This window comes from Ochotona curzoniae, unplaced genomic scaffold (genome assembly GCF_017591425.1).
Source record: "Ochotona curzoniae isolate NIBS_2020 unplaced genomic scaffold, NIBS_Ocur_1.0 contig_883, whole genome shotgun sequence".
NCBI classification, from domain to species: domain Eukaryota; kingdom Metazoa; phylum Chordata; class Mammalia; order Lagomorpha; family Ochotonidae; genus Ochotona; species Ochotona curzoniae.
Window position 1 is genome coordinate 34,353,660 of NW_024466599.1, and position 1,153,433 is coordinate 35,507,092.

Consider the following 1,153,433-nt stretch of genomic DNA (forward strand, 5'->3'; position numbering starts at 1 on the left):
CATGTCAGAGGGCCTGGGTTTAGTGCTGGTTCCTAGCTCTGCTTCTGACTCCAATTTTGTGCTGAAGCCAACCCTGGGAGGCACCAGCATTGGTTGCTGGTGGGATACCTGGGCCCAGTTTCTCTGCCTCTTTAAATAAATGAGAAAAAGGTTCAGCACGATAGCCTAATGGTCCTTGCCTTGCACATGCCTGGATCCCATATGGGTACAGGTTCATGTCCTGGCTGCTCCACTTCTCATCTAGCTCCCTGTTTGTGCCTGGGAAAGCAGTAGAGGATGGCCCAAAGCCTTGGGACCCTGCCCCTGTGTGGAATACTGGGAAGAAGCTCCTGGCTTTGGATAGATTCAACTCTGGCTGTTGGAGCCACTTGGGGGAATGAATCAGTGAATAGAAGATCTTTTTCTCTGTATATCTGCCTTCTAAATAAATAAAAACATAGTAAATGAATTAAAAATACTTCTAAAAAGATCGGAGTGGGTGTTTGGCATAGCAATGAACTTGACATGTGGGACAGAACAGAGTGCCTGGTTTGGGTTCTGGCTCCAATCTTGACTAACACTTTGCATTAACATGAACCCCAGGGAGGCAGCAGGTGATGGCTCAAGTATGTGGGTCCACACCACCCACATGGAAGGCCTAGATTAAGTTCCTGATGCTTGGCTTTGGCTGGACCTAGCCCTGACTGTTGTAGAATTTTGGGACATGCACCAGAGGATGGAAGATCCTTCTCTGTCTTGGTCTTCTTGTCTCTTTTTTTCACTTCCTCTCAAACAAAATAAATTAAAAAATAAGTTTAAAGAAAAATTTACTGGGGCAATGTGGTGGTGTTGTAAGCTAAGCTTCCACCTGTAGCACTGGCATCCCATATAGGTATGGATTTGAGTCCTGGCTGCTTCATTACCAAGCCAACTTTCTTGTTATTGCCTGGGACAGCACAGTAGGATGACCCAAAGTCCTGGGACCCTGTACCCATGTACAGGAGGGAGCTCCTGGCTCCCAGCTTCGGATTGGATCAGCTCCAGCCATTGTGGTCATCTGGGGAGTAAACCAGCAGATGAAAGATCTTTATCTCTCCTTCTCTCTGTAACTCTGGCAATAAAAATAAATATATCGTTTAATAATAATTCACTATGAAAATTTTTAAAGGTTGCTAAAATGTGAAAGTTTACTGAAATGCTGCATACCTGTTACCCAGATTCAACAACTACCAACATTTTCTTAAACTCGCTTCCTCTTTTCCTCTTCTGCGTGTTGCTTTTGTTGTTGCTGAAGTATTTTGAAAGAAATTCTAGAACTACGACTTCTCTTAGATTTTGTTACAGAGACAAAATGGCCTTATCACATTTCACAAAATTACCAATTCCTTCATATTCTGTAAAACTAGGTCATACTCAAATCTCCCCGATGATCTTTTTAGATCTTTTAATAGATGGTTTGTGGGCATTAGGACCCACATATTGCTTCTGGTAATTGTGTGTCTTAATTTAGCCATCCCTCTTTTTTGTTCCTTGTGACAATTACATGTGGAAGACTGTGGATCGGCTGTTTGTGAATGCCCTGATTGCTGCGTTTGTCTTCCAACTATGTGTCATTTGACTTGTGTATCTTTCCCCTGTATCTCTGTGAACCAGCACCTAGCTCTGAAGGCTCCAAATACAGCTGCTCTTGTCTGGCTAAACCACTCATCCACACTGCAGCCCCTCAAGACACACACTGTGTGCAGTTATTCCCTACCCATCAGCTCTTCTTAGCTTAATTTTGTTGTCCCATCCTGGAAGTTCTGTTTTTCTCTGCCTTGGCAGGTCTCCTCTTTCTTGCTATCTTCTGCTGTTCTGTCTGTTTGTTTACCCATTTCATCCACAGGAGTTTCTCTGTTGTGGCTAATCACTCTTCTCTTGGGAACCTCCATGATGTTTTGTTTCTGCCAACCTTCACCCATAGTACTCTGCCTCTCTTAGATGACTAGGGTTCCATTCCAGGGAGAAGCTCCTTTGCTTCCTGGGGAGACCACAGTCACTAAGGTCCTGGAATCCTTTTGTTCCCTTCTGGAGTCTTCATTTGGATGCCAAAGTCTCAGATTGAGACTTCTGGTCTGGCTCTCACTGGTGTTGGTGTTACACGGTACCAGCGAGATCTTGTCAGACATGTCTGTCATTAAGGAGTCTTTATTAATCAAGCTTGGTGATAACAGGGCCCATTAGAAATAGTACATCACAAATCCATATAGCAATCCAGTTAATCGAAACCCCAAGAGGAACAGTGGTCATTACCCTGAAGACCATCCATTAAGCTGAAGACCTATGTCCCAGCTTCCCCAACAATATAAGCTGTCCTAAGAGAGATGCAATGAATAACCTGGACACACAAAGCTGCAGACATTCACCTTTCCCTGACTTCTCTGCCCACATTCCACTACTGCTAGGCCTCACCTCTCCTGCAACTTCTGATAGTACACAAATTAGAAATACAAAGCATTCTTAGCATTGCTATCGTCACTGTCCTGCCCAAGCAGTGAACAGAGGGTGAGAAATACAGACACAATGGGGTTATGTGTTCTTGGAGTCTATCCGTTGGAAGCCAGAGAGCAAGCAGATACTGGGAGGGCCAAGAGTTGAAAATGCCAGAGTGAAGGAGGCACCGACCAAGAGAGTGAGCCCCTTGCTTATCTTGAGCCTTTATAGGGGTTATGAAGGGAGTGGTTACACAATGCAATGCTGCCCCTTCTCCAGTTCCAGGTCATGATAGGTGAGCATCACAGGTGGGCAGGAGGGAGCACCTAGGTGGTGGTGGCGGGGTGACTTCCGAGCTTGTGACCCTGAACTAGCTGCCAATCTCACCACAGTTGGCATTAGACACCTGAGTGACTGATGAGTTCCTGGCATTACCATTCCGACTCCAGCTCAGAAGCTCTGCTTCTTTGTATTTGCTTTTTCTTTCTTCCTTTAAGCTTCTTCCTGTTGCCAGGGGGCACCACAAAAATGCCATGTTTCATGCAGGCTCAGTTATGTTGTAGTAGGAAGGTGCTTCCCAACCACGCAGGTGGCCGTGTTCCTGGAAGTGGGATCCCCCAGACCTGCAATATGGAAGCAACCTGAGCTCTCCTGTGTGGGTTAAAAGTTTAATGAATTAAGGTGCACCAGGACAAGGGAATCCACAAAATACATTAAACCAAGAAGGGCTGAACCCCCACTCCCTGTTAAAGGCCTAGAGAAGCAGTGGACGATGACCAAAGTGCTTGGATCCCTGCATTCATATGGGAGATTCAGCAGAAGCTTCTAGCTCCTGGCTTCATCTTGGCCATTGAGGCCATTTGGGGGAGTGAACCAGTGTATGGAAGATATTCTCTCTCTCCCTCCTTTTTCTCTCCCTCTCTCTCTCTTTCTCCCTATAACTACATTTTTCAAATAACTAATTTTTTTAAAGGAAGATTTCCCACTCTCTGTCTTTCAAATAAATAAAAAATAAAATTTCAAATTTCAAAGTGAGCCTGCAGAGCAGGGTGGTGGCAGGTGCAGGGAAGCTGCTGGCTCCAGGTCGAGTGCTGTGAGGGCAGGTAAAAAGGATGCTCCTGGGATTCCTTGAAGAGTGGAAGGGGCTGAGGCCCCATCCCCTTCCCTTTACGCAAACACAGGGGAAAAAAAGAAAAAAGAGGAACTGAAACATTTGTCCCACCCACCTTCCTTTATACCACAACTCTTCCCATCCTAATCAGAGACCCATATGGGCATACATCTTTCTCAATTATGTAATTAATATAAAAAACAAAATCAAAATTTTAAAACATAAACAAAAAGGAAAATTCCCATCCTGGCAGGAAACGGAGCAGCTAAGAGACACATATGTGTCAAACCACAGAGAGGCCAACCAGGAGACTGCACAGTCACTGAATACTTGAACATAGTCAGAGAGAGTGCATTCAGCATCAGCCCCTTGCCAGGGATGGCATGACGTGCTCGTGTAAGGGGAAAGGGAGGGGAGGGGACTTCTTGCTGTCAGACTACATCAACATGGGTGATGGTCATTTGCTGATGCCCTAGAGACCCCAGTATGGGGAAGAGAGTTCAGAGCTTGTTACTTGAGCAGCTCTGATATTCTGAAACATTGTTGGCTTCATTGCACCCAGGATGAAAAATTATTTTCAAGGACTATTCGCTGATCAACTGCACTTTCATGCAATCACAGACCCAAACACTGGCTGCAAAGCTTGGTCAGGAAAGTTGTCCAACTTGTTCTGCTTTCCATCCCCTGATGAGGCACTCTACATTCCCTGCTGGCTAGATGAGCAGGTCTTCCGTGTGCATCTGGGCATGCTGTCCACTGCACAGGCCTTGGCAACTGAGGAGGCCCAGTTCTGACACATGCGCGCCAAGGTTAGACCATGTGATTTTCCCTTGAGTCTAGTGATCTAGTTGGGGAGTCCCCCAATAAACATTGTCAGGGGTGTCCTTAGACTTGACACTGGTGTGCATCAGCCAGTGCAGGATCAGGTTCAGTTCGTCACCCACACCAGCCAATGCCCATACTAGTGGATGCAGATGCCTGGTCAGTTCCACACCTAGCCCCTTCTTTCATGTGAAGCTTCAGGTGCTGTGGCCTAACCTAACCTAGTCTGCCACAGACCTGGTCTTTATGCACACCAGCAGGTGCCATGGCCTAGTCATGGGGACCCCCAGTAACCCCTACCTGTCCTGCCCCTGGCCTGTATTTTTGCATGTGTTGGCATGTTCTACGGCCTAGTCCTACTGGTCCCACACTCTAGGATGGGAATTTTCTTAGACTATTGGATAATTTCCCAAGTCAAATACGCAATAAACTATAGAAGGAAACATGAAAACCAGGAACTAATGACACTAATGAATAAGAAATTGGGTCCTTGCCAGCCCTGTGGGAGACCTGGGCTAAGCTCTTAGCTCTGGATTTCTGGCTGGTTTCAACCATCGTGTGCATTTGGAAACTGAGTCAGCAGATACACACTTTCTGCCTCTCAAATAAATATGTGATATAAAATTTAAATAGATTTGTGTTCCTATCTTTTCCTTGAAATTAGCTGGCAGACACTGTCGTCCCCAGAGGGCATTGCATGGCAGCAAGGCCAATTCCCTTGGAAATATGGACTCACAAGTCAAAATAAGGAGACATTCATCAGTGAGACTAACAGCTGGCATGTGACACAACATGTTCAACTGCTGTTAGTGACACCATCATCCCATATCCAGCCCTGCTTCCTTCCTGCCTTCTCCTTCCTTCCTTCACTCTCTCTTTCTATTTATTGGGAATGTATTGTTATACAACCAGTTAGGCTGCTGCCTGCACTTTCATATTCCATATGGATTTTTGTCCTGTGCTCCATTTCCAATCCAACTTTCTGCTAGTGCACCTGGGAATGCAGCAAAAAATGATCCAGGTGCTTGGGCTACTATACCAATATGGGAGAGCTGGAAGAACTGCCTGGATTTGGCTTGGCTCAGCTCTGGCCATTGGGGGAGTAAAGCAGCAGATGTAAGAACTCTCTCTCTCTCTAACTAAGCCTTTCAAATTAATACAAATAAATATTTTAAAGATATTTATTTCCTTAGAAGATTCATTTGTATTTATTTGATAGACAGAGCTATGGAGAGTTGGAAAAATGGGGGACATAGAGCACATCCATTTGCTGCTTCATTCCTCAAATGGCCACAACAGCCAGGACTGGGCCAGGCCAAAGTCATGATCCCAGAACTCCACACAGGATCCTACATGGTAGCAAGAGCTCAAGAGCATGATCCGTTTTCCTCTGCTTTCCCATTAAACTGAAGCAGGAGTAGAGCAGCCAAGACTTAAACCAGAGCTCATATGGAATTCAGGTGTTGCAAGTGGTGGTTTAACTTACTACAACACCACAATGCCAGCCAGAAGTGTTTCCTTTAATTTTGTGAGCCATCACAGCCACCGATTAAACCTGAGAAGGAGGTTTGGGAACCTCTAATTTGTTTATTTAAAACATTTTTTTCATGGTTGATCAGGGTGGGAAGGATTGAGGGTTAGGGATAAATGGGTGAAATTATTCTTTTCAAATTTGCTATTTCTTCTTATTTCTGGGGGCAGGGGCTAGATAAAGGTGGAAGCCATATCCAGCTTCCCAAATGTCCCAGTACCCAGGGATGGGGAACCGCCACCCAATATCCACCCAGGGTCTCGGTGTGTTCATGTTCCAAGAGTTCTGGCCAAGTAGTTTCAATAGTTCTGAAATGCTGCTGATTTTGTCGATCCAAGGATGATACAACCTTCCCAATGTCCATGGGCTGACATGGTCAACTTCATTAGTGAATTGCTTGATATGGAGAAAACAACTCCATCCATTTGGTGTCATAAAATGTTTTGAGTAGAGAAAAGCAGTTGGTTTTTTGTTTTAAATACCTATCAAAATCCTGGATGTCCTTTTGGCAGAAATTGACAAGCCTATTCTGATACTGAAATGGAAATGCAAAGGATCCAAAATAGCCAAAACAATCTCAGAAAATAATAAAACTGGAGGACTCATAGTTTCTGACTTAAAAATTTATTGCAATAGGGCCAGTGTTGAGGTGCCACAGATGAATTCATTGCCTACAATGCCAGCATCTCCTATGGGCATTAGTTCATGTCCTAGTTGCTCCACTTCCCATCCAGTTCTCTGCTTGTAGACTGGGAAAACAGCAGAGGACGGCCCAAACGCTTGGGTCCCTGTACTCACATGGGAGACACGGAAGTATCTCCTGGCTCCTAGCTTTGGCATGGCCCAGTTCCAGATGTTTTGGCTGTTTGGAAGGTGAACCAGCAGATAGAAGAGCGCACTCTCTCTCTCCATGTCTCTCTCTCATAACTCTACATTTTAAATAAATACAATAAATCTTTCCAAAATAAAAGCATTATTACAAAGCTGTAATAGTTGAGACCATGTGGTACTAGTCTAAGGACAGACATGTAGGCAAGGTAGACAAATAGATCAAATCAGTAGAACTGGGAGTTCAGAAATGAATTCTCACACACAAGGTCAATTTACTGTTGGGAAAAGTGCAGGGAAATTCACTGTGAAAAGAGAAGTCTAATTCAGGGCTGGCAATGCTGCACAGAAACTATATCCCTTCTACAATCCTGGGGAGAATGTAAACTGTGCAGCCCCTTTGGAAAACAGTTTGGCAGTTTCTTAAAAAATCAAAAATAAGCATCACCATTTGACTCAGCAATTACATTCCTAGTGGCTGCCCAAGAGAAATAAAAACATATGTCCACACAAAGACGTGTACATGAATATTCATAGCAACGTTGTTCACAGCAATCCCAGAAAGAAATCCATGGAGATGACCATCAGCAGGTTAATGGATAAATCAAGTATAGTATATACTCATGCTGGAGCACTGCTCCGCGGGAAGAAGGAGTGATTACTAACACCTGCTGTGACAGGTGACCCTCAGATGCATGTGCTAAGTGGAAACCCGTAGATACAGAGGACTGTCTGCTGTAGAATCCCATTGACATGCAGTCTTTATGGAGGGAAAGGAGATTGGTGGGTGCCTGGGCTGGATCCTGGCTGAACGTCCACTGTAAACCAACGTAAAGGGATGCTGTGAGATGATGGGGATGGAGCATTCTAAATTTGGACTTTGATAATTCCACTACCTTTTTGCTAAGAGTAATTGAAATGTACACTCACAAACAGGTGAATTTTGTAATATAATAAACCTGTCAAAACAAACAAAGGATCATGGTCTCAGGGCCCATGGGAGATATTTTACTATTCCACTTGTGTGAAGCCTTGTTGTATGTTTCTATCCTAAACATGTTCTTGATCATTTTTTTTAGTGTTTTCTAACTGTCCATGTTTTAGCCAAGGATTTCATGCAGACTCTGCCATCACTGACTTTGTTGCAAGAGCCAGCTCCAATACCTGGATTCACCTCCACGCCTGGGGCGGCTGACTCACGCTCACTCCCCAAGAAACACAGCTCCTAACTCTCAAATGTAAAGAGATATAATCTAAGACTGCAAAAAGGCCGAGGTCAGTGTGAGTCAAGGAGGGATTTCTGAGAAAGGGTGATAGTTCAGGACTCTCCAGGTGAATGGGACTTCAAGGTGACTGCAAAGGTCCTGGTAAGAGGGAAGCCCCAGGCTGGGGAAAGGGCTCATGAACCAAGGAATGCGTGTATTAGGATGTCCCAGCACTCAGTGATCCAGCCCCACATTCCAGGTCCCCTCCTGAGGGGCTAGTGCTGTGATAATGTGGGTTAAGCCATCACCTACAGTCTCTTATGATAGTCTCCATTTCACAGTTACTGTATGTCCCCTTAAATGAAAAGCCACAAAATAAAATCAACAACAGGCAGAAAAAAGGAACTAACAGCACCATGAAGTTAAATAACATGCTACTGAATGACTAATGTGTTGCTGAAAAAATGAAAAGAAAATCAGAAACCTTCTTGAAGAAAAGGATACTACTGTATGATCTATGAGTCACTGAAGAATTTAATCAGAAGAAAGTGTTTTGATGAGATGAAACTAACAACAAAAAAATTGTTGAAAAAGGTTCCAGACATTTAGCTGGAGGCTAAGACCCCCTTGTCCTACAGTGGGTGCCAGGGTTCGATTTCTGGCCCTGGCTCCTAATTCTGCTGTCCTGCCAAGGGAGAACCTGGGAGGCAACAATGAAAGGTGGTTGTGGCACTGGCAGTGGCTGTTGACCTTATCTTATTTTCATTGGAAAGGCAGATTTTATAGAGAGGAGAGACAGAGAGAAAGGTCTTTCATCTGCTTGTTCACTCCCCAAATGGCTGTAACTGAGGCAGAGCTGAGATGATCTAAAACCAGGAGCTCTCTCCCACTCTCCTACATGGGTTCCCAAGGCTTTGGGTCATTCTCCACTGCTTTTCCAGACCACATGCAGGGAGCTGGATGGGAAGTGGAGTAGCAAGGACAAGAACTGGCACTCATATGTGATCCAGGCCCTTGAAGAGGGAGGATCGACCAACTGAGCTGTTCCATCTTGTCCTGGAAGTAAGGAATTTAAGGAAAAGTTTATGCAGTATGTTCCAAGAGAGGCATGGGCCAGTTGAGAGAAAAGTAACTCCCTTTCTTCCTGGCTTGGGCTTCTATCCCTCCAAGAGTAAGAGGCATTGATTGTTGATTTGACTGAAATGCCCATTAGTGGCTTTTTAAAAAAATTATTTATTTACATTGGAAAGCCAGTTATATAGAGAAGAAGATTGTTTGTGTGCTGATTACTCCCCAAGTGACCTCAACGGCTGGTGCTGTGCTGGTCCAAAGCCAGGAGCCAGGAACTTCCTCCAGGTCTCCCACACGGGTGCAGGGTCCCAAGGCTCTGGGCCATCCTTGACTGCTTTCTCAGGCCACAAGTAGGGAGCTGGATGGGAAGTAGGGCGACTGGAATATGAAGCAACACCCATGGGGGATCCTAGCACATGCAAGGAGAGGACTTTACTGCACCATGCCCTATTCTCTTTCTTTAATGAGGTTTTTGTTTATGGTTATAGTTTATGTGAATATTTTTTATAATCTAGAAATTGACTTTGTATTTTATTGTTACCACACCTTTTTTTTTTGGATGGAAAACAGAGTTGTCTTTTTCCTACATATTTAAAATGTTGTTTTAATCGTGGATTAAATTCTTATGCACATGTAAAACTATTTTCAACTTTTTATTCTGTGTCTGTTGATCCTACTCCATTTCTGGTTCCACCAAACATTGTTTCAATTACTACAACTTTAGAAAGCATGTCCTGCCATACCAGGCACTCAACAAGTATTTGTTACTCTCCAAATTTATTCCTGAATTGTACCCAGGAACCAATTTATAAAGTTATTTTAAAAACCTTTTGAGATTTTAATTTTTTTCTTTTATTTTCAAATGTCTCAAGCAATTATATTTTAGGCAAGTCTTTTATTGGCATTGATTATGTTTGCATTTAGCTTTTAACCACACTTTTCTTTTAATTGGTCTCACATGCATTCACTTATTATTATACAGATAGACTTAGTCTTGTCATCTTATTCAATTCCATTGTTTTGGTCATCTTTTTTTTCAATTAATATTTTCGCTGATTGCTATCATTTGCCTTCTCTCTGTTTTCTAGTTCTCCCTATAAGCACTGATTTTTAAAATAGATGAGATTATTTTAAAAATATTCTTTGCTTTTTCACTTTTAAATGAACATGGTTAACCCATTACTCCTAGGTTGCTCCTCTAAGAAATTAAGGAAGCAGACCAGGCCTGGTGCAATGGTCTAGTGGCTAAGTCCTCATCTTGCAATCGCTGGGGTCACATATGGGCACGGCTTTGTGTCCCAGCTGTTCCACTTCCCATACAGCTCCCTGCTTTTGGCCTGAGAAAGCAGTGGAGGACGGCACAACACCTTAGGACCTTGCACCAGTGTGGGTGACCAAGAAGAGGCTTCCGATTTGGATAAGCTCAGCTCCAACTGTTGCGGCCACTTAGGGAGATCTTTCTCTCCATCTCTCCTTCTCTCTCTAAATCTGCCTTTCCAACAAACAAACAGATAAATAAGATCTTTAAAGAAAGCAGACCAAAAATATGGAAGATACAAGCAATGCAGCTAATACATTTGATGTATTAAATATAATTTTATGCTATTCTAAGCACAATAGCAGTACTTGTGGTCACTTTCCTGCTGTCCACAATGACCCTGGGAATAGGAGGACTCTAAAATGGCCGAGGGACCTCCATCTGGGTCTGTCCCAGGCATGGCAGCAAGCAAATTACTTAAGCTCCCCAGCAGTAGGCAGCTACGTAAATTGCACTGTACTTAGGCAAGTGTTACTCTGATGGGACAAAAGTAGCTAATAGCTGGTGGGCAATCTAGTACCAAATTTGTGTTAACTATGCCAGTATGCTAGCATAGTTGCCTATTCTATTTTTTTTTTCTAAGATATGAGGTGGAGGAGACACAGATGCCGGCATGCCAGCAAAAAGGATCTGGAGAGCCTTGCGCTAATATGCAAGGGCCCTGGGTAGGTAGGTAGGGCCCCAGGCTGACACGGAACACTGCCAGAGGAAGGATTTGGGGATCTACATACTCATGGCCAAGGGGTGGGGGCAGTGTCTAGCTGTTCAAGGACGCTGGTCTGGAGTTGTGTGGGAGGGAGGACTGCTGAGGGAGAACATGACAGGAAAGGAGTGACTTCTACCAACCAGGCCACTGCACTACACGTAGACAAGGGGCTGAGACTGGGTGGTTTAGAGGAGGAAAACCAGAGGACCTTTTGGACCAGACCAATACACCTGCCCACATGGGAGATCTGAGCTGGGCTTGTGTGTGGGTATCAACCATCGCCTGCCTACCAGTGCACATGAAAGCCGTGGCTGGGGGACCTGCCTGGAAGGGCTCAACCACAGTTCCCACCAGTGAGTGTTGTGGCAGCGGGGTGGGCCAAACTGTGCTGGACTGTGGCACTAACCAGCAAGTGAAAGAACTGGGTCTGGGAACAGATTCTGTAGGGATCCTGGGCTTATCCCTGTGGGACTGACATAGCAGCTAAAGAGCTGGGGGAGGTAACAAACTGAGTTAGGCTTGACCATGGAACTCACCAACACTCATGGGTATTGGAGCTGGAAACAGGCCAGGCTGGTCCAGGACATAGCACCCACACGAGCACACAAGAATTGGGTGTGGATGGGCCAGCCCACAACCTCCACCAGTACACAAAGGCCAAGACTGGGAGGCAGTGGGTGCCAAGTAAAGGCCTAGCACCTGCTGGCATGCATGAGATCTGGGTCTGGGAGTAAGCCTGGTGTGGAAATTTGGGGAATTCCCCTGGTGGGCAGTCATTCCTGCTGGTGAGCATGTGTGGTCAGGCCAGGCTGGGCCACTTCATTTGTTGGCAGGTGGTATGTGGGTTGGCCTAGGGATGGCAGTGGGGGCAGGGAAGAGGCAGACCAGCCAGGGCCAGGCCAAACCATGATACACTGACATGTGCGGGAGCGGGAGCCAGGATGGGGTGAGGGCCATGCCAGGTTAGGCTAGACCATCAAACCTACCAATCTACAGGAAAGGTAGGAATGGGACAAGTTGTCCAGAGCTAGGCTACAACACCCATCAGTGAAGAGTTGGGACTGAGGGAGGACCAGGCCAGGCCAAGCTCAGCATCTGATGGCAAAGGCCAACCTGTGTGGTGGGTTGTATGGCTTGAGTTCAGAGGAATCCACCAGCATGTTCAAGATCTGTGTCTGGGAATAAGCCTGTTCAGAGAGCTCTGGGATGGCCCTGCTGGGCTGTGGTTTCCACTGGTGAGCGTGAGAGCCAGAATGGGGGCAGCACACTGTGCTGGACATGTCTACAGTATCCCTCAGCATGGGTATGGACTAGGTCTGAGCTGTGCCAGACTGGGCTAGGCTCCAGTATACACTGGTGCTCACAAGGGCCAGAGTGGGTGTAGAATGGGATGAGCTAGGTCTCTGCAACCGCTGAATGTAGCAATAGCTGGGTCTGAGGGTGTACCAGGGAGGGCTGGACTGTAGCATCCAATAGTAAAAGTCAGAATGGGTGAGGGCTGGTCTGACAAAGCTGCCTTTTCTGTCTGGACAGGAGGTGGGATAAGTAAAGCTAGGCAAAGAACCTACCACTGGGTTTGTGTCAGTTCTGTGAGTGGGAGGTGATCTGATAGAGGAGCTTGGGGAATTCCTTCCTTAGGATGCAGTCCCTGCAGCCGAGTGTAAGAAACAAGATTAGGAGTAGCCTAGGCTAAGCCAAGTTACAGCACCTGATGATATATGCGTGGATCAGGTCTGGGTGTGGGCCAGGCTGGGGCAGTCCATAGCACCCACTGGCAGATATGAGAACCTGGACAGGGTGTAGGACAGGCCAGGTGGCACCACAACACCAGCCAGTTTACTTTAGGGGCGGTCCTGAGGCAATCCAGGCTGGGCTGGGCTAGACTGTGGAACTACCTAGAAAGTACAAGATCCAGGGCTAGGAGTGAGCCTAGGAGGGTTTGTGGATACCCTTCTGATATGCTGCAGCTTCCACCAGTGAGCATGAGAACCAGGGCTGGAGTGGGCCTGGCTGGACAAGGGGTGATACCTACCTGCATGAATGTGGGCTGGATAGTGGGGTCAGTTGGGCTGAACTAGATTCCAACACCCATTGATGTGTATAAGAGCTGAATGAGATTGGGACTGATTGGACCAGTCTGCTGCACATACTGGCATGCACAGGAACCAGGGTTGTGGATGGACTTGGTGCGTGAGTTGCTCTACAGTTCCCGCTGGTGTGCATGAGGGCTTAGTGTTTCGTGGGTAGGGTTAGACTGGGCCACAGCATCCATTGGTTTGCATATGAGGTTGGGCTGGGGACAGAACTGACCAGGTGATTACAACCTTCAATGTGTGTGTAGCATGATGTGAGTGATAGACTGAGCTAGATCCCACACAGGCTTGGCACACACAGGACTCAGTTTGGGGTCACCCCTGGTAAGGTTTCTTTGGGAGGGGGGCCCTAAACGGAATCACTGGACTCAGAACTCCAATCATGGTGAAAAGCACAGGATATGTGGTCTGACCAGGGAGTGCATGTGTCAGAACTGGGTCTTCACAATTGCTGAGACCCGTGCAGTGGACAGCATGCCAGATGTTCATGGAGGATGTGACAACCAGTTCATTGAGGCCTGCAGAGAACATAATTAGAAAAATGATCAGCATCTCAGAACTATCAAAGCCACTTAAGCAGTCCCCTTGGAACATGCTCCACATCAGGGACTCTGAGATGATACTGGGTGGCTGTCCTTCATTCCCAGACATATTTAGGCTGCTGGGTTGGACCTCTCCCCTCCCCCCACCAACTTTCTCCAGATGCAGGTAGAAAAATTATTCCGCATTCCTCAACCTTCCCCACCCTAGTCAGTGGTCCACATGGGCATGCATCATTCTCTACCATGTAAGCATCATCAAAAACAAAATGCAGAATTTATCATTAAAAAAAAAAAAACCATACTTAAACTGCCTCCCAAGGGCCTAACGTTGTCTGGGCACTGAAATCAGGTTCTGGAGCTAGGGCCTGACCCCAGACACTCTCGTGTGAGTCATGGGCACCTTTACTGCTAGCCCAAGTACCTGCCCCCACATTCCTTTGAAGTGACAGAGGATTATTGATGCTGGCTATAAAAGGACCTGTAATAAATGTCCCAAAATTATCTCACCAGAATGTACTAAAATTAGATATTATTAAAAGGAAATCTGCAAATCTCAGATCTTCTGCAATCCTCCTGAGTCAGCTGTGCTATCTCACTATCCCTCCCTGCTGGGCTGCCAGGCAGCCCTGGGATCCCAGCATGAACAGCATGGCAGGGTCTCCAGCTTCTGGTCTCAAATTCTGCTCCCAGACCAACTCTCCTCCTCCCACACCCATCCCCGTGCCCTGCAGAAACAAAGGTGTCCTCTGATTTACCCAGTCTGGCCACCAAAGCTTTTCACAGTAACTTCATTGATAGCATCTATGAACCCGTCTATAAGAAGTTAGCCAGCTAAAACCACGAATCATTCCCTCCCTCAGGTATGCCTTAAGGGTTCTCCTTTTCTTGAGCAAACACACACCTGCTATGCATCAGGCACCATGGTGGAAGCCGAGGATCAAGGGATAGACCAAGCAGCTGTGGGTCCTGCTGTAAAGGAGTTTATGGTCTCCCAGTGAGAGAGACACAAATCCGACCAGCCATGCTAGCAGGTGTTGCACTGCCCCTGTGGACAGCTGTGAGAGTCTCCTTAGGAGATTCTACTTGTAAAGAAATGAAGCTATTTGGACCCAGCGTGGTAGCCTAATGGCTGGGGTCCTCGCCTTACATGAGCCAGGATCCCATGTAGGTGCCAGTTCATGTCCCAGCTGCTCCACTTCCCACCCAGCTCCCTGCTTGTGGCCTGGGAGGACACTAGTGGACAGCTCAAGGACTTGGGACTCTCCACTCGCATGGGAGACCTGGAAGAATCCCCTGGCTCCTGGCTTTGGAACAGTGCAGCTCTGGCAGTTGTGGCTACTTGGGGAGTGAAACAGCAGATGGAAAATCTTCCTCTCTGTCTCTCCTTCTCTCTGTGGATCTGACTTTCCAGTGAAAATAAATGGTTCTTAAAATAGAAAAAGAAAGGGCCCAGTGCAGTGACCTAGTGGCTCAAGTCCTCGCCTTGAATGTACCGGGATCCCAAATGAGCGCCAGTTCTAATCCCAGCAGCTCCACTTCCCATCCAGCTCCCTGCTTGTGGCCTGGGAAAACAATCGAGGATGGCCCAAAGCCTTGGGATTCTGCACCTGTATGGGAGACCTGGAGGAAGTTCCTGGCTCCTGGCTTCTGGTTCCGGATCGGCATAGCACTAGCTATTGCGGTCACTTGGAGAGTGAATCATCGGATGGAAGATCTTCCTCTGTCTCTCCTCTTCTGTATATCTGACTTTGCTATAAAAAATAAATAATAAATCAAAAAAAAAAAGAAAAAGAAACAAAGCTACTCGGTGCTACTTGTTAAAAGAGTAGGCGTAAGGATGTGATGGGAATAGATAATAGATATAAGGGCCACTGCAGTGGGGGAGAGAGGTTGTGTTCCACACTGAATGCAGTGTAGAAGGGCAGGGTGGGGGTGAGATGGCAGCTGCCGATGGATGGAACCTAGGTGGAAATACTGAGGTAAGGAGGCACTCCGGTCAAACCAACCTCACAGGATTCCTGATGAAGACAGGCCAAGCTGATGCGACATCACCTGGGTGTTGGTGGAGCACAAGAAACCAAACATATCTAAGATGATCAGCTGCATAGGTTGCGAGTATCCTCATTAAACTGACTAAGCAAGATTCTTACTGAACCTAGATTTACAAGGACTCACACAGGGCCTAGGTGAAGGTTCAAGAATCTCACTGAAGTTGGGTCAACAAAGAATCCTTGTCAGCACTCAAAGAGGCCAAGGAGGAGGGGGAGGTGGATGCATGCTGGGAAGACATCAACAGGCGGGTTGACAGTAGCAAAGAGGAAGGATGGGGGAAGAACAGGTACAAAGGCCCTGTGGCAGGAAGGAGCCAAGTAAACATGGGAAACAGAAGAAGCCAGAGCGGCAAGTCCTCTGGAGGCAGAGACAGGGCGGCAGATGGGCCTGTCGCTCTGGCCAGGTTGGGCTGGCTGTCCTAATTCCAACAGCAGTGACAAAGAAGACTTTCCGGTTTTTAAATTTGTTTTTGTTAAATACAACTCATATTTAGAATACTCTATAAAGCTAATGTATCACTTAATGAATGACTGTAAAGAAACCTCACGGCAAGATGGAGAGCATGACTGAGTGCGATGTCGATTGTGGGTTGGATGTTAGAAGACAAATATAATTCAATGGAAAGACTGGTGGAATCTTCAAAGTTTGTAGTCTAGCTGATGGTATTGTACCAAATGTTTTTTTACTTTGGCAGTTGGAAAGGTATCATGTTCCAGTAAAATGTTGACATGAAAGAAAGCTGAATGAGGGGCACGTGGGACGTCTACACTGTCTTTGCAGTTTTCTGTGAATCTAAAATTGTTTTCCAAATTTTCAGCTGACAAATACCAAAAGCAACTTCAAATCCAGTAAGTTATGTTTTGAAAAACAAAACAAACTGGCTGTTTTGCATACTTGTGTAATATTCTTCCCTATTTGGTGGCGGTGGTGCCGGGTTGGGGGTAGCCGATGATGTCTTTACACAACATTTTGTGAAGGCAGAATGATAAGTAATTTAGTCTTTCTGTAACAAAGCAAGTAGGGGGCATTGATGTAGCATAGCAGGTTGAGCTGATGGTTTCAAGTCCCTGGCTGCTCTGCTGACAATCCAGCTCCCCACTTACGTACATGGGAGAACAGCACATGACCCAAGTCCTTGGATCCCTAGCACTCATGTGGAGAACACAAAAGGAGCACATGTCTCCTGATTCATCCTGGTCTAGATCCAGTCATTATGGCCATCTGGGACGTGAACCAACTGGTAGAGGATCTCTCTGTCTCTCCCTCCTCTCTCTGTAACTCTGCTTTCCAAATAAATACATAAACATGTAAGACTAAATAGTAGTGTATGGATTGTACCTGGGAGAAGTGTTGGCAGGAATGTGCACTGCTGAGAGAGCTCCCCAAGGATGCACATGTGTCCCAAGTTCCCTCTTTCTCCGATGGTTTCTTGGTCCTTCCTTGTAGATCATGACCTTGGCAGTTTTGAAGGGTCCTGAGGCATCCTGAGGGCTGGCCCTCAACTTGCATTGTCTGTTGTTTTTTTGATTGGAAAACAGCCATGGGTTTCTGGGGAGGCATGGGGCTGGGACACCCTTCAATTGCATCTTAAGAGCGCCCATGCTGTCAGTATAATTTGTCATCACTCGTACCAATCTGGATCTCTGACTAAAGGTGGTGGCAACCAAGTTTGTAGTGAAAATGGCAGTCTTCATCCAGTGTTGACACACATCCTCTTCCCTCCAGCCTGCAGGTGCTCAAGCCCCTCATATAAAGTGACATATTTATGCATAAACCTATACATTTTTCTGTATACTTTGAATTATCTCTAGGTCACCCACAAGACCTAATATAATGTACTAACTGTGAGAACATTTGTTGTACTGCACTGTTCAGGGGCTAATGACAAACAGGGCTGAATACTCCAAACAGACATAGTTTGGACCCGGAACGGTGGCCTAGTGGCTAAAGTCCTCGCCTTGAATGCACCGGGATCCCATATGGGCACCAGTTCTAATCCCAGCAGCTCCACTTCCCATCCAGCTCCCTGCTTGTGGCATGGGAGGCCCAAAGCATTGGAACCCTGCACCCACGTGGGAGACCCGGAAGAGCTCCTGGCTCCTGGCTCTGTATTGGCACAGCACCGGCTGTTGTGGTCACTTGGAGAGTGAATCATTGAACAGAAGATCTTCCTCTCTGTCTCTCCTCCTCTCTGTATATCTGACTCTGCAAGAAAAATAGATAAATCTAACAAAAAAAGAACAGACATAGTTTAAAATGTTTTGAAAATTTGTTTTTGTGGGCCTGCATGGTGGCATGCCAGGTTAATTCTTCGTTGTGATGCTGGCACCCCACATGAGCACCAGTTTGTGTCTCCATTGCTCTGCTTCTGAGCCTGCTCCCTGTTTGTGGCCTGAGAGAGCAGTGGAGGATGGTTCAAGTCCTTGGGCCTCTGTACCCATATGGGAGACCCAGATGAAACGCCTGGTTCTTGGCTTCTGCTCAGCTCAGCTCTGGCTGTTACGGCCATTTTTGTAGTGAACTAGCAGATGGATAACCTCTCTCTCTGTCCTGTTCTCTCACATGGGTCGCAGGGGCCCACATACTTGGGCTGTCACTTGCTGCCTTCCCAAGTGCATTATCAGGAAACTGAATAGAAACCAGACTTGAACTTGGATAAGGGATGCTGCTTCGCAAGCAGGGGCTCAACTCTCTATGCCACAACACCAGCTGCCATGCTTCAGCCCTTGAAAAGGAGCCTTGGGGTCCAGTCCACATAAAGTGGGCATGTAGTTGGAGGCAGCACCTACACATGTTATTTACAATTCCATGTAGAAGATTCTTCTCTTCTCCATCATTTACCTTATCTGTCCATTCACTCTTGTATTGCTATCACAATAGACTCATGGATATTTATTTTATTTTATGGATTATCATATAACACAATTGTGGTTGATTCTCAGTGTCAAAATGGTCCAGCTCTGACCACTGGGAACCCTTCTTGGTTGACTCCTGGGTTATGCCATGTTGACCCACCTTCCCTATCTGCCCAAATTTGCTTTTCCCCCAAGGACTTGCTTACTTTCTGGCAATATAAATGTAATCATCTAGACGCAGCTCATGTTTTCCTTGCCATTTCTCTAAGGAGTCTGGTTGTTTTTATCAAGTGGCAGTTGAAAACCGTGATCTGGGTACTGGCTGTGCTCATTCCTACTGGTATAGTCAGTGGTGCCAGGACAGAAACTGTAGATCTATTTTGGCCTCTTACCTGCCTGCTTTGCCCCTGATTCCCTGTACTCTACCTTAACCTACTCAGCCCTGCCCTACCTCAATTATTGGCTACCCCACTCTCTTAAGAGTCTGGCTGTTACCACTACAGTTCAGCCTTAGTCCAAACCTTCCTGAGCCACACCGCCATCTTGAGGGATCAGTTGCTGCCCAAGTTCTCCTGATGATAGTAGCTCAACCTTCACCCAGGCCCTCCCAACTATGTTATGTTCTGTGAGCCAACAGTTGTGGAAGGAGGCCCTCTCTCTCCATAGCTCTCAGGGTTGACTATGAATGAACCTGTCCTGACTGGGACTCTGTGTGTCTGTCTCTTCTCTGCAGTGCTTTCTTCTGACTTCAGCCATGACTCATTTTTAAGTTCTTTTCCTAGCTCTTTTTGTTCTGAGGCGATTTATTTGTTGCAAAGATTGAATTGTTTGTCCTGTATTTTCCCATTGTCTGGATTTTGCCTCTGGCATCTCCATGTCATTAATTTAGCATTCTTCCCTGTCCCATGTACTAAGTGCAACTTTGTAGCTGGGTCTAGAAGCCGGTGCAAATTCGGTGGGGTTTTCTGGTAGGATACTAGGACATCATAGGTTGTGCTGTATTCTTTCAGGAGGCACATAGTTCCTGCTTTTCCCCCTTTTTGAGTGACATCACCAGCCATTGGTGATCACATTCACCACATGGGTGGGTGAGGGGTGCTCAAGATGGTGGTCTTTTAATGTAATCAACCCTTCCTCATTCATTGGCTGTAACAATTCCTTAAAAGAAACTTTTCCTTGCCCAGAGTTCTTTCTCTGTATACAATAGTTTTAAAAACAAAGTGATAATTCCTTCAACATCTTTCAATTAGCACAAATTTAATTTTTAAATGTCTATGAAATAATGGATTTAAATGTATGTAATAGATGTCAACCTGCTAATTTATTATCCTAATTGAAGCTTAATTTATTGTACCTCTGGTAACTAGAAACATTTTGAGTTAGCCTAGTGCTCTTGATACAATTGCAGTGCCTTTGGTGGCTTTTTTCCAATATGGCGCCTGGGAAGGTGGTAAGAGGCAGTGTGTTCTGTAGCCTCTAGGTGGCAGTGCTTCCATCCAGGATCATCCTTTGCTTCTTCATTTTCTTTGTCTTCTCACAAAGATTTATTTTGATTTGAAAGAGTTAGAGGGCCCAGCGCAGTGGCCTAGGGGCTAAAGTCTTCGCCTTGAATGAGCCAGGAACCCATATGGGTGCCAGTTCTAATCCCAGCAGCTCCACTTCCCATCCAGCTCCCTGCTTGTGGCCTGGGAAGGCAGTTCAGGACAGCCCAAAGCCTTGGGATTCTGCACCTGTGTGGGAGACCTGGAGGAGATTCCTGGCTCCTGGCTCCTTGGGGAGTGAATCATCATAGGGAAGATCCTCCTCTCTGTGTATCTGCCTTTCCAGTAAAAATAAATAAACCTTAAAAAAAAAGAGAGAGAGAGAGAAAGATAAAGAGAGAGAGAAATAAAGAAAGAAAATGAATCTTCCATCTGCTGATTTACTCCCAAAAGTGGTTGTAAGGGCCAGAACTGGATGGATCCCAAGCTGGGAACCAGGAACTTCCTCCAGACCCTCCATGTAAATGCAGGGTCATTCTTCACTGCTTTACCAGGCCATAAGCAAGGAGCTGAATTGGAAGTGGAGTATCTGGAACTCAAGCCAATGTTCATATGGAATGCCAGCAGTGCAAGCAGAGGTTTAGCCTGAAAACGCCACAGCACCAACCCCTATTTTATTTTCTTTATTTTTTTTAATTCTGAATTTGTCTCTAACAGATTCACTATAATTCATGGATAAGATATCCTTGAAGTGGAAAATACTGTACCTTCTTGGTTTCTGGTTAGGGCCCTGAGGGATTCACCAAGGCAGGAAATAAAGCAGAAATGGAGGTGTGGAAGATGAGTTCATTTTTTTTTTTTAATTTGTTTATTTGGTTGAAAGGTGAGAGAGAGATGGAGAGACAGAGAGAGCTCTGATCTGCTGGTTCTCTCCCCAAATGCCCACAGCAGCTAGGGCTGAGTCACCCCTGGAGGCAGGAATCAAACTTCCATCCAGGTCTCCCACGGGGGAGGCAAGAATCCAAGTACTCAGGGCAAATCTTCCAAGCGGGGGACAGGAACCCAAGTACTGGAACCATCATCTGCTGCCTTTCAGGGCGCGTGGTAGCAGGAAGTCAGATTGGAAGCGGAGGCAGAACTCGGTGCTAGGCACTCTGGGACGGACTGTGAGTGTCCCAAGGAGTGGTTTAACACCGTACCTTGGTGTGCCCGCTGAATTCAGGCTTCCACTCACAGAGCCCTGATCCTCGGTGTGACTGTTCTTGGGGACAGGTCCTTTAGGGAGGTGACTGGGGTCCGTGAGGTCATTTGGGTGGGGCCCAATCCACTGTAACCAGTGTCTTCATAACCAGAGATTAGGACACAGAAAAACACAATCCTAGGAACAACCGTGTGAAAGACGCAGTGGGAAGATGACTTCCTGTGAGACAAACAGAGGAGGAAACCAAGCCTGCCAGTACCCTGGCATGGAACTTCTAGTCTCCAGAATTGTAAGAAAATATTTTACTATCTTTTAAAAAAAATTTTACTTTCATTTATTTGAAAGTCAGAGAGAAAGAGAGAGCGCATGCACTACCTTCCATCAGCTGGGTTCACTCCCCAAAAGCTCACCATAGCCAGGGTTGGGCCAGGCCAAAGCAGAAGCCCAAAATCTCTATGCAGATCTCCCACATGGATGACCTGGGCCCAAGCATTCACACCGCTGTCACTGCCTCCTGGGATGCATTTACAGTAGGCTGGGGCAGAAGTGAAGTATCCAGAACTTAAACCAATATTTCTACCATGGATGTAGGTCTCCCAAGCCACCGCATAACCTAGTATGCTGTAATACCCACTTGCTTTCTGTGACCTTCCATTAGGATGGTCCAAATCAACTAATGCAACCTTGTTGAGTTAGGGTGTGTGTAGAGGATGTTTCATGAAGCTGAAGCTGAGAGATGTGAACGGAGGGACATACACAGGGTGGATAAATCTAGATATCTCCAGGGAGAGTCCCACAAGTGCAATGGCAAGGTGGCTGAGAAATAAACCAGTGCTGAAATTATGGAAGAAATCCGTGAAGTTCTGATGCTTGGCTGGGGGTGACAGCATGAAAACACGAAGTGCCAGATGCCAAGAACAGGTTTGAGAGAGTTTGGAGAGGATGAACTGCCAAATGCCACAGCGAGGGGTTCATGAGTGATGCCTGGAGGAGGGCCTTGGGAGCCCACAATTTTAAGCAGAGAAATTGTGGCAGCAAGTCTGGTGTGGGCATGGGGAAGTGAGAGATATAGCCTAAACATCTGGCCACAGGCAGAGAGCTGGATGAAAAGCAGGGCCACTGGGACATGAACCCGTGTGTGCATGGGATCCTAGTGTGTGCAAGGTGAGTACTTTAGCTGCTAGGCTACTGCGCCATGCCCAACTTTATTCTTTTTTGAGTTCAATTTGGTTCTTCTGAGTCTCTTGTATATTTCCATGTGTTTTTCAGGAGCAGCTTGTGAATCTTGGCAAAAATTGTGATTTTGTAGTGATTTTGATAAGAAACCTGTTGGATCTTCAGCTCAGTTTTGGCAATACTGTCCTCTGAACAATAAGCCTCCTCATCTATGAACATGGGATGTCCTTCATTTATTTCATTCATTTCTTTCAGCAGTGTTTTGTGTTTCCTGTTATACAAATCTCACGTTTTTTACATAAAATATGCTTTAAAATTTTTCTTTTGTAATTTGAAAGACGTATACAGAGATGGACAGAGAAAGTTCTTCATTTCACACCCAAAGCAGCTGAAACTGGGCCAGAACAAAGCCAGGAATATGGAATCCAAGTTTCTGAGTCATCGTCTGCTACCTTGCAGGGTAGGTGCAGCAGCCCAAGAGCTTGGACAATCTTCAGCTGCTTTCCCAGGACATTAACAGGGAGCTGGATTGGAAGTAGAGCAACTGGGACGGACTCAAACTGGTACCCATATGGGATGCTCACATCATACCTGGCAGCTTAACCTGCTATCCTATGACACCAGCACCCAACTTTTCTATTCTTAATATAGAAAGGGCTAATATGAATTAATAAGAATACTTGTCTTCTAAGAAAAAAATAGATATAGTAAATAAACAATTTAGAAAATATAGAATCTATTAAAGGAAGAAATACTAAGAACTGTTGGGAGAAATGATCAACCTTGCTGGCAATCAAGTAAATGAAAATGAAACAAGGGGACATAACCTTTTGCTCTCAGCTAAGATAAGATAATAGTCACTGTCGCTTAGGGTCACTGAGATAGCCATCAATCATGCTGCGAAATAATTTCCTATTGTTAGATGCTCTTCCCAGATACAGAAAACTGAGATGAAGCAGGGCTCTATAACCTGTTTGGGCTTACACAGCTTCCACCTCGTGGCAGCAGGATTGGACGGACCTGGGCTGGGATGCTCTGCTATCGAGAGGGCCCTTGGAAATAGTTGTTGGAGGTGAAGGCCCAAGGGGGAATGCAGCTTGACGAGTTAGACAGCTATGTCTGAAATGCCTGCTTGGGGGGAGAAAATCAGCTTGGATGGCATTGCAGAGGGGCAGCTGAGTGGGGATTTCACCAAAGCCAACTGTGCAGCCAAGAACTGTCCCTGACTTAGGGACCCAGGAGGGCAGTGGGTAGGAAGGGAGTGCTGATACATTTAGGGTCCTCATTTGGACTTCAGGAACTGCACTTTCTGGAGAGGGTGAGGCGACTCTAGGGGTATGTGTGTGTGTGTGTGTGTTTAAAATTATTTTATCTTTACATGAGTTACACAGGGAGAAGAGACAGAGATCCTCCATCTGCTGACTCACTCCCAAATGGTCACAACAGTCAGAGCTGGGCTGATCTGAAGTTAGGAGCTATTTCTGGATCTCCCACATGAGTGCAGGAGCCCAAAGCATTGAGCAACTCTCTCTACTTACCCAGGGAAATAGCAGCTACCTGATTGAAACTGGAGCTGTTGGGACTTCAACCAGTACCCACAAGAAATGCCAGCATTGCAGGTGGAGGCTTGCTATACCACAGTGCGGCCCCAGGCCTTCTTTCTATTGTTTCTGTCTGTAGGAAAGGGCCCAGAGAATCTTTTTAAAACATTAAAAAAATTCATTTTATTTTTGATGATGTGCACATAGTTAGCAAGGGTAACACACCCGACCCGACCTGTACCCTGTCCTGGTTCTCATATCTGCCAGTGGGTGCTATGGACTGGCCCAGCCTGGCCCACACCCAGACCTGACCTACATGTATGCTATTGGGTAATGTAATCTGGCTTGGAATGGGTTGCTCCAATCTTTGGTTCTTGCACTCGGCTGCAGGGACTGCATCCTGAGGAAGGAATTCCCCAAGCTCCTCTATCAGATCACCTCCCACTCACAGAACTGACACAAACCCAATGAGTTCTTTGCCTAGTCTGACTTGTCCCACCTCCTGTCCTGGCAGGAACAAGGGCCTTGCCAGACCAGCCCTCACCCATTCTGACTTTTACTATTGGATGCTACAGTCCAGCCCTCCCTGGTACACCCTCAGACCCAGCTATTGCTACATTCAGCGGGTACAGAGACCTAGCTCATCCCATTCTACACCCACTCTGGCCCTTGTGAGCACCAGTGTATACTGGAGCCTAGCCCAGTCTGGCACAGCTCAGACCTAGTCCATACCCATGCTGAGGGATACTGTAGACATGTCCAGCACAGTGTGCTGCCCCCATTCTGGCTCTCACGCTCACCAGTGGAAACCACAGCCCAGCAGGGCCATCCCAGAGCTCTCTGAACAGGCTCATTCCTAGACACAGATCTTGTACATGCTGGTGGGTTCCTCTGAACTCAACCCGCATAACCCACCACACAGGTTGGCCTTTGCCATCAGATGCTGAGCTTGGCCTGGCCTGGTCCTCCCTCAGTTCCAACTCTTCACTGATGGGTGTTGTAGCCTAGCTCTGGACAACTTGCCCCATTCCTACCTTTCCTGTAGATTGGTAGGTTTGATGGTCTAGCCTAACCTGGCATGGCCCTCACCCCATCCTGGCTCCTGCTCCCGCACATGTCAGTGTATCATGGTTTGGCCTGGCCCTGGCTGGTCTGCCTCCTCCCTGCCCCCGTTGCCATTCCTAGGCTAACCCACACACCACCTGCCAACAAATGAAGTGGCCCAGCCTGGCCTGACCACACATGCTCAGGAATGACTGCCCACCAGGGGAATTCCCCAAATTTTCACACCAGGCTTACTCCTAGACCCAGATCTCATGCATGCCAGCAGGTGCTAGGCCCTTACTTGGCACCCACTGCCTCCCAGTCCTGGCCTTTGTGTGCTGGTGTGGAGGTTATGGGCTGGCCCACCCACACCCAATTCTTGTGTGCTCGTGTGGGTGCTATGTCCTGGACCAGCCTGGCCTGTTTCCAGCCCCAATACCCATGAGTGTTGGTGAGTTCTATGGTCAAGCCTAACTCAGTTTGTTACCTCCCCCAGCTCTTTAGCTGCTATGTCAGTCCCACAGGGATAAGCCCAGGATCCCTACAGAATCTGTTCCCAGACCCAGTTCTTTCACTTGCTGGTTAGTGCCACAGTCCAGCACAGTTTGGCCCACCCCGCTGCCACAACACTCACTGGTGAGAACTGTGGTTGAGCCCTTCCAGGCAGGTCCCCCAGCCATGGCTTTCATGTGCACTGGTAGGCAGGCGATGGTTGATACCCACACACAAGCCCAGCTCAGATCTCCCATGGGGCAGGTGTATTGGTCTGGTCCAAAAGGTCCTCTGGTTTCCCTCCTCTAAACCACCCAGTCTCAGCCCCCTTGTGTACGTGTAGTGCAGTGGCCTGTTGGTAGAAGTCCCCCAGAAGTCACTCCTTTCCTGTCATGTTCTCCCTCAGCAGTCCTCCCTCCCATACAACTCCAGACCAGCGTCCACATGCCTGTCAGTGCTCAGATCTGCTAACTGGTCTTTTTATAGGGTGCCATGCCAGCCAGAGGCCCTGCTTGCCTACCCAGGGCCCATGCACACTAGCACAAGGGTTCCCAGACCCTGTTTGCTGGCATGCCAGTATATGCCCCACCCCTACATACCTTTAAAAAATAGAATAGGCAACTATGCTAGCATACTGGCATAATTAACACAAATTTTGTTTTAGCCAGTCCTAGAATGCCCACCAGCTATTAGCTGCTTTTGTCCCAGCATTGTGACCCTTGCCTAGTTGTAGTGCAACTTGTGCAGGTGCCTATGATGTTTTTCGACTGTCTGTGCTGCTCTCCACTGCAGATGGCTGGCAGCACCGCCCTTTCCTTTGAAGGCCCAGTGCCTGGTGTCAGGAGAGGTTAGTCTGGCTTCACTGCCCTCTGACAGCAACAACCCTGTGCCCACAGGAAGCTGTAGCTTGCCAAACTGCAGAGGCCCAGGGCAAGAGGAAGGAGAGCATGAGATGGAAGAGCCCATCTGAGGGCCTGGTCACCCCTTCCTGGAGCTTTGCAGCTCCAAGAGGGCAGGGTGGGGGTGGAGCAGTCTGCAGAGCTGGCAAACAGGAAACAGAACCACTAAAGGAGTGGCTCCTGCAGGCTGAGTTTGTAAGAAGTAGCTTTATTTGCAAATGGCTTGGCAAAGCTACTCCTTTTTTTCTCCCCAAGATTTATTTTTATTGGAAAGAGGGGTTTGCAGAGAAAAGAACAGATAGAAAGGCCTTCCATCTGGTGATTCACTCTCTAAATGGCCACAACAGCTAGAACTGAGCCAAGCTGAAGCCAGGAGCCAGGGGCTTCTTTTGGGTATCCCACATGGCTTTGGGCCATCCTCCACTGCTTCCCCAGCCCATAAACAAGGAACTGGATAGGAAGTGGAACAACTGGGATATGAACCAGCACCCATATGAATTGCCCACACTATAAGGCAGAGGATTAGCCAGTTGAGCTATTGCACCAGCCCCAAAATTTTGTGTATTTGAAAGGCAAAGTAATAGAGAAGGAAAGAAGGAGACAGACACATGAAGAGATAGAACAAGGGGGGGGAAGAGAGGGAAAGAGAGAGGTCTTCCATTTGCTGCTAGTTCACTCGTCAAATTGTTGCAGTGGCTGGGGCTGGGTCAGGCTGAAGCCAGGAGCCAGGAGCTTGTTTCATGTCTCCTACATGGGTGCAGGGCTCCAAGCACTTGGGCCATCCTTCACCATTTCCCAGGTGTATTAGCAGGGAGCTGAACCAGAAATAGAGCAGCTGAGACTGGAACTGACACCCACATGGGATGCCAGTACTGCTGGTAGCAGTTTTACCTGTTATGCCACTGCACCATCCCCTCTTACCCTTTTTTATGTCTCAGTTTCCTCATCTGTAAAATGGCCATAAAAGCACTTTCTGATTTATCAGCATTAAAAGGATATAGTGCTTGGTTGACCCACAAGTGCGTGTTGGAGCAGAAAAGTCATTCAGAGTTGAGCTCAAGTCCATTCTCTGCAACTTCCAAGTTGGAGACTTGAGGAGAAAAATTGCCTAAGCTTTGTCTGAGTTTCCTCATCAATGAAACTGAAGGCAGCAACAGCACCGTGTGTCTTCAGGAGTACACGTAAAAAAAAAAAATACATACGCAGTAAATGGTAGGACCAGGTCTTCAAATGCCCTAGGTTTTACTTTTACACTCAAAATCATGATGCATATAAAACAATAACAGAGACTGGGAAGAAATTCAGAAAATTTATAATAGTGTTTATTTCTTTTTTATTTATTAATTTGAAGATCTGAGTTACAGAGAGAAAGAGAAGGAGAGGAGAGGGAGAGAGAACCTTGCATCTCTTGGTTCACTCCCTAAATGGCTGCAAGGGCCAGAACTGGCTGGCCTGACGCCAGGAGCAGGGAGCTTCTTCCAGGTCTCCCACGTAGGAGTAGGGTCCCAAGGCAATGAGCTGTCCTCTTCCGCTTTCCCAGGCCACAGGCACAGAGCTGGACAGGAAGTGGAGCAACCAGGATGCGAACCAGAGTCTGTATGGGATGCTGGTGTGGCACTGGCTGCTTTACGTGCTATGCCACATTGGTGGCCCAGCAGTGGTTATTTCTGAAAGGTGGGATTTTGATTGTTTTTATGTTTTTCTAAATTACTCCATGATGGGGGAACTGTTGCATAATAAGCTACTTTGGCAGCCTGTGTGATGGTCTTCATGAAAATCTGTGTTTCAGTGTCATCCCAGCAACTATTTTGGTGTAGGAATCAACGTCCCCATGTCTCAGACGAGGTAATGAGGCTGTGAAGTTGGAGAGCCCTCTGGCCACTAAGTGGCTGGCAGGCAGATCTGGCTATCTCCAAAGCTGGGTGCTATCCACAGGGATGCTGGATGCTTGGGACTTTTGGTCCAAGAGCGGGTGTGCCTCACTCACTGGCCTAGTGGAGACTGTGGCTGGCTGGAAAGTCAAGGGCATGCAGCAGGATACCTACAGCCATGGGATACCTGCAGCCATGGTGCAAGGGCACCAACCCACTATCTATGGACCATGGCCAGTCCTGGTGGGACCGACTCAAATACATAAGCGAGTTACACAGCTGTATTGGTCTGGAACAGACTGCTTCAAGCAGTGCCTGGATACAGGCTGCTCCTGGGGGTGTCACCGCCCATGGACTCTTTTGAAGATGTGGGCATTACATTTGATTGAAAAATTATTGTAAAAGAATGAGCCGCGATCCCATATGGACACTGGTTCACATCCTGGCTACTCCATTTCTATTCCTGCTTGTGGCCTGGGAGGGCAGTCAGGGTCGGTCCAAAGCCTTGGGACCCTGCACAAATGTGGGAGACTCGGAAGAAGCTCCTGGCCCCTGGATTCAGATTGGCTCAGCTCTGGCCATTGTGGCCATTTAGGGAGTGAACTAGTGGATGGAAGATCTTTCTGTCTCTTTCTCTCTGCAATTCTGACTTTCCAATAATGATTTTTAAAAATCTTAAAAAAAAAAAAAAGGCCGGGCCCTGAAAATGAGTAAACATTATAAAATACCCAGGGTGCATCTGTGGGGATGGGGCACATGGTGGATGTCCTCAGGGCAACCCTGGGCTTTCAAATGCCACATCTGCCAATAAGGGTTCTTGGGCAGATTTCACCTGAATTGCTCTTCATCCTTCTGGAAAACAAGAGTCAGAACCACACTCAGGCCACTGGGGTTGCTCTGAGGATAAAATGAGGTCATGCCTAGGAGGCACAGGGCATCATCATCAGTATTAACACACAAGGTGTGTGATGGGATACCACCCGGGGCCCGGCATACAGTAGGCGCTTCAGAAAGGGTGGAGGGCATGGTTGGAAACGCCCCATCTGAGCCTGGAATTCTCCCTAACCCCTGACGCACGGGCTGCAGGCTCCGAGTGGACACTTAAATATTGATGTGGTCACTCATTTATTCATCACCCAGCTCTCCGGCCTCGCCCTTGCCGTCCCTGCAGCCGGGTTGCCTCCTGCGCCGGGGTGAGGCAGTGGGCAGTGTCGAGGGCAGCTCAGCAGCAGCTTCCAGGTCGTCCATGCGGGGGCCATCACGTGGTGGGGCGGCGGGGGCAGCGGGGCAGGACCCGCCGCCAGGATTGCACTTGGGCATTCGCTGGAGTGGGGGTTGCCGGGGCCGGAGCATCTAAGCAGGAGCACCCTTGGGGATTGGCCCGCGGGGGCCGAGCGGGGATTTCGGCAGCGGCCGAGGGCGTGGCGCTTCCCCGACGCCCAGCGAGGCGGGGTCGCGCGGGAGTCCCGCCCAACCCTCTGCAGAGGCCGCGCGCGCGCTCCCCGCGGGTGTGCGCGGGGGTGCGCGGGGTGCGCGGGCCGGGGCGGAGCGGCACCGGCGGCCCCCGCGCCTCTGCCGCACCGCCGCGCGGGTCGGAGCCGCGGGGCGGGGCCGGGACCCGGCGCTGACGTTGCGGCGCGGCCGGCGGCCCGGGAGGCGGGGAAGCGGCGGTGGCCCCTCGGCCCAGCCCAGCCCGCAGCTGCGGCGGCCGGCTGTGCGGGTGGCGGCGTGCTGAACCGGCTCTTGACCGCCTTCTGCCGCTGCCGAGTTTGTCGCCCGCGTCCCCTGCTCGCCAGTCCCCGCCATGGCCCTGGAACGGGACGCCGAGCCGGCGACGGGGCCCTCCCGCTGGCTGCCGACGCACGTCCAGGTGACGGTGCTGCGGGCCCGGGGACTGCGGGGCAAGAGCTCGGGCGCGGGCAGCACCAGCGACGCGTACACGGTGATCCAGGTGGGCCGCGAGAAGTACAGCACGTCAGTGGTGGAGAAGACACCCGGCTGCCCTGAGTGGCGCGAGGAGTGCTCCTTCGAGCTGCCGCCCGGCGCCCTGGATGGCCTGCTGCGGGCGCAAGAGGCAGATGCGGGGCCGGCGCCCTGGGCCGCGGGTTCGGCCGCCGCTTGCGAGCTGGTGCTCACCACCATGCACCGCTCGCTCATCGGTGTGGACAAGTTCCTGGGCCAGGCCACCGTGGCGCTGGACGAGGTCTTCGCCGCCGGCCGCGCCCAGCACACTCAGTGAGTGGAGGGGGGGCGGTGGAAGGGGTGTGCTCAGAGATGGTTAAAGGCCTAACAGGGAGGGGTAGTGAAGAGGGCACAGGACCTCGGACCGCAGCTGGAGCTGGTGAGCCCCTTGCCTCACGTTCAAGGGCATAAACTGACAGACAAGTTGCTTATTCCCACTTTGGGGTCCCTTACTGGCTCACTCGCCCTAACAGGTGCTGGGTGCCCCCCTCCCCGGCGCTAAGGCGGGGCCAAGCGGGAGGCATATTAGGAGTGGGGATCAGCAGCAGGATGGGGTTGTGGAAACCTCAAGAGGGGTGATCTGGGGCCTGGGGGGCTGACTTCCTTTCTTGGAAGGGCCAGCTCCCCTCTGGATGCCCAGCAGGCAGGCTGGGAAAGGACAGAGAGAGACTGAGCCATGTGACCCCAGCACTAAAGGTTGCCCAGGGCATCTGCATCTGGCCTGTTCTTGCTGCTTAGGGATATCCTGTGCCCTATCTGTATCCCTGGTCTGCATACTGGAGGTCTCCTGAGTAAGGGATGGATACACTTTGAGTTAGCCCTCAAGGACTTGCCTGATCTGCCCCAGGTGCAGGCAGCTGCCCTGTGGTTAATGCACAACAGGCGATGGTCTCCCAGTCACTTCCACCTGGAAGGGCTGGCCGATGTGTTTAATCATTTATTTTGGCAGCAATTTCACCTTCTTTGGGTTAAGATCAAGGCTTCAAACCTGGAGCCCCAGTTCCTGTTTTGGGCTGGGGGAGGGTATCTGGAAGCCAGTCCCAGGGTGGTGGAACCCTCCAGTGGTTTAACTTGGGGCCCCAGAGGAGTGCAGAGTGGGGGGCCTAGGTGGGGAGGGGTGCAGGAAAAGTTGGCCTCAGTGGGATAGCACCCCCGGAGTCAATCTAGGAGAGCTCCCTGGAGGTGGCGGGCGAGCTGGGAGCCAGGCACAGAACCAAGTGAAAGCAGGATTTGGGTGGAAAAGAATCTGACCTTGAACATTTTTAACCACACGGGTAGGGAAGGGCCTTCCTGGCTGGGTCAGGGCTGTGGCCTTCTCCTCTGCTTCCCTTACCACTGGCCCTTTGGTTGCTGGGTGTAGATCATGTGGTATAGCTTGGCCCTTGTTTTGTTTTTTTTTCCTCCTCCTCCTGCTCACTGTCCTCTCCCTCCTTCCTGGCTCCTGGAGCGCAAGGGGATGGGTGTGGGGTGATTGCTAGCCCTTGGCTTTTGCAGGAGAGGTGCTCCCTGCATCTCCCAGCCTGACCCTCACCCACCCCTCAGGGATCTGGTGTGCATGGGAGTGGTGGTGGTGGTGATGGTGCTGGGAGCAGATCCAAGTCTCCAGGCCCTCAAGGAGTTGCTGCTTGGATTGCCCCCTCCCCCGCCAGTTCCTGCCCTTGCCTTCCTCTTGGCCTTGGGCTCTTCCCTGGCTGCCCAGCCGGCCAAGCCTGCATGTCCAGGTGGGCCTGTTCGGGGCCAAGGACAGCTTGTCCTGGAGAAAATGACTCGCCACCTCTCTGTCTGAGTGGCAGCTGTCTGCTCTGTTATAGGAGTCATCTCTTCCTGCAGGATCTGTCTGTGTGCCCCTGGCCGCCCCTTGCCTCTGGTGCATTGAGCTGGACTGTTGACAGAGCTTGGACAGGGCAGGAGTCGGGCATGCAGTGTAGGGGCAGGAAGAGTCTGTGAAATTGGTTCCCTGGACCGAGCAGCATGCCCGATGGAAGGGTGAGGGTGCTTCCTCCTCTTATGTCCCTTCCTCCAACTCCTGGCCACTCATGGTGCTGGTTCCTGGAGCTGCTGGCCTGAGCGAGCCTGTGCATTGCCCAGCAGCAAGAGGACAGGGCAGAGAAAAGCCCTCTGCTTTGCAGAATGGTTGCAAGCACAGTCTGCTCTTTAACCCGATGAGCCAGGGAGGGTGGATGGTAGCCTATGTTGCTCCAACAACCTGATGGGGGGCAGTGGGTTCATGGTACTGAGGAGCGGCAGTAGAGTTGCACTTAACCAATCCCAGTTTTGAGTCTGCCATTTGGTCCTTGGTTTTCCATCTGTGAAATGGGGATAAGTTACGCCTTTTTGGTGCTAATGTGAGGATGAAGAAAGAATTGAAGTGAAGCTCCCAGTGTAGTGCTTGGGCCTAGTAGGTGGTCAGTGAGTGGCAGTGGTGGGGGAGGGAATTTTTGTTCACCATGTCTGCCAGCGCCTCTGACCTTTGCCCTGGAAGAACTTGTGTTTTGATGGTCCAGACTCTAGAGCCTGAGAGAGCCTCAGGCCCTGTGGGTGGCAGGGTGCACACTGTGTGTGAACATCCTGGTGTCTGTAGCTGACCCTTTGAGGCCCTTTGCCATTCCCTTTGCTGCTGGCAGCTTGAGAGCTAGGACTGGCTGGCGAGGCCGCCCTACCTGGGGTGGGTCACGGGGCAGCCATCCTGCCCGGCAGCCTTGGCCGGAGCTGCCCCTGCCCAGTGGGAAGGCAGGACAGTACCACGTGTGATTTTTTTTTTTTTTTTTGATAATGTTTACATAGTTGACCAGGGTGGGAAAGGTCAAGGACTAGGGAAAGTGGGTGAGACCATTGTTTCCACATTTTTCCTTTCTTCCTCCTGTATTTGGAGGAAGGGGGAAATTAGAGGAGAAGCCACACCCAGTCTTTCAACCTCCCCTGTACCCAGGGATGGGGAATGGCCACTGATGTCATCCCAGGGTCCCCCAATATGGAGCATGTCCTGAGGGTTCTACTCAAGTGGTTTTGATAATTCTGAAATGCTGTTGATCTCACTGGAGGCTGGCGTTTTGCTCTTGGTCCTGTGATGCACCAGTTGGCAGATTCCTTAGCCCGTTTCCTCATTTCCAACCAGGTTAGGGTGATGCACATAGTGTTTTCTGGAGAAGACGGGATACTGTCTGATTCTGAGGTGTGAATGCTTTCATAGCATCCCTGTTGGGATCACTCCAGGGTCAAGCTCTGTGTGGGATGACTGAAGTTCGAGGCACCCAAGTCGCCCCCAAAGACCCTTTGTCAGTAGGGAGGTGAAAGATTTGGCTGCAAGCTTTCAAGTCACTTGAAAGTAGATTCCCCAAATTAACCTTCAGCTATTGCACAGATGGTGACCTTATGGGGCCTCAGGGTTCCCCAGGGCTGGAAGTCCTGGGAACTGCCTCCTTGCCCCTTCCACTCTGGTGTTGGCAGCAGCACCCTTGCTAGTGCTCCCTGCAAGCTAGAGACCTGGCTCCCTGGCTCCCCCAGTCAGTCATGGTTCACTTGGTCCTTGTGCCGTTGGCCTTGTGCCGTTATTGTGGGTTACATCCTAGGTGGGGGAATGTACAATCAGAATGGATGGGAGAGTGCTGAGGAAGAAGCTGCAGGGTTTGGAGTTGGGAGTTTGGACCCTGCCCTTAGGCTGTCTTAGTTGGAGACACCTGGTCTTTGCCCTCTGGGAGCAGCCCTCTGTGGTGCTAGGTTGCTCTGCACCCACTCTCCCATCTTAATTTGAAGTGGCCCAGTCCCTGGTGTCAGGCCTGGAGTGTGGAGAGCAGAACCTCCTGGCCTTTGGCTGTGGGTTTGATTGAGGTTGGGACCAGCTTCTCTCTTTCCATCATAAAGATTGTTGGGATGAGGGAGGGAACTCTGGCAGGCTCTGCGCTGGCTGTGTCATTGGTTTTGGCCGAAGCAGAGCACTCAGGGAGGCCTGCATCCGTGGAGGATGTGGGCCTGAGCCTTGTGCCTGGCTGGTCACTGCAGGGCGGGGTGGGGTGGTGGATGGGATGAGGCTGCATCAGGGTGGATGCATCTTATTCATTGGCCTGAGGTTGAGATGGCCCGTGGTGGCTGCCCTCCATCCCTGGGTCTTCAGACATGACACCACAGTCCTCCCACCATTATACCCCCACCCCCCGCCAGGTGTGTGAGCTTGCTCGTGGTGCTGGCTGGCAGGACGTGGCTGCAGTCAACAGGCAGTCCTTAAGATGTGAAGACTCTTGGCAGTTTTTTTTTGTTTGTTTTTTGTTTTTTTTTTTTTTAGGGTTGCTTGAGCTGCAGCGTCTGCGGAGTAGGCCAGGGTAGGAAGTGCGCCTCCTCAGGCGGCTCCTCCTTGCTGGCACAGCAGCTTCTCCTCCCTTCCTTCCCGTCTGCCCCACGCCTGGGCACTGGAGGTTACTGGGGACCTGTGGTCAGCCCCCTCTCAGTCCTGCCCATCCCCACCCTGGGAACAGTTGGGGGCCAAAGCCCAGTTCAGCAGAGCTGACATCCTGGGTGCCCTTGAGGGCTGCCCTTCCCTCAAGAGCACGTGGTCCTGCTGGTGTGGTGACACCATCGTCACTGCCTCATCCAGATGTTTCCCATGCCCCCAGGACATATGATTTAGCTGTGATGGAAGTCCTTGTTCTGTGGAAATCACCTCTCTCAGCCCTGCCTCCCCCTGCAAGTGGTGTAGCCAAGAGGCAGCCTTGCCCTTCCTCTCAGCCACGTCCATGTGCGTGGGTCCTCTGCACCTGGACAGGCTTGACCAGGGCTGAGCGCTTTAGCTTATTTCCTCCCCCAGGAAGGACAGAGGCCAGGCAGGGGAGGAGGCCCCAGCCCCTGTAAGAAGGAGCTCCCCAGGCAGAGCTCCAGGGCAGCACGTCAGAGAGGCTGCAAGGTGGGTGGTGCTGTTTGGTCCTTCTTGACCTGCTGCTCCCTTGGGGGATGGGAGGGGTAGCACAGCCCTGAGTCAGTGAATCGCCCATCAGAACTAGAAGATGGCTGGGATGCCTGGAAACGGAAGCTCTGGCTGGACCTGGACTCTCAGTTGGTGGAAAAGGGTGGTTCTGGGTGGTTTCTGTGAAACTCCAGCAGCCTGCGGAGCCACATGCACTGTGAGGTTTCTGTTGCCAGCTGCTGAGACAAGGGCAGCTGAGCAAGGGACAGGAGTGGGCCATTTGCACATGGCACATACACACTGGGAGAAGTCAGTTGTGGGGAAGGATTGCAGGAGGGGAGGGCATGCACCCACGCTCACACACACGCTGGGAGACGTGCTAGTGCCAAGTGCTGTGTCTTGGGGCCAAGATAGCCCAGTAATGGGCACAGCAGACATAGCCAATAGAATGAGCTGTTACTCAAGTTGGGAACAGACATCTCTTCCTACCTGCCCAGTTGGCCACTGTCTTGCCAGCCCACCGCCGGATGTTTGTGCCTGGAGCACCCCATGCTTTGTTTTGGTGGATTGTTTCTTTAGCCATGTCACGTACTGAGTCCCCCTTTTAGAGGCCAGCACTGTCCTGAGTTCCCATCAGCTCACTGGTGCCTGTTACTGTGTTCCGTAGCTGAGGAAACATTAGCACTGAGAGGTGAAGTGACTATTCCAAAGGCACACAGCACATGGCAGTCAGGACATGAACCCAGGCAATCTGGCTTGAGAGCCTGTTCTCTCCACCCTTTCCCCCCCACCACCCCAAACATTCCATGTGTTATTACTGAGCCATCCAAGAGTCACACCCTCCTCCCCCATTATGTGTGTCCGAATGATGGTGACATCTTACCTTTGGCATGGTTGGGGTGTTAATGACCTTGACACAGCGTAACTGTGTGGGCCATCTCAGGCACAGGTCCTCATCGACCTAACTGTGTTCCTTTCCCATATCTCCTCTCAGAGCTATGGCTGACTGTATTCCCACTTTTCATCCAAATCAGTTAGGGGATGGGATGACTGGGTGTTTAACTTTGGCCAGGAGCCTCTCAGTCCTTGAAAGTGTCATGAGAAGACATGGCTAGGAGGCATATGAGGTGCACCCACCACAGTAGTGGAGAAAAAGCAGAAGCCAGATCCTGTGCTTTTGACTGCCATCCTGCCCTGTCCTTCAGGGCACAGATCTGGGTGCTTGGGTGTGGGCCCCTGGAAGCGAAGCCTGCTTTTCCTGGGTAGCGCTCAACACATTGGGAGTGAGCACAGCGGCTCCAGCCTTGTAGTGTCTGTCCCTGGGACTGGGGGTATTGCCTGGCCCTTGGGGAGGGAGATTGTTAGAGCCGGCAGGTGCCCCTCAGGAGTGTAGTGAGGCCTGGGAGGCCTTGTCTTGGCCTGGGTACACCGCAGCCCAGGACCTGGGAACCTCTGCTGCGTAAGACTTCCTGCCCTGTCCCAAGATATCGCATGCCTGTCTTGCCATGCTCAGAACATTCCAGGCCACCCAGTTCCTCTTTCCACTGCCGGACAGCCATCTGCTGCCTTTTCCTCTTCTGTTCAACATCCAGAAAGCCACTGTGGCCACTGGACCTAGGACAGTGCTAGGCAGGAAACTGGGAGAAAAGCAGACCTTCCCTGCAAAAGGGCAGACACACACAGGCAGGCCTTCACCCTATGAGGTAGCCCATGGGACGCCAGAGGAGGAGGCAAAGAGGTGGCGTTATCTTGCCAGGGTTGACGTGATCAGGGTGGGCTTGCTTGGGAAGACAGGGCCTGCTGGGGGTTGGGCAAATTGGAGGCAAGTGTGGTGGGCCTGGGCCAAGAAATGGGTCTCCTCCATGCCCATCGGCAAGACAGCCAGGCTTTCTGCCTTGTTCCTGAGTAGCTCACTTGGGTCAGAGTTGTGTGAGTACAGTGGGGTGCCCACCTGTTCCAACCGTGAGTGGCCCACTGCCCCTTAATACCCTTGATCTTAGCCAAAAGGCCGAGAAGCGATACTACCTCTTGACAGGCCATGAGTAGCAAGCACCAGCTTTCATGCTACCTCCCTGTCATGTGATTATAAGCAAACAGCTAATATGCTTTCTTCTCCCTTGTTTACTTGTTTTATTTGAAAGGGAGAGAGAAGCAGATGGACAGAGACCTTTCTAAGTACTGGTTCATTCTCCAAATGCCTGCAATAGCCAGGCCCAAGTCAGGAGCCCAGAACTCATTCCTGGTCTCATGTGGGTGGCAGAGACGCTGCTATATGATCTGTCACGTGCTCCCTCCCGGGATGTGCACAGCAGGAAGCTAATGCTAGGGTCAGGGACAGAGCCTGGGTTTGAATGGAACTGGGACTTGAGCTGAGGCCCTGCTGGTTTCCCAGGTTGCCACTCAGCCCCCGGGCCCAGCGCCTGCCTCCTCCTTGTGTCTGCTCAGACACGACGTTCACAGCACACATTCCGTTCCTCCCCATGTGGGGTTGTTTATTGCTGCTCCCCACCTGCTAGCCACTTCTTAGTCTGTTCTCTGTGAGCTCCGGCCTGTGGGGTTAGAAGCATGCTGGGAAGCAGAATTTCTCATTCCCTTGGCATTGTGGATCCCCTGGGAGATGCCAAAGTCTTGTTGGTCCTCTCCTTCCTGCCGGGCAGGGTTCCCTGGGCCTGATGACAGTCTGTAAGAGGCCTTTGATAGACAGTGAGCCCCAGGTCGTCCGTGTGGCTTGGCCTACTTTGCCGAGTGCTGTCCTAGTGTTGCTTCATTTCCTGCCTTCCCATGGGCGGCGGGGTGACCTTCATTTTTACACACGTTCAGGCAGGGGTCTCAGGAGGTAGAGTGACCCACTCAGGTTCCTGGGGCTCATGGGCAACAGCAGGCCCAGGTCTCTTTGCTCTGCATGGTGCTGCCTGCCCTGCAAGCTTTGCTACTTTGCCTGGGCCCCAGGCATTTCCACAGCTGTTGTCATGCCAGGCAAGTGTGAGGGTCCCCAGGCAGGCTGACAGTGACAGATCTTTGCAGCCTGCAGGAGCAGCCCGAGGATCAGACAAAAGTGCTTGTGCCTGGGGTGGGGTGGGGGGGCTGGGTCTGGCTGGTGTCTGAGGGGAGCCGTGCCCATTGAGGCAGGGGCACCTTGTGAGTGACAGCCTGTGGCAGGCCTGGTGCTGTGCCAGTGGAGGTGATAAGAGCCACCTTCTGTCTGGCCTGCTAAGAAGCCGTGTCCCGCCCGCAATTGGGTCTGGCGTGCCTCGCACTGTAGATAGCACATCAAAGGCCCACTTGGCTTGTGGGTGTCGCCAGACAGAAGGGTTGGCCTGAGGCCCACACACCTCCTCTGCTGGCATGCAAGACACTGCCTGGGCGGGCCATTTGGAGTGGAGCGAGGCGGCCTTCCGGAGGGAGGAGGCTGCTGGAGTGTGGGAGTGGGGGGGGGGAGGATTTCCCCATTGTCTGCTCAAACCCTGAAGGCAGCCATCCCACGGGATCCACAGGGATTGGGTGCAGAACACTGGATAACCATTCTGCAGGTGCTCCAATCCCTTACAAGGAGTGGTGAAGTGTTTGTACTTAACCCACGCCCATTCTCCCATATACTGTACATTGTCTCTAGCTTACTTGTAAAGCCGTATGCCATGTTGGCCCTGTGGTTATACATTGCTCAGGGAATCATGGCAAGGAAAAAACTGCACATGATCCCAGCAGGCACGCTTCTCTGAGGGTTCTGCAGAGGGCCGACAGTCTGGCCTCTGTAAGTTGGCCCTTCTCCCTGTCCTCGACTGGCTGATTTGAGCCTTTTTACCGAGTGCAGTGACTCTGAGCCGGGACCAAAACCAGGCCTCCTGTCTCCCAGGCTGCTGGGAGTTTCCCACAATGCCCTTATGATAGGTTTCTTTTGTTCAGCTTATTTCCAAGATTAAAACCCTGCTGATTCCTTCTCATTGATCCACCAGGTGTCAGAAGGTGACAGTTTCCACTGCCAACAGCTGTGAGAGCCCAGGGTGGCATGGCCTTGGCATTTCTCCTCATTGTCCTGGTTTGCCTCCTCCCTCCTTACATTCCCCTCCCCCTCTTTCCTTCCTTCCTTCTCTTCCTTCATTGAAACCACAGAGCCAGTTTATGATGAGGAATGACTATCAGGGCATGAAGAGTTGCTTGGGTCAGCCTAGCCAGAATCTGTCCTGAGTCATGCTGGCTTCCTGCTGGGTCTGCTTACCGTGCCACTTGCCCTTTCCTAGCTGCCCATCTCTCTACAGCATAGGGTCTGCCATGCCTGGTTGTTAAGTCGAGTTCTGCAGTGCACTTTAGGACCTAGAATGAAGTCCTGAGTCCTTGGTGTGATGTTGGAGGCCATCTGTCTGCCCCGAGGGATCTTCCTGCTGCTGGCCTTTGCATCTGCCGACGCTGTGCCTTGCAGCTGATGTGTCTTCCTGCCCCCTCCTTACCCATTTCTCAAGGTTCTCTAAATGTACTGTCCTTGTAGTGCAGAAGGTTAAGCAGCTGCCTGGGACATCTGCGTCCCATGTTGGAGCTCTTGATTTGAGTCTTAATTACTCTGTGCTTCTCATACAGCTTTTTGCTAACACGTGGGAGGCAGCAGAATATGAGACAGTTTCTGGGACCCCTGTCACCCACATGGGAGACATGGATAGCATTACTGGCTCCTGGCTTCGGCTTGGTCCAGCCCTGGCTCTTTTTCAGGCATTTGGGGAGTGAACCAGTGTAATAAAAGGTAGAGTGACAGTGAGAATGAATCATGCATTTGCTGGTTCACTTCCCTAAATGCCTGGGGCAGTTGGTGTTGGGCTGGGCTGAAGCCTGGAGTCTGAAGCTCCAACTAGGTCTCCTATTGGATGGCAGAGACTCAAGTATTTGAGCTATCATCTCCTGCCTCCCAGGGTGCACATTAAGAAGAAGTTGGTCAGGCCCAGTGCAGTAACATAGTGGCTGAAGTCCTTGCCTTGCATGCACTGGGATCCTTTATGGGCACTGGTTCGTGTCCTGGCTGCTCCACTTTCCATCCAGCTCCCTGCTTCTGGCCTGGGAAAGCAGTCGAGGACGGCCCAAAGCCTTGGGATCCTACACCCTTGTGGGAGACCCGGAAGAGGCTTGTGGCTTCTGGCTTCAGATTAGCTCAACTCTTGTCGTTGTAGCTGCTTGGGGAGTAAACCAGCAGATGGAAGATCTTTCTGTCTCTTCTCTGTAAATATTGCCTCTCCAATAAATTTTTTTTTTTAATTGTTGGAAAAAGAAGTTGATCGGGGACTGAGGCATGCAGATATGGGAGACAATTGAAGCTTATTAACCCCTTGCACCACAATGCCTGCCCCAGCAAGTCCCTTTTTTAAAACAAACCAAAAAATCCCCAAAACCTATACAGCAATATGGCATAATAGATCCAGATTGCCTACAATCCTGGCATCCTTTATGGGTGCCACTTCAAGTTCAAGCTGCTCGACTTCCTGCTGCAAGTTGCTTAGGGCCCCTGTCCCATATAGGCGAATTGATGTTTCTGGTTTCAACATGACCCAGCCCTGGCTCATGTCATTTGAGAAATAAACCAGTGGATGGAAGAGTCTCTCTCTGTAAACTTGCTTTCCAAATAAATAAAATAAATCTTTAAAAAAAGTCTCCCTGTGTAACCCCCACAATCATCTCATCATTCCCCTTCAACCTCCTGTGCATGCGTTTGTATGTTTTTGTAGCATGATCATCTTCCTTCCTTTATCTGGCTGCCTCATTTCTCCACCCAGAAATAGGGACACTCTTCGAGGATACCCCCGGTATCTTGGCAAACACTGAGGAACACGTGAGCAGGGGTCTGAATGAGGCCTCCGCTAATTGGGTACGATCTTGCTGGCTCATTCCCTGTGTCCCCCAGAGTGGGTATGTGCAGTCGTGGTGGGTCAGGGAGGCGGGATGGGCTGCAGGGTCCCAGGGTCTGGCCCCCATGTTAGGATGTTGAGCCAAGCATGAGGCTAAGGGCCTAAAGCATGATCAGGAACAGAGGTGGGGGAGTGTTGGGGCGAGGGGGTGTTCATTCTAGGACCAGGGCACAAAGCCTGACCTCTGCAGAGGTGTGATGTAAACCCACAGTCAGTTCCAAACAGACCCAGGCGAGCATGAGTGAGTCCCCCTGGACCACATGTAGCCACAGTGGTCCTGGATCCTTAGTTCCCAGTCTGGTGATGACCTTCAAAAGAACCCTCTGTGCCTCCATAGTAGCATTTGCAATGAGAATCAGTGAAGGTTGCAGCCTTTGATGAGCACAAAATTTGGACGTACAAAAGTAGAGCTTCACTTGAAGTGGCTGCCATCAGCCCAGAGTGGAACTCTGGGGCGAGCCATGTCAGCAGCAGGTGCCTTGTGGTTTCCCCAGCATTTGTTCTGAGTCACCTATCTTGTCCCCTGTGGAGTCCTGCTGGCTCTTGTTTGTACAGAGGGTGAAGCCAAGTGCGGAGATGGAGGCTAGGGTGGGAGAACTGGATCCGTATTTCTTGTCCTTCATGCTGGCACCTTCCCTTATCTTCTCTTCCCTTCTGGAAGATTCCTCCAGCCAATAAATTGCATCTTGACTTTTCATGCTTCAGGATGTACAGACCTGGGGAGCGAGGCTCAGGTGAAGAGTTGCCAAGGGAGCAGGAGACTGGCATGGGGGCCTGATCCAGACAAGCCCCCAGCACTGCCTACTCTCCTGCTCACAGGGGCACAAGACTGTCTTGTGCTTTTCTGGAGTTACCTTGGTCAGCAGGCAGGATGCCGAGGGTCAGCCTGGGCACTGTGGTATGACACTGGGGACTCAGAGCCTCCGGCCAATGTCTCACTGCTCTTGGTGCCCTGCACAGCCCTGGGTACCCTCCTGGAGCCCCTCCCCACTCCAACGCCCTCCCTTGCCCCTCCCCAACAGGTTCCTTTGGTACCTGGGTAAGCTTAGAGTGCCCATCCTGGATGAGAGAATCGCAGTTAGAAGGTAAAGTTCTGGGTCTCAGGCAGAGGGAACAGCAGGTGCAATGGCCTTGAGGGAACCAGCCTCCTGAGGGGGCCAGAGATGCAGAGTCCTAGGGCCTGAGACCCAGAAAAGTCAGGAGACAGAGAGAGAGAGAGACTGTGAGGAACAGGAATAGCAGTGCCCACACTCTGGGCTGCAGGCTGAGCGTGGTTAGAAGACTGGATTGCTTGCAGTCATTTGAAGACAGAGCTAACAGAGCTTTGATCTCAGGTGAAAGGGGGCAGAGAACGAGACCAAGCTGGTCTCTGGGTCTGGAGTGAATGGTGGGTAGGAGTCCCAGCCAGGGGCAGGGTTCCTGGGCTCTGAATCTTGGACTAAGGAGACTTGGGGGTGAGTAAGGTGTGTATGGGCTTGCACCTGCTTCCAGCTTCCAACACCTGCAGGGGGTCTGTTGGACCTTGGCTCCCGGTCGGCTTTCCCTAGGGGCCAGGCTTCCTTGATGATATTGTGACAGCTGTTAGTCCACACATGTTCCCAGGAAGCTGGTGGCAGGGACTGATGGTGAGGGGCTGGGAGCTCCATGAGCTGAACAACTGGGACCCTCATCTCAGCAGTAGACACTTCATGACCCTTCCTTGCTGCTTCCATTCCACTTTTGTCCTCTACTCCTGGAGTAGGGGTGGGAGGAAGAGGAGGCTGGGGCTGAGTCCCAAGTCCATGCCAGACCTGCCGAGAGCCTTGGGAAAGGTATTGCAGTGGCCTGTAACCATTTTCTCCATGTCTCAGCTGCCCAGGAATTCAGCTCTGAGTTTGAGCTGCTGAGGATTGCCCAAAACCTTGGTACCCTGCACCTATGTAGAAAACCTGAAGGAAGCTTCTGGCTTTGGATCAGCTCAGCCCCAGCTGTTGCAGCCATTAGGGGAGGCAACCATGGATGCCTTTCTCTCTGTAAATCTGCCTTTTGAATAAAAATATAGGCCATCTTCTGCTTGCTTTCCTAAACCTCAAGCAGGGAGCTGGATGGGAAGTGGAGCAGCTGGGACATGAACTAGCACCCCTATGAGATGCTGGTGCTTGCAGGTGAAGGATTAGCCACATGATCCTCTGCCCTAGCCCCCCAAATAACTAAATCTTTTAAAAAATATTTATTGGAAAGGACAAGCGAGTGAGCAAGAGTGGGCTTCTATCTACTGGTTCTCTTCTCTGATGCCTGTTGTTGTAGTCAGGACTGGGCCAGGCCAAAGTCAGGGACCTAGAACTCAGTCCGGGTCTCCACAACTTGAGCTGACACTTGCTGCCTTCCAGGATGTACATGAGCAGGTAGCTGGATTTGGAAGCGGAGCTGGGACCAGAACTTAGACTCTCCAACATGATAGGGGAATGTGTTTTTCCAAGCAGCATGTTAGATGCTGCACTAAACCCCTTTGAACTTGCATATTCAAAAGTTCCTGTGGCTCTTTAACCCCTGGCAGTTTGAGAAATGCAGTTGTGTATGTCTCCCAAAGCAGGGTCCGTCGTGTGTTCAGTTGCAAAGACCGTTCTGTCCCACCCAGGCTGCAGGAGTGCCAGGGCATCCTCATCCCTTTGAACCCTTGTGTCCTGAGCACGTGGCGCCTGGGGCTTGGAGAGCTCAGGAGGCGGGTGGCAGGCAGGTGGGGCAGTCTGCCACCTGTAGGAAGGACATGCAGGTAGATGAGGAAGCTGCTGGGTACAGGGCACTGTAGCAAGCAGACTCTGCACCCTCCCTCCTGCTTGGGGGCTTCGCTTCTAGCACTCTAGATTTGTAGACTGTGTTCTTCTCTCCCTTGCATTTCAGACAGGACAAGCACACACTGTGTGGGCAGCGACAGCATCCCACCACTACTTACCTAGAGATAAGCCTGGTTAGGGCTGGCCATGCATGTGGAATGTGACTAGTGGGGCCCTTGGCCTTTGACCTCTTGGTCCCGCGAGGGCTGCCTGGATTGGTGGATTCTGGTATCTCAGTTGGGCCGTGGCTGGCCTGGGGCTGGAGTTGATCATTTTTTTCCTGTGTCCTATGGCTGGGGCCTTGTCCAGGCTTAGGGAGAGTGTTGAAAAAGTGGTGAGTTATAGGGTCAGGCCCAGGGTGGGTGAGTGGCCTAAGAATATTGGTGCTGACTGGCTGGCCTGTCTTCTGAGCCTCTCCTGGGGTCCCCGATGACCCTCTCTCCCTCTCTCATTCAGCACTCCTACCCAGACTCACTGGAGCCACTCAGAGCCTTCAAATCTGGCCCTGAGCTCTCCCTGTGTGTGCCAGCGTGCATCCCAAGCATACCTTTCTAGGGCGTTGTCTTCCAGATCTGAGAGGAAGACTACAGCCTGGGGTCCCTCCACTCAGGACTCCAAGTAAGTCCCAGGAAGGAGCTGGCTCTTAGCCCAACGACCATGTAAGAGCTGAGTCACAATGACTATCCCAAAGGGGTGTACAGTTGGGAGGCAGGAAACCTTTTAGCATACCTCTTCAACATACAAAGACAAACTGGTCCCAAACGCCCACAATGGCTCAGTTCTGGGTATTTGGGTTGTCATAAGGACTGTCCACTGAGAACCCCTGTGTGTCCCCCTCGAAGATGGCAGCCTTGGCCTGTTGTGTCACAACACTGGCTTCTTTGGCTGGGACACTGAAGTCCCTCCCCCATCTTCTCACAGCTTGGGAGTTTGCGTCTTTTGGCTGCTGTGTGATATCTCATTGCCTGGAAGCACCAACCACAGTTTGCCAAGCCATTTCCCCGGCAGGACCACATCTCAGATGCTGTAACGAGCAGAGCTGAAGTTGCCATCCTGTACACACGGACACTCCTCCCCAACATGTAGGGGTCCCTGCCACCAGGGTGTCTTGTGTAATGTAATCCCACGGGATTTGCTGGGATGAAAACCTGGCCCTGAGTCTCCTCTCCTCCACTAGCTACTGGTTCTTAGATGAATTTACTTTGCTTTTGTGCCTCAGCCTCCTCATCTGTAAAGTGGGCACAGGGTCTCACGGGTTGTGACACAGTAGCCACTCAGTGGACGTGAGCACTCGTGCATTGCCTTTCCTGGGCCTCTTGCTTTCAGCCTCCTTTTGTCACCCCTGTCCCTTCAGCTCGCAGGAGACTTGAGTCAGTGTGCGTAAGTGCACTAGCATTCCTGGCCCTGGGCCTCTGTGTTCTTTTACAGGGCTCCCTGGTGGTGCAGGGCAGAGCTTTGCCTGGGACCAGTCCAGGGAAGTAGATGTAAATAGAGGACAATGTGGGAGGGTCTGCTGGTGCCATGGGCCTAGGGATGTGGGGTCCCTCTGAGATGCAGCTCATCCCTTTGGGCTTCAGAAACACAGGAGTAAGGAGGAAGTGAGGCAGGGAGGGGGTGTCTGAGCGCGGGGGTGGGTGAGGAGCATGGCAGGGTGGTCCAGGAGGAGCTTCTGCCTCTCAGGATGTGGTTTCTTTTATCACGGGCAAGTCCAAAGCCACCTTAGCTGTGCCATTAATGGGGACATGCTGGCCAGTGTGTCGGAGTAGGAGCTGCTGGGGAGAGGCTCTTGGTGGTCACGGGTGGGAACCCAGGATCGGGGTGTCTGTGCTGGGAGCCCAGCCCACTTCCCTGTGTCCTTGCAGGTGGTACAAGCTGCACTCCAAGCCCGGCAAGACGGAGAAGGAACGAGGAGAGATCCAAGTCAGCATCCAGTTCACGCGCAACAACTTGAGCGCCAGCATGTTTGACCTGTCCATGAAGGACAAGCCGCGGTCCCCCTTCAGCAAGATCAAGGACAAGATGAAGGGCAAGAAGAAGTTCGACCTGGAGTCGGCCTCCGCCATCCTCCCCAGCAGCGCCCTGGAGGACCCTGAGCTGGGCAGCCTGAGCAAGATGGGCAAAGCCAAGGGCTTCTTCCTTCGCCACAAGCTGCGCAAGTCATCACTGACCCAGTCCAACACCTCCCTGGGCTCCGACAGTACCCTGTCCTCGGCCAGCGGCAGCCTGGCCTACCAGGGCCCTGGGGCTGAGCTCCTCACGCGCTCCCCCAGCCGCAGCAGCTGGCTGTCCACGGAAGGCGGTGAGTGGGCGTGGGTCCCTTCTGCCACGGGCGGTGGGGTGGGCACAGGGTGGGAGGGGAGGGGGTGTGCTGACTCCATGTGTACATTTCCCTTTGCAGGCAGGGATTCCGCCCCGTCTCCCAAGCTGCTCACCCACAAGAGGACCTACAGCGACGAGGCCAGCCAGATGCGCGCTGCCCCTCCCCGTGCCCTCCTCGACCTCCAGTGCTATTCCGACGCTGCCTCTCGCTCTTCCCTCTGCGTCAACGGGAGCCACATTTACAACGAGGAGCCCCAGGGCCCCCTGCCGCGACACCGCAGCTCCATCTCGGGCCCTCTGCCACTCTCCAGCTCCCTGCACAGCGTCTCTCATCGGTCCTCGGAGGAAGGCTCTCGCCCCGCAGATGACTCTGGGGGCCGAGGTGGTCATAGTGCGAGCAGCTCGGAGGCAGCCGGAGCGGAGGAGCGGAGCGCTCAGTCCAAAGTGCAGGCTGCGGCCAGTCGCTCCGGAGAGGAGGAGGGGGCCCGGCCACCTGAGGGCAAGCCCGTGCAAGTGGCCACGCCCATTGTGGCCTCCTCAGAGGCAGCAGTGGAGAAGGAAGGAGTCCGGAAGGATGAGCGCAAGCCCCGACTGGGCCTCTTCCACCACCACCCCCCTGGGCTGAGTCGGAGCGAGCTGGGGCGCCGCAGCTCAGTGGGGGAGAAGGCAGGCCCTGCGCTGGGTACTTCCCCCCACCCTTCGTCCAGCTCGGAGGAAAAGACCAAGAGCAGCTGGTTTGGGCTGAGAGAGGCCAAGGAATCAACCCAGAAACCCAGGTAGGTCCTAGGCAGGGCCAGCTTCGCTTCTGGGGAGAGGCTGCCCGGTGCTGGCTTTGCATGGGAGCCCCGGGGTCCCTGTCTGTCAAAGCCCAGGCTGACTGTGTAGACCCAGGTGAATCACGATGGCAGAGCTCCTGGAGAGCCCAGCTCCTCAGCCTAGGGGACTTGGCCTTTGAGTTGCATGCCCACCCCTGAGAGAGGGGTGACCAGGACAAAAGGCGGGGAGAGGCTTCCTGGCGCCCCCTGGCTTCAAAGTGAGAGATCCCTGGCATGTAGAAAGGACCAGACTTCCCTCTGCCCTGGCTCTGCAGCTGGCCTCGCCCCCTCTCTGAGCTCCTTCCTCTGACAGCTGCCCCCTCGCCTGGCTCTCCCTTCTTAAGTTGCTTCCCACCCTGGCAGGAGCCTGAGAAAACTCTCAGAGTGCATAAGCCAGGCTTTGTCCTTGGAGACATTTGGGGGCTCTGACCCTCTTGAGTGTCTCTTGCTTGGGAGTGCAGCACTGGTGACCCCTGCTCTGCCAGTGACCCTGCTGAGCCCTTACCCTCACCCCTGGACCGCCGCCTAGCTCTGAGCCAGAGGAGGGGCTCCAGGTGAGGGTTGCAAGCACATGTCCCTGCCTGTCCCCAGGCTGGACAGGTCGGCAGCGTGTGTGGCAACCCCAGCCAGCTGTTTTTGTTCCCTTACCGGAGCCACACCCAGCACTCCCATGGGTTCAGAGGCAGTCAGTGGGGTGGGAAGGAGCCAAGGCCGGGGGAGGCCTCTGGATCCTGCAGCCCCAGATTTTCTCTTTCCCTGGGAAATTCAGGGTGCTGAGAGGTGGGAAGAGAAGCACAGGCTTTCTGGGTCTGCGCCCTAGCCCAAGCCTTGGGATGCTGGGTGTGGGGTTGGAGGAGGCTCAGGAAGGTACCACCTGCCCCCATCTGCTTGATACGACAGCTTTGGTTCTTTCTGCCCAGCGTTGTGCCCTGGAGCCCAGGGGAGCTGCTGGCCATCTGCAGCTGAGAGCAGGATTGGCAGGAAGGGATGATGGACCCCTCTTTGTCAGAAGTCTAGACTGAGCCTGGTGCCACTGCAGCACCCAGAGGGATTTGCAGGTGATGGGAGACCCAGGAGAAGCTGGGGGTTTGGCACTCGGTGCCTTGGGCCTTCCTGGTACGGGGATGGGGGGTGGGGTGGGGTGTGTGAACACATGGGTGAGGTTGTTTGCATGTGAGCACTCAGGCTGGCCTAGGCACCTGCCAGCCACCCTGTAAGGCTGGCGTGCTGGTTGTTCCTGGGATGCTGACAGCCCCGACTTCATTCCCCACTCTCCTCATGGCCTTTACAAGTCTGGACCACGTGGCTCACTGAAGGACGTAGGGAGCCAGGGTTTCTCTCCTGCCCACACTTGGATTCTGAGCGTTGTGCTCAGTCTCAAGAGGCTGATGGGCACTTGGGACATGCTCATCCTCCCCTTGGGGCCCACTCACAGGTGGCAGCTGCAGGGGCAGGCTCCAGGGTCAAAGTACACCCAGGTAGGGCAGAGAAGGGCTGTTCTTTGGGTCAGGTGGCCTGGGGAGTGAGCTAGCTGAACAGGCTCTATATGCCTTGAGGCCAGGGAAGCTGGTTTGCACAGGGAGATAGCTTGCCCAGCGGGGAGCTGGAGCATGGACTCTGAAGGGTGGACCCAGAGTGTCTTGTCCAGAGGCCCTGAGGATTGGGTGCTTTTGCCCTGCAGGTCCCCTCTGCCATTGCTGATCTCTGGGTATTCCTCACTGGCAAGGGCAGCAGCGCCCTCTAGTGCCCCCTTGTGGCACTGATGCCTGACAGAGGAAGCCCAAGCTGGTACCCAGAGACTTCCAAAGGTAGTTAGAAGAGAGAGCAGCAGGACCCCAGGACACAGGCCCTCCCAGAGATGACCCTTCCATCCCTCCTCCCCTGGGTCCACTTGCGTATGTCCCGTGAAGGAAGGAGGGAAGCTGTGGAGGACTTGGCCACACTCGCTAGCCCTGCTGCTGCTGGCCGTTCACATTGAGCTGTGGTATGGGCCACCTGCTGCAAGAGTGGTGCCTGTCTCTGCTCAGCCCTGTGCTGCTCGGCACCAACCAGAGCACTGTGGTGAAAGGCCTGGTTTTCTGATGGAAAAAAACACAGTGACTTTAGCCTCAAGCACTCCCTGAACACCAAGTTCCTCCATCCTGCATGGCATGGGCATAAGGGAGTCCCAGGAAGCCTGGAATGTGCTGTGGCAGCTGAGAAACTCAGTGGTGTGAGTGAGTAACCATCACGTGTGCCTGGTGACTTAGCACCAGTGTGGCTGCACCTGCTGTGCTGCTGCTGTGTTAGGTGTTGTGGTCTGAGAGGCAGATTCTGTGACCACCCTCCTGGTAGCTGATGAGGCCCCCTGGGTCACTTCACTGTGCCCCGGTGATGTGAGGGGATGTGTTCAGGCATAGCTCTGGAGGAGGCCAAGTGACTGGGGACCTCAGTAGGCAGGGGGAGAAGAGCTGAGGGCACAGAGCAGGGCTGGGCCTGCCTCACAAGCTCCCTCTGGCTGTTTGTGGGACTGCCTGTTTGGGGGCTTTTGCGGACCCAGGTGCACCCCTATCCGCCAGGACTGAGGGTTGGGGAAGCAGGGCACGCCTGGCCAGGATGTGCCTGCTGCTGAAACCTGGCCTCTAGCTGCGGGTGGCTCCCCGGTGTAGGACTGACGTGTCCGAGCACATGGTGGATGCGTTAAGGGGCAGGTTGAGCCAGTCATCTGAGGTGTCCCCACAGACCCTGAAGTTGGACATGGGATAGCTTCCCCCAACATTTAGTCCTGAAAGAGAAAATCAGCAGGACCAGTGGCCCTACTGCTGGGGCCCCAGAGAATGGCCAGGCCTGCCTGACAGACTCTAAGATGCAGGAGTGCCCCCACCTCTGTTCCCTGTGCAGATGTGGCTGTTTGCAGAGGCAGCCATGTCTAGGAGCAGCTAGAGTGGTCTCAGGTCTGGGCCCAGTGGGACAGCAGGGAGAGGACATGTGCTTGGTGTACGGCAAATAGAGGAGGCATGCGTGGGAGATTGTGGGCACCACCTGCTCTAGGAAACCTCCTGGGCTTTAGGGGCGCCTAGAGTCCCACTTTCTAGGGAGAGCCCTTAGCTGTGTCCCTACCAGTGGGAGCCTGTATACCTCTGGGGAGTGTGTGTGTGTGGGCAAGGGACCAGACTGCTGCTGAACCGGGACTGGGGCTTCCTGTCTGCACCCCTGGAACTCCTCTCCCTGCAGTTCTCACCACCAGCAGCCAGCTAGCTTGAGCCTGCGGGGAACCGTGGGATGAGCTTACTGCTTTTCTGTGTCAATGGGACTTCTTGCCCTCAGACCATTGTGGCCACTGGTCACCGATGGAGTTCCTGGCAGCTCAGAGTGCCCAGCCCTGTTCCTGGTGCGGGCAGGGGGCAGGGGCCTGACTCCCATGGTGGTAGTGCCTTGGCCCCGGGGCCCGCTGGGGATGTAGCTGGTGCTGGGGCCGTCGTGGGAAGAACAAGATTTCTCACCTTCCTCCTTTTCCTATGGTGAGATAAGACTGGAGCCCCTCCCTTGGATGGGGATTTGTTATAGGGATGCACAGGGCCACAAGAATGTCTGGAAACTGCATTTTTAGCCCATAGCCATGGGTTTGGGATCTGGGAGTGTCCTACGCGTGAGGCTCATTGTCTGTATCCCTGGCACCGTGGCTGTTAGAGTCAGCTCTGTCCGTCCCCTCGTTCCCTGCAGAAGGTGCTGCTCTAGGAGAGGAATTTGTAGCCTTTCCCCAGGGTATCCATGGGCAGGCAAGGGTCTGGGACACTGCTGGGGCGGGGCCGGGTGAGGACAAGTGGGAGTTGGCAGAGAGAGGCCCATGAGGCCTAGAAGTCCTAGGGATGCTAGGAAATCTATGTGTAGGACCCCCGGGTGACAGTCACAGCAGCCATGTCCCCCCACCTTCATCTTCTGAGACCAGTCCTCATGGGCGCCGTCTGCCAGGTGCAGGGGCTGGTTCTGTCACCCCTGTCACTGTTCAGTGGTCAGGCCTGGGCAGAGCAGGAAGAAGGCTGGCTTCAGGCTGGGACTGGCCTGTGGGAAGGGACCGGAGCTCACTCTGCCCTGCGTCCTCCTCCTCCTCCTCCTCGGGTGACACCTGATGGTATCACCACCGGCTTGCTCTGCCCCCTTGCCTGAGCGGTCGGTGGCAGGAACGGGGGTGTGGTGCTCAGCAGGGTGTTCGGGTCTTGGCATTAACCAGGAGGCTCACGGTTTTGTCTCCCTCCACAGCCTGGACGTGTCTCCTCAGGTAGAACCTGACCCAGCCGCTCCTCCTCACCACCTCCCCTGCTCCCCCTGGGCCGCCGCCCCCCCCACTCCTGCTCCCACCGCTGCGCCCCTGCTAAGCACTAACCTTTTTGTAGCCGCCTCCCCCGCTGCTGTCACTGCCGCCACCGCTGCCACCAGTGCCGCCGCCCCCGAAGCCACCCCGTCTGGATTCTCGGGGGTCACCAACCCGTTCCTCACCTCCCTGCAAAGCAACCCCTTCTTCGAGGAGCTCGTAGCACTAAATTCTCCTTCACCTGCTCCCTCTCTCCCCAGGGCCTCGAGGGCCGACCCCGCCCCCCTGGCCTTCCCTGGGAAAGCCCTGCCTGAGTGGGACGACACCTTCAACTTCTTTGCCGTGGGCAGGCTGCCTCCAGAGGCCAGGAGCGAGGTCCAGGTCCCTGCAGGAGTGGGGCTGGAGGTGGCTGGGCCACAAGATCTGGGCCCCAGAGCTGTGACAGTGAAGGCAGCAGAGCCCCTGGGAGGCCCTGGGGGAGGAGGAGGAAGAGGTGGGAGCAACATGTGGCCGGGGCCCAGTGTCCCTTTGGACTTGGGACTGGACCAGCAGAGTGCGAGTGAGGCCACGTTGGGACTGCACGGGCCTGCCGGGGCCAGCCCACCTGCCATATCAGCTCAACTGCGTGCAAGATCTTCAGCCTCAGATGTGGACAGTGAGCCGCCAGCCCCAGATGGGGAAGCAGGACAGAGTTCAGCAGGCAGTGGGACGTCTTTGTTCAGCTCCCCGGAAGTGATCAGTGTGTGGGAGAGGCTCCCTGGCCCTGAGGACAATGCCCCTGAGGCCCAGGATGAGGAGACCTCCCGGGGCGAAAGCCAGCTTTTCCATGAGCTCGATACAGTGGACGATTCCTGGCCTTGGGACGTGGTCACCGTGTCTCCTGCTGCTGAGATGGCCTCGCCAGTCCAGGGAGAGTCTGATGTGCAGCCGCTTCCCCAGGTACAGCCAGAACTGCCGGAAACTCGGGTCCCCAGGGGGAGTGAGGGGCCAGCCTGCCTGGAACCGGATCCACAAGCTGTACCCAAGCAGGTATCGGATAAGGGACTGCAGCCTGGCTCGCCACCTCCCAAGCCACCTCGCCTCTTCACACCTTCCCATTCTCTGGCCCAAGAGGAGGAGCAGGAGCAAGAGAAGGCCTTGGATGGACCGAGGCCCACGGGGGCAGGGACAGGGGGAGAAGATACCTCCTCCAGTGTGCTGGCTGCGGGGCGCCAGGACAGCCTGGAGGAGGGGGAGAAGCTGAAGTCCGAGGAGGCTGGGAGCAGTTCATCAGGAGTCCGGCTGGGAGAGCCAGGTCTGGAGGATGTAGCAGTGGAGGATGCCAGCGCCGCCCCTGCATCTGGGCCCTGCCCGCCTGTGTCCACCAGCTGCTCTGAGGACCCTGCCCCCGCGTCCCAGCACTCAGCAAGCTTGAGTCAGCAGATCTGGGGGGCTCCAGAGACTCAGAGCCAGGGACCAGTAGAAGAGGTGGGGCCCCTGTCAGTGACCCCCCAGCAGCCTGATCCGTGGGCTGAGGATGACACCCTGGAGCCCTTCTTGTCTCAGGAGAGCCGAGATCCACCCAGCCTCCCATCCACATCCCCACCAGGGTCCAGGGAATCTTCCATCCGTTCTGGCCCAGAAGAGCTGCCCACGCCCCCAGAGCCTGCCTTCCCACCCCCTCTCCCACCCTGGGCCAGCCACCGCCACGGGGGGCCTGACCCTCTGTGCTCTCCTGTGCCCGGAGTGTGGTCCCTCACCTCCTCTTCCCCGCCCCTCCGAGAGTCAGCCTCTCACCCTGGGGGCGCCCCTGCCCTGCTTGGGGAGGACCACGCTGCAGCCACCCCAGCCTCCCCGCTTGTGCTTCTGCCCTTGGAGACACGACCAGCTGAGGAGCCACAGCCCAGCACCAGGTGAGTGGCCACTCCCAGAGGTACTTTGCAAGAGGAAGAGGGTGGATGGCGGGGCCAAGCAGCTAGATGAGAGCCCTGCCCCAGTGTGCGTGTGTGTGTGTGTGTGTGTGTGTGTGTGTGTGTGTGTGTGTGTGTGTGTGTGTGTGTGTGTGTGTGTGGCGGGGGGATGGGTAGTTAGGACAGAGGAGACTCAAGACCCCAGCCATGCCACCAGCTCTGATGCTGTGACATCAGAGATGACTTCAGGGACTGACAGCATTCCTCCATGAGCCAAGGACTGGGGAGCCATGCTTGTGGGGTGCTGGGGAGAGCAGGAAAGTGAATAAGCCAGCACAGGCTGGTGGGGGTAGGGGGCACAGGAGCTGAGTCATGGGCCCTTCTGGAGCTCATGCACTCAGCCCTGGGGAAATCCATTCTCCCATCGACCAAGAGAGAGACCACAGCAATTTCCTGTCCAGACTGGAGATGGGGTGAGGGGGAAGCAGGAAGCCAGAGGAGGGGCCAGGCCTCAGGTATGCTGGGGACACTTGCAGAGGAAAGAGGTGAATTGAAACTCTTGATACCTTTGTGTCCCCCTGAGCACGGCCTTTGCAGCCATCCACTGCAGCTGAGCCCACCACAGCTTTGGCCTGTTGGAGAGAACTGAGCCCAAGATTTCAGAGGGTGGAGGTGGTTGGGAGGCAGGGGGTGATGGCTGCTGGTTGTGACTTTGCCTGAGTGAAGGGGGCAGAGCAGGGCTGGAGTTTGAGGAGCAGGCCAGGCACCAGCACTGGCCTCCATGCTCAGGCATTTGCTGCTGTGTATTTTGCTTCATCCTAGTTTACTGGACCAGCTCTGTATGTCAGAGAGGGCATGCAAAGTTCATGCCCAGGAGCTGCAATCCAGCAGGGGACACAGGTGCACCCAGGAGGACCCTGGCTGGCCAGGGCTACCGTGTGGCCTGTGGGTAGGAGGGAATTGCACTGTTCTGCCTTCCTCCCCAGCACCATGTGTGAAGACCACTCCCTGAGATGAGAGGAAGTACAGGCAAGCTGGTAGCCACTGTCTGCAGTGTCCTCGCTGCTCCTGCTGTCCCCAGCACTGCCACCTTGGGAAAGCATCTCCTCTGGGTTCTTTCCAGAGGAGATAGGCTCCAACCCCATGCCTGACATGGGCTCAGCTTTGTGAGGTGGATGGGCCACATACAGCTGTCGCCATTTCTCACGTGAAAAACTGATTTCTGTGAGAGCTGTGGCCCCCAGAGTCCCTCTGCTGGAGCCCATGTTGCAGCCCTTCATGTAGGTGCCCTGGGGTTGCGCTAGCCAACCTTGCCATCCCTGCTCAGCCCTTGGTGTGGCTTAGAGCTGCTGCCCAGCTCTGGCCCAGTGCACACTCCCAGCATTCTGCAGCAGAGTACCCAGATGGGTTCTGCCCTGAGCCTAGGTGCTCTGTCATGCTCATGGAACCCTTGACCCTACTGAAGAACCATAGCTGCTTTCCCTGGGTGAGTTTTCCTGGGGCCTGGGACTAAGCCATTCCATTTGTGATTTTTGGGCAGTCTACATCTCAGTGCAGTGAACCTGACTTTGTAAGCAGGTCCCCCAGGGGCAGGTTGGTTGGTTTGTGAACATAATGCTCAGGGGCTTTGCAACCGGAGGATCCTAGAGGAGGGTCCTGAATCAGTCTGGGGTGATTAAGATTTTACAGAGCTTGGAAACATGTAGGAATCAGCAGGCTGATGGAAGGCAGGGGCAGTGTGCCTATGGAGGAATAACTTTTGTATAAGAGCCTGTGACTAGCCGAGCGTTGGTGGTGAGGAAAGGGGCAAGGACCAGATTGTGTTAGAGACTGTGTTTGTTTTCTTACCATGGCAGGAGCCGTGGAAGGCCTTGGTAGCAGGGCCAGTGTCCTGCAGCAGGAGCGAGGGTGGGTTACCTGTAGAAAAGTAACTGATGGAGAGACTGGGGCTGGGAGGATGGTCTGCTGACATGGCTGATTGGTTGGAGAGAGACAGGCAGGTGGTAGGATTAGATGGACGCAGTCTGAAGTCCAGGAGCTCTGCCCCAGCCGTGACCTGAGCACCACATGCTCAGAGCAGAGGGTGGGGTAGAGGGGAGCGTGGTACCAGCAAGGTCCAGCCTGCAGAGGCAGGGGATCCACAGGTGGCAGGAGCAAAAGGGGAGGCAGGGACCTGCGGGCATAGTATCAGCAAAGCCTGGGGAGGGGCTGTCAGGTCAGAAAACCAGGTGGAGGTCTTAGGAGGGAAAGAGGGAGAAGGAGAGTGGCCTGAAGGACAAGGGTGGTCCAGGTGTGGGCTCCATGGAGCCTATGGAGGAGAGAACCAATGGTGTTGGCACCTCCAGCACGGGGTGGGTTCATGGGGCCAGTGTCCCATGAAATGGATTGAAGGAGCCAGCAGGAAGTAAGGAGTTAGGCCATGGCTTTTGTGTCCTGGAGTAGAAGGCCAGTGACACAAGGTGCCTGTTTGGAGCATCTGCAAAGCTGGGGAGGGTTCTGCCTATCTCAGTAGGGCTGGGGAGCAGCCAGGAGTGAGAGGTGGTTGAGAGATGGTGAAGTCTCCTCACCATCTTGGGATGCCAGGAGACTTGGCTGCATCCTTCAAGAAAGGGTTAAGGGAACTGGTCCAGGTGCAGAGTGTGCTGTCCTTGCAGAGAGGCCAGGTCCTTGAGCAGGGCAAGGATGCAACAGCACTAGGCACTGCTGCCTGGAGACCTTGACCATCCAACAGGCTGCAGGCTGCAACCAGGAAGGTGGCCCCTACTTTGTTCCAGGCTCTTCTCTCCCCATCACCTGTCCTGTGTCTGTCTTCACAGCCCTCACCCCGTGAAGCCCCTCAGTGCGGCCCCCGTGGAGGGCAGCCCCGACAGGAAGCAGTCCCGCTCCAGCTTGAGCACTGCCCTGAGCAGCGGCCTGGAGAGACTCAAGACAGTCACGTCGGGCAGCATTCAGCCGGTGGCTCCTGCACCCCAGCCTAGCCAGAGCACGGACACTAAGAGGCTGAAGGTGAATGGGCACCTGACTGGGGGGTGATGGAGCAGGGTGCTGGGGAGGGTGCACAACAGTCCCAAAGTCAGCTGGGATAGGAGGTGGCTAGGAAGGCAGAGGCAGCTGCTCCAAGGGCTCTGGGAAGAGGTCCAGGGGTGAGCCTAGAATGGGTGGGCAGGCAGGCCCAGAGCTGCCTGGCTCACTCTTTATCCTTGAACTCAGGACTCAGCCATGCCAGACCAGTCGGCCAAGTATTACCACCTGACACATGATGAACTCATCTGCCTGCTCCTGCAGCGGGAGCGGGAGCTGAGCCAGCGGAATGAGCATGTGCAGGAGCTGGAGAGCTACATCGACCGGCTGCTAGTGCGCATCATGGAGACCTCGCCCACCCTGCTGCAGATCCCTCCTGGCACCCCCAAGTAGCTCTCCAAGCCCCTGCCCCCTTGGGAGGCTGGGCTGAGTGCCTAGCAGCCCTCCTGCTGAACACTTCCCTGGGGAGACCATAGTCTGGTCACTCCTTGCTCCCCTCTCCCTCCTGCCTCTATTAGGGCAGCCGGAAGGAACACATCAGGTTCTAGGTGCGCCTTGCGTGTCTGGGAACCCTGGGTCTTCCCTACCTGCACTTTTTCATCTCCTTTAGCTTCAGGGGCTTCAGTGAACTGGAATAAGGAAGTTGGCCCTCAAGACAGAGCTAGGGGTACACTGTGGTTTGGTGTGTGGGGTGGCTTGTGCCCAGATTCTTATCCCTGCCCCCAATGCCCCTGCTCCCTTATAGATGGTCAGCCTTTTTTTTTTCCCACCGCCAAACCCTCATCCTGCAGCCCCTCCAGGGGTTACTAGTGTTCCTGGGATGGGGACAGGGACCAAGCTGCCCGTCTGTAGGTTATGCATAAGCAGGGCACCTACTCTTCAGTCTCATGCCCATTGCCCTGGGAACCAGAAGCTGCTGTGGTCCAGCCTGGTTTCTGCTGTGTCCTGAGTCTCTGTCCATCTCAGCTGCTGACAGAGTGGTCACCCCGTGTGTTGGGGGGAAGATGGGTGACATGGGTTCTCCAAGATGCTTCGTATCCCCACATGTGACCTTTTTGCTGGGAATGTGTGGCAGGTGGGGCCAGGTGGGCGGGGGCTCCTCTTGGCTCCCCTCCCACATGTGGGCCCTTCTAGGTCGGGCCTCTGGGGTGCTTAGGTTTTGGGGATCAAACCTCCATGTCTCTTCTGGCTCCCTGTCCAGATGCCAACACCCTGCTGCTCAAGGGTTTGAACTTCCAGAAACCAATTAAAATGTGCCTTTTGTGGGTGGGGTCTAACACCTCTGGACGTAGACCTCCCCCGCTCCTGGATGTCCCCCCCTCCTGTCTGAGCACATGGAGACAGCTCTGCCAGGGCCTGGGGGGAATGTGTGTGGAAGGTGGAGCAGCCCTGTCCTTCCCCACTGCTACAGTGAATCTGTTGAGGGTCTGGCCAAGTTCCCTCCATCTTTTCTGCCATTACCTCCTCCCTCCAGGTGGAGGATCTGAGGATAGATTGTACTGGATGGCAGGGAGCCTGGGGCTGCTCCACTGTCTGACTCAGCCTGGCCTCAGTTCTGAAAGTGGGAGGTTCCACTGTGCCATCCCTGACTGTCCCGTCTGCCCCCATGGACTTGCCTGGCCTGGATCACAGCATCCTCTGAAAGGAAGGGTCTGCCCTTTGGCCCCCAGCCCCTCATTTTCTTGTAGAGAACACAGCAGGCCTCCTCCCATCCTGGCTTCTGCAAGGAACCTTTGGTGTCTGGGGACAGCCTGTGTTAATAAAAGCTGGAGGGGACAGGAGTGCTACGGGATCGTACCTCTGGCCTGGGGTGGAGCAGCCAGCTCCTGTGGGGCCATCTCTTGATCAGAGTACCTTTGGGGTCTCTTGGGAGGACATGTGTTCCTGTGGATCCACTTGCCAGGGTGGAGCAGAGGAATCCCCACACATCTCCTGCACACACAGGGAAAGCTCCAATAGAGTTAAACACCTTGAAGTCCCCTTATGAGCACCGAGAGACCATAGGTGCCAGGTGCCTGGGACTTGAGTCACGTGTTAGTAGGGAGTGAGGATGTGGGGGCCAGAGAAGTAACTTCTCTGAGTGAGGAGGCCAGTCCCCCCACCAGGTGTCCCCCTAGTCCCATCCCAGCTCCAGTCTCCCACTCACCCTTAATTCCAGGTCTCGCCTGGGGTCCAGGGCAGGCATGCACCCCATGGTTCTTGCTCAATCACTTTTGCTCCTGGCTACAAATTGGAGGAGAGCTGCTGGGGGTCTGGGCAGGGAGTAGCAGTTCAAGCTCTGCTTTGCTGTTTGTCTTCCTAGTTCTAACTCCTGTTTATAAAGAGCTTGTTCTTCCATGTTTTGAGCACTTTATGAAGAATAAAATGTTCACCTACTGCAGGTGTCTCTGTCGTGTTCCTGTGTTGGAGCGAGTGTGTGGAGGGGAAAGCCTCACAGCCAGTCTCTGCCTTGCCATCAGGGGGCAGCACAGTGTGGGCCCGGGGTCTGGACTGTCTCTTCTCACTCCCAGGATAGGCCTGGGTGAGCATTATGGGTTCATCCATGGGTACCATGGGGGAACATGGAGGGCCATAGAACTGACTCCTGTTCTCAGGCTGGTAGAGGGAGATAAGACACAAATCCAAAATACGAACTGTCCAGGATCAGCTGGAATCCCTGCATCTTCTGGGAGATTGGAGTTTCTCCAGGTTATTCGTGAAAGAGAAGCCCAGGCAGTGTCCAGTTAGACCAAAGTGGGCTTCCCCATAGCGGAGACCAAATAGTCCTGCCACCCTCATGGTGACAGAGGCATCCCCGTTTCGTACAGTGGGCAGGTAATCCAGCTAGGAGTCTTGAACTGACCCATTCTGCAGGAGTGTGCTGTCTGTGCAGCAGCTTGCTCCACCGCAGGATCCCCTTGTATTGAAAGTTCTTCTTGGGGGCTGCCACGTGGTGCAACAAGCTAATCCTCTGCCTGCAGCACTAGCATCTCATACGGGTGTCGGTTCTAGTCCTGCCTGTTCCACTTCCCTCTCAGCTTCCTGCTTGTGGCCTGGGAGGGCAGTAGAGGACAGCCCAAAGCCTTGGGACCCTGCACCTGCATGGGAGACCTGGAAGAGACTCCTGGGTTCTGGCTTCATATTGGCTTAGATGTAACTCTTGTGGCCATTTGGAGGGTGAACCAGGACATGGAAGATTCTGTCTTTCCTCTCTGTAAAATCTGCCTCTCAGATTAAAATAAATAAATAAATAAATAAATAAACATTCTGCTTGCTGGTACTTGATCAGCACTGCTCCCCGCAGGCTTTAGGTGGGAGTGGTCTTCTGGAGTTTACCAAAGGAGGTGTAGGCAGAGGCTGCTGGGGCTTTTAAGGCTTCCTGGTTACCTCCAGCCCATAGGTTACTTGAATGCCTGCTGTGAGTCGCCTGTGCCTGGCTCTGAAGACTCCACAGGAATCAGAAAGCCACAGCCGGGAGGCAGGCAGGTGGCACAGCGTCTGGGACACCGCATCCTGGGTCACAGTGTCTGAATTCCAGCCTGCTCCTCCTGGGAGGCGGCAGGTGATGGCGTCAGCAGTTGAGTCCCTGGAGCTGGGCTCCCGACTTAACCTAGCTTAGCCTTGGCTGTAGGAGGCATGCGGGGCAAGGACCCTGCTAGCGCTCTGCCTTTCAAATCAAAACAGGCAACTCAGTTTTAACGTTTTAAGTAACAGCCCCTACTCTACAGACCGTGTAGAGGAAAGGCAGGTACCGAAAAGCAGAAATAGTTACACATGCCAAACCGTGGCATAACTGGGGAAAGTCAGGTGTCTGATGGACAGGAAAACGCAAATATTCAGGTTAGGGTCAGAGAGAAGCAGTGCGAGAAGATCAAAGTTACTCTTCTGGGCGCAGAATGTCCTTGGGATCGCGGGTGGGTGTTAGGGACAGGAGGAGGAGCGGCGGGCGAGCGAGAAGTGCGTGGAACTCCCCGCAGTGCTACCGGTTGTAAAAGGCCTTCCTAGATGAACCCCACTCGGCCTGCAGTCCTTGCCTGTGTGGTCTCCGGTGGCCTGGGCTGCTCCGACTGCAGGGTACAGAGCAGCAGCGAAGCGGCGCCCCGCAGGCCGTCCGTGCGCGTGAGCCCTTCGCGGCCGGCAGATATGGAGCCCCAGCTGTGCACCGCAGCACCCCTATGTCGCCCTTGCAGTCCGGGGTTACCGTGCAGCGTGACGCGAGAGACTACACTCCCCACAACCCTCTGCGCCTCCGGCTCGCTGCGGTTGCCTGTGGCCAATCGGGAGAGGCCGCCGTGGCGGGGGCCGAAGAGGGACATTTTAAAAGGGCCGGGGATTGCGGGTGTCAGTGGCCATGGCGGATACAGCGACTACAGCATCGGCGGCGGCGGCCAGTGCCGCTAACACCTCGACCGATGCGCCTCCCTTCCAGCTGGGCAAACCCCGCTTCCAGCAGGTGAGGATCGGGCTTGCGGGCTGCAGGTCAGCGGTGGCACCGGGAGGGCGCGCAAACTCCCCTTCAAAGTCCCCTTCCGTCCGAGGGTCTCCCACTCGCGGCCACCAGAGCTTGCAGCTGGTGCCTCGGGGACCTCGGCCACGGCTGTCCCTTCCCATTGGTCAGGGGGGCGGGTGAGGACTCTCCACGCTGCCTCTCTATTGGCCTTTGGCGCCGTCGCTCCCCGGTTACCCGCGCCCTCCAGCCTTCCCCGCCCGAGATGCTCTGTGATTGGCCGCCGCCGACCGCGGCCCCGGAGCCCCTGGCACCCAGGTTCCAACAGCTCCCTCGGGGTCTGTCCTGGGCTGGGCAGAGGCCTCCTGCGGGCGCCAAATTCGAGCGCCGACCCGGGGAGGCAAAGTTTGCGTGTCCGGGATGCTTCCTAACTTTTTTTCCCCCGCCCCGGGTGGTGAGACTGACGCTGCCTCCCAGCTGCTGGCCGCCCGGGTTCGCGCTGAGCGCGCGCGCGTCCGGCGGCTGCGCTCCTGGTCCGCGACCCCAAGCCCGGTCCGCGCGCGGTGAGGTTTCGCTGTCGCCGCGGGCTGGCGGGCGGGTGTCCCACCGGATGGAGCCGGGGTGCGGGAAACGCTGTGTCATCCTCAAGGCTGCTGCCTGTGCAAGGAGCCACCGCGCACCTGGACCCAGCGCTGCCGCGCGGGGCAGACCGGCTGAGCTCTTCGGGGGGCGCGATGACTGTGTGAGCCCTTTACTCCAGGACTCGCGTCGGGTGACAGGGGCTGTTCAGCGTTGCAGACCCTGGCCCCGTGGCCTCCGACGGGGCTCTGCTGTGTACCGGGCGGAGAGATTGGGCGCTGAGACACGTCTTGCAGGAGGTGGGGTGGCGGCTGAGGGGATCAGAAAGTTTTGGGGCAGGAAGAGGAGTATTCAAAGGCCAGCGGGTGGCCACTTCTCATGGGTGGCGGAGGTGGTAGCACAGGCAGCGGCGGCAGCTGGCGGGGCGGTGCGGACTGACTCCTAGGTTTTGCTGATATAATTATGGGGAGCTGTGCTCCTGTGCCTTCAGGGAAAATGTCCCCATAGCTTCTAATCAAGACTTGAGAGCCTTTTAAAGACAGGCAGTGTCAGCCTGTGGGTGACTGAGGGAAAGCAAGGCCAGACTGCAAGGTAAGGGTGGGGGGAACCTCTGCCAGGGCTAGATTGGCCCTGCCGCGTCCTTCTGTGCGACCAGGCCTACAACCGCTGGGGACCAGGGACTGCCTTCTTTTTACTAATGGATCCCCCTGGTGATCCCGTCTACTGTGATCTCTGCCCCCTTTGTGGGATCCTCACAGCTCACCCTCTTTCCTGCAGTCGGTTCCTGGATGTACTCCAAGCCCCGTGCAAAAAAAGGGCTGACCTTGCTCTGCTCCTTCTTACCCTGAGACATGAGCAGAGATTCCTGGGGTGGACTTTTGTCCTCTGGCACCTGTTAGCGTGGCACTTTGGACGTTCTGTTGCCTGTGTGGAGTACCTATGAGAGCCCTTCGCTGCAGTGTGTGCTGGGGCAGTGGATGGATGCTTGGAGTGACTGCTCTGGAAGGTAGGGAATGCAGGCGCTGTCTGGAGCTCCCTTCCTCCAAACTAGTGACCTGCTGGAATCACAGGTGATTCATCCCTGTTCAGAATGTCTCCTCCTCCCTCCAAGCCTGTTTCTCTTACTCAGTTGCCAGCTCTGCCAGCAACCAGGTTTGCCACCCAGTGTTAGAGTGGGGAAGCTGGGACTCACCTCAGAACGCCCCTTTCTCTCCCTCAGCAGACCAGCTCACCTGGGTCACAGGTTTCAGGTCACGGTTTATCACCCACATTTTAACCCAGTCAGTTTCCTGGGCCACGGTAGAGGTCTCCCTGCTTTCATTGTGTCTGCCTTCCAATCCCTCCCCCTTCTGCACAGCAGAGTCCCAGCAATGCATGTCTGATCAGGTGATCTCTCCTTTTGCTACACGCTTAGCACCCTCCTTCTGAGACTAAGAAACCCTTCCCCTTTAAGAGAAGGTAGAGTTACAGAGAGAAGAACAACAGAGAAAGGGAAGGAGAGAGAGATTTTTCACCTACCATCTACTCAACAGTGACCAGTCAGGAACTTCATCCATGTGGCTGCAGGAGCCCTAGCACTTGGGCCATGTGCTGCTGCTTTCCCAGGGGCATTAGCAGGCAGTTATGCAGGAAGTGGAGCAGCTGGGACTTGAGCCAGTACTCATTTGTGATGTGGATGCCCCAAGGGTCTGTAAGATCCACCCCTCTGACCCTCCTGCCTCCCACCATACTGGCTGCTTTTCAACCTTTCAGCCTACTCTTCCTTCCCCACACTGGGTTGTCTGCTGGAACAGTGCCCCTTCCCCAGCTCAGCTCCTGCCCCATTCCTCCTAGCCCCTAGCATGTCTACATAGCACCATCCCATGTCTTGACTACACTCCCTTACTGCAGAGCCCCCAGGTCAATGCAAACATTGATTTGGGGTAGCTATTACACTATTCTCTGTCTTCCCTATTTGACATTAAAATATATATTTGAAGAGTAGAGAGATAGAGACAGCTCCCATCTCCTGGGTCATTCCCCACGTGTCTGCAGTGACTCCTGTGTGGGGCTGAAGCTGAGATCTGGGAACTTGATCCAGGTCTCCAAGGTGGATGGAAGGAACCCAATGACTTAAGCCCTTACCTGTTGCCTCCTGGGTGTGCATAAGCAGACACTGGACTGAGGATTTGGAGCCAGTTATTGAACTTGGCATTCTTTAAAAAGTTTTCTTTTTCTTTTTGAAAAGCAGGGAGACTTACATCTTCCATTGACTGGTTTATTTTCCACATACCAGTAGCAGCCTAGGCTGGACCAGGCCAAAGGCAGGAGCTTAGAACTCAGTGCAGATATCCTGTGTGTGTAGCAGAGACCCAACTACTTGAGCTGTCACCTGCCATCTCCCAGGCTGTACATTTGCAGAAAGCTAGAGTGGACAGCGAAGCCAGGACCTGAATGCAGGCACTCCAATATGGGATGTGGGTGACCCAGTTGTTGCATGCCAGTGGCTTTATTAAGTTTCTTTTTATCTGTCTCTACAAAGATCTGATGGTCTTGTAAAAGAAAAGGAAAAGGAAGGATCACAGAAACCCAGTAACATATTAACAAAGTCTTATTGTTTATACTAATGGTTTCTAGCATTTAGGTTGCAGGTGGTTGACTCAATCAACAACAAAGGCTTCCTTGACACCCTGACCAAAATGCAGGTCTTCCTCACTTTATCATCACCTTTCTCAGGCAATGGGCCATTCTGAGCTTGGGAGTTCCCATGCATCCCATAAAGTTGTTGAAGGTAACCCTGGAATAAAAGAGTATCTAACTTTGAGAAGACAGGGAGAAGCCTCATACCGGATCCCCACCTGCCACTGCTTAATTCCTAAGCCTAAGCATGTTGAACTGCAAAGAATTCCCAAAACCCAGAGTCTTTTTTTTTTTTTAAGTTTCACATATTTATTATTTAGTGTAATAAGCTCCAATAAATCAACCTGATCGCATGCTTTTGGAGAAGTATTTCCTGGTTAAGTGGAAAATTGTGTGAATGGCTTCTAGAAGACCTTCATTCTAAGCAGCTTTATAGTGACACATGTCATTTAGAAGTCTGGACCTTCAGTTTACCATAACATACTTGCATTGGGACCCAGTTTGTTCCAGGGTTCTAGGTTATTCTTTCTGTCCCAACTGACATCTGGATTGAACAAAGTCAGATGCATGACATACAGTGCAGTTCCAGTCCCTCCTGCTCCAATAAATATGGAGAGGGGAACCAAGCTGGGTTGCTGCTTGGCCTGGCCGAGCACTTGGCGGAGCGTATTTGCAGCAGGAGCCTCTGGTCAAAGCTGGAAGGCCCAGACTACCAACACCCAGTGTCTTAAACACTGGGGCAAATGCCCATTCCCTCACTGGCATCTTAACTTCGAGGCAATATGTCTACCCTTGTCTCCTTCTTCTAGGGGTGCAGACCCCATGAATTCAAAGATTGTGCTTGGCTGGACCCCTGCTGACAGCACAGTGCCTGGCACCCAACATGTGCTTAGTAAGATTTGCTGACTAAACGAATGTGCTGCAGACTTCTCAGTGGCTCTTTGTGGGCTTCAGCTAAATCATCATACAAGGTTGTAGCTGGGCAGCTGGTCTGCCTTTTCTCTGAATTGTTCCTTAGGGATTGTGTAGGATTTCAGTGAGGTGGGGGCATGTTTGGTGGAATAAGAATCTTCAGTCATGCGGCGCTTGGTTGCCCTGGGCTCTAAGGAAGTGAGTCTAAAGAACACACAATCTGTTCCATGTGTACTGGGTTGGTGAGCTACCTCTGGGTTCAACCTGCATCTCTTGCCCCTGCCTTCCATGCTAAGCACACAGTAGGAACCCCGAGGGTGCTCCTGGCGTCCTGTGCTGGCTGGACAAAAGCTTGCCTCAGGGTGCTTCAGAGTGCAAGGGGTGTTCCTGGAGCCCACACTAGGGCTGTCACTGTCACTCTCCAGGTGGCCCCACTGCTTCCTGTGGAACTTGGATTCAAGGCCTTTCTCTGGAGTAACCCCCCAGGAGCTCCTCCCACCTCCTTTCCTCTGTCAAGGTCTTCTTAGGCAGGAGGATGGGGAAGAAGGAGCACTGAGCAACATCAGGTGCTGGTGAAAGGGTGGTGACTTTGGCCTGTGGCCGTGTTTCTTTCCATGGTCATGTTTCTTTCCATAAGATGATGATGATAGGGGTTGAAGTTATACAGTGAGCTAAACTTGCGGCGTGTGGTGCCAGCATCCCATATGGGCACTGGTTCAAGTCCCAGCTGCTCTATCTCCAGTCTAGCTTCTTGCTGATGTATCTGGGAAAGCAGTAGAAGTTGGCTCCTGCCCTTCATATTAGAGACTCAGATGGAATTCTAGGCTCCTGCTTTGTACTTGACCTAGTCCTGGGTGTCGCAGCCATTTGGAAAATGAACCAGCAGATGGACGATCTCTCTGTCTCTTTCTCTGCCTTTGAAATAAATAAAATAAATATATTTTTTAAAAAGTAGGTGATGGTGATATTGAGAATGGTGGCCACCTTTGTGCATAGTGACTTATTTGATTTTCACAGCCCTGTGTGGCAGGTACAGTGGTCTCCTGTCTGTAGGTTAGGAGACTGCATCTCACAACAAGTTGAGCCACTTGTTAGGCTGCCTGGTTCCAGAGTTCACCTTTATTTGTTTATTGTCAGTCTTTTTGTTCTTGGTGGTTTTCCAAGGTACAAAAGCTGACACTCATTGATATGTTTCCTTGCACTCTTGCACTCAGCTTCAACAGGTGCTAGCCAAAGACTGACTTTGTTTCATCTCTACATCTCCCCAATGAATTCTTTGTAATCAAAACCCAAGTAACTTGTCATTTTGCGAACTAAAAAGAAGATATCTTTAAAAATAAGGACTCACTTCATTAGTTTTTTAAAAACTGATTTATTTCAGCGATCTGTTGGCTTACTCCTTAAATGCCTATAATAAACAGCATGGATGGGCCAGGGGGAAGTCAAGAGGCAATACCTCGGTCTGGAGCTTTTCTGTGGTGATAGGGGCCCAAGTATGTGAGACTTCACCTGTTGCTTTTCCTTGTTGCACATTCGCAGGAAGTTAGAATCAGAGCCGCACTTGATCCCAAGCACTCCAGTCTGCGAAGCAGGTGTTTGGGATTTTTTAGATTTACAAAAATCAAAAGGAAAGCAAAGGCTTCATACTCAGCCCTCAACCAATATCCCCAGGATACATTTGGCTACTAAGAAGCAACTAGTTGAAACTAAGAAGCAACATTGTTGTGTTACAATACTATACTCCTGACTTAATCTGAGTTCAACTTTTTTTTTTTACACTAACGTTACTTTCTGTTACAAAATCCTACCCAGGTTCCCTCATGACATTTAGTTGTCATGTCTTAGTCAGCACTGGCCTCTGATAGATTCTACTTTCCTTGTTTCTGATGACCTTCATGTTTTTGAGAAACCTGCTAGAACGTCTCTCCATCTGGATTTGCCTGATGTTTTGAGAGTACCCTTTTAGGAGAAGAATATCATAGAAATGATATTTCTTCCTCATGTCATATTACAGGATTTTTGGGGACTAACTTTTAACAAGCACAGCATTCTTAATATGCCTGATTATTTTTTTCTTTTTTAAAAATTTTATTTATTTTTATTGCAAAGTCAGATATACAGAGAGGAAGATCTTCCATCCAATGATTCACTCCCCAAGTGACCACAGCAGCCGGTGCTGAGCCGATCCAAAGCCAGGAGCCAGGAACTTCTTCCAGGTCTCCCACACGGGTGCAGGGTCCCAAAACTTTGAGCTGTCTTCGACTGCTTTCCCAGGCCACAAGCAGGGAGCTGGATGGGAAGTGGAGCTGCTGGCATTCGGCACCTGTATAGGATCCCGGCGCGTTCAAGGTGAGGACTTTAGCCGTTAGGCCACTACGCTGGACCCAATATACCTGATTATTTCTTAATATCAAACAACCAGTCGCTATTCACATTTCCTTGATTGTTTATTATTATTATTTTTAAAGACCTGTTTCTTAGAGTGAAGGAGAGATAAATATGGATTACATCCTAAATGGATACAACAACTAACTCTGAGCCAGTCTAAAGTCAGGAGCTTTACTGGGGTCTCCCATGGGAGTGCAGGAGCCCAAGACCTTACTTGGACTGTTCTCCATTGCTTTCCGAGGCTTTATCATATCAGGGAGCTGGATCAGAAGCAGAGCAGCCAAGACTTGAACTGGTACTCATATGGGATCATTGTCACAAGTGAGAATTTAACATGTTGTGCCATACTGTCCATTAGTTTTTATTGTTGGTTTATTTGCATCAGAATCCTAAGCCTCACATACTACATTTGGTTCTTATGTGAATCTTTTATCTTCTAGTCTCTTTCCCTAACCTCCCACAACCCCCAGTGTTTGTTGAAGAAATAGTCATTCATCCTGGAGACTGCCCCATTCTTCCTCAGTTCTGGTTGTGCATCTCCGTGGTGTTCTTAGCCAGTTTCTCTGTCCCCCATTTGCCTGTGCACTCAGAGTTCGTACTTTGAACCACTCTCCTATACACCTCACTAAGCAGGCTGGTGGCAGTGGGGTGGGGGGCCTCTGAGACCTGCCCTATTCCCTTTCCTCCTCTTCCACTGCTTCCTCTCCTGGGCTTGCTGTTTTCTTCCTTCTAGGCTGGACAGAAAACAAGCCCTTTAGCCTCTTTCCACTGGTCTTCCAGTGGACCCAGAGCTAGGTGCTGTTTTTATTACTTTCCTTGACCTCTTTCGAGATTTCACTTTTCTCATCAGAGGAACAGGATAAGAGTGTGCTGGCGTCCCAGCAGGACTGAAGTCTTTAGGAACAGGATAAGAGAAGGCTATCCTTGAGTCCTGGCTGAGGGGTCTGCATGGGTACAGGGGGCACCTCTCACACAGTTTGCCAGAAGCGGTGCTCCCATCCCACAGTTATTTGCAGGGTGTTGTGTGTTTCGTCCTATCCTTCCCACTGCATGCACCCGAGCGTGGCTGTATTTTAAAGCTGTTCCTGGAGCTGGCAGGCAAGTGCAGAGGGATTGCATCTCCTGGAGCCCACCCCAGAATGAGAAAGGCAGAATCCCTGAATGTATGGCCTGCCCGTGTGTGTGCCCTGGTGGGTCTGTGTGTTGTGTGACTGGGCACTACTGGGCACCACTTGGCTGCCCGAGGCTTTCTGCCTTGGGGATTTCATTCTTGCTGTGGAGGAGCAGTGGTTGAGAGGCCTAGGCTGAGGGCTGCTTCAAGCAAGGCCTGTGCTCTTCCCTGGGCCCTGTGCATGGGGAAGCAAAGCACCCAGAGCAAGAATAGCTGACTCATCATTCTTGTGAAGGAGAAAGGAAGGAGTCATTTGGCTAACTCATTCTTTATCCACTGACTGTGGTTGCAGAGAGATGGGGGCTGGATGTTGGGGCTGGGAAAAGGTGTGCATTTTTAACTGCTGAGGAAATTAAAAAAGGGAACTCACTGAGAAAGTACCTGCCTTGTGGTACAGGGAGTGCAGAGCTGGGGCAGCAGCTGCAGGAAGCCTAGTATCTCATCAGCACTGCCTGCAGCTGCGCAGTATGTCCCAAAACCTCCCTCTGGATGGCTCCATGACCCATTGCTGAGCTTAGCACTGCCAGAGACTTGGTAGTATAAGGAGGAATGAAGTGTTTTCCTCTGGACTGGCAGTTACTGCTTGGCCAGAAATCCCACGTACCTGCTTAGCTTCAAGTCAAGTGTCTCTGGCCCTGACAAAGCACATGGGTCTTAACTTTATGCATTCTTTTTTTCTTTTTTAAGATTTGTTTATTGGAAAGGCAGATTTATATAGAGAAGGAGAAACAGAAAGAACTTCTGTCCACTGCTGCACTCCCCAAGTGGCTGCAATGGACAGAGCTGAGCTGATCTGAAGTCAAGACCCAGGAGGCAGGAATTTATTCCAGGTCTCCCATGCAGGTAGAGGGTCCCAAGGATTTGGACCATTCTCCACTGCTTTCCCAGGGCATGAGCAGGGAGCTGTATGGGAAGTGGATCATCTAGGATTAGAACTAGTACCCATATGGGATCCGGTACATACAAAGTGAGGATTTAGCTATTAAGCCATTGTACCATGCCCTGAACTTTATGCATTCCAAGGAGGCCAGACCCAGAATTCTGTTGTCTGCCCACAGCTTGGCTCTGTTTGGGGGCCACTGGAACCCTGCTTCATGTAGATTTTACTGCCCTCCCACCCCCTGTTCCCCAAATTCCATCCCATGTGGTATCATGAAGTTCTCTGCTGTGTGGCCTTCCTTGCAAAGAGGAATCTGAGTTTGTGCCAATTGAATGAGGCCCCTGTCATCATCCATTGCATTTCTAGCTCAGAGCCCTCTTATGAACCACAGGCCTCTATTTCCAAGTATTAAAATCTGTCAGGGCCAGCACATAGTGACCCAGGCATAGACAGCTAAGCTTATGGCATGGGAGGGCAGAGGAAGATGGCTCAGATCTTTGGGCCCATACACTCACACGAGAGACCTGGAAGAAGCTCCTGGTTTTGGATTGGCTCAGCTCTAACCATTGCAGCCATTTAGGGAGTGAACCAGCAGATGGATGATCTCTGTCCTCTCTCCCTCTCTCTGTGTTTCTGCCTTTCAAACAAAAATAAATCTTTTTTTTTTTTTTTTAATTCTCCATGTCCATGACCTATACAGACAGTTGTCCTTTCCTCTGAGTGAGTCTGCTGCTGGCTTTTCTTTCTTTCTCTTTTTAAAAAATTTATTATAATATTTATTTACTTTTTTTCAAAGTCAGATATACAGAGAGGAGGAGAGACAGAGGGAGAGATATTTCATCCACTGATTAACTTCCCAAGTGGCTGCAATGACCAGAGTTAAGCTGATCTCCGAAGCCAGGAGCCAGGAGCTTCTTCTGGGTCTCTTACATGGGTGCAGGGCCTTAGGGCTTTGGACCGTCTTCTGCTACTTTCCCAGGCCACAAGCGGGGAGCTGGATGAGAAATGGGGCCACCAGGATACAAGCCAGTGCCTATATGGGATCCCAGTGCATGCAAGGTGGTGACTTTAGCCACTAGACTGCTGCGCCAGGTGCTAAATTTTATTTTTTACATTTGATGATGTTTACATAGTTGACTAGAGTAGGAAGGGTCGAGGACTAGGGGAAAGTGGGTGAGATCATTGTTTCCAAATCTTCCCTCTCTTTCTCCTTTATCTGAGGGAAGGGGAGAAATTAGTACAGAAGCCATACCCAGCCTCTCCACTGCCCTAGTACCTGGGAATGGGGACTGGCCACCTTGTACCATCCCAGGGTCCCCAGTGTGGAGCATGCTCCAAGGGTTCCACTCAAGTAGTTAGTTTCCGTCTGCTGACACAGTCTACCCCAGTCTCCATTCACCCAGAGATTTGCTATCAATGCTTGGCTGGGGCAGTTGAACAGTTTGTTTTGCTCTCTTTCATCTACTGTGGTCCAAAATATCCTCTGCAAGCCCCAATGGACTGCCGTATCTGGGCATGCTTTCCACTGCTCCATCTTGGCCACTAAGGCAGTCCAGTTCTGACACGTGTACTTGTGGTCAGATCACAGATCCTATGAGTCTCCCCATGGTTGGAGTTCTGAGTCCAGCTAATCAGTTGAGGAGATCCCCACAGAGATCTCATGTGAGGCAATCCTAGACCTGACTCTTGTGTGTGATTGCCAGTGTGGGGTCTGGTTTAGTCTGTCACCCATGTCAACCTACACACACTATGGTAGCTGAAATTGCAGGGTCAGTTCTATCTCCAAGCCATTACTTATGTAAACCAAGATGGATGCTGTGGCCCAGCCCAACACTGCCCAGCGCACATTTGGCCCTCATGTTTACAGAAACTGCAGCCTGGTTGGAGCAACCCCCCATTAACCCCTACCAGGTTCACTCCCAGCCCTGGTTCCTGCACTTGCCGGTATATGCAGCAGATGGGTTCAATCTTTCCTGCATCCCATTCAGCTCAATGGGTGTTGAAACCTAGTTCAACCCAATCGACTTCACTATCTAGCCCACACTCATGTGGTGGGTGTCACCGCCTGTCTAACCAGGCCGGCCCTCAGTCATGGTTCTTATGCTCACCAGTGGGAGTTGCAGCCCTTCAGAGAACTGCCCACAGTTTCCCTAACAGGAACACTCCTAGCTCTGGATCTTACACTCGTTGGGTGGTACCTCAGTCTTTCCTGACAGAACTTGCCCTTAGTCCCAGCATTTGCCAGCTGATGCTGCAATAAAGCCCTACCAACCTGCATTTACTGTGGCTCATGCCTACCCCAGTGGATATGGTCGCTTAGCCCAGCCTGGCTCTCCACCTAACCCAGATCACATGCAAGCCAACAAGTGTTGTAGCCCTCTGACTTGGTCTGCCCCTTATTCTAGTACCCACACTCACCAGTGGGAGCAGTGACCCAGCAGAATAGCCCCAAGTACCTACCTTACTGGCCTCGTACTACCCTCCCTGCAACCCTGGGTCTCACATGTGCTGGTGGGTGCCTCACCTTGACATTTGCCAGTGGATGCTATAGCCTGCTTGGCCCAGCCTGCCCCTGATTCCAGCTCATGCTGGTCAGTGCTACAGTCTAGCTCAGCCCATCCAGCCCTTAGTCCCTGTCCTAATGTGGACTGGCTGGTGTTGCACCTGACTCAACTTATCCTGCACCCTGTCCTGGTTCTTAAATCTGTCAGTGGGTGTTATGAGCTAGCCCAGCTTGCCTGTCCATTTACCTGACCCACATGTATGCTGGCAGGAAATATCACCTGGCGTGATCTTGCGCTCACCTGAAGGGACTGTGTCATGACAAAGGAGTTCCCCAAGTTCCTCTATCAGGCTTCCTCCCAGTGGTAGATCTCACACACACCAGTGGGTCCTTGGCCCAGACTAACTTAGTACATCTCCTGTCCTGGCAGGAACAGTGGCCTTGCCAACTGGCCAATATCCATTCTGATTATTACTGTTGGATGTTATGGCCCAGCCACACCTGGTTCACACCCAGATACAACTCTCACATGGTTTAACAAGTGCTAAGACCTAGCCCAGCCCTTTGTCTTTTCCAAGCACCAGTGGGTGCTAGAGTCTACTCAGTTGGGTACACCCTAGACACAGTCCACACCCAAGCCAAGGGATACTACAGTCATGTTCTGCCCAGAATGCCATCCCCTTTCTGGCTCTTGGACTCACAGATGGGAACCACAGCCCAGCTGGGGTATCCCCTTAGCTCCCCAACCAGGCCTATTTCTAGCCACAGATTATGCATGTGCCAGTGATTGCTCTGACCCAGCTTGGCATAGTCCCTCACCTGTCTTGGCCTTTGCCTTTGGATGCTGCAGCCTGACCTCTCCTAGCTTGTACCCAGTCCCAACTCTCAATTGTAGGTGCTGCGCCCTAGCCCTGCCCAGACTACTCCCATCCCTGGTTCATGCAAACCAGTAGGTGTGATAGCCTAGCTCGGCATAACCTGCACTCCATTCTGGCTGCTGTATGTGTTAGTGGGCTAAAGTTGACCTGACCATGCCCAGTCCACCCCTCTTCAGAACTAACCCACACACTTGCCAATGAGTGGAACTACCTTGCCTTGCCTGACCAACACCTAGGCCTGAATCACATGCTCATCAGCAGGAGCTATGGTCCACCAGGAGAGTTCTCCCACCAGGCCTACTTCCAGATCCAAATCTCACATGTGCCAGCAGGTACAAGGCCTTTATGTGGCATTCTCTTCCACCTCCATCCTGGCCTTTGTATGAGCTGGTGGATGTTGCAGCCCAGCTTACCCCATACCCTATTCTTTGTACTTAAGGGTTCTGCAGCCTGGACCTGCCTATCCTGTTCCCAACCCCAGGAAGCATGATTGCCGGAGGGTTCTATGGTCATGCCTAGCTCAGCCTGTCAGTACCTCCAGTTCTTAAACAAACTAGCAAAAATTGCAGTTCCACAGGGGTGGCCCCACATACCCCCTGCAGAATTTTCCCCCATATCTGGTTTTCTCATATGTTAATTAGTGTCATGGCCCTGCCTAACATTACCCATCACCTGTTCCAACTCTGGTGCTATAGCTCTGCCATGCAGGCCCCTAGCCCTAGCTGTATTATACAGAGGTAAGTGGTGTGATCCACACTAACTAGCCCATTTGAGATCTCCCATGTGGGCTAGTGTATTTGTCCGATCCATAAAAGCCCTGCAGTTTCCCCCCTCCAAACCACTCAGTGTCAGTTCCCTCGCTTACCTGCAAGTACAGTGGCCTTGTTGATGAGAGTGCCTTAGAGGTCACTCCTCACCTACAACATACTCCTCAGCGGTCCCAAGGTTTTGTTTACGCCATCCTCCACTGTCTACTCAGGCCACATGCAGTGAGCTGGATGGGAAGTGGGGCAGCAGGAACATGAACTGGCATGCATATGGGTTCCCAACATTTGGAGGTGGAGGATTAGCCAGTTGAGCCATCGTGCCAGGCTCCTACTTGTCTTTCTTGATAAGCCCCATATGGACTCCGGTTTGTGTCTCAGCTGATGTACTCCTCATCCAGCTCCCTGCTTATGGCCTGGGAAAGCAGAGGAGGATGGCCCAAAGCCTTGGGACCCTGCACCCATCCACTCTGCTCCACAATGTTGACCCATGGCTTTTAGTTTCTGTCATCAAATCTGTTATTTAAAATGCCAGCTTTTCTAATTTAAATAGATGTTTAAATAATATAGTGTTATTTCTACATGTTATACATAATATTTTTTCATTTTAAAAGCAATTTAAAAGCTACAGAAATAAAAATAACCTGTAATCCTATTATACAGTGACAATCTGTATTAACATTTTAATGTGTTTTCATTTAGCTTTTTGAAATGTATTTTAACTGTCTGCTTTGAAGCATGTTGAGTCTTAGAGAAAAATTACAAGAATAAGAACCCCCTTATATCTTTTGCCTAGAACTGCTGTTTTTAAAGATTTATTTATTTGAAAATAAAAGTTATAGAGAGAATGAGAGAGCAAGAGAGAAATTTTCCATTTGGTGATTCATTCTCTAGATTGTCTCCATAGCTAGTGCTGGGCCAGACCAAAACCAGGAGCTTCATTTGGGTCGCTCACGTGGGTGGCAGGGGCCAAGCACTTTGGCTATCCTTTGCTGCCTTCCCAGGCCAATAACAAGGAGCTTGATGAGAAGTGGAGGGGCCACTTCACCAACTGGCTGCTATATAGAATGCCAGCATTGCAGGCGGTGGCTTTACGTGCTACTCGACAACTCTGGTCTCAATCCACCAGTTTTCAACCTTTGTCACATTTCCTTATTCTCCTCGTTTACAGGTAACTATAAAACCTGAAAAACATGCATTATGCAATCTTTAATCTATGTGAGGAGCCTTGTTCCATCTAGGCACAGCTCAACATGCCAGCTTCCCCTGGACCCACCCTGCCCTAGTTGTGCAGGCAGCTTCTTCCTTGAGGAACCAGGATCTGGTGTCACTCTATTTTTTGGCCCTTCATGTAGGGTCCAGCCAGCTCTGTGTATCTCCTTTGTTGGTTAACTGCTTTTCTCCATGTATGGATATTGTCTGAAAACTTTATTTTAAGTGACTGCAGCATACTCGTTCTATGACTGTGCTTAACCACCTCTCTACGTCAGTAATGCAGCCATGTCCATCCTTGGCACCTGTCTCTAGCTACAGCTCTGAGCATCTCTGGTTCTTTCCTTCAGCTACATTCTTAGAGGCAAACTCTGGCCAGGACAACAGTGGGTGGCTCCTGGATGGACATGGTCTTAACTGAGGGAAATGGTTCTGGTCATTTGAGTTATAAGAGGTCAGAGAAACACCTGTTTTGAGTAAGCGGTTGCTGAAGCTTCATGTGGGCTGTGGAAGACGGTACCCATTCAGGGAGAGGTGGATGAGTCATATGTCATACGTCATGGCCACTCCAAGCAGGGCCATGACAGGAAGCAGAGATGGAGATGCGATGATACCTGGTGTGTGTGTAGGTGGGGGCTTTGAGGCGACCTGGGGTGGGATCTTGATTGGGAAGGGGAAGGTACAATGGATCATTGCCATGTCTGGTATCCCAGTGAGCAGGGGAGGGACTGTGGGGAAGGAAAGTACAGGGGCTGCTGGGAAAGATATGGGGTCCCAGGGATGGATTTGGGTCCAAACCTGGTGTGTCGTGAGGCACCAGCTCCCAGCATTTGCAACTGCCCCCTGCATCCTGAACTTGGCACCCCTTTGCTGCCTCTGAGCTCCGCTTGGCTGGCTCTGTCCCCAGGGCAGAAGGCCCAGCAGCAGCTGTTGCTGGGTTTCCTTTTATTGTGCTCCCGTGTTCCTGGCCTGCTTAGCACAGAGCCCTCCTTTCCCAGGGCCCCTGCTCCGGGGCAAGGCAGGGGGTAGTTGACCCCTCATCTTGCACCTCATAGTGACTCAGGTTGGGGGGCTGTGTATGTGGGCTGGAGGGTCTAAACTGGGTGCTATTACTGCTGTGGGACTTGAGCCCTGCCTGTGGGGAGCTTCCCCTGACCCCCATATGGCAGTGCTGGATGTTGGAGATGGACCCCGGGATGCTGGGAAGCACCCTCTCTCATTTAAACAAGGCAGAAAGGCTGGGAGGGGTTGGGACCCAGGCCTTAATAAGTGTGGTGATGTTGGGAGCTTCTGAATGATTCATGTTTGGGGATTTGGGAGGGCACCTGGGTGGGAAGTTGAGATAGTCCTTGACTCTTCTAAGCCCCTAAACCTGGGAGAGCTGGAGCTTGTCAACATTCATCCCGCACAAGGGGAGACCTGGACTGTGGGGTCCCCACTCCCAAGGGCAAGCTGTGAGGATCCTGGTGACCAGAGGCTGGGTCAGAAGCTGACTTCCTCTCTTTTCTCCTCTTCTGCCCTCTCCTGCAGACATCCTTCTACGGCCGCTTCAGGCACTTCCTGGATATCATTGACCCGCGCACACTCTTTGTCACCGAGGTGAGTTGTTGAGATGTCGCCCCTGGCCTCTGGACCTGGTTGCTTCTGAGTGTGGGGGTCACTGGAGGGCCTGTGGCAGTGACTAGGATAGGGAAGATGGAAGGGAGGCAATATATGTCGATCTGTCTATCCATGGTACATATGCTGTGCTGTAAGTGCGATTTCCCCATTGTTTCGCTCCTGGCCTCAGGAGGCTTGACGCTTGTAAGTGCCACCACCCACCCTGTGACCTTGGGCACGGAAGTACCCTTCCTTTACAGTTTTACCAGAGAATGGAAAGCCTAGCTGATCTCTGAAGAGGAAGAGGCTCTCACGGCTGATTAGCAGAGGCAGGTAGGCAGGTGATGTGGGTAGGGCTGCTTTGTCATCTTGCTGCTTGCTGGCTGAGGCTTCAGTCATGCACCCAGAGCTTGGCTGCTTCTTTGTTCCAGTTGAAAACAATTCCTGCCAGGCCCACCCGGCTGCCCACCTCCCAGCTTTCCATACGCCTGGCATGCCTGAGCCATTCTGCCAAGCCTCACAGCACAGTAGTGCAAGCGGAGGGTGGCAAGCAAGGAGCCCCTCCTGTCCTCCTATGTCTTCATGCAGGGGCAGAGCACTTCTTTGCAGTGGGAGAGCACCCTCCACATAGCCAGGCCGCAGGGACCTGACTGGGCAGGGAGCCTTTGCTCCAGAGCCTGGAGCACACTCCTCAGCCTTCACAGGAGTTTTGTGAGGCCGAGGGCAGCCAGCCTGGAGCACTAGGGCCAGAGAAGCTCACTTGGCTGCCTTCAGTGCTGGGTTCTTCCCCTTGTCTTTAGCAGCTTGGGGATTTACGTCTCCCCCACCCTGTAACCCTTTGCCAAGATCAAGGCTCTCTGGGACTCATTCTTTTGCTGCAAGGGCTCCTTTGATGGCTGTGTCAAATGGGATGGAATCTGGCCAGGTTGTTATAGGAACTCAGGAGAATCCCTGGAGTGGGAGAAATAATGAGGACATGGGGCCTTTCACCACTCAGTGCTGGGAAGTAGAGCATCCATTGTCCGGGCTGCAGAGGCCCAGGCAGCGGCAGGAAGCAGCATAGGGCGAGGTAGCCCGCTGCAGCACCAGGCAGCCCTGGGGGATTGCAGAGCAAGGTCCAGCTAGGCAGGTTCAGACGCTATGTTTCCCACTTCCACTTTGTGTGACCTCGAGCAAATCAGCAGACAATCAGCATGACCCAATTTTGTTGAAAAACTAATGTGTTAAGGTGAGAAAGAATCATCCTCTCATTCACAGAGTTGTCTTGGTGGCATGTTTATAATGAATATATAAACATATATAGAGAGTTTGAGAAAGAGAGAGTAAGTAAGTATGAGGTCTCGTTTAATTGGTTCGCTCCCCTAAATGTCTGCCATGGTCAGGACTGGGCGGGGCCAGAGCCAGGAACTCAATCCAGGTGTCCCATGTGGTTGGCAGGAATCCGCTGACTTGAGCCATCACTTGCTGCCTCCCTGAGTTTGCATTGGCAGGGAGCTGGACTCAGGAACTGGAGCTGGGAATTAAACCTTGGTATTCTAGTGGGGGTGGAGTGGGCATTTTATGCTAAGCTAAATGCCTGCTCCTTCTTCAGCTTTGAAGATTTTTGAACTGCTGGGGAATGTTCCCTGGTGTTCTGATGCCATCCTCGCTCGTATGTTGCCCTGCAGGAGGATATGTAATCTTCTGGTCTGTTGCGTGTGTATTCCGTACTCAGTGGCCTCTCCTTGATTGTCAGGTGCAGTCCTGTAAGGGCACGACATGCAGGAGCCTTACATCTGTACCCCTCACTGTCTCTTCCTTCCTCTGCAGAGGCGTCTCAGGGAGGCCGTGCAGCTGCTGGAGGACTACAAGCACGGGACCCTGCGCCCGGGGGTCACCAATGAGCAGGTAACTGTTGGCAGTGGGGCTAAAGTGTGGGGAGGAGAGAGAAGTAGGTGAATTCACATGCCCTTCCTGCAAGCAGAGTCACTGCTTATCCTTTCAGCATCTACATCTACCACTGGCTCTTAGAAGAGGATGCTCAGGTGTCCCTCGTGGGCGGGACACCCCTTGAGGGGCTGTGGTTAGTTGGAGTGGCTTGCACTGGTTTGCAGAGAGGAATGTGTGCATCATGGCTCAGTTCCACATTCAGTGACATCACAGTGGCAGCTTGAAACCAGCCGTGATGGTCCCCATTTACGCCACAGAAATTGGCAAAGACCATAAACCAGGGCTTTTTTCTCCCAGAAGCTAGTCATCAAACATTCACCAGCATATCCCTGCCCCCCAGCATTCAGGTTGAGAGTATGAAGGAAAAGGAAGGCTAGGTTAGGGTACTATCATTTTATATTTTTATGTAACAAAGGGACTTGAATTAGTCACCTGAATTGCTCATGGGTGTGTTTGGTTTAGGGAAAGGTAGCAGGATACAGTATTGTAACCAATTGTGGAATCTGTTGGTTAATGTGCTGCAGTTTTTCTTTTGTTCCTAAACTTCAATTAAAAACTTTTTTTTTTTAAATGGAGGCTATTCTGTGGCTCAAGAAGCCAATCCTCTGCCTGTTAGTGCTAATATCTCATATAGGTGCTAGATCGTGTCCTGGGCTGTTCCACTTCCCATCCAGCTCCCTGCGTATGGTCTGATAAAGCAGTGGAGGATGGCTCAGGTCCTTGGGACCTTGAACCCACATGGGAGACCTGGAAGAAGCTCCTGGCTTTGGATTGGCCCAGCCTCGGCTGTTGCAGCCATGTGGAGAGTGAACCAACAGATGGAAGATCTCTTTCAGTCTCTGTCTCTCCTTCTTTAGGTCTGCCTTTCAAATGAAAATAAATCTTTTTGAAAAAATTTGAACACTTGATTTTATGTTTTTCTAAAATAATATGTTTGTATGGTTAAAAAGTCAGATAGTACTAAAATACAAGTTGGGAAAACTAGAGTGCTGCCCGCTCTCCTGTTCCCAGCAGCAGCTACTCTTAGCTGCTCTTCAGCACTGCATTTATAATACACAGGCTTATCTACACTGCAATTTCCCACTTTATGCTTGGTAAAAATAGATTTTATTGTCATTTTTTTTCTTTGGAAGAAAGGAAAGGAGAGAGAGGGGGAGGGTAAAAGAAGGTGAGAGGGAGGTAAGGAGAGAGAGGGAGAGAGGGAGGTGAGAGAGTGAGTAAGGAAGGAGAAAGAGAGAGAATTACATGTGTTGGTTTGCTTTTCTAGTGTGTTCAATGGAAGCTGGATTGGAAATAGGGTAGCTGGGACTCAAACCAAGGGCTCCCATATGTGATGCAGGAGTTCCCAAGTGGCAAAAACTGCTGTACCAAAAGCCCACCCCTCTCAATAAGTTTTCTTTGGCGTTGTCTGCTATGGTGGTTGAGGATTCAGGTCTTTTATTATCTACCCCTATAAACCCTTTCCCATCTGCATTTTCTCCAAAAATAGTTTTTGGAGGAAACATGGAGAGAAGAGAGAGAATGAATCTTCCATCTACTGGTTCACTCCCCAAATGGCCACAGTGGTCAGGGCTGGGTCAAGCTGAAGCCAAGAACCAGGATACAAATTTATTTCTGAGATTCCATTGTACTATCACCTCCAAAACTCACTGTTTTGCACTCTTAGTGACTTCTTTCAATTTGAAGATCCCCGTCTTTCAGTTCTGGCAAGCTTTTTTACTACTGTTTATTTCTACTGATAATTTCTTCTCACTCCTCTTTGTCTAGTATTGGCCTTCTGAGGCTGATATACTCCAGTTTTGTGATCTTTTCTATCCCATCCCTGCAGGCCACAGGTGGCTCTAGGGCCAGGCGCTGCAGGGTGGCGGTGTGGAGAAGCAGGAGGAGGTTCTTGCCTCACAGACAAACTGGGCAATGGCCTTGAGAACACTGGACACTGTAGGAGAACAGTGGAAAGGGGCAACAGCCTGGTCATGGGGTGTCTGGAAGAGATGTTTCCCCAGAGATTTGAGGGGTGAGAATGGGCTGGTGATAAGTGGCGGGCTGGGAAGCAGTGCTGGGCCCAGCAGCACCTGCACGGAGGATAGCGGCCTTCTCTTGCCTCCTGAGCTGCCTGCTTCTGCCTGCTCCTGGCAGCCCAGGACTGGGAGGTGTGACTGATACCCTGTCCCCACCCCTCAAGGCCACCCTGTCCCCACCTAAGCCCTCTCTGATCCTGCCTGTGCCTGCTCCCAGCCCCACTTCCTGCTGTCCCTCTCTCGCTGAGATTGGCCTCTGGGGTTCTTTGCCAACTCCCAGAGTTTGGGCAATGAGGCCACAGTTCTACTCTCTTTTCCTTTTCAGCAGCTTCTAGCACTTGTCCTGTTTCCTGGGCCGCCTTTGTTTTCCATTCTGAAAGCCCCCACTGCCTGCAGGGAGGAGGGAAATAGGGGGTACCCACCAAATAGACAATAAACACAAAGCTGGCGTCAGCTGGGTGTCCCAGTTCTGGCTGGCATGGGTGAGGCCTGTGGTGTCCATCTGGTGGCCGGGCAGCACAGCAAGCTAGGAATGAGCCGGCTGCCACAGCCCTCTGAATGTAGATCTGCCCTCTCCCTCACCCAGCTTCCCGGCTGCCAGTGCCTCCCCTGCATGCGTCCTCCCCGGCCTCCATCAGCAGATCTGCACAGCCACGGCTTCCACGCCACAGACCTGGGAAGAGAGGACAGTGATGGCACAGCAGCTCAGGTTCAGGGAAGCCTCAACAACCTGGAATTGCAGCTAGTTCCACTTGTCGGCCCCAGTTGGCCCTACTCTGGGGCTGGATCTATGCCAGCTGATGACGCCCAGGCTAGCTCTTAGTCCCAGTCTGGAAGGGGCTTCGCCCTCAGCTAGGCTGTGCTCATGCTGATGTCCTCCTGTGGGCATGTGGGTCAGCTGCCCACTGCCAGGTCCCTGTGCCCTTGGGCCTGGCCTGCCTTGGGGGTAGTATTGAGTATCCCATGCCTTGTCTTTATGCAACACATCAGCACCCTATGCTCCATCACAGCCCCTGGCCCTGGGTGTGCACAAGTGTGTTTGTTGTTTGTTCACTCCTGGTGACTTTGGTGGGCACCTTACTTCTCCTCCAGAGCCCATTGCCCATTTATCTGAGGATAAAATAAGTGCCGACTATCCTTTGGTCTTGGTAGGTAGAAATACAATGCACTAGGACCTGGCATAAAGGCCGCAGCTGTCAGTTAAGCACAGAGCTGTAGCTGCACAGACGTGTGCTCATAGACGCAGCCCATGTTTCTGGATATTGACTGTGATTTGTGCATTTGCATATGCTGAGGAGTAGGTGGAAATAGGTGGAGTTAAATATTAAAGAACTCCCCCTTACCCTGCCTCACCATGGTGAGCCACCATTCATTGTAGGCTTTTCAAGTACTGGGCACCCATCAAATGCAGCTGGTTCTCCACCGCTGTGGGCTCTGCCTGTGTGGATTAAACCCACCCTGGACTGCAAATGCCCAAAGATATGAGTGTGTCTGTGCTGAGCAGGCGGACTTGTCCCTGTCATGATCCCCTGAGCAATCCAGCACAACAGCTACTGACACAGGAGTTACCTTGTGTTGTGTGTTGTGAGGGATGTAGAGGTGACTTCACACAGGTTACAGGCAAATACTGCCCCTTGTTATTATCAGGGATGTGAGCATCAAAGGAGCTTGCTGTCCATGGCAGGGGTCTTGGAACCAGTCCCATGCAGGCACAGCAGTACCAGTGCTTTGTGAGTATTGTTTATTTGGTGGGCACCCATAGCAACCCATTTCCTAAGCAAAGACACTGAGATTCATAAAGATTATTTTGCTTGCCCAAGATCCTGTAGCCAGAATGTGCTGGCAAGAGGTTCTGACACTAGGCCTGTTCTATATTCCTGCTGGATGAATGGTCCCTGGGACTCATGCAAAAGCCAAGTGGAATGGAGAGACCAATGCAAAGAGGGAGGGAGTTTGGGAGAGAAGGATGGGACCTGTCCAGGGGAAAAGACAGTGAAGATGTGAGAGACCCTGTAGGTCTCATCTTCTGGCAGTGAGGACACAGGATCTGCTGTGCTTGGGCTATGCTCAAGATCATGGAGCGAGTGCCAGGGGTATAAAGGCCCTTGCACCCCTAGTTTTATTGGGTGGGTAGAAGTCGGTTTGTCAGAAGCGGGCTGAAGGAAAGGTGTGGCTGAGGCTTAGTCTCATCCAGCTCTCTGCCTCTGGCTCCAGTGGTCCTTGCGGCAGCCCCGGCTTGACTGTTCCCCTGGCACAGAGCAGCAGGTGGTCAGTATGAGCATTTGTATGATGTGCTCAGTGCTGGGCTAAGCACTGTGCATGCAGCTCAGTACTGGACCACTATGATGGGCTCCAGGATGCATTCTCCCTGGTTCCTACACAGCAGTCAGAGAAATCCATGGAAACACGGCCTACACTGCCTCTCGGCCTAGGGTTTCTTGGCCCTAACGCTGTTGGCTTTGTGCTGGGCTGCCCTGTGCACTGTAGGATGGCTCATAGCACCCCTGGCTCTGTCAGGTACATGTCAGTAGTTCCCTTACCAGCCACGATCAACAACACCTTCATAGGTTGCCTTATATCCCCCAGGTTCAAAGTTACCCTCCAAGAATGGCTGCTCCGGTAGAAACCGTGTTATCCTCTTTCCCCACTGAGAATGGAGGTCACTATTTGTGATACATCCTGCGAAGCCCTCACTCCTCTCTGACCTTGTCTCCTCCTTGGCTCCCCTTATTCCATTCATTGCAGTCACAGTGACTTCCTTGCTGTCCTGATGTGCTAGACAGAGCTCCTTGCTCCCCCAGGGCCTTTGCACAGACTGTTTTAGCTGCCAGAACAATCTCCTATCTTCACAGTTTTCTCCCTCCCTCCTTTGAGCATTTCCTCCAGGGTCACCTCTGGGAGAGCCACCCTGACCACCTTCCTGCTGTAACCTCCGCCACTACCTGCACCCACTTTTGTCCACTGACCTTGCGCTACTTTCCCTGAAGCACTATATTCCTAGCATATCAGAACATTCATTCTGTATTAATATTAGCACTTTTTAAACATTCTTATTTTAAAGATTTATTTACTTAGTTTTTATTTGAAAAGTAGATTTTCCAGCAAAAGAAAGACAGGTCTTCCATCCACTGCTTCACTCCTGCAGTGGCTGTGTCAGAGCTGAGCTAATCTAAAAATGGGAGCTAGGAGCTTCTTCCAGGTTTCCCACATGGGTACAGGGTCCCAAGGACTTGGGCCAGTCTCAGCTACTTTGCCAGACCATGAGCAGGGAGCTGGATTGGAATGGAACAGCCAGGACATAAACTGACACTCATGTGAGATATCTGTACCATAGGTAGGGGATTAGCCTGCTGAACTACTGAGCTGGCCTCAGATGTTAGTATTCTTTTTTGACAAAAATTCATATAATGTATTTACTTGAAAGAACAATGAGGAGTTGGAGAGCAGAGGGAGAGAGGGAAAGGGGGAGGGGAGAGAGAGCGATCTATCCACTGGTCTACTCTACAAATGGCTGCAACAGCCAGTGCTGTGCCAGGTCGAAGCCAGGAACTGGGAGCTCCATCCAGGTCCCCCAGGCAGGTGGCAGGGGCCCAAGCACCTGGGCCATCACCCATGCCTTAGCAAGAAGGTGGATTGGAAGTGGAGTAGGCAGAACTTCAGCCAGCACTGTGAAGTAGGTGTCTCAAACAGAGGCTTAGCTTGTTGTGCCACAGTGCCCATCCCTATTCATTACTCCTGTGGCTTCTCATCCATCCTTCCTCACCAGCCTGGCACCATAAAGGCAGAGGACTTCATCTGTGTTTTTCCACTGATATCATTCTCAGAGCAGTGCCCAACACGCAGTGGATGCTTATTTAGTATTTGTTAAATGAATGATTGGTTTTCATAAGGCTCTTGTGAGGGAGCATTCATATCCTTGTATTACACACAAGAGACAAGTCCAGTAACCTCAGATCATGGGGCTAGAGAGAGCTGGAGCCCTGGGCTTCAACCCTGAGTGTGTCCTTGGGCTGAGAGCAGCTGTCAGGGAGGTGCTGACAGCTGCTCTGGTGACAGCAGGAGGGCTTCCTTCTTCTGCTGGGGACCTGCAGGAACTGGGGGAAAACATTGCCTCACATTCCCGATTTGCATAGGTGCTTGGTACCTGTGAGTAACCATGGCAACAAAAAATAATGGTGGTGTGATGCAATTGGCCCAGCTGATACATTAGGAAGTTTCTTTTGTTTGTTTTGTGGAGGCATCCTTTGCCTTACAGAAGGCTCCCCTTCAGACTGTTTAATTACCTTCTGGAGGTTGTTTTAAATAGGCTCTGTCTTTGCTGCCTTTGGAGGTTTGGCAAAGCAGCTTGGAAGGAGAGGCAGAGGGAGAGGAGAGGGAGCCAGACTAGGAGTGGAGTCTTGCAGTGGCTCCACCCCTTGGTTGCTGGGGGCAGGGCCTGGGCAGCGGCTCTGCCCCCTGGTTGCTAAGGTGTGCCCCACTGCCAGGAACACAGGGCTCATGGGTCTGTCTGGCCCTTTCCTTCAAACACACTGGGAGTCCTCCCCAAGCCTGCAACTCCCTACACCCTACTAGCCCGGCCTTGTTTTCTAACAGGTTCAGATATGAGGATGCTTCAAACAGTTCATGGGGAAGAGGAATTAAAAGTATGAGTTTACTTTGGTGCAAAAATTATTTTGAAATACATGCATAGTTTTATTTTTTTGTCTTTTTAAGCATTTATTCATTTATTTGAAAGGCAGAGTTGCAGAGAGAAAGAAGGAGAGACAGAAAGACAAAGGTCTTCCATCTGCTTGTTCATCCCCCCAAATGGCTACAGTGGCTGGAGCTGAGGTGGTCCAAAGCCAGGAGGCAGGAGCTTCTTCAGGTCCCATGTGGCTGCAGGGGTCCAAGCAGCTGGGCCATCTTCAGCTACTTTTCAAGACACATTAGCAGGGAGTTGGATTGGAAGTAAAGCAGCTGGGATTCAAACTAGTACTCGTATGGGATGCTAGCAGGCGGTAGCTTTACCCAGTATGTCACAGCTGTGGCCCTACATAGCTTTTTCATAGTACACATTTTATACATCTGATGAAAACAAGTTTCCACGTGAAAATAAGCTCATGTTTTGATTACATTTTCCTACACACTGTTCAAAATTCTGTCTTAGGTTCAAGTGGTAGCTCTGACCATTTCCAAAATCAGTGAACTTTTTCTCTCACCACCTCTCAACCAGCCTACTTCTCCAGCTGTCTGCTCTGTGCTCATTCACTAGGTGCAGCATCCAAGCCAAGTCCAGAGGCTCACATTCACACTGCTTTGTTGCTGTTAGGGTCTTTCTTTCTTTCTTTCTTTCTTTCTTTCTTTCTTTCTTTCTTTCTTTCTTTCTTTCTTTCTTTCTTTCTTTCTTTCTTTCTTTCTTTCTTTCTTTCTTTCTTCCTTCCTTCCTTCCTTCCTTCCTTCCTTCCTTCCTTTCTTTCTTTCTGTCTTTCTTTCTTCCTTCCTTCCTTCCTTCCTTTCTTTCTTAAGATTTTATTTGAAAGGATAGTGACAGCAGTGCTGGGAGGGAGGGAGGGTAGGAATGAAAAGGGAGGGAGGGTAGGAATGAGAAGGGAGAGAGAGAGAGAGAGAGAGAGAGAGAGAGATCTTCCATCCAGATGGCTACAACAGCCAGGGCTGGGTCAGACCAAAGGCAGGAGCTCAGAGCTTCATTCAGGCCTATTATGCAGGTGTCAGGAACCCAAGTGTGTGGGTCTTCATCTATTCCCTCCCAGATGCATTAGTAGGAAGCCGAATCAGGAGCAATGAAGGGCTGGGACTCGAACCCAGGCACTCTGATATTGGATGAGGATATTCCAATCAGCAGCTTAACATGCTATGCTACAGCACTCAGCCCAATGGCTGAACATTTTCATGTTCACCCAAGGGCTTAGACAGAGCTATGCCAAGGCCAGATGAGATTCCTTCCCCAAGTAGGCATTGTAGCTCCATGTAGGGATGCTCCAGGGGCAAATTCCAGTCCCAGTGAGTCAGTCTGTCCTTGTCCTGGGCCACACATCACTGATCGCTGGGTAGGGGTGGGGCTTGCAGAAACTTGGTTCCGCTTCCTGCCCCTTCTGCCTGATTTTCAAAATGAGTGTAAAATATAAGGACACTGGCACAGAAAGAGCATGCCTGTGTGTGCCTGAGCCAAGACAGAATGTCACCACAGCCTGAAGAAGGAGCAAGCCACAGGCCAGTTCAGGTCACAGCCAGGTGTCTGGGTTGAAAATGGAGACGATTTTCACACCTCACCCCCAAAGCTCCTGTGGCTGGGACATTGTGGGGTGCTGCAAGAAGAGCCTCAAGTCCCATCTCAGAGCCCAGCCCCTCCTCCCTCCCCCATACCAGGGAAGGCAGTTTCTACAGCCTCAGATGGATTATATTCTTGAGAGTGCCATCACAGAAAGATGACAGAAAGATCTCTTTCCCATGTAACAGCCCAGGCTCCACGTGGGCAGAGGACCCCATCCTACAGGCCTCTTCTGGGTCCCAGACTACCCATCACCTTCCCTTCCATCTATCTTTGTGGCCTAGGCTGGGAAGGGAATGAGAATGGAAGGCAAGGAGAGGAATTGCTGGCCTGGAAAAGGCTCACCTCCCTTCCCCTGGGAAGCGTCAAGTGGCAGGGCAACTGCCTGCCAGCTCCTGGTCAGTGAGCGACCAGGGATCCTGCTGAACAATTACTGCTCTGAGCCCTCTGTGTCGCTGGAGGGCAGAGGGGTTAGTCAAGTCTATCTCTGTTTTCTAATGGCTGCCCTTTTACTTTTTAAACAATTAAATTTTTAACAGACTTATTTATTTATTTTTCTTTGAAAGGCAGATTTATACAGAGTGAGAGAACACTCTTCTATCTGCTGGTTCACTGATCCTTCCCCACTTTCAAATGGCTGCAAAGGCTAGACTGAGCTGATCCAAAGCCAGGAGCCAGGAGCCAGGAACTTCTTCCTGGTCTCCCATGTGTGTGCAGGACTTGAGCCATCCTCTGTTGCTCTTCCAGGCTATTACCAGGGAGCTGGATGGGAAATAGAGCAGTCACGCCATGAATCAGTGCTCTTATAGGATGCTGGTGCTGCAGGTGGGGGATTAGCTTGCTATACCACAACACAAGCTCCGAAACAAGTAAAGATAGGATGGAGCTTCAGGACAGTTGTACAAAGTGGAATGAAACAACCATGAGCATTTTTTTAAACCTTGACTGGAAAGTTTTCCTAGTGATCATTTCTGCTTCAATCCCATTGCTTATTATGGGCCTGTTAAGAGTTTCTGTTGCCTTGGTTAAATCTTGGTGGGTTATATGTATCTAGAGATTTGTCTGTTTCCCTGAGGTTTCTTAATTTGTTAGTAGATCGTTGCTGGTAGTAGTTTCTTGTGATCCTTTGAATTGCAGTGGTGTTGACTATATTGCTCCAGGAACACTCAGGCCCGCTCGTCTGTGCCCAAGGTCGGGAATTCCAAAGGTCTCAGAAGGCAAGAGAATAAAGAAGAGTGTCTGACATGTGGCAGGTGCACCCTCATGGATCTGTGTCAGGATCCTGAGTCCAGCTGCATCTCAGAGACCTTGGGCACAGTTGCAAGCTTTGACTTCATCTGTTTGATGGAAGCAGATTTCTGTGTGTGAGAATCAGAGCCAGTGGAAGGGAAAGCAGGTACGTGTCACAGGAGGCCATTTGCCTTGGACACTAGCCTTTCTGGGCCACATGTGGCATCTGAGTGATATCACTTGAAGGATGAGGGGTAGGCTCACTGACTCTGGGCTTCTGGCCTTCCTGAGGGCCTTCTCGCTGCCATCCCTGCTGTCCCTGTCCCTTGGCTGAGGAGCCAGCACCTGCCGGATCTCACCGAGGCTCTGGGTATGGATGGAGGCAGCAGCCCTGGAGTCTGAGGAGCACCTGCAGCCAGAGCTGCCGGTGCAGTATGGTTCGTCTGGGTTTTGGAGGCGAGGAAGGACAAGGGGTTAGAAGTGCACCTGCTGCCAGGGGACTCTAGGATGATGGTGGCCACTCTTGTGCTTCAGGTCTGATGGTCATCTCGTATGTACTCCTACATGATTAGCTCCTCAAGGCTCCTGCTTTGCACGGAGGACCTGGCCTGGGGGTCATGGGTCTTATAGCCTGTCTCCATCCTGCCAGCAGGCCCCCAGGGGTCCTGGTCAGGTAGGCTAGTCTCTCTGAGGTGAGACGTCTGAAAAGGGATCTTCCCATCTCATAAGCACACTGGAGGAATAGGACAACAGAGAGGAAGCTACTTTGCAAGATGATTAAATCCTTAAAAAATGCTGCTCATTTGAGTTGCTTGCTTTAGGCAACCATATTGAGCATGGTCTGTGAGTCAACTATTTTATGTAGGCATACCTCACTGAGCCCTCTGTCTCGGTCAGGTGAAGCCAAGTGCTGAACCAAGCCACCCCCAGATGGCAGGGACCTGCTTAGCACTGGGAGATCTATTTCTGACTCAGATCTGAACTCAGCACAGCCTGGGTGGGGGGTGGCCATGTGCCAAGGACAGGGATGAAGCTCCATTGCCTCATGGCTTGGCTGTCTTCTAAAAGGGATCCTCTACAGCGAATGACAAGTGTCATTTCAGCCCACCAGAGTCCCCTGAGTGCAAGGAGGTAAGAATAAGGCTTTGCTATGTGCCCAGAGGGGAAACCAACCCACTAGGGGGGGACAGGCACCCGTTCCTGCCTTGCTGTTTGGAAACAACCCATTCTCCTGATGAGGAAACTGAGGCCCAGACACCAAGTGATTTGCCCAGGGTTGTGCATCCAGTAAGTGGCTCAGCCAGGATTGGTGCACACGGTCTGCCCTGCTTTCCATTGCTCTTGTTCCTCATTCATATCTGCAATAAAGTTGTCTTTAGTTGCTGGAAGGTCTCATTGCCTCCAAATTCTGCCTTCCTCCTCTGTGTGTGTGTGATGTCTCAGCAGCGGCCTTTCTCACACTTCAGAGACAGAGCTAGCTTTGTCATTTGTGGGGCTCCAGGCAAAGTGATAACATAAGACTTTGGTTCAAACGCACAGGAAAGCATCTCTCTCTGATTCAATTGTTTGCTAATTAGCATCTGCCTCCTTCAGCCACAGGGATCACCCACCAAGCAAGGGCAGATCCCCCACAGGGACCCGAGACCCTGCCCCACATCTTGTTATGTAGCACCTACGCTTCCTAGCCTGATGCTTCCCTGGACCCAGCTCTCTGCTGGGAGCAAGTGACCAGTGCTGTGGCAGGAGTCAGGGGATGGAGACTGTAAGCCCATAGCATGTGCTCCATCCCCCTTCCACTTTATTTACAACACACAGATTCTCAGTGAAGTTACTGAGAAAGATAAGACAGCAGCCACACAGTATTAGCCTCCTTCTATCCCTGCCCAGTGGCTTGTCTGCCACAGCCTGAAGCTGGACAAGGACAGACTCCCTAGAGATATTATTCAGTACTCAAACGATGGCCTTGTGTCCTTGTGCCTGTGACCCCACATCTGGGCTGCCTCACTCTGGCTTCTCTTGCAGAATAAGCCTGCGTCTCCTGGGTAGGGGCTTCAGATGCACCTGCTGCATGCTCAGGAACGTTTTCAACCTTTCCCTGATCTCTGGTCCCGTCCACTAGGGCTGCATGGTGCCTGGGGCGTCTCCCTGGCTCCAGCTGAGCTGTCTGCTCCTCAGGGTGCCCAGTCTGCAGGCAGGTGGGGGTGCACTCACCCTCTGTAGCACTGTGGATCATTTCTTGGGGGCTCCCATCTGAAAAAAAGCCATATCTCCTGCTTGTTGGGGTGTTCCTTTCCTCACCAGGGGCTTCTAACTGCTTTTTTTTTCTTGTAAACATTTTGTTATTTACTTGAAAGGCAAAAATTGTAGAAAGAGGGAGAAACAGACACACAGACATGCATAGATGTTGATTGTCCATCTGCTGGCTCACTCCCCCAAGTGGCTGTAATGGTTGAGTCAGTCCAGAATGAAGCCAGGAGCCTAGAACTCCATTCAGGTCTCCCATGCGGGGGACAGACACACAGTTGCTTGGGCCATCTTGCACTGTTTTCCTAGGCACATTAGCAGGCAGCTGGATCAGAAGTGGAACAGTCAGGACTGGAATTGGTACTCATGTGAGATGCTGGTGTTGTAAGTGGTGACTTAACCTAATGTGACACATTTTTGGCCCTGGCTTGTTGCCTTGTCTTGGCGGGGGGTGGGGTGGGGCAAGATTTATTTTTTACCTAAAAGGCAGAGTTACAGAGAAAGAAGAGAAAGATTTTTCATCCCTGATTCACTCCCCAAATGCACAAAATGGCTGGAGCTGAGCTCCAAGGCCAAGAGCTAGGAGCTTCTTCTGTGTCTCTCATGTAGGTGCAGAGGCTCAAGGACTTGGGCCATCTTCCACTGCCTTCCCAGGCCATTGCCAGGGAGCTGGATTGGAAGTGGAGCTACCGGGACTTGAACCGACACTCATATTGGATGCTGATGCTGCGAGTGGAATGCTGGTCCCTGGTTGCTCTTTTTGTTGTTCTTTTGTTAAAGCTTTGGGTGGGAAGGGAGCTAAATCCTTGAATTTGGTTCACTATGCCTAACCAGAAGTTAGGTGTGTCTCGGGTGGATGGCAGTGGGGGGGACTTCTGTTTTGAAAGATGATGTTCCTTCACTAAGCATTTATTGAGACAGGTGCTCGAAGATGGTGATGAAGGGTAAGATGGTACTCTGGAAGGCTGGAATGTGACTGCAGAGGAGAGGGGACCTGTACACGGAGGGCTGTGACTTAAGGAGTCAGGCGTCTACTATGGATCTGGGGCTGCACCTGGGGCAGAATCTGAAGTTGGTGGCACAATCCAAGAAATGCTTTCTAACAGAGAGAGAAAGCTTTTCATTTTTTTTTTTAAATCTCATTGCTGTTATTTTCTCACTTAGTTTTGTGTTCAAGGTGATTCTGTATTTGGTTTTTCTTTTGACAGTCTTCTCTGTTGCTCAGTTATTATTTAAAAAGAAAAAAAAAAGGTTTCTAATCTCCCCGGATCTAGAATAGCAGACAATCAAGTATGTTTGAAATGCATCTAAAATAGAAGTTAATTAGGCTGTGAGTCAAGGTTTGAAGGACTCAGCTGTGAGTAAAATGCATAAACTTTAATGAATCAATTCTGTGACTTCTATTTTTACTGCCCAGTAGCCTCCCTAGCTCCTGAAGTTTAATTTCTATTCCTGATAACCAACATTGATTGTCATACAAATGAAACATCTATTCTGTTACAACTCTTGAAACCTCAGCTGCTGGCCACGTCTCACTTATAACCACATGTCCTTCGTTCTTCATGAAAAAAAAAAATACACTGACCTTTGGTTTGTCCGGATGTATTTTTTTTTTTAATTTCACATTTTTCTTGGTTTAAAAAGGCTGGTTTTTATTCCATTTTATTATATCTAAAATGTTGGTGGGGGGGTCTTAGCATTAGTTTATTTTTTTCTTTCTGTGAAAGAAAGAGGAAGAGACATACAAGATGAGCTTCTACCTACTGGCTCACTGCTCAGATGCTCACACCAGCCAGAGCAGGGCCAGATGCTGGGCACTCAGTCCAGGTGTGTTGCGTGGGTGGCAGGCACCCAGTGACTTGAGCCATCACTGCATCTCCCAGGACCTGCAGTGGGAGGAAGCTAGAGTCAGGATCTGGAGTTGGAAGGCGAGCCCAGAACTCGGGTGTGGGAGGCAAGCATCTTACCTGTTAGGCTGAATGCCAGCTCCATGGTGTTTCTCACATGGCATGCGACCGCACATTTCAGCAGCAGTGATGTCTTTGAGCCAATGAAGACAGTTCTGTTGTCACTTAGAACAGCTGGACATGTGTCTGGTTTCTCCGACCCTGTCCCCTGTGTCATATTGGGAAGTAACTTTTTTTTCCCCGATCACCTTCTCCCAATAATAGGCATGATGACATCAATAGTAGCAGGCATGTGTAAAGTATCTACTATGTGCTTGTTCCTTCTCCAAGAACTTTTCCAGTACCTCTTCACTGATTCCATGACTGTCACCCCCATTTCATGGATGGGAAGGCTAATAGGCAGCAGTAGAATCCGAAAGGTCATTCTAGATTGCCACTGGTGATTCTGGGAAGTTGAAGTATCATCGTTCTACTCAGGGGTTCTTGACTAGGGCTTAGAATCAGGTAGAGCTTTTGCAAAATGCAGAATTGTCTAAGGAATCCTAGAGTGCAGTCAGAGTCATGGATCCTGGTTTAAGTTGTTTTTGTGAGATCCTCTGCCCATGAAAGTCTGAGGTCTCTGATGCCACCCCTGGGATGGTGGCCCAGCTGGGGTGATCAGGACGGCTGAGCTTCTTGTGAAGTGGGGTCCCTTGGCTGGGAAATAAGCCTGTGAGATCTGCACCCTGTTTGTGCATTTAACTATTCTTTGTTTCTTTCCCTTTCTCTTCCTTCCAGCTCTGGAGTGCACAGAAAATCAAGCAGGTAAAATAAAGTTAGGCATTCACTTTCTTCCCTGCTCTGAGCTCTCTTTGACCCTGCCCTGCTCTGGCCCTGAGATCCAGCTGAAGCCCTCCTTCCCATGGCTATTGTGTGCCCAGCCTCTTCCCTTCTGTTTGCCCCTGGCCGCCTCTCCTCTTCTCCCTGCCCGAGCACCAATAGGTGTGAGGATGGGGGAGCCTGGTGCTCCATGCAGGCTGCCTTTCCCTGGGTGCAGAGCTCTGGAAGGACCAGGGCTGCATTTCTGAGAGCCTAATGTGTGCCAGGACCTGGGAGAGGGGCGCTGCATCCTAGACACAGGCATCTGGTCTCGCCTGCATTCGGCTATGAGGGTTGCTCAGGAAGAGGAGCAGATGTTTATGGCCTTGTTCTGGACTTCTGTTGCCTTGCAAGAGGATTCACTGGCCAGAAGGCAGTACCCAGCCTGTTCCCTCAGGAGGCTGTCCTTCCCCACCCCACCTCCCTAATGCCTCTGCTTATCCCCCTCCTGCTCCCTCGTCTGGACCCTGGGCTCCTGGCAGGCTATTCTGCACCCGGACACCAATGAGAAGATCTTCATGCCCTTTAGAATGTCAGGTAAGCCCTGAGTTCTGCCCTGCCTGGGATGCTTACCATGCTCGTGGCTCCAGGGGCATCCCAATGTGCACTTGGAGGAGGGGGAGGAGCCTGTCACACACACACCCCTGCGTGTTCACCTTGGCTCAGCTCTATAAGACTTTGGCGAGGTCTCCAGACCCCCATGAAACGTTCCCACCTTTTCCTTTTTCTTTAAATATTTTACACTGATTTCAAAGAGTTACAGAAAGAGAGAGAGAGAGAGAATTATCTTCCACTTGATGATTAACTCTCCAATGGCCTACGGCACCCAAGTTTGGGCCAGGCTGAAGCTGGGAGCCAGGAACTCTGTATCTCCCACATGGGTAGCAGGAACTCAAGTACTAGGGCCGTCATCAGCTGCCTCCCAGAGACTGTGTTCACAGAGAGCAGGTTTGTACCACTCTACTGAGATGTCTCACCTGGGTGCTGGAGACTGAGAAGGCTCAGCCACATGTGCACATGTGCCCTGCAGGCAGGGAGGGATTTCACTTTCAGAAATAGCCAGAAAGCAGTGGAGGCGAAAACCCGTGCCAGAAAGATAAGCCGAGAACAAGGGGATGTTGCAGGGTCCTTGGGAAAGGTCCCATCTTGCATCATGAGTGTGGGCAGCAGCATGGTGAATCCATGGAAGAAATCACCAGGGGCCGCTGGGGGCGCCCTTGGCGTTGGCATCCTTGCCAGGAGGAATGGAGCTATGGGTCGTAGGGGGTAGTGGGTTCTGCCTAATGAAAGGGGGACAAGAAGGCTGGGGACACACAGGGCTGAGTGACCTGAGGGACTGCACCCCTTCACCAGGGCCACTGTGGAGACCAAGCCCGGAAGGCACTGGGATGTCTTGTCAGAGCTGACTTTCTTATCTCTCTGTTCACAGGTTACATTCCTTTTGGGACACCAATTGTAAGTGCTACCTTCAAAGAACTTCCATTTCCTGAAAACCAAAATGGAATATATAATTTTATATCATCATTCGTTGATACTTGACTGTGATTGATTTAGGATAAATTCCTAGAGAGGAGCTGTTGGATGAAATGATATAGATTTCTAGAGATTTGTGTTCGGGTTGAGTCACTGTCTGTATTGTCAGTATCCCATATGGACATTGCTTTATGTGATGTCTGCTCTGCTTCTGGTCCAGCTCTGCTCTAATATGCTTGGGAAAGTAGTGGAGATGGCAGATGGCAGATCTCTTTCTCTTTCTGTGTTCCTCTGCCTTTCAAATGAAAACAAACAAACAAACTTTTTTTTAAAAAAGAGACGATATAGATTTCTTTTTGGAGGCAATGAGACAGACACAAAACCAAAAAGAGACCATTCTCATCTGCCGATTCACTCCTCCAAGGTCCACAATAGCTGATATTGGGTCAGGCAGGAAATCGGGAGCCATATACTCCATCCATGCCTCCCCTGGGTGTGGCCAAGACCTGACTCCTTGCGTCATCATAGCTGTGTCCCCAGGGGCTGTGCTGACAGACAGCTGGAGTCACAACTGGAGACACACATCAACCCTGGACACTGCCCTGCAGGACATAGGGAGGTCTGGACTGACATTTCAACTGCCAGACCAAGTGCCCAGCACTCTCCTGGCCAATGGCGTGCCGGCCTGCAGGCCATGGGAAGTTCCCTCCTACATTCAGTATTCTGCAGTTTAGAACCTGTTTCAAAATAATTTTGGGTGAAAAGATAACCCCAGAGGACTGATACTCTCTGAAGTCATTGGTTCCTATTTAAAAATGTGCAGAGCCATAATAGTCTAGTTTACTGGTATGTGTTTTATACATCCAGGAGAATATGCATGGGTGTGATAAGCCGCAGGAGCCTGAATCTGTTGGTCACTGGGGAGGCACAGGAAGCAGTGGAGTAGGGAGAGAAAGGCGCATCTCGTCTGTTTTCTTGTGTTTCATTTCCACAAAATGTTCACCAACGTTTGTTAGACTGGCAATGTTTGACAGCATGTGAGCATACACTTACTGTTGTTCTCTGTGCTTGAAGCATTTCGTTATTTTATACATTTGATCCTTATTTTAAAAGTCATTTCTTTCCTCCAAGATTATGTGTTTTTTCAGCCAAAATGTAATGTACAACTTTCTGGGGTATGATGTGATAACTTGATTTGTATAAATGATTCTATCGAGAGAATTGGCATTTTTTAGCTCCTGGGATGTTTGTCATACCTTCACGTTGGGAAGCTTCTAGCTCCCTTGGTCTCATTCTTTATAGGATATAACAAGGTGCTGTGACCTTGGTTATCTTCATGTGCTGGCGGGTTCTAGAACTAATGCCTCCTTCTAACGTTAGACGTAATTCCTTCACACACACACACACACACACACACACACACACACACACACACACACACAGGTATGCACACCCCCATCTTTAGGAAGTTTCTCTGAAGCCACAAGGTTGTTCTAAACTATGCTGAGCAAAGAATTATAACTCACCCACTGCAGCTGTGTGTGTGCTTTTTCTGCATTTCTAGTTGTATGTATCTCAGAGCAATGGTGTTGGGGGTGCTCACAACAGTTTTATTGTCTTGATGTTATTCTCTCTCTCTCACACACACATCTTCCTTTTATTGATTAGTTTTGCCTTGAATTCTGCTGATCATGTTAGTATTTCTGTTCCTGTTTTGCGTAATGTTTGCCTTGTACATCATTGCCTATCTGTTTTTCTGTCAGTTGGTACATTTTTGTTATTCTAGCTTATATGTCAATTCTAGACAAAATGTAGTAGCTTTATTTTACTTTTTAGCACCATCTAAGAGATGCTGTCTTTAATTTCATTTATTTATTTTAAGAATTTATTTACTTTTGTCAGAAAGGTAAATTTACAGAGAGGAGAAACAGAAAAATTTTCCATTCGCTAGTTCACTCCCAAAATGGCTGCAATGGCTGGAGCTGAGCCAATCCGAAGCCAGGAGTTTCTTTCAGGTTTCCCTTGTTGGTGCAGGGTCCCAAGGACTTGGTCCATCCTCCATTGCTTTCCTAGGTCATAAGCAGGGAGCTGAATAGGAAGTGAAGCAGCTAGGACACAAAGTGTCACCCAGATGGGATGTCGGTGCTTGAAGGTGGAACATTAGCCATTTGAGCCATGGCACTGGCTCCTTGTCTTTAATTTAAATGAAACTCACTTGTATTTACTGTGCCTCTGACTAGTCTGACCACAGCCCCACCATCAGGTGGGATTGCAATAGAGGCACTTTTCATCAATTCTTTTTGTTTCTTATGTTGTGTGAATTTAGATGGGGGTGTCTAAATTCTCATAGTTACCATTCATCTGTAATAATTCACAGTAACAAATGTAACATTACATACCAGTGATCAGATCACAGGTCCCTGTGCTGTAATGCTATGGGTTAAGTTACTGCCTGTAATACAGCATCCCATATAGGTATTAGTTCCAGCTTTAGTTGCTTCACTTCTGACCTGCTCCTTGCTAACACTGGCTGGGAAAGCACCAGAAGATGGCCGTGGTGCTTGGATTTCTGCCATGAACTTGTGAGGCCAGGGTTTGAGTTGCTGGTTCCTGATTTCAGTCTATGCCAGCCCTGGCCATTGCAGCCATTTGGAGAGTGAGCCAATGGAAGGAAGATATTCTCTTTGTCTTTCATCTACTCTGTTTTTTTCTCTTACTCTGTGTGTGTGTGTCTAACTCTGCCTTTCAAATAAATAAAAATATACATTTTATTAAAGAATTGTCACACATGTGCATTTGCCCACCCTGCCCACATAGGAAGATGCATGGAATATTTTGTTGTACTGACAGCACCATTTACCTCTGTCTGTTTGCCTGGTGTGGGAAATATCATCATCATCATCATCTGGAATCTTGTCAGATTTATATAACTTTTCTTGATACCCATATTAAGCATCATGGTTACTTAAGCTGTGTGTGTGCGTGTGTGTGTGCATGTGTGTGTGTGTGTGTGTGTGTAGAATTTCTTTGACTAATATCCAGGCTGCCCATCTGTGGGCAACACGTTTTGTGAATCCTTGCATATTTCTGGAGATGCTCTGCCCGCCCCTCTTCGTCTGTGAACAATGCGTGGCCTCCTCCTCTCTTCCTTCCTAGGTAAACATCCTCTCTTCCCCTAGAATCATATGGGGCTTTTTTTCCTCTTTATTTTTGGAGTTCAGTAATATTCCTAGGATTAAAAGACGTTTCTCTCTGTGTATTTTATAAAATGATACAAGTAATATATGAATGTATTCTTGGGGATTCAAAAATACCATCACGAATTTTTTTTATAAAGAATATTTTAGAAGCTGAGCAAGTATTGGATGCAGGTTCTGTCCGCTCTGGATTCAGCATCAGCGGAAGTGTGGGTCCTTCTGATGCACCCAGATCTATGCTCAGAAGGGACCTCTGATAGAAATGTGGTGTGAGCCTCCTGGCTTTTTTTTTAATTAGATATTTACATGCATATATATCTTATAAATTGAAATTAAACATAGAACAGGAAACTTATTTAGCACAATTAGCTGCTACGCTTAGCAGTTTGCCTGCGTGAGGGCGGGCTTTGCTCATGGCTCACCAGCTTGCTTGTTCTGCTGAACGCTGCTTTCTCGCTGCGTGGGGTTCAGGTGGATTCTGGTTATTTGCTATTAGAAGAAAAGCTCTGTGGAGAGCCTTGTCCAATTCTTGCTGCACAAGTATGATGGCTACTCAAGGGCACATTCCAGATGGTGGAATTCTGCATGCGTTTCTGAGTGTGAGCAGTGCAGCCGAGGTTCCCCACGCCTTCCTAATGGTGATGCGGCCTTCAGGAGTGAGGGTGTAACTTCTTAGGAGGCCTGGAAACTGTTTTCCCTGCACGCAAGTGATGGTGCTGCTTTCCATCTACTGTGGGCTGCTTTTACTTTCTCTTCTGTGACTCACCTGTCAGGCCCTTTGTGCCTTTTTCTGTGGGCTACAACTTTCCAACTGAGCAAAGGGGCTCTTTAGGTATTTGAAAAAGTAGCCCTGTGGATTATATTCACTGCAGCTGTTTATCCTCCAGCAGTTATCTTCCTTTTCCTTATGGTCTCTCTCTCTCTTCTCTCTCTCTCCTGTGCTCTCTTCTGCTGGTTTACCCCATAATGCCTAGAACAATTGAGCCTGGGTCAGGCCAAAGCTGGAGGTTGGGAATGCCAGGGGCATATTAGAATGAAACTAGAGTTGGAAACAGAACTATCTGGTGGCCCAGGCACTCTCATTTGGTTGCAGTCGTCCCAACTGATGGCTGGACCGCTAGTCCACCTGCCCCAATGGGCTTAAACCCAATCATCCCTCATTCCCTGTGTTGTGAATCCAGTGCCCTTCTCCCACCCATCTCCTTCCTCAAGTGCCTGGGTTTATGAAAGTCGAGAAATGGGCCCTTAGATGTGTTTATCAGCCTTCTAGCTTATTCATTTCTGCTTTTCTTTTTGTGATACCATTTTTCTCCCCTTTGTCTGTGGTTGGTTGCTTGCTTTTTGCTTTGACAGTTTAGCTTATTTGTTCTCATTTTTTAGGAAAAGATTTATTTATTTTTATTGGAAAGGAAGATTTACAGAGAGAAGGAGAGACAGAGGGAAACATTTTCTGTCCACTGGTTCACTACCTAAATGACCACAATGGCCAGAACTGAGCCAATCTGAAGCCAGAAGCCAAGAGTTTCTTCCGTGTCTCCCACACAGGTGCAGGGTCCCAAGGCCCACAAGCTGGGAACTGGATGGGAAATGAAGCAGCTAAAACATAAACCGATGCCCATCTGGGATGCTTGTGCTTGCAGGTGGAGGATGAGCCATCACATAGGCTCCTATTTGTTCTTATTTTTTCCTTGTTATTAACATGTTTAGGGCTGTGACTTTGCCCCTGAATTTAATATATGCTTAAAGCTTAATGTTTTAGTGATCCTATGCTGCTATTTTCTAAATGAGTTTGGCATTATAGTTTTGCTTCATTGTTACTCAAGTAGTCAAAAGAACACTTTTTTTTTTGCAAATGTGTTCTTTTGTTATCTTATTTTCAGAGTAAACTCTGCGAGTCTGTCATTTGAGACTTACTATGGTTTTGTGTCAGTTGTGATTAGCATAATCTGTATGTCATCTAAAACCCAAAATAACAGCTTCTTTCATGTTAAAGATTTTGGAGGTAAGCTGAGCTCTACAGTGTCACGGGAACTCAAACGTCCATTTTTTTTTTTTTAAAGATTTATTTTTATTATTTTTTCATTGGAAAGGCGGATATACAGAGAGGAGAGACAGAGAGGAAGATCTTCCGTCTGATGATTCACTCCCCAAGTGAGCGCAACGGGCCAATACTATGCCGATCCGAAGCCAGGAGCCTCCTCCGGGTCTCCCACGCGGGTGCAGGGTCCCAAAGCTTCGGGCCGTCCTCGACTGCTTTCCCAGGCCACAGGCAGGGAGCTGGAAGGGAAGCGGGGCTGCCGGGATTAGAACCGGTGCCCATATGGGATCCCAGGCGTGCTAGGCGAGGACCTCAACCACTTGCGCCACCGCGCCGGGCCCAAACGTCCATTTTTATACACTACCATTCTCAGTGCTAACCTTTGTTGGAAAAATCACCTTAGAGCCCAGAGTGATTGCTAGAGTTCCAGCCATTGCATTCACACTGCAAAGAGCGTAAGGAAGACAGGAGTACAGGGGGCACGTTCTCCAGCTGAGTGGGGTCTCCCCAAGGTGGCTTTTTGGAAGTTTCAGACAGAAATTCTTTTTTACATTTTATGTAGCTTGATATATATGATTGTTCCCCATTATATAGAGATTTTATTAGTAAGAAGGGATGAATGGCTAATAAGTTGGCTTTAAAAAAAAGAGTCCGTTGTAATAATTTTAATAGAGATTTTTATTTACTGAGAGAAAAGAGAAAGACAGATCCACCCATTGGCCCAACCCCCAAATGGCTGCAACAACTGGGGCTGGGCTGGGCCAAAACTGAGGCCTGGACTGTATCCCAGCTTCCCACATAAGTGGCAGGGGCCCAAATACTTGGGCCATCTTCTGCTGCTTTCCCAGATGCACTAGCAGAGAGCTGGATCAGAAGCAGAACAGCCAGGCCTTGAACCAGTGATGTGATACCAGATCTTGCTATTGCAGATGGCAGTTTAACCCGTTGCACTATAGCGCTGGCCCAATTTTTATAAATATCCTATCAACACTCAGGAAAGAAAGACATTTTGAAGCATCATATCTTTGCCAGACCATGTTTGAACCGGCAAACATCCAACATGGGACTCACTTCTGAGAAGCTGGTGGGCTCTAAGTTAGCGCCTTCACCTGGAGTGACCTGGCTAGGCTAATAGAAGCTGAGTTTGTCGTTCAAAGGCTGGCACTCACTCCGGCTCTCCTCCTGCTTTCTGCTCTCTTCTCATCCTCTCCAAGATAAGTCCATCATTGCAGGGTCGCTGGGGTCCCCTGGGCCTCCTGGGAATGTGGGTACCATCCTTTCCCATGCCAGCATTTGTTCGTTGCTGAAGCAGGAGCTGTGCTGGTCCCATTGGAACTGGTGCTGTTGTGGCCAGGGGCAGCTGTGCTTCTGTGAGTGTATGTGGGGTGAGAACGGCCACCGTGGTAGCTGAGATCCTGCAGGAGTGCGAGCAGGCCTCCAAGGCAGCCAGAACCTGCTGCAGCTTCTTAGCCAGGAGGAGCCACACTCCCAGGTTCAAAATAGCCAGGCCAGTGGTGGGTCCCAGAAGAACCTGGAGCCCTGGAGTACTGTGTCCTTCCACCCTGGCGCTTGGCTGTGGGCACCACTCACCGTGACCACTCATCAGCCCTGCTGCCTCTTCCTGTCACCTCCCAGCCACTGCCTTCCCTGGTGTGGCGGGAGCTTGGTGGCTGTCTCAGCATTTACCCAAAGCCTGGTACCCCTAGCCACCTCCGCCACTCTAAGGCCCTGCTGTTGCCTGGTTGCACTGAGCCTCTTGGTAAATGCCAGGTCTGAAGGGGAAGGCCGATTCCAGTCCACACCTTAGGGAGGTCCCTGGCCTGCTGCAGTGGGTAAGAAATTTCTGCATGCAAAAACCACTGAAAATGCTTACTGAAATAGAAACGGGGGTGCCAGCAAATGTGCTAGGAAGAGAGGCCCTGAGAGATGAATGGAAGGGGCAATGAGGCTGGCAGATGCCTCAGCTCAGAAGCTTCTGGAAGCAGCCCCCAAGCTGCCTCGGACCAGTGTGCCTATCCTGGTTCCTCTACTCCCCCAGCAGAGAGGACCTCTGCCCCCAGCCACTCAGCCCACAGGGCTCAGGCGGAATGAGCTAGTTTCCTCCCAGAGGCTGCTGCCAGTTTAGTCAGCAGATTTCACAGATCCACTGGCACCCATGGAGTGGCTTATTTTAAACTTAACATTTCAAGATGGGAACTTTTCTCCCTTTGGTGTGTGGCAGAGCGGTCCCAATTTATACACACGCATGGCGGTGAAGCCAGGGTGCTGAGGCTGCTCTGGGGGCCGCCTCAGCTCTTGTTTCCCACTACCCACCCCAGCGCAGTCTCTGCTTAGTACCAGGCATCCGCCAAGACATGTGGCCCTGGTCCTTCCAGGCATGGGGGTGACTTGGGAGACTCTAGCCATATCTGGCTTTCCCCCTCTCCATTTGTCCACCTGCTGCTTGGGCCTGCACCCCTGGTCACTGTTGTGCCTCAATGCCAGGAGCTGGCTTCCTTCCCTGGTTCTGTGTGTCTCCAGGGCTGCTGTACTCCTGTCAGGTCTGGAACTCTCCACATGCAGGCACTAAGTGCCCATGACCAACAGGGGCAGGATGGGGACATAAGAAGGGACCGGAAGCATCTGCTTGATGAGTCTGGTGGCTTTGGGTTAAGTACAAATCCGAGTCCATCCAGGATATTCTGTCTCATGTTAACATCCCAGGTGCTCTGTGGACTTAGAAACCCTGAGTGTTACAAGGGGCAGTGTGGGTCCCTCCATCTCCGAGGTGTACAGGGGAGAGGTGGCCTAGACCAAGGCCCATGGCGCAGACTCTGCTGGTCACCCTCTGCTCAATCCCAATCCTGATTTCCTGCCTGTCCTGGCCTGCTGGATCTGGCCAGCAGGGACCACCACGCTTGGACCAAGGGTATTTTGTTGACCCTACTGGCACCCTTTAAGTAGCCACGCCTCTCTGACACTGCTCAGTTAGCCTCATCAGGCATAAGGTGGAGACAAAGAAGGAAAAAGCATCAGTTAGTGGGGACCCATGGCAGGCCCACTGGTGAGGAGGAGCATGTTGGTGTTGAGGCAGGCGGAGGGTGTGGGGGACAAGGTCAAGGGTGGCTGTCATGGGGACTTACCTTGTGATAACACCTACTGTGGGGATGAACCATGCACGGGTCGGAGAAGCTCCCTGGAGGAGGTGGCAGCTTGGCTGAACCCTGAAGGGTGAGGAAGCAGGTGCTAGCCAAGTAGAGAGAGGGTGGAGGGAGAGAGGGACAGCGGTTTCTGCCATTATCACAACAAGCAAGAGTTTGCTGCATTCTAGCCCAAGTTTCACCACCTGGTAATAATGCATTCCCTCTAGCTTCTCTAGATTTTCTACACTTAGCCTTTAATCCATTGCTTTTGTCAGTTTTGTCTGAGACGTGGCCTAGGACAGGTGGCACACAAAATTGTGGAGGTGCCCAGGGCTTCTCCGCTGGCCCTCACCTTGAGCTGTGCCCCACCCTTCCTGGCCAAGCACTACAGAGGTCTTTCTGTGGCCAAGAATTGTTTCAAGTTCCTTCTGCTGAGTGAGCGCTGTTCTCCCCTCTTGGTGCTGAAGACACCCGCTGCAGCTTCAGGAACTCTGTCCTGGATCTGTAAGGCTTGTGATCCAAGATGATGCTTGCTTGGTTGGTCGGTGAGGAATGCAGGCTCTGTGGCTGGGAGCATAGAGCACAGCCAAGACTGGGGAAGAGCTGGGCAACAGGAGCATACGGACAGTGCTCCTGGCATGGAGCAGCACTGGTTCTACACCAGACACTGCACCCAGATGTTTTCTGTCCTCTCTTGGCTGTCCCAAGATTATCCCCGTGTGACTGATGAAGATGTGGAGGCACAAAGAGCTCGGGAACTCACCTGATGTTCCCATCGCTTATTAATGCAGGCTGCAGCATTTGACAATCAGCATAAATTGTAGTCCCCAGAGTCCAGTGAAACACTGGAGAGGAAGGGGACAGCCAAAGAATGGAGAGAGATGGGGCAGGACCACACCAAGGCCTCTCACCATGCTGCAGGCTATAAATGGGAGCAAAGATCGGCTGAGCCACTTGGCCAAGGTCCTGCAACAGGCGAGAGGGAGGCTGGGCTAGAAATCCTCTCTGCTGGCTCCTGCTTCGCTCTTTTTCCCCTCTGCTGGGTAGCAGTGCTTTCTGGGCACTCTGCAGCCGTCTGCGCGGCCACGCCTGCTGCATCTCCCTCTTGGAAGAGATGCAGCCCACTGGCGTGGAAGCCGAGTGGACTGGCTCACTTACTCTCTTTCTCTCTCCCATCTCTTTCTTCCTTTCCCTGCCGTGTTCTGGAAAGGGCAGCGGGAGGGAATGTGGGCAGGTTGCACCAGAGATTTACATCTGAGAGCTGAAGGGAACATTTATTTTTAATTTCGACTTAAAAAGAAAAAAAGGAAGTTATAAAATATCTGCTCCTGCTCCTGGGACTGCGCAGATGGTGCTGCGCTTTGCCTAATAGGGAAGGGGGCTGGCATCACGTGCTGTGTCCCTGCCTCCCTGCGAGGACCTGGGGGGCAGTGTCCCTGCCTGCCCCACCCAGCCCTAAAACTCTCCAAGGCCCTGGGTGGCCAGTGCTGCCTGGCGTTCTCCTACTCGCCTCTCCAGCCTGCTTCTGCTGGTTTTCCAAACCTCCCTGGTCAGGCCAGTTCCTCAGCTGTCCTTGTTCCTGTGTACACATACACATGTGCACACACATGCATGCACACACAAGCACACACCTCTGCTCCCTCCAACTTCTCCCTTTGCACATAACCAGAGCCCACTGACCTGGTCCCTCCCTGAGCTCATACATACCCAGTGCCTCACATTCAGCATCTTATTTTTGTCATTGTGTTTATGGGTTCAGAACCCCATCCTCCTCTCCCCAAGTGGGTGGTGGGCAACATAGGGGGACACAGCTGGAGCTCCCTACACAGGCAGGAGTGGGACTGGATCCCTTCTTCCTTTGTGCCCCAGGAAGAAGCACAAAGGCCAGATCACTGGAGTTCTCTAAGTCTCCCCGTTTGCAAGACACAGGAGATAGTCTCTGGTTTCGCTTGGTCCCTGGAGTTGCTGTGAGGATTATGGTGAGTGACAAGTCTTTAAGAAAGTGCAATGTGTATTTCAGCGTCCAGGGGTTCTGGCATTGACAACTGGCTGGGTGGACAGGCAGGAGGAGGGGACTGTTCTGTAGGTCACAGAGGGAGAGAGAGAGAGAAAGTGGGCCTGGGTCCTCATTTAGCTTAGAACTCAGAGATGTTCCAGAAACGAGCTGATACCGCTTTTAAAATTGTGTGCTGCAGAACTGAACCCATGAAGATAGAAGGGACCTGGATGAGGAAGAGCAGGGAGGAAGAAAGGAAGGACTGAGGTTCAGGTACAGGATGCAGACAGAGGGGGTCTGTGTGTTGGCAGGTGTGGCTGTAGCCGTCGACTGCTGGCCATGTTTCTTCACAGCCAGGGTCCAGAGAAGCACACTGAAAACAAGAAGTGTGCCCTGGTGTGTTTGTCGTGGAAACCTTGGTAGTGTGAGCTGTGTGGTGGAGAACGGCCATCCCCTGGGTACAGTGAGCCCTGTGGGGCTGTCTGACTGCTCCCTGGCTGTCCGGGAACCTTGCCAGGGAGGAGAAGTGTGGTGGGAGGAGACGAGGTGGTCTGTAGCACGCCCTGTGATAGAAGCCCTGGATTCAGGGGGATGGGGTTCTGAGTTCCAAACAGGAAGACAGCCTGAGCTGTTAAGGTTTGGGGAGATAATGCAATGGGAATGCGTGCTTCCCCTGCTCTGTCTCCCCACCTCCTTTATTAGGCTCAGCTTCCTTGTTCTACCTGGCTCTTGACTGGGGGGCCCTGAGGCACCCCCATGCCATGTATACTATTTGGAGCCAGGGTAGGACCTCCAGAGGTCTTATCTTTATGTTGTGAGAAAGTGAAAGCCTGGATGGGGGGCCTCTTCTACCAGAGACCCCTCTGGGACGGAGCTGAGGTTGGAGGTCTCCTGATGCTTATTCAGTCCCCTGAACTGCCACCACAAAATAAAAAAACCCCATCGAGACTTCAATCTGGTAGAAAAACCTCCTAAGGCAATTCCTCATTGGAGCTGCAACAGCCCTTTTCCATTATATAATTTTATTCAAACTGATATGGGCCAATAAATATAAGTGTGTATGTGTGTGTTCGGTGTTTTAAAACATTTTAATGTTTAAAACATGATTTACTAATGCTGCTGAGGATGTCTCGGATTTGATTTACTGCATAGTATTGAATGTTTATACTTGTTCCTTACAGAAACTCTTGCCAAAGAGCCATTTTATGTACAGGAATAATAAATAAGTCAATATGTGGATGATTGTGCACATTTTCCCCATATGCAATGATTCTTAGGAAACTTGACTTTGCACACAAATGCTCAGAAGGTATATGGAAGACACACACATGGAGTGTTTAATGTCCCAGGCTGGGCCAGTGAGGAGTCCAAAAGTCACTCTTTATCTGATGCAAGACAAAGGAGTGTGTCTAGGCCGTGGGTGATATTTGGACTCAATCGTGGATTCATACTTAGCTACATGAAGTAACCGTGCTTAGCCATGTGTGTTATGTGTTTACTGTTCCCTCATCCATTCACTCACTCATTTAACAGATGTCTATTAGACCTTTGTATTTCCGTCTATGGCTTCTACTCAGTGTAGGTTTTTCTTTCTTGGAGAGTCTGACATAGCAGATACAGTTTCTCCCAAGTTCTGTTTAGAAACCTTTTGGCGTTTCTTAAAATGCTCATGGGGAGGATGTGCAGGGTATGAGGTGCTGGGTCACCCAAAGAGGGACCCGTGTCCTCCTGTCTGTGTGTTTTCATTGTCCCCTTCTCTATGGAAATACTGGAACCTGATCCCCTCTCCCCTGTGACAGAGCTAACAGTCACACTGTACTGCAGATTCATGGGTGCCTAAAAGGGGGTGTGTGTGTGTGTGTGGCTTCAGAGAGCAGGGATTTCTGTCACTGCAGGAGTGGGTTGTGCCATAAGATTTTCATCTCCCAGCCCCATGGCACCCTGTGCTTCAGGTCGTGTGCGCACAGCAAAGCGCATTGCTTTGTGCTGATCCAGCTCCTCCTGCTTGTGGTTGGGCAGTTTTACCTTGCAGAAGTGTAGACTGCCCCTTCAGCCTGCCTTCCCTCTGTCTCCCTCACAGGTGGTCGGTCTTCTCCTGCCCAACCAGACGCTGGCATCCACGGTCTTCTGGCAGGTGAGAGCTCCAGCAAACAGAGGGCTCTTGAAGGAAGCGCCCTAGTGCGTGCTGGTTCAGAACTCTGCCCTGGGGGCTCCTACCCTGCCCTGGCCCAGGAAACCCTGCAGATTAAGCCAGGACTTTGGCCTCACTGAACACGGGTCCCCAGCAACCCAACATGTCTCAGGCTGTTTTGTGTCACTGTAACCTCTGAACAGAGGAATGGGGGTTTGGGGTGGGCGAGTAGCTTGATGGGCACTGTGTCATGGCCTGCCAGTCTGCTCTGCCCTCATGCTTTGTCCAGGGACCCTCATGCTGATGTCAGCAACACATAAATCTGTAGGCTGAGTTGTGCATACCAGAACTGGGGACAATCCCATTCCTAGGGACAACGTGGATCATGGCTCCCAAGAATAGTACAGTGTCTCTCTGTGCAGAGAGAAGGAGCAGGGAGGAAGGTTGGTCTGTCCCAGGAAAAGAGGTCAAGATCTTCCTGAGCAAAACTCCTAAGTGTGTTTGTGTTTTTGCTGGAGGTGGTGCAGGACACTGAGCTAGGGACTGGGTGGGATGGGTTCCTACAAGGTGCAGGGCTGCCTGTTGCTGCAGGAACTTCAAATCACCTGCTCCTGTACGACAGGTAATGCAAGGCTGACGTGGCAGAGGCAGCAGAGCCACCGGGGCAGGGTGGATGGCAGGGATGGGCATGACCACATCCATTCCAGACTTGTGACTGCAGGTGCTAAAGCCAGCATGGTCCCCAGGAAAAGGAGACAGTCACCTGTGGGAGAGATGGAGCTGTCTGTGAGGCTGGACACTATATCGTGGCCTTCCTGATACCATGTCAGGTCCTCCCATGTCGGGGCCGGGGACCTGGTTTTCAGGATGGGGGAGGTGACCACCCTGACTGCTCTCCCCTTGCCTTGTAGTGGCTAAACCAGAGCCATAACGCCTGTGTCAACTACGCCAACCGCAATGCTACCAAGGTGAGTGGGACCACCTGTCGCCCAGGGGCTGGGTCATCCTCCCTGGGCCTGGACCCACATTGCCTGCTCTAGTTCCCTTGTATAAATGGCTAGCCCTCCAACAGGGGGCAGTAGACACAGCCCATCCTTGGCTGTGGCCAGCAGAGTGTGGGAGCAGGGACCCCTCTTGGGAGGAGCAGCTTCCAGGAAGTGACTAAGGTACTTAAAAGAGGAGTGTGGTGGGTGCAGGTCAGCGGATGAATTCTGCTGGTTTCAGAGTTCTTCCATGCAGGTCTTGAACTGGAAGGATGTCACATACCTGGGACCTAAATTCCCCCAGAGTCTCCACCCAGGGTGCCTAGATGCTGTCTTGGTATCCCCAGCTCCCAGACTGCTGGCCAGCAAGCTAAGACTGCTCCTGAGAGGACCTATTCCCTGGGACACCGCTCCCCCCACCCCCCACTCCCCGCCACTGAACTTCTGGGACGACTCAGGGTGAAGGCCTGTTCTGCTTTCTGTTGCTCAGAAAGGGCTGTCACACCCCTCTGGTCGGTACTGTCCCACCTCCCTGCAAAGGCAGAGGGAGGGGAAGGACTAAGGTTCCTTGTGGAGGCTGTTAGTTTGGGGTAAGGGAGGTCTCAGCGTTTTCTTGGGAAAGATGAGGGGGATCAGGAACTGACCTGGGCAGAGATTGCCACTCATGCTCCCTCCCTCTGTTTGGCTGATTCCAGGGACCTTAAGCCAGGCATCTCCCATGTTAAGATTGTAGCAAAGGACACGCTCCTTAGCTTTCTCTTGATCTTCTGGGTTGGAACTTGGCGGTGGTGGTGGATTTTTCCATACAAGCACTGGGTAGCCATGATCTGGTGACTCAGGAGCCCAGAGGCTAAGGCCCAGGAGTGCCCAGCAGCTCATCACCTCAGCAGTGCCCCAGGTGTCCCCAGCTACCCGATGATGTTTGGCCACCTTCAGCCATTTGAGACATCAGCACTGCTTGCCACAGCCACAGACACTCACATCCAGCTGGCAGTGTCTACCAGGGAGCTCTCTGGCATGGGGCAGAAGTGGAGTGGGCCCTTGGCATCTCCCTGGATACTGCCACCTAATGTTTCTGGGACAGGTGATGGACTCAGGGAGGTCTGGACCCCTTGGGCTTCCTGAGAGTCCCTCTCCTTAGTCCGCCCTCCAAGGCTGTCGGGCATGAGTGCTTCTTGCTGGCTGGGGCTGTTGACAAGTGTGGGACATCAGGGCTTAGAGCACCCAGTGGACCTGGAATTCCGCTTCTATCTTGCAGCCTTCTCCTGCCTCCAAGTTCATCCAGGGCTACCTGGGAGCTGTCATCAGTGCCGTCTCCATTGCTGTGAGTAACCCCCCTCCCGACCCCTCACTCTCCCAGCATCCCAGGTGAACCCCAGTGTGAAGGCCAGGCTGGACAAGGCTAGGTGCAGAGGTGGGGCACAGAGGCTTTCCAGGAAGCTGCTGTAGGAGGGACTCTGATAGCAAGAGCACACCTCACAGAAAGGTGCTAGGAGAGTGGCTTTCAAGGAGAGGGGAGCCTGCAAGTACAGAGCAGCACAATGTCCTTGGAGGGCCCATGTTCATCCCACAACTTATGCCAGTGACGCCAAGTCCTGAAGGCTTGGACATGGGTAGGCTCTGAAAGCTACAGGAAACAGAAACATCAGTCTCCCAGGACTTGGAGGAGAACAGCCATTCGCTAGAGGTTTGCAGACCGAAGGAATAATGGGTGGTTGGTCCTTGCTTGCCAGACAGGGCCAAAGTCAGTGGCACAGGTGAGGGCATGGGCCCTGACTGGAGCAGAAGGTCACGCTTTCCCAGAACCACATCCACATTTTTCCTCCCTGTGAGCCCACCCCCGTGCTGACATCTGGAACTCTCTAGGTCCCCTCTGGGTGGCCTCCATACCCAGTTCCAGGAGGGTGAAAGCTGTCTTTGTTACTCTGTCATCTCACTCTTTGTGCAATTAGCACATGGGATTGGTAAGAAAAAACATGATTAGATGTTGCGAATCAAAAACCATAACTACACAGTGAGAGAAATCTCAAATAACCATCTTTTGGTATAATCCACTTGCAGCGTGTTTGCAGTATAATTAAATAAACAGAATCATTGTCCCAGTGATGCGGTATTCCATGATTCATACTCTGTGGTTCACTTTCGCCGTTAAAAGCTTGAGGTTGTCCTGAAATGGCCTCATTTGTGTCACTCCCACGTGGACTGTTCCTGCCGAATCACTGTGAAGTGGGGCATCCCATCCTATGTTCATGATCCCGTTCCTTCCCTAATTCTCTTTGACTCGACACAAAGGACCCAAGCATTGCGGGTCTGTTTGGATGTGTGCCAAAAGGCGGCCATGCACGCCCTGGTTGTCCTACAGCCCAGCAGGAGACTTTTTTTTTTTTGCAAGTCAGAAAAATCAGGGACTTGCTGGGCTGAGGCTAGGAGCTCCTCCAACAGGGGGAAAGGATTAGTTACCCTGCTTCTTGCCCCATAAGATAAGAACAGCCCATGAAGGTCCAGCTTATCAGCTTGAAAATGCCCCTTTCTCCCTGAAGAAGCAGGTAGGGGTGGGAAGGGCAGTCACACAGGTGAGACAGGAGCTGAGTGACCTGGTGGGGACCACTGTCCCGGGGAAGGAGGCCGTTGTTCCAGCGGACTTCTTTCCCCTGCAAGGCTGTGTGAGGGGGAGTCCTGGGACAGCACCCAGCTTCTCTGAAGGACGCTCTTTTGTGTGCCCCATGAAGGACCACTTGCCATTCTGCTACCCAGGACTCAAGCTTGCCCAGATTCAGGCGGTAGAGCCCTGAAGCCCAGGCCCAGGGCCAGGCCCGGCCCAGGTTTGGAACTTTGGGGGCCCTCCAGGGATCCCAGAGCTGGGATCTCATCTGGCAGGGACTAGGGGGCCACCACCCTGGGCCATGTCCATACAGGTGCCACTCTGTCCTCCTCCCTGCCCAGCTCCAGGGCCACCTGCAGGAGGCCCTCCTTTATCACTGCAGCCCATGCACCACTCTCCCTGAACATCCTGAAAACTTTGGTGCACCCCACACTCTCCAAGGTGGCCCCCCCACACCATCCTCACATTGCCCTGCAGTTTGCATATTATCCCGAGCTGGTTGACAAGCCAGCCAGACAGGCATAGGCACCATGCCTTGCCCCCTGCAGAGGGCAGTACGAGGCACTGCCCTGTCCATACTGATTACTTAGGCTGCTGATTGATCACCGGCGCCGTGGCCCCTCTCCGCTCCCATTCGTCCAGTCCATCCATCCGTGCGTCTGAGCCGTGGCTGCAGCGTTCTCCTGCCTGGCGTCTTCACGCAGTGAGGGACTGACTCCGGCAGATGGAGTGGAGTTTCTGACTTGGAAAATCGGCAGCTTGCTTGCTTTTCTTTTGTGTGTGTGTAAATCCCAAAACCTCCGGAGAAGAAACCTTTATTTTCTTTTCCTGCCCTTGTTCTCCGGAACCCCAGGCCCCCACGGCCTCATTAACTGATCTCCACTTCAATTAGTGACAAATCCCCTCCCAGGGTGAGCCTGTTAGGGGGAGATGACCTGCAAACAAGTGTCACGGCCCCAGTGGTTGGCCCTGCTCTGGCATTAATTAAAACGAGTCCCTACAAGCAGGCAGCGCAGAATAGGGGGAGGAGAGAGCTGACAGGCCGAGAGCATGTCCCTGGGACAATAGCTGGAGTAGAGGCTGGCTCCCTCTGTGGAGCCTGGAGAGCTCTCTCCCCACCTCCGCGGGGCCCCAGACTCTGGCCAGCTGCCACTGCCCCTCATCCCCCACCAGGAGTGAGGCATGTGCAGGTGAAGACTGTGGCAGGTGTGGGACCCCTGGGGTGGGCTCACAACCACCCTCTGAACCTTCTAAATAGACTTGGCAGACTCTGGCTGCTTGCTTGAGAGTCCAAAAGAAATTCCGCCTGAAGTTATTTTTGAAATCTAACAGTTTGCTGTCTTTTAACAAAGGAAGCCTCTCTCCATCCTTGCCATGCTTGGTCCATCTTGGAGTTTGTGTCGAGTGCTCCTGTGGTCAGGCCTGGCTGGGCTCCGGCTGCACAGGGCATGAGATCCTGACCCTTTTAGGGGGCGTGGTGTGTGGCAGACATGTAGCAGGTGCCAGAGACTGGCATGGCCTTCACTGGGCTGAAAGGGGAAACTGAGCCCGGACTGTGGCCCTGTCCAAGTCACGTGAAGGGAGGGTGCCGTGGGACTCATGCAAGGCCATCTCCTACAAGGACAGGCCCACCCAGGAGACCCCATGCAGATAGGTGGGTGTCCAGAGAGGGCACAGCATGCAGAAAGAAAGAGAAATTGCAGAAACTGACAGCCAGAGTGTGGCTGCCGTGGGGGTCATGTGAGGGTGGGAGGTATTACTGACAAGAGCAGCCAGGAGCCTGCATGGCACTGGTGCTGCGGGCAGAAGTGAACAGGAAGAGTCTTGGATGCTTGGCAGCCCCAGCGCACAGGCCACTGGCATGGGCACAAGTGTGAGAGTAGACTTTGAGCTGGAGAGGGAGGCTGTGGACCGCAGTCCTGCATGGCCAACTGGGGGCTAGGATGCTTCCTGCCCATCCCTCCCCTGTTGCCCTGGAGCTTACCCCCAAAGTGCTGGGCCCTGGGAGGTCCTTCCTCTGTAGGATGCAGTGGCTATCCGTTACCCTTCACTACCAGGCAGCGCTGCACAAATGGGGGTCCTGTGGGCCCCCTAGGATGAGCCCAGGCCTCCTTGATGGTCAAGGAGTAAATAATGACACTGAGTGAAACTTAGTGCCTGCAGCAGGACCGTGGAGTGGAGTTGTTCACTCCCACCTTGCAGAGGAGGAAACTGAGACAAGGGGGAAGATGGTGGCAGAGCTCACTCAGGCTAAGCCACACACGCTTGTGCTAACACACAGATCCTGTTTTTCTCCCAGTCCTCTGCTGTGGCAGATGAGGAGGTGGGAAAAGCCGAAGTGGCCTTCTGAGCTTTCTGTGTGTAGACTGTGATCATACCCCTGCCAGACAAAGCGCTATAGGCTGCAAAGAATCATTTTTAAAGTTTAGTTATGAAAGGAAAAAAGGAGAGAGAGAAAGACATCTTCCACCAACCGACTCACTCCCAAATGCCCTCAATAGCCAGGGGTGGGCCAAACCAGAACCAGGAACCAGGAACCAACCTGGAAAGCTGTGCGAGTGGAGGGGACCTAACCACTTGAGCCAACATCTGCTGCCTCCTGGGGTTACATTAGCAGGAATCTAGATCTGTACTCCAATATAGGATGCAGGTAGCCTGCCTTGGAAGGAATTTTTGAGGAGGCTCTTCTAACCACCTTTACAGGTGGCTCCTGCCTTTCCAGCTGTAGTAGATTCAGTAGCATATGCCTGTCCCTCATCTGCCATGTCCACTCCCTCCCATAGGACAAGCTGGCTCGGGGGGGGGGCAGCACCCAGACCCTGTGCTCCTCTCGGGGCTCACAGGAGGCAGCAGGGAGAGCGCCCCTGTGAATCCAGGACCAGAACATTGTTACACAGCTCTCACTTCAAGTGGCTTGGAGTTTGGGGTGCCCATTACATGAGGCTCATAGCAGATGGTGGCACTGGTTGTGGTGAGTCATACAGCAATGCAGCTTTGCATCTGTTCTGGGGAGGACAGGTGGCTGTCCCCTCCTATGGGGAAGGGACTGATGGAATCAGCTTCCCTATGGGTGGCCCACTGGTCCCTGAGGGCATTGGGTCAAGGGGTCAGAGTTGATCACTGCTGCTGGCAGACAAGCCAGGAGCCAGAAGGGTGCGGCTGGAGCAGCTGACTAGCATTTCAGCTGGTACGCAGCTCTGCTCCCAAGCTCATTGCCTAGTGGCAGCCTGGCTAGGGTGGACAGCTGACCTCCACCAGAGCCAGTTCCGCTACAAAGTGTGCCCTCTGCTGGACATTTTGGGTACTTTAAAGATTCTTTGCCCTATCCCAGCCCTTGCCACCAAGCCACACAAACCCTATTTGGATAACCTTATTTGTTACCATGCAAGACTGGATCTTCATGATGACCCTGCCCTATCCCCAGCATGCCCCTTTCCTCACTGTTCTATAGGGAAACCTGGACACGTCCCCTTTGGCTGGTCCCAGTAGGATCCAGAGCTGGCTGCAGACCGTGCTGTGAGCACCTGTTCTTCACCCTCAGCGATACCACTCCCCTTCTAGGGAAGCCAAGCACCCTTTTTCTCAGAAGATTTTGTGGCCCCTGACCCCTGCCTGGCTCTAGCTGAGTGGCCGAATTGAGGCAGGTGCATGGTTAGACACAGGTAGGCTACAGACAGGCTGGGAACCACAAGTGTTGCTATGGTGGGCAGCAGGGGTTGCATGAAGCAGTTCTCCCCTGGGCTCATTGTCTCCTTCCTGCCTCAGAAATAGCTCTCTTGGCTTATTCTAACAACATTTTTAGAAGCTTTTTTTTTTTTTTTTTGAAAAGCAGAATTACAGAGAGAGGGAAAGCAATCTTCCATCTGCTGATTCACTCCCCAAATGGCCATAAAGCCAGAACTGGGCTGATCCAAAGCTTCTTCTTGGTCTCCCATGCGGTTGTGAAGGCCCAAACACTTCTGTCCTCCACTGCTTTCCCAGGTGCATTAGCATGGAGCTGGATTAGCAGTGGAGCAGGCAGGACTTGAACTGGGACCCTATGGGATGCCAGTACTATAGGCAGTGGCTTCAGCTACTGTGCCATGGCACTGACCCCACTAGAAACATTTATGAAGCACCCACTTGTTTCACCAGGAATTCAGTGAGGGGAAAGAGCCACAAGTCCTGTGCCTGGTGCTCAGAGTTGGTTGGGATAGGTCAAAGTCTTCCTGCTAAGTTTTTGAATCAGAGGCAGGTCTTCCTTTGACTCAACAGTTTGGGGGAGGCTGAAAAAAAGAGACTTAGTGACTATGACAGGCACACAAAGAAGTTCCAGTGTCTTTGAGAGACTGTCAGAGGAGAGCACTGAATGATAGTGTTGGGGGTAGCTGGCATTTGAGCAGGCCATGGAGCTGTGGGACATTAGGGCTCCAGCAGGGTTGGGGTGGGTGGCACCTTGTCAAGCTGCAGGGGTGGTCATGCAGGGTTGAGTGGTTCCTTAAGGGTCCTGAGAAGCTGATCATCCAGTCTGAGGCCGTACTGGTAGTTGCTGTCTAACCTGAGAGCACCTTGGCTGTTGTCACCAGATCGAGGGGCAAGAATGGAGGCAAGGAACCCCGTGAAGTGCAGGTCACCTTCTGGGAAGAACGGACACATGCTGAATGGTGAGAGTCAGGAATGAACAGTGTGGCTGACCCCTCCAGACACAGAACAGGGAGCTCCAACCCAGGAGGTGGCCAGGAGGGGCTCCTGTCTGAGAAGACTCCAGGGTGTGTGACTTGAGCAGGAGAGCTGAGACTGGGCCAGAGGATGGGGTGGGGGTGATGCAGAGTGACAGAGATGAGGCTTCAGGAGCCCAGAGGCTGTCAGTGCCAGCTACATGGCTCACGACTCTACAGGTCCACCCGGCCATGGTGCTTGGTGCCATGTAGCTTCCTCCCTACCTGTGGAAGCTGCTGGCTACCAGTCTACCCTCCCCTCCCACTGGCCTCCTGACAGCCGCCTGTAACCAGTTCACCAGTCAGGTGGCCAGAGCTTGGGCGGAAGTGGCATGGGTTGTTCATTCTTTAGTCTCTCTCAGGCCAACGCTGAACATCCTCAGGTCCTGTATCCCCCAAGACCCCCAACTGCCAGCTACCCCAGTGCCATTCAGGCAACAACAGTCCCCTGTTTGTCTCCCCATCACCACCAAAGTGGAGGCCTTGTTTGGTTAATTTCTGTTTTGTGGTTTGTTCGGGAGGCTGTTCCAGCAGACCCGAGGGGATGATCCATGGCAATTGTTCTGCGTCTCATTATCTTCCCCCAGCCCGATCATTAGCTCTGATTTTCTGATCGCTAGCTGCTGTTTGTGATGGGTTGTGTGCCATTAATGCCAGCTGGTTCCCTTAAACAGGACCTACCATGCCAGGGAAAGCGAGCTGGCATTCCAAGCCCCCAGTCACTCGGCTTTTAATTTTAATGGGCTCCACCAAATGTTCCAGGCCAAAGGGTCTCCAAGGAATAAGAACAGACGGGCCTGCAGCCCACCCTGGGCTCCTTCCAGGCTAGGTCCTGGGTGCTGGGGCAGTTGGGCCAGGGTTGCAGGCTGGAGAGGACCAGGAGGAGTGGCTCTGTGCTTCCCCTATGTTTATAAATCCCAGCCTGTCCATGCTGATAAGCCCCTGTGGAGCCCAGAAAGAGGAGAGCAGAAGAGACCTGGGACGAGTGCATTGGTTTCTCTCCTCTTCCTCTCCTCCTCCTTCAAAGAAGTGTCTACTTGAAAGGCAGAGTTGCAGAGAGACAGACAGACATACAGAGGCAGTGAGAGAAGTCTCCTACTCTCTGGTTCAATCCTTAGATGACCACAAAAGTTAGGGCTGGATGAGGCCAAACTCGAAATTCAGGTACTCCGTCCTGATCTCTCATGTGGGTGGCAGGGACCTGCTTACCTGGGTTATTTTCTCCCACTTTTCCACATTATTGGAGAACTGGATTGGTGATGGAGCAGCTGGGACTCACAGTGATGCTTATATGAAATGCCAGCCTTGCCAGGTGGTGGCTTTGCATGCTGGACCACATTGAACCCTATTCTCCCTCTTCTTCCTTCTTCCCTGGGGTTGGGGGAGGGTGAGACAAGGAGGGTCATTTACTCCAGACAGGATCACCAGTCCAAACCCAGGGGAATAATGGCTGGCCAGGGAGGGGCTGGCTCCAGGGCAGGTGGGGCAGGGCTGAGGGCAGTGAGTGGCCATGCTTCCTGCTGCCTCCAGCCCTGTCCACACACCCTTCTCCCCGAGGCTGCTGTGGGAAGAGCCTAAGCCCCACTGCCTGCTCGGTCCTGTCCATCTGCTCCATCCTCTCCACCTCCTCCAGCACTTCTTGCCTCTTCCCAAATGAGTGTGCTGGGTTTTGAACTTATAAGTTACCAGGGCAGGGATGGCTCAAGGGCTTGAGCCTCTCAGCGGCAGCTTTGCAACTAGCAGGTTGGAACCTGGCTCTTAACTGGGGAAAGGGGTAACAGGCTAGCCAAAAGCCTGGTAGAGGGACTTCCACTAAGAAGTTCCACTTGCCAGTGTGCTGAGCACCCTCCCTCCTCCTCCTCTTCAACTTGCACACCTGTTCTCTGGCCTCCTTGTCTGCCCTTCTCTTGGGGACAGAGCCACTTCTGAGTCCCTCGCTGCTGACAGCTCGGTGACTTGGGCTTGATGAATGCATCCACATGGCAGGGGCAGCTGGGCCCTGTGTCGCTGGCACCTCCAGAGCCTGCGCTGCTGTACCAAGGCCAGGTGTCTGAGTTGTGGCACATCTCCCACCCCCAGCCTATCCTTGAGTCAGAGGGGAGTGTGTTGACTGGTTGGAGACAGAGTGGCAGCAAGGCACTCAGGAGGCAGGCTGGGTTGGTCAGGCAATCCCCTGGATACCATGGGAACCTGGTAGGCTGGTACTGGCTCATCTTCCTGCAGCCTGAACCCTTCATCCTGTGCTGTACTCCACCTTGACCACTGTCAGTCCCCAGGTTCCCTAGAGGTCATCCTGAGGCAACGACTGCAACCCAGCTCAAGGCCAGAGTTAGTCCTGGGGGTGCAGAGGGACCTGTGGGCTGAGCTGTCAGGGCGGAAGGCATCACATGCCAGGTATGCATCAGGCTGGGAGTCCTGCCATGGCCCTGCTGTCCCCTCTGCTCGGGAAAGTGCTGGCCCCTGTCTGGGGAAGCCGGGGCCTCTGCTCCGTTCCTGACTTGGATGGTGCCTACATTTTGTCTTTTCTGTATCCAGGCCAATGTTCATGCTCTTTCCTACCCCAGATAGTTCTCCCCCTCTGCCGGGCCTAACCTCCTTACCAGCCTTTTGTGATCTCTCCGTACACTTCCTTGATTGTTGGTTCCCATGTTCAGTCCTCATTCACCACTCTAGAATATCTACTGTGTGCCTCTTATTGCAGCTTTGAATGCCAAAGATGAATGAGGCATCATAACCCCTTCCCAGTGCCATCAGCCTCCTGAGCTCAGAGGGGACTGTGGGCTGTGGCGGAGGCATTGGCCATGGGGGAGGGGAGTGGCACTGCCTGGGAGGGCTGACGTCATTGTTACTCGACTCATCGGATTGAATCCTCCTGTGTGTCATAGCAGTGCCCAGTGCTGGATATGCATTCCAACAGCAGCCCTGGGGCAGTGCAGCTCTCACTATCCTTTTGCACCGACAAGGAGACCAAAGCAGAGAGAGCTTGATATGGCAGGGCTAAGACGCTGCCACGGAACTCAGAGGACAGGGCTGTGGTGTGCAGGAGAGCAGTGTCCCATGCCCAGGCACCAGCAATGAAGGCCCCATGGCCAGAGGCTCAGAGAAAACACTGGCATTGAGTGAGTGGGGTGCTGCGAGAACAGGATGGGGTAGGGCGCAGGTTCCAAACGGTGAGGCTACTGTGTGAAGGAGGTAGCACCTCCTTCTGCAGGTCTGGGAGGGTTGGCCTAGGGCTGGGTCCAAGCAAAGAGAGCCTGGTGGCCTGGGTCAGGGAAGGAGCTGGGGTCTGGGAGAAGGCAGGGTGGGAGGCCAGGGCATCCACTATCCCTCAGCCTACTCTGAGCAGCTTGACTTTCCCTTACCTCAAAGGTACAGGGGTCCCTTGTGGGGTTTAGTGGTTGAGGGGGACTGAGGGCTTCCTAACTCACTTTGTTTGCAGACTGTGCCCCCCCCAACAGCAACAGCCCTGCACCTCCTCTGCTGTGTGCATGCACATTTATTTATGCTCTTCCTCCATCCCACAGGCTGGTGAACAGGGAAGCTGGGCACTGGTGTCCTGTCTTTAAAAACAGTTTTGTTTTGAGAAGCACACAGAGAAGAGAGGGAGAGAGGGAGGAAGAGAGGAAGAGAGAGAAAGCAAGGGCACTCCTATTTGCTGGTTCACTCCCCAAAATCTGGTGATGATTCAGGCTGGGCAAGGACCCAGGTTTAAAGCTGGGGGCGAGAAACTCAATCCAGTCACTTGAGCCCTTGAATGCCCCCTCTCAGGGTCCAAGCTGGCAGGAAGCTGCAGTCAGGAGCCAGAGGCACACAGAACGTTGAGGAGATATCATACATCATCGGATGCTGAGGACCTGGCAACCAGGGGTACAGAGCCCCCTCGCACTCTGCTCTTGCTCGCTCAGGCCACTGTAACACCATGTACTTTTTCTGTTGTTCTTCCTCTCCAAGGTGGGCCTTAATGTCCTGGTTCAGAAAGCCAACAAGTTCACCCCAGCTACCCGCCTTCTGGTCCAGAGATTCGTGCCATTCCCTGCTGTAGGTAAGACCTGCATGGTGTGCAGATACGCGTGTCATGCATAGGCAGGGGGGAAGTACTGGGAGGGGCTAGCAGAAAGCCAGATGCCCTTCTACAACCCTCCAGTGGGCTACAGCTGGAGGAACTGGAGTAAAACATGCACGTGTGAAAGAAAAGATGACGGCCATTCTGCTTTCAGTGCAGGAAGTCGTAACCTGGGATCAATAGACAGAATGTGAACTTGAGTGGGAAAGCCACTGACTCTAACCTCTAACAGAATTCTAACATTTCCTTGCATGGGGAATGTAGGCAGCCAAGCATGGCAGGAAGCAGTCCCTGTGCCTCTGTCCCCGGTAGAAACCACACATGTTACCAGCTCATGCTACTGTTGTTAAGAAGATCTTAAGATGTCGTCTGTGCTCATTGCTCATTCAAAATTATTTTTACAGAGATATATGTATATATATTTGTAAGGCAGTGTAAGAGGAGGGAGAGAGAGAGTTCTATCCACGTCCAAAATCACTACGATAGACAGGACTGGGCCAAGTCGAAGCCAGGAGCCTGCAATTCCATCTGAGTCTCCCATGTGGGTACAGGAGCCCTCATAATTGAACCATCTTTTGCTGCTTTCTCAGTTTGTCAACAAGGAGTGGACTGGAAATGGAGCACTATGAGTTGAATGGGCTCTCGCATATGGGGTGCCAGCGAAATGGGTAGCAGCTTAGTTCACTGCTCCACAATGTTGGTCTCATCAAACTTGAATACTTTGGTAGACCTTGTTATCTCATTCACCAGGAAGTACATAAATGTAAAAAGCACATCTATTACCAAATCATTAACATTTTCTGATGACCCAGTTGACTACGATCTCGTAATCCTCTGCACTTTGGTTCTATGCCCTCAGAATCATTGCTACTGGGGGTGCACAGGTTCCAAGCCTCAGAGTCCGGCAGCCCTTTCCTCATTCTCAGGTGGTTGTGGGGTGCATATTCTGTGTGTACAGGCATTCCTCTGGCTTTCAGCCAAGTCTCAGTTGGACTGGATCTATGAGCCAACAACAGGTGCTCTGGTCCCAGATCCTGGTGATGCCACAAAGACAGGCCTGGTTCTTTTAGAAACCTGTGCCTCCCTGTGCAGTTCTCTCAAAACTGAAATACATAACATTGAGAGCAACATGAGGCAGTTCGGTCTGTTGTCACAGGAGAAGTACAGGGGCACCTTAAAAACTAGTAGCAAATGGAATGAAAAGATAAGCTTCCTTTGATGCAAACCAAAAACAGGCATTCAGGCACATCCAGGATCTTCAAAATGATCATGGAAAATGAATATTAGAAAATGAAACTTTTTGCATCAAGATAAGCTCATCTTCAGTTCCATCTTCCCAGTAATCTTTGAAATCCCCTCAGAAAGGAGGTACTGGAACCATCACGATGGAGTCCCCAGCTAGTTCCACAGGACAAAGACGGGACTGGCCCCGCATGGGCCTTAGGTCCTGTCACCTCCCAGTGTCAGGCTCCCAGTCTGAAGTTGGGAGATAGACCCAGGCCCAGGTGCTGGTCCTGTCCTTTACCTACGGGCCTGGGCCGGTACCCAAGCTTGGGCGTAGGCCTCAGGTGACCCCGAGGTCCCAGAGGAGCTCACGAGGCTGTGGACCAGGTGGCATGGAGGGAAAGTGCTCCAAGCCACGGACTGCTCCTGGGAGGAGGGGGAGGTCGTTCCTGTACAGCCCCACCTTCTCTGTGCCCCAGAGGCTAATGAACTCCAGAACCTACCCCCGCCTGAGACTCTGCCAACCCAGATAATTGCTATAGCAACTCCACACTTTTAATGAACTCTCAGCTATTTCTGTCGCGGGCCATTAATGGAATAACTCTTTAGATGTGACTTTGTTAAGGGGCCTAATTGAGCAAACGTGGCTGCCCAACTGGTGTCGGGCTGGGGGTCAGAAGCAGCCTGGGCAGGGGGCAGCCTCCAGCTGCACTGGACTGGATCCGAGGCTCAGGGTAGATGTAATCTGTCTCAGGCCAAGCTGAAGATAAGAACTTTGCCAGGGGCCCATTCCAGCCCTTCCCAGCTGCCATCTTGCTGTGTGACCTTGGGGTGTATGTAACCTCTCTGAGACCCCTTTAGGAGAAGTCTTAGACCCTCTGGCCTCTGGGCACCAGATGCACTACCCTCCCGTCTTCTCACTAGGAAGGCACTTTCAGGCTGCCCACACAGGTCCAGCCATTGGCAGGTGTCAGAGGACCCTGGGTATCCCCAACCAGCTGCACAGGTTGCACACAGCATGCTTTGCAGCCCTAGCAACCATAGCTCACCAGGATTCTGGGAGAAGTAGGCCCTTGCTGCTCACCTCCTTAGGCCCAGCTGTCCGAGTCTTGGCTGTGTGCTGGCCTGCTTGCCACCCTTGACCTCTATCTTTCCTCTCCCCCGTGCAGGCTTCCAGACTTCCAGGCTTCCATGCCTCTGGTTTCCCCGGCCCATCCCAATCCCAGTTGCCCAATGGTCGGTTGTTGACTGACCTGGTTACTACTGTGTGAGATGAGTGGGTGTTCCCTCTCTTTCAGGGACTCAATGACCCTCTGGTCTCCTCAGACCTCAGGCTGTCCAGCCCCTGCCCTTGACCACTCTGCACCATACCCCCAACACCCTGGCCAGGACCCAGGATGTCTGAAGCACATGACATGCTGATGGAGCCTAGGTCCTACGCCGTACTCCTGCCTTTTGATACAGGCTGGACCGGGGCCTGGCCAGCATTGACAGCTGCTGAGATACTGGCTCAGGATGTGCTTTCCCTTGTAGAAGGCACTTTGCTTTGCAGGTCTCTGGCAGCGTGGAGAGGCAGGACCGCTGGAGTATAGTGACACGGGAAGTACTTGGATGGAGTGGAAGTGGAGGAATGAAGCTGTCATGCTGGGAGGGGTGTGTGTGTGTGAGTATGGCAGGGTTCCTAAGCAGGCTGCTGTCCCCTGTGATGCCCACCTTCACAGGCAACTGTCACTTAAGCTCTGGGAGAACAGGAGGCTCCTGGGAATCTGTGGCTTCCCACCCTTGGTGCTCCTGCCCAGCCTGAGGCCTGGGAGAGCAGAATGCCTGGTTCCTGCACCTCTCCCATATCTCCTCCTCCAGGAATGGAACCTTTCCTCCCCAACGGGGCCTCCTGGCCAACCGCCTTGGGTCTCCCCTGGGTTTGCAGAGTCCCACACTCCCAGGGGCGGCACAGCTCTGCGAATGACCCCAGCAGGCCTCCCTTCTCTGCCTTGCTCTGTGCTGGGAGGACCAATAGGCAGGGCTGCCATTTCCCATTTTACAGGAGAATAAACAAATTCAGTCTTGCTGAAAGTGGCATGGAGCTGACCAGAATAGGCCAGGACTTTTTTCAGGCCCACCTGGGTGACCCCTAGCCTCCCTGGAGCTGGGAAATAGAGGGGCACGAGTCCAATCGCTGTCTCCAGATGTTCCCTGGGTTTTCAGGTGGGGGCATGCGTTCATGTGCTCAGGTGTATGTGTACCTGATGTGTGCACTCCTGAGCGTGCCTAAGCCTTGGCATGCCGGCCGCAGCTTGCCGCACCCCAGTCTGGAGCAGCAACCACGTGGGAAATCTCCGTTTCTATTTCTAACCGACGATGTCAGCAAAGACACTGAGCCCGGGCGCATGTGTGCTGGCATCAGAATCGATTGGGGACTGGTAATTAATTTGTTTAGACCTTAATTAATTCTCCAGTTCTTTCTTATTTGTGGACTGTCACGCTTAATTGTGTTCAGGAGCTCGGGCTCGGAGCAGGCCCTCCATTAACTGCCATGTGGCTGCGGGGCGGAAGTTAATGGTGTGGGAAGCTGGGCAAACAGCGTAATTAAAGGTCAGGAGAGGAGGCCCTGGAGGACGGCCCCCTCCATCCAGGCCCAGCACCCCCACCACAAGCAGACACCCTCGATGTGTTGGCCCAGTGACACCATGGTTTCCCCCTGGCTGAAGCCCCCACCCCACCATTCCTAATAGATGTGTCTCTGGCTAGTGCCCCTTGGAGACACACACCTGGCCCTCCTCTGGCTGGTGACATGCCCATCGTTCCTCTCCCAAGACTTCCCTGGAAGGCTGTGTGTGGGGCCCATCTCCTAGAATGGAGTCGGCTGTGGGAGGAGGGTGACCAGATTCTAAGATTCTCCAGCATTCCGGACATTTAGTCTGGATTGTTTTCACTTGTCAGGAGCCTTCTTGAGTGATCTGTTCCTGGCAGCTGACTTTGCAATTCAGAAATGCCCAGTCCTGAGTTGATGACACTTCTATATGGGTTGTGAAACACGCCCAAACTCTCTAGCTATTTAAAAGAAACTGCACTAGTCCACACTGCCTCTCTGGAGGAAAGTGCTAGGCTACCCACTCGTGCTTGATGATCATCTCTTTAATGGAAAGGGGTTGGGTTCTGCAACTCCCGTGTGAAATGTTATACGTAAAGGTTGGACAGGGACACTGTAAATACACAGCCCTCCCTGGCAGAGCAGTAGAGCCTGCCCAAGGTGGCTGTGCCGAAGCAGAGCACGAAGCTAAGGGCTAAGGCTGGAAGTGGGCTTCCACTTTGTTGCTGACACTTTGTTGTGATTTAAGCTGCTTAACAAGTGCTCATGCTACCTGCAAAATAGAGGGAGGAAAGAAGAAGAGAGAGGGAAGGAGGAGAAAGAACAGAGAGGGAAGGAAGAAAAAGCAGAGCGAGGATGGGAGGACAACAGTGTCTTTGCCCTTGAAGAGGAGGAAGTGGAATTGAGGAACATTTGTCCAACATCAATCTGGGTCCAGATTGGGAACTCAGTTCTTTTGGTAGCTTCTATAGAGGGCTTTTCTTGTTGAATGAAAATGGCCCTTTCTTTTCCTCATAGGACATAATTGTGGTAATGAGTTAAGCAACCTTATTTCTCTGCCCCAGAACCAGTCTAGTGTAGCCTTGGCAGTTTAGCTGCATGCCTGCAGTGGTATTGGTCTCTGCCCTGTGTGTGTCTATGTGCAGTGGAGCCAGGCCTACACAGGTGTGAGGTCACATGAGGCGGTCACATGTGTATGCTGCTCTGTAAATTGCCTTATTAACTTCCCTGTGAATTTTAGGCAACTTTCTGTGGCAGTTGTAAAATTCTAACTTACCCTTTTTAGCAGCCACAGTAGCTTATGCCACGAATTTCTTTTTTGGTTATGAAACAATTCAAGCACATAAAACATGGAGGAAATAGAGAGAAAAAAATCTTAGATACTTTCAAAGTTCTTTATGCCTTCCACCTTCTTGCTTCTGGTTTTCTTTCCTCTGGGAAGACCACTGACCTGGGGATCCATAAATCTGCGCGTAGGTTTTGTGTTTTATCATCGATGCCTGCACCATCAGCAGTCCACTTTACTTTTACCTGCCTTCAAAGTCTGCCGTCACTATCATGCCATACCTATCCTTCGGAAGCCTTATTACGGTCTTGAGCTGTATCCACAGGAATGCCCAGTCACACATTGTCTCAGGGATTGTGTATGTCCACAATTGATTAATGGGAGATACTTAGGTTGTTTCTGTTGTCTCCATTTTATATACAAAGTGCAGCACTCTGCCCTGATACCCATGCCCACATGCACACAAGGAAGTTTCTCTTGGGCAGGCCTACTCACTGGGGAGCTTAGGGCAAAACATAGATTAGGGCCCAGTCTATTTGGTCTTGGTTGTGCAGCCAATGGGGAGAATCACCAGCCTAGAGACAGGGCCCAGAGTGGGGTGGCCAGGTTAGAGGGAGGATACCTTAAAAAAAAAATTTAAGTAAATTTAAAAATTAAAAAACATACATATATATATTACTTTTTTAATTGAAAGGCAGAGTTAAAGAAAGAGTGAGGAGTGACAGAGAAGTTTTCCATCTGCTGGTTTACTCCCCAGTTGGCCTCAAAGCCTGTGACTGATGCAGAATGGAGTCTGGAGCCTGGAACTCCATCCATGTCACATATTTGGGTGGCAGGAGCCCAGGCACTTGGGCCATTTTCTACTGCCTTTCCAGGTGCATTAGCAAAGAGCTGTGTTAGAAGTTCATCAGAAGGGACTCCAACTGATGCTCGTATGGTATACTGACATCACACGTGGTGGTCTAATGTGCTGTGCCACACACCAACCCCTTCCTTGATTTTGAAAATTGTATCTTTTTTCTCAATACTTTAAAAAGCTTTTTCAAATTGAAAAAAATTTGATGGATTGGAGGGGCTAAAATGGGCAGAAACCCTTGGGTCAAACTGGCTCAATAATAAACATTTATGACTTTACTGAGAGCAAGTCTTGGCAGAGGGAGGCATCCAGCACTTTGTCATTATAACAAAATGGCCAAGGCAGGCTCTTTTTATGGAGAAAAGAGGTTTGCTTAGTTCAGTTTCGGAGGTTCAGAGATGTAGGGCTGGAATCATCTCAGCTCTAGTGAAGGACTCAGAGCCATTGTTAATGAGAGCTACTGTGGGAAGAAGCAGGCCCCTTCTCCACACAGGAAGCCAAAGGGAACTTCAGAACTGGTGCTTCCCCAATCCCATGGCAACTGCCTGAATCTCTGGTCCCGGTGACCCAAGTGCCTTCTGAGAGGCCCCTCCTTTTAAAGGTTCCACATCCTCTCCCAGTAGCACCATTCTGAGAACCAGCTTCCAGCATATGGGATGACAGTTCATATTACCTGCTTCCCTCTCCCTGCTCTGCCAGGGGTGCTGCTTCTTTCACAGTTGTGAGATGGAATATGCGATTGTGAACATCGGAGTCACAGGATGAAGGCTGACTTTGTGTTACCCCTTCTCAGTTGGGAGGAGACACATGGAGCATCCTAGACCAATCACTGGTGAGAAGAGAGCCAGTGCTATTGGTTTGGACTAATCTTTTGGGGGTGCAGTACCTGTTGGGAGTCGATCACCATGACCATGCGTACCAGTGACCCTGTGTCTATCATCTGTCTTCCCAGTTTCCCATTTCTCATAATAATGCTTTATCAGTAAGTCCTGAATGTCGTATTTTTCAGATGGCTCACTTATAAGATGTGTTCATGTAATAGGCTTGTTGAGAGGATCAAAGTGTAATTACTGGGTCTTGGCAGGAGTAAACAAGCATTCAATATAGGTCATTCTCTTCAGTAGCACAGGGTCGGTGTCCAAAGCCTCCCTCATCCTCCCCGTTCCCTTAAAAAAAAAAAAAAAAAGACTTATTTGAAGTCAGAGAGAGAGAGCGAGTGCATGAGCATGAATGTTCTTCCTCTGCTGGACTTCCCCACCTTTTCTAATTCCATCTTGGAACTCTGCTTTTTGTAATCTTTGCTTTTAATCTTGATCCTTTTAACCCTTTTAAGACTGACAGTGTCATGCCAAAGCATGTTCAAGAATATTGGGACTTTTCTGTATTTCCTATGTGGTTTCACTTGTGGTTCCATTTTTTTCTTTACTTGAAGGAAAAAAAAATCCCGAAGTTAATCAGCTTCTTTAGGAAGTGTGTAACATACGAGTATAGATACCTAAGTATGGGACGTGCGCCAACCCCTGCTGGCTTTAACATTTTTTTTTTTACATCTTCAAGAAGTTTGGCATTTCTTTGAACTTTTTAGGTAAGTAAAACATAATTGCATTCTCCTGGTGAGAGCGCAAATAACCTAGAGGGATTGAGTGTGGGGAAAAGAAGGCGACAGTCTTTCTACTTTCCCCTGTCCAAGGAACCCAGGGCAGGAGGCACGAGCTGCCACACCTGACCTCTGCATTGAGGCACAGGTACATGCGTGTCTGTTAGCTGCAGGCCTTCCCCGTGGTAAACCAGCACGGACACAGTCAGTAGTTTTTTCTCACTTAGCAGTTTGTTTTGGAGATCCTCCTGTGTGAGCTGCCTAATGGTGGACATTTAGGTTGTTTCTAATTATTTGCTCTTACAAACAGCGCTATAATTACCATCCTTGTAAATGTCTCTTTGTGCATATGGGCAAGCATTTCTTTAGGGGAGCTATCTATGGTTTGGCAATTTCTACTGCCTTTAATTGCATTGCCTGGTATCTGGCAGACGATCTTCTGCATGTACAATAACTTTTCATGTCCATACACCATTATAGTGTAAGTTTGAAAAAGATGTTTTAGGCAACAATTAGGAATCTAAGTTTAAGTTCAAAGTCTGTGTGGATTGGTGTGGTCAGCTAAGGTGACTCTTGAGCAAGAAGCTATCTGCATGCAAGGGTAAGTCAGATGTGATTGGCAGCTGAGTTGGGCAGCAGGCAAGCCTCCCCACCCGCCTCAGCCACCCCCATGTCCGTGGAGAGCACGCCATGAGTTCTTACTACATGCAAATATAGGGAAAATATGTCTTAAAACTGAGGAGCTGTGGGGTATGATTCTCCCTGTAGCAGTAGTCTGTACCCCGTCTCCGTGTCGGCCTGCTCTTTCCCTCGGGAGTTGCTGCCATTGCCTTCCCACCAGTTCATCCCCTCCCATTGCTGGGTTTGTGCAGCTGGCCAAGGACCCAGTGTTGATCCGTGTGTTCAGACACTCGCTCCCCTGTGGTCTCCTTTCCGAGATCTTGCTTGCACGTCTGTCCTCTCCGCGGCTCCTTCTTCTTGCCCACGCAGTCCCTCTCACGCGGGCTGCTTCATTAGCTGTTCACAATCTGCATGATTTTGCATCGCAATGGGTTGGATGTGAGAACATCTGCAGCAGTCAAGAACACATTTTTCTCAGGACTTGACACTAAGCTTGCAATCAGCATGTAGTGCTCTCTCGCCCTCTCCCTCTCCTTATCCCTCTCCCTCTTTGCCTCTTTCTCTCTCTCACTCGGTGACATCTCCCAGCATTGCTCCAGCATCACTTATGCCTGAGTCTTGAATAGCGTCAATCTGAGTTGAAAATGTGCCAGCTTTCTTAACAATATCACCAACAGACTGTTTAATTAACCTGATGATACTGTCACTAATAGATCTTGGGGTGGGCATTGTGGCACAGCAGGTTAAGCTCCTGATTGGGATGCCAGCATCCATGTCAGAGTGCCTGGATTCAAGCCTTGGCTACCTTGCTTCCAATCCAGCTCCCTGTTAATTCATTCTGGGAGGCAGAGGATGGTGGTTTGAGTGCTTGGGTCCCTGCCTCCCCTGCAGAAGACCAGGATGGAGTTCCTAGCTCCTGCCTTCAGCTTAGCTCAGCCCTGGCTATTGCTACCACATGGAGAAGGAACCAGCAAAGAGACCAGTCTGTCTTCGGGCTCTGCCTTTCAGAGATGAAAAGAAACAAAATGTAAAATGGATAGTACCAGTCATTGTCGGTGTGTTAGGAAGCAGAGCCACAGCCACGGTGGTACAAGGCTTCCCTTACCATCTGTTTAGGCTGTGTCGTTAACCTTGGGAGCTGGATTTGCCAGGAGTGGGAGAGGAGGAGTGGCTAGGAAAGGCTTGAAGGGCATATAGCAGAATCAAAGGTTCTGGATGAGACCACAACCAGGAAACCACTGTAACCACTGGCATTCTCACTGCTCTGAGGCAGACATGCCCACTAGCCCGTGTGTACAACAGATATTCAAGAGTGAAGACGACCCGGCAGTGAACAGAGGAGCACGTGTGGCCTGAAGTAGCCCGCTCCCTGGGAGGACCTGGGTTGCTGGCATTCAGATGGGACTCTAGGCTTTTCTGTCTTTTTTCCACCCAGGAAGCTTAGATGAGACAGGATCATCATCACTCCCAAAAGCTGTTGGATGATAGAGGCTGGGTCTTCACTCACTTTCATGCTCCATCCACCTTTTTTCTCGAGTGGTTTTGTGTTTGACCCTGCGTCTGGGCCTGCATCAGCTAGCCATGTTTCATAGTGAGAAATTCCTGGTCCGCCTCTGACTCTACACTCCTAATTATCTCCTCCACAGACACACACATTGCTGCTGCCCCTGACTCTGCCAGGGTCCAGCACAGGGCCTAACTTACGTGTGAGCTCAGCCAGCACCCAGGGAGTGGTGGAGATCTAAACGCTGTCCCGCCGATCCCAGCCAGGGATGCCAAGCTGAAGGAGCTGGATGGCAGCTGTTCCCCCAGCTCCTTTAGTTGCCTAGTCAAGTTGGCCTTAAGGGGATGTGAAAGCCGTGGCTGTGCTCCTGTAACATTGCCCTTGCTGGCACAGGGACTGAGCTGGTGTAATGGAAGGGCTTCTCAGAAGGCAGAGAAACCCGCTGTCCCCTCCATCCCTTGGGTCTTCTGGAAACTGAGGTCCTGCCACCACCCCAACCTGGTGGGTGGGTGGGGGTGCGTGTGCAGAGCACTCCTACTGCCACTAGAGGGCAGTTTGCTAACAGAGGCTTGTGCTGGCTTCGCAAGGCTGTTCTGGGGGCTCACCTTTGGGAGTGAACAAGAAAGGACAGTCAGCTATGGAATCTAACCCAGATGGCTCTCAACCCAGCCTCTTGACCCCTCCTTTAGGACATTCCCTGGCTACTCCAGATTTCCTTACCCTCAACCCTCAGTGTCTAGCTGTGATCGAGATAAGAATCTCTCCTAGTCAGTCCTGTTGACGTTTGGGGCCACAGAACCCTTGGTTGGAGGGTCTGCCTGATCTGAAGTAGTCTGTTGTGAGCATTGTACAGTGTTAGGCAGCTTCCCCGGGGCCACCCCCAGTTGCCAGTGCACCCCACCCCCACCCCAGATCATGATCTTCACAACAGATTTCAGACGTGGCCAAGTGTCTGTCAAGAAGGCACTGTTTATGTCGGGTGTGTGCACCTGCTGTGACGAGAGGGACGAGAGGCTGAGGCCCAGCCACAGAGTCTGCTGCCTCGGTCCTCACCATAGAGTCGTGTGCAGTGGGAGAGGCTCGGAGATGGCACGTTTGCTCTGAACACATTTAGAAGCGCATTTGGTCTCCCAAACTATGCACAGCCTCTCGGTCTCCCCCTCCCTGCGTGTCCCTCCTGCATCCCACATGACTGAAACAGAAGGTGGAAGCTCAGAGCCCTCTGGGTCCCAGGCCCCCCTCACCTGCAGAGCCCCATCTCCAGCTGCACGGACCCTGGACCACTGGGCTCCCAGTCATTGGCTCAGGCCCTGGCAGCATCTGTGCTGCCTCCCACTGCGCCTGCCCACCAGGCCCCACCGCCCTCCAGCTCCCCAAACCCTGGTGCCTCCCCCAACTGGAGGGAGGGGGAAGCAGCAGGTGTTGATGCTAATCAGTGTTCACAGCCCAGAACTGCAGTCGCTCCCAGGCTCACACACTCCCCAAAATTAAACACTCATTATACAAAATTAATTGACATTAATTAGCAAAAATTAAAACTTTAAACACAGCAAGGCGCTTTGGGGGGAGAATGAAGCAGCCGGGCTCTGCATTTGTCACCCCCACTCCCCACCCACCCACTACCCCCGTGTCCCCCCAATTTTATTCTGAAACAGGAGTGGAGGAGTTCAGGTGAGGTCAGCACCCACACCCCACCATGCATCCCAGGTGAGGGGAAGCTGCCAGCTCATGGGTGAACCCTGGACTCTGCACCCAGTGCTTAACTAAGGAGTCAGGAGTCCTCCTTTCAGCTTAGGTCCTCAAGGTCTCAGCTGAGACATGGCACAAGGCTTCTGACACAGGGGCAAGGCTGACCTTGACTTGTCTGCCTCCTCCACATCTCTTAGCTGCTGGTTGCTCAGAGGTTTCAGTTCCTTTGCCTTTCCACCCTGTCCTGCTTGACTGTGTGACCTCAGATCCATCCCTCCCCCTCTCTAAGCCTCAGTTTTCCATCCATATGATGAGGGGGCTGTGCTTGGTGAGCACAGAGGTTCCTGTCTGCTCTGGAACCTGCTGTCAGGGAAGTGTATCTCTGGCAAGTTGATTCATTGTGAGACACAAGGGACCAAGTGTGAGTGCTGACATCCTCAGAGGCCAGAGAGGCTGGAGGTGCTGACAGTGAAACTTCCAGCCCCAGGGACTGTCTTCAGGCCAGGGAGGCTTGCACTAGCAATGTTACACCCCAGAAGGGAAGGAAGCCACTGTCGGGCTGCTCCCTCGTTCTCCACCCCAGCTCACCAGGTGCCCCCAGACCTCTCCCCAGGCCAACGGGCAGGTGGACCACAAAGCTGCACCTTCCCCACCTTGCCTGCTGCATCTGCTCTTTGTCCAGAACCTGGAGACCCCTCTGACTCCTGCCCCCTGCACCCCTCTCTCTCCAGCCAGTGCCAACATCTGCAACGTGGTCCTGATGCGCTATGGCGAGCTGGAGGAAGGCATTGATGTCCTGGATGCTGACGGCAACCTCGTGGGCTCCTCCAAGATCGCAGCCAGACATGTGGGTTGCCTGGGGGCTTGGAATGGGGCCGGGGGCAGGGAGGGAGGGAGGGAGGGAGGCCATGGTGGAGACCAGCAGCAGGGAGGGGCATGACTTCCTCTCAGCACATTTGCTCCTCCTCCATGGTTGCAGCCTTGCTTCTCCCCACCCTCTCCCCCTATTCCTACTGTAAAACTCTTCCATCTCTTATCCCAAGCTCCCAGGACCAGGCTGTTCCTGGGGTCACCTCACCCAGAGCAGGTGCTAATTGGTGAGGGTAGAGGTGACTTTCCCCAGAGCCTCCTTCTCTGTTCCCGGGTCCCAGGGCCCCACTGTGCTGGGCCTTTTTGGGTAAGGAGAAGGCATGGAGGTGTGAGTAGTTTGTGGTCTGTGTTGCCAGGTGCCTGTGCAAGTGCTGCTCGGTGGGGGTGGGAGGGTGAGGCATTAAAGTTTTCAGAGCCCGCAGCATTGGTGTACAGCAGAAAGCCTCACTCTCACCCCTGGCTTCACTGGCCTGGTCCACTCTGGCCCTTGAAATTGCAAAGCAGAACATCCAGTCCATTTGTACATGTGCTGGTGCTCTCCCAGCCACCTTGCTGATGGCACAAGCGGCTCATCCTGCCACCCTGAGTGCTGGGACTGGTGGGGGGGCAGCCCCCAGGAGACTGAGCATCCGCCTGTGTGACAGCCATTCAGGAAGAAGCCCCTCTCAAGTCCCAACCTTCTCTCCCCACCAGTCTCAGGATGGGCTTGGGAGGGCAAGAGGTTGGATGCCACCCTGTTCCTGTTTTGGAGGCTCAACGTCCCCATAGCATACCCACACCCATTCAGGAGACTGAGTGAGATCTTCCAGGCCTCCCTGATGCTAAGCATAGCACCTGGGAACCTGTAAGGGTATAACTCCCACAGTGGCCAGCGCAGAACTCCCTGTGACCCTTGGGGGGAGCCCATGGAGAAGGCCTCAGGCACACAGCATGGAAATGCTGTGGGTCCCTTGCAGAGGTGACTCCAGAGCTTTTGCTTTGAACCCTTGTCCAAAGGAAAGTTGACACCCCAGGGTCACAGTCCCTAAGGCTTGCAGCCGTAGCTAGCTGTGCTGGCTGTCCTTATGCTGTCTTAGGTTAACCGTATGCTTCAGGGATGCTGGCCCCTGTACCCAGGCCTACACCCACCCCAACATGCAGCAGAGCCTAGAATCTGTTCTTCTCGGATGTGTTTGGTGACAAGATGGAGCTGGCAGTTTCCTGTCATTCTGAAAAATCTTGCCTAGCCAGATGCACTCAGTACCCGGCTAGGGATCAATGCCAGGAGGATGATAGCCACCACTGGACCCTTCTCACCACAGCCTCTGCTTGCTTCCTCCTCCCCTAGGCCCTGCTAGAGACGGCGCTGACACGGGTGGTCCTGCCCATGCCCATCCTGGTGCTCCCCCCAATCGTCATGTCCATGCTGGAGAAGTGAGTGGGGGCAGCCGGGACAGAGGGGAGGCCAGCTAGGGGTAAAGCACAAGGAATTGTGGGCAGCCTAGCCCAGGTTGTTGCAGGGGCTGGGAAGTGTCCTGCTCTGTTGTCAGCTTCTACCAGACACTGCTACCCTGCCCTGCACTGCCCTGAGGAGCTGGTCATTCTGGGTGCATGTGTGTATGTGTGTGGGGGTGTGCCTGTGTGTGTGTGTGTATACACACATTCTTAGTGAATAGTGCAGGACCATTTTTGAAGACAGTCTGATGACTCTGGAGAGAAGACTCGGTTTGGAGCTGGTGCCTACCACAAGGTGAGCCACCTCCTCACGGAGCCACACTTTCTCCCCTGTAAAATCAAAATTGTCGGGCCCGGCGCGGTGGCGCAAGTGGTTAAAGGTCCTCGCCTTGCACGCCCGGGATCCCATATGGGCGCCGGTTCTAATCCCGGCAGCCCCGCTTCCCTTCCAGCTCCCTGCTTGTGGCCTGGGAAAGCAGTCGAGGACGGCCCAAGGCTTTGGGAACCTGCACCCGCGTGGGAGACCCGGAAGAGGCTCCTGGCTTAGGATCGGCGTAGTATCGACCCGTTGCGCTCACTTGGGGAGTGAATCATCGGATGGAAGATCTTCCTCTCTGTCTCTCCTCTCTGTATATCCGTCTTTCCAATAACAAAATAATAAAAATAAATCTTTAAAAAAAAAAAAAAAATCAAAATTGTCATAACTCCTCTGCCTCCCCCAGAAATGTCTCTTTCATATTTTTTACTTGAAAGGCAGAGACACCGAGAACTCCCATCTATTGATTCACTCCTCAAATGCCCACAATGGCTGGGTCTGGGCAAGGGCCAGGGCTAGGATATGGGAACTCAACCCAGGTCTCCCGAGTGGATGACAGGAATCCAATTGCTGAGGTCATCGTCACTGCTTCTTGCCAGGGTCTGTATTGGCAGGAAGCTAGAGTTAGGAGCTAGAACGGGATACTGAACCTGGGGACTATGGTGTGGGACTTGAGTTTGCCACCTACTGGGTTAAACTCCCAATCCCTCAAAGGTGTTTCTAAGAACCCAGATTTGTCCTGGCTTTAAAAAATTCTATTGTGATGCATCAAGTTAAGCCACCACTTGCAGTGCTGGCATCCTGTATAAGTGCTGGTTCTAGTATCTTCTGTTGTGCTTCCAATCTAGCTCCCTGCTATTGCACTTGGGAAGGTAGTGGGAGATAACCCAAGGATTTAGGCCCCTGCCATCTGTAGGAAGAGACCAGATGGAATCCCTTGCTTCTGGGTTTGCCCTGGACCAGCCCCAGCCATTGCAGCTTTTGGGGGAATGAAACTATACATGGAGAATCCCTCCATCTCTGTCACTTTGCTTTCAAGTAAATAAATACACCAAATCCTGAGCAATAATGAAGGAGATATAAATAGCACCAAGAATAAAGTGATTTTATTCTTTACTGGTATGAGGTTGAGTAGGGAGAGGGGCAGCAGGACAGACCCTTGTATGGGTCCAACAGTCACTGAGATTTAGAGTAGACCTAAGAGAATGGCACAGGTTGTGGAAGGACCGCTGGGTGCGGGTATCCTGGAGGTGCCAACAACCTGGGCTCCCCCTGCCACTCTGCCTCTGAGGGCTACAGGTCTGATTGGCATGTGGTTGGGTTTTGCCAATCCTGAAACTGGGAAAGGCCTAGCTGTTGGCAGCCTGTGTTTTTATGGGCGAGTTGGGTAAGTGCCCTGCCTGGGTCAGCTACAGAGGGAGACTAGGACCGGTATGCACCAGGGCCAAGGTGACCTTGACAGGAGGTGGCACATGGGCCCTGAAGCCATAGCCAGTCTGCAGGGAGGAGCACTGGATGGCTCTGAGAGCAGAGTGGTGTTCTGTAGGAGCGGGGCCTCTGTTGGGCCAGGTGGACACCTATTGCTTGGACACCAAAGCAAAGCATGTTCATGGCAGTCAGGGCCGAAGGGTGGTGGGTACCCATTCAGGCGGTAGCTCCTCGGGTTCTTAAGAAGAGGGGGTCCGAGGCAAGAACATGGCACTTTGAGAATTGGGATTTCAGGATAAAAAACAAACCTGCAGCAGAATTGCCAGGCTTCAGGGGAGCTGTCACCTTTGTACCCCTGAGTCTTGGAAGTCACGGTCCCCTTGTGAACCACACACCTGTAAGCAACACAAGGCTGGAGCCTCCATCCTCCAGACCGCAGGATCCAGAGCCCTGGCTCTGGGACACAGCTCCCTGTATGCTCATGATACGCTGAGACTCAGCCCTCCTGTGACAAGTTCTGCGAAGCAGCTGCACTCGTCACAGAAGGGTATCAGGGGCGACAGAAGCCCAGGACTCGGTGGGAGCCTGGCCCTCCCGGCTCAGGATGTGAACCCATGGATGAGAGATTTCCAGCCACAGGCAAGGAGCCTCATCTGTCCGGTCCACTGGCCCTGCACTCCACCCTAGGCCTGCTGGGATCACTGGGCTAATGTGCAGCTGGTCATCTCATGAGGAAGGGCAGGACCAGTGTTTAACTTCCTCTGCCTCTGGATGTTGCCTTTCTGGTATGTTCTGCCCTTTACCCCTGTAAACTATGAGCAGGAGGAGCCGGGAAAGCTGGGTCAGCCCACCCATGCCATCCAGGAGCTGTTCCATAGGAACCATGAGTTGTGGCCCCTTCTCACTCAGCTCTGAGTTGCTTTAGCAGAAGATACAATGATGGCTGGCATCTTGTTGATTTGATGGCTTAATCTTGGCTTTGTGTGTCACAAGGGGTTCAGGTTATTCTAATTCTGAATCTCCATTGCCTAGGATCTGCCTCCTGTCTGGGTGTCTGAGATCAAGTCCCATGTAGTCCAGATTAACCTCTGGGGCTCCTGGCAGCCATGTGTATGCTTGATTCCTGCCTGGAACTTTTGAGACATTGGAAAGAAGAAAAGAGTCCAGCCCAAGTTGTACCAGGAATATCCGGATGAATGAGGGTCTCAAAGTTGCTCACTGCACGATGAGGTGGTGGGACAGGCAAAGCTGCCTGGCAAAGTGAGCAGAGATTACTGGTAGGAAAATAAAATCTGGGTTCCTGCTTCCTCACTTCTGCCCATCTGCTGTAGTCAGGGAGCTTCCCCAAGCCTCCGTTTCCCTCCTAGAATATGTGGACACTATCCTTTCCTCAACGGGCTCACTGGACCTTTGCCATCGACAGCTCCTAAAGCACTTGGCAGAGACCATAACAAGTGGCCTTTGGACATCTGGGGTGATGGTTCAGGGCCTGTGCTGAGAAGGCTGATGGGGGAGGTGCTTCCCCATCCCCATCCCCCCAGGGAGTACCAGGTGGGTCTGAGAGTCCAGATAGCCTGGCAAAAAAAAAAAAAAAGACAAAAGAACACTTACAAAGCAGCCTCCTTGCAAATTAATGGAGTGCAAACTCACTGTGCTGCTGGTGCTGAAGGAATGCACAGCAGTGGAAGGGGGGAGGGGACCAGCTGTTGTGTGGCAGTCCAGGGGCTGGGACCAGGCTGGCTCCACCTCTGATCTCAGTTCCTCCTTTCCAGGCCCCTGGGTTTCCTGATGGGAGGAGAAAGCAGGGGCTCATCCTGGAATGAAAACTAGGAAGCCAGGACTCACGGCCCAGACCTAGGCTGCCTTCTTGGACAGGTCCACAGGCAGGTGCAGGGAGCAACCTCTGTGGCCCCTGCTGCTTGCCCTGCCTTCCTGCAGCAAGAGCTTAGCAGCCAGGCCAAGGAGGAAGCTGGCTTCAGAACCAGAGCTGGGATCAGCCTCCTCTATCCCTGCTCACCAGCTCAGAGGCAGAGGTCTGTGCTGGACCAAAGAGGCTGTGGCTTGCTCACTCAGCCCTGTATCCCTGGCCTTGCAGTGTGAGAGGGCTGCGGAGGCACCAAATGGCGTCTAACCTGGGTCAGGGTACAGACCACATCCTGGTTGTAGGTCCCCGAGTCCGCTCCCACAGCCTCCATCTCTCTCTGGGATCCGGGTCTTTCCTCTCTCTCAGGCATTTGCACATCTCTCCATCTGCATATTTTAACTCCCCCAGCTGCCTTTCCAATCCCTTCCTGCCATTTCCCTCTCTTCCTCCCCTCCCCCAGCCTGCTGTGTTCACTCTCCTGCCTGCTTTCTCTGGGCTGGGACTCAAGTCTTCCTGCTTAGCCATAGCCTCGGGTCTCCCTCAGCTAAGACTGAGCTGGGGTTTCCTGGCCTGTCTTCCCAGTGCAGACTTCAGCCAATCACACTAGAAATAGGCACCAAGGCACCACCCTTTATTGAAGGGGAACTGTTGGTGTGCCTAGCAGAAAGCTTTGAGGATCGAGCCCAGGTATGCCCCCTCTTCTACCTAAAAAGAGCTTTATTCTTCTCCAGTCACCCATAAGTGACCCCTAGGGCGGTGCCTCCAGGGACACCATGCCCCCTCCTGCCACTGCTGATGGCCCCAAGTTCTGCTTGTCGTGCAGCAGAACTTGACCTGCAGTTGTAAGCCTCCTGGTTGGCTTTAGGCTTACACCAGTCCCTCCAGGCGCCTAAGGATACCTTGAGTTGAGCCCAGTGAGGGTGTAGGGCATGTGAGGCCTAGCCTGGAAGAGCATGAGTGTGAGCCTGAACCAGGTACCTCTGTCTCTTACTCTTGTCATGTAGCTTCATCCAAGCTTCACTCATCAGTTGGACAGGCTGCGTGGTCTGCACAGCAGGAAACCACAGCAATCACACAATCACCAGGCATCAATTGCATTACTGTGAGACCATGAGCATGCAGAGACCATGTCTGATGCCGGCTGAGCCCAGGGTGGGGGGTGGAGGGCTCTTGGAAGTGTGGGTTCTTACCCAGCTGTACAGGCTACCCTGGGACACACTTGGGTTTGAGAACTGCTGCTGCCTGGTTAGGGCCAAGTACTCTTGGGATTCTTGCCTTAAGAGGTGAGGATGGTCACACTGCCTTCGTGTCGCCTACCTGTGGCCATGGGGTGGCCCTGCTCTCCTGAGGGAGGGGCAAGAAACTGACCTGAACCCTTTTGGCACCAGGAGATGGTCACATGGAAGCAGTTACGGAGGCCAGGATGGTACCAGGCAGACAGTGAAGGCTACTGGCTACCTAGGTCCTGGACTTCACCTTGAGAGAGAATCCAGGAGTCAGAGGACAGGAATAGTGAGCAGCAAGTGTTTTCTTGAGAAAATGAGGATGCATACTCCACAGCTAAGTGGGGGCCATGTTCTGTGTTATATGAGCAGGTCAATGGAAGGAGGGCAGGGGGCTGCTTCTACTAGGGCAAAACAGTCTTGGCTTTCCTAGCGGGTAGGTTGCGATTTCTGGAATTTACTACCTCTTTTTGCTCCTTACATGGTCTGGTGTTCCCTATTTAGGAAACTGACACATGTGTTAGTTAGTATGCTAAAGCATCACAGTGAGTATATGATGTTATAGAGTCCATCTAGCTTAGCATTGGCCCCCAGTATCAGCCTGGTCCAGGAAGGGAGCCTGTTTACGTTTAAAGCACGGCGAGCCACAGCCGAATCCTACAGACTGTGAGATAATACACACTCCCCTCAGGGGGCTTCATTTCCCTCTCTGTCTCCAATTTGAGTGTCCATAAAATGCCCCCTTGCACGTAGTCCAGTTGTCCATCCCGCTGGCACTCCCGGGGATCCCCAAGTGGATGCTTGTGATCTGAGCTTCAAGAGGCAGCTGCTAAGTTGTGCAGAGTGGACAGCTGTGGTGAACATGGTGAAGGTATTTGAGGTTGCTGGTGTGACTCCCACTCTCTATCTGTGGAGCTTGTTTTGTCCTGGAGCTTAGAAGACCCTTGGATCCTAGAGGGAGATTTTCCATATTCCCCCTGGCCCCAGAATGGTTCCTCATGGGTGCCAGCTAGAGTGGGCTGGAGGCAGAGCTGGCAAAGGGGCCTGCAGAAAGGGAGCCAGAAGCAGCTTGAGGCAGTGGCTTTTCCAAGGAGTCAGGAGTTCGTGTCTACCTGCCCTATACACTTGGCCTTGGATAAAATCCCTCCCCAGCTCTGTGGCTTTTGGGTGGAATTGCTAAGGAGGCCAGTGGAGTGTCTTCTGCCCCAAGAGGAGATCGCCTCCTGAGGTTGTATGTATGTGCACATGTATGTGAGTGTGTGTGCACCTGTGCTTGTATTGCTTAGATATGCTTGCACCAGCATGTGTTTGCATGTGTGTGCACATACAAGTAAGTGTGTGTTTTCATGTTCTTATGTGTGTGCACATGTTTTGTCTCCTCCCTGAACTTGGCATTTGTTTGTTGGTTTCCCGTGTGCTGCTTCTGACTCTCTCACTGCCTTGTGTGTCCCCAGGAGCAGGAGCCAACATCTTCTGACATCCTCCTCATGGGGTCTTACTGACACTGGCTAAACACACGCGACCAGCCGTGTGCTTCAAGGCAGGGCCTAGGGCTAGGGGTGTGGATGGTGACAAACCTCAAAGACAGAATTCTGTTACATCTACATAGCTAATGCCCAGTCCTGCACCCTGGGACCCCACCGGGGACCCAGCCCTAGTGTGGGGGCTCACAGCAGCCCACCCAATCTTCAGACCTCATGGCACTCCTCCTCTCTCTCCTCTATAGGACAGCTCTCCTGCAGGCGCGCCCCCGGCTGCTCCTCCCAGTGCAAAGCCTCGTGTGCCTGGCAGCCTTCGGCCTGGCCCTGCCACTGGCCATCAGCCTCTTCCCACAGATGTCAGAGGTCAGTGGGGGTGTGTGGAAGAGGGGGTGGTAAGCCCAGGACAATTTGGTCACTGGTCAGCAAGTACCTGAGCTCCATGCTAGGCACTAAGTTAGAACTGCGAACGAGCCTGGCCTAGGTGGTGACTGCTGAGAGTTGAAGGTCAAGCAGTAAGCACAGGATGGCCTAGGGAATGGCACACAGAGTGTGAGGATGGTCGAGACAGGGGAAGTTCAGTTGCACCTAGGAGAGGGGACAGCAAATCCCACCAAGCCTGCAAGGAGGTGGCTGTGCCCTGGGGCCTGGTGAGAAGGGATTAAGGGAGAGCTGGGGGAAAGTTCTGGAGTGAGACAGCATTTAGCCTGTCCAGCATGGCCTGCTAAGGTGGGCTGGGGCCGAGTGGTGTTGGGAGGCTGGAAGTATGTCAAAGCCAAAAAGGTTGATGTCATTCCGATTGTGGTGTTTCCTGCAGTTGCAACTTGAGGCAGGGGGGTGGAGGGGTTGGAGCTCTGAAGAGCCTTTCCAGCAGGAGGCTGTGGCATGCATCCAGCTGGAGCCAGTGGGCTTGGTCCAGGCTGTTTGGCAGGGGGCATGAGAAAGAATGGGGTCCTTGAAGGGAATGTGAGAAGGCTGCTTCCTCAGGGTTTGAGGAGGGACTGTATGTGGGAAGAGGGGGAGGGAGCTGGCAGGATGCGCCCCTGGATTCCTGACTTTCCCCCAACCAGGCAGATGTGGAGACCATGTCACATGATAGAGAGGAGCAGGGCAGGCTGCAGGGAGGACCTGAATTGCTATGTGGGTGGGGACGAGGAGCCTAGGAATGAGCATGTGGGTGTGCCCCCGGGAAGCCGCTCTGTTCTGGAGTGCCTGAGGGGCCTGGGCTGCACGGCCAAGGGTAGGTGGCTGCCCACAGGTCAGCACCCCAAGAGGTGGTCACTGTCCATGAAGGCTGATCCTGTGTCCTTGGGTGCCAGGGCCCAGGTGAGGCTCAGTAGGGAAATAAAAGAAGCCAGCCCACGTGTGGAACCATGAGATGCCTCACGGGGTTGTTTCTATGTGTTACCTGGGAAGGACTGCAGCTGTGTGACTGTGAAGGTGGCGGCTGGGCAGATGGGAAGGAGTGCTGGAGGGATAGGGTCGGGACAGCACAGGTCCTGATGCATGACCTCGGTTGGGGCCAAGCCCCTCCGACTCCAGTGTGCTGTAGGAGAGTTGGGGGCAGGTACAGTCAGGCTGGGCAAGTTGAGGGCATTGTTCTGGGTGTTTCTGTGTACTATGACAGAGAATGAAGAGATTTGAGGCATTCAGAGGGGACCATGTGGAAAACAGTTGATGAGTGTTGGGGGAATAGGAGGCAGCAGAGAAGCCTGGTGGGTGGTGCCAGGAGAGGTGTTAGGGTGGGATGGGGCTAGGATGGCGGTGGGGCGGGGGATGAACTGTAGGGCACCCACTATCCTCACCCTTCCTAACCCCATTTTTCCAGACAAGGTGGGCAGGGCATCTGGTAAGGAAGTGCTGGACCTGGCCTCTAATTGGGGCTGGGAGTGAAGATGGGCAAGACTCATACAGGGGCAAACAGTGGGTGGTGTGTGGAGTAAGCAAACTGCTGCCCAGAGTGAGCCCGAGAGGGCACTGATGCAATTGCAATGTCAGGAGCAGCCCTGCTGCAGGTGGGGCCCCTGGAGAAAGAAATCAGTGAAGGTGGTGCTGGGCCAGGACTCTGAGGACTGGAGAGCCGCAGACTTGGAGGAGGAGGTGGGGACACAGCTTTCAGGGTTCAAGGTCCTTGGAGGATGAACACTGGATTCGCTTCCCTCCCCAGGTCCCAGAGCCTGAGGAGGAGATGGTGGAGGGGCTGGGGTGCTGTCTTACGGACACCATGCAGGAGGATTCCTGGGGTGTTATCTGTGTCAGTGTCTACTTCATCGGCCCAACTCAGGGCTAGGACAGGGATGCTGTCGCAGCCTCAGCCTGGGCTGAGAGCCCCAGGCCAGTCTAGCAATTCTGCAGATGTAAAGGATAGCATTCCCCAGCAGACCCTGGATCTCCATCCTCAAGGGGCTGAGCCAGTACTCCTTGAAGCTGCCATCTGTCTCTGTGATGTCAGCCTGGATTCAGGCTCTAGAAAAGGGTCCTAGTCACCTGTGTGCTGTAGGTACCTTGTGCCCTGAGCCTCCTGTTCTCACAGCTTCACCTGCCAGCACAGGGCTGCCCACAACAGAGAAAACCGAAAGCAGAGTCAGAGACCAGCCCAGGCCAGACTCCTAGGGCCACCCAGTTTACCACCCTGTGGAAGTAGAGGCCCAGGACAGCCATGGGACCAGCCCCACATGGGACTGATGTGAGAGGAAGGCCCGGAGGTCCACACTCCTCTTGCAGAGCTGTAAGGGAATGCCGCCTCCAATGGTTATCTGGGGCTGGATTCCTGTCCACTCCCAAGCACTTACCTAAGTCCTGGTCCTATTCTGTTGCTGTAACAAAATGCCCAAGGCTGGACACTGTATCAAGAAAAGAGGTGCATTTGACTCATGGTCCAATCAGATGATGCTGGCATCCTGGATGGGGATTCCTGGCTCCATTCTGGCATGGCCAAAAAGCAGAAATTCAGACTGACCACAGTGGAAGAATGAGGTTTGTGTGTGAGGCCTCTCTAGCACAGCCAGCTCTGTCCGGTTCCACTTTTCCCTGCCAACAGCATTGGTCCCATCTAAGGGCAGAGTTCCCAGAACAACTGCCTTGCACCAGGCCACACCTCTCAAAGGCTCCTCCATCTCAACCCTGTCCACACTGGGGACCAAACCTCCAGCATGTGACTCTCTGAGAACACAGCAACTGTTCTGGCAGGGGCTAAGGGGTGTAGCAGAGAAAGGAGAGACCCGGAGCCACACTGCAGTGGGGGAGGCGCCAGGTGCACTGTGTGGCAGGTGGTGGGGGGCGGGGAGGGCAGTGATGGAGAGGTGGCTGCCACCCATCCACATCAGCCTCCAGCTCTGGTGCAGGGAGGTGACCCAGAGTGAGCTGCCCTGACCTCACAGAGGCTCCGCAGCAACTTCCAGGCCTCTGCCTCTCCACGTCTACCTCAAACAGACACACAGGTTAATTCTGCATCCCCAGCCAAAGTCCCTCTTCTTGCAACTCAAACCTGTTTAGATTGGGAGACGTGTGATCACTGCATAAATCTTTGCCCTCTGGGAAAGGAGGAGGGGGTGTAGTTTTGAGAACTGCTTCCTCAGCTGTGTCTACCCCTGCAGGATGAGGGCTGACCTGGGTGTTACGGGGTATTCTGAAGCCCATCCACAACCCAGGGTACTGAGGCTATCCACCAATTGGCTCGGGGAAGGGGAAACATCATTCCCCCCATGAATCCTCCCAATTAGTTCTCCCTAACGAGGTGATGCTTATGCCGTACAGGGAGCTATCTTCTGTCCCCACTGCCGGTGGGATTTGCTACAATAAGTCTGGGCTTGCTTGGGCTGACCCAGCCTTGCCAAAAGCCACCAAGGCTGTCAACACAAGTAATCGCTGGAACGCTAATTAATTAATTAGTGGAGATGGAGTTTAGGAACTGGTTTGAGAACAGTTGAGCTGGAGTGTTTGGTGTGGGGCTTCCAACTCACCAACCCCAGAGGTTGAGGGAAGAGCTTCAGGGCTCCCTACAAACCCCATGAGAGTTTGCAAGACAGTATTCTGCCTGTTAAGATGGTGGCAAGGGCCACATTGCCAAGGATCCCAGTGATGGGCTGGGAATTCTGCCTGCTTTGCTGAGGTAAGTCCTTCTGATGCCCTTTGGTGTCACTGGGTGCCGAGGGGAGTTTAGTACAGATGTGTGCCTCCATGGCTCTAGGGAGATTCTGATTACTGATGCTTTGGTGAGGGGAGGGACCTGAAGCACAGGCAGAGGTTTTACCCCCGTTGGGAGGAAGAGTTGCCATCCAGGGGTGGGGAGCGGGCTTAGACAGTGTCTGGCTTCATGCAAGCCAAGGACCAGGACATTTTGAGGAGGAAGGGGCTCCCTGCACAGGGAATGACTGCAGAGGGACCTGGGGGAGGTGAGACTTGGTGGCTGCCTCCAAGGCATGGAAGGCTAGGAGGTCACTCACTGGTATCCTGGAGAGGGCAGTGGTCATGAACGAAGGCCCCTAGCCCAGGAGCTGGGGAGGCATGGCCTCCTGAGCAGGGAGGGACCAGGTGACTGTGGCAGGGAAATAGGGCCAATATGACGATCCTACAAGGCAGGGTTCCTTGCTGATAAATGAGGATGCTGGGGAACATCAAGGTCAGGCACCTAGCCCAAGGTCCAGCATTATCCTGATAGAGTGAGCTTTGTACCCAGACAGAAGGATGCCGTAGAACTCCCCATCCCACCCTTTCATCACCCTCAGTCTGTGCCCCCAGGCCCCTCAATCAGAGGATTCCAGTACCCACCGTCACAGGGACCTCTGCAGAAAGTGTCTGTTTTCTGACCCAGAGTGGAGGGATCTGATGGGGTCAACAAGTGAGGCTGGAGACTGAACTTGGGACAGGGTCTGGCCTCTGTTCTGGACCCCACTACCATTGTTCATGCAGAGTGTTGGGATCTACCCCGATCCAGAAGTTAAATCGGTGGGAGGACCCCATGGTCAAAGCCTGCTCAGCCTGGCTGTCCCCAGGCACGGAAAGGCCATTAGCACCCAGAGGCTGGTGTGCTGTCCCCTTCTGGGATCTGGGATGACTGGGTGACAGCTCTGGGTGGGGCAGATGGAAACTCCCTAACAGGTGTCACATAAAAGTGGGCGGTGGGATGCAAGTCAAGGAGAAGGCTGTGCAAGCGCCGGCCGGGGGCCACGTTAGGTCCCGTAGGCTGTGAAGGCCTCCCTGTGCTTACAGGGGGCCTCGTTTCTGGGAGCCTCTGGCTTCCACGCGAATGTGGTCACCTCTGTCATAAATGCACAGACATGTACATGTTGGTACCTTGCGTGCCCCAGGGCAAGATCCAGAGTCCCCTGTCAAAGCCAACAGGCATGGCTGCCACAGGAGGCCAGACCGGGTTAAATATACCCCAACCCCACCAATGGAGCAAGAAACAGCGCGCCTCTCCCTGCCCTACCTCGTCCCTGTCCTTGTCTTTCTTCTGGGTCTCCCGCACAGGTGCAGGGTTCCAAGGCTTTGGGCCATCCTTGACTGCTTTCCCAGACCACAAACAGGGAGTTGGATGGGAAGTGGGGCCGCCGGGACACGAACCAGCGCCCATATGGGATCTTGGGGCATGCAAGGAGAGGACTTTAGCCATTAGGCTACTGCATTGGGCCCCTGTTCCTGTCTTTCTTTGTGCCTCTCTTTCCCTGGATTCCTCATGGGCTGCCCCCCTAACCAGTTCCCTGTCTCTCCCTTACCATTCCCCCGCAGGAGCCCCAGGGCTGGGGGCCGGGGCTGCACACACAAGCCGGAGCCATTGTTCAGCAATCTGTTTTTGTCTTCGTCTCTTTGGCAGGCGGCAGGAGAGGAGCAAAAGGTTAATGAGGCACTGTGAACGGGCGGCGGCGGCGGGCGGGCGAGCCAGCGTGGTGACAGGGAACTAATTAGGAGCAGTTTAACAGGAGGAAAAAGTGAAATCTCCTCTTCACCAACTGTCAATAATTAGCTGATTTGGTGAGGCTGAAATGTGTCCACAGAAGAAGGTGGGGCTTGGCTGGGGACGTGGGAGGGAGGCGTGGGGCGTGGGGGCAGCAGGGACTTGGCCCTGCCCCTGGGTGGTGTCAGGGCTGGGGGACTGTCCTGTGTCCCCTAGGCCTGCTGTCGGCCCCTCTGGCTGGCCTTGCTCAGCTTCCGCTCTCTATAGGACCTCGGGGCTTCACCTCAAAGCCCTCGTCTTCCTCCTGGCCCGGAATTGGAATCAGGTCTCCACCTGGCTCTGCCCAGTAGGATTCTGGAAGTGCAGACACACGCTGGTGCCCTGGTCCTGCAATCAAGGCAGAGGCAACCCTTGGGCTTGGGCCAGGCTTGGCTAGGGAATGGTGTCTTCGCCTGCCCCTGGGGACCCTCCCGACCTCCCGGCAGCCAGCTCTGGCCATGTGTCCTGGGTGAGGTTGGAGGCTCCCTTGTCGCAGCTGCCAAGCCAGGTTCCCCTTCCTGTCCCTGGGCTTGTTTCCTGATCGGCCTATTTGCCCCTCGTCTTTGACCTTGCCCTCATCCTCCAAGTCACCCCCCCAGGAGGGGGGCACATCTTGCTCCAACCAGCCCCTCCCTCAGCTCTGGAGAGCTCCTGGTATCAGGCCCCATGTTCCAGGCATGCATCAGCTTCATCCAGCACTGGCTCTGGAGTGGGGCTCCTAGAGGCCCTCTCAGCCATGGAAGAGCTGGTTGAGAGTCAAGTGCAGCCGCCGCCTGCTCCCTCCTTACCCTCCTTTGTGGTGCTCAGAGTTAATCAAGAGGCACATTCTCCCTGGATGACAAAGAAATGGTGGTGGGGGGAGGGAATCTCCAGAAGCTCCCAGAACCTATGCTGTATCCTTTTACCCTAAGGAAAGAGGTGCTTGGCTAGACAGCAAATGTGTCCCCCACCCCAGCCATCTCCCGTTCTATTAGAGATTGTTGAAACTCCTAGCTGAAAGTGTGGAAGAATGCGAGTAAGCTCAGACTCAGGCCATATCCAAGTTGTTCTAGAAATGACTCCTTCTCCAGGCAGTCTCCTCCCTGCCTTGACTGGACAATAATCCTTTCTCCATCATTCCATCCATGACTTATTATTGTTATTATTATTATTATTATTATACAGGCAGATTTACAAAGAGGAGAGACAGAAAGATTTTCAGTCTGCTGATCCACTCCCTAAATATTTAGCTGCAACAGCCAGAGAGCTGAGCCAATCTGAAGCCAGGAGTTAGGAGCTTTTTCTAGGCCTCCCACATGAGCACAAGGTCCCAAGGCTTCGGACTATCCTCCTCTGCTTTCCCAGGCCATAAGCAGGGAGCTGGATGGGAAGTGGAACAGCTGGGTCATGAACCAGTGCCCATGTGGGATCCTGGCAGTTGTAGGTAGAGGATTAGCCAGTTGAGCCATTCTGCTGGACTCTACACACAACATCCTTTAGCTACCAGGGCATGGCTCATTACCTGAACTGTGTAGGTTCCCGCTTTTCTCATTTTGCCAGGGCTGCTGTGAGGTCAGAGACAATGTCCAGGGCGACCTTGTGTCCCTTCTGAGTCCATAGCAGCAGTCACTGTCGCCAGAGCAGAGCCTTCCTCCCCTCCCATCTCAGATCCATCTCCCACTTTGTTCAGAGATGTTTGTTTGGGGTTTTTCTCATTTACCGGTTTCATCAGTCCCTACTGAACTCCAAAGCGGGCTATTTTTGCCATCAGAAATCTGCCGCCTCCCCGCCCGCTGCTTTCTTGGAGTTCGCCCATAGGACCCCCCAGGAGGGACAGATAGGAATGGCAAAGCCACTCAGAGCCCAGGAACGCCAACGCCACCTGTCATGTTGCCTGTTCCCCACACCCCCACCCCAAGTCCGCGCGTGCACATGAGCCCACACACGCACAAGCATACAGGCCTCAGCAGGGCCACCTCCAGCCTGTCCCTTCCCCAGGTCCCCCTCCTGGGACCTTCCAGAACACCTCACTGAGATTGGGACAGGGAGAGGGGCTTGCTTGTGCAGGTGTCTGTGGGGAGTGTTGAAAGCATCAATGAGTGCTAAATATGGAGAACTTGCATGATTCAGCTAAGTAAGCTGAATGAACAGGACATAGGCGAGCAGGGCAGGCCTGGACTCAGAGAGGCCCCTGGGGTCAGCCAGCCTTACACAGCACCACGGGGGCTTTCTAGGCCCCCACGGGATTTTCCTGTCCACTTCCTGATTCTATCCCCATCCCAGTCCCAAAGGGAGAAAAATCTTCCCACTGCCCCTATGGGGAAACTGAGCCCTGGAAACCGAGAGCTCAGAGGACAGAGAACAGTTCTGAGGTTGGTCCACCAGAGGGCACTCAGGCACAGTGCAGAGCTCCAGGAAGTGTGGGGGGGTGTCTCAGCATTTGCTGGGTACCCCCAGCACAGGGGAGGGGCACAGTGTGAGATAGGCTCCTGTACTTGACATCCTTTGGGTTCATTTTGTCCTGCTGGTATTGAGGAACAACTGTGTACAAAGTTCAGGGGTACCAAACCACCATGACAGAATAGGGAGGGGGCCCCCATGAAGCCCATGGCTGGAGGTGTGATAAGGGGAGCCAGGAGTAGCAGCAGTGCATTGGTTTGCAATCACAGAAGGCCTCCTGGAAGGGGCAGCCTTAGAGGAGTGGCCTGGATTGGGACCTCAAAGCCCATGCATACAATGTTTATGAGACAGAGACCAGCTGGTATGTGAGAATGCCCAAAGAAAGTTCAGCAAGGCTTTCAGTGTATAGGTCAGGAGTCTGACCTTCACCAAGAAGGCAGGGAGGCCCATGGCCAGCCCTAGAGGGCCGACACAGGCTCAGGCTTCCACTGGTCCTCAGAACACTCCTGGCCTCCAGGGACACGCAGGAAGCCCTTCCCCAAAGTGGAGGCGTGGAGTGTGTCTGAGCCTGTCCAGCCCTGGCGAGGCATCAGAGGGGCATGCAGGTTCCAAGGCTGGCAGAGTCCTCAGGCACCCAGGGTCAGCCAGGTGCTTTGGACCTGGTGTCCATGTTGCCACTGCCTGCAGGCCTTTCCAAGTCGCACTCCCCCCGCCCGCTCCCTGCCCCAGCAAGAAGATGGCTTTGAGCTGTGTCACAGGGTCACACCAAACACCCCCACCCCCAGCCCCACACCTTTGTAAAGAAGGTAGAAAAGCCAAGGAAGAAAGGCTGGGAGGAGGAAGTTCTTTGTAGTGGGTAAAAGCCCCCGTGAGAGGGGCACAGGCCAGGGGATCCAGTTTCCTGTTTATGTCTCTGCACCTTAGCTCCAGGTTCAAATATGTAAACTATCCGCTGGCCGCCACTGCAGGTGTGTGCGTGCTCACAGGGCTGTAGAGGCCCAAGGTAGCCCCCTTGGCCCCCCAATGCATTCCTGACTCTTGCCCCCCACCTGTCAGGAGCTGGGAGACAGAGAGAAATAGCTCAAGGTTAACCCTTCCCCCTCCACCATGAAAGAAAGGTGTTGGGCTGAGCTGGGGGTCTGGGGTGCTCAAGGGATGCAGGGGACATCTCCTGGGAAGGACAGCAGGGTCCCAGCTGGAAGTGTGGGGTGAGGGGTGCCTTCCACTGGAGCTCCAGGAGCCGGGGTGTGCCAGGATTCTCTGCTGGTTGTGTGTCTCAGGGCAGGTGTGTTCCCAGCACCCTCCAGTTCTGGGATTTGTTGTTCCTTCATGATCCCCACACAGCCACCCTCCAACTCCGACTCCTGCCTGAGCGGCTCTCGGGCTGGAGAGGAACTTGCCAAAGCTACTGCCTAAGATTCAACTCCTAACACCTCCCCACCTCACCCCCAAGAGGTGATGTTCAGTGAAGATGCTTGCTCATTGGGGTGGTGGACAGGAAATGGCAGGAATGGTCAGGCACACAGCCCAGGGGTCCCTGCTCCTGTCTTCTACTGCTGAGAACACTGGTGAGGAGCCCCCGGTTCCATGCCAACATGGTGGGGAGGTCATTGGCTCAACACCCCACCATGGCGGCAGGCTCAAGAATGTCTTTATCAGTGGCCAGTTGACTTGGGCCAAAATGGGGGGAGTGAGCCCATGTCAGCATTGGTGGCAGTGAGGAATCCAGGCTGAAATCCAGTTGCCAGGACCTAAGCCCCTGAGCCCTCAAGTGGCAGCACTCCCTGGTATCCATGAGGGCTTCGTGTCAGAGGTGACGCTGACTGTGCTTCTTGGACTGGTCTCCCGAGGCTGCTGTTGTGGGCTTGTTCCCTTCACCCACCCCTCAAATGTGCCTGTTCCCCAGGCCTTGGCACCCTCCCCTCCATCTGCTCTCCTGGGCAAGCTCCCCCACTCTGGAGCTGGGGCTGTGTGCACACATCTCGGGCTCTTTCTCTCACCCAGAGCTCCAGAACCCTGGGCCCATCTGCCTCTCCACCAGAAGACCCCATGGGCACCCAGGTTCAACTTGTGGGCTGCCCCATGCCCACCCCCACCCCTGAGAATGGCAGCAGCAGCCTCCTGCTGCTGAGCTAGAATTAGGAGTCACCCAACGCACAGTCATCGTCCACACCTCCCTCTCACCCCCTGCCAGGGATTGGTCATCCTCTCCTATGGATCTCACCCGCAGAAAGAATCAATGGTGTACCCTCCCACCTGTCCCCACTGGCAGCATCTCTGACTGTGACAGCTGTGCCCCGCCAGCCTTCTCTATCCCTTCTCTTACCACCCCCTAGTCCATCCTCCACACCCACCGTTGCCACCAAGACCTTTCCGAAACAGCCTAGGGTGATGGCACACCCCAGCTCATTGGCCCTTCAATGGCTCCCAAGGACCCTGGAGAAACTACTGACTCCTCTCCTTGGCCCACAATACCCTGCCTGCCCCAACCTTGCATCCGTTGCCTTCCCTTTCACCCTGCAAGCCCGGCCTGTCCTCTTTGAGCAGGATGCTCCATTGTTTTCCTGGAGCACCTCCTCTGAGCAGTCCTCCTTCCTTGTTCCTTTGCTGATAAACCGTAGCCCCCAGCGCCTCCCCAGTTTCCATGGCACCTTGCTGGAATCTGTCTGCCTATAACTGTGTAACTCCTCCCCTAGCTGTTGAGTGTGTTTCAAGGGCACAGGCTGGTCTTTGACCACCTCTGTGTGCTGGCCCGGGTCTACAGAGTTGGCAGCCAGACACATCTGTAGGCGAGAGGGCAGATGGGATGAAGTGAGAGAGATCTAGCCGAGTATGGCACCACTGTCCCCAAGCCCCTGCTCCTGAGCACCTCCACTGCCTCCCCCAGGCGCCTTCCTGCTGCCAGCTTCTCCCCCTCCCCCCAGGCTGCCTCTCCTACCTGCTGCCCTCACTTGGTGGTGGGAAGCCCAGGGGGCCTGGAGGGGCCAGTGCTCCCTGGGGAGCAGGCCCAGCGGGCCGTGGCCCTGGGCCGTGTCCTCCACCACCGTGCAGAGCAGCAGCTCCGATTTCCATGCGGGTCTTAGTGCTTCAGTGAAAGCCGGCATGGGAAGTTGCTAATAATGGCACTAAAATAAAATATGCTACATCTGTTATGGGTAGCAGAACAAAATTAGCTGCTCACACCTCTGACATCCAAGATGTCTTAACTTAAAATACTCCTTGGCTTACTTTACATCATTTACTGATTATATTTAAAAGAAATACAATTTTGCAATTACTGTTCTTTCCAGTGTGATATCTATGCATCATTTTCCTTTTATGTTTATATATTTCTCCTTCATTAGTGCAGTCTGAAGGGTGATTAGGATTCTTCAAACATTTTACAGAGGTTAAACGTTGATTAAGATTTAATTATTACTGTAAATAGCTTGGAATGACATATGGTGCAAAAGCCTGACATATGTGCATTTGAATAAATGAAGTGCTATTTCCCAGGATGCCTCAGTAGCTGTTTAACAGCTTTCCCGAAGGGTTATGTTACACCTCATGGTAAGATTGCTGGGATGTTATATTTTGTTGGTTTTTGCAGCTGAAAGCTAAGAACAGTTTTCCAGTTTTTTAAAAACATTGAATATTTTAAATACCTAAATTGTTTTGCACAAATTTTTGCTAATTTGTCTAACTAGGTTAAACATTTTCAAAAGCATTTAGATTTTTAAGCGTGGGCGCTGTGCATTGTGTCAGGGGGAGCATGGGGACTCGGGGAGCTGGCGGGATACAGGGGACTCTGGGTGCAGGGGACTTGGGGGCTGGGAGGGCTAGAGAGTGAGGAGGTGGTTTGAGGGGAAGGGGTGGGGAAGAGACCCGGGCCCCAGGCCTACTCCTGTCTGTTTAGCTATCTCAAGACACCAGAACCAGACACTATGTGGGGAGAGTTCCCTTTTTCCAAGAACCCCACCAAGCCCACCAGCTCCAGTCCCCAGCAAGCAGCATGCTGTCTAAACTCCGACACTCACAGCCCCATCTTGACTGAGCTCTGCAAAGGCCAGGCCTGTCTGTGCCACCTTCTGCCCGCTTCCCAAGAGTGGCTATGTCTTGGCATATGGCAGGTGCCCAAGACCAAGTTCAACTGAGCTAAATAACAAAGGTTTCAAGGACTCTGTATGTCAGGCCTTCTCTCTGATGGATCCCTCCAACTGGCCCCTTTGGGTGGGTGCTCAGGCATCCCTGAGGGCTTACTCCCCACATCCGAAAGCCATCACTCGAGCCACTGGGACATCTCCAGGGCTCAGGCTAGGGACCCTGGCCTTATGCCTGACACCTTTTTTCTTCCCATCCAATTATTCAGCACTTAGGGAGTGCCTGCTGTGGACCAGCACTGTACCAGGTTCTGGGGATGCAGGGAGCATGCTCTGTGTATTTGCTGCCTCCAAAGGCTGTGATCTAATATTCCAATATAGAGAGATGAAGGACAAAGGAACTGTGGCCTAAACCTGCAGTGGCCAGCTGGGGCAACGCCTAGCCTCCAAGCAGACATGAAAGCTGAGCCGAAGACAGCCGCATAGGGTGCAAATGGAGGGTGACTCTAGCAAAGGAGACATCTCAGGAAGACTTCAGAGGGTCCAAAGGAGCAGCCAAGTGAACCCAAGGACACTAGTCAGGGGTGTCCCCTGCTTGCAGCAGAAGGAAAGAGTGACAAGTGATAGTCAGGGACTAGGGGTTCCAAGCTGGACTTGGTCTCTGTTGGCAGTGGGAAGCCCTGAACCGGGTAATGGAGGGGTGTGGACAGGCTCATGGGTGAGGGGCCCAGCACTGGCTATGGTAGGGGACAGATTGACTATCGGGATGAGAACCTATGGGGTGGGGGAGGGTGGGCAGCAGGAGGCAGGGAGGCCCCAGGGTCTCAGGCCAGAGAAGTACCTTTAGGGTCATTCCTGGAAGGCCTGGGGAGATGAGGGATTTGGTTCCATTTTCAGATGGTTGAGTACAAGGATTGGATAAGCAGTTACAGTTAATCCTAGCAGGTCATCAGCAGTGATCGGAGGCTTAAGGGAGAAAGGTGGTTGGACTTGCTTCAGGTTAAGGAATCACCCATGGGGATCTGGTCACACTGGGCCCCAGGGAATCTCAGAGGCATCCAGGGGATGCTGTGGGGTGGGGGTGGCCAAGACCGTAGACAGTTCCTTGGTGGCGTGTATGGTGAGAGCAGAAGCCAGATTTGCTGCAGTGGGAGGTGAGGAGGCCGATGGTTCTGTAAAGGAACATGGGCCTGGGGAGGAAAGAGCGTGACAGGCGTAGAGGAACATTGAGGCTTTCTCACACGTGTAGGGCTGTGCTGTGAAGGAGAGAAGCCATGCCCACATGGGCTCCTGCAGGGGGCACAGGGGACCAGGGCCAGGTGGGTATCTGCCTCTAGAGGGGAGGGTAACTGGTGCTGCGCAGATGCAGGTCTGTTGTAGGTTGGAGGAGTGGAAGCCAGGGTTGAAGGGGGAACTCCTCTGATGCCTTCATCCTGGCTGAGGATGAGTGGGGAACTGAGGGAAACCTGGAAATTTGTCAGGTGACTTAAACAGCATGAGGGAGCTGGCTGCGGGGAGGGGCCGAAGTGAGGGGTAGATAATTTGGTGTCCAAGGAGGGTCAGATTCAGGTGTGGAGATGCTCTCACTGTCCATCGTGGAAGAACCCTTGGGCTGGGTGTGGCTGAAGTGACAGTTACAGGAGGCTGGGTTGGAGGGGGAGGTCTGAAATCTGGGGCCTCCAATCTGAGAGGTCCTGAGGCAAACAGGAGCAAGAGTGGATGGGATGCTGGAAGCGTAGGGTACTGCAGAATCCAAGGTGACGTGGATGCAAGGAGTCTGGACGGTGTGCAAGCCCAGGGAGTGACCCAGGGTGAGGGTGTCTACAGGGCAGGGGATAAGGTGCTAGGAAAAGTGGGGTTTCTGGAGGCCAGCATGTGGGATGGTCAGTCACAGGAACACACTGTCCTGAACAAGAAGGTGTGCATGAGCCCTAAGATGGGAAGTCTAAGGGGGCAGGGGGCAAGGTGGAGTTGTGGGCCCTAGAGCAGTCCCAGCTGCTGTTCCCTGCCTCCACTTGACCTCTTGCCACTTCCCACCACTTCTGTCTGTTCTCTCTCCTCAGATTGAGACATCCCAACTAGAGCCCGAGATTGCCCGTGCCACGAGCAGCCAGACGGTGGTGTACAACAAGGGGCTGTGAGGGCTGCCTGCTGGCCTGGGAACCCAGTGCTGTCTAGGCTGGGGAGGTGGGCACCACAACTACAGGGAGGGCCCTGGGCTCCTGGGGGTGCAACCCATGTGCAGCGGTAAGAAGACTAATCCATTCACATACTAACTTAGGGGAAGGGAATTCTGTATAGAGAATCAAGCGCATTTCTGGGCCTTATGTGGGGTTGTGAAAACTCCACTCAACACAATTATCTGTGAAGTTGAGAAATGATTGTATGCCATAGGGTAGGATTAGGATCCTTTTACACCTTGGTTTCTCTTTTTATTTTTCTTTTGTATCAGACTCAAGTCTGAGCCTCAGTTGCAGCTGACCGGAAGTGGCAGGTGGTGGGACCTAGTAGCTGGATTGGTCTGCTGGAGTGGTCTGGTGGATGAGGATATGACAATGACTGGGCCAGGTAGCTCTCTGTGGGGGAGCGGGCAGAGAAATGAGGTGGTCTGCACCCCACACAGGAGGGACTAACCATAGCTAAGGTCCTCAGGAAGTGTTCCAGGGAACCAAGGAGCATTGGAGGCTTCTGGAAGATTCCATGGGCAGTTGACACTGCACATGGCCAGCCCCCACACCTGCCACTACTGCACAACAAGTTCCTTTGGGTGAAGTCTGATGACAGTGGGACTGGCTGGGTTCACCCTCCTTAGAGAGCTCTGAAATACCCCTGAGAGGGCCCCAGCTCTGGGCAGGGTGCTCCCAGGAAGGAATGGTGTTTGGGATGACCTGAGGACCTGCACTAGCTTCTGTAGGAAAATCCTTCTAGGCACCTGGCTGATGGAGTCTGGGCCTTGGGGCTGAGACTACCTGCCACATTCCACCCCTGCCTGAGAAAGAGGGTCTCAGGCTAGACAGTGCAAAGCTGGACCCCTGGGAACCCAAGAGACATCACCCACCCCATCTAGCAGACTGTATGGCCTCGGACGAGTCTGCTCCTCCTTGGATCTTCCACCCTGTCTGGAACCAGTGACCTGGATCAGGGGGTTCCTTACAGCTCCTGCAGCTGGACCTCGCCTTGCCCTGTCCCGCCCGAATGCTAGCCATCCCAGCATGCCTTCAGGATGGACATTGGACTGGGAAAAGGAAAGGCCCCTAAACCTTGTATGACCCCCACATCCCATGAGAACTTGACTTTCACTAAACACTATCGTCTGGAAGCAAAGGTGGCTGGGCCACACCTGCATGCTGCCTGTGACCCCTGCAGGTCCGGAGGCCTCTGCTACAGGCCAGGAAGGAGGGAAGCAGGGGCCGCAGGGTTAGGGTGGGGGGTGGTAAGCAGGGCGAGCCTCATCTAAAAGGCACAATGAAGGGGAGGCATCGGCTTCAGTGTACTCCCTGCCTGACTTCAGCTGGATCATGTAGCCTTCGGAGTACAGGCCCTGGGCCTCTCCACCCTATGATTTCTCTGTGAGGAGGACATGAGCTGGAGGTGAGCCTGTGCTGGGTGGGAGGGCATGGCCATGGCACCTGTCAGCACCTCAAGGCCGGAGGGAGTTGTAAAATGGGTTGGCGGTGGTATTGGCTTTGTGTACCTGCTGGAGCCCTGGAACCTTTGTCTCTCAGCCAGCCCCTGTGCCCGCTAGTGGGCCCTGCAGTGTGTTAGCGTACAAGGCCCCTTCTCAGTGAAAAGGGGAGAGAGCATTGACTGGCATGGAGGACAAAGCAGCAGGGTTGGGGGCTATAGCATAGGTGGGCCAGCTCATTTTGAGCCAGTCTTGCCGTACCATGGTGTGCCCATGACTGCAGGACTATGTAGCCCTCCAGATGGGTCTGAGTCCCCCATGGCAAAGCTTGCTTCAGGCTCACCCTGCCCTCACCTGTCATAGGATCTTGTTCTTGTGCACTTTATCTTGGGACCAAAACTTTCCACCCTATACTACCCTGCCTCACCGAGAGGCCTGGCAGAGATGGGGCCTGTCTAGCTCTCCTTCTTTGCTGGCTGCTCCGGCCCCAGGCCCACCCCTGCCTCGCCCATGTGGTCACAGCATCTCATAATCCATTTGCTTTGGTTCTAGTCACTTTTCCTCAGGTTCCCAAATGCAATTCCAGTTGAGCTAAGGGGGCAGCTCTATGGGACAGTCAGGGGATGCAATGGCAAGCAGTCATGATAGCTCTGAGGTGGTGGTGACACAGGGACTGTTGGCTTTGGAAGATCTCATGAAGGGGAATTTTTTGCCAACCTCCATGCCAGCTCTTTGCAGGCTAGAGGAGAGAGGTCTAGGGGCAGGTTGGCTCATGGGAAGAGAGCAGGGCCTGGACCCACAATCTGGGGATACTGGTCTGGCTGGGCCGGAGTCCAGCACATTCCTACAGCTTGTTCTCCCTCCAGCTTTGGAGTCCCTGCCTGAGCATCCTCTGGGACACTGGAAACATTCCCTTAGCCTCCAGATGCCTTTCCCCAACTCCTATAAGGCCATCAGAGGTGCAGGACCAGAAAACCATGGTGTCCAGGTGGTCACCAGCCTCTTTCCACTTCCCGAGTTGCTGATTGGGAGACAGCTTCCTGAGCTCTTCTGGCCTGGGAGCAGGGAGAGGACCCGGAGAAGGGCCAATGGACAGAGCCACAGTGGTCCTGCAACCTGGATCTGATGGGTAGAAGTGAGGCCCCAGTGCACAGGCCTCAGCCACAGACGGGGACTTGCGACTTTTTAACCTTCTCAGAAAATCTCTCCATCAATGTGATCTATGTACTACTAATGAACTGTGGACAATAAATGATGGATTGAAAGCACCAAGTGTGGCTTTGTCTCTTGGGAGTGGGAGGCTACAGAGGGCTGTCTGAGGGCTTGGTGGGAAAAGCAGGTATAGGTTGGGTCTGGCCAGAGGAAGGGGGAGCAAGGCAGATGAGACCTAGTGAGGGGCAGGAAGCTGGACAGAGGGAGGTCCACTATCCTGAGTAGCCATGAGTGCTCATAGGAAACCTTTTGTGAATCAGGAATTGTGGCAGGTTCCATTGTGGTTTATTTCCTCTGGGCCTAAACAGTAGGAGGGACTATTGCTGACTGCCTGCCCAGGCTTTGGTGTGCAGGGAGAATTTGCATGAGGTAAAAAGGTGTTGTCTGCAGCATGGGTGGTATCAGCCCTGGGAATGCTGCTGCATCCCAGATCTTTTTTCATGGCCCCTACAGTCCCTGGACCTAACCAACTCTTGATTGTCCTGGCTGCTTCTCTTTTCACTAGGCCCTGGAGTTCTGGAGGGAAGGAGGTAGGTGTGGTCTTTTTCTCTGGCCCCTCTGAGCATCTCCCATCCCTGTGGAAGCCCATCTAGCAGAGAATAGCCACCATGGTTGGGTTGGGCTCAGCCAGGCCCTTTGTACACCTGTTCACTGATGTTTGCTGAGCGACTGCCCCATGCCAGGTACTTTGCTAGCTGAGCCCCAGTGTCCTTCCCTGCAGAATGTCAACCACAGCGTCCTCACTGGCCTGCTGCAGGGATGGGGACGGTACCCAGGTCCTTTCTCTCTCCTCCCAGGTGTGCATGTGTGGAGGGGGGGAGGTGTGTGGAGGACTGCCCTGGGAGGGTGGGAGCAGGGGGTGGGGTGGGGGAGGGGTCTGCTCTCATCTTAGGGCTTCTGGTCTCTGGGGAATGTCTTTGCTTGAGAGCCCCACAACCCACAGCCCCCATCCGGGCGGAAATCCTTGATTCTCAGGACAGACACAAATCCCTCCTGGGAGCTGTTTGTTGTTTTTAGCCGGTTTGGGGGCTCAGCTCCTACCCAGCCCAGAGATCATTAACGCTTTAGGAATGTGGCCTCCCCTGCCCCCTAGCCCCACCACCTGTCCCTTGCGGCCTCCCTTCTCTTCATCAGGGACAGTGCCAGGAAGCTCTTGGGGGACAGCAGCACTGAGTGACTCTTCCCCAGGCCCCAGGGTCTGGCCCCATCCATTGCTTGGGAGCTGCTGCAGTTCCAGCCATCTCACCCACCCTCAGCTACTAATGAGCACCCCCACCAGCAGACAGGAACATCACAGCCATTTCCCTCCAGGCCTACTCTTTCCTGAAGGACCAGTTATCTCTCCAGGCAGAGACTAAAAGGTGTTCGTGCTCCATCCCGCTCAACAAGGCACCTGCTGGCAGCCTTGTCTAAAGCCAAAGCCTGCCTCCCCCCAACTCTACTCACTGACAAGGATACCCAACCACAGTAAAAACTAGGGACTTGGAGTGGGCACATGGTCTAGCAGTTAACTTGCTGCTTCAGGGCACCCATATCCCATGTCAGAGTACTTAGTTTGAGTCCTAATTACACCATTCTGAACCAGCCTCCTACTATTAGCCTCCCATGGAAGTGGCTCATGATGGCCCAAGTACTTAAAGGCCCTATCACCCGTGGGGAGCCTTGGGATGAGTTCCATGCTCCTGGTTTTGACCTGGTCCAACCCTAGCTGTTGCAGACATTTGAGGAGTGAACCAACAGATGGGAGATATCTCTCCCCTTTTCTAATTAATTAATTAATTAAAGAAAATGTTTGAAGACTGAGGTTTCACTGCAGTTTCAAGGGCCTTAAGGAGGGTGATAAGTGGGAAAGAAGAGTATGGAAGGGGAAAGGAAGAGGTGGGCAGAATGACACCAGGAAAGTCCTGGGAGGAAGTGAGGGGCCACTTGGCCTTGCTGCTTCTCCTCCTGTGTAGGTAAGGCAGGGGATGAAGCAGTGAGACCCTGGGTAAGCGGAGAGCAGGTCAGTGACAGCGGCCAGCAGAACCCTGGCGAGTGAGTGGGCCAACTGATTCAGGCTGCGGACAGCTGGCGCCCCCTGTGGCTGGAAGTAGAATTCATCTGACTACAGAGTGGACCCAGGTGAGAGAGTTGTAGACCACAGTCATGGTGGAAAAGATGGGGAGAGGGGGAAAAGGGAAAGGGGAGGAAGTTCAGGACTATGCAGCTCTCTGTGATCCAGTGTGGAGAGTGTGACAGAGCAGCCTCCGCGATGACCCCAGGACCCCAGCTGGAGCACGGATCTGCTGGAAGGTGATTCATTCGCTTTACAAGTAAGGTAGTGGCAAGGTATGGGCAGTTGTTAGGGTGGGCTTGCTTGCAGGCAAGCAGACACTGGATTATGTCCACCTGCGTGCCATCCATTTGCAGTTGGGGACAGTGGGTAACCAGACCTGGAGCAGGCGCATGCTGGACCCCACCTCTGAAGTCTGGGCAGACACGAGGCAGCTAAGGAAGCTCAGCTGGCCCCAGCAGAGGTTGCCATGGGCTGGGCTGTGTTTTCCCAAAGCTGAAGTTGCAACCCCCAGGGTGTGAGTGTGACTGCATTTGGAGCCAGGTCCTTTAAATAGCTGATTATAGGATGGCGTTGCAGTGCAATGGGTGAACTCACTACGCCAGCATCTCATATCATAGCACTGAATCAGTCCTGGGTGCTCCACTTCCAATCCAGATCCCTGCTAATGCTCTTGGGCTTCTGTGGAAAACCTGGATGGAGTTACGGGGGGGGGTGAGGGGAAGGGTGTGAACCTGTGAGCTCTGGGACAGGTGAAACTCTAGTCCTGGGGATCCTGCTGGGCCAGGAGAGAAAGGCAAGTGGGGAGGATGGGTTGGGCACAGTTGCTCCCTGTGTCCCCTGCACCATGTGCTTGCTCTTGGCCCAGAGGCTGCTGTCTGGCTTCTACCACTGGGTGCGCCAGCAGGAAGCTGGAGGCGTGGACAAGTGTGAGTCAAGGATTTAGCTGAAAAATGGCGGTGGGAAGAGGTTTGGATGTGGGGAGGGTGTTTTTCTGAGATCTCTCCTATGGGGCGTGAGGCTGGACATGAAGGGCACCAACCCACATGTCTGCCTGATGCATGCATGGACTCAACTCCTAGAGGAGAAGGTAGCAGGTTGAAGCAGGCTTGTGTTGCTGCCAGCAGGTGCAGAGGACCTCATGCTGATGGAATGAGCTGGAGTGGGGCATGGGCGGGGGAGCGGTGCTGGGAGAGAACATTTGCAGCCCAGTAAGAAAGAACATGAGAATCTGCTGTGGAGGAAAGGGCCACTTCTGCCCTGGCAAGCCCTGAGGGCGGGCAGTGTGAGGATGAGAGGATGGAGCATGGGGTGGGCTACCCACACAGACCTCAAGATCTTGGAGGTACAGGAAGAACACAGCTTGTAGAAATAGTCTTGACAACTGAAGGGCCCGCGTGAGCCTCCAGCCACACACTGCATGTGTTCACCACACTTGGGCACCCTCACAGCCACCCCCTGCGGTCACGCACCCACCCACAGCCCTCCCAGGCACTCCCCACACCCTCACACACGCCCCAGACGGCAGATGGGGAGCTCGGGTAATTGGTTAGACCTGTTCCCCATGTCTGGCTCTGCCTTGGCAGCTTCGGCTGACAGGAAAGCTGGCGGGCCTGTACCGTGCAGCCTGCTGGCCTCCCCGCCCCTCTCCTCCCCCTGCATGGCTGCCCCAGGGCAGAGGTTCCTCCAGAAGAGACCTGTGGGGCCCTGTGGACTCCTGCCTGGGCAGAGCCCAGTTCACCTGCCATTCATACCTTCTGGGATGCAATCACAGCACCTGTGAGGAGAAGGTGGCACCAAGAAGCAGATATGGTAATAGTACCTGCCATGCCACTGCCACTGCCATGAGAACCAAAAGCCCAGAAAGTTCTATGGATGAGAGGGTATGTGAAGATGGGGCCCTGAAGGGAAGGCTGGTGATATGGCTGTGGGAAATCAGGGCTCCCTGTGCTGCCTGCACTACAGCTGCCAGGAATTGGTGAATCTTGCAGGTACTCACAATGGCACAGTCCCTGTGAGTCTGCAGGGCAGGCCACAGCCCAGCTATGGGGCACATCAGCTGAGCATGGCTCATGGCAGCTGGGGCTGGACAGTCTGGGGCCTGGACGCCACTCCCGCTGAGGCCATCTCACAAGTAGGCAGTGTCCACCCTGCTGGCCCTGAGCAGGACACTGCTCTGCAGGTGGGAGGAGCCGCGGGGGAAGGAAGGGAGCTGCAGTCCTTGTCGTCTTCTCCCCTTCTCGGCTACATCTGCGTCTCTTCGAGAGAGACTTTGGTTTGTTCCCTGGAGAGGACCCAAAAACTCCCAAATTAGCAAACCTGGCAAGCCCGCCGCTCAGAAAATAGTTCATCCTGATTCCATGTTTTTCAGGCTCACAGAAGCCTTTATTAATGAAGTCACAACACCAATATTTACCGTCTGCGGGGAGAGGCACAACATGGGGGATGGATGGGACTGACGCAGGGACTCCCCAGCCTACCCCTAGCAGGCCTGGGCCAGGAAGATTGGCAGGTTCCCTTGGGTCCCTTACAGCAATTTCCTCCGGATGGCAGAGTTGGCCCCCTCTCTCACCAAAGAGGCAGCACCTTGAGAGGGCCCGCTCATGCTTCCTATCAAAGAATGTCTCTTCTCAGCCGAGCCACTTGTGCGTGCTTGCTCCCCAGAGTGCAAGTCCCCAGGAGGTTTTAACCTAGATTCATCCTGGTTAGGACTTTAAGATGTGCTGGTTGAATTCCTAGGTGAAGGCTGGTGGGATGGGAGCGGGGAGAGAAACACAGCCCTTTGGTTTGTAGCACTGACTGGACAAGCGTGGGGCAGGTACAGAGTGGGGAGAGATGCTGATGTTTCCCATGGGACCTGGGACTGTGTACTTAGCAGGAGGATCCTGCATGTGCTTGGATCCCTGATAGCACACTGGGCCTCTGACACCTTTCCAATGAGTGCAGCATCGATGTAGCACCTACCGTGTGCCCACCCGAGATTCTAGCTGGGAAGGACAGCACAAGCAAAGGCTCCATGCAGGGAAAGCCTGGAGACACTCAGGAACAGGGAAGGGATAAAAGGAGAGACCATGAGTGTGGGGAAGAAAGAAATGGGTAGACCAGATGAGGAGGAGATGCCCCAGTCCCACTCCGGTGTGAGAAGAGCTGTAGCCTAGAGTACCCTTTTAAGCGATTTTCACCCTTGACCTTCCCAGAAGCCTCATTTTGCTGCCAATCCCTCCAAAGGGGGCTCCAGGCTGGGCCAGGGCTGGGAGAGCTAAAGTTGCTGCACTGGTGTGGCTGGGAAACTTGTCTAGACAGGAATGGATGGGCTTGGAGAGGAGAGAAATCTTGGAAGACAGCGTGCATGGCTGATGCTGTTGGCCCAGGTGAATAAACCTGGGGCAGAATGGTGGAGAGTGCAGCTGCAGGTGTTTTAGAGGGCCTCCGGTGAAAACTCAGCAGGTCTGCAGTTCAGCAGAGGTCGAGCAGAGACATAGATTAGGGAGGAGAAGCGCTGGATGTGGATGTGACCCCCCCCCCCCCAGAGCAGGGACATATGGGGCAAGGAACGAGCACACGTTGGACAAGGGTGAGGCATGGAAGAACTCGAGGGAGCTGAGAGAGGCTGGAGGAGACGTCAGAGGTACTGACATGAGGGACAGAGGAGGGCATCCAAGAGGGCTTGGCCATCAGGCCAGGGAGCAGGGAACCCGGATGGGAGGCAGTTTGGTCACACAGAAGTGACCAGAGGCTGGTGACTGCATGATTAACTGTGGCATCAGCAAAGATTGGAGCAGAGGGCTTGAGTAGGGGGGCACATGGAAGGGAGGTGCAGACTGATCAGGACGCCACAAGGGAACACAGGTTTGGCTTTTCCAGTAGGAAGGAATCCTTGATATGACGAGCAGGCAAAACAAATGGACAAACCCAAGGGAGGTGAGCAGATGGCTGGGTGAGTCCTGGCGTGCCACTCTTTCCTGGGCTGGGGGAATCCCATCTCTGAAGCTGTAACCTGTCTAGGGTTTCTCTGAACACAAGTGAGCATCCTGGGCGGCAACCCCAAAACTCTCTTCCTCTGAATTCTTCTCAATTGCAGAGGCCACAGAATCTCTAAGTGTGGTTCTGTATGTTTCCTGAAGCTCTCTCCCTTTCTCTCTGAACCACTGGCCTGATTCCCACCCCTCAGGCAGTCTGCAAAGACCTGATCTGGTGGCTTTCTCTAGGTCTGCTGTCTGGCTTTCTCTAGGTCTGCTGTCTGCTTTCTGTCTGGGGAGCTGGAGCTAGAAACCAGGGTCTATCCACAATGTAGAGAGGACACAACAAGTTAATCTTGAATTCCAGTCCCACCCAGCACCTCCCCCAGGCTCTAAGCCCTGAACCTGCTTGCTCCACCAGCAGACCCGCCCCCCCCAGCCCAGGGTGGGAGGTCCAGAATGGGAAACCATCACTGTGGAGTCACAGGCTCGAGGGTTGGAGTGAATGCCTGTGGCAACAAGAGAGAGATTTTATTATTCCCATAGGGAAGGGAGGTACAGGAGAACCACTAGGAACTACAATGGGCCTGGAAAATAAATTAAACAGAAGCGCATAGAAACAAAAACGAGGTGAGTGGAATGGAGAGCCGCTGGGAGGCTGTGGTGAGGGCGGCCCGCCCAGGGAGACGGCGGGCAGGCTCTCCACACCCAGAGGGCCAAAGGCTCCCAGGCTTCAGCCAGCCCGCTTCTTGTCCCACTGTCAGTGGTGGCCCCAGGTTCCAAGCCTTGTGGGGCCGAGACGCGAGGCCTCCCTGCAGCCTGGCCAGGGAGTGGCCAGCTTGGGCCCCAGGGGCTTGGCCAGCAGCAAGCAGCACCCTGCCTTCATGGGTTCATGGTGGCCCCCTAGTCATTAGAGGTGACATCGATGTCCTCCCCGTTGGCCTGCTTCGTGGCGATGCGCCACCGGTTGATGTGATGGGAGCCCTTCTTCTTCTGCTCCGACTCGGGCCCTTCCTCCTCCAGCTTCTGCCGTTTGTACTTTGTCCTCCGGTTCTGGAACCACACCTTCACCTGGGCCGGGGAGGGAGGGGCACAGGTGAGAACATCAGGGGGCCTCCCACCAGGGCTCTCAGCACTGCAGCCAGGAGTCAGTAATGGGAAACAGGCTACACAGGGCCAGGCCTCTCATGACTAGCCTACCAGAGGCAGAATCAGTGGGGTTTACAGAGACAGAGAGGAAGGTGGCTGCTGGGTCGCATTTAGTGGAGAGAAGGGGTCTTGGAGCGGCCAAGCAAGGCAGGAGGCAAGGAGCACAGGCTCAGAATCCAGCAGCTTTGGCTTCCACTTGTTTCTAGGGGAGATGGAATGATGGCTTGCTCACAGCTGAAGGCAAGAATGGGTAGTGCGACAAGATATGAGAAGCTGTTGCATGGGCTCAGGCAGCACAAGAGGACCCACAAGGCAGAGAGGACTTGGCCTCGTGGCCAGGGGTGTGATACCCACACAAGGAGCAGCACCTGTAGGGGGCAAATGTGCTCTCTGTCCGCCCTTTATCAGGGACCCTCACTTGGCACCCGCATGTGTGTAGTTCCCCATATGATGAGGAACTGGGCAGAGGAAATCTTGATCCTTTGGGCACCAGCTCCATCTGGAACCCACCAGTAAACTGGGCCTCGCCCTCCTCCAACACACAGGCCTGGAAGGAGGGATAACTGCCACCTACCCCTGCAGCCCAACCAGGTCTGGGAGCAGGTCCCACAAAAAGCAGCTACGAGGAATGCCAGGACACAGAACACAATGGATACCCACCCTCCTGCCTCAGGTAGTGAGAGCCCTGGCAAGGGGAGAGGTTGGGCTAAGAGACAGAGCAAGCCTCCTCTATGATGTGGGGTGCACGGAGGGGAGGAGAGGGAAAAAGCTTTAGGATGCTAAACCTAGCTCCTGCAGGAAGCCTCCCTCATTCCCATCCCGCCTCATCCCACCCTTGCCCTTCCTCTTTCAGGGCACAACCTTCACCACCCTCTTGAGCATGAGCTTGGAGGGTCACCCCAGTTCCCCACATGGCCTCAGGCTTCTTTATGACCCTTGCAGAGCAGGGCAAGGCAGGAAGAAGCCTGGGCACCAACTGTAGCCAAGTCTCACCCATTCTGGGCATTAAGACTCTTATCGTTAGGAACAACAATCTGAGGATACTTGCTCTGAGGGATGTGGCAGGGGCAGGGGGAGAGGATGTGCAGTTTCTGGAAATGCCTGCTCACTCTGTTCAAAGCTGCCACCAGCTGCAGCCGTGTCCTGTGGGCGGCAGGGTCTGTGTGTGCAGTGGGGCAGGCAAGCACCTTGGATTGGCTGCAGCAGTGATGGCTGAGGGGAGATCTGCGAACCCTGGCTAGGACTGAGGGCAGTTCTCAGAAAGACCCTTCAGGCCAATCCCTACTCCCTGAAACTGTAGGACAAGTCCAGCGGAGGTTTTAAAACTGCCATGGCAGCCTTAGCAGGTGCGGCATCCAGGCCCTGGGACTCATGCCTAGGATGTGCCACCTCCTTCCTGTCTCTGTTCCATGGAACCCACACACATGCCAGGCTCTCTCCCTCACAACTGCCTGGCCAGGGTTCCCAGTGGGCCATCTGGCCTACCCTTGACTTGAGAACACCATGGAGAGGATGGGGTAGCCAGTGCTGAGTGCTCAGACATCAGCCTGCAGGGGACAGGAAGTTTGACCCAGGAAGCGGGTGCTCAGCCTGGATGGATGGGGTGAAGACCTTTCCCCCTCGTAGAGGACTGGATTCAAACCTCTAGCCTGTATGTCTCACCTGAGAGTGGCAGATCTATTGATACAAGGCTCCTGGACTCTACACACACCTATGCTTGGACACAGGATGGTGGTTTTCAGCACAACCACTTGGTAGCCAGACTGGTCCCTGCCCCGCAATACCAAGTCTGCTTGACTATGCCAGTCAGTGGGTGGGTGAGCTCACCCTGCCTCCTGTGCGTGGCTTAGGGCTCACTTGTGGGACTGACATCCTAAGATGCCAAAGTGGGCAGGCAGAGGGTACTCACCAGGTAGTGAGTGGACAGCGCCAGGGTCAGAGAGAGCCCCTTTGCACCCCTTTCTCCCTCCCATACAGCCTTTCAGGTCTCCCTTCAGGAAGGAGACTATAGCCCCTTGGGATGCTACACTGGCACAAAGGGCCAGGGAAGGAAGACATCCATGCTGGATCTTCAGATCAGTGCAGCTTTTTGGCAGCCCCAAGTGAAAGGTGATTTTCAATGTTTTCTTCTTGAGCAATACTTGAGTCAGGGCCAGCACTGCAATGCATTAGATTAAGGCACTGATATCCCTTATTGGAGTACTGGTTTGAGTCCTGGCTGTTCCACTTCCAATCCAGCTTCCTGCTAATGCACCTGGGAAAGTAGTGGAAGATGGTCCAAGTATTTGGGACCCTGCCACACGTGTGGGAGACTCAGATAGAGCTCTGGACTCCTGGCTTTGACCTGGCCATTATGTGGCAGCCATTTGGGGAGTGAATCAGCTGATAGAAAGCAACTGTCTTTGTTTCTTTGTCACTCTGCCTTTCAAATAAATACTAAAGAAAAAAATTGAAAGGAACCTAGAACCCCCTTGCAAGGCAGCCTGGCTATCTTCTGGGGAATAGCCATGGGCGAAGTGTCCAGATGCTGTTTACAAGGACTGTAATAACAAGGCGGGGGATGGGGGGATGCTTATGACTTAATAATATTAGTGGAGAAGTCAGCACACACAGTGGTGGCACAGTGTGATCACAACTGCAGAACAAAACCTATGCATGGGGAAAAAAGACTAGAAGGAAATATACCTAAAGTAGAGATGACTTATTTCTACTTATCTAAATTTTCCTGAATGCTGATAATAATGACTTTACATTTTGGATAAAGTAACTAGTGTTTGCATGTCATAGGAGATGAGAGTGACAACCATGACCTCCCTAGCTCAGCTGGGTAAGTCTGGGGTCATCCCAGAGCCACCTTCTGGAAGTTAGAGGTCTTAGAAGCAGCTCACACGGTGTGGCCTGCAGTGGCACAGCGGCAGCCTGAGGAGGCTGTGCTCCTGACTGGCAGTCTCCAACAGCCCACTCATCTCTCTCAGCCCCCAAAGTACACTGGGAATCTTGGCTGGAGAATCCCTTTTCCCAACTCCAACTCCTCTGGGTTTAGGGAAAGGATCCTTGTGGTCTCCCAAGACCCCACCTCTCTGAGCATCTGTGTTTCAGAGATCACCTATATCCTTCCAAGACTCTCCCCTTGGGCCTGTGTTTACCCTGTCTTCACGGAACACTCCCACAGTCTCCAGATCCTGCTTGGCTGTCCCCTGGGGGACCTGCCTTGTGGCCATCTGGGCTTCCTGAATACTTTATCTCAGGTACAATGGCCCCAAGTGTACCCTCATTTATTGGCTCATATCTGTGTCTCCTCAACAGACTACAAGAATCTGGAGAACCAAAGCGGCCTGTGCTCGCTGGCTTTGGATTCCCGATGCCAGCCCAGAGGACCTGTTCTCTGCAGGATTATTCTGCTGGGCAGAGGTGAAGCGATCTAGCCCTGGGCAACAGATGCCTCCACTAGATCTAGAAAATAGGAGAAAACCAACAGAACAGGGGCCCAACAGAAAAGGGACTGGAAAGTGTGAAGTGCTAGAAAGATGGGGTCTTTGTTTTGACTTAGTTTATTGGGCATTTTTTTCAAAGAGGGTCAGTTCTTCATTCTGCATGTGGTAGACTGGCTTAACCACTTGTCTGGGGAGTGGGCAGAGAGCCCTGCTGTTGGGGTTAAGCAAGGATGGGCTTGATTCAGGATGAAGGTTTCATGGGACAGATGTGTGGTACAGCGCTGAATCTGCAGCTTGGGCAGCCTGTGTCCCAGATCAGAGTACCTGGTTGGAGTACCACTCCACTTCTAATTTCAGCTATTGCGAATGCTCACCCTGGGAGGCAGCAGGTGATAGCTCAAGCAGTTGGGTCCCTGCCACCCACGCAGGAGATGTGGATTGAATTCCTGGTTCTTAGCTTTGGCCTGGATCAACCCTGTATATGGCCAGCATTTGAGGAGTGGCCCAGGAGGGGGAAAAATCTATCTTTGCTTTTCAAATAAGTTAAAAAAAATAAATAAAACTTGTTTTAAAAAGCTGCAATTTTCGTGAATGAATGAGTGTATCAACTTACTAGAGTGCAGATCAATGTGTGCAACTAAAGAATGGAAGTATGTGTGCGTGTGTTACTACAGGAATGCACAGACAAATGAACTAACAAGCAAACTAAAGCCCCAGTCAATGTTTCAGAGCTAATCAGATTTTATTTTTTAAATAATCTGGTGTTTCAGAAAGGAGATCCAGATCCCCCTAGCCCCCTACTCCCGCCACCTTAGCTCAGCCCCAGCATCCTTCCAGAGGAGTCTGACCCATTCTCGGGGAATTCACTTATCCCTATCAAGGTCTGCTTACTCTGACAGAGAAGTTTCTCCTCACATCTTCCTGTTAGCTCTTGCTTCAAAGACACAGAGAAAGTCCTCAGAATAGATAGCAGCTTGGAGAGATGCATCCAGTCACCCTCCAGCCCATTCTTCTCCATCATCTGACATGTTATTCCCCACTGTCAAGGTCAAGCCCAATGTCATGCTGAGCTCAGCCATCACCCCACCTAACCAGAGGTCACCTCTGCCTCCCTGACACAATCACAGCCCTAACCTAAGCTTGCCTGTCTGCTCTCCTCTCTGCCAGTTCTAAGCATCACCCTTATTCTGAAGGAGACATCACAGAATTCAGCACTCCTTTCTCCCCTATCTCCTCTTCTCCCCACCACAAGAGACTCCCAGGACATGGGAGATACAAAGGTTTTGGAGAAGAACCAAAACTTGAGAATACAGTGAGCCAACAGCAAAGGTCTCTTGACTTTTCCCTAAGATTTGAGTCCCTCAGGTTGCTCCTGGTCACCCCCAAAGGGTAGAGCAGTACAGAGCAAGGACGGAACCTCAGAAGCTTCCTTTCCATTGTCACTAGTGACCAGCCCCTGCCTACTGCCTCCCAAGACCTCCCTCCCTGAGGCCAGGCTCCAGACAGCTCTGTTTTAGTTTTCCCTTGATGAATCCTCGCCATTCTGACCTCCAACCTAGAATCCTCTGCATGGCCACAAGCCTTCAAGGCCTATTCCTGCAGGTCTGCCCTGTCCCTCAAGGGCTCTCCATCGCTCCTTTCACATGTGTCCCACAAGTGTGCAGGGTCGGCATTTAGCCTCCACCACAGAGGAAGCTTCAAGGTTGATGGCCACATTTTTGCACCATTTTCCCTCACGGCTCAGTTGAACTCACAAAGTCAAGAAAGACCTGCTGTCCCTCAAGAGCAGGAGAGGCAGCTGGAAACACTGACCAATTAAATGCTTTCTCTCACTCACCCTGAAATTAATGTGCCTGCATCACACACATACATGCATACAAACCAAGGGCACTCCAGGGCATGGGACTGCCTGTGGGAATCTATGATACCTCCTGACCCTTGGCCATCAATCAATCACACAAAACCTGTATGTGCCCCACAGGATGGGCACAGGTGTTACACAGGTAAAAACACATACACTTACTGCATTGGAGGCTCTGACCCAGGCCTGAGTCTCCCCAACCAGCCTTTAGTGGGTGTTTTCCTCATCAGACTCCAGGGCTGTACCACAGCCCCATTACCTGGTGAGTAACAACCAATCAGAACCAGAAGTGAGGATAGGATGCCCAAAGTTCAACCCTCCTCCTCCTGGATGATCCACTGCCCACTAAATGTAAGCCAGACACTATTAAAAGTGCCAAGGTGGCCCACCACCCAGCATCCTTGTAGATTAACAACTCAGCCACACACAGAGCTTCTTAACCTTCCCAGTTTTATCTACAGACTGGTGCCTGCAGGATTTTAATCAAGAGCCAGCTGTGGGAGTACAAGAAAAAATAGAATGAGGACAGGGTGGTGGGGGGGAATGTGATGAGAGAAAGCAAGGGAAATGGCAGAGGAAGTCAGCGTTCAACATGTGTGTTGAGCCAAGAGGCACATGGTAATTCATTCACCACAGATTTATTGAGCATCTACTCCTGCTGAGCACTGAGCAGTGCCTGCAAGAACATACCAGCTTGGCCTCTGCTTCTTCAGCTATGGTGTTCAGTGTCTGTCCAGCAGAACCACTCAGAGAACTGTTTCAGAAACTTTTTCCTGGGCCCCTTCCTACCTATCCCATGAGAATCTCTCATGGATGCCTGTGAATCCGTATTTTAAGATCATCTTGCTAGATGAACACGACTGGCGTTTAGACCTTGCAGCCGATTTGCACGATGCCAGTCGAGTTCACTGCATATTGAGGATGGGTGGGGCGCACATCGCGAGCTCTGAGAACATGGAGGAGGGATTATACAGAAACACAGGGGAGTAGAATATAGATGAGCCACAGAAAGTCAGGGTTGGAAAAAAAAAAACCCTGCAATTCATTTTGTTCAGTTTCACAGATACAATAACAAGACCTGGAGCTAGTGAGAGGACAGAGGACCACAAGCAGAGGATACGAGAACATTCCACAGCAGGTGCAAAACAGCCTTACAGAGCTGCAAGTTCCAGATACATGGTGGACATGCAAACAATTAAAAAACAATAGCGGATAAAGGGATGATCAACAGATGGGTAGATGGGAGTTACTGCTAGGAAGAACAGCATGTAGCAAATAGGAAATATAAATTAACTAGTGTGGGGGAGTGGTTTAATAAAAGCAGACAGGAGTAGAGCGCTAGATCTAAAACAGCTACCTGTGAAGGACAGATTAGAGAGCTCTGAGCAGCAAATAGATCCAGATGGGAGAGATGCATAGTAGGTACCTGGTACAGGGAACGGACACTTGACAATCAGCCCATATGGTAAACGCCAAGAGGAAGCTAGAGGTCATTAGTTAATTCTATCATGTAGGTCCAAATAACAAGTTAAGAGGGCTACAGGAACAGCTGACAGCGGGGACTGGATGTGGCAGAAGGAGCACTGCACCAAGACAAAGAAGCTTCTTACATGCTAATTTTACCTATTCCCTGAGATAAAGGGAAGAGGGCCTGGGGACAGGAATGGATATTTAAGTTGATGTAAGGTGCCTTTAATCCTTCAACGACCGAATTCCTGGATGAGGAGGCAACCAGACTGGGAGAGGCTGAGTAACTCAGTCACCCAGGGTGGCACAGGCAGCGGGGCAGGGGAGCAATCCCGGGGAAAGTACCCCGGCTTGCCACCACAAGGGGCACCCTCAGACTCATCCCTCTAATGTTTGGGGAAATGCAGCTCATTTCCAGACAGGCAAGATTAGTCCCAGGTTTTGACAGCTGGGAAAGCTGGACTCAGGATAGTATTTAAATTTATGTTTGAAACACCTTATCCAAAAAGGAACAACAACAACAAAAAAAAAACCCGATCATCTCATTTCCTAACTGGCATTGTGAGGGGCTAATATTGACAAGCAGTTCAATTCAGTTTGGAAGAAAGTTAATTAAAAATGCTCTCCCTGAGATAAAAAAAATAAAAGTTTAAAAACAATGACATTGTTTCAACAAGATCTCATCTGTGGGTGGTGGGATTACAAATTGCTTTGTTTTCTTTCACTCCTGTAATTAAAATTTAATAAATATTACTTCTTAAACGAAGTTAATTATAAACACCACTCTAAGTTGACACCTTGCTTTAAACAATGATTTTTTAAAAACACTGTTGGCTGGGAAGGAGATGAGGGTGTTATCTTATTAACTTAATTTTAACACGCTTTTCTTTCAACGTTTTTAAAATTAACTCTTGTGTTCTGCATGCCGGTCCCCAGGCTGGCCATGAAAACAATCCCAAATGACAGGCGTCCTGCCGCCCAGCTGGGAGCCATGAGCTGGTTGCTACTTGGGGCATCAAACACCCACTGACAGAGAATGCCCAAAGGTCACCCCAGATCTGAGGTGGGAATCTCTGACCTCCAGGGACTGGGGTCTGGGCTCTCCCGTGAAGACTCTCTCTGTCCTAGCAGCTAAGAAGGGGGCCTAGTTGCTGTTGGGAAGGTGGTGGCAGGGGTCAGGCAAAAAGAGGAAAGGACTACACAAGGTGAGATGCCAGCGGGGTGGGAGCTGGCCAAGGCCGGCAAAGCCCACCCTGACTGCCCAAGCTGCCTCCGCCTCGGGCGCAGTGGCTGGACCTGCCACTGCAGCTCCGGCTGGACCAAGAGTCCAGGTGGTGCTGGCAGTCAGCGCTCTGATCTGTGAACCACAGTCCGGACCAACAGGCAAACCAAAAACTGCCTTGCTTTCATCTAATTATTTCAAAATATTTTGAAATATTTTCCCTTCAGTGATCAATGACAAAAATTCTGCACAGTGACTGTCATTCCCCCCGGTTCAAATCACTCCGACATCCTTCCCGATTTTCATGGCGACTGGGAGCAGTGCCCGGAGATCCAGAGCTCCCCCTCCCCAACACACACACTGCCCTGCCAAACCCTGGTGCCCTTGCACTAGGATTCTCAGCACCCTAGCAGCCCGCCTGCACGCAAGGGTCAGGGCACCCTGGACCAGCAGGGGTGAACCTCCCTAGCCCAGTACCTCTGCTTCGGATGCGGACAGCTTGGGACACCCGGGCTTTCTGCCCACCAACGGCACGCTGTAGCAGTCGGGCGGACTGGGACGGCAGCTTGGGGAAGGCCGTGTGAATGCTCCAAGGGTGGGGGAAGGGCGGCAAGCATCCCAGGTTGAGACTGACTGCTACCCCTGGTAATTTACAGCTTCTGGGCCGGGGGTGATGATAGTGGCTTGGGGGGGTTGGGAGCCCGACCCAGGTGTGCTGTGTGTTTACTCTGCCTCCGTTAGAGACCTCCCCATTGCAGTGAAGGGGCTCTAAGTATAAGCTTTGGCCAGCAACGGGAAGGAGCGGCTTAGGCTGGGTGCCCCTGCCGGGCAGGGCTAAGAAGTAAGAGTTTACCTGCGTTTCGGAGAGGCTGAGGCTGCCGGCTAGCTGCTTCCGCTCGGCGCCTACCACGTAGTGATTCTTCTCGAAGGCACGCTCCAGCCGCAGCAGCTGCGAGGGCGAGAAGGCCGTGCGGATCCGCTTGGGTTTGCGCGCGAAGGGGCCGTGTAGCAGCAGCCCGTCCTGGGGCACGTCGCTTGCTGCGGCCGCGTACAGACAGAGAGAAGCGACGCGTGAGCCGCTGGGGCGCTGGCCCGGCCGGCCCGCCTTCGGCCCCCGCAAGTGAGCGCTCCGCCACCTGCTTCAACCCCTGACAAGCCCTCCCCACCCTGACTGGTCCCCTTTCGCTGGGGCCTTCTGGCACTCCCCACGGCAGGCCACGGGAATTGCGGACTCTGCAGGGCAGGCACTCTTTCCGACGCAGAGGATCAGAAGAGGCCAATACGCGCTGGCAGGTGGCTTTTGGTTTTCTTGTGGACCCATTCCCAGCAGCGCTGCCTCCACCCCCAGCCTCAACCATTTGGTTTCAGCCCCAAGCATCTCCCCTCTGAACCCGGGGTTGAGAAAGGGCTGAGTGGCACGAAGGTGATAGAGGAAGGGGTGATGAGGAGGCTGTAAAGCGAGCTCAGCCCAAACACAGACCCCGGAGCTCGGATGGTCTCCAGGAGGTCTCCTGGCACACCCACTTCAACGTAACCTGCCTAAATGCTCAAGCTCCTGGCCCCTTGGCAATCCCTGCTCACCACCCAGGCTCCCTACGGTGAACCTGAGGTCAACTGAACAGGCAGCTCTGGGAGCCCTCACTTCTCTCCATCACCCACCACCCTAGGCTTTAGGCGATCTGGAGACCCACTCAGGGATAACCAGCAGTTCCCGATGACTTGCTGCTGCCTGGTGAGGCTTGCTACCTCCCTGAATGCGAGTGCATGAACATCTAGATGCCATCATTCTCCCTGATGAGTCAGAGGCACTGGTTTCTGCAGGGCACATGTGCTGCGATTTTAGTGTCACTGTCCCTTGACCAATGTTGCCTATCATGAGAACCCAACTCCCAGGCCGAGGTGGAGGGACTAACACCAGAGTGTTTGGGGTTGGGGTTAGGGGTCAGGAAAGACAGTCCCCACAACCTGGTCATTCTCCAGCTTGGTGGCTTGGGCTCAGAGTCAAACAGGCCCAGAGAGCATCACCCATTCTGTCTCATGAGGTGGCACCTAATGGTCTAGCCCATAACACAGAGCCCTAGTAGGGTGTTTCTACTGGTGATACTGATCCAATTCAGTCATTCCGTGATGGCCACTGATTTGATTCAGTCTGACTTGTTGGTTGGCTCTGAAGACAAGTATCTGGGTAATTTAGACGTGTTTTCCTATTGCTGCAGACTTTGAGGTAAGTAAAGCAGAGGTACCAGATTGAAGACTGAGATGCCGCTGTGAAAACTCTCCAGGTTAACTGTTGCTGTCCCTCTCCTGGAGGGAGTTGCCTAACCTTGGCCTTCTCCAAGCTCCCCAGACCTGAGATGCCCAAGCAGGCCAACTGCTTTACTGGGAATCTCTGCGGAACATGTCTGTCCATGCTGAAGAGGTGAGAGCTACCCCACTGTAGCCACCTCATCCATTCCAAGTGGCTGGGCCTGTGCTGCTGCAAGGGGGATGGGACCAACTCACAGAGAGGTGGAGGGGGGACAGCACTGGGCCTTGCAAGGTAGAAGCAGGCCCAGACCTGAGCCAGGAAAGAGAAGTTAACCTTAGGGTGGTGGAGAGGACAGGGGGCGAGAGAAGGTGTTCTGGGAGAGAGGTTAAGAGGTAGGAAATGCCAAAGGAAGAGGAGGAGGGGGAGGAATGTCCCTGGCGTGGGGAATGCTATGCTAACAGCCTAGGGAGAGGTGCAGGAGGAGAGTCGGAAGCCATGCTCCTGGTGGGTGTTGCAGTGAACTGCTTCATAAGGTGCCTTCCTCTGCACCCAGGTCAAGTCCCATCAGTGGTCTCTGTACAAATCAGAGGGTGAGAGAACGCCCAGTCCCAGCATTCCCTGGGCTCAGCCTCCACTGCTCCTGTGGTCTGAATCCAGGCTATGGGGGCAGAAGGCCCCCAGATGTGATGAGTAACGTGCAGAGGCATGCAGGGCACTGCGTGTCTCTTGTCTCTCGGGTGGCCACCAAGTGACTCTGGGGGGCTCTGTCAGTAACCAGTGTGGTAGAGCTGGGTGCTCTGTGTTTAAAAATCCAGGCTGGCAAGTTGAGGAGAAAGTCAGGCTGCTTGGGACCTACCCCCACTGAGGCTGGCCCCAGGTTACTCTAACTAATGTCCTGTTAGAGCAGGTAGCATGTGTCCCACACATGCTACAGGGTCCCTCCTAGTCCAAGCTCAAAGAAGTAGCAGAAGGATGAAAAACTATTCAAGATGCTGCGACAGTGACAGAATATTTGATTCCAAAAAGAGGCAGCACTTTCCTCTGTAGGAAAACGGGGCCGTTTCCTTCCAAACCGACCAGCCTGAATCAGTGCTCGGTGAGGACAAGGATTGTGCCTCAGGGGCCTGGGGTACAGCCTGTTTGAATGCACTATTGGTAGGCTGTGAGAAGGAGCTGTGGGCCATGGACTAGCTCAGATGAACAAGCAAAAAGGAACTGACATAGCCTTCCCTGAAACTGGGGACTGACCCCTCACTCCAGTTTTCTTGCTGGATCTCTTTGGGGTAACTTCGACACAACAGCTGGTAATCAGCGATGAATGGATGGAAGCTTCCAGGAACCAGCCGGCTGGAGGTGGGAGTCTGGGTTCGAAAGTGCTTAGGGCTTGAGCTGCGGAGGCTTCCCCAAGGCCAGGAGCTCAGAGCTGTAGGGCCCTGGGGCTAGGACAGGGAAAGTCTGGCTAGGCAGTAGAGATAACCATTCCCTGGAACAAAAGCCCTCTTTGAAGTACCCGATGGTTTTTCTCACAAGTATCTCAGAGAGCTGGTTTCCCACGGACCCCACTGAGGCTGCTCCCCTGCCCCGAAGGTTTCCGATCTCCAGGAAATAGCACCAAAATGCAGGTCTCCCAAGCAACCTGGGGTCCTGGCCATTCCGCGCTCCATTTTTCCTCCTCTAGAGCCTGGCGCCGCAAAGAAGCCGCTTCCCCGAGCGCGCTGGATTGCGCGCCGCGCACTGAGCTGACTTGTTCCGTTTCGTTCCTGTAGGGTTTCGTTTCTTGCATTAAAACCGGGCTAAAATGAGCATCGCAGAGACCCGGTTCTCTAGAAAACGCGGCGCCGGAGGGTCCGGGACCGCTCTGCTACCAGCAGTGAGGCTGAGAACCGGGACTAAAGTCGTGCAGCCGCTGCCCGGGCGCCAGAGTGTCTGCGGCATCTGAGTGCCGAAAACGTCCTGTAGTTTCCAACGGTTTTCTGGGTGCGAAAATGCCGCCACACGTGGCTCAGAGTCCAGACGCAGCTCTTGGTTCTCGAGAAGAAATCCAACCATTTGTGCAGCTCAAAATACGTACTCGCGGGAACTAATGGCTCTGGGAGCAGCAGCAGTTTGTGGGAGGGTTCTAGTGGAGAGTTGACGCAGCCTCGTCTAGCTCGGGATGCTCTGAGCCCAAGCGGGACCCCTCACCAGGCGCCCCCAGCCCTTGTGCCCTTGAGCCTTAGCAGGCGAGGCTGGAGGCATCCAGGCAGGAAGGGTTCTGTTCGATTCCAAGGCCGAAGGCGCCTCCCGGGAGGCTAGTGCGCTGCTGGATGGAAGCCTCGGGGCCCAGAATCTGCCCTGCTTGGCTCTCTGGGCCTCTGGTGCCCCACTCATCGCCTACCCGCAGGCCCTCGCAGACTGCAAAGTGGGAAATGCACCACTGAGCTCCAATTTGTCAGACCCCAGGCTGAGACAGGGGCTCCTGACTGGACAGGGTCATCAGCACAATTTTGAACCAACTCTAATTTTATCAGCAAACAGCGATTGTGAGAGACAGGAACTCTTGCTCAAAGCGGTTGACACATGTTAGGGTTTGTGCTTGTTTTCAGTTTGGGTTTGGGCAAATCTTCGAATTTTCTAAAGGAGAAAAATTCTTGTCACCTTTGGTTTCATAGGCTCAGCTCCTAGCCAGGTGGGACTGGGAAAAATCTGACAAATCAGGAGACACTGGATTTCTGTGAGACAGGCAACTGTATAGCCAGAACTCCAGAGGCAATTTTTCTTTTTACTACCCAAATAATTGCACCCTGCATCTAATTTACTTAGGCTGTGCCGACCTGGCTTGCTCAGATCAGCTGTAGGAGCTGAAGCTCAATCTCCCCTTTTTCTCATTTGTTTCACTAAAAGCAGGATTAGCCCGTTCTGAGCCATGAACACTCTCAGGCTCCAGTCCACACTGACAAAATAAAACTGGGAACTAAAGCAATTACTGCAAGATCAAGGCCAGTCTTCAGAAAGAAAGAAAGAAAAACAAACTTCAACAAAATCAGGAAAGAAAACGAACTCCAACAAATCCGACTGTCTTTTCTTTGGGAAACTCAGATAATTGGGGTGTTGTGTGGGTTAGGCCAGTGGGGGATCTTAATTAGTAAGCCGATGGCCGGTACAGACTGAGGGCACCAAGACTGGCTAGGACCTTAAAAGCCCTCGGCCCCCGCCCCCTGCCCCCTGCCCCCTGCCCGAGAGGACTCTGGTCGGAACCCCTCCTCCCCGCTGCCCCCCGCAGCCCAGTGGGCTCCCGAAGGCTGCGCAGAAAGCCGCCCCGCTCGCTGCAAACCTTCCGCACCCTGGGTTTCGGAGGCACGTGGGATCCGGAGGAGTCGGGCCAACATCCTGGGCAGAGCACGCCACACGGAACATTAACTCTCCAGCTTGCCCTCCCCGCTGTCCCTGCAGCCTCACCGAGCCGGAGCACGCGGGTGGACTTTCCCCTGCTCTGACGCGCTAAGCGAGGTCCGATGCCTGCGAGTTGGTGGCGGACGTGCGAGCGAAGCATGGTCCCGGTTCAAGCCAGAACGGAGGCAAAGCAGCGGGCGCTGCGCTCTCGGGGCCGGGACAGTCTCACTCCGGAGAGGGGAAGGGAAAGCAGGCCGCGGGGGAAGGGGGCCGGAGGGACTCCGAGGACGCGCCTAGACTTGGCGTCCACACTGGCTTCTTTCGTGGGGGAAACCTAGGCGTCCCCACCTGGCGCTCCGCCCCAGGCCAACGAGGCAGAAGCGCGCGCAGGCTGATCGGCTGGGGCGTTTCTCTCGGTTTTGGGAATCGATTTTGGCGGAGCCGCTACCTTCTCCGCAACAACTTGAGAACAGCCTCGCGTGCCCCCGAACCTCCCTCCCTCGTCCCCGCGGCAAGGGAGCCGGCCAGCCACCACGGCGGGCACAGCGTGCGCACTCACCCTGGAAGCGGTGGCCGAAGAAGCGGTTCCGCAGGACCCAGGGATAGAAGTGGAGAGGGTCCCGGTGCTGGGCGCCGAAGAAGGAGTGTGGGGGCTGCAGCGGGGAGGCACCCAGCTGGTGAGCAGGGTGCACGGTCAGCGCGGGGTGGTTCATGGCCTCGGGAAACACGAGCTCCGGTCCTCCGTAGAGCGAGCGGCCGGCACCCGCGGCAGCTGCGGCAGGGAAGCCGCTCACGAAGGCCGCCTCGGCCGCACCGGGGTGAGGGTAGTTGAGCGCCGTGGGCCGAAGCGGTTCCTCCGAGGAGGCAGCCGCCAGGGGATGGGAACCCGTGCCCCCGCCGCCGGTGCCGCCGTCCTTGGCCACCAAGGACTCTATAGTAAAGCCTCGTTTGGCCGCGGGCTGGAACATGGTCGCGGGCTCCGGAGCCGTGCGAGGCGGCCGGGCTCCAGGGAGCGCTCCGCGTCCTGGCGCTGCCGCCGTGCGGGGTGTGCACCCAGCCAGGCACATGCACACACACCCGCACCAGTCACCTCCCCCGCCCGCCCGTCCGCCCGCGCTCGGCCCCCGCCTGCGAATCGGGCGCGGAGCGGCCAGGGGTGTGCTGGCGAGCGAGCGAGAGAGCGAGCGCCGAGTGGGGCCACCGCGCACAGCCCGGAGCGTCGGCCCCTGAGGCCGTGCGGGCAGCTCCCGGCGGCGATCCCGGAACGGGCTCGCTCCGAAGCCTCGAGCCGCGTCTAAGACCGGAGGGTTCGGCGCTGCTCTCTGCCTTCCAAAACGCGCCAGGACCGACCCCCGCCCTCGGTCCTTCCGGTACTGCCCAGCCCGGCCTCGGCCGCCGCGCCGCGATGCGCGAGTTAGCCGGCACCTGCCCCACACTCGCCCATTGGCCGCCGCTCACCTGCCCCAAGGTGGGGGGCGGGGCTGGGCGGGGCGAGGGACCACGGGTGGGGATGGAGCCGGCAGTCGGAGGCAAAAGCCGGACTGGAGCCTCGGCGGGGCAATCCAGCCGCCGCCGCTTCCCCCGACACACACACACACGCACCCTCACGCGCGCACACACACACACCACACACACACACACACACACACACACACACACACACACACACACACCACACACACACACACACACACACCCTCCAAACCCCTCGCTAGGTTTCTGGAGACCCCTCAGTGGCGAAAGGGCCCGGGTTTGCGGGTGACACTCCAACCTCCCCCCACGCCCGGGGTGTAACTGACTTGAGCCTCATCCCGGTCAGACGAGAATTTGGCTGTGAGCGTCCGGTGGGTGTGTGAGGTCCAACAAAAAGCTCCTCCCGAGACTCCGCTCCCTGCGCCCTGAGCTCCGGCCCCTCCCGCTCACGAGCCGCGCTGTCCCGAGTCCCACACGCCACGAAGCTGTGACCCTGCTCCCGAGGTTTCTTGCTCTCCTGCATGTCTTGGTGACAGCTCCAGAAGGGAGGGCGCTCGCCTCCTCCGAGCGCGCAGGCGGGGAGCAGCGTCCTGGCGGTCGCCCGCAGCCCTCCTTCCACGACGTGGCGGCGCGCTTGGTCCTGGATGCTGGCCTCAGCGCTTGAGCTTTCTGCCTCCTCGCCTCCTCTGGCCGAGGCACTCCAGCGATCGTTTGGTCGGACCGGCCTGGGGACCTTGTGCTTTAATTTGAAGCTGGCAAAGCAGCCTGAGCCGGTGCTCCAGGGGTCCCGAAACCGCGACAGCCGTCTGGCCTCTCCGACCTTTGCCGTCTCCACCCTTGGCCAAGTGCGCCACGACCGGTCTCCGTGCGGTGCACTGATTCCCGGAGGAGGAAACGGGAGGCAGACGGCAAGAACAGCAACGCTGCAAACTTTTCCACCTGGACCTTCCACGCTACAGGAAAACACTTGGCCACTAGGCCTAGTGCTGGCCGGTGGTGGGCAAGTTGGGCCTCGGACTTTGGCCAGGGCAGTTTGGAGAGGGGGACTTAGTGAGTTCCGCTGTTGCTGCCGAGGTCAACAGGAGGGGCCTAAGCACTGCCCCACTGCCCGGGCACGAGGTCCGGGCTGGGCCTCCCGATGCTCCAGTGCCAGGAGGTCCGAGCGCCGCGCAACTCTGCGGGGACTCCAGGCCAGGTCTTGGCAGCGGCCAGCCCGTTCGCCAAGAGACTTGGTCCGGGCGAGCGCTCCGGGCGCCCTCGCAGCCACAAAGCGGGTTAAAGTCTATTTTCCACTCGACTGCTCCGAAAAGCCTCCCCGCGCCGACGCCGCTGTTCCAGCCCCCTTGGGCGAGCTGGAAGGGGGTGGCTAGTGGAAGGAACGACCTGCGGTCCACACCTTACAGCCCTTCGCGTTCGGGACAATCCCAGGCTGGGCATCACCGAGGCGCCGCCTGCAATGCCTTCGAAAGGAATTTTTACCCATTTTGTGGGGAGTGACCGCGCCTTTCCAGATCATTCCGGCTGCTTTCGTCTCTCCCTCCTCTTGATTTTGTCTTAGGCTCTCTATGTCCCCTCATCCTGCCCCACTTTGCCTCCCTGCTCCCCCCTTCATTCCCTTATTTATTCCCCCTCCTCTTTGCCCACCTCTCAGACAATCCCCCTCCCACTCCGCACCACTATACGAGCCAGTCGCAAAACGGAGAGCCTGGGAGGTGAAGCGATTTTGTGTACAAGATCCCCGATGACACTGAAGTTCCAGGTGGATAAGCAGGGAACGGGCCTGTGCTCCAGCCCTGCTCTGGGGACTGCGACCAGGATGCAGAGGCCCTCAGCAATTGAACTGGTCCCAGGTCCTGGTGCCCTAGCCCAGAGACAATCCCATTTGGCCGGTAGCAGTCCTTGCCTCCTCCCAGTACCGAGGTAGCTGCGCTGGGCCGCTAACCAACTGAACTGGACAAGCAGATGAGCTAGGCATCCACCGGCCATTCTTAGATTTTGGTCTGCCCTGGCTACGTCCAGTTTCCTACATATGGCTCTACGTGCGTGTGACCGTATCCAAATCGATTGAGTTTTGTGACAACACCCTCTCTGTGTGCTTTCCAAACACGTGCACACCCATATGTCTCATTTGCCCCATTTTACAGATGCGGAAACAGAGGATCCGTCAGATTCTCAGGTCACGTCTGAAGTGAGCAGGGATAACTCAGGGGTCCTGCGTTCACGCACCCATCCACTCCCGTTCCACCCTCTCAACACAGCTCATGGGATCCTGGGGTTCTCTGAGTGCCAGGAGGTAGGTTTACGACCTCTCCCCAGACCATTTTTAAATATGTTGAAATATTTATGTGTCATTGGCTAGGGCCAGGAGCAGGGGGCTGCACCAGGACCCCTACTGGCTCTCTGATTTGGGATGCTGGCATCACAGACAGCAGCCTTCCCTGCCTCCACGCAAGGCGGGCTGTTCCACAGCTCCTTTCTCGTGATTACCTCATTTCCTTCTTTCTCTGATAACTAACCCTTGTCTGATCTCCTCTGTCCCTGCTCCCCAGAGGGTCTCCAGTGCCTGCTCCCTGCACAAGGTTGAGAGTTGCCCCCCAAGGAGGTCGTGAAATTCTGCTGGTGTTCTGGGCTCCACCTGTTTCCTTCTCTTTCTTCTCTATTTCTCCCAGGCTGTCGCACCTTTCCCTCTAGCACACCTCCCTTATCCTCCTCCCCACTGCTGATCTTAACCAAAACCCTCCTGTCTTCAACTGGCTCAGCTGTCCAAGCTGGCCAAAACCCTGCTGCCCCTTCCCCCACCTTCTTCCCCTGCACCCCACTCCTCCCATCACTGAACGCCTCTGAGCTCTGCCAAGGACTGGAGGTTAAATCAGGTCTTTTCCCCTCTGGAGTACCCACCTGTCTGCAGCCTGCTGACCCGGATGCCACACCTGTCCAGCACCGCTCTACCCCCTGCCCCACCTGCGCAGTCCGATGCTTGCTTCAATTTCTGTGCAGGTGCAGGATGCTCACAGCCTGCATCACCCGTCCACATCCACTCTTCTTCCTCTCCTTTCTTCCCTGGAATGACCTGGGCTCAAATCCTGACTCATCCATTTACTGCTGGTGAGACCTGGGGCTGGTGAGAGGATCTTGTTTTAGCTTGCACATCTGTCTGTGAGGAATAAACAAGATACTGTATATTGAATACACCCCATCTTTGGAGTTCTACAATTTCATCTTCCTTTCCTCTTTGCCCTACTTTCACTCTCATAACTCCCTGCCCCACAAGAAATTTTTCATCCTTATGTTTCCCTCCATTTGTTAATGTTTTTCCTGCCATCAAATTTCTTGAGTAACTTGTGATCTCTCTCTAACTCGCTTCCCTCAACAAAATAAACCTTAGAAGCAGACTTGTAGCCTGTCACGTTAGGAAAAGGGTTTACAAAGGTTCCAAAACTTTGCTTATGGTGTACAGTAGGAGTTGCCTGGGCTATGATGCTCACATAAGCACAGCAGTCTGCTTGAGTTATAGGGAGATTGAACAAGTGCTAATTCCCACATGATGAGCTTCAAGCAGTGTGCAGCACATCAGAAGCCGTTGACGAATGTTAATTGTGATCATTATCTTGTAAAGCTACATGGCCCAGTATAGAAGCCACTAGCCACCTGGGACACTTAAAGGTAGGCGGCACACATGGAGATATTCTGTGGATGTAAATACACACCACACTTAGTGTAAAGTGGGCTTGATGGTTTTTTAAAGTATTTATTTATTTGAAAATCTGAATTATGTAAAGAGGAAAGAGAGAGAGTGTGTGTTCGTTCTTCATCTACTGGTTCACTCCTCAGATGGTTGTAACAGTTGGGGCTAGACCAGGTCAAACCAGGAGCCAGGAGCTTCATTTGGGTTTCCCACTCGGGTTGCAGGGACCCAAGTTCGTGGGCTATTCTCCTCTGCCTTCCCAGGCCATTAGCAGAGAGCTGGACCAAAAGTGGAGCAACTGGGACTTGAATAGGTGCCCATAAGGAAAGCTGACATTGTAGTCGGCAGCTTTACATGCTATGCCACATTACCAGCCCCAGACTATTGTTTTGATTAAAGTTAGTAAAATATAGTATTTTCTATGTTGACTGCCTATTGCGATTAATGTAATTAAGATTCATTTGAACCTATTTCTTTTTCTCTCTTTTTACAAAAGATTTATTTATTTTTATTGCAAAGTCAGATTTACAGAGAGAGACAGAAAGATCTTCCATCCACTGGTTCATTCCCCAAGTGGTTGCAACGGCCAGAGCTGAGCTGATCCAAGTCAGAAGCCAGGAGCTTCTATCCGTGTGCAGGGTCCCAAGGTTTTGGTTGTCTTCTACTGTTTTTCCAAGGCTACAAGCAGAGAACTGGATGAGAAATGAAACAGCCAGGATGTAAACCAAAGCCCATATAAGATCCTGGTAAGACAAGGACTTTAGCCACTAGGTTACCACACGAGGCCCTCTTTTTCTCTTAAAAAATATTTTTATTTGAAAGGCAGAGAGAAGATAGGCTTCCACTCATTGATTCACTGCCCAAATGCCCACAACAGCCCTGTTCAAAACTGGGAGCTAGGAACTTAATCTAGATGTCCTCCATGGCATGGGTGACAGGGACCCAGCCACTTGAACTGCCATACTGCCTTCCAGTGTCTCATTTTCAGGAAGCTAGATCAGGAGCCGGGTATGGTACTCCTGTGTGGGACAAGGGCATTTTAACTGGTGTCTTGACTGCTAGGTTAAATGTTTGTCTTATTTTTCATTTTTTTCCCTGTAGCTAGTAGAACATTCAAGCTTACATATGTGTCTCTCATTGTATTTCTAATAGAGTTATTAGAGTTAATAAAGACTGCAAAGGGGGCGGAGTGAAAGGCAGGGACACTGTGATTATCACATCCGACTACTCAGAAAGAACCATCACAAAATTCTCAAAGTGTATCCTTCCAGATCTTTTTTTATGTACATCTCTTTTCTTTAAAAAAAAAAAAAGGATTATCCTGTACATAGTTTTGCAATCAGCTCATTTACAATCAAATCATAAATATTTTTGCCTCTCATTAAATATTCTCTAGAGTATATATGTGGTTCATATGTTGTTTATATGTTTCATATGTTCATATGGTTGAACATTTTGACAGTCTCATAGCTGTACCTTACTGTGAGTATTTCCTTTCCATGTATATTTCTAGTACTGTAACTTTTAAAGTGAAATTTCAGGATACGTGATATTTTAGTTTTTTTTAGTACTCACAGCATTAGTTTGACCTCTGGAATGGTGTCTGTTATTAACTCCTCCTTCCAACCACTCCACCCCAAGTCACAGAGTTTCCCTGCATCCTCAGGATTCTTTATTTCCACATCTGCATCTTTTTGGGGCACCAATACCCGTGGGTTCTTCAGTGTTTGAGAACCTTCAAGTCCCTTTCTTTTAGGAAACTTCATTTTCTTTTTTTTTTTTTTTTCATTTTTTATTATATTTTTGACAATTTTTTACATAGTTAATTAGGGTAAAAAGATTCAAGGACTATAGGAAAGTGGGTAAGACTATTATTTCCATATTGTTTCCTTCATGTTTAAAGGGGAATATCAAGGGAGAAGGCCCACCCAGTTTCCCACCCACCCCATGTCCCGGATGTAGGGCATGCTCCAAGGTTCTTGCTCAAGTGATTTTGATGGTTCACCAGTTATGAATCGCTGCCAATCTTGCCACTCCAAGCACGATGAGGTCTTTGAAGGAAACTCTTCATTTTCTAAACAAAGTATTTGCCTGAGGGTTTCTGCTAAAGGCTTCCTTGTACTGGGCCTTCTCATTTCCTTCTCTCTCATAATCTCCCAGAGTTCTTTCACCAATTCTTGTAGCAGAATCTTGGTAGATTTATAAAGTCAGTGCTGTTTCCCCCCAGAACCTTTTAAACATAAAGAGGTGCCTTCCTGGGGTTTTGCAGCCTCTGTCGACATTATACTCCGAATCTGAGCTGCACATCCCTCAAGGCCGTGTCTCCCGGTCTCCCTCTTCTGCAAATGCTGGTGCTGGATAGCTCCTTTCTCACGTACAGCCCTTGCTCTTCCAGTGTTTGCATCCATTTCTGACCTGGCATGCCCTCTGATCTTGGCCTACCTCAGGCTCCGGTTCCCTTGTATCCAGTGAATCCCCTGTGATAACAAGTTGTGATTGCTCTTGTCTATAATCCGCCTGACACATGACCATCAGATTTTCCCACACCACAATTCTACTTTGGTTTTGTCACACAACTATGAGACTTGATGTGGTTTCTTTGCCTTCTTTGTAACTCAGTTTTCCATCTGCAAATGGTGGTAATCTACTTATTAGTTGTTGAGAGAATTAGATTGAGATGAGTCCAGTATAGCTCTTAGCACCTAGTAAATACTCAACAAACAGCACCGACCAGTGTCATTGTTTCTAGTTGAGTTCCAGTGCCTTAGCTTTGGCATTTGACAGCCTGCCCGAGTCCCTCCCTTTCTAGCCTTCCATCCTCTGCTCCCTTGCGAGTAACCTGTGTTGCAGCAAGACCACTACCAGCAGGGCATTTATCCAGGGACTCCTTGCTTGCTCTATATGTCTTAAGCATTTCCCTTCCAAGCCTTGTTCAGAAACATTACACCAGAACATGTGTCAGTCTAACTTCTGAGAGGAGGAAAATTGTCAAACGTGCAATTTAGAATTGCACCATCTAGAATGCCAATTTCATGAGAACCCCATCTTTTGTTTACTGCTATATTTCTAACACTAAACACAGTTGACTGGCATATAATATAAGCTTATTAAAGATTTTTTTTCCTGACTGAACATGTTAATTTGAGAAACATAAGTCAAGGTTATGCTTCTTTTGAGAGTGTGAAGATGCCAGTTCTCACCACTGAAAAGTATAAAGAAGAGACATTCTTGCCCTGTGCAGCTTGCCGTGGAGGAAGAGGGAATTCTTGCCTAACGCTGGACTTGCCATTTGAGGACTCATTTTGGAGGAAGATTCCTTCCTGCAGTTTCTGACTGTTGGGAAAGAAAACTCAGACCTTTAAACAAATTGGAGCCTACCCAGGAACAGGCTAAAATGGTAGGAAGGGGTATGTATTCCCCTTCCAGTGAGCCTCTATATTATAATGTGTGCCACCTTGGAGCAAAGAGCATTTAGTAAAAGCCTTGTAAATCTGAAGATAAACCACTTTAAGGGATGCCCTATTTTTGCAAAGATGCACAAAAGACTTTTTTTTTCTTAAATGGAGCAATTGGAGATCCTGGGCTGAAGTGTTCTGCGTTTAACAATATGACAGGATGTTATCTTTGCAGATTAACTTAATTTAGGGAAGTGCCTGTGTTCAGCATATGTGGGTCTAGGCTGCTGTGTCCCTGGAAATCAGGACTGCTTTGTGGGAGTGTGCTTGCATTTTAGAGTTTCAGTCTTGCAGAAATTCCCAGACTTCCGGAAGTCAGATGTTCACGTAGGTGGATTGGCCCTGGAGGGCTCCAGCGAATGCTAACTCTCTTGCACCTTGTGAGGTGAGAGAAAGGTCTGGAAGGGAGGACTTCAAGAGCATGTAAGGTTTGGGCTGGAGCCAGGAGTTAGTCTCCCCTCCCCAAAACTGGAGGGGCTTGCACCTGTGAAAGAAAATTAGTGGGCTCTTGCTATTACATGGATGGAACTATCACCCGGCATACATCTGGGTCACATAACACAAAAGTGCTCTTTGGTACAAGTCAGTGTCAAGACACTGTTCCTGTCTGCCTGGGTGTTCTGCTCTGCTCTCCAGCTGCCCATTCACACCAGATTTTTGTGTAGACCTTGATCAAAAAACCTTTGCATTACTCAGCACACACTGCCAGCCCTAATCAATTTGTATTTTAAATAATTTTAAAATTATTTCTACTTATTCATTTTTATTTTACCTGAAAGACGGGATAGAGTGAATGAGTGAGTGAGTGAGTGAGATCTTCTACCCACTGATTTACTCTCTCAATGCTTCCAACACTGAGCTGGGCTGGCCCAGGCTGAAGCCAGGAGCCCAGAAGTCATTTAGGGTCTCCTTTGTGGGTAGCAAGGTCCAAAGCATTCAACTCATCACCTGTTTCCCTGAAGGAATCAGAAGCAGAGCTGGGACTCAAACCCAGGCACACCACTGTATAATGTGAGCGTCTCAAGCTCAAGGAAAGCCCAGTGAATTCCAATGTAAATAAATCTACACATAAACAGTGTGATGACAGAACGCTTAAGGAAAAGACATCCTGATAGGAGTCGGAAGAATGGGTAATTGGGAGGTGATGACACATGAGCTGACAATCGATTTTCTCAGTGGATGCTGGGACAGAGTGGGATACATCTTTGAAGCAGAGAGTAAAGGATTCACAACCTCTGGCATTGTATTTCTAGTAAGAATTGCGGCTCAGGTGAGAGTGAGATGAAGACGTTTTCACAGAAATAAAAAATAAAGTTGCTACCAACAAACTCTCGCTAAAAGGGTTTCTGGCAGAAGGAAAATCACTGTAGACCTCTGAGATGAAAGTTTAGGAGCATTAGTAGAAGAACATATTGGTCTTGTATAAGGTGTAGAATGAAAAACCTAGAACTGAATATTGAATAACGGTTGCATATAGGTTGAAGTGAGTGACAATCAAAGTTAAAGCACACACATTTTTTTTTTTTCTGGAGGAAAGTAAATAAAGATGCTGATTAACTATGTTTTACCCCTTCAGTGAAATGTACCCATAAAATGGACAAGGAAGCCATCAAAAGAACAATAATGGGGTATTCCTTGCAAATTATTAAAACGAAAAAAACAGAATTGGCAAAACTAAGGTGAAAGGAAATAACAACTGTTTCTTTTTTCCCAAGAAAGGCAAGTTTACAGAGAGGAGAGACAGAAAGATCTTCCATCTGCAGCTTCACTCCCCAAACGGCAACAATGGCCAGAGCTAAGCTGATCTGAAGCCAGGAGTCAGGAGCTTCTTCCAGGTGCAGAGGGGCACAAGCATTTAGACCATACATCCCCTGGTGCTTCCCCAGCCACAAGCAGGGAGCTGGATGGAAATGGACTAGCCGGGACACAAACCAGTGCTCACATGGAATCCTGGTGCTTGGATGTAGAATATTAGGCAGTTGAACCAATGCGCTGGCCCCAACAATTGTTTCTTAATAAAAACTATAGGCAGTGGGAAAAGCGCAAATGCGTGGCTTCTGAGTGATAGCAGGAATGTGACACTAGGCTGAGAGCCCTGCTTTGGGACATTAATCTGGTTAGAAAATAACTGAGAAAACATGGAAAGCATCTTAACAAGAAGTGTTAGAAAATCTGTCATTGGCATTCTCTTCTTGGAGATGGAACATAATCACTGAGCGATTCTAAGTAAATACTTAAATCATAGAATCTAAAAAGTGATGTCAAAACAAAAGTTTGAGTTTATATTTTTCACAAAAATTTCCAAGAGTTTATCATCAAATGATGATGCCAAGAGTAGCAGTGAGGAGTCATCAAGCGTTTCATCATCAGGAGTAAATTAGGCTTGACATGAGGGTGTGTACAGAGAGTAACACATTTCAAAACAAGATTCTGCACATGGTATTATATTTGAAAGGAAGCAGTGGGCTTTATTGGTCCCAAATTATCTTCAAAGTGCAAAAGTTCAAGGCCAGTGAGAAAAAAATTTAAATCTTAGTAATTACATTCTTCATGGATGGGAGAGGACTATTATAACCAATATGTGATCCTGCTTTTCATTCTAGTTGTTCTCCTAAAGTAATTGGGAAATGAAACTGCAAGCATGATTTGGAAAAATTCCTGGAAAATTTCAGAACTCTAGAGAAGCTATGAAATGCACTTGTAATTGGTGTAGTTTTGGAGTGTGTATGCATTTTCTAATTATCTAAACAACTGATGAAAGCAGAATGTATCTGCAGGGGACAATATTTTATTTCTAGGGAAGCTGTGTTGATCACGGGTTTGGGAATCTAGACAAGTGAACAAAGGCCAGCGCTTTGGGTTGGAAATCAAAGGGAAATGTGGAGAACTCACAGGTGCTTTCAGTTGGTCTCTATGCATCTTGCAAACGTGCTGCGAAACTCAGGCAACTGGCTCCTCTTTCAGTCAAGTTACTTACCTGAAATAAATAAATAAATCTGAATGAAAACTAAATAAATTAGAACCTACCATGCAATGCACTTAGGACAGTGCTTGGCACATGGCAAACATTTAACATTTTTATTGATATCATAAAGATGAGCATTATTGCTTTGGGTTGCTCCTGAGATACACAAAGGTGTGTAACACGAAGCCATATAGCCTGGCTGTCAATCCCTGCAAGGTCTGAGACTGTCTAAGCCTGGCTTCACTAAGCAGGGGCTTAAGGGTGTGGGGATAAGGACAGGATGGGGGGTGGGTCTCACACCTGATGTCCCCTGGAAGCTGATTTAATCAAATGCATGGTTCCATCTACACTGGAGCTGCTGACACCACGGGAAGATTTCACGGTGCTGCTATAAAGTTTATGGAGGATGAGCCAGGAGCTTTATACACACATTGTCATGCACATTTCAGGGATTGAATGGTGTTGGGGTTTGTCGGTATATGAAAGAACTCTGGAGTGCTCTCAGTACTGTCAATTCTTTGTATGACACTATTCATGCATCTCTGAAAAGCTGGCAAATTTTCAAAACGTTTGTAAGCAGAGTGAAGGCGTAACGCACAGGACGCTCTGGGGTTGTTGGAAACATGTTGGATTAGTGGTTGTCACTGAGGGGCTCTGCGGTACACTCCGACAGGGGAAGCTGTATCCACTGATCCTCCAAGTGCACAGGTGGCTGGTGCAGGAGGTGACCGGGTGTCTGAAATTATATTCACCTTGTGTTTTATACATTTTCACGCACTTTCAACAATGAGCTAAGCATTGCAGACATTTTTTTGTTTGTTTCCTAAACAGCTTCTCCTTTGAAATGATAGACATTTTTCTTTTTGCCATCAAAGATTGAATACTATTTCCTAGTATGCCATCTGAGAGAAGCAATATATATATATAATATATATATATACACACATACACATATATGTGTGTGTATATATAGATGTATAAAGCCATTTGGGACATAAGAGAGAAATTATGCCAATAACTAATCTCCAACGGCTTCAAAGTGAAAAAAATTTCTTTTCTGAAGAAAAACATCATGTACAGTTACTTAGGTGGTACATTTGCCTCTACTTTATTAGGAAAACAATTTAGAATACATGTTTATTTCTAGTGCATAGTGGAGCTTCTGAGCTTGGTTTTCCCAAAAACCAGGATCAACACAATGAAAAGAATTTCAGAAGCGTTTTTTCTTGGGACAGTGTGCTAAATGAAGAAAGAACTAGATGCATGCAAAACCTTTGAGTTCGTCTGCTCAGCTGGTACCTCTTCACATCCCCTAATGATCCTGTTGAATACATGACCTTCCTTCTAACCATAGCTGATGGCATTGGAGTGGTCCACTGCAGTTCACTGGTGAACCTGATTTGGGGCTCGGCTCAACCCATGAGGTTCTTTTTCAGGCATTTGAACCAAGTGACCCAGAGGAAAGAGACGTTTGCTAATGGGTAGAGGACCAGAGAGCAAATGTGACCAACCAGGGAGGTGGGACAATGCCCAGAGCCCCTGAGAGCTGGATCTCACTGTGAGCCTGGGGACAGGAGGCCCTGCAGAGAGGCCATCCTGACTTCAGTTCTCAGTCATCCATCACCAAAGTCCTGTGCACCAGGACCAGGGAGCTGCTCTTCTCACCGTCTGTCTGGCAGCTCCTAGGACTCTAAGCGCAGGTCTTCTGCCTTGTTCTACCACAAGGTTGATGTTCTCCCCACATGCCAGCAAGTAGATTGGGATAAGAGGAAAATGAGGCAATGTGGCCTGTGGGCCTGAGCTGAGGTTGGAAGAGGCTGCTGGAGGAGGAGTTACGGAGCGCACGGGCTGAGTCTGCCACCAGCATGGCAACCACCAGTGGCCGCAGGAGAATGCGAGAAGGAACCTGGTGCTGAGTGTGCAGTCTCAACACCCCTGGAGAGTAGCTCTGAGCAGGAGCCTCCGTGGAGTTTCCCCAGGCCCCTGTGCTTCAGGCATCTCTAGCATCTGGTCCCTAACAGACCAGGAACCACTCAGCTGGCTGGCCTCCCAGCGCCCACACCATAGCCATTGCCTACTCAGTGCTCCTGCTCACCAGCTGATCTGCCTTCTCCTTGCCAATGCCAACCCAGCTCAATTTTCAAGACCTTTACAAGTCTCTGCTTCCAGGCAGCACCCTTGCTGGAGTCTTCAGGCCACCAAGCACAGCTGCATCTGTGTCTCTCAGGAAAGGACTCCTCAAGACCGGGATGCACAAAGAACAGGACAGCCACTGTCCTTTGTTCCCATGCCTACAGTTCTGGCCCATCTTACCTCCTCTCTTCCTCACTCCACAGAAGGGGGTCTTTTTTCCCACATTGTGTCTGGGTTTCCAGTGCCTCTTCTGTGCCCATTCTCTCAGCCCTGTCCAGTCCTAGGGACAACCCTGTGTCTGCCCCTGCCTGCAGCATCAGTCCAGGCCCTCAACCCCAGCAACTTGGTACCCAGCATCCTTTAATGAGTGCATCCATGTTCAGGTTTGGTGAGCCCAGGAGTTCCGGAGACTGGGCAGCCGCCTCTTAACAAGCTAGCTGGTAGCTCATCTGGAGAACTCTCTCTCTCTTTCTCTCTCTCTCTCTCTGTCTCGAACTCTCTAGGGTTTGATAGCAGATCTTGTCCCCCACCTCTGTACCGCTGCCTCAGCCCTGCCCTCCCCACCCTGCTGCCACTTGAAGCTCCCTCTGCTATATCACATGCAGGCCCTGGACACAGCATCCTCCATCCTGGCTTGGGGTTGCCAGGAGCTGCTAAGCCCAGCTTTGTTTTGCTGCAGTTAGAGCCTCAGCTCTCCTTGAGCTCCACGGACTCTTCCTTTGGGAAATCTTCTCTGACAGTTCTAACTCACTTGGATCCTCTCCAATTGTCACCAGGGAAGCCTAGAGTTCATAAGTGATTCCATAAAAAGTGTTTACTTTTTGCATCTCCAAAAGTCCTTCCTAAATACACTGCACAGAGTGATGATGGGACATGCTCCTCCAGCATTCATTCGACACATACCAAGAACCTAGTATGCGCTGAGCGTTAGACCTCGTGCTGAGGTAAGAGAGGGTGGTCTTTCTCACAGAGTTTAGCTTCTCAAATGTTGGCTGAAATGCAACAGCAAGTGGACATGGGAAGGACAGAATGAATGGTGTTAAGTGGGTGACAGGGGTTGTTTTCAGGGTCCGTGGCAGGTGCACAATATCAGAGTTACTTGTCACTTCTCCACCCACCCAGACCCTCCTCAGAGGCAAGTCTGACTCACTTGAAACAGTTGTCTCCCACCCTTCCCTCCAACGTTTATCAGACCAACCAAGAATGGACACATGATCCACCGGGGCCCATCCATGGTAAGGAGCAGTTAAGGGGATTCAGAGAGAGAGGCCTTGGCTTGTCAGAGTCTCACTCTGAGCAAATGTGAACTGAGATATGCAAGGAAGGTGCAGCCGAATGTGGGCCTAGGCCTTCTGTATGCTCATGGAAAGTTCAGGAACCAAGCTGAAGTGCAAGCAAGTGAATGTGCCTGGGGAGCAGAAGAGGGGGCAAGGAAGCTGGCTAGTGGAGACATGACTGTGAGCTTCTCTGGCCTGCCCTGGTAGTGGGCTTGGTCTCCAGTCCCTACTCCCCATGCATCCAGACAGAAAACTACTTGAGCAGAACACAAGAAATTCCATAAGCTGAATGAGAAGCATGATGGGCCCAGGAAGGAGCTGAGGGTGTGAGGCCTGAGAAAGATGAAGGCAACCAAGAGAGCGCGTGGGGAAGTTCCTGGAGAAGAGTGGTCTGCAGAAGGACCTCCGTGCTGCACAGCCAGGACACAGATCGCACAGTTGTAACAGCTGCCTTTCCTCCCTCTTTCCCTTCTTCTCTCTCTCTCTCACATTCCACTAATTTATTACCAAAGTAATGCACAATCACTATGCAAAAGATACAGAAAGAAAAAAAGGTTAAATATAACCCTCTGAAAAATCCCACCACCCAGATACCATTATTTAAAAATGGTACTTCTATTAATAATAGCTAACATTCATTGAGGGTTTTCTTTTTAAGTTCTGAAGACACTGATCTCCAGTAGTGTAAACTCTTGACCCGATGGGATGGGCATCATAAGGTGTCATTTTTTCAAAATGTATTTTGGCAAGATGTAAAGTAATATGTAGTCATATGTTTATGCTATATGTTGGCAACGTAATACATTCATGCTAGAGAAAGTAGAATATACAAATGATTATAGAGGGCAAGATGAACTTCCTTTGTGATGTTACCATGAGCACCAAGGGGTTACGCTGTCTCTTGAGATGATGCCTGGGTGTAAGTCCCTGGCTCTGTTCCCAATTCCAGCTTCCTGTTAATGTGCACCTTGCAAAGCAGCAGGTGGTGGCTCAAGTTCTTGGGGTCGCTGCTGCCTGTGTGGGAGACCCAGGTTGAATTCTCGGTTTTTGACTTCAACCTGGCCCAGCCCTGGTTGTTGTGGACACAGAGGGGAGTGAATCAGTGCCTGGAAAATCTCTGTGCTTCTCTTTCTCTGCCTTTCAAATCTAACAACAACAACAACAACAAGAGCAGTTTGCATTTTGGCCTCCATCCTCCATGTCCGGGAGGATCTTAGGGTTAGCAACCTGGGCTGCAACTCCTCAGAGCATGGTACAAGAGAATTATGTGAGCATGAGGGCGTTAGGGGCACACTGAAGAAAGGTTGCAAACGGTGTTGCCTCCGCCTTGACTGGGGAAGAAAAGGGGCAGGGGCCTCTTTTCCTCGGCCTGGGCCTCAGTTTCCTCACCTGGTCAACAAGTTACCCCCGTTCCAGCCAGCAGCTCTGTCTCTGGGTTATTTGTGGCATCGGGGGCGGGTCCTGGCGCAGTTCCCCACCCCCCACCCCTGGCACAAGAAATAAGAAGCCGGCATCATGAAAGGACCAGGGTCAGGGAACACCGAGGGCCTGCCCACTCCCACACGAGGGTGTGAGCTCTGTTTTCCTACAAGGCTGGGCCAGCCAAGCCGATTAGGGGCCCCAGCAGCTGCAGGCCGAGGGGGGCCGCTGGCAACCAGGGGATTCAACTGCCTCTTTCCCACCCTCTCCCCCCACAGCCCACTCTAAAAAATTCCAAACTTCCAATCAAACCCTCTTCTCTTTTCTCCTTTCATTCACCTGCCCATCTTCCTCTCCTCTTCTCTCCTTTTCTATCCAAACTCATAATTAATCGCTCAAGGCAAAAGTAATGAATGTTAATTGGCCATCTGTAGGAAGACTAATTAAAATCTACCACGCTGGGGTTTCAAACATACCTATAGCAACGGAGTGAATCGGGAATGAGGCGAGGAGGGACTGAGGTAACAGCTGAAAGCCTGCAAAACACCATTGGGCTTAGGTGTGAGGGAACGACGCCAGAGAGGGGCTGAGACGCTGCTGCAAAGGGAGCGAGGAGAGAGAGAGGGAGGAAGGAGGGAGAGAGAGAGGGACGTGTGTGATCTGCTGCTGCCACTGCAGGGCCTGGCATTTTGTTGCTGTTCTGTTCCGTGTTTAACAGACACACCTCACACATTTCCCACTCACTGGACATGTCTTAAAGGTGATTGGAGTTCGGCAACTCACAGTTGTAGGCCTGAACATACCCACTTTTCCAGGAATGCTGCCCTGTGTCAGAAGCACACTGACACACGTGTACACATGTGGACACACATACAGGTTAAATCTCAAGCCCTCTTTTGCAAGGCAGTGTCCTGTCCCATGTGCACACATGCGCGATGCGCTATAATCCCAGTATGACCCCCAAACATGGCCTGGGATTATACACACTCACACATACCTGTACACTGTTGTATGGACTGGGAATTTGAATACACGAACCCAGTGTTACTGAAACACAAATGCTGACATGTCTTCACAGTCATTTTCAAAGTTACTTGCACATTCACACAGCAGACTGGTGGGTATGGGCTTAGCAGTTGCACACTCGCACTTGCACACACATACATATGCTGCTGTCTGGCAAGTTTTATGTCAGATCATGTACACACAGGTACACACACAATTACACTCCTCCAGGCACAAGCAAAGCTAAGTGTTGAAGCCCCCACGTGGTAATATTTTTATGAAGATTATTTTATTTTTATTTGAAAGCCAGAGAGAGAAAGATCTTCAATCTACTGGTTCACTTCCCAAATGGCTGCAACTGCTGGAGTTGAGCCAATCCAAAGCTAGGAGCCAGGAGCTTTTTCTGGGTCTTACATGAGGATGCAGGGGACCAAGGACTTAAGCCATCTTCCACTGCTTTCTCAGAACATAAGCAGGGAACTGGAAAGGAAGTGGAACAGCCGGGACAAGAACCATCACTCATGTGGGATGTTGGTGCTGCAGGCAGAGGCTTAGCCTACTATAGCATGGCACAATTCCCCACCTCCCCATATGATAATATTAAGGTGACAAAGTTACACACACACACACACACACAGCTGGGGCCGAACCTGGTTCCTGTGGTTCACACACATCTATGTGTACACACACAACATGGATGGTGTCTGGTCTGTGGCACCAGGAGCCTCCAAAGCCAGCTTGTCTCCACTTTGGGGCTAAAGGGTTGGGAAATGGGAGCACCTGGGGTGCAGGGGGGCTCTGCCAAGGCCAGGTAGGGACTGAGGATGCTGGCCTGTGTTGTGGATGAAGGCACCTGTGCCCATATCTTGACAGGACCTGGGGGTTGGGGACGCTCACGCTGGACAGGTATGGGAGATGCATGACACGGGGGCTCCATCCCTTTGGCCAGGGCCTTTCTCCTGCCTTCCTTGGGGTGAACAGCTACCTGGTGTCTCCAGGGTCTCCTCCTCACTGCTATAAAGCCCCTCGGTGCCCAGTGTGGGTCACAGCAGGAGGAAAAGCAAATCCCAAAAGAGAAGGACCAGGCTGACATTTGGGAAGTCAGCAGTGGGATGAAACCAGAGAGGGTCAGCAGAGAGCCACCCTCCCTGGTCTGTTTCATCTGAGGACCCTTCTAAGAAGAGTGAAGCACTGTCATTTGTCCCAGGCTTTGTGCCAGCCCCCTTAACCCCTGCAGCTCCTGGCCTTGTGTGGACCTGACTCGGGGCCCAGTGCTCATGCTCAGGCCTGTCAAGGGAAGCATCTTGCAGAATGAGCAAGTCGGAGGAGGCCAATGTCCCCAGGCCCCCAGAGGGCTCTGGAATCTGTTGTATCCCTGGAAGTTGCAGTTAGACACAGGGAGGACATTCCAGCAACACTAAGTAGGAAGAAAAGAATCCCAGCATCACAGGAGTAACGAACCCACATTAGGATTGGCGTTTGCCATGCTCGCTTCGGCAGCACACATACTAAAGTTGGAACGATACAGAGAAGATTAGCATGGCCCATGCGCAAGGATGACATGCAAAGTCGTGAAGGATTGGCATTTGCCACCCTGCATCTTGGATGCTGGTGGCACAGATATCTGCCCTCCCCCCTGACCAGACAGGAGAACCAGCTACTCCAGAGAGATACAACTGCGTAGGACCCCCTGGATCGAAGTAACCAAGTCAGGTCATGGCAGTCAAGGCTAGTGGGCCAGCTCAGGAACCTGGGTGACCCTGGTCTGCACAGATGCTGGCCTCGACTTCGAAGAGAGCCTTGGAGTCCTTGGGGATCTCTCTGTGCTGACCACAGCCTCAGAACTTGCTGGAGGAAGAGGCTCACATGCAGGCTCCCCAACTCCCACACACGCACCACCCTGTGGCAGCTTCCACATTTGGAGCTGACAGATGTGCAAGGTAACAGCTCGGCATTGCCTGTGCAGCTGAGGCCGGCATCGCGAATGGGATGATTTCCAACAAGGCTCTGGGCGGCTGCGTGAGCACACGCCGTGTGTGTGTGTGTGTGTGTGTGTGTGTGTGTGTGTGTGTGTGTGTGTGTGTGTGTGTGTGTGTGTGTGTGTGTGCGTGAGAGAGAGGGAGAGAGAAAGGGGTATGTGTGTGAGCGTGTGAGGCTGTGTGGCTTCTCTCACCCTCTCTCCTTCCCTCTAAATCCATCTTACTAGATTTCTGGCTCTTTCTGTTTACCTTCCTTCCTTCCCCCGTCTCTCCTTGTCTCCATCTTCTTCTCTCATGACCCTGCCCCACCTGTCTTTGACCCCTGCCATGTTTGTTTAAGTTTACTGGATACTCAGGAGAGCAGTGGCACTTGCCTCCTTCAGATCCTCTGCTTTGCTCTTGGGGTCTTTCCTGTTTGCCTTCCACTCCCCAAAGACTGAGAACTGTCAGAGAAGGCCCCCTTTCTGGATGAAAATGATGCATGGGGCTGGTGCAGTGGCGTAGCATATAAAGCCAGTCTGCCACATCGGCATCCCATTTGGACATCAGTTTGTGACTTAGATGCTCCATTTCTGATCCGGCTGCTTGCTGATGGCCTGGGAAAAGCATCACAAGATGGCCCAGGTAGTTGGACCACTGCACCCATGTGGGGGACCTGGAAGAAGCTCCTGGTTCCTGGGCTTTGGCTGCCAGGACGTTTCAGCCATGTGGGGAATGAACCAGCAAATGAAAGCTCTCTCTCTGTCTTTCCTGCTCTCTCTGTAACTCTGCTTTCTGAATAAAAAGTAAATAAATAAATAAACCTCTAAAGAAAAAGGAAAAAGAGAAAACAGGTGGAGCCTTGGTCACCTTCTCCCCCCAGTGGGCTGGCTTAGTGGAGCATTCATTTGTGGGTAAATTGGCATTTTCAAAACAGGAAGCCTCTTCTGCCTCCCCAGGTTTTCTGTGTGTGGAATATTGTGGCCCTGGGCTGACCCCAGATGCAGGCTTACAGTGACCTTGGCCCTGGCCACATAGCAATCCTTTATTCCGACTCCAGCGTGATCCCAATCCCTGTTCATGAACTTGCTCTTCCTGGAGGGGCTGCTTCCTTTGGTTTCCGCCAGTCATGGCCAGGAACTCTAGGCTCACAATTCACTTCCCGATGCCCTGTTCCACGTGCGGACACTCCTAGATCCACTGCATTGGAAGTGAAGAAGGAGCAATGGAAGTGATGTCTTTAAACTCTCCAGGTGATGACAGGGCTGGGCAGGGCCAGGTACAGAGGCCTGTCTCCTGGAACTTTTCAAATATTCCCCCAGAGCCATCCCATTCACTGGTTCATCCAACCCTTTGCAGCTGGGCCTGCTGGCAGGCTGTGAAATACACACAGCCCTAGATCCTTGGAATCAAGCTGTGGCTTGGGAAGGGTAGTTAGCCACCATTGCTGGTCTCAGGAGCGCTGAGCTGAGACCCAGGAGCAAGAGGCAGCCTTGCTGGCAAGCAGCAGTGGTTCCCCTGGGACTGGGCAGCTGGCACCAGGACGGCTCTCTCCATCCTGCCCCCAGTGGGCCTGCAGTGACCTCAGCTAACATTCTGGCAGGGGTTTCTAGAGCACTTTTCTCGGCTCTGGAGGACTGATGAGGCTTCAGCCCTGGGGCAAGTAGAGGAGCTTGTAGCTCACCCAGTTACCATGTGGCAGCCCTGGGGGTGACAGGACACATGCATGCAGGCCAGGCATACTTGCTCTGTGTGTGTGCGTGTCAGGTCGGGCCTATGAGACCATGCTCTGTGGGAAGGACCTCCCTCTGTGACTCTCCAGTAGGTGCTGGAGAGGAGCGTGGCCTGGGGCCTGGGAGGAGGCTGCTGTCACCTCCAGGTTTGGTCAACAATGGACTCAGCTGGAGGATGTGTGAGTGTCTGTGGGACAGCCAAGGGAAGGACTGGGACTGGAGGAGCTCCTGGGCAGCCCAGTCCCAGCTGCTCATGCTCATGGACAGACAGGGCTGGTGTAGCTCCCCTGGGGGTGGGCCTCAAAGTGCCCCCTCACTCCCTTGCTCTTTACAGGCCAGCTGCTGGCCCCCAGCTCTTAGAGCTGTCAAACACAGACCCAGAAAATGCCGTGCTGTTTCACACCCAAGACAAAGGGAAGCCCTGTTTGCCTTTTGGCTTATTTGTGGCTCTGTTTGTCTGGCAGCTGGACTCTGGGCATGTGTGTGTATTCATGCATGCCCAAGTGTGTTCACATGTGTGGTGGCCAAGGCCATGGGCATCACCCTCCATGTTCCCAGTGTGCCCCACCTGGGGGTACCCCTGCCCGGCTGATATCAGAGTGACTTTGGCAGGCTGAGTCAAGGACTGGCGCAGGGCCTGGGAAATCCTTGTGGAGTCTGGTGGGAAGGGTTGCCATTTTGGACCCCCACCCAGTCCCCCAAGAGTGCCTGAGTCCAGAATCTTGGACTGCAGGGGAGACAAGCCTAACAGGGCACTTCCAAGGTTCTTTAATCCTGGTGCAGAAGACAGGTGTCACGCGTGGGAGGGCCTCGCCCCCTTGTGGCCACAGGTGGTACTCCTCTCTAAAGCCTGACCACCACTGGTTTGGAGGAGAGAGCCACTGGTGGGATTGTCTGCGAGGCGACGGGCTAGCACCGGGAGCCAGGAGCCCTGGCTAGTCCACGAACCTTGATCACATCTAGAACAGCTTAGAGGAAGGTTTTCAGGAAAAAAAGCTTAAGTTCATTTGCGCTGAGCAAACAGAAGCGTTGTGTGTGTGTGTGTGCGCCTGCGTGCATAGGGGAGCTCTGCCCAAGACCCTCTGTCACAGATACCCAAGTGCGACCCAGGGTTCCTAACTCCAAAGCTTGACACTGCTGAATGTAAACCCAAGTGCCACCCAGATGGCCTGAAACACCCACAATGCAGAGGGAAATTCCTGCTCCAGTCCAGCAAATGGCCAGTATCTGGGCTGCCAGGAGAAGAGCAGGCTGGCAGACGGGGTCCCAGGAAGCTTGGAGGCTGGCCACTGAGAGCCAGTAAATGCTGTTAGCGCCTGGGGCGAGGGTGGGGGGCACATCCCACACCCGCATGGGGCTGGGCATGAGCAAAACTCAGGTCGCTCAAAGCTAACGGTGACCCTTCGAGAGAAGGGCTTTATCATTCTCGGTTTTAGAGAAGGAAGCAGGCTCAGAGCAGCAGCTGGTCAGCGCCTCTGGCTCTGGGCAGGGCGAGTCCCTGCTCGCTCTGCAGCCTGGGCAACCTCCGGGTTCTCAGAGGCACGGCCTCAGTGCGCCCTCTGCTGCTCACTGAGGGTAACAGGCAGGAGACCTGCTCCCTCCTGCGGCACAAGGGCCAGGGCTGGTTGCACATGATGCAGCTCCAGCATTCCAGGCAGACAGACTGACCCAAGCATCAGTAGTGGCTGCACTCCATCTCTCAGGGCCTTCTTTCTGCACCTTGCCCACATCCCCCAAGCGCCCTCAACAGGAGCTGGAATCTTCCCAGGCACTGCTGCCTAAGTGTAGAACTGGCAATGCAAGGAGAGCTATGGAAAGGTCCCAGGCTCCAAAGGTGAGAAGGATGAGCACCCTTCAAATAGGTCAAGGCGAAGAAAGGGCAGCAACTAGTGGGAGCACAGTGGGTACATAAGGGTGAGGGAACGGGCATCTGGGTCAGCCCGTCTCCGGTGTTGCTGCCTAGCCTTGTGCTGAGCGTGTGAGAGAGGCAGACAGCCTGGGGAGAACTGCCTGGGAAGGAAGGGTTGGAGTTCACTGCCTAAGGGTACACGGAGGCCCTGAGCCACGGGGGCCAGTTCCGGTCCTATGTCAGAGGAGTAAGCAGGCGGCAGGGAGGGTGATCTGTATTTTATTTCCATCTGCCTTTGTTGGGGATACAGGCGCTCAACCTGGGCAAGGGCTGGTCTATTCCGGAGGGAGGAGGCACCAGAACAAGCACGTGATGTTCAACAGGAGGTCCTGGTCCTACTGCCCTGAGCAGGGGGCACCCACAAGAGCTGGCACCTGCGCCATCTGTGCTCTGACTTGGACCTCCATGTGACTTCAGATCACTCCCCAGGAACTGACCACGGGCAGTTGCCCCAACCTCCTTGGTGTAGTATCTCAGCTTCTTTCCCTAAAAGTCTGTTCCTGGGGACAGGGGACACCAACATGTGTGACTACTCTCTGAAGGCTCCTGCAGGGACTTCCTGTGCAGACTCCTGACAGCTGGTGACGCCAGCCACGTCAGGGCTCCATTAGACTGCTGTCTCTGGGTGCAGGACAGGAGGCACGAGAGCTTCTCTGGGAAGGCAGGGGTGCAGGGCAGTGTGGCAGGATGGGGGGAGCCATGAGGCCTGTGGGTGTGCCCACTCCCCAGGGAGGCTCAGGACATGGATTCATTTGTCGTAGAAATCCACGTGGGCTCCAGACTTGAACGTGTCCTTCTGCAGCAGGCTCAGCAGCCTCTGGGCTGACTCCTTGCAGTCCACGAGCTCCCCTCTGGCCTTCAGCTCCTGCAGCCTCTTGCGTAAGTCTGGGTCCACGGAAGTTTCCCGGGCCAACTGCTGCATGTCTGTGTCCAGGGGACCTATGGGGAGGAAACACAGATGGAGGTGGGGGCATAGCTGATGCATGGTTCCCAGAGTGGGTGTGTACGCTTGTCCGGGGCGAGGCTGGGGGCCTAAGTGGTATGTGTGGTCACGGTCACAAAGGTCTCCATTCTGTTGCTGCCGACTTCCAGGTTCAAATTCCAAATTCCAGTGAGCATGTCCCTCCAGATCACAGAAATGAGAACCGAGCTCCCTATCTCCTGCCCTGTTTCCAGCGATGAAGTTCTCAAAACCTGTGCCATGCCCCTACCCACCCCCACTGCTAACCAGACACCAGGGAGGACCCTCCGGCTTGGAAGACCAGACCCTTTGACCAACTGTTGCACCTCCTTCAGCAGCCTGGCCACCTACTCGGGGTTCCCCTTAGCTCCTAGCCTCTAGGCAAATGGAAAGGCTTGACACTCCCTGAACAGCTTACCTACCATGACCTGCATTTATGGGGAGTGCCTTCCACCTGCTAGCCTCCAAGTAGCCCTCAAGGGATACTCCCACCCAAGGGGAATCCCTCCTTCCCAAGCTCAGACATGCACTGTGGAATCTTTGTCTACGAATGACATCCTCCCAGAATTTGGAGTGAGTGGTCCCTGGGGGCAGAAAATCATAGAACCTCATGGAAGGAGAACCACCTTCAACCCCTGCGCAGCCTGAAAACAGGGCTCTTGCCTCCTTTCCAACAGCCCATCCTGTGCTGAGACACCTGTTAAAGCATTCCTCTCCAGGCCAAGACCAGACATTTTGGCGCCTTTGAGCACTAGGGCTCCGCAACCACAATCTCATCTCCTCCATCCTGCTCCAAGACAGCCTCCCAAGCTGTCACCTAGCCTCTGGGGCATTCCAGAATCTGTTCTGCTCCCTGGCTGTGGCTGACATTTAGTCACTGTTCTCTGAGTCCTGGCTGAGCTCACGAGGGCGGGGGGGTGGGGGGTGGGGGACAAGTGCATGCTGTGTGTGTGTGCGTATTGTGAGGCACCGAGGCCTAGAGAACATGAGGCAGTGGACCCAGGGCTGAACAAGAGCTTGGAAACCTGGTGGGATGTGGGGTCTGTTGCATCTGGACTTCAGGCTGGCCACTGCACCTGGATGTCTCTGGGATTGTGCCCCCATCTCCGAGAGGTACAGAGCACTGGAGCTCCAAGCCACTCAGGCACCCTAGGGCACTTCTCACTGCAGCAGCCTTGAGCCTACAACAGAAGCCTCACTGCTAGGGGAGGGGCCCCGCGGGGTCACAGTATGGTGGTCAGCAGTCAGGCAATCAGAGAAGGTGTCACAGGACCTCCTTGCCTGCCCCCTTTTAAAAGATTGATTTTTTATTGGAAAGGCAGATATACAGGGAGAACAGATATAGAGAAAGAGCCTCCATCCACTGCTACACTCCCCGAGTGGCTGCAATGACTGGAGCTATACCGATCCAAAGTTAGAAGCCAGGAACCTCGTCTGGGTCTCCCATGCAGGTGCAGGATCCCAAGGCTTTGGACCATCCTCCTCTGCTTTCCCAGGCCACAAGCATGGAGTTGAACGAAGTGGAGCAGCTGGGACACAAACTGGGGCCCGTATGGGATCCCAGTGCATTCAAGGTGAGGATTCAGTCACTAGGCCATTGCACCCCCACTCCCACCCCTGTCCTTTGACTGTCAGTGGGGCAGGGCCCAGCATCCCCCTAGGGTTCCAACACAGTTCAGTCAGGGAGATCTGCATTCAGCAAGGCCTGGCTTCTTTACCAGCGTCCATCGAGTGAGTCTGTCTTCTAAGGTGACAACATATTCAGGGCAGACTGAGCTCCTGGGGCAGCTGTGAGGGTCAGGAATGGTGGAACTTGCCACCTACCTGGGGCGTAGCTCAGCACCCGGACACTGGGCTCCTCGGCAGCCAGCACCTGGAACATCATGTCCCGGGCAGCCTTCCCGGCACAGTACAGGGCCCAGCCCTTGAAGGGCTGCAGGGCACACAGAGATGAGACGTTCACTACTGTCCTGCTGAGGTTGGGACTGGCAGGAAACGCCTTCAGGATGCAGGTGGTCAGGCACAGCGTGGAGGTCAAGTTCAGGGCCCAGTAGCTGTTCACTTCAGCTGGATCATTCAGGTTCACGAAGCTTTTGGACACATCCCCAAGAGTGCCTGAAAAAGCACAATTTGGGAATAACCCAGGGCAGGTGGTGACTTCTGATGCTTTAAATTTCTCCAGATACTCTCCTACAGGAAAAATATGCCCAGAGCTTCTGAAGGCACTTTTCTCGATGCCCCTGTCCTAAACCAGGAGAACCCACCCATCCCATCCCAAGCTGTAGGCTGTGGAGGTTCCCCACGCGCTTTGGGGAGGCCGTGTGGATTCACCCCGCTTGGAGAACCGCACACGCCGACGCAGGCCTCCGCCAGAGGGCGTGTGCAGACAGGCCGGAAGATTCTACGGGTGACTTGAAAAAACCGCTGATTAAACCGTCCGGGGCAGGGGTCGCCCCGACGGCACGGGCCTTCCTTCCGCAGCTCTAGGACGGCGTCTGCCCGGACTCCCTGGGCGCCGCCCCCCGCGGCCCCGAGACCGCCCCAACACGTCCCCGCGTGTTTTACCCGCGTTGTTGATAAGCAGCAGCCGCCGCAGCCCCTCGGGCCTGGGGAGCTCGCGGACGGCGGCGAGCAGCTGCTGCAGGCCGGCCTCGGCGCCCAGGTCGGCGGGCACTCGCACCACGCGCAGCCCGGGCTGCCCGGCGCCCAGTTCAGCCTCCAGCTGCCGCAGCGCCTCGTCGCTGCGGGCGTTTAAGACCAGCAGGGAGCCCGGCGCCAGGAGCGGGGCCAAGAGCGGGGCCAGCGCGCGGCCGAAGCCGCGGGAGGCCCCGGTCAGCACGCACACGGCGCGCCCCAGGCCGCTCGGCCGCCCGTCCTCCATGCCGCCGACCGGGCGCCCCACGAGCTGCCGGAGCGGGCGGCCGCGGTGGGAGGAGCGGCGGGGGTCAGGGGGCGGCGCCGCGGGTCAGCGCGGGAGGCCGGGCCGCCGCGGGAAGGCCGGCCGGGGCGGCGGACTGGCTCCTCGCGCACGCGCAGGCCCCGCCGGAACACGTGCCCCGAGTTGCTCCCCGGCTAGGGGCGCCCTGAGGGGCGGGCGGGAGGCCCGAGGAGGGCAGGCGGCCCCGCACGCCCAGGCCCTGGCGTCGGCGTGCTGTGTGCCTCAGACGGCGGGGCGCTTCGTGCCTCAGTGCCTACAGGTGGCTACAGAGCACGAGTGGCTCAAAGTCCGTTCCTAACGTGTCTCGGGCCTGGAAGGATAAAAGGGATCCGTGAGGGGAGAACTCGCTTCCTCTGGACCCGACGGCCTCCCGGGCAGAGGGTCCTGGAGCAGGGCGAGCCTGCTGGTTCGCTTACGGAGGGAGGGAGCCTGGCAGACCCTGTTCCTGCCACCCCGCTTTCCCCTGCCCGCTGGTCTTGCAGGGAACATTCCAGAGGGAAAGCGCGGCAGGTGGAATTCCTTTGGCAATTGCCACTGGGGGCTCCCAAGAACATCGTCCATAACCCTGGCTTTAGGAAGCTGTAACAGCTGCCCAGGTGGTCTTCCCATGCAAGTCTGGGAGTCCCTGCCGTATCCTGAGAAGGTAAGAAATAGGTCAAGGCGGCCTGAAAAGCCTAGATTGGGTAAAGGACGGTAGTAGAGTGATCCATGGAACTTGAACCAGGTCTCTCCGTTGGCTGCTGGTGTTGTCTCCCGGTTTTAACGGTAAACTATTTAAGTAAAACAAGGCCTTGTGTTTTTAGAAGTAGAGACGTATTTAGAAGTAAAGGGGCATCTTTGCAGCTTATTCTCATAAGTTTTAGGGACGAAATTGAATGGCTAGAGCAAGAGTTGTAAATTGTTAACACTTAGGAAATATGCATGAGAGATACACAGGGGTTTGATGTACTGCTTTTCAAGGATTCCTTTTTTTTTTTTTTTTAAAAAAAAGGTTTAATTATTTTTATTGCAAAGTCAGACTTACAGAAGGAAGGAGAGACAGAAAGATCTTCCATCCGCTGGTTCACTCCTTAAGTGGCCACAGCAATCGGAGCTGAGCCGATTGGAACCCAGGAGCTTCTTCAGGGTCTCCCATGCAGGTGCAGGGTCTCAAGGCTTTGGGCCATTCTCTACTGCTTTACCAGACCACAAGCAGGAAACCAAAAAGGAAGTGGGGCAGTGGGACACTAACTGTTGCCCATATGGGCATCCCAGTGCATGCAAGGGGAGGACTTTATCCAGTAGGCTACGGCGCCAGTCCCTTCAAGGTTTCTTAAACTGTAAAATGAAGGTGCACTTTGATCCGGCAGTTAAGACTGTACCTGGCCTCCTGGCTCCTCCTTCCACCTCCAGCAGTCTGCTGGCTGCACACCTTGGGAGGTTCATTGAGCTTCCGCCCTTTCCAAGGGGGATCTGGACCGAGTTCTTGGCTCTGGGCTTCCCCTCGGCCCAGGTGAAACTATTGAAGGCGTTTGGGCAGTGAGTAGGTAGGTAAATGGGAGCACTCTCACTCTTGCCTTCAGTCCTCCTTCCATCCCCACCCCTCAAACAAATATGTAAGTAGTTTTTATAAGAGTTTTTTTAAAATGAATCATATTTATGAGTCAATGATAAAAAGACAATGTAGTTCAAAAGTGGGCAAAGTAAATAGGCATTTCTACCAAGAAAATACACACATGATTAATAAACAATAAAAAGATGCTTTGCATCAGTAGGCACCAGGGGAGTGGCAATCAAAACCACTATGAAGGGGCAGGCTTTGACATGGTGATTAAGACTTCACTTGGAGATGCCACCTACACGGGTGCAGCGTCCCAAGGCTTTGGGCCATCCTCTGCTGCTTTCTCAGCCACAAGCAGGGAGCTGGATGGGAAGTGGAGTAGCTAGGACAGGAACCTGTGCCCATATGGGATCCCAGCATTTGCAGGGCTGGGATTAATCAGTTGAGCTATCATGCCTGGCCCAGTCAATAGCATTTGTATACGAATGCTGTGGCTGAGAAAGAATTTGTGAGATAAGTACTAATCATAATAGCTACCCCCAAATTCACGTACTATTGTGGGGTGTAAGCGAGATCACGCCAGATAAGTCTAAGATTTATTTATTATTATTTTTTTTTAAAGATTTATTTTTATTATTTTTTTCATTGGAAAGGCGGATATACAGAGAGGAGAGACAGAGAGGAAGATCTTCCGTCCGATGATTCACTCCCCAAGTGAGCGCAACGGGCCGATACTATGCCGATCCGAAGCCAGGAGCCTCTTCCGGGTCTCCCACGCGGGTGCAGGTTACCAAAGCTTTGGGCCGTCCTCGACTGCTTTCCCAGGCCACAGGCAGGGAGCTGGAAGGGAAGCGGGGCTGCCGGGATTAGAACCGGCGCCCATATGGGATCCCGGGCGTGCTAGGCGAGGACCTTAACCACTTGCGCCACCGCGCCGGGCCCAAGTCTAAGATTTATTAAGGAGTCTATTAACCAAGCTTAACAGGGCCCACTATAAATAGCAAATCCCAAGTCCGTATAGCAATCCAGTCAATTGAAACCCCAAGAGGAACAAATGGTCGTCACACTGAAGTCCATCCGTTAAGCTAAAGACCTATGTCCCAGCTTCCCCAACAATATGTAAGTTACCCTAAGAGATAAATAGTAAACAACCTGGACACACTTACAAAACTGTAGACATTCACCTTTCATTGTCTTCTCTGCCCACATTCCATTGCTGCTAGGCCTCACCTCTCCTGGAACTCTGAAAGCACACACATTAGAAATACAAAGCATCTTAGCATTAATATCTTCACCGTCCCACCTAAGCAGAGGACAGAGGGTGAGGAATACAGACACACAGGGGATATAGCCATGCTCAGGGGATACTGTCCCCAGTGTCCTGGCCAACAGTCAGAGTGCCAGAGCCACAGAAGCACAGGACCAAGAGAGGGAGCCCCTCCCTTTCGTGGGCCTTTAGAGGAGCTTGCGAGGGGAGTGGTTGCACAATACAGTGCTGCCCCCTCTCAGGTTCCAGGTGATGATAAGTGAGCATCACAGGTGGGCAGGAGGGAACACCTAGGTGATGATGGGGGGAGTGGTTTCCAAGCTTGTAACCCTGAACTAGCTGCCTCCCCTCCACAATACTTGGGATAAATGTAGCTAAGGATGTGAAAGATCTCTACAGTGAAAATGAGAAAACATTAAGGAAATAAATAGAAAATGCAAAAATGAACAAACTCTTCCATGTTCATGGTTTGGAAACATTTATATAAAAACTTTTATACTACTCAAAGCAGATAGATAGGCCAGATAGTATAGTAACTAAGTTTTTGATCAGCCATCATCACGTGTTTCCCATTATTTCACTGAATATGTCTTCTAAGTCACTACGCTTTTCCTTCAGCAGTGTGCCTAAGACATGCATGTTTGGCCATGTGATAGTGTCCTATAGGTACTAAACCCTTTTTTTGTTTCAAGTTTTCCTTTATGTATTTTCTTTTGGTCTGACACAATTCAGAAGAGTTGTCCCTGGCTCCATTTCTCCTTCTGCCTCCTGAGTCTGTTGCTGTATTGATTATTTGAAACATTGAATTCTTTATCTCTAGCTTCCTGAAGAATTTTTCAACCATGTCATATGCGAGTTCCCTTCATTATTTTGAATTTCCTTTTCAGGCATTTTGTCCACCTCCCCATTACCACAGTCAACTACTGAAGTATTCCTTTTGGGGAGTCATTTTGTCTTCATGTTTCTTGTGTTTCTACATTTGTTTTTTATGTATATAGGGAAACACTTGTCGGTATTTCCTCTGAAGGTAATGTGCCTCTATGGCTTAGTGGAATGCCTGAAGTTTACAGTGACTATTCTTTCAGTGTGTGCTGGCTGGGACCAGAGGACTCTGGCCAACATTTGTGGGTGGGGTAAGAATCCAGAGTGACACCCAAGTTGAGTGTGGTGAGCCTCCTCTGTCCTCATTAAGGGGAGAGGATCGTTGTTTTGCTGGCATGTTCAGCTTCAGCCATTCTCTGAGCCAATGTGAGCCAGTTGCCCAAGATGAGCTCATGGTGCCTGTGTGCTGCATCCGCTTAGGTGTGGGAACCTCCCACAGTGTCTGTGCACTCCATAGTATGAGTGCTGACTCCTCCATGAGGCCCCTCTCAAGCATTCAGGAAGTTCTGAGCTGCTGGAATTGGACTGGCTGGTTACCCAAAGACCCAGCCACACTCCACGCCCTTCTCAGCTTTCTAGCCTACATGGAAGTCACACAGTCATGGATTCCTATAGTCATAGGATGCAAAGGTGCTCTCCCTGGATTGTGAGCCTTATCCCCTGGTAAGCTGACATCTCTTTTCTGCCTGTTGGCCATGGATGTTTCTGGGGTCACCTCCCAGCTGCTGTGTTGTGAACACCTTTGCTAGTTTTCATAGTCTCTCTTCTGTACACTCTGCTGAAAGATTTTCTCTAACTTTGTTCTGGGAATATGGTCCATCTCCTACTCTTGTTGTATCTTCCCATGGTCCAGGACAGCGTGTCTGAGGGTCAGGGATGAGGGTGGACCAGGCTGGATAAGGCAGCAGCACCATCAGCACACATGTGGACTCAATCTTAGGGGTGGTGCGGTGTGGGCTGAGCTAAGCTGCAACACCCATAAGTGTAGGATAACCTGATTCGGATGTGGTACAGATCAGACTAGTCTGCTGTACATATTGGCACATGCAGGAATTGGGGCTGGGGGCGGGCCTGGTGGAAGTTATCGGGGATCGCCCTATCTTGGCTGCAGTTCCCACTGGTGTGCTTAAGGACCAGGTCTGTGGCAGGTTGGGTTGGGCTGGGTTACAGCACCTGTCAGTGTGCACCGTAAAGGGTTTGGGGAAGAAGCTGACCAAGCAACCAGTGTGTGTGCAGTCTGATGCAGGTGAGATTAAACTGGACCCTGTCCTCGCTGGAACATGCGAGAATCAGGTCTGGGGTGAAGTTTCTTTGGGGATCTCCAGACTAGACCACTGAACTGGAAACTCCAGCCACAGGGAGGATCATAGTTTGACCTTGAATTACTTGCGTGTGTTGGGATGAGGCCTCCTTGATTGTTGATGCCCGTGTAGTGGATAACAACCCAGATGTATATGGGGGACAAGATGGTCAGCTCATCTGGACCTGCAGAGGCTGGCAAGTGCCATGTCAGAAGATGGAGAAGAGAATGGGTTGGACAACTTTGCTAGCTGGCTTTGGCAACAAGTATCTGGGTGGGTGGCTATACAGGGGTGGACTCTGTCACCAGTGGACCTTGGAAGGATTTTCTCAACCTTGGAGCAATGAAACCAACAATGTCTCAAAACTATCAAAACTACTCAGACAGGTGGGTCTCAGGACGGGGCGTCTCATGCCTGGATCCCGGACAGCCGCCATGTGCTGAGCTGTCCTCGGGCCTGCTGGTTCCGGGGGCCGCTTCCTTCGGGGTGAGTAGACCGAGGGGGAGGCCTCCGGGGCTGGGCAGGCCCGACACCCACCCGCCGCCCTCATGGGGCGGTGAATGGGATTTGGGAGGGGGGCGACCTTGGGCCTGGGTTATTTAAACCTCCAGCTGCCTCCTGGCAGCTGGTGGGTCTCAGGACGGGGCGTCTCATGCCTGGATCCCGGACAGCCGCCATGTGCTGAGCTGTCCTCGGGCCTCCTGGCAGCTGGTGGGTCTCAGGACGGGGCGTCTCATGCCTGGATCCCGGACAGCCGCCATGTGCTGAGCTGTCCTCGGGCCTGCTGGTTCCGGGGGCCGCTTCCTTTCGGGGTGAGTAGACCGAGGGGGAGGCCTCCGGGGCTGGGCAGGCCCGACACCCACCCGCCGCCCTCATGGGGCGGTGAATGGGATTTGGGAGGGGGGCGACCTTGGGCCTGGGTTATTTAAACCTCCAGCTGCCTCCTGGCAGCTGGTGGGTCTCAGGACGGGGCGTCTCGTGCCTGGATCCCGGACAGCCGCCATGTGCTGAGCTGTCCTCGGGCCTGCTGGTTCCGGGGGCCGCTTCCTTTCGGGGTGAGTAGACCGAGGGGGAGGCCTCCGGGGCTGGGCAGGCCCGACACCCACCCGCCGCCCTCATGGGGCGGTGAATGGGATTTGGGAGGGGGGCGACCTTGGGCCTGGGTTATTTAAACCTCCAGCTGCCTCCTGGCAGCTGGTGGGTCTCAGGACGGGGCGTCTCATGCCTGGATCCCGGACAGCCGCCATGTGCTGAGCTGTCCTCGGGCCTGCTGGTTCCGGGGGCCGCTTCCTTCGGGGTGAGTAGACCGAGGGGGAGGCCTCCGGGGCTGGGCAGGCCCGACACCCACCCGCCGCCCTCATGGGGCGGTGAATGGGATTTGGGAGGGGGGCGACCTTGGGCCTGGGTTATTTAAACCTCCAGCTGCCTCCTGGCAGCTGGTGGGTCTCAGGACGGGGCGTCTCATGCCTGGATCCCGGACAGCCGCCATGTGCTGAGCTGTCCTCGGGCGGCCAGTGCGCCATTTGGTGCCAGGCTCTGCCTGCTGGCCGCCCGGCCGGGGAGCTCTGGGGATTTGGTTCTTTGAGTTGCTGCTTAATTCCCTCCAGTTTGAACCCATTGTGCTTCTTGGACCTGAAACAGGCAGTAACTCTTCCTTAGCAAAACTTGTAATCACTAATAATTCTGAGTACCAAATACCAGTCATGCAGAAGCTAGGGCTTGGGGCCTGTCCTGCAAAAGTAGCTCCAACAGTTGGCCAATGTGTCAACTGGTAATGGAACAGAGTAGTTTAGGCACGACTGAACAAACCTTAGCCCACAAGTAAAACTAGAAACCAGGAGGGAGCAGAGGTCTTGCCGAGCTAGGTTCTTGTACCTGCTGGTCTGTGGGAGCCAGGGACGCTAAGCCACAGTGTCTAAGGCAGAGGTCGGGACAGGTGAGGAGCTGTGCCAAGCTGAGTCAGAGCATCCATTGGCAGGCAAGTGATCTATGGCTGGGAACAGACCCGGTTGGGGAGCAAAGGGGACAACCCTAGCTGGGCTGAGGTTCCCACCAAGAGGCACATGGCCTGGAAGGGGAGCTGCGTTCTGATCTGGAAACAGTTGTAGTCTCCCTTGGCACAAGTGTGGACTGGGATTGGATGCACCGAACCGGGCCGGACCCCGACTCCCCCTGGTGTTCTGGAGGACCAGGGCAGATGTGGGATGGACCAGGCAGGGTCTCAAACCCCTACTGAGCCATGTGTGAGCCATATGTAGGTATAGACAAACCATGGCTGGGCTGGAACATCCAACAGCAAGAACCAGATTGGGTGGAAGGCCAGACAGGAAAAGCCACAGTTCCTGTTATTACAGGAGGTGGACTGAGTAGGGTTGGCTCATGGACCCACTGGTAAGCGTGAAACCTGGCATTGGGAGAGGTTCTGATGGAGGAGCCTGGGCAACTCCTCTGGCAGGACACAGACCCGGCAGGTAAACGCAAGAAACATGATAGGAAACAGCCCAGAAAAGGCCATGGAAAGCTACCCACTGGCATACAATTGGCTGATGTGGGGGCAAGACCAGGCTGAATCTGTCCACATTATCCACTGGCAAATCCAGGCACCAGTGTGGGCCGACCTAGGGTTGGTCGCAACAAAGACTAGTGCACATTATGGAATGCCGAGGTGAGGTTGCCTGTACCGGAAGCGACCGCAGCGCCCTACCAGCCTGAGAACAAGAAAGGAAGTGGGCAGAGCCGGCAGGGGAATAAGGGAGGGTTCCTTTGCAGGACAGCTACTTCCGCAGGAGAGCATGGGCTGGGATGGGGGCAGACCAGACTGGGCAGAGCTACCACACCTGTGCGCCTCATGCGGACCAGATCAGGGAAAAGCCGGACTCGGCGGATTATTCCTACTGGTGCAAGCAAAATTAAAGTGGGCAAGGGTTGTTTGGGCTTAGACGCAGCATCAACTGGAATCTGGGAGTGGGAGAGGCCTGGGAGGGAAATAGTGGGCTCATCCCTCTTGGGTTACCACTTTCACAGGACATAAAACTAAGATAACTAAGATAGCGGCTGTGGTGGAATGGGGTGTGGGACAGACTGGACTACTGCTACACTTACTGGCAAACCAGGGTAGGGAGTGGGTCTGGTGGGGGTTATTGTGGGTCGCTCCAACCTAGGCTGCAGCTCCCACTGGTTTATGTGAGGGCCAAGTATGTGCTGGGCAGAACCAGGCTGGACTGCAACACCCATTGGTTCCAGTGGAAGTCGGGAGTGAAAACAGAACCAACCCAGCAACTGCAACCACCAGCTGATTGGAGCGATGGACGGTGCCAGGCCCTGTACTTGTTAGCACATACAAGAAGTTTCTTTGGAGATCTTCCTAATCTAAATGCTGGACTCAGAACCCTAACGAAGAAAAGAGAGAAGACAGAACAGGTCAAGCAACCATCTCAGCTATGATGGACTATGTCAATCAGTTGATTTTTCAAAGATCTCATAGTGCTTGGAGTGGCAAGATTGACAGCGATTCATGACTGTTGCAATATCAAAACCACTTGAGCAAGAACCTCAGAGCATGCCCTACATCCGGGACCTGGGGAGGGTGGGAAATTGGGTGGGCCTTCTCCCTTAAATAACCCCCTTTAAACATGAAGGTAACAATATGGAAAACATACTAGTATTATCCACTTTCATGTAGCCCTTGAACCTTCTTACCCTAATTAACTATGTAAAAAATGTCAAAATAAAATCTTATAATAAAAAAAAAAAAAAAATTAAAAAAAAAAAAAAAAAAAAAAAAAACTACTCAGACAATACCCTTGCAACATTCTTCTCCACATTGGGGTTTCTAAGATGACATCAAGTGGTATCCCCCATCCGTGGGTATGATATAGTTTGCCAGCTGGGAGCACCTCGTTTTCTCCGCCACTGGATATAGTAGAAAAGGGAAGAAAAGGAAAATTGGCAGCATTTCTCCCACCCACCTTCCCCCATGCTTCAACCTACCCCACCCTAATCACTGGTCCTCATGGGTGTGCATCCTTGTCAACTATTTAAACAACATCAAAAATAAAAATAAAAAAAAAACAAAATTAGAAAACAGACAAATCAGTGTGTCTTCCTTATTCAGCTATCTTGGATACTTAAATTATGTACTTTTTTAAAATAAAGATTTTAATTTATTTTTATTGGAAAGGTAGATATACAGAGAGGAAGAGAGGCAGAAAGGAAGATCTCCTGTCTGATGATTTACTGCCCAAGTGGCCGCAACGACTGGTGCTGAGCCAATCTGAAGCCAGGAGCCAGGAGCTCTTCCGGGTCTCCCATTTGAGTGCAGGGTCCCAAGGCTTTGGGCTGTCCTCGACTGGTTTTCCAGGCCACAAGCAGGGAGCTGGATGGGAAGCAGGGTCGCCGGGATTAGAACCGGGGATCATATGGGATCCTGGCGCATGCAAGGCAAGGACTTTAGCCACTGCGCTATCGTGCCAGGTCCAAATTTTGTACATTTAAGTGGATGAATTGTATAGTGTCTGAATTATTTTTCAATATGTGTATAATTTCAATAATGGTAAAAATAAAGTTTGTCTTTAAAAATATTCATGCAGAATAGAAGTGAAGCATGATAGTGTCAGTTACTTTTGAAATTCATTAAAGAATTTAGTGGATAGAGGCTTGGGTGTATGTGATAAAGCAAATATAATGTTAATTATGCAGTTCAGGTGGTAAGTGTGCAGGCATTGGAATCTTCTTAACTTCTATCTGCTTTGACTGTTCTTACAATAAAAATGTTGGAGAAGATTGAATTAGAAAGTTCATGAAAAACTGAGAATCCATTCCCTTCCCCAAGTAAATATTTTGTAGTTCCATCTGCTGGAAAGATCTAAAAGCAATAGCACTTTAATCACAAAGAGCACTCTAGGCTCTTGGCTCCTGGTCTGCAAAGGCCAGTGTTCACTAAAAGGAACCAGGTTGCCTGGAGAAATAAATGTATTCACAAATGGATTAATTTGAATCAGGAGCCAAATAAAATTCACATTTTTAATTCAGTAGTTAAGACCTGGAAAGAAGTATACAAAATTATCCTGGTGATCCTGGAATATCTTGTTTTATGTAAGAAAACAAGACACACACACACACACACGGAAAAATAATATTAGTGGTCACTAGGACAAGCATGAAACCATCCTTGCTCAAAGACGCGATACTTTGAAACACTTTTTCTTGAAGGAGCGAGGGTTTGGTACTTTCACCCAACATCCGGCTTCAACAGTTACCAACATTTTGCCTTTTTTCGTTCATCTACCCCCTCAACAAATCAAATACGGAGCAAATTGTGTATTAAAAGGAGACGTTGCAGTGGATTTGAGCAGGCTGAGTATATAAAAGCCATCGCATGCATAATAAAGGTCATAAAAAACAAAGTTCACTGGTCTCTGTTAGAGGTAACTTGGATAGAATTTTTCATTAACAAGCATATTGAAAAATTAAAGGTAAAGAATTAAGCTTGTCCATTTTTTTTGTTGCTGGTTTAAATATAATCAGTTTGTTCATATGACAAGGAATATTTTATAAATTTAGCTTATAACTGTAGATGGCAGAAGGACAATATCTTGTAACTCCTAATAACTGATTCAAGCAAAAAACTGTCCATGAAAGAAATCATTACATGAGAAGTTTGGGAGATTTACAGCAGAAGGATGGAACTGCTACAATCTGAACTCACTGGCTAGTTGTAATATCTTAAAAAGTGAGAAACAAGTTTTCTGTGTTTTTAAAATACTGTGTTTTGTCCTCACGTGAGCTCACAGCAGCATCTGAAGGCACGGGGAGGGAACTGAAGAAGTTAAGGAAGGAGCAGAAAGTGGAAGGGGAGGCTTTCTGCTCACATGTGATCAGCATGTTTTGAATTAAGGACATGAAAACAAGGTGGGGACAGACTGCTTTATATTATATATACCGACTGAATTAAAAATGTGAATTTTATCTGGTTCCTGATTCAAATGAATCCATTTGTGAGGCAGTTGGGGAAATTTCAATATGATCTGGGTATTAAATGATGTCAGTAGTTTCTGTATTCTTTTGGTATGATAATGGCATATGGGCCTGCAAGAAAATGAACATTTTTAGATTTAAAGTGAAATGAATCTAGGATTTCCTTTAAAACAGTTCAGTAATACACACACACACACACAGAGGTAGGGAGGGGGAAGAGGTGAAGGGAAAGAGGGGAGGAAACCTTGGAGGGAAGAGGAAAATAGGAACAGATAAAGCAAGGAGAGATAAAACTTGATAAATATTCAATTATTGAGTCTGGCTTATGGATATATTGAGGGCCATATGTTATTACCCCTCTCTTGAGTCTGTTAAAAATTATATAACTTAAAATCATTTTAAAGTCCTGGAAACTGATAAAAAATAAATATTGAATCATTATATTTAAATAGCTACTGCCAAGAAAAAAAAAACCTTAAAAAGTTTGCAACAGTTCTGTGCTCCACCTGATCGTTTATAAGCGTGTCTTTTTCACCATATTAATTTTCTTTGTTTTCATTGTAGTAAAGTTGAATATTTTAATGTCTTATTCTGTGAGCTGTTTGTTCATTTTCTGCCCACTTTTCCATCAGGTTTCCCATTTGAGCACTGGTTTGAGTCCCGGCTGCTCCACTTGCCCTTCAGCTCCCTGTTCCATGTGCCTGGGAGGTGGACAAGTGGAAGATGGACCAAGTACTTGGAGCTCTGCCATCTGCATGGTGACTGAGATGAAGCTTCTGGCTTCCCCCTGGTCCAACCCCCGTCATTGTAGCCATTTCAGGAATGAACCAGTAGATGAAAGATTTGCTCTCTGTGTAACTCTGCCTTTCAAATGCATAAATAAATCTTCAAAAAAATTTTTCCAAGTAGTACAAACAGGGTAAAATACCTGATGGCATAGCCTTTATAATGGAATACCATGCATTTATGTAAAATGACTGAAAATTCTCTCTGTTGATATGAGAGAATCTCCTTAAGGAGTGAATGAAGGTGAAGAACAGTGTGCTTTACTGTGTTATCTTTTTGTGACAAGAAGGAGAAATATATGTTTAGACTTTCTTACATTCACATTATTAAATACTGCAAAGATTCCCAGTAAGTTCCAAAGCTAGTTAAGTACTGGGGAATGCTAAGTGAATATATTCTGAGTAAACTTTTTGTATTATTTTGATTTTTCAATATATTTCCTATTCAAAAATGATTAGCTTCTTAAATGGAAAATATGAGCATATATATAAATTACAGCCCATTAATTTTAATCTTTACAGACTTGACATTGTAGCATTCATAACATTAAGCCAGACACACTTTAGGAACTACACCTAATGCTTAGTTTAACATTTCATTTACTTTTTAATCTTTCAAGGGAGAGTCATATTTGGGAATGCTTCCTGTCTCGTTACTTGAGAAGGTAATATTAACATTGCCATCCCAATGTGTGAGGAGACAACTCTAAAATCATGGAGAGGGCCCAGTGTGATGACTCAGTGACTAAATCCTTGCCTTGCATGCAAAGGGATCTCATATGGGCGCTGGTTCATGTCTGGGCTGCTCCACTTCCCTTTCATCAACCTGCTTGTTGCCTGGGAAAGCACAGGAGGACAGCCCAAAGCCTTGGGACCTTGCACCAGTGTGGAGGACTCAGAGGAAGCTCCTGGCTCCTTGCTTGCTTCAGCTGTTGGCAGCCATTTGGGGAGTGAACCAGTGCATGAAGGTCTTTCTGTCTCTTTCTCTGTAAATCTGCCTTTCCAATAAAAACAAATCAATCTTAAAAAAAGAAAAAAAAGTCACGGAAAATATCACTGTGGCCGGAACAATTTTGACTTTGCGTCTCTAACAAAGCATCTAAACCATGAAGCCAACATTGCTGCTGAGAGAAGTGAGGTGTCCCAAATCCCTTTTGTTCTTACTAAGCGAATTCCAAAGTAACAGACTTTATAAAAATGTCTCAGGAAGATAGTTCTCTTAAGTTTTGCATCCATGCAAAAATTTAAACACAAGATTGACAAAAATATTGCTCGAGATGGCCAACTATTTTTAGTGGTGGAAGATGAAAGATTTTTGACATTTGATGTGGCTAAAATTCATTCTATAAAATATGTTACTAAAATCAGTCTCTAGAGTTGAAGTCTGGTGTGTTAATGCTATCTTAGCGGTACTACTTCTGTACACTCCATCAGACTCCTGGACATGCAGGAACAGCCAGAAGCCCTTCTTAAAAATAAGATAGCACCATGGATTAGTAGCAATTAACTGAAATAGGGTAAACCTTCCCCATATTCTTCTTCAGCCAAAACAAGCTATAAGATCATCAAGATTGTCTTGGAACTGCCTGATAGAGATGTGAATTCAGGATTTAGGGGCAGACACTGAGCACAGCACACCTCATATCAGAGCTGCTGGGACTGAACCAGGCTCTGCTTCCAATCCAGTTTCCTACTAATGAACACCTGGAAGGCAACAGGTGATGGCTCAGGTAGTTGGTCTACTGCCACTCATTTGGGAGACCCAGATAGGGTTCCTGGTTCTGGCTCCAGCCTGGCCTAGTCCCACCTGTTGTCAGGACTTGGGGAATAAAACCAGTATATGGAAGACCTGCCTTTTGCCTTTCAAATAAAAATGTTTAAAAATTGCTAAGAGTTAAAATCATACTCTTTTGTTATGTTCTGTTTCGAGATTCAAGGTTTTTTGTTGTTAAAAACAAGTTAATATATCTGTTTATTCATTTGAAAGGCAGAGCAGTAGCAAGAGAGATTGAGATTCTGCTCACTGGTTCACTTTCTAAGTGCCTCCAGCAAGTGAGGCTGGGCCGAGCCCACACCCTGAGCCAGGAACTTCTTCCGGGTCTCCTGGGTCTCCGGTGTGGGTGGCAGGGACCCGGTGACTTGAGCCGCCACCTGCTGCTCGTTAGCTGGAAGCTGGATTGGAAACAGGTGCTGGACTTGATCGCAGGCCCTCGATATGGTGTGTGGGCATCCCAGGTGGCACCACAGCACCTTCCCTCAGATTCGATGTGTAAAAAGATTTTTTTTTAAAGTGATTGTGTGCAGTAGCAAGTGCATGGAGAAATACAAATAAAATTACATGTAGGGTCAGTTGTCTTAAATCTGATTTTGAAAACACTCAGAACATTTGATTTCACCATTACACAAGGCTTCAGTTTGTAAAATTGCCACAGCGAAATGTGCTGTCCCCATCAGCTTGAACCCTTCATCTGGCGGTTCAGAAGAGGATGTCTCTGCTTTGATCTGGGGCTACTAAGGAGAAAAACAATAAAGCAGCACCAGCAGCACCAGCAGGGGCTGGAAGGCAGAGCAGACCAAGCAATGTTTGCTCTTTGCTGAACTCAGTTGAAAATGGATGTTTGCTGTCACAAATCTCAGTATAATGAACACAGGAGCAAAGTAACAATGAATTACCTTGTTCCAGTAACATCAAATTGTTAAAATATGACTATTAATACTGTACTAAAAATTAGAATCAATATTTTGGTAAAATTTGGGAACAATCTTGTGGCATACCAGGTTCAACCAGAGACTGGCATCCCATACTGGGGTGTGGGTTTGAATTCTTGCTTGTTCTGCTACTGAGGCAGCTCTTTGTGGGCCTGGAAAGGCATCAGATAATGGCCCACGTGTGTGGGCACCTGCCATTCACGTGCTAAACCAGAAGATGGAAGATCTATCTACCCTTTCTTCTGTGTAACTTTACCTTTCAAATAAAAATAAGCATCTTTTTTTTTTTTTTTAAAAAAGGTGTATTTCCTCAAAAATCAGAATGGTAGAGAGAGACAAAAGACAGGGGAGAGGAGGAGGAAGAGGAGAACGGGAGGGAGATGAGGAGAGAGACCCATCTTTTTCATCCCCCAAATGGCTGCAACGGCCAGTTGTTGATGAAGTCTAACCTGCCCAGCTCTCCCACAGGGCCAGAGCTGAAGCCAGGAGTCAGGAGCTTCTTCTGGGTCTCCAACAAGGGTCCAGGGGCCCAAGGACTTGGGCTAGTTCTTGCTGCTTTTCCGGGTGCAATAGCAGGGAGCTGGATCAGAAGTTGAATAGCCATGACTTGAACTGATATTTGTATGGATGTCAGCTCCACAGGTGGAGGCTTAACCTTGTACACCACTGTGCTAGACCTGTGCATAAATAAATCTTAAAAAATATTTGTGTAAAATTCAGTTCTGTCTATCCCAGGAGTTCTGTGATGATGACATGTGTTTTTGGCCCTGAGTTTAGGCTAATACTGGTTTCACACTTTGATCACTAGATGTTTGGTTTCTTTGTGTTCCTTTTTTTCTGAGATTTTCTAACCACAGGTCAGTTAACATTTGGGACTGGAATTCAAATTCACACTTCCGTGGGGTTGGGAAACTCCAGGCTGAGGAAGTCAATTACAGTGGCAACAGACTGTGAGTGTCCTTGGTTACCCACAGCCACAAATGGAGATTGTCTATGGGATAAAAAGTCTCCAGTCAGGCTTCTCGGAATATAGATGACTGTATGTGACATGTTTAAAGAAACAAAAGATGAAATGGAAAAAATTACCAGACTGGGAATTGAGCCAAGCTTTCTAAATGTGAAAGTCTATAGCCAGGGTGGGTGTGTTTGGCCTAGCGTCTAGGGTGTCACGGGCACACTCGTATTCTGAGTGAGGCTGTCCCCGTTCGAATCCCAGCTCTGCTCACAGTTTGAGATTCTTGCTGATGTGTAACTGGGGGGCAGTAATGAATGGTTCCAGGACTTGGGCTCCTGCCACTCTTAAGGGAGACCTGAGTAGAATTCCCAGCTTGCCCCAGCTTTTTTTTTTTTTTTAAGATTTATTTATTTTTATTACAAAGTCAGATAGAGAGGAGAGACAGAAAGGAAGATCTTCCGTCCGATGATTCACTCCCCATGTGAGAACAGCTGGTGCTGTGCCGATCCAGAGCCAGGAGCCAGGAGCCAGGAGCCAGGAGCCAGGAGCCAGGAACTTCCTCCAGGTCTCCCACACAGGTGCAGGAACCCAAGGCTTTGGGCCGTCCTCAACTGCTTTTCCAGGCCACAGGCAGGGAGCTGGATGGGAAGCGGGGCTGTTGGGATCAGAACCAGCACCCATTTGGGATCCTGGCGCGTTCAAGGTGAGAACTTTAGCTGCTAGGCCATGGCGCCAGGCCCAGTTTACCGATATCTTATTGAGGATGTTTGCATCTGTATTCATAAGCAGTATTGATTTGTAGGGTTTTTGGTTTTTTTTTTTTGGTAATGTCTGTATTTAGCTTAAGTAGCAGGGTAATTAATGGTTAGGGAAAAAGGCAGCTGAGACTGATAAAACAGATACACGGCTGTATATGTATACATATGTAGTATATAAATGATATGGATTTGTAAATACACACAGAATTGCATATCTACAAATAAATACTTGCTTTTTCATTTCTCCAACAAACGTCGTGTATAGAAAGTTCTATGTAATTCTCCAGATTCTCTTAACACAGTGTAACAGAATCAAGGAAAAAAAGTCAATAGATTGTCAGCAAAATCCCTTGGAATTCTAATCACTTTTCCAATAAGCAGATCAAGGAAAGAAAATTCTACTTGGAAAATGATGAGTCAGAGCATCATTGTATGCAAAACTGTTCTCAGGGAAATCTATGTGGCTAAATGTTTTTTATTAGAAAAAAAAGCCAAAATAAAATGAATTAAGTATTTTACCTTATAGTTTAGATTTTGTATTTGTGAAAGCAGAATTAAGCTCCCATAAATAAAGAGATGAAATAAATGGCTGAACTCCAAGAGCTAGTAGAAAAAGCCGAAAGATCAGTCCCTGGAGAGCCATAACCGTACTGACTCCAAGGAAATGGGTTATCCAAGCTTTTTGGGGGCTTATCATTTTGCTTAACATTCATTTGTCAGGGAGAGAGCACCGAATTTGCCTTGGACAGGTTTCATGTTTATTTTTTATTATTTTTTAAAGATTCATTTTTATTTTTATTGGAAAGGCAGATATACAGAGAGGAGAGACAGAGAGGAAGATCTTCCATCCGATGACTCACTCCCCAGGCGGCCGCAATGGCTGGAGCTGAGCCAATCCAAAGCCAGGAGCCTCTTCTGGGTCTCCCACACAGGTGCAGGGTCCCAAAGCCTTGGACCATCCTCTACTGCTTTCCCGGGCCACAGACAGGGAGCTGGAAGGGAAGCGGGGCTGCCGGGATTAGAACCGGTGCCCATATGGGATCCTGGGCATGCAAGGTGAGGACCTTAACCACCGCGCCACCGCACCAGGCCCCATGTTTATTTTTTTATTTTTAAATTTTTTTTTAAGATTTATTTATTTATTGGAAAAGTCAGATATACAGAGAGGAGGAGAGACAGAGAGGAAGATCTTCCGTCCGATGATTCACTCCCCAAGTGAGCACAATGGCCAATACTATGCTGATCTAAAGCCAGGATCCAGGAACTTCTTCCAGGTCTCCCACACGGGTGCAGGGTCCCAAGGCTTTGGGCCGTCCTCGACTGCTTTCCCAGGCCACAAGCAGGGAGCTGGATGGGAAGTGGAGCTGCCGGGATTAGAACCGGCGACCATATGGGATCCCAGGTTGTTCAAGCAAGGACTTTAGCCGCTAGGCCACGCTGCCGGGCCCCATGTTTATTTTTTAAAAGAGAAATGTTTGGTGGTCCTTTTGTGGACAGTCTCACACAGCATTAGCCAGTGTGGCAGTGCTAGTTCCCAAGAAAAATTTGGAGAGGTGTTAGAAGAAGCTGCAATGTTTTGAGGAGGCAAAACAACAGTTGTCTTTAGAAGAGTGAGTCTTCTACATTACTTATTTATAGCATGGAAAACTTAATGAGAGCTCAGTATTAACTGAATGATTAAAAAATACACAGCGGATTTAAGAGTCTGCAATGCACTCACAAGATTAGGTTTCGAATTAAAATTTAAAGCCGAAAATCCCATTATGGAAAACTAGGATAAATCTACATAGAATATATGAATCAAATTGAGCTTAAAATTAAACGAATTAAAATTGAGCTTTATTTCTGGGTCCAGCTCTATGACGTAATGGATAAGGCTTGCAAGTGTGATTCTGGAATCCCATATAGGCATTGGTTGTTGTCCCGGCTACTCCACCTCCTATCCAGCTTCCTGCCAATGGCCTGGTAAAGCAGCAGAGGATGGAATGTGGTTGTCACTTGGGCACCTGCCAACCACGTAGCGGAAGGAAGCTCCTGGATCCTCCTTCAGCCTCACCTACTGCTGGCCGTTACTGCCCTCTGGGGAGTGACACAGTGGGTGGAAGACTTCTCTGTCTCTCGCTGTGTCTTTTGCAACTCTGGCTTTGACAATAAAGCAATTTTTAAAAATAGCATTTTATTTCTGTATATTCCTAAAACCTGAAATAAATGCACCAAAGATGTGAAAAGTATAACAGTAGCTCATTTCTGTTTCTTTGCCCCTCTGGCCCCTGCGCTCTGTGTTGTCCTGAATTGATTTCCCCCGGGCTAGGCCACCGCACCCTCCAGCAGCCACATGGATGCGGATCTTCTCAGGTCCCAGAGCATCACAGGAAGCCAGGCAAATGTTTCCTTTTTGCCCCATGGGATCCCAGAGGTGGCTGGGAGAGGGGAACTAGTCTCGAGGTCTGGTCCTGAAGCGCATGTGCCCTAGAGCAGGGAGAGGCGGGAACCCAGCCCCTAAACTCGGGACTCTGAAGCCTGGGGGAGATGACAGGCTTGGGAGGGAAAGATAATGTTCATCTCAGTGTGCACCAACACAGACAGGTGATGACCGTGAAGCATGAAGGTGACTCTCCATTCTACCAGTGACCCATGAGTGAGACGGCCCCCTGGAAGAAGCTGCGAAGGGGAAAACCTCTATTGGGAAAATTCTGGAAGAAGATAGTTCTTAAGTTTATCTCGAAGTGACCAGTTGTGTGTGTGTGTGTATGTGTGTGTGACATTTTTTTAAAAAAATGGACATTAGGAGTAACAAGTACTCAAAATAGAGAAGTGTAATAACAGAGAGCTTTTGAACATTGCAGGCAGCAGAGGTCGACCCAGGTTTAGGCCCCTGTACCCAGGTGGGACTTGGAATAAGCTCCTGGTTCTTGGCTTTGTACCAGTCCAGCTCTGTCTGTGGAGGCCATTTTGTGTAGGTGAGCCAGCAGGTGGAAGATTATTCTTTCTCTCTTTCTGTAACCCTGCCTTTCAAATAAAAATAGGTAAATCTTTTAAAAAATTCATAAGAACTGGTTGCCTGTAAGAAACTATGATAGGTTCCCTAAAGCAGAAATCATGTAGATCCCACGCCTTAGCTGCCTTGTAACCAATGGCTCTGTCCAAACAAAACAAGAGAACCGCGTCACTTGAAACATTTAAAACAGGGACAATTTTCCATTGGCTTTAGCATCATATAGAGATCCAGATCACCATATCAGAGTCTTTAGAGGAAGGGTAAATATAGAAACGCGTCATGTAAGTGTTTTCAGACATAAATTCAGACATAAAAGTTTCTGTTAGCTGATACAAATAGAGAGAAGTGAGTGGTCCATTCAGAAGTCTATATAGGGCCGTTTCCTGTCGCGAGGTGCGTGAAGCCGTGCGGTGGGCTTCTTTCTGAGAGCAGAAGCTTTGGAAGTTCGGCGGCCGGGGAGCAGCACCCCATGGGTCTGAGGCCGTCACCATGCCACAAAATGAATATATTGAATTACACCGGAAACGGTATGGGTGTCGTTTGGATTACCATGAGAAAAAGAGGAAAAAGCAAAGCTGGGAGGCTCATGAACGCTCCAAGAAGGCCAAAAAGATGATTGGGCTACAGGCTAAGCTCTGCCACAAGCAGCGCCACGCTGAGAAAATACAGATGAAAAAGACTATCAAGATGCATGAAAAGAGAAACACCAAACAGAAGAATGATGAAAAGACTCCCCAGGGAGCAGTACCGGCCTGTCTGCTGGACAGAGAGGGACAGTCGCAAGCTAAAGTCCTTTCCAATATGATCAAACAGAAACACAAAGAGAAAGCGGGGAAATGGGAAGTCCCTCTGCCTGAAGTTCGTGCCCAGGGAGAAACAGAAGTACTAAAAGTTATTCGAACAGGAAAAAGAAAAAAGAAGGCATGGACGAGGATGGTCACCAAAGTCTGCTTTGTTGGAGATGGCTTTACAAGAAAACCACCCAAATATGAGAGATTCATTAGACCAATGGGCTTACGTTTCAAGAAGGCCCACGTAACACATCCAGAACTGAAAGCCACCTTCTGTCTGCCAATACTTGGTGTAAAAAAGGATCCTTCGTCCCCATTATATACAACTTTGGGTGTAATAACCAAAGGCACTGTCATTGAAGTGAATGTGAGTGAGTTGGGCCTTGTGACACAAGGAGGCAAGGTTATATGGGGGAAATATGCCCAGGTCACCAACAATCCTGAAAATGATGGATGTATCAATGCAGTCTTACTTGTTTGACAGCAATCTCATATAAGTAACTTCTAATCATTATAGAAGACTGCAGATTAAATGGGGACACTGTCATTCCTGTGATGCTTCTGCAAACTACCAAACAGCCCTACTCTACAGCCATCAAGAGAGCTATTTATTAATCTGTTAAAAAAAAAACATTAAAAAGATCCACTTCTAAAAAAAAAAAGAAGTCTATATAGATGTGGAAATAGGAAAATAACATTTATTTTTAAGGTTTGTTTATTTATTTATTATTGATAAGTCAAATTTACAGACAGAAGGAGAGACAGATCTTCTACCCACTGATTCACTCTCCAAGTGGCTGCAACGGCTGGAGCTGAGTTGATTCAAAGCCAGGAGTCAGGAGCTTCTTCCAGGTCTCCCACACGGGTGCAGGATCCCAAGGCCTTGAGCTGTCCTTGACTACTTTCCCAAGCCACAAGCAGGGAGGAAGGGAAGTGGAGCGGCTGGGATTTGAACTGGTGTATGCAAGGATCCCGGCACATGCAAGGCGAGGACTTTAGCCTTTAGACTACTGCGCCGGATCCCAATAACAATTATTAAAAAAGAATCTGGTAGACAAATTGCACCAAGAGGAAACACACTCCCCACTTCTCACAGTGTTTCCACCAGCCCTGGAGCAGCTGTTGGCAGAAAGCCTTCCCTAAGTTCTACACACACTTCCTCCTTGTAAGCACTCACTCCTGCTGGAGGCAAAGGCACATCCTGATATCCTGATGATTGCTCAGCTGCACAGCTCAGGAGAGCCAAGGACCATCCTTGGGGGTGGGGGGCAGCAGGACAAGATGATGGCTGGAAAGCCTGCCCACTCCTCTGTGCGCATGTGTGCCTGCAGGTGTGGGCACTGTGTTCTTCCAAGTCCTGGAATGACACCAAATTGTTGAATCCGATAACTTCCAAATCTCCAGTGTCAACACAGAAGCACATTCGTCATGTGTCCCATAACCAGTGACAGACATGCATTATAAGCCAAGGATTTTGATGGATTCCAATGGTGTCCCTGAAATGTGAGAGAAAAAGCCTCCTAGAATGGAGCTAACTTGATTCCCTTGTCCTGTGTATCAATCACCTGCTATTAACTGAGCGCCATAAGGTGGATTACAGTGCCAAATAGACCTCATCTCATTTAACCCCTCACACTAGACTGGTGCTGTTATTGTTGCTGTTGAATAGATGGGGCCCACAGAGGGGTTAGGGTGACTTGCTGAGTCAGAAGTATAAATGAGGTTTGCATGGCTCCAGAGACACTTAGGATTATGCTATAGTCAGCATTAAAAAAAAAGTATTTTCCTTCCATTCTTGTTAAATGCATGCAAAATGCGTTTTTGGCCCTATAGTTGTGACCTGCTGACTTTGCAATTTGGGATGTAGTGGTGCATTACAGTTACCACCAGGTGGCAGCAGAACCTGCGGCTTTTTCACAACTTGGGGTCCAGCCTCCTCTTGGCCAGTAGGGGGAACCTCAGTGTCTTCAGGGTCCTCTGGTCTCTAATCTGGCTTGCATCAGCTCTTCCCCGCTCTGCTGGCCTGCCTCACGCAAATGAGCATCCTGACCGTGGCTTGGCGGTCCACACCACTGCAGCTAACACAGGGGGAGTTTTCTCTACTGGACTTGTGGTGGATAGAAGTTGTATAAATCAGCTTCTCTACCTACAGAGCATTGTTGACACTTACTCATTTTGTTTCACAAAGCATTTTGAGTTTCCTTGAGTTGCTTCTTTGTCATTTGCCGTGCAATTTTGACCTTATTCCTTTTAAAGACTTATTTATTTATTTGAAAGTTGGAAAGAGAGAGAGAAACAAAAGCAGAGAAACAGAGAGATCTTTCAACCACTGGTTCACTCCAGGCGGCTGCTGTGTCTGGGATTGGGCCAAGTTGGAGCCAGGAACTTCATCCAGGTTTCCCACATGGATAGCAGCAGCCTGAACGCTTGAGCTTAAGACCTCTCATTAAGACTTCTAGTCTTAAGCAAAATATAGTAAAAATCCGTTCTGGATACTTATAACTAACTGTGAATGTTGGGAGACCAATACCAGGCCTGAGAACACTAAAGTTCCTAAAGTGCTGTTAATGTCACTGAGTAGGTCCAGCTCTATCCACAGTCGTCATCCGTTCCCCTGGGGTCTGGCTTGAGTTTGCTGTGTTTGGTGATCTGCCTCTTGGCATGGAGGCAGTCTTCACCTCGGTCTTAGGCCTGCAGTCCCGGCCAGGAGAGTGTGGGTGTTTATCTGAGAGTCCCAGTAGCAGCTGCTTGTTTTTAAAATAAAGCTTATTAATTTTTTTTTGTATTTTTATCATTATTACCATTTTATGATACAGTTCCATATGCCCTGTGATTTCCTCCTCAAGTCCCCTTCCCCTCACACTGAGTTCCCTTATATTATTACTTTAGTTCTTCATACACAGTCACATGCCCATCATTGCAGGCACAGACAATGACAGAGAATCCAGCATCCTGTTGTCAATAGTGAACAGTTTCATGGAGAGTCCATCTTTGTCTGGAAGTAGAGATATATACTGCATTGTATCCTCACATCTGGATACAATAGTCTCCAATGCACAGTTACTATACATCCCCTTAAATGAAAAGCCACAGTACAAAATCAACAACAGAAAGAAAAATAGAAATTTAGAATGCAATGAAGTTAAATAACATGCTACTGGATATGATAGTCTCTGTTACGCGGTTACTGTACATCCTCCTAAATGAAAAGACACAAAATAGAATCAATAACAGGAAGAAATTAACAACACCATGAAGCTAAACAACATGCTACTGAATGACTAATGTGTTGCTAAAGAAATGAAAATCAAGAACCTTCCTGAAGAAAATGGTGCTACTAAATCTTTAAAAAAATGATGCTACTATATGATCTATGAATCATTGAAGAATTTAATGAGAAAGTGTTTTGAAGAGATGAAGCTAAATAAAAAAAAATCAAAATCTATCAGATATAGTTTCAGCTGATCTTTGTTGATGAAATGTGTCTCCTGTAGGCAACAAATGTTTTTTAATCCATTCTACTAATCTATGATGTTTGATTGATGAGTTTAAGCCATTTACAATATGAATGGGTGGTAATTTGATCCTGTCATTTTAGCAATGGGTTGTTAATTGATTTAGTCTTCTGTTATTTTACTGGGATATTCTTCATATTTGGATTTGGTTTTGGTTTTGGTGGGTGCTATTCCTCTTCTCTGTCAAGAGAACATCTTTAAGTATCTTTGTAGAGCACACAATACAATTACAATGATCTAGAGTAGGATAAATATGTTAGGGGAATAAAGTTGTGGTTTAGGTGGAAGGTGATGATGGCACGAGTGGGTGCAGTGGAGAGAGGACCTGTTAAGACCTGGAGTTAGGGTTGGAAGAAGATGCCCTGATACAGGGATGAGGCAGTTTTGGCCTGGCTACACCCACAGTCATCTTCCATGATGCTGCACCTTCCTCTGTGCCTTCAAGGCTTTGTGACATGCAGAGATGCGTGGAAGTCAAGAGATGCCTGCTTCCATGTTGTTCCGTCCATCCTTGGAGGTGAAGTTTTCTCTGCATTTGTTGTGGGGGGACAGTTCAGAGGTGGTGCCTCAGTATGGAGGTAAACGTGCAGGAGGTGAGATAAAGGGTGATAGCTCAGTCTGTGGGTGACTGTGGCTTAGGAAACCATGGCTTCTGCTAGCTATGCTGTTCCTGAGGACCCTGGGGGAAATGCTAGCCAGCAGCTGCTCTGCAGACCTCCTTCCCTGGGTCCTGGCCCTGGAGCAGGTGCACCAAAATGCCATGGTGATGGCACCCTCCCTGCATTCCCTGAGGACCAGTGTATCACACATGGGAGGAGGTGTGAGAGCTAAAGCCCTGGGCTTTTCTACAGGATGGCCAGATTGTTCTGGTGACAGACACTGCTGAGTTGTGGTGTTTCTAGCTTTAGCTGTCTACCAAAAGCCAGTCAAATCCAGCCACTGGGAAGGGGTGGAGGGCCCTCAGTCCAATGGGGAGGAAATGCTAGAGGTCACTGAGGAAGGAGCCAGGTGCAGGGAGAGGCTAGCCACTGACCTCTGGGCAGCAAAGCCAAAAGAAAGTGATCAAGGGCAACAGCATTGGGCCATGTGAATGGACAAATGTACCAGCCTGAAGTAATGTCCAGTGGCCAAAGCTGGAGCCAGTGGAGCACCAATGTAAACAGCAGAGTACTGGGTTGTTATCCTGGGTAAAGGACAGACAGATGTGTGTCCACAGTGAGAGTATCACCTGTTTGAATAAATAAGTAAATAGCTGAGGAATCTATCATTTCCCAGGCACTTCCTTTAACATGTGTAGATAGTCCCTCTTTCATGAGATAGGGCTGCCACTTTGGGTCAGGTTCTTGCTCTGAGCCTCAACAGACCACACAAAAGATCAAAATGAAGCCATTTGTGTCGAAGTTCCCCTAAGCAGCAACCAGGTTGTTATCTGACCTCCCGAGAAATAGAGAGAGAGAGAGAGAGAGAGAGAGAGAGAGAGAGAGAGAGAAAGAGAAATAACAGGCAGCTTTTCCCAAGCAGCCCAGTTGCAGTTGGCAAAATAATGAAGTTCTCTCTGCTTTAATCCTTATTTTAAAGTAAACTGCAGTCACCTTATGTCAACCACTTATTTCTCTGTTCTATTGCCAAGTCCCCATTTTTCAAGGAAGTGACCATGAAGTAGCCAGTCCATTCTGTTCTTGATTTTGGCTCTTCTTGGCCCTTGTCTGTCTATGAAATCAATCTCTTCAGCTCATTGGAATACTCATTCTCCTTAATGGAATTAAATGTTGCTCAAATCTGGATTTGCAAGTAAATCCATTTAAAGATCTAAACATTTGTTGTATTTTTGTCTTTTGGCTGTTGTGAAGGAAAGAGTTTAGAAAGGGAGAAAAAGCAAAACAAAACAGTAGTGTGACAGTGGAGAAATGTGACCAAAGTCCCGTCATTTATGTGCCTGCTGTGAGGTCATGAGAAGACACCACACACCTCTGTGGCATTCTTTCCAAAGACAGAGCCCCAAGGCAGTCCTGAGAGGAGTATAAGCCAAACCCAAATTGAGGGACAGTCAACAAAATATCTGACCAGGACTGTCCCACACCAGCAGTGTTGTGAAAAACAAGGAAAGCTCAAAAACTGTCAGTCTAGGCAAGATTAAAAGGCATGATGACAAAATGCAATGTAGTCTTCTGGATTGGCTCCTGGACCAAAATAGAAAAGTAACAGAAAAACCCAAATTCCAAAGGAAACCCAGAGTTCATTGGTTTCTTGATAAAGCACCATGTAATATAACATACTGTTAGAAGAAATTAAAACTAGGTAAGAGGCATAGAGGGAACCTACTATCTTTTAAATTGTTCTCCAAATATAAAATTACGCTGAATAAAATCTGTATTCAGCCCTGCTATAGGTAACTGCCTAGGTTGCGTTGTACCTAGACAAGTGTTACACTGCTAGGAAAAAAGCAGCTAATAACTGGTGGGATTCCTGGGTCTAGTTAATGCCAAATTCGTGTTAACAATACCAATGTGCCATTGTAGTTGCCTACTGTATTTTAAAAAAAATATGTGGGACAGATGCAACCATGTTGGCAGACAGGGTCTGGTGACCCTTGCACCGGTGTTCATGGCCCTGGGTAGGCAGGCAGGGTCCCAGGCTGGAACAGCATACTGCTGTCAGACAGTCTTGGGGATCTGTGTGCTCACGAGCATGGGGGCTATGGATTGCTTAGGGAGGTGGGTCTGGAAATGTGTGGGAGGGAGGACTGCTAAGGGAGAATGTGACAGGTGAGGAGTGACTTTGGGGGGATTTCCACCAATCAGGCTACTGCACATTGAGACAAACGAGGGGGCTGAGACTGGGTGGTTTAGAGGAGAGAAACTGGAGGACCTTTTGGGAACAAACCAATACACTGGCCATGTGGGAGACCTGAGCTGGGCCGGTTGGTATCAACCACATCTACCAGCACACATGAAAGTCATGGCTGGGGAGCCTGCCTGGCAGTGCTCGATCACAGTACCCACCAATGTGTGTTAGAACAGGGTGGGGATGATGTTAGGTTAGGCTATGACACTAACCAGCACATGAGAGAACTGGGTCTGAGAGCAGATTCTGTGGGGGCTTATCGACTCACTCCTGTGGGACTGCCATACCAGCTGGTTTGATTAAAGGTTGAGGGAGATGATAGGCTGAGCTAGGCATGATTATGGAACTCACCAACACTGATGGCTGCTGAACAGGCCAGGCTGGTCCAGGCTGCAACACTCACAGGCATACTTAAGAATTGTATATGCGAGGCCTAGTGTGGTGGCCTAGTGGCTAAAGTCCTTGCCTTGAATACTCTGGGATCCCATATGGGTGCTGGTTCTAATCCTGGCTGCTCCACTTCCCATCCAGCTCCCTGCTTGTGGCCTGGGAAAGCAGTCAAGGACTGCCCAGAGCCTTGGGACCCTGCACCCACGTGGGCGACCTGGAAGAAGTTCCTGGCTCCTGGCTTCGGATTGGTGCAGGACCGGCCGTTGTGGTCACTTGGGGAGTGAATCATGAGATGGAAGATCTTCCTCTCTGTCTCTCCTCCTCTCTGTAGATAAAAATAAAATAAATCTTAAAAAAAAAAATGAAGAGTTATATATACAGTGGACTGGGCTGAAAAGGCACACATAAAGGCTGAGACTGGGGGACAGGTGGTACCAGGTAAGGTTCTAACACCCATTGGCACGTGTGAGATCTGGGTCTGGGAGTGGCCTGGTAGAGGAGCTTGGGGAACTCCTCTGGTGGGCCATTGCTCCCACTATGTGTTGGTCAGGCTGGGCAGAGCTGCTTCAATTGTCAGCAGGTGTGAGTTGGCTCTGAGGGAGAAGACTGGGCAGGGCCATGCCAAACCATAGCACACTGGTATGCATAGGAACCAGCATGGGGTACAGGCCAGGCTAGGCTAGGCTAGGCTACCACCTACTGTTTGCGTGAAAGCCAGGGATGGGGACAGGATGGTAGGACTAGACTGCAACACCCACCAGGGAGAGTTGGGACTAGGGGCAGGCCAGGCCAGGCTGCAGCATCTGATGGCAAAGACCAAGTTGGATGATGAGTAATGCCAGGCTGGGTTGGAGCAACCACCGGCATGTACAAGATCTGTGGCTGGGAATGGGCCTGGGTGGAAAGCTAAAAGAATACCCCTGCTGGGCTGTACTTCCCAATGGTTAGCATGAGAACTGGAATAGGGGTAGTGGACTGGACTGGACATGGCTGCCATTTCCCTCAGCATGGATCTAGGGTGTGCCAGACTTGGCTAGGCTCCAGCACCTGCTGGTGCTCACAAGAGCCACTGTGGGTGTAGGATAGGCTGGGCTAGGGTCTGGGGTGGGAGTCATGGCTGGGCTATAGCACCCAACAGTAAGAGCCAGAATGGGTGTGGGCTGGTTGGGCAAGGCTGCTGTTCCTATCAGGATAAGAGGTAGGACAAGTCAAGCTGGGCCAAGAACCCACTGGTGTGCATGAGATCTGCAACTGAGAGATGAGCTGATAGAGGAGCTTGGGGAACTTGTCAGGATGAAATCCTGGCAGGTGAGTACAAAAACCAAGGCTGGGAATGGCCCAGACCAAGCCAGGTTGCAGTACCCGATGACATGTGTAAGGGTCAGGTTTGGGGATGGACAAGGAGGGGCCAGTTCATGGCACCCATTGGCAAATCAAGGAATCAGGAAAGAGTGCAGTACAGGCCATGTTGGGCCACAACACCAGCCAGTTTACATTAGGGATGGGACTGGGTGCTGGCTGGGCTGGGCTAGGCTGCAACATCTACCAGCATGAGCTGAAACTGGGGGCAGATTGGGATGAGTTAAGCTATAGCATCCACTGGTGAATGTGAAGGTGAGGCGAGCCATGCCAGTCTGGGCTGTAGCTCCCACCAACACATGTAAGACCTGGGATGAGGTTGGAGGGAGAGTCCATCAGGAGGGCTGTGGAGGACTCCATATGGAGTATCCTTATGCTGGACCACTGCTGCTGCTGCTGAGTGTGAGAACTAGGAGTTGGGAGGGACCAGGATGGGCAGGGCTATAAAGCCTATTGTGTTGCATGTGAGAACTGAGTTAGCAGGAGAGCCAGGCTGGGCTAAGTGACCATATACACTAGTGCAAACATGAGTCAGAGTAAGTGCAGGGCTTTGCTGTGGCATTGACTAGCAGGTGCTGGGACTGGGGCAAGTCCTGTCAGGCTAGACTGCAGTACCTGCTGGCATCTCATCTGGGTGTCATTTGAGTCCCAGCTGCTCCAGTTAAGACCCATCTCTGCTTATGGCCTGGGAAAGTGGTGGAGGAATGTTCAGGTCCTTGGGTCACTGCACCCATGTAGGAGACCCAGAGAAGGCTCTTAACTTTGAATGAGCTTAGCTCTGGCCATTGTGGCCATTTAAGGAGTGAACCAGTGGATGGAAGATCTCTCATTATCTATTTCTCCTTCTCTGTAACTCTGCCTTTCAAATAAGAATAAGTCGATCTTTGAAAATACAGATCTGGAAAGTTATTGAGGAAGTAGAGAACTTCCTCATTTGTTACTTATGCACATTACTCCATTGTGTGAATTTACTAGAATTCAACTGAGTCCTCTACTGTTAGGCATTTTCCCTATTACCAAAACAAACAAACAAACAAACAAACAAAAAAGATGTGAACGGTACCTGTTTGTACATGTGTGAGAATATCTGGAGAATAAATTCCTAGATGAACCAGTTTTTCCAACATCAGTGTAGGAAATGCCCCCTTCCCTACATTCTCCCAATACCATTAGAAACTTGAAAATTACTTTTAACAACCTGTCAGGTGAAGAATGATTTTTGGGTCTAAGTTTTGATTTGAATTTTCCTTACTCTATATGGAACCAAGCATCTTTTTACATCTTCCTAAGGTGTTTCTTTATATGCCTTTTCCTTTTATGTCTTAGCAGTGTTTTTTTTTTTTTTTTGAGAAAAAAAGTGTTAATATAATAAAGACCTTCATGGCTTCCAGTCATAAAATTCCTAGCACCTCAGCAAATTTTGAATGTAGAGGATGGACGGTAATGCACTTGTTGTCTTGGTTTCTATACAGTGATTCTCAGCTGCTGCAATTAGGGCACACAGGGCAGCTCTGGTAGTTTGCCCTGGGAGCCTGCCATCTCCTCCTGCCCGAGACTCTGTGCCCTGGTGTCCACAGAAATCTGTTCAGTGCCTGGGCCCTTAAACTGGAGCAGGATGCTGAGTGTAGCTCTTCCTGTTTCCTGGAAATGACAGCTAAGGCCCAAAGCACAGGACAAAAACAAATGAAAAACAAATAAACAAATATGCTGAGTATCCCCATGTTTCTTAGGAAAGTAGCCAAGATGTTAACTCAGACCCTTCTTCCATGAACTATGAAGCTGACCTACCATTGGCAGTAATCCACACCTGCTGTGAGCAGGGGAGGGAGAGCCGGAGTGGTTGGTCTTAGGCTCCTGGCTCCTTGCCCCACAAGCCAAGAGAAACTGGGACTCCCAGAGGAAAATCCACAGACATAGGGCGGGTGTGGATGGTGTATGAGCAGAGCAGTGTTTTGTTTCCTGAACATGTCCACTTAGTAGTGTACTTCTTGATCTTACCTTTGCCTATCTAAGCAGGGAGGGAGGGAACTGGCAAGGGTGGAGGTTTGAGGGTGAGGTGAGATAAGGAGGAACAGCAAAGCAGCCTTGATTATACTCAACTGCCTGACTTTCCTGAGGGTTAAGTAAGCATTGTGGAAGTCAGATGGGCTCTGCTTCCTGAAAGATCCTACAGGCATGAGCCAAAAGGGCCTCTAGCCTGAGCCTTGTGTGTTAGAGGAGAAGGTCTTGGCCTCCTCCTAGGCTGGTCTTTCTTGGGCTCTGAGATGTCTGTGGGATCAAGGGGATGTACTCGCTTAGAACCTGTGCCTGATGTTCCAGACCCTGGGACAGGAACCCAGGACTGCACTATTTCCAGGCCAAGTGGTTCTGCACCCACTTTCGGTACCTGGATAGGTTTCTTAATCTGTTTCAGGGGATAGGCCGTGCTGCTGCCAATATAGTCTCTATTTTAATCTGCTTAGGTGATTGTGATGTATTTGGAGATTAAGAATAACACATCAGCGTTTTTAAAAATGCTTTGGGCCCTAATATTCTGCCTGAACTAAACCCAAGTGGTTTTAGCAAGAAAGAAGAGGAAAGTCTGATGTCAGGGTTATTTGCTCCAGGACCAGAAGCCAAGCAGTTCCTGTAGTCTCTGTTCCCAGAACTTGACTCTTACCTGAAGATAACTTTGAAAGATAGTGGTAGGGTTAGAGAAAGACATTTCAGGCTGGAGGAATAGTAGAAGAGGTGACAGGGGGATATATTTTGGGTTTGAGAAGTCTCTAAATATTGCAATAATGAGTCTCAATCCTTAGATTTCTTCTTCCATTTTTGTGCACTCCCTCTGGAATCCTATTCAGTTTCATAGAAGACCATTGGTTCTCATTTTAAAATAAGATGTTAAACTGTGAGCAGAACATTACTAACAGCCAGCCAGCACAGAAGTAGCTAGCTAGCCTAACAGGTTACTAACTGCAAAGTATGTGCACCTGGAAAAGTCCCAAGGAAAACAAGGTATTAATGTAACAAAACTAAAACAGATGGAGACACATATGGGGTATTGGGGAAGATTGTAACCTTGTAGTTACTCAGCCAATAAGGCTCCAGAGGAGGGACCTATATGCTAGGAAATAAATAGCTTGCCATAAACCATCCTGGGTGAGTTGGCCCACCAGACAACTGATATCATAAGACAGTTAATCAAGTCTTGACTTTGCTTTACTCCCTGAGTCTCAGTCCCTCCTTTACATGAACATATGAAATTGTTTATCAGCATACCATTTATACTTTATGACTCCCAAATCTGCATCTCTAACCCTAACCTCACATGAACTCAGGTAGACTCATGTTCAACTCCCTATTTTACTGTACAGTTAGAATGGAAGACAAACAAGTCACAACAAATATGTATAAGTTCAGAATCCTGATTTATTGCCCCCTCTGCACTTTGATCTTTCTCAAGGCTTCTGTGTCTCAGAAAATGGATGTCCCTATTCTGTCAGTTGCTTAGGCCAAAATCCTTGGAATCACTCTTCTTTCTTTCGTAAGTCTAACTCATCAGCAAAACTTGCAGGCTCTAGTTTCAAAATGTATCTGCAAACTAAGAAGGAGACGATATAGTGAAAGCAGAGGTCATAGTGATGGGATTGCTGTGTTAGAACATTGGAGGACTTTGCGAACCAAGGAATGCAGTCAGCCCATGGAGCCTGGAAGAACAGAGGAGATAGATTCTCCTCTAGAGTCTCCAACAGGTTTGCTGCCCTGTGGGCATTTTGATTAATCCCATAGGACTCAGTTCAGACTTCTCACCTGCAGAGATAATACACCTGTGTTACTTTGAGCCATTCTGTTTGTAGCAATCAGCAATAGGAAGCTAATGCATGATATTGGCATGTAAGATTTTTTGTTTGTTTTAAGTATTTATTTATTTATTTGTTTGTTTATATTGGAAAGGCAGATTTACAGAGTGAAGGAGAGGCAGAGAGAAAGATCATCCATCCTCTGGTTCATTCTCCAAGTGGCCACAACAGCCAGAGCCGAGCTGAACTAAAACCAGGAGCCAGGAGCTTCCTCTGGTCTCCCACAGGGTGCAGGATTCCAAGGCTTTGGGCCAGCCTCAGCTGCTTTTATAGGCCACAAGCAGAGATTTTGAAGTGGAGCAGCTGGGACACAAACCAGCGCCCATATGGGATCCCTGCGCTTAGCAAGGCAAGGACTTAGCCACTAAGCCATTGCACCAGGCCTGGCATGTAAGTGTAATGTAGGAAAAGAACTGTATCATATCTTCAAACTCTAAACCTCCAAAGAATTGCATCTATATTCTCTTTGTTACAATAGATGATCATGTCTGCACTTACAAAGCTAATGTTAACTGTCAGGTCATCAAAAATCAGAGAAATCTCTTTATATAGTTTGTCAGAGTCACTATAGTAAGAGAAAGCATCATCTAATTTTACTTGCATCTTAGTTTGAGCAAATTAGGACAGGATATTTATAGGCTTTTAGGTCCTGGGCTGAGTGATTTGAAAGTGGGTCTTGCAAGGTGGAAAATCAGTTAGGATTGGGTAGTTTCTAAGAATTTAAGACTGATGGTCACTCCAAGGGGATGGTCTTGAAGTGAGGGGTACACCTCCTCCCAGGAGCAGGTATTTCCTGGGACCTTCAGTTATTTCCATTTGATCTCTTTGCTGCTTGACCCGAGAATAGGAAATGATACCCAGTCCCAGTATTAGATGCAACAACAGAGGATTGTGTTAGTATCTACTGTCACCCCAAGTTTCCGCTAGTGGTCCATTTTCCTTCTCTCTCTCTCCCTGAGGACATAGAATGGAAGGCAGAGCATTTCTGTCTGCTACCTTTCCTATCCCACCCTACTCTACTTCACTCCTGAATGTGGCCCATGTATATCTGCAATCCCTTCACGCTTTAAATAAAAAATATAAAATAGATAATTTGCATTGTAAAGATACAGAAAAAGGATTCCATCTCTTTTTAAAGGTCAGTAATATTGCATTTTATGTAGCAGAATATGCCATTTTTCTTTCTTTTGATTGGCACATGAGTGATTTCCATCTTTTATTTTTGTCTATTATGAATAATACTGCTATGGATAAGGATGTACAAGTATTTGTATCAGTATGGCTTTCTGATTCTTTTGAGTATAGACGCTGAAGTCAAGTCTCTGAGTCACATGGAAGGTCAATATTTAATTTAAGAACTCACTATAGCAGTTTTCGTAGAGGCACTATCTTTTTACATCTCCACCAAAAATATGGAAACATTCCAAATTCTTCAATGTCATGACTTACTGCTCTTTGTTTCTCTTGTTTGTTTTATAACAGAAATCATAATTGGTGTGAGTAGCCTATCACTCCATTTAAATGATAGCCAGTATTTGTCCAACATTTGTTATATGCCAAACATTGTCTCATAGCAATGTTACATGAAGGATATTATTATTGTCTTGTTTTTTTCAGATAGGGAACTTGAAGCTTTAGGAATGTAAGCAACTTGCCCAAGGTCATACAACGTCACTGTAGTACGAAAAATATTTCTTGGGTAGAACAGCAAAAATACACTTAGTGGGAAAAGAAGGTTTTTTTTTTTTTTGGTAAGATTGATTTATTTTTATTGGAAAGGCACATATACAGAGAGAGGAGGAGAGACAGAGAGGAAGATCCTCTGTCTGATGGTTCACTCCCCAAGTGGCTGCAGCAGCTGGAGCTGAGCCAATCTGAAGCTAGGAGCCAGGAACTTCTTCCAGGTCTCCCACGTGGGTGCAGGGTCCCAAGGCTCTGGGCAGTCCTTGACTGCTTTCCCAGGCCACCTGCAGGGAGCTGGATGGGAAGTGGAGCTGCCAGGATTGGGTGCCCATATGGGATCCTAGCACGTCTGAGGCAAGGACTTTAACATCTATGCTATCATGCCAGGCCCAAAGGAAGGTTTTAGGAAAATGAATTGGTTGACTGTTACAGAAAGCCTGACAAAGATGTTACACCTTGAGATTTGGTAGTGGCAGACAAAGAATGCAGGGTATAAGCCACTGAGTAAATAGAATAATTGACAAGGTTTTACAATGTTAATATGTATGTTTTAGTGTTCCTCTAGCATGTATGAAAAATTAGATGATCCAGGATGATCACTTAGGTTGTAAGAGAGGGTTTAGAGACAGACTTGCAGAGATCCTGTACTTGGAAAGTGAGGAAAAATTAACGCTAAACACTCCTAATGATCACATGCATGTGGTACTTGGCTATCCTTCAACTTAGTACATCCTTGCGGTCTGTCTTTGTATTTGGAGTACTATGGGATAATGTATCGAGCTTTTAATTTTATCCTTCATTCTGCTGCTTTCCTTCTCTCATTCCTAGGAGGCAGTTGGGGTTTGGATTTACATCCTTGGCAGAACCACTTGGTTGATGAGCCAGGAAATATAGGAAGTAGGAGGAAGTCTAAATTCATTGGTGGGCTGATGAGGCATAGGGAACACACTGGCATCTGATGGGCTGAGGTGGAAGTAGAAAGGGAGAGCAAAGGAGAAGGTTTCTAAGGAAGTGAACTCCTCCTAGGACACCCTGGAGGGATAATGAGATGACTGGGAGGAATGGCTACCCAGTGCACCGTGGATACCAAGACTCTGACTCCACATTGCTTTCTAAAGGGAGCAGTGATCTGGGTCAGGGCCGGGACAGAGACACCCCAGCTAAAGGACACCCCCTATAAATAGCTGGCCTTAGGAAAACCTCCCTACATCTTTCCTCCATTGACAATGAATTTCCCACCAACAGAACCAAATGAGCATTGGAGGTAGATATGATTTGGTTGAGTGACATTAAAATAATGTCTCATTTCTTGCATACCCAATTTGTTCTTTTAAAATCACCTGATACTTAATTTTATATGTTAATATACAATTAATACAAAAACAGATTCAATGTAATTCATAGCTACAATTCTAAGAATATAATGGTATCTACTTCCTCGCTCCCTTTCTCAGTGAGATGTTATATATCTGTTTTATGTGTGCTATATCAGCTTCCTGAGGTATATTCTATTACCTCTTTGTTGTAGACATAACTTATTATCACTCATTTGACCAACAAATACTAACTAAGCACACACTATTGGTGGGTACCGATATAAGAACTAATAGACGTTCAACCACAGATTGTACCTCCGTTGGGTTTATAGTCTGATGAGGAAAAGGCAGCCACCAAATACTATATAATTACAAATTATGGTGAGTGATGTGAAGGAAAAGAGTGAGATCCTCATCTTGGTGTCAGAGTATGTGTAACTCCAGAGCTGCCCCAAAGCCAGCACTGTCCTGGTGAAAGAACTTGTCCTAATGTAACTCATGCCTCTGTTCCTCTCCGGGAGCAGCATCTCTGCCTTGGTCTTGGGTCCGTGCTGCTTTCTGAAAGGGCTAAAGCTTCCACATCTCTTCACAGTTGAGTTTTTTTTTTTTAAGATTTATTTATTTATTAGAAAGTCAGATATACAGAGAGGAAGATCTTCCGTGCGATGATTCACTCCCCAAGTGAGCGCAACGGCCGATGCTATGCCGACCCAAAGCCAGGATCTAGAAACTTCTTCCGGGTATCCCACATGGGTGCAGGGTCCCAAGGCTTTGGGCTGTCCTCGACTGCTTTCCCAGGCCACAAGCAGGGAGCTGGATGGGATTAGAACCTGGGCCCATATGGGATCCCGGAGTATTCAAGGCGAGGACTTAAGCCACTAGGCCACGCCGCCGGGCCCCACAGTTGAGTTTTAATACTTCAACTGCCACATTCATATTCTCAGTCAGGTCTGTTATTGTCTTGGGAGATGACTAACCTAAGACTACCCAAGATGTGTCAACATAAATATAAATTTCAAAAGCCTGAAGTGGTTATAATTTTGGTATGTCCAAATGACTAGAAGGTGACAGATTGGACATGGAAAGAGTGGTGCACAGTGAAGCTGGAGGTACACGGGGGAAGGCACATGGGCTCGTAGAGTTGGGTTTTGTTCTAAGTGTGGTGGGACTCATGTAAGCATTTCAAATGGAGGAATTTCTGTTTATTTTTTGTTTTAAAATATATTCCTCTCATGACTGTCTATTTGGTTGGGTAGTGGGAGAGATTCTCTCTATAGAGACACCTGGTTTATGGTTTTCAGAGACTAGCAAGTTAACCCAAAAGTTAAAGGTTACAGCCTTTTTGTTTCCAGTTACTTTAATGTGGGGCAATCATGTGAAGGTCAGATCTTGGAAAAGTTGACAAGTTGTCCTAATTTCTTTCTGTTCAGCTTTTCCCTTTTCTAGTCTGACAGAAATCACTGGAGAGCATTTTTTTTTTTTTTTGGTAATCCCCTGTGTTTCCTAATTTAGAGTGGTGTGTCAGAGATTCCAGGCAGTTTATAAGTCAAGCAAAGGGCTAAGTGAAGCTTGTAAGTTTAGGGAGCACAAAAATTAGGGTGAGGGGAAGGGAGCATAGTCGTCCACACAAGGAAAGAGATCTTCAGGCAAAGGAACTCCCACAGTCACGATTTCAGAAATTGTTTCAGGCAGGGACATATGGATGAGGTCTGTGTTCTTTACTAAAACCATGGAAACGGGGGTGATGTCAGTGTGATTGTGGCCTCCCAGGCCCAGCAGAGCAGGAGGCTGACATCACTGCCCTGGGGATCCAGCGAGCTCTGACTCCAGGGAGGCCTCTGCACAGCCCCTAGTGGTGCTGGAGCAACAAACACAGCCAGGAGGGCCCTGGGGGCTGGGCTGCTTTCACCACTGTTCAGTTATGGTTCCTTCTGTTTTTCCTTCTACCAGTAAGGAACCCAACTACAGTGCTGTGGAGAGATAAAGGAAGGGATGTTGATGCTCTGTACTCAGAAAATGCTAGGCCTTTCTGGGGAGACACATTTCTACCTCTTAGGGAGTCACCTATCAGACAGTGGTACATAGGTTGAGAGATAGGCTTGGAAACTAGTAACAGTGATGAAAGAAAATGCATTAACTTAGAGGTTAGGTGCAGTTACTAACTTCAGTCTGCTTCTGGACTAGTAGCCACCTGACCTTGAGCAAGTTATTGAACCACGCAGCGCATCAAAAAACATGGAGACAATAATTCTTATTTCATGGTGGGATGATTGCGAAGATGAAATGAGAGATCACATTATGTTTCTAGTACCCAGCAGATGCTTAATGAGTGACTGCTGTTACTATCACCACTTCCTATCACACAGCGTGACAGGGACAATGCACAGTGATTTATTGCATTTGGTAAGAAAGGAACACCTCTCCCCAGACAAAAGTTACACACTTGAAGAATGAATTAATTCACCAGGAAAGCAAGGTGCAGGCAACAGACAGCAGAATATTAAACTTTCCGTTTGTTCATATAGAACAAATAGAATGGTGAAACAAAACCCAAGAAGAACACTTTGTTAAATCCATCCTATTTCAGCTTAAGCTGCATGAACTAGGGTTCCCCCTCCCAACCTTTTAATAAAATGCTGGGGCTACAGGAGCAAATAACACTCACAACACTTATTTTATAAGTGCACTTATATTAACATTACTATTATTATTAAATGCTGTTTATTTTTAATTCATTTTAACCCTAGGAGGCAGGTATTATTAATACTCTAACATGATAGATGAGGAAACTGAGCATAAAGGTTATTAACTTGCCCAGTTATACATCTAGAAAGCAGAGAGTCAGGGTTTTAATTTATATTTCCTGATACCAAAGTCTGTGCTCCTAACTCTGCTATGAGAGACAGAAGAGATTAAGAGAGTGGTAAAATTGTATAATAACTCCTGGGACAGAGGCATACACAAGAGGCTGGGAGCCCAAGTGGGAGAATGAGATCACACAGTACGGACTCCCTAGAGGAGCAGTTAACTTTGCAGTTAAGTGGTAAGAACGAGTGTACCATTACAGGTGGATGAAAGGGACAACATTAGCAAAATAATATGAAGAATGGAGGCAAGTGGGCTGGTTGTAGTAGATCTGTGTGGTAGGCAAGAAGCTGAACTAGGTAAAACAGGAAATGGAGGAGATACAGAAGACTAAACAGAGGAGTAAAATTAGCAGGACTTGACTGTCTATAGACTTAGGGCATGAGGAAAAAGAAGGATCTAGAATGATTTCTAAGTTTCCTGTTGGCATCCATATGTCATTAATGAGAGGAGTGTGAGAAGAGAGGGTAAAATCAACTACTTTTTATTACATGGAATTTGAAACACCAGGAACAGGTTTAAAAGCAGCTATAGAGTCAACAAAATAGTTGCGGATTTCATTACCTCACTTTCAATGTTGGATAGAAAAATAGAACATGCTAGTGGAAAACTTAAGGGCACATGGAGAACACCATGGCAGACTATATCAATACGTTTAAAATGATGGAAATAACGCAACGTACATTTTCTGAATCATAGTGGAATTAAGTTGGAAATTAGTTATGGGAGATTTGGGAATTCACAAATATGTGGAAATAAAAATTAATAACCAGTGCATTGAAAACAAAATCATAAGGGAAGTTAGAAAATATTTTTAGGTGAATGAGAATGAAAACACAACATACTAAAATATAAGGAATGCAGCTAAAATAGAACCAAGAGGGAAATTTATATACATGCCTATATTAAAAGCAAGAAATTTCTCAAATCCATGACTTAAACTTCCACCTGGAGAACTGGAAAAAATAGGAGCTAACTGAATTAAAAATAAGCAGTAAATTAGGGCCCGGCGCGGTGGCGCAAGTGGTTAAAGGTCCTCGCCTTGCACGCCCAGGATCCCATATGGGCGCCGGTTCTAATCCCGGCAGCCCCGCTTCCCTTCCAGCTCCCTGCCTGTGGCCTGGGAAAGCAGTCGAGGACGGCCCAAAGCTTTGGGAACCTGCACCCGTGTGGGAGACCCGGAAGAGGCTCCTGGCTTCGGATCGGCATAGTATCGGTCCGGCATAGTATCGGTCCGTTGCGCTCACTTGGGGAGTGAATCATCGGATGGAAGATCTTCCTCTCTGTCTCTCCTCTCTGTATATCCGCCTTTCCAATGAAAAAATAATAAAAATAAATCTTTAAAAAAAAAATAAGCAGTAAATTGGAGACAGTTATGCTCAGTGAAATGAGCCAGTCCCAAAAGAACAAATATATTTTTACTAAATATTAAGGTAACCTCCATAGAAATTGCAAAACAAAAACTAAGGTAAACAGACATGCACTTGTAATCTCATAAATGAATGATGGTAATGGAGACCAGACTACCAGGAATCAAGAAAATCGATAGAATGCATCTCTACTGTTGAATAAAGCAGACCTCCAATGAAATTTCTAAATATATTTAGAGAACAGAATGTGAAAGCTTCTGCCATTGCCTATGCCAACAGTGTTATGGCCCGCTTAAAGAGCAGAATGTTGGAGTCAAGACCAATATTACCTTTTGTAATAAATGATCGTGGACTATATTGCCATTTATTTAAGTGTTTGTAATTTCTTTCAACAGTATTTTTTCTGTTTTTCAGTGCCAATTCTTGTACTTACTTATTGAATTTTTAAGTATTTGTTTGACTAGGGTGGTTCTGCTTCAGGCTTCAGCTTGTGGGTTGGCTGCGTAGGTCTGCCCAACATGTCTTTTGTTCTGCCTGAGTCAGGAGGCTATACTAGGCATATTTTTCTCAGGGTGACTCCAGAGAAGTAAGAGAGGAAATCCAACTATGTAAATATAATTCAGCCTTCTGCTTCCTACTTCTCTGTCCTGTCGGCCAAAGCAAGTCACACGGCTGAACCCCAAGAAAGGGTCAGGGAGGCAGACTGCATCAAAAGTATAAGACACTGAAAAGCCACATGGAGGAATAAACTAGAAATATTAATGCAATAAACTACATCTAGGCTTTTCAACTAGGCCTATGCCCTAAAATGTTGCAAAGAAGTTGGTTAAAAGTACGAGAGGAGGCACGCTCCCTTTTTCTTCTGATTCTTTGACTCCAGTTGGAACTGGGGTCAACACTGTCAAATACAGAGTAGAGATCACGTAGGACAAAAGCTGGAGAAATGCCTTGAATTTGACATTTGAAACGTTTAGAATAACATTTGACAGGTTATTTCTCTGTAGTGATTTGAATTAGGATGTTAAGGATTAAACAGAAAGTGAAGAGAAGGAATGTAAAATGTGTTTGCAAGCAGTGAGGAGAATGGAGGAACTTGTATAGCTCATGCATAGCACAGAGGAGAGGGGCAGTTTTAGTTGGAAAGATTCAAGCATGTGTTTAACAACCAAAGTAAAACATAGAAAGGAAGGCTGAAGCTAGGAAGGGAAAGAGATAATTGCAAGAACTAGCACAGGGATATTTGAAACAGTTTCTCCCCGAGGAGAAGTTGGTTTTGGAAAAATGGTTGGGAACCCCATTCTTCTTACACCGTAGATGAGCACGAGTTGAATGCAAAGATGGTGAAGGAGAAGGAAGGTGAGGACTTAGTGGGTGTGACTGTCGGTGGAGCGGAAGGCAGATGTGTTCATTTGAAGAATGAAAGGATGAGGAGCACAGCCACGCGCCACTTTCACTTGAGAGGAAAGGATGGCGAATGGGTGCTGTGAACAAGTACAGAAGTTGGAACACCAAGTGGGCCCGAGGGGCCAAATAATATCGAGAAACACAAATATGTTGTGGTGCTGTTTGTTACTGTTACAATCTTCCCCCCATGGTAATAGCAGTGTGAAAGATTGATGGTATGAGAAGGTGAAAGATCAAGATGTTTAGGGGAGCTAGAGATTTAGAGGTTTTGTCCAACTGATGGCTCATGGAAATATACGTTGAACATTTATTACTCCAAGCATTGTGCTAAGTTCCTGATATCAAGTCTAATTATTAAAACTGTCTAAGGTGTGCCCGGCGCAATAGCCTAGTGGGTAAGTTCTTGCTTTGCATGTGCCGGGATCTCATTGGGGCACTGGTTTGTGTCCCAGCTGCTTCACTTCCCATCTAGCTCCCTGCTTGTGGCCTGGGAGAACAGTCAAAGATGGCCCAAAGCCTTGAGACCCTGCACCTGGGTGGAAGACCTGGAGGAAGCTCCTGGCTCGTGGCTTTGGATCGGCTCAGCTCCGACCATTGAGGACACTTGGGGAGTGAAGCAGCAGATAGAGGATCTTTCTCCTCCTCTCTGTATATCTGACTTTTCAATAAAAGCAAATGCATCTTTAAAAAAAAGAGAAATGAAATAAGAGAAGAGATGACAGAAAAAAGCAGGGAAAGTATTAATATCAGGCTTTCTTCATTTGAGCTCTGCTCGGATAGCTTTGTTGATAAGATGTGGGGCCCCTGGTTCTGGGGGTGGGGGAATCTCAAGAAAACAGCTGACAGCAGAAAGAGGTTAGTTTAACCATGACCGTACATATCTGGTCAGCACACACCAGTCTGCTTCCTCTGATGGCTGGAAATCTAAGGGAGATGCTACAAAGGGTCCCTGAAGGGGCCCTCTGTTAGGCATTGCAAGAGATCTCTAGAAATATAAAAGGCTCCAAACTCCCTCTGCTCCTCCTACATCTGCCTGGCATTATTTCAGCATGAGTAATGAAATAAAATGAGAACAGCAAGAGAATCTGTGGAAACATACAGGTTTAACAACTTGCTTCCTCCAGACCAGGACTTGCAATGTATTCTCCTTACTATAGGTTTGTTTTTAATAGTAGTTCACTACTACTATTTTAACCTTATCTTTAATAGAACATTTTAAGTAAAATCATTAATTTGAGAGAGAGAGAAAGAGTGAGGAATATTTCATTTGTAGGTTCACTCCCAAAATATAACCAACAGCTGGGTTTGGGCCAGACTTGTTACAGAGTGCAGCCAGTGATTGCTCCTTCACCTCTCCCTGTATACTCTTCCCCCGAAGTCCTAATTCGGCCCGGATGTTGGGTGCAGATGAATCCAATTAGTCTCTAGCTACAAGCCCAGTTTCTGTTTCTGCCCATCCCAATGAGCACCAATTAACTCCTTAACTCACAACACTTAGGTATTCGCTCCTGCCCACCTGTGACTCACTTAGCAACTGAGAAGGGATGGTATTGCATTGTTGTGTAACCACTCCCCTCACAAGCCCCTTTAAAAGGCCCATGAAGCAGGGGCTCACTCTCTTTCTGGTCAGGTGTTTCTGTTACTCTGGCACCTCTACTCTTGGCTGACTCAGGACAGGTAAGCCCCTTAGCGTGGTCCCTGTGTACTGCTTAGATGGGACAATGGATATAATAATGTTGTTTCTGGTCTGGAACTATCAGGAGTTCCAGCAGAGGTGAGGCCTAGCAGTAGTGGAATGTGGGCAGAGAAGCCAGGGAAAGTTGAATGTCTGCAGCTTTGTAAGTGTGTCCAGGTTATTTGTTGCATGTCTCTTAGGATAACATATTGCTGGGGAAGGTGGGACATAGATCTTTAGCTTAATCGATGGACTTAAGGATAATGACGATTTGTTCCCCTTTGGATTTTGATTGGTTGGATTGCCGTATGGACTTGTGATCTGCTCTTTCTAGTATGTTCTATTACCAAGTGTGGTTAATAAAGACTCCTTAATTAAAACCTTAGACATGTCTGGTGTGATTTCGCTTGCACCCCGTAACAGACTCAAGCCAGAAGCTGGGAATTCAGTTCTAGTTTCTCACCTGAGTTCAAGGATGCATGTTCTTAAGGCATTACCTGCAGCCCCCAGTGCTCTACATTAGCAGGAAGCAGAGCTGGGGCTCAAACTCAGATACTTCAATATGAATGTAGACATCCCAAGCAATGTCTTAACTCATGTGCTGTTTGCTTCAATAATTACTATTTTTATAGAAAAAGCCATACAAAGAGGCAAGTAATTTCCAAAGTGTGAATGATGTGTAATTACAAACTACGTTCCTTCTACTTCAGGCTGTTTTTGAGTATTCTCCCAGACAGAATTCTATCTGTGTAATATTTTTCTGTACACATAATACACATACAGAGCATTCTTTTACAAAAGGAAATAGGAATGTAGTCTGCCTTGTTTCATGCCTTGCTTTTTTTCCATTCAGCACTACAATTTGTAGTTTCTAAAATTTGGATATAGTCTTTTGTCTTTGCTTTTTTTCCTTTTTACAGATTTATTTTATTGGAAAGGCAGATTTAGAGAGAGAAGAAAAGAAAATGAGACAGGTCTTGCATCTGCTGGTTCATTCCCCAAGTGACTGCAATGGCCAGAGTTGAGCCTATTTGAAGCTAGGAACTAGGAACCTCTTCCAGGTCTCCCACGTGGGTGCAGGGTCCCAAGGCTTTGGGCCATCCTCGACTGCTTTCCCAGGCCACAAGCAGGGAGTTGGATGGGAAGTGGAGTAGCTGGGACTGAACCAGTGCCCATATGGAATCCCAATATGTGCAAGGTGAGGATTTAAGCTACCACATTGGTCCCCTGATATGATTTTTTTTCTTTAAAAAAACACAAAGCTTTATTTGTTTGAAATAGCCACACAGAGAAAAGACAGAGGGAGAGATATTTCTTCCATCTACCGGTTTACTTCAAATGGCTGCAATGACCAGGGTTGGAAGCCAAAAGGTCTCCCATGTGGGTGGTAGGGATCCAAGTACCTGGCACATTTCCCAGATGAATTAGCAGGGATCTGAATTGTAGTGGAGCAGCTGGGACTTGAATGGGCACTCATATGGGATGCAGATATTGCAGGTGGTGGTGCAACATGTGGATTTACAATGGCCTCAGTATATCTGTCTTCCTTTGGTGCAACATTACTGGTTGCTCTGGCTCCAAATCTTGGAGTAATACCTAGCCTTCTTCCTCTTAAATAGTAAATTCTTCCAAATTCTCCTTTGTCCTTTTTTTTTTAAATCATTCTCATCACCAATTCCTGGTTTAGGCCTTTTCATCTCTTACAGTGTTTTTCTATTAGAAAAGTTCTCCATTGATGCATTTCTTGCACACATGCTATTGATCAAATTTCTGTTCTGATTATGTCAGAAGCCTTCAGCAGTTTCCCATTCACTGCATTACACAAAAACTCAAGCACCAATGAATAAGTCTGATTTTAAAATTGTAATCTAAGGAATTCATGAAAGGCAGATACTTGGATAAGAATCCCTAGGTTTAGGACCTCTAAGCCGATACTTGCTTATGGGAGGGAAAGTGGGAGAGGGAAGGAGGATGAGAGGGAAAGAGGTCTCCTGTGTACGTGGCAGGAATACCTTCATTCGGGCCTTCGCTGCTGCCTCTCAGGGCCTGCTTTAGAGGGAAGCTGGATTCAGGAGCTGGAGCTGCGCCTCAAACCCAGGTACCCTGATATGGGATGCAAGTGGAGTCTTACGTGCAATGCCAAACATCTGTCATATTAGTCTGTATTTAAAGAAGTTTCAGCTGATGCAGTTGGTTGTAGGATCTGTGGGAATATTAGTATAAACTATAACTTTCTTAGTCTAATCCTTGAGGCTCCTCAGGATCTCTTTCCATCCCTGTCTCTTAATACTGCGTCTTTATAAGTCTGTGCAAATGGCACTCTTGTTGCCACACCTTCCAGTTAGTTACACCTGGCCTCAGTTTTCCAAACCATCTTGCGTCCACGTTCTGCTCTTGTGTTAAAGGTTTGGATTCTCCAGCTCTTGATCCCGAGATCATGGGAGGAGTGACCAGCAGGCATATTGTTTGTCTTTTCCTGCTATTCATGCTTGCTGCGCCTCTGTCACAAAGATGTTCTATAAGAATTTGTGGGGTTAGCGACCTCCTCTGACTTCATTGTCATTGTATGTGCAATGTCATTGACTGTTGCTGGCGTGTGTTGGGCTTTCAACACATATTTGTAGATTTCACTGGGTAAATGAACAAAACCCAGCCTAGTATTGTCCTGAGAACTACAAGTCCCAGTGGACACCGCGCGGAACGTCGGCGGCGCGGTGAGGTAAGGGGGCGTGGTCAGTCCGAGGGAGGGGTCGTCCTGCGGGTAGCTGGAGGCTGGGGCGGCCGGGAGCCTGGGGTGAGGGAGTGAGGGAGCGAAAGGTGAGCTAAGCCGAAGGAGGGGACGCGCTGCGGGGCGCCCCCAGTCTATGGAGCGGGGTAAGATGGCGGAGGCGGAGAGCCTGGAGACAGCGGCAGAGCACGAGCGGATCCTGCGGGAGATCGAGAGCACCGACACGGCCTGCATCGGGCCCACGCTCAGGTACCCCCGGTACCGGCGCCACCGACGGGCGGGCGCGGGCGGGACGGGGTGGCAGGTTCCTTTGGGTCCGGTGCCGGCCGCCCGCAGGGCCGGCGCTGCCCCTCCCCTTGGAGGGACCCGCTAGTGACCTGTATGCTGGTGAGGCGTGTTGTATGCTGGAAGGATCCCTTCCCCATCGATCGTCCACGACTCGGGAGGCGCCTCCCGTCTGCCTCACGGCCGGGCAGCCTTCACGCTCCCCCCGAGGCTAGCCCAGAGCCCCCGGCAGATGGTGGCTCCTAGCAGCTCTTCCCCCTGGGAACATCACCCGGCTCCCTCAGACCTCGTCCCGCCCCTGACACAAGTCAGCTCTACAGATCAGTTTTTACTGCACAGCGTGTTGCTCGGAATTAAACTGCTGTCCCGCAATCACAGCCGCGTCTCAGAAACGCTATCTGAAAAAATCCTAGGCCACCTAAGGAAGTTTCCCTGGACCCCCACACCCCTTTCCCGAGGGCTGATGCTCCTTTAACCCCTGTGGAAGGCCGGCCCCTCTTTCAGATGCATCCTCGCAGAGGGAATACCTTACCACATCCTGGTCCCCCAGTTACGGCATGTACATCCCCTCGCTTCTAGTTTTAGCTGGAGATGTCAAAATGAACCCCGGACCACCTCACTTACTTACATTTAGGTAGCATTTGTTATGCACCGTGTGATACATGGTATGACGTGATTTACACATAACTTATTTAAGCCACAAAACCATCTTATTGGGCAGGTACTGTTATTACTTTCATTATATAAAGGAGGCAAGGAGAGGTTATGGGACTTGTACAAGGTCATAAAGTGTGGGGTGTGGGGGCTCGGGATTCCTGCGCAGGCAGTCTGAGTCCAGGCTCAGCCCCCACCGCTGCGCTTCCTGGTGGTGATCACTTATCAAGTTTTGAACCACTTTCCCTTGCTCCTTAGTTTACCAGTGCCCTAGAGTTAACTCATCCTCCTCTGTTCCTGTGGCGCATTCTGACCTCCGTGCAGCCAATGGACAGGAGAATTCTTGCCTTCCTGGTAGAGTCTTGAGTCACTGCCCCTCCCCTGGAGAGTTATTACTCACTGCCTGCTGTTTCATGGGAAAAGCCACCTCCTGGGAGACCGAGGTAGGGCCGGCTGGAGACTTGACTCTTCATCCCCGCCTGCACATCCTCTTCATTGTGCACTGTTCGCGCTGTTCTCCAGGGCCATCCCTGGACATAACTGTCCTCAGCACGTTGCTCTGTATCCTTCTGGAGTGACTTTTAGCCCCCATTTTGGACCAGTTCTTCCACACAGTTGCCACACAGATTCTCTCCACCCCTACTCTCATTGTGTCAGCATTTGGACCACCATGCTTCTCTCCTGTCCTATTAGCTCTGAAGGATCAGTGATTCTCATTACAAGTAATACTTCTATGAATATTCAGAGATACTTATTCATAAGTATATTATTAATAGTTATCCATTTTTCCCCCTGTAAGATGTTAGTGGAGTTGTTGAAACTGCATCCTTGCCATTTATTTGGTGGGCAGAATGGTACGGACTGTGGTATGTTGGGAGATCTGCAGAAGGAGGGAAAGAGGTGGGGGTTCACTCCTCAAATGTCTGTGACAGGAGCCAGAAACTTCTTCCAGGTCTCCCACGGTTGTGGCAGGGGCCCAAGCACTGGGGCCATATCCCACTGCTTTTCCAGGTGTTTTAGCAGGGAGCTGGGCTGAAGTGGAGCAGCCAGGGCAGTGACTTAATGTGCTACACTACCATGGTGGCTCCTTAATATTATATTAAGCAAAATATTGGGGTGGGCATTTGGTGTGGTGGTTACAACATGCTTGTGGTGCATGGCTCCTAAATTGCAGCACCTGAGTTAGGGTCCTGACTCTGCTCGATTATAGCTTCATACTGATATGCACCCTGGGAGGTAGCAGCTGATGTACACAAGTAGTTGGGTTTCCAGCACCCATAGAGGAGACCTGATTGAGTTTCAGCCTCCTGGCTTCAGACTGTTGTGGCCATTTGGGAAGTGAATGAACCAGTGGGTGAAGATCTCTGCCTGTCTGTCTTGCTTTGTGTTTCAAATAAAGTAAATCTTAAAAGAATAAAAGACTTGGCTGCTAGCTGTAGACATAGTTGATGTCTTGTTGAAGTTCTCACTGGAGCAGTTTAGATTACTAGAGTTTTTAGGAAGAGTTATTTATCCTAGCACCATCAATGTTGGTTTGGGTCGCTTATGGTTTTCACTTGCTGCTCTTGATTTATACAATAAATTATTTAGTGTTACTAATTTAATTTATTACTATTATGTTAACTCTCAACTGAGAAGCAAATACTAATAAGCTGAATTTTGGATTGTAATCTCCAGTTTCTTGACTTTTGGAGTATATGCATTATGGATCAAATGTAAGTTACCCATTTTCCCTAGTACTTGGTTTGTTATCCCTGAGATCTTTTTCACTGGAAAATGTGGAGTTAGATGGATTAAGGTTAATTTGCTCTAAGGGAATTTTGAATAAAAAAGCTTTAGAGCCATTGCAATATCCTAACAGTTGCTTTTCTTTATTCTCTATATTATTGTTAGGACCTTTTTGTTTTTGCTGTGTCTTGTCTTTGGCAGGTAGCTCTAAATCTTGCAGTCATACCCGAGGCTCAAGCATTTGAATGATTTTGAATCTAGTATGAGTAGCACCTGCTGCCTTTGTCTTCAAGTCAGCTTGTCCCTTCGCAAGTTCATGGGCGATGATCTCGCCTAGTTTCCTTACCTTGTTCAGAGGCCACGGCTTGCACAGACTTGATGTTTCTGATCCCAGCGTTAGCCTGAGTGCACCTCCATCATCATCATCTGTTGTTCCATGATAATCACTAAACAGGTTTGATTTAGTCCATAGACTGTCTCAATCTTAAATCTCAAACTCTTTTACCCTTCTTCATGCTGTATCTTTCCTATTATTAACATCTTTTTGAGGTAGCATTTTTATAGCATCAGATTCTTAGCTGTTCCTGAGATAGGTTTTCTAATTGAAGAATAAAAGATCTTGGATTAACAGTAAATTGATAGCAGATATAACATTAATATACCTGTACCTGAAGTTCCTGTTTTTGAAAAAAAGACTGAACTATGTGTCTTCTCATTGCTGTGATTTACACATTGTTGCTTGTATTCTCTCTTCCTGTGGTACCTGATTACTCTTTCAGTCTTGTCTCTTTTTGTTTGAGGAGGCACAATGGTTGACATTTTAATTATCATGTTCCTTATTTTAGTCTTGAACTGTACTTACACTATTGGTAGATTCACATGTGTAATAAGGGTGTGATGTTTTTATTGTATTTGTGAAAGGCTAGGCCATCTTTGCATATAGAATTTGTTGCTTTGCATGTTCTTTTGGGGAAAAAGCCATCTTCATCTTTTTTTTTTTTTTTAAAAAAAGATTTATTTTCATTTGAAAGGCAGACCTATAGAGAAAGAGACAGAGAGATCTTCATCCATCAATTGGTTCATTCCCCAAATGGCTACGATGGCTGAAGCTGAGCTGATCTGTAGCTGACCTAAGTCTGGACCCAGGAACTTCTTCCAGGTCTCCCTTGTGGGTGCGGGGTCCAAAGACTTTGAGCCATTCTCTACTGCTTTCCCAGACCATAGCAGGCAGCTGGATTACAAATGGAGCAACTGGGATGCAAACTGCAACCTATATGGGTTGCTGGTGCTACAGGTGGAGGATTAGCCTACTGCACTGTGGAATGGGCCCTTTATCTTTTATTTAAAAATATTTAAAAATTTTTCTTTTTAATATTGTTTACATAGCTGAGAGGGATGCATGTCCATTTGGACGTTAGTTATGGAGTGGTGGGAAATATGTTTCAGTCTTTTTTTTTTTTCCCTCCTGTGTCTGCAGAGGAGAGGGAGGGGACCACTCCTTGCTGTCAAATTACATCAACACTTGGGCATGGGGAATGGTCACTTGATGACACCATAGAGACCCCGTTGTAGGGAAGATGATTCCAAGGGTGTTACTTGAGTTGTTTTGATAGTTCTGAGAAGTAGTTGGTTTTGTTGCTTCAGGGTTGAGAAAATCTTTCCAAGGTCTATTGGTTGGGAAAGTCTTCCTTAGTGTATCCACAGACCCAGCAACATGCTACGAAGCTTGGCCAGGAGAATTGTTCAACCTGTCCTGTTTTCCATCTTCTGAGGCAGTTGACATCTCTTGTCCTAAATGAGCTGTCTGTCATGTCCCACATGTGCATCTGGAGATGCTATCTACTGTACAGGCATCAGCAACTGAGGAGGTCCAGTTCCAATACAGGCACTCCAAGATCGGACCACACATCCTGAGTTTTGCCCTGTGGCCGGAGTCTGAGTCCAGCAGTCTAGTTCGAGGCACCTGCAAGAAACCTCATCTGGGGTGATCTCAGACTTGGCTCTTGCGTATGTCAGCCAGTGCAAAGCAGCCAGTGGAGGTCAGTTCTGTCCCAGTCAGATGGGGAACCAGCCAGACGTGAACCGATGGGTGCTGTGGTCTAGTCTTGCCAGCCTGCCACAAACCCAGTCCCACCACAGGCCCAGTCCCTACACATACCAGTGGGTGCCTTGGCCTAGTTAGGGTGATACTCATCAACCCCCACTATGCCTAACCTCAGCCCTGTTTTTTTGCTAGGTCATAGCACCCACAGATATGCATGACAGCCAGATGGGATATGGGCTGGACCTTAGCAGACCCCATACCTGGCCTCACATACACTGACAGGTGCTGCCATCTTGTCCAGACTGGCCAGCTACAGTCCTAGTTTTTGTGCTCATCAGCAAGATACAGACTAGCAGGGGAGTGCCCAGTTTCCCTTCCAGGCATATTCCCAGCACTGCATCATGCACCTGCCAGTACATACTTCAGTCATGCCTGATATGACTCATACCTAGAATTGGCACTTGCCAGTTAGTGCTGTGACTTAGCCTAGTTGGCCTGTACCCATTCTTGCTCTTGTGTGTGCCAGTAGGTATGGCAGTCTTGCCCAGTCTGGCCCACCTCCAGTGCCAGCTCTTTTGCTTACCAGTAGAAGCAATAGTTCAGCTAGGGAGTGCTCAGAATTCCCCGACCAGGCTTGCTTCCACCCCAAGACTTTGTGTGTGCCAGTAGCTTGTATATCTCAGTCTGAAATCACCCTCCCCAGTCTTGGCATTCACCAGCATATGCTATAGCCTGGCTCAGCCCTGCCTGCCCCCAATCCCAGCTCTCACCAGTAGATACAACAGCCTAGTCCAGCCTAATCCAGCCCCCATTCTCCCCCATTCTGAACTGGCAGGTGTTGTCATCTTACACATCATAGCTTGCACCCTGTCCTAGCTTTCAACTGGTGCCAGTGTGTGCTGTGGACTGACTCTGCCTGGCCTGTCCCCAAACCTGGCTTACAAAATGCCAATGGGTGCTGTAGCTCAGCCTGGTCTAGCCTGCTCCCAGTCTTGGCTCTTATGCTCACCAGCAGGAACTATGTCTAGCAGGGCAGTTCCCTAAGTTCTCACAGGCTTGTCCCTAGCAATAGATCTCTCATGTACCAGTGGGTGCTGCTACACAGACTGACAAAGCTGGTCCCCAGTCCTGACACTCACTGGTGGGTACCATGGTCTAGCCTAACTGGCTCTCACCCATTCTGGCTCTCACTGATGGGTGCTATAGCCTAGTCAAGTCTAGTCTACCCCCAGACCCGGCTCTCATGTGACCCAGGAGGTTCTGTGGCTCATCCTGGCCTGCCCACATCTGTTCTGGCATTTGCGATTGTCCAGTTTGGTCCACCCCCAGGCTCAGCCCACATGCATGCTGATGGGTACTACAACCTTGCCCAGTCTGATTCACCCATGGCCCTAGTATCATATTCTCTAGTGGGAGCTGCAGCCCAGCAGGGCAGTCTTCAGAGTTGCCCTAGTAAGCCTGTTCCCAGCCCAAGGACTTGTGTGTGATGGCAGAACTGGCTTGGTTCACCCACAGTCTCAGCTCTTGCTAGCCAGGCATGGCCTGTATCCTCTCCTAGCTTTAATGTATGCCAGTGGATGCTGAGGCCTGGCTTAGCCGGGCCTGTCCTGAGACCTGGCCCATACGAATGGTGATGAATGCTGCAGATTTGCCTGGCCTGGCCTGCCTCCAACCCTGGCTCCTGTGCTTCCCATGGGAGCTATGCTCTAGAAGTGAAGTTTTCCAAGTTTTCCTACCAGACTTGCCCTATTCCTGGATTTCATGTGTGCCATTGGGGGCTGTGGCCCTGCTTGGCATGATCTGCCCTTGGTTCTGGCCCTTGTGCCAACAGGTGCTGCAGTCTGGCCCTACCCAGACTCCTCCTAATCCCAGCTTCCATGAATGTCAGACAGGATCCTGTCAGGTGAGTTCTGTGGTCCTACCTGGCTTGGCCCATCAGTGCTCCCAGCTCCCCATGTAAACTGGAGGGTGCTGCAGTGCTACAGAGGTGAACCCACAATTCCCCTATTGTTCCCAGATCGTGTGTTCTGGTGGGTGCTGTGGCCCAGCCTGATGTGGCCCACCCCCTGCTCGAATGCTCATGGATGGGTACTGTGGTCCAGCCCAGTTAGGCATGCCCTCCAGGCCCAGCCCCTGCAAAGACCAGCAGGAGGCAGGTGATCATGTTTAGTCCAGCCCACTTGGGTGGATGCATTGGCCTGATTCAGAGATGGTCTCTAGTTCTCCCCTCTAAACCACTTCATGTCAGCTACTTTGCCTTCCTGTGAGTGCAGTGGACTGGTCTGTGGAAGACCCCAGAAGTCATTCCTTCCCTGTCAAATGTGTCCTAGCAACTCTCATATGATCTCAGACCTCTTCTCTGGGCAATATGCATGCAGACTCCCTCTCCTCTCCTGAGGATGTGTGTTGTGTATCCCACCTGGAGTTCCCTGCCTTCCTCACTTATGTTAAAGGAGAGAGAGAGAGCTAGAACAAGTAACCATACTGGTATACTGGTGATAGTTAATATAAATTTGGCATTAATCAGGCACAGAATGCCTACCACAACTGGCTGTTCTACTCCCAGTAGTATAACAGTCGCCTAGATACAAGGTAACCTAGGCAGTTGCCTATAGCCAGCCTTCTACATCTTTTAAAAAGTTATTTTATTAGTCACAGGTTTAATTTTGGACTCAAGATGCAAGATATTCGGATCTATCTTGTTTTTAAAACAGCCTTGATTTCTGATTTGTGATAGAAACACTACACTGTTGATTGCAAATCACTCATATACAATAGTTCCATGTTTTTAGTGTGTTTATTTCTTACTAAGTAAACTCAGATGTCTGACTTTGCTTTTGGGTAATAGCAGTTAATAAACATTAAAATATATTGCTGCTTGGACCTGGTGTGATAACCTAGTAGCTAAAGTCCTCACCATGCACTGGGATCCCATATGGGCACCGGTTCTAATCCTGGCAGCCCTGCTTCCCATCCAGCTCCCTGGTTGTGGCCTGGGAAAGCAGTCGAGGACTGCCCAGAGCCTTGAGACCCTGCACCCATGTGGGAGACCTGGAAGAGGCTCCTGGCTCCTAGCTTCAGATTAGCTCAGCTCTGGCTATTGCAATCACTTGGAGTGAATCAGTGGACGGAAGATCTTTCTTCCTGTCTCTCCTTCTCTCTGTATATCTGACTTTCCTATAAAAATAAATGTTGATTAGCTATTGGTTGCTGGTAATTTTTTTCTGTATTCCTACTTGTTTCCTGTCTGAGGTATTAAAATCTTTGTATGTAATGGAAGATTTTTCTATTTCTTCTTTCTGATCAGTTGGCTTTTGCTTCACGTTTTTAGCAGTCCTGTTATTTGGTACATACAATTTAAAATTTTATTTCTTGGTAGATTGATCACTTCATTCTATAATAAAGTTCCGCTTGCATTGAATTCTACTTTATTTAATGATAAGGTATATTAATTTTCCTTTGTTTAATGTTTGTATGTAGAATCATTATCCCTTTGTTTTAAGCTATGTCATTATATTTGAAGTGAATTTGTCAATAGACTATAGTTGTGTTTTAAAATCTACTTAGTCAATCTGTCTTTAATTAGTGTATTTAGACCATTTATATTTAATATAAATCTTGACATCCTAATGCTTAAGCCTGATGTTTTATTTTGATTTTTGCTTATTCTCTCCTGTTTTTGGTTTGCTTTCTTTTTCATGCTCTCCCTTGGGTTACTTAAACTTTTTTTTATAGAATTCCATTTTTGTTTATTTACAGTATTTTTGAGGATACATTTTGAATAGTTTTTTTTAAAGATTTATTTCTTTTCCTTTGAAGGCAGATTTACAGAGAGAAGGAAAGACGGGGAGAAAGATCTTCCATCCTCTGGTTCACTCTCCAAGTGACTGCAATGGTCAGAGCTGAGCTGATATGAAGCCAGGAACCAGGAGCTTCTTCTGGATCTTCCACACGGTTGCAGGGTTCCAGGCTTTGGGCCATCCTCTATTGCTTTGCCAGGCCAGAAGCAGGGAGCTGGAAGAGAGATGGAGTAGCTGGGATATGAACCGTTGCCCATATGGGATTCTGGTGCATGCAAGGCAGGGACTTTAGCTGCGAGGCTACTGTGCCAGGCCCCCTTTTGAATAGATTTAAAAAGCAGTTTCTGTATATGTTTTGTGGCTTATATGAATTAGTCTACTAGTGGATCTTTTGCCCAGTTGGAGTGAAACCCTTATCTCTTTTTCTGTCTTTGTACAATTGCTTTTTTATAATCATCTTAATTGTTTTCTATAGCAACATTTAGAATCAAATCAGACAGTTTTTTGCTGTAAGCATTCTTCTTGGTTTGGAAAACTCAGGACAAGTAATGGCTATTGTTTTTATCCTTTTTTTTTTGGTTTGTTTTTGTTATCTTCCTGATGTTTCAAGATCCTTCCTTTAAAAAAAAATCACTTCCTTCCTGTTTGTAGAGCTTCTTATAGCCATTCTTTTTAAAGTAGCCTTGCTGCAATGAGCTTCTTGTTACAGTAGAACAGCTTAATTTTCGCTCATTTGAGAATGTCTTCATTTCCTCTTCACTCATGAAGTATATTTTGGCCGGGTAGGATTCTGGCTTGCTAGTGCTTTATTTGAGCACTTGAAACATGCTGTGCCATTTCCCTCTGGCCTCCATGGTTTCTGATGGGATATTTTCTGTCAGTCAGGTTATGTTTTCCTTGATTGAAAATGTCTCCGTTTTTCCTGGTTGCTTTAGAATTTTTTGTTATTAGTTTCAGGAGTTTAATTATGATGCATTTTGGCATGAATTTCTTTGAATTTGTTCTGGTTAAGGTTTGCTCAGGTTGTTTGCATCTGTAAGGGGAATGATTTTAGCCTTTATTTGTATACTTTCTTGCCTTGCTCCTCCTCACCAGAGCCTCTGGGTCTCTTGGTACAGTCACTCCCTAAGCACTGATCAGTTTTCTCAGGTCACTGTCTTTCTCCTCTCACCTCTGCCTCATTGAGCCCATCCCTGAGAATAATGATTTTTTTTTTTTTCAATTTGAAAGGCAGAATTAGAAGGAGGAAGGAGATTTGAGGGGAAGTTGTGGAGGGGGTATGCTACCTCTTCCTTCTGCTGCTTTTGAGGGAGATAGGAAAACAGAGATGGATCTTTCATCTACAGTTTCACTTCCCTAATGTCTGCTAACAGAGTGAAACCATGTTGAAGCCAGAGCCCAGAGCTTCATCTGGATCTCCCACAATAGTGCAGGGATTCTAGCATTTGAATCATGCTGCTTTTTCCAGTCACATTAGCAGAGAGCTGGATTGAAAGTAGAGCAGCTGAGTCTTAAGCTGGCAGCCATACCAGATGCTGATGTTGCAGTCAGATGCTTAATACACTATGCTACGATACCAGTCCCTTAGGCATCTTAACTTTTGTGCCAAACACGTGCCCTATAATTTTATTTTTTAAATGGGAATCACTGTGCATTTGATGGTTATCTATTTTGTTCTATTTAATAATGTATAAATAGCTCAAGTGTTTTTATGATCCAAATATTTTAGCCTTCCTTACAATAAAGACATTTATTTGGAAGGCAGAGTTGGACAAAGAGAGGGAGTGAGAGAGTGAGATAAGAAGAGCAAACTTTTTTCTCCTGGTTCAATCGTTTAAGTGCCTCCAGCAACCAGAGTTGGACCAGGCTGAAACCGGAAGGCGGATAGTTCAGAACTCCATTTGAATCTTCAGCATGGGTGGCAGGTACCCCAGTTATTTGGGCTGTCATCTGCTGCTTCCCAGCATGAAGTTGTTAGCAGGCTGCCAGATTAGCAGTGAAACATGTGATGGCTGAAGTACTTGGGCCCTTGCAGCTCACGTGAGAAACCTGGATGGAATTCTGGGCTCCTGAATTCAGCCTCACCCAGTTTGGCTGTTGTGGCCTTTAGGTGAGTGAGCCAGTGGGTGAAAGATCTCTGTCTCTCCCTGCCTCCCTTCACCTTGTTCAATAAAAAAGCAAATAACTGAAATGATTATATAACATTATGTGTTGTCAGTATTTAAAATATAGAAAGTGGCCTCCATTTAGATTCCTGCAGTTCCCATATAGCTGGGAACACTAAGTCTTCAAGATTTAGACTCTAAGTTGTCAAATTTGTGCTTTGGACTATATAATCCAGAATTTGCCTTTGTTTTCAGCCTTATTAAAATAAGTCAGAAGTTTATTTTACAGGTTAATTCTCCAAAAGAAAAAAAAAATCTTAGTTGTCATTTTTTTTTTTTTTTTCATTTTTATTTCTCACGTCATCATATAAAGTTGGTCAGGAATTTTGTTTTTGCTCCTGGGCAGTCTTGACATGCCAGGAACTGGGAGAATGAATCATCCCATGTTACTTGAAATTGATTTTAAGTTACAACAGGTAAAATTAATGGTACAGATAAGTTTCTCAACTTTTTGAGAGAGTTCTAGAAGATTTTCATTTCTTGGCTACAAAGTTGTTTGAAAGACTTTGAGATTCCTTCATTTCCTTGTTTTCCTCAACTTGCTAGGATAAGATCAGTCTTCATGGATTAGACCAGATTGTGAACTGGACTGGACTAGTTTTTCTTTGTTTTTACTTAAAAATGTCTGGCCTAGAAGTGAAGAGTGGCTGCAAAATGCAGAATGCTGTATATCCGAGTAGAAATGTGAGTATTCTCTGAAAATTATTTCTGGTGATACTGTTTTTTGTACTACTAGATTAATGTGACTAAATGAACATTTTTTTTTCTTTTTTAAATTTTATTGTTGTTTACATTGTATTATGTGGTGCAGTTTTATAGGCGCTGATGAGAGAGAGAGATGTGGAGACACTCTTCCATCTGCTGATTCATTCCCTAAATGACTGCAACAGCCAGTTCTGGATCAGATGGAATCTAGAAGCTGGAATTCCATCCTGATCTCTCAAATGGTGACGGGGACACAAGTATGTGGGCCATCTTCTGCCTTCCTGGGAGCATTAGCAGGAAGCTGGATTGAAAGTGGAGGAGCTGGGATTCTAACCAGTGCTTTGATATGGGCTGCTGGTATTGCAGTTGGTACTATAGTGCTGGCCCCAAGAGTCAGACACCTTGAAGATTTCTAATTCATTGTGGCTGCTTTGTAGCATTGGGCAGGTTGTGGTCATTTGTAGCTTAGTGTAGATCTACATATTCGTTGGGACAGCTATCCAGCAGATAGTGTCTCAAAGAGGAGAGAGGTTCTTGTGGGAAATGAGACCCTTAAATATTTAAGAATTTCTTGCAAAAGTACAAATGAGAACTCTTTCAGAAGAGTCATTTGTAGACGCAATAATTTTAGGAGCATTGTTGGTATATTTATCCTCCCTTTCCTGGCTCTGTTTTTCTTCACATAGTTTCCGTATTTTAATTCTGACAGTTTTTTTCCCTTCTTGCCCTGGAGAAGTGAGCTCTTAAGTGAATTTATCATGAAAGTGTTTTGGACTTCTAGTTTGGTATATTGAATTCATTCACAATTGAGCAACTCTGAAGCCTTAGTGTGGATGTCCTTGCTATGCAGCAATGACAATGCTTAGATGCTGTTAATAGCCCCATTGTATGTCGAATGAAACTCACATTTTGCCAGGGTTGAGGATTACTTGTGATTCTATCAGTGTGTGTCAGCTGGCTTCATTTGTTATTCCTCAGAGTTTCCAGAAGGTTGTCCTGGCTAGTACCAGGCTTTTGCTATTATTCCCTGTCTGGAGATTGCTGTTGCTATAGTTGGGTTTGGAAATTTTATTTTTCTTTTTGCATCAAGATTAGTCACAGTGCAGGTGGGGTTGCTGTTTCATTTCTTATATTTTGAAGATTCTTGTTGCCTTGGTCCCCTAAAGTTGTTCAGTATACAGAATCTCCCTGCTGGGAGATTGCTTACATTTACTGGGATTTCATTTCTGTCGTTCTGACCATACCAGAAGCAGTTTGAAATTGACCTATTGGGTGACCAAGTTTTGAATTCATTTTTTTTTTTAAGATTTATTTATTTTTATTGGAAAGTCAAATATACAGAGAGGAGAAAAGACAGAGAGCAAGATCTTCTGTCTGATGTTTCACTCCCCAAGTGACTGCAATGGCTGGTGCTGCTCCAATCCAAAGCCAGGAGCCTGGAACTTCCTCCAGGTCTTCCCCGTGGGTGCAGAGTCCCAAGGCTTTGGGCCGTCCTTGACTGCCTGCCCAGGTCACAAGCAGGGAACTGGATGGGAAGTGGAGAAGCTGGGATTAGAACCAGCACCCATATGGGATCCTGGTGTGTTCAAGGTGAGGACTTTAGCTGTTATGCTGCTGCTCTGGGTCCTGCATTCTTTTTATTTTTTTTTTTAAAAGATTTATTTTTATTATTTTTTTATTGGAAAGGCGGATATACAGAGAGGAGAGACAGAGAGGAAGATCTTCCTTCCAATGATTCACTCCCCAAGTGAGCGTAACGGGCTGCTACTATGCCAATCCGAAGCCAGGAGCCTCTTCCGGGTCTCCCACGCGGGTGCAGGGTCCCAAAGCTTTGGGCCGTCCTTGACTGCCTTCCCAGGCCACAGGCAGGGAGCTGGAAGGGAAGCGGGGCTGCCGGGATTAGAACTGGCGCCCACATGGGATCCTGGGCGTGCAAGGCAAGGACCTTTAACCACTAGCGCCACCGCGCCGGGCCCCTGCATTCTTTTTAAAAAGCATATTTTGAGGCAGATATTATGGTGCAGTGAGTTGAGCTGGTGCTTAAATTGGAGTGCTGGTTCCAGTACTGGCTGCTCTTTCTTTTTGGCTTCCTGGGAAGTGGGTGGTGGCTCAAGTATTTGGACCCCTGCCACCCATTTGGGAGATCTGGACGGGATTCTGGGCTCTTGGCTTTGGCCTGGCACAGTCCTATCAGCTTGGGGTTTATTTGGGGAAGTGAACCAGCAGATGGAAGATATCTATTTCTGATTTTTTCTTTGTCGTTCTTTTAAATAGATGAAAAAAAAATAAAAAAATTCAAAGTATTCTCAAATTTGAGTGTATTGGAGTCACTTGCGAGGCTTGTTAGGGCAGACTGCTGGGCTCCACCCTGTTTCTGAACAAGTTGGTCTGGTCTGGGACCTGAGATGCATTTCTAGCTACTCTGATGGGATGCTGATGGGACTGGTTTGGGTAGGACACTTCAAGAGCCACTGCTGTCAGATAAAATTACATCAAAATGCCCTAAATATGTTTATATTCAGCATGAAGAAAAGATAGCTTAGGTTTGAGAAAACTATTAAAATCTTAGAATTTTCTTTTTTTCTGATATTGACCATAGTATATGGTATATATATAATAAAAATCCAATCATACAGAAAACCTTAAAGGTACAAGTAAGAATTAATAGGGTCCCCTTATTAATACAGTAACCATTTTGGTAATGTAATTTCAGCTATTTTCCTATACATTTAGGTATTGTATTTTTAGATTAAAGTAGCCTAAAACATCTTCTCAGTTGACAGCTGCGTTACTTATCTTTCACATGTTTTGTTGAAAGTTTCCCAGAAGGGTCTTTATTGTAGAGTACAGACAGCCAAGCCTAGTGCTTTAGGAATCACCTAATGACATACTGAGTGTAGGTAAACTGTTTTTTTCACAGATGAAGCAGATCATACATAATGTATCTTTCTGTGACTTATTTCACCTAACACTGAAAGTATTCTGAAACTTTAGGATGTAAAAGAAAATTGTTAGTGGGATTATGCTCTTGCAGTTGACACAGCTTGGAATGACCATGTACCATGTTGAAGTATTGGGATTTGATTTCTGGTTCTGCCCCTGATCTGCTTGCTACTCACAGGCATCCTAGGAAGCAGCAGGTGTTTGCTGACACAGTTGGGTCCCCTTATGTGGCAAATCTGAACTGAGTTCTTGACACCTGGCTTCAGCTGGGCACAGAATCAGTTGTTGCAGATGTTTGTGACGGGGGGCAGGAAATCTGTCTCTCTGCTTGTCAAATATAATAAAACGATGCAGCTCTTTTTTTTTTTTTTTTAAAAGAGAAACCCTTCAAGATAAGTTAAATCACTTTTTTTTTCAAATACATAAGTTATATATATGATTGCTCTTGTATAAATTTTTTGAACTTTTAAAAAATTATTTTAGATGTTTACATAGTTGATCAGGTTGGGAAGGATCTAGGATTAGAGAGAAGTGGGTGTGACCATTGTTTCCGAACTTTCTATTTTTATATTTTGGGGAAAGGGAGGAGATAAGGAGATGGGCCATAACTAGCCTCCCCCGCCCCACCCCAGTATCTGAGAATGGGGAAAGGTCATCCAGTATCAACCCAGGGTCACAATGTGGTGCATGTTTTGAAGGGTCTGCCCATGTGGATGCGATGGTTTTGAAATGCTGTAAATCTCACTGATCTGTGGTTGAGAAATCCCTTCCATTGTCCATTGGCTGACAGAGTCAACCTTAGAGTCTCCAGATATTTGCCCAGGTATTTGCTGTCATTGTTTGGCTGGGGTAGTTGTCCATGTGTTCTGTTCTCCATTCTATGCTATGGTACCAGATGTCTTCTGCAGGCCCTAATGAGCTACCATGTCCTCTATGTGCACCATGGTCTGTCATGCACCAATCCATCTTTTACACTGAGGAGGATCAGGGCCAGGCGATCTGGGCCAAGCTAGACCTCCACCCCTGAGAGTCACGCACATGGTGCCCCCCACCCTGCAGGTGGGCCGAAGAACCTGGGTCAGGTGACCCAAACCCGACCAGGCCCTCTACCCCTGGGGTTCTCAGACCCAGCACCCACTGTGCAGGTGGGCCCACAACTCCGTGCCATGCGAACAGGGACCTGCCAGACCCACCATCCCTGGGGCTCATGGACCTGACACCTACCATGCAAATGGACCCAGGGACCTGGGCCAGGAGACCAAGGCCCCTGTGGACTCCACACCTGTGGGGCTCACACATCAGTTCCCACCGCACAGCTGGGCCTTAGGACCTGTGCCATGCGACCCAGGCCCTTCTGGACCCCCAACCCTTCGAGCTGATGGACCTGGCACCCACCTCCCAGGCAGACCAAGGAATTGGTCCAGATAGATGGGATTATAACAAAAAGAAAGATGTTGCACAGCAAAGGAACTTTCTAGTTTATTTAAATTTTACCATTTATTTATTTATTTTAAAGGGAGAGAGAGAGTTCTTCCATCTGCTGGTTCAGTTTCCAGATCACCACAACAGATACAACTGGACCAAGCAGAAGTGAGGATCTCGTAATCTCAATCTCTCATTTTGAGTAGAAGGGATCTTGAGTAGAAGGGTTCTCCCAGAGACAGTCCCATTTTCCACAGAGAACAAGGTGCTTCCTGTTATGAGGCATGTATTTGAACTGAGCTTGTATACTATTCACAGCCAAGATTTTCATTGATTGCTCTGTGGTCCAATAATGCACTTTTTCTTTTCTTGTGTGTGTGTGTGTGTGTGTTTTTTTTTTTTTTAGCAATTTCTGAAAAAATTAAAGTCAGTTGTAGTCAGCACAGTGGAGGATGAGCTTGTAGGTCTTATTTGTTCTTTTAGGTAGAAAGAGAAATTGTATTATCTAGTACTTTTGATGGAATACACATTCTCTTGATTTCGGATACAATTTTATTAGGAATTGTGGCTTATGAAGCGTATCATGAAAATCACCTTCTGTCGTCGACTTTATTATCCCTAAGTTTTAGTGTATTGAAGAACTGAAGCCACATTCTAGGTGTTGGATTACTTGGGTTCAGTTTCTGGCTGTGCCACTTATTTGTTGTGTGATCATGGGTGCATTACTTTACCTTGTTGTGCCTCGTTTTTCTTATCTGCACAATGGAATAACAAGAGCATTCATCTTACGAGGCTGTTGTAAGAAATGATGTCTGTCCTTGTGGCTAGTGCTTTTCTTAAATGTTATGATTAGTTTTTACTTGCAATTTGTACATAATATAAAGAAATCTAGAAGTTCAAGTCATAAGCCAAGTAGCTGGGACTTGAACCAGACACTCTGACTTTACCTATGCAGCCCTGTTCCCACCCATACCTAAATTATTGTAAAATGGCAATGACTTGCTGGAGTTTTTGGAGCTTAGAAGACTGCCTGGGCATAATAAATGATAAATAAATGACAAAATGAAAGGACTCTGTTTTATTATTTGCAGGTACTTGAAAATACATACATTTTATTTTTATAAGTCATTTTCATGTTCTTTTTTGGTTATATGATAATTTTTAAGGTTTGCTTATTGTTTCCTTGAGATGTTGAATATTTTTCTATGTGAGACATGTTATTTTGGGATTATGCTCTACTCCACAAAATAAAGAAAAAATATAGTATGTTATCCTTAACTATAGTCAGCTTGCCATGCAGTGGAACCCCAGAAAGAAGTATTTCTCCTAAACAAACAAAATAAGGTGTTTTGGTTTCTCTGTTCTTTTAAAAACCTCATAAAAGTAGTTTTCTGCACATATTTGGCTATATAATAAATTTACTATTAAATACATATAAATGAATAAATAGTTCTAATACCTAAAATATATCAACTTTAATTTAGAACAAAAGAACCAAACTTCAAGCAATATTGGACTTAAGGCCAATTGACCACATGTAGTAATACCTGGGAAGAAATTCATCATTGCTATTATCTCATTGCTCTTAAATTTCCCAAGTCATCTGGTTACACAAGCTTTTATGTTACTCAGCTAGAGTAATTTCTATGTTGCCTTGGCCTTTGTTGCCCATCTTGTGTGGCTCAGTATTTAAAACCTTAAAAATATGTGTAATATGAAATACTTTAATTATTTGCTAAAGTACTGGGATGTTTCAGCATAAGACCAGATCCTTGAAATGGAAAAATGAGGGGCTGGTGCTGTGGTGGGTCAGGCTGAGCCTCCACCGCCAGCATTGGCACCCATGTGGGTACTAGTTCATGTCCCAGCTGCCCCACTTTCAATCCAGCTCCCTGTTGGTGACCTGGGAAAGCAGTGGAGGATGGCCTAAGTCCTTGGACCCCTGCACCCACATGAGACTAGAAGAAGTTCTAACCTCCTGGCTTTGGATCAACTCAGGTCAGGTGATTGAGGCCATTTGCAGAGTAAACCAGTGGATAGAAGACACTTTCTATGTTTCTTCTTGTCTCTGTAAATCTGCAATTTAAATAAGATATAAATATTAAAAAAGAAGAAAATGACAAAATGAAAATAGCCTGTATATATATGTATATATGTTATTCTTTTAGAGTTTTAAATATTACCAATTTATATAGATTTTAACAGTTTGGGTCTCCAAGTAGTATTTTGATTAGTTATTAAATATCTGGCATGTTGCCATTTTAGGTCCATATATTACAGATCAAGTTTAACTTTTTGAAACATGTTTTTTATTTGAATTTTGGCGAGGGAAATTAAGTTTGTAATAAACAAAACTTAAAAATTTGATTATTTTCTTTGCTATGTGGTATTATACAAAATTAGTTATTTTATGTGTTCTTAGGTTTTATTCAATATAAATTTTAAGATGAAAAATGAATGCTTTTGGAAAGCTTAGAATCAGACAGGAAACGCCCAACGTGGACCCAAACAGGCCTCACTAGGTGGGACACAAAGATTAGTAACGCCTCACTGGGGTACTGGGGATTTCTTTGCACACCCATCCTAAATAAAAAAAAAATGTATTGTACCTAAACTGATAACTGTATGGAATCAGGTTGAATACAAACAAAAATTGAAATGTCTATGAAGAAGTCACAGGATGTAGTTAAGAAACCGTATCTTCCTATCAACATACTATTAATCAATGTCACGTCAATTGATGCCATGAGGTTGTAAATGGCTGTTGAGGTCATGTCGGGGCCTTTAATCATTTGGGATGATGCTCAGCTGGATTTACCTTCAGACCAGAGATGGTCTCACTAAGAAATTGTTGAACCCACTAGTATAATAAGACACTGGACTTTATGCTTGGTAAATATTTCCAATGAAAGAACCACAACTGAATTTGAACTGTGGTAATACAACAAGGTGGAGAAATCCACCATGGGGAGAGGGTTTGGGGAGGGGTGGGGGGAATCCCAGTGCCTATAACACTGTGTCACATAATGCAATACAATTAATAAAATTAAAAAAAAAAAAGAAAAATGAATGCTTTTACTTTTCATCTAAGAAGAGTATAAATTACTTTTATTCTTCATTGATTTATTTGTCAACATTGCTTACATATGTGTGGTGTCAATTACTCTGTTAGTGCTAATGAATGTAAAGACAAAATTAAGGGAATATTTGACAATACACTCAAATTTTTAAACTGAAAAGTCATGTTCAAGTAATTTTTCTATAACATCAAGTATTTTTTTTCAAGGAACACAACTGTTCATCGCATAAGTAGAGATATAGGAAGTGAAATTAGTTGTATCATGCTTTTTAACATGGTTGGTTTTTTTTCTGTCGTGTGTAGGGATAAAACAAAAGTCTCTGTTAGCTGATAATTACTGAAACGTAATTGGCACATGGTGGGAGATTGAGCTAACCTAGAACTTGAGTCAAAGGAAATATTGTTTTGGGCAGTAGTTTGACTAAGTTTAATATTTCTAGAAAATATAATTTAAGTTGTGGTAAATGTCAATATAATTTTACATTGGAGAAGTTTGTATTTTAGCTAGATGCTCTAAGTTGAATCTGATACCTCTTCTTTGGCTGTTGTCATAGTATATTAGTTTGGCTATATTTTGTGTGGCTTTGAGTTTAAAATTTTCCTATATGGCAATGATTTCTTCAGGAAGTCTTCAAATTTTTTTTCTTTTGAAACCTTTTCCATCCTATTATAACATAGACAACTTTGGATCATTTTGTCTTTTATCTGCCTTTAAATTAAAAGTGTTTTCATGGTGTCCTTTCTCACATTAAACTTAAAAGAAAATGGGTAATTCCTTGTCTGTTAGAGTAACTTCCTTTTTCTGGGCAGATGAGAAAACAAGGGACATTTTGGTTAGGGACCAGGAAGAGGTGTAGCAAGGAACCGAGAGATACTTTTTAAACAGCTTTTGTCTGATCCCTTGAGAAAGCCCTTTTGCTGAGGATGAGGTCCACTCTCACAGCGTGCTTGGTGACTGGGGGATGAATGAAAGGTGGTGGGGCAGTCGGTGGTGCCTGCAAATACTTTTGATCTAAAGTCTCCTTCCTCCACAGAAGTTTCTCTCCTGAGCTTGGTTTATTCAGTGCCTTCTCCCTCTGGAGAAGAACTTTAACCTGCAGTGTACTTGTACTGTATTAACTCTGCCCCTTCATGAAGTTTACTTTGTAATATAACTTTACTCCCTCTTGATAAATCATCTCTTTTTATGGGTGCTCTCCTGTGGTCCAAGTGATGTTGCCTGTGGTTGCAGATGGAGCTGGTTGTTTCCTCTGGCAGTGGAGAGCAGTAGGAATGTCTGAGAGCTCTTGCCCCACATCTTGATTGTAAAGAGGGGATTTAAAGGTGTGTTTGGGAGTGTAGAGGGCCTGTGTGTATTGGCAGTGTGCCAAGATTCTTTGGCGAGCAAGGACTCTGAGCAACTGCTTGGGGTACATGGAAGCAGAAGGAAAAAAATTCATTTGTTAGCATTTTAAAAAAAGATTTACTTTTTTTTATTGGAAAGACAGATATACAGAGAGGAGAGAGGGGAAGATCTTCTATGCGCTGATTAACTCCCCAAGCAGCCACAATGGCTGGAGCTATGCTGATCCAAAGCCATGAGTCAGGAGCTTCTTCCTGGTCTCCCACATGAGTGCAGGGTCTTGAGGCTTTGGGCTGTCCTCAACTGCTTTCCCAGGCCACCAGACCGGAGCTGGATGAGAAGTGGGGCCGCTGGGACACGAACCAGTGCCCATATGGGATCCCATCACATGCAAAGCGAGGACTTTAGCCACTAGGCTGTCGCGATGGGCCCAGCATTTTTTTTTAACTTAATGTAGACATTATGTAGACATTATCTACTATGTGCTCAGCATATAAAGCTGGATAAAACATGGGTCTTGTTCTTATAGACTGCATTATATAAACATCAAATTACAGTGTATAAGTCTATGTATTTATAAAGGAAAACAGATGAAATAGTGACTAGGTTTTTTTAAGAGTTATTTATTTGAAAGAGTTAACAGAGGGAGAGACAGAAGAGAGAGCACCCATTTGCTGGTTCACTCCCCAAATGGCCATAGTGGCAGGACTAGGCCAGACCACAGGGAGGAAGTGGGGTCTTCTGGGTCACCAAGAACCTGGGCCATGTACCCCTGCTTTCCCAGGCACATTGACTGGAAGCTGGGGAATAGAATGAGTCAACAGGAGCTACACTGAATCTCATGCCAGAAGTGAGGCATTCACTGGTAAAACACTGACTTGTTACTAAGGGATGATAGATTAATACTGCCATGCTGCACAGTGCACTCATAAGACCCAGTCAGGACTGGAACCTGGGCCCATGTGGGATGCTGGTGTCACAGGTGTCGATTTGCCCTGCTACACTGCAGTGCTGGCCTGTAACTAATTCTTGGAACTTGAGGTGTTTTTGATGCTGAATGACCTATTGAAATCCAGTTGTTTTTAGATAAGTAAGGAAGTGTATTAGTTTTTTTTTTTTTAAAGAATATTTTGAGAGGCAGAGCTACAGAGAAAGAGGGTAGAGAGAGGGAGGGAGAAAAAAATATATATATTTCTAGTCCAGTGCTTCTGAGACCTGGCTGAGCCTCAGAAATATCTGTAAATGATAAAAAAAAAAAATTATATGCCCAAGGCTAACAGGTACCCATATGGGATGCTGGCACTGCACTGATGCCAGCTCCCCAATATTTTTAACAAATATATGGATCTGAGTTGAAATATAGAGAACAAGGAAAGGATTACTGTTATTCAGGATAATGGTTACCAGTAGGAGGAACTGTGTAGTAACTGCGGAGGGATGCTTAGAGGTAAAAGTAAAGATGATTACCAAGCAACTTGCGGGAAACTATCTAACCTCCTAGCCTCAATTTTTTAAGTGTAAGCTGGAATAATATAACTGCGTTAATATAATTTGTAAGAAGTGAGATAAGCTATGTAAAGCACTTAGCTTAATGTTTGGCCTAAAAATGAACAATAGTTTACTATAATTCACTATGAATTGAAGCAGATGCTATGGGCTTTCTGAAGGGAGTATAAAGTTAAATATGAAAAATTAAAGGGAGAGTAAATTGAAACATTAAAACTGGAAATAGTGATTTGAAGTTAATGCTACTTTATCATATGCCTGCTAGCATATTGTTTCATTTAATATTCAAAATAACTCTGACACAAGATTCAGTTATAATCTATAGAGTTAAACCATATTGGTTGGGGCCTGGCAGCATGGCCTAGCGGCTAAAGTCCTCACCTTGAACGCGCCCCAGGATCCCATATGGGTGCCGGTTCTAATCCCAGCAGCTCCACTTCCCATCCAGCTCCCTGCTTGTGGCCTGGGAAAGCAGTGGAGGACGGCCCAAAGCTTTGGGACCCTGTACCCGTGTGGGATACCCAGAAGAAGTTTCTAGATCCTGGCTTTGGGTCGGCATAGCATCGGCTGTTGCGCTCACTTGGGGAGTGAATCATCGGACGGAAGATCTTCCTCTCTCTCTCCTCTCTGTATATCTAAGTTTCCAATAAATAAATAAATATTTTTTATTTTTTAAAAACCCATATTGGTTGGCCTGGATGTCAATATTACCATTTTATTTCAGGAATTTCCAGGGTTCCACAGCTAGTTGGTTGAATTGGGATCTGAAACAAGATTCTTTCACTGTGCTATTATTAATGATTAAATTTGACTTAAAATTAGGAAGTAATTTGTTTTCAGTCCATGCAGATTCTCTGAGGTATATAAGTGAGACATATCCTTAGAAATTTCTACTGGAGAGCATTAGATTAGATTCTAGGAAGGTGCTCTATCTCCTGTGGCAGAATCTTGTTAAACTAACCCAGCTTTATGCCTCCAGGACTGATTTTAACTTAGAATCAGACTAAGATGTTGGAAAATTGTGTAGAATTTAAATTCACTGAATTCATTATTATAGGAAAAAATGTATAATATTGACTACTGAACTATATCTGATGTTTACCTTGCTTATTTTCTATTCTGTATTTATTCATTATTGTGAAGTCAGGCAGGTATGACAGTTTGAAACTAGATTTACAGTGTACTTGAACAATGCAAAAGATGACCATCAAAGATGGCTTGCTTACTAGGGAAGCGGGCTTTCTTTGGGTATTGGTTCATTCACAGCTCTTCTCATATCATTATTAGCTGTTAAGACATATGTAGGTAGCGCTTGGTTTTAAATTTATTTTTAAGTAAGTCAGTTTTTCAGGCAGTGTTATTCGTGTTATTTTAAACTTTAGCATGCAGATTAAGTTAGGTGATTTGTAAAAACTAGCAGGAGAGATTGCAGTGATATTGAAAGTCATATTCTAAGATGGTGCTAATATTAATCTCCAATCTAATTTTCAAGGCTCTTTGTTTTCTACTGAACAATTTTGTGTTAAAAGGGACTACTTTTTGTCTTATTTTTCTTAGAAAGGATGTAAGAACTTTTGTTTACTATTTTTAGCTTTGAAATTTAAAGCCTGGCATGAGGTACTTTTAAAAAGTCTCCATTCTTATATTATCTTGAATTAAAAAAAAAAAAAACTTTCCAAAGGAGAGCATAATTGGAACAGTCCTCTTGCAGTTGAAGTGCTTATGAGATACAAAATGCAGAGTTCTTTGCTGCTTTTACTTTAGGTAAAGCAAGCTGATAAACTCTGTTTTGCTGTTTAGCTTACTGTTTCTGCCTTACTATTTTATTGATTTTACTCAATGTTTTCTTCTTGGGTGTTAAAAGATCTGGGATGATGAATAGAGGTTGTCTCTGTCCCCTTGGAGTGGAGGTCTCTGTGCCTGGGCATGCCCTCAGCAGAGCTGTCCTTTCCTCTGGAAGTGTTGGTGTATGACTGTGTTCTGTCTCTTCATTGTCTGCCCCAACTTTTTATTAAGGAAAAACTGAAAAAGCAGCCATCTAGATGAAATAATTTATTAACATTTTGCTACATTTATTTTGTCAGTACACATTATCTCCTCTGCTTGTATGACAATTTGGGGAGATTATCAAATTTAGAGTTATCTGTAATTTATCTGATTTTCACATTTTTAAAAAAAAGTTTTAAAAGAGCTACAAAAAGAGTAAGAGAAGGGAAAAATGGATAGAAATATTGAGAAGGACAGTGAAATGATGTTTTTAACATTTTCTAATTGGATAAATTGTTTCAGTATTACATGATTTGCAATCTGAATGGGACTTATCAATACTACTTTTTAGAACAGTAGTTGATGGGGGGCTGGCATCGTAGTACAACAGATTAAGCTATTGCTGGCATCCCATATTGGAGCACTGGCATGTGTCCCAGCTGCTCCACTTCTGATGCAGTTCCTTACTCATACAACTGGCAAAACACCGGAAGAGGGCCCAAGTGAGAGACTCAGATGGAGTCCCAGGCCCCTGGCTTTTGCCTGGTCCAACTCAGCATGGCATCTGTTTGGGGAGTGAACCAGCTTATGGAATATATCTTTGTGGTTTCTCCTTTGTGTTACTGTGTATTTCAAATAAACAAATCTTAAGGAAGAAAAAACTAGTTGACAAAGGCATTAGGTCCTAAGGAATTTTAGAGGCCTTTGTACTACTAATCAGCATAAAACTTGTTATGTTCTGTGCATTTGCTGATAGTAATAAACAGGAGGAAATTACAGGGTGAACCAGCGTAAATACATCTGATTTTCACCACATCAGCGTTCCTAGAAGAGAGAGTGCCAAATGTGGCACCACACACATGCCGGCACAATCTATGAGAGAACCTGCATCAGGACATCAAGGAAGAGGTTATGACTCATCCTTATATCCTGCAGAAAAAGCTGAGATGAAGATCTAAGTTGTGATTTGTTCAGTGTTCTGCCACAGACAGCATTAGGGAGTTAGGGAGAAAGTCTTTTAAAAAACTGAACCCTACCTTTCAGTGTACAAAAGAATGAGTCTGATGCTAAATCATATTGAAAACAAAATAAACTAAAAAAAAAAAGCCTATTACACTATATTGGGGTGGGGTGGGAGTGGGCAGGAACACTAAGTCTTTCAGAGTGGGAGGAGAGGCAGCTGGGAGGAGTTTGAGGCCTCGACTGCAGGCAGTCCAGCGCGCTGCTCTGTTTTCACTTGGGTGGTTACAGGGAGGTCTGATTTTCTTCTTTCTTTTGCTTGGAAGTGTTCTGTCTGTCCCTGTGACCGTCTGGCTTTGCTCAAAGCTTTCCTGTCCTCCCTTCTTTGGCTGTTTTTTGAGTCTTCATCTGTTCTTCCCAGGGTCTCTTTCCTTCATCTCTTTGACTTCTCTTTTGCTTTGAGTTTCCAGCTCAGCAGTTTCGTGGTTTGTTTCTATACTTCTTGTTTGGACATGGACAGCTCAGTATCTTCCTCCTATAAATTTATAGGTTTTTCTTTCTTCTTTCACTTTTTTTTTCTCTTGCAGTGTAGTCCACATATTGTTTGTCTGTTTGAATTACATGCACGGCTGTCTTCTTTTGTATTTATGCAAGTTGTAAGTTTGTCCATAACTTCGGAGGCATTTTGTGCTCTGTTAGCTGATCTTGATTTTTGTCAGGTTGCGCCAATATGGATAACTGCTGAAATCTTTTTTATCTCTTCATCTTATCTTTCACTTCAGGTTCCATCTGAAGAACTTTAAATCAGCTTAGATCGAAGTTACAGGACCCAGGACGGGTCGATATTTCAACCTGATTTTTGCATGTTGGCACCAAATCTATTGCTTTCTACCTGGAAATATTTACTACCCGGCCATTGATAGAAATAGCTTTCTCTAGGCAGTTGGCTGCTGCTTGCTGTCAGGGCCTGGTAAAGCAGTACATCCTGCTGACCGCAGTGGGTGAATATTGTCAGCAAGGACCACATCTTGTGGAAACTGCTGACCTTTTGTCATACTGACCATTTATTCTCTGTTTATAGGAGTTAAAGGGTTGCCTTTGCTTGGAGAGGAAGAAAGGAGTGGTTTTTTTTTTTTTCCCTCTCAGTTTGGAGGCTCGTTTGCCAAGAATGTTCAGGCCCCTGGTGAGGCTGAGGAAGATGTCATTGGTTGAATGTGTGTGAGGGGTCATCTCGTGACCAGCATGCCTGGAGAGGGTGGCTGGGCACAGCTTGCTTTGTAAGCAGCCTTCTTGGGAGTAATACTTTGCGACATAAGGGCTTTCTCCTGGGCCCACCTTTTCAGACCTACTATGCACTGCTGCTACCTGAATAAAGTCTTCTGGTAGTGTGGGAGCCAAGGCCCACCTTGCTGTATACAGATCATTTTAAGAAGAAGATATGGCAATAAAAACAGTTTTTGATCTTTTTTCTGATTGCAAAAATAATACATGTTTGAGTCTGGTTGCAAGTAACAGAAACTCAGTGTGGATAAACTTTAAACAATTTATTAGCTAATGCCAAGCATCTGGAAGCAAAGGGTGAAGCTGGTGTTAGGTCAGATTGAATGAAGAAGTGATGTTGACCAGAAGTTTCTTCTCTTTCCCAGCTTTTCCTTTTTTCCTTCCACTTCTTGTGTGGTATCTTCCTGTGTTGTCTTGATCCTGTCCTGTAATAGACAGGTTTTATGCAGCAGGGAATGTAACATAAGCAATCCAGACTTTATCATTATTATGTCTTTGAGATCAAAGAAGAAAAGCATGTGTTTATTTTTTGTCAACTTTAGTTATTAAAATCCTGGGGAAAGGATCTCATTTCTCACCTGTTACATATGGTCCAATTCCTGTGTCCTCAGGGATGTGAAATATTATAATGGTTCACACCTGGTTCGTTGATTAGTTTTATTAATGGTGGTGGGTGGTCAGATGTTACCCGAGAGGTTTGACTTTAAGGGTTGTTCTGATCAAAGTTTACCAATGGAAAGCTCATTGATGAACATAAGGAAGTACTTAGGAACTATTTTGTAAAAGAAACCTCAACTTGAACAGAACTCTGTTCCTGAATTCATTATAGTCATTTGTATTTTGTTGTTTATTTATTAGTCATTTATATTTTGATGTATTTCCTGGGAAATGTTTTTTTCTTCTCAACATCTTTTTCTTTAAAGGTTTATTTATTTAATTGCTTCTGGCTTTTGGCTAGGACCAGGTATAAAGATTTGTTTATTTGAAAGGGAGAGTTACAGAGAGGGAGAGATTAAGATACAGAGACAGTGAGAGTGCAAGATTATCCATCTGTCAGTTGACTCCCCAAATAACCAGTGATCAAGACTGGATGGGTCAAAGGCAGGAGCCTGTAACTCCATCTGGTCTTCAGTATGATTAGCAGGGGCCCATGCATTTGGGTCATTTCCTAGTGCTTTCGCAGGTGTTTGCAGGGAGCTAGTTGTTAAGTAAGGCAGTTGGGACTCAAATCAGTGCTCAAAGAAGATGCTGGCATTAGGAGCAGCTGCTTAAGTTGCTGTACCAGAGGCTGGCCCCTAGCATATCTGTATTTCGAACACATACATGAATATATACCATTTTCCAGAATTATAGCATATAACTTATTATTTATATAATGTGTTTTAATATACACATTTATATAACATATACTATGTGCACATGTTATAATTTATAGAGTCACAGATGGAGAAAAAGATGAAGATGGAATTTTTGCTATACTGACACCTAATTCACTGCTCTATACATTCACTTTCTACTTGAACGAATAATTTATCTGTGACTCACTTTTTTGTATGTGAGGTGAAGATAGTAATACCATCCTGTATCTTGAAGATGTTTTTGAGATTAAGCAAGATTAAACATAATGAGTGTTTGGGGCAATCCTTCACACCTATGCTTATTAGCATAGAATAATAAGCCTTTTTTTTTTTTTACAGATTATTTTTATTGAACAGGCAGATTTTACAGAGAGAGAAGGAAAGATAGAGAAAAGGTCTTGTATCTGCTGGTTCACTCCCAGATGACTGCAGTAGCCAGAGCTGAGCTGATCCAAAGCTGGGAGCCTGGAGCTTCTCCTGGATCCTGGACCTCTATGTGGATGCAGGGGCCCAAGGACCTGGGCTATCTTTCCCAGATGACAAGCAGAGAGCTGGATTGGAATTGAAGCAACCCCAAGAGGAACCATGTGGGACGCTAGCGTCACAGGATAGGATCAGTTTGCTGTGCCACCACTCAGCCTCTATTATAAAGCTTTTATTTTGTTACGATTTATGTTTTATGTGTACTGTACTTGTTTAGTTGACAGTGTGACACTTAGGTACACATGCTTTATTAATTTGTTTCTTTGCTATATTATACTTTTGAACTTTAACCCTTTTTAGAGAACTAAAATTTGTTTTAAAAATTTTTGGGTTGTTCATTGGTAGTAACTTTTTTCTGAGACATGGTGAAAAATCTTATGAGTATGATCACCTTAACCACAGGTGTGTGTGATTTGTTAAGGAATGCAACATGGCTAACAGCAAACGCTAGTCCTGATTTATAGTTGTTGGCCTGCATGAGTGAATGAGATTAGTATATCCCTTTCCTGGATTAAAAGGATGACTGGCATGGATATGCATGGATATGCTATTTTTTATAGGCTCTGTAAATCGTTAGCTTTTTTTTCTTTCTTTGAAACTAGTGTTAAGCATGTTAATTTATGTATGTTAAGGTACTACAGCATTGATTCTGTTGCTGTTGTAGGCAGTACATTATTCCAGAACAAATAACAGTTTGTTATTTATGTGAGAATCAGAGAAAGTGAGGGATATGGAGGACGAGGGAGGGGTATTTTTGTTCTGCTGGTTCATTCATATTCTTCAACACTGAGGATGGGCTGGGCTGGGCTGAAGCCAGAAGCTAGGAACTCCACCGAGGTCTCCTGTGTAGGTGGCAGGGACCTAAGCACCTGAGCTGCTGCCTGCTGGTTCCTGGGGTGTGCATTGGCAGGAAGCTGGATCGGAAGCAGAGGTAGTTTCAGTCCCAGGCACTCTGACGGGGAACATGTGTATCCCAAGAGGCCCAACCAACTGCACTGCAGTGTCCGCTCCACATCTGCTTAATCTTGTGGTCCCTATTTGCGTGGAATATCTATTGAGTTTTGATCTGTCTGCATCCTTGGGTTTAAAGGAATCTTTTACAGATGGCATGTAGTTGAATATATTGTGATCTTTTAAAAACATTTCTTTCAATCCCTGCCTTTTTATGAGAGACTAGTTAATTTTCATTTGTTATATAATTATTGATAAGTTTTTTTCATATTTTTATATATATATAAACATGTAAATCTTGATCCAATAGGATCAAGGGATAGTTATTTTCTAGTCTACCATTCTGAATCCTTCCTTTCTTATACTGAGTATTTAAACCTTAGTTTTTTAGTGGTTGTCATGGGGTTATGATTGAAGTCTTAGTATATGATTAGCATCTGAAGTGGAGGCAGGTTTGTGGGACGCTTGGCCTGTGGAGTTATGAGCATGTCAGAATTGAATTGCATTGAGAGACACCGGTAGGTGTCAGGGACCTGATGGAAAAGACAGCACAGATTTGGTTTCAGAAGGAGGAAGAACCTATCATTGGTTATTACGAATAAAGCTGCTATGAACATTTATGTTCAGGTTTTAATGTCATTTTAAAAAAAAGATTTATTTATTTTTATCAGAAGAGTGGATTTAGACAGAAGGAGAGACAGAGAAAGATCTTTCATCTGTTGATTCACACCCCAACTATACTCTCCTAGTAGTGTGGTTTGTTCACTTACTTATAGTGAGCGTGATTTTTTGATACTATATAATAAAATATATCAATACTTGAAGAATCTGTATTATCCAGTAATTTAGTTTTTTTTTAAATGACCAAACACAGATGTTACAAAATCATTTAAGATCATTTTTGTGGTGTAAGACAAACTAACAACTTTCAGTCTGAGTACAAAAAAGGGAATTGGTGTGGTTTTCTATTTTAGACTGTAACACCTTTAGGTAGACCCCACCTGGGGCAGGCACAGTGGCTGTGTCAGTGTTGGGGAGTGCCTGGTTCAAGTCGCAGCTCTGCTGCTTCTGATCCAGTTTCCTGCTAATGTGCAAGGCAGCAGATGGTGGCTCAGGGACTTGGGTTCCAGCCACTGCGCTGGGGCATCAGCATTGAGCTCTGAGATCCTGGCTTTGGCTGGCCTTGTGGAAGAAGATGTCTCTCCATTCATCTCTCTGCATTTCAAGGAAAATGAAAATAAATACAAAGACTGTACCACCTGTCAAGTTTTGAGATTGTATCAAAGAAAACATATAATGTTATCTGTGAAGGCTTTGAAAAAGCTTTCTGCCTTTCCAAGCGCTCGTGTGTGAGAGTAGGTTTTGTTTATGGTCTTTAACCAAACCAGATTGTCCTTGATTGAGCACAGAAGCAGGTACAGAATTCAGCTGTCTTCTGTGAAATCAGGCATTAAAGAGACTTGCACAAATGTGAAACAAGCTCTTCTACGTTCTGCATGTTACAGAATGTGTAGTTACTTTTTATGAACTATGTCATTTAAACTATGATGGGTTTATTGCCAGCTTTAGATAATAATTTCAAATTTCTCAGTCTTGATTTCGTTTCCCCCCCAGCTTTATAGATAGTTGGCAAACAAAACTTAAGTATTTTTAGTATACATAGTAGGATGTTTTTATGAGTGCATGCATTATGAAATGATTACTGCAATCAAGCTCTTGAACATATCTGTCAATTCACATGCTATTATTATATTATTATATTTATTTATTGTTTTGTGGAGTAAACTGATAAGGTCCTCTTGTGGAACCTGGTTCTTGACCTGGTGCTGGAGTGCCTGGATTTGAGGCCTGACTGTTCTGAATCCGATTGCTGCTAATGCAGATTTTAGGAAGTGGCAGTCATGATCCAAGCAGCTGGGTCCCTGTCACCTACACTGGAGACCTCAGTAGAGCTCCTGGCTCCTGGCTTTGACCTGCCCAGATCTGACTGTAGCAGGCATTTGGGAAGCGAACCAGCAGATAGATGTCTGTCTCTATGTCTATAAATAGATAAAGTCCACTGCCTTAGGGAAACTAGACAATGTAATATTGTTGACATTTGCAGCTGCCAGTTTCTTTAGGATGCTTATTTTGAAATCTTGGCCATGCAATTCATAGTTACGTTTTTCAGTGGTAGGTTAGTGGTGCCTCATTTTTTTTTCCTTTTGTTTTTCTGTTGGTGATCCCCATGGCTTTGCCTCGTTACCTGTTTGAGGAGTTGGCACTTATTCCAGTCTCTGCAGCTCACCTTCTGCAGTGAAGCAGCGGCTGTTCAGCCTGCCTAGAGTTTCTAAGTAGACTGGCAGTGGGTATGTGACTAGGCATGCTGGTGAGCTGGCCTGGTTATGGCCAGTAGTTGGATGTGCCTGGTGCCTTGGTCTGTAGGATCAATCTTGGTGTGAGTCTGTGGTGTGGGCCTCCGTTTGTGGGAGTTCAACTTGTGCCATGATCCGCTGTGTTGGATATGGAACTTGGGTCCATAAATGATGACCTGTGGGCTTTGTGCCTGAGCCCATGGTGGCTGTGAGTGGCCTGGAGCCTGAGCCTGAGCCCGAGCCTGTGGGTGTGGCCCTGTGGCCTTGCCTTGACTTTTGCTCTGGGTGCCTGGAGCTGTCTGGTGTAGGGTTAACCTTGACATGGGTGTGGGCTGGGAGACTGAGTCTGCTAGCCTGAACTCTGGTTCTTTGGAGCCTGACCTGGAGTCTGAATCTGGAGGTAAAGGCCTGGAGCTGTGGGTGCCAGGCTTATCTTGATGTGGGGCTGGATCTGCAGCCAGAGCTCAAGGAGTTGGCCTGGCACAGAGAGTTGGCAGGGTGGGCCTGGTGCTGCCGACCTAGCAGGGTCAGGCACTCATTTCACTCTCCTTTCCCTGTGCAAAGGGGGAAGAGGATTCCAGTAAGGTGACCCTGGCCTCAGTAACCCCTGTAGTGCATCTTTTCATATGCTTGTGCTCCTCCAGGGGCTATATTCTGTCATCTGGATTTCTTAGGTATTTGTGAACTGGTGTTTCTGTGACAGGAATTTTTCCACCCTCTTGCTGCTGCCATTCCTGTTTTAATTTCAAAGATATAACATATGGTATATAATCGATATAAGCAAAAGGTTCCATGGATCCTCAGCAGTTTTAAATAGTGTAAAAGTGGCCCTATGTCCAGGATGTTTGAAAACTGGTACTTGGGAAGTGAGCAGGCATGGTAACAAATTGTAACTCATGATCTTGGATTCCTTGTAAGAAAATATAAATGCACTTAAGAACATTATTGTGCACTTGACAGCATGGCGGTATGGATTGAGGTTAGGACTACAACTGTGATTAGGACTATAATTGTGCCAATAACACTTTTTTCAATTAAGGTTATCATAATTTTATGAGACAAGATTTACACATTACAATTTTTAGGATTTAAAATTTGCTTAAGAAAGTTTAAAAAATGAACATTTGCATATACATGGAGTAATATGACAAGCATAAATTGCCAAATTCTGCCTAAGGATTGTGCAGGTCTCTGCAATGTGAAATTCAAAATAAAACTTCAAAAATATAAAGTAATATAATAAGTGTCTTAGAAGCAAATTTTGTATATTAGTTGGTTGGTGTTTTATTGTACTGTGAATGACTGAAAAGTTTTTTTCACTTCGAACAGTAAAGATTGGAGTTTGTTTATTTTGAGGATGCTTTTCAAAGTCTACTTTTTATGCTTTGCTGCCCCCTAGTGTCTTTTATGCTCAACAGCAATTAATTCTGCAAGTAAACCATAGTCTGGGGATTAAAAGCATTGTAATGATTAAAAAATTGTTCATATTTTACAGAAATTTTTGTGTCTTGGTTTATGAATTCTTTTTAAATATATTTCAATTTTGAATTATGTTGTACAATTTCGTATAGGCTGGGATTTCCCCCCAATCTCCTACCCCCCGACAGATTTTCCCCATTTTACTACAATGGTGTAGTCCTTCATAAAGCATCATAATCCTGTAAGTCTCTTATTTAAGTGTACCCCGACATTGTTGGTGCAGACAATGTCAGACAGTCCAGCATCCCATTCTACTCATGTCCAACAGTTTCATTGGGAATCTATCTTTCGTCTGGAAGCAGGGTTGCATGTTCCATTATACCCCCATGTCTGTATATGATAGACCCCAGTACTCCATCACTATAGATTTCCATAACTGAGAAGCCATGAAATAAGGTCAACAACTGGTATGAGTTAGTACAGCTACAACAACAACAACAAATTACAGCACCATGAAAAAAAACATGTCACTGAGTAACCAACACATGAGTGACAAAAAGGAAACACAAAAGTCTCTTGGAAAAATGATAATTTACAGAAAGTTTTTTAAATAAAAAATACAAAGTAAAATATTTCGAGATTTATTTGAATCTATATCATGTTCTCTTTTAAACATTTTTGCTGTTTCTTTGTATCTTCAATTACTAATTTTTCTTGAGTCTGCATTTAAAAATTATTTTGCATTCTTTTTAAATTTTATGATACAGTTCCATAGAAACTCCCATTTTCTTTTAAAAGGTAGCATTTGTTAGTTTTTCACCCAAGAGCAACAAGAAAACTTGTGGGTTCCTTCTTGTCACCAAAGGTTAGATCATAGTACTGTCTTAGTGTTTTATTTATAGTCAGACATGGTTGACTTTCTCATAATGTCTCATTTGCAGTGCTCAGATTTGTTACAAAATCTACATGAACTCATTTGTCAAGAAAATCTGATATGGATTGTCATAAGATATTGATGCCTTTATATTAACATTAACGTACCTACATTTTACTTCAGTAATTCTAGTGTACATAATTTGATTACGGAACATTTTTTTTTTTACTATTTTATTGTAAATTGTTATTATTGTTTTCCATGATAGTGTTTTGCAGGTTTAGGTATTTTCCCTCTTTTTTTTTCTTCCTCTCCTCCCTCCTTCCCTCCCATAGTTTCCCCCGATATTGTCACAGTGGTATAGTCCTATAGTAACAGGTACAAGTTTAACAAGCGTATCACACATTGTAGATATAAGCGAAGGTGGAGACTCTAGCACCGTACTGTCAAGGTACATTTAACTGTTTTATTGGGAATTCTGGGAGTGCCTTTTACTGGTGATATTACATAATGAATGGTAAATGTGCACTACATTTGGTTGTAAATGCCCACGGAGTTTTGTATTATGTAATATTTTCCCCTAAAGATTTTAATTTAGGAATTTTGGACATTTGCTTGATTTCTTAGTTTTGACTCCTAGTTATTGGTTATGGATCAGTCAAGAAGCTTATTCTGCTTTCTGTGTTCTCGCCGATTTCTGTTGTATGCTAATTAATGCACTGTTTACAAAAAGATACATTCATTTTTTTTTAAAGGCAGAGAGAAGGAAAGAATGGGAGGAAAAGGAGGGAGGGAGGGAGGGAGGGAGGGAGGGAGGGAGGAAGGGAGATGGTGAGTTCCATTCTGTCAGCTAGTTCATTCTCTAAATGACCAAGACAGGTCGGCCAGGTCGAGTCTAGAAGCCAGGAACTCCCTCCTAGTTTCCCGCGTGGATTCTAGAACCCAACCACTGTTCTTGTGCTGGATCAGGGTGCAGTAGCCAGGACGTGGACAGGTGCTCTGATATGGTATGCTGATGCTGCAGGAGGTGGCTTAACTCACCTGTGCTTTACATGCTACTTCTATGTACCATATTTTATCACTGTTAAACTTAAAAAACGTATGAAAAGAGGAAAGCTGAGAGCTCCTACTCTCAGGTTCATTGCCTGGATGTGCAGTGGCTGAGGCTGGGCTAGGGTTGAGGCCAAGCGCTGAGGACTCAGCCCAGCTGTGGGGAGAGGGACTCAGGTACCTGAGTATCATTTGCTGCTTTCTCGGCTCTGTATTGCTGGGAGGCTGGAATCAGGAGCTGGAGCTGGAAATTGAACCCAGGTTCTCCAACTTGGGACGGAGACAATTTTTTAAATCCTTGCCCCCACAATTTTATCATTCTAAGTCTGATCTTGTTTTTGTCTCAGAGTTGTGGTTAAATATATCTGGTCTCCACTGCCATCGTGTTTTGCTGGGTTGCTCTGCCGCCTTGTTTGGTTCACTTCCTTCTGTAGTAGTTGCCTTAAGAAAATTATGCGTAAACAGCGATTTTTGAGTTTTTGTGTGTGGAGAATGGGGGCTCTGTAGATTTTCTGCTCAAAGAAAACCTTGGTTGAAATTAGCAATCTTGGTTCATATTTTCTTCCCTTGTATATCTTGCCTTTTGATGCTCATTGTTGTGGAGAAGTCTGATGCCTGCAGATTGTTTTTATAAGTGCTTATTCTTTTCTTGGCTGTCAGTGATTCATATTTTAATTATTCATTAGAAGTTACTCTGAGGCTTTCAGCAAAGCCTGTGCTTGAGTAGAGCCTAATGCAGACTGATGCTTTGGCCTGCTAGGACCACCTACTGGTGGTGTTTTCTTCTGTCTCTCCTGGCTCTTGAGCTGTTGCTACCAGACATTTTAACCTTACATGTAGCTTAGTTCCCACAAGGTATTATCCTTATCATTCATGCATGGTTAGTGTGTTGTTTGATATCTCATGTCCTGCTGTATTGCTGAGCTTTGTTCTGATATCATTCTCTTTTTGTATGAGGAGTTCCCTTTAGCATGTCAGTTAGTAGAGGTCTATTGCTGCCTGATATCTAATTTGTTTTATTTGTGTGAAAAATATTTGTTTCGCCTTAATTGTTTAAAAATTATGGTAAACAAAAAGTTATGGTAAACATATAACACATGATTTACCATTTCAGCCATTTGTAACTGTTCAGCTCGGTGTCTTTTCTGTATTTACATTCCTGTGGAACTGTCACCAGCATCCATCTACAGAACTTTTCTGATGTTCCCAAACTGAGTCTCTCACCCACTAAGCAATAACTGCTGTTTCCTTGTCCCACAGCTGCTAGCATGCGGTCACTGTTGTAACTTAGGTCTCTGATAGGAAATTCTTGTCAGGGGAGTCATGGAATTTGTCCTTTTCTGAGTGACTTATCTCCCCTAGCATATGTCTTCAGCTTTCTTCTTTGCCACAGTATGTTGTTAGAACTTCCTTTGTTTCTGTTTTATTTTCATTTTTTCATTTTTTGAAGTTGTATGAAGGGAACAGATTCCATGTCTTAGATACTGTTTTAAGAGCAGAATAAATCTTCCCACCTTACCTTCCCTCTCTCCCTCAATCCCAGTCTCCTCCTCCTTTCCTTATTTTAAGAATTTTACAATGACGTGCTTTCAATTCACTTTACGCTTACAAGCTTAACCCTACACTAAAGAATTCAACAAAAAGGAAATGCAAGAAAACCCATTGTTCCCTTTTTTGTTTATATTTCTTTTTTAGGTGTTTGTGAGAACACATGTTGGTTTTCTCCTGCATTGCCTCTCTGGCTTAGTGCAGCACACATTCCTTCCGCAGCTTTCCAGGGGCTGTGCCTGCTGGCACCGGGGAGCTTCAGCCAGTGCTCAAGAGTGGGGCAAGAGTCCAGAGTGACGCCCAGTTTGGGCCTGGCAGATGCCCTCTGTGGCCAGCAAGGGGAAGGTATGATTACGTTGGCTGTTGTGATTGCATCCTCAGTGCCTCTCTAAGGAGGAACCACTGGTATGTTGAGTCCACATTGCCTATGCCTCTTACCCACATAGGGAGCAAGGATTGGTGAGCTCTTCAGTGGGGGTGTGGAGTTCTCTCAGGTGGCACACCGGGCACTCGGGGTATGCTGAGCTGCTGTAGCCGGACCCAGTGATGGCCCTAAGACCCAGTCACACCGCATGCCCTATTGCTCAGTGTCAGAATTCCCTCAGTTACAGGGAGCAGGGGATCCACCCACACCGTGCCTCCCCCACACATGCCTGATGGGAGGTGGCTCTTGTTCCACCTTGTGTAGACCAGGCGCCTTGATAGAGTGAGGGCAGGGCGGTACTTCATGGCCTGAAGTGGATGCCTCCACTCCTCCCTGCCCACCACGCCTGCAGGCCAGACTCGGTCTGTGGGGACAGTGATTCACGCCACTAATATACCCTCCCCATCCCCTCACTGCCCCAGTGTGTGTGGGCCTCAGTGGTCTCTGCTGACTTTATTAAGATGGTGTGTCTTCCTCTGCTGGTCACAGGTGCCTCTGTTGAGGGGAGGGTAGGAATGCAATGTGCTCTTCCTTCATGGGATTTGCTGAGTGCCCCGCTGTCACCTAGTGCTTCGGCTGGACTGGAAGTCTGTGGGGACCAGAAGAGTCTGCCTGGGCAGTACCGCCAGAGGCACAGGCTGCCACAGGTTCCTCCTGCGTGATGCCCCTCAGCCCAGAGCTCCCTTTCTTAAGGCTCAATAGTATTCTCCTGCGTGTCTGTTACCATATTGTGTTTTTTCGTTTGTCTTTTGACAGATATTTTGCTGCTTTCTCTTTTTAGCTCTTGTTATGAAGTGCTATGAACATGGTTGTATAAACATCTCAAGCCTCAGCTTTTAATTCTTCTGGCTGTAGACTTGGAATTGTTGGCTTGTGTAATAATTTATTTTTAATTCTTTGAGGAGTTATCATACTGTTTTCACTAGCAGCTATACCATATTTTGAATTATTTGCCTTGACTTTTAAAGGGTGTGGACATTTTTGATTAGTGCTTTAATGCTAACTGAAAATTCATATTTTTCGGTACCTTAAAATATCATTCAGTTGTCTTTTGAAATATTTTGTTTTAAAAGTCATTCTCTTTGTTTTATTGTTGTATCTTTTTCTGAAAGGAGTGTGATTTATTTTTCCTGAAGCAGATAAGATTTTTTACCTCCCCCTTTTTTTTTGGCATTCAGTTTTTTTCTTCTTCTTTTTTTTTTTTTAAAGATTTATTTATTTATTAGAGAGTCAGATATACAGAGAGGAGGAGAGACAGAGAGGAAGATCTTCCCTCCGATGATTCACTCCCCAAGTGAGCGCAATGGCTGATGCTATGCTTTTCCAGGCCACAAGCAGGGAGCTGGGTGGGAAGTGGAGCCGCCGGGATTAGAACCTGGGGCCATATGGGATCCCGGGGTGTTCAAGGTGAGGACTTTAGCCACTAGGCCACACCGCCGGGCCCTGACATTCAGTTTTAAAAAGAGCAGCGTATTTGTTTCATTTTATGTTTGAAAGGCAGAGTGAGGGAGAGGCAAACACTGGGAGATTGATTATTCACACACTGGCCCACCACTCAATATCTGGGCTGAGTTGAATGCAGAGCCTGAAACTTGAGGCTGGTGCCCAGGCAGGTTACAGGAGCCCGAGACCTTGAGCTGTCACCTGCTGCCTCGCGGGGTGCGTGAGTGCGAGGGTGGCCTGGTGGGAGCAGAGGAGCCAGGGCTTGAACCTATGGTCTCATACGAGATGTGGGTTTCCCAGGTGACAGTTTAATCTACTGATAGCACCAAGTCTTTGTTTTCAGCAATTTTATTATGATATACATACTTCTATTTTTCTTTACCTCTGTCTTACTTCAAATTTTAGAACTTGAGACTGTGGAGTAATAGATTCCATTTGTTTTTGAAATATTTGGTTATTATATCTTTAACTAAAACTTTTGCCCCTCTGTGCAAAGATTAAATCCTTCTTAGGAGAGTCTCAGTTGAAAATACTTTTGTAACACCAGCAGGAGATTATTTGATCTTTTTACTTCATTCTCATGGAAGGATATAGTGGGTTTCCCAGAGGCTAGGTGTCATCCGAAGGCACTGTTTGTACAGCGGGAAATGTAGTTTATGCCCATGTATTCTTGCATTTTGAATTTCTCAGGCAAAAAAGTTTGGAAACTGTTTTGTTAGACCTTATGATTATGTCCTGTGTGTTTCTGTGTCTCATGTTCTTCTGTATTTTCTATTCTTTTCCCCTTCTCTTTATGATTCAGTTTGCCTGATTTTTTTCTCGTATTTTCTGTTGACTTAAACTCACCAATTATTTCCTGCTAATAAACCACCTAATGGAGTTCTTTAGGGTAAGACAATTTAAAAATCTTTTTCAATTCTGTATTTTCTCATTTTAAAAAAATTCAGAATTTTGTTTTTGGTGTTTACATAGATGATTAGGGTGGGAAGGGTTGAAGATTAGGGGGAAGAGGGTGGAGCCATTGTTTCTACATTTTCTTTTTCCTCTTCCTGTATCTGGCAGATGGGAGGAGATAAGGGTTGAAGCCACACCCAGCCTCCCAGCCACCTCAGTACCCTGGGTTGGGGAACAGTCACTCAGTGTCATCCTCGGATCTCCCGTGTGGAGCATGTTCTGAGGGTTCCACTCAGGTGGTTTCAGTAGTTCTGAAATGCTGTCGATCTCACCAATTCAAGGATGAGAAAATCCTTCCAAGGACCGTTGGCTGACATAGTTCACCTTAGAGTCTGCATTTGCCCAGAAAGTTCTATCAACACTTGGACGGGGTAGTTGACCAATTGTTCTGCTCTCCTTCCTCTGCCATAGTACCAGGGGTCTTCTGTGGACTCCAATGGACTGCAGTGTTCTCCTTGTGCAGTGGATGGCATCTCCTAGTGAGCCTGGGGTGATGCTTAGGGCCACTTCCCTCGGTGCATCTCGAAGGCATTACTCTTTTGTGCTCTGTTCTACAGGACTTCTTCTGTTATTTTTGCTTGTCAGTTTTTTATTTTCCACTCTTGCTTCATGTTGCTCAAGGATTCAGCCAATGTGTTGAGGAAGAAAACATTAGAAGTATTATGCTTTCTTTCCATATGTTCTCTTCAATAGCCTAGCTCATTAAGTCTCCAAGTTACTTGAGTTCCACAGACTGTCAAAAGTTGATTTTGCTACCTCTTAGTCATGGTCTTTTGCTTGATCCCTTTATTGGGAACTTTATCCTCCTGTGTGTGGCTTTGCTAGATAACTTGATATGGGAAACAAAGTGATTAAAGAATATTGACTAGTGATTTTTTGTTGTCCTCTTATCTGGCATGTGTGTTTATTTTATTGAAAAGTGAGATACACAGAGAGGAGGAGAGACAGAGGAAGATCTTCCATCCATTGATTCACTCCCCAAGTGGCCTCAATGGTCAGAGCTGAGTCGATCCGAAGCTAGGAGCCAGGAGCCTCCTCCAGGTCTCCCATGTGGGTGCAGGGTCTCAAGGCTTTGGGCCATCCTTGATTGCTTTCCCAGGCTACAAATAGGGAGCTAGATGAGAAGTGGGGCTGCTGGGATTAGAACCAGCACCCATATGGGATCCTGGTGTGTGGAAGATGAGGATTTTAGCCACTAGGCTATTTAGCCGGGTCCCTGGTATTTTTGTTGTTGTTGTTTGTTAACATTTATTTATTTTTATTTGAAGGCAGATTTACAGAGAAGGAGAGATGGAGAGAAACATTCCATCCACTGGTTTACTCCCCAAATGGCTGCAATGGCTAGAGCTTAGTCTCTCTTTGTGTGTGTGTGTGTGTGTGTGTGTGTGTGTGTGTGTGTGTGTATAATATTGGATAAAAGTAAGGGGTACTTACATTTACAATATTGCAAATATTGTTTACTTTTTTTTCCCTTAAAGATTTATTTATTTGAATGGCAGAGCTAAACAGAAAGAGCCAAAAAGATCTCTTCGATTTGCTGGTTTGCTTCCCAAATGGCCATAATGGCTGGGATTTGGTCAGGCTGAAGATGGGCGCCTAGAACTTGGTCTCGTGTGTGGGTAGCAGGGACCCAAGCATTTGGACCATTTCCCTCTGCTTTCCCAGGTACATTAGCAGCGAGCTGGACTGGAAGCAGAGCAGCTGAGACTCAAACTGGTACCCTAATTTGGGTTGTAGGTGGGATGTTGTAGGTGGTGACTTAACCAGCTGAGCCACAGTGTCAGTTCATGTTTACTGTTTTTAAAATACAAAGTTTATGTAATCCTTGAATGGTTATAGAACAGATTATGTATATTTTCAACCCTGTCAAAGTAAAATTCGTTTCTTAGGTAGAGAAGAAAAAAGTAATAAATAGAATTGTGTGTTGCTTATAATATAAGAAAAGAAATCATAAATATATTAAATTTCAAAAGTCATCTTTTGTAAACACAGTGATATATTGAGAAGAGAGGTAGCAAAACAATATGGTATGATGAAGTAAGTCCTTTCAAAAATATTTATTTTTATTTGAAAGGCAGATTTACAGAGAGAGAAGGAGAAACACAGAAATACTCTATTTGCTGGTTTAATCCCCAAACGTCCAAAAGGGCTGGAGCTGAGCTGGTCAGAAGCCCGGAGCAAAAGATAGCCCAAGTTCTTGGCCTCTGAACCGACATGGGAGATCCTGAAGGCACTGGGCCATCTTCAGCTGCTTCCCTGGAAGAGGAACAGCCGGGACTCAAACTGGTGCCCATATGGTACACTGACACTGCAGGCTGGCACAGACTCCAGTCATGAAGCAAGTCTTAATTGTTTGTAGCAGAAGGTAGGAGTTCTTAAGTTGATGAAAATAAAATGGTATTATGGTATTATCTCAAGATAGAAATTTAGAAGTTCAATCTGGTTTTCTGGAAGATTATAATGCAAATTCAAAAAATGCAAAAGATCCTCAAGTAGAATAAACTGAGGCAGAAACTCTGCACCTAGGCGCTATACAAAGAATGACAGCCCTAGTTCCAAATATGAAAACGGGAAATGAAAATATATTTAGTCAACTGGCAAGAAAAAAAGAAAAGCAAAAGTAATTTGCATTATTATGATTAACTACACAACTGTGTCAAAATCTATCTTGTTTGTTATTTACTCCATCTCGTCTTTGTTTTTTAGTTCTGTTTATTAATTGAATTAGAATAACTATTTTGGGAGCTGGCATGATGGTGTAGCAAGTTAGGACTCTGCATGTGGCACTGATATCTCCTATGGGCATTTGTTGAAGTCCTTGCTGCTCTACTTCTAGTCTAACTCCTGGCAGTGGCTTGGGAGAGCCACAAAGGATGGCCCAAGTACTTGGGACCTTACAACCATGTAGGAGATCCCGAAGAAACTTCTGGCTCCTGGTTTTGGACCAGCTCAGCTCTGGCTATTGTGACCACTTGGGAGGTAAAACCAGAGGATGGAAGATCTTTTTTTCCTCTCTCTCTCTGTATATGTATGTATATATATGTGTGTTTTTCTCTCTGTATAACTCTGCTTTTCCATTTTTAAAAAGAATGATGGACTATTTGTAAGGATTCCGTGCTACTCCAGTATTGGCTTATTAGGAATGTTTTGTTCTGGTGTGGAGGCCCTTGTACTAGGATTGACACTGTGCATCTTAAGTTATCACAGTTTACCCTCAGATGATATCATACTTTTCATATGTACCATAAGAACCTTACGACAGTGTACTTTGCTTTCCTCATTAATTTTATTACTAATATTTTACTTCTTTGTATGTTAGGCAACCCATACTTCATTATTATTATTTTTGCTTTAAATAGTTATTTAAAAACTTAAAAATAGTGAAAGTGTTTTATGTTTATCACTTTTTATGTGCTTTATTTGTGCAAATGCTAATTTTGAAAATTAAAAAATTTTACTTGATTTTTTTATAATTTAGATCTGTTGACAACAGATTCTCTTAGGATTTTGTTTAAGAAAATAAAATTAAAAAAATTTGTTTAAAAATGATCTGTGTTTTTCTTTAGGTTTTAGATTATGTATTTGCTGGGTATAGAATTCTAGGTTTACAGTTTTTCCTTCAGTATTAAATTAATGGCATTTTTCTTTTGTCTTGTGAAATCTTTTGAGAAATCTGTAGTTATTCTTTGTTTTTTTTGTGTTTTGCTCCTGTCCCCTGCTAATTTTTGATTTTACTTTATTTAAAAAAAGATTATCTATTGGAAAGAGAGAGACAGAGAAACTTCCATCCAGTTACTGATTGACTCTCCAAATAACAGAAGCAACAAGGACACGTTGAGCCAGGTTGAATGTAGGAGCCAGAAACTTAATCCAGGACTCCCCTGTTTGCGGCCCTCATCTCCTGCATCCCCTGTGTTTGTGCAGGGACTGGATTAGAAGTGGAGTAACTTGAGCCAGCACTTGGGTGTGAGATGTGGGCATCCTAAGTGAATGGCTTACTCTGCTATACCACACCACTGACCTACTAATGCTTTTAAGGTTTTGTTTTTTTAGGACCATTTTTCAACAACTCCAAGTAGACTTTTATGCCTACTCCATTTCCAAGCTTAACATTGTTTTATTTTGCATTGCTTCATTACCTAGGTGCACATATCTAAGCATTTGGTCATTTCCATACAGGTATATAATTACTTTTAAACTCGTTTCCTTGAGTATTTTCTTACTGACCATAGTATGATATCCTCCAAATGGAAACATGTTTATCTTTTTCATTTTAGTAAATTCTTAGTGGAAAGTTATTGAATGAGCCAATATGGTGAGAAATGACCCAAGCCACATAAAGTAGCCAATATGGTTAAATTTCTGAGAAAACATTTTCTGTGTAGTTTGCTGAGACCATTTATTTTTAAAAAACTTTTTTATTATTCAACTGTCAAATTTCTTCTGCCTTTAAAAAATTTATTTCTTCTAATTTGGTACATTTTAACATTTAAAAAAGTTGATTCTACTTTCCCTCATTAAATAGATTATCAAGTTACCTCACACTGGAGAATGAGGATGTGATAGTGGTAGTTCTGAACTTTGGGAGAGGAACACTTTGGAAAAGTAATTTGCTGTTAAATATCTTTGTTTCTTCAATAGTGATTAGCATAATATCAGATCTATATTTTGTTGAATATAGAATTGCTTTGAGTGGGATATACTACCCTTCAAAGAGCCTTTGTGACTCAAACCGGATTTGCCTACTGATAATAGATGAGTTATGAAAATATGTACTAGAAAGTACTTAGCAGATTTTAATTATAGATCATTTTTAAAAGACATGTAATTTACTGTCTACCTTTCTACAATTATTTATGGTAGCTTTTTAATTACTAACTGCTCTTTTTTTATTTTGCTTTTTTATTGCAAAATCAGACATCTATAGAGAGAGAGGAGAGACAGAGAGGAAGATCTTCCGTTTGATAGTTCACTCCCCGAGTACCTACAACCGCCAGAGATCTGCCAGTCTGAAGCCAGGAGCCAGGAACTTCCTTTAGGTCTCCCACTCGGGTGCAGGGTCCTAAGGCTTTGGGCTGTCCTTAACTGCTTTCCTAGGTCACAGGCAGGGAGCTGGATGGGAAGCGGGGCTGCTGGGATTAGAACTGGCACGTTCAAGGCAAGAACTTTAGACACTAGGCCACTGCACTGGGCCCCTAACTGTAATTTTAGTGATCCCTTTTTTTGAAAAGCGTTAGAATAAAGCTTTAGTATAAAATGTTGACATTATTAAAATTATCTTTTCTTAACCTATATTCCTATATTTTAAGGCTTGAGTTTCATTACCACTCAACTGTTACATTTTATTTTGATTGGTTTAGGATCATTTTTGTTTTTCAAATAAATCTATATAGATACAGGCTGTCAGATTTTTTTTTTCCCCCTAGCCTCTAGAGTACTAAGGTGAAAATCAGGTTGGTGTCATCTGAATAGTTAAACATATACTTGAATTTTTGGTTCAGATAAAAAGTGAAATAATTGGTGCCAGCATTGTGTTGCAATGCCAGCTTGTAATGCCAGCATTCCGTAAGAGTACTGTTTTGTGTCTTGACTAGTTTGCTTCCAATCAGTTTTCCTGTTAATGTGCTTGGGTATATAGCAGATGATAGACAAAGTACTTGTACCTCTGCCACCCACACGTAAAAGAATCAGATGCAGTTCCTGCATTCTGGCTTCGGTTTGGCTTGACCCAGCCTGGGTGGTGATAGCCGTTTGGGGAGTGAAACAGAATATGGAAGATCTCTTTTTCTTTTTTCCTGGCTGTCTCTTTTACTGTACCTTTCCAATAAATACATACATTTTTGAAGAAGTAAAATTTTTAAGTGAATTGATTACAAAAGGACTCCTTGTTGAGACAATTAATGACGGAAGTGAGATCTTCATCCATGGCGGTGACTGTCACTGAGCTCATTTACCCTGGAATCTAGAAAGGCTGTGCATAATGAGGCTGACTGGCAAAATGATGCCAGGGCAATCTGTTAGGAGTCTGATCTGGACGCTAACATTTGAAAATGATTTCTTGGTGGAGCATCTGTGACCTTGGGATTATGAATTGTCTTCAGATTTCTTTTCAAGGGAAGGAGAGGGAGGGTAAACAAAATATTTTGTTTATAATTTGCTGTAAAGATGATTTATTACAGTTTAATATTAAACAGCTATGTAGGCCTAAAATTTATCTCACTTAGTTCTAACTGGTGTTTCTCTCTGACACATGGTGTGAATCAACTGTCCTTCCAACTTAAAAGAGCAGAGAGTTCACTGACGCAACTCCTTTGTTCTGGGGAATTGTTTCCACTGTGCCTTCAAAAGAGAGGGACATTAAAAGCTTTGACTCATGGCAAGTTCTCTGCAAGTTGGATGCGGTTGGGAGTCTGAGTATTGGCTTGAAGAAGTGAGATTGGTGACTTCTTCTATTTCCTGGACTTAAAAAAAAAAGATGGAACAGTAACTGTTCAACTGTCTGTCAATTTGACTTTACATGATTAACAGTCTCTCCTCCCCACTAAAAATCAAAATCAGAAAATCCAAGTTTTATATGTTCATGCTTTCCTGAATTCTCCTGTCTTAGATCCTAAAAAAAAACTTAGGTTTTGCCCTTGCACATAGTGACTTTGATTTGTGAAAATCTTCCTTTACCTGATTAGCAAAGGAAAGCTTGAAAATGGGAGGTTGGATGATGAAATGATCCTAAAAGGTCTCAAGAGACTGGAAAAGTGGACTATGCTTGTAGTGGACAGTGAATTGAGAATACAAAATATCAACTGAATGGGTGTAACAATATATTTGAATATTGTATGTGACTAAGCTTAATATACAGCATGATATGACTGCCAAAGTTTCATAAATAGTATCTTTAGACTGTTTTAACAGAAGCCAAGTAAAAGGGTTAAAGGAGATGGGCCTTATTTTCCTTGTTTGACTGTTTGATGTAAGAATTGCCAATATTTACGGAATGCTTTCCATGCACCAGGCACTGTTCTGAATGCTTCACTTACATTATCCCATTTAAGTCACACAGCTATATGAAACAGTTGCTATTATTAACTACATTTTTGCTGATGTGGGAAATGAAGTATAGAGAAGTATAGTAATTTGCCCAAGGTCACTTGATTAATAAGCAACAGAGCTGTGACTTGAATACAGGAAGCTTCAGCTTTGACCACTGTGCTGCACTGCCTGTGTTATTGTCTCTTTTAATTGGAGGCTATTGAAACATGTCCAGAGGATCAAAACTTGAACTCAAAGTGTGTTTATATATGGAAAAGTTGCATAGGTTGAGGATGTTTAATCTGGAGAATAACATAGTGGCATCAAGGATTTGTTCTCCGTGGTCTTTTGAGGACAAAAATCAGATAAATTATGAGAATTATAGAAAGGCCAGTTGTAGTTTTATTTAAAAACTTTGTATGGCTGTGGAAATGGGATTGACTGCCTAGTCGTGAACTTCCCTTTAGAGATGCTTCAGCAGAATTTGAGCTGGTAGTTGGTAGAGGTAACTGAGAAACTGGTCATGTTTGTGAACCTGTATTGGGTCATTGCTGAAGGTGCTTTTCTCCATCATGTGCATTTCTGTGTTAAAGAGAGCTCGTTAAAATGGGCTAGTCCTCAACCAGTGCTTCAAGGGAAAAAGGATACCATATTAATTTGTAATGCAGCCGTGGTATCTTTGGTGTGAAGAGATGGAGTTAAGACTGATTTTTGCCTAAAATAGGTTTTGTAATAAATAGCATTATAATGTTGACAGGGAGTTCTTTTTATGTCATGTTAATGAAGTAGGAAGCAAAATGAAAGTGGCCTTACATAGTAATAGATCAGAAGTTCCACCATTATGACTGTGGGGGTTTCTCTCTCCCTCTTCCCGTTTGAGGATTGAGGAAAGATTGTTTTCTTTAAGATTTTTTTTGAATTATTTTTTGATTATTTATTTGAAAGGTAAAGCAATAGAGGGAGAGGGTGAGACAGAAAATAATCTTCCCACCTACTGGTTCATTTCCTAGAAGGCTGAAACAGGTGGGCCTGGAGCAGGCTGCAGCCAGGAACTCGGAAGTCCCTCTTGATGCCTCTCAGAGTGGCAGGGCCCCATGCACTTGGGCCATTATGTACTGCATATTAACACATTAGCAGGGAGCTGTATTGGAAGCAGCCATGACTTCAACTGGCAATCTGGTGTGGGGTGCCAATATTGAAAACAGTGGTTTAACTCAGTGTACCACAATGCAGGCCCCAAGGAAAGAATGTTAATCGTGAACTTCATACTTAGATTGGAGGAGATGTAGGAAATTGTTGCATTAGATTTCAAATCAAGATTTACATGTATGTTTTAATGGCATTTTGAGATTGTGATCATTACCAGTAAGAGGTAGGACTATGAAAAAATTACTGAAATTTTTAAGTTCTGATCTGTGGCAATTGCTGTTTAGGCTTGTGGGGGATAGACCATAAGAGGAAATTCTCAGTTTTGTAAATATTGTTAGTAAAAATTAGACCTGAAGAATATATTGTTGTTTGTTTTTTAATTCAATCAGTTATGAAGCATTTATTATAAGCCAGGTACTATTTTAGACTTCTAAATGCCTTTTTTTCAACTAGAAAAACAGTATGGTTGTTTAAGTAAAATATATAGAAAAGTAAAAAGAAAGAAATCAAAATTGTACCATTCAAACATTAGGTTTGCATTATTTTGACTTTTTAGTGTTTATTTATGTGTAAGGTGGGGAGTGGGAGAAAACAGAGATTGAGAGAAAGAAAGAAGAAATATTTTCCATTTGCTGGTCTGCTAGTAGGACATATTTAGCTTCATTTTGAATATGTATATCATTTTCTATTGTTTTTACACAGTGCCTTGTCTCTTGTTCATTTCCATTTTCGTTTTCTTCCTCCTCATTCTTTTTCTTTCTGGTAACCTGGGAGAGGTAAGTGTTTTTCTGTACTAGTCATGCCACAAGAATTATTTCATGCATGAAAGTGATGGTAATCACATATGCTCCACTAGGCTTATTTTTGAAGAGTGAGATGAGTTGGTGTATGTAACATGTTTAACAGAGGGCTTGGCACGTTTCAAGGCACTTGGTTTCATGATGACCAACAGTTGAGCTGGTTTTATCCTTTGGTGATCTGAAGATTGCCTAGGCTAACTTGCTGGGTGGTTCAGAGACTGGTCCTATCACTGCTTGTGCTCATGCTCTTGAACTGTCATTGCAAACTCAAATGTACAGTTCAGCATTTTTTGTCTGTTTGTGTTTTGTTTTTCTTTCTTTCTTTTTTTTTAAATCACAATCAGGTGTAAATTGTCTCAGCTTTCCCACATAATGTATGGTAGGATTTCCCTACATGTTTCTATGATAACCATTTCATAGGACTTTTATCCGAGTCAAAATAAAATAATGAAAGATTGCTAAATAATCGGGCATTTAACATTGTCTTTTGCTCATCTCTTTGTGACTATACATTACAATGTTTGGAATGGGCTAATGTTTATCATGATACAGAATTCTTGGGTGCTTTTATGTTCTACTAACTATAGATCTTTAAGACACTTTACCCTTCCCTCCTCCTGGAGACAAAAAAGACATTGCCAACGATTTTTCTTTCTTTTTTGAGAGTTAACTTGGTAATTTGGAGCATATAACCGTGATGTTTGGGACTTCTCTGTTTCCATTGTTGTAGTCTGATTGTCCATGGTTTAATAGTAAGCAGTTAAGAAGGAAAGCAAAAAATGGCTCCAGGCTGTGTGGTACCATTAAAAAAAAAAAATTCCACCTGGAAGCAATTTTTCCCCTGAGAGCCCTTAGGGACTGCTGTCACCCTCCCCCTGCTGTTGGCATCAAGGGCCAGAAACACCAGCTCCCTTCAGAGTCAGGTCTTGCTGCAGTTTAATCATCTTCCTTGTTCCAGCTTCCAGAGAAAGTTAGAGGAGAGCTCAAGAAATAAATTATTCCCAGATACTAATCTCCACCTCCTCCGGTGGACTTCCTTGAACCTTCCAAATTCCTTCTTTTCTTCTTCTGATTCCTTCTTTTCCTATTTAGCATTTTAGCTGAAGTACCAATTATTTGCACTAAAGGAACTTGAATTTACTTTTTAGTAGGAATGTTTATTATTAACCCTAACACTTGTCTTTGGGGGAGGTTGAAATGTTGAAACATTTTGGAGCACTGCTTTAGGCTTTCTGTCACTTTATAATGCTTGCTCTGTGGAATACAGGCATTGTTCCAGGTGTACAGTCTCAAGGAGCGCATGGTTCTGCAGGAGTAATAGGCAATGTAAATAAGTTTACTGTATGGCGTGTTCAGTGGAATGCCCTTTCAAAGGTATGAGCAAATAAACATTCTGAAGTGAAAGTGTATCCGTTCTGCCTTCGACTAAGGAATGCCATGTGCTGCGGTGCCAGTTCATTTTAGGCTCTTACCCTAATGTAACTTCAAGGTAATGTTAGGCATTTGAGGGCTTGAAGGAATAAACAGGATGATAGTCTTGCTTGTGAAGTTTACCTCAACCTGAACATAATTTCATAGGTTCAAGTCCAATTCACAATTCTGCAATGACACAGGAGGGGCCAGGTGGTAAATGATGAAATTGCAGCTACCAATTGTTGATTTTTATAGTTTTTCAAGAGATAACTTTTCCCTTGAAAATTTGGTAATGTTTTTGTTTATTTCTTTAGGCATATGCTACATGTAGTACATGATACTTTTCAAGCATTTTTTTTTTTTTTATTGTTCCTTACATTGTATTATGTAGTACAGTTTTATAGGCGCTGGGGATTCTCCCCACCCCTCCCATACCCCTCCCCCCATGGTGGATTCCTCCACCTTGTTGCATAAAACCAAGTTCAAGTCAGTTGTGATTCATTGTTGCAACACAATGCTAGCATAAAGTTCAGGTTTATTTGTCCAGATAAGTTCAGTGGGCTCTTGGGGTGATTCTATGGTTGAAGATAGGTTAAAGAGTAAGGATCCGGTCAGTTAAAAGCCCCAAAGGCCTCAGTTCATATAACAAATTATGGAATTAATTGATAGTAATGGTAGACAATATGTTAAAAATAATGCAAGTATATTCTTCGAAACATTGGGTTTGAGACAGTATCAATGACCGGTTCAAAATAACTCAACAACAAACAAAAAAATTACAGGTTAAATTCAGGCAAACATGTGTATCTAATTTTTTGGGATTCACTCATTTCATTAGCATTCTAGTTTCAGTTGTGCCATTTAGCCACAAAGAACTGGCATTTTGTTTTTTTTTAATAGTGAGTAGTTTCCATTGGAGTAGATGAACAAGCTTTCTTATCAATCTTCTGCTGGTGGGCATTACGGATGCTTCCATGTTTTTGGAATGATGATGGTGCTGGCAATGAACATGGGATGCATGGTGGTTTGTCGTAAAAAGGTGTTTGGTTATTTCTAGGAGTGCTATTGCTGGGTCATATGGTAATGAGATTTTGTTTGTATTGAGTGTTTCCAGATGATTTCATAAAGGCTGTACCACTTGCAGCTCCACCAGCTGTGGAGTTAGGGTTCCCTTTCCGCCAAAAAAAAAAACCTCGCAGCAAGCGTCGTTGGTGTTCTTGTTCGGGAAACAATCAAACAAAGTAAAAAAAGCAACCACAGAGTGGGAGAAGATCTTTGCACACGATATAGGCGATAGGGGGCTAATTTCCAGGATATACTTTCAAGCATTTTTAAAGTCTGATTCTGCTGTTTGTGTTTCTCTTGATGATAAGCATTGTTTTCTATGTGTTGTATGATTCTTTTTGATATGTTTCAGTTTCAGGTGGGTTGAAGTGTGTTCCTGTGAGAATATTTACCTTTGCTGTGGTCAGTAATGGGGGCACTAACAACCTGACAGGGATTACTTTTGAAAGAAATTATTTATTTATTTGAAAGGGAGAAAGAGAGACAGAGAGACACAAAGAGAGTTTTTCATCTTAGAGAGGGAGATAAAGAGAAAGACAAGCTTTCTTCTATTGATTCATTCCTTTATGCCTGTAATAGCCAGAACTAGGTCAGATTGAAGCCAGATTCTAGATCAGAATTCTAGATCAGTCTAGATCTGCCACTTAGTGGCAGAAACCCAAGTATGAGTCATTACCTGCTGCCAGCTAGGGTGCTTACTTCCTGGAAGGTGGATTCAAAGCAGAGACAGGATTTGAACCTCCATCCTGTGCTGGCTTAACTGCGTTGCATTGTGGCACCCACTCCTTCAGGTAAATTCTCTGAGATTGTGCAGCTCTCATGGGTGATGTGAATACTGTAAATATGAGCCCCCCTTCTGTGAGAAGGCCAGTGTGTGATTTTGAGCCATTATGGAGTTCTTTCTGTCCCCTTACTCTTCTACCCAGAGTCAGTACTAGACAAACCAGGTTTCCTTGAAATCCCCCTATATGGGGAGTTTTAAAACCTTTCATTCCCTGAGGTCAAAACCCTTGGATATATTGGATTTGTTTATTAGGGGCCCTGTGATTTGGCTCCCCAGTTTCTGTGCACCATAGACTGTATCTCTTGTTCTTTGAGTGTGAAATAGCAGCATGAGATTGTGGATGATTAGCAAAAATCTTAATTTCTCTCCTGTATTTTCCTTTCTGTTTAGCCATGCACTAAACTTAATACTGCATTTTGAGGAGTTTTGATAGCAGAAAGGCTTTTCAGAGTCTTGTCCAGTCTTTCATTTTGCTTATATTTTATTTTGTCTACTTGTTCCTATTACTTTTTTAGAATTTGAATGTAGTATTCTGAATGATTCATTTTCCTTCTGCATCTCTATTGTTTATAGACTTGAAGAGTTTTGGATTGTGGTTACATTTGGCCATGATTTATGGACCAAGAATTGATGTTGCTAGGCCCAATTCTTTCTCAGAAAATTGGAATAATGTGGATGTGCATGTGTGTGTGAGATATATGTGCCCTACAAATATACATGTATTACAAATGCTGTATAATAACATCATATCTCTATGCATGAGCACATCTATCTTTACATACATATATGTACATACATATGTATATAAAGCATATACATCAACAGTAATGTCAGATTTATTAGAATTTGATTCAGTGGTAGGGAAACTTGGCTGTTCTAGTTTGTTAAACCCATGTTAAATCTGCATATCTAAGTAATCTATGACTATTTATCTTAGTGTTTCACCATACCAGAGTTATTGTTGGTTTTTCTCTTTTAGTAGCTTTGTGATCTCTGTCATAGGAATCATTATAACATGTATATTTAAATAACATGAGAGAGAGAAAGAGAGATTGACCCTCTATCCACTGGTTCACCCCCCCAAATACTTGGAGTGGCCTTGGGCCAGGTTATACTGGGTACTGAAGCCTGGAGCTTGGACTCAATCCAAGTCTCCTGTTTGGGTGGCAGGAACTCCAATCAGTGAACCATCACTGAGGCTGGCTGCCAGGATTCATTTTAGTCTGGAGTCGGGCAGAGCTGGATATTAAATCCAGGGATTTCAACAAGATGCATATGTTTGAACCTCTCGGCCAAATGTTTGCTCTCATTTACAATAGTTGTAAGTGGAGAAGACTGTAATGTTTCATTAATTAATATGCATCCTCAATACTTATTTCTAGAGAAATTATTTACTTAAATACTTAATATCTTTTGTATAGATTCTTGAAGGGAATACCCTAGATTCAGAATCATTGTGGTGAAGCTAGGTATGAAGTATATTGGTAGTTTTCTTAGCTCCGGCACTAGATGTTTAAATGTTGAAGCCTGATACACTGAATTACATACAGTGAAAATGAGTGTGTGTTATAACCTGCCAGACCAACCATGTTACTACTGGCTTTTTGACAGTTCCCCAGGTCAGTCATTGACTGTCATCAGGCTTTAGAAGTATTCTTTTGTTTCTTATTTTTTAATTGGCAGCAACATTCATGATTCAGATTTTAACTTCCAGATATGACTACCACTGAAAGATGCAGTGGGATAAATCTTTTTATTCTTAACACAAATTGATTCAAAGAACATAATGAAGCCACCAACATATCTGGCCATGCCTTTGTATCTTCTGCTGATGGATATGAATTGTTCTGACAGCGTGACACTCATGGTAGTAGTTATGGCAGCCTCTGCGGCTGTAATGTAGGGCTGCCTTGCTTTCATTAGTTTGTTTTCCAATAGTCTGTTGTTGATTTGACTGATGTTTTGTGACAAATTCCTCTTCTCTACTTTCCTGTGGTGTCAAACCAAAACCAGGTTTTAAGTGGGACCTTTGGCGAGGTATTGGTTTAAACTGCAGTACCCTGTTTCTTCTGCCTGAATGCAACCACCTGTGGGGTTCCCCTTCTGCCTTGAGGGAGACCTTCAACACAGCACTATTTTGGTTAAACGGACCATCTTGAGGAAGCCAGTTGGCTTTCTTGGTATTTACAAGTGTAGAAAAAGGATTTGATCTCCTGTGTCAGTAATATTTGGGTTTGATGTTCGGCTTAGAATTTATTAACTGGCATATGGTTCCCCTGTTGATGTTAACGACATCTTTATGCACAATCTACCTCATATTTATGCACCCAGAGGTTCCAAATTACAATAATAAAGTCTGAATTAAGTTGATAAACAAATCTGCAGTAAGGAGAAGCGATGTTAAACTCTTTTTGACCTGCTGCAGTTTCTCTTTCAACATCATGTTTAAATTTATTTTCCCACTTTATTTTTAACTTTTGGAATAAACAAAAACACGAATGATGCCTGTTTGGAACTTAATGAGAAGAAAATGTCTGAGGACTAAAGCCACGACATAAATTAAAAGAAAAAAACCTGCCATATATATAAAAAGAAAAGACTGGAATAAGGTTCGGGCATTTTTTTTTTCTTGGATTAGTGGAAAACAAGAAACAAAATACCCTATCCTTTGTGTGTTGAAGTTTTCACTGGTTCTGAAAGCATCTCCACAGATAAAGCGTTCTATGATGTGATTCATTTTTGCATCTGCCTTTGTCATGATGGCAAATTCGCATCAGTTGTGTTCCTACCTTCCCATTCTTTCTCCTTCAGCATGGAGGACTTCCTCCCCGCCAGGCTCTGTGCTAGGAAGTGGAGATAAAATGGACAAGACAGTCTCTGCCCATTAGATCAGTGGAGGGGCAAGCAATGAGGCTTTTAGTACATGTTCTGATGGTGATCACCATACTGGAGGGAGGCACAACTGAGTTCCTGTGATCTGGGGAGGCTTCCCAGAAGTAAGGTACAAGGTCAGTTTGGAAGCCTGCATGGGAGTTACTCTTCATTAGGCTAGAAGAAAGGAGACTACAGGACTCCTTAGCTGTCACTGTTATTTGCTTTGCCTGCCTCTTTGGAAGACTAAACAGTGCTGAAGCTTCTGGGAAAGTTTTCTTGGTTAGTAGCAGAAACACAGTGGCTTAAACAATAGAAAATGATGTGGTCTAAAGTTAGGGCTGTTTCAGGGTTTCTGTGCCATCATGGATGCAGGTGTTTTGCAGCTCTTGTATTTGCCATTCTGATTATTGGTAGCGTCTTCTCTCATCTCATAGTGGTCACTGTATCCTTGAGCATCATGCTGACGAAAGAATAAAAAGAAATGTCTTTCCTGCATTCTTCAGGCAAGTCGATCTTTACTTAGGTCCTCACTGCCAGATTTTCCTTTACTTCTTATTGATGAGAATCGTGTCATGTACCTTACATTTGCTGGCACTGACGGAGTGGCATGATCATCACTGGTTTTATGTATTAGGTAGTACCTGCTCCTGAGATGGGATATGAAGATGAACTACTAGAACAAATTGTGACTCTGCCAACAGGAAGAAGGGAATATCTTTTATGTAGGTATAATTAGTAATTGACTGACTCATTTTCTCTGCCTCTCCTCTAGCTTTGTGTCAGGCTTCATATTGCACTAACCTTCTCTACTTGTATTTTTGGAAATCAAGTCCAGTTGTATCAGTAACAAGAAATGCAGTTTTGATGAAGTCATTTAATTTTTTCTGGCCTCCTTTCCTCAAGTGTAAAATGGGAACTTTGTGTTCTGAATCTAACTTCTTTCAACTGGTGTGTATTTTTCTTTGCCTTACCATAAGACATACTGATATACTAGAATTTACTGAATTTGGAAAGTTACTTTATCCTCTTAGGGTCTAGGCTTCTCATTAAGAAAGTAGAAATAATGTCTGATTTTTTTGCATAGAACTTAAGGTAAATAAAATAATTTCTCATAATATTATTTGCACCTCCTGTTTCGACAAGCAGATTCAAAGCTGATATAGGTTGTAAGCAAGTGATATATTCTTTTAATGGGTTTAGTGAGGGAAGTGGTGAGCATTTGCTGAATGCAATTTCTCCAGTGCTCTTCTGTAAGTTTCTTACACCTGATATGCAATATTCTCTCAATGTGCACATGAAATCGTGGTGGGAAAGGAATATGAAACAGTTGTGATATTTGGAAGAATGTCTCAGATATTGGTATTAGAATAAATTTTTTTCCTCAAAGATTTATGTTTATTATTTTTGAAACCAGTTAAAATGTAGGCTATGAAGTTATTATTCAAGCATTTTCTTATTTGTCTTTCTTGACATTATCGCTAATTAAGTCAGTGATGCAGTTTATTATATGAATATATACTGGGGCATGTCAAAAGCATATGATTTTGACATGATATGATCTAAAGATAGTATATTGTAACAGAAATTGAAATGTAAATATTAGAATATTCTAAATATGATTTCATAATTTGCTGTAAGTTTTAGACATCAGATGTTTTACAAATGTAGTTTGAGATTTTTAAACATCTGCATCTTCTTGGCTATACTGAGTTAGAAATGGGCCATCAGTAGATGGCAGTCTTTCTCCATTTTCCACTTTCTCCCATTTGTTCAGAAGAGGGAAAAAACTGCTTTGTTCAAATTCAATGCTAGCTACTAATATTGACTTAGATCTAGTGGATTTCTAATCCTTAAAAATTTTAAGACTTGTTTCTGTTTTGCCTTTAATAACTGATAGATCATAACTGGTATACTAGAAATGAGGATTCAGGATGCACTGTTAGGTGGTGTTCAGTTCAACCTTAGGTTTTCCCATGGCAGGCATCTTAAACAGAACTTTATATCTGAAAACTATGTATCCCTTTGCCTTAAAAGTACATGTGTGTGCCCCTCCCTATATTTATAAAATCCATATAGAGCCTGGGGATCATGGATTTCTTAAAGCAGACCTATGGTATGTGAATCCATTTTCCTTGTTTTAAATAAGTGTGTTTTACGTATTATCTTGATTTTAATTTCTAGGGACATACTGTAAGCTTTTTGTGTACTTCAACATTTTATAAGAGAATAATGGGATTGCAAAGGTGGTGGGGTTGTTGCAGTACAGCAAGTAAAGTTGTGGGCGTGGTATCCCACATGGGCTTCAATCCTGCTTCCGTCACTTCCATCTAGCTGCCTCCTAAGGTGCCTGGGAAAGCAGTGGAAAAAGGACCAAGTCCTTGGGCCCCTGCACTCATGTGGGAGACCTGGAAGGAGCTTCTGGCTGCTACCTTCGGCCTGCCTCAGCTCTGGCTGTTGCAGCCATTTGACAAGTGAATCAGCACATGGAAGAGCTCTCTGTTTCTTCTGCTCTCTGTAAATATGTCAAATAAAAAATATATAAGCTGGGGAATAACAGTAAGGGGGTAGAAAATTCATAAACTTCCTATCTACGTGAAAATGTGATCTTTACATTCTTGACTAAATTTAGAACTGGAGGTGAATTGTGTAAGTTTAAAGCTCAGCTCTTTAGAACATTTTGATTGATTTCTTCCAGGTTTTCACATAAAAAGGTGTGGATCAATAACTGAATTGGTTAGTGACGCATAGCTAGTTCATGTTTGATGCTAGGACCAAAACTATACAGGCAACTAAAATTCGTGGTTTTTCACTTTTAGTTTTAAACAAAGTTTGTTACTTACTTGAAAGGCAAAATGAAGGAAGAGAGGGAGAGTCAAAGAGAAAGAGTTCTGTCCATTGATTTACTTCCTAAATGGCTATGATGGTCAGGGCTGGGCCAGGCCAAAGCCAGGAGTCAGGAGTTCCATCCAGATCTCCACGGGTGGAGGGGTCCAAGTACTTGGACCATCTTTCTCTGCTTTCCCAGGCACATTAGCAGAACTGGAATGGAAGTAGAGCAGCTGGCACTTGAACTGATATCTGATGTGAGATGTTTCAGGCAGAGGCTTAACTTGCTGCACCATAATGTTGGCCCTTTTTTTTTCTCCTCCTCCTTTTCTTCCTCCTATTTTGTTTTTTTTGAGAGGTAGGGAGACACAGGTGGAGAGAGACATGATATACTCTCACCCACTGGTTGCTCCCCAAATGGCCATAATGGCTGAACTGGTTCTGCAGCTGAAGCTGGGATTTCCAAATTCAGCGCAGTTCTCCCACCCAGCTGCTTGAGTCATCACTGCTGCCTCCCAGGGTTTGTATTAGTAGGAATCTGGAAGAGAAATTGGAACCAAGCACTCTGACATGAAATGAAAGATGGAACATCATACGTTTCCCTAATCTACACTTTAATCAGGAGGCCAAATGCCATCCTAATTTCTTTTTTTTCTTTTACATTTTTAAAAATTGTTTTTTTGATACAATTTAGTTGGTGCTGGGCTCTCCTTTCCCCCTCCCAAAAGTTTCCTCCCTCCCCTTCGTTCTCCCCTCCAGTCATCCTAATTTATTTTTAAGTGGAACTTCAGGTGGTTTAGAGGAGGCATGACTAAAATAAGTTCTAAATTTTTTGCCTTTAAGATTTTCTTATTTTCTAGATTATCTTTTGTGGTAGTACTGTGGATCTTTGGAGGAAAAATATGAAGTCTTATCTAATGAAATGAAATGTACTTGCAAGCACGTGTTGGCTGAGTCAAGATGTCCAAAGTTTTGAACCAAGAGTTTGTTGAATATTTGATAATATGGCTGTGCTACTTAGGTTGGAAAAGTTTTCAGTGATTAATTCCATTCTGGAAGTGGCAAGGAATATGATTATCTTGGAAACCTTCCCCCCCCACCCCAGTCTCAATGTCAGTGGTATGTGCTGCTTTTTGTATTCTAAATAGATTTCTCAGACAAATGCTTATTCTGCAGCTGTCCCACCTATCAAAGCAGAGCTTGTTTACAATTGGTTTGACATATCTCTTAGCTCATTTCCCTTAGCATAATGGTCTCCAGTTTGACCCATTCAGCTATACACAACTGTATTTCATTTTTTAAAATAGGTGAGTACTATTCCATGGAGTAGATGAACCACAGTTTCTTTATCCAGTCCTCTGTTGATAGGCATTTAGGTCGCTTCCATGTTTTTGTGGTTATTGATTGTGTTTCAATGAACATAGGGACACATACTGCTTTCTTACGTAAAAAGTCTTTTGGATATGGTCCCGGAAGTGGTATTATTGCTGAGTCATATGGTAGGTAGACTTTCAGTTGCTTAAGTATTCTCAATACTGACTTCCATAGTGGTTGCACCAGCTTGCAATCCCACCAGCAGTAGTGTAGGGTTCCTTTTCCCCCTGCAAACTTGACAGCATTTGTTATTGGTAGTTCTCTGTTTGTGGGCCATTCTTAATGGAGTCAAATGGAACCTCAGTGTTGTCTTTCTTTGGATTTCCCTATTGCATACACTATGGCTGTTGAGCCTGTTTTATGTCTGTGAGGACGTTATTCTTGAATTTCTTGAGTTTTTCTGAATGCTTTTCGTTGTCTCTGAAAAGTTTCATGATGTTTTTTGTATTCCCTGTCTGGGAGCTCCTCAGTATCTTTACTCTGTAGCTCTAGGATTGAAATGACTTTTTGTTCATTTTTGAGGGAAGCACTGGCCCCCTCATCTGAGATCTTCCCTATTTTTCCATTTTCCCCCCCCCCCCATGATCTCTATGGGCTTTCTTATGGCTGTCAAATTGCACGCCGCCTATCTCTGATGGTTTGCTGGCTTTTCCCGATACACCTGTCTGTATTCTGTAAGGCTGGTGATTCACAAGGAAGCTCACTATGTCCCTGGTTGGGGGTAGGGGAGAGGTTTCTCTGACCTGCTGCTCTCAGGCAGATACGTGTCCAGCTAGTTGGCAACTAAATCTTGGAGTTTCACACAATCTCTGACTGCAGGACTGTTATTCAGGATGAGTACGATCCTGCTGCTGTTCTGTGTGCAAGCGCCTTCAATGTTTGACACCTTTGCGGCCTCCACTGGCTAGATGGGCACCCAGTGCAAGTGTGTCCAGCTGCTGTTGTACAGTGCACAACCAGCAGGCACACTTTCCAGCTCTGGTGACAACGTGCCTTCCCTTGTCCTTGATGGGCAAGTTGGTGGCTGGAGTATGTTCCCCTGTTCACTCCCAGTATTTGCACTCCTGCCCCTGGGCTCCCCTGTGGCCTCTGCTCTGTTCTTCTGGCATCTGTACCCATGCCGCTCAGCGATCGAGTGAAGAACTGCTCCCGATGGACTCCACATCTCTATTTCAGGTGATTCTGGTGTCCTTTGTGGGGCTCAGGCTTCAGAGCCTTCGGGAGTGAGTGGGTTCAGACCTTGCCCTGCGTGCCTCCAACTCGTACAAATTACTCCCTGGTTACCCTTTCCCCATTGATGTCCCCTCCTCCAGCAGGGGCTGCCTGGGACCATGCCTATAGTTTTCTCCTCAGGGTGGACTTCTTTCACTGATTTTCTGTCCTAAGGGTCCTTCTGCCTCCCTCTGTCTCCTATGGGCAGGCAACGACTCCCACTGGGATTCTCCCTGTGTCAATTCATGACTCACCAGCCTTTGACCAAGGCCCCTGTTTGTCCTGAATGGTGTCCGCCTTAACCTGCTTAGGCTGCAGATTACAGACTTGAGGGTTTTACAGTGGCTTTCCCTTGCCTTGTGGGACCTGTCTTGGTTCCGCTGTCTCCAGGGAGTTTTGGACACTTTTCACACGATTCTCTTGTTCTTGCTCTCTGCTCCATTGAATCTTGTCCCTATCCCTCTGCAGACTCAGCTACACCAGTTTTCTGTGGTCGGCCATCTTTTCCCTCTCCAAGAGTCAAGATTTTAATTTTTTTTGTTGTTAAATGAAGTCTTAAGAGGTGTAAGCTGGAGCATAACATCTGCATTATTGCTATAAAAACATTATTTTAGTTGCTGTGTTAAGTGTATTGGGGTAGAGGATGAAGGAAATGGGAAATGCAGAAAGGAGACTTGGGAGGCTGTTGCAGTGTCATGATGGTAAGATTTGGACTAGGGTTTTAGTGAAAAAGATGGAGTGTGGTTAATTTTAAAGCAGGTTTTGGAGGGTTGAAATTTCAGTAATTATTTGAACAGAAGAGATAGATTAGAATTTCTGAATTTTTGGCTGGGGTAACTGAATAGTCCCATAAACTATGATGGGATTGATGGGTGTTTGGGAAATTTGGACAAGAACAGCTTTGGGAATATATATAAGTTGCTAATAAATGATTTTTTCCTTTGTTGAATTTTAGATGGCTTTTTAAGAATCCAGTTGGTGTTGTTGAATAGACATTTGAATCTGGTGTTCCCAGAAGTTCATAGATTGTGGGCAATATTTAAAGCCATGAATTTAGATGATATCACTTGGTAACCAAGCACAGATAAGGAAGTTCAAAGAATATTAAAAAAATGTAATAGAGGAGCAGCTGGGGAAGGAGATTGAGAAGACATGCTAGTGCAAGGTTAGAAACTAAGTTAGTGTGGAATTGTTGAAATTCTCAGTAAAAGAGAGTTTAAAGAAGGCGAGGATATCAAGCCATAGAAAGTGTAGTTGTTAGGTGGAGTAAGATGAATACTTACTCTGCTAATCAAAGGAATTGAAGTGGTCAGAAAGCTGAAAGGAGTTTTTGCTAGGAAGGGGAGCATAGAAATGATGTGGTTGCTGGACACTGAAGCACAGTTCAAGACAGGTTTTGAGGACTCATGTTTGCACATGCATAGAAAGATCTGATGGAGAGAAAAATACATCATGCAAAGGAGAGTTAAGTGAATTGCACAGTAGTGATGCTGTGAGACACGAAAGATTGCCAGGGGGTCTTGGAAACAGTGTCATTCTTTCTCAGTGGATGTTTTGCTGATTGCCTCTTCTTGTCCCATAGTGTTCTAGAGTGGCAGTGTAACACAACTTGGAGCACATCTTCAGAATAGAAGCAACAGATATCAGATTGGGTAATCTGGATGATTTTAGAAAGGGGAGTGGAGATAGCTCTGTGTCTGCTTCAGCTTGAAATGAGGTTGTAGTAAACATTTTGAAGGAGAAGGTAAACTTCCACATTTAGGTATTTTGGAGAACACAAAGTGATGATGATGATGAATATTATTATTTAGTTGGGATCCCTGATTCAAGAATCCAAAATGGTCCCAAATCAGAATCTCTTTGAGTGCTGATATGGTTCTGCAGGTGGAAAATTCCACATCTGACCTTTTATGACATAGATCATAGTCAGATGGAGAAGCACTAAAAATATTAAATAAACTGCTGTCAGGTTACATGTATGAATGTGTATATGTGAGGTTTAAGTGATTTTCATGTTTAGTTCACATTCTCAAGATGCTCATTTTGTATATACATACATTCTATAATCCTGAAAAGCATGAAATCCCAAACATTTCATGTAAGGGATATTCAACTGGTAGTTGAAATGGTACTGAGTACCTGAAGCCTTTATTGTGGCACAGCAGGTCAAATCCCCACTTGTGATACTGGTATCCCATATGGGATTGCTGGAACTCTACTTCCAATTCAGCACCTTGCTAATGTGCCTGGGAAGTAGTGGTTGATGGTACTTGGGCCCCTTCACCCATGTTGGAATCTCAGATGGAGTTCTTGGCTCCTAGCTTTGGTCTGCCCCAGCCCTGACTGTTGTGGGTGTTTGGGGTAGTGAACTAGATGAAGGAAAATCTTTCTCTGTTGCTCTTCCCTTCAAATAAATGAACAAATAAATCTTAAAAGGAACATATGTAGTATGTGTGTATATATGTGTGTATTGATATGTATATACTATATATATTGAAATCTAGATAGGGAGACAGAGAGAATAAAATTGGATTACTTTGTGGTTCACATACCGGATATATTTGCCAAAAATATTTGCTTCTGTGTTTGTAAATCTTCTTATTGTTTTTAGAAGGAAATGTGGTGTGATCTTCTTGCCTTTTTTTTTTTTTTAAGGTCTGTCTATGATGGTGAGGAACATGGACGATTCATGGAGAAGCTCGAGACTCGCATCCGCAACCATGACCGAGAAATTGAGAAGATGTGCAACTTTCATTACCAGGGCTTTGTGGACTCTATAACTGAACTCCTCAAAGTGAGAGGAGAAGCCCAGAAACTCAAAGTAAGAGACACATTTCCCTTGTTCCATACTGGGGTTTTGATTAGCAGGACAGAAATAGGGATCGCATTGCTGGTTGTGTATTGTAGTAAAGATTTTTGTGTAGTAAGAAGGAAATTTATATTGAAACCTAGATAATTGAGATTATAGGATTTTAGCTAAAAAGCAAAATCACCCACCTCAGTTAGATTTCAAGTAAGATATTTAGATGTGGATCAGATTCAGTGATTAGGAATTATCTTTTTGGACTCTTCATGTAATTTGCTTCCTTGCTGGATAAAATATGGCATTATAAGATGGTAGAATTCCAGGACATTGTTGTAGGGCTCTTTGCAGTGTAGGCACGTAGGAAAAGAAATAAACCAAACCAAACCAATGCAGTTAAGGGTCGTAGGGAGTCTTCTACTAATGCAGAAAGTTGCTGACGGATACATTCAGCTTAGATGGATGCTTGTCAGTCACATTGATCTGGTCCCTGGCAAAGATTCATTGAATCTTTGACGAGTTATTTTGCTTATTAATCTTAAATTGAGTTACTTCACTAAACTCACCTATTTCTAATAATTTATATGTAGATTTTTTTGAGTTTTATGTGTAAATATTTCTTAAATGATCTGTAAGTAATAGCCATTTTACTCTCTTCCTGTTTTTGTGCTTTGGATTTTTTATTTGTTTTGTTTTCCTGGGGCATAGGGCTAACTTGATAGTATAAAACTCATGGAATAGTGAAGATGTGGTTCTATTGAGGGTTGTAGTGGATTATAAGATGTTAAGTTATATTTTAAAACTACGTTAGTTTAAAAACTCAGTTGATTGTAAAAATGACCTAACTGGACATGAAATGACAAAACTGTCTTATTTTAACTAATATAATTATTTAATTATTTTTATTTAATTTAAATATATTTTATCTGTTATTAATTTTTGTGTTTTGCTACAGCACTACTATCATATTTGATTGTGCTGTGGGATGCTGACCTAGTTCTCATTGGGGGATGTGTTATGTAACATATAATGTTCACTTCATTATCTTCATAAAATCTCAAATTTTGAAGTCCGAAGCACACTGTGTCCCAGGATTTCAAGGACTTAAGGCCTGTACAGTTGTGCACGAGCATCTCTAGGAATCAGTATTACCAGCATGGTGACATCTTCTGTGCCTTATTTACCTCCTCCACTATAAATATGACAATTTGATCTGCTGTTCAAGTTATTTCATGTTTAGCTTTTAAGAGTTAAAGTAGGGTCCCCTCCTCATTCAACATTTCAGTCTTAATATCGGAAGAAGTTAATAATTTAAAGCAAACCATAGAATTGCAAAAGATCTAGGTGAACATATGATTTTAGGAGAGGGGATTATATTTGTATATAGATTTCTAAGCTAGAAAGGAAAAAATGGATAGCTGTGATACATTAAAATGAAAAAAAATTTCTACAAATCAAAAATCAAAAGCAAATGCTAAATTAAGGATAAGTATTAGGTAAGCAATAAAGAGGAAATTGAGTTTCTTACCTTTCTGGTTGTTTATAAAGGTTTTATAGAAACGGTTGGATTTCTTTTTGTGTTTGAAAACAGCAATACATGTAGTTATGATAGCGCAGGTACAACATACAGCACTTTTTAAAAAAGATTTATTTTTATCTGAAAATGAGATATATAGAGAAGAGAGACAAAGAGAAAGATCTTCTGTCCACTGATTCACTCCCCAATTGACCACAGTGGGTAGAGCTGTGCCGAACTGAAGCCAGGAACCTGGAGCCTCTTTTGGGTCTCCCAAGTGGGTGTAGGGTTCCAAGGCTTTGGGCTGTCCTCCGCTGCTTGCCCAGGCCACAAGCAGGGAGCTGGATAGCAAGTGGAACAGCCAGGACATGAACTGGCACCCATATGGGATCCCAGTGCGTGCGAGGCAAGGACTTGAGCCACTAGGCTACCGTGCTGGGCTCAACATATAGGACTTTTAAAAAGTGTATTTTCTGGAAACCTAATTTCTTGGGATGACCTCTAATAAAAACTTACATTAACTAAGTCTAGAATGTATTTTGTATGGTATCACTGTTTTGAGCATTGCTTTGCATGTCATATTGTGTATGAGTCTGTGTGTGTGTTCCTGTTACTAACATTCCATAAAGTTTCTTCATATTCCAAGCAACACCATAAGAAATACTGGGATAAGGGATATATTGAAAGTATGAGGTGGTCAGATGCAGTGGAAGGCTAGAAAGTGTCAATGTTTTGGAAGTTAATATTGCTCATTTTTTGATATCTGAGAGGAGGAAATTATTCTGTGTACTCATTTTTCATCAATGGAAGCATCAAAAATGGGTATGAGAAAAAGCTATGTTCTTGTTCATGTTAGTGACGAACTATGGATCATTTTAAAGCTTATTCACATATTTTTTGCTCCCTGTTGGAAAGACTAGGTTAGAAATTGGGAATATGGAGTGTTAAGAACTGTTAAGAAGTAATGCTCTAAGAAGAATTAACATACAACATTTGCTAAATTAGGAGAAACAGGGAAACTTTTTGAGTTAAGAAGTTAAACTTGCACCCAGCTTCTGCAGGAATCATTTATGAAGTAAGAACTTCCTGATGAATTTGTTCTTTCTAGACACTGTGAAGAAGATAAGACTCCCTGTGCATTATTTTCCCTCCACTGATTTTTTGGTGGTTCACTCCCCAAGTGACTTCAATGGCTGGAGCTGAGCTCCAGGAGTTAGGAGCTCTTCCAGTTCTCCACACAGGTGCAGAGTCCCAAGGCTTTGGGCTGTTCTCGACTGCTTTCCTAGGCCACAGGCAGGGAGCTGGATGGGAATCAGGGCTGCTGGGATTAGAACCAGCAACAATATGGGATCCCGGCATGTGCAAGGCAAGGACCTTAACCACTATGCTATCGTGCTGGGCCCAACTGCTTTTTCTCTTCAAAGGAAACATGTAATATTTAGTTGTTTTAGTGTTATTAGCTTGGCATATCACAAATCAACTATGCCTTTTAGAAGTGTTTCTTTTCCATTTTCGAAAGGTTACTCATTCTAGCATTCGTGAAGTTGATAGGACTTAAGTTCCATTGGGCCAGTATGTGGTGGGATGCTGAAAACAGCTAATCCTACTATCTTCACGTTCCATTTTGATATTATTCAACTGTTGTCTAAATATATGATTTTTAAAATGAATTTAAATTTTCTTTCCTCTACAGAATCAAGTGACGGATACTAATAGAAAACTTCAACATGAGGGAAAGGAAGTAAGGCCAATTTACGTTTTGAAAATTCCTTTTGTTTCTTTTGATGTCTGTGTTCTTTATTTAGTGGCTTGTAAGATTAAGCAGTATGTCGAAAGAATTTGGAGATTATGGTTGCTCCTTCTCATGTTTATTTGAAGTGCCTGACTAAAACCACTGGATGTGTGATGGGAGAGGATGCAGCGCTCCTTAGCTGTGCTTTACGATCGCCGTGCAGCTGCCATTGCCAGTGCTGTTCTCTCTAGCTGGAATGCCCCTTCCCCAATGTTCTCCTGCTTCAAATCTTCGCTTCGATGATCTTTTTTGGAGGAGCTTTCATAATCGTCTTATTTAGTCACCATCTCATCCTCATCGCCTGCATTAGCTTTTTTTTTTTTTTTTCTTATTAGCAGTTTTTAAAAAAAAATTTTTTTTTTGACAATCTTGACGTAATTAGGGTAAAAAGGTTCAAGCACTACAGGAAGATGGGTAAGACAGTTAGTTCCGTATTGTTTCCTTAACATATCTGATGTAAAAGGGGATTTTAAGGGAGAAGCCCCACCCAATCTCCGACCCACCCCAGGTCTGCAATGTGGGGCATGCTCTGAGGGTCTTGCTTAAGTGGTTTTGATAGTTCAACAGTTCTGAATTGCTGCCACTCTCACCACTCCAAGCACGCTGAGGTTGTTGAAGAATCCACTGATTGACATAGTCCATCATAGAGTCTCCGTTTGCCCAGTTTTTCACTGCCAACATATAGCTGAGGTTGTTGGTTGAACTGTTCTGTCCTCTTTTCATGGTTAGGGTTCTGAGTCTGGAAGCTCGATTGGGGGATCCCCAAAGAAACTTTGTCTGAGGTGTTCCCAGACCAGATTCTTGTATGTACTAGCAAGCATAGGGCCCGGCACAGTCCGCTGCCCCAATCAGCTGGTGAGTTGCAATTACTGGGTTGGTTCTGTTTCTATCCCTGTCTTCCACTGGAACCAGTGGGTGCCTCAGTCCAGACTGGTTCTGCCCAGCACATACAAAGCCCTCACACAAACCAATGTGGGCTGCAGCTTAGTCGGAGCGACCCACGATAACCCCCACCAGGCTCGCCCCCTGCCCTGGTTTGCCAGTATGTGTGGCAGACTAGTCCAGTCTGTCCCACATCCCCTTCTGCTTTCATACATGTCAGTGGATGTTGAAACCTTGTTCCATCTAATTAGCTCAACTCTACAGCCTTCACGGATGTTGTTGGCTGTCTCTCAAGCCACCCCAGCCCCTGTCCTGGTTTTCATGCCCTCCGTGGGGGGTGGTAACCCAAGAAGGTGGAGCCTACTATTTCCCTCCCAGGCCATTCCGACTCCTGGATTATGCACTCTCCAGGTGATTCTGTGGTTTAACTTGACAGAACTAGCCCCCAGTGCCAGCTTCTGCCAGCTGATGCTGTAGCTAAGCCCAAATAATCCTCACTCACTCTAATTGTAGATTGCACCAGTAGGAATAATCAGCCCAGCCTGGTTTTTCCCTGATCTGGTCCACATGAGGCATACAGGTGTTGTAGGCCTGCCTAGTCTGATCTGTCCCCATCCCAGCTCACGCTCTGCAGTGGGAGTAGTTGTCCAGCAAGGGAACCACCCCTTATTCCGCTGCTGGTTCTGCCCGTTCCCTTCCTGATTCTCACGTGTGCTAGTTGGGTGCTGCGGTCACATCTGGCACAGGCAACCTCACCTTGGCATTCCACATCACCTGCATTGTTACTGTTTCTCGTTTCCTCCACTGAACCTATCACGCCCTGATATTTTATATTTGTACTTATATATATATATGTTTTCCAGTTTGCTTTCATTAGAAATGAAGCTCCATGAGATCGTAAATTTTGGTTTTATTTATTTATTTTCTTCACCTACCTAAACAATGACCGGTATGGGATGGTTGCTCAATGAATATTTGCTTTAAAAATAAACTAGTGATTCCTTTATTGACTCACCCTTTAAGCCTTCTCAGTTTGCTACGTTATTTTACATTCACTCATCACTTGAACTCTGGCTAACTGTTTGAAAAGTCAAGGACAGATATTACTGCTCATTCATGGATGAGGAAACCAGAACAGATGATTTGTTGAAGTTTCCATAGTCACTGACGAGACTGACACTAAAACCAGTTTCCTAAATCATAGACTGTACCTTTTCTCTGTATCATGCCCCTTAAATAGTCTTTTAAGATCACCCTCTGACTTCTCAGTGACTTGATCAGGATCCTTCTCCTTTTTGACATATCTAAGCAGATGACATTATTTGATATGTGTACAGAATGAATCCTTCAAGTGGATATGTAGATAAGTGATTTTTAAAAAATGTTTCACACATTATAAAATCTACAGAGAATATAGTTCTAGTTATTTTGTGAAATAACTTATCCTGAACTGTTAAGTCACACTTCAAAGTGTGTGGTTTATTTGTTGAAATTGAATCTTAATTGATGATGATTTTCAAGACTCAGATGAAGTTGAAGAAGGACTGTTTTCCTCTAGTTTAGCACAAATGAAAGAAATGCAGGATCTGAGGATTGATGAGATCATAAAGCAAAGAGTCTGAGTAGAGTTTGGAGAAAATATGTAAAAAATTTTATTTTCTCCTGGATAGCCTCTGTATTTTAGGATTCCATCTTACCTAGCCATTTCGAGCACAGTATGTTTCTTGGGGAGAAAGTAGGAAACGGTAGGAATGTTTTACTGGTTGGAAAAGGCAGTTCCTTAGTCCACTTGGCAGGTCTTACTATGAAACTGTCTGGGATTTTCTGATGAATTGAACACAGTGTGGAAAAATGTGACTGAAAGCTTTTTATTTACAGCTGTTGGCATAATTCAGTTTCTTTTCCCTCCTGCCAAGCTGGTAATAGCAATGGAAGAGCTGAAGCAGTGTCGGCTACAACAGAGAAATATTTCTGCCACTGTTGATAAATTAATGCTGTGTCTTCCAGGTAAGAAACTAGAAATGGAGTAGGATTTTTGATACAGTTCATTTAGCTTTAATCAATTCTTTCACTTTCTCTAAATAATATTTGTGTGCTATTTTTTCTCTTTCAAGTCCTAGAGATGTACAGTAAACTGAGGGACCAGATGAAAACCAAAAGGTAAGATATTTTTATGCCATAAACTTTTATTATCTGAACATTTCTATTGTTAGAATGCTTTTGAAGTCCACATTTAGTTTAACTTTTTGCTGTACATCTGTTGATTCATCATAGATTTATTTACATATACTATTGGTCATATATTGTGTTTTATGAATGATAATACAGTTTGTTAGCAGATCTTGACCAAAGCAAACACAACATATTTCTTTTATGGATATCTACTAGTGGAGAGCTTATTTTCTTTATATATATTCATTCTAGACATTGTAATTCATTGTCTGGATAATCCACATTTCCCCTTCCAGTTCCAGTATTGATCTAAGTGTTGTTCACTGGTGTTTCTAGCTCAGTCTTTTTCAGACTCGTTGTTTATGGGTGGGTCATGTGACTGTTTCTGGTTCATAAAATGTGAACATTAATGATATTGTTCGTTTGGGGCTTATCATTTAATGTCAGATTAAATTACCTCAAAGTTCTTATTTTCTCTTGAATGTGAGAAAAATAACTTTCAAGATATTGAGTCGCTAAGTGACTTCATTGAGCAGAGCTTCTCTTGATATTAATTTTATGATTAGTATAAACTGAGTAGGCTTTAAATCTTTGAGTTACTGAGATGTGGGGAGTGTCCTTGACAGGTAACTATCCTGATATTTTTGGGGCCTTTGGCATGTTTTCAGTTGTTTGGTAAAGCGCATAATAGTTAAGTTCAATCTTTGTTTATTTGAACTCACATGAAAAACTTTTGCAGCGTGGTGCACTTCAAGAGTGGCCATGGCATGGATCACATGAGAATTTGATAATGTAGTTTCTGATTGGGACTGGTATCTTTCCTCATTCTCTATTTTCTACCATTCCCCCCAGTGAAGAAGCAACCAATGGAATGGTAGAAAATTTTTGCACACTACACAAGTGATAGGGGACTAATATCCAGGATTTACAAAGAGCTTCAGAAACCCAGGGACAGAAAAAAAAACAAAACCCAAAAAAACAAACCCCAACCCTGTAACAAAATGGGCAACAGAAATGAACAGACATTTTTCAAAAGAACGGATTCAAATGGCTAACAGACAAATGAAAAGGTGCTCAGGCTCCCTAGCCATAAGAGATCCAAATGAAAACCACGTTGAGGTACCACCTAACTCCAGTGAGCCTGGCCTACATTCAGAACTCAACTAACACCTGCTGGCATGGATGTGGGAAGAAAGGCACCCTCCTTCACTGCTGGTGGGAGTGTAGGCTAGTACAACCACTGTGGGAATCAGTATGGAGAGTGCTTGGAAAATTACAAATAAACCTGCCATAGGACCCAGCTGTCCCACTCCTAGGAATATACCCAATAGAAGTGAAATCTGCATATGAGAAGGGGATCTGTTTTCCTTTACATTAATGGAAATTTATCATGTCCTTTGGATGGTGTTTCTTGTTATGTTCTGCAATGCATTCTTCCAATGCCTGGCTTATCTGTTTTGTACCATTTGTATTTTTGGTTGTATAATTATTTTATTTTTGATGTAACCAATTTGCTTTTGGATTTAGAAAATTTAGTATAACTAATTGCATTTCTTTCATGAACTAGTTGAAATCAAGCTGCTAGCCTGATGTGCCATCATCTCCAAATACTTTAGAGGCATTATTCTGTGCAACCATAAAGTAAGAGTGCGAACTAGCTTGAAACATGACTAGCATCTAATCCTTATTCCCACTTCACATTTTGCCTGTCGTCTCCAATATGTTCTGCATAGCAAGAGTCCACTTCAAATCATAGGCTTCTTTTGGTTGTTCTGTTTGTTTAGTCGTAGTTCAAACTGGAACTTTTATTATGTTCTTGACTTTCATGATGTTGTTGCTTTTGAACATTTTAGGACTTACTTTGTAATGCTGTTTGCCTTTTAAAGAAGATATCATGTGATAGTGTTATTTACTTTTTAATTTAACTGGTTAATTTTATTTATGAGAATAAGTGACAAGACTAGAAAGCTTCAGACCATTGGCTTGTGCCAACAGCCAGTACAGGGCTGACCCGGGACTGCAGTCAGGAGCTGAGAACACAAATTGGATTGCTCACATGGATGGAAGGAATCTGATTCCTTGAGTTGTGGCTACTATCTCCCATGGTCTGCATTAGCAGGAAATGGGAATTAGACCCAGGGATGGGTTCAAATCTAGGCACTAAAATATAAGTGTCTTAATGGGCCAAATTCCTGCCTCAATCCCTTTTTAATTGGACTGTTTAGATCTTTTATACTTAGAGCATTTATGAATATAATGTTCAAATATATTATCTTCTAATTTGTCTTCCATTTCCCTTGCCTCCCATATGAGATCCCTGTGCATACAAGGCGAGTATTTACCCACTAGGCTGTTGTACTGGGCCTCCTGCCTTCTTGCACTCACATGATGTATTAGACTTATATTTTATCTTCAGTAATGGATTGTTATCTTTACTTTTTTAGTGGTTGCTTCAAGATTTTTGAAGATTTAAAATGTTTATCTTTAACATATAGATCTTTATATAAAATCACACCAAATTACATACATGGCAAGATTCTAATGGCAATGTATTTGCACTGAATGTAAATGCTGATTCTTATTTGATAATTATACATTGTATCTATGTGTGAAATTATAACACTGTGTAAATATGTACAATTATCATGTGCCATCTACAAATTAAGCAGAGTCGAAATACTTCCATTTTACTTTCCCTTCCTTTGTGTTCTTATTGTCATTGATCTTAGTTTTAAATATAGTATGGTGCCCAAAGTACATTTATACTTTGCTGTGCATCATTTTTACATTTTATCTTTTCATCTACACACGTTTTACCACTGTTGGTACATTTTATTCTTTTATGTAGATCCAAGTTTTCATCTGGCATAAACTTTTCCCTTCTGCTGGAACAATATCCATCAGCATTTCTTGCCAGTCTATTGACCATGAATACTCTCAGAAATCAAAGATTTCTGAAAAAGTCTATATTTACCTTCATTAAAAAAATTGAGTTACTATGCCTATGCCATAACATTTAGGAATTATTGCTGATGCAGTCTTACTACTGATTTTTAGCCTTTTGTGATTCAGTCTTGCTATTTGTTAGTTTTGGTTTTTGGAAAAGGTGAGGTGGTGAAACTTCATAATGTTGTTTTTTTCCTTTTCTCTGATGTGCAACGATCCTGAGCATTTCGTCATGTGTCTGTTGACCATATGGATTTAATGCTTATTTTAAAAGATAATTTTATTAATTTATGTAAAGTGAATAAATTTGATGTATTCCGTGATACAAATTTAGAAGCCTAGTGACCCCTCTCATGCTCCTTCACCTCCTTATTTACCCCCACTACTTTTTCCTAATTTTATAAAAAAAGATTTTCCATTTTACTTCACAATCTTAACACATAACAAGTATAAGGAAAAGTCCTATTATTCCTCAAACATGCAAACGAAGGTTGGAAGCAATTGTTAGATCTCAGGATGTTAATTTCTCTCATAACGATCTTTTTTTGTACGCCATATATTATCACTTATCAGGGAAAACATGGTATTTGTCTTTTTGGGATTGACATTTTTCACTAATCATAATGGTTTTCAGTTGCATTCATTTTGTTGCAGGGATAAGATTTCATTCTTTTTTATGGTCGGATGGTATGCCATTGTGTATACGTATACCATCATCAGTTGATGGGCATCTGGGTTTGTTCTATATCTTAGCTTGTCTGAATTCAGCTGCTGTAAACATGGTAGAGATAACTCTCATATACTGATTTAATTTCATTTTGGTAAATTCCTGGGAGTGGGATGGCTGGATCTGTTTTCAGATATCTGAGGAATATTATACTGTTTTCCATAATGGTTGCACTGGTTCACATTTCCATCAGCAGATTAGGGTACATTTCCACCCACACCCTTGCCAGCATTTAATGTTCTGATTTCTGTATGGTAGCTATTAGTTGCTATTGCTGGGTCAGTTATCTCCAGCCCTGTCTTCTACGCAAACTAATGAGTGTTGCAGTGCAGCCTGATCCTGCTCTCTGCACACTGGGCCCCCACCCACACCAGTGGGAGTTGTAGGCTAATTGGATTGTCCCGCAGTAACTCACACCAGGCCAGCCTCCTGCCCTGGTTCATGTGTTTGCCACTATGTACAGCAGATTGGTCCAATCTGTCCTACATCCCATTTAGCTCTCATACGTGTCAATGGGCATTGAAGCCTAGTTCAGCTCAACCAACCCCACTATCCAGACCACACATGTGCTGGCAAGTGCCACTCTATCTAGCCATGCCTGTCCCAGTCCTGGTTCTCATTCTCACCGATCGGAGTGGCAACCCAAGAGGGAGGTGCCCACTGTTCTCTACTGGGTCCACTCTCACTCCAGGATCTTGCACTCTTCAGATGATTCTGCAGTTTAGCTCGACAGTTTTCCCCCTGTGTCAGCATTTGATAGCTGGTGGTGTGGCAAAGCCCAACCAACCCTCATCCCCTCTGGCTTATGCATGTACTAGTAGGTACAGTCTTCCCAGCCTGCCTTGTCAGCTTACCTGCAGGTCACCAGGTTTTGTAGCTCTGTCCTGCCTGGTCTACCCCCAATCCCAGCTCTCCTGCTCACCAGTGGGAGGGGTGGCCCAATTGGGGGTCTCCCTGCAGCCCCCTTTAAGTTTTGCCCACTCTTTCTGGTCTCACATGTGCTGGTTGGGTGCTGTAGCCCAGTCCGGTATGGCCCACCTCACCTCAGCATTTGCCAGTGTGTACTGTAGCCTGGCTAGGCCTAGCCTGCCCCTGATTTCAGCTCACGCTGGTGGGGACTATAGCCTAGTCAGCCTAGCCAACCCCCAGTCCCGGCTCTAGTGTGAACTGGCTAGTATTGTGGCCCGACCTGGCATGACCCCACACCATTCTGGCGCTTGAATTTGCTAGTGGGTGACATGAACTGGCCCAGCCTGGTTTGCCCCAGACTTGACCCAAAGGTAATCCCATGCGTACTGTAACCTGACCTGATCTGAGCTGCTCCTTTGTTCATTTGTTCATTTGTCAAGGTTTGGTTATAGCTGCATAAATAGGTTTCTGGGATTTCTGTTCTGTTCCGTCGGCATACATGCCTAGTATGTATCCAGTAGTGTATTTTGAAAACTATCCAGTAGTATACTTTGAAATCTGTTCTTATATCTTTGGTTTTGCTTTTGTTATTCAAGATTGCTTTAGCATTTCTTGTAAAATTCTGATTCCATATAAATTTTAGCATTTTATTTTTCTTCTCCATTTGAGAAAGAATATCCTTGGTTTTTGTTTGAAATTACATTGAATGTATAAGTTGTATTGGGCAGTTTGAACATTTTGATGATATTGATTTGTCTGATCTATGAACATGGAAGATTCTTGGATTTTTCTGTTTTTCCTTCCTTAGTGTTTTTTTTTTTTTTTGATTTTTTGGGTAGAGATCTTTCACATCCTTGTTAAATTTATTCCAAAGCATTATTTTGTAGGTATTGTGAATGGAACTGAGCTTACAAGTTGTTTCTCAACCATAGCATTTGTTTGTGTGTATGTGTATATGAAAGCTATTGATTTTTGTGTGCTGATTTTATCCTGAAACTTTACCAAACTCTTATGAGCTCTAGTAGCCTCTTAGTGGAGTCTTTTGATTCTTCTCCATATAGGATCATATCATCTTTTTTTTTTTCCTATTTGTATCCCTCTGATTTATTTCTTTTGCCTGATGGTTCTGTTTAAACTTTCCAGAATGATTTTAAATAACAGTGGTGATTGTGGGCATCATTGTCTGGTTCCAAATCTTAGGGGAAATGTTTGCAGCATTTCCCCTTTTAGTATGCTGGTGGTAGGTTTCTTGTATGTTGCCTTGATTGTGTTGAGAGATATGTTTTTTTTTTCTATATCCAATTTGCATATGTTTTAAAAAAACATTTATTTGTTTGAATTGGAAAGGCAGATTATAGGACTCCCACATGGGTGAAGGGTCCCAAGGCTTTGGACATCCTTCATTGCTTTCCCAGGCCACAAGCAAGGAGCTGGATGGGAGGTGGAGTAGCTGGGACACAAACAGATGCCCATATGGGATTTTTGGTGCTTGCAGGCAGAGGTATACCCCGATTTTTTCCTTTGGAAAATGTCATTAAAGGATGTTGTATGATGTTTTCTGTATGCCTATTGAGGTAATTATTTTGTTTTTTTACTTCAATTTGTTAATGTCATGTACCACATTTATTGATTTCTGTATGTTGGACCACCACTGCATAGCAGGGATAAACCTCACTTAGTCTGGGTCAATGACTTTTTTTAAATGTTGGATTTTTGCATATATGCTCATCGGGGATATTGCTCTGTAGTTTTCTTCATTGTATCATTTTCTCATTTTGGAATTAAGTTGATGCTAGCTTCGTAGGAGGATTGGAAGGATTTCTGAGCAGTTTGAGAGGGATTGGGATTCTTTAAGAGTTTGGTAGAATTCAGCAGTGAACCATCAGGCCCTGGGCTTTTCTTTTTTGGGAGGATCTTTATTACTAATTGAGTCTGTGTCATGATTATTGGTCTGTTTAGGTTTTCTATGTCTTTATGACTCAGTTTTGGTAGAGTTTTTATGTCTACAACTCTGTTTCTTCTAGATTTATGAAATTGTTACCATGTAGCTGTTTTAGTAATTCCTGATGAGTCTTTTTTATTTCTGTGGTATCCATTGTAACATCTCTTTTTCATCTTTGATTTTATTAATTTGGCTTTTCTTCCTTTTCATATTTCTTTCTTGTTCTGTTTCTTATATTTGTATAAATATTTATATTTGTGGAAGTTCTTGTTGGTTTTTCTTCTGAATTCTTTTATCTCTGAGATATGACTCTGTGGCTTTGTGAAATTTCCTCTCCTTCAGTACATATCCAGAGACATAAGTTGGGCAGGATCCGGGAGCTCAGACCAGTGCTTGAGGATGGGACACGAGTCCAGAATGATGTCCATGTTTGTGGTGTGGTAAATTTCCTTTTTCAGCATGGGAAAGGGTAAGATTGCATTTGCTGGTGTGATCACAGCATTGGCCTCTGTTTGTCAAGCTGAACCAGCCACTCAGGATGAGCCCAGAGTGCCTTGCTGTGTCACCCGGGCATACACAGGCACCGCACAAAGCGCCTGTGCACTGTCGTGTGAGTGCAGAAGTCTGACCTTCTGACACTGATTGCCACACCCTATTGCATGCCTGAGTCCCAGAAGTCCCACTGCCGCAGAGAAGAGGACATCCATCCTCAGCCCCATGAGCCTCCTTCTCTACAGAAAGAGCCTTGGCTTTCCCAGAGCCAGCTCCATACCCAAAAGGGGATATTTGATGGTCTGCCTTGGCAAGTTGAGCCCAGGTACCTTAGTAGCGTGATGTGGGAAAGTGCTTCTTGGGCTGACATTTGCGCCCTGCTTCTGACCAACCTCGGGTCAAACTCAAAATCACTGGACCACAGATTATCCCTCTACTAAAAGCCCCTAGTTACACGTGCCTTCCAGCAGCTTCTACTTGCCTTATTTAGGTGGCTGTTGGTACCTCACTCCAAGAAGATGGTGTCCCAACTGGCCACTGATTATGGGAGTTGCTGGATGGTATTCTGTTTGCTGCTGCGTGATTCAACTGTTCCCAATGCTCCTTTGTGGAATTGGTGCTGAAAACTGCTCTCCAGCTCTCCTCCGGGAGTGTAGTTCCTACTCTTGCTTCTGTTACCTTCCTGGGGTTTTAATCGGTGCGTCTTTTTCCTATTCTGCCATCTTTGATTTGCATAGTTGCTCTTACCAGTGAGTTTTCTATTTTGTGTTTTTTTTTTTCTGACTCACAGCATTTCTTTTAGAAAGTTTCAAAGGCTCCTTTTATCATTTCTTGTAGGAGAGAGATGGTGGTGGTAAGTTTTTTCAACGTCTGTGTGATAATGTCTATCTGTCCTTCACATAGAGAGGGTATCTTTGCTGTGCGTATCTGTCTTTGATTGGCCCTTTTGTTCCTCCAGTGCTATGAGGATCGCATCCTGCTCATACTGGCCTATAGGATTTCTGTTGAAGCCAGCTGAAGTGAACTGTAACACTCTGATGTGTTACTTCCTTTCTTTGGCTGCTTTGAGAATCCTTGCCTTTGTGTTTAACTGTTGAGAACTTAGTTATATAAAGTGTCTTGAAGTAGACTTTTTTGAATGGAACCTGGTGTACCTCAATGTTTATATCCTCTGGGGTTGGGGGTGTTCCCGTTATTATCTTTTTGAATAATCTTTCTTACCTTTGGTCCTTCTCAAGTCCCTCTTTTTTTTAAAGATTTAATTTTATTTTCATTGGATAGTCAGATATACAGAATGGAGGAGAGAAAAATCTTTCATCTGGTGATTTACTCCCCAAGCAGCTACAACGGCTGGAGCTGCACTGACCAAAGCCAGCAGCCTGGGGCCTCTTTTGGGTCTCCTAAGTGGGTGCAGGGTCCCAAGGCTTTGTGCCATCCTTGACTGCTTTCCCAGGCTACAAGCAGGGAGCTGGAAGGGAAACGGTACTGTCAGGATTAGAACCTGCACCTATATGGGATCCCGATGTGTGCAAGGCGAATACTTCAGCCACTAGGCTACTGCACTGGGCTCTCAAGTTCCTCTTGAATGCCAATAATTAAGGTATTTGTTCTTTTAATGCTGTACCAAAGCTCCTGTAAACTTTATCCGTTTCTCTTTGGTTTTTGTTTTCTGACTGCATTTAAAAAAAGAAAAAGGTCTGTTTTTATTGGAAAAGTAGATTTACAGAGAGAAGGAAGGAGAGGCAGAGAGAAAGATCTATCTATTGCTTCACTTTCCAATGGCTGAGCCAATCTGAAGCCAGGTGCCAGGAGTTTCTTTCGGATCTTCGACCCAGGTGTGGAATCCCAAGGACTTGGGCCATCCTCTGCTGCTTTCCCAGGCCACAAGCAAGGAGTTGGGTGGGGAGTGGAGCAGCCGGGATGTGAACTGGCGCCTGTGTGGGATGCTGCATTTGGAGGGGGAGGGACAGCCAGCTGTTACACTGGCCTCTGTCCTGAGCTCACTGATTCTCTCTCTATTTTGTCATCGTGGTTCTTTTTTAAAATAGCATTTTATTAGTAAAATGTTGAGCTTATTTAAAAGGTGAGGAGGAAACATGTGGGGCATGTTCAGAGGTGGGGCGGATTGAGAGGGAAAAGGTGGGGGTGGGGAGATGTTTTAGCCTTTCATTCTGCATCTGTGGGAAGAGACTGACCTGTGTTTGGGGAGTGGGAGTGAGTTCCTGACACTGCCTCTGATCTCCAGTGAGTTGAAATACCCTGGGGAGGTCGTTGATTGATAAGCAGTGATATTTTCAAAGAGCGGAAGTGTGGCTTCCTAAGGTAGCTACTTATTTGTCCCATTTTATTTTGCCCTCAGAGAGTTTTGACTCTTAAAGGGTTTCTGAAGGGTGCAGATTCATGGGTGTGGGGCTTGCTTATCCTGGGTTTGGGACTCTGTATCTGATCTAATGACTCTCCCCTTAATTGGCTGAACTTCCACTCAGTGCCAGCGGCTGTGTACCCCACATCGTGATCATTATTCTAAGATGCTATTGGCTTATTTGAACGGTTCAGCAGTGTAGGTGGTCTAATGGGGTGTGTGCCGAGGCGAGACCATACACCCATAGCTTTTAGTTCCTGAAATCAGAGATCCTGACTCGTCTGAGGCCAGCATGAGAGGAAAGGATGTGCTGCTTGAAGATGCCAGAAGCCACTGGTGGGCCTCCCTTTCAGCGGTGCTGTGTGCTGGAAGCCCTGGTGTGCTGGCTGGGTAGGCCCCTGGCCTGGTGCGTGCCCACCTCTGGTTCTTGCACATACAGTGTAGTGGTCTGGGCTGGGTGGCCTGTGACACTGGCTCAGTAGGCTCCTTTGCTGGGCTCACCTCCAGCACCAGCTCTTTGTGCACTGGTGGGTTAGGTGACCCACAGCACTGGTTTCTAGCTCCCCCGACCCATGCTGTTCCTGGCCCAGCTCTTGCACACACTGGCGGGTACAGTGGACTTGCCTGGGGAGGCCTGTGGTACAGCTTTGCTCACATCAAAAACCCTCAGTGGTTCCCACCCCAGCTGATGGAGCCTCCTTGCAGCTGGGTTGCAGTGGTCCACTTACTCCACCTGTGAGTTGAACATTAAAGAATAGGGAACTGTGCTGGCACATATAGTTTGAACCAGGCCCAGAATCCCTGCCAGCTATTGGCTGCTTTTCTCCCAGTACTGTAACACTTGTCTAGGTACCAGGCAACTTAGGCAGTTGCCTATAGCTGGAGTTGTATTTTAAGTTTTCTTTAGTGTTCTTGTCAGCTCAGCACTTTCTGTTTGACTTTTTGAAAAAAAGTGTCACTGTTAACATTTCAGTACTGTATCAGAAAAACTTTTTGAGTTTTCTCAAAGCTCCTGTTTCCTTAAATCAGTGATTTCAGCTGTTTCATGAATACATGCATATGAGATTTTAAAAAATATTCAGTTATTTTCAGAGTTATATATATAGAGAGAGAGAAAGAGAAAAAGAAGGAGAGAAGAGAGAGATATCATCCATCCACTGGCTAACTCCTCAAATGGCCATGATGATCATAGCTGTGCTGGTTTGAAGCTGTAAGCCAGAAGCTTCCCAAGGGTCTCTCGTATGAGTGCAGGGGTCCAAGGCCTTGTACCGTTGACCATTCTCTGATGGCTTCCAAGCCTTTAACAGGGAACTGAATTGGAAGTGAAGCAACGAGGACTAGAATTATTGCCCATATGGGATTCTGCCACCACAGGAGGATGTTTAGCTCACTCTGCCACCACGCTGGCCCCTTTGAGTTGTTTTGTGATCAGTCGCGTATGGTCATTTGTTTTTTCTGTTAGGTGAAGCTGTTTCTCTGAGATTTCATGCCTGTTGGCATGTGATGTCTGCACGATCAAGATATATTTCACTGCCAGTTGTATAAGTTCATGTGCACGTGACCTTCCAGGATTCCAAACAGACCACTTAATTTCTTTGTGGACACCTCTGCTCTTTAAGTTCCCCCAGTCAACCTGGCTGGAAATCCAATGCTAGAGCATTGTCACTGTGTGCCCACTAGAGGGCACCCAGAGCCCATAGTTGTCTCAAATCTGCACTTTGTGTGTTCAGAACCAACTAAGCTAAGAGTACCCAAAAGCTGTGTCTCTGCTGACTTTTGGCCAGGTCCCAGGTGAGCCCAGCTCTCCTGTGCAGTTACCAGGCTGTGATCGGGCACAGAGGGGTTCTGCCTGGCTTTGAGCATCACTGTGGAAATATTAGCCCCAGGCTTCTATGCAGTGAGTTGGAATATACTTCCCTTTTCTTATCCCAGGTGAATAGTTATATGATATCTGGGATTGGGGGCAGGGTTGAGGTTGGTAATCCTGTGGCTGCCTTTGCCACAATGCTACATCATGCCTGGAGCCCAGCCCATAGGTGTGGAGATCTACGTAGGATCAAGGTCTGCATTGCTGTGGGCTGTTTGCTGCTGTGACGTACTCCTGACCTGAAATACCTGCTACTAGCATCACATGAGATGGACTACAAGTCTATTCTACTGGGACTCAAGTCTTTACCTGGCGCTGGGACAAGTCTGGATGCGCTGTCTTCAAGCATTGGCCTTGGGATAAGGGCTTTTCGGTTCTGTCTCATGTGGGATTTCACCTTGCTGGCCCTGAAACTGATTTCCTCGCCAAGTCCTGTGCGTGCTCCCTGTTGGGTGGTGTCTTCCTCTCTGCTGTGCTGCCCAGAGGTGGAGGAGGGAGATGGAAGCGCTCCCTTGGCTGCCTGGCTAAGCGGTGGCTTGGAGGCTTGGGTCATGGCTCTCTGCCTGATCCTGGGTACCTGGCATCTTTCTTCTTCCCCCGAGGAGGAGGGGTTTCTCCTCAGGTGTATTGCTTTGAGCTGGGGGAGGAGTGATAAGGTGCCTCTCTCTGTTTTCTGCAGAGCATGTTTTCTTGCTGTTACGTGAAACGGGCTCTGGGGTCTCTCACCTGGTTTCGTTAGCTCTTGTGAACATGGCTTAGTCTGTAAATGTCCGAGTGTGGGTTTCTGTGGGGGAAATGACCACTGGAGGTCTGACCTGGCCATCTGCTTGCAGTACCCTCAGTAGTTATTTTTGGGTGGATAGTAAGTTATGTTGCTGAGAGTCTAGATGCTGGGAGGACTTTTTCTTTTTTCTTAGTGAGTTGCTGGGCTTTTCTTAAGCTCTGTTGGCCCCCTCTTCATTTCTGGGTCAGTGTGTCTTCCCTTAGGTAAGGTCTGTACCTGCAGTAGTTTACGTTGCGTAGTTCAGTGGTCACATCGCCTTTCCAGAGGTCAGATATTTCTCTGCCTTTGTGAGGCTCTTTGGCGTGTTTACGGCCTGTGTGTGTCAGCCACTCTCTCTTCCTTTGTTTTGCCCGTCCACGAGCACTCTCACTTCCCCCGTGACTAGTCCGGTACTCAGCAGACACTGGAGAAGCTGATGCACAGTCCTCCCTAAGTTCTGCATTGCTGCCTTTTTAACTGAACTTGGTTAGAGAACGTGAAGCTGCCCGAGCTTTCCTGAATGACCGTCTCTTCCTCCCCAAGTCAGGAAGGCTGCTGGGCTCTGAGTTTTCTGATTGTGTCCATAATGTGGAAATTGCCTTTGGGTGGGGAACCCAGAAGGTTATTAGTCTTGCCTTGTGGGTTTTTTTTTTTTTTGGTCCCCCAGTGATATTTAGTATTTGAAAATAGTGATTTTTCTACTGTAGCCAATATTCTCCTTGTTTTCTAAGTGAAATGACTTGTCTGTTGCTTGTTATGCCTTCATGGCTAGCAGCCATAAATACTGATCGCACTCCTGGATTGTTGCTCTCCTTGGAAGCTGTCTGGCTATCATTTTAATGCTAGCACAGCTTTTTAAGAAAGATTTATTTATTTTTATTGGAAAATCAGACATACAGAGAGAAGGAGAGACAGAGAGGAAGATCTTTTATCCACTGATTCGCTGCCCAAGTGGCCACAACAGCTTGGTACTGTGCCTATATAAAGCCAGGAGCCCAGAGCTATTCCGGGTCTCCCACTTGGGTGCAGGGTCCCAAGGCTTTGGACCTTTCTTGACTGCTTTCCCAGGCCACAAGCAGGGAGCTGGATGGCAAAAAAGACCTCCAAGACATGAACCGATGCTCATATATAGGATCGCAGCACGTGCAAGATGAGGACTTTGGCTACTAGGCTATTGTGTCGGGCACACTAGCACAGGTTTTGTCAGTGATGTTTTACCTGTGGTTTAAAAAGAAAGTAACATTTTTCTGTGTTGAAAGCATTTGTTTCACATTATATTATACTGTGGAATTTTTTAGGTTCTTATAGGTGGGTATGATGTAGTTAGAAGACTCACTTGCCAGAATTCCAAAGACCATCGTTGTGTAAGAGTTCCATGGCCAAGAAGCCCGGGCATTGTCTATGCGTGGAACATCCCTCTTCCCCCGACAACATCCTGCTGTGCCTGTTACTCCCACCTCGGCTGTCCATTTAGTAGGATTGCTTACACTTTCTTGCTGCATTCTGTCTCCTTTTTTCTCCCTCTGCTTTTATTTCTGTTACTTTATTTCTGCTCACGCCTCTGTTAGTAACGAGGCCTATGTGAGGGTGAAGGCAGTGTGCAAGGCAGTGTACGCACACGGGAAGGCAGCTCAGTCATCTGCCTCTTCAGAATGTTCGGAGATTATCACAAGGCAACATTTCAGATTTACATGGCCAGGGAAAATGTAATTTTTTTTTCTTTGGGTGCCTGCTTGCACAGGTAATTTGGCTGTCATTCTTTAACTTGTCATGGATATTGAAATGTAGGAGAACTCTGAATGCTTTTATTAATATGTTGTTGTAGTTGAAATATGAATATGCCAGAGAAAGGACAGTGAAGAAATAAGGTGACATTTTTTTTTCTGTTGCCAGGAATCTCTGGGTTTTGTGCTAATTAGCCTTGAAAAATGTGGAGCTATTTGACAAACCAGATGTTTTCAGCATGAGCTGTGTGTCTCATCAGTGAGTGGGCCTTGTGTCTGCAGGCAGCGTTGTTGGATTTTTCTCATTCTATAAACAATGTTCCAAAATATAACTAAACCCCAAAGTATGTTTATCTTTTTGGCTTAATTTCTGGCTTTTCTATCCATTCTAAAGTTTCTCTCTAGAGGAATTGTTTTATTACACATAGCTCTTCCTACCTAATTGTACTATAAACACCATTCTGTTTATACTAAGCCAAGTGAATTGTTCTGTTTTTGAGTCTGTAACATTTTAATAAAAGCAACTATTTCAGATTTAATTATATTTCTATATATATATTTCTGAATTTAGGGGGAGTAAATCTTTTTCTCATTTGTTTGGACTAAAATTTTGATCTTTGGAGCACATGAGAGAGACGACGAAAAGAAGTGAAAGCAGTGTCTCTTCACTGTCTGCTGTTCTGAGTGCAAGAAGAGCGTAGGTGTCTGCTAGGATGCTTGTTCTGTAAGACCCAAGTACAGTTGTATGCCTTGTTATTCTATAGAGATGAACTGAGCTTTCTAAGGAATATATCATCAGAAGTATAGAAGAAATTAAAAGTGTAAAAAAGAAAATGTTCATTTAGAGTATTGCTGTTCAAAGAAAAAACCCCTGATTTGCTAACCTTGGTTTTGTATACTTTTTGCCGGTCATTTTTCTCTGCAGGTTGGTGTGTGTTTACTCAGTGATGTACTTCATATGGGCATACGTATTCATAATTTGCACATGTCTACATGTTGTAGTTTTTGAAGGATGTTATGATCATGCTTGTACAATGTATTTGTTTTTAACTCTGGTACCAATCCTTGGAGATGCTGTCATCGCCGTTTGGAGAAGGAGTGGATTAAACAAGCTCCCATTCCCTGTCTCCGTAATCCATGTAGCATTTTGTCCTTTGCTAGAGTGTGTGTCAGGCTCGGCTAGTAGGAGCACACACTGCGCCTGCTTAACCTGAAGGGTGAAGAATGATAAATCTGCCCTTTGAAAGGATTTGCACTCAATGCTCTTGTAAACATTTTGCTATTTCATTGGTCTTTTACTTTCTGGATAAATTGTAATATCTGTAACCATTTCCTTGTTGATAGATTTGTCAGTTTTAAAAAATTTGCTCAAATAAAAACTCGCCTCTGCAAAAGAGGCTTATAAATTTCTTGTAAAACTGATTTTCTTTGGAAATGCAGTTTTTAGGGGATGATTGTTTTTGCTGAAATTTTTCACCGCAGATTTGTATCATTAATTATATTTTTTGGCCAATATTTTGTGAATTCTTATTTTTAAAACTTTAATAGTAGTACACATCATCTTTTAAGAAATATTTGGCTGTCGGAGTGACAAAATTATGTCTATCTTTTTATGTAAAACTATTCATATTCATGGAGTTCCATGTAATTTTGCAGTTCGTATGTACATGTGGTAAGCTATCCAATGATAATAAATTGATCTGTCTCCTCAAACATTGAACATTTATTTATGATAAAAGCATCTGAATTCTTTCAGTTTTTTTTTTTTTTAATGTAAGGAAAATTACAATGTATTAACGTTATTTTCCCTTGCAGCCTTTTTAGGCGTTTCCTTGAGGCCATATGGCGTGTGGTAGCTTCTGGTCAGCCAGAGGTGTATGAGTGCGCTTTGCCCTTTAGGGGTCCCCTTGTAGGAAGTTAGGGATGTGCAGAGAGTTTGTTAAGCTCTTCTCTGTTGTCTTCTTTCTGTGATCTTACTGTGAAATTTATCTTTTTTTTTTTTTTTTTTGATGATACAGTTCCCCTTCCACCTGCCTAGTCACCCTTCCTCCCCACTGTTTTCTGTTTTGTTTTATTTTGTTTTTCTGATCAGTTGTAGGTAGTGACCAAGGGCAGAGCATTAAGGGGTGATTGATGGGAGTAGCCTCGTTCAATAATGTTACAGAGCCTCACAGTTGAGCTGTTGTCTTTCCCCCTCCTCCCCCTTTGGTCAATTTCCAGAGCCCTGAAATGGCTGTTTTAGGCAGATTGAGTCTTGGCAAGTATTCTTTTTTGGGTAGAAGATATGTCAGGCTCTTTTATTTGCCATTGTAGAAATCTAGCCTTGAGGGCCTGGTATGATAACCTAGTGACTAAATCCTCACCTTGCATCTGCCGGGATCCCATATGGGGCAAGTTCTTGTCCCAGCTGCTCCACTCCCCACCCAGATCCCTGCCTGTAGCCTGGGAAGGCAACAAAGGGTGGCCCAAAGCCTTGGGATCCTGCATCCATGTGTGAGACTCACAGGAAGCTCCTGGCTCCTGACTTTGGATTAGCTCAACTCTGGCTATTGCAGCTGCTTGGAGAGTGAGCCAGTGGATGGAAGATCTTTTACTTTCTCCTTCTGTGTAAAATGTGCCTTTGCAATAAAAATAAAGCTTAAAAAAAAAGAAATCTAACCATGGACTAGTTTTTTAATATGACAAGAACTTCTTTAATTTTATTTTCTTTGCAATTAATTTCACTGATATTCAAAGTTTTATGTATTCTTTGGATAAAATTCATTTTTATTTTAATTTTAATAGATTATAGTTTTTCTTAGAGCTTATATTACTTTTTAATTATTTGGTTTTTTTAATTAAAATTTTTCATTAATTCTTGGTTTGTCCTAAGGCATAGTAGAACTAATTTTGACTAGACATTTTTGCTTGAGATATTAATATTACCTCCAAAAGTCTTGAGGTGAACTTGAGGTGAATATGTGATCAATCCGTTTTGTAGGCATTATCCTGCACTTAAAACCCTGGAGCATCTGGAACATACCTATCTGCCTCAAGTAAGCCACTATCGATTCTGCAAAGTGATGGTGGACAATATCCCCAAGCTGCGAGAAGAAATCAAGGATGTTTCCATGTCTGATCTCAAAGATTTTCTGGAGAGCATCCGTAAACATTCAGACAAGATTGGAGAGACAGCCATGAAGCAGGTAGGTCCCCAGGCTGTGACAGACCTGCACATGCTTTTGCAGGTTCTCAGTTACACAGGTTCTCAGAACACATGGTATTCTCTTTGCTAAGTGTCTTCATTTTTTTTGTTTGTTTTTGACATTTTATGGAAGTCCTTCAAGTTTACGGATACATGCTTAAAAAATTTTATTGCATTAACAGTAATAAACTGTTGACTAGTATATTGCTTTGCTCTGTGGATGTTTAGTTAAGTAGTGATGAAGTTTGATTTTAAGATTTTGTGTGTGTGTGTGTGTCCCTATGCTATTACATGATTTTGAAGGCCACAGAAATTTTGGTCTTCCACATCTATTAAATGACTTAAGATGTGTTGCGTATGTCTTTGATTGTTCATAATGTAGGCAAGATGGTTTATTACTTATAGATATTTCTGATATTAGCATGTGTCAGTCCAAAATGGTAGTAGTAGGTACTGTGAATTATGATCACCTAGAGTGATCATATAGTTTACAAAGCAGTAATGCTTTCTATTTTGGAATTTTAAAAGTTTATTTTAATTTTATTGGAAAGAGAATCAAAGGAACAAAAAATATAGTCATCTTCCATCTGCTGTTTCACCTCCCAAATGCCTGTGCTAACCATGACTGAGTTATTCTGGAGCCAGCAGTCAGGAGAGGCCCACGTTGCAGAGGCCCACGTACTTGGGCCATTACCTGCTGCTTCTTAGAGTGAGCGTTAGCAGGAAACAATCAGAAGTGGAGAAACTGTGATAAAAGCCATTGAGCACCTGTCGGGAACACTGGTGACTTAACTGCTCTCTGTTTGCTCCTCCTGAAATCTAAGTTACATTGATTTTTTTAAAATTCTCAATATACTTGGTAATGTAACCTGCAATAGTGAATAGAAAATTCAGTTGTTCATCATAAGCAAAAGCGTTGTAGGGTAGATCATTATAACCAGTGATAGCTCTTATCATTCTGTGGAAAGTGAGGAAGTAGATTATATTTTGAATAATATTTTAGGGACTCAATTAACCTTTTTAATTTTAGTTCAGATATCCCTTTGATCTTGTAAGGAGATTCATCAGTTATTCCTTTCCAAGGGAGTATCACCTCTGCCTTGGAAATTTTGTCAGTGTTATAATTTACAAAGCACAGAGTTTAAAACTAATTGATCTGAAAGATTCTTATTGTGTCATTTTAAAATATGGTAAGGAAACAAAATGAGCTATTAAAACATATATTTGAAATGGTGAATATATATGCTTGCAATGAAGGAATCTCAACTGAACTTGAACTGTGGTTATGCAGCAAGGTGGAGGAATCCACCATGGGGGAGGGTTGTGGGAGAGGTGAGGGGAATCCCAGTGCCTATAAAACTGTATCACAGAATACAATGTTATTAACAATAAAAAAAGAAATAAAATGCATTATATAATACTTAAAAAAAAGAAATGGTGAATAGAGATTGTGAGTATACACATGAAGGGATTTTGCAAGACAAATCTTTATTATGGCTGATTAATTTCAACAAAACTTTAAGAATACCAACGAGTGTAATATAAAATTCTATGGACGCTACCTTTTAAAGGTGCCTTTTTCTAAATCTCAGGTAGTGGAAAGTCCTTCTGACTGGTAGTAAGTGAACTTTCTTTGCTAAGATATTGATTCTCTGGAAGGAGAGCCAGGGACTCAATCCAGATCTCCCAAGGAATGACTAACACAGGATGCAGCTTTCTCAAGAAGTCTTAACCACTGGACCAAATACTTGCTCCAGACGTGGGAATCCTAGCTGCTAGACTAAATATCTGCCTCTAAAAACATTTCTAACTTGCTTCTTCAAAATCATATTGAGAAAACTGACAGTTTTATTTATTATCGATATTTGGTTAGGACTCTTAGAAATTATGTAAATTCATGCTGCTGCTTCTTGGTGAGGAGCCTTTTGTTTCCCTTCTTAAATATACTATGAATCCCCAGTTGCTGCTTTCATCCATACATGACCTGCATCCATGGTGGTGTGCATTCCAGGAGCCAAAGCAAATCAGCAGAAGGGCTCTACTTGGTAGTCTTTCTTTCAGTATGTCTTGGAAGCTGTAGAAAGAAAAATGGGCAAGTGGAAAGACCAGAATAGAGAAGGTGAAAGATTTAGCATAATCTTAGGAGGATCTTTAAAATTGTCCAATTTCCTGTATATTTTAAGTGAAAAAATATTTTTATTTTTTTTTAAAAACTCATGTTCTCATTGAATTTTTGTTGTCTGCAACATAATATTGGATTGAAAGAACTTAATGGACTTACATTCAGGCTTTGCCATAATAAACAGAACCCTGTTTAAAGCAGGTAAAAATCCTCCATTTGATCGTCGTGCTGTTTGATACGTCAGTCGTCCGGTGTGGTTCCAAAATGCTATATATTTCATTTTGTAGTTACCAATCACTGTAGATTGAAGAACATTCTAAAAAAGTGTATTTGAAGGCTTTTTGTGACTTTTTTGTTTGTTTTGACTTTTGCTAATTGCTTTTTTTTAAAAAATTTCATTTTAAACAGATTTCTGCCATTTATTTGTTGTGGAAATGGTTTGTGCAGGAGGGAACTTCTTTATTTCTAATATTCCTTATTTTGCTGTGGGCTTTTTGGGACTACAAACCAGTTGCTATGTGTTTTCTGTGTGATTCCCTTTAACAAAGGGCGAAACTTATTTGCTTTTAAATTTAGAGCTTGCGTTTGGCAAGCAATATGGATTAAATAACTGCTTTAAGGAAAGGAACTGGCTGTATGCAAGAGCAGTGTCACTCTTCTTTAGTAACCGATTTTAAATCAATTGATATTCAAATAAACATATTTATCATCATGATTCTTTTAAAGCTGAACTTTCTTTGGTCTTGGCTAGAGCAAAATATACTTACATTGATTTGGTAGAACATCGTTGACTCAGATCCGACCTGGTACTTCCAATTGAGTTCACACAGGGGCGTAGTGGCTTCTCTGTCAAAGAGAATTGCTGTTGAAACCTCTCCTGTGGTGGATACTATGCAAAGCATCCACAGAATGTGGCCTTTGGAGTCTAAGCAGTTGGTCTGGTATTCCTGGAAATCCTTTTGTCTTTTCCTCTGGATTTTGGTACATAAATGTACTCTTTTGATCCTTGGTCATTGGTATATACGGATGGGGTAGGGTGAAATGGGAGAGCATGAAGGCTTTTAATAGAGTATTGATGTAGTCAAGAATCAGAATAGCTGATAGTCAATAATAAAATTTTAGGAAAGAATCCAAAAAAAAAAGTAGGGATTTAGTATTAGTTTATTTTTAGGTAATATGTGGGTTAGTTAACAAAATAGACTTTGGAGTGTGTATTAAATTTCTGCTTAGCCATGTGCTGTGTAACAGTGAGTAAATTTCCAGACATAATAACATTGTCAATGCATCAACTCTGAAAATTTTTCAGTTTTTATAAAGGCTTACATACTTTTATTCAACAGGCAGATTTTTTTCTTTTCTTTTTTTAAGAGAGAAAGAAGGAGAGAGAGAAAAGGCCTTTAATCCACTGGGTTACTCCTCAAGTGGCTGCAATGGCTGGAGCTGAGCTGATCCAAAGCTAGGAGCCAGGAGTTTCTTCTGGGTCTCCCGTGTGATTCCTCAGTTCCAAGGACTTAGCTTGTCCTTCATTGCTTTCTCAGGCCACAAGCAGAGGGCTGGATCGTAAGTTTCCTTACTAGGCCCATTCCTAGCCCTGATCTCAAGCATGCTGTTATGTGCTACAACCCTGCTTGCCATGGTTTGCCCTCTGTCCAGGCCTTTGCATGTGCCGGTGGATGCTGCAGCCTGGCCACACCTGGCTTCCAGCTAGCCACAGCTCTCACAAATGTCAGGTGAGCACCATGGTCTAGCCTGGCTCCACCTTTCATCACTCTTAACTTTATGTGCAAACCGACAGGTGCGGCAGCCCCATAGAGGTGACCTCACATGTCCCCTATGGAATTTGCCCCCAGATCTGGTTCTCTCGTGCATTTTGGTGGATACTGTGGCCCAGCCTGGTGTGGCCTATCCCCTCCTTCAACACTTGTGAGTAGGCATTGCAGCCCAGCCCAGCCCAGCCATGCATGTCCCCTATCCCCAGTTTTGCATTTACCAATGGGTACTGGGTGATACTGTTTAGCCAGCCTAAGCCTCCCATGTGGGGCAGGTACCTTATTCTGACCCAGACATATCCTCATGTTTCCTGTATCTAAACCACCTAGCTCCTTCACCCACCTGTGTGTGCAGTGGCTCAGTCCATGAAAGACCCTAGCAATCAGTCTTCCAAAATCCAATATACCCTTAACTACTCCCATTCCAACACAGTCTCAGACTCTTCTCCCTGGGCAGTTTGCAGACCCTCCTTCCCCACCTGGGGGCCTGGTGGCATGTCCTGGCATGGCGTTCTTGCCTTCCCTACATACCTTTAAAAATATTAGAATAGGCAACTGAGTGGGCACACTGGTATGTTAGCACAAAATTGGCAAATTCAGAGATGCAAAGTAGGGTGATGTTTTCTGGGGGATGGTGAGTGTAGTTTACTGTTTGGTAGTTACAGAATTTTACCTAGAGATGAAACAGTTATAGAGATGTATGATGGTAATAATAGTTGTACAACAATGTGAATGTGCTTAATGCCACAGAAACATACACTTAATGACGCAAGTGATAAATCTAATGTCTTGCATTTTGCAACAGTAATAAAAGTACAAAGACAAGCAGCAACACATAACATTTTGTAGGGAGATAGGTAAACATCAAAAGAATGACTGGCTCTGGTGAATAGGTTTTGAGGTGAAAGGTGATGGAAGAAATTATTTCTCATAGTAAAACATGATAAAACATGTTGGAGTATAGGTAACTGCACTATGCATAGCTTTGCATCTATAATTTAGATAAAACATTTCAAACAGCTTTATTTGGAATATTTTGTTGATGGATTGTCCATGAAGCAGGAAAAATTCAACCCTCATGGTGCAAAGGAAAATTTCCCTTTACTTAAGGGATTATTTATACTTGTCTGTAGTATTATTTTCTTTTCTGCTTTATGTGGTTGTAATTGAATGATGGTTTTTCAAATTCCCTTTTGTAGCAAGATGGGGTTGCGATAATGTATAAGTTATAAATTAAATTAAGGTTCAGTTAATTCTCTTTTACATTGTTGGAGAAAATAAATATTGATATAAGAAGAAACAAAGTAAATGTTATTCTTTGTAATAAAGAAATGCTGAAAAAATCTTGAAGGTGATGATAAAAGTTGAAAATTTGTGGTAATCAGAATGATCTCTTTTCTTGGCCTTGGATTCTTATAAATTAAATATTACTCATGTTCAGAAGAGGGTATATGTCTTTTAGCACTGCCTTTTGGTTGTAAAATAAATACCATGCTGCTGTATCCATGCTACTGCTGGGGGCCCACACGCTCATTTTCTCTTTGGGTGCATGTTCTGGTGAATGAATGCGTGGCCCTGGTGCCACTGCTGGAGGCAAAAAGCAAATTAGAACACTGAAGGATGATAGTGCTGGTGGTTGGTCTTCATGTGATTGACTTGACCTCACCACCTTGTGGGATAGCCAGGGTTCTCTTTATTGTTTCATTGGGAAACTCAATTTTTTTTTTTAAACTTATGATAAAGGAACATCACCTACATGATGTTTTCCTTGAGTGATTTGTATAATAACTGAACTTTATTCTATTATAAAACTTTGGATTTTTTATTGCTTCAAGTATCATGAATATGGAAGTGAATTTCAGCTCCTTGACTCACTTCTGATTTTGACCTGAGAACATCAGGCTTTGACTTTAGGTTTAAATTGTACAATCACTTCCTTGGCCTTTTGGCTAAGATCAAGTGTAGATTGAAGTTATAACATTGAAATGAATCTTGCTAACATAAGAAGAATGCTATCTACTTTATCTACTTGTTTTTAACATGTAGTTTAATCTCATACAAGAATATAAATTGATTATTCAAAGTAATGTCTTAAGTATAACATGTAAATATATACCTAAGTGCTGCTGCATAGCAGTATGTAAGGGAACAAGAACAAGTTATTATCAAATAAAATCTACATTTGTAAGGTAAAATGTTTGCTTTTCTAAAAGACATATAGAAACAAGATGTATTTTACAATTATTGGAATATATTATTAAGGCTTATGTTCAGAAGGGGGCAACCTGCTAATTACAAGTCTGAAAAAGTATTGTGTAATATTTTTAAAGTTACAGCCTTACACTACTTGAATATGGATGACATTTTCTCAAGTCAGACATAATAGCTGCATGATTGAAATACAGGATAAATAATTATTTAAAAAAACTTTCTCCGTTACTCTGCTGCTTTATGTGGTTAATTTAGTTAGTGGTTAATTTAGTTAATCAATGTCTGTGAGTGTGTGTGTGTGTGTGTGTGTGTGTGTGTGTGTGTGTGAGAGAGAGAGAGAGAGAGAGAGAATGAGAGAGAGAGATCTTCCATTCCCTGGTTCACTCCCTAAACACCGGTTGGGGATGTACATATTAGTAGGAAGTTGGAATTGGAAGTAGAATTGGGACTAAAATTCAGAACCAAATTTGGATATGGGATGTAATGATCTCAAATGGCATCCTAACTCCTGTGCCAAATATTTATTCCACAAAATTTTAAACCATTTGATTTTACCTCTCTTGTTTTTGTCTCATTTTTTTCCCTCTTCCTCCTTTTGTCTTAGTTCTGGAGTTCAATATATGAGAATTCAGCTTCTTTGTGAGTGGGCTTAAACACTGATTACCCCACCTAGAATCCTTGACTTAAAATTTTTTTTTTAATTTCAAAGGCATAATTGCAGAAAGTCTCTCACTGCCTGTCACCCTTCTCCCCTGCCTCCATACAAACACATATTGAGAGAGAGTGAGCGAGCAGTGCAATATCTTCTACCCACTGATTCACTCCACAAATGGCCATAGTGACTAGGACTGGGCCAAGAACTGTACTGAATAGTATTGGTGAGAGCGGACATTTTTGTCTGGTTCTGGATCTTAATGGAAATGTTTTTGGCTTTTCCGTATGCAATATGATACTGACCGTGGGTTTGTCATTTAGTGCATTGAGTTTGAGTGTTCCTTCTGTACCCAATTTGCTAAGATTTTTTTAACAAGGAAGAATGTTATAGTTTATCAAATGTTTTCTCTGCATTTATTGAGATCATTATATGGTGTTTATTCTTCAGTTTGCTAACGTGATGCATCACATTTATTGGTTTGCACACGTTGAGCAGTCCCTGCATTCCTGAGAGAAATTCCACCTGATCCAAGTGGATAACCTTTTTTATGTGTTGTTGGATGTAATCAGCTTGTATTTGGAGATTTTTTGCATCTGTGTCCATTGAGGATATCGTTCTATAATTCTTTCTTCCTGATTGTGTTTTGTTTTTTTTGTTTTGGCATTAAGGTAATGGTGGTCTCATAGAAGGGGTTCAGGAGAATTTGCTTTTAATGATTTTGAAAACTTTTTTTTTTTTCTTTAAGTGTTTGGTAAAATTCAGCAGTGAAGCCGTTGAGTTTTTTAAATTACTGATTCAATCTTTCTTGATTATTGGTGTGCTCAGGTTTTCTGTGTCTTCATGCCTCAAGTTTGGTAAACTGTGTATGTCCAGAAATTTATCCATTTCTTGTAGATTTTCCAATTTGTTGGCATGTGGCTGTTTCTAATAATTCCTGATGTTTCATTGTATCTCTGACAACAGTTAGGATGCCTCCTTTTTCTTCTCTGGTTGTCATAATTTGGGCCTTGTCTCCCTTTTTTGGTTAATTTGGCCAATGGATTATTGATTTTGTTTAATGTTTTTAAACAGTTCTTCATTAATTTTTGTTTCGATTTTGTTTAATCGTATCTACTTAGTATTTTGGGTTTGATCTGTTCTTTTCTAGGCTCATGAAATGCATTGTTAGAACATTTATTTCATGCTTTTCCAGTTTCTTGAAGTAGCCACTAATTGATATAAACTCTTCTTAACAGTGCTTTTTCTGTATCCAACAAGTCTTGATATGTTGTGTTGTAATATTCATTTATTCTTGGACTTTGTGCTGATTTATTCTCTTTGATCCACTGTTCATTCAGGATCATGTTGTCCAATCTCCATTTGATTGGATATTTTCTGGAGTTTCTTGTCTTATTAATTTCCAGCTCCATTCCATTGTGGTTAGAAAAGATGTATGATTTCAATTTTTATAAACATTTATTGAGAATTGCTTTATGGTCTAGCATGTGTTCTATTCTAGAGGAAGTTCCATGCACTGATGAAAAGAATATGTATTCTGTTTCTGTAAAATGAAATGTTCAATTAGATCCATTTGGTTAATAGTGTTGATTAGCTCTGTTTCTTTCTTTTTTTTTTTTAAAAAAAAGAATTTATTTATTTTTATTGGAAAGGCAGATATACAGAGAGGAGAGACAGAGAGGAAGATTTCCATCCGATGGTTCACTCCCCAAGTGAGCGCAATGACTGGAGCTGAGCCAATCAGAAGCCAGAAGCCAGAAGCTCTTCTGGGTTTCTCACGCAGGTGCAGAGTCCCAAGTCCTTGGGCCGTCCTTGAACTGTTTTCCCAGGCCACCTGCAGGGAGCTGGATGGGAAGTAGGGCTGCTGGGAATAGACAAGGCGCCCATATGGGATCCCAGCACATTCAAGGTGAGGACTTCAGCTGCTAGGCCACGGCACCAGGCCCTCTTTTTCCATTCTAAAGAAACTTCTAAGACATATATATTTGATTATTTGATGTTGTCCCATAGATTATAAACACTGTTTAAATATGTGTTTAATGGTTTTTCTTCTCCTCTTCTTGCTTCACTGTTTGAGATGTTTCCAAAAATTTGTCTTCTAGTTTGAATATCTTTCTTCTGTCTCATGGAGTCTATTTATTAGGGCTTTCCGCTGTATTTTTATTTGATATAATGAAGCCTTTATTTTTTTGTTCTCCACCCACCTTCATTTTTTTAGATTGCTATTTGATTATTATTTCATGCTTGCGTCTCCCTGCAGAATTTTTTTCAACTGTGTGATGTGCAAATTTATTCAATTTATGTAAATGCTTCTCTACATTCTTGAGTAATCTTACAGTCATTCTTTTTATATATTTTTTATTTTATTAGATGATGTTTACATGGTTGATCAGGGTGGGAAGTGTAGAGGATCGGGGGTAGTGGGTGAGACCCTTGTTTACACATTTTCTTCCTATATATGGGGAAGAGGGGAATACAAGAGGAATAACCATCCTGTGCTTCCCAACTGCCTCATAACCCTGGGGATTGGGAAGCTGCCACCCATTGTCATCCCAAGTTCCCCATTGTGGAGCATTTTCTGAGGGTTCTGTTCAAGTGTTTTTGGTAGTTCTAAGATGCTGCTGATATTGCCGCTTCATGGATGAGGAAATCCTTCCGAGGTTGATTAACTGTCATAGTCCACCTCTGAGTCTCCATTGGCCCAGAAATTTGCTGTCAAGTTTCACTGGTGTAGTTGATCAATTTGTTCTGCCCTCCATCCTCAGCAAATCAGTGGGTGCTACTGCTTAGCCCATCCCTGCCCAACAACACTTAGCCCTCATGTACCACAGGGGAAGCTGTAAACCCAGTCAGAGTGATCCTTAATAACTCCCACTGGACTGGTCATCTAGCTCTGGTTCCTTAGCCTGCCAGGATGTGGAGTGGGCTGGTCCAGTCTACCCCACATTCCATTGGGATCTCATGTACATCACTGGGCATTGAAGCCTAACTCAACCAACTGACTCCACTCTCCAGCACACACTCTTGCTAGTGGGTGCCACTGCCTGTCCATTCCTGGATACCTGCCCCCATTCCTGGTTCTCATGCTCACCAGCGGGAGTTGCAACCCATCAGAGCTGCCCACAACCCCTTCACTGGACCCACTCCCTGCCCTGGATCTTGCACTCTCCAAGTGGTTTTGTGGTCTACCTTGACAGGACTTGCCTCCAATTCCTACACTTGCTAGATGATCCTACAGCAAAGCGCAACCCACCTGCCTTTATTCTAGCTCATTCCTGTACCAGTGGATACAGTGGACACAATCAGCTGCCTGGCTCTTCCCCTAACCCAGTTCATATGTTGGACAATAGGTGTTGTAGCCCTGCCTATCCTGGTCTGCCCCCGGTTCCACTTCTCATGCTCACTAGCATGAGTGGTGGTCCAGCTTTGGAGTCCCCACTGCTCTCCTACCAGGCTCGCCCTGCCTCCATCCCAGTCCCACATGTGTTGGTGGGTGCTGTGGCCCAGTCTAGTGTAGCTCACGTCACCTCAGCATTTGCTGGTGGGTGCTATAGTCTGGCATAGTCCTTTCTGCTCCAATTCCAGCAAATGCTGGTTGGAGCTGCCACCCAACCTGGCACAGTCAACCCCCAGTCCAATCCTAATTTGAACGGGCTGGTGATAAAGCCAGACTCAGCCTGTCCTGCATCCCATCCTGGTTCTCAGATCTGCCGATGGGTGTTATGAACTGGCCCAGCCTGGCCTGCCTGTGTACCTGAGCCACATATGCCAGCAGGTCTGAAACCTGGTCAGCTCTGGGATGTTCTTTGTTTTGACTTTTGCACTCACCTGCAAGGACTGTGCCCTGACACAGGAGTTCCCCAAGCTCCTCTGTTGGATCTCTTCTCAGTGGCAGATCTCGCACACACTGGTGGGTCCTTGGTCCAGGCTGACTTAGTCCACCTCCTGTCCTGGCAGGAACAGTAGCCTTACACTACTGACACATACCCAATCTGGTTCTTACTGTTAGATGTTACCGCCCAGCCACATCTAGTTCATGCATGTCCTGTTGTAGCTCTCATGCGGACCAGTGGGAGCGGGAATCTAGCCCAACATGTCCTTTACCCACTCTGGCTCTCACGAGCACCAGTGGATGCTAGAGTCTATCCAGTCTGGCACTCCCCAGAACCTGTCCACTCCCATGCCAAGGGACACTGCAGCCATGTCTAGCCCAGACCATCATCATTCTGGCTCTCATGTTCACTAATGAGAACCACAACCTAGCGGGGATGTACCCTAAGCTCCCCAACTAGGCCTGTTCCCAGGCCTAGATCTCGAGCATGCCAGTGGTGGCTCTGACCCAACTCTGCATAGCCTTTCCCCTGTCTGGACCTTTGCCATCAGATGCTACAACCTGGTCCTGACCCGCCTCCAGTCCCAAGTTTCGCTGGTGAGTGCTACATCCTGGCCATAACTCAGTCTGCTCCCATCCATGACTCATGCAAACCAGCAGGTGTGTAGCTTAGCCCAGCAGGCCCTGCTTTCCAGCCTGGCTCCTGCACTTGCCAGTGAGCTAAGGTTGGCCTGTCCCTGCCTTTTCCACCGCCTTCCAAAACCACCCCACATGTGTGTGCACAGTTGGAGCTACCATGCCTGGTCTGACCAGCACCTAGGCCTGTGTCGCATGCTCATGAGCAGGAGCAGTTGCCCTAGTTCCTCCACCAGACTCACTCCCAGGCCTATAGCCCACCCATGCCAGTGTGTGCTAGGCCTTACTGGTCATAGGCTACCCCCTCCGTCCTGCATATGTATGAGCGGTAAATATTGTGACCCAGCCCACTCTACACCATATTCTTGGGTGTGTCTATGGGTGCTGCAGCTTGGACCACCCCACCTGTGCCATGAGTGTTGTTGGTTCCACGGTCATGCCTAGCTCAACCTGTCACCACCTCCAGCTCCAAGCAAACTGGCTGAAATTATAGATCAAAGGGGTGGGCCCGCACATCCCCTTTAGAATCTGCCTTAAGACTTTTTTCTCTTACCTACTTAGTGCCATGGCCTAGCCTAGCATTACCTGTCCCCTGTTTTGACTCTCATTGGTGAGTACTGTGATCTAGCCCTGCCAGGTAGGCCCCCAGCCCTAGCAATAGTGTGTCCCAGTGAGTGGTATTCAGCATTGGTAATTACTAATTACCCCAGCTCTGCTCTTCCTCTAGGGCCGCTATGTTGGTCTGAACTTTAAAGGTCCAAGGGATCCCTCCTCAAGGTCCCACCACTGGATAGCCCAGACACCAAAGGTGCTGGATGAAGCCCAGCTTAGGCCTCCCTCCAGGCTCAAGCCCACCCTTGGGGTAACTGATTGACCTGGCTTCGAACACATGGTGAGCCTATGGACTTAGGTCTCTCTCCAAACCCAAGCCATTCCCAGGGGGCAATCTGACCCACCTGGCTCCAGCCCATGGCTGGCTGAGAGGCCTGGGACACTTGGCCTGAGCCTTGCCACCTGGGAGCTCAGACCAGGGCTAAACGGCTCTGTCTGGCTCCGAGCAGCAAGTAGGCTGATTGGCTTAGCACAGTTATTCTTTTGAATTGTTTTTGAGACATTTTACCAGTCTCATCCTTACTGTGATTTATCAGGCAATTGAAGTCTTTACTTTGGATAACTTAGGTATTGATAGTCTAATCATATGTTAGTTCACTTCTGCATTGTTTGAGAGTTAGAATTATATTTTTCCATGAGTATTTTAAAACAAGATGATTTGAAGAGTATGAGGTTTTGGAGCAGATTTCTTTGATGAAACCCTTCCTCACCTCCTTTTTTTTTTCTTACTATTTTCAGGCTTTAGTGTTAAGAAATATGGTGTTGTATTTTTCTTTCTTTAAAAGGTGTGTTTACAGCAGAGACTTTAATAATAGTGAGAAACCAAAGCCAAACATTTCATAGTAGAACAATAAATTGAAACTTTGCAAATTAGTAAGAATCAAATGGGTCTTTCCAGCTTTGCCTTTTGAGCCAAAGTAGCCTCTAAGTTTGAGGTGTTATTTAAGTTTAGTTTTCATCAGAAATTTAAACTTTTAAAAAGTCATATCTGTTGATCCATTATAAATTCTTCACCTATTTCTTAGAGAAACACGACACATGCTTTTTAAAACATTTTCAGTAACTTTTATTCTATCTTTTCCTTATCTGCTGTATGTTTCTTTTCTTACCCAACTTAAATTTGTTTCTCAGTGGATTCTGATCAACTTACTTGTTCATTGATGAGATACATATTGAGAGTTTAAGAAGTGTAAAGTACCGTGGCAAACATTATTGTATTCAATGCCAAAGACCTTGTCGCAAATGAGGCTTATCCTCCAGTGAGAAATGAAAAATACGTACAAATAATAAAAATCCATGGGAGAAAATAAATGCCATGCAAAAAGAAGAGAAAATATTAGAAGTGTGTAGAGAAATGAGAAAGCCCTTCAGTTATATGAGATACTCTAAGTTTAATGATAAGGTGGAGTTTGAATTAAGTTTGAATATAGGTGTTCAAGTTACAAATGTTTCATAACATTCTATCCCAAATCTTAGCAGCTGAAAGCAGCAAACATTTTATTGTATTCATAAATTCTGTGGATCAGGAGTTTGGTCTGATGCAGAGAAAGTGGCTTGTCTTTGGGACCTGTGCAGGGATGCTTTTGAGGCTGCTAATGGCTTGGGAAGTGGGCCAGAATCACGAGTCATCAGGCTGGCACCTTCTTGGGATGACGTGAAGGCAAGTTCTGACTCTAGTGCTTACATGTGGCCTTTCCTCACATGTGGATGTTTCCATGTTGTTGAACAGCCTTTGCTTCCTAGGCACAATGTGCAAACTGCTACACGTTATTTGACCTTGCCACAGAATTCAACGTTTTATTGGTTAAGGTGGGTAGAAGCCTGCAATAGTTAAGAGGACATAGATAACCATCTCTGAAAGGAGGGGGAGTGTCAAATAATTTTAAAACTGTCTTGCTATGTTTTCGTATATCCAGTGGATGAAAGATTCTCTCTCACTTGTTCTCTTTTTTAATTCTGCCTTTCAAATAAAAATAAAATAAAAAACCCCAAATCATAAATATGTGATGTATTTTCTGGATAACTGAGAAGTTTTATCCTTCTTGCTTATTGGAGTTTGGCTTTTCCTTTTCTCTAATCATTGCCTGTGAACTGTAAGAGAAATAAAGGCTGGGGGATGCACATTCAGTGGGAGTGGGATTACCAGACACGAGAACCAGTTATTGGTAGGCCGTTAGCGAATAGAGGTGTAATTTTTCTTATTGCTTTATTTAATATTTGAACAAAGAAGAAACCTGAAATATTACATTTTTGCATTTAAACAGTAATAGGTAGTCACTTAAAATTTCCCATTGTATAAATCTGCTGTATTATGCTTTAAATACTTTTTTAGACTAGGTGATTGGAATGGATTCTTTGTTTCTTCATTAGGCATTGAACGGATCAATGACTGAACCCAGATGGCTAGGAATCCGAATTAGAGCATTAAAATTAAATTTCTCATTCATAGATATTTTTTGAGACAGTGGTGAATGTGGCAATGTCATGACAGATTTTATATTGTAAGTTTTAAACTTTCAACTGAGTAGGCCTTGTTTGTTCTGAAAGCTTGCCAAGAATATTGTTCTGTTGATAAGTTCAGGCTACTTCACCTTGCTGACACACTTCTTAAAGTGTATATCTATAGAAAATTTAGAATAGTTTTCATTTATTACATGTGTGTTTGTGTTTGCTTCAGTTCAGAAGTCACCCAACCATTAAGGTCTCTGAGTGTGGTTAGCTACTAAAATAGAACAGCAATAAGGGGTATTTATATTACTTTTTTGAATATTTGGCAATTTTTCAAAGTTGAGAGAAAATTGTTTTGAAAAGCAGAATGTTCTGTCATGAGAGTTAATTACCCTCCATACTAGTGCAATATTAATGAGATTGGGAGAGAAGTAGGGAATTTGAAAGTCCTTGTTTTAAAGGCACTGTTATAGTGCTATGGCTAAATGAGTTCTGTGCTGTGGCATATGTGTTGAAGAAAGTGGATTTTGAGTCCCAGGACACCCACTGGCAGAATACCAGGTGATTAAGGGGATTTGATGCAGGTGTTTGGAAGAGGGGGCTCTATGGCCAGGATAAACTCCAGAAAGTGGAAGTATAAGTGATCAGCATTACCTGGCAGCTTCTTCAGGACATGACTGAACTACTTTCATCTTTTTTCCCCACAGAACCTAGAGCATTGATTTCTACACTCTAGGAATTGAGGGAATTTTTGTTGCACGTACATAGTCACCTTGTGCCTTTTTTTTTTCTTTAAGCATGTGTGTATCTGAAGAGAGAATCTCTGTGGATATTGTAAGAATTTTATTATTTTCATGTTTCCCCCCTTTGATTAATTAATTTATCTTTAAAAATTTGAAAGGAATTTTCTCTTGATATAAACTTATCTGTTTCTTTCAGTAAACTGTGCTTGATATGGGTATTCTCAATGTAATAAAATATGCATGATATGGAACTTACTATCTTAATCATTTTAAAATGCACAACACTGACATTAATGTGCATTTACATTATTATACCATTACCAGTATCCATCCCAAGAACATTTTCATTTTCTCAAACTAAAAATATGCAACCATTGGGAATTTTTTTTTAGATTTTAAGATATTTGTATTTTTTCCATATCACCAGTCACAGTTTATGTCATGATGAGAGGCTAAATCATATATCTTCTCAAGAAAATAACAATATTGAGTGAGCATAGGTTATTGTGGAGAACTTTAGTCTTTGGGAATACAGTTTAGGGTTCTTAGTTTCATAGTCCTACAAGGCTTCTTTGAAATAACTTATGGTGAGTTGAAAGTTCATAATTTGTGCCCCATTACTAATCGATCAAATGGGATATTTTATGCACATGTTAAAGAGCTTATTCCGATCTCTCCACAGAGGGAGGAAAGAGATAAAGAACAAAACTCGAATTCACACAATGGTTTTTAAAAAAAGTTTTTTGTGTACTTGAAAGACGGAATAACCAGGAAGGTGAGAGAGCAAGAGACAGAGAGAATCTTTGGTCCTTTGTTTTATTGTTTTTACTTCCTGAATATCTGTATCAATAAGTTTCCTAAAACTCCATCTGGGTTTCCCATATTGTGGCAGGGGCCCAAACACTTAGTCTTCATCTTCTACCTAATAGACATGTGAGCTGAAAGTTAAGTTGAAGTGTGAATACCCAAGGCTTCAGCCAGCATTCTCATAGAGGATGTGGGGGTTCCAAGTGGCAACAATCTGCTTTGCCACAATACTTGCCCCAGCTTTTAATCTAATAAGAAATCTATTATGTCTAATTTTATAGATAGATTTTTTTTGCTCTTCAATTTCCTTGAGAAATTTATTTGGCATAAAAAACTAGGAGTAGTCGTTTCTCTCTCAAATTCTTTCCAGTCTGGTGGTTAATACGGGTGATTGTGTGTGCACACAAACACATTACTATAGTTATAGCATCTAACAAGATATATAAAAGGATATATTTTTAGCGTAGATTTTGTGTAAAGTCTGGTTAAAGGCATTAAAGATTAAAAGCTGGCTTGAACTGTGGTGGTCTTAGTCTATTTTTGAGGGCTATATTGCCTTTGAATATGGTAATTTTACCCTGGTGCCAGATTATTTGTGGATAAAGAATGTCTCTTTTTTCATTACTGTAACATATTTGTCCTAAGTTAAAGTCTGTTATTAATTTGTACCTTTTCCTTACTTCTCAATAAACTATATAAGAAAATAAGCAAATGCCAAAAAATAGTACAGCTTGCTTCTTACCATAATGACTTCACTCCTTCCTAGTCTGCTAAACATATGGATATTGCAGCTGCCCTGATGAAGAAGGCTGTGGCCTAACTGGGTGTTTGTGCTGTTTGATGTTCTTGGTAGGTATTCAGAATTTGATCTCTTAACTGTGGAGAAGGAAGCTTTCTATAGCAGTAGTTCATAAACATTTTAGAGACATAAGCCTTTAAAGAATCTAGTGAAACTCTTGAGCCTCTTCTTTGTAGGAAAATTATCATTAATTTTTTTATAACTTTGCAGGGGATTCAAATCCTTTCTAATATATATCCAATTTATAAACCTTGTGTATGTATATCAGCATTGTTAAGGTCCAGAATCAAGCTCAATATTGTGTTCTGGATTTCTTTTTCTCCAGTGTCTTCATGATTCTTGAAAAACGCATAGCAGAATAAGTTGATAAGGTTTTAACCACATCAGCATTTAATTTCATACTTAATGAAAAATGATGTTATCTTCATTAACACATTGATAAATAAGCTTAAAATACAGATCCTCTTTTCTGGATCTATATCCAGTAGCTGCATTTTGGTAAGAGATAGAGAGTAAGTGACATGTATTGCATTTTGCAGAGGATGGTGGAATTATTGCATAATTGTGTGTTTGGTCTTGTGGGTCAAGAGAGGGACAGAATCCAAGCCACTGGGTCTCTTCATATCTAACTTCCAGAAGATCTTGTCAGTTACATTCTGTTAGTCAAAACAAGTCACTGGGCCAGTCCAGAATTAAGAGGATGGAAAAATGGTCTCTACCTTTTGATAGTAGAAACAGCAGTATCACATTGCAAAAGTCACAGGAAGACCTGACTCATCCCCTAGTGGATTCTTCTAATGGTGTTATCACATCAGGAGGAGGGTAAGTATTAACCCTGTTGTTCTTATTTGCATGTGCCAGTATTATTAGTGTTATTTTCCAACTTTATGGATATTAAGATCATTTGTCCATTTTGTATAAATCTAATTAAAATGTGTACAAAAATTTAATTCACATTGGTTGACATAATCTTATTGTGTGGAGCACATACAACCAATAGTACATCACAAGTAATGAAAATTAACTAATGAGAATATTACCATCAATGATTCTGCATTGTCTTTCCTTAGTGTAGTGTATTTTGAATTCTGTATATATGATAAATGATGAGGTGGAGATATGCCCTCCTTTGGAGACTGTTGATCCAACTAATTTAGGATAGTTAAATACCATGAATCTGTGTGTACTGCCAGGACCACTCGCATCCTCTCTTGACAGATAGGATTCGGCTTGACTCTCTTTGCCTCTTCGCATTGTGATGAATCATGCAGGAAAATCCTTTTCAATGTAGTGATCTAGACCAGCCTTCACACAGATCATAAATGCATGAGATAGAATGTGTTTATTATTCTGGTTATAAGTGATGAATTTTATATGTTGCAGAGATAGAGTTTTCATCTATTCTAGAGTGTTCTAAGTTTACTACTTGGAAAGCCTTACTGAACTTTGTTGTTCTCATAGCTGCTACTGTTGTAGTTATGTTTTTCTGTATCCTGGTGACTAAAGAGAATGCTTCTTCCATGCAGCCAGCAGGATTAACAGATGGCCAAATTGAACCCCAAAGCCTCTTGCCTTCTTTCGTGTTTTAACCCCTTAACCTCTCCCCTGGTTGGCAGTGTGCTGGTGTTGACAGTTCCCTTAGTTCAGCCAAAGGTGAAAGATAATTGCTTGTGGAGTAGCTCTGGGATGGTATGTGTTTTTCTAGCAAGCATCTCCACCCCCGCCCCCAGGCAAAGCTTTGGATCTGGTGCATATTTCAAAGCATGTGTTAAACTTTATGTGATACTGATTAAAATGGAGGGCTCCAGGGTGAATTGGCAGAGCCCCACCACTGCATCTGCCAAATGACATACAGAGAAATGTCTTGCTACAAACGGAAGGGCTGAAATCTGTCTATCTAGCAATATGCAAGCCCACAAAAGGGAAGTTGACTCTGGCCATGTGTGTTTGCACAGCCTGGGAGCATCTAGGATTTGTTAGCAATTCCTTTGTTTCAGTGACACTTTCCTTTTCATTTTTATTTTCCATTAAGCAATAACAACAACAACAAAATGTAAGTGTGAATAATACTTTGCATCATCATGCTCTACAGGTCTCCATTCCCAATGAATACTTGTTTAAAAAGCATAAGTTGGATGAAGATGTGGGGGATAAATTTTGGGTCTTTAAGATGAGATCTATGAAGTTTATTCTTAATGGAAGCAAACTCTTTTTTTATAAAACAGATGTTTATTTCTAGAAGTTTTAGAATTGCGCTTTCTTTAGCATTTGGTTTTAGAAAGAAATGTATACTTATACATTTATAATGTAGTATAGATCAATACTTTCTAAAAACAACATTAGTATCTTCGGTCACATTTCCTTGGAAATATTGCTCACTTTTATAACTGGCTTAGGAAAAAGAAACCATCAAGTCTAAAAGTGATGCAGGTAGTTTTTAGGTAAGCAGGGAGAATAAGGAATGTAGGATTGTGAGGAATGAATGCTATCAAAAGCAAAACACAAACAAACCAAAGTTGAAGAAATTGGTGGAAAGAGATGTAAGCTGGATGTGGAATTTGTGGGTGAATGGAGAGAGAAGATGTAAGATTAGTGTTTACAGAATGGAGAGTGAATTCTAAACAGTCATGTGAAGCAGCCACAATTTTTATTGACTTAGGCATTTAAATAACCCCACAACTCTGATGCATTTCATCACGTTCTTGATGCTAGGATCTCTTTTTTCCAGAGATGTAGGAATTGCTTGATCCTGTGCATTGTTCTTTTATTTTGCAGAAAGGCTCACAAAATGTCTTTATGGAACTTACTGCAGACTTTGTTACCATCTAGGCTAAACCAGAGGTGAGGAGGCATAACTTGACTAACTTTACAGGCAAAGCAAAGTACAAAGTATAAATAGTTCCTAGATTGGGAAGGCAAATGCATCTCGTTGTTTAAAATTTGCAAGCTTTGTACATAGGGATATATTCCAGTTTTCCAGGTGAGACTATCTGAGTCTGTTGTGCTTTTGTTCTCAGTGATGTATCATGGTTTTTTGGCTAACTCAGATTGCTGCTGCTCCTTGCCACTTTGTTTTCCCTTACTGCTTGTCCACTTTATTCTCCTCTTCTTTTTTTGGTCTTTTGAAATGGGGATAGGGAATATCAGGGAACTGAGAGACAAAATGCTTGCTATTATTAAGTTTCATGCAATTCTTTTTATTTTCCTCTGGTATTAAAGCTTAATGCCCCTGTCATTAAGATACTTACATCTAAAGCATATTTTGGACTTAAGCTTTTTAAAAGGATACTTTAGAATTGGGAGAGTTGATAATCTGTTTTTCTTTCTGGAGTCCTGGTTGGGTTAAATAGTATTTGCCTCAAGGATGTTAGTATTGACTTCATGTAAAAGAAGTTTGAAATCTAAGATTCCACTTAGTTTCCTCTCCTGGGCTTTAAGAATATTTTGCACAGACAGAAAAATGCAGTTGGAATGTAGTCAGCCACTACATCCTACTGAATGCCATTTCTTAAGGATCACCTTAGAGTTTCAAATAAGTCAGTTACTAAGTGGAAACTTCTTTGGATGTGAAGATGTCTTAATTCATATAGAATACTATGAAAATGAAAGAGGAAGATTGTATACCTCTCTGTAGAGAAAGTTTTGAAGTTCTAAGAGAGAAGCAGGAATAACGGGAAAGGAATTTGGAACTTGTCAGTAATCTTATATAACACATCTTGTGTGAAAAATTGTCCTTGTTTAGAAATCTTTGAGTTTGAATGTAGTCCATTTTATAAAAATGTTTTATTTGTATAAATGAACAAGCTTCATGTGTTTTACAACATATTCATGAGCACAGTAATACTTCCCACCTTGCCCTCCCTCCTGCCTACATTCTTCACCTATTGTCTTTCACTTCTTTGCTTTAAAAAATTTTTTACAGTGGTGTACTATCAGTTCATTTAACAATAACAGGCTTGCCACTTTCTTAGGTAAAGAAGTCACCAAATAGCAAGTGGGGGAAAAAAAACCCCACTGTTTCTCAAGAGTATAGACAAATACTGTAAGCCATAATCAGATCTCAAAATATGAATTTCTCTCACAGATTGCATTTCTGTGGTCTATTAGTTACCACAGATCAGGCAAAACATGTTTTTCTTTTTTTGTGCTGTGTTCCCCTCCCCCCACTAAGCAGTGATTTCCAGATGCATTCATGTTGATGTAAGACAGGATTTCCTTTTTAAAGGACGAGTAGTATTTCATAGTACATAGTACATATATACCACATTTTCTGTATCTAATCCTCAGTTGATGAACATTTGTCTGGATTTTTTAATATTTTAGCTATTGCAAATTGAGCTGCAACAAACATGGGCATATAATAACTCTTTAGTACACTGATTTCATTTCTTTTGGGCAAATTTACAGGAGTGGGGGCTCAGGAGTGTTAGATCTATTTTCAGGTATCTGAGGAATCTCCAAATTGTCTTCCATAATAGCTGCACTAGTTTATATTAACACCAATAATGAATTAGAGTAACTTCCCCCACCCCATTGTCTTCAGCATTTATTGTTTTTTTTTTTTTTATTTTTGGGATGATAGTGATTCTAACTGGGATAAGGAGTTTCTCATTGAGGTTTTGTTTGCATTTTCCTGAAGGATATCAATCCTGATCATTTTTTCATTTGTCAACCATTTAAATTTTATTCTTTGAAAAATGCCTATTTATATTCTTTGAGCTTTTTTTTCTGTAATTATTCTATTTTGATGATCTTTACAGGGTTGATTAGGGCACAAAAGGTCAAGTGCTACAGGAAAGTGGCTAAGACCATTGTTTCCACATTGTTGTTATTTTTTCTGTTTCTGGGGTAAAGGGAGAGATAAAGGGAGAAGACCCACCCAGCCTCCCACCCACCCCAGATCCCCAATGTGGGACATGCACTAAGGGTCCTGGTGAAATGGTTTTGATAGTTCAACGGTTCTAAATTGCTGCTGATCTTGCCATTCCAAGCATGATGAAATCTCTCCAGAATCCACTGGCTGACATAGTCCACCTAATAGTCTCTGTTTGCCCAGATTTTCACTGCCAACACGTGACTGGGTAGTTGATCAGTTTGTCCTGTCCTCGATCCTATTGTGGTACCAGGTGTCCTCTGCAGGTCCCTTTGGTCTGCCATATCCTCCATATGTACTTGGATATGCTGTTCACTGCTCCCTCTGAGCCTTTGAAGAGGCTCAGCTTTGACACATGGAACCTGCACTTCACTTCATGGTTGGACTTCTGAGATCAGCAGTTCAGTTTGAGGAATCCCCAAAGAACTATTGTCTGAGGTGATCCCAGACCTGATTCTTGTATGTGCTTGCCAATACAGGGTCCAGCACAGTCTTTTGTCCCAATCAGCTTTTGTACGTGCTGGTGGTTGTAATTGCTGAGTCAGTTTTGTTTCCAGATCTATCTTCCACATGAACCAATGGGTGTTGCAGTCTAGCCTGATTCTGCCCAGCACACACTCGGCCCTCTCACAAACTGGTGGGAGCTGCAGCCTAGTCAGGGCAACCTGCAATAACCTCCACCAGGCCCACCCCCTGCCCTGGTTCCTGTGCTTGCCAGTATGTACACAGACTGGTCCAGTTTGTTTCACACATCTCATTCAGCTCTCATACTTGTCAATGGGCATTGAAGCCTAGTTCAACCGAACCAGCTCCCCCATATCCAGCCAACATGCATGCTGGCAGGTGCAGTTCTGTCTAGCCACTGCTACCCTAGTCCTTGTGTGCATGCTCTTCAGTGGGAGTGGCACCCCAAGAGGGAAGTGCCCACTGTTTCCCTCCTGGACTCACTCCCACATCATGCACTCTCCAGGTGGTTCTGCAGTTTAACTTGACAGGATTAACCTCCAGTGCCGGCATCTGCCAGCTGATGCTGCATCTTTGCCCATTTTAAAAATTGGATTGGTTGTTTTATTGTTATTATGTTTTTTGAACTCTTTGCATATATATTGAATATTAATCATCTATCAGTTTGTAGTTTGCAAATATATTCTCCAGTTATGTTGGTTGACTCTTCACTTTGTTGATGATTTCCTTTGGAGTGCGAAAGCTACTTAGCCTGTCCCTTTGTTTAGGTTTGCTTTTATTCCTTTTGTTTTTGATGTCTTTTCCAAGAAGTCTTTGCTTATAAATGTGTCTTGCAGAGTTTTCCCAATATTTTCTTCTGGTAATTTGATGATATCAGGTCCTAAATTTAGATCCTTCATTCATTTTGAGATGAGTTTTTTCCAGGTATAGGGTAGGGATGTTGTTTCGTAGTTTTGCAGTTGTATGTCTAATTTTCCTAGCACCATTTCTTGAAGAGATTGTCATTTTTTCCTGAATTGATTTCAGTTTGGTTGTAAAAGATTGCTGCAGATATATAGGTTAGTTTCCAGGATTTTTTTAAAAAAGGGTTTATTGGTTTTATTTAAAAGACAAATTTATGAGAGAGAGGGAGGGAGCTTCCATTTGTTGGTTCACTCCTTACATGGCCACAACAATGGCAAGGGCTGAGCCAATCCAGAGCTGCAACCTCTCTGGGTCCGTGTAGGTGTAGGGGCCCAAGGTCTCAAACCATCCACTGCTGCTTTCCCAGGCCATAAGCAGGGGACTGGATTGGAAGTGGAGCAGCTGGGAAATGAAACTGCCCATATGGGTTGCCAGTGCTCCAGGCAGAGGCTTAGCCTGATGTGTGGTACCAGCCCCTGGGATTTCTGTTCTGTTCCATTGATATGTATGTCTAATTTTTGTTCCAGTATTAGGCAGTTTTGATTATAACTGCCCTGAAGTCTGATATTGTGATGCCTTCAGCTTAGTTTTTTTTTTTTTAAGATTATTTATTTTTATTGCAAAGTCAGATATATAGAGGAAAGGCAGAGAGAAAGATTTTCTGTCTGATGATTCACTCCCCAAGTGAGCTCAACGGCCAGGAGCCAGGAGCTCTTCCAGGTCTCCCACATAGGTGTAGGGTCCCAAGGTTTTGGGCTGTCCTCGACTGCTTTCCCAGGCCACAAGCAGGGAGCTGGATGGGAAGTGGATTAGAACTGGTGACCATATGGGATCCTGGTGTGTTCAAGGCGAGGACTCTAGCTGCTAGGCCACCTCGCCAGGCCCCAGCTTTGTTTATGTTGTTAAAAATTGCGTTAGCTATTTAGGGTCTTTTATGTTCCCATTTCAGTTTTTTAAAAAGATTGTTTTATTTTTATTGGAAAGTCAGTTTTATGGAGAGATAGAGATACAGAAAAACCTTCCATCCTCTGATTTACTCCCTGTGTGGCTGCAAGGGCCAGAACTGAGCTGATCCAAGGCCAGGAGTCAGGAGCCTCTTCTGGGTCTCCCACATGGAAACAGGGTCGCAAGGCTGGGCTGTCCTCTTCTGTTTTCCCAGGCCACAGGCAGGGAGCTGGATGGCAAGTGGGGCAGCTGGGATAAAACTGATGCCCAAATGGGATCCTAGCATGTGCAAAGCAAGGACTTTAGCTACTAGGCTACTGCACCAGGCCCTGCATTCCAGTTTTAGCATCAAAATTTTTCTGGGTCTAAGAACAATGCTGTAGGTATTTGGATGGTATTATGTAGGTAATGACATTGAATCTGTTAAGTACCTTCAGTAATACGGATGTTTTTGTATTCTACCAATCTACATTTATGGGAGATTTTTCAATTTTTGGGTTTGTGTTTCTTTTCTTTTTTCTTTTCTTTTCTTTTCTTTTCTTTTCTTTTCTTTTCTTTTCTTTTCTTTTCTTCTCTTCTCTTCTCTTCTCTTCTCTTCTCTTCTCTTCTCTTCTCTTCTCTTCTCTTCTCTTCTCTTTTCTTTTCTTTTCTTTTCTTTTCTTTTCTTCCTTCCTTTCTTTTTCATGTTTTCTACTTTTCATCTTAGAGATACTTGCCATTCTTGCCTAAATTTATTCCAAGGTTTTTTTTGGCCTAGTTATTGTGAATGGGACTTATCTTTCAAGTCTTTTCCCAACAATAGAATTTTGTGTACACAAAGGCTGTTTTTTTTTTTTTATTTTTTTTTTAAAGATTTATTTTTATTATTTTTTCATTGGAAAGGCGGATATACAGAGAGGAGAGACAGAGAGGAAGATCTTCCGTCCGATGATTCACTCCCCAAGTGAGCGCAACGGGCCGATACTATGCCGATCCGAAGCCAGGAGCCTCTTCCGGGTCTCCCACGCGGGTGCAGGTTCCCAGAGCTTTGGGCCGTCCTCGACTGCTTTCCCAGGCCACAGGCAGGGAGCTGGAAGGGAAGCGGGGCTGCCGGGATTAGAACCGGCGCCCATATGGGATCCCGGGGGTGCAAGGCGAGGACCTTTAACCACTTGCGCCACCGCGCCGGGCCCCACAAAGGCTGTTGACTTTTATGTTTTTAAGAGATATTAAGTTTAATTAGTTATCTTGATGATTTATACTCCACCTATTCTTTCAATCAACAAATCATATTTTAATATAATATTAAATATATCAGCATATATTTAATATTTTAATAAAGATAGAATTATAAATTATAAGAAATAGAAATATAATTCATATATTATAAGGTATAAGATATATTATAAGATATAAGATTAAATATATTAGTATATATTAAAATACGTGAGTATTTGGTACATCAGATGGTGGTATTTGCTGTGGAGAAAATAAAATAATGGAGGGGAAAGGTTATATGATTATTTAGAGTTCAGTAAGGTAATCAGTCTTTTAGTGTTTTTAGCAGACAGTTAAAACTTAAAATGTTGGCTTTTTTTTTGCTTTGTTTTCCCTAAATATTTGAAACTCCTGATTTTGCTGGAATTTTAGTTTCTTTTTTTTGTTGTTGTTGCTTTGCCTCTTGATAGACCAGATTTTGACTACAAATAACTATTTACAAGCAAGTGTACATTAATGTTGAAATGAATGTCTCTGTTATAATAACCTGGGGACAAATATTAGGAGGGGAATATATGGAGGGAGAAGTGGGAAGAGAAGGGATGATCCTCTATGCTTATAAATCTGTATGATATGGTTAAGAAAATTGCATTTGCTTTGGTGTTCTTCACAGTATCTTTGTCTAGTATGAAACTAAATGCGGCAGCAGGTTATCTTTTGTGAAAGGAGAAGTACTTAGAACTTCACAATTGAAGAAGTTTGTGTGTAAAAAAATTTATGTATTAAGCCAAAGTGAGATTTGGTGTTTTTCCTGTCTTTCTTTTAATGGGCTTCCTTTTTTTAAAAAATGATTTGTAAAAAGGAGATTTATTTATTGTTTATTTGAAAGAGTAACAGATACAGAGGGATAGACAGGAATCTTCCTCTGCTGGTATGCCCCTCAATTGCCCTCAGCGGCTGGAGCTCGGCCTGGCTGAAGCCTGGAGCCATGAGTCTCATCCAACTGTCCCATGTGGGTGCAGGGGCCCAAGTGGGCCATGCTCCATTAATTTCCCAGACACATTAGCAGGGAGCTGGATCAAAAATGGAATGCCTGGAATTCAAACTAGTGCCTGTATGGGACATTGTAGGTGGATACTTTACCAGCTGGTAAAGTAATGTTGGCCCCATGCAGTGAGCTTCTGGATGTTACTCCATTATTAGGGGTAGACAAATTTATGTTCCCTTTAATTTTGGGCTTGGAAAGTTTCAGACTAGGCCTTTGGTAGACACTTGGACCTTTGAATTGTTTCTCTTTACGGGGGGAGGGTGGTTTGAGGTAGATTTGGTGGATTCCGGTAAATAGTTGCAGTATTTTTCCTTATGCGTATGTGCATTATCTTGATTTAGGTTTGATGACCTCTCTAGGTGAACTATACAGCATTCACAGTGTAATCAGTGTGCTTCACTTCCCAAGTTGCATGAGTCAGGTCTCTGTTTTCTTTGTATTTTGTGCTGGAATTTGAAGTCTATAGGACAGTGAATGGGCATGGGAAATGGATATAAGAAAGGTAAAAATTATGACCGGCTACAACCCATTTGCATGAGGTAGAACCTAGGAATATGGGTTGGAGCCATATACATTTCTGACTGTGATCTTGATGATGTGGGTTTCCTACAGAAGAAGCTGGTACCTTTCATCATGGAGCTAAAATGCATTTAACACAGGAGAAGCAGAAGGAAAATCCATGAGAAGTTAGGGTAGTTGCAAGGGGAAGTTATGTTACTTCAAGTATGGCTGCTGCCCCTTGACAAACTAAAAAATGAATGTTGCTTCATTTTGCTTTTTGAATCATACACAAGAATGTTTCTCTCTTTTTAAAGATTTATTTGTTTTTATTGGAAAGTCAGATTTACAGAGAAGAGACATAAAGATTATCCATCCACTGGTTCACTTCCCAAGTTGTTGTAATGGCCAGAGCTGAGCTGATCCAAAGCCAGGAGCCAGAAGATTTTTCTGGGTCTCCCACATAGGTGCAGTGTCCCAAGGCTTTGTGCTATCCTTTACTGCTTCCCAAGGCCACAAGCAGGGAGCTGGATGGGAAATGGGGCAGGTGGGACAGGAACTGGCACCCATATGGGATCCCAGTACATGCAAGGCAAAGATTTAGCCACTGGGATACTATGCTGGGCCCAACAAGAATGTCTCTTATGGGGCAGTGGAACATGACTAAAAGTCTTTGGAACGCTATGCCCGTGTGGGAGATCTGGAAGAAATTCCTGGCTCCCAGTTTTGGATCGGCTGAGCTATGACTGTTGTGGCCATTTTGGGAGTAAAACAGCTGATGAATGACCTTTCTCTCTCCGTTTCTGTTTGTTTTTGAAAACCGCCTTTCAAATAAAAATGAGTGAGTCTTAAAAAATTGAAATTTCATTGGAAGACAGTTATTCTCACTTGTTTTCATGTTCCCCTCTTTTGTGTTACCAAGACTGAGTTGAATACTGTAGTAATAACTGTCCCACAGAGCTGAAGGCATTTACTCTCTGGTCATTTATGAGCAAGTTTGCTGATCTTGTACTGCAGGAACTAAGAAATTGTTAAATCCTGGAGGATGGTACCTAGAAACACTTCTCAGAAATTTCTAGATTATTGTATTTATCCCAAAGATATCTTGCTAATTTGTTTTCTTGTGATAGGCATTTCTGTGAAAATTTTGTCCTTTATGTATGTCTTTTCTGGGTTATTGACTAGAAATAGAACAAAAGTCTAAATTTTTATATAAAATATTGATCAGCTATTCAACTGTATATACATCATTGGTTTTCTTATAAACTTTACTGCCTCTGTTGATATTTTTTTCCTTGAAATTTTGATTTCTCAGCTTATGGTTACATTTGTTAACATATGTTAATACATTTGGATATATTAGTTTACTAGTACTACCATAATAAAGTTTACTAAAACTAGGCAGGTAAAACAACTGCAGTAACAAAAAATAATACAGTAGTTTACTCCTTCTTCTGGGCAAAAAGGTAGTCTGTCCATGGCTGCCTGACTTTTGCCAGAAATCCTTGGTATTCCTTAGGTTCTGACAGCATAACTGTAATCTCTGCCTTGTTAGTTCACATGCTATTCTTTCTTTGCATTTGTGTGCATTTCTTCTCTCACTCTCTCTGTCTTTAAATTTTATTTTCAACATTGTAAATATAGTTGAAACATAATTTTGTAATAGAATCATAGTTGAGTTTGATGCATGCCCAGGTGAGTCACCAGTCAGGGTGTGGAGAGTCCAGGTGTAGAGGAAGCTGAGTGGGACAAACGATTCAGTCTTTTTTTTTTTCCTCCTGTGTCTGCCGGCAGGAAAGGGAAAAAGGGCTGCTTCTTGCTACCAAACTACATCAGCACCCAGGGAAAAAATCATTTGCTAATGCCTTGGAGACTTCGATGCAGGGAAGAGTGTTCCAAGGCTGTTACTTGAGTGATTTTGACAGTTCTGAGATGCCATCAGCTTCATGGCACCAGGACTGAGAAATCTTTCCAAGGTCTGTTGGCTGACCAAGTCCACCTTAGTGTATGCACAGGCCCAGGAGCATGTTACAAAGCTTGGCCCAGTAGAGTGATCCAACCTGTTCTACTTTGCATTTTTGATGAGGCACTTGATGTCATCTACTGGCATGGATGAGCTGGCTGCCATGTCTACCTTATACATCTGGGCATGCTGTCCATTGCACAGGGATCAGTAATTGAGGAGGCCCAGTCCCAGTAAATGCATTCTAAGATCAGATCACATGTGATTTTCCCTGTGGCATGGCCTTGAGTCTAGTGGTTTAGTTGGGAAGTCTCCCAAGAAACCTCACTTGGGATTACCTCAGCATAACTCTTGTGTGAGCCAGCCAGTGCAGGGTCAGTTTTGATCTATCATTTATACCAGCCAGTGTACATACCATTTGGTACAGCTGACTGGTCAGTTTCACTCCAGCCCCATTTCTCACATGAACTGATGGATGTTGCAGCCTAGCTCAGTCCAGCCTGCCACAGGCCCATTTTTCATGCATACCAGCAAATGCCAAGGCCTAGTTGGTTGGACCCATAATAATCCTCTGCAAGCCCATCCCCAGACCAGCTTTTGGGTGTGCTGGCATAGCCACAACCCTGTCTGTCCGCATCCCATCCAGCTCTGGCACAAAATTATGGTTGCTGCAGCTCAACTTAGCTTGACCTCCCTCAGACCTAGCCCACACGTATTCTGACAGGTTCTCCTACCTTGCACAGTCTAGTCTGCCACCAGCCCTTGCTTTTGTGCTTATCAGAGGGAGCTTCAGCCCAGCAGAGGAGTGCCCACAGTTTCTCTACCAGGCCAGCTTCTAGCCCCAGATTTTGGACTTGTCTGGGGGCACTATAGTCCAGCCTGACATGACTTGTACCTAATCCTGGCACTTGCCAGCAGGTATGGCAGCCTAACTTAACCTGCTTTGCCCTGAGACCAGCATACCCCACATCTCAGCTCTAATGCGTACAGTGGAAACAGTTGCACGTCAAGGGAGTTCTGAAGTTCCCCTACCAGGTTCACTCCCAGTTCTTGGTCTTGCACATGGCAGTGAATGTTGTAGTCCAGTCAGAAATATCCTGCTCCTGTCTTGGCATTTGCTGGCAGATTTCACTGCCTGGTTCAGCCTGACTACCTGTATTCCCAGTTTTTGCTCACAAGAGCAATAGCCTAGCCCAGTCTGGCTTCCACCAGCCCTGTGAACTAGTGGGTGTTGTGGTCCAACGCAACCTGGCCTGAGCCTCATCCTGACTCTCAGTCCATTTCTTATAATGATACCAGTCATGTTGAATTAATGCCAAGCCTGATGACTTCATCTTAGCTCGATTATATCCACAAAGACCCTAATCCTAATAAACTCACTTTCACAGATATTGGAAATTAGGGTTTTGACATATCATTTTTGAGGAACATAGTTTATACTATTGTACTAGAATTTAAGTTGACAGAATACCATATATGCCTTTCTTTAGGCTTTTTAAAAGCTGTGTTATATGTTTGTACCACACAAAAAATATGGAAGCAATGTCTAAACACCCCCAAAATCTTAAGCATACATGTCTACTTCGTGAAAAGTGAGCTAAACAGGTATAGCAGGCTCAATAGTCAGGTGTTCAGACTGATACTATATACAGAGAGTTTTCAAATTGTTTAGAAAGACTAATCCACGAGTTAAAAGTACTAGTTTTAGTTTTCTACAGTGGTGCTAAACTGCAGTTGATAATTAAAGAGTAGTTAGTGACATTTTAATATGGTCATAAATTCATGGAGTTGTCTCAGGTGTCAAGATATTCAATGAATAAAACCTTTTGAAAAGCTTTTTAGGAGAGATAAAGTAACATGTTTACTCTTTTTTTAAAAGAAAATATTGAATTTTTTAAAGTAAATATTTTATAAAAATTTAATTCCATTGTATTTGAAAGGCATAGAGATAGACTTGGAGAGGAAGAGAAAAAGAGAAGGAAAGAGAAGAAAGAAAAGAGAGGCAGAGATTTTCTATTTTCTGGTTCACTCATTCCCTGTCACCACCACCCCCATCCCCCTGCCCTTTCCTTAGAGGCAAGAAAAGAAAGTTTTCTGAGAAAAAAAAAAAAACCCTGTCTGGGCAGCCAGCTACAGAAAGTTGCCAATAAACTGATTTCAACCGAAGGTTTAATTCCTGATCTTTAATAAGCTGTCTCTGTCCTTCAGTAGTGACAAATTCTACTTATATAACAGGTTATCTTGGCTGAGTCAGAGCTGGAATGAAAAGTTAAGCCATACCCCAGGGGATTTTCTATGGATACTTTAGGTGGGTAGTGGCCTTAAAATCACTAAAGCATGCACCTAGCCATGTCTCCTTGTCTGAAGCATTATAGACCATGTAGGATCAAATTTTATTGATAATTGTGCACTCTTAAGCTGGAGTAAAAACAATCAGATTGCAAACAGAGACAGTAGATTTCTAAGGAAGAACAGGTGGAATCCTAGACAGTGAGGCAGACCTTGCCATCAGGCCTGGATATCAGAAAGCAGCATTGATCTGGCTCTTCTGACAATCTTCTCACTTTACAGTCAAATAGTTGTAGAGCTAAAGTAGGGGGCTGAGAAATGTGATTAGGAATTCCAGTTCTGCTGCTGTAGTGTATCCATGTTAAAACAAAGTGGCTATCAAAAAGGAAGACTTGTGTATGGAAGACAGAGACTCGTATAGAAATGAGGAAGTGGGCTGTGATGGAGAATGAGTGAAGACTGAGGTTTAGTCATCTTTAAAAGAAGCTTTATGGACATAAAACTGTTGGAGTAACTTTCTGGAATGCTCTCAGGTTGATGGGCCAAGGGAACCTTCAGGTTGCACATGTTTTTCAGAGACTTATTGATGTGGGTATAATTTTTAGTTCTGATTACCAAATTGTGAAATTATGTAAATACACATTTCTGACCAGTTACCCTGGGCTAAAATTCTTAGAATTAGGAATTGGCACAATTAATGTGACTGTGAAAATTAATAAACAGCACCTTTTGAAGGTTTAGAAATGGGTACCATGCATTTAACTAAGCTTTTTCTTACTGATAATATAAATATAGTTAATCTTTATCTGTAGTGTAGAATGATGAGGCTGATCCCATTAAATAAATGATGGACAGCCACGGCTACATCATTTTGCAGAAGTGCTTGACAATATTGGGCTTCTCTATCCTTTACTATTTGTTTCTAGCTTTCCTAAAGAAAGGCAGGAAAAGGATTCAAGAGTGTACCTGTTACACTGAATAACAAATTCATCATGTTGGATGTAGCAATGTCTACATGTTGGATGTAATGCCTGTTCATATCTCTTTAGCTGTTAACCTGAGTACATGCAGAGTACATCTCTAGGTGGCCAGCACTGGCATCCCTGCCTACAGCTTGCTCTAGAAGCCAGAAAGGAAGAATTCATGCCACTTCTTCCCTTGTGCCTCCTGCTTCAGAAACTCTCAGTCAATATCTCATGGAATGTAGTGTGTAAATACTTTAGCTCCCTACTCAGGTAGGAGGATGGTATAGAATACCTTTGAAACAGGTATTCTGTGTTGTTTTTGAGTTTCCCGTGGAATTTTTATTTGACCTAAGTTGGCTAAAAACATACCTATTTTGGATTCCTTCTCCCCATTTCTCTTTTTTATGTTCCTACTAGTTTTTGCAAGGATTCCTTTCCCAAATAAATTCCTTTGGTCCAAATCCTTGTTTTAGGTCCTGCTTCTGGGGCAACCTACAATAACATAGCATTTAATAACAGTGAAAAGTTGAGACCCTATTTCTACATGTACTCAGGAATAGGAGGAAACTTATATTTCTAATGGATCCAAGACAAAGCTTACTACATATCCATTTAGCTTCTACTGTCAAAGAAGTACAGTGGTTTTCTGTTTTAGCTTCCCTGAAGAATACCTACCTAGTCCTTGCTTGTGTTGAGGGAGGAACAGCTGCTTGGCTATTAAGTTAAAAAAATGGACTCAGGATCTAGCTTGTTCTTAAGTAGACTTTTACCATACTCTTTCACGTTCCATTTTATGTCTTTCTTCCTGAGGTCCTGTGTGCTTCCAATGTAATATAAGTCAGACTCCCTCTTGACATTTCTTCTCTACTTGCTTTGTCTGGCTACCAGCTGAACCAGCTTCCAAAATTTTGTATCTCTTGTTTCTTCTCTTGTACTTTTATTTGGTGGGATTTTGCTTTTAGGAAAAGGTTGTATAATTTTGTTTTAGTGGACTTTTTGAGGAATTGTGCCAAGTATAAATTGCTGTTCTCCAAAGAAAATTGAATAAAATAAGGTTGAGCACCTTGCTATATTGAATAAAGCCTTAGGTGGCATTAACTTACCCCAATGCTTAATAATTTATGTTTCTGAACATCTGAGGAAAAACATGTCAAATGTTTATTTCCTTCCAGATTATCAATATGATATTACCAAGTAAGAAAAAAAACACACTGAAGTGGAAGTTAGAGAAAAAATTAAACATTTTACAACTTTGGTGTATATGGAATGCACATGCTCTGTGTTGGATGTTGCGTCACATGGCATCGTTTGGAGTATAAGTGTCATTCGTATGTTATATACAACCACCTTTTTGTATTTAGGAGGAATGAGGCTATGAAAACAATGCTTCCTATTTATTTGAGAAGTTGAAGGATTTAAACATAAGTAATTTAGAAAGTTTGGTTAATTTTACTGATGGAGTGAATACAGAATTCAGAATCTTGCTTACGTATACGCAATGATCTAAAAAAAAAATACTAATCTTTTCTCTCTGAAATAAATTTTATCAGATACTCTCTGGAACAAAACTTTTTAAATTCCTCAGTTCCTCGTTTGTAGATTGTAAGTGTACATTCTATTTACTCATACTTTTCCTCTAAGAGTATCTCTCTCTCCTTCCACCCTAAATTATTCACTATATTTATTATGTCTTAAAACTTACTAGCATGGTGAATTTTGTATGTAGCAAGTTTATTAAGTTACAAAATTCTGTGAGTGGTTTTTCTTTCATTCCTCACACTCAAAAGACTGAGCCTTCCTTAGGAAATCCATTTTCCCCAACTCCAGAATTCATCTATGATGGAACTTAAAAGAAAAATTCTTGGCTGAGCCTAAATGCCTGAGAACCAGCTAAGTGGTTTTCTCTGTCTGGAGAAAATTGGGAAAAGGGAATTATTAAGCCCAGAAAATGTAGTTGTTGATGGAAACGCTGACAGACGGATCCTGCTTGGTGCCACTGTCGTGAGAAGTCAGTCAGTATTAGCTGTATTGTTAAGAGCTGCTGCTTATGTACAAGTTGTGTCTTGTAGGCCTTGTCACATATAAATAAACCCATTCAAAAATGTTAAGTGATTTCCATAAAAAACATTTATTCTGTTATTCTGTTCTCATTTGTAAGCCAAATGCTTGTTGTTTATGGCTTCCTGTACCCAACAGTTCCTGATTGTCTCAAAAAGCAAAACATGTCCTGCGTGGATTAAGCTGCTGAAATGCCTTTCAGGCATTGTTTATGAGTCTGCACTCTTTATTTTCAGAGAGAAAGCGAATACTTTAATGTCTTCCATATTCCATAAATCTGTCCCATACTGCAATTCAAAGCTGTATGTGTTTTTGTTAGAAGGTACTTCTGGTTGTACTTAGACTAGAAAAGCTGCCTAAGAATGTTACTGAGTATTTGGGTGGTGGTGGCCAGCTCCCCTAAAGGAGACTTAGTACTGGTTGAAAGTGCTGTTGGTTTTTTGGCTTAAGAAAATAGTTATCAAAGGCACTTTTACAGTCAGTAGTACTGTAGCCATTCTTTGATTGCTTTGCACCAGTGAGTTTCCTGTTTGGCTCATCCTTTGGGACCAGTCTTCCTTCTGCTAATGTACCATTTCTGACCACTGCTAAGTAGCACAGAGTGCCTGTCTGGTGGTCTGAGGAGGGAAGTCATCTTTACTTACCACTTTTTGCTTTGTAGACCGAGTGAAAAGTAATTTGTATTGGAGATCAAATTTACTATTTTCTTTTTAACATTTTATTTTGAAAACTTCTGGACACTCAGGGAAGTTGGAAGAATTGTAGTTGTTATCCGTATTGATCTACCTTCTAGTATCTAATGATGCTTCTTATATTTCTAGTCATCTCTTGCCCATCAACCCTTCAGACCATTTTCTTTATATAATTTTTATTTATTTGAGAGATAGAGAGCTTCCAACCATTGGCTCATTCCATAAATCCCTGAAATGACCTGAACTAGGCTGGATTGAGCAGTAAGCTGCTACGTCAGTCCAGTTCTCTCTGAAGGGTGATGGGAGTCCAATTCTTGAGCCATCACTGCTGCATCCTAAGGTTTCTATAAACGGAAAGCTGTAGTCATAAACTTGAGCCATTCAACCCAGGTATTATGATGTGAGATGTGCGCATCTTAACTGCTAGGCTAAAGGCCTGCCCTGCCATCATTGCCATTTCATGCATTTCAACATAAGTTGAGAAAATGGTACACTTATCTCTCAATACTAGCATGTTTAACATTAGTTAAACACCACTATCTATTTATTTTCTTTTGATGTAAACTTTAGATACTACAAAATGTACTGATTTGAACTAACTTTTTAACAAATGTGTATACTAAACACTTAGTAAGACTGAGAACATTACCATCTCTCAGGAGAGTTTGCTCATGTCCTTGTCCACCCAGTTCTCTCCCATTACTCATTTCCATTCTTATGTAGTATTTACATGTCTGAATTTAACTGTTTGTTTATTCATTTTTCTATTGATTGACAATGTCTAAAGATATGTCTAGAAAATAAAGCTACTATGGACAACCTTATACGTGCCTGTTTATGAACATCATTTGATTTGTCTTGAGTAAATGAGCTGAGCAGTGAAATCTAATGTCCGAATTTTATGAGATAATGCCAGATCTTTTTAGAAAATACATCTACGTTTTTGCCTCTTCAATTAATTATGAAAGGTTTCAGTTTCTCTGCCTCCTTGTTATCAGTCTTCTATATATTTTTTTGGTGAGTATGAGATGCTGTTTCATTGTGGTCAGCATTTACTTTGTTTTCATGTGGGAAATGAAGAATAAGAGATAGAAGGAATCTCCAAATTGCAGTGGTTAAGATAGTGAATTTTCTGCCCTGTTATGGAACATAGGTAAAACAATGGGTAGGAAAATAAAATGCAACAAAGAAAAGAAAGCAAAAGAGGAAGAGTGACAAAGCTAGTAAATCAATAGCAATTGCTCAGAGGGATAGTGACACTGAGTCATTGCGGGTATTTGGAAAGAAGAATTACTGACTTGAAAGCAGTAATTATGAAAGCATCTGTATTAATTAATGAGAGAGAGGGGGACTGAATTCCTTTTCCCTTCCTGCCTATTCTGATTATTTATTCCCCAAATGTCCATAGTGGCTGAGTGAACTGGGAATTCAACTGGCAGTGACCAATTGCTTGAACCATCACCACTGCCTCCCAGACTGCTCTTTAGCAGGAAGCTGGAATCAGGAGCCAGAGCCAGGAATTGAACCCGGATACTGATGTAATATACAAGCATCTGGACTGGTCTCCTAGCCTCCAGGCTAAATTCTTACCCCAGTATTTATTATGAAAATTTTTTGTATACTGTATGAAGGTATAAGTAAATAAGAGTATAATTAAAGTGTATATACTAGTATGTAAGTATAAGTAAATGAATGATTTTCATTAATCCATAGATGAAAGCCTGAATTGGCTCACCAAAATGTAAAACAGTAGGAAGTGCGATTTTGTGTGATTCATATATTTCTGTTAACATTTTAATGAAAGTGATAATTTTTTAATTTAAAGGCTAATGAAAATCATTCCTTTATTTATATATGCATATTAGTCTATACATAGTTGCAAAAATGGCCTTGAACCACACACACAAATTATAGCCTTTTCATTTATATTTTGGATATGTTTAATTTCTATAGTATAAACCTACAAAAACTATTTTAAAATTTTATTATGTATATGTCATAAATTACATTCTCTTCTATATAATTTAGGACATTGGATTATTTCTGACTTTTAAGGCATGCATATTTGTAAAATATGCTATGTGTAAATCTCTGGGTGGGCATAGTTGAGGGAAGGTGGAAAACCCAACATGAAAATGATGTAGTTCTGCCTTCTAGGAACTTATGTATTCAGTGAAACTAAATCAGATGCCAAAGTCCATCTTTTTCTTAGTAGTCTGTTCAGGGATTGTGCGGTGATTTTTGCAGAAATTCTTAAGTCAGACTTAGTATGTCTCTATTGCTGATTAGTCCTTTGTCAGTACATCTGGGTAATAAGATTACCAAATTTTGATGCCACTTAGTATTGAAAGAAGTATCATTAATAAGTTACTATTATTAAATCATAGACCATGCCTTTTGTTTTCTGTTTTTTTAAGATTTATTTTTTATTATTATTTTTTTTTCATTGGAAAGGCAGATATACAGAGAGGAGAGACAGAGAGGAAGATATTCCATCCGATGATTCACTCCCCAAGTGAGCGCAACGGGCCAATACTATGCCGATCCAAAGCCAGGAGCCTCTTCCGGGTCTCCCACGCGGGTGCAGGTTCCCAAAGCCTTGGGCTGTCCTCGACTGCTTTCCCAGGGCACAGGCAGGGAGCTGGAAGGGAAGCGGGGCTGCTGGGATTAGAACCGGCGCACATATGGGATCCCGGGCGTGCAAGGCGAGGACCTTTAACCACTTGCGCCACCGCGCCGGGCCCGCCTTTTGTTTTCAAAAGTCAATCCACAAAACATTAGAATTGTGTGAGAACTATATAGGGTTTTGTTGAAAGAAAGAGTACATGTAGAAAATGGAATCTTGCAGTAGGACATGGAGGCCTACTATATAAAACAGTATCATGGAATAATTTTATAAACTTCCCGCTGTGTATGTGCAATCAAGATAGATTTCTGTCTAGAATTTTCTTTTCCATCATGTTTGTGAAGTCAGACAGACCCAAATCACTTCTGATGCTAACTCAGTAACTTATCTCCAGATTACTCAAATTGTTTATAATTAATTGCAGAAGAAACAATTATGTTTTTCTCTCATATTTTTTGCTGTTACTTAGGGTCACCCTGATGCTAATACAAACCTGTAATCTCCTTTTATAATTCATCTAAAATGTACTAAGCTTTTAAGCTTCATAAGTTGTTTTTTTTTTTTTTTAATGGAAGGGGTAATAGTTAAGAAAGTTAAAAAGAGGAAAAGGGGAATATAATATATAAAAAATGACAAGATATGTCCAAGAATTTGTGTGGTTTTTACTTATGGCTGTCTCAGTTTTTTTTTTTTTCTGGTTTAAATTGTGTTCCGTACATCCTTTGGTTTTGTTTTTTGAACAAGATAAGTAATAAATCAGTCTATCTAAATGTGAAAAAGGAATCTTAAGGAAAATGAGCAGATGGTTGGAGCCATTGTGTTTCTTTTAGCTGGGAATGATAGTCTTTTTAGATGTTATTTCTTCTGTGTTGTAAAGGCTCAAGGTCCCTTTTCTAGCACCCTTTTTAATTTGACCATGTGTTTTATCCAACTCATGGTGGCATAGAGAACACTGATTTTGGTTCTGAGATTTAACCAGCCATCGTTTCTAGCAAGAGCAAGAGCCTTCTTATAATTTTATTTTTGCAAGATACTCAGGCTAGAAGAAATAACTTTGAGCTGAAATTGGATCTTCCTCTATTTCATGATCAGTGGAAATAAGGGATTTCGAAGGATTGTAATTTTATGAATGGGTGTATGCTTCTGGCACCAGAAATATTTTTAGTAACTGTTTGGTTGTTGCTAGTGTCCTTAAGGACACTAGAAGAATTTAGGAAATCCATTCAGTGAATTCTCTTTTTTACTAACTACATTGCTGTTTACTTTCTCTGACCTTTTGAGACATGGAGCTAGTTTTTATTTTATTATTGAAGTGTATGTGACCAACATTTTATACCATTGCATAAAAGGATAGAGTTGACTTAAGTGTTAACTCTCCAGAATTAACAAATGCTTTCATATTTTTATTCAATAGATTATCCTGTGAGCCCCAAACTGCTGGAATTTCAGGGGTATATCAGAATATGGATAAGAGCTAGTGTTTATTATTGTGTTGTTTCAAGAGATTCAGTTACTCCTAATTGAAACCTGTATTATGATGAAGGTTTGTATTTGGTATTCGTAAAGTTTAAGGACATATAAGACTGACTTTTAAGAGTCAGAACCTCATAAAGCTGACAGCCTAATCAGTATCTGTGGTATGGCTACCTTGCCAGATGTGTGCTCATAGAGACATCTACAAAAGACTGAGAAAAGTTTTGAGGATGAAGATGGATTGGTTGGATTAATATGGGTAAAATTCTGTACAAAGTAAAGGGAATATGCTGTTTTGGGAAAATGGAACTTTGTGTTCAAGAATTCTAAGTAGTTCATTGAGACCTGAGTGAAGGATATGTTTGAGGAAGTATATTGAAAGATAAAAACAGAGTAATGGGGCAAATGGATAGTGATGAACTTCATATTCTGCACTAATGGGAGTGGGGTTTGAGCCCAAAAGAATACGCTGGGTATATTAGGGAAGGCATTGACTGGTTAGAGTTGTGTGTGTACAATATTGTGTGTATGAAGATCAAAGGTTCCCCTGAGAAAGATCAGAGAGTAGATTGAAGAAAGTTGTCCCCTCCACTTCCCCTCCCCCACGCTGAGGGTCAACCCTCCTCGAGCTAAAGATGAGGAAATATGACGTTTTTCATCATTTGCTTACCTCTCTCTCTCTCTCTCTCTATTTATTTATTTATTTGTTTGTTTTTGAATTGGCATGATCTAAGACAGGAAATGGTGAGATGTAATGGGGAAAGAATAATGCTTATATTTGGAAATGATAAAAATAAACATGAAGATTGAACTGTTTCTTATTTATCAGACACTGTTCTAAACATTATACATGAATTATTTGATAACTATTTTATTCAATACAGTTTGAGCCAGTACCATAATTTTTTCTATTTTACAAATGAGGCAGCAGGAGAAGACAGATTAGAAAACATATTCCCTTGATTATATAGCTACTGAATCTTAAGATTTGAACTCACACTACCGTGTTTCAGAGCCCTACCCAGGAATTTTTTTTTTTTGAAAGGCGCGTCTTACAGTGACAGAAGGAGAGATAGGCAGAGGAAGTCTTTCATTCTCTGGTTCACTCCCCAACTGGGCACAACAACCAGAGCTGAACTGATCCAAAGCCAGGAGCCTGGAGTTTTTCTCTATCTTCCACATGAGTACAAGGACTCAAGGACCTGGGCTGTCCTCTGCTGCTTTCCCAGGCCATGAGCCGTGAGCTAGATGCAGCCAGGACATGAATCAGTGCCCATATGGGATGCCAGTTCCACAGGCAGAGGATTGTCAGCCCCTGAGCCTAATTACTTTATTTGAAGAATATGTATTTATACTTAAAAGGCAGATTTTACAAAAAGGAGAGACAAAGAGAAAGATCATCCATCTGCTGGTTCACTCCCTAAATGGCTGCAAAAGCTGGAGCTGAACCAATCCAAAGCCAGTAGCCAAGAGCCTCTGCTGGGTCTTCCATATGAGTTCAGGGTTCCAAGGCTTTGGACTGTCTTCTACTGCTTTCCCAGGCCACAAGCAGGGAGCTGGATGGGAAGTGGAGCATCTGAGACATGAACTGGTGTCCATATGGGATCCCGCTATCATGCCAAGCCAAGCCTGTATAATTTTTTTTAAAGATTTATTTTTATAATTTTTTTTAATTGGAAAGGCGGATGTACAGAGAGGAGAGACACAGAGGAAGATATTCCATCCGATGGATGATTCACTCCCCAAGTGAGCGCAACGGCCGATGCTATGCCGATCCGAAGCCAGGAGCCTCTTCCGGGTCTCCCACGCGGGTGCAGGGTCTCAAGGCTTTGGGTCGTCCTGGACTGCTTTCCCAGGGCACAGGCAGGGAGCTGGAAGGGAAGCGGGGCTGCCGGGATAGAACCGGCGCCCATATGGGATCCCGGGCGTGCAAGGCGAGGACCTTTAACCACTTGCGCCACCGCGCCGGGTCCAAGCCTGTATAATTTAAAAAAAAAAATCTTATTTTGAAAAACTATGAGACTTAATGGAATAATTGTACAAATAAATCAACTAGATATATATTTTTCTAGATTCCCTATGTGTCAGCATTTTAATACGTTTACTCTCTGTATATATATATCTTTTTTCAAGAGGTTTTATAAATAGTTGTATACAAATTTTTCTAGAAAGAAGTCATTATATCTTACATAATCACTTTGTCAAAATTAGGAAATTAATGATCATATATTTCTTTATCTAATCTCTAAACCTTATTCAAATATTATTAGAAAAGAAAAAAATTGCTTGGTGTGGGGCTTATTCCAGGATCTCTTGCTCAGGACCTGTGTTCAGAGTCTCATGTGGACAGCCTTTCCACTGGCAAGTACTCCCAGAGTTGCCTGCCATCTGGACCTTAGCATTGAATGTATTGTTTCTCTTTTGAAATAATCAGTTGCCATTTCTGTCAGCTTCAATGACTTCATAATTTTATAGTTTCTTTTTATTCTTGTCGTCTTTAGAATATTTCTTTCCAATTATCAATGCTTCACTTTTTCTGTCATCTCTTCTCAATTCATTTGACAACTTTGATGCCATCAGTAAAGTCCCATGGAACTACCAATTTTAGAAACAGAAATGTTGCCTTTCTGCCAATTTTTCTTCTCTCATTCTCATGGAAAAAGCACTTCTCAAAAACATTATCTTGACAGACTACAGCTACGAAACCCATATTTCTTTTGTTTACCTTAAAAGGTATCTTTTAGAATTGGAGTTCTGATCCTAGGATCTGTAAACTGCAAGTCCATCATCCCTCTGGAATTATACACAGTGTTGGATGGATTTGCATGGATTTTGGGAGAGTCTGTAACGTCCATGTGGAGTCCAAAGTTGTTGATGACCCAGAGCAGTTTTAAGACTTTTTTTTCCCCTTATTTTGTGTTGCCTTTAAAGGATGGAGATGACATATTGAGGTTTTTTTTTTTTTTGGTAGGTCTCATGAAATCTTAATGTGCAACAGAGTAGTAGTTACTCTCAAATTTTAGCAAAATGCAGTTCCTGACAATCTACATTGTACACCAGTTATGTGTGCATGCACACATGTTAGTGATCTGTTCCTCATTTAAACAGACTGCTGTTTTGGGTATTTTAGCTATCAATCTGCGCTAGTTCTTTAATAAGCAGCTCTATCTCCTCTCCTTCTTTTGTGACCTCTTGTAGGGAATGAATGCCAGGCCAGTAACATTGTTTCACTACTGGACAGTGAAATGAGATTATACCCTGGTGGCAACAATATTTATAGGCACTGAAACAGAGATTGGTAATTGTTACAAATGTTCAGCAAGCCACATTTCATGACCAGCTTCGCAAAAAAAAAAAAAAAAAAAAAGGAAAAAGAAAAAAGAAAGTGTGAACAGCTGTTGGTGTATGGCATTTGCATTTCTGAAGTTTCAAGTGAAGATAAAACATTAGCAGCTGTGATAGATTGATTCCTCTCTTTGACCTAGTGCCTCAGGGTGTGCTATATATTAATGTCGTCAGGCTGTCAGGGTTCTGATGAGAGCTGTGTGGAGAGGGAGAATCTAAGAGATGAAAACAATCTTATCATTTTTTAATGTTTGCTCTTAGTTTTTTCTCTTTAAAATCTGGGTCGTCATTCTGAAAAATAGCAATCTGCATGGTAACTGAAAGAACTTTCGTTTTAGGAATTCCAGTGGTTGATTATTCTTAGACCTTATATGACCAAGAACATTAAAATAGTCAGCTTTTTGGTGGATTGCCTGTTTTATTTTTCTCTGATTTGTATATCTTTGAGAGTTTAATTCTGATTTTGAATGTGTTTGTTGTATTTTCTCCTCTGGCTTCACTTAAGCATGGTTTGGGTACTCTTATAAAATCCAAATGCTTGAGGGCAGAATTGATGAATGAATTAATTGAAGAAATTATTTAACTCTGTGTCTGTTAATAATTAAGAAAGTGTATTAAAAAAAAACTCCCCTAGAGGTTATGAAGCTAAGTGTGAATGGATTTAGAATTGTTTGACTTTCAGGATCTCTGAAACTCAAGTATTTTGGAGAGGATTCAGGTGATAAGTGTTAGTAGTCCAGAACTGAAGGTAGTGACTGAAGCTGTTCTGGGAAGTGCTGGGAAAGGACATGAAGATACTGGAATAGCTCTTTCTTCATAGTTTGGTAGCAAATATCTTTACTGCCATTTATTCATTCACTGTACCTTCGTCTGTAGAACTATAGGAAGATCTTAGGCTTATGTAATACCAACTAAGAAGCAAATTTTAGGACAGTTTAGCTTCTGAAACATTGAACTCTTTCAAAAGCTAACAAACTTTTTGATCCACTAATGTTAATGAGAAAGAAAAATTAATTTTTGAATGAAATATTTTTATCTTAGAAGATCCTTTAAGACACAGTGTTGTGTGGTTTTAGCATTTCAACACCAATACTTAGTAGAACATGCCATACTAGTGGTAAGTCAGTTGAATTTCTCCTGTTTCTGGCTCATTTGTGTCCATGGCATTACAGTGATATGTCAGAAGGTGGGCTGACCCAAAACTTATTTTTGGGTGTTTTTTCACCCTTATTTGAGAACTAAAATAGTTATGTAGTCAGTGATGGTATTTTCTGCAGTTATCTAGGAAGCTGGATGAGCCTGTGATCTGAATTTTATCACAAAAATACAATTGAAATCTGATTGAGTAGGTTTTTTTTTTCCCCCTTCTTTAGTTAGGGCTATTGCCTCTGAATAAGAAACGATATTTGGTCATTCCCTCTCCACTTTCAGCCACTAGACCCGTTAATCTTATTGAAGACTTCAGATTTTATATGCAGTCTGTGCAGGTAGCCAGATGCCATATGCTGTTAATTTCTTATTCCATGAAGGCCAGATCATACAGCTGGAAATGATTGAAAAGAAAAGCATGTTCTTTTGTTTAACAAGACAAAGCCTATTGTGTACTCTGCTTCTGATGCTTAAAAGATGTATTTTTTCTTGTGAGTGCATAGTATGTAGGGCTAAAAGTTTTGAACTCTTCACTTCAGAAATGACTTTTCCAGACAAAAGAGCAAAACAATGTTTGTTTAAATTGTTCTCTGGAACATGACTGATAGTGTTTACAACATTTCTATGACATTTTGATCCAGTAGGGAGTACTTGGAGAGGTATTTAAAGTGCTTTTCACTAAGTCAGATGCTTTGTAGCGTTTGAACCTTTTTAAAATATCATTTGAAAAGTTGAACTTCTGAGTTGAAAGACAGAAAATGGCCAGGGCTTTCTCTAAAGACTACGAATGACTTATCATAAGCAAAGATGATTTTTTTTCTCCGCAAGTTGAAAGCTTGCTAGATGTTTAACTAGGATAAGATGCACACAGGTTGATTCAGGTTTTTGTTCATGCCATGTCTCTTCAGATGCACTATTTTCCAGATCCAGCATCAATGGCAACTTTTGAAAAACAAAAGCCATTGAGAGTGTATCGTTTATGTGTGTTCTGTCTCTTGTTTGTGTTATTTGTGTTTGTAAAAAGAAATTCTACAGATGAAGCTATAACTTCATTCAGGTGCAGGGGATATGTTTACAGAACGTGGAAGAAACCATCAGGTAAGTATATTGAACTGGCAATTGAGTAGACTTAGAAATATTTGTACTTTGTGTATTGTTTTTTTCTGATCCTAATGTTTGACATACAAATCCAAGGCACTTGGCTGCTTGAAACTGCCTCAGGAAATTCTATGAGCCACAAAGAATCCATGAGAAAACTATAAAATCAAGTAATTGACCCAGTTCACAAAAAAGTCTTAAAAACACGTCTAAGCTTTTAATGGTAGATCTTCCAGAGTATTCTGTCAGATGACATCAGACTAATAAAATGTTTTGTCTTTTAGCTACAAAAGGTCTTGTTCACCTTTTTATGTTTTAAAATTCTGTTAAGTTATTTGAGAGACAGAATGAGTGAGACAGATTGATATAGGCAGTCATATAGTCAGAGCAAATAAGCTTCCATCTGCTTATTCATTTTTCAGATGCCTGGGAGTTGGGAAGTTAGTCAGGTCTCCCCCATGAGCATCAGTAACCTGACCATTCAAGTCATCACCTGCTGCCTCCCAGGGTGCACATATCTATAAATACAGATATGCACATATATATTTATTTGATTTTTTGATTAACATATAATACTTGCATAGTTTTATGGGATGCACACACGCAGGAGCATAAACTGACAAACCAAACAACCTGCCTATATACTCCCTTGTCTTTTATACATGTTTGGAGCCTGCTATCTCTTATCTTCTCTTCATAAAATACGTAAAACGTTATTGTAAGTTATAATCCATACCCTGTGCTGAACAGTAGAATGCTATAACCTGTTACTTTTGTTTGTACTTTGATATTCACTTTCTGGCCTCTCTGTATTACCCTTCCTAGATCTTAGTATGTTATTTTAAGTGGGGATTGAATTAATATTTTTTTGTATATATAAACTTTAATATATGAGAAAAATAGATATGCTTTTCTGTATTTGCCTTTTTCATTTAATATTTAGTTTTCTGAGGAACTTATATACTGTTTTCCTTAGAGACTGTATTTCCCACCAGCACATGCTTTACATGCTTGCCAGTCAGTAGGTTTTTTTTCTTTAATCATACAATTGTTTCTACCAGGGCAAAAGCCTTATATAGTGATACTTCTAAATTGTCAAAAATATTAAATATTAACAACAACAACAGAAGCAGCAGCAACAACAAAACAAAAGAAAACCCTTGCTGCATCAGTCAAACATTATTTCAACATTTGCTTTAGACACTGTATTGTTAATGCTGGAGATACAGTTTTAAAATCATCTCTAATTAGAATACCTGCTACAATGTAAATGTTATATAAACAGTTGTTTTATTGCACAGGGCATAATGACAAGAAAAAAAAGTCTACTTGTTCATTAAAGATAGAACCATCATAGACCCAACTATATTATTTGGTCTGCAGTTGAGGAACTCATATTGTAGAACCTGAGGTTGTAGAGGGTTGAGTGAGTGTACATCCTTACAGTTTTGATAACATTTGATTTCTTCCCAATGTCAGCACTGATGCACAATTGGTATAGTATTTTTTTTTTTTTTTGTGATGCAGACATCCCATATCAGCTTGTAGCCCTGATTTAAATTCTGGCGATGATTTACTTCCAATCTAGTTTTCTGCTAATGTACTTGAGAATGCAGCAGATGATGGCCTAAGCCCTGGGGTCTGTGACATCCATGTGAGGGACCAGGATTCTATTCCTGGCTACTGATTTCAGCATGCTCAGTCTTGGCTGTTGCAGCCATTTAAGTGATAAGCCAGTAGAAGGAAGGTCTTGTTCTTTTCCCCTCCTTCCCTTCCTCTTTCCCTTCTTTCAATTTGTACATTCCTCTCTGATGCGCTGCCTTAAATAAATAAATAAATAATTAAAATTAATACAAGCAAAAAAGGGAACTGAACTAAAATTATCTGAGTTAAAACACACACACACACACACACACACACACACACACACACACACGCACACATACACACTTGGATTTTACTGGTGTATATAATTGAAAGTTCCAGACTAGATCTACTTTCAAGTACAGGTGGATCCAGAAGACTAATAACATCCACATTTATTGCTGATATATTTATTTTTAAGGAGACTTTTTGTTACAGGTTAGCAAAGATGGCCTCCAATTGTTCTAGGCTTACATAATATTAGTTCAACATTAAGCATAGACTTCAAATAATTTCAACAAAAGCTCAATAAATGATTCAGCTTGACTCATTTAAACTCTTGCTACTACTTTGACCTTCTAGTTCTCTTTTTAAAGAGTTGTTAGAAGAAACCTATCATGGATTATGTTTTAACATAATTCTATGGGTGTAGGTAGCTTCTAGCTCACATAGGGTTTTGGGTTTGGCATGTGTGACACATGCTAAAGTCTTCAATTTTCTCAGATTCTCTTAAGACATAAAATGAAGGTGGAAATAAATAAAAGCAGGTTATGTTCCAAGCTTTTGCATGTTGATAAAAATCAGTGAAATTAAACCTGAAAGCAAATGTAAAAATAAGCATTTTAAATGATAAAACATGGTCAGAAAGTACTAAGCCAAACTGTAAAAGATGCTGTGTCCTCCAATATCATTGGAGTAGCCACAAGAAATCTGAATAGTTAAAAGAGTTGAAATGAGGTGTGGAGGAGTTTGAAGGCATAATAAGCCTGCAGTGTTGGCATCCTGTCTGAGAGCCAATCTGATGCTCAGTTGCTGCACTTCCATTGCAGCTCCCTGCTTAATGCCTTGGAAAACAGCAGGGAATGACCGAAGTCCTTGTTTCCCTGCACTCTTGTGGAAGATCTATTTATCTTTCATTCTTTTTAAAATATTTATGTATTATTGGTTTGAAAGGTAGATTTACATAGAGGAGAGACAGCGAGATCTCTTCCCAAATGGTCAGAGCTGAACTAATCCGAAGTCAGGAACCAGGAGCTTCTGTTAGATCTCCCATGCAGGGCCCAGCGCGGTGGCGCAGTGGTTAAGGTCCTCGCCTTGCACTCCCGGGATCCCATATGGGCGCCAGTTCTAATCACGGCGGCCCCGCTTCCCATCCAGCTCCCTGCCTGTGGCCTGGGAAAGCAGTCGAGGACGGCCCAAAGCTTTGGGACCCTGCACCTGCGTGGGGATCGGCATAGCATGGGCCATTGCGCTCACTTGGGGAGTGAATCATCGGACGGAAGATCTTCCTCTCTGTCTCTCCTCTCTGTATATCTGCCTTTCCAATAAAAATAATAAATAAATCTTAAAAAAAAATAGATCATAGATCTCTCATGCAAGTACAAGGTTTCAAGGCTTTGGGCCATTCTCCACTGCCTTCCTAGGTCAGAAACAGGGAGCTGGATGGGATATGGAGTATGCATGGCATGAATCAGTGTCCACGTGGGATACTGGCACTTAGAGATGAAGGATTGGCCAGTTGAGCCATCATGCTGGCCTGTCTTTCTTCCTCCCTCCTCACTCTCCCTCTCTCTCTTTCTTTCACTTAATTAATTCATTTTATGATACAGGTCTGTAATCTCTAGGTTTTTCCCTCCCTCCTGTCCCAAGTCTCCTCCCCCTCCATTAATTTCCTCTACATTATTCAGTATATTGAAGTGTATCATAGCATTGTAGGTATGGACAACGGCAGAGTCCAGCATCCTATTGTCAAGAAACAGTTTCATTGGGAGTCCATCTTTGGTTTGGAATTAGAGATGCACACTGCATGGTTAGGATCATCAAAAAAGCCATTCCCCAAAGGACAAATAATCATTTTCTGATACAGGGCAAGCTTCATGCAAAATTTAAGTTCAATAGTTGTATAGGTAACCGTGCATGTACATATAGTCCTCTAGAAGAGCTGCTTAATGGAGATTCTTTCTTGCCTTACTGTGTTGGCTAGGTACCTCAGTTCTCTGAGATTTGTCTCTTTCATCCTAGGGCTGTTTTAGGTATGGACTTTCCTGTTTACCCTCTCAGGGCAACCCCAGAGAGGACACAGAGAAGGAATAAACTGAGAACATCTTCTTAAAATCAGAGATCCGTCTGAATCAGGACAAAGTTTTTCTTTCTGTAGAATTTTAACCCTTGTGGGCTCCTGTTAGTGGTCAGTGCCAGAATTGCATGGAGGTTGCTTCTGGGTAGTTGTGCGATGGAGAAAAGAATGAGAAAAATGATAGTAAATTGCCATTCTTTTTCTCTCTAAACAGTGGAAGCCTCTTTCCTACTCCATGAGTCATAACTAGAAGGATGATATTGGACCTTGATTATCTACTCACAGGCAGGTCTCTGGTGGATTGATTTCAGTGTGAGTGATACTATAGGGGAGAAAAAGAGATTAATCTATTGCCAAGTATTGTGGTGCTTCAAATTCTAGTTTTTTCCCCTTCAACCAGCTTGTTATTATTTACTTCTTTAGAGACTTCAAGGTCTGTTCCATGCCTTCTGCTGAAAGTTTGTAATTACTCAACAGGGGTGACAAGCTTGAGTATATTTTCTTTCTTCATTTTATGTGAAATTGGGCTCCATCAATGAAAACTTGTTGGGAAAGAACTAAAGCACCGTCTCTTATGTGTATGCTCAGTAATCAGAATGAATGAACTGGTAATATCATTAAGGTTTTTATTGAAAGCCTTTTATGATAGATCAACTATAAGCAAATGCATTGGTGGAGACTAAGTTTTTGTTCTGAAGCATTGAGTCAGCATAGCATTTGTACTCTGCTCCTCAGTGTGGTTCCAAGGATGACACACATTGCTCTTTATCTGCACCCTTAGAAAAATCAAATCTGTGGTGTTTATAACAATTAAATCTAAAAGGACTAATATTTGTAAAAATGAGAATAAATATTATCTTCTAAATACTAGACTGCAAATGCCACTGGGAATAAATGCAGTAGATAATATTGTTGGCCATACTTAAGAGAATTATTTACACCAGGCTTCATTGTATTTTACTCTATGATCATTATGTTATTTTGAAAATTAGGGTCATGCTACCTATCTGTAGACTGCATGTTAATACCTTTACTTACTGTAGACTACAGCTTAATGCCCTTTACCCTTACTCTGAAGTAGAAGCTTAATAACAAGAGAGGGTAGAATGGATTAGTAAGAGTCTATCATACTGGTTTATACTGTGATTCCTTATTTTGGATTTTGTCCAGACCCTTCTACATAGGATAGACTTTTTCTGTTTTCAGATTGCCTGACCTTTTGGTAAGCTAAAGCTTTTAAGAGTTTAACATTACAAATACCTCAGGTTCGTTGGCATATGCAGAACAAATGTGAATCAAACACAAAAATAATTCTTTCAAGAATTGTATTTATTGATGTGGTAGTGAAATACTACACTGTTTACAATAGAGAGCTAAGTGGGGTTTTGAGTATGCTGAGAAGTTGACAGCTTGTGTGTCCTGAACAGAATTCTGTCTTTTGTAGGGTAAAAGAAGAAAAGATGTGTTCTTGAAATGATTATTTATAAATTATTTGCAATCTTGTTCTGCTTCCAGCTCAGGGGCCATTTGCCAGCACTGTGGTCACTGCAATAGAGAAATTTTGAAAGGGCAAAACCTTCATAAAACCTTATGGATTTCTGTTGGCTGTTGAAATCTATATAAAGAACCCTTTTGTAGCCTTTAGGGGAAACAAAAGGCAGCTGTGAACACATTCAATTGTTTTTGATGAAATATTTAAAAATTGGAGTAAAAAGTATAGTAATTCAGTGCAAAGTTAAATATGGTTGGGTATCAAGAGTTTTGCTTGTTATTATACCATAGATAAGTGATTCATAATTACTTGATTGAATGGTAGAGATCACTTAGAAAAAGATTTGCTTCATATAACCCTTATGATTTTTGTGCAAGAGGGTGATATCACATTTGTCTTATGTTAAAAGATGTCATTGTTTTCTTGTTGAGCATTCTCTGTTTTATTAATTTATTATGGTACTGCCTTATTCCAAAATAATTGAAGGATCTTTATGAGAAAAAAATAGATCTACATATATTAGGGTTAGAGGAATAATATTATTGTAATAAAATTATGGTAGCTTGGAGATTAACTAAAGGGAAGAGGAAATAAAGACCAAAAGCTTACACTGAAATGGCAATGTCTCAAATAGTTGTATAGGAAAGGAAAATAGAGACTCTATTTACTTCACTACCACAGTTTCAGGAATTATGGAAGAACTGAATAATAGGGAAAGGCACTTGGAAGAAGGAAACGTTGAGCTGGAATGGAGTCATAGCCCTTCCTTGGATCCATTATAATATTTGAAAAAAGCAGGAGATGTCAGCCATAAAAGTAAGAATTACAAATTATTTTGATAAAAACATTCGGTACACATGGCATGAAAAAATTACTTTTCAGTCTTTCTAGATTATTGAACTTATATGACTTCTATATTGTTAAGCTGATTTTGTGGTTTCATTAAAATTAGATTTTGGGTCTGGAGTTGTGTGGTGTTGTGGATTAAGCCAATGTTTACAGTTTGAGTTATGAATCAGTACTCCATACTTGGGGTCCAGCACCCTATTAATGGGCTTGGTTAGGCATAAGAAAAGGGCTTAAGTACTTACTCTACTTCCTTGCTACTTAATTGTGAGAACAGGATAGAATTCCAGGCTCAGGGCTTCCTTCAGGCCCAGAACTGGCTTTGGGGGGGGGGGGCGCAAATTATGAAGTCAACTGGTAGACAGAAAATCTCTCTCTCTCTCTTTCCCTTCTTCTGTCACTATCATTTAACTAAGTAACTAAATATTTTTAAAGGAAAATTGTCCTGCTTTTACTGTGTGTGTGTATGTGTATTTATCTCTATTTTTCACCTGTTGTCTGCTCTTCTCTTCTACTCCTGGTAATCCAGAATAGATTTATCTCTCAAAGGTCAAGGGCATATCTTCATTAGTGCTCTGAAGATGCTTTACTATTCAGCGTAATTCTTTGGGAGAAGTTACAACTGAAGAATATGACTATATATTGTTCTGGTCTTAGACTTTATTTTACATTTTAAGCTTCTTAATAATTTTTATTGATAGAAAATAAAATTCATGTATTTAATAAATACAATTTTAAGATAACACACTTGCCTTTCTTCTTCCCTGCCTTATAGAACCCTCATTTTTTTCTTTATTTTTTGAATATTAACTTATTTTTATTGGAAAGTCAGATTTATAGACAGAAGGAGAGACAAAGATCTTTTGTCTGCCACTTCACTCCACAAGTAGCTGCAATGACCAGAGATAAGCCAATCTGAAGCCAGGAGCCAGGAGCCTCCAATGGGTCTCCTAGGAGCAGGGTTCCAAGGCCTTGGGCCATCCTTGATTGCCTTCCCAGCACACAGGCAGACAGCTGGAAGGGAAGTGGAGCAGCCAGGTCACGAACCATATGGAATCCTGGTGCATGCAAGGCAAGGACTTTAGCTACTAGGCCAATACACTAGGCACTTTTCTTTAGTTTTTGCAAAAAAAAACTTTTTTTTTTTTTTGCATTTCATATATAACTGCTCTGTGTAATAATAATTCCTGCCATACCTTCCCTCTCTTTCTCCCTTCTGTTCCCCTTTCTTCTATTCTTGTTTAAATTTTTACAAGTGCATATGTTTAGTTTTCCTTATAATAACAAGCTTAACCTTCCACCAAATAAAGAATTCAACAAGTGATAAGTAGAAAAGTCGCTTTTCCTCCTGAGTAGTATACTCTTGTATAGACAAGAAGTATAAGCAATAAACAAATCCCAACATGTCAGTTTTGCTTATATACAGTGCTTTTTTGTATTCTGTGTATTAACTACCACAAATGAGGGAAAATATGATATTTACACTTTTGGAACCTGGTTTGTTTTTACTTAGCATAATGATCTCCAGTTTGTTTTTCATCATCTATTGCTTTATTTTCAAAGGGACTTTAAAAAATTTGCAAGAAATGACATTAGATATTTAATGTAATATGTGGATTGACATAGCTTCTTTAACTAGTTTTGTAGCATGAGGTAAAGTTTGTATCATTAGCTTTTTTTATTTTCTTTTTAGTTTTGCCCTTTCACTGGACTTTTAGGAAAAATGATAGGAAGGATTTTTTTTTTCCTTTAGGAATTGTTCATCTCTGTTATTGACTTGAAAAAGTGAATTATTTAGGTAGTTGGTGATGTTCTTGCTATTATTGAGAAATTTTTTTCCTGCCCTGGATAACTGTAAATATATCACATCGAAGCAGTTGAGACATTCATCACTGGGCTGACGTATTTAGATTTTATATAAAGTCAGCAAACTTGAAAGAAAGCCAGATGCAAGCATGGCAAGGTTTAAAGGAAAACGGTGTGTATAGGCTAAGTTTCAGTAATAAAATGAGATGCAGACCAATGTTTTTTTTTTTTTTTAAAGTTTTCATTGTGACAAAATAGGGTTTGTTCCAAAGTTTTGTGATAATGCAATGTGTTCTCAGTCATTATTACTTCTCAACAAATAATAGAATTTAATTCAAAGTAATGAAAGAACAGAAATAATAAAGAATAGAATTGTTGTTTTACTTTGAATATTCATCTGTCTATCTATCTATCTCTCTATCTCTCTATGTATCTATCTGATGGAGAGGGACGCAATTACACAGATCTTCTTTTCCTGGACTCACTTCCCAGAGGCTTTCAACAGCCAGGACTGGGTCAGATTGAAGCAAGGAACTCAGAACTCCATCCTAATCCTCTACATGGATGGGCAGGGACATAGTTAATCAAGCTATCATCTGTTGCTTCCCAGGTATATGTCAGGTGGAAGCTGGAGTTGGCAGATGCTTGACATGAGATGGATCTTCAGGAGTCTAAATGCCTGTTCCAAGGTATTTTAGGAAATTCTTTAGGTGAGGTCTCATAGTAATTGGCAAAGTATACAATTATTTACAAATGACAAATAGAAGTAATATCAATACATTTCAGAACTCAATATGCTATGCATGAAAAAAAATGTTTATAAGTCTGATAATATGCTCTGAGTGACAGTGTAGAGAAATACTTTCTCATGTACTTCTGGTATGAGTGTCGAAGGATGAAATAAAATTTGGAAATGCACCTCCATGCTCTAATGTTTTTGACTAGAATTTCAAGTTTGAGGGATCATGTTAGTTAAGATCATCAAGGATGTGTAGTTATAAGGTCATATAATGCATTACATGAGGAAGCATGGGAAACCTTACTAAATTGATCATTTGAGGAATGGTTAAATGAATGATTTTATATGACACAGAGAAATATCCTGTCATTCACCTGTGATGTGTGGAACAGTGGTTTTCCAGCAGTTGTGAGTCAGAATCATCTGTGCTTCCGTCTTTAGAAATTCTTGGTCTTGGGTTAAGAATCTGCATGTCTAATAAGTTCACAGGGGTGTTGATGCTGTTCATCTAAATGCCACAATTTGAGAGCTGCTAGTATATGGAAATATTTTGGGAAAGAATGCAGATTGCGAAATGACTTTTTAAAAATAGAGAAATGAAGTAAATAGCAAACAGTTTGTCAAAAACAGTTGAAAGATATGCCTCACCATATTCTTCCATCTGCTTGCTATTGCTTTGTCATTGCTTGACTTTAGTCTGTTAAAATCTCATTGTTAGGTTTCTGGAACAGATTCTTAATTTGGCTTCTTTTCCTTCTAGTATTACTGTCTTCTAATTAAGTTGCTATATAGCAGCCGGGACAATATTTATAAAATTCCAATTTGAGATATAGAAAAAATTGCTTAAAATCCCATCTCTCCCAGGATGAAACCCAGACTCATACCTTGTTTGTGTTTAATGATTCTTGACATGCCTTCTCTTTTCCATACTTTCTGATCTCCGTTTTATTTTAGCTTGTGTTAGTTGGATCACCATTCGTATCTGAACACTTTGCTTTACACAGTATGTAAGGCTTATCCTTCTCTTTACCCCTTTTCCCAGCCAGTTCCTGATGACTTCAATGTAAGCATTTCTTTTGAAGATGTCATTTTCTAAAGTATTCCTCCCCCCAATTACTTCCCAATTTCTGTTTAAGCATCCTTTCTGTGTACTTGCATGACCTTCTGTACATCATAAGCTATTCCAATTTTTATCTTAATTGTCTCTTGTTTCTAATATCCATTGAACATTAAACCCTCAGATTGTAAGATCAGAGCCTGGTGAAGAGTGGGAGCTAAAGAAATAGTTGTAGCTGAATGAGTGAACAGAGAGTGAAAAGAATGAGGCACGAAGATGTAATGTAGAGAGACAGTGTTGTGTGACCTTAGGTATAACTCATGTAGGTTATAATTCTTGTAGCGTTCTTTGATTAGACTGGCTTGACCTTCACTTCTTTGTTCTACTGATTTAAACTTGGAACAAATTCAAAAGAGACTTATGCTGATGATTAAAGAAAAAGAAAGCAGAATCGATATAAAAAGAATTGAGAGAATTATGAGAACTTGAAAGTTAGCAGTGTGATCCATAGTTTGTCATTAAATAAATGCATGCACAATTAATTTTTAAAGATAACTGTTCAGTTGCTCTATCATTTTTGTTAGTAAATTGGAGTCAGTTTGTCTTCTGTAGAATTTGTATTGAATGCATGTGGGATGACTTGCAGTAATCCTTGAATTGTTTACTAAATGGGTATTAAGAGGTACTGGTTTTTGTTTTGGAACAAAGGAAATAGAGAAACATAAGAAACATGAAGAAAAAGATAAGATAATTTCCATTGTTTATTTTGTCAGAAACTAAAATACAGATAATTAAAATCCCTTTGGTACTCTGAGGATTTAACACTTTTTTTTTCCCCTCTAAAAGAACTGCTCAGGATTGAATATTCTTAATGGTGTATAGTTTCTGACTAAATTCTAGGTGGCTTTACAGGTTTCCTTCCAAGATGTAAGTAATGTTTTTCTTAATCTGTGGAGAAATTACTAATGTCAAAATCTGAGATGTTAATAATCAATATATGGAGAACTATTTTTGGAGTAACTTGAGCCTAGCAATGTTGACTTGAATGAGTGATGTGTATCCTATATAATCAGCAAAATGTAAGGTTTAGCTTTCTTTGCAGCTGCAAGAGACATATTTAATTAATACTGAAGCAATTATCTTGACAAGAAAATCAAACTCAATTAGATCTCAATTAGAACACTAACATTTTCTCAAATATTGTATGGTTGCCAGATGGTTACACTTTAAAAAAATTCTGACCTCCTTCTTTAAAAGTTGACTTTTCTGCTACTGTTCTTATTATTTATAATTACTCAGTTTGGGGATGGAAAAATTTTAGTACAACATATTACATACTATATATATATATGCATATAATTTTATGTATTTAATACTCCTACCTGGCTATGTGTGCTGAATCATTTATAAAATCATTAAATTTCCAACTAGATATTGTGAAATATTTAGGAAGACACATTTAGTAGATATTTAATTCATAGCTTGGCAAGGGTAGGCCAGATTACTGCTATATCTCTGCATAGTTTTGTCATCTTTGTATTTTCTTGTAAAGTGGAATGGATACATAGATCTTTTTAGGCTTACTAGCTGTGAACATCCCAATCACAGAATTATTTAATGCTCACAAAATCAATTACTTCAGCATCTTCCGCTACCCAGTTAATTATACTTAAAGCAATTGTGTTTTCAGCGCTTTACCTTCCAAATGCTTTTTCAAAGGTCAGCTACATTAATATCAGTTTAGTTCTGATCAGCTCACCTCAGCCTGTACTCTAATTGCCTGTGTTTTATTTGGTTGTCCCATCACTGATAAGTGAGGAGAATAGCTTAGTGGAGGCAGTAGTATATCTTGGATTGAGACTGCAGGCTTTGTGGTTGGATTGCCTTCATGTTTAGTCCTGGCTCTTCCATTTCCTAACAGTAAATCTCTGAGTGCTGAATTTAACTCACATAATCCACAGTTTAAGGTAAGAATATAAACTCAAAGGGTAGTTGAAGAACTACAGATTAATAGCTAGTACATAATATCATTCCTGGCTCATAGGACCACTCAGTTGAAAATGGCTGTTGATTTTATTACTCTTCATATACTTAGTCATTGGTTGACTCTTCCACTTTTTTTTCTTTCTAAATTTATTTCATTATTTATTTAGGAGTTTAAGCCATGCTCTAGGTTTTTATGAGATGGTGAACACTGACACATTATTTCTCTCACAGAAGTGTAACCACACATTCCCAGGCAACATAAATAGATGGTTGAACTAATATTAATATACATTGCTGCTTTATCAATTTTGTAATAAAATAAGTTACTTCAAACATTACTTACACTTTTCAGTGAATACTGACAACTTAATATTTAGGTAACATTAATTCTGAAACTGATGGATTCATTACTTTATTGCCTAGTGTACAAAAAACATTCTTAGGACAGATGAAAACATCTCCTAAATTACTTCCCACCTTTATTTTTGTCATTATCTACCCTTTCTCCAAATGTTTCACATCAGTTGTTGGCAATTTTTGGTGTATAGTTCTAGAGGAAAAAATGGAGCTAGTAAATATTTTTTAAAAAGATTTATTTTTTTATTTTGTGGCAAAGTCAGATATACAGAAAGGAGGAGAGACAGAAAGGAAGGTCTTCTGTCTGATGATTCACTCCCCAAGTTATTGCAACAGCCAGAGCTGAGCTAATCTGAAGCCAGAAGCCAGGAGCTTCTTGTGCATCTCCCACATGGGTACAGGGTATCAAGTCCTTGGTCAGTCCTCAACTGCTTTCCCAGACTACAAGCAGGGAGCTGAATGGGAAGTGGAGCTGCTGGGAATAGATCCTGTGCCCATATGGGATCCCAGTGCGTTCAAGGCGAGGACGTTAGCCACTAGACCACTGTGCCGGGCCTAGTTGGAAGTTTTTGAGGAATTATGCACTTCATTTACTTTGTAGGAATTGTGTCTGTAGAGTTGTTTGTAGTTTTCCATACTTATTCTGTTCATATCTTCAGTCTGTGGTAATGCCTTTTTATTCCTGGCAAAGCCAGGCATCAGTAATTCCATATGTGTCACTTGTGTGAATGGCAGGAATCCAAGTAACTGTTATCAATTGCTTTCCCAGTTAGCAGGAAGCTGGACCCAAAGCAGAGCAGCTGGGACCTGAACAGCTACTGCGAATATGGGGTGGTGATAGCACTGATGATCTCCTAGTTCACTGTGCAACAACTCCTGCCCATACCCCCTCTTAGTTTTACATTGAGTCTCCTAGGTTGCTCAGTGTACTGACCATCAAACTCTTCTGTCTTTGGACTTTCACATAGGCTTTGTCTTCATTTGTGTTTTCCTCCTAGATATCTCCTATTTGTTCTTTAGATTTTAGCTTTAAATTTCATATTTCAAATATTTTTTTTATTTTCCCTTGGTTATCTATTCTCCTTTACTTCATGCAACTGTTAACGTTTCCTTCATGGTACACATCACAGTGTGTTAATTTAAAATGATTAGTCGTATTATTTATTGAGGTTTGTTTTTTATTTTCACTAAGCCTTAACTTCTTTAGTGGCACATTCCTATTTTGTTTCCCAGGTTAAACTGTCCTAGAACAAAATTTCACCATGTAATGTTGTAGTTGACGCCTCAGTAGTTTGATTAGGGAGATGTCAACTTTCATTTGCGTCATCTCTGATACCATTCTAGGTGTTTTTCCTATAATTATGTTCCTGTGTTTGCTAATTTAGCATTCATTTAAACATCTAAGGTAATTGTTGTTATTCTTTTTTACAGGTTAGGATGTTGAAGCTCAAAGAGCTGAAGTAATTTGTTTAAGGGTTGATTGTTGAAAGGTCCAGTGTCAGAAAATGATCTGAATCCAAACTCATTTTTGTTTTTCATGACAGCAAAATTTCTTAGGCGTCAGAATTTTTAGAGTTAGGGAATTGAGAATGTTGTGACAACAACCGTAACCAAAACAAAAGCACACACTATATGGTTTGGCTAGTTCCTTTTCCAGTTTCCTGGAGTAATCTTAAGGATGTGAGGGTGGACACAGCGGTGTATTCTTGTTTAGAATCACTGATCCTTACCTGCTGACTAACAGAACACTTCTTGTTTATGGGCTTAATACGTAGAGAGATAAAGTTTTTGATTTGTCATGATCCATTAAATAAGGCAGAATCAAATAATATAAATTAAAAAAAGGAAAACTAACAAAATATCAATAGATATAGTTACGAGAGTACAGTTCATTTCAGCTGGGAAAATTAATTTTTCTCCACATCCTGGCACCTTTCACATAGATCCAGGTACAGAGTAAGAGAGTGGTTTCTGGGATTTTTTTTTTCCCCCTGGGAAACAGTTACTGCGGTCTCCTACTAGGTATAATATTGGAGAAAGTTAAGATTGTAATGGCTACTATTCTTAAATTGTTAGCTTATTTTTCTGTACTCTTCTTGTATTCATGACTATGCTTTTAAAAACATACATATAGTTTTGCTTTGTATTTTACTCATTTACTCATAAGAACTTCTCATGTTATGTATTCCATGTAAGCAGCACTTTTAATGAATGGACTTTTATTAATTTATAGTCATTATTCTATACATTTGTCAATTCTTTGTATGAAATGATTGAAATTTAGATTACTTTTAGGGTTTTAAAAACATTAAAACAGGGGGCTGACACGATGGCCCATTTGGCTAATCCTCCACCTGCAAGCACCAGCATCCCATATGGGCTTTGGTTTGTGTCCTGGCTGCTCCACTCCCTGTTCAGCTACCTGAGTATGGCCTGGGGAAGCAGCAGAGGTTAACTAAAGTCTTGGGCTCCTGCACCCACATGGGAGATCTGGGAGAAACATCTGGCTCCTGACTTTTCACCGGCTAAACTCTGACCGTTGTAGCCATGTGGGGAGTGAACCAGTGGATGGAATCTCTTTCTCTTTCTTTCTCTCCTTTATTCTTTAAATAAATGTTTAAAAATATTACAACACAATCTTGTGACTATCACTGCTTCCATAAATAAGACTTTTTCTATAGCTTAGATTTTGAGATACTAAATTGTCAGGTTAAAGAATATAAGTAGGGCCTGGCCTCATTGGTTTAAGCCACTATTTACAATGCCACATCCCATATCTGAACATGAGGTTGAGTTGTGGCTATTCTGCTTCCATTCAAGCTTCCTACTGAAATTTCCAAATGCTTGAGTCTCTGCCAACCATATTGGAGAGCTGGATGGAATTTCTGGCTCCTGATGTGTCCTGGGCTAGCCCAGATTGTAGTCATTTGGAGGGATGAATCAACAGTTATAAGATTACTGTCAATCTTTTCCTTTATCTAACTCTGCCTTTCAAATAAATAAAAAATGTAAAAAAAGAAATATAAACATACTTAAGGTTCTCCCTACATATTTGAAAATTGTTTTCAAGTTGATTTTTCACATTTGCTTTTCTAATTGGTACCTTAAGAGAATTTCCATTGCTTGAATTCTGTCCAGCATTATAATGATGATGGTGATATTTTAAATTGGAAACCTCATAGGAATTGCTCTTATTTTGCAATTCTGTAATCCTTATAAGACTACACTTGTTTTTAGGAAGTTTATTTAATTTTCTTTATTTAAAAGCCAGAGTGAAAGTGAGAAAACAAGAAAGAGAGGATGAAAGCTTTATCTGATGCTTCACTCTCCAGTTATCCACAACAGCTGGGCTGGGTCAGACCAAAACTGGAAACCTGAAACTATGTCCAGATATGACATGTTAGTGGAAGGGGGCAGAGATATAAGTGCTTGAGCCATCACCTGCTGCCTGGCAGGGTATGCACTAGCAGAAAATTCATCAGATGCAGAGTAATTGGGACTTGAACCTGGCACTACAATTTGGAATGTGGGCATTCTAAGTGGTGAATGAAAACACTGTGCCAAATACCTGCCTCCAGATGAAACATTTTAATGTGTATTTAATATATTTCTTTTATGAACTGTGTTTACTTTTCTCGTTAATGTTTTTTTTTACTTTAATGAATTTACTAATACATCAATACATTGTTACCTAGTTTCTCTCTGAAAAAAAATCAATTGCATTCACTTCTATAAAGCAGGAATTTTTTTTTATCATGGTGATTTGTTTGTTCTTATGTTTGTGATTGAATTTTTGTCCATGATGGCATCAGTGAGTACTAGGCAATCTTTGTACTCACATATGAATTCATGGTTCTTAGCATGCACATGTGCTGATTGTACATTTTCTTTTACTGATCTTTTGACAGTTAAACATTATGATTGAATGGGCTGTAAAATGTAGCAGTAAGAGTCTCGTATAAGAATGACTTGAGATGCACATTCAGCAGAATGTGGCCAGAGCAGTTGTTTCCAATGGCAGCTGAAAATGGTTTGGGTGCTGAACTTCTCTCTGGATGTGGAGTTTTCAGTGCATTGAGTGAGAATATTTCTCCTTGTTTTGTGTGTGGAGCTCAACATGCTTGATTTCATTATACTGGGGTTATTGGGCATAGGAAGAGAAGTGACAAACGTGGTTTGCCTTAATGTAGTAACTAAAGCTGATGGTATGTGAAGTGAATGGCCCAAATGAAGTAGTTTTGGCACTGGAAAACCTGTGCTGCTCATTTGGGACGATGCCATTCACGAAGGTATTGAGTTCCCTAGGTGTCCCATGCACATTAAGCAGTGATTCATTTAAATGTTATATTGTTTTACCTACATACAAGGATAAATATATACACGCATATAAATAACATCTGCAAACACACGTACTTCTATTCTTTAGAACTGTTAATGAGCATGAGTGTGTCATATTGTTTGCTCATATATATTATTGCTTGTATTATCATGTATTATCCTTTTAAAGTATAATTTGACTTTTATGAGATATTCTAATTAGTTGGTAATGCAAAGTCATGATGAATGTGCTATAATGTAACTTACTATGTTACGACTTTACTTGAGGGTTGTTTAGTTCAGTTATGTGATTGGACATGGTGCCAGTGTTTCTCCTTCAGGGTTGACTGCTGTAGTCTTCTACTATTATTATTTGTATTGCTTCTTTCTCCTGACATTTCATTTTGCATTATATTTTTTTTTTCCCTCTGGGGAAAAATACAGTTAACATGATCTAGGATGTTATTTCTCCTACTGTAATTATTTGATTAGTTGGCTTTGGAATTCTTTTCTGTTTTATTTAACTTGAGTAGAAATCATGTATTTCTTAACTTCTGACAATTGTGTTGCTTTAAAAATGGAAAAAGTTGTTTATTTTGTATTACTAAAGAGTATACTGAAGTTTAATAACTTCAGAATTAGATTCCATAGGTTATAGTAAAAAGCCTGGTGGCTGAAGTTATGGTTACTGAAAAGAGTGGGTTAAATTAGGATATGTCTTGCATATTCTTTTAACTATAGGAATTATATAGGCATATAAATGAGTATAGTGATAACTGTGTAGATCTAAAGTAAAGGGGCTATTGTTCAGCTCAAGTTGATTTTAGCTGTGTGACATTATTGGCATACTATTGTCAAACTTTATTTTTTGTTTTGTTCTAGCAATAATGGAAAATTGGATTTTTATGTGTATGTTACTTTACACTTAGAGGAGAAATAGCGAGTGCGTGGATGATAGTCTGGGGAGTAGAGCGTGATTACGGGTTAGACTTTCAGTCACTTAGGTAAATAGACGTGGGAAATTATGGAATTGGTCCCTAAAGCCTGTAAGATGATCACAGGTGGTAACAAGATCTCTTGCTCTCATGCTGAATATTTCCTTCTGGATTTGGAGCCTCCTTAAGATGTGGTCTGATGTAAAGCTATCTGTGGCTAATGGTGATTTCCAATACCTGCAATCTGATGAGTACTGAAGACAGGAAGAACCTATCATACAGGGCAGTGAACACTATATTTGAGGAAGCTTGGAGTTTTTCTGAATCTCAGAAGAGGAATTTAGAGAACTAATCCTCTACTTCAGATGGCTTCTATATTCAGAGGATATACTAACTAAAAATACCAAGTATATCTACAAGAACTCATAGATCACAAAGGTAACACACACACAAAGAATGTTGCATCTTTGTGTTTCTTATGGGAATTTTCTAGCATTGCCATTTGTAAATATGAGGACTTTATGGATCAAGGACACATGTCATCTCTCCGGAAGGAGAGGTCGCATGCACAAGATAATGCTTTCAGAGCACCCAAACTGTGCAAGGCAATTAAGATAAGCAGAAACAGTTAACACTTTTCATTAACATCCCATATAACGACTTTTAAAGTAACTTTAGAGATTCTTTCCCTTTTTATTTGAAAAATAGAGTATGTTTTTCTTGAAACTGACTCTATCCAAAAAGCTTTTCAATCTCAGGATAATTTTTAAGGATGGGAACATTGGTTCCAAAAGAGTCTGTAACAAAATAATTTGCTGAAATGACCAAAATTCTGCTTTCTTAGTGGTAAGTTACTGTACGGCTATACACTGATCTGTGGTGTGGCTCCACTGGAGGGAGCACTGCTAAGTTGAGGAATGTTTTCAATATGTACATTTGCAGGACCTTAGGCTCAATTAGAGGAAGGAATTTGCTCTGCAGTTTACTTGACTTTCAGTAACGTGAGAAGCAGAGATGGATAGATGAACAAATTCTCTATGCAGAACATCAATCAAATCAGCTAAAGAAAAACAGTGAGACAGTGATTTTCTACTTTGTTTTTTTTTACTAAATGCTGGTACATGGGTTCTGCCCTTATTCGTCAACACAAAATAGGATACTCATCTGGTATTGTTCTCTTCTGTGACTTGTCAGCCATTGTCTGCAATCGAAACATTCAATCTGTTCCATCCAGTAGAAGTTCAGATTGCTTCTGAATACTAAAATCCATCTAATACGGCATAGACCAGAATTATTTTACTTAAGGTCATTCCAAATCAGGCATCGAATTTTAGCTCATAGCAAAATATTTATTATATAGAAAATGGTTCATAAGCCTGTTTAAGCATAATATAAAAACAGTTTTTTTCCCACTTAAAATAGATTATATAGTACAGGGGAAGGAAATATTTTTCCTTCCCATATTTGGCAGTATTTTGTAGTATTTGTAAAATATGTCAATTGGACATGAAAAATAAGCAAAGGGTATGGAAAGAGTGTACTTTATCTTTGTTATCATAGTCTATTTGGGAGGATAAACCTATTATTCATAGACCAAATTAACGTAGTAATATATAAATAGGAAATAAAGTACTGAATAAAGATCAGAATGGACAGATCACTGTTAATAAATTGGCTCAGAAAAGGGAATTCACAGTGTCTTGTGGTTTGAAGACTCCAAAATCATCTTTTTTTTTTTTTTTAATAATCCACTTGAGGATTGACTAGTTTACAAAGATATCTTTAAAGTTTAGAATTCTTGGACAAGGCTAACCTCATAAAATATTCTTTAATTTAGATTTGGAAACAATCATGTGACCTTTGTGTTATCTGTAGATGAATTTTAAATACTGTTAGGTGTCTGTGGTATTGTTATCCAGTTAGTTTATTCTGTTCTTGGAACATTCAGTCAGATGAATGATAAATGAGCCACTCATTTTTATTGTTGTGTGGGATTTAAGAATTTAGGATGGTTTTATGAGTGTTCCATTGCTATTCTTTTATATGAAAAGTGTATTTTGATATATTAAAATTATTTTTTTCAGATTTATTGAAGTTTTCTGGAAGATTAAGAAAACCATAGTTTCAAATTATTTGGTTAATGCAGTTAACCTGATATGGAAAAGGAAAGGCTATATGAAATATTGAATGAAGATGAATTTAGGAGGGATTTGGAAGAATAGAAGCTTAGAAGTGTAGTCTGAATGTGTAAGGTTAGTATGTTTGGAGTCATGGAAAAGTTCTTGTTTTGTGGAAACGTGGTAATTCAGTTGAAAACCATTGTTTTATATAAATGATGACAAGATTTGAATTGAATATAGACATCTTCCTAAAGATAGGTTTGTAAGCCATGGGCTGTGGTAGTCTTGTAGCAATAGTCAAAGGATAGGAATATTCACAAATACTTGCACAGTTCAGTAGGCTAAGAGCCTTAAGTGACTGCATAACATTTGGGATCTTAAGCAAGAATATGGGAAGTTAGAGACAACTGGTGTAGTCTGGAGCCTTTATTGGCCTGTGTTAGTAAATTTGGGAGAAAATTGTTCGCTTTCTGGATTGTTACATGGGAGCGCTTCTCCTGAGCTGCTGACTGAGGACAGTGGGGGAAACAAGAAACTGGCATTTCCTTGCTGCCCTGATGCCCTGGAGAAGGAGTCAGTCTCTTATCACTGTTTGATGACTTTTTTTTCCCTTGGTGAAAGGTAACTGAAAGTTGCAAACCTATTAGAGGATTTGCTTTAAGGGTTCTGGATCTGTCTTTGTAAGGCAAATATGGAAAGACTATTTGAGTGCTGTGTGGCATTCTAAAAATGAACAAATGTTAAATAGTATTGAAGTGTTTTTTTTTTAAATATTTCTTTTTGTATAAAGGGAAAATTCTGTCCTTGAATCTAGGATAATGTATGGAAAGACAGACCATTAGGCTGTTGACCCTGGTTAGGAGCTAGAAAAGTGTGGTGGTTAATATTGAATACATTTTGTTGCCAGATAATCTGTTTCAAATTCCCACTCTGTCACTGACAATTTATGTAACCTTGTAACACAAGACACATAACCTAATGATATCTATTTCTCCTTTTATAGGATTGATAGGAAAATTAAATAAAGTAGCATTATAAAGTGTTTTGAGTGATGCATGGTAACTGGTAGGTATTGTAGACGTACTTTTAACATCAAATATATTACAATTGTGTGATTTATATAAAGAGTTCTTAATATCTTCATTCTTTATATTAGTTTTATTTCTGAAAACTGTAAACAGTAAATTGATTCAAATGTTCTTTTAGAACTTTATTTGTGATTATTGGGTACAAAAGTGTAAGTGGAGACTCCTATTATGAGTACTGATACACACTCTGAGGGCAAGGTTGACTGACTCCTTTGTGTCTGGTTGGAATGGGCTAGGAGAATTGCTCATTCATTAAGGAGATTGTAGGAAAATTATTGTAAGATTAGGAATAGCAGTACAAGTTGAGCATTCCTAACCGCCCCCCACATTTGAGATCAAAAGTGCTAAAAAATCTGAAACATTTTGAACACTGACATAGTGCTACACAATTTATGGTATATAAAAATATAATTCAGGGCCCGGCGCGGTGGCGCAAGTGGTTAAGGTCCTCGCCTTGCACGCTCGGGATCCCATATGGGCGCAGGTTCTATCCCGGCAGTCCCGCTTCCCTCCCAGCTCCCTGCCTGTGGCCCGGGAGAGCCGTCGAGGATGGCCCAAAGCTTTGGGACCCTGCACCCGTGTGGGAGACCTGGAAGAGTCTCGTGGCTTCGGACTGGCATAGCATCGGCCGTTGCGCTCACTTAGGGAGTGAATCATGGGATTCCTCTCTGTCTCTCTTCTCTGTATATCCGCCTTTCCAATAAAAAAATAATAAAAATAAATCTTTAAAAAATATAATTCGACTTCATGTTACACCTGGGTTCCATTCCTACGATATCTCATTGTGTATCTGCAAATACTTCATAATTCAGAACAATCTAAAATTAGAAGTACTTTTGATCTGAAGCATTGTAAATACTCAACCTATACTTTCCTTCAAGATATGTTGTTTTGGCAGATGTAGAAAGGTAAAGGCAGTAAGAATAATAAGTTTTGAGTATTTGAAGTTGGAGGTATGTTGTGTGAGTTTAGCTAACAGATGAATAATTTAGAAGTTCAACCCAAGTTGTTGGTCAGCTGGGCGGTTCACAGGGAACTGAAAAGATTTGAGTAGGTACACTTAGATAAGCCGATTGATTTAGCAGGGGAGATGAATATCATAAAGGACATGTTCAAATTTAAAAGGACATTGGGACTTCTCTTTAAGGGGTATAGACTGCTTAACTGAAGGATTTTGTTACATATTTTTTGTTGTTCAAATTTGGGATCTAAATGTAATAGTGGTGATGGAAAACACACTACACTGTGTCATTGTGGTTCTTTCTGCTCTCTGCCATTTGGCATTTGGCCTTGTCTCTGAATAAATGGTGAGCAAATAATTAAGGACTGTCTGCTTAAACAGGTGCCAATCTTAATTTTTCTAACTTGTCTCAGCCTGGCCCTCTTAAAAGATTTTTAAGCTTATGGTATAGATAGATGAATCTCTAGATTGCAGGTAGAGTAGTTGATGACATGGACTTGGATAAGAATATCAGGTAGATACTAGACCACCTACCGTTGTCTAAACCTACAGTGATACAATTAAGTAGCAAAATGTTGGACTGTTGCTGAAGGATTATATTACTACAATAATATAGGGTAAAACATTGGGGGTAGGGGAGAAGAGGACAGTGGAGAGAGGAATCTCTGTGCCTATGCAACTGTGTTATGAAAAGCAATAATTAAAAAAGCAGAAAGAACACATCCTATAAAATGAGAAGAGAGTGATGAATGGGATAAATTTCAATTTTTCAAATTTAAAAAGACAAAAATACATACACATGTAAAAATTGGACATAAGTATACATCTTAATGGATTTCCTCAAATTGAACACACCCCCATATGACCAACAGCCAGATCAAAATCAAGCATACTTTTGGTTTCATAGTAACTCCTGTTTTACTCTTTTTATTTATTAACCTGACAAAAACTCTTTTGACTCTTCACTGAATGACTTATTATTATTTTAAGGGAAAGAATTGAAAAGGAATGATGACCATTCTTTAAATTCTTGGTTTAAAATATTTCAGTACAATAAATTTCTGCTAACAAATTTCTAAATTAAGACTTGGTTTTTGCAATTGTTTTAGCTGAGTAAAAATCCTTCACAAATATACAAGGATTTCAAGGGAAAGCGTGCATGCTTGGTTGTGATTATAAAATAATGACTTTTTCTATGTATCGCTTGTGTAATTTTTTTTTTTTGATCCGTCTGATTCACTTTCACACCTGGGGCATGGTAGACTCTGAATAAATGTTTGTTAATGATGATTGTTCTTGTTCCTTCAGTAAAATCTTGATTCTTAGTTTGATCCTCTTTTTTCCCCTGCTTTCCTCATTGTGAATTTCTCTGTCTCCCATACTCTTTTGCTTCCACTTCCTCTAACTTTTTGCTTCCCTATTTGGTAAGCGCTGTTTATGAATTCACTTTTTTTTCTGTTACATAGCCAGTTGTACTCTTGATTGTTCATATAGATTAGTATTTATTTTAAAGAGAAGGTATCCTGTTGTAGAACATTTGGGAAAATATAACATACTTTAACTACTCAGTGATGGCTTCTCATGACATTATTTTTTTTCCTAACAATTTTTAAATAACTTGGAAATTATACACTCGTGTGTGTGTGTGTGTGTGTGTGTGTGTGTTTGTATTTTTTTAATCTTTAAATATGTTAGAGAGCTAGCTCCGAATCACCATTTCACACCCCAAATGCTGGGACTGGATCAGTGCATGTATTGAGGTCTCAATCCAAGTTTCCCAAGTGGATGGTAGGAAGATAGTTACTTGAGTCATTGTTGCTGTCCTGGATCTGGATTAATTCCAGTCTAGGCATTTTAGTATCCAGTGCAGCATCCTAACTAGTACCTTCACTACTGTGCCTAATGCCCTTTCCCTTGTTTGCAAGCACTTTAAGTGATTTGTTGTCATATGGCCAAGTGTTTTTATACATATCAATTCACTTATTGTTTACAGAAAAAATTACATCATATAGCTATTTATGTTATCACCTACATTTAAAAATATTTGGTTACTTATTTGGAGGGGTTGGGGAAAGGGGAGAGAAAGGAAGTTGGAGTGGAAAGTGGAGCCAGTACTGAAACCCAGGCACTCTGATGTGGGTTGTGGGTATTTCTGTCTCAGATGATGGTTTAATCACTGTGACAAAGGCCAGCTCCTAAAATGCTTTTTGTAGTATTTCACTGGAAGCATGATACATTGCAAGTGGTGATGCATGTCTTGGTATTGCTTTGATGCATGATTGTGGGCTTTGAGTTTTGATTTCCTTACCTGAAAAAGCTGTCAATTAATTCTGATAGCTTTCATAGGCTGATGTAAAAACTTTGATTGGGATTTGCTAGTCTACAATACTTTTTGTAAATGCTTACCTTTTGTCTGTGCATTCTCCCAAACTTATATAACTGCATTTTTAAAAAAGATTTATTTATTTATTTTTATTGGAAAGGCAGATTTATAAAGAGGAGAGACAAAGAGAAAGGTTTTTTTTTTTTTTTTTTCATCTGCCAGTTCACTCCCCAAATGGCCCTTATGGCTAGAGGTGAGCTGATCTGAAGCCAGGAGCCAGGAGTTTCTTCTGGGCCTTGCACATGGGTGTAGGGTCCCAAGGCTTTGGGCCATTCTCTGCCACTTTGGCAGGACGTAAACAGGGAGCTGGATGGGAAGTGGAGCAGCCAGGACACTAACTGATACCTTTATGGCATCCTGGTGCTTACAAGGTGGCAGAAGAGCCAATGAAGCTGTCACATTGGACCCTGTCAATGAATTTTTTAAAGGCCTTTTTAAAATTATTTAAAAGGTGCTTCCTGGTAATTTTTAAATTTTCTAAGCAGGGTTAATTGTTCTCATTGCGTTTTTATTTGTTTTCTGTCAATTTTTCTTCTCTGTCATCGTGTTAGGATTTATCATTCCATGTAATCTAAAACATGCCCAATAAGTTTCATCAAATTTTGTTTTCTAACTCTAAACTTGGTTAAAGGATTTTAGAAGAAGCTGTCTTCAGAAAGCTCATGCAAAATGTGTTTTTTTTGTAAATACTGGGCATGGGTTTCAAACTTTTTTGCAGTATAATTAATTATATTTCAACTCACTTTTTACCCCGAGCTTTCAAAATTGTTTATATTTTGTAATAAAGCATTATGTGAATGTGGTCCATCCAAATACTAGCTAATATTATTACCTGCCAGTCTCTCAGTATCTTATTATGCTAACCTCATCTCCTTTGGGTGATGATATGAAGTGACACAGTGCTAATGTAATGAAATGAAGTCAGGTGAATCTGAAGCACTTGTGCTATGGCTTTAACTTTTGCAGTTTGAGCAGCAACAGCAAAACTCACAGGAACTTCTTTTCATTTCTAATAATTTCATGGGTTGATGATTCATGCATACTATATCTTAGCAACCTCATCATGTAGTTTTCTACTTAATAAATTGAGGACTTTTACTTTTTCATTTTAAGGAAGTACTGTACAGCTTCTCTGACATATTCACATTACAGAATCATTATTGTTATATTTTGAGGTCACAATTAGGGAAAAGCATATGTACTTGAACACAGTTACCATCCCCAAAATGAATTAATTGAGGTGGCTACTAAGTGGCAAATGGATGGATCTCATGGGTAGCCTGGATACAAGGAAGAATTAATGTTCCAGGAAACCAGACAGTATGGTGTAAAACTTCACCATACTACTTAGAACAATAGGCAGTTAAAAATTAAGAAGTCACTATTTTACATACCATGTTTGTGAACTACACTTGGCTATAAATAAGTACATCAAGGTGCATGCCTGGGGCTTAAGGTCAAGATCAAGCAGACCCAGACTTTGATAAAGTCAGAAAATAACTAAGAGCCATTTGTGGCTTTGTGGGCAGCAGTTGAATATACACATAGGCATCTAATGAATCCATAGACAGGCAACCATAGATATGTCCATACACATATGCAGGTGACCCTGTCTAGCCATGCCCCTAGTTGTTTGTGTTAATTTACAGACACAGATTGCCCAAAGTTGAACTGTTACATAACTGAATTGTGGACAGCTATCAAAGCAGGTTGACTTGTTGGTTATCATGACATCACTTATGCATAGAAGGACACTAGACATGTGAACTTGGTATCTTTCCAAAATTCATCACCTCAACACAAGGATAGTGAAACTGTAGGTAAGGGAAAAACTGGATTCTCGTCTTTTGGAAGATAATTTTAAAAATTACTTAAAGAATAGAAAGAAGATTAGAGAGACAGAGAAACAGAGGGAGATCTCCGATTTGCTGGTTCACTTCCAAGATAACCACAATAGCTAGAAGGCAGGATCCAGTCACTCAAAGTGGGTCTCCCACAAGGGTAGGAGCAAATAAAGTACTAGAGCCGTTACCTGCTGCCTCCTAGAGTGTGCACTACAGAAAGCTGAAAGCAGGAGCACAGGCAGGACTGCACCTCTGGTACTCCAACATGCTTTGTGAATATCTCAAGTGGTATCAAACAGATTGAAAAGACTGTCTCAGATTCTGGTTCTGCCCCACACCTGCTAGTTTTGTTGTTTTTGCCTAACTGATTGTACTCTAAGAAAGTAGAAGTTGGAGTTTGGTCGATGTTTTCTTGAAACACCTGTATCTCTTATCATAATGCTTGGGCTTGAGTCCCTGCTTTCCATGCAGCCTCTTGCTTCCAGAGGTTCTGCACACCCTAGGAAGCAGTTGTGTTGACTCAAGCATATGGGTCTCTGCCACTCATGGAGGAAATCCTGACTGAATTCTAGGCTGCTCATTTGGCCTTGGCCCAGCTATCCTGGTGCAGGTATTTGGGGAGGGAGCCAACAGGTGGGAGGGTTGTTGCTGTCTGTTGCTCTGTGTTTGGAGGGTGCAGAGGGAACAACAACAGCAGCAACAACAAAGACTCAAACTTAATGTGAAAGTACGTTTGTTTCCTTTCTGGAATCATTTGGTTAAAATAGCTTATGAACATTTAATAGTAGGATTATGATCTTGAAGATAAGGTTATATCATATTACTTTTTCCGCGCTAAATTCCTGCCAAGCAAATCTCACTCAATAATGTTTTGCTATATGAACACTAATGGTTCAGCCAGAAAATATATTGAGACGTTAAGCTCTGATTTTGTTATCGTTCCAGCTTCTTGAATTATTTGTTATTAGACTTTATCTCATGCTCAGTGATAGAATGATTGCTTTCGTATCCATTATGGATAACTGAAATTGACATTTGTTATAGCTTGAAAAATACCAAATAATATTAAGTGACTTAAAAATAAACTTTTTTAAAAGAGATTTACCTACAAAATTTTTAAATATAGATATCAGTTTTGTAACATGTGCACTGTGTGCTTACAAGTGAAAAGTGTATGAAATAGTGAGGTTTAAATCAATACAAGTGTTATTGATTTATTTTCCCTCTTATAAAGCAGGGAAGTAGGCAGCTCGGCATTATCGAAAGAGTTGTTTGATACTGATTGGGTCCCAGGTTTCTTTTATCTTTCTGTTTAGAAATACAAACCAAAACACAGCTTTTAGTCCCATGGCTTATCTTAGGAATTTAAGATGACAATTCTTATATCATTACACCAAGAAAATAAAGTTCAAGAGGCAAAGGGGTATTTATGTTTAAGCAAAACTAAATCTTTCCTTCTTAAAGAACATTCCTAGAAACCTCACTTAATGAATTTTGTATGTATCTCCAAATGTAGTTTTTTTTTTTTTTAAATAAAACTAGGCACATTGTCACTGTAATGAGGTTGACCTTCCATAAGTGTGTAAAGGGAGAGAACTGACATTGGTAGGTGCAGAAAGCATCTGCCTGTTTTAGGATGCTGCTTTTGTAAGAATCTCACCAACATGAAATTTTTGCCTCCAAGGCACAGTGGTACTCATTATACTTGATGCTTCATGATCAGAACTTTTTAAAGCCAGTATGTGAAAAATTTACAGCTGGTTGAATTTACTTTCCTCATTCTGCATGTTACTGCCAGTATATGTGTAGTTGCTGTGTGTGTGTGTGTGTGTGTGTGTGTGTGTGTGTGTGTGTGTGTATGCATGCACTTTTTACAAGATTCGGACTGTGCAATTTTTTGATCCTAAGTTTCATACTTTAAATTTCATTATATATTCAACTTTTATGTTATTAAAATTCCATTCCTGTGCTCTTGGTGGCTTTACATAGTGTCCCATGATGTAGATGTACTGTGGTTTGCTTACCACTACACCTAATGTGAAGTAGCTAGTTTGAGCATTTTTTGTTCATGCAATTACAATTTTGGGGAAGCTATTTTAAGTTTACTGAAAACTTGGAAAGATAATAGTTTTGTATACTCCTCATTCCAATTCCCCCTGTTATTAACATCTTCCATTTGTCAATATTAAGAAATCAGTATAGGAATATTATTATTAACTAAACCCCCGAGTTTATTGATATTTCTCTACTTTTCCCATTAATGTCCTCTTTCTCTTCCATGTCCAGTCCAGGGTATTATACTGTTTAGTCATCGTATTTCTTCAGTCTCTTTTTACTGGGGCAGTGGACTTCAGTTTGGGTTTGTGTGATGATCTTCTTGAGTAGGTTGCTATGTTACTTTTTGGAAAGGATACTTCAAAAATGAAATGCTGTCATTACCACATCCTTTCAGGAAGCTCATGTAATCCATATGACATCACCAGAGATAGGAATCTTTGCCACTTGGATTAATAGTATCCATCTTTATTAAATGGAGTTTTCAGTTCTCTTACAGTTGCCATAAATCTCTGCATGGTTGCATTTAAATCTTTAATCTCTTTTAAAAAATTTTATCATGTTTTATGTATTAATTTCTTCCTCTCTGATTTTAAAAACTTTATTTATTTGAGACACACACACATACATACACGGAGAGTGGAAACAGAGAGAGAGAGAGAGAGAGAGAGAGCAAGCTCACATGGTAATAAGGATTTGAACCAGGTACCCCCAAATGGGATGCTGGTATCCATCCCAAGTGGCAGCTTAGCTACTGGGCCAAATGTCCACCCCATCTTCATTTTTAATGTATATTTTTCCTAGATACAAACTTATAGATTCATTTATGCTTTCTTCAGCACTTTAAACATGATACTGTACTGTCTGTGCCTGCTATTTCTAATTTGGTCATGTCCTAATTGCTTTCCCCTGAGTCTGATACATTTGTTTTTTTCTAACATTTTATCTTGTAGAGCTTATGCAAAATTGACTGGGAGAGGCATTTCTTCACACATGTGTGTTTGTTTTGGTCCTTTTGCTGTTGCTGCTGTTGTTGTTAAGGATTTATTTATTCGAAAGAACTTCCATCTACTGGTTTAATTCTAAGAGACAATTGGGAAGCTTGGCTGAAGTCAGAATTCTGGACCACCATCTTGGTCTCCTCTGTGGGTGTCAGGGGTCCTGGAATGTGGGTTATCCTTTGCTGTTTTCCCAGGAAGCAAGAGCAGCTGAAACTTGAACTGGCAATCCCGTTTAGGATGCCAGCATTGCAAGCATCAGTTCAACCAACCTCATTTTTGTCCTTCTTAAGGTTTATAGAGCTTTGTGGAAATTTGACTTGAAATCCTTCATCAGTTTTGGAAACTTCTTGACCAATATCTTAAGTTATTTTCTCCTGGCTTTTCTTTTGTCTGTTTTCCTTCTGGGGACCCAAATGTGCTTCCCTGGTGTTGTTAAATATCGACTGGTTGGTCTCTGATCTCTTTCTTTGAACTTCTGTGGTTTGTTTAAATTCATTATTGCTTCTTTCTTGTTTGTTCAGTCTGCTTTTAGTTATAAAATTTTCATTTCATATGCTATATTTTTCAATACTAGACTTTCTGTTTGTTTCAAGTTTTCAATTTTCTGCTGACACTGTCTACTAAAGGAGTCCCAAGCAAAAGCAGATTCTCAGCTTCCAATACCTGCTTTGCTTCCCAGCACCACTACCCATAGGTTCATCACTGAGCAACATGTGAGAAAATAAGGATGGTGTTGGGAGACACAGGGAGAGCCAGAGCTTCTAAGTACTTAGATTATAAAGCCCCATGGGAAGAGCAATCTAAGTATTTGACACAGAGAAAGGGTGAACTCAGCAACTCATCATAAGAACAAACAGCAGTGGCAGCAGACCCACAAGTGACATAGATGTTCAAATTAGGGAAAATTAAAAAACATAAGTCTCATGGCATCTCTGTGTATAAACAATAAAGAAATTATAAAGAATCTGGCTTAGTAATGTTTGTATATTTGGAGAGAAGTAAGGTTGTTTTTAACAGGAAGGAAAATAATAGAATATAGGAAGACTAAAAAAGAATAAAATTCTGTTTGCAACAAAATGGTCCCAACTGAAGATCATTATGCTCAGTGAAATAAGCCAATCTCAAAAGGACAACTGTCATATGTTATATAGTCTCATAGATGAACTGTATTATGAAAAGTAGCATACCGGGAAATGGCAATATGTTGCAGTAGGCATCTCTACTCCCAAATAGAAGAACTGCCAGCAAAACAGTTAAGTATTCCTTGATGATATAATACTGGATTTTCTACCTTGGTGTACAAGTACAACACTTTGATGATTTAAATAACAGAATGTTAAACTGTTACTAAAGGACTAAACTACTGTAATTATATCAGGGAAAATGGGGCGGAAAACGAGGTGGATGAGTGGGAATTTGTATACCTACAAAACTGTGTCTTGGGAAATTAAAAAATGATTTTAAAAAAGAAATGCAGTGAGCTTTTCAATTTACTAACTTTTTTTTAAAATTTAATTTTATTTTTTTATTAATTACATTGCATTATGTGACACAGTTTTATAGGCACTGGGAGTCCCCCCCAGCCCTTCCCAAACCTTTCCCCCATGGTGGATTCCTCCATTTTGTTGCATTACCACAGTTCAAGTTCAGTTGAGATTCTTTCATTGCAAGCATATACCAAGCATAGATTCCAGCATCTTGTTGTTCAGATAAGTTCAAAGGCTTCTTGGGGAGACCATCTCTGGTCTGAAGATAGAGCTGGCAAAGTATCATCCCAATCAATTAAAAGCCTCAACATAACATCAACAACAATTTATAATGTTATAGAATTAATTGACATAGTATTGAGTAACCAATATGTTAAAAAATGCAAATTCTCAACCACACCCTGTGAGTTCTTCATTGACATTTCAATTTTAGTTTATATACAACTGGGTTCTATACACCTTAAAATGGCTCTGGATTACTATTCAGCTGCCTCGTGTCTATTTTCTAAATTATTCTAAAAAAGGTGATTTCTCACTGCTTGCAATAAAGGCCATTCTGGAACTTACCTATCTTTAGTGCTTGGGTCACTTGCTTGGTGTTTATTCTCTGCTTTTTAAATTTACCTCTCTTTAATATTTTCTTTGCAACAGTATAGGGTACCTTATAACTTTTTACAATATTTTCAATTTCCTTAAAGCTTTGGGTTTTTGTGTACTAAATATTAATTCTCCATTCTGAGATCCATAAAGTTTAAAAATTTGAAGAAAGTTGTTAGAATCTTACATGCTGTTTTTATTCACTTATTAGCACTGTAGATTCAGGTGTAAATATTGTTGCTTGGTTCATTTGAGCTTGTTACTTTTGATTACCGTATTTTATATTGGCCTAATTTACATAAGACATCCTATTGCAAATAACATTCCATTTATTTCTGATAATTGCTTTTGTTCACAATGAATTAATATTCTTTTTTTTCAATTTAACATCACTTTCTTACTTCCTTTTAAAACTGCATAATCCAGATTATTGTGAAAACTTTAGTCCTAAACTTCTGACCACACACCAGAAATCTTACTAAAGTCCTTTCTAGTGTCTGTGAAGCTTGGACTAATTATGCGTATGACTTGTCAGTTACTAAGTCAGGTGTTTGGTAATGATGGACCTGTAGCTGTATTTTCTTAGATTGTTACATTGAATTAAATATTTGATTTATCCGATGTAGACCTCCTGTTTTTTATTTTTTAATTCATATTCCTCTTTTTCAAACATGGACATTTAATTGACCCTTTTTTTTATAGGATCTAAGAAAATTTGTTTGTATATGCAGTTTTCTGAATTTGGATGAATTGTCATGTTACTCACTGTATTGTTACATTTGAAAGCAAATTGAAAAGGAGGACAGGTTGTTTCTGAGTATGGCTCAGGGAATGTCTGACTCTCCCCTGGACCCCTGGGATCTACACAGTCACCTATAGACTGTGAGTAAGTAATACAGAGTATTTATAAAAAATTGTATTTCTTGAGATAGTGAGATTTTCTAAAATATATAATTTTTAAAAACTGGTGTATAAATGATTCTGGGTTTAATAAGCTAAGAAACAAAGCCTGTTCTAACAGTATTGGGAAATAACCTGATACAGGAGTTAGATTTAATTCAAATCTCACCCTATTTGGAAAATGGATTTTTAATATTTAACCTGTTTTCCCCAGTCTTCATCTCTCCTGTTACTGTGACCTTCACGTATTCCTCTAGTGAATCTTAACAAGTGCTGATCTGAAAAAGACGATATGTTTAAAGGTTGTGTTTAATACATAGAAAATTTCAGCAAAGTGGATTTCTTGTTTCATTGTGTTGTAGGTGTATTAATCGTAAGAGCGATATTGTGAAGTTGGACACTTGTCATATGTGACATATTAGAACTTGATGCCATCCTGTTCAAGAGTGGGAGTGTGCTATAGTTACGTTTCTGAAAAGGGATAATCCACTAACCTTTATGTTAGGATTGTCACTTGTACTCGGATTCTTTTGGAATGGAAATGAGTAGAAATGTGTATTACTATAGAATAGTTGTATTTCCACAAAATTTTCTAAGACTAATTTTAAAATTTCTATTGGAAAGTCAGATACATAGAGAGGAGGAAAGACAGAGGAAGACCTTCTGTTTGTTGACTCACTCCCCAAGTGGCCACACGGCTGGAACTGTGCTGATCTGAAGCCAGGAGCCTGGAGCCTGTTCCAGGTCTCCCAGGCAGGTGCAGGGTCCGAAGGCTTTGAGCTGTCCTCGACTGCTTTCCCAGGCCACAAGCAGGGAGCTGTAATGGAAAGTGAGCTGCAGGGATTAGACACGGCAGTCATATGGGACCCTGACATGTGCAAGGCGAGTACTTTAGCCACTAGGCTACTGCACCTAGTCCAAATTTTATCTATGTTAAAAGTGAGGTAGTTAGTATTGACCTATGTAGAAAATAAGTTGAATTAAGCATCCTAATAGTTTGAGAAATCTTGTTTCTTCAGTTTCATTCCACGAATGGCCTGTAGGGGGCACTACACGTATGATAAATATAGCTTTGTGTTTTCAACTTCTATATGAAGTCATTAGTCATTTAAGGTGAAATAGGTGCTGATTTATTTCCATGTTTTGTGATAATTAGCAAATATAATAATTCTTATCCTCAATGATATTTGTTTTTGTAAAAATAGATGCAAAAATAAAATTGATTCAATTATAATGACTTCTTTCCCCCTTTAGAGTTATTTATCGGATTTCTTTCTCTGCTTTTCTGTGTAAATCAGTATTTTCAATGAAAATAAATAAATCTGTAAAGAGTACTTAAAACATTTATTTATTTTAAAGATGGGGATGGGGGAGAGCTTTTCCATTTATTGTCTTACTGCCTAAATGCCTGCAACTATCTTCATCTCTTCTGAGGACTAAAGGAAGAAAATAGGCTTACAAGGGATTTTGAGAAGATATAAATAACCCTTTCTGTAAATTATTTCTCTGAAATAAATTAGATAATGATGAGCCTTTCAAATGTGGAGGCATCGTTTCCCACTGAATAAGCAAGCAAAAAAGAGTAAAGGTTTGTGTTGTGGACATTTTGTGAACTTAAAATGCCAAGAAAATGCTTTAATTCCTTTTGTTTTGGAAACAAGGCAATATAATAATAGTAGTAGCATAAAATGCTATTCCTGTGCATTAAGAGAGCAGTTCCATAACCAAGATAAGACTCGGAAGAGACTAACAGGTAGGGCTGGCGGGCGTGAAGCATTCCTCTCTATAATTTGAATATCCTTAATTGAAACTTCTTTAATTTGTGCTATGCTTTCAGATTTATAGTATCTTTAATGCAAAGAGTTGCTTATATTCTTATAATTCATAGAAGTGAATAACCAAATCATTGCTATTTGCTTAACGTGTCTAATTGTCAGTAATAGCCAAAGTGAGTGACTAAATGTTTGTGAAGAAATAATTTGTGTAAAAGCCAGTCTTTATAGGAAATTTTATTAAGTAGGAATTTTCCTCCATTCCTAGGAATGTTTTAATGGATTCTCTCACTCTTTGATATAATTTAGGCCATACCCATAATGTCTGGATATGATCAGTAAGTCAAATAAAATTATTATGCAATGGAGAATATAATTGTAATCATTAAAAGTACAGTCACTTTCATCAGTTTTCCTTCAACTATTGGCTCTTCCTCTTTGATATTTGCAACCTGTGATCACTTAAAACACGTCGTTAACGGAAGCTTCTTCTTCCCTAATAACCAACGTATCTCCTTTATAAATCTGTGTGAAGTTTACATAACGTAGCTCACATTATGCAGTTAGTCTCTTGCCTACTGCACAGAGTACTCACAAACGTTATTAATACTATTTTAGGATTTCTTTTTGCAATATTTGTTTATACTACAAAAAGATTTTAGGATTTCTCTTATTTTAAGGGTAGCAGCGAAAATTTCAAAGTGTTTTTCTAGAATCTGAAAGTTGAGTTTATTCACAGCTTTTTTTTTTTTTTAAATGGATTTAAGACTATGAATAACACTGTCTCAGGAGGAAATCTCCAGGCATCTATGAAATTTATTTCAATAACACTGACATTGGGTTTTGCATTATACTTCTTCCTAAGGTGGTTGGAGCCACTAAATCATTGGGGGAATCTTGAAGATGCATGTGACAGAAACTTCCATCAGCATCAGGGAGCAATAAATCTTCAGATACTTTTTTTTTTTTTTGGCACAGTTAGTAATTGTTCAGAAGTGATGTTCATGGAACATATAAATGAAAAAACATTCTAGCAGATCAAGACTCCAGTCTAAGGGAAAAAAGGTACCAGAAGGGGAAAATGTGGTGGGTGGGAGGAGTCCTTGAAAAGCTGTTAACTTGGGCAAGGGAAATACCAGTATCTCTGTGGTCTTTCAGGAACAAAAAACATCTTTTGCAGAGAGCCTGGTGTTTGAGCCAAGATATAAAGTGACCTTCGTGGCTAGCTGGCTCAGCCTCCAATTTTCCTGGGGAGATTCAGTCCACATTGCTTCAATACCTGACAGTGGGCAGTAGAGTGTTTAGCAGTGGGAAGTAAGGAAATGATGGTTGAAGCAAGGAATGATTGTTATTTCTCACCAGCAGATAAGTACACACCACTTGTTGAAATGATTCAGCAGTTTAAGGTTGAGAGCTGTGAGACTGAGTTACACATGGGGAGCACAGGACCCAGGAGGGTCAGCTCTGTTGGAATACTTCAGGGACTGCTCTGTGCCTTCCTGCTTTGTTTGAATCACAAGCTGATGTGCAGTTAATAGTAGACTTTGTCTTTTTCTCCTCACTCCTAAACCTACCCCTGCCCCCCAAATGTTCCTTTAGTGTTTGTAATAGAGTATTCCAGATATCGGCAGGTAAAACTTTTGAGGGGGTGGAGGAGAAGAAACAAGGTGTTTCATCTACCCATCAGTGTTTAAGGTACTGCCATCTTTTAAAACTGACATTATTTCATTCCACCCTCACTCCCTGGAAAAAAACAGGCCTCTTGTCTGGATCTTTTCGTTTTAATGATTTCCATGAAAAGGCTTTTACCCAGGCTCTGACATGACTGTCAGAACACACATTTAAATGCGAGACTGCTTAAAAGGCTATTGATACTCCCTGGTGGAAAAGAAAGTGCTTTAAAAAAAATTCCATCTGTCCATACACAAGTTAACCCTGTTCCTCCCTTCCCCCCTTTCTCCTCCTCCTCCTTTTATTCATTCTCTCTCTCTCTCTCTCAGGTTTAAAATAGACCCTTGATCCAGCCAACAGAATTTGTCATTTTTATATATGGAGGGCTCTAAGTTTATCAACTGGGGAGGAAGAATGCTTAATTTTGATCTAAGGATACTGTTCAGTCTCAACAATCTGCTGCCTTTGAATCCAAGCTTCCTTTCTCTCGGAACATCTTGGCTATGTAGCAGACGTTAATAATCTGTGGGGTAAATGGATGCTTTATGCAACAAGAATTGTGTGTAGTATTTATAATCAAAAGCACATTCTGGCATGAATTTATGAAGTGTTACTGGGAATTAAAGTTCTTGTCAGATTTCTGCACTCTATAAGCAGACTGTTAGAGCAAATGGGTTCTGAAGTAACAGTCAAGTACTTGATAAGATTTTAATTAATTGATAGGCATGTGAGTATGAAGCTGTCAACATGGTCTGTTCTGTCGGTGAGAGAATCTTACATCTAGTCACCATTAACTTCTGTAAAAATGTTGTTGTCTCTTTCACATGAAATTGGGTAGTTTTATTAAACAAATGAGGTGTTAGTTGTGAAATCCACAAGATAAAATGTTACTGCTTCTGAGTACTATACCCGAGTATTTTCTTTAAATATCTATATATATATATATATAGATATTTAAATTGAAAAGTCAGATTTACAGAGAGAAGGAGAGACAGAGAGGAAGATCTTCCATTTGCTGGCTCACTTCCCAAGTGACCACAACAGCTGGAACTGAGCCAAGCTGAGCCGAAGCCTGGAGCTTCATCTGGGTCTCCCACAGGGGTGCAGGGTCCCAAGGCATTGGGCTGTCCTCAACTACTTCCTCAGGGCACAGCAGGGATCTGGAATGGAATGGAGGAGCCGGAATAGGAACTGGTGCCCTTTTGGGACTATGGCAGTGTCGAGGACTTTAGCCATTAGGCTACTGTGGTGGGCCCTATACTGAGTATTTTTAAAAGTTCACAGAGAATTCATGAAAAAAGACTGCATGAATTTCATTTCAAAATGTTTCTGCACTACAATAAACTTATCTTTAATTTCATTTTCTGTGATTTTTAAAATGTTCCCTTGTATTAATTCCTGCAAAAAGTGATAGAATCATCTCAATTGTATCTACTGTAATCAGGCTTCCTGAACTCACCAAGACTTACACTCATTCTTTCAGTTCTGATTAGTTTCTCTCATGCAGTTCTCATTTTTCTCATGTTACTTAAGTCTCCCAAATTTACCTTTACTCTACATTTCAGCCAATTGATCATTTACCTAGAAAAAGGAGATCATTAAGGAAAGGTTTGTAAGCAATCTAGGTCATTTAGATGAACTTTCTCAAGTTTCTTTTTTTGTATGTAATTTGCTAAGGGTCATCACCCTCTCTTTCCTATTCCAGTGGTAGCAGTCAGGCCTCCTCTTAATGGGGCTAATAGCTTAAGTTGATTGGGCTCATTCCAGAATTTTCTACAACCTTGATTCACTAGAAATCATTGGTCTCTATGTTTTGTTCTTTGGCTCTTTTCTTTCCATTGATTTATTCTTGTAAATAATAATAAGAAAATGAAATAATAACAAATGGAAGTTACTGTTTGAGATTATACTTCTTTCTTAAATGAAATAGCTTTATAGTCTTTCTGTTGCATTGCCAGTCATACCATTGATGTTTTCTAATTCATTTCAGTATTTACCTAGATCCTCTATTCAGCACAAAGTGAATAGTTGTGGTTTCTGCTTTTTGACTTTATGTATGCTGTAGTCTGCTGAATATTAGGTCAACTTACAATATCAAATGATCGACATTGGTTTGGTCTGTATGTCTGTGGTCCGTTTACATCTCCTTGTCTCTTCATTCATTGGTTGAAATCCCAACCTTCAATGTGATATACTTGGAGTGGTTGGCTTTTGGGAGGTCTGTTTTGTGTTATTTTAAGATATCTGAGAGGAGTTGCTTTGGGAACGAAAAGGCTCATTTCAGTTTACAGGACTGGTGGCCCCATTGTCCAGCATCTGATGGAAGCAGGCCTAACCAGGTATGAGGTATAATCACATGGTGAATCAAGAAGGAAAGAGCACTTAGACTGATCTAGAATTCAGATGCCTGCTGAGGTCATGCCCCCAATGACCCAAAGACCTCCCTGTGGCTCCACCTCTCAGATCCCATCATCAGATCAAATTTCTACTTTTAGTGAATTAACTATCAATGTTAAGTCATCAAAGTTTAAATGTCTGCATGAGTGTTGTATTCATGCCAGCAGGCAACCAGGGGATGGGGTAGAGCCATCATGAATAGCATACTTACAAAAGAGGCCCAACCACCATGTGAGGACACAGAGAGGGGCTACCTTTGATGAATCAGAAAGCAGCTCACTGGCCAGGGACTCTGACACCCCAAATCTTTGACCTTGTGTTTTATAGACAGAAGTTTAGCAGTTTGTTTTCCAAAACTGAAGAAATAATTGTTGCTTATGAGCTACCTTACTGTAGTATCTTTTTATAACAGCTCAAACATCCTAAGACAAATGCTTTAATGGAGAAAAGCCTTCAGTGCTTTGAGTTTACCCTGGCATTCACAGCGTACCCTCCGCCTGGCAGCTCTCTTATCTCTTATTGATGGATATTTGATGATGTCCCAGAAAGGAGAAAGAAGTTAATTATCTTATACTATATCCATCTTCTCTTTTTTATTCTTTCCATTTGGGGGAGGGAGAAATGGATGCATTTTATTAAGATTTAACTGCTTCTTTTAGTTAAAATGGAGTCTTAAAATATATAACACCACTTAAAAATAAAATAAAGCTTTCAGTAATTTGTGTAGTTTCATGTTATCAATGTGTGATAAACTATATCTAGTTTAACTTTAAAATAATTGATGCGTCTTAGTGTTTTTTATAGCTACCCTCAGTCACGAATGCTTTGAGTCTGATTAACTTCATTTCTTGCTTTAAACGTAATTTTTTTCAGGAGGGGGTTCATTAAATGCATTTTTTTCCCAACAGGGATTTACCCTCCCCTCACTCCCCAAAAAATGATTTGTTTGGTTGACTTTATTTTTTAAACATTTAAAAACCTTCTTGACTCAAGAAAGACAATTTCCTTCTTTCTCTCCTAGTCTCAATTTACTTTGTTGTTAATATCTTGCATTAGTAGAGCATGTTTGTCAGAACTGATGAACTGGGGCTGGCCTTGTGGTTCAGTAGGTTAAGCTGCCACCTGCAATGCCAGCATTTCATATTGGAGTGCTGATGAGAGTTCAGTTGCTGTACAGCTCACTTTTCCAGCTCCCTGTTACTGCTCTCGAGAGGACAGTGGAGAATAAGCCGAGTATCTGGTACTCCTGCCACAAATATTGGAGACCTAGATGCAATTTGGGGCTCTTTGCTTCAGCCTAGACCTGCCCTGCCATTATGGTTTTTTTAGGGAGTTAACCCAGAAAAGAAAGATATTACTCTCCCCCATCTCTAGGCACTATGCCTTTCAAAAATAAGCAAAAATAATTTAAAAAAACTTGGTGAACCAATATAGATATATGACTGCCAAAATTCATAGCTTGTCTTATTGTTATACTTTCTATTATGGAGTCCTTTGAATTTGAGTCACAGCATAATGCCATGTATGCATTATTGCTTGAGCCTATATAGCTGTTTCACTACACCAAAAATCCTGTATGATTCATCTATTCATGCCTGTTTTACTCTGCACTCTCTTCTCTAAGCCCCTGGCAACCAATGATCTTTTGTCTATGTAATTTGCTTTTTCTAGGTTGTCATGTAATTAGAATCATACAGTCCTTTGAAAATGTTTATAAGGTTTTTCTTTGCCTTTCATGGCATATTTCTTTTCTGTTTCTGAGTAATTGATTGTATGGATGTAGCACATTTTGTTTATCTATTCATGTATTGAGTGGCATCTTAGTTGCCTTTAAATGTCAGCAAATGTGAATTCAACTGCTACGAACATTTGTGTGGACATAAATCTTCAGCTAACTTGGGCAAGTAATTACGAGTGTGAACTACTGGATCATATAATAATACCATATTTATTTATTTTTTTAGAAAGCTGTCAAACTGTCTTCTAAAGTGGCTATACTGTTTTATATTTTCACCAGCAATGAATGAGCTTTTCTATTGCTCCACATCCTTGTTAATGTTTTGCTAATGTCATTTATTTTTGGACTATAGCCATAATGAGTCCGTAATGATATCTCTTGTTTTAATTAATATTTCCCTAATGCTGGATGATACTAAGCATCTTTTTCTTACTTGCTTTCTGCATATCTTCTTTGGTGAAATGTTTAGTGAAGTCTTTTGTCAGTTTTTCAATAGGGCTGTTTTTGTTCTCACTATATTATGCAAGAGTCTTTGGGTATCTTTCCATTCTCTCACCAGTATCTTTTGTAGAGAGAATGTTAATTTATTTCTGTATTAAATTCTTTTCTTTCTTTGGAAGTCACAGTTGCGGGGGGTGGGAGGAAGAGAGAGAGACTGATATTGATATTGATTGAGATTTTCCATCAGTGGGATCACTCCCAAGTTGGATGGAAGCTGGGTTGGGCCAGGCTGAAGCCAGGAAGCAGGAGGTTCTTTCAGGTCTTCCGTGCGGATGACAGGAGCCCAAACACTTGGACCATCTGCTGCTTTTTCTAGGCCATTAGGAGGGAGCTGAATTGTAAATTGATCATCCTTCTGAGGCCCTTCTTCTTTAGTATTATATTGACTTGACTGTGTCTTTTGCCTTTCTATAAAACTTTACAATTAGTTTGTCATTATCCTCAAAAATTCTCATTTGGATTGTACTGAATATACAAATCAAGTTGGGGAAAACTGGTATCTTAAGAACATTTAATCTTTTGGCCAGGAGACGTTAATTAACCCCACATTTATTTAGATATTCTTTGATTTCTTACACCAGAATTTTGTAATTTTCTTCCTATAAGTTTTGAACATATTGTTTAGATTTATATCAAATTGTTTTGGTGCTAATGTATATGGCTTACTCCTCAAATGGCTGTGGCAGTCTATGCTGGGCCGGTTGTAAGCCAGGAGCCAAGAGTCAGGGACTCCACATGGTTCTTTCAGTTGAATGGTAGGGAGATGGATCAGAAGTGGAACAGCCAGAATTCTAACTGGTACCCATATGGCATTGTGGTTGCAGAATGCTTAACCCATTGAGCCACAATGTTGGCCTTAAAAAAATTTTTTTTTAAAGCAGTCTCTCTCTTTTAAAGATTTATTTATTCTTACTGGAAAGGCAGATTTACAGAAAGAAGGAAATATAGAGAGAAAGATCATTCTTTTGCCTGCTGGCTTACTCTCCAAATGGCTGCAATGGCCAAAGCTGAGCTAATTTGAAGCCAGAACCCAGGAGATTCTTCCAGGTTTCCCACATGAGTTCAGGGACCCAAGACTTTGAGCCATCTGCTATTGCTTTCCCAGGCAAGAGGCAGGGAGCTGGATGGGAAGTGGAGCTGTTGGAATATGAACTAGTTTCCATATGGGAGGGCTCCTGGCACTTGGAGCTGGAGGATTAGCCAATTGAGCCATCGTGCTGGGCCCAAAAGCGGCCTTCTCTTTCTCTTTGTGTGTGTATGTGTGTATGGTGATTTCAATTGAATATTTTATATGATTCTGTTTTCTCTCTGTTTTCATCATATAATTGGCCTTTAATTTTTTTATTTGTTATTCTAGTTCTAGTGTTAACCATCTACATTTATGATTAATATCTAAATTCATGTTCAAATATCACTCTCATGATTCTTGTGTAGGGCAGATGCTTTATGACAGAATTTTTCCAGTTCCTCCTCTGGTTTTCCTATAGCATTATTGTCATTCATTTCCCTTTTTCATAAACTATAATAATCTAATACACCACTATTATTTTTAAAAACAACAAAAAAGTGAGGGTAAAATTTATCTAACATAAAATTAACTGTTTTGAAGTGAAACGATGTTGTGGCTTTCTGTACATTCAGTTTTGTGCAACTCTTGCTTCTAGCTGCTTGTGCAACATTTCCATCATCCCCTAAAGGAATCCTGAACCCATTAAGCGGATGATTTCCATTCCCGTCTCTCCCCACCAGACAGGGTGCCATTTATCTCCTCCATCACTCTAACTTGGCGTTGCTTCTGGCTCCTAATATGCTTTCAGTTCGACAGTGCTATTAGTTGTTTCCCTCAGCTTTTTCCATTAGCTCTAATCACTCCTTTAAAAAAATTCTTTAAAAATTTTTACTTTTGATTAGCCTGTTGTATCTCTTTTTAAGGTCTTTTTTTTTTCCTCTGTAGTTCTCATATTTTCTGAATTTCCTTGGTATTATACATAACACTGTTATTAGTTTTAACTTTATTTCTAAAAATTTTAATGCAGTTTTTCAAAAGTCCTATTACTAGCTCATCTTTTAATTATGTGTATTTACCATTTGTTCTACCTTTTTTTAATGCTGCATTTCATCCTCTTCTCTCTTACTTTTGTTTCTGGACCTACATTTTCTAAGCAATACTGTATATAGATTTTCTTTGGCTTTTTTAAAAAAATTTAATTGAATGCCACTTAAATTGCCCTTTTGAAATTGAACTACAGAGCTGGAAAGTTTTGGTTGCAAATCTGTGTTTACATTCATTTATTATTTTAACCAGCTGGTATTGACTCTTCTAAAATGACAGATGTTGTACACACATGTGTCAGTAACTAAGTAAAGTTTTGTCCTCATGGAGCATACATTGTCATGATTAATAAATTTCTTTTCATTGTTGAGAGAAGGACAGCAAACAGAGCATGAGTTAATGTGTGTTAAAGCACTCTCTCTGTATATATCTCTCTATCTATAAAGATATCTTCTTTTGGAGTTAAATCTTATTTAATAGGTGCCTAGGCACTGCTATTTCTGGGTCTTCAGGCATTTTTGTTTGACTTAGATGAATCATTTGAAGTGCAGTGCTCACTTTCCATTGTGTTTGGGCAATTTGTTTATTTATCTCTGGTCGGCCGACCCTGGTCTTGAGCTGGATCCTAGATTACCTCTTATTTTGTACTCTGCCTTGGTTCTTTTCCCATCCTTCTGTTCTGATTAGGAAATTGGAACATAATGAAAATATATTATTTTGACCTGTAATTCTTGCTATTTTTTGTACTTAACATGATCCTTATTTTTTGTCAACTCAAGTGGAAAACAGATTTGTGCTTTACATCTCTTCTGGAAAATGAATTCTGCTTTCACATACAGAAGTTGGATTGATTTGATTTTTAAGAAAGAGCCTGACTGTCATGTGGAATTGTGAATTTTCCCTCTGTCCTCTTTCCTGGAAGATTACATGTAGTCATATTTTTTAAATACTCACATGTAGCAACTGTCAAATTTTGATTTATCAGACACATTTCTCACCCTAAACCCAAATTTGTAATTGCTTGCTGGGCATCTAAAGTTGGTCACCATACCTTAATCAGTCTTCTCTTATTTATTAGGCATTGCATCCTTTCTAATACCTAACACTGTTGAACTGCTTTACAGATTTAGAGAAGAATCTTGCATTTACTGGTTCACTGGCCAAAGGACTTGGTGGCCAGAGCTGGGGAAGGCTGAAGACAAGGACCAGGAGATTCTTCTGGTGTCTTATATGGGTACTAGGTTCGTGAACCTGGACCCATCTTCTGCCTTTTGCTGGGCACATTAGCAGGGAGCTAGATCAGAGATGGAGCAGCCAGCACTGGAGCCTCTGCCCATAGGGAATGCTGGAATCACAGGAGGTAGCTTAACCTACTCTGCCACAATGCTAGCACTTTCCATTTCTTATAGATTTTATTTTCCTAATTTATTTCATTCACTAAGATTCTATTATACTGTCAAAGTGATAATAGCAGCATTTTTGTCTCTTTCCAAATATCATAGTGAGATCTTTTAGCCTTTTTCCATTAAGTAAAAAGTTTAAAAGTTTTATAGTGAAGATCGAATACCCTTTTCAGTACATGAAAATGATCATATGATTTCTCCGCCTTCGTCCTGGCCCTCTTCCCCTCCCCTTCCTTTGCAATATAGTGTATTATATAGATTTGAGTTTTGAACATTCTGTTACCATTATATTCCTGGTATAAGTCTGTGTAGGTTATAATGCATTTTAAAAAAGATTTATTTATTTTACTGGGAAGTCAGCATTTGGGAGAGAAAGAGACAGAGAGAGGGAAAGAAAGAGAGAGAGAGAGAGAGAGAGAGCGCGCCTTTATGTACTGGTTCACTTCTGGCACAGTGGATAGAGTTTGGCTGATCTGAGGCATGGAGCCTCCTCTGGGTCACCCTTGTGGGTGCAGGCCTTGGACCATCTTCTGTTGCTTTTCCAGGCTTCATGCAGGAAACTGGTTCAGAAGTGGAGCAGCCAGGACTTGAACTGACACCCATAAGGGATGTTGGTGCACCAGGTTATTCTGTTGTCCCACTGTGCCAGCCTCAGGTCCTGATGCATTTTACTTTTAACATATTTCTGGATTTGATCTGTTAATATTTTATTGAGAATTTCTGCATCTGTAAGCATGCAATTAACTATTTTTTGTCATATCTGTGAAAGAATTTTGTATCAAGGCCATGTATCAAGGCTTATTTTATATAAAGCAGTCATTAATATTCATGTATAAATTGTAGATTCATGATTTGTTTCTGTTTAGTAAATACTTAAAACTGGACTTGTTGGGTCATATGCTAAGCTATGTGCTTAACTTTTTAAATTGTTTTAAGTATCCCATTTTATAATATTATCAGTGATGTGTAAGAGTTCCATTTGTCTTCTTGGCATTGTCATATTGTCATTCTTTTCTGTTGCTGTGTTTTGTTTCCTTTTTGAAAGGATTTGAGATGATTTTAGGATTATGTAAGAGTTATAAAAACAGACTAGATGTTTCTGATATCTTTCTCTTTCTCTTATGTTAAGTTGTTTTTAATAACCACTGAATATTAATGTTTATTTAAATTGAGGAACTTACCTGGATGCAGTTCAGTTAATCAATGTATAGAATTTATGTGACACTCACCAGTTTTGTTGCTAATCTTTTTCAAATTTTTAAATTTTGTTTTTCATACTGTTTACGCAGTTGAGAGGGTTGCATGTCCATGTGGGCCTCTGATTAGGGTGGCACAGTTCCGGTATGGTGAAAGGAGGGTGTGACAAATGTTTCAGCTATTCTTTTTTCTCCTGTGTCTGCAGGTGAGGAAGGGATGGGGCTGCTCCTTGCTGTTAAGCTACATCAGTACCTGGGAATGGGGGATGGTGGTTTGATGATGCCTTAGAGACTCCATTGTGAGCAGGAGTGTTTCCAGCGTTTTACTTGAGTGGTCTTGATAGTTCTGAGAAGCTATTGGTTTTGGTGCTCCAGGATTGAGAAAGTCTTACTAAGGTCTCTTGGTTGACAAAGTTTACATGAGTGCTTTCACAGTCCTAGAAACATGTTGCAGTTTGGCCAGGAGAGTGGTCCATCCTGTTTGGCTTTCCATGCTCTGATGAGGCAGTTGATATCCTGTTCCGGCCTACATTAGCTGGCCATCATGTTCCCCATGCTGCCCAAGGCATAGGCATTAGTAACTGAAGAGGCCCAGTCCTGATACATACAATCCAGTGTTGGACCACATATTTAATTTCTCTGTGGTCAGAGTCTGAGCCCAGTGGTCTAGTTGGGGAGATGTCTTAACAAATCTTGCCTGGGCTGACTTTAGACTTGACTGTTGCATGCGCCAGCTAGTGCAGGGTCAGGTTCAGTCTGTCACCTGTACCACTCAGTGCAACATGCTGGTAGATGCAGCTGCATGGTCAGTTTCCCCTGCCCCATCTCACATGAACTGATGGGTGCTACAGCCCAGCGAGTCCACCACAGTTCCAGTCTTCATGTATACCAGTCAGTGCTGTGGCCTAGTTGGAGTGACCCCCAATATCCCACCAGGTTAGCCCCAGCCCTGGTTCTTGTACTCACCAGAAATAGATGCAGTCTCACAGAGGAGTGCCCACAGTTCCCCTGCTAGGCATGCTCTCAGCCCTGCATCTTGTATCTGTTAGGGGATACTGTGATTGAGCCTGATGTGGTTGGCTTGGCTGGGTTCTCACCCATTCTGACTCTTGCTCACACCAGTGAATAAAACAGCCTAGCTCAGTCTGGCCCACTTTCAGACGGGTCCTCCCTGAGTACCAGCTCTCACGCTCACAAGTGGAAGTAGTAGTCCAGCAAGGGAGTCTCTGAAGTTCCTTTATCAGGCTCACTCCCTGCCCAGAGCCCTGCATCTGCCAGCAGATGCTGTGGCCCAGTCAGAGATGGCTGCCCCGATTTCAGCATATGCCAGCAGGTGCTACAGTGTGGCTTAGCATGGTCAGCCCCCAACCCCCCACTCTTGCCTGTGGGTACAGCAGTCTAGTCCAGGTGGGCCCACCTGCAACCCTCATGTGAACCAGCAGGTATTGTGGCCCAACCCAGCCTGGTACAACCTGATCTTGCTCTCATTCATGCCAGTGTGAGTTGTCGACGCTTCACAGCCTGTCCCCAGATCCAGCAAACACATGTACCAAAGGGTGCTATAGCAGAGTCTGATCTAGCCTGCTCCTAGCTCCTTTCACACTCAAGCAGAAGCTTTGTCTAGCAAGGATTTCCGCAAGTTCCCGTACCAGGCCGTTGGGTACTATAGTCCAAACTGACGTGGCCAGCCCCCAGTTCTGGCATTTACCAGTGGATACTGTGCCCTAGCATAATTGATCTGCACCCTTTCTGGCTCTCACCAATGGCTGCTGCAGCTTAACTCAGCCTGATCTATCCCCAGACCTTGCTGTCTTGTGACCTGGCTGATGTCGTGGTCTAACATGGCCTGTCCCACACTAATTCTAGCTCTTGTGTTTGTCAATGGGTGCTGGGACCCAGCCCAGTTTGGCTCACCCCCAGACCCTGCCTACTTACGTGCCAATGAGTGCTGTAGCCTTGCCCAGCATGGCCCACCCACAGACCTGTCTCTTGCACTAACCAGTGGGAGTTGCAGCCCAGAGTTCCCCCACTTGGGCTGCTCCTAGCTCCAGTTAATGAATGTGCTGGCAGGTGCTTTGACAAGCCTGGCATGGCCCACCTGTAGTCTCAGCTCTTGCTGGCAAATGTTACAGACTAGCCCAACCAGGTGCTATCCACACTCTATCCTATCTCTTTTGCATGCCAGTGGGTGCTGAGGCTTGTCCCAGCCCAGCTTGTCCCCAGACCCAGTGCACACAAATGCTGAATGCTGCAGCCTCATCTGGCCTGGCCTGCCCCCAGCTCTGTCTCTTGTGTTCTCCATTGGGAGCTGTGGCATAGTAGGGGAGTTTCCCAAGTTCCCCTACCATGTTTGCTCCTAGCCCTAGATCTCACATGAGTGGAGATAGTGGCACTGTTTGGCATGGTATGCCCTCAGTCCCAGCCTTTGCCTATACAGGCAGGTGCTATAGCCTGGCCCCATCTCACCTCCTCCCAGCCCCTGTTTCGCCAAGTGTCAGGTGGGTTCTGTCAGGTGAGTTCTGTCGTCCTGCCTGGCTTGGACCTGCCCTGCAGCTCTCCACATAAATCTGTGGGTGCTGCAGTCCCGCAGGGATGAGTTCACATTTCCCCTGCAGAATCTGCCTGCAAATCCAGTTCTCTTGCATTCTGGTAGATGCTACAATCTAGGCTAACATGGCCCACCACTGCTCTAACACTCATTGGTGGGACTGCAGCCTAACCCAACCAGGCATGCCCCCCAGCTCCAACTTTTGCTGCCCCAGTGGGCAGCAGAGGATGCTATTTAGCCCAGCCCAGGTCTCCTATTGGGCAGGTTCCTTGGCCTGGCCCAAACATGTCCTCCAGTTTCCCCAGTCTAAATCACTCCATCTCAGCTCCCTTGCCTATTTGTGAGTGCAGTGGCCTGGTCTGTGGAAGAACCCAGAAGTCATTTCTTCCCCGTCAAACATGCCCTCAGATGCTCCCACTGCACTGTATCCTCAAACTTCCTTCTCTGGGGAATTTGCAACAGCTCACCCTAATCCCAAATCCTGGCCTGGGTGTAGGGATGGAGTTCCCTGCCTTCCTCACTTATCTTTTCAAAACAAGAAGGAAGAGAAAGAAAGAAAAAGAATAAGCAACTATGCTGGCATACTGGTATAGTTACCACAAATTTGGCCTTAACCAGGCCTACCATTTACTGGCTGCTCTTCACTCCACAGTGTAACACTTGCCTAGGTACAATGCAACCTAGCCAGTTGCTACAGTTGGGGTGCCTCTAATTCTCTCTTTCTCTTTTTAGGATCTAAGTGTCGCATGTTGTTTTTAGTTATTGTCATATCTCCTTCAAATTCTTTGACATATGACACTTCTCTTTACTTTCCTTCATGACCTTGAATACCAATATTTTGTAGAATACTCTTGTTTGTGTTTGAGGTTTTGCTCATAATCAGAGACTATGCACTGTTAAGAATGGGTACCACAGAAATGGTCTATCCTTGATGTGTCCTATTAATAAATATTACAAACCTTGATCACCAGGTTAACATGGTATCTGACAATGCTCTGGGAACAGTTACTGTTTTTCTCTTCCTACCTAATTACTGAGTGACAATTGCTCATGTATTTGGTTGGTTTGTTTCTGTATTCTTTTTTGTCCCATTTTTCAGGAGTATGTAGCATTTAATCTTAGTAGTTTTAAAATAAATTCTGATATCAAGTCATAAAACATCTCCCGTGTCATTTTGCTGTAACAGTATTTTGGCCATTCTGTATTATTTACATTTTAATGAATTTAAAAAACAGCATACCGATTTCTGCAAAAAAAAAAAAAAACAAAACCTGCACTTGGACTTTTATTGAGAATTTATTGCATCTATAGGTCAAATTTGTGAAATCAAAACCTTAGGAGTAAGAAACTTTCTCATATATTGTAATTATATATTTCCTCATGTTTTAGTCATTGATTTCTTTCAACAGTTCTTGGCAGTTAGCATTTCTCGTAGTTCTTTTCTCCAATTTTGTATGGTTTTTCTGGACAAATAATTATGTTGTCTGCAAAGAAAGTCTCTGCACCTCCCAGTCTGTAGATGACTTTTGGTTTTTGCTTTTAAAGATGGTTATCTATTTATTTGAAAGTCTGAGCAGGCGGTTAGGGGAAGGGGAGAGAGAGAGAGAGAGAAAAAAAAAATCTGGTTCACTGTTTATTCCTTAAATGCCCTTAGCAACCAGAATTGCCAGGGTGAAACCAGCATCTAGGAACTCAGTCCAAGTTACATGGGTGGTATGGGTCCATCCACTGGAGTCTGCACCTTCTGTTTCCCATGTGTGCATTAGTTGGAAACCAAAATAAGAATATAGCCCACATTGAAGCCCAGATATTGCAATATGTAATATATACATTCCAAAGGGGCGTATTGATCACTATATCAGATGCTTGTTCTGCTTTTGCATTTTCATTCTGTTTGTAACATCCAATATAGTAATGAATAGGACTGATATGAAAAGTTGTCTTTGCTTTTTCCCTATACCAAACACACACATTTAGGTGCCTGCCTTCCTTTTCCTTTCCTTTCCTTTCCTTTCCTTTCCTTTCCTTTCCTTTCCTTTCCTTTCCTTTCCTTTCCTTTCCTTTCCTTTCCTTTCCTTTCCTTCCCCTTCCCCGTCCCCGTCCCCGTCCCCTTCCCCTTCCCCTTCCCCTTCCCCTTTCCCTTTCCCTTTTCCTTTCCCCTTCCCTTCCTTCCCCTTCCCCTTCCCCTATTCCTTAAAGGTGTTGTGAGCTATTTAAAGAAGAAGCCCTGGGCGCAGTGGTTAAGGTCCTCACCTTGCACTCCCGGGATCCCATATGGCCGCCGGTTCTAATCCCAGCAGCTCCACTTCCCATCCAGCTCTCTGCCTGTGGCCTGGGAAAGCAGTCGAGGACAGCCCAAGGCTTTGGGACCCTGCACCCGCGTGGGAGACCTGGAAGAGGTTCCTGGCTTCGGACTGGCATAGCATCGGCCATTGCGCTCACTTGGGGAGTGAATCATCAGACAGAAGATCTTCCTCTCTGTCTCTCCTCTCTGTATATCCGCCTTTCCATATAAAAAATAAAATAAGTCTTAAAAAAAAAAAGAAGCAGCAGCAGCCCTGGGCCTGGCAGCGTGGCCTAGCAGCTAAAGTCCTCACCTTGAACACGCCGGGATCCCATATGGGTGCCGGTTCTAATCCCAGCAGCTCCACTTCCCATCCAGCTCCCTACTTATGGCCTGGGAAAGCAGTCAAGGACAGCCCAAAGCTTTGGGACCCTGTACCTGTGTGGGATACCTGGAGGAAGTTCCTGGTTCCTGGCTTTGGATCAGTGCAGCACCGGCTGTTCTGGCCACTTGGGGAGTGAATTATCAGACAGAAGATCTTCCTCTCTGTCTCTTCTCCTCTCTGTATATCTGACTTTCCAATAAATAAATAATACATCTTAAAAAAAAAGAAGCCCTTTATTAGTTTGAGGAAATTCCCTTTGTAGTTTGCTTTATGTTTTAAATGTTACAAAAATTTTGAGAAATGTGGAGAGAGACCAAGACAGATAAGCACTTAGAGAAAGCTCTCATCTGCTGGTTAAGTCCACAGATGCCTTCAGTGGTTTTGAATTTTATCAGTTGCTTTCTCAATGTGTATTGAGGTGATTCAGTTTTCATATTTAGCCTATTAATATAATGAGTTAAATTATTATTGTAGTCTGTTTTCTCTTGCTATAACAGAACACTTGAGGCTGGATGGTTTATAAATAAGTCACTGTAGTTCATGGTTCTGGATATCTGGCTTCTGTAGTTAACACAGAACAAGTCTCTTGGGTGTATACATTTGTGTGCACTTTTATTCAAACCAAGGGCCCTTGTGATCACTCATCAGGGTTGTTAATTTGCCCAATTATGTGCCAAACTCAGGAAAATACTTACTGGTAAAAGAGTTTATCAATACAGGCCGGGAGCAGTTCAGTGTAAGATTCTCGTAGGGCAAGACAGTATCGCGAATTTAGCATCTTGTTATGTTCACCAAACTCTGTTTAGATTGTTATCTAAACATAGGTATGATTTATTAAGTCTTTGGCTATTGATTGGCCTCAATTTGTGGGGTAGTGCCTACAATTAAAAAAAAGTATTTATTATTTTATAGTCCAGTTCCATAGACTCTGAGATTTCTTTTCTTCCTTCCCCAACCAGCCCCCAAACTGATTTCCTCTGTATCATAATGTCCGAATGTGAAGATACAATGCAGTGTGTATCTTTGCTTCCAAATCAAAGATGGACTCCCAGTGCTGACAATTTGAAGATTTATTTATTTTCATTGGAAAGTCAGATATACACAGAGGAGGAGATACAGAGAGGAAGATTTTCCATCCTATAATTCACTCCCCAAGTGGCCAGAACAGCCGGTGCTGCACTGATCCAAAGCCAGGGACCAGGAACTTCCTCCAGGTATCCCACACAGGTACAGGGTCCCAAAGCTTTGGGCTGTCCTTGACTGCTTTCCCAGGCCATAAGTAGGGAGCTGGATGGGAAGTGGAGCTGCTAGGTACAGCGCCAGGCCCAAGTGCTGACAATTTGGTTCTCTGTTCCCATGGTTGATTCTTTGGGTAAGCAGTCCCCAACTTCCAATAGTCACCTTAATAGCACAATCCTACTGAGATTGAAAGGGGCTTGTTAACTCCTATCAATCACTCAAATTGTAAGGATTTTAAGGCATTTCGTGCTGGGAACTGGAATAAAGGCCAAAATTGTAACAAGATATTTTTATTACCTCAGTCAGTCAGGAAAGTTACAGTGTCTAGAACTGTACCAGGCAATAGAGATGAAGACCAAATGTGTATTATTATAGAATGATAGCACAGCACTGATATTGGAGTGCCCCTTTGGTGGGTTTCTTCTTGACATCCCAAACATAGAAACCTGTTATGCTTCTTCATTTTTTTTCCGGAAAGTTTCTCTGCTTAACAATGGACCTGATTATATTTTGACATTCCTTGCTTTTTTAGAAATATGTGGCCACAGTTGTGCAAAGGGAACCCAGAGTCGGGAGCCACATGTGGCCCAACCTAAGCATGTGTAGGGCAGGGAATATGCCACATGTGGCTCCCATCAGGAACTGGGTTGCTGGGCATTTCTGCATCCCAGGTTTCTCTTATTGGATCTATTAACCTTTTATCTACACTCAGTCATGGAAGGAGTTTGAAGCCTGTTTCTTCTGCTTTCTTGAGAAAAATTGCAATAAAACCTTTCTTTTGTCAAAGGATCAGCTTCACAGAGTTTTCCTGGGCAGTAGACAGGGCCCTTACTAGGACTTTGATTTCAAAATAGTTTGTTGAAACCATTGCAGTCTAGTATAATGGTATCTTTGCTGAGAGAGGTGTGGTGTTTGCTTTTATTTGGCACCACTGAATAGTATTATTCTAAGAAGCTGGGGCCATTAGTACTTTTTAAGCTGTCCTTAATCCAGTTTCATGATCAACATGAGTTCCTTCAGGGACCAGTGTAATCCTTATGTACTGTTTGTAATAGAATGCAGCTGTCCAGGGTTCCAATTCAAAATGATGGGTATACCTAGAACATTCACTCCCTGATGGAACTTGACTTTTGTTTCTGTTTTATAACCATTTAGCATTGACAAAAGCGTGATCCATTCCATCTTCACCACTCTGATATTGGCAAATTTCCTCAAAGGAGAAATGGCTACAAATTGCCGTGTCACTTCTCTTTCTTAGATGTTTGATAAAAGTTCTAATTTATTAACTGTGTGACCCCTTTAACAGAGTTAGTTTTATGTTTCATTCATTTTGTTTTGTCTAAATCATCTAGTTCCATTTTTCCAGAAGTGTTTGTTATAATTGTCTATAATGTCTGCTTTTATAAGATTTTGATTATTTTGTATATGCAAATTATATCTTGCCTTTCAAAAATTTAACGAGGACAGTTCTTCATGAAGCTAAATGACTTGATTTTTAAAACTGAACAATGTTTCCTCATATTTAATTGTTTAATTTCCTATTTTTCCCCCAATCCAACTCCCTATTAGTAGGCATTTAGATTCCTTTTCACTTGCTACATTATGACATTTCTACTTTTAAAATTATTTACAGACCCTCTGCTTTACACATTATGATTGTAAACTTGATTATTCTTATTGAACTAGATACCTACTATGGTAACAAAATTGAATCTTATTAGGAGGATGGATAGGAACCTTTAATATCTTAACACCTGGCTTTTAAGTTAATACTGGAAACAGAAGCTTGTATAAATGTCTAGTTTTACACATAGCAATAAGAGATATGCTATGATCTCCATATGATCTCAAATGGGTGCCTGGCCTTGAGACATTTTTGATGTCATTTTTTATTATTTGTGTTCTTTTTTTCTTACTTAAAAAACCTGGGGTTTTTTTGGTAATATTTTGAGTATATGTCTTCATTTTGGAAGATCTTATAAATAAACTTGTGAGACTTGATTCATTACCAGAACTCACAAAACATGCAGCAATTAGAAGCGCAAAGAGAATATTAGCTGTTATAAACTCTGCTTAATAGTCAGCCATTACAAAAGAGCAGCATAGTTTGCTTTTTTGTTTAAAGCATTTCCAGCATCTTTGATATAAAGATAAGGTATATAAAAATCACATTTGTAAATAGTCCATATTGAAAATTCTGATGGCTTGGTTTTTGATTAAAATTTGTTCACTTATTTTTAAAAATTAAAGAATGTTGATTTTTACTGGAAAGGTAGACGTATAGAGAGGAGAGACAGAAAGATCTCCCAACCACTGGCTCAATCCCCGAATAGCCACAATGGCTAAAGCTGAGTTGATTTGAAACCAGGACCCAGATGAATAAAATGGGGAAGTGCATTTATGACAGCTCCTTTCCAAGGGTTGCTTCACCTTTAGATTTTGCCTCATGAGTGCTATCCAGTAGAAGTGTCAGGAAAACCTCATGCCCAGGGACTATAGAGATGTACTCCCTTTTTTTCCCTCTGGTTGAAGACATTTATTTCTATTCTTATTTGAGAATGTGTTGAGATATCCTCCTGTGAAATAGCATGTTTCTTAAAATCTTAACCTATGTCCTTATTAATGCACTGTGGATTACATACTTTTATGTCATGTGTAATCACTAAAATACAAATAACCAATATCCTTTTTTTGCTAACAAAACCCACATCAATTAAGATAACTATATTCAAGAATCATACTAATAGTTAATTTTTATCAACAAAATATACAATGCATTACTTCCTCTAAGTACAAGTAATTATTCTATAAAATATGACAGGTAATACATTGATATATTGGCATTTCCTTTGTTGGTGTCAAATATGCACAAGAAATCATTATACAGAAATAGAGTGCGATGTTAGGTAAGATAACCTCTGAATGTTCATACAGATGCCAAATGAGTAGGAGAGAACACACAACAAAAGTAGCTGTGCGTCAGCTATACAGTGATAATTCTTAGGATATTATATATATATATATATATTTCAGTCTGACTGTGAGATTCATTTCAGTATTTTTTAAAATTTCGTTTTATGTCACGGTTTCATAGGCTCTGGGATTCTCCAACCCCTCCCTATTCCCTCCTCGCATGGTAGATTCCTTCACATTGTTGCAATATTACAGTTCATATCCATTCATGAATTCTTCATTGCGAGCATGTACTATGCATAGAGTCCAGCCTCTTACTGTCCAGATAAATTCAACAGTTTCCTTGGGAGACCATCCCTGGTTTGAAAGTAGAGCTGGCAGAATATCATCGCATCCAATGAAAGGCCACAACATAACATCAGCAACAATTTACAACACTGTGGATTTAACTGGCATGGTATTGAGTGACCAGTATGTTAGAAAATGCAAGTTCTTAACCATATCCTGTGAATACTTCATTGACATTTCAATTTTAGTTTATATATAACTGGCTGCTATACACCTTAAAATGGTTATAGGGTACTATTCAGCTGTCTCGTGTCAGCTTGGACTTACATATACCTTACTACGTAGGACATGAAAATTAGTTACTCCTCACTAAGGTACTGAAGATTTCTCTGCACACCCCTCCTAAAACTGTTCTATGCCTCAATTGTTAACATATGCCTTGTTAGAGTTATAAGCCTGTTTGGACTATCCTAAAATTTGCCAAGTTCAGTAAAAATCATGCTTCAATACTATAAACTGCTAAATATAAAAATGAAAATAGACACGAGATGTACTCCTTTGAGCTGTGTTAGGTTACATCAAGTGATACCTCTAAGCCCATTTGGAACTGGTTGCTGATGTAGCTGAAGTAAGAGGTGAGGCTAACAGGATTTGCATGAAGGACTAGTGGTTTCTTGGACAGACATCTAATGCTGGACATGCAAACAAATGCAAAATATGAATCATGATATGTAGCAATGCTAGAGGCCTTTATTGGCTATGTATCTACACATTGCTGAGGGTTCAGATGCTTCTTAGGAGATAGCAATGAAACAAGATTCCCATATCCTTTTCAGAGGCAGGAAAGGGGCAATTTATAGTTTTGAATGGTTTCCTTTTTGATTTAATTATAAGACATCACATATGTTATCCCATGTGATCATTATATCAGCACTGAAGTACATTTTATTAATCTTATTATGAATGTGTTTTATAGAAAAATAAACCTGCCAAAGATTCTAGAATAGGTTGCAGAATTTATATTTAAATACCATACTACTCTAGCAAACATTTTCCCTGCTATGGAACTATATTATTTAAACCCCCGTACAATAATTACGTTAGACCCTCAAACTGAAAGCTTTAACTTTTCAGCTAGTTTCATTAAAGGTCATTTGTATATATTCCCCTGTTCCACTAGAGGTCACTATTGGGCTGATCACTAGTAGTAGCAGTAGTACTGGAGTACTACAAAGGCAGCCAGAGAGACAGAGTGATCATCCATTCCCAAATGCCAACAACAACTAGAGACAATCTGATCGAGTCTAGAACTCAATGCTGGACTCTCACTAGTGTGGCCGGGATTCAAGTATTGGAGCCATCATGCACTGCCTCTCAAGGTGTACATTAACAGGAAGCTGGGTTTGGAAGTGGGGTTGGGGTTTAAACCAGGCACTCCAGCAGGCATAGGGATACATCCCAAAGCAGCATTTTCAACACTGTGCCAAACACCTGCCCCACATTCTCGTTGTTTTAACTCTGTCTTAACTGCTACATAAGCTAGAAGTTGCATTCCACCATGTATTGTAGATACACTTTGTGAGTTAATGTTAATAGTGACTCCTTAAGTCAACTGCCCAGATTGTGTGAAATTTTGTCTTTATTCTCTACCGCCTTTTAGTAGATGGGAGAGTGCACAATCCATATCTTTTAGAGGTCGCTTTAAAATTCATTCATTCTGTTTGTTGCCTGTACGTAGTAAACATTTATCAGATGTTTCTGGTTTATATCATTATGTCTGGACTTGGGAAATCATAATTGTAAAGCATGACTTTTTTTTTTAATACTGAGAGAAGAGTTGTATTTTGAGGTGCTTTGATGTCATTTTCACCTCAATATCCAGTAGATTTACTTGATTCATCTGTGTCTTAGAGTCCACTTATTATTTTCTCTCACTAAGAAAGACACCACAGACTAGTCATCAAGATCAAAATTCTTTCTGGAGTTTTTTCTTTCTGCATTCAGCCCGGTGATTTCTCTGCTTTTGCTTCTTGTACACCTGCTACCACCTTAATTCAGCTTCTGATAGTTGTTCTTTGGACTGCTCTAGATCTCTGTTGGTTTGCCTGCTTCTAGTCATTACTGTCTCCTAAGTGGCCACTGCTCTGCCCCCAGAGGATTGTTCTGTTATAAAGTTGATCCTGTTATTCTAACTTACTTAAAAACATTTTTTTTCCACCATTGCTTGCTAACTACCTTTGAGACTGCTTTATATGGCATTTTTATCTCTTGTCAATCTTTTATAACCTTTGCTCTGATTACACAAAATTACTATTACTCTCTGGATGGATATTGTTTTTTCACATGTGGTCCTTTCTCATGTATTTTTGAATAATTGCCCATTCAATTTGTGCTTTGAAAAACACACTTATTTTTTTAGGAGCAGTGTCTGGAACCTGTTCCTGTGTGAAGCCTTTCCTAAAATCTGTCCAAGTGGATCTGATTTTCTCTTTTGTCCATTCATTGTTGCCTGTTCATTATTTCTACTCTTATACTAATTACATTGAATTCCAACTTCTGATTCACTAAACTTCTCCCTATAATAAAGCGAAGTTTAGGAATTCTCTGTCTTCTTTCTGTGTATTCAGTATGCATAATGCTTGGCACAAAGTAGACACTCAATTAAACACACTCAGGAATAGGGTAGAAACATTACATGTAGGAGTTAGAACAGTAAGAAAGTCTTTTAAACAAAGAAGAATTTCAGTTAAATTTTGAGCAAAGTGTCAGATTTAGGCAAGGAAAGGCCATGGGAGAGAGAAATGACCCAATAAACGAACACAACTAGAAAAATAGTATATTAGGAGAAAGAGTCTCATTGCTGTGAAATATATGTACTGGGTAAATACATTGGAAAAGTGAATTCTACTTCAAGTGTGATGAAATGCAAGTGAGATTTTAAAATTTGGATTTACATTTCTGGGCCTGGCGGTGTGGCGTAGCATCTGAAGTCCTCGCCTTGAACATGCTTGGAATCCCATATGGTCACCGGTTCTAATCCCGGCAGCCCCGCTTCCCATCCAGCTCCCTGCCTGTGGCCTGGGAAAGCAGTCAAGGACAGTCCAAAGCTTTGGGACCCTGCACCCGCATGGGAGACCTGGAAGAGGTTCCTGGTTCCTGGCTCCGGATCGGCACATCACTGGCCATTGCGGCTGCTTGGAGAGTGAACTGTAGGATGGAGGATCTTCCTCTCTGTCTCTCCTCCTCTCTGTGTATCTGACATTGTAATAAAAATGAATAAATCTTAAAAAATTGATTTACGCTTCTTTAGTTTTCTTTCCATTCTCCTTCTTGTCTAATTGGCGTGATAAATGATCTAATTTAGGAAGCCTGGCTACAGTCACTGCTAGGAACTGTGATGGGCAGAATGGGAGTTCCATTGTAGATGTGTTAGAAATGAGTTGAAATGTGATAGGACTAACAGGAGACTGGAGATGGGCTGCTGGACCTTGGGAGAGTGGGGAGAGCAGCAGGAGCCAAGAGGGGGCTAAGTTTCAGTGTTTTCACAAATTAGAGAATATATGTGGGGGAATCTTAATGAATAAGTAGTTAGTTGTATAAAAAATGTTACAAAAGGAGTGAACAAATGAGAGGAAAAATATAGAGTTGTTTGTATAATGTAGCTGCTACATGTGTGCTTTAGTATAATTCTCTTAGTCTGGTTCATTCAGCATTTATTGGTGGCTCCTTCTTAGGTGTGTTTTTATAAAACTGTCTTTGAAACAACAGGCTAAGTGATCCCTATGGAGTTGCTGATGATGCTGGAAAAGTCAATAAAGGGACTTCTACTTCTTCCCCCTTCAGGAACTTTAGTGTCACATTTTCATTACATATATATATATATATATGCTTTTATCTTTCTATATATTATATACAAATATTTTTATCTTTATATTTCATCTTTACCACTTCCCACCACATAATTTGAATGCACAGTAATTTCAGTTTGTATCTGTAGTAGAAATATCTTAGCGTTTATTTTATCATTCTGTCTGTAGTTTGGTGTTTTCAACTTTGGCCAATTCCTGCTTAGTAGGTTTACCGTGAGTGTGTCTTTAGAGTCTGGTGAAAACATGATGCTTTGGAACACAACTTAGCCATTTTGATTTCTAGCATAGGATTCTGTTTTGGTTTTTGGATTTGACACAAGCTACTTTGTATTCTTGTGTAAGCTGGAAGAAAAACCAGATGCCAGCTTAAAAAAAAAAAGATCAAATCATAGAAAATCTAAAACCACTTCTGTAAGATTCCCTTTAGACTTAGGTCATTTCTTTTTTTTTTTTTAAAGATTTATTTTTATTATTTTTTCATTTCAAGCTTAAATAATCGTTCTTAATATGGCTCCTATTGGTTGCTTTGGTAATCATCTTGTTGATTGGGAAAGAAAAATAATTAACTTGGGATTCATCAAAATAAGACTTGCAAATGGTTTTGGTTTTACTTGACTGATCGAAGACAGTATTAAGGGAATGAGTGATCAACTTTCCAATTGAAGACTTGTTTGGATAAAAATGAAAACTTTAAGTTGGTCTCCCTTACTTTGTGCTTTCTCAGAGTCCTTGATAGCTTTGTGTTATTTGCATTTGAAGGGGGGGCATAACCTAGTATTTTTGAGAGGAATAGAAAAGAGATTTTGTTTGACATGGAGCCTTAAATGCTTGAAAGATATGTGTGCCTTATATAAAAATGTAAATTAAATGTTTTGGGTGCCTTCTGTATCTCCCTTTGTTATTGAAGCCATGTTTTTCTGTAAGTAAAGTCAAAATATCAGTGGGTAATATGCAGAGAAACAAGTTTGTCCATTGATTCAAATCTCTGGAATGTAGATTCTCTTCATTTTCTTGGCAGAAACTAGCTAACACAGCTCAAGTTTTTCCTCTGTCCTATTATAATTGTCTAGATCAGTGCTTGAACTAACTTCTCATGTTTAATATCAATCTTGAATTTCTTAATCTTATTCAGAAGCTTTGAAAACTCTTGCTTTTTCCTCCTAAACAAATTTCTTATTTCTGAGGAGAAAAATATCATATTTTGAGAGGCTACAAGCTCAGACTTTGTTGGCAAGATGTTAAGTAGGCAGCCAATGGAAGCTGGTATCACAGGTGGTGAAAGGATTCACTAGAGCAGCTGGAGTGAGTGAGCAGAATTAGATTTATTGAACAAACTGCAAGAAAGCAGCATGCAGACAGAGCAGAAGCTGGCAGCTGCAACAAGGACTATAATCTGAGGAGTGGTTTTGTCATGGCTATCTCTTTATGGTCACAGTGAGCTTTCTTGTGGTCCAGTGAACTCTCGCAATTAGGAAATTTGCCTTACAAGGCAGACCTGGGGTATTTGTACCCTTGCACCTTTTCCAGTTAAGTGCCCCAGGATAACCTTCTACACTGAGAATTTCATTTAAATGAAAAAAGGAATGATCCTTTGGGAAATGTGTCTGGAATATGCTGGATTAAAACAAGTGGGGCCAGTTTCTTTAAAAACAAGACTACTTGCAACTTTCATTCTGTGAATGTGCATTGCATGTCTGCAGGAATGCTGCATGGCAGTCAGGGTTTCTCCCTGACAGGATCTCAGAATTTTTATGTGGGAAATCCTTTTTCTCATGCTTTGTGGCATTGATCCAGAATTTAGAGGGTCATACTTTGGGTTTCTGATTTCTCATTCACCAACCTTTTAACCTCAAACAGATCCTTTTCTTCTAGCCTTGGTTTCCTGAGTATTGCTCAGTTTGCTTGGAGTTCTAAAGTTGTGTAGTTTAATGCTTATATTGTTTAGTCTGAATATGCATACATTGCCTTGTTTTGTGTTTACTGAAACCACATCATCATATCATTCTATTTTATTTGAACAAGGGAATTATACTTATCTTTCTACAAAAGTTCAGAAGAAAAACCATTTTTGAAAAAAGATTTATCTATTTCAAAGGGTGAGCATCAGAGAGAAAAGAAGAGAGATCAGCTGATTAACTTTTCAAATGACTGCAATGCCAGGTCTCAGCCAGGACAAAGCCACGAGCCAGGATCTCCAGTCTTGTCTCCCACATGGGTGGCAGGGATCCAAGTACTTGGGCAACTTTCAACTGATTTCCCAAGTGCATTAGCAGGGAGTTGGATTGGAAGAGGAGCAGCCAGGAGCAATTGGTAGTAGAACTAGGACTCCAAAATGGGATGCTGACATCCCAATCTGCAGCTTGGACACTCTAAACGGTAGCTTAAACTGCAGCACCATGGTGCCAGCCCTAGAAACCCTTTTGCAAAACCCTTTTTCACAGAGTATGAACACTGTTAGTCCAAATCACACTCTGAAAATAGTTCATCTTCCTGACTACATTTTACTGATGTGTTATTTCCAATGAAATAAAATGAAGTATGGACTCCCATTCCTTTCTCCCTTAACCACTGTGGTTTGAGTCCTTTGTACTGCCTGCCTACTTAAGCAAAAATTGTGTATTTCATTTTGTGATGATTTAGTGGCTATAACTGAAAAGTACTATGATGATACTATCTTTTCTTCTGTAATAACTTGCAGAAGGAGCTAAATAGGTTACCTCCAGGTTTGAAATAATATATTTAACTGTTTCTAGGGTTAAAATTTATATTTATGTATATATTTAGTGATTTTATCATAGTGTTTTAATATAGCAATTTGTTTAACAGTTTAAATTTGTTGAAAGCTTACTTAATTTTTTTTCCTATGTCCCTTTCTCTCATTTTCTTATCCTAGGCCCAACAACAAAGAAACCTGGATAACGTTATCTTGCAACAACCCAGAATAGGTAGCAAGAGAAAATCTAAGAAAGAAGCATATACAATCTTTGATACAGAGATAGAAAGCACCAGCCCCAAGTCTGAACAGGATTCAGGAATTCTGGATGTTGAAGATGAAGAAGATGATGAAGAGGTAACTGATGTTTGATATGGGAAGCCTTGTCTGTTTTGAGCTTTATGCTGATATGCTTGAGATGTGCTGAATGAATTATCTGTGTAATATAGTTTGTTTGATTTCCTGGATATTAAGTATCATTTCAAATACAAATGGGCTCTACTTTAAGGAAACTAAAGATGCACCAAGATCATTCAAATTCTGGTTCTTCAGGAGAATTTTTATTTTTGTTTGTTTGAGAGGTAGGAATGCACATTTCCACACTGGCTGAGATTGGGTTGGGCTGAAACAGGAAGCCAGGAACTCAATCCAATCTCATATGAATGGTAAAAATCCATTTTTTAACACATCACAGCAGCCTTCTAGAGTCTACATTATCAGAAAGCTGAAGTCCGGAGCCAGAGTTGGCTCTCTAGCTGAGCTATTCTAGAATTGAATGTGGGCATCCTAACCTGCATCTAGACTGCGAGGCTAAAACCTGTCCAAAATTGAGAGTTTTTAAAATGTATTTTCAGGCCCAGTGGCATGGCCTAGCATCAAAAGTCCTCGCCTTGAACATGCTGGGATCCCATATGGTCGCTGATTCTAATCCCGGCAGTTCCACTTTCTATCCAGCTCCCTGCTTGTGGCCTGGGAAAGCAGTCAAGGACGGCCCAAAGCTTTGGGACCCTGTACCCGCATGTGGGAGACCTGGAAGAGGTTCTGGCTCCTGGCTTCAGATTGGCCTAGCATCGGCCGTTGCGGCTGCTTGGAGAGTGAACTGTAGGATGGAGGATCTTCTCTGTCTCTCCTCCTCTCTGTATATCTGTCTTTCCAATAAATAAACAAATCTTTTTAAAAATTTTATACGACCTCGATATACCTTAGGAAAGTATATAGTTTATCTGACCTAAAGACATGAAGTGAAAAATATTTTTGAAATATGTAAGGAGTGAAGAAGCAGTTTTCATCACCTTTAGTAGAGGTTTAGATTGAAAAGCATTAAAATATCGCAGGAAGGGGACTGTCTAGCTCCTGAGGATGTAAGTGTATCAGTGATTATACAATATCTGGAAATTTTGTGACATATGTATTCCCCCCTAGATTGCGTGTTTATATCAGGCAGTGATAAGATAAAGTAGCTTAACTAGTATATTTTAAAAAATGCTTCTTCCATAGAAGGTCTCCCCAAGAGGCCACTGAACTTATCTGGACAATAGGACACGGAACTTTATGCTAGGCATGTGTTTGCAAGCAATGAATCTCAACTGAACTTGATCTATGGTTATGCAACAAGGTGGAGGAATCCACCATGGGGGGAGGGGTGTGGGAGGGGTGGGGGGAATCCCCAGCGCCTATGGAGCTGTACTACATAATACAATGTAAGCAACAATAATAAAAAAAAAAATAAATAAATAAAAAATGCTTCTTTGTTGTTGGAAGCATATTAAATGTAGTTTTGAAAATAAAGTTGTGTGATATCTGATATTTTCCATTAAAATGTTCCTTTCCTGAATAGTTGGTGTTTACCTACACTGAATTAGTTATTTTTTTCATTTGTTTCTTTTTTTGAGTGTAGTTTATAGAAACATGAGATTTGACATCATACAGATGCTATTAAAATCCTGGCTCTGCCATTTTGTTCAAAAATATTAATAGTCATGTCATTTGTTTAAAATGGCCCCTGACATGCATGCAGAATCATTTACTCCTGTGTTCAGTACTGTTGTAGTTAGTGTTCTGTTTTACTCAGTAACCTGTACTTGTCCCCTTGTTTTGATTTCCTTTCTTCAGTTAAACCTGAGTTTACTGGATCTCCTCTGTTGTTGTCCTTGTAGCTTGACTACCGTTGTTGTTCTTCTCTGCCCCCCAAAACTGTGCCCCCAAACTGGTCACTAACTTACTTTGCAATCTTAGGTAAATTGTTTAATGTGTTGAACCTAGTATCTTTTTTTTCTGTTTTACTTTTTTTTTTGCTAATAGTTTGATTGTCCACTTAAAAAATGAATGCAATGAAAGCAAACGTAAAGATATTAGCTTATTACATATATTCCAAAGAAATGCTGTCTTCTTATTAATTGAATATACTGAAAAAAATCACCAATATTTTTTAAGGATATGTCTTGGCAGACAAATGAATCTTCAGTACAATATATTATATTCCCTGTACTATCCTAAGTCTTTGCACAGAATGCTCTTATCGTGAAGATGATTATCATGTCAGTATAAGATAGTTTCTAAACTACTTTCCTGCAAAGATAATTTAAAATCCATTCCCATCTCCAAGAAGCTAAAAATTGTCACTAGAAAAACAGAGCTTTGATTTTCAGTTGGACAAATGTGACTACTGTATCATTAACCAGGGATCTTATCTTATTAATGATCTCATTAAAATGGGTAAATGAAAATACGTTTTATTATTTTGGTACCCAGTATAACTGAAGAGGCATTATAATTATACCATAAGTAGCTTATTTTCTCTTAGCATTGTTATCTAGAACCTAATATCTTCAGCTGGTAAGACAGTAGATTATGCTCTGTAGGATTGCAAACATGCCCGCTCTGCAAAAGATGATCAAGAATGCTAATTTTTTTGTTGTTTTTTTGATTTTTTCCTTGCTGACTTCTATTATGTATCTCTACTGTCATTGTGCATCTCCTAATGATCATTTTTTTAATCAAAAAGCAGATCAAGTTAGTACAGTTTAAACTTAGACTGAACAGCAAACAAATTGATTATATGTCTCAGTATTAGCATCTAAGTTTAGTTAAATATCTGAGAAACTGTTAACATGTAGAAAGTGTATTATATCCTGTAAAATGGTTTATCATTGTTAAGGGGACACATTTCTGCAATCTAAGTGAATGATTATGCTTATCATTTTGAGCTAAAGTATGTACTTTACTAGGATGTATTTATTATACAAAAGGGGCACAGTAACAGTTAACAGTACTTGAGAATCTCTTCCTAATTTATACTGTCCTTGGATAATGAGAATTCTTAATAATCATTAGAGCCAAGAAAAGTCTTTCAAGTGCTGTCTGATGCACCATTTTGGAACAAAAGATCCAACCGGTGGCCTGGTCACTGTTGGTGATAGCAGGGGCAGAGAGGATTTGATCCCCCGGAATATTCTCTAGCATTCTCCCTTCCTGCCTGGAATGATTGGTATGTTAGGACATGGATCCACCCTAGAGACTGTCAGCTGTTATTCTCATCACAAACAACTGGTTACAGTGGTAACACAGGAAAACTTCAATCTGAGGAAAGACTGATTTATTTATAATTTGAGTAGCCATCAAGAAAATGAAAATTATCAAACACTGTCACTTATGGAAACAGAAACTATATTTATTTTTTTCCTCTGAATGATACATACCCTGAACATTGTGTGTAGGATGATAAGATCAAGGGATAAATGCATAAGCAGTTCTTATATTTCATTGAGAATCTTCTAGAGAAAAAAAAGACTTTGTAGAGTGTATATTTGATGATGTGATCAAGGAATGAAGTGTGTATGCAGGTCTTATATAGCATCGAGAACTGAATGAGTAGGAACCATGTTTATCACTAGCTCACTGAAAACCTTAATCTTTTAAAGTTTTGTGCCGTGCTTGTTTGCTTTGTCCTGTGAGATTCAGAGAAGATAATAAAAAATGAGAGTTGTAAAGTATATTGGGGTTTCCTAATAGATAAAATATTGTAAGAATGTATTTGGAAGTTAGTATTTTTAACTATCTTCCCATATCCCATAACTAAAATCCCATATCCCAGATCAAACAATTCATACTAGAGTTATGCTGATTGGACTCTTACAACAAGAATTCATCACTTCCCTGTCATGTAATGGCATCCTATCTTAAAAAATGCTACCTTATGTTTATTTACTTCTCAGTTTGAATCTTCTTCAAGTGCACATTCTTAATCTCAAACCTCATGTAGAGAATTATTTATTTAGATGTCTCCAAACTGGTTTCTTGGCATAGTTCTTGCATGGTGTGAATAAATTCTTCAGATAAGGTCTTTCGTGACCCACTGTGACGTTCTGACCTTCATTCTTGTCATTCTTCAACAGACCTCTTTGAGAACAAAATAGTTTTTGGAATACTATGACTTTGAATCTGTGAGTATGCTAGCTCTGGCATACAATACCGTAGGATAGTGATTATTCATCTGTTTGTGGTAATATATAAAAGTTTGATGAAAATTATATGGAGTCTTTCCAGTAAGATGTACATACATTTCAAGGTATTCATGAAATCTTTGTCACCCCATGACCCAGCCAGAGAACCCATATATAGAGCAGTTCTTCATGAATTTTAATATACATAGGTATTAGGTGGGAAAAGTATTAAAATGCAGATTTCCATTCTACAGGCAGATGAATCTGAGAGGCTGCATTTTAAACAAAATCCTAGATGAAGATGACACCACAGGAGTTGCAAGATTTTAGAAGATCTTGGGGGATCTTTTTTTTGTGCAAAAATAAATAATCCCATGAATGATTGGGACGCCTATTGATTTGCCATTGGAATGATTTAATTTTTTTCTGGAAATAAGTGTAATATTTGAAGAGAAGGATATAGTTTACTTTCTAAAATCTCTTGCTTATAAGAATTACTAGTTTTTCAGTTAAATACTTTAGTTTAAGCATTCTCTTCTTCTGAGAACTTGTCCTATGCAAGAATATGTAATGCAATCTTTGAGTTGAATGATATTGTTAAACTATTTATTATGCCATACTTCATTAGAATATTGAAATGGGTACATAGGGGATCACAGCCTTTGCACATTGTACACAGATAGTTAATGCATTATTAAACTAAAATGACATTTCTTTTAGAAATGGGAAAAACTTAATAGTTTAGGTAAGTGACAATTATGTTCCAGTAGTCAGTTGTTATCCTGAATAAAAAACCAACTTACACAGTTGAAGCAGCTCATGGAATGAGAGCGCCACCTCTCCTCCAGAGTCACTCTCCTAGTGATTGTTGAGAAGTGTTGCAAAGAAAGTATTCTGTAGTAAAACTGTCTCCATATTTCTATGTTTGGCTAAGTTAGTGAAGGAGTCACGTTAAACTAAGGTCTTTTTTCTCCCCTAAATTATATGTTAATACTGAATTATATATAGCTATAGATATTTAGTCATTTTTGGGTGACAGCTTAGTTCAGGTGATTTTCAGTATGATTTAGGAAGTTTGGTTTGAATTTTCTATCACCCTCTACGATGTGCAAGTGTTTGTATCTGGAGAGGGCTTAATGCTTTTGAAGTAGTGAAATTTTAGGTTGAGAATGCATTTATATCATAGATTGATAGAAATGTAATTTTTGAGATATTTAAGATAAAGGTAAAATAAAAAAGATAAAGAGTCTCTCAAGATCATACATGACTTGTGAGAGTGGAACAATGACATCTAATGAGGGTAGGATGATCATGAGAATTAAAAAATGATTTATCGCATATCATGTGCTTGTTTGAGTACTTGATACAGTCCATGTTATCACTCTATGATAGTTACTAGCATGACATTACGATTATGTGCTTTTGTGTTTGCATAAAGGGGAAATACATGCTGGTGTAGGTTTTGGTAATGTATATTTATGTGGATTAACTGTTGATATCAAGCAATACTAAGAAACAGTTTGAGAAAATAGGTCTTTTTTTTCGCTGATAGGCTTCTTTACACTTCTGCATTCTTAGAATACTTTACTGGTGACATACCTGTGACAAACATTACAAACTGGACGTTTGTAATTTTCTTAATATTAGTATCCTTCATAGCACTGATCAAATATATGCTGACTAAATGATTCATGTTAGGTTTAGCTCTCCAGATTTTAGTGCCTCTTTTGAAATGTGGTCCTAACAGGAGGAAATTGGTAATTTACATACAAATACCATGCAATAAGAAGCCTTGGAGGGTGTCTTGATGTCTGTGTCTGTGATGTAGTACTGATTTTGAGGTGACAAGAGATATTTAGTTGCTGTCATAAGAACATAATATATAATGAATGACTTCACCAGCAGAGCTTTATGTTCTCATAATTCTGAAGAAGAGGTTCAGCAGGGGTTGTTTCTCCTGAGCCCCTCTCATGGACTTGCAGGTGACTGTCTAGTGGCTGTGTCCTCACTTGATCTTTTGTCTTTGTGTACATTTCCTTAATGTCTTTCTTCTGTTTCTTATAAGGACCACCCTGATTCTTTAAGATTAGTGCCCTACCTTTATGACCTCATGTAACGTTAAGTACAGTTGCAATGGGGATTAGGACTTCAATATATGAATTCTGGGAGATGCAATTTATTCTGTATCACAGGGTGAATGGAAAGTACACAAATAAGACTTTTGTTAACAAGGTACAAATTCTGCTGCCTTTGTGCTATTGTGACAAATCATGTAATTTTTCTAAGCATCCATTTTCTCATCACGAAAGAATGACAAGAATTATTACTAGATTATTTGTAGTATAATTATTACAAGATTTGCCTCAGATTTCAAAATGTTTATTGCTAGACTTTCTATGTTGACAGAAAGGTAGCAGATATTGATTATTTGTTAGGAAGCTAAAGTAAAATGAATGTCATTAGAATTTTATCTTCCAGAAACTAGAGGTTGAAGATTGGCAGCCCTTGAGCCAGAAACAGCTTTTGAACTTCTTGGCCCACATGAAAAAATGGTTGTCAACTTTCTACTTTATATGTACAATTCATATACAATGTTGTATATTGTATTATCCTAATGTTGTATATACTATTGTTCTAATATTGTCATTTGTAGCAAACGTTTTCTTTTTTTCTTCCTCTAGACACATCTGGACAATTATATATTGTATTGAATTTTGAGATTTGTTTAGTCTTATTAATACTTCTCTGTTTAGGCACTTCTTGTTATGTCACCATATGACTAAATTAGATTAAAGTTAGTCATTTTACCAGCAATATTACAAAGGCAACATTACACTATTTTTTATTACATTTTACCAGGAAGTATGTAATTAGTTAAGACTGTGTCTGTTAGATTCTTTTAATGTAGGAAGGTAAGGTCCTCACTTTATAGTTAAGTGATTTGTAGAGTGATACTTTCAGATCATGCCACTGTCATATTCTCTTACAATTTGTTACCTAGTGATTGCAGAAGTCCTCGATTGCCTTCTGAATCATGTGCTCTATCGTGCCTAGACAGTAGTGATTTTCTAAAGTGAGTAAGAAAAAACCACATCTGAAAATCATTCCATATCAGTTAATAGAAATCTTTTAATTGTATTCCAATTTGGATCATGATTTAATCACTTATTGTCTTGGCAGTAGTTTTATATTCAACAGTTTGTTGCCTGAGCATAAAAATAGGTTTTTACCTGCACAGCTATTAGAATAGCTAAAAAAGTTAAGTTTTGAAGATGTAGACAAGGATGGAAGAGAGTTGGAACTCTTATTTATTGATGTGAAAATGTGACATGATATAGTGTCTTTGGAAAGCAGTTTGACAGTTTGTTACAAGGTTGACCATAAAGTTGTCATATGACCTAGAAATCCCAATCTCAGGTATTCCAAAAGTATGTTCACTCAAAAACCTGAGCCTGTTCACATATTGCCATTGCTAAAACAACCAAAATGTGTTTCAATGAATGATGTTACCATCACATGATTAGAATTCATGATTAGAATGACACACTGACATGGAAAATGAGCTACAAATAGAGCAAACCACATGGACCAATCACAATCTCAACAGCATTATACTGCATAAAAGAGGCCAGATTCATAAGCTACTTATTTTTGGGGTCTATTTATAGGAGGCTCCTGGGAAAACAAATCTGTAGGGATGGAGAATAGATCAGTACCTGCCAGATGAACAGTCTGACTAAGAAGAAGCCTAAGGGAATCTTCTTTGTGGTAGTAAAATGTTTCTTTTTATTTTGATTTTGGTGTTATTTTGTACATACTTGTCAGAATATAAAAAATTGGTCCATAGAAATAGTGAATTCTATTGCACATAGAACAAATAAATTTTCAAAAAATAATCAAAAAACCTGAAGAAATTTAAGAGTTTTTCTTTTCTCGTATAATTGGAGCTAGATTTTCAAGGAGCAGGACTCTTGAAAGAAGGGATAAATTCATGTATATTTTTGTGGGATAACATCAAATTCTCCATTGAGGGATCACTGTCTAATATATCTCTCCCTAACCTCCAGGCTGTATGGGATGCTTATTTCCTTGCAGCTTTCTGTAAATGAAGTTTTTGATGTTTTTGAATTTTTACCAGATGAACAGTGATATCTCTGTAAATTTAATTTGCATCCTTTTTATTATAGATAAAGTGGAATCTCTTATGAGTTTTAGTACCACTGCATATCCATTTTTCCAGTAAGCTATCCACTCATGACTTTTGCTGATCTTTTCCAGTAATTTTATTTTCTTCTTCAGATGTTACAAGTTCTTTAAGTAGCAGAGGTGCAAGTTCTTTATATTATGGTGGCACTTTTCTTCTGTCTACTTTAAATCACCTGAAGATGATCCTCTTCCCCAACCTTTTGTTTTTCATGCTTTATTTAGTGCTAGATTGACTTTGCTGCCTAAGACTTTACAGTGCGTTAGCATCTGGCAAATCTATTGGTAGATAACGACCAGCTTAGGGCTGGCATTATGACATGGCTGGCGAGACCACTACCTGTGATGCTGCATCCAATATGAGCACTATTTTGGAGCTACTTGCTCTTCTGATCCCAGTTCCCTACTAATCTGCCTGGAAAGACAGTGGATAACCTGGAATCTTGGGCTCATACCACTCACGTGGGAGACCCAAATGGCTTCCACTTGGTCTTGTCCTTTGGCTGTTGCAATCATTTGGGGAGTGAATTAGTGGAAGCAAGATCTCTCTCTTCACTTTCTCTGTTATCCTATTGCCTGCCCCAATGCCTTTATTTTCCCAAATAAATAAATAAAACTTGTAATAAAAAGAATGCAATAATGTCTAGTTGAGATTTTGTTTCAATGGTGGAGCATCTGGAGCTCAAACTTGTGATTAGATGTGATGCTAGTTCTATAGGCCATGGCTTAACCCAATTCCCAACAAACCAGCCCAAACTGAAAATTCTTAAGGAACTGTGGACTACCCTTTGATTTTGGCCCTAGGTTATTTTTTTCCTTTTTTCCCCCATTGTCTCATAATTTTCTTCTGCTCACTGCAATTACTTAAAATATATGGTGATCCGTTGAGGAATTTGTTAAAGAGAACTCTAATAATTTGTGAGATTGTCTAGCAAAATTTGGTCCTTTTAGGATAGGTCTCTATATAGGATATTCTTAAGAAAATCAATTTTGCTAATTCTATTCACTTAGGTCCTCTAGTTTGTTGGTGTGTCTGTGGTGTTTAGTCTAGTTCCATGAAAGCTTATGTACAAATGGATTTTGTTCTTCTTTTTTTTTTTTTCTGAATTTTTGGAAGCAAAGTAGTTTGGAAAAGCACAGTGGTGAAAAATGTATGCCAGGTATTTCCTGGATTCCAGCCATAATATGGGCTGTCACAATTGACCCTCTAAATGCAATGATATTGCCTGCCCCTTCAGCTAATCATTTGTTGTTTGCTGTTTTCAGAAAAATGCCTGGTACATTTTAATGACTTTGAGATCCAACTAATGTTCAGAAATGGGCACTAAGTCCTTGCATTCATTTAATAATACTGAGAAATTGTTTTGGGTAAAGTGGTAGTCAGAAGTATTTTCAAGGTGGAGAAATGGCTCAAGTACTTAGTGTAAAACATACCTAAATTCCTCACAAACCTCTATCATCATCTTCATTTTGGATGATCCATCTGTTTGAAAGGCTAAGTAAGAGGAAAACAAATAGTGAGTGGAAAATTGTGAGTGTGTGTGTGTGTGTGTGAGAGAGAGAGAGAGAGAGAGAGAGAAAGGAAGAGAAAGGGAGTTTGTGTGTATGGACAGGTCTTGTCGGGTAGGTATGTGAGCAGCAGGGCTAGAGTGAGTTAATGCATTTCTTCTCATGTGCTATATTTATCAGCAGCATGGATAAATCTATCATAGTAACCTCCCTGCTTGGTGGAGAGAGGTAAACATCTCCTCTATTGTATTCGTTTCCCTTTTTCTAAGGATATGCTTTTTCAGCAGTAAAGCAGTTAGAATTATCAGGTCCTAACCTGCATACATTATTTTCTTCCCCCTGCCTTCTTTCACTTGTAGGTCTTTTAAAGCTAATTAGTATCATCAATTGCCACCTTGGATTTCTTTTTTGGTGAAAGGAATTAGAAAAATGTTAAAATTTGAGTGACATCATTTATTTTGACATCAAAAATTTTTCTTCGATTTGTGAAAACATTTTTCTTATACTTTATGAAAGAAATTAACCATTTCTCTTCCACTTTCAGAGACACCATTTGAATTGTATGGAAATGTATTAAGGAAAAGATAGCATGAAAGGTTCATTCTAGCTTTTTAAAAATATCATAATCAGAAATATTCATTTTTCTTTTCCTGATTGTCTAATACTCCCAAATCTACTTTGAGTCATTAATATTTTCCAATAAATATGATTTTAGAGACTCATAAAACTACTTTTGGTGTGCATTTACTCATTTCTGTTTATAAATTTGTCCTTACGTTGTAATTTCCCTTCAGAGTCCTTTTTCAGTCTTCCATATTTTAACTTCTTATATGAGCTGACATTTTTATATTGTCTGTAAATGCCATTCAACAATACTCCACAGACAAACGTTAGGAAGTATTACTTTGATTAATGTTGTTGATATTTGTCATCTAGATTCCCAGTCATTATATTATGATAAACAGATTAATCATATGTGTTGATGTTCAGTGGATACCTGATCTCTTATGGGTACGTGCGTGCAATTACAGAGCAGAATAGTTAGCTTGGTGAAATTCATCTCTTCAAGTTGGAGCACGCCACTCCATTATTCTGCTACTAGTTTACTATTATCCACTACTGAAAAGTGTTTTCAAGTTATCGATCATTTAGGTAAATATCCTGAGGAACTGTTTTCTTACTTAATAAATCTAAAATCTTACTTAATATGTATCCTCCACAAAAGCAGCAAAGTCTGAGCTGGCAAAAGACTTTAATGCTATCTATTCCGAGACTATACGGGGAATTATGCAGCTGCTGTCCTTGGTGATGAAATTATTTCATGTGAATTCTTAAGGAAAACAATTAGTTTAAAAGGCCAAATAATCTTCTATGTACTGTTTGGTGGCTGTTGTTGGTATCTTCACAGATCTATTTGAACTTCTAGAAAAAATACTGACTCCAGTATCTTAATGTCTTGAGTTCCTGACTGCCAGGCAGAGGAAATGTTTAACTATTTTAATCATGTTTCTGTATCTCAGTAAGAAAGCCCTTATGAGAGGAAATGACAAGGTCCTACCACAAAGTTATCTCTTATCAGTTATAGTCTCAGTCGATAATGATTTGTCAAATTGGACATGTGTAAAATGCAAGGGCTGTGTTATTTACTTTGGAAAGGAAAAATTAGATGAAGCTGATAAAGAAGGAGTCATGGCTTTTGTTAGGAGACAGAAACCATTAGGGACAGTCATTGTTAGCTTAGGAAAGTGTCCTTGGACCCCTCCCTTTGCCCCAGCTGAAACCTAAACCTGTTTGAATCATTCTTTGCAACTTGAGGGGACGGAGGGGTAAAGGAGGGAAGAAGTATGAAGACAGATTTGACAGAGAGTAAGTATTTTAAATGGAGAGCAAAATGTGGACCTTAAACAAACCTATTTCTGTGAGTCGGGAAAAGCTGCCCTTTGTTCTGGGTCCCTTTCCCGCTCCCATTTATTTAGATTTTTTTGAAAGCTCATTTCTTGTCCTTCCCAACGTGTAGCATTCCTTCACGTACAGTGTATGTTGCTCTTCTGTTTTTTGCCTTTCCGCCAATGTGATTCTTTTTCATTAGTGCGGCAGAGAAAACACAGCCTGCTCAGAGCAGCATGAGTCAGTGCATACTTTACATACCTCTATCCTCACAGCACTCCTCTGGGCTTGTCTCAGTGTCCATTCCTAGTGTTCCTCACAGAGGGGAGCGTGGAGGAAAAATGACTGCTCAGTTTGTTGTGTTGGGGGTGAAGGTAAAGACCAGGAGCTGAAGGCCAGTCTTGCTCTTTAATCATTTGCCTAGATTTCAGTAGAGCAGGCAGTCAAGGGCTTAGGGAGACTTAACAGGATGATGTTTCCAGAGGCTAAGAAGCAGTCCAGCTTACAGGCCAGGACCCCGTAAACCTCTGGAAGCTGATAGAGGGATGCCACAGCAGCCTCACAGAGAATAGGTTGGGTCATAAATATTTGTTGAAGATGGCAGAAAAAAAGACCTTTGCCACCTCAGAAACTTTATCTGCTTTTTTAGTTTGCTCGGTCTTAAACTGATTAGTAACCACATATCTTTCTGTAAGTGCCCCTGTTAGCTTAGTCTCTAACGATTTCCAGGAAAATTAACATTTTATAAGGAAGGACTTGACATGTGAAAGGGCCATGGCTCTGTCTGACCATGGCTACAGTTTTTCTTTGAGTGAAATTATAGCTCTGAGGAAAAACAAAGCCAATCATCTGGTGAAGAACAGTATAAATACTTATGATTTAATATTGTATTCCAAATTGAGTAAGAAAATTTTTGGATATTTTTATAATTATAGATTTGTAAGAATGAATTTACAATATAAATTCTGAATTAAAAATTTCATTTCCTATACAGATCAAACTTAAAATTGTTTTAAATTCAGGGCAGTTTTGTTTGTTGGTTAATATTTTCATAAATACAATTTTTTAAACATTTTTTTGTTCTGCTTTTGGAATTGTGTTCTGCTTAGTAGTATAGTCTGGTTTTGTGGCAAGATGAAAGAAATTTCTGTTTTTTTGGCAAGACAAAATAGGTTCTGGTTTTCTGGCAAGATAAATTTTCTGCATATCGTCGCTTTTGCAATCACAGAGGGAGGCTGCAAAGATGCTTTAATGATGTGGTCATTTCAGACAAGAAAGCTTAGTGATCACTTTTTTATTAAAATGAAGATGAGTGTCTAAAGTTACAGTTTTTATGATTTTTAAACTTACTCCTTCTTTTCACCTCATGGTGCCCATCTGTCTGTAAAATATTTTCATCAGTAATTTGCAATGCTTGTGCTTGTCGACTTTTTTATTTTTGGAAGTAAAATTATTCTTGGGTCATGGTGTAGGATCTTGAGTGCTTTATCACCAATCATGAGATTAACATAAAGGTTTGTTTTGTATGCTTACAGAGTGTACTGCACAGCGATGTACTTAGGTATATAGAGACTTATTAATCTTTGCCCTTTTGAGTGTGAAGCATATGAACAGAAGAGTCAAACATGTGAACCAACACTTTTTGTCTTTATACAAATTTAAAATACTAGAAATCTATTTGAGAGTCAGAGATAGATAGCATTTTCATTTTTGAGATTCACTCTTCCCAAGCCATTCAAGGCTGGGTTTGTGCTGGATCCAGAGCTGGGTGTTGGGAATACAAACTAGATCTCCCTCCAGGAGAATTTTAACCTAATTATTTGAGGGTCTGCATTATCCAAAAGGTAGAGTCCAGAGCTGGTGCAGGAAGAAATTCTGTCTTACCTGGGAACCAGGTGTTAGCCTCTAGGCTAACCATATGCTCTAGCTGTCTCCTTTTTTCCTTGTCTATGTCAACTGATATCCTTCTGTTTTTAAGTCGAGAAAATCTAGACCATAGTGAATTGTGGCTTACTCATTATCAAATCAGATGGCAAATCAGTTGAAACACTAGTCTAGACTCCAATCCTTACTTTAGGGATTTTTTCTTTTACTTTCTCCTTTGACATCTAGATTTCATTAACTATATTATCCACTTTATAATCTGCTGATTACTTCTAGGTTTGGCTTTTCCTTTTGTGATCTTTTTTTTTTTTAATAGTCTTTCTTTCCTTCCTTCTTTTCCTTCAGTTTGTTGATTGCATGCTGTCTTATTCCCTAATTCTTTAACCTTTCAGATGTTGGTTGGCAAAATGTTTCATTCCTTGAATGACAAGTTTTGGTATTGAAATTTTTTTTTATGTATGAGACTTAAATTTCAATGTAAGTTACCAAGTATTTTAGAAGAAAAGCTTCAAAGTCACATTCCCACACATTGTTTTCCCTTTAGAGGTATAAGAAGCAAGGTATTTCTCTGAAGGCGAATGCAAGGGCATATCACCTGCTTCCACTCTTGTGGCGTTTGTCCCAGCCTTGGTGTGTATGCTCACAATGTATTACTTCTAGAGTAAAACAATAAAGTATTTACTATTTAGAAGCTATAGCTTTTTTTTTTTTAATATTTGAGTAGTATTGAATGAATTTAGTTGCTCTGAAATGTCTTTTTCTGAAGTCTGTTCTGTTGATTTTACATTTGCAGGTACCTGGGGCCCAAGATTTGGTGGATTTCTCTCCTGTTTATCGATGTCTACATATATATACTGTCCTGGTGAGTCTTCCTGTTTCCAGTAAACATGGATATTGAATTCAAAATTCCACTTTCTCATTTTAATAGCTTTTAAAATTTATTATTAAGAAAGATGAGAGGCAATTATAAAAGATAATTAGTTCTTGTGATTTTTTTTTGTCTTTTGTTTGCTGTATAACATGGTTATGTATCTGTCAGTCATCAGCGAATTATAAATATTCACAATTATTCAGATTTCTCTTTTAAATTCAAAAAAGTATTGTTTAAATAAAAAATCTTAGCTTTACATATTAAAATAATATTTGTGGAAGCTATTTACTGTATTATTCCTGATAATGATTCCTTTTGTCATAGAACACACATGGAAAAAGGAAGTATCTATGAGTGTTAACCTATGTCTGCACATCTTTGCTCATTTTATTTCTTTACATATTTAACATAGTTGTACTTTGTTGTTCCTCTAGACACTTTAGAACATGGTCTGTGGATGTTACGATCAGGAAAATTTTGTGGTAATCTCCATTAGTTTTAGAAAAAAAATTCCTTTTTTCTCTTTCATCCTCCTACTTTGTATTCAGATTCTCTTCCTCCTTTTCTCTTTTTCCTTTCTTCTCTCCTCTCTCTCCAATAGATGTGCCTTTTTATACAAAGGTGAGTGCAAATGTCAATTGATGCATAAAATAGGTAGACAATTCTATTCCAATCTCAAATATTGGAAATGTAATAAATCATTTACACCTCAGGTTATGACATTCTGTTATCATTTCACCAAGGCTCTAGTCCATTTTACTTCAGTATCTTTTTTCCATTTATTGCTACGCATGAACTCACTTTTCCCACAGCTCCATGGATGCTAGTTTTAATATGTTTAATATGTGGTTCTGGATATGTCTGCCTGTGGAAGGAATGTGGTGACTTGGTATTCTGTGGTGTCTCTGGCTATACTTCTTAGACTTTTATTTAGCCTTGTCCTGTTAGTGTCTGTATTTTGGTATCATTTTTCTTCCCCCACTACTGCATCATAATTGGTGGTTTTTATTTGCTCGTTTTAATAATCATTTTAGTCATCAACACTTAAATATCTCTAGCATTCCCCTGTAACAGGTGGTATTCACTAATGGCTGTATGTATAATTTTTGATAACCAGGAGTAGAATTATTGGATCATAAGATATAGTTCTGAAGCACAGAATTCTTGGGTAGATTAATTTATAATTCTAGCTAGTGATTTTGAATGGCATTTCTTTATTTTAGTTTGTGTTGCTTTACTGGTTACAATTCTGTCTCTCTTCATAGACTTACTAATCATTCAGAGTTTACTTACATAAAATGCCTGTTTTTAATCTTTGCCAAATATTTGTATTAGGTTTCTTTTGTTTTCTTTATCTTCTAAACTGGAAATAGATGTTTTAGAATTTGCATAAATTATATATATTGACAGTGTATGATCCCACTATCTTTTTCCCCTCAAAATTTCACCAGATTTTAAATTGTATGATTTTTTTCATGAAATAAAAATCCTTGTTATATAATCAAGTCTACCACTTTTAGCATTTTTAGAGCCATGTTTTAAAAATATTGCTCTCAATCTCAAGGCCATTATGATGTGCATTTTTCTCTTCATTTGTTTGAGACACACTGTTGTATGTTGTATGAGGCACAGATATAGCTGTAGTTTTTCCTTGTGATGTGTTCAACTTTACCAATTTTTTTTCTTAAAATTTATTTATTTTGATTGCAAGGTCAGAAATAGGAGGAGAGACAGAGAGGAAGATCTTCCATCAAATGATTCACTCCCCAAGTGAGCGCAGTTGCTGGAGCTGATCCACAGCCAGGAGCCAGGAGCTTCTTTCTAGGTCTCCCACATGGGTGCAGGGTCCTAAGGCTTTGGGCTGTCTTCAGCTGCCCTCTCAGGCCACAAGCAAAGACCTGGCTGGGAAGTGGGGCTGCTGGGATTAGAACCGGCACCCATTTCGGATCCTGATGCATTTAAGGTGAGGGCTTTCCCTGCTAGGCCACTGTGCCAGGCCCCAGCTTTACCAATTTCATCAGCTATGTCATAATCTTATATCAGCCATTAATTCTATTATTACCTTTGTCATTGACTGCATTTTAGTTTGTATGATGACTTTTTCATAGCTCTGTTTTATTTTATATTTGCTTTTTAAATGTTTCTAAATATATATGATAAAAGTAGTTTCTTTTTATTTCTCTTCTCTTAAATTGCCTTAATTGTTCATAGACCATTTCCATACCATAAACTTTTGAATCAGCTTAAGTTTAGAAATAAAAAATTTTATTGAATTACAGACAAGTTTTGGGAACAATAGCTCCTTAATAAAGTTGAGTCATCCTAGTCATGAAAAAATAATATCATTTTTCCCTTGAAAAGTTTATTTTTTTGGTTTTATTTTTTGTTTATTTGTTTTTAGGTATATTTGTTTATTTTCATTTTGTTTGAAAGGCAGAGATACTGAGACTGTAAGAATTTTTCTTCAAATGCCTTCAACAGTTGGTCAAGTTGAAGCCAGAAGCTCAGAATTTAATGGAAGTTTCACATGTTGGTGCTAGGGGCACAACTAGTTGAGCTGTCACCTGCTGTCTCCAGAGGTGCGGTTCCAGAACTCAGATCCGTGCACTCTGGTGGTGATGCTGTGTCCTAAGCAACATCTTAGCCATTGTGCCAAATGCTTGCCCTGGATAAGGTCTTTGAAATGATCTAGTGGAACCAGTTAAGACCCAATGTTAGCGATCTTAAGCATTCTTTGTTACCATCATAGTGACAGTTTTTGTGACAATTTCTATTTTCAAGTTAGTTATTGCTGATATTAAGAGAAATTGTTGTACGTGTAAGTTGGTTTTAAATCCTCTTAGTTATAGCAGTGTTTTTTGATTTAGGATAGGCTATATAGTCAGCCATATTGTATGCTACGTTGTCTTTTTTCTTTTTATCCATATATCACAGTGTTCTTTTACTATCTTACTGTATCAACCACGCTCAGTTTTATTTTGTAGTAGTAGATTTTCAAGTCTAATTTTGAAAAGGATTTATAGGAAGTGTTTTAGTTGCCTGATGTTTATGTTTATAGTAGGTTTTGCCAAGTTTTAAATCTGACTGTTGCTAGATTTTTGATACTTAAAACGTGAAAATGATTGTTGAGTTTTATTGGTTGTACACATATATTAATATAATCCTGTGAATTTATCCTTTAATTAAAACATGGCAAATTTAATTGCTATATTTTCTGACATTAAATCATTCTTCAGATTCATTTAATGAATATGTATTACTACAATTGTAGCATTCTGTGAAATTTAAGACCTTTTAATTGTTGCTTTATATATTTTTTGATACTTCCTTATGTGGTCAGAATTAACACAAGCCTGTGTCTTTTTGTGTGTTGCTCTTATAAGACTTTAAAGTTAAATGTTGCTTTAGCCTCATTCTAAAGAATTGAGCATCTATCCCTTTTTTCTCTTTTATGAAGTGACTTATGTAAGATAGAACTTATATGTCCCTTTGAAAATTGAGTGTTTATGAAAATTTTTCTGTCTTCTTTCTTTACTCCTTATCCTTCTGTGCTTTATAATTTTGTTTAGTCTCTTCAGTAGTAAGTATGGATGTAGAATCTCACAATTATTTATCAGTTCGACGCTTAGAGAAAAACTCATATTTATTCACATTGCCTCAAGGTAAACTTTATAATCAAAATAGAAAAATCAAATAAAAATCTATGGAAGTAAAGAATTTTTTGTTTGTTTCAAGTTATATTGTCTACGCCAGCAATACTTTGTGTATTGTGGCTACTCAGCAAATAAATAAATGAATAACTAGAGAAATAAATAAAAGCTAAGAAAGTCGTATTTCTGCTTGAACATATGTTGATTCAATTCTTATTTTTCAGTTACTTTATCAATGAACAGTTCTTTGATTTCACTTCTCTTTGAATTACTTTTGAAGAAGAAAGGATACGTACATAAGTCAAAAACCTATGCTTTAAGATGATAACACTGTGCCACAAGGGGATTTATATTCTTTAAATGATTATGATGGTGATATATTATATCACTGTATTTATTTTAGTTTTTATAAGCTGTATTTAGATTTTATTATGTGAAAATATCACAAATTAACTTGACATGGGAACTCTAGTAAGCCAGCCATAAGTGTGTTGAAGTAATTTAATTGCATATTTACAAACTGTAAGCCAGCCATAGATAAAATGGTACAATAATTACCTGCTGAGAGTAGTTACACTTATTGAATAAAGAATGCCTGAGTGTCTGACACATCATTGCCATTTAATAAATGACCATTGTCCAACATATATCTAATGTTGATGGACAGACACAGTATTGATGTTTTAAAAAGTGTATGGAGTAAAGTATAAATGTATGTAGGGATTCTCTTCTGTCATCGACATGCTAATTTTACATTTGAAAATCATACATTCTGAAGGTAGAAAGACTTCATGGTCCTGGCAAATTGTGTGGAATATAGAATACATTGGTAATTAGAGATCATAAGGCTCTAGAAAAACAAGAGGACCTTACATTTCTCATTTAAAAATAAATTCTACATAGTGTTGTTCCATGATGATGAAATAGTTGATCTTCATAAATCTTCATAAACAGTTGTTTGTTGAGCATGGTTTATATGGAAGAAACAGGTTTCTTTTTCATTCACAGTGTTTCCTACTTTTGAAATGGTACAGCTCATTCTGTTCTATGAAATATATGCTTATGTTTAAGAATTTTGAATAATTGCTCACATATCTACTTTGCTACTGTAAGTGTCAGAGCATGTATATCTTATAGTGGTGACTCTTCAGAGTTTTTGAGGGCTGGAAGAATTATAATTTGTCACTTTTGTGTTTCCTTATTTTCAGGACACTAATTTGAAACAGATGACTTCATGCATATATTTATAATTAAAGTTTTATTTTTAATATCAAAATGATGTAGTTATTTAATATACTTAATAATAATGTTAGGACTTAAGGGCAGAGGTTTGGGGAAAGGGATAATGAGGATCAAGGAGAAAATAAGTCATACGTTCTCTCTCATTCCAATGCTTTCCCCTTTTTCACTCTCACTTGTCATCAACCCAATATATTCTTCATGTTACAACCTTGAATCTCAATCTTACTTGACCTTTAACTTGTTTTCCGTTCCGTTTGTCTTGTTTTACACTATGTGCTTCTGCATAGTGTGTGCACTTTGCTGCTGCTTGTATTCCTCGGTTCCCAGGACTCTGCATCTGTCCTATTTGTAATATTTGGGTTTTTGCCTTTATAAATGATAGCCTCTACACTTCTTTTGGAAGTGCTAATGGCTTCCAAATCTGTTTCTTCATTCCAAGCTTTTCCTGGAGGCTTAAATTTTAGTGTATGTGGTTATCTGTATGCCCTAAACTTTAGATATTCCATAGATGATATCAACTGTTTTGCTGTACATGTTAAAATGAATCCATTGTCTTTTGCTTTCTCCCTATTTAATTTTCTTCTTCTGATTTTTTAGTCATTTTGGGTAATTATCATCTCTATAATCACCATCCAAAAACTGAAATTTTTTACAGCCCAATATGGAGATCTCAAAACTTTGCCTTTTAAATTCCGTTTTACTCCATGTTATTCTCCCTTCTTCTACAATTATTTACCCACATTCACATTTTCATCAGAATTACTAGGAATAGTCTGTCTGATGTTTCTACTTTAATATGTTAAACCTTTAATTCAGCCCTTTCTGTATTTATGATAGTCTGAAATATATGTGCATGTTTTTACTTGAATTCTTCGATTGGTTATCTATAGAAAAAAATGCAGAGGTATGGAAGACTGCATATTATGTAAAAATATGGAGTAATTTGCATGTTCTACCAGCTGTATTTTTTGCTACTTGCCACCTTATTTTAATACAGTGAAATCATCTGGGTCTTGGAATGTGCCATGCCATTTTATGCTTCTCATTCTTTCTTCGTGTTAGCCCTTCTGCCTGATATTCCTACATATATTATTATATATGTCTTCCATACACTTTCCTGTTATTCCAGGTTGAGCTCAGAGAACTCTTCCTCTTTTACACTTTTATAGAATCCAATGTATATCATTAATACTTACTATATTACATCATCATATTCCAGATGTATTCTTTTTCCTCAATAGATTGTAAGCTCTTTTAGGGCAGGTATCACATTTATCTATTTTTTTAATATAATCCCTAGCACTTAGTATTAGTAGTATTTAATACCCAATAAATGTTTGTTTTTGATTTTGAAAGATAACTAGCCTCCTTTTGACCTGCAAATGAATCCAGTATTCTAGTCTCAGGCAGTGTTGTACAATATCAGGGCTGGTACTTACACAAGGGAAAACAATTCTATTGATGTCCAACGGAAGGATCATAACATAAGTAACAAAAAGTTCTAATATTTTGTCATTTACAATAGTGTTTATCTGAACTTTTGGCCTGGAGGATAACAAGGCACACTTTGAATAAACATGGCAATATTTATTATTTTTAGTGAAACCGACCTTCCATTCACCCCCTTTTTATGACTGTGCTGCTTATAAATTCCCAAAGGATTATTTGAAAAATCCTACTTATATCTGCCAGCCTTATCAGTAGGGCAGGAGTTCACGTATTGTAACAGGAGGTCAGATTTCGGTCATGGTCTTATAGATGGGGCCAAGCACCTGTAAATTCTTCCTTTGGTGACTAAAGTGAAGTACAATATCAAACAGGCAGTGAGACTTTTCTAGGAAGTGCTGAACTTTGGCAGGAAGGGCAAACTTTGGCAGGGGGAGGGGAGGAAAGAAAGTGAACAAGGGTCAGATAGTGGTTAATTGACTCTTTGTTTCTTGATATAATAATGCAGTGGAAGTGTGTGGGACAACTGTAGGTATATTTTATAGAATGGTTTGAAATAATCCTTAGTGGTTTGAATCTTCACATATAGTTTAGAGATGAGTAAGTTAAAGATAAGAAATGAAGTAGGTAGTGTAGCCATTAAAGAAGGAATAAGAAATAAGGAAAAGCATAAAATGAAACATCTATTATTAAGTAAATGTGAATAATAATATCTGAATTCTTTTATATACTGTAATGGTTGGTGAAAAGGCAGATGGACTATCTAATAAAGACAAACTAGTTTGCCTTGTAGATTCTTAAAAATGTTATTAATGCAGTATCATCTGCCATCTATATGGACAGAAATTTGTATGTACTTTAAGCTTCTTCATACACTGAGACAATTTTCTGAATCTTCTCAAAGTTCATTGCTTACCCATTCTTCTATCACTGCTAGGGTCTGTGTGTTCTCCAAAGCGAGCAGCCTTGGCGTCAGTTTTAGAGACTACAAGAGCTAACCAGTAAATATAATTACAACTGTAGTTTGTGGATCTCCTTTTTGACTGTGTCTTCTTGGTATCTTTGTCTCCGGTGATTTGCAGTATTTGTTCATTAATAATTTCAATTTCAAGATCAGTATAATGCTGATGTAAGTGCACACCTGTGAGGTGCTTTTGCACATTTGTGTAACACTATAATAAAAATTTAAAGATTTCCAACATCTTTGATTTAGGGGTAATGATGCTAACAATATGAGGATACTTTAGAAAATTCTTGGAAAAGTTGTCTTAAAAGATGTTTATTTTGGTGTAAATATTTTTGAAACCCACGCATAATTTTTCATAAATGTATTTCCATGAACTTTTTGAAGACTTCTTCTCTCTGCATTTGTAGTAAACTCTAAGTCCTCAATGTTCCATAAAATGTAATAAGCTCAATTGTATCCAACGCTGTGAGGCAGCCCAGGATCTAATGGGATGTTGTCATCATTATTAAGACCTTAGCTAGTGAAGTATTTCTCTTATGTTTTCTTGTGCAAGGGACCTATGAGAATTTGATGAAAGCTTTGACCACTTTCCTCAGAAAACAAATGCATTCATGTACTTGAATGTGATATTTTGCATAGAATTTTAGAGGCTTCCCCAGTTTCCTGAACTTGTCCTGAGTCCCATGAAGAATCATTCTTTTAAACACAAGTATAGGTTAAGTCAGGTTTCAGGTAGCTGATAACTGCAAACCTATGCCCCAGAATAGCTTATGCCAGTTTCATTTGGGTACCTTCTTTTGTAAATCTCCCCAGAACTCTGTACCACCTTGTCTTTCTCTTGGATTTGAAAGTCTTGCCAAAATCTAAATTTAAAAGCATATTTCGAAGTGACCCTATTTCAGAGTCATAAATCTAATCTGTGAATAGCCATTATGCATGGCAAGCTGTGACCTGTTTTTTTCTTTCCCTAAGATTATGTCTCCCCTCCCACCCCACCCCCTTTAGGAATAAGTTAGTTTTAGCAGCTAAATAGATAGGTAATAGATAGATATGTCTCTGGAATTTTTCTAGTTAGAATGATCCAGAACAAAGATTTAGAAACAATTATGAAAAATGTTTGTTAGTAATAGACCCCCTTAACAAAAGTAGTTGTTTTTGTTTTCTGAATATTGAATACTTGCTTGCTATTGCCAATATTTCTTTTTAAGGACATGGCTGTCTTTGGGAGAAGTGAATCAGCAGTGGAGCTGTTGTTTACTAACAGTCTGGTAACAGTCCTTCATGGCTGCTGAGGGGCAGAGGATGGAATAGAGTAGGGTGGGCAGTAATCTTCCTGGAACATGTTTCTTCCACTCTTAATCTGAGGATTTCTGCTGGTATGTCTGTACTGAGAGAAGCTACAGAAACCACAGTTGTGTAGCTGTAGATAATAGTAAAGAAAGGGTTTGGAGAATGGGAGCAGGAACAGATTCGTATTCTAAGTGGTGGGTTTTCTGAAGTGTTAAGGTAGCATCTTAATGAAATTAAAGAGCTTTAATGGCATTTGGTTATTGTATTAATGCACTTGGGAAATAGACAACAAACAGTCTCAGATATTGTTAAACCTTTCAATTAAAGAGAAAAGAAGAATTACTTGTAGCATGTTCACGGTTAGGTCTTATGATCCTATTGAACAGTGTAATTTGAATAGCTGTTGTTTATATTTGTAATAATATCATCTTGGGTTTCATCTAACATTACAATATCATAGTGATTTACAAATGTAACTGTATTAATTGGTAGCTTAATTACATATTAGGTAGCAGAATGTGTTTCCCTGGCTGCTCTGAATCATGCTACGAAATAGCTGCTTTCTTGTCATCGGAATGAAGACTGTTTAGGATTTATGACTGCATTTTACTCAGAAGGATCATTAGTACTATCCAATAACCAGATAATTCTTGCTTTACTAGCAAGAATTTATTTATTTATTTATTTATGGGCCCTGGTTTGTAGTAGCTGTAATCTAACTTCTTATAATTGTCATAATGCTCTTTTAACCTGGTGACCTTATTACCCCTGGGCATACGTACGTATTGTTTGGCCTTGCATAAAACATAAATTTATTTATTTATGACACAGGTATAAAGTAAATATGGAGAATTTTTGTTTATGTTTGTTATGATAGTTTGTTTTCAAGAAAGTAATTTTTTTAAAACAAAAAGTAATGTAGCAGTTATGTTGTGTATTGATCTTTAGATGTAGATTGGCAAATGGAAAAAAAAAAACCTACCCAACGATCATCCGTATCAGTTATTTGCTACTGCTTCTCACTAACCATTGATCTAGGCATGCATTTTAATAAACAGAGCTGTGACTAGCTTTTAAGTTTGTTTAGAATTCATATGCTTCCCATAGACTCCTGTGTTTTATGAGAGCTGTCCTGACAGTTGAAACTATTGATAATTGCAGAAAGAATGAATTGTTTAAACTCTGAATTTTCCACTGGTAGCTAAATGAATATTTAAATACTGATTTCAGAATAAACATAAGTGAGATCATTTACTATGCCTGTGCTAGAAATCAAGGCAAAGGGTCTATGCCTGTATGCACAATCTAGGTGCTTTCCTCTTGTAAGTAAATTGTTATTTGATATTTCTTGTTTGTTGTGAGTTGAGGGAAAAAGCACTTATTTTGTCTGTGAAGAGCAATTAGAAACCTTGCCTGTAGAATTCCAACATTGCAGGAGAGTTTAATGATCCACGTAGTCTTCAACTTGCTCCTGGAGCTTTATTTCTAGGGCACATTGTCTCATCACTTGAAAAGTAAATATATAAACGATGGGATTGCTTGTTTCAATTGTCTTTAATGTCTGTATTCTGTGTTGTCCTCTTGGGCTTTTCAAGTTCTCTTTAGTGTATTAAGTTTATGTTGAGGAGCTTTACAAATAAAGTAAACCACAACCAAAGCTTGTTCATTTTTATTTAAGCCACCATGTCCTAATGCACTAAGGGATATGAAGATGATCAGTACACTTTGCTCTGAAAAAGTTCATAATTTATTGAGTCTAAAGAAAAGCTGTTTTATAAGAGACCTGAATAGGACTTTTTTGTTTTTAAATATCTGTCATTCTTTTATAAGTTTTCTTTGGGAAGCAGGAAAAGAGCATTGAAATTTAATGGAAAATTTTTTTTCCTGCCAATAATAATTTGAAGTAAGTAGGTCCCATTTTCAAGTCTTTAGCATTGGTTTTAGAGAAGAATTGAGATGTTTATGTACTTGAAATTTGTTAAGAACTTCAGGTGACTTTAATATTTCTCACATTGGTCTTGATGATTTTTAGAATTTGTGTTTTAAGTAGAATTTATTTTCCCTGTGAAGACATTCATTTCATTTCTTAGACGATCTGAGATGAGTGCTAATTGTATCTTTGGGCAGCCAACTAAAGATGAGTACCATTGAGAAAGTTAGGAGCTTTCTGGTTTGTTTCCATGGTGAACCTGAGTACTGGTGGGCAATAAAAGCATCTTAAGCATTTTCTTTAGAGATTCTTTTTCAGTGTAGAAAGTTTTGCCCTGAAATATTTGGTAGCTTCTAGTTGATTTCTGATACTTAACAGGTTGTCTCATCGCTCTCTTGCCATATCTCACTGCCTTTTAGTTTCACTGACTCACTGGTGCCTGGTCGGGTTAGATAGGCAGAAACACTGCATAGATCATAGAAAAACGCTGAGGGTGAGATACTTTGTGCGCTGCATTGATAAGGACACAGGAAAAGCCATTTATAGTGATAACTTTCCTGCAGTATGGGCTAATGGGCCCTGGTTTGTAGTAGCTGTAATCTAACTTCTTATAATTGTCATAATGCTCTTTTAACCTGGTGACCTTATTACCCCTGGACATACGTATGTATCGTTTGGCCTTGCATAAAACAAGAGGAGGAAAAGAATGCAGTCTTTTTTTTTTTTTTTTAAGTTTTTTAGACATGTTTGCATGCATTTTTCAAAATGTTTGTTTTGGGGTGATTAAACTTCCTAAGTATGCTTATTTTTTTAAGCACTAATATCTCACTCACGTAAGCAATTTTAGATATCATGATAATATGATTTTTTTTACAGCTCTGACAAATAAACAAGAAATGATCTTCCAAATAGTACCCAGCAGTCATTGTTCGTAGTTTTGATTTTATAAAGTTTGTGCATAACATATTTTGGTTGGTTTCTCATTATTCTCAGAATTCAGTAAATTTCTGAATGTGGTCATGTCGCCCTCCATATTTTGTCCTTGGCACAGCCTCTCAGCTCTTTCCTGCTCCCTGTCTGGGCTGTGCCTGCACCCCTTTGAACTCTCATGATGATGATGCCGGTGCATGGGCAGCTCTCCTTCCTCAAGCATCTTTCTCATCTGCTTATTTTTTCCCAGTGCTCTTCTATTACACTGCATTTCTCCCATTTGGAAGATCTTGGGATTATAGTTTCCTGTCATTCACATAGATCCAGCAGATCTCTGGTACTTTTTATTTTTTCTATTTATACAACCTAGTTTGCAATAGCCAAGCTTGTTTAGATTTAAATTTTCTTTCTTGTGCTTGCCTTAAATGATTTATATCCTGGATACGTAGCTTAATACATTGTCCTATTAGTTTTTGAGTATCATGTTAATAACTGTAGTCAGAGTCTGGTGACTTAAACAACAAGAGGTCATATAGGGGTTAAAAGGAATTTCCTATTTTCTCAAGGGAGTTAGGCCATTCAGACAGTTACGTAAGCTACATATGCCAAAATGTTCTCACTAGAAATGGGTGGCAGGCATAGCTGGAGGTCATTTATGATGTTTGGTAGTGACTTTTGCAACAACATTTTAACTTATAATCAGAACCCACTGTAATGACCTAAACAAATATAGAGGTTTGTTTTTTTTTTTTTTAAATATGACAGTATTTCTGGATGTAAGTAGCTTAGTGTTGGTATGGTGCCTTTATACTGTCATCCAAGACTGGATTCTTCTAGACTTCTGCCTTTTGCACATAGCTTTTGTTTTTAGTTCTGTAAGATGAACACAAGATACGTATTTCAGACAAAAAGGTTTGGGGTGCCAAAATACAAAAAGCTATGCCTAGGTGAACATATATCTGTTGATTGAGGAAGAAGTAGCAAACATGCAAAATTATTTTATAATTTTGAAAACAGCTAAAATAAAAAAACTGAATTACATATAAGCTTACCATCACAGTATTTTGTTTTAAAAGATTAAGAACAAATCAGTAAACCAAATCCTGACCTCAAGATTCTCATTTGAAAAGGGAATATTGTAGTTTTCATTCTCACTTTTTATCTATGATTATAAAATTTATACACACACACAGCTTGAAGAAGCATTTCTACCAAATACACTTACTCATACCCCCAGTCGATGTTTTTTTATTTAAAAAAAAATCTAGAGATTAAAAATTTTGAATTGTTATGGGAGCAGAAATTTTGCTTATCCCTCCCTTTTTAAAGATTAATTTTTATTTACTTGAAAGGAAGAGTTATAGACAGGGTGAAATGGAGAGAGGGTCTTACATCCATTACTTTACTCCCCTGATGATTGCAATGTCTGTGGCTGGATCAGGCCAAAGCCAGGAGTCAGGAGCTTCTTCCAGATCTCCTATATGGGTACTGGGTCCACCTCTGCTGCTTTTCCCAGTCACATTAGCTGTAGATTGGATTGGATGTGCTGTATAATGGTATTTAATCAGTTTCCATATGGGATGCAGGCAATGTCCATAGCAGCTTACTGCACTATACCACTATGGCACCCTGTACATCCTTTTGTTTAGCCATCTGTTTTTACAAAAGAGAACCAGAATTCTTAGACTACTCACCTAAAGTCTGAGAGTGGATCAGAACCAAAAACTGGTTATAAATTTTCTTTGTTTTCTCCTCCAGCAGTTGTCTATAATCATCAAAGCATCAGGATTTATTACACCATATATGACCTATTCTGAGCATTTCATAAGTGCTAATTAATTTAGTCAGTATTTTATATTGCAGCTTAATATAGTTCATAATAGATAAGTAGATAAATAAATATAAATAGATAAATAAATAAACTTAGCCTTGGCTTTTCTTCTTCTAATCAGGAATTGGGCCTGATTTCTTTTGACAACGATTGGGGTTAGGGCTTGGGGGTGGCAAAGCCTCCTACCTAATTTTAGTTCATTTCTAGAAAGTCTTTTCTCTTTCAGAGTTGCTTTTGGTGCATAGGTTAGCCATTCAGTACTCTCATTTTTTTACATGGCAGCTTTGTCCACAGTTTTGCCCTGGTTGTCTGTGAGGAGGCCTGGTGACTGTAGATATTGTAGGGAAAAGGATAGGGCTTGCTTTCCTAAACAGCAAGAGCTGTTTCTTTCCTTTTATGAAAAACAAGCTTATCTGTTTGCCAAGTTTATTTTTTTTCCCCTTTTAACTCCAAGTCATGTCACTGAGAGTGAATGGCTCAAAGCAGGTTGGTTGTAGGCATATGTGGCCTAAAAGGTCTGCTTGTGAGTTTTTAAAAATAATTACTCAAGTTTCTTTTTTTTCCCCCCAAAGGCATTGAGGCCGTTTTCCTTAATTGTAATTGCATTTGATCTATTGTCTTTCTAGATTTTCTGTGCTGTTCAGAATTATAATTTCTTTCATGAAATAATAAAGTAGATGGGTTTAAAAAAAGTAGAGGTTTATATAAGCTTACTATTTTCAATACTTACTGTTAATGAAAGAGATATATGAATGAGTACATGTACATATAACTAGAGGAGAGTATTGCCAGGCAGTTCTCCATAGTTGATCTTCAAGTCTGTATGTCTTGCCTGTAGAAGCTTAACTGTGTTCCAGACCTGCAGCTTCGGATGGTGGGGATGATGTCTTTCGATTGGGATTTTGGATTTCCTGTGGATAGGTTTCCTCACCTACAGTGCAAGTCAGTATGTACAAGAATCACCTGTACACGTGCCCATTGTCATCTGGAAATTTGGGACTCTGGGAAGTGGTATGGTGAAATGCAGACACTCTGTTGTCATTGATGGGATTGATAGGTATTTTTTGCTTGTGATCTAAGAGCATTGTCCTTTTTGCTAGTATTCATAAAGCTAGTATGCTAATTTGTTCGTTTGCAATGGGTAAACTGTCAGCCCTTCATGATTCTTTATTTTATAATTTTGTCCAATAAGGATTTATTGGACAAGGGTCATTAAATAAATAGCAGTTCCACAAAGAGTATCTTTTAGAACAGTTGCATGTTTTAGAATATTAGAATATTTTACAATATATGAATAAAATGTTTGTTTTTTTTAAAATATAAGATTTAGTTTTCTCATTTGAAAAGGAGGCAAGCGGATGAAGGAAGGGGAGAGAGAATAAAAAAGAGAGATCGATCTTTCTGTTAATTCACTTCCAAATAGCCTCAACTGCTGGAGCTGGAACGGGTCAGAGCCAGGAACCCGCAACTGCATCTGGTCTCCTATGTGAGTGGCAGGGACTCAAATACTTGAACCATTCTCCACTGCCTTCTTCATTTTCAAGGAGCTGGATTGGAAGTGGAGTTACCAGAACATTGACCAATTCTTTAAAATGGGATTCTAGCACTGTAATTAGTGGCTTAACTCACTGTGCTATAATGCTCGCCCTTATTAGTGTAGCCTTAAAGTGCCTTTCCAAGATTTCTTATTAATAAAAAAAGAAAAATAGTGATTGGTAGGTGATGTTGGTAATGCAGGAAGCTGGCATATGTTAAGGCAGAGGATATTTGAGAAATCTTGATAGCCTCCTATAAAAATTTTTATGAATCTAAAATTGTTCTTTAAAAAAAACTAAGGTGTTATGATAACATGGACACCATCTTCAGGTGGTGCTCAAAATTAAGGTGATCAAAATTACAATTGAGGCTGTGATGACCTTTTGTCCTCTAAGTGAGATGTCTTGATTTCTACACAGCAGTATTTAGGTAGTACTCTTCCCATCTGGAGTGCATCACCTGAATGTAATTAATGGGGAACCATTACTGCAAATAGAGAACATTCTAGTAAAAAAGAAAGAAGCATTTCTTTTAGGAATATTGGTCATAAAAGATTAAAATAAATATGGAAACAGTTTTTCAGATTAAAGGAAACTAACAAGAATTGACAGCTAAAGGTAATTGCATTGTCTTTCTCTGAATTCATAATTAAGGCTTTCCTATAGAGGTCCTGATAGTAAATATTTTAGGCTTTTCAGGCTCATCGAGTCTCTGTATCTACCACTCAGCTTTACCACTAAATGTCAAAAGCACCGAAGAACAACATGAATGTGATTATATTCTAATAAAACTTTATCAACAAAATGGATAATTTTATAGCTTTGACTGATTGGTGAGGCTTTGCCAGTTCCTGTTCTCGATTAAAGCCTCCACTTTAGGATGCTGTGAGGGACATTTTTGGGGTGACTGACAATATTATTACGGGTAATAGTTGGTACAAATTTTAAATTTTCTAAATTGGCTGTCTTGTGGTTATATGACACTACTCTTATTCTCAGAAAATGCATAGTAGTACTTTCAGGACTAAGATCTGACATATATCTCACACTTTTAGGCATTAAACAAAATAATATACACAGCCAACCCTGTGTATCTGAGTTCTGCATCCATAAATTCAACTGTGTCTGCTCAGTGGACTGAATAATACTAGAAATGAAATTTGTCTGCATTGATTATATTCAGACTTTATTGTCATTTTTATTCTTTGTAGAATGCACCAAAAGAGCTGGTTTCCTTACATTTATATTGTATTACTTATTAGTAGTAATCAAGAGATGACTTTAAGTATATAGGAAAACAATATATAAGCTACATACATATACTACATGAATTTATGTAAGGAACCCGAATGTCCTTGGGTTTCAATATATAAAAAGGGTTCTGGAATCTATTATGTTTGAATACTTGAGGACAACTTTATACAGAAAATTATTTTGTAGCGGAGCAAATTATAAGGAGTGAAATATTAATAACAGTTGGGTGAAAAGTACCTAAATATAAATATATCAATGATATGTTTCTAAACAAGAAGTTAATATGTGTCTCTATAGATACAAATTTTTATGTATGCCTATAGCCCACAAAAAGGAAAGAATATAATTTGTAGTTTCCTCTCTCTCTCCTTATAAATACCTCTAAAAAGTGAGAAATCTACCCAAGAATGAGTTGAAAGTGAAAGTCTGTGATTGGAAGCCAGCAGACATCATCCTTGGCCCAATCTGAATGCACTTAGTTCCTGAGAAGCTGTAGTCCAGGGACCAGAGGTTTTAGTGCAGTCTAAAAACGATGTTGGGAGCCACATTTTCCAGACTATGAAACACAAGCCACCTTGTTTAGTCAGCACAGTTTAGGTCAAATGTGGTTATGAAAAACAGATGAATTCTGGTGATCAAGTTGTACTTTGACAAATATCCCATTGTTTCAACATGCAGTAATTTCTGAAAAATGTGAAGCAGCCTGGACTGCAGAGATCGAGTTCTCTCTTCCTAACCCCCTTGCCTGCTCACAAAGGTCCTGGCATCGTGGGGAGTAGAAATAACAGGGCAGAAGAAGTATGCTAGATGCTCCCCTCCCCCTTACTTTTTTTTCCTTTTTCTTTGCTCTCCTAGCCAATCCAGCAGTGCTGGGCAGGCTGTTTTGTCAGCTGGAGGTCTAGCACGACTCCGGGTTTGAGGGCAGCATTTTGCTTTAGTTTTGTGGATAGTCATGTGTTCTGGTGATTTAGATTTTTTTTTTTTTTTTGAGCTTATCCCATTGATAGAAAAATGATACTTGAGGTTAGTGAGGCATTGATATATTTCACTGGCTCCTCTGGCCATGACCTAGAGTCATTATTTCATTTGACGCCTATTCCCCCTGCAGAGGTTCAAATGTGGAGTTTTGTTCTTATAACTTAAGAATTACAGCAATCAATAGCCAGCAACAGGTATTTATTACAGAGAATTCCACATGCAAATTCTCTTTGATGCCTTGTAATTTAAAAAAAATATTTATTTATTTTTATTGTCAAGGCAGATATATAGAGAGAAGGAGATAACAGAGAGAAAGATCTTTCATCTGCTGGTTCACTCCCCAAATAGCTGCAATCGCTGGAGCTGAGTAATATTAAACTGGGAGCCAGCAGCCTCTTCCGGGTCTCCCATGTGGACAGGGTCCCAAGGCTTTGGGCCATCCTGGACTGGTTTCCCTGACTACAACCAGGGAGCTGGATGGGAAGTGGAGCACCCGGGACATGAAATGGCACCCACATGGGATCCCAGTGCATGTAAGGCAAGGTTTTAGCCACTAGGCTACAGCACCAGGTCCCAGCTTATACTGTTTTTGTTGCTTCAGAATTTTGTTTTACCTAATTCACTTTGTTTATTCATCTATTCAGTAAGTATTTATTGCATTCTTACATGTGCAGAGCACATGTTACATCCTTTTGCCCCTGGATAGGAAATCTGTTCTGGGTGATTTGAGCTCATAATGTCCAATACAGTAGCCACTAGCCACATGCCATTTTTGAGCACCTGAAATTGATCAGAGTAAATTGAGATGTGCTAGAAGAGACAACAGAGTTCAAAGGCTATGCACCAAAACACAATAAGATATTTCAGTATTTTTTCATATTTATTGCATATTGATTAATAACATGTGTTTTTAGCTCTTTTTCTTCCCAAGATGATTAGAACATTTAAACTTGTATTGTGGTTCATGTTTGTGGTTATCATTGTATTTGTTTAACACAGGTGCTCACAGATCTGTATTAGTGCATATAATTACCTGAGCAATCTCTCCCCTTTTTTCTTTGAGTTATTTTATTTATTAGAAAGGCAGAAAGAGAGAGGGAGAGAGAGATTTTCCTGAAGATGGCTCACTTTCCAAATGGCCACGATGGCCAGGGCTGGTTGAGGGTGAAGCCGTTAGGCTCAGTTGGGTCTCTTACATGGGTGCAGGGCCCCAAGTACTTGGACAGTAAATTTTAATCTTTGATTAATATATAACTTTAAAAAAAGACTTATTTATTTACTTTTTTAGTGGAAAGTCAGGTTCACATAGTGGATACACAGAGAAAAAGATCTTCTGTCCTCTTGTTCACTCCCTAGCACAGTGGCAGGAGCTGAGCTGGTCTGAAGCCAGGAGCCAGGAGCTTCTCCCAGGTCTCTCACGTTAGTGCAGGGTCCCAAGGCTTTGGGTCATCCTCAGTTGCTTTCCTAGGCCACAAGCATGGAGCTGGATAGGAAGTGGAGCAGTTAGGATATAAACTGGCACTCATATGGGATTCTGGCACATGCAAGACAAGGACTTTAGTGTTTAGGCTACTGTATTGGGTTCAATATATAACTCTGATACACTCTTTTGGCCATAGTAGGTTTTCTAACACATGTCTGCTGCATTTGTTCAAATCAGATATGTATCTCCATATTTGCAAATTCTTCCGAGTTTGGAGCCTTCCAGCTATTCTTCCTTAGTGTTTCATTAATATGTAGAATACATTTTTGTGAATTAACATAGTCGCACTATACTTTGGAATCCTAAAACCTATTATTTTTTAATTAAAAAAAATTTATCATGCTAAAGTTCCTTAGACTTAGGGATTTCCCCTTTAACCGTCCTCTCCCATTGCCCCTCCCTGACCTCCCCCTCCACCACTGGTTCCCCCTAGATTATAACAATGACATAGTTCTTCAGCAACAGTCACATGTCCATCATTCTTCTGTTTATGTATATCACAACATGGAGGGTATAGACAGTAGTAATTGACAGTACAACCTAGTACTTCTTGCTGACTGTGTTTTGGCATCCTTTATCCAACCTCCATCTGTTTCTCTTTTCTTGCTTCCTAGAGTGTAGCAATCACTGGCCAATCCCTACATCTTAATTTTTATCAGGGTTTTTAAGCAAACTTTGTTTTACCAACTATATAGTGAAAATATATCATTTTACTCAGTGGGTCACAGAGTCAATGAATGGCAAGAATCCAAGCTTGATCCAAGCTTGATCTTCTGACTTGTATGTGAAACTTCCTCTTACTATATTGTATCATTGGTGCTTCAGTTATGGGGGCAGATGCTCTATAGTTAATAAAAAGGTTTTTTTTTTTATCTGAAGGCATTAGTAAAACTATGATACTTTGTGTTGTCTTACATCAATTATGTCTGAGATTCACAGAGAAAGGCATGTTTATAATATTTGTAATTAAAATACCACTTTTGGTAGTTTCTAGAAAAACCACACAGTATGTGCTAGTTTTTAATACTGGGAAGAGTTGGAAATCAGATGCGTGAACGTGGCGAAAGTAGGCACGTAATGTACATTGGTTTTGGCTTAGATAAATGACTGGGTAGAGAGATGATGATTGCAGTGTGTTTAATAGTTTGCTCTAAAATTTGGGAGTGTTGCCTTATGAGGAACTCTAATAATGTGTTAGTGTCGTCATACAAGTCTCTTGAGCCTGTCAGGGTTCTGCAACTGCCATGTAAAATTTCAGCCTTGCTGGGTTAGTTCTCTAAAGATCATCCTAAGGGTTTATTTTTAACTAGAAATTACCCTATGCTGTCTGCTCTTCATTCTAGACCTGGGTTGGGAAAATCAGGAGGGTGGGGCAGGTGCTAATGCTGCTGTTTTAAAAGGATCTTTGCCAGCCCTAAGTCAGACAGAGCCAAACTCATTCTGGACTAGTCTTGGAGTAGATCATCCTTCCTAGAGTTGCCAAATAGCCCTTCTTAATGCCAGGTTATTCTGCAGTTTGTTCCAGGATCAGGCTAAATTTGGGCCCTCCCATTCAGAAAAGAGCAAAAATTTCCCCTTTCCAGCACAGCTTTACTACTCTCCTAAGGGAAAATATGGGATACTTGTTTAGCTCTTTCAAAAAGAGCTTTTGTTGAAAGTTTTCACTATGCAGTGTGTTTTCTGATGCGTGAAGTTATCATTTTCAGTGATCCTAGAATTTCATGCTTGGTATTTATTTATAGGGGAAATCATCACAATAGTGAGTGATAGGGTCAGCAGAGTATTTGATCATCTTAGTTACACCAGAACACTGAGTAGCAGCCCTGTCCACTCTAGCTCTGTTAACTATAAGCATAGTGTAGAAAGCATCTTTAATCCTACTTTTCTGCTTCTAAGAAAGCATTTTTTCTGTTCTTGTCTTATGTATCTTGGCAACTAGCAGTTTCTATACCAATCATTTCATTATTGTCTGCTCGTGGCTCTTTGTAACTTGAGATTGGTCAGTAGATATCGTAATGCCTTTGATATAGATGCTTTTGTTAGCTTCTTGTTTACTTAAGAAAAAGGAACTTTAAGATAAAATAGAAAAACGTGAAGATACCAGATTATTTATAATATATTTCTTTATAACTTGTCTTTATAACTTGTCTTTCTCCTTTAATACACCATATCATAAATACCTGTTCATGTCACTAGACTCACCATTTAGTGCTTTTGTGTCCACATATTAAGTATTGATTACTTAATATTATAACGTTGGAATTCATGATAATGACAGTGGATACTATTTTACTAAACACTAGGTACCATACTATGTGACTGGCATGCACTGTCTTATTTAAACTTCATAACAACAAGCATATATGAATAATTGCATTTTGCAGATGAGGTTATTGAGGTACTACAGATCCTAGTAGAATCTGAACCCAAGTTCTTTTTTTTAATTGATTTTTATTGGAAAGGCAGATATACAGAGAGAAGAAACAGAAAGGAAGATCTTCCATCCGATGTTTCACTCTCCAAGCAGCCACAACGGCTGGAGCTGAGCCGATCCGAAGCTAGGAGCCTTTTCTGGATCTCCCACATGGGTGCAGGGTCCCAAAGCTTTGGGCCATCCTCAACTGCTTTCCCAAGCTACAAGCAGGGAGCTGGATGGGAAGCAGGGCAGCTGGGATTAGAACCGGCACCCATATGGGATCCTGGTGCACTCAAGACAAGCACTCTAACCACTACGCTATTGCGCCGGGCCCCCAAGTTTTTTCAGTTGTTCAGATTTCACATATTTCTTCCTAACTTATGTTTTTTAAAAATTTTTCTCTGAATTTTAATTAATATTTAACAGATTAGATATAATTCAAAAAACCCAGTGACATTCCACTCCAGCCTCATTTTCCATCTTCCTATCCTGTTGTTCCGCCTGCTATCTTTTTTTTTAAATCTGCTTAGTTAACATACTCTAGGCTTACACTACAGTAAAAATTAGCACTTCACGGGCCCGGCGCGGTGGTGCAAGTGGTTAAGGTCCTCGCCTTGCACACCCAGGATCCCATGTGGGCGCCGGTTCTAATCCCGGCAGCCCCGCTTCCCTTCCAGCTCCCTGCCTGTGGCCTGGGAGAACAGTCGAGGATGGCCCAAAGCTTTGGGACCCTGCACCCGCGTGGGAGACCCGGAAGAGGCTCCTGGCTTCGGATCGACATAGCATCGGCCGTTGCGCTCACTTGGGGAGTGAATCATCGGATGGAAGATCTTCCTCTCTGTCTCTCCTTTCTGTATATCCGCCTTTCCAATAAAAATAAATCTTTTTAAAAAAAATTAGCACTTCACTGAATGAGAAATTTAACAAGTAGAAAATAGAGACCCTAGTTCATTGGGAATACAGACTCCTCACAAAAGTAATAACTACTTACAGAAAAGAATGTGAGTGAATAACTACTTACAGAAAAGAATGTGAGTGCTTTTTATTATTATTATTATTATTTTTTTTACCAAATTCTAAGAATAATGGTTTAATTGTATGTTATCCATCAGAAAGTCACTTCAAATTGATGATATAAGCAGTTTGGAAGTAAAGGATGGGCAAAAATATATCTGCATTGATCATGGAAAAGGAGAATTGTCTACATTTGTTTCAAATGAAGTAGATATTAAAACAGAGAAGATGATTGGTGGTAACTGGCATATTATAAAATGAGGGGATCAACTCATCAAAAAGATATTGAATGCGAAATGAATATACCCTAAATGATAGCTGCAAAAATTGACTAAACTGGAAGAAGAATTTACAAATTCACTATTAATTTGAAGACCTAAGAACTTCTAACAGTTGATTGAACATCTAGGGAGGGAATCGGCAAGAATATAAAATAACTCAACAGCTTCAAGCAACAAATGGTAAATTGACATTTATACAGGACTGTATTCAGCAGCCAGATTTGTGCATATTATTCCAAGTATCCACAAAATGTTTACTAAGTTATAAAATAGACCTTAAGAAGTTTGGAATCCCAACATACCTCAGCAATCCAGGAATCCACAGCAGAAATAGCAGTGGATAATCTAGAAATACTTTGAAACTGAGTAACACATCTCTATATACTTGTGTAACAGCACACCATAGTATCACATCTTCAGTCTTTCACCCCCAACCCACTTCACTCTCCTTTTAGGAAACTGACTACCTATTAGCCCAACTGGTAACACTTTGAAGCAATAAAATTTAAGAAATCTTAGCAAGATGCATAAGTGGCCAACTCCTTACATGTTCCAACCTCCAGATTCCTCCTCATTTATAAATGTGTAAAGCCTTGCCTCTTCTTCCATTTTATTAAAAAGATGTATTGATTTAAAAGATAGTTACAGAGAGAAGAAAAGGGAAGGGGACAAAGAGAGAGATGAAGAGGGAGGAGGGATTGAAACGTCCACTGCCTGGTTCACTCTTCAAACAGCCACAATGGCCAAGATTGGGCCAGGTCAGTCCTGAAGCCAGGAACTTCCTGTGTGGGTGGCTGGGGTTCCACTTCTTTCCCAGGCATGAGAAGCAGAACATCCAGGACGCTTGTGTTCAGATGAGGCACAAGTTTCTCAGTGGCTTGACTTGCTACACCACAATACTGACTTCCTGCATTAACTGTTGGTATAAATAAGCTTCGTTGAGCTGCCTGGATCATCTGCTGTTCAAGTCTAGATCTTCACGTGAATTGCTCCTAAAATCTTTTATAGTCCTATGGAATCTTTTGTTTCATATTTTGTTCTCAGGATTTCTTCTTGGTTTCAGGATGGGAGCCTTTATGCCACACTCAAAGACATGTGTGTTGAAAAGGAAGTTTCAAAGAAAGCAAAATTATAATTTACATTGAATAAAAGTTTTAAAAATGGGGGACACAGTGTTAATTGTAAAGTTTTTACATTAAGAAAAAGTTTCAAAATAAGCTTTACCTCAAAAACCTTGAAAAAGAAAGCCAAATAACCCCAAACCAAACAGAATGAAAGAAAAAAATTGCAAGAGCTGAAGTCAATATAACTGAAGATATAAAAATACAGAGAAACTCAAAGATTTTCTATCTTTTAAAGACATAAAATAGTTAAGTCTCTACCTGAGTAATAACAACAAAGTAAATAAATTACCTATACTAGGAATAAAATGGAGGTGTCACTATAGACTTCATAGATACCAAATTGTAAAAAACCTCTGGAGAGAAATTTGACAACTTCTATGTTGTTAATCAGCTTATTAACAATCACAGTTGGTCCAGTGAATTTCAATAATTTAAATAAACCTTTGACTATGAAAGAAACTGAATTGACAAGTTATAAGCTCCTCCATAAAAGTTCTAGACTTAGATGATTTTATTAGTGAATTCTACTTAACATTTATAGAAAAATTAGTAACACACCTATATAAGTGTGTTAGAGAAAATAGGAGTGGAGGAAGCACTTTCTGATTAAAAGGCTTATAGTAGCCTTATAGAAAAACTAGCATAAACAAGAAAACTATAGATGAACACTCTCATGAATTTTTGTACAACATTTCTTTCAAAATATTATGTGGGCTTGAGCAGTTTATAAATGACATATATGACCAAAACCCAAAAGTTATGTCAGTAAATCTACAACTTATTAGAATCACAGCAAAATTATTTGATAAATGTTAAACTCATTTATGATTTCTTAAGCAATACATTCTCACAATGGTAAAGGGCAAATGTGAAACACCTAATACTAGGGTTTTACTAAAGGCGACAGATCATGTTTCCTTCCTAAGACCAGGAACAAAACAGCAGTATCTGTTCTCATTGCTCATATTCAATGTAATGCTGAAAAGTTGCACACTGTGCAGTAAGACAAGGAGAGCATAAATGTTTCAAAATAAGACATAAAACTGGGGCCAGTATTTTGATAAAGAGGTCCAAACTATAATCTGCGATGCCAGCGTCTCATGTAGGCACTTGTTCAAGTCTCATTTGCTCCACTTCTTATCCAACTAACTGCTGAAGCACCTGGCAAAGCAAAATAATGAGGGGCCCTGTATCCATGTGGGAGAGTTAGACGGTGCTGGCTCTTGACTTTGGTCTGACCCAGTCCAAGCCATTGCAACCATTTGAGAAGTGAACCAGCAGATGAAATTTTCTCTCTCATACTCTACCTTTCAAAAAAAAAAATCCAACTCAAAAACAAAACAAAACCAAAAATCCCAAGCAAATCTTTTTAAAAGGCATAGTTGTCCCCATTTGGAAACAATAAGATTGTCTTTGTTGAAAATCCCAAAGAATTCAGGTCAGATCACTAAGTATGAATAAATAAGTACAGCAGAGTGTGGTAGGTTACCAAAAACAAGAAAAAAGAAAAAATTGCATTCCTCTCTTCTAGCAGTGAACTTGTAGATACCAAAAGTAAAAATATACTACTTATGGTTCTTTAGTGAAAAGATTGAGGCCAGCATCATGGCTCAACAGGCTAATCCTTCATCTGCAAGTATTGGCATCCCAGATGGGTGCCGATTCACATCCTGGCTGCCCTGCTTCTGATGCGGCTCTTCTGCTGATGGCCTAAGAAAGCAGTGGTCGCTGACCATGTCCTGGGACCCTGCACCAGTGTGGGAGACCTGAAAGAAACTCCTGGTTGCTGCTTTCAGATTGGCTCTCTTCCATTTGGCAGGTGAACCAGAAGATGGAAGATCTTTCCTTCTCTATCTTCAGTCTCTATAAATCTACCTTTCAAATAAAACTACAAATAATTGAGGTGGACATTTGTCCTTGTTGTTAAGGTGCTGGTTAAGATGTTTTCATATCCTATTGGTAGTGTTTGTATTTCATACTTAGCCAGGCTTCTGACTCTAGCTTCCTACCTATGTACACTCTGGGAGACAGTGGGGATAGCTCAGGTATTATATTCTGACCGTCCACAGGAGAAACATCGCATGAATTTTCAGTTGATGACATTTGGAGAGGAAAACCTCTTTGTCCCATCTGTCTCTTTCAAACAAAATGTAAAAAGAAATTCTTAAGTGTAAATATTAAAACAATCCACAGAATTCATATGATTAAAACTATAAAACACTGATGGGTAAAAATCACCTAATGGGTACATAAAAGTCAAGATATTTCATGTTCATGGTCAATATTGTAAATGATATAAATGTTCTTTAACAGGTGAATAGTCACATTGTGCTACATCATGTCATGTACTAACATTCAGCTGTGTAAAAGAAATAACTTTTTAAGTAAGATTAATATATTTATTTATCTGAAAATCAGAGATTCAGAGAGAGGAATGTACAGAAACGAAAGAGCTTCCATCATTGGTTGGGGTTGGGTAACACGCAAGCCAGGAGCAGGAGGTTTATCTGGGTATCTTACATGAGTGGTTAGGGCCCAGGTTTCTTGTGCCATCATCCTCTTCTGTTCCCAGGCTGTTAGCTGTTCTACCCCAAATTTGTCTCCCTGCTATCACAGGAACCAGCATCCATATAGGAAGCTAGTGCCACAGGCAGAGACTTACCTGCTATGCCACAAGGAAATCCCTGGAAAGAACCTTTGATTTGTGCTACAACCTATGTGTACAACTCCGTAAATCTTTAGTTGTCATATCAAAATTTAAGTAAAAACAACAAAATTTCATTTAACTTGTAATTTTCCACTGTATTGACATTTTGCCTATTTTTATGAACATCTGAGGTTCCATATGACAATTTTACCTATTCTTGAATTCAAAGTTTGTCTTTTTTTTAAAAAAAATAGTTTTATTAATGGGTGAAAAGGGATAAATGTGTTTATATAAAACTTCTGCAATTTTTCCTTAGGTGCACATGCAGGGCTGTTTTTGAGGATGCTGAAAATGTAATTTTGGAATTCATGGAGCAACCATGTGTCTTTAATAAAACAGCCATTACATACATTTATATGTCATAAAAATAATGTATATAGCTCTTTAGGTTTATAAAACTCTTTGAGTCTTAGATTTTGTTCTTTTCCTAGCATTCACTCTCTTATTATGTATGTATAGTCACTTTGAGTTTTTCCACCTAGTTTTTTTTGTGTGTGTGTGGGGGGGTGTCTGTACCTTTTGTGTAAGTCATGGCTTTCCTTTTGTATAAGCCAGTCTCATTGTTATTAATATGGTGTACTTCTGGTTTTTTTTTTTTTATGTTAGAAAGCGGGAGATATGAGAAAGAGAGTAACAGATAGACACTGCTAATTATCTCCCAAAACTTTTTTTTTTTTTTTGGTCAGGGAACCAATTACTTAAACTATCACCACTGCCTTTCAGGTCTGTGTTGGCAAGAAACTGAAATCAGATTCCAGAAATTCAGTCTAGGGATCCTGTATGGGACAAGGACATCTTCACCAGCATCACCACCAAACCAAATGCCCGCTCAGATGGTGTTATTTTTATTTGCATTTTAAGCTCATATTTTCCTGTTAGTTTCGTATAAGTTGTATGGAGTCCTTATTCAGTTTGACAATATAAACAAATTGATTTATCTGGGAGTTTTTTTAGCTTCCAAATTGTAAAGCACCCTAGCAATTTAGAAGATTGACAGGTGTGAGTTAGGTTAGAAGGGGCTTTGCTTGAAATTTGGCATATGTGAAATTGGACGTTTGGCTATCAGCTTTGGAATAGTACTTAGTTCATAATTCTTTGGAGAAAAAAAATAATTCCATTTTCTTAGCTGTGATTGAAGGAATTACTTTCTTCGCTTGTCATTTACAGGTGATCTTTTAAAAAAATTTTTGCTTCCTATTATCTGGCTTTTTTTCTCACTCACATGCCCTTAGTGGCCCCTAGCATACTGGATAAAATGATTGGGTTGGGAAGGAGATATGTTGCGAATAATAATACTTTAAAAAAATATCATGCATTTCAGAATTAGCTGCTTTTTAGTTATTTTATATTAAAAACTAAGGCGTATTTCAATTTGATTCAATTATACAGATTTTAAATTGATTCAATTATACAGTTTGAATAATTAGCACATTACAGCACAATTATATGCAGATTATTCAAGTTAGGTCTCCCTACTTCTTAAAAATGAAATTCACATCTTTCCAGATCATTTATCTTAATCAAAGAGGAAGTCTGTGTTTTTGTTTTAACCAGGCAGGTTAAGTTGTAATTTTAGGTAGTTTGGTTCACTACGGATGATTAAGACACTGTTCCCTTTGAGGTTTACCCTTTTGCTTCTAAAGTACAACTGTTTATCATCTTGGGTCAAAGGTTATAAAAAGTAGTCATCAATTAAAGCTTTATTGGTTGTAATTGGTAATGCTATGAAAGGAGCCAGCCAAACTGAATCTGATAAAAGACTCTTTGTTAAAATATTTAATAAATTAACACTCTTTCTTGGAAGGGGGGATTACAAAGACCAAGATTGTTAATCACAATGTTTACTTTCTTCAGAAGCACAGACTCAACTGTTTCATAATCCTTAGACATCAGATTTTTCTCTTTCTGTTTTTCTCCTCCACCTACAATCCGTTTTTGGAGGAGATGCTTCTGCATGGCTCCTGCTTGCCCGTAGCAGGATAAATGCTGAGACAAAGGTTGCAATGGCCATGTTAAAAAAAAAAAAAGACCCTGTTAGAACATCAGACTGCTCATGCTTTTTTCAAAAACAATCTGAAACTTAGGTTGATTTTGTAGTTTGAGAGAATCGGTACATTTGGAAGCAATAGTATTTTAAAGATAAAATAGCTATAATAGCCGTTATCTTTTTCCTATTCGTAATTTCCTTTCTGAGGTGTTTTGACAATATTGTAGCTCTTGATTTTATGCATTTTTCGTAGCCCTACTACAGGTAAGTGGAGCTGTGACAAACACCTCTATGATTCTTGAATGACCTTGACATAGGAACTCTTTGAATGGGTTTTTACATCTGGGAATCGAATGTTTCAAGATTTTAGCAATAGGGGGCATCTTGGGTTTGTTCTTTACACATGTTTCTGTAGTCTGATCTTTAGGGCAGTTCTAATGAAAGAAAATCCTGCTCTAGGCCTGCTGTGCAAATTAGCCATATGGTGAAGTGTAATATCCCGCTGAACATCATTACGAGGCCCTATGAAAAGTGCTCCCCTTTTCACATGGAAGCAAATTAAAATGGTTCTTTCAGGTTTTCTTTATTTAAAAAAAAATACAACTTTGAATAAACCTGTCTTCACTTGGACGCTGTGACAATTAAAAGGGAGTTCCAGCTGCAGTCAGGGTGGTGAAATTACAGGCTTTTCCCAAGACCAAATGGAAATATTGCTTCCTGTAGGCAAAGCCGGAAGAACAATGGTGTGAGCTTCCCTTCCATTCCCTTCCATTCCCTTCCATTCCGCACCCTTGTTCTTTGCATAGCTGCCCTTAGCTGTTTCTCAATTCACGGGTTAATTTTCTGTTATTGTGACGGATGAGAACTCTGCCCACTCTCCAATAGGCCTCACCCCAGTTCTGCCAGGAATAATCCATTAGATGAAAAACTGTTTAACCAAAGAATGGTGAATGGTGCAGTAAATACTTAATAAAGAAGATATAACATCTGTCCCTTTTTGCCTGCCATGCAGAGACATATTGCCCATTTGGGGAAGTCTTGTCCCAGTGTAAATTTTTTCTCTCTGCAAAACTAGACATGTGGATGCCACTAATGTTTAGGAGTAGGGGATATGTTAAGTCATCTTACCAGTACCATTACTTATGGTACTCAACACAATGCAAATACTATGTAAATGGTTGTTAATCCTGTGTTGTCTGGGAATAGTGATAAACAAAACAAAAACAAGAAAACCAAAAAACCTAAATGTCTAGACATGTTTGGTGCAGATGCTTTATTCCTCATTTGGGGCTGGGTGCGTCTGTGAATGTGGAGCCCCAGGCTGCAGAGTCAACTGTACATGTTGTATGCATAGAATTGTCTCTTCCAGGTCTAGAATAACATGATCTTGAATTGTTTGATTGATAGTGCACATTTTTAAACTATTGCAGCTAAAATTTGACCTTGAAACTTGTTAGTAAATTTTACCACATTTACAGACAAAACAGGCTTTAATCACATGCTCATAGAGAGTGGTAATGTTGTGTGTGTTTCTGTGTTTGTGTCCAGATATATGTATATATGCCTATATTTATTCTATGTGGACATGTGGAGAAGAAAAGTAGGCTGTCATTTATGTGTTTACTTTTATTTTTGAACATTTATTCAAAAGGCAATATTATTGCAGTGTTTATGATGTTGGTTTGTAGGATATGTTTGAAAAAAGGGAATTGGAACTGTGTTATGGAATAAAAGTTAATGATACTGAATTACAGTGTTAGAGAACAAGATCTGTGTATGCAGAGCTCAATGGAAAGATTATATACAGTGTGACTTTATCTTTACAATAGGAATAGGAAAATGTCTATAAAGGAGAATATGAAAAAATAAGTAGTAGTTATTTCCAAGTAGTAGGTTATAAATAATTTTTATTTTTCCTTTGTCCAATTTATGTTGTGTAATTTTTCTATATGTAGTAGTTTAAAATTCTGTTGATAATTTAAAGATAGAAAAATAATATAGAAAGCACAACCAGAAATAATTTCCTGAAATCATCCCTACATTTATAGCAGCTCAATTCATAAAAGCTAAAATACAGAATCAATCTAGAAATCCATCAAGTAAAGACTTAGTAAGAAAAATGTGGTGTATGTACTTTACCGAATACTACTAAGTCATTACGTCTAAATTAGACTACATTTGCAATAGTGCTCTTAAATTTGTATAGGGAAATCTGTAAAACGTGCTTTATATAATAAGCAATTTAAACTGTACTAGAAAGATATAATGCTGAAAATGGTATGGTATTTGTATAAAAATACAAACATATTCCAGTTTTACAGAACAGAAAGCTCCAAAAATGAGGTACACAAATCTGCAGACAATAGATCTTTGACAAAGATGATAAAATACTCACTGGAGAAGTCAGTGTTGAGACTTTCACACATCTAAAGTATTTGAAAGATTAAGAAGGAAAGCCTTTGAGGCCATAGAAAATTTTAGCAATTTGTAAATATATTCATGAGGAATTTTGTCTACATAGTAACATCTGTATGCATTTCTAATTCAGTTAAAGAAAAACTACATAACAGCTAAGTAATCACCGTACATATTCCAGTTTTTTCTATGCCAAATAAAACAGATTTATGTACTGAGCTCTGTTAACTTCTTGTTCAATTCACCTCATTTCAATTTATTTACTAAACACAACTATTTCAAAATTTTAGTATTGTCCCCGTATTTTAATAAACTTCAGGAAAGACACAAATGGTGAAATACTATAAAAACCATTGCTATTAATGATGTAAACACTAGATTTCATCCAAAAGAAAAAAACCTTAAGACTATTCTGGAAATATTATTTTCTTGTCTTTCCCCTTAAATTTATTGATATAAAGTGAACAAGTTTCACAATACAGATTAGGGAGTCTAGTGATTCCTCCCATCCTGTCTTTCCTCATGTCGCACCCCACTCACCCTCCTTCTTCCCAATTCTTTCCCCCACCTGGTTTTCACGATGGCATATTTCAATTCATTTGACAATCACAGGCTTACCACTCCATGAGTTAAAGATATCAGCACATAGCAACTAGAAAATTAAAAACAGAAAAGACAAAAACCCAAAAGGCTACTATTCCCTAAGAGTATAGACAAAAGCTGTAAACAGTAATCAAATGTCAGTTTTGCTCATATTGTTCACATTTTTTTGTACTCTGTATTAGCGGTCACAGATCGGAGAAAAGAAATGACATTTTTCTTTTCGTTTAGTGTCTTTTGAAATTAGGTAGTGCAGAGTCTCCACGTTTTGTTTCACTTAAAACTTTTCATACTCTTTAGGATTTTTGTGCTTCCATATCCTGATTTACTTTGAGCACTCATGAGAATTGTGTGTGTGCGTATCTTAGTCCTGTCATGGAGAACATCTTGCAGATTCATAGTGTAATGCTTTTTTTTTTTCTCTTTCAACATCTTTGTCACTTGTTGGAATGTTATTTTCCTTTCTCTTTACCTGATTTAACCTCTGATTACAATTTTTGTCTGGGAAGCCTTCTCTGATAAGTCACCTGTCTTCTTCCTCTTCCTCCTCTCTTTCTTGTCTGATACTTCACCTTTCTGGTCTTCATCTTCCTTCTGTTTTTCTTTTTCTTTCTTTTTCATCTTCCTTCTCTTTTCTTTTCATTTTTTTGGGGGAGGGATTTTCATCTCTCTCTCTCTCTCTCTCTCTCTCTCTCTCACACACACACACACACACACACACTCACCACTCCAATTCATGGGATTTTGTACTTCATTGTAACTTATTTGTTTGTTAGTTTTTCATCATACACTATAAATTCAGTAAGGACTGGCTGATCCTGGTGTCTCACATGATGAGTGCTCAATACAGTAAGACACCAGTTTTTCTGTCATGTTGTACATTTTAATTTACATAAAACTTTTCAGCAGTGAATTACTGATAGCATAAAATGGAGGGGGGGGAACCAACCTTTTCCTTGCCTAGTGATAGTTTTTTTTTTATTTGCTTATATCTTAAAAGTTTTCAATTTTTCTTTGTTTCTATTGATTTAATGTTTGGGACTAAGAGCGTTTGAAGCTGAAGTGAAACCTCTAGTGACCAGTTGTGAATTGACATACTTTTCACCATTTACTTAACTGTGTTGGTCAAATATCTATTTCTAAAGTTCCACAGCTAAGCATTTAAACCAGCAGAATTGGCAGAGGAAATAGAAAAATCAGATGAATTTATTTAACAGTTATAAAGGAAAATCCAACTCAGTTGTGTAAATGAGGAAGCCATAACTGGTCAATAAATTGGTCATTTGTTTTTGTTCTATTGATGGAATGTTTGAGAGGCAAAATTGTATTCAGTTTAGAATTAAGCTTATGTTTTTGGTTCTCAGAGAGAGTTCCATCTTATGTATTTCCTCCCATTTACAAAAAAATAATAATAAAATTAGTTTATTGTGGTCTAATTAGAAAGAAAGCTTTCCCTAAATTCTCAGGTAGGTGTATCTTGGCTTCAAAACACACTGAATATGTCATGTTACACTAAAATAATAAACGTCCTTTAGGACTGCTAACCTCAAAATGAAAAGCCCTTCAGTGTGTACAGAATGTAATTGGTGTTTAACAATACTACTGTGCTGTGAAATGGTGACAAGTGAGCAATAACAAACCAATTTGTAATTTCTGCTTCTCATTTCTTAAATGCAATTATTTGCTTCATCATTAACTTGTGAACTAAGAAAACCTTGAAACAGCTGTGCTGGTATTTTATTTTCTTTAATAGGCAGAAATCTTAGATGATGTGTGTGTAGTTTTATTCATTTAATTTTTATAATGCCTTGGTTTTTAGGCTACAACTTTGCCTAACAGGCTGTGGCTTATTGATCGTATCCAACTTGCTGCCTGTTTCTGTTTAGGCTGTGAACTGAAAAGGATTTTATATTTTTAAAATTCAAACCAGAAAAATTCTATGACAGTTGGAAATTTTATGAAACTGTGATTTCAGTTTCTTCAGGCAAGGTTTTATTGGACCCAGGACAGTCATTTGTTATCTATGGCTACCGTTGCACTGTGACAACACAGTTGAATGGTTTCCCACCAAGCGTAAACTCTTCACTGTTCTTGGGCCAGATCCATGGCGAAGTAGGCTAAGCCTGCACCTATGGTACCTACATCCTGTGTGGGTACCTTTTTGTCCAGCTTGTGTTCTAGGAATGCAGGAGAAGATGGCTCAAATCCTCAGGCCCATGCTCCCACAAGGGAGATCTGGAACAGGTTCTTAGTACCTGACTTCAGAAAGGCCCAATTCTGGCTGTTGCTATTTGAGGAGTGAACTAGTGGATAAATGTGTGAGTGTGAACATGCATGCACATAAATGTGTGTGTCTGTTTCTCTCTCTCTCATTCAAAAGTATTATTTTAAGATTTATTTTTATTACAAAGTCAGATATACAGAGAAGAGGAGAGATAGAGAGAAAGATCTTCCATCCGATGAGTCACTTCCCAAGCAGCCACAACTGCCAGTGCTGTGCTGATCCGGAGCCAGGAGCCAGGAACTTCCTCCAGGTTTCCCACGCAGGTGCAGGATCCCAAAGCATTGGTCCATCCTTGACTGCTTTCCCAGGCCACAAGCAGGGAGCTGGATGGGAAGTGGAGCTGCCAGGATTAGAACTGGTGCCCATATGGGATCCCAGCGCGTTCAAGCCGAGGACTTTAGCTGCTAGGCCACACTGCTGGGCCCCAAAAATAAATCTTTAAAAAGCCTTTATTGCTCTGTCCTTCATAGAAAATGCTTGCTGACCTTTGAGTTACACTAGTGTGGACTTAGAAATTTAACAGAGAAATTGCTTTGAATATAACTGTTCTCACTTTCAATAAATCAGAGAAAAGTCAAGTAATTATTGCATGGAATCAGTATAACAGAGAGTGACAGAGAGATACAGACAAATCTTGGCCATCTTTTGGCTCACTTCAAAATGTTACAATGGTGGTTTCACCTGTGGATGAATCCAGGAACTAGAAACTCAATTTTGGTCAGCCACATGGGTGGCAGGTGCACAGTCACTTCCGCCATTATTGCTACATCCAGGGTCTGCATTAGCAGAGAGCTAGTCACCAAGGGAACTAGTGATCAAACCTATGCACTTATGTATGGGCTGTGAACATCCTAACTGCTGTATTAACTGCTAAGTGAAATTCCTACGCTTTCCTTACTTTTTTGCATTTGTACAAAGGTATGTCTTAATCAGTTATGATTCTAACAGCTTTATAACTCTTCTAAATTCCTATAGTAGCAATATGAGCTTCACAGCTTCTACAAATGAGAAAACGACAGCACACTGTAAGGTGAAAGTTAAATGATCAGTTAGTGGAAGGGCAGTTGCGCAGCTGTTCATGGGAAGTATATAGTTAATAAGGGACAGAGTGATGGCTTGAATATACTCAATTGCTTCCCAAGTCAGTAATCTGTATCTCTGTCATATACTGACGTTCTGTGCCTGCTTCTAAAAGCCTTGATTAGGATTAAGAGGGTGCTGCATGAGACGTCTACCTCCCATCCCAATTAAAGTCATGGTTACTTCTCCCCATTCCCCTACCCCCCATCCAGATTTCTGATAATGTACTTGGGAAAGAGCAAATTGTGGCTGAGTTGTTGAATTGCTGCCACCCATGTGAGAAGCTGTGGGTTGAATTCTTGGCTCCTGGCTTCAGCTTAGTGTACCCTTGGCTTTTGCAATTATCTGGGAAATGAACCAGCACATGAAAGATCTCTGTCTTTCCCAGTCTCTGTCACTCTTCCATTAAAATAAATAAATAAATAATTTTTTTAAAAAAGAGGAGGGGCTAGTGCTGAGGCATATCAGATTAAGCCTCGACTTGCAGCACTGACATTCCAAATGGGATTTATGTTCCAGTTGCTCCACTTCAGATCCAGCTCCATGCTAAGGACGTGCAAAAAGCAGCAGAAGATCCTGCTGATGGCCTGGGAAAAGCAGCAGAAGATAGTCCTATTTCTCGGGTCATTGCACCCATGTGGGAGACTCAGAAGAATCTCCTGGTCCCTGGCTTTGGCTGGGCCCAGGCTGGGCCTTTGCAATCTTTTGGAAAGTGAACCAGCAGATGGAATATATCTGTTGTCTCTTATCTCTGTCTCCACTTCTCTCACAGTAACTCTTCCTTTCGTATAAAAATAATTAAATCTTTAAAGGTGAGGATTTAAAATACACTGGGCATAGTGTTTTTATAACTGATTTTCTTATTGGTTATTTAGAGCTTCTATACTAAAGTACCACAATCTCAGTTTTAGAGGCCAGAAGTTAAAAACAAAGAAAGCGAAAGTTAGGATCCATGTGAGGCTCTGGTTACTCTGCCTTGCCTCTTCAGCTTATGCTGCTGATCAGAATCCTTGGTGTCACCTGGCTTGTGGGCTCATCCTTTCAACCTCTGACCCCATTATTGGGATATGGTTCTTGTGTGTGTCTTTTATCCTCTCCTTCCAAGGATACCAATCATATTGTAGTAAGGTCTCATCCTACTCACTTGTGTGACTGTGTCTTAATTTAACCTGCCGTTTCTGCAATGGCCCTATTTCCAAAGGAGGCCCTGTTCTGAGCCTCTTCAGAGGGTGTGAATTCTGAAGGGACACTGCTCAATCCAATGCAGAGCTGAGGGGCTAGATACTGATTTCTAGAGTACTCCCTCCTCTTTTTACTTACAGAAACCCTTACATGAAAAGTAGAACCTGTATGGCGTGCATTTTCAGATCTATCTTTCTCCTCCTCCTGCTTGTACTTCTTTGGTTTAATCCTGTGCTACTTTGTGTTCTATCTGATTTCCTATTGTGAGTTTTCCAATTACTAGTCTTACTTTTTGCCATTTCCCCACTTCCTATTGTGCCTCTAGCTCATATCTTTGGAGCCTGCTTTTATTTTTTTCTGAACATTTTCTTCTTGAACATTCTATGATTTTAAAGAGATATGTCTCTTTAATTATAACATGAAACAAAATGGGTTTGTCTTCATTTCTGTGAATTTGTGATGGTTGACTCAGAAGCCAGCTCACTGTGTACTAGTGACTGAGTTCTGGAACTGTTCTTATAAGGATCTTTTGTATCCAACCATAAGAAATTTGTAAGTAATGTTCAATATTGGCTTTTTTTTTTAATTTACCATGATTTTAAGATGTTTGACAATGCTTCACATTCCAAACCTGGATTATTCTCTCTCCCCTGAAATTGCAAGAATTATTGGTCCAATTGAATCAACTCATTTCTTCTTGTGTTTTTTGTAGGGTGCACGGGAAACATTTGAAAACTACTACCGAAAGCAGAGGCGAAAACAAGCTCGTCTGGTACTCCAGCCTCCATCTAACATGGTGGGATTTTCGCCTTCACTGTTGCTGTGTTTCGACTTCTCTTTTCTGATATTTATTGATGTGTGTGTGTGTTTGTGCGTTGACTATTATTCTAAGTCCAGATTTCATGCATGTGACTTGCAGTAAGGACAGCGATTACCATGTATGGATTGTCGTATGTCAGATGTACTGAGTACTAGATATGTACTGTTCCATCCTTGTTCTACATGATAAGTACTATTTTCATACTTAGCACTTAGTCTAGAGAACTGAACCTTAAGAGATTCAACCTTGATATTAACTTTGTTTTGATGTAGCAAAACTGAAACTTTTTTCTTTGTTTTTCTTTTCCAGCATGAAACTTTAGATGGCTACCGAAAGTATTTTAATCAAATTGTAGGGTATGTATATATGTGTGTGTCTGTGTGTATTTAAATTGAAATACTTTAAATTCATAGATTTTTGTTATTTGGAAAAGTAGATCATATTTTTCTTGAAAAGTTCTGTTTTTCTTCCTTCTTAAATCCTCAAGACAAAGGTTCCTTTTTTATTTTCTGTTGGAAAAGGAAAGTCTTGACACTTCCGGTGTTATATAGTGGAATAAAAGTGGATAAAGGAAGAAAAACACTAAGTTATAATCTTATTATACTTGATGTTTGACTTTTCCATTCTTGGTAAGGTAGAACCAAATCATCAGAAAGGTTGACAAACATTTTCTAAAAGGGCCAAGCAGTCAAGTATTTGAGACATCATAGAATATACAGACTTTTTTCCAACTCTTTAGATTTGTTGTTCTGGTACAAAAACAGCTATAACATTACATAAATGAGTACACAAAGTTGTATCCTAATGAAACAGTCTTATAAAAAGGCAGAACCCAGTTTGTCCTCTGGGCTGCATAGTTTGTTGCTCTCATCTAGCTCATATGCAGTGGCATGGAATTGCAGCTTCCAAACATCCCAAATATAGCCAACTTGTGTAGTTGTACAATAATGATTGAAATAAGGAGAAATAATAGATTATTATGTTTTTCCCTTTCTGTTGTTTGCCAGATTTAGGCTATTTTCATGTAATTAATAGTTTTATTAAAACAGTCATAACACTCCTTAATTAAAAATTATTTTAATTAAAATGAACATTTAGGCAAAAAGGCTGAAAGTGCATGTTAAATGTATAGTAATAAAAAGCCACAACAAGGATAGTAAAGTTAGTCTGCATTAGTTTAACCTTATAAAATGCTTTTGCAACATTTTACTTTGAGTCCACATAAGGGAGATTATTTTGTTGATTTGTATGTTGGTTACATGTAATATTTCAGCTTTTGTTATCACTTTAAAATCGATTTACTTTGTGAAAAAGTAATTTCACTAATTTTCATTGCCTATTTTTTTAAAGATTGACTCATTTTTGAGAGGCAGGTTTACAGAGAGAAGGAGATACATACATATATATATGTGTGTGCCTGTGTGTGTGTGTATATATATATATATACATACATATACACTTGCACATCTATCTATCTATCTATCTATCTATCTATCTATCTATATATATATATAGAGAGAGAGAGAGAGAGAGAGAGAAAGACAGAGACAGATAGACAGAAAGAGAATCCCCCATTAGCTGATTCACTTCCCAGTTGGTGGCAATGGCCAGAGCTGAGCTAATCCAAAACCAATAGCCAGGAGCTTCTTCCATATGGACTCGGCGACCAAAGGAGTTAAGCCATCTTTTGTTGCTTTTCCAGGCCGTGGGGAGGGATCTGGATCAGAAGTGGAACACTCAGGACTTTAACTAGTGCCCATGAGGGATGCTAGCACTGCAGTTAGAGGATTATGTACTAAGTCACTGTGCTGGCCCCTCTTCCATTTTAAATTATCTATTCAGTGTAGAATTGGTTAAGAAGACATGAACACAGATATAACTCATAGTTAAATAAGTATGAATTCATTTATGATACTGAAAAAATTTTTAAGGAAAAATAATGTTAACTTTTTGAATTTGATGGCAATTCTTAATGTCTGTCCAACCCTAGAGATAGTAATTACACTGTAATTTTTGACAGCTGTACTTTCTTTTCTTCTCAATCTTAGTTTTTTTGTGGTTGAAGATCATATTTTACATACAACCCAAGGCTTAGTAAATAGAGCCTACATTGATGAATTGTGGGAAATGGCACTTTCAAAAACCATCGCAGCACTTCGTACACACTCGGTATGTATGAAACCCAGGGGAAGTTCACAAGAAAAGCTCACTCTCTATATACTGTACTAGATCTTACTGATATACAATCAACATAAATATGATCTTTGAAATGTCTCATGTGTAGATGTATGTGTGTATATATGTTTGAATGTGTACATAAATATGTGATTATCATTATCTTATATCTACATGTTTATCTATCTATAGATCTACATCCTTCAATGGTATGGGAGTAAAGCCCTGACTTTTCTGATATTTCCAACACTGATCTCTTATTTGGGGAATGCTTATTGCAATAAGAAAATAGCAGCTAGCATCTGTTACTGCACTGTGTCAGCCATTCTTCTATGTACTTCATAAGCTGTCTCCTTTAATCTCTATAATCCCATTCATATGAATATTTTTGTTTCCTTATTTTACACTGTATGGAGCAGAACCGAACCATAGAGAGCTTAAATTAATAGTCTAATGACACAGAGTTTGAGGTGGAACCAAGATTCAGGTCCAGATAGTCCTTTTTCTTTCCCACTGCTTTATGTTGCCTTATGTAATACCTTTTGATGTACTTTTGAGTTCGCAATTTTACTTTTTGGAAAAAAAGTTCCAAATATTAAGTCACACAATTCAGTAGCGTTTGCTGTCAGAGGGTTGTATTTTAATTGGAGGCGATACTCAAACAAATAAGAATGTTAGACAATGGCAATATAATTCAAACAGCTAAAATAAAGTGATAGGTTAGGACGATAGATATTTGCTTTTCTGATTTGTTTGAAAGAACTGACCTGTTTAGGTCTGAATATCAAAGTCGTCATTTTTGCAAAGACAACTAAATGAGCATTTTAGGCACAAGAAATAATGTTTTGAGGACTTCTATGTCTAAAGTGATTTACAAATAATAATGAAGGATTGATAATTTTTGACCATCTTTTAAAATTTACTAGATAGCCCTATTGTCTATCTAGTTGTGCTCACTAGAGACTTCAAGTTTTCCATGACTAGTCACCTGTTTCAGATAGTAAATACTGTCTGCAAAATCTATAACTGAAGGTAGCCTAGCTTAAAAGGGCTGGATTTGAGAGAAGTCTAGAATAGAAAGACCATAACTCACAGAAAGCTTTGTAAGGTACGAGGTGAGAATGGAGAAGTGTGCAGATGCCATATTGTTTAGAGCCTGTTAGACTCTTTTAGCAGTGGGCTGTATGTGTTCATGTGTGTACATATGAGTATTTGTTGTGGCTGTGGAGTAAATTAGAGTGGAATGCTCAGATTTACATTTTGAGATTTTTTTTAAAGCTCTACTTATTTATTTGAAAGGCAGTTACACACACAGAGAGAAGGATCTTCCATCTGCTGATTCACTGCTTAAATAGCCATAATTACCATGGCTGTACTAGGCTGAACACAGCAGCCATGAGCCAGGAGGTTACTTTGAGTTTCTCACATTGTTGCAGGGGCCCAAGCACTTTGGCCACCCTCTGCTGCTTTATCAGCTTTTTGTGGCCATTAACAGAGAACAGCCAGGACTCAAACTGGCATTCATATAGGATGTTGGAGTCTCAAAGTGGCAACTTAACTTGCTACAAGGCAATTTTGCTCAGAGAAAATTTTTCTTGCTGTAATGTAGATAGTGGCTGGTGAGTAAAAATGGATTCATGAGTAGTTAATAGAATGATCTGGCCTGTCTAATAAGAGTTGATAACTTGAATCATTTGCTGGTAATAGTAATAGCAGTAGTAGGTATGGAAAGTTGTTGATGAGGTCATGATTTTTAGGAACTTAGACTAACTGAACTTTGTTAGGGATTAGATATAAGAGTTGAGAGAGGAAAAAGTATTAAGAGAAAGCCTAGGTTTATGAGTTTATTCCTTGCATGATAGTGGTTTTGGTATTTAAAGTGAGGAGATTGTTTTCTTTGAAAATGATTACTTTGAGATGCCTCTGTGCCATTTAAATAGCAAAGCCTAGAGATTGATTAATATATAGGTTTGAAGCAAAGAGAATATGTGAATGTTGATTGTGTTATATGTATTTATCTGCTTTTTGTTGCTTTGAGAATAGGAGAGAGAGAGAGAGAATGCTACCACCATGTGCTGGCTTGCTTTCCAAATGCCTGTAATGAATGACTAGACCAGGACCAAAGACAGGAGCTCAAATCCAGTTTAGTACTTGCATATCAGTGGAAGGAATCCAGCCACTGGAACTGTCAGCCCTGCCTCCCAGGGCCTACCTTTGCAGGAAACTGTTGTCAAGAGCTGGAGGCAAGAAGTGTTTATCTATATTCATCTTCTTCTGAATTTCTTACCATTGTGTATATTTGAGTGCACTTCACCTTATACTTCTCCATTTTATTTTGTTGATACAAAAAATTGGGAGAAATTTGAAAATATGTTTTTAAAAATTCCTGCCTCTTCTGAAATCAAAACAAATCACTTGTCTAATTTTTTAAAATTTATGTTATTGGAGAGGGATACAGAGCCAGAGAGTTCTTCATTCACTGCTTCACCCGGCAAATGTCCTCCATGGCCTGACTCCCTGAAGCCAAGAGGCAGACACTCCGAGCAGGTCTCCCTTGGTGGGTGTGACAAAAGACCCGACTAGCTGAGCCATTGCTTGTTAGCTCTGTCTTGAGTGCACAGTAGCAGAAAGCTGGAATCAGAAGAAGAGATAGGGCATGAACCCAGGCCACTGAACTATTTTATGGCCAAGATTTTATGCTTTTATATATTTATAGCCACCTGAAATTTACTTTCTTGTGTGGTATGATTAATGATTTTATGATTTTGAAGAATATATCCATTGTCCATTTTTTGAATATCTTACTTCTCTCCCTTGAATGTATGTTTTGATATATAAATGCAAGGAAAATGCTTACCCTAAGAGAAAATTTTGGTTATTAATCTCTGGCATGTTTATTCTTAGGTTTTCTTAGGTGTAAATTAAATGGCTGTTTTTCCAGCACTTCCTAATACTGATGGTATGTTTTAATTTAACATCTAATAAGTTAGTTTTTATTTTAATATATACTTGCATGATATTTCACTACAGAAATATTTTAAGTATGCTACTTTCAGACCTTAAAATTATTCTTTATTGTATTTTATTTTATTATATGATTGAACAATTTTCACAGATTTAGGAGCATAGTGATACTTCCTAGCCCCTCTTTCCCCGACATCTGCCTGAGTTCCCATCCACCTACCTTGACCTTCATTTCTAAAAATTTTTTACAATAGAGTACTTCATTTCACTTTGAAATTACAGTCTTAATACTCTGTTAGGTAAAGAATTCAACAACTAGCAAGTAGAATAAAATGTTATTTCTGAAGAGTGCAAAGACTGTAAACAATAATCAAATCTCAACATGTCAATCTCCAATTGTTTTTCATCTATTAAAACCAGTGGATATTTTTTATAAATATTTTTCACTTAATCATACTTAGGAATAATTTTAAGAAGTGAAATTAGTGAGTTAAATGATTTTTGTATTTCTTGTGTTTTGCATATTGCTAATTTCATTATGAAACTATTGAACTATTTTAGCACTCAGAATAGCATTTGTTTGAAGGTCTGTTTTCCTATTTTATTCCACAAAAGGTTATATTTAAAAATGAACAAAAGTCATAAATTTGTATGTTTGAAACTGTGGCTGGTACTGAGTTAAGTTGACTGTGCCCCATATCAGAGTACAGGGTTTCGTATCTGCATTTGGTTCGCAGTAGCAGCTTTCTGCTGCTGAGGAAGTGATGGCTCACATACTTGTTGCCTGCCATCCACATGGGAGAACTTAATTGTATTCTTGGCTTTCATGTTTGACCCCTGGCCATCATGGGCATTTGAAAAATGAACCAATGGGTAGGAACTTTCTCTGGACACTGCTCAAAAATTTTTTTGACAGAGGAAAAAAAATTAAATTTTGAAAAAATTTGTCTTATTTTGCTAAGCTTTTCTTTGAATAATGTTGGTATTGAAAATTTCTCCACATGGTTTTAGTTACATACCTTTATGTACATTCCTCTTTTCATTGTTTTTATTTTATATTTTAATAAATTAAATTTTCTTATTAATAAAACTTAGCTATTAGGATTTAATCTGAATTTTAACCTCTAGTCTGATATAAGTGCTTTTATTTTCTGGATTTTCTTAATTTTGCTTTTTTCCCCTTTAGTTTTATAGAAATTCAAAATTTTCTGTATAATTATGTTGGTTGATTTTATATTTATGACTTCAGTATTCAAAAAAATCAGTAAGTTTTTGTTATATTTGATTTTATTATTTCTTGTTTTTCTTCCCTAAAAAAAATCACAAGTATGAATATTGCCTTTTAGCAAGAGACATGAAATTGGACTCTAACTTCACCTATTTTGAAAATAGCACATCGCTTTCTACATTATTGTGATTCTGTTTCTTAGCTTGGGCTGCTGTAGCAAGAACTGTAGACTGGGTGACACAAAACAACTGAAATGTGTGTTTTCCCAGTTTCAGAGCTTGAATAGCAGAGCTTAGGTAGCCATCCTGGGTGGATTCTTTGAGAGCTCTCTTTGTGAATTGCAGACAGCTGGGTGTTGCTCAGCTGTTGATTCCCCTTCCTGGTAATGTGCCTGGAAAGCAGCAGATGATGAGTACAAGCCACTCATGTCAGAGACCTGGATGGAGTTCTTAGCTCCAGTCCTAGCGAATACGGCCATCTGATCAGTGAACAGACAGATGATTCTCCTTGTTGCTTCTGTTCTTGCTCTCGCTCACTCTAACTTTCAAATAAATAAACTTATTGTTCAAAATATTGCAAGTGTGCCATTATGGTTGTTAATAATATAAATAACAGAAGCAGAAGGATATGCTGAATACATGTGTTTTCACGTAACTTAAATTCTGATCAGATAAAAATGGGAGAAATCAAACTGAAACTGGAAGCTATGTAAATTGTCTTCTATTGGCCATAAAATTATAACAAGATTTATTTGGACTTGAAAAAGAAATTAATCAGAGAAGCAAAAATAAATTAAATATGGTATAGATAGAGGAAGATTTTACAGGAGACATTTTCCAAAAAGCACCTACGAAGTTCTGAATTTACAGTAAAAAAAAAAAATACAGCGAGCAAGGATCAAGCTTGAAGGATATCATTGCTTCAATGTCTACTTTCAAAAATCCTGGACTAACTAGATTTCTACTATTGCTACTTAAACAGCATGATTAATCTGTTCCAACGGTGCTCACAGAGCATGTAGTCAGATTTTTTGGGGAACATACTGAAAACTATAGGAGAGGAAATTCATGCTAATTATGCTAATCAACCCCTTCCTTCATTCTAAAATATGAACAACCACTAGTCATAAAACATTTGAAGAGAATCAATTATATAAAAAGAAGATAATAAGAAGCTATTTAAGCAGCTATTCTTTAGCAAATATGAGTAATTTGGTGCCTAGCAGGAGAATTTACAAAATAATGATTAGTTCTTTTTTTTTTTTTTTTTCTTTTTAACCCATTTTTTTTTTTATTGTTGCTTACATTGTATTATGTAGTACAGTTTTATAGGCGCTGGGGATTCCCTCCACCCCTCCCATACCCCTCCCCCCATGGTGGATTCCTCCACCTTGTTGCATAACCATAGTTCAAGTTCAGTTGAGATTCATTGCTTGCAAACACATGCCTAGCATGAAGTTCAGCGTCTTATTGTCCAGATAAGTTCAGTGGCCTCTTGGGGAGACCTTCTATGGTCTGAAGATAGGTCTAACAGAGTAAAGATCCGGTCAGTTAAAAGCCCCAACAAGGCCTCAATATCAATATACAACATTATGGAATTAATTGACATAGTATTGGGTAAACAATATGTTAAAAATAATGCAAGTTCCATTCTTCGAAACCTCTGGGTTGAGACAGTATCAATGACAGGTTCAAAAAATAACAAACAACCATACAAAAATTACAGGTTAAATCAAGGCAAACATGTGGTATCTAATCTTTTGGGATTCACTCATTTCCCTTAGCATTATAGTTTCCAGTTGTGCCCATTTAGCCACAAAGAACTGCATTTTGTTTTTTTTTAATAGCTGAGTAGTATTCCATGGAGTAGATGAACCAAAGCTTTCTTATCCAATCTTCTGCTGATGGGCATTTCGGTTGCTTCCATGTTTTTGCAATTACTGATTGTGCTGCAATGAACATAGGGATGCATGTTGGTTTGTCGTAAAACAGGTGTTTTGGATATTTTCCTAGGAGTGCTATTGCTGGGTCATATGGTATGCAGATTTTGAGTTGTTTGAGTGTTCTCCAGACTGATTTCCATAGAGGCTGTACCAATTTGCAGCTCCACCAGCAGTGGAGTAGGGTTCCCTTTTCCCCGCATCCTCGCCAGCAAGCGTCGTTGGTGTTCTTGTTTATGTGGGCCAATCTTGCTGGTGTTAGGTGGTACCTCATCGATGTTTTAATTTGGATTTCCCTTATTGCTAGGGAGCTGGAACATTTTTTCATATGTTTGTTTGCCATTTGGACTTGTTCCTTTGTGAAATGTTTGCCCATTTCCCGTGCCCATTGCCTGAGTGGCTTGTTCGTTTTGGTTTTTTGGTTGTTTTGATTAGTTCTAAATGTAGAAGTATAGGAGGCTATATTAGTAATGTTGAATTAGTTTGTGTGTGTGTCTGTGTGTCTGTGTGTATGTGTGTATTTAACACATAATTGACTATCAGTATGAGAAGAAGCATAGAGCAAAAAATTCAGGCTCTGTTAATTAACTTGTCACAATGTGAACACCTGTACCATGAATCTTTTAGGAGATATTATCATATGTGTAAACTATGTGAAAAAATAAATAAAACACATGAAGTAACTGCGTATGTTTAAAGGTGTTAATAATTCCTACAAAAGGTGCGCAAACTGTTCCTAAAGTTTTTTTTTAAATGATGACTCCAGATTATTTCTTGTAAACATTGAGTGGAAGAGATATGACTAGTTAACAGTTATTAGCTGATTGAAAGGTTCTGATCCAAGTAGAAAGAGTGCATAAAAAGTGAATCATTATATAGAGAAAACTTAGGATAGCTTGGATAAAAAAAAAAAACAGCGATTTTTTTGGTCACATCGGTCTTGATTTTACAAGTTGGTTTTGTCTCTCTCCATCTCTGTTTTTCCACTCCCTCCTCCTATCTAATAACTAATTAAATAAATGATTGAATGGGTGAATAACTGTTTTATATTATGGTTATTAGGAGCTATCAATAAAGCAAAACTAATCAAAGTAAGATTTGTGAATTAAGAGTGATATTTATCCAAAACATTAAAATCAAAGAAGAAAAGAAGTGACATTATTCTACAAGAGAAATAGAATTGTATTTTAAATACTAAAATTAGGGAAGCAAGGTCAATATTTTGTGTTAATGGTAGTTTTTACCTGCTGGAAAAATAGTTGCCCTTTTACAAGGGAGAGTTGTATATAAGATAAAAACTGTTGATAATAAAAATAAATAATTGGACTGCATCGTTGTTTCTTAGTTATTCCTTTCTGGAATTGAGAGATCAAGTAATGAAATAATAATTGAGGGAATTTGACCTCAATATGAATTAAGTGTTAAAATAGTCATATACATATTTTATCATGTCTACAAAAGCTCTTTTTTTCTCAATTATTTTTAATTTGCTTGTATTAGTTTATACTTTTTTAAAAGATTTGTTTATTTTTATTGAAAGGCAGATATACAGAGAGGAGGAGAGACAGAGAGGAAGATCTTCCATCCGATGGTTCACTCCCCAAGCGGCCGCAATGGCTGGAGCTGAGCTAATCCAAAGCCCAGAGCCAGGTGCTCTTCTGGGTCTCCCACACAGGTACAAGGTCCCAAGGCTTTGGGCCGTCCTCAACTGCTGTCCCAGATCACAAGCAGGGAGCTGGATGGGAAGCGGGCCTGCCAGGGTTAGAACCGGCGGCCATATGGGATCCTGGTACATGCAAGGAGAGGACTTTAACCACTACGCTATTGTGCCAGGCCCAGTTTATACTTTTTATTTTCTTTTTCTGCATATTTTTCTTTTACATTTTGTATTGTTCAGTGCTGTCTTACATTTGTTGTTTTTCTTACCTAAGACTTTGTTATTGATCGTATTTTTAACTTAGGGTTTTATCTTAGTTAATAAAATATTTCATATCTTTTCCATGCATTGATTTCAGGCTTTAATTTTATCAATTTTATTTTCTTATTTGTAATTTGACTTTCCTAGTTTTGTAAGTCCAATGATTCTTTATTTTCAATATTGTGTGTTTTTTTTACACACATAAGGTATATATATGTTTTAAAAGGTGTTAACCATATTCCATAGGTTTCTGATAAGTATTGCTGTTAACAAAATTACTGCAAAAGTTTTTTTATTTTTTTTCTTTAACTTAAATGTTATTTGGAAGTGTGTTTTTGGATTTCCAGATATTAAAAATGTACATCATGGTTCCTGAAGTTTTTCTCTGTGGTTCTTTTGTGGCTGAATCTGATGTTACCTTATCCCAATCAAGAGTTTTACTTTTTCTAGAATAGCCTCCACTGGTGAAGTATTAAGCAATTAAATAAATGAAACTTGGGTTATATCTTTTAAAATTGTTTTCCCTCTTTCTTGTGTTTCCTGTAGTCTTACTGCTCTGACCCAAACCTTGTGTTAGACTTGAAGAACCTCATCGTGCTTTTTGCCGATACACTTCAGGTATGGAAGTCTTAGGACCAAGTACTTTTTTCTCATCTACAGAATCTTGGATAAGTGCCTTTCAGCTTCTGGTTGTGTTCATTGTTTTACTAGAGTCATATTCTTTTCTTACCATCTTTTTTTTTTTTTATTACATAGAGTTTACTCTGACCCTTTTTGTTTTCATAAGTAATTCTCAACCCTTTTTTTCTCTCACATCAGATTGACTAATTGAACCACTCAGACCTGACGTTTCTCAAAACGTTCTTAATTTAGATATGCTGCTGGGCGATGTTGTAGTTTGCTTATCTACAAGCATAAGTAATGATGATTGAGGTGAACCACTTGTTATATGCAGCGAATGAGCCTTAGAAATGGATTGGATTTTTTCTGTCACTGCTTCTCTCCCTACTCTGATGGTTGCTCTAGGTAGTTAGAATTACAAGGTGGAGTTGTAGGGAGAACTTACCTCACAGTCTCCATAGTGTATGCTTAGATTGTAATTTATTTCTTTTCTTAGAATCTTGCTTAGGTAAGTTGATATGTATCTTTTAATTCTTTTTAAATTACTTTTCGCCCAATGAATTTGAGAGACCAAGACAGAGGTAGCTCAAGCTTATTTATTCAGTCCTGAAAGTCTCACATGGGGTAGTATGTAAGGACTGATGCTAAGAGCCAGAAAAACAAGTATTTGAGCCATCATTTCTTGCCTCCCAACATGCAAATTATCAGGAAGCTGAAATCAGAAATGGAGCTGGGAACATAGGCATCCAGTATGGGGTGTGGTTGTCCTAGTCGGTGTCTTGCCCATCCCTGTCAAGAGATGAACACTAGGTGTTAGTTGGCAATGAAAGATTCTGTAATAATGTTTTCATTTAAATTTTGGCCCAAAGAGCAAAATTTCTCATGTTGTTAAAAAAAAAGTCATCTTAGAAAATAAAGCTGTTTTCTTATCTTGTTTCAGGTGTATGGTTTTCCTGTAAATCAGCTTTTTGATATGCTGCTAGAAATCCGAGATCAGTATAGTGAAACCTTGCTGAAGAAGTGGGCTGGCATTTTCAGGTGAGGAATTCGTTATAGTCTCTTGCGTCTATGTATAGCATGTGTCTGTATACATTTAGTTACAGGCAAGATTTTCCAATGTGATAAACACCAAAAGTATGTAGCTGTTATTTTTCTGACTTCCCTGAGTTTTAATCTAGAGTTCGAGTGAATTGTAATCCTGTTTAAAATGATATTCTCAAGCTGTCTTATCTCACTGTGTTACTGTCTACAGTATTGAGAAATGCCTAAACCTTTTTGGCACTTTTGTTTTCTTGGATGCATTAATAAATTCCTTTGTTCAAACCTTATCCTCTTGTGTCTTCTTCTGTTTTCGTTTGTGGTGTGTGTGACTTTGTTTTTTCCTTGGAATCATGAAGTGATACATTTGAGTCTTTATGAATTATTTGTGTTCTGGGACACTTTTGTTGAGGACTAGTCATCTTCCTTAAAACAGCATGCATATAATAGTAAATTTCTGTTTTACCTTTCCCACTCAGAAATACCTCTGTGGATGATTTTCTTGGCATATACTTTATGTCAGTTGATTTGAGTTCCTTTTCTTTAGTTCCTTAGTTCTTTAGTTCTTTAGTTCTTTAGTTCTTTAGTTCCTTTTCTTTAGTTCTTAGTTCTTAGTTCCTTAGTTCTTTAGTTCCTTTTCTTTGAGTTCTAATTCTTTACTTACTGTAAGTGATCTTCCTGACTATTGAAAGTTAATTTTTACCAATAAGCATACTTATTTTCAAATTCTTAACTTTAAGCTTTCAAAGCTTTTATTGTTGCTTTAGTCTTTCTTAATATAGTTTTTAAAGAAGATTTACTCATTTTTATGAAAGGCAGAGTTACAAAGACATAGGGAGAAGCTGAGAGAATGAGAAAGAGAGCTCTTCCATCTCTGGTTCACTCTTCAGATGGCCACAACAGCCAGGGGATGGGCCAGGCTGGAACCGGGAGGCAGGAGGCAGAAGCTTCATTTGGGTTTCCCATGTGGGTGCAAATGTCCAAGAGGCCACCCTCCACTGCTTTCCTACATGCATTAGCCAGAGACTTGGTGGGAATTGGAGAGGCTTGAACTTGAACAGGCACTCATATGGGATGCCAGTGCTGTGGGGTCTTGTGGAGAGGCTTAACCTACTAAGCCATAGCACTACATCCTGTTATTTTAATCTTAATAGTTTATTAATTTATTCCTGATCATTTTTTACAGCAGCTCTTCTGAGTGTTAAAACATTTACTTATTTCTAAAACCTAGATTTAAGTAATATTATAAGTTATATTTAGCAGAGGTTTAAGTGTACAGGACTTTGAAAATTATACTGTACACCTTATCTAAGATAACTGATCTGATACCCTCAGTGGGTGTCTGTTTTGACTTTGGTACTGTGATTTTTGCTACTAGAGAACCATCAGTCCAGTAAAGCACGGAGAACATATTGATAAAAAAAAATTACTAATAAGGGAACAGTTGGTGAAATAATTAAACATAGTTTATGATTATTGTAGAAGTTACCATGCCAATCTGCCAATTTAAAAAATTGGAAAATTATGGTGACAGCATGTTGGCGCAACAGTTAATGTGCAAGCTGTGACATTGACATCTCTGTGGGTACCAGTTCATGTTCTGTCTGTTCCAGTTACAATCCAGCTCCATGCTACTGCACCTGAGAAAGCAGTGAAAGATCCCCCAAGTTCTTGGGCCACTGCCAGTATGTGGGAGAACATGATGAAACTCCTGTCTCTTGGCTTCAGTGTGGCTCAGGCCTTCCCATTTACCCTGAAGTTTGTAAATATCAAATGCCAATAATCATGTTTGTAATTGTGTTCCATCTACTTCAGAGTATAGTTTTCTCTGCCTTGATTGAAGTATAAGCTTACCCAAAATGAGATGGCATGTTGCAGAGGAAGGTAATAAACAACCAGTGGAGTTCATTAAATTATTTGTGACTAACTCACCATTCTTCCTTCTTGTCTTCCCGCTTCCCCCATCTATCCTCTACTTTCCTCCTTTCTTTTTTCCATTCTCCCCCATTATTGTTTCTCTAGAAACATTCTGGATTCTGACAACTATAGTCCCATACCAGTAACAAGTGAAGAGATGTACAAGAAGGTGGTAGGACAGTTCCCATTCCAAGACACAGAGCTGGAAAAGGTAAGGAATGATTAAGAGAAGTCTCTATCTCTTCCATTGGAGCAGTTTCACTGAGATTATCACCTTCAAGTTAATGGGTTGAATTCTAACCAACTCTTTTTGCAGGCTTAGAAAAGACATATTTTCTGATCTTGGAATCTGTAGATGGATTTGGGGTCCTATCATGTCTAAAGTGTTTGGAGGACTACTGGGGGCATTACAATTTATATCATAATTCAAAATACTTGCTTTTTTTTTGGAATCATTGACATTTCCTTCCAAAAACATACAGTGAAATTTGCCCTTTATACCATATAAATCTGTTGGTTTGGCAGTTCATTAAATTGTGCATTCTCTACCCCATTATGACAGAGAGCAGTTATGCCTTCCAAACAGTTCCCTTATGCTGCCCCTTTACAATCAACTTTTCCTAAACATGGTCCCCTGCAATTCACCACCCTTGTCCCTACTTACCTACTGGGATTTTCTTCCATAGAGTCAGGTAGATGGAGTCATGTAATCTGTAAACTTTTGAGACTGATTTTTTTTTTACTAAGCAAAGTATTTTTAGTGTTTGTCCATGTTGTTACATGTGTTAACACTTCATTCTTGTCGCTGGGTGTGTATTGTGTTTTTTTTTATCCTTTCACATGTTAAAGAACATTTGGAGTATTATTTAAAATTTTGCGTTATTCTTTAGGAAAACTCTTGGGGGAAATTTTCATGAATTTTAGATTGTTAAGCTGAGTTTACAGTGGGGAAGAAAAGTTCTTTTATCTTTAAAATATATACATATTTTTAATGTATGTTCATTTGTGACTTACCTTTATTAATTCTTGTGTTTACAGCAGCCATTTCCAAAAAAGTTTCCTTTCTCTGAATTTGTGCCAAAAGTTTACAACCAAATTAAAGAATTTATTTATGCTTGCCTGAAGTTTTCAGAAGATCTTCACCTAAGGTATAAAATGAAACAGTGCAAATGAAATTGATGTTAAGATTGTGACTTTTTCTGTATGAATATCCTGAAAAGGTTTTTTCTTTTAACAAAAAATCATGAAACAGTTCCATAGGCTCAGGGATATCCTCTTCCCCCCTCCCCTTTCCTCTTCCCACGCTGCCCGTTTTCCCCTATATTATTACGACAGTGTAGTCCTTCAATAGCTGGAAAGTTTTTTTTTAACCTTAAGCTCTGATTTTCAATATCTTAAATTAATATTAGCGTCTCACTGCATAGGGACTCAGTTGTGATGATAGGGAAAGATGATATCATTTACATAATTAAAAAACATATTATCTACTTTAATCTATTTTCTTTACCAATTTACAGCTTAACCCTTGTTATTAATGAGAATTCACTAGAAAATTGTAGTATAATATGCTAATTTTACCATTCTACTTGATGAAACTTGTAAAAGAGGCATAATTGATAAAATCCTTTGGAAACATTGTTATTGCTGGTTGTATTTGTATTGGTATGTGCAAAACTACAGGTATCTTTCCTTTGTTCAATTAGTGGGCTTATATATCCTCTATACTGATTAATCTGTTATTTGTCAGCTGCTCCTTGGTAATAAAAACATTAAAAACATGAAGATGCTGAAACTTTGGTTCCTGCCTCCCAGGAGTATCCAGTGTATTTGAGGAGTATACAGTTAGTAATGAGTGCTGAGGCAATACAGGGACAACATAGTAGCCAAGTATAGCATAATTAGGAATGTTAGGAAGATTCTCCTGTTTATACCATATTCCTTGTACCCAACTCAATACCTTTATTAATAAGTTATCAGCAGTGAAAAGTGTAGTATGCTTGGCTACTTTAAAAATAAGTATAATTGGAAAATAATTTGAGTCACTTGTTTTATGCCTATTCTTACTAAGAAAAAGATGAGATTAGTTATATTCTATACATTTATTATTTTATTGTGAAATTGAGGTTGATTTCACAGGAACAGTCATTAGGAAGTAAAATGGTTCTTTAGAAGTTTTAAACCAGAATTCTGTTTTTCATCCTAGAATTTGGATCCCTTCGCTTGTGGCTCTCACATTCATATCCTATTGACAAGATTATCTCATACTAGAGAATATTCTATAAGATATTCTTAAGTATGTTGTTGTAGGTAGATTATTTTTTAATTTTGTTTTTTAATGTTTTGGTATGATTCCATAGAGTCTGAGATTTCCCTATCGCCTCCCCAAGTTCAGACCCCTAACGGTCTTTCCCCATATCATTACAATAATACGGTCCTTCATAAGTAATCAGAAGTCCATCAGTCCATCATTTAATTGTGCCCTGACATTGCTGGTACAGACAATGTCAGTCCACCATCCCATTGTCTAGATATGTCCAACAGCTTCACTGGAAGTCCATCTTTGATTTGGGAGTAGAGATGCATACTACATTGTATCTTCACATCTGAATATGATACTCTCTATTATGCCATCACTATAAATGCAAAGCCACAAAATAAAGTCAACAACAGGTATGAAGTTAAAAAATTTACAGTACCATGAAGTGTAGGTATCTTGTTACAAAATTATCTGGTGTCCCAAAATAAATTTACCTAAGACGTGGAGTGACAAGGGTCACTATGTCAGTTACAGTTATCTTATAATGGACATTAATACATGTTTTCCCACAGGTACCAAAGCAAATTTGTATCTTAAACACAAGCCAACAAAACAAGAAAATTGCTGGGTTGAGATTTTCATGTAGCTCTAAGGCTAATTATTCTCTTGCATAAATTTTTCATTTTTTTCCCTTTGAAATATTTTCTATTTTGCTTTGGCCCAAAGCTGCAGAAAATATAACTGCATAAATACTGAGCACTTAGTCTTTCTGTTTGTCTTATACAGTTTTGTTTTATTTAAAAAACAAAATTTGGGGAGTAAATTAATAATCTAATATTAATTCTTGACAAAAATAAATATATACAGATTTTTAATATCATAAAAATTAAATATTTCTGAATTATTTGGAAATTATAGAATAATATAAGGAAGAAAAATTTGTTTCTAAACTATCACATCTCAATACCATCTATACATGAAAAGTTTTTATTTTTGTTTTTCCTTTTAGTCTTCCTTCTTTGTTAATACATGCAGTTTCTAAGCACCCTGAAACATTTTTTAGCAGATGTTGTGGTGCAACAAGTTCAGCCACTACTTGTGAAACTTGCATCCTGAACTAGAGTGCTGATTTGAGTTGTGGCTACTCTGCTTGCAGTTTAACTTCTTGTTTGTGCATCTAAGATGGCAGGGGATTGTGGCACCCCTGCCACCCAAATAGGAGACATAGAGTTTTGGGCTCTTAGCTTTGGCCTGCCCCAAACATGGCTATTTGAGACATTTCGGGAATGATTGGCACACAAGAAATGTCTGGCCTGTTGGCTGTATATAGCCCATGAAATTGTTTAATCTTTCCCTGTCACAGCAATTGCAGATGAGACTCAAAATTTAATGAATATAGCAGGCTAATTTTTAAATTGTAAGTTTTTAATTGTTCAGAAATGATGTTATAAATATCCAAATAGTCCTTTTCTCAGTGGAAACAAAGGTCTCTCATCCATGATACAGGGAATACCTAAGAGTGAAGCTGGCCAGGATAAAAGAGAATGCCCTTTGAGTGCTTACTAGAAATAACTTAGGAAGAACTGAGTAACAAAAGGGAGAGAGCTAACACGACGTGTTGTCCACAAATGTGGAGAATCACACCCTTTTTTGTATAGGGAGTTAAAAAATTGTGGATATTCGAGAAACATTGTGAAAAACTCTGGAACTCAGGCTCTAGTCAACCTTTAGAGAGGTTTGAAATGTGTGATGTATTGAAGGTAACCACAGAAATAACAAGACCCAACAGCTCAACTCCCATACTAATGACCCAACAGGAAGAAAGACAGACTCATTCCCAAGCACAAACACTATTTACAGCCACCCCTGCTGTTTTATGTAAGATAGCCAACTTTCAAAAATGTCAAAAATGTAAGATGTACTAAAAAGCCGGTTAAAATAGCTTTGTCAGGGAGCAATGAAATGAACAGAAATGTACTCGGATGCCTACATGATCAGAAGTATTAGGGACACAAAAGTTTATGTGCATCTACTTAGAGGGATGTTTAGCAAGGAGATGGAAATTATAGGAAATTGCCCAATGGAAAAGTTTGAAATGAGAAACAGAATTCTTTTGAAGAATTCATCAGTAGACTTGACATTGCCATGAAAATAATTATCTATTTGGAAGACAGGTCAATAGAAGTTGCACAAATTAAAAAGCAGAAATGAAAAGTGAAATAATTAGAATAAAGTGCCCAATCTCTGGAGCACTTTGAAACTGATGGAAGAAGACTGTAGAAACAAGAAAGAAAATGTAAAGAGGCAATGATTGAGGATACTTCAAAAATATGGAAAGCCATCGCACCAGAAATTAAAGCTTTTGAGAATCTCAGACTACATAAACTTTAACATCAGCAGCAACAACAGCAACAAAAAATACTGAAGGGCATTATGTTCAAACTAGAAAAATGAAAGGTTAAGAGAAGGTTTTCCTGGCATTCAGAAAAGCAGGCAAACATTACATGCAGGTTCACACTAGGAACTATAGCTGACTTCTTGTCTGAAACTACTGTGCAAGCCAAAGACAATGCAGAAACTTTGGTGAAGTACTCAGAGAAAAAAATAATATCAAGCCACAATTCCACAGGCAGAAAAAAATACTGTTTTTAAATAAAGCCAAATTAATTTTTTTTTTGCCTGGGGCAAAGTTGGAAGAATTTGTAAAAGTACCTAGAATAGTTTCTGTTAACACCACATTATCTGCTGCTATTCCTATTATTTTTGTACAAGCACCAGTGAAACCTTGTTTGCTTTACAAAAATATTTCTACATGATATGACTGACTTTTGACACTTTTTTCCAGTTCAACGGAAATTGATGACATGATTCGTAAATCTACAAACCTGTTGCTCACCAGAACTCTGAGCAACTCTCTGCAGAATGTGATTAAAAGGAAGAATATTGGCCTTACTGAGGTAAAGATGCTATTAATGCACATGACCAAACCAATAGTCCTAAACTCTGAGCCTTATGTTTGAAATAAGAGTAATTATTGAACAATAATTTTCTATATGATCTAGAAATATTCTTCCTCATAACCTCCTACTGTGGAAAGCAAAAAATGAAATTTCTTTTTCTTTTCTTTTGCTGTTTTTGAGAAATCCATTATTTCTTAAGTCACATTTTTTTCCATTGTTTTCATTAATTTCTTTTTTTAAAAACATGCTGATGTGTCTTGTGTTACAAGTTTTAGAGAAAAAAGATTTTGGGAGGCTTGGAAAAAATAGTCAGCATCAGGTTTCTACGCATATGAGTGGTAACAGACACAACATAGTAATATTAAGTCTTTGTGTTCATCATTTGTTGATATCAAAAAGATTGGCATTCTGTCTTTGCTTAGTATCAGGTTCAGCTTTTGTTTTTTGAGATACCTCGTATTTGATTTGTAATTTTTTTTTAATCAACATGTGCTCTATTTGGCAAAAGCACTTTAGACCTAGGATTAAGGAAATTTAGGTGAAAAGCGAAAGTTGGGTCAGTGTTGTGGTGCTGCTGATTAATTCCATGTGAGTGCCATTTCTAGTCCCAGCTGCTTCATCTCCAGTTCATCTCTCAGAGAGAGCAACTGAAGATATAACCCTTCTATATGGGCCCCTGGCTTAGGCTTGGCTTAGCCTAGAACTTAGCCATTTAGGGCTAGTGAACTGGATGGTGTCTCTCTCTGCCTCTTCTATAACTCCACCTTTCAAATAAATAAATCTTTTTTGTTTTTTTAAAGAAAAGGCAGTGGTCACATTTCTAAGGGAGCTTTCTAAGGGTGTCTTGGCGGTTTGAAGATTTTGCCCGTTGATGTGTAGTCCTAAAATTTGAAAAGATATGAAATTGCCTCTCTCCTGATAATTGATGATTACATGGTATCCTCAACGTGTCATTCACTAGTATAGTGCCATAGGGCGTTTTTCACAAGCAGAAGGAAACATTGTTGACCTTCTGTTTTATCTATGAGTATAGTGTAGTTTGAAAAATTATTTCTTTTAGGGGAAAAATTGAGATGTTCAAATATACACTGTCACAAATTATGGGGAAATTCAGCAAATGTTTAAATGGTACTGAGCAATCAATAGGCAGCTGGAAGCCGGGTGGGCATGTACTTTGATTTTGGAGTGATTTTCAGGGGGTTTTTTTGCAGTAAGATTAAAATCATTGTATTATTAATTGGAATGTGGGAAGTAGTTGAATTTACTGAATAAACTTTTCCTAATTGAATTTTATCTTGGGCATAGTTTAAAATAGTCTTCTTACTTGTCCAAATTTTCTTTCTTTTATCTTATCTGGAAATGTTAGTTATTGCCTTTTCTTTCTGAACAAAAAAAAACCCTCATTTTTTATGTTTTTGCAATTTGGAAGCTATGAAAAGGAAAGGTGTCAATACTTATGAAATTCTTATGCTGCTGTTTGTACTGTTCTCTTCTGAATCTCAATTATGTCAGGAAGTTTATTTTGTGAACAGTGTCTTCATTGTTACTCTAAATATAACTTTTTTAATGCCATACTATTTAGCGGTATCTCAAAAGCCATTTTAAAACAAGTGAGGTAGTTGGAACACTGTCTAATATAAAAAGCATTGACTCTTGTGAAAGTTGTGGCTGTGCCATTGGTTTTGCACTAGCATGTAAGAGAAATAGCTAGCTTCCAGCTTGGGCTTTTCTGATACCTGTTATTCTTTACAAGAATTCTTTACAGATCAGAAAAAGGTAGGAAAAAACGGTAGGAGCTAATGAATTTGAATTGTAACCTATGGTACTATTTCATTAAATGCTATCTTATTCCCGTGAATAATCATTGTATAATTAGGAGCAACTTTATTTTTATACTCAATATCATTGCATATGAATGAAATAATACATGCATTTATTTATTTTAACTCTTTTAATAGTGCTCATAGGCATAGATATATCTACATAATTGTTTTTGTTACCAACTATAATATTTGAACATCTGTGCTACTCAGCCTGTATTGGCCCAGACCAAAGCCAGGAACTGAGAGCTCAGTCTAGGTTTACAACCTGAGTTGACAGGGAAAGATTCTGCCACTTAAGCCCTTAATGTGAGACGTTAACAAGACAGCTGCCTCCTAGGGTACACATTAGCAGGAAACTTGAATTTACAGCAAAGTCTGGCTAAAGAATTAGGCACTTTAAGCATCCTAAACCATGTCTGGAAGATTATGCCGAACACCTGCCCTTGAAATAGTTTTTTAATGAAAGAGAAGTTAAGCAATTGTAAGAAGATATTAAGATAATTTACTAATTTTTAAAATATTTATTATTTTTACTGGAAAGACAGATATATGTAGAGAGAAGGAGATACAGAGAGAAAAGATCTTCTATCTGCTGGTTCACTCCTCAAGTGGCTGCAATGGCCAGAGCTGAGCCAATCTGAAGCCAAGAGCCAGGAGCTTCTTGGTCTCTCATGTGGGTGCAGGGTTCCAAGGCTTTGGACTATCTTCTACTGCTTTCCCAGGCCACAAGCAGATGTCTGCATGGGAAGTGGTGTAGCCGAGAACTGAACCGGCACCCACATAGGATCCCAACACATGCAGGGCAAGGATTTAGCTGCTAGGCCATCGCAGTGGGTCCTATTTCTTAATTGTGCATTGTTTATTGAGGGCTTATTCTCTGCTATACTCCAAACTAAACCTTTAAGTTAATAAACAATAACACCATAGTCCTTAATTATATGCTACTAAGAGAAAACAGATAGTGATAAAATAAATAAGCAAATCATATAGCATTATAAAAGGTGGTGAATGCTCTGTGAAGAATAAAATTCCAGAAACGGGAAGCCACTGCAGAACTATAATAGGTATCATGATCTGACTTATGTTTCCAAATGATCACATTGACTTAAGTCTTATATTTTAATTTTGGTATTTAATTTTAATTTTAACTTATTTTTAATGGACCCACTGTAGTTTGTATATACAAGTCTAAGAAGATAATGTTCTCTTTATCTCTCCATCTTTTTTTTCTGATTTTTTTTTTGAGCTAATGTTTTAAATTTGCAATATAGTAAAAAGGCTTAACACTGCAGAATAAGAAGTTTGATAAGTCAAAAAGACCTCAGCTTTTGTGGGACTAAGAATGACTATAAATAATCATTGAATGGAAAAATTACCATTTCACCTACATACAGTAAATTTTAGAGCATTGAAACTATAGTAGCATACAAAATTGTATTTGCAGCAGTTTGATATACATAAGCATTTCTTTCTGTTTTATTTTTTGTTTGTTTGATTTTTAAAATTTTAACTCCCAGACATAATGAATAACATAGAATACTTAGCTTTTGGTTCCACCTTATTTCACTCAGCATGACAACAGTTTTGAAAATAATCGATTGAGTATGGAAGATCACTTATGGGAATAGCAATGATTGAGTGAAATTTGTTGGAAGCCTAAAAATTAGGGAGGAACAATGATAAGATTTTAAGTGGAGTGCCAGCATGCTTCCCAATATTGGGATGCAAAGGAAGAAAGAGAGTGAAGACATGAAGATAACTTCCATTTTTTCCCTCTCTACTTGCTATTTCTTGGTATCTTTACCTATTGGAGTATTTGGCTTGTGATTCTGAAATGAAAGGAAAATATGCAATTGTATTAATTATGGGGGGGAAGGGAGGGGCAGATGGGGAAGGAGGAAGGTGAGTGTGGTGAGAGGAGCCCTTGTGCTTCTAGATTTGTGTTGTGAAACACATGAAATCTGCATACTTTATAAAACTATTAAAATTGATTTTAAATATAAGCAAAATTTTTTTTGGTTTTGAGCAAATAGGCTCAATGTGCCATGGCTTATGATGGAAAAAAACTTCAGGAAATGCTAAATTTGGTATAAGGAATATTGTAAATTCATTTTTATACATATTAAATCTGTTGATACTAGAATGTTTTACTCAAAATGGTATTGTTTTTATGTAAAAACCTATGAACATGCTGTTGATTACTTAAACAACAATCTAATGCAATGCAAACATTATGTAAGCAGTTGTCATAGGGAACAGTGACAAGAAGAAGGCATACAAATGCAATAGAGACATGGTTTTCTCCCCAATATTCTTCCGAGATCAGACAAGAACGGGCGCATTCAGGGTGGTATGGCCGTAGACCTTCCCACATATTCTTGAACTGCAGTTGATTGATATGAGGATGTGGAACCCAGGCATGTGATCCAACTGTATATGATGAAGGAGGAGACTGGCTATGATAAATACTCCTCATAGATAAGATGAATAATTACCATAGGACTCTGTAGGGTGAAATTTGTTGGTGATTTTTTGATTAGAGCGTCTTTGACACAAAAGTGATGGGTAATGTCTGATAGAGCAGGTTTAACAGGGGATAGTTCTAAATAGATGATTTTCAAATAATTTGGGCACGAGGGCTGTACCTGTGACTTAACCCTAAAGTGTTGAGTGTGGGAGGAGGGATGCAGCAGTGAAGCAGCACAGTAAACACTGCCTCAGGCAGGTGATGAGAGCTCACACCCTTAGTGATGAGTTACATTGATAACACACACCTTTGGCACTATGTGATGAAAGAGCACTTCAGCTTTGTGGTTTCCCTTCAAAGCTGATAATCCCTGGCTACCCATGAGAAAATAATTAAACAAATCCAAATTGAAAGACATTCGATAACATATCTTGGACAGTTTGGTTCAATGATCGGTGTCACCCTATGGAAGGAAAGCCTAGGACACAGTCACAGTTCAGAGAGGGATACCAAGTGATGATGGGATTGTGAAACCAGTAAAGAATATTAAGGAAAATAATCACATCTTAGTACAGTGTTACGTTCAGGTAGCAGAAACATGCCAGGGTTGATTCCTTTGTTGTGACAAATGTACCATATTAATGTGTTAGCAAGACAGGCACCTGGGTGAGGGGTATATTTTGCATAAATGATAAAGCTATCCTAAGTTAAGAGAAGTCACACTATGTTCCTAAAGCTATACATATGCAGTGTGTGAAATTTGTACACCATATATGAATTTAAAATTTTAAAGCTTATTTTAATTAAAAAATGTTTTGTAATAGAAGCAGATTGGAGCCAGCAAAAATAATATGATTACAAAGGAAAAAGGTGTGATAGCTGGCAAGGAAGTACATTAAGTAAAAAAAGTTTTTATTTCATTTTTAAATTGCTATGATGAGGGTGGTATGGGAGAACTTGAATAAGTTAATGAGGTAGCAAAAAGAAGGAATCCTTGAATAGAAGACATTAAGATCTAATTCCCTATTTAAGAGATTAGTTTTAGGCAGTATAAAGTGCACCTGTGATTACAGGTGATGGTCAGTAAGGCGGATGCAGATGGCAGAGGCTGGGTATATGTTACAGTATCAGTCTCCATTCTTGATTTCCCCAGTAAAAGCAAGGTCTTCAACTAGAAGTGATGGTGAGAAGTAAGTATGGGGAAATGGAAAGAGGGTGTTGGGAGGGGAATCAAAAGTGTGACACAATTCTGTAGGGGTGATAGAAAACAATCGATTCATACCAACTAATGTGAATATTTGGAGGCACTTAGTGCATGCTTTTATGTGAACATGAGTTAAAGCAACAGTGGTATTTCTGCTTTTTGCTTGTTGAACTCTAGTGGAGGATTAAGCCTATGATTGTAAAGCAAAATTCAAATATGTTAAAATCACAAAAATGTAAAAGAAAGAGGAATGAGACAGGGCAAAAACATTGTAGTCTTTCAATTATATCTATGAAATACATAAAATATATCCTTTTTATATTAATATAAAGACTTCTTATCCTAGAATACACATTTAATGGGAAGATACAATAAAGTACTCAATACAAATAACAGTTCTAAGGAATTTGATATATGTTATACTTTCTACTTCATTGTTTATATTTAATTCCTTTTAGAATTTGTTATCTCTTTTCTCTGGAATTTTAAGGTTAGGATATGGGCCTGGCTTTGCTTTGCCCCAACCCTAGCTATTGCAGGCTGTGGCCAGCTGATGGATGATCTCTTTCTATCTCTCTCTCTCTCCCCCTCCCTTCCTCTCTCTTTCTGTCAACTCCATCTCCCTGCCTTGCAAATTATGAGAAAAAACATAAATAAGAAAAGGAAATCAATTTTTGGAGAAATGTATTAATAATATTAATTAATAGAATATATTAATAGAAATGTTTGGAAAGCAGATTTATAAAAATTAATGTACAAATAATAAATTAGGACAGTTATAGGCATCCTTAAGTCATTACTTAAGTAGTGCTTTTTTAAAAAAAGATTTTATTTATTTTTATTGGAAAGGCAGATATACAGAAAGGAGGAGAGACAGAGAAGATCCTCCTTTCCTCGACTCACTCCCAAGTGGCTGCAGTGACTGGAGCTGAGCTGATCCGAAGCTAGGAGCCAGGAGCGTCCTCCAAGTCTCCCATGTGGGCACAGGGCCCCATGACTTTGGGCTGTACTTGACTGCTTTCCCAGGCCGCAAGCAGGGAGCTGAATGGGACATGGGGCAGCTGGGGTATGAACCAGCACCTATAATGGGGTCTCGCCACATGCAACGTTGAGGACCTCACCCACTAGGTTACCATGCCAGGCCCCCTAAAAAGTGTTTTCTGAAAGAAACTTTTGTTGCCACCCTATTTCAAAATAGCTAAGACTAATCATTACCATGTAATTTCTTTTTTAAAAAGTATTTATTTGTTTGAAAGTTATAGTTACACACAGAGAGAAGGATGTTCCATCCTCTGCTTCCCCAGATGGTCATAATGGGCAGCACTGGCTGAAGTCAAAGACAGAAGCCTCTTCCAGGTTTCCCACATGGATAGCAGGGGCCTAAGAGCATGGGCCATCTTCTGTTGCTTTTCCCAGATAATTAGCAATGAGCTGAATGTCACATATGCAGGTGGTGTCTTCTTCCAGTCAGTCATAGTTCCAGCCCTAACCATGTAATTAGTTATCCTTGATGTTTATTTCCCAGTGCTTGTTATGTTTCCTAATTCTTGCTTGTTTTTTTTTTTTTATTTATTTGAAGGAGAAAGAAAAAAGTGAAAAACAGAGATTTACCATTTACTGTGTTATTTTCCAAAAACCCACAACAGATGTGGCTGGACTAGTCTGAAGCAAGGAGCCTGAATTTAATATGGCTCTTCCTTCTTGGGTGGCATTGGCATAAGTACTTAAACCAACACCTTCTGTCTTCCAGGTGCACATTATCAAGGGCCTAGAAGCAGAAGCAGAGCTAGGACTTGAACCCAGGCACTCTGATATGAGATGTTTGTGTCCCAAGTGGTATCTTAACCCATGGTGCTTCTAAATACCACGTGTCATATACCTAAGTGATTGCCATGATCCTTATGACATTAACAACTTTGGTTTTGGTGTAGTTACATGTAGCAGTATCCTGTTCCCTTGAAACAGGTTTTTTTTTTTTTTTAACTTATTAAAAGAAGAGAGAAGAAACAAAGAAGGTGCTTCAGATCTTAAAGTAGAGTCACAACAGCTGATAATTCTTCTTAGTGATATCATATTGGTAGTATATGCTTTTATAACTATAGTTTCAGAAGACCTGTGGAAATGACCAATACTTTGTTTTCATCCTTTATTTTTAGTGTGATTTATATTGATGATCACGTGGCTCTCTCTAGCCTCTTATCTCCCAAATAACCCCTGTTGTTACCAGGCATAATGTTGCTCACATTATGTTAAAAGATTTTATATCTATGTCCTGATAAATATACACTTTGTATTAGATGTAGGAATTTGGCAACCATAGTTTTATGTGTTTTAGCATTTTTACATGTGAATTGGTATAAAGTGAGTTGTTGACGTCTTCTTTTAACTGGCTTTGATGAAATGCAGTGAAAGCCTGTTGAAGTCTTAGATTTAGCTCATTTTCTCATAAGAATGAATGCTGCTGCTTAGCATTGTTTTCTTGCTCATCTAAATTGGGAGGTATTGGTGGTGTGAAGAGGAGCACAACTTCTCAGTTTCTTGCTTTGGGTTAGTCCTCTTGCTTTTGGAAACTTCCTGCTTTTGGAAAGAAGCCTGAAGCAGTTTTAATAAAGTAGATTTTCTAATAGCAATCCTAATATAAGTTGATAGTTATACTCTCAAAGTAATTCCAAGTTTGGAAGGAAAACTTCTGCTTGGAATTTAGAACATACGTTTGAACTATTCCAGAGGAGGAGGGCATTTCCTTTTCTGAAGTTTTTCAAGAATAGACTCTGTCCTCATGATTCAGGTTCCACTGGTGAAGGGATGCAATGAGTCCCACAATGTCATCTCTGCGTTCCTCATTACGTTCTACCTGATGTTGTGGGTGGAAGACAGAAAAATATAATATTAATGACTTTAAAATGAACTGACATCATTTAGTAGTGCGAGGTGGCAATTGGCTTTAAGAGATTTTCTTATCTTGGAAGCTTCTCACTAAGTTTTCTTACATTGGAGATGGCCAGTATGTATTCCATCATTGTGGTTGTTGTTCTTGCTCCATGTGATTGAAATGTTGTTCAAGCTGGCTTCGATTGCTACAGTGCTACAATTTATAAGAGACTGAGAAGTATGGGTTAAAAATATTGTCAGAAGAGCTCAAACTCTGATGGAAGTCGATAACTGAAATTGCTTCATTTATCCCTAACTTCAAAATTACCCCCACCGCATCTGGCTTTGCATTCGCAAATGCCCTTGTAAGGATTTTAGTGGCTGTCATTCAAGAGTAGAGATCATTTAGAGAACTCATTATCAGACAATATTCCCTCTGAAAATGACATGGTATCTACTGTAATCCTAGAGTGTTTTAATCGTCTGTTCTATGCACAGCAATGAAACATTTCAACAGTGACTGACAGCCAATTGATGCAATTCATGGTGATCTTTTGTGTTGACAGATCTTTAAAAAGTCATGGGAAATTACTACTGTACCCAATGAAGCCTCTTCTCCCCCCCACTTTTAACTACCAATATCCTGCAAAACAGGACAATTTTCTCTTTGACTGCCACTGTTTTTTATTTCAATAACATGACATGATTCCTCCTTATTATTAGGATTTCTTTTGATAGACAGAATGTGTTTCCTATCAGTAGTGTTCATTTTAAAATAGAAATTCTTCAGTTTTCCAAATTAACTCTCATACTTCTCTAATTTCCACATTCAGACAGTCTTGCCAGTAGCCACCTTTGTACTCAGGAAAAAGAGTGATTTAATATGATTTTAGTTTTCCTCTATAGAAGAAACATGATTTAAAAAAAATAGCAGAAGGTGGTTTAAGGAATTACTTATTTTGGGTGTTTGTTCCTAGAATCGTTTGAAAAGAAAAGACTGTGCTATGTTGTTTTTTAAGGGAGAAAGTCTTGTGCCCAGAACTAAGTCTTCAGATTCAAACTGGAGTGATTAGACAAAGGGCTGCTGAGCTCTCTGACCTTGGCTGATGCGTCATGGGCAGTACTATGACTGAATTCTACTTCTAGTGTGTCTCAGCTTTTCATTGAAGAAGATTTGTTGGAACTGTGTTTCTAGGTTTTTGTTCTTTGACTTTTTGTTTCAAATGTGACTTTTCCCTAACATCTTCAGACTGGTATTTACTGGAGAAAAAGGTTTTTTATTAGTGAAACCTGTCATCAAAGCTTGTCATTATGAGTTGATACGTTTTTTGAGACTGAATTGTGTTTTATAGCCCTGTTTTGTCTGTTATAGAGGAAGTAAGAATGTACCTTCTGCTTATAGTCTTACTCATATTTTTATTATTATGTGGCATGATATAATGATTCTTACTAAGGTGTAAGTATAACCTTTAGACAAATTTGAAATATCAGTTAATTTAAAGCAATGGACTTTTAAATCATTTTTAAAGATTTATTTATTTATTTATTTATTTAATTATTTAAAAGGCAGATATATAGAGAGAGGAGAGACAGAGAAAAATCTTTCATCTGCTGGTTTGCTCCCCAAGTGGCCACAACAGTCAAAGCTAAGCCAAACAAAAGCCAGGAGGCAGCAGCTTCTTTGGGTCTCCCACGTGGGTGCAGGGTGCCAAGGCTTCGGCCCATCCTCTACTGCTTTCCCAGGCCACAAGCAGGGAGCTGGATGAGAAGTGGAGCAGCTGGGACCCTAACTAGCAGCCATATGGGATTCCAGATTTTTCAAGCCAACTGGACCCAATGAATATTTAACACTGGACCCAATGGATATTTAATCTTAGCAGTATGATTGATTATCTTCTTTGAGAAAATATAAATAGTATTAACAAAATGTTTAATCCTTGCAATCACTCTGTGAGAAATGTTTGTTTCAAAAAATTTTTTTTTAATTTTTCTCATATGTCATTAGAAAGTGACAGGTTTTCCATCTACTGGTTCATTCCACAAATGGTTCCACAGTTCAATATATAGAGGTGAGCCACTTGAAAGCCTTCAACCAGAACCTGCTTTTGGGTCCCCTACATTGGATGCAGGAATCCCAGGACTTGGGCCATCCTCCATTGCTTTTCCAAACCATATGCAGTGAATTGGATCAGAAGTAGAGCATCTGGAACATGAACCAGTGCCCACTTGTGATGCTGGAGCCATGGAAGTTTTATGCTTCCATGCTGGCCCCATATTGACATTTTTTTCATATAAGGAAACACACCTACATGAGTGAAGAAACTTTTTTAAAGCAGTGATTTGTAAGTCATCAATCCTCTGCTTTTTCTGACTTTTACAGCTGTTTTTTTCTCCCATATGCTTATGTCCTTTGTTAATATACTTCTGTCTATTCTAACATCTCTCTGCTGATGATGGCTAACTTTGAAACTGTTTGTGGTTGTTTCAGTTATTTTTGTTCTTTTAGTGAGAATGGCTTATTGACAAGTATTATGCTAAATAGTAATAATATTTGTTCTTAGGCTTTGTTTAACAGAAGAAAAACGTATCTAAAATAAATTGGCAACTGTTTCTACAATAGGGGACTATAAAAAATGTCTGAAGAGGTCATGGAAGACTTCTTGAAGGGAGTCGAGTGAAAGTTCCTGTCTTAACCTAGCTTGTGGAATGTGTAGGTGGTGTTTTCCATCAGGCGTTCATTTCCTTCATAGAGCTGATTCATACTGAGCCTTTCATCATGGTGTGACTTGTCAAATGATGTTAATATCTGCTTGTTTTCTAGCTTGTCCAGATTATTATCAACACAACACACTTGGAGAAATCCTGTAAGTATTTGGAAGAATTCATCACCAATATCACTAATGTCCTTCCAGAGACAGTCCACACCACCAAACTCTATGGCACCACAACGTTCAAGGTGAGATACTGCATAGCACGGAGGCACTGCTTCTGGTGTGAGGTTTGGGTCATTCTACCTAATTTGGCTTTGTTTCTTCTGGATAATTCATAGCATCCTTTTGAGAATCAAAAATTTGAAGGGTTTTTGCTTCTGTATTTCTTTTAGAAAACAAATGCCAGTAGTAGTTCTGAGGATATTAGACTGAAAAGATAAAAATTCTGTGTGTTTCTTTATATGTTACATATGTACACATATATGTGTATGTGTATATCATGAATAATTATTTTTAGGTTGATTTTTCACCACAGGCAGGCAGCGCTTTCCATTATATTTTAGGTAGTCATAGTTATTACAGGAATAAGAATTAAAATTTTTTACTTAGCTATAGTCTCTTGTGTTCTCTAACCAATTTTTAAACTTCCTTATTAGTGAGGAATTTCTGTATCTTGCTACTGTAGTTAGTGATTGTATAGCCATTTTTTAAGGTCAACACTAGTTTTGATCTCATATTGAATTAATTGGGGAAATTACAAGATAGTTGAGCAAAAGAAGGATTAGTGGTAGATAGTTTTTGGAGGCTAAATGCCCTACTTAGATGTTTTAATACATTCCTATATATTGTTATGTTAGCTTACAATAAGAACATGGCAGGAAAAAAGAGGAGGACATCATCTCAATCATTAAAAAGATTAATTGACATATCTAACTTTTGTACACTGAATTTTGTTGTTGTGATTTGTTTTGGTTTTGAAAAACAATCTGTATTTTGAAATCTAGAAATTTATGTTAATACTATATATGGTTACAGTATTAAATCTGTGATTTAAACCCTGCAGTGTCTACTTGTTCTTCTCTTTTATCCTGTTTTTGTGTTTATTAATGCATCTTATTGAGACTGGGCTAAAAAAAACAAATGTGATTATCCTAATGCATAAGGTGTAAAGATAGTAAATATGACATTTGTTGTAAGGAAAAAATACAAAGCTGTCAGAAAAAATTGATTTTTTACCCATGTGATTAGGATCATTGCTGGACAGAGTCATGTTTTCATTGGTTGATCCTGGAGTATTTGTTTCAAGTTATCAATAAAATTACTTAAAATTTGCTATAAATCATATTATGTTTATCATTATTTCAAAAAATTTTTAAATAAAGTCTAAATATACTCATGTCTTGGTATCTGATGGCATCTGTGGTCCCAGGACCTCATGTGGTTACTAAAACCTGAAGATGCTCAAGTTGCTCATGCGAAATCATACAACATTTGTTTATAACTTGTATGTATTTCCCATGTACTTCAGACCATCTCCATATTATACAGTCCATCCAATACAAAGTTCGAAGTATGTGAATAGTTGTTGAATCATGTTATTTAGGTAATAATGAAAAGAAAATTAGCAATTGAGTGAATCCACAGATACAAAACCTATGAATATTATAGGCTAATAGTTTATTAAGATTGATGCTTTTTTAATGAAGGAAAATTATTTTGTTTTAAAGACTTGTTAAAAATTTTAATTGAAAGCGGTACAGGGCAAAAAGGAGAGACAGAGGGATGTCTTCTACATGCTAATTCATTTCCTAGATGATTGTATTGGCTGGAGCTGGGCCAAAAAGCTGGAAGGAGCTTCTTCTGGCTCTCTTACATGGGCACAGGAGCCCATACACCTGACCATGTTATGTTGCTTTCCTAAACATATTAGCAGGGAACTGGATCAGAAGCAGAGCAGCCAAGACTTGAACAAGCGGCAGTATGCCATACCAGCATCATAGACAGAGGTCGAGCCTCTGTCTATGATGTTGGTATGGTATGGTATTATGCTGCAGTGCAAGTACAGAATAATTATTTATTACAGAGGTGCAGAAAGCATGCAAATGTGACAACTGCTTCAAGGAATCCACAATGACCTCAGGTAGTTGTGGAAAATAGAATTACTGTTCAATATTGTATTATTAGGAAGAATAGGTGAGAACACAATCAGATGTATTTCTATTTGCTATTCCATGAAAGCCTCTCTCCAAGAAAAAGAAAATCAAGAAAGACTTTAGTTTAGTTTTAGGTAAAGAATAAGATTAGGTAATTAAAACATGAATTTTATTAATAACTTATTTATCATATGAGGAAAATGTAGAATATAGTGATACTCATTCTTTCAATCTGTCTCAATTATTTTATTTTGACAGCTTTTCCAATTTCGTTTGGAAATTCTCCCAGAGGATGAATGTGTATTTTGTCATTGATGCACATGACAAATGTCAAGGGAGTGTGAAGCCATAGGGACTAAGCAGCAAATTTTGTGCTTAGTGAGGCTATATTCTGCAGATCACCAAGGTCATATTGACAGTCCTTATTGGCAACACTGATTACCTAAAACACACTGAAAGTTTATTTTTACCAGTTCTGTTTCAGAGTAGTTAACTCTGGTCTCAGTATAAACATGGCAATTACAACAGCTATATGTTGTATATTTTCCTAAGCTACTGTTTCCAGAAAATTTTGTCTTACAGATGGAAACTGTTATGTTACAATTGTGGCAGTATGAATCAGAAGGCATTCCTTTCAGAGTTCTCTGTTGTTTCTACCATATGTGATATAAGCAAGCTGGGTTTCTTAGCTTTCCTTGTGTAAGATTTTCCTCATGGGCCTGGAGTGATGGCTCAGTGGCTAAATGCTCACCTAGCAAGCAACAGGAGCCTATATGGGTACCAGTGCATGTCCCAACTGCTCCATTTCCCATCCAGCTCCCTGCTTGTGGCCTGGGAAAGCAGTGATGAATGGCCTAAGGCCTTGGGACCCTGCACCCTTCTGGGAAACCTGGAGCTAGCTCCTTGCTCCTGGCTTCAGCTCTGGCCATTGCAACCATTTGGGGATTGAATCGGCAGATGAAAGATTTTTCTGGCTCTTCTGTCTATGAATCTGCCTTGTCAATGAACTGTAAATAATTAAAAAAAAAAAGATTTTCCTCACTCCCCTTCAAAAGACAATAAAGTTTTTTGTTAATTTATTCCAAGTATTACTATGTGACAATCTTACAGATTTGGGGGGACATTGAAAAAATATTCTTTGTACCTGGATTTAGAGGTCCTGGAACCACAGGATCAATAGGGAATACAGATACTATTAAATCAATTAGAACTTTACATAAAGTACTAATGCACTGAGTCTATTCAATCCTTTGTGAATCCAACCAGTAGTTATAAAGCATCTACTATATACCAAGCAATGTTACAGGAGTGAATAGAGTTTATGTGCTTGTGAATTGATAGATGTTAAGCAAACAAAATGAATGTAGGAGTGCTGTTTATTGTGGTAACTAGGAATCCTGTGTTCCATATGGAAGTATCTGAGTTCAATACCTGTCACAGCTTTCTAAGGCCCTTGGAGGAAGTAGTGATGATGTAGTTAGTTTGGTTCCTGCATCCCTCATGGGACAGATCTGAATTGAATTCCAGGCTCCTGACTGACCTGGCCTAGTCCTGACTGTTGCAAGCATTGGAGGAGTCAACTGGCTGACAGAAGCTTGTTCTGTCTCTACCCCTTGTTTTCCTTTGTTTCCTCTGCCTCCCACCTTTTCTGTTGCTAATTAGTACACAAAAATTTAAAATTAAGATGTTGAAGAGAAAACTTTAAAATTTGAATATGTTATCAGATAGTGGTGGAACTAGTTCATGGGTTATCCTGAATTTGTCTAACAATTAGATTTGAAGTTCTGATTGTATTGGAGTAATACATTACTAGTTTGTGCTAAGAATATGTTTCTAAGAATGTTAGTCCCCTGACATTTCTTAAAGTCTTTAATATGTTAGTATATACCGTGAATGCATTCTACAGATTGGCTCAAACATACACTGTGTAGGAACTCTTTGCTATTGCTTTAGCATTATCTAGAATGGTTGCTATTTAGAATGTGTTTATGGGAGCATCTCCGTGAGGTAAATTTGATAATATAGTGGTATTGTGGATCAGCAGCTTAAGCCATGGCCTACTCACTGAGCTGGTTGGAGTCCTAATTGCTGTTCTTCAGACCCGGGTCCTTACTGATGTGCTTTGGAAAGCAGTTGAAAATGGCTCAAGTACGAGAGTCCCTGCCCATCTATGTAGAATAGAATAGAATTTCAGGTTGCCATTTGGAAAGTGAACAAGCTGATGAAATCTCTCTGTCTCTCACTTTGCTCTTCAAAAATAAAATCAGATAAATCTTTAAAAATGAAATTTGACTATGAAGGAGTTAGAGGTGTATGATTGTAACTAGGAAGAACACATAACATTTAGTGGAAATTTTGGAGTTTTTATAAGCAGCATGAAGAAACTTGTGCCTTAATATTCCCAATTATGTTACTTAATAGAGATATATGTGATATGGCTTGAAGTCATATACATTGTCACCCTTTACCAGCAAATGTGACTGATTTTCCTGTTCTGTATTATTTAACAGGATGCTAGACATGCAGCTGAAGAAGAGATTTATACCAACTTAAACCAGAAAATTGACCAGTTCTTACAATTGGCAGACTACGACTGGATGACGGGAGATTTAGGCAACAAAGCTAGTGATTACCTGGTAGACCTCATTGCCTTTCTGCGTAGCACCTTTGCTGTATTTACACACCTTCCTGTAAGTGACACTTGTTCTTACATTTCCTTTCTTGTGAAAAAAAAAACTTTTAAAATCTAGTTTACTGGAAGAGGTGAGTTTATGCTGTAACTAAGTAGAAAACTTGTCAAAGTATCAAATTTATACCGCAATTTTCAGCCCTTAGTGATACTTAGTCTTCTTCTTGTTGTTTTCATTGATACGGATATTGTTTATTCTGATAATGATTGCTACTATCTCCTCACTTATTTTCCTCCTAACTTCAAGGCAAATAGTATCAAGATGTAGTAAGAAATTTTGGTGGAAAGGAAACTTAGAAGTTAGAAATTCAAGTTTGCATGTTTTGTTTTATTAGTTTAATATTTTTCATAAATTAATTGTGATGACAACATTTTACTGAATTTGAGTCTTATCTGTTTTTGAATTCTTAATTTCCATTTTACAGTTTTGCAGGCATAGGGCTTCCTCCTTCTCCCTCTCTTCACCCAGTACCTTCTCTCCCCCAAATTGTCTCCTGTGTTTTGTAATAAAATAGCCTATCAAGTGTAGTCTTGATTTCAACTTTCTGCTCCTTACATGGGTCATGACACTGTTGGTATAGGCAGTGGTAGAAAGTTTAACATTCTGTTGTCTAGGTTGAGAACCTACTTTTATTCAAGCCGATTTTGTCTTTTAGTTGTGTTTTTTGCTTCCAAATTGTGGTTAGGGAGGCTTCGGCTTCAGTCTCTGCAGATAGTGTTGTCCTGGCCATTTCCCTTAGCCGTTTGGGTGTTGTTCTTCTCTATCTTGTCCTGCCCAGTCTGTGGAGCTGTGAAGGTCAGCAAGCTTGCAGTTTTACTGCAGATGCCTCTGCTGAGGCAGCTCCCAATCTTAGCTTGCTGTCTGGTCTGCTCAAGTTTCCCGGATTACTAGGGCTGCTCGTGTGTGCCACCAGGTCCTTCCTGCTGCAGATGTGCTGTTCACCCTACTGTCTTATTTTGTTCTAGTCATTCCCTGTGTTGGCGACTCAGCTTCTAAGTTTTAGTTCTAGCTGATGTGAATGTGCCTGGACTTTTGTTGTGGTTTACTCTGGGATTCAAGCAGCTGATCCCAATCCAGTTTCTGACCCCCAGGGATCCAGTGTCTTCCTTTGGATTGGTTCTGGTATCTATCCAGGGGTTTAGGATGTGAACCCTCTGGGTGTGACATGAATTTTGCTTTTTTTTCCCTGAGTCCCTCCCTTGGCTGGTTCACTCTCCAGAGGTTCACTCCCCAATGGCTCACTTCCCAATGATGTGGCTACCCCAATCTGGGTGGCTTTTGAGTGGGAGGCTGTGGATGTTCACTCAGCTTTGCCTCCCTTCACTAGTGTTTTGTCCTATGGCTTTTTGCCTTATATGCTCTCTAAGGAGGCTCCAGCTGGGAGTCTGCCTGTTCCTGTTCTATTTGTGGTAGATCCAGATTTACTAGGCTTTTGTCTGTGAGTTGGCATATCTTTCTGTAACTCTCCTGCACTCACCTTCCTCTTAGGCTACTGTTTGCGGTCTTGGTCATTTTCAGCAGATGTTCTTTGTCTGCATAGCTCCTGCTTCCCTCTCATGGCCTCCGTGGTTTCCGGGGAGCTTTGCTTACACCATATGGTGATTTTTTCCTTCTGTAGTTTTGTATTCCACCTGATTATATCTCTCAGCTCTCTGCACTCTCTTCCTATGCTGATTGGCCACCTTGTCCTGAACCTAAACTTCCTTTGTGACGATACAATATGGCTGTCTGTGAACAAGGAAGTGAGCCCTCACCAGAGGCTGGATATGGCAGCTGCTTGGCTTTGAACTGCCCAGCCTCCAAAATTCTTTCCATGTTGTGTCCCTGCACACTGCTGCACAATAAATGGGAATGTAGGGTTCAATCCGGGACTCCCTATTTTATCTTTATTTTTAGCATGGATTAGTCATAATCATTAGTCACTGCTTACTAACACTTTAACTATACTATAGTTTACCTTCATAATGACGAATGTGTATCTGATTTTCCCCAGTTTTTGTTCAAATGATCCTATGTCTTAGAATTTTTTGATTGATGTCATACATTGTGAGTACAATGTATAAAGATTCAAGGTAATACTGACTTCTATCAACAACGATTTTTATTCTTTCCTTTCTGAACTTTGTAGGATCCACAGGTAGTTTGTGGATAGATGCTGATTGCCATAATCTCATCATCGACTGATTTGGGTCAAGTTTGGATTAAAGTTGTAGTGTATATGTCTGTTTTGTTCCTGTTGCTAGGATATGGTTCTACAGGGGTTTTATTAATAGCATATTGTTATCTTTTCAGCACCAGACTATTGATATGTTGTCTGCTTTTCAGAGAAGTCTCATATATTCTGCCTTCTGTCTTGTTCAGTTTTAGAAATTGGCAAATGCTTGGAGAAGTCTAAGAAGTTAAAAAAATTAGCAATTATCAACAGTTGGAAAATGTAAATGTAAATTTACTGCTCTCTCTGAAGAAATTTCAGCTCCTTCTAGACTTGCTTATATATGTCCAAGTTACATATTTTTAAGTTTAACTATGTTTATTTGAAAGACAGAGTTACAGAGAGAAGGAAAAAGAGAGAAAAGGGGAGAGACACAGAATTTTCTACCTCTTACTTTACCCCCCAAGTGGCTACAGCAGTCAAAGCTGGGCTTGCCCAAGGCCAGGAGCCAGGAGCTCCATTCAGGTTTCCTATGTGGGTTCATGAAAGTGCAATAAGCATCCTCTGTTCCTTTCCAAAGCATGTTAGCAAGGAGCTGAATCAGAAGTAGAGCAGCTGGGACTCAAACTGGTACCCATAAAGGATGCTGGTACTACAGATGGCAGCTTTACCAGCTTTACCAAAGCAATGGCCCCTAAAATCATGCATTGCACTTAATTATAAGTATAATGATGTTAGGAGACAGAGCCTTGCAAGGTGATACATTTTGAATATGGAACTCTAATAAATGAAATTAGTGATAACAAAAAGAAAGATAAAAGCTCCAGATAGCTGTCTTCTTCCTTCCATCTTTTGAGAATATAGTAAAAAAAAAAAAAAGCCTTTTTGTGAGCCAGGATATGCATCTTCAAATGATGCTCAATCTTCTTGATCCTTGATATTAGACTTTCCAGCTGCCACAAGTGTGAGAAATAAATTTCTGTTTTTAATAAGCTATGTAATCTGCTATTTTAGAAGTTATTAGCATATATAAAATCAGAAATAATTATGTTCAACATCGTATTGTGTTTTGTATGTTGAGTGTTGGTGTAAATTAAAAAGCTATAAGATTTGTTAGCTCTAAATTCCTGTGTGTTTATATAATGTGATATGTTTCATGCACATACATGCATGTGTGTGTGTATATATCTATATATATGAAAACATTGTTTAGTATTTCTTACTTGGAAAAACAGATTGCAAATTATTATGCTCAATTTGTATCTCTTTGTATCTCTCTCTCTTTCAAATAAATACAAATTGAAAGAAAAGAAGAACTTCCCAAAGCTGTACATTTCAAAGAATTCATTGAATTCACCAGTTACTTTATCTCCTAGAAGTAAATAAGCATAATTTTTTAAAAAGATGTACCTTTTTTCTTTTTTTTGCATAGTCAGAATTACAGAGAGAAGGAGGGACAGAGAGAAAGATCTCCATCCACTGATTCACTCCCCAAGTGGCCACAGAATCTGGAGCTGAGCCAGTCTGGAACTAGGAGCCAATAGCTTCTTCCAGGCCTCTCATATGAATACAGGGTCCCAAGGCTTTAGACCATTCTCTACTGCTTTCCTAGGCCATAATCTGAAAGCTGAATGGAAGTGGAACAGCCGGGACACATACTGGTGCCCATGTGGGATCCCAGGCATACAAAGCAAGGATTTAGCCACTGGACCATGGCACCAAGTTCATATGTATTTCTCCTAAAACTTCCCTTTCAGAATGCTTGATAATTTCTTCATGGAACCCTGTTAGTGGCAAAACAGAACTGTGTTCAAGATTTTGTCTTGTGCATTATTAGAGAAAATTGGAAGGGGAAGTTAAAAGAATCCAAAGGATTTATCTTTTACTTAAAATGAATTTTTTCTTTTCATATTTGAAATTCCTTGGCTGTGGTGACTCTGAGAAAAATTGAGTGATAGGAAATACGTTTGTGGAGAGAACTGAAAGAAATGGGCAAAGAATGTCTTTGTTTCTATTTCGATTGTGAAATTCTTAGTTCCGTTAAGTTATCAGGGGTATTTTGTCATCACATCACAATAGCAGCATACGCTGTGAGTATGTGAGAAACTGAGGGAATGTAGTAATAGTATGAACAAGGGTTTGATATAGGAAGGTGTCTTAAATTACACTAAAGACTAGCCAATGAATAGTAATGTGGTGAAATTACTGAATTTTTGGACATCAAGGCAACCTGCATGTTTTCATGGGACACCCAGATATGATTATAATAATGAAGTTTTCTGCCCTTAGAATTCTGAAATGTTGTGTGTCCTAGGAGTTAATAGATGAGGAAAGTACATAGGCATCTTTTTCAGGTCCAGTTGAATAATTTACAATTACATGCCCAGTTACCCATTTTGCATGCTCAGCATAAGAGCAGATTTTTGAGAATTTATCCATGTTATCTTGAAAAATATCTTTCAGAAAGGCTTGAGAGAGAGGAAATGCTGTCTCAAGTAACAGACCTAGAGGAGGGAATCCTGAATTTGTTTTCTCTGTCTGCTGTTCATGTTAATTTATATGGCCTTGGGTAAGATCTCTGGTAACCCATTCTCGTTTCTGGGTTGTGTTTGGAAATTCTCTTGGTTTCTGTTTCTAGAAGTACAATGTTATATTGTTGGTCTCACTTCCTGGACAATTGTAGGCCGTTTCTAAAGGAGTTTCCTTGTTTGCTTTTTTAAAAATTAATTAATTTACTTGAAAGGCAGAATGACAATTTGAGGGGAAGAGACAAAGGAAGAGAACTACCATCCTCTGGTTCACTTCCCAAAAAGTCCACAACAACCAGGGCTAGGGCTGCCCAAAAGCTGGAGCCAAAAACTTCATCAGGGTCTTCCACATGGATGGATGTTGGTGCCCCAACATACAAGTTTCTGCAGCCCTTCCCATAGAAAAACTCTTGAACCTGAAGTTTCTCTTATCTCCAGTTGATTCTGTGATCTACTGCAGTCTCTGGACCTAGCAAATGAAACTGTCAGTGCCTTCCATAAGGACAGAACCTTCTCTGTGACTTTCAAAACCTTGCATTATGGAAACTTTCATCACACTTTAGTAAAGTCTTACCAGTCCTTTAACCTTCATCCTAAATACTGCATCCTTTGTGACACTGTATCTGTTTTCTGCTAAATATTTATTTTCCTTTATGCTGTTTCTTTCTTTTATTTTCCCTAACCTGATTCTCTGTTGGCGAGTATGCATCATTCAGTTGTGGGTTTTTTTTTTCCAGGAAAAGGGAGGTGAGTAGTTAGCAAATGTCTGCTGTGTTCCAGATATTTTTACATGTGCTATAAGTCATCTGAAAGAGTGAACACTTGATGTAACCTAATCAGATTAGTAGTGCTACTGTATTTTGCTCAGCACAATATGAAAAAGGAGGATATGTACTTTTAAAGGGATGTACCTTTTGAAAGTGATAGGATTAAGCATTTAAACAGACTTTTTTGTCTTGAAGCTCTTCCATTGTGCCATACTACCTCCTGAATTGTCAACCATGTACCTTGTTTTCTGTTCAGTGTAGCATGCTGCATGGAATGGAACACAGTAAATTTTGGTGGAGTTTACTTGCTTTGATAATAAATACCGTACTGCCTAGGATCATGTGTGTAATTAAGAATAGTATGTAGAGTGATGGTGTTGTGGAATTGTGGATTAAGCTGCGTGTGTGATACTGACATCCCGCATGGATATAGGTTCAAGACCTGCCTGCTTTACATATCATTAGGTTCCTGATAATGTGCATGGGGGAAGCAATGTAAGATGGCCCAAATGCAAGGCTCCTGCACCAAAATGAGAGAAGCAAAATTCTTGATTTTGGACTGCCCTTTGCTGCCTTCCCTGGCCATATTCCAGGCACTACTGTACATTCTCTCCGTGTCTCCCTTTTTCTGCCTATACACATACATATACCAGTAATTGTTCCCTACCTTTTCCTACCTCAAAGTCCTTACCTTTATTTATGAGGGTAATCGTTGTATTTTTTTGTACACTTTTAGCTTTGTACGAATTTATTTTTATCTTCATTTATTTATTTTTGTTATTATCATTTTATCATACAGTTCCATAGGTCCAGGGATTTCCCTTGTCCCCTCCCCAATTTTCTCCCTGCCTCAGATTCTCCTATATCATTACTATAATGTAGTTCTTCATACACAGTCATATGTCCATCAGTGCAGACATGGACAATGGCAGAGAGTCCAGCATCCTATTTTCAAGATATAGTAAACAGTTTCATTGGGAATCTATCTGTCTGGAAGTAGAGATGCATACTGCATTGTATCCTCACATATGGATATGATAGTCTCCATTACACAGTTACTATACATCTCCTTAAATGAAAAGCCACAATACAAAATCAACAACAGGAAGAAAAATAGAAATTTACAATGCCATGACCTTAAATAACATGCTGTCAGAGATTATAGTCCACATTACACCATTATTATACATCCCCATAAATGAAAAGCCACAATACAAAATCAACAACAGGAAGAAAAAAAAAGACATTAACACCATGGAGATAAATAACATGCTACTGAATGACTAATGTGTCACTGAAGAAATGAAAATCAAGAATTTTCTTGAAGAAAATGATGCTACTCTATGATCTATGAATCATTGAAGAATTTAATAAGAAAATGTTCTGAAAGGGAGAATCAAGATAGTGGAATAGGATAAGGACATGTTTAAACAGACAGAGAACTATTAGACAATGTGAGCACATTCCAGGAAATAAGAGGACAGAACAGCAGCAGAGGGGTCCTTGTAAACCAACAGACACAGGAAAGCAATGAAAACAATGGTCTGGTGCTGCAGCAACCATTACCTCAGCAGCATTCAGACAGTGGCGATCCAAATCATACCAGCAGCTGGAACTCCACCATCAAACAGGTGGGAAGGGACTTTCACCAGAAGCTCAGGAGGTGAACCCAGACAAAGAACTGCCCATCCTGGTGGTCTGTTTGAATGGACCATAAGCAGAGACAGAGCGGCATGCAGGAACAGCATGGATTTCACAACGCAATCAGCCCCCTAGATCCATACCAGGCGCCATTTCACTTAAGGAGGCAAGGGCAGTGGACACTACAGTGCATGTGAATGACAGCAGGACTAAAATGACTTCTGTTTCCAAGTCCTTCTGTTTTCTTCTCTATTACTATGGAGATGTCCTTTTACAGTGTTGTGTAATTTCTGTTTCTTACATCTCTGCATTCTTTAATTTTGTGTATTCAAGATGTTTCCCGCATGTTTTTTGTTTTAAACGGTATAGTTAAATTGAAATATGCTAATTGGAAGTTTGAAGAGCAGAAGGGCAAGCTTATGAAGATAAGTCAGTAATGTTTATATAAAGTTATATGCCCACAGACCTGCAAGAATTTTATTTCAGGGAATGGATATTCAAGATTATTCTGAAAGACCCCCCCCCCAAAAAAGAACCTTTTTATGGGTTAAGATATAACAGTAATGCTGTGTAAACATTTAATGTTATCTATAATGTTTGTAATAGATATCAAACTTTATGTAACACAGTATTTTTGTTTTATTTATTTATTTTTTGATCTTTACATTGTTGATTAGGGCAGAAAGGGTCAAGGGCTAGAGGAAAGTAAGACCATTGTTTCCAATTCTTTTTTCCTTCCTGTATCTGGAAGAAAGGGATAGATAAGGAGAGAAGCCACACCCAGCCTCCCAACCATCACAGGGTCCCTGATGTGGGTCATACTCCAAGGGCACTGCCCAAGTGGTTTTGATAGTTCAACAGTTCTGAATTGCTGCCAATCTTGCCACTTCAAGCACGATAAAATCTCTCCAAACTCAACTGGCTGACATAGTCCACACTAGAGTCTCCTTTTGCCTAGATTTTCACTGCCAGCACTTGACTGGGATAGTTGATCAATTTGTTCTGTCCTCAGTTCTCTGTTGTGGTGCCAGGTATCTTGTACATGTTCTGATGTATTGCCATATCCTCCATGTGCAACTGGCTGTGCTGTCTACTGTTTTGTTTAAGCCGCTGAGGAGACCCAGCTCTGACACAAGCACTCCACAGTTGTACCGTGGACCCTGCAATTCTCTCCATGGTTGGATTTCTGAATCCAATGGTTAAGTTGGGGAATAACCAAAGATACCTCATTTGAGGTGATCCCAGACCTGATTGTATGTGCCTGCCAGTACAGAATGTGGACTACATTGGTGATTGCAATTGCTCAATCAGTTCTGTCTCCAAACCAGTATTTTACACAAACCAATGGATGTTGCAGCCCAGCCTGGTCTCACCCAGCACGCACTTGGCCATGTAAACCAGTGGGAGCTACGGCCTAGTTGGCGCAACCTACAGTAACCCCCACAAGGCCCACCCCATGCCCTGGTTCCCATGCTTGCCAATAAGTACAGCAGACTGGTCCAGTCTGCCCCACATCCCATTCAGTGTTATGCTACACTGTAAACTGTAAAGAAAATATGAAGTGTCAGTTTCTAAGGGGATGTTTAATTATGATCTTTCTTTAGGGTTTCCCTTTCTTTTAGCAGTGGTCCATGGGGATCTTTCCTGTGTCTTTTGTTTATCACTTTATGTTCCTGATGGAACTTGACTCCCCAGTGTAGGCTGGGGAGTGGATCTAACGAGCATGAGCACTGTAGCTTTGATGGTAGTGCCTAATACTCTAGTTTCAGTGTGGATGAGGATAGCTAAGGACCCTGATCAGTTGCAAATTATCTAAAACAAAACTACAAACCATAATATCTTTATGAATTTGTTTTAACTTTGACTGTGTCTTGCCATGACTTAATGTGTAACGCCTCTGTCTAATTCCTTTTACTTTTATTTCCAGTAGTGTGAAAATCATTTAACATACCTGTAATTTGTCTGCCCCTTTTACAGTATCTGACCCCTATCCTTCAGGTCCCTCTGGTAAAATCACCAGACTGTTTCTGATACTGTGGAGCCTGAGAAGATATTTGGCTAAGTGCCTTTTCTTCAAAAGCCTGGGAGGCATTGATCTTATCCACATACCAGAGTTTTTCCTCTTTCTTTCAGCTCTCTTTTCAGGCCATTTTATCCTCTCTGCATTAACAGGCTGTGGGAATATTACTGGAACCCACCACAATGTTCTGGAGTACTGATTTTAAGTTCTTTTTTGTTTTTTCTTCCAAAGCATAGAATATTAAACACTATATATAGAGAAAACCCTATAGCTTTCATATCCCAGTATTTTTTCTAACTCTTAGCATTAATTCACTAATTTTTAGTTAAAATGAAAATTAAATACTCAATGACTCCTCATCTCCTATTCTTGAAATAGGAAAGTTACATGTCAGCAAAGGTGGTAGGTCTGCCTGTTATGAATAGATCGAACAAGTAAAAGGTAAAGAGTTAATTGAAGGGAGTGTGATGCAGTGAAATGATGGTAGCATTGTAATGCAGAAGTGATTATTTTAATGGGACTCTCCAAAGACAAACCATACCTAGGATAGAGTAACAGACTGCAATCTTGGGTCTCCCAACCTTGAGATTCCTGGGTTTCTACCTCTATATGGGAACTACATTTGAGAATTAGCTTCACTACTTAATATGGTACTCATTAGAATTCCCCCAGTACAGTAATTATTAAGGTGTATTAGAAATTTTAGTGATAGTAAGGATGTTTTTAATCAAAGCCTGAATTTGAGGAATTTTTGTCTTGTGTTTTTTGAATAAAAAAATTATTCATTAGAACATGTGGATCCAACACAGCTTTCCAAGTTTATCTGGAGAATCACTTGCAAAACTGTAGCATAATTTTATCCCTTAGTAAAAAGCAACAGCAAAGGCAATAAGGAAAAAAATGAAGTGAAGACAATAAACTCAAATGGTCAAGAATTTAAACCAATTTTTAGTTTCCTCTTGTATAAACACTTTCAAAATTGTTATGAATTGGATGTGTGTCTCTTTTCAGTTTAACTATTATTAAAGCAAGGGATTTGCAGTCATTTGTGTTCACCTTACTTCACAGTCTAGCACTGTGAAATCTCTTCTGACATATTTTAACTGATAGCAAGGAGCTGGATTAAAAGTACAGTAGCCGGGAGTCAAGCTGGTGCCCATATAGGATGCCAGTGTTGCAGTCCGAAGATGAACCTGTTATACTATTTTGCTGGCTCCAATACCATTTACTTCACTTTATCTCATCATGTAGTCATCTCATATTATGGAATAAAGATTGAGCACAGTACAGTAGGATATTTGGAAAGACAGAAAGAGAACCCACTTACAAAATCTTTGTCAATATTTATCATTCTTACTGCTTTTAATCTTTTTGTGCATAATTTATAAATCAAACTTTATCACAAGTATATACAGGTAGGGGGAAATATGTGTACGCTTAGAGTTTTGTACCATCCATGGTTTTCATATCCCTGGGGGTCATGAAAAAATACATCATGTCAATAAAAGCACACTGCTATATATTGCTTGTCTCTGTATACACCATTACCAATACCAGCTTGAATTCATTTGATAAACAGTTGTCTAATTACATTACTTGAATATTATTTACTTCACTGAATTGAACATGAGTAGTGTTCCTCTATAGGTGGAGATGGACAAATATTTTTAAAAAAAAAGATTTTTAAATTTTTATTAGAAAGTTAGGCATACAGAGAGGAGGAGAGACAGAAAAGAAGATCTTCCGTCCATTGCTTCACTCCTCAAGTGGCCACAACAGCTGGAGCTGTGCTGATTCGAATCCAGGAACTAGGAGCCTCCTCCAGGTCTCCCATATGGGTGCAGGTTCCCAAGGTTTTGGGCCATCTTTGACTAGCATATTGGAAATTGAAGATACATTGTAGTTTGCATCTCTACTTTCAAATGAAAGGAAGACTGCCTCTATTTCATATAAAAATAGATGTGATGAGCCTTGCATGGCAACCTAGCAGCTAAAGTCCTCGCCTTGCATGCACTGGGATCCCATATGGGCTTTTGTTTGTATTCCGGCAGCCCTGCTTCCCATCCAGCTCCCTGCTTGTAACCTAGAAAAGCAATTGAGGACGGGCCAAGGCTTTGGGACCCTGGATGCACGTGGGAGACCTAGAAGAGGCTCCTTGCTCCTAGCTTTGGATTGGTGCAATTCCAGATGTTGCAGCTGCTTGAGAAGTGAATCAGTGGATGGATGATCTTTCCTCTTACTCCTCCTCTCTGTATATCTGACTTTCAAGTAAAAATTAAATAAATCTTTAAACAAAAAAAGCAAATAGATGTGATGTTTAGCTGTCATTAAAATGAATTCATTGACATTGTCTCAAGAATAGCTATACCACTGTTTATAGCAACACTGTTCACAATAGCCAAATAGTAAATCAACCGAAGTGTCCATCTCAAGATAAAGAAGAAAATGTGATACATGCATATATATATATATATATTTATACACATGTAGTGATATATTATAAATAATATATATGCAATAGGATATTACATATCTTACATGCCATGCATTTTTATAATTTTAAATGTTATTTGAATTACATAATTTTATGTGTTATTTAGACTACATAATTATATATGTGTATGAAGATATGTGCATGCATATAAAATGAAACGTTATTTATCTATAAAAATGAAATTCTACTACTGCTTCAAAGTGGATTCAACTGAGAAAAACCATGTTAAGTGGAATAACTTAGACACAGAAGACAGGTACCACATAGTCTCCCTTATATATAGGAGCTGAAATGAAAAAGTGAATAAAAATTGCCTGTGGGTATCAGTAATGTTGTTAATATGTTTTTTTCAAGTTTAAGGAAGAAAAGATGGTTTTTGACACGCGTAATTTCTGTGTTAGTGTAGTTGAGTTCAAATCCCTATTCAGCTCTATTCCTGAATCCAGCATCCTGGTAATGATTGCTGAAATAGTTTTGTGTTTGCCACCCACATTGGAGACTTGGATTGAGGTCTTTGTCCTGGTTTCTATTACGATAATCTAGGGAGTGAGCCAGGAGATGGAAGATCTTGATCCGTCTTTCTCTGCCTTTCAATCAAATAAAATTTAAAAACAAATAGTGGAGAGAAGTTGAATAGGATTAGAGAGGAAACCTAACTAATCTGTATTGCAGTTGGATTCAGATTTTCAAAGAAGAACTGACCTGATTGCTGACTAGGGAGAGAAAGCAAATAGAGAACCCAAGAATTCCAGTACTTAAAGATTAAAAATATGAGTGATTTATTAGTTTCAAGGTGTTAAAATATATCATGGAAAAATTATTTGAAAACACAGAATCCTATTACATTTCAATATCCCATCAAAAAAACCACATGAAGGCTATAAAACAGCGCACTTCAATTTAAAACCTCAGAATCAGATCAAGTGTGTACCCAGTAAATCACTCCATTTAAAGGAAACAGCCCATGAAGATAAAAACCTGAGTGTAACTCTCCCACACAAAATGGAGAGACAACATCACACCTCTAAAAAATTTGTGGGTGTGGCTGTGGGCATAATAAGGTAACTGCAATTAAGTAAATAAAAGCCCTACTAAACTTTTCAGTGTTGTACAACCGAGAGACTTATAAGGTTTAAGTAAAAGAATCTGATTGTTCATGACTTGGGTACCTTGGAGTTTTTATAAATGGGAAGCTGTGGTAGAAATCTGATGTGCCACAAAAAGTGCTGAATGTGTGTGTGTGTGTGTGTGTGTGTGTGTGTGTGTGTGTGTGTGTGTGTGTGTGTGTTGATGGGGGAAGACATCTTCATCACCCCTTGTTTTATAGATCTAAGACAATGATCTGGGTAGTAGATCCAGCAATACATCAATTAGCTGAGAGCAAGGATTCAAATAAGGAATATTCTTCACTGTCATCAAGTAGAAGCTTGCATAGCTTTTGCTGATCAGAACTTGAGAATTCAAATGGTTTGGTGAATGTTGTGTGGTTCCCATTGGTCTGTTTTCCAATTTGGACATTTATTCCAATGGACATTTATTTGGACATTTGTAACAATGTAGTTGTAAGTCACAAAGAGTCAAGATTGTTAGTCACTGCAGCACAGACTTTTAATCTGTCTGATAAGTCAGTATTGCTAAAAAAAAAAATTTGTGCTCATGTCTAGAATCCTGAAGAAGGTAAATCTCCAGAAGTTTCTTAGACATCACCAACTTTTCCAGGTGTTTTTTAATTATAGTTAAATTTTTGTTGTTGTTGTTCTCACCTAAAGAACTTTTTATTTCATCTTCTCCTTTTCTTGTGTGTTAGGCATACTGGTTTTTTGTTTGTTTGTTTTATTTGTTTGTTTGAGATCTTTAGGCTTAGTACCTTTTCCTTTGTAAAAAATCTGTAAGCTTTCAGGACTTCAGAGTTAAGTTTGGGAGACTGAGGTCCTTCATCCATTTAGAGCTGATTTTTGTATAAGGTGGAGATCTTGCTTCTTACTTCTGCAGTCTGGTATCCACTTGTCCTAGCAGTGTTTGTTGAGAAGACCAAACTTATTTTCAGTTCTCTTGTCAAAAATTAGTTGATTTTATACGTTGGGCTCCCTTCTGAGGTTTCTGTTTTGTTCCATTGATCTCTGTTTCTGTACCAGTAACAGACTAATTTGATTATCGCTACCCTATAATATGACTCGAGATTTGGAATTGTGATTCTTCCAGCTTTATTTTTGTTCTTTTGGATAGGTTGGCTATTCATGATCTCTTGTGTTTGCAGATGTATTTTTGTATCATCTTTTATATTTCTGAGAATAATGTTGTTGGGCTTTTGATTGAAATTTCATTGAATCTGTATTTTACTTTTAGTAATATGAACATTTTGATTGTGTTGATTCTACTGATCTAGGAACATGGTAAATGTCTCCATCTTCTAATGTCTTATTTTTTTCAATGTTTTATAATTTTCATAACAGGTCTTTCACATCTTTTGTTAATTCTAAGGCATAAGGTTCCTGTATACTTATATTTACCTTCTCAGTCATGGAGTTATTTGTGTATATGAGGGCCATAAATTTATATTAATTAATTTTGTACACTGCTACTCTGCCAAATTCTCTTATGAGTACCAGTAGTCTCTTGATTGAGTCTTTTTGTTCTCCCATGTAGTGAATCATGCCATCTGCAAACAGGGATAATTTTAATTCTTCATTTCTGAGTCAAATTCCTTTAATTTCTTTTTATTTCCTAATAGCTCTAACAAGGACTTCCAGTACTATGTTGAACAACAGTGGTGAATGTGGACATCTTTGTCATGTTCCAGACCTTAGTGGAAAACCTTTTAGCTTTTCACTATTCAGTATGATGCTGGCATTGACTTTCATATATTACTTTGATTGTAAAATGTTTCTTCTATGCCTGTCTTACTTAAGGTTTTTAGCATGAAGTAGTTTTGGATTTTATCAAATGCTTTCTCTGCATCTATTTAGATAATATATGTTGTTTATTCTTTAATTTGTGGATGAAATATATCACGTTTATTGATTTACATATGTTAAACCACCCATGCATGCTGGGGATGAATCCCACTAGGTCCAGGTGAATGGTCTGTCTTATGTACTGTTGGATTCTGTTAGCTAGTATTTTGTTGAAGATTTTCACTTCTGTGTTCATCAGGTATATTGGTCTATAGTTCTCTTTCTCTGTTGTGTCTATCTAGCTTTGGTGTTGAGGTAGTGTTGGCTTCATAGAAAGGGTTTGGAAAGCATGTCTCCCTTTCTATTGTTTTGAATAGTTTGTAATGGATGGGGCATATTTTCTTTTTTGTCTGTGATTCTATTTTTATCTTCTCCCTCCTTTTTTTAATTAACTGTCCATTTTCTCAAAGAATGAGCTCTTTGATTCATTGATCTCATGTGTTGTTATTTTGGTGTCTATTTGGTTTATTTCCTCCCTTATTTTTATTTATTTATTTTTTGAGCTAATCTTGGAATTATTTTGCTATTGTTTTTCTAGCACCTCCGGGTGTATGGTTTGCCCATTTACTGGTGCTTTTATCATTTCCTTACAGAAGCATTAATTGAAACGAACTTTCCTCTTAACACTGCCTTAATTGTGTTCCCAAAGCTTTGATATGTGGTTCTTATGCCTTCATTTATTTCTAATAGTTTTTATAGTTGTTTCTTTTACTTATGTATCTTCTGGGGTGTTATGGCCTGTTGGTCTCTGGTTTCACTGCATGATGATCTGATAAAATGCATGGTATGATTTTGACTTTTTAAAACTTGTTGAATCTTGTTTTGTGGCGTGTAATGGGATTGGTACTAATGAAAAAAAGTGTATTTTGCATCTATAGGATAAACGATTCTATAAATGTCAATTAAGTTTATTTGTTCTACTGTCTGTGTTAGCTCTGTTGTTTTTTGCTGTTTCTGTCTTGTTGATCTGTCTGAGTTTAGTGACGTGTGAGGGGCCCCCACTCTTGCTGTATTGGATTCTATTTTAAATCTATTAATATTTGTTGCATGAAGCTACATGCCCTGGCATTGAGTGTGTATATATTTATTATGGTGGGTGTTTTTTTTTTTTTTTTTTGCTGACTAGATCTCTTGATCATTACATGGTATCCTTCTTAGCCTCTTTTAATGCTTTTTATGTTGAAGTATATATCATTTGATGTATACGAATGATTGTACCATCTTATTTTTCCTTTCCATAGTCTATAATATCCTTTTCTATTCTTTCAGTTTTAGTTTCTACATATCTCTGTTAGTGACATGTCTTCTGTAGGCAACAGGTAGATGAGTTCTGTTTTTTTTTTCATGTAATACGCTAATGTGTCAGTTGGTTGATGATTTTAAATCACATACATTCAGGGTTAAAATTGACAGGTGGTGATTTGGTCCTGTCATTTTAGCAATGAATTTCTTATTTTTTGATTTAGATTTCTTTTGTTGTTTTATCAGAACATTCTTCATGTTTGCTTTTGGATTTGATAAGTGCTATTCTTCTTCTCTTCCTGTAACACATTTTAAATTAACATTTGTAGGGAAGATCTTGTATAGGCAAAGTTTTTCTACCTTTGTTGGCTTGTTTATTTTGCTTTCAAATATAAGGAAAACTTGGCTGGATATGTTATGCTGGGCTATAAGTTTTTTTCTTTTAGAATTTCAGCATGTTGTTTCTTTTCTTATGGCCTGTAGTGGTCAGCTGTGAGTCTGATTGGTATTCCTCTATAAGTTAATTGACTTTTCTCATGTGCATATTTAAGTATATTTTCTTTGTGTTCAACCAAAGAGAGCTTGATTATAATGTGTTGTGATGAGGATTACTTTTGGTTGACTCTGAGTTTTGTGCCCCTCTTATATTTTTTTTCCCAATTCTTTCTCTTCGATAGAGAAGTTCTCAATTTTTACTTCTCTGAACAAATCTTTAACTCAGCTTCTCTTTCTGCACCTCAGTAACTCCCCAACTCTTAGTTTTGGCCTTCTAATGGAGTCCCTTAATTTTTGGATGGTTTGTTAGCTTTACTCAGTTCCACTTCTTGGCTGTTTCAGCTTTATTGCAGGAGATATCTTCTAATTCTGAGATTCTTTTTTCTGCCTCATTCTATTGTTGAGGTTTTCCCCCTGAATTTTTAATTTGATATATTGTATTCTTCATTTCCAGTCATTCAGTTCAATTTTGTTTCACTGTTGCTATTTCCTGTGTAACCTGTTCCTTGAGCTCCTGAATGTGTCTCTTGTTGTTTTTAGAGAGATTTATAACAAATTTTTGAAATTCTTTCTCTGGAAGTTCCTCAATGTCTTCCTTAGTAACTTTGAGGTTTACCTACTCTTTTGCTCTTTTGCAGGGGAGGCATCAGTAACGTCAGTCATTGTACTTTGGCCTCTTCTGTTGCTTTTGGCAATTGCAACTCTGATTAGCAATTTTTTTCTCCTTGGGGCTGATTTTTAAACTGTGTCTCCACAAGTCTGCATGTGGAATTTGCAGTGCTTGCGTCTCAGTTTGCTGTCACTTGTGCCACTCCAACCAGTGAATTTTAATCTTGGATTCTCATGCTGTACCTCTGTGGCCTCAGCTCATGGTCACCTCTCTGTCCCTGTGATCCTGTGCTGTGTGCGCACTGTTGTCTGCTCAGGTTTCTCCCACTATCGTTTCCAGCAGTACCAAGGAATAGGGAGACAGCAGCTGTGACTTTAACCTAGATCCCGTGGCTATCAGTTTTGCTCATTGCACATCTTTTGTTTGTTTTTGTTTTGTTTTTCTTTCCTCTTCTTGCTGGAACTTGCTGGCAGTTAGATCTGGGTGCAGCCTGGACCTATTTGGATGGTGTCTGTGGGATGGCAATTGGTATCATATCCCTCTGGCTTAGTCCATGTGCAACGCACTTTTATTCCCCCAGAGCCTTTGCCACAGAAGTCAGAATAGCGTCCAATGTAACATTGGTGGAGCTTTGGGTTGTAAAATCCACCCTGTTCTCACATTCATCTGCCACTTTGATTCTCCTGGCGATTGGATTATAAATGAGCTGTAGTTCTGTGACTGAGTTCACCTCCAGAGTTCCCGGTGATCTCCCCTTCCCACCTGGTCATGGGTGGAGCTCTGCCCTATTCACTATAGCACCGCTCCACTGTTTCTGCTGCTTTCCCATGTCTACAGGTCTCTAGGTGTCCCTCTATCATCAGTCTGTCCACTTATTTCCCACATTTGTGCCCTCTCTGCTTCTCCTTGGCTAATCCTTCTCTATCGATTTCAACCAATCCTCACTATTCCGCCATTCTGCATTCCAACTGTGATTATATTTGTTAAAAGAAAAATGTATACGAACATAGCATATTTGTCTCATTTAGTATAAGAATGTGTACTCAATTAGTCATAGAAAAGTAGTAATTATCAACTTATTTATCCATAATGAGTGTAAATTATGAGATTACATAAGGAGACAAATAAGTTGTATTGTTGCCTAGTAACTGTCTAGCGGTTTTATTTGCTAACTGGAGAGTTTTCAGTTGTAAGTGTGAACAGAGCTGGGCACATTTCATGAGCAGGTAAATTATGTAGAATTGCAGATTGTTTTCTTGTGAAATATCTTAACTCGGTCAAGCTGTTAAATTTTTGGTACTCAAGAATGTGGCGCTAAAAATTACTAAATCAAGTAAAAGTCATTAATTACTATAGCTTAGCTGGTTGACAATGATGCATCTGTTCTTTGAAAGTCTTTCTCTGAATATGTTAATATATCAGCACAGAGAGTCTTGTGCATGTTATGTGAAAATGGTAGATCTCTCGTCACATTAGTTAACTGGAACCAAGCACTCAGACTTAAAGCTAATTCTTTTTCAGTTACAGATAAGTATTCATAAAACTATTTTCTTGGAATCTAGTATCTGGACAATTAGATAAACTGTTCATATAGTTGGGAAGATGCCATTGGTTATTTTTCAGAGGTTTCTGGAAAACACTATGTATTGATTTATTTTTTTAAAATCATGCTCAGCAATTCCGCTGTTATTATGGGATGTTTAAAAAAAATAATTTGTGGAATACTCAGTACAAAGCTGTATAGTTCTAATGTTGAGGAAAGAACACTGGTACATCTCAAAAGCTGGCTGAATTGTAAACTAGAAATGACAGAAGTCTTGGGCTCCTTTTAGCTTATTTATTTATTTTTTAATTTTATTTTTTAATAATGATTCCATGGTTGATCAGGGTGAGAAGGATTAAGGTTTAGGGAAAATTGGGTGAACTCACTGCTTCCAAATTTGCTATTTCTTCCTGTTGTTCCTGGGGGAAGAGAAGAGACAAAGGAAGAAAGCACTCAAGACTTTCCACATGTTCCAGTACCCAGGGATGAGGAAGCGCCACTTCATATCAACCCAGAGACTCAATGTGCACATATTCCAAGGGTTCTGTACAAGTGGTTTGAATAGTTCTGAAGTGCTGCCGATTTCATTGATAAAAGGATGATGTCACCCTCCCAATGTCCACTGGCTTCATTCATTGAAATTTTTTGCTCTCATTGTTTGTTTGAGATAGTTGTTCAGATTGTTCTGTTCTTGTTCTGCTACAACAGCAAGTTTGCTGCCATATTTTCCTTTTATAATAGGGCTGATGTCCACTGCTCCACATTTTTCATTAAGTAGGATATGTTCTTGCAGGTGAGTCTAAATACCCAGGCCAGGCGTCCCAAGTGTCGCTGGAGCCCCCTTCCTTCGAGTTCACAAACTCATCACCCACTTACTAGGCAGGCTCCAAGACCTGGGCCAGGCAACCCAAGCCCTGATGGATTCCCCACACCTGGGGCTCACAAACCCGACATACACCTAGCAGATGGGCCCCAGGCCAGGCAACTGAGCCACACCAAATCCCCCACCCTGGGGCTTATGAACCCTACACCCACCTAGGAGGTGGGCCCCAGGATCTGGGCCAGGTGATCCAAACCCCACCTGTTACCCCATCCCCAAGGCTCAGGAATCCAGCACCCATCACACAGATGGGCTCCAGGACCTGAGCCAAGTTACCCCAGCCCTGTCAGATCCCCCATCCCTGCAACTCATTTACCTGGTCCCTGCTGGACACAGACTGGCATAACTTGCCTCACCTCAGAGTTTGCAATCTTATTGCATAGCCTGGCCTAGTCTAGTTGACCCTCTGTTCCTGCTCCTGCTGGTGGGTGCTGCAGCTTATTCCAGCCCAACCCAATTGCTGTCCCAGTCCTAATGTGAACTGGCTGGTGTTGTGGCCTGATCTGGCTCCTGCTCCTTGTCCTGGTTCTCAGATCTGCCAGTGAATGTTATGTGCTGGTCCAGACTGGTCTGTGCCCAGACCTGACCCATATGTATGCTGGTGGGTACTATAACCTGGCATGGTCTGGGTTGCTCCTTACCTTGCTTCTTGTGCTCACCTGCAGGGACTGCATCCCAGTGAAGGAGTTTCCCAAGCTCCTCATTCAAGTCTCCTCCCAGTGGCAGTTCTCACACATACCAGTGGGTCATTGGCCCAGGTTGACTTTGTCCACCTCCTGTCCTGACAAGAACAGTGGCCTTGCTCAACCGACCACTCCCATTCTGATTCTTGTTGGGTGTTGCAGCCCATCACAACCTGGTCCACACCTAGACACAGGTTTCACATAGATCAGCGGGAGTCAAGACCTAGTCTGGCCTGTTCTACACTTGAACTGGCTCTCACGAGTACCAGTAGGGGCTGGAGTCAAGCCCAATCTGTCACTCCACAGTCCCAGTGTGCATCCGTGCCAGTGCAGTCTGTAGCCATATGCAGCCACGCCTGCTGCCCTCAATCCTACTCCCGTTCTCACCAGTGGGAAGCCCAACCCAGCTGGGGAGTCCCCTTAGCTCTCCATCAAGTCCTGACTCCATCCACAGTTCTTGGGTGAGCCAGCAGAGATTGCAGTTCCACAGGGTGAGCCCACATTGCCCTCACGTATTCTGCTGTCAGACCCACTTCTCTCACTCTTGTTCTCCCCTCCAAACCAATTTGGTGCCACTTACTTACATACCCTGGTCATGGACTTATCTATGGAAGTCCCTCAACTGTAATTCCTAACATGTGCACAAAAACCACAGCTCATCTCTCACTACCACCTCTGCAATCCCATCTTCCCCTTGTAAAATAATACCCTCTATCCATAAGGGTGTGTCACTAGGCAGCCTGGGGGGTTTTGCCCAGCACCTTTGGTGTCCGAGCCCTTCCAGGGGGACCACACAGCTCAGTTACAGGCACCTGTGCAGGTTAAAAATACCTAACCTCCAGGATGGAGTAGTCCTGGTGGCGCGCTGAGCTTCCCTACCCTGAGGAAGCCAGTGTGCTCAGCTGTACATACCCGTGCTGGGTTCAAAAAGCCTCCAGGCAGGGCGACTTGAAGGCTGCTGTTGAGTGCCCCTCCCCAAGGGCAGCCAGCTTATTTATTCAAAAGAATAATGTATTCATTCAGATATGATTTTATACTTAAGGATCTGTCACTTGTATATGCTCATCACTTTTTTCCCATGTGTTAGAACCAGAAATCAATATAGTACATAGATGATTGAAATCAATTTGTGTCTACAAAAATGAGGGACATTTTAACTGACCACAAGTTTGGGTTAAGTCATTAAAATCCTAAGTCTGACAAACAGCTAAATTGATTTTCAGTTTGCTGTAGAAGAATGTTGCCTAACAGTTTTCAGAGTGTGATCTCTGGAACAACAGAGTCAATATCACCAGAGAACTCGATCAAAATGCAAAATCTTAGTCATCAAACCCGACCACTGAATCAGCAGTTTGGACTTTGGCCCAGCAATCTGTGTTTTTATAAGTCTTCCAGGTAAATCTGTTGTATGTTAAAGTTTAAGAACTGATGATGTTTAAAAACAAAGAAAAGTTTTGTTCTACTTCATACTGGTTAGAACATGTGTGGATCAGTTATTTTGCTTTTATTTTATACTTTTCTGTTTTTTTTTAAGTGCTGACAAACTAGATGACTTTTGAAAAAAAATAGTACAGAAGTGTCTAGCAGCTAAATTGATTTTTTTTTCTGAGCAGAAAACATGACAATTCAGAGGATGTAAGACATATCACAGTTGCCTTCAACATCTAAATGTTATCCTCCCTCTACAAAGTAGAGCTAAGTGATAGGATTTCTGAATAAAGTGCTCTACTGTTTCTGTGACTTACTGAACTTCACCTCTCTACAGGCATTTATGTTCTGTTCTAAACATCGCTTATTGGCAGTGTAGCGCTCATCCATGTAGTGGGTTGAATCAATTGGTCATCCTTTAAACTTTTTCTAACACTCAGAGTGCATAAATATGACTTGCAATGAGCAAGCATAATCTCAGCAAGCTTCTGGTTTTTGTAGGGTAGTATTTTTGGAGGGTTGTATGAATCTGTCTTATGTGAACATGTTTTCATTTGTTCTCTGTTCATTTGTAGCTAGAGTTAGAAATCCAAGTTAAATTTTATTATCTGCTTGTTAATGTTTTGGTTTGATTGTGTTCTACTCTCTTGTTACTGTTTAGTCTTACAAGAATGCTGAAAATTCATGGAAAAATGGAAACTTTTTGATGCAAAAAGGTTTTAAAATAAATTTTTCATAATATATATTTTTTGTTTATGTGTTTTTTAAGTTGGAACATCAGATTTACACAGAGAAGGAGACACAGAAGGGAGGATCTTCTGTCCACTGGTTCATTCCCCAAGTGGCTGCAATGAAGGGAGTTGAGCATACCAAAAGCCAGGAGCTTCTTCTGAGTCTCCCATGTGGGTGCAGGATCCCAAGGCTTTGGACCGGCCTCTACTGCTTTCCCAGACCACAAACAGGGGACTGAATGGGAAGTAGAACAGTGGGGACATGAACCAACACCCATATGGGATCCCAGTACATGCAAGGTGAAGACTTTGGCTACTAGGTTGGGCCCCGGTCTCTATAATATATATTTTCATGAGCTTTTTCCTATCACCTGCTTGTTGTTACTTTTGAACAGTGTATCTTTTCCTTCTTGTTATTTTTAAGATTTTTTTTATCTTTTTCATCCTCTCACTAACCTCAAGGAGAATTCATCAAAGCTCTCTTTAGTACAATATATTGTTTAGACTATATGTTAATTTTTAGAATTCAGTGACAGTGTGTTACTGAATTTCCTGTTTTACATCTCTTTGCTTTGTTTACATGTTCTTTTGCCCTTTGTATTTTCTTTAAACAGATAGATGTATTTATTATTACATTTAGTTTTCTTATTGTCATCCTAATATTAATCTATGTATTCCATTTTATTTTAATTTTCATTTTATGTGTGATAATGTATGCATGTATTTAGTTATTTAAGAAACATACAAGGCTTTTTAAAAGAAGCTTTAATTTTCTAAAAGCCAATTTGTGAGATTTCTGGTTCCAAAATTAGTCCTAGCAACATTTTTTGTCATTTTTTTTTTAATGGTAGTTATTGTAATGAGTGTATGCAAACATTTTCTTATGTCTTTAGCTTTCATTGCTCTAATACCCGATAATATTGAACTCTTTTCAGGTGCATATTGACTTTTAATATGTACACATATATATGTGTGTATACATACATGATATATGTATGCATGTGTGTATGTCTCTATGTATATAATGATGCATATGCATATCATTATCCTTTATTTGAAATTGATTTTTCTTATTGTTGAGGTTTTAGAGTTATGTATATTTTGTAGATACAAGTAATTGTTCAGCTATATGAACTGTGTGTCTTTTTTAAAAAAGAATCATCTTTGTTTTTATTTTATTTAAAAGAGAGAAAGGGAGAGAGATTGACCTTCATGTGCTAGTTCAATCCCCAAATGTATGCAACATCTTGTCTGGACCAGGCCAAAGCCAGGAATTAGCCTTCGGGTCTCATATTGGCTGCAGGGAACCAAATATTGTTTTGCTTTCCAAGGCATGCATTACGAGGAATCTGGAATCTGAAGCAGAGCTAGCATTGTTAACCTAACATGCCTGTTCTTGCTCTTTCTTCTATTCAGTTTCTTGCCTTTTCATTTTCTTAGCATCTTTTGAATATCATAATTGTTATTCTAATGAGCTCAATACAAACATCAATCTTTGATTTTCATTAATGTCTGGAATATTTTTGTCCTATTTAAGAAATATGTATCTACTCCAAGACAGAGACTTTAAAATTTTTCTGCAAAAAAATTTACTATGCTCTTTTATATTTACATCTATTATCTATTTATATATTTCCTTTTGTATGATATACCCAAAGATTTGAATATCATGCTTAGCTATTTGCATTTTTTTAAACAAGGATTTAGGGGAATACTCTAGGATTTGTTTTACATTACCCTACTTACTGTTAAGACATACACCCTAACTATGTGCAAACTTTAATACATACCGTCTTAATTTATATCATCTTTTTTGAAGATTTATTTATTTTTATTGAAAAGGCAGATATGCAGAGAGGAGGAGAAACAGAGGAAGATCTTCCACGTGATGATTCACTGCCCAAGTGATTGCAACGGCTGGAGCTGGGCCAATCCGAAGCTGGGAGCCAGGAGCTCTTCCGGGTCTCTCACGTGGGTGCAGGGTCCCAAGGCCTTGGGCCTTTCTTCACTGCTTTCCCAGGTCACAAGCAGGGAGCTGGATGGGAAGCAGGGCCACCGGGATTAGAATTGGCACCCATATGGGATCCTGGCCATGCAAGGCGAGGACTTTAGCCTACTATGCTATCGCACTGGGCCCATATCATTATTTTTTCAGATCCCATTTACTATTATAATTTTTCCTACTTTATCTTTTAAAGTCTGTATTATGTCAAAGCCACTTATTATTGTGCCCCATTGTTTTTGTTCTTTTAGAACATTGCATAAAAGGTTAGAAAAATTTACAAGTTTTTTTTATTTTCCATATTCTGAATTCTGGATACAGTTTTCTGAATGCAGCTTTGCCTTCTACTTAAAAATTCTCATTTTGTCAGCTTTTGTTTGAGCATTTTTTGCTTTTCATCTCTTAGAATCTTTACTGTTGAGAGTATTTGAAAAAACTATACTGAGGAACTGTTAGCCACTTGTATTTATTTTAATAGCCACTTGGTTTCATTACCTTTTAATGAGTTCATTGATAGGAAGTCCCTTTATTAACAAGGCAGTCTTTCAGATTTCCCCTGCTCTAATTGTTAACATATTTTGGTGCTTTTACACAGATAGACTGTGATGAAAAGTTTCCTTTTTACAGCTCTTTTAAGGCCACAGAGAAGGACCAAATAAAGGACTTGGAGAATGTATAGCATTCTTCTTGTGATACAAGTGATCTGAGAGTATTTCTCAAATCGAATGATAGATGCATATCTCATGTTCTAGTTCCTACAAATTGAATAACACAGGGTAATTTTCCACATGTGTACAAGTTGATTATGTGTTTCTCATGTTAGAATGTTTTGTTGAAGTTTCTTTTAACCATTTTCCATTTAATTCTGCCTGGTAAATACATATATATAAGTTCAGTTTAGAGATCCCCTAAGCTATCGACAGTACTTTTCATAATAGTTGCTGTTCATTGAACTCTTACTATGTGGCACACACTGCACTGGGCTCTTAGTATATCTTTTATTGTGCATGATCTTGGTGACTTTTGTGTCATTGTCTGCATTTTACTGATGAGAAAGCTGAATTTAATCAGGATTAAAGAACTGTCAAGCAAGTGAAAGGGCTGAAGTTAGTATGGACCAAAATTTTCGGTGTTTCTCTGTGTACCACTTCCTCTGCAGTTCTATCTTATTTTTGCTACTACATCCCTTAAAATGGACAAGATGGTTCATGTACTGTTCTCCCTTAGTGAGATTAATTAAAGAGCTAGTTACTGTTTGTGAAGAAGATCTTAAATGATTTCCCTAAGAGAAACCTAAGGTTTTAAATATTCTGAACTGAAGTATTATTGGCAGAAAATAATGAACCAAAGCACCTACAGGATACATTAGCTCAAAAGAGCCAAAAAGAAACTCAAGCTAATGAGGTGTTTGGGAGGAGAAATGCTCTTATTTAGGGTATTGACCTGTTAGGAGCTGAGTAATATGTTGTATGTGGAAGTTAAAAGGGACTGGCTGGCAGACAGTCAGGCGTCTGTACCATTGTGTTTTGTAAACTTTCTCCTATGGCTGTGGTGTGTTTTTTCCAAGCTCACTTAATTTTTTATGAGGTTTGTAAAGGTCTTGAATAAACAATTGATATTATACAGGTTTTCCTGGAAGCTTTGGTTAATATTTTAATACGCTCTGCTTTGTCACATTATTAAATATCTTATTGGAAAGTTTGAAAGAGGTTTCCTTTTTTATTTTCCCCTTTTGTCCTTTTCATTTTCATTTTTCTTCTTTTTTTTCCCCCTTCTAGTTCTATTAGTTAAAAATCAAAACTGAATCTCATTTTGTGTTGATCCCCTTCCTTTTTATTTTACCGTTCTGTTCCTATAGATTACCTCTAGATTGGGGAATTTGGCATCTGGGAGGCCTCCACTTAAAATGTACTTCAAGTGAAATTACAGTTTAGAGGGTGTGTCTTGAAGCTCAGCCAGTGATTGTAAATGTATGTAGTGAGAGAGGACTGGAGAAAGGGCAGGGGGAATTGGATAGGGTCAGAAAACAGGAACTAATAGAGCTTTGGAGATTACCTATTCCTGACCTTTTGCTCATTAATATTTGAATCTGATTCTTTGGCATCTTGGTTGTAGTCTGGTGAAATGTCAAGCCTGGCAAAGCCTGAATCCTTCAAAGACATTTCTGTGTTAATGAGATGACTTGATGAAGTTGACCTGAATGTAACCTGAACAGGGGTTGAGTAAAGCAGAAAGGAAGAATTTTTATTTTTACTTAGGAGGGCATTTTATTGCATACAGGTTTGTATGCTAGTAATTGCTATTATTTGTAGAATATTTTGTATCAAGTCTATCTGGAATTTTAAGGTTTCTTTTTGAAGTTTCTGTGATGTAAGATGTAGTGGGGATCAATTGGCCTATCTCATTGCTTTTTTGAAGCTTTCCAATTGTGTTGGCCTTGTAACCTTTTCTTCTAAATTCATGGAGGACTTAGAGTTTATTCTGCTCAATTTAGCACTTAATTGCATGTTCTTCTTGATTTCCTTCAGAACAGGAAGTAAACATTTAACTTTTTTTGCCCATGTAAAATTATTTGGTTGAAAACCAGAGAAGTCTTTAAGTCTCTATAAAAATTGAGCACAAACGGTAAAATTTTATGTATTCATAAAATACATTCTAAGCAAATATACTCAATATCTTTTTAATAGTTTCCCATATTCAGGATTATCATTATAAAAATATAATAATCATGAGACACTTCCTGAGTATTTAATATAAGCCATGGTATTGTAGTAAATCCTCCATAGGATTTGTTTATTTAACTTTTGCTATAGTCCTGCTTATCAGATGATGTAACTAGAACCAAGGTTAAAGTCAGTGTTCTACAGCATCATATTTAAAGAGTATGTTGATTTTCATTAATCTATACATCTGCAATTTCTTTATTTTTCCTTTGTATATGTTTTTCTTTGCTTTTTCTCTGGCACTATTATTGGCCCATGTCAGTCAGAGCATGTTTGTTATGTTACTGCTTTGAAATTGGGTATGCACTGATTAATGACTGACTCTATCTTTTCTTGTAAATATAAATTCAAAGCACATATATGTAACATTTTTATAAAGCAGAGCATTTGCTAAGGTAGTATTGGAAGTCAAAACTAGGACATACAAGATTATTGACCAGGAAGAAATTATTTAATGGCTTTTACAGTTTTTTTATGGTTTAAATGTATTATTAAAGCAAACACCGATCAACTGGCTAGTCAAAGTAGTGATATAACTGGAACTAAAGTAGCTCTAGATAAACGGTCACTTTACATTCTACGTAAATGTGCATACCAGTTAACCCTGAATTACAAATTCATCCAAAAGTAACTTAACTGTTGCATAACAAAATACAGTGCACTTTAAAGAAATTCAACAGCTTACAAATGTTAGTCAGTAACTTGTTATTCACAATATCCATGTTCAATAAGAATTACTTGATTTCCAAATTGAAAATTGTGATCCATATAAGGATTAAATCAGTTCCTAGAAACATTCAAATATGATTAAAGTGAAGTTCATTGAGAAAATGCGCAGCGTACACACACACACACTCTCCAAGGCACCAAAAATGGAAAAGAAAAAGCAATATAAGAAATTAATAAAACAAACAAGAAAAGATGAAATAGCTAAATATATACTAAGTGACTAAGTAGGCCTGCAGTTAATGAAATTAAACAATGTGATCTGACCATATGAAAATAACTGTCCTAGCCACTGGACCACCAGGGAAATACTATGAAAATAACTGTCACTTAGGAATTTTCTATGTAGCAAACAGTGGAAGCAAACCAGGACATTTTAGACGATCAAAAGCTGAGGGGGCCCATAGTGGCTGAAGTCCTCGCCTTGAACATGCCAGAATCCCATATGGTTGCCGGTTCTAATCCCAGCAGCTCCACTTCCCATCCAGCTCCCTGCTTGTGGCCTGGGAAGGCAGTTGAGGATGGCCCAGGCCTTTGGGACCCTGTACCTGTGTGGTGAATCATTGGATGGAAGATCTTCCTCTCTGTCTCTCCTCCTCTTTGCATATCTGACTTTGTAATAAAATAAATAAATCTTTAAAAAAAAAGCTGAGGGAATTTATTGCCATAATATTTTAATTCTTAATAACAAGAAATGCTAAAACAAATCTTTTAGGCAAAATTCATGTGAAGTGAAGCTTGGATTTATGTAAAAGAACGAGGCATTCTCCAGCTTAAGTACTCCAGTATCACAGGCAGCTGCTTTACCTGCTGCATCACAACGCCACTCCCTGCATCTCGGGATTTTAAGCTTTTATACCTGTATAACCACAGCCTTACCTAGTTGGACCTCCCTTACCCTTTGGATAACCTAATAATCTGCTACTATTCACTGAAACTGGTTTTGCCTAATTATTACAGAACATGCTGATATAGCACATCTTTTGAATAATGATTTAGTGGAAAGACAAATTTGAAATAATGTCAAAATTCTGGGTAATAATGAGTTTGTCTAAATTTCATAGCTCATTCAGTTTTTGAAATCTCTAAAAAAAATAACACAACTTTGTGTGATTATGAGAATTAAATGATGTGATGTAAGATGTCAGGTGTCTCAGTGTAGTATATATTGACTATAATAAGGAATAGGAGAAGAGAGTTCCTTTCTTATTCATTGTTATCAAATCTATTTTGATATTGGACGTCTGCTTTAGTCTTGCCTGTTCCTTCACTCCATTTCCACTCTCATTGTTGAAAAGCCATTCAGAGTCTCATATTTCACCTTTTATCTGCGTTTTCTCAGATTTTGCATTAAAGTTAGCTTGACTACTGTGTTGAACCTTAGTACTTCCCGGCACCTGCCTTAGGCCACAGGTGGGTTTAATTGAAAGGAAGATATTTAATGTGAACATCTCTTACAATGGGACTCTTGTTATTAGGACTTTTATGTGTCCATTGCCTCTTTTCCACTTGGTCTCTAAATTGTTTCCTGATTTATTTCTGTTTGTTGTATTGAATTATCTAGAATGTGGACCATCAGAAAACAGACAGATGTTTTTATATACATGTCAGATGTTCTTATTTGCATGAACAAAACACTTTCAGTGAATAGTGTTGTGGTAATCAATTGCTTGTAACACTGCTTATAAATTCCATATCAGAGTGCTGTTTCCAGTCCCAGATGCTCTTGTCCAATGCAGCTTCCTAGTAATTTGCTCAGCAAGGCAGCAGATGATGGACCAGTTGTTTAAAGTGGATACCTACCACACATGTCTGGCTTAGTTCTGGCCCGCTTTTGTAGACATTTGAAGACTACATCAATGGATGGAGATATTCTCTCTTTCTGTGTTGTTCTGTCTTTTAAAAAATAAATAAGTAGATAAATAGTCTGTCTTAGTAACATTTTCAGTATTTATACCAAAATTGATCATTACTTGTTCTTTTCTTTATGCTATAAAGCTTTGATTTTAATGAAATATAGATTTTGAAAATATTCAATTGTACAAACTATTCAGACAAAAAGCATATTTCTTAATTGAATTAGCACAAAATTCTTTATTAGTTCTCAGTGTTAGTATATAAAGCTTTGATTTTAATGAAATATAGATTTTGAAAATATTCAGTTGTACAAACTATTCAGACAAAAAGCATATCTCTTAATTGAATTAGCACAAAATTCTTTATTAGTTCTCAGTGTTAGTAATAGCATAACAAAGTGATACTGTTCGAAACACCAAATATAATCGGAATCTAACTTATATTCATCATCAGATGTTTGAGAGAATGGTTTCTGTGTATGATCCTCATATGTATTGAGAAACACTACATTGATACCCCTCATCCTAGATGGTTCTAAAAATTACTTAAAAGATATAAATTTAGGAATTGACTATTTTGTTTCCTTCTTTGTTTAAAGTCAGCTGCTGTTGAGGAAGGTCTTCAACTAATGAAACCTATGAATAAGAATGTACAGGAGGCACACTGGAGTCAGATTCTGACACGGTCATGAGCTACTACTGGTTCTGTTTAATTTAGTGTATGTATAATCTTTAAAATATATGTAAGGGGCCCCACGCTGTAGTCTAGTAGCTAAAGTCCTCATATTGCATGTGCTGGGATCCCATATGGGTGCTGGTTCTACTCCTGGCAGCCCTGCTTCCCATTCAGCAACTTGCTTGTGGCCTGGGAAAGCAGTAGAGGATGGCCCAAAGCCTTGGAATGCTACACACATGTGAGAGACCAGGAAGAAGCTCTTTGCTCCTGGCTTCAGATTCTCCGGCTGTTGAGGCTACTTGGGGAGTGAATCATAGGACGGGAGATCTTCCTCTCTGCCTCTCCTCTCTATATATCTGCCGTTCCAGTAAAAATAAATTTTAAAAGAACTTTTAAAAGATTAAAAAATAAAAATCACAAATATAGAAAGAAGAAGCTTAAATATGTAAAAACAGAAAAAGACCAGATGAATTGTAATATATTCCCCAAAAGAGTACTGTGGAACATCTGAAGGATTAAATGTCTATATCCATTACAATGAAAGATGCTCATATTCCCAGTCCCTTTTTAAAGTTTTTTTTTAATTTTACTTTTTAAATTCATGTACCCTGAGTAGATTTCTTATTTTTCATGATATAGATTTAGAAGCAGAGAGGTCCCTTCTTCTCCTCCCACTACATATTATTATTATTATTATTATTATTATTAATCATCCCCTTATCCTCTTATTATTTATCCCCAAGTTGTTACATTAGCATAGTCATTTATTTCATTGTTACATACTTAACCTTTTACATAAATGTGTTGTAACATGTCAAGTATAGGAAAAGGAAGAAAATGAAGTTATGTAATATAAAAGTATAATCAAAAATGAAACTGGGAATTCTATTGTTACTCTGAATTACAGACCCCATGTTGTATACATCTCCATTATTTTCCAATATGTTAATCTCCCTCATGGAGTTTAATACTTTTTGTGTCTGTGTGTTGGTCATCATGTATCAGAGCAATTATGATGTTTTTATTTTTGTGACTGGCTTTTTCCTACTATGCATTATGACTTTCAGCTGATTTTGCTTTGTTGCAAATGGTAAGATTACATTCTTTTTCAGGGCTCATTTGTATGTCATGTAGTAAACATATCATGTATTCTTTCTCTTATTTATTTTTGTTAAAGATTTTATTTTTTTTTTTTGTATTGGGAAGCCATATCTTTGATCTGCTGATTCACTCCACAAATTGCCATAACGGCCAAAGCTGAACCAATTCCAATCTGAAGCCAGGAGCTTCTTTCAATCTCCCACACAGTTATCGGATGCCAAGGCTTTGGGCCATCCTTGATTCCTTTCCCATGTCACAAGCAGGGAGTTGGATGAAAAGTAGAACAGCTGAGACACAAACTGGTGCCCACATGGAATCCTGGCACTTGCAAGCTGAGGACTTAGCCATTGAGTAATTGAGTCCGATGTACCACATTTTCTTTATCCATTCACCTTGTTGATTGGCATCTGGGCTTGTTCCATGTCATAGCTTTTGTTGATTGTACTGATACAAACATGATGTTGCAGGTAACTCTATCACACACACATTACATTTCATTTGGATACATTCCCAGGAGTAGGATGGCTGGGTCATAAAATAAATCTATATTGATCTGTCTGAAAAGAATTTTTAAATTGATTTCCAAGGTCTCTGCACTAATTTACATTCCCACAACCAGTAGATTAGGGTATCTTCTTCCCTACATTCTCACCTGCAGTGATTGTTTGTCGATTAATGTCTGTTGGCCATTCTTTCTGAGGTTAGTTAGAACCTCATCATGGTTTTTATTTGCATTTTCCTGATAGCCAGAGAACCTTAGCATATTTTTTATGTGTCTCTTGGCCCTTTCAATTTTCATCTTTTAAAAAATAATTGTTTCTGTCCTTTATCCATTTGTTAACTGGATTGTTTGGTGTTGTTGCATTTCTAGAATTCTTTGTAAATTCTGGGTTTTGTCCTGTATCTGTTGTGTAGTTGGGGAATATTTTCTTCCTTTCTTTTGGCTGCCTCTTCACTTTCCTGGCCATTTCTCTTGCAGTACATAAGCTTCTTAGCTTAATATAATCACATTTGTTTATTTTTTCCTTAATATTTATCTGTGCTTTTGGGGTCTTTTCTAAGAATATTTGCCTATGCCCATGTCTTGTAGAGTGCTATGCTATTTTCCTCTGGTAATTTTTGGTGTCAGGTCATAGGTTTAGGTTCTTGATCCATTTAGAGTTGAAATTTGTATAAGGTATGAGGTAAGAGTCTTATTTCTTACTTATTCAAACATATATCTGGTTTTCTGATCACCATTTGTTGAAAAGACTGTTCTTTCTCCTTGAGTTGGTTTCAGTTCACTTGTCAAAAATTAATTGGCTAGAAATGTGTGGTTTTCTTTCTGAATTTTTCTATTCTGTTCCATTTTGCATTTTGGGTTTCACTTGCTTTTTTTTTTTTTTTTTTTGTAAATCCTTCATATGCATCGATAGCTCATTTGTTGATGTCTTTGTGATTCCTCAATATAAGCATGAATTACAATGAACTTCCCTCTTAGCACTGCTTTTGCTGTATTCCCTAAGTTTTGATATGTCGCATTGAAATCTTAATTTGTTGCAGGAATTTTTACAATTTTCCTTTTAATTTCCTTTCAGACCACTGTACAATGAAAGATACTCACATTCGTAACATTGAACACCTAATGCAGGTTACTGAAGAACATTCCATTTGACATTATAGAAAGTTTCAAAATGTGTAGAATAATGTCTAATGTTATTTCTGGTTGTGTCCATGTCGTAATAATAGTTGTAAAATATAAAGGGATACCCTCATACCCTTAATGTCCATCTCTGAGAAAAGAGGAACATGATGAAGCGTGTCACATGGGGCCCTAAAGCTGTTTACAAGGTTGAGAGGATAGCTAGATGTTCACTCCATTTGTCTTTCCATAGGACTGAGATATTCCACCCTGCAAAACGGATGTATTCACTGGCTGACTTGAGTACATAGGCTTAAAAAATATGTATTTCTAATGGTGTCAGAATAGATGATAAGCAATATAGAAATAAAAGTAATATATATCTAGATAAAAGTGTAACACGTAACTTAGACTGGGGCTAAAATTTAATTTTGTAACTTTAGAGGATTTTAAATACTTCTAAGGAAATAGTAAAATAAAATATTAATTTAAAACTGATGTTTTGAAAATTAGCTGAGGGTTTATATTAATCTCAGCATCTTTAAATAAAAGTAAATGAATTCTTTTACTTATATTTTTAAGTTGCCTTCTTAAGTCATTCTTTTCATTTTATGCATGTCAAACACAAAGCAGCAAACACTGCTTTCTAAATAAAATGGATTATTGTTTACAGTTACTTTTTAAGAATTAAGTTTACATTAAAAACCTTTGTAAACATTTTTCTCTGTGGAATGTTTTTCTCATTTTTTTCATTCATTTTATTTAAGGTTGTTAATATTGTGCTCTTCTCTAAGTAGCTGCGTTTTGTGAATGTTAGCTTAGAGTGTGACTGCTATGACCAAGGTGAAACAGCTGATATTGGAGATGATTTTCATGAGGCGCTCAAATTCCAAGATTATTTAAATGGGAGGATGTCAAGACAAGACAGAGGAGTCTGGAGAAATTCTTTACTATTAAAAAATTTATTGATATAAAGAGGAAATATTTTATGTATTCTATATGTACAATTTTAAGCACATGATACCTGCCTTCCTTCCTTTCTCTCTTTAATTTTCTTAATTTTTATAATAATGTATTTTCAATTTACTTTATAATCACTGACTTAATCCTCAAACTGATAAAGAATTCCACAGGTAAAATGCAGAAAAATCATCTTTCCCCAGGAGTACAGACAAGGGATTTAATTAATAAGTGGACATCAAAATGTCAGTTTCAGTCCTACACATTACTGCTTTTTTAACTCTATATGTTGCCTACCATAAACCAGGGAAAGAATATGATATTTGTCTTTTTAGGCCTTGTTACTTGTGCTGAGCATATTTGATTGAAAAATACTCCCAAGTGGTTTTTATTTTGTTGGAATTTCATTTTAATCCACTAATGTTGTGGTATTTACTCTTTATTTCAGGGCAAGGTGGCTCAGACAGCATGTATGTCAGCTTGCAAGCATTTAGCCACATCCTTGATGCAGCTTTTGCTGGAAGCCGAAGTCAGGCAGCTCACCTTGGGAGCATTACAGCAGTTCAACTTGGATGTCAGAGAATGCGAACGTAAGGCAGTGAATGCATTTCTTGTTTTTTGTTTGGTTGTTTTTTTTTTTTCTTTTTGGTCTTACCTCTATACTGAACTACTTTGAAAAAAGAAATAGTTTAAGGTCTTAAGGTTCTTATTCTGATGGAGACAAAGGACACCTAGATGACAGAGATAACTTACATGACATTTAAAAATAGAGGCTGTCAGTAAGCTAATTTGAGGACCTAATAGTGCTTACACCCGAATTTAGAACAGAGAGACCTCTGGCCACAAAGAAGTTTGCAATCAGAGAGGATGTAAGGCAGACATGCATTTAATGGACATCAAAGTAAAGCTGATTAATCCAAAGATGTCAAGAAAATGCAGTTGTCATCCGCTTCTTTTTAAAAATCTTTTTTAAGACAAGCTATATATTATCTGCAAACTCTCCTTGGTTTAAGAACAAGTGGTGTGTGCAATTCTCAGTGTTGTTTTCTATCATGGGAAACAGAAATATCTAGTTGAAGTGCTTTACACAGATAAACTTTATTTTTCTCAGAGGCAGTTAGTTCCTGCATTGCCTTGGTTACCCGGTGATGTCATTATGGGCTCACCGCCTTTTGTTTCTTTTCTTCGGCTGCATGTGCACTTTTCCTCCTCATAAATTGTAGTCGTATAAGATTCACATTTAAGACGAGAAAGAGGGCTGCCTTGCTTATTCCATTCATTAAGAAAATTAAAACTTTTCCAGTGATCCCTAGCTTGCTTCCTTATCTGTCTCATTGATCACATGCCAGATAGTCACTTCTATTCTAAGAAAGGCTGTGAGATTTAGTATCCTGTAAACTGAAAGAAACAAACAAAATTACTGTCCTAGCTGCTTCATTATAAATGATCAGTTTAAGTCTAAACACAAATTAAGCTGTTTATGAAGAAATGCTGTGCTGCTCGCCATGCTCTCAGTGACAACTAAAATGAGCAAAAACTGATAAAAGTCCTGGAATATTTTTAAATTCCAGTAAAATTAAAATAGAAATTTCATAATTCTTGCAACAGTGTTTCCCCATTTTTATAATTCATTAGTTATATGTTTTCCCCATAATACTTGTACAAATTTGTATGTAGCACCATATAATATTTCAACACATGTATGCTGCATAAATTGACTAGACAATTTGTGTTTCAGTTCTGATTCTGTATATGTGTGAAGCCTACCAATGCTTCTCTTAGGGTTCTCCTTGCAGGATACACTATATTGTGAACCATTGTCACCCCCCAGTGTGCTGTCAACCTCTCTCAACCTTTCCCATCCTCTTATAACCACTGTTTTAAGTTCTGGACTGCTTTGTAAAATTCCAGCATATGAAGAGAGAGTATATAATGTTTGTTTTTTCTGTGTATGTTTTATTTCAATTAGCATAATGATTCCCAGTTCCATAAATATTTCAACAAATGGCAGGATGATGTTCATTTTTCTAACTAAATAATACCTTATTGTGTATATATAGCACATTTTCTTTATTCACCCACTGATGGACACCATAGCTTGATTCCTTATCTTCCTTACTGTGATAGCGCTGCAGTAAATAAGGAAATGCAGGTATATTTTTCATTTGTTAATTTCATTTAGGTATATAACCAGAAATGGGATAGCTAGGTCATAGAGTAGACCTGTTTTCAGTTTCTTAAGGAATCTCCATACTGCTTTCTTTAATGACTGTTGTAATTTGCTTTCATACTGACAGTGGGTCAGGGTTCTCTATTGTCCACATCCTCAGAAACATTTATTATGTTTTGTCTTTTTTTAAAAGATTAATCATTTTTATTGCAAAGTCAGATATATAGAGAGAGGAGGAGAGACAGAAAGGAGGATCTTCCATCCGATGATTCACTCCCCAAGTGATCCCAAAGGCCAGAGCTGAGCTGATCAGGAGCCGGGAGCTCTTCCGGGTCTCCCACATGGGTGCAGGATCCCAAGGCTTTGGGCCATCTTTGACTGCTTTCCCAGACCACAAACAGGGTACTGAATGAGAAGTAGAACAGTGGGGATGGAAAGCAGGGCCTGCCAGGATTAGAACCAGAAACCATATGGGATTCTGGCATGTGCAAGGCGAGGATTTTAACCACTATGCTATCGGGCTGGGTCCAGAAGGTATCTGTTTAATCACTTTTCCTTTCTTTTTTTCTTAGTAAGAAATTTTAGAAGGCTTATCTTCTGTGTATAAAAATGTGCTTTCAGATCCAGTCTGATAGCCTAGTGCCTGAAGTCCTTGCCTTGCATGTGCCAGGATCCCATATAGGAGCTGGTTCATTTCCCCGTGGCCCCGCTTCCCATCCAGCTCCCTGCTTGTGGCCTGGGAAAGCAGTTGAGAATGGCCCAAAGCCTTGGGACCCTGCACCCACATGGGAGGCTTGGAAGAGGCTCCTAGCTCCTGGCTCTGGGTTGGCTCAGCTCTGGCCATGGTGACCACTTGGCGGGTGAGCCAGTGAATAGAAGATCTTTCTTCCTGTCTCTCCTCTTCTCTGAATATATGACTTCGCAAAAAAAAAAAAAACTATTAAAAGAAGAGTAGTTGTGTTTTCTATTTGTTCTTGCCATTTGTTGCATTAACTGTATTTTTTATTTGACTTTTTTATTTTGAATATGTATATTTGATCCTTTTTTGAAGAGCTGTATCTCTTTTCTGAATTTTCATTCATGTAATGCATTGTGTTCCTCATTTTATTAGGTTATCTGTATTAATATGTAAGTCAGTAAACATCCATACTCATCGATTGCCTCATTGCTCAGATGGTCATTATAGCTCTTGCAGTTCTTGTCAAAGAAAGGAGTCTGGAGCTTCAACCAGGTCTCCCTAATGAATGGCAGGGGCTGAAGCACCCGGGCCACCTGCTACTGGCTTTCCAGGCATATTAACGTGGAGTTAAATCAGAAGCAGAGTAGTCAGTACTCAAACCCTGATAAGGGATGCCAGCACTGTAGCCAGTTGCTTAATTCACTGTACTACAATGCTAGTCCCAACTCCTTCCTTTTAAAAAGGGGGGGGGGGAATGGATCTGAGATAGGCAAGCAATAAAGATCATTGATTAAGTAATCAGCCTGTTGAATGATTGGTAATGACTATTACTGCGTTTTTGACAAAGAACTAAGAGAAATAGGGAATGGGAAATAAAACTGGAATACAGGCACCTTGAGGAGGAGTGTTTTTTGGAAGTGTATGAAAAGTAGAATAAAGGTCGGAATTATGGCCTGATTCCAAAATTCATTTAGTTAGATGGAAGAATAGTTTCTGCCTGGGAGGTTTATGGGGAAATCAGCCTACGTAGTGGTCAGCCAGCTCTCAGTTGAGACAAAGAGATGGAGAGATCACTTAGTAAAAAAGTGGCAGCATAATACTATATTAATTATATGCTAAGCATAATAATATGTTGATCATATAAAAGGGATTCCAGAAAGCTAATATGTTCAGTAAAAATAACATTCAGCTTTTATACTGGCCTTTCAGATTTAAGATCAATTTGAAGCTAACATTTGAAGATGACTTTACCACTAACAACAATATCAGCTTTGGAAAAAACAATTTCTCTATATTGTAGAAACACCAAAGTTCATTGACTTAGAAGTTAATTTTTCTTTTCTGATTAGCAATAATTTGTCTGTCAAGAAACTTTCCATGGGCATTTATTTTATTTTAGAAGAAAGAGCTCTATTCTATGTCTTTTCCTATACCACCCCCCTCATTTTTTTTCTTTAGATGCTCAATGATCTATAAAAGAAATCTTTAAGAAATGATACATGAAATTCAAGTAACTGTACAGAGGCGTATAAAAGCAGCCCCCAATGACAAGATAATTAACACTTACATTGTTCTATCCAGTGGTGTATGTATGTGTGTATGTGTGTGTCTCCGTGTGTGAGATATTTGCCTTCTTTTTTTTCCTGTGAGTCCTCGGAAGAATTATATAAGTCATGAAGGAAGTAACATTCTGGACAAGATAGTCAATGTATCTTATATGCTTGACTCCATGACCTGGACTCTCATTTTCTTAGATACAAAATGTATACAATTACCCACACTACCACCCACCTGGGTATTCAGCATGTGTAGTGCAGTCATTAATGACATGGGGAAAAATTAGTGGGGAGGTGGAAACCTGGGGAGGGGGCAAGGGAAATCCTGGAGCCTATGGAACTATGTCATGGAATGTTAGAGAACTTGACATAGTAAATTCAAATAATTGCTTACCTTAGTTTGGCTCATGGGTAAATTATTCAACCCTTAACAGCCCAATGATTAAATAATAATATTATCTTAAAGAGTTAAGGTCAGGAATAACTGAAAGAATTCATATAAGGGTTTATTCATGCACTATTGAAGCATTCAAAATGCAGATATTGGTAGCTACTCCTATACCATTAATAGCAGTAGTAGCAGCTGTCAGCACATATCCAGCAATTCTCAGGTTTTTGCAAACCGCCTGGACCTGTTCTGCAATTTGTAAACCTGAAGATTTGCAAAGTCCTTTAGTTTGGTATAAAAATTAACTTTCACTTCTTGATAGTTGTCTGTGAAACTTTCACGGTTATCCTGAAAGGTATAATTGAGAACTGATGATTTTCTAATTTCAGCCTGATGCTTTTGTAAGACATCAGTCAGTTAACTTATGTTTTATAGAGATGGTGACTACAGCTTAGGGTGCCATTATCTGACAAGAGTGTTGTTGTTAGGTAATTCTTTTTGACAGGCTACCAAACCCATGTACCTTTGGTGGGAGTAATTTAAGAAAATTTCCCCCTTGCTTTAAAAACTGACACTGACTCGTGCTTTGTGTGGACTTCGTCTTAACGTTCCCATAGGCTTGTTTTGCAGCTGTTTGGCTACTAGAATGTTTTGTCAGAAAAACTGAGTTTTAAACACTAGCAAATTTTGATTTTACTATTTACTTCCTTGATCAAACTCAGACTGCTGTATCTTTCCTGTACTGGGATGTTCAATCTGCGTTTGACTTGCAATTTTTTAAGCTTTCTTTTTGTGTATTCAAAGAAAAGCAGTCTCAGAACTCTATGCCCTTACTTGGTACAATGCTAGGTGCTAGAACTAAAAATTGAAAATTGTAGACATTTAAGTAGAATAATACTTTATTACATTTATTTTCAGAGAAAATTGAGTGATCAATGAGCCTCAAAATGTTGTTGCAGCACACTCTGTTAGATCTGATCAGAAACTTCAGCATGTATCTTTGTGAATGTTTCTCAATATGTTCTTGTTTTTTGTCACAGTTTTATGATTTATAATGTTTCATATTTTCCATTTTTCCTTTTCAGTGTCTTAGGTTATTCAAAATATTGGTATTTTAAAAATACAACAAACAAGCCTATGTAGGACACATTTAGTTAAGGGAAGGCAGCAGTAATTGTAAATTTAACATAATCCCTTATTTCCTAGGACAAATGAATCTTTTGAACAGAATATATTGGTTCCTTGAGCAGGAAAGGAATGGAGTCAGTTTTGCCAAATTCTCTGTGGTTCTATGAATGTTGGTTAATCTGGACTTTGCTGCATTATTGGAAAATGACACTCTGATAACTCTCGTGTATAAATCTGGAAATTCCGCGTAAATTAAGGATTTGGGGATAAATTAATGATCTCCCTCAGCTTCTGTGATATAAAATAATAGCAGGACATCATTTGTCACTTAGCCTCCCTCTTTAACCACAAAGCCACATATTTTCTGCATTCCTGGAGAGCGAGTTTTAACTCCAAGTCAATATCCATAGTCCCCATCTTTTGGAATATATTCCATAAATGAGATAACTGTGATTCAGCTGTTTTTTCTCTAAGATATGAGACATGTCAGTGAATATTAATCAGGTAAAACTTAACAAGCTTCCTTGCTATTTTGCTGCTGGGCTTCTGAACCGAAGAATATAAAGAGATCACTCAGAACTCTAGATACCAGGATCAAATACCACCACCTGGAAGAACTATGCCTACTTCCTTTTATTTTCTTCACTATTTGAGCCCAACTACCGTTGCCCTTTTATTGTCATATGGGTAATTATCCGTGTGGTTAATTGTACTAATTAATTCTAAAGAATATGATCCTCATCAACAGAGATGCAGAGAAATTTAACTATATAAAATTTCCATATCAGGCAGTGGTTCCTAAGACAAAATGGTGGTTCTATGTAACATGGAATTTTAATTGACACAAAAAGCAGATTGTAAGGAATGTGACTTAATCAGTTGCCAAGTCCTCCAGTTGGCATTAACATGAAGGTCATTACAAATGCATTGTCAATATCAATATATTATGATCATATCCTTATAGGACCCCTCTATGTGTGTGATTCAACCTTCTTCAGAGGCAGAGAACACCCTCCATGTGAGCTTCTCTCAGGATTTTAGCCATTCCTCCAGTGAGAGGAATAGGAGAAAATGTGAAAAACAAAAAGTGTATGTGTCAGATCCAATACTGTCTTTCCCATTTTGAAGCTTTCGGCACTTATATTATACAAATAGAGTTCTAACCTTTAAAAAAAAAAAACTAAGCCAAGATTGAACCTAAATCTTCATGCGCTAAGCAAGTAAGCTTTGAAAGCAATAACCAGCTAATTCTTTCAATCCAGTCTCTCTCCAGTGAGGTACTCTGTAACAAGACGGTTGTTAGTCATGATTATGTTTAGCTGTTTTTATGGAATAGTACCATGGAAAATAAATATTAAAAAATAATAATAAGGAAGTAATACAGAGTACATACCCACATTTTTTCCTATTTTTTAATCCAAAATTCTTATGTTTCCTTCCAGATACAATTTCCTCCCTCTCCACTCTTGTTTTACTTTTCACCTTTGAGCATATATTGTGTTTAGTTCCTAGACACAGGAAAAGATGAATAAGTGACAGAACATTGCAAAGCAGCACTCTGCAGTGGGTGCAAGGCTGATACAGTGGAAAACATTCTGGGAGCATTTGAAAGTTCAGAGTTCCGCTGTTTGTCTCAGAATCCATGCCTTTGTCAAGAAAATATGATGAGGCCATGAACACAGCTACAAAAAAAATCAATTACTGCTCTTTATTTTTAGCTATCCAGCTGTCCAGCTTTAGCAGAGGAGATTCCTACAATTAGATCTTCATTGCAGTTTTGGATTTTCTGAGATTCCTGGTTTAAACATGCTAGGAGAAACTAGAATTTTTCATTTTTACTTTAAATTGCTCAGTGTTGTTAAAAGGGACCATATAGCTCAGGCAGTGTTATAGAAAGAGGGAGAGACAGAGACAAAGTATTCCAGCCAGTTCACTCCCCAAATGGCCACATCAGCTAGAGCTAAGTCAATATGAAGCCAGGAGCCTCTTTCAGGGCTTCCACATGGGTACAGGTTCCCAAGGTCTTGGTCCAACTTCTACTGCTTTCCCAGGCCACAAGCAAGGAGCTGGATGGGAAGCGAGGCAATTGGGACACCAAAAACTGCCTATTAGGATGCCAGGCTTGGAGGTGAAGGATTGGTCAGCTGAGCCATTGTGCTGCTCCTCATCAATCTCTTTTTTTTAAACATTTATTTTTATTTGAAAGACAGATACATAGAAGAAACCGAGAGAGCTCTTGTATCCATTGGTTCACTCCCTAAATGGCTGCGACAGCTAGAGTGGGCCTTTTTCTAGGTCTCCCATAAATAGGAGCAGGGACACAAGGACTTGGTCCATCCTTAGCTGTTTTCCTATGGCAATGAGCATGGAGCTGAATCAAAATGGAGCAGCCAGAACACAAACCGGTGCCCCTATGGGATGCTGGTGCCACAGGAATAAGCTTCGTCTACTGTGCCATGGCACCAGCTCCTCTTAGTCTCTTCTAATTGATAAATGGAAGTAAAACCTAGTCCTCCAGAGTTTCATACACTTAAGCATATTATAATTAGAAACAGTTCCATAAGCCATTGGGTCTGCATTCTGGGAAGTAGAGAAAAAAATCTTTTTTTTTTTTTTAATTGTTAGTCACATTGTATTATGTGATACAGTTTTATTAGGCACTGGGATTCCCCCTACTCCTCCCACAACCCTACCCCGATGGAGAAAAAAATCTTTTTTTTTTTAAAGCTTTATTTTTTTGAAATTTTTTTTAAAGATTTATTTTATTTTTATTGGAAAGGCAGATATACAGAGAGGAGAGACATAGAGGAAGGATCCGATGCTATGCCGAACTGAAGCCAGGAGCCTCTTCCGGGTCTCCCACGCGGGTGCAGGGTCCCAAAGCTTTGGGCCATCCTTGACTGCTTTCCCGGGCAACAGGCAGGGAGCTAGAAGGGAAGCGGGGCTTCTGGGATTAGAACCAGTGCCCAAATGGGATCCCGGGTGTGCAAGGCGAGGACCTTAACCACTGCGCCACCGCGCCGGGCCTGAGAAAAAATCTTGATGTGCTCATTTTGCTATCATCACCTGCTGATCGATTCAAAATATTCTCCGTTTTATTTGGTATTTTTTTTCTCTAATAGTCATCTGTCGTAAATAAAATATGTTTATTAGGAAGCTTCTTGGTCTTATGATATTGCTTTAAGAAAATACCTGATATGGGATAACTTAGATGCAACAGAAATTTATTTCTCACCATTCTGGATGCTGGAAATTTCTAAGTCAAGATGCTGAAAAATTCTTTGTCATCTATTGAGGACCTGGACTGTGTTTTCCAGGTGGCAACTAGAATATTGTGTCCTTTCATGGCCAGTGGTCAAATGAGGCCTTGCTGCTTGCCTTCAATCCTCCTTTAAGATTATTCATCCTGTTTAGAAGCACAGAGCCCTTATGACCTAATTACCTCCCTCAAAGTCCTTCTTAATACCACCACATTAAAAATCAAGACTCCATAGGAATAGCAAGGAGAGATACAGACATTTTAGCCATAGTACCAAAGAGTAAAAATGTATTTAAATAAACTCAAATATAAAGGGAAGTTTATTTTAAGTACATGATTTCAAAGAGTCCACGAAAAAGGTAAATAGTGTCTTAGTGGCCATCAGAATTATGTATACCTTGTTTACTCTTGTCCTCTTAGTGCCTAGCGAAGTATTTGTCTAGTTATTAAAATGACACATTAACAGCTTCTTAGTTTCTTTAGTCAGCTCTGAGAATGTGAATAGAGGTAGACATTAGTTCAGGCTCAATGTTATGCAACATGGTTAATGAGATGAACTTTGGGATATGGTTGGATTACTATTCCCTTAGAAGGTTGTGTGCATGGATGGGTATGGAAAGCCTGCATCCGATGTGGGAGTACCTGACATATTGCTGCTTTCCATCCAGTTTCCTGTATTTTGAAAGTTGGGAGGCAGTAGGTAGTGGCTTATTGGTTGGGGTTTTAGACTGCTGGCTCCAGTCTGACTCAGCTCTGGCTGTTGTGATCATTGGGAAGTGAACTGGTAGATACGTGATCTCTTTCTGCATCACTTTGTGTGTTGTTGCCATTCAAATTAAATGAAAATAAATAAAATTTTAAAGAAAGGTACAACAGAAGAATCAGTGTTTAACGATTTTAATACTTGTCTTATGCCAGCAACTTCTTTCGACTTGAAGCTATTAGTAACCACCATCTGTGTAGGCCAGCTATATGTTATGTAATTTTTAAATCTTAGGTGATGAGAATAGATTGTCCTTTGAGACCTGAATCTTCAGTTTAATAATTTGTACATGTTTAAGTTCTCCTCCAAATCTCATATCTAAAATGAATATACAATTGCACCTATCTCATAGTTTGTTGAAATATTTGAGTAGTCACTATTATAAATACTGATTAGCCACATAATTACTGTCATCCTCATTGGAAAGAGTACCAGATTGGAAACCTTCAGTTTGCCACAAAGTAATTATGTGGTCTTAGATATTCATTAAACATTCTTGGGCCTTAAGTTCTTTATTTGTGTAATAAGAGAAACTTATAAAAGAGGATTCCCCAATGTTGATTTAGTTCTAAGATATTGCAGTCTTTCATAAAAGTTTAGAAACTGCAAGAGTGTTGTTTTTAAATAGTTGGTAACAGAGTTAAATAGGATAATCATGTGGAATGCTTTATAGATCCTAGTATATAAGTATTTGTAAACTCTGAAAAAAATTGAAGATATTTATTATGGTTTCCATCCGTGATATGCTGTTAAGGGCTCTTATAAATTCAATGACCATTGAAATAAAGTCACTTTTTCTCCTGAAAGAACTTAGATGTAGTTCCACAAGGCAGGATTATCTAAGTTAGCTTTGTGCTATTACCTTTTGTATAATTTTGGTTTAAGAAGTTCTAACTGGTCAATAGCTGTGGATTCAGGCAGTATTACCATTGAAGGATGGTAGCTAAGCAGTTCCACACATCAGAGGAGGTTAAATAATCTGAAGACTTTTTTTATGTGTGAAACCTGGTTGTCTGGGCCTGAATTCTGATAGATATGAATTTTCTTTTTTAAAAATATTTTTATTTATTTTTTTGAAAGATAGTTATGTAGAGGAAGGAGAGACTAAGAGAGGGATATTCTCTCTGCTGGTTCATTCTTCAAATGGCCTGATTGACTAGTGCTGGGCCAGTCCAAAGAAGAGCCAGGGGCTTATTTTAGTCTCCCACATGGTGCAAAAGCCCAGTGATCTAGTCCGTCCTCAGCTGCTTCCCCAGAATACTGACAGTGGGATAGAAGTGGAGCGGATGCCCACATGGGATGCTGGCAGCCCAGGCTGTGGCTTAACCTGATATGCTTTAGCAGCAGCCCCCAGTATGGATTTCTAAAAGAAAAACTGGCTGCCTGTGATATTAAATGAATCTGGGAAATCTTCCAACATCATAGCAAGCAGCACCATTTCCTGCTAAGGGATTCTCATTGAAAAATGTTGAAATTTTTTACCTTTCTAATTGGAGTATATTTTTTTGTGCTTTATCCAAAGGATTCTTTTCAAGACTTGTAGGTTTCAAAGAGACAAGCTGGAGGAAGCTTTAACCAACTAAAAAATTTATGTCTGTTATAACTAGATTATAGGAAAAGAACAAGTGCCTCCTTTACTAAAAGATGTTCTGTGGTTAGGCCACTGAAAGACATTTGAGTGTTCTAGTGTCCTTAATTTCAGATTTGTTAGCAGCTATTCTCAGCCTCATCCTTTTAAATCACACTTTCAAAACAACCTTTACCTTTTTGCCCTGTCGATCTGAGAAACATTAAGGTCAGCAGTTTGATGATGGATGTCATATTCATATGCAGAAAAAGAAATTTTATTCATAGAATTTAAGGTGTTCTTCACAAGTAAAAATCAAAGGATAGTTGTTACTGACTTAATACGAGGAAGACAATTACTTCTTCCATTAAAAAAATTAGTTTTGGCTTTTGACTGACCACTTAATGAAATCAGAAAAATATTTTATAATGTTTTTCGCAATAATGCTTTCATCCTCATATGTGTATATACGTATTAAGTTAGCAATTATAGAAATATACATACATATACAATAATGAGCGATTCATTCATGATTGTGTTCTTTATAGTCTGTAGGACTTGACATAACAGATATCTTATGTGAGAGATCAAATTTAAAGCTCAAGTGTGGGGATTTATAAGCTAAAAATAGAGATGATAGTGTGGTATCATTTTCTTTTTTTTTTTTTTTTTTTTTTTTAATTGTTCCTTACATTGTATTATGTAGTACAGTTTTATAGGCGCTGGGGATCCCCCCCACCCCTCCCATACCCCTCCCCCCATGGTGGATTCCTCCACCTTGTTGCATAACCATAGTTCAAGTTCAGTTGAGATTCATTGCTTGCAAACACATGCCTAGCATAAAGTTCAGCGTCTTATTGTCCAGATAAGTTCAGTGGCCTCTTGGGGAGACCTTCTATGGTCTGAAGATAGGTCTAACAGAGTAAAGATCCGGTCAGTTAAAAGCCCCAACAAGGCCTCAGTATCAATATACAACATTATGGAATTAATTGACATAGTAATGGGTAGACAATATGTTAAAAATAATGCAAGTTCCATTCTTCGAAACATCTGGGTTGAGACAGTATCAATGACAGGTTCAAAAAATAACCAACAATCAAACAAAAAATTACAGGTTAAATCAAGGCAAACATGTGGTATCTAATCTTTTGGGATTCACTCATTTCCCTTAGCATTATAGTTTCCAGTTGTGCCCATTTAGCCACAAAGAACTGCATTTTGTTTTTTTTAATAGCTGAGTAGTATTCCATGGAGTAGATGAACCAAAGCTTTCTTATCCAATCTTCTGCTGATGGGCATTTCGGTTGCTTCCATGTTTTTGCAATTACTGATTGTGCTGCAATGAACATAGGGATGCATGTTGGTTTGTCGTAAAACAGGTGTTTTGGATATATTCCTAGGAGTGCTATTGCTGGGTCATATGGTATGCAGATTTTGAGTTGTTTGAGTGTTCTCCAGACTGATTTCCATAAAGGCTGTACCAATTTGCAGCTCCACCAGCAGTGGAGTAGGGTTCCCTTTTCCCCGCATCCTCGCCAGCAAGCGTCGTTGGTGTTCTTGTTTATGTGGGCCAATCTTACTGGTGTTAGGTGGTACCTCATCGATGTTTTAATTTGGATTTCCCTTATTGCTAGGGAGCTGGAACATTTTTTCATATGTTTGTTTGCCATTTGGACTTGTTCCTTTGTGAAATGTTTGCCCATTTCCCGTGCCCATTTCTTGAGTGGTTTGTTTGTTTTGGTTTTTTGGTTGTTTTGAAGTTCTTTGTATATCCTGGAAATTAGCCCCCTATCGCCTATATCGTGTGCAAAGATCTTCTCCCACTCTGTGGGTTGCTTTTTTACTTTGTTGATTGTTTCCCTTGCTGTACAGAAGCTTCTTAGTTTGATGAGGTCCCATTTGTTTATTCTGTTCTCAACTGCTATTGCTTTTGGTGTCCTTCTTAGAAAGTCGGAACCTACTCCTAGGTCTTGCAGGGTATTTCCTACATTTTCCTGCAAGAGTTTGAAGGTTTCTGGATGTAGGTTTAGGTCTTTTATCCATGTAGATTGGATCTTAGTGTATGGTGATAGATGTGGGTCTATCTTTTTGTTTCTACAGGCTATCAGCCAGTTGTCCCAACAACATTTACTAAAGAGTCCTTCCCACTTGCTTGAGTTGTCATTGGTCTTTTTGTCAAAGATTAATTGGCTGTATTTGTGTGGGTTCCCTTTTGGTGCTTCTATTCTATTCCATTGATCTTCCTTTCTGTCTTTGTGCCAGTACCAGGCTGTTTTGATAACCACTGCTCTATAGTATGTCCAGAGGTCCGGGATTGTGATTCCCCCTGCTAACTTCTTATTTTTCAGGATGGTTCTAGCTATTCGTGGTTTTTTGTGTTTCCAGATGAACTCTTGAATCATTGTATCCAGTTCCGTGAAGAATGTTTTGGGCAATTTGATTGGAATTGCGTTGAAAATGTATATTGCTTGTGGTAGTATAGACATTTTAATGATATTGATTTTGCCTATCCAGGAGCACGGGATGTTATTCCATCTTTTGAGGTTTTGTTCAATTTCCTTTTTAAATAGTTTGTAGTTTTCTTCGAATAGGTCTCCTACGCTTTTGGTTAAATTTATTCCCAAATACTTCATACTTCTCTCTGCTATTTTGAATGGTATCCTGTTGGTTAGATCTTCTTCCATCTTGGTGTTATTTGCGTACACTATGGCTGTTGATTTTCGTTCATTAATTTTGTACCCCGCCACTCTGCCAAACTCTCGTATAAGTTCTAGCAGTTTCTGTATTGAGTCTCCTGGTTTTTCTATGTACAGGATTATGTCATCTGCATATAGTGAAAGCTTGACTTCTTCGTTTCCTATACGTATGCCTTTGATTTCTTTTTCTTGTCTTATGGCCTCTGCAAGTACCTCTAGGACTATGTTGAATAGCAGTGGTGATAGCGGGCACCCTTGTCTTGTTCCAGATCGCAGTGGGAAGGGTTCTAGCTTTTCTCCATTCAGTATGATACTGGCATTGGGTTTTTCATAAATTGCTTTGATTATGTTGTGGATTTTCCCATCTATGCCTACTTTGGCTAGAGTTTTTAGCATGAAGAGGTGTTGGATTTTGTCGAAAGCTTTTTCTGCATCTATTGAAACTATTATGTGGTTCTTGTTTTGCAGTTTTTGGATGTGGTTTATAACATTTATGGATTTCCGAATGTTGAACCATCCCTGCATTCCAGGGATGAATCCTACTTGATCCGGATGAATGATCTGTCTGATGATTTTTTGAATTCTATTGGCTAGGATTTTGTTGAGAATTTTAGCATCAATGTTCATCAGAGAAATAGGTCTGTAGTTTTCCTTCTCTGATGGTTCTCTGTCCGGTTTTGGGATTAAGGTGATGTTAGCTTCATAGAATGAGTTTGGGAGGGTTGCTTCCTCCTCTATTGTTTTGAAGAGCTTGTAGAGGATTGGGGTTAGTTCTGTTCGGAATGTTTTGTAGAATTCTGTAGTGAAGCCGTCTGGGCCTGGGCTTTTTTTCGTTGGGAGATCTTTGATGACTGTTTCAATCTCTACCTCGGTTATGGGTTTATTTAATTCTGCAGTTGCCTCCGGACTGAGTTTTGGTAAGTGGTGGGAGTCCAAGAACTTTTCTATTTCTTGGTGGTCCTCAAATTTGTGGGAGTACAGTTCTTTGTAGTAATTTCTAATTATTTTCTTAATGATTGCAGTGTCTGTTGTTATGTTGCCTTTTTCATCTTTAATGCTATTGATTCTCACTTTCTCTTGTTTTTTTTTGGTCAATCGGGCCAGTGGAGTGTCTATTTTGTTTATTTTCTCAAAAAACCAACTTTTTGATTTGTTGATTTTATGTATAGTTTTTTTGATTTCTATTTGGTTTATCTCCTCCCTTGTTTTGATGATTTCTTGTTTCCTATTGTGTGTGGGACTCTTCTGCTGCTGTTTTTCCAGATCCTGGAGGTGTGAGGTTAGTTCCTGTATTTGGCGTCTTTCTTGGGCCTTGACATGGGCTCCGATTGCGATGAATCTACCTCGTAGCACTGCTTTGGCGGTGTCCCACAAGTTTTGGAATGTTGTATCAGAGTTTTCATTGGTTTCCATAAATTTTTTGATCTCATCTTTAATTTCTTCTCTGACCCATTGTTCGTTTAATAGCATATTGTTCAATTTCCAAGAGTGCCTATACTTCCTGGGGAGTTTTGAGTTGTTGATTTCCAGTTTCATCCCATGGTGGTCTGAGAGGGTACATGGTATGATACTAATGTTTTGGAAGTTGTTTAGATTCGCTTTATGTCCTATCATGTGGTCGATTCTGGAGAAGGTGCCATGCACCGCTGAGAAGAAGGTATAGTCTGTGGCCTTAGGATAAAAAGTTCTATATATGTCTACTAAGTCCAGTTGTTCTATTGTTTGTGTGAGCTCTGTTGTTTCTTTGTTGAGTTTTTGTTTCGTAGACCGGTCCATTGTTGTTAGAGGTGTGTTGAGATCGCCTACAAGAATTGTGCGGGTGTCTATGTCTTCCCTTAAGTCTGTAAGTAATTGCTTTACGTAAGTAGGTGCATTAAGATTCGGTGCATAAACATTAATGATGGTGATTGCTTCTTGATGGATCATTCCTTTCACCAGTATAAAATGGCCTTCCCTGTCTCTTTTGATGTTAGTTAGAATGAAATCTATCTCGTCTGAAATTAGGATAGCTACCCCAGCTTTTTTTTCTCGTCTATTGGCGTGAAATATCTTTTTCCATCCCTTCACTTTCAGTTTCTTTGCATCCTTTCTGGTTAGATGCGTTTCTTGTAGGCAACAGATGGTTGGGTCTTGTTTGATGATCCATTCTATTAATCTCTGTCTTTTGATTGGTGAATTTAGACCATTTGTGTTGAGAGTTAAAATTGAGAGGTTGCAATTTTGCCCTGCCATGTGATTGTGTTGTGTGTGTGTTGTTGCCTATGTAATTGTCTTGTTGGTGCGGCCTTTAGTTTGGAGACCTTCTTATTTGCCAACTTTGTTTGTGATTTGCCTCCTTTTTGTCCGGGACTAGCGCATTTCTAAGGAGACTTTGCAGAGCTGGTTTTGTGTAGACATATTCTTCTAGTTTTTCTTTGCTATTGAAGTATCTGATTTCGTTCTCATATACAAATGAGATCTTTGCTGGGTAGATTATTTTTGGTTGACAGTTGTTTTGTTTCAGGACTTGGAAGATCTTTGTCCATTCTCTCCTTGCTTGTAGGGTCTCTTCGGAGAAGTCAGCAGTGATTCTGATGGGTTTTCCCCTGTATGTGATCTTTTCTCTACTTCGTACTTGTCTCAGGATTCCTTCTTTGTCTTCATTGGAGTAGAACTTGAGCACCGTGTGTCTGGGTGAAGATCTCTTTGGATCATGTCTGTTGGGAGTTCTCTGTCCATCCTGTATGCGGGGTGGGTTCGTGTTCCAAGTGTTTTGGAAGTTTTCCTGTATAATTTCATCGAGCACTGCTTGCATCCCAGATTCTCTTTCTACTCCCTCGGGGAGGCCGATGATCCGAATATTCAATTTTCTAAGGTAATCCTTCATCTCTTGCATCATTTTATTAGTTTTGCTGAGGTTTGTCTCCAGCTGTTTAATTCGCTGGGCACTTTCATTTTGTGTGTCTTCTGTTTCAGAGATCCTTTCCTCTGCCGCATTTATTCTGTTGATGAGGCTTTCAATCTTATTATCTTGGGCATCCAGTTTGGTTTTGATTTGTTGTATTTCGGTGATTATGCGGTTCTGGAGGTCTTCCAGCTTTATGTCCACGTCTCTGAGAGATTTTAGCATTATTTTCATCAATTCCTTTGTTGGTAACACTTCCATGTCTTCATCTCGTATCGTCGATATTGATAATGGCTTTTGGCCCTTGTTTGGTGGGGTGCTGGCTCTTTCATCTGGAGCACAACTCTTTCTGGTGGTTTTTCCCATTGCGTTGGTGTATTCTGGTGAGGCAAATGGGCCCGTGTGTTGAGGGGCTGTCAGGTGCTTTCCTGTAGAGATTGGAGCCTGTAGGCGTGGTGTTGCCGGGCGTGGTAATTTTCAAGGCACCGTTGGTGCGTTCTCAGGGCCCGGGGCTGTAGAGCACCACCTTGGGGGCCCAGTGGATTCCAGGCACACTCTGGGCACCTCTTCTACAGGTGTGACACCCCAGGGCGTGGCGGGATGGAGGCGCTCTCTGGGTGTGCTCCCTTCACGGGAATCCGCAGGGCGTAGAAGGTTTTATGTGCTTTCTCCCTGCGTTCTCCGTGTCAGGGACTGCAGGGTTTTTCAGAGCCCACCTGGTGCGTCTCCCACACACGGGACTGTGGGTGAGGCACTTTCCAGGCGTGGCTCTTATGCAGTGAATCCACCACTCGTGGTGTGTGGGTGTTCAGAGCCCCTGCTCCCGTGTGGCTCCCCCACACAGGCCCTTAGCGGAGGAGTGGCCCAGGCGCCCTGTTATAATGACTTCACGGCGGCAGGTTCGCACCGTGTCAGTTTGGTGCAGGAGTTCTCCTGTCACCTGACACCTGCGCTACGGAGGTGCTGCTGCTGTAGGCGGGGCGCCCAGCCCGCTCGGTGCGGCGTTCAGAGTCCTGGTGGTTTCAAGCACTCACCAGGCAGGATGTGGGGGACTCCAGACCCTCGCCAGCTACCTCTGCGCACCGAGCCGCACTGGTCCCCTCAGCGCAAGAACATCCGATGCGCCTTCCCGGGGCCCCCTCAGCCACCAACACAACACCACTGTACGTAGTTCCACACAGACCCAACAGTTTCGGCCGTCTGCTCCGCGTTCTGAGGCTGTAGCCTCAGCAGGGGGCAAGAAATGCGGAGGCTGCCACGTCAACCCCCAGCTCACCAAACGTCCGGCCGCTGCAGTCTGCCTCCACCGCTGCCGAAGGCCTCCCGCCGGTGACGATCCCCCTGATCTCCCCGCCTCCGAGCTGGCCGCGTCTCCTGTCAGGCCGTTTTCAAGAGTGACTCAGCAGGTCTGGAGTGGGATGTCGGTTTCTCTGCCTTTGCCCTGCTCCGTTCTCGTTGTTCTTCCGAGTTGTGTGGATCTTTTTGGCTCCACACTGTCCCAGGGAGCTTCACGGACCTCTCCCTGCGGTTCCCTGCTGTTCCTCTTTGCTGCTTCTGTAGCGTTCTATCCCTCTCTCACTAGCTGCTCCCTCACAGTCTTCCTCCTACGTCGGCCATCTTCCTCCTCTCGTGGTATCATTTTCTTAAGCACATAACTCTTAATCAACCGCTGCAATTTGGAAACTTAAAAATTGTTTGGCTTTATCTTCCTTCCACTTCCCAGCTCCTCACCTGTTTTTCTAAGCTCTGATTTTAGCTAAGATATAAAATGGTGTGGGAAGAGCACAAATTATAAATGCCTTACCTCCATAAAAAATAGATCATCATTCCAAAATCAGGCTGCATAGCAAAGCAAATGAATAGACAGCATAGCTACACATTTTCTTTGTGTTAAATAAAATCTTGAAACTTGAAAAATCATTTAAAACACTTTTAAAAACCCACTTTGTTTGTTGCCTTCTATTCCTACAAATATCATTATGCCAGATGTTATGCTTTCATGATAGGTCCTTCCCAGCAATGGAGAGCCCAAATAGGCCTGTTTGATGCTAAAACAGTAATGTCACTTCCTTGGCAATGGATGACAGTTCCAATACCCTGTGCTAGGCCTTGTATCAGACATGGGTCAGTGAGTAGTGCCCACTCAACAACTGTTTTGGTTTTTGGGGCTGAAGGTCCTTAAATTCCAAGAGATAAGGTGCTCATTGTTTCTCTGAGCCTAGTTGCCAGACATGCAGACATTTGATAGTAGATGCTGCCAACTTGAGCCATTCTGCCAGGCAGCCTGTTCCTCCTCACCATGGCCTGAGATGGCATCTTTGTCAAGAAAATGGAGATGGATCATTCCTCTATAACATTATCATACATCACTGTCAGACTGTGCTACTAGCTTCCACAGACTGTCCAACATAAAGTATCTTTCTGGTAGCAAATATTGCTTTGGATGGTTCCTGGGAAGTATTACTGATGAGGTAATACAAAGAATCTATTACATAAAGGATCATTCCAGTTAAGTTTCTTTGCCTCCAGCAAACTCACAACTCTTAAAGTTCTCTGTGAATTCTAGATGTGATCTTTGGCTCATCTCTGAGGTGACTAGTCCCTATTTCAATTGTTCAGATTTTTCTTGCTGATTATACCTTTTCTAGTACCACAAAGATTAGAAAATGCCATTTCAAATATGAATATGTAAAATATTTTGCTAATGTCACATCCCTTCACCATATTCCATCCTTGGTAAAGCATGTCTTGTTACTGTTAGAGGAGTACATCATAATAACTTTTTAAAAATCTATTATTTTTTAGTTGGAAAGGCAGACATACGGAGAGGAGAAGAGACAGAGAGGAAGATCTGTTCACTCCCCAAGCAGCCACAAGAGCTGGAGCTGAGCCAATCCGAAGCCAGGAGCCAGGAGCTTCTTCAGGGTCTCCCACATAGTTCCAGGGTCCCAAGGTTTTGGGCTGTCTTTGACTCCTTTCCCAGGCCACCAGTAGGGAGCTAGAAATGAAGCAGAACTGCCAGGGTTAGAACCAGTACCCATGTGGGACCCCAACACATGCGAGGGGAGAACTTTAGTCCCTAGGCTACCATCCTGGGCCCACATCATAACTTTTTAATCTCTGAAGTTTTTTTTTTTTTTTTACTGGTTTTCTTATAGGAAGCTTAAAAAATACATTACTTTAAAAAGATCTTGAATATAGTTTATTTGATTGAAAATATTCATAAGCATTTTTAAGAATAAATAAGGCATTAGAAGTAGCAGTTCATCTTAATTTGAACCAGAGGGCCTTATTCTTAGCCCCAGAACAGTATATGTCCATCCATCATTTTCTGCTCTGTCAATCAACTCCAAACACCATTTCAAATAAATATGATTCTGTTTCTTTACCACAGATGTCTCCTTCCATCAAATCAGTTGTGCTTTCCATTTTTTACTCACACAAGCCAAAGCCTTAATATTTGCAATAACCCTGATTTCCCCAAAAGTTTCTTATGTATTCACTTCTCTTGTTTGTGTCTAAATGTTTATGCTGATACATTTTACATATTTCATTTTTTGACACTAAATTATTGTTGTTAAGGCTATTGCCAGTAAACTCTTCATTTCTATTTGGCCATAATTTAAGAGCATAAACCAGGAAATCAGAAAATCAGAAAATCCCTGGAAACAAATAAAGATTACAGCACAAACTACCAAAACTTGTGGGATACAGCAAAAGCAATGTTAAGAATATCATCTAAAGGGGCTCGGCATGGTGGTCTAGTGGCTAAAGTCCTTGCCTTGAAAGCACTGGGATCCCATATGGGTGCCAGTTCTAATCCCAGCAGCCTCGTTTCCCATCCATCTCCCTGCTTGTGGCCTGGGAAAACAGTTGAGGACGGCCCAAAACCTTGGGACCCTGTACCCACGTGGTAGACCTGGAAGAGGTTCCTGGCTCCTGGCTTCAGATTGGCACAAGACTGGCCATTGCAGTCACTTGGGGAGAGAATCATTTGACAGAAAATCTTCCTCTCTCTGTCTCTCCTCCTTTCTGTGTATCTGACTTTACTATAAAAATAAAAATAAATCTGTAAAAAAAAAAAAGAATATCAAAAAAGAATATCATCTATAGCAATCAGGGCCAACTCGAACAAATTTGAAAGGCATCAAATAAATGATCAAACAATGCAACATGGTACCTAGAAAAACAAGAACAAGCCAAACCCAAAATTAGAAGAAAATGACAGCAAAAATTAGAGAATATATAATCAAAATTGAAACAAACCATGTAAAGATCAATGAAATGAAGAGCTAGTTTTTTGAAAGAATAAACAAAATTGATAAAATACTGGGTCAACCAATAAAAAGGGGGGGGAAGAATATCTAAACCAATAAGATCATAAATGAAATAGAAAGTGTTACAATTGATACATAGAAATAACTAGAATGATTAGGAGTTGCTACAAATGGCTCTATGGCAGGAAATTGGAAAATCTAGAACTGGGTAGATTTCTGGACAATTATAATTTACTAAAATTGAGGAAAGACAACATAGAAAACCTAAATAAATCTCAAGGAAAAAGATTTGTTATGTTGCAAAGCCCCTCCCAACAAGGAAAAATCCAGGACCAAGCGAATTCTACCAACTTGTTATGTAAAAACAAATACCAATACTATTTAAAACTACTCAAAACAATTGAAAGAAAATGATTCTTCCTGAATTTCTTCTATTATGTGGACAGCATCACCTTAATTTCAAAACTAGAAAAAGATAAGACAAAGAGAACTGTAAACCACCAAAACTGACTAGAAATCCCAGACATTAAACCACGAATGTACAACCAGCTAAATCTTTGACAAATGAATTAAAAACACTGTCTGGAGAAAGGACAGTATCTTGAACAAATGATGCTGTGAAAATTGGATCTGTGCAATTAGAATTATGAAACAAGACCCCTGCCTTACACACAATATAAAAAAAAATCAGCTCAGAATGGATTTAGGATCTAAACCTAAGACATGAAACCATAAAAGTGTCAGAGGAAAATAAGGGAGGAACACTGTATGACATTGGCATAAGCCAAGGCATCTTGAATAAGATGGAGTAGCACAGGCAAAAAAAAAAAATTGAACAAATGTTATTTACATAGAGTTAACAAACTTCTGCACAGCAATCACTCAGTAAAGTGAAGAAGCAACTGACAGAATGGGAGAAGATAGTTGCAAATTATTTGATAAAGAATTAATATGTAAAATGTATAAGGAGTTCAGGAAAAGCAATTACAGCAAAATAAATATTCTAGTGAAGAAATGAGCAAAAAACAGGCACAGACATTTTTCAAAGGAAATAATAAAAATGATCAACAGAAAGACACATGAAAAAATGCTCAAGATCACTAGCTATCAGGGAAATGCAAATAAAATTAATTTTGAGTTTTCATATCACCATAGTTTTAGTTTTGCCAATCATGCAAATATACAAAAAATAACGTGCTGGCTAAGAAGTGGAGAAAAATACACTAATGCACTCGTGGTAGAAAAGTCAACTGCTATAATGGAAGACATTATGCAGATTGCTCAAAAATCTGAAAATTGATCCACCATATGGCCTAACTATCCCACTCATATTAGTGAAATAAATGCAATGAACTTATTTTCAACATTAATTTCTTTTTTTTTTACAATTTTTAAAATCTTTTATTTTAATAATCTTTACATAGTTAATTAGGACACAAAGGGCCAAGGGCTACAGGAAAGTGGGTAAGACCATTATTTCCACATTAATATTATTTTTTTTCTGTATCCGGATTAAGGGAAGAGATAAGTGGAAAAACCCCACCCAGTCTCCCACCCACCCCAGGTCCCCGATGTGGGGCATGCTCCTAGGGTTCTGCTTATGCAGTTTTAATAGTACAACAGGTCTGAATTGCTGACAATCTCGCTGTTCTAAGTGCGATGAACTTTCTTCAGAATCCACTGACTGACATAGTTTCTTCATGTTTGGAGTTCTGAGATCAGCAGTTCAGTTGAGGGTTCCCCAAAGAAACTTTGTCTGAGGTGATCCCAGACCTGATTCTTGTGTGTGCTTGCCAGTACAGGGCCCAGCACTGTCCGTCGCCCCAACTGGCATATGCATATACTGGTGGTTGCGATTGCTGAATCGGTTCTGTTACCAGCCTTGTCTTCCATGCGAACCAGTGGGTGTTGCAGTCCAGCCCGATCCTGCCAACTTTATACTCCACCCTGACGCAACCCGATGGGAGCTGTAGCCTAGTCAGGGCGACTCTCCATAACCCCCACCAGGCCTGCCCCCTACCCTGGTTCCCGTGCTTGCCAGTATGTACCACAGACTTGTTCTACATGGACAGGTTTTCATGCTCTCCAGTGGGAGTGGTAACCCAAGAGGGAGGTGCGCACTATTTTCCTACTAGGCCACTCCCACTCCTGGACTATGTACTCTCCAGGTGGTTCTGCAGTTTAACTTGACAGAATTATCCCCAGTGCCAGCCTCTGCCAGCTGATCCTGCGACAAAACTGAACCAACCCTCACCCACTCTAATTTATGCTTACACTAGTAGTAACAGTCTACCAAGCCTGGCTTTTCCCTGATCTAGCTCACAAGAGGCCCACAGTTGTTATAGCCCTGCCTGGTCTGATCTGTCCCCACGCCAGCTCACGCTCTCCAGTGGGAATGGCTGTTCAGCAGGGGAGTCCTCCACATCCCCCCACCCACTGGCTTTGTCTGCTCTCTCACTGGTTCTCACGTGTGCTGGTTGGGTGCTGTGGTCCAGTCTGGCATGGTCCACCTCACTTTGACATTTGCCAGTGGGTGTAGTAGCCTGGCCTGGCCTGGCTCACCCCCAATTCCAGCTGATGCTGGTGAGGGTTACAGCCTAGCCCAGCCTAATAGGCACCCAGTCCCAGTTGTAATGTGCATTGGTATGTGTTATGACCAAACTTGGCCCGACCCACACACTGTTCTGGTGCTTGGGTTTGCCAGTGGGTAATGTGAACTGATTCAACCTGGTCTGTCCCTGACCTATGCCAAATGTATACTGTTGCTCCCTATCATGGTTCTTGAGCTTACCTGCAGGGACTGTGTCCTGACAAGGGAGTTTCCCAAGATCCTCCATCAGAATCTCTCCCTATGACAATTCTCGCACATACTGGTGGGTCCATGGGCTTGTGCTACTTAGTGCACCTCCTGTCCTGGCAGTATCAGTGGCCTTTCCTGACTGGCCTTCAACCCATTCTGGTTCTTACTGTTGGACATTACAGCTCAGCCAAGGCTCGTCCATACCCAGACACTGCTCACACAGTAGGGACAGAGACCTACTGTAGTCCGTCCTATATCTACCCTGCTTCTCCAGAGCACCAGATGGTGCCAGAGTCTATCCTGGCTAGGTGTGAACAGTCCCAGTTCAAACTTGTGTCAAAGGATACTGCAGCCATCTCCAGACCAGAATGCAGCCCCCACTCCTGCCCCCACACGCACCAGTGGGAACCCCAACCGGCCTTAGATTACATGCGTGCCAGGGGTTTCTCTGACCCTATTGACTTAGGCCTCACCTGTCTCATCCTTTGCCTATGATGCTTAGGCCTAGTATCCCTGGCTCATGCAGACAAGTTGGTGTAAGAGCCTAGCTCTGCATGACCTGTGCTCCATCCTGATCTCTGCACCCTTTGCTGCAGTCTTGCCTCTCCCATGAATAATTGCTTTGACTGCAGCCAATCAGATGATGCCAGGTGTGGAATTTCCCACTAATGGCCTCCTATTAGCACTCAAGTTTTGGATTTGGGGACATTTCAGATATTCATGTTTTTGAGTTAGTGATACTTAAACCAATGTAAAGATGACCCAGCTGTTTTAGGGTGCAGGAAAATGTCTAAGAACTGACCAAAGTTTTGCTATAGTCAGAAGGAAGAAGAAATAGACTTGAGGAAGAGTATTTTTCATAGAGTCAGATAGTAAAAACTGGATTGAATAGAATCGAAAAATGAATGGAGGATGAAAATGATGAATCAGTGTCAACCACTCTCTCAGCTTGAAAGAGATGAAAAGAGGGCTTTACTTTACTGCTTCTTAAAATTTCAACAGTTATTTTTCTTGTGTTGCCATTGTTAAGCCTAATGACTCTTGTCTATTTAGTTGTAAAGAATGCCAAACATTTTATCTAATATAACCAAGAGGAAAAATGTTTTTATTTTCTTAATAAGCGTCAGTAACATTTATCTAATAATCCTTCATTTCTTTCTGTCTTTTTTCTGTCCTTTCTTTCTGAATGATGTGGCTTTCTGGAGAACTTCAGGTCTCTTCAACATTTTACCAGCTTCCAGCAGTTGGACTGCTTTAGGCCTGCCCTTCCCTTCTGACTCACTGGAGTCTCTTTGTCAGCGTTCTGCCTGTCAGTGGATGGAAACAAGGTGTAGCATAATCCCCTACTCAGGCAATTAACCAGAGAAAAGGGTGAGGTTCTCTTCTCTACAAAAAAAGCATTTTTGAGGGTTTTTTCAACTTGGGACCATTTTAAGGACTAGAGTGCTTTTAATACTTGAAATACTCATTTATCTCCTATACTCCTGGCACTTAAGATATTCTTTTAAAAACAACCATCTGTCATGGAAAAAAGGTTGCTTATGTACTTTAAGAATAAGTTCATTTCCTTTTTCCTCAAACCTAAGTTCACTTTAAATGCCAAACGTACTCTCTTGTAGCTAGTACTTAGAGTTCAAATTCCTACTGCCTCTAGAGCTCCTGTTGTATCCAAAGTCAGTTCCTTGACTACCCCTTAGTTAATCCAGTTGAACATTTCTGATTCCATTGGCAGAGATTCTCTGTCTTTCATTTTGTTGTTGTTTTAGGAAGAAAAGAGAAAGAGCGATAGCAAGCTCCTAAATGGAACTTAGCAAGTTTATGTCTTAGCAAGTTTATGTTCTCTGATAAGGTAGATCCTAAGTCTAGTTTAGTACCTTTACATTTTTATTCTGTGACGAATAACCATGTAGGGAAAATGCGTATTTTTTATTATATCTAGATGCAATGTTTATATTATTTGTGCTAGGACATGAATAGCTATAATCCAGATATTAAAATGGACTCAATATCAGATTATATTGTATTTAATCTGGATTGGACTTTGTGTTCTGACTACAATTTCTGACACCAACTAGGGGTCCCACAATTCAATCTGATTTGAGCATTGACTGCCCAGAGTTTGCACAGATGTCACAAACTGAGGGATCAGTCTCAGACAGCAGCACTTCCAACACCAGCATGCCCTCTTCTACGTAGCTGCCCACCACCTGCAATTCCCTATAGCTCAATAATGTGCTACAACAACTTATAAAGCTTATTGGAAGCTTTGTAACTTAGAAAGAGGCAAATAAATGGAAGGTGTGGGGTCAGGGCTGGTTTGAAGAGGACACAGGACTCCTGTGTGTCTTCCTCACTGAATCTGGGTCTATTTTCCTCCCAGCATATCACCTAGAGCTGTGTTGTCCATTTTGTAGCTACCAACCACAAATGGTTTTAATGCATGCGAAATGTGGCTAGTCAAAAATGACAATATGCTGTAAATATTGAATACATAAAAATTCTGAAAAATGTATGAACTATTTCATTGATTTAAAAAAAACTGATTTGATATTGAGGTTGTATCTTACATACATTAGATTAGAAAAGATATATTTTTTATTTTAAAATGAATTTTCACTTAATACTTCTAAAAATTCTAAAATTACTCAAACAGTTTGCATTTTTAGAAAATTGATTTGTACTGCTTTATCAAATGTCCTACTGAATTTCTTTTCATTGTAGAATTTCACGTGGCTATTGCTTTGGGTAAGTATTCATATAGCAGCATAATCAGTGTTAAGCAAACACATGGATAAAATTAAGTCCTTAAAAGCACAGTAAAAATATATCAAGGATATAAGATTACACTTTGGACCGCTTAGTCTTTCTCTTTTCTTGGGCAGCTCACCTCTTTCATGGTATATCTTCAACTTTCCTAGAGATTGTACAAAGAAGCACAGTTCATTCCTAATTGAGAGAGGCTTCTTTTCACAGTACTCTAAAAAGACTTATGGTGAAACTGTTGTTATGGAAAATATCAAAGCCTCTGGAGCTACAGAGAAAAAATGATTTTATGCATATAGCTGCTTTTATAAATTATTTTCTATATAAATGGGAAAATATCTAGTAAGTGTATAAGTAACATGTGAGGTGAAGATTTGTTTTTAGACATTCTAGGATGAAAAGTACCTTGCAGACTTTCAGGGGTTAGACTGTAGTTGACCCTTTTGGGCCTTATTGTTAGGTGTTCAAGTCCTCAGCTACTACAAATGTTTCTTTCATCTTTAAAGTTCAAGTACTATCACGTGTTTGGTATCCTTCACCATCATTTGTGGAATATTAAGAGAAAATCAAATACTATAGCATTTTTTTTGCCATTATTGTCTTTGCTTTTCTTAATCTTTTTTTCCCTCTATGGGGAGTCATACTGTACAAACTCACTTTGGTAACTGAGTTGTTTTTTAGTCTTTTAGAGTAAAAGACTGTGAGAGAATTGAACTTCAGAAACAATTTTAAAAACCATTTGGACTACTGCTTGGCATTTGCTGTTAGACTGTTTTAGTTTCAATTACATTTCCTACAAAGGACTCTGAAAGTAAGTTGTAGTGGTTTTTTTTTTTTCACTTTATTGTCATCTTTACTTTTCAAAAATTTGTAGATCTTTAAAAATTTTTAAGTTAGCATCAACATTGATTGGCAAGTTCAGTGATTTCCAGTAGACTCTGTGCCATATGACACACATAGCCTTCTCCATTATAAATATTTTACACCAGAGTGGCACAGTGGTCATAACTAATGAACCTACAACAACATATCCTTATCATTTAAAATCCATACTTCACAAAACTTCACTCTTGCTGTTGAACCTTCTATAGGTTTGAACAAATGTATATATCGTTATACCTTAACAGAAGGTAGTTTCATTGGCTTGAAAATCCTCCTTGTCTACCTGATCCTCCCAGTGTTCCCTGTATTTTTTGTGGCTTGCTGGTGTGGCTAATTTTGCACTAAATAGCATTCCATTATGTGCATTACCAGTTTATTTATGCATTTTCCTAATGAAGGAATATTGACTGTTGCCAAAATTTGGCAATTATGAATACCACTGCTCTATCTGCCTCTTGGCTTTCATGTGACATACATTTTCCATCTACTTCTCCAAATACCACACAAGGCCATTGTTGGGTCATATGATAAAGGTAAATATAGATAGGGGAAAAACACCATAAGATTATCTTTCCAACTAGAAAACAGTTTTTCTGGCACAATTTGCCTACGATGAAATTTGAAAATCTTGAGTCTTGACAATTAAAAAATAATTCTAGTTAAATATTTGAACCTTAGGGTGTGATTGTATTTTCTCTCTCTCTTTTTAAATATTTACTTGTTTTTATTGGAAAGGCAGGTGAGATTTACAGAGATAAGGAGAAGCAGACAGAAAGATCTTCTATCCACTGGCTGACTCACCAAATGACCGTAACAGCTAGAGCTGGCCTAATCTGAAGCCAGGAGCCAGGAGTCTCTTCTAGATTTCTTATATGGGGTGCATGGTCCCAAGGCTTTGGGTCATCCTCTACTTCTTTTCCAGATCACATGCAGGGAACTGGATAGAAAGTGGAACAACAGGAACAGGAACAGGGATTCTGCACTTGCAGAGTGAGCCATTGAGCCATTGTGCTGTGCACTGATTAATTTTCATCTTTTTAATTTCATAGAACAGCAATAATCACTCTACCCCAGGCCCTATCCCTGTGACAGGTAGCTCTAAACTTATTCCCAGAACAGCTTGCACATGACTTATGGGAACCAGCATGAGAAAAATTCTGTTTCTGGTCACTGAGATTCAGATAAATAGATGGGTGTCTGTTGTTGGAAACCCCACCCCTTTTCTGTGAAATAATTTCTAGGAGGTCTAAGGGATTGGAACATACTTTTTCTTGCTTTCATTTTTTGCCTTTATAATCCAAATATTTACTACTAGAGTATTTTTTTAATTGCACAACTGGAAATATAAGAAAGATATGATTGGGGCTGGCATTATGACACTGTTAAGTAAGCTGCAGCCTGTGATATTGGCATCTCATATTAGAATGCTGACTTCAGCCCTAGCTACAGCACTTCTAATTAAGCTTCCTGCTTAAAGGCTTGTATGCCACAATCAAGTGGGTTTTATTTCTAGAATGCAAGGAAATTTCAACATGTGAAAATGTAATCATGTAATATCTCTGTTCATTGATGTTGTGATCCTATATATAAAAAGCTAAAATTCCACACACCGTGTTAAAATTAATAAATTCAACAAAGTAGCCAAATATAAAAAACTATCTACAAAAATTACTTGCATTTCTATTCATAGAGTGAACAATATAAAAAAGAAATTGTAATAGTAATGCCATTTATAGTAGCTTTGCGAAGAATAAAATATTTGAGAGTTTACCATGGGGATGATTGTACCTTGAAAATTATCAAGCACTATTGAAAGAAAATGCATGAATGAAGACATATCTTGTTTGTGAATTGGAATACAGAATATTTTTTTGAGAAATAGGAAGAAACAGATAAAATGAGAGAGCTTCATCTGTTAGCTCACTGCACCTGGCCAAAGCTGACAGCCAGAAACTTAATCCATTTCTCACACAGGGGTGGCAGAAGCCCAGTGATTTTAGCCGTCACCTTATTTCTCAATGTCTGCCTTAACAGGAAACCGAGGCTAAGAGCCAGAAGTAAATATTCTACCCTGGCAGTCTGATTGCTACAGATGTTTTAACTGACATCTTAACTACTAAGTCAGGTAATCATCCCAAAGTTAGTATTTTCAAGAGGTGGATGCAGGCATTAGAAGTCTGCTTACCATATCAGAGTGCCAGTTGGAGTCACAGCTACTCCAGCATATTGCTAAAATGCATGGGAAGCAGCTGAATAAGGTCCAAATGAGTCCTAACCATCTTGCCTGGGAGATCTGGTTGGGATTCCTGGCTCCTGGTTTCAATGTGTCCAGTCCATGGCTATTTGGGTGTGAAGATCTATTATTTGGATGGAAGATCTGTCTCTGTCACTTTACCTTTCAAATACACAAATAATAAATATGTTGAAATACTTTAAAGATGTAGCACTACTCAAAATAATCTACACGTTGTATTCAATCACCGTGAAATTTTCATGGATTTTTTTTTTCATAGAAATAGAGAAGTCCTTTCTAAATTCAAATGGAATCTTAGGGGTCACTAATTAGGCCTTCAAAAAATCTTGAAAAAGAATAACAAAGCAGGATGATTTACTTGTCCTGCTTTTAGAAGGTGCTATAAGCTTACAGTAATCTAAGCAGTTTAATATTGGAATACAGACAGACATAAACAACAATGGAATAGAATAGAGACCAGAAATAAACTTCTGTGTATTTTGACAAGTGGTTTTTTTATAAGACTACCAAGACCATTCAATAGAGAAAAGATAGTTGTTTTCAATAAATGGTACTGGAGGAATAGGATATTCTCATATAACATAATGAAATTTGGACTCTCAACCCATCTCATAAACAGAATTAACACAAAATAGATCAATCATGTAAATTAAAGACTTAAAACTCATAGACAAAAACTAAGGTCAGAAGCTTCAGAGTATTAGATTTTTCAATGATTCCTTACTTATAAAACCAAAGGTACAGGAAAGAAGAAAAACTAGACTAAATAATCTTGAAATTTTAAAAACTGGAGGCTTGAAAAGGCAATCAGTAGTGTGCAGGAGAAATTCATGGAATGGGAGAAAATGTTGGCAAATCACATACTTGAATAAAAAAATAATATCCAGAATATATATTGAACTAAAGATCAATACTAGATAAATGAGCAATGCTATCCAATAACAGCCTTGAGTTGTTTTTCCAAAAAAAAAAAAAATGGTTTAGAACTGTCCTGTAAACACATGAAAATATGCTCAACATTACTATTTTTTAGGTAAATACTAATTAAAAGTAGAAGCTAGCCAAGATGGCAAAATTGGGTTTTGTGGCTCTGGTTTGCTCACAGAAACCTCAGTTTAAACAACTATATATAAGTGTAAATACCTTCAAAGCAGCTAAGGAATTAGGTAAAAGGTTAAACAGTACCTTGAGTATCACAGGGAAGAAAATATTGAAGAGAGTAAAGAGGACGGTTCCTCATTGCCATGTTACCCTCTCCCCAGCCTGGACAATACCTTGTGTAGATGCCTTCCTTTGGGGAGGGAAAAGGAAATGTGCACCCCATGTGTCTGCAGAGTCCAATGCCAGTTTGTTCCCCAGAGTCCCAGCCTCCACCTTGCCTCAAATGTTACCCTGCCAGAAGTAATATTGCGTTGACTAGAAATGGCAAGAATTAGCAACATTGTCTTGTTGATTGATTTTAGAGGAAAAAAGTAATAGTTAACTAAATCATTATTTGTTTCTTCATTGAATATGTTAGCTAGTAGTTGATCAAATGTGGCAATCATTGTTTTAAAGTACCTTCATTCTATAAATAATTTGTGTAGAGTTTGTAACCGCTAAACTGTGTGGAACTTTTCAAATTGCCTTTATTCCTCTATGGAGATAGCATATCCTTTTTGTTGACCATTCTAATCATTCCACTAATGTAGTATATCTTCTTCTTTTGATTTGTGCATCTTGAATTTTGCTTGCATATCAGAAATAACTTTGACTTTATCAAAGTATGTTGTTTTTGTGTGCTATTGAAGTTGATTTTCTCACATTTTGTTGAAGATTTTCGCATCTGTGTATCAGTTATTAGCTTGTAATTTTCTTATAACATCTGGCTTTAGAAGAATTTTATATTGAGGTTTGGCACTAACATAGCAGGTTGACCTGCAGCCTCGTCAACAGCATCCTAAATGAACCATGTTATGGATGCAATGCTTCCACTTCCAATCCAGCTCCCTGCTAATTTCCTGGGGAAAGCAACAGGGCATGGCCCACATGCCTTGGCCCCTGTGATCATGGGGAAATCCTGAATGAAATTCCTGGCTTCTGGTTTCAGTCTGCCCCAGCCCTGGCTATTGTACTTCTGTGAAAGTCAATTGGTGGAGGAAAATTTCTGTCTCTGTCTTTATCGAACTCTAACTTCCAAATAAATAAATCTTTAAAAAAAGAATTTTATACAAGGTCATATTATACATTTGGACATGTTCCCTTGTGTCCAGTTTTTTAGAAGAACTGGAGAAGAAATTCATGAAGTTCTTTAAATGTTTGATTGTACTCATCAGTAAAGCCACAAGGCCAGAGCTTTTCTTTGTTGAGAAGTTTTTGAAGATTCTGTCTTCTTACTTATTACTATCTTGCTGATTTTTTCTGTTTCTTTATTTTCAACTTGGTAGTTTTCATGTTCCTTGCAATTTATCCATCCTTTCTAAAAAAAAAATTGATCTAAAATTGTTCATATTAGTATCTTATGATAGTATCTTATGATATTTCCTTGATATTTTTTGTTTCCTTGTCATAATTTCATTTGAGTCTAGCTGTTTGTTAATTTTATCAAGCTTTCTGTTTAATAAGCATATTTTATTTAAATAAATCCTCCAGTGGGAATGAAGAATTCATTGCTTTTACTTAGAAGGATGTCTAAATAATTATCTGGCAGACAAATTTATATGTGTAGCTTACCATGTTCCCTTATTGTAACAATAGAATTTCTACATCACAGTTCCCAGATGGACTTTAAAGTCCCAAAATTCTGTCTCTTTCAGGTTGTTTCTCAATTCCACCCAGGCTTTATTAATAGCTCAGTGCATTCATCATCTCCATTTTGTAAATTTTCTTTGGAACATTCATTAACCCTTCACTGAGATCTGTTTCTGTATAATATGAGGCCTTTTCTTTCTTTTGCGTTCTTTTTCAATGAGAGTCAATAGTTCCATTTTGTGTTTTCTGCTTTTTTTCTACGTAAGATATGGATTTCATCCATCTTGATTTCATTTGAACTGACTTCTACAGAGATAGACTTCAACAGATTGTTCACAATCATAAAGTAACTCTTACTATTTGGATTCTTCACCAAAGGATCAAAGGAGCTCTCTGTGAAATGCACTTGCACATTATTTTTGGGAACTTGGTGAACTCCCATTAAAGTAGTGTAGATTTTCACAAACTTATCTGACTGATCCTATTCGTAATTACTGATTTTCAGTGTATATCCTGTTGTAATGGGAGCAACCACGAGAGCTGGCTTTTCATTGTCAGGTTCTGCTTTTTTCTGTGATTCATGTTATGTCTTATTTTTATTTCTGCCTCAATCTTTGATTTTTCTGCTGTAAGGGTATCATGTGCTGTTTTCCAAGTAGCCTTTTCCATCAGTACCTTTATCTCTTTTAGATCATTGTGTAGCTGTAATCTGGGAGTAGCACCTCTTCCTCCCCAACTGGGTAATGGTACTTATTATGCTTTAACCCAGTTTTCCATGACTGTGCAGTCACAGCTTGAAACAGCCACCATATCTCAGCCCCAGAAACAGCTAATTTCAATACTTTTTAAAACACTGTTTTCATGGCTAATAAAGAACTTATGAGTTCTATTCGTGATAACTACACAAAAATCTAAATACTTTGGGATAAATTTAAGCAAAGCTGTGAAAAATCTCTGCAAAGGAAAGGACTAAACATGAAAGAAAGTAATAGAATGCAGACATAACAAAATGGGATAATCTTTATATTCAAGGACCAGAAGAATTAATATCACTCAAATGCCCATACTACCCAAAGCAACTTATATATTCAAGTGCAACTCCAACCAAAATACTAGATGGTTCTTCTGAAATCTTGGGAAAATGGCCCTAAAATTTATATGGAATTGCTAGAAACACCCAATTGCTAAACCAATCCTAATAATAAAAATGAAACTGAAGCATAACGATGCTAAATATCAAGATATATTACCAAGTAATTGCCATCAAAACAGTATGGTATTGCCAGAAGAATAGAAATTTGGACCAATGGAACAGCTTAGAAATGCCAAAAATTAATCCACACATTTATAACCAATTAATTTTTTTTTACAAACAAGCTAAAATCATATCCTGGAAAAAGAATAGTCTCTTTAAAAATGGTATGAGAATTGGATCTCCACCTGAAAAAAGTATGTAATAAAAACCATTTTTGAAAAAATCAGCTCACAACAGATCAGGGATCTAAATCTGAGACCTGAAACCATTAAATTACCTCAGAAAAACATAAAGGAAATACTTTAAGATGCTGGCAATCCCGTTAGGGCTGCTGACAAACATGAGAGGTGGCCTGGGGTCAGGCCAGGCCAGGCTTCAGCCTGCGTGGGTGCTGTGTTCAAGGATCCTAATCTGGATGACAACCGGGTAGGGGTTCTGAAAGTTGCCTTGACCAGGCAAAGGTACCTTCCAGTGAGTGGGAGAGTCAGGTGTTGGGGAAGGCTGGGCCAGGCTACTGCACTCTTCAGTGATCACAGGGACTCAGCTGTAGTCACTGAAGGGAAAGCTTCCGGCTAGCAAGAAGGATCCATTAGATGATCAGAATCAGAACAACTCTGCCACAAGCTTTGTGTCACAGGCCAGAGTCACACCTCCCACACTCTTACCCATCTACCACTCAGATAACACCCCCAGTATGTTCTTCCTCTCACTGAGGCCCCTGAGGCAGCATCAAGAAACCACCTCCATCCCCTGGTACTAATGTAGTCTAACAACAAGAAGCAACACACCCTCTTTCCCCCACCCCCACACCCCAGACATGTTACTCTCACCTCCCTTTATTCTCCCCACCTGTCTCCATCACAACTGGAGGCCCATGTTGGTCTGCAAAACCCTTACTTTGTAATAAACATTAAAAAATTTTAAAACATTGGTTAGGTTTATGAGCTGGCATTTTTTCAGTGTGAAATATAAATGGCTGAAAGACAGATGCAAAGGTATCAGGATAACTAGTCATCAAGGAAACAGAAAAACACAGTGAGGTTTCATCCCTCCATGTTGGAATGGCTGTCATGCAAAAATCAAAAAAAGAAAGAATTCTGACCAGGATGTAGGCAAAAAGGCAACCTGGTACAGTGCTGGTGGTAATATAAAACAGTAGAGCCATTATGGAAGACAGTCTGCAGATTCCTCAGAAATCATGCTAGATCTGCTGTATGGCCAAGCCATTCTTTGCTGAGGTTTATCCAAAAGCGTATGGAATCAGCGTATGCCCCCAAATTATCGCAGTTCAACGCATTAACTAACATGTGGAATCAGATCAGATGCCCATCAACTACTGACTGGATAAAGAAATTGTGGTATACATACATGATGGAATACTAGTCAGTTATGAAAAGAGAATGGAATCCTTTCTTTACAACAAAAATGGATGCATTTAGAGACAGTTATGCTTAGTGGAATAAGCTAGTCTCAGACAAATATCATCGTTTCCCTGATTTCTGGAAACTAACAGGCACAGTATAAAAAAATGAAATGTGGCCCAACACGTTAACCTAGTGGCTAAAGTCCTGGCTTTGCATGTGCTGGGATCCCATATGAGTGCCAGTTTGTATCCCATCTGCTCCATTTCCCTTTCAGCTCTCTGTTTATGGCCTGGAAAGGTGGTAGAGGACAGTGGTAGTGGGGTCCTGCACCCATGTGGGAGACCCAGAGGAAACTCCTGGCTCCTGAGTTTAGCTTGGCTTAATTTTATCTGTTGTTGCCATTTGGAGAGTGAGCCAGTGCTTGGAAGATCTTTCTGTCTCTCCTTCTTTCTGCCTTTCCATTAAAAATAAATACATCTTTAAAAAATGTAATGTATATGAGTGCAATTGACATTTCAAAATGAGGCTTTTTGCTTTTAACATTGTCTATACTCTTGAGAAACTTTTGTTTTTGTGACTACTATTTATTCTCCATTTAGTGGAAGATTAAGCTTGTGATTATAGAGTGATTTAAGAGTTTGTCATTGTAAAACTTGAAGGAAAATTAGAAAAGGAGGAGGAACAAGATTGGAAACAGGGAAGGAGGACAAGTGGGGATAGTAGGAAGTATCTTTATGCTGTTATACCTGTATACATGGGACTTATAAAATTTGTCCCCTTATATAAACAGAAAAAATAAAAATGTTTTGTTGACATTTTCTATTGCTTTTCTAGTCTCCAGTTCACTTATGTGTGCTTGCTTCTCATATTTAGTCACTTTTTTCTCCCTGAGCCTCTAAGGGAACAAAGCCTTTTGTTTGTTTGTTTTAGTTCCTTTATCGTAATGCAGCTGTTTATTAGTATAAACATCATGATGAATTTTCTTTTTCTGTATTCCATAAGTTTTGGTATGCTTTTTCCCCAAGATACTTTTTATTCATTTTCTGATTTCTTCTTTAAAAATGCTAATATAAAGAGAACAGATATTGTGCCTTCCATAGGTACAACTCCCTCCCCCCCATCAGTTTTTACAAAGACATATCATTTTAATCCATGCATATATTGTTTAATTTTTATGTGTTTGTGAGCCTTTAGATATTATTATTAAATTTCTAATTTTATTTACAATTATAATCAGCAAATATACTTAATTGCCATCATCTTATTCTGTTAAGACTTGTAGTATGCCCTAATATGTGATCTGCAAAGCATTCTCCATGTGCTCATGAAAATGTATAGTTAGTACTGTATATATCTAGTACACTTATTCTAAAGTATTGATATTATTGCCTTACCATTTTTCCGTACAGATTATCTGTTGTTGAAAATATGGGACCAAGTCCCTGGGTTTTTTTGGTTTTTTTTTTGTTGTTGTTGTTGTATTCATGTCCTTGTCTGCTTTCAGCTATGTTAATATTTGTTTTTGTATTTAATGTCTGGTATTGGGTACATACATATACTTGTCATGTCATTTAGGTGAATTGACCTTTATTGTCTCTTGTGGCAGATTTTTGCTGAAAAGCCGTTTTGTCAGATGTATCTAAAGCCATCCTTGCTATGGCTTTTTCTATCCACATTCAACCTATGAATTTGTATGCTCTTAACATTAAAATGAATCTCTCTGGGCAACATATTGTTGAATCTTTTTTTCCTAATGCATTCAGAACTCTTTGTAATTGATTGGAGAATTCCATCTTTTTATACTTAATAATGTAAGCACTTGCTTTTACTGTTTTTGAGTGTTTATTGACTACTTTGCAGTTTCTTTATTCCTTCCAGTTTTGTTTTCCTTCTTGGTAATTTGTTGAATTTGTTTATATTATTTGATTCCTCTATCTTTGTCTTTTGTGCATCTGTCAATTTTTTTGTTTCTTGAGGTTATCCTGACACAAAAGATATTTTGAAATTGTAATACTCTATTTCAATATGATAACAACTTATCTTCAACATCATACAAATACTCTATGCTTTTATTCACCTTCCCTGCTTTTCCCATTGATGTAACAGTTTGCATCTTTTTATGCATCATGGATGTATTAACGGATAATTCAGATTTCTGAGTAATCTCCAGATTGTCTTCTATAATGGTTATACTAGTATAGATTCCCACCAACAATGCATTAATGTACCTATTTCTCCATATTCTTACCAGCATTTGTTGTTTGTTATTTTTTGGTTTTTGGATGAGAGTGGTTGTAATTTGAGTGAGGTAGAATTTCACTCTAGTCTAAATCTCCCATCTTCTGGTTTACTTTCGCAGTGACCTCAGTGACTGGAGCTGAGTTAGATTGAAGCCAGGATCTGGGAACTTTTATCTAATTCTCCCACAAGGGTACAGAGCCCAAGCACTTGAGCCATACTCTGTTGCTTTCCAGACATATCAGCAGAGATCTGGATCAGCAATGGAGCAATTGGGACTTGAACCAGTGTCCATAAGGGATGCTAATATTACAATTGTAGGCCTAACCCACTATACCATAATGTTGGCGTCTGCCCATTTTTTAACTGGAGTTTTTGTTTTATTATTGAATTTCTTGATCTCCTTGTAAATCATGGATTTTAATCCTTTATCAGTTATATAGTTTACCAATATATTTTGCAAAATAGTCGCAGCTGGAGACCATTATGCTTAGTGAAACAAGCCAGACCCGGTTAAATAAGCCAGAGAAACCCCATATGTTTCTCTGATTTGTGGTAACTAATACATAAAATACAAAAAACAAAATGTATATCAGTGAAAATGACATGTAGTGATTTGATTATTCTTTGTGACCCTTGTCTGTATTCCTGTGGAATAGTGGTTTTTAGCTTTTTGCTTGTAGAGCTTTTTGTTTAGAAGAGCATGGAGCCCAAGATTATTAAGTAAATTCAAAGTATGTTATCACCAAACACTAAAATCAAAAATAAGATGAAAAAAAAAAAAAAGAAAGGAAGGAGAGAAGAAGAGAGTAAGGTGTCATTGTGTTCTTGGAATTGTAGCTATTAATTTCATGAGATGTATTCTCCATATATTAATCAATACAAATGTAATTTTAAAATGAATAACCACATAATGTCTTACACCACAGAATCTCATCCTGATAATTAAAGATTGTTATTTTTTTTAGGCTTATAAGCACATTTTTGTAAATCAATTGAATCTCCAAGGAGCTCTTCTTACCACTGCTTCTTCCTCTTTTTTTCTGTTTCCTTGACTTTATTCTCCTTGGTTCTTCCTTAGGTTCTGGCCGACCTTTCTCTGACCAGCAGGGCCTGGAATGGATTCCCTGTGGGGTCCATCAACTTCTCTCTGTAATTAGCTTAGTGGAGCTACTCTGAAGTGATGCAAGAAGGCTTCAGTTTCCCCAGAGCCACACTTCGTAGTCTAGTGCACCCCTTTCTCTTGCTCCAGGGAGCTAGATACCAGGAAACCATTATGTTAATAAAGCAACAACAACCCTTATTTTTTTCAATCTCACAAAAAACACATGTGACCTGACATGATCTTAAGATATAAACAAGTACCCAGTATGCTTTTGGCTCTAAAGTACTGAATTTTCTTATGTATCTAGTATTTTGACCAAAACCAAATGCCTAATCCATTCACCAAGAGCCAGTGATGCTATCTTGTCCATTGTCTGGACTGGAAGTTCACTGGGAACAATAATACACTGATGTTATCTGGGGACCTCTTGGGTCTAGTTTGTCTTTTCACTTTCCTCTGATTGGAACACATTTTGTTTTTGTCCCACAATTTTTGTTTTATCTATTTGCCAGACATTGTATAGTTTTGCTTTCCTGAAATATACTTTTCCTTTTTGCTTGTCTTCCTTTTAAAAATACTTTTCACATTCAGGTGACAATTTGCAAAGATTCAATGCATGCTATTTTTTTTTCAGAACTTGGATCTTGAAATGTCCTATGTTAACATCCAGATTATAGCCTAATGCAACCATTTTGACTCTGCAAAGCCCATTCAGACTCTAAAACTATCATTTTATTCTAATTTGGTATTCTGTGTTCTTTGGTGTCTTTTTCCCCCTGGACCAAGCATGATCATGTTAGATAATTAAAATTGAAAGAATTTGTTTTTCTTCTTCTAAGTAACAGAGGTTCTTAATTTTTAAGATTAGCTTTCAGGAAATCCAGTAAGCATTTTGGAATTAGTGCAATTAACTACCTCTCTCCCCCCCTTTTTAACCTTATAATTTTAATGAATTGTAATGTGAAGACTATTAGAAACATAAATTTATAAGATTTTTGAACAATTACCATGGTATTATCACATCATATAGAATTATACATGTATGAGAGTACGAGGTGCTGTTGGATCTGTAATAAGCAAAGTTTTTATGTGACACTTGTTTTTCCTCTTGCGTCTTTGCTGAAAACAGACTTTCTTTCCTATATTGTTGCACAACTCCTCTAAACTTTTTAAAGTGAAAATGTACCCTTCGTAAACTTTCATGTATTGGCAATTCCCTCATTGAAAAAGTTTGCTCATTTACAAATTGGATTTTGGAGTCAGGCACTAATACCAGCTTCGATTCTGTGAGTGTCTAACAGGGATCAGACAAGGGTGAAAGTGAGGGTCAAACACTTGGGAGGAAGTTGTTACTGGTCACAAGACATACTGACCTGAACATCTTTCCCAAGAGGATGTGTGTTCCATCTTCTGACAGCAGAAGGAGAGTCCCTCCCCATACGAAGTTTTTCTCATGTCTGTCAGTCAACATCTGGAAATTGGGGGTACAGACTAATCTCAGCTGCATAGAAAGCTAAGTCTTGAACAAATTATATCATTAGAGAAAGTGCTAGTACATAAACACCACTACATAATGTGTTTGTGGGTGTATGTATTCTCAAATGTGTGTGTTCTGTTTCCTTTTCTCAGATTACAAAATTATGCATATTGATTGTAAAAGTTAATAAAATTTAAAAAGAAGAAAAGACCTTTTCTTAACCTCCTTTTCTGTTGTAGCCTTGGTTAGCATTAGGAGTGAGTGCTTAGTATCATTTTTTCTATGCATATTATAGTTTGTTGTTAAAATAAGACCATCTACAAATTCTAATTTTTCTTTTTAAAATACTGATATTTTTACACTATTAACATTTTGCATGTTTTAAAAAATTGATTCTAAGGAAATCACGTTCTATGAGTATATCAAGTCGCAAAATTACTGGAGGTCTGTTTTCTGTATGCAATAAATTTTTAAAGAATAATGCAAATGAAAATTTTTGCACTGTGGCAAACACAGCAATAATTAGTCACATCAACTTTCTTTTAATGAAGCGAATATTTGTGTATAAATGAAGTTTGCAATGCCAATGCACTCATTCAGCACTGAGTGGCAGCTAAATTTCTCCACAGTTTTTTTCCTAAATATAGAGCGGTATTAACCTTTCTTGGGCCACCAGTTCTCTGAGAATAAAATTAAAACTTTGGACCTTTGCAGAGAAATGCATATTCACATGAAAAGCCTAATTATAATGATAATCAATTATGATACACCAGGCATTCTGCCAATTTGGTTTATTTCACAGTGGCTCTGTTATTACCCTCCTTTTTAAGATAAAGGTATCGAAGCTTAAAGAGATTAAGTGATTTGTGCAAGTCCATCTAGCTAGTAAGTGGAAAGCCGGGTTTTGACTTGTGATTTTTTATTACCCCGCAGCCCAGCGCCTAATCATATGCTTGTGATTTTAAGGAACTCCTAAATTTTTCTACAGCGTACTTACTGGTACTCAGATGAAAGGCCCCTTACATGTTGCAGTTCAGAAGTTTTCCTGGCTGTGAGGAGTGTATGTGGTTCACCAAGCTTTCTATTTGTATAACTTATTTAATTAAAACACAGTGTGTGTGTTGATCATTGCCTGTTTTAAATACTTGTTAGTTTTGAATTGTGACCTTTTTCCCCTAAGGAATTTACTATCTCTACATGGGAAGACAAGAATTATGCACCTAAAATATCAGGATAACAAATATAAATATTCAGTTAAATATAAAGTAATTAGGCATTTTCACAAACTGTATATGAAAATTAACCTTTTCACTTTGTCATGTCATAGGGACGGTCTCTGATTCCTTGATTTGTAAATAGGAAACTCCAATCTTAAAAAGCTACCATATCCTTCGGGAACCTGGAAGATTCAGTATGTCATAAAAATGAAGCCTGTAAAGAGACTTTGAGAACTAAAAATGCATCACATCCAGATTCCTGAGTGGTTTCATCAGCTGCATCTATTAGCCCCAGGGAGCGTGCTCAGCACGGAAAGTCCAGAATGTGTAGCCAGCTCGTAGGCATTTACAGAGCAAGTCTGTCAAGTTGCACATATATAGGACAGTAGAGTATCTCAATCCTTGATGTATTTTGACTCAAGTGAAGTTCTTATTGACAAAACTTTAGATGAGGTAGCCCAGATTTGAGTCATGCAGCATCAAGACTGATAATCAATTTTGGGAGAAACCATCAAGCCTGGAAGAGCTTATTTCAGCTAGTTATTCAATAATAGAGGCTGTCAAAAACAGTGCTTGTGGCCCAAAGAATTCTTTTTAGCAGGATTTTAGTGTGGGAAAATTGTTACATTTGATTTCAACAGTTACTGTATATGAGGCCATCAAAGATAATAGTTGTTAGTGTGAATGGTGGATTCTGCCAAGCTTCTTGTTAACATATCCTTTATCTCATAATTGTACAATTTTTTAATTTACTCTTAAGACTTTTATTACATACATTAATTATGATAGAATTTTTAAATGGCTTTTGGATTGTCTTCTCAAAGCGAATAGAAAATTTTATAGTGCTAATCATGCTATAGTTTGTCTTAGTACATTCATGAGTCATTTTTAGTTGAAATATGTAGAATAATAGTATTTTGTATGTAGCTATAAAGCCACTTGTGTTGTATTTTAATTAACGAATTGTTGCAAATTTCATTTAACATAATGTTGTAATATCTACAACATAAATTGTTAATATTGTTTTTTAACATAAGATTAAATTTTATGGAAACTCATATGTTAAAGTAATTCCAGAAAATAATTTAAATTTTTTTTATCATTGTTCATAATGATCATTTGGCTTCACCTAGTTTGGAAATAATTTTTTGGAAACATAGAAGCATCTTGATGGATTTTATTTAATTTCAAAATAAGATATCAACTCTCTACAGCTTCTTAGATTGTGAAGAAAAATACTATTGAAGGAAAGATAACTGCCTTTCATATTTGAACAGACACCTGAGTTGTTTTTGAGATAAGTAGTTGATTGTTATTAAACGTTCATTACATTGGCTTCGTAACAGTCTCTTAAACAAAAATTAAAGCATAATAACTGTTCAGGTTTTGAATTTGCCATGTATGTGTGTGCCTATGTGTTTATGTGCATGTGTGTTGGGAAGGGGGCTTAAGATCTTTTGATTTCGCAGTATGCAGAGCTCGGGAACAATAAAACTTGACATTCTTAACTGTTACTAGGATTTGTCCCTATAGCCTTGTGTTCCCACCTTCTGCTTAACAACACGGAAGCCAGAGTCATAAACTGTGCTTGTACCCAAGGTGCGATTGTAAATTGCAAATAATATTCATGTGGGCTCTTTGACCTACGACTAAACTGGGACAGAAGGGAGAGAAGGAAGAATTTTTGAGAGTAGCATGAAAACAAGTCAAGGGCAAAGAATACACAGGAAGGACAAATATGAACAAATGTCGCCCCAGTTTTAGAGTTAGATTTTTTTTCAGATGGGCCTTTTCATATTTGTACAGACGCCTTCACTTAAAAGCCGCACAACTGATTGGGCAGCCTCTGCTGCTGGGTGTGTGTTGGGCGGCATCGGGGGGATCCAGGCAATAATGCACTCATGAGATAATACAAATAATCAGTGAGGGAATAATTAATGATGTGGCAGGGAATATTTTTTGATAAATGCTCAGGGAATGAGGTGACAAGCGTGAAATTAGAAAATTCCTTCAGCAATCTAAAATATAAATAGCTTTTGGAACTGAAAAGAGTTTCACAGCTGAAGATTTTATTGTGTTGAGAGGAAAAACTTTTTTCTTTCCCCCATTCCCTCCTCCTTTGCAAGTTGTTTGTCTGTTCACAAAACAAATACTCTAAAGCCCAGCGCAGCTCATGGGAATAAATTTCAGGTCGAATTAGTACAGTTTCCTTGCTGTCAGGATGCTGGAATTAATGGTGTTTTGATGACACGAATTTTGAAGGGCAAACAAAGAAGCTGAAGGGAGAGAGACATGACTCCTTAGAAGCTTGGTCCTCCTCTCCCCCAGCCTCTCTTGTCTTCCCTGTCATCCGTCTGCCAATCTCCCTGTCCATGGTTAGTTAAAGGCGCTTTTTATCCTCTTTTCTTTCCCACAGAGTTTGCCAGATCCGGCCCGGTGCCTGGGTTCCAGGAGGACACGCTGCAGTTGGCCTTCATCGACTTGAGACAAGTAAGTCTTTGTGTTTTTGTTTTTTGTTTTTCTTTTAAGATGTGTGACTGAAGACCATCAGGTCTTAAGGAAAAGGGGAGGGGGGCAGGATTGGCATTGGCGATTCACACTGGAGACCTAAGGGTTTTTCCCTGTGTTTGAGGCCACCTCTTTTATTTAGCTATCTGGGATCCTTAGCTATGGTGGAGTTAAAGGTTTTGTGGGTAGCAGGGAAGGCAGGGGGTGGGAGGAGGGACCAAGAGAGAAGAGGGACTCAAGTGACCCTCAAGTGATGTGACCCATTGTGTTGTGGTTGGCTTCTGCAGACACAGCAAAAAGATAACTCAGCAAACCAATGCTAAGCAGGTGCACTGATGCAGAGACTGACTGCTTGGAGAACTTTTGTTTGCAGATAATATGGCCAGCAGCATTTGAGAAAACAAACAAACAAAAAAAAAGATTTTATGTTCCAGATTGTTGGTTTGGTTTGTTGGTTTTCCTCTGCTGCCTTAAGTCTTCCGATCCCTTCCTTTGCAGAATGTGGTCAGCCTTTAGCAACTAGTGGTTGTTTTTGAAGATGGCTGGCAAAGACCCTGACCCGTCATGCTAAACTGATGTGCTGCCTATTCAAGTAATGTGATCTAACCTGGTATTTTGGCATACCTGAGCATTGGGAAGCCTATTAGTTAGAAAGAGCCATTCTGTAGGACTGTTTTTTTGTAGATTGAAATCAGTAGATTGGTAGAGCTTGGTGGTTTGGATATAGTGAAGTTGGATGGGCGGGGGCCCAAAAAAGGAGAGAGTTAACTGGGCTCTGTCATCTCTTCACTCTGAAGATGGATGGGGTTGGATAGAAAGTGTGAATGAAGTAAGAATCAATGACTGATGCTGCTCTCCTATTAAAACAATCTTTTTTTTTTTGTCTGTTTTAAAAAGGGGCTGGCTTTGTTTCTCCTGCCATAATGATGCAGTGCCTCTTGTTTTCAGAGCTGACATAGTTTGCATTCTGAAAACTTGTAGATACCCAGGGTATTTCTTAAAGCTATAGGACCCCTTGTATCGGTAGTTCCCCTACCCCTGTGACTTGATTCATGCTGCAACAGCTTTTAATCCATAATGGATGGCTTGCGCTACCCCTGAATCCTTGTAGATGGGCGGTGCAATCTGTCATCTGATGACAATTCTGGAAAGCCCTGTTAAACAGAAAACAGAAAATTGTGTGTCTCCAGACCTACCAAAGCTTGAGGATTCAGGCTGTGTCCCAGAAACGTGTGTCAACTTAATATTTGGGGCCCGAGGTGGGTGTTCTCTTTACATAAAGGCTTTCCCAGCATGGTCACAAATAGAACCGAGTATGCCTTCCCACACTTGCGACTTTCCACCTGTGAGTTTGAAAACTCAACTAACATGTGCAAGTTTTAACCCTGTGACACATGATGAGATTGAAAGATTGGGGTTTTGCTTTAGAATTTTCTGAGGTTGTATCTATTGGGTAGGATCTACCCCACCCCCACTATTGCTTCTCAGAAATTCCCAAGCCAATTGGTAGTTCTTGGAAAGTAAAAGTATAATTTCACTGGAGAAATACTTCAAAGGGAAAAATTTTCCATTCTTGCTACTCATGAAAAAAAAGTATAGTCATTCTCTCTAGTTTGTGGTTTTGGTCCCTATGGAAAGCAACTAGCATTCACAGAAAATGTTAACTAAGAGAGTAAGTTAAAAAGCAGAGCCAAAAGAAGGTGGGTCTGAGCTGGGGTGAATGCTGCAGTATTCATGAACTCTCCATTAGCGCTTAAGTGCCTGTTTATTATTATTACTATTATATTTCTGTTTCCAAAATTTCTTATGTTTTAGTTGTAGAAACCCAAACTCCAAGATTTTGCTAATAAAGACAGAGAATAATTTCTGTTGATTCTATCACCTACTTTCTACCAACCTCCGTCTGCCTTTAAGAAGCCTAAAGGGATAATTTATCTAACTGAGATCATTTTTTTAAAACTTCCTACAGTTGTTGGCTGTAGCTCATTATTAGCAAGCCTCATGTAGATTGAATCATGGTGAGAAAAATGACCATTCTATCTTCTGTATTGAAAATATTTGTCTCCTTGAAGTTCTTAGTCATTTCCAGAACTTAGTTAAAGTGGGCATCTTTTAGAAAGATTTCTGAACTTTAAAGATGTTGACTATAAATAGGAGTGTGTTTCCATAGGAGAAATCCTAACATCAAATGAGGCATGATTAAGTGTCCTTTTTAAGTGCATGTACTCTTGAGAATTCTGAAATAGAATTTTGTGAACCTGGAGATATGAGGCTGATCTTAAAAACCCATAGTAAGGTCTTGTGCTTGGTACTTAAATGCCTGTGTAGCACCCACCTTAGATTTGAATACTGTTCTGCAGGAAAGCTCACTGCCCCGAAACAGCAAATTCTACACTAGGATAGTAATAATTACCAGAAAAAAAAATGTTTCTCAGGTTGAATTAAAATCTATCTCATTCAACAATGATCTCTTAACTCATTCTGCTGGTATTAATACATCCCAAAGTGGGAGGAGTGTCTTTCTATTCCTGAGTTATTGAACTTCCTTCTTGCTATAATCAAGTCTCCTCCACGTGATTCGTTCTTATCTAGTCTTTATATGGACCAGAATTGAAGACTTTACTCTCATTGGCCTACATTTTTCCATCAACGTAGATTCCATTAGCAACATGGATTCTACCACCCTTCAGTGGTCTGTCTAAACCTTTTAGATCCTAATTAAGTTATCTAGCTTCCCAGCTGATATAATCATTATAGCATATATACATCAAGGAGAAAAATATTAAGCAAAAATGACAGAAGTTAAGGGAAGAGGTTAAAGTTAAAGCAAACTGTAGGGTATACACACACGTATAAAGATGCTCTGCCCCCAGTACAGTGAAACATGGATATTTTGCTGTCATTGAATAGAACTGCCTCCCCAGTGCATAAGCATATTCATTTTGATCATACTTTCATGTTCTCTTGCTTTAGAGGTTTTCAGACACTATCAACTGAATGACAATTTAACAAAATATTCAAAACATGTAAATGTGTTGAAATGATCCCTGTACAGACTATAATAAATGGAGTGCTAATTTCATTAGGAAGCAGCTTAGATGTGGATAGCAAAATTATTCCTCCTTTTTCACCTGTGTTGTCTATTCTGTCTTTCTTCCTTCTTAAGGACAAGAGTGACTGACATTATGAATGTACAAGCTTTCATGATATTCTGCATTTGTATTGAACTTCAGAGTTAAAGTACATTTACATACACATCTCAGTTGTCAGTTTTCTGGTTTTAGAAAACCTGCTTTTAATAAAGTGAAATAGTGCAAGTCAGAATCCCCTTCATTAACATTTTATATTTTCTGTTCTTATAACTTCATTAAAATAGGATTGCATTACAACTTCACACATAAATATCAAATACATGCACATATTTCTACCAAAATCTAAATTTGAACTAATGTTAAATCCTGAGAAGTACATGGACTCCTATAATTAAAACTGTCTTCAAGGGTGATGCATGGACTAATACCTGCTGGCCATTAGTGACAGCAGAGAGTTATAGTGCAGGGTTAATAGTAAATTCTTCACAGTTCCTTGATTCTTTAAAAATACTTTGATTTATATTTTTGCTTCTGTGGTTGAACAGTAGGTAGATCAATGCTAGTAAATACTAGAATTTGATTTTCATATCAGTTTACTTTACCAAATAGAGTGCCTGTTATAAACAAAGTACAACTAATGGGTTATGGTAATACATAAATGACTAATACAACCCTTGCCCTCTGTAAGCAAATGTGTAATCATCAAATACTAGGTCCAAATATTGGGCACACTCTAATAAATAGTACATTAGAGGGATAAAGCCATTGTGTATCTTTCAGTTATTTTCACTGCTTTTGCTGCATAATAAATCATGCCATAGTATATTAGCTTGATATATGAGAATCATTTATTACACAAATGTTTGCAGATGGGCAATTTATTATTGATTCAGCTAGTTTTACTCATACCTTGAGGTTAAACTGGCTGGTCTAGGAAGCTTTAGCTACGCTGACACTTTCTCTGTTTTGTGTAGGCTCTCATTCACAAGTAGCCTGTCCCAGGCTTATTCACAAGGCATCTTGGCAAAGTTCCAAGAAAACCAGATGAAGTGTGCAAATTCCCTGAGGTATATGCTTGGAACTAGCAAATCATCACTGCCACTTTGGCTAGAGTTAGTCATAAGACCAGCCCAAGAAATGGAGAGTAAACTCCCAACTTTCAACCCAGTTGAAGACCAAGACTTAGATAAACATTGTAAATCAGGAGCAAAATTGGATCTGTAAGTTTTAAAAGAAGCCATGAAGTTTAGACACCCTTGTGGCCTGAGTAGTTACAAAATGTTTCACTGAGGGACTGGCATAGTAGCTTAGTGACTAAAGTCCTTGCCTTGCACGTGTTGGGATCTCATATGGCCAATGGTTTGTATCCTGGCTGGTCTACTTCCCATCCAGCTTCCTACTTGTGGTCTGGGAAAGCAGCAGAGGACAGCTCAAAGCCTTGGAACCCTGCACCCACATGGGAGATCTAGAAGAAATCTGGTTGCTGGCTTCAGATTGGCTCAGCTCTGGCCATTGTGACCACTTGGGGAGTGAATCAGCAGATGGAAGTTCTTTCTCTGTCTCTTTTCTATAAATCTGACTTTCCAATTAAAAAAAAATCTCTCTGAACAAAATGGATGGTTAAGCTGAAAGTAAGGCAGCATTAATGAAGGAAGAAAGTATTTCGGGCACAGAAGTAAGCATATTTAAGTTTTGTTTGAAAACTTTGTGATGTATATATATTTTAATAGGAGTGTGTGCTCTGTTTACTCTCATTCCTTCTGTAAGTATTAGGTTTATCTTTTTGAATTCCTATTTCCTAACTTCTTTTGCTTTCTTGCAATGGGCCTTTCAACTTGGACCTCTTTTCTGGTGTCCTTCTCCCTCTCCTTACAAAATACAACTGTTTCAGGCCAACTTAAAACCTTTCATATGTATGTGATTCACACTTATCATAAGGGCATTCTTACCTTCACAAAATAATGATTTTAATTAATGGTTTAATTTTGGCAGCCAACTTTGCATATATTTAACTGAAAAGAAAAGGTTTCAGAGTGTTTTTTTTTTCCTTTGCAACATCACCTTATTTTCTGTTCCTTTGCCCCAAGCTATTTACTTCTGAAATACCTAAGTTTCTGTAAAGCTGAATGAACACAGTTGTAACATTGCATCAGATCTCCTGAATGGAACCTATTGGCAATAACTCTCACACAGCAAGCCATCCCAAGATATCTAGTGCTTTTTTTAGATTGAACAGTTGCTAATTCCCTCTAGGCCAGTTAGTCCCCAGTTTCTAACCTACAGTCTAAAGTAAACAGCATGCATTTCCATTGCAAGCACAAACCTTGTCTTAAAAACAACCATAAGACCTGAGAGGAATAACTGTATCTTTTTGGAGGGATTGTGCACAAATTCTGGTACTATTCCTATTAGAGTAATAGAATAAAACCGGTTCTTTTCATTTAGTTAACATCAGTTAGAAATGCAAGAGCTTAATTTACAGTGTAAACACCCCTGCTCTCCTGTTCCCTATCCTGTTTTGATCCTACTCAATAAGATTTTAGCTTTGAAATCCAAATGCATGAATCTAACAATTATGTTGATCCTCCTTAACTTGGCTGGCATGGGAACATCTTAACGTTCCATGTTAATTTTCCGTATTGTAGCTTCAATGGAAAACCCATTCATCAAAAGCTGATTTCACCTATATACCACATACCAAAATGATACATAGTGTGTAGGATTTTGTTTCATCAGTCTAAACTATCCCCTAACTAGGAAACTTTATAGGGAACAAGAGTGGGAGTGAAGCAGGCCCATTTCTCCAAAGGCCTAAAATATTGATTTGTTTTTCATCAGAACCATTAAGCTGTTAACAGGAAATTATCTCTCACATTACTTCTTAATATTGGTCCTGAACCTGCTAGACTATAACTTGGTTTTGGAGTAAGTGGCCTGTAGCTTTCCTAAGTGTTTGCTGAGCAGTTACCAAGAATTCTTGATAGAGAAGAAAAAAGTATGACAGTACATGGTAGGGGAAATATTTTATGATACAGATAGAGGTAGGGGAAGATATGAAGACAGTTGAAGCCTAGATCCTCCAAATGCTTAGTTGAAAGAAACATTTTATTAACCTTCAGAATCAGTATGGTCTTGAATGGTCTATAAAAATGGGAGTACTCTGAACTAGAGTTAGAAATAAAACAGCATGATTACTCAGAGAATAAGAACTTGTCATTAATATTACTTGTGTAGGTGGTGGGATTGGAAGGAAGTTTAACCCTTAAGTCACATAAATTTGGAAAAGATGGTCTGTACCATCAATATGGTAGCATGGACATATGGGGAGGGCAAATCAGACGTAGGATTTGGTGGTTAGAAGAGATTTAGTAATAGATTTTATATCTTATGTGAAGAGGCTTTATGAAGTTCATGAAAAATTTCTCCCACTTCTTAATTCTATTTTTTTTAATCAGGAACTTTTTGAGGCCCCCTTATCTGAGTTAAAACTAAATGGGCATTTGTAAAGATAGGCAAAGACCAGTAATATGCAGTATTGATATGCTTCAGCCATTTGCCTTGCCTGGGACATTTAATTATGAATGTTGTCAGGGAGAACACATGAAAGGAATCATTGGTTTAAATTCTCTGAATTTCTGCATTTTGGGTATTAGTTGGACACGAATCTACTCTAGAACTACTGACATTTTGTCTGTATTCATACCAGCTCCTGACTGGGAGGAAATGAGCTCAGAAATGCCATGTCAGGGCCTTTTTGGATTTAACACAAAATCCACTTTTTATAAATCAGGATCTTATGAGATAATAGGTAGAGCTTATGTCTTTTGTATAGAAAATTACTGTAAATATCTTCTAAGTGCCAGGAAAAAACCCAGGTGAAAATGGACAAACTAGAACTATAGCCTGTTTAAAAGAACATTTTCTACTTATTTTGTTCTCACTACAAAAACCACCATAGCACCTCAGAGGTCTTATTTCTTAAATTGCTAATGTAATTGTTTCAGGAGTTTAGGAAACAGAGTAGGGAATATTAGTACTAGCTGGACCAACACTGAGACCATGATTATAAAATACAGATCCTCTTTTTTGTACTTTTAGTCCTTTAAAAAAAAAATCCGGGTTGTTTGAATGACAGGCATTAGAGAAATAGAGAATTTCTTGTAAAAACCTGGGGTAGGTCACCCTGAACCCATGAACCTAGAACTTCATCCAGGTGTCCCATGTAGGTGGCAAGGACTCAGGTAGTTGAGTCATCATCTGTTGCTTCCCAGGGCAGATCAGAAGAGTAGCTGGGACTCGAACCAACGCACTACAATAGGACTTGTGGGTATTCCAACCTGCAGCTTAATCTACTGAACCACAATGCCTACCTGGTAGACTTTTTTTTTAATAGAAAAGGGAACCTTGTAAAGAAGGCAGAAGGCAGAGAACAATCATACCCACTTAGTAGCAGTATAGACCTCAAACACTTGTTTTTTTGCACAGTTGTGCTCATTAAAGAAGCAGCTGCTGGGAGTCTTGAGAACCCTTCCCTATACACAGCTTGTATATCTGAAAATGCTGGTTCATGAATGATGGATACTGTGGACCCTGTTGAAGCCCTCATGCTATATAAATGACACCCAGGAAGACAAGCACTGGGTGAAAGGCCTTCACTTAGAAGCAGTTGCAGACAACTGTCCAGGTAGCATAAGAAAAAAATGCTAATGTTTTGACGTTTCTTCTCAAGAAATGCACTGGGTTTGTCTTCTGATCCATGTTCTTCTCAAGTTTACATTATCAGTTACTATTGATCACTCACTTTGACATAATCTTAATTTATGAGGAGTCTTTAAAAAGTTTTATGGAAAGTGTGTATTATTTAAAACTATGCATGGATTCAAATTTGTGTAATAAATTAATTTTTTAAAATTTATTTGAATTTTGGGCCTGATGTGATAGCTCAGTGGCTAAATCCACACCTTGCAAGTGCCAGGATCCCATATGGGTACCAATTCTTGTCCCAGCTTCTTCACTTCCCGTTTAGCCCTCTGTGGCTGGGAAAATAGTAGAGGTTTGCCTAAAGCCTTGGGATCCTGCAGCCATGTAGGAGACCCAGAGGAATCTCCTGGCTGCTGGCTTCAGATCAGCTCAGCTCCAGGCATTGTTGTCAATCATGGAGTGAACCAGCAGATACAATCTTTCTCTCTATATCTTCTCTCCATAAATCTGGTCTGCCTTTCCAATAAAAAATAAATAAATCTTAAAAAGTATTCAGTTTTTTTGAAAGATGGAGAGAGAGTAAGTGTGTATAAGCCAGCCAGTCCATCCTGTGGACTGGAGTCCATCTCTCCCCAAATATCTGCAAAGGTTCTAAGTAGGGCCAAAACCAGGATTGAAAAACACCATCCAGTATTCCCATGTAAGCAATAGGAACCCAGTCATTTGAGTAATTAATCTCTATCTCCCAGAGTCTGCATTAGCAAGAAGCTAGAGTCAAGCGTGGCTTCAGAAATTGAATCCAGCATTCCAATATTAGGCATGATATCCTAATTGATATCCTTACCATTAGAACTGTCACCTGCTCAAAACCTACTTTTTAATTCCACTTTCTGTGAACTTTTTAAAATTATGTTGGTAGACAACTATTTTGCCTAAATCACGGTTGTCCAGCACTTATACACCAATCTGTAGCAGGAACCAATCACTTAAACTCCAACAACCAAAGAACACTCTGTAGTCATTGTTAGCAGGAACATTTTTAGAATTGCAAGTCTAATGTGTGATAAGCTTCTATCTCTTTACCTATCCAGTGGAGTGATGGCTATAATTTTTAGTGTGGGCATGGTACCAGCATCACTCCTGATAACCTCAGAATAAATTCACTTAGTTCAGAGGACAGTGCCTTATTTATTTCAGCTTTGTGTGAAGAGCTACCAAGCATAATAGTCACCTGGCAATTTCTACTCACAGACAGTAGCTCACAGACAGTATCATGGATCCTCTAATGCTATGACTAAAGAGACTAGATAATATATAAAACAGCCTCGTTGGCCCGAGCTGTTGTACTACACTCTGCCTCTTCTGGAAATTGAAATCTTGAAAATTAGCAGGTTTCTGTCTTCCAGCACACAGTATTAAGTTGCACACTCATTGCAGTGCAGAGAAGTTTCTGAGACAGCCATATCTTTGAGAGTAGAATCATCATCAATCAACCTCCCTGGAAGTAGCAGAGGTTGCTGTGGGAGTGCTGGCCGAATTAAAGCCTGCTAGGTTCTAAACATTAATCTCAACTCCTTTAACTACCCTGCCTAGTATCCTTCCAGAGGACACTCACAGGCAAAGGAAACGGGAGCCCAGCAAGGCCTTGGCACTAATTTCTCACTACAGAATAATAATGATAGCCACTTGAGAGCAGCAGAGAGTGACAACAGAGGTCCAGATGTGGGGATCTAGGGGCATACTTTAGTTCACCAAGAAGAAAACCCACTTAGCCATAAGATGATTAGATACCATGGAAGCAACATTTACAAACGCAGACTCATGGGGAACTAAGAGCAGAGGAAGAATCCAGTACCCTAGTTTGAAGGTTAAAATGCTTCCTTTTGGCATGCTCTGCACAGTAGGAATGGAGTGACAAATAGGTAAGACTGGAAAGCAGGAACTAGACAGCATCAGTGAAGGTGGAAGACCAAAAAGATGAGTATTAAGAGTCAGATCCCAAGCAGTCCAGCAAAGATGAAGGAACAGGATCAAAAATGAAAGAACCACAGTGGGAGGCCACACAGAGTAAGTCGGAAAGTAGTCTTTGATAGGATGCATAGCAGCAAGGAGGGATCCACAAATGAAGCGATTTCAGAAATAACCAACAGCCACTTATGCTATTTCCTCCTTGATTATTCAGGATCATTTCTTTCTTGGTCTGCTGATTTCAAGGGTAAAATAGCTCACTGAGGATATGGACAGAGAGGGAAGGTGATAGGACACTCTAAGATGTCTTTAAGTGATTCTTATACTTGAAATAAAATTAAGCCTGACCATAAAGCCCTTCTGGGTAGTATCTGAAAACACATGTTACTTTCCTAAGATAGCTTCTGATATTCATTGTTCATATATATGTATTTTTTCATATATATGTATATTATATATACATATATATATATATATTTACTGCAACACTTTCTAATGACCAATGGAAATGAAACAGGCTCTGGGGATGAGTTATATAGGCAAGATCCCAGTCAGTCTAGGAGGACTATATTTGGAGTCTCTTAAAAACTGAATGCTCATCAGAATTCCAAACTCTGTAAGCAGGGAGAAGAAAAAAATCCTTCACCTGCTCAACTCCTAGTGTCTGCTTCAGCCCCTCAAGTACCAGGTTAGTGAGACTTCTGTAACCACAAATCCCATGAGCTCTGTACTGGTTGGCAGGGTGTTTGTGATGGTTATGAAATTTGGAACTGGGCAGACATAAGTTACTAATTGTGATAGTTAGCTCTTTTATCTCTCTAGGGTATAGCTTCCTGCTTAATATTTAGAAAGCGTATAATAAATGGTAGTAACCACTATTACTGCCTCTATATCCAGTGCAACCTGGTGGAGACCTATTGAAGAATGAGACCATATTCAAATGAAAGCGTTGAGATAGGAAGTGATCTCGGAACTTTTGAAAGTTCTTCCCTTGGGTACTCGGGCCTTTGCTGACTCATGGAGTTCCTAATGTTTCTTAGGGAATAAGGAACTGTGAGTGGAAACTAATAAGTGTTCTGAGAGCCCTCTCGAGCATGGAGGTGATTGAAAAGAAAATCCTGGGTTAATTTGTCATGTTTAGTTAAATCAGTTCTTTGCCTATTTTTTCCCATTTAGAAGTATACATTTATGCAAATGCTATTTTAGCACATTAAAAACAAATTTTAAAGATGAGAAATAAAGCTCTACTAACACTATTATCTTAACAAAACTGCCTTTTATAAGGCTCTTTCTTGTCTCATATATACTTATGTAAGTATATATACTTTTGTATGTACCTCTATCATTTTACATTCAGCTTTTAAATTCACCATGTGGTAAACATTTTTTAGATTGTTACATTTCTTTTTTGGATTCTACTTAACTTCTTTTTTTTAATTTTTATTTTTTATGATATAGTTCCATAGGCTCAGAGATTTTCCCCTTCTGCTCTCCCTCTCCCCCAAGCTCCCCATCCCTCCCATTGTAGACTGTTACTTCTTTAAGATAAAACTTATTAACTTACTTATTTACTTGAAAGGCAGAGTGACAGAAAGAGAGAAATTTTCCATCTGCTGTCTCCTTCCCCAAATGTGTCCCACAATAATGGAACTGGGCCAGGCAGAACCCAGGGGCTAGGGACACCATCTAGTTCTAGATAGGTGGCAGGAACTCAAGCACTGGGACCCTTATCTGCTGCAGTTTTATATTTCTATTCAGATATAATATATATGCAATAAAATGCACCTAATTTGACTTTGCAGTTCCATGAGTTTTGTGTGTACATTTACAAAACTACCCATCATGATCATTTCCATTATGCAAAAAAGCTCCTGTGTGCATCTTTGTAGTCAGTCCTGACTCTTTGTCTCTAAGCAATCATTCGTGTTCTATTCTTTTGTTTGTTCTTTATGCCTGAGTTCTTTCAGTTAGCATTTTGAGATTTATCATTTTTATTAGGTACATTCAATAATTTATTTATTTTTATTAATGAGTTATATTCATTTAATCCATGATATCTGTTCACTCATTCACCTGTTTATAGCTATTAACATTTTTTTTGCTGCCAGTTTGGGACTACCATGAATAAAGCTAGTATGAGTGTTCATGTGTAAGTGTTTGTGTGGACAATTTCTTTACTTCTCTCAGATATACAAGGAGCAGAATTGTTGGAATAAGAGTATGCTTAAATTTGTTTTTATGTCATACTTTTTTCCAAAGGGATTCTACTATTTTCCATTTCTTCTAGTAGTAGACAAGAGTATTGCTTGTTCTGTATCTTGTTCAACATTTAGTACTGGCAGTATTTTATGTGTGTGTTGGTTGACTAAGACATAATATATATGTAAGATTCACCCTTCATACACATGTATATGTGTATAGGTATAACTATGCATGTATGTATGTATATATTTATTTATTCACAACTCATATTTTTTCTTACTCTAAGCAGTTATATGACCATCATTAATATTCAAGATAGGGATATGCACATTACTAAAGAAGTTTCATTATGCTTCTCTACAATGAGTTTCCTTGTCCTTACTCCTAGTCTGCAGCATTAGCTGTATACTTTCCAGAGTGTTGTAGAAATTCATTTAGATTTCATTTTGTTCTTCTCTCACTTAGTATGATACTTTTGAAATGTATCCATCTTGTTGCATATGTTAGCAGACCATTTTATTGCTGAATAGTATTCCATATTTGGGTTATTTGTTTACTGACTCTCCAGTTAATGAATATTTAGGCTGTTTCAGTCTGAGGTATCATGAATAAAGCAACAAGTGATATTTTTCTGTGAACACAAACTTTCGTTGCTCTGGAGAAAATGGGAAAAATTAACTTACTGGGTTCTATGGTCGGTATGTATTTAGTTTCAGAAGAAGCTGTCCAAACTGCTTTCCAAAGGAGATTTTCCATTTTGCATTCCCTGAAACAGTGGGCAACAGTTGTAGTTGCTCTGTGCCCTTGCTGATATTTGGTACTGTCTGTGATGTTTAAAATTTACACCATTCTAATATACGTGTAGCAGTATCTTGTGATTTAATCTGTTTTCCTCTAATGTGGTACAATGTTGAGTGTCTTTTTTGTGTGGCATCTGTATCTCCTTAGTGAGGTGCTTTTGCTGATATTTTGTCAGTTTAAAAAACAATTTTTATTACCTACTTGTGAATTTTTAATATATTCTGGTTAACAGTCCATTGTCAAATAGCTCTTGGATGAATTTTTCCCCATGTTATACCTTTTATTTTCCTAAGGACTGTCTTTGCAAGAATTGTCCAATGACATCTAAGTAGCAAGGACATGATTTTTTTTCTTTCTGAAACACTTTATTTCAGAATAGCTTAAAATTCATAAAACAAAAATTTCAAGGCAATAACAGAATTTCTATGTGTCATTCTCTCCATTTCCACTATTAACATCTCATATATTAGTATTTTTGTCATAATTAGTGATGTACACCCAGCTTCCCCAATGTTGTTTTTTTCAAACTCCCACCCACCACACTAGACAACATTTTTTTCCTTTACAATGTATTTCTTAAGCATTCTTTTAATAGAATCTTTGAAAAAAGCCCACCTTTGTTTTTATTGGTTTGTTTAGTGGCATCCAGTTTATAATATTTGCTCTTCTTTTCTGGTGCATGCTGTATGTGTCCTATCTTAAGAAATAATTGTTCAACCCAAAATCATAAAGATTTTCTCTTTCATTTTCATGGAATTTTGTAGTGTTAGTTTTTATGTTAAGACCTATGAAAATGCAGTTCAAGTTAACTTGTGACGTAATGTATTCTAAGGTTCTATTTAGTTTGTATTAAGACTTATCTACTGATATGCCTTATTCATACCTTATATTCAATGTTCTATTTCTGGGTTCTGTATATTTTGCTCACTTGATCTATCTGTGTATCTGTCATTTTGTTATGTCTTGGTATTATGTTTATATTAAGTATTTAAATCAGGACACTTGAGTCTACCTTTTCTTTTTCTTTTCAAAAATGCTTGTTTTAAATCCTTTGTATTTTAGGATTGGTTTGGCAATTTCTACAAAAACTATGTTGCAATGCTGATTAGGTTTATGCTTAATTCATAGATGAATTACTACAGAATTGACATTCTGAGACACTATTTAGTGTTTGAATTTATGAACACAGATGTTAATTTATTTATCTCTAAGTTCTCAGCATTTCATAGATTTGCACAAGTTTTGGTGCATATTTTGGGTTTTTTTTAAGATTTATTTATTTTTATTGCAAAGGCAGATATACAGAGAGGAGTAGAGACAGAGAGGAAGATCTTCCACTTCCCAAGTGGCTACAATGGCTGAAGCTGAGCCAATCTGAAACCAGGAGCCAGGAGCTTCTTCTGGGTCTCTCATCTGGGTGCAGGGTCCCATGGCCTTGGGCCATCCTCTACTGCTTTCTCAGAGCACAAGTTAGGGAGCGTGATGAAAAGCATGGCTGCCAGAACATGAACCGGCAGCCATATGGGATCCCAGGCATGTGCAAATCAAAGATTCTAGCCACTAGGCTATTGCGCCAACCCCTTGGCACATATTTTGTTAGATTTGTTTAAAAATATTCCCTATTCATTGTAAGTAGTGCTCTTTTAGCTTCATGCTTAATTACTTATTACTAATACAATGGGGTTGTTATATTGGTCTTAAATATCAGAGTTGCTAAACTCAACTTATTAGACCTAGTCATTCTTTTCTTTCTTTGAGATGAAAATGTAAGTTTATTTTCCTGCCAAAAAAACCTCTTGGATTCCATAACACAAGTTTTTCATAATGCATATTTTTCTATAAAGCTTTTACCAAACCACTAAGTTTGCCTTTATTTTTCCCATTCTTATTTTAATATGATATTAATACAAAGAAGAGATTCCATGTAGCTAATATGTACAATTCTAGAATTATAAAATTCTTTGGAATTTTCTAGTGAACAGTTATGGCATCTGTTAATAATGATAGTTTTAATAATTTCCTTATAATCTAAATGTTTTTTGTTTTGTAGCTTATTGCATTAAGACCTCCCATACAATTTTAAGTAGAAGGGCCAAGAACAAATATTCTTGCCTAATTTCTGATTTTAGTGAAAAATATTCAGTCTGTCATCATTAAATATAATGACATATAAGCATTTTTATGCCCTTGTAAAATGAGGTATTTTTTAAATTCTTGATTAGCTTATTTTTTATTATGAATGGTCCATCAGTTTTTTACCCTACTGTTTAATTAATCATTGTTATTTTAAAGTTATTACTTGATAGTGTTTTATTTTTATGCTCAAATTATAATGTGTATTCATACCTAAAGTCTCTTGTTATCTGGATTATTTCTAAAGGTAACCTATTTATGTAAGAGTTAAAACATTTTTTATGGCTCTTAACTGTAATACTGCTTCCTAACAAAGCATTATAAGCCAAGTACTTCTGGAAGTGTATTCTGCGTTAGTTTTTAAAGGACATATACCAATCTAATGTCTTAATGTTTTTAGCTTTTTAGTTAAATTCATAATTATAGGGGGGGAAAGGTACTCTTATTTTTCATCTGTATTTTCTTCTACACTTCAAAATACATTGACTGTGTCACAAATATCAGTAAAGGTATAAATTTGCTAGTGTCCCTATTTTTAATTCCTAGTGCCTTTTCTTATGAGAGAAGGTATTTCACTCTCTGATTTCATCATCTTTGATTTAGCCTTAGCTTATTATAATCAGATTACAAAGTCAGGACTAATGCTTTTAAAAGGTAATCTGCCACTAGATAGCAACAAGTAATTAGGCGCAGAAGGAGTAGTGCACAGATATCGTATGCTCTGTGGGAAGGAGATAATCCTGTGTCAGTAGAAATCTTAATTCTTACATTGTTTGTACTCCTTTCTCGGTGGCTTCATAGGACCTCATTTTGTTCCTGCTGATTTTTTTTATAGTTCTTATAAATATGTCTGTGACCAAAACATTTAAGAATCACTCTTCGTAGAGCACTGGAAAACTGTGATCATCTAGAGAAGTTAATCCCATTGTGATGATAAAAGAAAAAAAAAGTTCAAACCGTTGTTTAACTCCTGTGTTATGACAAGAAAGAGCAGATTACTCTGTGATTGAGAAGGCCTTGCTTCAGTATTTTCTGGACTGTGTTTAAAAATGGGTTCTAGACCCGGCGCGGTGGCGCAAGTGGTTAAAGGTCCTCGCCTTGCACGCCCGGGATCCCATATGGGCGCCGGTTCTAATCCCGGCAGCCCCGCTTCCCTTCCAGCTCCCTGCCTGTGGCCTGGGAAAGCAGGCGACCCGGAAGAGGCTCCTGGCTTCGGATCGGCATAGTATCGGCCCGTCGCGCTCACTTGGGGAGTGAATCATCGGACGGAAGATCTTCCTCTCTGTCTCTCCTCTCTGTATATCCGCCTTTCCAATGAAAAAATAATAAAAATAAATCTTTAAAAAAAAAAATGGGTTCTAGAGACCTAAGTGAAAGAATGAAGTGAAAGAATGAAGTATTCACTAACGCCAAACATTGGAAAAAGGTGTCTCACAAATTCTTCTAAGATCTCTTGTCAAGACCAGCTGCAGCTTTTCTGTGGAAAGGTTGTAGCCCTCTCATAAGATATCATAGACACACAGGTAGTATTAAATGCCATGAGACAACAGACTCAGAACAATGGTGGAGCTGAAGTAGTTCTCAAAAGCAACTGGTATACCAAGACTAATGGGACAGCATTGTTGAAAATGAATTTGTATTATGAATTCATGTAGATGTAGTCATTCTTTTTGATGTTTACACTGCTAACCATTTAACAATAAAAGGTATATATATGTGTGTGTCCATATAAGAGTCCTTCAAAATATAGAATGTGAAGTTTTTGAAAATAGAATCTAAAAATTTATTTGTGGCAAAAAAAGATTTGAAATCCATGTGCAGTTGTTTCATAGTATGTATTTTCCATGAACTTTTTTAAGACACCCCCCCCATGCATGTTTACTGGTATTCTAAATCCAAGAGTGGTTGCAGTTCCATACAAGTGCTTTGAATTTTTCCTTTTCCTATAACCTCAGAGAGAAATAGTTAATGGGGATGATGGTTTCTCACATGTTTTCTCTAGAACACCATGCACCTCCATCTATCTGTGTGGGCATCTCTTCTGTTACTGCCTGCTTCATGAAATGATAATGAAAGGAGACGGTTTAGTTGATGGGAGATAATGACAGGTTTGAGGATGAAGGAGCATCGAAGTAGACAGGCTCCTGAATTTCTCTGTGAAGTATGGAATTGTTGTACTCATACTTCTCATACTGTTTTATCCCTGTGCTGTTAAATGTCTTTTCTAACATTTTGCCACCTGTCTTGTTTAGAAAATACAATTGTGATCAGGTCATTTACCTGTGGAGAAAGCCTGTGAGTGTTCTGTTGGCCAAAGAACAAAGGACAGACGCTTAGCAAAGTAGATGTGGTTGCATTTCGTCTTTCTAGTCTCCTATTCCTGTCACTCTTGCCCTTGTACCTGCTGCTGGCTCTTTACACCCCTCTGATGTTCTAACTGGCCCTTCTGCCTACCTCCTGGTAGAATGACAAATTGTTTCCCTTCTTTCAGAGCATGGCTCAAATGTCATCTCCTTTATAAATTCTTCCCAACTTCTTCTGGCAAATTAAATTTTTCCCCCTCTGGTCCCTGACATTTTTTATGCCCCTTCATTACAAATGCCCTTATAATTACTTGTTTAATCATCACCATTAGTTTCTGATTTTGGCAAGGCAGGAGCCCTGTTGTGTTTATCCTTGAATCCCCATTCTCCCTTTGTGAGTAACAGTTCCTATTGGATAGCATGCTTTCATAATTGCTTGCTAGAATGCATTGATTTAATATTGTTTTGTGACATTTCAGAAGTAAATAGGACTAGATTGAATTTTTGAATAATATTTATACTCAAATCCTCATAAATAAATAGATTTATCATTTTCCTCCTACTCTATAGTTCTTGCTTTAATCTTGTTCAATGGAGTGCAGATACCACAGCACTGGGGAAGACAAGACTAGGTGTGGGAAAAGAGGACTTAGTTGGTAGTCCCTAGCACCAAGCATATGAGACCTTCCCCATGAGATCTGAGAGGGAGGGCTGCCAAGGAAGAATGCCATGCCACTAGATGGCTCATGTTGGAAAGGCAAATAGCTTCTCAACAGATAAATCATTCTTAACTGTTTTGACAGGAGATGAATGTTGAAATGGGACACTAAATCATACTTCCAATCGTGTTGGACACTGGTTCCAAGTGTTAGGGATTGCCTTTGTATTCCTAGTCACCAATGGGATGGCTACTTGCTCAATACAGATGTACTCTTGAAATTTATCTGGCCTTTGCTCTCCCTCCCTCTGAAGTGTTGTATGGCCTGTTTAGCTCCATAATTAGGCTAGAGCATGACCCCAAACTCTTACCTCCAACTCAGGATATAGAAATCTTTCTGAGAATGAGGTCTAGAATATTTAAAAGTAATTCCTGCTAAAGTAGTGACAAGTTTTTTGATGTGTTGGAAATATGAATAACCTTATTCTCTTGATCTGAAACACCTGTCTTCATCATATATGATAGTAAAACACTTAGTGTGTTATATTTTGATATATTATAGTTTAAAATGTTCAAAGTTTCTGATTTTCCCCATTACCCACACACTTGCCATGAAAACCTATTCCTCTAGTTCTTTACATCTCGGATAATGGAAATTCAGATTTTAACTATTTCATGCTTCTTTCCCTATACAGCATGCTCTGTAGAGGCACAAAGGCCTAATCATGGAGATCTGGAGAAAAGTGATTTTAAAAATACAAAAAAAAGATAGTCGCTACTTGTGCCAGGAGAAGGGATGGTAGCTCAAAGTAATTGGTTTCTGGATATATCATAGAGAGAAGACAGAATTTACAACAGGTTGGATGTAGATGAGAGAGACAGAAAGGATTCAAAGATGGCTCCAAGATTTCTGTTCCTAGAAGCACTGAATTTCCATTATCTGAGATGGAAAGAACTAGAAGAATAGCTTTTCATGGCAAGTCTTGCTGATTTACTCTAAGTGAAACCTGCAGCTCTTTGATGATCTTTGTGTTCCTTCTCTAAGCTCATATCTATCTTTCTCTCCCCTGAAATGTGAACGTTCAAATTAAGTATCCCATCCTAGCAATTGGCAGAGAAATCTAAAACTAGCTCCCTGGGTCTACTTAGGCATCTTTGGTTTCTTATGTTCTTTTCTTCATTTCTTTCTTCAGGTTAGTCAGTATCCTGGAAGTCTGTAGTTACACAGAGGAAGATGATCTGGGAGCTCTAGCCTATTGGCAAAGGACTGCTGGCAACAGTGGTCTGTTCTTACGGAGAAAATGCCTGGGCAACGATAAGAGTATTTAATTGCTTAATTTATGGCTGGCTAATTGTGTAGAAAGATGCTAAGGTCGGGAGGCACAAATGGGCCAACAAATTCACTGAAATGCTCTCTCTTTTTTTTTTTTAAGTAGTTTTTTCAGTCTGGAACAGAATAAAATAACTGTGGTTTTATGTTAGTTGTATTCCATAATGTATTGATGTATTGGGCAGCATAGGTTACAGCAATTTATTTTGGCTCCTACATTTTATGAGGTAGTAGTTTAAAATGTTTTGGCAAAAAATCAAATGTGGCAGAAATGGAACCATTAACTTTCCTACTTTCTCTTTCCTATTTTATTTCCTCATAATCCAGTAGTACTTTACGTACACACCCATGTTTAAAATCTCTTATGCAGAGCTAGTTAGCTTTGAGTTGTGGATGGTCCATGATCTTTTGGCCATACTGGCCCCTGGAGAAGAAACAGAGTCTAAGGCTTTTCATGGATTATTCTCTGTTATTAAAAAAAATATGTTCTTTACTAAGGTGTAAATTGAGCTCAGGTTTTTACCCTAGTGATGCCTGGCATGGTTTCACTCGCATTTTCATCGCCCTCATTGAGACCCCAAAGTTAAATGGTTGAGAGATTAAAAATCACTTAGCAATGGGAATAGAGGCAGCTTCTGTGAATCTTCCAAGATGGGGGACATTGAGGAGAAAATTGGGGTGACTGAAATGTTGTCAGCAATCAGATGATCTTGGGAAAATCTCTTTCCTTTACATTCTGATTTTCCCAATGTAAATTTTAAAAACAGCTTTAAACATATATATTTATTAATATGTAATTTATTTGTAATTCATTTATAATTATATAAAACATAATTTTTTAAAACAAGCCTATTTATATGCTTGATAATTCCCACAGTTCTATAATGTTCTGTGACTTTACTAGCTCTAGATTTGTCTTCCTTGAAGGTGGTTTCTCTCTAAACTTTGAATAAATTCTTGCAGAGAATTTCTTTATTGGGGTTTTAGATGACATTTATTAAAAGCCCTCCTATTACTGGTAAATCCTCACTTTATAAACATGACTTATCCAACTGTTAATAATGTTAGTACTTCTCAATTCACAAACCTCTGCCTCCTAAAACTTACTTGACTTCATTGGAAAAATAAGAATATGGAAAATAGGACATGGTCTATTTGTATTCTCCTGTTGAAAACTTGAAATAAGGAGCTTGCGTGCCAGAAAAGAAATCTGCAATCTAGGTTTTAGAGGATTTCCCCAGCTACTGTGCTTTAGGGAGTTCTAGCAATGATCCCTTATGCCATGCCTAGAGCAAGATGTTCCTGGAAAAGAGGTCTCTGAGTGTTTGGCCAATTTTGCAATTCATTGGCTGGGTGTTCTGAAATACTTCAGGATGCCATGTTACAACATTGAAATGAGTGCCTTTGCTGCCCAGAAATCAGCAACATTTAAGATAGCTGAACCAGGAAGAAAAGGACAGGGCAAAAACCCTTGAGGAAGTTATCTCTAAGTTAAAACAAGAAATCAGTAAGTTACAAACAAACAAAGCCTAAGGCACTTCAAGATCAATATTCCTTTAGATTTAGTCCAAGTTTACCTCTCAGATTACTCTTTCGCAGGCCTCCTCATAATTTTGCCTCAGACAGTTTACTTCCTAAGGTTCTAACTTACCCTCATTTCTGTCACATTTCCCATATTGCTCTGTTAGTAGAAATTAATTTCTTATACTAGTAAAAATAGTTTGGGTTTAACTACTTCCCCTACACATTTATAGCTATAATTTTCATTTCAATTATATTAAAAACCTTTCTTTTTCTCTTAATGAAAAACAAGGGGGGCTGGCATGGCATGGTGGGTAAAGGTGCCGTGAGTCATGCTAGCATCGCCACTTGTCATTTCGGCTTCTCCACTTCCCAATCAGCTCCCTGCTACTGGCCTGGGAAGAGAAATCCACGATGACCCAAGTGTTTGCCCAGCACCCCCTCCCCACATGGGGGAACCAGATAAAGCTCCTGTTCCTGGCTCCTGGCTTCACCCTGGCCCAGCAAGGGCAATTGTTGCCATGTGGAGAGTGAACACAGTGTAAAAATCTTTATCTCTCCCTCTCTCCTTCTTATCCATTCCATAGCCATTCTGTTATTAATTCTATAGTTATCCTTCTTCTACCTTGCTGGGTCTCTTGCCTTAGGCTTTGAATATTTCTGTAGTACAGAGTTGATTTTAAAGGTTAATAATGCCATAAATCTGGAGAACATTGGGCTGAGTGAGTGTTTAAAGGTTGATCCATGCTCCTGGAAAGAAGCAGTGTGTGGAAATGATGGTACTGGTTGGGCACCTGCAGTGAACACATGGATGTTTGCCAGAAACCAGGATTATTTGGATCTAATAAAGTAAGTGGGAAAAGCAGAGGCAACTGAGGTATTGTGGTCTTTGCTCAGCATTCCTTTTTGGAAGTTTCTGTGGAAGAGATATCTTTATTTCATTGAGACATAAAACTTTCTGATGAACCCGATATTTTAGTACAGCTGTTCTGATGAACTGCATCAATAGATTCTGGAAGTAGGTAGTATTGTGTCTTTGAATTATCATCTTCTGTTTAGTTTTAAATACTACAAATCCATAAGGAATATTTTCCACATACAAACGTTTTTTATATCAATATAAAGAAAGCATATTTCATGCATTTCACACATGCAACTTTTTAAAAGACAGCTAGACTCAGCTTAGCTTTATATTACTCCTTTAGAGTATATGTTGATTTAAATTTATGGATCCTTAAAATGTATTTTATTATTATTTCAGTTGTACATATCTATGGAGTACAGTATGATAACTCAACAGATGAACTCAATGTGTAAAGACCCATTTGGGTTAATTAGCATTTCCATTTCCTTGAACTTTTAAAAAACATCATACACATTTAGTAGTTGTACAAAATAGACTATCAATTGATATTTATTTTTTAAAGATTTATTTATTTTTATTGCAATGTCAGATATACAGAAAGGAGGAGAGACAGAGAGGAATATCTTCTGTCCATTGATTCACTGCCCAAGTGGCTGCAATGGCTGAAGCTGAGCTTATCGAAAGGCAAGCATCCAGAGCCTCTTTTAGTTCTGCCATGTGGGTGCAGGATCCCAAGGCTTTGGGCTGTCCTTGACTGCTTTCCCAGGCCATAAGTAGGGAACTGGATCGGAAGCGGGTCTGCTGGGATTAGAACTGGTGTCCATATGGGATCCTTCTGCATTTTACGCATTACACAATGCTGATGGAAATATAATATGTCACTAGAACTCAGGAAAACAGCTTAACAATTTCTTCAAAGATAGATATCATATATATGTGTGTGTACATATGTGCAAACTGTCTTTCACACTCCTTGACGTTTAACCTAGACAAATTAGAACTTATAGCTATAAAAATTTTGCACATGAACAGCCTTATTTGTAATAGCCAAATGCTGGGAACAATCCAAATGTACATCAAAGGTTAAACAAAACATGGTCCCTCTAATAGCTTAATACTACTCAGCAATAAAAAAGATTATGCTATTCATATACATACAAAAATTGAATGACTCTTAAAAGAGTTATGCTGGGTGGGGAAAAAGCCAATCTCAGACTCAGAGGTTGTAGCATTCTATTCATATAACCTCCTCCAAGTGATAAAACTGCAGCAAAAGAGAATAGATATGTGGTTGACAAACGTTAAGAAGGAGGAAAAGGGACTTGTCCCTAATAAGAAGTAAAACGAAAGACCTTTTTTATGATAATTGAATTTCTAAATTTTGATTTGGTGGTGGATAAATAAATCTACACATATAACAAAAATTTTATAGAAGTATGTTCAACACACAGAATATATATAAAAACCAGTGAAATAAAAATTGGGTCTGTACCTGAATTCAGAGTGTTGAACTGACATAAATCATATATCAATGATTATATAAGATATTATATTTGGGGAAATCTGACTGAAGAGTACATCGAAACTCTTAGAATTATTTTTACAAAATCTGATCTATTTTAAAATAAAAAGCTTCAAGGGAGGGCAGTGTGGCACAGTAGGATAAGCTGCCACTTTTGACCCTTACATTTCATATCAGCATTTCTGGGATTGAGTTCCACTTCCACTTCTGATCCAGCTTCTTTTTAATGTGCCTAGGATACAGGATATGATGTCTTTTATACTTGGGTTCCTACTATTCTTGTGGGAGGACACTGGACCCACCCAGGGTATTGCAGGCATTCAGGGATTGAAACACTGGATGGGAAGATTATCACTTTGTCTCACTCCCTCTTTCTATGTTACTCTCTTTTTTAAAAAATCAGTAAATGTTTTTAAAGATTTTCAATTATATTTAATAATGCAACTATTCAGTGGAGATGCATATCCCTGTTGAGGGGGTTGATAGTGTTGCGGGGTGCGAGCGAGATCACACCAGACATGTCTAAGATTTATTAAGGATTTTTATTAATCAAGCTTGGTGATAATAGAGCACAATAGCAAATGACAAGTTCATACGGCAATCCAACCAATCATAATCCAACCAATCATAATCTCAAAAGGAACAAATGGTCCTTATCCTTAAGTCCATCCATTAAGCTGAAGACCTATGTCCCAGCTTCTCCAACAATATTAGTTATCCCAAAAGACATTGCAACGAATAAGCTGGACACACTTACAAAGCTGCAGACATTCACCTTTCCCTGGCTTCTCTGCCCACATTCCACTAGGCCTCACCCCTCCTGGAACTCCTGGCAGCACACAAACCAGAAACAACATTATTATATCCATTGTCCCATCTAAGCAGTACACAGGGACCATGCTCAGGGGATTACCTGTCCTGGGTCAGCCAAGAGTCAAGGTGCCAGAGTAATGGAAACACCTGGCCAGAAAGAGAGAGCCCCTGCTTCACAGGCCTTTTGAAGGAGCTTGTGAGGGGAGTGGTTACACAACAAGGCAATACTGTCCTCTCTCAGTTGATAGGTGAGTCACAGGAGTGAATACCTAAGTGTTGTGGGCCAAGGAGTTGATTAGTGCTTGTTGGGATGGGCAGGAACAGGAACTGGGCTTGTAGCTAAAAACACCTAGACTAATTGGACTTCCAATATCCTGGCTAAATTAGGACGTGGGGGGGGGGGGAGTGGATGAGGATGGAATTAACATTCCATTGCTGTTAGGACCCACCTTCAGGACAGAAGGTAGAGAACACAGCCAAATTTCATTTGCCCGCTGTCAGTGGGTGCTGGCTATCACTAACTGCACCCCATAGCAATAGAGACAAGCAGTTCTCAAACCTGACAGATCGTTAGATTCACTTAATAAGTTTTATCAAATGCAAATATGCTTCATGTATATACCACCATCAAAGAATATTGAACCACAGTCTCCAATATGAAGCCAAGAAATCATTTTTCAGAGCATTGCTCAAGGTTGGGAAACACTGTTACAGAACTTGCAGAGAGGAATTGAGAAAAAAAACACTTACATCCACTCTAAACCATTAATTGTAAGCTTCACTTCTGCTTCAGTCTTGTTAGTGGGAAAGTTCTTCAGAATCTTTGCTACTTATTAACATTTTTAAGAGGCATCCCTGCCTTCGATTCTTTATTCCTTCCCTTCTAACTTCCTTCCTTCCATCTCTCCTTCCTTCCTTCCTTCCTTCCTTCCTTTCTTCCTTCCTTCCTTCCTTCCTTTTTTCTTGGGCGGGGGGGAGGTTGTGACTATTTCAGTGGGAAGTTTCTTCAGATTGTGTCATTAGCTACTAATCAGTTTTCACTTAAAACTAAAAACAAAGCAGCAGACTCTTAAACTTTTTCTGTACCTTCTTCATGTAGGGAATGGTGACTGAATTCCAGCTTTCCTTTACAAGATTGCCAGAGTTTTACTTGACTTGATCAGTTTTTCACATTGATGTGGCATCAACATAAATCATGTTTCCCTCAAGATTGGCTAGTAAGTGGAAGACAGCCAAGGCACACCACAGTGAAGACATCAGTTAGGAAAATTACATCCAAAACCTGAAAATGCCTGTTACTGAAGTTTTTTGTTTATGAAAATTGGAAAAGCTCTCCCCTCTTAGCCTCTGACATCTCTGATTTATTGTTTCTCTGCTGAAAATTATCCAAAGATGTTTTCAGACATTAGCTGGTGAAAGCCAAATTTATTGAAGGGAGAGGAGAATGTAAAGAGCCTTTATATTTATGAATTTCTCAGACATGGCAATCTTTTAATAGCTGCAATTGACCTGATTTGTTCTGTGCATGTAAAAATCAGTTGTGCAGCTACCAGAAGAAATGGATATCTTATGCTGTGGTGCAAAGAACACTGGACACAGAAATTTGAATTTTTATGATAACACTGCCACAAACTGAGGATAGTCCCTTATTTAACAGTCTGATTGTGTTGGGCATCTGCTTCTTTCAGGAGACACAGTTGATTAAATTAATACTTCTTAACACTTGTGAGTTGTGGAACTTACAATAAACATAATATATGATCACCCTCCAAATTTAAAAATACCCCTTTTTGTAGAATATTGTAGAATAATCAAATGAAATTTTGTATATTGTTAAAAAATATGTTTAATTTTAATGCAATCTTAAACATCTTGGCTAAATATGCTTTATGTTATCTTGAATAAAATTTATGTATAACATTACTTTGTTTTAATTAAATAAATGAGGCAAAAAATATTTATTAGCTAATCAAACTTCAGTATTTTAAAGAGATGTTCTGAAGGGCCCGGCATGGCAGCATAGTGACTAAAGTCCTCACCTTACGTGTGAAAGGATTCCATATGGGCACAGGTTTATATCCCAGCTGCTCCACTTCTCCTGAAGTTCCCTGCTTACCTCCTTGAAAAGCAGAAGAGGGTGGTGCAAAGCTTTGGGTCCTTGCACCTATGTGAGAGACCTGAAGAAGCTCCTGGCTCCTGGCTTCAGATTGGTTCAGCTCCAGCCATTGTGGCCACTTGGGGAGTGAACCAGCAGATGGGGTATTTTTCTCTCTGTTTCTTCTTATCTTTGTAAATCTGACTTTCAATAAAAATAAATGAATCTTTCTTTAAAAAAAAAAAAGGAAGGAAAATGGCCTTCTTGAAGAAACCAATGCTGCTGTGTGACCTGTGTCACTGAAGAAATTATTAAGAAAAAAAATTAAAAAACAGATGTTCTAAAATAAAATGTATATTAAATATAGATGCAAAGAACCAGCTTCAAGTGTGGATCATTCTTTGAGGTTCTTATTCGTGAATATTAAAATCTAATTTGTATATTTTATTTCCAAATAAAGTAATTATTCTGGTTGGTGAAAGTATAACTGTCAAATTAAGTAACCCCAAATTCTAACAAATAAAATGTCCTATTGAATACAAGTGTATTTTGTGAGTTTCCTTACTTACTATTTATTTAAATGTCAAAGGTGGAAGGGGAGAGAGAGACAGAGTTTCCATTCTCTGATTACTCTTCAAATGCCACAAAGGCCAGGGCTGGGCCAGGCTGTAACCAGGAACCTACTCTAAGTTTTCCCTGTGCGCGGCAGAAACCCAATTCTTTGAGCCATTGCTTCTGCCTCATGGGTCTATATTAGCAAGGAGCTAGAGATAAAAGCCAGGAATAAAAACCGAGGCAACCCAGTGTGAGACATGGGCATTTTAACCACCAGGCTAGTCACCCTCTCTCATATTTTTAAGTTTCAATTGAAGACTCAGGAATCTTTTTTGGACATTATAAGGATTCTAACAAATGAATGTAATTCAAAGTTTGTTGGAAATCATCTTAGACTTACTTGAAATTTATGTTTTTTTTTTTACTTTTTATATAATTTAACAGATATTCTATTATGAACAAAAGATTAGCAATTTTGTAAATAATGTAATATGGACAAATAAATGGTTGTATAGTAGTTCTCCACAGAAACAGAACCAGTAATCTGCAGAGAATGTGTGATACACTTGACTATGTAAAAATTCTCTCATATACGTATATGTACATGTATGTGCACACCCGTACCCACAGAGACAATTACAAATGATAGGCTCACATGACTGTGGAGGCTGAGGGGTACCACGATACACAGCTGGTAAAGTGGAGACCCAGGAAAGTTAGTACTGTAATTCTAATCAAGTCCTGAGGGCTAAAAACCAGAAAGCAAATAGTTCCAGTCTTGGGTGTTAGCTATCTCCAGACCCTGGAATAGCTGATGTTTCACTTCAGGTCTTAAGGTAAATAAAACTTGATGTCTCAGCCCAAACGCAGACAAGTCAGGCAGGGACAATTTCTCATTGTAGGGTCTGTCTTCTGTTGTCTCAGATCTTCCACTAATTGTATAAGGCCCATCTGCATTAGAGAGAACAGTCCGCTTTACACAATCCACTGATTCAATTTTCATCTTATTGAAAAGCATCCTAACAGATATCCCCAAAATGATTTTTTTAACCAAATGTCTGGCTGCCCTGTGGCCCATTCAACATGATACATTAAATTAATCATCAAAAGGAATACAACTATAAAACATTGTCAAGTTTTAGTGGCTGAAAAATACACACGCACACACACACAGCACCTAGTTGTCTTCAGCGGAGTAGAATACCAACCATGCACAGTCTCCTGAATTCCAATGGCTGCTACTTATTACTTCACACTCAGAGGTCTCAAGCAACATGGTTTTGAGGGAGCAAAAGGCATATTCTATAAACATTAATTCACATTTTAAAGTAAACATTGTATTGTAGAACAGAAAAAAACTACAAATACAGAAAAGCTTGATGCATTTTCACAAAAATACATTCATAAAACTTACAATAGAATATTACCAACAACTCCCAGAAGCTTTCATCTGCTTCCAACCCCAGTTCCTCACACCTAGAAGTCATCATTACACATATTTCCATCAGCATTGATAAGTTGACCTATTAATGACTTTGTGGCTGGCTTTTATCATTAGACATGTTTATGAGTTCATCAGAATTGTATGGCTACATTAATTTATTCATCCTCATTGTTTTAAAGTATTCTATTATATGAATATGCCATAATTTATTTATTTCTGTTTGCCTGTTTATGGACATTAGGTTTATTTCCAGGTTGGGAGTTTTACAAATACGACTGCTCTTTAAATAGTTTTGTGTGTATCATTTAGTACACTCATTTCTGTTGGATTTATACCTAAGATTGAAATTCCTGATTGTAGAATACAGGGTGAACATCACTAATCTGAAAATCATTGGAAGTCTGGAATGTCCCAAAATCCAAACTTTATGAACATTGAAATGATTCCATGATTTTTGTTCCTTAAAAATATTATATAAAATTGAATTTAGATTATGTATATAAGGTATATAGAAAACATAAATTTAGTGTTTAGTCTTGGGTCCCATCCCCAGAATATTTCATTATTTTGGAATATTTTACATATTCTGAAATCCAAAAACTTCTGAAATCAGAAACATTTCTAGTCCAAAGCATTGTAGTTAAGGGATACTGAATCTGTTTATGTATACCACCCCTTCATACTCATGGATAGTTGATTGAACCAGTTTATACCTAGAGTAATAATGCATTCTAGTCACTCCATATTGTTAACTTCCATCTTAGCCATTCTGGTGGTTATATATGATTAATATCTCATTGTGAGTTTATTTTCTGTTTCTCTTTGCTAATGATGTTGATCGATCTTTTTAAATGTTAGACATTTTGATATATTATTTAGTGAAGTGTTTTTTCAAATCTTTTGCCCAGGAACTCTTTTCTTATTATTGCCTTCAGGTTTGGGTATTAAGGTTATGCCAACCTATTAGTAATAATTTGAGAAGGATTTCTTTGTCTTAAAGAATTTGAGTAGCATTTCTTTGTTTCTTGCAATTTTTTTAAAGACTTACTGATCTGTATAAATGAAAGGCAGGGTGAAAGAAGGGGGGCGAGAGAATTAAGAGAGAGAGAAATCTGTCTGCTGTTTCATTCCCCAAATGGCTGCAGCAACCAGGGCTGTGGCAGGCCTAAGCCAGGAGCCAGGAGCCAGGAAGTCTGTTTGGGTCTCCCATGTGGCTGGCAAGGACTCAGATATTTAAGCCATTATCTGCTGTTTCCCAAGCGTGTTAGCAGAAAGCTGTGCTTTAAACCAGCACTCAGATAGTGGATGCATGGGTTCTAAGCTGCAGCTTAACCAGCCATACCACAATGCAACTCTCTCTCTTTAAAAATTTTTCCAAGAAAAACAGATAGGCAAAAAACTGATTATTTCCCCAACTTCTTCAGTACATACATAGCTAACTGGATGCTCGTTTCTGCAGTAGCACATTGTATGTTTTTGGGAATTTGATTATTTAAATCTCCTATGATCTGTTGACATACACTCATTCATAATAGGAATAGTGTCCCAATATACTTATAATCTTAGTATCTACATGGTCTGTAATTCTGTGTACTTTTTCATTGCAGGTATTGTTAATTTTGCCTGTGGCTTGCTTGCTTGTAGAGATTTGTCATTCTTACTATTCTCCTAAAAGAACCATTCTTTTTGGTTTTGATGATTTCACTTTACATTTGTTTTTCTGCTTTTCTGATTTCTGCTGTTAGCAATAACCTGTGGCAGCAGTTTGCTGCTCTTTAATTTTTCCAGATGGTTCTTCCCTAATCAGTCTTCCTTTTTGCACCTGTGTTTCCTTGAGACCCAGTTTTCACTTTGTCTTACAGATCTTGCTTTCTCTCTTTCTGTAGCTTTCAGCTAAGACATTTTCTTACTTCCTCTTCTGTTTTTTCTTTGAAGCATTGTAACTTCATAAGGTATTATTTTGGGTTCTTTTTTTATTTTCTGAAAAAAATTTTTTTAAAGGACTTCATGTTTTTGCAGGTGTAGATTCACAGAATTCGAAGGAAAATGTCAAAGTATCCTTTATTCTCCCTGCCACCCAACATACTTAGCCTCCCTCGTAATCAACATCACCCAGTAGAGTGGGACATTCATTGCAGATGATAACTCTACACTGAGAAGTTCGCGCCTGGTGATGTTCATTCTATGGGTTTGGACAGGTGTCTAATGACAGTTGTCTACCATTGTGGTGTCATGTGATGTATTTTCAACTATCTGAAGATCCTCAGTGAGCGTCTTTTCACCCTTCCTCCCCACTAACCTCTAGCAGATATGATCTTTCTGCTTATTCCAGAACTTCACATAGTTTGAATCATAGTTGTGTAGTCATTTTAAATTGGCTTTGTTTGGATATATGAAGTTTATTTTTCCATGCACCTACCGAAGGACATTTGAGTTGTTTCCACGTTTAGCAATTAAATACACAGCTGCTAAAAACATCCGTGTCTAGATTTTTCTGTGAACATAATTTTTCAGCTCCTTTGGGTAAATACCAAGAGCATAGTTGCTGGATCATACAATAAGATTATGTTTAGTTTTGCAAGAAACTCTGAATGGTATGTCTTCCAAAGTATCTATACCATTTCACATTCCCACCCATAAATACCTATTGGTGCACATCTTCATGGGTATTTGGTATTTGTCAAAGTTCTGGATTTTGGCCATTCTAACAGGGGTGCAATAGTATCTCATTGTTTCAATTTGCATTTTTCTGATAATATGTGATATGTAGCATCTTTTTCATTTGCTTATTTGATATCTACATATCTTGTTGAAGTTCAGGTCTGTTAAGGTCTTTGGCTCATTTTTAAAAATTGGATTGTTTCTTTTCTTGTTGTTCTAAGAATTCTTTGTATATTTTAAATAGCAGCCTTTTATCAGATGTGTCTTTTGCAAATATTTTCTCCTCCTCTGTAACTTGTCTTTTCATTCTTTTGAGAGTCTTTCATAGACTATAATTTTTTAAAAGATTTATTTATTTTTATTGGAAAATCTAATATACAGAGAGGAGGAAAGACAGGGAAGAAGATCTTTCATCCATTAATTTACTCCCCTAGCAGCCACAATGGCTAGAGCTGAGCTAATCTGAAGCTAGGAGCCCGCAAGCTCTTCTGGGTCTCCCACGTGGGTGCAGGGTCCCAAGGCCATCCTCAGCTGCTTTCCCAGGCCATAAGCAGGGAATTATATGGGAAGTGGGACCGTGGAGATCAGAACTGGCACCTATATAGGATCTCAGCACATTCATGACTTGGACTTTAGCTGCTACACTATCACGCCAGGCCCAAGTATAAATTTTTAATTTGGGTGAAATCTAGCTTATCAGTCTTCCCTTCACAGGAGTGGCTTTGTAGTTGGACCTGAAAAGTCATTGCCAAACCCGGGTTCATCTAGGTATTCTTCCATCTTGTATTCTGGAAGTTTAAACATTTTGCATTTAAATCTATGACTCATTTTTAATCCACTTATGTAATGAGTGCAGATTTATGGCTATATTTTGTGTGTGTATTGATTTATTCCATTATCATTTGTTGAAATGATCATCTTTTTTCCATTTTAAACTATTTTTATTTATATGAAAGGAACAAATTTCATGTACTTCAACTGCACAATTTTAAGAACACATTGGCATTTTCCACGGTATCCTCCCTCACTGCCACCCTTCCTTCTCCTCCCTTTTTTTCCTTTTAGTTTTTGTGATACTTGCAATTTACTTTGTAACTATGTGCTAACACTCCAGTAGTCTTTGCTCCATTGTTTTGTCTTTGGTCCTTTGTCAAAGATCAGTATACTCTATTTATGTAAGTCTATTAGGGGATATTTATTCCATTGATCTGTTTGTCATTTTCACTGTCTTCTTTACTGTAGTTTATAGCAGATCTGAAAGCAGATAGTGTCAGACCTCTGATGTTATTCTTCTCTATTATTATTACTTCTCCAGGTCTTTTGCCTCTCCTTGTAAATTTTAGAATCAGTTTATCAATATCCACAAAACAGCTGTCTGAATCTATGTGTCAAATTGGGAAGAATTGACAACTCAACGGTGTTGAGTCTTCTAGACATGAATGTGGAATAGCTCCCCATTTATTTTTTTATTTCCCCATTTTTATTTGAAAGGCAGAGTTACAGAGAGAGAAAGATACATAGAGAGAGAGATCTTCCATCCACTGGCTCATTCCCCATATGGCCCCAATGGCTAGCCAGAGCTGGGCCAATGTGAAGCCAGAGGCAGGAGCGTCTTCTGATTCTCCCATGTAGATGTAGGGGCCCTAGGACCTGGGCCTTCCTCCACTGGCCTCCTGGGCCATTGGCAGGGAGCTCCATCAGAAGGGGAGCATCCGATTTTAAACTGGTGCTTACTCCGTAGATGGAAGTTTAGCCCTCTACATTGCTGCTGGTCCCGGTTTCCTTTGCAAGAGTCATATAGTATTCCTTATGTAGACTTTGTACATATTTTGTTAGATTTATACACATTGCTTCATTGTGAGGAGTGTTTATATGAATATTGTTGTTATTAGTTTCAAAATTCCACTTTTGTATTGCTGATATATAGTAAAATAAATAACTATATATTTATCTTGTGTCCTGAGACCTTGCTATAAACACTTATTAGTTCAAAAAACTATTTTGTTAATTCTTTCACATTTCTGCTTAGAAAGCTTTGTTGTTTGTGAAAGAAAGTTTATTTCTGTATTTCTAATCTGTATACCTTTCCTTTTGTGTCTTATTGCCTTAGCTAGAATTTCCAGTAAAATGTTGAAAAAGTGGTCAGAGCATGTATCCTTGCCTTGTTCCTGAACTTAGTGGAATAGCTTTTAGTGTCTCACAGTGAAGTGTATGATATTAATTATGATTTCTATCTTCATATTTAAGTGAGAAATACAGAGAGAGAGAAAGAGAGACAAAGAGAGATTAATTCATTCTCCATAGAATTCATGTGTGGGATAGACTCAAATACTTCAGCCATCACCTGCTGTCTCCCAGAGTCCATATTAGCAGGAAACTGGATTCAGGAGCAGAACTGTAACTCAAAGCTCAGGCACTCCTACATGAGATGTGAGTTCTTAAACACTAGGCCAAATGCCCTGCCTAGCAGCAGGGTTCTTCTAAGGATTTTTTTCCATCAAGTTGAGGGAGTCGCTCCACTTTTTCTTAGCTGGTTCAAAGTGTTTATCATGAAGAGTTTTGGAGTTTGTCTGTTTTTCTTACATCAATATAATCATGATTTTTCTTAGCCTGTTGATGTTATTGATCACATTTTTCATTTTCAAATTTATATAATTATTTTTATATGTTTGGAAACTTTCAAAAATGTTTACTTAATTTTATGTATTTGAAAGGAAGAGAAAGAAATCTTTGATTCACTGGTGAAAGAGAGAGGCAAATCTGTCATGTATTGGTTCAATACCCAAGTAACCACAACAGCTGGGACTGGACCCAACCCCATCTTAACTTCATCTTACCAGTAGAAACATGGGTGGCAGGAACTCTAAACTTGAGCCATGATATGCTGCCTCCCAGCATGTTCAGTAGATGAAAACTGGATCAGAAGTTTAACAGCAAGAATTTGAATCAGACAATCAGTATGGAATTGGACATCTCGACCACTGGCTTAGCCCACGGTGCCACAATACCCACCCCACATGTGTTGTTGGATGTGTATGATAATATTTTGTTTTGAATGTTTGCACATTATGCTCATGAGAGATACTGATCTGTAATTTTTCCGTAATATCTTTGTCTAGTTTTAAAATGTTGAGTAATACTAGCTCCATTAAAAACAGGTTAGAAAGTATTCTTTCACCTCTCTGTTTTGAAAGAGATTGCAGAAAATTTCTATAATTTCTTCCTTAAATGTTGGGTAAAGTTAACCACTAAGTCTTTTACGTCTGATGCTTTTGGTTTGGGAGATTGTAATGCCTCAGTTTCTATAACAGATATTTATATATTGGGGCTGGAGTTGTGGCATGACAAGTTAAGCCACCATTTGTAGTGCTAGCATGACCTGCCCCTACTGCCAATGTGGAAAACCAGGATAGAGTTCTTGGCTCCTAATTTTGACCTAGCTGAGCCCAAGTCATTGCAACCCTTTGAGGAATGAATCAGGTGAGAGAAGTTACCCTCCCCACCTTCTGTCACTCAGTTGAAAGGCAGATAGATAGATAGATAGATAGATAGATAGATAGATAGATAGATATTACAATTTAAGTGTAGCTCTTTGCAGATTGTCCATTTCTTAATGTGTGAGCTTTGGCAAGTTGTATCTTGTGAGCAGGTAGTCCATCTATCTTGTTTACCATATTTTTGAGCATAGTATTTATAATATTCTTCTCACATGAGCTCCTTAAGCTTACTAAAATTGGCTATTTCTCTTCTTGGTCAGTCAGGCTGTGATAAAATCCCTGGAGGTTAGACTTTCGATAGCTAGTTCTCTCAAAGCCAGGGCGTTTTTAAATATTCAGTGCTCTTAAATACTTCAAGCTAGTTCCTCTACATTTCCCTCTGCTAGCAGCAGATAAATTTTTCTCTGTTTTCTACTGTGAGAAACTGGTTGAGCTCCAACCACTAAAACAAGTGAAAGTAAGCTCTCCTCACCATGAGTGGGTGTTTTTAACTCTTTAATGTGTCCATGCCTAACCTTGAATTACACTTTTTATTTTCCCACATCAACACTGTCTCCTGTGGAAGTTTCTGCCCTAGTGTGTACTGAGTCACTCAATCTACTTGTCTGTCTCTACAGTTTAGGGAACTGCTTAAAGGTTTACACTGTGATTTCACTTCTCTTAGTGGCCTAAGATATTTCTCACTTATCTTCCCTCCAGCACATATTCCCTACCAATCCTCCTTGTTCCTTATTGTTAAAAAAAAATACTCTGCAAATATTCTTTTTTAAATAACATTTTAAAATTAATTTATTTTCACTTTATTTAACAGGCTGAAAGAGCAGAATCTTCCATTCACTGATTTACTTTCTAAATGTCCACTTTGCCTCATTTTCTAACTCTTCCTTTAGACCACAAATACAAATATGTTGGTTCTTTATGCTATGTCCAGTATGCTCTTTTTGTTTCAATCTGGGTATTTGCTTCAGTCAATATACGTTAGTCTGGCCAGTTTTCCAGTTCATTAATCCTATCTTCACCTGTATCCAAATTGCTCTTAAATCCATCTGCTTAGTCTTAGCTATTATGTTTTTCAGAGATAAAATTTCTTTTAATTTTTTAAATATTCTAAATGCATGGTGAAATTCTGCATTTTGTTCTTTTTTATTGAACATGTTACTCAGAATTAATTTGAGATCTAATCAGTTTGTTCAGCTGTGAGATTGAATCTACTTTCTGTTTTTCTCTTACTTTAAAGCTCCTATTATTCCTGATTATTTTTCAATGAATTTTGAACATTCTACAGTATAAATTTAAGTAGATATATAGAGAGTGGATTTTAATAATGGTATTTTCCAGGGATTCATTCTGTCTTAATGGACGTCAAGAGTAAGGTGATAGTCATTCAGGAATTTTCCAGATTTGTGGCTACAGTGAACTTTTTGTGGATTGAACCTACTTTGTTCATACCAGTGTACCACTGGTGGTATACTCTCAAGGGGGTACTTGTTTGAAAGTCCAAAGAATTGCAATGAAACTTCCTAAACAAGATTTAGATTCTAATTTTTTTCTCCCTAACACAAAGAGATTGCAGAGAACTTTGTGTTGTTTTTTTAATTCATTTTTTACCCAATTTCTCATTCCCTGCACTCTACAACTTAACATTGGCACATGTCAGTAGACTGTGTTCCATCCCTCTGTTTTGTCTGTATTCTAGATTAGCTGAATGCCTGCCTTGTTGGTATTGCCATGCTCTAATTTTTATTTCTCAAACCCTGTGTTATTTTCAAAAGTTATTCTGGCTTCTCTGCTTCTCTTCAAAGTATCAAAATATGTAGTATCCAGAAATTTGGATTCATTTAAACGAGGTTTCACTTCTGCCCCTGATTTGGTCTCCGTAAGCCCTGGATGCTTCAGCAGTTCTCTGTTATTTCAGGCAGCTTGTTTATTTTTACTTTAAAAACTTTTTTTTTATTATTGACTTTTCTGATTGTTTCTGGTATTGTTGATCTGCTGCAAGTTACTCTGTCATACCAAGAACCTGCTGATGCCATTAACATCTTACATACTTTGAAGCCTCAGGGGCTCCTAGACGTGTTTAAACTAAGTCATTTAAGTTATACTTAAATTTAACTTTCAATTATTCTTTCATATTAACATCATGACCTTTATAGCCATATTGGGTCATGGAAAGTGGTCATTCTTTTAAATTTAATTTTAATAACCTTTATTTCATGTGTTTTTAAAAGTTTGTCAAAATAAGGAAAATAGAAAAATAGTTACCATGTTTGAAATATATTTAGATTAATTTTGAAGCAAGCGAAGTCAATACAGAGTAATGAAGAGACTTCCAAAAAGAGTATAAGAATCTAACATGAAAATACAAATAAAATTGGGAAAAACGGCAAAGTAAAACTAGAATGACAAAAGATTAATGAAAACTGGAGATTGAAGGCCCTATCTAGACTAATTTATGAGGAGGTCTTCAGAAATATTTGTGAACATATTTATTAAGAAAAAACTACTCATAGCTTAAAATTTTTTTGCACCAAAGTGAACTTAGCCTGTCATTTCACTTTCCCATGAACGTTTTAAGCCTGCTCATAAATGCTTGCTGTGAGACAGATGAAAAATGCATCCTTAGGAAGCATTTCTTAGTTTCAGTAAAACATATTTACTGTCATCATTGTTATTGATGATGTTGTTCCTCAAACATGCAACCATTTCCAAATGACTTGGTGGCTTTAGAAAACTTTAGACCTACTTTGCTATTTCACTGATGTTGGTCCAAAGGGGAAAGGTAAATTTTGCAAAGTTTCCTTGCCATTTTAGTTTTGAGAGGCATATAGTCTGTAGTTCAGAATCATATTTTATCAAATACTTTAACTTTTTGACCCTCATATAATTTTTCTGTGAATGAAAGCCCAAACTTTCAAATTCCTTCCCCCTAGACATTGCGATATGGAAGACAGGCATCCCCAGTGGCAATTTTGCCACTGTGCCACATCTCTGACTCTAGTTGTGATCCTAAGGACTGAATCAGGTTATTCCTAAAAAGAAACTAAAGTATAATTTTGTAACTCTAGAAAGCCTGGCAAGAGAATAAATGAATAAAGTTTAGTCCTGGGAATGACCTCTGACCACTGGAGTCTTCATTTCCAAGAAAATCTCCATTCTGTTCTGGCTCCAGTCTAGACTTCATTCAAGTACGACAGAGTAAGAAAAAAAGAGTAAGTAGCAGGGGAGAGATGGCAAAGAGAAGGATCTGGAAAGACAACCTTTTGGTGTAGTAGAGCAATTGCCTGCTCTACAAATTGGATGTAATTCTGGTTATGTCCCTAGTTATATTCTGAATCTAGTTTCATTTAATATATCCTGAGGCTTACTGTGGAACTAACCCAAGACTTCTGGATATATTTCAAATTCATCCCACAACTTTAATCCTCTGAAGTGGTGCTATGACACTTCGAGCACTACAGACATCAAAATAGAAATTGCTGGGATATTCAAATTATGGCAATTAATTTGCAGTTGTTATCAGTACATTTCTTTTTATTTCTCCTTTGACCCTTTATATAACTGGAGTCTCACACAGGGCTTTAAGTAAATGTAAATCAGGAACAGTAAAGGATCCAAATGTTTTCAGAAATATTTTTATCTGAAAAATGGTCTGGTAAGGTAGCAGCTGTTATTCTACTTATGTAAGTGAGAAAACAAATACTCAAGGTTTGTTCAAGCAATGTTGTACAGCTAGGAAATAGCAAATCCTAAATTTCAGCCCAGGGGTTCTGACTTCAAGTTCAGTGTTATCCTTATGACTCTGGATGACATCTGTAATTACTTAAATGATTGTGATTGTGGAGAAAAAATTTCCCCAGAATGGCAGATATTAAAACAGTTCCTTCCTTTGGTTTGACACTCACTGTCCCCTTTTGAATACGAGACAAGCGAAATGATTAGTTTAATTGTTACCATTTATAAGAGGGAAAGTTGAGATCAAGTAAGCTTTATTGAAGTCCTCAACTTTCAATTGTCATTCTGCATCTCTCGTTAAGGAAAGGTGAGATGCATGGAGGTTGTCACCTTGCTGAAGGTCAGATGGAGTGTTTTCTCTGATGACTCAAGTATGATGTGGAGTCTCATGTGCTCCCTGTGAAAAGTAAGGATTTCTGGGTGAATATGAAGGAAGAGATGGATGTTTCATTCCTACCTCCTTATAACAACAAATTATACACTGAAAATATTTCCTAAGAATCAGAGGAAGGCAGTGTATGTATTGTATTTAATGTAACAGACATTTCTCAAACATAAAAGGTAAGATAGGTATCTTGGAGAAAATAATAGAAATAAACCTTCTAAAGATGAAAACTTAATGAGAAAAATGTGCTGTCATTGTCACTGACATCTGAGTTAGTTTGGAAAAATTATTTAACACACATAAATACATACTTTCTGATTATCACCATTTCTTACTGCCTTTGTGGTTGTCTTGCATAGGGACTAATGATTCTGTTGAATCCCCTGGAGCGTGATTCTGTGCTGTGGTGGTAAAGGTTGTGGGGATAGGGAAAAGTAGGACTGTGCTGATAGATCTCTAGGAAATTTATCCTAAATTTCCATAAGCAGCTTTGATGTTATGTTTCACATCAGGGACTTCATAAAATTCAGTTGGAGGAGGGGAACAGACTTCTCAACTAAAATATTTCAAATCGCTTAATTATGCAACAATAACAAAATATTCATGCATTTTTTTTTAATGATGGGGTTTTCTCACTAAGTCCTCTGTGGTCTTGCAAGAACCAGAAACGACCTCTGTGATTTGAAGAACAAAAAAAAAAACAGTCTTGAGATGTGAGAGTGAAAAGCAGTTACCACCACCCACTTACTTACCAAGAAAAGGATCCTCTGGAGAAGGAATGACTGAAGAGTATAGAAATTGTCATTTTGTCAAAAAGGATTGACAAAGCACATCAGGCTGTAGGAATGCGGGTGCAACCCATCCAGCTAATAATCTAAGTGCCAATGAAGACTCCTGAGGGAGGGCCTGTGCTACTAATCATTGTTTCAAGAGGAATAGATGCCCATGACTGAAAGATGCTAGTGGGACCTCTACTTACTTTTGGCCTCTTTAGGTCTACTTAAAAAGTGAACAATTAAATGCTGTGAGAAGCAGAATTGGTTATATCAAGTGGGATTAAATGCAAGAATTTTTTTTTTAAAAGAATTAAAACAAAAATCAGCTCAGCTCTGTGGGATGGAAAATGAAGTTTCTGCTCAGAAGAGGTGAGTTATGTAAAAAGCATTCCTGAAATAAAACTTTAGGATTCCTTCTTTGTGGTTTGGGATTTTAAGTCAGAAAATGGGTCGGTTGGTGCTAGAAAACATTCTCACAGTATGTACCATTCTAACAGTGTGATTCAGTAGAGCCAGCAGGGGATGAGAGAAATCACATCTGAGATGATTGCACTAATTCTACTTACTGTACCAGCAGAAGAAAATAAGCTCTCATCACAGTAGGCTTAGATGCAATGCAGAATCAAGCTTCCACAGTTGTGGTCCTTCACAGTGTAACACAGGCTGCTCTTGAGCCCGTTTTGTTTGAGCCGTGATTCAGTCATCAAGTGTTTAGAAACTCCTGTAAAACTTGACCCCATGAGTGTAGGCCTTTTCACTCACAAACCAGTATCTTCTTGTCAAGTTGGCCATGACACAGAATCCTCGAAGACCCTAGCAGTCAGGAGTTGTATCTCTACTTCCTTTTTCCACCTTGAAATCCTTCTTTCTCTTCCATCCCTGACTCCCTACTTTCTTCCTAGCCACCAAGTGCTTTCTCTGGAATGTTTTAAGGTGAGGATTTCGGTCTGGGCGACCTGTTAAAAATATGAATTGTTACCATGAACTCCAAGTGGCCTTTCAGCTTTGCTGACAGAAATTTACTCCATGTAGACGCCTCCCCCCCTCCAAAAAAAATTAAGCAGGTAAGGTCATTTGGAGTTGAAACAAGCATGCAGTCGGTGTGTTTGAAAATGAAATTATAATTAACCTGCTGATGGCTGTGAGGTGTTACCTTGAACTCTATGTGGCCTCTTGGCACAGCGGCTGAACTTGGTTTATTGAATACCCAGAGACCTGAACAGGTGAAATCAGGATATGTCCTGGGCCAATTGTACTTTTAGAAGGAAGATTATATCTTTTCTAGTGCCAATTGTAAGTGAGTTGAAGATTAATTCAACAGCACTAATCAGAAAATGAAATGAGTTTTGACCATTCATGTCTATGCGAATCATAACATTTGTTACAACTGCTGAGTAAAATGACTTTACTTGCCCACTTTATGAATTGATTGCAGGAGAAATGAGAGGTTACTAGGCTTGATAGCGACCTAGGAAGATGATTGCAATTTGGAAATCCTGTAGCATCTATGTGTTTAGGAAAACCCTGTAATAACCAGCTGAGGGCTATGAGGGTTGCCTGAACTCCGAGTAGCCTGTTGACATGAAGGTTGGACAGCTTTATGGAACTATTCAAAATGAAGCAGATAAAACTACACAGCATTAACTTATTGTTGTGAACATCTAGGAGGTGTGGAGAGGGTATTTGTGCTGTAGAACAAATGGATCTCAGATTAATTCTGTTATGTACACAAAACTTTATTTTAAAGAAAATAGGCAATGTACTGTGTTATATAAAATTGAAAAGTGGTGCCACAGTTATCAAGTGGGTACTACCAGGTTAAGGCAACATTCATGACATCTTGTTACTGTTTTAGACTGGCAAGGGAGTGAAACAAACCCATCTCATCCCTTGTCACACTGCATAAAGGAACTCTGCATCATTTTGTTGCCTCTAAGGTCACTTCTCTTCTCTCTGATTATGTAATATCATTTCATGGTAAAGTCATATTCATAAAAACAAAAATGTGCAGTCTCCCCTTGCTTTTACTGAGAACATCCATTATCAGGCTAAACTATTCAATTTGGTTTGTGCTTTTGACAAGCTGACTGGAGTGAATGCTTCTGTAGATTTAATAAACAAAGAATAACACTAGAAAATGGGTTTTATTATAGGTGAAGTTACTCTGCTGTTACGGTTGGGATAATTTAATTGTTTCCATCTCTTCCTAGTTCAAGCAGTGCGTGTGTATGTGTAAGACATTGAAGAAGTTGTCCTCTTTCAAAAGAAGTTTCAACTAGGTCACATAAGAAATCTGCATTCCCCAACTCCTCTGTTGGGAGCAGTCTGTGTCATTTTGTGGATTCTTGTACTTTTCACAGAACACTCAAATAGAAGGAAACTTCGCAGGATGCTAAGTAGCACCCTAGACTCCTTTTTTCAAGTCAGTGTCACTTCATGGGATCGATGATAAGATTCTGCATTGCTGATCGGCTAGAGGAATCTTTTTGAAGAAAAAAAAAACTTTGTAGCTACCAAATGAGATAGACATGGTCTAGACCCTAAATAGAACTAGGTGTTACAGACAGTTATTATGTCAGCTCAGCAGTGACAGACTTTGACTGTCCAATCCCCCTTTGGGGTCCTATTTAGAGTTCAGTGGGCTTTTGTATGGTATTGTTGTATTGTATTGTCTTCTTTGCTTAAAATACTTGCCTCTGTATGTAGGGCCTTAAATAATTTTATTTGCCTTTGTTATTCCATTAGCCTGATAGACAATCTTCACCCTAAATACTAATTCATGCAGTTAGAAATTTCACACTTCATTTGTGCCATTTCTACACCTCAAGATAATCTCCCAACCCTAGCTTCAGTTGATTCCTGCCTTCTCTATGATGCCTTCTCATCATTGCATTCCAAAAGTCTGAAATGTCACGATATGAATTATCTGTAGCACTCGTAATGATGAAGATATCTGACAGAACATACATAGGTAATATTAATAAAAGCACTTACCATAAACTTTATCATAATCATTTTGCATTTCTGAGTGTCCCTACCGCTTTTTGCATAATATCCCTCCCTACTGCTGCCAGAGTTACTTGTCTAAAGGTTTCAGCTCTGCCCATCACCTCCAGAGAAGGTCCCAAGCCCCTGAATGCAGTAACTTCTCAGGCCACACTGCCTGCCTCTCCAAGTTGTATTTTCTACCATTTCCTTAACATGACATAACAGAGTATCTTCTCTTTAGTTAAGCACTTAGTCCCTTGGAAAACATTTACTCTACCGTTAAAACTCAAGTCAAGGTCTATCACAGTGACACAGCAGGCTGTTACCCACCTGTGGCACTGGCATCCCATATGGCCACTGATTTGTGTCCCAGCTGCTCTACTTAGGATCCCGTTCTCTGTTGATGGCCTAGCCTGGGAAAGTGGTGAAGGATGGTCAGGTAGTTGTGCCCCTACATCCACATGGGAGACCCGGAGAAGGCTCCAGGTTGTGGCAGCCATTGGGGACTGAACCAGTAGATGGAAAATCTCTCTCTCTCTCTTTCTCGTTGTCTTTCTATCTCCCCCCACCCTCTATAATTCTGATTTTCAAGTAAAATAAATCAATATTAAAGATGAAAATTTCAGTGCTTCCCTCTGGGAGCCTTTTTTGACTCTCCTATGCAGGAACTCAGTGTGCCTTTAACATTTTGCACAAAGTTATGTTAGAGCGTATCATGTCACACTGCATGATTTCAGCAGAGAAAATGTGTGTTGACCATGAATACCCTGATTTGAGAAACTGTAGTTTGAGGGAGAATGATTGTTGCTATTGTGGTTGATCAGACCCAGATTCCGAAGTCCATCATAGAGATGTAAAGGCAGTTTGATTTTAGCTAGTACAGTAGATCTTCCAGTCTTGTCTTTTACTTTCTCTTTAATCCCATGGGAGTTTCAGAAGATGAGCACTTTTCTTTAGTATTCAGCATTACTATTGTCAGGACCTTACTAGGAGGAACTGATCAGAATTTTCACCTGCTTTGTACTTCAAATCATTCTTTACTTGACCCAAGTGATGACCACTTGTATCAAACATTAGTATAAAAGGACAATACCACTAACATGCTCTTCAGAACCAGCCATAAAATTGCTAGCCCTCAGCCCTAAAATCCGGACGTGTAATTCTGGTAATTTAATCTGATGCTTCTTAATCACTGAGACTTAGTTGTTCTACTTTCCTAGGCCCTCTTAACAGGTAAGAAATGGAATTCAGGAATATGTAATGAAGAATGCCATCTTCCAGGAGTGGAAAATAAGACATGCCCAGGTTAAGTAGCCTGTAAGATGATGTTGGGCAGGTGAAGTACAAGACAGTGCAGTGGTAAGGAAAGCACTCAAGTATCCGTAGCAGTCTCCTTGGCTCACAACCCAGCTCCTCCACCCTGTGAGTTCAGCTTGTGCCAGAGATCCCAAGAATTTTCTGAATGAATTATCATAATTGGATTAAATTCAGGAAGGGAATATTTCCTGTACACACCAAACAGATTGTATACTGGATTTTTTTTTTTTTTTTTTTTTTTGCCTAGATGGCAAGGAGAAAAAAAACTCAAGAGGAAACATAGCTTTACAAATTAGAAAAGTTGATGAGCTAGGTCCAGGACACATTGGGCACATATCCAAGGTGAACTCCTAGTAACCCCCTGACACCTTGGCTCACCTTACTGCACTTCACAGTCAGAGCATACCAGGTGGATTCACTTTCTTACCTCCCTGATAAAGCAGCAAGACCTCACCACACCCAGACTCACACCCAATCTCCTTTCCTGCTTCCTCTGCCCCTAGGTCTGATAAAAATCCAGGGTGATAATACCATTGAAGTTCAGGCTATAAACCATATCAGTATGTACGCAAGTGGAGGGAGGAGAAGAGGGGAGGAAAAAGAAAAAAAAAAAAAGGCCAAATGGAGAGTTCAGCTTCACCTCTAGGTGACCTTGGCAGCATGTAGAGTAGAAGAGAAATTGCCAGGAACTTCCAGCCCTTTTTTTCTGAGCATTGTTTTGATTTGGCTTTGCTACACAGTAACTTTTAGGGACTGGGACGAAATATAGGTCAGTGCAAAATGCAGGTGCAGTTTTGATTTTGGACCCTGATTGTTGTTATCTATGTACAACCCCAGAAGTATTTATCAAGATGAAAAACACGGCTTTTCCTTATATATGCACTTTGCATAATGTTAGCACTAATACCATCTAATTCCAAAGTATCTAGCCTTAAAAGCAACATAAATTCTCTTTCCTTTCTGCTGCAGCACTCTTTCTCCCTCTCCCATCTCTCTGTGACTCCATCCTTCCTTCCATGCCTCTCTCCTTCTCTCTCAATCTCTCCCTTTTCTCCTTTCCCTCCCCCTTTTTAATCCATCTCTGTCCTTCTCTCACTCCTCCCTTCCTCCATTACCTCCTTCCATTACGTAACCTTCTCTCTTGTGAAATGCCCCACTTGATGGACCTACTCTGACTTTCAAGACATCCCTGTCAAAAGATACCACTTACAGTTGGAAGACCAACTCAAGGATTCAGTCATAGGCAAGATATTCATGCAGTTGGGATTCTTGACTGTTACTCCCAAGTAGTTATAAAATCCACTCTGGTAGGTAGAAAGAACACATCCCAACAAACAGAACAGAAAGCATTCAAAAATTCTTGTCCTTTGTCTCAATTATGTCACTTAACCCCTCCTACCATATGTTCCCTCATTTTCTCAACATAATAGGAAACACATCAAAGCACCTGGTTGCTCATATGACAGACACTAACTCCACACTGAGAGAAAAATCTAGAGAGAGTATTAAGCAGTTGTGTTCTAGAGAATGGCTAACAACATTGCTGGAGTGCTGATTTCTTCCATCTAAATTATCCTTAACACATAAAGAAGATTAAGACATCAAAGGTTTAAACGTCAGCAAGAAATCTAAGATTAGTTTAGAAATGTTCCACCACCCATTTGTCTGGGGGAAAGAACCATTCACTTGAGGCCTAATACAAAATAACGCCCATACTCTTCATTTTCTGATCATTGGGATTGTTGAAGATTAATAACCAGGAAAGTAGATAGTGAGTACTATGCCTTTTGGTGAAAGTTTGAAATAGTTGATAGGTAATGCTGATGATAAGTAAATAGCTAAGAAAAATAATATATTCAAAGTCTGATTTAGACATGTCTGAAAAGTTCAAGTGTTTTGGTCTTATATTCTTAGCCTTACTAACACCTAAAGGTATGTGACACAGACACAGTCTATGCAGAAGAGAAGTAAGACTTTAAGTAGATTGGTGTTTAAGCACAATTTTTTTTTTAGGATTCTCTCCCCCAGTTCAGGGTAGAACTCCTGAGACCATGCATACCACTGTGATCTTTGGATGCTTAGGATAAAACCACCCTCTGATGATTCTGGATTTTGTCCACTCCAAGGTTTTTGTTGTTGTTAACTGGAAGTCACACATTACTGTGACGTCTGGAAACTAGACTTTGGGAGGGCCAGTGGTTCAGAGTTGCCTCCAGCTACCCCTCTATGAGCAGTTCTATGAGTGTACACTAACCAGGCCTTGGTTCTGCTAGATTACAACTGCAATGACAGAAGGCATGTGGGTTGGGGCGATCTTGGAGGATCCCTGTCCCTGGTCACCACCTCTCATTCTATGCTTGTTTACCCTTTCAAGTCCCCCATATTAAACATGCCGTATTCCTTATATATGTTGTACTAAGAAAATATTAATTCATTCCCAAAAATGTCTTGCTGAATATTGTCATTTCTTTGCTTTTCCCTTTACTAATCTTTGAAGCTTTACTACAGACTAAGCAAAAGCTATGTTATCACAGGTAATCTCCCAGAGATTATGTGAGGTAAAGATTACTTTCATTTTCTGTATGTGGAGAAACTGAAGCTCAGAGAGATTAAGAAGCATATCCAAAGCCACATTAAGTGGCTGAATTGGAGTTTGAACTTATCTTCTAGTGATAAAGATGCATAATTGTTGTGCTGTCATGTCTACTCTCTCCAGTGGCCTTACCTAAAACTAGTATATCTGAATGGCTAATTAATGTCTGAAATAGCAAAGTTTGTTTAGAAATATCAGAAATGCCAAAGGAAACATTAAATAGTACTAAGCCTTCACTTCTGTTTAAAATACCTTACATCAAATAGGTATATTTTTCCATATTCTAAAATAAATAAAATCAAGTGGCTAATACTATTGGAATGTAGTATTTTTTAAATTGAATAAAGTAGCAGACATTATATGAGGAAATTTCAGAAAGTTTATGAAGGATGGAATTATAAGTTTAAGTTGGAACAAAAATATTGGGATCCATATCTCATTTTTCATAATGTGCACTTATCTGAGCATTTTGAATACCTTTCTATGTCCATGCTTAAAAATTATTTTTATTTCATCTTATTTTTTTCAATCTACATAGTTAGCTAGAAGGGTTCAGAATTAAGTTAAAGAAAAAGAAATAAAAGAAGCAACATATTGCAGCATTTATCACGTCCTGTTTCATTCCCAAGCCCAGGCAAGTCCATTGCTGCCATGAATGTGATATTTATAATTCCAAGTTTTTGCTAATGCTTTGGGAACCATATGTGAGTATCTGTGAATGATGTGTGATGTTGCTTTGTGTTTTTTCCAAATTTATGTACATGCAGCACACATGTATCATCCTGCGATTTCTTTTCATTCAGTAGTATTTTTAAGGTTCCTGTATTTTCAGTACTGAGATCTGATTTTTTTCCTTTTAACTGTTGCATAGTCTTCCAGCATAAAAATGTACCATATTTTATTTTCCTAAGATAATTTTAGTTGTTTCCATTTGGTTGCTGCTCTTGAGTTTTATGAAGCATTTTTACACTTGTTTCCTTGTTCATTCATCTGAGTGTTTTTTTATTAGCATATAAGTATTCCTAGAAATACTGTCTCATTTGAATTGTTTTGTACTGATGTACATTAATTTTTTGTAAATGGTGAGATGAGCCAGATTCAAGACTATAGCTACATTTATGGTAAGAAAAGAATGATAGGAATATTGTCAATATAGAATGTCTAAATGCAGAAACTATTTCCATTTGCAGCCATTTAGTTGCAAAAGACTTTTCATTCTTTATTCTGGCTGAGCAGTGAAAGCTGACTGTAACTGTATCCTCATTGAACAGACACAACAACAACCTGTAGCTCCACAGGCAAAGTTGGACCTATACCTTAATTCACAAAAAAAGGGGAAAAAGTATGTCCAGTCCCAGAATTCAGCTATCAGCTAACTCTATGATATTCTAAGCAAGCAGTTTTCAAAATTGTCATAGATTCTACTTTTCCATCAGAATGCTTTGCTTATATTGCCTGTAGCAAATCCTGAGTGAGACTTTCTCTTTACAGGAGTGAGAACCATGAGACTGCAGTGTCTGGTCTTTCTGCTATGTGTATGAAGCATTTATTTACCTTATTTGGCATCTGTGGCTATGACTTTTATCTTTTAGCCCACTTTCTAGTGTAACAGGATAAGACCACTCCTGTCATTATGATTTAGTGTGCAGTAAACAATGAAGGATTTTGGATTGCATTTTTGTGGAACTGTTTTATTCAACCTCTCTTTCCAAACCCTTTGGGAAGGAATTGACAATTGATATTTTTCTTTTGGATTTTTCAGTGAATTCAACATTCCTAGGTTTGGTTTCTATTTGTTATTTGGCTTGTAAAATCCACTGTTTGGGGGATAAGATTGGCTTGTGCCTAGCATAATAGTTTTCTGCTTGTCTACCCCATGGCAATAAGGGAAGGATAATGTGGCTTCCCTTGGCTGTGTCTCAGTTGTTCTTGTCACATTCAACTCCAAACATAGTGCCCCAGTCCCAAATAAGAATTGAATATCTCTCTTGGCCATGGAGCATAATCTCTTCCCTGTAGCGCATCTCCAGTCACAGAAAGTTCAAGCACATCAGAGTCAACGTACTGAGCAAATGACCATATGGGGGCAGGCAGGCTTGGTCTGACACTGGTTACTATGCTTTTGTTACATGCTGTTCTCTAGTTAACTCTCATTGTAGGAGCCAGTTCATTTCATCAGGCAAGTTTAGTTCACTGACAGAAAAGGAATTCCTGAGTCTTTTCTGCTGTGAGGCTTCGCTGGAATTTTTAATCCACATCAAATGCAAATTAGACCCAATTCTACCTTGGATCTTTCAGAGGAAAAGCTTGAGTCTTAGGTAGATTTATGTTCCGTGCCTCCATTTTCTGTGATATTAGAGTGGCGTGCTTAGTATCTGCATGCTTGTTTTATTAACATTAGTTGCTGAATCCCTTTAAGGCAGGCCTTGTTCTCTTTTTTGTGAATTTCAATTCTCCATGCATTTGTCTTGTTGATTTGCAGTAAATATATGTTGAATTGGTTCCATATGTATTCTGAGCGATGGATTCAGAAATTACAGAGGATAGAAAATATATACAGTGAAAGTACTACAGCAAGTATCAACCAATGTGCAACCAGAATGCTAGTTTGCCCAGTAATCTCAAACTTAATTTTGACTACTGCCCCAATAGTAGCATATCCCATTTCATTCTGGACTTTTGCTATTAACATTTTTGTATTTAAAATTCTGATTAGAGGTGTGTATAGCTTATAAGTCAAACCTTTCCTTACTCCCTCCCTCACCCTGCCTTGACCCATATTTAAATCCTTTGAAATTCTTTTTTTATTTGTAAGCTGCCTTTAATGTCAGGGGATACTGCTACCTGACTAAGTAAGTGTTAGAGTTTCTGCCGAGGGATGCAGAGATCCTGTCTAGACCTCACTGGACCTCTTAAACAAAGACAGTGGTTGCTCCTGTGCTTTGATCCTCTGCTTACTAGATCCTTAAAGACTGTTACCCAGAGAGGCTGCCTGCGAGTGCATCCTGTGTTCCCTTGTGAGCAGCAGTGCACTCCCGTGTAAGGGAATTAAACTGCCCACAGGAAGAAACTCTTGCTCTAGAGATTCTTTCTTTTCCACTCATTCCTTTTGTCATCACAGAAACTCAGTGATACATGTGAAGACGCATGATCTGATTTTTTTTTTTTCAAACCAACAGGTTATTTTCAGTGTGAAATAGGGAGAGAATCTTGACCTGACAGTCAGGAAATCCAGATCCTATTTCTGTCTCTGCTACTATGTGCTTGTATATGTGTGAGCAACTAATCTAACCTTTCTGGGCATCTCTTTCATCAACTGTAATTGGAGGCAGTTAGCTATTTATAATAAGCCCATCCACATTTTGAGGAAGATATTGACAAAGTCTATTTAGAAGAAAAGGTTAAGAAGATTAGCATGTTATGGAAACCTTATTAAAGTAACTAGGGATACTTCCTGGAAAAGAAGATTCATGATACCCGGTTTCAAATATGTGCAAACCTAACATGTAGAGAATTGTGAATATACTTACTTCTGTGTTGCTAACAAGGATTTATGACTGGAAGCAAAAAGGAAGCAGATTGCCTTAATGTAAGACAAAAATGTCAATAGCTAGAGCTCCCAAAAACTGGAGCAGAATACACTCCTATAATTGAAGTATGTAAGCAGAGAACAGACTAAGATTTATAAGGGGTGTTTTTTATTGGGTAACAAATTATACTGATTCCCAAGATCCCCTTCAAAGGCAAAAGTCTATGATTTCTCAAGTTGATAAACTCCTTCCAGTTTTTAGTTCTATGATTCTAAAAGATCTGTAAGTTTTAACAAACTTTTGTTGAAATCCTAAATATGAGGATATGGGTAAAGCATATTATTTTATCACTTTCCAATCTTTTTCAGCCTCTGATATAATCCCAGATTCCCTGGAGGGACCGCTCCAAGGACATTCTGCCTGTTCTGCCTCCTTCCCTCCAAGCACATCTGCCCCCTCCTCCTTTTCTTCGTTTTCTTAGTGATTTTTGCATTTCTTTGAATCTTTACAGGTGGTAGCAATTTTGGTTCATCTAACTTGATGGTATGAAATTCTAAATAGTTGGGGGTCATTTGGAATGATTACTTTTTCTTTGTATTCTGGAAGCCTGGGGGAGTGTGTTTGGAGCTGCTTAGTTTATAGTCCTTGTCAACATAAACTCTATTCATCTTCCCATCTCTCTGAAGAACAGACAGGAGTTTCATGATATCACAGATGTCATGGAGCAGAAACATTCGTGCAAAATTATGCTGGTCTCTAAACTGGATAAATTTAGTACCTTTTAAATTTCTGAGCCAGTGATTTACAGAGAAGAAGTGTTCCAAATCTGTAGAATTCCTGTCTGTAAGTAAGACCTCAGTTATGTTGGACAGTCTGTCTAATAGGAAATCTGTTGGAATATGCCTTGCATGTGGGAATATCTTCACTTCACCATCCCTCTCTTCACCCCCCACCCCCCAGGATTAAGTTACCAAGAATTGCAGCTATTACAAGGAAATTGCCAACATCGTCTGTTCTCTTATCAAATGATCTGGATAGCTCTTTTTAACTTCTCCCATTCCCCTTGCTGAAATCTACTGGAGCCTACGTTTTATAAGAGATTCTTTTCCATTACACTTTGAGGGTGTTTGAAATCCTGTCTGGCTTATTGGCCATGGGGCAGGAGAAGGCAATCTTTGAACTTGATCTGTGTGGTGACATGTTTTAAAGCAATCTCTCCCAACTTCAGAGATTGTGCTTCGTGACCCCTCTGTTCAAAATTGTTGCCTCAAACAATCAAAAGTAGGTATGATTTTGTTTTCCTACGGGCTAGCTCCAAAGCATGATTTTTAAAAAACGGATTACTATTTTTTCTTAATGCCCTAATCAACTCACCTCATCTGTGATATCAATAAAAGTCTAACTGTCTCCAACAGGCCATAGCATTCCTTTGCATATGTACAACAGTTCACTTTACCTTCATAAATCTTCATTTCTAATGTGTAAAGTGACTGTTATATTGTTATACACAATCTGTATTACATATAAAATAGGAGGTGAAACTTAATCACTGCTATTATTTCAAACCAAAAGCAACCGGAATGGTGTGCTACAATGACATTCAGCTGAAGCTCAGTTTTTAGGCAAGAAAATATAGTACTTAGAGCAACCAGAGCTCTTGTGTATGGTATAACCACTAAGGAAAATGGTTGGCAGTTTCTTGTGAAAGTAAACATACGCTTACCTTGTAACTCAGTAATCCTAGATGTTTATACAAAAATGAAAACATGTCCATGACAAAAGATCTTGAAACAAATTAGCAACTGTATTCAAAACTGTAAAGGACTGAAGTAGCTCAAGAGGTCACATACAGAAGAATAGATATTGACATAGTCATTTAAAATAGACTAGCTACTGACTCACACAACATGGCTGCATCTTCAGAAACTTACTGAATGAAAAACATTTTATGCAGAAGAGAATGTGTTGTGTACTATGGCATGAAATTTTAACTAACTTATAACATTCGTGAATCAAGCATAGCTGATTTAGGTATTAAACACACACATACACAGTGGTTACCTCTGAGGTAAGCAGAGATAATAGAAGTATTCTGCCCTAATGAAGGTTAGGTGTATGATCCATCAGAACTTTTATAAAATATATGCTTAAGATGTGTGCATTTAATTATCTGTAAATCTTACTTTAAGATAAAAAGAACTATAAACAGATATTGGACTCTAATGAATTATATGTGTGTTCATATTTTTACTGACTGAAGTACATACAAGAAATCATTGATGAAGATTACTTAAACAACTAATAAAACAAAGTGAAATGTAAGTTATAGAATTTCACTGATATTTATATTGAGGTTTTGTCAGATTGTTTGAACTTCTGCTTATTTTGAAAAATTTCTTAAAATGTTGGTTGGGATTAGTTGGAAAATGATAACAGCTATGGGAAGAAAAGCCAAGTAAATTCTCATTCAGTAACTACTGTCTGGGTTTATATATTGGAACCTTCTAATCCTTTCATTATTATCATTCTTCATTCGTTTATTCCATAAGAATTCTTAAAGTATGTATGCTGTGTCACGACTGTGTCAAGATAAAAGAATCATTAACCTTGTCCTTAAGGAGGTAACAGTCGAATGGAAAGGTGCTTTCATGTTGTTTAAGCTGCATTTCTGCTAAGGAAAATCCTGTATTTCATGCAGGCTTAGTCTTAGTAGTCTGAGAATTTAAAAAAAAAAAATTGAGAGATTTCTAAGGTACTTAGGTTTAAAGAATGCATAAGAAACGATCATATGTAGGCTGTTAGCTTTAAATTACATACAGACTCTGTGAACTTCGGTAAGTAAGCCAATCTCCTCCTGAAAAATCTCAGGGTAGATATTCCCAGAGAGCGTCTTTTTTCATAGGTCCGAACACAAAATCATAGAGTGACTCCCTGCAGCCTGATTGCAGTGTACCTGTGTCCATTGAACTCCTGCTCTTCAGAAGGACTGGAGTTGTGAGAATCAGAAAATGGAACCATGTGAGCCCTTCTTATTAGCCTTCCACTCTGTCCTGTGGTCAAGCCAGTTACGGTGAAGAGCCCAGCCCTGGGAAATTGGGTGATTTGAAGTGAGTGAAAAAAAAAAAAATGTTCTGCTTTGTTCTTCCTCAAGGTAGCGGGGGTGAGGGAGCTCTATTTCATTGATCAAAATTGTCTTAATTCTGCAGAATTCACAAATCCTGTCTCCATAACAATCTTCAGGTAGCTGACAGACATGCAATTCAAGCTTCATGTGTTAATAACCCTTGTTAACACACTGTATTCAGCTCATGGTAAACATCAGAATAATGCATTTCCTTCAGTGTTGACTTAATAACCAAAGACTGATGATGGTTTTTCATCTGCTAAGTCTAAGTTTGCTTAAGGTCAACTAATTTTAGTGGTTAAATTTATACTCTAATACAAATGCAGGTTTATCCAACCCTACTGCTGTTAGAGATTAAATTCAAAAAAACAAAACACTAGGCAAGAAGGAAATCCACACCTAAATTTAAAGAAAAACAACAACTTGTTTGGTCACACTAAACCTTTTTGAAGAAAGAATATTCATTTTATTTATTTATTTTTTAAGCTGTGTAAATTATTCTGAAAGATGGAAAAGATTTTGAGAATATTATTCTCAGATGTGGCAAATCTATGCTGGCAGGACTGGTTCATATGCAGACACTTTGAACAATACCTGTTTCACCTGGCCCATGTCATGTCACATATGTGCTTTCCCTTTGTGCAAAGAAAACACTTTGTACAGTCATTTTATTTCCAGAATGTGGTGAGATGGGCAGGAGGGAGTCATCTTAGGGACAGTGACTGTTTATGCGGAACAAAGGATGTTAAGAGTTACTGTAGACCTTAAATTCCATGCCCCTGGAAACTGGAATAAATAGGTTCCAGATACTTGCTTTTGCATTCAACCTCCTTGTGTTTATAGATACATGCAAAGTACAGTGCCAGTGCTTCAGTGCTGAAAACAATGTGACTATGTCTCGAATCCCAAACATAAAGTTAGTTCATCTTAAATTACCTGGGAGCTTTTTGAAAATAAGCTTCAGACCCACAGCAGTTCTAATTTTGTAGGGTGGGTTGGGGGCAACATGCTCAGGGCTGGGAATCTGTTGTTTCACATCAACTTCCTATGTGATTCCCGTGATCAGTTGACTTTGCACTATGCTCAGCTGTACTCGCTGCTGCTACTCGGTTTTACCAACTTGACTACTAATACCCAATGAGGACGTGGTCAGCATAGGATCACAACATGGGATCTCTGCTTTAGCTCGAGGAATAGCTTGTCTGCTGATGTCCTTCTCATTTCACCCTAAAGGAACAGCCACAGAGACCAACTTACTTCATAGTTTTTGTCTGAACTGAAATCACTTAAATTCTCTAAACTCTAGTTACCTCGTCTGCAAACTAATTTGATAATATCTTAGTTGATGTATTAGGTTCCTGTGGCTGCCGTAACAAATTACCATAAATGTGGTGTCTTAAAACAACAGAAATGTTTTCTGTAACAGTTCTGGAGTAAAATCAAGATGTGGCTGTGCTGTCTCCAAAAACTCTAAGGGAGAAAGCTTCCTTGACCCTTTGAGCTTTTGCTGGCTTCAGGCAGTCCTGACTTGTGGCTGCATCACGCTAGTCGCTGCCTATTGTCTTAACATGGTATTCTCTTTTCTTTGTTTTGTCCCTTCTCTTAAACAAAAAAAAACTGATTTGTTCAAAAGGCAGAAAAATGGAGAGAAATCTTGCATCTCTCCAAATGGCTGCAACAACAACATGTGGACCAGGCAGAAGCCAGGAGTCAGAACTCCGTTTGTGTCTGCCACAGGGGCCCAAGAATTTGGACCAACTTCTGCTGTTTGTTCACACTCCTAAGCAGGATTTTTGGGTTGAAACAGAACAGGTGGAACTTGAACTTGCACTCTGATGTGAGATGCTAATGTTGCAAATTGTGGTTAAGCCTGCTGTACCACTACACCTTCCTTCGCTTTGGTATTGTTTTTAAGAATTAGTTAATTTTATTATTCTATGATACAGTTCCATAGGCTCCAGGATTCCCCTTCTTCTCCCCAAATCCCTGCATATGAGCACATTTTTCATTAGATTCAGTTCATTCAAAAATGATATCATCATGAGATGCTTGAATACTTATAACTGTAAAAAATATTTTTTCTAAATGTCACATTCACAGGTAAACATAGGTTGGGACCTGGACATAATCTTTTTGAGTTCCCAATCAACCCATCAAAATTTAGACTCTGGATTTCAAAACTTCACAGTTATCCCTTATATAAAACGTATTAACCTTTTCCCAGTATTTACAAAGACCTAAGCTTACTGAAGCATTAACTCTAAGTCTAAAAATCTCATCTAAATATCATCAAGTCAGAAGTTACAAATTTCATCATCTAAACCATCTACATCAGAGATAGGTGAGATTTGGGGCAGTGTTGTGGCATATCAGGTTTGTGTTCTGGCTGCCAGTGCATTGGGAAAGCAACAAAGGATGGCCCAAGTGCTTTGGCCTCTGCATCCATTTTGGGGGTGAACCAGTGAATGGAAGATTGAGAAATGATATCTCTGTATATCTGTCTTTCTGTCTTTCTGTCTTTCTCCCCCTGCTTTCCAAGTAAATAAATCATTCTTTTTAAAAAAGAAGAAGAAATGGCTAAGACTTGATATTATTCATCTGGGGACAAATTTTCCCATCTGTAAACCCAATGAACCAAACATGTGATTCCAAAATACAATGATGTGATAGGGTTAGAATAGACATTTCCCTTCCAAAGGGAGACTGAAGGAATAAAGGGATCCCAGAGTCTGAATCTAGCAAGAAAATTCCATTAGGCTTCAGTGCCTGGAACTAAACGTTTGTGGCTCTTGGCTCTGGGCTTTCTGGACCCACAGATTTGTCCTCCGTACCCATGGCTGTTCCATCAGCCTCTGCTTATGTAACTAGGGCTCTGCTATTTGAGTTACTGTTTCCTCTTCTTGAAAGGTGGTACATATTTGCTGAGAAGCAGCTCTGTTAGGCCATTTCTTGGTTGTAGAATTTTCAAAGTTCCAAAACTCTACTTCATCCTGTTTCTGCCATTTCAGTAGAAGCTGTCTGGGTTTTCTCTGATTAACTATTCATGAAACTGTTGTAGGCTTCTTGCACATGCCATAAGAAACCATACCATGAGACAACAGGATCCTCCTTGGATCATCCTGTATAACCTTGTACCTAATCTTGGTTGCTTCTGTGCTATGGTTTGGGTATATTAGTGAATCACCTACTGAATCTCTTCAGGCAGAGTTTGTCCATTCACACCCTTGGCTTTTGCGCTGATATTTTTGTACAAGTAAATTTATTACTTTGACATCCTTTGCATCTGAATAGGCCAACATTCTCTCAAATCATCAAGCACTGCTTTCTTTGTGCTTAACAGTTCCTGCCACAATTTAGTTCTTTTCTCTCACATTTTCCCATAAAAATGAGAAATTAAGCTGCAACTTCAATATTCTACTTGGAACTTTTCTCGGCTAAATGGGTAAATTCAATGCTTACAGGTTCTACTGTACACAAAAGTATAGAATCCTATTCAGCCAGGTTCTGCCACTATGTAAGAACTAATCATCTTATTTACAGTTTTCAGTACTGTGTTGCTCATTTCCTCCTGAGATCTCATGAGAAGCAGCCTTAAGCCATTCTGTTTAAGATGGCGCGTGCCTTTTACTAAAGCGATACAGGTTTTCTCTATCATACCCCTCACTGATGTCTGATCCCCTCACTCTATTGTGCCTTTGACATTCATATTGCTGCCAGCAGTCCCTTCAAGACAAACTACACTTCTTCTCTTACTTACCTCCAAAGTTCCCAGCCTCTGCCGATTGTTCAACTCCACACGGTCTACTGCTACTTTTGTATCTACTTGTCACAGCAGCACTCATCTTCCAGGTATCTTAGGGCTATTGTGTCAGATTTACTCTACAATTTTCATTGTGTAATCAATAGAAATATATTCTCTCATAGTTCTGGAGGCCATGAATACAAAATCAGGGCGTTGGCAGAGTTGTGCTTCCTCTGAAGCCTCAAGGGGATAATTGCTTCTTAGCTCTTCTGGCTTCCAGTAGCTCTGGGCTCTGGGCTTGAGGCTTGCACAACTCTAGAATCTGCCTGACCTTCCCCATGACTTTGCCTCCTCTCATTCTTATAATAATATCTCTCATTGAATTTAAGATCTGCCCATTTTGTTTAGGAAGATCCTTTTCCTGAATAAAGTCAATCCATTAAAAAAATGAGCTTTGAACTTAGATGTGTATTTTTTGAGGGTCACCATTTAGACAACTGCAGTTGCCAAATGCTGTGATCTGTGATTTTTTTCTGTCTTTTCAATAATGAAACTATTAGTAGTATTAATTCTAAGTGTGTCAGCATACTTTATATATCGTTTATGTTTTTAATGCTCAACAAAAGTTTTGTTGCTTTTGTATAGTTCGAGAAAAACAAATGCTTGGGACTGAAATGATTTCTTCAGTATCACAAAGTATATGGCATAACCTTTGTAAGAACCCAAACATGTCAAATGACTGAAGTGAAGCTTTTACCCTTTACAGTATATTGCCTTGTGATGATTTACTCAGAATAGAGAAAGTGTGAAGAAGCATTTAACTCCCATGAGAGTAGACGTCAACTCCCAACACACACACACACACACACACACACACACACACACACACACACACACACACAGGTTTACATGGGCAAGAATAGCAGACATTTCACCACTATTTATAAAAATATGGTTAAGTAAAATCATGTATTTCCCAAGTGCACCTGTATTCCTTTCTTTGTCTTCAAAGCCCATCTTCTTTTGCCTGTTTCCTAATGTTATGAGTTGTTGTTTTGGAAGAAAAAGCAACCATTATGTGGTGATGGGAATGATCTGGCAAAGAAGAAGTTGGAGATACTACCAAGAAAAAAGTAAAGAAAGCCCTCGAGTTTTGAGATTGCAGGAAGAAGTGGGATTAAGATTGTGAATGAAGGAACAAGGATAGTTCATTTACTTTAACAAAAGAAGAGAAGACACAGAACAAATATGAAGATGCCAGTCGATTCTGTGGTGATAAAAATCACAAAAACAGTTATCTGATATTGATCTTGTTTTAATTTATTTAATCTTTACACTTACAAGTTATATGAGAAGTCTCTTAAATTTTATTATGATTTATTATTAGGCACAACATTTGTACAAGAGTAAAACAAAGAAATACTAAATCAAATGTTGTTACACCCAATTACCAATACATTCAAGAAGAATCAACAGATGGCAATTTTATATTTGTCTGAATTCCATTTATCTCAAGAGATACTGAAGTTATGGTTTCAAACTTCATCACGGCATTTTTCCTACTCAGAAAAGTAAAAAATAAGATACTATCTTTGAATTCATACATGTATCCAGCTAACTAATCTCTTAGCATTTCTGTCTTGCATGTTTTTAGTCTCAAATAGGAATAGATTTCATTCACATCTATTCCTAGTACTGGATAACTAACCCAGCCAATATGCATGTGATAACAGATGTATCCAAATACCCACTTTTTCCAGATTAAGACATTTAAATAAATTACTTCTTCAGATTCCTGGAGTCTGATGGAAAACAAATTGTTGCCTAAGCATAAATTCCTATACTTTAACACTTAGACATCTAGGAAATCTAGTCTAAGTGCTGGGTTTATGATGAAAAGTTTACAATCCAAGTGGGGAAAGTTCATCAAAATACAAGATCTGGAACAAACATACTAAAAGAGTAAAGTAAGTCAGAACTCTGAAGACACGTCAGTGTGAAATAGAGTAAGCAAATTAAATCACGAAGATTTGTGCTTCTTTTATTTTCAGGAAAAAATTCAAATTGAGTTTTTGACAAGTGATGAGAAGAAAAGAATATAGATTTTTAAAATCATCATAATAGATTTCAAACCCAGTAAATTTATTAGCTTACAGAAATCTGGCTTTTGCCAAGTATGGTCATGTCTAGACAGTGTTGTCAGGATCAGAAAGGTACTGACCAGCTTGGTCCAATATAATGGAGACTGTAACCAAGTAACACATTATGACTTTGCTTCGTGCCATGGTTTATGAGAATTTGAAAACTGTTATCAAGAAGTTTATAAAAACAATTGAAACTTAATCATGGTTTTCTTTATAGTATCGTTACGACTTTGTGCTACTTTTTGGATGACAGATCTTCTTGAAATGATTTAAGGAAAAAAGCATCCATTTATTAAAAAAAAAAAAAAATGGGCCCGGCGCAGTGGCACAAGTGGTTAAGGTCCTCACCTTGCACGCCCGGAATCCCATATGGACGCCGGTTCTATCCCGGTGGCCCGGCTTCCCATCCAGCTCCCTGCCTGTGGCCCGGGAGAGCAGTCGAGGACGGCCCAAGGCTTTGGGACCCTGCACCCGCGTGGGATACCTGGAAGAGGCTCCTGGCTTCAGATCGGCATAGTATCGGCTGTTGCGCTCACTTAGGGAGTGAATCATCGGACGGAAGATCTTCCTCTCTGTCTCTCCTCTCTGTATATCTGCCTTTCCAATAAAAAAAAAAAAAAAACTTTAAAAAAAAAAAAACAATTAAGTCATGGCCGTGACAAGTAAGGATTCATCAGTTAGCAATACAGGCCAAGTCTCTACTTTCAGTAAACTTACATTCTAATGTGCAATTCTAAATAATGTAATCAATATAGAGTTTATTCACCCCGATGTTTAACTTACATGAAAGCTGTCATAATGGATTGAACAACATGAAACTATCCACTGTTCTACAATAAAGCATTTCATACAGTTCAGTCAGCTGTTAAGCAGGTGAATTCTTATCAAAAAAGGTTAGCATCTTTGTCCACTAATAAAATAGTTTTAGTTCATAAATCAGAATGATTAAAAGAATGAAGTAAAACCACTGGCTAGGGGTTTGTTCTCAACATTTGTTCCTTAAGCAATTATTCATTGAGCACCTTCTCTCTGTATTCTCTTCTGAGTTGGGGATACAATGTTAAACAATACAGGTTCCCAGTCTCTTTATAAGCCAGTAGAATTAGTAAACAAAAGACAATGCAAATAAATAGTGAATTACCACGTCATCATAACCTTTATGCTGAGCATATCCATACACCCTTAAATTTTGTAAATGCTAATATTAGAAATACAGTTTTGGAACAGATTTTACAAGTCTATAAACATAAACACTGTGCCATTTTTTTTTTAATCTGCTCTGCCTCAAGTAAGAGCCCATGCAGAGAGATCTCTCCTGGAACGCAGTGCCAGGAAATTGCTTTTATCTTCAGATAACTCTACCAAAACTAGAAATTTGGTGTATTTTTATTTCTATTTCTACTAGAAAGTCAGCAAAATTGCACTTATTGTTCCATTGCAGTAACGAAAACACTTGTTTTTTCTATTTAATCTTATTTTTTTGTGTTTTGATATTGCAAACCACCTTATATCCCTTTTGGTGTAGTAGAAAAAGTATGAATAACAATGTAATTAGATGTTAATATAAAAGACTTTTTGTTTATTCTCCAAATACTTATTAAGCATTTGCTATAATGAGCACCAAAGAAATAAAACAATGAATAAAGACGAGCAACATGCAAGCCACTTACATGTGAAAATTAGAGCTCAGTGTTTTGTTGGAAAATTCTTAGGTATTTAGAAAAAAATCAGGTTTATGTACTGGTATTTGAATGAGCCAGTACTTTGCGTGATGTAATATGAAGCTGGGATAAATTGAAGCTAAAATTCTTCTGCCTTGGCGAGATTATGGCACAGAAAGTGAAGCCAACACTTGCATCCATATTAAGGTGGGTACCGGCATAAGCCCTGGCTGTTCCACTTGTGATTCTGCTCCCTGATAATGTCCTAGGAAAGCAGAATAAGGTGGCCCACATACTTGTGTCTCTGACACCCACATGGCAGACACAGCTGAATTTCTAGACTCCTGGATTCAGACTGGCCAGCCACAGCCATTACAGCTGTTTGGGCTGTAAATCAGTAGATTTCTCTCGGCCTCTTTCTCCTTCTCTTTCTCTCTCTCTCTCTCTGTGTTACTCTTCCTTTACAATGAGTAGAATATTTCAAAAAGTACCCTTGACTACAAAATTCTACTCATTCAGATAAAACTAATATTTTTGAAAGTCTTCACTAAGTGATAAAATGATGTGTCAAACCCAGGTCCTACTTTCAGAGACCTTCAGTGTAGTTCTAAATTAGAAAAATACAACTTCAAATATGAAGATTAAAGGAACTGACTCATACAGTGCAGGTCCATAAACCCATTGTGGAATATTGGATCACAATAGTGAAGAAAATAATCTTTAAAAATTTTTTTGGCATTATTAGTTTTCTATTTTGGAGATATCCAACATTCTAGCAGAGGAAGTTGGATCACATGAACTTTTTCTAAAGGACTAAATAACAAGCCAGTATATCAGGACTGTTGGCTAGAATAACCACTGATAGAATCATTCTGAAATTTGATTGTGTATTGTTGCAGAATCATTGCTGAAGGGTTCATCAGGGACCCTAAATCCGTCTCCTTCATTCTTCAGGCACCCTCCACCTACAGCATAAAAGATCAATGAAAAGCCTTTCTAACTAACTCTCTGAGATTCTAAGAAGAGATCCAAGTTCAAGGTCATAGAATCTTAAGCCACATAAGATGAATCAAAATGAACATGAAAAGATGAAAAATATTCACTTTGAAAAAACAACTGCCCTTTCCCTCTATCCTCCCCCAAAACATAAGTATGGGCCCATCATCATAGTCTTATAAATTTGCAATTTTCCCATGTTTGCTTTCCAAGCAGCTGGGAGTTTACATGAGTAGTTACAGTCACAAACTTCAGCCTGCCAAATAGTGTCTTAATTTCATAGCAGATCTAAAAGGGAGGACTTCTGACATCTGGATGGAGCTAGAAAGGCCAGAGACACACCATCAGGTCATCACAGTATGTTATCCTTGGAAAACCCTGGGGTGGGGGATGGCGGGAAACAGATAGAGGAAGATTAAGAAACTTTAAAAAGTACTAAGGAAACACTGTCTGTGTGATAGTGGCAGCAACTCCAGAATCATTTCGTTGAGGCAGTTGCTGAATGCTTTCTCCTGCTGCTATACTCTCAAAGATTAGCGATCCTGCCACATGAGGAATGATGTAGTATGGAAGATGGTGATGTCAGCATTACAGCTCCCAAGGTCTGCCCACATCTTACATTTCACCTTTTCATTCCTGGGATGGACCAAATAATTAGTCCCCACAGAACAGAATTTGCGTTTAGTAAGTAAAAAGTATTTCTTGGCAATCTTTAAAGATTTCTTTTAAGATATATATGTATATATGTATGTATGTGTGTGTATGTATGTATGTATACATACATATATGCATTTATTTTTCTTGGAAAGACAAATTTACAGAAAGAAGAAGAGACAGAGAGAAAGATCTTCTGTCTACTGGTTCACTTCCCAAGGGGCCACAGCAGCTGGAACTGAGACAATCTGAAGCCAGCAGCCAGGAGATTCTCACAGGTCTTCCTCAGAGTGCAGGGTTTCAAGGCTTTGGGTCATCCTCTGCTGCTTTTCCAGGCCATAAGCGGGGGGCTGGATGGGAAATGGAGCAGCCAGGACATGAACCAGCACCCATTTGGGATGTGTGTAATGCAAGGATTTAGCTGCTGCGCCATCTTGCAAGGTCCCTCTTAAAAAAACAGCAACAAAGATTCTTCCATCTGCTGATTCACTCTCTACATGACTGCAACATTCCCCGCTGAGCTGGGCTGAAGCAAGAAGCCAGAAGGCAGGAATTTCATTTAAGCCTCTTAAGCACTTGGGGGGTCAGCCTTTGTTGCTTTTCCATGCACCTTAGCAGGGAGATCTGTGAAAAGCAGAACAAAAGTCAGCACTCTGATATGCAACACAACAGGCTGTGCCACTGCACCATAATACTGGCCCTTTTTCTATATTCTTGATAACAAAAGATGCTTGCCAAACAGCACAAAAACCTACCTCTGCATTTCTTGGTAGCAGTTTTTGTCAACTTCTCATAGAAACATATGCTTTGCACCATGTGGGCCACTTGGCTTCTTGTGCCAATAGATGTTAAGTTGGCTAAGTATGTGTCACATCATGGGAAATTCCATTTTGAAAACTTAAAATCTCATCAAAATGGGTTCTTAAGAAGGCAACTGTTTCAGCTCCTTGCCTTCAATGATTTAAAATGGAAAATTATCTCATAAAAGTGTGCTCTAGGGGTAGAGTCATGGCATAGTAGAATAAGCCTCTGCCAGGACAGCTGGTTCGTGTCCTGGGCGGTCCACTTCTGTTGCAGTTCCCTGCTAGTGGCCTGGGAAAGCACAATAGAACGGATTAAGTCCTTGGGTCCCAGTGGGAGAGACTTGTTGCGACTATTTGGGGCGTGAGCCAGTGGATGGAAGCTCTCTTCATCTTTCTCTTCTCTGTCTTTCTCTCTCCCTGTTATTCTGCCTTTCAAAAGAAGATGAAATATTTTTTTAAATGTGCTCCAATCTTTTACCCGAATTCAAGAGATGTGTTTAGCTTCATCTCCACGGACAGGGTAACAATTGTCTTATAAATATATGTGTTCCTGAATGTCAGTAAGTCAGTCAGTCAGGTGGTCAGTCTCACCTAATTTTGAACACTTACTTACCCAATGCCTTGCAGACACAGTAATGAAGTGCAGTCCCTTCCCTCATGTGTTCAAAATTCTAGAAAACAAAACAAGAAATTTAATAAGTATGATGGCTTCCATAAAAGAGGAGATAGGACATGTTATGGGAACAATTTATAGAGACCAGGATTCATTTGTGAAAAACTGACATCTAAACTGACACTTGAAGATTAAAACTGGTGAAGTTTATTGCATTTGAGGATCTAAAGGAACCCAGTGTCTTTAGAGCTTAGAAATATGAAAAAAAATTGATGAGAGCAGACAGAGCATGGCTCTGTGAGTCATCTTAATTTTTAATTTAAAAAAATTTAGAATGAAAAATAAGTAGCCACCAATTTAGTTTAAGTGAGGTACTGGTATAGAAAGATTTTTATAATCTTATCTACAGATGCAAGGTTTTTTGCATAGTTCAGATGTAAAAAGAAAATAATGGTGACTTGAGCTACCATACAACAGGGATAAAGAAAAGTAGGTAGACAGAAAGAAGTGAAAAGAAAGAAGCAAGGATGCTAACAGAGCATATAAACTGAATTCTGAATTCTGCGATGGCTCTGTGTGTGTGTTTTTCTTTGTAGGATCTTACTGTCTACAACATATGCAACATTTAAATAATTTTGGAGTGAATTAATGAACACATAAACACACAAATACCTAGATTTTGGGGGTGATGGTGGCATTATTGCTTAGATATGCAACAGAAAATGGGAAAGATTTAATGAGAATATGAGCATGGTTTCGCACTTACTTGACTATAATTATTTTTTTTTAAAGATTTATTTTTATTATTTTGTCATTGGAAAGGCGGATGTACAGAGAGGAGGAGAGACAGAGAGGAAGATCTTCCATCCGATGATTCACTCCCCAAGTGAGCGCAACGGGTCGATACTATGCCGATCCGAAGCCAGGAGCCTCTTCCAGGTCTCCCACGTGGGTGCAGGGTCCCAAAGCTTTGGGCCGTCCTCGACTGCTTTGTCGGGCCACAGGCAGGGAGCTGGAAGGGAAGCAGGGCTGCCTGGATTAGAACCGGCGCCCATATGGGATCCCGGGCGTTCAAGGCGAGGACCTTTAACCACTTGCGCCACCGTGCCGGGCCCGACTATAATTATTTAAGAACCACTATGGTAGATATAAAACAGATGTACTTCACATTTTATAAAAAGTAATTTGTTTTAGAGGTGTTTTAGATTTACAGAAAAATTGATCTGAGTATAGAGTCTTCCCATGCCTGCTGCATTCCTTATTGTTTAATCTCATATTAATATGATGCACTTGTTAAAATTGACAATTGGCTATTGAAGTAATATCTCTGAATTCCATAGCTTACATAAGAGCTTTATTTTGATACTGCACATTCTGTGGATTTTGAAAAATATATAATGAGATATATCTACCATTATGGAGCATACAGAATAATGTCGCTGCCCTGCAAATCCCCTATTTAGCACCTGTTCTTCCCTTCTTAGATTTATTACCTTTCCAAGACTACCCCTATGCTCCTGACAGCTGCTAATCTTTTATTATTCATATTATTGGAATCATACCACATATTAGTTTTTCTAATTTACATTGTTAAGTTGGTAATATTATTTTATGTTTGTTCCATGTCCTGTCATGGCTTGATAGCTCACTTCTCAATGTTTTTTTTTTTTTAAGATTTATTTATTTATTGGAAAGTCAGATATACAGAGAGGAGGAGAGACAGAGAGGAAGATCTTCCATCCGATGATTCACTCCCCAAGTGAGCGCAACGGCCGATGCTATGCCGATCCGAAGCCAGGAGCCTCTTCCAGGTCTCCCATGTGGGTGCTGGGTCCCAAAGCTTTGGGTCGTCCTCAACTGCTTTCCCTGGCCACAAGCAGGGAGCTGGGTGGGAAGTGGAGCTGCCGGAATTAGAACCAGTGCCCATATGGGATCCCAGGCGTGTTCAAGGCGAGGACTTAAGCCGCTAGGCCATGCCGCCGGGCCCACTTCTCAATGTTTTAAGTCACAAGAATAAGAGTCCCTTGTATGAGTCTGTCAGTTTGTTTATCCAGTCACCTATTGAAAGACATTGTGCTTGCTTCCAGTTGATCAACTGCTATAAACATTCATGTTTATGTATGGATATAAATTTTATCTTATTCAGGCAAACACGAAGAAGCACAGTTGCTGAATTGTATGCTACAACTATAAATTTTTAAGAAACTGAAAAACTTCTCAGTAGAAGTACTGTTTCACATTCTAATCATGAAGTAAAGAGCTCTTATTGCTCCACATCCTCAAAAACATTTAGTGTTGCTGTTATTTTGCATTTTAGCCATTATGTCATGTATAAAGTGTGTTGTGGTGACTCATCAGTGTTTTAACTTGCAATTTCCTGAAGATACATGGTGAGACTGCATGTCTTTTCATATGCTTGTGTAATACTGTGTATTGTATTGTTGAGGTATCCAGATCTTTTTAGGATTTGTTAAGTAGACTTCTTACTTTTTATTGTTTAAGAATATTTTGTATGTTTTGGACATAAGCACTTTATTAGGGTATGAATTTGACAAATATCTCTCCCAATTTGTGGCTTTCTTCTTCATTCTCTTGAAAGTATCTGTCACAGAGCAGAGATTGCAAGGCTTAATAAAATCCAACTTACCAGATGTGCTTTTGATAGTATATCTAAAAAAGTGAGTGCCAAAGTCAGAATCTCTTAGTTTTTCTCCTAGGTTATCAAACATATGTTTTAAATTTTATATTTAAATCTCTGATCCATTTGAGTTAATTTTTAAATGATGTAAGATCTGGGCCTAGATTCTTGCTGTTTGTGTATATGGATACCCAGTTATTCAAGAGCCATGAAAGATTCTGCTTTTTTTGTTAAATTGTCTTTGCTGCATTGTTAAAGATGAGTTGATAATGCTTGTATAAGTTCTTCTCCAGGTTGTGTATGATGTTCCATCACTGTGCTGTCTTGATTACTATCGCTCTGTATGAATATTCAACATACATAATCTCTTTTCTAGTGCTCTGTTGGCTATTCTCGGTCTATGATTTTCTGTATGAGCATTAAAATCACTTTGTTAATTTCCATAAAGTAACAATTGAATTTTGGTTAGGGTTGCATAGAATCTGTAACGCCAGTTGAAAAGAACTGATATCTTGACAATATTCTCTTTCTATCCATGAACATGAAATATTACTCTCATTATTTTGATCTTCTTTGACTTCTGCTGCTATATTTTTGTAATTTCCTCATATGAATTTTATAGATGTTTTATTAGATTCAGAGTTATACATCATTATGTGAACCACAAGTGTAAAGTATGCTGGGTTTTTAATTTCAGATCCCTGATATTAATTTCTGGTGTGTAAAGTGACAATTGACTTTGGCATAGCAACCCTCTATCTTGTACCTTTACTGTCATTGTTTATTAATTACTGTATTATTATTTTAATCTCGCGCTATTCATAGTAATGACCCCCTCCTTCATGTCTGATATTAGTAAGTTATGTCTTTGATATTTTGTTTCTTACTATCTTGGCTAGAAGAGTTCAATTTTTGCTCATTTTTTTCAAAAAAACCAAGTTTTGTTGATTCTCTTTATTGATTTTCCTATTCTAGTTTTACTAGATTCTGTCTTATTATTGTTTCTTTCCTTCTGGTTACTTTGGTTTTAGTCTGATATTACTTTTCAGGTTTCCTTTGGTGGAATATTACTGCATTGATTTCAGATCTTCTTTGTTAATAAATACATTCAGTGCTATTAATTTCTCTCTGAAAATGACTTTTGTGCATTACAGATTTTGACAAGTTGAATCTTCATTTTTATTTAATTCAAAATATTTTTTCTCTTGAGATTTCTTTAACTCATGTGTTATTTAGAAATGCATTGCTTAATGTCTTAACTAGTTTGAGACTTCTTTTCCCTTAGCGTATCAACTGTAATTCTTTTTTCTAATTTTTCTAGTGGTTGCCCTAAAGCTTGTAACATGCATTTGTAAATAATACATCCACTTACAAATAGGATGACTAATTCATGCATAGTATATACATTAGAATATTATTTTTAATTTCTGCCTTGTAACCATTATAATATTAGCATCATTTATTTATATAACTTATTCATAGCTATAATTGCTGAATATATTATTGCTATTTTGTTTTTTAAAGACTATTAATTGTTACATTAATTAAGAGTAAGGAAAATAATAATTCCTATCACCTTCATTTATTCCTTCTTGATTTTTTTTAAAGATTTATTTATTTTTTATTGGAAAGGCACATATGCAGAGAGGAGAGACAGAGAGGAAGATCTTCCATCTGATGGTTCACTCCCCTAGCGGCTGGAATGGCTGAAACTGAGCCAGTCATAAGCCAGGAGCCTCTTCCGGGTCTCCCACATGGGTGTAGGGTCCCAACGTCTTGGGCCGTCCTTGACTACATTCCCAGGCCACAGGCAGGGAGCTGGATGGGAAGCGGGGACACCGGGATTAGAACCGGCGCCCATACGGGATCTGGTGTGTTCAAGGCCAGGACCTTAGCCACTATACTATTGCCCTGGGCCCTTTTCCTTCTTGATTTAGTCCTCATTTCCAAACCTATGTAATTTTCTTTCTGATGGACTTCTTCTATGTTGTCTTGCATAAATTAAGCTAGCACAAATTTCCTTAATATATTTTTGGTGGCAACAGTCTTTGTTTCTCCTTCACTTGTCAAGGACAATTTTGTTGGGTATAAAATTTTCAGTTGATGGATTTTTTTTTCTTTCAGTATTTTAAATATTTCTCTTTGCTATCATCTTTCTTTCATGATATCTAAAGTGAAGTCATATTTTTCCCTTTTTTTCCTCAGATTTTTTTCTTGTCTTTGAATTGTTCTGAAGTTTGACTATGACATCCCTAATTGCAGAAGTTTTTAGGATTTATGGCGCTTTGTGTTCTCGAAGCTTCCTGTGTCTCTTGTTTGATGTCTGTCTTTGAGAAAAATTCTCGACTACTATCTTCAGATACTTGTATTTAAATCTTCTACCCCCATATTGACATTCCCATTACAAATAAATTGTATCTCTGTATTTTTCTCATAATCCTTGGAAATATTTTTTTTCCTTGTTTTTTCAGTTTGAGGAAGTTCCTATTAACATTTCTTCAGGCTCACTGCTGATTTCCTTGGCTGTGTGTCAGCTGTTGATAAGTCCATTACAAATATTTCCCATTTCTGTTGCACTTTGTTACTTCTAGTATTTCCTTTTGATTATTTCCTAGAGTATCCCTTGTGGGAAAGCCTTGCTACGAAGAACAGAATGCTCTGAGTGTATCTCCATTTGTATTTACATTAGCCATCTGGTATTGCATGCTGTCTACTTTTTCCATTACAGCTTTTTATCATAGTCATAACAGTTATTTTAAATTCCCAATCTGGAGATTGGCATTTAGCACAGCAGTTAGGATGTCATCTGGTATACCCACATCCCATATTGCAGAGCCTGTTCGAAGTTCTAGCTCCTCTGCCCGTAAACCAACTTCCTACTGATGCATGCCTCCAGAGTTAGCAGATGATAATGTGTGTAGGTCACTGCCTTAGTCATGGAAGACCCAGATTGAGTTCTGGACTCCTGACTGTTGCAGGCATTTGAAGGAATGAACTATCAGATGGAACATTAATGTCTTTCCCCACCTACTGTCTGCATTTCAAACAAGCAAATAAACATATTGTAAAGTTCTCAGTCTCATAGTTTCATCTTCTCTGCTATAAGACTATTTCTTCCACTCATTCTGTCTTTTCAGATTGTGTTCTCTTCTTTTTAGTATGGGTTGTCATTTTTGGCAAAAAAAAAAACAAAAAACAAAACAGGTATGTTGTACCCCAAGTATGAAAGAAGCTGATGGGCTAAGAATTAAGCTGTTTATTGTGTTAGACACTAACGTTTTCTCTGATGTGTTTGTTTCTGTGTCTCTGTTGTCTATGCAGTCCTTTTTTTTCCCCTTATTGTATACTCTTGCTATTATATAGGAGCTCCAATTATAAGTGCTAAGGTATGGGTGGGGAAGAGAAGCAGTATTCTATGTCCTCAGGTTGGTTCTCAGACTTAAGTGCATCTATGTCCCTCCTCACCCCTCACCCGCAGGATCTGACACTCAGAATTGCCTCTCAGTTGTTCCCCAACTCCCCTGTTAGGTAACAAATGAATGCTAGAGGGCACTGGACTTGAATGTTTTCCTTGCCTTATGTAGAAGATCGGAACAGTCTAGAATGAAATATTTTCCTTTCCCAGGTTGTTTAGTCAATCCCTGTCAAAGGGTCCAGCCAGAATTTCTCCTGTGGGAAACCCTTACTAACAGGTACAGAATGCTCTGGGTGTATTTCGAAATGACTAATTTTTTCATCCTCATGCCAGAAATGTAAGGAAATTTTCCTCCCATCTTTACTGGTAGAATCTGGTCAAGCTCCTGGAAGTAAAAAGGCACTCAAATACGGAAGTCCTGGAGTTTGTGATCTCAAGCTTGTCCTTAGTGATTCCAGCAATTCAACAGAGTTTGGGTTTTCCTGCTCTGCTACTGGCTGCAGAAATTATTTCTGTTCCTGCCCTTCCACTCATATCAGGAGTATTATTCATAACCACCTATCTCTCAAAATTTTTTTCACATTTTATTTTTATTGCTATCATTTTATGATACAGTTCCATATTCTCTTATCCCCTCCCCAATTCCCTCCCTCCCCCCCCGCCCCCAGTTCTTTTATATCATTACTAACATATAGTTCTTCATACTCAGTCATATGTTCATCGTTGCGGGCATGGACAATGGCAGAGAGTCCAGAATCCTATTGTCAAAATATAATATAAACAGTTTCACTGTAAGTCCATCTTTGTCTGGAAACAGAAATTCATACCACACTGCATCCTCATATCTGGTTCTTAGTCTCCATTACATAACTACTGTACATTCCCTTAAGTGAAAAGTCATGATACAAAATCAACAATAGAAGAAAAATAGAAATTTACAATGCCATAAAGTTAAGTGATATGTTACTAGATATGACATTCTCCATTACACAACTGCTATACCTTCCCTTAAATGAAGAGCCACAAAACAAATACAACATCCGAGAGAAAAAAAGAAATTAACAACACCAAGAAGTTAAACAACATGCTATTAAATGTCTAACGTGTAGCTGAAGAAGTGAAAATCAATAACCTTCCTGAAGAAAATGATGCCACTGTATCATCTATGAGTCATTGAATGATTTAATCAGAAGAAAGTGTTTTGAAGAGATGAAACCAACAGAAAACAACAAAACCCATGTGATAGAGTTTCCGCCCATCTCTGTTGGAGAAATGTGTCTCCTCCAGACAATAAACAGATGGGTTTTGTTTTTTAATCCAGTCTACTCATCTATGATGTTTGATTGAGCTTAAGCAATTTACATTCGGAGTTAAATATACATAGGTGGTACTTTGGTCCTGTCATTTTAACAATGGGTTGTTCATTGATTTAGTCTTCTGTTGTCATTTTACTGGGATGTTCTTCCCATTTGCCTTTGGTTTTGGTAGGAGCTATTCCTCTTCTCTGTCAAGAGAACATCTTGAAGTATCATTTGTAGGGCAGGTTCGGAAGAGGCAAATTCTTTTAGCTTTTCTTTATTGTGGAAGAATTTTATTTCATTTTCAAAGATGAAAGAAAGCTTTGCTGGGTATGTTATCCTAGGCCGACAATTTTTTCTTTTAGAATCTGGAATATGTTGCTCCATTCTCTTCTGGACTGTAGAGTTTCCTGTGAGAGATCTCCTGTGAGCTTAATCTGCATTCTTTTATATGTCAATTGATGTTTTTCACGTGCACATTTAAGGATCTTTTCCTTATGTTCAATTGAAGAGAGCTTGATAATCATATGTCTTGGTGAAGATCGCTTTTGATCAAGCCTGTTGGGAGTTCTGTGTCCCTCCTGGATCTTGTTTCCCAATTCTTTCTCCAGATTAGGGAAATTTTCCTTGATTATTTCATTAAATACATTTGCAAACTCAGCTTCTCTTTCTGCACCTTCCGGGACTCCCATAACTCTTATATTTGGCCTCTTAATAATGTCTTCAATTCCTGAATACTTTTTTTGGCCTGATCCAGCTCTGCTTCCAGCTTTTTGTGTGTTTCCCCCTGGTGACAGGAGATATCTGCCAATTCTGAGATTTTTTTCTTCTGCTTGCTTCATTCTATTTTGGAGACTCTCCACTGTACTTGTAATTTTCTCTACTGTGTTCTTAATTTCTGATATACCAGCCTTAATTTGCTTTACTGCTTCCTTAAATTCTTTGAACTCTTGCATGAGCTTCTCATTTTTTTACCAGAATCTTCAAAATGAGTCTTATGGATTCTGTGTTCCCCATTTTCTCGATGTCTTCCTCAGTTAACTCTGAAGTTGGCATAGGGTTTCGCTCCTTTGCAGGGGAGTGCTCAGTAATATTCATTGTGCCTTTGTCTCTTCTTTTGCTCTTGATCATTGTACTTCTGGTTAGCAGAGTCTTCTTCTTGGGGCAGGTTTCTAAGCTGTGTCACCCACAGGTCTACAATGTGATTTTACTTATTGCAGTTGGCACACAACTTTTTGCTTGCCGCCACTTGTGCCACAACCTCCAGCAGGTTCCAGGTCTGGGTTCTTATTCAGATTTCCACCATGGCTTCCACAGCCCCAGCTCTTCGCTCACACTTTCCACCTCCTGTGATACCGTGCTGAGGCTGCACTGTTGTCTCTGCAACCTTTCTCCCTCTTCCGGTTGGAGTGGGATCCAGGATTAGAGAGAGACACCCAGAGTCCTATCTAGTTAGGTTGTGGGTGGCGCTGATCTTGCTGGAACCTGTTGGACGTTAGGTCTGAGTGCCACACGGACCTATTTTGACCGGTACAATGTCACAGTCGGTACTATTTTCCTGCAGGACCTCAGCAAGCTCTCGCAAGCTCAGCACATGCGCAGTTCTCTGTTGTCCCCTGCAGTCCCAAAGCTATTGCCACAGTGTGCAAAATGGCGCCCAGCATGCTACCACAACAGTTCTTGATCTGCTGTCTGTTTGGTCTGAGGGCTACCCAGGCCTGTCTTGGGTGGAACCTGTAGAATATCCCGTTGCTGCATTTCACTGAGTCAGAAATGAGTTCACTCCCAGCTCAGCGCATGTTCAGTCCTTTCCCTTGCCCTTTTCTCCTTACACAAAATGGCGCCCAATTCAGCTCCAGGGGGCTGTATGGGCTATGAAATTCACTCTGTTCTCGCACTGCCTGAGATTGCTGCTCTGTCTCTGCTCCTGGTCAAATCAAAGGGACCAGCAAGACGGACAGTACTTTGTCTGAGTTCACCTCTCAAGCTCCCAGTGAAAGTCCCTTCCCACCTGGTTGCTGGTGGAGTTCCAACTGCTGTTGGAGTTCAGATTGCCATGCTGGAGTATCATTCACTGCAACACTACACTGCTGTGCCCGCTGCTTTCCTGTGTCTGTCAGTCTCCAGGTACCCCTCTGCTGTTGTTCTGTCCTTTCCTATTTCCTGAAATATGTCCTCTCTGCTTCATCCTGATTAAATGTTTCTCTGTCTGATTAAATGTGTCCTTACCCTATTCCGCCATCTTGATTCCCTATCTCTCAAAATCTTGAAGCAATATTTTACCCTGTAATTCAAATCTCCCATGTATCTTTAAAAAGCTGTTGATTTTCAGCTTATTTCGTATTTTTTCAAGACTATGGTGACAATGTTTTCTTAAAAAGAAAGTAATTTTTAAAATTTATTTGAAAGGCAGACTTAAAGAAATAGAGGGAGAGAGAGAGAACAATCTTCCATCCACTGGTTCACTTTCCCAGTAATTCCAACAAGCAGAGCTGGACCAGGCCTAAGCCAGGAATCTCCCACATTATTTTTTTTTCAGTAAGTGTTAAATTTGGATTATTCTATTTTAGGCTTTAGACATCTGGAGAATAAGAGTCCAATTTCATTTTTCCTTGTGGTTATACTGAGTTGTTACTGGTTTTCTCCCTGTGAAGAAATCATCAAACTGGGGCCATGTAGATCCAAAAGAACACAACTGCGAGCTGCAAAAGAACCTTTGCATTTATAGCCAATTGGTATTTATAGCTATTACTTTCTGACAAGTGTGCAAAGATATTTCAGTGGGGGGAGAATAATCTTTTCATCAAATGGATCTGTGACAACTTCCATAGGGAAGCAGACCAAGTTGTACCCTTGGACACCTCATTCTGTGCACAAAAACTAGCTCCAAATGTATTAAAGGTCTCAATGTGAGGACTAAAACTGTAATTCTTGGAAACAAACATTGGAGTAAATCACTTGAATTTTGGTTAGCACCATCTTAGATATGATATAAGGAACACAGTGAAATGATATAAGGAATACAGTGAAAAAAAGTTTATTCAAATTTAAATTAGGGAAAAGAGTGGCTCAGGCGGAGAGGGAATGGAGAGAGTGAAAGGGAGAAAAGTGAAAAGACAGCGCACCAAATGGGAGGAAACACTGGCAAGTCATATATCAGATAAGGAACTTTTATCAGAATGCATAAAGAATCCTTACAACTCAACGGTAAAAAGCTTGTTAAGAACAAAGGAAAAGAAAATATTTGAATAGGCATTTATGTAAGGAAAATATACAAATGGCTAATTTTTGTAATATCATTACTCATTGGGGAAATTAAAATAAAAACCCTAAGAAATAGCATTACATACCCAATAGGATAGATGTAATAATAATAAAAGGCAAAAACAAATGTTGTTGAACATGTTGACAGTCAAGAGTTTTTGCACATTGTCGGGATGAGTATAAAATGATGCAGCCACTTTGGGACACAATCTGAAAATTCCTCAGGAAGTTAAACAAGAGATTACCATGTGTCCCAGCAGTTCCACTCCTGGGAATATATCCAGGAGTAAAGAAAACATTTGTCCACACAAAAAAATTATTCATGAATGCTCATGGAGCATTACTCACTGTTGAAAAAAATTAAAATAAACTGTCTGTACAGTGGAATATTACTCAGCAATAAAAGGGAATAAAGTAGTGATATATGCCAACAGGGATAAACTTGGATAACAGTATGCTAAAAAAAAAAAAACACAAGCCACAAAATACCACATTTTGTACAATTCTTATAAATGTCCAGAATAAAGATATAAAATAACATAGTGGTTATCAGAGGCTAGGGGGTGGGAGTGCATGAGGAATAACTGAAAAGTGATACAGGGTTCCTTTTTTTGAGTGAAAAAAAAAATGTTGTCCAGTGATTGTTGGTTACACAATTCTGTGCACATTCTAAAGATCACTGAGTTATATTCTCTAGATGAATTGATTATGTGGTATGTAGATTACATCTTAACTAAGCTGTTTGTTAAAAAGAAGGAAGGAAGGAAGGAAGGAAGGAAGGCAGGCAGGCAAGAAGGAAAGAAGGAAAGAAGGAAAGAAGGAAAGAAGGAAAGAAGGAAAGAAGTAATTTCTCCTAGATCCTAAAGTGGGAGCTGTTTTTGCTGCCCTTTTCCCGGTCTTGGCTCTTCTGCCTCTTCTCCACTCACACTTCAAGTCAGCAGCCTCCAAGGAGCACTCAGTTTACAGCCTGTGCTGCCACAATGTCAAACACCTTAGAAATATATTACACAGTGCAGAAGTCAGAAAGTCCTGGTAATGTGAAGGCCGACACATACTGGCAGTTACCTAGAGATTCTGGGGTCAGGCAGGAGGCGAGGGTGAGAAGGACAGAGCTGACTCTGGAACATATTTGGGTGTTCTTTGCTGAGTAGCTTGCTTTTTCAAAACCTTGTTTCCCTTAAATATTTGCAGTCGTACACTATGAAACATAATGTGAATTGCAGTCTTTATATGTATGTTGTCAACTTTCTAATTATATTCTCAGGAAAAAATGTATTTGGTCAATCTTAAAAATCAATGACAAGAGATAAAGCAGGTGGTATCCCAATACACCCAACACATGTAACTTCCTATTTTGCATGAATTCCAGGCTTAGCAATACATTGAACTTCAGGAATTTGACATTTTTCATTCCCACTACCTTATATGACACCCATAACTGCTTGTGGGTATCAAAAATATTTATGAATGAATGAATCAATCAATGAACTGGTGCAAAGCCTCTAACACCAAAGTTTCCACTCCTCTGTTCTCCATGGTCCACTGTACCTTTTTCTTTTTCCTCACTGCATTTCTACCTTGAAGTCTCAGAAGTATTGACCATGTGTAGTCTATGAGCCAAGTCATCTTTCCATATAGCAAGTAGCAAATCATTTTAGGACAGAGAAAAAAGTGACTGCTCTGCTGTGTTTAAATGTGAGCCTGATCATCTGCTGATGGTGGTGATGAAGGGAGAACAGCCTTTGCCGGAGAACAGTGGAAGTACCTGAGGCTTTGTAGGAGAGATTCAGAAACCTGAACAAGCCCGACTTTTGAAGTCCTTCTGTGCTTGTCCCTCTGTATTTGCACTAGATCTGACTAGATGTTGGTTCAGGTAGAGTTTCCAGGGAAAAAAACATGTGTTTCAAGGCCCTTCTGCTGAGTCACACAAACCCCAGCCACCTTGCCTGTGGAATAGCATCGCTAATTGATCAAGTCATCCTGAGCCAAACACGTCAAAACAATACTGAGACAAGGACATTCCTGGTATGAAGTTCCTAGGGGATTCTGCAGAACTTAACAATGTTTATTGGCAGATAACTTGCAGGAAAGTTTATCATTACATTGTGTTTGAAAGCTAAATAGTGATTTGGGAAATCTAGATTCAAGATAGTACTGACAAGGCAGCGGCAGGATATGATTTTGCTTCCCTCACCCTTATAGCAGAGTGTCCAGAAGGTTCGTTTTTGAAATTCAGAGAAAATCAGAACTTGGAATATGTCAAAGTATTTATAAATCTCTTCCTGTGTATGTAGTGGCCTCATGTTGCAGCCCTATTCCCTAGCTGTCTTGTGCCTGCAGCATCAACCCAAACCAACCAATCTGGTAAGCAACCAGTGTTACTAAAAAGATTGTGATCCTTCACTTGCAAGACACTGCCTGCTCTAGTCAGGAGAGGAGTGAACCATTTTGGTTCACCTTGGGAATCCAAGGGAAGTAGATTAACTCCTTTAAATGTCAGTTTTCATTTCCATAAAATGTGAGTAGAGCTCCTTTCTTCTCAGGATTAGTCAGAATGATTAATATAACATTTGTTTGATGCTTTAAGCTCTGTCATCAACTGACATCTGTTATGTGCTTTTGTGTGCCTGTTATGTGCTTTTGTGTTGGCTGCCAAGGATGTTACAGTCACCTTGAAGAAAAGCAAAATATATTGATAACAAGATGAGATACAATGCAAAGTGGTATGTGATAAAGGGCAAATAGGTGGTACAGTGAGAAGAACTGAAGGCAGAGACTGTGATGATGGGGAAGGTGTGCCTGGCAAGACCAAGGGCCTTAGCCTTCCTTATAGCAAAAGGAAGACACGGAGCACACCCTGTGTGTGTCACACAGCATGGCCAAAGAACCTTGGCTAGGCGAGAGGGCTCCAGTAAAGACAATCACCAGTCTTGTGTATCCATGAAGGATTAGTCCTTCATTCACTCAGTCATTAGAATTATTTAGAGGCAATATTTGTTAGATCTGCCTGAATTTCCTAGGCATTTAATTTGATTAAGAGATTTTGTTTCGTGGTTTTATGATCTTTTGAGATTCTTGATCACCATGTTAGTTTTCTTAAAAGGTATCATATTTAATAGGATTTTTCCATTTGATTACAAAACAAATAATGTGTATTTTGAAAATTATTTGAAAAGTATGTGGAAAATTAGAATTATACGTTTGAAGCAATATTTAAGGTGTACAGCTTTATCTTGTATTTTTATTTAATATTTTATTATGAGCATAGCTTCTTATTTTTAAAGTTTATTTATTTATTTAAAAGTCAGAGTTTCAGAAAGAGGAAAGGAAAAACAGAGAAAGAGATCTTCCATTTGCTGGTTTACTCCCTAAAAGTCTGCAACAGCCGGTGCTGGGCTGGGCCAAACCCAAGAGGCAGAAACTTCATCTGAGTCTCCAATGTGGGTTGCAGGGGCCCAAATACTTGGGTCTTCTTCTATTGCCTTTCCAGGTACATTTGCAAGGAGTGTATTAAAAGCATAGCAGCCGGGACTTGAACTAGAGCTTATAGGGGATGCAGCCACCATAGGCAGCTGCTTTATTTACTAGGCCACAGTGCAGGTCCTGCATAACTTTATATTATTAAAAGCTACATAAACATGGAATATAATTTGTAACTGTTTTTCTGTCGTTAGACATTTGGATTATTTCTGTTTTCGCCATAGTTTAAAAAAGACTGTGATGAACGTCCTGTTTGTGTATCTTTGTCTAGATTTGCTCATTAGTTCCTTAGGATTGATTCCAAGAGGTAGGATTACAAGTTTAAACTATGTGAACATTTTGTGACTCTTGATATATATTAACGAATTACTTTAAGGAAAGTTTTACTAATTTGCTCCCACGTATTATGTATGACAGGGCTCATTTTGGTCTCACTGTGATCAGCATTAAATATTGCATTTTTGGAAAAGCTTTGCTGATTGAGTAGGCAAAGGTATCTCGTGGTTTTACTTCGCATTGCATTCTCCAGATTGCTGTTAGGGCTGCACATGTATTAGCTACATACATGCTTCTTTATCTGAGTGCCTCATAGTGGCTGTCATCTTTGATCCATGCTTCATAAGAGTATTAAATTCCTATCAGTTGTAGTTCTTCATATGATAGAGTTGCATTCCTTTGCTTATTCACAAAAGACATTTTCCATGATTTATTTACTTTTTATTTTTGCTTTTTAACACGCCTAACTTTAACATTGGTGTTGTCACATCTCTAACTTTGCTTTGTGATTTCTCTTACAGCTTTTAATGTTCAAAAATTCTTTCATAGTCAAAAATAAGATGTACTGCCAGCCCAGTTTTCTCTTTATTGTCCCATTTTAAATATTTATATTGCAAATGCATCTAGAATTTATTTGGAGAAAGGTCTAACATGAGCTTTATTTTGTTTTTGTTTAATCCAGTTAATTTTCCCAGCACTGTTGACTAATTCATGTCCCCAGATTTAGCAATCAGGTCTTTTTAATTCTCAGGGATATTATTCAAAGTGCATGCGTGCATAGCATAGCATGTGTGTATTTCAGTGTGTATGTGTGTGTGAGACAGAAATTTGCCAAAGGTGAGAAAATATTCCACTATGTTAAATCAAAAATAAGGTCTGTTTTGATATGAAACTGGAAAGTCAGACATTCTCAATTAGGTTGATTATATCCAAGTTAATGTTAATTGCCTTATCCTTTATCTCTGGTTATCTTCATTGATAGGAAAAGCACTTTGCTGTTTTTAATCACTGTTATTCAACACACACACACACACACACACACACATACCATTTCTTCAGTCTTAAGAATATGATTGTATTTCTTTTCACTTTCACTGTTTTTCTCTGAAATGCCCTCTATCTAATCAGCTCCCAGCTGTACCTCAGTATTCAAATCAAATTCGAATTGCCTCATCTAGTTTTAATAGTCTCTGAATTCCAGTAACACTGATAATCAGTTGTCACAATTTAGTTCATTTTATACTCTAAATCTTATTTTATAATGTATTGTAAATTTCTTGCAGAAACTATTTCTTTTTTCCTTACTACCAAGAAATAAGGGTTTTTTTGAAAACCTTATGTGGCTGAGCTCTGAGCTCTTCAATTAAAATGATAAGATACAGAGATCTGTTGTTATTTTGTTCTTCATTGCCAGCATCTCTTGCAGCTAGTTTAAGATATTGTGAAACAGAATTGATAGATTTTGGCCCTCTTGATGCAAGAAGGACTTTCAATGCAAAAAGACACAGTTATATAACTTCAGTTACTTAAAGACATCCCTCGGAAGTCAGCCCTCCTAAATAACACCTGACTTCTTCAGCGTCTAGATAGGAGGGCTTGCTTATTGCTATAATCATAAATTTTGGACCTAAACTTGTCCTGCTATCATAAAGATAATGGTTTTAAAATAAATTATAACAGGATCCTGATTTGTTCAACTTCTGCCAACTCTTGGATTTCTAGCTCCTAATATCCACCTGCTTCTCCTTGCTTCCTAGTGCTTCTTCTAAACTCCCATCATTGTCAGAGCGAGGTCTTTTTAAAGATGTCTCACAATACTTCATAGTGAGTATGTTCTGAACTCACTTTACTTTTTTCCTTTCATAACTGCTTTTCCATTTTTTCTCTGGGTTTTTTTTTTCTTCTAACTTCATGTGCCTGCACAGAGGGCAAATTATCAAATGACATAGACTCCATGTCCTTACTGTCTCTCATCAGCCCCGCACTTAGACACTTTGATCCTTTCCTTTGGCCTGAATGATAAAAGCCAACTACTTTTCAGATGAAATCCAAACCTCCTGACTGCAGTGTACATCAATAGCCTCTTACCTGCTTTCCCCCTCTCATCCCATGCTTCTGTGTCTTTCCCCAGCTGCCCTGCTCTGTCATGTTGTTTTGCCTTCACGTGATATTCCTCCATCAGTATTTGTGTTCTGGGTCTAGAGTAAGATTTGCAAGCCACAATAATTATGCAGCACTACAATGGGGCGATCACCCCTTTAGCCCTTTTACTTCATAAAATTTTTTGCTAAGTTGAGTGAACTTAAGAGTTTTCTAGTGAAAGACTTACCTTGTTATAAAAGACATGAAAATTTATGTATTTATAATTTTAATGTGGTGATTTAAAGGTAGTGATATATGTAGGGGTTTGATTTATAGTGTCCTTGTGGCCAATTTTATAAATGCCCCACCAGCGATTCAGAGACTCTCTAGTAAATGACTTTATAGCAAATGAATGTAAAGTTGTATGCCATACGCTCAGCCTTCATGATTGTGCTGCTCAAAGCTTCTGTGTCTTTACTACATTTTGAAAATAGTCTCTATCATGTACTGAGAGAGGAGTATGAAAAAAATCTCCTTATATCATTGTGACATGTTGATTTATCCTTTAATAGTAGCAGGTTTTGCTTTGTGTAAATGCATTTGTTAAGATTTTACTATTGAGAATGCAAAGTTTGGAAATCTTATGCCATTTTAGTGAATTCTTCTTTTATCAATACGTAGGACCCTCATTTATCAGTATTTTTTAAATTTTTATTTCTTGTTAGTGTAAAGATAAAAGATTTCACATATGATATGATACAATTCTAAAACCATAAGTGTACTTTCCTCCCTCCTCTTTCCTTTTCTTTTACTTTTTGTGATAACATACTTTCAATTTGCCCTATGATCATTGGCTTAACTGTCCACTAAATAAAGAATATAACAAATGGAAAGCAGAGAGATCACTGTTCTGAAAAGCATAGACCAGGCAGTAAACAGTAACTAAATCCCAAAAAGTCAGGTTCACTCACACACATTCCATCTTTGGACTCTGCACACATTAACTACCACAAGTCAGAAAAAAATACATGATTCTTGTCTTTTTGGACTGGTTTACAGGATTTCATTCTTTTCAAATGGCTGAATAGGTTTTCATTGTATTTATTTAACACATTTTCTTTCTCTAGTCTTCAGTTAATGGACATCTGGGCTGATTTCATATCTTAACATTTATGAATGGAGATGCCATAAACATGGAATTACACCTAACTCTTTCATGTGCTAATTGCATTTGCTTTGGATAAATTCCTAGGAGTAGGATGGCTGGGTCATTTGACAAATCTGTTATCAGATTTCTGAGGAATATTCATACTGTCTTCCATAATGGTCATTGTAGTTTACATTCCCACCAACCATGTATTAGTTTACCTTTTACTCCACTGCCTTGCTAATATTTGTTATTTTTTTTATTACTAGATCAAAATGAGATAGGTCTACACACACACACACACACACTGAGGTGTGTGTGTAGACCTATTTCATTTATTTATTTTTATTGGAAAGGCAGATTTACAGAAAAGGAGAGACAGAGAAAGATCTTCCACTCCCTGGTTCATTTCCCAGGTGGCTGCAATGATCAGAGTTTACGCGATCCAAAGCCAGGAGCCAGATCTTAGTGGAAATGCTTCCAGTTTTTCCCCCATTTAATATGATGCTAGCTATGAGTATGTCGTATATTGTCTTGATTGTGTGGGGGTATATCCATTCTAAACCTGATTTGGTTAAGGTTATTTTGAAAGGATATTGTGTTTTGTCTATGCTTTCTCTGCATCTATTGAGATAATCATATGGCTTTTATTATTTAATTTGTTGGTGTGATGTATAATGTTTATTGAGTTGTGTGTGTTGAAGCATTCCTCTAGCCCTGGAATAAATTCTACTTGATCCAGGTGGATGATCTTTTTGATTTGTTGTTGGCTTTGATTAGCTGGTATTTTGGTGAGGATTTTTGCTTCTGTGTACTTCAGGGATATTGGTCTGTAGTTCTCTTTTTTAAGTTGGGGGAGGTTAGAATTAAGGTGATGCTGACCTCACAGAAAAGAGTGTAATTCCCTTTTTCAATTGTTTTTGATTCGTTTAAGGAAAATTGAGATTAGTTTTCCTCTAAAATTCTGACAGAATTCAACAATCATTGTGAGTTTTTTTTCTTATAAGCCATCATTGTCACTGATTCAGTCTCCATCTTAATTATTGGTCTATTTATGGTTTTTTTTTATCTTTATGTCTTAATTTTGGTATTTTCCAATTTGTTGGCATATGGAATGGATTGAGAGGCAAACATATGCTGCAATAATAATGGGAGTTGAAACACCCCATTTTCATTAATAAACAGATCAACTAGCCAAAAGAAAAGAAAAAGAAACAACAGAGTTAATGCTAGCAAGCAAATAGTTCTAATGGATATCTACACATTTTATGCCACAGCTACGGAATGCGAATTTTTTCATCAGTGCATGGAAGTTTCCTTAGAATAGACCATATGGTAGACTAGAAAACAAATCTCAAGAAATTAAAAAAGTAATAAAACCATACAATATATCTTCTGACCACAATGAACTGAAGCTGAAAATATACAACATAAAAAAAAAACCTGGAAAATATGCACATACATGGAAACTGAACAGTATGTTCCTAAATGCACAGTGGATCATAGAGGAAATCAAACAGCAAATCAAAAAATTCCTGGAAACAAATGAATATGACAACATAGCATATTAAAGCATATAGAATACAGCAAAAGCAATATTAAAAGGAAAGTTTATAGCAGTTAATGGCTACAGCAAGAAATTGATAAGGGATCAAATAAATCATCCACTGATTCATCTCAAAGACCTAGGAAAACAAGAACAAGCCAAACTCAAAGTTAGTGAAATGAAGGGTGGTTTAAAACAATGTAATTTGAGAAGACCCAAATTAATAAAATAAGATGAAAAGGGAAATGTTACAATCAATACCATGGAAACCAAATGAATCATCAGGAATTACTACAAATGGCTACAGGCAAACGCATTGGAGACCCTTTTTCTTACACATCTTGGCTTATATAGTCCATTATTTGCTTTCTTTTAGCATTTGCTCAGTGTGTCCTTTGCCATTGCTCACTTTTGAACTTTCTGTGTCCTCATGCTTATGTTAGATTTGTCTCTTACACGCTGTATAGCAGTATAGTTGAAATTACATGCTTAAAACAGTCTGAGAACCTGTCATTTTGTTAGACTAACCATTGTGACTGCATATTTGTTTCTAAACTTTTACTTATGCTACTTATTTGCTGTTTTCTTGTGCGTGTATTTGCTTCTATTCCTTATTTTTATCTTTTCCTGCCTTCTCTTTTTTCATATTTTACATTTTGGTGCTAAAGGTTTGCATTGCAAATGTAAATGTACCTAGTGTAGATTTATTTCATGGTGTTTTACATGTAAAATTGCTTTTAGTCTTTGACATGCATGTCAAGAATTTTATTATCTTTCTTTCAGTTATTTTGATTTCAGTAAAGTGTGAATTCCATTGCTTCCTACTTACCAGACAAATGTAAAAATGTGCTTCTGGTTTAGGGAAGAGAAAACATATTGTCCCTAATCTCCAAAGCACTTGTTTGTGCTTTTGCTGTCAGTTAATTGACTGGGAGAAATGTCAGAGTATAAACCATCCCTACCACCTGGCCATTCACATCCTTGACAGCCTGTTCATTGTGTGCCAAGTCTGCTGATTTGCAGGGTGAAGTTAGTCCCTTTGTAGGTGCTCCCAGAATGGCAGTGCTTTCATGATAGTATTATGTCCTAATCACATTGAACATAAAACCTCATTTCACATTTTGTCTTTAAAACATGACAACCTATGGGCCTGGTGCGATAGCCTAGTAGGCTAAAGTCCTCGGATCGGCATAGTATCGGCCCGTTGCGCTCACTTGGGGAGTGAATCATCGGACGGAAGATCTTCCTCTCTGTCTCTCCTCTCTGTATATCCGCCTTTCCAATGAAAAAATAATAAAAAAAAATAAATCTTTAAAAAATAAAAATAAAATACTTGATAAAGGTTAACTTGTCATTATTGAGTTGTTCTGTTTTTCTTTTCAGTCTGCTAAGAACTGCTGCTATCTAGATTGTTGTCTCGCAAACTCCCTTTTAAATAACTTTTAAAATAAGCATAAGGCATCATATCATATTTAGCATTATTTAAAATTATAAAATAAAGCAATTTTACACGTAAAGGAAAATAAAAGCAATGATATGTCCCAATGTGATTTTGCAACCTGAAAATATGTTTAAAGTTTCCTCTCTTCTCCTTCTCTCCCCAGTGAGGCAATTCTGATATACTTCCCTCTCTCAAAAAATTGAATATATACTGGGTCTGGCACGCTAACCTAGCAGCTAAAGTCCTTGCCTTGCAAGCACTGGGATCCTATGTGGATCCTCTAATCCTGGAGGCCCTGCTTCCCATCCAGCTGCCTGCTTGTGGCCTGGGAAAGCAGTTGAGGATGGCGCAAAGCCTTGGGACCCTGCATCCATGTGGGAGACCTGCTAGATGCTCCTGGCTTTAGATCAGCACAGCTCCGGCCAATATAGCCACTTTGGGAGTGAATCATTGGACAGAGACCTTCCTCTCTGTCTCTCCTCCTCTCTGTATATTTGACTTTCCAGTAAAGATAAAAATAAAATGAGTCTTTAAAAAAATTGAATATGTACCTTACTCAAAGTCCACTTGTTTATTTTTTTAAGATTGCCTTATTTTACTTGAAATTAGGAATTAGAGAAAGAGAGAAAAGAGAGAAAATTTTCATCTACCCCAATGGTTCTCTTCTCCAATGGCCACTATGGCCAGAACTGAGCCAATCTGAAGCTGGAAGCCAGGAGCTTCTTCCTGGTCTCCTACATAGATGGAGGGGCCCGATGACTTAGGTCATCCTCTGCAGCTTTCCCACACACATTAGCAGGGAGCTGGATCAGAAGTGGAGCAGCCAGGACTCAAACCTGCACCCATATGGAATGCTGTAGGCAGAGGATTAGTCCTGCTTTCTTTTTCATTTGGCTTATTTCCATTTCTATATTTTCTCTTTGTTCCCCCTGAAAATTCTGTCACATGTGTCTTTATGAATATTTTCTTGGGGTAAATTTCCAGGAGAGATGACACTGTGACAGGAAGTTATTGTTTTTGTGATTGTAAGGCTATATGAAATATTTCTTCCAAAATGATTTTTAATATTGTAGTGCTAATTGCAAAACAAGATTTTTAATTAAAAAAAAATTTGTAAGTATCAAAGTTAATATTTTTAACTGATTTGCTAAGTCTTACATGTAAATCAGCATCTTTTTGTTGCTTTGTTGACCTTTTCCTTGATGTTCATGAATGCAAACTCAGTGTTTATACAATATACATGTCTTTATCTTTAAATTATTGCGTTGTATATAGCCAGGCATTAATCCCAAATATTTTTATTTAGGCCCTCATGCTCTGACATATTTTGGAACTTAAAAAAACTAAAAAGGAAGGCCCAGTGGAGTAGCCTAGTGGCTAAAGTCCTTGCCTTGCACACACTGGGATCCCATCTGGGCACCGGTTCTAATCCCGGTGGTCCCGCTTCTCGTCCAGCTCTCTGCTTGTGGCCTAGAAAAACACTCGAGGGCAGCCCAAAAGCTTGGGACTTTGCATCTGCGTGGGAGTCCCGAAAGAGGTTCCGAGCTCCTGGCTTCAAACTGGTGCAGTTCTGGCCAATACAACTGCATGGGGAGTGAATCAATGGAAGATTTTCCTCTCTGTCTCTCTTCCTCTCCAATAAAAATAAAATTATCTTTAAAAAATAATAAAAAGAAGAGGAATTGAACTAGAAAGTGGCTGTGTTTATAAACAGGCAGCTTGCAACACAAAACTATTGTTGTAATTGGAATGGTCTGTATTCCAGAATGTCCTGCTTAATGGATGCCAAGCTCACCAACTAGCTAGGGGAAGACAGAGCAATGTGTTTGCCCCCAAGGTGGTCAGACAAGGCAAATCTGAATTCCTAAACTCCACAATCACTTTCTACTCAAAAACTTACTGTGCCCCAGTCCATCTGAATGTTTGCATTAAGGATTTTACCCTTCTGAAGTATTACAGGATTCTTGCTTTAAAAAAAAATAAACAAAACAAACAAAAACCAGGATTCCACTAGATCTGAGAACATTTTCTCTTTTATAAATGTATTTAATAATAAAACAGAAACACATGTTCTTTTTCCAAATACCATGTTAATTCAAAAAAGGCCTTTTCATTAGATGATATATACACAAGGGCTACAGATTACAAAGGCAAAAAAATTAAATTGTAAACTACACAAAGATGCTTAGGAGAAAACCTTAACAGGGGTAGTAATCAGAGACGCTAACCCCTTTGGCTTGCTCTGTTTGTAATCTAACATTCATAGGAATAATGTCTAGGCAGAGCCTGAAATAGTTTCATAATCTATAACCACAAAGGGATGACTCAGATCTTTATCTTTTATAAACTGCACTCATAACTTGGTGCTTTACTCACTTTTCTGAAGTCTAAGTGTGTTTGGCCCAGTGATTTAAAACAAGCCAAAGAAGTCTTTTTGTTTTGTTTTCTTTTTCTCCACTGCATTTTCCGAATAGTGGTCTCTCAGTGACTCTTAGCTGTTGAGATCAGTTAACCTTCATAATTTCATCCGCCTTCAGGGTTCTTTGTACCCTCCTACCAAGTTAGAGTGGAACCTAGTGACTAAAAAACAGACAGCCGTGCTTGTGGGGAGGGAGTTGGGAGAGTAATGGAGCAGAAAGAATGGACCCAGAATCACACTGGATTCAGATACTGGCGCTGCTGCACACGTTCAGTGCTGGTGACTCACACGTGTCCAGTGCCGCTGGTCTCCGAAGGCAGAGTGAGTGTACTGCAAGCCCACACAGGCAAGGAAGAGTCTCCTTAGCTCCCCTTAGTGTCTTAGCCACCAGCCTCACCTTGTAGCTGCAATTCCAAAGGAATAATGAAGATATGAGATGTCCCACTTGGGAGTCTCCTCTGCCCACTTAGGGTTCAGAGCAGCTTGTGATGGGTTAGTTGAAGTGTTGGGGATATGGTAAATGCTATAAATAGCTCACTGTGCCATAATAGCATTTTCCAGGAAAGTGCCTATACAGCACAGATATCTACATGGTCTGTCTCCAACACAGGCCAGCATCAAGGTACTGGTGCCCCTCATAAGGACCCAATTAAGAAACACTGGCAGCAATACCAGAATAAAGGCTGTTGTTCTCTCCAGCTGATAAACTTAGCTTCTAGCCCAGAGCTTTTTGCTCATTTTTGGCATTATATATAACCAAGATACTGACATTAAAATATACAATAAAGCTTTCATATTACAAAATGATTAAGAAGCTTCTTTAATGGATTGTCTACTTCCTTCAGTTCTACTTATATAAATACAATTATAGTATATCCCCCTCCATACTGAAGACTCACCTTTTCTCTGGAAATTCTTTTTGGGTTTTTCCATATATGTCCTTTATTTATAGTAGGGCATATTTATCAGATTATTGTATCAGTTGACTCTTTGTTTAGATCCAGTTTTGTTTCTCATCAGCAGTCATAGTAGATCCTATATCTTGTAGGATTCACTATTAAAGTGACTAGAACACACCAGGTGGTTGAATCCAACCAGCAAAGGGCAGAAGTTCAACGTGATTGAAGTCTCCAGCTTCTCCGACTATTCCATTAGTGACGGGTTCCTTGACGTCCTCATTGACTCGTGTTGTCATTGTGAGTGTCCTGGCTATTCTGTTCATTCCAGATTTCTGCTCAGGCATCTTTTATCTTTTCCTTCCTGTCCCTTGCCTTTCGCTAACTTGACTTTCTTAAATAGCTGGCCAATGCACTACCCTTGTCCCAAAGCAAAGAGAAAGCAGATCCGAGAGTTTAGAAACAGAGTATGTATGGTTTTCAGATATATCTGTCAATCAGATAAAACGGGTTGTAAAATCTCTTTTTGACCCAAACTCTGAGCTAATTATAATGACCATTTAAAATAAGCTAGCTCCCACTCTCAGGCAATTTAAGTTATTTTTCAAGGCCAGCATTGTGGTAGGTTAAGCCGCCTGCCACACCAGCTTTCCATATGGCCACCGATACAAGTTTCAGCTGTCCCACTCCTAATGCAACTTCCTGCTAATGTGCCTGAAAAAGCAGCAGAATGTGGCCTAAACATTTAAGCACCTGCACTCACATGGGAGATCTAGATGAAGTTCCTGGCTCTGGGCTTCAGCCTGGCCCAGCTCTGTTTGGTCATTGCAGCCACTTTGGGAGTGAACCAGCAGAAGGGCAATCTGTGTGTCTTTCCCTCTCTGTGTGACTCTGCCTTTCAAATAAATAAGCAAAATTATTTTTAAGGGTTATTTTTCTGAACGAAAACAGCTGAGCTTCTTTACCTCTTAGAGCTTCAGTTTAGGGCAGAAGTCTAGAGAAATGATGACTAATGCGCATAATTAATAAATTCAGTAGTGGTAGGTAGATGACAAATAGTTTGGAAGGAATAAGAAAGTAGAACAAGGAAAGAGGATTTGAGAGTCTAGGGGATTGGGGAGAACAGATTATGTACATTAAATGTGACAGCACAGTGGCCTCATTGGGGTGAGATGTGAGCCATGCCTTGTCAAGCAGATGTCTCAGAGGAGTGGCATCTTAGGTGTTGGGAGAGCATGGTGCACCATTGAAAATTTATAGACACTTTTACACTTACTAATTTGGTATGGATTAACATACTCCTTTCAACTGAAGAAATTAGATGAATCAGCTGAATATCAGCCCTGGCTTAAGATGACTTCCAGTTGAGGAAGATGTTAATTTAATTTCTAAAAATTTTATGTGAATGACAAAGAGATGGAGAGTGAGACAAACAGAAAGAGCTCTTCCATCTCTTGACTCACTGTCCAAATGCTGGCAGCAGCCAGGGACTAGACCAGGCCAAAGCTGGGAGCTTGGAACTCATTTTGGGGCTCGTACATGTGTTGGAGGAGTTCTGTGTCTCTGGCAGGGACCCAAATACTCGACTCATTGCCTACTGCCTCCCAGGGTGTGCATCAGCCAGAAACTGTAACCAAGAGCAGAGCAGGACTTGAACTCAGGCAGATCTTAATTCCTATGATAAGTACCTATCTTGAGGCAGTTCAAACTTTAGATAAAAACCATTGCCTTTGTTTTTCACAGATTAAGAAAGGTGAGACACAGAAAGGATTCTCACTTCCTTAGAATCATAAAACTGGATAACATCGCCCAGGGCACAGTGTTTTACATGAACACTGCTGTAGTCTGTCATGATCAGCTCGTCTTCCTTGGGCCTCAGAGATTTAGCTTCTTACTAAATCATTTCAGGCATGAGTGGGCAGTGGCTTCCTTTATCAGAGGGCCTGCATTCAATTTGCAGCTCCAGCTCCTGATTCCAGCTTCCTGCTAAAGCAGATCCTAAAAGGCAACAAGGGTGTCTCAAACAGTGAGCTCTCTGCCACCCACGTGGAAGATCTGGTTGAGTTTCAGGCTTTCTGCTCTGACTGCGGCCAGGGGCTTTTGGGTAGTGACCCCATAGATAGGAGCTTACTCTTTCTCTCTGTCAAAAAAAGAGAGAGAGAAAAAAAAAACTTTCGGTATTTCTCTGATGTAGTGTTGAATTGCACCCAATTGTGCTATGCAGCATAATAAGCTTGTAATCAAGTAATTTGGGTGAATTTCAGTGCAGAGTGGAAAATACATCCTGGAGACCTTAGAGATAAGCCATGTCTTTTTTTTTTTTTGATGGCCATTATCACACTGTAAAATTTTAAATGCCCTGAAACTTAATAGAATTTTCTTTGAGATCTGAGTGCCTGTCTAGAAGGGCTCTCAGGGCTCACAGGAAGAGCCTGCAAGTGTTGCCCCCTGCTGCCCGCAGGGGGCGTAGGGAGCCAGCTCTCCTTCCTGCATTTGCTAATTGCCTTGGTTGGGTAGTGAGCATCTCTTCTGGTTGGGTTCAAGTGAGGAAGGGCCCCAGTAATAGGACTTGCAAGTGGCGGGACCAGCACCTAGAAGCAGTTTAGACAGAGCCAAGCTCATTCCCTAAACCAGCTCAATCCAGTGTATGTATTTTCCAGACCCTGGAAAACATGCTGACAGATAAATTCACCCAGCTTGTACATATGGATACCTAATGGGACCTTAACATTAAAAGCTTATTAAAACATTTATGTAACACTTGGAATTTCCAAATCCTTTTATAATTATTTATTGGCTAGTTAATCTCTGCAGCTTCCCTGGGAAACAAGTTGGTGCTTTTATCCCCATTTTAGAGATTAGGCACAAATAGGTTAAGTGACTTACCTGAGGCTATACAGTGAGTCACTCCCTTAGTAACTGCACTGTTCATGAACCAGAATTCAACTGTGCTTCCACCAGCACAAATCACTTCACCTATCCGGGCCTTCATTTTCTCACAGCTGCATGGAATGCCAGTGGCTATTGTGCAAGGCATGATTGTGAAAGCAAAATGAGGCCAGCTGAAAGTGCCGTAGTGCTAATTATAATTAGGTGATGGATTAAGGCAGAAGGATGGCGCTGTCTCATTATTTTATATCTAGGAATTGCTACTAATTTGGGCCAGAGTATAAAAAAGCAAAGACTCCACCCTCTATTAGACTCAGTGTAGATTTGAATAGGGAAGAAGATGAAAACAAGAACTAGTAAACTAAAGATTACAAGAATGAGGGGACATATGTTGTGGTGCAGTGCGTTAAACAGCTATTTGGGATGCCCATATACCATATTGGAGTGTCTGAGACCAAACCCCACTTCCACTTCTGATCCAGATTACTGCTAATGTGCATGGGAGGCAGCAGACGATAATCCAAGTGCTTGGGTTCCTGCCTCTCATGTGGGAGACCCAGTTGGAATTCCTGGCTTCTAACTTCTGCATGACCCCATTTGAACAGTCCTAGGCATTTAGGGAGTGAACAGCGGACGGAACATCTCTCTCTCCCTCTTTATCCTTTGCTTCCTCCCTCTGTCTCTCCATCTCTCCCTCCCTGTCCATTGCTTTGAAATAAATGAATAGCTTTTAAAAATTGTAAGACTTGGGTCTGGTGTGGTAGCTTAGCAGCTAAAGTCCTTGCCTTGCACACACTGGGATCCCTTGTGGACTCTCGTTCTAATCCCAGCAGCCCTGGATCCCATCCAGCTCCCTGCTTGTGGCCTGGGAAAGCAGTCGAGGACAGCCGAAAGCCTTGGGAGCCTGCATCTGCGTGGGAGACCCGGAAGAGGCTCCTGGCTCCTGGCTTCAGATCGGCTCTGCTCCAGCTGTTACAATCACTTGGGGAGTGAATCATTGGACAGAAGATCTTCCTCTCTGTCTCTCCTCCTTTTGTATATCTTCCTAATTAAAATAAAATAAATCTTTAAAAAACTGTAAGACTGAGAAAATACTAGGCAGAGGAAAATGAAAGTGATGAAAGTTGGAGTCCTTGGTCTTAGTACAGCGGGATTGTAAACAACTATAGTGTGAGAATCACTGTATGAACTCAAGCAGTGTTGTGGCATGGAGAAAGTGATGTACAATTCAAGAGCAGAGGGTGCTTTAGTAGTGGGTCTGCTGTGCAATATATTGGTTTCTATCCCAGATCAGATAATCATCATTCAAGATCTCGTAGTTCTGTACCTTTCCCCAACCCTCTTGTTTCCTCTGGCCACCTCCTGGACCACTCTTTAGAAAGTGAGACCCATAACTTGTTCGTCAGTGACCTCTCGCTGGCTGGCCACTTGACAACTGCAGCTGCTATTGCCTCAGTCTTTTCTTCTCTGAGCCTCAGAGCAGCCCTTTCTTTGAGTCTCATCCCTGCCCAATGCCACGGCCTCTGTTGCCTGTAAAAAACACCTCCCCCAATACAGCTACAGTCAGGTTACCATAACGCTCATGCTTTTTATTCCCTCCAGGGTTTTATTTTATTATTATTTCATTATCTAAAGTGAGCATTTAAAGAAGAATTGAAGGGTGAAGAAATATAAAAATTGGAGCAAGCAAGCTGTAAGCAGTAAAAGAAAGACCCTGGGACAAGTGAAAATTTAGTAAGGGAACAATATCAGAAGACAGTGGAAAAAAAGAGTTCTTACTCAGTAGTGATTCGTCATTGTTATAGACAGAAACACGGAAGTATGTGGGGTACTTCAAAAGTTCATGGAAATTGAGTCCAAGGATGCTTATTTGGTGCAAAAATCTTTTAAACCTACACTAACCTGTTGAAGAGCTCTCAAATGCTTACCTTTTAAAACTTTTTGCACTAAAATAAATATCTTAATTTTTCCACAAACAGTTTGAAGTACCTTAGTAAATCTAGAAATATGCGTGCTTACATGCACTCACTGTTTGTGTACCCTTAAATGGAGTCTTCCTGTTCTAACTTGAGTCCCTAGAAATAAAGGCAACATCAAAAAAAATGAATGAATATGCAAATGCTAAACTTAAAATGACTTTATGTCCAGAATTAAAATTCTGTAGATATGAGAGCCAGAAACAATGCCAAAAAAATCCACCTTGCAGGTAAGTTAAACATTAAGGAGCCACTTTACTCACCTTACTGTGCCTATCCACATGAAACACATTTGTGAAATAGTTTCCATTGACAAAAGGTAAACTTTTCCTTCTGAATGCATATTATACCCTGGTAAACCCTTTTTATTTTCTTTCTCAAAAGCATGCATTCTCATTTTTTTTCCAAAGAGGAGGCCTTCAGTGGTTTGGAAAAAGGTATTTGACCTCTCTTGCTCTTCTCTTCATCTCAAAAATTGGCATATTAGTAAACCATGCTTCCTAGAATAAAGTCATACACGAAAAGTGCTTAGCATGGTGTCTGACACACAGCAACCCTATTAACACTGTTACTGAAAATTTTGTGTGAGGTCCTGTTCAAGGTGAGTCATGCATGCACAAAGTGCAGAATCAAGAAGCATTCAAGAAAACTCACCATCATTTCAATTCTTGGGATTTCTAAGTAAAAATGCCAAAGATAGTAGTACCTTGAAGCAGACCCGAATCCAGTAAAGCACGCTGTTATCCATGTTCACACTTTGTTATCTTAGTATCTTTTCCCCAGACCAGCATTCTTATGTCTGACCCTGCTCTCCTGTCCTACCTTGAACAAGGATTGCCTCTATTCCAGGAGACTGGAAGCTCAGAAGCTAGGAGTAAACTAGAAACTCTTTGCTAGGAAGAATTTGTCCAACTCTTCTAACAAGTACTTAGCACATGGCAAGTCTCATGTGCAGAGAGTTCTCTGAATGCCCCTCCTCCTTTTAAATCCACTCCTTTGTGTAGCCAAGGAATGAGGGAGCAGGGTTGGTCAGTGCTTGTACTGTGACAGTGAAAGTGTGGAAGTCAACTGGGAGATCTGTGCTGCACCATCTTAGAAAATCCTGTTTTTTCGCACCCCTCTGTGTATATTCTCCATCCTAATTTGAACTATCTAAAAAGGAGGAATTGTAAGGCTTCAGTTTCAGAATTGCATTTTTTTTTCTTATCCCCAGCTCTTCCTGATCTAAAAATATTGTTACTCTCCAAAGCGAATCTGCAGTGGGAAAATAAGACATGAATAGGGGGATTCTAAAGGAACTACACAGTATTAGCCTTTATCAACAGAGCAAGGCCGGTAGGAAGAGAGGGAAGCACTCTGGGGCAGGCTGCCCTGATTGCCCTGATCACCACTCATCCTCATGGGCTCCCTGCTGCAGTGTTAGCGTCTGCCACATCCTCCATTGTTGCTGTCAGAAGTCATCTCTCCAAGCTCCTATAACCACAACCCGCTTTAATGACACTTACTGCCTTCTGCCTTGTGTTCAGAACCATGTGTTCATATCGTGTCTTTACCAGAGTAGAAGGAAGCAAGCTCACTGTACTGTAGTTTTTCTCCTTGTTGATCACCAGAGTTTACTCCCTTATAAACAGCTCAGTCTAAACTCCTGTATAGATTCACTGGCCTATATTCAAATCTCAGCTTGGCCACATGCAAGTTGTCTACGTCTATATAAGCTAACCCATCAGTGCTTCAGTTTCCTCACTTGTTTAAAAAATAATAGTAATAAGGTCAGCTGGGGCTGGTGCAGTGGCCTAGCAAGCTAATACTCTGCCCTGAGACACCTGCATCCCGAATGGGCACTGGCACTGGTTCATGTCCCAGCTGTTTTGTTTCCCATCCAGCTCCATGCTTGTGGCCTGGGAGGGCAGTGGAGGATGGCCCAAAGACTTAGGACCATGTACCCACATGGGAGACCCAGAAGGAGCTCCTGGCTTTGGACTGGCTCAGCTCAGGCCATTGCAGCCACTTGAGGAGTGAACCAGCAGAAGGAAGATCTTTCTTTCTGTCTTTCCTTCTCTCTGAAAATCTGCCATTCCAATGAAAATAAATAAATCATTATTTTTTTAAAAAGAGAAAAACAGTAGAGTCCTGCAGAGCTCTCGTACAGATTAAAGAAATGCAAACATTATCTGGCCTTTAGTTAGTATTACAGCTGCTGCTTTTACTGCTGCTTCCAGTGCTGCTATTAGTCAGATGACCAAGTTCTTCCTTGTGATTCTTGAGGTTCTATGCTTGCTTCAAAGGTGATGAGTTCTCCGTAAAGTCACTCACTCTTTAGTCATGGGTATGAGTAGCTGTTACAGTATTAACTCATTGAAAACAGGATCTATCCTTCCTTAAGCTTATTCTCCTTATAGTACTATTAAAATAGGTGCTAATTAAAATGTTATTATTATATATATATTTTAAACATTTCTTGATTTTGAAACGTAATATATGCTCATTACATTAATTTAGAAAATATAAGTAGACAATTCAATTGGAAAAATATTGCCTAGGCATATCACTCAGAGATAATTACTGTAAGTATTTTGGTGTGCCTCCTTTCTCCACTGAATAAATATTCTTGCATAGTTGGACTCATACTTTATATTCAACGTCAGATGCTGACTTTTAAAGATTGGCTATTTTAACAAAATTTGACCCTATATTTTAATAAATTTAATAAAATTACCATGGCTGATATACTATAAATTACATTAGTAGCTTCCCATTTTTTAGTGTTGCCAATTTTAGGTTATTACCATTAAATCTCTAGTGATTATTTTGGTATGTGAGATTTTTTTTCAGGGTGTCAGATAAAGCATCAGAAATACAGTTACCATGTTAAAAAATATCAATATCAAGATGCATTTTTTATTTTAGTTTGAAACATCTGTTTTCTTTTTTTTTTTTAATTGAAGCAACATTTGGTCAACGCTAAGATCCCATAACTGTCCCTTTCCAGTAGTCTTTGCTGCTTAATTAAGAATATTTCACCCTCAACTGTGGAAGATATATTCTAAGTAATCCCTCTCCCCTTCACATACACACCCACACACACACACACGCACACGCACACGCACACGCACACATATGCATACATACATATAGTTTTTTTATTAATTGTACTTCTTTTTATTATTATCATTTCTTGATACAGTTTCATAGGCCCTGGATTTACCTTATCCCCTCCCCAGTTCCCTTCCCCCTCACTGAGTTCCCATATATCATTACTATAATATAGTTCTTCATACACAGTCATATGTCCATCATTGTGGGCATGGATAATGGCAGAGAGTCCAGCATCCTATTGTCAAGATATAGTAAACAGTTTCATTGCAATTCCATCTTTGTCTGGAAGTAGAGATTCATACTATATTGTGTCCTCACATTTGAATATTACAGTCTCCATGACATAGTTACTATACATCTCCTTAAATGTAAAGCCACAATACAAAATCAACAATAGGAAGAAAAATAAGAAATTTACTGTGCCATAAAGTTAAATTATATGCTGCTAGATATATGATAATCTTCATTACACAGCTATTATACATCCCCTTAAATGAAAAGCCACACAACAAACACAAAAGGAAGAAAAAAAACCTTAACAACACCATGAACTTAAATAACATGCTACTGAATGACTAATGTGTCGCTGAAGAAATGAAAAAGAAAATCAAGAACCTTCTTGAAAACGATGCTACTGTATGATCTATGAGTCATTGAATAATTTAATCATAAGAAAGTGTTTTGAAGAGGTGAAACTAACAAAAAAATCAAAATCCATGAGATATAGCTTCCACTGAGCTTTGTTGTTGAAATGTGTCTCCTGTAGGCAACAAATAGTTGGGTTTTGTTTTTTAATCCAGTCTACTCATCTATGACATTTGATTGATAAGTTTAAACAATTTACATTCAGGGTTAATATGAATGGGTGGTAATTTGGTCCCGTCATTTTAGGAATGGGTTGTTCATTGATTTAGTCTTCTGTTGTCATTTTACTGGGATGTTCTTCCCGTTTGCCTTTGGTTTTGGTGGGTGCCATTCCTTTTTTCTATCAAGAGAACATCGTGAATTATCATTGTAGGGCAGGTTTGGAAGAGGCAAATTCTTTTAACTTTTCTTTACTGTGGAAGAATTTTATTTCTTTTTCAAAGACAAAGGAAAGTTTTTGCTGGGTACGTTATCCTGGGCCGACATTTTTTTTCTTTTAGAACCTGGAATATGTTGCTCCATTCTCTTCTGGCCTGTAGAGTTTCCTGTGAGAGATCTCCTGTGAGCTTAATCTGCATTCCTTTATATGTCAGTTGATTTTTTTCATGTTCTCATTTAAGGATCTTTTCCTTTTGTTCGATTGGAGAAAGTTTGATATGTCATGGTGAAGATCTCTTTTGTTCAAGCCTTTTGGGAGTTCTGTGTCCCTCCTGGATCTTGTTTCCCAATTCTTTCTCTAGATTAGGGAAATTTTCTCTTATTACTTCATTAAATACATTTATAAACCCAGCTTCTCTTTCTGCACCTTCCGGGACTCCCATAACTCTTACATTTAGCTTCGTACTAGTGTCTTTCAATTCTTGAATACTTTTTTTGGCCTGATCCAGCTCTGCTTCCAGATAAGTTTTATAACAAGTGTTTTGAATTCTGTATCCCCCATTTTCTCAATGTCTTCCTCAGTTAACTCTGAGGTTAACTTCCTCAGTTAACTCTGAGGTTTTGCTCCTTTGCAGGGGAGGCTTCAGTAATACTCATTGTGCCTCTGTCTCTTCTTTTGCTCTTGGTCATTGTACTTCTGGTTATCAGATTGTTCTCCTTGGGGCAGGTTTCTAAGCTCTGCCACCCACAGGTCTACAGTTCGATTTTACTTACTGCAGTTGGTACACGGCTCTTTGCAGTCAGTTGTGCCACTCTCTCCAGCAAGTTTCAGGTCTGGGTTCTCCACTTCCTGTGAAACTGTTTTGAGGCCACACAATTGTCTGTACAACCTTTCTCCCACTTCCGGTTGGAGCAGGTCCCAGGATTAGGGAGACATCAGGTGTCCTATATAGCTAGGTTGTTGTTGGTGCTGATCATGCCAGAACCTGTTGGCCGTTTAGGTCTGAGGGCCACACGGACCTATTTTGACCTGTATGATGCCATAGCTGGTATTATTTTGCTGTGGGACCGGTGCAATGCACTGAACTCAGCAAGTTCTTGTTGAGCTCAGCACATGCGCAGCTCATTGTTGTCCCTGCAATCTTAAATTCTTAGTCACACTGTATGAAATGGTGCCTGATGTGCCACTACTAGAGTTCTTGATCTGCTGGCTGTCAGGTCTGAGGGCTACCCAGACCTAACTTGGGTGGAACCTGTAGGATGCCACGTAGTTGCAGTTCACTGAACCAGAAATGAGTTCACTCCCAGCTCAGTGCATGTGCAGTACTGTCCATAGTCCTTGCCTCCTTAAACAAACTGGTGCCCAGTATAGCTCTAGGGGGCAAACTTGGTTGTGAAATCCATCCTGTTCCTGCACTGCTCTCTCTCTGCTTCTGGTCAAATCAAACAGACCAGCAGGATGGGCAGTCTTTTGTCTGGGTTCACCTGCTGAGCTCCTGGTAGACGTCCCTTCTCACCTGGTTGCTGGTGTAGTTCTAGCTGCCGGTGCAATTCGGATGGCCACTCACTGAATGCCACTGGAGTATCAGTCACTGCAACACCACACTGTTGTGTCTGCCGCTTTCCTGTGTCTGCCGTCTCCAGGTACTCCTCTGCTGTTGTACTGTCCTCTCCTATTTCCTGGAATGTGCCCTGTCTGGTTCACACTAGCTAATATTTCTCTGTTTGATTAAATGTGTCATTACCCTATTCTGCCATCTTGATTCTCCTGCATATACATACAGTCTTCCTGTAGATCCATGTCTATGATAAATAATTTGTAAATTAGACAGATTGCCCTTGGCATAATGGCTCAATGGGTAAATCTTCACCTTGCAAGTGCCAGGATTCCATATGTGCACTGGTTTATGTCTTAGCTGCTCTACTTCCCATCCTGCTTGTGGCCTGGAAAAGCAGTAGAGGATGGCCCAAAACCTTGGTACTCTGCACCCATGTGGAGAGCTTGAAGAAATTCCTGGTTCCTGGCTTTGGATTGGCTCAATTTCAGCCATTGTGACCATTTGAGGTGTGAACCAGCAAATGGAAGGTCGATCTTTCTTTTTGTCTCACCTTCTCCCCATAAATCTGATGGGCCTTTCCAGTAAAAATAAATAAATCATCAAAAAGTAAATTAGGCACAGAAATTTTAACAATAACTAACTATTGACATTGGATAATTATAACAACATACTGTAATAAAAGTTATATGAACTTTATAGTGTTGAAGCATGATTTTGCTGAACTTGGTTGTTTTTTGGATGGACTGAACTGGCTTATAACTCTAGCAAGACATGTGTCATCAGTTTAGGAACAGAACATTTTTTAGAAGGAGTATGCAGAGAAATCCCCAATACCCCAGTGAGGCGTAACTAATCTTTGTGTCCCACCTAGTGAGGTATGAGTGAATCCACGCCGACCATTTCCTGTCTGATTCTAAGCTTTCCTTGTTGTTGTCTGTCTATTCTAGGTTTTTTGTTTGTTTGTATGTTGTTCGTTTGTTTTGAGGGGTTTCTGGAGCGATCCTAATGGTCATCACAAGAGAGGGTGGGGACCCAGAGCCGCAGCTGGGCAAGGACCAGAGAAAGCTCGCCTCCCTAGAAGACTGTAAACAGCTAAATACTAAAATGAAAATAGACGCAAGACAGCTGAATAGTAATCTATAGCCATTTTGAGGTGTATAGAACCCGGTTGAATATAAACCGAAATTAAAATGTCTATGAAGAAGTCACAGGATGTAGTTAAGAACCTGCGTTTTCCTATTAACATATTGGTTATTCAATGCCATGTCAATTAATGCCATAATGTTGTAAATTGTTGTTGATGTTATATCGGGGCTTTTAATTGATTGGGATGATACTTTGCTGGCTTTACCTTCAGACCAGATATGGTCTCACCAAGAAATCGTTGAACTCACTAGAATAATAAGATGCTGGACTTTATGCTTGGTAAATACTTCCAATGAAAGAACCTCAACTGAATTTGAACTGTGGTAATGCAACAAGGTGGAGAAATCCACCATGGGGAGAGGGCTCAGGGAAGGGTGGGGGGAATCCCAGTGCCTATGACACTGTGTCACACCTTCGCACTTAAAAGGGAGAACTTTAAAGCTTTTCTTTGGTCTAACTGAATTGCCAGCATCCCTGCTTTTGTGTTTTGAAAGCATTAAGTAAAATAAGAGTTACTTGAACACAAGCACTGTTAGGCTTGAACAGTTAATGTGATAAGAGGCAGGTAGCATATACAGTGTGGATACCCTGGACAAAGCGATGATTCATGTCGCTGGTATTACAGAGCAGGGGTGGGCAAAATTTTCTCATATTATTCAGAATAGTACACAGTCTAAAGTTTGTGAACTATTTATTTTTGAGATTTTTCATGCACTATTTTCAGAGTTTAGTTGATCTCAGATAAACTGAAACCACAGAAAAGCAAAACCATGAATAAGCCAGGGGGAAAGTGGCTACCACCTTCAAAAAGTAAAATTAATAGTGAGGAGTCTGCAAAAGTATGGATTGACCTGCGATGGCAAGAGTCTGGGAAGAGTGAAGAAGATGTCCATTGTGAAATGTACCTTGGGTGATGTGTAATTTACATACGTCAAAACTCACTCTTATTGTTCATCACTAACCAACTGATAGAAAATTCATTTGCGCTAAAATTTCTTCATCTGCTTTGTAGTCAAAACTCCCAGCCTCTAGAAATCACTATTTTCTGTCCCAGTATTTGTGCCTTTCTAAAAATGTTACATAAATGAACATAATTTAGATCTTGTTGAATTTGTCTTCTTTTACTTTGCTTAATGTTTTTAATATTCATCCATGTTGTAGCATGTATCTTACTTCATTCATTTTTATTGTTGAGTAGTATTCCATTATTCTTTACTTTCCCATTTACTAACTAAAGGAACTTGAGTTATTCCCAGCTTTTTGTAATTAATGGAGTCATTTTAAGCATCACAGTAGGGTCTTTTTCTGTGCCTATAAATTTTCATTTAGATTTCATAAATATGGCACATCTTTCCAGAATCTACCAAGCTATTTCCCAAAATGTATATACTATCTTGTTTTAATTGGAGCAATTCTGATAAGGAGTATTGATATATTATTATGTGGCTTTAATTTGTATTTCTCAAATGCCCATTAATGCCAGGTATCTTTTCATATGCTTGTTTATCATCCATGTCTTCTTAGAAAAGGTCTCTCAAGTGTTTTCCCCACTTTTAAGGTTAGGTGGTTTTCAAAATTATTATTATCAAGTTTTTAAAATTCTTTTTATGTATACAAATATTTTATCATATATGTGATTTGAAAATATTTCCTTCCAATCTTTGGCTGTCTTTTCATGTACCTTTAAATAGCATGGGTTTAATTTTGATGAAATCTAATTTTATGAATTAGTTTGTGGATTATTCATTTTATGTTAAAGCTAAGAAATGTTTACTCATTCCAAACTCACAAAAATTTCCCTTTTTTTTCTAGAAGGTTTACAGCTGTTGGTTTTAATTTTAGGCATATGATCTATTTTGAATTCCCTTTTATATGTGGTATAATATGTAGATTACAACTGCATTTAAGTGTGTGTGTGTGTGAGAGAGAGAGATGGTACTGGGATGAGTGGTAAGCCCATAAATACATGTTCACATTCTTATCCCTAAGCCCTATAAATATTACTTTATATGAGAAAGGGTATGATTGGGTTAGAGGAATTGAGAGGAATTGATTCTGTATTATTTAGGTAGGATCTAACTGTACTTACAGGTACATTAATGAGAGACAGCTAGAGGGGTTTTTGGGCGCAGAATAGGAGCCAGCCAGTGTGGTCACAGCCACAAACATTGCAAGTACTCTACTCCCAAGTCAGGAAATACCTGGAGCCACTAAAAGCCACAGGAGGCAGCTTCTCCCCCAAGAGCCTTCGCAGAGAATGCAGCCCTTGCCAACACCAGGATGTTAGACTGGTAGTCTCCAGAGCTGGAGGAGGATTACATCTCTGTCATTGTTAAGACACTCACTTTGTAGCAATTTGTTACAGACATCACAGGAGAATAACATTTTGAAAATAGGTTATGTGAACCCTCCAATTTTGTTTTTGCTTTTTTGAAATTATTTTGGCTTTTCTAATTTCCTTTTTTCTCAATTTTAGAATGAGCTTGTCAATTTTTTACCAAAAAGAAAATCTTACTGAAACTTTAATTGGAATGTATTGCACCTATGGATCAGTTAGAGAAATTTGACATTTTAATACTTTGAGTCATGTGACTGATGAGTCTAGTATATCTCCCCATTTGTTTAGATCTTCTTTGATTTCATTTTATGGTGTCCAGCACACAGACCTGGTGCCTAAGTGTTTCATGATTTTTAGTGCTATGGTAGATAGTGCTTTTAAAAAATCAGTTCAATCTCCAAAGGCTTATTGTTAGTGTATACATTATGATGGGCTTTTTGGTATAGTGATCCTTCCTAGGATCTTACTGACTTATTAGGGCCAGTAGCTTTTTTGAGATCTTTGTAAGATTTTCTACATCCATGACTTTATTATATGAGCAGTGCTATTTCTTCCTTTCTAACCTGAGAGCCTTTATTTCTTTCTGTTATTATATTGTTTTTACTACACAGTTGAAGGAAACTAGTATATAAGAAGAAATCGGTGGGCCTGGTGCAATGGCTTGATTGGCTAATCCTGCCCCTTCTTATGCTGGGTTCCCATATGAGTGCCAGTTCATGTCCTGGGTGCTCTACTTCCCATCCAGCTCCTTGCTTGTGGCCTGGAAAAGCAGTGGAGGGTGGCCCAAAGCCTTGGGACCCTGCACCCATGTGGGAGACCTGGAAGAAGTTCCTGGCTTTGGGTCAGTTCCAGCTCCAGCTGTTGCAGCCACTTTGGGGAGCGAACAGGCAGATGAAAGATGTTTGTCTCTGCATAAATCTGATCTGTCTTTCCAATAAAAAGAAATCAATCTTTTTTTTTAAGGACATTGTGCTTTAGTGTGTTCTTTCTCTTATACATCTTCTCAGACTGTCCTTCCCCAGCAGCTTCCTGTTGACATCGCTTATTCCTTGCTTGCTATTTTGGTGACAAGAGCTAGAGGTGTTTGGATTTTCCATCCTTAGTGACCATATTCCACCCTCAGCAGTAGAGCAGCTCTTATGATTTAGAACCCACTCCTTTTTCTATCTCCACCCTGAGGATAGGGTATAGTGGTTTTTTTGGTTCTTTGTTTTCTGTTCCTTTCCCTAGCCCTGAAGGCAATGGAATTTGCTGCCCTTTCTTTCCTCAGTAGTATAAATAGCTTTTGTTTTTCAGTGCAGCAAGAGTAGAAACACCTAGAGCAGGTATCTGGAGTGTCTACTATTATGTCCCCTGCACCTCCACCAAGGAGGCGCCCTCTCTAGTCTCCTGCCCTTTCTCCAGTCTCATAAATAGTGATGTCCATGAGGAAGAGTATCCTGATGAGTGCAGATATCGCAAATATGTTGCTTCCAAAGGGTCTGTACTCTCAGATTAGGCCACATTCAGTCTTTAGCAATATTTTAAACAATGTTTTAGCTGCTTATCAGCTCATCTGACACCAACATCTACACTGGTAAGCAAGTGCTCATGTCCCTCTTCTGCTGGAAGGTGCCTACCTTGCTTTAAATTTTCCTGGTTGTTACTTTGGAGATAATGATTTCTTTCTGCTCTTCTGCATATTTATCCTGTTCAGAGAGGTGTTGCTTAGTAGGCAGTGGCAAGAAGATGAGATTAGTTGGCCCTCTCACTGCAGTGTTCAGCAAAAGGAGAGATGTGTTGGCCTCGTAAGTAGCTCTTGCTCTTCATGTCCAATGTAAGCCAGATTCTGATGATTAATGAGAGAGGGCATTCACTTGTGCTTTTGAAAGATGGATCATTGTGAAAAGGCCCAACCCTGTTTGCTGCATTTCCTCCCTAAAAGCAGTCAGTCTTGACAGAAGCTATGCGAGTCATCCTGTCTCCCATTAACAATGACCTCAGCTGTTTGTTTTAAAGAGTTCACAACCCCAAAGCAAAATTTTCACATACAAAAACACAGCATCAACCAAACCTTTTGGGAAAGCGTCCTCTGAGCTCTCAGTCTGTGCTTCTGTTCATGACATGAATTTAATCCCTTAATGGTAGGTAGGACTCTCCCATTAATGACATTGATGTGACCTTAAATGAGGAAGCCTGCAAGTGACCATCTCTCCATCCGCCTGATGCATTCTAAATGCAGATCAGATGATGAGTGGAAAGGATGGGTATTGGGAAGGAATTAGAAGAGATGATTCCATGGAAGCATGGTGGGTTGTCCAGGGAATCACAGCAGTTTACAAAAGAGACACTGGAAAGCAGTTGTGGGTTGCCATAGTTGTATAATGTAACAAATAGTCAAATAGTCGTAAGGGAGGATACTAAGGAGCACATCCCATGCCCCTCGGCAGCAGTAACAATTCACAGTAATGTCAGATGACAAAGTGAACAGAAATGACTCATTCTGGACTTCAGTTTTCCACAGAGGAAGGGGATCTAGGGAGTTCATGGATAAAAAGGCACGATTGGACAAGAACAGAATTTCTGTTTCAAGCATGATCATCCTATAGGGAAAACCTATCTCTTAGGCCACTTGGGCTCCTATATCAAAATATCATAAACAGGGCAGCTTACAAACCAAAGAAGTTTATTTCTCACACTTGTGGTAGCTGGACAAGATCCAGAGGAAGACAAAATTGGTGTCTGTTGAGGATCCACTTTTTGGTTCATGGTTGCCTTCTTGCTCTGTCCTCGCATGATGAAAAAGAAGATGCTCACAGATCTTTTATAAAAGACACCAATTCAATCTATGAGAGCTCTGCCCCCATGAACTAATCACTTCCCAAAGTGCTGCCCCCCAATACAGTTAACATTAAAGGCTGGAATTTCAACATATGAATCTTAAGGAAATGAAAAAATTCAAACCATAGTAGGCCTTCCTATCAGGAAGTCCCATTGAGAAGTCCTAACAAGGTATATTGTAGAGGCACTAGCCCTGATATAGGATGTGCCATAATGCATGCCCTGGAATTTATGTCTCATGGTTCAGTTTATAGTAGAGATGGAGCATAGGAGTCCCCGCCCTCCGTGTACACCTGAAAGTCTCTATTGTACGATAGATTTGTCCTCTACTTCTCTTAAATTAAGATTGGAAGTTGAAAGGAAAAATCTGGAGGGAGACAAGATGCAAATTGTCAGCTCATTTTCCACATTGTTATCTATGTCGACTGCATTTTTATTGTTATTAAGTCAAAGGTGTTTTATTATCCACTCAGGGATCTTCACTTCAGTTCCTATGCTCGGGTACTGACATTCAACTTTTTTATTTTATTGCTCTATTCTTTTTTTCCCTTCTCTGTGCTGGCAAGTCCAAGTCCTCTTTTATAGGGCTGTTATTTTCTAGGGCTATTCTGTTCCTGTGTGTTGAAAAGTTGGGTTTATCTCTATGATATGTTAGTAATTAAAGCAAATCTCTGCAAGAAGTTGTAAAACAGCCTGCCCTGCCCCAAGGAGCTGAAACTGTGGAGGGGACCAAGTGCTGCATCAGGCAAAGCTCAAAAAACTCCGTGGTTGCTAGGTACCATTGCACCCTTAGGAAACAGTGCTTTTGTTCCCCACAAACAGGACACCTTCCTACAGAGAGAAGTACCAGCGAGGCCTAGGGAAGCCTGGTAACCATCTCTGAAATAGCTCTCATTTTGACACACTATTCATGGGCCAAAGGGAGAAACGCCCTCAGCATAAACTACAGGGCATTTTTGTTCGCTTGCTTTCTCCACCTCAACACACCTGAGGGATTCCATACACTCCGGTCAGTATCAGAGGTTGATGGCTCATTAGGGTAGTGAATCAGGGGCAGGGGTGTGTGGTTTTGGAAAAGTCCACCACTGAGGGTCCCTGGGATTAGACTTTAAGCAGGGTAAAGTGGCACTGGCAACCAAGAAAGCCAAAGAAAACCAACTGGTAAACCATACTGATCTGCTGCCTCCTAAATCCTTCACACAGCTTCTAAGATTGAGAAAGCAAGATAAAGTGAACTTTTATCCCAAACCACCTTGTAATAATACAAGATTATGCTACCTGACCACATAGCAAACTCACAGTGAGAAGTGAGGAGCTGTCTGATAAGAATCACTCCTAAACCTGCACACCACCTCCTAGTGACGTCACTGCACAACACTTCATGCAGAGTCTCTAAGATCTAGCCTGTGGTGGGTATGGTATTCTGTTCCAGCTAAAGTAAGCACCAGGTTTTTGTTTCTGATTTGGCTTTGCGCTGTTTGGGGGGAGTCACTGAATAAGCATTCATCAAGTGGTGAGTAAATCAATGAGTGTGTGTACAGAAATAACAGTCACTGGCCTGTACACCCTACATCTCTAAAGGCTTTCCTTTCCCAGACAGTGCAGCTCTAGCAGAAGGGTAGAACTCATTCTCCTCTCTGACCTCTCATTGGAGGATACAACATGTTTATAGATTAAGTTTCAGAGCTAGAAAAGGGCCCTTAGAAATCAATTAGGCCCCAAAACTTGGTTTTACTAGGGAAATTGAGTCCAGGAATATTATAGTTTTTTGAGGGTCACCTGTCAGGACATCTGTGATTGAGTCTTTGCAAGGGTTGTGTAAACTGGTCCCCTGAGGAATGGCTGTTAGGAGGTCACAGGTGCCCAAGTAGTTGATGCAAACAGGACACATTTCAAGTGGAGGGGGAGGGCAGCAAAACTACTAATAACCTGCCAGTATCAGCTGTGGGAAGAGGAAGCCCTGGTGGCCTGTAGAGGGCAGGAGTTGGTGGTTTTTTTTTTTTTTTTTTTTTTTTTTACCTGCTGAGCTCAGTCTAATCAGCACCTTCAAGTAAGTGCTAAGCGAAAACATTTTGAGGAAGTGCCTCTGTAAACAAGTGTTGCTGCCTTGTAAGTCAGCTTTAATACCCAGGATCCCACAGCTGGATGCCCTTGCAGGATGTGTGCATGTTTCTTGGGGGAAATTAGGACACAGATTCCAAGAGTTTTGCCTCACCACTGAAGACGTGCATTTCTACCTCACTGCTTCCCTCCCCCCTCCTCTCACCCCCTCCCCCCCAAAAATCTCATTAGAAGTACAAACCAGGCCCCCCTGGGCACCATCCCTAGAGAAGCAGCACACACTGACTTGTTAGATGAGGCATAGCCCCCTCTGGGATGGCTGCCAGAAAACTGCACAACCTTATGGAAATTGTAATGGCTCAAGGGCCCTTTGGGGAAGGTAGGTATCCTGGAAAACACCTGGTCCCTTAGCTTTGAAATAGTTGGCAGATCAAGGGAGAAGAGAATTCATTCCATAAATATTTATTGGGTGTCTATTGTGGCAGGCACTGTGCTGGGAAATGGTTATTTAGGGTAAATTAAATGTTATCATTGTCTATTCATCTTCTTTCTTAACCTTCTGCAATTACCCCTACCTTACTTCACACTGATGTGTTCACTGAATTTAGTATTAATAGAAAGTTAACAATATGCCATCCATAAAAATAGTGTTCTGATTGACTTAAAAATATGAGTCTTGCTCCTCAACTAAATTATAGACTTGTTGAGGATGGAAGTCATAGCTTCTTCTTAGTAGTTCTTCTAGCTTTTTACACAATGGTAAATGTCATAGAAAATATATAGTAAAGGTTGATTGAATGGAGGCCTAAAAATACTACTAAAGGTAAACCATGGAGGACTAGGGAGAAGGCTGAGAGCTAAAAACAGTTTAGGACCCAAAGCAGCAGAACATTGTGCACATGTCAGGTACCCACCAAAAGATTATCTCACCGTGTATAGTTTCTTAAAACTTTTTGTGCCTGTATAATGCATACAGCATCGTTACGTGTATCATATTTGAATGTGAAGAACAGCAACCTAAAAATATTATTACTGAGGACCTAAATTAAATGCCAATTATTTCAGGCAAGAGGGGACTGCTTTGATGATGGCTCTAGGCAAGTTAGCTTGTGTTCAGATGTCCACTGTTGTGTTTCCTGTGTCATAGCCTGGATTTTACCAATCAGAGCACAGAGTACCATACTAATTTTGTGACACAGAGTCATTCTTTACTTCAGCAAATGCTACAGTGATCAGGAATGTAGCTTGAGTTGTTTCAACTGAGCCATTTGCTATGTTCTTCTATAAGTATCAGATCTGTGTTAGTCTTTGGCCAAAACACGTCTTATTTCTAGAATGGGATCCCTGGCATTCCTGTAAGCTAGAGGGGGGTGCTAAAACAGAGACTTGTAGGGAAGTCCTATAAGCACCATACTGAGCCTTGCTTCTTTCAAAACATGAAAACCTAAGAAAAAAAAGATTTTCTTAGCATAAAAGAAACAGAATAGAAATGCCTAGGAAGTTTGCTTGTTAAATTCTTAGATATGCTCACAGTTGATGAAAAGAGAAACTACTTAGTAAGCTAAAATATTGCAAGATATTTAGGTAACCAGAGTGTATCTAACTCCTTGCCAATGTGTTCATTTGATGAAAAGAGTTTCTGAAGAAAAAGAAAAAGAAGAATGACTGATTGCTAGGTTAGAATCCCAAGAAAGGAAGCTTCTTAATGTTTCATTGATGACAGTGGAAGATTACCGGTATAAGAGCCCTAGAGCACCTCTCATCTGAGGATGGTGACATGAGCATACAGGCACACCAAGCACAGGGCTGCATCAGAGGACCTAGAAAAGAGTTCAGATGAGTCTGGCATCCTTTTGGTGGGTGTTTCCTGCATACCACCAACCCCCAATGTCGCTTTTAGAATTATTTATTTGTTTATTTACTTGAGAGACAGAGACAAAGATAGAGAGTTCCTACCCAAGCCTCAGATGGCTGCAGCAACCAGGGCTGGATCATAACAGAACCTAGAATTGTGGACTCAACAGCTCTCCCACCTGAGCAGGAGAGACCCAAATACTTGAGCCATCACCTGCTGCCTCTCATTGGGGGTGCACATTAACAAGAACCTGGAATCAGGCGTGGAGCCAGTATTGCAATGCAAGCGCTCTGATATAATACATGAATGCCTCAAGCAGTATCTTGACCACTAGGTCAAACACCCACCCTATTCTGGTGATTTTGTAAAACCTGATCATCCCTCGCCTGCTGCTACAAAGAATAAATGTGTGTAGACAAGAAATTAGGTGGTGTCCAGACCCCCAAAATGAGAATATATTGGAAAATATTTGGCAAACTATAAAGCACTGTCTGAACTGCACATTGGCACTTTTTCCAAGTATTTGCAGTATGTTCTTACAATTGTTACTAGATTTGTTTGACCTAGGAATAATACTAGGAAGCATGGGTGTTTTTTTTTTTTTGGTAGAAAGAAATTGTTCATATCATAGATAGCCCTCTAATATTTTTGATAGCTGTTAATCTCTGCTTGGTTTAGATAGATATTTCTGTTTTAAACCACTCTGATAATCTGCTAATGGAAGTGTAATTGATAAACCAGTCCAGAGGGTAATTTATAAATGGATATAAAAGAAGTTGACCTACAATACTTCTTCAAAAATTTATCACTGTATCATTGTTGCCGATATTTGTTAGGAAGGTGCAGTTCAAGTTTCTCTGCATAATTTAACCTGTTCAATCTGTACATTATATAGATGGTGAAATTGGATTTTAGAAAAGTTAACTTGCCCAAAGTTACAAAGCTGGTAGATGGAAAGTCCAGGAATTTAACTCATACTGTCTAGATCCAGAGCCCACATTTTAAAATATATGTATTTATTTTTGTTTAAGAGAAAGAAAAAATGTACTCTCATCCATTCCCCAAATGTCTACCATGACTGGGGCAAAAGCTGGGAGCTGAGAATGCAAGCAGGTCTTTCCCAATGGTGGCAGTAGCCCAGCAGTTTGAGCCATCATCTGCTGCTTCTAGCATCTGCTTTGACAAAGAAGAAAAGCAGGAGCTAGAGCTGGGGATTGAACCCGCATACTCTGATATGGGCTGCAGATGTCTTAACTGGTGTCTTAACTACTCGGTTAAATGCCCCTCTTCAGAGTTCACATGTTCAATCCTTGTGCTAGATAATACTCCTCACACCATTTCATAAGGAAATACTTGAACAAATGAACGGAGATGCACAGTATACTCAAGTATTTTCATCAAAGCATTGGTCAAGATAAAAAAAGATGCTCGAATTAGTTTGCTATATAGTGATTAAAATCAGATACTATACAGTCTTTAAAAGTATTGAAGTTCAACTATATGTATTATTTACATGTAAAAGAAATCTGTTGCATTAGAAAAATTCCTCTTTTGACACTAAAATTTGCTCTATTTTTTTTGGCAAGTAGCATCATAAACATTAGATGTGAATTAATGATGATATTGTCTCTCTAGGAGATGAGATTATGGGCAATAATTTTTTATAGCAATTCTTTGAATTAAGTAGGTATTTTCCCCCAGTTGTTTATGCTGTTTTTCAAAGAGCATATACAAGAGTTCTTCCAAAAGTTCATGGAAAGTTTAAAATTCATGCAAACCAGATATCCTAAAAGCCAATGGAAAATAGGCACAATAAAAGAATTATACATGGATTTCAAAATTGTTTTGCACTAAAATGAACTGATTTTATTAATTCCATTTTCCTTGAAATTTAGGAAGTACCCTTTTATTGTTTTATGAAAAAATACACAATGAAGTTACATCATTCTGAAGATTAATGATCCTTAAAAGTAGAACTCACATACTCCCATACATGTCCCTCTCACTCTGCTCTAGTACATGCTCTAGAACAATTGTTTTTATAGTTTCTCCTTGTGTTATGCATTAAGAGCTTTTCACTAGTTTCCAAGAAACTTAGTCATGGCATCTTTAGATTCCTCTGTCTGTTACTTGCTGCCCTGAGCACTGTGGATCTTTGTGCTCAAGAATTGATATTCCATTCTAGGAGATACAAACACAAAACACTTAAGTTTCTTTCTGTATCAACATCTGGTTTACTAACATAATCAACTGTCTGGTGGTAAGGGACAAACAGTTGAAAGAATAGAAAAATATGTGCTACAGTGTTTCCTGTACACCATAAGCAATGTGTACAAATGGAGTTCAGGGAAAGGATAAACCTAAGAAGCTGATAGTAGGAGTCAAAGTTTCCTAGTGGAGATGGTGGCTACTGTCTTGAAGCCATAGGAAAGGGAAAAGGGCCTTTGTTCTGTCTGGTGCAGCAAACTTTTGAAAGTTCCCGTAATTCTCCATTTCTAAGAGTCTACTTTCTTATTTAAAGGTACATTGAGTCAGATGAATCTGGGTTCAGATTCTGACTGCGCTGCTTATCAACAATGTGATTTTGATCATTTGTTTACTGTTGTGTGCTTCGGTTACCTTATGAGTGAAAAAGGCATGATACTGATATTTTTCTCTTAGCGTTACATTAAACTGGGCCCTGCACAATAGCCCAGGGGCTAATACCTTACCTTGTACACACCAGGATCCCATATGGGCGCAGGTTTGTGTCCTGGCTGCTCCGCTTCCCATCCAGCTCCTTGCTTGTGGCCTGAGATCTTTCTCTTTGGCTCTCCTTCTCTCTGTATCTCTGCCTTTCCAATTAAAATAAATAAATATTTATTTAAAATTAAATTAAAATTGTAATAAGAAAGCACTTGATACAGTACCTGGCCCATTTGGAGCTCTCAAATTTTATTATGCATTTCTCCTCATGTTTCCATTCAGCGTCTCATCTCCTTTTCTGTCTTGGTCTCTGACTTGCCTTCCTCTCTCATATATGTCTTCCTGTTTGCTAACTGTCCTGTTGAGTCTGTCTCATTGCCCTTACTTGATTCCTATGTGTGGTGTGATTTCAAACTATCAGCCTCAGTATGGCTCCAGCTTGCCCTCTCGGACTTCCCATGTGTTCAGACACATGGCCTCAGTACCAAACCCCAAACTCATATTGAAACGGAGGATCCTCTTCTCTTCTCCAAATCCACACAGGAGTTTTGAACACAGGTGACCTTGGAGCCAGAGGTTGACTTAAAAATGTCCCTGCCCAATTTTCATATCCTTAGTCATGCCCTGACACTGGCCATTTCATTTCCTGGCTCAGAGACCATGTCTGAGTGTTTCCAAGGGCTTGTTTTCTGACTCCTGGCTGATTCTTATAAGCCGTGAGAGATCTTGCTGAGAGACGCCACTGAGCTCAGCCATCAGGCTGCCTTCCTCATGTGGATGGACCCTGGGTTTTGCTGCTTTTATGGACCAGACCTTGCCAACTGTAGAAACAATGAGCCTCTTTAGCACCCCTGTCACTGCCATGGGGTAACCAGAGACAGAATGACTCCTTTCCAAAGGTGACTTTGCTGGCCAGCATCTATCACCTCCGTCTGGGCTTCCTGACCACGTTTTACAATTCTTTTGGATTAAATAGAGCACTCCCTGGCCTTTTCTGGTTATAGAGGTCTCATTGTTTCATGGTCAGCATAGGCTTTTTGCAGGCGTATCTTGGCTTTGGAATCCTAGAGAGTTTAGCAAACTTTGCTTCAGTGGAATATCCATTTTTTTTTCCAACTTTAAGTATAAAACAGTGAATCATAGAAATAAATGTTCTTAGGTCATCTGGTCAGTCTCCTGGGCACAGCTACAGGGTGTTTCCTTCAGAACATGGTCCTGTCTTAGTCCAGTCTCTGTTTAAATGTCCCAGATGTTGGGCCTTCCTCATCTCTCATAGCATCTCAGAACAAAACAAGCTGTGTTTTCTTGCAGACATCTTTCCCTTGGCCCTAGCCTGTCAGTTGCAGGACCATGGGAAAGTTTCTTTCCCTGTCCCAGGCAGAGGTATTACTTTAGGGAGACCCTTCAGGACAAGCCAGGAGCAAGAGAACAGCTTGGGGTTTCACCTGCAGATTTGACGATTGCATAGAAATGGGGCCAGGGTCACTTCAGCTACTCTGCTGAGTCTGGGACTTTGCAGTCTTCTGGAACTTTAATTTCTCTCACATGGGCAAATATCTTGCCCCTTCTTTCTGGGATACCTTTTTGCAATGTTTCCTCTTTTGTTCAGAGCTGTGAAAAGGAACTGTTTGTTTGACTATGGATTTCCCTTTTTTTAACTCCCCCCACCCCAAACCCATTGCTCTCTTCCTCTCCCAAAGAAGAGAAAGGAAAGCAGCCACAATAATACTTCTGTAAATTTATGGCCACTCTGTAATGTTTAATCACAGCTACGTGACTGGGGGCTTCAGAGCAGGCGTACAAGTTCAGCGCAAGGTGAATCTTGTCTGAGATAATCTGAAAGTTCATTCAGAGGTGAGGGCAGCAGCCTCTTGCAGACGGGTGAGGTTAACAGGAGGTCACCTGCTTTTTTTTTCCTTCTGGTCTTCTCCCCTTTAATGTGTAAACAAAGGGAAAATGTAACTTCCAATGAACTTGGCATATGTTGTGCTCACGCTAATCTTGGCCTGGCCAACTGTAAACAGTCCAATATCCTGTGGCTGAGCCTTTCCACCCATGCTTTGCTTTTTGGAGAGCATGAAGAAACACCAGCAGAAAGCAGAGACAAGCACCTTTTGCAGCTGGACCCTGGTACCCCGGAAAGCCATGAGGAGTTGGAGAGGAGGAATAGGGGAGGGCAGTAAGTGAAGACCTCAGTCTACGGCCATACCACCCTGAATGTGTATGGTCTTGTCAGAAGCGGAGACCTCAAGCCTAGTTTGATGTGATAACATAGAGCCTTACAGTGCTCTTTCACACTCATCAGTTGGTGAGTGTTTAGTAAGGCGTTCTCTGCCCCATCACACAGTGCTCAACAACAAGAAGACAAAGATGGGCAAGGCTTTACCATGCTTACAGGCCGCAAGTTGAGAGTGCCTGTGATCTGGCCTTAGGGTTGTGAGGATGAAAGAAGTGTTTTGATGGTGTCTAGAGAAAGTTGAAGTTAGTATCTGGACAGGGCCCTGTCAGAGGTACCCTCCTTTCCTGACTGTGCTATAGTTTCTAGTCATTTGCAAAGATAGCGCCAGGCCAGGGCATTCCAGAAGCTTCTAGAAGGAACCCCTAGCCTGAGCATCAGCTATATGCAGAACAGTGGTTACTTGATTTTTGGCCTACTTTCATTTACTGTAAGCCCAGTACTTTGACAGACAAGAGCTCTTGGGTGAGTCCATACATGTACAGGGAATATACCTCTGCTACACTTCAGCAGCTCTCATAGGAATTTTGGACCATCAGTGCTCCAATATCCGGAGCAAAAAGAATGACTCAGTGAACGTCAATGGCAAGAATTAAATGTAAAACTAGCTCCTTTTTCATTGAGGAATATACAGGGAATAAAGAATTTGTATCTCTTTGGTCAATACATAGAGGACTATTTTAGTTGTGAGTCAGTAAAATAAATTTAGTTACTGAACAGCCAAGAAAACACAAATCTTGAGCCCTAAATCCTTTGTACTGTGCTTGGTACCACTGTGTATGCAGCAAATAGAAATCTCTATGACTATTCTTATTTTTTTGAGATTTATGTATTTTTACTTAACTAGAGAGAGAGAGATGTTCCATCTGCTGGTTCACTCGCCAAATGGCTACAACAGCTGGAGCTGACGTCAGTATGAAGCTGGGAATCGGGCTTCTTCTGGGTCTCCCACATGGTGCAAAGGCTCCTCTGCTGCTTTCCCAGGCTATGATCAGGGAGCTGGATCAGAAGCGAAGCAGTCAGAATTGTAACGCAATCATGTGGGATACCAGCACCGTAGGTGGAAGATTAGTCTGACTTTAATGGCCCCTTCATGACTATTCTTGATGCTAAGTATTTCATAGCTGCTGTGGACCCTCATCTGTGATGACAGAGTGAAGAAAAAAATCCTGCCCGTGAGGAGTTCATCTTCTCCTGTGAGGAAAGCTTACATTTGGCTTTGTGTTTAAGACACATCCCATATTAGAGTCCCAGCTCTGCTACCAATTGTATCTTCCTATCAGTGCTCGCTCTTACGGACTTAGCTGGTTAACTTCTGCCACGCGTGTGGGAGACCTGGATGGAGTTCCCAGTGCCCAGCTTTAACCTGGCCCAGCAAATGTAGGCATTTGGAGAGTAAATCAACAGATGAAAGAGTGTTCTTTCTCACTTGCTCTCTCTCTTTCTCTTTCTCTATCTCCCCCGCCAAAAAAAAAGATAAACTTGTTAATTGATTTTTTAAAAAAAAATCTCCCTGATAAACCAAGATTAAAGGAATAATTTATAATTTGCTAAAATACTACTGAGCAAAATATTTTACCTGGAACTGATTGAAGAAAGCTTCTTAAGAGTCTTTCGGAATGATAAAGTTCCATATGGAACAAAGAGAAAAGGAGAGGTATTTCAAAACAGAGTCTGTAAGAGGGAAGGAGCAAAGTTATAAAAAAATTCTTTTTTTTTAAATTTTCATTGTCATTATCTTTATCGTCACTGCTAATATTTGCTGAGCATTCACTAAGTAACATGAACTATGCTGAGTATTATTCAGCTGTGTTTTTTTTATTATAACAAAATGCCTCAGGCAGGCTGCTTTATAAAGAAAAGAGGTTTATATTGACTCATAGTTATGGAAGTTCAGAAGCATGACACAGGCTTTAGCGAAGTCCCCCGGGCTACATGCAGTCATGACAGGGCATGTCCCTCTCTGTCTGTGTCTAAGTGGTTTCTTTCCCTCTCCTTATAAACCAGCAGCATTCAGTCATGGAGACTCCACACTAACGACCTAATCCAATAGGAGCACTTCCCAAAGGTTGTGCCCCTAGTAATACGACTAGATTAGCTTCCCCTTCTATTAGTATCATTAATGTAAGACTTTGGGGACAGAAATTCAAACCATAGCGGTGTTATTTCCACTTTAAAGATACATTGGTAACTTGCCCAAGTCCACCCAAGTGAGAAAGAATGAAAGTCCTGAACTGACTGCACCCCCTAAGCAGAATGACTTGAATGTGCCTGAACACCACTTCTCCTTATGACTCTAACCACCACCCCACACCTACTGGGTGTTGTAAAATATTTGTTTATGAGTTCCATAAAGGGAACAAGAGATAAGAAGATGGGAAATCTTAGCTGCCAAAGGCAATGTCTGCAAGTCAGGAATATGGCTTGTCACCAGGTGAGAAGGACTGGTCAAGGGGACTAGCTAACACAAAATAATAGTGATTTGCCACTGTCACCTTGATATCCACTTTTGGTTGATTTCCTGGAGCTTGGGAGAGATCTCATGTGAAAGGATAGATTGTTTCACAGCTTGTTCATGGTATTTAAACAGCGGGTGGTCCCTTCAAAAGACAAAACAAAACAACAACAAAAAACCCTCTGCTTGGGATCTGGCCCTTGTTAAGGTCCTTGAAGGAGCTCTACTCCCAGAGAACAAGCTACATGGACAAATGCTAATCTGGAGCGTGTCCATCTGGCCCACACTCACAGAGAAAATGGACACGATAGCTTTGGGATTGAGAGAAGGGAGTTGTGCCTTGGATGAGAGCCAGGAGCTCCGGTCTACATTACATTGAAGCAAAAGTTAGAACAACTGTTGCTTTACAGTTCACAAAGGGCAGTGTCTAGTTGCTTTTTAAAAATATCTTTGAATAATAATGATACCCTGTGGTAATGTGTTATTAACTGTAATAACAATGTGAAATTTTCAAGTGCTTTCACTTACTGTATCTTTTTTCATATCCTTAGTCAACAAATTGAAGTAGATTTTAACAAATTTGCCTAGCTGAGAAACTGAGTTAGAAGCCTACAGTGATTTATTTGAGACCTCACAACAAGCCACTCTATTACTCAGAGATAGCAAACACAAGAATCTAATGTGGAATGAAGGTTCCCATGCCATCAAAGCCTGAAGACCATATTGCTCTGGTCACAGAAGAAATTAGCAGGTTAAACTTATCTGTGGCGAATGAAGGAAGAAATCTTCCCATCCTAGCATCTCTGAGAATAAGTAACACAAAAGCTCCCACAATGAAGCTTTCTTCTCCCTCTGATTTCTAATTCCCACCCAACTCAGCCTCTAGATAATGGGCATTCTTCTAAACTTAGGATCAAAGATAGTAGTGATGGAAAGTAGAGTTTGCATCTCCCTGCCATCCCAGACCAATCTCAAACACCTTGGAAAATTCTGTAGAGAATGATTCATTCCCAAAGACTCAGAAATGGAATGTAACTTAGAGAAGTATTTTGTGTTTTTCTTAATTCTGGTAAGGGTAAGCTTTTAGTGACCTTGGCTTTCCTGTGCGTCTCTCTTGATTCCTCTGTATATTTCTTCCAAGGAAAGATGGGTTTCCTTAAATTATCCTGTGAAAAATTTTGACCTGGACTGCTCATCTTGAGTTTTTTCTGTGCTACTTGCTATGGGATCCTATTTGGAGAATGTTTACATTGGCCTGACAAGGGACCTAAGGTTTTTATGTCATTTCATATGTATGGTGGTAAAGCTATCTCTTCTCACCAGTCTTACTATTCACATTGTGTAGTCCCTGGGTACAAGCAAACATCCCATTTCCTTTTAGCCAGAAACACTATTGTACAAATTCCCAACATAAGTGAACCAATAAATATATTGTAGGTTATCTAAATAACTTAGAGAAGTTGACTACTTGGTAGTTTAAATGAGTGAATTAGATTTAGATGTCAGTGTGCATAGATCTTTTAATGAAAAAAGCAAATTACAGAATGTTATATACAGTGCTATTTTATACACACCTGTAGACACAGTCACCATTAATGGTTTATCTGTTAAAAAGCATTAACACATGGAAGATACATAACCAAGCCATCATTGCATTCTTCAGGAAGATGAAGGGGACATTAGCTGTAATGTTTTATTCCTTTAAAACAAGGGGACAGATAAATGTGAGTTTTATATTCTTTTTTATTTTTATTGTTTTTTGAAAAGACTCACAATTTATTTGAAAGGCAGAATTAGAGAAAAAGAGATAAAGAGAGATCTTCCATGTGCTAATTCACTCCCCAAATGGCCACAATGGCCAAGACTGAGTCAGGTGGAAGCCGTGAGCCAGGCACTCCGCTCCATGGGTGGCAGGGGACCAAAAACATGGATCTTCCTCCAGGTTCTAACTGCTTTTCCAGGCACGTTAGCAGATAGCTGGATTGGATGCCATCATCCAAGGTAGCACTAATGCCCTACATTTTTTTTTAAGATTTTTGTATTATTATTATTGAAAAGGCAGATTCACAGAGAGATGGAGAGACAAAGAACTTGCATCCACTGGTTTACTCCCCAAGTGGCCACAATAGTTAGAGATGAGCCAGTTCAAAGCCAGGAATGTGGAGCCTCTTTCAGGTCTCCCACATGAGTGCAGGGTCCCAAGGCTTTGGGCCATTATCTGTTGTTTTCCTAGGCCACAAGCAGGGAGCTGGATGGGAAGTGGAGTAATAGGGACATAAACCACACTTGAATGGGATCCCAGTGCTTGCAAGGCAAACATTTAGCCATTGAGCCATTGTGCTGGGCCCTGGCCCCTACTTTTTATTGTTAAATTAATAAGCAAAACAAAACTTCTTTTCAATATCTTCAGACAATAGCCTGGCATACTGTTCTCCAAAAGTTTGATGATGCTGTACCAGCTGATTAGATTACATGATATGATACAATGAAGAGTACAAGGAATGCAGGACTTGGGTTTCTAAATGCAGCCTCATTCCTAATAACGAATCTCCAGATCTCAGTTTCCTCCTCTGTGAAATGAGGGAATGGTGCTGCTCTCTGCACTTTGTTTACAGCCCACTGTTTTAGCAGCCTTGTGCCCCCTAAGTACAGAGGACTGATCTACCCTGTAGCTGCTCACTAATATGGAATTATTAAATCTAGAGTTGAAGAAATGGAGGAGACATAAGGTGTCTGGTCTTCAGTAAAGGTGGGTTTTGGAGGAGTGCTGTGCCACTGGAATACTAGGGACATCCCCAGGGTTACATTGCTTGCTGTCTCCTATCTTCTATTTTTAGAGTCTGAGAATCTTTCAAAAGCCAAAGGAATGCATCTAAAGCTAGCAAAGGAAAGAAGGATGACCGAAAGTATGTTTACTAGCTAGGAAACAAGGAAAAAGTTTACAGTCCAGGATGTTTTTAAAATGCCAGGCAGAATTCAAGCAAAAATTGTACCACATGGGATTCTCATTTCCTCAAAGGAGAATTCTGAGAAGTAATATTATGACAGTTCCTGGCATGATGACAATTTCAGAGATTCTGATACAAAGGGAAGGCTATTCATGGTGATAGGGCACAGGGATAGAAGGGAGACTATTGTCCTAGTGTTTGGATAATTCCAAAGGCAGTTTCTTTGAATCTTGATTGCCTTTGGTCATTGAAATTTGCCACAAGCCTGTGACCAGCCTTACTCTTTGCCTATGAAAATTCATTGAGCACAGACAAAGAGATAACACCTACTTCTTCAGTCTCCCAAATAGGCATAATTTCTGAGTTCCCTTCATCAACTGTATCACGTAGATGTGGCCAAGGCTTTTGTTGAACCCTCACCTATTTTGCCTGCTTGTTTGCATTACTTTTGAGCATCTTAGAACTGTGTGTGATGTTGAGCAGAGTTGTGAGAAGTTCTCATCCTCTGTATCAGTCGTCCAGTCAGATCATCTTCAAAATCTAGGTTGGATGTCCCATCTCCCTGGGAAAGGGATGGTTCAGCATTGCTGCCTAGTTAGTGTCAGAAACCACTGAATCACCAAGACTCCCTTGTCAGCTCTGGGTGGTACGTTTGTAGCACCACTCTTCTCATATGGATTTCTTAGTGAATTCTGTTGCTTCCTGGAATCACATTAGGTTTCCCTTCTGCCCTTCTTGGTGGCTATTTCTAGCTTTAAAATTCTTCCTCATGAATAAAGGCTAAGAAAGTCAGACAGTGATTTATCTAGCTGCTGCCACATACTTTCCTGGCTCAAAATTTCCAGATTTGTAGTAATATGATTTTGGTGTTGCTTCTTATTGAAGTTTCTGAGTACTAGACATATCTTAAGAAAAAGACAGGGAAAAAACTCAGAGACATACTGTCTCATTTATTTGTATCTGAAACAAGAATAGTTATAGATAACAATTATAACTTGGCATAGTTCAAAAGTCGCTGCTTTTGAGTTAAGGAGACTTAAAATAAAACCCAGGTTCTATTGTTTACCGACTTTCTTCTTCACAACTATAAAAAATGGAAGAATAATGACTCAAGATTCGAGTGATGTATCTCACACAATTGTATGAATGGTCAAATAAAATTATATAAATCATATACACTGAGCTAATACTTGGTAGACTTTTCATAAGTATTTGTGATCTTCTTTTCCCCTCTTACCAAATCTGAGAAGTCATTTTCAAAGTGAGCCTAGTTAGCAGATGAAGGGAATAAGATAGGAGAGGAAGCAGCTCTGCCCCATGGGAAAGTAGGCCTTCAATTTGTGTTGACTTTTCTTAGAGACAATAGCTTGTTTTGAATCTGTTCTTCTGAAGGCCACTGATTAAGCTCATATCAGAGTGTGGTGGTGTTAACAGCCTTAACAATACTGGCTTGAACTTTGGATACTTTGCACATGGACCTTATTTTTTGTGGACAGGCTCAGTTGGTGGACAGAAGGAAAGACTAATTAGCATGCTATGTCATTCAAGAATGAGAAGGAAATAGGATATGAGAGCATCCATAGGTCACCTGACAACACTCGTCATCTTCCTCCTTAGCCTGCCCTGTATCCCATCTAATTTTAAAATCCTATACAGAAATTTTAGATGGGTGGCCCCAAGAAATGATTGAAACAAGTTTTTTTTAATCTAGATTTTTAAAATATCTTTAGACTGATTGTGTGCCCCTAGTTTTCCACTGTCCCCATCATTCACTGTTTTGCACTTACCTGGTTCATTTTTTTGTATTGCTTTCCTGGTCTCTGTATCCCACTCGGTCTGAAAATCCAGCCCTGTGCTCACTTGGTAGCTACTCCTATCCTTTGCCAACACTCAGCAGCCCCCAGGTGCTTCAGTGAAGCCCAGTGACCATTCTTTCCTTTACCATTCCGTTGCCACCATCCTTGTCTCCATCCTCATAATCTCAGTTCTTTTCCAAGTCTGTTTTGTATGCCACCATCCAATTGATCTTACTAAATAAATTCCTAATGAAATGCTACATCTCCCCATAAAATATAAGTAAAAAACAAAACAAAACAAAAACTTGGAGCTGAAAATCCTACCAGTTTGCCCTTCAGTCCTTCCACAACTTTCTTTGTGTGCCATCTCTGCAGACATCCAGATGGAACAGAGCCCCAAGCTTGGCGTCAGGCTTTCCTGGGTCAAGTCCTGACACTGCTGCTCAACAGACACTCTTTTTGACCCTTTCTTTTGACCATTTCTCTTGCACAATGGAGATACCTGAGCCCATTTCTTCATCCACATAATGGAGCTTCCACAGTGCTGATTTTCATAAGGATTACATGAAATAGGTGGGCCAAACACCTGCTCCAAGATCTGTCTTACCATAAGGATTCAAGAACTGTCCTCTTGGGGCCAGTGTTTTGCACAACTGAGTAAGTGGCCACCTGTGATGCCAGCCTCCCATAAGGGTACTAGTTTGGGTCCTAGTTTCTGCGTTTCCATTTCATCTCCCTGCTGATGCATCTGGAAAAGCAGTTGAAAGATGATCCCAGTACTTGAGTCCCTCGCGCTCATGTGGGAGACCCAGATGGAATTCCAGATCCTGGCTGCAGCCTGGCCCAGCCCCAGCCATTGTGATCATCTGGGGAATGAACAAGCAGATAGAAAATATTCTCTCTCTCTCTCTCTCTCTCTCTCTCTCTCTCTCTCTCTCTCTCTCTCTCTCTCTCTCTTTCTCTCTAGTTCTCTAGCTCTCTAGCTCTCCCCTTCAAAACAATACGTAAAAACAGAACGAAAGGACCCAATGCAGTGGTTAAAGTCTTCAACTTGCTAGCACCAGGATCCCATATGGGTGCCGGTTCTAATCCTCATGGCCCCCGCTTCCCATTCAGGTCTCTGCTTGTGGCCTGGGAAAGCAGTCGATGGTGCAAAACTTTGGGACCTTGCACCTGTGTGGGAGACCTGTGACAGGCTCCAGGCTTCTGATTTCAAATTGGCACAGCTCCAGCCATTGGAAGATCTTCATCTCTGTCTCTGCTTCTCTCTGTATATCTGACTTTCCAATAAAAATAAAATAAATCTAAAAAGAAAAAAAGAATTGTCCTCTTTCTTCCACCATTGTTTCAGCTACTCCTATTTCTGCTGCTTGGCCTCCACTAGTCTCTTTTGCTTAAACTTTCCTCTCTGATTATCTAAATTATATCCATCTTTTAGGACTCTCCAATTTTTTCTTACTGTGAACACTGTATTCATTGCTGGAATCCTCCTTTCATTCTCAAGGGCAAATGCTATGCTCATTAGCACTTCTTATCAAATTTGTTTCAAGTTTTCCACACAGGGCTTTTCATGACTCATTAAAAATGATATATAAATGGTCAGTGAAATAAGCCAATCCAGAAAGGACAAATATCATATGTTCTTGCTGATGTAAGACAACTTGCAACATGTATATAGATAAGCCTATACTTGTAATCTCATAAATAAGTGATGTAATGGTGACAAGAGTACTAGGAATCAAAGAACTGCAGTATGTATCTCTACTCCCTAATGAAAATAGTCCCCCTCCCAATAAAACTGTTAAAAGCACCTTGACAACAAAATACTAGACTCTCTACCAGAGTCGAGACTATAGCTAAAGGAATATATTATTGCAGAATATAGGGGACAATGGGAAGGAAGATGAGGGTGAAAGGAATGAGAGGGAAAGTGGAGGGGGAGGTTTATACCTGCAAAATTGTAAAATGAAAAATAAGAAATAAAAAATGGCATATAAAACAGAATTGAAAAGAAGAAAGAAATATAATGGATAAGGAAGAGGCAAATCTGTCAATTCCAATGGGAGCAACTATAGCCTCCCTAGGAAACTGATGTTTGCATAACATAACCTTTCGGTGGCAGAACCCTTTTGAAATTTAGAGTTTATGGAGGAAAATACACAAAAAGAGTCCCTTAATTTCCACTTAATATCTAACAAGTTTTCAGTCTATTTGTTTCGGTTTAATTTCCAGCTGTAATATTAGAATTCTGAGGATATTCTCACATATTCTCTCCTCCCCACTGCATTGTGACAGAACATAGTGACTCCTTTGAAGGTTAATTTACGTGTACAGTGTTTACTTAAGGTAAATCAACTTCATTATTCACCACAGTGAAATATAAAGCATATTTTAGACAGCTTTTTTCTAATTGTTTCAAATTTGGAGGACTGACTTACCAAATCTGATTAGTTGGCCTTGTCACTGTTCTTGCTTTATAATGTGAATGATGAAGAACCATTAGTAGATTTTTGAGCTCTGCCATCTTTTTGATATTTGCCTATACTTACACTTTATTCTCCTTAATCCAGAGTCTCATTGAAGGAATGTTTTTAAGTCAATCGTTTTGGGTGAAGGATGGGAGTAGTTTAGTCAACTCAGTAATCTAGTCCCTAATCAACTCACTGAGGAATTGTGAATATATCATGTTATGCGAAAATGAAAATTGAACCGTGGCTCCTTCCTTCTTCTACCACATCCATGGTAGCAGTTCCACCCAGAACTGGTAGCTGCCCACTCCACCCCAACAAGGGTCAACTCATTCAGTCCAAGGCAGGGCTCTCGCATCCTCCTCTGGAACACACATGAATGTAGAATATGGTTATTGTCAGCTAGAGTGATGATGGGTCTTCCTTCTTCCCCCTGCAGCAGGATGGATGCTGCCCTCAGTGAGAAATAGCCTCGTAAGACAGTCTAACTCAAAGGCAGATTTTCATTTGGAACGCTTCCCCTAGGAACCAGCTGGTGACAGTGGGAGAGATGACTTTTTGTCTTTTTCTCTTTAGTAAGGCAGTCTTAGGGGTGAAAAGAAAACTTGTCATCCCACATTTATGAGGCAAATACCATTTCCTAGGGTGATATTCCCTTTCAAAGGAAGCTGCTGATGTGTAGTTAGTTGGTCACTGAAAGGGTGAATTGAAGCTTCAGCTCTCCAGGAATCGGGCTGTAGGGAAAGCGGGGAGCCGCGCAGCCACTACCTGACTCTTCCCTGACCTCTTCTCTGCCTTCATCCAACCAGGGGAAAGAGCTTCTTGGGAGGTAGAGCCTGTTCAGTGGCTGTCTATGCTGCAGATCCAGGCGTAAGCTAGATTTCTCTAACTCATAGAGATCCAGAGACTTGGAACCTCTTCCTACTCCAGGCTTGTGGCCTGCGGAAGATCCAAGGGCCTCCTCCAGAGTTCCCTTGAATCCCCAAGTACCCCAAACCTTCTTGCTCCCTAAGCTCCAATTTCCACGGGGTAGTTTAGCAGCATTCTAGGTGTGAAGCTATTTTCTCTGAGCTACATGTATATGCACACAACACACACACACACACACACACACACACACACACACACACACACACACACATACCCCTACATCTGCACACACAAAAACATACACTCATGGATTATGTGCCCAAGATATTGGAAGCAAAATGTATTTGTTTAACATTGGAATTGGGGGTGGGTGGAATTGTAGGGGAAATTACATCACATACTGCAGAACAAGCAACCTTGCCAAAGCTACCCCTTAGATACCCCCAAGTCTCCAATTATGTCTGGAGCTATAATATCTTTAAAGCTTTACTTTTCAGGGCCCAGCGCAATAGCCTAGTGGTTAAAATCCTTACCCTACATACACTGGGATCCCATATGGGTGCTGGTTCTAATCCTGGCAGCTCCACTTCCCATCCATCTCCCTGTTTGTGTCCTGGGAAAGCAGTGGAGGATGACATAAAGCCTTGGGACCCTGCACCCTTGCGGGAGAACCTGGAGGAAGCTCCTGGCTTCCGATCAGCTCAGTGAATGGAAAATCTTTCTCTCTACTCTCTGTAAGTCTGTCTTTCCAATAAAAACAAATAAATAAATCTTCAAATAAACAAATAAGAAATAAATCTCTTTTTAGGGAAAAAAAAAAAAAGGTTTCCTTCTCAGCCTTTCTTATACACATGTTAAATTGCCTCTCTTCACATTCTGCCTGTCAAGAACCAGGGTAAGAAATCCTTTCTTGGGCCTGGTGCTGTGGCCTAGCAGCTTAAGGCCTCACCTTGAACACGCCAGGATCCCATATGGGCACTGGTTCTAATCCCGGCAGCCCCACTTCCCATCCAGCTCCCTGCTTGTGGCTTGGGAAAGCAGTAGAGGATGGCCCAAAGCCTTGGGACCCTGCACCCATGTGGGAGACCCAGAAGAGGATCTGGGCTGGCTTCGGATTGGCACATCACTTGGGGAGTGAATCATCGGACAGAAGATCTTCCTCTCTGTCTCTCCTCTCTGTATATATCTGACTTTGCAATAGAAATAAGTAAATCTTAAAAGAAAAAAGAAATCCTTTCCCCTGTCCTACAGAATAATGGGAATGTGGGGGTGTTTACCAAGCAAGAGCTTTCCCGAGCACATTTCTCTCCCCAAGAATTCAGATGCCGATTATTAAAATCATGGGGGCTTTTTCCCATCTGATTACAATTAGATGGGTCTCCCCAAAGTCATGTTTCCTCTTCCTTTCTTAAGAGCTATTAGACATTTTGCATCAGAGAGAATTTCAGAGCACACTGCCTTCCCTGCCCTGTATCGAGAAGCATACTTTTTCTACTAAATAAGGCTGAATAGTAACTCTGAGGCCTTCCAAAAGCCTTGTGGGCTCTGAAACAACTACTTACCCCAAGTATTTTAGCACAGAAGCAGCTATAGGTAACATGACGTTCGATGAAAATGACTGTGTCCCAAAGAAAGTTTACTTAGAGAAATAAGTACTAACCGTAGTTTTCTGTCCTCTGATCCAGACACAAGCAGGTAGCAGCCTCCTTGGAAGCAAGCAGAGAGCCCTTAGGTAAAATTTAGTCTCTTGGCTTTGCATGTGAGGCCATTTATCACTTGCCTCATTTGTTCTAGTTATTCCCAAAGTACTCCTGAGAGATCCAGCCATGTCGGATTCCTTGCCTGACACTTCCAGTGCACCCCTGCCAATCCCCACCCACCTGGCTCAAATAAGCTTGCCCTTCTTTTGAACTTTCTTCGTCTCTGCTAGAGTGCCTCTGAAAGTGGTCACATCATCTGTTTATTTATCAGACCCAGTTCTTCAAGCTTGGAGAAACTCTCTTAACATCACACACAGTGCCTACAGGAGTGCAAGACATGCTGTTAATCCCCACACTTGCATTGGCCCAGATTTCTGAGGATAAGCAGGAGGCAGGTAGATGCCCTGCTTTGAACTATGGCAACCCAGCACCAGCGATAAAAAAGGTGGGGGAAGTCTTGGGAAATAAGCGCAAAGGATTATCACTAAATTTTATTCCTTTCAGTGGATTTTTTGTAATCTTTTTTTGGTTTCGTTTTGTTTTTATGACATCAAAATTGTTTTGACATCACAATAGCTTTATCAGTTCATGACTGATTATGCTGTGACAAAGGTTGCTGATGCTATCCCAGTTGTGTTTATGTTCTAACAATTGATTATGAAATCGCAGTGGTGTTTCCTCATATCACAATGAATTGTGACAACAAAATAACTCATTCATGACAGTACAAAAATAGGCTTATGACATCACAATATCAACTTGTGACATCACAATGGTGGCTTTTTAAACTTTATGCATTTTATTATCCCATAGACTACAGGAGTTCCTTTCTCCCTCACCAAATCCGCCCCACCCGCACTAATTCCCCCCATGTCATTACAATAGTATAGTCCTCAACCAGTCATAAGTCTATCACTCTGCTATTTAAGTATTTCCTGACATTGTAGGTATGGACAATGGTAGAGTCCAGCATCCTATTCTCAAGATACATTCAACAGTTTCATTGGTAGTCCATATTTGATTTGTAATCATTCTTAGTCTGCCTTCAACTGCTGGTGAGAGCTGTTACAGTCCCTTATTTGAACTGAAAAAAACAGATGAAGCAACGTAACTGACGCACTATCAAAGGACTCTGCACCTGCAGACCTGTTGGCTGTGCTCTGCTGCCTCCTAAAATATCTGGACCTGTGGTTATAAAAAATGGTCTACAATGGCATGATTTCTTTCTTCCCATTGAAAGCAGGGATTGGACTAAAGACACTTCTCTTGCCTTAGCACTCTGTTGCTATTCTCTTAAGTACACTCTACTTTATCCAGTTCTGAAGAAGTAGCGTGTTTAGGATTTTTGTTGGATTATATGTCAAGTGACTTAAAGAGGTATGTTATTTGAAGTCATTTTCTAGTCTATCCTGTTTAACATGAGGAAATCTTCTGGAATGTATATATAACAAAATAAACAGATTTTCCTCTGTCAGGTTTATTTTAAGGACACACCTGCTTTTGGGGAGCACATTTCTCTATAGGACTCATTGTTTCTGCTCAGGAGAAAACTCAAAAAGAAAGTCATCGTTAGGAAAAATGGTATGTGGCTGTTGTCAGTATGTTTTTACATCCATATCTGTCTGTGTACCTTAAGCTTCCATGATTCTATACTCTCCCCATGGAATTGTTTCAGGCATTCTGTGAAGAGGAGGCTTTCCCTAACATGAGGTAGGCTCCAAGTTGTCCCCCAAAGCCAGCAAACATCTACCAAAGCCCCACTCACCTGCTATAGGTGTCCTCCTGTTCAATGCTTCCTTCTTCATCTACAAGTGTGTCTTCTAGTGCTGGTCAGGAAAACTTTATTTTTGGAAAATTTGTTGTAAGAAATCAAATTGTGATTCTGTCCCATCATCTAGCCAGTATTGTTGTTAGAAACTGTTCATTTACTTGCTTAAATTCCATTTACTTTGTCTTTACTCACTCTGAGCTAGGAATCTATGCTAATCCATGTTACAGAGAAGTCATAAGGAGGAAACTTAATTCCCATCCAAGGGAGCTCCAAGTCAACTTAGAAAAGAGAGAGGCTTACCTCCCAAGAATTAGCCACCAGGCAGAAAATGTGCAGCAATTCTTGTCACCTGTGAATAGGCATGCTGTCCAGTAGTAGGACTTGCAGTCCTCAGCTCTTTCAGTACTCCTTTTTGCCTAAGGGATTTCAGGGTCCCCCACAGGGTGCTTGCTTGAATAGTAATCTATACATTTTACTTGAAGGTTTCCTCTTCCTCTAGCTGTGAGTAACTGGTCCATCTGAATGATTTTCTTCTGGAGATGTGTGTATATTGATATGCACTATCAAGAAACACCAGAGTCCTACTTCATCTTACTAATATTTCATTCCAAAGGTCTTTCCTGGAACTTTGCATGTGTTTTGCTAATAAAATATTGCCTGTTCCCTGATTGGTCAGCTCATTGTGTGGCCTCGTATTAATTATCACTCTGACTCTTTTGGATTTTTCTAGTCTTTCTCCGCAACTATTGCGAAAAAGAAAGTGTTTAAAGGTTTGGCTGAGTTTCAGATGAGTACCTAACTCAGAGACAGAATCAGTAAAGAGGTTTAAACCAAAGAGCCATGGCATCTGAGAGACTTTAAACAAATGAGCCATCTCTACCATCCATCTACCTAGTGATTTTCTGCAAGTTTCTTAGCCATTCTATATCTTCCCACTCTTCTAAGATTTATTTATTTGTTTGTTTGTTTGCAAATGAGAGTTACAGAGAGTCGGGGAGAGACAGAAATCTTCCATTTGCTTGTTCATTCTCAAAATGGTTACAATGATGAGGCCTGTGTCTGTATTCATAAGTGATGTTGGTGTTGCTGGTAGGGGCTTTAGCCATTATACCACAATGCAAACCCCAAGTATGTTCTGATGTAATAAATATGGCAGAAGCAGCTTTGGAAGTTTGCCAAAGTTCTAGTAAAAAGCCATGTCAGTGAGAGTCATACAGAGACCAGAAAGAATATTTTATTGTAGTAACTTGCTTAGCATAACTTTATTCAAAACATCCTCCCTTGTGGTACGCATTCCTCCTTGTGCATATTTGTGTTTAATAACAAAATAATAGCACAATTTATGGTTATAATTAACATATGAAGTTTATGAAGTGTCATATCAACTGTTATGGTATTTTAATTTCTATTTCTGATTTATACCATCAACAAATAATTGTTTTAGATCAAAGCATCATTAATGATTGAGTTTGCTTTGATCAGATTATCTGTGGCATTTATCAGTGTGTCCTGTTCCATAACTGTCAACACTTTCCTATTATACCAATCTAACAATGAAATACCATGATTTCAAACTATATATATGTAGGAATAAATAGAGATGTGTGTACATATTAGTATAAACATGCTAGAGGACTTAGCTACATTAAAGCCTTAGCAGAAATCAGCATGTAAAGGACTCAAAACTTGGTGTGCAAATACCATTCCCCAATAAAAGGAATCAGGATTCCTTGAAGAAATGATTGAGCTTGGGGCAAGGAAAGATACAAGATGAGCTTGAAACATCTTATAATGCCACAAATTAAGGAAGTATTAATAAGGTATATGGCCAGGTCAGAAATGCAAAGGAGAGCCCATAAATAAGCACAAAGTTATACTGATATAAATAATATAAATAACTAAATACATTTATAAATAAGTATATGGAAGAGAAGGAACATTGATTCTCTTACAGAAGAATTTGAATTGATAAATACAGAGGAATGAGGGAAACAGAAGATTTCCATGAGTCAAACACCACAGTAACTATGTTGAAGGCAGGGCCCACAGCAGACACTAAAAATGGCGGGAAAAGATTTGATGGGAAACAGGGTATTTGCAGTCTCAATATCTCCACCAAGAAAGGTATTACTTACAAAGAGAAAAATAACTACCATTACCCACTACCTTAAGTAATCAATAAGGATTAATACTCACCAGTAATAGACATCTACTCACCCCCTGACATAATGCATCACTTTTTTTTTTTTTTACAATAAAAGGAAAAATTGCAGAGCCTCAGGCCAGGAGCTCTTAGCTTTGGCCCTCTTGGTAATTTGGACTGGCTAGTTGTTTATCTTGGAGGCTTACCTTTGCATGATAAGCTGTTTTACAAAATTGCTGTTTAGTTGATAGTGATGTACAGTGGTAATTTCCTGGTCCGGCATAAGTACCGTGGTGATGTAAGTTGTGAGCATTGAAAAAGCTGAGCAGAGTGTATAGAGAAACCATGTAAAATCTTGTTGCAGCTTTTTTATATGTTTGACTTATTTCAAAATGAAGAAAAGTGTTTAGGAAAGTAAAATCTACCACTACTTTTATATTGAAATCCATGACAAAGGCACAAGCATGTTAGGTATGTTTAATATTTCTGAGATGATTGCCATCATCTTTAAGCCATTATCTGATAACCAAAACATATTTCAAGTCCACTAAGACTGTGTGCACCACAGTTTAGACTTGCTATTTCAACATTTTTGTAAATGTAAAACCTGGGCCCTGCACGGTAGCCTAGCAGCTAAAGTCCTTGCCTTGCAAGCGCCAGGATCCCATGTGGACATCTGATCCTGGAGATCCCACTTCCCATCCAGCTCTCTGTGACCTGGGAAGGCAGTTGAGAACGACCCAAAGCCTTGGGACCCTACACCTTTGTAGAAGACCCAGAGGAGGCTCTGGACTCCTGATTTTAGATTGGTGCAGCTCTGGCTGTTGTAGCCACTTGGGAAGTGAGTCAATGGACGGAAGATCTTCCTCTCTGTGTATCTAACTTTCCAATAAAAATAAATCTTAAAAAAAAGAAATCCAGGTTCAATTTTATGAAACTTAAGAAATACAAATAGGGCCCCGGCGCGGTGGCGCAAGTGGTTAAGGTCCTCGCCTTGCACGCCCGGGATCCCATATGGGCGCCGGTTCTATCCCAGCAGCCCCGCTTCCCTTCCAGCTCCCTGTCTTGGCCCGGGAGAGCAGTCGAGGACGGCCCAAAGCTTTGGGACCCTGCACCCGCGTGGGAGACCTGGAAGAGTCTCCTGGCTTCGGATTGGCATAGCATCGGCCGTTGTGGTCACTTGGGGAGTGAATCATCAGATAGAAGATCTTCCTCTCTGTCTCTCCTCCTCTCTGTATATCTGACTTTGTAAAAAAATATATATATATATATTTTTAAAGTCAAGTTCAAGGGAAACTAATTACTAGGAATGGGGAAAACGAGGATATAGACTAGCTAGTTTTTCTTTTATGAACTATAGTTGGTATTGTGCTAGCAAGTTGTGTGGCCTGTCCAGGCTCACTGGCCAAGCCAGACCCTTGGCTGTAGAGCTTGCTGTGTAGCCCAAGACAGAGGACCCATGCGTGCACCTGTTATAAGGCTGATACGTGACCAGACTTCTATTCTAAATGATTTTTTAGTTTATATAAATCACTTAATTCTATCCCATGCACTCAGTCATCCCTCAATTCTCAGTTGAAGTCACAAACTAATCCTAAAGCATGGGTTGAATGGAATATAGATGCTGCGGAATGCCACATAGAATGATACTCAAAACGGGTTTCTCCAGTAACCAGATGCACCAACAGACACCAAATCATGTTGCAAGGAGGCTATTCCATTGTAACGTTGTTGATAACAAGGAAAAATTTTTGTTGTGGTGCTAGTGTTTTATAACAAGTAATAGTGGTTTCCCATTCATTAAACTGATATAATTTTCTAAATTGTCTTATAATCAAAACAGGAGTCAATATAAAGAAAAATATTAATTAATTTAATACACATAACATGGAAGTGTGGTAAAATTTGTATTGGGAAGCGCAATAATGCAGTTGAAGAAATAGTGATCTTTGTGCAGTCTGCCAACTCTGTACCTTTCTTCTGCATCCACTCTTACTGATCATTTCAAAAAGTAAGATGATTTGGAGTGCAAATACACCGTACTACACTCTGTAAAACAAAGAAGAGCAAACACACTTACATCTGTTTTATCTTTACAAATAGAAATACAGGAAAGAGAAATCAATGGTGGTTGGTTACACATAAAACATAACAGGAATCGGGGCAAAAGAAATATAACAAAGGCGTGACACTTCTCAGGTTAATCTTCTTTTTAAAAAAATTTATTATTATTTTATGATACAGTTCCATAAGCTCCTGAGATTTCCCTTATCTCCTCCCCAACCCCCACCCCCCCGAGTTCCTCTGTATCATTACTCAAGTATAGTTCTTCATGTACAGTCATATGTCCATCATTGTGGGCATGGACAATGGCAGAGAGTCCAGCATCCTATTGCCCAGATATAGTAAACAGTTTCATTGTAAGTCCATCTTTGTCTGGAAGTAGAGATGCGTACTGCATTGTAACCTCACATCTGGATATGTTAGTCTCTATTTCACAGTTAGTATACTTCCCCTTAAATGAAAAGTCACAAAAAAATATAAACAATAGGAGTAAAAATAGAAATTTACTGTGCCGTGAAGTTGAATAACATGAATAGATATGTCAGTCTCCATTACACAGCTATTATACATCCCATTAAGTGAAAAGCCACACAACAAACACAACAGGAAGAAAAAAGAAATTAACCACACCATGAACTTAAATAACATGCTACTGAATGACTAATGTGTCGCTGAAGAAATGAAAAAGAAAATCAAGAACCTTCTTGAAAACGATGCTACTGTATGATCTATGAGTCATTGAATAATTTAATCATAAGAAAGTGTTTTGAAGAGGTGAAACTAACAAAAAAAATCAAAATCCATGAGATATAGCTTCCACTGAGCTTTGTTGGTGAAATGTGTCTCTTCTAGACAACAAATAGTTGGGTTTTGTTTTTTAATCCAGTCTACTCATCTGTGACATTTGATTGAGCTAAAGCCAATTACTTTCAAGGTTAATATGTATGGGTGGTAATTTGGTCCCGTCATTTTAGGAATGGGTTGTTCATTGATTTAGTCTTCTGTTGTCATTTTACTGGGATGTTCTTCCCGTTCGCCTTTGATTTTGGTGGGTGCCATTCCTTTTTTCTATCAAGAGAACATCGTGAATTATCATTGTAGGGCAGGTTTGGAAGAGGCATCTTCTTTTAACTTTTCTTTACTGTGGAAGAATTTTACTTCTTTTTCAAAGACAAAGGAAAGTTTTTGCTGGGTATGTTATCCTGGCCCGACATTTTTTTTCTTTTAGAATCTGGAATATGTTGCTCCATTCTCTTCTGGCCTGTAGAGTTTCCTGTGAGAGATCTCCTGTGAGTTTAATTGGCATTCCTTTATATGTCAGTTGATTTTTTTCATGTTCTTATTTAAGGATCTTTTCCTTTTGTTCGATTGGAGAAAGTTTGATATGTCATGGTGAAGATCTCTTTTGTTCAAGCCTTTTGGGAGTTCTGTGCCCCTCCTGGATCTTGTTTCCCAATTCTTTCTCTGGATTAGGGAAATTTTCTCTGATTACTTCATTAAATACATTTATAAACCCAGCTTCTCTTTCTGCACCTTCCGGGACTCCCATAACTCTAATATTTGGCTTCGTACTAGTGTCTTTCAATTCTTGAATACTTTTTTTGGCCTGATCCAGCTCTGCTTCCAGCTTTTTGTTTGTTTCCCCCTGATGACAGGAAATATCTTCCAATCCTGAGATTCTTTGTTCTGCTTGCTTCATTCTATTTTGGAGATTTTCCACTGTACTTTTAATTAATTTCTGATTTATCAGCCTTGATTTGCTTTATTGCTGCTATTGCTTGTGTAAAATGTTCCTTAAATTCTTTGAACTCTTGTATGTGCTTATCATGTTGATAAGAAGCTTTATAATGAGTTTTCTGAATGCTGTGTCCCCCATTTTTTCGACGTCTTTCTCAGTTAACTCTGAGGTTAGCAAAGGGTTTCGCTCCTTTGCAGGGGAGTCTTCAGTAATATTCATTTTGCCTTTGTATCTTCTTCTTTTGCTCTTGATCATTGTACTTCTAGTTATCAGATTCTTCTCCTTGGGGCAGTTTTCTAAGCTGTGTCACTCACAGGTCTACAGTTCAATTTTGGTACACAGCTCTTTACCTGCAGCCAATTGTGCCACTCCCTCCAGCAAGTTCCAGGTCTGGGTTCTTATGTTAGATTTCCACTGTGGTCTCAGCACTCTCCACCTCCTGTGCTATCATGCTGAGGTTGCACTGTTGTCTATACAACCTTTCTCCCACTTCTGGTTGGAGCAGGTGCCAGGAGTAGGGAGACACCAAGTGTCCTATAAAGCTAGATTGTTGATGGTGCTGATCTTGCTGGAACCTGTTGGACATTAGGTCTGAGTGCCACACGGACCTATTTTGAACTGTATGATGCCATAGCTGGTATTATTTTCCTGTGGGATCAGTGAAATTCACTGAACTCAGTGAGTTCTTGCAAGCTCAACACATGTGCAGTTCACTGTTGTCCCCTACAATCCTAAGCTTTTGCCACAGTGTACAAAATGGTGCCTGATGTGCCTCTACTAAAGTTCTTGATCTGCTGTCTGGTCTGAGGGCTACCCAGGCCTGTCTTGGGTAGAACCTGTAGAATATCCCGTTACTGCATTTCACTGAGTCAGAAATGAGTTCACTCCCAGCTCAGCGCATGTTCAGTCCTTTCCCTTGCTTTTGCCACCTTAGGCAAAATGGCGCCCATTCAGCTCTAGGGGGCAACTTGGTTGTGAAATCCACCGTGTTCTCGCACTGTCTTGAATCTGCTGCTCTGTCTCTGCTCCTGGTCAAATGAAACAGACCAGCAGGATGAACAGTTCTTTGTCTGGATTCACCACCCAACTTCCCAGTGAAAGTCCCTTCCCACCTAGTTGCTGGTGGAGTTCCTGCTGCTGGTGAAGTTTAGATCGCCATTAGTTGAATTCGCTGGATTATCAGTCACTGGAACACCACACCATTGTTTTTGCTGCTTTCCTGTCTGTCAGTCCCCAGGTACCCCTCAGCTCTTGCTCTGTCCTCTTCTATTTCCTGGAATGTCTTCTCTCAGCTTCATCCTGATTAAATGTTTCTCCATCCGTTTGTACGTGTCCTTACCCTATTCTGCCATCTTGATTCTCCTCCGGTTAATCTTTTTGTACTGTTTTAACTTTTACAACCATATTAATGTCCTATTTTTAAAAAATTAAATTAATGAAGATGGGAGAAAAAAGCTTAAGACTAAGGGCAAATGTCAGGGGCAGGGTGCAGAAACCAATTGCATTTAGCTGAATAACTACACAACTACATTGAAGTGGAAAAAATAATGAATCCAAGTGACTTGTCAACACAGTATTTCTAAACAGTCTGGTTGAGAGGGAGAATTACAAACAAATCCTTAACTCTTTTTTTTAGTAACCTTGCCTTTTGTTTTTTAGTGATATATACAGACAATTTTGAGACCATTTTAAATATATTATAGGGTTCAGCAATTTGATTATAATGTTGAGAGCCAAGGTTCTCACTGGGGAAGGCAAAAAAGAACCCTGTGAGAATGAATTAGAATTGTGGGCACTGGTGTGGATTCGTGATGTCAGAAATATGCATGTACATATGATTCGAAAGTTATTCCCAGCTTCATGTGCCAAAAGGGCTCAGCCCACTAAAGACTTCCCGTAGCTGTCAATGTAATGCCCCAGCAGCAGTGAGCACACATCACCCTCAAATCTTCATCTCCAGGAACTTTCCTAGTGAAAGAAACTTCTGAAGAGTTGGGGCAGAGTAGCTACAAGTCAAGTTCCCGATACCGTATTATACCAGAAAGTAGGTAGTGCTCAAAAAATTGATGGTGATAGGTTACAAGGACACAGTTCCAGCCTGAAGGGGTTCTCACTTCTGAGTGGAACAACTCAAGTGCCAAAATAGTAAGCCTAGTGATAAGTATAAGCCACTGACAAATGGAAACCCATGAAATCATGACAATAACAAATTGACAGATATATTAATTGCAGAAAAAGGAAGAGTATTTACCTACAGTAGACTGTATAATAACTGATAACTGGAGGAAGAGATGATGTTAAAATGTTATCAGTTGGCAACCATCCTAACAAAAGTAGGATGAAACAAGCATCCCCATTGGTTAAGCTACCAGCTGCAACTCCAGTATCCCATATTGGAGTGCTGGTTTGATTCCTGGCTGCCCCGTGTCTATCCAGCTCCTTGCTAATGATGCCTGAGAACTCAGTGCAAGCAAGATAGGCCAAGTACTTGGGCTCCCATCATCCACATGGGAAACCCAAATGGTGTTCCAGACTTCTGGCTTGTGACCATTTCAGGAGTAAACTAGGTAGGAGATTTTTCTGTCTCCCTCCCACACTATTCCTTTCAAATAAGTAAATAAATAATTTTTAAATGGGAAAATATATGTGGATGTGAAACATAAGAGGAAGAGATTTCACCAAGAACAATATATTTGCTCTCCAGTGGCTTAATGGTTACAAAGGAAGATATAGTAACTAAGCCACAGGAAATCAGAAAACCCAACCAGGTATTCAAAATTGATTTCACCAGCGAGGGATAAATAAATATTGTGTGTCTCTAGATTGGATAGCATAGTGTTTTTTTTTTTAGGAGTGCATGCATGTCTTAAACCATATAAGAACTCTTCAGACAGGAGTTGCTCAGTGGATTAAGCTGCTGACTGTAGTGCTGGCATCCCCATATAGTCACAGATTTGAGTCCCAGCTGCTGCACTTCCAATTGAGCACCTTACTGGTGCACCTGGAAAAGCAGAAGAAGAGGCCCATGTTCTTGGGCTCCTATAACCTTGGAACACCCAGAAAACCATGCTCCTGGCTTTGGCCTGGCAGACCTCCAGCTTTTGTGGCCCTTTGGGGAGTGAACCAGTAGATGGAAGATCTTTTTCTTAGTTTCTCCTTCTCTCGCTCTCTGTAACTGTACCTTTCAAATAAATAAATGAAGTATTTATTTATAGAAAGCAAGCAAGAAAAAAGTCAGAGAAAACCAAATTGTGGGAGGGGGGAAAGGCAGACCATCTGAGATGTTCAATAATATCAATGTCACATAAGAAAAAGAAAGGCTGTGGAAAAAATTCCTAGTAAAGGAGACTAAATAAACAAGACAACTAAATGTAATACCTAATCCTAAACTGCATCGGATAGTGACACAATAACAAACAGGCTGCAAAGAGCATCATGTGGGTTGATTTATAAAATTGAAATATACATAATATTAATATCAAACTGCCATTGAAAATTGTAATGTCATTATTCAAAATCATATCCATGATTCTTAGAAACACTGAAGTGCCTGGGGATAAAGAGCTATGAAATATGAGTTTACTCTCAGGTAGCTCAGAAAAAGAATGTGTCTGAACAAGAGAGGGAGAGACAATGGAAAACATACACATGATGGAGCTTATGAGCTGTAGGTAGTTCTGATACAAAGAATACTGTGCGTGTCCTTTATACTGTGCTTATTCTTGCAACTTTTTGGTAGGTCTGAAATTACTTCCAAATGAAAGGTTAAAAGATAAAGCATTATCAGTGATGACCAGTGATGACCTTGGGAGAGCATCTATTAAGGTTTAACAAGTTTTGTGTGTGTGTGTGGAGAATCAGACCAGGAGAACTGATCCAGTCTGGAAAATCACGCTCTGAAAATCAAAGTACCATGCTGATAAATTGGCCTGCTGGGTTTTCTTGGTCCTTTATTCTCACACTGTCCTATGGAATCCAATAAAACTTCCCTGCAGTTAAGCTTAGTTAAGTTCCCCTTCACCCCATGTCCATCTCTCTCTCAGAGGAGTCCATGAGATCTGGCTTTAGGCCACGCTGAAAGACTGTAGAAAGTAATACAGACCCAGAATTGTTGTACAGTTGTGGAAAGTTGTACAGCGTCCTAGAATGGAATAAATTCCACCTGACCCAGCACTTGCCACTGTAACTATCTGAAGAATGAACCAGTGGCTGGAAGATCTCTCTCCCTGCCTCCCTTCTCCTACATAACTCTACCTAAAATAAATTTTAAACGAAAATGAGAATTCTATGGACTTTGAATTGATAGAAGAAATGATGGACTCTCTCTCACCAACTAAAATAGACAATGAGCTAACTGGGGCCTGAGACAGCCCCATGGAGCTCGCTGGCCTAGACCAGCCAGCCTTTCCTTTATTCACTTTCCTCCTTCTGTCACCTTTAACATCCTTTTCTTGGCTGAGGTGTAGAAACATTTCTCAGCTTTAGGTTTGGGACTTTTGCTTACTTCTCTCCAGCTTACAGAGTTACCTACAATTGGATTCTTTTAAAAAAAATAAAATTTGGGCCCGGCAGTGTGGCCTAGCGGCTTAAGTCCTCGCCTTGAACGCCCCGGGATCCCATGTGGGCACTGGTTCTAATCCCGGCAGCTCCACTTCCCATCCATCGCCCTGCTTGTGGCCTGGGAAAGCAGTCGAGGACGGCCCAAAGCCTTGGGACCCTGCACCCATGTGGGAGACCCAGAAGAAGCTCCTGGCTTCGAATCGGCACAGCATCGGCCATGTGCTCACCTGGGGAGTGAATCATCAGACGGAAGATCTTCCTCTCTGTCTCTCCTCCTCTCTGTATATCTGCCTTTCCAATAAATAAATAAATCTTTAAAAAAATAGAAATAAAGATTTATTTTTATTGTAAAGGCAAATTTACAGGAAGAAGGAGAGACAGAAAGATCGTCCGTTCACTTATTCACTCCCCAAATGGTCACAGCGGCCAGAGCTGAGCCAGTCCAAAGCCAGGAGCTAGAAGCTTCTGGGCTTCCTATACAGATGCAGGGTCCCAAGACTTTGGGCCATCCTTTGTTCCTTTTCCAGCCCTCAAGCAGGGAGCTGGATGGGAAGTGGAACAGTCAGGACACAAACTGACACCCACCCATATGGGATCCCGGCACGTGCAAGGCAGGGATTTAGCCACTAGGCTATCACAGCAGGCCCCTTACAGAATGGATGGAACCGGAGGCTTGGCCAAACAGGGCAAGGTCCACACTGCCTGTTTTCCCAGCTGTTTAGTGAAGGGATGAAAGTATTCTACAGAGAGGTGGCTCTCTTCTTGTCTCCAGCAGCTAGCAGCTTTTGGAAAGGGAGAAATAGGGATATGTGTTGAGTTAGGAATTTCTTGCAGGAATAAGAGGGCTCTCCTTCCACGTTGGGATATGAGGCTGGGACTGTGCCTCCGCTAAAAGCTTTAGAGGAAAAGGCAGAGTTTACTAACCCCCTTTTTATGTGAGGTGGTTTACTCAGTATAGTTTTGAAATATTTGTAATAATGATGCCTGACACTAAAATTGGCTGGATGGGGAGACTCTGAACAAAAATAATTTGGTTTCTCCATGTCAAAATCTCCAGAACTCAGCCTTGCTCAGTGCATCCAGTCTCTATAACACTCATACTCTCTATTGTAAACTATATCCTCAATTAAGAACTAAATCTTTCCTCAGTCCTGACTTAACATGGGCTTAGGTTCAATCTCTTCACACTGTGTCCACATAGTTGCAACGTGTATTGCCACATATAAATGCTACAAGATTCATTATGCCTTTTCTAAACCTTTCTCTGTGCCTTTGTGTCCTAATTATATCTAGGCATGTGTCCGTTTGTCTGTTAACTGAGTAACTGGGACAAAGTCAATACAGTAAGCCATGAAACTGTACACGAACTCTGACCTTTTAACCTCAGAGTTCATCCAGTTATGTATGTGACTGTGGACTATGTCCACATTTATTCACTGTTGACTAGTTAACTTCTAGAATGGTGGTTGGCACATGAAAGGCATTTGAAGAATATTTATTGTGATTATTAGGATAGTCTTGTGCTTTGACTCAGTCCAGCATTTGTTCCGTTTCAGGCTTGGCCTCTGCCAGAATCTTAGTGCTGTTGCTATACTTGTGGCAGATATGACTCCTAATACTGATTGATTTATATTCTTAGCTGCAATACAATCTGTAGCCATTCTTTCACTACACTTTTATTTCTGTTTTTCAAATCAGCTGGTTGTGAAGGATGATGGGGTTTCTGGGATTCTGGTACGCCTCCTGTCTGTCTGATTAATTCCTGTGTGGGGTTTGGATGTTTTACAGCTTCTGGATCTGTTCATCCAGTGGGATTGGTCAACCTATCTTGCAGACTATGGTCAACCCAACTGCAAATACCTCCGGGTAAACCCAGTGACCGCCCTAACACTGCTTGAGAAGTGAGTATCTAGTCCAGTGGTCTGTGGTACAGTGTGGGGAATAAGAATGGGGGCTGGAAGGGTTAGTATAAAGGATTATCTTCCCATGAGAGACATCCTTGCCTTAGTTGCTAACAGTGGTCTCAGCCATTTGCCTTGGCAGGCCAGTCTTACTCTTGTGGCTTAATTCCTGAGCCCAACAAGCAGCTATCAGACAGAACCGGACTTTGATATTGCTTGTAGTGTAATGGGGTAAAGTGTTTTTAGCCATATATAACTAGAGAAGAAAGAAAGTTGGCGTAGTTTGGGGCTCCAACAGGTCTGATGACCAGTGAGTGTGACCCCAGTCATCTGAGCTGTGATGATGGATAGAGCAGCCCCACAGAATAGATGAATTCTCTTATTCCCAGCAGACAAACCCCAGGAATTAGTGAAATTTTCAGCTGCCTCCAACTCCCACCCCTGCCAGCCTAAACTTTCCTGGGGGAACTGCCCCAAGAAGATGTCTGAATCTTATCCTTGGCAGTCACTAGCCAGCCAAGTCTGCCCTACCGCAGAGCAGTGGCCCCTCCACAGCAGAGGTGCTGCCCTTGAGTTGGGCAGCTCCAGAACATTGCAGCACTAACCACATGTCACCCAGAAGCTGGGGTCTGCCATAGACTGCAGCCTGGCAATTGCTAACCTAGTTGAGAGCTGGCAGGCCAGAGAACAAGACCTATACAAAAGGGCAGCTTACTCTTGCAGTCAGAACAGCAGGTCAGGGATGCTGTGTACTCAGGCACAGGAGAAAGTCTGTGTATAAGGTGATGAATCACATGTGACTCAGGTCCTAGAGTATGAAAGGTCCGAGAAGCCGGGCAAAGGATAAGCCAGGTTATGTGTTTCCTTCTGTGGAATACGACAGGAGAAGAGAGAGGGAAGAAGTGGAGGGCAGGTAACAGTCTGTGGCAGGGGCATGTGTTTAGAACTGAGAGACAGAACACTCAACAGTTTTCTCCTGACCATGTCAGGGATTGATGTACCCATTTTAACTTTGTTTCCCATGGTTCTCTCTCCCAATGACCTTCCTCCCTAGGATATCTAGAGAGTAAGTATATATTCACTTGGGCTCTTTCCATCATTTTGAGGCAAGTCCTGCTGGTTTCCTCATTGACACTAATGACTACACTAAATGCCTACCCTGTGAGTTGTCCCCACCCTGACAATACTAATCTACTAAACCAGCCTGGGGCCAACTGGCTGGCCGCCTCCTCTGTCCTGGATCCTCAGGGTGACCCTTGGCTCACCAGTTCCTTTGGGGCTGGGAGTGGCAGCAGGGATTTTTCCCCATTGGTGTCAGGTGAAAGGTTACTCCTCACTTTCCTGCTACACTCAGTAAGTCAGGCAAGCGCAGAGCCTGAAATGCAGTCCTGACAGAAGGGGGCTCCTCACCAGGTCCCTCTAGGTCCTGGTGGTAAGACTCCATAGCTTTAAGAACTGGAACCTGTGCCTCCCGGGAAAGATTCTTCAGTTAAATCAAAGTCTGATCCCAGAGTTCTCAGAACCCAGCTGAAATGGGATGAAAAGATGACCTCTGAATTGGTCCTTCAGTGATTGTGTGTACTGGGTATATATCCGAAATGACTCTGGATCAGTAACTCTCAGCAGTCCTTCACTCCTCTGTCCATGAGACTCTGGATCCAGGAGGTACAGGCTCCACCAATTCCTGTGGATCAAAAATAGGCTAAGATAATCAGCCTCTCTGCCACTCTAGAGGCCCCTTGGGTTAAAAAGCTTGCTGCTGAGTCCTAGCAATCACCTAGGGTTTAAAAGCCACCTTCCAAGCACAGTAAAGCAAAGCCCCCTCACAGCCCCAGATCCCTAAAGTCCACATCTTCCAGCCTCATAGGAACCAATCCCTTCACCTGACCCAGTCCTGCTCCCCACAACCAGCTGTACCACAAGAGCTTGACGATGTGTCCTTTTCAACCAGGCCCTTGCAGGAACATGGAGAGACCCAAAGACCTTCTGAAGACATTGGGGGAAGAAAGATGAGTCCCCCTGTGTCCTTGAGAGGAGGCCAAAGCTGGAGTAAATCAGGATCCCTGGCCTATAAAATGGAATGGGAGGTGGGAGAGACACTCTTCTGGTTTTAGAGTGTCCCTGGGTGTAAACCAGCCTAATCCCATCACCAGGCCTTCACGGCCAGGAAGCCCAAACATTTGGGGCCCTGAGACTGCCCTCTTCTTCCCGTTCTGCTGTGTGTATGGGCTGCTTCGGACAGTCACGGAGTCAGTGGTTACATAAGGCTGTTAAACTACCATCCTGTGAATATAGGAAGAATTCATTTTCCTCCCTTCTTTTCCTTTTTGTCTGATTTGGGTTGTGGCTTTAGAGTAATCTTCAGCAGAAGGAAGGGAGTCCTCCCTGATACTTGAACACCAGGCCAGGCAGACACACACACACACACACACACACACACACACACACACACACACACAACTCCCTTGTGTGAAAGGGGCCAGGTGTAATAGCCCTCAGGGCTGGGACTACCCCGGGGCTTTCTTCCTTGCCAAGCCCTCACTTCTCCTTGCCCCATGTGTGGGTTGCTGTACCTCACATTCCATGTTCTGAATCTGCCTGTTGGGTAAACCCAGCTGAAGGCCCCTGGGCTTAGAGCAGGAAGGAATGTCCCTGTTCCCTTGTAACTGTCACTGTCAGCCTCACCACAGAGGGTGCCCCTGGGGGATATGTATTTTCTTCTCAAGTGTACTATATTTAAGTGCCCTTGTGGGATAGCTGGCCTTTTGACTCCTGGTCTCTAATCTAGCCCTCTGCAAAGGGCCTCCTACAGGAATAAACAAAGGTCCGGGATTGGCCAGAGGCCCCTGGGGAGTGTATGGGGTAATTTATGCCCTAGGGCCAGGTCCCTTTCTTACCTTCTTCCATCCTGCCTTGGTGCTGGCCCAGCTCCCAGGGGTGGTAGTGAAGGCAGCCTGCCCTCCCCCAGGGAGTCTGAATTCTCTCAAACTCCAGTCGTGGCCTAGGAGTCTACATGTTGAGGAGTCGGCCCTTCCATGCTGGCTTGGGACCTACTTCCCAAGGGTGACAGAGGCTGGGCAGGGCTCGGGACTCTGAAGGACAGCTGCTTCCTGAACAGTAGGTCCACAGAAACCCGTCAGCACAATACCCCAGGTTCTATCTGGGTAGTGGTTAAAATACATCATTGCCATCCTCCCTCCTGCACCTTCTCCTACGCTGCCTCCTCCAACACTCTGCCTTCTCTTTCCCTATTTAGGATGAAGGATACCAGTCGCAAGAACAACATGTTTGCACAATTTCGGAAAAATGAGCGTGACAAGCAGAAACTGATTGACACCGTGGCCAAGCAGCTCCGAGGACTCATTAGCAGCCACCACTCGTGAAGGCCCGCCTGGAACCTGCCCGGGCTGCTTGCTGCAGCCCTACAGTCTGGGCTTCAGCCTGGCTGGCCTGCATTTGTGCATTCTTCCTCAAAGAGAGCATATGTATTTTTTTATTAACTCCTGTACAGTATTCACATAACCTTTCCCTATAGTAAGAGGCACAAGAACAAGCAAGTACGTGAGTCGTGTGCTAGACCGGGACTCAGGGGAAGTTATTACTGTGCTCTCCGTATTATTATTCTGGCGATGGGACAGGGTCATTAATCCCTGGTGCTGAACTGCCTGTTACCCGTAATGTTTAGATCTGGGCTCAGGAACTACACAAACTGGGTGCTTGACACTGAGAGGCAAAGTCAGTAAGCCAAGAAGAGGGCACCCCATGTACCACACAGATAAAGCTGCTGCTGCCTGACCCCACAGCGGGCCTCGCAGATTACTGCGTCACACACTGAAGGCCAGCACACTGTGCTAGAGGCTCGTCTCCCTAGTCTGTTGACTTCCCTGGGCCGGGGAGCAAGCACAGCTTGTAGCCAGAACACAACTTCACTCCACCAGCCCCAGGGATCCACTACCACCCGGGGAGGGCAGTTTTGGTAGCCTAGATCTATCTCAAGTCTGTTATTCTTCTGGGTGAAGTTGAATGGGCCAGCATCAGGGGTGAGTTCCATGGTCACTGGAATGCTGGGCCTCAGCCCTGGGAGTTTTCCTCTATCTTGAAAGCCAATTTGATGGAATCAGAGCCCCAGTCTCCTTTCCCATTCATCTCATCTCCATCTTTCACAGCCGGAGTGCAGGGCCCAGGGCAGAGCTCGGCAAGTGGGACCTGCATGTGTGCACTGAGAGCCCCAGACTTGACCTCCTGCAGCCACTGAGAGAAGTGCCACTGAGCAGGGTCAGCTCTCAGGGACCTGAAAATACTCCTCCTTTATCCTCACTTTCATCCTCAGATGAAACCTGAGGATTACTTGAGATTGTTCCTCTGTGCTTTAAAACCAGTTTTCTGGTCACTGTCTTTCAAAAATCTGTCATCAGCTATGCACTGTGGTGATAGCCATGGTCAGACTAGATACTTGTAGGGCCAGAGCCACTGTCACCATGAAGTAACAGGCCAAACCATGGCTCCTGACTTTTTGCCTCTAATGCAGCTGACCCCACTAAGTTATATGTTACGTAGGAAGTTCATCTTGCTCAAGCCCAAGGCTTTTGTCCTCTTTTGAGACCCTCCTGACCATCTCTTGGCCTCTCCTGAGAAGGATTGCCTTTAAATACGTCCCCTAGAAACTGGGGCCTGAACCAGCTTAGCTTAGGAGCTGTGTCCATCGTTCCAAACATTGTTCTAAGACTTAATATAAGTAAGAATTTTGCATTGAGGCCAATCAGCAGAACCTGCACTTTACGACACTCCAGAACGATGCTACCAATGGCTGTTGGCAAGAGTATAATTGTGCATCACCAAACAATGACAAATAAGCCACACAGGCATTTCTAGGTCGGATTGTCAGAAGGAGATACTCACCGCACAGCTTTCTCCGCTTTTCTCAGCTACTGAGTTGCTCCTAGAGAGGGCCGTGTTTCCTTTTTCATTGCTCACCCCTCACCCTCACCACATCATCTCACAGTTTAGAAACCCTGGGGAAGAGGTCATGCACACGTTGATGGAGCCTTCCTCCAAGATGGAGAACAGGCACTTGCGGAGGCTCCCCCTGTAGGTCTGGCATTTGACCAGGGTTTTAGGATGAAGGTCAAGGATAACACTGTTTCCCAGAACTTAACAAACTGAGGGAGAGTAGAAGCCCATAGAAAGGAAACCCAGGACAGCAAACACTGGGCTTTGCTGAGCAGAATGAGCCAGAGGATGGGAACGTGAAGACCTGGTCCTGGAGATGGGCCCGGGCACCCTCATTTCTCATTCTTCAAACTCAGTTTGCAGCAGGATCTCTGCTTCGCGGAGTTCTGGGACTTGAAGTGCAATGGAGAGCAACTGGAACAGGTAGCAGTGCTTTCATTTTGAAGGGATCGCCATTACTGGTCTGACTGCAAGCCGAGAAAAAGGTGAAGAGGGTGGAGCCTGAGGAGTGACTCTGCCCCAGCTCACATCTCACATGGCCGGCCCTGGATGTGTCTCCTCTCCCCTCTCAGCCTGTTTCCACTCCTCCTTAACAAGAGGCAATGCACCGCTCCCGAGTTGGACATGGAGATGGACTCTGAGTGGGTCCGGGAAGGGCAAAACCAGGAGCAGCAACATCACAGCTACTTAAAGTGGTGAAGTGGGATGATTATTTGATCTGATTTTCACTCTGTCTGTGGACATAGAGTTGGACCATCCCTGGAGAGGACCTGTACAAAACATGTGTGCCTGACAGCCCCCCTGCTCCTCAGCTCTGGCCACATGTGCCTACAGATGTTAACATGCCTTGGAGGGCCTCGGCAAAAGGGCAAATGCAGACTCGTATGCCCCATCTGCCCTCTGGTCACTGTGAACTTTCAGTCAAGATCTTGGAGAAGCCAAGTCCATGATCTAGAGGGACAGACTAGTTGATTTGTGACCCTACATGTCTGCATAGCTGTAATGATGATGGGAGAACCAGGCTGTATGTGAAGCTATTGCAGGTGGGAGAAATAGGACCTGGAAATTAGAACCAGCTGAGAAGTCCTGCTGGCAAAAGGATTGTCCATTTTACAGGGTATGCATGCTGTGTTTTCATTGCATACCAAGGTTTGTGGTCTCTCGGCCTCATTGCACAGTGACAGGTGACCCTTTATCCTGCAAGCTTGGTATTGACCATGACCTTCCCCCTCAGGCCGCAAGCTCCAGGCCTGCAGGAGGCCATACCCTTACGCTCCCTTCTTCCAGCACTTAAGACTCCTTCCATTGCAACACACACACACACATTTTTTTTTTTTTTTGGTGCCTGCATTCACAATTACTTTTCACTATTGTGTTGGAAGTGGCCTTTTTATTTTGCACACATAGTCATACATGGATCGGGAAAGTTTAGTGAAGTCCATTTTGAAAGGGAACGTTTTTCCCTACAGCTCACGAGGAAAGCTGCTGACGCAGGCGGGCCGCTTGGGTAGGGGACAGTTCCTCCATGGGAAGAGCATGTCTATTCCTCTTGTACATTTTCTTCTTTTACCTGCTATTAAACAAGAGCGCCTACATACCTGTTCAAAAGCCATGGTGTTGTCTCACTGGTCTTTTGTTCTTCCGTGCCTTTTCGCACAGCACAGCTGGGGTTGGAGAGCTGGGTGGCGCTCAACTCGAGCAGGGAAGATCCAGGGATGGGGATTGGGGGTTGCTGCTTATTACAAAGAACATGGAGCTAGGTTGTGGCCTTGGACATGCCCCTGACATTGGGGTTAGATTTTCTTGTCTATGCAACTAGCTCTAAGGGGGCAGCATCAAGAGGAGCGATTGCCTGCTCTAGGTATAGGTCTGGGCTCGGTGACTTAGGGCTCAGTGTGTTTTGAACACCAGCCCCACTGTGAGGGCAGGCTCCCAGTCCAGGGGAAGTGTGGTGGGATCATCTAGGGGAGATGTAGAGAGGGAGCCTGTGTGAGAGCCCAGTCTGGGAGTTACAGGCAGCCTATGTAGGAAAGGTCTGGTCCTTGAAGGAGCTCCGTTTAGACTGTGGTGCCAAAGCAGTAGCTGAGGTGCATGCTGCATCAGAGGGCAAAGTTGGCTCGAACCAGGTGCATGCTGGCGGGATAGTGAAGGACCTGAGGGACACATATGGAGGAACCATGCTCAGCAAGACCAGAACTGTCAGCGTGTGGCAGCACCCAGCTGCTTGCCCCTCTCTGGCCAGCACAGAAACCAAGAAAATGCCACACTCTCACCATTACTAGCGTGACGATGGGCATTGGGGCTTTGCTCCTACCAGTAGGACCGCAGCTCACACACCATTCAAGGTCCCTCTCTGTCCCTCTCTCCCTGGCCTCACTTTCCACTACACATGTCCTAATGAGGCATGGAATAAAAGTGTCTGGAGCTGCTCTGCCCCCTGACCTCCTGTCCCCAAATCCAGTGCAGGCTTGTTGGCAGCAGTGTTCCTCAAGCACCTGTTGGAGAAGGAAAAACCGACAACCCTTCAAATTAGCCAGCTGGCCGCCCAGCTCAAAGACCCAATTCTTGCGATAGAATCTGCCTCCCCGCACCACCTGGAATTTCTTCTGACTTTCACTGGATTCAAAGCTTATGGCTACTTCCAGTTCTTAACCAGAGGTCCAATAGACAGAGACAAACAGGTACACAGGCTTGAATCCATCTACTTTCTTTCTGGAAAGAAGGTTCATGGCTATCATCGAGGTTTTAGAAAGATTTAAGGGGCCCAGCACAGTAACCTAGTGACTAAAGACCTTGCCTTGAACTTGCTAGGATCCCATATGGATGCCAGTTCTAATCCCAGCGGCCCTGCTTCCCATTCAGCTCCCTACTTTTGGCCTGGAAAAAGCAGTCGAGGACAGGCCAAAGCCTTGGGACCCTGCACCCGCATGGTGGATGCAGAGGAGGCTCTGGATTTCGGATTAGGGCAGCCGCGGCCATTGCGGCTACTTGGAGAGTGAACCATCGGACAGAAGATCTTCCTCTCTGTCTCTGCTCCTCTCTATATCTGACTTTCCAATAAAAATAAATTAAAATCTAAAAAAAAAAAAAAAAAACCCAAAAAAACCAACAGTAGTTCATACTATTCTGTTAAATAGCTAAGTCACAGGTCTCCTAAGCTTGACTCAAACCTAAACCTGATACATAATAGCCTCTGCTTAAAAACCGATTTATGGTTAGAACACCGTGTAATAATAGAATCCCTTTGGGAATGTAGCTGTTCCCATGAGGGGAAGCAGGAAGCTCTGAGCAGATCCCTCTTCTCCCTGTTTCTACAGAGCTGTGGCAGTAGTTCAAGACCTGTCGATCGGCCTTGTCCAGGCACCCCCACCTGAGCCCAGGGTTACAAGCCAAAGGCCACCGGAGCCTGTGCTCCCAGCCTTCCCCACCCCAGGTTGGGATGCTGCGAGGGGAACAGGAGGACTCTGAGTTGAGAATATGGAAACCTCCAGAAGCTGGGGAAAGAACGCAAAGGCTCAATGCAGAGGCTTGGGCCACGTCAGCTAAAGTGGATCTAGCCCACCCAGAACATTCCCCACATTCCCTGATGGTCAGATTCTCCTGCCTGGCCTGAAACTACTTCCTCCATCCAGAGAGGGACCAGCAGCCCTTGTGGAGTGTTCTTGGGAGTAGGGTGAGGGGGACAGAAGGAGGATGGGAAGCAGCCCCCAGCTTGTCCCTGTTCTCACAGCTGGGCTGCTTATCTGCTCCCAGGGCAGCTGAGGGTGGGGAAGAGCCCTGGGAGATAAGAGGAGGGAGAAAGGGAGGGAGCCAGACCCAGTCCCCCAGAGGCCTCTTTTGAATTTAATGGGCAGCATTTGCAGGGAATGAGAGAGCCTCCAGCCCAGGGGACCACAAGACAAAGGCCGTTGAGGAAGTGCACGGAGCAGGAGCAGGAGAGAAGTGAGGGCTGGCCATTGTGTGGGAGAGCTGCCCCTCTATCTGTTTCCATCGCTGAGGGGGCTAGGGTTACCCTGCATTTGGGGCCTCAGCTGCTTTGTGGGGTCTGTGACATCAGCCCTTGTGATGGTAATAGACAGGGCTCTCTCACAGGGGGCACCCCTTCCTTGGCCAGCACACACCAGTTCCCACAGGAGCTGGATGCGTCTGTGTGTCCCTCAGGGTGGGGGGCTAGAATTGGACCCAAGACAACAGCTCCCCCCACCCAGCTCCCAACCTCAACCCACTTCCCAGCCCAAGTTATGCCCTTCCTCTCTCCAACGCTCCAGAAAAGGAATGGAATCTGAACATTGAGACGCTTTTCTGGCCCCAAACAATCCTCCCTTTCTCTAGGCTCAATGATGGGTCTATTTCCTCCTGTAAATGGGTCTCTTAATCTTCAACTTTTACCTTTGCTTCTAAGAGTAATTAATTGGATCTCCCTCTTGTTCTCCCCACACACTCCCCTCTCTGTTACAAGGCTCAGGTTAAGCTGGGTGGATGCTTTTCTTTCTTTCTATTCCACAGGGCGCTTTTTAAAGCTGATGGAGAACGAGTCTGCCCTCCCGGGTGGGCCCCTTCTCCAGGGAGGCCCTGCTGGGCCACACCACTTCCGTGGTGTTGAAAGGGCCTGGGACTGCACCAGCCCTCCCAAGCCACCAACTCACTTCTTCCTCCTCTTGGGTAATTCTCCAATGTTCAGGGAAAAGAGTTTCAGACAACACTCGCAGGAACAGAGTGGACAGTTATGTGGGATGCGGACACTGGAAATGTAGCGATGCAAAGATGGGCATGGGAAAGATTCAGATCAAAAAGCCACTTATTTGAATTTTTTTACTTTTTAAAAAAAGATTGATTTATTTTTATTGCAAAGTCAGATATACAGAGAGGAGAGACAAAGATCTTCTGTCTGATGGTTCACTCTCCAAGTGGTCACAATGGCCGGAGCTGAACCAATCCAAAGCCAGGAGCCCGGAGCCTCTTCTTGGTCTCCTATGTAGGTGCTGGGTCCCAAGGCTTTGGACCATTCTCAACTGCTTTCCCAGGCCACAAGCAGGGAGCTGGATGGGAAGTGGTGTAGCTGCTGGGATTAGAACTAGCACACATATGGAATCCCGGCACTTTCAAGGCAAGGACTTTAGCCACTAGGCTACTGTGCTGGGCCCTGAATCTTTACCTTTTACGCAAGCTCAAAAGAAATAAGCTTCAGTCACAAGGCATGTCAGAGGGAGGAGAACAGGGCCTAAACAAGGGCAGCCGGGCAAGAGGCTGACACAGGAGGTTGGGCACGCAGGTGAGCCCCCTGCGGGTCTGGCGATTTCTGGTTACCGGGGCCTTGTCTGATGCTTCTGCTGTAGGACAAGCTTGGCCAAGGCAGGTGCCTTGTCCTCCTGCTGTGTGAACCTGCTGCAGTGCCCAGCCCCACACATGAGTCACCTCTAGAGCAAGGATGACAATATACCAAGTAAGGAGGCCAAAGGGAGCAGCACTTCTGGGTGGGATAGGTTGGCACTGGCTAAAGTTATGATGGTAAACCAAAAGCAAACCAACTGTTCTCTGTTTTCTGTGGATGCATGTGTCAGCCTACTCATTTTCCAAGCCTGGAGGCAACAGGTTGGAAAGTAGATTTAGTCCTATGGTGGTTGTGTAAGCATTAGTGCAAGTGTGTGTGTGTGGTCTGTATGTATTTATGCCTTCCCCATTTTCTGTGTCTCATCCCTGTTAACTACAAGGTGATCATCTTTCAGATGATTATTTATCCACTCTCTCAGAAGAAATTGCAATCACAGTTTAATTTTTCACTCGATATATCTAAAGTATCTTCCACAATAACGTAGGGAATTTCTTGATTCTTTGTGAAGTCCGCAACCCATTCCCATTGCATGTACCAGGGGGTTATTAACCAACTTATAATTAATGAACACTTGGAATACCTCCAGTATTTCATTGCTATCAATAGTATTTCAGGCTCCTTATAGACGCCTTTACCACTTGCATAGATGTATCTACAGAATCAATTTCAAGAATGCAAGTGGTTGGTTGGTTAAAAATTACACATATATTCAGCGTTAGGAATTTTTGGTGACAACTAGCAATTTCCACTTTCTAACGGGATAAGAAAGAGTGTTTATGTATCTTCAGCCCTAAGTCATATCAATGTTTTTATTCTTGCCCATCTTAAAAGTGAAAAAAGTAATTTCCCTCTCATAATTATTTCTGTAATTTGTAATCAATTTAAGCATCTGCTTGTATTGGATTTTTTTTAAGATTTATTTTTGTTGGAAAGGCAAATTTACAGAAAAAAAAGGAGAAACAGAAAGACCTTTCATCCACTGGTTCTCTCCCCAAGTAGCTGCAATGACCAGAACTGATCTGATCCAAAGCCAGGAGCTTCCTGTGCGTCTACCACAGTGGGCAGGGTCCCAAGGCCTTGGGCCGTCCTCTACTGCTTTCCCAGGTCATAAGCAAGGAGCTGAATCAGAACTGGAGCAGTCAGGACATGAACTGATGTCCATATGGGATCTTGGTACCTGAAGGATTAGCAATTGAACCATTGTGCTAGGCCCTGAATTGGATTTTGATCATTCATAGTCCCTCCCCTGTGAGCTGATTGTCCTGATATTCCACCTTGGGAAAAAATATGCAATTTTCTTTTCAATGGGTGTGTAGCAACTTGTTTAGGGATTTTAATTCTTCATTAATTGCATTATGAATATTCTTCCAGTTTATCTTTAAGCTTGTTCATGGTTCATACTAATTATAAAGAATCCAATTCAGTAAAGAAGACATATTGACTGTAAGTCCGAAGATATTTCAAGGATTAATTCAGTTACTAGAATTAATTAATTAATTATTAATTAATGAAATCTTCAGGGTCCTGTTTTCTTGCTTCTATGGGGCCCTTTCTGGTTAAGAGGCAACCTAGGTCTCACTTCCCTGAAGGAGCCAACTGGCTGCTGTCAGTCCAGAATTCACATCCTCACTCTAGCAACAGCCTTCCAATGGCCCTCCCAGCAAAGCAAGGAACTGTCTGCCCTGTAAGCCTCCAATATTTAAAGCCCTAAATTGGATTACATGTCCTCCTTTTTGATTGAGAGCATAGCAAGGGTTTACTGCTTTGACCAGGCTTACCTGAACCAATCACTGTGGCGAAGGCAACAAGATTACCTCGGTACATTAAACAATCAGGTCTTGCCCCTGCCATCTGGAGGAAGGAGGTGCCAATGCCACCCCCATGCAAGCTGCGTGGCTGCCACGCACAGGCAGAAGGGGTGTTGAGAGTATGACCACGTTCTGCCCTGCGTGGTGTTTCCTGCCATCTGGAAGGGTTTATATCAGTTGATCAGACCCTTCCTTTGGTGATGTTTAGTATGTGTCATACTCAGGTCTCCTCACTTCTAAATTATAAACATATTTGGCCCATAGGGTCTTCTGATGCTTCACTTTTAATATCTTAACTTTTTATCGGTTGGAAATTTACTTTGGGGTGAAGAGTATGACGAGGACCCAGCTCTCTCGCTGCTTTGAGTTGCTAAACAGTCGTCTCACACACTCATGGAATCATTTTAAAATAGCATCCTTACCACATATTTAATTGTCACAGATCTGTGGATCTGTTTCTGGACTTTGTTCACTACTCCTGCTTACTCTGATTTCAGCTGCTCCTGTGCAGGCTTTAATGATTATCTAATTTGTTTTAATATCTAGTAGTCCCTTCCTATCTCATACTTATCCCCTTCCGGATGTTTCTGGATATTTGGATATTTCTTCTTCCAGAGTGATTTTACAGTTTGTTCCCAAGTTTAAAAGTTGTGTTGTGAACTTGATTGGATTTGTGTTGAACATATAAAATACTTGACAGGTAAATGCTGTCTTTGTAACATGCAACCAGCCTATGCAGTGATGAGAAATCCTGTCCATTTGTACATCCCAGTCATATTCCTCGGACATTCACATTCTCTGCATGTATGTTTGTTACACTTGTTCAGTACAATAGTGAACATTCTACTTTTTAAATTACTGACACCCAAGAGTTTTCCATGCTTAACGTTTTCTTTTTTGTTTTAACTGCAAAAATACTATGTACAGATGGACAAACGCTTCAAGTCCTGTGTTACCAGTTACTGGTGAGGATATGAGTAAATAGGACTCATGTTGATGGGAAGACAGTATATAGTACAGCTATGGGAGAGAACAATTTGATGGTGCAGATCCAAATCCCTTACCCACGCTGCAAAATTCCAGAAATCTCTGAAAGTCATTTTGGTGACAATGCCTGGCCAGATTGAAGCTATTCATTATCTTTATTTATCCCACTTAATATGGATTTTATATGTTTTTGCACAGAAAAAAACATGATGCAACTTTTTATAAGCTCTTTCCCAAGTCTCCTCAGGGTTTTATATAGGGCATCTACATGAAGGTTTCCCCTTACAAAGTCCCAAAAATTTTCACTGTGAAACACATTGGGTCCTAAGGGTTTTGAACAACATGTTGTGGAGCTAAACCTGGTTAAGGGAAACAGAGGCATGTCCTAAGAGGCCCTGGAGAGCTCTCCTCACCTGGGCAGAAGCCAGCTTGTACGAGAAGGCTTGTTAGAGCATTGCTTAAAGGTTGAAACATTAGGAAGTACCCAAATGCCCATGCATGGGGGAAAAGGTAGCTCATGATAGATTATCTAATAGAATACTATTTAGCAGTTCGAAAAGAGCTACAGCTACATGTGTCAACATGACTCAATCTTAAAGAAGTCAGAGAATTTTAGGAAGTTGAAGAATGATAGATAACAGCATGTGTTTGGCTACAAATAATTAAAAATGGACTATAAGCGTATTAAAGAATAGAGTATGGGTTTTCAGGTTGTTGCTGTTTCTTAAGGTTGGGGTTTGGGAAGTTTTTTGTTTGTTGATATAAGAGGAACTCTGCAGACGTACACACAAGTAATAGTACTCAGCTGGAATGGCAGAGCAGCAAAGAGCCAGGCAATGCTGTCCTTCTCGTCTGTCATCCACAGCACACTGATTATTTCATAGGTCTGGGACAGTTGCTTTGCTTCTAGACATCGCATCCATTTTCCAGACATAAGGTGGAAGGAAAAGCAAAGAAAGACAGGGCAGTTCAGGCTGAATCTATCCCTTTCTGGAAGCTCATGATTGCTGTCTTGCTTTAGGTTAACAAATTTGCTTCCTTTAAATTATATATTCTCAAAATTATTCAATTTAATATTTATTTATCAGAAAGAGAGAGGGAAAGACAGACAGAGAGAGAGAGAGAGAGAGAGAGATCTTCCATCTACTGGCTCATTTCCCAGAAGCCTGCAAACACTGGGTTGCACCAGGCTGAAGCCAGGAGCTTCATTTGGGTCTCCTACGTGGATGTCAAGGCCCCAGTACTAAGGCCCATCTTCTGCTGTTTTTCCCAGGCTGTTAGCGGGAAGCTGGATCAGGAATGGAGTCGCCGGAGCAGTAACTGGCTCCTACACTAGTGCCAGCAAGACGGGCAGTGGCTTAATACGTTAAACCACAGTGCTGTCCCTGAGGCCATTTTTTTATAATCTTAAAACGTGTTCTGATGAGGCCAGCATGGTGATATAATAGGCTGATCCTCCCCTAACCATGCCAGTTCATGTACTACCTGCTCCACTTTCAGATCCCAAGCTCCCAGTTTGTGGCCTGGGACAGTGGTGGAAGATGGTCCAAGTGCTTGGGCTCCTGCATCCACATGGGAGACCCAGAAGAAAATCCAGGTTCCCAGTTTCAGACTGGCCCAGCTCTGATTGTTGCAGCCACTTGGGGAGTGAACCAGTGGATAGAAGATCTCTCTATCTCTCCCCCTCTCTCTGACTATCCAAGTAAAATAAAGAAATCTTTAACAATTTTTAAATGTGTTCTGACATGTTGTAGGGAGAGTGTCCCAGCATTGATCTTTTTCAAGAATTTCTTGGTTCTCCTTGCATGTTTAGTCTCACAAATGAGCTTTAGAATTAACTCCTGAAGTTTCATTTTAAAAATCCCTTAGGGATTTTGATTGGAATTACATTAAATTTATTCAATTTGAAAGAAATGGACATCCCACTGTGGCAAGTCTAGGTCTTCTTTTATGTCTTTCATAAAGTTTTATGTTTTCTTCCCACAAGTCTTGCATTATTCATGAACTCCTATTATTCATGACTCACAAGAATTTGCATGAATATTCACATTGTTAATTATATATTTAAATCACATTTTCAAATTTATTATTGCTAACATATAAGAAAGCTATTGATTAAGTTTGTCATGTGTGCAAACGAACGCTGTGTATCTATTGCATCTAATAAGTTTTCAGATGATTCACTGGAAAATTCTATTGTAGACTGTTCTAGCAGCTGAAGATAACAACTTCCCATTCCTCTAAATCAAAGAGATGTGATTGGTAAGAGCATGAAACAGACAAGCTATGAAGCAAACCTAATAAAGAAAAAAAAAGCACAAACATGTCAGATTCTGAAGCAGTATTAGCAGAAAATGGAAATAACAGGGAGAGGAGGAGATACACAGAGAGAGCTTCCATTCCCAGTTCATCGTCTCAGATGACAGCACCAGCCGGGCTCGACCAGGCTGAGCCTGCAACCAGAAGAAGCAGAGGCCTAAACACTTGAGGCATCTGCTGCCTCCTATGCAGATTAGCAGGAAGGTGGCTGGATTGGAGGGACGGAGTAGACAGAACCTGGAAAAAAAAACTTGCATATAAGCGATGTTGAGGATACTTCATATACTTTTGGAAATAAGTCAATAAACCTAAAGAAAAAAGGATGCTGTTTCCAGGGCGGAAATGTATGTGTATGTATGTATTTATTTAAGCATGTATAAGCAAAATTGAATATGTGTGTATATATATGTTCAAATATAGAGACAATCCCAAATTGACTGATGTGCCAGCTCTCAGCTGCACAGCTCACCCCTTCCTTCCCCACCTGCTCCCTCCCTCTCCTGCTTTGTGCCAGGAAGAAGGAAGCCTTCCTCTGCCTTCATTACCAAGGCAGATAGAGGCGTTGGAATGAGAGACAAAGAAAGGATTGCAGGGATGAAAGTAGCAGGATGATCTGCGCAAAATACTGCTCTAGAGCATCAAGGAGTGACAAATAAAAAGACATCACAAAGAATATGATCATGGAATTAGAGCTTAAGGATATGGGAAGCTTCCCAGACAGAGGCATGCAGCAGGAGGATAGTAAAGAGAATGTTTACAAGAGAGAGACTTGAGATGTGGTACCTGTCAGAGAAGCAGAAGGAGAATGCAGAATAACACAGGCTGAGCGTGAAGGAGCTGGCATGCTTGCCCACTGCTGATGCGTACGAACTTAGTGAAGTGCCTTGAGAGTCACTCAGCAGATCCTACCCCCAGAAACACCCTCCTAGTACCCTGACACCTCAGGGAACTGGAGGCAGTCTTGGAGTCGGTCACCAGGGTAAAATGTGGGTAGGCCCCTGTTTGTAGCAGTTGGAAGTTACAGACTAGAGAAGTGCCTGAACAGATTGCAAAAAGTGTCAAGTGTTTGCCTTTTTAAAAAAAGCAAAACAATGAGTTGTGAAGAGCAAGATGGCTGTGTGTAAGCTACATAGGCATGCCTGCAGAAGGTAGCACACTTCGAGATCCGTGTCCCGACCAGGACATTTGCACTTGGACATGGAGCAGGCCTGGGGCGGAGAGGAGCCTATTGGTACTGGCATCACCATGATAGGAGTGTGATGATAGCTTTCCTGCCCCTGAGCTCTAGATAAATAACCTAGAAGCCCAAAGTGAATGATCGCCCTACAGAAGTGACCATGTGAACTCCAGAAGCTGAGGCGCTGAGGCTGGGAGATGCTGTGGCCCTAGTGCCAACCTACAGCGTCATCTCTGATCCTGAGGCCCTACTGCTGGCTTTCAAGCAGGAAAGAACTCTTATCATCAAAGATGTCCCTCTGCCAAACTGCAGGATAAGGAAAGACTGGCACAGCGTAGGGTTCAGGACACAACTTTAACATTGCAAGAGAAATCAGAAAACTTTAACATTGCTAGAGAGAGTGGGAGCACCAGAACAGGTGCCACTGAAGGCCAGCGTGGAATAGATGCCATCACTTACACAACCCGTCGCATGGCATCTCTGGGGGACTGTAAAGACCGCTGTGACATGGAGGCCACGACAGAGTTCTCTCCATCCTCATCCTGCCCTCTCTTCCACCCTGGGCTTTGTGGGCCCAGAAAACAAGACACTCGAGTTCTTATTCCAGTTCGGCTCTGGTTCCAGAGGTGACCTTGGACAAGTCACACCTTCTCCAGAGGACCTCACTTTCTCTTTCTTGCCTTGCTACCTTGTACCTTTTTTTTCTTCTTTACTCCATCTTACTGTGTTTCCCTAGTCATGACCCCCCAACAGAAAAATATTGCCCTTCCCTAAGCCCCCCAAGTGCCTCAAAAGTCCTGACACCCTCCTTCATCTTCCTGCTGCACACCCCCCTCCCACCCCCGGAGAGGAGGAGCAACAAATTGGTATGGTAATGGCCGTGCTGATTGCATTATGGGTGTCTAATGCAATCAGCCCTCATGAGGACCATCCATCAGAGAGGAGCCCCTCCCCAGGTCCCTGCCACCCCCGTCACATTAGTCAGGCAGCCCATTCATCACCGCCACACACCTCCATGGCGACGGGCCTAGACAGATGAGGGGCCAAATCAGATTTATGGGGAGGAATCGTGGACAAAATCAGCCCCATCCATCTCCCAGACACTGAGGAGGGAGCCCTGTGTCCCCACTCCCTCCAAGGGCTCCTGGAGAAGCCTGTCCAGCTGCCTTTGTTCTCAAAGAGGCTCCTTCCTGAGCCCCCCTGGGGTGCCTGGCACAGCTGCAGAACCCAAGCCCCTGCCAGGATCAGGATACCATGTTCAGTCGGCCACCGTGACCCAGCTTCCGTGTAATCGGCTCCGGGGTTGGGTTCATGGCTGGGCTGGGCTGGAAGCAGTGCGTGGCAAGGAGGTGGGGAGGGAGGGCAGTCCTAAGGTAACTTTCCCTGGGAGGATGGCTTCACCCAGACCCTGCATTGGGCAGAAGCCTTGGGATGGGGGACTCAGCAATATCTGACCAGGCTGAACAAGTCTACAAGAGACTCAGAGGGACCTAAGCATGGGGTGAGACTTCTCTGGGACAGAAAGCACCACCTTTTAGGTCCCAGGATTTGTGGAACCCCAAGCTTGCATGACATAAAGGCCCCTCTTTTCAGTGGCAACTTCTGAGTTTCAGGGGCTCCTCCCAGGCCCTTGGGAAGAACCCCAGGCCAGTGAGGGGCCCTGGAGCCTGGACCTCCTGGGCTTCCCTAAGCCGTTACCCTTGTTGCATGCCTGACATGGCACTGAGTGCTATACACGCAGTATCTTATTCAAATATTCAAAACCCAGTGGAGCAAAACTAAGCCTCCACATTTATTTCAAATAAGGAAATTGAACCTCATGAAAATCAAAAGGTTTGGCCAAGATCATTCAGCTAACGGTGTGAACACAACAGGATTGGAACTGGGTGCACCTGAGTCCCTGGCCTGCACTCCTTAGCTTAAGTTGCCTGGTCCTGTTTCAGGCCTGTCTCCTCTCCAGATGGCCTCAGATTGTGGGCAGCGAATTTTCTCTCTATCCTCCATTGCTCTACAGCCAGCGCTGAGGCCACCCTCAAGGACAGACAGGATGGAAGCAACCTTGGTCACATAGAGCCACAGAGGGCAGCAGTGAGGGCATCAAGACTGGGGCTGCCTTGTCCCACACCATGAGGTCTCTTCAAATTGTTCCAGAATGATGTGTGCTAGGAAAAACTCCATGTGGCATTCAAAACATGTGTGCATCAAAATGCACTCTTTAAATTCCGTTTTCTACAAGCTTTTGCAAAAGGGCTCTGTTTCTTCATCTTGACTCCCATAAAATGCCCCTGGCCTCATCTGACCTGGGTCCAGGAAGGAGCTTAGATCTGGGGTAGAGGAGGAAGCCAATAGCTGCTGGCCACACAGGGTCCCCAATGGAAATGGAGACTTCTTGGGAACTCCTGTGCCACCCCAGCCCGAGCAGCCCTCCCAGTCTCCTTGCTCACACTGCAACCGAGCCTGTCACTGCTCATCAGGGTCTGAAGGAGCTGAGAGGATGGGGAGGCTTCCCTTCCTGCAGGGCAAAGCTGGTGGAGGTCAGCAGTTGGGGTGGGATGCTGGGTGCCGGTGCAGAGTAAGCGCATCCCTGCAAGCAGGTGTGAGAGTCATTGCCAGCACTAGCATGTTTGCCTCCACCGGGTGGAGAGACCAGCGCCGACTTCCCCTGCGCTCTGCCAGGTCTCATCCCCATAGCTGGCACTTGCCAGACAGCACTGCTTTGTCAGCGAGCAGCCCTGGGACTATCTGAGCTGAAGTTTTGAAACTGGCCTTGTCATTCAGACCTTCGTCTTCCTCCCCTTCCTCTTCCTCCTCTCTCATCTTCCCCTGCCCTTATCTCTCTGCTCTCCTCCACACGTGCACCCCTCTAGGTAGATGACTCCCCTGCATCTAACCCCCTCTCCCCAGATCAGGGGCTCTTGCAGAGTGGGTGTGCTGGGAGGGGCGCTCTGCTGCCCTCTGCTTTCCTCTCCTGGCTTTCTCCAATCCCAGGGCCACGGGAAGTTTGTGGGTGGTCGCTCCATCTGTTGTTAGATTCTGGTCTTCCTTTTGACCTCCCTAGCTCCCCACACTCCCAACGCCCCCAAAGACACGTTCCCGGGGGCTCTGAGCATTGGGCAGGAGGCTGCTGGGTGACTCAGCCCAGGGGGAAATCTGCTCCCTGATGGGAGAAATGCTGCCTGGATGTCCAGGAGCCGATGAGCCCCAGAGGAGCTGCCTCTCAACGTGCTTGTGCCACTGCACGACCCAGCAGAAGCCTCAGAGGCACAGACAGTTTTATGCACAAAGATGGGATGTCAGAGGGAACCCTGGGGAAGGCAGTTGGACAAAGCATGCAACTGCTATCCACATGCACATACATGGTGTATGAGCATGCGTGCAGGGTGCTGCAGGTTGTACAGGGGCTGAAAACACTTCAAAGCTCCAGGATACACTTGAGTCCTTAATACAAAGGGGAAAAAGCAGACGAGGAAAAAAAAAAAAAGCCCAAACGAGGTTCACAAGGATGTGTATTTGGGACAAAGGAAAGATGTCCCCCTTACCCAGACCCCTCTCCCTCCGGTTGTATGTAACTGAAATGTTGGCAATCCAAAGAGTCAGTGAGAGGCCCAATTCTCTTTCTGGATAGACTTCTGATCCTCTGAGTCCTTGATTACCATCTGAACACAGATGATGCCAAATTCTCTCTCTCTCTTTCTCTCCCTCTCTCTCCCTCTCCAGCCCAGAGCTGTCTTCCATACTCCAACAGCCACTACATCTGTTAAAATACTCCCCTCACCCCAGCAACTCACCATGACCCATACCAAATTCACATCTTGTTCTGTAAGCCTCCTCCTGGCACTGGGTTCCCTGGCTCAGTATGCATCATCTCCGAGCACCCAGGGCTCCATCCTGGAACAATTCCTGGCTCCCCCTCACACCACTGTAAGTCTTTGAAGCCTAACTGTAGCAAGTACTTGTAAGATTTGCACACATTTCTTCATCCACACTGCAACCAGCTGGGTTTAGTCTCCCGTGTGCTGAAGTCTAATCCAGATCCCTTGGGTTTGAATTCTAGAGGAGAGCAAGTTCAACCCTGATTATGCAGCTGGTTCATTTGAGTAAAGTGTTAATGCCTTGGCACCTTGGAAAGCAGTATCTGCCTCCCAGGGTTGCTGGGAGCATCCAGATGAAGTACCACATGGGAAGTGCAGGATCCTATGCCTGGCACACAGGCAGGTGAGGTGCAAGCGTTAGCCAGCATGGCTGTGTTTGTGCAATCACTGTTGCCGTCAGCTGGGTTGCCGCTCATAACTTTCTCTGTGTTTTCATCCATTTTTTACGCCAGAGAGAAGCTCCCGAAGTCAGGTGACGTAGCTAACAGCAAAAACAAATGGGGAACCTCTCAACTGCCAGGCTTCCAGGGCCCCCCTGGGCCACAGGGCCTTTGCTGTCACAGACAGCTATGCTACCCAACTGCAAGTAAGAAGAAGGGGTAGATGTGAAACGCGGGAGGGGGGGGGGGAAGGGACAATGAGGAAAGCATGGAGGCCGCAGAGGGAAGCTTCAGACACAGAGCTGCTCCCGAATTTCCTTACGCCATGAATTTCAGAGGTGGAGCAGCCTTCATTGGCACGGCAACTGGTCTGAAGCAGAATCTGAAGTTTTGATGAGGATGGTGATGGGAGAAAGAGGTAGCGTGACTTGGGGAGATTCTAGAGCAGGGGCAGCACTTCTGCAGAGCGGTCAGGCCCAGGCAGTAGAAACTGGGGAGAATTCCAGTGGCATCCAGAAGGCATGTGCCAGAAGGGTGTCAGCCAGGAGAGCAGCTGGGGCACTGGGGGAGTCTCACTGAGGACCCTTGTTCCTTTTGTCTATGGCCATGATCCTTGGTGTCTGGGGAGAAACTAAAGCTGCAGGATTGGAGAGCAGATAAGCTTAGGAAGGAGTGTATGTGTGTGTGGGGGGGGTGGTTGAAGGGCAACCTTATGGCCTCCAAACCCTGCCCGTCTCCTTTTTTTTTTTTTTTCCTAAAACTTATTTATTTTTATTGGGAAGTCAGATATACAAAGAGGATTAGAGACAGAGAGAAAGATCTTCATTCTGCTGCTTCACTCCCCAAATGGCCGCAACAGCCAGAGCTGATCCAGTCTGAAGCCAGGAGCCTGGAGCTTCTTCTGGGTCTCCCACACAGGTGCAGGGTACCAAGGCTTTGGGCTGTCCTCAACTGCTTTCCCAGGCCACAAGCAGGGAGCTGGATGGGAAATGGGGCAGCCAGGACACAAATAGGTGCTTAAATGAGATCCCGGAGCTTGCAAGGCGAGAACTTTAGCCACTAAGCTACCGTGCTGGGCCTTCCTTTTGAGCAGCCTCAGCAGGACTCATTGTCTCGGGCAAGAGAAATTGACTTGGTAGGAATCTGGACTTGGGGGTGGCAGTTCAACCGCCACCAGGTGTTCAGGTCAGCTCTGCTCTCTGAAACTGAAGTCGGCTCACCCGCTAGAGGACTCCCACAGGAGCCAGCGGGGCTGGGACGGCAGAGTGGCCTTGTGTCTCTGCAGCTGAGGCTAGGGACTGAGTTGCTTCCATGCCTTGTGCCCATGAAGACCAGAACCTTCCAGATGCACAATCCAATGACCCCCAGGGACCCACTTCCTCAGGCCTAAACCCTGCCACTCATCCTTCTCCATCCAGCGGGCCATAGGTGAAAGAAGGAACTTTGATTGGCAGGGGGAAGCTTAGTCCATTTCCATCCCAAGAAGGAGGGACAGGCAGAGACGGGATGGGGGCGGTCTTGCGCAGGATCTTGCCTGGCATGGTGGCCTGGGGATGGGACCTGAAGCTCCAGGAATCCGGGAGGGAGGAGCCGTGTTCTTGCTCTGTCCAGTAAAGCCTGGGCAAAAACAAGCCATTTCCCTGAGGCATTCACCATCTCGCTGTTTGGGCAGACTGTGGGATTTGTGTAGCTTGGGTGGAGGGTGGGGAAGCGGTTTTGAACGCCAAGCCACACGTAGGTGAAATCACTGAGATCCGCCCAGTCCAGTCGCCCGCCTTTCATAGTGGTGTTTTACCTTCTACAAAAGCTCCGGGCTCGCTGTCATGCCTCGCTTTCTTCTTCCTGGATCCCGATTGTCAAGCCTTCAAGAAAATGCACTTCAGTCCTTTGTCACCGAGTGTAATTTGATAAACTGAGCAGAAACACACTGCTCTCCCCATCCTTTCAAAAACTGTTACTGCCAGAGAAAGGGGATGAGGGCCAGGGGTCTGAGGGCTCTGAATGGAGCTGCTGGAAACACGAACACACACCCACACGTCTCCCGCATACCCCAGCATGGACGTGGGCTGGCCTGCAGCAGGAGGACACCCACCCTGGATTCCTGGCCCTGGGGGGCCTGGCCCTGGGGGCCTGGGACAGATGCCCTCCCAGCGCCTAGCGACTCGTCTCAGGCCCTGGTTGCAGCCTCCCAGTGGGCGGTGCCAGGGCAGGTTCAGGCTATAAAGGGCTCTGGGCTCCCCAGGCCTGAGGGGACGCCATCGCCGCAGCAGTGTCCCTGCCAGCTACAGCCAGCGTGGGGTCTTGCCGGTGTCTCACCGCCACCGACTCCTGTCCAGGCAGTGCTGATTCCGACACAGCTGCCAGCCACATTCCTCGTACCCACTCGTTCTCCCATTGGCAAGTCCCTTTTTGGATTGTTTTGGGGGCTGGGTTGGGTGTGGGGCAGATGGGGACGGACTGCATCTAACAGAGGGGACTCACCACTTCTTTAAAAACTCCGTTGGAATCAAGTGTTGGGGGAATATGGGGGGGAAGTTGGGATTTCTGAGCTGAGGGGTGGGTGAAGCTTGGGCCACTCCTCAGAGGTTGGGCTGCAGCAGCTGTGGGGTCTGACGCCCAGTGTGGGTCTTTTCTGAGGGCCTGTGGTGAGAGCCAGGCTGTGCCTGCTCCTGGCGCTGCCAGCTAGAGATGCATGGATAGGGTCACTGTCCGCTAAAACCATCTGAAGACACCCCGCGTGCAGCGGGCAGAAGTCACCCTAAGGGACAAAGGAGGAGGGGGGGGGAAAGTCTCTGAGGAGTGAAAACACCCTGTGCTCCCGTGGCTTCCTGCACGGCAGGCAGGTAGCCAGTGCCTGCAAGGGGTCAGCAAATTCTCCAAACAGTCCCAGGATCCCTGAAGCCGCAGGGCTTGGGAGAAGAGGGTACAGCCCCTACCTGCTCCACATGGGCAGAAGCCTGGCCCTGTGTGTGTGTGTGCTAACCCCAAAGCCGAGCTGTAACCCCCACCTGCCAAAGCCCACCAGGACAGCAGGGAACCCGGTGGCCCTGGGTACAGCCAGGGCACGGTCAGGGGGTGACCTCTAAACTGTCCTTGAGGATGCCTGTGCTGCAGGGAGGACACAGAGCTGGGCAAGGGGAGACGACGTGGCCTCCCGGGGAGCATAAGGGCCAGTAGAGCATGGGTGGCGCCCCACTGGGGTGGCAGTGTCTGCAGAAGAGCAGGCTTAGCCAGTGTTGGCCCTCGGACGGTCACTTCCCCTACAGGCCTGGCAATTCCACACTTGTGGCTGGAGTTGCGTTTGCCAGCGACTGCAGGACAGGGCTCAGAGCAGATCAGGAACCACCCTACCTCCCCACCCCCAGGCCTCCATGGCTCGGGGTCTCGCTATGCTCTGGTCACTGAGGTCAAGGGGGTCACCTCCTCTTTATCCCCCTGATTCTTTCTGTGCCTCTGCGTCGGAGGCATCAGAGCTGGGTTTCAGAAAAACGAAAGTAAGGATGCATCCGTTGAAAGCACTCAAAGCCTCAAAACCATAGTGTAAAATTGACAAGTCCCTCTGTTGTCGGCTTTAGTTGTCAGAGAGGGACGGGGAACAAAGGGGCAGTAGCCTTGTGGGGCAGGGTCTCACGGACGGGGCGAGTTGGGGAGAGGGTTGCTGCTTTGGTGGGGGACAAAACAGGACAACACAGCACGAGGAGGTAGGGTGGGAACTCTGGGATTCAGCCTTCTCATCAGTGTCCACCTAATATTTAAAACTGCTATCGCATGGTGCTGTTGGGCAGCTGAAATGCAATGATAGCTGTGGAGGATGGCTGTGGACTCCCCATTATTGCTGCGTGCTTGCAAAGGACTCAGGAGGGGCAGTGTCTTCATTCCTTTGGGCCTAGAAAAGCCAGGACTGACGGTGCCCCTGGGCAGTCTTGGGCCCTGGTCAGCAGCAGGACGTAAGGGAACCTGCCCAGGTGCATGAGTAACTTCTGAGCAGCTGCCAGGCCTTGCTGGCGGTCCCAGGCTTGTCCAGCCCCTTCTGCCAAACATTGCAGTGATGTCCAGGCAGAGCCTGCCTAAAACCAGGACTTTGGAGTGATCTCCGAGTCTTCTCTGGCTAGATGCACAGTGCCAGAGAACCACAGGGACAGGAGAGCAAGCCGGACACCAAGGCTTCACAGCACCTCAGGCCAGAGCTAAAACTGGGTAGGGTGTAGTGGCAGATCCCAAAACAAAATGAGAAAAAAAAAACAAAAAAAAAACAAAAAACCCATAGTGTTTTAGCACTCTGCCTGGCTCTGAGGCCAGAGGACAGAGATGGGGCTGGGTGATGCCAGGTGGTACTGGGATTCAGCCCTGGGGTCACAGGCCCCGTGGCCAGGATTGGGGATCAACCTGCCATGTGAGGTTCAGGTGCAGGATTTGAATGTAACTGAGGTCTGGATTGGAGCAGACCTTTCTGTACCACGCTGGGCTCCCGCAGCCCCAGCACCCACTCCTCCTCTCCACAACACCCCCTGGGGAGGCTGGCAGAAGTGCAGTACCATGGCTTTCCTTCCCCCCCCCCCCTCCTCCAGTACTCTGTGGGACTCCAACTGGGCAAACCAGCAACTCCGGGCAGTCCTTGCGACCACAGTCTAGACCCGCCCCCACACCTGGCAGTTGGGCAAAAGGAAGGACTTGGAATTTCTTTCTCGTGCTGTCTCCTTCCTTACCTGGAATCCCCGCTGTACCCCTGAGCAGAAGAGGGCGGCGCTGAGCATGGAGGGACAGAAGCTCAGAAAAGCAGGGAGGGACAAACGAAGGAGGCCTGGGGAAAAGGCAGCAGGGGTGCAGGGGTGCTTCCCGAGCAGCCATACCCACTGTGGACAGCGGCCGGGAGGCAGATGTTGGTGCCCTGAGCATGTGCCAGGTCGATTCCTCTGCTGGCGCCTCCCTGAGTTGTATGCCGCCATTCTTTATGGGGGGGGGTGGGGGTGGGACATCACCTCACAGATGAGTTCCACCCCCAAGACCAAGCCTTTTAATCACCCCTGCTACAAGTGTTGGGGAGGGAAGGTTAAATGCTCCGGGCTCTTCAGTAACTTCCCCATCCGACCCCTCATTTTACTCCAGCTTCACCATCAGTTGGGGAGTGCGGTGGCACTGGCCTCCCCACTGGGGAAGGGGATGGGAGATGTTCAATTCAGTTTATTCTGTCAATCTCCCAGCTGCTCCCCCACCCAGCTCTCTGTTTCTGGGGTTCTGATAGGGACCTCCGGAACGACTGGTCTGGGGTGGAAGAGTAAAGAGCACGGAGCCGGGAGCCCAGAGCAGGCTGTTTGGGGCCATCCCCAGGAATCCAGGCGCCTGGGGAAGGGGCAGAGGGACTCGCGTCTCCCGAGCCTGTAGTGCTTTAACTGTCCACCAGGTGGGGTTCCAGGGCAGAGAGTGAGGGCTAAAGAGACCAGGCGCCCAGAGGAAGTCTGGCTTGGAGATCTCCGCAGTCCACCTCAACCCCCGAAGCGCTCCCACAGGAAGGACCACTCTGGGGCGCGCATCCTAGACATTCAGGCACATTTTTTTTCCTCTAGTGACTTTCAAAGCGGAACTCGTACTGGCTGCAGGCGAGGCGTTCAACGGGGAGCCTGGTTTCCTTTGCGCACACACACCCCCCCCCACGCGCGCGCGCACACGCACACACATACACACACCATCCCAAGCTGAAGACGAGGTCAGCTAGTCCTGCCGCGGGAGTGAGCGAGTGAACGGCAGAGACTAGGGGGTGTGTGGAGAAAATCACGGCGCACAGAGAGAGCGCGCCAGCCTTTGGCTATCCAGATGTCGGCATGGGTGCGCCCAGCTCCACGTCAACACAGGTGACAGACAGATGCACCGACGCACAGACCTACACAGCTGCACACGCCCCACTTCGCTCCTCGGGCGTCGGGCCGCCGCAGGACATACGCGCGCACGCACACAGGTGCGGCCCCGGGCCACACACACAGCGCGCACAGGCACGCGCGCAGTGCCCTCTGCGGCCGGGCTCAGAGAAGGTGGCCGCGCTCGCAGGCTTGTTTATTTACTCATTTGTATCAAAGAACGTTTGTGCCCTACTTCTGCCGCCTCCGGGGACCACCGATGCATTTGTTCCCGGCGCGGGACGCTCAGCGGCACCAAGCGCCTACGGGGACCACAACACCCGAAGTGTCAGAGAAGGGGCTGCCGCGTGGGCAACCCCGGACACGCGGACTGGATAAAGTGACCTCGGGGTCCTGGAGGGTAAATGACAAGGGGGGGGGGAGGAGGGTGTGACACTTAACATTAGAGGCTTGGGGATGTGGGGACAGAGGATGGGGAACCAGGAAGAGTGAGACTGAGAGCAGTAAATGAGGAGCCCCAGGAGGCAGGAGGTTGGAGGCGTGGGCCCCTCGAGATAGGAGCTGGAGGCGCTACACCGAGTTTCAGGGGCGTTGGGCACCCCCGCAATCAATCGGGCTGTCTGGCTTTGACCTGCGCGGCCGGGGGCTGCGACCCACGCGAGACTGCCCGCAGCTGGCCGGGGACCTGAGAGGGAGCAGAAGACAGAGGAAAGGAGCCCAGCCGCCAAGCGGGCACCCGGCAAGGGCGCACCGCGTTTGTGTGCGCGCGCGTGTGTCTCATCTCGTCCTTCTCCAGGTGACGGGCCGAGCGAGCCGCGGGAGAGAAGAAGCGGAGGAGGAGAGAGGTGAACTGAGTTTGATCCTGCGGTGGCCACAAGTGGGTCCCGGGCGCGGCGGCGGCGGGCGGGGCGGGGCGGGGGGCGGCCGCGCTCACACGCTCCGGCCGCGGGCCCGGCCTCTCACCACGCCTCCCGCTTTGTGGCGTCCTCCGCGCAGCCTCCCGCCTCTATATAAACACACGCATCGGCTCGCATAGAATTGAATTCACATTGAGAGACGCTTTTAAAACCATCAGCCCTGAAATCCTGCCTCCTGCTTCCCCTTCTTTCATTCCTCTCGCTAGCCTTTCTTTTTCCCCCCTTTCTTCTCCCAGCAGCAACTCCAGAGCAGAGAGACCGCGTCCCGGGACGGACCGCCTTTTAATTGATACAATAGCCCAGCTCGGGTTCTCCACCTCCTCCCCCAACCCCACCCCGCCTCACCCCTCCCGCCCGCCGCCGCTGCCGCCGCCGCCGCTGCTGCTGTCGCCTCCCCAAGCGCCCGCCCGGGGCTCTGTCGCCGGCTGCGTCCCGTCCCGGCCGCGGCCCGCCGGCTCCGCACTCGTGCTTCGGCAGCGCCGCGCCAGCCTCGCCGCCTTGCCCGCCGCGGGGTTTCGCGGCGGCTCCGGGGCAGCCTAGGGACGCTGGGCTCGGGCCTCACCACTCGCCTCTGCTGGGGAGCCTCCTCCCTCGCCCCCAAAGTTTCTGGGTTCGTTGGAATTTTGGGGTTCAGCATTTTCCCCTTTCTCCCCCCCACCTAGGAATTTGGGGGGACTACTTTGGACAAATCGATTGCACTTTCTCTCCCCTAGCTCTCCTATCTGTCTCTCTCTTTTAAAAGCAGGGTAAGGGGGGAGAAGAGAAAGAGGCAGGCTCTTGCTGGACAAAGTTTTGCAAAGTTTTCCGAGTCCACCAGTTAGATTCAGGGCTTCATCTCACCACCCCTAGAGCAGCCCCGAGCCCGCCAAAAAGGAACAAACAAACAAACAAGCAAACAAAGTTACACCTGGAGTCGCCTTGAGTTTCCTCTCTCTCTTCTTCCAGGCAATTTTCTCCCATCCCTCTCTCTTCTCCCCTCGCAGCCTCCACTCCCCTTCCCTCGGACCCTTCTTCCCCAGCGGCAGCTGGAGGTGCCAGGACCCTCGGCCACAGCCTCCCCTCCCCCGCCGCCACTTGGGTCCGGCCCTCCCCTCCCCCCGCCGCGGCCGGCACAGCCAATCCCCCGAGCGGCCGCCAACATGCTCTTTGAGGGCTTGGAGCTGGTGTCGGCGCTGGCCACCCTCGCCGCGTGCCTGGTGTCCGTGACGCTGCTGCTGGCCGTGTCGCAGCAGTTGTGGCAGCTGCGCTGGGCTGCCACCCGCGACAAGAGCTGCAAGCTGCCCATCCCCAAGGGCTCCATGGGCTTCCCGCTCATCGGAGAGACCGGCCACTGGCTGCTGCAGGTAAGGGCGCGCTCGCTCCGCCGCTCTCCGGGACCCGCTAACTGCTGAGCGCAGGGCCGAGCGGGGCCGCGCGCCCGCCGGCCAGGGGGCGCCGGGAGCCTGGAGGCACTGGTCCCCGCCCCGCCCCTGCCCTGCCCTCAGCCCGCGCCGCCCGGGCTTCCCTTGCCCGCCGGCGGCCAAGTCCCGGGACTCCCGCGCTGCGCGCGCGCTGGCTCAGGGGGAGGCTGCGAGGAGGGGGCTCCCGGGCCCGGCGGGGCTCCCCAGACGGACTTGGCCGTGGTCGCGGGTAACCTAATATCGGCGTGTGGAGAGCCCCTGGGGACTCACCGCGCGGTGAGAGTCCTTGGAAGAGTCCGAGGTCTGAGCCGATTTCGCCTCCCCAGCGCGCCGCCACGCTCGGGCTTTGGTAGTGGCGGGTGGCAGGAGGCAGGGGTAGGCGGGGAGTGGCATGAATGGCCCCTTTAAGATCCGAAGGGTATTCCCGCCGCGCGATCGGCTGCGCCAGGTACAGCTGCCGTGGCCCGCGGTGTGCGCAAATGTGTGTGTTTTGTGGGTAGGCGAGGAAAACGGTAACCCACGGGAAATGAGAAGTCGGAGACCCGAGCTTTCGGAGAAAAGGGTCTATTTGCCTACTGGGTGGGGAAAGTTTACAGGAGAGGAAAACTTGGGAGGGGTGTGTGTGTGTGTGTGTGTGTGTGTGTGTGTGTGTGTGTGTGAGTGAGAGAGAGAAATCCGTAGAAAGAGAAAACAGAACGTGCCCGTGTTTGCTGTAGGACGCCGCACGACCTGGCAGTCTAGTGATATTGGGGGTGGGGCGCGCTGGGGACCAGACCCAGGTAGGTAATGGAGAGATTAACCTGGAGTTAACCTCGTCAAACGCTAGACAATCGCTTTTGCAACTTGATACACACCAGGCTTGGGGGTGGGGGCGCCCCTGGGGTAACCGTGAGAGGTGTGTTTGTGTGTGTCTGCGCGGTGCGTGCTCACGCGGATGAGCAGCGACTTGGATGACCTGAGACACGCAACCCTGGCAGGTATGGGAGAGGTGAAGCTGGAGGTGAGCGCTGGGACCGGATGGCTTGGAGTGCTTCAGAAGCTTGGCTTGACATTAACAGACGCGTGCAATTTGCGCGCTAGGGCCCAGTGACAGTGGAGAGCGCGCGGAGGGGGCTGGCGGGGTGTGGGGACGAGCAGCGGGGTGCCAGGTTCCTCTCCCCGGCGGTCTTTGCAGGTCCCGAAGTCCACCACGTCTCTTCTGGGAGGTTGTCAAGGAGTGGGACTCGCTGTATCAAGCCGCCCCCTCCCGCAAAGAAGTTCCCCAAAGCCGCTGCCTTTGCATCATACTAAAATGGTTAATCTGCGGCGGTGGTCTAGGCGTCGGGCCGAGAACTTAGAGAATTACTCACATGGGTCACGGCTCCCGCCTTAGCCAGAGCCCATCTGCGGAATCCGCGGTCTGTCACCGCCCGCGCACGCCACGGCTCGCTCCCACACCCGTGTTCTGACCTCTCCTTGCCCTTCGTGTCCCCCCCACCACCACCACCACGTTCTCTCGGAGTCCCACAAAGACCTCTGGGGGCGTTAGGGGGGCGCGCACAACTCCCGCAGAAGTTGGAGCGGTGGGGACTCGCGCCTCGCCCTGGCGCGCAGCTGCTGCAGAGAAGTAGGGGTACGCGCCGAGGCGCGCGGAAGGGGTTAACGCCAGCCCTCCGAGGCCTGGCGTTATTTTTTCGGAGTCATTTATCAGATTTTACGGGGGACCTCCGAGGGCTCTCCGTTTCCACCGAGCGCCATCTAAACAGAGCCCAGGGCTAAAAATACAACATTTTTGTATAAATTGGACTCGCGGCCCGAGCGGCCGCCCCGATGAAAGTCTTCTTTGTGAGGGCCGTGGAAACGGCGGACAAATAACTCTTTATTAATGCCACAAAAAACGCACTTTAATTATAGTTAGGTAGATCAGAGGCGGGGGGTGTGGGGGTGAGGCGGCGGCGACCTCGGAAAATTCACAACCCAACTTTTGTGTCGAAAGAAAAGAAAAACAGAGGAAAAGGAGGAGAGGAGAGACGGAGTCAGACGGAGCGAGGGAGCCCGGCGCAGCAGACGGAGGGAGGGAACCCCGCTCCCCGGCGCTCGCACCCCACCTCCGCCTCCGCTTTTCTTAAAGGCGTAGACACACCTCCAGCCCCGGGGAGAGACGGCGTCCCTGCGGCCCGGCCCCCTCTTGGCAGCGCGGGAGCTCTCGGCTCGCTCCCTGTCGCGCGCCGGGGCTGGAGGCGCATGTGGAAAAGTGATTAAGGACCGGGTTCTGCAGAGTCACTTTTCGGCCACGCTGGGGGTGTGCACACATCTAGCTGGAGAACAGCTTTGCGCGGAGAAGAGGGGGACCAACCCTGGGAATGGGGCTGGGGGGGGGGTGTCTAGAGGTGGCGGCGAGCTTTGCGCGCTCCGGATTGCTTGACCCCGGAGGCTGCGCCAGCCCGAGGCCGTCCGTGCGTCCCCGGGCACAGGTGGGTGCCCTCCCTACACCACCCCTGGGCTCAGCCGGCGCCTGCCCGGCAGGAGAAGGGTTAATGCGGGGTGGGGTGGCTAAGTGGCGACGTCAAAGGTGAGCGAGACGCCCCTGCCCCCGCCCCTCCGAGGTCCCCTTGGTTTCCGGTACCCGCGCCGGGCCGGCTCCGCGGGCTCACCGGAGCGTTAGCTCGGGCCGGGGCCCCACCATCCCCGGCTCGCGCTCGCAGCCGCCGGGGATCCGGTTACCTGCGCGGGTCTCCCCACCCGGTGCGGTCCCACCCCCGCCTGGCGGGAAGCGCCTTCTGCGGCGCTCGGGTTCCAAACTCCAGGGCAACGGCGGCGGCGGCAAAAGTCCTTCTTAGTTATTTCCAGGGCAAAATGCTTTAGAGGAATCGCAGCTCGCGGCCCCCGCCGGGCACTGTCCTCGGAGGACCGCCGCGTTTGTGCACCGGCCACTCCGGAGACCGGAGAAACTTTCAACCTCCATCCCTAGTGACTGCCTGGGGCACGAACCGCTGGCCGCTATAAATAATCTTTGGCCTGCAGCCACCCCGCGGGGTCTGCCAGCCCGAGGCCGGGAGCCTGGAAATATTCCGAGAGGCTGCCGAGCGCTGGGCGGGGGTCGGCGGCTGGAACTTCTGGTCCAGCCGTCAGATACTTTTTTCCTCCTGAAAGTCGTTGCTACAAAACGGCCTCCCGGGGGTGCTCCTAGGCCTCCTGCCTCTCGGCATTATTTATGAGCCTCTGGGCCTTACATCCCAGTTCTTGTGCACGCTATGAAAAACAAAACCTGCACGGGCGCTCATGTGTGTGTATATGTGTGTGTTGGGGAGGGCAGGTGGCTGATGTTGCGGAGTGTGTGTGTTGGGGGGTCCGCCTCCCCTCCCTCTCGGGCTCTCTGTGCACCCTGAGAGAGGTCTCTATTGCATGGTTCCCCTAGGGTTCCGGCTTCCAGTCTTCGAGGAGGGAGAAGTATGGCAACGTGTTCAAGACGCACTTGCTGGGGCGCCCGCTGATCCGCGTGACGGGCGCGGAGAACGTGCGCAAGATCCTCATGGGCGAGCACCACCTCGTGAGCACCGAGTGGCCGCGTAGCACGCGCATGCTGCTGGGCCCTAACACCGTGGCCAACTCCATCGGCGACATCCACCGCAACAAGCGCAAGGTTAGAGCCCTGACACCCTTCTCAGTGCACCTTCCGCCCTACCCCACCCCAATCGTACCCCCGCCTCAGGGTAGGAATGGTGGGGGAGAAGGGTGGGACGGGATGTCTTCACCCTGAAGACCCCGCTGTTCCCCGTCTAGACGACTTCAGGGCCTGCAGACAGACGCTTCTCTCGGCGCACCTCCTGCTGGCTGACTGCCCCATGGGTCCCTCCAGCCTCCAGCTCCAGGCCGGGTGGAGGTGGGGGGCTGTTTGGGGGTGGTATGGACAGAGCTGGAACGTTGCAGGGGACCAGTGTCTCCGAAGCGACACCGGTCCTGGCTGTACTCCCTAGAACTGAAAAAAGGAAGGAGGCGGGGCCGTTAGCTAGCACTCCTCTTTTTGCCACATTTCTCCCTAGGAATCCCGAGACAGGCACCTTTACAATCAAACCTTCATCTCCCTTGACACACACAGACACACACAAACACACACCACACGCGCGCGCACACCTCGCCGCGGCCCCCATCACAAGTAGCTTTGAGGATGACGCGGGCGGACGCCAGTGCCAAGGGGCACCTGGTGGGGTGAAGGTGCCGGGACCTGGTCTGGTATGGTGAACTTTACACCTCCCTTCTCAGCGGCCTAGACAGTGGAGTAAGAGCGAGCGTAGGAGAAGCCGAGGCGCCGGCGCGGGGATCAAAGCTCACACCCCATCCCCCTGGAAGAGGAAGGGAAAGTGGGTGTTTATCCCGTGGATTTCCCGAGCGACTGGAGCCGGCGCGCACGCCGCCGGCCTCCCCGCCCCCTCCCCGGGCGCGCCGCGGAGCACGGGCGGCACGTGCTGTTTGAACTGCAGTAACCCGAAAGCTGAGCCCGCGGGCGGGGCTCGGGCCTGCGGCCGCAGGGAAGGAAACTACAGGACCAACCCCCAACTCCGCATTTTCCACTGGGTCAGAGAGGATTCCCCAGGTTTGAAACCTGGAAGGGAGAGAAGGGGGAAGCAGTAGAGGCGGGTGGTGGGGGATGGAGTGGGGGGCGCAGGCACGACTTTGGCCACCTCCCCCACTGGCAGGCCTGGCGTGCTGAGCTCTCCGAGGATGCACGGACTTGAGCGACGCTGCCACCGGGGACCCTGCCAGTGGAGGGAAGTTCAGGGAGTGCTTATCCTCCTGGAATCTCGAGTTGCAGCATTGAATTCCGGGACCAGTTAGGGACCTTTGCGGGCTTCCCTCTTGCCCTCTGGCTTAGGAATGAAGGTTTCCCCAAGGGCTAGGAGATGGTTTCTGCTCTGGGAGACTTTGCCCCAGGTCTGTTCCCAAGGATGTGGCTGCTTCCTCATCTCCATAGAGCTTTTGCTTAGAAACCTGTTCTTGTGCCCTTGGAGGAGACTCTGAGCAGATGGGCAAGCAAAGGCGGGATAGAGCCTGGCACCCAGGCTTTAAGCATGTGTGGGAAGTGTGATTTCTGGGCCTCCAAGTGGAATTCTGCCCTATGGGGCTGCCCAAAGCTGGGGTGGGAAGAGGGCGGTCAGCTGTGAGATGCCATGGCCAGGACCAGAGCAGCAGCAAGCAGAGGGCTGTGGGTGAGGCTGCTCTTTGGGGTTCCAGCCCTCTATAGCCGTGGGCCTCCAGGTAAGGGGGAGGCAGCCTGGAAGGCCCTGAGGTTTGGTGCTGCTTGGTCCCTTACGGGCAGCTGGGACGAAAGAAGTCAAGGGCTCCCTCTTTGGAGCCGCTGATTCTAAGCTGTCTGGGAGGAGGTAGCCAGAAGCCAGTTGATCTGGACCAAAACTGGTGAACAAGGCCAAATGCAGGGGCCCTCTCTTTGTGCTCTTGGTACATGTGGGGGTTCCCTGGTCAGCAAGTGGTCAGCCGTGCTACAGAAACCTTTCTCCAAATCTCCCTGTTGGTGTTCGTGACTGTAACCTTACAGAGTGACCAAGAACGCCTAGGGTTGACTACCTGGAAGTGGTGAACTTGATCTTGGCCCGCCAGAAGTAGTCTTGATCCAGAACCAGGGGGCACATACTGGGGAGCACTGACTGAACATCTGTGTTGGAAGTTGTCTGCCAATCTCCTGCACCCAAGGCCCGGTGGGCTGGGTGTGGCAGGGGGCATTCACACAGCCTTCTCCCTCCAGCATGCCAACATGCGGAGGCCATGGGTGGAGGGCCACAGGCCTGGCTTCCAGAGGGGCCTGCTAGACAGAGCCCAGGGACACAGGTTTGGATGCCCCCCTCCCCCACATGCAGGTGTGCTGGGGCCCTGCTGGCTGGGAGCTAGAAGCGTCACTGTTTCCATATAGGCTGGTGGTCTCCCCCTTCTCTGGGAGATCTGACCAGATGTGCAAAGAAGGGCTGCTTGCTACCACTGCCATGCTCCATGTGCTTGTCCTGGCCACACTGGTGGTCCGGAGTCAGGGGCAGGGGGCTAACAGCAGGTTTTGCTCAGCCAAGGGGTGGAGGGGCACTGAGTGTTTCAGTAGGAGAGGGACTCCATCCATTTTCTTGCATAGAAAGGCTGGGGTATGGCCCTTCTAGAAGGGTAGATGGCGGAGTGGGGGATCGGAGTGTTGTCAGCGGCATGAAGAGTTGGGGGTGGAGTTCTGGAAGCTTCTGCTACCGAACCCCAAGCAACAGGATTGAGGGTTTCCAATGTTGGATGAGGGTCATGGTCACCAAGTGCCTCTCAGAAAGCCCGTGGTGTCCTGGGCTTTTTGTTGGGATAGAGAGGCGAGGGGGGCAGAGCCAGATGGTCTCACAGGTGCAGGATCCTGAGCACAGCCAGTCCCTGCCTGGCTCGGTGAGGCCTTGGGGTCCACAGGGATTCTGCAGGCACAAGCTGCCATCTGAGTGGATGAGAGCACACGTGGCCCAGCCAGGCAGCCCTGCTACTGGGCACTCTGCCCCAGTGCCCTGGCATAGGACAGAGCCTTGGTTCTGCCAGAAGTCCATTCACACACAAGTTACTGTAGCGTCAGTGGCTGGCTGGCACGAACAGATCTCTCTGAAGGCCAGTGGAGGGGAGGAAGCCTGCGGGCAGCCTCCAGGGTGCCTGGGAGTGGGCACCTCCCCCTGCATGCCCTTGTGCTGGGCAACAGGCAGGTGGGTGGGCAGGGAGTGGGAGCCACTAGCCCTCTACTTACCTCCTTTCTGTGTCCGTAGGGCGGGGAGGGGTCCAAGTCTTTGCTTGCTCTCCCAACCTTGGAAGACAAACACGTGACCTTGGCCAGGAGGAGGGAGGCTTGGCTGGGGTCTGCTCTGGCTCTGAACTCCCAGGCCCAGCCTCTGCATCCAGCCTGGATTCCCCAGACCTCAAGGATGGGAGCTCCTGAGGGCAGAGCAGCCAGGACAGTTAACTGACCAATAAACTTGGGCCATGAAAGAAGAATGGTGGGAAGCAGTAGGAAGTGTGACCCACCGTGCCTTGCCCTGTGGTGACAGAGGGGTGGGGGGAAGGAGGACTTAGCAGGTGGGCATCCCTTTGCAGATGCCCTGTCTCAGCAGGCATTTGCCAAGTGCTTCCTTCCTGTCCCCTACATTTGCTTTGCTTGGGGCTAGAGCTATCTGGGAGACAGGCAGGTGAGGGTGCTCTGGGCCAGCCCCACCCAGCAAGGGGAAGCTCAGTAGGACTCGGTGAAGCACAAGCCTGTGGAAATGCCAGGCAGCTGGGAAGGTGACGTTCTCTCCTCTCCCCCTCCTCCGCCTGCCCCCTTCTCTGAGCTTGATGTACACACCTTGGCGTCAGTGCTGTGCGCACGGCTGCCGCAACGGCTGCCTGGCCTGTTATTCTTTCCACTCCGCAGGCTGCGGCTCCGGTGGCTTGGCCCAGTGGCCTGCCGGGGGGGCCCCCACCCCTCCTGGGCAGCCTCTTCCATTCCTCCCAGGCTGAGTCACTGGCCCCGCGGAGGGTTCCCTCTCTGTCTCTTCCCGCTCTCGCGGCTGCCTGTCGGCTTGGCCATGGGTCCTCGGCTGCCACAAACCACAGGGAGGTTATCTGGCTCAGCATGGGAGGCCCTGGTGATTCCAAGAGTGTCCCCCTTGCCCAGGAACACTGGAGGGAGAGGAGGGAGGGCTGCAGGCAGCCTGGCTGGGACAGAGGGCAGTGTGGGAACCAGGGTGGGGAATTTGAACCTTAACAACCCCACCCTCACCCGGGGTGAGGCCCAGACCCCATGGAATGTGCTGTCATTCTGGAGGTAAGGAGAGGAGCAGGGGTGCAGACTCCCCAGCTCAGGGCTTCCTGGCTTTGTGGCTCTCGCAGGCTCAGTGCTCCCGGGAACCTCTGTCCCACCCCACAGCGGCACGACCCCCGTGGGAAGTAGGCACCTGCAGCTAGCTCCCTGTTCAGAGCCCTGCCTGCGCCTGGACTGCTTCCCGCTGGCTGACCTTTGTCCTGCGTTCTTGGCTGGTTTTTGGGAATTCCGGGGAAAGCCCCAGAGGACAACCCAGCAGCCTGGCCCCCATGATGGCTGTGGTCAGGGCAGCAGGCTCTCAGGGTTGGGAACCCTCCTGTCTTCACAGTGCCACTCCCCCCTGGGCACCTTCCCCTGTGTCCGGGTCCTGACCCCAGCAGGCGGCTGCCTCACACCCAGCCCGCCCAGACGTGGCCCGGGCCTCCCTCTGCCCTGGCCGGCATCTCCACCTCCGCCTGTCCTTTGCGGTGGGCGGTGGTTTCTGGGCTGCCCTGGCTTCGGAAAGTGCCCGCGTTTTTTAACCCCGGGCATGGACCCAGGGACAAGGCCCTGGAGTCTTCCCAGTGCCTGGGAGGCCCTGATGACTTGGGAGCAGCTGGCTAGGGGACAGGGGCGTGCGCCTGATGGCCTCCGAAGTGAGTCCCTTGGGGTTGGAGTGCTGCCCCCTGCCTTGGCTGTTCATAAGGATAGTTTCTCCCCTGCGGTTGGTGGGGGAGGGTGGCAGCTCAGGCTATGAGGACAATGGTGGGACAGCCAGGTAGAGAGGGACTCAGGACATCCAGCTGGGCCCCAGGAGGCAGCAGTCTGCCTGCTGCAATAGGCAAGGCAAAAGCTGGTCTACACAAGAGCCCTGGGCCTGGCTTAGTTCTCTTTTTATGTTCTGCAGTTGCCAGGGCAGCAGGGAGTAGGGCCTTTGGGGAGCTCACTGCAGCTGCCAATCTGGTTCAGGACCCCTTTCCATCTTGGAGCAGGGGTGGACCCTCTTCCTGGAGGACCCCTTGCTGTTCCTCATCCTGTGTTCTTCCTTCCTCCAAGTTGTACCTGCCCTCCCAGGTCCCCAAGAGCTGAAAAGGAGCAATTCAGCAGGCCAGCGCTAGAGGGCGCAGGGAATGTAATCTAAGGGCAAGCAGGGCTCCTCAGTGGGATTTGTCTGGTCACTCCCTGGGATGTGTTGGGAAGCCCTGGACCGCTCCCCTTGGGTGCTACTGTACCCTGCGTGCCCCTTGTGAGTGGGGACTCAGCTGGGAGTCCTCTGGTGATTCAAGAATTGCCAGTCAAGTCCTGGGCTGCTTGGAGATGTTGGCATCTGCTGGGGGCAGGTGCCTGTCATGTTATGGTAGACTGGAGGGGAGCCCTGAGGTAGCCTAGAGGTCCCGAAGTGGGGAGTGACTTGACCTTGGTCTCAACAGCCGATTCAGGTTGATCTGTGGCTAAAGCTCAGGGTGTCAGGGTGCCCAGCTGTTTTCTCCTATCACTCTGATACATCTTCCAGCCAGCTAGCCCTCGCTTTGGCTGCTCCCAATGGCTGTGGTCTCCACACTGTCTCTCTCTAGGGGTTCATCTTCGGGTCCAGGTCTCCTGTGTGCTAGGGACCCTGGCTGCCTCCTACCCTGTCTCTTCCTGACAGTGTTCCTAGGCAGCCCCAGGCCAGCTGGTCCTGGGCCAGTGCGGTGACCCGCCTCCTCTCACACTGGGTCCAGCCTTGCTGTGGAGGCCTGGCAGTCACTGAATTAGCTTCTTACCTTCCTTCCTTGTACCTGCTCAGCTCCAGCATTGTGGTTTGTTCTGAGCTGGTCCCTACGATGTTCTGGATGGGCCGGGTATTGGGCTCTGGGGGGAGGGTTGCCGCCCTGTTCCTTAAAGACACTTAGATCAGGGGTTGAAGGAGGAATCCTAAGAACTCCCAGGGTTGGGGGCAGGGCAGGGCAGAGGTAGATAGCATTACCTTTATCCATGACCCTGTGCCAAAAGCTGGCAGCACATGTCCCCTGTAGCTTCTCTGGGGACCCTAGAACTTGGTCAGGTACAGATGACCTGTGTAGTCCAGGGCTGACCTAGGCCGCCTCCCACCATCCTGCCACCTTCCAGTTGGCCCTTTGCAGAGGGTGCGGCCCTCCTGGCCCCCTCTCTCCTCCCCTCCCTCCCTTGCTTCGTGCCCCGGGAATTTCGGAATGAAAGTGCTATTGTGAGCGCCTGGCTGGGCCACTGAAGGGCCAGCACTGTTATTTCTGCAAACCAGCCCTCCCATTTGCCATGCAGGGCCCAGGCCAGGAAAATGTTACCTTTTCCTCCTGGAGCTGACTACAGGGGAAATTCTCACATTTACAGTTTGTGCGGTGGTTGTGTTTGGGGGGGCAGAGGGGGAGGGCAGGCGCGTGTGTGTGGTTTGCACAAAGCAGGGGGAGGGGAGGGCTCCTTCTTCTGCAGGCCCCTCCCCCTCCACTTTGCCGGCTGATCTTTCTCCTGGTGCCGGTGCAGGGCGCCTGCCTTCTGCCAGGGATTCTAGGGGGTGGTGAGAGCCACAAGCTGTCAGTAAATAAACTTACATCCTCCCTTCTGCCACACACCGTGGGCAGCAGCATGAGAAACATGTGCAGAGGCATCTGCGTGAGGAGAGGCCAGTGGCCTGACTGAGCCATTCCAGAGAGTACATGCCAGGGGAGGTGGACATGGCTCTGCAAGATGAGCCTGGAGGATGCAGAGAATCGAAAGGGTTTCTGTTTGTGATCTTCTGGGGGCTGAATCCATTGGTCCCATCCATCACCCTTGCCTGCAGGCCTGGGCACACCAAAAGGCACATACTTGACAAAGCTGTTACCAAGCTCCCTTGAATCTTCACCCAGTAGGTGTTTTGCAGAGAGAGAGAACAGTTTTGCTTCCCAGGAAGTTCTACTGGCAGTCTAACCTTGAGCCACCTGCTGCTCTCCTGCTCCTTCCTTGGGTAGCAAGCTCTTCCATGTCCTGAATGCATTCTGTGTGCTGGGACTGAGGGGTGGACCCTGCAGTGGCCAAGCAGGCAGCCTTTTGGCTCCAGGCCTGTTCTCCCTCTTGGTTGCTCCCCACAGCAGGGATAATTCCTCCCACTCTAGATTGGGCAGGGGCTGCTCTGCTAGGTTCCCAAGGCTTAACTCTGGTATGGACGCACACCCTTCTGTGGCTCAACAATAGGGTCACAGCTCCAGGGATGGTCCCCACTGTGAACTGTGAGTGCTTGTCGACTGGGTTTAATCCTGTCGTTTCCTGCCTCCCCTCCAGGATGTAGGGAGAGGGTTCAGAATAGAGACTCTGCCACTGCCCAGGTCTACCCTGTGTCTAGAGCCCTTGCCAGAGGAAGTGGGGACTGAAGTTGTCTCTGGCTGTAGTTGCGCGGTGTGTGGCTTGCCTTCAGCAGAACAGGGGACTTGCTGGCCCCTCTCCTGTCCTGGTGGGCTCTGCTGACCTGGCCTGCCTCTGTGCCTTCCAGATCTTTTCCAAGATCTTCAGCCACGAGGCCCTGGAGAGCTACCTGCCCAAGATACAGCTGGTGATCCAGGACACGCTGCGTGCCTGGAGTAGCCACCCCGAGGCCATCAATGTGTACCAGGAGGCACAGAAGCTTACCTTCCGGATGGCCATCCGGGTGCTGCTTGGCTTCAGCATCCCCGAGGAGGACCTGGGGCACCTGTTCGAAGTCTACCAGCAATTCGTGGAGAACGTCTTCTCCCTACCTGTGGACCTGCCCTTCAGCGGCTACCGGCGGGTGAGTGCCCAGGGTGTCCCGACTGACACAGGTGTTGGGTACCAGGACAGAGGGCAGGTGTGCAGGCTGGAGCCTCTTCCTAGGGTCTTGAGGCTCGCTCGGCGGGAGGGGGGGCCCCTTTATGGGGCTACTGGCTGAGACCCTGTCTCGCCTCCCTCAGGGCATTCAGGCTCGGCAGATCCTGCAGAAGGGGCTGGAGAAGGCAATCCGGGAGAAGCTGCAGTGTACCCAGGGCAAGGACTACTCGGATGCCCTGGACATCCTCATTGAGAGCAGCAAGGAGCACGGCAAGGAGATGACGATGCAGGAGCTGAAGGTGAGCCCGCCATCCTCCCCCCAAACCCTGCCGGACTGGGACAGGGGCCATTTCCACTCATCTCTGTCTTCCTTTGACCATGCTTTCTGCTTGGTGGCGGGGCAGTCACTGCACCTGACTCCACAGAAGAGGTGGAATTCCTATCCTGCTTGCTTGAGCCTTCAGACACAGCTGAAGAGGAGAGGCAGACACAGCTCAGGCCCCTCTTGTCCTCCGCCAAGTTCCCCTTAACCAGCTGTTTCTAGCTGATGGTACTTGCTACTCTCCCCCATCTGCCCAGCACCAGCCAGGCCCACCCTGGGTCTGGCACAGGGCTTCCTGACCACCAGTGTGAGTGGATATTCAACCACCCACCTTCTTGCCTGGTGCCCACAGACACTCATCAGAGACACCTTGGCCCACAGTCTGCACCCATTCCTGTGTTAGCTCTTGTTCTTGCACTGGGGCAGCCAGCAAGAGGCCAGGACTTTCCCTTTTCCAAGTATTGTCCCGCCCTTACCACTCCTGGCTCCAGAGAACCCTGGAGAGGCCACCATCCCACAACTGTCACAGCACAGTGTCCTCAGCTCAGGTCCTCATGTTGTGGCTGCCTCCAGACCCTGTCAGTTCACTTGACGCCTGGTCCAGTGCCCTTCCCCTGGGGTTAGAGGTGAAGAGATAGGGGTGAGAAGAGTAGAAATTTAGATCCCATGTCCCGCCCTATTCCACAGTGCCTGGATCCCTGGTTTTGGTTTTGTTTTGTTTTTTCCTTCCTCCTCTGATGGCCTGTTGCATCCTGCGGGTCTGCTGTGAGACTGAGCCAGGAAACCCACAGAGTGACTGGCCTTGCAAAGTGCCATGCCCTGACTGGCACCAGCCATGTCTTCTGTCCAGCCAGGGCCCCGTCTTTATGATCGTTTGAACACCCAGGCGACATGGGACTTAGAGGGAACAGGCAGGGTGTGGAACCACAGAGTACCCATGCCCCTGCTCCATGTGCCACTTCCTGCAGGACGGGACCCTGGAGCTGATCTTTGCAGCCTACGCCACCACGGCCAGCGCCAGCACCTCACTCATCATGCAGCTGCTGAAGCACCCGGCCGTGCTGGAGAAGCTGCGGGAGGAACTGCGAACCCAGGGCATCCTGCACAGTGGCGGCTGCCCGTGCGAGGGCACCCTGCGCCTTGACACTCTCAGCGGCCTGCGCTACCTGGACTGCGTCATCAAGGAAGTCATGCGCCTCTTCACTCCCATCTCTGGCGGCTACCGCACCGTGCTGCAGACCTTTGAACTTGATGTGAGGCCAGGCTATGGGGTGGCAGGGGGTGTGGGTGCTCACAGGGGGCTGTGCCGTGGGGTGGGGTGGGGTGGGTGTCTCCTGACTGGTAGGAAAGACCAACCTCTCCCTTGGGTACCGCAGATTGATGGAGAGTCAGTGCCTGCTTTGGTGGGGATAGACACGGCCGAGCAGGGAGGCTAGCCGGGCCTGCGGTTCCCCAGGCATTGGGTGGGACAGGACAGGGACCCCCCCCCACCCCCCCCACCCCCGCGCTGGCTTTCCCTGTCCTCACCACCCTGCCTCCCTTCTCCCCCTCTGTCCAGGGTTTCCAGATTCCCAAAGGCTGGAGCGTCATGTACAGCATCCGTGACACTCACGACACAGCACCTGTGTTCAAAGACGTGAACGTGTTTGACCCAGACCGCTTCAGCCAGGCCCGCAGCGAAGACAAGGATGGCCGCTTCCATTACCTCCCATTCGGCGGCGGCGTCCGGACCTGCCTGGGCAAGCACCTGGCCAAGCTGTTCCTGAAGGTGCTGGCTGTGGAGCTGGCCAGCACCAGCCGCTTTGAGCTGGCCACCCGGACCTTCCCCCGCATCACCCTGGTGCCCGTCCTGCACCCGGTGGACGGCCTCAGTGTCAAGTTCTTCGGCTTGGACTCCAACCAGAACAAGATCTTGCCTGAGACGGAGGCCATGCTGAGCGCCACGGTCTAGCCATGCCACCTTTGCCCACTACCCCGAGCCCGGCCCAGCCTAGCCGTGCGTCTGGAGGGTGGGTAGTGAAGGGAGGTTAAAACCTGTGTGGGGGAGGGGCTGTGGTGGGAGGGCCCGAGTCCCCCTCCTGCCTCCCGCTTCTCTCCAGTGTCTCCCCACTTCCCCCACCGGCTCAGCTCCCGGAAGGGCCGGGCCCGCTCTCTGCATGCCTGTGACAGTGTTCCATGTTGTCAACTAGCGCTGCCGTGTGCGTTTGTGACCCGCCCTCCCGTCTCCTTCCAGTTGGAGGTCAGCAGGGCGAGGAGGGCTGCCCCCTGACACCCACCTCAGCACCTGCTCCTCTCCCACGCCACAGCACCCAGGGCGATGAAGGCACCCCTCTCCTCCTGCTGGCTTGGACATTCCATATTACCTATTGCTGCTACTTTCTCCCTCCTCTGACTCTGGGGCCCTGCCCCCCTCCAGCACCCTCCCCCCACATCCCCGGGACAGGTGCACTGACATCCCTTCTCCTCACAGACACAGCTTTGCTTCACAGCAGGGGCCCTTGACTCACAGGCTGACCACCCCTACCCCATAGCATCCCACACATGGTAGTTATTCCTGATAGAGCATCTTGGGGACATCGAGTCTGGCTGGTACAACTTGTACGGTTAACTTGAAAGGGGCTCTGGTCAGATCCCAGCTGGCCTGGCTGAGAGTTGATCAGCCTCCCAGGCTCCAGACCTGCTGTGGGTTTAATGTTAGAGCCTGGCCAAAACCCATTCCCTCGGCCTGGTGTCCCCTGGTGGAGATGGGGCAATAACCCTGTGGCCTTCACCTTCATCATGTGGAGTTGGAGGTCGGAGGCTGCCACCATTCACCCGGTATCCCCACTCCATTAGTGCATCTAGGGAAGGATACGGGTTTGTTCTTCCTCTACCTTCCCATTACCCTCACCCTTTGCATGCGGCCCTGGGCCTGGTGTCCTGAAGGTTCCTCTAGCCTCTGGCTACTGTCAGCTTAAGGCTGCAGGCTGAGGTGAAGGCCAGGAGGTGTCATAGAGAGAGTCCTCGCTGGGTGCTGAGCCAGCGGGGATGGCCAAGGAGGGCGGGTACGTGTGACTTGTGGGAAGTGATTGGACAAGCTGGTGAAAGGAGCAGCTCCGATTGTAGTGTGCCTCCCCGGGGTGGCTTGGGGACCTTTGGTGAGGGTCAAAGCTGTTTTGCCTGTTTTCGGAGTATCCTTGGCTTTCCATGCTTACTAGGCTTTGATGCGTTCTCTTGATAAGAGAATGCAGAGTGGGGAGGGGGCAAGTGATGAGCCCCTGACCGCCCTGGGACCCCCTCCTGCATGTCCAGTGGACCCGAGCCACTCACAGGCCCCTCTCCCATCGGCCCTCGCTCCGTGGGACACCGTGCAGAACTAGGGTCCTCCTGCCCCCACACTTCCTACTCTCATGGCTTCAAAACCTGCACAGCACGGACATTATTGGCAAAGATGTTTCTAAATTTTTAAAAACCATATTTTTCCTCAATCTTGTTCCATTTCTGGGGAAAAAAATATTGTAAAGACTTATCAACATTTGCCTGGTGCATTTGGAGAAAGCCCAGTTTCTGAAAGGGCCTTTTACCTTTGAGCTGATCCTGCTTGCCTCAAACAAATGATTCTGGACTGACTGGCTAGGAGCGCGGTAAGCAAGGGTTCAGACAGGAAACCCATCCCGGGTCCTGCCCTGGTGAGGCCAGAGGCCTTGAGGGACTCTGGGAGGCCTCCGTGGCCATCCCTGGGGTGGCCAGGCTGGAAGGCAGCAGAGAAGGGAAAGCTGGTGGGGGGATCCCCGTGAGGGAGGACAGGAGAATGTTGCTGGGTCTCAAAGGCAGGAGGGGAGGGCTGGAGGAAGCTGCGGCAGGCAGGATCGGTGGTTTTGACCCCTCCTTCCCTCCCTCTTTCCCTGTGGCTACATTGTGGGATGTCCCTGTCCTTGTGTCCATGTGTGTGTGTTCTATAGACGTAGCATTAGAAGGGTGATGTTTTCTCACTTACCGTTCCTAACTATTGTAACTTGACGTTAAAAAGACAAAACCCCACACACCCCTTCCTGCCATGGGCTTGCAGATTAAAGCACTTTCGATGTTGGGCGCTGGCGTTTTGTGTCCTGGGCACCACCCCCCCCAACCCTGCCCAGATCGCTATAATGTTATTTTATACACAAAACTTTTTTTTTTTTTCATAAATGTTATAATTTTGTGTCTGTCTTTATAAACTATTCTAAGTACTATTTTTGTTATAATTCAAAATAGATATTTAGTATAAAGTTTTTTGCTGTTAAATATTTGTTATTTAGTAAAATATGAATTTTTCTCTATTGTAAACATGGTTCAAAATATTAATATGTTTTTATCACAGTTGTTTTAATATTGAAAAAGCACTTGTGTGTTTTGTTTTGATACGAGACTGGTGCCGTGTGAGTGTGTTTGCTGTCATGTGGTTTTAATCTGTATATAATATTCCATGTTGCATATTAAAAAAAAATGAATGTCGTGCATTTTGTGATTTTGGAAATACTCGATGTGGCTCTTTTATAGGCTTCCATAATAAACCGTGGGGACTCGCCCTTGTCTTGCTTGCTTCTCTGCTCCCTCTGCCTTCTCCACCCAACCTGTCAGGAAGTTCTTCCCTAAAGTGACTGCCTGGGAAGCCAGCCCAGATGTGTGAAGGCACAGAGAGGTCATGGCAAAGCCCAGGGTGGGGAGAAGGGGCAGTCAGTGTCCCTGGGGAGTGGCTGCTGCTCCTGGCCTGGCCGTAACCCACTGGCTGTGCCCAGTGTCCCAGCTCTGGACAGAGTGGCCTGCAGCTCCGGGGGTATTGATGTGCACAGCCCTCAGCCAGGGGGAGAGCAGGCTTCCGGCTTTGCAGCGCCCCACGCCAGCGCTTCCCAACACCTGAGTCATACCTCTAGCTGGAGCCAATTGATTCTGTGATCTAATAAGGCTGGGAAATGGTTCCACAAGTTCAGCCAGGTTGTTGGGTGGCAGGACGCCCCAGGATGTGTAGCCTGAGGGGCACGCAGGGGAGGGAGCATAGATGCAGCCACTTGGAGGCTGGTGATGACGCATGAAGGGCGGGTATCCAGGGTGGAGCCTTGGGCAGCTGATCACATTCTGGGAACAGCCCACACAGAGCTGGCTTGTCAAAGATGAGGACCTAGGTGAGGCCCCTCAAACTAGGGCCCAGGCTACAGTGGCACAGTGTCCGTGGGCAGGGCCTGGCCTGTGCTGTGCCTGGGGTGTCTGCTCCATAGCCTGGCTATGTCCCCACTCCTAGCTAGCTGTTCTTGTGTCTGCAGTGTTTTGTTTTGTTTTAAAGATTTATTTTTAATTTGAAAATCAGAGTTAGCGATATTATCCATCTGCTAGTTTGCTCCTCAAATGGCTGTAACAACTGGAGCTGGGCTGGTCTAAAGCCAGTGGCCAGGAATTTCATCCATGTCTTCCATGTGGGTGCAGGGGCCCAAGCACTTGAACCATCTTCCACTGCTTTCCTAAGCATGTTAGCAGGGAGCTAGATTTGAAATGGAACAGCGGAGACTTGAACCAGCGCACATATGGGATGTTGCTGATACAGACAGTTTCACACGTAATGCCAGAATGCTGGTCCCTTAGTGTTTCTTTTCAATACAGTCAATCATGCCCAGCTTGGACTATGAGCACCCTGGCCCAGGCACGCAGTGTGAACACAGGGTCTGGCACTGTATGAGTCACAGGACGTCAGACCATCGGGACTGCCTGCCCACTGGCTTTCTCTTTTTGCTTCCCTCCTCCCCACTGCTCCTGAATTTTAACCACCACCCCTCTATTGCCTGCCCAGGGGTTGGAGGTAGAGCAGGGAGGTTTCTGTAGAATAGCAGGGTCACAGAGGGTCTGGGTCTCCCAAGGCCCTAACAGAAGTATGCGGCAGCACCATGTGTGATCAGCTCCACACCACAAATGGTCCCCGGTAGATCTCCCCGGCCTCCCCTCTGCTTCACAGAGGTCTCAACGCCTGCTGGGAAGCAGGCCAGGGAAGGTAATAGCTTTTCAGAGTATAAATTCCATCTCTCCTGGTGGCATGTCCTGTGTGGCAGCAGAGTTGAAGGAAGTGCGGTCCCAGGCTGCCCTGGGCTGACCACCCAGTCCTGGGCCAGTGGGCAGGCACAGAGGGGCAAGGGGCAGCTCTGTTTCTCCCCCAGGGGCTGAACCGCTCAGTGACGCCTGAGTGCCTGGCGGTCCCTGGGATCTCCCAGCCTGGAAGGCGAACACTAGCCGCTGTGATGGGCAAACACGGCTGCTGTTTGTCCAGCGATCCGGGCGCCAGCTTGGAGGGAACTCAGAGACCGCACATTCTGCCACCTCCCAGCATTTTTCCAAAACAGCCTGGCTGCCCAGGGTGGCAGGGGGCTGGGAGCCAGGGGACAGGGCAGGCAAGAGAAGGGCCTGGGGACCAGCAGGGCGCAGTGACCGGTCGGAGGTGAGGTGGAGAGGACAGAGTCAGCACTCTGCCAGTTCTGCTATGGTTGATTTGTCCTGGAGAAGAGAGAGAGAGGGGAAGGTGGAGAGAGGAGGTGAGAACGAAAGAGGAGAAAGAGGAGGATAAAGGAGAAAGAAGACACAGAGAAAGACAAGAGAGGAGAGAGAAAGAGAATGTGTGTCTGGCCTCCCAGGAGGCCCTTATTCCAGCCCCTTCAGCCTTGGCCCCACCCAGAGGGTCCCTGACCATATGACTCTGGAAAGGAATATGGATGACTTGGAAGCAGCTGTGCTTGAGCAGCTTATACACATGTGGCCCCCAATTCCTAGCTGGTCTGCACCCACTGCACAGGGGGCAGAGGTGACCTTTGATTTGTTCTCCCATTTGGGCTCAGAAAACCTCTAAGCCTGTTACACAGGACACCTGGCAAGCAGTGCCCTTCCCGTCCCACAAGCAAGCTTCCAAGACCTCGCCCTGAGCAGGTGCCCCACAGCAACTCGCTGCAAGGACTCTGATAGGTCTAACTTAAGTCCCAAGTTAATCTGTGGCCAGAATGTCTTCCTCTGATTGATTGACTTAAGTAGGGTTGGGAGATGGTACGTGATTGACAATCCAAGGTAGATATGAGAAGGCAGTGTAAGTGGAGAGGGTGGAACTGGAAGGTGCTTCACAGTATAGCTGGGAGTGGAGGAGACCAAGGCTGCTAAGGTTTGAGGGGCAGGTGCAGGAAGGAGAGTGGAGAAGCGCCCATGGATGCCCCTGCCACTTCTCCAACAAAACAAAGTTGGCCATGCTTCCAAGGGCTCTGCCTGACTGTGAGTCTCTCTCTGTAATTTTATTGTGAAATAATTAAGTTCCTATTGTGAAATAATTAGATTTTCTACATAGAGTATAAAGTCTAAACCATGAAACTGATTCGATACAACGCATATGCACAGCTGGATGCCATCTTTTATCGCACCTGTAGGTGCATGGAGTCACCACAATCAAGAGGCAGAGCTGGTCCAGCTCCACAAAGACCTCGTTCCTGCTACCTCTTTATATCTTATTCCTCTTTCCCCTCCCGCTGCCCTCTCCCTATCCCTTGGCAATCACTAATCTGCTCTTCATAGACACAATTTCGTGATTTGAAGAAGGCCATGTGTTGATCATATTCATGATTTGAGGTTGACTTTGTCCATAAATCACTGCTCAGTGGGATTCCGTGGTATGGATGGGCTATAGTTTGTGTAACCATTCACGCATCGAGGAATGTCTGGATTGTTCCCAGCTTTGGGCTGTTAGAAATAGAGCTGTTATAGACATGTGTGTACAGGTTTTTGGATATGATTTTATGTCTTTGGGGAACTTGTCTAGGAGTGCAATATGTTAGTTCTATGTTTAGTTTTATAAGAAACTGTCAAATTGTTTTTCAGAATGCCTGGTGGCATTTGTCTTTCCCAACCACACCAGCAGCATTTGGTATTGCCACTGTTTTAAATTTAGCTCTTCTGCAATGTTCATTGTCATATCTTATTGTGATTTTAATGTGCGTTTCTCTCCTGGCTAGCCATGTTGAACATCACCTGAGTTATCTGTAAATCCTCTTAAATGATTAAAGCATTTAGGCTCGTTTTCTTATTGAATTTAAAAAAATATTGTTGAACTCTGCAAGTTCTTTATTCTAGAAACTATTCCGTTGTTGCTGTGTGATTTGCAAGTTTCACAGAGCACAAGTTTGTAGTTTTGATGAGGTCCCAGTAATCATTTTTTTCCTTTTAATGACGTTTTTGATGTCAAGTGTAAGAACTATGTCTTGCTCTAGGTCCCAAGATATTCTCCTATTCTTTTATATATGTGTTATAACTTTACGTTTTACAGATGAGTCTGTGACACAGCTGGTCCAGGGTCTATGTCTTTTTACATATTTTGGGATAAATTTATCTATGTTGATAAAAACTTTACCAGAATTTTACAGAAATTTTATTAAACCTTTAACTCGACCAGAAAGTTACCAATACTTTTACTATTTTGTATCTTTCAATCCATGTATATGGCATCTCTCCAGTTATTTAGCTTTTTGCAGTTTCTAACGTACAAATCTCTTGCATGCTCTGTTAAATGTATTCTGAATATTTTACATTCTATGGGGTAATTGTAAATGTTATATGTGTGTACGTGTGTTTAATCAATAGACTTTGGGATATCATTTGGCCTAGCAGTTAAGCCACTTGTGTGGGGCAGGAGGTGGCATCATGGCTCAATAGGCTAACCTTCTATCCCATGACACTAGCATCCGATATGGGCATTTGTTCATGTCCCGGCTATTCTACTTCTGACCAGCTCCCTGCTTATGACCTAGGAAAGCATCAAGGCCTGAGTCTTTGGGATCCTGCACCACTGTGGGAGACCTGGAAGAGGATCCTGGGTTCTGGCCGAAGATTGGCTCAGCTCTGGCCATTGCAGCCATTTGGGAAGTAAACTAGCGGTTGGAAAACCGTCTCTCTCTGTTGCTCCTCATCTCTGTAAGTCTCTCTTTCAAAAGTCTGACTTTCTTCTTTTAAAAAAAGAAGGCACTTGAATGCCTACATCCCACACTGGAATGCCTGGCTTGGGCCCTGATTCTGCTTCTAGTTCCAGCTTTCTGCTAATGCACAATGTAGGAGGTAGTAGGTGATGGCTCCACTTTTGGGTCTCTACCACCCATGTGGAAAATTTGGTTGAGTTCTTGACCCAGTCCCAGTTGTGACACACTTTTGGAAAATTCATTTGTGATGGAACATCCCTGTATTTCACTGTGTATTTTTCAAATAAACAAATAATAGACTTAATTTCTTTGAAGTTGTGTTTGTGTGAAAGGCAGAGTTACAAGGAGAGAGAGGGAGAAACAGAGAAAGATCTATCCATTGATTTGCTCCCCAAGTAAACACAAAGGCTGAGGCTGAGCCGATCTGAAGCCAAGAGCCAGAAGCTTCTTCTGGGTCATTCACATCGATGCAGGGGCTTAAGCATTTGAGTCATCTTTTGCTACTTCCCCAGGCACATTATCAAGGAGCTGGATTAGATTTGGGGCAGCCAGGACTCAAAGCATCACCTGTATGGGAGTTTGGGCCCTATAGTTTGGGTTGACTTTTATATGATATAGAATGTGGTCCAACTTCATTCTGTTGGATGTGGGCATCAATTTTGATTTACTGAAAAGACAATTCTTTCTCTATTGAATGGTCATAGTCACCCTGTAGAGAATCATGGGGCTATATATGTTGGTTTATTTCTGGCCTGTCTGTTTTATTTTGTTGGTGTATATGTCTGTGTGTGAGTATCACACTGTTTTGACTACTGTGGCTTTGCAGTAATGTTTGAAATCAGAAAATGTGAGACCTCCAACTTCATTTTTCTTCCAAGATTACTTTGGCTGTTTACAGTCCTTGGATTGTCATGGGTACTTTAAGATAGATTTGTCTTATTTCTGCAAAAGAAAATAAAAGACGTTGGGGTTTTGATGTACTCTGGAGACGAGTATAAGACTATTCACAGGGGCCCAAACTGGAAGAGCACAGACAGCCATTCATGGAAAATGGATCTAGAAGATGTGGCCAGTTCCTTCAATGGAATGCCACTGAATAGGCTTTCCCCCCTTACTGCGTAACTCATGCTCAAAAACTGAGTGTCTTAAAGTGTCTTTTTTTAGCTTTTTTATTTCGTTCACTTATTCTTTTGCAGATTACATGGGTCAGGGGCATTGGTCAGGGGCCTGGGCATGACTTAGCTGGGTTTTCTACCTACGCCTTCATATAGAGCTTGGGTTCTCATCCAAGCTCACCAGATCCCTTTGGATGCAGAGCAGAGCCTCGGCTCCAACAGGCCACCTGCTGCTCCTGCTGCATGGCCTTGCAATGTTGTAGCAATTTGCTTCCTCAGCCAATAGGAGATATCTGTGCTGCTTCTCTGACCTTCCAACCTCTGATAAAGTCAGGCCCACCCAAGATCATCTCCCTCTGTTGAACTTAAAGTCAACTGATCAGGAAGCCTAGTTGCAGACACAGAATTCCACAATTTTGCCAGATGACAAGGAATTCAATCATGATATTCATGGGACCCGTTCATACCCAAGGGGTGGTCTATCTGGAGTGAACATTCTAGGTACCAGGAATCTTTTGGGCCAGTTTAGAATTCTCTATACCATCATATAGCAATGCTGATGAGTAAACTGCAAGCTCCATATGAATCTCACAGTAAAAGTTTGACCCAAGAAGTCAGATAAAATTCAAATGCAGATAGATAGATAGTGATATATACACACACACACAGGTGTGCCAAACAAGCAATACCACACTTCCCACGTGGCTCCTCATAGAGAGCCTGATGATGCTGGATGATGGTTACCCTCGTGTTTGCCCCATTAAAGTGATGGCACAGGTGCTTGGCATAGCTGCAAAGATGCCCACTAGGATGCCCATGTCACACATCAGAGTGGGCTCCATTCCCCGCTCCAGCTCCCGACTCCAGTTCTCCGCTTATGCAGACTCTGGGAAGCAGAGGTGAAGGCTCGAGGAATTGGGCCCCTGCCACTCATGTGGAAGGCCTGGACTGAGTTCTCCAACTGCCCCGCTTCAGCTCTTGCAGATTTGGGGAAGTGAAGTAGGAAGATCTCCACATATCTCTTTGTCTCTCATAAATACATTGAAAAAAATTTTAAAGTAATTCAAGCAGAGACCAGATTTGCAGAATTCCTGAACAGACAAAAGCAGGTAGGCTTCATTAGTAACTTAAAGTTTGCTGGATGTGCAAGTAGAAGTGAAACTTAACTTGAACAATTTCTTGTAGATGCCTGTGGAAAAGAAAAATAAAACCTAAGCTCAACTCATCAAACACAGCCAACAAATTTATAATGAAAAGACTTGGTACTTTCCAAAGGGGTAAATTAAATAAGGGGTGTGTGTTTGTAACCAATCCACTGTTTGGCTCACTTTATTCCTGTGTCCTTTCTAAAAAGCCTCCTCTTGTATTCCCTTGGTGGAACTCAAGAATCATTTCTGATTTGTTGCTGCTGCTCACGCTGATTCACGAATTGTTGTTTGCAGAAACAAAATTGTTAAAATTGTGTCTCAACTTACCGTTAAAACTCTCTGTCAATGTTTTCATGCTGGATATGCACATTTATCCTTTCATGTACATTCCCACAGGTCTGTTGTATTTCATACCCACTCAGCTTGCAAAGCAAAGAGGACAGGGATTTGTCTCAGGCATGACTCGTAAGGGAGATAGGGAACAAAGCGCAGGCCACGTCCCTCTGAGGATGTCCATGCAAGATACTGGGGCCCCCAGGACACCTGGAGGAGATGCTGGGCTGTGAGAGTTGGGGAAGAGGAACAGTGCATGCCCCAAACATTCTTAGCTTTGCCAGGAGCTTCTGTGATCTGAGCCTTCACTAGTATTAAGACCAAAGCCTTGTGGGGCGTGAACTCTCCATCCCTGGTACAAACCATGGAGCGAATAGTGGAACAGAAACATAGCAGGCCAAGTGTGACCATGAATGCAGGTTTTCGACTCAGTCTTGTTCCTTGAGCCTAACCCCTTGACTTCATTTGTAGAATAAACCTTTTGCTTTAAGTAGAAAGGGAAAGGATTTATCTCTCTCTCTCTATCACACACACACACACACACACACACACACACACACACACACACACATTTTCTATCCGTGGGCTCATTCTTTAAATGCCCTGGATCAGCCAGAGCTGGACCAAGCTGAAGCCAGAAGGCAGGCATTCCATCTAGGTCTCCCATGTGGGTGACAGGGACCCAAGCATTTGAACCATCATTAGTATTTCCCAAAGTGTGCACAAGCAGACAGGTGGATAGGACATGGAGAGAGGGCTTGATCCCACACCCTCCAATATGGGATTTGGCATCCTGAGGAGAGCTTATCTGCTGTGCCACAGTACCTGCCTCTGGGAAGAGCAAGTTTTAACGCGGGATCCATGGCTGTCTTGAGTGGGCCTTTATGCTTCAGCACTGTGTTTGAAGGCCTTGCATCCCTGCATTCTTGGAGGTGAGAGTTCATAGGTTCCAGAAGTGTCTGGAGTTCCACAGAGGTCAAGAACCAGTGCTCCACATCTAGATCAATGACTGAACAATGAGAGCTAGCTTGTTTCTTATCCTTCCTGCTAAGCTCCAGGCCTGAGCCTCCCTTTCTACAGACATGGAAACAGGCTTTGAGGGCTGGGTAACTTGGCTGACATCCCCCAGCCCCAAAAGGGTTCTCTGCCAGGCGTGGAGGAGCTGGGAAGGGGTCAGCCTGAGGCTCGCAGCAAGGCCTAGGCCTCTCCTGGCTCCTCACGCACACAGCGGAGGCTGGAGTTGGACGGCTGCCCAAGCCGCCCGTGCAGCAGCTCCAGGCTGGGTTGGAAGCGGTCAGACGAGGCATCCTCATTTCTCTCCCTTAGGGTAGACAGAGCAGGAGCTGACTGGAGGACAAGCAGGTCCCTTCCAACTCTGTACCAGCTAAAGGCAGCATAGCAACTCCTTCGCTTGGCTTTCAGGAAGTCCTATGGCTGGGAGTAAGCCTGGAATGGGGAGGGGGCTCCTTGGCAGTGCCAGGCTGGGACCTGTGCCTGGAAGGCTGGGTGGAGCGAGGTGAGCAGAGCGGAGAGTCAGGGCATGTGTGGGCTCAGACTGGAGAAAAGAGTGTGAGGTGTGTCCCAGGGGCCAACCCAGCAGCATCATATAGGGTGGGGGAATCTGATGAGGCACACAACACCTAAGAAAATGACCTAGGGGTCAGGACTGTGAGCCGTGCTTGGAAAGGATGGGCAGTGGGGTGGGGCTCCAGACACAGTGTGGGAGGGTGGGAGGCCAGGAAATGAACTTTCCGCAACACTGACCCCACCCTCGACGGGAAGGCTCACCCCGCAGTTTGGTGGGGGAGGGAGGGGAGGCTCACCCAGCAGTGAGGTGGGGTGGGCTGGGTGGGGGCTGGTCCTTCTGACCATCAGATCCAGGCCTTAGCTCCTGTTAGCTCCAGGCTTTGGAAGTTGCTGTTATTCCTTGCTTGAGTGAGAGTTGGATCACAATAGCCCACAGACTGTGTGTTAGAAAATGACTCTGTGAGGGCAGGCAGCTTGCACGGCAGTTACGTCCCCACCTGGGGCATCTGCATCCCATATGAGGTTTAGCTCTTAAGCTGTTACTGGGAGGCTGTGGGTGATGATTCAAGGCCTGAGGTCCCTGCCACTCGTGTGGGAGACCAGGATGAAGCTCTTGCTCATGGCTCTTGGCTTTGCTGTGGTCCAACCTTGGGAATTGAACCAGCCCATGGAAGACCTCTCTGTCTCTCATCCTCCCTTTTGAATAAAATGAAAATATGCAAATAGAGAAAAAGAGAATACCTCTTTGGCTGGGAGGATTTATATCACGTCTCCAACCTTGTGGAAAGAAAGAGACCACAGTCCTCACCCGGGGGCCCAGCATGTCCACAGTGCATGTAGGTTGAGATGTCCACAGAGCAGTGTCCCGTTGAGGTTTAGGCCCCAGGAACAGTGTGGTTGTCTGTCTAGGACAGAAGCCCAGGGGCCTTCTCTCTGGGAGGGGCCAGCTTGGCGCTTGGCCCGAGAGCTGCTGCAGCCCTGGGCCCCACTGCGTGTCATGGCAAGAGCCGCAGCGAGGCCCGTCAGCCACGGCTCTCCATGACTCAAGCCTCTGGCAGGCAGCCCCAGTGCCAGGACCTGTCTGCCTCAGCCTTGCTGATGGATGGACAGGAAGCAGCGAAAGTGATGGCAAGGGGAATAGGGGGTGGACAAGGCTCCCTGGCTACCCATAGCACCTGATCAGCTCCCTCCACCCGAGGCTGGACGTGAAATGCTCTTCATGCGCAGCCAAGCCTCTCTCTTTCTCCCCACATCCCAACTATCTCTCTGAACCTGTCCTGGGCTAAGGATAGTTTGGGGGAGTCTTGCAGAAGGTCAACAGGGACTCTGTTTTGAATGAGCCAGCCCCTTCCTCCCTCCTCCTCCGTGGGCTCAGCCACAAACTACCCAATTTGGCCACCTCCTCTCCAGTTACGAGTGGGGAGAGGAGCAGATGGCACATATTGGTCAGGGTTCCCTATGCAGGACCCCATGCAGTCCCTAGCTGGGATCAAATCCAACAAGGGTGCTGTAGGGAGGGGAGACCAATGTTGTTCTGAGCTTGGTCTACAGATGGGGCACCCAACTGCCTGAGGAGGGCTGAGGGTGACACTTAATCCTACATCCAGCAGATAGACCTTGCACTGGAAAATGGGTATGGTGCCCTCTTCCCATCTGCAGAAAGCAGGCATGCATCTCAAACCCCTCTGCCTCCAAGCTGCTCAGCATCCTCAGCTCTGCCGGACCCAGTATGCGCATGCTGCTCCGTGCCTGAACTCCTGAATTTCCCCTCCCTCCACTCACCCTGGCTTCCAGATGGGCCTTCCAGGCAGATGGGACATATGGGCCAGGAAAGACTTGTGTGAGTTTACAGGACTACATGGCTCCTACTCCCCAGTGCAATCCATGCCTGCTCTCAAGTCCAGCCTTCCTGGGGGAGTTTTTCTCAGTGCCTGTACACACTGTGTTTGCACTGTGTTTGTGCGGGGGCCTGTCAGGTGTGTGAATGGAGGCCCTAGTGAGGTTTTCTGATCCTGTGCTGTCTGTGTCCTGTGTTCTCTAGCGGCCCACACCTCTTCACACTCCTCGTGACTTCACACTTTGATGTCATTGAAAACTAGGAACCAGGAAGCCTGTGCTTTCTTTGCTCCAAACTTTTGACTGAACAGAAGCCGCAGCTGTGTCCCAAGGAACAAAAGTGATTTTCACCAGGGCCGGTGCCCTAGCATAGCAAGTTAAGCCTCCACTTGCAGCACCAGAACCCCAAATGGGCTCTGGTTCAAATCCTGGTTGTTCTACTTCTGATCTGTCTCTCAGCCAAGGGCCTGAAAACAAGGCCTTGGGTCCCCTGAACCTGTGGGGCAGACACAGAAAAGCTCCTGGCCTTTGGCTGGCCCACCTGTGGTCATTGGAGCCATTTGGAGAGTGAACCAGTGGATGGAAGATCTCATTCTCTCTTTGTCTCTCCTTGTCTCTGCCTTTCAAAAAAAAATTTTTTTTAAAGCAGCATTGAAAAAAAAAAAAGACACCATTGTCTACCATTTTAGCTGTAAGCTGCTGGTGGGAACCAAAACTAATTGTAGGACTTGAAGCAGGGCTTCATGCCGCTCCAAACCCTGAAACAGCCAATATGTCTTACTCTGAAACCAGATGCTTGAAGGACATCAGTAAAACCCTCAGACTCTCCCTTGTGCACCAGAATGGGCCATGTGTCTTTGGAGCAGCAGCATTCAACACACAGGCCCTTGTGTGTGACGAGGGACTTGTAGTTGCACTCACACTGGTATAGGCACAGGAAGAAGCTGCCGCATCGTGTTCAAGGTGGTCCAGGGAGGACCTGGCAGAGATGTCAGTCTGGATCCTCTCCGGATGCAGGGTTTCTGGAGATTGGCAATCCTGGGAGGATCCATTCTGTGGGGTTTCCTGAGTGGGAGAGGACTGCTGTGTGGCGAGTCGGAGCCTGGAGAGGCAGAGCCCATATCAGGTCAAAGGACACTTTGGTTGTGAAGAGTCCTGAAGCTAGCTGGCAGCTTTCCTTTGTAATTCACCACACTGTGATATTTTCTTCCCTTTGCAGATCAAATTGTACCTCAAAAGTATGCGTATAGGTTAGAGGATAACAGTCATGTAAATTTGTAGGGCCATGAGTCAGGATGAGAAATGACCTCTCCCAGGTCTTGTACCCATCCCAACAAAACTTGTCCCAGTGGCAACCCATGAGGGAATGAGGCCCAAACGAGTGCCTTCTACCCATTGCCTGCAGCTCAAAGATGGGATCATTCTTCCTTTAGCCCACATGATGAATTTTGAATTTTGAGGCTCTTTGTGTTGATGTGTGGGGCTGTGGTTTATTTTTTTTTTCCACTACTGTGTAATGATCCTCTATACATAATAAACACGTGGTTATTTATCTATCCATTCCATGGTTGATGGACTTGATGGTTTCCAGTTGTTTCCTACCATTAACAGCATTGCTGTGAGGTTTTTTGTTTGTTTGTTTGCTTATTTTTGTTTCTTTTGGCCTTTTAAAGAACATGTTGAAAACTTCTTTGGAAATCAGCTGAAGGATATGTGAGCCTGAGCCTTTGACTACACAAGATGGTGTCAAACCATTTCCCATAGTTTGTTCCTCTGTGAGAGCTCCTGACACTTCACTTAAAGGTGTCACCTAAATTGGCTGGAGAGCCCAATTGATAAGACTGATGGTTGAAAAAGAGTGAGTCTAGCTCTTGTATACCCAGAAACAGCAAAAAGATGGAGCCAGCGACAGCACCTAAAAAATTTGATGTCTGTTCCAGCAAGACCTGTGGCTAAAAGAAAAGCTCAACACTGTGGCCTGGAGGCCGGCAGAGACAGGGCAGAGGAGCCTGCTGACCTCTGGACAGGAGCAGGAACAGGCTCTTGGACCCCTGCTGCCCATCACATGACCCCACATCGGTTCTACTTACCCAAGGTAGAAACCTGGGCAGGCCAGGTGCAGCGGCCACTTGCAGCTGGAACCCTTCTCCCTCCCCTAGGACTGAGAGCTGGAGAGAAAGGTTCAGGACCTGCAACAAGCTCAGGTCCAGTGAAAGTTACTCTTTGCAAGAGGGAGATGGGTTGAGTGATCGTGACTGACTAACAGGACCTCAAAATGTGGTGGCCGAAAATAGCAGTGAACACCGCGGCCGCTCGCAGTTCTGCTGTGTCAGGACCTTGGGCCGAGGATGGATGGGGTGTGGCTGCTGTCCTCCAGCCGTCAAGGGGGCGATAGGTCCAGGAGGCCCCTTCTGCAGGCTCCCCCACACAGCCAGGTGGGTGCGGCCAGGCCAGTGGACTACTTCCTCCCAAAGTGGATTCTCCCATGGGGCCATTGAGTGTTCTCTTGTCCACTTGACAAAGACTTCTATTGGGGCCAAATATTGAGGACCCCAAAGAGGAAGTTGCCATCCTCTTTGAGTTTCAGCCAAGCTCCAGAACACTGACGCAGTAAGCACTGCGTCATGACAAGGTCGGCCCCCACAGGCAGGGATGGCAGAGGCTGGCGACAGTACGAACTGACGCAAGGAAATGGAGCCATGTGGGAAGGAGGGACTGCCAGAAGTGAGAGATGACAGAACAAAATGAAAGAAACATTTATACCTCGGTAGTTTCTATGAGATTCATTGTGCTTACAAGCAGAAATCATCGGGCCTGGCACGATAGTATAGTGGTTAAAGTCCTTGCCTTGCACGCCCGGGATCACATATGGGCTTCGGATTGGCTCAGCTCCAGCCGTGTGGCCACTTGGGGGAGTGAATCATCGGATGGAAGATTTTCCTCTCTGTCTCTCCTCCTCTCTGTATATCTGCCTTTCCAATAAAAATAAATAAATCTTTAAAAACAAACAGAAACCATCAACAAGACAAAGATTCCTTTTATAGGAAACCCCTCTATTGTAAGATTTAAAAAATGTAAGCCGTGAGCAGCACAAAACCAGATGAAATCAGAAGACTATGCTGAATGATTTTAAGAGGTGCAGAGGAGAAGGTGGAAGTGATGAGGGAAAACAAAAAGCCCACGAGTGGGAGGATACGTGGCTGAAGAGAAATAAGGAAAGGATGTGTGTGTGTGTGGGATTTGCCTTCCTGTCATTCATAAAATTCTTACTGACCTTACTTTAAAAAAATGTATTTATTTGAAAGGCAGGGTGACAGGGAGAGAGAGAGCACAAGGCATCTCCCATCCACTGGTTTGTTCCCTAAATAGTCACAACAGCCAGGAGCCAGGAACTCCATCCCCGACGCAGGCGCAGGAGTCAAAGTACCTGGGCCAGCCTAGTTACTTTCCCTGGGAGAGCGTTAACAAGGAGCTGGGTCAGAGGTACAGAAGTTAAGACTCAAACTGGATCTCTGATAGGGATAGGGGTGCCACTGTATTACAGCATCCAAATCTTTATTGCCCTCATTATCAGCTAACCACTAATGTAGCTTTTATCTACTTGCTTCAAGTTTCTACTTGAAATCTTTAGTTTGCTTTTATAGGATTTATATATTTTTATTTGAAAGGTAGAATTACAGAGAAAGAAGGAGAGAGAGAGAGAGATCGCCCATCTGCTAGTGGCTGCAATGGTTGGAGCTGTGCTAATCCAAAATCAACAGCTTCTTCTAGGTCTCTTGTGTGGGCGTGGGGCCCAAGCCATCCTCTCCTATCTTTCCAGGTCATTAGCAGGGAGCTGGATCAGAAGTGGAGCCACTGGGACTCCAGTTGGTAGCCATATGGCATACTGATGCCCCAGATAAAAGGCTTAGCCTAATATGCCATGATGCCAGCCCCAGCTAATTATTTATTTTTTTTTTAAAAAAGCACTTTCTTGTATCAAAGTATTTAAAGAACATTTATGGACGCAGCACAGTAGCCTAGTGGCTAAAGTCCTCGCCTTGCAAGCATCCCCAGGATCCCATATGGGCGCCAATTCTAATCCCTGCACTGCTGCTCCACTTCCCTTTGAGCTTCCTGCCTGTGACCTGGGAAAGCAGTAGAAGATGGCCCAAAGCCTTGGGACTCTGCACCCACACAGAAACCCAGAAAAAGCTCCTGGCTTTGGATCAGCTCAGGTCGGGCCATTGAGGCCACTGGGGGAGTGAGCCAGCAGAAGGAAGGTCTGTCATGTGAATCTGACTTTCAAAACAACAACAACAACAACAACAACAAAAAAAAAAACCTTTAAAAAAAATCTCATGTTTCAAGGATAAAGCAAAAAAAAAAAAAAAAAAAAAAACCCCACACAACAAAAACAAAAAAACCTTTCAGTAACAAGGCAGGGCAGCAATCAGTTTGTCCCTTTCATTTATGCATGTCTAAATTAGAGAAGATAGTGAAGCAATGTCTATAGTGTTTTGAGGGTCAACAGGATTCTGGAATATTCTCTACATAGCTATGATATCATTCACGTATAGGTCAAGACAGGGACATTCTCAGACATGTAAGGATTTATGTAATCTGCTTGGAAAACAATGACCTCAAAGGTCTACCAGTCAACCAAGAAATGAGTCAAAACCAAGGATCCAAGAATGGAAGACACGGCTCAAAAGAAACAACCATGAGTAATTAAGCCCATAAAGAATAGTTAATGTCTAAATCATTGTTTGGAACATGCCTGTGAAACCAAATGCAAACATCATAAATAATTCTTGAAGGAAAAGAAATGGAAATCCCAAACATATAATTATTTTGACTAGATTATTTTAAGAGATTTGCTTATTTGTGTGAAAGGCAGAGTGATGGACAAAGAATGGTTCAGAGAGAGACAGAGAGAGAGAGAGAGAGATTGAAACTAGAAGCCAGGAACTTCATCTGGGTCTCCTGCATGGGTGGCCAGAACCTGAGTGCTTCGACCATCACCTGCTGCCTGCCAGGTTCATTATCAGGAGGTTGGAACGTAAGTGAGAGCAGAATGCAACTCCAAGACATTCCAATACGGGATGTGGGCACCCAGGTGGTGGTTCAATACAGTATGTCACACTGTTCATCTGTAACCAAAAGCAAAGTTGTGAAGATTCATTTATGTAGTTATTTGAAAGGCAGAATGACAGAAAGACTGATGGACAAGAAAATTCTACAAATGCCCACAATACCTAGGGTTGGTCCATGCTGAATCCAAGGAGCTAGGGTGTCCATCCTGGTCTCCCAGATGGCTGGAGGGACCCAGGCACTTGGACCATTATCTGCTGCCTCCCAGGTGCATGAACAGGAAGCTGGATTGGAAGTAGAGTAGCTGGCCCTTGAATAAGCATTCTGATGCAATATGGGTGTCCCAAGCAGTGATTCAGCTTGTTTTGCAGAACACGAGTCTGTACTCACCCTAACAAAAATTTATGGTAAAGGAGCAGGGAAGAAAGAAATAAAAAATGTCCTAAATTTCTTATCTTGGAGCTGAAGTGGTGGCATAGTACACTAATCCTCATTGTGCAGCACTGGAATCCTATATGAGCACCTGCTCAGGTTCTGGATGCTCCACTTCTGATCTAGCTCCCTGCTTATGGTCTGGGAAAGCAGCAGAGGATGGTCCAAATCCTTGGTCCTCAGCTTCAGATCAGCCCAGCTCTAGCCATTGTGGTCATTTGGGGAATGAATCAGTGAATAGATCTCTCCCTCTCTCCCTGTAATTCTTTCAAACAAAATAAATAAATCTTCAAAAAGCTTCTTATCTTACTCTAGCATATTTATAGATATTAATAAATTATGGTAGAATACTTTTCTCTTTAAGTATTTTTTTTTTCAACAGGTGTACGCCTTTACAATCATTATAGAAAAGGGCACCAAGAAAAAGTGGACCAATTAAATCCAGAAAAAAAAACCATTAAAACATGTCAAAGCAAATACAAATATTTAAAAAAAAATACCAACCCTACAAGTTTTAAAGCAAATATAAACATAGAAAATTCTGTTCTGAAAAGGCGAAAGCTTTCAGACTGTGTAAGAAATACCAAAACAGGGCCAGCACAATGGCGTATCAGGCTAGTCCTCCACTTCATCCACTGACATTCCTTATGGGTACAGGTTGGAGACCTGGCTGTTTGACTCCTGATCCAGCTCCCTGCTAACGGCCTGGAAGAGCAGCAGAGGATGACTAGGGCCTTGAGCACCTGCACACATGTGAGAAACCCGGAAGAGGCTCCTCCCTCCCAGCTTCAGATAATCCCAGCTCTGTCCTTGAGGGGCTGGGGGCCCTAGCAGATGGAGGTTTGCTCTCTTTTTCTGCCTCTCTCCCACACCTCTCTGTAACTCTGACTTTCAGATAACATGAATTTACAAAAATACCATAATATATACTGTTTTCCAGAAATATATGATAAAGTACAAATGTGAAAATAAGGAAATTAGAAAATATTACACTAAAAAATGTCAGTGGAAAGAAAGCATTGTTATATATACTACATTAGTTGTATCAAGTGGAATTCAAGGAACTATGTGAATAAGAGGGCTTTATTTTTTTTGCTGTTCGAAAGAAATGATGCAATGAAGACATGTCATAATAATAATGCAGAAGCGAGTGTGGAGTATGTCCTCAGCCTAGCACCCAGACACACTGTCCCTCAGGGCTATTGTACCAGCCCTTCCTCCTCTTGAACCGATCTTCCCTCTGCCCTTGCCCTGTGCTCACCTCATCTTTATATTCCTGCTCAGAAGTCACCTCCTCCAAGGGACCTTCCATGACTCTTCGTGATGAGGTCTTCTCTGCTGGCTCACTCTGGATCCAGGTCACCTGTGTTCCCTGAGCATGCTTTATTGACTGCCAGGAGCACATCATGAGCATCCCGACACTGCATGATCCCAGCAGCCCTTAGCTGCTCCTTTTTGCATTCCCCCTGCCTTTTCTTGTTCATTGGGCAACCAAAATGGGTACCCTGAACCATCAACTGATGCCCCCAGAGGGGCCCTAGCATGGTCTCCTATGGGAATACCAAAATGGGGACCCTGAACCATCAACTGATGCCCCCAGAGGGGCCCTAGCATGGTCTCCTATGGGAATACCAGGGGAGACCGTCCAGCCACCTTGGTCCTATCTTGAGACAGGGCAGAAGGATTGTACCTCAGCCTGCTTAGTTCTCCATGGGCTTCTGATGTCCAGGAACCTTATCTGTCAGCCTCTTTGCCTTCCTCTCCCTGCTGTTGAGAGAGCAAGGCTTAAAGATGCTGTCCATCTCTCCACCTGCTCATGGGTCACTGAGAGAGCTCTCCCACTAGGGACTCATTCTTTCACTCACTGTTGAGAGCTAGGTTTATCCTGCGTCATGCAACAGTAATCAATAATCTCCAAAGTGTGCAAGTTGTACAGGTCACATCCTCTGATCAGAACGCGAGGAAACTAAAATGAAAATCAAGGGACAACCCAAGACCAAACACACTGACGCACTGGGGAAATGAACAACCACCCTTCTACACAACTCTGGGGTTTGAGAGGGAATGCAGATGTCAGCAGCAGACTGTACAGCATGTAATGATAATAGCGACAGGACAGGGAAGTAAATGAGCCAACCAGCCGTTTCCAGATGCCAGGAAAGAGAAAGAGAGCAGTCACCACCACCAGTGCAGCTGAAGGAAGCAAGGAGCTGCTAATAACAAAAACCCAGAAATTAATGGATTAGAAAATGGGAAGCGTAAATGGATAGATAAACCCAGGGCCTGGCTTTTTCAAAAGACCAATGAGTTTGAGAAACTATCGGCAAGCCCAATCACAAAAAAAGAGAAAATATGAGTGTGGAAATGAGAAATGATACGCAGTAAATGAAAAAGTCCAAGAAATAGGTTTTATCACTTGATGCTAATAAACTTGAAAATCTCAATGAGGTGGGTAGCTGTTGTTTTTCTGTTTTCTTTTTTTGACTGAAGAAATGATAGAAAGCCTGAATAATAATCTCAAATAATACTGAGAAGGCTGCTCTCCTAAAATATTAAACCCGAAGCATTTCAGAGACCAGTTTTTGCAACCGTTCAAGGAATGGGGGTCATCTTTGGGCTGTTGGTTCAGTGAGCGCTTACAATGAGATGGGCAGCTTCTCACATCATTTCATTAAAGCCATTGCCCAGACACAAAATCCAACCAGCCAGATGGGCCAAGAGAAACTGTAGCCCAATCTCTCAAACACAGACTCAAAATATTAAAAAACGGAATATAGCCATATGCTTCAAATAACAACACACTATGCACAGACAGGGCTAACTTTAGCCACACAAATGTTCAATATTAGGGACTGTCTTAATGTGATCAATTATATTCACAGATTACTTGATCATTGTCACAGATTACTTGATCATTGGCTAAGAGCTTTGGTTTTGAAATCAGAGACCCTAAATATAAATCTTGTCTTTCTTTGCTTCTCATTTGTGGATCCTTGGTCAGTTTCCTAATCCTAAAATTTGAAAAATAATGTCTAAAATACTCAGTATCAGCAGATACGGCAATGAATGTACAAATTCTTTGTACAGAGCTGGCCACAGAATCACAGTTCAGTGAATGGAAGTGTTTGAACAACTTGAAGACATTGTCATCTATTTCCAGTGATGTTTTTGTAAATAAAAGAACTGAGAACATTTCATTCACATTTCAAAGATAATCCTTCTCAAACCAAAGCAACGTCATCATTGATTGGGAAAGCATCAGTGACATGTCAAGTAAGTTTAGGAACAAGATAAGGTTGTCTGCATCTTCACAACATTACTTATTCACAGTCTCAAAGTTCTAGCAAAGACATTACAGGAGATAACACAAAGGTCATTAATATTCCCAAGAAGAAAAAATTATCTGCCATCATTTTCAGGGGATGTGCTTTTATTGTTTGAACATCTCAAAAAAAAAAAAAAAAAAACCTGAAAATGTCGAATAGTAGTGATGTAGCAGTCACAAAATATAGAAACAGAGCTGTACATGCCCCGATCTTCCCAATGATAATTATCAGGCCGTGAGAACACAGCATGAAAATATATTGCATTTACTACCATGATGAAATTCATGGGACTTCAGTGTGCAAGAAATGTGCAAGATTTATGCAACAAAAATAAAACATTTTTTATACAGAAACCCAGAATGAGACTCAGTCAGAAGGAGCAGCAAGGAGTCTTTTCTGGGCAGCGTCAAGAATGTAACAGTGCAATGTCCCAACTCATCCATAAAGACCACATTCAAATGAACATTTCAGTGAGGGTTTTTTTTTATTATTATTATTTTTAAAGTAAGGCAGTTATACAAAGAGAAGAGCATACAGAAAGATCTTGCACCTGCTGGCTCACTCCCCAAGTGGCCGCAAAGGCCAGAGCTGAGCTGGCCCAATGACAGCAGCCAGGAGCCTCCTCAGGGACTCCCATGCGGGATGTTGGCATTGCAGGCAGGGGCTTTACACATTGCGCTACAGCACCAACTCTTCCAAAGTGTCTTTTTTTTCTTTTCTTTTTCCACCTATCTTTTAAAACTATTATTGTTATTATTATCATTTTATGATACAGTCCCATAGGCCCTGGGATTTCCCTCACTCCCTCCCCAAGTCCCTTTCTCCCACCACTGAGTTCCTCTATATTATTACTGTAGTGTAGTTCCTCATAAACAGTCATATGTCCATCATTGCAGGCCTGGACAATGGCAGAGAGTCCAGCATCCTATTGTCAAGATACAGTAAACGGTTTCATTGGGAGTCGATCTTTGGAAGTAGAGATGCATACTGCATTGTGTCCTCACATCTGGATATGATAGTCTCCATGACACAGTTACTATACATCCCTTTTATGAAAAGTCACAATACAAAGTCAACAACAGAAAGAAAAATAGAAATTTACTATGCCATGAAGTGAAAGCCTCTCCCCTCTCTAATCTGGATCCAGTGTAGGATCCTTCGTTGTGTCTTCTGTTTATTTTATTTTTTTTTAAAGATTTATTTTTATTATTTTTTATTGGAAAGGCGGATATACAGAGAGGAGAGAGAGAGAGGAAGATCTTCCATCCGATGATTCACTCCCCAAGTGAGCCGCAACGGGCCGATACTATGCCGATCCGAAGCCAGGAGCCTCTTCCGGGTCTCCCACGCGGGTGCAGGGTCCCAAAGCTTTGGGCCGTCCTCAACTGCTTTCCCAGGCCACAGGCAGGGAGCTGGAAGGGAAGCGGGGCTGCCGGGATTAGAACCGGCGCCCATATGGGATCCCGGGCGTGCAAGGCGAGGACTTAACCACTTGCGCCACCGCGCCGGGCCCTTCTGTTTATTTTAAAGGCAGAGAGAGGTGGAGAGAGATCTATTCACTGGGCCATTCTTCAAATGTCTGCAACACTGCTGCCAGGTCAATGCCAGAGATGAGAATTCTATCCAAGTCTTCCATGTGGGTGAGAGACCCAACTACCTGAGCCATCCCCTGCTGCCTCCCACATTTGCGGCAAGCCAGGATGAGGTGCAAGCTGCGGCTGGAACACAGGCATTCCCATAGGGGATGTACCGTTTGGCCAGACGCCTGCCCAGGCATCCTGTCTTTAGTTCCCTTTATGGAATGCTTCTGCAGTCTTTGTCTCCCTTGTCACTGACATTTGTAAAACATACAGGTCAGTTGTTTTGAAGAATCTCTTTCAACTTGTGTTTGTCTATATTTCTTTATAATTAGAATCAGGTGCTGCATTTGCACAGGAATTTGGAGTAAGCTGCGCCGTGTCCTTGGCGCACCACTTCAAGGGCACAGGAGAAATCCTAGTGATGTTACCTCCTGTTATTCAGTTAAGCCAGTCATCTCTCTTGGGAAATTGCTCCTAATGCTTTTGTGCTTAATACAATATCTGTAGGGGGCTGTGTGAATAGCCTGTAATCCATTTTTGCATAAATTAATCATGAGTATAAATGCAATTAAGAGGTATATGTGGTTATTTTCTGTTTTCTTTTTTCTTTTCTTTCTTCTTCTTTTTTAAAGCTTTAGTTATTTATTTTGGTCCTGGCACAGTGACATGGCATACATCCTCCAACTGCTAGCACCAGCATCCCAAATGGGTGCCAGTTTGTGCCCTCGCTGCTTCCAGTCCAGTACCCTGCGTATGGTCTGAGAAAGCAGTCAAGGTTGGTTCAGGCCTTTGGGTCCGTGCACCCACGTGGGAGACCTGGAAGAAGCTCCTGGGTCTCAGCTTTGGATCAGCCCAGCTCTGGCTGTTGCAGCCATTTGGGGAGTAAAACAGTGGTTGGAAGATCTCTCTCTCTCCTTTTTTCTCCCTCTCTGAAATTGCCCTTCAAATAACTTCTAAAAATACTTATTTTTATTGGTCTCCACATAGATGCAGGGGCCCATGGGTGCTTGGGCCATCTTTCAATACTTTCCCAGGTACATTATTATGGAGCTGGATTGGAAGTAGAACAGCTGGGACTCAAACTGGCACTCATATTGCCCATAGGGGATGCCAACATCAGAAGCAGAGGCTCTACCCTCCAGCCTAGATCTTTGTTGTGGAGTCCCGTATTCAGCTGCCCCCTAGTAGCTTCACTTGGATGCTCACAGTACACCCTTGCACCTTCTCTTCCTTCCCAGCTTGCTGTTCTATGACCAGCCAGTCTATCCTTCCAATTGCTCAGGCCAACAGTTCCTTCTGGCGTGGTCCTTGAGTTTTGTCTTTTTTTTTTCCTTTAAATCACATGCCATTGTTGATCCATTGCCAATTCTGTCAGCTTCACAATCAAAAACTTCCAGTTTCCAAAGCTTCTCATTGTTTCATCACTCCAGGACATCCCATTTGGACTTTGCGTTGCTTCATTGGTGGACTTCTTGCTTCTACTCTTATCCCTGACAAACAATCTCATCAGAGCTGCTTGTGTGATCAGCTACAGGAAGTCTCTCCTCCTCTCTGTATATATGACTTTCCAATAAAAATAAGATAAATCTTAAAAAAAAAGAATAGAGAAATAAACGATACATTGTCCATAGTCTTTGCAATAGAACCCCAGAAATTTATGCTTCAAATCTAGTGCCCATCCATTAACCTTTCTCATCCTACCCTCTCTACTGTCCTCCCTAGTCTCTGGCAACAAGTATGAATTTTTAACTTCTAGGAGATCACCTATTTAAAAAAAAACTATATATACAGTTTTATGTGTTATTTGTCTTTCTGTGCCTGGCTTATTTCACTTAACATATTGACCTGTTGCTGCATTTCTGTCATTGCAAGATTTCAACCATTTTTGTGACTGAATAATATTTCACATTTTCTTGGTTCATTCATCGTGGATATAAATTTGGGTTGTTTTCATTTTGAGTTTCTGCCAATAGTGTACTTCAGATGTCTTTTAATAAACATATATCTTCTTAAAAATCTTTATTTAGGAGCAAGTGTCGTAGCACAGAGGATAAAGCTGCCAGCATCCCTTATAGGTCCTCATTCGAATCCAGTTCCCTGCTGAATGTTTCTGGGAAAGCAGCAGAAGATTACCCAGGTTCTTGGGCCCCCGCTCCTACATGGCAGACCCAGCAATACTACCCAGGGAGAGAAAACATTAATTCACTCAGATATTTATAGATATTCATAGTTGAATTGTAGCAACTTTATTCATAAATGGCCCAAACAGGAAGCAACCCAAATGCCCATTAACTGCACATAAATAAGCAATGGTAGATATCCACGCAAAGTTACTCTGTAAGAGAAACAAAAATATTGATACATAAAGAAGTATGCATGGATTTTAAATGCAATGTTAATTGAAAGACACAAAACATAAAGAGTTATATACAATGTGATTCCATTTATATGTAATTCTAGAAAAGGTGAACTTGGTGACAGCAAGAGAGGGCACAGGGATGCTGCACAGGTTGGTGGGAATGCTGGTAAAATCTGGATTGTGAGAGTGGTCTTGTTACTGTACACATTGCTAAACTCCACACCACATCCCACACTTAAAATGAGTCCATCTATATTTCAATAAAGCCAATTTTTTAAGTGAAGGAAAGCAAATTTAATAGTATTTGTAACAGGAAGGATGTTCAAACAAGCAAAAAGTATAAAGCAATGTCTTGCTCATCCCTAAATCCAAGATATGGGGGCCGGGGGGCTCACCTGAGGCTGGGCAGTCAACGTATCCCAGACAGAAAAGGCAGGGTCTTTGTGCAGCATCTCCATGGATGTCCTCGGCTGCTCCTGCCATTCCTCCAGGTGTCCCCAATATGATACTTAGGAGAAAATGCTATCCTTGACAGAACTTTCCTCAGGCAAAGCTGAGTAATATAAGGCAAGGACCCATCAGGAAAACCATTGCAACAGAGAGAGAAGAGACACCCAGCAGGCACAAAGCAAATGAAGAAAGCACAGCAAAGAACTACTTCAGGGAACAGAGGAACATTTCAGAAAAACACCCTGTGCATCCTTGTAAAGAAATCATGGGGACATGAACCCTTGGGGACAGGAAGGGGTGAGGAAAAACTCAGAGATCTGAAAATATGTATTATGAAAAAGTTATGCATGGATTTCAAACTAATTTGTGCCACAAATCTTATCTTTTGATACATTTTCCATAAACTTTCTGTGGTTCTCTCATATAACAGCTTAGAGAAACTACAGTGGGAAAATGGGTAGAAATGAAAAGTGAGCTGACAAAGTTCAAACCATGAAAAATGTGAGATAATAATAAATGTGTTAGGAAGACAAAAACCTTAGCAGCAATCATAGGAAAAAATGGAAGTGATTTTTGAAAGCAAAGTCAGATGCATAGAGGTCGAATCTGACAGAAATCTCATCAAATGAAATGGAGAACAAAGATGGGAAAATAGGAAGATGTTCAAGACAAAAGAAATCTAGCATAAATGCAATTTTTTGTTCTAATAGAAGACAGAATAAATGCAATAGGAAAAAAATTAAAAATAAAGCTCTTCCTATAAAGACTTGAATGTACAATTTGAAAGGGTGCATTATGTTCCAGAAAGAATATATCCCTGTGAAATAATTCAGTGCAAAGTTAAAGACTCATGAGGGCATCCAGGCCGAAAACAAGTCACTCACAAGGGAAAAAACAATATTAGCTGGCCTGAGGCATGGCCCCATTCACCCTGAGCAGCAGCAAGTTGAGGAGAGCTGTCTGCAGACTTCTGACAGAAGCGTGACCCAACAAGCTTTCTCCCAGCCAAACTGTCACTCAAGCATAAAGCTAAGTCATTCATAAATAGGAAAGTATGTCGTGACTGCTGCACCCAGAGGAATTTCTTTAAAAATGACCTGGTGACAGAATCCAGTTAATCAAGAGGTGAATCTAAATAAGGAAGTCTGAAATGGAGAAACCATTATGTCAAAGGGGATATACTTTGAATCAATTTATATCTAGAACCATCACTTTTGTATTAGAAATATGGCAATGACAATGGAAGAAGCTTTGGGGTTGTAAGATTGTGGAGATTGGTTGTCTCAGCAGCCTCGACTAGCCCAAAGTGATTGATGCATCAATATGGTTCTAATACATGAGACTGCCTGGGGAGGGACCAAGGTTGCCCCTGGAAAAAGTACAACCTGAGACTCTCTGTGAGAGTCTGAGAAAGTGTGATACAAGGGGGAGGATATCTACTATGTGAAGATGTCCTTGGTCATGTCCATGAATGCGTATTTTGTTCCTTGGGGGAGAGAGATAACATACAATATCCATTTCATTGGAAATCTGAGTAATGTGTGATCATAACAATGAACTGTGATAGCCTCTCCAGGGCTCCTCAGGGCAGAGATGGGAACTCAGAGGGAAGCTGTGGTAGTCATCAGTGGTCGTGCTGAGGCCTGTGTGAGGCTGTGGAGCTAGCCCAAACCAAGGATGTAGCAATGATGGTTTCAGTTGTAAGTACCAAGACTGGAAGCAATAGCAACAATGGGAAGAATCGATAGGCTTAGTCTATAGAAAGGTCCGGCCATGCCAAGAGCTTAAGGCAGTTTGATCCAGAGGCCCAAGGATGTCACTCAAGCCCTGATTTCTTTTATTCTCTTTGTTTTGTTTCCATGGTGTCAGCCTCCGCCTGGCTTCCTCTCTGCTTGCAAGGCAACTGCCTCCAGTCCCAGGTTGCCACACCAAGCAGGCAGAACCACAACACTGAGCACAACTCTCACCTCATTTGACCCCGACCATTTTGGGTCATCTATTCCAGCCTGCAGTGACTGGAGAAGGTGGTGGTATTAGAAAGTTGGCCTAGGTCAATGGCTCTCAGCCAGGGACAATTTCCTCCCCAGTGGTATGTGGCAATGTATGGAGAGGTTTTGTCACCAGCACGTAGGAGTGTGACAGGCATCTAAGGATAAAGGTCAGTGAAGTTGTTTAGCATCATACAGTGTACAGGACAGCCTCACCTCCATCTGGCCCGAAAGGACAAGGGTGCTGTGGTTGAGAAACTTGCTCATGACAATCAGTTGCTCTGGCTGCTGCACAAGAGGCCAGGGTAAAGTGGGAAGGTGACACTGTCCTGGACAAGAACCCAGCAGACCACATTTGGACTTGAAGGTGGATGTCAGTGAGACACTCTTTGGGATCCCTGGAAATACTGAGAGAGGAGACTGTCAGGTATCAAATTGTTGCAGGACATAAAGTAACTGAGACTATTGTTATAACATCATGTTGTGTCACCTCTGCCTGGAGGGGCTGACATGCATTGGGCAGTGTGTGACTATGGAAAATTGGAGGATGGGAGGAGTACTGGCTGGGGTTGAGATGAGGCTAAGGCAGCAGGTGCAGGAATAGGCAGCTTTGGAAGGTGCCACTTGCAGCCAGGCCTGCCTCGTGCTGTCTTCCAATGGAATAGGATCCCTGGAAAATGTTTTAGAAGAGGAATGACAGCAGCAGATCAGCACTTTATACACATCAACCCTGTGTGAAGGATCCATTGGAATGAGGGTGGAGAGAGGAGTGGGCAGAGGATGTGGGTTGTCAACGGGACTGGGAGAAGGCCACGCAGTGTCCTGCAGAGGTGAGAAGACACTGGAGGCTAAGAAGGAGGTGGAGAGGAAGGTGTGAGCTGGAGAACCCTTCAGGGGTGGTAGCTACAGGACTCAAAGATAATTTAGCTGGAGGAGGGCAGGGAAAGCAAGGCGGAAGAGTAGCTCCTGCCATTCGGAGCACATGGCTGGTTGGACAGTGCAATGAGCAGCAGAGATGACTTATGGCAGGACAGGTGACTGGGGGAACTTGTGGGGAAAGCCGTGCTTTGAGCTGTTGGGATTGAGGGGCTGGTGGAGCTCAAGGAAATCATCTTCTAACAAGTGGAAATGAGGATGAGGGTGCAGGGGCTGTGTGTAGCAGCAAAGACAAGGGCACTAGGGAGGTAAGTAGTTGTTAGACACGAAGTAGCACCTGGCTCCCCACACTCATGCAGTTGCTGACCTCCTCCCCACCCCACAAAGCATTCCAGGAACAACAGCTGACGGATTCATGCCAGTGGCTGGTGGATCAGACAGGGACTTGCTCTAGTCGTGGGGATGCAAGGTGGGCCTGATGGGAAATTGGGGGAGATGGTGCTCAGAGGCTTGGTCATTTATGCTGAGTTGTGCCCAGCTTCTCTCCATGCATCCCGGCTCACGAGGGGGTGCCCAAACATTGCGACTCTGGGAGCTGTACATTTTTCACCCCTGAGCCTCTGAAGTGTAAGCAGAAATCAGCCTTTTTCCTTCCCAAGAAGTTTCTCTCGTTAAAGTGAGACAAGCTGGCAAATACACCAAGATCCCAGAGTAAGACTAGAGAAGACTGACTGGCACATGCCGGGTACGGGTAGGAGGTGCTGGGAGGAAAACTGGAGACATGGAAATGTGGGAGTGAAGCTGGGAGCTGCTGAGTGTCAGACACTACCAGGAGGCCCCTGGAGGAGCCCTGAAAGACGTCTATTGAATTTAGCACCTGCAGGCTGCTGACGACCTTGGAGGACCGTTTCCTTGGACAGATAGGGCGGAAGTCAGATTGCAAAACCCTGGGGAGAGCGTGGGAGCGGGGCAGATAGAACCATAAGGTCCAGAACCCTCCAGGGAGAGGCTCAGCTGGGATGCAGAGTGGGAGTGAGTGAGGGTGACCAGAGGAGGGGAAGGGAAAGAAGAGAGATTCAGAGAAACCTGATAGCTGCTTCTGTTAAAACTAAAACCAACCAGAAAAGTGAACAATGAATGAGGCAATGAGACAACTAAGGACAATCATTGAATGCTTAACAAAATGATGTAGGTTAGCATAAACATTTAAAATCCTAAATTAGCCCACCCACATTCTATATCTGGGTGCTTGTTGCAGTCCCTGCTGCTCTGCTTTCAATCCAGCTCCATGCTAACGTACCTGGGAAAGTAGCAGAGGATAGCCTGAGTAAATGAATATCTGACACCAACTTACAAGACCTGGGTACAACTGCATGCTCCTAGCTTCAGCCTCGCCATAGCCCAGCTATTGTGGTCATTTAGAGAATGAACCATCATATAGAAAGTGAGTCTGTTTTTCTCTCTTTCCTTTATTCTCTCCTTCCTCCCAGTTTCCATCACTCTGACTTTCAAATAAATAAATAAATCTTAAAAAAAAAACCCAGAATATTTTAAAACCCAAATTCTCGGCTTTTGTTTGGTATTATTGACACTTTCTTACTTTAAGCTTAAGAATTTGATTTTAATGATATGATAAGAATCATACTGTTTGATATTAAAGGTAATACATATTTTAAAGGATTTATTTCTTTTTATTGGAAAGGCAGACTTACAGAGAGAAGGAGAGACATCCATCTGCTGGTTCACTCCCCATATGACCATCATGGTTTCAGCTGAGCCAATCCGAAGCTAGGACTCAGGAACTTCTTCAGGGTCTCCCACAGTGGGTGCAAGGTCCTAAGGCTTTGTGCCATCCTCCACTGGTTTCCCAGGCCATAAGCAGGGAGCTGGATGGGAAGTGGAGCAGCCAGGACACGGACCAGCACCCAAATGGGATGTAGTCACTTGAGGATAACTTGTTGAGCCACAGCTCTGGTCCCAATTTAGTAATATATTGAGTAAGTGTAAATCAAACTTTCGTGAACCACCTTCCCATTTATTTAACTCTTTCCTTAATTGGTGAGGCCATTTTGCTTTATTGAGACAATTGGATCTTTCCCACCCAGGCTAAGGGTTAGTGGATGGAAGAAGCTGCAGGACCGGGGGAATGAGGTGTCTGGTTGCCAGCTCCCAGTCCCCCTAGCATCAATAAGGGTTCTGGCTTCAGGGCACCTGCACTTTCTGGCATGTTGGCAGGGAAAGAGTTGCCAAGACCAGCTAGTGAGCAAGCCCTTTCCCATGAATGTCAGCAGCCACTCCGATGCTCAAGGCCTCCTCTCACCTTTCACGTGAAATGCTTCTCTGGTATCTTATCATTCCTGTTGCAGGCTTGTGCTTCAAAACACATAGTGGCAGTACACTCAGAAGTGGCTGCCTGCAGTGGCGAGTCATTTCCTCAGAGGAGGCAGAGGAGTTTGGACTTGATCTCACAGAATGAGGCAGGAGCTGGCTCATCTGCCAGCCACCCCCAGGAACCCTTCCTCTTGGACTAGGCCAACCGGGCTCATCCAGCTGCCCCTGGGCCGAATTTCCCTCCTGGCTGCATGAGCCAGAACTGTGCGGATGTTGAGCTCCATCTCTGCCCTTTTGAACCTGATTACTCAGACAGTACTCAACCACTGCTCCAGGGTAATCAATTGCTGCTCTGATATCCCATCAGCAGATGCCACAGAGACCCAAGGGACTACACAACGCCAGCCTTACTGAAGATCAGGGGAGTCTCAGACACTCTGGGCCAATGGCCTTCTGAATTCTATACTACAGAAGTCATGGGTGATGGCAGAAAGTCTCAACCCAACTAGCTCCTTGACTGAGCGACAGAAATAACAGCTTATGAGCCTACAGAAGGGAAGATGGTTGCCACCAGGCACAGAATGGCTCTATGAACTTCCTTCCTGGGTCTTTTCAGTGGGCTCTGAATTAGGGGGCAAACCCCATCTCTCTGATCCCCCTATAGCTGAGGCAGGATGGGGGTAATATCCATCTACCCTGAAGGTTGATTGAGACTAAATCCCAACCTGACATTGGGAGATATGACAAGATTGGTCTGTAATTGGATACGGCAGTGATGGGAGCTCTTGTTCATAGCTTTCTTGTGACCTAGTATCAGGCCTGGAAACAGGGACTAACCTTGACCTCAGTCTAACATGGTGTCTTGTCCTGTTTCTGGGCCTGTATCTTTGTCAGGATCTTTTGAGGAACTCCAGTCCATGCAAGTGTTAGTCTGTTCCATGTTCTTCCTGACTCAATGCCCTCAATCAACCCCTTGCTGCACTGGGCTATGCCTGACCACCAGGCCTGCTTAGGTAGTTGCTACTGCCATTTTGTCTTTCTTCAGGCCCAATTACAACTCCTGGCCAGAGCAACAGCTCACCGTGCTTCCCAACAAGCAGCTGTGCTACAGTTACATCTAGTCCCAGATCATCCCCACCCCCCACAGCCCACAAGTGCTCCTGGTCCCATAGCCTGGGTGAGGGAAATGCATCTATGAGGGACTCCATGGACCTGTCATTCTCTCCACACCCATTCTGCAGGAAGAAGTTTTGGGGGTTCTTTCAAATGAATGCTGGGTTTTGGACCCTGCTCCTCTGGCCACCGTGGTTGGTCCAAGTCAGACCTTGTGTCCAAGGAAGCAAGCTGGGCCAGGAGCTGCTTGTGGGCTACCCTGATGGTAGGACTTTGCCCAATGGGTGTGCTACATGTTGGATGGTGACCTGCTGGCCCAAATGGATCTTCTGCCTTGGGAAAGTTTAGAGGTGTGGTAACAGGGAAAAGTGAAAAGTGAGGCAGATGAAGGGACAGGAAAGGAGACTAATAAGATGGGGAGACACAGCTTTGTAGCCTGTGGGACCTTCCTGGGTGTCAGCCTGGCTCCCACTTCCTCTCTCACAGACCTGGCTGAGCCCCTGCTGGGGCAGGATTTTTCTCACTTCCCCATCTCTTGAGTAGGCTTGTTTCTATCCAGCTAGCTCCCCAGGGGTAGAGGTCACATTCAGAGGGTGTTGATGCGGGTAGAGTGAGGTCAAAGGCAGGGGGTTTCTTTAGAATCTGTTTACTGGTTCTAGTTGCTAGGAGACACAAGAATCAGGACAGGCTTATTCAATGAGGGTGGGACCTATCCCCAAGATGGACAGTAATTGGATGTTAGGATCTAAGGTCAAAAAAGCCTCATGGGACTAGACAGAAGAGTGGAATTCAATGGGATGGTACTTAGTTTGTCTTCATCAACACAGAAAAATAGCTCGTAGCAGCAAAGGATTTGCTTCAAGGGGAAAAGGCCAAAACACAGTGGAGCATCACCTGGCTGTGGGAGTGCGTTCTGAGCGATTTTACCACGCAGACATCACAAAGTGCACTTACACAGATGGAGGTGGCTAGGCTGGCATCAGGCAGTGTTAGTGTATGGGACCACCCTTGTGGATGTGGCCCATTGTTACCATGACTGTGCTTGAATACTGTAATGATGAGGATATATGTCCCAGTTCAGCTTTCATCAATAGTATGGGACAACAGGGCTGCTCTAGCAGTGCGTGGGGTTTTCCATGGGAAGAATGGGAGAAGATGTTGTCCAAGCAGTCATTCCAACCCTCCCTTCCTGAACTGTCCTCTCTCACTTCCTCCCTTCATCAAATACTTAGCTGACACCTGTGGTCTGGCACCATGACAGGTATCTGGCCTAATAAGAGGATGGAAAAGCCAAAAAACTATCTTTCAGAGAGTCTGGAGGATTCAGCAGAAGTCTAGCTTTGACAAACCTCTTGAGGAGGAATGGGGTGGAAGAGGGGGCATCCTGATTTGGGGGGACAGTGGGATGATTAGGCTGGATGGAGATTAGATAATGGCAAGAAGGGAAGTTGTGCTCACATAGTGTAAGGTGTTACATGCCTCTTCAAGCACTGTGCCTTTATCCTGAAGTAAGTTTTTGAGGGTCCTGGGGGGTCAGCCTTTGCTAGCCTCCTTTGCAGCTTAGAATGTCCAGTAAATCAATCAATCAATCAATTGATCGGTCAATCAATCAATCCTCTGTAATCAAAACAGACAAATGAGGAAATATGACTTCTCTTCTATTTTAAGACTTCTGATGGTGGGAGTGAGGTCTCCAGATGGAGTCTGTCAGCAGGTGAGATGAGCTTCTGACACGGTGGGCACTCAGTCCTGGTTTGTACTTCTTCAGCCCAAGTTTTGGCTGAGCCCCAGGTTTTTGCAGCTGTCCTATTCTGGGAGGCAAGAACATGATTTTTCAGACCCCCCAAAATGTTCCATCCTCTCTGGTATTTTGCCTGGAGACAGCCTTATGGGGCAACCCCTAGGGCCAATCATCTCTGGTTAGTTCTGGGGTTGCAAGCCCCCTCTGCCTCTCTCACCTCACATTCTCTTAGAATGTGGTGGGGGCAGAGGGAGGGAAGCCTTTGGGAACACGTTGTTCATAGAGGTGGTAGTTCCTGATGCAGAGAGAATACTACCTGGTCTGGGTGGTCTGGTGGTCCTGGCAGATTTGGCGCAAGGCCGCTTGGTTCCTAGCTCCACATATGGTAGTAGGGCAAGCATAGGTGTGCGTTTAAGATTCTCTAAGGGTCTGCTTCCATCTGCAAAGCAGGGCTGACAATACTACTCACTGTGTGTGTGTTTATTAGAAAGGTTTGAATGAGAGCATCCTGGAGGATGTGGCGGGTAGGTGGAGACGGGGGAGTTTGGGGGCACCCTCCCTCTTCGGGGGCTTTCTGGGGAGCAGACGGACAGGAGACAGCACATCCCTGGACTCCCCCCAGGCCGCTGGTGGAATGTGCCTGTGTTCAGGCAGAGTTGATCCGTGAAGCCGACCCTGGAATTCACTCATCTGCCGAATCCCAAATGGAAACAAATACAAATACTCTTTATAAACAAAGACAGCGTCTTAAAAAAGAGAACAAACCAGTGAGCCTGTCTGAGCTGAAACTCTGGGTTTCTGATGAATCTAAACAGACCCCTGCACCAGCCCCCACCCCCAGATGTGACTCCCCTCCACGCTCGAATCCTGGAGGGAGACTGCAGCTCCCTCTCTCACAGCCCGGCCACGTGCCGGGCACTCTCCAGCTGTGTGAAACTTTTGCAGCTGCCAGTGACTGGCTTTCTTTGCCACAGCCAACTGGCTGTGAGGGCAAACAGTGTACAGTGTGTGCTTTGGCCCTTGGGAGAACCAGGCTTAGCAGTCATGCACCCCCCCCCCCCCCCGCCAAATCAGGAACTCATGCATCTGTGAGTTGCGTGTGAGAGCCTTGAGGCCGAGGGTGAATGGACCATGCACGTGTGTGTGTGTGTGTGTGTGTGTGTGTGTGTGTGTGTGTAACTCCACAGTGAGGCTAAGGGTGCCCACGCCCCACCCTGCCTTTGCTCCCCGGGGCCGGTGTTGGGGTCAGAGGTCACCCCAGACAAGCAGTACTCTCACTTTCACTTCCTCCCTACCTGGCTCAGGCTCCTGTGTATGTCTATGGCCTTTGCCCTGCCTCTCTGGCCAGGCCAGCCTGTGTGTCACCTCTGCCTACCTCTATGTCCAAGGCCTCACCACCCTGCCCCTGCATGCTGTGCTGCCCCATCCTTGCCCTTCCTCCCTTGCTTCTGGCCTCTGTAAGGTTGCTCGGAGCCTTCTCAGTCCACGGGTCTCTTTGGCTCACCTGCCTCTATGGGACGCCCCTGAGATGCAGGCAGGACCTGAGCATACATGGTCAGAGGAGTCGTGGTCCTGTCCCCGAGGAACATTTGGGCCAGTACCCATGCCCCAGGGCTTCTTTTCTGGCTCCCAGCCTTCCTTCATTACTCCCCTCCCTCTGCTCCAGCGGGAGCTCTGACCACAAGCCCACAAGCCTGTCTCCACATTCCCAGGAGGACAAACCGGGTCCTGTGGCAGTATTCAAAGGACTTCATACTCTTTGTAATTTTGACTTCTAATTCCAGTGGCTGGTGTCCCACCACCCTGCCTAGGGCAGTGGGCATCCTCTAGTGGCCCCTGTGTGTTCTGTGCTGGAGCGGGGCTGCTGATGTGCAGGCCACAGCTTGTGGGCTGGATGTGGCTTCTTCACTACCAGCTGTAGAGAAAAGCAGAGCCTCAGATCCTCCCAGAAAGGAGATTTGGCTCTGTAACTGGATGTTTGCAGGTTTTTGAAAAGTGCTGGGGTATGCTGCAGGAGCGCGCGTGTGTGTGTGTGTGTGTGTGTGTGTGTGTGGGTGTGTGTGTGATTGTTCCTCCTGGATTCACTTCTTCAACAAAGCCAAGTGCTGAGTGAGTACCAAGAGTACCGTGCTCCCTTCCCAGGGGCTGCAGGGAATCTCAAAATGCTGATTTGCTTCCATCGTGAAGTCTATGGGGTGGTGAGAAGATGGACAGAAGTTTGGGGGGAGAGCTCCCATGCAGGGAGGTGCCACCCTTGCCAAGGGAAGACTCCCATGGGAAAAGGACATGGTCCCCTTCCAGAGAGCTGCAAACTGGAGGGCACACCCATGAATCATTTATTTTCTGAGAAGGCAACAGTGTGTGACTTCAGCGGAAGGCGCCAGCCCCCCAGTGATTCCTGGAGTAATCATGACTGGGTTGATTCGTTCTGTGAATGAGTAATGTTGCACAGCCACATTTGCATGCTACCTAGAGGTGCTGAAGGGAGGCTGCTGGTTGTAAGACAGGTTGAAGGCGTAACAGCTGGTGGTGCCCTGCCTGGTCTCTTGTCTCCCCAAGACTGGCTTTCTGGCCTCCTGTTAACTTCTAAGCTCTGAGAATTCAGGCCTCATGGGCTCCCACTGCTTCAGACCCTCTATCCAGTGGCCTGGCACGCTCAGATCCTGTTGTCAGCACTCATCAAGGTCAGAACCAGCGTGGTTGCCGGCAGCATTTGGAGCAGCAGAGAAAGAACAATGCATGAGTCAGAGTTCCATGCTTCTGTTGTGGGTTCTAATTTTAGGCCATTGTTCCATTCCTCTCCTTGCCTTTCCCAGAATTCTAACGGGAGGGGGTCATGGTGATGGGGGCCAGCTGGCCAAGATGGAGACCGAGAGGATTGGAGGGGTAGACCTGGGGTGCTTTCTATGGGGTCTGAGTTGGGCTTGATGACCTTGGAGCTCAGAGGACAAGTGACCGTTAGGACAAGGCTCTCCATTGCGCTCCAGAGAGTGGCCCAAGGATTGGGAAATGGGTGTTGTGACCCTTGCAACCCCTCTGATTACTCAGCTGTCATCTGAGCTCCAGGGAAGAGGATCTGGAAACCCCACAACTCTGAGTCACTTGGGTTTTCAGGAGAGGAAAAAACCCCACGAAGCTCAGAGGGCAGGAGGCCATGTGCTGCCTTGTGGGCGCTAGTGTGCCCGTGTCCACGGTCTGGGAGTCATGCCCTCCCTGGGGTGAAGGGATAGAGCTAGATATCCTTTGTCACATCCCCATTCTGTGCAGGATCCAAGCATGAGTGGATGCTGTGGGGGAGGTGGCCTGCATAGATTGATCCCACACTTCTTCCTTTCTGTGCTCTGTCAGCGTTGTTTGTGAATGCAGAACAGAGGTTTGTGTGTAGAGTCCCATTGGTGATATGGTGATGCCTGCGTGTTTCTGGAAAGTTCTACAGATGTTATATTTTCCCCAGAGAGGAAGATGGCATGTGATTGGCACCACCTTTCAACTTTACACCTCTGTGTGTAATGTGTGGTGTGCTGGTGTGAGGTGATAAATGGGTTACATCATGAAGATGGAACCTAGTGGGCATGACCCTGCATGAAAGCCAGTTTTGAGTGGGCATGTGCACACACGCCACCTCCTGAGAGGTGGCCACTCAGGTGCCACTAGGGGAGGGGAGCCGCAGTGGGAATCCAAGAGCCCTGGGGTCCCAGCTTCATTCATAAACCTTGTGGCCCTGGCCAGGTTCCTGTCTGTCTGGAAGCTTGACTTTGTATCCTCCTGGGTGTCCTGGGAGAGCTGAGAGCTCTGAATGCAACACAGCCTCTCCCCTCAACCCAGATATGCCCTTGTCCCAGGTTATCCACAAGCTTCTCTCAAGACACCAGATCCAACCCCAGGGTCAGAGGTCTTGCCAGGGGTTAAGGATGTGGGGCCCAGGCAGGCAAGGTCACAGCACAGGGTCAGAGCAGGCAAGATGCAGGCCATTTTGGCTGTGGTGGTGGTACTGACTCATGACCTTTGCCTGCTGCAGGTTTGAAGTCAACAAAACAATCAGGCTGCAACTTCTCATCTCTCAGCTCCTTTCGTAGAAGTGTCCATGTTCAGGCTCTCGGGTCCCAGTTCCCATGGTCAGCCTCTTGATGCTGCACTTAGATGTTGTGCAACCTCTTGATGCTGCAGAATTGGCCTGAAAGACAAGTGGTTTAAATCAGAACAGAAAGTATCACCTACCCCATCATGCCATACAAGGATTAGATAAGATAATGAAGATTGGCACCTGTCATCACTGTCAGTATTGTCCCCAGCCACTAGATCCCAGCCAGGAGAAAAAGGAGGGAAAGAAAAGGAAAAAAAGAAAATGTTCTGTAAGATGAATAGTTGCAGAGAGATACACCAATGAAATGTACAAAGACCTCATGACAACTTGTGTGACTGGAGTCCAAGTCAGTTTACAAAAAACCTTCTTCACACATTTAAGTACTTTATTCCACATGTATTTAATCTGGCGTGATTAAAACTGCTTAGAGTTCCCACTCCTCAAGCCACTTCTGAGTCCCATTTCCCAAAGACAGCCACTTAGAAATCTTTCTGTGATGTTAGCCTTCATATTTTACAAATATTTTGCAACCTCATGCTGATGCAGCCTTTCATTGCTAGACTTAGACATTATTGTTTGTTTTCACTATGGAAAAATGAGGTTTTTGCCACCAACCCTCCCCCAGCATGATGGCTGCACTTACCCCACTTCAGCCCTTCCAACTAAATTGTGTCATCTTTTCTGGTTAGACCTATAGTTGGTCTTGGTATCTGACTGTATGATCCCGTTTTGGCGGTGGAGCCATGTAGCATAATATTATCTCATCGTTTTTCTTTGCGCAATGTCCACCTTCCTCCCTGGAGTTAGTAATTGTCCACTTTCAGTTTTCTCTAACTCACTAGTTAACTCATTAGCTAGTTAATCTGCTAACTCACTAAAGGAAGTGAAAACTCCACTTAACACGTTCAAATACATCGCAATTAACCTTGACAATCTATCAACTCCACTTTATTCTTGTCAACATTCTTCATCATATGTTGGCAATCTGCTTGTCTGTGCAAGCAAGAGACACTGAAAATTGTATGGAAATTATCTTTGCTGGTGAAGCTTGCTGGCTGTGAGTGACATTAGAGGGCAATCTCCTTGGGTTTTCTGGGCTCCTACTGAATGTCAGAATCTGCAGATCTTTTCTCTTGGAGCTGACTGGTTTGATTAGAATAAGATTAACAATATACTACCGAGAGGTGGAGAAGGTGCTTAAATCTTGTTTCAGGAATACGGGAACTGAACTGGAGGAAGGAATTGCATTCCCCATTCACCTAATTCCCCTTTTTGTGGTCTAGAATTCTTGCTTGGTTGCTCCCAGTGCTGCTGAATTCCAAGGGTGTTTCCATCTCTTCAGAGAGGAAATCCTAGTCTTTCACCAGGGTGGGAGAGGGCATGAGGGGTCCTCCTGTTTTCGGAGCTGCTTGCATACTTGCTATCAGAAGGCACCTGGTACTTTTATTTCATACTATTTCTGGATCTGTGAAGCTCAGTTTACCTGTGTTTGTTCTTCCCCAACACCCCTTGCTAGGTTCAGCCTTTCCCTGTGCTCTTAGGTGACACTTCACCGTCCACTTACCCCTTTGCAGTTTCTGATGTTTTGCAACTGTTCCTGTGTATTCTATTCTCTTTGTCCTTGTGGCTTATGCCACCAAAAAAAAAGTCACTCTCTTTTACTTTGGTGGCACCTCTGGGGCCAGTGGCTTGATCGGCCATGTTTATTTGGAAATTCCAAAGGAAATGATTCAGTCCTTTCATGACAAGGAAACTGAAGGTTTCAGGATGTGAGCTCTGCAGAGACACTTCAGTGAAAGGACCTGGACCCAGATCCAGTTCTGAATCTTGTGTTGTTCTTCAGTACATTTGCTTGTTTGACACTGCATTTATCCCCCCAACAAATATTGCTGACAGATTTCGGCAGCAGGACTTCCGGAAGATTCAAGGATCTAACAGATTATAAGCTACTTCACATTGAACATGAGATATTTTGATATTCAGTCCTGCCACTGGGAATCTAAGTTCTGGCACCTCTCCACATTCGGGGTGGCCTCATTCTCCATCTTCAGAGCTGCTTGTGAAAACCCAAAGTTTCTGTCACAGGTATATGCTGTTGTTGGTGGTGTTGGTGATGGTGTGTGTATGTGTTGCAGACAATTGATCTCTTTTTTCTATGCTCTTCCCATGCCGTGGAAGTAGTTAAGATAGGAATGGAATAGAAACTCACCGAGTTTCCCATTGTGTTAGGGTAAACTTTTGGAGAAAACAAGACTTCAAAATCATGTACATGAAAAGAGTTGATGTCTTAGAGGGGAAGTTAGTGAGGCACTTGACTGCAGCCAGTCTGGAAATCAGGCTGATGGAAGTTCTGCCACTTGTTCCTGTTCTGTTAGCTGGAGGGAAGGAGAGGGTGGCTTGACAGGGACCTCAGGCAGTCAGGCAGGAGTTCATATCACTGCTGCTCATCTTGTGTTGTGAGATGAGTTACACAGTCCTGCCTTGGGTAGAGGAACCTGAAGGACTGACTCAGACTGCTGACTCACACTGGCTGCATCCCATATAGAGCTAACCACGTGGAGGAAAGGGAAATGATGTTTTGGTGGCCACCTAATGGTTTCTGCTACAACTGTCAAGATATTATTAACTCAGCATGGAAATTATCTTTCTAATGGAGTACTGTCCTTGCCAGTAAGGTAGCTCAAACCATAGTTGTATTATTGAAATATTTTTTTTTCTCCCGAAGACTTCTGTTCATCCATCCATCATCCATTGTAGAGCAGCATTAAAACATGGGGAAGAAACCATTAGTCAATCAGGGGACTACTGGGTAGAGCTAGAGTCTGTGTTTCTCAATATCTCTGCCCTTGCCAAGTTTTCACTCCATCGTCTGCACATCTCAGTCAAAAAGATCCTGTTGAATTTTACTTATCATGTGGTATGAATTCAAGAATACTGAGCAGTCCTTTCCCTGTCATAGTCCCACCAAGTACAGGTAGCCCCTGTATGTCTGTATTTCTCACCATCTGTTCACTGCTTGGGTGCAACAGTAAAGATGTTAATGCTAAGATGCTTTGTATTTCTAATTTGTGTACTTTCAAAAGTTCAAAGAGAGTGGAGGCCTAATAGAAATGAAATGTGGGCAGTGAAGCTAGGGAAAGGTAAATATCTGCAGTTTTGCAAGTGTACCCAGGTTGTTTACTATATATCTCTTAGGATAGCTTATATTACTGGGGAAGCTGGGACACAGGTCTTCAGTTTAACAGATGGACTTCAGGATAATGACCATTTGTTTCCCTTGGAGTTTTTATTACATGAACTTGTGATTTTCTATTTGTAGTGGGCCCCATTGTCACCAAGCTTGGTTAATAAAGACTCCCCAATACACCCTAGATTTGTCTGGTGCGATCTCCCTCATACCCCACAACACAACCATAGACCTAGAAATGTCAGCATAGATCTCTTGACTTTAGCCCATCTCAGCCTCTGAGCATCTGGAAGCCAAACTCCCCTGAAATCTAGAAAAAAGCATATCAAATGCCTATTTTATCTGGGACTAACCTGTTCAAGTAGGAGCCAACACAGCAGTGATTGTGGACAGACTGTTATCAACATGATTCCTGGAGAAATATGCGCATCCTTAACATGGGAAATCCATGTTAATATTTTCTCCTTTAAACCTAATTTCAAGCAAAACTATTCTTACTTTCATCCTCCCAATGAGATGAAGGAGAAATAATCTGAAATAAGGTTCCAGGAGCAACTGAATCTAAGTGTTAGCATTTTAAAATTATGAGTAGGGCCCGGCGCGGTGGCGCAAGTGGTTAAGTCCTCGCCTTGCACGCCCGGGATCCCATATGGGTGCCGGTTCTAGTCCCGGCAGCCCCGCTTCCTTTCCAGCTCTCTGCTTGTGGCCCGGGAAAGCAGTTGAGGACGGCCCAAAGCTTTGGGACCCTGCACCCACGTGGGAGACCCGGAAGAGGCTCCTGGCTACGGATCGGCATAGTATCGACCGTTGCGCTCACTTGGGGAGTGAATCATCGGATGGAAGATCTTCCTCTCTGTATATCCGCCTTTCCAATGAAAAAATAATAAAAAATAAAAATCTTTAAAATTATGAGTAAATAGGTTTTCTTTTTCTTCTGTGAGCTCTCAGCTCTGTGTTAGAGTTGGTTGAATTACTTTGGGCGAGTTGCCCATAGGGTGACCCAGTTGGCTATTAAGTGCTCCATAATTTTCCTTTGCTAGGAGTTCAGCAAAAGTTAGTTTCATTAGCCTGGCATTGGTCAATGCCCTTCACTGAGTCACATGCCAGGAGATGGCCAGGCATTCATTGCTACATATCTGTCTACTCTTGGGTTCTGGGGAAGCTATCATCTCCAGGTGGCTCATGTGAGTAGAGACTGAGATTAGGGTAGTTCCTAATAGGAAGAGATGGATGCTGGGCCAGCAAACAAAATAAAGCATAACCCAACAACAGAAAACTCCATTTGTCCAAAACATTTGTTATTCATGTGGAAGGCAACACAGAAACATTCTTACATATGTCAGGATTCAGAAAGTAGGTCACTAAGAAATGAATCAAATCAAGAATCCCAATATGGAAAGTACACTATAAAAGAAACAATGACAGGAAAGAAAACAATAAAATGTGTAGTATACATATGATTATTGTTGCTACATAACACAGAAGTCTAGTAAAAGGAGAGAGCAAATTCATTAGAAAATGAAACATTTCAGAAAAACCAAGTAAATGAGACTCACCTGCCAAAGCTAGAAAGGGCTAAGAGACCAAAGAAGGAGGAGGACAAATCCAGGATTACCCAAGGAATAATTTATTGGGGGAGTTTACTGTCTTGTTTTGGCTGCCAGACAATGGTTCTCAGCACACCCAGTCAATAGTAAGGGGTTGATATGTTAAGCTAGACAAAGGTGGCCTGGGTTAACCTAAGTGCACCTGGACTTTCTCCAGAAACATTAACATTCCATGGGTTAGATAAGGGACATTCCAGGGTCCAGCCTGCAAGATAAGCCCAGCAGGTTATCTTAATGACTCCACTTACCCCACCATAAGGCTTGGGATGACCTCTAGGGTTACCTAGAGGGCAAGATGGTAGTTACATACAGAATGGCTGCAGTCATGTGAAGCTGAATCCCTAGACCAAAGTGTTTTTTTTTTGTTTTGTTTCGTTTTTTAAGTACTAATAACTCAAAGGCTATTGCAGTGAAAATGATCAGGTTAGGTCAAATCATGAAGAGAACAGGATGTGAAGTAGGGGAGTGTAAGAAGAACTGGGACCCCTCCTGAATCGAGGGGAAGACACATTCTTCCCACTGCCATTAGTGAGCTGGCACTAGCTTCACATGCAACAGCCCAGAATTCTGAGAAGCAAGAGGAGAATCAAGTCATCCAGTGTGCGCTAGACAACTTTTCCCTACAATCGCACCTGGCCCAGTGCTGACCTTTGGTTTAAACAAGTGACTGTTCCTTTGCTCTTGTCTTCCAAATCCTATGTAAACGTCCCTTCGGGCAAACTCTATCCCATAACTATATAAGGAAGGGAACTCTGTGGAACCATAGTTCTTCCAGTTTAACAAAGTGGTTTTAATACAAGGCCATCACAATAATTAAATAAGAGGGAATGAAAGAAATTTAATTCAATAATTAACTAAAAAAATTAGGGAAGAGTAATACAGCAAACTGAATGAAAGTAAATGGAAAAAATAGTAATAAAGACAAAAATAAAAACTTGTGAATAAGGAAATGAACTTGATAGATGTGCTAAAGAAATGAAAATGTTTACTTGTTTAAAGGCTAACATAATAAATAAACCTTAGCAGTATTAATAAAAACATAAGACAGCAAAATTCTATGAATGAGAAATAGTATAAAATCCTACACAGATTTACTTCTTTCTCTCTTCTTTCTTCCTTCCTTCCTTTCTTCCTTTCTTTCTTTCTTTCTTCTTTTTTTTTTAAAAGATTTATTTGAAAGAGTTACAAAGAGAGGAGGGGAGATAGAGAAAGAATCTTCTATCCATTGGTTCATTCTCCAAGTGGTTCCAATAGCTAGAGCTAGTTCAGGCTGCAGCCAGGAGCCAGGAACTTCTTCTGGGTTTCCCACACAGGGCCCAAGGACTTGAACTGCCTTCTTCTGCTTTCCCTGGAGCATTAGCTGGGAGCTGAATCAGAAGTAGAATAGACAGGATTCAAATTGGTCCCTCTATAGGATGCCAATCACTAAGAGGCTGTGCCACAATGTTGGCTCCAGAGAGATTTAAAAATTGAAAATCCAAATTAAAAACATTAATTTCATGGGTATAACAATCTTAAAATAATTAAGAGTAAGTATAACAAATTATACACCAGACATGCACACTGAAAATTACAAAATACTGGCGAGAAAAGTTAATTACAACTGGAATAAAAAGAAAGATATACCATGTTCATGAATTCATGATTTTAACTGTCTTTCAAATAATCTATTGGTTCAAAAAAATTCAAACTTAAATCCCAGCAGGGATTCTCCCTTTTTCCCCCCTCTCTTCTTCCTTTCCTTCTTCCCTTCCTTCCTTCCTTCCTTCCTTCCTTCCTTCCTTCCTTCTGAGAGGGAAGGATGAGGTGGAAATTGTCAAACTGATTCTAAAATTTACAACAAAGGACCCAGAATGCCAAAAAACGGTTTTGTAAAAAGAAAAAAAAAAGGTTGCAGTGAGAAGATTGAAAATATTTGATTTTATAACTGTGAAGCTATAATTAAGATATTGCTTGTGCTTCTGATCTGAGTATGGACACACAGATCAATGGAATATATTCATATATGATCAGTTGACTTCTCATAAAGGTGCCAATATAATTCAATGATGTAATTAAATTCTCTTTTCAACACATAGAACTGTAACAATTGAATATCCGTATACAAGAAGGCGAGCCTTGGTGTTCAACATCATTAGGCACTAGGAATATGCAAATTAAAGCCACAATGAGATATTACTATGCGTATAGTAGATTGGTTAACAAAAGATCAATCTTATCAATTATTAAAAAAGAATATGGAACAACTGCAGATCTTATACATTGCTGATAGAAATATAAAATGTTGTACTTATTTTAGAAACCAAGTTCTTAACACTTTAAGCATATATAGCAGCAATTCTATTACTATTTATCTAAGATAAATGAACAATATGTCCACGTGTGGCCTTGTATACAGGGTGTTTATAGTAGTTTTATTTGCAATGACCTCTGTTTTAGTTTTCTGAGGCTCCTGTAACAAATGACCACAGATTTGGTAGCTTAGAACAACAAATTTACTCTGTCACATTGTGGAGGCCAAAAGTCCCAAACTGGCAAAGTAGGCTGCCATCCAGGTATGGGCAGGGCTGTGCTCCTTTGGGAAGCTCTGGAAAACAGCATCCTTATTGTGGCTGGCTTTCCTTGGTTTGAGGCTGCGTCACTACATCACCTTCAAATTTCTGTCTGTTTGGTCTTCTCCACAGGGTTGCCACTCTTCCTCTGCCTTTGTCCTACTAAGACTCCCATGATTATTGTCAGTGCCCACTCTAACAGTCTTGCATAATCCACCCATTTAGAGACCTTTCATTTAATTACATCTGTGATGGTGCTTTTCTATATAAAGTAATATTTATAGGTTGCAGAAATTAGCAGGAGGTAGTGGTGGTAGCAGTTTTTCAGGCTATCATAGTCTCAAACCAGAAATAATTAAAATGTTCATCAATCAATGAATGAATCAATAAACAAATATAGCATAGCACATACAATACTTACCACTCAGTAACAAAAACAGCTACTGGTACTTGCAAGAATGAACGTTAAACATAATATGCTATACAGAAGATTCCAAATACAAAAGATAAATTCTATCTGATTCCATTCACACAGAATTTTACTTTATTATTATTATTATTAATTTCAGAAGCAGAGAGGAACAAGGGGAGGAGAGAGAGTTCCAATTTTTTTGTTTTACTTCCCAGCTGCTTGCAGTGGTTGAGGCTAAACCAGGAACTAGGAAGGCAATCCAGGTCTCCCTCATGAATATTAATGGCCCAGCTATTTGAGCTGTCAACTGCTGCCTCTCAAATGTGTGATGTAGCAGGGGTCTGGAATCAGGAACTGCAGCTAGTATGGGCTTTGGCTGTACCAACCACTGGGATAAATGCCTTTTCCCTTACAGAAATTTAGAGGAGCCACAACCAAAGTGAAAGAAGGCAAACCACTTGTTTCCTAGGGGCAGAGGTATAGGTGTGGGGCACAAAAGCTCTTCCTGGCATGATTCTAAATAGCAAAAAATAGTCTTTTGGGGGGGTGGTCAAGATTATAGGAAGGCGGTAAATGATCAAAACCCATTGAACTGGACACATAAAATAGAAGAATTCTTGAACATAATTGTATTTCAGTAAAACTGGGCTTAAAAAGGCAAACCTGTGAAGACAGGACATTTGAAAATCAAGGTGAATTGATTGTTTTTAAAATAAATGGAACAACAGTAGAGCCTGAAAGAAATAGAAAGTCTGAACCAAGCAACAAATTCAGAACACATCCAGACATTTGGGAAGTGTAGGCATTCCCCATCGTCTCTAAACTTACATCCCAGAACAGAAAATAGATCCGTTTGCATGTGATTTAATCCTGAGAGAATTTCTAGACAGCTTAAATTGTTTTAATGCATAAAGAAGAAAAGGTTTGCATTTTATTTAATAAAATTTTATTTAAAACAACCACAACAAAATTTAATGAAACAGCTCCAAATGGAAAGCCACTGAGTTGTGTTCTTATGAACAAACCATCAATAAAACATTAGCAAGTTAAGTGCATCAGTATGTGTTCTCTTCAATAGGGCTCATCCCAGAGACACAAAATGAATTGGAGGAGCTCAGAACAGCAGGTAAAGACTGGACAGCTTTGGCTATGTGCTTCACCACCCCTCCCTTTGCAAGTCCCCAGGGCAGGTGAGTTATATTGGGTGTGTGTGTGTATGTGTGTGTCTCCTCATAGTGCTGCTTCTTCCTGGGTACAAAGGATGAATGAAGCCCAGTCCCTCAAAGGTGTTTTGTGGGGTGAGTAATGGTTTCTCGTCCTAGCTTCTCCACCCTTAGACTCCACCTCCCTCATCTGCTCAGCTTCCTGGGACTCACAAAGACAGGAGTCTGACCTTCTCCCAGTTGCACCAACTCACAGAGGAGACAATATCCCCAGGGAAAAATGAGTTCTAGCCCAAATAAGTAAGTTCAGAATCTGAACTCTTTCAAACAAAGAACAACCTGCAATCGGGAGACAGATTCTTTCAAAGGGGAAATATTAATCAACGATTTTAAATTAGAGTCAAAAGCTAAATGTAGTGAGACAATATTAGCATTATTTTGTGTTAGAACAAAAAAACTCCATAAAGATTAACCATTAAATCTAAAAATTAAAGTTGTTGAAATAAGGACTAGAATAGTTGGAAGAAAGAGCGGGGGATGTTGGTGATTATGAAGATCAGGTTGAGACAGTTAGTTCCCTTGCAGAAAGAAAACGACAAACAAATAGAAAACACGAAAGGAAAAGCCAAGGCTCAAAGACAAAAGTTGAAGTGCTGATATCACATAGTCAGAGGTCTAAGGGGGCCAGTGCTGTACCTCAGTGGGTCAGGCCATTGCCTGCAATGCAGGCACCGCATACTGGAGTGTCAATTCAAGTTCAGTTCCAGTCCTTGCTGCTCTTCTTCAAGTTCAGCTCCCTGCTAACGCTCCTGGGAAAGTAGCAGAAGATGAGCCAAATGCTTGGACCCATACCACCAATGTAGGAGGTCAAGATGGAGCTCTGTGTTCCTGGCTTCAACTAGCTCCAGATCCAGCTACTGTGGGTATTTGGGGATGAACCAGAAAAAATTTCAAATGTTGAAAGGAACAGACTCTAGAATTTCATATCTAGACATAATATTGTTTAAATGTTAAGGTATAACAAAATATTCTGTCCCAGAAAGCTTCAGAAGGTGTGACACAAGATCTACACAGAAAGCTGTTTTGGATGAAGAATGAGAGGAAGAAATGATGCAAGCTCAACATGGCCTAGTGTGTTTAAGTTTGAATCCTTTGTGATCAAGCTCAAGTTGCAGTGTTTGGATGAACACAAATACCTCCAATCCTCAGGGGTTTGCTAGAAGCACAACATCTCAGGCCCCACCCTAAACTTGCAGCACCAGTATCTGCTTTATTTATTTATTTATTTATTTATTTATTTATTTTTAATATCTGTTTTTTTTTTTTTCCTTGACAGAGTTACAGAGAGAGAGAGAAGGAGAGAGAAAGGGATTTTCCATCCTCTGGTTCACTTGTCAAATGGCCACAATGGCTGGAGCTGGTCCCTCCAAAGCCAGGAGCTTTTTCTGGATCTCCCACAAAGGTGCAGGGGCCCAAGGCCTTGGATCATGCTCCACTGCTTTCCCAGGCTATTAGCAAGGAGTTGGATTCAAACCAGTGCACATATGGGATGCCAGCTCTGAGGTGAAAGATCAGTCTGTGATGCCACCTTGCTGGCCTACAGTATCCGCCTTTTATTTTTTTAAGATTTATTTATTTTTATTAGGAAGGCAGATTTACAGAGAGAGACAGAGAAATATTTATCTGTTGGTTCTCTCACAAAGTGGCCATAATAGCCGGAGCTGAGCCACTCCAAAGCCAGGAGCCAGGAGCTTCCTCCAGGTCTCCCACATGGATGCAGGTTCCCAAAGCTTTGGGCTGTCTTCAACTGCCATCCCAGGCCACAAGCAGGGAGCTAGATGGGAACTGGAGACGCTGGGACAATAGCAGGCACCCATGCACGATCCTGGCACATGTAAAGCAAGGATTTAGCCACTAGGCTATTCGGGACCAAGTATCTTGCCTTTCAATAAGTACCCTGGATGCTTTTTGAGAGTCTGAATAGTTGTGGTATCAACAGCATAGCATGACTGAACTGGAATGGGGAGAAGACTAACAAAACATGGGAGTGTGCTATAATTCTTGTCAAACTAGGGGGAAAAGATAAAAAAGAAACATTAAAAAAAGTTGGACCATTGAAAAATTAACAAGTAGAAACTAGTCATTCTCTCTGTCTATGCATATGTGTGTGCACGTGTGAGTGTGTGTATGCACACATAATTAAGCTGATCATACCTACCTCACAATGTAAACAGCAATGATAGATTGGTGAGATATAGAAGCCTAAATGTATGTTATTTACAAGACATACTTAACATGATGTACAAGCGTATATTAAAAATAAAAGGAAAGGAGCCAGCACGGTGGCACTGCCAGTTAGATCTCTGCCTACAGCTCTGGCATCCCACAAGGGCATTGATTTGAGTCCTGTATATTCCACTTCTGAGCCAACCCCTACCAATGTGCCTGGTCCAGCTCCTTGAACCCCTGAACCCTCATTGGAGAGCCATATGAATCCTGGCTTCTGGCTTCGACCTGGCCCAGCCTTTGTTGTTGGGGCCATTTTGGGGTGAACCAGCAGGTGGAAAAATCTCTCTTTTTCTGTTTCTCCTCTTCTTTCTTTGTAGCTCTGCCTTTCAAGTAAAAAAAAAAAAAAAAGGTGAAAGGAATAAAAAATCATACATTAGAAATATTAACCAAGACACAAATAATATGACTGTATTACTATCAAATGAAATTTATATGAAGGCAAAGGGCATGACTAGGGATGGATAAGGCATTACATCACATCGTGATGAAAGGCTTATTTTACTGTGGAGATAAATAAACATGTGTGATTCTAATGAGAGAACCCTGAAATATAAAAAGCAGACATGGAGAGCATGGATGAAATAATCCACCCCTGTAGTGAGATTCCCATCTTTCTCAATCACATCAGCAAGGATGCAAAAGATCTGAATAGAACAAAGTATAAATTTTAAATTTTATTTAGTGGGCATTTACAAAGTTTATACCCAAACACTAGCATATTTCTTAATCAATATACCAGCCATATTTATAGTTTCAAGATTTATTTATTTGTATTGGAAAGGCAGATTAGATTTATGGCGAGAAGGAGAGACAGAAAGTTCTTCCATTCACTGGTTCACTCCCCAAATGGCAGCAAGGGTCAGAGCTGAGCTGAACCAAAGCCAGGAGTCAGGAGCCAGGAGATTCTTCTGGGTCTTCCATGCACATGTAGGGTCCCAAGGCTTTGAATCATCCACTACTACTTTTCCAGGCCATAAGCAGGGATGGAGCTGGATGGGACGTGCAGTAACTGGGGCATGAACTTGTGCCCATATGGGATCCTGGCGCTTGCAAGGTGAGGATTTAACCATTGAGCCATTGTACCAGGCCCTATAGTTTCAAACAAGATATGACATAGGCCATGTTAACTTTCACCTCTGAAAAGTTAACAAAAGTTGATAAATAAGAAATCTTGTGTATTTGGAAACTTGAAAAATATACAGCTAGTTAGTGCATAAATCCAGTTCTCTGTCTCTCAAAATAAACCAACCAACCAACCCAGGTCTAAATGGTAACAAAAGCACTACATATACTTCCACAGAAGTAAGAAAAATAAGTGAGTGACAAACTAATACAGCATCCAAGTTAATGAGCTGAGTGTAGCCTGAGAAGGTAGGAAAAGAAAAATGGAATAGAACAATCACAACAAAAGAAAAAAAAGATAATGATTCAAAACGAACATCATGAGATAGGATGAAAAGACACAATAGAGAATACCAACACAATTCAAAGTTGGTTCGTTGAATAAGCTGAACTCTGCTAAGACTGAACAAAAGAAGCCCAGTTGAGCAGAACCACATGTGACTGGAAAGTGGGAGAGACCTTACACGGAGATTTGACGATAGAGAGCGCTATCAGCAACAAGGTGACAATAATTTTGAAAATGTGAACACGAACAGGCCACTGCCTGGAAGACTGCAAGCACTGCCCCAGGAAGAATTCAAACAGCGGCTCCAAATCCTCACATAAAGAAAGTTCAGGCCCAGCCACTCAGCACAGCAGATATCTGTAGCTGTTTCAAAGGCCTCATCATCTCATGTAGGTGACTTATTTATTCATTTAAGAGGCAGAGGAGAACAGACAGAGTGAAAGACAGAGGGACCGCCTATCCACTGGTCCCCAATGGCCAAGCTGGGCTGAAGCCAGGAGCTAAGGGACTTAGTGGAGGTCTCTTGTGTGGCTGGCAAGGCCCCAGGTACTTCAGCAATCACCGGCTGCCTTCCAGGGAGCATATTAACAAGCAGGTGAAACAGAGACTAGAGCCGGGACCTGACCGGTACTCTAGCATGGAATGTGAGTCCCAACTGTTGCCCCAAACGCTGGATCAAATGTCCACCCTTATCTCATTTTATAAAATTCCTTCAAAAACAGGAAAAGAGGGGAAAGAGGATGTAATGCAGTCTGTACTATCCTATTATCAACTCCAGGAAAAAAAAAAATCTTTGGGAAGAAAGGAAAAGGAAAGAAGGAAAAGAAGAAGGAAGTCAAGAAAGGTTACAGGCCCATTTCATTCAAAGGTATAGATGCAAGATCATAAATAAGAACATCAGTGTCCAACAGAATCCAACAATGCTTTAATAATATCTGCACAAACATCATCCACAGTGAAGATATGAGTAGATTACAGCATTCATAAGATAATCATGTCTAGAATTCGAATATTGAACATGATGACCATGGCTAACAAAACTAAGTTGCAATTAGAATTTTGATCAAATAAGTAGACTTAGGGTGATTTTTGTCACCAATAATTGTGAGATTGCAGATAGTGCTAATCTGTTACCTGTATGAAAGAAGATAAATCTCGATTTTCACTTTTGTGCCACATATAAAAATCAAGATGGAAAAAGCATTTATGCATTAATATTCCAGATTTGAAACTTACAATAGAAAATGATTTCTTAAGCAAGACACAAAACTTTTACTATTTCACCCACTGGTTCTGTTCCCAAATGGCTGCATCAGCCAGACCTGAGCAAATCCAAAGCCAGAAGCCAGAATTTTCTTCTGGGTCCCCCACACAGATGCAGGGTCTTAAAAACTTTGCACCACTCTCCACTGCTTTCCCAAGCCACAAGCAGAGAGCTGTATAAGAAGTGGAAAAGCTGTGACATGAACAGGCACCCATATTGGATCCTGGTGCTTGCAGGTGGAGGATTAGTCATTTGAGCTATCGTGTTGGCCTCCCCTCACCCCCCCATATTTAATTTCTTTTTTAAAAAGCATATTTAATTTCTACATGGGAAAGGTGTATTACAAATAAATTGTTCATCTAGATTAATCTATTGATTGAATATAACTTCTTCCACATTCAATTTTTTTCAACCTGTAGAATTCTGAATTTCTTTTAAGATTTCATTGTGAAAGAACCGTCAGTTAAATTATGTAAAAGAGTAGTAATGAGATGTTCCACCAAATAACATGTTTTAAAACTATAATAAATGAAAATGGTACAATATCAACATCAGAATACACAAGTGTAAAAGCAAAAGCAATGGAAGGTCCAATCACAGTGTTTATAAGTACTTAGTATAAACATGACATTTTTATATTAGTAGGTAATGGGTAAGCTAAGAAATGTTATTTGTATAAAAGAACTCTTTTTTTTAAAAAAGATTTATTTATTTATTGGAAAGTCAGATATACAGAGAGGAGGCTAGACAGAGAAGAAGATCTTCCATCCGATGATTCACTCCCCAAGTGAGCACAATGGACGATGCTATGCCAATCTGAAGCCAGGATCCAGGAACTTCTTCCGGGTGTCCCACATGGGTGCAGGGTCCCAAAGCTTTGGGCCATCCTAAACTGCTTTCCCAGGCCACAAGCAGGGAGCTGGATGGGAAAGTGGAGCTGCCGGGATTAGAACCAGTTCCCATATGGGATCCTGGTGCGTTCAAGGCAAGGATTTTAGCTGCTAGGCCACGCCACTGGACCCAAAAGAACTCTTTCTAAGAAAAATATGTGATTAGATAGTTTATTACTTATAAAAATATATTGATTCTATATTTAAATGGAAATTAAGCTATCAGAATTACTAACATTTTGTTATTTAAATTATAAAAATTAAGTTATCAAGACATAAAAGAGGACATAAACTATTATTTTTACTGTCTCAGCTCAGGGAATTTATTTTTCCTTTATTATTATTATTATTATCATTCTATTATTATTATCATTCTATTATTATTATCATTCATACAGTTTCATAGGTCCTGGGATTTCCATTACCCCTTTTCCCTTATCCCCTCCCCACTTCACTGAGTTCCCTATGTTATTACTATAGTATAGTTCTTCATAAACAGTCATATGTCCCTCATTGCAGGCATGGACAACGGCTGAGAGTCCAGCAACCTAATGTCAAGATATAGTAAACAGTTTCATTGGGAGTCGATCTTTGATCTGAAAGTAGAGATGCATACTGCATTGTGTCCTCATATCTGGATATGATAATCTCCCTTAAAAGTGAAAAGCCACAATATAAAATCAACAGCAGGAAGAGAAACAGAAATTTACAATGCCTCAGAATTAAATGACATGCTACTGAATGACTAATGTGTTACTCAAGAAATGAAAAAGACAATCAAGAACCTTCTTGAAGAAAATGATGCTACTGTATGATCTATGAGTCAGTGAAGAATTTAATGAGAAAGTTTTGAAGAGATGAAACGAAAAAAAATTAAAATCCATGAGTTTCTGCTGATGTGGGTGAGATATATCTCCTGTAGGCAACAAATAGATGGATTTAGTTTTTTAATCCAATCTACTAATCTACGATGTTTTATTGATGAGTTTAAGCCACTTACATTCAGGGTTGGTATAAATGGATGGTACTTTGGTCCTGTCATTTTAGCAATGGATTGTTCATTGATTTAGTCTCCTGTTGTCATTTTACTTGGATGTTCTTCACATTTGCTTTGGTTTTAGTGGGTGCTATTCCTTTTCTCTATCAAAGAACACCTTTAAGTGTCATTTGTAGGGTAGGTTTGGACGAAGCATATTATTTTAATTTTCCTTTACTGTGGAATTTTTTATTTCATTTTCAAAGACAAAGGAAAGCTTTGCTGGGTATGTTATCCTTGACACTACAGCAGAAGCAACAAAATGAATTATGTCAGACTTAACTACATAAAAAGTATGAATTCATAATATGAGAATCATGGTGATAAAGAAAAATTGAAAGAGAAAGATGTTAAACTAGGAGGTTTTGCAGTAAAGTATAAAATGAGTCAATATTCTGCATATGAAATCCTCTAAAAATATCAGAAATAAACTAAATAGCCTAATTGAAAAAATGGCAGATTACAAATGGAATTTATAAAACTAAAATCTAATAAATGTATTGAATAGAATGATACTAAGTGGCCAAAATGGGGTATCTTTCTCCTCTTAAACAGTTGACCAAGATGAAAATAAATACTGTGGGCAAGCTTGGTGAGGTATAGAGAAATGGGGAATTTTAGAATCAATTGGCTCAATCCCCTTAAAGAGATTTTGGCCCATTTTGATTAAAAGTCTCAAAATAATATAAGTTCTTTGACCCAAGAATTTCTCTTTCAGGAAGGGATGCATCCAGTGCAAATAATTGGAAAGGTTTGAGTTAAATGGGATGGGTAGGCTACATGGATTTCTCTCTATCCTCTCAAACTCTGCTAGACTGGCATACAATAAATGAGATGTGTCAAGGAACAAGAAGATGATGATGGAATAGAGTTGTCAACACAGCTTAGGAAGCTGAAAAACAAGTGTGAGAGCAGAGAATGGCACATTGAACACATGCATTTAATTTTGCTTTATTCCAAAATCCCACCATAGCTGCTATAAAGAGATTATTTTAAAGGTCTGAACTCACAAAGGTGCGGAGAATGGGAGAAGAAAAAGTAGCAACATCGTTTTGTAAGCTGAAAGTGACAGTTTGTTGAATCTCAATCTCAATGTAAGAACTCATCTTCTGAAGACTCTGTACCCCTACAAGGAGGTAAGGGAAAGGATGTATGTTTAACGTTGAAAGGATTGTTTCTAAGAGAAAATAGATCTCTTAGCTCTTTATCCCAATCTGTGCTTTCAGCGTCTGTCTCTCCCTTACCCTAGCAGTTGCCAAACACTCTTGGCCATCGGGGACTTGCAATACAGAACTGTTGAACTATCAAAACTACTTGAGCAGGACTCTCAGAGCATGCCCCCCATCGGGGACCCAGGGGATGGCATCGGGTGGCTGGATGTGGCTTCTGCCCTTATCTCTCCTCTCCCCTCAGATACAGGAAAGAAAAAAAGAGAGAGAGAGAGAGAGATGCTGTCCATTGCTCCATCTACATCACTCCATACAGCTCTGACACATGCACTCCATGGTCAGGCCATGGAACCTGCAATTCGCTCCATATTTGGAGTTCTGAGTCCAGTGGTTCAATTGGGGGATTCCCAAAGGAATATCATCTGAGGTGATCCCAGACCTGATTCTTCAGTATGCGTGCCAGTACAGGGTCCAGAACGGACTATCACCCAAATAAGCCTGCACATAGATGGGTAGTTGCAATTGTTGGGTCAGTTCTGTCTCTAGCCCTGTTTTTTATGCAAACTAATGGGTGACGGAGTGCAGTCTGAACCTGCTCACCACACACTTGGGCCTCACACAAATCAGTGGGAGCTGCAGCCTAGTGAGAGAAACCTGCAATAACCCCCACCAGCTCTGCCCCCTGCCCTGGTTTGTGTGCTTACCAGTATGAACAGCAGACCTTCCCACATCTCATTCCACTCTCATACATGTCAATGGGCATTGAAGCCTAGTTCAACCCAACCAACCTCACTATCCAATCCATGCTGGTGCTAGTGGATTCCACTCTGCGTAGCCATGCCTGTCCCTAGTCCTGATTTCCATGCTCACTAGTGGAAGTTGCAGCCCATCAGAGAGGTGCCCACTATTTCCCTAATGGGCTCACTCCCACTCCAGGATTTTGCACTCCCTAGGTGGTACTGCAGTTAAGCTTGACAGAGTTTGCTCCCCATACCAGTATCTACTACTTGATGCTGCGGCAAAGCCCAACCAAACCACACCCACTCTGGCTATGCATGTACCAACAGGTACTGTCTGCCCAGCCTGACTTCCTCCTGTTCCAGCTTACATGCAGGCCAACAGATATTGTAGCCCTGCCTGACCTGGTCTGCCCCCAATACTAGCTCCCATGCTCACCTGTGGGAATAGTGCCCCCCCCCACCAGGTTCGCCTGCTCTCCCCCGGGTCTCATGTGTGCTGGTTGGGTGCTGTAGCCCAGTCTGGTGTGACCCACCTCACCTTGGCATTTGCCAGTGGGTGCTGTAGCCTGGCCCAGCCCAGCTCCTCCCTTAGTTCCAACTAATGCTGGTGGGGACTACAGCCTAGCCGGCCCAGCTAGCCCAGAGTCCCAGCCCTAATGTGAACTGGCTGGTATTATGGTCCAACCTGGAATGATCCACACTCCATTCTGGTTCTCAGATTTGCCAGTGGGTGATAGGAACTGGCTTAGCCTGGTTTGCCTCCAACCTGAGCCAAAGTTAAGTCTGTGGATACCAAAACCTGGCCTGGTCTGGGCTGCTCCCTTTCTTGTTTCTGGCATTCACCTTAAGGGACTGTGTCCCAACAGGGGAGTTCCCCAAGCTCCTTCATCAGAACCTCTCCCAATGCCAGATCTTGTACACACCGGTGGGCCAGCACTACTTAGTCCACCTCCTGTCCTAGTAGGAGCGGTAGCCTTTCCTGACTGGCCCTCACCCATTCTGGTTCTTACTATTGGGTGCTATAGCCCAGCCAAGCCTAGTCCATACCCAGACACAGTTCACGCATGGCTCAGCAGGAGCAGAGACCTAGCCCAGCCCATCCTATACCCACATTGGTTCTCATGAGTACCATTGGGTACTGGAATCTATCCCAGTTTGGCACATTCCAGACCCAGTCCACCCTTGTGCCATGTAGCCATATTCAGACCAGACTGCAGGCTCCACTCTGGCCCCTGAGCTCACAATCCAGCCAGGGCATCCCCTTATTTCCCCAACCAGGCCTGTTACCAGCTATAGTTCTCACGTGTGCCAGTGGTTGCTCTGATCCAGCTTGGTATAGCCCCTTACCTGTCTTGGTCTTTGCCTTCGGATGCTGCAGCCTGGCCTAGCCCAGCTGGCCCAAGTCCTAACTAATGTTGGAGGGTGCTGCAACCTGGCCCTGTTCAGTCTGCTCCTATCCATGGCTCATGCAAATTAGTAGGTATGACAGCCTAGCCCAGCATGACATCACTCCATTCTGTTTTCTGCACTTGCCAGTGGGCTATGGTTTGCCTGGCTCTGCCCATTTCCCTCCTTTCCAAAATCAACTAACACACTTGCCAACGGCTGGAGCTATCTGGCCCAGTCTGCCCAATACCCTGGCCTGGACCACATGCTCACCAGTGGGAGCTATGACCCACTAGGGGAGTTTCCCAAGGTCTCACACTCTGGCCCCTCCCAGACCCAGATCTCACACATGCCAATGAGTGTAAGGCCCTTTCCCAGCATGGTCTGCCCCATCCGTCCTGGCCTTGGTATAAACTGGTGGATGTTGCAGCCCAGGCCATTCCACGCTCTGTTTTAGGGTGGACATGTGACTGGTGCAACCTGGACCTGTCCCGTTTGTTCCCAGCCCCAGTGCCCATAAGCATTGATGAGTTCTATGGTCATGCCTAGCTCAGCCCATTACCATCCCAATTATTAAGCTAACCAGTGGGATTTGTAATTCCATAGGGTTGGGCCCATATATTCCCCACAGAGCCTATGCCTGGACATGGTTCTCTTGCATGCTGGTTAGTGTCATGGTCCAGCCTAATAGGACCTATCCCCTGATCTGACACTCACTGACAGGTGCTGGGATATGGCTTGCCAGGCAGGCCCCCAGTCCTATGTGTGGGCTGGTGTGTGGTGATCAGCAATGTTCCATGCTAACAAGCCCAGCGCAGGTCTCCCATGTGGGCTAGGGTGTTGGTCTGACCCATAAAGGTCTTCTGCCTCTTTCCTCCAAATCACTAGGTCTCAGTCCCGTCACTTACCTGAAAGTACAGTGGTCTTGTTGTTGGGAGTCCCTCAAGAGTTGTTCCTTACCTGCAAGATACTCCCAGGATGGTCTCCCTACCTCATATCCCCTTGCTCCTTTCCCTAATCAATCCACAATCCTGGTGCCCAGCCCAGCCTTCAGAAGCCCAGTGGGTAGTGTGCTGGTCAGGTGTTCTGCCACCCACCAGGATTGTAAGCTCCTGGCACATGTGCTGGCCTGGTGCCTTACCCCTCTACACATCCAAGATCCAGGCCCACTGAAGTCTCCAGCCCTGGTCCACCAGCACACCAGAGCAGTGTGCTGACCTGGTGCTCCCGTCTGCTCTCCTCACCTCGCCCGGGACCAAGCACAGGAGGAAATCCCCAGGTTTGCACCACCTGCCTAGAGATGAGCTCCCAGGTCCCCACATGCCCACCAGTGTTATGCCCCTAGCACTCCCCCAACCCAAGCCTGTATCCTCAGGCCCCTTGCTGCCTTCCCCTGGAACTGGTACATGCCAGTGGCCAATTTTTTGTTTTCTTTTTAAAACTGATTTCTGCTCTTTACTGTTTTCTTTACATTCTATTTTAGGTTTAATTTGCATTTTAAAAAAGCATTTATTTGTTTGGGAGGCAGTTATTTATATGGAATGCCATTGTTATAGGTGACATCTTAACCAGCTGATCCAAAATGCCATTTTCTTACTAGATACTATTTTTCTTAAAGATGTATTTATTTTTATGGAAAAGGCAAATAAACAGATAAAAGAGATACAGAGAGAAAGATCCTTTGTTTTGGCTCACTCCCAAACTGGCTGCAACTGTCCAGCGCTGAGCTTCTCTGAAGTCAGCATCCAGGAGCTTCCTCTGAGTTTCCCACGCAGGTGCAGGGTCCCAAAGCTCTGGGCCATCCTCTACTGCCTTCCCAGGCCACAAGCAAGGAGCTGGAAGGGAAGTGGGGCAACTTGGATGCGAATCAGCACGCATATGGGATCCTGGGATATGTAGGACAAGGATCTAGCCACTAGGCTATTGCTCTGGGCCCTTGATACCATGTCTATGTGTCTTATAATCTTCCTTTATTTTCTTATAGCATAGATCTGCTGGCCATGAAGTCTCTCGACTTTGATCTAAAAACCTTCTTTACTTTGAATTTTGAAAAAGAACTATTTTGTCTGGTTTAAAAATTCTAAGCCAATGGATTTTTGTTGTTGCTGTTGTTCATTTAGTGTAATTTCTCCTTTGTTGCCATCTTTTAACAAACTAGAATTTAGGCTTATTTTCATTTTATTGAAAAGCAGAAAGAGAGAAAGAAAGAGATTTGCTGATTCACCCTCTGCTCACAGCAGCCAGGAGCCTGGAGTTCCGTTCAGGTCTCCCATGTGAGTGGCAGGGACCCAAATCCTTGACCCATCATCACCTGCCCCTAAGGTGTGCGCTGGCAGGAAGCAGGATGGGAAGGGAGGAGCCGAGACTCCTAGCAGGCACCCTGACACAGGATATAGGTGTTCCCAGCACAACTTAACCGCTGCACCAAATGCCTGGCCCAACCCTTCTGTCTTATAAAGCTTCAGACCAGAAGCCGGCAAGCTGGTAAAACAGTAGCACTCATTTTATTTGTTTTCCTCCTCTAGGTTATTAAACTCTTGGGCTACTTACTGTCCAATGTCTGAAGAGCATTGTTTTATCTGTTTCTCTGGTTTTTAAATTGTGCAAAGATAAATCTTGTGATTGTTCCTTTATGTTGGGTAGAAGCTGAATTCTGCTCTCGTCATTTTCAAGTTTCTAGTATGATTTCTTTTTTTGAACCATTATTTAGAAATGTGTTTCTATAATAATCTTTTTTTTCCCTACTGAATTCTAACCATGTTATGATTACAGACTGCAGCTTGAAACGGTAGAACTCCTTTGAATTGTGTTACGGCTTACTCTGTGTTCTGGTATGGAGTCAGTTTTTGTAAATCATTCACATATGTTGAAGAAATGTTTGAATTTTCTGATTGTCGAGTGCTGAGCTCTGGAAATGAATGCTAAACCAGGCTTCTTCTGTGTGTTGTTCAAATCTTTTTCATCTTTATTAACTTCTATTTTCTTCTGGGCATAAGTCGTTAAGTAGGTTGTGTTGAAAATTGTTGACTAGGAAAGTGGACTTGTCTATTTCCCCTGGAATCTATCATCTAATAGCTGTAGACAAGTTTGTACTTACTGTATCTTCCCAGCACATGAAGCATTTTGTCATTCTGTAGTGACTTTTCATTCTTAATAGTGCTCCTGACATCTTTGGGCTTGTTGTCTCTTGCATTGATGTGGCTTTCCAGCTGTCTTTTCTTCCAAAGTATTTGGTTATGATATTTTCACTCATTCTTTCCCTCTTAACGATTCTCTGTCTTCACTTACATGTGTCATTTTACAATAGCACACAGACTGAGGCCGTCTCATCTGACCCTGTCCCTCATACATAAAGTGCATTTAGTCTGTGTCACTCTGTGGTTGTTATTGATGATTGAAACCCATGTTTTCTTTTATCTCCATGTTTCTGCCTTTTTTTTTTTTAAAGTTGAATTTTGGATTTATTTCTTTGCTTTTATATCACCATGATAATATTGGGAATTGGGAAGAACTATCAGTAAGTATTGTGGAACTTGGGTAATTAAAAAAAACAAGGCAATTGCTGACTTCAGAAAGAAGTAAAAGTTATCCAGGAAAGGATATCCAGGAAAGGTATCCTACCTGGCTCAGCCTGGAAACTGTTGTGATTCAACTCAATGAGAATACAAGACAGAGGAGAAAGGTATGCATAGCAGGATAGGAACACTCCCTTGTGCCTTCCTTAGTAGGAAGTCAATAGAAGCTGTTTAAATCTAATGACTCCAGAAAGCAGAATATAAATAAGATACATGCTGTAAAGCACCAAGAAAGTCATTCCAGAACTTGTCAGGGTCTGGAGGGGCAGGGCAAGGGAGGTGGGCGCTGCTGGTTAACATCATGAGTTTTTGATTTTTTTTTTTTTTACTATATTTAGAGTATTTTCATGTTGAAGGAATGCTGTCAGCGTATACAAGGACATGAAGATACATTGTAAGGATGTCTATTGCAGCATGACTTATGACAGTGGGAAAAACCACCATCTGCTTAAGGAGGTAATTTGAGTGTATATTGTACATGCAGTCATTCTGTAAATGAAAATAACAGTTTAAGATAATGGAATGTTCATGGGGTAGTGGCCAAAGGGATTGTTAACTCACATTGCTGCAGGAGTTCAGAGGGCAGACAGAAGCTCTGATTGAGTTTGGCTAGGGAAGGAGGAAAAGCTTGGCTTGACTGCTCAGCCCTGGGCGCTGAAGCCGAGAGTCTGGAAAGGCCCTGAGAAGGGAAGGAGGCTGGAGTGTGGCAAGGGTGAGCAGACTTGCCTGGCAGGCAGGCAGAAGGGTGGTGGGGCCTTACGGCTGTGCTGAAGAAAGCAAGGGCTTTCTATGGCTTCGCCAGCATTTCCTGTGTCCAGGTAAAATGTTCCCATTCTACCAAGTCTGTCAGCTTGTGTGCATTGTGGCCATGGCTGTGGGGCTTTCCAAAAGCATCTACATGGTCTTTTGTTGTACCTTTGGAGGAAGAAACACACTGCTTTAAGATGGCCAGTAGCCAAGATTAGGTTCACCTTGGCTGGAGTAGTTGAGATTAGGGGTGGGTCTAAAGACAGGTTTAGCAGTGAGTCTATGGCCAAGGTTAAGGTTCAGTCTGAGGCCAGTTTAGGTTCAGTCTGCGATCAGGGCTAGGGTTTGTTTGATTTCTGATTGGATTGCACTTCATTTCTGGGTCAATAAATGTTGCTCAAGTACAGGAATGAATAGCATAGGTTGGCCAGCTAGTCTCCAAAGCCCTTTAGCTTTCATAGTGTCTTTTCCCAATCTTCCCACACCATGCACACTGGGCTCCTTCCCTGACCTACTCAGGATTAGCCTTCCCTAAGTCCCAATGAATGTCCTCATTCCATTCTTAATAGGTTGCGTCTGAGCCCTCAGGTGCTGGATGCCTGGCTAGGCAATGAGGAGAGGGTAGCATGGTAGGAGGAGGGGATAAGTAAATCATGGTCCCCCACAAGCCTCCCTCATCCCAGTGGCCATTGATTTTGCTCTCCTCATCCAAGCTAGGATGTGTGCCTGACTCAGCATCCAGAAATGCTGGCCCACACAATGCCTGGGCACTTTCGAGGCAGGTTACTGAAACTTTAATCCCAGCTTTCCTTTCGTTCCTGATTCCCCCCAGCTGCTATGGTCTCAGTTGGGCCACACCCTTTCCCTGTTCCCAGCAGGCACCTGAGTCAAGCTTTGGAGAAGGACTTCTCATCCAGTCCTGCTTGGCCAGCTGGCTGCAGGAAGCCACCCCATGGCTAGGTCAGCATGCGTACATGTGACCAATGGAGGGTAGCAATGGGCCAGGGGAGCATCTCAACTGTCATCTTTCTGGACAAATGCTTCCCCAGCAGCTGGTCCTCGGCTGCCTTCCGGTTTGGTTGTTTTCCTGCTGTCCTTCATGTTCCGACGTGCAGGAGTTTCAGGAGCGGCTTGGAGGATGAAAGCCCAGCTTGGCACTGAGGCAGCCTGGGAGGGAGGAGCCTGCTCCACATGTGTCCTCCTGCCTCCCTCAGCTTTTTTGCCTGTCTTCTGCTCACCTAGCTGAGTCCTTGCCTGCCTCCCTTGCTCCTGTCCCTCTTTGTCTCTTCCTGTCTCCATCAGTATCCCACTCCCTCACCATATCTCTGCCCCACCTCTATCCTGTCTGGCTGCTTCTCTTTTTTGGTTTGCATCTCTTATTTGCAAAGATGTCTCCACCATCACATCTCCTTACCAGCCAATTACTTCATGTTGGAGACATGCAACAGATCCCTGTTGGTGACAACAATCATGTGAGATGGGGACCCTTTCCTCCAATCCCCTCTACTCCATTACCCCAAATGAGACATTTTATCATTGAGTCGCTCTTGGGAGCTAAGGCAATTTATAAACCACAGAACATTCTTTGAGCTTCTACGAGGTAGGTGTGAGAAGACAGGTCTTTGTGTGTATGCATACACATGCGTGTTGAGGTTGGAAAGGGAAACTAGAATGCAAATGCTGACAAGATGAATGACAAGGTCAGATGAAAGATACCAGCCAAAGTGATGGCTGGAGATCAAGGGGATGTGTAGCCCAATCTCCCCTGCTGTGTTAAGGTCTAAGGAGTCATTCAGCGTTGAGGGGGAGCCTGTGAGAAGAGAGCCAGCTGTTGAGAGATGGGTGGAGTTTGCAGAAAGTGGATGCCTCTGGGAGTGGGGTGGCCTTCCTGATGGCTGGAGAACTAACGGGCAATGGTGTGGCAGATGTGGAGGTTGGACTATCCAGGACTCAGGAGGCTGGGCTGCTGGGTCCTCGGTGCTGGTGCTTGTGAAAAAAAGGGGGCCATCTGAATGCAAACAGTGGACCTGGACTTGAGCTACCTGGCACTTGGGAGCCAAGGTAGGCTTCTGAGCTTGGAAGCGGTGAATTGCACATGATGTATCAGGAAGCCGTTCCAGGGGACCTCTTCCCCAACATTGGGCAGGGAAAGTCCCGTGTCCACAAAGGCAATTGTGTGATTCGGCTTCCACTCAGGGCCAAACTCATGGCCACAGTGTGGTGGGAGATCTTCACAGATGAAGCACACTGTCAGCCTGTGCCTAAGCCCTTCAGCCATACCTCCTGTGCCTGGGATAGAACTTAGACGGTGCACTCAGGTCTGCAAGGCCTGAACAGCTGACCCTACTCCAGGGTCTTTGCCACATGCTGTCATGCAGCCCACAGTGGCCCACTCGTGGAGGGTAAGGCGCCTCCCCAGGAAGGTCTTCCATGGCCACTGTAGATGAGGTGTAGTCGGTTGACCCCCACAGTTGATGGGCAGACACTTTGGGGTGGGGCGCTTGGCAGCTAATTGGTGCCTGTAAAGCACTTAGCTGCATAAAGGATGACACTGGTGAGGAATGCAGTTGCTAATCCCGGTGTCTCCTGAGTCAGAAGAGGAGCTCTCGGGAGGAGGCAGTCCCCTGTTCCCTGGAGCTCCTGGACCAGTCCCAGGGACTGGGCGTCAGGGGTGGGGGTCTCTGCCCTCAGAGATATAGCAGAACTTCACATCTGGGAAGTTCCCATGAGCAGGGACCTTACCTGGTGGCCTCTGTCTCCCAGCCCTCAGACGTTAGGGACCTGGGCTCCCATTTCCAGAGGGACTGAGAGGTGTGGATAAGTGCTTGCCCCAATGCAGGCAGCTAGAGGCTTCTTGCCTTGCTCAATAAGAGTGCCAGCAACCCTTGTTCTCCAAGGGCATGGCCCTCCATCCTTCTTGTGCCCAAGACAGCCGTACGTGGGCAATGTCTTCCTTACAGTGAAGACAAAACTTATGCCATCTTGGGGGCAGAGAGGCAGTTCCCTGGCCTCAACTATGAGGCCATTTTCTGCTCTGCTCAGACTCTATCAGCCAAAGCTCTCACACCCGGTCAAGCCAGAGGTAGGAGATTGTGTTTTCCGCTTACCCCGTGGGCTGTCAGAGAGAAATCCTTGGGTGTGCTACAGGTGTCCTGGTGATGGTAGGGGACGGGCTCCTGGAGGTGGCTAGGAGGAGGGAGTTTGAGTATCCTATAGGGCATGAAATGCTTTGTCTCCTCTGTGATGTCTAACATCAGGCCAGTCACTCACAGAGATGGAAAACCTGCTTTTTATTATCCAAGCCTGACTTGGTTTTCTAGATGAGTTCTCACCTGAGACTGACCAGGTAAATTGAGGGAAAATCCTCCTGTGGTTTTCCCTGGAGCTTCTGACAGTGATGATACCTCGACAGTGGAGCTCCTGGGGCTTGAGCTACTAGCAGGCAGGGTGACCCTGCCACCATAGCAGTGCAGCCTTTGGCATGGCTCCACTTGACTGTCTATCTGAAAATGCATCTGCCTCATTAGATGTGGTTCTTGTGTTCCTCCTTCATATTGAGGTGTGGTGGGATGTTTTTTCCTTAAGGCTCATTACCTGTAGATTTCATTTCAGGTTAAGTGCAGAGGAAGGGTCGAGAGTTTCTGACTTCTGCTGGTAGAGTACATCCCCGGGATGATGAACTTACAGTAGAGAAGGGAGTGGAGCACATGTCTTCAGGGAGCCACCAACGCTTCACTTGGCCCATAGCGGCTTCTGTTTGCTCATCCGTGAAACAGGTTGATACTTTCAGCTTTGGGCACCTCTTTCCTTGTGCGACTCCGTTGAAAGCAACCGTGAAAGTGCCTGGAACGGGCAGATTCCTGACCCAGTGCCATGTCCCCAGGACTGTCTACCTATCCCTGTTTCTACCCCAGAGACCACGTCCAGACCATCCTGTATTTCGGCCTGTGTTCATGATCACTGATAACCAGATATGCAGTTACCAAGGCATCCCCAATCCCAAACTGTGACATTTCTTACCGCACTGTCCAGTGTGTTTTATTGTTCCCTGCGGCTTCCAGGTAAATCACCACCTGAAGTCCAATAGCGAAGAAGCCCAGGCAGATGACAGGGGATGCCAGGGACCAAGGAAAGCAGAAGGAATGTTGGCTCTCGTAGCCCACCCTACTATGAAGAGCAGCCCAAGCTCTCCTCTCCAGGAATTTGGATCTCTGGCTCTAAGTTCCTTCCAGGAAGGAGGAGGAGATGGGCAAGTGGGCATGCCTTTGGCAATGCCAAGCCTGCATGGGTGGGCTGTTAGTGAGGCTTATCCCAGCCTAACTCTTAGATAATGGTCAAGAAAGAGGCCCTTCTCCTGGGCTTCAAATTGGGCTTGGATTTAGGTGTAAGAGTTGTATGTTGAGCCACTATGTATCTCAGTTTTCTCTTCTATAAAATGGGTGAATAGGAATAGTGTATCTAAAGCCTTAGAACCATGGCTGGCATGAAGCTGAGATTTAGCGTGGTTTAACTGCTTGCTGGTTCCTTGCTGTTGATGGGTGAGGCTCTGGAGCTGGAAGCACGTGCCGGGGACACCCCATGCTCTGCTGGGCCCTGTAGCTGCAGTCCTGGCATCATGACTCATGGACACTCTCAGGGAGCCTCCTTGGAATGCCCGCATCCTCTCCCAGGCCTGGGGTGGCTGGGCCCAGGGAATGACCTCAGCTGGGAGGAATGAGGGGTGCGGAAGCTACAGGGCTGGGTGCAGGCCCCTGCCTACCCCTGGGGCCTTCCCGGCCGTGCCTCTCACCCGTTCCCTGGTAGGTGACCCACAGGGCTCCAGGGGTCACTCAGCTGACTTCCGGTGGACTTCCCTTTCTGCAGCCCAATGCTCACACGTTGAGACCAGCCTCTGCCTCAACTGCACCCTGACTTCCCCTGCAGAGTGGGCCACATGGAGAGGGACATGGCCTTAGAGATGAGGCCGATAGATTCTGCTGGCTTCAGTCCTTGGGTCAGTGTCCCTGTGTTGCTCCCCAAGCAGCACCCATCCTGTGCCCTTCTTACTGTAGCTCACTAACAGAAGGGGCCAATCCACACCCCACCCATAACCCTTAGCCTGGGAGCCTCCTCAGAGCAACTCCAGAGCTTCCCAGTGGGGAAAGTGTCCTAAGAATAGACTGGAGTGGGCTTCCCTGTGTCTCTGCCACCTGGAAGGGTCTTCAGGGCACATGAGAGCCGTTGGCATGCTGGGGTTGAGCAAGCATGGATTCATGCCTTGGCTTCCTGTTTGACTCTCTCCTAACCTCTTTGAGCTCCATTTTCTCCTCTGCTAAATGGGTCCTGGGGCATCATGTACCTCACAGAAAGGCAAGACTTAAGGGGACAGTGCCTGGGCAAGTCCCGAGGACAGTGTGTCTAGCCCTCAGCCATGCTTGGCAGAAGTCCAGGGTCATGGAAGCCCACCTATCAGGGATGCTGTGGGGAGCATCAGGCTGTTCTCCTTGGAAAGGTGCCAGATATCTTCTTCAGGTCTCTGCGCCTGCAGGGTGGGGCTCAGCCTCCACGCCCTGCACCTTCCTCTCCGCACGCACCCATCCTTCCCTGGTTGCCTGACCCAGTCCACCTCCCGCTAGGAGGCATTCCGTGCTGAGCTGACATCTGTTGGCTAGGGCCTGGCTCTGTAAGATTGTCACCAAAGCCAGAGCTGTGCCTCTGCTGTGGGTGCCCTCCCCATGATCCCTGGATGCTGAGGATCCAGGGCTGAGCCTGCTCTCTGCCCCAAACCCTGGGGGTGAGCTGGGATTTGACTGCTAACCCGCCATGCAACTTTCCCCAGCACTCATGACCTGAATCTGTACCCAAACAGCTTTCAGCAGGACTTGGCTGCTTTTCTGCTCTTTTCAGTGAGTTAAACCAACCAAGTCCCCTTGAATCACTACGCCTGACCACTTGATGCTTTCTCTTGAGTGTGGCCTTATTAAGGACACAGAACAGGTGCCAAAGCGAGCCATAAGCTGGGGGCACACTTCCTGTGGGCGGGAGAAGGTCCTTGTCCACAGATAACTGTTGAGGAGAGAGAAGAGCAAGTGCAGGTGCCCCAGGGTATGCCCCGGGCTTGACCTCTGTGCAGAGACAGAGGAAACCAGAGCATAGTTTTCTGGGGCTGTGCAAAGGTCACTTGGTTGAAGGAGGCCATGAACTCAGGCACTGCCCTGTGGGAGACAGAGGCACCTGTCTGTTTCTGTCACTTTCAACCATCGCTCCAGGATCTCCCAGATGCCAGGTGCAGGGGGATGATCCGCGTCTATGTCTCCTGGAGATGACACTTTCACCTGGGCTGAGTGCCTCGCATCCTACACAGCGATCCCCACAAAGCGGATGCCACCATTGGCCTCAGTGAACCAAGAAATGGAGACCCTAAGCAGTTAGGTTCTGCAGTGAGGAAATGGCAGGTTGTCCAAGTCTTCCTGTTCCTGACACCCTGCAGACTCTCTATCCCTTCATTCCTCGAGCATTAGCTGAGCGCAGACTCCGTGCTAGATCATCAGGATCCTGCCGTGAAGGAGAGATAGTCATTTAGAGGATGTGTAGAAGCCACAGGAAGCAAAGCAGAGTTAAGTCGATCGGGGATGCCGTGTGTTGGTGTATGATGTGGGGGAGGGTGTTGCGGTTCATTTGGGGCGGCCAAGGAAAGGGATGGAGGGACCAAGTGTCTATCTGGGAGAAGCAGTTAGCCTGGCCTGGCCAAACACAGCAGGGGTGAGTAGGGCTGGAGCAGAGGGGAGGACAGACAGCATAGGGTGTAGGTCATTGTCAGGCTTTTGGGATTTTCTCTAAAACTGAGCTGGTTGTACTGTAATAAGGGTTACTGCCCCATTGTGGTTTGGCTCCCACCCTGGCTCAAGGCAGCTTCGGCAGAGCTTTAGGCACCAAGTTACCACTGGGCCCAGGGACCCATGGGGAGGTTCTTTTGGTAGTCTGGGGGTGGGCGTGCTGGTCAGTCAGGGAGGAGAAGCTGGGGAGAGACATGGAGATACAGAAACATCTTGGAGGCAGTGCCAGAGAATTTGCTGCTGGGTTGGAGAGCATGCAGGGAGTGGGAAAGTGTATGACCTGAGCTCCTAGAAGGCCTGGGGACCCTCTCCCCAGGGTGTGGGGTGGAGGAGGTCCTTGCAGGCTTTGTGTGATCCTCCGAGCTCCTGTTATAGCTGCCTATGGGGATGTGTGGTCTGCAGATCCTGGCTGACAGCTCAGCTCCAGGATCCCAACTGCCATGGAAAAGACTAGAAGGTCTGGCCACACAGCCGGGAAAGGGCAGGCTTGACCTGGAGCCCCAGGTGGTCTTTTCACCAGCACCTGCTTCCACCACAGCCAAGGAAGGAAGGCCTACAAAGTCCACTGTGGAGGACAAATTCCTCCAACCAGAACCCTGCTCCTGGCTTGGGGCTCAGGGAGCATTTACAACACAACACTGGGGAAGTGCCCTGACCGGTCTGGGATGTGCCAGTGAGGTGGGAATGCCTGCTGGGCTTTACCAGCTGGCCAGCTGGCCAGGGGCACGTTCTGACGGGGTTGGTCTCTTATGGCTGGGGCAGGTTCCTGTGCTTCCTGCTGGGAGAGTCCCGGGTCCCTGGGTGGGAGCCCTACACTTTGTCCCTGCCTTCCTGATTCATTCCTGCTCTCCTGGAGCCTGAGTCACTTTCTTTCCAGGTGAGAGCTGCTGATATTGGCAAATCCTGGGATTCTGTGAGAAGGAATAGAAGCTCCTGCCCAGGGCAGGTCCTGGGCACAGGTGAAGCAGGCAGCCACCCACACCTGCCCCAAATCCCCACCTTGTCCTGGAGTCCACTCACTTGTCAGTCCACCCATCCTCTGAGCAATTACTCGGGAGCCATCTTCCCGTGGGCGGTGCAATTTACACACCACTTTCCAACAGTCCTGTTCTGCAGAAGGGAAGACTGAGGGTTTGGGATGCAATCTCAGGCTTGTATGATGCCAGCTCTGTGGCCAGCACTGTCCTCATGCCCTACTGCCATTTCCCAGTGCTTTGTGCTTCCATTTTGTGCTTGAGGGAAGGCAGCTGTGACCTTGGAGGGGATTCCATTCCTCTGGCCACCTGGGCAAAGGCAGGAGGGGAGACAGGGGACGGGGGGATGTGTTTTGTGGATGATGGCAACAGATGCTGGAGGAATCTCAGGTGGCTGGACCTCGGCTTCAGCTCCTTGGAAGCATTCCAAGGAGTATGAGAGAAGCAAGGTGTGAGGCTCAGAACTCAGGGTATGTAGATGGCAGGGGAATAGGGTTTGCAGAAGTACCTGAAGATCTGAAATATGTCCCAGAGACAAGCTGCTGTTTCTTCTCCTGGGCAACCTTCCAAGGAACATCTTCTGGCCCCCAGCCCTGGCCAGCTGCCCTCCCCTGCTTCAGCCTATACTTCAGAATGAATTTGGAGGACATCCTGGGTCATGTCTTGTTGCCTAGGGTGCTCCCAGGATGTCTGCTCAGCAGATGGAAGTTGGGGGAATGCCAGGGAGCCCAGAGGTTTACCCAAGGAAGGTGAGTGCTCAGGAGCAGGGCTGCCCCCACAGGCAGGTGGGCTGTGCAGGCGTCATTCCTGCACGGAGTCCCTGCCTGGAGGCCGAAGCGCCTGGAAGCCAGCCAAGGTGACTCACATGTTCTAATTGGGGCACCAGTCCTTGCCATAGGTTTTCTGGGGAGCAGTGTCACTGCACCCATCACTGCCAATGCCATCATCCAAGACTTTCTTCCCCAGGGGAAGGGGCAGTAGAAAAGAGGTGGTCTGAGAGGAGAGAGTAGGCTACCCTGCCCATAGGAGGTACGTGCACTTGAGGCCTTCACAGTCATCTGTCCTCACATTTTTCCCAGACTCCAACAACTAGATCAAACCTGCCTTCTTCACACTGAGCCTCCTGGTGGGTACTGAGCTGCCTGGGGCCAGTTTAGAGGGGAGATCATGCCAGTTTCCATTAGCAGAAAGGTCCTAATTCAGGGAAAGCCAATCTGATGGCTGCTAGGTAACCAGTCTGTGGAGAGAATGGAAGATTCCAGCTGGAAATAGGATACTACCTCTCCCATGCCTCCACGCCCGACCCCACCCATCACTAAGAAAATGGCAGTTGGTTCCATTGCACTGAAACACACAGCGCCCCCTCTCTAGACAGCACTAACCTAGCTCAATTGCATGTGCCTGCCGTGAGCATGCACACACTGCTGGCACAATCTCCTGCCACACCTCTCGCCTGGCATCGAGTCAAGGCAGCAATCATCTGAAATGTTGCCAACTAACAAAGCCCTATGTCCGTGGCACTGCTGACTGGGGAAGAGTGATTGTTGTGCGACATAAAGTTTAATGTCTTCGATGTCTCTCTAAGAAATAAGTCTCTTAGAAGTAAGAAGCAGGGAACCATGAACTAGAATAAAATAACTTTAATTTGTGAATATAGCTTTACATATAAGAAAGCTTTAACATATTGTAAATGAGCCTTGGTAACTGCATGTGTATAGGTTGGAGCGTATGGCTAAAAATGATCACCAACAAATGGGGACATTATAAAAATGAGTTTTAGCAAAGCAAAATATATTACATTTATTACCGGTGGTTGCCTCCTTATTCTGAACATTTAAAAGTATGTGGATTTATTTTATTTGAAACTCTCCTTTTCTTCATTTCTATTCTGTTCAATAAATCTCAATAAAATTTAGTTTCAATAAAAACTAACAGAATAATATTTTTAAAAGATTTATTTTATTTACTTGAAAGGCAAACTGACAATGAAAGAGGAGACATAAGACAGAGAAGTCTTCCATCTGCTGGTTCACTCCCCAAATGTCCATAATGACCAAGGGTACCCAGATCAAAGACAGGGGCCTAGAATTCCATCTGGGTCTCCCATGTGGGCCATCTTCCTCTGCTTTTCCAGATGCATTAGCAGGGAACTGGATTGGAAGTAGAGCAGCTGGGACTAGAATCAGTGTTCATGTGGGCTGCTGGCGTCATATGACATCGCTTCACCTACTGTGCCACAACACCAGCTCCAAAACAGAATGATCCTAACAGTTTCCAGGAATCCCCAGGCTCCTAGAGTTTCTGGAGTGACCAGCTTCCCTGTTCTTCCCTGATGGAAGTGGCTGGTGGGCAGTGGCCACTTGGAGGGACAATGAAGGCTTTGGGGTGGGAAAGATACAGCTCCAAGGCTGGGTGAACATCACAGGATGCTTCTTTGTGCTTCCAGCCACAAGAGCTGGCTGCAGGTCTCATAATTACTGTGATTTCTGCTGATAAGCATTTCTGATGTTTCAAGATATCATTCTAGATGAAGTGACATGAAGAGGTCTGATCTCTCTGCATTGTGGTAGTGTGTTGCAGGCATGGGTAATTCAAGGGAAATGGTTAGTGGTTAGTGAAAATAAGGGTGTCATTCAATTCCCAAACCCTCTACATTCTAAGGGTGTTCAAGGGGGGAAGCCCAGCTCAGGTGGCCTTGGAGGCTCCACAGCTAGCCTAGCCCCAGAGCAGATTCCTCGTATAAGAGGTATAGAGGTTGAACTGCTCAAGGGGAAAATGGGGTGCCTATCTCTCAGACCCCTTGATAGTGCCCTGTCTAGCTTGTGTCCTGCCCCCTACTTCCCACTCTGTCAGCTTCTGGCTGACTACATATCCAGGGGGACATGAACACATCAAGGTCGTTATGTCATCCTCTGCTTCAAATCTTTCAATGGCTCCTCATTGTCCTGAGTTAAGAATAAGGGGCAGATTTTGGCCCCCAAGGGCTGACTTAGCTGTTTCCTCACCAATTTCATCTTCCCCTGGTCCCCTCCATACCAGTTAGGTCACTTGTTTTCCTGATTTGTGCTAGATGCTTATCCTCTTGCCATTCCTGTGCCAGAGATGTCCCCTGCTTGGCTCCACGCTCTGCAAACCCTCAGTTCTCATGCAGACAGGGTTTTCCCCAGAAACTGTCCCTGCTCTTAGTTGGGGAATGCAGGACAGGTCCAGCTCTGGGCTTTAGGGGCTCAAAGATGGCTCACTGGAACATGCATGCCATTGTTCACTGTGTTAGCTGCTGCTGTGAAGGGGCTTGTGCTGTGGTGGGAGTCTGGTGCACACCCTGTCCCCAGGGGGACCCTTGCTCCAGGCTCATGCTGATCTCAGAGCTTTGGAGGACCTGGGGTGTCACTGACCCAGTGCTGTGGTGGGGGCAGAAGCAGGTTCCCTCCCTGCGTGTTGCAGAGCAGACACTGTCAGAGTGTCTCCTAGGATGCAATGATGCTTTGGTTGAAGGTGCTGTTTGTGCTTCTTTAAGTAACACCTTTCTTTGCTTAGACTGTAAGCTTCCAGGAGGCAAGTACAGCATCAGCGCTCAATGGCTAGCAGCAGATGCAGCAGTTGCTGCTGATGGAATGTGAGGACTCTCTCCAAACACCTGCAGACTCCCATGCCTTCCGCCTACCTCCCACCTCAGGAGGGTTTACAAGCCACATCTGGGTTTTGTGGGATTTCCCCACTAACTGGTTCAGTCACCCTTACTCATCTTGCAGCATGGCTGTTGGCAAGGCCACTGTACCTAGCTCCCAGGAGACCAAGTGGGTGCTTAACAAGCATGCATTGGTTGAATGTCAGCCAAACTTGGAGGTAGAGGGATGGACAGATTGACCTGGTTGGAAGAGGCTGGGCTCTAAGAGCAGGAGACAGGCAAGATGCAGGATATCAGGGTTCAGTTCCCAAGCAGATGGTGCTAGAAGAGGTGCTGGGATGTTTGGGGAATCCCACACCCCTCATTCTGGGCTGGGTGCTCCAGATAGGATCCTGACACACCCCCTGCAGCCTGATGCCACCTGTTCTGGGGTGGGGGCAGCAGGTGGGGCCCACTTTATCACCAACCAGGACAGTAGGTGGGGCTAGCTTGGCTCTGGCGAGATGGCAATCATAGACACTCCTTAGTGGAAAATCACCACAGTGCACAGCCCCTTCCTGGGGTAGAAGAGCAAGGATCAGAAGGACGAGTGCCAAAGGCTGCATCAGGCTGGGAGGGTTCAAAGCAGCTCAGCCATCTGAGCGGCACACATGTGGGCAGTTCTTAGACAAGGTCAGGGTTAATCAAGAGTCAGTCCTTGGCCCACGGAGTTTGACTTTCCAGGGCCACGAAAAGCCATTGCAGCCTCCAGCAAGTCCATAGAGATTTCTAAATCCACCTGCATTCAGGCCTGGCAGGTTCCAAGCTACTCTAGTTATGATCCCCTGAGGTTTTCCTGTCTCCCAGCAAGCACTGGGTCAGTGCCCTTGACAAGGGCCAGTTGGGGACTGAATGCTCTGGGCACTTTTTTTTATGGGGGCCTCAGTTACTGATACCTTTAGGATCAAGGTAGGCAGACTACTTGCTGAAACAGAAGTACTTGTGCGTAAGACATCTCAGAGGATATCCTGCTCCTTGGGAATGTGAGGCGCTTCCACACTCACATTCACAAATGAGGACATTGTCTAGCACGAAGCACAGAGTACACTGGATCCAGGCGCACCGGCGAGTAGAGATGTACATGACCTGTCTCAGACATGCAGCATGGAGGCTCAGCTCCCAGCCCTGTCCAGGAAGGAGGCAGGTCACTGGCATTTCCTTCTGTTCTTTCCAAGCACCTACAAAACTGTTCTTGCAATTGAACAGGATGATTTTGTATTTCATGCAGCGTAGCACTCCCTATAAACAGCATTTTAAATCATTGCATAATTCATTGTCATGAGGGTGGATCATAATTTATGAAGCCAATCCCCTATGATTGGAGGTGTAAGCTGTATTCGTTGTCTTTACAATGTTATGCAAAACGTCCTTATACACCTATCAGATGATTTGCTTGGATTGAATTCCCAGAAGCCACAGTACTGGGTCAAAGGGTAAGACTTTTTTAAAAACTGTTTTTGATTCATATCACCAAATTCACGGAAATGATCAGTTCATATCAGTTCATATTGCCACCAGCCACGCTCATTTTCTTGTTCTTTTGTCAAGCCTAGACACTCTTATTTTTAAACTCTTTATTGCTTCTTTTATTGCTCTTTTCATTTGGATTTGCAGATTAATAATTACCAGTTTCTTAGCCATTTGTATTTCTACTTTTTACATTTCAGCCTTTTGTTGTCCGTTTTGGCCTTAGGATTTCTTCATACTGATTTGTAAGAACTCTTTGTGTGTCAAAGATACTAATTCTCCTTCTATTGGCCATTGTTTCTATGGCTCCTGTTTGGTTTTAAATATATTTAAAAACATAAAGTCTTCCTTCAGGACTCAAATTATTTTTTTAAAACAAAGATTTATTTATTTTTATTTGAAAGGCAGCATTATAGAGAAAGAAGAAGAGACAGCAAGTGAGAGGGCAGAAAAGAGAAGAAAAAGAGAGAGAAACTTGCATCTGCTGATTTACTCCCTGAATGGTCACAATGACTGGAGATTGACTGATCTGAAGCCAGGAGCCCAGAGCTTCTTTTCCGTATCCCACATGGGTGCAGGGGCCTCAGGACTTGAGCTATCTTACATTGCCTCCCTAAGCATATCAGTAATGAGCTGGATCAGAAATGGAGCAGCCAGGACACAAATTGGCACCCATAGGGATGCCATCACTGCAGGCAGAGGGCTAGTTTGATATTCCATCATGCCAGCCCATTGGTTTTATTACTACTACTACTACTACTTTGAAAAGGATTTATTTATTTTTATTGGAAAGGCAAATTTACAGAGTGAAGAAGATGCAGAAAGAAAGATCTGCTGTCTGCTGGTTCCTTCCCCATGTGGCTACACAGCTGGAGCTAAGCTGATCTGAAGCCAGGAACCAGGAGCTTCTTCCAGGTCTCCCACACAGGTACAGGGTCCCAATGCTTGGGTCATATTCTACTACTTTTCCAGATCACAAGCAGGGAGCTGGAAGGGAAGTGGAGCACCTGGGACACAAACTGGTGTCCATATGGGATCCTGGTATTTGCAGCATTTGCAAAGCGAGCTGTTCCTTTTTTTTCAACATATACAAAACTTAAATTCTAAGCAATGGAATTGAAAATATTTGCCTTCACAACTGTACCATTCACTTTTAAGCTGTGACAGCTCTCTCCTGCTCTAGTTGCTGAGCCTCACTTCTCTTGGCTTTGTGTGCATCTTCATTTCCCACTCGGCTTTGCGGCCCCCTGGGAAATAAGGCAGACAATGCTGCTGCCCTCCAGGAGCTGGTGGGGATTCCAGGAAGGGAACAGGAGTCCTGCACCAGAGATGAGACCCACTGATAGGAATCAAGAGAAAAGGGGAGGGAGCTGGGCTTTCTGAGGTGTGCACCAGGCTGCCCTGGGCTGGGAGAGGTTTCATTTGGTGTATGTAGACTTAGACTTTGCCCTCAGAGCTTCACCAATATGCACTAAACCCATCCTCATGATGGCGTACTAAGTTGGTCTTCTTCTACCCTGATCCTCATTTCACAGATAGGGAAACCTGAGGCACCAACCATATAAAATGTCAAGGGCGTGGATGTGAACCCTTGAATCTGGCTGAATTTGGCTGGGGAGTGGGGGTGGAAGCAGGAAAGAATGCTGCCCCTTAAAGAGACCTGCATGCTCAGTGGAGGATTTAGGTCAGGGCACAGACTTTCCTGGTAAATGGTCAAATAATGAGCATTTCAGAATTGAAAACCAGGAGGATGAGATGGACACTTCCAACACAAGAGAGAAAACATGCTATAGTTATAAAATCTAAAATATAACAATAACAGTGAATGAGTTTTTTAAGGTAGTATAGGTCTCCTAACATGCACACAGGGATTCTGGAGGGGTGTGATTTCCTGAAATGGGGTTGCATGTTTGAGGTCCCTACTGTGACTCCCTATGCAGACATGCACCTGCTGCTGAAACCTTAGATAGAGGGAGAAGGGGTGGCTGGGCTCGGCCTGTAGGCCTCTCCCAGGCTGTTTGGTCCTTGGCTGTCCTAGGGCAGAGCTATGTGGGGCAAGTTCCAGAAACGCCCCGGAGTCACTTGGGCCATGGAGAAGAGGCAGAAAGTCGGTGCTGTGGTCCAGAAGAATGATGAGGGCCAGGGTGTTCAGACAGGTTGGGCTCTTCTGAACCAGCAGTTAGGTGTGGGCTGGGGCCAGGCCAGGCCAGGAGGTGGCATGGGGTGGTGGCCATGACCTGCCCTTCTGCCCCCTGTCCCCCAAATCACTGTCAGGACTCCTAGGTCTGTAGTGCCCTGGACACTCATTTTCATTAGGCAGCTTGATGGAGTGAGGGAGGCAGAGGGCACTGGGATGCCTTGGGGCAGCCCGCAGACATTGAACTTGGATTCTGCAGGACACCAAGAAGACGCCTAGGCAGATTGGTCTCTACCTTGGCTGCCACTGTGGGGCTCCCACCTCTCATACCCTCTTCAGATCTCTCATTTTGGGGTGACAGGAGGGCAGGCTAGGCTGGGAACTGGGGCAGGAGCAGAGAGCAAAGGCAGACTTGAGTGTAGCAGCTGGGCAGTTTCGCCCAGAGATAGCTCTCACTCCCAGGCTGTGCTCTTGGGAAACACCCATTGATTCCTCTTGCTGATACCTGCTGGGGAGCACCCCGGCCCCCTTCTCTGTCCCTTGTGGGTGTGGAAGGTGGCCACTTGCTGTGGCCAGGGCTCTGTAATTAAGTCTGTAGCAATGGGTGGGGCATCGGACAGATCTTGTCCCCAAAGTGGTTCTTACTGTCAATGAGCTTCAGCCTAGGCCTGCAGATTGCAAAATGTTCCTGAGAAAAGGAGCGCTGGGCCAGATGCAAATTGGACTGCAAGGACAAATGCAGGACACCTCTGTGAGGGGTGTGGCGGGGATGTGGCCACCCTCCTGCCTAAGGGTACAGGGGGTTGACGAGGTGGTGCAGGCTGGGCCAGGTGGAAGGCTTGTCCCTGCTCTTCGTGGCCAATGCTGTGCTGAGGGACTGGGGTTCCCTACTCTATTTTGGCCTCAGGATGACCTTGCTCTAGTCTCAAACTCACCGTTGAACCTGATCTCCTGCACAGCTGTCCTGCCCCACACTGAACTTTGACCCTACGCATCAGCCTATCAAATAGGCTTGTTTTTCCCAAAGGAGATTGGGCACAGGCAGATGGGCAGCTGGGAGCTGAGTCTTAGTGTTTGGAGAGGGAGATTTGGGCAGCGCCTTCTGGAGACCTGATGCCTACGTGGTGCTGCCCTCTGTTCCAGTGAGTGACCTTGGACAACTCTCGCAGTCCCAGGGAGGCCTGGGTGCTCAGAGAGAGGCATCCATTTGCCCAAAGCTCTTAACGTAAGAGCGAGGATTCAGAGGTGAGGATTCAGAGGCGAGGGAGTGGAAGTGACATGGCAATAGTGTCACTTTGAGTTAGACTTGCAATGTTCTTGCTAGATGGATGGTGCCAGCTGCTTGCTCTGCTGCAGTCTGCTGTGTCCCCACGGCCGTTACTCCGGTCGCTCAGTTCCAGTTGCTTTTTCGGCAGGCTCTCACTAGGTTTCTTTCTCTGTTCAGTTTTCATTGGGAAATATCTCAAACACTTTCAGTAACAGAAGTTTAACAAGTCTCCACATAGCAGCCCAGAGGCTAGGAGGTACCCTCTGTTGTTCTCCTGTGAGTTGGGCCCTGCTGGGAGAGGACTCCTCCCCTGATGGTGCAGAGGCCACACCTCCCTAGGGCCAGGGTGGCAGGGACACACAGGTGGGACCCTCTGCTGGCCACTCCAGCTGCAGGAGGCCCGTGCCCTGCCCAGCTGTCCTGGGATTCTCCGCACTGCCCTGCAGCCCAGCCATCCTCACCCTCCTTGTCTTAGGGTCAGACTTACAGAATGAGGGCTGGCTCTCTCACTCTTTCTGGCACCTTCTCTATTTCCTTTCTCACAGGCATTTCCCCTAATAAAATAAAACCTTTAATCCTGCCTTGGTGCCTGCTTCTTAGAGGACCTGGACTCACAGACTCCATATCCCATGGACCTGTTATCCACAGCGAACAATTAGTAAGATTTTCCGACATCTCCTTAGTTTCCCATCTCCCATCTCCCTTTTAAAAACCTTTTTTCCCCACTGAAATAACTTAAATTCCAGACACCGGTACTATTATATTCTTAAAGACTTGTTGATCCTCATTATTCATGGATTCCATATTTGCAAATTTGCCTGCTTTTAAAATTTACTTGGAATGCCAAAACCAACATACAGTGCTTTCTCAGCCATTCACAGACATGTGCAGAATGATGAAATTTTGAGTCTCTGGGTATACAGACTCCGGTATAGGTTAAGCAAGGTGGTGTCTTGCCTTCTTGTCTCAGCTTTCACTCTGAAACAAGTGTCCTTTCATGGCCTGGGGAGAGCCACATTTCTAGTGTTGCTGTCCTTTTTGCTGGTGTTAGGCCAAACGCCCCCAAGCGCTATCCTGTGCTCCTAAACGCAGGAGGGCAGCAATGTGGCCTGCATGAACAGATGCAAATCAGAAAAGCTTCCCTCACTGTTGCTGCCTGTGGATTTAAGGCTAATAAATCAACAACATTTATGAAATACAGTATCCTTTAGGACTGGCATTAAGACAGCGGGTGAAGCCACTGCCTGGGAAATGTGCATCCCATATAAGTGCCTGTTGGAATTCCAGCTGTCCCACTTCCAATACAGTTCCCTTCTGATGCACCTGGGAAAACAGAGAAACATGATCCAAATTCTTGGGCCCCTGCACCTACATGGGAAACCCAGACGGGGTTCCAGGCTCCCAGCTTTGGCCTGAACCTACTCCGGCTTTGGGGAGTGAACTATAAAATAGAAGATCTCTTTCTCTCTCTCTCTCTCTCTCTCTCTCTCTCTTTATAACAATACCTTTTAAATAAATTAATATATCCTTTAAAAAAAAGTGTGTCCTTGAGCAGAAATACATGAAGCTAACCTTATATACTGATTGTGTTTACCCTGGGAAAAATGATTGAGCATTCATCAGTGTAGTGTTTTAGTAAATCTGTGTCCTGTGGCTACTGTGAATGGCAAAAATCACCCATCCTTCAGTGCTAAACACACTTCCCTATGGGACCACCATGCCTTTTTTTTCATGCCTTATAAAGTAACACTCTTGGGGCCTGGCACAGTGGCTCAATGGCTAAATCCTTACATTGCATACTCAGGGATCACGTATGGGTGCTGGTTCATGTCTGGGCTGCTCCGCTTCTCATCCAGCTCCCTACTGGCCTGGGAGAGCAGTGAAGGATGGCCCAAAGCCTTGGGACCATGCATCTGTGTTGGGGAGCCAGAGGTGGTTCCTGGCTTCAGATTGGCTTAGTTCTGGCTGTATAGTTGCTTGGGGAGTAAAGCAGTAGATGGAAAATCTTTTTCTCTTTGTCTCCTTCTCATTGTAAAATTGCCTTTCCAATAGAAATGCAGTAACCCTTTAAAAATAAATAAATAAAGCAACACCAATTCCTTGGTATCATCTAATACTAGGCACACTCTCAAAACTGTGTCCAATCTCCGGTCTTTTAGATACAATTTTATTCATACCAAGCTGGTTTCCAACAAGAGCCATCATTCTTATTTAGTTATTTTGATTTTCACATTTATCTTTTAAAATATTTGTTTATTTTTATTGGAAAGGCAGATTTATAGACAGAAGGAAAGACAGACAGATCTTTGATCTGCCAGTTCTCTCCTTGAAGTGGCTGCAATGGCTGGAGTTGAACTGATCCAAAGCCAGAAGCCAGAAACTTCTTCAAGTACCAAGGCTTTGGGTCATCCTCTACTGCCTTCTCAGGCCATAAGTGGGAAGCTGGAAGGGAAGTGGAACAGTCAGGACATGAACCAGCACCTATATTGTATGCTGAGCTTGGACGTGAAGAATTAGCCAGTTAAGCCAATGTGCCAGCTTCTTAAGCTGCTTAATCCACAGCAATTCTTTCTCCCCTTTTAATTTTTTTTTACATCAATTGATAGAGTTGAAGAAACCAGGGCATTTCCCCTGTATAATGTCTCACATTCTGGATTTGACTTTTTCCATCCATCTAATATTTACTTTATTCTGTGTATTTTCTGGCACTGGAATTTAACTCTTGAAGATTCTATTGCTGGTGAGATCAAAGTACAGCAGATTAATTGAGGGATGCAGAGAATAAAGTATGGAATTAGAGTTACATTGCATGGGGTTAAATTCAGGGAAAGAACTGGTTGCATTTGGCAGAATAATCCGTAATTCATAAAGAAGACTTGGGATGCAGGACTGCTAGGTTCAAACTTCTACTAACTAGCTGTTGACCTTAAAAAAGTTATACAATCCCTCTCTGTCTTATTTTCCTCATTTGTAAAAGGAAATAATAAGAATCCTTGCTTCAAAGGGTTCTTGTGAGGTTTAAATCAGTTGGTATATACAAAGAGTGGCCCAGTGCCCATTACCCAGTGCCATATGGTAATTGCCATGTGTTTGCCAGTCCAATATGACTGAGGTTAGGCCAAGAATTGGACCTGGGTTAAGTGTAGGGTAAGGGCAATTCCAGTTTAGGACTCTGTGCACTACCAGAGGCTTTGCACTATGATGGACAGGAAGGGCTCTGGGGGTGCAAGGACTAGGACTACCCCTTCCTGGGGATAGACTCACCTCACTCTCTTCCTGGACACCAGGCTGGGGATGAACAAAAGCCATGGCTCTGCCCCCATTCCTTTGGGAACTTTTTCATTCTCCCATTGCTTCAGACTCTGTAGGTAGAGCTGTGGGAACTCTCTGATGCCACGACAACCACGGAGGGGGTTTTAGAAGATAAGGAAGTGACTGTGACCTCTAGGTCACTTCTCAGAAGGAAGTCTTAAAAGTCATGCCGGATAAGAAGACCTGTGTGAACTGTTGGAGCAATTGCATGGAACTAAAATAGAAAAAGGCTGGTACAATGCCAGTGCAAGAAAGGAAATCACGTGATGGCCACTAGTGATGCTGGTGGATGTGGGATTCATCCACTCATCCGCCCTTATCTATCCATCTGCTTATTCACATGTTCATTTGTCCATCACCACAACAAATAGTGACCACCCAACTCTGAGTCAGGCACATACCAGTCCCACACCAGAGCAGCATATTATCTAGTGCAGGAGGTTCACATTTAATTACTCCATGCTGTGCTAACAGAAGAATGTACACTATGTGATGAGAATTCTGCAGAGGGTGGAGCCATTTATGGTTTCACCCAGGGGCCAGAAAGCAGGCTCCTCTCTTTATTCCCCGTTTCTAACTCATCCACCATCATGGCAACCACTATCTTACAGTTGCATACACGGGAAGGCCAAGCATTCAGGTTCTTCTTTGTGTGTCACCAAGTTTAAACTTGAGAAGACAGCTGTTCAGTCTGGGAAGAAAATCTGGAGTTACCAAATTGCATCACCACCCATGGCCAGTCATGGCACCTTGAGATCATGGACAAGTTTTCTGGAGATAGCTCTCTTCCTTATGAAGAACACCTTGGGGAGACACAGAGGTTGAAGTTGCAGGCACCTCATCTTCTTGGGTTGACAGGACACAGGGACACAACACAATTGTCCCCAGATTGAAGTCATTGCTATTCCCTAGGGATAAGTGCCAGTAGCCCCTTTTGTTCCCTCCTATGCCATGACCCATTCCCCATCTCACCTCTTGGCCTTTAGTATATATCTCTTAGTAATGGCTGTCAATGTCAGGTGGCCTATCGGGGAATATTCTGCCTCTCTACCTGATAAGTTTCAAGAGTCAGAGTGCAGAAAGTGTGAAGCTCCTCAGAAGACCAGGTTCTGCCAAGCTGCTCCATGGTGGGGATGACTATGGTGGCATCTCCCAAGGCCTGACCCTCTGGAGCGGGCGCCCAGAGATCCTCTCAGGCTGGCCTGTTTGCCTGAAGACCGACTTTGGCCCCAGGTGATTCAGCACTCTCTCTCAGCCCCTGTCTGTCTGACTAGTATTCCACGGGCAAGCCCCAGGGCTGAGCCAGCAGTGGCTGCCGCTGCTGCCCGGACCAACAACTTGCGGTGTAACTGCCTGATGGTATCTCAGGTGTGGGTGAACTGTCTCCCAGGAGTGTCTGCCTGTTGTTTACCTCAGCCCCCACCCCAGGCCTTGTCTGGGCTCACTGTATGGTTCATGGGACCATGAGGCCAGCACCCCTCTCCCAACACTGCGGCAGACATCTGTCCAACTGTGTGTGATGTCATGTGTGGTGTGTGTGTGTGTGTGTGAGAGTGTGTATGTTTCAGTGTTGTGGGGAGGGTCCCTCTTGGTACTCACTCTTTTGTTTTCATATATTTGAAAGGCAGAGTACTAAAGTGAGGCAGAGAGAGAGACAAAGAGATCTTCCATCTGCTGGCTCACTCCCCAAAAGGCTGCAACAGCTGGGACTGGGTCGGGCTCAAACTAGGAGCCTGGAACTCCACCCTGACCTCCTATGTGGGTGGCAGAGGCCCAAAGATTCCTGAATGTATTAGCAGGGGACTGGCTCAGAAGCAAATCAGCAAGGAAGGGAACCGGTGATCCTGGGGGCCACTGGTGTCGCTGAGAGTGGCACGCCGCCCCCACAGCCCTGACTCAGAGGGTTCCTCCCACAGGTTCCTAAGTGGAAGCCTAGAGGACCCCCCCTGTGGTGGGGTATCTCCAGAGAGGGAGCACTGGTTCCATTATGGCTCACAAACAAATCAGGTGATGGGCCTCCTGGTCTGGTTCCTCATTCCTGACCTTCCCACTACATCTTATTCTGCTCTAAGAGACTTCTACCTCTGAAATCTAGGCGATTTTGCTTCTCCCTGTCCAGGGGACAAGGGCCTCTTTCCCCCTCCAGGTCTTTCCTATGACAAGAGAACAGCAGCAGGGCTGGTTTGATGACATAACAAGCTAAAGTTCTGCCTGCAGTACCAGCAGTACCATATGGATGCTGGTTCATGTCTCAGCTGCTCCAGTTCCAATCTAGCTCCCTGCTTGTGGCATGGGAAAGCAGTAGAGGATGGCCTGAGGCCTTGGGCACTTGCACTCATGTAGAAAATCCAGAAGAAGCTCCTGGCTTCTGGCTTCAGATTGGGCCCATTCTGGCTGTTGTGGTCATTTGGAGAGTGAGCCAGTGGATGGAAGATCTTTGCATCTCTCCTTTTCTCTCTGGAATTCTGTCTTTCAAATAAAAATAACTACATCTTAGGGAGAGAGAGAAAGAGAGAGAGAGTAGGGAAAGTGGCACAGGACTCATGAGTTGACTGTTGGCTGGCATGGCCTTTACCATTAATTGTGTAAACTGTCATGACCACTGTGCCACTACAGTACTAAGCTGTGAAATGGGAATAATCATATGGAGTGGCCTTGTCAAACTCAATGAGGGCACACATGCCAGCCTCTGGGACAGAGCAGCCCAGCCTCTTAGGCTTCTTTCTTCTTTGTCATGACCTCTGTACCCTGTCTGGTCTTCCCCAATGTTGGCCTCCTGGACAGCAGCCTGAGATAGAATGGATTAGAAGAGAAACAAAAACACAGCAAGTGAAGAAAGAGCCCCGCCCTCTGGGGTGGTTTGAGCTGATGGGGGTGATACTTTCTATGCCTGGGGCAGGGGGGAGGCCTCCTAATGTGTGTGTGTGTGTGTGTGTGTGTGTGTGTGTGTGTGTGTGTGTGTGTGTGTTGTGGTGGGCAGAGAGGGGTGTTGCTCAGCCAGAGGAGGGGAATCCATATGTGTGTGTATGCAGCTAGACTGACAACTGCAATGTCTTTTGAGCAGGTCAGAGCAATCAAGAAACTCATTAAGTTGCTGTTTACACATCTATTGTCAAAGTTAATAATTTAACTAAGTTGATTACCTTCATTAAAAACCATTAGTTCCCATAAACAAATATTCCTGTGTTAGCATTTTCATAATTGTGTTGGCATTTCACAACTTGCATTTCAAGGGAGGCCTGTGCTCAGACTCCTGCACATCCACCCTAACCCATGGGGTTTCTGTGATGACCTCCTCGGCTCCAGCTTATGCCAGGTGATGGGGACAGGGCGAAACAGACAGCTCTGTTGAGCCCTCACCCATTTTCCACTCTTTGGGTTACCTGGTGGTCTTGATGGTCAATGTCCTTGTGCCTGGTTGACACTATGGACCAGGCCAAAGTCAACCTTATGGTTGGTAGCAGTGCCATGTGGTACTACAATGCTTGTTGGGCATCCTGCATGTGGGCTGGCTCTAGACTCAGTCTCTCAAGATACCACTGACACGGGCACAACTGGTCAAAGGGAGGCCCCTGGGATGTGGAAGGAAGCAATGTTTGTTGAATGACTACAATGCCGAGTATTGCAATGCACTTTTCTCCTCAATTGTTTCCATTTTACAGATGGTCAAACAAAGACTAAGATAAGTTACGTCACTCACCCAAGTTCACACAGACCCTATGAAGTCTGGTATGAGAGCCTATAGGGGCAGGTTGTGCCTAAGCATGCTGCTCTCTACCTGTCCAGCCTAAATCCATGGTGGGGAAATGTTGTCTTGGGCATCATTTCCAAGCCAGGTCCTAGGTCTAGGGATGTATGAGGCAGCACTCTTTGGGAGTGGTGCCAATGAGGCAGATGTGCCCCAGAAGGGACTAACAACCAGAATTAGCGTTTCCTGAGCCCTGGCTACATGACCTGGTCTTGCTTTGCCACTGTCACCCGTGAGACTGGCCTCTGAAGTTTCAATGTTCTCATCTGTAACATGGGTGCAAGAATCCTTGCCTCTCTCTTTTGCCAAGGGCACTTACACAATCAAGGTGCCCCCTGCCCCCGGGAAGTTGCTGGGGCAACACAACCACGGGAGCAGGGTGCTGGACTTGCTTGGTGCCTTGCACACATCCCCGCTCCCTCCGTATCTCCCTCGATCTCTCCCTCCTGGGTGACAGAAGAGTCTGTGTCCACCAGGGACTCCCTGAGGTTCCAGCCTGACGCTGGAGAGAGTTGTGGTCAGGCTTGGGAAATGTAGGCTTCCCAGAAGAAAGCCCAGAAGGAGGCTTCTCCATGCTTCTCCTGTGCCCCCATGGCTAGCTCCCCATGAGGGTCACTTCCCCATTTCCCTGTCAGTGGCCTGGCTCAGAGGCAGCTGCAAGGACAACTGATAGTGCCAGGGGTCATCAAGTCAGTGGCCTCCTTGAATATCACCTCTTCCAGGGGACTCCATGGGCTTCCTTATCCAGTTTTCTCTCCCCGGCATCTCTCCTCCTCTCCCCTCTTCCATTCTGCTGCCAGCTGAAGTCCTGGTGTGCACACCTCGCACCCTGCTCTTCCTCCCTCTCTTTCTCTCTCCCACCACATGTTCCTGTGCTGCACCTGTGCTCATGGACAGGATGCAGGGAGAACACAGAAGCTACCAGACTCCACATGTTGGAAGCCTAGGACCCAAGCCAGGTAGGTGAGGGGTTAGAATAGCAGAGGGTCAAATGATTAATCTCCTTTCCTTCCATTCTTGAAGGATACAATTGACCTTTCAAAAAAAAGCCCAAGGTCATTGGGTCTAGATGGTGTGTGAATGAGCTAGAGGGCACAAGCTGAGGCAGAAAAGGGACCCTGACATAAAGAATTGGGAGCTGAGTGTCAAGTGCAGGAGAGGGCCTTGACTTCCTGAGTTTGAATTCTAGCTCCACCAGTTTTTAGCTGTGCAACTGGGTAAACTTGATTCTCTGGGGCTTGACTTTCTTATTTTTTAAAATGGGAGTAATTTACCAATTTTAATTTATTTATTATCATTTAATGTGAAATGGAGCAAGAGAGAGGGCTTGCAGCTCCTGGTTCACTCCCCAAATGCCTACAACATACTAATCAGCCAATTCATCTCTGTGCCAACACTATACTCCCAGAAATGTCCTGTTTTAAAGAAAAGATTTGAGTCCCTTGAGACTTAATCACTTCAGCCTCCCATGGACACTATGAAATTGGAATACACATGATCTGCCTTGTGGGACACTTGTGTGGCACAGTGGTTGAATTACCACTTGGGCCATCCACATCCCATAGCAGAGGGGCAAATTTGAGTCCCAGGTCCTCCACTCAGATCTGGTTTCCTGCCAAAGCATACTCTGGGAGGGTCCCTGCCACCCACATGAGAAGCATGGATGGAGGTCCTGACTCTTGGCTTTGGTCTGGCCCAGCATGCAGAACTGGACATTTGAGAGTGAACTAGCTGACACAGGAGTCCCTGAGTCTTATCTCTGCCTTTCAGATAAAAGACAAATCAATGGAAAAAAAATTTTTTTAATTAGGACATTCTAAAATGTGTCCCATTTCAGGCATATTTCTAGAGGAAATACATGAGACCTCCTAAGATGCTGCATGGGCTGCAAGTGTCATCTGGAGCCATGGAATGGTGTGCTGAGTGGGCTGGATTCTGCTCTAGCTGGCTGTGTGCCCTTGGGTTGGGCAGCTGCTCGACTGAGCCTTAGCAACCCCTTCCTAGAGCCAAGAACTTGAAGATGCTGTAATCATCTCTAAGCTTCCTGCAGCTTTGGCCTTGCTTGTTCTGGAATCCACTGCCACTGTGTTTCCCCACAGGCCTGCAGACATGGGGACAGAAGCAGTGGCTGTGGTCAGGGAAGGAGAGACTACTACTGCTGGCTTTGGTTGCAGGAAAAGGAAGCCCAGATGAAAGAACTGTGGTCTCGAGCCAGCTTCTGAGAGGAAATAGGGTCTGTACATTCCCTGGGACCCCCAGCCCAAGGGACACCCCACAACAAAAAGCATTCCCTTTGTCCTCCAGATTGTGAGCTGAGAAGTTGGGCAGAAGCAAGACCATCCACCCCTTCTGACATGGGCAGCTTCCATCACATGGGCAGCCTGGGGGTAAGGGTGCAGCCGTGAGAGCACTCACACCCAGGTATACCTGCCACCTTGCCCCCACCTTGTGGTGATGTCAGCAAACCCCTCACCCAGCTACAGCCCTTTGACAGGATCCCATCCTTCCACTGTGGAAAGTAAGCATTAATCAGCTGCCCTGGGCATTTGGTAATGATCGTGTGCCACTGTGAGCCAGGGTACACCAGGGCACTGCAACTTGAAAGGGAACATTTCCCAAAGGGAGGTGATAGGTCCTGATAATTGTCATAATAACAGCTCAGCATGCCTGGGTTGGTTCCTTTCATCCCGTGAGGTCATAAATGGTTTTCTCCACCAGAGAAAGGATGGGGCCTCCACCCACCACAAGCAGCCTCTGGCCCACACTCACCCAGCTGGGGATCTGCCCAGCTGTGATTTCTGGGCTGGGGAAATGTAGGATTGTTAAAACAGGTGAGCTAATCACACCTCTGTGTGCCATTCTCCCAGGAGGGGAATGGAAATGCCACTTGTCAGGTTGGTTTGGGAATCTTCAGCCAAGAAGCTTGCCCTGGTACATGGGCTCAGTTTCCACTTCGCCCCTCCCCCTGCCTCGCCACACACACACACACACACACACACACACACACACACACACACACACACACATATAGAGTATGAAGTATTGCTAACGCTTCATTTGCTGCATGAGTGACCACAAAAATGCATGGCTGATCTAGCTTACCCTTCAACGGTGTTTACATTTGACTAGTTGACAGTGTTTGGGGTGACAAGTTGGACACACCTCTGATTTACCTAACAAGGCCAGTAGCCCAAGGGTAGGCTGGAGATCAGGGTGCCCACAGCAGCTTTGCAGGTGTTGCCCAGATCATGCCTTGCTTGTATGCCACCTGAGATAGCATGGTCACAAGAACATGGGCTGTTGTGACAATAGAGGTTGCGGTCCCGTAGTGCATCTCAGCCCTCTGCCCCCTTGCCTAGTTGATTCTTGCACAGAGGTGGTGGCTGCATTCAGGATCTCTTGAATGTTGGGCAATTATGATCGCCCCTGCCTTGTTCCTGCTGTCACCCTTGTTTGATTCTACTGGCTTCCATTTAGGATCTTCCTAGCCCTCAGCCCTACCAAGCCCCCTCTTCATCTTTCTCCACAAAGGCATTTCTGGAATAGTTCTGAGGTCATTACCCTTGGTGAGCCCCTGTGTTCTTCCATAGGAGCCTGGTAAGACCCACATGGTCTCCACTTTCCTAGAAATCTTAGTGTTCAATGTTCAACTCTACATTAGACACTGAACCCAGATTTAGGATGAGGAAATTGGTCCCTTGATTTTATTCCATGACAAATTTGGTTATTTGCCTGGATGCCTTGTAGCACCTCAGAAGTTTGGGAGGTCACTGTAGACTTGACACTGAAAGAGCTCCCAGGGAATGTTGTTGAAGCCACAGTGGAAGACATCTGAATCCAGGAATGTGGGCAGCCTAGGAAGGTAGGTGTCCCTACCAAGGCCTTGCTGTGGGATTTGGCGCAAGTTATTTGCCTTTGCTTCATGGCTTTTTCACCAGTAGAGTGGGGACAATAGGACTCATAGAGATTGTGTGAGAATGAAATGAGCCACCAAAGAGTGCCTGGAATGTAGCTATTGCAGTAATGACCACCATGTTTTTCATCACGAAAACAGCAGATTAAGGTTCCCTGGAAGCCACATTCCAGCAGACAAGGATCCAGTTAAAAGCCTTCAGAACAGCAGATTCTAAGACCATTCTGAACTTTCATGAGTGCTGCAAACTTGCCCTGCTAGAAAGTTCTTCCTTGTGTCAGATTTCTAGCTTACATGCTGTAAGCCCAAATTGCATCTGCATGTCATCCTGATGCTTTATTAGAGGAGAAGGATGGCCTGGTTCTCCAGGCTACAAAGTGTTCTACTGACCAGAGCTTAGAAGATGGGGGCATTGCCAGGGCAGTCTCTGGGCATGCCTGTCTTACAGCCCCAAAGTTGGGTTTCTAGGATCTGATAACCCGTCAAAGCCTGATTAGAATCTTCACTGTATCTGCCCCAGCCCAGGGCAGTCTGAAACCTCAAGGACCACTCCGATACTTCTCTGATTTGGTGTTCACCCTGTCACCTATTACTTAAGGACTCTATGTATACTTATCTTGGCTCATTTTCTGTTGTTCTAATGAAATACTGATAAATAATGGAGGCCCAAGACTAGGGTACCTGCAGGGTGCCTAGGGAGAATGTACCATGCTTTACACGGTAAGAGGAGTGCACCCCAGAGATATAGCCAAACTGGTATTTGTAACAGACCCATTCTCAAGATAACCCCTTAACCCACTCATCCGTGAAGGGATAATCCATTCTTTAGGGCAGATCCCACATGACCTAATCACCTCTCCAGGGCTCCACCTGGTCCCACCTTTCAATGCTTGACAATGGGGATTAAATTTCAACACAAGCTTTGGTTGGGACATTCAAACACGGCACCTCCACTGTCAGCCCACGGCCCCCGCTTGAGCCACTGTAAAGCGCTCCTTGTTGCCCTGTTGTCTCCTGCCTATCATCTCCTGGAAATCTTCTCCAACCCCTTTGACCTACACACTCTGAATCCCCTTGGTCCATTTTGCGAAAACAAAGTAGGCTGCAAGTGGCGGAGGGTCCGCTCTTCCAGGATGGCTGAACTCTGGCCAGGGTGTAGAGATCATGTGCTTTGAAGACTCCTTGGTTGCTGAGCAGACCTGCGTCGCTGCTCTTTGTAAGTTGAAGGTCTCCCCTGAGATGAAGCTCAGTCATGTCTGTTTCTGGCCAGATGGAAAGACTCGTGGAGCTTGCTATGAAGGCTCACAGCTTCAATGTTATAGGATGGGACTAGAAAAGACAGGTTGCCCTCTCTAAGTGGTAGATTTGGAGGTCAAGTACCAAGAGAAATCATGGGGAGACACTAGTGCTTTACTGAAGAATACTCTGCAGATTGTCTCCCAACTCCTTTTGAAGCTCTTGGCCCTTGTTTGTGTCTTTGGTCTCTGCATTACACTATTCCTCTGCTTTTTACTGAAAGAAGACTGCCAAAGGGCTGGTTGAGCAGCCTTCCTACTGCAGGCACAGTGGACAGGGACGACCATGGAACAGAGAGGTCTGTTGCCTTGGCTCCATGACTGAGGCAAGGCCATGTCAATGCAAGGCTAGGGTGACAAGTTACTCATTCGACTTCCAGTTTTTGTCTTCCAGGAGGTCATCACTGGCCAGCTGTCATCTATAAACTGACCTTGAATGGACAACTTGCTACTGTTCGCTACTGTTTGCCCACAGTCTGGGTTGTGCTGTAAGCAAGCATCCCAACACCTGGTGAGGCTTGGCTTGGGATTACCTATGTCACCAAGATAGAAAATAATTGTCTCCCAGGAGGGGAGCATCATGAGACAGGAAAAGGCTGAGCTCTTCTTTAGGGCAGCAGAGACCCCTGTGTGTGTCCTGGGACCCCTGCCTATCACCACAGCTCTGACTCACCCAGGCCTTGGGGAGTGTCGGCCCCAAGACAGGGAACAGGGCCTGGCTGGTGGGACAAAGGATACAAAAAGAGATCTTCCTGATGGAAAGCAATGAGGAGGGGGGCTCAGTCCTAAGAAGTGGGGGGTCAAAGGTCAAGAGGGGTGTGTCCAGGTCCCCAAGGCCATGGCGGAGGTGGAGGATGGACTGGTTCCCAGATGCAGGCACCTTGCCCCTGCTTCCTGAACAGACACACCTTGACTCTCTGGGGATTGTCCTTCTGCCCCAGGAGTTTTCGCACACAATGGTTGGCAGACTTTGGCATTTATTTTCATCACTGTTCTAAAGGTGAATGGCATTTGTCACATTCCTTCCTGGCTGGCTTTGATGTGGAGCGATTTCCCACTCCCTAATGACAGGTGAGGAGCCGGCCAGCGAACACCCAGCACCTCTGGGCGGCAGTGCTATCCCCGCCAGATCTGGTTCCCACAGCGGCTGCTTGTTTTGAGTGTCTATTTCGGGGACCTTAATTAAGATCCTCTTTAATGATGGAGCGGCACTTCTCCAACGATTACCTCCTCGCTTTACAGCTCTTTCTCTCTCTCCTTCCTCCTCCTCGACTCCCACAGTCCCCATTCCTCAAGCAGAGCTAGGGAGAAGATATGACTCTTCCAGAGGGCTTTAGGGGTTGGGGTAGAGTACGCCCCCAAAACAGTCAGCAATGCTCAAGTGCATCATAGTAATAACATGCCAGAACATGTTCCCTCCTGAGCCCTAAACACATTGTAAACTCTGGCGCTACACCATGCCTTGGCAGACCAAAAGAACTCAGTGTAAGTGTTTGAGTGGAAGGAATATGATTCACATGCTTGTTAGTGAAATCAACGTGGTGGTGTTTGGGACAGAAAGCTTCCGACTCCCTGCCCAGGGCAGTCTTGGGTTCCTAAGTATCTGTGTTCATCTGCTCAGAGATGCAGTATGTGGTAGACATGAATGGTGTGTGGGAACAAGGGCTTCTCAGGGGATGAAGCACTGGTCTGGGTCTCACAGTCCATGTGGGGCTTCTACACAGTTCTGCCTGGATCTCACTTGTCGAGTTGCAGCTTTCCTGTCTGAAAAATGGGCATATCAATCCTGATGGCACAGGGAGGTCCTGGAGAAGCAGCGAGGTCCTTGGGGTGGTCCAATAATAGGCATTCGAGACTGATTCAAGGTCAAGGTTGCACAGGGAGATTTTGATTTTTGCCTCTGGAGGAAAACAGAATTAGACATTCTAGGACTCCAGGGCTCCTGGCTGAGCTGCAGCCTGCTGTATCCATCAGTGGGCTTGAGCCTGCTCAGGACCTTCTCCCTGGCTTGGGGCTACCAGCTCTTCCTCCTCCTCCTCTGGGCCTTGCCTCCTCCTACCTTCTCCAAGGAAGCTTTCCTGCTTCTACCTCCAACCGCAATCTAACCCTCAGCCCACCAGTTCTGCCCATCATCCCTGCCGCCCTGGCCTAACCACGGTTTCCCTCTCGAAAGCACTATTGGGTTCATGAGGGAAGTCCTAGGATCCTACAATGAATAATGAGACCAGAAAAACCTAGCAGCTCTTTCAGGCAACCTCTTTGTGGTAAAATCTTCCAAGGTGGAAAGGCAGGCCCAAGGTCCCCCAGATAGCCAGCTGTCAGCCAGGGGCAGCACGGAAGAGTTGCTGGTGCCCAATCCATGTCCTCTCTGGAAGATTTCGTGGCCAGGACTTGCACAAGGGGAGATGTATTAAGGACATGTGTGCCTCAGTAGCAATCTGACCAATGCGAGAGGTTCACCTCTAACCGTGGACTGGGGCCACAATTTCCTCTTCTGGAAAGTTCAGCTTTACCATGAGGAAACTCATGCTGCCCAGTTTGATGAAGCCAGCAACATGGAGGTGACAGTGTTGCAGAGCCCTATGCTCCATTCCCCTACATCCTGCGCCCTCCCAGCTTGTGTCTCCCTCACACACTCCACACTCCCGCATGCTGGGCCCTTTGATTGACCTTTGGGCAAGAGGGCTTCCTCTGGATCCAGGGACTGATCTGGGAATGGGGGTGGGGTGGTAGGTTCCAGGCTCCTTGTGGACACTTGCTATCTCATGGTTCTGGGAAACCAGGTGACCATTCTGAGCCTGTTTCCTCATTTTTCCAGTTGAGATAATAATTAGCCTCCAGCCACCCACCTCCTTGTGGTTGTGGGTCAGATCTTAGGTGATCTGCTGTTGCTGCTGACAGTGAGGGGTTATTATGACTAACCCCAAAGAAGAAGCAGAGGGTGAGAACTGAAAAGGCTGGGGGAACGTCACAGACAGGGGTGGGACCCAGCTCCGGCACAGGGCACCAGGAGGTCAAGAGGTGGCTATGCAGGGCAATGCAGCCTTGAGGCCACCAGAAGGGAGGCAGGTGTGGGCTTAGGGGGCTCAGATGTCCTGTACTTCGTGGCTGATGGGCTCAGTGTTTGTGGATTTGATGGAAGGTTCTGATCTGTGTGAAGAGGAAATTATGGAGGATGCTTACAAGGGTTACTAACCCATTTCTTGGACTTCCACACATCTGAGATGCTCCTTTCAGGAGCCAGTGCCTGGAGGAGGCAGAAGAGCAGCCAGGGTCTCGGGTGGTCTTGCCCTGCAGATCATCCAGGTGTTCTTTGCGCAGACTCTGTTTTCTATTTGTCTTGCACCTTCCTTCCCAGGAGCTCAGAGGAGGGGCACTTTGTTATCTTGGAGACTTTCAACACCGCAGGGAGGTGGGAGGCGGCTGGGATTCTTATCAGGGGTGGAGACAGGGCTGGGGAGGGGCCGTGCTCTGTGTCCCCCTGGCCTGAAGTCTGGATTTTCTGGGGCAACTGGATCTGAAGCTTCAGTCACAGGACACAGATAATTATTGCCAGAGAAAGAGAGAGAGAGAGAAAGACTTCAGATCAAATACTCTATCAGCAAAGTCATTCTTTTTGGGAGCTGTCCCTGGGTTTTTAACAACAGTTAATCATCCCACACATGTCTCCTCACTGTTCACTTGGCGTACATTTCAACAAATGGTTTATCTTGGAAGGCACAACAGGAAAGAGACTTTACTAACACTTAAAAAAAAAAAAAGAATGGGTAGGTGTTGGACTGGATCTGCTAGTGTTCTCAGACTCAAGTCCTTCACCCTCTGCCTCTCTGGGTCCGTCACTGTTTTGTGAGAGGAAACTTGGGCATCGGGTCAGCTGGACCTAGAGGACAACCTTCTGATACACTCTGAAGGCTGGCAAAGGCTGTGCAGCCTTCTCCCAGTGAGCTGTTTGGCAGCTCATTGGATCTCACACATATGTGCTGTCACCTAGGATAGCTCTCATTCGCCGGGTGAGGGGGTCTCCTGACAAGCCTGGACGAGCTTTCCTTAGGAAACAGCCTTGGGGGGTTCTGCAAGTTATACTCTCCAGCCTTGGCTCCAACATTTTGTGGAGCTGGGCTTGTCGCTCACTCTGCACATCCCCAAGTCTCATGTTTGAGGGATGCCATCAATCTGGTTGTGAAGTGTGGGAAACGAGGGTTAATGGTTGTGCCAGTGGCACAATGCCTCTGTGCACACAGCGCCTTGTGTGATCCACTGTTCTTCTGGGGAGGGACAGGGGAGACTTGCCTTTGTCTTCCCTGGGTGACCAGGGAGGTTTGTGTGTCCCCGGAGCCAGCAGATGGCTTCAACCTCCCAGCTCCTGGGATTTGTGCAGCTGATCACGTTTCATGTTGGCTCAGGCTGTGAGAAACATTGGAGCCAAATTTGTGGCCCGCCCCAGCACACGGATCAAAGTTTACGGTATGTTTATTTTGTGTTAGTCCCATCCTTGGCTCCATTTTATGACTTTCCCCTTGCTTTTGTGTCGTTTCTTTCCTTTCTCACCTGCTTCTAATTTATGTCATCTTGCTGAATTTAAAGCATCTTCGTAAGCCGCCTTAAATCCTTTTTTGAAACAAAGAGGTGCATATGCAAACAGACAATCAAACAAATGAATATTCTGTCTCATTACCAGACAGCACATCATTGTATTTTGGTTTGGGAAGGTCCGCACTGCTCCTGATGTCCCCCCAGGGCTGCTGTTCTACAAGACCAACCAAACAGATAAACTGTGGACAAAGCCAAAAGTCTACTCACCAAGGGGTGGGAAGACAAAAAGCAAACAAAATAGTTCAGGTGGTGTGAAGGGCTGTGATGAAAGGGGAATAGAGTATGGAGGAGGAGGCTTAGCCAGCCTGGCCTGGGGAGGAGCTCAGGGAGAAGGTGGCTGAGCAGAATCCAAGGAAAGGAGGGAGTCAGGGGGCCCCTGACCTGAGGCAGAAGAGCATCCTGGAAGGGAGCTGAGCCAGGAAAGAGCTGGGAAAGCCTGGGATAGCTGCAGCTGAGGGAGTGAAGAAGCAATTGGCCAGATGGGGGTCTCTCAGGCTACAGTGACTTTGCATTTCTGGAATGCAAAGGCTTTCCTGGACTTTGGGTAAAATGGGCAACATACGCTGACTTCAGTTTCATCACAGCCATGGTGCCCACCAGGTGGCAAGGATGAAGCAGGGAGCTGGGGACCACTGGTGCCATGCAGGCAAGCATGGAGCAGGGTCCACGCTGCAACGGTGGCAACAGCAGGGGAAAGACGTGGTTGGAATGTGGATCTTTCTGGAGCACCCACACAAAAGTCTATTTTGTCTGTGCTTATCATCACATCCCTACCCTTCTCACAACTCAAATGGTGCTTTTGGCTGCTACCCTCATCTCTTCTGGGTTGTCAGAACTCCTCTGCACAACATGGTGCTCATGGGTCCTTCATCTCCTTCTCTGGCACTGCTTTTCACTTGACATAAAGATCTTACCAGGCTTCTCTTGAGCTGCCTGCCCACTGTGGCTTGGTGCCTCTGATCTGTCCTGTCCTCATGCTCATAGACCATTAGGTAATTTCCAGGGCCAGTGCAAGGGACAGGTGTAGTCCCTACAGTTCAAAACTACGGAGAGACTCAAGGTGACCACGGCAAAGCATGAAATTAAGCATGGGGCCCTGTGTGGTCATGTGACTAGAGTCTTGGCCACTCTATGTGCTCCTAGGACAACATCAGCCACCTTGACATGGGACTATACTGGCCACACATGCAGTTGATACCCAGGTGCACCTTCTGTGAATCCCAGGTCCAATGGTGGACCAACCTACTAACATCACCACTTGGTGTCCTTCTTACAGGCAACTTGAAAGTTCAAGACTGGACTCATTATCTTCCCCCAAACCTGCTCCTCCTCCTGCATTCCCTATCTTGACTAACAGCAACCTAATCCTCTGTATTGCCCAAACCAGAAACCTCTGAGTCATCCCTGACTGTTCCCTCTGCCTTACCCCTCTGTATCTAATAGGTCCCCAGGTACAAGGAACTGTAACTCCCTGTTATCTCTGGAATCTCCAGGCTGCTGCCTGAATTCAGGGGCTTTGCAGCTCCTGCTTCCTCTGATGCAAGGGTCCACTCCCACCTCTGTTTTTCCAGCCCTGATGCTTGCTCCCGCACCCTGTCAACACAGTGAGATTTCTAAAACACAAAGCCCTGTTACTTCATTCCTGTTTCTTCTATGACTCCCTGATGAAGCAGAACAAAGTTTAAACTCTATGTCCTTGCCTACTGATTCTTCACAATGGGGTCCCTGTCTACTGAGTGTCTCTCTACCCTCTCTGTGCCCCAACAGGCCACGCATCTTCCAAGCACTAGCCTCTGATCTCACAGTCGCATGCCCACTCCCTAGCTTCCCTTCTGGGTCTTCATGTGCAATCTCAACAGGCCAGATTCTTCCACCTCTTTAGGACCCACCAAAATGATGGAGAGTAACAGTGCTAAGAAAGGTTCACTAGGGGCACTGGCAGGGAGAGGACGCAGCCGTAAACAAAGAAGGGGCTATAGAACTTTCTAGAAGGAGTAAAGTGGATAAGGTCTGAGTGAAGAGACAGCTGATGAGTACACAAGTGAGCATGCCATGCAAATGAGAATTTTCCTGAAGGCAAAGGCAGGGACCTTTCCTACACAATCTTGAAGAACCCAATGCTGACAGTAGTAGCATAGGCTAAGGAGAGTGTGTGGTGGGATCCTCTCAGTAAATGGAAACTGGAACCTGTGAGGGTGGATGATTTGTTTAGTATGTGTTCCCTCCACAATCGTAGCATGGACTAAAGAATCTAGTGACTGGAGTGGTGCTCCAGCTAACGCTGAGAGCCCCACAGACATGGTGAATGGAAAGAATCTCTCGGTGGTGAAACCCCGGGCCCTCAGCAATCGAGGACATGGCCACCAGCCTGTCCAACCACCTTCTGGTAAGAGCTCTGTCCAGCCTCCCCGCCCTGAAAGGAAGCACCCACAGTGTGTTCCAACCTGGCCCGTGCCCCGGGTTGACTCCACTTTGGGCTTGGCAAGTCATTCCTTAGTTTCCTTAGAAATCGACCCTGCCCAACTGGTGTTCAAATAGGAGATCAAGGGGACACTTTTACAACACAGAAGTCACAGCACAGGTACCCTCTTTCTGAAAGGGACTATTGAGGACTCAGAAAGATGCTAACCAGACAAATCAACCCACTATGAGAGACGAGCCAAGGCATAACGAGTCATTCAATCCCAGTACATGTTTAAAAATGACAGTCTGGAATTTGATGCAAGCATTGTGGAAGGGTTATAACAAAGAAAAAATATATATAAGTGTAAAAATTTGGAGAGATATAGGAGGGAACTAAGAAAGGGAAAACAGAATTTTTTTAAAAAATGCAAGAGTACAAAATATCAGGGATAAGGTCTCATAGAAACAAGTGTGACTAAATTAACTTCTCTTTTGGAAGTGAAAGTATCTGAGACTACACAGAAAGGTCAAATCCAGTGTTGTACTGCGTATAACAAAACACCCACGTCAAACTGGAAAACAGTGATTTGGACAATGAGAATGAGTATTGGGAAATGCAAACATGAAACAGATGGTGATGGAAGAGAGTGAGGGCAAAACTTAAGCAGGAAAGGCAACAGTGCTATCCAAATAAATAGAACACAAGGTAAAATCAGATTCCAATGGAATAATTTATTTTTATAAATGTTATAACAAATATCTAGTGCTAATTAAACAATGTATGGAAAAGTAGGTATTGAAGAATAGAAATGGTCACAAATGCAAAAACTTACTGAAACCATGATAATAGTGGGATATTTTTAACATATCTGCCTCAGAACTGGATTCTCAAAAGGATTTAGATGACACACTGATGAAACATGATTTACTGTATACATAGGACTTCATATCCAATACAAAGCAGTGGGGTCTTTTCAAAAACTTGAGTTATTTAGAGAAACCAGGCACAAGTATTGTTTTTCTTCAAATTTCCAGGTCTTATCACAGTGCAGTAACACTGGGAGAATAAATCATCTAGAATGAAATCACTTAGAAACAATCTTTTACATTTTTTTAAGATTTATTTTATTTGAAAGGTAGGTGGCATCCCACAAGTAAGAGTCGGAGAAAGAGATCTTTCATCTGTTGGTTCATGCTTCAAATAGCCTCCACTTTGGAGCTAGGCCAGGGAGAAGCTAGGAATCAGGAAGCTCATTTGGGAGTTCCATGTGGATGGCAGGGGTCCAAAGATTTGGGCCATTTCCTGCTGCTTTCCTAGGTACACTAGCGGGAGTCTAGGTTGGACATTGAAGCAGACTCAAACTGGGACTCCAATATGGGATACTGGCACCATAGGCCACTGACCTAATCCACTGTGCTACAACACTAGACTCAACAATTTAAAACATATTATTTATGTACTTATTTGTTTATTTGTAAGGGAGTTTCTGTCTCTCTCTCTCTCTCTCTCTCTCTCTCTCACACACACACACACACACACACACACACAGATTGTTCATCAGCTGTTTTACTTCCCAAATGCGTGCAGCAGTCAGGACTAAGCCATGCCAACGCCAGAAGCCAGACGCTCCATCCAGGTTTCCCACTTGAGTGGCAGGAACTCAAATGCCCCAGCCACCAGCTTGCTGCTTTCCAGGTTCAGGAACAAGTGGAGTGGCTGGGATTCACCCAGCACTATAGTCTAGTATATCAGCATTGCAAGTAGTGGTTTAGCCTGTTGTACCACAACATCCATCTGCTTGGAAACTATTTTTAAGAATTACCTAAAGCATAATAACAAATAAGATAGAATATATTAAAGCTTAAGGGGCGAAACCAAAGCTGCATTCAGAGCAAAGCTTACACTGAAAAAAACATGCTGGCCGTGTTATTTCAGAGACTGGAAAAAAAAAAATCAATAAAGCACCAAAAGAAAGCAAGAGGAAAATATTAAAGCTTCAGAAAGAAAAACATAGAATTAGTGTAGAAAATCCAAAGAAGGTGCTAACCTTTGCCCCTTCAATAGATAGTGACTGTGCCTACTTTGTGTCCAGCTACTGCACAAAATCAAGGAAGATGCAGAGACGAACAGCATAGCTGGCATCCTTGCACCTACACACCTTTTCAGACTGGCAACAAAAGAACACAACATTTTGTAAGTAAGATAGATATATTTATTATGGGGATATTTTTAAATTTATGGAAAATAGAATTAAAGATTAAATTTATTTTGGTGCAAAACATTTTGGAATTATATTTGACAGAGTCTTTAAAAAAAACAAAGAACAAAACCCATTATGATTAAAAAACAAAACCCATCCATTTGTTGTCTAGAAGAGACACATTTCACCAACAAAAATCAGCGGAAACTGTATCTCATAGATTTTGACGCTTTGTTTTTCTCAGTTTCATCTCTTCAAAAACAGTTTCTTCTGATTATCCAATGACTCATAGATTATACAGTGGCATCATTTTCTTCAAGAAGGTTCTTGATTTTCTTTTTCATTTTTTTCAGTGACACATTAATCATTCAGTAGCATGCTATTTAACTTCATGGTGTTGTTAATTTCTTTTTTCTTCCCATTGTTGAGTTTGTTTTGTGGCTTTTCATTTAAGGGGATGTATAGTGGCTCTGTAATGGAAACTGTCATATCTAGTAACATGTTATTTAACTTTAAGGCATTGTAAATTTCCATTTTTCTTCCTATTGTTGATTTTGTATTGTGACTTTTCATTTAAGGGGATGTACAGTAACTGTGAAATGGAGACTAGCATATCCAGAGGTGAGGATACAATGTAGTATGCATTTCCACTTCCAGACAAAGATGGACTCTCAATAAACTGTTTGCTATATCTTGACAATAGGATGCTGGACTCTGCCATTGTCCACGCCAGCTATGATGGATTGTGTATGAAGAACTATACTTGAGTAATGATATAGGAAAACTCGGTGGGGGGGGGTGGGATTGAGGAAGGGATAAGGGAAATTCCAGGAGCCTATGGAACTATATCATAAAATGATACTAATAATAAAAACGATTAAAAAGTCCATACAAATGCATGTTCTGAAAAAAAGATTTTTTTCACCCAAATAAATTCATCTTTTACTTCTGTTTACATAAATTTTTTGAAGTATTCTGAATTAGAGGTGCATTTAAATTTTTTTTGATATTCTGTATAGATTTTTGTGGGTACATTTGAAGTTATAGATGGAAAATGCCCCTTTCAGGATAAATAGAAATGGATCAAGGGCAGACAGAAGACCTGCACAGATCAATGACCACGGAAGATGTAATAAATACTTCTAAAGTAATAAAATACTTAACACCCCAAAGACCTCAGGCTAGATGATTTTATAAGTGAGGTCTATCATATCTCCAAAGGGCAAATATTTCTTATCTATACTTAGAGATAAAGTCCCTTCTGAATAATTTTATGAGACCCATTTAGCTTTGATATTGACGTCTAACAAAGATAACATCAAAATATAAATTAATGTGTGGAAATGTAAAAAGCCTAAATAAATTGATGGAAATATTCATGTGGTAATGCAATAAAAGGTTTAAAAATACCATAACTAAAGATTCTTAGAGTTCAAGACCAACTGAACATTAAGATTCATGAGTTTATAGTAACAGGTTAAAGAAAAAAAGACATCATCTCAATAGGTGCCAAAATACTATTTGGCAAAATCCAAGCTCTGTCCTTGATAAAAAGCCCAACCAAGCCAGAAAAATAAGCAGAGTTTATTAACTTGGTAAAATTATTTATCACAAAACAACTGAACCATCATCCCTAATGCTGAAACTCTAGAAAATAGCACTTAACATCAAGTGCATTACCAAGATACTCCCATCACTCCGTTATTTGTCACTGTTCTGAAGGTTCTTGTTGAGACAATGAAAAACCAGATAAAGAACAACACAGAATGAATAAAAAGGGTGAAATTGTCATTATTGTGGATGATGTTCGTAACTGAAGCGTCTAAGAGAATCAACCACCAAGACTATAAACAAGCGAGCTCTGTGAAGCAGCCAGATTGAATTTACATAAGATTCATCTCCCAATGAATCTGCATACTGCATATCAACAATAATCTGTTAGCAGAACATTTCATAGAGTCACTCAAAGAGCATGCTCAACTATAAAATAACTAGTCACGAATTTAGTAAGGAATGGTTAATGAATGTGTAAAAGTTATATGATTTCCTTAAAGATTACATAATAATGTTTGAATTAATAAATGGAGAGACACAACAATATTCAAATGGGTAGGTTTAATTGTATAGTTCCTTCCAAATTGCTCTATGAAATAGTTTCATTCCAATAAAAAGCCCAATGGGATCTTAACAGTTAAACACAGAAAAATCAACTCTAATCTTATGAGAATAGTATAAATAATCCTCTAAGAACAATAAAGGAGAAATTCATTCTATCAGCTATCAAAATGTGCTATAAATCTATAATAATTAAGCTTATATGATAATAAAATGTTCATTAATAAGGGATAATGGAGTATGAAAATGGGTGTACATACATACATGGAGAAACCAAGTACATAAAAAGTGGAATCATATTTATAGGGAAGATTTTCTTTTTTTTTAAATAAATGAGGTTATAAAACTTTGACATTTACTTTAAAAAGTGTCCATATAAACTTTAAAAATAGTGTACATAGGGCCCAGCGTGGTAGCCTAGCAGCTAAGGTTCTCGCCTTAAATGTGCCAAGATCCCATATGGGCACTGGTTCTAATTCCAGAGGCTCCACTTCCCATCCAGCTCTCTGCTTGTGGCCTGGGAAAGAAGTCTAGGACGGCCCAAAGCTTTGGGACCCTGCACATGCATGGAAGACCCAGAAGAGGGTCTGGGCTCCTGACTTTGGATTGGCTCAGCTCCAGCCATTGTGGCCACTTGGGAAGTGAATCATCAGATGGAAGATCTTCCTCTCTGTCTTTCCTCCTCTCTATATATTTGAATTTGCAATACAAATAAATAAGTCTTTTTAAAAAATTAGTGTATATAAATACCTGACATCACATACAAAAGTGTTCCAGACTAATTAATTAAACATTAAGTGGCTTACCACGAAAGTATTGGAGAATACTTAAATCACAATTCTGTTATTGCCAGCTTTCCCAAGCATAACGTAAAATGTAAAAACTGATAAAATATAACATTGTGAGATCTTATGGGATAGTATTTTATTAATGGCTTTTGTTTAGATGGATGAAGAACTAGAGGCAATGCATATGTAAGTATAAGTAAATGGGACATTATATCTATAGCATATAAAGAGTTTTTACATAATGATTACTAATAAAAAATGGACAAAATTATGACAAGCAACTCAGAAATCAACAAGCAGTATTAATGAAAGATGTAAATCCAGATGCAAATTTATCAATTTGACACAAATAAGAATGCAATTATTCAGTATCGGTACACATGCAAGTATGAATTGATGCAAACCACTAAGAAGGATCCCCTTTCACCTATAGGAACATTCACATAATTCCACGTGATATGTGAGCATGTTTATTGCATCATGGCTTGTAACAGTGGAAGACTATAAGCAACCTTTTTTGTTGTTTGTGAGCTGAGGATTGATTAATTATGGTAATTCCAAGCATTCAATTGTGCAAATGTGTACAAGGAGGGTGAAGAACTAAAAGGAAAATCCTGGCAGCAATAGCACGCTCCTCGGTTTATAGCCCAGGGGTCATACTTCACTGGACAGCAGGAAAGAAACTGGAGAGCCTCAAGGCTTTCATTCTCGACCAATGGCTGTCCATCTTCTGCTTGAAGTCCTTCAGTAGAAAGCCTGAGTTGCAAATCTTAGGTAGAGTAAACCTGACTCTGAAACTTACTCCTCTTCAGCAAGAAACTAGAGATGGGGGAAGAGGGTTGAATGAGGAGACAGAGTTCAGGATAATGTAAAACACTCCAGGGTCATCTGAAGATGTATGGGACTGCCTCTTCACAGGTACACTGACTGGTTGACTACCGAGAAGTACTACAGAAGGAATGGATGATGGATCCCCAGAGACACTTGCAAAACCAAGATCCCACAATCTACTCATTGGGTCCACGTATTTCCTTTGGACAAACACAGATTGAGTCTTACCCCTGTCTTTACACCCATGAGACATTTAGAGAGAACTTTCTACTCACTGATAGTGTCTCCTTCTTTCCTATATTACAATTTCTTGATGCTTCTTTCCCACCTTCATCAGGTTTTTGCTGTTGCTTTTTTTTTTTTAATTTCTATCTTAAACTATGGAGCCAAGAATTGAATCTGTGATTTGAACAATATAGGATATATGACTCTTGCTTGTAAACTTCAAAGCTGCTTTAAAAATGTTTATTTATTTGCTTTATTTGAAAGGCAAAGACATACACATACACACACACACACACACACACACACACATACACACAACACAGACAGAGAGACAGGGAAAGCTTACACCCACTGGTTCACACCCCAAATGCTCTTAACAGCTAAGGTTGGGCCAGGCCAAAGCCAGGAACTGGGAAGTCAATCCAGGTCTCTCACAAGGGTGGAGAAACCCAACAACTGGAGCCTCCCAGGGAGTACATTAGCAGGAAGACGAAATTGGGTCTAGAGCTGGAAGTGAAACCCAGACACTCCAGTACAGGATTCAGTCATCCCAAGCAGCATCTTAATCACTAAGCCAAATGTCTGCCTTCTAAGCTACTTCTTTGAAAACCAGTTTACTTAGCTGGATCTTAGTCAACTCACAGAAGGGATGCAGTAAGGTGTGAGCTTATGTGTCGCACAACTCTAGGGGGCTCTGTTTACATGGTGTAAACTTATGTATCTCTTTCAACAGTGCTCCAGCAGATGGCAGTAAGATGTCTGAGGAAGGGGGTGACTTTCTTAATTCATGCAAGACGTATGGGCTAGGGTGACCTTGGCTTAAAGTCATCATAAGCAGTAGACAATTCCAATATGAATATACTATAGTTAAGGTGGATTTTCTGTATGCTTCTTCTTTCCTAACAAATGCAAAGATTGCTTGATGGCCACCACTACCACCTGTGACCTTGGGGAAGGCAATCCTTTACTTTTCCTGGAGGAGATCTGGATTGTTCTTGTTCAGTTTCTCAATATTAAACTATTGACATATGGGGCTATTTCATTCTTTTTGTAGAGGCTATTCACAAAGTGTAGGATTTTTTTTGGCAGCATTCCTGGCCTCTCCCTATCCCATCTACCTCAATTGTAAAGCCCCAAGTTTCACCAGTAGTGACAACCACCACTGTTCTCAGACATTGCCAGATATCATGAGGACACAATTACTTCTGATGAGAATCAGCAGACTGGAATACCCCAGCAAAGTGAAGCTCTCATCCCTGCAACTGCTTTCCCTCTGTTTCTGGCTATAAAAGTTGATAAACCGCCTTACCCATCTTGAATCAGACATTTTTGTTACCTGCCACCAAAACAATCACTACTAATTTACATCTAGCTTCCTCACGCCCAGGCTAGTCCTTTTTTTTTTTTTAAAGAAAAAATATTTGGTTGAAATATTCATGCTATTTCAATTCTCTTTATCATTATTAGTTTGAGCCAGTTCTCTATCACAGACTTTGGAATCCCAATTTCGTCATATAAATTATTTGTTATCCCTTGTAGTTTGGCATCATTTAGAAATCTGATAAGAATGCCATAAACACTTTTGTCTCAGATGCTAATTAAAAAATATTGTGTCAACATCCTTTAGGTATAGTTGTTCAGCCAGTTACAAATGCTTATCTACTAAGACTTCAGGAGCAGTTTTGTCAGATGTTTCACTACAACCACGAGGAACCGCCCGTAGTGTTTCCTGATCCATCAATCAACCAACCAAGTGACAACGTATAGGATGCTGTGGTGTGAGCCATTCCTTGAGAGCCCATGTTTTTGCGTGGTTACTTTCAGTGCAGGAACTGTCTACTAGTCCATTCCAGGGTCATGTGCGTAAGACATGTTCCTCCATTTCCATATGCCATCTAGCTGACCTATGTGAAAAACATGCATCATTTGTTGATCTGTTTTGTGGCTCATTTCTAGTTCTCTGTAAAATCTCAAATATTGCCAATAACGGTTCTGTAACCATATTTATAAAGGTATGCAGGTTCTGTCAAGTAATCAATCCAAATTCATTTAAAGCCACTTGTGTAAGAATCTAAACAGAAGCCTATGTCAGTACTTGCTCAACAAAATACCAGAGATGTAAAGGAGTGCTGATGGGATTGAATTAGGAAATAGTATGAAGGGTTGTCAACTCTACCTCTGCCTCCAAAACAAACAGCCAGGATGCTTGGGAAACTACGGAAGAAAGGGAATCCTTGGAGAACCCCATGAGCACAAAAAGAGACTCTGTTGAGAAAAAATATGTTGAATGAAAGAAGTTACACTAGAAACCTCCACTGACTTGGGGTCTTGTTCCATCGTTTTCTCCCCTCTGACAGCTGCATTATGCTAATCTACTTCTCCATCCTCTGCTCAGGGAGACTTTGTTTATATAGAATCACAGATAAGTGGTCTACTGTTGCAGCCCAGCCACAGAGTTATCAGAAATGAGCACCTGATGTAGATGGCAGCTTTGGCTCTAAAACCAAACATTGGTCCTGGGGTTTATATCACCCTGATGAGGAAGGCAGAAGCTGGAAGAAAACTGTGATGTCAAGCTTCAAGTGATTTCTTTCGTTGCTGAAGGTGGGGTTTGGGATTCATTCTTGCTCAATAGCCCTTTTAATCAAACAAAGCAAGGACAATGGATTTCCCAAGTGCTAAGTCACATCACCAAATGATGCTAACAGGTTGTCTTGAGTGACTGGCACAGGTAAGGAGGGAGTACAGAGCCATCTGGACAGAAACGTTCACTTCCTCTGAACAAAAACACTGCTTTCACAGCTATTGCACTGGGCCTTCCTTCTTGGCTTAACAGTGCTGCTTATTGGGAGCTGTTCTATGTTATTCTTTAAACATTTGGTAATAGACCCTGCGGGATACCCTGCAGATGACAGAAAATGTCCCCCAGCTGGCAGATCTGCTCAACAGCTTCTTGGAGCAAAAATGAAATGGGAATGGCTTTGGCTTGAACTGCACTGTCAATAGGACACAAGTGGCATTTTGTTCATGATGATAAAAGTTGGAGTCCTGATGGTCTCTTTGGGCTCAGATATCTTCTAAGGGCCAAAGGGCAAGCCTGTTCCTATGGGTGAGACTGGGGTTTTCTTAAGGGAAGCTAATTTTTGTGTTGTCAGTCATGCTTGCAAAAAGTTACTCACAGGCCTGGAAAATAAGGACTTGGACAGGAGGTCATAGAATTATGTCAGTTTGAGTGAGCAGCTTCCTGCATGTAGGCCTTGGGATATGACTCAGTTGTCTCCTGCACTGGGCTGTCACACTCAAGAACACTTCCTTTGGCGGTGGACCTAAGTGACAATTAGCAGACTGGAGCAAGGTCCAGGAAGAGGTGGGCAAAAGTGAGTCCTCATGAAGGGGCTGGGCTTGTGGGTCCTGAGGACAGCCATCAGTGATGCTCAGGGTAAACTCTGTATTGTGTCAACTGGTTTGTTGCAGCCTACATTCACCAGTTTGCAGCTTGTGTCAAGTTCTGCATCCCAGCAGTCCCTCACTCAGGGAAGAGCTGATACAGGGAGAGTGGGAAGAGAGAAGACGATACTGAGTGAAGCAAGTGGCAGCCCAGAGCCAGATGGCATCCCTGGATGGGAAGAAAGCTAGAGGCATTTGGTGACCATGCCAGGATCCCCAGGAAGTCTAGGCAGAGCTGGCAACGGACAGCAGCCCAGGCTTCTGGGATCCAGGGATTAAAGGCAAGTGAAGGCTCCTAAGCTGGTCCAGTTTGGGATGGCGGAGTGCGTGATTGTCACCTTCTTGCCTGCCAGAAACATTTCCTCCGAAGTCTCAGTTTCTCCATCTGGGAAAAGGGGATAAAAATAGGGAGTAACTCACAGGACTCTTGGGAAGCCTAAATGAGCCACGGTAATAACCTAATACAGAGCGACTGTTGATATTATCATTACTAATCCGAGGAGTGCTGGGAAAGGGGAATTAGTGCACTACGCAAAAACCCTTACCACTAATTGCAGGGACAATTCACACAAGGTGCACAGATGGGGCTGATGGATAAAGAAGAGGGGGTTCTTAGCTCATCACTGACTCAGAGATGAGAAAACAACCCTACTGGAATCTCCCAGGCGGCCTCTTCCTCCGCAAACCCTCAGAACCGAGTCCGGCACCAGCAGTCGGAGGCCTGGTGTCTCCCTTTCTTTAAGCAGAGCCATGGTACTTGGAAGAACCTTTGCGCAGAGGCCCAACAACGGGTCAAGCTAAAGGACTGGGCCGGCAGACGTCTTCAGCCCTGGCTAACCACAGAGTCAGTGCCAGGTGCTCTCGGCCCATTCTTCAGAAACAATGGAAGTTTCCCCAGAATTCCCTCTGGATCCTGTGTTAAGACGGTCACACTTGTGCCAGGTGCCTTGTTGCCATGTTCACCTGGAAGTGTATCCCAGCTCTTCCTGACCTGCCCCGTTTTGGCTCCTTCTCCCCAAGCTGTTGATAGGATTTGCTTGGCACCCTGATTCCAGCCGCGCAGCTCTGTTCGCTGCTCCACAGCCACTCCCTGGGCACCTTTGGTGGCTTTCCAGGCAGGGCTACTGCTGACCCTTAGAGACGTTGGGTTAGGGGTCAAGCACCTCTCCTGAGTGCCCCATTTATACGTGATGCTTCTTTTATCATCCTGCTCTTCATCAGCACCAACTTCCTGGTCTGGTTTGGGAGGACAGACTTTGTCTCTTTCGTTTGTTTATTTCTCTTTCTAGCTAGTCATTCTAGCAAGTATTCCCTGAACATGTGTTAAATAATCACATAAACAGACGAAAAGACCCCAAGTGCAGACAAGTCCGCATAGGAAAGGTATTGACAGAGCACCTATCGTCTGCCAAACACCTCTCCAAGCACCTGAAACACAGTGGTAAACAACATTCCGGAGTGTGACTGCCTCAGCGCATGCGCGCCCCCACGGTGCGGACAGGAGGTAAAGGCACAGATGGTGCCACTGCGCTTGGCAGGGTGTGTTAGGAACAAAATACAGCAGGGGAGGGGAGGGCAAGCCTGAATTAGTGCTCCAAGGCTTTTACAGACATTTACAAGAGATAAATGTTGAGTAAAAATGCTGTAATTATTAGTTTAAAAGAAAAAAAGAGAAGGAAACAGCTCTATTACTGTTCTGGAAGTAAATAATAGGATGTAAAGTATTGGGCTAAAATGTTGAGATATGTTAAGTAATCAGAAAGATGGAAGTGGGTAGAGAGCTAAATTATTTCATAGAACGACTACAAGTGTGCATTTGGTTTACATCTCCTAAAGTTTTCAATGTCTTTATGAACACACACAGCTCAGTTTTCATAAGTGTTGCTTTTGTGTTCCTGTTTTGTTTGGCATTTTTGCGCCCTTCGCCTCTAACAGCCCTTAAACTCTTATTGGTGAACTAGTGTGTAATCTATGTTTTTCTCCATGCCTATGTGAACCTTACATGACATGTACATGTATTCTCTCATTATTTCCTCCTTCATGCATCTTGCTCAATAAAACCTCATGCAAATACCTCTAGAACAAAACAGTGCATTTTTTGTCCTATTTTTCAAAAATAGCTGCATAATATTCCTTGGTCTGGCACAACTGTATTTTATCAGCAAGCCCAATATTTATAGGCATGCATTTGATTTTCAGGGCATTTTCCCCCCCAGAATAACAATGCTGTAATGAATGTTCTTGAATATATATCCTCAGGTTCCAATATTCTTAATGTCACAGCCAGATTCTCTGCAGTGAAATTATTAGCTTATGCATATTTGTATTTATATAATAATTCTATGAGTATTTGCACATTCACACTTGGCACTAATAATTTGTTAGAATTATTTTCCTTCATGTCTCCTCTGGGGGTAGGTGTTTTTGAATGAAGGGCCATTTTACTATTACTTTAATCGGTATTGCTCTGGCTACTCATGATTTAGACTGTGATTTTTGAATTTTTAGTAACTCCATGGATATAATGTTAGGTAACGTTCTTATAGAACTCCAACAGGCAAGAAGCAAAGAGCACGAGTCCAAAGGTCCCAGAAGTCTTTGCAGGACCCCAAGAGCCACCATCTCCAATCCCCACCAAGAGAATCACTATTTTCTATATGGGTTAGTTTTGCCCACTTTTGAATTTTATGTAAGTAGAATGATAAAGTCTTTACTCTTTCACTCGGTATTTTTCTGTGGATTCGTCAGCCTTTTCTGTTCTTTGCTGTACAGATTGGTAATTTGTGTTTAACTGCTGATGAGCATTGGGTTCGTTTCAAATTTTGACTCAAGAACAGCGCTGCTCTGAGCATTCTGGTCAATGTTCTATTGAGTATTCATGTAGCGGTGAGGTCACTGGCTCCCAGGGTGTTTATGTGTTCATTTTCGGTGAAGCCATCCAGAAGCAACTGCCCACAGTGATGTTTACCAGTTTACGTGACTCTAACCATGAGTTAGAGTCCCAATGGCTCTGCATCTTTTTTTTTTTTTTAATTGTTTTAATAGGTTTAGTGACCCTATTGGGTAGGTCCTGAATTTGCATTTCCCTAATAGCTGCTGATAAGGAGCTCCTCTTTGATGTTTACCGGCCTTTTAGAAGCCCTGTCTATGATGTGCTTATCCAGGTCTGTGGCCGGCTTCTCTCACGGGCCAGCCATCTTTTCATGATTTATGAGAGTTCTGTTTACAGTATGGCTTCAGGCTTTTCCTTACCTTCTGTCAAATACGTGTGGCTTTCATGTTTCTCTCACTTTATTGCTTGTCTTTTCTTCCTCTCAATGATGTTTTTCTTTTGATGAATAGATATTCTTATTGTTCGTGTAGTCTGAGTCACTTTTCTTCCTTGTGCTTAAGTGTTTCTGGTGTATTGTTTAGGAAATCTTGGCCTTCCTTAAAGTCACGAATATATTCTCTTGGGCTTCCTCTAGAACAATGCCCCTGAGTCCTTTTTTGTTCATTATCACCTGGCAGTGGACAAACTCTAAGGTGGCCCCCTTTATCTTCATCTCTCTCCCCTTGAGTGTGGGAAGAACCGTGGGCTTGCTTCCACCTACAGAATGCAGCAAGGGTGATGGACTGTCACTTCCATCATAATATTACCTAAGACTGTAGTTATCATCATGCTTGTTTCTGTTCTGAAGTAGCAGCTGCCCATAGGATGTGCTTCCCTATGGAAGGAACCAGGGTCGACAGACAGAAACTGAAGCTCTCAGTTTCAGAGTCTGCAACTATCTGGGTGATACCAATAATCATGTGCCCTTCCAAGTGGCTCCTTCCATAATCAGCTTTTCACATGACCTGGCCCTGGTTGACACCTAGCTAAGTTCCTGTTCCAGGGAAATGGTGACATAGCAAAACCATTGCTTTAAACTGCCAAGCACGTCAGTAATACTGCTCTGCAACAACAGATACCTAAACTATCACTTCTAAAGGAGACTTGGGTGACTTTTTTCCCTAACACTTCCCCTCTTCTTTTCTATGAAACTTTTAATGCTGCCTATTGGTGCACACTGTACACCTGTTTATATACCATATGTGTATCTGGGATTTGTGCAAAACAGGAATATGATTTGTTATCTCCTGCTGGGGGAAATATCCCTTCTGAGAATCCATTCTGAGAATGCTTGTGAGAAGGTTGGCATGATAAAGAAGCGGCCGGAGGTGAGCTGATCTGAAGCCAGGAGCCAGAAGCTTCTTCAGGGTCTCCCACACGGGTGCAGGGTCCCAAGGCTTTGGGCCGTCCTCAACTGCTTTCCCAGGCTACAAGCAGGGAGCTGGCTGGGAAGTGGGGCTGCCGGGATTAGAACCGGTGCCCATATGAGATACTGGAGTGTTCAAGGCGAGGACTTAAGCCCCTAGGATACTGCACAGGGCTATTTGTTTTCTTTTCATGCTTGTAGCTTTGCTCTTTTTTTTTTCTTTTTTTTTTTTTAGTGTATTTTATTTTTATTGGAAAGGCAGTGATATACAGAGAAAGGGAGAGACAGAGAGGAAGATCTTCCATCCAACGATTCACTCCCCAAGTGACTGCAACGATTGAAGCTGGGCCGATCCGAAGCTGGGAGCCAGGAACTTCCTCCATGTTTCCCACGCAGGTACAGGGTCCCAAGGCTTTGGGCCATCCTTGACTGCTTTCCCAGTCCACAAGCAGGGAGCTGGATGGGAAGTGGAGCTGCCAGGATTAGAGCTGGTGCCCATATGGGATCCTGGCACGTTCAAGGTGAGGACTTTAGCCGCTAGGCCACCGCACCAAGCCCTGCTTTGCTCTCATTTACTCAACTTAATTTCCTTCTTTTGCAATAGAGAAATATTTTTAATTCTATTTCTTCTTTATTGGTTTATTTTATGTACACTCCTTTACTATTCTTTTAATATGAAATCAGTAAAGATATACAAATAATCGTATTGCATTACCACCAGAGATAACCATGTATATTATTGATGTATTTCAGCAATGTAAGTGCTCTAAAGACTTCTGCTTCTGGCATTGTCGTATTGTTCCCAGGTGCTTTAATTTCACATATGTTTTATACCCTCAAAACTTTACTGCCATTGTTACATGCAGTGAATATTCACATGGATTAGCCTCCATATCATCTTTCTTGAAGGTAATGTATCTTTCTACTCTGGAGCTTTGAAGATTTTTTTTCTTTGACTTTCATTTTTAGCAGTTTTATGATGAACTACATGGACATATTTTTTCTTTGTAGTTACCATTCTTGGAATTCATAGTGATTCTTGGCTCTTTCTTTCATCCATTTTCTTCAAATACTGCTTCTGCTCCATCTCTTTGTCTTCTCCTTTTGGATCTTGAGTTACACATTTGCTCTATCTTCTCACTGGGCTCCATATGTACTCTGTGTTCTTTTTAGTAATTTCTATCCTCTTTTTTTCTCTATGATTTAATCCAGATTTTTTAGTTCATATATCTTTCAGTATACTAATCCTCTTTTCAGCTTGGCTCAATCTACTTGTAAACATAGCTATTGAGTTTTACCATTTAGCAAGATTTTAAGTGCATGTAGATGTAAAAAGATAACTAAAATATGAAGGGAAGGTTAAAGAGACCTATGTGACAGTAATGTTTCTGTATTGAACTGACATGGTAAAGTGCTGATTTTAAGAACACTGTAAAATGTTAAGCATGTTTATTGTAACCCTATAATAACCACTAAAGAAACATCACCAAAAGTATATCCAAAGCACAATGAGTACATTAAAATAGAATAGTTTTATAAGTTAATATTAAAAAAAAGCAGAAAGGGAAAGCTGAAGAAGAAAAATATGATAAAACAAAAAAGATGTTAAATTCAAATATAACCATAATTGCATTAAATGTAAGTGGTCTAAACATACCCATGAAAACACAATGGTTATAAAATTGGTTTAAAAATATTTGCTCTCTAAAATATTCACTTCAAATATAATAATATAGTTGAGTTAAAGTGTTAACATAAAAAGAGGTTTATCATTCAAACACCCATCTAAAGGTAGCTGAAATGGCTTTAGTAATATCTGAATAAGTAGACTAGAAGTAAAGCAAAGGAAATTATCAGGAATTAAGAGTGCTATTATATAATGATGAAATGGTGACTTAATAAGGAAATAATGCCAATCCTATATGTATTTACACTTAACCACAGAGAATCAAGGCAGGTGAAACAAAAATTATTTAGAGAACTATTTGCTGGAAAACCAGGGAGAATTGAAGAGTTCTATTAACTGACTGCATTTAATTCATATCTACAGAATGTCAGAATGTTTCCTCCTGTGACAGTAGAAGTCACATTCTTTTTTAGTACTCATGGACCACGGACTATGGTAGAGGACCTAGCGTTGGTCATATAATAAATCTTTAAAAATTTAAAGAGTTAAAATCATACAAAATACATTTCTGGCAATATCAAGTTAACTAGAAAAATTTCCAAATCCATGGGTATTAACAGTACACCAGTAAATAATACATGAGTCAAATAAAAAGTCTCAAAGGATATTAAAAATTATTTTGAAATTAAAACATGAAACTACAATCTAAAAATTTGTGGAGTGTCGTTAATGTAGGTTTAGGTTATTTCCTCACAAGGTCCAACAAATGCTTAGTGCTACCAAATCCATAGCATCAGAAACCACAGAGAATGACTCATCAGCCATCTAGGAAGGGATTTGTAAAAACAAAACCCCTTGAGATTTTAAAAACGATTTATTTATTTTTATTGGAAATTCAGATTTACAAAGAGAAAGAGAGGCAGAGAGAAAGACCCTTTATCTGTTGGTTCACTCACAAGTGGCCACAATGGGGGGAGCTAAGCAGATCCAAAGCCAAGAGCCAAGAGCTTCCCCTGTGTCTCCCACATGGGTGCAGGGTCCCAAGGTTTTGGGCTGTCTTCGACTGCCATCCCAGGCCACAAGCAGGGAGCTGGAAGGGGAACAGAGCATCAAGGACACAAATCAGCACCCACATAGGATCCCGGCACATACAAAGTGAGTCAAAATTATCAGAGAATTCTATAGAAAAAAATTAAGACATTGAAAATGTTTGTATCTGGTATAATGCAAAATATGCAAATTAATGCAATAATCAGTTATCTTATTTACCTAGCATTGAAGAACGATTAAAATACAAAATTTCACAGTTGTAATAATCAAGAAACAATTCTACTGCATAATTCAATGATCATAAGGCATCCTGTAACACACAATATTGTCTCCTATCTTTGATACCCCTTTTAGAGAGAGAGAGTGCCTCTGTGTGTTCTTTGTATTTTTTTTTTTAAGTTTTTATTTACTTTATTGGAAAGACAAATTCACAGAAAAAAGAGAGAGAGAGAGAGAAAGAGAGAGAGAAAGATCCCCAAGTGGCTGCAACAGCCACAGCTGAGCCAATCTGAAACCAAGAGCCAGAAGCCTCTTCCAGGTCTCCCACAGGGGTGCAAGATCCCAAGGCTTTGGGCCATCATGAACTGCTTTCCCAGGCCACAAGCAGGGAGCTGGATGGGAAGCAGGGCTGCCAGGATTAGAACCGGCACCAATATGGGATCCTGACACATGTAAAGTGAAGATTTAGCCACTGAACTGTCATGTCAGGCCCTACTTTTTCTATTTTTACTGAGTGTAAATATTTGGTATATTTTTCATTAAGAGAATGTGAAGATACCATTTATTATTTTCATATCTACTAATACATTGGTGGAATTAATAAAGAATCTACATTGAAAAAAAATAGTTCTTGTGGCCAGTATTGTAGCACGGCAGGTGAAATCACCAGTATTGCATATTGGAGTGCAAGTTTGGCTATTTTGCTTCCAATACAATTTTCTGCTAATGTGCCTGGGAAGGAAGCAGAGGATGGCCCAAGTGCTTGAGCCCTTGTCACCCAAGTGGAAGTCCCAGAAGGAACTCCTGCTCCTGGGTTCAGAATGGCCCAGCCCCGACACAGCCTTTTGAGGAGTGCACAAGAAGGTGGACGATCAACTTCTCTCTCTTGCTCTACTACTGCTGTTTCACCTTTCAGATAAATGAATTAAATTAATTCCTGTGACACTACAAAGTATATGTGTTATATCATGGCTGATGAGAATACGAACTGACAAAAATTTCTGGAAAGAAATTTGTCCTCTGTATACCAAGAATCTTCTAAAAATTTCTACTCTTGACAACTGGTAATTCTACTTCTAGAGATTTATTATAAATAAATTGTAAATAATATAATATGTTTATGAATGACTAGTACAAGTTATTTATTGAAAGAATCATTTATATTATTTGGAAGACAAAAGTACAGAGAAAGGGGGAAACAAAGAAAGAGAGAGAGAATCTTCCATCCACAGATCCACTCCCCAAATGGCTGCCAAGGCTGGGGCTGGTCCAAGCTGAACCCAGGAGCCAGAGGATTCATCTGGATCTCCCATATGGTTGTAGGGGTCTAAAGGCCGAGGCCATCTTCTGCTGCTTTCCCAGCACATTAGCAGCAAGCTGGATCAAAAATGAAGCAACCAGGACATGTCCGGATGCCACATGGGATAGACAGCAGTTTGATTCCCTGTACAACACCAGCTTCACTACATACTACTTAAAATAATAAAGGCGAAAAGCCTAGATAATTAATAGTAGTTGATGGTTACAACTCCCATGGCATATCAATGAAAATACACATACATCAATGTGAGGTTTTTTAAAAAATGAAATGAGACAAATTCTTTAACTAATACTAGGTTACCATAACAAATAATATTAGGTTATGATAACAGAATGCAAGATGTTAGGAAAAGTTTGAATTTAAATTTAAGTAAAGATGTAAATAGGACAATATTAACTGTGTTCATATGTATAATGAAATGGCAGGTACTTTTGTCTCTACTTTTCTGAGTTTTCAGAATGTTCTATACTGAGTACATTCTTTTATATCACTTTTATAACAAATTCAGAATGTCTCAAACTACCTAAGAAGAAAGTTATTTTTGCTAAACTGTGAGGTGGTTCAGGAACCCAAGACATACCTTTTCCACTCTCCAATCCTTCATACCAGTGCACCATTTTGAAAGAAAATAAAAATCCAAAGCAAATCAGTTTTTCTCTTTATCATTCAAGGTAACACTCTTGACACAGACATGTGACCTTTCTCGCCATACCAGACCCCGGATAGGTGTTCTCTCATTCAAATTAATTCTAACCTTGGCTACCCAGGGATATCATCAGACTCCATAATCTGAGAACTCAGTTCCACAAGGTTGCTCTCACATCAGTTGCCAGTCCCAAATCCCAGGGAGTGGCTGCTGAGTCTAACTCACCTACTGCAAAAAGGGTTCCATGGCTGCTTGTTGAGTTGGGTTCATTTACTAGAGTAGCTCACAAAACACAGAGACCTACTCAACTTTCACTTACCCATTTATTACAAAGGATATTAGGAAGGAAACAAGTGAAATGTCAAGTGGAAAAGATGCCCAGGCAGGTGTGCGGGAGTGGCTATCCTCTCTTTTGCAGCCTCCTTCAGGAGCTTCCTCTAACTCTGTGGCTGTTCAGAAGCTCTCTAAATCCTAGCCTTTTGTTTTGGAGGTTGCGGGGGCAGGAAGGGATCTTCCTTACCCAGACGTGATGGATAACATCATTGACTATGGTTCAAACTTCAGCCTTTCTTTCTCCTCCCCAGAAACTGGGGACTGAGGCTGAATGTCTCAGTCCTCATACCCCATCTTTCTGGTGACCAACTGCCACTCTGAAGCTCTGGGGATGGTGTGTGACTGTGAGCCAGCTCCTCAGTGTTCTAGAGCTGCTGTCACCACTTGGAGATCCTGAGGGTTCCAGGGACTGTGTGCCAGGAACGTGGAAGCAAATGAAACGTACTTCATGGGACCACAGTTGTCTTGAAAGATGATATTCTTCTCACACTGGAAAGGTAGCTAGCTACCTCAGTACAGTTTGGGCTAAGCACGTTTAGTTGCCAAAGAGATAGTCAGGTAAAGCATGTAGGGAAAGCAGAGACAGTAGGAGGAGTGTTGGAAAGCTCCAGGGAACTGCTGGGACCACAGAGAGGGAAGCTTGGAGCAATAGCGAGCAGTTGAGCATTATGTCTTGTTGCTGCATCCGGGGGTCACCTGGTGGGAACACAGGGTGCCATGCAGTAGAGGTTACAGATTTATGGGTACATGCCTCAGATCCTCAGGAATGCCTGAGAGGTGATGCAGCAGGTGGTAGAACTTTATCACAGTCATTATTCTGTCATCACGTTTCTTCTATTGTTTCCTAATTTTGTTGGTAATACTAAGATATATTTTTCAGACATTAATGTAAGCCGAATCATCTTAATTTTAAAACATGTTTTAATGTCTGATAATGTAAGTTCATCCTATACCACAGAGATGCCCTCCAAAGCTCTAAGCAGATGTAAATTTGGATTCCTAAATCCTGTCACTGATAAGCAAGGAAAACTTAAGAAAAATTTAAAGATATTAGCTCATAAGGTTAAAAATGCACAGGTGGTGATTTTAACACTTATTATAAAGTAGTAGTAATTAAGATACTGTGATAATTGGCATATGGGTTGATTTACAGATCCAGGGAGAGAATAAAGAAGTCTGTAATAGATGTATACATACAAGCCATTGATTTACAACACAGGAGGGTAATGCAGACCACTCAGCAATTGGTGCTGGATCAACTGGATATCCATGATAAAGACAAATGGACCTCAACCCCTATCTCACACTACACAAAAACCATGACTCAAAATCAGTCCAGGACCTCATTGCACAAGTTAACACTGTAAAACTTCTGGAAGAAATCATAGGAGATAATTTTCATGACTTTGGGGTAAGCAAACATTTCTTAGTTTGGACACAAAAAGCATGAATCATACAGACAAAATTGAAAAAATTAAACATCAAAATGAAAAACTTCTGTTCTTCTAAAAATACCACTAAAATATGCAATGCCTGGAGGGAAAATATTTACAGTACATGTATCTGACAAAGGACTTGCAACCAGGATATGGAAAGACGTCTTAGAACCCATTGATGAGAAGAAAAAAAAAGGAACACAATAAAACCCTACAAAGAATTAAAAGAGAGAACCCAATAAAACTGTACTTTCTCTTTTACTCCTCATCTGGTTCCTAAATATTTGAAAAGGATCCCTTTTGACATACTCCCTATGCCAGGCAACACACTGTTCTTTAACAGGAGTATCTGGAAAGGAAGGAATACTGCTAGCAAATGAACACAGAAATAGACACAATGCATTTTAATTCCGATTTTACAATCTTTTTGAAGTTCATTTTTGCCAAGAAATTGTGTGTGAAGGAATTTTTTTGAAGTCCTAAGTTAAGGGTCATGTACAAAAACTTAACTATAGAAAGTGACAAGAAATTGATATTTCCCAAAAGGCCCCCAAATGGGATAGCTTAAATAAATGATGATACATGCATACAATAAAACTGTACATGAACAACAAAAATATTGTTGCAGAAATATAAGCACTGGAATGAACAGATGTTTAAATACACTGTTAAATGAAAGGGCAAATTATAAAAGAACATGCTTAAAAGGATTCAAATTTTGCAAAAAAAATGTTTTTCTTTTGCACTTTGATATTTTTCTTCGTGCTCCTATTACTAGTCTAGTGTCTTTGAGTCCATTGTGTACTGCTGTAGCAGAGAGCCTGGGAATTTTAAAAACCAGAAACTTGTTCACTCACAGTGCTAGAGGTCGAGAAGTTCAGGAGCAAGGTGGCAGCATAATGAATGCCATTCCCTAGAGAATTGAATCCAAGGAGGTCTCCTTTCGGGCTTACCCAGCTTTTCTGACTAGCCATCTAGCCAGACGCGGTCCCCTGTCCTTATCCTCCTATCCTTTGGGGAACAGTAAATCCTTCTGGTTCTTCTGTAGGCACAGCTCCTGGATTTAGCATGAACTGTGATTCACATGGTACCTGATGTGTCAATTGTCCAGTTTATCTCCAAGTCTGCTCATCTAATCCTTTCTTGATTGTCGTCCTCTCTTCCTGGTCATCTTGTGCAATTAGAAAACTTCTTTCTTTAAAAATCGCTTCACTTGTGCCCTGAGTCTTCCCTTCTTCAGCTCTCACATTGCTAGTCCTTGATGCTTAGGTCTTCTGGTCTGGGTTTAGAGTTTTCATTGGGTGCATTAGAGTGGTTCTTGCTACTTTCTGCCCAACACCTGCTCACTGTCAGAAAGAAATGATTCCTTGGCCACAGGCCTGAGATGTCTTTTGGATAAAAGGCTTGATCAGGTATTAAGATACAATGCCAGCAGGCCAAGTAAAGTCCTTCTCTGGCTAGCCTAGAAGAAGAGTGTCTCCTGTCATGTATGAAGCCAGTTTGAGGCAGCCAAGCTCACATACAGCTAAGACAGATGCATGAAGAAAATAGCCCAGATGGGATTTGTTTCCTTGATCTAGCTGACCCTGAGATCAGCCCCAGTTGATTGCATTAGTCAATGGATTTCCCCTTTAATGTATTTAAAAATTATTAATTGATTTATTTGCGGGAGACAGACAGAGTACTTCCATCTGCTGGTTGACTCACCCAAATACCCAGTGGCCTGGGCTTGGCCAGCTGAAACTGGGAGCTGGGAACTTTTTGAAGACATTCTTATGTTTACATGATGTGTGTGTGTGTGTGTGTGTGTGTGTGTGAGAGAGAGAGAGAGAGAGAGAGAGAGAGAGATTTAGATGTACCTAAATAATAAAAAAATTCCAAACTAGGATGACTACTATAATTTTTTTAAAAGGCAAATAATAGTAATTGGTGACCACCTAAGTAGATGTGATAAAAGCACACAAGGTGTTAATAAGCCCAAATATTTAATTGTTGATATTTGGAAGAACAAAATTCCCATTGACAGAAACACAGAAGATTAGGCTCTGGGGAGATGATGACTGCTTTCAGAGTTGCTGAGTTTGGAATCATGCCTGTGTTGTGGAGTGGCTATGTCCAATTCTTGTCTCTGATACAAACATCCCCATCATCATCATCAGGGTCCAGTGAGGTAGGTAGCTTAGTAGGTAAAGTCCTTGCCTTGCATGTGCCAGGATCCCATGTGGGAACCAGTTCAAATCCTGGTTACTCCACTTCCTGTCCAGCTCCCTGCCTGTAGTCTGGGAGGGCAGTGGAAGACAGCCTGAGGCCTTGGGACCCCTGACCCCTGTGGGAGACCCAGAGGGAGGGGTTCCTGGGTTTGGATTGAAGCACAGCTCCAGCCATTGCGGCCACTTGGGCAAGTGGATGGAGGATCTTTCTTTCTGTATCTCCTTATCTCTGTCTATGTGCTTTTCCAATAAAAATAAATCAATCTTTAATAATAACAATAATCTGGGGATGAGATGTGAGCAAGCAGAGAAGTAAGATTTATTGGCATGCAAAGCAAACTACACACTCAACAGGGAGTGCCAGCCTATTTGAGAGTAGGCTGCAGTCAACAAGGTGCAGGATTAGTCTTCCATATGCTTTGGAGGCTTCTTATATGGGGTTTAACTGAATATTCCTAAGGAGAGAAATTTATGATAGGGTTGGACTAGTCTTCCATTTCCTTTCCCTTTTTTGGCAGTCATGGAAGTGTCATGGCATCAGGTGCATAAAAGAAGTAGTAATGTCAGATGTAGCAGTTTTATCATAATGATTATTAAAAGGTCATCAGGGAAGGCAGATGCAGTTGATAGCTGTGCTGGCTAGTTTTGGTCAGTGCTGGTTCTAAACGGTGGTTTCCTGTTGGTATGGAGCACAGGGGTCGGTGGGCTTTGCAGGTGGGAGTTGCAGGGACATGGTAGTGACCCTTGCCTACATCAGTTTTATGTATAAGTGGAAATTCTAAGCAAGGAGATACAGGATGAGAACTCTGGCAAAATCAGCCTGAATGTAGAATTTGGAGTCACAAAGCCAAATTATGTTAGAGCTGGAAGGAATTTCTGGCCCCATCTAATCCAATACTCCATTTCAAAGATGAGTAAATGGAGACACAGACAGCTTAAGGCTCTTCTTGACTTTACACAGCCTTGGCCAGCAGAACATTCTGTAACACTCAAGTCTCTCCAGTCCTAGCTCTGAACTTGTGCCCCTTGCAAAGAAGCAGCCATGAAAGAACATGCAGATGGATAAGCAGAGTTGAGTATAAGGGACTAATGTGACATTAAATCATGATGCCTCTGAGAGGTCTGAAATGATTACAACATTTGGTTTGCTGTAATAGAAATTCATTTCAGACTAATTTAAAACATGAAAGGTTGGTGGAGGGGAGTTTGGCTTAGTGGTTTACGTGTTGGTTAAGATAACTGGGTGAGGCCTGGCTTCAATCCCAATTCCAGCTTCCTTCTCATGTGCACCCTGCAAGGCAGCAAGTAATGTTTCAAATACTTGGGTCCCTGCCAGCCATGTGTGAGAAGCCAGATGGAGTTCCTGGCTCCTGGCTTCAACCTAGACCAGCCCCAGCTGTTGTGGGCATTTGGGGAGTGAACCAACAGATGGAAGATATATCTGTCTCTCTGTTACTCTCCCTTTCAAATAAATAAAAACAAATAGGCTTAAGAAAACACAAATGTCTTAACATGTCCTAAAGCAATAAAAGTGATAAAAGGAAGGCATTCTAAGAGGGGTAGGAGGTGTTCAGAAGTTATTACAAACAGCCACATAGAAGGCTTCCAAGGGAATCTGATGAGTAAAGATCCAAAGACATGAGAAGAGAAAATGGAGTATGTAAAGAAAACCTTGCTTTAGATTGAACTCAGGCTCAGAAAAAATGCAAAAAGCCAAAAGAAGAATTGGTCTCTAGTGGGTGGACAAAGCTCCTGTCTTGTTCTTTCCTCTCCTTTCCCTCCCATTCTGAAAATGCTCAGGGCCAGCTTGCTCCCTGGTGCTGGAGGTGAAGTCTATTTCCTGCTATTCCCAACCTCCAGGTGCTGATTCACTCCCACTGCACTGGCAGGTTAGCTGAATCTCATAGCAGTGTTGCCATTTCCAGCATGGCCTCTGAGTTCACGGTAACTCTGGGCTTCAAGACTAGTACTTTCTTCACTGTGTACCCTCCTCTTCTTCCCTGGAGTACTTAGAACTGCCTTTCCTCCTCACTCAACAAAGGCTCCAGGGCTCAATCCAAAGGGTGAAGGTCGCCCAGCTGGGCAAAGGGAGACCTGGCTCCGTGCTACCCTGGGGTTTGGGGCAAAGTCCCACAGCTGGGAAGCAGGGAGTCCTTGGACTTAACTTTTTTCTTTTGTTCTTGGAGAATTCTGGGACAGACTGGTCTTGTGAAAGCAGGATTTGGGAGCACACTGCTGCACCATTTATATCTGTAAATATCCATGAAGGATGCCGTTATGCTAGAACTCAAACCTCCTCCCTTCACCCATTACTTTTTGTTATCCAAAGAAAGAAGAGGAAGCAAGGGATGGGAACACATTTTCTGACAGATGGTATCTGAGGACAGATGACAGAGAGAAGACAGGTCACTCAACTCCCACTGAAAAGGAAAATGTGGCTTTCTCTAAGAGATCTTCATTCTTGGAAGATAGAACAAATGTGGTTAGGGAGGAATGGAGATGTAAAAATAGGATTGGGTGGTAAGAGAGCAATTTACTGCTTCTGCAAAATGATGAATGATGAATTTAACTTTAAAGAACAATTGAAATGTAGAAAGAAGAAAAGTTACATACAGTTCCAGAAACCGGGTATAAACTTTTACTAACAATTAGATCAAGTGCTTCAACCCTCTCTTATTTACTGTGTATACATTTATTTGTTTATTTATAAATCACAGTCTTACTCTAAACAAAACTTTGCATTCTGGGTTTTCCATGGACATTACAGAAAATCATATTTATATTTGTTGCACAGCTCTTGCAAGCTGTTGTTAATTCAACAATAACTTACCCGGCACCTGCATTGCCTCAGGCATGAACTCCTTATCTTGCCTGGGATAGGAGGGCCCAGCACAATGGCTCACTGGCTTAAACCTCATGTTGCAAGCACCAGGATCACATGTGGGCATCAGTGTGTGTCCTGGCTACTCCACTTCCCATCCAGCTCCCTGCCTGTGGCCTGGGATATTAGTGGAAGATGGCCCAAAGCCTTGGGACCCTGTACCCACATGGGAGACCTGGAAGAAGCTCCTGGTTTTGGATCAGCTTAGATCCAGCTGTGGGGCCATTTGGGGAGTGAATTAACAGATGGAATATCTTTATGTCTCTTTGTAAATCTCTCTGCCTTTCCAATAAAAGCAATTTCTCTCTCTCTCTCTCTCTCTCTCTCTCTCTCTCTCTCTCTCTCTCTCATATAAGAAACAAGAAGGGGAGGTTTGCAGTGTGGGGATCATGTGCAAGGAAGGCCCAGTTGTGCCAGGGACAGATGTCACAGATGTGTCCTGGAAAATTTGTGCTGAGGCAGAGAAGAGGCCTGCTCCAGAGTAAGAGTTGGCCAGCATCAAAAAGCAAGGGAAACAGAGTCGCTTGTATCTGGCTGGAAAAATGCAGGGCAGATCTGGAGGGATGACATGGGCTGGGGCTGGCATTGAGAAAAAATGAAGTAAGAGGGAAGCCAGGGTGGGAGACAGGGTGGCACCCAGGCCTGGTGCAAAGCAAGGCCAGTAGGAGTGGAAAGGAGCAACACGGTTAGGTCCAGTTAGAAGAAGGTCCAGGCGGCACTGCAGAGGACTGACTGGAGTGGGTAGGATGCAGCCTTGAGGACTCTCCTTGGGTCACCTTCCAGGCAGGCATATCTGGCTCCAGTGGAGCTGGTTGGTGTTTTTCCTCTGATTCCGCTCACTCTCCCTATGAGGTTTACTCCTCTGCCCCCTCCACTGTGAGACTTCTTGCACCTGCCACATATTCCTTCATTCTTAATACTCATCTGTCTCTGCTCTCTGATGTCATTGACTGGTGTAGCCACCATGGTCCCCACTCACACTGGCCCAGCACCCTGCTGCTCTTCTCCTACATGGAATGATCCTTGTTTTTTTTTTTCTGAAGATTGTCTCAATTGTTTTCTGCTCAAATGACTGCAATAGCCTGGGCTGGGCCAAGCTCAAGCCAGGATCCAGCAATTCTATCTGGGTCTTCCATGTGGAATGGAAGGGGCCCAAATACTTAAGCCACAATCCATGACCTTCCCCAGTGCATTACCAGGGAGATAGATAAGAAACAGAGCAGGTGGCACTGCAAACAGCTGCTTCATCCACAGCACCATGGTACTAGCTCCTCCACTACATTATTCAACTCCCAAGAGTAAATATGTGGTGTATTTGGTCCCTGAGTGCAATGCATGGTTGATAAGTGTGCAATCTGGTGAGTGAGGGAATGAAGGCAGAGCTTAAGAAGCTCAGAAGAGAGATGTGGGCTGCAGATGGAGTCACAGATGCCATGGAAACAGGCGAGTGCACTTGGGGAGATTCAGAGCAATAAGGAAAAGAGGAGGAGAATTCCAAAGAATGCCAAAGAAAGTCCATACCTGAGAGGGGGGACAATGAAATCAGAGGGTAGGGCTGGGTGTGCTGTACTGAGGAGGGCAAGGTGGACAGTGGGTCCCTCTGCTTCTGAAATTGAACTTAGCAATAAGGAGGGGTCCTTGAGGTCCATGGAAAGAGCATTTCAAGAAAGCCAAGGGCACAGTAGCTCCACTAAGAAGAAAGAAGTGAGGAAGGCTAGCCCAACAGTGTGAGTATTTACAAGCACTTGGCTGTGAGTGGGAGGAGCCAACTAGGGCCGCCAGCAGTGATGATGCGAAGAGCAAACAAAGAGACTGTGACTGGGGCAGGGTTGCTGGGTGCAAGCAGGGCATCCCTGAGGAGGTGTCCAGGGGACTGTTCCTTCTCTCTCACCCTTGTCAACCAGAGGCCAGGGTCTGAGGTCTGGATGGGTGAGGTTTAGGGAGCTTGAGCATGGGGGCAGTGGATTCAGGGCTGGCCCTCAACAGTCACTGCCCTCCCGGGTAGGCACGAGGCCATCTGTTCAGAGAGCTGCACAGTGGAGGCATAACCGTGCAAGTCCCAGCCTGTGGAATTCCTCTTCCTGTCTCCAGGAGGCCTTGAAAGTGTTAATTCCCTTCTGGAGCGTTCCACCAGGAGTTCCCTTCTCTTTAGGAACAGATGGGGTTCTTAAGCTCTTCAGAAGCCCCTCCCAACTCTTCCCTGAGGGAGCAGCTGAGGGGGCCTGGAGCCTGCCCTTCCCTGCCCGGCTCAATCCCTAAAGAGGGCAGTATTTGCACAGGTGGGCCCTGCTTTAAGAAGCCCCTTTTATAAGAAGACTCTGGCTTTTTAAACTGAGGCCAATAAAAGAATTTGCCAAGAGGGTCTTTGAAGTAATGACCTCCCTAGTCAGTGCCTTGAAACATATTTTTACATCTTGGAGGACAGATTATGGGCTGGGGTAGGGGGAGGCTGAGAGCCGTGGGAGGCGAGAGACCCCGAGGGTGGCAGAGTCCTGGCTCCTGTCCAGAGGCTCCAGCGGAGGAGAGCCAACGGCTCCGGGAGAAGCTGAGGTCTGGGGCAACCTGATCCATGGAAGTCTGTGCTTCAGACCAACTCCGGAACGAAGCAGGGCTTGCCTGGGTTAGGCACATTTACTCCCCACAGGCCTTCGGCAAGGTCCAGGCTAGCAGAAGCCATGTGCCTTGGCTGATGCCTCATGCCTCTTTACAGCAAGCAGGATATGGGCAGAGGATAAGGAGTGGTGGGGATAGGGGTGTAGAGGTGATTTGGGGAGATGAACCTGCAGGGCGACTAGCTCAGGGATGCTAAGGCTCTTCTGCCAAATTAAGCCTTGACCTTGCATGTTCCACTCAGCTGCGCATGCACCCATTTCCAAATCTTTATTGAACATCTGCTATGTCCTAGATTTATTGCTGGGAGTAAATTAGTGAGCGAGAGAGCCATGGCCATAGCCTGTGGAGCTTGCCTTCAGACAGAGGAGACAGAACTAAAGCAACTAAGTGAGCTGAGGTGTAATTACTGACTGAGAGACCCAGAGAGGGAAGGCCCAGTGAACTCTGAGACTCAGAGCTCTGGCAGTGGGGTGGGGTGAGGTGGTTGCTGGGTCCTGGGGATACCTCCTGTGAGCTGGGACCTGGGGGAGAGGGTTTTCAAGCTGAGGGAACAGTATAGGGAAGGTCTCTTCATGTGAGGAGAGGAGGCTGGGAGGAAGAGACCAGGAAAGACACAACTAGACAGCAAAGGTGAGATGGAGTCAGGGGTGGGCTACTGGGCAGGGCCATCTCACAAGGGTCTTGCTGTGGTAAGAACCAGTTTGGGTTTTGCTGCAAACAGGAAGTCCAGGGATCTCTCGAGTGAGGTGCCCTCCCCGCCATGGCACACATCCTGCCCCCTCCAGAAGATGGAGACAGTCATTCAGTGGCCCACTCTTGGCCCCCTGGCTATTGGATTGCCCTTTGCTCAGGAATCCTTCCCCAGAAACAGCTAAAAACAGGAAGGAAGCTCCTTCTCCTTCTTGCTGTTGGCTTCCTGGCAACCCTGGCGCTCTCACTGCCCAGAGCACACTGCTGTGGTCAGCAGGAGGGGAGGCTTCTCACACACCTCCTGATCGAATCCTCCTGTTTTACAGACATACAGGCTGAGGAGGGAGGGAGACACCAGTGCCTCAGCTCCCACAGAATATTCTGGATGCCAGAAGCTTCAAATGCAGCCCCTCCTCCCACTTCCTTCCTCCTCCACCTCCTATATCCCAACATCTCTGATGAGTCCTTGCTGTGAAGTGGGTGCCGGGAGAGAAAAAGTTGGCAAAATGTGTATACAGAAGAAAATCAGGACTTCTGGCTGTAAGGTCCACCTGTAAAGAGCTCAGAAATCACCACTTTGAATAAAAAGGAAATGGCTGAACAGGCTGAAGCTGCAACAGCTCTTCATAGGTAAGGGGGAGGACCCCTTGAACACAGCACAGCCCCAAGAGCAAAGAGACAGCCCAGGTGCCCAGGAAGTGGAGCCTCTTAGTGCCTAGGTACAATAACAGAAGTGGAGGGACAGTGAGTGGCACAGGAAACCCTAACTGTCCCAGGTTGATTGTGTAGGGAATGAGGGGAGAGGAAGGGGTAGAGTTAAAAACTCCAGGGGGACCCTGTCATGAAGGGGATGCCATACTTCTGGGAGTTTTACTTCCAGTGGCTCAACTAGAAAACAAAACTCTCCTCATGCGTCTGGAGAGGGCAAGGACAAGAAACCATTTCTAACTGTGCCAGAGCACACTGTTCCTAACACGTTCTGCCCCCAAGAAAGGCTGGTTAACTCCAGCCCAGCCTGCTGGCCTGCCATGGGAGAGGTAGAACACCAACTTTAGTACTTTCCGCAGCTGCCAGCGGGGAAGGGACATGCTCTATGCCATCCTATGCTCTGTAGAGAGTGCAGGAGACCAAGGAACACAGCCTGTGCGGAACACAGGCTGGCAGAGGAGGAACTGAGCCAGAGCTACAGGACTGCCAGGCATCGGCTCATTCCCTACACCTTCCCATCATGCCACAAAAGCTTTATTTGCAGCTATTCTTTTCCATTGGCATTTGTTACCTCATCTATCTATCTATCTATCTATCTATCTATCTATCTATCTATCTATCATCTATCTATCTCTCATCTATCTAAAGAAAAAGATTCGAGGCAAAACAACACAGCTTTCAAGCTTTAAAGGGGGCTGGGATTGGAGTACAGCTTTGGAAAAGAAAAGCAATAACAAAAATCAAAGAAGCAAAAAGACATGGCAGAAACGTAGGAATCCCCAAAGAGCTTTTTTTTTTTTTTTTTTTTTTTGTTTTAAAATGACGACTACACCCATGGCTCTGATCAATAAAGTAGATTGCATGTGAAAACAAATGGTCAATGTAAGCAGAGAGATGGCAAGCCTAAGAAGACAAGAAGAAACGCTAGAGGTAAAAGAATCTTGTGATGGGGACCAGGAGGCATGCCTTTGTGGGCTCAGTAGGAGATTGGGCTTGGCTGAGGGAAAACTCTAACAGCCAGAATAATTCTGTACCCCCAAGAATTATCCTTCAAACGGGAGGCAAAATAAAGACCTTCTCAAACAAAGATTTGGAGAATTTTCTCCCTTATAAGACATGCTGGAAGAAGTTCTTTAGAGGAAAGGAAATAGTGCAAGTAAAATAGAAGCATTTATTTTTCTTTTAATTGACATATGCATAATTAAGCTTATTCAAAAACAGCAACAGATTATATATTATAGGCCATAAACCACATGCTAATACATTTAAGAGAATAGAAATCATGCAATATTTACTCTCATACACAATGGAGTTAAGCTAGGAATCAATGATAGATAACTGGAAAATCCCCTAACACTTGGAGAATAACAGCTTATTTTTAAGTAGAACGTTGAAGAAAAAAAGTCTCAGAAGAAATGTTAAAATACTTTAAATGATCATTAAAAACGCAAAAGTAATGCTAGAGAGAAATTTATAGTATTGGAAAAAATATTAGAAAATGTGAAAGTCCTTTATTCAACTGCCTAAATGTTCACCTTTTGAAATCATAAATAAAAGAGCAAATTAAATCCAAGGTATGCAAAAGAAGAGAAACAATAAAAGTTATAGGAATATAGTGAATTTGAAAACAAGAAATTAAGAGAGAAAATCAATGAAATAAAGAGAGTTTTTTGAAAACTCAAAGAAAATTAATTAGTCTCTAGTCAGGCTAAGAAAAAATAGAGAGGATGGAAATCACTAAGAGATGGCAAAGGAGACATCATTACAGATCTCAGAAACAGCCAAATGATAATATAACAATATTATTAATAATTCTAATTAATAATATTTAATAATCTGGGTGAAATATATTCAGTTTCTATTTTTTAAACATATTTACTAATTTATTTTGAAAGTCAGAGTTACAGAGAGAGAGCAAAACAGAGGGAGTTGGGGGAGAGAGAGATCTACCCACTGGTTCACCTTCCAGATAGGTGTAATGGGTTATACTGGGCCAGCCCAAGACCAGGAGTCAGGAGCTTCATCCAAGTTTCCCATGTAGGTAGCAGCAGCCCAGACACTTGGGTCATCTCCTACTGTTTTCCGTTGGCAGGGATCAGAAGTGGTGCAGCTAAACAGGACCAAGGGCGCATTAGAGATGCTAGCATTACAGGCAGAAGCACAATCTGTTTTATAATAACACTGACCCGGGATCTGGTCCTTTTTAAAACTATCACTGCTTATTTATTTATCTATCATCTTCCTATTTATTTATATGAAGAGCTGTAAGAACCAGATCTTTCATCTGCTAGTTCACTCCCACACACTTGTAACAATTGGACCTATACCACGCCAAAATCAAAAATTTAAAACCCAACCCAGGTCTCCCATGAAAGTTTCAGAGACTCGAGTAATTGGGCCATCACTCAATGTTCCCAGGGTGTGCATTAGTAGGAATCTGGGTTTGGAACAGAACTGGAACTCAAATCCAGGCACTATGATGTGGGATGTGAGCCATCCCAAACAGCATCTTAACTGCTGTGCCAAATGCCTGCCCCAGACCAATTTCTTGAAATATAGTCTATTAAAGCTCACACAAAAAATAGGCAATCTGAAAAGACAATCACTAATTAAAGATAATGAATAATTAGCAACCTTCCAAAACAGAATATACCAGACACACATGAGTTTGCTGGTGACTTTCACAAAACATGTAAGAAGACATTATGCCAACTCTCAGCAATCTCTTTCAGAAGATAGAAATAGAGTATTACTTCCCACCTCAAGGACTGATCCTAATAGCAAGATGTCCTGATATCAATAATACCAAGACATTACAAGAGAACACTGTAGAACAAAAGCAGAAATCCACCAGGAAAAAAAAAGATTAGCAAAAAAATTCAACAATATATAGAAATATGTATATACCATGGTCAACTGTGATTTATACCATGTATGTAAGATTGGTTCCATACTTGAAAAACAATTACTATGCTTCCCCAAATTCCCTCCTGGTGACACCTTGCCACGAATAGAGACAGTAGAACTTACTCTGGAGGGACTAGGACAAGATCCTTAGTGTCTCAGGTGCCAGGACATTGGTGAGCTGCTGGTGCTAAAAGTCTCAGCGTTACGCACACTCACACAGCAAAATCTGGGGGTGGGGGTGGGTGTGGGTGTTAGCTGCATCAGTCGATTTGAAAGCCTTCGTTTTTGTTGTCACGAGCTTCAGCACTGCTTAAGTTTGCTCAGCAGTACAGGGGACAGCCCCTTTGTGTTCCCCAGCAATAGGAACATGGCTGCCATCATACGCCCTTGTGTGTTAACACTCACTGCTCCTTGGATCAAAGGCACAGACCTTTGGAAACTGAGATCCACTTTAAAGCCATGCTTCCACCACCACCACCAACTGCTGCAGACTAGTCAACTATGGCCTTTCCAGACACTGCTGACAACAAGGAAATCACTCACTGTACATTTCTGATCTTACCTAGAATTAACGCCAAATCAATATCCCAAATGATATGACACACTCTGTCTAAAGAGCCACATTAAAAAAAAAAATTTTTTTCGTGATACAGTTCCATAGGCTCAGGGACTTCCCCTTCCACCTACTCCCTTCTCCCCCACTGTTCTCCCTCGTTTTATTACAATAGTATAGTCTTTCAGTAACAGTCACAAGTCCATCATTCTGTTATTTAAGTTAAACAGCCAGTTTTTCCAATGAAGCATACTCCATGAAAATGAAAAGGAGCTATTATGCCAGATGTATAAACATCAATGTAGCAATTCAGGAAACATGAAGAAGTGACGAAATGTGACACCTTCAAAAGAACAGAATAGTTCTCCAGAATGAAATACATGGAAAAGAATTCAAAATAATGACACTAAAGAAATTCAATGACATACAAGAAAATACAGAGAGAGAGAGAGAGTTTAAAGAAGCAAGGAAAACAATGGATGACAGGGGCCAATGTTGTGACATAATAGGCTAATCCTCTACATGCTGCATTGGTATCCCTACTGGTGTTGGTTCATGTCACAGCTGCTCCACTTCAAATCCAGCTCTCTGTGGCCTGGAAAAGCAGCAGAGACTAGCTCAAGTCCTTGGGACCCTGCACCCATGTGGAAGACCTCAAAAGAAGCTCCCGGTTCCTGGTTTTGCATTAGCTTAGCTCTAGCCATTGCAGCCATCTAGGGAATGAACTAGTAGTGGAAAATCTCTCTCTTGCACTCCTGTTTCTCCTTGTAGCTGAAACCGTGTCTTTCAAATGAAAATAAATAAAAATTGAAACTACAAATGGCATGAATACAATAACAATAAAGAAGTAGAAATTATTAAAAAGGAACCAGATGGCAGTGTTGTGGTGTAACAAGTTGAGTTACCACTTGTAATTCTAGAATCCTGCATTGATGCTGCTCTTCAGGTTCCACCTTCTCCCCTTCAAGTTCATATCTTTGTTAATACATCTGGGAAATCATCCGAAGATGACCCAAGATGACTACATACATGGTACATATGGATGCAGCTCCTGGCTCCCAGCTTTAGTCCCAACTCCAGGTATCATTACCGTTTAGGAAGTGAATCAGTGAATAGAAGATTCTCTCTCTCTCTCTCTCTCTCTCTCTCTCTCTCTCTCTGTCTTTTGGTGTCATGCTGTCCTTTATATAAATAAAATAAATCATTAAAATAACCAAACAAAATTTGGAGCTGAAAACTTCCTTCAATGAAATACAAAGTGTACCCGAGAGCCTCAGCAACAGACTATACCAAATCAGGTTTGGAGGATGAGACTTTTTAAATAGCCCAGACAAAAAGTGACAAAAAAAACCTTAAGAGAATGAAGAAATCCTATGTGATATAAGAGATATTAGTAAAGAAACAACTATTTGTTTTATAGGATACCTGCAGGGAAAGAGAAAGAAAAAGGTGCTACTGAATGAAATAATAGTTGGAAACTATTCCAAAATCTTGAGAAGACGTGGATATCCAGATACAAGAAACTCAAAGGAATCCAAATAGACTCAACCAACAAAGATATTTTTGATGTGTATTATCATGACATGTTAAAAGTTAAAGACAAGGAGAGAATCCTGAAGGCAGTCAGAGGAAAATGTCAACTTACTAACAGCAGACATAGCGGAAGTCCTACAGCCCAGAAGAGAGTAAAGAGACATCTTCAATCTCTCAAAAGAAAAAAAAAATGTATCCCGAAAAATTACCTTTTAGAACTTCAGGAGAAATAAAGTATTTCCAAGACAAGAAACAACTGCAAGAATTAGTTGCCATCAGACTAGTCTTACAAGAAATCCAGAAGCGAACCCTACATCAGGAGAAAATATTATGAACACACTTGACAGTACCAAATTTACTAGAAGAGCAGATACAGTAAGTAACCAATCAAAAAGTGACAGGAATTAGTTTCTACTTCTTAATATTTACCTTGACTGTAAACATATTAAATGCCCCAGTCAAAACATGTAGTTTGGATAACATGAAACAAAGAAGGATATTATATACTGATCAAATGATCCATTCATCAAGAAAATATTATAATCATAAACATATATACACCCAACATTGACATTCAACAAATATTATAAAAACTGAATGGAAAGGTAGGCTCCAACACAGCAATAGTGACAGACTTAACATCCCACAGTCATCACTGGACACATTCTTTAATTAACCAAGCTGTATCAGAGTTGAATTGTACTATGAGCATACTATTAAGCAAATGGACCTAATAGACATTTACAGATAATTTCCCGTAACAGGTACATATACATATGCTTACCAGCACATGGAATAGTTTCTAGAATAGACTATGTACTAGACAAAGCAAGTCTCAGTAAATTAAAAAATATTGCAATCATTCCATTTATCTTGTCAGACCAAAAAGGAATAAAACTTAAAATCAACAATAATAACAATCTAAAATGTAAATAATTCATGAAATTTATGCAATTTACAAATATATGATGAAACAACAAGCTCCCAGATGACAAATGGACTATTGAAGAAACTAAAAAACAAAACAAAAAACCCTTTCTTGAAACAAGTGAAAATGAAAACAATCTGTATAAAAACCTGTGGATACAACAACAAAATAAATGAAGAGAGAAATTTAGGTGATAAAGGTTTGCATTAAAAAAATAGAAACATCTCAGAAAATCAACCAAGTGATGCATCTCAAAGACCTAGAAATCCAAGAATAAATCAGACCTCAAAAAACAAAACAAAACAAAAAGAAGCAGAGAAATAATAAGTATCAGGAAAGAAAAGAAGTGGAAAAAGTACAGAAGATCAACAAAACAAAATGTTAGCGGTTTGAGAAGATTAACAATTTTGACAAACATTTAGCCAGACTAATAAAACAAAGGCGAAAATCAAATAAAAGCAAAGAAGGAAACATTACAACCAATACTACAGAAATATAAAGGATCATTTTTAAAAATCTATTATGAATACATGTTATAAATTGTAAGACATTGAAGAAATGAATAAATTCCTAGATATTTAAACACACATATGAAGATTAAATCAAGAAGACATAAAATCTAAACTGATGGGTCTGGCATGTGGTATAGCCACCTAAGCCACTGCCTTTGACACCAACAAACATATATGGTTGTTCAACTCTTGGCTGCTCCACTTCCAATCCAGCCCCTTGATAATGTAACTGGAAAAGCAGTGGAAGATGGACCAGGTGCTAGAGCTACTGTACTCATATGGGAGACCTAGAAGAAGCTAAACAGCCACTTAAAGCCAAACAGATACATAAAAAGCAATGAGATTGCAAAGTCTTCCATGAAAGAAAAGTCCAGGATTTCACAGCTTTGCTATTGAATTCTTCAAAGTATTCTAAAAGAAATTAATTCCAGTACTTTTTAAACTATTCCAAAATATTCCAAATGGAATTCTGTCAAACTCTTTTTATGAGGTCAGCATCACTCTGATAGTGAAACCAACCAAACACATAACACAAAAAGACTATACCCCTATATGCTGACGAACCCCAATATCCAGATGCAAAAATTCTCAGCAAAAACATTAGCAGACTGAGTATAAACTACATCATGATCAGGTGGGATTTATCCTAGAGATGCAAGTGTGGAACATAAAAAAAATCAATAAACATCATAAATCATATCAACAAAATGAAGAGTAAAAAACATGGTTATTTCATTTGATGCAGACAATATCTCCTCTCATGATCAAACCTTCAATAAATTAATGCAGAAGGAATATATACCTCAAAATTTTAAAGGCTATATTTGATAAACCAAAAGTTGGTATCATACTGAACAGGATAAACTTGAAACCATTTCCTCTGAGATCTGATTAAAGACAAGGATGTCAGCTTTCATTCAACATTAGTGGCAGTATCAGCAAGAGTAGTTAGAGAAAATAAATAAATAAATGGCATTGAAATTGGAAATGACATGGGGCATACTGTTGTCCATAGAAAACTGAAGACGCTCTTAGGAAGGATAAAGGAATACATTGAACTCTCAATACACAAATTCAGCATACTAAAAAGAAAAACCCCACAAAATCAGTATAGTTTTTATGAACCAATAATGTTCTAATTGAAAGAGAAATAAAAGAACTCACATTTAGAAAAATCTAGAAAAATAAAACATGTAAGAATAAACTTAACCAGGCCCAGCATAGTAGCCTTTGGCTAAAGTCCTCACCTGGCATGCTTCAGGATCCCATATGGGTTCTGGTTTGTGTCCCAGCAGCCCCACTTCCCATCCAGCTCCCTGCTTGTGACCCGTCAAATCAGATGAAGATGGCCCAAAGTCTTGGGACCCTGCACCCATGTGGGAGACCTGGAAGAAGCTCCTGGCTCCTGGTTTCAGATCAGTTCAGCTCTGAGCATTGCAGCCACTTGGGGAGCGAATCAGCGGAGGGAAGATCTTCCTCTCTGTCCTTCCTCCTCTCTGTCTCTCCTCTTCTCTGCATATCTGCCTTTCCAACAAAAGTTTTTAAAAAGTTAAAAAAAAAGAATAAACTTAACCAAAGATATCTACAGTGAAAATTACAAAAACGTTGATGAAAGAAATCATCAGGTATACACACATACACACAATGGAAAGATGTTCTCTGCTCGTGGATTGAAAGAATTCACAGAGTTAAATCTCTATTCTACTTAAGGCAATCTACAAGCTTAATACAATCTGTAGCAAATGTCAATGAAATTCATTATAGAATTCAGAAATACAATCCTAAAATTCATACGTAGTCATAAAAGACCTGGAATATCCAAAATGACCCTCAGCAAAAATGAAGAAAGAAAAATAAAGAAGGAAGGAAGAAACAAAGGGAGCAAAAAAGAAAGGATAGAAAAAAGAAAGGAAAGAAGAAGAAAAAAAGAAAGTTGGCAACATCACAATGTCCAATTTCAGCAAGTGTTACAAAGCTATAGTAACTAAAGCAACCTGGTTCTGGCATAAAATACAGTACATAGATTTATGGAACATATATTTTCATATATACATATATAAGAATAAAATTGGTCATCTAACTCTCAACATATACAGAAATCAACTCAAGATGTATCAAAGACCCAAACGTAAGACCAGGAACTACAGCTTTGTTAGAAGAAAACTAGAGGAAACACTTCAAGACATTGGCAAGAGGTGTTGAATTCTTGGATAAGAACCCCCCCAAACACAGCCAATGAAAGCAAAACTAAACAGGATTATACAGAGCAGAGGAACCAATAAATAGAGTGAAGAATATCTGACAGATATCTGACAGAATGGGATAAAGTGCTTGCAAGCTACTTAGCTAAAAAATGATTAATATCCAGAATATATCAATAACTTAAAAAACTTAACAACAAACAATCCAGGTAAAAAATAAGCAAAGGACCTCAATATATGGTCTCAAAAGAGGAAATACAGACGTCCAGCAAATAAAAAATGTTCAATATCACTACTCATCAGAGAAATGCAAATGAAAAAACATAATGAGATATCACTTCTTTCGTATCAGAATGGTTATTACCCAAAAGACAGAAGCAACAAATGCTGGGAAGCATGTGAAGAAACGGAAAGCCCATTGGTGGAAATACCAATTAGTGCAGCCACTGTGGACAACTGTGTGGAGATTTCTGTAAGACTAGTAGTAGAACTGCCATATGAGGCAATAATCCCAGAACTGCATACACCCAAAAGATACAAAAAAAGATATGCATTTACTGTATCAAAGAGATGCCTGCTCCACAAAATTCATAACCAAAGCATGGAATCAACCAAGATGTCCAATATTAGATAAATATGTAAAGAAAATGGGGTATATGGACTACTATTCAGCTATGAAAAAAAATAAAATCCTGCAATTCATCGCAAAATAGATGGAAAAGGAAGACATCAGGTTAAGCGGAATAAGCCAGATAATCAAAGCATCTTGTCTGACTTTCATGTAGGAGCCAACATTAAAAACTTAAAAAGGAAAGACAATTAATACCAACCATTATATGAATGGGCCAGAAAAGAAGAGTCATATAATTTATTAATATATTCAGAAAGCTTTGGATGATTCAACATTTTTTCATGATAAAATCTTTCAATAAGCTAAAAATAGAAATTGAGGAGCACTTCCTCTATTTTATGAAGAATATCTGCAAACCACATAACGGTGGAAAACTTAAAGCCCTCTCACTAACACCAGGAACAAATAAGAAGGAGCCTCTCATCACCACTCTTCAATATTGTACTAGATGTCCTAACTAACGTAATAAGGAAGGGAAGAGTGTACAGATTGGAAAAGAAGAAATTTCTGTGCTTTTCTCTTGTTTTGGGGTGGGTTAAGCATCTCTAAAGACAGCTTAAAAACACGAGGACCAGAAATGAATCGTGACTCCTGCCATCTGTGTATTCCTTGAAGGTTCACAAAGTGATTTTCCACTTTAGCTATTCTATGGTGTGCATACTGTCTGCACTCAAGAGGCTAAATGGGGATTGAGAGTGGCTATATGACTCCTTTAAGAACACACAGCTACAAAGTGAAGAAGCTGGCTCCAGCTTTCAGACCCCAAATCTGATCACTCTTCACAGTGACGGTCTAAGATAGGTGGGACAACTTGATAAAAAAAAAGCCATCCAAGAGGGCATGAGGGAGCATCAGAAGTCTGAAAGGATGAGGGGATGGAGGGAGCAACAAGAAAATTCATTTGGAAGAAGTGGGATTTTTTTTTTTTTTTTTGCAAGGGAGTGGTCAGTTTGATCATGTGTTGGAATGAGCAAACAGATTTGGAAGTCCTGACGGAGAACATTTGATTTCTCTGGAGATCCCCTGAAGGCTGTTGAGCAGAAGCATGACCCAGGCAAACACTGGGAATCTTGCTTGGTGCTAAAATGCAGAAAGGGCTGGAGGGAGTGGCTATGGAGCAGGTAGCACCAGCAGTCCAAACGCTGCTGGGAACTGGGAGAAGTCAGGTGTGATTGTGGGGATGCCAAAGAGAGGCTGGGGCAAGAGGTAGGTGGGACATTGCTGGAAAAGGCCCTAGCAGAACTTACTGTGCGTGGGGGGTGGGGGTGGAGGGGGGAGTTCAGAAGATTCTAAGGCCATGACCGTGTGCTTGGATTGCCAGGCTGTAGGAAGGGATTGATGTAGAGCTCACTTTGACTGGCTGAAGCTGAAGATTTCAGAGTTCACTCAGCTCAGAAGCCAAGTGGAAAGTTGGAAGATTGAGCCTAGAAACCAGAAGGGAGGAACTTTGAGGTTAACTAGCTTGTAGTGTGAATTAACCACCAAATTTACTAATCATCCTGTAGCAAAACACTGCTTGAGGATTCCTTCACTTTCAAGTTAAACTCTACAGTCCCAGTGATTAAGAAATTCCTGAGTTCAATTCCTTTCTTGACTATCAGTGAAGATCTTAGTTCATCTTCATTCTGTACACTCTACTTCCTACTCTTGGCCAACCCTAACTGTAAACATACAGAGGTGCTCCTCTCAGCATCCATCTAACATCCCTCCCTTCAGCTTTCCTGAAAGGTAATTCTATGGCCCTGTCCTCTTCTGTTCTCACCAACACTTTGCTCATGTGTTTCGCTCATCTTGTTCACATCTGCTGAAGGCCTACCTTTCTTCTTGGCCCATCTCAGCATCCCCAAGCGGGTGACTAAAAACGATTTCAAGCTGAAAACCATGTGCCTATGCGAACCCTACCCATTGCCCAGTCCTAGAATCAGCTCTTCCAGGAGCCCTCCTATGAATATGTTTCAATCAGTTCCCCCACAATGCCAGCCTTGGCACTGACTGTTTGGACTGCATTTGATGGTTGCTCCTTTCTGCTTGCTTTTGTTGTTCTGTTTATTTCGTGCAGGTAGACTATTTTAATCAGGATAAGCTGGGCTCTGCAGAAGAGTGACTCCACTCTGAAATCCCAGTGGTTTGACACAGCATAAGTTTATGTTTTGGTTAAGCTCTGTAGATAGATACACAGGTGGCTCTGCTCTCTACACCTGCTTGAGGACTCAGGTTGATAGTGACCCAGTATCTTGTAGCTCTGCCATCCAGAGCAGAGCTGCAAGGAAGGAAATGTTCTAGGTATATACTGTGCTCCATGAGCATTATTAGTCACACAAAGCTCTTGGAAAGTTGAAATATGGCTGATGTGACTAAACAGAGAGATTTTAAACTGCATTTATTTTTAATCGATTTAAATTGCCGCATATGGGTGTCTGCTGCCACTTCAGATCTGTAATATGAGTTCTCCCAGGTGTCAAGAGAAGGCAGGGCATGGGGAATTCTTGCTTGCTTTTCTCTGCTCAGCCAAAATTCATCATTATTCAGAACTGGCTCACAAATCTGCACAGGGGATGGCCCTGAAGACTCAAAGAACAAGGAACACTTTTGCATGGAACTCTTCTAAAGGCAGCCACACCCTCCAAAGGCGAAGATGCAAAAGATTCTGGGATGGTGGGGGTGGCATATGAGATGTTTTGCTGGAGAGGAGGATGTGGGCAGACTGAGATAGCCCAGAGACCGGAACTTAGACATATTAAGGTTTGAGAAGCCAAGTAGCCTTGGCACTACCACCCAGCCAGGCAGGGTCTAGAGTCCTGAGATTCTGGCTCTGAGAGGTAACATGAGAAACAGAAGCTGTCCCACCTGTGCCTCGGGGTGAATCTAACCCTAACTGACAATATGCAGGCTTTCATTCTGGGTCCCTGGAAAGGGAAGAGCTAAGAGCTGCCAAAGCTGGAGCCCTTGGAAGGGAAGGACCCCATCGGCTTTCAGTTTGCAAATGGCCTTGGCTCTGCCCCCTCATGAGTCACCAGCTGCTGAAGGATGAATGGTAGGGCAAGAACCCAGCATGAGGTCATCTAGGCCATACTTCCTGCCTGACCCTGACCCTGGGGCCAAGCTCAGGGATTTTCCTGGGGCCAGTGGGAAAGGGGTCATGCCCTGGGATGCTGCAGAGCTCCAGCTACCATTCAGAAGATGGAGGTGGGTGGGGGTGCTTTTGGGGTCAAGATCCATGGAATGGACCTAGAGGTGGCTGAGTAAGGAAGGAAACCAAGGCACAGAGAGAGGACTCTGAGAGGGCTAGGGCAACACCTCACTCTAAGGTTCTTTCTATTCCCAACCCAAAGGGATTCCTGAGCTAGCATTGCCCCAGCTCATCCTCACAGTTCTCTCAGTTGGTGCCTGCTCTCATGAGTGTTACTTTCCCTAGGGACCCACACTACTCAGGTTCTGTGTACTTCTGATCAATTCCCTGCTGGTGCTACAACCCATTTCTTTCCTTTTCATTCCCTCTCTCCTCCCTCTCCCCCGTCTCACCAACCTACATACCCCATCTCCCATAGGAAGATAAAGCTCCAGGTAGTAGAAAGAAGCCCATCAATGTAGTCAAAGGAAAGGTCTTATCTGAGCCTGAAACCCAGGGAGGAACTTCTACCTGCCCCATGGCAGTCCAACATACACTCCAGTTCCAAAAAGCCAAGAGCAGGAGGATATCTTAGTATTATTATTATTATTATACTTTATTTTTATTTGAAAGTCAGAGTTACAGACACAGAAGAAGAAGAAGAAGAAGAAGAAGAAGAGAGAGAATCTATCTGCTAGTTCACTCCCCAAATGGCCACCAGCAACCAGAGCTGAGTTGATCCAGGAGATTCTTCTGGGTCTCCCACATGGATACAGGTTCCCAAGGCTTTGGGCTATCCTCTGTTGCTTTCTTAGGCCATAATCAAGGAGCTGGATCAGAAGTGGAACAGCCTAGACATGAACTGTTGCCTGTACAAGTTGCCAGTGCCATGGATGGAAGATTAGCTCACTATGCCACAGTGTCTGTCCCCAAGCAGAAGGAGATCTTAACTTCTCTAACTCTTCTTCATTGTAGAAAAGACTTCACAATATGATTTCAAGAAGACAAACAGATCCCTGGTGATTCACGGGAATGTGGTTTCCAAAACTTCCCATTTTCATCTATAAAATCATGTTAGTAACTACCATTTTGTAAGCCATCAAAGGGTTTTTAAAATGTGGTGCCCACTCACGAAGTTAGGCCTGCCTCTTGGTCTCTCAAGAAGTAAGAAACCCCAAATCCATTTGTATTCCATCAGCCTCCCATCTGGGAGAATTTAACTTCCCTTTTTATAAAGGAAAAACTGATACTGAAGTTGTCAACTCTTTGCAGTGCCCAGGGCCAGAAGCGTGGGGAACAGAATCAGCCCAGAGCCTCTTCAGGCCTGAATGCTCCCAACCTTCCCCATAACAAGTTCTGTGCTTCAGCACACCCTGCTCAGGGATTCGCTTCAATATGCAAGGGGCCAGAATCTATGACAGAAGCAAACTCCCACCCTTCCAGGATGGCCCCCTTACCAAGGCCAAAACAGGCTTGCCCTACATTGGAATCCTTGGAAGACGATGTCTCCAAAGGTTTTCCACAGGTCCTTCAACAGTGTAATTATGACATGTCCCCTTCAGCAGAGTGGAGTCTACTCTCCCTCTTCTGATTTCAAGACTTCAGCTGTCTTGTGACTGCCAGACTTCCAGGGAACCAAAGCACATAGAGAAGTCACTGATCTTGGTCCCAGGTGCCAGGTTTGGTAGAAGAGCCTTCAGACGACCCCACTACCAGCTGCAGCCTCAGGGTCCCCTTAGCTGAAGCAATGGATGGCTTGGAGAAGCCAGTCCTGTCTTGTCTTAAGCAACTTTCAGCTCTCAGCATCGTGAAGCCTGGAAGCAGAGCAGGCGACTGCTGAAAGCTTTCCCTGTGTGGGGCCATTGGCTATGCAGTCAGTCACTTCACTGCAAACTGTCACGGCACCTGCTACTTTCTCCATGTCAGGCACCACCAGGGTAGGAGATGAACTACTCATGAATCCCTTGTTTAAGGGTTATCTTTCTTATTCAGCTCTAGGGTTCTGGGGAGGCCAAGGATGCTGCCAAGAACTGTCATTGTCTTCCTGGGGAGTCAGCCAGGGATACACTCAATGAATAGATAATGAATGACTGATCCTAGCCCTGTCCTCAGGCTGACCCTTAAACTTGCTCTCAGAATGACTCTGACCCTGGCCACAGGCCAAGCCCTGATTCTGGCATCATAGGTTTAGCCCTGGCTGCAGCCTGAACTCAGCCTCTCACTTTGGCCTGAGCATCGAGCCCAACTTCAGATCAACCCCTAAACTTGACCTCCGAATGATCCTTGATTTTGTCTTTAGGCTGACTTTTGGGCTCATCGAGGGCCTATGGGCTGGCTCATGCCTCTCTCTCCTGGCTTCTTACACATCACCCAGCTTCTTTTCCCTACCACCCTTCGGTTCCGTCCCTTTGCCTTGTCTTTCATTTAAGTGATGGAGGTGTCAAGCGTTCTCAGGCATCAGTACCCTGCATGAAGCCCCCTCCCCCAGTTCCACAAGGCACACTCTTTCCCTCCTGACTCCTACTCTTTCTTTCACCCTAACTCTCGTGCCACTTTCTGGAGGGTTGCTTAATGCACTGAGACCTTCTTAGCATGGCTCCTAGCATTTTCACAGGTTATAACTACAATCATCAATGTGTATGTATATGGTGGTGGGGCTGCTATCACCTGTTTGATGTTTTTCTCTTCTTCCAGAATGTAAGCCTGTAGTGAGTGCAGGGTCTGGAATGTACAAGAGCCTATTCCACCACTGAGAGTGGAGTGAATGAACAAACAACTAGTTGACAACTTCCAGCAAGCCTTCTCCTAGAGTCTTCTCTGCTATGGTGCTCCTGGTTCCCCCAAGGGGAACGCTCAGCCAGAGTTGGCCTCCATGCGTCTGAGTGCATCTGAGCCTGTCTCCATCGCTGTGTGTGTCTCCATCGCTGTGTGGCCTCCTTCTGCCCTGAGCTCCGCATCTCCTCTCTGCCCCTCCAGCACTTACAGGCGTGGATGGCACAGTATACAGCTGGCTGAACTACTAAACCTGACCTATTGTTTCTGCCCAGTCTCCTCTGGCCTGGGCTCTCACTGATTCACGTGAAGGGCATCAGGACCGGTGGTTCAAACTGACAAGACACCAAATTTCTAGCCGGGGAGAGATATCCAACCCCACCTGCCCTCTGCCCCATCATAATCCCCTACCTGGGGCATCAGGCTGCTGAAAGTTCAGGCTGCACGTTTGCTGGAAGAAGCAGGGGAATCAGCACATAAGGGATAGAAAAAGTCCCCAAACTCAGATCACGCACACAGAACAACGAGCCGTCAAACGGAGCGCCACTGGGAGGAGGCACGGTCACGTGGTGGGAATCTGTGGGCTGCGGGGGAGGGGAGGCGGCACTTGAGAAAACGCAGCCTCCTCAATGGGAACCAGATGGGTCTTGGCTCTTAAATAGAATCCCAGACTGTGCAGCGTTGGGCGGGAGATGGCCTGGGGTGCTCTCCCTGCAGCCCTTCTGTGCACAGCGGAGAAACAGAGGCAGAAGTGAAACAGCCTAGACATGAACCATTGCCCTTGCAGGTTGCCAGTGCCCCCGCTCCAGGCTAAAAGGTCAGCTCCACTCACCCTGCTGCGCTGGCTCCAAATCAGAATCATGTTTCCTTTTTCTGACTTGTCTTCCAAGACCTCCTCTTTAGGGGGTGCCAGGAATTCTTCATTGTACCAAAATCCCCACTCTTGTCCCTGTACCATCATTAGGGCTTGTGACCAACACTAACAGAGAGCTTGGTCTGCCACTCTGCTTTCCTAGGACAGGATGCACTCAGGGAAGGAGATGGGGCAGGACAAACTGGAGTCTGAGGCCATCACAATGCCTCTTAGGGCTGTTCAGCAGTTTCTATCGCAACCAGGCACCCTTGTAGTAGCCTGAGCAGGAGATGAAGCTGAACTTTAAGGGGCTGGCAGGTGTCTTGGGATGCTGAAGACCAGTGGTCTTTCTCTTATCTTGAGCCTTGCCTGTCATTGCTCCAGCAGCAGCCCATCTGCAGCTGTTTCACCTCAGGAAAAGGCACCAGTCCTCTCTTTCCCAGACCCCCTGCTCCTGAGAAATAAACAAGTGGTGTCTTCTCTGGGTGCTACACGGGGCTGCAGAGACTGCACATGGCACCACATGGGGGGATCATCATCTCTGACTGCACTGTGGCTGCAGATAGAGCTATGGCCCCCAACATTTCCCAGTGCCCACATTGGCTGCAGGGCACCACAAAAAGGAGGGCCTGTGTCTCCTACCTGGGGTCTGCCCACCTCTGGCCAGTCGTGGGGCTGGGAGTTTTTCCTCTCTCATCCTCTCTGGATCAATGTCATTGGGTCTGATGGTGGAGGCCGATGCCTTGGAGAGCAGGCTGAGCTGGCAGGTATGCCAGCCACTTTGTGTCTTCCTGATAGAAGAAAGGCCAGAGTTCCAAAACTCACCAGGGGCAGGAGGTGGGTAGCCACAGAGCTGGGAAATGGAGGCAGGAGTAGGAGCCAGCTCAGGAAAGCTCTGGAAGGGTGTGGCAAGGAGTCTGGGCTCTGTTCTCAGAGTGACTGAGGACCTAGTTGGTCCATCTGAAACATCGCTCTGGCTGGAAAGAACTGCAGTGAGCTCACCTTAGAGGGCCACGTCAGGAGGGGGGATCACAACAGGTCCGCGGTTGAGAGTTTCTCTCTCGAGACCAGGATAAGCTGGGTATCTGGAGGGGACATTTAGTGAGACAGGAAAGCCAGACTCCTTCCCTAACCTTCCTGCCCCCCAACTGTAGTCTATTGCTACTCAACCCAGGATGTCAGCAAGTGAAGAGTGTACCGTGGCCTCTCTCTGCTCCCTTTCTTGCAGAGCAGATGGTGAGAGAAGGAAGAAGGCCAAGCCTCCGTGGCTGTGATCATGCTTGCTGCTTTTAGCTCAGCAGTTGGGAGCCCGTGGCCTCGCCTTCCCTCGCCTCCCACTCTTGGTTCACTCAGCTTTGCTCTAAATCAAACTCAGCTCCATCTCCTTCCCTCATTTCCTACCATGGCCCAGCCACGTGAAGGCCACCATGGGCTCAGCAGGAGATGGTGCACATGTGGTCCAGTATTTGAGAGCTCCAGAAGAGTCAGGGGAACCAGCAGGCAGAAAAGGATGTCAGCAATCAGGAAAGATGTGCTGGAGTTTGGGTGCAGTGAGGGGAGGCTGGGAGGAGCCTTGGCTTGGCATGGATATGAGCTGGGTGGAAAAGTGAAGGAGAAGAATCCCCGGGAAATGACTTTGAGAACAGTGTGCTGGAAAGCTGTGGACATGCACTTGAGGTCAACTCAAGGCACCTGAAGGCTGCCAGCAGTTCTAATGCACTCACGCAAGGAGAGGCCAGCTCTCCCTCCCCCTTCACAGGCTTCCTGGGGCCCCACTGCATCACCCCAAACCCCTTACCTGGGCCTTGATGTCTCACCAGGTACAGAATTTCATGTTGCCCAGTCAGTCAGCCCAGCATCAGAGAGCCAAGCCTCTGAAGATAGCCTCTTCTGCATCTCCCCATATTGCAGGTGAACTTGTCTTTCTGGAAAACCCCAATGGTTTTTTTTTGAGGGATGGATCCCAGGCCAACACCAGCAGCATTTAGAAATGTGATATAAATGCACATTCTTGGGCCTGAGTCCAGAATCTCTGAATCAAACACTCAGGGGATGAAGCCCTGACATCTGCTTTCAAAATCTGTCCAGGGGATTCTGGTACACACTCAAGTTCAAAGACCTGAGAGACCACGACATATTTCTTTATTGCTGCTTCCTTGGGAGGCAGATCCTAGGTGCCCCCCATCCCCCAGGCCCTAACCCTGCCTCCTGCTCAGAAAACATTTCCGCCCAGATGGACTCTTGGGCTCTTTGAGTTTATTGCCCACTTCCCCCTGGGCCCAGGTGGCAGCATCTGCCTCCTCTTGCCTCCTGTCCCACCCTCAGCCTAGTCTGTTCTCAGGGGACCCAGAGTTGTTGATGGAGAACACTAGGCTGGCTTTAGGCAAGAGAATGGGTGGGAAGGTTCCCCCCTCCCCTCACGTCCCAGTTTGGCTCCTTTGGCTTCCATTTATGCTCCAGGATCCCTTTCTCCAGCCCGGTGACGGGCAATACCCAGCCGTGGACATGTTCCCATTTGGTGACTTTTGTTGACAGGTAAAAGCTGGTATGTGCTTTACATAGAAAACCAGGTGTCTGCTGGCACTTCCTGGGAGGGAACCACTTAATTGCCCCCGGGGAGCTCATAGGACAACCTTATAGCCAAGCGTCTGTTTTCTTTAAAGCTGTAAGCGAGATCCGCCCATTGAGTGACTACCAGCCTCACAGAGTGCTTGGCAGAACCCTGTGGGAGGCACTGAGTGGGCTGGGGTTGCCTCCTGCCTGTCATGCCCCTCCCCACCTCCCCCCAGCATTTGGCTTAGTGACAAGGTGTTTTTATTTTGTTTTGTTTTGTTTTTCATTGCTTATATCATCTTCTTGTTTTCATTCCCAAGAGCCAGTGCAGACTCTCCTTGCGTGAGGCTGGGTTTGCTGAGCCCCATACATGCTGGGATAAAGATGGGATGTGTGGTGTTATGGGGGGATAGGAACAGAGAGAAAGGGCATGGTTCACCCACCCCTGTGAGCAAGCTGGAAGAGGCAGCTGTGTGTGTGTGAGCATGTGCATTTCTAGTTGCCCACTGTCTGCAGAAACAGAGCCAGGGCTGCTAGCTCAAGCTCTATTACCAACAGACTGTGTGGCTCTGGGGGAGATCAAATGGGCCTCAGTTTACTCATCCAGGAAATGGAAAAAAATACTAGGTCTTCCTTCCTCTTTGGACCACTGTGGCTATCAAAGGAGGCAGTGGCTAGAATGCCTTAAAAAATACTAATGGCTACACAGAGTGCGGCGCTGGGCTAGCAGAGCTGTCGCTGATTGTGGCTTTCTCTGCTTTAGATTCCCCAGCAGCACCTGGTACAACCCATAGCAGGTAGTCTGTTGCTACTGTCTGAATGGATGAAACAGAAGTCAAGGTCCCCATTTCCATGGAATTGAGGTTTTGCTGGGAGAGGTAGGGTGGGGAGGGCGGATGTGAAGCACACAATGGAAGAAACTTAAGACGCGGAGGCAGAGGCTCTGGTTAGCTCTGACACCTCTAATTTAGAATTTGTGATGCTTTTACAAGGCCAGAGAGGAATTGGACCCTGCTGATGAGAACATGTACAGAACAGACTCCTAGTGGGAACAAGATAATAATAACAGGAGCTACCGGCCTCTGGGCACGCGCTGCCTTCCAGATGGCAGAGGGAGTGTTGCAAAACCCTTGAGCCACACCCAGGCACACAGGAGCAGTTAGTGTGACAATTGCCAGTGAACTCTGACCTCATCCCTGAAGCAGCCTGTTCCTTCCCTTGACCAGGCTTTGTTAATGGCTGTCCAGGGTGACTTCATATGTATAAGGCACATAAAAGTTTATTTGGTTGAAACTAATCCATGACTGGCCTTCCTCTGCCTTCTCCGAAGCAACCCTCAGCTCCAATTCATGGTTTTCAAATGGATTGGACGACAAAGAGCTTTCAACCTACTTCATCTCATCTTCCTCCAGAGCAGAGGACCTGGGTTTCCTTCACAGGCATCACTGGGCCTTTGGGCCTGGAAGGTATGCTGCTGGGCTGCCACGGTCCCTTCCTGCCCCAACAAAATGAGGAGGCTGGACCCAAGGACTGTAGGTGCCTGCCTTTTACTCACCTGAAGAGTGCCCTGGCCTTGAGACGGGCCACACTACTGGCAATGGCCACTTCCTGACTAGGACACTGGCCAGAGGATGTGTGAGCTCTGAAAAGCCCAAACTTTCTTGCTCATCACTCCCAGCCTCAGATGGTAGAGCCAGGTTCCTGATGGAGACCAGGGTCCCGATAGATACTCCTCCGGCTCCAGGGGAGTATCCAGCTAAGCCCTGCCAGCAGAGGCTGGGCGGACACGCAGGGGCAGAAGCTGGGCTGCTGAGGGACTGGTGGCTCTCCCTGCCAGGAAGCATGCCTTCTCTCCACCCAGGTCACAGCAGCAACAGTTGGAGGGAGAGCAGAAAGTGATGACTTGTTGAGGTGGAATCCAGGGAAGATTGTTCTTTTCCTTTCCGCTATGCCTTCTTTTCCTGGGGCCCACTCCTTAGCAGTAAACACATCTCAGAGAATGATAGCTTTCAATTTCCAATCGTCCCTGGCAGCATATCTTCGTTCAATCCACATCTGCTCCACTGGCCAGGGTCCCTGGGGCTCACACAGCTCGTTGATGTCTGTAGCCTCCCTCTCCTCTTCCTCCTCACTTCCCCTTCCCTTCTTTTCCTCTCCTTCCATCGAGGCGAGCCTGGCATTCTGTTCAACCCCCTACAGCAAGCAGTGTAGTCAGGTCCAGCCCAGGGGAGTAGCATGGCCTGGTGGCTACAGAGGGGACTGCAACCAGGCATCTAGCTTCTCTTGGCAAACTCCTTCTTAGAAGTTCCCTGGAGTTTGGGCATGAGTGTGCAACAGCCCCTGAAAGAGGAACACAGGAGACCTTTCTATAGTTCTGTGTTCAGCAGGTGTACCTCTCCCAACTCTGAGTGAATGAGGAGCCACATAAAGAGCCCAGGAGGGAAGACAGACAGAAAATGCTTGCTCTCTTCCTCATGCTTAGTTTCAGCAAGGAAGATTGAGCCCTTGCCTGGTCCTGTCCTTGACCCATGGTAAAATGAGGCTTCCACTGGCTCTCACAGCACCTTTGAGCCTGTTAGAAGTTCCTCTTCTTCTGCTCAAATGGGTCCATCTTGGAGTCTTGGCCTCTGTTGGTTTCCAACAGTCCTCCCACCCAACAATGACACTGTAATTGATTAGAAGGCACATCTATCCCTTTAGACCCTCCAGTCATGTCACACAGGTCGCGTTCCACATGCCCTGCGCTCCTCACATCCTTCCTGCTGCTCTTCCATTTCTGGCTGAGCTTCTGACCAAGCCTCCTCTCACTTGCTCATGCTTCTGATTCCTTGGTAGCAAAGTGGGGCTGAGGACAGCAGGCTCAGAGCATACTTCTAAGGAGCTGCTGACGACGAGGGCCATCTCTCCCTTGAGGTGATGGCTGTTCCCCCTTTTCCCTGTGTAGCTTTTAAATCCCACTGCAAATGTCTTCTCCTCCTCCCCACAGAATCCACCTGCCCAGATCTATTCTGCTAGCAACTCCACAGTAGCTTCTTTTGGTCTCACTCTGTGATGTCTTCAGACATGGGACCTTCTGAAGAAAGACACTGTTGGCTTTGTCCTCCACACAGCCTCCTTGCCCTGCAATAGCTGCCTGTGAGCCTGCCTGCCTATGGTCCTGCCCATGATAGTGCCAACCACTCCCTGACCACTCTCTTACCCCAGAGAAGAGTTTTATCTTTGACATCCATTGCCACCACTTCCCAGGCTTTCTCCCACCTTTTTTTCTCTGTTTTTCCAAGCAGGGCTGGTATTCACAGCAAGTCATTCCAGCTCTAGACAGTTCTGTGTGAAGCTGAACTTCTCCTCACCAATCAACCACCCACTTAGTTGTCTGTCTCTTGAGTCCACACATCTTGACACTTCACTGCTGTCACAAGTGCAATCTGCTCTGGTACCAGGAAAGCAAAGAACCACAAATGCAACTGAGAGAATTGAGCACATGGGCAAACATGTGTTCATTTCCCAGCCTCCCTTGCAGGAAGTGGGGACCAGGTGGCCAAGTTATAGCCAACAGAGTATGACTGAGAGTTCATGACTCCAGGTCTGGCACTGAGAGCCTCCTTGATATTTTTCATCACATTCAGTACGAACTCTGGAATCACAGATTCCACCTCAAGATGTTATTGCTGTCATGAGGCTTCCACTGGCTCACACAGCACCTTTGAGCCTGTTAGAAAGAAGTGCCCCTTCCTCTGCTCAGATGGGTTCATCTTGGAACCTTGGTCCCTCTGCTGCTTCTCAAACAGACAGAAAATCATTGATAAGCCACATCAAAGCAAGGGTGCTGAGATTCCAGGAACTTAGCAAGTTCTAAGCAACGTCTAAGTTCCGTCTGAGGAACTTGCTAAGTTGCTGGAATCACAGATGCTGGAACACAGAACCATGCCAGGAAGAGAGATGCCCTGTCAGCAATACCTGCCTTGGATTGCTATTAGGTAGTGAAAGAAATTTTTACCTGTGTGAAGCCATTCCATTGTGGTGGCTGTTGATTCCCATAGCTAGCCTTTTTGATTCTTATAATCCCAGGAGCTCCAGTCTATGTGGATGCCTAGAGCAAGACTATAAAAATGAATGGTGGAGGAAATCAAGATGGGACAAAACAGACTCGGGAGGTAAGATGGAATCAGGGTAATCTGAAGTAGACAAGAGGTATTATAAATCACCCAGAAATCAACAGGAGAAAGAATAGCACTGCAGTCAAAAAAGAGGGACAAAGACTCTGGGTAGTTAACTTTAAGGCCAATCAGTGAGTGAGAAAATATCCCTGAGCAATTAGGGAAATTAACTAAGAAACAACGAGATTGCCAGCTTTAGTCCCTTAGCATAGCCAACACTAGTTTTTGATAACAGGAAAATCACTGGATAGAAGTATAAATTTCTACAGACTCCTTGGGCACCAGTTTTATAACATCTACTGCAACGGAAGCATTCTCTCCAGCCAGTTTTTCTTTAGGACACAACTGCTAGAGATGAGGTGCTGATTTGACCATGAACTTCCTGGCTGCTGTAGCAAAGAAAGCAGATGAGTCTTGCCAGGATTCCAATACTCACACAATTAATAGGTAGACAAGTGGCTCTGGTTTTTTTGGCCATAAGGTCAGAGAGAATTTTTCTTCCTATGGATGATTCTCTGGAGCAAGCAGTGCTTTATTAGACATGAATCTTGGGCAACATGTCAATCATAAATAGCAAATGTCATACAACTTGCTATGTTCCAAACCACAGATACAGTTAGACAAAGCTTCCTATTGATTATAGGGATGAAACACAAGCTGAAGACCAAGAGGCACTTGAGTAACAGCAATTACGGGAGAGCTCAAAGCCATGTGGTCCAAATAAGATCTCTCTAATGACTTAGGATGGTCTGAATTGATTCAGGGATGAGATTTTTAATATCACCCGGGGGCATCCCCCCACCCCTCGCTGCTCCCCGTGACGATTATTTCTACAAAGTTTTTGAAGAGAACTGAGGAGCAGGGAGTTCAGGTTACAACACTAGTCAAGCAACTAGAGTGAAAATATCCTCTGTTGTTGATTTAAGGCATGGCCTGAGCTCTACTGATTTCATCCGCAAGAGAGCTGCTGATCTTCCACAGGAACAAAGCCCTCCTCAACAGGAGCAGTGTCTGCCTAGGTGGCACACTAATCTTGGGGTGTGTCAAGAGAGCAAACTAGGGGAAATCATGGCAAGAAATGCACACAGATGTAAGGCATGGCTGCCTTCTAATCAAATACTCATAGGCACTTCCTTGCAACCAAAAGGAAAATGGCCAATGATCATATGGCCTTCTCTCTTACCCCACTTGGCTATGAGAGTTCAGGTTCAAGATCAGAGTTCACGGACTTTAGTTCTGAAAGGTTCAGGTCGGGCACAGCTGGGTGGTTCGTGATTGATGTTAGGAGTGAACACTTCTCCTGAGGTCCCGACAAAAACCACATGGCTAAACCAAATGCTTCCAGTTCCTAGGAAGTAGGGAGGGACTGGAAAGAAGCCCTCCTCCATCCCATACTCAAAAGTGACTTTGTGGGATGTGACAAAGTGATCCACAGTGATGTGGATGATCACATCTACAGTGATATGAGCGATCATCCAGGTTCCAAGGACATAGCTCAATGACACTGATGTCGCACAACTGGCCCAGAGGAGCTTCCTTCCTGGGAAACACAGGCCAGAACCATGAGCTCCCTACTGGGAAGAGGACTGGGGGATGGTTTTGGCAGCTGCCTCTATAGAGTGGTGTCATGTGAAAGGGACCACTAAGGCATCAATGTCATCCCAGATTTAAAGCGCAAAGAACAGGAAGTTGCCACTTCTTGTGGACATAACAGTGGCACGCTGATGTGCCCAATGCTTGTAGAACAGGGGAAGTACTTTTGGGGGGAGCGGCACAAGAGGCTATACTTTGGACCCAACCTGGAGGGACCCACCCAAGACCCACCTATCAGTTTGCAGGGCTCCTGGCCTACCACTTACAGTAGAAGTTTCACAGTTCTTGGGGCCAAGTTCTTGGCCCTCCCCTTCCCTTCCCCCCAGTAACTTCTCTCGGCTCTAGAAGCTCATCTTTAGCAAATGACATCCCAGGGTATAAAGGATGCTACTGGGCTCCACCTGGACACTGTCCACCAGGCTTGAGCACCCTGCCCAGGAGAGTCTGCAGTTTGGCAGGCTGTTCGTGGTTCTGAAGCATTTCCCCCAGGCTGTTGGCAGAGACCTGGTGGCATCAATAACGTCTATCCTCCTAGTGGGCTGTTGCAGAGCTTCCTGGGGGCCAGAGGCTGAGCTATCACCTGGCACAGCCTCGGCTTCATCCTCCCTCACTCAATAGGCCTCTGAAGGGAGCATTTCTCTGATGAACCACTGGCTCCCAAGTCCTCTTCTCACGGTCCCAAGAGATGACAGATTCACTTAAGGTGCTTTCTGGAGGCTGATGCAGCAGGGAGGAGCAGGAGGAGGAGAAAATCTGGGCTGGCACCCAAATTGCACCCACCCCACCCACTCCTCTTACTGTGGCTGGAGCTGGGCAGTAGGCTTCTAGGGTTTCTATTCACTATTGGCCCATGGAGAGGGAGTCAGGGACCACCTCTGATAGCTGTGTCAGCCGGCCAGGTGCTTGGGCTTCTGAGAACTGAGCTGCTTGCCTAAGCATTGAGATATAGCATGTGCTTCCTCCACGGCTTGCCCCAGTCAGTCTGCCAGAGCAGCATTGGTTTCCCAAGGAACCTCATAAAACAGGCATTTTATAGCCAGTCTCTGCCACTCACATCAGGGAAGTCAGACTGAGAGGGCCCCCTGAGGTGCTGAATGACCACAGGGAAAGCACCCTTGGAGAGGCAGTGACAACCACACTGCATCCACCCCCAGGCCAGAAGACATAGTCCTCACCCCTTCCCCTCTTTTCCCCACAATTCATTGTGCCAGCCTGCACCAGAGCACCTAGTCAGCCCCAGCTGCTCATTCACAGAAGAGGGGGAGGAGCAGAAGGGCACCCTTCAGCAACCCCTTAGCTGGTCCAAGTTGGCAATTGGTGTGTCATCAAAGACATTGGTCCTCTGGCTGAGCTGCAAGTCCCACTGCACATGCAGTGTATGCTTTGGGCTGCCACTGGGTGACAAGGAGAAAGGAAAATGGGATGTGGCCCCCTGCAGTCACCATGACCTGGCCGTGAGAAGCTTTCTTCCAAGGACAGCATGCCAATAGATGGCACTCTGGATCTGAACAGTGCCCAGGGCTAGGCAGGAAAGAGGAAGCTTACAAGGCTCCCTAGCAGGGAGTCTGCCCAGGGTAGTCTCTTTCAGCCAGGGCAAAGGAACAGAGACCCTAGATGGAGTCCTGCCTTGGGCACTTGGCAGGCTGGCCTTCCCTGCAGCCTCTGACACAACACCTGGTCAGCCAGCAGCCAGCAATAGTTCCGTATCTAGTGCCTTACAAACAAGCGGTGTGGGGACAGGCAGGGGGCCTGGGTCACCACTTGCAGCTCCCCCACATTCTCAGAGTGCTGTAGCTCCCGTTCCCTGTGCTGCCCCAGCTCACCACGCTCCTCCCTCTCCTGACTGGGGCTTCCTCACCTGTTCTCCACAGTGGCTCTGCTCAGCCTTCAGGACCTCTCCAAGGCCCTGGCCCATCATAGCATGCTTCTCTCCATGCCAGTGACTCTTGAACCTGCAAATAGGCTCCAGAATCTTTCCCAGACTTCAAGCTCTGCTTTCTGCTGGTCCTCACTGCAGCTGTCCTTGCCTTCCCTGGGAGCCTCCTCCTGTGGCCAGGGCCTCTGCTCTGTCCGCTCACTCCACCAGGAGGGCTCTCCATGCACTCCCTTTCTGTCCTCAGTGACTGGTCCTCTGGTAGCCCTGGATGCTGTTGTTGGGTTCTTCCTTTTTTGCTGTTCCTTGTGCCCCCTGGCTGTGCTCTTGGCTAGACTCAATCCCCTCTCTTCATTGCACATGTTCTGGACATCCACTCCATGGCCTGGCACAGGCTCCATTCCTGCACCAACAGCCCGTAGGCACCACGCTCCCTTGGAGCACCAATTGTGTCCTCCCTGGACCCCTTCTCTGAGCGTGGTTCCCTTGCCCACCACTGAATCCGTCCAACCCTTACTGCTTCCCCAAGCTTGCTTCTCCTATCTTCGGCCCCCACCTGGCTCCTGGACCTCTCAACACTGCCCGTTATATCCCATGGCCGTGTGGCCCCTCAGATGCATCCTCACTTCCACTCTTTCCCCATACCAGGTCCTATGTGCCACTGCTCATGTCTGCCCTTTCTCTCTGGAGCCAGGCCCTCCTCATTCTATGCAGACCCTTTGGGAGTGTTGTGGCCCCTGCTTGGGTGGGAGCAGGTGCCTGCTTGCTGAGGGACAGTCAGAGTGGCCCAAAGCATGGCAAACCCTAGTGGTCTAGAGGGTGGTGACCCTTCACTCAGCGTAAGGCCTGCCTTGTGTGCTGTGCTGAGAAGCCTCCAGCAAATACACCATGGTCCCTCCAGCTCCCTGGCTACCTTCTGAGGCTCTGGTCAGTGCTCAGAGTTTGTGCAGCCATGTGCTTCCCTAGAAGGGAGGACCAGGAAGCACTGCTCTGCCGCCACTTCAGGGGCACTCAGGGCACAGCCCCCTTGTACTTAGTGTTATTTGAAAGAGAGAGAGAGACCAAGGCAGAGAGAAGCCTTCCATCTACTACTTCACTCCCTGAATACACAATAACAAGTACCAGGCCAGGTCAATCCAGGAGCCGAGAACTCAAACTGGGTCTCCCACCAGAGTGGCAGGGACTACAAGCACTTACTTCAGCCATCACAAATGCCTCCTCAGATGCTCCTTAGCAGGAAGCTGGAATTGAGACCTTGAACCCAGGTACTCCTATATGGGAAAATAGCCTCATGGAGAAGCTGGTTTATCTTGGGAAAACTGCCATGCAAACCCTGTGGCAGGTTAGATGGGCCACAGTGCTCTGGGCATCCACATGTCCTGTGTGATCAGAAGCCCTGTAACTGAGCCACTGCTCTCAGCTCCTGTGAATCTGTGGGGCCACCAGATCTCCTCTTCAGCATGTGGTTTCTGTGTGTGTGCATGTGTGTGTGTGCGCGTGTGCGCGTGTGTGTGTGGGGGGGTGTACAGGAGTGAAATGGAGAGGCAGAGCCAATATCCCCCGCCACATGCCGGTCCCGGGGCACCTGTAGGCAGGGGTGCCACACAGACTTTCTGGGGACCTTGGAGGTAGGGGTGCTGGAGAGAACCCCCAGCCTCAGCAGGCTCAGCAACCAAGCATGGTGGCCTGGGGGAGGGGTGGAGCTGGTGGGAGGGAGGCTTTCAGACTTTCAGCGAACGTAAATTTCACCCCCGGCTACTTTCTCTGGGATTTATTTCTCGGTGAACTTGAGACTTTGCCTAATTACGTTTGGGTCTCTTTCAAAGCACATAAATTGCATCCAGTTCTTCTGCCTCTTTCTTAGGAATAAATTGTCCCTGTGTGAGGAGGGATCTGGGGGAGAGAGTGAGACTTTATTAATTCGACACAGAACTCTGCTCTCCTGCTCTCCCCTCTGCCCCCCGTTGAATAATAAAATAATGAAGATTTGACTTGGACCAGGATGTGTGGATAAATATATTGGTGACATGAATGGAAATGGATTTATTACATAAACAGGAGACTTCATCAATTTAAACCTGGCCTCCTTTCAATGGGCATAAATTACATTTTCTTTCCCTACCAGTTGCTTGCTTGCTCTTTCTTTCTTTCTTTCTTTCTTTCTTTCTTTCTTTCTTTCTTTCTTTCTTCCTTTCTTTCTTCCTTTCTTTCTTTCTTTCTTTCTTTCTTTCTTTCTTTCTTTCTTTCTTTCTTTCTTTCTTTCTTCCTTTCTTTCTTCCTTTCTTTCTATTTTTTTTTAAGAAACTGGATTTATCGGAATTGAGATTTCACTAATTTATTTCATAGAGGCTTGTGCCTCCTCTTTTTGCCCAACACAGGAAGGATGAGATTCCTTCCCTGGGCCCCCCTCATCCCTCTTGGTTCCACTTGGGCCCAGATGCCCTGCAAGGAGGTTGGGGAGTGAAGCAGAAATTGTCACTGTCTAGCCCTAAGAGAGCCGAGCTCTGCTTCTGTTCCCTACACTGCTGCCCAGTCCATCCTAGGAAAAACCCTGAAGAGGAGGCAGAGCACCAGAAACAGGAGGAGTCCCTTGCTAGCTCCACCTCACTCCACCTCCTCTTCCCTCCAAACCAGGGAGGGACACAGGGTGACCCAGAGCAGGGCCTGGCCCTGGGACAGGCCAGCAGGAAGATGCTGTAAACAGGGTTGCAGGAAGGAATTCCAATGCTTGAGCCTGGAGTTCCAAGTGGGCATGGAAGGAATGCAGAGAGTTCTAGAAGTTTTCTATCAAACACCAGTGGCTCAGAGGACATGGTGTAAGATGGATGCCCTTAGGATTCCAGGCTTCTGCTTAACTCTTGATCCATTCCTAGCATTGCTTGCTCTTTGAAAATGGGGGTTTGGCAGGGCCCTAGCTTCAGTGTTTGGTGGGGGGGAGTAGACAGCTTAGGGGTGTTCTTTGGGGGGAAGATGTGGCCTTCAGAGCCTGTGCCTGAGCTTTCCTCTGATTCTGATGGCATGTCAAGGTTACTCCCAGCTGAACATTCCAGATAGGGAGTCCTAAGTCTGTCCCTCTTCAAGACTGTAAGTGGGGCAGTGTTGAAAGCCTGGAATATTTATTCTATGAAAACAGGAAGAAACTTCTTTATCTTGACACTCCCACGAGTGTCTCTATAAGAAGGAGGAAGAGCATCCAGCGTTTTATTTACAGAACTGGAAGAGGGTAGGTCTAACTGCAAGAGGTGGCTGGTGGAGGGACTCTGTGGCATCCTAACAGTCATTGTGCATGAGGCCTTCCTGATATCCTGGAGTCCCCCATGTTACAATGGAGAGGGCCCTGTGCAGGCTCTGGGAGGAGGGTGGGGACGGATCCCCACCCAGGCTCTCATCCTATCTGCCCTCTCACCCATGCACCAGCCCCAGGACTGGCAAGGCAGCCAGCCGTGGCTCTGCAAGCTGTCACTCACCAGGCCGGCCGTCTGGCACAGGTGTTTCTAATAAGGGCTCCTTGGGGCGCGCTTCATCCAGGAGGATGTTTACAAGAAGGTCTGATGAGAAATTGTCTCCAAATGCTGTCTTGTAAGCAAGACGTTAAGAAGGGGAGGGCGGGGGCTGCCTTAGGCTGTAGGCAAGCCGGACTCTGGCGTGGGGCCTGGCCAGTGCTCCCTCCACCCCCTCCTTTCTTCTTGGCTGAGACTGGCAGGCTGAGGAGGCCTGGGCAGGCCTGGGCTCATGGCCAAGGATGGTGAACGCCATGGGGGTTGGATTTCAATAAACAAAAGCAATAACGTTGGCAGAGCCTGCACAATAAACAGACTGGGGAGTCCCAGTGTTGCTCCCTGAGCCCTCAGGCCTTGTCTTTGGCCTTGGGATCTTCCTTCAGCCCTTCCTCCATGGGCTGGGGGAGCAGGCAACTACAGGTTTCATTATCATCGTGATGAGCAGTCAACACATCATTAAGGAGTATCTACTTGGAGAAGCCTGAGGAAGGGAGGGAGACACCAGTACAGAGTATCTGCGTCTGCATAGCCTCCAGGCGTGGCGGACCACTCTGAGCAGAAGATAGGGGGCACAGAAGAGCAAGGCCAGCTTTCTCTATAAAGGCTAGCTAGGGACTTTTTTCAGCTTTGGACTTCACACATTTTCTTTCAGAATAACTCACTCACCTCTGCCACTATAGGGATAGCCCTAGGCAGTAAGGAAATGAGGAAACATGGCCAGGTTGGACCTGCAGCTTACTGAGCCAGGTTGTACATAGAATCAAGTGAATCCCAGAGTGTCAAAGCACCCAGCCAAAGCATGCAGCCTATAAGCCTCTGAGCAGGACAATGGTCAAGGTCACTGGTGTGTTTAATGCCCTGTAGGCTGTACAGACCGGTATGACCCAAATCAGTGTGACCAGCCAGCAGGATTTCCTGGAGACATGAACTTGGCATTTGGGAAGAACATTGTGTGGAAGAGGTCTGTATGTTATAGGAGAACTGGATAATCAAGACAGAGTTACAAATAAAAGGAAGAGCTTCACTGGATGGCCCCATGTTGCAGGATAAGGGCTCCTGCAGCCGCTGCCTGAGTGTGGATATAGGACTCAGGAGGGTGTCAGGACCCAGGGGTAGGCTCTGTTGCCTGCCTGCCTAAGGCTAAGGCTTTCCCCACTGAATACTATACCTGTATGTGCAGGCTGGCATGGGTCATCAGGCTTCTGGGATGGATGAGGTTGAGGAAGGGAATAATGGTGCTATTGAACTTGGGTGGTCTCTGCGAGGACAGGATTGTCTGTCCCTTCAGGTGTGGGTGAGGTTGAAGGGGGCAGAGGGTGGTTGGGATGGGAATGCTTTGTGGTGGATTGGTATGTATACAGGGTTTGAAGGTCTAGGGTAGATGAAGGTTCCATGTGGTTAGGGGAATCCATGAGCAGTTGGATGAGCTTGGGGCTGCCATCTGTGTCCTGTCTCTAAGTGGAGGGACAGTGAGGGTTGGTCTGGGGTGTTTCAGCTCATAGCCATGGTGGGCATTAGTGTGGCATTTGGCCCTGGAGTCAGCATGCCTTTGTTGGATAGACTTGGGCTGTATAAGGGTATGGCTAAGGTTTGCAGATCAGTGTATACTTTGAGACAAGGTCACTTTCAGTCAAGTTGTCTAGTCAGCCTTTGACTAGGTAGGGCAGATGGCAAGGTGAAGTTGTGGGGTTAAAAGGGTAGGCTTGTTCAGGGCTCAGAGTAACTGTCTTGGGTATTTGGGATTGAGGTCATGGTTTGGTTGAGGTTCATGGAGTGAGTGAGTGTTTAGCTCGGTCTGTCCATGCCAGGGGCTCTAATTGGGTTATGAGAGTCGGAGCCTTGAGTTGGGAATGACAGACGGTGATGGGGATTGGACTCGGTATGTGGTTGGAAAGCTGGCAGCAGATACTCTGTGGGGTGTGCTGGATCAGTATCTGGTTGAGTCAAGGGGGTTAGCATGCGTACTGCTTGGAACTGGGGAGCTGGTATAAGCTAGGCGCTGAGGCATCGCCATGTGTGACTGAGTTCAGAGTTAAACACATTACTGAGCTAAACATTCCAGTATGATTGTGTTTTGGGTCAGTGGGCAACTGAAGCAACCATGTGTGGTTAGAAGTAGGGAGCAGTGTGATTTGGGGTCACCCATGCAAGAGGAGTCAAACTACAGTTGGGCTTATAACGTGTGGGTGTCTGCTTATTGTGCTAAGTTTGAGAGCCAGATTCAGGGTAGTCAATGTGTGTGTGCCAATGAGTCAATTGGAATCAGGGTGTGAATGAAGTTGGGAGTGAGAGTAAATAAGCCACCTCTCAGAGAAGACTCCCCAGGAAGAGAGCTTCAGAACCAGATATCTGGAGGCTGAGCCAGGGTCAGCTGTCCACTTGGACAATGGTTTCCATGTTCTGCAGGGTTGCGGGATACATGTGTGGCCATGAGGGTCAGGACAGGGTATAGGAGCTGGTGCAAAGGGAGTATTTGGGGTGTCTTGTTTGGTGTGCAGAGCTCTGAGTGCAGACTTCCCAAACTGTGCTTCTTAAATGAGGCAGAAGCCAGGGGGAAGGATTTGGGGGTCAAGCTTACTTGAATATTTGGACAAAATCACTGTGACAAATGCTGCTTCGGTATTCACAGTTCCTTATACACATCTGAGGGCTATCTTCCAGGGCCACATTTGACGTCTGGCTGCAGGAGCAGACCAGCGAAACCTAGGGTTAAGTGTCCCCAGAGCCGCCAGCCCAATCTTCAGGATGGGCAGGGTGGATGACTTGTCCAGCTTGGGGTCCTTAGCAGGACTAAGCCCTTTGCCACAGTTGCCTCTTGCTCATACATAGCCACTGTGTGGGCTTCCTTCTCTTCTCCACTCCAGTCTCAGATTTCCACTCCCCTATGGTGCTTCCTGGGATCGCGGCCCAAGTAAACGGACTTAGCCTCACATCCTTGTCTCGGGTCTGCTTCTGGGGAGCCCCACCTAAGAGAAACATTTTTATAATAAAGCTAACAAAGATATATTATGGGGCAGGAATTCCACAGGACTTCTCCAGATAAAGCACAAACCTGCCTTGAGACCATGTGCTGCTGGCAGAGGGGTGGGAGGCCCTCCTTCCGTGCATGAATTTAGGAATCCCAGATGGAAGTCAGAGAGTGGGAAAGACACGGGGCAGTCCCTGGAGGGCAGCGTGTGGGGCTCAGACAGGGTGGAGCAGGCGTCAGGAGGCTATGGCACGGTGGTGAGCAGTGCACTGGGGCCTGGGTGGCAGGCACGCAGCCAGGGGTGCGACAGGTGTGCTCATGGGATTTAGGTTCCTTGGCTCCTTGTTTCTTCTATGAGTGTGGAGTCTGAAGTGACCTAGCAGCAGGGTTCTGATGTACTGGGGTGGTCCCTGTCATGCAGACTGCATGGATATCAACATGTGGTTGCCCATGAGGCTGGCCCTGGGGGGACCTGGTTACTGTCCCTACATGATGGATGAGACAGTGATCACACTTGGAAATAGAGGGATCAGCATGTGGGTGATGGTGGCCGGTAGCAGTTATAACAGATTTCCTTGGTGGTGGGTGGGCACCATGGGTCACTGAATTTGGGGATCCACATTCGAAGCAGTCAGAGCAGGGGTCAGGATATACCCAAGAGATCTGCAAGTGTGGATTCTTTTTGCAGCTATCCGCCCCTCCGCCCCCCACGGGGCAGGGGGACATGTATGGCAAGTAAAGGGCAGATTTATGCCAGCGTTTGATCAGTGCCCAACCTGCAACATCTCCACACAGCAGCCTTGGGGACAGTTGGGGTCACTGGGCAGGAGTCCTTGCTGACCCAGCCTCAGCAAGGCCCACATCCCACAGCTGTCCTGTTCTTCCGGGAGGAGGATGGGCCAGTTTCTGCACCCTGTGAGGCTTGGGAACCAGCTCCCTGGAGTGAGGGTCAGGGTCAGGGTTCGAGTCCTGGCCACGTCGTATATGTGTCAGAATGAGCAATGCCTTTTTAGGTCACATATACTTTGGACTTCAACACTGCTTTATGTAGGCCGTAAAATTAATAGGTGGGAACTAGATTTATGGGTCCCGCTGGGCTGTTCTTTGCTTGTTAGGTTAAACACACTGATTTCCTGGTACAAAAGTGCTTGTTAAAATAATCTCCCCCAGCATGTTCAGAGGGGACATATCTGTCTTGTTTGGGGGATGGGGTGCGGTGAAGACCTCACTGCCTCATCCCTGCCTCCCCTGCTAGCCCACCTGTCATGGCCTCCCCCAGACCCCAGCTGTGCGCATGATGGAATGAATGATGATGCTGTTTTGGAGGTGTGGGGGGAAGGAATGCACCTCCGTGCAGATAGCACCAGTACCAGATGCACCCTCCCATCCTCCCCCAGCCACCCTAGGGAGCCACAGGCCTTTGTTCCTGTCATATCTGGAGAAGGAAGGCCAGCGGTGGGGGAGGCCTGCAGCAGCACGGAGTAGGGCTGAGGGAGTGGAGTGGGAGGATGTCTTAGCTGCTGCTTTAGAAGAGGTGGATGAGAGGAGATAGGGATGGAGGGAAGGAGACAGGGGTCCCTGCACCTCTCCATCATTTCCAGCTCCAAGTATTCTGGGTGGACCTCCAGATAGAGGGGCTCTCCCTTGGCTCTCACAATGCACCAGGGCAGGCAGACATCCTTTCTGAATGACTCCAGCATGTTAGTGGGCAGAGGCTGCTTGCCAACTCCTGCCCTGATGGAATGGCCCTTCTTCTCCCAGGGTGCACATCTGGTGGCATCCCAGGTAGAATGCATCAGGAGGAAGCTACCCACAGCTGTACCACTTGCTTGAGTAGAACTGGGAGGTGACCCTGTGGGGTTGGGGGTCAAAGGCAAGAGTGGTCTCAGCAGCTGCAGGGCCACTTCCTCCAGCGTGGCAGGAAGCAAAGCCACGGTCAGGGCTCAGCACTCAGTAGGCCCATGGCCACGTGGCGAAGAACAGCACACTGATTGGAATGCTCCAAGTCTTACACTTTCTTGCTCAAATCCTGCTGCCTGGCAGACAAGGCAGATCCCCGTCACAGGGTGCTTGCTGAGCCCTTGTCCTCTGCCCCTCATGACTTCTTGAGTGTCCTGGGCTGTCAAGTGTCCATGTCTCATCCCTGTTTCTCTCCCATCCTGGAATCCTCAGCCCCCTCTGGCAGTCAGGCTGTTCAGCCCTGGAAACTCCTACTACCATGCCTCTGGGTTCCCATTGCCTTTTGAATGTGGCATTTGCTATCATTTCGGCAGAGCACAGGACTAACTCCATGTCTAATTCTCTACATGTGTTCTTTCATTGCATCCTCATGAGGTCAATATTAGACCCAATTATAGACGGATAAAAAAAAAAAAGAAAAACTGAAGCTTAGAGACCTCAGTTAACATCCCCAAGGCCACCCAGCCAGTGGGTCTAGCAGCCAGGACTGGAGCCTGGGTCTGAGGACTCTGGCCAGTGCTCAGCCCTGCTGCCTGCTGTCCTGTGTGTCCCTACTGCCACCATTATAGAGCATTAGCATCAATCATGTGGACAACTCAATCAGCCAGCTGAGCTTGTTGACGCCGCTGTTGGGTATATAGCAGCCAACCTGATGTTTGACACTTGGTGAGAATTCAGCGTATGTTTATGGTTGAGTTATGAGTTTACATCAACAGAGAGTCTGGGTCTGGAATAGGCTGCCAGGTAAAAGTCGTGGTTCCTGCAATTCCTGTCTGTGGCCTTGAGTGAGTCACTAAGGCCTTCTCATGTATAGAGTGAAACCAGTCACTGTGCTTATCTCACAGGGTTGTTTTGAAGACTCAGTGTTTTCAAGGTATAAAATGTAACAGCAATGTCTAGCCCATAAAAGCTCAATATCTCTTCTGTCATTGTCCTAGCCTACTTGAGTTTCCTCTTGTTCTGAAATACTGCCACCTGCTGGTAGATTTCAGGTGTGAGCACCACATTCTGTTAGTACCCACGGCAGTTGGGTCCCTCCTGGCTCTCACCAGGTCACACCATTTGGACCATGCTACCCTCTACAACAGGCGCTGACGCGCCTCTCATTCTTGATTCTGTGTACATTTATTTTCTTGATGGTCAACCCGAACACCAGTGAGGCATCGCTACCCTTCACCCTTTGTCCTTCCACCCTCTTGCACCCAACAGTTCCTTGGGTTGTTAGGGTTTTAAGACCAGGGAAATGCGATTTTGGACTTTGGTGTCAACATTCAGTAGCTATGTGACAGGGACTGAGTTGCCATATCTCTGAACATCGCAACTGAAGGGTCCTGTTCCTATTTGTCATCCCTTGGCCTTGTCTCAGTCAGCTTTTGGTGCCCCATAGGGCACTGTGTGCGCACTCTCTTGGCAGGGATGGAATAACCTGTCACCTCTGTGGGAACACTGAGAGGAAGTGGGAATACTGTAGTAAAGGGTGTTTTTGCAAAAGTCATTCAAAGGGTCAGACCCTCCTGCTCTCTATCCATCCTTGCATCCACATGTTTCATCTTGCTGTGCCTGCAGGGAGCCCTACCCTGCCTCCCAAAGCAGTACATTGTGGGAGGGGGCAGTTCTGGCCAATCCCAAATGCTTCTGGAGAGGCTCTTGTGGAGCTGGGCCAGGTCAGTGAATGTGGGGATTGGGCCATGAGGTTCTCGAAGGGCTTTCTGGTCCTGGTGTGCTTTGCATCTGAGTCAACTGTGCTTTGACTTAATGACTTCCAAATGTCTTCCTGACTTGATACCAGTAGCTGACATAAACCATCAGCCCACCCTGACCCATCATATCCTGTGGGACCCCAGATGGGAACTAGGGCTCTGTCCTAGCTGATGGAAGACTAGTGCTTGGTTCAAATCCAGTCCAAGAAGGTTTGAGGCTGAGAAATGGCCCAGATACAGAGCCTGGGTGTGGTGGTGGGGTGGGAGGCAGGTGGGGAGCCATCAGCTTGTTTTACAAGGTGTGTGATATGTCCATCCCATCACTTATTCCAGAGTGGAGCATAGCCCCCCACTTGGATGAGGGCCCCACAGGCCTCTTGGCCCCAAAGTACATGCCCGCTGACATGCCTGAGGTCTCCTGTGTTGTAGCTTGTCCTGCTGTGTTTAGCCTCTTACCAAGCTCATGGGAAACCTAACTTGTCCCAGGGAAGTGTGGCAGCCTCAGTGCCCTCCCATGGGGTTATGTCGGTTGCCTGGCAGGCATCCTGGGAGCTCCCAAAGAGACGGGAGGCGGTGGGGAAGGGCTCGGCAGGGTGGGAGGTAGGCACAGCCTTCCAGCCTGCCTGCACTATGGCGTGGAGCCGGAGCCTTCCCCGCAGGCCCTATGGACTACAGGCTCTGTTTGGTGAGAGCACAACCAGCCCACGGCGGCGGGCAGCTGTGCTCAGACTTTGTAGACCATCCAATGGCTTCTTTCAAAACAGGATTTTGATGAGTTAAGTGTAAATGAATCAGAAACACATGGGTTGGATTTCCCTCCAAATGCGGTGGGGTTTGAATACAGCCCAGGGAGAAAAGACGGACTCTGGGAAGGCAAGACGTGGCTCAAACAGGTCCTCTCCTTTCCTGGTAACTTGACCACTACCACTCCAGAATCCCCTCCCCAACCCATCCCTTCACTCCCATCCCCGAGGCTGGGAGATCTGGGTCTTGTCGTTGTTGTCTGTACCAAGCTGAGAACCCAGGGCCAGGCCTGGTGGTGTCAGACTCAGGGGGAGCTGGATGCTGCTAGACTCCCTTCGGCTGCTGTCCAGGATGCCTGGCAGAAGCAGCTAGGAGGATTCTCTCTGGAGACAGTGCCTCTGTTCATCTTAGACCTCTGAGGTTGGGGCACACAGGAGAAGGAGGTGTGGTCAGGGACGGTGCCAGGCCCCGCTGCCCCGGAGCAACACACTAGACTCTGGTCTTACAGCACAGGGTCTCCAGTGGAAGCCACCTTTCAGACAAGCACCCCATGTTCTACTCTTTAAGAGACATGCATTGCTTTATTTCTTCATTATAAACATCATGCTCTTTTTCTCTTTCACACAAATCTTAAAAGTACAGAGAAATAGTATAAAATTAAAACTACCTATAAATTCCACCCAGAGTTAACTTTGTTAGCATTGTGGTAAGTTGCATGTAGGCTAATGGTGTGTGTGTGTGTGTGTGTTAAATAGAGATTCTGGGATGGGCATTGTGACATAGATTACGCCTTTGCTCAGGATGCCCACAAACCACAACAGAATTCCTGGCCTGAGTTCTGGCTTCTTTGCTTCTGATCCAGCTTCCTGCTAATGTGCTTAGGCAGTCAGCAGACATTGGCTCAAGTACATGAGTCTCCACCAACCACGTGGGAGGCTCGGAGGAGTTCCTGGTCCTTGCTGCCAGCCTGGCTCAGCCTCTACAGGCTGATGCAGGCATCTGGGGAGCGAAACAGCAGATGGAAGATATCTTTCTCTCTGTCTACCCTCTACTACAGATTTAAAGTCACGTAAGATTGAGACAGTGTAATTTCAAGCCCGGCTTCAGCACTTGCTGATAGTCACATCAACGTCTCAAACCCAAGTCCTTCATCTGAGAATCATGGTAATAATATAATTTCCGGGATTGAATAAGATCACACATATTGAGCATTTAGTAGAGTTTCATTCATGTTTTCATTTCATACCCTGTCTGTCCCATATGAATAAAGATGTTACATATAGTGTAAACATCTCCTTATATCACGAATATTCTCTAAAACATGAGTGAATGGCTGCTTGCTTATCACGGCTTATTCATCCCACCCTTTACCTTAAATACCTATTGTAACTAAGACTGTGGTACAGAAATGCAATGCAAGTCTGAGTCTTGATTTTTTTTCCCCACACACATTTGTTTTTGGACAAGTTTACATGGAGAGAATCAACTTGGAGAGGATGTATGCCTATGGACTCAGGAGAGGATGAAGGGAATTCTATCATTCCTTTTGGTTGCTGTGGTAGTCTATCACATGAATATCTTATAATTTGCTTATCATTTTACTAGTTGATACATTTTTTGAGTTATTTCTAATTTAGAAATAAAACTCCTAAAAGTTTGCATACTGGTCATTGGGTGGACAGATATTTTTCTTGGGTGAATTACCAGGAGTGGGATTACCGAACCATGAATAGATAGTAAATACAGCAAGATGCACACAGCAGCGCTTCAGTCAGCACTGGATGGACCAAATGAATGACAGCCTGTAAGATTATCAGAGATCTGGAATGTTCCTATTGCCTAGTGCCTTTGCAGCAGAGATAAATGTCCACAGGGCAATGCATATTAACCCTGGTGTAAACTAACCTACTGCACTGCCAGTCTTATTAAAGTGTAACACATATAATTATAAAGCTGTATGGTGCACGCATATGGGGAAATTGGTGATTGTAAGTACCTACACTTTCCATGACTGTTTTAGAAAATGCACTCATTCCACTTTAAAAAGTTTACCATAAAACAGTCTGGCATGTTACACCATCAGTGACTGCACTCAGCCTGTGTTTACATCTCTCGATTGCATCACAGGTCACATCCACTGACCTGCGCCGACAAGCTTTGTGTAAGTCAGTCATTGAGGTTCATTCAGTTCACACGACAATGAAACTGCCTGGTGACGCATTTCTCAGAATGAATCCCCATTGTAAAAAGACACAGGGCTGTAGATGTTTCACTCTGTGAGAAACTGCCAAACTACTTTCCTAAGTGGCTCTCCTGTTTAGCATTTTCACCATCAGGATTTGAAAATTTCAAATAATTTCATTCCTCAGTAGAATTTTAGAATTATCAATGTTTCTGTTTTTTCAACTTTTTTTTTTAAGAGAGAAAATGATCTCCCCTTTGACCACATTATTTTGCCTTGAAAGATTTTGGGACCCAGTGTAATAGCCTAGTGGCTACACCCTCACCTTGAATGTGCCAGGATCCCAAATGGGTGCTGATTTGTGTCCCAGCTGCTCCATTTCTCATGCAGCTCCCTGTTTATGGACTGGGAAAACAGTCAAGGATGGCCCAAAGCCTGGGGATCCTGCACCCGTGTGGGAGACCCTGAAGAGGCTCTTAACTTCAGATTGGCTCAGCTCTGGCCATTGTGGCCACTTGGGAAGTGACAAGTGGATGGAAGCTCTTTTTGTACCTCTTCTCTATTTTAAAAAAATATTTATTTTTATTTGAAAAGCAGTTTTTTGTTTGTTTACAAAAAAGACAGAGGGAAAGAGTAAGAGAGAACATCTTCCACCCATTGGTTTACTCCCTAAATGGTTACAACCAGAGCTGATCCAGGAGCCAAGAGCTTCTTCTGGGTTTCCTATATGGGTACAGGGCCAAAGGCTTCGGGCCATCCTCTGCTGCTTTCCCAGGCCATAAACAGGGAGCTGGATGGGAAGTAGGACAGGTTGGACATCAACCGGTGCCCATATGAAATGCCCGCGCTACAGAGAAGAGGATTAGCCTGATATGCACCACAGTAACCTCAATCTTTGGGCATTTTAATAGGGTGTAGTGATATCATCTTGTGGTTTCAATTGATATTTTCCTAATGATTAGTGATGCTAAGCATCCTTTCCTGTGTCATTTGCTATCCATATATCTTCTTTCATTAAATGTTCGGATCAGTTGTATATTTCTAAACTGGGTTAATTGCCTTGTTATGAAGTCTGAAGAGTTCTTGCACATTCTGGATATAATTTTTTAATTGCCAGTACTGTATAACTATTTCCTCTCAACCATGTCTTGTCTATTCATTTTCTTTACTGTGTCTTTAGAACAACAGAATTATCCATTCATCTGATAATAGATACCTTAAGTAATTGTACATTTTGGTTTCAGTGAACAGTGCAGCTACAAACATGGGGATGCAGCAATGTCTGATATGATGCAATCATATAGCAACCTATTTCTAGTTTTTTTTTTTTAAAGAAAGCACCACACATTGTCCACAGTGTGCCCTAGTTCACATTCCCTTCAACTGTGTCTAGGTGTTCCTTTTCCGCCAGTCCTCGCCAGCACATCTTTTACAGAGAGTGTAAAAGCACATCTTTTCTGACAGGGGTGAGGTGATATCTCATTGTGATTTTGACTAGCACTTCTCTGATGGCTAATGAAGTTGGGCATTTTTTCATATTTGTGCTGGCAGTTTATATTTCTACATTTGAGGACTGCCTGTTGATGTCCTTTGCCCGTTTCTTAATTGGATTGGTTGTTTAGTTGTTGAGATATTTGAGTTGTTGATCTATTCTGAATATTAAATCTTTTTCAAAGCTTGCAAATACTTTTCCCATTCCATCACATTCTCCATGTGAAAATGTGTCTGAGTTTGATTTAATACGTGTCTACTTTTGCTTTTGTTGCTTGTGCTTTGGAGATTTTATCCAAGAAGTCGTCACCTATACTACTGTCTTGAAATGTTTCCCCTGCATTTTCTTCTTTTTTTTTTTTTTAAAGATTTATTTATTTCTATTGGAAAGGCAGATTTACAGAGAGAAGAAGAGACAGAGAGAAAGACCCTCTGCCCGCTGCTTCATTCCGCAAGTGGCCACAATGGCCAGAGTTGAGCTGAGCCTATCCAAAGCCAGGAGCCAGGAACTTCCTTTGGGTGTCCCATGCTGGTGCAGAGTACCAAGGCGCTCGGCCATCCTCAGGGAGCTTTCCCAGGCCACAGACAGGGAGCTGGGTGGGAAATGGAGCTGCTGGGACAGGAACTGGTGTCCATATGAGATCCCGGTGCATGCAAGGCTAGGACTTAACCATTGAGACATTGCGCGCTGTCCCTCCAAACTCCAGCCCCATCCCCCATTTTCTTCCAGCAACCTCACAGTTTTAGATCTTAAATGTAGGTCTTTGAATCATCCCGAGTTGATTCTGTATTTGGAAAGGATCTAAGTTCATTAAATTTTGATGAATTCTCTAACTTAATAAGTTTTTATAGATTGTGCTGGTTGAATTATAACTAAAAAGGAAATTGCCAAACATGAAGTCAAAAACATTTTCTCCAAGCTATTTTCCTGTAGGTTTTATAGATTTAGAATTTATATTTAAGTAGTGGTATATTTTGAGTTAATTTTTATAGTATACAAAGGATACGTTAAAGTTCATTTTTCACATGTTGATGCCCAATTGTTTCAGCCTCATTTGTTGACAAGGTTATTCTTTTTCTAACAAATTATCTTTGATGTATTGTCAAAAAATTAATTAACTATGTGTGAGAATATATTTCGAACTCTATTCTGCTCCATTTATTTAAGTGCATGACTATCTTTTCAACAGTTCAGTCTTGATTACTGTAGCTCCATAATGAGTGTTAAAACCAAGTAGAGTGTGTCTTTCAACTTTGCTTAACACAAAATTTACTTGGGTTATTAGCCTGCCTTTGATTTTTCACCTAAATTTGGGCATTAGTATGTATTATTTTATCCTACAAAAGCCACTAGATTTTTGTTGAGATTTTATCAAAACTACTGGTTTATGTGGGAGAATCTTGGTGGTCTTAGCTCTTTCATAGGTTTAGCTTTCATTCTGTTTCTTTTTTCTCCAAGATTTCTGGACCTATGATTTGTCACCCTTCGGTCATTTTGGAGATGTTTTCAGCCAATCTCTCTTTAATTTTTTTCTAAGTTTTTCCTCTCTTTCCCCAGGACCCCAACTTAATATCACCTCTTTTGCAGCTGCTTGAACTTAAAGCTTTTTTTTTCTCTCTGTCCTTTAGTTTGGAAAATGTCTATCAATTTCATCTTCAAGTTCCGTGATTCTTTTTGTGTCACATATGCTTACTGAACTTGTCAAAAGAATTCTTTTCTCTGACATCATGCTTTTCCCCCAGCTTTTCCAGTTGGCCTTTTTGTGCATGTGTGCTTTAAAACTTAAATCAGCAGTTAGTTCTCATTCACATTGACTACCTGTAGATTGACTACCTGTAGACTTTCGAAAGTGGTGACAGCTACGTGGGTAACCCAAGTGTGGAGACTGTTTGATGCATCTTCATTCCATCCTCATTACATCTTCTGGAAATCCCATACTAGGATGCAGCATGGGACGTTTCTTACTCTTTTAGTCTTGATGCCCTTGTTGAGCCTCTTGTCAGCGAACATATCTATAGCTCTATTTCCTTCACAGCAAGCATCCAGATGTCTTAGAGATCCCAGGGGATGTGCTTTTTGAAGCCCACCCATGGATGCACTTGTGAATGTTGATGGTGGACTCTTGGGCCACCACTTCCTTGAAGACAGGGTGGTTGTTATTCTGATCACTTTTCTTTGTAGGAGCCATGCTGCAAAGCCCAAGTTACAAAGGAAGAACGCAAATGATTATTCACTTTGTTAGTTTTCTTTTCTTTCTCTCTCTCTCTCTCTCTCTCTCTCTCTCTCTCTCTCTCTCTCTCTCTCTCTCTCTTTTGTATGAATAAGAGACAAGGAGTGAAGGAGAGATGCATAGAAATTCTCCATCTGCTGGTTCTCTCCCCATGTGGTTACAATGCTGGGCTGGTCCAGGCCTAAACAAGGAGTCCAGAACTCCATTTGGGTCTCCCGTGAAAGTGGCAAGGGCCCAAGTACTTTGATCATCTTTAGCTACTTTCTAAGGTGCATTAGCCAGGAGCTGGGTTGGAAACCAAGCAGCTGTAACAGGAACCGGTGCTCTGATCTGAAAAGTTGGCAACACAAGCAGTGTCTTAATTAGTTGTGCTATGACTTCAGCCCCTGCAATTGACTATTTGATAATTGCTATCTCCATGCTGGAATTCTCCATCATTAAGCACGTTGCCTACTTTTTCCATTGGAGCCCTTTACATGTTGAGCACAGTTATTTTATGCACCTATTTAATCCTTCCAACATTTAGGTCATCTCCAGATATATTTTTATTTACTATTCCATTCCAATTAAAACTTTTCTTATAGATAGTATCATTTCCTATTTGTTTTCGGACATGATGTGTTGATAAACAGCAGAGACAGAGAGGTACTGCACCTTAACCTTGAGATGACTATGCTTTTCTCTGGGAGGCCACTAGTGTGGTGTGTGGACGAGGGGCAGGGGGATTAACTGCTCAATGGTTTGAGTTCTAGTTTTGCTCAGTTGCCTTCCCCGTACCACAAGCAGCAAATTCTAAAGCAGCAGGTGGCTGCTGCCACCTTACACAGTCACCTCTCTGTGCTAGGCCTTGTCAAAGGAAAACGCTGTGTGTCATCTCTCCCCAAAGGAACTTTGCAGTTTTGGAAGCCCAGTTTATCTCACAGCTCTGTGGTATCAGTCCCCTGATGCCTCAGGAAGTTATAATTTCATATTTTTCTGCATTTTTTTAGCAAGCATTATAGGAAGAAACGCCATCCCCTTATAATTTTCCACATTCAGAAACAAAGTAGACTTTTTTCTTTTGCACACCTACCTAAATGGTTATAGACGGTTTTCTCCTCTGATGTAAAAGATAATGAACTATATTAATGATTTTCTGGTGAAGCCTTATTTATAATATGTTTTTCTTTCATATTAATGCCTAGTGACCTGTGTTGTATTATTCTTTTACTCTCGTCCTGGATTTTAGTTTTTAGCATTAGTAAATGGTTGTATTTTATTTTGTAACCTACAGCTGTTGGGTTCTGCATCATGATTAATCTAGGCTTGCAAAACCAACTGTGCTCTGTAATTGTGAACCTCAATTCCATGAACATTTGATTGATAAACCAATGGTTACATCATTTCTGGGAGTTGTTTTGTACCACACTTCTCAGTTCTTTCCAGCCTTCTTAAATTCACTGTGGCAAGTTACATGTTAAGAAAACAGTTTTCGACTTGGCTGAGTTTGTGTTCCTTGGCCTAGCATGAGAACAAAAGAGCTCTGAGATAGCACCTCAAGGTGAGTCAGGATCGGAGAGCACAGGCCGAAATGTCACAGGAAAAGGAAGAGGAACATTCGGAGATACGGGAGGAAATCAGGAGGCTGTGGGAGCAAAGAGACCCAAGGAAGAGAGATTTTGCAAAACTAAAAGTAACCAAAATGGGATAGCGTCTCTGCAACCATAGATAACAGGGGAACAAGAAACCTTTCAGAAAGTTTAACATGCCAGTTGAGATGCCATTTTGTGTATTAGGGCATTATAAAAGAATCATTAGGTACATATGCATATATTCAGGAGAATATATATTCAGGAGAAATGTATTTTCTTTATTTATACTACAATCCAGCCAGCTAGGAGATAAAACAGAATGCACCAATGTGGAGGCTATTGGTGTGATGGAAACTTGTGATTATTGAAGGAGCTTAATTACAGAGCTAAGTATGAAATATTGTCACCTTAACTTTTTTTAAAGCAGCCTTCCTTCTTAACCTTGTTTTTAAAAGATAATGACAGGGTCCAGCGCGGTAGCCTAGCAGCTAAAGTCCCTGCCTTGCACACACTGGGATCCCATATGGGTGCCGGTTCTAATCCCAGCAGCTCCACTTCCCATCCAGCTCCCTGCTTGTGGTCTAGGAAAGCAGTCGAAGATAGGCCAAAGCTTTGGGATCCTGCACCAGTGTGGGAAAACTGGAAGAGGCTCCTGGCTCCTGGCTTCAGATTGGCGCAGCTCCAGCTGTTGCGGCTGCTTGGGGAGTGAATCATCGGATGGAAGTGTCTCTCCTCCTCTCTGTACATCTGCTGTCCAATAAAAATAAATCTTTTTTTAAAAAGATAATGATGGAGAAGCTAGAATGACTGACCAAGATATATTGGGCCAAAAATTTCAATCACTTTGACAAAAATTGAGAGGAGGAATTTGAGGGAAGTTTGACAGAAGTATGTATCAATTCTTTATTTTTTACAGGGATGCACCAGCAGACAATTTATTTAAATTCTTTTTTTGAGGGGTATTATTTGCTGTACTAAAATGCACACATTTGGAGCGTGTGAGTTAATGAGATTTGACAAATACATACAATCAGGTAGCTGTCACTGCAATCAAGATATGGAACATTTAAAAGGCCCTTAGAAGGTTCTCTCATGGCCCTTCCCAGTTAGCCTCTGCCCTCCACTCTCACCTCTGACCTCAGGAAGCTGTACATTTGTCTTCTATCTCTCCAGATTAGGTTTCCCAGAGTTTAATGTAAGTAGAATTGTTCAGCGTGCACTGTTTGTGTGTATCTAGCTTCTTTGTTCAGTATGATATAGTAACCCTTAAAGTCAAGTATTACTCTGACTCCTAACCTTGTTGCTTTAAAAATTGTTTTAGCTATCCCTAATTAGCAGGGAGCTGAGTTGGAAGTGGAGCACTTGGGGCATGCATGGCTTCCGCATGGGATGCTGATGTTACAGGTGTTGGCTTTACCCACTATTCCATAATACTGGGCCCCTCCTTATGATGCTGTTTATATAACTGATCATGTTATTTCTAAATAGTTTTGCCAGTAATTACCTAACTGCATTTATTTTGTTTATTTTTCCTGCTTTATTGTACTCGCTAATATTGTCAGTAAAATTACTCAGTAAAATTCTGAGTAAGAGGTGACAGTAGGTATTTTGCCTGTTTCCCACTTGGAGAGAAATATTGTTGGTTGTTATAATTATGTGAAGTATGGGTTTTTCATAGTTATGTTTTTATTTGGCTGACAAGTTACTTTTGATTTCTAGTTTGTTGAGACTTTTTTATTTTATCATAAAAGAGAGGTCAACTTACATGAAGTATGTTTCTTGATAAATCAAAATTCAACTATTTTTCACTTTTACTTTTGACACCTCCACTGTCATGCTCCTTGAAGCATTAGTCACAATAGCCAGAAAATGGAGACAACCTAATAGCCCAACAGGTGATGAATGGATAAAGAAAGTGTGGTACATAAACACAGTGGTGTATTGCACAGTCATAAGAAAGAGGAAGCTGATCTTCCCGGACCAGGCCACTGCACCCACTGGAAAAAGCATGAGCCAGGGTTTGGGAACAATGTGAATGGGTGGGGCCTGGCCAGGAGTGGGCCACTTGAATCTCTTAAAGACTTCAGAGAGACAGGATCTCTGGCCTTGGGGAGTGGAATCCATAGATGTGTGGTCTGATCTCAGAGACCACGCAGCACAATCGGGCCACCTCCATTGCTGACTCCTGTGCAAGGGCCAAGAACATACCCAGGTGGACATGAGAGAAGACAGGCTGCTCCTGTGATCCATCAGAAGAGCTCAAGTACCTCTTCTAATGATGGAGAGATAAGCAAGTTCAACAACTTTTCAGGCCAAGTTCTGCAGCAGGCACCGGGTCTCTGAACACTGCTAGGGAGCCAGAGACAGACAATAGTCCCTAGAACTCATACAGAGAGAACAATGAAGAGTCAGTGTGGAACAGATGGAGTCGCTCATCCAGCGAAATCAACAACTTCTCAGAGCAATCAAGATGATGATTTAGTGGACACATGACATCCACTAAATGGAAAGTCTCCAGCTAGCAAGAAGAGAAATAGAATCAGGGCTACCACACAGGTCGGAAGTCACTCCTCCTGGGTTCTATGTCAGTCTCACTTGTGTACCATTCGGGACTCATGCGGGTCTGTAATCCCCTCACCTTTGTAATAAATTTAAAAATTAATTTTTCCCATGAGCTTTATCATTATTCTCATCGTCATCATCATCATCATCATTTTATGATACAGTTCTATAGGCCCTGGGATTTCCCTTATCCCGTCCCCAATTCCCTCCTCCCTCACTGAGTTCCCTATGTTATTACTATAGTATAGTTCTTTATACACAGTCTTATGTCCATCACTGCGGGCATGGACAGTGGCAGAGAGTCCAGCATCCTATTGTCAAGATACAGTAAATAATTTTAAAAAGGACACAATCTTGTACTTGCAAGAGTGTGGATGGCCCTGGAGGTTGTTATATTAAGTCAAAAAAGCCAAGCACAGAAAGGCAAACAGCACAAGTAAGTGATCTCAGGGAAGTTAAAAACACAGTTGTTGCTCCTGAAGGCTGAGGAGGGGAGTGGAGAGGGAGGCATTGGGAAACGTTGATCGACAGTTACTAGGTTATTTCAAGTTCTAGGGTTGCACAGTAAGGTAAAAATAAGACAGTGCTGTGTATTTCTCTATTAAAAAAAAAAACCTAGGAGATAAGATTTTTGTATGTTTTCACTATAAAGAAATGTTAAATATTTGAAAGGATAAATCCATGTACCCTGATTGTACACCACACAAGTGTGTATCTTACAAAGCATCACATCATACCTAATAAACAGGTACAGTTTTTATGTATGTTAAAACTTTTAAAATAAGAAATACTTTTTGAAAATCCCAAATGATCATATTATTTTGCACTTTTATTTTAAATATGCTGAAATATATTGAATAGCTTGTCAATATTACACTGGCCTTGCATTCCTGGGAAAAATAAAACCTTGTTTGGTCAAGATCATGTGACTTGTTAAGGAGTTTTGTGTTCACGTCCCTGGGGGATTTGGGCCTGATGCTTTGCTTTCTCTTTTTGCAGCTTTATGTCTCATTTGGTATCAAGGTGATTATGGCCTCCTCCTCTTTGATGAAAGAATTTTCATCAAATTGATAACACTCTTCTCAAATATTTGACAATACAAGCTTTTTGAGCATGGTGTTTTATTTATGAGTTGGTAACTTTCAGTTACAAATTCAATTTTTGAAAGGTTTATTAAATTGAAAGTGTTATAGAGAGAGAGATGGAGAGAAGAGAGAACACTTTCATTAACTGGCTCACTTCCCAGCTGCTACAACAATCACTTGGAGCAAGGCCAGGCCAAAGCCAGAAGCTTCTTCCGAGTCTCCCATGTAGGTGGTAGGGGCCCAAGTATTTGCCCAGCTTCTGTTGCTTTCCCAAGTCATTGGCGGGACAACTGGGTCAGAAATTGAGTGGCTGGGACTCAAACCAGCTCCCGTGTGGGCTTCTGGCCTCACAGTCAGTGGCTTTACCCACTATGCCACAACACCAGTCCACAAATTGGATTTTAAAGGCAATTTATTTTGTAATTATTTGAAGAAATGAATTTCCTCTAGCTTGTTAAATTCATTTTCACAAATGAAATCCTAGTATTATTTTATTACTGCTTAGTAGATTATAATAGCTGAGTTAACTTTCCCGCTTTCTTTCCTTCTGTTGCCAATCTTTTCTTTATTTTACTTGACAATTCTAGCTGGAGATTTGTGATTCCAAAAATTTCTCTCAAGTATCTAATTTTTTATCTCGTTGATTTTTCCCTTATTCTTCTGTTTCCTTGTTCAATAATTAATGTCTGCTATCTTTATTATTTTTTCTTTCTGTACTTCCTTTGGGCCTAATCTGATTCTATTTTTTGTAACTTTTTAGATTGGCTAAGTGTTATTAATTTTAGTATTAAATTGACAAATTTGATTTTTATCTGTAAGGACTGCTTTAACTGTGGTCATGAATTTGATTAGTGTTGACAAAGCATTCTAATTTTCATTCATCTCAAAACACTTTCTAATTTCATGTGCTTTAATCACTTGGTCATTTAGAAATGTCTTGTTTAATTTTCATTTTTGTATCTTCTAAATTTCTTTCTTTTGCTGCTTTCTGGTTTAATTGCTTTCAGATATGATCACTTATATTTTTAAAAAATTGCTCAGCCTATGATCTATCTGGTGCCTGTTGTATATGTCAGAATATGTGTGTGTATGTGTCTGCATCATCTGCAAGTGCTTTGCATCATTTACAAGTATTTTGAAGCTATGTTACCGGGTACAGGCACATTTAGGATTGTTCTAACTTTTTGGTAAATTTGCCCTTTTGTCATCATGACATGCCCTTCTTTATGTCTGATTTCACGTGTTCTTGAGTTAACTTTGATATTACAATCTATATGTGTATACACATGAATATTCTGACATACAAAACACACCTATCTATATTTTGATAGGGTGCACATGTTCTATTAACTCCTTTGAGCTCATTCTCTTAGCTTGGGTGCCTGTATCAAATGCCACAGATGGGGTGCCATAAACATCACACTGCTTTCTCCTCGTTTTGGAGGCTGCAAAGCCCCCGATGAAGGAGCAACCATTACAGGCAGCTGCTACCCAGGTCTGCTCCCACTCACAGCCTTGCTGCATCCTCATTAGGTAGCCACAGCCATTTGCTTTTCATGAAGGACACTCACTCTGTTGTGAAGGTTCCATCACATCTAAGCCTGAGCCTTTTCCAAAGACCACCTCCCTCAAATACCATCAATTTGGAGGTTAGGGCTTCAACAAGGGAATTGGGACAGGTGACCCAAGCATTTGGTACATGACAGTCACATTGTTTGTTGGTGTCAAGTTTCCTACAAACTTAGACAAATTCTGTCTACTTGTTCTCTTAATTTCTGAGAAAGGTGTATTATAAATTGTAGTTGTAGTCACAAAGTTTTCAGTTTTTCTATCTGTCAGCGTTTGTGTCATCTGCAAGTATTTTGAAGTTACATTGCTGGGTGCAGGCACATTCAGGATTGTTCTGTCTTTTTGATAAATTTGCCCTTTTGTCACCATGAAATGCCCTTCTTTATGTCTGGTTTCACATGTTCTTGAGTTAACTTTGAGATTAAAAATCACTCTTCCAACTTTCTTATGATTCGTGTTGGCATAGCATTTACCTTTTTTCCATTCTTTCCTTTCCAAGTGACTCACAGCACATAGTTTGGATTTGCTTTTCACCTAGACTGACAATCTTTGCCTTTTACTTGAAGTATTTAGATCAAGAGTCAGCAAGCCACATATATCCTACAGAAAAAATAAGGCCACACCATTCACTTATGCATTGTCAAGCCTGCCTTTGTATAGAGGGCTGAGTAGCTCTGACCAAGGATATATTGGCTGCAAATCCTAAAGTATTTACTATCTGTGCCTTACAGGAAAAGTTTGCTAGTTTGAGACCAGTTACAGCAAATGTGATAATACAGTATATGTCCTGTAGTGACAGAGACGCTTTTCAAGAAGTGCCCTGTTAGGAGAGTTCATCGTGTGAAATCACAGAATGTACTTGTACAAATCTACATGGTAAAGGCTGACATACGTTTAGGGTAAGTGCTGCAGCCTATTGCTTCCAAGCTACATCAGGACAGCATGTTATCATACTGAATACGACAAGTAATTGCAGCATAATGGCAAGTATGTGCATGTCCACATTTTTAGATATTGAAATAGTATGGTAAACATACAAAGTGATGGGAATTTTACAGCTCAATTGTAATCTTACAGGACTGCCATGATATATAAGGTCCATGATCTGCTTAAATGTTATTATGAATGTAGTTCCATAAATATAGCTATAAGTAAGTCTTTCATATCTTACTCTTTAGCTTCTGTATGTTCCATTTATAAAGTCCCTATTTTATTTTCTGTTGAATTAATCATTTATTTTTTAAACGATTCCATTGTGTCTTCAGTATTGGCAAATTACCTCTTTCTTTAGTTTTGGAGATTGCCCTAGTATTTATAATGTGTCTCCTAATTAATCAAAATTACCTCAAATAGTATTATACTGTTTCATGCACAAAGACACTTCAAACTTTTATGGAAACTGGAATTAAAATAACAGCTTGAGCTTTCATAAGATGGAAATTATAATGACATGCATGTATTTTGCAAGAATTGTACTAAAATAATCTTATAATCCCACCTGTCATACTTTCTGAATTGTGCTTGTATTATGTAAAATCTTGCAATATACTTTTTCTCTCTAATCCCTTGTTTCTTTCTATGCTCCACCTGTACAGCCTCCAATGTTACTTGTGTATCCGCATGTGCTCTGGCTTTCTTTTATGGTATGTGGCTATTCGCATTCACTACATTTTCACTACTACAGATGTGTGCAACTTCTGTTTCTCCACTGCATGCATCATGTCTCCTTTACATTCTTACTCAAAATTGCTGTTTCAACATGCTTTGATGAGTCCCTCACTTATATCGTGCAAATGCCTTTCCACTGAGCGATTTATTTTCTGCTCATGAGTCAACTGACCTCTTAACATGCCCAGAAATTTTGGATTTGAGAGGTGGGATAGTGTCAGTGATACGTTGTTTGGATTTTGTTGTTTCCTTTCAATAGCACTGGGGTTTGTTATTCTAGAATGTTAAGTTATTAGTGGTTTCGTTTTCTCCTCTTCAGGTTATTTTAAACATTCTTCTGGCAGGCCAGTACTAGACGGGTAAAATAATCCTACCACTAAGGTGTGATTCTTCTAGCATGCCTGTGAAATTCTCTGCATATTCAAAATGGACTCTCCCAGTCCTGTTTAGTCTCAGAATCATTCAGTGTACAGCTCGCTGATGATTCCTTCCCAGCCTCAAGCAGATCCACTTGTCCTTTTAATACTTTAGTATTCATCAAAGACACCAAAGGACTCTTATAGCTATCTTTCCAGATCTCTGGTTAGAGAGTCAACTCCACATTCTGCTAGCAGCCCTGGGAACCTCGATTTCATTTTCTCAGCCCAGAGACTGCTGGGCACTCATGGGTTCCCCACTCCCTGCTCTGTGGTCCACAGGTCGCCCCCACGCCCAGAGCTGTCACAGCATTTCCTCAATCATCTTCCTTTTCTCCAGGATCACAATGCTGATCTGCTTATCGTGTAGTACCTGACAACTATTTGGTCATTTCTTCCAATGTCTGATTGTTGAAGGTTGGAGGGTAAACCCCATCATTACTACAAGCAGAGTAGTAGATACTCTTTTTTAAATTATTGGTTTGGTAACAATAGATACCCATAGACTCAAAGAAGCTATGGAAATCAGTTTTGCTGATTTTATGATGTTTACTATAAACACTCAAAATATGTTTGCCATAGCGAGAAAAGTATCACTGTTAATATGTGGCCCAATGTCATCACAGTTTTTGCCCATAGTTGATGATGCTCACAGATAGAGGTTTTACTTATTTAAGTTTATGGTGAATGTTGAAGCATTGGGAATTGAACAAAATTAAAATAAGAAGGATACATCTTGGAATGGAGTTAGTGTTACTATCAGCACTTACAGATACTACTGCCATCTGTTTAGAAATCCCAAGAAACAAAGCAAAAACTGGCTGGAAATAATCATGTTTTTGAAAAAGGAGATTTGTATATACCAAACTAAAATATAATGAGAAACTATCTTCATTATAATGACAAGAAATATATGCAATGTCATATATTTATATATTTAGGTTAATGGCAATTCACAAAAAAATATATGAGTAAAGTTACAAAGTTTACTTGAAGGACAGGGTTTTTAAGACAACTGGTAAGAATATTATGTTCCCATTTGAGAACATTTAATACTGGGAACTTGTCCATTTCCTACAAACTATAAAGTATTTCTAATCCTCATCAAAATTCATGTGGGGTTTTTTAGAACTAGGAAAACGTATTAACAAATAATCACTGAAAGAATAAAGTTTGATAAGATCCAGAACATTTTTGAAAAAAGACAATAATGTAATGGGGTTTCCCTACCAGATATTAAAATGCATAATAAAGCTGCAGTAATCATGATCGTATGGAGCTAGGGCAAAAATAGACAAAACAGATCAATTGGAACAAAAGACAAACCCAGGAAAAGTCCAAATATATTCAAGAATATATTATAGGATGAAATGGCACTTCACATCAGTGAGGAAAGGATGAATTTATTCAGTAAGTAAAGTTGAATTTACTTCTAATCTATTTGGGACTATGGGATATGTGAGGAATTAAAAAAGATTTGTATCAGAATAAATCCCTATAAATGCAAACTATGAAGCCAATGTGGGGGGTGGGAATGAAGCACTTGTATATATATATATATGTTTTTTTTTTTGAGGAGCAAATTTATCTAACCCTGGAGGAAAATTTGGCACTATCTGTTCAAATAAAAGGGTGCCCATACACTTGGCTCCACAATTCTTCTTGTGTTAAATCCTCTGGTAATTCATGTGGCTATACTGGTCCATGTGCACAAATAAATATCCTTGGACAAGGATATTCATGGCAACATTATTTATGACAACACAACAAAATATTAGAAAAGAACTCTGCTTGGCTCAGGATAGCAAAATGAATGTGCCATAGACCCCTCCCTCGCCGCAAACTCACACAGGAATTTGGCCTCAAATCTGTTCAGTAATTTCTTGGATTAGATCAAGGAGGAAAAGGAGGTCAGAGATGGCAGGGCTGGGCTATTTGGGGAGGGCTGCTGCCTTGCTGGATCCTCACCTCACTGTCAGGGGAATGATAGGAGAAGCTACTATGAGGACTGGAAAAGGGGTTTCAAGGAACCTCTCAGAAAATGTTGAGAGGTGTTCCCAGCAACAGCAGATGCGGAAGGGTGCTTGCCCCAGGCTTGGTGGTGCTGAGCTGGCATGGGTATGGGAGGCTGACTCTCCTGCGAGGTCCAGGAGACAGAGCAGGGTTACCCTGAGAACCCTGTAGTCCTGGGGTCATTAGGATAAGGCAGGTATGAGTAGGTTCCAGGCCAGACAAGGGCCATGTGCCTGATAGAAAGGACGTGTCTGCATTTCCTCTAGTCTGGCTCAGCAGATTTTCTCAGAGTGTCAAGATGAAACTGATAGGACATCCTAGCAATCCCTCCTCACGTTTATGCCAAGGGACCATCAAAACTGGTCAGGAGAACTGCATGGAGGAGTGTGTCTCTAGGCAATTCCCCCCAAATCTCACAAAGCTCCCCTAGAGGAAGAAGCAGGATCAGCCATCAGCCAGGGGCAGAGAACTCCAAATCCCCCTAGCAAATGCTAACAGCTAGTGAGCATCACAGCCCTTGATCAGTTCATACTCCCCACTCCCAGACTCCCAGGGGCCATGAAATAGCCACCAGCAGGAGACAGCAGGGCAGGGAAGCAGACACTGGGCAGGCAGTTGGGCCCTTTCGCATCACAAGTGTCCTGCTAGAGGAAGGAAGAAAATAGGACTCCAAGTTCAACGTTTGCATTTATTACAAAGGAATAGTAATGGCAACTTCTGCATTCAAGATTGTGAAGATTGTGTGTGTGTTTCACCATAAAGGAAAACCTACTAGAATAACCATTGTTTTCAAACAAAGGCAGGAAGTGTTATCCTAAAGAAAGACTTGTTAAAAAAAAAAACTTGATGGAAGAAAACAATAAAGTTCTGATTTGATGATCTCAAGAGCTGTGTGTTGTTCAACATGACAGTGATGGCAGTAAAGTACTGGAAAATTCTCAAGGGCCACTGAAAAGGACTGAATAAATGTGTGGTTGGGTCCACACAATAAAAGATTATGCTGTAGTTAAAAATAATAAGGAAGATCTTTATGCCCTAATATGGAGTACTCTCCAAATAAAGCGCTCAGTGGGAACAAAAACAAAGAACTCTTTATACGATGTGGTGTGACTCTATACAACTAAAAGAGGTGGGGAGAACATGATGTCTGTGTATGATTTATGCACCAAGTGTCCCTCGGAGGTTACCTAAGAAACTGGTCATACCATTTGCCTCTGAAGAAGATAAATCAGAGACCAGGAAACATCATCTGTTTTGTACCCTGCACACATGTTGCCTATTAAAGCAAATTGCAAGTTGAATTACCGAATAACTAGAAAACAGACAGGTGAATATTTATGTCTCTAAGTAAAATACAAACAGCTCAATGGACCAATCTTAACTTGAAGAAACAGTGGAGCAGAACTGATATTGGAAAATATAACTGACGAAAGTTTAAATCTTCACTTCAATAAACACCTATGAGCTATCAGTGCATGCATGTATAGGAACAGTACCCTCTCAACTCAAAAACATTTAAGAAGTTCTCCCCATCCCGGCCATTCTCCACACCTCCACAAACACGAGAGCAGGTTGCTACAGAATTCTGTCCATATTTCACTCTTCCAACTAAAACTGATTCTGAAGCAAAGAATTTACAATTCAACCTCACCCCATTCCTTTTTTTCCTATATACTGCTTTATTTGACAAGGGTCATTTCTCTTTCCTATGCCAAAGTGTCCTGTCTCTCTCCTATCTCCTTCTGATTTTACAGCTCTTTTCAGCAATGATTCAAACACTTAAAAAAAAAAAAACGCAGTCTAAGCGCACAGGTGTAGCATGTCCTTTGGCATGGAAGAGGGTCGGAAAGCTACCAACTAGACATTATCACTCTGATATTTATGTTGTCATGATAAGGGCATATGTTTCCAAACTCAAAACTAAGTGGAAACACAGGGGCTGTGTAGTTCTCGCTGATTACATTTAAAAACACAACTTTGAAAAAACGTGCTACAGGAATTTTGTTGGTTATGAATAAAGATAGGGGTGAATGACAATGTCTTGTTGGTGCTAGGGTTGTAGATCACAGAACATGGCAGAGGGTACAGGGCAGACTCCTTCACCTACACAAAATAGAGAGGATACAAAGGGTGAGACAAAAGCAGTAGCCAAGGATGAACTACATAGTGAACTACTTAATGAATGGCACAGGGATGGCAGGTTATTCATGCAAGAGGAAAAAACAAAATTTGCTGTTTATATCACGTAAAAAATAAATCTAAGTATAAAAGAGCTAAATAAGAAAAGCAAATATTTTAACTTGCAGTAGAAAAGAAGGTATGATCTTTGGCTTTGGGAAGGCATTTTGAAAACACACATACACAGCCCACATCTGAAAAGAAAAACGGAGTGAGAATACACTGAAGTAAATCAAACCAGGTTGTAGAACAATTGACAACATGTCTAATTACAATGTACTGGTCAGCATATTGTTACTGTAATGAATTACCTAAGGCAGCATCACTTTGTAAAGAAAAGAGAGGTCTGTTTAGCTCATAGTTTTGGAAATCAGAAGTCTGAGCAGTGTGATGAAGGCACTGGTGAAGGCCTCTCAGTCCATGGGGGAGAGCAGGTAAAGGAAGGCCCAAAAGGTGAGCCAGCACACAGAGACCACCCAGGACCCAACTCAAGAATGCCCTCTTGAGGACATGCCCTAGTGACCGATGGACCTTCCAGTAAGCCCCAAAGTACTACCACTTCCCAACACAGCCACCCTGGGGAACCCATCCTTTTACACACAGGTCTTTGTCAGGGGAGAGTCCATTTGACTTTCAGAACACAGCACAAAGGAATTTGAGAATTCAATGGAAAGACAAAGAAAGAACGGACAAAGCACGTACAGATTTACATGAGAGGGAACTCCAATGGCCACGAAGTATGTGAGCAAGCAACCAAAGTAATTTGGAATGAGAGAAATGTAAAAAAGTAAACAGTGAGACACCTTGACTCAGAGGAGAGAAATGGTACTCAAGAGAGGGTGCAGTGCTCCAACTGCTCTGAAGAAGACTTTGACACAAGCTGAAAGCGTGGAAACAGGCACCTGTTTCCCCAGTCTACGTCCCAGCACATACCTGCAGAAGCACACAGGGAGAGTCCTGGATGTCAACATTCATCACAACATTGTCCTGGTAATGAAATCTAGAAGAAAAAGCCTTCAGTGACCAACCACAAGGAACTGGATAAAGAGTGGTGCATTATAAAATGGAACAATATCCCCTCATTAAAATCAGTGAACAACAAGGTGCTGGCATCACAGTCCAGTAAATCAATCCAGCATTTGTGGTGCTGGTATCCTATATTTCAATGTCTGATTTATGTCCCGGCTGCCATGCTTTTGGTTCAGCTCCCTGCTCATGTGTTTGGGAACGTGTATCCTCAGTTCCTGGCTTCTGTGTGGCTATGTCTGGCCATTGCCTCCTTTTAGGGGGTAAACCATCAAATGAAAGATATGCTTTCTGTCTCTTTCTCCCTACCCCTGTGCCATTCTGTCTTTTAAACAAATAAATATATAAATACTTTTTAAGAACAGATTTTTAATTTATTTGAAAGAGTGACAGAGAGATGGAGACAAACAGAAAGACAAATCCTCCATCTGCGAGTCCACTTCTCAAAAGGCTGCGTTGGCCAGGCATGGGCCAAGATGAAGCCAGGGGGTTCATCTGGTCTCTCATACGTGTAGCAGGAGTCCAAACACTTGGGCTATATTCTGCTGCTTTCCCAGGTCCTTATAAAGCGAATCTTTTAAAAAGTGAATAACTTGGACCGGCAACATGGCTCAATGGGCTAATCCGCCATCTGCAAGCACCAGCATCCCATATGGGAATCAGTTCATGTCCTGGCTGCTCCACTTTCCACCCAACTGCCTGCTTATGGCCTGGGAAGGCAGCAGAGGATAGCCCACGTCCTTGGGAATCTGCATCCACATGGGAGACCCAGAAAAAGCTCCTGGTTCCTGGCTTCAGATCAGCTCAGCTCCAGCCACTACAGCCATTTGGGCAGTAAACCAGTGCATGGCCTCTCTCTCTCTCTCTCTCTCTGTCTTTCCTTCTCTCCATAAATCTGCCTTTCAATTAAAAATAAAGAAATGTTTGAAGGAATAAAAGTGATTAACTGTTTTATATTTTAATGTCTTTATCTCTTGAAAACATAAGACTCAGCAAAAGTAAATTAAAGAAAGACACTTATAATATGACTCCATTTAGGAGAAGTTCCAAAGCAGAAAGCATGCAAAACATTACCATTTATATCACTCATGGACGCACACATTAGTGTTGCTATTTAACATGTATGAGAATGATGCACCAAAAATAGGCTAGTGAATTAAATTTTGAGATAAAGAAAGCAGATTGAATTTATGGAGAAGAACACAGAAACGACATCAGTTATAATAGAAACATCTGATTCATTAAAAAAAAATCTAGAACAAATCAAGGTTTTTTTTTTTTTTTTTTTTTTTTTGGTAAGGCCAGGCCATTCGTTAGAATATAGACATGCATTACAGGATTTTCTATGGATTACAACGTCATAATGAAAAATATTTGCTATATATGTGACAAAAGGGGTTAATATTGTTTATCCTAGAGGATGCTTGAGATCCAAAAGCATAATTACACCATCACCCCACAAAATCTAAATCAAGATAAATGTGTAAGTAGGAAACCCTCAAAAGAAGGTTTCAGTTTCCAATTGGCTTCCTTCTGCCTAGCAAATGAAGAAACTGGTATTGAAATAAGATACCTCTTTGATTGCTTTCAGATTGTTCAAAACAAAAAAGAGTGACAAGTCTGTGTTAGTGAGAAGGAAGAGCCGCAAGGCCCAGTGACACAACTGAATACAAACACCCTCATGGCTTGGGGCGGGACTGCCTTGTGACAGACTGTAAGAACAGGTCCCCTCAGCTCACCAATCCCTCCTTCCAGGACTTTATCCTAAGTGCAGCAAGTGCAGTCAGCACGGATCAGACTCTTCTAAACAGGCTAGTTACTGCATGACTATGTAAGATAGCAGAAGTTGGAGCCTACTTACATGTCTTAACATTACAGACTTGATTAACTAAATTATGATATGAAGACATAACAGCAGTATAAAAGTCTGACATAGATATTTCTATTTTTCTGAAAATGTTTTCAGAAAATAGAAAGTTTAAAATTCTCATTGTGGGGTAGGCATGGTGGCACAGCAAGCTGAGCCACCTCATGGTGTGCCTGCATGCCATGTTGGAGTGCCTGGTTTTGAATCCCAGTTAGGTTAGGAGGTAGCAGCTGATGATTCCTACCAACCACATGTGAGACCCTGATGGAGCTCCTGGCTCCTGGCTTCAGCCTGGCCCAGCCCTCTCCTTTATGTGCACCTGGGGAGTTCATCAGTAGATGGACACACACACGCTCCATCCTTCTTCCTCTTTCTCTGTTACTCTCGCAAGTCAACAAAACTTTTAAAATTCACATTATAATACTGTCTATTTTTATAACATCTATGAATTCCTGTGTCTTAAAATGTGTATAGCTCTTCTTATCTGCAGCTTAACTTTCCTGGGTGTCCTTTACTTATGGACAATTATGGTCTGAAGGTATTAAATGAAAAGTTTCTGAAATAAATCACATTTAAAATAACTTTATCAAAGTATATTCTTCTGGTTGCTCTAGTTTATCATTGCTGTGATTATTGATCTCTCACTTTGCATAGTTTATACTTTAAGCACTATCATAGGTCTGTATGTACAGGAAATAACATAGCATGTGTGATTATATATGCAAATCTATAATATGTTATATTCACAGAATATATTCCAGACCTATCTGCAGTTTCAGAAATCTGTAATTTATCTTGAAATGTGTCCTGGCAGATCAGACAGGACTACTGGATATACATACGCACACATACACACACAGAAAAATAGTCTAAAAGGAAAACATGAAATGTTAAGATAGTTGGTTATATTTTGGGCTTGGTGCAAGAGCGTAGTGGTTAAGTCCTCACCTTGCACATGCCAGGATCCCATATGGGCTCCGGTTCTAATCCCGGCAGCCCTGTTTCCCATCCAGCTCCCTGCTTGTGGCCTGGGAAAGCAGTCGAGGACGGCCCAAAGCTTTGGGACCCTGTACCAGCATGGGAGACCTGGAAGAAGCTCCTGGCTCCTGGCTTCGGATTGGCTCAGCTTCAGCTGTTGTGGCCACTTGAGGAGTGAATCATCGGATGGAAGATCGTCCTTTCTGTCTCTCTTCCTCTCTGTATATCTGGCTTTCCAATATAAATGAATGAATCTTTTTTTTTTTTTAAAGAGAGAGTTGGTTATATTTTAAGAGAGTTTAAAGAAAAAAAAAAAAACACTTGCACTAGGCTCATATGCAAAATGGAAACCAAACTAGTACAAGGCAAAAATGTGCTTCTTCTCTTAGGGGTCCCACACTCCTCCTTGTTAGCCCAAATGTTGGAGAGCAAGAGAAAATTATTATTTGCAGCTATTAGTGTTTACCTAAAAAAACCCCAAAGCAAATCAATTAGGAAAGTAATAGAAACAGGGTGGCTGGTGGTGGCTGCTTTAAAAATAGATATACTGATCTCCAAAGTGGTTAATACACCAAAAACAACAGGAAACAGTGAAGAAAAATATACCCCCAGCAGCAAAAACAAACAACCATGACACACCTCGTGTAACAGGGTCTTTGTCAACCCATGTGTCCCTTGCTTATGCATAACCTCACATACATACACGCGCTTTGCCCCACGGGTGTCCAGTTCCATGCAAGAGCTGGAGTAAGGGATTTAAGTGAGATTTTAACAACTAGACATCTATGTTCTTGGATGGGGATGTTTCATTATTATTGTAAAGATAATCTGGAAAAACTGATTTGAATACATCTAACATATCCCAAGCTAAGCCTCAGCAGGATTTTGGGAGGTGGAATACTTGGCAAATTCACTCCAAAATCAACCTGAAATAACCAGACACATTTAAATATGTAAAATATATAAATGCATGCATCTACATATGTGTTAAGTAACAACATAAATAAAATAAGTATGCCAGAATTCCATAAACTGTAAAAACATTGCTTAACATCAGTAGAGTAAAAAAAAAAAATTTTTTTTTAAACCTTGCATTGAGAAAATTAGTGAAATACCAAAGAACAGGGGAAAAATGTGGTCCCTGCCTCGCAGGATACTTGCCGTTATGTCAAACAGCTAAGAGCATAGTGAGAACTCCTAGATGATTTGGAGTTAAATCTCGAACTTTATCTTCCTTCAGGTTTGGACGACCTGATTGAAAACTCCCAGAAAGGAAGATTGGCAGACTTCCCACCCAGGAAAACACGTGAGCACATTAACCGATGCCACCGTTTCTACAGGCGTGCTCCCTGAAGAGCAGACTCCGAGACGGTAACTGGGGAAGTCCATGGTGGGTAGTGAGCAGGTCCTGACCAGAGCATGGATGAAGAGGAAGGAAAGACAAGGCATGGCAATGATGGCCTCAGCCCCTCCCACCTCCACCCACCCAAGCTGAGCGCTGAGGCCGGGGCGGCCTTGTGGGCTGCTCCAGGGTGCGGGTAGGGCCTGGCCTTTCCGTCCCTGTGTGACTGTGATGCGGATGTGTGCTGTCCCAGGATCAAGGTTTCGTGGTGGTTTATAACATGTCCATGAAGTTTTTAACTCCTAATTTCCCTCCCTTAGTGTGAGTCACTGTTGACAAACTGAAGTGACAGCATGTGACCTGGAAGACCAGGGGCAGGAGAGATGTTGTGTTTTCTCTCGAATTCTCTGTCAGAATCTTGATTTGAAAGGTTAAAGACAGAAAGGGAGCTTGCCCATCTGCGGGTTCACTCCCAAATGCTTGCAACAGTCAGGGATGTTTAAAAAAATCTCCAAAAAACAAGCAAGGGCCATAAACAAGCAAACAAACATCCAGTGGCTGACAAACATACAGTGATATGGATGTTCTTTGAGAACCAAGCAGCTACAATCAGAAGGGGTTCAGGAAAGGGATTTAAGCCAGCGTTGGCTTCCTAGGATGGAGATGCGACTGCCAAAATGGGTGTTAAGCCCTGAACCATCCAGCACCCATGAGAAGCACTGCTGGACCAGGAAGAAAGTAAGAGGAGATGGGGCCAGATCGTGGATTACCGACTGCATCAGGTAAGACTCCAGCCTGCAAGAAGGGAGACTGTGCTGTTTACCTTTTTGGAGAATGAGAGCTGAGCTTTTGGAGTCAGAGGTAAAAGTCAACTAGGTAACTGATGCAGAGCCCGGCGGGTTTCAGGAGGAGGCAGCTGGCTCCTTCAGGACCTGCATGGACAGCAAGATTGCTCACAGGATGCCCCTTGGAAAAAGGGTTCCAGGCTTCCTGGCTGGGTGAGCAACATCAAGGTCCAGTGCAGGGTTGACTGTGCTTGCAGTCCTCTGGGCCATGAGGAGGAACCAGGGCCAGGGAAGGGCCAAGCTCAGGGAGGCAGGATGACATTTTCACAGCTGAGCAGGTTCCAGTCCAAGCTCTGGCTCCTGCATCCAGCTTCCTGCTGATGTGTACCCTGGAGGGGCAGCAGATGAGGACTCTGGTGATTGGGCTCCTACCAGCTAGCTGGGGAGCCAGGGCTAAACACCAGACTCCAGGCTTTGGCCTGGACCAGCCCCAGTTGTAGTAGGAGAGAATCAGTGGATAGACAATCTCTCTCTTTCTCTCTCTCCTTCCCTCCCTCTCCAATGGAAAGATTTCATTAATGAAAAAATTTTAGTGACACATCTTACTTGAGCTTGTAGAGAAGGATTTTGAGGAGATAAGAAAAGGAAGCCAGGAGAGGGAGAGAAAAGTAAGAAGAGGGAGAGGAGAGAGGCAGAGCCTTCCTTGACCACAGACAGTCTCGCTTTTGTAGGTCCCACCCGAGTCTATGAAAGCATTAAAATGCACCCACATCCCACATTAAACAGAATTATTTTGCTGTAAAACACTGGGAAAGAAGTTTTATATAATTTTGCTTTTGGAACTATGTGGCTAAAGTTTACTCCCAGAGTTGGTAACTGGCTCCGGCTGTGCAGTAGAGAGAACTCGACGGTACAAATTGCTTTCAAATGGCAGGCACTTTTCACACGTATCAGATTGAACAATTAATGAAGTCTGAGTGCATTCATTAAATGTTTATTATGTCCAAAGTTGCTCATTTGTGTTCTGCAGTGAATTTGTGTTCCCCAGGTCACAGTCTTCCCAAGGATAAAGAGTTCAGGGGTACCAAACTCTTTGCAAGGGGCTTGCAAGGGGTCAGTTCAGGTTAAGGTGAGTAGCAATGGAGGCACACCTCCCTGTGGGCCAAGCCACTCTCTCCTGGAAGGTCCCGCCAGCTGCCCTGCCCAGAGCCCACCCACTGGGCCAGACAAAGGTGGGGGTTTCAACGATGAAGGAACTGCTCTGCTGCCTGGAACTGCTCTGTCACCTGCCTGGGCGTCTAGGAGGGAGGCCTGAGAAAACCTGGGTCAGCCTAGGTCAAGCTGTCACTCCCAATCATGGGCCTGGGCCTATGAAGACCTCATCCCAGGCCAGGGACTTCTGAAGCCCCCAGGGCCAGGCCACATGGTGCCTGCACTTTGTAACTTGGGTTCCTGGTGAGCGGGCATGGGGGTAGGGCCGAGGCAGGGAACAGAAAGGCCCTTGATGGACTCTGCTTTCAGTCACTCTGGGGCTTTTATGATCTGAGAGGTGAACTGAGGAACAGCACGGGCCATTTAATCCTGATACTAACACACTGAACGAAAATGCAGATGTATTCGTTGGTGCTTGGAGTTTGTATTTTATTTCTTCAAACAGAGAAAGAAAAAAAGCTGACTTCAGGTAACGGTGCTGGGATTGTGTAGCGTTTGGGGGTTGGGGTTGAGGCAAGGCAGAGTGGCCCCAAGCCACCACACAATCCTCAGCTCTGCCCAGGTGGCCCCAGCATAAGCAGAAGCTCCCAGGAGCCTGTCTCTAGGGCCCTCGGCTGCCTGCTGGTCAGTGGGATGCAGACCGACCTCTCTGACATCCACGGGCCTCCAGGACACTGGCGCTGTCTTCCTGGCCAAGTGCAGTGGGGAAATGAGCAAATGAGGTGTCGTGATGGATGGGGTCTCTTCATCACCTCGGGATGATGGATGGGCTGCAGGGGGGTAGGCCTGGCTGCAGGCTGGGGGCCATGCTGGGAGCACAGCGGCGCCCCCTCATGCTGGGACTTGGTGCTAGCGTGTGGTAGAGACGGATTGCTTGCTGAATGAATACCCTATTGATGCAAAGTTCCATACGGCATCAGCCCCGTGTGGAGAGGCAGGCGGAGGGCTGCATATTGTCAACTGCTCTGAGAGGCCCTGGATTTTGGAGAGACCTTGACCTCTGGCTTCCTCACACTCTCAGGAGTACCTGGAGCACCTCTGCCCTTTCTTGCAGCTCCCTGCATAGATGTCATCCTCAGCTCCAGCTGAGTATTCAGTGGTGGAATCCACCCTGCAATCTCAGGAGTGTCATTCACCTGTGCTTTGTCTCTTCTTTGTACATGGCAGACCTGTAGCTCAGGACATTCCTCCATGGTCACGGACAGATGCTGGCTTCTGTCCTGCTGCCCCATCCCCCGCAGGGCCTCCAAAGCCTTTTCACACAGCAGGTAAATGAATACACAGAGTGGAGAGAGTGTACCCCTATCTTGAAACCTCTTAGCTGAGACATAATTCCATGTAACTTTGGTGAGAATCAGCCAGATGGCACACATCTGGAGAGAAGATGTGGGGACAGTGCCTACCTGGGCAGTTGACAAGCAGAAAATTTTCCCTGCTCTACAGAGAGGGCCAGTGGGGAGGTGGCCTCACACCAGCCACTTCGCAGGGCCTCCATCCTTGCCATCCTTCTCCTTCTTCTGCAAAGCACAGACACACTCTGGACCATCTGTGCCCTCAGCGCTTTGCATGTCTAGAATGGTGGAATCTTCCTCACCACTCCATAAGGTAGATGCAACCCTGTTTGTGATACAGTCAGTGGTGTTGTGTGACTGCCATGAGCCAGGCACAGCCACATCAACTACATGGAGAGCCTTCCTTGGCAAATGTCCAGCCAGCTCCAACTTAGAAACAGAAGCCCCACAAATTTAATAATTTGCCCCAAACACACAACCAATCTGACCTTGAAGCCTGGTATCCTTCTCCACTCTGTTCCCAATGAATTGCAAGACTCACTCAGGGATTCCAGCTGTATTGCCAGCTCTCCTCCCCAAGACCTCTCCCTTGGACCTCTTGCAGAGGGTGCAGGGGAAGTATTTCCCCAAGTCCAAGTTTAGGGATCTCATATGGAAAGAAGCCAGCTCCTGGCCTGAGTGATGGAACTCTGGTTCCAAGGACATCTACTGGAGCTAGGACACCTGCTACATTCTTGCCTGCCTGATAATTTAATCTCTTGAAAAGCAACAAGTGGAACTGGCAGGATATCCTGATTTCTGACCAACTAAGAGGCATGTGGTGGCAAAGGGAAAGTGATAGGGACCTGGGAAGAAAAGCACTTTGTCATCTTGGCACTCATACTGCTCCAGGAAGGGAGTGGTGACAAAGCCAGCTGTGTGCCATGGGCTTTGAGAAAGCAGATTGCTTTCCAAGGGAGAAAAACATAATGGTCCAAGAAGATGGCTCATAAGAACACTGTGGCCCATGAAAACCTCCAGGAAAGCAAAAACTGCCACCACCAGCACCAAAGAAGGAATAAGGTTGGAGGAAGAAGAATCAGTATATAGGCAAGAATGAAACTTAACCCCACTGCCAAATCACCAAGTCCTCAGATCAGGCAGTGCAGGTTTGGGAAAAGGTCCCAACCAGAATTCATCAAAACCAAAAAGGAACCTGGCCTGAAACTTCCTTTTTGGAGTTTACTTCATATTTAAGCCTTCCCCTTATATTTCCACATGACTTTCTTTGTAAATTACTGTTGTAATGCACGAGGACTTCGATGCAAAAGACCACAACTGACTGCACCATTTTCCCCACCTCTGGATTCCTGCATGACAGCAATGGACAGTGTTGTGGGGTCACTCCATCTTAAGGATTTGATTCCTGAGTCCTAGTGATGAAATGAAGAAGAGTCTTTGACAGATAATAAGAGAGTGTGAAGATCCCTTGTGGCCAGTATTGCAATACAATGAATAAATAGAAGACTACACCAAAAAGTTGGCCAAAAACAGAATTAGAAGATGTTTATTTTGGGGCAAAAAAAAAAATCTGAAATCCTGGTGGAGTTTTTTCATACTCTCATTTTCCCCACTGAGCTCCTTCCTCTTTTTGTATTCAGAGACACAGAGGATGTTTAAACTTGGGCTGGTGTCAGGTCAGTTTGTAGACAATGGAGGAGGATACAGACAGAACCTTAAATCACAACATTCTCATTCCCCCTTTTCACTGATTACAGAGCTGGACTGCATGCAGAGGGTACCTCTGGCAGCCTGCCTCCTTCAGCATCTGTGTCAGGAGCGTGCACAAAATGCAGGGCTCCTCTCTGACACCACTGTGGCTGAAACAACTCCAAGAAGGATGAATACCACATTGAATTCAAAGACCAGAGATTTCAATAGGCCTTGAGAAGTGGAAGGATGCACTTCAACTCAGCAGGATGCAATGTTACATAAGGCATTTAGTTAACAAAAAATCAACTGCATATGGGCAGGATGGGGAAGCCTTGCCTTACTTAATAACTGCTCATGTGAAACAGACCCAGAGACTACAGTTGACCTCAAGCTGAATTTGAATCGTCTGTGTGGCATGGCTGCCAAGGAGACTAATACAATCTTGGGCCACGTTAAGAGAAGTATAATATTGAGACCCGGGGAGGGGCGTTCCCATCAGGCTCTGATGAATCAGACCACACTGGGAACAGCGGGTTTAGTTCTCCATGTCGGTTACTTGGTGGAACACTGACAAATTCCTTCCCTTGTAAAATGCTTACTGAATGCCTGCTCTGTGCCCAGCACTGTGCTTGGTCATGTGGAAAATACCTGGATGGCTGAGAAGGACCTAGTGTTTAATCATCTAGGAAGCAACATTTAGAGAGCACAATGTATTCCATCAGTGTTTAGGATCCTCTAATGTTTCCAAGCATCCCATATATACTACACACACACACACACCACACACACAATGGTCTTTAGTTGAGCTGGAAGGTTAACCCAGTCTTCCTCAGCTCTGCCCCTCATCTCTGTAAAATTTGCACCAGGACTTGCAACCCTATTTGGCTCAAGTGTATCAGGCTGTGGTGCTGGGTATGTTTCTAGTATCATGAAAACTAGAAAGGCAAAAGGATCTTTCCCAAACTTCCCCCAAAGCTATGCTTCTGGGTGCAAAACAGGTTTTGTTGACTGGGTATGTCTTTGGAAGGCGACTTGCAGCAAATGTCATCCCCCTATTTGCCTCGCTCTTGTTTTTGGTAAGCCATGCATGCTAAGATGAGCTGCTGTGTGCTGAGTTTTAATAGTCCCTACCTGACAGGAGCCTCTTCTCCCACATGGAGATCTAAGCTGGCAGAGAAACCATTCCATGGGGGCAGTGGGGTGACTGTGATAAGGAAAAGACAGAAGGTAGAAAATGACATAATAACACAGCTTGCACTAGGAAGTGTTATGCAGTCTCCCTGAGTCACATGGTCACTTCACTCCAGGGGGCATAGATGTTCAACTTCCCATGGGCATAGACATGGGCCAGGATTTCCTGTGAATAGGCCGATGACCACCGCATCAGTCATCAGCTCCTCGAACGCCTTGGCTCAGCTGGGGACTGGTGGGGGACAGAGAGGGGACTTCCTGGTTCTGATCCCATAGCAGCTCTCTGAATCCTTGCCCATCATTCAATGGAGTACAAGCTCCCCTGGAAAATGTTTACCAGAAGGTTAGTCTCTGTCCCACTCCTCCATCCCCCTGCCCCCAGTGGTTTTGCAATCACCTTGTTGCCTGGGTTAAAACCCTCTCTGATTGGCCTTGCTGTGCAGACCAGTTTCCTGCAGCTGAGCCCTTATGGAGACATGTTCTCTGCAGGCGCCGTTCCGCCCCCCCCCCATTCCCATCAACTATGACCCCTCTCAGCTGTCACCCTATGACAGCACTGGGCGGCCATCCCAAGCTCCCCATTTCTTGAGGGACGAAGTGAGGCCCACAGGATTCAGATGACTTGACCAAGTTTATGGAATCAGAATGGGGCAGAGTGCAGTCATGAGCCCAGTCCTCCTAACAGTCCATAATGGTCTCATTTCAACCAACTGCAATGTTCAGAGACGTGCGGGGCACATTCTATCATGAGGAACGTAATCACTTGGGAGGACAGTAGACAAAATAGTTGATGTAAAAAGCAGAGATACATGGCCTCTGGCTCCCCACCAGTCATAGCATAATTTGGCTCTCACAGTCTATTCCCGAGCCTTGTCAGTCTCCCTCCCCATTGGGAAGTGGCATCCATTTCCACTCCCGTGGAAAGCAGGCATGTCCTGGTGGTTGCCTTGGGGAAGAGAATGGGATGGTTATAAGACTGTTCAGGCTGGGTCACCAAAGTCCTCAAGACTCTGGCTCTCCTGGACACTCACTTGCAGACCCCAGCAGCACACTGTGAGGGAGTGCCATGCACATAGAGGCTAAGACTACTTTGCCAGCTTGCAGACAGCCAAGTGCTCAGCCAGCAGCTGGCACCAGGCATCAGCCATGTGAGGGAACCAATCTGAATGATTCTGGCCCCAGCCTTTGACCCCATCCAACTAAGGGTGGAACAGAGACAAACTTTCCCCACTGCCTTCCGTCAACATCTCAGACTCAGGAGAAAATCAAATGTCATATTTGCTTCCAGCCCCCAAGTATGGTTCCACAGCTATGAACAACAGGAACAGATACCCACATATCAGAGAGGGGCAACTTATCCTACATAACTGCCCACTCACCGTGCTATGCCTTCCCAAGTTGCTGTTGTCTGGAATTGTCAGGAACTGGAAGTTCAGGGATGACAAAGATTTTCCCCTTCACTTCAGAGTCCTCTTATTTCAGGCCAAAGATGAGCAGAATTTTCATTCCTGAACTGATTTGCACAGAGAAGAAAATGTACCCAGAAGTCCTTGGGTCCATTGATTAAGGTGAGGTCACAGACATATGTGCCGGCTGAAAATGAGGCTGGGAGAAGGTCTGCATGATGTTCATAGTTCCTATGGAGAGGTGGAACTTTGACAAAAAGGAAGAAGGGCCAGGAGGGAAAAATGCCTGTTGGAGAGGCTGTACCCAGGCCATGCCTGGGGAGATATGGAGCAGTCACATACGCTGATCTGACATCCAGAAGTGCTTTCTAAGATGGAGAGGTCCTTCCCCTTCTCCCCAGATTTATTTTGAAAGGCAGAGTGACTGAGATAGAGGGAGAGACAGAGAGGCAATTAGATTGTCATCTGCTGGTTTACTCACCAATTGGCTGTGATGGCCGTGGCCAGATCAGGCCAAAGCGAGGAGCCTGAAACTCCATCCAGGTCTCTCATGTGGGCAGCAGGGGCCTGAGTACTTGAACCATCTCCTACTACTTGCCCAGGTGCATTAGTGGGGAGTTGCATCAGCAGTGCATTGCTTCGCTATGAGATTCTGGCATTACAGAGAGCAGCTCGACCCTCTCATTGTGCCACAATGCCAGCCTCTAAAGTGGAGATTTTAAAGGTATTGTAGTCCCACAAAACAGTTTTGTATAATTATCCCACTAATCCCACTAATATCCTAGGGGAATTTGAATCCCAGGCAAGTGGAGGCTGGTTCCATGCCTTTTGGAGGCCATGTGGTTTGGCTTTATTCTTCTGTGGAGTGGTCTTTGAGGAACCCAGTGGTCCCACAGACTCTCTCCCCAACTGACCCAGAAGGGCACGCATGTTGCTCTCTAGCCCCTGCTTCATGGACTTGAGTAAAGCCCCTGAGTAAAGCCTGATTTAGGAACATTTGGGGAGGCAGAGCAAGGGGAGCCTGTGAAACAAGATGAGGGACTTGGGGGGAACAGCTCAGTCCTAGACACACAGAGAGACCCGAAGCCCAGATCCAAAGCTCTCCGCTGTCTGGGGACCCAGGGATCAGAGAGAGCTGTACATCTGACCAAGGGAGCAAAAGTGAAAGGAGAAAAGTGATCAGAGGCGCCCTCTTGCCTGGGGACACACTGCGTTAAAACAGGGCTTCAGACTTCCCCTGGGCCTCTCTCTGTGTACCTCAGTGGGTAAGGACAGGGGCACTTGCAGCCTGTACTGCTACCAGGATGGATCAGAGGTCCCAGGAAAGGGCTCTTTCTGTGAGATTTGGAAATGATCAGGGGGCTGGTGACAGCAGAGTGCAACTCAGGCAAGTAGCCAGAGTTCAAAATGGCCCTCAGTGGAACAGACAGCCCTGATTTCTCCCAGGTTACCCGAGGCTCAGACCTCGGCACTAGAGGCTGTTGGTAGGACCCAGGGCTCCTGGACGATGTCTGCACCATGTGCTGGAGACATCATGTAGGGTCCTGACTGCACAGCTGTGGTCTGGTTTTTCCACCTGCTCCTTCAGTCCTCCTGATCCCAGGAGGATCCCATGGCTGCTTCTGACTGAGGCCCTGGTGGCCATCTCATCACCCACCCTAGTGAATAAGGAGTTTCAAAGCAGCCTGGGACTATGGTGGAAAACTGAAAGGGTTAATTGTGAAGGTGACTGTATTCTTGGAACTCAGAAATCTCCTGAGAAGCACCTGCACCCTGTTTATGGGCAAACCCTGCTTCTTGCAACACCAGGAAACAAAACAGGAGCTAGGAATGGTCTTGGAGTTTTTAGAATTCCTGGGAAGGACAGTTACCCTCCAGGCATGTTGTTTACTGTCTACATTGAAGTGATAGCATTGGAATCCTGAGCTTTTGCATTGCAAATCTTTATTGAAGTAATTGGATCAGAATCCTAAACATTATAAATTTTTCTACTTGCTTTCTATTCTATGTCACAAATAACTCCTCATTATGTATTTACCCAATATCATGTAGCTATTGATTTTCTCATAGATAATTGCTATAAAACCCCCCATTTACTTCATTCGGTGCACTTCTTGTTCATGGCAAGTGGCGGCTGCCCAACTGCACATTAAAATAATTTCATTCACCTTAGAGTCTTGCAAGATTTCTTTGAACCCCAACAGAAGACAGCTTTCCTAAGAAGTTCAGCTGATGGCTTTGAGTGAGAAGGAAAAAGTTTTGATGGTTTGGGATCTGAGACCTGCTGAGGACTATGACCCAACTTCACTTGTCTTTACTAATGCACGGGTGCACATTGCTTGTTTGCTCAAGTGAAACCAATGGCTGACTGCTTAGGTAGTCTTAGGCCAGTCTCTTTGTCTCTTAACTTCAGTTTCTCTGTCTGAAAAATGGGAGCAGACACACCTGCTTCTTTGGGTTATGATGTAATGGCACTTGACCCATTTGAAGACATCTGCTAGGTGCTCCACCCATGTTCATTTCATGGATGAGACACAGCCAGGTAGGAGGCCTAGATCCTGGCTTGGAGGAGGCCCGAGGACAAGGTATGTTTCCCTCCAGGTGGGAATGGCATCCCTGAGAACTCACTAAGCGTGGACCTGAAACTTCCATCTCAGTTTTTGAGGGGTGGTGTATGGAGGAGATAAAGCTTGCCTTCCTGCTTTGGCCAGCCTCTCTTTTCCCACCTCAAACATGGGTAGAAATCCAAAGGTCTTCATGTGCAGCAGCCACTCTGCTCCTTGGTGTTCCCACCTTCTCCAGGAGAGAAGCTAGAGGCCACGGCTGTTCCAGGCTATAGATCACACACTGGAAATCCACACCACAAGGCAAGGGAGAGTCTTGGCAAGTTCTACCGATGCTGCTCAGGAACTCTTTACTCTGAGGCCACCATGGTCTCCACGGGTCCAGGTGATGGGTACAGAGGCTCAGTAGAGATCACCTCCTGGCAGAAGGGTGCTTTTGGGGTCTGGGGACCTCACAGGCAGTGGGCTATGAGCTGCATGGAAGTGAGGGGTTGGTGGCCATGGTGAGTGTTGCAGGGCTGCCCTGAAGGACTGAAGCCAGGTCTACAGCCCACCAAGGCCACCCAAGAGATTCCAGGATAAGACTCACTTAGGTTTGAGCTCCCTCCATGGCCCTGACAGTCTATGTGGCCCTGGATACATCACCTGTGCCCTCTGCTCTTACCTTGGGAAAATGCAGAAGCCCTACGTGTCACAAGATGGTCAGACACAGAGCTGGGGGTTGCTGAGCACATGGTCACTGCCTATTGCTTTTGGAGCAGGTGCAGAGCCAAGGACTGGGGACCATCGAGCCACAAGGTTGTGCTCGGGGCAGGGACAACTGAGCTGCATGTATGGTGGAGTGGCCAAGCAGGTGGTAGGCAAGGCAGGAATGAAGTCTGCTGTCCGCTTTGGCACTGGGCATCCCTTGCTCATATCCCACTTGTTCTTGCGGAGCAGGCAGCCAGCCATGTGCCGACTTCCCTCCCCTGCCATTCCTTGTGCTCTGAATAAACTATTTCCGCCTGAGCCGCCTCCTCCACCCCTGGCTGCCCTCCTGGTACAGCCCCCGGCAGGACAATAAACACGGGCCCTATCTGTCTCCACTGCGGCCCTGGCTGCCTGCCGGCCACAGCTCACCCTCCTCCAATCCAGCCCAGCCAGATGTGCCTGAGGCTTTCCCAGCTGTTTCTCCTTGACCCCTGAGTCAATGCTTTCTCTGACAAGGGACTGCCGCACCCTCCCTCCCCTTTCACCTCAACCCTCCTGCCAACCCTGACCTTCCTATCGCAGCAGTCCTGGAAGGGGCCTGGGATTTCCTTGTCACTCTGTGCACCTCCCCTCTCTGTGGCAGCCCCTGTGGTCCTCAACCTTTGGCACTGCACCAGCTGTTCCTGGCTTCTTCATTGCTCTGCACCCTGTATCCCATTTCCATGGGCTTACATCTCCCATCAGCGTCCCAGGACCTCAGTGTACTCCCGGGACCTCCTAGTTGAGAGTCTCTCCCACTTGAGCTGGCTGACTGCCTCACTTCCCCCAGGCTGTGTTCCCCCCAGGGCCCCACAGGAGTTTTTTTCCCAAGAAGGGGTTCACCTCCATCCTGCTACGCTGGGCCTGACCCATCCACATTCCAGAGGGGTGGGGTCCCCACCACCATTTGCTCAGGGAGAGGAGGGCTTCTGCTGCCTCCCTGGAGTAAGACCTCCCACTGGCTTAGGTAAGAATTGGGGGATGCTGACCCAACCTCTCTGGATTTCCAAGTTTTCATCTCAGCATCAGGCCATAGCCAGCAGGGCCACATCTACCTATTCGGTGACCCAAACAGGACTCCAACAGATCAGTGGATATTATCTACAGGTCTCTGCTTCTCAGTCTCTGTCTCATTCTCTCATTCTCTTTCTCTCACTCTCTCATACACACACACACACACACACACACACACACACACACACACACCAGCATGCTAAAGGAAAACAAGGGGCTCATCTCCACTGCCTCTTGTAGCAGCAGCGTTTTCAACCAACCTTTTCCCACTAGTGCCATCACTGGGCACAATGTTCCATGAAACCAGGATGGAAAACCCTCCCCTGAACAGGGAGCATCAAGAAGAGAAAGTTCCCCAACCTCACTCTCCAATGGAATCTGTGTATCAGCCTGTGCTGGCTGGGACTTAGACCAGGCTTGCCTGGAGGCTCTGCTGCCCCAAGTATATGCTGGCTGGGTGCTGCCCCCTATACTGGGCTCTCCAGACACAGCACATCTTTGTTCCACCGCAACCCATCTGTTGTACCTTAGTTCCTGTCTATCTAGTACAGAGCTTTCCATGACTCATTGCTTCCCCATTCCCTGCAAATCCCAGTACCTGAATAAATGGCACAGATGCAGGGAGCTGATTTGGAGGAAGGGGGGCTGGAGGAAGGGAATGGAAATCCTTGCTACCTTGGACCTTTCTCGTAAAGGGATGTCAGTGAGCCAGGAGGTTGGAGCCAGCCAGAACAGCCGCTGAGATTGAGTATTCACACCAACTACTCAATCTTCCCAGCACCCACCTGTGAAAAGGACCATTATCAGCCTCGTTTCATTATTTAAAACTCATGTATTTTACTTGAAAAGCAGAAAGAGAGAGAAAAAGAGGGAGAGAGAGAATTCTTCCATTTACTGGTTCACCCTTCAAATGCACACAATGGTCAGTGTTGGATCGAACGTATATGGATTCACAGGAAGCTGGAGTGAGGCTGGGACCCAAACCCAGGCAATTTGGTATAGGGTGTGGGCATCCCAAGCAGCAGCCTAATGGCTCCACTCTTTATATTCCCATTTTACAAAAAAGAAAACTGAGGCTTGATGAAATTAAGTGACTTGCTCCAGAACACTCAGCAACTGAGCATCAGGACCAAAGTGCTGATCCAGGTTAGTCTGACTTTCAAGTCGAAGGCCTTGAACCTCTAGCTGCAAGTCTCCACTGTGGGAAGCAGTTTGTCCAAAATTATACATGTTTGAGATGCAGCTGGTCTCAAACCCTGGACCACTCTTACCTGCTGCTCAACTCACAGGTCTGGGTACTTGGAGAGCAGCTTCTGGGATAAGTCCCAGGCAAGGTTTAAAGGCCTCCTGCTGTCCTGCCCCTGGCCCCTTCTCTCTCCCTAGGCTGGGAGAATGTCTGAGCTGGGCACCTGAACTCCTCATTATTACTTCTTCAAGGTCACTGAGGAGCCAGGGGTAGCACCAACCTCACAGAGCAGTCCCTTTCCACCCTGGCTGGCTTCATCAACTAACGTCTGCCTTGCTGGACCAGGCCTTTCCAGGGCTACATCCGCTCCAAGAATATTTTGGTGGTCAGGCTTGGTGGCAAGTCTCAACAAGTCCTCTCAGAGGGTTAAGATTAGCACAGGGACCTCATCTGTGACTCAGAGGTAGCTGGGGTCAGGCCAGCCTGGCTTCCATCTGCTCTCCTCTGATTCACCAGTGGAAAAAACTTGGCCTAAGATCTTTCCCCAGCTGCCAGGTTCCCCTCTCCCCTCACCAATCGGGCACCACAGTGTGGGGATAGGGCTTGCTTGCCCATTTCTCAGCCTCAGAGCCTGGGTTCCCCACCATGGTGGGGAAATTGGGGCAACTCCCTTCTGGAGGGTCCCTTCAAGCCTTTCATTCCATCTAGGCCCTGGTCTGCACCTCCTCTGTTTCAGAGGGTAGCCCCGAGATCAGGACAGGGAGCCTGGTACAGCCAAAATTTATCCAAACCTGACTGTAACTTCTCAGACTTTTGGGGTGCTACAGCCTCATACATGTAAGGAACACACCATGTGTGTCTCACATTGCTCTCATAATCTTAAGATTCATTTATTTTTTATTAGAAAGGTAGGCTTACAGAAAGAAGGAGAGAGAGAAAGATCTTTCCTTCACTGGTTCGCTCCCCAAATGGCCACAACAGCTGGAGCTGAGCAGATCTACAGCTAGGAGCTAGGAGCCTCTTTTGGATCTGATATGGGTACAGGGTCCCAAGGCTTTGGGTCATCTTCCACTGCTCTCTCAGGCTACAAGCAGGGAGCTGTTTGGGAAGTGGACAAGCTGGGACAAGAACCAGCACTGACATGGAATGGAGGTGCTTGCAAGCGGAGGATTGGCTAATTGAGCCATTGCACTGGTACTTGTTCTCAAAATCTTAAAATCAGGTTAGTGAAGCAGCTGTATGTATGTGTGTGCATGTGTGTATTATGTGTGTCCATGCATATGGGCTTATGCATGTGTGTGCCCATGTATATATATATATATATATACATGTGTATATGTATATATATGTGTGTATTTGTGCAGGAGAGGAGGCTGAAGTGGAGGGGAACTCCTGCCCAACAGGGGGCGCACAAGGAGCAGTACTAGCAACACCATCCCGGATGCACACCAAGCAGTCCTGATCTCTTGGGGGGAAGGTGTCACAGCTTCCTTTTCCTGAGAACTCTTTGAGAGCGGGGGTTTCACACTTGTCTGATAGGGTGATAGGGTGAGAGTCAGTGGGCTGGTGATTTCTCGTGGATGGGGCCCAGACTCCTGAGACTTGACAGGACACAGTATAGAGCCTCCTCCAGACCTTCTTCCTCTCCCCCAGGAGCTCCCAGGTCAGAGCAGGTGCAGAGACAGGGCAGATTCATGTCTCAGCAACTACTTGACAGTGAGGCAACTCTAAGAGTCCCAAACACAGCACAGACCCTGTCTATGCTTTCAGCCACAATGTGAGCCTTCCTGTCCAGCCTGGGTGGGCTGCTGCGAAATGCCTCATCAGGCATGAGACTGCTGCACAGGCCCAGCATCCCACAGGGATTGCAGGGCCCTGCTTTTAGAGCACCCAGATGAAGGATGGCCAAACTCAGCCTCCCCACGAGTGACACGGACAATTGCATATAATGGCTGGTACGCAGTTCTCTCTGCTTGCCAGGTATTCCAGAGCTGTCTGCTTCTCAACTTTACTGGCTCCAAGGCCCTGCCTGCTGTCATAATACACAGCCTTGTGCATGAGTCTTCTCGACTGATAGAAGTGCTCCTTCAGAATACTGCAGATGGGGCCTGGTGCAGTGGCCTAGTGGCTAAAGTCCTCACCTTGAACGCACGGAGATCTCATATGGACACTGGTGCTTATCCCAGCAGCCCTGCTTCCCATCCAGCTCCCTGCTTGGGGCCTGGGAAAGCAGTTGAGGACAGCCCAAAGCCTTGGGACCCTGCACCAGTGTGGAAGACCTGGAGGAAGTTCCTGGCTCCTGGCTTCGGATTGGCTCAGCACCAGTCATTGCGTTCACTTGGGGAGTGAATCATCAGACAGAAGATCTTCCTCTCTGTGTATCTGACTTAATGGTTAAAAAAAAAAGAACACAGCAGATGGATGCTCATTTTAATACCAGCAAAGGAGCAGACCTTGGGCTGCTGCTTGGGATGCCAGTGTTGCAGATTACACTGCCTAACTGGAGTCCTGGCTCTGATTTCCATCCCAGCATCTAGTTAATGTACACCTTGGGAGGCCGCAGGTAGTGGTCCAAGGACTTGGGAGTCTGCCACCCATCTGGAAGACTCGGATTGAGTTCTGGGCTCTGGGCATCAGCCTGATGTAGCCCTGCTGGTTGTAGATATTTGAGCGATGAACAGGTAATGGGAACACACTCTCTGTCTCTCTGCCTTCAAATAAAAATTTTAAACATCAACAAAGGATGCAAGCAGCTCTTCCAGCTGTGTCCAGGTCCTGGTCACACAGATGGGCCAGCAGCCATTGCTGAGGCTTGAACTGGTAGGTAACAAGGAGCTGTCTACTCCCTGAGGAGGGGAGATGGCTTCAGGCAATATCAGGAGTCAGGAGGAAGTGTGGTGTTGATGGAAGGATGATTCAGGAGTCATGACAGGTACCAAGGCAAGGGCAAGGTACCTGGCCTGTCCAGACACAACTACCCTAGTGTGATCTCCACCCACAGGTGGTCTCTGGAGCCTCAGCCATTGCATGCTGGGCACACCAAATCCTCAGGGTGATATCGATGCCTGCCTTGGTGGATGGATACACCCTGCAATAGCTGAGCTGAGCCAGGACTTCAGGCAGGCCACGTGCTGAGGAGGCTACGGCCACACACGGGGTGGGATGGCGCCAGGGCAAGGGTTGCCTCTGTGGCTCACCCCACGTCCATAAGGCAGGTCTGGCTGTGCTGCCCAAGGCCACCCTGTGTGTGGGAGCACAGCTGGATGGCCTGAAAGAGCCCAGAGCCATCTGCATCCTTCCCAATTCATTCCTGCTGCACCCCAGGAGACCGGCGGGGCCAGCTCAGGTCATCCATTCCAGCCGACATCCCTCAGCATACTACAGCTCTCCACACTCGCCTGCCTGTGTTTACGGATTTGCTGTGCTTTTATTCTACCCGTGAGTATTACAGGATGCAAGGAAGAAGTTTAAGGGAGGCTTTCTGACACTGCCTGGGAGCAGGGGGTGGGGGAAGCCTACTTGCCAACTCCTCCAAGGGCTAATCTCCCTCTCCTCCAGAGAACAAGATGGCAGGCAGGCTGGGGTGTCTGCACAAACCCCTGAAAGCTGAGTCCTTCCCTGTGATGCACTGTAATCAGGACATACACATGACTGCTGGACCAGAGGGACAACTTAGGTGTTAAGAGACCTAGCTCATCTCCAGCATGCCTTTTGGTGTCCATATTTGCACCTGCTACACACTGGGGGCTTTCCACAGCTTCTAGACATGGCACACTTGCCCCTGTACTTGGAAGAGCCCTTCTCTATCCCTCCCACACTGCTAGGTACCCGTTACCTAGCAGTCAGCTTCTGTTTTCTGAGTCTCCCAGGAAGCCCTCATGGACTGGCTACCGCCATTTCCTGATTTATCAGGCAGTGGTGTTCCCCAAGGTTTGCACAATGTCTGCCCTCTACTCTGGTTCTCATGTGACAACATAGGTCATCATTGGTCATCATTGGGATGACCCTGCAGACTCTCTATGACCTACCTGCCCCACTGTGAAACTTGTGCAAGGCTGAGGGCATAAGCGGCAGAAGTCATGGTCATGCCCATCCCTGCATGTTCCAGGCAGAGGCAGGTGTTTCAGCTGCTATTAGAAAATGGTGGACTCATGTCTGGCTGACCAGTCCTTTGCCTCTGAAGTGATCACCACCATGGTGGTCATCCTTACACCTACTTGGGCGTACAGCTTGACGGAGGTATAGTCATTGCACAGGAAGCAACACTTATTCAAGGTGCAGTTGGGTCAGGCCTGACACACGCATGCACCTGTGCAATCATCACAACAGTCATGATAATGAACTTGTCCATCAGTGCTGTGGGTTTCCTCCTGGCCCTGGGTAATCCCTCCCTCCTGCCCCTCCCAACCCCACGCCCTGTCCCCTGGGAACCATGGCTCTGCCTTCTGTCACTATAGATTAGCTGGCAGTTTCTGAAGCACCATATAAATGGAATCACACACCACACACTGTTTTTTGCCTGGCTTCTTTCACTCAGCATAATTGTGTTGAGATTCATCCAAGCTGTGGCATGAGTCAGGAACTCAGTCCTTTTAATTGCTGACTAGTGTTCCCTCAACGCACAGAACAGGCTTTGTTTCCCGGTGCACCTGTTGACGGAGACTTGGGCGGTCTCCAGTTGGAACCTATTACAAACCAGGCTGCTCAGCATTTGCACCCACGTCTTTGCACAGCATTGTGTGGCTGCATCTTTTCATCTCCCTTTTCATCACCTTCAGGAGGGTTCACCTCCAGGGTGGAGGAGAGGATCCTGGGATGGAGAGGGGCCGGTAGTGACTGAAGCCTTGTATAGGTCCCTAGGTGCAATGGGACTTCCTAGGAGAGGCCAGCTTCCTCACAACCTACACACCCTATGCAATCCAAGAACCCTGGCTCCCTGCCCCCAGGACCTCCATCTTCCCCCTGCTACTGTGTCATGTCTGCCTTCTAGAAGGGAGAACTATTGACCCACTTGACCACCATTGGGCAGAAGGTAGGGAATTTCTTTCCCACCCTTCATTCTTGAGTATGCAACCACAATCACTTGCGTGTGCACGTGCATAGGAGTCTCCGACCCTGGGGTGGGCTCCTATGCCAGGAGCTGCCCTCAGAGTGCCAACTCTCACCTGGAGCAGCTCTAATGTGACTTGAGTGGGGGTGACTGTGGGACCTCAACTTGAGGGTCCACTGAGACACTGGGGAGTTTGAAGGACCTGCACTACTGTCTCAGCTACTTTTCATTCTCCAGTCCCAGCAAGTGCCATCTCCCCAGAGTACCCAAGTCCCAGCATCATTTTATACCTCTAAGTCTCCCACTGGTTCTTTCAGCACCGTCCCCAACTCAGACTCTCCATGGGGATAAGTCAACCTCTAAACCACCACCACCACCAAACTTGCTGCCCTACTCCAGGTCACCCCATTCCATCATCTCTGGACTTCCCCACCTTCAAAGCAAGTCATGCCTGTCCTTGGGTCCCACTTCCAAAGTCTTTCTCTATTTCCATCCATTCAGGAACATTTCTTTGATTAGTCTGAGGCACTCCCTCAGCCTGAACTGCCACCTTTTGCCTCTTCTCACAAGGTAGGTGTCCTGAGGTAGCCTCTGTTAGAGCCTCCATAAGAAGGGACGGGGTGTCCCTTCTCCAAGGCACCCCTGTTGCCCTTCCCATCTTGGGTCCTGAACTATGCCTGCTATCAGGGCAGGGGACTTAGCCCTTCTGTCCTTGTGTTGGAATCAGAGGCCCAGATTGGCTAGGACCTAAGACACAGAGAGAGAAGTGGAGAGAAGCCAGTATCACACCTGTGCCATGACTTGGGTTTGCAGCAGCCAAGAGAGGGACAGAGCTGGGCTAGACCCAAGGGCCTTGACTCCCATTTGGTATACATCCCCTGCTCAGGTCAAGGCCATACCTCCTAACAAGTGCTCTGCCATGCTTTCAAGGTTGCATGGGGAGCTGAGTACAAGAGGAAGCCAGAAGGTGCCATGGTTGTCCTCTTGGAGCTGGAAAATCAGTGAGAGCGTGGGGCCAGCTGGGAAGGTGCACAGAAAACCAGTCAGAGCTGGATTGTCCAAACCTTAATGCTAAGCATGCAGGCTGTAGAGGCAGAGGGCTCGGGGGGTGGGGGGTGGGGGGTTGGAGCAATCTGGAACAAGTCTGGATCACCTGGAAGGTGATGTGGAGGGCACACCAAGCTAAAACACAGCCCCCCAAGGGGGTGATAGCCTAGACTCTCCTCCCACTGACCCAGCCTCCAACATTCTCCAGCCCTCCTCCTCAGGGCACCAAGGACCTGGGCAAAAATTGCTGAAACCAGCACGTGCCTTTTCCTCTCTGGTGTCAGCATGAGAACTTTATTGAGAAAGGACATTCCATGCCCTGTCTGTGGCCCAACACCCACCCTCTGGTTTTTCTGTTCATCTGATCACCTGCACCTTCAAAACTCTTCAGGCAGGGCAAGTGAAGACATGATGCTGTGGAAATACGATTGCCTGCCACTAAAAATACCCTCAGGCACAGGGGTCAAGGTAGAGGTGGCCCAATATAGTGTCTGCCTGTGGATTTCGGAGTGTGTATAATAGCATCACCTTGGGAGCCTATTAAAAATACATATGCCCAGGCCCTGCCCTGGACAAACTGAGAACAGCTGTGGGAGGAGGTGAGTTGGTATTTTTAGCCCTCACCAGCTGATCTCAACATCTTTTCCAGTTGTACTTGCCCCATGCTGCAAGTAGAGGGGTTTAGGGGTGAGGGAGGTGCACAGATGTGGCCATTGTTCCTGGGAGACATCAGCCTCATCTGGCCAACCTGGGGACAAGGAAGTGAGGGGCTCACAGCTTCCTCACTGTCACAACTGTCTTTGCCTGGTGCCTCCCTCGGAGGGGCCTCCCACTCTTGCAGGCTCACAGTCTCTGGTCATTGGGGTCTGTCCAGGTCACTGCTCACCCATGCCTCCCCATACATGTAGACTATGCAGCGCCAGAGCCTGTCACTGGTGTCCCTGTTCCCTGTGTGACCTGAACCTCTTCTGAATGTAACTTTTGATTCTTTAGTTACGACTTAGAAATCTGCCTCAGCTCTTACCACTGCAGCTTCTGCCATCAGACACTGCCACTCCCACCCCAGAGAGCAACCAGGCCATCATCAACACCATGCTCACTAGCACATCTGTCACCATGTCCTTTTCAAAATACCTGGACACAGGCTGATGTCCTACCTTGACCCTCATCTTGAGCCGGAATCTCAGTTGATTGACAACTCCACTTGACTTTGTTCGTGTCCACAGCTGCTCTTATCCTGGCAGCCTTCTCAAGGTCTGATGCTACTTGGGGGATCTGCTCAGCAACCATACACTGAAGAAGATCCTCCATTGGTTAACCACCCCGAGGGAGACCTTGGTGGAAGGGACCCTCTTCAGGAGCCCCTAGACTAGTGGGGGACGTGATGGTTCAGAGGGGACCTCCATATTGCAGGGAACAGGTATATCCTCTGGAAGTCCCCTCCCTATATTGGTAGGAAAGAGGGTCATCTTGGGCAGTTATTTGCTCACAAAGGCTTGCGACTGACAGGGGAAGGCCACTCTCATAGCAGGTGCAAGAGCACCCTACCGAAGCAGCAAGGGTAAAGACTGTGAAAGCAGAGCTCAAATGCAAACCACCGACCACACATAGAAATGTCAGGTTATAAGGCAGTCAGCAGACCCCGGGAGTGGGTCTTACAGTTCAGGGTTGAGTGGGTTCCTTGGCCTCCCTCTCCCAACACCCAGCTTCCTCGGGGAAGGACCCAGCCCAGCACCAGCCTGGGAGTGGCTGCCGGGTATGTGCCAGGCGCACATTGTTTCCATAGCCGCTCCCTATTTCCAGGTTGTGCCCGCCCCTCTTGGCGCCAGCCTCTGCCCTGGCAGCCCCAAGTGCAGACACAGAGCCCAGAGGCACTCGGAGCCAGGAATGTGTGGACAGGTGCCCTTGGCCTAACCCCGTTGACAGCCCTGCCCACCCTCTCAGTGGGCAGATGGTGGTAGATGGCTTGGGAGGTCAGGGGCCTTCCTTCTGCCCTCTCACCTGAAAGGGAGGTCAGTGCTGAGTGTCGTCAGGAGCCACATTACCAATTGGGACACATGGTCACTGGAGGGCTCCCACTGTTATCATACTCAGTGTCCCATGGCTCAGTTCCTCCAGGCCTATTTTGCTGCCTTCCTGAGTTTCTCCTGCAGAGTCTCTTAAGTTTTTCTCCTCTCCCTTCCTCTCTCCAGGAAATCATCCTAGAATTTTCCCATAGAGAGCAGCGCTCAGGTCCTCATGGATTTATTTCTCATAAGAACTGAGAGTTGTATTTCCAAGGCACAGAAGAACTCCAATCCTGGCCTCAAACAGAGCCCTGAGCCTTGATCTGGAGTTCACACTGATTCAAATCCCAACTAGAGACAGAACCTAACCTCAGACTTCAACTCATTGCCCAGCTGTGTCCAGGGCTTGCAAACACAAGCCATCAATTGCCAAAGGAAACTGGCTGAGAAACTCCTCAGCCATGGCTGTGATCGTTGCACACAGTAACTGCTTCCATTAGACATGTGGTGGGTTTCCTCTAGACTGTTCTGACTCCCTTTCATCACAGTTCCACACCTTCTTCTCCAGGGAAGCCAGGAAATAGGATATGGGTCTCTGGTTACACAGAGGAACTCTCTGCTAAGCCTGGAGCTCAGAAGAGGCCCACAGCCGCCTAGTGGGACCCGGATGTCAGTGCGCCTGCTGTGGCTGTCCCCAACCCAATCAGTCTGGTAACAAGTGGGCAAGTGGGCGGCAGCCACTAAGACAGGTCAGGCTTTTGAACTTGAGTTTGTTACTTCAGAAGTAGCTGGAAGGAATTTCTAGAATCCTTCTAGATTCACCTACCCCCACCCATTCCCCTGCCTTAGCCTGCCCAGTCCATTTGCACTGCTACCAGTCCAGGGGCCTCCCAGACACCAGTCTCTCAGTAACATCTGCCTCCTTTTGCTTCTCCTCTCTCCTGGCTCATGAATTATGCCATTCTCTATTTTTTCACGGCATCACCATTTCATATCTGCTTTCTTTGGGTGCCCCTCTTTTGGTCTCTTCCCCTTTCCTTTTCTCAGGAAGGTCTGCAAACCCTGTCTGCTTACCAAGTTCTCGGTTGTCTCCTGGTATGTAACAGCTTCCCAAGCTGATGCAGGTGCTGGTCCTGCCTCTCTCGCCATTAATCTGAGCTGCATTTTCTCTTGTCTTTTGCACAACTGAGCCTGGCTTGTGACATAATCCAGAAAAAATCCGGAGAGTCATGACTCTCACATAACAAGATTACATGAAGACCCCACAAGGGAAGCATTCCCCTGGATAGCACAGTCTATTTCTGACGAGGCCAGAAGCAGAGCAGAATTCCCTGCTCACCCAGCCTGTGGTTCACTGCCCTGTGGAACTGTCTCATTTTCATCCATACCTACTAATTTCAACCAAATTTGATGTAGTTGCTCTGGGATACTCAATGGTATAAACCTATGCTATCAGATAACCTTCAGACACATGAGATCTTATCTAGAATGGAGGGGTTGGGTTCCCAGGATGGGAGAAGGAGGATGAGACTCAGTGAACTAAGCCAGAAGCAAATAGGATGATGCTGGGACTCTGTCTCCACTTGCTTCATTGGAGCCTCTTGGGAAGTTAGCTAAAAGGATGCAGAAGTGGACAGACCAGCCAAGTTATGAGTGATAGAACAGTGTGATCACAGGGCTTTCACCCTCCTTACCACCCACTGACATCACCGCAAGACTTTGCTTAAAATAGCTAAAATATTAGAAATTCAGGGCTGGTGGCTTAAGCAGTGGTTTAAGCTGCTGTCTGAAGTGTCAGCCCACTTGCTTAGAAATTCCCCACTTTTCACCCTGCTACACTGGGGCCAAGCACCCAGGACAGGTACCTTTAGGGATAGCCTGCATCCAAACCACTGGCCACTGATTGGGTAAACATGAAGTCTTATTGACTTGTCCTCAAGACAAAGCCAAAAAAAACCCAGGAGAGATCAAAAAGATTTTGCAAAATAAAGCACTATAATCAATGTACAAATGCTAAATATTCTTTTATTAAATATTTGTTTTAGAAAACAATGGGAAATAACTGAGTTGTGTTCTCTAATGATTCAAGAAAATGTGAGGGCTAAGCAAAAGCAGATAAAAGACAAAGTGATGAAATACTGATCTGAAGTGAAAATAGAGAAGGCTGAATACTTAAGAGAAAAGAGTTTGTTGATGAAAAAAGGTCTAAGGAAATGGGAGATTTCCATTGCAAAATTGAAATCTTCATAGAAGTGGAACTGGAAACTTGACACTGCAGAAAATAGATTCAGTGATGTGAAGGATAATTTAAGAAGTTTTTCCAGAATGCCTGGGAAAATAATAGGGAGACAGAGTGATTAAAATAGAATATGAATTTTGATGGATAAGACAACTCATAATTGTAAGGGTATCAACTTGGTATGTAGAGTGAAAATTTTAACCAAGACCCAAAGACATTTTCTGGATATTGGCAAAGTAATTCTGGAGTTTATATGAAGAGGAAAGTTGCAACAACAAAAACGAAGAGCATGCAAAGCAATAACGAAGGCAGAAGGTTGGAGGACGGCATTAGCTGGCTTCAAGATTTACCATAAAGCTGCAAAGATAAAGACAGCACAGTGTTGGTTGAAAGAATGGACAAAGAAGTGGGAAAGAAAAGAGAGCCCAGCCACAAGCCCACGTAAATATAATCAAGGAGTACTTGACAAAGGAGAAGATAATACGGGGGCGAGGGAGAGCAGTCTTTTCAAAAAAGATTGCTGCAACTACTGGACATCTCCATGTCAAACAAGAAAGAATGTAGGCAAGCACAGTGGCACAACAGGCTAATCCTCTGCCTACAAAACCAGCATCCCATATGGGCACCAGTTTGAGTCCAGGTTGCTCCATTTCCAATCCACCTTTCTGCTTATGACCTGGAAGAGTAGTGGAGGATGGCTCAAGTTCTTGCGCCCCTGCATCCATGTGGGAGACATGGAAGAAGCTCCTGGCACCTGGATCCTTCAGATCCACTCCCGACCAGTGGGACCATTGGGGAGTGAATCAGTGGGTGGAGGACTTCTCTATCTCTGCCTTTCCTTCTCTCTGTAAATCAGTCTTTCAAATAAACATAAATACATCTTTTTTTTTAATGTAGTCACAGACTTTAATCTTCACCCAAATAGACCTGAAATGGATCACAGACAGAAACATGAAACACCAAACTACAAACCTCCCGCAAGTCATAGGAGAAATATAGTGACCTTGAGTTTGGCAATGATTTATTGGATATAATACCAAAGGCACAAGCTTTGAAAGAAATAAAAATTAACAAACTGAGCTTCAATAAAATGAAAACCTTATTCTCTGAAAGATAATGTTAAATAAAAATACGAAAGACAAGCTACAGACTGGAAGATAACATTTCACAAGGATTGTTTTAAGTCAGATTACCTGATAAAAGACTGGTCCAAAATGCACAAAAGATTCTTAGAATTGGATAGTAAGCAAACAAGCCACTTGTCACAATAGACATCTCAGCAAAGAAGACATACAGGCGACAAACAGGCAGGGAAATGCAAGTTCAAGCAATAAATACCACTAAAGACCTATTAGAACGGTTGTATGCAGAACACTGACAATAACAAATTTGAACCCTCATTCATTCTGGCGGGAATATGGACTGGTGCAGCCGCTTTGGAAAGCAGTTTGGTGATGTTTCCAAAACCGAACATGCTTTTTTACCTTACAAGCTAGCATCTGGGCTTCTTTGTGTTTACCCAAAGGAGTTGAAAATTTGCATCTGCACATAAACCTGAACACAAATGTTTGCAGCAGCTTTACTTCTGACTGTCAAAACATGAGAGCTGGTCATTAGTAAGGAAATGGTGGGTGAACATGGTGGCCCACCTAGATGATGAAATGTTACTCAGTGCTAAAATGAAATGAGCTCCCAAGCCATGGAAAATTATGGAAGAAACTTAAATGCCTCTTATTAACTGAAAGAAGCTGTCCCGAGAAGATGATGCACTGCCTGAATCCAAATACACAATATTGTGGGAAAGGCAAGACAACAGAGATAGCAAAAAGATCAGCCATTTCTAGGGATTTGTAGGGGGAAGCCCAGGGGACTTTCAGGACAGCAGTGCTCTCAATGGGATGCTACAGCAGAAACACAAACCAGTCATGTTGCCATTTCTATGCAGCAACATTTTTCAGATAGTAAGGGTCCAAGGTGCCTGACTCCGGCAAGCAACTGCATTCCTGGAAGAACATGCAATGTGGTGAAACAGTCCTCAAAATGTTATAGGGTGCAGCCAGTGATAGCCAGCACCCATTGACAGTGGGCAAATTAAATTTGGCTGTGTCCCCTACCCTATGTCCTGATAATTCCATCCTCAACCACTCCTCCCCCACGTCCTAATTTAGCCAGGATATTGGATGCAGATAAGCCCAATTAGTCTAGGTGTTTTTAGCTACAAACCCAGTTCCTGTTCCTGCCCATCTTAAGGAGCACTAGTCAACTCCTTAGCCCACAGCACTTAGGTATTCCCTCCTGCCCACCTGTGACTCACCTATCAACTGAGAGAGGACGGTATTGCCTTGTTGTGTAACCACTCCCCTCACAAGCTCCTTTAAAATGCCTGTGAAGCAGGGGCTTGCTCTCTTTCTGGCCAGGTGCTTCCGTTACTCTGGCACCTCAACTCTTGGCTGACCCAGGACAGGTAATCCCCTGAGCATGGTCCCTGTGTACTGCTTAGATGGGAAAATTGATATAATAATGTTGTTTCTGGTTTGTGTGCTGCCAGGAGTTCCAGGAGAGGTGAGACCTAGCAGTAGTAGAATGTGGGCAGAGAAGCCAGGGAAAGGTGAATGTCTGCAGCTTTGTAAGTGTGTCCAGCTTATTCATTGCATGTCTCTTAGAATAACTTATATTGGGGAAGCTGGGACATAGGTCTTCAGCTTAATGGATAGACTTAAGAATCATGACCATTTGTTCCTTTTGAGATTATGATTGGTTGGATTATGATTGGTTGGATTGCCATATGGACTTATGATTTGCTATTGTGCTCTACTGTCACCAAGCTTATTAATAAAGACTCCTTAATAAACCTTAGACATGTCTGGTGTGATCTCGCTCGCACCCCACAACAAAAAGAGGAGAAGCTGCAGAATGGGACCCTCAGTGAGCCCTGTTCAATCAAGATGAAGATCTAAGTAATTAGATGGTTAATACGGTTAATATGGCCTAAAGAAAAATGACCTCATAGGTCTAAAATTGGAGAGATGCTGCCTGGGACATTGGTGGTCATTTCTAGGTACAGCTATTATTGTGGAGTGATTAACTCTTTGGTCATAAAAAGTTATGATGGTAATGTGATGTGAGTATGTTTACATAGGTGAGTCCCTATTTAACAACTCCTTAAGCTGTATACTGACGATGTGTGCATTTAACTTTGCTTTACCACCACTAAAACAAGTCAAGAAGATTCAAAAACAAAGAAGTGCTGGTAATGATAACACTGAACCTCTGACCACTAAAAAGAACTGTCAGCACTTGGAAGCTCTCAAGGACTGCCTCTTGCCCTCACAACATCTTTGTATGAATTGCATAGTGGCATCCTCTTTCTCGAACTCTTACTTTCATCTCTTAAAAACTGTATTAAGATGTAAACTCACCATAGCTATGGTGCCCTCTGCTTTTGCCTCAGCCACCCTACACCCTGCCTCCACAGCCTCTGCCTCCACCAGAGTTGTGACTAGGGGTGGTGTTGTGGCATAGTAAGTAAAGCTGTTGTCTGCAAAAGCAGCATCCTAAAAGGGTACCATTTGGAAGTCTTCTACTCCCCATCCAGCTCCCTGCTTACAGCTTGGAAAAAGCTGCAGAAGATGGTCCAAGTGCTTAGATCCCTACCCCATGTGGGGGATCCAGGTGAAGCTTCTGGTTCTTAGCTTTGACCTGGCCTAGTCCTGGCTGTTGTGAACAAACACAGGGAGTTAACCAGGAAGATTCTTTCCTTCTACTTCTCTTTTTTTTTCTCTCTCCCTCTCTATAAAACTCTTGATTTCTCAATAAATTCTTAAAATAAGAAATAAAATAAATCTTCCCAAAAAAGTTGTGATAGCAATAAATTTGCAGCTACAATGAAGTTACTAAAAGCACTTCTGTCTGAAGAAGATTGCGAGCAAGATCATGTGCATCCTGTCTGGTGGAGGAGATTGTTTAGACCCTATTTGAGAAAGAGGAAGGAGGAAGGCCAGCAGGAGGCTGTGATAACATTGAAGATTTCCCTAATGTTGGGGGGAACGTGGGGGTGCCGTGCCTGATGATTCTTCTTTAGGCCCCTAAGTGTCCTGACCCTCCTTTCTCATTGCCTAATGAACAATGCTGCTCCCCAGAGACAGTATCAGACTGAGGGTGCTGAGCTAGGGTACCACCCAACATCCTGTAATACCCAAGAAGCCCCTTCCCATGAGGGTGGTCCAGCCCCAAGGGTGGTAGTGTAGAAGTGAGCAGACCTTTCTTAAAGAAGACCCAAAATTCCATCCAGTTCTGGGAGCCGGGCCACCTCTAGCAGTGCAGGTGCCTGGATCTCCTTTGGAGGTGCCTTCTCCCTCTTTTCAGCTGCAGTGAAGTGCACCTCCAGGCCTCATTTGGTCCCCTCTCTCCTCAACATCAGTCTGTGAGGTTCAGAGCAGCAGTTCTGTGCTCCCTACACACAGGTCCCGCTCTGGTTGGTTGTGGTTAGAGATAGGAAGGACGTTCTAGTACCTTCACGTGCTGCCACTTGTTCATTTGCTGGCTGGCCATCCCTGCGCCACTGAGGACAAGGGGCCTTAGTGACCTGGACACCACCTGTGCTGAGTGACCCCAGGGGAAAATTTCCCCAGTCCCCACCAAGTGACACCACAGTGCAAAGTCCCCTGCTGGCTGGCCAGATCTTCCACACAGTGCTGCTTTCCTTTTTTTTTCACTTTCAAAATCAGAAGAGAACAATAAAGGATTAACAATGAAGTATAACAATTCCATTTTACTGGTCTTTTTTTTTTTTCATATTTTCATTGGCAAGGCAGATTTACAGAGAAAAGGAGAAACAGAGAGAAAGAGCTTCCATTTGCCGGTTCACTCCCCAAGTGGCTGCAATGGCTGGAGCTGAGCTAATCCAAAATCAGGAGCCAGGAGCTTCTTTCAGGTCTTCTATGTGGGTACAGGGTCCCAAGGCTCTGGGCTATCCTCTACCACTTTCCCAGACCATGGGCAGGGAACTACGTGGGAAGTGGAGCATCTGGGACACGGGATCCCTGCACTTGGAGGTAGAGGATTAGCTGGTGGAGCCGATGTGCTGGCCCCATTAATTGATCCTCACACTAACATAGCTGTAAAGTGAACGTGTGTGTATGTGTGTGCGTATGTGTGTTAATGGAGAAAGAAGACCACAAAGGCCACTGAGGAAGGCCCTGGTGCTCTAGCATTCTGGAAGTGCATGGCCTCTGCCACAGCCCTGGGAACAGGGTAACCAGTCAGCAGGTGAGCTGGGACTGTAGCAGCTGAAAGAGATCAGCAAGAATTTCTCCTTGTCTCCCAGGAAAGACTGTAAATTTTTAAGAAATCATTCATCTGTTTGGACCTTCTGCCATCACCTGGGCACCTCTAGCACTCACCATAGTGAACTGACGTGACCCTTTGTGACCTTTGTCTAGGACGTCCACTCTTACATGCAGCAGCACATCAGGCTGAAAGCCAAGTTCAGGGGTCTTCTCCAGTGCCCCCTGCAGTGAAGGGTGGGCTCTAGAGCCTTGCACAATTCACGTTCAGCCAGTGTGCCCCTCGACACTGGCTGGCTGTGACTTTAGCTTCAGTAGTTTATATGCAGGGATAACATGTGAGGCCGAGGCCCCAGGATGATTGAATCTGTGCCACATCTGAGTACTACTCTTAGATTAGAAAAACGTCTGGCTAAGCAACCAAGGTGTACCCAAGACTCGTGCTGCCTTCACCAGCCAGCTTTTCTTCCTTTTCTATATACCAACCTGATGCCAGCTTGAGAACTGGGTAAGAATACAGTGCAGATAGCAAAGGAGAAAGCTGAACCCCAAAGGATCTGTGAACACATGCATGAAGTTTATGTGATAACAAAAAGATGTTCCTAAGGGCAAGTATATGCCGATCACAGAAGATTCCCCTAGGGACTGGCATTTTGGCACAGCATAGTAAGCTGTCACCTGCAATGCCAGCATTCTGTATAAGTGCTGGTTTGAGTCCCAGCTGTTCCACTTCCAATTCAGCTTCCTGCTAATGTGCCCAGGGAAGCAGAAAAAAGATAGATTCAATATGTGGGCCCCTGCACTCACATGGGAGCCTCAAATGGTGTTCCATTCTCCTGGCTTTGGTCTGGCCCAGCTCAGGTTTTTGCCACCATTTGGGGAGTGAGCCAGTGAACGAAAGACCTCTCTCTTTCTCCCCTCATCCCATAACTCTTCCTTTCAAATAAATAGATAAATCTTTCCTTTTTAAAATCCACCTATACTAATTTGAGGTAGAGAAAGCTTAGAAGTCAAAGGTTGTGTAAATGCCAAGCAAAGGAAGTAAGACAATGCAGGAGTCACAGTAATATCAAGCAAAACAATGTTTTCACAAAGGATCACTTCATGAGTGCGAAAGACACACCTGCCTCCATGCTGTGAGTGCTCCACGCACCTGTTGTTAACACACTGCTGGCTTTACAGATTAGTGTCTGCAAATATACAAGGATAAAGGTGACAGGAACTCACATGGGAGACAGGGTGGAGTTCTGGGTTACCTGGCCCAGCTCCAGTTTTTGTGGTCATTTAGAAAGTGAACTAGCAGATGCAAATTGGAAGATTTCTCATTTCTCTCTCTCTCTCTCTCTCTCTCTCTCTCATCCTTTCAAATAATAAATAAATATTTAGAAAAATGATGATAAGGAGATTGGGGGAGACTTAACACAGCCCACTCAATGTGTACCTAATGAAATACGTACAGACAGGAGTATAGAAGTATCTGAATAACAGTTAATAAAGCAGGAATAATACACGTATAAGCCTCATATCCCTCCAACAGAGCATACCTCCTCTTCAACCATTTATAATACATAAAACTTAAGAGTGAATCTTAGGAATATCTCAAAGTAGCAGCTGCACAGATCATACTCTGACCACAATGCAACATGACCATCCATGAACAACAAGCACTCCTCTGCTAGCTACCCCTTGGAGTAAAAGGAAATCAGTTCTGTAATCAGAGACTTTTAAGAGAATAATGACAACATGAAAGTTGACATATCTGAACTTTTCACATAATTACCATCATGTGTTAAAAAAAAATGAAGCATGGAAAAGGGGTGGAAATAATACACACCAATGTCTCAAGAGTGTTGCAAGAGAAACAAATCTGAGTGTCTGGTAACAGGTGGGACTGAATTCTGTGTCCTTGTTTGACATTCCTGCACCTGTAAGGTAAGAATCTGTACCCACTTTCAAGATGAGAAGAAAAAATAAAGCCCCAAGTGGGTCATGCTTTGCAAAGCATCGCGTATTCATGGACACACAAAGTGAAGGTATGGGCCAGGTCAGACACTACATACTGAGTACACTGCTCTCCACCCCACTTCCCAGTTCAGGGGGTCACAGATGGTTTCTTGGGGACCCTTCAAGAACAGCCTTTCTGCAATCTAATAAGCAAAAGAGGGGACAGCATTGTCCCCGAGTCGCTTCCATTCTAGCTGCAGGGGAAGATGAGCCATCCAAGACTTGATAAGGCAACCTGTCTTATATCCTCTCAGTCTGGCACTTTCAGGCAACACTAATGTGGGGCAGCACTGGACACATGGCAAGTGGGGATAGGAGTCCAGAGGGCAAGGAATCAACTGTCCTCAGGAAGCTCCTCCACTGGAAGCCCAGAGGGTTGGGGCAAAGAAATCAACAGAAGCAGATCTTTGCAGGGTACATCGACAAGAGAGTGGAATGCACTCACCCAAGGGACAAGGGCTGGGAACTAAGGTGAATGTGTCATGTCTGGGAAGTACTCTGTTTGCAGCTGAGGGTGGCTGAGCTCCTGGTAGGTGGACAGTCAGATCTTGGATTCCTGGTTTTTGGAAGGCCTTACTGTTACTCTCCCAGGGGTCTCAGCTCATCTGCTAACCTACTTGCAGACATTAATAAAGATTGGGGTGTCCCCAACATCACCTTTATCATCTCCTTTCCCTTGCATCATAACCACAGGACATTGGATGATGTGTCCAAGGCATCTCTGAAAAGTGAAATCAACAGGCTTGATTAGATTAAAAGACTGAAAATGCCTTGTGAGCAGGCTGGTAGCTGAGGGTGGAGCTGTGTGGGTGTCTTTGGCCCAGAGCCCAGCTACTTAGGACCACTGGATGCCAGAACTTGTACTCAGAGGTGGGGTTTCTCAGTTGCTTTTGAGGAAGCAAGGTGGTATTCTCTCCATGTCCTCCCATCAGGTGCCCAGGGGCAGGTCTGCATCTTCCTGGGAGGAGACACATGGTCTGCATTCTCCCACACTCTCTGGCCTGCTTTCAGCCACGGTTCCCTGATGTTTGGGACGGAAGGGCTCAGCATTGCAACTCGCAAACCAGGAAGGCTGGAACATTAGTTTCATGGAATGTCAGAGATCCTCCAGCCCAGCATTTCCCAACCACCGGTCTCCAGACGGGCCCAGGGCCAGAGCACATTTTTACTGGTCTGCACAATTTTTCTCCCCCCATACTTCTTACCTCCCAAACTTACAAACTGAAACATATCCAAGTGGTTCCCAGCCTCTCCGGCTGGATTCAGGGAGTCTGGCTGGGACTCCAGTGCGGCAGGGGCAAGTGTGTGGCCTTCTTGTCTTAATACTAAGCCCTCTTCATCCAGCATGCAAAAAAAAAAAAAAAAAAAAGCCTGCAGAAGCCCATCCATTCTCCTTCCATGATTGTGGTTCCAGGTCAAGACTTGTATAAGTGGTTTCCTCTGCTTGATGTAGTGTTTTTCCTTGTCTGCCAAGCACACACGCGCACACACACACACTCACCAAGTCTTTCTTGGTAATCTTTCCTTGCACAGCTTCCCTCCTCTGAGGTCTGATGGTTGACTCTGTTCTGCAGCCAACAGTAGGCTACCCACCTGTCTTGCACATACTCTCCCTGACCTACACACATATTCAGCTTCTTTGATCATATACATCTATTCTCACTATATTTCCCAACACACCATGAGCAATTTGAGGAAGCCTACCTGAGTTTTTCCATTCCTGGATCTCCAAGGGCTGGTATGGAGTTTGGAATTTGGTAGGTACCCAGCAAATATTCATTAAACAAATAAGTTGTGTATATAAAGTAGTTAGATGGGCAAGTGGATGGGTGGGTTGGTGAATAGACAAATGAATAGATGAATAGGTGGATGGATGGATGGATGGATGGATGGATGCATGAGTTGGTGAATGGATGGTTGAGCGGTTGGTTTTGCGGATGGATGGGTAAAAGGAGGTCTGGACCTTATTGTTTATCCTCTAGCAAGGTGGGGATGAAAGCAAGTGTTTCTGGCTAAGACTCACTCAGGATAGTATATTGAGCCCTTCTGCTCATCTTAGGTGGAAAAGTGCATCCCATGATCAGAGCTGAAAGGTAGAAGGACATGCACTCATTCTTGCCCTTCTGTTTCTCTTTAAAATACAAACGGGAGAATTCAGTATCCTCTCCTTAGTGTCTCATGGTCCAGAAGAACCTGTGGCTTTCAGTGTCTGTGGTCTCTACGTTGAGAGCACAGTGTGTGTGTGTGTGGGGGGGGGTGAGTGTGTGTGAATGTGGCAAAGTGCATGGGAGCACAGAGAGGAGTCTCAGTGCATTTTCCTCCCACATGGTCCCAGGCTGCTGTTAGCCCTTAATCATCCCTCCTTGCTGACAAGTTAATTCCATCAATCTTGCTATAGCAATTCCCTATTTTCCAAGATGTACAGCCTCTGCTTGTGATTTTGGTTGATGGTAAACGCAGCATCGAGTCACACACATTCAAATACACCCATGTTTGTTCATAGGTATGCACATACACTCACACACAAATGTGCGCTCACACACGCATGCACGCACACACACAGTCTCATATGTACCCTCTATTTCGATCAACTGAGAGTCAAATGAGATTCAAAGCCCTGGGTCAGGATCCCAACATTTCTTAAAAACTGCATTCCCTGACATAGCTGCAGCAGGGAGAAGTATAGGGTGAGTTGAGGCAGAGCTTCTGCAGATGACATGGCCTTTTCAGAGCAGTGACCCTGCCTGGCTAAGAGGCCCAGGGGACATCAGCACCTCACTGTCAGGGCCCCTTCATCAACTCCCTGAATTTCCATACAATGACAGAAAGTGCTCCAATTGAAGACACAGATGAGCTAGCAGCTTTATTAATATGTAGTTTAAATGCCATGAATTTCACTTTTAATACCAGTGCCATCCATACTTTTCAGAAACTTCACAGAATTTACAGCTACTGGCACAGCCTCATGTCTGGGGCTAAGGAGGCTCACTTCCTTCATGAGTTCACTGAATATCTTCATTATAAACTGGATCTTTTTCTTCTGGAGAAGACTGAGGCACTTAGTCACCCATACCTTAATGTTAAGTCAAACAATACATTGCTTTTGTAAACCCATTAGGCGAATGTTTAAGACTATTTCTACCATTGGCAAGATTGGTGAGTCCTGAGTCAGCTGTCTTGCTGCATTTCTTGGTGTAGCTACATCAGTGGGTTGCATTTCTTGGAACAGACCTAGGTTTTGAAGTCCGTTGCCAAAGAGACAAGTTGTGTGGACAATAGAGGATCTACACAATAGCCACCATCATTTTAGAAAGCAGGTATAGCAGTGGGTCAATGAAGATATAAAAAGGATAGGGTGCTGCCAAAATTACAATGAGTATGTTACTTGCAGAGAAGTGAGGGAGAAGTGAGGTGTACGCAAGTGGCAAGCTGACAATCAGGGAGACAGGAAGAACAGGAGGTGCCAAGCCTGCTGGGATGCAGTAGGGAACAAAAATTGTCTCAGAGCTTCTTCTCTGAACTTCACCTAGAGTGAGGGGGGCATGTCAGCCCAGACATTTCTCTGCTTCCATAGGGATTCCAGATGTCCCAAGACATTTTGACTAACCCTTATGGTCAGCAATTCCCACTCCAGAAAGGCAATACCGGAGGCTTACCCAAGCCCGAGTCAAAACGAGGTCCACGCCTACATTTGGTTGAATGAGCTTATGAGCTGGGCTTCTTTTGTGGATGACCTGACAAGCTCCCCGCCTGGCCCCAAAATACTCCCTGGCCAAATCTTCTACCCCTCAGAACTCTCATCCAGGACTCGGTTCCACCTTACCTTATTTTTTTCTGCTATCCTTTGCCCCCACCCCTGTTCTCATTTCCTCTTTCCACAGTGCAAGGGAATTTCGACAGGAACAGCCCACAGTGTGTGGTGGGCCTGGGGGGCATCCAGAGGTCACTAGAGCCGGGAGGGCCCCAGGCAGGGGCTGAGCAGCGTGTCACTGCCAGGGCTTGGCAGGGCCTGCAGCCCTGGGGGCTGGGAGCTCAGGAACGCTGGGGTGGTGGGAGGTAGAGGGCAAATGGGAGGCTCAGCACTGCCAGAGGAGGAGACCTGAGATCGGGGATGAGGAGGCCATTGGCACTTGGAATGGAGATTCTTGTTGCCCACTCCCTGTCCAAGCTCCCGGGGTCTTAGCTGGCGTCTCCTAGCTCTGAACTGGAAGGTACCACCCTGGCCAAGTATTCTTTCTTCCTTCCTTTCTTTCCTTTCTTTCCCTTCCTCCCCCATTCTTTCTCTGTTCCCCACTAAATTAAGTAATAAAGGAACTGTGTCTATCTCTATTCCCCTGTAGCCAAGTCTGAGCCTTGGCTGATCCTGGAAGCCAACCAGGTACGTGGAAAGAGGAAAATGCAGCTGCCAAAGAAAATGAAGCAATGCCTTGAAGGCCAGATGGCGGCTGTGGGCAGGGATCTGCAGGAGGCTCTGGACTAGGGGCGGGGGCTGTCTGTCTGGCCTCAGAGCAGAGGGAAGAAAGCCAGTCAGCAGTGAGACTCCATGGTGGGCTGTGGGGCATCACCTCTTGCGGGGGGGGAGCCAGATCACAGGCAACTTGAGCAGGGAACCCATCTGAATGGAACTTCCTGAGGCTACTTGAGGAGCTCATAGAGAAGAGGACTTGGAGGAGGCAGGAAGGAGAGAGGGGTGTGCTGACCTGTGGGAATGGAGGGTCACAGTGCTTGCACCTGCTGCACATCCCAGTACTCTGGGCCCGCTCATTGTACACTGGAGCACACCACGCTCACCACATATCTCCTGACACCCACATTCCCAGATCTGGCCAGGCTTTTTCCTGAGGGCCCCGAGCAAGAAGAGTGGGTGAGAAGAGAGAGCAGTAACTTCCCTGTGAATGTTTCCAAAAAAGGAGCAGACACAGAGGTGCAGCTCTGCTAGCTTGAACCCCTCTTCCTGGTCGCCAGGCCCTCTGTACCAGGCTGAACACCACAGAGAGCCTCTGCTGACTTTTGGTGTGCACCGCAGGCCTCCTACCTCTTACCTCCCACATCATGGTCAGCGTCCCTTTTCCCCCTGCCAGTGCCCTCTCTGCCTCTCTTTATTACCCACCCCTGTGTTTGCCCAGCCCCAGAGACAGCTCCAAGCATGGTTCCTGATCGAGCCCCTCCTGCCACTCCCACACCATGTCCTAACACTCCCATCCTGACAGAGTTCTCACATCCACTTCACACCACTAGGAATTCTCCGAGTGTTCTGTGCTCCACTTACCCCACACCAGCCATCCCTTCTGCTGCCACACACCCTCCTCCATGCACCTGGCTCTGCCTCTGTCGCTGGCCCCAGCACCAAGGACAGCGCCTGGCACAGGGTGGATGCCAGTAAACAAGGATGAGCTGAGTGGTCTCTGGGCCTCTGCTGTCCCTCCCCTAGGGCCAGGTCAGTAGCTGTAACAGGGCTATGCTTGTGCAGCCTGATTCATGTTGCACTGAAACAGATGAGAAGGTTTGAGGGCCTTTGCTGATGTGCTTCTTCGTAGCAATATTTACTTTCATCCTGGGGCTTTCAAGCTAGATTGTGAGGCATCAAGGCCTTGGAGAAGGTTTGTCAGGAGCAAGAAGGAAGCAACCTTGCAGAACGGGAAGCATAGGCCCTGAGAGGATGGGTGAAGAGACAGTCAACATAGGATGCCCAGATTCAGGTAGGGGGAGGAGAAAGGGAAACAGGGAGACAGGAGGAGACAGGCTCAGACACTGACTGGGGAGGAGCCTTCAATCTGGAGGTATTATTGCCATTAGGCACCCTCATTTCCAGCACCAGGCAGCCATGTGGGAGCCATTTGTGCAATTCCAAACTCACTGATCACCTCTTGAATAACCCTTAAAATAGTCTCCTCTCCTTTTTGTCTCTGCACCTCCAATACCAAGACAGCACCTGCTACTGCAGGCAGCATCCAGAACATCCATCAACTGACAGTGAAAAGGGAGAAACACCTCTCTGTGGGACTAATCCCCATCCAATACATCTAGTGCAGACTCCAACCAACACCACCACTGCAATAATAGCCCCTAGGGATGTGAGGGAAGGTAGAGAGAGAGAGAAGCCTATGCCAGAAAAATAAAAAACCTTCAGACTATTTCATGTATGGTAGAACATAGCCTTCTAGACTTCTGTCCATGCTGCAGCAATGTGCCAGTCACTGTTATTCTCATCTCTCCCACACCAACTAGTGCTCACCCCACCTTCCGCAATTTCTCAGACACAATGTGGATGCTCAGGAAGTCAGAGGCAGGGATTCTCACCACTCTCCCCTAACAAAACCTCTGCTCTGTTTAGGGAAGCCACGTCTCATCACAAAGCATCACTTCCTAGAATTCCATGCAACTAGAGCAGGTGTTAAGCCAGCAATCTGGGTAATAAAACACACATGGGACAGTCAGATAAAGCCATAGATGAGGTTTCTGGGAAAGACTGCTAAGGAGCTTCTACAATTGCTCCTTGATGACCTTTGCCCTTCATCCTTCCCCTTCTGGCCATCTGCCTGTCTGCCATACAGATGAGATGCTCACAGGCACAGGAACCAGGTGGCAATAAGGACATGTTCCATACACTGAGGATGGCAAGGCACAACCATAGACATGGCATGGATCTCACAGCGCTGTGGGGGCCCACCAAGTCATCCTTCAACTGTTATCTCTTGACTCCTAGACATGTAAATCTATTAGCAATGGCCTTAACAGTGCTACATAGCAAAACATCTCAAGTCAATGCTTCAGAACATCCATTTATTATGATTCCTGCATAGGAGCTCTTCTTAGCTCTCAGCTTCAGTTGGATCTGCTCCATGTCATTCTTCTAGAACTGGTTTCTATGAGAACGCATTCTTCCCATGACAGCAGCGGATGAGCACAACTTAGAGCACCCCTAATCCAAAAAGCAGCATCTAAAATGCTCCAAAATCCAAAGCACAAATTATCCTTAGGTTACAACTATGAGGGATATGTAAAATATAAATTTTGTGCTTTCCAAAATCCAAGAAAACAATCTGAAATCCAAGACACTTCTGGTTCCAAACATTTCAGAGATTTGATATCCAGCCTGCATTATATCTGCTAGCATCCCTTTAGTCAGAGTACTCCCAGAGACGAGGCCACAGAGTTGAGGGTTGGCAACACATGCCGCACCTGTAGTGGGAGGAGGGGACCACAAATCCACACAGCAAAGCACGTGGCTATAGAAAGCAGTGGAGAACTGGAGCCACTAATTAGAAAATTCCTACTGGAAAAATAAATGTTGAGTGCCTGTTGTGTTCCAGGCACTATTTTAGGTCACGTTTGGTCAGTGATATCCTCATTTAACCTCACCAACAACAGATAAGAAGTCAGATTTTATGACAGTTACTTTGTGGATTCAAAAGCTACAACTGACAGTGGTTAAGTAATACTCAAACTGCCCTTTAGAAAGGGCAGGGCTTGGATTCCACCCTTGTTCTGGCCACTTCATAGCTTGCCCTTGTCCATCACATAATGTATTCTTGCTTTTTGCTTTAATATCTTCTTGGAAAGAGCAGGTGTCTGACTCCAGGAAATTCACACTGGCACTGGATATCTACAGCACACAGCATGTTATCTTGGAACCTTGTTTCTGCAAATCTAGACCATGGGCTGAGGAGACTCCAAGGCAGGGGTGGAAGGTAGGGACAGAAAGGCTCTGAGGGTTCAGACTATGTCAGCTGCAAGCAGCAGAAACTTTGATGATTGATGCAAAGGAAGGCTAATCAAGGCCTGCCAGAATTGCACAGAAGGGTGGAAAGACCACTCCCAGATAGGAGTGGAAAAGGCCAAAAACCCGAATGCAGCCCGAGGCTTGCTGCAGAAGTGGTCCAAGGGGTCATAAGTGCTGTTACTGCTGCTGCTGCCTCTCAGAGCTGGATCCGACAGCCATCATCAGAGGAATTCCGCCCCCATCCTGAGACTAAAGTTCAAGCAGGCTGCCTCCAGCCCTGAGCACACGCCTGTGACCCCAGTTGCACGGAGAATGGAAGAAGAAGCTGCAAGTGTCTTGCTCCAGGGTCTCAGGATCCAGCTGATTAGGGGCTTCCCTCACGCAAGGAGATCCAGAGACTGGAATACCAATGACCATCCAGTAAACGTCCCCATCCACAGGCTCTGCCAGCAATCAGCAGCAAGTGTGGTTGCCAGTGCGCGAAGGGGAGGGTGGTTGCCCCTGTACCCTTAGGTTCACCCATGTGTGAGGAGTGGGCAGCAGGGAGACACAGGGCCCCAGGGTCAGAGCCTCCTGTGCTCAGCCTGACACAGGCAGTTCTCTGATGCTCCTTCCCACGCATGGCTTCTGGGCTGTGGAAGGAAAAGTCCTGCACACTTGATACCCCTGAATTACAGCACAGGGCCAGGGATGGGTCTCGGGGAAGGGACTGTGATGCCAGGGAGAGCTGGGGGCAGCTGGTGTTTGGTGGGTGGGGAATGAGAGAGGGCATTTTGCAGGGAGCAGAGCTGTGGCCAAGAGGAGTCCTGCACGCCCAGCATTCTCCAGGAGGGGAGACATGGAGGCAGCAGGTGTTGTTTCAGACCCTGGCCCAGCTATCCAATAACGCTGCAGCTAGAAGCCCTGCAGCAGCTGGGCTGAGTGGCGCTCAGATTCCTTTCTTGCCTCTCCTGAGTGACTGACTGTCTCTGCATCTTGAGGCCCCCAGTCTGAAAGCAAGCATGGTAGTAGGATCCCCCAGAGGCGACGGGCTGAGCACTCAGAATGTGGTCTGGCATGTGCCAGCACTCTGCCAGGTTTGGTGGCAACAATGTGAGGTGGTACCTAGCACGCACAACAGGGAGTGAGGCAGGCATCCTGAAAGTGTCTGTCCCTTCCTTGGTGCCTATCCTCCTTGTCCCATCCCAGCTGCACAGTAGCCTCAGGGTCACTTCTATCTAAAAACAGGGTTGGCTGTGGTCACAATCCTCCCTATAGTCCCTGGGGGCAGGGCAAGGGGGATAGGCATCATCACTTGGGCTGCTCTTACCTCCTGCAGAGGCTCCTCTCCCCTCCTCCAGCCACAGTGCACCCTGGCCTTCCCTATACCCCTACTGGGAGTTCTGGGGCTGGGGGCAGGACGACGGACAGCGATCCTCTAGGCAGCAGAGGGCGCTGGCACAGCCTCACAGGGTCCTGCTCCTCACCTCTGCCCCACCTCCGTGGACACCCAGGGGAGAAGGGGGGCAGATTCTCTATAGCAGCGTCCAGCTTTTTAGAACCTAGGCTAGCCTTGAGCCTCGGGGAGGGCCCCTCTCAGTGCCTGGGACCAGGGGTCTGTACACTTGGTACCCACCAGGCCTGCTGAACGATCCCCAGGGCCTCCCCTTCCCCATGCCCGCCCTCACTGAGCCAACCCCCAGCACAGAAGCCCCGTCAGGGATCACTGCAAAGCACCACGTGGAGATCTAATCTGGGGCGGGGGCGCCGAGCTGAGGCGGGGTGGAAGGGGTCGACGAGAGGAGGAAATTAATGATTAAATAATGGGTTCCAAATGTAGCGGCTCCAACCGAAATCCCCAGCCGCAAGCCGGCGGGCTGCACGCTCTCGGCCGGGCTCCAGGAGCCCCAAGAAGGAGGAGGAGGCCCAAGCAGGCGGCGGAGATGCTGCTGGCGGCAGGCGGGCGGGCAGGCGGTTCCCCACTACCCCCAAGCCCGGTCAAACAGTCTTAGCCTGGACGCGGGGTCAGCGTAGTGCCGGTGGGACCCCGGTGATTCCTGATGACAGGTGGGAGCCCTGCCATTTGGAGCATGGCCCCGACCAGGGCCCCGCCGTGGGGATGTGGCAGCAGGGCCAGGGAGGAAGTCTTGGCTGGCAGCTGCACCCGGGCTGCAGCCACTCTTGGCCTGCACGCCTGGCACTCACCCCCACCTCCACTTCATTCCATCACTTCATCGACCCTGAGCCTCGGCTCTTCCTAGAGGAAGCCCCTGGAGTGAATCCAAAAAGACGGGACGGCTCCCCTGCCAGAAGCACTACTCCCAACGCCCCCCATGTCCTCCCCCATGATGATGCTCTGGGGCTGATGCTGCCTATGATGCTTTGGGGGAGACCGAGGCTCCACACTTTTCCTTGTGCCTCAGTTTCACTAGCACACGGAGGGCTGGGATCCCCCTATGGGATCCCGCACATTGCCTGGGTCCCAGCCAGCACCTCCCACCCGTCGGGTGGGGGGCTAGACTTGGGAAGCCAGGGACAAGCATCTTGGCCCCATTGTGCCTTTCCTTCTCCTCTGGAACCCTGCTTGGAGCCTGAAATTTTCCACACTGAGCCTTTGGCTGCAGACGCTGGAACTTTTGCAATTTCCTGACTAGAAAACTGCTCCCCAACCCGTACAACTCCCCACCACGTCCCCGTAGGTCTGACGGGGGGTGGTCACCTCTGCAGGGGCTCAAAGCTCAGACTGCCAGGAATGCAAAAACAGGCCTTCCACTGCGCATTGGAAAGCGCACCCTGAAGCTGGGAGTTCCAAACCATATTGTCCATCACCATGTGCCCGAGTCCCCATGGGAAGGTGTCCTGGGGGAAGAGCTGGCTGCAGGGCCCAGCACATGGGGATAAAGGACTGGAAAGCAGGGAACTCCAGGATGGGCAAAGGATTTCTGTGCCCAACTCCAATGTGCCGTGCTGCACAGATTCTACTCTGGTCTTTGGGGCCATCTGTTCCCTCCATGACCAAGTAGGAAATGACAGGATCTGGGAAGGAGACCTGCATGAAGACCAGTGCATGGAGTGTGGGGCCTGGTCAATAATTGGAATAAACTGGAAACCAAGGCCGACAGCCATCTCCCAGTAGTGCATTTATTGTTATGGCTGGCACAGGTGACTCCTGCCTGCTTCTAGATGCTACCTATAGCCCTGGGGACAAGTGTCCAGCCTTGGGGCACTATGCAGGAGCCAGTTGTGACAGCTGAATGGGTATAGTTTCTATAAATTCTGCCCAACAGTGCAGGGTCCTTTGGTTTGCTGTCCTCCTGCAGTTTTGTACATGGTGTAGGAGCTGGTGGTATCCTTGACCTGGTGTCCCAGCTGGCCAAACCCAAGACCACCAATCTTGGGTCACTTTTATGGACCTTCATTCTCTATTACCCTGGACACAGAGGCCAAACTAACACCAAGCCTAGCATGCTGGAGGCCTTGCTTTCCTCGGGTCCCCCACACCGCCTCATCCAAGATCCACACACCGTCCCGGATGGCGCGTGCAGAGGAATTTTAATAAAAACAAGCAGTTCAGAAGGTCTGGCGGGGCAGGCAGCCTGGCCGCGTACACTTGGTGCTATTCCTGGCCAGGGAGGCCAGGGGGCTCTCCTAGGAGCACACATTCCCAAGACAAATAGGAGCAACAAGCCGGCTTTGTCTTCCCCTTTTGAAGATGGGTGAAGGGGTTGGGATGCGGCCACACAGGAAGAGAGGGGAAGGGCTGGAAGGGAGAGGAGAGTTTGGAACTCCAGGCCATTGGGAAGCTTCATGAGGGTGGGCATTTAGGGTAAGTGGCCCCTAATTGTCACCTTAGTCAACACCACCCAACACACACACACACACACACACACACACACACACACACACACACACACACACACAGCTTAATCAGCTGCTGTCTCCAGCATGAAAATCCATCATGAGGGGCCCCCAAGCCATGGCACAGATGGGGTCAAAATAAAAAAATCAAAAACAAAAAACTTTTAATCCCTTGGTTCTGTGGAGATGGATTTTATCCAAAGGGAATTTAATTAAAGGCAGAAAAAGACCAACGTAAACCAAGAAATCACACACACATGTGAGAAGTGCCATGAAGGCCCTGGAGTCCTGGCCTGAGAAGAGGGGAAACAGGGCCCAGCCAGGGTTTCGGGGCCCCCAGAGGCTGGGCTGCCTGGTCTGGCCTTGTCCACAGTAGCCTCAGAAGGTTCTGGGAGCTCTCACCCTCTTTGAGGCAGGAGCCAGGCAGTCTGGTGGCCCAAGCAGGGAAGCTCACCCCCGCGTGATCAGGAACTGGCTGCCCACCACGCTGCACAACCTTCTTGCTCACTCGTGGGCCACAAGGGCTGACATGCCATAGTCATGATTGAGGAGATCATCACTGCCCAATCTGATAAAGCATCTGAGCCATCTCTCTCTCTGTGTGTCTCTCTCTCTTTCTTCTTTAAATGTAGTTCTTTTTCTGTGATGCTAAAACCACACATGATTTGTTTGGTGTGCATACTCCTTCCTGCAACTAGCACCAATCACATGGAAGCTGTAAAAGGGACCCAGTCTCGTGCCCAAGGCCTTTCCCTGCCCTCTTTGCTCCTGTTTCTGACTGGACCGCCATCTTTTCAGACACTATCACTTATCTCCTTCCAATGCCCACACCTGCTGTCTGGGAATACTTTTCTGCCTGTGCTGGGGGGTGGGGGCTTCCCCCAGGACCAGGATGCATAATCCCCTTGGCTGAAAAGCCACTGTGACCCTGGGTGGATGCCGCCTCAGTCTAGCCTCACTCTAGGCCTTTCCATGTGGGCACGGCCCCTCCCAGACAGCCTCCTTCCAAATTCACCAGAACACAAATGTAGGATTGCATGAATAGGTGAGCAAATTTAATCTTCCAAAAATAACTGTAAAGCCACACCTCCTTGTTAATTTCTTCTGGATAGTTCTTACTACACATTCACCTCCTTTATGTGCAATTACTGATTCTCTGCAGACCTTCCCTATGTACCTTTGTATCTTCCTAACATGCAGGGCAGCACCCAGTCTACAGTAGGTACTCAATAAATGCTGCTGGAACAGCAACTAAGAGACGTAACTGAATTTTTTAAGCCTAGGCTGTCATCGTCTTTCCAGTTTTTGAGTCCACATGCTCCTCCTCTGAGATGAACTCTTTCTCTTTCCTCTCCTCATCGTGACCATTCAAGGTCTTCCTGTATCATCTCCAAAAGATTCTAGGGTTGTGAGCTTCTGCTCTCTTAAGCTATTGACTTCTTTCTCAAATGTGATGGGCTTGCTTTTTTTTTTTTTAAATCTCTCGTGCTCAGCACTTGACAAGTAACTGCGTCTGACTTAATAAATGGAGAGGAGCCAACTGAGCATCCAGATTAATGAATGGCTCCTTATTTCCCTTAGAGCTTTTGGAAATCTCACTGGGCTATATAGACAGCAGCTATATGTAATTTATCAAAATTCCTCTCACTTTCACTTTCCTAATGAACATCTTCTTGCTTATGAGAGTTAAGTCCCCAAAGGGATTTCATTTGCCTTAGTTGGCTCTTCTTTATCACTTTCTATTTTCCTTCACAGTGGGCCCCTGTGATCTCCATGGAATCAATCAAAAAATCCAAGTTATAATTCAGTAGCTACTCTTACATATCAACACCTTAACATAGCAGAGGCCTGGGTAACTGCCCAGGGCAGTTCTTCTGAGTAGTCTTCACCTTGTCCCTTTATATCCACAGGTGCTGCCCTAACAGTGGAAGAGAGAGGTGGGAAAGTTGAGCATGGCCAACTAGATTTTTCTAAAAGAAGTATGCACCCTTCTGCTCACATCTTATCAACCATAGCAAATCACATGACCACTCCACAGGATGGGGAATTGCCATTGCCCCATGCACTTAGAAGAGGGAAAACAGATATTGGGGAAGAGTATAGGTCCCTGCCACACAAGAATTTAGATCCAACTTAGGCTTGAGTGATTGGTAGAGGTTCATTCTGTGGTTGGGAGAGGGGATGAGAAATGAAACTTGGGAATAACCCTGCACTGGATATGACCTGGGACACACATCTCAGTCAGTGTTCTGCCAGGAACACTGCCAGGAGCACTGAGTAATCACTGCTTCATAGTTAGCATCCAGCAAAGCTTTGCCCAGTGTTATTCAGGTCAGTGGTTTTAGAACTTTGGGATCAGGGAGTTGAGTCTGAGCTTATTCTCCTGGGGCCATTCATCCAAACCTAGACTTGTTGTCCAACCTGTATGTCCTCCTAGCCACTGTGCTGACTATAAGGGCACACTGCAGAGAAGAGGGACTGAAGGAGACAATTTTCTGGGTTGGGTAACCTGCCACAGTTCATCCCTGATGCAGCCCTACAGGGCTTCTGCCCCTTGCTACTATATTCTGCCATCCAATGGCTTCTCCCAGTCTCTCTCAGCACCAAATTCTCCAAAGAAGCAGATAGGAGATTGTGCCTCTTTACTGAGCTGTTTTCAGCCTTTCATCCTCACTCCTATTGATGACTGGACTTGGAAGCAGGCATTCACCGTTGGTGAATCCATCATCTTTCTATGTTAATTGGGAGGAAAGCCGCAGAAATCTTGTGGCTTTTAATATTATATGCTTTGATTGTCAAGTTTGCTGTCATGTTCAGAGCATTCGTCTATGCTCCAGACTTCTAGAAGTCTCTACTTGAGCATACTGCAGATGCATTTGCCTTAGCTTCTCCCAAACAGTTGATCTATTGATCTTGTCCCAACATCTGCCCCCTGTCTATGACACAGGCACCTCCACATTATGAGAGAAACCTGTGAGTTACCTGTGGGTTCCTTCTCCTTCACCTGCCACATCACCCTACTACAAAGTCCTTTCAAATGTTTCTATAATCTGCTCACCTCACTTCTAAACATCTCTACCACGACCCTAGTCTAAACCTTGATCATATCCTGCCTCATGTGAAACCCAAACCTGTTTTCCATGGAGTGCCCAGAGTGATCCTCTTAAGCTATAAATAGGATTATGTTACCACATTTGCTTAAGCCTTCCAGTAGGCTTCTATCATCTCTCAAGATACAGTGAAAATTCTTAATCAAGACCCCCAACCAGAGCATTACATCATCTGACCTCACATACCTACCTGTCTGCTCTCAATTCAGCCAGGCCAGCTAGCTGTCACATGTTTGAACAAGATAAGCTTGTCTTATCTCAGGACTTTGGTTTCCCCATCTGTCCCCACGTGAATATCGTCCCCTCTTTCATACCTGCCTTATCCCATTTTCTGTTGCTGTTACTGAATACTGGCCTGGGTAATAGAAGAAGAATTGAGGCTCATATAGCTAGCTTTTCTGGAGTCTGGGGAACCCAGAGCAAGATGCTGGCATCTCATAGAGGCATTCTGCTGCATCACAAGATGGTGGAGGGCACTGCAGAGTGACACATAACAAGTTAGGCACAGAGAGATCACTTTCACAACAAAGTCACTTCTGTGATAACCCTTGGGTGGGTTTGCCAATTCATGAGTGTCATGAGTGGTAGATCACTGTCTCTTCACCAACTCAACTTTTCCCATCACCCTGGGCCTTGTATAAAGCTTATATACTCCAGGAAGACTCAGCTGATGAAATCATGCCTCCTTTCCCAGCTGCTCTCTAAACCCTCCGTGTGTGTCTACCACTTCCCTCCCTAAAGACCAAGTCTCCCAGAATTGGAGTCATCCCTTTAACATATCCCAGAATAATTCCTCCTGTGTTCTGGGCACTGTCTGGATGCCAGGAATATCAAAGGGAACAAGACAGCATCTTCCTCTCAGGGAAATGAGACTCTAGCGAATATGTATTAAAGAACATAATTCCTGAGGGATAGTAATGGAGTGAAGTGGTATTAGAAAAGACATGATTTAGCCTGTAGGTTCTGAAACTCAACCCATCAAGTTTCTATATATTCCTGTTTCCCATCCTGTGGAAGATACCGACTGAGTTCTCATCAGGGTAATGGTTATGTGAGGAGGTAGCATTGAAGCAGACTCCAAAAGTAGTTGGAAGGGATCAAGGTAAGGTATTCTGAGTTAAGGATAAAGAAGAGCTGAACTTTTTCCAGAAGGGTCTCCCTGGCTCTTGCCCTAGGGAGTGGGAGGGGATCCTGGGAGACATCCTGCAGAAGAGAGAGAAGATACCTGCAGATACAACTTCTCCCTCCTGTGGGCAAGAATGGCTTCTTTTCTGTTCTGCTAGAAGCAGCCTAGCAGAGGTTGGTCTCAGAACAGGTGGCCAGCACTGGATAGTCAAGAATTGTCATGGAGAGTTCTTCACAAGCCAGACCAGTTTCCATCTTTTACACTTCTATCAGCCTCTCTTTAATGCTACTTATCTTCATGAACTTGGCTACAGAAGTCCTGTGTCCCCGTGAATAGGCTGGGCAAGAGCAGACTGAGATCCCTGCCTCAAGGGATAATAGGAAGACATCCCAGCCTCCTGTTGGCCTCCATCTCTGGCTGCCTGGGGTATTCTATCTTTGTTTCCACCCCCTTGAGAAGTTCTGACATAGCCTAATCCTGCTCCAAGGCCAGAACTGCTAGCAGCTCTCACTGAGCAGCCTAAGGGTGAATTTGGTGCATTGGTTGGGAAAGGAGGCATGGTACAATCCAGGCCTACAGGAAAGTGGAGGTCAATGTGGATGCCCTGAAACACATTCTTCACTCAGCCCCATGGGGCTGCTAGGCCTGTCATAAGGGGACAGAGGGGGAAGGCCCAGAGTGAGTCAGGTTTGACTCAGAGGTGAAGACAGGGGCTATCCCAGGGCAGACATTTGGGAAGTTCCTGACCCAGGGGTTCAGACACAGAGGAGGCTAGACTCTACTGTCTGGTCCCTGGAAGAGGAGGAGGGGGACTGGGCCTAGCCTCCTGGTTCACAAAGGATAGGTACCAGTGGGCAGTAAGTGGTCAGGGCATGGGGTTTTGGCTGTTGCTGGCTTGGGGAAGCCCTGTGAGGCTGTAGTAGTGAAGGAAAGCCTCCCTGGGGCATAAGATGGAGTTGTCAGGCCCAGAATGTGACTGTGTTCATCAAGATTCTGGTTTATTGCATGTGTTTGGATGTGGCATCACACACACACACACACACACACACACACACACACACACACACACACACCATACACATTATAGGATCTGGTCAGAGTCCTCCTACTGCATGCAAGGCACAGCACAAATAAGTCCTACTACTTCTCTGTAGACACCAATGCCTTCTTATGTCACCCTTCTCCTTCATGACACGAACTTCGCAAGGGCATAGGAGAGAAACAAAACCCAACCCAGCCTTATAAGAAAATAGTCTGCTGAAACATCAGGTGGAAGAACAAACAGGTTAGACAATAAATCTGGGTGTGACCATGCAGGGAGAAACACACACAATTGCATCCTGGTTAGTTTCTAGCAATAGGCCCTGAGAAAGTATTTGAATGAAGTAGTTTGAGAAATGTTTCCAAGAAATGCCAGTAATAGCACTGAGGACATGCAGGCGGGGGGTGGGGGGAGTTGCGGCAGGGTGGGAAATGAAGGGCAGTGAGTAGATACCATAACAAAACAGCCACCTCTGAATAGTTGAGATTTTTATTCCACCCAGAAGTCCTAGAGGAATGATGTAAGGCACTCATTCACTAATTTAAAAAGCAGAGATGCAGGGTATTTACTAATTGAAGTTGTTTTCAGGAAGTGTTAATACCCTGTACTTCTAGCCTGTTGAACTGAGAATAACGCCACCAATGACCAGAAAAACTGACCAGGACAATCAATGTGGGACCTGACCATTGCAAATTGATCTAGAATGCATTAGAATTGTAAGAGCAAGAAGATATGGGACATAGTGGCATCTATGACTAAGTGCTAGGGCTTGTTTAGAGGGGACAGTGATCAGGAGTTAAATTTAAGGTGGACCAAAAGGATTTGGAAAGGTTCTGAAAGCTGAAAGTAAGAGAAAGAAAATGAGGTCCTCAAGGAAAATACCAAGGGTAGGCATGGAAGAGTACAGGAGCCCTGTAATCTGAGGATTGTTACATGATGTGCAATCCATCAAGGGTATAAGATTAGTCCTCTCTTCACAGGTGGGAAACAATGGAGTGCTGTCTGTGATGTCTTGTGGAGAAAGTTCAGGAGTAAAGGGTGTGGGTGTCCTGAATTTCAGGTCTTGATGAATCATTCAGTTGATTAAGCATAGGGGTCTAAAGTTGGGGTAAGAGATATGAGCTGAAGATGGACATTTAAGAGTCATTCTTAGAAGTATAGTCACACTCAGCATGGTAGCCTAGCACCTAAAGTTCTCACCTCGCACATGCCAGGATCCCATATGGGCACGGGTTCAAGTCCAGGCGGTTCCACTTCCCATCCAGCTCCCTGCCTGTGGCCTGGGAAAGCCTTCGAGGATGGCCCAAAGCCTTGGGACCCTGCACCCACGTGGGAGACCTGGAATAGGCTCCTGTCTTTGGATTGGCACAGCTCTGGCTGTTACAGCCAATTGGGGAGTGAATCAACAGAAGGAAAATCTTCCTCTTTGCCTCTCCTCCTCTCTGCATATCTGATTTTCCAATTACAAAAAAAGGAAAGAAGTATAGGGTCACATACAAGGAAGAGACAAGCATAAAACAATAATCAAGATAAGATGAGGGAGGGGGAAAATGATCTACCCTTAAAATGTGGAAAGGAGGAGGAGATATTAAAAAAAGAAGCAGAATAGAAGGAGTCTCTAGAAAAGAGGACAGGAAACAATGAACAACGCTTCCGAAGGTGGGAGACCAGAGAAGCAGCAAGCCTGGTGTCTGGGAAGAGGGAGGCCTGAGAGGACAGAGGCCTGAACAACCTGGCCGCCACTCTTTTAGAAACAGGATAATATGGAAAGAGGTAGGATTTTAAATCAATAAATACACACACAGTGAAACATGGTGTGGAACTGATCAAATGTATTAAAGTCTGTCTGCTACTGACTAGCTCTATGGCCTTGGGGGAAATTACTTAACTTCTTTAACCCTTTTCCTCCCCTTCGGCAATTGGAAAACAATGCTATTTTAGTGTGACTCTGAGAATCCAATGTAATATCTCTATAAAGTGTTTGGAAGAGTGATCAAAGTACCTTGAAGAAAACCATCAAATTTCTATTTTCCATCACGTAGAAATTGTTGGTAGAGTCCCCACCATGCTAAAAAGTTAGGATTTAATGGGATCTTTCAAGTTCAGAAACAATGATGCCTGGGTTGCATGTGGAAATGTGGGACAAGACTGCACTTCTGGAAACTAGGAAATTGGAAAGTAACTCACTTCACAGTGCAAGAATCTTTGACATACCCTTAGTACAGGATGGAATAGAGTAATCTATAACCATCTATTACTCTTCTGTGGTCTATATGAAAAAAAAAAGTGCTGTGAGAATTCTGAACATTTCATTTCTTATCAGGTTTGGATTTCATGCTTACTTTCTTAAAGGATCATCTCTGTGCTAGCTCTAGAAAACCTAGCAAAAGCCAACACAAAATTCTTGATAAACAACTGCTCAACCCAACAGCTCTAGAGTCCTGTAAATGCAGACATTCTGAAAATGAAACTCATAAAGAAAAACTTCTGACACAAACAAGAGTTAGTAAAGAAAACAAGTATTTGAATTAGTCCACTATGAATTCAGAGAACAGAGCTGTCACAAGGATGCTTCAAAATACATAGGTTTTAGTTCTTAAAGACTAAATAAATACATGAGCTGAGAACACAAATATTCTCTGAAATCATAAAACCATGAAAATTAGCCAAGTAGAATTTCAGAAAGAAAACATCAAATTTAGAAAGCCAATGAGTATGCATATTAAACATAGAAGAGAACTGATAAACAGTGGATGGTTCTAAGAATATTAATCAAATTGAAGATGGAATAAAAATAAATGCAAAATGCAGATATGAGTTTAGGAGAGGAGATCGAAAGACAAATCATCAGTTACTAATAGAAGTTTCTGAAAGTAGAAGGAACAAAGTGAGAGGCAGTGTTTGAAGAACTAGTATTCATGTTTTGATAAAATACATGACTTTCCATATCCAGGAAATAAGAATTAAAACAGGACAAACAAAAAATTTCATATTTCATGGTAAAATTGTAGAATTGAAAAGATAAAAAGAACATTATTTAAAAGTATTGAAGGGAGATTAGTCATAGAGGCATAGCATTTAAATTGACAGCAAAATTTTCTTCCATAATATAGGTTTAAGATTTAGTTATTTTTTATTGGAAAAGCAGATACACAGAGAGGAGAGATAGAGAGGAAGATCTTCCATCCAACGATTCACTCCCCAAGTGACCGCAACAGCCGGTGCTGTGCCAATCCGAAGACAGGAGACAGGAGCTTCTTGCAGGTCTTCCACATGGATGCAGGATCCCAAGGCTTTGAGCCGTCCTCGACGGCTTTCCCAGGCCACAGGCAGGGAGCTGGATGGGAAGTAGCATCGCCGGGATTAGAACAAGCAACCATATGGGATCCTGGTGTGTGCAAGGTGAGGACTTCGGCTGCTAGGCTACCACAGCAGCGGGCCCCATAATATGGGTTTTAAATAAAAGAATAGCGAAATCCAAAATCATAGACTTAGGTAAGCAAAAACAAAAGAAGTGAAAGCACAATCCCAACATCTAGAAATAGCAATTTTTAGAAATATTTATTTCCCATTAATTATTTTGACAGATAAATCTTTACACACAGAGATAATAGAAAGCACATATTTTTTCTTAACTGAACAAGATAATTATCTCTATGGTCTTTTATATTCTTCAAAAATTCAATAAATATTGAATATATTTCTGTGATGTTTTTCTGTTTTCTTCCAGAATCAGAAACCCCCAATTCAGCCTTGAAGTAAAGAGCAGTGTAAACAAGACAGAAATTGGCAGGCTAGTACACACAGTCTTAAGGGATTTAAATGATGAGACAGTGTTTGCCCCATGAGTGTCCCCCAACTACCTCCAAAGAGGATGTTTTGATAGTATCTCATAATCTTTTCTCAATTTCAGCAGCCTTCCTTCCATCATCCTAACAAGCCACAGCCATGTCATATAACAGAAATAAAACCTGAAAGAGTAAAAGAACATCCGCCAAAGGAACCTCAAATACCTCAGAATTAACCTAGCCAAAGGTGTGGAAGACCTCCACAACGAAAAATTAAAAAAACATTTTTAAAAAGAAATGGAAGACATTAAAAGATGGAGCAACTTAACATGTTCCTGGATTGGCAGGATCAATACCACCAAAATGTACATAGTACCAAAAGTAATATAAAAATTTAATGCAATCCCAACCAAAATCCCAACAACATTCTTCTCAGAAATAGAAAAAATGATTCAAAGTTTATGGGAACATAAGAGACCACTAGTAGCCAAAGCTATCCTGAAGAATACAAATCAAGCTGGAGGAATCACAATTCCAGACCTCAAGACATACTACAGAGCAGTGGTCATCAAAGGTCTGTTACTAGTATAGAAAAAGAGAAGAAGATCAATGGAAGAGAATAGAAACCCAGGAAGGGAGCCCAAGCATGTTCGGTCAATTAATCTCCGAGATGAGAACTGAAAATAATGCAGGGGAAAAGTCTGGTCTCTTCAACAAACATTTCTGGGACAACTGGATAGCAACCTGCAAAAGTAGGAAGCAAGACCCCCACCATTCACCTTATACAAAAATCAGCTCTAAATGGACCAAGTACCTAAATCTATACCCAGAAATTATCAAACTATTAGTGGAATACAGAAAGCACTCTCCAAGATATAGAAATTGGGAAAGACTTCTTAGAAAAGTCACCAAAAAGCATAGGCTATCAAAGCCAAAATAGACAAATAAGACTGCATCAAACTAAGAAGCTTCTGTACAGCAAAGGAAATGATCAACAAAGTAAAGAAGCAACCAACAGAATGGGGGGAAATCTTTTTTTTTTTTTTGAATTTCCATAAAACTTTACTGATAGAATGTAAACGAAGAAACATGGCTGTGGATGCATTCTAACAAAAATTTATTGGTGAAAAAGTCAGTGAATGTTCAGAATGATCTGTAGGGTGTTGACTTTCGTTTTGAGTGACAGCCCTGGGGAATGATGATAGCATCTAGGTTCCTATCTCCTTGACTAACACCTGCTATCCAAGCATTCCTGGCTTCACTTTTTGTTTGCCTGGTAAACTTTGTGTTCTAGGTCCAATCCTAGAGCTGAACAATTTCTCCAATTTACCTCACCCTACTACTGGGGCATCCAGGGAATGACAGAAAGTCTGATGATGACTTTGCTGCATGGCCAATTCTGATTGTAAATCTCAGAACACAGCCTAGGACAGGAGTTCCATCTGCCTCTGGCTACCTTTGAACGCTACAAAACTGATAGGGAACTAATTTCAGGATTTACAAAGCACTTCAGAAACTCAATGACAGCAAAACAAACGAACCTGTGAAGAAATGGGTGAAGAAAATGTACAGACATTTTGCAAAAGAATAAATTCAAATGGCTAATAGACAGATGAAAGAAATGCTCAGACTCCCTAGCTGTCAGGGAAAAACAAGTGAAAATCACACTGAGGTTCCACCTAACTCCAGTGAGATTGGCCTACACTAACAGCACCTGCTAGCTTGTTGGCGGGAGTCTAGGCTAGTGCGACCGCTATGGAAGTCAGTATGGAGAATGCTAAAAGAACTGAAACTTCATCTGCCTTATGACCGAACTATCTCACTTCTGTGAATATATGAAAAAGAAATCTGTATATGAAAAAGGATTTATAATCCTATATTTACAGCACACAATCTATAATAGCAAAGACGTCTAAACAACCCAGATGCCTGTCAAAAGAGGAATAGATAAAGATCTACTCCGTGGAATACTACCCAGCCATTAAAAAGAATGAAATTCTACCATTTGCAGCTAAATGGTCCCCCCAAAAACCATTATGCTCAGTGAAACAAGTCCATTCCAAAAGGACAAATATCATATGTTCTTTCTGAGATAAGGCAACCGTCATGCAAGATGTAAAGCAACAGCCCTTTCAATACTGTTTTCACTACATCTCTTGGGTTTTGAAATTTTTGTTTTTATTTCTTTTTCTTTAAAAAAGTTTTTTTCCTTATTAAATTTCTTCACTGACTCATAGGTTGTACAGTAGCATCATTTTCTTCAAGAAAGTTTTTGATTTTCTTTTTCATTTCTTCAGCAACATATTGGTCATTTAGTAGCATATTTAACTTCATGCAGTTGTAAATTTTCTATTTTTCTCTTTTTTTATTTTATTTCATAGCTTTTCAATTATAGAGATGTACACTAGCTGTGTAGTAGAGACTACCACATGCAGATGTGAAGATACAATGCACTATGTATCTCTACCTCTAAATCAAAGATGGACTCTGAATGAAACTTTTGAATGTCTCTTGACAATAGGATGCTGGTCTCCCTGTCATTGTCCATACTTACAACGTCAGAATATGCTTAAATAGCAGAATGGTGGACTTATGACTGATTATGAAGGACTATAGTATTGTAATGATATGAGGGAAATCAGTGGTGGGGGGTAAGAATTTGGGGAGGGGAGAAGGGAAACATCGAAGCCTATGAAACTGTATCACAGAATAATTAAATAAAATAAATAAAATGATTTAAAAAGAACATACACCATCCTAACTGTGCCTCAGAGATCTCACCTTACCTTTCTCCTGTTACCTGGGCAATTTATAAAATCACAGCAATCATTCATCCCATGAGCACTTCTTAAGTGCTTCCAAATGACTCAGAGCATTATTCACCAACTTGGTATGTTTTCAGATCCGTTGTCCAGAGATTCACTCAGCATAAGTGCCTATTAAGTGTCCACTATGTGTCAAGCACCACACTCAGCATTTGGGGTAAAGCAGTGAGCAAAAGAGGGGGAAAAATCCTTGTTATTGTGGAGCTTTTACTCTTATTGGAGGAAACAGACAATAAAAACTGAGCATATGAGATGGTTAAAGGTGAAGTGGAGAGAAGAAAAGAAGCCATAGTGGCATGAAGGATGGGAAGCATAAATCACGACTGTGCTCACCAAAAGGGGTGGCTTGGGCGTAAAGGAGGGAGGGGTGATTCATGTGTACAGAAGTTGAGCATTCCAGGCAGTGCAAGTGTTTGGCAGGTTGTAGATACAGAATGAATGTGTAGGGACTAAAGCTGGATCTCTAGTAGGAATACCTAACTCTAATCTTAACAGAAATAATTGTTTTTAAGATTTATAACCACTATAACAGAAGATCAATATAGAAGGGACAATTTCTATCTTGTCCCTGTCTGTATTTTGTAGTTGAGTTCAGTGTTTGCGCAAATTGGACATACAGAAGAAAAAAAAAAAGGTGAAAAGAGGGAATATAGAACAAAAGCAAGAAGTAGAGGGAGGGAAGAGAGGAAGAGATACCGGCCAATAGACTTTTAATTATATGAATAATCCTTACTAAAAAATGCTTATAATCAGTCACAGCCTGTGGAAGAATCTAATCTCTTTTAGTCCTTTTCTTCCTCAACAGTTTTGAGAATACGTTGGATGCTAATAAATTGGACAGAGGATGCTGTAATATTAATAGGAATTAAAAACTTAGTGATAGAACCCGGAGCCAAAGCAACTTTAAAGGTTAATATAGGCAGAATAATTAATTCAACATGTGTCGCTCTGTTATCTTGCCTGGCAAGAGGACTTTGCAGGTGTGATCACATAATCGCAAGAATTGTCTGGTAAGCCAGGAAAGGAGATAGGTTGATAGAAGCCAAGTGGCATAAAGGTTTGTATACACCACGCTGCTGGCTAAAAGATGGAGGAAGGACCATGAGCCAACAAATGCGAGCAGCTTCAAAAACTGGAAAAGGTAAGAAAAGGGATTCTTTTCCTGTGACACACATGTAGATTATAGCACAGTAAATCTCTTTTTGGAACTTCTGATATCTAAAGATATAAGTTAATGCATTCAATGTTGCTCCTACATGACTGTGTTTAAGATAATTTACTATAGACGTTTTAGGAAGCCAATGATTTGGTTGACATTATAAGGCAATTGTAATGAACTATTTAGAATATTTCAGGATATAGAAGACTAATATGTAAAGATTGTAAGAATTTTAGTTGACAACAAGCTTAGAAGAAAGCAAACAGACACACAAAATATGTATGTCTGTGCAATGGAGAATTTGGAATATCATCAGTAAAGAAGGCGCTATAGGCTCCATGCCACCTCTGATGTGTGGTGTTCACTTGTCGTCTCAACCCTTTAAATGGGATGGTGACACAGAAGGCACATCCAGATGAGAGAAAGTTTAAAATCATGCTTCCAAATGAAGGAGCAGTAGTAGGATAGGGCCAGCACTGTGACATAATGGGTTAAATTGCCACCTGCTGCACTGGTATCCCATGTGGGCACCAGCATCTGTTTTGCTTCCAGTACAGTTTCCTGTTAATGTGCCTGGGAGGGCAATGGAGCATGTCCCAAGTACCTGGGCCTCTGTAATCATGGGGAAAGGGTCAGTGGAGGGACAGGTGGATGAGAGAGGATCTCCAGTGTAGGATCAGAACTCTTCCAGCTTCCAGGCAACAGGAGCCTTTGGGTGTAGAGGGACTCTGTGGGTGGAGCCAAGAATGCCTTCTTCCTGGAATGGACTTGAAGTCACAGACAGTAGTGTCAGTCCTCACATGGCACCCACGCACAACTGCCAACTTTAAGGGGATTTCCATCTGCCTTTGCCCCTCAGTTCACCCTCCACCCTTGTCCAGTCCCTAGGATGAGGATGAGTGGGAAGGGAACTATGGAAATTCCCTTTTTAGGAACATGGGAGTCACAGAGAGAAAATAGAGGGAGAGAGAGAGAAAGAGAGAGAAGTAAAAAGTGAGAAGTCTCTCTCAACTTTCTACTCCTACTTTCACCCTCAGCCAGGGCATTTTCTAAAAGGAAGAGGGATCACCAGACCCATGCGCAGGTGCTGAATTTTCCCAAGGCCTCCAGCCCACCCTCCTCTTGTCTCCCAGCCAGCCCATCCCACTGGGGAGCCAGAAGGCCCAGCCGACAGCCGGGTTGTGCAATCAGCAGTGCAGATGTGGCTGGGACTCTGGCTTGTGGCAGCTGCCTCTGTCATCACCCAGAGCCTATGGCCTTCACTTCACCCTTGAGCTGTACTCTAGCAACATTCCTGTCCCCATCCCAGACAGGCCCCACCCCAGGCACCATCCTGCTCTAGCAGTTCCAGAGAACACTTGGCTGCCAGGAATCGCAGGTCAGCTTAGCCACCCTGTACTCTGCCACCAGCAGAGGAGGCCTTGTTCTCCCTGGGCCTCAAATTCTCCACTGAATTTTCTCTATTCCTGAGGTCATTGAGTTTAGAAAGGCATTTGCTGGGGGACAGGCACGATGACTCAACTGACTAATCCTCTGCCTGAAAGTACTAGCATCGCATTTGGGTGCTGGTTCACGTCCTGGCTGCTCACTTCCAATTCAGTTCCCTACTTACAGCCTAGGAAAGCAGCAAAGTATGCCCCAAGTCCTTGGAACCTTGCAGCTATGTGGGAGACCCGATGAAGCTCTGGGCTTCAAATTGGTTCAGCTCAGGCCGTTGTGGCCATTCGGGGAGTGAACAAGAGGACAGATGGCCTTTCTCTGTGTCTCTTCTCTTAGTAAAAAAATCTGCCTTTCCATAAAAATAATTAAAAAAAATATATAACTTATTGACCCACATAGGGCCTGGATAAGATCCGAAATCCCTTATATTGTCCTTGGGCAATCCAAGTAGGACAAAATCACTTTCCATTCTGCAGCGACCTTCTGACTGCTATTTTCATGAAGTCTTGAATTTGATCAATCATCAGACAACACCACGATTCCTCGGCCTCATTAATGGTACTTTGGAAGACTTAAAAGAACCTCAAACGACTCTTTGCCTCAATAGGAGATACTGGATCCACAGAAAGAGTAATTACTTGCTAAAAGGATCCCTGATTTGAAAATTCACAAAGATTAAGAGAGGAAATGGAGATCCCCCCAGCAAATATGAGCAGAGATGGGGTGAGGGCCCAAGAAGCAGGTCTTGTTATCAGATCTTTTTCCTCTATTCCATGCCCTCTGACATCATAGTGGGGATGGTGGTCATAGTGGCAGCAATTATGACAGTGATGCTGGTGATGAAGCAGTGCTGCTGCTGATGTGGCCATAATGGTGACAGCCGCAGTGTTGTTGGTAGTGTGGTGACAGCAGGAGTCGTGCCAATTATGTTGGCAATGGTGATGGCAATAACGACGGTGGTAGTTAAGGTAGTTTTAGTGGCAATGATGGGGATGCTGGCAGTGATGGTTATACTGATGGTGACAAAGCCTCAGTATGATACTGAAGGTAAATTTATTTCTCTTGGAGAATTTGGGAAAACATAGCGCATCCTTATAATATCAGCTTTAAGTTGTTTAGTTTTGGAATGATTCGGAGTCTGAGTGAGCCCTCACCCAAACCCTTGCTCAGCAGCACTGAAAAGGCTCGGAACTTCTGCTGTGGTGAGCTCCAGGATGGACAGCTCCCACAGCTACCCTTCCAGACCCACACTGGGCTGAGCTCACACATTTCCCAAGGCCTACTGCGGCCGATGGCTGGGCTCCACGGCAGTCCTTATGCCGGCCCCTTCCTGGAAATCAAGAACACATCAGCCAGGTGGCTTTGGCTCAGAGACTCTTCCCAGATGCCTTCCACCTCATGGCCCAGCCTCTAAGAACAGGGCTGTGGGCCCCCACCCTCCCTCTCTGCTCTGCCTTCGCCCCTCTCCCTCCCCAACAGGAATCACACCTTCCTGACCCCCCAGAAACTCTCCTTGGCCTTTTATTTGTCCTTCACAGCTGTGTCCTCTTTATGTCTTGTTCCAGGGTTAGCAGAAGAACTGAGTTCACACACCTGAGCCATACAGGTGCATCATGGACAAAAGAAAAAGACAACGCATATGACATTGGCAAAGTGAGGCTGATTTTCTTACACACCTTAGAAACTATCTCAGAGGACAATTACAAGCAGGCAGGTTTCATCGACTTCGAGTCCTGGAGGCAAGTTGGCCTTCGGATAGTAAAATCTTTGCCAGAGTCAAAATCCACCGTAGAGAAAGGAGAGCAGTCGTGGATGCCCAGGATGAGCTGAAGCTGAGCTGGGATAGAAGAACTTGAGATTGCATGAGATAAGAAAAGAGGTGACACTTGAAGAGGTGGGAAATGTTTATAGAGTGACAGTGTAGGGAGGGCTCACAGGTAGCCACTGGGGCCACACAGAGCAGCACCAATGAGTCTGGAATTGAGATGGCAGATGTCACAAACAGGCAGAAGACACGTGGCCAAAGAATGAGCCTGTTTTGTTCTCACCCTGGCCACCGTGACAGCTGGAGCCCAGAGGAGGCCGGTGGGTGGTGCTGCTGACAGAAGCAAGAAGGCCAAAGGGGCTCAGTTGTGGAGGGAACATTCTGAGTGGCTTGGGTCATGTTTCTCCATGAGTTGCATTTACTGTGAACTTGAACACATGTGCCTAGAACACAGACAAGTGGCTTCAGGCTAGGCTGTAGGCTTAGAGGGGAGGTATTGCAGGGGGTGAGGCAGGAGGGGCTGGGAGTGGTGCGGATGCTCGAGTGAAGGAAGCAGAGTCCTGGCAAACCCTCCCTGTGCAGAGGCAGGGATGGATCTTGGTGCTGGCAAACAAGTGGGTCCCTAGTGAGATAGGAAGGGCAATACCCCCTACGCCACAGCATGGGCTGATGTCCACAGTGCCGAGGTATGCCAAGGTCAGACCCAGGTCTGGCACCTCAGGTCTCTCTACTGCCCTCCAGCCCAAGGGGTGCCCATCTTGGCTCAGGAGCACGTGAGGCTACCCACAGACCTCAGAGGAACTCTCACATGGGGCCATGCCATCACCCAGTGGTGATGTGCTGGCAGCGCTAGGGGCACTGTGCCTGCTGCGGCCCAGCCTCCCGCGGGCTGCTCCTGTGGTCCAATGGCCACGTCGATCTCCTGGGGTCAGTGCCGGGGCGGCAGCAGCCTCCGTGTGAGGTGGTGGTGTTGGCATCTGCTCTCCTGAAGCAAGGACTGGGAAAACAGATGACCTCAGGCTGTAAGCTCTTAGAGTCGTTGCTCAGAAGAGAGCGGAAAAGATGAGGCTAAAAATACATGCAGACCCAAATTCCCTACCTCATGAAAAACATACACACACACACACACACACACACACACACACACACACACACACACAAAAAAAAACAGGTCGACTGTCCCACAACGTGTGTAACAACAGGCCTAGAGCCATCATTCCCACATTCCCACCGCAGCCTGTAGGTCAGACTCTTCTGCATTTGTACTTGATTTCCACCCAGGCCTGGCTGCTCTGACACCAGAGCAGGCTGGGCCCGTTGCTCATTGCCAGCTTTGCCCATGTTCTCTCCTCTGCTGCACCCTTCCATTCACTCTGAGCTTAACTCAAGTGTGTCCAAGACTTCATCTGGTAGATGATCTCAACTTCCAGGAGGACCCTCCAGTCCAGGTCAAGAACCTGAACATGGCGCCACTAATGGGCTTGTCTTTTCCTCAGGTTGCTGAAGGCTATGCCAACTCTTACAATCATAGTAGAATCTTAATTGGGACGAAGGTTTCTTAATGAGGAGGGGGAAGGTAGATGCTTAATAAATAGTCCTTGCAAGCTGGAGTAGTGGCACAGCAGATAAAGCTACCACCCACCATATGCTGGCATCCCATATGGGCACTGATTTGTGCTCCAGCTGCTCCACTTCCTATGTAGCTCTCTGCTAATGGCCAGGGAAGGCAGTGGAGGATGATCCACATGTTTGGGGTCCTGCCATCCATGTGCAAAATCTGGAAGAAGCTCCTGGCTCCTGACTTCGGCCTGGCCCAATCCTACCTGAAGTGGTCATTTGAGGAGTGAATCAGCCAATGAAAGTCTGTGTCTCTCCCTCTAACTCTACTTTTCAAATAAACATTTCTTACAATCAATTGAACAAATGCAATGGTTGGACCCATTTGAATATGCTCAGCTTCTTAGGATATGAAGAGGGAGTGGGAGGGGCCCAGGGAGAGGATAAAGAGTGATAAAGGACAATGTTGCAATGTTACATGTGACCACCCTTGTATGTGACACAGGTAGGAAGTGCTGTACTAAGCCAAAGCACAAACTATTGTGTTTGGGATTCTTAAGCAGTTCATTCTTAAAATGGCCTTAAACATCTTGCCAAGTCAGTGTTTCTCATCTTTTGGGCTACAGCTGCCCAGACTTGTGCTGGATCCAGGGAGCTGTGCTGGTGTCAGTTGCTGCTTTCACAGTTGGTGCTTGTTTTTCAGAGGTGATGGGGGGACACAATGGAGTCACAAGCACACCTGACAGCCAATCATCCCTTGGCTTTTCTGCCTGTATCCTCTCCTTTTCTCTGCTTTAGTGCAATGACCACCCTGCAAATGCAGGAGGTCCTGAACCAGAGAAGCCACAAGCCTGAGCCTAACATCTGACCCACAGTGGGTATCAGCAGCTTACAGGTGAATCAGGGGATGGACAGAAAGAAATAAGGTAGAAGAAGACAGTAACTTCCTACACATCTAAAACTCCTGGCAGAAGGAGAGCCAAGGAAAGTTCAGAAGCAGCTACGTAGGCTTTTGCAGTACTCTAACAATGCAGACACATGATACGATGGCTTCCAAAGCCATCAGCCCCACAAAGTGACTACTGACAACAGCTACAGAGTCATCAGCAAACCTCCCAATATACTGAGAAGGGTCTAACAGCCTGGTCCCCATGGTTCAGTGTGACTGTGAGAGATTCAGACCCCGCTGCTTGCCAAGCTGGCACATCAAGAGGCATCATCATAGACCAACCTGCCTGCTGGCCACCCCTGAAAGACCAGTTACTCTGGTCAGAGGCTGACAGTGCCCTGGTCAAGCTCCACAGTGGGTGGGCTTATTTGCATGCCATCTTCTTTTCTAACCCAGTTTTTGGAACTCAGCCTTGTCAAGCAGGCCTGGCAACCACTCCCCTACCTCCATCTGCTCTCACTTCCCATGTGGCAACATGGCTCCCATGGGCAGAGGCAGCTGTTGCCCACTTCCCAGCCTGGATGTGGGCCAGGTTACCTGAGGTCTTCTCATCCAATGTTGGGAGGAGAAGCAGATTCCAAATCTGCCCAGCATAGGACTGCTCCCTATGACTTGGGAACAAAAGTGTCCCTTCCAGGCAAGAGCTAGCTCAGCTCATTGGGGAAGTCCTGTTTTGGGGAGATACTGGGCATTCTTCCAAAGATTAAGCTACTACTGTGTTTCCCTTTCAAATTTTATCCTGATGTTTATGACTCCCCTGGCAGGAGAGCTGGAAGGGAAGGAGGTGAACAGTAGAATTTAGGCTCCCAGTCCTCCCTGGATCCCTCTCAATGAGGAGCCAGGACAACAGTCAGCCAAGGTGCTAAGTGCACCAAGCTCAAGATCATGTTTTCCCCACATCTGATCATTCATGGGAATCTAACAAAGTGGGGACAAAAGGCTGGGAGAGCAGGAGATCTGAGAATTCCAGTCCTTCCAGTGCCGAGGAAGTTCTTCCTCCTCTGTGGCCTTGGGTTTCCTCCAGGACAGAATGAGACCCCAGAGGCCCTCAAAACCCTCCTGCGTAGCAGTTTTAAGTATAGAATGGAGCCTGATGCTTACAACCATGTGTGCAGAACAGAAGCTGATGTGGTCCCAGGCCTCAGGATTGAATGATGTAGTCAGGAGAGAAAAGGCACATGTGTGAACCAACTGGGGAAAATGGCAAGACTGACTTTGATTGAATGCCTAAGTTAGTGGATCAGACCAGCAGGGCCTGGCTTGAGGGCTGAAACTCTTGCAAAGGATCTGTACATCCATATGCCCTACAAGCCTCGACTGAAGGCTGAATAAATAATACAACTTGCACGTATATGTGTGACTATTTTTCAAATCATCAGTGCTGCTGTCACAAAGGAAACACAGATTCATTTCAAAATGGTCGTGAGGGCAGACCGCCTTTGGCTTACAATGCGCTTTCTCAAATAGCAGGCCTTACAAAGACAGCCGCTGTTTACAGGGAAATAAAACGGTATCTGGGCTTCTCTTTATAATACTCCGGTGTTGGTGGGGAGGTGGGGGGAGGGTGTGTGGAAAGTCAGTGGTGGATGCAACTTGAAGGAGAGAATGTTAATAATTATTGAAGCTGGATATGAGTACATGGGGGATTATTATACGGTTGTCTCAATTTTGTATGTTTGAAATTTTCCATTATAAATTTTTTCTGAAGAGCACAAATGCTCTTATGTGGTCATTCACGGAATCTTTTGACATTAGGAAAGGGATTCTTGGGGGAAGGCTGCTCACAATACATTGTGGAGTGTAAGAAAGCTGTTCTAAAGCCATATGTCAGTATGACTTCAGATCTTTTTCCTCTAAAAGAGTGAATGAGTGTTTCAGGCTCTTGTGAAAATGTCAGACACAGTTAACTCAGTGTAACAGCTCTTGTATTCTCTCTTATGCTTATCTGTACTTTGGATGAGCCTGTTCTCCTTTTGTCATCAGTCCTAAATATTGCTTTTTATAAAGCTTGATGACAGGCTTTGTATTCAAAAGGCTGCCAGGTGCTCACTGGGACCCTGTCATGTCATGGGAATTCCCACCTCATGGAGTTCCAGGCCTTGGGAGGTTGTCATGGCGGACAGCCTCCCACTGGGTTTTCAAGCGCAGGATTCAGAGATCACAAGATGGGTGAGAAGGCATTCCAAGCAGCACACAAGTCAGCATGTCCCATCTTGAGAGAGTGGCCTCCACAGAGCAGGGGTGAACCCAGGGCCTAGGGGCTATGGCAGGGGAAGCAGCGAATGTGGAGTAGGGACAGAGGGGTTGGGTGGGGCAAGGTCTTGAAGCATTCTGGGAAGAGAGGAGCCTCAATGTCTGGCTACAAATTGTCCTGGGTATGTGTGTGAGTGTACACACGCGTATTAGCTATGGCATTCAGAACAAGGGATAATTGGAAAAACATGACCAGCGCTGAGCCACACGCATTTGGGGACATGTGGCTCCGGTTCTGGGATTGTTTGTCATTCCCTATTTCAGGAAAGCAGGAAGACCAAAGATGAAGCATTGAACGCATGAAGATTCAGATGTCACCCAGGAGTCAGCAAGAGGCCAAGGCGGTCATCAATCAGCAGCCACGTCTTGGGGTCACCGCCCACCCCATGACCAATCCCATCACTAGGTTGTCCCCTTGCACGCTACTAGCTGCCAGTCAGGACTAGGGTGCTCAGCAACTAGCAGCTTTCGCACGCTGGGAAGAGGGAACTCTGGCATCTTCCCAAGCGTTTGCCGGAAGGGAGCCGGAGGGGCAATGGGGTAGAGAGGAAGAGGCGACATAACAGGCAAACTGAAGACAATGTGGGAAACTCCCAGAAAACCCAGTACAAACATCAAAGGGTCTGGGTGAGCCACTAAGGTCTATATGACCTTCCAAAGGCCAGAGTAGTTGCTGACTTCCAGAAGGCAGGGACGTTAACAGTACGCATCTTTGTACCTCTGTGTCCTCACTGGCAGCTAAAGCAGAGACAGGCAGGAACGGGGGCTTCAGGTCAGACCTCTGGGGCACTTGAAGAGGACAGGGACAATACAGTATTGGGAGCTGAGGCTGGCCAGGTAGATTCATGCAAGCGCAACCTGCAAAGACAAGACTTTTCAGATCCTTTGAGGAAGGTACTCCATTAGGACTCTCAGGGTCTCCCAGTCACTCACTGTCCCCTGGGAAATCTGGGCTTCACCTATTTTACAGTCTTCAGATTTTAAAACTAATGTCATATCGCCTAATGTCACCTTAATCCTTATGAGACTAACACAGTGCTTAGCTCTGAGTAGGGATTCAAAAGACAAGAGATCCCCTACCCTGGGTCCCTGATTTCCCCACCAAGCCTGTCATATCTCCTCCAAGGAGGCCTGGGTGGCAGCCTACACCAGGAATGCATTAGCTTCCTCTTTGCTCTTCCAGCCAAGTTCCTTTCCTCCCCTCCCCTCACGCAGCCAAAATAAGGTTGGACTTTCTCAAAAATGTTTACTAGGAAACTGAGAAACAAACAAAGGAAGATTGAACTCAAGTGACGAACGTTGAGGAACTATTATTATAGGATTCCAGAATCTATTAGCAATCTTGGGTCAAACAACCCAACCCAAATTCCCCAGGATTGTGTGTGTGTATGTGTTCTGATTTGTTTTGTTTTGTTTTTTAAGAAGTGCTTCTTATTGGATTGTTCTGGTCTTCATCCTCATTATTATGATGTGCTAATACTTTTGAATATCTGTCCTGTTCTTAGTAATTTGTAGTGTGATCATTTATCATTGTATCAGGCTTAATCAATGTGAACATATATCATTTTATCATGCTTGGAAGAGTTTACTCTCAGTCCTGCAGTTGTTCCTCTGGAAAGCAGCAGCTCTGGGAAATGAAACCAGCTTCTTTGATCTCAAAACCTGTGACTTGATCACTCTCTACCTTGCCTCTCCTTGGCCATGTGTCTACAACCTTTGTTAGACTCCAAGGAGAAGTCTATATCCAGGATGGAGAGGCCCAGTCACAGTTCATGTGTAGTCTTGGACCTATTCTTGGCCCAGATTCTTGGGGAAGCTCCCAACACTGACAACCTCAAGAAATCATACATGTGAATGAAACTGCCTTGTACTTTCTTAACTTTTCATATGGACTGCAGGTACACAAAGCTATGATCATGCCAATTACAATGCACATTGTTGTTACCTTGTCTGAGACTCAAACTTATATGTTTGTTTCTTATTCTTTAAAAAAATTTTCAAACCCAGATTTTTTAATGTATTTGTTTAATCAGTTGCTTATTTGAGTGGGAAAGAGAGAGAGAGAGAGAGAGAGAGACTGACTGTCCACAGTGGTCCAAGTTGGGCCAGGCCAAAACTGGGAACCAAAAAGTCACTAAGTCTGAGACTCTATATGGGTGCCAGGGACCCAAGTCTTGGAATCATCACCACTGCCTCTCAGAGTGTGCATTAACAAGAAGCTAGAATTGGAAGCAGAGCTGGGGCTCAGCCAGGTACTCTGATATGGGATGCTGCCATCTTAACTGCTAGCTTGAATGTCTAACACTATTTTATTATTAAGAAAATAAACACCACAGGGGACAGCCCATAAAAAGAAATAGAACACTCCAGATAACAACTACCCATGTCTCTTACCAACCCTACCCGCAGACCCTACCTTCTGGAAGTAACCACCAGATGTCATATTTACCATGCCCTTGCTTGTACGAAGCTGTAGATGTAGCACATAGTCTCATCTGTTCGAGTTTAAACCTACTTTTTATAGTGTTATTTGCTGTCAGAGTTGGAGGCTTACAGCAGAGAGCAGGAACTTTCTGAGATTCCCTTCCTTGTCCCAATGAGGCTGTCAAGATTTATTCATGTTGTCACAGGTCCTTTCTGTTCTTTTTTTTTCTGTTATTATTGTAATCAAGCAGACCCATGAACAGGAGACCAAAATTTGTGATCATCTTTGCATCTGACAAAGTAGTATATCTCTTGAATTTACTTTTCAAAAGACACTTTAGAAAATGTTTTTCATATGATCTTTGTGCCTGGTTTTTTGAACCTATATATAACTAGGAACATTTTTATTATGCACTGTCATCCAAATGATAGTTTATTTAACTATAAAAGTCCTAATTCAAAGTTTGTCCTTCAATATTTTAAAATATGGTTCCATTGTCTTCTTGCCTCCGGTGCTTCTGTCCAGAAGTCTGATGTCAATCCAGTTCTGCTTTTGTGGTCATTCTCCCTTTTCACTTAGGAAGCTTTTAGAACATTCTCCTACATTTAAAAATTTTAAACTTTATGGCCTTAAAAACAAACTACAAGAAAGAGACTGAAGTAGTGGTTGCCAGGGACTGGGGGCTAGGGGAAATTAGAGATTAGTGTTTAATAGATACAAACTTTCCACTGCAGAAGATGAAAAAGTTCTGGAGATGGATGGTGGTGATGATTACACAACAATGTCAATATTAATGGTACTGAACTTGAAAATGGGGAAAGTGGTCAATTTTATGTTGGGTATATTTTTACCACAATAAAAATACAAAGATTTAACTTTTAAGAAATTTAAATTTGAGGGCTGGCACTTGGTGCACTGGTCAAGATATTTCTTGGGATGCCTGCATCCCTTATCGGAGTGCCTGGGTTCAAATCCCAGCTCAGCTCTCAATTCCAGCTTCCTGCTAAGATGCATCCTGGGAACTGATGGATCAAGCAATAGGTCTCTTTCCTACACAGGAAGATCTGAAATGAGTTCCCAGCCCCAGCCTGGTACAGCCCCAGCTATGCAGACATCTGGAAATGAACTAGCAGATGAGAGATCTCTGCCTGTCTCTATCTCTCTCTTCTTTGTTTCTGTGCCTTTCAAAATAAATGCATTAAAATGAATAAATTATTTTTTTCTATGTACAAAATCTAACAAAGGAAAGGATTTCCTTTGACATTCTTAAATTTTATGATATAATATTTAGGTGATTTTGTTATCTCTTATTTCACGTTGTCAATCATTTTTAGAGATTATTTGTTTTTACTCTTGGAAATAGTTATTATTTTATCAAACAGTTGCTTTCTTTTTAATTTTATTTTCTCTATCCTTCTAGTCTTATTTTCTGGAGCTTCTAGTATCTGGATATTAGCATCTATTTCCCAATTCTCTGCATGCTTTAACTTTTCTTGTAATGTTACATACAGTCTTTCTTTATCCATTCCTACTACTTTCTGGAGACTCTCTTAATCTCATCTTCCAATTCATTAATTTATTTTTTAACTATACTCACCCTGTTATTTGTTTTTCTACCATATTCTTTATTTCAACAATTACATTTCTCTCATCTAATACTTCTAACTGGTATTTTTAAGAACTTTTTGTCCTTACATATGTGAGACTTCATTCTATGAACATGTTTTGCTTCTTTAAACATTGTACTTTACATGCCTAAGACTTTGGCTTCAGAGGTGGACAGTCCAATTGTGGTTTTCCCCTTTAGGTGATAGTTCCCCCACACAAGGGTTTAGTTACAAGGATTCTTATTCTCCAAGAATCTCAGCTACTATCTGCAGCAAGTGGTGCAGAAGAAAAAGCCATAGCTGTGCACAGAACAAGGATTCAGACACTTGTCCATCCTCATACTGTGAAGCAATACCCCAGGTCAGTGGTTGGAAGGGGGAGTAAGGGAGTGAGTGTGTATGTGTATTGGGGGAGGGGAATACAATCCACTGTCCTGGGGTGAGGGAGAGGATTAGCTGTGCTTGTTTCTCCAACTGCCTCCTGGAGGGGCTGTTGCATTATTCAAGGCACAACCCCAGCACCTGTCCAAATTTCTGGAACTTTGTTCCAAAACTCTGTAGTCAGAGGCACACAGTACTCATCCCAGGAAAACATAAGAGGGTGAGGCAAGAACAGATCTTAAGTCATTTTTCTCTAATTCAACCTCTTGTTGTTACCATCAGCCACCTTCCATCCTGGCTTATGCCATGCCCAACAATCTAGTTCACAGCAGCCTTCAGTCCCCTTGAGTTCTGCTAGCTTGTCTGATTGTTTTTGAGGTATGTGTGACAGTTGGGACTTTCTTGGCTGAGTTCTGTGTTTCCCTCTGTAGATTCTCTGAGGCTGATTTTTGGAGAGGGAGCCTCATGCCCAGGAATATTTGCATTTTGGTAGTCACCAGATGCCCTCACCTTTACTAATACTTTGCCTCTGCTCACACCATTTTTCTATCTGAACATGCCAGGGAAAGGTACTATTTGTGCTTCTATTATTTTTAAATAACACTTCCCCCTACTTCATCTACAAAACCACAACATTCTTAGCTGAGGATGCTTGAAAAACTCCCCAAAGCACAGAACCAATAGTCTTACTACCATGAGATTCTCCTTTTACTTCAATGTGGGTAGATTCTCCAGAGACCTCCACAAATGTTGGTTCATGTCAACCAGTTTTTTGAGATTTCTATCTCCTGACGCATACCACTGATGCTGGGTATATTACCAACTTTTAAAAAATTTGCCAAGCTGATAGTGAAAAATATGTGAGTCCTGTTATTTTCCTGTGTAGTCTTGGGTATGCAGGATGACAGAGGATTGTTTTGTATGTCTATGAACTGTTGCTTTTGCACAGTTTGCTTCTGAGTCATTTGTTATTTTTCTTAATGATTTGTTTGACTTACTGATAAATTACTAGCATTAATAGTTATCATATGTGTTTCAAATATAACCTATTCGAATGTATATTGAATATATATTATGTTTGTTTCAAATTCCCCAAGGCAAAGAAAAGATGACTTTCATGCACCCATGCTTATGTTACCCTTGAAAATATAGGTGTTTAAAATTGCTCCTGCAGGTAGATCTTTCAATAATTTCCTTTCAGATTCTGACTTTTGTGTGCTGCCTACCAATGTCACAATTAGAAGAAAAAATTCCAAGAGATCCAGTTAGATATTTCTTAAGAGCAGATATGCAAATGCCCAACAAGCACCTGCCCAGGTGCCCACATCCTTCACCACAAAGGGAATGTAAGTCAAAATCACCACAAGACATTGCTTCATACCTAGGAAGAGAACTATGGTAAAAACAATCAGAAATTAGACCCTTCATGCATCGGTGGTGGGAATGCAAAATTATGCGGCCACTTCGGAAAACAGAATGGGTGAGCCTTAAAAGATTAAACATTGAGTTACCCTGTGGTACAGCAATTTTGCTCCCTGGTAAACACTCAAAAGCAATGAAAACATATGTCAACATAAAAACACATATACTAATGTTGAAAACAGCAGTAAATTCTTAACCAAAACATAGAAACAACACAAATAACCAAAAACTAATGAAGGAATAAATAAATGTGGTAAATCTATGCAATGGGATATAATTTGGCAATAAAAAAACACCCAGCATGGAGCATTAAGACATATTACACATGAACAAGTCAGTGGTAAGGGAAAGAAGTCACAAAAGACCACATATTATGTGATTCCATTGATAGAAAATGTTTAGGAAAGACAAATAGATGGAAAAGTAGTTTAGTGACTGTCTAGGACTAGAAACATAGTGTGGAGGGAAAAGGATTGGGGAGGAGGGTGATGCATGCCATGAGATCAGTTGTAGCGGTAGTTGTACATTACTAAGCATGACTAAACGCCACTGAATCGTTCAATTAAACTGAGGGACTTCCGTGGTTTGTGAATGAGAGTTCAGGAAAGCTGTTACTTTAAATGTATTTTATTCTATTCTTCTAAGATTTGCTCCATAAAACTATATTAAATTAATATTTTATGTGAAATGTGATCAAGGAATTTTACTCTTTTCAAAATAACAAATATTAATCTAGGCTCCATTTTAAAATATTTATTTATTTGGATTTATTCAAAGTGAGAGACACAGACAGAAACAGAGCAAATCCATCTCCCAATTGATTTCCTAAGTGCCTGCAATGGCCAGGCCTAACCCAGGAGCTCAGAATTCCTCCAGGTGTCCTATATGGGTGGCAGGAACTCAAGCACCTGAACTAGCATCTGTCGCTTCCCAGGTTACATTATTAGGGAGATTGGAAGAGAAGTTAGCTGAGATTTGGGATGTGGCTTTACCTGTTGCAACACAATGCCTGCCCCTTCTCCTCAACTTCATGTTTTTGGCATAAACAATCTACTTGTCATTGCCTTGCAATGAAACTTTTATTATCTCCTAAATTCTGAAATAGACACGATTCTGTTTCTAGACCTAATAGTCCGTTTTCTTGTCTATTTTTTCACTACTACTACATGGTTTTGCTTAGTGCAGAATTAGAGAATATTCTGCAACCTGGTTTGACAAGCCTTCTCAGGTAAAATACAGCATTTTGTTCGCTTGTTCTTTCAAATCAACAATCAAAGTGCCTACTCACATAACCCCCCAAAAAGGAAAAAAAATGGTATTTGGTTGAATTACATAAAATGTACTGAACTGGCGGAGTAGTGACATCTTTAGAATATTAATCTATCACTCAACTGGAACAAATGTTTGTAGAATTCACTGACATTTACAGTTCCTTTCAGGTCTTGAATATTTATTGAGAAACTTGTGGCTTCTTTTATAATTGCTAAAGAGAGATAACTTTGGTGGATTTCCTAGGTGTTAAAGATGTTTAGGAAGAACCATCAATTCTAATGTATTTAGCTTATATCTAGCCACCTAGGGTACCCTTGTGTTACTTATAATAGATGATCCCTTATTGTGTTACTTAGGCTGATATATCAGCTAGAAATTTATAGCTTTCTTAAGGTAAAAGAAAAGGCAAATCTGCCTTAAAGAGAAAAAAGATGTTTTTTACTCACAGAATAGAAATTCTTAGGCATACATTGACTTCAGGAGGACTTAGGTTTTTTTACTTGGCCTTTCAATGTTTAAAAGTCATCCTCACTTCCACATGGTTTGTCACACGGCCATCAGCAACAACCCAAAGGTATGCTTTTATGGACTAGGCATGGACCACATGTTTGACTCCTATGGCTGAGTGGCAATTCTATTCGATCTATACGGAGAATGAATGTGTGAAGGACTGAATCTTCAAATGGAATTGATGAGTCATTTCAGGAGGATCCAACTATACTGCAAGGCTAATAGAAACTCAATGCAGATACACTGAAATCACCTAGAAAATAAAAAGGTACTTCTTTGCCTCTTCCTGTATTTCTGCTACTCAGTTTTTCTTTTCTATTGTTTATTTACTCATTTTTATACATTTGAAAGATAGTGCAGAATCTTCTATCCAGAGATTCACTTCCCAAATGCCTACAACAGCTAAGGTTGGATTGGCAAGAACCCAAATACTTGAGTCATCATCTGCTGCCTCCTGGGCACATTAGCAGGAAGTTGGATGGAAATCAGGGGTGAAGGTGGGGCTTAATCCCAGGCACTCAGATATGCAGTACACATGTCCAATTATGGCTTAATATGGTGTTCCACAACACCCACTCGATAAAAGTTCTGGGCATCCTAAGATGAAAAATCACTGTAATAGTGTTTATTGACTTAAGTGGCATTTTGCAATTTCGAGTAAAGTAAGTGAGATAAAGTTTAATATTCTGAGAAATAACTGGGCCCATCACCCTATTCATGCAACTACAGCTCTGTGCTCTGAAACACAAGAATGCGGGGGGGGGGGAATGAATGGCATCAGAATTCCCTGGAAACTCACAGGACTTTGGAAATCCTTGAAAGGAAAATCTAACTTGTCTTAGATATGATGAAGGGATAATAAAAAACTAGAAGGAACACTTGAGCAATAGCTGAAGCCAATGTTGGAAACCCTTGGGGTTAGCTGACTCTTCACATAGAACAGTGCTGCCTGCATTTGGGGAAATACTACTCAGTCACATTTTAGGTGTGTGCAAGGCAGTCCAACAGCTGCTGGATATGCAGCAGTGATCATGCTGTGGGAGAGGAAGGAAGAAGATGCACACAGGGTGGTGTCAGGAATGAGAAGAAGCCATTGCAATGAAGAAGGAGGAAGTCAATGTCAACATGGGTCAAACCTTAGCAATCACAAAAAACCTGGCTTGTCTGAAGAACCAAAAGACCAGGTTTGCAGTAGCATCATGCACTGGAGGAGTGACATGAAATGATACTGAAAATGTTAGAATCAGATCGCGCAGACCCTCCCTAACCATGTAAGAAGTGAGAATTTCATTGCATGTGAAATTGAAGTCAGTGAAAATGTTTTACCCAGGTGAATAAAGCCACATACTTTAAACTGCTGGAATTTCTATGTGAAACTAGAGGAAAATTCTTAGAAGGGAAATTATGGAAGCAGAAAGAAGAATGGTGTCAGTGGAAATGGAAAGAAACAAATAGAACTAGAAACATTTTGAAAGAGGAATCAAGAAAACTTATGCATGATGAAAAAAATGGTGGAAAATAAGGAACAGAGGAGAATTTACAATTACTGTCCAAGATCTTAGAAGGAGTAAGTTGTTGGATGATGATGCTATCCTGATATGGGAAAGTTTGGAGGGAGAGTGATTCTTAAGAGAGTAAGTCAGGACTTCCACTTCAGGCCTGTTGAAGTTAAACTTCCACACGCAAATTCTCTCTCTCCTAAGACCACCCTAGTCTAATGGCCACAGTGAGGGTTGGGATGGGGAATAGAGGTTGCACAGGCCATATCAGTCAGCCACCAAGGGAACATAAGAAGGCCCTGAAAGATCTTACCATGTATGCTTCACCCAAGGCCCGTAAGTAGCTATACGGCAACTGCTGGACAGGGCCTCTAAGTACCCATTCCACCATCTGGACAGGAGGATGAGGTGCCCTGGGAGTGACTCTTGGCCTCCACTGAAGAACTAGATCCCAGAACCCTCCTCCCCTGCGTCAACCCTCTTCTCTCAAATGCTTCCCAGCCTTCCAGATGGTCTCCAGACACCCCGCACCCTCTCCCCTGGGTGCAATCACCATTCCCAGGGTCAATTTAGCTCCTTGGATCCTTCAATCCTGGGAGAGTCATGAGACTGTCTGTCATCACCCACCCCCTGGGGACTGAGAAGGGCAGAGAGCCAGGCCAGCGGGTAGAACACATCTGCAACTCCTTGCTCAAATCCAACTCTTCTGACTAACCTATGGGAAGCTCAGTTGGGATGTCTTCAAACAAATGCGAAAATGGCTTTCTTTCCACACATACCTTCTCCTCATCCTCCAACATGTCTTACTCATCAGTCCAGACTTAGCTTCAAAGATCTCCTCTTTGGGAAGCCTTGCTAATTTCCAGGAATATCTATCTAGTCATTTCCTCTCCTCTGTTTCCTTGAGCAGAGAACAATGGCAGCCCCAACTAAGCTGTCCTGATCATGTATTGGCCTAGTCATTCTTCTCTTTCCTGCTCTAATATGGCTCCCATTAGCCCCAGTTGGCTACTTAATTTTAAGTGAATTATAAGTCAACATAAGTAAAATAGTTTCTCAACCCCACTTCAGATACCAATAGCCACCTGTAGGTATTGGTTCTTACTTTAGCACAGGCTAACAACATTGGATAGCAGTACATGAGTCTTCTAAGGCTCCTTGAGGAACAAGCTGCATCTTACTCACCCAGCACTCCCTGGCAACCAGGATGATATTGAGAACCTGGAAAATGCTGAAAACATGGATTGACTGGGTGGATGAGAGATTGTATTCTGGATACCACATCTCAAGAGGAATATAGATGGCCTATATTAAACATACTCAGGGGGAAAAAAATCAGGGACCATGAGATAATAAAATAGGGGAAAACTGAGAGGGGTAATTCAGTGAACTGGGGCAGGGTGGGGAGTCTTGGTCCATCCTGAGACAGCGAGAATTCCAATGGCAATGTCCTTCAACAGCACCCTTCTGGCAGCGCAATGGTATATATAGTGCTGTCCATTGTGATATTTCCTTTCACCTTTCTGACAATCCATGTCACCTTCCCATTGTCCTTCCAACTCCCAGAGAAGTCTTTTGTGGTCATTCCCAGCTGGGTCAATCCCCATGATCTGTTTAGCATAATTTCAAGGAACTCCAATTGAGCAGCCACGGCCCCCATCATGTTCTGGCGCATGAGTCTGCTATCAATGACTCCTTCCTCCAAACCCACACCCAAGACCGACCAGTGGATCCCCAAGTCTGAGGCTCCATTACACCTGGGCTTACCAAGGGCAAGAACTATAGGTCAGGATAAGTGGAGACTCCCCAGGAATTACTGTCTGTTGCCTCTTAAGGCTGGGAGTCAGCAAAGGATCAGTCATAGGTCTGAACTTGTGGGAATAAACCAGCCACAATCTGGCCTACCATGACAGATACAAAGCAGATGCTTGAGGAAACTTGAGATGACACTTCTCCTCTTCACCCTCAAGTGAACTCCATGAAATAGTTTCTCCTTTGGACAAGTGGCTAGCCCTGGGCAAAGCAAGGACATAGGCCTGGCATTTGAGGAACTGGAGAAGCTGAGTCTCCCCCACTGACTGCTTGCTGTTTTTTTTTTTTTAATCAGCTTAATTTAGTATCCTTAGCCTTTGTCATCCCTCTTTGCTTGCCAAGAACACCTAGGAGACAGACTGAATTACCACAAAGGGCTTCTTAAAGTACCGCTCTTAACCTGGGCCCATTTCTCTGAGGCCCTTGGGCTCACCTGGAGCTTCTGCTCATGGTTACGCAGTGTAGATTTCTGCTCTGCATTAGGCATCAGCTCAAATACTTGCTCCACTAGGATCTAGGCCAATCTTATCAACAGGCTTAAGATTGTGACCCCCCAATGACAGATTGTAGAAGGACGATGTTTGTAATGTCCTTTATTCTCCACTCTGTCCCCTGAGCTCTTCACAGCAGCCTCTTTCACTCAGATCTTTCACTCCTCCAATAGAGCAGCAGGTGCCATTCAGTTTTGCCCTGAAAGAGAGTCAGCTCATCTTTGGAGAATGGTGAGGGGATGTGCCTTATGCCCCCTATATAGGCCCTTCTGGCAGTTCTGCCAGTCAGATGGCAGTCTTGTCATTGCTATTTCAAAGACAGCACAGTGCAGCTGCACTGTCACTGCCACTCTGGGAAGCCTGGGTCCTGCACATGTGTTGTGAGAATGGGTGGGAAGGCTTTCAGATGCTGGAATTGGTTTCAGCATTGGCCACACCATCGGTTCCTTCCTTTGGCCTGAGGCTCTCCTTCTTTGGAGACAGTAGTCTCCCCTGAGAGGTTCCTGGGTTTGTCATGCCAAGGGAGCTCTCTGGGTGCCAGGAGACTGGGCAACCCCAAAGGTCAGTGGGAGCAGGTGGGCATCCTAAACATTACCCCACTGCTACTCAGCCCTCAGGGCTTAGAGTGGAAGCTGCCTTCCCATGTTCAGGGCAACGGAGGAGAAGAGCTGGAAGTCATCAGGGTGTTGTTTTTGCCAGTGGAGCCCTTGAAGTGGAGACAGGAGAAAAACAAACAAACTCAAGTCATCTCCCCAGGGCCCTGGAAGAGGTCCCTTTCACAGCCAGGAATGTGACAGGGAGTGAAGTCAGCCAGGAGGCTTGCCTGTAGAGGGAGAACTACAGGCTGCCCTGGGCCTGAAGGTTGGAGGCACTGAGCCAGGAGTGGTGACAGAGCTGGGGAGACCCTCCTCCACCTGCAGTCCCCAGGAAGGATAAGGAGCCAGTGGAAATTATCTCCCAAGAGCAATACAGGGTCTTGTGGAGTTCCTCAGTCCACTCATGGAGCCCGACAGGCCTCTTCTGAAGGCCAGTCTTATGTCCATCAAAACACATATTGGACACTGATGCGTCAGGATAATTCTAACCAGCAAGAGAAAGAGGGCCAGGATAGAGACACGAAGAGCAGCAAGGGTCCCCGGGGAGGGACACAGTATGCTGTGGATATGGGAAGCAGAGCGGCAGACAGACCAGGTGGGAGGGGAAGGACTCAGCTGCACTGGTCCCAGCTCTCCAGGAGACTTCAGGTAGGCCACGAACCTTGACCTAGAGTCACATCCATGTCCCACCCCACCACTCCATCACTCCACCCAGGCAGCCCTGCCCCTCACTGCATTCTCAGCTCACAGCAATCTCCAAAGGCAGGTCCAAAGGAGGTGAGAAGATGATACAGGACTTCCTTAGAAGGGAAATGTGCTCTCAGCAGCCCCAAAACACATTCTGAGCCTTGAGACCATGGGATACAGCCCATCTTGTTAATCCTTTGCCTGCTTAGGGGTAGCCTAAGATGTCCCCTGAGTTCCCATCAGGGGTCACAGCAATGTGAGCGGAGCTGGACAGACTCCACCAAGCTCTTCGTGACTGGGTTCACACAGGATGGTCAGGACCCAGTGTATCCCTTGGAGCAGGGAAGCAAATGCTGACTACCCCTCATAGGCACTATAGTGGGGGTGGCTAACATGAAACAACAGGTGCCAGAACATCTAGAAAGCAAAGTACAGCAGTTTGATGTATTTCCGGTGTCTATTCAGGGATCTTGTGACAAAACCTTCGGGAATAGGCTGTCAGAGCACCTGACCCAGCTTCACCATGTGTGGATGGGAAGATGGAGGCCCCGAATCAGCCCCTACAGCCAAGGATGCTGCTCGGGTGGACCAGAGCAAGAAGAGTCATGGGAAGTGTTCCACCCAAGCTCTGACAGCCCAGTGCTTTGCTCAGCCTACTAAATGGTTAACCTTGTCCCTGAGATCCATCTCCCACCCACACCTGTTTCTCCACCCTGAGATCTTCTTCACACTACACTGAAGTCAGGCCTGGCCTTGCCCCTCATCTCCTCCCAGAGGCCCAAGTTCTGCCCCAGGTCCCAGCACAGGGACCCAAAGCCCTCTCTCTGCTCCCACACTCCCAGATCTCCCATCCCTCTTGCCCACCTGGGAGTCTCAATGCAGCCTGGGACTTCAATGTCTCATGTTAAGTCATTTATCCCCAGAGGGGTACCGGTACAGCCCATAATGATTGAATGAAAAAATGATCAAGTAATTGTACAGAGGCCTGAGCTCACTTGGAAAGGAACAGGGAGAGGAAAGAGCCTATGAATGGACAGGAAACAAACGAGAGACAATGCTGGGGTTGGACACCTGCAGTGTCCTGCCTTAGCCCCGCCTGCTGCTCTAACCATCAAGCCATCATGCTAAGGACCAGGTCCCAATGACCAGCCTGTCCTGTTGCTGCTACCCAGGGACCTGGCTGCACCCTCTGACCTCATCAGTCTTCCTGCCTGTCTTCTACTGCCAGCCACAGCCTTGGGGATAACCCCTCTTCCTGCAGAATGCAGACTTGTCAACTGTGTGGTGTTTCCATCACAGGGTATGGGTGCTCAGGGTTCACCCCATCCTGTAGATGGTCAAGGTTAGGGGAACCTTGTCTGGATCCAGCTCCCCAAGATCTAATAGATGTTGTTGAAGGAGTGGCTTCCTCTCACCTCCCCATGGTGTACCTCCCCAACTCTATAGCTTTCTTCCCTCTCCAATCCTTAGTATTGGCTTCCCAGGGTGGGGTGGCAGGGACACGAGGGGAACCCAAGGACACTTCCCACTGTCACCTCCCAGAGCCAAGGAGGCAGCTGTCTGTTATCTCCAGTATTCAGACCCCAGGATCCTGTTGCATTCCAGGCAAGAACACTGTGAAAGTGATGAGGAGGCCATCAAGATGGTCTGGACTAAGGAACAGCCAGACCCTTCTACCCTAGCCTACGCTGACCTCCTTCTGCCCCTCAAGTCTTCTGGCTCTCAGTTGCTTGCAGAAATCTTGGCCCAAATGTCCACATTGCTTTCCCCAAGGACACCTCCTTCTCTCCTTCCCTTTCGGGCTCCAAGCATCCCTACCCCAGAAAGCTCCTCCTGTCCCGTCACATGCCCTTTCCCTGTCCCTGGAAAGTTGCCCGCTAGCTCAGAGACTTAAGCAAAGGCCTCATAGAGCTAGCACTCCAGATATGGACCCATGTAAGGGTTATCACCTACACCACTCTTTTCATTCCAGCAAAAACAGACCTGGAGACCAGGCCCAGACTGAGGCCAGGCTCTGGCCAGGGTCTGGTTGTCACAGGATTGTCTCTTAAGCCTGAACACAAATCAGCATCTAACTCTGCTACTCTTTTAATCCCCAACTGTGCTCTCCCTAAACTCCCTAGAGCAACCTGATGCCTGAAGTTTCTGCAGACCCTACTTCAAAGCCCATTTTCTCAGTGGGAAGAGGCTGCTCTCCCAGAATTCACCTTCTGAGAAACTCTTCTGCCAGCTGACCCAAATGCCATAGAGTCCTGCTTTCCCCAGCTGACTTTCTTCAGCTGCCCAGGATACCATGGTACTCATGGGCAAGGCTGGTATAGATGTTGCTCTCCAGGCAGGTTCACTTCTCCTCCCCACATCCCCAACCCCAGCACCTTTGTCATTTTCATCAAGACTCCCAATGCCCAAACAAACAGCCCCCCTGCACCCCCAACTACAGAGGGAGACACCATGGCTCCAATGTCCCCACTGGGCTCCCACCCCTACACTGTCCCTTCCAGGGTACTCTAGCCTGCTTCTGCTCCCCCAGGGTCTCAGTGAGCCCCTGGGCTCATGCTCTCTCCTTTGACCCTTATCTGGATACCCATCAGCATTTTCTTGTTGTTTGTTTTGTTTTGTTTTGTTTTCCTTAAGTGGGAAGGTCACTGCTCTCCTTCTTGTCTTGTATCTGGAGCAGGTTCACACGGACTCCTGCAACTCCATGTGTGGGTGGGTCATGGTTGGCTGTGAGATGTGCTAGGGTCTCTTGTGGAACTGCTCCAAAGGAGGACCTCAGTGGGACAGGTGTGGCATGAAAGGGGAGTTTCAGGTAAATGGTGGCTCCAGAAAAGCCAGCACAACCCTGAATGCCCTCAGCCCACCTGTGTCCCTGTGGTCAGAGTCTCAAACACTTGATTCATTTCCTTTCTCCAACTATTCTTAGAACTTCCCCCCTCTTTTTTTTTTAAATGAAAGCCCCTCATAAAGGTTTGTCCCCTGTTCTCATGCACACCCTGGAGTTTTTGTTCTCCTGGCTGAAGCCAACACTTGAGGGAACATGGGAATTCGGGAGGGTGGTGGCTAGAGGAGTGGGGGAACACGGCCGCCATGCCTGGTGGAGGAAGTGCTGCTGGGAAGTGAGGAGGGTCAAAGACAAAGCCTTTGGAGAATGCCACCTAGGACTTGGGCTTCATTAAGGAATGTACTAACAGCAGATTCTAAGGGCACAGCAAATGCATAATAATTGCTACAATTCTCATCAGTCCCCATGTCAATGTGATACTAATACAAAGAAAACAGAGTTAGTGTCGTTTATAGATAAAATTCTAGGAACATAATGATTCTTACCTTCCTTGCTTCTTCTCTCTGCCTTCCTTCCCTCCTTGCCTTCTAGCCTACCTCCCTTCCTTCCTTCTTTTCTTTCTCCTTCTCTCTCTCTCCCTTTCTCCTTTCGCTTTCATCTTTCTTTTCTGTCTTTCTCTTGCTTTAATTTTTGAGATAGCATGCTTTTAATTCACATTGTGGTCAAAGACACGATGCCCCCTCTCTCTTGGTAAGACATCATACCAGGCTCTCTCTTGGCAAGGCTTTCCCTCACCTTTTCTCTCTGCTGCCCGCTCCTCTCCTTCCCTGTCACAGCACCCAGGGTCTCCACTCCCCTGATGAACCTTTACTAACCTGCCCACAGGTGCAGTGTCTGGCAATTTCCCACCAAATCCTTCTTCTCTTTCTTCACAGTTCTTGCCTTCACCCAGTATGGACGGATACCCTGAAATACATGCAGTGCTGGCCTCCGTCTTTTTCCCTTCTCTATTGTTTTACATTTTTCATTTTAAAGATTAGTTATTATGTATTTAAAAGCTGAGAGGGGGGAGAGGTGGGGAGAAATCTTTCATCTGCTGTTTGACTTCCCGCCCCAATAGCTGCAATGGTCAGGGCTAGGGCAGGCTGAAGCCAGGATCCCTGAACTCCATCTGGGTGTTCCTTGTGGGTAGTAGGGACCCAAGCACTTAGCCTGTCTTCTGGCACCTTCTCAAGTGAATTGTCAGAGAAATGGATCATAAGCAAAGTCCAGGACTCAAAGTAACACTGTTACTGCATTGCAGGCAGCAGCTTAACTCCCTGTGTCACAATGCTGCCCTCTATGATGACAAGGCCAACATCACAGCCCAAATCGAGGTCTGACCAAGGCTGAAGCTGGGCAGGCCTGGACTGGCCAGCAAACCCCAAGAGCCTCCTTCCATTGAGAAGGAGTGAGGGGCTCCTGCTACTCCAATGCCACCAGCTTCCCAATACAACTACCATCCACTGACCTCATCTCTGCCCCTTCTGATTCCCAAGTCACTTCCACTCAGCAGCCACGGAGGTATGTCAGAACCAAACTCAGAGAATGTCACAGACCTGCTTAAAATCCTCCCATGCTTCCACAAGCCCAGCCCACCTGACCTCTAAATGCCCCATTCACCTCAGTTCCACTTGGCATCACCTCTGCCTATAGCCCCGCTGGCTTTCAGGACCCACCCTGTGCCAGCTCCCTGCTTCCTGATGCCTTTGCACCTGCTCTTCTGCCTGCCTCACTGCCCAGCCCCATTCTTCCCTTGCCTACTCCTATACTTCATTCACATCTCTGTAGAAGCATCACTTCTCTGGAAAGGGCTCTTTTACTTGCACCTTGGGCAAAATCAGTGCCTGTCCTGTGGTCATCATTTCCTCCTGCCTCCAGGAAACAGGTCTGCATTCACAGGCTCCCTTCCCTAACCAGAATGTAGCTAGTGCCCCAAGTGCAAGGGCTGGCTACCCAGCTAACCCTAGGTCTTCATGGGGAGGAGCTTGGAGGATATTTTCCCATCATTACTTTCAGGGGCTCTCACAAAGTTCTATTTCCTGATCTGGTTCTATAGACTTCTTGAGGCCTTTCTCCAGTTCTAGTTACTCCCACTTTTTTTTTTTAAAGATTTATTTATTTTTACTAGAAAGGCAGATCTACAGAAAGACACAACGATCTTCCCTCCACTGGTTTGCCTCTGAAATGGCTGCAATGTCCAGAGCTGAGCCCATCTGAAGTCAGGAGCCAGAAGCCTCCTCTGGATCTCTCATGAGGATGCAGGGGTCTAAGGAACCAAGAGTTTTTATCTTCCCAGCTTATAATGTCCAAGGGCTTGGGCCTACCTCTACTGCTTTCGCAGGCCATTAGCAGAGAGCTTAAACAGAAAGAGAGCTGCTGGAACTCAAGCCAGCACCCATGCAGGATGCCAGTACTGTAGGCAGAGGACTAGCTTGTTACACCACAATGCCCCTCCCCCTTCTTTAGTCTCCCCTGATCAAGTGCTGTTCCCACTGCTGTTGACTTCTGTCACAGGCCTTGCTCATGCCTTGCTCATGTCAGAGAAGAGCTCCTGCGGTGTGGACCAGATGCCCATCTCCACCACCTGATTCCTGCTCCCTGTGTGGGTTTTGGGTGATGCCTCTGTGTCAAGGGAGGTGCAGTGGGGTTCCTCTTGGCTGGGAGGAAGCCTGGGTTGCACTCCCCAAGCAGGGTCTTGAGGATAAGCAGAGAAATGAGGACCATATCCAGCCTGTGCTGGGTGATAAAAACACCACAGCCTTCCCAGTGCTCAGAAAGGGCTGGATGAGTGGTCAGCGAACAGCTGCACTGCAGATGCAGCTCCTCCAGCCTGCCCTGTTCTCCCCACGTCTGACCTCCACATGGCCCACGCTCACACCGCCCCCTTCTCCCCTAGCCACAGCTTGTCAGCAGCCTCTCCTTTCACTTTCTCCCTATCCTGCCCACTACAGTGTACTCTGTGGCTCACACTCTGAGTGTGGCTGAGGCCAAGCAGAGCCAGAGCAGGCTCCTCCTACCGCTGGCAGCAGGTGCAGGAGGCACCGAGACCATCAAGATCACATCTCTGTGTGTGTCAGTCTGCCCAAATGGGACCTGAGGATATCTTCACCTTCAAAGTTCCTCTCCTGGGTGGGGTGGGGGGACAAAGGGGGCTCTCCCCAGGGCCAGGGAACAAGAGTCTCAGAGCCTCCTGGAAAGCCAGCGCAGTGGCCCACCCACCTTGCGAGTTGTGATCCTTGCCTTCTCCCTCCTCTGAATCAGGCCCATCTTTCTGTGAGCCCCTCATGCCTCTTGTCCCACACTGCTCCATGCTGACAGCACAGAACGCTCACTCTTTTGCTTCTCTCCTGGCACTTGTTCATCAGTTCTTGTCCAGAAAAGGAATTGGAGCCAAGAGTTCTTATCTTCCCAGCTCATAAAATAACTTTCTCAGAAACCCTCTCTTCCCTTGGAAGACAGGCTTTGCTATTGGATTCTGATGAGAAAGAAGAAATCCTGACCAAGGGACATGCTCACCCCAAATATCTGGGCTCACCTGCAGTGAGAATCACCCATGTATGCCATCACTAGGATCGAAGCCAACACCTCTCTGGACATCACAGCCACTGTGGCTGCCATGGTTTGCCCCCTCCAAAGCCCGTGGAGAATCTGACTGTGGTGCTTATAGTTGGGGCCTTTGAGGGGTGATTAGGATTAGGTTAGGGCACCAGGTTGGAGCTCCCAAGATGGAATACTTGTGATTTATAAGCAGCAGGAAACACCAGAGAATACACACATGGATGCAAGCAATCACATGTGCACAAACACCGTGCCTGTCTCTTGTCATAGCATGCTATTTGTTTCAATGCAGGAACTCTGCCAGCAATAGGCCATCACCAGACATGGCCCCTCAACCTTGGACCAGAATGATGACCCAAAATAAACCTCTCTTCTTTACAGTTTACCCAGATAGTGGTACTGTGTTACTTGCAGTAACCCCTCTAAAATGTTGTAACCATCTAGCAAACATTGCCACCTCCATCTCTGTCATCATCGCCACTGCCTCTGCCTTCGCCATTGTCACCATGGCCAAGAGCCATTCCCACCACCACAGAGTCATCCCCCAATGTCACTGTATTATGATCACTGCCACCTCCAACATCTCCTTCACACTCTAGTCAACAATGACACAGCTATCTCCTTCTCTAGCACTGTCAGCTCCTTATTCTACCCGTCCCTGGCCTCTCCACCCCCATCACAACACAGGCACCCCAGCACACAACCTCTTCTATCAGCACGGCTGTTTAAAGTCACTACTATGGACTATCATTACCACCCTGGACTTCGTTTTCCTTTGGATCCAATTGCTTTTCTCTGCAGCACAGTCTTCAAAAGCCAGAAAAAGAAGCTTGAAAATCTTTACTAAACACCATCTATGAGTTCAATGCACAATGGGTTATTCAGATGGAATGACTTAGTTTCATTATAGAATAACTCCCAAATTCTGTAACTTAAAACAGCAATCATTTTATGTAGGACATGATTTTTGGGTCAGCTGGGAAGTTCTGCTGGCCTGGCCTGGCCTGGCCCAGTGGAGCCCCACTGGATTTCCTCTTCGAACAGGCCAGAGGTCAGCCAGAAACCAATCCAAGGAGCCAAGACAGCCTGTCAGCCTTCCTCCCCAGGCTCCTCCCTGTGCCTTCACAGCAGACTCAGTTTTCTAGGCTTAGCAAACAAGCCAGTCCCAACATATACAGGTGCTTTCCAAGCTTTAGGGGTGGGATAGAAAACAGCTGATGCATTCTTTACATCCAGGAACCAAAGTTTCAGCTTACTGTCATCTAAGGACAATGTGCTTAGAGCAGCTTCCAGAACTGGGGTCACTTCCCATTCACAGCTACTGAGTCATTCCCATCTACTTCACCTGCCTTAAAAACTTCAATTTCTCACCTCCATCTTTTTCCTCTTTGCGTTCCTTATTTCCTGATTGTCCATGATCTCTAAGGGCCTTGTCTCTGGACTGGGACCTTTCTGGCCTCCTCTCCTAAGGACCTCTCCACTACTGTTAAGCACCTCAGTTTCCCCTTCTTAGATTCTCTTAGACCCTTGTCCACTGGCTCCAACTGCTACCACTGGCAACTAACTCTTTTTGGTCTAGGTGGTTGTGCTACTGGAGGTTAACCAATTTCCCTGCCAGAGTCTCAGGCTCCTACTAGTTTTCCTATTTTAAACAAATAGCAGTGTACAGTAGTGTGGGATGCAGCTTCCTGTGCTTTTACTGCAGGAGCTAAACGATACATTCAGTAAATTTATGGCCCCTCTAAGAGGGATTTTGAACGCTTAGAAGAGGGGCTGGCATGAAGCCTCAACAGGCTAATCCTTCACCTGCAAGCACTGCAATTACCCACATGGGTGTTGGTTCATGTCCTGGCTGCTTCACTTCTCATCCAACTCCCTGTTTATGGCCTGGGAAGGCAGTGGAGGATGGCTCAAAATCTTGGGACCCTGTACCAACATGGGAGACACAGAAGAATTTCCTGGCTCCTGGCTTCAGATAGGTTCAACTTTGGCCATTGCAGCCACATGGGGAGGGAACTAGCAGATGGAAGACCTTTCTCTCTGAATCTCCTTCTCTCTGTAAATCTGCCTTTCCAATGAAAATAAATCTGTTGTAAAAAGGAAGAAAGAGGAAGGAAGGAAGGAAGGAAGGAAGGAAGGAAGGAAGGAAGGAAGGAAGGAAGGAAGGAAGGAAGAGAGAAAGAAAGAAAGAAGGAAAGAGGGAAAGAAAAAGAAAAAGCCAGAAGAAGAAATAGAATTTTAGATAAAAGTCCCTTTCCCTTCCCCTTCCAGGTAACTGCTGCGAGGCATATTGTTTTAGTACAGCTTGACCAGAGAGGTTCTGTGTGGCTGATGGGATGAGTCGATCTCCTGGGCAGCCATGACTCATTCCTGTCAAGCCTGGAAAGGGGCACATTACCTTGCCTCCTTCCCTGCCCTTTGCTCCCTTCCTTCCATCTTGCTGACCCTGAAGCCTTGCCTCGGCCTTTAACTCTCTGGGAAACCCCAATGGTATCATTTTAACAGTGTTCACAACAGGGAGGAAGCCAAGGAGGACAGAAAGCTAAGTGGCTGTGCCTTTAGCACCTGCAAGAACTGTAACTGACAAGGACATTCTTTATTGCTCCTGAGAGAAGGAGTGGTAGGACTGCCACACTCTGCAGGGAAAATTTAGCGGTCCATTTTCTAGGAAGCAAGGGCTTGGAATGAGAGTCTAAGGACTCAAGCGCCCCATTGGTTAGTTTCCTGGGTTAAGGATGTCATTTTTTTTTTCTTTGCCTTATCTAAAGTGCTCTGACACAGGGCCAAAGAGTCTTAGGTATGCTTAGCATGAGCACGTCTTCTTTAAAATTGTGTCTCCACCTTATGTGTGAGTCAATGGACATGAGACCACCCAGCAACCAGCCCAGAGACCACCTACCCATCGCATTCCCTGTGACCAGTGCTGACTCTTGCCTCAGGCTAGGGCAAAGGCAAGAAAAGCATGACTCTTCCTGAAACCCAGGACAGGGTGAAGCAGGTCAGTCGTGAGAGTACTACCTTAGCCATGGGACTCAGGTGGATACTTGCCCCCTCACACCTGATGCCTGCTGCTCCTGGGACAGCCCTGTCCCTGGCAGGCTGCATCCTGGCCACCCACTCCTCACTCTGTCTGCCCAGAGCCAGTTCTTATCAGAAAGTCCACTGCAGCTCCTGCCTCCTCCTCCTCCCACCCTCCAATTCCACTCCGCGCTGGCCTCCCCTGCCAGGGATCAAGTCCCATTCATAGAGCTGTGGCCTCCTTGGCTCCTCTCAGTGTGTGCATGACACCAAGTAAGTGCATTTTCAATGTGATTGGGGGACAAGAAAATGCTAGCAAGTCATCCCCCACAGGAATTTCTACAGTGGAAAAAAACATTTTTATTTGGGGGAAACTTAAAGCCCTCCCCAACACCACCATTCCAATCCCTCTGAGCTTCCTAGCATTCCCAGAGAGTCAGACTTGGCCAAAGAACATTTCTGTCCCTCTGTTTCAGGACGCATCCAAACCTGGAAAAAATGGCAAGGCACCTAGGCAGGCACAAACTCCAAACCCGTATCCTGAATACTTCTCCTGTCTTTAACAGGGAAACTGAGAAAACATCATCACAGATGGCCTGAATGCAACAGCGACTCAATCACTTCTTCTTTCCAGCTTTGCTGCCATCTGCTTCCACCTGCCATGGACTTGTAGCCCTGTTCTTTGCCATGCTGACTGGCTCTGGCTTGCAGGGGTATAGCCATACCCCTACCACTGGCACACAGGGTTTAGCCAGCTCCATGGAGCTCTGGTTAACATGTTTGACTTTAAACACACAGAGGTTCAAGAGCAAAGGTCAAACATGGGGGATGAGTTCTCTATTTTCCCCCTGCTTGGAATGCTTTCACTGGGCATGGCCAGGCCCCAGGATACGATTGTCAAGGGCAGCTGCTAAGGGATGGGATGGGCTGCTGGGGCCCACTTTCTAGATCACACAGCATCTGGGGGAGAGGAAACTCTGTGTCCTAAGATCCATTGTGAGACATTCCACCTCCCAGCTGTGTGAAGTCACAAGAGAATGCTCAGGACCTGTAAGGCTCGGCCATGCTTAGTCCGAGTTGGAAGCCCCTGGGATTTGATTGGCAGACACTGAAATCCCTGCACTGGAGCCCTGTTTTCCTGGAGCTCCCTGTTTCCCAACCACTGACAATCTTCAGTAGGCAATAAGGAAGACCTAGGAAGGCTTGTATTTGTAAGCAAGACAACGGGGAAGGGAAGGGAAGCCCCAGGAGCCTTCATATGTAGGGAGGGCTCCAAAAGGCCCAGAGAGGCAGGTCTGAACATCCTTAAGAATCAGTCTATGGGAAAGGAAGAAGAGGGGGAGGAAGAGTCTCTGGTCTCAGGCAGTGTCAGTTTAGCATCAGCAGAGGGGGTCTCTGCAGGCACCAGTATCTCTAACCACCCAAGTGGGCTGTTGTACAGTGATGAATAACGCAACCTCTAATCTCCAGTCAGCCAAAAGACAAGAGACACAATGCACTCGCTTGTGTTTTTTGGGTACTCATCAAGGCTTCTGCTGCGTGCTTCTAAAATGCTCTTGGCTCTCCCTTCTTCGTCTCCACTTCTTTCTCAGATGCTGCAGGAGCTCCTAGCATGTGGCCACGCACAGGACTATGCCAGAGGAAGGCAGATACCCCATGTCCCCATGTCTCTATGTCCCTGTCTTTGGTGTAAAGATACAGGTCCTGGAAGCCCCATAGCTCATTCTTAAATCTCTGTGGGCAAGAAAACCATTGCTTCTTGCTGAATTAAATCTATCAGTGGGGCCTTGGACTCCCTAAGTAACCTGGTTTCTACTCCAAGCTGCTCCCAAATCCCTGCACTGAGCAAAGCTATGGAAAGACAAAGGAAAGACCTTTGTCTAGGAGTTCCTAGACCAACAAGAGTGTAAAACAGCCAAGAAGAAATACATGCCCCCAACTATGAGCTGGCTTTGCCCCAGGCTAAAGCCAGGAAATTCTCCAGAGACAGGGAAAGCTCTGGGGAGAGAGTGGAGCTCATCTGGGCCCACAGAAGGTGTTTTACTGGACTGGGGCCAAGACCCAGAGCCTGGGTACTCAGGGTGATGTGGATCCAGGGGCAGACACTTGAGAGCCATTGTAGGGAGCGGACGATGAGCTTGGGAGGAAAGATAGAGGCTGGTCTGAGAGTGGGGAAGACTGGAGTTTCAGTTAGGCAGGTGTATCTCAAATCACACCCCGCCCCCCAAGATCCTCTCCAGGGAAGACCCTATGGAGACATGTGGGACAAGAGGAGAGTGGAGAAGTGGGGGAATACCAAGAGAAGAGAGTAAGGGTGTATGGAGATGCTTTGGTCTGGTTGTGCAGGCTGTAGGTTCCTCACACCCCTGAATCCCAGTTAAACTCAGGCCAGGAAGCAGGTTCGCAGTCAACCCTGCTCTTTCCTTTCCCACCAGCAGACAGGAAAACTTGAGAGAGTGTGCCCCCCACTGGCCAACGGGGACAGGACTGACCACTGATGCTGGTTCAGGGCCAGGCTTTGGGTTTTAACTCACTGGGTCGCAAGCAGCCCTTTGCCCTGACCCTAGCCATTTGCTTTCTCAGCCCTGAGGAATATCTGAGGGCCTCTCCTGTCCTGAAACCTGCCAGAAATGCTTCCACTGCATCTGCCCGGCACAGCAGCCTCATGTCCTCCAAGTACGCGTGCCCTGGGCCCTCCCCAAATCTCTCCCTCTCCGCCGCAGCCACCTTCTTCTCTGACACCAGATCAGAAACACACACTCAAGGAATTTTCAGCCAAGCTGGCTCCAAAAGTGAGGCTAAAACTCAGGTCTCCCCTAGCCCAAATGGGACCAGGAGTTGGGGGGTGTCCCTGCCCATTTGTGGGACATTGGAGGCCACAGGGTGTTCCTGCCTCTGAATTTCTCTTACTGTGATTTCCAGGCTCAGAAGGGAACCTAGGAGTTGAGTGAATGTGTTCCTTTCTCATTCATGTCATTAATCAAGCTTCTGAAAAGGCTTCCCCAAGGGATGGCAAAGACTAGTATATTAGGTTCCCCTCATTACTCCACTTCCATTCCAGTTTCCTGTTAATATACCTGGGGACAAGACAGAGAAGGGCCAAGTGCTTAGATCCCTGCCATCCATGTGGGATATCTAGGTAGAGTTTCAGGATTCTGGCTTCAACCTAGACCAGACCTTGCTATCGTGGCCATTTGGAAAGTGAACCAACAGAAGGAAGATTCTTTCTCTCTCTCCTACTCCTCTCCCTCCCTCTTCTCTCTCTGGCATGCTGCCTTTCAAATAAATAAATATTAAAAGACAAGCAAAGATGATGGTTCCCATCCCTGTCTGTCCTAGCTAAATCTCATTCCTACTACACCTTAAGCCTCTGGAACAGAGAAGGGGTGGGGGCAAAGACCCCCAAGGAAGAAAATGTGGTTCATACCTCTGGGGTCTCCAGTTTGGCAGTTCCTGTCCTTAAAGAGCCCCCAGCCTCTGGGGGAGACAAGCCAGGCTCTCCCCCGAGGAAGGCAGCCCAAAGCAGACAAACACAAAGTAGAGCAGAAATCATAAACACATTTTATTTCTAAATAATTTTAAAACCACTGGCATTGTAGCAAATTGGAATATATTTCCAGAATCGACTCAAAGAATTTTTTTTCTTTTACAGCAACATATGAAAAATGTCATTTAAATATCCACAGCAGCTGCACCACATGTTGGCCTCTTAGGAAAACACTCTCATTCCTTTCATCAAAGTCCCTTGATTAATGTTCCACTTTTCTTTGACACTTTTTCCATAGTTAAAAAAAAATCAAAGCCTTGTATTATTATCTGGAAGAAAATTAAAACGATAAGATTTAATGTCTGCTATAGAATATCTATGGTCCTGGCCAAAAAAAAAAAAAATTATATCGTTTAGGCCTTGGGCCAAATGCAAATGAACATTAAGCAGAGGGTACATCCCTACTGGAGGCTTTGGGGGGGAGGTGAGGCTGGAGGCAGATGGAGCAGCAGAAAGGGTCGTGAGGGGGCAAGGGAGGGTGTGAAAGTTTGCAGACCAGGAGGGAAGCAGGGACGGCTAGGCTGAGGCAACTTCCTGGCCACAGCAGCTCAGGCAGGCAGCAGGAGCAGGCAGACTCCTCCCTGTGGGAATGCCAGGGATGCCCAAATGCCACCTGCATCAGGCAGGGGCAGGGATTTTGTGAATGGGACTTGGACAGAGACAGCTGATTGGGGTGGAGGGAAGCAGAGCACGGAAAGGAGGGGGGTGAGGAGTGGTGAGCCAGAAACTGCACCAGTGGGAAGGCTGGGCAGATGGAGCGGAGCGAGGGGAAATCACAGTGTGTCTGGCATGGCAGCTGATGCTGTAATTTAAAGGTCAATTTAGTGGAAAAAGAAGAGGAATGGGGGAGGGGTGGTGTGTGGGGAAGACTTTGCCTCCTCCTCAGGACAGCACTTAACCCTTCCCATCCCAGTGGCAAGCTTGCTCTTGGGGTGCCCAGCCTAGGTTCTGTCTATTGCCTCCTGCTACTGGTAGCTCCTCACAGGAGAAGCCCCTCCACCTCCCCAAAGCCAGGCTAGATCCTCCATCCACAAGCCAGCAGGGAGGGGGCGGTGCAGAGAGAGCCCTCTGATTTCTTCCATGGGCCTTGGTTGAGAAAGGTGAATGGTGCCCTTGGTGCAGGCAGCTGGGAAAGCATGTTGCAAACCTTTCTGGGCTGATTTAAAGAAGGCTGAGTGGTTTGAGAAAAAGAAGTGACCCTTTGTGGTGGGAAAACCACCCTATGGGCATAAACGAGTCAAAATTAATAAACAGGGCACAGCGCGACAGTGTAGAGGTTAAGGTCCTCACCTTGAACATGCCAGGATCCCATATGGGAACCAGTTCTAATCCCGGCAGCTCCACTTCCCATCCAGCTCCCTGCTTGTGGCCTGCGAAGGCAATTGAGGACAGCCCAGAGTATTGGGACCCTGCACCCGCATGGGAGACCCAGAAAGAAGTTCCTAGCTCCTGTCTTTGGATTGGTGCAGCACCGGCCGTTGTAGCCACTTGGGGAGTGAATAATTCGATGGAAGATCTTCCTCTCTGTCTCGCCTCCTTTCTGTACATCTGCCTTTCCAATAAAAATAAATAAATCTTTTAAAATAATAATAAATAAAAATGAACAGATCTCCTGGGTCCTTAGAACTCAGACAGCTAGAAATCGAACTTTCTGGGAGACAACTGGTCACCCTCAGACTGAAAGTTATGCGGCTGGCATCACCTGTTACTGCCCTTGGTCCTGCCTCTCCCGTGGCCTGTGAGAGAATAAGGGGACATCCCTGGGCAGCAGACTCTCCCTTCCTGACTGGGCTGCTTCTTGGGGAAGAATGTTACTTTTCTCCATATGGACTTGGACGGCCTCGTGCCTATAAATTACAGCAAGTGTGTGGGGAGTCGTGGAGGTTTTTGTTGGAAGGGTTATTTGCTGGAGGGCTAAAGAGGAAACCCCAGGGGCTGCAGGAAGGATCTGGAGGCCTGATCTTGCAATTCAGGCTGGGGGAGGCTGTGTGAGAGAGCAGAGCAGGCCAGGACTGGGTGTGCAGGCTTCCTGCTGGGGACTATTGAAGGATGAGGAGTCCTGACCTAGCCAGGGTAGAGTTCTGCCTAACCAGCGGTCCCCAGTCCAGGCCACACCGCAGGTTGTCCACAGGGGCAGAGGACTCAGGGTTGGCCCAAATCCCACTGGCCTCTTGTTCCCCCTTCTGCCATCTCAGACTGTTGGATAATTTTGCTTGAAAGTTAGACAACCTACTGATCTTCCTACCAACACAAGGCTCTAAAAGACTTTGGCTGAAAAGATGGTGACAATACATATAATAGGGTGGCTGGTGTCCAGGAAGGCAAAGGGCCTTGCTGCTTGACACCCATCCCAGGGGCGACTGGAGCATCCATGCTTCACATGAAGACACATAGGAAATAGCACTTCGCTCTGGTCTCCCAGCATGAGACAGGAAGGCCTCCTTTCCTGGGGAGCAACAGCTTGGGATTCTTTAGCCCTAGTTTGAGCTTAACTTGGGCCTTCTGGCTATAGTAGGAGGGACCTGGGCTGATGTTGCACATAGATGGCATTGCCCTGCTTTCTACTTCCCCCCTTGTCTGTCCCCAGTCCCTAGACCCTGCCCCTTCCCTCAGTAAGATGGAGGGGCATCTGAGGGACACTCTGAAGTGTGCACACTGTGGTTCTGTGAGGGCCAGGATGGGACAGTGAGGTTGAGCATGGTGAGGACAAAGTGCCCAGAGAGGGAGACCGGTGAACTTTGGCCATGACCCCTTTTTACCTTAGGCTTGGTGGGTACCTCTGAGACCTTGACTTCCCCTCAGGACTGTCACCAAGAAGGAAAAGACACTCCCTCAGTCCACTTGAGGACGGCAAGAGTCCCCTGGGGTGAGCAGCAAGCTTGTAAGTGACCACCAGAGGGCTCAGGGGAACCCAGGGAGAGCTGCCTCTGGAGGAGAGTTGTAGCCTGGCTTGCAGCCCTCCAGCACATGATAACACCCCCCATCAATGGGCACATAGCGAGCCCTTCATCTCAGCAGGTATGTGATGGCAGGTGGAAGAGGTGTCTTCCAACTGCAGAAGTGTTTTGACATGCAAGAGGTTGTCATTGGTCCCGCCAGCCCTAAGATCCTGTTGACACAGCCCAAGCAAACCAACCCTGAGTTCCAATCAGCTGCCCGCATACATTGTACCCTGTCCCTGGCCATCCAGAGGACAGAGAGGACAAAACCCAAAAGAGATGGAGGGAGACAGGCACAAGTTTCATTCACAATCTCAGACAAGCCAAATGTGGCTGTTGGCAGCTCCTCACAGATAATTAAAGAGCAGCTGGCATTTGCCTAAAATAACTAAAGAATTGAAGGAATAAAACCATTAGTGCCAGGCACAGGAGGGATGTGAGGATGTCCCAGACCCAAAAGGGCCACTTTGAGGGCAGGGACAGCCTGCTCCTCACTGGACAGCAGTTTCCACCAGCACAGGCTCTCAGCCCTGCCCCACACCACCAGGAACTGTGCCAGGAATTCTCAGAGGGCATTTGAGCCCACGCCTCAGAGGCCTGCTGCTGGGTGGGGTTTCTGGGGTATGTTGTGGATGAGAATATGTCATAGCCACAGTGTTCAGGCAAAAGGTAGCAGGCAGCTGCCCCAGGCTTCCAGTAGTATCTGCTCTAATTTGGGTAGTATCAACCCCAGTCAGGGCCCCGCAGCCACTGCAAGACACTCTAGCAATGTGTGTGTGTGTGTGTGTGTGTGTGTGTGTGTGTGTGTGTGTGTGTGTGTGTGTGTTGCACTTGGTGCAGCTGACAGCATTTCTCCTCTGCTCAGCATTGTCAAGAACCTGTTCTGGAACCCAGATGCCCCTGCCGAGCCTTACTTCCTTCCCAGAGCTGATGACTGGGACCCCTTTCCTCAACTCTGAAATTGACTACAGCCATGTTTCCATGGCACCCTGGTTCCATCTCCTACACTGCTGATCCCTCTGATCTGCCTGGATCCTGCTCTATACTCTGCCTGGGTGCTAGGTTTCCAGTGAGTCGCCATACTCAGGTGATTTCTCATTGCCCTTTACTTTCCATACACCTGTTCCAGACTTTCGACCTGGCCCAGGTCACCAGGGTCAGAATTGAACTTGTCTGCGCTCGAGTTCTGTGACTGTTTGCACTGCTGGCCAGGAGGCTGGGTGTGAGGGGACGGGGAGGACATGCTAATTGTTAAGTTTGAGTCTGGGGTGGCAGTCTCTCAGAGCTTGATTGACCAAGAGGGGAGACCCATTGAGCTCATAGCAGAATAAATGGGCCTCACCTCTGACTGTAACCCTGGCTCCCAGCAAACATACCACTTACTCCAGCCTCACTTCCTTTCTCCCAGACCATCAAGATTGTCCAGTCCTGACCCTTGCAGGGATACGATCAGGATCACTTGAGATCTAAGGGCTACGGACTTGCAGGTTGCAGCTCACTGCCTCTCAAGTGAACACTGAGTCTGTTGACTTGGGATCTTCACTGAGCAACTTGCAAGAAAATCATTGGAAGACCAGAGGAAGAAGGAGGCTGGCACACCTTCTGGAGGCACCTGCAGCTTTTTTAAAACCAAGACTATGCCTAGGTGGAGAACAGACCCCATAGAGCCTGAGCTAGGGAGCCTTCCTCCAAGTACCTCCCTGGGCCTCCTGGGTCTCCCCTTTGCTTGGGGTCAAGCTGTTGGTAGGGTTCCCTATCACCCACCCTTACAGGGAACCATCTCAGAGTCCCAACAGTCCCTGGATAAGCAGCCACTGTGCCCCCACTGCCTCCTTCCAGGGACACAGAAGGGTCCAGTGGAAGTGAGGGCGTTTGGGGTAGCCCAAGGGACTGGGATGAGAAGCAGGCGGCAAAGGCAGGCAGCTGGTTCAGACCCATGGCAGGAAGTCACAACCAAGATTCATCCTGGAAAAATGCAACTAATGCTGCACAGCTGGGGCTGCTAATCAGAAACATAGGCCCAGAGGTGGCAGCAGGAACAGGCCCAGAGGGCAGGGTCAGCGGAGAGGTGGTAATGGGCAGCCAGCTCTCAGCCCTTGCTCTGCCCTCCCGGCTGCTGTTTGGAGACAGCAGCTGTCACGTGGTAATCTGCACAGGACAGCTTCTTTCCTGCTTGCCCTGCTTACACACCAACAGGGCCAACAGTAGCTAGAGCCTTGGTCTTCAGGGGTGTAGACCTTGCCCTTGGGATCTCCTTCTCAGGTGACTGCCTCCCCAAGTCCTTGGGAACCACATTCCTTCCCCCAGCACAGCCTGTGGACAAGGGAGATATGTGAGGAGCCCTAAGCCCCCTCGGTAGGTGCCCTCTTTGAACACAGGCTCCTCCCTAGAAAGGAGGGGTGAGAAGAAGGGTTCAGGGCTGGACGGGGCTGGCGCCTCTGCCAATGCTGCCCACTGGACTCAGGCAGCTTTGATCAACCTCCTGCTGTCACTTGTGTGCCAAGCCCAGGGTCACAAGGAGAATCCTCTGAATTCTCCATCTGCAGGAAGTACACTGGGGAGAAAAGCAAGAGGACATTTCTTCGGAGGCCGGGTCAGTGGCAAAAGCTGACACTGTCTTGCTCGAGCATGGGAGCACAGGGGCTGCCCCCCTTGGAATCCTTTTGGATGCTCTTCAACTCCCCCTGCATACCTCTCTAACCTTATTCCCACTGCTTCAGCGGAAACTCTCAGGATTCATTAGAATATGGACCACTCACCCTGTAGGACAGAGGACAGAGAGCCCTGTCCCAAAGAGGGAAGGCCAGACCCTGCAGACCTCAAGCCCCCTGTAAAGTTTCCTCACACTCAGCCCCTGCTTCTGCCCTGGGTTTGCTGGGGACTTAGGGAATCCTGGTGCTTACCCCGTACCCAGAGCAAGCAAAGGCAACCTCAGAGAGGCTCAGCCCTCTACACCTCTGGCTACCACCTGCCTCTTCCCCGGTCTTCTTTCCAGCTCTGCTTCCAATCACCATCTCCCAACACTACACCTGGGAGCTGGCTCTGGTGTCTAAGGCTTGGGGTCCAGCTGCCCTTCGGAGTCACTGAGACAGGGGCCATGGCCACAGGTTTGAGAAACACAGAGATGAAGCCAGTGGAAGCTGCAGAAAGAAAATGCAAGCTGATGGTTGGGAGGGCTAGAAGGGAATCTAAGAGTACAGTGAGAATCACAGAGGCCAGGAGTGACATCGGGAGCTGAGATGGAAGCAGACAGGGTCAGAGGGTTAGGAGCAGAGCAGAGGGAATGGGGGAACCAAACAGCCATGGCCGGAGCTGGGAGCCACTGTGCTGGAGGTTTCCTTACTGTCTGAGTGTTTGCCATGGAATTTCCCGGCCTAATAAAGAAGAATTTAAATAGACCACAACTTGCTTCATGTTGACTGTATAAATAATCCAAATCCCCAGTTCCCTTTGTTCCACAGGCTATTTGTGTCAAGAAAGAAAGGCAGGGGGGAATCCAACAGAAGCCGCCATCCCAGATAGTGGGATTTGGGGACTCTCTGTTCTTCTCTATCAGAGCCTCAGGGAGCAGGAGTTGAGGCCTGGAAGAGGGAGATTTGGGTTTCCCAGGCAAGTCTTCCACTTGTGAGCACACACACAGGCACTGAAGTCCCATGCTGACTCATTCGCTGACACGTACAGTGCATGTGTGTGCACACAGACATATAATCCCAACACTGACCAACATGCAAAGGCTCACAGCACATGTGACGCCAACACATGTGTATAGTGCTTGTGTGTGCACCAAGACATGTAATCCTATCACTTACTCCCATGCATATGAGGGCAATGCATGTGTGTGCCTACAGCACATGTGACTCACATGTATATGTGCAAAGTGCAAATGTGCACACACACATGCAATCCCAGCATCAACCCACAAACAGTGGGGGCTGGCTTCCTTTAGAATCCCAATTCGGAGTTCTGACTCACTGCTAAGGCTGCAGGACCCCTGAGCCCTAGACTGTTCACCTAAGCCAGGCTCCTCTCCCTGCTGGCACTGCTCACAGAAGCCTGGCTACAACTGGAACCACACTTTGTCCCTTTGTGGCCAGTTCTGGAACTCTGCAAGAGCTGGAGAAATTAATGGCAGGAAGCAACTAAGGACCCCGTCTGGGCCAGAGGAACTCGGAGGGAGCTGAGATCAGAGCTCCTGCCCCCAGGAAGCCCCGCTTTCTAATTCTATGCTCAGAGTCACAGAACAATCAGTAAGCTGGCGCAAGCAGCCCAGGTAACCCCACGGCTGTCGCCAATAGCCTCTGTCTCATCTCCTTGAAGCCTCCAAGTTTCCTGGGACAGTGGGAAGGCGGGCCCTGCTGGATCTCCTTTGTAGGCAGGCAGGGGCCCAAGGCTGGGCAGCAGCAGATGGTGTGCCTCTCTTGGGCTGCCTGGGAGATGGACAGGAAGTGGGGCTGTCCACACGCCCAGAATCTCTGGGCTGTCACCAGGTCCCCTTGATCCTCCTTCCAAGAAGTTAGAGGGGGAAATATGTCTTTCCGGGCTCTAATCCTCTCCACATGGGCGGGCACCACTGAATGGCCAGGGCCCTGTGGCAGGCACGCAGGCAGCAGAAGCACCCTGTCACAGTGCCCAGAAGACTCCTCCCCCTGCCCCTGCCCCTGCCAAGCAGAACCAATCTTCCATCTCCCTCACCTCTGCCTGGCATTCCCTGGCTCACTTCCCATCAAAGGGACACCAAGTCAGCATCAGCTGAAGGACACTTGGTAGAGAAAGCCAGACAAGCCCCAAGCTGAGGGGGCCACTTGAACTTGCAGCCCTCCCAAGGGTACCATAGGCAGACTCCTGAGAAAATTGCTAGGTGGAGCCTGAAGCCAATCTTCAGCCCTCCTAGTAGAGCATCAAAAGGGGCTGCCACCATCCTACTTGGAGCAGGCAGGCTCCCAAGTAGCTATCTTCAAGATTCCCCACTTTGGAGCTCAGGAGGTTAGCAAGGGAGCCGGTGGGGAGGAAGGGAGCACTGAGTAGGAAGAGCATCCTCTGCAGTATATGGAGTCCTCCCTGCTAGATCCCTAGAAAGGCAATGGCAAGACATGCCCTCAGTATGTATTTTACTTGTGTAAAAGTTTAAGGCTTCTTTTTGGTTGCAATCAATGCACTGGGCCAAATGCTACCCCCATACTGCAGTTCTGAGGCATGCATCTTGCTGCCACTGCAAACCCTTCAATGCCCAGTCCCCAGTCTTCCATGGCCTGGTCATAGGTGACTTCTCTAGCCAGCCCCTGGTCATCTAAGGACATAGGGCCAGCAAGCAGGTGCATATGGGGTAGACAGGAGAGAACCCACATCCTGGTCCATCTGGCTGGCCACCGGGGATGACCTGTGGATGCCAGGCTGCCAGGTCCTCTCCAGCCTGCTGGACTCCATAGGCAAGGGGGCTGTCAGTAGGCAGGGGCTGGGAGGGCCTGACCTTGTTTTGATCTTGGGCATCAAAGGCCAGGAAATGCAATCAGCTCCAAGGAGCACTTGCTGTCTGGACGTCCTCAGCCGGCACCGGGTTACACCACTCCCGCCCTCCCCAGGCTGCGCCAGGTCCTCGCCAGCCATCCAAGGGCCCTGGGCAGGGGGCTGGAAAGTCCATCCCCCAACTCCAACTAATTTAACGGAAACTATTTTAATAAGAGCTAATTCTGCTGACACAGCATCTTTCTCCTGCACCCCACCCCACCCCCACCCTGCTGCTTATTCCCCTCCAGCCCCACCCTGGCTCCCCCGTGACTTTTATTGTCCCAGGCACTTGCATGAAAACAGGAACTTTGTGCTCTGGGCCCCATCTGCTCCTGCTTATTTCTCACTTGGAGCTGTGATCCTTGGTCATAGGGCCCCTGCCTGTCACCTTCTCTGTTTCTCAGGGCTACCCCTGTGCCGGGAATTGGCCAAGTCCCTCCTCAGACCCCTTCTGGAGCAGGCTGCTCTGCGGACACAGGCTGCTCTGCGGACACAAGATGGACCCCGTGTCCCGGGAACCCAGGCCCCAGCTCTGTACCACAGAGTGGAGGAAGTGGCTCTCAAGCTCAGGAGACAAAGTGGGGCAGCCAGGCAGGTCTCACCCATACCCTGCAACATCTTGTGCCAGGGGCCTCAGTTCACCAGGGCCCAGGGTCCCCATGGATTTAGTGGACAACAGTGACAAGCTTGAACCAACACCACCCTCTGTCGCTCAAGGGATCTGAAATGAGTAGTACCCCAGAAAGGCCATGTTATTCATTAAATAAATGAATAAAGAAATGAGAAACAGCCCTCTCGCAGCACACTGCCTGTGTTCTGAGCACTGGTCTGGATTTTACAAGAATTACCTCATTCTACCCCGTGAGGCAGGTGCTGTCGCAATCCCCACTGTGCCAAGGCAGAACTGAGCACAGGTGACTACATCTGCTCCAGGTCACATGGTTGGTGAGCATGGCAGGACCTGGTCTCTCTATGTGCCCCCCATCCTCAGCCTCCAATATCCTCGTCCATTATGCTTTATGCTAGAGGTCTCGTTCCTCTACCCTTCCACCAAGGCCCGTTCTACCTTGCCTGTAGAGCCTGTGTGCTCTATCCCCATTTTAACCATGAAGGAGCCGAGAATAAGCGGAGCCACGGTATCTTCCATTGGTTCCAAGGGTGCCACTTGCAACTGAACTCTTTGCTTGGATTAAAAATCCAAGGCCTCTTTTTGTTTGCAATCCATATATTGGATGTTTTTGCCTTCAAGTTGCCCCAAGTCAGGTGCCCCTCCCTTCAAGTGAGCAGGTTAGGAGCCAGATCAACCAGGAGGGTGCAGGCAAGCAGATATCTGGGCCCCTGGGTGGGAATTGGCATGGCAGGGCCTCAGGTTGCCTCGGCAGACCGCACCTCCTCCAGCCCATCTCCAAGTGTCTGCCGAAGGGTGCTTTTGCAGCTGAGCAGATTTTCCCTGTATCAGAGCTCACAGGATATCAGCCACCAGAACATGGGGTCTCTCTGGGCTTTCACTGCTCATATAATCAACTAAACAAGCTGGAACTGACCCCTGGACTAGACAGGAACAACCTGGAGCCCACTCCCAGCTCCATGTGTCCTGGGTCAAGTCGCTTGGCTTTTCTCAGCCTCAGTTTTCTGCTATGTTAGCAAGGAAGGGGTCTCATCAACCCCAGTGACACTTCCAGTCCACCCTAAGCAAGATGAAAAGCAGAACAGTTGCAAACACAGCATTTGCTCAGCAAGGAGAATGGGCTCACTGTGGGCTGTGAAGGCAGGGGGCAGACCCATTGCATGCTGGGGCATTCTGGGGAAGGTGGACCATGAGTCCAGACCGCAGAGGAGGTGATGGGAATCACCTCCTACACATGTTGCTGTCTGCCAGCTCAGCTGGTGCAGGCCTGGGTGTACTGCCACAGAGGCAAGGGGGCCGCCAGCCCCACAGGAAGCCCAGCTTGTTGTTGGTTAACTTCTCCTCCTGTTTTCTGGGAACAAGCTATTTGGAGGAGAGGAGGAGGGAGACCTTAAAGGCTTCCAGATGGGGGGCCCTGCTCCCCGGCCTGCTGCTGCGCCGCCACCAAGTCTGCGTGTGCTTTCTAAGAATTCCAGCAGACATTAGCAGGGGACACTCTGGGAGGTTTCCAAACCAGTCCCCTGCTTCTGTGAGTCCCACCATTCAGGGGCTAACAGGAGGCCATACTCCACCCACCACCCGCCCGCTCTCACTGCCACTTGTTGAAAAGCTGCAGAGGCAGGAGGATCACCTGGCCTTCCTTGCCCTCTGGCTCCCTGCTACAGGGCTCTCTCAGGTCCTGGTAATCCCTCTACCTGCTCGGTCTGCCAGACTTCACCCACAAAGTTGCGGTAAGGAACGATGGACTTCCTTTTCTCCCCAAGACCAGAAGAGGCCTTGGAAGTTCATGAGAGAAAAGGAAATGACCACAGGAGCCCTGGGGAGAGGGGCCTTGAGGAGAGGGCATGAAAGAGAGGCTTCCTTGCAGAAGGGACAGGAGGACTAGGGTCAGCCGGAAGGCAGGCCTAGCCCTTCCTCCCCAGTTCCCTGGGCCGAGCTTGCTGCTAGGTGGCCTCTTGCTCCTCGCACACCATCCGGGGGGCCCATACTCAGCAACATTGCACCATCCTGTCTTTCTCTCTGACTATCCATCTCCATCCCCACCAGCAGCCATTCCCTGAGCTGGGGCTCTCTAGAGGGAGCAGCTAGCCTCTTGTGGGCTCCAAGGACAGTCTTCCTTAGAGTGACTAGAGCAACTAAGTTCAGGAAACATCATGGGCTCCAGCCCCTCCCTATCCTGGCTGCTGGATGCAATGAGGTGGGCGGTGGGGTGAGGAAATAAGGGATCCATGCAGTAAAAGGAGGCTTGGAAAGGATAGCCCTGTCCCTGGGGCCAAGCAAGAGTGATCCACAGGCACAGCTTCCTCTGTGTCCATTTCTGGAAAAATGAAACCCTAGGCCTTGCCACCAAAATGGCTGGCCTGACTCAGGGAGGAACCCAGGCCCCATCCTCGTGGAACTCCTGGTCTCAGCAAGGGCAGCAAGCCCCTCCCACCACTCCTCACCAACAGCTATGCTGTATGCATGTTTGCACCCAGGCCTCTGCTGAGTGGCCTTCTGCAGGAATCCATCTGGTGGAGAGAGAAGTCCATCCACAAAGTAAAGGGGAAGGCAGATACGCAGGCCCAGGGGCAAGCTCCTGTGCACAGTGTGGCTGAGTGCAGAGGAGAATGCTCACACACAGAGTGCTCTGGACTGTGCCCTGGGCCTGCAGCAGGCCAGGGTCTTCCTGGCAGGTCATGCAGGTGCAGGCACCTTCTGCCTCACTATCATGACCCTGCCTATCAGAGGACCCCTCTCCAGTGAGCCCACACCAGCCAGTTTCTCCCTCAAAGGCTAGCCCTGCTTCCCTCTGCTGCTCTGCCTCTGTGGAACCTTCCTGAGCAGGTACCCAGAAGCCCCCAGTGGTCTATTTCCCATGGGGCACAGGCCCTACTCCCACTACAGCCTCTGGCCTTGTACAACAGCCAGAGCCAGCAGCTTGCTATCTGTTCACTGCTTTCGTTCAACTTTCAGCTTCTCCCCTTCAGTCCCCAGGCACTGGCACCCTTCCTAGGCAGACCAGACACTACCCCCACCCCATCTCCCACAGTGTCATAGAAAGGCCCATGTCTCCTCCTTCCCTCCAGACCCCAGTTTCCCTTCTAGAGCAGGAGTTGAGTTAACACAGGCTCTCCCCATCTCAGTGAACTCCAAGATTCTGAAAGTTTCAAGGCAGGCGATTTTGAGGGGCAAATGTATGCAGATGGATATGCAAATGGGCACCTCTAGGATTTATGGGTGGCCTCAATTCCAAGGGGAGGAGGCGGCCCTAGGCTGGCTGGCTGGCAGGGCCCACTAAATCCTGGTTGGTGTCAGCGCCGTAAAGCACCGTGATGAAGGGCGGGCGGCCACTGGAGGAGGCCGCTGATTTACAGCTGCTGGGGTCTCCTCCCACAGCCGTGCAGGCAAGCACTGCGGGACAGGGATGAGGAAGGATTTATGTCACTGTTCCCCCACCCCGGCAGCAGGCAGCGGAGAGAGCAGCGGAAGGTGACTTCGACCTTCAGAGCCAGCCCTCCTGTGGCTGTACTTGAGAGTGGTCTTGCCCTGCCCCAGGAGAAGCACAAGACTGGTGTTGGGAGAAGTAGAAGACAGACATGGGTGGGTGCAGAGGGGTCCCAACAGGGACTTATGCCCAGCCCTGGGCCACCCTCATCTCTCCCAGATGGCCATTCCATGCCAACACTACAGCCTTATGAGTTCTCTGCACCCAGCTGGCACCTTCCTCCTGGGGGGCTTTAGTCACATCTGGCTGGTGCTCTCAGCCCTGACACAGACAAGTCCAGAGGCCTCCTGGACGTGCATGTCTACTTTCCATTTCTAATGCTGGGAAGAGAAAGATCTGTCCCCTCTGATCTGTTGTTGGCAAGCCCAGCCAGGAAGTTCTTTCCCATCTTCACCTGGCCAACAGGTATTGGCTATGTCTTCTTCCTTCCTTCCTTGTCACACTTTAGCATCCAGCAGGTAGGATATCTTAGGGAAAGAGGCAAGGGCAGGTGGTGAGAGCATCAAACTGTAGGTATGACTCCATCTGTAGAACTGCTGGGTTCCTGAGGCTGCTGGCAAGGGGAAGTTTTGGAAAGCTAACATTGTGACTTACTGCAATACCTCAGGGATGACCCATCTGTCACTCACCATGAAGTTCTACAGGGTGACTAGGCTGAGCCAGTAAGCATGGTCATTCAGAAGTTAAATTCTCTGCCCTGAATTCTATGGCCTGTCCACTTTCACTCCAACCTAAGTCTTAACTCTCTGTATAGGAGCAGCTCTCATAAATCAAGAAACCTGATCAGGTTAAGAAGGCCCCTTTTGAAGATAAAAACACAGAAACCCAAATGCCTGGCTCAGCTGAATTGTTCACTCACTGAGCTGCATGTTCTGAGCAAAGATTGTGTCTCCCTGAGTTTGACGCCAGTGTGTTCTGGTCTTCTGCCTGCTTGGGTCACACAGAACACAAAAAAGCGGGGCGGGGGGAGGGGGTCTTTCTAAAGAGATGCTTCCCAGATCAAAGTTTTTGGCCTTATAGTCCTAAGATTTGTCTCCAGCTCCTCAGCTTCTTTCTGCTGCAAACAGCAAACACTGGCCACATTTCTTGGCCCCCAGGAAACCATCTGTTTCTGGCTTTCTGCAGACAAAGGTCAAATCTTGTTGCCATCCTTGCAGTTGTCTCAAGAACATCTCTGTGATGTTAAATCACTTCTAAGAGCCACACTAGCCACCCAAACAATGCTCCTTAGGAGCCTATATAGAAAATCAACTTCAAAGAAGTCACTCCTGCATATCGGACCAACAGATGGGTACCCAAGGACTCAACAAGTGCAAGGGAAGAGATGATGGAGGGTGGGAGAAGCCACCAGTTACTTGGAATTCTTCCGTGTTCTTTTGTTGAAATTTGTGGGTCCTACATAATCACTGTGAATAATGGCGTACTTTGTGCTTTGCTCACAGATCCATGTCTAAGCAGCAGTAGCATCAAAACGCATCACTCAGAACTTAGTCTCCAAGGCTATATCAACTCAGGAAAAGGGACACCTTTACCTAACTCACACAAAGACACTGTGTAGAGCAACAGGAACCCTAGGACTAAACAGGCACTGTGAAGATATGCTTACATTCTTTACCAGGTTAACAAGGTAAAAAATATACAGCTATTTTATGGGTGAAAAAATGGAGAGTAAGTTCATTTGCTTCCCAGTAATGTGCAGCTAATCAAAATGAGAGTAGAGAGGCGAGATTCCAAGAGCACTGTCCCTTACCGGCCCAATCTTATTATTTTTGGTTTACCTGCTCTAACCACATTCTCACTTCTGGCTCTGTCTCTTTAATTTTGCTATTTTAACCTACATAACCCCAGCTGTCATCTAAGAAGATTAACAATACCAAGCGCTGGTAAGTAGATGGAAAATGTACTCTCATGCATTGCTGGAGGGAACATAAAATGGGAAAACTGCTTTGGAAAACTATTAGTGAGTTTGTTCAACAGTTAAGCATATCCCTACTCTTTGACTCAGCCATTCCACTACTGGATACATACTCCAGAGAAATAAAATGATCTGCCCTTCCAAAGATTTATAGTTGAATGTGGGTGGGCAAAAGAAAGAGGGGGAAAATGCAGGGGCACTGGTACTGAAAAGTTGGGACCACTCCTGGGTTACCTCATTTTCCTCTATTTCTCCTCAGTTCAAATTGAAAGCTTTCTGGGGCTCTGTGCCAATATCACGGGAGCCAGTGTGGAGGGAATAGGAAGCTATTAGTGCTCATACCTCCCATTCTGACTACATCTCAGCTCTGGACTTCCTATGGGGTGCTAAGATGGCCTCTGCCAGCAGGAAGGGATGAGATAGGGATAAAGATGGGGAGGAAAGAGGAGTTATTTGAGTGCAAATGAAGAGTAGCATGACCAAGGATTAGTCTGAGCTGGCTGAGAACAGGGATTAGAAGTTCATGCAGTGAGTAGCAAGAGCCCAGAGTTTCATCCTGTGCTCCAGAGCTGCTCATCAAGGGCTCCATGATATACTCCAGGGACCCAGGTGTAAGAGAAGCCTCTTTCAATTTACCCATAGATAGTTAGGGCTAAGCTTGTAGGCTGAAGTTTCAAGGGGCTTCTGCCAGGTGGGGCGAGGCCAGGGCTTAACTTGTGTATGAGTCAGATTTTCTTCATAACAAGTACCTAAGACAAGCTACTTACAAAAGTAGGAGGTTTGTTTGGACTCAGTTTTAAAGGTTCACAAGCCCCAGACTGGGCTACCCCCATTGATTCTGCTCTTTGGGGCAGTCCCAAAGGGTAGCAATGGCAAAGCATTTGCATATAAATAATCAACCACATGACAAGGCAAGGGAGCGGGGAGAGAGAGTCTAAATCCAATTCTCAGGTTTTTATAATCAACTTCTTGCAAAAATCTCCCTCCAAAGATACGCTCCAAATGGCAGAAGGATCTTTCACCAAGCCCAGCTCATAAATGGTATCAAGCTTCACTCTCTCAACATCACCAACTTATGACTGAGAATTTAACTTTTACATGAATTCAACAACCAGATCTTTTTTAAACCATAGCAATTCCCTCCCCATTTAGTGCATACCCTCTGTTCCACCTCCTCTGTTCCTGCTCTGGCTATGGCAGCAGTATTATCCCGGGAGCCTCAGATCCAGGACATCCTAGAAACTGAGGCAGATTAGATTAGATGCTGGCAGCCCTTCCCCTATTGGCCATCAGTGTCTGTAGGTCTTGGCTCAATATGCTGGTGGGGGCAGTCCTGAAGTATCCCTGAGAAACCGCTGGAGATAGCCCCCTCCTTTTCCCACCCCCTCTGCCCCTGCCCTAGCTCTCTACTTTCATTGTTTCCATCCAGCTGTGCCCCCTTCTCCATTATGGTTCTCCAGGAATCTACCCATCGACCCTGGCTGTCCTTTACCCTCCCTTGGTTGCAGTCACTGTGGAAGACCAGGCCATCTGTAAGGGAAAAGACAATGCTACCTAGAGATGTTTCCAAGCATATTCACAATGACTTCAACTCTAAAAAACTCAATAGGGGTAGATCTGAAGTGAGGAGGGTACCCTGACTCCCCATACTGAGACCCATTTGAATTTATCCCTAGGTTATCCTTCTGTCACTTGCAGTGTAAACATATATACCAAATTCAATCAGGAGTGTTTATTTTTTGGATGGCCTAAGTTAGTCAGAATATGAGCAAGGGTCACCTGTTGGTTTGTCTATCGTACTGGGGGAACACAGAAGAGCAGGAGTTCTCGCTGTGAGAGTTCTCGCTGTGAGGGAGAGTTGCCCTGCCTCAACTTTCTCCAAACATGGAGTAATCCTGTTATTCTGCTGTATGACTTCCATGCCACACACTACTACTCCCAGCTGATAGAGGGAGTATTTTCATCTCCAATTTAAAGAATCTGACACTCTGATGTTGAAAAGCAATTTGCCTTCTTGTTCTAAACATCATTTCCTCTGCCTAGTTCAGGCCTTCAACTTTGGATCTGGACATTTAGAGTTTCCCATCCCACCCCAACGTGGCCTGCCTTCCCTCTTTTCCCCCAAATCCATACTTCCCAAGTACAGCTTTCTAGGAGAATAATTCCTCATTAAATGCCCACTACTATGTGCAAGATCCAGAGGAGATAGAGGCAAACCAGGTCTATCAATGAGTTATGAAGATGGACATAAGTCAACAAATGCAGCCCAGAGCATGCCCACGATGCAATCTGGGTCACAGAGTCATGGAGCTTGCAAGAGGGAGATGATGCACCAACAGGTCCTGAAAGAGGAGTAGAGCTGCACTGGACAAGAGTGGTACTCTCAGCAGCAGACTGGCCTGGGCAAAGGCTCCAAGGCTGGGTTTCAAGGCCTTCTGTATCCTCAACACATTCATCTACTGCACTGGCCAAGACTCTGGTGGCTACAGATGACATGAGGCTACTTCAGTTTGATTGAACAAAGGGGACGTGTTAACTATCAACCTGGCTCAACAGGTGGATCCAGAAAAGCAATACTCAGATGCCTAAAGGACAGTAGGGACTCAGTTTCTCTCTGTGTTTCTGCTTTGTCCTCTGCTCCACAAGGTGGCTCTCCAAACCCTTCAGCTCTCCCCTTCAGGCTGCAGAATCTGACTGACCTCCCAAAACCACACTGCCCACAAAGGGAGAGTCTGTGCTAATCACACACTCAAAGTCCTTTGTTCCTTCTCTCTTTCTGGCCCTTTACTTTCTCAAAAGGTCAACAAAGGTTTCCTTAAAGCTCACTGACTCTGACTGGGTCAGATGGCTGTCTTTGAATAAATAGTCAAGACCAAGAGAAGGCAGTTTCCTTATAGGTTCAGAGCAGGTTAAATGCTTATTTCACTGAGTACTTAAGCTGAGGGTGGGAACTGATGGGCACCAAAACGGGTGCCAAAGAACAACAGAAAGCCAAGGCACCTGTCTTCTTCTTAGATGCAAATGAGATAGTTTCTTGGTGTCATAGTCTGTTTTCTATTGCCATAACTGAATAGTACAGACTGATTTAGAAAGAACAGATACTCACACTTTTGGAGCCTGGGAAATCCAACAGCAAGGTTCTGGCCTCTTGTTTGCTTGTCCTGAGGCTCTCCTGCCTAAATCTCAGCTGGCCAGAAGGTATAACCTGGTGAGACACAGCACATATTCCAGAGAGATCTTGCTTTTGTAACAAAACCTCCCTTTGATAAGCCTTCAATCAATGAATGAATCAACCCACTGATTAGTGCAGAACCGTTATGAACCAATCAGTTCCCAACAGCACTGCCTCCAGATATGACTAACTTTGGGGATTGAGTTTTGAACACAAATCATAGCCTCAAACCAAATGGTAAATATCCTTGACAAGAGGATTCAGTTACCCACTTGATACCACCCAAGACTGGGGCAAGGAAGCACAGGCTCCCACAGGTACACATTTCATTCCTGTACGGGACAATTTCAGGATAGAAAACAAGATGGGGTGACACCATATGTACAACTGTATTTCAAAATTTTAATGGAAAATGGAATTAAAAGATCAGCTTGTTTGGATACAGCACATTTTGAAATCCATACAACTGAGGGACCTTTAAAAAGTTTACAGGAAATGTATGTTACTGAAAACTATACATGGCTATAGTCTTCCCAGATGTCATCATCTCTCTTTGGAATACAGAAAATTTAAAGGATTGAAAATCCTTCCCTCAAAACACTAAACAGTCATAGCCAAGAAAAAAAAGACCACACATAAGATGTGATGCTGACAGTGAACTCAGCCTTGCCTGAGAGACAGCCGTCAGTGAACACAGCTCTGAAACCAAGGCACTTAATGATCCTACACCCAATACACCTGAAGGGAGGTAAGGCTGCCACTTTGAACATCTGCTTTTCTCAGGCCAAAGCTAGTCCCTCTCTCCCAAAGAACAGTCCCAAGGTACTGGCAGGGACAGACTGATTTGGGTGGGGAAGTCTGGAAGGGTCCCGGCCTCCAAATTCATAAATTAGCCTGTCTTAATGTAAATAGTGATTGCCAAAAATGCTGCGTGTTTTCCTGCGTCAGCAGCTCAGTGACTAATGCCCCAAGATAAATGACTTTGTTTTGCCTTGCTTTGAGAGATGCTGCAACACTTTCAGCAGAACAGACCCCCTGTCCACCCAAGCCAAGCCCAACTGCAGCTAGAGCTCAGGGTGCCATTTGGGTCAGGGAGGCTGGAGGACTCCAAGCCCCAAGCAGGGGCTGGTGAGAATCTGGGTAGGATGGGTGTGAAGCATAATTGCCATCACTTCTTTGTAGGGCAAGCTCTGTACTTGCCATCCAGATCTAAGCTGGGACACAAGGGAGGCTAGAAAGGGCCTGGGGACATATAGGGAGAGACTGCTAGGATGAAAGGGGTAAGAGAATGGGCAGGTGAGACAAAGAAGAAGTGATGCCATCATCTCTGGTTACATGTGTTAACTGGCTGGACTTATTGCCAGTGTTGACAGAGAGTTTTGCTAGAAATATGAGCTCAGACCCAAGTGGCTGACAGTCCTTGCATTCCCATTTACCAGTTGAGGCACCTAGGAGGGGACTGTTTTCAGTTTACAGATGAGGAAACAGAGGCTCAAAGAAGCTAATCAATATGGCCAGAGATCACACATCTAGCTTATGGCAGAACTAAAACTTAAGTCAGGGCAAGTCTAGCTCCTAGGTCAATCAGTGTTGAATACAAGGGAAACATACCTCCACAGATGCCTGTTGACCTCTGCCCATCTACCTGCAGACTCAGCTCCTCATCCTCGCTCAGCCATACTGCAAATCACCAGTTTCATTTCAGCTCTGTGCTCTCTCAAAACACTTTCTGGGCTGTGGGATGCATGTTACCTCCAGGCAGGAACACTTGTGTGTCCCTGCGAAGCTACCCAAAGCCCTTGCCCTCAGCCACAGCAAGCAGCAATGTTCCAAAGAATCTGCCCCCACAGCCTGATTCTTGTGTGAGCACAACACAGACCAGGGTTCCTGGTAAACCATAATGCACATGGACCAAGAGTGAGAAATAAAGCGTCCATTGTGTCAAGCCACTAAGACTTCAGGTTTGGCCCTGCAGTGGGATGGATATCACCCTGATCGATTCTCTTTCCTTTCTGGAAGGAAGAAGTATATGAGTACTTCCAGGTATACTCAGATGCATTTTATAAAGGGAAGGGAGACTTAGCCCATTGTTATCCATCATGCCAGGATGTTCTGGAGAAGCCTGGCAGAGTCCAACAAAATGGGTTGGGGACAGGGGACGGGGAGAGAACAGGAATTCCAAGAGTCATGAGCCAAACAGAAGCTGCAAACTACAGGAAGATTATGTGGCCCATCCAAGGCAAAGGAGAGCAGGGGAAAGGAAGTCTTTTCCCACAAGTCTGGCACAGGGGGGATCCCACAGCCTGGAGTTACCCAGTATTCAGGCAAGAGGAGCCAGAATTTGACCTTGAGTGGGACTGGATTACTGGCAGAGCATCAGCAGAGTCTTTCTGCAAGACTACAGAAGAGCGCATTTGCAGGCAAGCCCTGGATTCTGAGACTCAGGGACCCAGACACCCCAGCATAAGCTTCCTTTCCTGCACATAGGGCACAAGCTCTGAGGAATGAGACCCAGGAACCTTTGCTGCACTGGGATATGGACTGTGTGTCAATGGAAGGAGCCTGCTGTACCTGGGGCTGAGCCTTGTGCAAAGTCTGCCAACTAGCCCTTTCTTGCTATTGAGTTATCTTCTCCCTTACCCAGCACAAACAGAGCTATACCCAGCCCAAAATCAACTTTCTAAAGGGCAACACAGGCAGAAACAGTTCTATTTTAGCACAACCCCTTCCTGGGTAAGGAGGTTCTGAGGCTGAACTTGAACTGGGAGAGATTCTGGAACCAAGACCCTCAGAGGGAACATTTAGGAGAAGTGGGTAGATAAAAGAGGATTATTTTCTTTTAAAAAGCAACAACATGAGTGGTGAGTAGAGGGGACCCTAACGAATAAGTGACACCCAAACACATCCTCACACCCTTCGGGTACCTGCTCTTTAGCCCACCATCTTCCAGGCCCCCAGCAGCAGTCCCTCTCCCTGATAATCTCATGGAAGATATGATCACCCTTCCGATGCACTGCATGGGGCTTCTTCCAGAAGATCCTAGAAGTGAGTGCAGTGTCATTTCCCAGAGAAGCAGTGAATTGTGAAATCTCCTCTCACCCCTTCCCCCAGCCAAGATTAGCAACTTGGAAGCTACTTTGGAAGCATCTTGGAAGTTAGCTTGGAAGCAAATGTTGGCATGGCATTCGACTCCTGTTTTATCAGTCGGCAGAAAAGTAGAGAGGAAACAGCCCAGCCTTTGAGATCAGATGAAGCTGGGTTTGATTCTCAACTCTGCTGTGTGCCAGATGTGTGAGCTTGGGCATGGGACTTAAATTCTGTAAGCCTCAATTTCCTGATCTGTAAAATGATGATGTTGGTCTCCACATCAGCATAGCACCCATGTTAAGGTACAAGAGTGAAACCAGACAGCACCCTCAGCACAGCATCTGTCTGGCATGGAGCACCTGTATGTGCTAAGTAAATGAGATTTAGTCCTTGTGTACTTGTGCTCCATGTGTGGAAAGCATAAAGCCCCCACAGCCTTCAAGAAGCAGCTGGAAGATCTGTGCAACTTAAAAAGGCAGGAATAAAACTGGATTACCATGCAAGGGACTTGAGCAGCACTATGGAACTACAACCTGCAGGCTCTGGGGCAAGGGGGTCCTCCCAGCCAGCAACTGTGGAGTCAGCCCAGAACTACCTCAGGCACACATCTGAACACATTTGTCTAGTGTCCAGAACAGCTCAGAAAGCAACCCTGGGAAAAAGCTCTTCCTTAGTTTTACTCGCATCCATCTCTGTCATCACTCTTTTGTTTCTGTTCTAAGCATTGTTGTTTTGCCTTTGTTGACCTTCAAGCTGCCTGTGTTTCCAGAAGCTCTGAGGCTGCCCTGTCCTGACCAACCAGAATGGGAACCAGGGACAGCGGGGGAGGCCAGGTCCAGTTCAGGAACCCAGAAGGACCAGAAAAGGCATAGGATGAACCACAAAGGACATGAGTCCTACAGGGACTTTGGACAAGAACAGGCTCTTTCTTCCTAGAAGACATCTGCCCAGGGAGAGAACTGCAGCCTGAAGAGGTCCAATATGTGCCAATCATCTAGCACCAATCTCACTTAGATATGCATGGCTAACATGGGACTTCTGGGTCAAGGTGGCAGAGAGTGCACACGCACAAATCTTCCCTCTTCTTTCCAACACACAGGAATGGCAGATGTTTATTAAGTGTATATAACTGGGATAAAGGGAATAAAGAAATAAAGGCCTCCATGGGTAATTTGTAAGGCACAGATCAGAACTGGAATCAGAGTTGGGTCACATGGCCAATTGCTATGGGAATTCAAGGAACCAGAAATGCCCAGATGCCTTTGGGGGCAGGCAGGATCCCTTCTGCTCACCCACCTGGGTTAATGTTTAAATGCTGCTTGCAAATGGTCAGATAGAATTGAAGCTCAAAAAACAATCCTGCTCTGTGCAGACATGGGTTCAGAGCTGCTCCAGCCATGAGGAGAAAACACAAGACAAAATTGTGCACCCAACACCTCGATCACAACTCTGAACCCAGTGCATCTGGGGCTAAATAGCCCACAAAATGATCCTAGAAAAAAAGGCATTTGGGAGAACAACTCCATGAAAGAAGAGCTTTCAAACAAGATTATCCACAAAATGTGTATGCCCAAACATGTTGGTGGGGCAGAGGGATCAATTTAAGAAATAAAAAATGGGGGAAGGGCAGGAAGAGAAAAAGCAAAGAAAATCCATGACAAAAAGAAAAAAATCTTCAGAGAAAGTAAAATTGATACTTATAATCAGCAGATAGGAATGGATGAAATCTTTATTTAATATAGGATTTTTTATTGTTATCATTATTTTACAATGCAGTTCTTTATGTTCTATGAGTTCCCCTCCCCTCACCGAGTCCCCTCCCACCACTGATTTCCCCCATGTTATTGCAGTAGTATAGTCCTTCATAAACAGTCACATGACTATCATTTTGCTATTTAAGTGTATCCTAACATTGTAGGTATGGACAATGGCAGAGAGTCCAGCATCCTATTGTCAAGATATATTTAACAGTTTCTTTGGGAGTTCACAATGGCAGGATTTCATATTGGCCTTTTCCCTCTTCAATTTGCCTATTAGGTATTTAAAAAAAGAATCATCTGAAACAGAGATGGAAAGGTTAGAAATAAAGCTAGGTAAAACCCAAACAAACATACATAACGAGGATGTTAATGAACACTATAAAAGAAAATGTCTAGAGATGCAGAACATTTCTGATTTTACAAAGAACGACACATTTGAATGATACAGCCACACAGACTCAACCATGTAACTGACATTACTGAAGCGGAGACGGACAAACTTACAATAAAGAGTAGATTTCTCTCTCAGAAATGAATAGACCATGCAGCCAAATATTGCAAAGATAATAAATAATTTCAAAAATAAGAGTCCAGAAGATTTAATACAATAAAGCCATAAAGTGCTTTGCACCCAAGAAATAGAAAACGCACAGTACTTCCTAGCACACATGGTTCCTTATTGCCCTGGACTTGAACTGCTTGCCTACACAAGCCTAATGAAAGTGATAGGGGCCAGAGTAGTGGCACAATTGGCTAATTTTCTTCCCTATGGCACTGCATCCAAAATGGTGCTGGTTCACTTTCAATCCAGCTCCCTGCTTGTGGCCTGGAAAGCAACAAAGGACAGCCAAGTCCTTGGGACCCTGCACCCACTTGGGAGACAAGAAAAACTCCTAGCTCCCAGCTTTGGATCAGCTTAGCTGTGACCATTGCAACCATTTGGGGAGTAAATTAATAGATGGAAGATCTTTTCTCTCTGTCTCTTTCTTTTTCTGCAAAATCTACCTTTCAAATAAAAAGAAATCTTTAAAAAAATGATAGAGAAGACATGTTATGACTACTACACAAAACAACTCAAAATAAGTCATTTAAGGGCCTGGTGTGGTAGCCTAGTGGCTAAATCCTTGCCTTGCAAGCACCTGGATCTCATATGGGCACCGGCTCATTCCCCAGCTGCTCTACTTCCCATCCAGCTCTCTGCTTGTGGCCTGGGAAAGCAGTTGAGGACGGCTCAAAGCCTTGGGACCCTGCCTGCACAAGGCAGACCTGGAAGAAACTCCTAGCTCCTGGCTTTGAATCGGCTCATTCCTGGTTGTTGTGGCCACTTGGGGCATGAGTCAGCAGATGGAAGAACTTTTTACTTGTCTCTCCTTCACTCTGTAAATCTAATCTTCCAATATAAATAAATAAATAAATAAGTTATTAAAAGGTCCCATTATTTTACCTGTACTTCTCTTTCATTTTCCCATTGGTTCAGGTTTGCTTTTCAGGTTTTTGTATATTTAGCTATTTGGAATTCATACTTTCTGCTTTTGATTTCTAGTATTTCTTTTAAACACACACATATAAACTATGTATAATACATATACATAATATCTCAAGAAGAACGCAGTATTCATGGCTTTCCCCTTTTTATGACAAGCTTGTACTTCTTAATTTCTTTTTCTAATGATATTTATATTGAGATTATTAGTATGAATTCCCTTCCTACATTTATGTACCTTCTCTTCCCATTATTTTGGATGCTTTTGTTGCTTTATAAAGGCATGTTAATGTCAAGTTTCTAAAAATTAACTAACTTACTAGTTACCCAACTTCTATTAATTTTCTTACTAATTTTCTTAGTTGTTTCTTGCTCAATTGAGCATCACTTTGAAGCGTTAGTTTGAACAGCTTTTTCTGTGTGGTTCCATTATTAGCATGCTTCCTAAATATTTAAATGCTTGAAAATATCTTTCAACTATTATCAAAACTGAATAACCGCTTTTTTTTTTTTGGTTGCAGGGCCTGTTTCCCCTCAGAACAGGGGAATAATTGTGCACAATTATTATATTTATCATATTTATTTTTCTACTCAGCCTTGCAGAGAAGTCTGTTTCTACTTCAATCCTTCACAGTCTGACATGTAAACTTCCTCATCTTGAAACACAGGAAGAATTTCAAATTTTAATCCTCAACATCCTAAAATGTTACCAGGAGATATTTAAATGTGGCTTTTTTCTCACTACTGATGTTTGATCCTCAACAGAAACTCATTCCAACGTTTAAAATGCTCGTCTCTTGTTTCCTTTTGATTCATCTGCTTTTCCTGATCCTTCTGGAATATTGATGAGTATCATGCTATAAAATGTAGTTTTTGTTATGACCCAGGTGTCGTGAGGTGAGCATCAGGAGAAAACTTCACAGAAAAGATACACAGTGCCAAGAGGGGAGAGCAAGTTAAGCCAAAGGCGGAGGGAGTTCAGGGGAAGGGAGAATACCAAGGCCAATCAAGGTGCAGGAGGAGTGGGCTAAAAGACAGCAAGAACTGTGTGTGTGTGTGTGTGTGTGTGTGTGTGTGTGTGTGTGTGTGTGTGTGTGTGAAGGAATGAGTGAGGCACATCAGCAGGCATGATTGGCTCCTTTGAATACATTCAGCAGCTCTGCGACCCACAGGCTGTTCCTGGTAGGTCTAGGAGGATTAAGGCAGGTGGATAGGGGCCCAGAGTAGGAGAGATGCATGAGTGCTGATAAAGGGGATGCTTAGATGATTAGAGGAGCTTTGGGTGAGCTGGTTTGCATGTGAAAGGCAGGCTTACAAGGGAGTCCCCTGCCTTACCTACCTCCAGGAATTGACAAGCCCTGGAAGGAACATTTTCTGGAGTCTGAGGGGTTCTAGATGTTCAAATGTCAGAAACACAAAGAACAGAAAACCAGATAGCATGTCAGCATTAGAGTCACCCTACTGTGTACTGGAACTCCAGAACGGCTTACTCCCATCCTGCAGGACCTGTGTTGCCCACCCTTGTAGTAACTCACACCCTCTGTTTTCTAGTCTACCCATGTAGTGGCCATAGTACAGGCAGTGTCCAGTATGTATTCTCATTAATGCTAGAAAGTGCCGAAACTAGACCCAAGTCCCACCACCTGGGGAGGGTTCCGATTGGCACAGTGTGGACCAGATGCCCATTTCTGGAGAAAACAAGAATGGACAGAGTCAAGGTCTTAAATGTCTCTCTACAAAGTAGATCACTTTCTGGAAAAGGAGGAGACAATCTGCCAAAGACCCAAAGAGAACAATATCAACATTAGATAAAGTGGAATTTACAGCAAAAACAGCATCAAAATTAGAGAAAATATGATCCTATAGTGATAAACGGTACAAACTAAACGAGAGTAGAAGAACCACAGATCGTATTCATTGAATGTGGCATCGTATGAACAAAGCCAGAAAGGTTAGAAATTCAAGAAAACTTGTAAAAACCACAATCATAAAAGAAAATAGATGACAGTAAACAGACCACGCAAGGGTTAAAAATTATTATTGAAATTTTGATTTAACAGATCTTCACCAAAATGTTTCTTAGAAACACAAAATACATATTCATTTCAAATAGCAAAAGAAACATTACAAAGTTTGATCATATCTTAGGCCACAGGGGAAATCTCATTAAAATCTAAAAAGCAGAAATAGTACAATACACAAACTGAAACCACAATGTAACTAAACTAGAAGTAAATAACAAAAGGGAAAACAAGAGACACAACATAAAACCACTCTGGAAGGGGTGAAAAAGCTTTAATGGCCCTAGAGTCAAGGAGGAAACCAAATTACAATTCATGAATTGTTTAAGAAACAATGGGGGAGGTAGGGCAAAGAAAGCACAAAGCTCTAAGGAGCAAAATACATACCGTTTTTCTCATTAGAAGAATAAAACTGAATTGAGCTAACTGCTCAACTCAAAAACAAGGAAAAGGTCAAAAAGATGAAACCTATGAAAAACTCAATGAAGGATTTGAAGATAATGGTAAATCAAAAATAACAAAAACTGGGCTTGGCGTGATAGTGTAGGGGTTAAAGTCCTCACCTTGCACGTGCCAGGGTCCCATATGGGTGCTGGTTCTAATCCTGGCAGCTCTGCTTCCCATCCAAGCTCCCTGCTTGTGGTCTGGGAAAGCAGTCAAGGATGGCCCAAAGCCTTGGGACCCTGCAAATGCATGGGAGACCCGGAAGAGCTCCTGGCTTCAGGTTGGCTCAGCTTCAGCCTTTGCAGTCACTTGGGGAGAGAACCATCAGACAGAAAATTTTGTTCTCTGTCCTCCTCTCTGCATATTTGCCTTTTCAATAAAAATAAATAAATCTTAAAAAAATAACAAAAACTAAGAGCTGAAAAATCCAAGAGCTGGATCTTTGAAACAATTATAATAAGGATGGTAAGAGCTGCCATTTCCCTGGCATTTAACTAATGGCCAGGTACCATGACACACTGGATAGGAATCTCCAGAGAAACAGGGCCACCAGGAAAGCTAGATTCCTAGAGATTTATTGCAAGAAATTGTTTCACAGAAATGTGGAGGTGAAATTCTGTGCTTCACCTCTACATGCTGAAAACTGAGAAGCTTGGTGGTTTTCAAAGGCCCAAGGGCCAGAGCGCTGATGGCCTGGACTCTAGCCAGGTCTGAAGGCCAGAGAGCCAGGAACACCAAGGGCAGGAGACCATTGTCCCAGTTGTCAGATTGAAAGTGAATAAATCTGTCAGGTCCCCTGTTATTCTATCCAGCCCCTCAGTGGACTGGAGGATGCCCCATCACACTGGAGACATCCGTCAGCTCTATTCAGTCATCCATTCAAACATTAACACGGAATCATCCACACAGAAGCAATGAACACCCAGACATGCACCATCCCGTGTCCCAGTCAAGTTGATTATTACAGTTATCTGTCACCTGCCCTAAACTTTCTAGTTTCAGTATGGCCATTTCTTACAATTATCTCTAGCCGGTAGGAAGTCTGAACAGCCCTATGCAGCAGGTGAGAAAACTGCACTGGGAATTAAGTGTTCAGTCCCAGGTCTGTCCTCGCCAGAACCCATGTTGAGTCATCAAACAGCTGCCTCTCACAAGGACCATCAGGGATAAAAGAGATGCCAGCTGCAGACACACAGCACCATGGAAAAGGAAGTCACACACAACTACAGGGAAGAATTAAAATCATGAGAAGATTCTATGCTGACAAGTAACAGGACAGCTTTTTTCCTTATTCTTTTAACACTTCATCCAGTTTTACATCTTCTCATCATCTCTTCTTATGTATAAGTAATTTTAAACTTAAAGAAAATTTGTCAGAACAGTACAAAGGACGCTTTCACCCCCAACACTTACATGTATAGTTCCTTAAATCAAGAACATTTTCCTATGTCATCACAATCAGAAAAATAAGATTGCTGCACTATTAACATTCAGTCTATAGACCCTATTTGAGTTGTTTTCCATTATTTCAATAATAGTCATAAGTACCAGCTTATTGAATATAAGTACTACTGAAGTTTTAACTAGCACCTGTAGGCAAGGAAAAGAAACAAAAGGCATAAAATAAGCAAAGAAGAATTTAAATAATACCTACATAAAGATAACACCAGTCTATGTGGAGAAAACCCACAAGACCCCACCAAGAAACTGTTAGAATAAATGCATTCAGCAAAGTTTCAAGATGCAAAATTAATACTTCTAACTCAATAGCATTTTACACATCAACAATACACTTCCTAAAAAGAAATTGTAAGAGCAACCTTATTTGCAATAACTACAATAACAACAAAATACTTTGGGATACATTTTATCAAGGCTATGAGAGACATTTACAATGAAAATCACAAAGCACTTGGTAAAGAAACTGAACAGGCCCCTCATATACACACACACGCACAGATCCCCCATGTTCATGATTAGGAAAACTAATATTATCTAAATGTCCATTTTACCCCCAAAGTAATGTACCAATTCAATGAATTCTCCATCAAAATACCAATTATATTCTTTGTAAAATTATGGATAAAAATTCTAAAATTCATATGTAAACACCAAAGATACTGCATAGTCACGGCAATATTGAACAAAACAGAACAAAGCTGGAGGAATCACAATACCAGATTTCAAGACATATGACAGAGCTAGTATAACCAAAACAGCAGGGTAGTATTCCCTGGAAATGTTGCTGGGAAAACTGAATATCCACACATAAAAAAACTGAATCAACAAATGTTCCCTCACCCTTTCCACAAGAAAAAAATCAACTGAGAATGGATCAAAGATCTAAACTTAAGATCCCAAACTCTTAAACTATATCAAGACAATGTGAGAGAAACAAGACATCGGTACAGGCAATGACTTTTGGGATAAGATCCTAAAAGCTACAGGTCACAAAAGAAAAAATAGACAAGGATAATTATATAAAACTAAGAAGCTTCTGCACAACAAAGGAAATAGCAGGCAGACAAGACAACCAATGGAATAAGAGAAAATATCTGCAAACTATTTAACTGACAAAAGTTCAAGATCCAGAATATATGAAGAACTAAAAGAAAAAAATCAGCAACAAAAGTACCAACCAACCCCGAAAAAGGATCATAGCAGATACTTGTCAAAAGAAGAAATACAAATGCCCAACCAGTACACAAAAAAACACTTCCACTAGTTATCAGGGAAATGCAGACAAAAGCCACAATGAAGTATCTTCTCATGCCAATAGAATGGCTACTACCGAAAAGATTAAGAAAATAATAAATGCTGAGTAGGATGTATAGAAAAAGGAACGCTTAAACACTTTTGGTGGGGGTCCATATTAGCACAGCTATTATGGAGAAGAATGTAGAGATTCTTCAAAACAACTAAAAATAGATACACCAATCTGACCTCATTACCCTACTTCTGGGTATGTATCTGTAAGAAATGAAATCAGCACATAAAATGAGTACCTGCACTCCCTGTACATTACAACACTCCATGCAGCAGCCAAAACATAGAGTCAACACAGGTGTTCAACGGCGGATGAACGGAAGAGAAAACGTGGTGCTTTACACAATGGACTCTTATTTCTCAATAAGAAAGAATGCTCTTTCCTGATCCTGATCTTCCCAGCAAAATGGATGGATCTGGAGATCATTGGTAAGTGAAAAAAGAGCAGGCACAGGAAGACAAATACTGCATTCTTCCTCTCATATGGAGAAGTTAAAGATAACAACAGCATTATATTGAAACCAAATTTAAAATTACTAGAGTCTGGAAACAGTTTGGGGGAGATGTTGGATGATACGACCTAAAATACAGGAGGATGAACTTAGTGGATCTTGGTGTCTGGCAACGCAGCATGGTAACTATGGCTTGCGCTGAGGTCTAATACTCTATATAAAGAACCAGAAGAGGCTGGTAGGCTTCAAACACAAGAGAGGTAAAAGAAATGGAAAGGCTGGCTGCCAGGTATAGCCAATTTAACAGCTGAATAACATGTTGAAAAATTGTATTGTATCCCTTAAAATGTGTGAGCATTACATGTTAATCCAAAATTTAAACATATATATCACATATATATCTCACATGAGGATGCAAGCAGATCTAATCCAGTATCATATATTAGTTGTCATTTCTCATTAGTCCCCTTCGGTCTGCAGCAATGCTTCAGTTGCTTTCTAATTCTTGCTCTAGATACTTTTGAGGACACAGGCCGCCCATTTGGTGGAATCTGGCTTGGTTTGCATTTTGTCTGATATTTCTTCATGATCAGATTCACATTAAGCACCGCAGCCTGTGTCCCTTCACAGCATCCTACTCAGGGTCACATGACTGTAATTACACCTTGCACATTTAGCTTAGGGAATGTCTTCCACTAGCAAGTGACCCCTTTCCCTTTGTCTTCTACAGTACCCTGCAGCAAGGTGTGTACCTTGAGACTTAGTAATCATCCCACTCCTCACCCAGTGTTTACAGCCAATGAGGTTTCGGAATAATTTCTGAATGATGAATCATTACTGAATGATTGTCCAGCAAATTATTATCTGATTCCATTTCCTTCTGTATAGCTGACAATCTATCTTTAATGACAAATGTGACTCTTTTCCAATTTACATCCCACTTATTTATCTTGATCAGTATGATTCATGAATTCCTATTTTATTCAACAATAAAAAAAGAAGCTACTATTTTTATGTCTTTTTTCTCAAATTATTCCAGGTTAGAATAGTGGGAATTCATTTAATCTGGTTTGGATGTCCTTTTGATCCGTACCTGTCATTCTCTGAACATTTCTTTACTTTCTGAAACAGCTCTAGCTTCTGGAATTACTGTGTACTTTTTAGACTCCAGACTTGGAAGACATTATTTTTTAAATAGAAAGGGGTATTTAAAAACAAAGATTTGGGCACTAGGCATGCTCACTGTTGTTAGGGTGTTTCAATACATATTTGAGATCTCTCTCTTTGTCACACACACACACATTATATATACATATATTATCTATGTATCTATCTATCTATTTATCTATCTATCTATCTTCAGTGCAAGGATTGCCCTCCTATTGAGTCCCTTCTAACTAACAGAACATGGTAAAAGAAACGGAATGCCATTTTCAGGTTTATGTTACAGAAAGGTTTTCACGTTCAATGTGGACAATTTCTCTTTTTCAAAGAATACCAGCTCCCACACCAGGCTTTATCTTTTAGACAGGAACACACAGCAAGGCACCTACGTTGTCTCCAGCCAGCACCCAGCAAGGGAGTGAATGATGTTAACACTGATGTGTGAAACCCAAAGCAGAGCTTCCCCCAACAAAGCTTGCAGATGAAATGTGGCAGTCCTGTCTGGCAGCCTTGTGAGACAGCTGAAGGAACTTAGCCAAGCCACTCCTACAGTCTCAGTTGAGCAGAAAGTACAGTAAATGTGTTCTATGACTTTTAATCCACTGAGCTTTAAGTCATTTATTGTACAGCAATAGAAAGTTAACTACACACATGCACAGCTTGGAAAAGCTCATAGAAAACAGAATTAGAATATAAGTATATTCTAGGACAAATTTTGAAATTCTTGTATAGTTTTTCATTAATGGTCATCTTCCATAAACTTTTTGAATACCCCTTGTACAAACATTTATTTCTATGATTGTTCTATATATTGAAAACCATGAGTTCCCCTGAATACCTTCAATGTTAATTCAAAATCACAGCATTAACTCAAGTTTCCATCTCTTCTATCACTGTACCTCCCTTCTCTTACAGTTTAAGACCTGGTTCTCATTTTTCTCAGTGTACTTACTTATTGAATCAGTCCCTTCTCTCCCAACTGTCACAATTCCCTTATGCTGCCACTTACTCCAGACAGGCTTCTTTTCGCCCTGCTCAAACTCTGACAACCATCCCACCCTATAGGGGACCCCATACTTGCTCTTCTACATTACTTTGGGAAGAATCATGCAAGAAGGGAGAAAGAGTAGGAGACTAGAAAGCTGAAACATAGATTACTAAGACTGATTGTCTGAAAAATATAAATGCAATGAAGAGATAAAACAAATTGAGAAACCATCAGACACCCTTATAATTTTAGTATTGTAGACTCTGCATTATGTAAACAGTTTTACGACTCAGCAGAAGAGTCTCATCAAAACATCTTTCCAATCCAGCAAAACTTTGATATACAAACCTAACTAAAGCATGAAAAAATTTACAGAAATCACAGTACGCTGAAAACAACCACATATCTGAAGAGTAATGCATGACCAAATCACTTAGCTATAGGAATGCAAAGACAGGTCAACATTAGGAAATTCCTGACCAATTAATGTCAAATATTAAGCAAATGGAACGATGTAGATACAACAGTTGGTATCAAAGGGCTTTTTGGAATTCAGACTCTTTTCCAGATGTTTAAGTCATGACTCTTATGGTTGCATGTAACAGAATCCACGTCAAAGTTAAGTAAACAGGGTTAGTTCATCAAAGGCAGCAAGTCAAAACACAAAAAGAACATATAACAGAAAGGAAGCAACAAAACTGCTTTCATACCTAGTCAATACAGAATAAATATTCTAACCAATAACTTTTCTATAAAATAGTATCAACTTTTCAAAACCAAAGGGGAAAGATCTCACAAGGCCCATGAAAGACCATCAGGTACATATCAGGTACTCAGGGGTTGGAATCCAGCGATGTGTATCAAAGGCAGAACACCATACTGAAGAACATGAAAAGGATTCTTGAGTCAAGAGGAGAGAAATGCATTGTTGTTGCATACCAATATGTCTAGTGTCAAGACATTCACTTGTCTTAAATAAATTCTGTAGAATCCCAATGCGACAGTCTAGGTAAAGGAAAAACTTCACGTGTTACCAACTAGATACTAAAAGCTTTGCTTTTATTGAGTGTTGCTTCTTTATTTATTTAATGCTGAGTTGAGCTTCACCCACATGATCAATTCTGTTTTTTCTCAGGTGTTAAAAAGTTTGCCAAGTATCACAAAAGTATCAAATGTCATCAGTCTGTACTGGAACCCAAATCTCATAGCTTCAAAGCTTAAGGTTTATCTTAAACATATGAAAACTCAGATAACTTAAACTGATATTGAGAGGGAGAATCAATTGGGCAAAATCTGCATAAGTTTCACATGCTAAAACAACATATTTAGTTTTTCTAACACTTTATTTTTTCCCATAATTTACTACAATGAGCATTGAAAAGGAATGCTATTTTATTGAGTTTTTTTGAAGAGTTATTAAATATGTTTATCAATTTTCCTAGTTTCCTTTTTGTACTTCATGCTTTCTTTATTACTTTTCCTCTCCCTACTTATTTGGTACATTTTGTTTTTATTTAAGTTGCTTGGGTTGACTGCTTACTACTTTTGTTTAATAATGAAGTACTTCTTGGCCATTTACTTTTCCTACTGAATTTGGTATTCTCTTTAACTTCTTAAAACATTCCACAAGGATGCTTATCAAAATTTTATTAAAGGCATGAATTAATTTATGTTGGAGTAGCATTTTAATATATTAAATCACCCCAGCAGGAACATGTCCCTCTATGGATTGAATCCAATTTGAAGTTCTTATTTATGGACCTAAATGGTTTTCAAAAGTTCATTTCAAGGAACTTTTTTCTCCCTAACTAGCTATTTCCACTTTGTAAGAAAGCTCTTTACTTCGTTAAATGAATTCATAACTAGCCCCCTTAAAAACTCTTTAAAGAGCTTCCCTAGGATTTTCAAGGTAAAAAATTTATTATACAAAAGTCATAATAATTTCATTTCCTGTTTCTTGGTTTCTTATTTTTCTTGTTTCTTAATTTTATTAACTAGAATTCCTAGAACGATGTCAACTAACAGTGGGCATCTTTGTCTGCTTTCTGAATTTAACATAAATGTTCTAATATTTCATTATTCCCATTATTTTTTTCCATTTAATAGTTTGGGGTCATTGTAAATTAATATGCAGTTGTAGGAAAACATACACACACAGTGCTCCCTACTCTTAGCTCATTTTTCCATCAAATTACATCTTGTATAACTATAGACACAACCAGACTATAAAGTAGAGTTCATCAGTCTTTTTAATATTTTCCAAGTTCTACGTGTGTGTGTGTGTGTGCGCGTGCCTTCCAGTTCTGTGGAATTTGATCACGGGTGTGATTTGTATCCACTAAGGAGAAACAAGGCAGGACCATCATCACAAGGACCTACCATTTTGCTCTTCTAAACGCAACACCTCCCTCCCAGCATCCAGCCTGCTTGCCACATCCCTGAATCCTGACTATTAAGAAATCCTTCTTCATTCCTGTAATGTTGTCATTTCAAGAAACTTACGTAAATTGACTAACACAGTAGGTAACTTTTGGGAACTGATTTTTTTTTCTCTCTCTCTCACTATAATTTCCAGGCAATTTATCCAGATTGCATCCACCAATGTAGTTGGTTCCTTCGTATTGTTGGGTGGTATTCATGGCATAGGCGTATGCACTTTTTTTAACCACTCACCCATTGAAAAATGTGTGTGTTGTGCTTAGTTTGGAGCTACTATGAATATATCCTCTAATATCTTGAGCATCTTTTCATGTACTTATTTGTCCTCTCCATGTGAAATGTCTATCTGTGCTTTTCTCTTATTTTCTAGTTGGAATTTTTGTTGTTGAGCATTGAGAGTGCTTTTCATGTTCTGTATACTAGTCATGATCAAATGTGTGCTTTGTGTTTTTCCCTAGTCTGTAGCCTGTCCTTCTATTCCCTTCACACGGGCTCCCACAAAGAAAAAGCTTTTCAATTTGTTAAGGTCCTATTTATCATATTTTTCAAATATTTGGAACACTTTGTCCAATCCAGCTTTCAAAATCTTTAATTTTCTTCTAAAGGTTTTAGAGTCTTTAAGTTCATGGAAAAGCATTTGACAAAGTCAAACCCTCTTTCATAAACATTAATTCTCTGATTTTCACAACTTCTCCAGATTTTCAATGTACAAGAAATTACTTTTAAGGGGAATTATCTCAGTTTGACAAAGATTATATAGAGCTATATATAAATTGATAGCTAATCTCATACTTAATGATGAGAATAAATGTTTTTTCTCTAACATCAGGAGCAAGCCAAGAATGTGCTCTCACTACTTTTTCCAGTACAACACTGAATGTCAAGTTCCTGAAATAAGGCATGAAAAACAAGGAAAGTTACATAGTTGAGAAAGTTGTCTTTACTTGTGGATGCTATGATTGTCTATATAGACAATTGCATTGGATCCATGAAACAATATTATAATAAACTCAGGGTGGTTACAGAACACAGATCAATACACAAAAACTACTGTTAAGTCTATATATTAACAATAATTATATGGAAACCAAAATTCATTATGTAGCACCACTCACAATCATTCCACAGAAAATTAACTACTTTGGCATACACATCTACCAAAACATGAATGAGGTTTTATTACGGCTCTGTAACTGGAGACCTACATGCTAAAAGTCACAAAATGTTGGTGGAATAAATCAATGAAATGTAAATAATTATAAAATTATACCATGATCATGGATTAGATGACTCAGCATTATAAAGATGCCAATTCTATTCAAAGGGATTTATAGAATAATGTAATTTCTGTCAAAATCCAAGGTAGCTTATTTGTTTACAAATTTATTAAATTTATTCCAAAGCATTCATGAAAACAGCAGGACCTAGAAAAGTTAATAGAACAGTCTAGAGATTTAAAAATGTAGTGTGAGAATCATTTATTATTTTATGCTAAACATTTTCAATCAATTTTTAAAAATAAATAATGTGGGTCATAGAATCTTAAACAGAACTATTGCTATGCCTATTTTTTGACAGTTATTGTTGCAGATAAGAAGCTTGATGTCATTTCAACTTGTAGAAAATTCTGTTTTTCACTTCTTTATTCATATCTAATATTTCTTATCCTATTAAATATAGCTGTTTGAATGATTTAGTGGCGATATCTTTTTATTATCTTGCCTAGAAATACAGTAAACTATTTCTGGACACATACTAGGATTCCCTTTTGGCTTCTAAAATGCCAAAAATATTTTGTGTTCACTGATCATTGCCTCTTTCCAGTTATCCTGGTTTCCCTCCTACAGTGATACCTATTATTCTTTGTTCATATTCCTGTACAAATCAGGACTCTTGGATTCAAGCAACGCAAACTAATTCTGGCTTCTTAGTTGTGAAAGAATTTGTTCCAAGAATACTGGGACTCTTAGAAAAATATCAGTAAGGCCTCAACCCAGACTTGGAAAATGGGCAGCACAGAATGATGCTCACCAGTAGCCAGAATGACATCCACTGAGATTCCAGGTGTGCTACCACCCGTTCCTCTGGTTTTGGCTCATAGTGTTTCCATGGCTAATCCTGCCCTGAGTTCTGCATCTTGCCCTGTGGCTTCTGCTGCCCTGGATCTGATGCTGTCTCCTTCACAATGAATTCTTGATTCTTTGATCCGTGCCACAAGCTTCCTCTTCAAAGTCCCAGATGACTGCACCTGATTAGCTGACATAGCTCACATGCTGGGTCTCGAGCAAATTGCCTAAGAAAATAAGATTCTGACTTTTTGAGATTCCAAGTATAAGGCTGTTTCAGCCACCAAGACACCTATCAGAGAAACTCCACATAGAGAGGAAGTTTCACAAGGATTTTGTTCCCTCTGATTCCCATCATCTCTCTGATTGTTTCATCTCTTGGCTGGAGAGTACTCCTGCAAACACTACTACTGCTTGTCTCCACATCACTGTTCCAGCCTTCCACATCCTCATTCTGCCCATCACCTCCATTGGTGTAGATGTGAATTCTTTAGTTTTCTTTCCCATCCTTCTTAGAACCAACAATTCACATACAGATTAATCACAGAGAGGGCAATTACTGTGAAGCTGTGTGCACGTGCATTTCCTTCTAAGAAATGGAGATTATTTCCTTCTCATCCAATCAGAACTGCCCTTACAATTTGCATTGTGGCAGAACAGGTAGTAGAGAACTTTTAATCTTAGGTGTGAAAACGTATGCCTTTTCCTTTTCAGCTTCTACTATTGCACTTTGGGAATCCAGTTGCCTTTTAAATAAACTCAATTCATATGAGAGAGAGAGGTGCCAAAATGCTCAAGTCACTCAGGTGTCAGGTATTTCAGGAGAGCTCTCTTGGACAGCTTAGCTCCAACCCAGCTTTCAACCGAATGCTAACTGATAAAATGCACCATGTTTTATAAGGTAAAGCATTCATAAAGCCAGACCATATTTAAAATGAGAAAAAATAACTCCATCATTTGAAGAGGAAATTACAAAAGCCATCTTTAATGTACCAACCATCCCATGTCCGGAAGAACACCCAGATGATACTGCCCCATTGCTTCCAACAGTGTGTGTTAAGCCCCTCCACTTTAAGTTCATTACATTGCAATGAGTAACTTGACACACTCTGACATCCTACCTTTATATCTCATTCTGTGAATTGTATCTTTATCATAACCTTTTCATCTTGTTTCATCTTGGTCTTCTCTCTCCTTGTGGCTTCTTCAGTTACCACAGAGGCTACATTTTTTATTTTGTAATTCCATGAGGGTTCCAAACAGTGTTCTAAAATTGTATTTGAGTTACTGTTTGTGCTTCTGAGTCATCAGGATAAGATTTCCTTTCTCATGTTCCTCAATTTGTCTTTTTTTTAAAAAAAATAGTTGAGTGTTCCCCCATTCTTTTTGTCATTTTCAGAATAAAAGAAACATATTACAACTGTTTTAGTAACAGACAAAATGTGTAGTTTTCCCCTGGACACACTGCTATGCATCGTACATTCATCAAGTCTCCCTCTCATCTCTACAGCAATAGGGATTTGGAGGGTTCTGTATCCCATAGATGACAGTCCAGCTCTGAAAGTCTGCTTCCCAGGCTTTCTTCTCATGTGGTGCTGCTGTGCATGGTGGAGTCTTGTTCCACCTCTGAAGTGTCCTGAAACTTTAAGCCTATGAGTCCCAGCACATATTGCTACCAGGTGTGTTAGCATCTGTCCTTACCCACAAGCACAGACCTATAGGGGAGAGTTATACACTTCCATCCATTCAAAACACCCTCAGTGGGGTCACCCCATAGTGCTCTGTTGTTTTCCAGCAGTTGTGGTCTCCTAATGGATGTAAAAACATGAATGGGAAGGCAGACTAAGCAGCAACCACACAGTGGTGGGATAGCATCCCATGCTTTTAATTAATTAGGTTTCAGAGTGAGCCAGAGTCACCAAAGGAGGAATTTCAAGAGGCACATGAGTATGCCACTTGTTTTTGGCTTTTAATACAGTTTGCTATGGTTTGTTCTCTCTGAAGTACATGCTGATATTCTCTTGCCACTGTGCTGGTGGTGAGAGATAGAACCCAGTGGAAACTGAGTGGGTCATGGAGTCAGAGCCCTCGTGATCAGACTAATGCCTTTCTCACTGGGAACGCTAGCCATCACAGGAGCCAGAGCTCTGTTTTCTCTCCCACACCTGACCTGCAATTTTCCATGCCATGTACTGAGGCTCTTGTTAGAACTCTGTTCTTTCCAATCTACAAAGCCATGAACCCAAATAAACTTCTCTTTTCATAAAGTTCCAGGTCACTTATTTCAGCAACAAGAAGTGGTCTAAGACATTGCTTTATCAGATCTGCCTGTAATAAATTCATCTTACAATTTTAGAATCTGTTGATTTTCAATTATGTTAACCATTTTCATGTCTAAGTTGTCAAGCGTGTTTAAAAGGACAGTCATGTAGGTCACAGCAGAGATGCTAGTAGATAGGCCAAAATTATTTGTTCATTTTAATTACTTAACTAATTGTAATAGGGGCTGGGAATCCTGTCTCCGTTAAAATCATAAGCAGTCAAGAACGCCTGTCTAATAGCAATCTGCTTTAGTTTGGCTGGAAGAATTGTACACTTGGAGTAATCCCCAGACCTACAGAAGAAATTTCAATTCCACTTTTTCAAAAGATGCAAATGCACTACTGAGGAGAAGGTTGGGAAGGAAAATGTCGAAGGTGAGATAAAAACTTGATGGAAAGCCTTTCATACCTGTGGTCATACACTTCCAAAAGTGTACAGAAAAGTAAAACTGAAAGACAAGATCATTTTGCTGCAAAAAATTTGAAATCGATGCCTAGTTTTTCTAAAATACATTTTTTCCATTAAACTTTTGAAGATCCTTATATTGGATCAGAAAATTATTGATCACAATAATACTAAATTTCAGATTTCTGCTGCATCAATGAAGAGATCTTATATGTTACACATGGGATATTAAAGATCAATACTCATGGTTAAATTTGGGCCAAAACTTTTGCAAAATGCAGAAACTACCAAATGAAACCTAGCAAGAGCAGAAGCCGGGAACCAATATAAAAGCAGGGCTTTGAGTGAATATTTGCAAATAAATAAATTATGCAATGCAATCCTGAATTCTCTTCCCCCATCACTATGTATATCTATTGCTGAATTATACTCACCCCAAAATTTAACAGCTTAAGACAACATTTGCAATTGTATAAATCAATGACAACCAGACAAATAGTTCTTCCACACAACAGTGAGTTGGCTGGGTGCTATAGTCATCTGAGAGATCAACATCTAGTTCATACGTCGGAGGCCTTTGCTGATCTCACTATAAGGCTGGACTAACTTGAATGATGGGCTGGCTGGTCTCCCTCACGAGCGCATGTGCTCTCCCTCCTACTCTCTGTGGTCACAGGATCACCTCCTCTGCTTGATCTTTCCACCTGAACTTCCTATCTCCTTTCCTTCTCTCCTTTCCTCCCTCTCTTCTTCCTTCCTCTTTCCTCACTTCCTTAGAGAAGAGTCTCTATGGCTTCTTCAGCAAAATAGCTAGACTTCTTACATGGTGTCTCTGAGATTCCAAAAGTGCAAAAACATAATGTTCAAAAAGTCACTTTAAATCTCAGTCCCAAACTAGCAGAGAAACATTTTCACCATGTTCTATCAGGTAGAGCATTCACAAAGCCAGCCCATATTTAAGGTGAGAGAAGATAACTCCTCCATTTGAAGAAGAAATTACAAAAGCCATCTACCATGTACCAACCCCACCAAGTTCCAGGAAACTGGCAGCATCCATATGGTACACATGAGGATCTACCACACAGAGAGAAGAACAGAGGACTGCTTTGGTGTTGGAGAAACTGAACTGCTTTAAGGAAAAGTCCCACGGACCTGCTAGAGACCCACAATGCAAGACATTGTGATCCCTGATTGTCTCTCCACAAGCCCACCTCCTTTCTCCACTTAGATCCACCTTTTCATCCTAATTCCTAAATGTGAGTGGATAATCAAGGATTTGAGAGGAAATTCTCTCTGTGAAAGACAAACAAATAAAAGAGAACTCAAAGGAACAAACATGGCAAGGAAAGCAAAAGAAATCCTCAAAATATGTAATCAATATTCACAGGGAGATAAATACTCAATCTGTGAAATAAAAAGGGGTCTACAAAAAATAAATAGAAAGTGAAAACTAAAACAGGAATGTTGGAAGGTGAGGATAAGAAAGTAAGTTATGAAGTAGAACAAAATAACAAGGACGTGAGCAAATATAATAGAAGAAGTAAACATTGAATAATAAAGTCCAAAAAACAAATGTAGGAGTTCTAGGGTGAAAAAAAATGACTATCAGGAAGGAAGGCATAGAGGCAGGAAGGGAGAGAGAGAGGGAGGAAGGGAGAATTTAGGGAGGGAGAACTAGGGAAAATAACATCAGAAGAAAACTGGTCAAACTGGAAGAAGATACATTTCCAGATGGAAGTCACCTGGAAAAAAAAAACTAGGAATCATCACAAAATTTAAGAACATAAAGAAACAACTGTAAAAGCTTCTTTTATATATAGAAAAGATAATCCAAATAAGAAAAAAAAAGAAACTAGATTTTTTAATAGCAACAAGAGGCTGGAAATTTGGAACAAGGGAAATTATTTTCAGGATACAATTTTCTGTCAACGCTCAATCTGGTTTACGAGTAAAATAAAGTTATTTTCAGGCATTCAGAGTCTCCGAACATTTCCCTCAGTTGTACTATTTATCAGAAAACTATTGGAGCATGCTCATAAACAAAGCAAAGGAGTAAAATAAGAGGAAGGTATATCTAGGACCAAATAAACAGAAAGACAAAGAGGAATGCCAGGAGGTCAGTGAGGTGAAGGGCAGGATAATACTGGCAGAAGCCACAGGGGAAAAGAAGACCAGTAGAAGGAGAAGACCAAAGAGCACAGGCGACATCATCCTAGAAAATGAAAAGTGGTGAGCAATCAGAAAACTGTATGGAATGCTATTGTACAAAGCTATGGAAGTACGTGGAATTACTTAGCTATGCAAAAGAAACTAAATAGATTAAAAATGTAGGCAATTATTAACTGCAGGAAAAACAAAGTTGTACAGGAATGGAAGTATAATCTGACTGTACCATTTGTGCTAACAGTGAACAGAATTTATAGCCATAATGTTCATAAGTAATAGAACAGATGCAGAAGATTGTATATACACATGTTTAACTTTTTACCATACTATCATATTAGAAAATCAGTCTTACTTCAAATTGATGGACAAGGAGAAAGCCAAGTGCTTATTTTAGTTAGAAAAAATTATGGTTGTAAATACCAAAAGAAACAGTACAAAATACCTCCTTTTTGGGAAGAAGAGTGAGAAAGGGGCAAGTGGTAAGAGCAGTCATGAGCTGTCTCAGTGGGACTCTGCTAAGCATCAAAACCACCTGCTCCTCACCCTATACCCACTTCCCTTTCTCAGTATCTCCACCATCATTGCTACTAGCAACCCACTTCCATTCTGTAACAAATTCCTTTCCACATTAACCACCCACACATTCATCCCAGGCTCAGACACACTGCCCAGACACACGTTACTGTCTGTTTGCACTTGTGATTAAGTCTTTGAGACAAGCATGTTTGTTGTCTGTATGTCCCAGGAGAAAGTACAAACAAGAAACAACAAAGAAAAAAAAACTATCTGGGAGCAATAAAACTAAAGGCTTTCCAGTCTAAAGCTCAGAAGGTATTGGACAAACATGTTTGTTAGGTTTTGCCAAGGGTATTCATCTAGCATGGAAAGTCACACCATTCCATCTCCTCTCCAACCCACCCTTCAAGTTTCACCTCCTCCATGAACTTTCCTAACATCTCAGCCTGCAGGGACATTTCCTCCTCAGGACAGTACCATCTTGACATCTTTCCCAGTCCTTCACATCTTTGGGTATTTCTCCATTCAATTCAGTTAGAGGAATTGTGAGCCTATGCCTCTTCAATAAGTGAGATCACAGCAATGAGTGGAGGTCATATAGACCCCCAACAGGGCTAAATTTGTAGAACTGCAGGATTTGACTCTTAGCAAATGCCTGCTGTGTACACATACATGTCCTCTTTGTGGGCTGTGAGCTGGCCACTTGACTCTGCACATCTATGCTTCCTGCTGAGTATAGCAGAGCCACTTAGCAAATGTCTACCATTGTTTATGGAATAAATGCACTAAATGAGTTACCCATTTTATTGATAGTCGTTGCCCTCCTTAGATGAGGCTAGCACAGCAAAGCTGAGCTCAGTGACACTAAGGTGGGGCCCTGTGATGTGATCTCTGGGCCAATGCCACCAGCCTCACGAGGGAATTTTGTTAAAGAAGCAAAGTCTCAAGTTCCATGTAAGAGCTGCTGTGTTACAAACCCTGGGGGCAAGAGTGGTGGCCAGGGAAGGCCAGTAATCCATATTTGATGAACTTTCCAGGTGCTTGTGATGCAAACATAACTTTGAGAAGCACTGCATTGCTACCACACCTGTGGCCAGCCCTTGCCCCACCTCTTTTCCCACATAGGCATTAGCAATCTGGGTTAAGTAACCACAGGCAGACAGGGCAGAAGTTCCATCTGGACTCTAGATGGTAGCTTCCATTGCCTGATGGCAGATGATTCGTTCTAAAGAAATGTGACATTTTAAAGTTTTGTTTAGAATTGCCTCTAGCAGGAACCACGAGCTTCAGCTACTGTAAAAGTCATCTGGGTTAGGCAACTGGGAGGTGCCTGGACCACAATGGCCTAGGGAGGACATAGACTCCCATTGCTGACAAGTAAGGGAGGGACAGGATGACTTCCAAAGACCACACACCAGACCCCTGAGGCTCTTGCCCAGTGTGGTAGCCATCCTCCTTCCCCACCCCACCCTTTCAGCATCCTCATCCTGTAGCACAGAGCCAGCAGCCAGCTCCAGAGGCAGATTTATGGCTCAAGGCTATGAATAATGCAGCAGCCTGGCGCTCCAGGCAGAAGCTTCCGGGCAGCCCGTCAATCACTGCAGACACTGTGCCTGGCTGCTTAATCAGCTGTCCCCAGGGCACCTCAACATAGGGAAGGAGGGCACCCTAGCTGTTCTCTGTACCCGCATTAATAAGGCCCAGGGTTACAGAAATTGACCCCTTCCCTGTGAGACATCCCAGTGGCCCCTCAGAGAACAGACCCCTAGAAGCAATGGTGGAAGGAATTAAGGAGAGAAGAGACATGGCATGATCCAGAAAACTGCAGTGTCCATCCATGCAAGGAGGAGCACTGCTCAAAGCACTGCTCAGAGCTCAGGCCGTGGCATCATGTGGCACATGTCATGCAATCACTGCCTAGAGGCCCCAGCAGGAGAGGGACCAGGACACAGAAGGCTGAAACCCAGCACAGATATTACCACTGAGCCCTCCACTGGCTAAGGGCCAGGCCTAGGTAAAAGTGGCACCTGTTCTTAATTTGTTCCAAGCCATAATCTTCACCCACAGCCACAGTGATGGACATACATCTGGACCCCCACCTCCCTCCTAGGCCTATCTGGTTCCTGACAGTGACCTGGCCTCACCCTAGAATCCTGCTTTCCCCAAAAGCTTCCCTATCCCTGTCCCACCCTGTCTGTGTACCACCATCTCTAGGCACCAGCTGTGCACTGGAATTTTTCTCAGCATGATCTGCTCCAGATTCCCTATCTCTAAGCTGCTAGGAGCTGGAAGCTTAGGGCTGAACCACACTCATACATTACTGTTCCTGTGGACACAGGGGGTCCTGAGCACGACTAGCCCTGAGATGGGTTGCCAAGGAATTATTCAAGTTTCCTGATGGGTAGAGCAGGGCATCTCCTTCCTGTGATTAACCCAACAGTAGACAATCAACAGCAGAGTGTCCAGATGTCTTCCAGTGCGTCTGTCTCCTACTTGGTGTGTATTTCCCACCAGAACTCCTTAGGCATTACCCATAATCTAACAGAAAGGCCTGCTTGGGTTAAGGGACAAGTCTCAACTTACTAGACTTTGAATCATAAATCTCCTGGTGATTCTGATTCTCCAATATTCAAGGGAAGATACTGCTCCTAATAAAAGAGTATCCTTGGGTCAGGGAATGGAGGCAGAGGATGGGGGTATGCACAGGGGAGCAAGCATCTGAAAATAGCGATAGGAATTTTAGAAATGCACCAAGTTCCCGAACCATGTCTCCTATCGCATGACCCATCTGGTGTCTCCGGAAATCCCACATGGAAAATTGGATCAGAGCAAGGGAGACACAGCTTCCCCAGGGAGGCGGGACGGTTGGAACGCGGTGAGCAGAGCCTCCCTGGGAATGGCAATTCCCTCCGCCATGTGGTTTAATGAATGGGCCAGGTCGCCTGCTCTGGGAAGAGTCCCTGAGGCCTCATAGGTCACTGGGGCTGCCTGCCCTGGCTGCAGCAGGCCACTTCCTGTCTTGACCACCATCCTTCCCTCCCATAGCCACCACTAACTTTCAGTGTTGCGTGACTCAGCACCCAACCCAAAGCCACTGACCACTGAGTTTATCAGTAGGCCTGGGGATGCCTAGGCAACAAGAAATCTCCAAAGTTCACTGCACCCTTAGGACTCCACCCCATAAAATGATGTCCCTAGTCTTACGGATATCTGTCATGTGGTTACGCTGTCAGCCACCACAGCTTGGTCCCCCAACAGATTCTGTGTAACCACCAAACTCCATGGGGGGGGGTGTGGAGGGGGAGCCAGGCTATGGTCTTTTTCTGTAGCAGTAAATCTGTGATTTAATCATTCAACAAATCCTCTTGAAACTCCCTGCATACCAGTTATCTGTGGTGCATGGTGTGCAAAGAAAAGCAATAAAAGCCATAAGATACGGAACATGAAGGATAAGGCTCCATATGTGTCAGTCCATGTTAACCTGACAAGATTATGACTCCTGCCATCTGGGTACTGGAAACTGAGGCACAGAAATGGTTAGTGATTTGTCTGACACTGTTTAGTGAAGGAACCAGACAGTGGTTCTGGAGCTCACAACTTCAAGCAGCAGTAGCACAGGAGAGCCTTAGGTTTCCAGCATCCAGAATTCACCACCTGCAAGAGTCCAACAAGAAACCAGACCATGAGAACACTGAATGCCCTGATCTAGAAAGGCTCACTCTGCTGGGTCCAGGCACTGAAAGAGAACATCTCCACAGAGACTCGCTGGGGACAACAGGGCCAACCCCCAAGGGAGTGGTCTGCAGAAAAAAGAGCTTGGCATCCATGGGAAATGGTCAGACAGCTCCAATGCCAGTTGTAGAGCAGGTGAGCCTGAGACTTCCCTACCAAGCAAAGGTGTTTGGGTCCTGCCTTGTAAGGGCAATGGGGAGTCATGCAGAAATCCTGACACACATGGGAGAGCACCTGGGGCTGGTGTGCAGCTGAGGACCCAGTGGTCCCCCACGGCCTGGCCTCTGCCTGCCCTTGTCCAGGGTAGGGAGAACCGGCTGGCTGTCTCCAGATGAATAAGGAGCTGGCTGCAGCTTCACGGGCCAGGGAGGCTCCAGCCAGCAAAGCAGTCTTCTCTTTCCCTTCTGGCACCAGGCGGACCTATTGATGTTTATCAGCCCATGTTTATTATTCTTAACACTGCTCAGGATGTTCCTCCAGGCTGGGGAGAGCAAGACAGGCCAGTGAGGAGATGAAGAAGGAGAGGGGTGGGGAGAATGGGCCATGACCTTGGCCTTGCTGCCACCCGGAGTGTGTGTGTCAGAGCTGGAGGACTCATAGTTCAGCTAATTCGGCTGCCTCTCTGACAAAGGAAGTCAAGGCCAGAATAGGGGAGTGATGTGCCCAAGGCCACAAGCACATGAGATGCTGAGAAATGGGTTTGAACTTAGCAGAGCTCCTGCTTGTCCCTGACAGCGCTCGGGATTTTGTTCAACAAATAGGTACATTCATGTCTGTGATGGGAGTGGGCTTTGGATAATGGGATTGGAGCTCTCCAGAGAAAATGGGAAGCCGGTAAGAGAATAGCTTGGTCAAGAACCTAGCAACTATAGGCACATCTGGAGCTGGACAGATCTGGAACACAGGGTAAAAGTGGGCAGGAGCTGGACACTGGGCTGAACATAGTAACAGAGCTGACTCCTTTCCAAGCTGGGAACTTCCAGAGAGGCATCTCTGGACATCTGCAGTACACAGCAGCCCTTGTGGCCAGGCTGCTCAGGATAAAGCCCAGGTCAGGCCTGCAAACTCAGACTCCTCTGCCAGTACTCAATTTCTCAGACTCGTGCCCTGACACTGTTGTCGATGTTGATGGACAGGCAGGACACAGCCCCTGTCTGCTCACCGGCAGAGGCCTCTCTTCAGAGAATGGGCTTGATGGGCATGCTGGTTCACCTTCTGCTACTCCAACAGAATGCCTGGCACTGAGTCATTTGTAGAGAACAGAGAGTCTGACAAGTATAAGGTCCAGGTGTTGGCATCTGCTGAGGCCTTCTAGTGGCATCCTCACCCAGCAGCAGGTGGCAGGGCCAAGCCTTCCCTCACAGCCCTGTCACAACAGAATCATTCCTTCATAAGAGCACAGCCTACAAGACCTCAACATCTCCCATTTGGCCCCTGTCTTCCTACTGATGCAATGGCAAGTAAATGTTAATATGAGTTATGTGGGAGACAAACATTGAGGCCATAGCAATGAGACTGGGACAGCACTTGGGTTCTAGAGGTTCCTCTAGAACCTACAGCAAGCAAGACTGAAGACTTTAAGCCCAAGGATCTAAATGATCTCTCTTGGCTGCATAAGCTTGTACCTTTCCCTGTCCTGCTCTGAGATTCACAATGGTTGAAGACCTCTAGTCCAAGAGCCCAACGTGCTGAAATTCCAACCCAGTGGTAACAAGGGCTGCAGAAACAGGGAGTCTCCTCGCAGCCTCTGTTCCGCCTCTGGTCTCAGCCCATCTCTATCCTAAGCCTTTCCCCTCTGACATATCCTCCCCAGCAGGTTTCACTTGATTCTAAGAATATGCAAATGATGAGAGCTCAAGAGTAAAGTCCAGAGGTTGCCTCATATGTATTCACATTTCTCTCTTCTGTCTATAACCTGGCACTGGGTGTGTTCTCCCTCCCTGATCTGCAAGCACCTGCCAACTCCATTGAGATGGATGTGCCTGTATTGAATCCATACTACACATTTCTTGGTCCTTGTTGTGAGCCTGCAGGGACCCAGCACAGGATCAGTCCCAAGAAGCTGGCCATAGGCCCTGGGATTCTAAAACCCAAATCCATCACCTCCAAGGCTGAAGTCTCACTGTCCTCACAGAGTCTCTGAGTAGCATGTGATTGCTGAGAGGCACAGAGTTACCTGGAACTAAGAAAGACCAGCAGAGAAGGAAAGCAGCAAAGCTGACAAGAAATGTGTAGATGGCCATAAAGACTGTGAGAGGCACCAGTGGGAAGAGAGGGGACAGTCCCGAACTCCTAGAACTTGGATAAGAGAGACTGGAAAAACAAGACAGCTGAGGCAACTTCCAAAGGTGGTAGGGACTCACCTGTACACACTGGACTAGGTGTCAGGAGCCTAGGGTCAGAGAGCTGCCTGTCCCACTAGACAGGAGCCCTTGTCTTCTGCACCAGGCAGACACAGGTACAAAGTGCTCTTAGGAGTCCTCTTGGGTTTGAAAGTATGTGACTGCATTTTGATCCCCTATGGTTGCTCTCTGTGATTGCAGAGCACACAGAAACACAAAAAAGAGGGACACATTCCCAACCTGGATATCTCAAAGTCAGGCATCTGCAGACTCATGTATCTAAGTATCCATGACCTTAAGGCAAGGTCTGAAGTGCCCAGTGCAGATTAGAGTGGAAGAGAGCAATCTCCCCAACAGCTGAGGTAGCAAAGGTCAGGCAGCCGACCCACATGTGGGGTTTCTGTTAGTCATCTGTGGTCAGGCTGGTGGTTAGTTAAGGCCATGGGCTTTGAAGGCCAGAAGAAGGCAATGAAAATAGGGCAGAGTTCAGAGAGGGAGGCCAACTCATTCTCCTTGGCTGTCTGTGCCAAAGCTGTCCTAGAGGTAGGACTGATTCATCACTTCATTCTTCTCTTCAGCTACTCATCATTCACTCCTTGCCCTCTCCCCAGCTGTCCCTTATAGGCCAGGGACTGTGTGTCCAGAGAGGATTCAATGAGTAAGATAGCTCCTGCCTGGAGGAGTGAAGGGCTGGCTCAGGGACATGGAGGGGTAAGAGCAGTTAAGAACCATTGGGCCTCCAGGGAGCTGAAGTTGGTATCTACACAGGTAGGGTGGCTCCAAGGGCAGAGTAGGCAGGGAAACTGACTTGGGCCCTGAGGAGTGACGAAGAAAGGTGCCAGAAGCCTCCATGGGGCAGCCTTTCCAGATATACCCCCCGGAAGGCCCGGATTCACAGCACAGAAAGCAGACTTTCACCAGGAGAAAGGGAGCAGGCTGCAGAAGGGCTGGAACGCGCTGTGTTCACCTCTGCCATCAAATGAGGAGGTGGCCCTGTCCAGAGCCAGGGCAGCATGTGCAGGTGTAGGGGCAAAGAAAGAAGATCTGGGCTGAGCATACAATGGCCCTGATCACTGCTACAGAGAGCAGAGGCAAGCAGCTTAACAACCTAGACTTTCGTGCTTGGCTCTGAATAGCTAGAGTGGTGTTGAACACCCAGGTGCAGCATGAGGGGAGCTGAGTTGAACAGTCTCTGAATCATGCAGCTTGCTCCCTTGAAATACAAAAGGCTCCGTTGATGCGTGCAGATGATTTATGATTGTCCCCTTTCTGTATCTATTATCCTTTGTCCTTCCTGTGCACCCAGAGACACAGAGAGAGGCACACAGACTAAGAAAAGGACCCTGAGAGAGGCAGAGAGAGGTGCAAGGGAAGAGGGGACCTTCACACTCTGTTTGCCCCCAGATCATGCCTCCCACAAGCATGAGCCAGTTTCATGCGCCTACCCACTGCCTACATCTGCTCCCCCACCATGAAAGGCTTGCGAAATGAAGGCCCCAGGAGGAGCTTCAACTTGCCAGAGGTCACACTTCCAGGCACTAAATGTTTCCTGATGCGCAAAGCACGGCGGTGGCCACCGAGGCCCACTGCTCTGTCTCCCCCATGGCGAGCAGACGCAGCAGGGGATGCCACAGGGTCGAAGCAGCAACGCTTCCTCTTGGCCTGCAGAACTGGGTGGCCTGGGGATGCCTCTGGTGGATGCATCAGGGGTCTCAGCTCCGCATGGAAGGTTGGGAACATGGAAAAATATGTCAGGTCTGAATTCCTAGGGAAGTGCCTCCTGACCTTCTTGAACGCGGTGTGGTTTGAGTTTTCCGGAAACCAAGCCCCCGACTAATGGTTCCACTCTCTTTTCTAATAAATACGTGGCCCTGGGCCCGGCTCCCCTCTCTGCTTTGTCATGAGGGACCCATTATTTATGACTTGGGGATGAGTCACAGGCCTTGGCAAGGCGTTTACAGCTCTGGGCCCAGTGTATTTTTCCACTCGGTAGCAGGCAAAGGAGAACATTTGCAAATTCTCCCGTCAAAGCAACCGACTAGGTATCTTCACAGAGATGCTCTTCCTGGCTGGGTTATAAATCTTTTTCCCCTGCTGGAGTTCCCGGTGGTCTCTGGCTGCTACCTGAGAGGGTGGGCGGGGGCTCATATAGACTTTGGACTCAGATCCCACCCCATCTTCCAGGCCACACCAACAAGCATGCCACCCACAAAAATGCCATATCTTCTCCAGGGATTTTTTCCCAAGGCATCTTGGGACATAGTGAGCGGCAGAGGTGAAGAGGTCAAGATAGTAAATGCCAAAGAAAAATAGGGTAGAGCAATCGAAGAAAGTTGCAATGAGATGCAGAGGTTCCTGGGGACTCCCTGCAACCCACTCAGAGTCCAGTCAGATGCCCCAAAATATCTGTGTTAAGATCAACCCTCACCTACCCCAGGATTGCCCTGGACACCTTGGTTTCAATCCCAATCTCCCTGCTTGGATACAGCTCCTCTTAGCCATCCCCTCCCTTCAAGCCACACCACTCCTCCACACCAGAGACCCACTCAGAGACCATGCTGTTGTCCACCAGGTAACGTTGTCCACCAGGCAACACTGCAAAACATTTCTTATTTCTTCTTCACGACTCTGATGTGTCCAAATAGATCATGAGCTCCAGGAAAGGAAGTCATGCCTCTTGTCATCACTTACATGATCTGACAGTTGATTATGGTGAGGATGGAAAAGGAAAGGCATCAAGAACCATGAAAGAGGCAAGATATTATCCTACTTGCCAGCTAGCAGGTTATCATGTCACTATTTCATGGCTGCTGACAGAAGTCACAAGACTCCTGGACCAGAGATAAAGAACAGTTAATTATAACACTAGGCAATATTCAAAGAATCAACATTTACTTCCATGAATCCCAGTTCCTACAGGATGACATATAAATGGCTAGGTGATGCCTGTACACATTACAGGAACACTTATGGAGCCTAAATCTTTTATAATAGGCAGTATGTGTGCCTAAACTTTGGTGCAGAGAAATATATTTTCTTCAATGTATTTTACAGGAAATAAACATGCTCTTTGCTGTAAGGGAGACCCTCTCTATTCTCCCAAAATTCACAAACAACCGTGGAAAGGTAGTCAAGGACAAAGAGAACCTGAGGCCTGTGCTGGGAAGATGAGCAGAAGCCTGCAAGTGTCCTGGAGAACTCCCTCACAACGGAGAACTCCTTTTTTACTTCATTCATCTCATAATGATCTCTGGGATCATCCAAAAACATTGTCATAGTGCCCCCAACACAATGATCCATGCCTCACACTCAAATCAGTCTTGATGAGGTTGAGGACAAGGAGAGGGGTGGGGGTGCACCTCATTTGTAAAAATGAATTACAGGATTCTCTTGATGCCTTGTCTGTACCCTTCTGTAACTGCTTGTGCCTGGGATAAGCCCTAAGTGCTGAAAAATTAATGCTCCCAAAGGAAGTCCACAGCTGAAGACAGATGGGGAGATGGCAGACAAATACTTTGGTTTCTTCCCCTTGACTGGGATAACTGTCTCAGTATCTCCCCCCATGAGATGGAGCCCCCAACTGCTCACACTGATAGCTACTCAGTAACACTCCTTTTATTGACTTCCTCCCGTTCCCTTTTTCACTTCTGCACTCCCCTAGTGCACTCAGGGATCATTTCCCTACTGGCACTCCAATTTTTGTCTGCATAACTGCTTCTATAGATGCCACACTAGGGTGCAAAATGAGCTCGACAATCTACCAAGGCCGAAGACGAAACATGTATTAATCCTACAATACAAATGTTCAGGAGATGAAACTGAACACTCCCCTCTTGAGACAGGCTAAAACTAGCAACAATTCCTTCTGAGCAAGCATCAAATCAATGAAAGGCTGGAAGGAAAACATGAGGCCAAGATAGCAGAATCTGTGCCCTGTGCTGGCTCTTCAGAGCACAGCAACCGAAGCTACTCCAACAGCACAGAAGAAAGACATGTCAAGAGCCCACTAGCCAAGAGGATGTATGCCTGTAGTCTTTCCTTCTGTGGCGCTGTCCCCCTATGAGCCACCACCAAGGCTGCTCTTTCATGGTCCAGACTATTCATTTAGGGGAAGCTCACTCACATGCAGGTGTGAGTATCTGAAAGTAGCTGGGAACAGAATCTCTAGGCCAGTGCCTTTACAACGAGCCTGAGACTGGAGCTAAAATGAGGAATACCCAAGAAGAGGAATGGGGTGAGAGTCAAGAGCATCTAAACGACTTGGGAAACTTACCCAAACCACACACCTAATGATCTGGAAGCATCCCAAGAGTGGGCTGAATGTTTCCAGCTCAGCCACAGCCCTGCATAATTTACATTCTGCCCAGGGGCACTCTGCCAGGCCTCCTCTGCACGTACTCTGGAAATGCTCCCTGCCTTCCTTCACAGGCCAGTGGAAGTGTGTTAGGAAACCACCCACAACAATTAACACAATTATTTCTCATTGCTATTATTGTCCCTTGAGTTAGAACACCTCTTTACACTTTCCTCGAGCTTTATCACATTGACCACAAGACTTGGGAACTTCCTCCTCTCCCTGTCTCTGCCCATAAAGGACACCTAAAAAAGCAATATTATCCTCATGTCACAGATAAAGAAACATAGACTTTGAGGATATAGTCTGATCACAGATAAGGATACTGAGGCTCAGAGAGAGTGGCTTGTCACATAGCACATGAGCGTCACAGAGAATGAGAGGAGCAAACTGCTATAAGATGCTAGGTTGGCTGCCATTAGTTGGATGCTATAGTGTGCCAGGTCCCCCATATGCTAAGGACATTCAGCACACATGGTCTTCATGAATCCTCAGGAAAACCCTTCCAGGTCAGTGCTATTATTATCCCCCACTTAACACAGGGAGACATCAAGGCTCGGTGCACTTAAGTGCTTTGCCCCCAGGAGAGAGGCAGTGTCTCTGGGAGATGCTGGCTGGGTGGGCATAGATGTGCTTGCAGTCCAGCCTCCTGGCCTGCCAGCTCCCTCAGCATGAGCTCAATCAGACCTGACAGCCAGATGTCTGGGCCGGTGACGTCAGGGCTTAGGGCAAGGGCTGGGGGGCAGCCAAGCTCTGGTTGGTAGCCCCCACCCAGACAGCTCCCCATGTGCTGGGAACCACATGGGAACCAAGATGAAAGAGAGTAGCTGTTCCTCCCCGCTGAGGACACCCTGTTGATGGGCTCTGGGGCCAGTCTTTGTACACCAAGAACAGCCAAGTGTTTATGGGTCTCTGGATGAAGCGAGCGGGCCCTCTTTAAGAGTTGGACTCAGTCCCTGTGGCTCCAATTCCAGTGAGGGCAGGCCCATTCTTCAACTCCACAAGGAAGGGCTCTAGTGTCTGCCCCAGCCCAGGAGGTCCTACTGGACAGAGTGTGGTGACTTCTCCATCAAAGCTCCCTCTTGCAGTCAAACCATTTGTCCAATGCCTTCTATGGCCTGCTCCATGGTCACTTCCTAGAGGGACATTGCATTCCTCTCCCAGGACTGGTCCAGGACATGCTCTTGGGCTGCCTTCATCATTTCACTTAATAAATGCTTTGACTGGAGTGCCAGGCAAAGTATTGGGTCATTGGCAATGAAAGTCTCTTGTCCTGTCCTCTTCCCCAAGCCTTGACACCTCCTCTCCGGCAACAGCCCATGAAGCTTCTCCAGTGTCCAGATGTTTGGTGTCCTACAACCTTGGCTGCAGTCCAACCACACAGCGGCAGTGTTAATGGACCGTGTAGGCATGGAGCCTTCTGCTGGGGGAGATGGTGGTCAGTTTACTTAACTCAATGATAAACAAAAGCAATAATTAGCCTGGGTGAGGGAGGGCAGGGAAGGGGAATAAATCAAACCCAGACCTAAGAAACACCTGCAGGGAGGGTTTCCCAGCCGCAGGGAACAGCAGCTGTAGTAAACAAACCATGGGTGACCTTGGCTTACACACTATTAATCTGCTGATTGTTGATGGGTTTACACAGCTTAGAATGGGAATGAAGCCATGGTCAGGCAGCAGCCCAGTCTTCCCCTGTGTAAGCATTTAGTTTTTGAATGAACAAAGTGGACCAACCCTGGCTTGGGGCTCTGAGCCTGGGTAGGAAGACGAGACCAGGACCTGGTCACAGAGCATCCAACAGGGCTTCGCCCTCAACAGATTTGGAGACAAAGAGGACAGGGGAAGAATTTGCTCTCAGGTAGCTACAGCACTAAGCTGAACCACATAAATGTATGTATTAGGACTGTTGGTCACAAATTTAACCAGAGTAAGAAAAAAGTGGGTATTATTTGCTTAGAGAATCTGACCAGGCCATAGTAACAGCAGTGATGCAACTGAGCATCATTATATGCTCAAATACTTTCAGAATACACTGTCTCCTCCTTGCCCTTTTTGTCTCTCACACTCACTGACTTCCTTCTGTTCCTTCACAATATCTCCCTTCACACAAAGAAAGCAAGGCCTCTGATACAGAGATCTCCGTCTGTTAGTTCACTATCCAAATACTTGTAAGAGCCAGAACTGGGCCAAACCAAAACCAAGTACCTAGAACTCCATCCTGATCAATTATAGGGCAGCAACCTGCTGCCTCCAAAGGTTTGCATTAGCAGAGCCCAGACACTTGAACCCAGGCACTCCAACATGAGATGGGAGCACCCAAAGCAGCATCTCAGCAGTTACGCCAAATACCCCCCAACATCCCACCAACAAGTTTTATGTTTGATCATTTCTACAGCATTCCTTGTCTCAGTTTCCATGTGCTATGTTTTTTCTTTTAAAATTAGGAAAGGATCTTGGTTGGCCAAGACAGGGTCAGATGATAGATTCTAAACCAATGAACCAGAATCAGCTTAGCAAAGTTCATCACCTGTGTCCTTCAATTATGTATCTGGTAGGGGTAGCAGGGCAGGGAAGACTGCTGAATATTGCCCTATCAACAGCAACAAGAATGAACGATGGGGCACTGTGCAGTGGAATGCTAAGGAGAATATGCACGTGAGCTGGGCAGATCAAGGGAAGTGGCAGACAGAGTTGTGAAAGGTGAATAGGTGCTTACTACATGAAGACAAGGACTACAGAAAAGCACTCCAGGCTGAGAGAAGCAAACAACAAGAGATCAGAGCCTCTGAGAAGGAGATCACAACAACAACAGCAAAACAACAAAAATGGCCTAGCTAGGTGATGGGGCACCTATTTAACCTGAAATCTGGTGATGATGTTCCTCCATACCGGTAGTCCTTTGGAAAAGAACTTAAACCTTTGTATCCAGTGAAGGAAAAGCCACTGAAGTTTTCCAAGCCATTCAACAAACTCCTCATAAATGTTTGTTATTTTCCAGACCTTGTGACTGTCACTGAGGACTGGGAGAAAGAAGGGGCAGGAGGATCCTGACCTCAAACAGGGCCTGGGCAGGTGAGAGACGGGTCAACACATGGTCCACTGCAATCCTGGTATGGGAGAGGCAGAGGTTGCACTGTAGATGCCTTGGGATAGAGCTGCATCCCAGCTCCCCAAATGGCCTGGGAAGAGTGAGAAAGAGCTTCCCGGAGGGGTTGGCGCATCAGCCACGACCGGAGAGCCGAGCAGCTGTTTGCCATGTGGCTGGGGAGAAGAGAATGGAATGGGCTGAAAAAGGCAGGCAAAGGAACAGAGTGTGCAGTTGTCAGAGCTCACAACACTGTTTGGAACAACAAAGCAGGAATAGGAAGAAGCAGGGTGGATGGGGCCCAAAGGCAGAGCTGCAGCCAGCTGGGAGGCATGGGCTGGGCAGTGGGAAGCTATGCAGGCTTTAGGAAGAGAGTCTGGCTTCTCTGTGGACCCAGAAAGGCAAATGCAGGCAAAGAGATGGCTAGCAGGAGGTGGAGAGGCCAGGCAAGAAGGGAAGAGGGTATGGATTGAGATGACAGAACAGAAGGGACAGTTTTGAGGGACAAATGGGCTCCACAGAAAATTCTTCAGAGAATCCAGGAAGGAACAACTCCTGGAGACAAAAGTCAATGAGAAAAAAAAGAGATTATGAGAGAAAATTACAAGCTAGTCTTGTGGCATACTAATTTTCAAGTGTTAGTGGGACCTCCAACTGCATTATTCAGGAGTGAGGGAGATCCTGTGGCTAAGCCAAGAGGTACATCTATGCCAAAGACAGATTGGGGAGTCATCAGTGGCAGAAAAGATTAAATCTAAGGAATGCTGTAGGTCCCACAGAAAGCACAGGTTACTACTGCCCCCTGAATCTCTTCCCTCCTACGTGATAGCAGGATTTCATGCAGGTACACAGCTGTCAGATTAGAAATGGCTGTCTTCAGTTAAGGATGGCTGTGTGCTTCCACGCTGGCCAACGCCTTGTGATCTCAAGGCTGCAGCCTCAGCACCGCTTAGAGAGAAGCTGTTGGCATCCCTTCCTCTCCACTCATGACAATATCAGGACCAGCCCTGCCACAGCAAGAAATGTGAGTAGAACCTGGAAGGGCACAAAATAAACAGCAGGAATATGGTCAACTAGAGCAATAACTGTATGCATTGGTCAAGCTGTATGTCTTGGTCAATCTGTGCTTTGGGGTCCTTCAGCTGAAAAATGGAGTCCCAAGGCAGAGGAGGAGATGTGGTCAGGACAGATGTCCTCACAGGCGTGACTACCATGAGCACAAGCTCAGGGTAGCACAGCAGCCTGGGTATGAGGCAGAGTGAGTGGGTAGTCCAAGCTATAGATGACAGATGGAGCAGAAAAGCAGGTGTAGACAACAAGCTCAAGCAGGCAGGCTGAGAGTGAGAGGGGTGTGGGCAGGGTTATCAGCCATGTGCAAACAGTGACAAGAGAACCTGGGAACCAGGAGATGAGGCTCAGTGAGTATGTAGGGAAGGATCTGGAAAACATTAAGCCTCGGGCTAGCATGTAGAAGTGAGTGGACTGGGCAAGGGGACCAAGAGAAGTGTTATCAATGGGCAAGGGCAGTCCAGACAACAGGTCCTATCAAACACCTCAGGTCAAAAAGGAGCCAGGAAAAATCAGACAGCACCAAAGCCATGGGTGCTGCCAGATGAATAGGGGGCAGCTTGGACAAAAGATGAGCTAGTGGGCCCTACAAAAGACTTGGGAAGGAAAAGGTAAGCAAAGTTTCCAGTAAGTTTCACTGTCACACTCTGCCCACAGCTGCTTCTCTCAAGTCACAGTTCCTAGGGAACCATGTATGTCGGAGACCCTGTTTGAGCTGATGTATGCAGCCCAGGCAGGGCTGAGGGCTCAGGAACAGGTCAGGGACTGAATGGAGAAGGGCAGAAGGCATGGGGCAAGCAAATCTGAAAGGAAGAAGGAGGAACCTATTTGGTGCTGGGACTTGATCCCTGGAACAGGAAGAGTGGGAATCAGAGAGGTCTGGGCCAGGAGGAGGTGCCGTGTGGCTGGCTGGGGACGCACTGGGTTTGAAGCTCCCCTGGAGATTAGCTGGGAGACAGAGGGTCGCAGGCTCTAGTTCTCATGTCCCCAGGGTTGAGGGAGCATGGCTGGAATGTACCACAAGCCAGTGTCCATCCCTCAGGGCCAACAGTGGGGAATCTCCAGCCCTGAAGTCATCACCACCGGAGGAGCCTGGACCCCACCATGGAAAAAGGGTCCCACGGGGGCACACGGCGCCGGCCCAGTGAGCTCAGAGCTGCTTGCTGCCTCCTCCCCTCTCTTCTAGACTTCTCAGATTTCTGGACATTAGGAGCATCCAACAGGGCAGAGGACAAGAAAGGGCTGGAGCAGGAACCCAAGGCAGGACAGGGGACCAGCAGAGTTCACTTTCCCCCAACCAAGCCCTTGCTTTGTCCTGGCCCAAATCCAGGCTGAGCTATGTCCGCCACCACTTTCCATCCAGGCACCAAAGGATCCCTACTGGTAAGAACCCTAAGGCCCCTAAGGCACCTGTGTCGCAGCCTACATCTCCAGCCTCTCCAATCAGCCCAGACTCCTCATCACCTGTTTGCTTTGGAAATGAGAAGACTGGACTTTAAAGGGATACAGGCTTCATTAGGGTGGCCTGAGCCTGGTAGAGCTGGGGATTTCATGGTAGGGGACAAGAACATGATGCTACCAACAGGAGACAGTGTATCCACACCTGGCTCCAGCCCTGTGAGACCCTGGAAAGGCCACCTTCTCTCTCTCTGGGTCTAAGTTCCCCTCTACAAAATGTTAAGACCACCTGATCTCAAAGTGCCTCAAAAATCCATTGAAAGTTCAAAGATATCCTCTGAAACTCCGAAGTTCTTTGCCCTCAAACAGGATGTAATATGCATACAAATTAAAAAATAAAAATATGGCCACTAGACTGCACACCCAGGAGGGTAGTGCTTACATATCGGCCTTCAAGCATGGCACTCCCTGGGGTATGAGTCCGCATACACCTGTCATATGAATGGTGATCTCAGGGATGGTACAAACTTGAGCCTGTGGCTGGAAAAATAGTTGCCCAGAGAGGTCCCTGGGTGGGCATCTGAACCATGAAGTGGCTGTCTGGGAGCCAAGTCCCCACAAGAAAACAGTCCCATTTAAAGCTAAAAAATTTATGCTGCAGGAGGAAGCCAGTGCCCTTGTGTCTAGCTAAGAAGAAGTGAGGACACCCCCTGACAGCTGGGAGGCTGAATGTGACAATCCTGCTCAGAAACACTGTGAGTTTATCAGCTCTAAAGGTTTCCTGTCTGAACGGGACACCAGACTGCCAGGGAGATTGCCACCATCAATCACAGAAGTTTTGGACCTGCACCCGTCTCAGGATAAAATCTCCATTGCGGGAATTCGAAGGGTCCCTATACTCAAGGGCTGCCAGACCTGCAGCTAGATTGGACAGCTCTCCCCAGCACCCAGAACTAGGGGCCTTTTGGTGACCTGTGTCATTTCACCAGCATGAAGAAGCTTCCAAGGCCAACGAGGGAAGAAAATGAGTTACCAGTTATGGAGTCTGTGTCAAGGACTTTTGTTTGATAGGTATGTATTCATGCACTCAATGATTAAGGTGTCCAGAGAATGCCTGATGAATAGTAGGGGGAAAAAATCACTTAAGGAGTGATTTAATGACTCAGCAGCTTAAACCACTGCTAGGGGGACCTATATCTCATATCTGAGTACCAGGTCAAGTCCACACTATTCCATCTCCCACCCAGCTTTCTGCTAATGTGTCCTGGGAAGGAAAAGGAAGATGGCTCATGCACTTGGATTCCTGCCACACATATGGGGAGACCTGGATAGAGTTTTTGGCGTCTGGCTTTGAGCTGGCTGACCCTTGCTCTTAGAGGCATTTGGATGATTCCATCTCTTTCTTTCTCTCCTTTTTCCTCTATCTCTTCCTCTTTCTGTCTAGCAATCTGCATTTCAAATAAATATGCAAATCCTTTTTCAGAAAAATCACTAACCTACTGACTAAATAATGCCTCTTCTAGGAAATACCTTAGCACTAAGCAAAACACCTTAAAGAACCATGTTTTTTGGTAAAAACTAGATTGTGGGGAAGTGTGATGGGAGGTGAAGTACAACAAATTACAAAGCATAAGAATAGAAATTTGACAGTTTCTGGGGAGGACCCAGATTTCCAGGAATGAGTACTTGAGAATAGGGGGAGAAGGATTTGGGGCCAGACTGGATACACAGAGAAATACAGGCAATGAGAAAGCATGGCAGAGTGTGATGGATTTGGTTTTCAAATCAGCAACATCTAGGGTCCATGCCTCAAACTAGCATCTGAGCTACACTTGCAGGACTCCAACATCGAAAACATTGTTCCCCCAAGCATAAGTACCTGGAAAGACTGCCACATTTGTGGCCCTTTAGATATAAAGACATTTGATGAGAGTGAGAGATCTATGAAACAAAACCTTGACTATTAAACCAACAAGTTGCTGAGAGAAAAAAGTGTGGAGGTAAATAGCGATGGATGATCAACATATAATACTCATCATTGTTTATTTACTCCTATTCATGATTGTGTGAATTGAATTAGTCAACCCATCAAGAAAGCAAAACTTTTGGGAGATTCCAGGCTGCCCCATTCATAGAGTGTTCCATGGAGCACAGAGTCCTTGGAAATAGGCATCAAGCCTCAGAGGGCAGACAGCCAGGTCACTCCCAGTGCTAATGCTGCAGGAGTCTTACAATGGTGGTACATTCTTCAAGCTAGCCTCATTGGGCTCTATATATTGCTCCTCTGAAGCAATACTAAAAACATCCCTAGCTTTCATTTAAGTCCTTTGAGGATTTTAGCAGAGCTGCCACAAAGAGGCTGTCAGCCACCTTCCAAAATTTCATCTCTCTTGATTTGGGCCACCACCTGGACTGCACTTCCCAGCCTCTCTTGCAGTTAGGTACACACAGGTGACTAGGCTATCTCCAGTGCTAGTGGAGCAGAAGTGATGTGCATTGCTTCCTGGCCTAGCTCATTACAAACCTCATGAACTGCTCTTTGTACTTCTGCCTCATGTTGACCAGGAGGTTGACCCCAGGATGACTTTGGAAGCCATTAGCGGAGAACCTCAGAATTAGTACCAGAAGCTTCCTTACAGGCAGACAGTGCATGCGCAAGATGGGGACAGAGCATGCAGCATTCACCAAGCTGATTTAACTAGGCACGTTTTATTTGTGGTTTATTTTGCACAATAGCCTAACATTCAAAGCCTCAATGCTCTGTCTCTACTGACTTTTCCATCTTTTTCATCTGCTGTTTCTCCTTGTGAATCTTGTGTCCAAACTTCCCCGGAATCTGTTGACTTTTGGGGAAGCCAGGAATACTGGGAGAACTGAGGACCAATGACAGAAAGGCTTGAGAACTTGACTGTGGCTTGTCCTGCCTCTTACTTCTGGTGTCTCCTCCCTCTCATTTTCACATCATCACCCTTCCATGCTGACCAAATTCTTCCTCCATAACCACAGAAGCCATCTCAGATCCCTCAGTGCTCTTTCTCCCTCCCACATTCTGAGACAATAGCACCTTTCAGAGTCATTAAGAAGTTCACAAATAGTCCATTTCTCTTCTCTGGCACCTAAGAAGATTGTACTTGCTGATTGAAATTACTTTCGCTGTGGCCAAGGATGTGAAAGCAAAAAACTACGTGTCACTTATAAGCCGAAGCTTGAAAAGCCAGTCTTTATTTAACCAAACTCCCTTATCTCTGTTGCAAGACAAACAAAGCTACAGATGGAGGCTGCACCATACACCTTAACACCAGAAGGAAAGAAATGCGGAGCAATGCTGCAACCGACCTGCAGTGTTCATGGAGTGTGAGCAAGGATTACTGTTGGTGAAGCTATAGAACGTGTGCAGCCTTTCACATACATACCCCATCATTAACTCCTCTCAGTACTACTACTTACTTCCATCTTTATAAACCACAGCTACCAAGACCAACCTACCACAATCGCCTCTCCTTGAATCATCCTGATCACTGCCATCCACCCCATTGTTCTCATCCCTGTCACCATTACCACATCACCTCCACTGCAATAACAGCCCTTCCTCTGTGGTCTTCACTCCTGCTGCCACTCTCACCTCCATCATCACCAATACAACCATATTTGCCCATCCATCATAATTATCTCCATTAACTCCAACATCACTCTCGGCATCCTTTTCCCAATCACTAGCACCTGTGTCCTCCCTGCCATTTTTCCAGGTACTTCTATTACTCTCTTCCTTAAAATAGCCACTGCCATTGTCACATTCTCTACTTCTGTCAGCTCTATTTTTACACCTTCACCTTTAGATTTACTGGCACCATCCCTGTTACTTTCTGGGAGTCACTAGCAGTATCCTCCCCTCTCCCTGCTTCTGTCCTCACAGAGGAATATAGCAATGGTGTCTTGGTCTATAAATATCTTTTGGGTACTGTGCTAGCTAAGGGAGGGGGAGTGTGCCAGACTGAATGTCTCACTCACATGGGTGCAGTATGAGGGCTGAGACGTTCTCCCCCAGGGAGAAGGTCCAATCATCTCTTCTTTTTGGCTTAAGTCTTTTTCCCCAACTCCTTTCTCTCCCATGTGGCAACCACATGGTCCTGGAAAGACTTGAGCCATGGAGCAAATGTAAGATTTTCTGTATTTCTTGAGCTCCCTTTTGTGGCTTTCTGGTGAGTGTGGACACATCCAAAACTTAAGTTTGGACCTAGAGGCAGTAGACGTAGCAGGTCGTTCAGCTGATTTTGGTTCTGAGCCATTTGGACTGGTTTATTTGGTCAAGACATTCTCCACATCATTGAGCATGGATTGCTAGAATTCTTATTTTTATATTTCATTTAAATCTTTATTTTTTATCAAAGTCATACATGTACATATTTTGAAAGTAAAATGTTCTACAAGGTTTATAATGAAAAACATCAGACTTCTGCTCCAATCCTGCTCACTTCTGCATCCTCCATTCCCGAGGCAAGCATTTTAAATTTTTCTTTTCCTTATAGCCTTTATTTCTATATTTATTTAAATTATTTATTTCTTTATTTGAGAAAAGGAGAGGGGAAAAGCAAGAACTAGAATGAGAGAACTCTTTCCTACTGATTCACTCTCCAAATGCCCTCAATGGCCCAGGGCTGAGGCCTGCCAAAGCCAGGAGCTGGGAGTGCAATCCAAGCCTCCCATGTGGGTGGCAAGAACCCAATTACTTCAGTCATCACCACTGCCTCCCATGGCTTGCCTGGGTGGAAATTTGAATCCAGGAGCTGGAGCTGAATATCACCAGTTACTGTTTTAACCAATAACTTAACCACTAGGCTAAATGCCCACACCTACTTCCATATTTCTAAATGACATGATAATAAGAAATGTCAATTCCTTGCATATCTTATTTTTAGGTCTTATCTGTTGACTTTGTACTATGGACAATGAATATTCAGTTCTCTAATACCACCATTCATCCACATATCACCCTTAACAAAACCAAGGCACAGGTGAATACTAATACTGACCATAATCACATGCAAGGCTTTGTATTACCTGTAATACAATAATCATTCAAAACATATTTGGTAATCATTCACAATTGACCCACTTTCCTATCTGATACACTAATTTGATTCCCTTAGAGTTGATAACTGCCCATTACCTTACCATTTATGCAATTTCTCATAGACTTGTATCCCATACTAATGTATCCCCAAACTCTCCAATGGAAGTGAAAATTTCCTCTAACTACGTATTGCTACTGGCTTCATTTTCTTCCTGGGAACCTCCCTGCTGGACAATCAAGACTGGCTGCTGTCTAAACATTCTGACAACTGTCAACCTGAACTGTTCTTCACTATAACTCTTGAACTCTGTCCTTGGACTCTACACTGACTTCTGGATCATTTATTTCCCTCTTTTTCCTGACTTTACTTGCTAAATAAAGCAGACACTACTCCTCAATATCCTTCTGAACACTGTGTGACTATAATCTTGTAGGATCACCCATGTCCAAAACTGTCTACCATCATGTGCAGTGGCTAGTTTTGCTGGACATAGAACTACAGGTCATATGCTAGTTATTAAGAGAATTTTGATGTGATTTTGATTCCTAATATTTTGTGAATAAACTTTTCTCCCGCATTCTGGAAGCATTCAAAGTTTTCTCTCCAGAACTTTGAGATTTCATTGCAATGAGCCTTGGGGTGAACTTTGTTTCATTTGTTTTTTAATTCAATTTATCATGTACTCAGAAAATTTTCAGTCTATAAATTCATGTTCTTAAGTTTTAGGAAATTTTATGGCATCTTTTGTTTTGTCATTTAAATTCTTCCTTTATTTTATTTTTCTCTAGAGCTTATCTATTCAGATGTCGACTCTAGACAGATATCTTATTTTTTAATGTCAATTTCCATTTCCTCAATATTTTTCTTCCATTTTTTGGAAAATTTATCTTGACTTTCCTTTATCATCCTTATTTTTACTTGAGGTTTACAGGCAAATTTGGATGTTACGTTTATCTTTTCCAAGAACATTTTTCTGCACCTTTTTGAAAGACGCATCTTCATCTATCATTCTAAAAATGTTAATCATAATCTCTGTACTATTTCCTTCTTCATTGTGGTAGCCATGCTTCTTTTTAAATTTGTTCTTTTTTTTTTTAATCGGAAAGGCATATATATAGAAAGAAGCAAATACAGAAAGATTTTCCATCCACTGGTTCACTCTCCAAGTGGCCGAAATGACTGGAACTGAGCTGATCCAAAGCCAGGAACCAGGAGCTTCTTCTAGGTCTCCCACATGCATAAAGGGTTCCAAAGTTTTGGGCCATCATCCATTGCTTTCTTAGACCACAAGCTGAGAGCCAAATGGGAAAAGGAGCAGCCAGGGCATGAGCCGGAGCCTTTATGGAATCCCAGTAGATGCAAGGCAAGGACTTAGCCACTAGGCCATCACCCCAGGCCCAATCTCAATGCTTCTTTTTCCTCTTTGGATCTCTGTCTCTCAGGAATATCTTCCCTCATCTACTAATTCTTAGCTTCTCATTCATTTTGAAGTATGAGGCATGAAAAATATTGATTGAAAATGGTGGGAATTGAAGAAAGGTGTTGACAGGCGGGCATACCATTGGATTATTAAATGGGACTCACAGTTTCCTTGGAAGACTAGATGCCAACACCTGCAAATCTTTTCTCTTGAGAAAATCAGCTTTCCCAGGAAAATCTTTTCCAGTACCTTGCCCTTTTGACATTAACTTGACTGTCAATGTTCTGGACTTGAATGAGAAAGAGAACTGAGAGCCTCACATTTCAGAAAATAGGTTCATCCTTAATTTCCCCATTTTCAGATTGGATCCTCATCCCTGCCTCAGCTATGTCTGATGCCTCTGTGTTCAGAAACTTTCTTGTTCTTTATTCCAAACCATGCACTTGTTTTGTGCCAGCACAGGAAGTGATGATTACTTAGATGTACAGGGTAGCGGAATACATCTGGGATGGGAAGGTTCTAACTGCTTCTTTTAAAAACTTGTAAGCAACTCTCTATTTTTGAACCTACTTCTGAATCCCTGCCTTCAGAAGTAATAGCACCTCAAGCACCCAGGTCTTTCCTGGACTCTAGAAAGAAGTATTGTGTCTGCCCTCTACCCCAACACCCTTGCAGATTTGGCTTTCCGTGGTATGCCAGGCACAGCTCATCCATCCTCTTCCAAATTTCCAAGTTGTTAGTTTATCTTGCATGCTGCCATTTCATCTCCTTTCCTCTTGCTCTTTGTGAGTGTGTGCCTTTAAAAATTTCATTAATGACATTTTCCCAGGGCTTCTGGAGGTCACCAAGATAAACACATGTATTCAATCAGTAATGATGAAGTCTCATTATCTCTATTGTAATTTACAGCCACAGTAACTGTTAATCATAAAGTATCCTTCCACCACCCCTTATTATCTCCTCTGCATCTTCATCCACTGGAGGGAATGACTGACTGAAGGTAGTCCTGATCACAAGTCAATACATCTCACTATGGCTCCAAATGAGATGTTACATTATCCACCATCCTGAACAACACAAACATTGTCACCTCTAACATAGCCTTCATCACCCATCATTACCATCACTTTTATCCCCATCATTACCACCACCACCACCCTCACCTTCACTTCATTATTATCTCCATCATAGTCTTCATTACCACTTGTACCACTGTCTCACTGTCACTTTATCTATCTTCCCCATCCATACCTTCATGGTTTCCATTATTGCCTTCACTTCTGACATCAACACCATCCTCTCTGCAGCATTATTCATCATGAGCTCCATCAACTTCATTGCTACCACTCCCATGACTCAACAATACCCACACTGTCCTCTGGCGTTATCTCTTCCAAAAACATTTTGACACTGCACACTAAACATATTCTCCCCCATGAACTATGATGGTAATTTTCAGCAACATGGAGAAGTGATCTATCTCTACCTTTGGCCACACACAGCTTTCTTCTTTCAGAGAAGAGAAAGAAAAGAACCTACTGCTTCCTCCAGAACAAACCACATTCATAGGGTGGGGTGGGGGCAGGTACCTTGCACTGAGCCCTTTGTAGGCAGTAGCCATCCCATCCCACTAGACAAGTCAGGATAGAGTCTCCTTGAGTGAGAATCACTGCTCAGTTTTACAAGAAGGAAACTGAGATTCCCAGATGCTAAATAGCATACTCAAGGCCACACAATTAATAAGTGTTGGAGCCAAGATTCCAATCCTGTGTGACTTCAAAGTCCATATTCTTTCCATTACACCATGCTGGCAAGAAATCTCAGGAGCTTGGTTTAAGCACAATGGGATGTGACTGTGAGCAATGAGAGCCACAGTCTCAGTCCCAACTCACAGAGAGAGAGCTGGCCCAATGAGCCAGGAGAAGCCCCTCTCTCAAGAAGACAAAATCGCTGGATCTGACGAGGCAGACTCAGCCCCAGCTTTACAGACTGCACTCTGTCTGATTCCAAAAACTCTGCACAGTGCCCAAGCCTTGCCACCACCCCCTGACCTCAGCCTCCCTGAGCGAGAGTGTGGACATCCAGTCCTGGGAATGCCTGGACTTGGGAGAGCTGTTATTTTGGGATTGTTTACATTTGGAATCTTCATGATCTTTGGTCCCAGAAAAACACCCACATGTTGGAAACTCTTCCGAGTTATTCACTGTTGGGGTTTTTCTTCATCTCCTTCAGCTTTTTCTTCTTTCAGATGGAAAAAAAATCTGCTAGTGATTAGTCACGACCTGTGAGGCTCAGCTTTTGACAGCCCCACTGAGAAGACAGAGACAAAGAGGCTCAAAGAGAGGCCTACAGGCAGATGCTGCTGGGAAGGAAATGGGGCTCACAACACTGACCCTGGGGTGAGGGATGGTCCACTCTGTCCACCAGTAGACAAGCACTCCCTGGGTGAAGGGTCCTCTGCGGCCGCTCTGATCCAAGCCTCCCTCCCAAGAAAGAGCATGTGCTAGAAAGAAGCCAGAGGGTCAGGGCCCAGGCAAGCAGAGGGGAGAACAGGTGCCAAGCACAAAGCATGCCCATTCCATGGGGCCTCTTTGGCCACAGCTCTCAACGACAACACAGAGTCCCTCTTTAGGGTGGACATACAAACTAAGCATCAATCCCAACCTCCCGGTGCAGCCACGAGATCTCTTAATCTCCTAGACATTCCTGGGTGTGAGTGGGCCTCCTGATTTCTTTGCTTTTTGTTTTGTTTTGTTTTCTTTTCTTTTTTGAGAGACAAGGATGAGGGCTGGGTGGGGCTGAGCACTGTCCACCAAGGCCTGGACAAAGGGAGATTGTTTCAGATGAAAAGCCAGGGCCTGGAAATCATATCTGGATCCAATTTTTCAGTCTCAGGATTGTGAAACATGGTGGGGAAGGGGTAATAAAGGGAATTTGGGAACTCTCTTGGTGTGGGCCTTTTAAAAGAGGTTTCAAGGCAACAAAGGGAAAACTAATTAATACAATAAGCAAACAGCACAACAAGATGGCTTAATGTCAGAGAGATGACAGAGCCACCCGTAGGGGGAGTGAGACCCAGGCAAATATATATATATATATATATATTCTGTCTATATAAACAATTTGAGTCATTCAAAATTAGCATGTCAACACCATGCTGAAAGCCCAGTCTCGTGTGATCCCATACCAAAAAAGAGTTCACCAAGGCAGAGCAACAATTCACCCATCAGACTGCTCTCCTAGAAGTAATTATAGCTAGGCCAAGTGTGGTAGCCTAGCAGCTAAAGTCCTCGCCTTGAACATGCCAGGATTCCATATAGGTGATGGTTCTAATCCCGGCAGCTCCGCTTCCCATCCGGCTCCCTGCTTGTGGCCTGGGAAAGCAGCCGAGGATGGTCCAAAGCCTTGGGACCCTGCACCCATGTGGAAGACCTGGAAGAAGTTCTTAGATCCTGGTTTCAGATGGGCATAGCACTAACCATTGCGGTCACTTGTGGAGTGAATCATTGCACAGAAGATCTTTCTCTCTCTCTCTCCTCCTCTCTGTATATCTGATTTTGCGATAAAAATAAAATACATCTTAAAAAAAGAAAAGAAAGAAGTATAGCTATTAAGACCCCAAGACAAATGCATAAACCTGAAGCCCATGGCTGCCTGGGACATCTGGTAAACCCCACCCATAAACTTGAAGCCAATGCATATTAATGCATATCTCAGCACAATTTCAGAGGACCTCAGTCAGACAGTACTGGCTACACTGGTAAGTTGCAGACACAAACGGGAGATCAAGCACATTTCAAGAAATATCCTTCAAGACAGGGAAGTCCTTCTTGCCCAGGTCCAAGTGGGAGAGTGGGCCTGGAAACAGTGACATCTTGACAAGGCCCCTAACACCTCTGCATGGAGGCAGGCTGAGGGGAAGACAGTTACTATGGCCACATATCCTGTATGTGTGATCTCATCCTCTGTTTCTCTCTGTGTTTGGTGTGCCTCACTTACACACCAGTGATGGCAATGCCCACCCCAGACAGCTCCAGTGAAAATTAACAGACCTGGAGCTGGCGCTATGCTTCAACAGGCTAATCTTCTGCTTTGCAGCACTGGGATCCATCATGGGCACCAGTTTGTATCCTAGCTGCTCCATTTCCCATCCAGCTCCCTGTGTATGGCTGGGAAAGCAGCAGAGGATGGCCTAAATTCATAAGACTCTGCACCTGCATAGGAGGCCAAAGAGAATCTTCTGGTTCCAGGCTTTGGATCAACTCAGGTCTGGCTATTGCAGCTATTTGGGGAGTGAACCAGCAGATGGAAGATCTTTGTATCTGTTTTTTTCCGTAAATTTGCCTTTTTGATAAAAATGTGAAGGAGAAGAAGAGAGACAGAAAAGAGAGAGAGAGAGAGAGAGAGAGAGAAAGATAGTTAACAATCCAGCCGCCTACAAAGAGAGGACTTGCCCATGGGAATTTCGGCATTTGTCTCCAAAGCAAGGCTTTCCTGCAGCACAGCTCCTTGCCCTGGAGGCTAGCCCTGGAGTCACAGACATACCTCTCTTGGAAATAGAAGGTCCCCAGAGAGACAGAGCACAAAACCAGATAAAGACCTGGTATAAGAGTAGGCAGTTGAGGGCACTGGGTCCCAGCTGCAGACCTGACCTGAGGAGAGTTAAGGCCCAGGCCCGCTCATCAAAGTAGGCCTCTTAAGAAAGTGAAACCAACGGGAATGCAGCCAGCTTGGACTAAAGGCGAGAGAGAGAGGAGGAAACAAGAGATGGCAGTGCGACAATGAAAGCAGAGATTGAAGTGACATGGCCAGGGAAAGCATCCAACCTGGAAAAGGCGAGGACACGGGTTCCCCTGTGGAGGCCATGGGGCCGGGGAGCTGGGACACACTCTGGGCTGGGGGTCATCCCAGCCTCAGAGGAAGAGGAGGTGGCAGCAAAGCCTTGAAAGAGAGCTGTAGAAGCCTCCGTCTTGATTTAGTCTGTGTGTGACTGGAACCCCGGGGCGGCCTGGCACAAGTCCACATTCCCTTCCCAGAGCTGCCCTAGGAGCCAGCAGAGGAGCCGCCAGAGGCTGAAGACCAAGAAGCAAAGAGGGTTAAGACCTCAAATTAGCACAACCTCTCTCTGCTGTCTCCTTCTCTGTTGATTCCTCATCCCTTCCCAATACTACATTCAGGCAAATTCCCTCCAAGGGCAATTGCCTATACCTGGCCAGGCAGAATGAGGTTCCCCAGGGAGCCTTAGCACTGCCAAGCCATGTGCTTCACCTTTCAGGATAAAGGTGAAGGAAGCCCTTGGCAATGGCCCAGCATGGGTCTGCCATGAAGACACATCACGTGTTCATCTCTGTTGCCAGACATATACACCTACACCCCTTCGCCTCACACTATGGAGCTGTTGAGCCTTCAGCCAGGGAGACAGCTCCTACCCAACCTCCACCTCCATTTGGAAGTATCCTTCCCTCCATCTCTCTACCCTTTTAAGACCAAAACATAGCATGTCGAGAGTTTTCTGTTCTAGCTGCAAATTTAAATGAGATGTGTTGCCAAGGTGTAAAGGTCAATTTCCCTTCGGTGCTGTGCACACAGGATGCAATAACATTATCAGAGACAAGAGGTTCTCATGAAGAGCAAAGGCCCTGGTCAACGAATGATGCTGCAGGAACAACGCCACAGCTGAAATTGTGGCCTCACACTGCTGTCACAGTGTGGGACAGACCCCAGCCCTACCTGCAGCCTTGTTCTTGTTTCTATCTAGAACAGGAGGCAGGTGGAAGTTAAGAGAAACAAAGCTGCCCAAGACAGCTCCTGAGAGGTTGGTTCTCACTAGGACAGGTAGGAATGCTGGCCACCAGGAAGCAACCCTGGCCTTTTACTGGGCACACTTGTCCACACCTGCCACTTCACTTTGTCAGAGAAATATTCACCTTCATCAGGGGTCCCTGCATCCAGGTGCTCACTTCATTCTGCTTAGGCTGTTTGGGACTAGGATTAAATAAGGCCCTGCCTCTGCCATCAGACAGGGAGCTCGTTAAAGCTAAAATTAACTTCTGTGCATTTACTCCCAAAATGATTTCTCGCCTATTCAGGAGATGTTAATGCCCAGTCCTATAGGTCTAAGAAAGCACTGATGTTTGCCAGCTGATACTTCCCCTCTAATAGACCCGTGGTTTAACTTGGACTTCCTTCCCCAGGCCAGCAAAGCCCTGCTTGCCATTCAACCACTGCATGGAGAAAGCCAGGCTCCAACAGGCAGGTGACTGCCTGAGGAGGTGGCTCCAGGCCCAGACCTCTGGCCTCCCAGTCCAGGGTTCCTTTCCCCATACAAACTCAGAGTCTGTCACCCTCACCATGGCTTGTGATGTACACCCTAAGTACAATCCCAGAGCTGGGACAGGAACTGGGACAGAGAGGAGGAGGAGGACACTGGGGCCCAGGCCTTGACCCCAAGTTCCTATTTATAATCCTTGTTCCGGAGACGGCCACTTAAACACACATTCCTGATAACTGAATAATCTTTGGCACCGAGCAAAAAATAGCCTGTGGCCCAGACCACAATTGCACGGCTCGAGCAGGGTGAGTAGGGACGCCATGGGCCCTGATGGTGCGGAGGGAGAGGGTGGCGGGAGGGCCAATCCAGGAACAAGCGAGCAGCACAGCAAATATAGCTGGTTAAATATAGACATGCCCACCTGCACATGGTGTCAGGCCCCTCTGCAATGAACATTTCCCAAATGGGCTTGGAGCTCCTGTTCACAAAGGAACTGAGAGCTGGGGAGGCCCGAGTGGGAGGGGCTACAAGGACTGTGGTGACCACAGGCCCTGGGGCTCTACAGAAGTTGGCATACAGACCAAATACCACAAAGAGCAGCCGTACGGGAATCTTCTGGATGCACCAGCCTGAGGGTAAAGCACCTGCCAGGGCCTGAGACGGAAAAGGGCACTTCTCACTCTCCAAGTCAGCTGGTCAAAAACCCCACTGTACAATGGTTGGAGGATCTCTTCTCCATGAAGTCCCAAGCCAGATATGGGAAGAAATGGTTCTAGAGTCAAATGACCCTACATTGCCATGGCTGGTGTAGCCCATTCCAGAGTCCCAGAGTCTCAGAGTCAGGCTCTGGGCTTTCATCTCCCAGAGATGGCCCTAGTGCTACCACATACCCACATACCAGACAGCATCCTGAGGACTGCAGGTGCCAGAGGGAACAGGACCAAGGAGCTTACTCCGTTAGCTGTCACAATTAAGTGTGCCTAACAACTGTTAGGAACTTACAGGGGGCACAGACAGCCTTCTGTGGGCCAGAAAAACAGAGAGGACTCCAGGCAGGGACTGCATCTGACCTGCACTGGTTGACCCACAGAGGAGTCAAGTCTGCAGTCACCCCAGGCAAGGTTTCTTGGTGGACTCCCCAGCTGGACTGCTGGACTCAAACCCCACACAGACCCCCACAGTGAGAATCACAGGATGTATAAACTGACCTTGGAGTACATGTCAGTACTGGGCCTCCTCAGTTGCTGATACCTATGTGCTGGACAGCATGTCCAGATACACACAGAGGACATGACGGCCAGCTCATCTAGGACAGCAGGAGATGTCCACTGACTCATCAAAGGATGAAAAGCAGAACTGATCAGACAGTTCTCTCCTAGCCAAGCTTTGCAGTATGTTCCTGGGTCAGTGGATGCACTAAAGTAGATTTTGTCAACCAGTAAATCTTGAAAAGAGTTTCTCATCCCTGGAGCAACAAAACCAATGCTGTTTCAGGGATATCAAATCACACTCTCAGAATACTCTTCCCCAGATTGGAGTCTCAAAGGTGACATCAATGAATTGTCCCCCATCCCAGGTTGCTGATGCAGTATGACAGCAATGAGTGACCCCCTCTACTTCCTCCCCTGCAGATAAAGGAAAAACAAAGAAGACAGAAACTCGTGTCCCACCCACTTTCCTCCATATCTGACCCTCCCCACCCTAATCAGAGGACCACATGGGCATGCGTCCCTCTCAACTATGTAAGCAACATTAAAAGTAAGATTTTAAGAAGAAGAAAAGTAGCACGTGGGATTGTGCCCTAAGAAACACTGACATCTTAAGTCCTGGGCCAAGGTGACTCCACAATGGGCTGAGTAGGAACAGCAAGAGATAGAAGAACATTCTGGAAAGAGTGATGCCTTGTGACTAGGGAGAGAGCAGAGCTTCAGAAAGTTGCTGAGCTACTTGGGTCAATCCTGCCTTTGCAGCTGCAGGTGATGAGGAAGCACCTGAAACAGCATTATCTGAACAGTATAAACAAACTCTCAAGCAAGTGAAGAGTAACCAGCCCAAAACCTAGAAAAGGCAGGGGTGGGGGCAGTGCCTGAAAGCTCAAGGTGTTCCCCAGCACTGAGCACAGGGGCCCATCTGTGAGACAACAATGTCAGCGCCAAGCTGGAATGTTCATCCCTGTGGTGGATAAGGAGAGGAGACAGCCCAGGTCCCCCCAGGAAGCTAGGATTCTGAGGAAGGATGGACTCTTTACCATACCCCAGATTCCCTTACACACACCTCAAACCACAGAGAAGTAATCCCATGCAGAACAGATCTGGAGAGGAGAGAGAGCAAGGCAGGCAGGAAAGACCAGAGGGAAGGGTGAGCAGAGAGGAAAGCAGGCAAAGGTCATCACTGCAGTCACCGACTACATGCGCATCACTAGCGGAATCCAGGAACCTCAGGCTGGAAAAGCACATGTAATTGTGCCATCCTTTTCATCAGCTTTTTTCACTGTTAGGTCATTCAAAATACATTTAAAGGTTTTAAAACCCAATGAATTCAGACCAGAGAAGGTCTCCCCAAGAGGCCACTGAACTTATCTGGACAATAAGACGCTGGACTTTATGCTAGGTATGTGTTTGCAAGGAACGAATCTCAACTGAACTTGAACTGTGGTTATGCAACAAGGTGGAGGAATCCACCATGGGGGGAGAGGTATAGGAGGGGTGGGGGGAATCCCCAGTGCCTATAAAACTGTATCACATAATACAATGTAAACAACAATAAAAAAAAAACCAATGAAGCGTGTTTATACCCTAAGAATAGACACTATGGATATCATTACCAAAGGAAAGGCAAAGTAAGCTATGTTAATTTCACATGAAAAAGACTTGAAGGAAAGGGGATTACTAAATATTAGGCGATCCACTCACAGCCACAAACCACATACACATATGACAAGTTTATACTGTATGTACCTAACAACAGATTTAACCATTGATAAAGCAAAAATTACCTGACCTGCAAAAGAATGACAAATACACAATTGTGGCAGAATATTTCAATACATTCTATTAGTGTTTGACTTTAAAAATCAATAGAAATGGAGAAAATTGAAAAACAAGATTAACAAACTTTACCTAATGGACACAGAAGATAGCATTCAACAACTGCAAAAAACATATCTTTTTTTCACACACAAAGAACATTCATACACATAGATGCTAAGTCTCACAAAAGTACAAGAAAAAAATCATAAAGAAAATGCTTTTAAGAATGCATTTATTTATTTAAAGTCAGAGGGAGAGAGAGAGAGGAGAGGAGAGAGAAATCCTCCATCTGCTGGTTGTTTTCCAAGTGGCCACAATACCTGGAGCTGAGCAGACCAAAGCCAGAAACCAGGAGCTTCATCCTGGTTCCCTATGGATGCAGGCCATGGTGATGGGTTCAAGAAATTAGGCTCCTGCCACCATATGGAAGACCTGCACTGAGTTCTAGGCTCCCAGTTTGGCCCAGCCCAGTCTCAGCCATCTCAGCCATTTGGGCAATGAAACAGTAGACTGGAATACTATCTCTCTCCCACTGCCTCCCAAATACACTAAAAAAATTTTAAAGACCATGCTTTCTAATTCCTACACAATTAAATGAAAAGTCAATACAAAAAAAAACTACACTTGAAAATAAAGAAACTCATGTATATGTAATCCAAGAGTCAAAAAGATCCTCTGAAAAGTAGAAAATATTTGTAATGTACAATAATGAAAATATCATAAGTGAAAATTTGTGATATAGCTACAGGAAAATGTACTACCTTAATATATTAGAAAAGGGAACAGGCTGAAAGTAAGCAATGATTTCAATTGGAGAAAGAGCACCAAAAAAAGTAGAATAAAATCTTATAAGAATAGAAACTGACGCAATGGCAAAATATATAATGGAAAGATGAGACAAAGTCCAAAAAGCAAGCTTCTGAATGGACTCGTAACATTGCTACACCACTAGTGGGATGATCAAGGAGAGAGAAGGGAAAGAGGAAGGAGTCAGGACTTGCAAACTCATCATCAGGATGAGGAAGCAGGTATCTCCAATGCTACTACAAAGATTCCGAAAAAGAAGAAAATACTATATGGAAGCAATAATGTGAATAAAATTGTAGGACGTTGTTTTTAAAAGTCCGTGGAAAATGCTTACTACATAAAACCGATGTGTGAACTTCAAAACTGTTGAGCACCAAGGCAAAGATCTTTTAAGCCCATTTCCCATGAACTTGTTGACATACGCCCTGAGAAAGTCATGTAAAATGAGTACTGAAGTGACTTGCGGGGGCATAGGTGAGGGTGCCAGCCAGCTGTCTGACCTCTTGCCTGCCATGGCCTGCAGACCCTACAAGGTCTCGGGACTCTGCCTTTCCACGTGGGCCTTGCTTTCCAAGACCTCATACAGGGGAAGGGGTCTCCAAGAATCTCAGGCACAGACCTGCATTAGCTCAAGCCATAGAAGCCAGAGCACAGTCCAGACACCAGTTTGTCTTCAGCAGGGCCATGCCCTCCAAGTGCCTGAGATGCATCCTCCAGTCCAGGGGAACCCCTGCAGGGGTGAGATGGAGAGCAGAGCATCTGAGTACATGGGCTCTAATGCTAGTCCTCACATCTCACGGAGGTCCTCTGAGTTTCAAGCTCCTCCTGGGCCAGGCTGAGATAACATCAGGTTAATACGAGGGCTGACTGAGCTGCTATATAAAGAGAGCCTACAACAGTGGCTGGCTTACCCCACACACCCAATAAGGGTTCACGTTAACTGCTGGTGCTTCCTGGAAAATTGAATGATGACTCAAAAGAGTTGGTCTGGGGAGCTAGAAAATGGAAGTAGGATGGTTTGTAGAGTGAGAGCTTATCTTACTCTAAGCCTAATAGCCCATTTCTACGAGAAAGACCCTAGCTCCCTCCCTGCCCTGAGCACAGTAGGAAAGCCACAGTTTTGTTTCTCTTGTTGTTTTCATTCTAACTCCAACTCACTCACCCCTCAAATAAATGTACAACTGCAGTAATGAGCTCATTTCCTTAATACCTGGTATCATACATGGACACAAAGTCCATAAAACCATCCAGGCCACAAAGGCCTGGAGCAGGGGTCAGCAGAATTCCAGTGCCCGGTGTTGCATAGCCCCTGAGCACGGGTTTTCTGGCAAACAATTGCAAAGACCACTCTCTTGTGACCCATGAAAACTACAGTTTTCTTCAGTGTAGAGACTTTGAATTGGAGCCTAGCCACAGCCACTCATCTGCATACAGCCTGGGGCTGCTGGTGTGCTGGGGCAGAAAAGAATCCTTGCCACAGGTACCCAAGAGTGCTCGGAACCTAAAGGATGTGCCTGGATGTCCTTTACAGAAGCTGGCTTCCCTCTGCCTTAAGCCATCAATGGTCTTCTATTTTATTCACACACGGGCCACCCAGACAGTGCTCGGTTGTGGACAGGTTGTCTTGGCTCCGTCCAGAGTCCCCTGGGCTGGGCTGGAAGCTGGAAGTGACTCACTGTCTGGGGTAGGGACTGTCTGAAGTCCTGCTCATTCACCTGTCTGGTGGTTGGTGGGGACTGTCACTGGGACCTCAGCCTGAACCATTGGTCAGAACACCTAAGGGTGACCTCTGCTTGTGGCTGCTTGGCTTCCTTGTAGCTCAGTCACTGAGTTCCAAATGCAAGTGTCCCAAGAGACAGGAAACATGAGCAGAAGCTTCTTAAGATCTGGTCCCAGACACTGGCACTGCTGTGAGGCATTACTTCCACTAAGTTCTCCTGACCAACATGTCTTCCAAGGTCCCTGTGGCAGGGAAGGGAATATACCCTACCTCTCAGTAGAAAGGGCAGTAGAGCACTTAGTGACCCTGTTTTAAGGCACCTACAGTTCTGAGGACTTGGGAACGATGAAAGAAACAGCTGTGATCACCCAGCTGTCAGGGCCCGGTGGTTCCACTAACGCCTTAAGGAAGGCATCCTGTGTTCTCCCCTTCCTCGGCTGGTGCTTCATAAGGATGCTCAGCTCAGGTATCTGGAGTAGAGTCCAGGCACCCCAAAATTTCAAAAGCTCCGGAGGTGATTCCAGTGTGCACAGCGCTAGCCCACCTCACCCCTGTCAGCCCCCACACAGCTGCTGGACACGTCAAGAGCCTTCCTCATCTGTGATTTTCCTGCAGAGCCCAAGCAAGGCTTGGAATGAAGATAGATCTCAGGACATGCAAGTGGGGTAGCATGTACTTGAGGGCCCCAGGACTCCTACCCTCCAGTCCCCACCAGCTCTGACACTCGGTTATCCTAAGCACTATCATCTGCCTGTGGTCAGCCTTCAAAGCCCCTTCCTGTCCTGCTGCTCCTTCTGAAATGGGAAGTTCCTGAGACAGCACATTGAAAGGCATGTGTCTGGGACAGAAACTGTGGGCTACCCCTTTCTCTCAGCATAGAAGCTGCCTGGAGCAGGGTCCCTGGTTGTTCCAGGGGATAAGGAAAGGGTCTGAATGAGACAAGCTGTCACTCAGATTTCCTAAAGGTCCATCTGCTGCCCATGGCCAGCCTTGTCACATCTGAAGAGCCTCACCATAGACTACCTACCACTCTCAAATCTGTCCTACAGGTGCCAAGCCCTAGAGTCAAGGACACCATCCACCATTTAGTCCAGGGGTCCTCAGATGTGGTCAGGTTCAGACCTGCCAGTGGGGAGCTTGGGTCTTCTACTTGTGGGGACTTCTGGTCTGGAAGCCCTACTGCCACCTACCTGAGTCCTCACCACAATGTTTGGAACTTGGAAATCTCGAAGTTGGGCCATTACATGATCTCCCATTGGGAAGAGCCTGGGACACTCTTCTTCAGTTGATGTTTTGTGACAGTGGGGCCTCTCCACAAGTCTGAGGCACACCAGTTCCACTGAGGACAAACTGCTTCCCAACCACACTCAGCCCTAAATCCAGTCACATCAATGAGATCTCTCACTGACCACAACCAGGGACACGGACCAATTCTGACACTGACTCAGAATGCTTCCAACATTGGCCAAGAGCAGCCTGTGATATCAGTCCCAGAACTGACCTTATCCAAATACACTCATGCTGCCCAGGCTACCACACTGACTGCAAGCCTGACCACTGGTTGACGCTGGCATCTGCTTAACCGGGAGAGCAGTGTACCACACCAGAGCCTGCCTGCATGGGCCCCCGGCTGTCAATCTAGTTGCACCTGAGTGACAGATGTATGGGTCAGGAGAAGGAGGGTCAGTCCTATGCAAGCCCAGGGCTTCCTGCAAGAGCCCCCACATGACTGCTCATAGGCAAGGAGCTCAGAAACACCAGTGACAATGCTGGGGAAAGACCCTGCATTTGCCAAGCTCACCAGTTCACTGCCTTCTGGACCTCTGAACTGATGTGCCAAACCAGTCTGGTACTCCCATCCTGCCTGTCTGCTTTCTTCCCACAAGCCCTGGGAGGTTAACACATGAGACCAACCTAATCACACGTGTCTTCTGGGAGTCATCGCTCCATGTGAGCATAGACACAGGGTTTATCCCTTGCTTCCCCCAAGAGAACTCCCTGGAAAGTAGCCTGGTGTTGTTAAAACAAGAATTTGCTCTTTTCTAGCACACATGTTGTCAGGAAGAAGTCTGGTGTCAACTTGATTTGGGCTTCTTTTAGTAGGTGATACATTCTTTGTCTCGCTGTCTGAATGGATTAGTGGTGTGCGTTTGGGACAGAAGGGGCAGGGAGAGGTTCATCTGTTTGGATAGAGGGTGCAGGTGGAGTCCCATCAAAGGTAGCTTGACCACACAGGCCATCTTCCAGTCCTGTTTGCTGCACCTGTGTTCCAAGCCTGCAGTATTCCTCCAGGTCGCTAAGGATCAGGTACTCTCCATCCAACAGTCACCATTCACAGATTTCTGAATGGAATATCCCTTGCTTGTGGCAGATTCCAGCCCCTAATCCTTCTCAGCTGTCCAGGCAGCACAGGCAGGCTGTGTTCACATTTGTGGGCATGCACATGCATGTGTATGTGTATATGCATGACTTGCCCTTCTATGAGTGTACACATACCTGGATAGAGGTGGTATATATACATGTCAGTGTGTGTGTGTGTGTGTGTGGCCATGTAGGGGTTATGTGAGTATTTGTGAATGTGTCGCATCTGGGATGTGTCTACATGTGTGTGCTTGAGTGTATGCTCTTCCATCCTTAAAAGCTCTGTTCTCAGGGGAGGCACCCTCACCTGTGTTTTCAGCTCACTCCTCAGATTCAATGTGGCACATTCCCAGCAACTTTCAGGACTTGGGTCCAACAGAACAAGATCTCAGGATCCCTGTGCCTGCGGTCAGCAGTCCAGAACCCATGGGTGGCTCGCAGGAATGAGAATGCCAGGAGTCTTGAGAGTGGCATTGTGCCTCTATGCCAAATCCAAGTTCAAAGGGCACTTAACCAGAATCCTTTTTCCATCCCAAAATCATGTCCCAGGCCCTACACCCTTCAGCACATCAAGCACAAGCTGCCGCTCCCATCTCGCTCCTAACCTGCCACTGACTCCCAGCTGTACCTGTCCCCACTCCACCCCACACACAAACCCTCACAGAGGACAGGAAGAGGACCTGTGTAGCTTCCACTCCCAGGAAGTTCAAGTTCTCATCAGCTGGGATTCTTGACAAACCTGAGGGCATGGGGTCCAAAGAGCCCCAAAAGGAAAGATCTCCCTATCCCCAGACAATACCTCAGCCTCTCTCTCAGCCCTTCCCACCCATGAAGGAAGACCCCAGGCTTCACAAACTCTCCGGGTTCTGCCAGATCTTGCAGCCCTGGAAGCAACTGTCCACGAGTGAACTGACCCCATTTCATAGGCTCTCAAAGCCTGGAAAGAGGCTAGGACCCCATCCCCACCCACACCGCATTACCCTTCCTGCCAGGCAGATGGAGAAGCATAAAACAAGGCATCCTAGTTCGCACGAGGCATCCTGGGAGGGTCATGTGACTTGGGTTCCAGCTGATCTGTTTGTTAGCTTTGTAACCTTTGGCAAGTTCTTTGATTCTCTTACCAAGGATAAGAAAATCAGACTGCAACCGGAACTTCAGACTGCAAAGGGGCACTCTTCACCATTAGACCCTGGTAACAAGTGTGAACCCCAACTGTGCCAGGTCAACAGGGCCATATGTTCACCCTAGGATACCCACAGTGCTGGCTACAATAATGATGGTGCTGGTGATAACACCAGCGCAGGATTTGCAAAGAGGAGACAGCCCAGATTCTCAGGCATTCACTTCAGCCTGTGGCAGAGACGGGGCATGGAGGAAAGGAGAAGCAGCCAAGGTTGTCCCCAGACCTCCAGCCCCTCCATTGGCCCCAGGCCTCTTGCCCTCTCTCTGCCCTGCTGACTTCTGCACACCCCAACCACAGCACTCTACTGTGGTGCTGATGCCTTCAGCAGCCACACACAGGGTTATCTCCAGGGGCGTGCTAGGTTCAAAGATCAGATCCATTTTCTGGCAGACCTGGGCTGGTGGCTGACTGCCAGCAGTGGGAGTGCCCTGCAGGCGCCGGGTCCAGCCGGGTCAGCAGGGTTGTTTTGACTCCTTGATATGAAGTGAGGGAACCTCAGGAAGGCAAAATGCAGTGGCAGGGGAGAAAAGAAAAAGCTGATCTTGGCTTTGCCTTCTAGCTGGGAATGAAAAAAGCAAAAGAGAAACTGGGACAAGGAGCTAAGAAAAAATAAACCTGCAGAACAACTTACTTTAAGTCACCTTGTGTGGGGTGGGAGGTGGTGGAAGGGAAGCTAGCATAATGGCCCCAACTGGCTAATCCTCCACCTCCAAGCACAGCATCCCATATGGGTGCTGGTTCATGACCCGGCTATTCCAACTCCAATCCAGTTCCCTGCTTGTGGCCTGGAAAAGCAGCAGAAGACAGTCCAAGTCCTTAGGACCATGAACCTGTGTAGGATACCCGGAAGAGGTTCCTAGTCCTGGCTCTGGATCGACTCAGCTTTGGCCATATGGCCATTTGAGGAGTGAACCAGTGGACAGATCTTTCTCTCCATCCCTCCTCTCTGTAAATATGCCTTTCCAATAAAAATAAATAAAATTTCGTGGTTTTTTTTTTAAGCCACCTTGGTTCCAGCTCTCCCTACCACACCCCAAAGAGGCATTGGGCCACAAGGTGCAGTGACAAGGTGTGTGTGGCCAGTGATGGGAAACCCCTAGGCATCTAGAACAGCTGGGAAATGGCCAGATGGGAATGTGCGGGCAAGGCCAGGCAGAAGCCCCCTGTGCCACTGTCTTTGACTTCCCCACAACCAGTGTTCCCAGAGGTTTCTGAGGGTAACACCCAGTTTGCTCTAAGACACACATTTCCACAAGAATACCTGGCTCCATGTGAACTGCATCCTATAGTTTCAACTCCATTCTTCCATTTTTTTCAAATCCTGACTGCAGCTTGGGGTCTTTTCTGACAATTCACCACAGAAGCTGAGGGTCTGAAAGCTCCTGCTCCCAATGGCACTTGTCAGTCTTTCTGGTTCCTGCCCATAGGGATTCCTAGGGCTTGCTAAATGCAGATTCTGGTTCTACAGCCCTGGACTAGGGCCTGAGACTCAGCATTTCTTTTTTTAAAAAGATGTATTTGTTTTTATTTGAAAGTCAGATATACAGAGAGGAGGAGAGACAGAGAAGATCTTCCATCCAATGATTCACTCCCCAAGCAGCCGCAAAGGCCAGAGCTGAGCCAATCCAAAGCAAGGAGCCTGGAGCCAGGAGCTCTTCCAGGTCTTCCATGTGGGTGCAGGATCCTAGGCCATCCTTGACTGCTTTCCCAGGCCACAAGCAGGGAGCTCGTTGGGAAGCGGGGCCACCAGTATTAAAACCAGCGCCCATATGGGATTCTGGTGCGTACAAGGCAAGGACCTTAGCCTCTAGGCTACTGTGCTAGGCTCCTAGACTCAGCATTTCTAATGAGCTGGTCCAGGCAATTCCATGCTGCTGGCCCTCAGATCTCAGAGTAGCAAGGCCCCAGGCCACAGTTTCAGCAACAGGTCTGGAGGCTCGTGCAGGAAAGTTCAAAGGGGTCTGAGGATTACATGCCACACAGCTTTCAAGGCAAGGCTACAGCTGAAATGCAGCAGACACAAGGGCCTGTAAGGCAAAGAGCTGCTCCTGAGGGACCCAGGCTAATGCCTGTATCTGGGGGCTGAATAAGGCTACAGCTGCAATCGGTGTTCAGGATTTGACCAAAAGGAAAAAGGAAAGAAGCAAACTGTAGGTGTGAGAACCTCCTCCAGGTGTAACAGGCCAGGCTAACTGCATCACAGGTGGAGGTGCTCCCTGCACAGGCACTCCAGTTCTAATGGGGAAGGGCCTTGGGGATGGCTCCATTCTCAGCACAGTGACGCTGACCACACACATAGGGTGCTCAAGTCAGAAAAACCACATGGCAACTCCTTGTCCATCATGAGAGAAGACCTACAAGCCAAGATTTGGTTTCCAAATCAACCTATAACTATGGATATCTTCCTTCCTCTTTAACCCATTCATCTATTCTGTACAGTGTCCCCCCCCCCCCACGTCATGTTGAGCCCCACAGTAACCTTCAATGAGGTTAAGAAGGTTAAAGGAGACCAGTAGGACCTGGGTTAGCACAGGCGTGCGGCACAGTCTGGGTGGGGCTGGGAACTGGACCAGACCAGGAGCAGAGCTACTCTGCAGAGGCTGCCTTCAGCACTCTCTCCCCATCGCTGCACCCAAGTGCTAGCCCCCTGAGATGGGCGTGCGAGGCCCCAGAGGCTGCTTAACTTACCCTACCTAGCTCGTTGAATCTGGAGCTTGTTCTGCCAGCCAGCCACTCCCAGATTCGCTGTGGAGCACACTGAGTGGACAGGGTTGATGGCAAAGCCCTCCTGGGCTTCCATCCTCAGGTCTAGGATGGCAGAAGGAGAGGCTCTCTTTGCTCCCCTCCCTTGCTACCTGGAGGTGAGAGGACCCCCCCTCCGTCCCCAGTGCAAGGCTCTTACCTCCTCCTCACTCACCACAGAACCATCATCAGATCAGGGAGGGAGGAAAGCCCAGGGCAGGCCCAGCTCAGCCCCCAGCAACCCCCCAAGAGGAGACGGGAAGCTCTTCAGGATACCTTGGAGGATGGGCAAGGGGGTACTGATGACCAAGCACCCCAATATCAACCTCTTCATCCTTTCTGAGTCACTATGCTTGCACCTGTCTTAAATTGGGGTCCTCACTTATTTCCTTTAGTGACAGGGTCTTCCTCTCAAAAATTCATCTCCCTGGGAGGGGCTGGATTGGGGTGAGGCCAACAGGTGCTATGTCCATCCAGCCTGGAAAACTGAGAACCACCCTGGGGAAAGAGAAGGGACCCTGCCACTCCGTCCATGTTCACAGCATTCTGCAAGCCAAGGACAGCATCAGCTACTCTGCACCCTGCACAGAGGCTGAAGAGATGAGATCGCTTCGCTGACTTCCACCAGAGCCACCACCACCCAACCATTTTGCAATAGGTGGCAGCAATCCCCACTCCCACTGCTGAGTGTACAGAAAGCCCGGCATGGAGACACATCAGCCCTACTCCAGGGGCAGCACATGGATCAGACACGGGAAGAGCAGAGAAACACAGCACATACCAGAGTGGCTGGTAGGACCCCTCTGCACCACCACTGACTACCCCGGTGAGCAGGAGCGAGCCGTTGCCCTTGATCCTTGTTTGCCTGTGACATCCAGGAAGGGCCACTGTTGCCAGGAGGCAAATCTGAGATCAAGCCTTGGAGTTGACCCTCTCCCTGCCACTCCCTGAAGGATGACTGAGCTGGTAAATCCTGCAGGATTGGCCAGCCTGTCAAGGGAATCTGCTGATATCAAAGCCATGGTGCTCCCAGCCCCTTCCCCAGCTTTCTCTTGTAGGCCCATCCTGGACTCTGCCCCAGGCAGACAGCAAACATTCTGCACCCTGAGTAGGTCCCCTCCCCATAGGGGGATCCTGCAGGAAGGCCCCAGGTACTGGCTCCCAGGCACAGCCACAACAGGTAGAGGCCACCTGACCTCTTAGTCTCTTGTACCGTGGCCACAACTCACTTCCTAGTCACCCTGCCTGGGTCAAGGTGGCAGCCCCCATATTCCCCAGAAGTACCTGCTTCTCTTCTCCTAGTCCTGGTTGTTACAGGCCACAGGGAGGGGCTAGCATTCAGGGCCCTGGCTGGAGGCCCCAATGTCTTCCAGGTGTCAGGGAGGCCCAGCTGCGCATGCAGGTGTGGTCAGAGGGGGAGCAGCTGCGCATTTTCTGGAAGGCATTCTTGCCACTAATGAGCCCAGGGTCTAATTAAAACATTGCAGGAGGAGTCTGGGCCCACACTAGGCAGTTCAGGAAGTATGGACGGGAGCCTGCCTGAGCCTAGGTTTGTTATGCCAAGTGCTTGGCCGAGCAGGAGCCAGTGGGGAACACAGCCGTGGTCCCGATTCCACCCTACCCAGCTCTGACTCCTCCTCCTGCAAGCCCCTGTGGATTCTAAAGGGACAGGGACTTGCCCACTAGAACACAACCCTCAGTGCAGACAGCAGGCCTGGGTCTTGTGGCAGGGGAGAGGCTGGGGACCCAGAGCAGGGTTGCACTGAGGGTGGGCCAGGCTACCTTGCCTCTGCTGGGACTCAACATCCAGCAGCTTCCAAAGCCAGGAGTTCTTAACATGGAGGGTGGTGCTCAGGAGAAAACAGTGAGGGTCACCCACAGACACCCCAGCATCCTGCTGGCCATCCCAGCATCACCACCCCTGGCAACCAGGGTGCTCTCTAGAGTGATCTCTGCTCACTTGGCTGTGGATCCTGACTTCCTGTCCACAGTGAAGCCCTCACCCTCAGCCCGCCATGCACAGGGATCCTCAGACCCTTCCCAGGGGCGCCTAAAGTGGATGCCCAACAGCCACACACTAGAACAGCAATAGGCCTGAGACCTGGCCCCCAGCTCTGCCTCTGGAAGGCCCCTGTAAGTCTCAGATCCAGATTTCCCTCCAGGCTGCACCACTGGGCTTCCCAGGCAGGAGACAGTCCCTGTCCCTGGCTCAGAGCCCCAAAGGCCCAGGTGAGGGTCCACCCATGCTCCCACCACACCCATCCAAAGCTGGCCCCCTCCTCCTCGGGTTCCCTGTCCCCTAGCCGTTCCCATCTGCTCCCAATAACTGCAGCTAACGTCTCCCAGCATGCTTTGCACCTCCCAGTCCCCAAGGGAGGGTTGGGCAGGCGCGACACCCCCCATTCTGTCCCTGACTCCGGGTGTTAACGAGGAACAGGTTTTCACCCCAGCTGTGGGCTGGGCCCCTAGACGGGCGTTTCCTCCCCTCTTGCCTTCGCCTTTCTTCTTCAAATGGCCCAATTTCCCCAACAGCTGCTGGGGGCTGAGGGCAGAAAGGCAGGTGGGTGAGATGAAGGGTGCTTGCTGGAGTGGAGGTGACAGGGAGGGAGGAGGCAGCGGAGAACAGAGTACTGCTGCGGGCCTGCTGAGGAGAGGAGACACACCCCCTGCATGCTCACGAGGAAGCAAGTGACAGGCCAGAGGGGCCCTGGGACCGAGGTGCAAGGGGAGGTCGCAGCACAGTCCCAGGGCAGAGCTAGAGACGGGGCATGTCGTCCCCCAGCCCCTCAAACCACCCAAGCCTCCTCGCTCAGCCTCAACTCCAGCATCATCAGCACTGGGGCAGCTCTTTAATCTGAAGTTTCCTGGGGACCCCCACCCTTTGGCCTAGAAGCAGCCTTGGCCGCCCTACGCAGTACAAGAACCCCTGTTGCTGGCTCAGTCTGCTCCTCCCTAAGGACCACAGGGCTCTTGTCGGCCTGCCCTGTGGGCGTGGCCTTCTGTGTCCTCCACACCCAGTCAATCCTTGTGGACTGAGTGAATGAATGGATGAAGTGATGATGCACAGGGAGCCTAGGAGCTCAGCTTGCTGCTCCCGCTGTGTGGATGCACGGGCTTCGGCTCCTGGCTGTCTCTGGCCTCAGAACCGGGCCAGAGGAGCTGGGGCGGGGGCTGGTCTGTGGGCCATGAATGTGGGGTTCCCGTTGGAATTGTTCTGTGAGAGCACAGAAGCAGGGCTAGCTGAGGGGCTGCAGATGTGGGGGCCTCTAGGAGGACTGAGCTGAGCCCCGATATCAGCAGCTTAACTAACCTTGGTCTAGCAGCTGTAGTGAGGGCCAGGGTGGCAGTCATCATCTAGGGTGAGGACCCCCAAAATGCCAGAGCCCCTGGTGCAGAAGTTGTTGCCAGTGGAGCTGAGGCCAAGTTCTCCCTGGAATCTCACTGCACACCCTCTCCCTGCACGGAGAATCAAACAAGGTCAGCCCTATCCCACATGGTGGCTCCACGGAAGGGAAGGCCATTGGCACTCCATCTCTGACACAGCAAGCATGGCATCAAGTGGAACCAGGTCTGTGGCTAAGGGACCCGGTCTGCAAGAAGGCTGCCCTGGGGGCACCCCCACAGCCCGACCCCTGATGTGGGTAGCCACGGTTGTTCTGCAGAAGTTCAAGACATCTGTTACCAGGCCCCTGCAGAGCTCTTACTCCCAGTTTCCCAAAGTCCTCTGACCCCCACCTCCCCAGGCTCAACAGCAGCCCTAACAGTTCTGTGTGCAAGGCAGGCGCCTGTCGCCCCACTGAAAGACCCTGAGAGGTGCTGGGATACCCCACCACACGCTCTGAGGTCCCACCACCACCACCACCACCATCCCCGACACCCGGCTTCCACCACCAGTAGAGGACTCAGGACTCCCACCCACAGATGTCCCTAGGGACCACGGCAGTTAGTAACACGACTGAGGCCGACTCAGAGCAAGTCACGGGCCAGGGACTGCACTGTGGACCTCCCAGACCCCACAGAAAAAGGCCTTCCTCGAGTCGCTACCAAGGAGTAGCCACAGAACGCCTCCCTGCCGGCCCAGGACCCTGCGCCTCCCCTTTGCCGGGCGGGCCCACCGGAGGCGGCCAGCGACCAGCGACCAGCCAGGGACTCGCAGCCGCACGAAGCAGCACTCACCCCACGCGGGGAAGAGAGTCCTTGGCCTCCACCTTCTCGGCCGCTGGTCTCGGCCCCGCAGCGTCTGCCCTCCTGGGGCAGGAGCAGGCCAGGAAGTCCTCTCCCCGCCAGGTGCAGAGTGGCGCCTCCAGGAGGTTGCCGGAGGAGATTCTGTAGCCCGGGCGCAGGCCCTAGGAGCGCCCTCTAGCGTAGCCCTGTCTCCTCCTCCAGGGACCTCCATCGGAGCTGCCTCCTGCCTGCTGCTGGGATCCTGGGGGCCTCAAAAGTTCCCAGGGAACTGCTACCATCATACGCCTGGTCCCTTTCGGCTTCACACCCAGTCATCAGTTAGCCTGCCCTCCCTCTCTCCCAGGGAATTTGCGGGGGGAAGGGTAGAGGGGGATCTGATCCGCAGCACTCTGGGCCTCCACCATCTGTAGCTGCCACATCAGGAAAGTGCCCTAGGGCTGCCATGCTACTAGCATCCAGACCTCCCGGGCTCCCTCACCATGCAGCGTGCAACACCCCAGAGGGCCAGTGGGGCAACATTCCTCCACTTCCTCTTTCTCCTCTACTGCCAGGGCCTTCCAGATGGCTCACATAGGACTCTGCCTACCACGGGCTCAGGCCCTGCCTTGCTCCTAACCACCCCCTCACCCACCCACTGCATGCCCTGTGTCAGCGGTGGCCTCCCTGCTGCACGTGTGTCTGTTTGGTCTTTTCCACCGGACCTCAGGAACCCTGAGAACAGCATCAGTGGCCTATCTGACTACAGACTCCCTAGTGGCAGGAGTCCTGCGCCGCCCTCCCCCCATGGACAAGGGCAGAACTTGAGGTGCCCCAAGAACAAACTTGTGCCTCCTCCTTGGCCTGGAGCTCACCAGGGCTCAAGGGGAAACTGGCCCCATCAGTTTGTATGTATACTCAGGGCAGCTGCGCCTTTCCTTGAGGGATGGGCCTCCTCCATCAGATCTGGGCTGTGTGCAGGCAGGTGTGTCTCCACCGTCAGAGCACCGGCTCTCATGGAGCAGGCCCAGCCACACCACCCCTGGGGTCAAATGCAAAAGAAAAATGAAGGCCCCCTTTCTTAAAAACTAGTAAGGACTTCAAGGTAGGATGACAGTGCAATGAACTAAGCACCAGGCCCTGTGCTACTGCCTGGGTCACGTGCCCCTGAAGCTGGCCTCATCACAGCCTTCATCCTAACAAGAAGGGGAAAGTCAGCCACGGATAGCCCAGATGACTGCAAAGCCACTGCGATGGGTGGAGACCTGGGGGTGAGCAGGACAGGCCCCAGGCCCGGAGGAGGGACGCCCAGGGTCACACCGCCGAACAATAGGGCATTCATGAGCAGCCTGGCTCCCACACAGGGCCCTGACGCCAGGCTCGGCCCTGTAATTCGTGCTCCACTCACTGAGCCGAGCGCTGGCAGTGGCTCAAGTGGGAGAAAGTTGATGCTGCGGAGGTGGCCGCGGTGGAAACAGCTATTTTTGCCCTGGCGGGTAGGGAGGCAGGTCAGTGGTGGCTTTGAGCAAGTCCCAGAGCGGCCACCACCGGGACCGGCGAGGACTTCGGCCAACCGGGACAGCCATAAGGGAGCAGGACAGCCCCAAGTAGCTGAGGGCCACCCAGGCAGCCTTCCTCCCAACACCCCGAGGAGCCCACCCCAGGAAGAGGCTCCTACAGGCTCCCCACATCCATCCCCAGCTCCACTTTCCTGGTACTCACTTGGGTCCCTGCCTTACGGACAGGCTTGGCTTATAACAGAATTGGAGACGAGTTCAGCCCTGCCCTGCCACCGCTCCCCACCCCAGAAGCACCACCACTTGCCACTTCCAGGGTGCTCTGGACCACCCAAGTCACCCAGCTCACCCGACGAGGCAGCCCAGCTGACCTGTGCTGGAGGCAGGGATGCGTCAACCTTCAAAGGAGGAACAGGGAGAGATACTTGTGAATGCCAGGGTGCCGAGTCCTGTGGGGGGACTTCAGAGCTGCCAGGCAACCTGCCCAGCTCAAATGAGGCTAGCTTGCCTCCGGCAATGGGCCCCCAAGCTCCACCTGCCCTGCCCACATGGGGCCACAAAGCATGGTAGGTTGTGTGTGATGAGATGTGGCCATGATGCACTCAAGACGATGCGAGGCCCTTCCTGAGCTACAAACGGACCAGACAGGGCTTCCAACTGCCAGCCCCAGATCCACTTCTGACTCCTGGATCGCTCTGGACCCCTGCCAGCATGGGGGCGGGGAGTGTACAGCCCAGCCCTCTCACTCCTGCCTAGCAGCCCCAGGGCCATCCCCAGAGAGAGGGCAGGTGAGCCTCTGATAGTCAGCCCTGCCCTGGGGCACACTCCCAGTGTGGCCTGAGAATGGCAGGCCTAGCCCCTTTTCTCCCAGAGCTCTGGGTGATGAAGAATACCACCTGCCAAGAATGGCTGCTGAGCCCCCTCTTGAGGGACAAACAGCAATCCTTGCGCGCTGCCCCTGTGGCCAGAGTCCCACTTTGGGCCCTTTGGCCTCTTCTGCCAGCTTCCAAGCACTCCAAGCACTCTGCTTGAATCCCGGGTGCAACTTCCCTTCCTTCCTCCCTGTTCCCAGCTGTCTTCCTCCAGGGCTCCCCGATGGGCTTCCCTTTCCAGACAGGGGTGGAGAAGATGGAGCCGAAAACAGCCATCCACCCGCAGCCACACCCTGGTGTGCGGCACAGCCTGGGAAGGGCAACACTGCTCACTGTCCTTGGGAGTGTGCAGATCCCAAGCCCTGCAGCCCCGGAGGTGGCCCTGCCAGCTACTGAGGAGGGTCAGGGTGGGGAGGCAGTCTGGGCTGCCCGACCAGCAGGGGATGTCAGGGGTCACTAGCTCTTTGTGGGTCTTCTGAGCAGCCAGAGGCGTTCCTGTTCTCCAAGGCCTCGCCATCAAGGCTGAGCTCATAAACTGCAAAGTCTGAGCATCCAGGGGAGGAAAGAAGGGCCTGGCCCCAGCCCCCAGCAGGGGGAGGACGGGGCCAACGGGGCTGCAGACAAACGGCTTTTACACTTTGAGTTAATGAGGGTCAGGCAGGGCGGGGGAGGGGGGCAGAGATGGGCGGGGCGCGGGTGGCAGTAAATGAGAGGAAGGTGAGTGGAACGCTCAATCATAAAAACCCCTTGCAGCCACACACCAGCACACAGCACAGCCCCACACAGGCCCGGGTTTGGAAGTTCTCACTAGACGGAGCGGTCTCCACACACCAGCCCCTGAGCACACACCTGCCAGAGATCCCCAAGACCTCTGCTTTCTCAGGGACAGGGGTCCTGAGTGACCATCTCAGGCACATTCTCTCACTGATACAGATGAAGGAGGTCCATCCCCTGGGGTGTCTTTCCCCGTGTCCCCAACTTCTTGATAAATTTGGTCACAGTCAGCCTTCTGCATCTGCAGAGTCTGCCTCTGCAAGCTCGCACCATCACAGATCAATACTATCTGGGAAGAGAAAAGTATCTGTCCTGAACATGGCCAGACTTTTCTTGTCATTAATTCCTAATGTATGACAACTGGGTTGGGCTTTGTGAGCAATTGAGATGAATAAAGTGTGCAGGAGGATGGGCCTAGGTGACTTGCAAAAACCATAGCATTTTGTGTAGAAAGCTTGAGCATACGTGGACGTGGGTATCCACCAGGAGTCCGAGGGACAGCGGGCGATCCCACCTCACTCCCTCGGGTAATCCGGCAGTGGAGCAAGAGGAAACTGGCAGCTGTGCCGGCTGGTTAATGCAGTGCCCTCTGCTACCTCTGCTCTGCTCTTTGGAGGCTCCGTTAGTGTCTTTTCAGGCTGAGCAGTCTCATGGTGCAGCTCTTTCAAGGCCATGCCTCTGTGAATTTGGTGAAGGTGACTTGAATCCCGGTTATGGAATCTGTAAATCCACTGAAGCAGCCAGATTCCCACCCCAAACTGACATGCAGTGAGCAGTGCAGCGGGAGGCAAAGGACGGGGGCGGCGCTGCCGACATCCCTTCCCTTGGGACGCCTGTGGACTGAGCACCAAGCCCAGCAGCAGCAGCAGCCAGGGTGGGGGCAGTGATGGCTTTGGGTGTCCTCCTCAGCCCCTTCGGGACCAGGCTGTGCCCTTTCAGTGTGCAGGTTTGCTGTCCGTGCTGGAGAGTGGGGAGGCACAGAGATGGTGGGGTTTCACACACATACCCCTTCAAGATGGAGGTCCATGGCCTTGCTCTATACTCCTGCCAACAGGACATCACAGAAAGAGAAGGGATGAGCCTGACAAGGGGCATAGGACGGAGCTGCCCAGGCTGGAAGATAATGTGGAGGGATCCCGGAGAGCAGAAGTCCCATTCAAGCCAGCCCAAATCATCACTATTCACACAACCAGGGTGTGGTAAGAGTTCCAAGCATGCCCTGATGGAGAAATCAGAGGTGGCTTCCTGGAGGAAGCAAGGGTTGTATGGTTGGTGAGACTCAGAGCCCTTGCTTATCCATACCAAACCTGCACACTCATGGGGATCATCCCGGCTCCCTCTCTCCTGCAGAGCCTCCTACTGACTGTCATGATTCTCACTTCCCCTCGAAACCCCCTCCCCGCCTGTCCTACTCCAAACCTGCAGCAGGGAACAGGGCCTCTAGGCAGAAATGCAAGTCCAGAGCTCTCTTCCTCTGGGCCAGCCCTGTTTGTGCATGGCTGTGGGGAAAAGCCAGTTTGCTCAGCTAAAATCACAGCTCCTTGCAGTGTTTTAGCTGCTCTAGCCAAGGAGGCAG

At 44.2% G+C, this 1,153,433-nt stretch overlaps 7 protein-coding genes, 1 long non-coding RNA gene, 1 other non-coding gene and 1 pseudogene across 21 annotated transcripts; 7 read left to right on the forward strand and 3 right to left on the reverse strand.

Annotated features, from left to right (window-relative positions):
• Positions 1-30,002: 30,002 nt before the first annotated feature.
• On the forward strand, positions 30,003-58,555 carry RAB11FIP5 (RAB11 family interacting protein 5). 2 transcript variants are annotated; one of them, XM_040993223.1, is made up of 6 exons: positions 30,003-30,525; positions 45,707-46,143; positions 46,243-46,939; positions 51,218-53,161; positions 55,975-56,164; positions 56,369-58,555. In XM_040993223.1, exons 1-6 carry the CDS (start codon positions 30,095-30,097, stop codon positions 56,570-56,572), a joined length of 3,903 nt encoding a protein of 1,300 aa, XP_040849157.1. In that variant the 5' UTR covers positions 30,003-30,094; the 3' UTR covers positions 56,573-58,555. The 2 variants fall into 2 exon arrangements, with proteins under 2 accessions (XP_040849157.1, XP_040849158.1); XM_040993224.1 differs by lacking the exon at positions 51,218-53,161.
• Positions 58,556-60,379: 1,824 nt separating this feature from the next.
• On the forward strand, positions 60,380-156,129 carry SFXN5 (sideroflexin 5). Of its 5 annotated transcripts, XM_040993225.1 has the most exons (14): positions 60,380-60,611; positions 76,042-76,110; positions 77,920-77,997; positions 92,484-92,510; positions 93,047-93,101; positions 93,994-94,019; positions 106,471-106,524; positions 107,433-107,489; positions 108,763-108,828; positions 118,755-118,845; positions 130,964-131,079; positions 132,430-132,515; positions 139,094-139,211; positions 153,302-156,129. In XM_040993225.1, exons 1-14 carry the CDS (start codon positions 60,510-60,512, stop codon positions 153,377-153,379), a joined length of 1,023 nt encoding a protein of 340 aa, XP_040849159.1. In that variant the 5' UTR covers positions 60,380-60,509; the 3' UTR covers positions 153,380-156,129. The 5 variants fall into 5 exon arrangements, with proteins under 5 accessions (XP_040849159.1, XP_040849161.1, XP_040849160.1 ...); XM_040993226.1 differs by lacking the exon at positions 76,042-76,110 and having other exon boundaries at positions 60,510-60,611; XM_040993227.1 differs by lacking the exons at positions 130,964-131,079; positions 132,430-132,515 and having other exon boundaries at positions 60,497-60,611; positions 153,302-153,401.
• A 6,477-nt stretch (positions 156,130-162,606) lies between these two features.
• EMX1 (empty spiracles homeobox 1) lies at positions 162,607-177,907 on the reverse strand. Of its 2 annotated transcripts, none has more exons than XM_040994005.1 (3): positions 177,400-177,907; positions 172,074-172,258; positions 162,607-163,158 (listed from the first exon to the last, which is right to left on the reverse strand). In XM_040994005.1, exons 1-3 carry the CDS (start codon positions 177,905-177,907, stop codon positions 162,991-162,993), a joined length of 861 nt encoding a protein of 286 aa, XP_040849939.1. In that variant the 3' UTR covers positions 162,607-162,990. The 2 variants fall into 2 exon arrangements, with proteins under 2 accessions (XP_040849939.1, XP_040849940.1); XM_040994006.1 differs by having other exon boundaries at positions 172,074-172,254; positions 177,396-177,808.
• A 17,829-nt stretch (positions 177,908-195,736) lies between these two features.
• On the forward strand, positions 195,737-195,843 carry LOC121165444. The gene has a single exon (XR_005885237.1). It is a non-coding gene; the product is annotated as a U6 spliceosomal RNA (small nuclear RNA).
• Positions 195,844-200,057: 4,214 nt separating this feature from the next.
• Positions 200,058-203,694, reverse strand: SPR (sepiapterin reductase). Its single transcript, XM_040994007.1, has 3 exons — positions 203,379-203,694; positions 202,638-202,928; positions 200,058-200,791 (listed from the first exon to the last, which is right to left on the reverse strand). The coding sequence occupies exons 1-3, from the start codon at positions 203,692-203,694 to the stop codon at positions 200,601-200,603; spliced, it is 798 nt and encodes a 265-aa protein (XP_040849941.1). The 3' UTR covers positions 200,058-200,600.
• Positions 203,695-223,358: 19,664 nt separating this feature from the next.
• LOC121165315 (ribosome biogenesis protein NSA2 homolog) lies at positions 223,359-224,333 on the forward strand. Of its 2 annotated transcripts, XM_040994009.1 has the most exons (2): positions 223,359-223,932; positions 224,126-224,333. In XM_040994009.1, the coding sequence occupies exons 1-2, from the start codon at positions 223,412-223,414 to the stop codon at positions 224,208-224,210; spliced, it is 606 nt and encodes a 201-aa protein (XP_040849943.1). In that variant the 5' UTR covers positions 223,359-223,411; the 3' UTR covers positions 224,211-224,333. The 2 variants fall into 2 exon arrangements, with proteins under 2 accessions (XP_040849943.1, XP_040849942.1); XM_040994008.1 differs by having other exon boundaries at positions 223,359-224,333.
• A 24,424-nt stretch (positions 224,334-248,757) lies between these two features.
• On the forward strand, positions 248,758-747,209 carry EXOC6B (exocyst complex component 6B). Of its 5 annotated transcripts, XM_040993232.1 has the most exons (23): positions 248,759-248,953; positions 310,641-310,806; positions 313,998-314,045; positions 316,895-316,985; positions 317,093-317,138; positions 333,863-334,067; positions 439,346-439,522; positions 453,884-453,952; positions 490,300-490,383; positions 490,717-490,763; positions 492,456-492,576; positions 501,178-501,249; positions 502,193-502,290; positions 504,313-504,418; positions 505,246-505,355; positions 509,310-509,421; positions 520,611-520,745; positions 525,164-525,343; positions 559,625-559,766; positions 603,045-603,118; positions 742,243-742,355; positions 743,410-743,421; positions 745,612-747,209. In XM_040993232.1, the coding sequence occupies exons 1-23, from the start codon at positions 248,841-248,843 to the stop codon at positions 745,736-745,738; spliced, it is 2,448 nt and encodes an 815-aa protein (XP_040849166.1). In that variant the 5' UTR covers positions 248,759-248,840; the 3' UTR covers positions 745,739-747,209. The 5 variants fall into 5 exon arrangements, with proteins under 5 accessions (XP_040849168.1, XP_040849166.1, XP_040849164.1 ...); XM_040993234.1 differs by lacking the exon at positions 520,611-520,745 and having other exon boundaries at positions 248,758-248,953; XM_040993230.1 differs by lacking the exon at positions 743,410-743,421.
• Positions 591,984-594,086, reverse strand: LOC121165240 (annotated as a pseudogene).
• Positions 747,210-770,884: 23,675 nt separating the features above from the next.
• On the forward strand, positions 770,885-785,287 carry LOC121165316 (cytochrome P450 26B1). 2 transcript variants are annotated; one of them, XM_040994011.1, is made up of 6 exons: positions 770,885-771,292; positions 774,747-774,971; positions 782,608-782,883; positions 783,044-783,199; positions 784,191-784,475; positions 784,781-785,287. In XM_040994011.1, exons 1-6 carry the CDS (start codon positions 771,089-771,091, stop codon positions 785,171-785,173), a joined length of 1,539 nt encoding a protein of 512 aa, XP_040849945.1. In that variant the 5' UTR covers positions 770,885-771,088; the 3' UTR covers positions 785,174-785,287. The 2 variants fall into 2 exon arrangements, with proteins under 2 accessions (XP_040849945.1, XP_040849946.1); XM_040994012.1 differs by lacking the exon at positions 774,747-774,971 and having other exon boundaries at positions 771,089-771,292; positions 784,781-785,175.
• Positions 785,288-1,030,836: 245,549 nt separating this feature from the next.
• Positions 1,030,837-1,031,696, forward strand: LOC121164776. The gene is made up of 2 exons (XR_005885160.1): positions 1,030,837-1,031,098; positions 1,031,617-1,031,696. It is a non-coding gene; the product is annotated as an uncharacterized LOC121164776 (long non-coding RNA).
• The last annotated feature ends 121,737 nt before the right edge of the window (positions 1,031,697-1,153,433 follow it).

What these genes read in the sequence shown, in the direction of transcription:
- RAB11FIP5 (XM_040993223.1), top strand. Translation starts at nt 30,095, where the DNA reads ATGGCCCTGGAACGGGACGCCGAGCCGGCGACGGGGCCCTCCCGCTGG. An exon ending in GAATCAACCCAGAAACCCAG is followed by an intron (nt 46,940 to 51,217) that starts GTAGGTCCTAGG and finishes CTCCCTCCACAG; the next exon opens with CCTGGACGTGTCTCCTCAGG. An exon ending in GAGCCACAGCCCAGCACCAG is followed by an intron (nt 53,162 to 55,974) that starts GTGAGTGGCCAC and finishes CTGTCTTCACAG; the next exon opens with CCCTCACCCCGTGAAGCCCC.
- LOC121165315 (XM_040994008.1), top strand. Translation starts at nt 223,412, where the DNA reads ATGCCACAAAATGAATATATTGAATTACACCGGAAACGGTATGGGTGT.
- EMX1 (XM_040994005.1), bottom strand. Translation starts at nt 177,907, where the DNA reads ATGTGCCTGGCTGGGTGCACACCCCGCACGGCGGCAGCGCCAGGACGC. An exon ending in CTTCGGCCACCGCTTCCAGG is followed by an intron (nt 172,259 to 177,399) that starts GTGAGTGCGCAC and finishes ACGCGGCCGCAG; the next exon opens with CAAGCGACGTGCCCCAGGAC. An exon ending in TCAGCCTCTCCGAAACGCAG is followed by an intron (nt 163,159 to 172,073) that starts GTAAACTCTTAC and finishes TCCCCGGCCCAG; the next exon opens with GTGAAGGTGTGGTTCCAGAA.
- SPR (XM_040994007.1), bottom strand. Translation starts at nt 203,694, where the DNA reads ATGGAGGACGGGCGGCCGAGCGGCCTGGGGCGCGCCGTGTGCGTGCTG. An exon ending in GCTGCTTATCAACAACGCGG is followed by an intron (nt 202,929 to 203,378) that starts GTAAAACACGCG and finishes GTGCTTTTTCAG; the next exon opens with GCACTCTTGGGGATGTGTCC. An exon ending in GGTGCTGAGCTACGCCCCAG is followed by an intron (nt 200,792 to 202,637) that starts GTAGGTGGCAAG and finishes TCCTCCCCATAG; the next exon opens with GTCCCCTGGACACAGACATG.
- SFXN5 (XM_040993225.1), top strand. Translation starts at nt 60,510, where the DNA reads ATGGCGGATACAGCGACTACAGCATCGGCGGCGGCGGCCAGTGCCGCT. An exon ending in CATGCCCTTTAGAATGTCAG is followed by an intron (nt 93,102 to 93,993) that starts GTAAGCCCTGAG and finishes CTCTGTTCACAG; the next exon opens with GTTACATTCCTTTTGGGACA. An exon ending in GTCATGTCCATGCTGGAGAA is followed by an intron (nt 132,516 to 139,093) that starts GTGAGTGGGGGC and finishes TCTCCTCTATAG; the next exon opens with GACAGCTCTCCTGCAGGCGC.
- LOC121165316 (XM_040994011.1), top strand. Translation starts at nt 771,089, where the DNA reads ATGCTCTTTGAGGGCTTGGAGCTGGTGTCGGCGCTGGCCACCCTCGCC. An exon ending in TCCACCGCAACAAGCGCAAG is followed by an intron (nt 774,972 to 782,607) that starts GTTAGAGCCCTG and finishes TGTGCCTTCCAG; the next exon opens with ATCTTTTCCAAGATCTTCAG. An exon ending in TGACGATGCAGGAGCTGAAG is followed by an intron (nt 783,200 to 784,190) that starts GTGAGCCCGCCA and finishes CACTTCCTGCAG; the next exon opens with GACGGGACCCTGGAGCTGAT.
- EXOC6B (XM_040993232.1), top strand. Translation starts at nt 248,841, where the DNA reads ATGGAGCGGGGTAAGATGGCGGAGGCGGAGAGCCTGGAGACAGCGGCA. An exon ending in TTTTTGCCGATACACTTCAG is followed by an intron (nt 501,250 to 502,192) that starts GTATGGAAGTCT and finishes ATCTTGTTTCAG; the next exon opens with GTGTATGGTTTTCCTGTAAA. An exon ending in AGAATATTGGCCTTACTGAG is followed by an intron (nt 509,422 to 520,610) that starts GTAAAGATGCTA and finishes CTTGTTTTCTAG; the next exon opens with CTTGTCCAGATTATTATCAA.